At 41.3% G+C, this 1,076,323-nt stretch overlaps 5 protein-coding genes, 10 long non-coding RNA genes, 1 other non-coding gene and 8 pseudogenes across 43 annotated transcripts, besides 46 other annotated features; 12 read left to right on the plus strand and 12 right to left on the minus strand.

The window, feature by feature from the left end:
* The first annotated feature begins 7,728 nt into the window (after positions 1–7,728).
* TTC39C (tetratricopeptide repeat domain 39C) lies at positions 7,729–150,442 on the plus strand. 9 transcript variants are annotated; one of them, XM_047437297.1, is made up of 18 exons: positions 29,596–29,880; positions 30,395–30,596; positions 31,429–31,582; positions 34,702–34,945; positions 37,383–37,689; positions 78,982–79,030; positions 80,854–80,982; positions 83,999–84,113; positions 95,427–95,781; positions 97,755–97,923; positions 129,396–129,489; positions 132,967–133,074; positions 138,676–138,785; positions 140,269–140,392; positions 143,728–143,825; positions 145,155–145,259; positions 146,724–146,762; positions 147,327–150,442. In XM_047437297.1, exons 6-18 carry the CDS (start codon positions 78,998–79,000, stop codon positions 147,414–147,416), a joined length of 1,569 nt encoding a protein of 522 aa, XP_047293253.1. In that variant the 5' UTR covers positions 29,596–29,880; positions 30,395–30,596; positions 31,429–31,582; positions 34,702–34,945; positions 37,383–37,689; positions 78,982–78,997; the 3' UTR covers positions 147,417–150,442. The 9 variants fall into 9 exon arrangements, with proteins under 9 accessions (NP_694943.2, XP_047293253.1, XP_047293254.1 ...); XM_047437298.1 differs by lacking the exon at positions 37,383–37,689; XM_047437296.1 differs by lacking the exons at positions 30,395–30,596; positions 34,702–34,945; positions 37,383–37,689.
* TTC39C-AS1 (TTC39C antisense RNA 1) lies at positions 9,055–30,302 on the minus strand. Its single transcript, NR_110796.1, has 6 exons — positions 30,146–30,302; positions 27,759–27,883; positions 21,209–21,328; positions 16,407–16,501; positions 15,231–15,404; positions 9,055–9,321 (listed from the first exon to the last, which is right to left on the minus strand). It is a non-coding gene; the product is annotated as a TTC39C antisense RNA 1 (long non-coding RNA).
* Positions 9,347–9,406: a silencer, noted in NCBI's record as "silent region_9361". NCBI's record gives its function as "represses an Ori minimal core promoter by ATAC-STARR-seq in GM12878 lymphoblastoid cells {active_cell/tissue: GM12878}" and the evidence as "EXISTENCE:reporter gene assay evidence [ECO:0000049][PMID:35858748]".
* Positions 24,842–24,971: an enhancer, noted in NCBI's record as "active region_13167". NCBI's record gives its function as "activates an Ori minimal core promoter by ATAC-STARR-seq in GM12878 lymphoblastoid cells {active_cell/tissue: GM12878}" and the evidence as "EXISTENCE:reporter gene assay evidence [ECO:0000049][PMID:35858748]".
* Positions 28,833–29,752: a silencer, noted in NCBI's record as "silent region_9362". NCBI's record gives its function as "represses an Ori minimal core promoter by ATAC-STARR-seq in GM12878 lymphoblastoid cells {active_cell/tissue: GM12878}" and the evidence as "EXISTENCE:reporter gene assay evidence [ECO:0000049][PMID:35858748]".
* Positions 29,833–30,012: a silencer, noted in NCBI's record as "silent region_9363". NCBI's record gives its function as "represses an Ori minimal core promoter by ATAC-STARR-seq in GM12878 lymphoblastoid cells {active_cell/tissue: GM12878}" and the evidence as "EXISTENCE:reporter gene assay evidence [ECO:0000049][PMID:35858748]".
* Positions 34,840–34,889: an enhancer, noted in NCBI's record as "active region_13168". NCBI's record gives its function as "activates an Ori minimal core promoter by ATAC-STARR-seq in GM12878 lymphoblastoid cells {active_cell/tissue: GM12878}" and the evidence as "EXISTENCE:reporter gene assay evidence [ECO:0000049][PMID:35858748]".
* Positions 34,910–34,999: an enhancer, noted in NCBI's record as "active region_13169". NCBI's record gives its function as "activates an Ori minimal core promoter by ATAC-STARR-seq in GM12878 lymphoblastoid cells {active_cell/tissue: GM12878}" and the evidence as "EXISTENCE:reporter gene assay evidence [ECO:0000049][PMID:35858748]".
* Positions 48,656–48,705: an enhancer, noted in NCBI's record as "active region_13170". NCBI's record gives its function as "activates an Ori minimal core promoter by ATAC-STARR-seq in GM12878 lymphoblastoid cells {active_cell/tissue: GM12878}" and the evidence as "EXISTENCE:reporter gene assay evidence [ECO:0000049][PMID:35858748]".
* Positions 91,087–91,381: an enhancer, noted in NCBI's record as "tiled region #15364; K562 Activating DNase unmatched - State 8:EnhW". NCBI's record gives its function as "activates a minimal TATA promoter and a strong SV40 promoter by Sharpr-MPRA in K562 cells {active_cell/tissue: K562}" and the evidence as "EXISTENCE:reporter gene assay evidence [ECO:0000049][PMID:27701403]".
* RNU5A-6P (RNA, U5A small nuclear 6, pseudogene) lies at positions 139,012–139,127 on the minus strand (annotated as a pseudogene).
* Positions 153,489–153,548: an enhancer, noted in NCBI's record as "active region_13171". NCBI's record gives its function as "activates an Ori minimal core promoter by ATAC-STARR-seq in GM12878 lymphoblastoid cells {active_cell/tissue: GM12878}" and the evidence as "EXISTENCE:reporter gene assay evidence [ECO:0000049][PMID:35858748]".
* Positions 153,904–176,442, plus strand: CABYR (calcium binding tyrosine phosphorylation regulated). Of its 10 annotated transcripts, none has more exons than NM_012189.4 (6): positions 153,904–153,960; positions 157,933–158,101; positions 158,202–158,255; positions 170,543–171,841; positions 174,314–174,911; positions 176,358–176,442. In NM_012189.4, exons 2-4 carry the CDS (start codon positions 157,957–157,959, stop codon positions 171,823–171,825), a joined length of 1,482 nt encoding a protein of 493 aa, NP_036321.2. In that variant the 5' UTR covers positions 153,904–153,960; positions 157,933–157,956; the 3' UTR covers positions 171,826–171,841; positions 174,314–174,911; positions 176,358–176,442. The 10 variants fall into 10 exon arrangements, with proteins under 10 accessions (NP_036321.2, NP_722453.1, NP_722454.1 ...); NM_153769.3 differs by having other exon boundaries at positions 170,543–170,884; NM_153770.3 differs by having other exon boundaries at positions 170,543–170,884; positions 174,788–174,911.
* On the minus strand, positions 176,887–412,666 carry OSBPL1A (oxysterol binding protein like 1A). Of its 5 annotated transcripts, none has more exons than XM_017025530.2 (28): positions 412,163–412,666; positions 392,255–392,377; positions 383,129–383,214; positions 381,734–381,808; positions 356,389–356,500; positions 349,087–349,172; positions 347,784–347,928; positions 333,590–333,651; positions 333,443–333,487; positions 332,169–332,242; positions 331,991–332,054; positions 329,091–329,189; positions 326,826–326,948; positions 318,479–318,560; positions 295,684–295,790; positions 254,062–254,224; positions 239,884–240,040; positions 210,967–211,042; positions 195,987–196,121; positions 194,580–194,677; positions 192,855–193,037; positions 187,218–187,325; positions 186,251–186,340; positions 185,169–185,295; positions 182,171–182,287; positions 181,421–181,544; positions 179,907–179,997; positions 176,887–178,123 (listed from the first exon to the last, which is right to left on the minus strand). In XM_017025530.2, the coding sequence occupies exons 1-28, from the start codon at positions 412,212–412,214 to the stop codon at positions 178,021–178,023; spliced, it is 2,907 nt and encodes a 968-aa protein (XP_016881019.1). In that variant the 5' UTR covers positions 412,215–412,666; the 3' UTR covers positions 176,887–178,020. The 5 variants fall into 5 exon arrangements, with proteins under 5 accessions (XP_016881019.1, NP_001229437.1, NP_060500.3 ...); NM_080597.4 differs by having other exon boundaries at positions 176,894–178,123; positions 412,497–412,666; NM_001242508.1 differs by lacking the exons at positions 326,826–326,948; positions 329,091–329,189; positions 331,991–332,054; ... (8 more) ...; positions 392,255–392,377; positions 412,163–412,666 and adding an exon at positions 326,296–326,348.
* RNA5SP452 (RNA, 5S ribosomal pseudogene 452) lies at positions 185,347–185,465 on the minus strand (annotated as a pseudogene).
* Positions 204,847–205,141: an enhancer, noted in NCBI's record as "tiled region #1293; K562 Activating non-DNase unmatched - State 22:ReprW". NCBI's record gives its function as "activates a minimal TATA promoter and a strong SV40 promoter by Sharpr-MPRA in K562 cells {active_cell/tissue: K562}" and the evidence as "EXISTENCE:reporter gene assay evidence [ECO:0000049][PMID:27701403]".
* Positions 211,399–211,900: an enhancer, noted in NCBI's record as "H3K27ac hESC enhancer chr18:21776521-21777022 (GRCh37/hg19 assembly coordinates)". NCBI's record gives its function as "activates a minimal SCP1, AML or CMV promoter by ChIP-STARR-seq in naive H9 embryonic stem cells {active_cell/tissue: H9 hESC(naive)}" and the evidence as "EXISTENCE:reporter gene assay evidence [ECO:0000049][PMID:30033119]".
* Positions 211,901–212,400: an enhancer, noted in NCBI's record as "H3K27ac hESC enhancer chr18:21777023-21777522 (GRCh37/hg19 assembly coordinates)". NCBI's record gives its function as "activates a minimal SCP1, AML or CMV promoter by ChIP-STARR-seq in primed H9 embryonic stem cells {active_cell/tissue: H9 hESC(primed)}" and the evidence as "EXISTENCE:reporter gene assay evidence [ECO:0000049][PMID:30033119]".
* Positions 226,016–226,190: a silencer, noted in NCBI's record as "fragment chr18:21791138-21791312 (GRCh37/hg19 assembly coordinates)". NCBI's record gives its function as "represses an EF-1alpha promoter that drives an FKBP-Casp9 reporter gene in an ReSE screen in K562 erythroleukemia cells {active_cell/tissue: K562}" and the evidence as "EXISTENCE:reporter gene assay evidence [ECO:0000049][PMID:32094911]".
* Positions 228,887–229,457: an enhancer, noted in NCBI's record as "OCT4-NANOG hESC enhancer chr18:21794009-21794579 (GRCh37/hg19 assembly coordinates)". NCBI's record gives its function as "activates a minimal SCP1, AML or CMV promoter by ChIP-STARR-seq in primed H9 embryonic stem cells {active_cell/tissue: H9 hESC(primed)}" and the evidence as "EXISTENCE:reporter gene assay evidence [ECO:0000049][PMID:30033119]".
* RNU6-435P (RNA, U6 small nuclear 435, pseudogene) lies at positions 233,142–233,246 on the plus strand (annotated as a pseudogene).
* Positions 248,471–249,080: an enhancer, noted in NCBI's record as "OCT4-NANOG hESC enhancer chr18:21813593-21814202 (GRCh37/hg19 assembly coordinates)". NCBI's record gives its function as "activates a minimal SCP1, AML or CMV promoter by ChIP-STARR-seq in naive H9 embryonic stem cells {active_cell/tissue: H9 hESC(naive)}" and the evidence as "EXISTENCE:reporter gene assay evidence [ECO:0000049][PMID:30033119]".
* Positions 288,981–289,194: a silencer, noted in NCBI's record as "fragment chr18:21854103-21854316 (GRCh37/hg19 assembly coordinates)". NCBI's record gives its function as "represses an EF-1alpha promoter that drives an FKBP-Casp9 reporter gene in an ReSE screen in K562 erythroleukemia cells {active_cell/tissue: K562}" and the evidence as "EXISTENCE:reporter gene assay evidence [ECO:0000049][PMID:32094911]".
* Positions 315,732–315,905: a silencer, noted in NCBI's record as "fragment chr18:21880854-21881027 (GRCh37/hg19 assembly coordinates)". NCBI's record gives its function as "represses an EF-1alpha promoter that drives an FKBP-Casp9 reporter gene in an ReSE screen in K562 erythroleukemia cells {active_cell/tissue: K562}" and the evidence as "EXISTENCE:reporter gene assay evidence [ECO:0000049][PMID:32094911]".
* Positions 330,113–330,313: a silencer, noted in NCBI's record as "peak3073 fragment used in MPRA reporter construct". NCBI's record gives its function as "represses an SCP1 promoter by STARR-seq MPRAs in K562 erythroleukemia cells {active_cell/tissue: K562}" and the evidence as "EXISTENCE:reporter gene assay evidence [ECO:0000049][PMID:32103011]".
* MIR320C2 (microRNA 320c-2) lies at positions 336,517–336,588 on the plus strand. Its single transcript, NR_031724.2, has one exon. It is a non-coding gene; the product is annotated as a microRNA 320c-2 (primary transcript).
* Positions 341,437–374,872, plus strand: LOC124904267 (uncharacterized). The gene is made up of 3 exons (XR_007066312.1): positions 341,437–341,577; positions 350,768–350,952; positions 374,834–374,872. It is a non-coding gene; the product is annotated as an uncharacterized LOC124904267 (long non-coding RNA).
* On the plus strand, positions 374,918–417,557 carry LOC124904268 (uncharacterized). Of its 2 annotated transcripts, XR_007066314.1 has the most exons (3): positions 374,918–374,953; positions 375,691–375,765; positions 415,942–417,557. It is a non-coding gene; the product is annotated as an uncharacterized LOC124904268 (long non-coding RNA). The 2 variants fall into 2 exon arrangements; XR_007066313.1 differs by lacking the exons at positions 374,918–374,953; positions 375,691–375,765 and adding an exon at positions 412,143–414,215.
* Positions 393,487–393,781: a silencer, noted in NCBI's record as "tiled region #8214; K562 Repressive non-DNase unmatched - State 22:ReprW". NCBI's record gives its function as "represses a minimal TATA promoter and a strong SV40 promoter by Sharpr-MPRA in K562 cells {active_cell/tissue: K562}" and the evidence as "EXISTENCE:reporter gene assay evidence [ECO:0000049][PMID:27701403]".
* Positions 398,956–399,456: an enhancer, noted in NCBI's record as "H3K4me1 hESC enhancer chr18:21964078-21964578 (GRCh37/hg19 assembly coordinates)". NCBI's record gives its function as "activates a minimal SCP1, AML or CMV promoter by ChIP-STARR-seq in primed H9 embryonic stem cells {active_cell/tissue: H9 hESC(primed)}" and the evidence as "EXISTENCE:reporter gene assay evidence [ECO:0000049][PMID:30033119]".
* Positions 399,457–399,957: an enhancer, noted in NCBI's record as "H3K4me1 hESC enhancer chr18:21964579-21965079 (GRCh37/hg19 assembly coordinates)". NCBI's record gives its function as "activates a minimal SCP1, AML or CMV promoter by ChIP-STARR-seq in primed H9 embryonic stem cells {active_cell/tissue: H9 hESC(primed)}" and the evidence as "EXISTENCE:reporter gene assay evidence [ECO:0000049][PMID:30033119]".
* Positions 412,600–412,729: a silencer, noted in NCBI's record as "silent region_9364". NCBI's record gives its function as "represses an Ori minimal core promoter by ATAC-STARR-seq in GM12878 lymphoblastoid cells {active_cell/tissue: GM12878}" and the evidence as "EXISTENCE:reporter gene assay evidence [ECO:0000049][PMID:35858748]".
* Positions 440,576–441,490: an enhancer, noted in NCBI's record as "NANOG-H3K27ac-H3K4me1 hESC enhancer chr18:22005698-22006612 (GRCh37/hg19 assembly coordinates)". NCBI's record gives its function as "activates a minimal SCP1, AML or CMV promoter by ChIP-STARR-seq in primed H9 embryonic stem cells {active_cell/tissue: H9 hESC(primed)}" and the evidence as "EXISTENCE:reporter gene assay evidence [ECO:0000049][PMID:30033119]".
* Positions 441,436–441,655: a silencer, noted in NCBI's record as "silent region_9365". NCBI's record gives its function as "represses an Ori minimal core promoter by ATAC-STARR-seq in GM12878 lymphoblastoid cells {active_cell/tissue: GM12878}" and the evidence as "EXISTENCE:reporter gene assay evidence [ECO:0000049][PMID:35858748]".
* Positions 441,436–442,405: a biological region, named in NCBI's record as "NANOG-H3K27ac-H3K4me1 hESC enhancer GRCh37_chr18:22006613-22007527".
* Positions 441,491–442,405: an enhancer, noted in NCBI's record as "NANOG-H3K27ac-H3K4me1 hESC enhancer chr18:22006613-22007527 (GRCh37/hg19 assembly coordinates)". NCBI's record gives its function as "activates a minimal SCP1, AML or CMV promoter by ChIP-STARR-seq in primed H9 embryonic stem cells {active_cell/tissue: H9 hESC(primed)}" and the evidence as "EXISTENCE:reporter gene assay evidence [ECO:0000049][PMID:30033119]".
* On the plus strand, positions 441,512–468,373 carry IMPACT (impact RWD domain protein). The gene is made up of 11 exons (NM_018439.4): positions 441,512–441,634; positions 442,761–442,889; positions 443,711–443,763; positions 445,164–445,226; positions 452,797–452,882; positions 455,338–455,460; positions 457,891–457,994; positions 460,235–460,308; positions 462,935–463,025; positions 464,661–464,795; positions 465,621–468,373. Exons 1-11 carry the CDS (start codon positions 441,599–441,601, stop codon positions 465,687–465,689), a joined length of 963 nt encoding a protein of 320 aa, NP_060909.2. The 5' UTR covers positions 441,512–441,598; the 3' UTR covers positions 465,690–468,373.
* Positions 441,628–441,815: a silencer, noted in NCBI's record as "fragment chr18:22006750-22006937 (GRCh37/hg19 assembly coordinates)". NCBI's record gives its function as "represses an EF-1alpha promoter that drives an FKBP-Casp9 reporter gene in an ReSE screen in both phorbol 12-myristate 13-acetate-treated (for megakaryocytic differentiation) and untreated K562 erythroleukemia cells {active_cell/tissue: K562 | K562(+PMA)}" and the evidence as "EXISTENCE:reporter gene assay evidence [ECO:0000049][PMID:32094911]".
* Positions 441,686–441,775: a silencer, noted in NCBI's record as "silent region_9366". NCBI's record gives its function as "represses an Ori minimal core promoter by ATAC-STARR-seq in GM12878 lymphoblastoid cells {active_cell/tissue: GM12878}" and the evidence as "EXISTENCE:reporter gene assay evidence [ECO:0000049][PMID:35858748]".
* Positions 458,813–459,013: a silencer, noted in NCBI's record as "peak3074 fragment used in MPRA reporter construct". NCBI's record gives its function as "represses an SCP1 promoter by STARR-seq MPRAs in K562 erythroleukemia cells {active_cell/tissue: K562}" and the evidence as "EXISTENCE:reporter gene assay evidence [ECO:0000049][PMID:32103011]".
* Positions 468,374–475,478: 7,105 nt separating the features above from the next.
* On the plus strand, positions 475,479–494,816 carry HRH4 (histamine receptor H4). Of its 3 annotated transcripts, NM_021624.4 has the most exons (3): positions 475,479–475,763; positions 483,630–483,793; positions 491,589–494,803. In NM_021624.4, the coding sequence occupies exons 1-3, from the start codon at positions 475,571–475,573 to the stop codon at positions 492,402–492,404; spliced, it is 1,173 nt and encodes a 390-aa protein (NP_067637.2). In that variant the 5' UTR covers positions 475,479–475,570; the 3' UTR covers positions 492,405–494,803. The 3 variants fall into 3 exon arrangements, with proteins under 3 accessions (NP_067637.2, NP_001137300.1, NP_001153638.1); NM_001143828.2 differs by lacking the exon at positions 483,630–483,793 and having other exon boundaries at positions 491,689–494,816; NM_001160166.2 differs by lacking the exon at positions 483,630–483,793.
* Positions 487,342–487,842: an enhancer, noted in NCBI's record as "H3K27ac hESC enhancer chr18:22052464-22052964 (GRCh37/hg19 assembly coordinates)". NCBI's record gives its function as "activates a minimal SCP1, AML or CMV promoter by ChIP-STARR-seq in naive H9 embryonic stem cells {active_cell/tissue: H9 hESC(naive)}" and the evidence as "EXISTENCE:reporter gene assay evidence [ECO:0000049][PMID:30033119]".
* Positions 506,823–506,882: a silencer, noted in NCBI's record as "silent region_9367". NCBI's record gives its function as "represses an Ori minimal core promoter by ATAC-STARR-seq in GM12878 lymphoblastoid cells {active_cell/tissue: GM12878}" and the evidence as "EXISTENCE:reporter gene assay evidence [ECO:0000049][PMID:35858748]".
* Positions 507,063–507,232: an enhancer, noted in NCBI's record as "active region_13172". NCBI's record gives its function as "activates an Ori minimal core promoter by ATAC-STARR-seq in GM12878 lymphoblastoid cells {active_cell/tissue: GM12878}" and the evidence as "EXISTENCE:reporter gene assay evidence [ECO:0000049][PMID:35858748]".
* On the plus strand, positions 514,953–523,117 carry LOC105372026 (uncharacterized). Of its 3 annotated transcripts, XR_001753371.2 has the most exons (4): positions 514,953–515,466; positions 516,055–516,187; positions 518,950–519,479; positions 520,278–523,117. It is a non-coding gene; the product is annotated as an uncharacterized LOC105372026 (long non-coding RNA). The 3 variants fall into 3 exon arrangements; XR_935292.3 differs by having other exon boundaries at positions 518,950–523,117; XR_935293.3 differs by having other exon boundaries at positions 514,953–515,451; positions 518,950–523,117.
* Positions 521,706–523,614, minus strand: LOC646629 (zinc finger protein 470 pseudogene; annotated as a pseudogene).
* Positions 529,303–529,402: a silencer, noted in NCBI's record as "silent region_9368". NCBI's record gives its function as "represses an Ori minimal core promoter by ATAC-STARR-seq in GM12878 lymphoblastoid cells {active_cell/tissue: GM12878}" and the evidence as "EXISTENCE:reporter gene assay evidence [ECO:0000049][PMID:35858748]".
* On the minus strand, positions 536,916–537,750 carry EIF4A3P1 (eukaryotic translation initiation factor 4A3 pseudogene 1; annotated as a pseudogene).
* On the plus strand, positions 643,024–677,040 carry LINC01915 (long intergenic non-protein coding RNA 1915). The gene is made up of 3 exons (NR_040033.1): positions 643,024–643,105; positions 674,577–674,936; positions 675,162–677,040. It is a non-coding gene; the product is annotated as a long intergenic non-protein coding RNA 1915 (long non-coding RNA).
* Positions 670,864–672,266: an enhancer, noted in NCBI's record as "VISTA enhancer hs1169". NCBI's record gives its function as "enhancer in: midbrain (mesencephalon)[7/8] | forebrain[5/8] | trigeminal V (ganglion, cranial)[4/8]" and the evidence as "EXISTENCE:transgenic organism evidence [ECO:0001131][PMID:17130149]".
* Positions 677,041–683,679: 6,639 nt separating the features above from the next.
* LOC105372027 (uncharacterized) lies at positions 683,680–686,427 on the minus strand. The gene is made up of 5 exons (XR_007066315.1): positions 686,338–686,427; positions 686,079–686,143; positions 685,758–685,892; positions 684,746–684,874; positions 683,680–683,764 (listed from the first exon to the last, which is right to left on the minus strand). It is a non-coding gene; the product is annotated as an uncharacterized LOC105372027 (long non-coding RNA).
* RAC1P1 (Rac family small GTPase 1 pseudogene 1) lies at positions 700,320–701,207 on the minus strand (annotated as a pseudogene).
* PPIAP57 (peptidylprolyl isomerase A pseudogene 57) lies at positions 704,756–705,003 on the minus strand (annotated as a pseudogene).
* On the plus strand, positions 740,623–781,487 carry LOC105372028 (uncharacterized). Its single transcript, NR_134604.1, has 3 exons — positions 740,623–740,846; positions 741,517–741,599; positions 781,323–781,487. It is a non-coding gene; the product is annotated as an uncharacterized LOC105372028 (long non-coding RNA).
* Positions 751,780–751,949: an enhancer, noted in NCBI's record as "experimental_47845 CRE fragment used in MPRA reporter constructs". NCBI's record gives its function as "activates a minimal promoter by MPRAs in K562 erythroleukemia cells, with activity observed for both the introgressed and non-introgressed 18:22316987 variant alleles {active_cell/tissue: K562}" and the evidence as "EXISTENCE:reporter gene assay evidence [ECO:0000049][PMID:34662402]".
* Positions 790,207–790,708: an enhancer, noted in NCBI's record as "NANOG hESC enhancer chr18:22355329-22355830 (GRCh37/hg19 assembly coordinates)". NCBI's record gives its function as "activates a minimal SCP1, AML or CMV promoter by ChIP-STARR-seq in primed H9 embryonic stem cells {active_cell/tissue: H9 hESC(primed)}" and the evidence as "EXISTENCE:reporter gene assay evidence [ECO:0000049][PMID:30033119]".
* Positions 807,978–815,188, plus strand: LOC105372029 (uncharacterized). The gene is made up of 3 exons (XR_935298.2): positions 807,978–808,134; positions 812,501–812,779; positions 814,841–815,188. It is a non-coding gene; the product is annotated as an uncharacterized LOC105372029 (long non-coding RNA).
* Positions 832,087–832,720: an enhancer, noted in NCBI's record as "NANOG-H3K4me1 hESC enhancer chr18:22397209-22397842 (GRCh37/hg19 assembly coordinates)". NCBI's record gives its function as "activates a minimal SCP1, AML or CMV promoter by ChIP-STARR-seq in naive H9 embryonic stem cells {active_cell/tissue: H9 hESC(naive)}" and the evidence as "EXISTENCE:reporter gene assay evidence [ECO:0000049][PMID:30033119]".
* Positions 839,654–839,854: a silencer, noted in NCBI's record as "fragment chr18:22404776-22404976 (GRCh37/hg19 assembly coordinates)". NCBI's record gives its function as "represses an EF-1alpha promoter that drives an FKBP-Casp9 reporter gene in an ReSE screen in phorbol 12-myristate 13-acetate-treated (for megakaryocytic differentiation) K562 erythroleukemia cells {active_cell/tissue: K562(+PMA)}" and the evidence as "EXISTENCE:reporter gene assay evidence [ECO:0000049][PMID:32094911]".
* Positions 877,377–877,878: an enhancer, noted in NCBI's record as "NANOG hESC enhancer chr18:22442499-22443000 (GRCh37/hg19 assembly coordinates)". NCBI's record gives its function as "activates a minimal SCP1, AML or CMV promoter by ChIP-STARR-seq in naive H9 embryonic stem cells {active_cell/tissue: H9 hESC(naive)}" and the evidence as "EXISTENCE:reporter gene assay evidence [ECO:0000049][PMID:30033119]".
* Positions 881,716–881,897: a silencer, noted in NCBI's record as "fragment chr18:22446838-22447019 (GRCh37/hg19 assembly coordinates)". NCBI's record gives its function as "represses an EF-1alpha promoter that drives an FKBP-Casp9 reporter gene in an ReSE screen in HepG2 liver carcinoma cells {active_cell/tissue: HepG2}" and the evidence as "EXISTENCE:reporter gene assay evidence [ECO:0000049][PMID:32094911]".
* Positions 938,742–939,427: an enhancer, noted in NCBI's record as "OCT4-NANOG hESC enhancer chr18:22503864-22504549 (GRCh37/hg19 assembly coordinates)". NCBI's record gives its function as "activates a minimal SCP1, AML or CMV promoter by ChIP-STARR-seq in naive H9 embryonic stem cells {active_cell/tissue: H9 hESC(naive)}" and the evidence as "EXISTENCE:reporter gene assay evidence [ECO:0000049][PMID:30033119]".
* LINC01894 (long intergenic non-protein coding RNA 1894) lies at positions 947,616–1,002,821 on the minus strand. The gene is made up of 2 exons (NR_146903.1): positions 1,002,199–1,002,821; positions 947,616–948,489 (listed from the first exon to the last, which is right to left on the minus strand). It is a non-coding gene; the product is annotated as a long intergenic non-protein coding RNA 1894 (long non-coding RNA).
* Positions 979,186–979,265: a silencer, noted in NCBI's record as "silent region_9369". NCBI's record gives its function as "represses an Ori minimal core promoter by ATAC-STARR-seq in GM12878 lymphoblastoid cells {active_cell/tissue: GM12878}" and the evidence as "EXISTENCE:reporter gene assay evidence [ECO:0000049][PMID:35858748]".
* Positions 993,994–994,551: an enhancer, noted in NCBI's record as "NANOG hESC enhancer chr18:22559116-22559673 (GRCh37/hg19 assembly coordinates)". NCBI's record gives its function as "activates a minimal SCP1, AML or CMV promoter by ChIP-STARR-seq in primed H9 embryonic stem cells {active_cell/tissue: H9 hESC(primed)}" and the evidence as "EXISTENCE:reporter gene assay evidence [ECO:0000049][PMID:30033119]".
* On the minus strand, positions 1,031,275–1,032,045 carry WBP2P1 (WW domain binding protein 2 pseudogene 1; annotated as a pseudogene).
* Positions 1,036,313–1,036,513: a silencer, noted in NCBI's record as "peak3077 fragment used in MPRA reporter construct". NCBI's record gives its function as "represses an SCP1 promoter by STARR-seq MPRAs in K562 erythroleukemia cells {active_cell/tissue: K562}" and the evidence as "EXISTENCE:reporter gene assay evidence [ECO:0000049][PMID:32103011]".
* Positions 1,051,709–1,053,560: an enhancer, noted in NCBI's record as "VISTA enhancer hs1180". NCBI's record gives its function as "enhancer in: midbrain (mesencephalon)[5/6]" and the evidence as "EXISTENCE:transgenic organism evidence [ECO:0001131][PMID:17130149]".
* Positions 1,052,842–1,058,680, minus strand: LOC107985141 (uncharacterized). 2 transcript variants are annotated; one of them, XR_001753376.1, is made up of 3 exons: positions 1,057,283–1,058,680; positions 1,055,606–1,055,957; positions 1,052,842–1,053,439 (listed from the first exon to the last, which is right to left on the minus strand). It is a non-coding gene; the product is annotated as an uncharacterized LOC107985141 (long non-coding RNA). The 2 variants fall into 2 exon arrangements; XR_001753375.1 differs by lacking the exon at positions 1,057,283–1,058,680 and having other exon boundaries at positions 1,055,606–1,056,301.
* Positions 1,062,745–1,063,325: an enhancer, noted in NCBI's record as "OCT4-NANOG hESC enhancer chr18:22627867-22628447 (GRCh37/hg19 assembly coordinates)". NCBI's record gives its function as "activates a minimal SCP1, AML or CMV promoter by ChIP-STARR-seq in naive H9 embryonic stem cells {active_cell/tissue: H9 hESC(naive)}" and the evidence as "EXISTENCE:reporter gene assay evidence [ECO:0000049][PMID:30033119]".

Raw genomic sequence — 1,076,323 nt, forward strand, 5'->3', positions numbered from 1 at the left:
GATTTCAACATAGCAATTTTGGGGACATACAAACATTCAGACATAACATTTGTCTAGTCTCATTGTCTAGTATAGATCTTAATTTTTAATAAGAAAACACACTTAAGGTAAACATTTGGCTTCCCACAACTGAATTACTACTTGAAAATTAATACTAGTTAAGTAACTCACCAAATATACGCAAAAGTATCCTGGAGACAGAGTGATATACAGGTGATTTGTCTTCAGTTGCATATTTTTAAAGCAAATAATGAGTTTTAGATTGATTGTTAAAACTTATTAAAAACAGACTAAAATGTTTACAATAAAACATTTCAAAGTAGATAAGAATATCGAGGCAAAGAAAACATAAAACCTTACCCAAAACAAATTTTCCTCTTCTTGTTTGGATAACTCAAACTAGATGTGGGATCAGGAGATGCCTCAATTAGTTTAAATTTATTCCTATCTGTTGTAACGAAATAAGCAAGGTACGTATGAAGGTTCTATACACACAAACACATGCTGAATTCTGCTTTGTTCTTTGTTTTTCATGCTTTTATTTAGCTTACTCTCTCTGTATATATATAGAGGGAGGGACCTGGTAGGAGGTGATTGGATCACGGGGGCAGTTTCCCCCATGCTGTTCTCGTGATAGCGAGTTCTCATGAGATCTGATGGTTTAAAAGTGGCACTTCCCCCTTCACAGTCTTTCTCTCCTGCCACCATGTGAAGAAAGTACTTACTTATCCTTCCTTTTCTACCATGATTGTAAGTTTTCTGAGGCCTCCTCAGCCACGAAGAACTGTGAGTCAATTAAACCTCTTTCCTTTAATAAATTACCCAGTCTCAAGTAGTTCTTTATAGCAGTGTGAAAATGGACTAATACAGATCCCCCCCACCACAACATTCAGCTGAGTACTCATCAATGTATATATGTGAAGCAACTACCTGAGGCTAGGGAAAAAACTACTCATAATGAGAGGTAACAGTGTCCAGTGTTCAAACAGATCCAATAACAATGTCGGTTTCCACCAGCCAGAAAGCAAGCCCCATGATTCACAGGACATTGGTAGAGTACAAAAGACTTTGGCTGAGGAGTAGGGAAGAATTAGTCCTGGACTGACCAGACCCAGACCCCTGCTCCAGACCCACCTAACAAATTTGAAAAAGTAAGATCTGAAAGAATCGATTTGTTTTCAAGTAACTTCTTTGCATCCCAGAACAAAGCTCAGTAATATTTATAGGAATTCCAAAATATCCAATGCTCAACAAGATAAAATGTACAATGTTTGTGTTATGAACTGAATGTTTGTGTCCCCCTCTAAATTTATGTGTTGAAATTCTAACTCCCAATATGATGATATTTGGAGGTGGGGCCTTTAGGAGAAAATTAGGTCCTAAAAGTGGACCCCTCATGGATGGGATTAGTGCTCTTATAAAAAATAATGTGAGAGCTGGCTTTTTCTCTCTTTGCCATGTGATGTTGGCAATATGCAACCCAGAAGAGGACCCTCACCAGAGCCAACTGTGCTGACATCCTGATTTCAGAATTTCAGTTTCCAGAACTATGAGAAATAAATATTTGTTCACAAGCCACCTAGTTTATGGTAATTTGTTACAGCAGCACAAATTGACTAAGACAGTCTGAAATCTAATAAAAAAATTACTAGGCATGCAAAGAAGCAGAAGAATGTGACTCATAGTAAGAATAAAAATCAATCAGTTGAAACTGACTCACAACTGACATTAAGGTTAGAATTGGCAAACAAGGATATTAAAATAATTATAACTAATAGATACATGAGAGATATAAAAAAAGATTCAAATCAAACTTCTAGAGATGAGGAGTACAATGTGTGAGCTGTAAAGTATGCTTAATGGTATTATTGACAGATTAGACATTGTAGAAGAGATTAGTGACCTTGGAGACATAGACATAGAAGCTGTCCAAAATGAAGCAAAGAGAGAAAGGAAACTGATTTAGTCATGGTTACCCAGACAGAACTGATAGAATACATATATATATAGATACATGAGAAAGGACTGATTATGAGAATTGGCTCACTTGATTGAGGTTGAGAAGTCCCACAACAGCCTGTCTGCAAGCTGGAGAAGCAAGGAAACCATAGTATGACTCAGTCCAAGTCCAAAGGCCTCAGAACCAAGGAGGCTAATGGTGAGAACTCTGAGACTGAGGCTGAAGGCCTGAGAGCCCAGGGGGCTGTCATACAAGTCCTATCGTCCAATAGCCAGAGAATCTAGAGTTATGATGTCCAAAGGCACATCCCCACTCCATAAGAGAGAACAAAAATTCACTCTTACTCCATCCTTTTGTTCAATTCAGGCCCCCAGCTGATTGGATGATGTCCATCCACATTGAAGCTAGATCTTCCCCACTCAGTCCACCAACTCATATGCCAATGTCATCTGGAAACACCCTCTCAAACATTCCTGGGGGAGCCCAATCATTCCAATCAAATGGCAAGCCATCTGGGTTTCCCTTTCAGCAGAAAAGGGATGTGCTCAGTGCCCACTGAAGCACTGAGAATAAACAATGCTTTCCCAGGTACCTAAGTGTCCCTTAATCCAGGCAAGTTGATACCCAAAATCAACCATCACAGAGACTTTTATTTTTTTTTTAATGAACAGAGGATCAGTGATCTGTGGGCCAATTTCACTTGGGCTAATATTTGTGAAACTGGAGTTCCTGAAAAAATAAGATAAGGGTACAAAAATATTTGAAGATGGGAGGCTGAGGCAGGAGAATCGCTTGAACCTGGGAGGCAGAGGTTGTAGTGAGCCGAGATTGTGCCATTGCACTCCAGCCTGGGCGACAGTGTGAGACTCTGTCTTAAAAACAAACAAACAAAATATATATAACTATATATATATATTTGAAGAAATGGCCAGAAAATTTCCAAATTTTATGAAAATTATTAACCCACAAATCCAATTTTGAATTCCAAATACAAGAAATATAAACAAAGCAACATCAAGACACATCATGACTAAATTGCTCAGAAACGGTGATAAAGAGAAAAATCTTAAAAACAACCACATAAAAAAAAAAACCCACACATTAGATACAGAGGAACAAAGATAAGGATGAGAGCAGATTTCTTTTTTTTTGGAAACAATACAAGTAAGGAGACAATGTATCCACATCTCTAAAAGTACTAAAAGATCATTTGATAAGGCAAGCACTACCTTGATACTAAAACCTAACAAAGAAACTACAAGAAAACTACAAGTCAATATTGCTCATAAAGTCAACCTCTCCATTTGCAGACAACATGGTCATGTATGTAGAAAATGTGATGGAATCTATTTTTTAAAAATACTAGTACAAATTATTTTAGCAAGATCATAGGACACAAGATAAATATGCAAAAACCAATTGTATTTCTATATACTAGCAATGAACAACTGGAAAATAACTTTTTTAAAATAATGCTATTTACAATAGTATCAAATATATGAAATAGGGATAAATCTGACAAAAGATGTGAAAGTCTTCTACACTAAAACTATAAAACATTGGCAACAGGAATTAAATTAGACCTAACTAAACAAACAAACAGATATAACATGTTCATGATTCAGAAGAATCGATATTATTAAGATGTTCATTCTTCCCAAATAGACCTATAGAGTCAACCCACTGCCAATCAATATAGCAGAAGGCTTGGTTTTTGTAGAAATTAACAACCTAATTCTAAAATCCAAGGGACTTAGAATAGTGAAAGCAACTTTGAAAACAAAAACAATGACTAGCCTAGGCAACATAGCAAGACCCCATCTCTACAAAAATAAAACATTTAGCCAGGCATAATGGTGTGCACCTGTAGCCCTAGCTACTCAGGAGGCTGAAGTGGGAGGACTGCTTGAGCCAGGGAGTTGGAGGCTGCAGTGAGCTATGATCATGCCACTGCACTCTAGCCTGGGCAAAAGAGCAAGACCATGTCTCTAAAAAAAATAATAAAAGAAAAGAAGAACAAAGTTGGAGGACCAATGCTACCTGATTTCAAGACTTTCTATAAAGCTAAACTAATCAAGATAGGTATTATTGTCATAAAGATAGATGTAGAGCCATGGAACAAAACATCCAGAAATAGACTCACATATAGATGGCAACTGATTTTTTACAAAGTCACAAAGGCAAAGCAGTGGAGAAAGGATAGTCCCTTCAACAAACGGTACTGGAACAATGAGATATTCATATGCCAAAAAAATGGACTTCATGTCTTGTACTATGTTTAAAAATTAACTCAAAATGGGCCATAGGCTTAAATGTAAAACTAAATATTATACAGTTTCTATGAGAAAACATAAGGAAAAAACCTTTGACTTTGGGTTAAACAAAGATCTTATAGACCCAACCCCAAAAGTATAATCCAAAAAAAAAACAAATTGATGAGTTAAACTTCATCAAAATTAAAAACTTCTGCTCTTTCAAAGAATGAAAAGACAGGCACAGTCTGGGAGAAAATCTTTTAAAATCATATATCTAATGATATGATTAATTCAGAATATATAAAGAACTTCCAAAACTATATTATAAGAAAACAACTCAGTAAAAACCTGGGCAAAAGATTTGAACAGACACATCATCAATGAAGACAGACTAACAGTAAATTAAGTGCATGAAAATATGCTTGACATCATTATCCATTAGGGAAATGCAAATTAAATCCACAGTGAGATACCACTACATACCTATTAGAGTGACCAAAAAGAAAAAGATTGACCGTGTCAGTGTAGGTGAGGATGTGGAAGAAATGGAAGTCTCATATACTGCTGCAGGGAATGGAAAATGATACAGACATTTTGGAAGACAATTGACAGAGTCTTTGAAAGTTAAACATACACCTACCATATGATCCAGCCATCCTGCTTCTAGGTGTTTAGCCAAAAGGAAAGGAGCTATATATTCATTCAAACACATGTGGATGAATGCTCATAGCAGCTTTATTTGTAAAAGAAAAACTGAAAGAACCCAAATTTCCATCCACAGATAAGTGAATATACTGTATAGGGTATCTGTATAATGGAGAGTGACTACTCAGCAATGAAAGGAAACGAACTATTAATATACATACACTTCAACTTGGATGAATCTCAACATGATTATTCTGAGTAATAGAAGCAAGATAAAGGACTCAGAGAGTACACACTATAAACTTTCATTTAGATGAAATTCTAGAAAAGTCAAACTAACTTATAATGACAGAAAGCAGATTAGGGATGGGAGGGAGAGATGACAAAGGGGCACCAGGACCCTTTTGGGATGATGAATATGTTCACTATCTTGATTATAGTATTACACACATGTCAAAACTTATCAAATAGAACAGTTTTAGTATGTACCACATGTTGCATGTCGATTATACCTCAATCGAGTTGGGTTCTTTTACAATTTTAAGTTTAAAATTATCTGTGAATAATACTCTTAACCTTTAGCCCTTGGCTTTGGCCAAGATGCCTTCTCATGCATAATTCTTTGCAGAGAAAGCTACATCTCCTTCACTTATGGTGGTGAGCCAAGGGGTAAACAAATGCTTTAATCATTGTGATAGCCATAGTTCTAGCACTTGACTCATAAGAAGTACTTAGTGTGTGTGTAATAATACTTCATGCTTAGAAGTTATATGGGTCTAAAATTCAATAACGAACTATACAAATGTGATTTGTAATAAACTTAAAAGGTGACATCTATGAAGCATTGCACATCACAAGAGCATGTATTTCTTTCAAATACACAGAAGAAAATCGAGGAACAACTGAGCAAGGTCTACCCTGCAAGGGGTCCTGAGGATGGTGATCCAGCCAGTGAGTCAGAATCTGACTTACGCCCAGGAGCCAGCTACCTCAAAGTGCTGAGCACATCAAATTCAAAATGGCTGGTGAAAATGCTTGCCTCTGGTAGAAGAGCTGCAAGTAAATTGGACATCAGAAGGAAAACAATTTAACTCATGCAAACACAACTCAACTAAAAACAGAGATTAAAGAGAGCTGCTGTAACTCACACCAAATATTTAGCAGCTGCAATTTTCATTTTTTACTGCCAAGTTCAATTCACAAAAACAACAACAATATTTATTTAACATCTGTTATGTGGCAACAGTGTGGTAGTCATCTTTAAGGCTGTTAAGCATTTGAATAAATTATAGGAGGCAATGAATCTCCCTTCTAAGAAATCTTTCTCATTTGGATACAGAATGTGTCTATACAAAATGAAATATGCGTAGATCTTCCAAAACAAGATCTTCTTTGTGTAGCTCTTCCAAGACAAGATCTTATCTATGACTTTTTTTATATATTCAAGCTTTCATGGCCATGATACCTTACATAAAAAACTAATTGCAGCACAGTTCACAATAGCTAAGATTTGGAAGCAACCTAAGTGTCCATCAATAGATGACTGGACAAAGAAAATGTGGTACATATATACAATGGAGTACTATTCAGTCATAAGAAAGAATAAGATCCTGTCATTTGCAGCAACATGGATGGAACTGGAGATCATTGTGTTAAGTGAAATGAGCCAGGCACAGAAACACAAACTTCATATGTTCTCACTTATTTGTGGGAGCTAAAAATTAAAATAATTGAACTCATTGAGATAGTAAAAGGATGGTTACCAGAGGCTGGAAAGGGTAGTGGTGGAGTAGGTGGAAATGGGGATGGTTAATCGGTTCAAAAAAATAGGATGAATAAGACTTAGTATTGGCTAGCGCAACAGGGTGACTATAGCAAAAAATAATGTAATTGTACATTTTAAAGTAACTAAAATAATATAAATGGATTGTTTGTAACACAAAGGATAAATGCTTGAGGGGATGGATACCCCATTTACCCTGATGTGATTATTAGGCATTGCATGCCTATATCAAAATATGTCATGTAACCCATAAATATGTATACCTATTATATACCCACGAACATTAAAAATAATTTTTTAAAAAAAATTAATAGGATATTATGTCATTTCCCCCAGGTCTGGCTCAGTAATTCCCCATGAACAATGTAGAGGACGTATTGTCTAGTTAACTTGGTTAAATAAGGACTCAATGAATGGGGAAAAATGTATTTGGAAATTCTTTCCTAAAACTGAAATACCGTGGTCATCCATTCATTAAATAGTCACTGAATTCCTACCATGTCCTGGGAGTGTGCAGTGGTGAACAAGCCAGACATGTGGTCTTTGCTCACATGAAGCCTATGGGGAGACAGGAGATCCAAAAATAAATATACCATTACACGTTGTAATTAATTGAAAATATTTGTGTATACTAGGAGGCAGAGAAAGCCCAGTGTGCTGCCTTACTGTAATTTCCAGTCTCTCCAGAAATAAGAAAGGCACTGCTCCACTGCCTTTTAATTGCAGCTTTTCTATGTTTTTGCATTAGGAGTAATTATGTGCCCTTGACATTTTTGTGCTCAGAGTGCAGCAATCTGCCTAACAAGCATGGCTTGCTTCTCCCTGGACATAACTACTGAGTAATTGGCAGGCAGGCCGGACTGACCTGCGCCACACACAGAGCCAGAGCCCGCTGCCAATGCTTCAGGCCCAAGGGCTGTGCTCCTGGGTGCATAGCACAGAAAAGACTGCCAGGCTGTGTCAATCTTTTTAATCATGCTTACGCATATAGGTTAACCACAGTTATGTAAGCAGGTTCTGAGAAAAGGTGAGAAAGAGAATGGAGAGTTTTGCTACAACAGAGGCAGGATTCTGAATTTATTTCCAGCTGCCCATCTTGTCCCTCCTGGAGACCTAACCCCTCCAGCACCTACACACACAGCCTCTTTAGAAGCAACTATCCTGCCACTGGCTCAGAAAGGCTGAGTCCTAAGAATTCTAAAATCTTGCTCCTAAGAAATCTCAAGCTTCTTTTGTGGTAAGTGGCTTAATGAGACAGGGTAAGTGATAAACAAGAAGAATCATTGTATCATTTTATGTTTTTATCATGTTGTCATTGCACTGGCTAAGTTCATCTTTGATGGTAAAATACTAACGCAAATTGAAGCTGTGATAAAAGGGCTTTCAATATGAAATAGACAAGACATATAATGGAAAGAAATGCTTCCAGAATGGATTTCCATAAAAACGTGGCAAGACTTTCTCAGTGCCATTCTTTAAAATCTCTGCTATTTTTCAACAAATGCCAGATGTTAAAGCATTTGCATAGTATCCCTTGGAGGGTTGGGTGTAAAGACATGCATTAATATCAGGTTAATAGAAAATATCTACAATAACAAAATGTCCACACACAGATGCTCAATAAATGCCATAGCACTTGTTATGACTAATTATTATGAAGTACACGGACCCCTTTTCATATCAAATAATTTACTAGACCCTCACTTATAGATCTTGTACTCCTACTTGGTTGAGAATGTATCAAAATAACTAAAAATGTCACTGTGAATTTCATTAAATCTTGTATAAAGATCGAAATGTAGGCCTCCAGCTGTGAAATTTAGAATCTCATCTTTTACTAGCCTTGACCAGCTGTGAGTGAAATGCCAGATCAAAGTTTATTTTTCATAAATATTTAAGTAATGTCACAATTAGCAATGCTATTCTAGATAATTATTTAATTTCACTACATATTATAAACTGAAAATCTATGAAAAAAATTATATACTAATTTAATTGTCTTGGGAAATATAATAGAAATGGACCATAGTTTGACATTAGATGTTTTGGTATTAGGTTTGTGCAAAAATAATTGCTTTTAATGGCAAAACTGCAATTACTTTTGCACCACCCTAATGGTTCATATGACATCACCAACAATCATCCAGAAAGCTTCATATTAATCTTAAATGAATTGTTGCCATTAACAAAGCTTTCTTCTCTGAGATTCAGCTGGAGAAGTTCATTTTGGAAAACATTTAAAACTGTTATGCACATGAATCTCTGAAAAGATATGAAGCTCTGGCAAAAAAATAAATGAAGGCTAAAAACAGAGGGAAACAATTTCCCAGTGCAAAAGATTTTCTATTATTTTCATTATTATTCCTTAGATGTTTTGGCTGAAGATACAAAAAGAAAAACAAATAGATATGTTTTCCTCAAAAACCATCACTTTATTTTTGTGCCACGGTTTTTGTTTAAAATAAGATGACAGAGAAGAAAATTATAGAGATAAAATCAATTGTAGTAACCAAAAAAAAAAAAAAAAATCAGTTTTAGTAACCAAAGGAAATCAGTCTGTATTTCCAAAACCTTTGTGTGAGAGCCCATCAGTGTGGTTGGCAGATGTTTTACAAACACTTAGGGAATCTGTCATGAACTTTAAAGACCAAGAGAGCTTTTTCTGTTTGCCAGGAAATCTAGGAAAACAAAGGAAAATTAAACCCATTAGCCTAGTTTAACATCATGTGCTTCCCCCACTCGCCCCTCCCCTCATAGCCAGGGCTTACACAAACACACTGAATGGTACTTACGTTCCTTAGGTATTACCAGTTGGCCCCGTTTCAAGGCTTTAAAAAAGCCTCATCACTATGCACCCAACGTTAACACTCAAAGCCCCGCAGGGCTGTATCTTGGACGGCTGTTGCTACTGAGTGTGATTCTCAGCAGATGAAATGCTAGCAGCAGCAGCAGCAGCATCTATGAACTGCCTTATAATAAACTGCAACTTGGCTGCACTTAGTCATCACCAGGGCCACGCGCTGATGCGTGAACTCCACCCTCAGAGACTCTGATTTCATTGGTCTGGGAGTGGCCTGGACATCAGGATCTTTTCCTTTTTTTTAAAAAAAAATAATAATAATTATAATCCACAAGATTTTCCTAATGGTTACATCTCACACCATGAAATTGACTTTGGTAAAATGTGTGTATAGTTCTCTGTCACTTTATCACGTGTGTAGGTTTGTCTAATCAGCATTGCAATTATGATACAGAACTATTCCTTCATCACAAAGATATGCCTTTATGGTATCACTTACCTGCCTTCTCTCTACTATCCCTAACTCCTGACAAACACTAATCCCGATAATTTTGTCATTTCAAGACTGTTAAATAAATGGAATCGGCCAGGCGTGGTAGCTCATGTATGTAATTCTAGCACTTTGGGAGGCCGAGACGGGTGGATCACTTGAGGTCAGGAGTTTGAGACCAGCCTGGCTAGCATGTCGAAACCCCATCTCCACTAAAAATACCCCAAAATTAGCCAGGTGTGGTGGCGCGCGTCTGTAGTCCCAGCTACTCAGGGGGCTGAGGCACGAAAATCACGCGAATCCAGGAGGTGGAGGTTGCAGTGAGCCAAGACTGCACCACTGCACTTCAGCTTGGGCGACAGAGTGAGACTCTGTCTCTAAATGAATAAATAAATGGAATCATACAGTGTGTACCCTTTTGAGATTGGCTTTTTCACTCAGCATAATGCACCTGAGATCCATCTAGGTCGTATGAGTCAATAGTTCATTCCTTTTTATTGCTGGTATAGATGTACTACACCTTGGGGCTATTACAAATAAAGCTGCCATGAACATTTGTATAAAAGTTTTTGTGTGACCTGCCTGGGCAACCATAGCAAAACCCCATCTCTGCCGGAAAAAAAAAAAAGTTAGCCGGGCATGGTGGGATACACCTGTAGTCCCAGCTACTCAGGAGGCTGAGGTGGGAGGATCGCTTGAGCCCAGGAGGTCAAGGCTGCAGTGAGCCACAGTCACACCACTGCACTCAAGTCTGGGTGACAGAGCAAGACTCTGTCTCAAAAATTTATGAAAAGTTTTTGTGTGGGAACATAAGTTTTTATTTCTCTGGCATGAATGCCAGAAGTGCCGTTGTTGGATCGTATGTTAAGTATATGCTTAGTTTTCAAAGAAACTGCCAAACGTTTTTCCAGAGTGGCTGTACCATTTTACATCTCCACCAGCAAGGAGAGATCCAATTTCTCCACATTCTTGCCAACATTTGATATTGTCACTATGTTTTATTTTAGCCATTCTGTAGGTGTGTAGTGGAACTTCATTGGGGTTTAGTTTACATTTCCATCAAAATGAGTGATGTTGAACATCTTTTCATGTGTTTATTTGCCATCTGTATATCCTCTTCAGTAAAATGTCTCTTTATATCTTTTGCCCATTTTCTAATTGGATTTGGGCATGGGCCAGAGAGATGGAAGAGGGGCAGTGCATCGAAAACTTCCCTAAGTGTATCTACTATGCAGCCAAGTTTGGGAAGCACTGCGTCATTATAACTTCTTTATATAGGTACACTCTAAATGTAAGCCATTGCACTTGTGCTAATATTAAAATAAGGTCAGTGTGGGCACTGGCTAATTAAACATGCCTGCAGTCCAAGGGAAAAACACTGGAGATGCTTTCCATGACCTCAGGTTGTTTGCATATACTCATCATAAGGCTGGAGGAATGAGCCCTGCAGGGAATATTTCTGGAAATGTGGCCCAAATATCTTCTGCTTTAAAATCATGGCATGTGTATGTGCATGTGTGCACCTGTGCACATGTGTGAAAAATGGTGATTCCCCAGTCCCAAGCCCCATACCTACTAAATCAGGACTTTTGAGGATGAGGCCTAGAAATCTATATACATAGCCCAGCAGATTTCCACACACTCAAAAATTTGAGACCTATCTTGCTCAAGGAAGACTGGGGACCCAATCTCCACTTCAGGGCATAGGTGGATGCCTTCCTATTAAGAAATCAGTTGGCCGGGCACAGTGGCTCACGCCTGTAATCCCAGCACTTTGGGAGGCCAAGGTGGGTGGATCACAAGGTCAGAAGATCGAAACTATCCTGGCTAACATAGTGAAACCCCGTCTCTACTAAAAATACAAAAAACTAGCTGGATATGGTGGCACACACCTGTAGTCCCAGCTACTTGGGAGGCTGACACAGGAGAATCACTTGAATCCAGGAGGCAGAGGTTACAGTGAGCCGAGATCGCACCACTGCACTCCAGCCTGGATGACAGAGTGAGACTCCATCTCAAAAAGAAAAAAAAGAAATTGGTTTAGGCAGGGCACAGTGGCTCCTATCTGTAATCTCAGTGCTTTGGGAGGTCAAGGCAGGAAGATTGCCTGAGGCCAGGAGTTTGAGACCAGCCCAGGCAACACAGCAAGACCCTGTCTCTAAAAAGAAAAATAAAAAGGCCAGGTGCAGTGGCTCATGCCCGTAATCCCAGCACTTTGGGAGGCCAAGGCAGGTGGGTCACCTGAGGTCAGGAGTTCGAGACCAGCCTGGCCAACATGGCAAAATCCTGTCCCTACTAAAAATACGAAAATTAGCCGGGCGTGGTCGTGGGCGCCTGTAATCCCAGCTACTCAGGAGGCTGAGACAGGGAGAACTGCTTGAAGCCAGGAGGCGGAGATTGCAGTGAGCTGAGATTGCCCAACTGTACTCCAGCCTGGGCAATAGAGCAAGTCTCTGTCTCAAAAAAAAAAAAAAAAAAAAAAAAGAGAAAGAAAGAAAGAAAGAGGGAAGGAGGGAGGGAGGAAAGAAAAGAAAAGAAAGAGAGGGAGGGAGGAAGGAAGGAGAAAGAAAGAAAGAAAGAAAGAAAGAAAGAAAGAAAGAAAGAAAGAAAGAAAGAAAGAAAGAAAGAAAGAAACCAAAACAGGCATAGTGGCATGTGCCTGTAATTTCAGCTACTCAGGAGACTGAGGCAGGAAGATTGCTTGAGCCTAGGAGTTTAAGGTGTATGAGCTGTGATTGCGCCACTGCATTCCCACCTGGGTGACAGAGTGAGACCCCGTCTGAAAAAAGAAAAAAAAAAAAAGAAAAAGAAATTGGTTTAGAGAAGAGTTGCCTTGAGCCAATTTGGGGCATAGAAATGTGTGTTCTACTTCTGAAATGTGAGGAACAGAGAGGGGCAGGATAGTGTGTTTTTGTATACTGCCAAGCTGTTCTTGAGAAGCAATAATTTGTAGTGATCAATAAAGATAACTAACATGTATGAGCACTAATTAGTGCTAGGCTTTCCCCACACACTAGCTCCTCTTGTTCTTATAACAAGTTAGAGGTTATTATATTCTCTACTTTGTAGATGAGGGAGCTGAGGTTCAGAGAGTCCTGGTCATTTGCCCAATATCATAGGACTAGCAGATGTCAGGCTGTTTTTCCTTCTGGAGTCTCCCTTATTGTTGTCCTTAGTTGTCCCAAACTCTGGTTTTTATTATTAAATATTTTTAGAAGACCTACTGGAACCTAATTTTAAACAGAAACTAGGCCAGGTGCAGTGGCTCACGCCTGTAATCACAGTGCTTTCAGAGGCCGAGGCATTTGGATCACTTGAGGCCATCCTGGCCAACATGGTGAGACCCCCATCTCTCTAAAAATATGAAAATTAGCCGAGTGTGATGGTGCACGCCTGTAATCCCAGCTACTTGGGAGGTTGAGATAGGAGAATTGCTTGAACCCAGGAGGTGGAGGTTGCAGTGAGCTGAGATTGCACCACTGCACTCCAGCCCGGGTGACAGAGCAAGACTCTGTCTCAAAAATATATAATAATAATAATACAAATTAGAAAAATTATTTTTTAAAAAGAAACTATAAGAATTTATAAAGGTATTTACACATCCCTGAATAGCCTAACTGATCATCAATTTGTGGGCTGAAATAAATGCTGCACAGAAGTGGTATATCTAATTATTTCTCTGGTGTAGTACTGCAGTCTGAACTGTAAGCATGAAGCTGGTGGAGCTCTCTGGAGCACTCAAGTGGTAAACTACTAAACAGTGGTAAAAATTCCTTTTATCCTGCTGCTCGGGAACCTGTCATTATGGGGAGAGTAAGCCACACCCTTTAAATATACACATGTGGCCCTGGTATCCATTTACACAGCTGCCAGGTGAAAGCCCTTTTGTTTTCCAGCTTCTGTCCTGAATCATCTTGGATGACTGCCTCAGGTCTCTGTGTGGCTCTGACATAATTGATATTTTCGTAACATACCCAGCTTCATTGTTCACAGTTCTGGTCTGTGCCAGTTTATGTGTTTGAGCCTCAGGTAAGTTGAGCGCTGTGGACATATGGGTGTGATGAAATGGTTTCCTCTCTTCCCTTTCCACCTTCGAAACCTAAGCCTTCCTGCAAGGCTCCTAGCCTTCCGGGTTTCCATAGAAATCAGAGCCTGAGGCCAAGTTTAAGGTATAAGGCTCTATCCCAGAGCTGGAAGGGTGAGGGGAAGGGAGTCAATGTGGGGTGATATGAACCAAACTGGCCAGGGTGCCACAGAAACCACACCTGTCACAGCCACGCAGGACTCTCTGGATGGGCCATATGGAGCCACCACACTTCGAAATCGTCACAGGGGAGGAAGAGAGAGGAGCTTATCTCCTGACTCTCTGGTCAAAGCGGGTCCTCTGTGGATTCAACTCTCCCCCATTTTGGGCTATTTACCTTTTAAACAGTGGCAAAGCAGCCATCTTCTAGGTCCCTAGCCAGGGGGCAAGAAGCTTCATCTGAGTCTGCAAGTGCTGGGAACAGCCGGTGCCCTGTGCTAGGGCCCGGGCTGCAAATGCCTACGGCTCCCATAAGGTGGGCATTGTAGCAGCCATGCCTAAGCCCAGCTCTCAGCCCTCACCCTGTGGGGAAGCAGCATCTGCAGATAGTGGCAGAGAGAAGGTGAGACTGGGAAGCTGGAGCTCCCCACTGAGCAAGCAGCCAGGGCCCAGCAGGCAGATGGGGCTGAGCAAATGTGGGGAGGCCCAAAACTTAGGTCCAAGTAGTTCCCTTCCTGATTCTAATGTTGTATCGGAGTATCAGTCAGGGTTCTTACTTGCAAGCCACAAAAACTTACTTTAGCTTCCTTAAACCAAAAAAGAATTTATTGGGTGTACATGGGAGAGCTTTCAGAAACTGAAGAGTGGGCTTATAGTGCAAGCAATGAGAGCTGCCAACTAGGCAGCAGAAACCGGGGCCCAAACACCACTACCATGGGGGCAGGACACTTTCCCTACTACAGCCTAACATCACCACCTCCCAGTGAGACCTCACACCATCAGCATGCCTCCAAAGAGCACAGGGGCTCTGATGTTTGTCAACTGCTCCCCCCAACCCCCAAATTCTTATGTCGAAGTCCTAACCCCTAGCACTTTGGAGTGTGCCCTTATAGGGAGATAGGGTCTTACAGAGGTAATCAAATTAAAACAAGGTCATTAGCATGGGCCCTAATCCAATATAACTGCAGTCCTTATAAGAAGGAGAAATTGGACATAGAGAAATGTATAGAGGGAAGGCAAGGTAAAGAGACATAAAGAGAAGATGGCTACCTACCAGCCAAGGAGAGAGGCCTGGAACAGATCCTTCACTTGCAGCTCTCAGGGAAACCCACCCTGCCCACAGCTTGATTTTGGACTTTAGTCCTCCAGAACTGTGAGAGAATAATTTCTGGTGTTTAAGCCACTCAGTTCACGGTACTTTTTAATAGCAGCCCCAGCAAATACAATCCTGGAAGCCAAGGGGGAAAAGAGAAAGAGAATCCTTACCAATTTGTTGAACTTTTGCAGATTGCTAAGCACTGTGATGCACATTACCTTGCCTGGCAGGGCTGTCTTCACCGCCATGAGACCTGTGCAGTCACACAGTCACACAGCGCTCTGTTCTCAGAAGCACCCAGCACTTGGTTCAATGCCCTGCTGTTGTCATCTTAAAATTCTTCATGATTTTTTAAACCAGGGACCCCACATTTTCATTTTGCACAGGGCCCCCCAAATTGTGTGGGTCCTGTCACCTGGTTATCCCAGTAATCTCGTGAAGTAAACAGAGACTGTCGTTACTTGTGTTTATTAATAACGAAACCAAAGCTGAGAGATGTTAAGCAACTTGATCAAGGTCAACAGACCTCCCCAGAGTTGGATCAGAGATCTGAGATCTCTGATCCAATGGCTTCTGTGTCCACCCAATTTTGAGATTCTGTCATTCTAGAACCTATGTAAAATGTAAGAAAATTTGGAGCTAAACCTTTACACAGCTGCCTTGCCTTCACTCGATTATCCTGTCTGAAGTTTAACACATGAAAGCCAGCTTGGGGTCTTCTGGATAGTCAAGAGGTTCCTCTACCAGCCTCATCTTGGTCACTGGTCTGCTCTAGTCTACTTCTATCTGTGTTCCTGTTAGACTTAATATCTGGAAAAGCAGGGTTCTTACCTGCCCAGGCCCCAGGTCAACCTGGCTTGGGTTCAGATAGAAACTGCTGACCTCAGGTCACTGGATTCATGTCCTAAGCCAAGGTCCGTGAAAAATATTAGGAATTAATCAATTAACCTCTTCCTTGATTCTAGATATTCGCTCTCTCATTTTTCCTGGGATAAACCAACCCTTCTGGTTGGTCTGGTATAAAGTTTCACTGTCTCTCCCATCTCCTTTCTCTCCTCTGTCTTCCCCCTTGAGTCTTTGCTTTACTGATGTTCTTCCATTAGGCCAACTGTCCCTTTCCCTTGACTTTCTTACCTTTTCCCCAGCCACTGTTCCACCGCGGTTTTCTAATAGCCTCTCAGTTCTTCACAGCTCTGCCTCCATCACCACCACATCCTCCCATCGGTGTCCTAAGTAAACATTTCACAAAGTGTTGCTGCATTACTCTTGGGTTCTACTCAACTAGGTCATTTTCCAAGTTCATGAAAATTGGAATAGGTAAGAGGAAGTTTGGGGTTTTAAATTTATTAACCACAGAATGCAACATGGGAGGGTGAGGTGTACGGTAATTCTGTTTTTTTTTTTTTTTTTTTTGAGACGGAGTCTCGCTCTGTGGCCCAGGCGGGAGTGCAGTGGCGCAATCTCGGCTCACTGCAAGCTCCGCCTCCCGGGTTCACGCCATTCTCCTGCCTCAGCCTCCCGAGTAGCTGGGACTACAGGCGCCCGCCACCACGCCCGGCTAATTTTTTTTGTATTTTTAGTAGAGACGGGGGGTAATTCTGTTTTGTCGTTGCTTACTTATCCCCTGAGGCAGACATAAGTTGTTTGCGCACATGTCTTTTTTTGGACAACTTCTCACCCATTGTGTGTGGTCTTGTGGGGCTGTCAGCCTCCTTGGTGCCTTCCCATAGGACCCAGGGTGGCCAATCAGAGTATCCTATCCTCCAGTGATTGGCTCTAGGATTCCCAGGTGACACAAGCAGCACCATCAGAATCATCCTTGCCAATGGGGATCTAGAAAACTGGAGGGAGATGGTCTCTCTTCCTCTACAAATGGGCAAGCATGGAGACCAATGCCAAGAGGAAAGAGCAACTAAAAGAAGTGGGGTGGGATCCAGATTTAAAGACTCTAACTTGATGAGATCTCTAGTGATGGTTACTTGCTCACAGAGTCAATGGAGACCAAATTGACCAGCAGCCATTTAATGTTTTAAGGGCAGGTGGTGTTGGAAAAAACTGAAGTTTGGCAAAGAGGAGTCTTGAATGCCCAGAGTGATCGTGCAAGATGGGAGCTAGTACTGTGCTCAGGATCTTTTCCTTTTTTAATGTGTGGGGATTTCTGTGTTGTTCTAATGCTTGGGGGGTGCTTTTGGCATTGTGAGACAGGAATGCTAGACTCTTGCAATGTGCAGGACAGTTCTACAAAATGAAGAACTTGCTCTCCCTCTGCAGGAGAGAAAAAAACCAAACTGTAGAAAAAAGCAGAATCGTGGTGTCACTGAGTGAACGTATGTATCCAGCCCTGCAGATGCCTGAGATCCACCCTCAGGCTGTACCTTTTCCACTGAAGCCTGTTTGCACTGGGTTTGGTCACTTGCAACAGAAAGAGAACTAACAATTTCACACACAGTGGGACTTACAAGTGCTCTGGTCTTCTGCAATTGCCTTCCATAAGTCTCTAGTCTATACACTCAATTAAAATTCATATTAATTTAAATCCATATTAAATCTTCCATCTGCCCACAAATCTGACCATGTCATTCCCCTGTCCTAAGTTCTCGTTGGCTCCTCTTTGCCTAGAGGCTCCAGGTAAGGCACAGAGAGCCCTTGTGCCTGAGGGCTGACCACCTCTCCTGCCTCGTCTCTGGCCACTTCCTGCCTCACTCTCTATACTCTAGAACAACTGCACTGTTTGAGGATTTCTGCAGTCTCACCTGTCCATGCCATTGCTCCTCTGCCTGGAATCCACTTCCTACCTCTTTTGTCCAGAGTCAGCTCAGTCATCAAACCCCTCACAGGAAGCCTTCCATGAACCCCCAGCTGGACTAATGCCCCTATTCTGTGCTCCCAAAGCACACAGCGTATAACTCTATCTTATGACCATCTTACATTAAAAGATCTGTCAGTGTGTCTGTCTCACCCACTAGACTAGAAGATTCTCAGGTTCAGGGGTTGTATTTTATTCAATTATGTCTTCCACAGCAGCTAGCATACAGTGGCTGGCACATAGTAGGTCCTCAAAAAAGATCCTGTTGAACTGAACTGGTCCTTGTCGTAGGTCAAATATGATGGTGTTTCTGATGAATCATAAGTCATATTGGATGACGTCTGGGATAACCTGCAGTTTACAGAATCTATCATTCTTTGAGTGAACCACTGGTGTGCCTATGACTATTTTTATGGCCCTTGTATGAAAAAAAAAAGCTCTCTAAAGACAAATACTTTTTTAAATGGCTTGAGTTACTTAGTTGAACAGAGGAAAACAAAATGAAAAATGAATGCTTTTCTTTTCTTAAGAGACAAGGTCTCACTCTGTCACCCAGATTGGAGTACAGTGATACAATCATACCTCACTGCAGCCTCAAACTTTTGGGCTTGAGTGATCCTCTTGCCTTAGCTTCCCAAGTAGCTAGAACAACAGGGGCCTACCACCACACCTGGCTAGGCTTTTAAAATTTTTCTAAAGATGAGGATCTCACTATGTTGCCCAGGCTAGTCTCCAACTCCTGGCCTCAAGCAATCCTCCCTGCCTTGGACTCTCGGAGCACTGGGATTACAGGGGTGAGCCACCACACCACACCCAGCATTTTTTATTTACACAAGGCCATTTTAGTTCCCCAAGCAAGCACAGTGCAGAGGCAAACACCACTCCAGAGGCAGAAGTGAGGAACAAGGCTACTAGAGGTGGTTACCTTTCTGGAGCAGTAAGGGAAGTAAGATTGCTCCTGAGCCCAGCCAGCTGTTGTTCTTTGGCCTGGATTTGGGAAGGAAGAAATGAGTCCCTGTGGCATCTAAGCATCCAGTTCCCTATCTGTGGGTATAGACAGCAGCATTCTCATTTTCTCTTTATCATCTCACAGTATATCCTTGTTTTTACTGTTTTTGTCTCAGAGGAGGTGGTAGGGTGAAGAGAGTGAGGAGAAGTGAAAAAATGTGTATTTTTAGCCATGACACAGCCAAATGTTCTGAGTCTTCTTTTATAACCACATTTAAAAATAAATGTCAAGAGTTAGGAATTAAGTGATTTCTTAGTGTCCACATCCTCCTTCCATCCTTAGTGTGGGCGTGTCTCCTTCTGACCTGGTTACCCTTGTGTGGTGTTTCTTTCAACTCCAGATGTATACATTGCTGCTACATGGAATTTTTTAAAGTCATCACATGAAATGCTCTTGTTTTTAAGGTTAAAATATGCACCTTTATTCTGAGTTTAATATAATAATACAACTGTTCCTAGGCAAGGATGTGAGCATGATTTACCATGAAAATCATGCATTCCACTGTGCTTTCACTCATTTTTCGTGCAATATTTCTCAAACATATACTAAGGGTAACAAATCAGGCAATGTACACAAAGATGAATAGCCACACTGCTTTCTGGGAGTTACCATCTGGACAACTCTTTCTCATAAGGGGCTCTGAAATGTGCTGACATTAGACTCACCTGAGGTTATTGCTAAAATGCAGATGCCTGGGCTGCACCCTAATTTTGCTGAATTAGATCATATATGAGATAATGTATTTTCATGCCTTCAAAATGCCTTCTAACTAAGGAATGGTACGACTTTCAGGAAGAACTAATGCCATGAAATTCATAAGCGTGTGTGTGAATGCCCTCAGTCAGGTTTCCAGAAGGTACTAGATTTTAAGTTAACAACTAAGACTGAACCACTGTGGGCAATGAGATCTATGTTTAAACCTCACTGTAACCATTACCTGCTTCATGGCCTTGGGAAAGTTATTAAACTTGTCTTTCTCCTCACATCTTTAAACTTGGGATAAAGCCCACCTTACAGAGTTACTTTGAGAATTAAATGGAACAACATTTGTAAAGTCTTAACCCAGCACCCAGCACGTAGTGATGCTAGCCAGCAGTCATTCTAGATTTTTGGACACTCTTCAAAGATAAGATTTTTTTTCATAATAAAATATTTTTTTTGCCCCAGGTATATAAAAGCACAGGATTCAAGCCATTAACTCCCTTCTCCCACTGCTCTGCACCCTGTGGTTTAAAATGATTAAAATTCTTTTTCAATTAACAGCTTTATTGACATATAATTTATATACACAAAAGTCACCATTTAAAGTATACAATCTGGCCAGGCAAGGAGGCTTATGCCGGTAATCCCAATACTTTGGGAGGCTGAAGTGGGAGCATCTCTTGAGGCCAGGAGTTTAAGACCAGCCTGGGCAACAAAGCGAGACCCTGTCTCTAAAAAAAAAAAAAAATTAAAAATAAAAATTAGCTGCAGTGATGTGTAGCCTGCAGTCAGGAGGCTAAGGTTGGAGGACGGCTTGAATCTAAGAGTTTGAAGCTGCAATAAGCTATGATTGCACCACTGTACTCCAGCATGGCCGACTGAGTGAGACCCTGTCTCAAAAAAAAAAAAACAAAAAACCCAATAACTAAATACAAGTCAGTGGTTTTCAGTGTATTTACAGAGTTATGCAACCAATCACCACTATCTAATTTAGAACATTTTCAAGATTAGTTTTTAGAATGTATGTGTGTGCCTTCCTTAGGGTAAGTGAGCTTATCCTACAGAATATTTTTTTTTTTTTTTGAGACAGGGTCTTGCTCTGTCACCCAGGCTGGAGTACAGTGGCACGATCATGGCTCACTGCAGCCTCAACCTCCTAGGCTCAAGCCATCCTCCCACCTTAGTCTCCCAAGGAGCTGGGACTACAGGTGTATACCATCACGTCCAGCTAATTTTTGTATTTTTTATAGAGTTGGGGTTTTGCTATGTTGCTCAGGCTGGTCTCAAACTCCTGAGCTCAAGTGATCCACCCACCGTGGCCTCCCAAAGTGTAGGCATTAGCCACCATGCTCAGCCCAAATTTTTAAAAACAAATAAACAATATTATACACTGTAGCAGTTATTTTCTCCTTTACATACCTTAGGAGACTACAGATGCTTTCTTTAAGGTATTATTTTCATCTTTCTAATTTACCTCCTGCAATTGTCTTCAAAAATTTGTTCACATCGTTTTAAGTATCTTCGGTTGGGGTAGATCATCTTTTGAAGATGGACGTGAAAGTAATCAAAAACAGTGATTATCTGTCTTCATTGACCAGCAGAGGAATACAAACTGGTTAATGCTATCGGGGCGGGGGCGGGTGGGGGGGAGACGGCGATCAAAAAACCAAGGATTAACTGTAAATTAGTGAGACAGGCGATCTACTGTGGCCCATATCTGAACTCTAAAGGTGTAAAGAATGAACAAATTAATAAAAACATCAGTAATTATCAATGCATAAGATATAAGTTTGTTATAATCATCTAGGGAGATAGTGTTAAATCAGTCCAGGAATAAATGGATTCTGACAAACTTGGCACCAAGGTCTACTATGACACTTACCATATTGTGCTATGAATGTGTATCTGGCTACGTGTCTCATCAGGATGAGCTTCTCTAGGGCAGGGGCCTTGTCATATTTGCCTAAATATTGCCAGCACTTACCCCTGTTGCTGACACAGTCGGAGCACCCAGTGAGTATACTACGAAAAACCAGAGTATCAGGCTCATGAGCTCTAGGCTGTGCATAAAGGAGATACCTGTTATGAATTACTTGCAGATAGAAAACTTTTTCTTCAACAGGTTCCTTAAGTTACTTTAGGGGAATTCCGTGGCACAGAGTTCTGGGTTGAGACACACGGATTGCTAAGTAACCCCAGAGCAAAACATAAGTGACTTACCAACAAGGAATTATTTTATATTAGCAATGCATATGTCCTTGTAAACAAGAGCTGACTGCAAAACATGTTGGACACACAGAACATAGAGGTGCATTTTAAAACTCTTCATACCAAATATTATCTATTTCTTTGTCCAAAATAATACTTAGGGATTATTAAAGCAGAAATAATTCAGGTCCAAATGAAGAACTCTAAAATGTAGATATTTTTACTATCTTTATTTATTTATTTTTGGAGATGGAATCTCACTCTGTTGCCCAGGCTGGAGTGCAGTGGCATGATCTCGGCTCGCTGCAACTTCTGCCTCCTGGGTTCAAGCGATTCTCCTGCCTCAGCCTCCTGATAAACTGGGATTACAGATGGGTGCCACCAGGCCTGGCTAGTTTTTGTATTTTTAGTAGAGACAGGGTTTCACCATGTTTGCCAGGCTGGTCTGGAACTTCTGACCTCAGGTGATCCACCCACCTCGGCCTCCCAAAGTGCTGGGATTACAGGCATGAGCCACCTCACCCAGACTATTTTATATTTTTATACATTCTGAAGAAAATCTGTACTTCTTCCTCATGCTGCATTAACAATAGTGAACATGTATTGTTTATATTCGAAACAGTTTAAATTAATCATCTCTATATGATGCAACTAGTTATTTAATTGCACAGACTTTATTTTAGCTGGGAATTTCAAGATACTGTTGACAAGTAAATATGTGAACAGAAGGACACACTGACTTTAATATCTGAAAATAAATTGTATAGGTTCTAATAATATCTTGGTATTACAGATTAACAAAGCATGTTCACGTGCCCACTATCTCATTTACTTGCCTTGAAGGTACTGATTATCTTCATATTATAAATGGGGAAATTGAGGCTGAAAGAGATGAAGTAAAATTGCCCCAAATCACAAAGTCAGTGCATTGCAGGACCAGAGTCATAACCCACGATTTAGACTCCTGGCCTAATCTCCTTTCCCCTCTGAGTCCAACTCATCCCCTCTGTAGCTCACCCTCACCATTCAACTTACAAACAGGTCATGAACACCTACTGCATGCTCTCGAATGTCCGAGGGAATCTGACTACACTTTAAGATTTGGAAACAAATCCACTCTGAGAAGCAAATGCCAATACTGCTGCTGCTTCCACCCAAAATAGATTCATATACTTTGTTAGATGAACCAAAAGGTATCTCCTTCTTCCTCCTGCAGTCAGGGGAGAAGCCTACTGATTGGAGAGAAGAGCTCGGACATGCCATTTGCCTTCTGTTTATGCAGGAAAAGATTAATACTACCTTAGCATAAGCCCAGGATTTTTAGTAGGAAACAAGGTAAAGTTACGTGAATAGAAGGAAAGTACCTTTCTTGTTTAGATAACAATGGGGAATCCAGATAGAAATTAGTCATAGTGCCACTGTTGGTTGGAGTGTAAATTAGTCCAACCATTGTGGAACGCAGTGTGGCCATTCCTCAAAGAGCTAAAAACAGAATTCCTATTCGACCCAGCATTCCCATTATTGGGTATATAACCAGGGAAATACAAATCGTTCTGTCATAAAGACGCATGTACACATGTCTTCGTAAAGACACATAATTCAACTGCAGCACTATTCACAGTAACAAAGACATGCAATCAAACTAAATGCCCATCAACTGTAGATGACATAAAGAAAATGTGGCACATATATACCGTGGAATACCACACAACCATAAAAAAGAATAAGATCATGTCCTTTGCAGGGACATGGATGGAGCTGGAGGACATCATCCTTAGCAAACTCACACAGGAGCAGAAAACCAAACACCACATGTTCTCACTTATAAGTGAGAGCTAAATGATGAGAACATATGGACACAAAGAGGGGAACCACAGACGCCAGGGTCTGCTTGAGGGTAGAGGCTGGGAAAAAGGAGAGGATCATAAAAAATAACTATTGGTCACTGGGCTTAGAACCTGGGTGATGAAATAATCTGTACAACAAACCCCTGTGACATGAGTTTACCTCTATAACAAACCTGGACATGTACCTCCAAACCTAAAATACCAGTTTAAAAAATTCTAGTGGAAAGATTTTTTTTGCTGTTAAACAATCCAGAGAAAACCCACCAGGGCACTGAATAGAACCTGCTACCATTTAACACTTCCCTTATCCATGGGACTGGAACTCATCTACTTTCCTCTCCAGGGACTCAGTAGACACATGTCTTGAAACCAGAGACGGCCTCTCCCTCTGCAGAACAAGTCAGTAGACAGACAAGAGAAGTAATGGACATTCACCCAAGGCTGCAAAATGTGCAAGTCATGAGGAGGGACCAAAGGAGAGGAAAACTTGATTATCTCTAAGGAAGAGGGAGGGATGGTAGATCCAGGGAACAGGGACTATCAATGAAAAGGAAGGAGATGGGTTAAAGGGAAGGGAGGCATAATGGGGAGAGAGAATGAAACTATCTGAAGACCAACAGAAGACCTGCAGTCACACTCAAAGACACACCCCAGTCAAGGGCTAGTGCAGGAGAGATCACTGCTTAAGCTTCCCAGGGGAGGAAAGCGGTGGAGGAGAGACAATGCCTTCTTCCCCAGTTTTGTCCCTGACTCTCTACAGCAGCAGAACAATGATCTCTAGTAAACACCTGCCTAAACCATTACTGCACTCCAGTGGCTATGTGGTTTATGAAAAGGCAGGTGAGGAGGCGTCCAACCCAAAGGGGGATGGTTTCCTGGCCCATGGTAACTGCTGTGGTTTCCCAGGGCAGCCATGAGTGTCCTCTCAGAGACACACATCCAACTGCAAAAACAGCCAGGTGAACCTCACTGGTCCACAACTATGTTCCCTTCCTTAGAGGCAAGTTAGTGATCCACCTATGAGCAGAAAAGGAAGGAACTTGCTGTATGGTTTGTTAAAAGAAAGACTTTAGATAAATTAACAGAGTTTAATTGAACAAAGAACAATTGGAGAATTGGGCAACTCCACCATCAGAATAGATTCAGAGCAACTGGCGCTGTCATGCGTCAGAGAGGATTTATGGACAGAAGAAAGTAAGTGACATAAAGAAAACAGAAGTGAGATACAGAAACAGTCAGGTTGTTTACAGCTCGGGGTCTGCCTTATTTGGCTACGGTTTGAACAGTTGGCTGCTGTGATTGGCTGAAACTCCGCTACTTGTTACAAGAGTTTGTTACAGTCTGTTTATGCATCCAGTTAGGCTACAGTTCACTATGTACGGAGAAATCTTTAGGCTAAAATACGTAAGAAGGCAGCTTTAGGCTAAACAATTTAATAGGTTTTACATAGCAACCCTTGACCTGATTTGCCTTCTAGTTAAAGGTAGTTAATTAAATCTTACTTCACCTTCAGTAGAAGAGCTGAATGGGTAAAGCTAGCACAACATAAAAATAGTGATATTAATTTCCCTACTCTCCTCCTTCTTAGAATTCCAAACATTTTGGGAACCTGTATTTATTTTGATGGATAATATGGATTTACAAAAAGATGCACAAAGGCATGACTGTTAGCATCACTGAAAAATGTAATACAACCAAAGTACACACAGTAAGGTTTTCTTGTGGTACTTTATTCTTCGAATGCATTTAAAGTATAATTCCAGGCCAGGCATGGGTGGCTCATGCCTGTAATCCCAGCACTCTAAGAGGCCGAGGTGGGCGGATCACCTGAGCTCAGGAGTTTGAGACCAGCTTGGACAACACAGCGAAACCCTATCTCTACAAAACATACGAAAATTAGCTGGGTGTGGTGACATGTGCCTGTAGTTCCAGCTACTCAGGAGGCTGAGGTAGGGGGATCACTTGAGCCTGGGAGGTGAAGGCTGCATTGAGCCATGATCTCGCCCCTGCATTCCAGCCTGGGTAAAGAGTGAGACCCTGTCTCAAGAAAAAAACCGAATGTAATTCCAAAAATTCAAAACATGTTCAGGAAGACAAGGGTAGGGTATGTTTGTTGATTGTCGCTCTCACATCCATTCCCTACCTCTCTTTTCCTAACAGATCTGGGATTTCCCAGCCAGGTAGTTTGGGTGAAATAGGTTCTACCCATCCAGGTCCTGGAGCAGACCCTGACTGGCATAATCCAATTAGCATGATCTGCCCCTCCTACTCACATTAATTGGTGCAAAGATGGGCACCTGACTACAATCTTGCCAATTAAAGCCAGTGAGATTTAATTAGGGGATTTCAGTTAAGCTGTTAGAGAAGCAATGCCTTCCCGCTGGATGTAGCCAGCAAGCATGTAGCTCTGGGAGCTTCCAAAAACCTTTTGGGACCAGGAGAGGCGGCCCTGTCTGAGAATAGAGCCAATAAACACCAAAGTGGCAAAGCTAAGAGGTCAAGAGGAGAAACTGGGTCCTGGTTAGTGTTGAAGCCAGGGATACAGCCTCATTTTGTAAAACTTCTCTACACCAATCAATATGTTTGCTTTGCTGAGCCAGTTTGGGTCAGGTTTTTCTGTCATTTGCAACCACAACACCTTATTTTTTAAAATCTACCTTCTTTTACTGATCATTTGAAATTAAAGTTTCATTTTCACAGTGAAATCAAATGAAGAACCACAAAATACTGGCAACACCCACTGCAGAAAGGAAGTGGGTTATTTCCACCACTCGCTGGCTTTTCTTTTTCTCTTTTTTTCTCCCTTTTTTCCACTCTCTCTGTCTCTCAACTTCCAAAGGAAACACTCGGATAAATCCTATTTGGCTGAAGTCAAGTGCACTGAAGACTGCATTAGTTTTGCAGGAAGGTGCTGAGAATCTCACAGTGTCAAGTATATGGTGTCCTGGAGTGTTAGGAATCTAGATTTTCCTTCCTTTTGTAGGTAATTTGCACCATGACTTCTTAGATATCACTATCTGCCTTTATAACCTGACATTTTTATCGAGTGGAGAAAACACAGCCTTAACTCTCCCTTGCAATGTGAATCCGGGGCAGGTGTCAATGCCAACTACAGCTGCCACAAGTATTACTAGTCCACGTGTTCTCTTCCTTCAGGATTTGGAGGCTCTTTTTGTATCCCTCACCACGGGCAAATATTTTAAAATGTCCCTTCATGATGATGATGCTAATGTAACTGTTTTGGTACCTGGTTAAATCCAATTTTGCACATATCTGGTGTGTATTACATGGTAGAGTTATCCCTCTATCCACGCCACCCCTCCCCTGCCTATTGTGGGGTGCTGGGCGGTTGCAGTGGTCCTTGCCTTAATTGTTCAACAATTAAATTTCCCTGTCTGCACAACGGACTGTGTGAGGTTCTTGAGACAGAACTAGCCCCACAAAGAGTGCTCTGACTTTGCTCACCCCTCCCCACATCCTCAGCTGCAGGGCCTCAAGTATAACTCATAAACATAGTGTCATCAATTCCTTGAAATTCTTGTTTTTTCTTCCCAGTAATAGGGACATACAGGACTGTGCTTGGCTGTCTTTCTCAGTTGGGGGACTGCAGGCTATCTCCTATGTCTGATATTTTGCTCTTGGCTTCTCTCCCTTATTGACTAGACTGCTTCAGGGATCTGGGCAAATGGTTCCACAGATCCAAAGTTCCAGCAGCCTGTAAGTGCATGTTGTCAGGGTGACCTCGGGCAGTGTGTGGCCAGGGGAGCCCTCCATGCCAATGGCCTCATGTGGGCCTCAATGAGCAGTACAGTCCCTAAGACCTGCGTTTGAGGGCCCTGCCCATCAAAACACACACACACACACACACACACACACACACACACGCATAAATTTATTTAAAAACATACAAGCACCTCTGTAACTTGGGATCTGGCATTCAGTGCTGCCTCAGTGGGGTGCATAACCCTCAACATCCATTCTCATGATTGATGCCATGCAGGCTCCAGGGAACGCTTCTTCTCATCTTTAGCTCAGTGCCCTAAAAACAAAAGGTTACAGCCTCTCAGTGCCATGAAGGATGGTGACACTGCTGATGTTTGAGACTAACATTATGTTAAATCCAAGAAAACCTAGATTTTCTTTTAAAGGTCAGCTTGTCAAATCCTTCTTCTCAGACAGCATGAATGCAGTGACTCCTGCATTACAACGTACTGTTTCCCAAGGATGTGAATCGTCCATTTTCTTGCTTCTGTCAGTGTTCCAGTTTGTGGTTCCAGATGTACTCAAGAATTAGCATGGCTTTGCAACAGTTACACATGACACTTAAGGAGTGGCAGTAATTCTTATTACTCTAAAATTTCTATTTATAAAAGTTGAAAATCCTGTATGGATTTAGATATTCTTATAAGGGATGGTACAATTTACAAAATAAGTAAAAGCAACTTACATGACAAAATTATTTTGCATTTTTCTGTAATAACTTATTATATTGGTCCCATGATAATGGATGACATAATGTTTAAAATTCAGGAGTTATTTCTAAACCTGAGGATTGCTTTCATTTAAAAAAAATTCTGTTATAAATGTTTCAGCAAAGTTTCTTCAAGTTGAAATTAATAAACTACACTCTAAAAACGACAGCGACTCAAGGAAGGTTGTCCAATTTGGCATTAGAGCATAATCTTGATTGCAACACTACATTAAGGGATTTTGCTAAATTAGAGAAAAATAAATTTGTGGAAAAAACATAAAGATGATTTATGAATTGCTTGTCTCTAGAATATTAGGCATCCAGATATCACCAGCCCATCATCAGAACAGTGAGACTTCTGTGATAATGGTTAAATTCAGTCACTTTTGATGTTTTGCTGACATTTGGTCATATGAACGCCAAAGCTTTGCAAGAATAATTGGCAGTGTGAGAATAGAACACACTTTGGCAGCTGAATTTATAACTTTTAAATATTTGGGCACATGGCATATAGGCCTCCATTTCTCCTCCTGCCCCACTGCGCAAATGTTGGTGGCGGGCTGGAGTGGGTGGTACCGGGATCCGAGGGGCTCTGCCTTGCAGTCCCGCAGCGCGGGGCTCCGGGGAGCTGCGGGGCAGGTGCCAGAGACCCCGCCCCCGCCGCCCACCTCCTCGGGAATTGGCTGCCCTGGTCCTAGGGGGCGGCCCCAGGGTCGGGATGAAGTCTGGGGTCGCGGGCGCGGGCTGCGTGGGGTTTCAGTTACTCGTGGAGTTTCAGTTACTCGTGGACAAAGCGCCGCGCGCTAGCATAGCGGCCCGGGCGGAGTTCCCCTTCCCTTTCCCTTTCCTTCCACATCCGCACGCTCGTTCTCCCTCCGCGCCTTGCCCTCCTCCCGACTCCTGGGTCCGGCCCCTTCGGGGGAGGGTGGGGCGCTCGGGTCTCCGGGTCTCGCGTGCGTGTGTCCGAGCAGTCCTGGGCGGTGGGCGAAGGCGCGGCTTGGGGACCCGGGAGGGGCCGGGGCGCGGGGGCTGCAGGAAGTGGAGGCGGCCGCCGCTCGGGGACCGGCTTGGCGGGGTGAGAGACACCCGGAAACGGATTCCGCTTCGGGGCCCGCGCGAGTTGGGTGCTTCGGAGGGCGCGAGAGGAGCGGGCGGGTGCTGCTGAGTAATCCCCGCGGCGGCGGCCGGACGCCCACCTCCCACGCCGCGCCGCAGCCGGGCCGCGGCTCCTCCCTCCGCGGTCCTTCCCTCCTCTTCCCTCCCGTCTTCTCCCCTCCCCTCCCCTCCCCTCCCGGCTCCGCTTGGCTCCGGGCAGGTAGAGCCGGGCTCCGGGCGCGCGCGGGGCCGCAGCAGCTGCTCCCGATCTCGCCTCGGCCCAGCGCAGGGCCTCGCACGCCCATGGCCGGCTCGGAGCAGCAGCGGCCGCGGCGGCGGGACGACGGAGACTCGGACGCGGCAGCGGCGGCGGCGGCGCCCCTGCAGGACGCGGAGCTGGCCCTGGCCGGCATCAACATGCTGCTCAACAACGGCTTCAGGGAGTCGGACCAGCTTTTCAAACAATACAGGTGACCCACGCGTCCCCGATTCCCCAACCCTGCAGCGCGCACCTCGTGTCCGGCTCACGCGCCTCGACCTGCGGCCCCCGGGAGCCCCCTCCCCCTCCTGTCGGTCACCGATTCCGGTCCTCAGGTCTCCTCCCTGGCAAGATCAGCCAGAGGGAATGCGCCTCTGCCACATCTCCTCGTCCACCCCCTACCCCCGGCTCCGTTGTCCTTTCCCTCCCGGGACCCGCCGCGCGCCCGCCCCGCGCGCCCGCAGTCCCCCTCTCACTTTCTCCCAGCCTCGCCCTCCCACAGACGTGCCCGGTGCCGGTAGGCTCCTCTCTGCAGGGCAGCTGGCTTTGGGACCGGATGAGATTTGAGGCAGCAGCGAGCCTGGGACCCGGGCTTGTCGTGACTCTGGCTCGCGTGCTGCCCCGGCAGCCTTTGTGACACGGAGCCCTCCGGCTGCCTGCTCCTCGCGCCTCGCATGGCTCTGCAACATTGTGCAATTCCAGACGCTTTTATTGTTTGAAAACAGATACGCACAATTGCTTTGCCGTGCAGGAATTTAAAAATTTCAGCTCAACTCTGCCCACTCATCTCTCTGCCTTGTCTTCTGCAAACTCAGTCCTCAAAATGAGTTCCTGATGTCTTTCAAGCAGGCGTTATTTATTAAGAATTTTTCCAACGTAAATAAAGGAAGGAAGAAAATGGAGGGATTTTTAAAAAGTATGAGAATGGTAGGAAAACACGTGTGTTCAGTTAATTTTTTATTTGTCTTTTAAAAAATAAAGCGAAAGAACTGAAACCTGGTAGTTTTCCTGTGGGAGTGGAAGGAACCTTCATTTCTTTGGGGACCTGGAGTGTTTGTTCTCGGGTTGAGGAAGCAAGTTTGTGATTTGCCGTCTGATTGTTGACGAGCCTTAAGGACGTTGATTAGCAGCTTTCCCCAACACGTTTAAGGACCACATGCTTCACGCTATGGAGACCCTGTAGTTTGGTTGGAATGAGAGGACCAATGTACAACTGTGACCGGGAGACAGAGTCTGTAAGAATGAGAATGCCTAAAGTCTCAGACCTCAGAGAATGGTGGTTTCTACCCAGCAGAGCTTCCACCTTCTTAATGGCGAAGCAAGTATCTCACAACTGTGAACTTTTCACTAAAGCCCTTTTACTTTTAAATCGGTGATTTTTTCCCCCCTTTGGTCTGAAAGTAAAAACAACTTCGCTTTACTTAGAACATTTCATTTTTAAAGCATACAGGTCTGGTTTCAAGATGGAGTTTCATCAAAGGCTGTTGATGGGGGATTTAAAAGGTTTACTTGTCACACAATTTCTCTTTTGTAGTTTTTAAGAAGCCCTCAGGAAAAAAGGTGTGAATATTTCCTGTACCGTGCTATGATTCCTTTTTTAGACTACCAGTTTGTGTCGTATGAGAGAAGGATGGAGATAGTTGTAGAGTCAAATTTACCCTTTTTAGTTGATGATTTAGGTACTTGCATGTTTAAGTACTTCTTGCTTTGAAGTCTCCTGTGATATTTATTTTAATGGTCTTTTTTAACCCTTCTTTAGTAGGCGAAAATACTACCTTTACATTGAAAGCATGAAATTTTTGCACTATCTAAGAAATTTTATGCACTGTTAATAGAAGGCAGTATATGAGTGGTTGGAAAACTCTCTCCCAGCAACAGCAGAGAGATGCCCCTTCAAAGATACTTCTCTGTGGGTGAGTGCGTTGGAGGTGTCCAGGGAATATTTACCTTGTATAGCTAGGTGCTGTCTGCTTGTATTTTGAAATGGGAACTGAAGATAAGGCAGGGAAAACTGTAGTACCTCTTTTCTGCCAAGCACAGTGCTAGACACATTCCCTTATATATTCTCACTATTCTCATGACAACAAAAGAGTGAGGTGTATCTTATCATGACAGTTTTGTAACGAGGGACATGAGACTTAGTTTTTACTGTGGACCAGGACACAAACACTATAGTTCTAAATCAAGGACTCTTTTCATTTTACCATTCTGCTTCCCTCACTAAATTTATGATAATTTGTCATCTGCTCTGAGACCTTATTTTCCAGCAATGTTAAAAAGCCTTTTTTAGAGATGGTGGGAGGGAAAAAGACAGGTAGACAGAGATGGTATCATCCTATCAGCTTTCCTTGGCTCCATCTGATTTGTTTGTGGTGTGGACAATCATTGCGTTCTTCCCCCCTCCCAAAAGGTGCTTCTGATGTATGTTTTGGAAAGCACGGTTGCATACAGGTGTGATCATGGACCAGAGTCCTGCAACCTGGGTTCCAGTCTTTTGCCATTTTGTGGCTGCTGACTTTGGTTTCTCAAAATTTGCTTCCTTATCTATAAAATAGGAGTAACAGTAAGAGTACCCACATTATCGTGTGGTGGTTAGAATGAAAAGAAATAATCCATGGCCCCGACTAAGTGTAAGCACTCAATAAACTCTAGCTAGCTTCTGTACGTGGTGCCTTCCCCGCTAGTATTGTGTTTTCTTCTTGACTGCATAGTTCGAGTACAAGACACAATGTCCTGTGTGCAGGTAGCTTTTCTATTTAAAGTTCATCTTACGTATTACGTATGAAGGATTTAAGACTCTGTTATGCATTGGGAAACTTCCCTTTCTGTTCCAAAGTTAAATGGCCTGCTGAAGGCTCAGCAGTGACTTGATAAATGTTTGAGGAGCACCCCCCTGGCTCATTTTATCTACATAACAGGGATAGGCAAATTACCCTCTCTGTCTCCTTTTTTAATGATTGTTTATCACAGGGGGACACCCTTCCTCTACTAGTAAACCTTCCAGAGTCTTATTGTTACAATTTAACAGTAGAAACGTATTTTGTATCTAGTGTAACAATATTTTTTATTAAAGCAAGAAGGTCATTTTCTCATGCCACCTTACTAGAATGGTGAAAGTTTATCAACAGCTGCCTGATGAGAAATGGTTACTTTGTAGAAACAGATTATCCTGAAGGCCACTCTTGAATTCGTGGCAAGTCTGGATTGTATAATTCAGATATTATGCATATAGGAATTAGAAATATATGCACAGTTAGAAGCCTTCTTTTGGAATATAGGGCAGCTCCCTGGTTGGGATTTGAAACTGTAGCTGCCTTTCTATTGGAAGTATAGTAATAATGTAGCAACAAACTGCCCTTTGGTGGTGCTGAGCCACCATTATGCACTTTGAGGTGTTTTCCCAAAGGTTAGGATAGATTTGTCCTGCTGGAGGGCGCTTCTGCTTTGAACCCAAGTCCATGTGTTTGTAAGTTCGTGATCTTGACCACCTGAAGTCAAGTTCCTGATCTTGGTCTTAGTGCCCAGTGCTCTAGTCTAGCAGCAGTCGCTCCCCCTCCACACACACACACTCATTCCCTTCCTCACTCACTGTTTGCATATGTGACGTGCACTCAGACCTTTAGTTGCTCAGGCACATAAGACAGGCTGTGGGTTAGGTGCCAAAGACATGTGCTAGATATTTCGGTGCTGCAATGTAGGTGTAGGTAAAGCTGATGGTGATAGGGAGGCTGGGAGACATACGCATGGTCCCCTGGAGCCTGTGGAAGAAAAGAGAAGCAGCGTCTAACTCAGCCTGAAGGACAGTTTTGTGGAGGAAATGATGCCTGAGCATTATGATGGGGTAGAAGAGAATCAGTTGAATGAGGAGTTGGGAGGGGCGGGGCAAGGAGAAAAGGAGAATGTGAGAGGTGGTGAGGTTTAAACGGAAACCTAGGAGAGGAAACAGCGGAAAAACCCACGTGGAGACATGAAATGACATTGGGAAAAGAGTGGTCAGAACTGCAGGCTCACAAGTGTTGCTAGGCCGTTGCACTGGATGGCTTGTTCTGCACTTATTTTCTTCCTACCACTGGTCAGTCCATGTTTCCCATGGTCGGTGCTTTCCTCAGGTTTACTTTGCTACTGGGTGTCTCGTCAACTCACTTTTCACCATGACCATTGTCCACAGCGTGGCTGTCACAGCCATAATTCACCGTTGGCTCCTTGGGACTTCAGGATCCTAACGTCACCACCTTTTTTCTCTTTATGGCTTGACATATTACTTTTTAACAGAGGACTGGCAGTAATGAAGCACATGGAGGCCTGAGGAGCGTGAGACGTTTGGAGCTTCTGACCCAAATGAGCTTCGCAGTTCTTATTTCTGCTGCCCTGATGCTGAGCCTCCCTCCTCCCCTCTTGAGGTTACCAGCCCATCTCCCGCTTTAACTCTTGGCATTCTTTTTGATCCTAAGACTTCTGCAGTCTTTACCTCTGCCAGGGCTACTACCAGTTTCTGGCTGTAGATATTTTAAAGAGTCCTACTTACTCATGGTCAACTAAAATAGGAAACATGTATCGTTACTATGAATGTTTATTGGTACATAGTTGCTATGAATTGTGACACTTCCTTTTCCATTTTAAACTATAAAATGGCGAAAATGTATTAAAAAGCAAGAAAAATGTATAGTAAGTAATGTGAGTGTACATCAAAGGAATGTATGGACCCTAAATTGTTTAACACAGTTTTTGGCGCATGTGACAAAGCCATATGAGAAAGCCATAGGATCTGTGGCCTCATTTTGTGAGCATGTTGATTGCAGAGCCAGTGTTACCATACAGATGGTTCCATATAATCCAGGAGTTGGTAAACTATGGCCCGTGGGCCAATTCTAGCCTGACACCAGCTTTTGTAAATAAAGTTTTGAGACACAGCCATGCTCATTTGGTTATGTGTGGTCTGTGGTTGCTTGTGCACTACACCTGCAGAAATGAGTAGTGTCAGAGACCATATGGCATGCAAAGCCTAAAATATCTACTCTCTGGCCTTTTACAGAAAAAGTTTTTTGACTTCTGAGAAAACCTCAGCGCTTCCTGGAGAAACTCAAAGGCGCTTGTAAGAGATGTTGAGTCAGCAGGCCTCTGAGCCTCTTCTCTGCCTAAAACCATGTCAGATTCTTGGGAGGACTGGAAGGACTTGCAGGCTGTCCATGATTTCTAGACAAGTCATCTGCTCACAGACAAGAATGTGTCTCTGCCTTGCTCCTGGAGACGATAGGAGAGTCCACAGATGCAGAGATGTAAGAAAAGGAGAAGAAATGAAAAGCAGAAATGGTTTAAGGGAACTGGCGGGAAAGACAGGAAACTCATCTGTTGACTTTTTCCATCCTCTTCAACTCAGTGGTGTGTTGGAAAAAGGCATCTTTTTTCCCCCAACTATTACACTGTCTGAAAAGGTCCTAATTAAATATTCATTAAAGATTCATTTGGCTTGAGATTCCTTTTAAAATGCCACTGCCTGTAGAATAATAGGAGAGTTTGGAGGAAATTATCAGGAAAAAAATACCTGTGCTATAGTGTAAGTCTCTGTAAGTGTGTACAAGTGTACAAGAAACACTTGTACAAATACACAATGCGAAAGATGTGAGCCTTTAAAAGAATGTGTTCTCTAAGTCACATATGTAGTTATCCCTCAGTATTCATGGGGGATTGGTTCCAGGACCCCCAGCGGATACCAAAATCTGTGGATGCTCAAATCCCTGATAGAAAATGGCGCAGTATTTGCGTATCACCTACACACATCCTCCCATATACCTGAAATCGTCTGGTAACTTATAATACCTAACATCATGTAAGTGCTATGTAGATAGTTGTTATACTGTGTTGGTTAGGGAATAGTGACAAGGGAAAAAGTCTGTATATCTAGTACTAATGCAACCTTTTTTTCCAAGTATGTTTGATCTGCGGCTGGTTGTGGAATTCGCGGATACTGAGGGCTGACTGTATTGTATTAACCGATTGAGTGAGATTACCTTTTTTCCCCTCATTTAGTTGAAAGAAGCTATATTGAGTGAAATAAAGTTTTGATGAGGATTTTTTTTTTAAAGGGAGAGAGAAGTAATATTGAAACATGGAAGCACTTTCTATTCTAGTTACACGAAACCACTTGTAGATCCCCAAACGTGGTATTTCAGGAGCCTAGACCTTTCACGCAGCCTGTTTTAGTTCCTGAAATATCATTTTTGCACCTGGTCTCCTTTCCCAGGGTAATCCTCCTATTTACCCAGCAGCAGCAGTGGGACTGGAAGAGGCTACGAAGGACTCAGGGAGAAGAGAGAGTGTCAAGAAAGTACAGAAAAGTAGATGGCTGTGTGGCAAAGATGAATTGATCTACTTCAAAACTGCCTAGTGCTAGCTCTACCCTGTGAAAGGAGTCAGGTGGGGTAGGGAAGAACTGGTCCCTGTCCTACACAGCACCTCTTTCAGCACGTCCTCTCCTCCCAACACCCTAAATTCGCGAGGCCGCTGCTCATTCTGTAACGTGGGTCCGTTTGGGGGTTGAATAGCCTTTGTGGGCTAACCTGGGGAAAATGCCTTCCAGTTTCTGAACAAGTGACTGCGAATACATGTTTTTATGTAAAATTATTCATGCATTTGCTGTGTAGGAAGAGAAAGTCATGCCTCCTTGAAGTGGATTTGATGATTGAGCTGGGGTTTTGCTTTTTTTCTTTCCTTCTTTTTTTTTTTTTTTTTTTTTTCCGAGACAGAGTCTTGCTCCATTGCCCAGGCTAGAGTGCAATGGCACGATCTTGGCTCACTGCAACCTCCGCCTCCTGGGTTCAAGGGATTCTCCTGCCAAGCTGGGCCTTTTCTTATGTAAAGATGGTTGGTGGTTTGCACCACCCTTTTCCCTAGCTGAGGTTGCTTTCTCCATCTCTTCCTTCTTGCTCAATAATTTCAGAACACAAGAAATATGCCTACATATATCTAAGGTAGTTACCCCTGTCTTACAGGAAAACTCAGTTATTACAGAGAAAGCCCCTAGAGAGTCAGGAAGTTCATCTCTTTAAAAAGTCTGTGTTCACAGAGTTTCTGCCATGAACAGGACAAAGGTGAGAGGCAGGTCTTTCCTTCAAGGAGGCATTACTTCATACCTTTATTCAAATCTACCTCAAACAGAGTCACTTTAACACTTAGTCTTGTCCAAAGCTGTAACATCTGTGAACTCACTGGCTTAGGTGACTTTTTTTTCTTGTGTACGTCAATGTAAACACATAATGATAAATGTAAACACATAATGATTTCAGGTATATGGGAGGATGTGTGTAGGTGATATGCAAATACTGTGCCATTTTCTATCAGGGATTTGAGCATCCACAGAATTTGGTATCCGCCGGGGGTCCTGGAACCAATCCCCCATGGATACTGAGGGATGACTACATATGTGACTTAGAGAACACATTCTTTTAAAGGCTCACATCTTTTGCTTTGTGGGCTGGCATTGAGCCAGCCCACAGCCCCAGCCTTGCCTGAACTTTTCTCCTTGTTTAATTCCCCTGCCAGCTCTGTGAGGAGTGCCTTTATTATCTCCCTTAGACAGAGGGAGGAGGAAGAGCCCTGGGATGTGAAGTGGCCCAACTCGGGTCTCGCAGCAGTAGTGGGGAGTGCTGGGGTTGAAACTGGGCTGCATGGCTCCAGAGTCTGGGTGTGACCATGTGCTATCTACCTCTCTTACAGAACTTCTACAGTAAAAGGATTCACATGTGTCCTGTCAAAGCCATTTTGGGGCAAGTTCCTTCAGTAATATGCAGATTGCACTCTGACACCCAGAAGCTATCCATCAAACCCCCAGAGAGATCTGTCTTCAGGGGAGATGTCACCCCAAGCTTTAGACGCTCTGTGGCTCCCAGTCTTGTGTAGGATAAAGCCCAGCCTCCTGGCCTGGCCTCCGATGTCCTGTGATGTGGCCCTGTCTGCTTCCTGTCCTGCTGCCCTTGTCCCTTCCATGCTAGTTGTGCTGGAATATTTTACGTCATCCAGCCAGGTATATCTTGCTCTTCCAGACACGGCTCAGATTTTTAGCAAAAGGTTGTATGACTCCTCTGCACTCCTGCGGCATCCCATCCTTACCTTTATCCGGCACTTGTGTTGCATCAAAATTGTTTACACATCTGCCTGTCTGCATGAGAGGGCTGAGATGCTAGAGTTGGGTAATACCTGGACATCCTCTCCAGGTGTTCCTGGCCTTCCTGAGGTTGCTGGAGTTATGTGGGGTCCAAGTTGTTAAAGGCATAGCAGCTCCCCTTTATTTGCAGTCAGCAAGTGCAGCCCAGGAGGCGGCTGCCCTGTAGGAGCTCTGAAAGCCTTGTTCCTCATCACTCCCTCCCATTCTGATGGCATGGGTGTGTCTCTTGACCCAATTTGAGGTGCTCCAGACAGGCCCTAATATTGATGTTCTGCTTCTCATAAGCAGTTGCCAGAGCTCCTGCCTGGCCCCGTCGCTGCCTTTGCCTTGGAACGTCCAGGCTGCCCTGTGCTGAGTAAGGGCGATGGGAAGCAAAGCCGCTGCTGAGCCACATGCAGGTCTCAACAGTGCCATCACAAGGAAAGCTGGGCCCTAATGACACTCAGTCTCCTGCTTCCAAAGAGGTCACAGGTGTCAGCTGCACCTGGCCTGGGCATTGTAACTCTGGATGGCTGCTCTGTGAGCTGTTCTCTACTCAGTGTTGTGTGCAGTGACAAGGAGGCCAGCCCAACTGGTGGGACTTGTGCTTCTCCCATCTGATCCCTTGCAGGGCTCTGGGGTACCCCTAGGGGGTGGTGCTATGATAATGCTCTGATGTGATTTGCCTGCCTGGCATGAGAAAGTAGAAATGTAACTGCCAGATTCCAAAAGCCAGATCCTGCATTTCAGGAAGAACTGGTCTCTGGGAGAATCTGGTGGCTAGGAGGGGAAGCTTGCTAGAGCAGTGACTCTCGACTCTGTCACACCAAATGCCCCCTTTTGCTAACAATTCCCCTTTTATGATTGTAATTCCCCTTTTATGATCCTGAAATGAAATTGATAGATGAAATAACCTACTCATGCATACAATGTCTAAAAATCAATAGAATGCCCAAATAAAATTACATATATATATATGCATGTATATATATATATATATATATATATATATACATATATATATATATATATATATATATATATATATATTTTTTTTTTTTTTTGAGACGGAGTCTCACCTTGCCTCCCAGGCTGGAGTGCAATGGCCGATCTTGGCTCACTGCAACCTCCACCTCCCAGGTTCAAGCAATTCTCCTGCCTCAGCCTCCCGAGTAGCTGGGACTACAGGTGTGTACCACCACGCCAGGCTAATTTTTGTACTTTTAGTAGAGACCGGGTTTCGCTATATTGGTCAGGCTGGTCTTGAACGTCTGACCTAATGATCTGCCTGCCTCAGCCTCCCAAAGTGCTGGGATTACAGGCATGAGCCACCGCGCCTGGCCTACATATATTTTTAAAGTGTAAATGCTCAGCACACCTTTATCCGATGATAAAATGAAGTAGTTAGATGATTGCACCCTTGTATAATGAAGAAATTTGGATTTAGGAGAAGGTGAGAAGGCGCTGCAGAGGAGGAGAGAAAAGAGCAGGTATGCTTTAAAATGAAGGAAGTAACAGACTAAATTTACCCGTAAATGTTAAGGGAAGGAGGGAAATAACCCTAACCTGCCAAGGCAAAATACTGGCTGTTGAAGTGGTTTTAATAAGAAGTGTGACATTTTTGCAGTGAACCAGGCCTTCTTTGTCAGGATGGTATTAATTTCCTGTGTTAAGACATAGGATGTGTGCTGACAGAGTGTCTCAGAAAACATATCTCCCATCGTTAAATCCCTCTGCACACCAACAACTTTAGAGACCATTGCCTTTAATAGGTGTCCAGGATTAGACGATGAATTGAAAAAATGTTTATAGGATAGTTGAGTGGCAACCGACTCCTGAGGACAGTTTCAGAGTAAGGTTGAAAAACAAGATTCAAACCCAAAATAAATAGTTGGTTTTTGTTTGTTTTTGTTTGTTTGTTTTGACAGTCTCACTGTATCTCCCAGGCTGGAGTGCAGTGGCATGATCTCAGCTCACTGCAACCTCCAACTCCTGGGTTCAGGCGATTCTCGTGCCTCAGCCTCCTAATTAACTGGGTCTACAGGTGCGTGCCGCCACACCCGGCTAATTTTTGTATTTTTGGTAGAGATGGGGTTCTGCCATGTTAGCTAGGCTGGTCTTGAACTCCTGGCCTCAACTGATCTGACCGTCTCGGCCTCTAAAAGTGCTGGGATTACAGTCATGAGCCACTGCGCCCGGCCTCCAAAATAAAATAATTTTGACATGTCATTTTCATGACAGAAGTTTCAGTATGCTACGTATCCTTAAGAATATTGGGTGGCAGAAATGAAATAAATGTACTAATGAAATGTATCCAGGATTTCATGTATCTTCAATAATTTATTTGGCTTTAAATACATTAAAAGGAGCTTTCAGTATCCCTATTAAATATTGGCAGGTGATATACAAATGCAAACTGGTTTAGCTGCGGTTTGTTGACAACTCAGATGCCACAAGCAGTGTTGCTGTTGGTGACATGGTTTTCCATAATTGTAAACAAATCTTGATAAACTGTGTATTTAAGCAGTGTAAGGAATATTTTGTGTTTCTACATAAATGGAGGTAGATTCTAGAACTAAATAAACAGTTTTTCATCTGTGTGAACTTCCAGAAAATGTTCAAAAGTTTTGCGGGACATGAGACAGTGTGCTGGATGATCTCATACATTGCAGGATGCCTTGGGTCGTTGGTCCCATTCCACTACAGTCATCATGTCACCCCAGAACGGCCCAACAGGTTTGCAAAATGTCTCCATTGAGAGGCGCTGAGCTTGGGGTGGGAGGGTTTAGGACCAGATTTGGTCTCTGTGGCTGAATCCCCTAGCCTGCTTAGAACAGCACAATAGCAGGGTCTTTCTGCAGACAAAGTGGGGCTGTAGGAAGGGAAGAGGCTGCCCAGGCTGGCACAGCTGTGGCTGAAGGAGAGAGGCAGAGAAGGGAGTGTCTCTGTTGCGTTGGTGACGGCAGGCAGCAGGACAGAGGCCAGGTGTAGGGTCCCTTGAGAGGTAAAGAGCCCCTAGTGTTGGGCTCCCTGGGTCCCACTGCCCCTAAACACCAGTCACACACACATTGCTTCTAGAGCCCAAACAGCTCCAGAAAAGTATGGCAGTTCAGGTTTCTCTGTCCCTTGCCATGTGGATGGAGAACTACTGAGGTTCTTCCCTTCTTCATACTCCACGTGGATCTAGCTTAAAGGAACTGTGTCTCTCCAGCCACCAGGTGACTTTATTTTCCTGTCCTGTTCCCACCCAACTCTTCCTAACTTTGAATCTCAAAGTATGAACTGGCCTATATGCTTCCCAGGAAGTGAGCAAGTTTTGTTTTTGTTTTTTGCTAAGTAGGTTGTGCAAGTTAAACGAACAAAAATTTAGTTAAATAGCAAAGGCTAAATCTCCATGAATCAGGGCACAGTTGCCTCAAAGTTCCATGGTCTTTAGAAGCATGGGATGCTTCTAAAATGTGAGGAAATAGGGTCAGATGCTTCATGGTTTTCTGTTGAGCTTGTACTTAGAAGTAATTGGGAAAGGAAAGCCACATAATGTAGTATGTTATAGGGCACCTTGATACACAGATAGGCAGAGCTTTCCCTGGTCTCACCCTCAACCATGACATCAGTTGCATCCCATAATACATGTTAGCTCAGCCTGTTTTACATGCTCAGGTGCACCATAACACTCCTTTTGGGTGGGGCTTTTCCAGGAAGATACGAGTCTGAGCGTGGTGTGCCTCACTCCCAGTGCCTACAGCTGGGTGTTATTTGCTGCTCTTTCCACTTTGGCCTTCTTAGCACACAGATTATTGTCTTTTGTTGCCTCCTTCCATCTGCAGCAGCCATTCTTTGTGTTGTACTTCATTAAGTTATCACTCCGTAAAATAAGCATCAAAGATAAACAGATTTGCAAATATTTATATCATTCTGTCTCTCTTGCAAATGAAACTCTTTGGTACTATTCTAACAGGACAGGACAAAAAGAGGGAAAATGACATTTTGAATCCAAATTCAAGTTGAATTTGCTAAATGACGGAGAAACAATTAAGAAATCGGCTGGGCACAGTGCCTCACACCTGTGATCCTAGCACTTCGGGAGGCCGAGGCAGGTGGGTCACTTGAGGTCAGGAGTTCGAGACCAGCCTGGCCAACATGGTGAAACCCCGTCTCTACTAAAAATACAAAAATTAGCCGAGCGTGGTGGTGGGTGCCTGTAGTCCCAGCTACTCAGGAAGCTGAGGCAGGAGAATCGCTTGAACCCGGGAGGCAGAGCTTGCAGTGACCCGAGATCGCGCCACTGTGCGAGACTCCATCTCAAAAGAAAAAAAAAAAGTAATCGGATTAAACTAAAATTCATGCTGCACAGCCTCTAGGATCGCTTCCAGTAGAATGAGTCACTGGCAAGGCTTTGAGTGCTTCCCCTCTTCCCCAATTTCAAATGGTGAATTGCAAAATCTCAAGTTATGTGTTGGCAACTGATATCTGGAACAAGAAAGAACTTGATATCTTTCTGTCTTGCAAATTATGCTCACCCGCATCTTTATTTAGGCCTAAAATAAAGTAGCATGTTGGAATTCATCAGCTGCACACATCTCTGAGGTGACTTTTTTTTTTTTTTTTTTGAGATAGGGCCTCGCTCTGTCAACCAGGCTGCAGTGCCGTGGCATGATCATAGCTCACTGTAGCCTTGATCTCTTAGGCTCAAACCATCCTCCCGCCTTAGCCTCCTGAGTAGCTGGGATTACGGGCCTGTGCCACCACACCCGGCTAATTTTTTATTTTTTTATTTTTTAGTAGAAATGAGGTCTTGCTGTGTTGGCCAGGCAACTCCTGAGCTCAAGCAGTCCTCCCACCTCAGCCTCCCAAAGTGCTAGGATTACAGGGTGAGCCACTGCACCTGGCCTGATGTGACTCTTGACCTATCCAAGGCTGCATGGGGTGGGCTGCTTTTCCAGGCCTACAGTTGTTGAAGGAATTGGGCTACTGACTTTTTTCCACATTATAGCCAGGTTTGCACAGAAAAGAGTTTTGTTTACATCTGGAATGCCATTTGCTTCAGCTGTCAACCACGTGGATCCCAATCTATTTTTGATTATTTCTGTATTGATGATTGGTGAGACACTCATTACTTTGAGTTATCAAAATTACAAATGGAGCTAGAAATTACTCCTCTTGAAATAGCATAGGGGAAAAAAAAAGGAGGTGGGAAAGGGCCGTGGTATAGGGGAAATGGCTAAACTACTTATAAACTACTTAGAAGTGTAGCCAAAGTGTCAGGACCTGCTGTGGTGGAATCTCAGAGATTCTTGTTCTGGAGAAATTGCCAATGTGAAAATGACAAGGAGAGAATACTTGAGTGTTTTTCTGTAGCCCTTGTGTGACATTTTGGATCTGGGCTGGGCTTATAAGAGAGAGTAGTTGAGGCTAACTTGAAATTGGGATCTTTTCTCCTAATGGAAGAATGTTGATTTGTAAAACAAAACAAAACTTCATCAAAGAGCTATTCTACTAAAGTCTAGAAATTTATACTTAAGGAAGCCTGTGAATAGTATGTAAACCCAAATGAAATTTTCTTGACCTATGCTCTACTAAAAACTGAAGAAAAATGTAGATGCCTTAGTGAAAGATGGACATTTTCTATGACATTCAGAGTTGTTTACTGAGAACTGGTTCACACAAAATGTTATTATGAAGAATGTTTCTAGCTTCCCTTTGAAATGACTTTTAACTGAAAAATAGAGAAGTCTGTAATATTTTTATTTTTATTTGTTTATTATTATTTTTTGAGATGGAGTCTTGCTCTGTCGCCCAGGCTGGAGTGCAGTGGTGTGATCTCGGCTCACTGCAACCTCTGCTTCCCGGGTTCAAGCAATTCTCCTGTTTCAGCCTCCTGAGTAGCTGGGACTACAGGCACATGCCACCACGCCTGGCTAATTTTTGTATTTTTAGTAGAGACGGGGTTTCACCATATTGATCAGGCTAGTCTCGAACTCCTGACCTCAGGTGATCCACCCATCTCAGCCTCCCAAAGTGCTGCGATTACAGGCATGGGCCACCGCGCCCCTACGTAATATTTTTAAATGATTGCCTAAAATTAATTAGTGTTTGAGTTGCTTGTATAAATAGATGTGTGTGGTGTTGTTGTTGTTGTTGTTGTTTTTGTGTGAGACGGAGTCTTGCTCTGTTGCCCAGGCTGGAGTGCAGTGGTGCGATCTCAGCTCAGTGCAACCTCTGCCTCCTGAGTTCAAGCGATTCTCTTGTCTCAGCCTCCTGAGTAGCTGGGATTATAGGCGTGTACCACCACGCGTGGCTAAGTTTTGTATTTTTAGTAAAGACGGGGTTTTTCCGTGTTGGCCAGGTTGGTCTCGAACTCCTGACCTAGGTAATCCACCCACCTTGGCTTCTTAAAGTGCTGGGATTACAGGCGTGAGCCACCAACGTGGCCAGATGTGTGTGTTTAATCCTCAAAGCATTCCTGCAGTTTGTAGATTATGCCACATATAATAGAGGAATCATATTATAACTTAAAGCTCTTTGAGAAAATAATGAAAATATCTTTTAAATTTCAGTAGTTTTGGGGGAACAGGTAGTGTTTGGTTACATGGATAAGTTATTTAGTGGTGATTCCTGAGATTTTGGTGTACCTATCACCCAAGCAGTGTACACTGTACTTAATGTGTGGTCTTTTATCCTTCAGCCTCCCACCCTTCCCCCGCTGAGTCCCCAAAGTCTATTGTCATTGTTATGCCTTTGTGTCCTCATAGCTTAGCTCCCCCACATAAATGAGAACATACGATGTTTGGTTTTCCATTCCTGAGTCACTTCACTTAGAATGATGGTCTCCAGCTTTATCCAGGTTACTGTGAATGTGATTATTTCATTTCTTTTCATGGCTGAGTAGTAGTTCATGGTATATTTATACCACATTTTCTTTATCCATTCATTGATTGATGGAAATTTGGGCTGGTTTCATATTTTTGCAGTTGTGAATTGTGCTGCTATCAACATGCATGTACATGTGTCTTTTTCATATAATGACTTCTTTTCTTTTCCTCAGAGTACCCAGTAGTGAGATTGCTGCATCAAATGGTAGATCTACTTTTAGTTCTTTAAGGAATCGCCGTACTGTTTATAATGAAAATATCTTGATTAATTTTGTTACTTTTTAAGTAGTTCTTGTTGAAGGATGGGTTAGAAAGTCTTTTTAGTTGAGAAATGTGGTTTGGATGTCCTCTTTGTGAATTGCTTATCAGTGCTGTCTCCATGTGCCATTAGCATAGAATAGAGATGAATTGCCTATTTATTTGTATGACGTAAGATAGAGAAGGAACTATTGCTGATGAGTTAGGAAGATATTTGATACACATTAATGATAGATTGAGAAAACCTGTTTAAAAATTGACTAATCTGAAGAATTATTTTCAGAACAGATCAGTAACTCTTAATGACTATTGAGACTTAGCAATAAATGAATATGAATTAAGCAAAACTAGAGAGGAATCTGAATACAGTTAGAAGTAGTACACTCTTGTAATCATACAAGTCTGTTGATCTTTGCTTAAATGCCTGCACAGACAAACAGTGACAGTGAATGGGGGTCAAGTTGGTCATAGGTGCACGCTGTTCGTGTGTCACTGTGTCGTGTGTATTTCATCCTTAATCCTAATTCTCTCAACAGCCCCAAAGATAGGCCTTTTTTTTTTTTTTTTTTTTTGAGATGGAATCTCGCTCTGTCACCAGGCTAAAGTGCAGTGGCATGATCTAGACACACTGCAACCTCCACCTCCCAGGTTCAAGCGATTCTCCAGCCTCACTCAGCCTCCTGAGTAGCTGGGATCATAGGCACCCACCACTACGCCCGGCTAATTTTTTAGCCGAGACAGTTTCGCCATGTTGGCCAGCCTGGTCTCGAACTCCTGACCTCAGGCGATCTGCCTGCCTCGGCCTCCCAAAGTGCTGGGATTACAGGCATGAGCCACTGCACCCGGCTTTTTGTTTTTGTTTTTGAGACAGGGTCTTACTCTGTTGCCCAGGCTGGAGTGCAGTGGCAGTGCGATCTCGGCAACTTGCAGCCTCCAATTCCTGCATTTAAGTGATTCTCATGCCTCAGACTCCTGAGTAGCTGGGACTACAGGCATATGCCACCACAACTGGCTACCTTTTTTACTTTTTTTTTTTTTTAAGTAGAGCTGGGGTTTCGCCATGTTGGCCAGGCTGGTCTCGAACTCCTGACTGCAAGTGATCCGGCTGCCTTGGCCTCCCAAAGTGCTGGGATTACAGGCGTGAGCCACTGCGCCTGTCCTCCGAGGATAAGTCTTTTACCATCACCTTGCACATAGAAAATTAAGGTTTACCAAACCCAAGTGAAAAAGATTGTGAGTGGAAGATATGCTCCCAGTCCTAGAGTGTATGCTGGTTCCTCCAAAAGAACCCTGTTTTTATGCTGAATAGTATTACGTGGACCTAGCAAGATTGCAGGTCAGTTTTCTAGCCCTGATCTTCTTCCGGGGCTCTCAGGCTCAGTGGACTGCACCACTTGAAACCTGGTTGTACACACTAGAAGGCTCTTGGCACCTCTCTCACCTTTATTGTCTGCCAATTTTGCCTCTCAAGTATCTGTTGAATCCATCCACTTCTCTTCATCTTTACTACTGCCGCCTAGTCCAGGCCACCCTCACCTCTCACTTGGACACTTGCACTGGCTCAGCTGGCTGCCTTATATCCTCCCTGCCCTTCCTTTACCTCCACCAGAGTGATCTCTTCAACATTAATGTCTTGATTGCATGCCTCGCCACTAAAATCTCTTTTGCAGCCTCTGTGGTGGGTTCAAAAATGGTCCTCCAAAAGGTATCTACTTCCTAATCTCTAGAATCTCTCAGTGCTACCTTGTAAGGAAAAGAATAAAAGGTGCCTTGCAGATGTGATTAAGTTAAGGATCTTGAGATGGGGGATTATCCCGGATTATCTCGATGGGCCCTAAATGCAATCACATGTATCCTTATAAGAGGAAGGCAGAAAGAGATTTTACACACACGCAGAAGGTGGCGAAATGGAAACATCAAGAGACAAGATTTGAAGACATTGGCCTTGAAGATTAGAGCCACAGCTGCCCTAAGCCCGAATGCAGCCAGTCACCAGAGGATGGAAGAGGCATGGCAGGGACTCACCCCTAGAGCCTCCCCAGGGAGTGTGGCCCTGCCGATACCTCGATTTCAGCCCAGTGACACTGATGTCACACTTCTGGTCTAAAGAACTGTAAGAGAATACATTTCTCTTGTTTTCAGCCACCAGGTTTATGGTAATTTATTACAACAGCCACAGAAAACTAATTCAGCCTCCCATTGCTTTTAGGATTAGGACCAAAATCTGTGGCAGGATTTATCTGGCATAGCTTGGGCCTGCTTGGTTTGCCCCTTGACCGTCACTGCCTTATCTCATTTTTTTCATATGAAGATTGAGTATCCCTTATCCTAAATGCTTGGGACCGGAAATGTGTTGGATTTCAGATTTTTTCAGATTTTGGAATATTTGCTTATACATAATGAGATATTTTAGGAATGGGACCGAAGTCTAAACACAGAATTCATTTATGTTTCATATACATTTTATGCATAGAGCTTGAAGGTAATTTTGTACAATATTTTAAATAATTTTCTGCATGAAACAAAGTTTTGACTGCATTTTGACTGTGAACGTCACATGAGATCAGGTGTAGAATTTTTCACTTGTGGCAGCATGCCAGCCCTCAAAAAGTTTCAGATTTTGGAGCATTTTGGGTTTCAGATTTGTGGGTTAGGCTGCCCAACCTGTATTTTAAAATGATTTTGTTGTATGATTTCTAGGTTGTGGCTGTACAAATCCCAGTTAGCTCATGCTATAAAATAGACTCATATTTCCCCCTTTTATACAGGGGTTTGTAGAAAAACAGAAAAGTAAAATAGCTTTAAATTGGCAATGGCTTTCGTTTTAACCAGCTTTAGAATCCATATTAACCTTCATTGAAAAGATCAATGCTGGCTGGGTGCAGTGGCTCACACTTGTATTCCCAGCACGTTGGAAGGTGAAGTCGAGTGGATCACTTGAGACCAGGAGTTTGAGACCAGCCTGGCCAACATGGCGAGAGCCTGTCTCTGCTAAAAATACAAAAATTCGCTGGGCCTGGTGGCACATGCCTATAATCCCAGCTACTCGAGAGGCTGAGACATGAGAATCACTTGAAACTGGGGGGCGGCGGTTGCAGTGAGCTGAGATCATGCCACTGTACTCTAGCCTGGGCAACAGTGTGAGACTCTGTCTCAATAAATAAATAAATAAAATAAATAACCAGTGCTTTCTCCAATTATGCCATTTGGTAGCCTTGTCTTCCATTGCTGTGTTCTTTCCTTACTCTTTGACTTGTAGTTACCATGATCTTTCAGATTCTTGACTTTGCTTTGCTTCCTCCTGACACAGGGTTTTCATTGCACGTTGAATCTCTCCTCCAAGCTGACTCAATTTCTACTTATCCTTCAACCTCAACTCCACCTTCCCTTCCTGGAGAGGCTTTCTCTGGTCTTCCAGCCTCATTTGTTTGCTATGCATTCTGTAAGAATCCTCTGGGTTCTTACCTTAGTTTGTAATCATGCACAGACAGCCCTGGCCTTACTTGGTTCTAATATGCACAGATTCCAGTTTCCAGAGTTAAGTAACACCAGTTCCCCAATAACACAGTTCAATTTTCAGTTACTACTGTGTATGAGCTTTGAGTAATTGTAGCCACTAGCTTTTCAGGCCACAAATCATTATGTATGTAACATGATCAGTAGCCAATCGTGTGACTTCTTTCAGAGTCTGTCTGTGACTGGTCATTGCACCTCTGTTGTTCAGTTCACAGACAGCAAAGAGTGTCCTTGTGTTGCTTCCTTCATTCCTAGTGATAGACCCACTGACATTTTACTCAAAGGGATAATTGAAAGAGGACTTTGGCCAACAAAGATGAAAGTGCAGCAAAGAAAAAAGTGGTAACACTGGAACTGAAATTGGAATGATATCTAAATGGAAGGAATAGCTGACCTGGAATGTTGACACTGCCCCTATTTGAGGGACTGTGGATGTGCAGCCACAGGCAGTTAGTGAAGGGGAGTTTATTAAACATAAAGGAGGAAGGTTGTAAGAAAAAAGATGCAGATGTCCCAGAGGAGGTGACACTGGCCAAGAAAAACTTCCCATTCAAAGAACTCTTGGAAAGATCTCACAACATCGAAAGCACAAAGGCTACCCTGAAGCTAATCCAAACTTCATAAGGAGTGTCACAGTTCAAAGTACGACAGAGATGCGTACTTTACATCATACATTATCTTACAAGAAGAGGGCACGCCCTGCTCAAAATCCTCTTGATAAGTTTTCTTACAAAAAAGGAAATCCCTTTAATGCTCAATGTTTTAAATAAGAGTTTGTAAAATAAATGTTTTGCTAACTTTTTTATTTCCCTAATGTTTATAAATGGTAGAGTTTTTAAATGCTTTTAAATTATTTTTTCAATTGTGGTAAAATATACATGAGGTAATATTCACCATTTTATTCATTTTTAGATGTACGGTACAGTGGCATTAGTGGCATTAAGTACAGCCATCACCAGCATCCATCTCCAGAACTGTTTTGTCTTTCCAAATGGAAACTTTGTACCCATTAAACAATAATTTCCCATTTCTCCCTAGCCCCAGCAACTGCCCTTCTGCTTTCTGTCTCTATGAGTTTGTTTGTGATAGGTACCTCTTATAAGTGGAATCATACAGTATTTATCTTTTTGTGATTGGCTTATTTCACTTAGCATAATGTTCATGAGGTTCATTTATGTTATAGCATATGTCAGAATTCTGTTTTTAAGGCTAAATAATATTCCATTGTTTGTATATGCCACATTTTGTTTATCCATTCATCCATTAATGGACACTTGGGTTGCTTCCACCTTTTGGCTATTGTGAACAATGCTTCTGTGAACATGGATGTCCAAATATCTGAGCTCCTGCTTTCAGTTTTTTCGGGTATATACCCAGAAGTGGAATTGCTGGATCATATGGTAATTCCAGTTTTAATTTTCTTTATTTCTTTATTTTTTTTTTAAAGAGACAGAATCTGGTCTCTTGCCTAGGCTTACGTACAGTGGTGTGATCAGAGATCAGTGTAACCTTAAACTTGTTGGCTCAAGTGATCCTCCTGCCTCAGCCTCCCAAGTAACTAGGACTACATTCACGTGCCATCAAGTCCAGCTAATTTTAGTTTTTGTAGAGCTGTGGTCTGGCTGTGTTGTCTGGGCTGGCCTCTAACTGCTGGGCTCAAGGGATCCTCCCACCTTGGCCTTCCAAAACACTGCGATTACAAATGTGAGCCACTGTGCCCAGCCCTATTTTTAATTTTTTGAGGAACTACTATACTATTTTCCACAGCGATTTTACCATTTTACATTCCCATCAGTGGTACACAAGGGTTCCAGTTTTTCCACATCCTTGCCAACAGTTTTCTTGATTTGTTCTGGATAATAGCCATCCTAATAGGGTGAGGTGGTATCTGATTTACGTTTCCCCAGTGATTAGTGATATTGAGCATCTGTTCATGCGCTTGTTGGTCATTTGTATATATTCTTTGGAGAAATGTTTATTCAAGTCCTTTGCCCATTTTTTAATTGGGTTGTTTGGTTTTTGTGTTGTTGAGTTTTAAGAGTTCTTTATGTATTCTGGATATTAACTCCTTATCTAACGTATAATTTTCAGACATTTCCCCCCCCATTCCATGGATTGCCTTTTCACTCTGTTGTTAGTGTCCTTTGATGCAGAAAAAATTTTAATTTTGATATAGATCGGTGTATCTGTATTTTCTGTTTTTGTGTGTGCCTTTGGTATCACATCCAAGAAACCATTGCCAAATCCAATGTGATGAAGCTTTTTCTCTGTTTTCTAATAAGAGTTTTATAATTTCAACTCTAATGCTTAGGTCTTTCATCCCTTGTGACTTAATATTTTGTATGGTATAAAGTAAGGGTCAACTTCATTCATTTGAATGTGGATATCCAGTTTTCCCAGCACTGTTTGTTGAAAAGATTGCCCTCCATGCATGAAGGTTTATTTCTAGGCTCTCTATTCTTTTGCATTGGTCTATATGTCAGGGTTTGTGCTGGTACAACACTGTTTTAATACTGTAGCTATGTAGTAAGTTTTGAAATCAGAAAGTGTGAGATCTTCCAATTTGTTCTTTTTCAAGATATTTTGGCTATTTGGGGTCCCTTGAGATTCCATATGAATTTTAACATGGAGTTTTCTATTTCTGCATAGAAGACGTTGGTATTTTGATAGGGATTACACTGAATCTAGAGGTAACTTGAGTAGTATTAGCTAATATTAAGTCTCCTAATCCATGAACATGGAACATCTTTCCATTTATTGATCTCATCTTTAATTTCTTTCAGCACTGCTTTATAGTTTTCAGTGTATAAGTCTTTCACCTCGCTGGTTAAGTTTATTCCTAAGTATTTTATTCTTTTTGGTGCTATTGTAAATGGAACTTTCTTAATGTTTTGAATTATTCATTGTTAGTGTGTAGAAATACAACTGATTTTTATGTGTTGATTTCGTATCTTGCAACTTTGCTGAATTTGTTTCTTTTAACCATTCCTTGTAGAATTTTTAGGGGATATTTTTGTTTCTGTTTTTGTTTTCTTGAGACAGGATCTCACTTTGTTGCCCAGGCTGGAGTGCAGTGGCATGATCACAGTCTACTGCAGTCTTGATCTCCCCAGGCTCAGGTGATTGTCCCACCTCAGCCTCCTGAGTAGCTGGAGCTACAGGTGTGTGCCACTACACCTGGCTAATTTTTGTATATTTTTGTAGAGTTGGGGTCTTGCCATGTTACCCAGGCTGGTTTCAAACTCCTGGGCTCAAGCCATCTGTCCGCCTTGGCCTCCCAAAGTGCTGGGATTACAGACGTGAGCCACCGTGCCTGGCCATTTTTAGGGTTTCTTACATCTAAGATCATGTCATCTGTAAACAGAGATAATTTTATTGTTTTTCTTTCCAATTGGGATGCTTTTTATTTCTTTTCCTTTACTACTTGCTCTGGCTAGGACTTCTAGTGCTATGGTGAATAGCAATGGCAAAAGTGGGCGTTTTTGTCTTTTTCCTGATCTTAGAGGAAAAGCTTTTGGTCTTTTACTATTGAATATGATGTTAGCTGTGGGTTTAATGTTTTGATGAAGTTTTTAAAAAGATCATAGGGCACTTGTGATTGTTCCCATTTATTATTAAGATCAGTTTGTATGGTTTCAGCTTGCATGGTCCTTTTTAGGCTCTTACTGTATTGTGTAAAGTGAGTACTGCCTGTATTCCCTGACATAATATTTCCCCCAGTTGGACTATGCTCCTTGAGATTAAGAATTTTGTCTGTTTTGCTCACTGCTATATCCCTAATGTCTGGCATGTAGTAGGTACTCAGTCAATGATGTATGAATGATTCTTACTTTAAACATGAGTTATTCTGGGTTCCCACCATTTGTGCTATTTATCCCCCATTCTCCAAATGTGTGGATTCCTTGTGATAGGACATTTGTCTGGCGTATTGGAGAGTAGCGTTGCAGAGTCTCAGATAGACCATCTCACCAGGAGGGTTGGGTGAGACTCCAAATTGATATCTCTCACTTATTTTAAGGCTTGCATATATTAGACATTCTGTGTTGCATTAACTGGTTACTACAACACTTTGGTATTATCAATTTAGCATTTAGACATGGAATATGGTTCCTTTGGAAATGCAAAATTCAGTACAAATGGAAGGTAGTAGTAAAGGGTAGTTGGTGGCAGGGTTGCTGTTGTGAACTCGGGTTCTTCAAGGAGATCACAAGGAGACTGTGGCATTTTATGTTGGTGTATGACTGTGAACGGCAGGTACCATGGATCAGGTCAGGAGAAAAGATCTTTTAGCTCTTTTCATTTTTCAGGCGACATGTTTCTTCAGAGACTTCCCTGCAGGTGAGGCCTCAGCCTGGGGTCAGTGGAAATTCAACCCCAAATCAGCACTTGCTATGCTATGCTACGCATCCTTATGCCCTGAGTTGTCAGATGTGTATCTAGTGGCACCATTTACCTCTTATAATTCAAAACCAAATTCTGCAGAGGGTGATGTTTGTTTAAAGTCGAGTCCTCTTTATTTTCATATATAAACTGTACATTAATTAAGTGCCGACTGTGTTTAAATTATCATGGTAGGTCCCGAAAGGAGACAAAGATGAATAAGATCCACTCCCTGCCCTCAAAGAAGTGCCCGTCTGATGAGGACAATCTACACAGCATGTAATTTATTTTTATTTTTATTATTCTTGAGACAGAGTCTCACTCAGTCGCCCAGGCTGGAGTGCAGTGGTGCAATCACAGTTCACTGCAGCCTCGACCTCCCAGGCTCAGGTGATCCTCCTACCTCAGCCTCCCGAGTAGCTGGAACCACAGGCATGCACCACCATGCCCGGCTAATTTTTGTAGTTTTTGTAGAGACGGGGACTCACCACATTGTCCTGGCTAGTCTTGAACTCCTGGGCTCAAGCAATCCGTCCGCCTTGGCCTCCCAAAGTGCTGGGATTACAGGCATGAACCACCATGCCTGGCCCACACAGCATATAATTTAAATGGAATCACATCATGAGAACAGTAATAAAAACAGTCATATTGGTCCACTTAGGCTGCCATAACAAGACACCAAAGGCTGGGTGGCTTAAACAGCAGAAATGTGTTTTCTCACAGTTCTAGAGTCTGGGAGTTTGAGACCAGGGAGCCAGCATGGTTGAGATCTGGTGAGGGCTGTCTCTCTTCCTAGCTTGTGGACAGCTACTTTCTGGCCATGTTCTCACATGGCCTTTTCTCTGAGTGTGAGGGGCACATATGAGAGAGTGAGATGTCTTCCTTCCCCTTCTTATAAAGCCACCAACCCTCCTGGATTAGGACCCCATCCTTATGACCTCATTTAAACTCAGTTACCTCCTAAAAGCCCTGTGTCCAGATATAGTCAAATTAGGGGTTAGGGCTTCAACATAGGACTTTTTGGTGGACGCAGTTCAGACCATAGAAACAGAGATACATAGCACTTACTTGGGACCCCCAGTTTGCCAGGAACTGTGCTGGCATCCTCATTCAGTCCCCCCATGCACCTGTAAGGTGGGTACTGTCATTTCCCCCTACTTTACAGATGATGAAACTGCAACTCGAAATAATTATTTTCCAAGGACACTTCACTTAGCAGAGCCAGGACTTGAAACCAGGGCCATGGGAATTGAGGGAGTGTCAGAGGAGGTGCCTTGAGAATGAGCAGGGAAGTCTCCCAGGGTACTGGGGCAGAGCCAGCATCCTCAGACTAGGCATGTGTTATAGTCAGGGTCAGACTGTTCTGTGGCCGCACAAAGAGAAGTGTATTCAAGGGAATGATGGAAGTGGACACACATGATAGGTGGGTCTGTGTTCTATGTAGAACCATGGATTTTACCCTTTTCCACTTGGGTGGTAAGGAGCCATTGGCAGGTTTTTGTTTTGTCTTGTTTTGTTTGTAGAGACGGAGTCTCAGTGTGTTGCCCACGTTGGTCTCAAACTCCTGGCCTCAAGCGATCCTCTTGCCTCGGCCTCCCAAAGTGCTAGGATTACAGGTGTGAGCTGCCATGCCTGGCACCATTGGTGGTTTTTAAGCAGAGGAGTGACATGGGTTTGTGTTTTAGAAAACTAATTCTGGGGACACTGTACACAGTAAGCCTGGAGGAAAGAAAACAAGTTAGAGAGCGACTGTCATAGCCCACATGGGGTCTGGGGAGAGCAGGGGAAATATGTGTGAAATGTTATAGGAGGTAGATTCAGCAGGACTCCTGTTTGGTTTCAGTTTGATTTTTGGTTGTGGTTGGGAGGAAGGAGGAGGAATTGAGGATGTTCGGGGTCACTAGTTAGATGGTGCGGCCATTCAGAGCAAGAGAGGGAATACAGGAAGAGGAACAAATTTGAAGGATTAAGCAATGTTATAATTTCTTCACCAATTTGTCATCAACTGGGAAATGTTACACCAATTATTTTAACTCTCTTGGGAAAGAAATGTATGTAGTACTGAATATTGAAAAAAGACTTGAAGTAGCTGGAGGAGTAATCGGAGGCCTCTTGATTGGGACCGTGATTGGGACCACTAGTGATGATTTATTATAATTTAAGAAGTCAGTTAAAGCAGGGGATTCTAAAAATGATTAACGTCAAATAAACATTTTATTACTTTTGATGTGGGGCTGAGGCTTTCGCTTTGTGAGTTTGGTGATGGATTTTTAATTTGACTTTCTTGCGTAAGCCGCATCTATAATATATTTCTGTGTCTTTCAGTATTGGGGTCACTGAAGTGGAGTAAGAGGTTAAAATCATTTGTGAAGCAATATTGGGTAAATGCCCCTCAGCTTTACAAGCCTTTTCCACTTATCTCGCTTTCACCTAACCCTAACGTAACTTTTAAAGTCATCTGCCATTTTGGAATCTTTTCAAAGCATTTATTTATTTTTCATACATGTCATGTTTTTCCTCACCCTTATTTCATGTAGTTACATAATAAACAATGAATTATGTAGTTGCCATTTAACAAGGCTATATATATTTATATATAACAATTTTTATATAACAAGGGCAATAGGAATAATCACATTTGGAAATAATCACTAGAGACTCTCGGTAAGCATACAGCTTAACTAGTAAAGAGAAAAGCCCACTAGCTTGAGTATCCAATAGGTGAAGGGCATCTAGCGCGCTCTCTCTCTGACATTAGTTAATCCAGAGATTTAGGTGAGTGAAGATTGGTTAAGTGAGTTTCCACTGTGTGTTACTTTTTGTGTGCATGTGTGTAGATAACACAAGGGCCAGTGTAGACATCAGTGTGAAGTGGTGGTACTGTATTTTTGGGGGGGCTATATTATAAATTACTGATTATTTCTAAAACAGTTACAAAGAGAAAATATAGATTGTAGGAGGGATTATGCAATGATAGTTTAAAATGAAAGTGGCGTTAGTGGAATTTTGCATTAGCTACAGTAGTGAAACGAAGTGGATTGAGTTCAGGGAAAAAAGTAGGGGATCTGAGGGTCTGTTGGATTACTAGAAAGAGATGAATGGAAGTATTTCCTTCTGAAAATCAGATTTACATGTCATTTCATAATTCATGCCTGCATAGACCCCTAATGCCATCAGTTAAAATTATCGTTGCTTCAAAGTGAGCCCACCTACTTTCTGGCCATGCTAAAAGCACAGCTAATGATAGCATCTAAAACAGCTTGCACATACAGTCCATTATAGTAGGAACTCAGTTATTTTCCCTTGATAATTGGCATTGATTCGCTAGCACAGGAAGAGAAAGCTGGAGGCTTTTGAGAACTCTGGGCTCCACCTTGCAGCAAGCTTGTGTCTGATGGAGCTCTAGTGGGTGGGTGGGTAGCAGAGAAAGCACAAGCCAATAGTCCAGCAGCGTGTTAACCGTGTAAGAGAAGGGCCAAGAGTGTCATTTGCCACCTTAAGAGACCAAGCAAATTATAAAATGCAACAAGTTTCCTGGTTCATGGTCTTTCAGGAATATTGGCCTCTGTCATTAGGTTAGGAATAGCTAGTAATCATGAAATATTTTAGGGACCGCTTTCCTCTTATCTGTTGCCCTGATTTGCTTTAGCTATTTTAATAATGGAGAGAAATTGGGCCTCTTAATACTTTTAATAGGTGCATTATGTTATTTTTCTTTTAACAATTTAAAATAGTTTAAATATACAAAAGTGCAGCATATTATAAACAAATATAGATGTCCTTCATACTCAGAATTATGTTTTGAAAAATGTTAACATTTGTAAACATTTGCCATATTCACTTCTGATATCTTTAGAGAAGTAAGACATTACAGATACAGTTAAACTTCCCTTTCAGCCCGGCGTGATTACATTTTTCTCTTTCCCTCTCTATAGGCCACCAGTGTCATCAAGCTGGTATATGTCTTTTCCATCCATATGTTATGCTTTCATTGCATATTTTTAACCGTTAACAACATATAGGTTTCTGTTTTCAAATTAGCATGATAAATATCCTTTGCAGTTTGTATTTTTCACCCGATTTTTAAGTTTTGAAGTCGACCCATGTTGATCTATGTTATAAAACAACTATAATCATTGTAATGTCTAAATCGAGTGTTTTGTTATATAAATATATGATATACTTAGGCATTATGGGTAACCATTTAGGTGGGTTCTATTTTCTTAGGACCTTAACAGTGCTATAGTGTAAGCAGTCCCCAACCTTTTTGGCACCAGGGACTGGTTTCATGGGTGACAGTTTTTCTAAGGGTGTGGGAGATTGCGGGGGATGGTTTTGGGATGAAACTGTTCCACCTCAGATCATCAGGCATTAGATTCTCATAAGAAGTATACACAACCTAGACCCCCCACGTGCACAGTTCACAGTAGGGTTCGCGTTCTTAGGAGAATCTAATACTGCTGCTGATCTGACAGGAGGTGGAGCGCAGGTGGTAATGCTCGCTCGCCTGCTGCTCACCTCCTGCTGTGTGGCCCAGTTCCTAACAGGCCATGGACCCTGCGACCCAGGGGTTGGGAACCCCTGCTTTAGTGAACATCTTTATACACGTTTTTACGCACATGTGCAAAACATTGCTGGGGTGTATGTCTAGTTGTGGAATTGTTTTGTCTAGGGGTCAATGATACTATACGTAGGCAAATCTCTCTCCAAGAGTTTTTACAGGGGCTTATAGTTTTCTGTCCTGTGTATGATATGATACAATTTAAGATGTAAAAAGACTCCAGAAGAAGAAATGAATATACCCTGTATATTTACGCAGTGTAAATAACGGGTGTGCCTAATGACATTTAGGGTCCCGGGGTTTTTTCAATTAGCTAGTCCTTTATTGAGCATTTCCTGTGTACTGAAGCATTGTGGAAGTTTCTGGAGCAATTTGAGAGCAGATACCATGACTCTCATAAAAATGTCTGTGTTCAGTGCCTGCAGAGCAGTACATTTTGGGGATAAAATCAATGAAACTATGTGGGGGAAATAAGATCTGGTCCCTACTCACAAGAAATTTAGAGTCTAGCTAGGATTATATAATATACATATATGAAAGATACACATTAATGAATCAGACTAAGTAGTTGAAAATAATGTAATTCGTAGAAGTAGCTTGAAAATTAAGTTGAAGCAGTATATGTTGAAAGAAGAATGAAATAAAAAAACTACCCAGTGAGCTGGGTGTGGTGGGTATGTGTCTGTAGTCCCAGCTATTTGGGAGGCTGAGGTGGGAGGATTGCTTAAGTTGGAGACTTCAAGGCTGCAGTGAGCCATGATTGTGCCACTGCACTCCAGCCTTGGTGACAGAGCAAGACCCCATCTCTAAAAACAAAAAAGCTAATCAGTGACACCATTCTTTTTTCCCTACCCCTCCTTTCCCCATCTTGGAATTAAACATTGAGAGAATCAAGTTATTAGAGCATTCGGCAACAGAAAAATACAATTAAAGGGATAGGAACAACTCAGGGTTTTCTGGTCATGAACCAGGTTGGAGACACTGAGGCCAGATGCCCCATGGGAGGCAGGGCGCCCTACATGTGTCTTGAAGCCCTTCTCGTCTGCCGCCTGGGCTGTAGTTGCTCAACACGAGGCTGCAAGTGTGTGTTTCCTGCTATCCCACATTCAGAGCTTTCACACATTTCATGAAGCATCTCATATTCAGAGCTCACTGAAGTCTCTTACTGCACCATTAACTATTAAATCCATAAAGTCCCTGAGCAAAGGCACATGGGAAGACGAAGGTTTGCCACCAGGGCAGTTCTTGGGATGGAGAAAATCTCAGGGATATGGTATTAAGCTCATTCACAGCAGGCTCAAGAGTGAACAAGTAGTTTTGCATCTGCAAAGGGTTTCTCTAATTCCTACCAGCTCAAACATTTAGCATTGCACAGGCAGGACAGCATTTTAACTTCTTGCCAAAAGTCTCTTTACTACCGCGGATTGGATTTTTCACCTATGGGAATTAAACTTCTCTTCTATAATGGCAGTTGGCTGAAAGAGCATTTGTGTATGTTTGTGTGTGTGTGTGTGTGTGTGTGTGTGTGTGTGTGTGTTTAATAACCAGTTTTGTTAGAGCCGTAGTGCAAACCCAGGAACATTGGTTTCTTTCTCTGTACACAGCACGGGGGCAGGTTACAGAGAGGACATCATGGAAAAAGTCAGACTCTTTCTAGGATTTGAATCGGGAGTCTGAAGAGGAGAGGGGTGGATGTGCAGAGGCTGCGAGGCAAAGATCAGTGATGTGGGGTGGTTAAGGGCTTGCACATTTGCTGACCTGGACCAGAGAACCTGCTTGGAAGAAGTGAGAAGCCATGCTAGCGAAGGCCAGGAGCTTGCAGGGGCTCAGAGCCTGGCAGTTGCATTAGTTTGCTGTGATGCACAGTGCAAAGAGGTGGCTGGTCAAGGACCAGTGGCATGGTGAAGTGTCTCCAGGGTGCACCGCTTTTGCGGCAGTTTAGTATGGACAGAGTCTGGGCAGGCTCAGTGTAGCAAGCCTGTCATGAGAGGTGAGGACCAAGGTGGAGGTTGGTGTGACAGGAACAAGGAAAGGGAAGAACATAGAGCAGGAACACAGGAGAACAAAGAAAGGTCAGGACCGTCAGCCTCCAAAGGCCACTGAGGAAGAGGGGCCATCCACTGGAATGGAAAACGAAGACGTACCTGTGGGGAAAGGATCTTAAATTCAGTTTAACAGAGCAGGCCTTCAGCAAATACAAGAATTCTTAATTTCAGGTAGGAAGATATTAGCAGTGTCTTCTAATATTTGTTTTCGGAAAGATTTATGTCATTTTAGTTCACACAACTCTGTCTGCCAGCATCATTAACTTACCTAACTTGTTTAGAAACAAAAATGCTAACAGCACCACTGAGACCTTGCTAGTCTAAGTGTGCTTTGGAGACCATTGGCATCAGCACCATTTAGGCACTTGTTAGAATGTAGAGTCTCCGGGCCAGGTGCGGTGGCTCACACCTGTAATCCCAGCACTTTGGGAGGCCAAGGCAGGCAGATCACATGAGGTTGGAAGTTTGAGACCAGCCTGGCCAACATGGCTAAACCCTGTCTCTACTAAAAATACAAAAATTAGCCAGACACGGTGGCACACGCCTGTAGTCTCAGCTATTTGGGAGGCTGAGGCAGGAGAATTACCTGAACCCGGGAGGTGGAGGTAGCAGTGAGTCAAGATCATGCCACTGCACTCCAGCCTGGGTGACAGAGTAAGACTCTGTCTCCAAAAAAAAAAAAAAGCATGTAGCGTGTCCAACCCCAGCCCACCTGAGTGAGAATCTGCATTGTAACAAGGGGGCCAGGGGGGATTTGTGTGCACAGCAAAGTATAAGGCGCTCTGCTTTGACACACTGCCTTCCTATGGCTTAAAAATAAAATTATAACTTAAAATATTATGGCATATTCAGTTTTGTTTTGTGAAAGGCTGTAATAAATACCCAAAATACCATTTTAAAAGTGCTTATATGATTAGTTATAGAATTGATGATTTAGCAAGAAATACATAGTTTTCACTGTCTGTATTTCTACTCTGGAACGTAAACTCCGTGGGAAGGGCCTCATTCCACTGCCTGCAATGGAGTTGGCATACACAGGTGCTCAAAAAATGTTTGTGAAATTTTGTACAAGTAAATAGATGAAATTTAATTATATATTGGTGTTTTAAATTACTTCTTCTGTGTGCACATTTTAAAACTATGCCTTATGTTGATCAAATAAAAACTTTAAATTATAAAGATAAATGCTTATTCATTGATAAAGTAGAAGGAAAGAAAAATACATATATAGAAAAATCACCCTTTACTCCCACTACTTACAGATAACATTTTAGGGTACTTCCTTCTGTGAAAATATATATATATATATATATATATATATATATATATTTTTTTTTTTTTTTTTTTTTTTTTTTTTGAGACGGAGACTTGCTCTGTCACCCAGGCTGGAGTGCGACGGCACAATCTCTGCTCACTGCAAGCTCCGCCTCCTGGGTTCACGCCATTCTCCTGTCTCAGCCTCCCGAGTAGCTGGGACTACAGGCGCCCGCCACCACACCCAGCTAATTTTTTGTATTTTTAGTAGAGATGGGGTTTCACTGTGTTAGCCAGGAAGGTCTTGATCTCCTGACCTCGTGATCCACCTGCCTTGGCCTCCCAAAGTGCTGGGATTACAGGCATGAGCCACCGTGCCCAGCCTGTGAATATTTTTACATAGTTTGTCCTACTACACTTCTTACTTGTATCCTGCCTTTTCCATTTATCATCATGATACAGTAACTAGTTTATTGTATGTGCCGAGCTTCAGACTAGACATTTGGGATACTTTTCTTGTTTACTGATTATATCCACATAAGGCAGTATAATTACATCACATTTTCACATGAGGAAATGCAAGTTGAGAGTTTGTCTATCTTGCTAATAGTCATAGATTTAGTCCAGGATCAACTTGAGATTTTAACTTGGTAGCGTTTTCTAGAGCCTGTGCTTTTTCCAGCACACCAGAGTAAGCATTACCTTAGTTATGACTTTTTGTTACAAAATAATATTTTGCTAGGTGAATATGTTTAATTTGGCTAACAGTCTGTATTCCTCAATATTCTAGTTATTCTTGTTTCTCAATACTGCATATCATACTACTATGAATGTTTTTGCATAGAAATTTTTTCTATATTCTTCTTAGGATAGATTCTTAGAAACATTTTTAAGTCTCTTGAAATGTAGAGAACTTTCCAAAAGATTTGCACCAATTTTCATTCCCACCACTCACTGTAAATATTATATTGTATATTTGAATGCATATAGGCAAAGCAATATGCTTTTTTCATGCTTCCACAGAAAAAATACATTTAAACGTATTTTATTTTTGCTTCAAATAATGACTTTTGTTTCACTTAATTTAATTGACTTTTGTTACTGAAATACTTAACTTTCCCTAAATATCAGCTCTGTAGTACATAGAATGTTAGCATGACATTCATATTCTGCCCTGCTCAGAACTTTAGTACAGTTTGCAGTTTCTTAAGAAGATATACATTTACATTGATATATATTTCTTTTTTTTTCTTTTTTTGAGATGGAGTCTCACTCGGTCACACAGGCTGGAGTGCAGTGGCGCGATCTCCGCTTACTGCAACCTCTGCCTCATGGGGTCAAGCGATTCTCCTGCCTCAGCCTCCCAAGTAGCTGGGATTATAGGTGCCTGCCACCACATCTGGCTAATTTTTGTATTTTTGGTAGAAACGGGTTTCACCATGTTGGCCAGGCTGATCTCGAACTCCTGGCCTCAAGTGATCCACCCGCCTCAGCCTCCCAAGGTGCTGGGATTACAGACATGAGCCACCGTGCATGGCCAACATTGATATATATTTCTTAATATCAGAATTCTTCATAAACTGTGGGGGTTTTATGGTTATACAACCCAGTTATTCAACTTTAATGTGTATTTAATAGCACTTCTTCTCAAAAATCATAAGATGTCATTCTTAGACTATTGTATAGTGTTTCTTTCTTTCCTTTTCTCCCTCCCTTTCTTTTTTCCTCCTTCCTTCCCTTTCTGTCTGCCTTCCTCCCTCCCTTTATTTCTTTTTGGTAGCAGGAAAGCAGATGACATACAGAGAGGAAAACCTATGCTTGTAACAACAGCAAAACCAACCAAACTGACCTTTACTTATATATAGCTTACTTTGATACTTTAATAAAACTTTTGAAGAAGGAAGTATCTCTTACTGCTAATATTTGAAGTCATAACAGATCATTATAAAATATAACAGCTCTGTATTGAAGACAGTTCCGTAGAGGAGATAACAAAAATATATGAACCTGATGTGAGTATTACACATTGTATGCCTGTATCGAAACATTTTGTGTGCCCCATAAATATATACACCTATGTACTCATAAAAATTAAAAATTAAACATTAAAAAAGTATATGAAAGAAGGAACACTGTCTTATTCATTTAGCCATGTTTATTTTATACATGGCATGTTTATTTGTAGTATAGCTTTCTCAAATATAATCACAGTTGCTTTAATATGGCAAAAATGCATTCTGTTATTAAAACAGAGCCTGTTATACGTAGGTTTTATCTATTATATGTATGATTTTTGTGGTCTAATAGTGCCTCTACTAGAATGGAAATTTAAAAATAGCATTTATAGTTTAATAATTTGCGTGAGACTAATAAACCAGCGAATTTGGAAAACGCATACACGTGTGTGCCTTCCAAAATGTGCTATGAAGTTTTGCCATTTTGAAATACTTGATAAACTATAGGACACTAATATATAATTGCATAAGCAGTTAAGGACTCGTGAGAATGAACTGATTTTGTTAAAATTTAAATTTTAAATACCCTATTTCTGACTTCTTTAAATAAATGAGGTGTTTTTATGCCCTGCCTTTTTTTGCATTTATGCAAGGCTGCCCATAGCCTGAAGGCAGGGGCCAGTTATGCCTGTATGAGTAGGAAATTAAAGGCCTTTACTATTCTGATTTGAAATTTTGAAAGAAGGACATGGTAAGTATTTGAGATAAATGTATATTTTTGGTTAAAACATGTAACTTTTTTTTTCCTATCTCTATTCTTCTGAAATAGAATTAGTTTTATATAGCTTTGAGAAAATATTGCTTTCTTTTTGTGCACTCTGCTCCTGTTCATTAAAAAATTATAAGTGCTATATTTACCTTTTAAGGTAACGTTTTCATAGGAAGTAGCAGCGATTGCTGTTTTGAGGTTGTTTTTCTTAAGTGGGCTTTTCAAAGACTAGAAGTTATTTTTAGGCTGAGGTTGGCAATCAGTGTGTAGGTAGAAAAATAGATTTGTTATTTTCCATTGTAGAAATATATTCTTTGAAACACTGTATTTACTTTTTAAATTGGTAAAATTTAACAATACAGTTATGGAATGAATATGTCAATACATGATTATGTGGTTCTTAAGACGCGTTGGCCAACTCAAGAGAAAATTTTATAATTATGATAGGACTCCTAGCTCTTATAAGAAGTGGCCTTTATAATGCCACCTTTAGTACTTTTCAGCATTCTACAGGTGGACAATTCAAGAACTATATTTGTAAAATAATGTTTTAAAGAGAGCCAACGGTAAAGGCAGGAAATCACTCAAAACATTTTGTATGTTCCAGAGACTACTCAAATATTAATCCTGTTTTCAGGAGTAACTTCGTAGGCGTGGAAAAGATTTTTGTTTATTTAGACCAATTCATTATTTATTAACTTCATTCAATAAATAGTTACATTGTACCTACTACATGCCAGGCACTATGTTAGTGAGTTTGTTCACTCAGTCAGCCAGCTCTGTAACATGGAAAGAAATGGGAACAATTTCACCTATCTCATAGCCACCTGAAATAGCTCAGCATAGATAGTTTTCTGTTCATTTGCTTCTCAGGCTGTTCCCTCACTCACTCATTCACTCATTCATTTGCTTATTCATCAAGTACCCATTGAGGGCATTCTGGGTGCTGAACCCTGTGCTGGGTAGGCACTGTGCGGGTGTGAGTTGTGTTCTGAAGGGTGAAGGCTGAGGATCTTGAGAGCCCAGAGGAGGGATCCAGCCCGACCCGAGGGACCAGGAAGAGTGGTCTGGAACCAGCACCCTTTGGACCTAGGCTAGAGGCCGAGCAGGAACCATTGAGGAGAGAGGCAGGAGGTCAGTGGCCCAGGCGGGAACCCTCACACCCAAGCCCCAACATTTTTATTTTGTTTTGGGAAATGTATAGGATTAAAGTAATAACTGGAAAGGAAATAAATGGAAACACGGAATGGAAACATTTCCTATTTTCCCTATTGTTATCTGAAGACAAACTTAATTTTTATGTTGCTACTTTCTCTCTTAAATATCCTCTTACTAAATAGTCTGTCGTATTAATTAGACTGGGTAGTCCTAACTCAAGAAAGCATTTGGCAATTAAAAGATGGAGGACTCAGGGTCTGACCGTTTTCCTTGGCCTTCATTTGGCTTTCTCTCTCTTTTCTCCCCTCCTTCTTCCCAGGCCTGGCTGGCTGGTGCCTGGACACCATTTGGGGCTCTGAGAGGGTTGTGGCTGCCAGCCCCCAGTCGCCAATGCCTGGTCAGGCACTCGTATCCCCTGTCCTGTTCACCATTTCTCCTTTCTCATTGTTCTCATAATTTGTCCTGCTTAAAACTCCTAGGTTCTAAGGGACACCCCTGCATTGCTTGCCTTTCCTTTGCTAGACACCAGAGAGAGGCTAAAAAGTGAAATGTGGCCTGGTGCAGTGGCTCATGCCTGTAATCCCAACACTTTGGGAGGCCAAGGCAGGCAGATCACTTGAGGTCAGGAGTTCAAGGCCAGCTTGGACAACACGACGGAATCCTGTCTCTACTAAAAATACAGAAATTAGCCAGGCATGATGACCCATGCCTGTAGTCCCAACTACTTGGGAGGTAGGAGGATGGCTTGAGCCCGGGAGGTCAAGGCTGCAGTGAGCTGAGATTGTACCACTGTACTCCAGTCTGGGTGACAAAGCAAGACCCTGTCTCAAAAAAAAAAAAAAAAAAAAAAAGTGGGCCAGGCACAGTGGCTCATGCCTGTAATCCCAGCCCTTTGGGAGGCTGAGGAGGGTGGATCACCTGAGGTCAGGAGTTCGAGACCAGCCTGACCTACATAGTGAAATCCTGTCTCTACTGAAAATACACAGTTAGCTGGGTGTGGTGGCGGGTGCCTTGTAATCCCAGCTATTCAGGAGGTTGAGGCAGGAGAATTGCTTGAACCCGGGATGCGAAAGTTGCAGTGAGCTGAGATCATGCCATTGCACTCTAGCCTGGGCAACAAGAGCAAAACTCCATCTCAGGAAAAAAAAAAAAAAATGCAATTCTGTTTTTGTCATCTTGTTGTTGAACTTGTCTGTATTTTAAATTACTTTCATGACTGAGTATATTTTGCCATACTCAGGAGATGCATTCTTCATGTACGTGTGTGCTAGAAACGCATCAGTCAGAGCAATAGTCCGTAGGAAGTAAGGGTCAAGGGCCTGGTTATTATTGTTTTTAGGGTACCTCTTAGAGAGCGGCTCATTAATGATCTACCTGTAGATAATTACTACCTCAGGCTGTAGGAATGGACTGTCCAGCCTCCTGCTTATTCTTCCCTTCCGTGGGGAGGAAACCCAGAGTCGACTGGCCCCAAAAGTCTTCCCATCCCCTGCCTGTTACAGGCTAACAGCTTCACTGATCTTGGTGAATTTCATGGCTTCTCAGCACCAGCCAGCGTATTACGAAGTCTTTTTGCTGATAAGATGCAAGGCCATATCACAAGCAGTTAACAAAAATAAACAGAAACTGCAGTGGCTGTAAATGCAAACATCGCTGTACACACAGGGGCCATGCTGTCTGGGGACAGGTACCCCTCCAGGCCTGAGGTGCCCCTGACCTGCAGGGACATCTGGGGTGAGCTGGTGGTGGCTACAGACTCCCATACTCCCCAAAAGGGTGGGCACATGATAAAAACGAGTCTGAACAGAAGACTGGACCTATTCCAAACATTTGTGAATCAAACACTCATAAACTAAAGGCTGGGGTGGTCAGTGGTTTTAGAGGCATGCCGTCCTTTAGATTAAAAGGTCCCTAAAGGTCATGGTTTGAGTCATGTCTGAAAAGCAAATAAAGTCTTTCCGTGAATTTCCCCACAGCTATCTTCTGGTAAAGGAAATAAGCACGTGTGCTTTTGTTGGTGAAAGCAGTTTTACAGGTTCAGGTGATGAAGGTCTTCTATCTAGTCATTTTTTGACCCTGTGAGGACAGTTCGTCAGATGAAATGGGAAGTATGAATTTTGTAGGACGTGGTTGGTTGGTTCACTAAACAGGCATGTACTGGGGACCTGTTAAACTCCAGATTCTGTCCTAGGTGGTCAGGACAGCAGCATGTAACAGAGATGGGGTCCCCACTCTTGGGGACTTCCATTTATTCAAACAAACAAATAATGACACAAATATCAAATAGTAATAAATGCTCTGCAGAGAATTAAAATATAGAGAGTGATTGGAGACATATTCATGTATCTTTAAAAAGAATACTAGAGAAGAGAAGATCAAAGATGGCAAGTAGCCTTTTTCAGATTTCATCAAATATGGTGTTAGGGGGCCCTCATTTGTCCACAAAAAATATGGTGACAAGGGATGATGACGTGAGTCAGAGTAAACACCATTTACTCACTTTGCGTCACTGTTTATTAGAAGGGCTGTTCGGACTTTCTAGTTGCCAAACTGGACCGTGTATGCTCTCTGAAGAGCGGGCGTATTCTTGGTCATCTTTGTGTCCCCAGCACATAGCACTGGGCCGGCTGTGTACTTGGTGTTCAGCAAACATGTCTTGAATGAGTGAGTGGAACAAAACTAAATTCATTAGAATTTTTCCTAAAGCCCTAAGTATAGAAAAGGTCACTTTTTATTCATTTTAAACTGAGGAATATTATCCAGTCATGACTTAGATGGGTGATTTTAAAATTAAATATCTTGCTTTAAAAAAAAAATTATTGCTTTTTTTAAAGAAAATTTACAGTTTTCTCTTAGATAACTTTGGTGGAGCCAAGGAACAAACTGGAAAACTATAAATTATTTATTAGACGATGATCCCGAATTTTATTGTTTTTGTTTGGTGTGATTTCTTACTCACCCTCCTAGTTATTTGGCTTGGAAGGAGTTGATGTTTTAATCCTTCCAGGAGCAGGCTCAGTGTCAGCTACGTACTATGGGAAAACATTGAGAATTGGAAATTTATCATGGATCCTTAGAAGATGTGGCGCAGTGGAGTGTGCAGGGCATGGAATTGGACCTGGGTGACTGTACCTGTCTCTCAGGCCTGTTGGGAGGAGGAGACCTCATGAATGAGATAGAGCCACTGGGATTACTGTGAAGTGATTTAACTTTTTAGGAGAATCACAGGTAATGAATTTTATTTTATAATCTGATTTGTAGCAGGATTCAAAAAGGGACATTCCACAGATGCTGTCGAATCATATATGAGATCTCTAAGGATGCTATCTGTAATATATAAAGGAAGCATTGAGAGGACTTTTAAAGTAAGATGCTTTCAGAATAAATCAGACATTTTCCTTTGGAAAAATATTCTTAATAACAATATGAATCATGTCAAGAAAAACCCTTCGAATAAACCATTTCCCATTTTATTTTCCTTGGCCACCGTCTGAGGGAATAGGTTGCTTTTCTTAGACCTTTGATGTAGAGTTTCCCATTTATCACTTCCAAGACACCTTTCCCTTTTCTGCATATAGAAGATGCTCTGTTTAATAAACCATTGAATGAATGCCACGTGAACAAGGTGCTGAAGACATCACTGTTCTTCCTTCCTGTCGTAATATGAGTAGAGACAAGTCTTTCTCTTTAGTTGGTGAGTGATATAAAAGCTTTTATGTTCTGTGGCACTGGCTGAACAGATATTCCTTTCTCTGTGATTGCTGCAACATCTTTGAATTAAGGTTGAGGCCTCCAAGTTGCTCCCATAATAGTTTCCCGTGTCTGAATGGTGTTACAAAGTAAGTTCAACAAATTTGGAAAACATAGCTCATTGCAGAAGCAATAAATTAATCTTATCCATTGATTGTTGCCACAGTGTATTCAAGTTAGAGAACTTGAGATATAGAACAGTAAAAATGAGCCGATAGCCCAGGAACCACAAGTACAGACTATGTGGGGGCTACATTCAGACCATCAGGTCTCCTGTGAAATTGGGACATTTCAAGCCTTTATTTAGTGCTGACTTTTACGTGTTCAAAGCACATATTTTTAGTTTTTAAGTCAGCCCTCATCAGATTATCAGACTCCTTATTATAAAACCCTTTTTGATTTTTCTTGGCACAGTGGGGGAGGAGTTAGCTAAGTAGAGAGATTTCACAATTAAAAAGGAAAAAACAACTTTTTAAATAAGAGAATGAGCAAAAGTGGCCTTTTCCTCCCCTTTTTTAAATTTTGAAAGGGATGCATTAAAAATCTTATTTATACTGCTTATATGGATAATATAAAAAGTGATCCTCAAATCACTCGCATTTGTTTTTGGAAAAAAATGCAGAAGACTGTCTTGGGGAGTAACCTCATATAAGTGAGGACTGTTCTCTACTTCTTGTGGGTTCAGTTCACTGCCAGCCTTGTGCTAAGGGTGCTCTGGGTCACAGCTGGGCTCTGAGAGGCCTCAGCTTGCCACTCAGTGAATCACTCATTCCCACATAAGCAGGATTTGGCTGTCTTGTATTGAATCGCCCCATTATTCTGTTTGGTTGGCTGGATGATATATTCCGTTGAGAAAATTGTATCAAAGCCACAACCGAACCACAGGGATGTAGAACAAGTAAATCAACTTAAATGATGCATTTTTCTCTCTAAAAGGAGTGTAAATGTAGGAAGTATCTGTGGTGACAGCTTGAAAACAGAGATGATGATTAGAGCAGTTTCAGTCGTGACTGTTCAACTCCCCCCTGTACACACACTTGGCACTGAAGAAGACCCCCTTGATCTTCTTGCCCTTCACAACAATTTTTTTCATTTTTTGTTGTCTGCATGTGTTGAAAAGTGTAGGCAGAACTTTTGTTTTCACATTAAATTCTATCAAAAAACATTTTTAGGTCATGATGATATTCCATCTGGTTATTTATGAGTCATTTATTCTATTATAGAAAGTTTTTTCAATTAATTTGTTAAATTTGTGGTAAAATATACATAACAAAATGTGTCATCTTATCCATTTTTCAAGTTTACAGTTCAGTCATGTTAAGTACATATGCATTGTTTTGCAGCCAATCTGCAGAACTCTTTTTCATCTTGCAAAACTCCAACTCTGTGTCCATTAAAGAATGGCTCCCCATTCCTTTCCCTACCTCCAACCCCTGACAACCACTGTTGTGCTTTCTGTCTCTATGAATTTGACTATGATAGGTACTTCATAGAAGTGGAATCATACAGTATTAATCTTTTTGTGACTGGCTTGTTTCACTTAGGATTATGTCCACAAGGTTCATCCATTTTGCCACATGTATCAGAATTTTCTTTTTTTTAAGGCTGAATGGTATTCCACTGTATGTATATCACATTTTGTTTATCCATTCATCTGTCTATGGGCACTTGAGTTGCTTCCATCTTTTAGCTGTTGTGAATAATGCTGGTATGAACGTGGGTGTACAGATACCTGTTTGAGTCCCTGCTTTCAATTCTTTTGTGTATATGCCTAGAAGTGGAATTGCTAGATCATATGGTAATTCTATTTTTTCAGAAACTGCCTATAGTTTTCCATAGTGGCTGCACCACCTTATACTCCCACCAACGGTATGCAAAGGTTCCAGTTTCTCCACATCCTTTCTAACACTTATTTTGTTTTATTTTTGATAGTAGCTATCCTAGTGGGTGTGAGGTGGTGTCTCATTGTGGCTTTGATTTGCATTTCCCTAGTGATTAGTGATGTTGAGCTTCTGTTCATGTGCTTATATAGCCATTTGTATATCTTCTTTGGAGAAATGTCTATTCAAGTTCTTTCCCCAGTTTTTAATTAGATTGTTCGTTTTTTGTTGTTGCTGAGTTGTAGGAGCTCTATGTATTCTGGATATTAACCCCTTATCAGATATATGATTTGCAAATATTTTCTCCAGTTCCATAGGTTGGTTGCCTTTTCACTCTGCTGATTATGTTCTGTGAGGCACAGAAGTTTTAAATTTTGATGTAGTTCCATTTATATACTTTCATTACCTGTGCTTTTGGTGTCATATCCAAGAAATTGTTGCTAAATGCACTGTCATAAAGCTTTTTTCCAATGGTCTATTAAAACCCAGTTTTTCTCTGTTCTGGATAATGTTGCAACAAACAGCTTCATGCATGTAGTTTTCTTTTCTTGGCATTGTTTTACTTTTCTTTCGGAAGGAAAGATGAAATACCAAACCAGTTTGTCTCCTTAAAACCCATTTTTGATGATAACAAGCAGAGCAGAGGATATCACTTATCCTTTTGGCAAAAATTGTGTTTCTGAAGGCGAGGTCTGAGGCATTAGAGAAGCATTCAGTGTTGTCCTTTTTGCTAATTGTACACAGTTAACTCCAGTGGCCCCCTGGGTCTGTGATTTTTAAACAGCATGAGTCCCAGAAAAGCAGAGCTTCCATTAAGAGCAGCAGGGGTGAGTACATGCAGTTTTTTCTTCAACCCTCAGATCTCAGGTCTCAGGGCTGCAGTGAAAGATGTGGATGACAGCTGTGGGCTGATTAGATTCAGGTGGCCCCGTGCTTCGTTTATAATCCCCAGGAGTCGAAACCCCCCACACATTTGAAGGGGAGAAAAGTATTTTGGAAAATTCTAGGAACTAAACATTAAATAAGTTTAGAACATTTTCAGAAAAATGAAAGACAAAAAAATTCCAGCTATTCACTACTTTGGGCAGTAAAATTGCATTTAAAGAAACATACTCAGTGAGGGACTGTTTTACAGTAGTGATGCCTGCTTACCTGAGTGAGAAATGTTCCTTTGAGAATCAAATATATACATTCTCTTCCACTGTGTTTCAGGAAATCATCATCAGTCCAATTTTTAATATATTGGAGAGACCTTAAAAAAATTTCCAAGGCAATGTTGGCGAATATCAGAATGAGGATCAGTTGCTTCCTTTCATTCACAACAGGTTTCTACCTGTTGTGACTCATACAGAGAGAAAATTTTAGAGCCGTTTTATTACTGATGGTTCATTTTAAAAAAGCAAATGCAGTGAACATAAGAGGCCCTCTCATGAAAGGATTCCAAAAGACACCTTATCTTTTGTAGAACATATGTATGTTTGTTCTGTAATTTTTTTTTTTAGAGACAGGGTCTCACTATGTTGCCCAGGCTGGTTTGGAACTCCTAGTCTCAAGCAATCCTCCTGCCTCAGCCTCCGGAAGTGCTAGGATTATAGGTGTGAGCCATCATGCCTGGCCTTGTTTTTTAACTTTTTATTTTGGAAAATTTTATACATCTTGAAAAGTACATAGAATCATTTAATGAATTCTGATGTTCTTGTCACTCAGCTTCAATAATTATCAAGTCAGGGCCAGTCTTGCTTTATCTATCTTCTGTTCCCTTTTAATCTCTTTGCCCCAAATTATTTTGAAACAAATCCCAGTCAATGTCTCATTTTATCTGTAATTACTTTCGTACATCCCTCTAAAAAGTAGAAAATCCTTTAAAATATAGCCACAGTACCATTACACACCGAAAAAAAGAATACTAATTTATTAATATAATCAAATAGTCATCAGTGATCATTTATCTGATTGTTTTTCTTTTTAATATTTTTCTCTTTGTCATAAGGAAAAACTTACATACAGTAAAGAACTTTCACAGTGTAAACATCAATGTAACTACTATCCAGGTAAAGTTATCAGGCATTTTCAACACTGCAGTGCCCTCCTTTGGGCTCCTTCTTAAATTGATATTCCCCCAGAGGTAGCCACTGTTCAGACTAGAACATTAGAAGTGAATAGTGGTTTTGGATTTCATATACATGGACTCATCTAGGATATACTCTTTTGTGTCTAGCTTCTTTCACTCAATGTTATTGCTTATGAGATTAATTCATGTTATTGCGTTGAGTGAATATGCTGTAATACTAGATCTGTTCTACCGTGATGGATGCTTGAATTATTTCCACTTTGTGGCTAGTATGAATAACACTGCTATTAACATGGTGTATGTGTCTTTTGGGGGAACATAATCATTCATTTCTGTTGTGAAAATTACTGGTTTACCCAGTAATCCCATGATTGGGTATATACCCTAATGAATATGAATTGTTCTGCCATAAAGGCACATGCATGTGTGTGTTCATTGCAGCACTATTCACAATAGCAAAGACATAGAGTCAACCTAAATATCCATCAGTTGGAGACTGGATAAAGAAAATGTGGTACATATACTGTGGAATACTATGCAGCCATAAAAAAGAATGAGATCATGTCCTTTGCAGGAACATGGATGGGGCTGGAGGCCATTAGTGTAAGCAAACCAATGCAGGAACAGAAAACCAAATACTCCATGTCCTCACTTATAAGTGGGAGCTAAACACTGAGTGCACTTGAACACAAAGAAGGGACCAACAGACAGCAGGGTCTACTTGAGGGTGGAGGGTAGGAAGAGGGTGAGGATCGAAAAACTACCTATTGTGTACTATGCTTATTACCTGGGTGATGAAATCATTTGTACACCAAACATCTGTGACACACAATTTACCTATATAGCAAACCTTTACATGTACCACTGAACCTAAAATTAAAAAAATTAATGACAACTATATGTGCATAAAATTAAACCACTGTTAAATTCATTAGAGGCTGGACGCAATAGCTCACGCCTGTAATCCCAGCATTTTGGGAGGCAGAGGCAGGTGGATCACTTGAAGTCTGGCGTTTGAGACCAGCATGGTCGACATGGTGAAACCCCATCTCTACTAAAAATACAAAAATTAGCCGGGTGTGGTGGCATGAACCTGAGGTGCCAGCTACTTGGGAGGCTGAGACACAAGAATCACTTGAACCCAGGAGGCGGAGGCTGCAGTGAGCCGACCACTGCACTGCAGCCTGGGTGTCAGAGTGAGACTCTGTCTCAAAAAAAAAATCATTAGAATAAATAATAAAATTATCAAGTTCATAATAAAAAAAGTTACTAGAGTAGGCATACGTTTAGATTTAATAGACACTGATAAACGAAGTAGGAGAAAACTAGTTGCTCCACATCTCACTAACGCTTGATATTGTCAGTCCTTCCTGACAACCTGATGAGTATGGTGGTATCTCATTTTGGTTTTAATTTGGATTTCCCTGATAACTAATGATTTTCAGCACTTTTTAATATGTTTACTGACTTTTGGATACCCTCATTTGTGAAGTGCCTATTTAAGATTTTGGCCATCTTTTTAGGAAGTTTTCAGTCTTTTACTGATTCCTGGAAGTTTTTAATGTATCCTGAAGATGAGCTCTTAGTTGGATATGTGTATTGCAAATATCTTCTCCCAGTCTGTGGTTTGCTTTTTCCAATCTCTTATGACTGAAAAGAAATTCTTAATTTTAATTGTCTTGATGTCTGTTCAAGTAAGCATCTAGCTTTGTTGCTGTTCTTCAGATTTGATTTGGCTATTCTAAATTATTTACTTTTCCATATAAATTTGTTTAATTTTTTAAAAAACTTTTAAGTTCAGAGGTACATGTGCAGTTTTGTTACATAGAAAAACTTGTGTCATGGAGATTTGTTGTACAGATTATTTCATCACCCAGGTATTAAGCCTAGTACTAATTTTTTATTTTTTCCAGTCCCCTCCCTCCTCCCACCCTCCATCGTCAAGTAGGCCTCCGTGTCTGTTGTTCCCCTCTATGTGTCCATATGTTCTCAACACTTAGCTCCCACTTATAGGTCAGAACATTCGGTGTTTGGTTTTCTGTTCCTGCATGAGTTTGCTAAGGATAATGGCCTCCAGCTCTATCTGTGTCCTTGCAAAGGACATGATCTTGTTCCTTTTTATGGTTGCATAGTATTCAATGGTATACATATACCACATTTTCTTTATTCAGTCTATCATTGATGGGCATTTCGGTTGATTCCATGTCTTTGCTATTGTGAATAGTGCTGCAGTGAACATACATGTGCATGTGTCTTTAGAACAATTTATAGTTTTTTGGGTATATACCCAGTAACAGGATTCCTGGGTTGAATGGTATATTAGTTTGTTTTCACGCTGCTGATAAAGATATACCTGAGACTGAGACTGGGTAATTTATAAAGGAAAGAGTTTTAATTAACTCATAGTTCCACATGGCTGGGGAGGCCTCACAATCACGGCAGAAGGCAGAGGAGGAGCAAAGTCATGTCCTGCATGGCAGCAGGCAAAGAGAGAATGAGAGCCAGGTGAAAGGGGAAATGCCTTATAAAACAATCAGATCTCATGAGGCTTATTCATTACCATCCCCCCATGATTCAATTATCTCCCACCAGCTCCCTCCCACAACACTTGGGAATTATGGGAGCTACAATTCAAGGTGAGATTTGGGTGGGGACACAGCCAAACCATATCAAATAGTATTTCTGCCTCTAGGTCTTTGAGGAATTGCCACACTGTCTTCCACAATGGTTGAACTAATTCATACTCCCACCAACAGTGTAAGAGTGTTCCTTTTTCTCCACAACCTTGCCAGCATCTGTTGTTTTTTGACTTTTTAATAATAACCATTCTGACTGGTGTGAGACGGTACCTTATTGTGGTTTTGATTTGCGTTTCTGTTTTTTTTTTTTTTTTTTTTTTGAGACGTAGTCTCTCTCTGTCGCCCAGGCTGAAGTGCAGTGGCGCGATCTCGGCTCACTGCAGCTTCTGCCACTCAGGTTCCAGTGATTCTCCTGCCTCAGCCTCCCAGGTAGCTGGGATTATAGGCATGCCCAGCTAATTTTTGTATTTTTAGTAGAGATGGGGTTTCACCATGTTAGCCAGGCTGGTCTCGAACTCCTGACCTCAGGTGATCTGCCCGCCTCAGCCTCCCAAAGTGCTAGGATTACAGGCGTGAGCCACTGCGCCTGGCCGTATTCTTTTAAAGATAAAAAATTCAGTGAGTTTGCTTTTATTCTTCCAGTTTGTATTCTGGACTATAAGATTTAAAAGTTTATTTCATCCTTTTTCCTATGCACAAAGTCCTGGGTCCCAACAAACACTGACATACTTAACTGATTGCTTTCTCACGTACTATGACCCAGCAGCCTTAGCATAACAGTACCCATTTGTCCAATAAGAATATGATTACGAAAATAGTTAAGATTTTTCTTTTGGCCACATTTTGGGGTCAGTTTTTAAGGGTATTTCACAATAGGGATGTACTGTCAGATTACTGTGTTGTAAAGTCTCTTGGACTAGTTCTGCTCTGGTATTATATTACCAACTGGATTTGCTTTTAGGGACATTTAAGTCACTTTCTTTTGACTTTAGGGGTTGCATTATTAACATTTAACTCAGTATTACTGTGAATAATTTTTACATGGTTCCAAAATGAAATCTATAAAACAAGATGTATAAAAGGGAGCTTCATTTCCATCCTTTTTTCTTCTTCCCTATTCCCCTCCCTCACCTTATAGGTATCAATTTTGAAAAAAATGTTATAGATTATCCTACCATTGTTTTTTCAATATCAGCAAATATTTAGTCTTCTTTTTTTTTTTTTAAAAAAATAGGTTTTTCACTATGGTTTATTTCACTCACTCCATTTTTTGTGTATCTTTTGGTAGTTAGAAAGGTTTGTATTTGGGTTCTAATGCTTATACTCAGCCTTCACATAGCATTCCCACTCCCCTCTTGTTTGGTCTTTGTTGGTTCCAAATATGAGGAGTAATTGAAATGAGCTAGGAGCCTCTTCCTCCCCGTCCATAGCACTGGTTTTGAACCAATGACCTTCGTACTCTTTGGGAACATTTCCAGATCTCTGGAATGAATGCATTTTGTGTAGAGACACATGCATGGTCCACAACTGATTAGGATGCAGATGCAGTAAGTTAACTTAGGATCACTTGAAATAAGTAAAAAAAAAAAAAAAAAAAAAAAGCGTGGGCTGGGTGTGGTGGCTCACACCAGTAATCCCAGCACTTTGGGAGGCCAAGGAGGGCAGATCACTTGAGGAAGGAGCTCGAGACCAGCCTGCTCAATATAGTGAAACCCCGTCTGTATTAAAAATACAATTAATTAGCTGGGCATGGTGGTGCCTGCCTGTAATCCCAGCTACTCGGGAGGCTGAGGCAGGAGAATGGCTGGAACCTGGGAGGCGGATGTTGCAGTGAGCCAAGATTGCACAATTGCACTCCAGCCTGGGTGACAGAGTGAGACTCTGTTTAAAAAGAAAACAAACCAAGGACCAAGTGAACCATGTTAGGTCGAGCTCTTCTAACAGCAAGTGATGTGCAGCCTGAGAGGACGATCGCCCGTCCTGCAGTGCATTGTCACGTGCCCGATGCACCCGGGTGCTGTGGGGGATGCAGACAGTTCTTCAAGGAGGGAAAATGGTTTCCTTGCGTTGTTGCTATGGTTTCTTTTCCCCCCTCTTAAATGATAAGATGGTAGGTGAAGTCGAAAGGGCCAGGTTAGGTACCATGAATAATTAATTGCCGCAGCTCTCAGAAACCTAATTTTAGCCAAGAATAAGAAGCAGATGTGGCAACAGTAGGCCCTAGTTTCAGCTTCCTTCATTTTTCAAATGGCAAAGTGGCTAATATTTGAGCAGGGAAAGGGAAAAGGAGGGAAAAGCTGCAGTACTCAGCACTTGATTGAGATGTGTCTGTTCCTGAAAGGCAGAATTCTGTGTCATCCCTTCCTTCACTGACTCGGATTTGTGAAACACCTGCTATGTGTGTAAGGTGGATATGATATATAGTAGGGTAGGGTAGGAGCCCATACTGTTATTCCCATATAGTGCTGTGGAATGAGAAAAACTAATGTGTATTTTGAGGCAGATTGTGGGGATGACAGATGCTACAGGAGTGTGCCGTTTGATCTAGGTTCATGGGTGTGAGCACTGGTTAGGGATTCCTCACAAGGGAATTGACCCCCTCACTTTTTTTCATGTAGGTTTAAGTAACCTATTAAATGGGAAAAGCAGACTATTATTAACTGTAGAATTTAGGTAGGTACTAAGTAGATGAAAAAGAAAATGGCAACAGAAGGTTAATGTAAAATAGAGTCCTGGATCTCACACACACTGTCTTTCTCTGACACACACACAGTGTACCAGGAGAAAAATGAATGTGTGTACCCTTCAATTCAGTAACACTACCTCTAGCATTTTATCCCAAAAATATATTTGGCCTTGCCTGCAAAAACATATGTACAAGATGTCCATTAGGCATATGTGTGTGTATACACACAGAGTCACACACATGTAAGTGTGCACCTTCTCTTTCCCGTAGACCCACACATACTCTCACTTTGCATATATTCTGTATTTATAGTCAGAGATTGAATAAATTGTTTCATCCCTTTTTATAGTGACCATATAGTATTTGCATAATAAAAAATCAGTAAAACGATTTTCATTTAAGAAGGTAATTACAACTAGCTTTTCCTTTTAGTGCAATTTATAGAAATCTGGATTTTGTACTATTTTGGATTTTGAAGCAGAACATTTATATTCTTTTATTCTTTAAATTGGTATTGATTTGGTTTCATTTTTGCCTTACAACAAAATCAGATGATTACAAGGGGGGAATGGCTGACTCTTAGCGAGGCATTCCTAAGGTTCTGGGATTGATGAGTAAGTGTGTGAAGTCTGACTCAGTGAAGAGACCCTTTGATCTACTCTAGAAACTATACTGATTTTCTGTGTTGAACATTTGTAACAAGTTTTGCATTTTAAAAATGATCTAACTGGTAACTGTAGAAGATTATTTTAAAAATGAATAATAACTGTCTTTCTTTGGCCATGTTTTTGTAGTTGTCAGATTGTTTCTACCTTTTTTTTTTTTTTTTGAGACAGAGTCTCACTCTCTCGCCCAGGCTGGAGTGCAGTGGTGTGGTCTTGGCTCAGTGCAACCTCCACCTCTTGGATTCACGCAATTGTCCCTGCCTCAGGCTCCCCAGTAGCTGGGATTACAGACACCCGCCACCACTTGCTGCTAACTTTTGTATTTTTAGTAGAGATGGGGTTTTGTCATGTTGGCTAGGCTGGTCTCCAACTGCTAATCTCAGGTAATCTGCCTGCCTCAGCCTCCCAAAGTGCTGGGATTACAGACGTGAGCCACCGCGCCTGGCCTGTTTCTACTATCTTTATATTTACTGTGTCAACTCTTTAACAGCCACAGTTACAAAGTTTACTAAGGCAGTGTCTGTTATAATTTGACTTTTTGTTTGCCTTGCTTTGAAGAATCAGAGGCAAATTCTATCCTGGCAGATAGAGCCATAAACCACCTTGCCTCTTTAACTTCTTTATTAGGGTAATTTAATCTGCTTGATGACCTTAACTTCTTTTATTCAATTAGAAGGATTATATGGTAATCATGATATGTCAAATGCTTTTAAAATAAAATTTTACAGTGAAAATAATTGTATTTTGTGTGTGTGTGTGTGTTTTTTTAACAGAAATCATAGCCCACTAATGAGTTTTGGAGCCAGCTTTGTCAGTTTTTTGGTAAGTTGATATCTTAAGACCTATTGGCATGAAGGAAACAATTATATAAAGTAATGTCTGTTAGTGGCTACCAGTTGTATAGATACACTATTGTAGAAAGTCTTTTAGAGTTTAAAACTGAAATAAAGTTTTTGCCTATTACCCAATGCCTATGAAATAATCTGCCTTCCCTAATTTTAAAAATAAAATGCTTACATCTTATTTATAGGGTATTATATTTTAACCAAAGTCCTTTTTAGAATAAAAATGTAATGGAAAGACCTTCAATAATTAAAACTGCATTCGAGGTAGAAAAAAAGTCTGGGTTTGGGTAATAAAGGTTTGCTCTGAAATTATTGAGTAAATGTGGACTAGAAGTCAAGTTAAATGAGCAGAGCTAAAATTCGTCAGTTTGTATTACATTTCCAAATATGAGTATTTGGGAATTGAGGAAGTAGGTTGCAGTTAGTTTTAAAGTACATTGGGCAATGTGGAAAATGGGATACTTCGATTTTTCGGAAATAGTAATAACCACACAAATTACTTTCAAACACATAATTTTTTTAAAAGACTATTAATGAATTGTGTAACAGCAAGAAAAAAAAAGACATGATAGGGACTGAAAAAGAGAAAGCATTTAGATCCAAGATTGGGAAAGATGTCAGCAAATGGGCATGCCACAGCCTGGCAGTGCTCAACCACAGGTACCACGCCAGCTTCCAGTGAGAAGTTTTTATTCAAGGTATTTATTTCCTCTTATTGCCAGTTAATGCAACAAAAATGTTAACGGCTATTGTTTGAAAGAATACATTATTCCCAACCCTAAGGAAAATGGTACTGGGTGGCGGTTGTAACATTAGTACCCAAGTGATAACAAGGGCTGCGAATGAGATCTAACCAAAGGGTCTTGGCTGAGTCTGGTGGTGGAGGAGGAGGAGAAGCAAGGCCACAGCAGGGTTGAGATTTCAGCAGCTTGAGAGGAGGGTTGGGAAGAAAAGTGTGGCAGGGAGGCCTGGGCCGAGGTTTGGCTAGAATGGAAAAGTAGGTTAGAGCCATACTGAGGAAGCCTGAAAGGCCAAGATGGAGCTGGTGGAATTTGATAGGAAATGAGGAGTTAGAGACAGTAGGTTCATCAGGTCCTTCCAAGAACCAGGTATCCCGCAGCAAGTCTGTCTCTGCCCCTGTAAGCCCATTCATCTCAGAAACCTCAGTTCTACTGTGTAAAAGTCACAGGTGCTCAGCAGAGATTCAGTAGATTTCCCCTACTTCGTTAAATGTGGCTTGAAAAAGTCCACCAGGATCAGGTGCCTGGAAACAAGCTGTCATGGAATTTTTAAACATAGACAATATAAAATGAATTCCTTATAAGTGAACCTACTGGAATTGCAGTCCCTGGAAAGACTGAAGATTTTCCAGGTGTACCTACAAGCTGTTGTTTCATTAGCATTTCTGTGCAGTAGTTGGTGGAGCCAGGGATCCATATGTGGGTAGAATGAACTTCTGCATCAGACGCCACTGTAAAAACTGAATTGAGCAGACCAGTCAGAAATCATAGAGAATTTTTGTTACTGTGTTTAATAACAGCAACAACAAAATTTGTAGAACAGTAATGGCAAGGACATTTATTACCGTATTTCTTTCATGATGATGTGATAGAGGTATAGTCTTATTTCATGTTGAGATTACAGTTTCTTTGAATGAATAGATTATGCTGTAACATTGTGATTCTTTTGCTTGCAATAAATAATTTAAGTGTTTTTTTAATTTGGAGTTTTCTTGTAATAAGTTGGCTTAAATTTTCAGATACTAATTCATTCATTCATTCATTCTTTCTTTCTTGGAAGAATGCCATGATGACATTTGAGGAAGAAAAAATGCAGTTGGCATGTGATGACTTAAAAACCACAGAAAAACTGTGTGAAAGTGAAGAGGCTGGAGTAATTGAAACAATCAAGAATAAAATTAAGAAGAACGTAAGTATTGCGGCTTTAGGTTGTGGACTGTGTGCCACTTATTTAGAATATCACTTTTGTTCATTTAGAACAAAAGCCATTTGCTTGGTTTTAGTATTTAGAATATGACTGAAAAACCACAATGTTTCTTATGGTTTTTGGTTATATAAAATGTTATCTCTTATAAAAACAGAAGCTGCTTTCAGTCATCCAGAGCCATTCAGTGCATGTCCTTTTGATATCTTAGAATCATCTTCTTCCATAATGGGCCGTGTGGGAAGGGCTGTTTTAATGAGGTTTTCCTATATGTAATTCAAATAGGATACGATGGCAGTTGATGAATAATAGAATTGCATTTTGGTGTAATTCTGGAATTCAGCTGTTTACCTAATTTTCCCCAGGCCTCACCAGCCTTTGGTTATAAATAGTCATAATACCATCAGAATCCAGTTTTCCTGATTTTGCCCTCACCATTTCAGTGCAAAAGTGCTAGGCTATGGAGAGGCACCCTCCTAGCCCTGATGTTACTTGGAGTGCCCAAGGGTCTCACATACGTCACTGACAAATCAGTCTGTTGGATATAGTCATCAGAAGCCACCTGTCTTCTGCTCCTGCATGCCCGTGCCCTGCCTATGAAGCATCACAGGAGAGTGTTTCACCTCTGCTCTTGTTTATGGTGTCCACCATGAGAAAGCCACTGATGGGCCAAGTGTCCCGCCTCCTGATGCTCCAGAGGGCCAGAGTTTTCCTAGCTTCCTCTCTCTCCAGCCTGACACATCCTGCACAGTAGATGTTATTACAAACGAGGAAACAGAAGCATCTTGACATTTTCTCAAGTGAATAGAATAGTGAGTGCTGGGGCTAGATTTGGAACAACAGTGACCACGATGGATTATGCTAAAATCTAGAAAAAAGGGAAACAGATCATTCTGGTGTGTCTGCTGTGTATACTGTTGACATATTGGCAAAAATCCTGTTATTTCTTCTGTCATTGTGATAGCATATGAAAGCTATTTAACTTATTCAAGTTTGTTTTGTACTAAGAATGCAGAATGTTCTATTCTGGAGTGTTCTATTCTTCATTTTAGAAACATTATGATAAAGACCAACGTTTTATAACGTCTAATCAATGACCAAGTGCTGTTGACTCTTTTTCTTAATACCTCTTGAATTCATCAACTACTCTCCATCCTCACTGCCATCTCTGTAGGTCAGACACTATCCCACTTGTCTAAGACACATGGGTATTTCTGCCTCCAGTCTCACGGTTCTTTAATGTAGGGGTCCCCAGCCTCTGGGCCATGGACCCGTACTGGTCTATGGGCTGTTAGGAACCAAGCCACAGGGCAGGAGGTGATCTGCAGGGCAGGTGAGCATTACCACCTGAGCTTCGCCTCCTGTCAGATCAAGAGTGTCATGAGATTGTCATAGGAGCATGAACTGTCTATGCAAGGGATCTAGGGTGCACCCTCCTTATGAGAATCTAACTAACGCCTGATGACGTGAGGTGGAACAGTTTCATCCTGAAACCATTAACCCATCTCCTCCCACCCCCTCAACCCAGTCCATGGAAAAATTGTCTTCCGTGAAGCTGGTCCCTGGTGCCAAAAAGGTTGGAGAATGCTGCTCTAATTCATTGACCATAATATAGTCACTAAAATGCAAATTTGTTGCTTGCTTGGTTTTCGGTGGCCCCTCTCACCAGCCATTGCCATTATAATAAAGTACAGACTTCTTAATGTGGCTGACTTGGCGTTTACGTTTCCTCTGCCTGGAACATTCTCCTCCCTCGTTTCCTGGTTCCTACTCTTCTTTAGTTCTTTCTACGTGTCCTTTTCCTCAAAGACTGTTGCTTGAGGCTCCATGCCCTGTTGAGTGTGTCTCCTACAGCTTCCCATAGTTCCCTGTCCTTACCCTTCAGAGAGCTTTCTACAGTGCATAGTAATATGGTCTATATTTTGTCATTAGAATGAAAGCTTATTTACATGTCTGTCATCAGTATCCAGTACCATGTCTAGCACCTGTGTTAATAATTAAGATTTGTAATGAGTCCTTGCAATTTAAAAAGCATTTTCACATTCAGTATCTCATTAGCCCTCCCAACAATCCTGCACAGTAGATTTTATGACAAACGAGGAAACAGAAGCATCTTGACATTTTCCCAAGTGAATAGAATAGTGAGTGCTGGGGCTAGGTTTGAAACAACAGTGACCACGATGGATTATGCTAAAATCTAGAAAAAAGGGAAACACATCATTCTGGCTTGTCTACTGTGTATACTGTTGACATATTTGCAAAAATTCTATTATTTCATCTGTCATTGTGATAGCATATTAAAGCTATTTAACTTATTTTATTCAAGTTTACTTTGTACTAAGAATGCAGAGTGTTCTATTCTGAAGTGTTCTATTTTTCATTTTAGAAACATTATGATAAAGACCAACATTTTATAAAAAGTGATTTGACTTTTTGCATATTTGTATTTATATGACTTATATTTCAAGTAGTTTGTGATTTATTCAAAGCTAATTTTTAATTCCAGAATATTTTCTCCTTAATGGAAATGTAATCAGTTTCTGATCCTTACATCTCAGTTGCATGCACGAAAAGAATGCCCCTAATGTTATCCTACCTGAAGACAGGTGGCTGCAAAGTTGACTTTTCAGGTTATCTACTTTGAGGAATATATTGTACCTTTAATGATTTTTATTCTGGATAAGAAAGACTTCATATTGTTTGTTTTTAAAAAAGGTGAAACTCCGAGGTTTTTTGTTGCTTTTCGTATTTCCCATGAATTCAGCTTGTATCACTTAGAATATTTTTGTCTTTGAGTTACAGTGCTCAAACAAACAAAACAAAGTCAGACTAATGGGAATTTGGAGCTGCCAGGCTCATAGGATAAATTTGGGCTTGGCTTTGAGTGCCAGGTTTCACAATTCGTATGTGAAATTATCTTGTACAATAACCTGATACTGTTTGGGGGAACTGTCGTTGTTATGTGTGATTTATCAGTGTGGACATTCTTTCTGCCAAACAGGTTGATGTCCGAAAATCCGCCCCCTCTATGGTTGATCGGCTTCAGAGGCAGATAATCATAGCTGACTGCCAGGTTTACCTGGCTGTGCTTTCATTTGTAAAACAAGAATTGTCAGGTATGCTGAAGCATTATTTTTAATGGTTTTCAGTATTCAGTGCACACAATTAGTAATATGCTTTTTTAAGAATGCCTTATATTTCAGTCTTTGAACACATGTGGCACCTCTTTGGGGCATGATACTGATTTATTACTGGGGAAATTGAAACCACAAGTGTTTAATGTGTGTTTAGTGGAGCAGTTTTTGTGCCAGAGTCTGTTTCATCCTCTTGTCTCAAGAGAATTCTGTCATACTGACAGAAATTGCTACTGCCTCTTATATGTATGTAGATGTATAATAGTTTTTCTTTGTGGGAATCAGGTTGTGATAATAACCTTTAAAGTGAAATGTAACTGGCTTAAATTTAAGGTTTTCAGGAAGTTGTTATTAAGGCCTGAGTGGCTTCAATGGTTTCACGTATATTAGGAGATCGTTAAAGATCATTAAAGATTTGCTAATATACTGGAATGACCTGCATTTTAACAAACTTTAGTGAGGGATATAAACTAATTTCTTAATTAGTCTGTCCAAGACAAATGTTTTCTAGGCTTAGCTTTAATTTCTTGAGTGAAATAGACTCAAGTGAGCCTCTAAAACTTGTCCTATGACTGAGTCTAAAATTGACCTAATTCTTTTAATTATGTGGTTATGGGTGTCTCTGATATTGACAGCAGAAACTTCCCATTTTGGTAGATAGAATTTACTTGAAAAAACCGAAAATTCTAAAAGGAAATCAATTAAAATTCACTGTCAGAAAGATATTTTCTCCTAAACCCTAAATGAAGAAGGATAAATTTCTTTTAAATTATAACATACTCTTTTCTTTCTAGCCTATCAGAAGCCGGTTTTTCCCCCTTTTTCTTGTTTCTCTTGCTCTTTCTTTGTCTCTGTCTCGTACGAACGATGCTTGGCTTCTGTTTGGCTGAAGTCAAAAGTGGAATATAACTTCTATTTTGATCTCTGAAATTTGGACTTCTAAGAATTGATCTTTCTTTTAAAATATGTTCTATGATGTACATTCACTGTTTGTTTTGGTTCAATAATTCTTTTTCTCCTTAACCCTCTTCTCAGGACTCTTCTAACAATACCTTACTTATATGGTCAAGAACTCATAGCTCATGTGAATTTTTTATAATGCAGTAATGTCATATCCCGCATTTGGAGCGCACTGCTGACTCAGATATAAAAGAGTACCAGAGCTTATCTGGACCTTGTTGGTCAAGACAAGAGCTCTGTGATTTTGTACTTCCTTTTCCTGACACTCAGGGACTCTCATAAGGAGCTAATTTTAACCATTAAGAAAATATCTGGCCAGGTGCCTTGGCTCACACTTGTAATCCCAGCACATTAGGAGGCTTAAGCAGGCGGATCACTTGAATCAGGAGTTCGAGACCAGCCTGGCCAACATGGTGAAACCCCGTCTCTACTAAAAATACAAAAATTAGCTGGGTGTGGTGGTGGTCGCTGTAATCCCAGCTACTTGGGAGGCTGAGGCAGGAGAATCGCTTGAACATGGGAGGTGGGGGTTGCAGTGAGCTGAGATCACTCCACCGCACTCCAGCCTGGGTGACAGAGTGAGACTTAAAAAGAAAAGAAAAGAAAAGAAAATACCTGTTGAGAGAGGAGGATAAAGCAAATGTAATAAAAGTTAAAGTGTGAGAATATATCAGAACTTTTTTGTTTTTTGTTTTTTGAAATGGAGTCTCGCAGTGTTTCCTTGGTTGGAGTGCAGTGGTGCGATCTTGGTTCACTGCAACCTCTGCCTCCCAGGTTCAAGTGATTCTCCTGCCTCAGCCTCCAGAGTAGCTGGGATTACAGGCGCCCACCACCACGCCCAACTAATTTTTTGTACTTTTAGTAGAGGCGGGGTTTCACTATGTTGGTCGGCCTGGTTTTGAACTCTGACCTTGTGATCTGCCTGCCTCGGCCTCCCAAAGTGCTGGCATTACAGGTGTGAGCTGCCGTGCCCAGCCAGAACTTTCTAAATGAGTACGTCTGTCTTTCGTTTGTTCAATCATTGATCCATTCAACAAATAATTATAGAGCACATGCTGTGTGCTAAGCACTTAGTTAGATAAGCAAACACAGGCCTAGTCCCTGCCCTCGTGAAGCTGAGAATTATCAGATAATAGTATTTATAGTTAAGATTATTCTGATTGTAAAATTACTAAATATTAGTATGGAATATTTTGGAAAGATAGAAAGCAAGTCATCATCTCCAATTTCACCACTTAGAGAAAATCTCTTTTTATTAATGATCTACTTTATATTTCTCTAATTTTTTGCAAAATTGAATCTAAAGTATTTTGTATCTTGTTTTTTCTTTTCAATTATACTTTGGGTATTTTCCCTATGACTTACTTTCAGAACATAATTTTAAATAATAGTGTGTTAGTTTATCATATGGGTATGCCCTAATGTATTTAGTCAATTCCTCATGAACGTTTAGACTGGTGTGCATTTTTGGGGGGTATTAGTGAGATTGAATATGCTTTTGTATTTTATCCATAAACTATATTTCTTTCACAAATTATCTTTACAGCCTTTGCCTATTCTTCTAATAGTTTGATATTATTGTTACTTAATCCTGTTCATCATAGTATTTGACAGCATTCTTGCTTCTTCCTGAAGTCCTATGATTTATTGAATGTGATATTGACATTGAAGTGAAATTCTCATAGGCATGAAAGCCTCAGCTTGTCATAAACTTATGTAGTGGTTATTTGCTTTGTGAATAGCTCAGTATTTGTTTCAAACAAACACAACCAACAATGTGCTCTATTTGCCTTTGAGACACCCAGTGGGTTATTAAGCTACAAATAATTTGTTTACTTCATTGTTGGGATCCATGTTTCTTAGAAAACATTTTACATGGATAATTTTCTTGGGGAAAAAAAAAAAACAAAGCTCCTTGTTGGAGATGTTTGTTATGGGTGGCCCTCCCCACCCTTGGAGCGGGGCAGCACTGAGGGGCCAGGGGCACACACACAGGCCAGAGCTCTGGTAGGGATGAGCCAATGTGAACTTTTTAATGATTCATGCTTTTTTTTTTTTTTTAAAGACAGTTTCTCACTCTGTCATGCAGGCTGGAGTGCAGTGGCACAATCTCGGCTCACAGCACAACCACTGCCTCCCGGGTTCAAGTGATTCTCGTACGTTAGCCTCCCAAGTAGCTAGGATTACAGGTGCATGCCACCACTCCTGGCTAATTTTTGGTATTTTTAGTAGAGACAGGGTTTCACCATGTTGGCCAGGCTGGTCTCGAACTCCTGCCCTTAAGTGATCCATCCGCCTTGGTCTCCCAAAGTGCTGGGATTGCAGGCATGGGCCACCGTGCCCGGTCAATGCTTCTTACTTTTAAAAAAGCTTGTGTTTATCTCATTTAAACTTCCTTATAATGAATTACTCCATCATCTCTTTAATTTCCCATACTACTTTATATCTTTTTAACTCTATTATCCAAGTGTCTTTTATTGCAGCAAGAATATATTACTTTTGTGATAAATTATTTTTAAAACATATTTTATGGCACTTGCCACCTTGTTTGATTATAAATTTCCTTTATTTCCTTTTGGATTTGAAGAGAGGGCCCATGTCTTTCTCACCTTTGTATTCTTGGCAACATATATACTCTAGTTTTCCTCAGATGAGATTGTTTTCCTTACTTGACAGGTGAGACAGTTGCAGTTGAATGATTTATGCAGCTTGTTGGTGATGACAGAACCAGGGCCTGAGCCATGGTTTTCTCATTTTCTAACTGAAATCCTGGTGCTGTCCACGTGCTCCCACCTTAGTTTGGTTACTTGTGCTATCACCTTCCAAGTGGCCCAGAAACCCAGGTTCCTTGGGACCTTCTCCCTCAGGTGCTCCCTGTACCCTGGGGAACTAGCCCTGGGCTAGAATAGTAGCCACACTGCCTCTTGCTTCCCTCTGGGCCACACTCTCCATTGCTGCTAGAGTATCTTTCCAGAACTGCTTAAACCCATGCTTTAAACACTTAGCTGGTGGGCCTCACCTGCAAGGGAAGGTCTGAATTCCTTTTGTGCGGGGCATGTAAGACCCTGCCTCTTTCCCAGCCACCTGCCCTTCCACTACCTCATCTAGCTGAGCTGAGATTCTCACACTCCCTGAATACCCGCTGCTGCCTCGAGCTTTTATTCACCTTGCCCTCTCAGTGTGGAACACCCCTACCCCCTTTATCTTTCTCTTATGCTTAATCAAGTGCAACCCAGGCCTTCCTCCTTTGTACAGCATTCCCTCCTCATATCAATCCTGGTTCTTTTTTTTTTTAAGAGGCAAGGTCTCACTCTGTCATCCAGGCTGGAGATCATAGCTCACTTCAGCCTTGAGGTCCCAGGTTCAAGTGATCCTCTTGCCTCAGCCTCCTGAGTAGCTGGGACTACAGGCATGTACCACCACACCTGGCTAATTTTTTAAAAATTTTTTGTAGAGATAGGGGTCTCACTATGCTGCCCAGGCAGGTCTTGAACTCCTGGGCTCAAGCAATCCTTCCGCCTTGTCCTCCCAAAGTGTGGGGATTACAGGTGTGAGCCACCATGCCCAGCCAATCTGGCCTTTGTTGTGCTATTACTTATACCCTGTACATCACCATTTACTGCAGGTATCACATAGCAATACTCATATTTATTTACATGTCTGCCTAAAGTATTAGGCTACATACCCCTTGAGGGCAGGGACTGTGCAATCTACCTGCTGTTTTACCTCTTCCCCACATATGTTGAGCATTTCCTATGTGCCCACATGCTGTGAGATGATAGGTGCTGGTAGTCTTGAGATGAATGAGATGCACTTCATGCCCTGGGAGAACTCATGGTTTGGCAGTAGGAACAAATAAGTAAGTAAATAAATTCTAATTCAGCAGGATACTTCAGCCATAGACATATAAGTTAGTTATAGAGGTTGAATAGGGAACAAGTGTTTCTGAATCTTTGGGAAGATCAAGGATCCCTTATCCCTGAGGAGGTTTATAAAGCATGAAGGTCCGTTTCCTTCTCTGTGTCCTTAGAACCTGGTAGGACGTTTTTGCCTAGAACATGGTGGGTGGATACTAAAATCCATTCATGCCTAGTGTTCCATTATTGGAACGCTAAGCATGTGGGAGTTATTTATATCCTACGGTTCAAGGTCATTGCCAAGATCTGATTGCAAAAATTCACAAATTTGCAACCTCAGGCATAATTAAAGGGAGGAAATGGAGGAAAGGTAATGCCATTCAGGAAGATATTGGGATTGGAGAAGTGAGCCTATTAGAAGTCTGTTGGTGACACATGAAAAAATGCTCATCATCACCGGCCATCAGAGAAATGCAGATCAAAATCACAATGAGATACCATCTCACATAAGTTAGAATGGTGATCGTTAAAAAGTCAGGAAACAACAGGTGCTGGAGAGGATGTGGAGAAATAGGAACACTTTTACACTGTTGGTGGGACGGTAAACTAGTTCAACCATTGTGGAAGACAGTGTGGCGACTCCTCAGGGATCTAGAACTAGAAATACCATTTGACCTAGCCATCTCATTACTGGGTATATACCCAGAGGATTATAAATCATGCTGCTATAAAGACACATGCACATGTATGTTTATTGCGGCACTATTCACAATAGCAAAGACTTGGAACCAACCCAAATATCCATCAATGATAGACTGGATAAAGAAAATGTGGCACATATACACCATGGAATACTATGCAGCCATAAAAAAGGATGAGTTCATGTCCTTTGTAGGGACATGGATGAAGCTGGAAACCATCATTCTGAGCAAACTATTGTAAGGACAGAAAACTAAACACGCATGTTCTCACTTATAGGTTAGAATTGAACAATGAGAACACTTGGACACAGGGTGGGGAACATCACACACCGGGGCCTGTCGTGGGGTGGGGGGAGTGGGGAGGGTTGGCATTAAGAGAAATACCTAATGTAAATGACAAGTTAATGGGTGCAGCACACCAACATGGCACATGTATACATACGTAACAAACCTGCACATTGTGCACATGTACGCTAGAACTTAAAGTATAATTAAAAAAAAAAAAGTCTGTTGGTGAAGGTTGAAGATAACGAGGCAGTGGGCTGACTGGTGAAAACTAAATCATCTTTTGTCCTTCAAAGTCTTGGGCCAGGAACAGTGGCTCACACCTGTGCACGGTGGCTCCTAGCACTTTGGGAGGCCGAAGTGGGTGGATTGCTTGAGTCTAGGAGTTTGAGACCAGCCTGGGCAACATGGCAAAACCCATCTCTACTAAAAATACAAAAAATCAGCCAGGCTTGGTGGCGTGTGCCTGTAGTCCCAGCTACTCAGGAGGCTGAGGTGGAAGAATCACCTGAGCTTGGGAGGTCGGGGCTGCAGTAAGGTGAGATAGTGCCACTGCACTGCAGCCTGAGCAATCCAAGTGAGACCTTGTCTCAAAAAAAAAAAAAAAAAAACAAAAAAAAAACCTCTATTATTTGAGACACAAGAAAGGCAAGCCTGAATTGCCATGGGTTAACCAGCCTCCTTCCGGGACAGTTGGACAGACAGGCTTTAATAGATGCTTGCACCAGATACAGTCCCCCTGAAAAATTACAAAATTTATCCAAGATCAATTTCATGTAACTTGATATTCCCATTTTGCAAGCAGCTCTTGCCCTTTCCCAGGGAAGACTTCTGTCCCCGTATGGGGCAGGGTTTCCTCTCGCCCCCTCCATCTCTCAGCTAGTTGTTGCCTGGTCCTCATAAGGTGGGACAGATTGTCTGTTGCCCAGGCTGGAGTGCAGTGGCACAATCTTGGGTCACTACAACCTCCACCTCCTGGTTTCATGCTATTCTCCTGCCTCAGCCTCCTGAGTAGCTGGAACTACAGGCACCTGCCACCAAGCCCGGCTAATTTTTTTGTATTTTTTAGTAGAGACAGGGTTTCACCATGTTGGCCAGGCTGGTTTTGAACTCCTGACCTCAAGTGATCTGCCTGCCTCAGCCTCCAAAAGTGCTGGGATTACAGGCATGAGCCACCGCGCCCGGCCTGCTCTGTGGTTTTTCTGCTGTCTCCACCTCCCTCCACAGACACAGCGATAACGACAGCTGAATGATTCATACTTGACCTTTCAGAGCAGCCAGATGAAAGGCTGTGCAGGGTGTATGGCTCTTAAATAGCGTGTTCTCTGCTTGTTGGGAAGACATGCACTCAGCTGCTGTGTCCTCTCATGGAGCTGCTGGAGCGGCCCCTGTAGGAGCCACAGTGCAGAGCGTCCTGTTCTCGGTGCTGCATTCTCCCCCAGCCTCTGCCTCCTCCTGCTTGGCCTGGCTGTGGCTGGAATTTTTGCTTTACAGAGTGTGGGATGGAGAGTAGGGCAAGTCCCGAGAACCTGTTTCAGTGCCAAGTTGGACGCAGAATGTAGTAAAAGCAACATGGCCTCTCTCGACATGAGCATTAAGTTTGTTTTGACATACATCAGTTTATCATCTTTGACTCAGTCAAAAACGTTGGGTTCTGTTTCCTTGGCTCAAATTAAGGACCTTACAGCTTGTTACCATAGACTTTAACATGTGCCTTCAGACATTGGCACCCATCTTAGGCACAAAATTAAAGACGGATTGAATTCATTGTATTCTTATTCTAGAAGAGTGGGGTTTTCACCGTGGAGGTTTCTGTTGTGTTTTATTGATTTAGTTCCACGTACTCAGGATTGGATGGATTCTTAACGTTTGTTTCCAGTTCTACCATCCATTTCTGTAGCTCCTCACCTGAGGTCAGAATTGTTAGCATTCATGTCTATAATCCTGGTCCCTTCGACGTCACGTTGAGAGATGCCGTTTCTCCGGGAGCAGGTGTTCACTCCTCTGTTGGGCTTGCACCCTTTTGTCCCGGTGTGTCCCCTGCTTCACTCTGCCTCCAAGCCGCTCGCCCATCTGCTCCTTCCTACTGGCATTCCTGCTGCTCTCTCCTGGGGTGTTCCCTTTCCCTTAGTGCAAGCTTCACTTCCTTTAATAAAGCTGAGGTAGCCTGGAAAATACAGGATAAAATGGAGTTAAATTTATCCCTCCAAATTTCCAGTTAAGAATGGGTAGGAGTAAAGTGTTCTTCCGAAATCCTGCAGTAACTATTTTGCACTCTCTAATTTATTTATGTGTTTACTACATGGAAAACTATTTAGTGACAGAAAAAGGAGATAAAAAAGAACAATTCACTCATCATCTCAGCGTTGTTTGTTTTCACTCTTTCTGTATGTGACCCAATAGAGCATTTAAATATGTATGTTAAGTTGCATGCTTATTTTTTCCTTTGTTTATTTTCTTTTCTAATTTTATTGTGGGCATTAGGCGGGATTGGACAATGTTTTATAGTTCTTTGGCGTTCCTCAGGTGGCAAGCACAGTGCCAGGCACATAATAGAAACAGTCAATAGCCAATCGATATTTTTAGGGTTTTACAGATTTGTTTAAAATCTGCAGCCAGTGATTATTTGTTTTCAATTAGATTCCAATTGCCTCTGTGCTCTCAAGAATATATATTCTAGTTTCTATTTTTTTCTGCTTTTCTGTTAAACCTTTGGCTTTTTGGATTGTAACTGAGCATCATCTTTCTTGTTTGTGGACATGCTGGATCAATCCAGACACTTAAAAATCCACTTTGTTAGTATAAAAGAAGCTTCAAGGTTTTCTCCAGGCTTTCTTTTCCTACAGTGCTTCCCTTTAGGAGGGGAAAAAGTCATTGAGCCTCTTAAAGGAAGGATCTCTGTCTTATTTCACTTCGATTCACCCAGAACAGTGCTTGAAATGTGGTGTTTGTACAGTAAATATTCTTGTTAAGTAGAACGAATGAAAAGAAATTGTTTCAAATGTATTACTTTTATTATTTTAAAGTTACTAAAAAAACTTTGTAGATTAATTTGTTTTACTTGTTCATTCTACCCTATAGCATTCTTTTTAGTGGAGGTAGACTATAGGACATTAATCACCCAGAAGTTGTAGGATAGTTGTTTTTAAATGTGATCCCCTGGGTGATATGTTCATCATTTGTCAGAAAATTGATGCATTTAAGTAAAATAATAGCTTGATACCATAGATTGGGGGTCCCCAAGACCACCTCCAGGTTTGATGACTTACATTCAAGACTCATCTTACAGTCATATTTTTAGCTATGACTTCTTACAGCTAAATTACGTTGCAGTCTTATTTTTTCATTTGTATTGGTTTTCTTTCCTAATTTTATTGTGGATATTTGGAGGGCTTAGATTATGTTTTGTAGTTCGTTTGTGTTCCTTAGATACAAAGGAAAATCAGCAAAGGGAAAAAGCACATGGGGTGGCGGAGTCCAGGGGAGACCAGGCACAAGCTTCCAAGGCTTTGCTCTGCAGGGAGTCACACAGGATGTGCTAATTTGCTCCAGCAACGAGTTACGACAGCACAAATGAAATGTCACTAACCAGGAAATCTCATTAGAGACTTAATGCCAGAGTTTTTATTGGGGGCCGATCATGTAGGCACATAGACAAATTCCGGACTCCCAGAAGAAAAATCAGTGTTCAATGTACATCATATTATTTGTGCAGACAGTTTAGGTGCACACAGTGAGCCACTCTTATCAGTCCTGGAAATGGTAAGAACTTTCCCAGAATCCAAGCTTCCATTCCAGCCAAGGGCCAACCTTTTTAGCAGTTCTATTGAAGGATAGCAGTCAGGCCTGCTGCATCAACTCTTTTCTACACATCTATTCTTAGATCACTCTCAATTCCGGGATTGGGTTTTTGTAAATCAGATTTTATTTTATTTCATATATTTTCTGAAATTTTAAAAATGCCGTTCTGAAAACCTCTTTTCCTACTGTTCTAAAGGGCCTGGAAGTCTGACAGTTCATGTTGTCCATTTGTACATGAGGGTCAGAGTTGGTATCATATTAATAACATTGCCAAGTGGATAAGCTCTCTTATAGTTATGAGAGAACTTTATTTTACAGAAAATTCCCTACAGAAAATCCTTTCTTCAAAAATGAGATGATGATGCACTCAGATAGTCCTATGTAAGTTGACCTCCCCTAGCCCTTCCTACTCATCTGAAGGTAAAAATATTCCTAGGAGGAGTGGTCAACAGTAGGGTCCTGACAGGGGCCAGTGGTGGAGGGAGGTGGTAAATCCCATGTCTTACCTCTTATACTTCAAGTCGTCTTTGTGGTATGTGTTCCTAAGAGGGCTCTGTTAAGAAAAATTGGCCTAACAGAAAATAGTGGAGGTGGCTTTAAAGATAAGAGATTTGTACCTTCTGCTGTGCTGTAACTTTTTTACTGCTACTTCACTGTGGTTGGGGCAGTGGATAAACCCCAGTTTCATAAACCAAATAAAGCAATTCTGATAAGGTGTGCTTAAGCCACACAGTACTCCTCAGATATACATGAATTGGGAGGTCTTTACATTTTGCATTTAACATGAATGACTTTTTTGATAATAAACTGGCTATTTGTTTACCCAGTAAATATTAGTCTTTTTTGCCTGCTTATTTTATTTTTTTTTGGCAAGACGCAATGCTTGGTGCTTGGGTATACATTTTTTTCTTTCTTTTTTTTTTTTTGAGACAGGATCTCACTCTGTTGCCCAGGCTGGCATGCCGTGGCACAGTTGTGGCTCACTGCAGCCTTGACCTCTCAGGCTCAGGGAATCCTCCCACCTCAGCCTCCCAGGTAGCTGGGACTACAGGTGTGCACTACCACACCTGGCTAAATTTTGTATTTTTTATAGAGATGAGATTTCTCCATGTTGCTCAGCCTGGTCTCAAACTCCTGGACTTAAGTAATCTGCCCACCACGGCCTCCCAAAGTGCTGAGATTACAGGCATGAGCCACCGCACCCAACCTTGGCTAGAAATTTAATGGTCACCTAGACCTAGGCCAAGAACTTGCTTTTGAGGAGGAATGTAACACAGGGTAGACAAATGCAAGGATTATAAAAAAGTTTATCAGGAAAGCAGTATAGTAATTCAGAAATGCAGCGGAGGGTTTCACAGAACTCGTGAAAAGATGTTGGATTCAGGTGATTCATTCATTCATTCGATGTATATTACATACCGTACTCTAGGTACTGCATGAAGGGCTTTATAGAACAATGAGCAGAAACACACATGCTTACCAGTCATCATCCAGTGTAGTGAAGGGAGACTGATGAGAAATAAGACATTTAAGTAAGCACTATAAGAACACTGGGTACAACAATAGATACTAATTTTTATGTTTTTTACATTTTTGGCTTGATTTTCAGGTTACTGTTCAGTATCCTTTACTATAGAAATAGAAAAATTATTTTGAATGTTTTTGAATCTTTTCTCCCCTTCTCTTTTTAGCTTATATCAAAGGTGGGTGGATCCTTAGGAAAGCCTGGAAGATTTACAATAAATGCTATCTGGACATCAATGCCCTTCAGGAGCTGTATCAGAAGAAGCTAACTGAAGAGTCCTTGACTTCTGATGCTGCAAATGATAATCACATTGTGGCTGAAGGGGTGTCTGAGGAGTCTCTGAACAGACTGAAAGGTGCTGTTAGCTTTGGATATGGCCTTTTTCACCTTTGCATATCCATGGTGCCCCCAAACCTGCTCAAAATCATCAACCTGCTGGGTTTTCCTGGAGACCGCCTACAGGGGCTTTCTTCACTGATGTATGCAAGCGAAAGTAAGGACATGAAGGCCCCTTTAGCTACGTGAGTAGCTGTATTGCAATGCTTTGGTAGATAATATAGTGTTGAAAGTAAGTAAACGACAATCAAAGACTTTAAAGGAAACTTCAGGTAAAATGTTTGGTTGGTTGACAGGGTGCTGTGTCTTATGTCTTTCAATGCAACACCAAGGACTGTGTTCTGTGGTCGTGGTGGTGGTTCTAAGCTGACTTTAGTTAGAGAACAAGGCGTTGTTCACTAGTCTCACAAGTCATGTATTTTAAAACCTCAAATGATTTTATAAGCAGTTTTTGTGACTTTGACCACATTCTCTGAGATTCACGATTCTGATTTTTGGACTTAGGAGGTACAAATTTGCTAAGCTTTTTCTGTGTTTCTGAAATTTTTATTCTTATAAAGAATTCTCACATTGGGTAATTTTCCTTGATGATTCAAGGTGGTTTCCTATATGTGACATGGATATTTTGTGCTCTTTCGCTAAACTGAGTCATGTTATGTTCCTTGGTTTAAACTTAAATAATAATTATTTAAGCAGGAGAGCATGAGGAAGCTGATATAACTATCTAGAACAAGAATTCACCAATTTCTACATCAGTTAAAAGTGATGTGTTTTTTGTTTGTTTGTTTTAGTCTGGCAAATATCTACCATTTGTAACTTGAGTAATTTAACACGATTCCGGATATTCTTTGTCTAACATTACAGCACTTGTCAAAATTTTCCCCAAAAATGTTGATATCATAGAGGACCTTACCTCTATTTCTACTTGTATCAGTATTGAGAAATTTGGATGTTAACTCTTAATCAACTGATAGCTATTTAAAATACCATTAATTTTTCATTTAAAAAAATTATGCCTCCCTAAACTCATTGAAGTACACAGTTGTCCTTTATTAATGTGAATTAATAGGTTTGTTAACTTGTGATCATTTGTCTGTTTATATCTTAATATTTTATGCTTATCTCTGATAAAGAAATGAATAGAATTAATAGTGTCATTAGTATGAGCTCCATAAGAGAACCAAATTTATAAGCACACCAGAAGTATGCATTTACATAAAAATATTTGACATGTTGGTTAAACATTTTTGTCTGGCTGTTGTTTTTTTTTTTTTTTTTTTTGAGACAGAGTCTTGCTCTGTAGCCCAGGGTGGAGTGCAGTGGCGCGATCTCGGCTCACTGCAACCTCTGCCTCCCGGGTCCCGGTTCAAGCAATTCTGCCTCAGTCTCCCAAGTAGCTAGGATTACAAATCCCAGTGACTCTGTTTTGTTTACCTAGTTTAACATGGCCATTTTTTTTTTTAAATAATGAGTTTGGAGCAAGGGAGTCTGAAGTAATTTATTTATTTGCTTGTTTTTTAAATTGAACATCTTCAAAGGCCAGAGAAAGAGCCCTTTGTCTTATCCCCTCACTTATTTTAACCCAACTTAGTATAATTTGTGTCTGTGGTTTCCATATTTAAATTTATTCTTTTTTATAAATTTTCTTTTTCCTTTTGACCTATTTATTTGTGCATGATATTTAAACTTAGATTCTAGGTTTATACCCTAAGTTTTGTGAACGCAAGAGAAAACAACATTTTCCTTTTGCCAAAAATAAATAAATAAAGCTTTTATTACAAGGGAACGGTAAACTCATGGTGACTAGTTACCATTTCTAATTGGTGCATTAATGAGTAAAGTGTAGAATTCAGAGATTTATGTCAGCCATCTCTTCAGCGATCCATCTAGAAGGCTCAGAAAAGCTAAATGCTCCTGTTACTTTATTCTCTTCTCCCCTGAGGGAAGGGTGTCTTCTGATTTATATATTGTGCTAAAGTTGCAGTTTTCCAAATATTAACATTAAAATGGGGAAAGTCTCTGATTTTACTTCTTCAGAGACTGCATAGTAAGCTTTTTGGATAGAGTAGTATTGGAAGAACACATACTGGAGTTTTGAAAAATGGAAATGGTGTAAGGAAAGTTAATGTGCTCAATGTTTCTCTCCCTCTTCCTCTAGATTAGCTCTGCTCTGGTATCATACTGTAGTCCGCCCGTTTTTTGCCTTGGATGGCAGTGATAACAAGGCAGGCCTGGATGAAGCTAAGGAAATTCTCCTTAAAAAAGAAGCTGCTTATCCAAATTCTTCCCTCTTTATGTTTTTCAAGGGACGGATACAACGACTAGAGGTACTGTACCTTCCTCATCTTTTTAAAATAAAGCCTCCGATGATCAAATCTCTGATTCTCACTTGAGGACTGGTATTAAAACGAGCCAGAATGTCCCAGGGCCCCGGAGCATTTTGTTCTTTTGCCTTTCCTTGTGTCTTTGCTAGGGAAGACTCTTCCAGGAACCCAGGATGTTAGTCAGTTACCTTCTGTTCGGAAGATGTGGGCGAAGTAGGGGTAAGATTCCTCATTGCTAATGACACAAGATTGGTGCACTTCCAGCCTAAGGCACGTGAGCATTATTTAGTTGCTGAGTTGAAAAATACAAAATACAATTTTTTTCCCTCTCTGAATTACTAATAATCTCTTTCTAAACTTTGATCTTGGCTAACAATTGACTTATACAAAAGTTACTGCCTTAAATATCAGGGCAACATGAGCTTTGAAATACTAGGAGCTTTTATCACATTTTCATGTGCTTAATTTGGCTCAGTACTGCGTTAAGAACTTTATACACGCTTTTCCATTTCATCCTCAGAACAACCCTGTGACATAGGTGTAAAATTGTCATCTGCATGTTATAGAAAAAATAAACAGGGATCTAAGAGGGCTTCAAGCAACTTCCTGTGCTTGCCCAGTGAGTGAGCCTGGGTTGTCTCACTCCAGAACCAGAAATGCGCTGGCCTTTGGAGTCTACTTCTCCTTTGCATATCTTTTTATCTGCTTGTTTGAGGTTATGAGGATTTGTAGAAAAATGAAACTATAAGAAATTAATCATACCTATGAAATAAGATAGCTGTTATAGTAGCTGCTCCATCTACATTGTTACCAAGAGTTATCAGGGAATCAGTTTGAGATTTTAACAACATCTGTCCTCCAGTTAACCAGGCACTCTGAGAAATCAGCCCCCATGAGTCCTTTTGAAGATTTTTGCCTAGAAATGCTTTCATGGGCACAGGAATAATTTGTTTTTTTGGGGGTGGGGATGCAGGCAGTGGAGTGTATATTACTTTCCCAGTCATTTTTCTCCTTCATAAAGTGACTCCTTAAATCTGAAGACCATGCAGAGCAGTTTTCTAAGTGCTTTGTATATGGAAGATGTGTTTTAGAGATTATACTAGCAGTTGAAAATTGAGATATAAGCTGGGCATGGTGGCTCATGCCTGCAGTCCCAGCACTTTGGGAGGCTGAGGCAGGTGTATCACCTGAGGTCAGGAGTTCGAGACCAGCCTGGCCAACATGGTGAAACCCTGTTTCCACGAAAAATACAATAAACTAGCTGGGCATGGTGGTACGTGCCTGTAATCCCAGCTACTTGGGAGGCTGAGACACGAGAATCGCTTGAACCTGGGAGGCAGAGGTTGTAGTGAGCCGAGATTGCGCCACTGCACTCCAGCCTGGGTGACAGAGTGAGACTCCATCTCAAAAATAAATATATAAAATAAAATTGAGATATAGTTCAGAAAGCCCACCAAGATCTGAATTATTTAAACCTGTGTCCAAATTGTTTTTGTTCTCATTATCTTGCAATTGTTTTTCTTTGCATACAGGCTCGTGAGCCCTTGGTTGTGTTTCTCCCTTTTTTCTCTCACTGTTTTTTTTCTTTTCCTTTTTGAGACGGGTCTCACCCTGTTGCCCAGGCTGGCATGCAGTGACACAGTCATAGCTCACTGCAGCCTCAGCCTCAACCTTCCAGGCTCAAGCGATCCTCCGACCTCAGCCTCCAAAGTAGCTGGGACTACTGCTGTGCGACACCATGCCTGGCTAATTTTTGAATTTTTATTTTTAGAGATGGGGTCTCCCTATTTTGGCCAGTCTGGTCTCAAACTCCTGGGCTCAAGAGATCCTCCAGCCTCGGCCTCCCAAAGTGCTGAGATTACAGGTGTGAGCCACTGTGCCTGGCCTCAGGATGAGTGCTTTCTTAGATTTAGATTTCTTCAAGGGCAGATTTAGATTTCTTCAAGTTCTGAGTAGCTTTGAACACGATGCTACAGGGTTTAGTGTTTAACAGAGATTTGCTGGGTTTAGTGTTTAACAGATATTTATTACAAGGGGAAAGTAAATTCATGGTGACAGGTTACTGTTTCTAATTGGTGCATTGACGAATAAAGTGTAGAATTGAGAGATTTACCTCGGTCATCTCTTCAGCGATCCATCTAGAAGCCTAAAGTTTAAAATTGTGTGCAGCAGGGCAGTGAGGCCCCTTAGCTTTGGACATTTGTTAGAATTCTCTCTCTTTATTCTGCTGATGAATGAATGCTCTAAATTGGGTTTTGAAGTTGTTAAACAGAAATGTGAAAATCAGAATTTATATTTTGTTATACTTGCCATTTGAGTAATTTTTCATTTTAAAACAAAATTGCTTAACTTTTGGTTAAGCTAATAAGTTTTTTTCCCAAAAATCTTACTTTGACATGGTTTTAGTTTGTGCCACGACTAATTCCTATAGAGGATTGAGTGAATACTAAACATAAGCAGTCATTCCTTGTTGTCAAGATGGTTCTAGAAATAAGGAAGCCACAGCTTCATCAAAGGATTCCTGTAAATATGGTTTTTGGAGGTACATAGTCCACATTATAGCTCTTAGTAGATATGTAGTCTATTTGGGGGTAGATAATTGTGATCAGAGTGCAGAGGGTAGGTGCTAGAACTCCTTCACAGTTAAGCGGCACTTAACACAGTTAAGTTTTAAGAAAAAACACACAAGATCTGTGACTACGGTTATTTAGTGAGCTGTAGCTTTAGGGCCAGACAAAATATGATGAGTGTTTCTGTTTGGCTCTTCCCAAAGGCCCAGAGGATGAAAAGATTTTAAGGCTAACTTGAAATATGGTTGTTATTATCCCCAAGGTGCCCAGACAGCAGCGTTTCATTGCTCTTCCCAGGTATGTGTAGGACGGTATCAGAAATGACCATGTCATCCTTCATTTGCAGATGAGGAACTCTGCCCAGGGAGGCTGTGATATAGCCCTTGCCAAAGGCTGTTTGTAAGGCCTTGAAGGCCCTGACTCAGTTTATGAAACTTACATGACTCCTTCCAATGAATTTGCTTACAAAGAATTTTTTTTCTTTTCAGTGAACATTTAGGTTAGAAATAGGGCCCCTTGAGCTCTTTTTATCAACACGTACTCACAGAACATGGTCTAGGGGCTTTAATTTAGGGCAGGTGCATTATATGACACCATCTTTGTTTCTTCAGTGACTCAGAATCTGTGAAATTATTTGAACAGCTGCTTTTGTGTAAGCTTGCTAACATGCAGGGTGACTGTCTCAATCTGTGCCCGTCAGTGTTCATTCTTCTGTACTCGTTATTTTCAAATCCTGTTGAGTGCCCACTTTTTCTTTTAGTTTTGTTAACTTTTTACGTACTTTGCCTTTCGTTGTTTGGGACTCTGTAGAGTGAATATAGGAGGATTTCTTCCACAGATCTGCTCCTGTCGTGCCACTTGCATAAACCTCATTGTGGTGACTTGGCTGTTTTCTGTTATGGCCTCAGTTGATGTTGCAGTGAGTGCTACACCATGATGGTGAGGTCCGTTTGCACCCCAGCTGGTGAGCACAGGATCCTCTTTGCCAAACTGCAGAAAGAATTCCCTTGTCTCGCTGCCTCCGCTTCTCCCCACTGCGTGTCTATAGTACTGTGCCTCGAACCTTCTCTGCCCACTTGTGTTGTCCTTACAGCTGATCCTATTTTCCTTGACTCCTCCCATGTGACTTACTACATTGCTGGGGGGAATGAATGTGTGAATACAGTACCTAGCATGTGGCAAACGCTGTCTAAGTAAGGGTGTGATGGTGTTTATTATTCCTACTGAGTGCTTAAGCATGGGAAGTCAGGTATCACATTTTCGTGTTTTGTTTTTTTTTTTCTTTTGGGGAAAAAGAACTTGTTTGGTGTTGAGAGCTGTCAATAAAGCAAGGCCTGTGATTGGCAAAATTGGTTATGGGTGTAGCTATAGGAGATGTATGTACTATACAGCTGTTTACTTATCCCTGAATTTCCACAATGCAAACAATGTTTGGGAGGCTGACCAATGGGTTATATAGGAATCTCAATTTTCAAATGTGAATTGGTAGTTATAATTTTGAATTTCTGTATTTTCCATTAATGTTCACTTAATTTTCATTCAGTTAGACCTATGGTAGTGTTATGTCCATTAAGATACAAGCAATTAATGAGTATTTTTCTTGATTATTTTTACAATATTAGGGACAAGTCTATATTTTCATAAACTGTTTTCAGTTGTCTCTGCTCTTTCTTCTTTAAGCAATACAGATTTACACAACTTTTTTCTCTTTCAGCTTTAACAATCTGCTTTGTATGTGACATGTAAGGATTTGGTTTTCTGTAAATACATACTTTCACACACATACCTTATATGGTGTGACTAGTAATGTAACTAATTTTTAATATTATTTACCTCTAAAAAAGTGTTCAGATATTCAAATAAATGAAAGTCGTTTTCTATAAAGTTAATGAACATATTCTAACAAAGTTCCTATGCAAGCATTTTGAGAACTGTTTTTTTTTTGTTTTTTTTTGAGACAGAGTCTTGCTCTGTCACCCAGGCTGGAGTACAGTGGTGCAATCTTGGCTCACTGCAACCTCCGCCTCCCGGGTTCAAGTGATTCTCCTGTCTCAGCCTCCCGAGTAGCTGGGATTACAGGTGTGCACCACCATGCCTGGCTGATTTTTGTATTATTAGTAGAGATGGGGTTTCACCATGTTGGCTAGGCTGGTCTCAAGCTCCTGACCTTTATTTTGAAACAGTCTCCTGAGCTTGAGCCCATACGTTGTGAATATCCTGCATGCTGACATTTTAAAGCCTTAGGTTTGGTTTTTGGAAATCGAAATCTGGGCCTAGCACAGGACTGGCCCTCAATGTATGTTGGCTGAATGAATAGATGAAGCTACTGGTAGAAAAATCTATTGCTGTATGTCATTTCTTTTTTCAGAAATGATGTTGGTTATCAAGGACTATTTACTTTTCTTGTGGCACCTAAATGTGTTTCTGAAGTCAGTTCCAAAGAAGAAGTTGTAAAAATGTCTTGATAATTGAAATAAGAAGATGATCTCCTAAGAAGGGGACCAAATCAGCTATTTAAATTCCAGTATGCTGGCTAAACAATCAGTTTCATTTCTTGAGAGTCACATTTTTATTTCAAAGATGGGATTATAAAGAACTGAATTAAATTTAATTGAAGTAAAAAAGTAAATACATTAAATGAACTTTATCTGTTATATTTGTATTGGTGTATATTTGTCACATACACATACATGCAAATAGATGTTAACATACACACAGACATAGGTAAAAATCATGTTGGTGTCTTCACCTCATCTGCAGCTCTTGGCTCTGAGTGAGCTCCAGATATATGGGCAGTATCGTCTGTAGGGAGTCAAGAATGGAACAGTTCGGATTGCAGTAAAGGCTAGGGAGTCCTGCAACGTTGAAGTCATCAAGTAGCTATGGTCCTGCCCTTGGAGCCTCATTATATAATCTTTCTCCTATTTGAAGCTGCCTTGTTTGTTTTTTCAGAAGAGACACAGCCCTCTCTGCCCGTCCACCACTCTGTTGTGTCCTCCCCTTCCCTCACTCCGTTCCTGCTGAGAAAGGGACAGTGATAGGATGTGCTTCCCCCAAACCCTCTCAGTGTCTGTGGGGATGGCTTTGATGCTTGACCTTTACGTCGCCATATTCATGTCACCCAGGTTTGCTGGTTCCTTTCAAGAGGGTGGAGGTTCTTCCCCCTCATTTTCAATTCCCTACGAAGCTCTGTGTGAAAGACTTTCTTTACACTTCTATCCCCGGCGTGCCTGTGTTCTGTCTCTGGACCTTACTTCCATCCATGACTTCGGGTGCCATCAACTGTGAGAGGTGCCTTTTAAAAGTGGGCTTTAGTGTTTTCTTTCTGTATGTTTATTAAGATAAAGTTCCAGTTTCCATCAGTGACCCCCAGAATTAGTGGGAGGTCTCTGTGATTCTTCAGCCCATCAGTTCATCATTGTGACAGGGACAGGAGAGCAGACGTTGACCCCTTTGGTGATTTATTTATCAGATAGAAGAAAGAACAGGGAGACCCCGGGGGATCATGGAGAATATGGCCAGTGCAGAAGGGCCTGTGCTGTCCCCCATCTCTAGGGTACGTTGACATTATCAGAGCTGTTTGGTGGCTGTGTTTCTTTGCATCTGTTGAAGGGCAAGCCTGCCTCTTGTATTTGGAACAGCATGCCTTGTCAGCATGATGTAATGTTTTTATTTATAGGATCAGGAAAAAGGCAATGCAGGAAGAGAAATAATTCCCTAAAGTTCTGTTCATTGTAGTCTTCTCTTCCTGCATCCTACGTGGTTCTGTTAATGCTCAGGCACCAAAAAAGGAGGTTTCTGTTTATTTTTAGAACTATACAAAATGAGAGATTGATCTAATTTGGTGTAGAGGATATGAAGGATGTATTTGTATCTCACTTTCCAGTGAGATAAATCCATATTGTGTGGCTTAATGACCGTTTACCGAAATGAGAAGATGTTAGTAACCCCACTACACTTGCTGTCCTTTTAACCCTACCTATCTGTTGGGTTGAAAAGCAAGTAGAAGGTTAATATTGATTTATATCCCTAAGCTTATTATGTGTGCCTAAGAGGATGAGCTTTCCCTTGCCTACATGGTCCTAAGGGTAGGGGGCAAAAGCATAATCTATTGCTAGGTGACCTTTCTAGCAATATTGCTAAAGCGATTCTGCCACTCAGCAGCATTAGTGCTGAATTGCCTGTAAGTAAGTGGGTTGTTGCAGTGTGTCCTTCTGCTTGCTACAGGTGACAAGGAGATCCTCTCATTTCAAAACACATACATAATTATTTTAAGATGTTAAGCAATGTCATAAAAGTAACCTAGTGATAATTACATTCTAAGCTGTTTTACTTAAAATTATTTTGTAATCTTTATACATACGAGACTTTCTGCATTTTGTTTACAAATCTGATGTTTACAAGTATTAACATAATTTTTTAAGTAAATAATTGACATGCAGGCAGACTACTTAGATTTCCCTTGTGTTAATAATCTACTATTTTCCTGTTGTTGGGAAATTGTGGCTGGGATATTTGACTGTTGTTTCCCAATATTTCAATGTGATAGCAAGTACTGCAATAAATATTTCAGTATATATATTTTTAGCTCCTTATTAGATTATAGCTCCAGTGGTAGCATTGCTAAAATCAAGGTCTATAAACAGCTCTGTGTAGCTCTTAAATGATGAGAAATTCTCAAGAAATAGGGGGCCAGAATATAATTATTCATTATTTTATGCATGGTATCTACTCTACCCCATAGTTTTGTTTGCCTATTTTTATTTCCATAATGATACAAATTAAAGCAGTTTAACATTTTTAAAAATACTGCTGAAAAGATATCCATGTTTTGTATCAGAACTCTCAGTATTGTTAAGATGGCAGTACTTTCCTAATTGAGCTACAGATTGAATGCAGTGTCTGTCACAATCACAGCATTTTATTTTTTTTTGCAGAGATTAACAAACTGATCCTAAACTCAAGGGCCCCAAAATAGCCAAAATAATATTGAGAAAGAAGGAAAAAATGGAAAGTGGAAAAAGAAAACTCCACTTCCTACTCTCAAAACTTACTACAAAGTAATCAAGACAGTGTGGTACGAGCATAAGAATAGACATATGGATCAGTGAGAATTGTGAAATAAATCTTACATTTATGATTAATTTACTTTTTTTTTTTTTTTTTTTTTTTTTTGGAGACAGAGTCTTGCTCTGTCACCCAGGCTGGAGTGCAGTGGCATGATCTCAGCTCACTGCAACCTCCACCTCCCAGGTTCAAGCGATTCTCATGCCTCAGCCTACCAAGTAGCTGAGACTACAGGTGTGCGCCACCATGCCTGGCTAATTTTTGTATTTTTAGCGGAGATGGGGTTTCACCACGTTGGCCAGGCTGTTTTCGAACTCCTGACCTCAGGTTCTCTGTCCGCCTCGGCCTCCCGAAGTGCTGGGATTACAGGCGTAAGCCGCCACGCCCGGCCTTATGATCAATTTGCTTTGACATGGACATCAAGACACGTCAGTGGGCAAAGAATAGTCTTTTCAGCCAGGCACAGTAGCTCAATGCCTATAATCCCAGCACTCTGGGAGGCCAGGGCAGGCAGATTGCTTGAGCTCACAAGTTTGAGACCATCATGGGCTGTGTTGAAACCCCATCTCTACAAAAATTAGCCAGGTGTGGTAGTGCACATCTGTAGGCCCAGCTATTCAGGAGGCTGAGGTGGTAGGATGGCTTGAGCCCGGGGGATGGAGGTTGCAGTAATCAGAGATCATGCCACTGCACTCCAGCCTGGGTGACAAAGCCAGACCATGTGCTGGGACAACTGAGTATTCACAGATGCAAAAGAATGAAGTTGGACCCTTATACTATACAAGAAAATTAACTCAAAGCGGATCATAGACCTAAATGTAAGATCTAAAACTGTAGAACCCTTGGGTTAGGCCTTGGTTTCCTAGACATGACACTAAAAGCACAATGACAAAAGAATAAATAAATTGAACTACATCAAAATGAAACATTTGCGCTATAAACAATACAATCAAGAAAGTGAAAAGACAACCCATAGAATGGGAGAAAATATTTGCAAGTTATATATCTGATACGGGACTTGTATTCTGAATATGTAAAGAACTGTTACAACTCAATAATAAAAAGACAAGCCAATTTAAAAATGGACAATGGGGGCAGGCGCGGTGGCTCACGCCTGTAATCCCAGCACTTTGGGAAGCCAAGGCGGACAGATCACGAGGTCAGGAGATCGAGACCATCCTGGCTAACATGATGAAACCCTGTCTCTACTAAAAAAAAATGCAAAAAATTAGCCAGGTGTGGTAGCGGGCGCCTGTAGTCCCAGCTACTCGGGAGGCTGAGGCAGGAGAATGGTGTGAACCTTGAAGGCGGAGCTTGCAGTGAACCAAGATCGCATCACTGCACTCCAGCCTGGGTGACAGAGTGAGACTCAGTCTCAAAAAAAAAAAAAAAAAAAAAAAAAAAAAAAAATAATAATAATAGACAACGGATCTGAAGAAACATTTCTCCAAGGAAGATAGGCAGTATCATAAATCACTAAGGAAACAAATCAAAACCAAGTAAGCTACTGTTTCACACCCACCAAGCTAACTACAGTAGGCAAGACAGCCAATAGCAAGTGTGGGCAGGATGCAGAGTGATTGGAACCCTCATTCATTGCCAGTGAGAATGTGAAATGGTGTGGCTGCTCTGGACCCAGTTCAACAGTTCCTCAAAATGTCAAACTATATGAAACAGCAATTTCACTCCTAGGAATATGCACAAGAGAAATAAAAACACCACTCCATATTATTATCCATAATAGCCAAAAAGTGGCAACAGCTCAGATGTCTATCAACTGATGAATGGATAAACAACATGTGATACATTCATACAATGGAATATTATTCAGCAATAGAAAGGAATGAAGTACAGATACATACTATAGCATGGAGGAACCTTGAAAACATGTTATGTGTAAAAAGTCAGTCACAAAGACCATATACTATATGATTCCATTTATATGACATCTTTAGGACGGGTACATCTACAGAGGCAGAAAATAGATTATTGCTTGCTTCAGTGTGGAGGTAGGTGAGGGAACAGTGTGGAGTGACTGCTAATGGATACATGGTACATAGTTTCTTTGGGGGAATGAAAATATTTCAGGCAGAGCACAATGGCTCACACCTGTAATCTCAGCACTTTGGGAAGCTGAGGTGAGTGGACCAGTTGAGCCCAGAAGTTTGATACAAGCCTGGCAATGTGGCGAAACCCCATTTCTACAAAAAATTAGCTGGGCGCACAGCTGTAGTCCCAGCTCTTTGGAAGGCTGAGGTGGGAGGATCATCTGAGCCCAGGATGTTGAGCCTGTAGTGAGCCGTGAAGGCACGAGACCCTGTTTCAAAAATATGTATATTTTAAACTTAGATTGTAGTAGTAGTTGCATAGCTATAATATTACTCTATGAGTATTCTAAAGACTTATTAAATTGTACACTTTAAGTGGGTGAATTTTGTGATTTTTGAATTTTATCTCAATAAAGATGTTTTATAAAAGTATTGGCCGGGTGCAGTGGCTCACGCCTATAATCCCAGCACTTTGGGAGGCCGAGGCGGGCAGATCACGAGGTCAGGAGATCGAGACCATCCTGGCTAACATGGTGAAACCCCGTCTCTACTACAAATACAAAAAACTAGCTGGGCGTGGTGGCGGGCGCCTGTAGTCCCAGCTACTTGGGAGGCTGAGGCAGGAGAATGGCGTGAACCCAGGAGGCAGAGGTTGCAGTGAGCCTAGATCGTGCCACTGCACTCCAGCCTGGGTGACAGAGTGAGACTCTGTCTCAAAAAAAAAAAAAAAAGTATTGAGAGTGTGCATTTTCTGTATGATTTTATACAATCTCTTTTTCTTCGGATATAAGCTACTGATTAAACCAAGTTTGATGACTTTCAACTAAGATATACAGGCATACATCAGAGACATTGCGGGTTTGGTTCTAGACCACTGCACTAAAGCAAATATCACAATATAGTGAGTCACATGAATTTTTTGGTTTCCCAGTGCATATAAAAGTTAAGTTTACATTGCACTGTAGTCTGTTAAGTGTGCAGTAGCATTATGTCTAAAAATACAATGTGTATACCTTAATTAAAAAACTTTATTGCTAAAACTATCAATCATCTGAGCCTTCAGCAAGTCGTAATCTTTTGGCTGGTGGAGGGTGTTGCCTAGATGTCGATGGCTACTGGCTGATCAGGATGGTGGTTGCTGAAGGTGGGGGTGGCTGTGGCAATTTCTTGAAGTAAGGCAACAGTGAAGTTTACCCCGCCGATTGACTCTTCCTTTCACGAATGATTTCTCTGTAGAATGTGATGCTGTTTGATAGCATTTTACCTACAGTAGGACTTCTTTCAAAATTAAGTCAATTCTCTCAAACCTTACCACTGCCTTATCAACTAAGTCTATGTGTTATTTTAAGTCTTTTGTTGTCATTTCAGCAGGGTTCACAGCATCTTCACCAGGAGATGCCATCTCAAGAAACCATTTTCTTTTCTCACTCATCTTAAGCCCCTCCCATCTCTTCATGTTTTGTCCTGCGATTGCAACAAGTCAGTCCCATCTTCAGGCTCCACTTCTGATTCTAGTTTTCTTGCTATTTCTACCACATTGGCTGTTTCTTCCTCCACTGAAGTCTTGAACCTCTCAAAGACATCTAGGAGGGTTGGAAGTAACTTCTTGCAAACTCCCATTAATGTTATTTTGACCTCCTTCTATGAATCCATGTTCTTAATGGTGTTTACAATGGTAAATCCTTTCCAGAGGGTTTTCAATTTACTTTGCTCAGATCCATCAGAGGAAGCCATGTCTATGGCAGCTATAGCCTTATCAAATGTATTTCTTAAATAATAAGACTTGAAAGTCAAAACTACTCCTTGTTCCATGAGCTGCAGAATGGATGTTGTGTTAACAGACATGAAAACAACATTATATCTCATTGTACATCTCCATCAGAGCTCTTGGGTGGCCACATACATTATCAGTAAGCAGCAATGCTTTGAAAGGAATCTTTTTTATTCTGAGAAGTATGTCCCAACAGTGTGCTTAAAATACTGAGTAAACCATATTATAAACAGATGTGCTGTCATTCAGGCTTTCTTTTTCCATTTATAGAACACAGGAAGAGGAAGAGTAGATATAGCCTAATTCTGAAGGGCCCTATGATTTTCAAAATGTTAAGTGAGCATTGTCTTCAACTTAATGTCACCAGCTGAATTAGCCTCTTAGAAGAGAGTCACCCTATCCTTTGAAGCTTTGAAGCCAAACATGGACTTCTCAAGCTATGAAAATTCTAGATGGCATCTTCTTCCAATAGAAGGCTGCTTTGTCTCCACTGAAAGTCTGTTGTTTAGTATAGCCTCCTTCATCAATGATCTTAGCTAGATCTTCTGGTTTTCTTGCTATGGCTTCTCCATCAGCACTTGCTGCTTCACCTTGCACTTTTCTGTTATGGAGACGGCTTCTTTCCTTAAACCTCATGAACCAACCTCTGCCAACCTTGGGCTTTTCTTCTACAGCTTCCTCACCTCTGTCAGCCTTCAAAGAATTGAAGAGAGTTAGGATCTTGCTCTGGATGAGGCTTTGGTTTAAAGGAATGTTGTGGCTGGTTTGATCTTCTATCCAGACCACTAAAACTTTATTCGTATCAGCAGTAATGCTGATTTGCTTTCTTATCATTCATGTGTTCACTGGAATAGCACTTGTAATTTCTTTCAAGAACTTTTCAGCTGGGCGCAGTGGTTCATGCCTGTAATCCCTGCTCTTTGGGAGGCTGAGGCCAGCAGATCACCTGAGATCAGGAGTTCGAGACCAACCTGGCTAACATGGTGAAACCCCATCTCTACTAAAAATACAAAAATTAGCGGGACATGGTAGCACATACCTGTAATCCCAGCTACTTGGGAGGCTGAGGCAGGAGAATTGATAGAACCTGGGAGGCAGAGGTTGCAGTGAGCCGAGATTGCATCATTGCACTCCAGCCTGGGCGACAAGAGTGAAACTCCGCCTCAAAAAACAAACAAACAAAAAAAAACTTTTCCTTTGCATTCACAGCTTGGCTAACTGGCATAAGGCACCTAACTTCCAGCCTTTCTCAGCTTTCAACATGCCTTCCTCATTAAGCTTAATCATTTTTAGCTTTTGATTTAAAGTGAGAGACTTACAGTTCTTCCTTTCACTTGAACACTCAGAGGCCATTGTAGGGTTATTAATCAACCTCAATTAATGCGTCTTAGGGAATGGGGGGCCCAAGGAGAGGGAGAAAGAAGGGGGAATGGCTGGTTAGTGGAGCAGCCAGATCACACACAACATTTATCAACTAAGTTTGTTGTCTTATGTGGGCATGGTTTGTGGTGCTCCAAAACAATTAAAATAGTAACATCAAAGATCACTGATCATAGATCACCATAACAAATATAGCAGTCATGAAAAATTTGAAGTATTGGGAGAATTACCAAAATGTGACACAGAGACACGAAGTGAGCTCATACTGTTGGAAAAATGATGCCAATGGACTTATTCATGGCAGGGTTGCCACACACCTTCAATTTGTTAAAGAAAAAAAGTGGTATCTGTGAAGTGCAATAAAATGAGGCATGCCTGTATTTCTTATATATTTGTCCAAATTCTAAATGTATAATATAAATATTAGTGAAGTTAATTATATTTTCTGTCTATTACTTTCATTGTGAGAATTAACATTGCCTTTAATCGTAGGAACTTTGAACATTCAGACATATTCACATTGTTGTTATAATGATAGACTCATTTCTCCAGAAATGAAATTTATCTTCCATCCCAAACTAAGATTTATAGACTATTCTGTTTTTAAATTGTAAACGGATGTTTAAAAACTATCTTACTGTATTTTCATGCCTCTTTGCATGTATGAGATGTACATATGGTTTTATTCTGATCCCTTCTGTAAATCAGGGATGTGCGTTTGTTTCGAGGGTATTTTCTCTTCCTGTCATTGAATCAAATTCTTAAAATAGATAAAATCTTTCTTTTTACTTTTTATATTTTATCTGTATACTTTTTAAGTGAATATTATATAGCTTTGATAATTGTGATAAGGGGACTTCAAAAACTTCATTGACAAATGGAATTAAAAGATAAAATTATAAAACATAAACTTTATCAACATAAGCTCTACCAAGTTCCAGACTCTTTTGTAAGCGATGATACCAGCCATTTAGTCCATCCTTAAAGAACTGTGGGTCCTGGGAATTTAACCATGTCAGTGCAGTCTTTTTTACATAATTAACTGAAGAAAAATTGGTGCCCTTTAAAATTAGGAAACAAGAAGTCAAAGGGAGCCAAATCAGGACTGTAAGGTGAATGCCTAATGATTCCCAAGGAAATTCTCACAAAATTGGCCTTTTTCGATGAGAGGAATGGACAGGAGCATTGTCACAGTGGAGGACTCTCTGGTGAAGCTGTCCGGGGTGTTTTGCTGCTAAACCTTTGGCTAACTTTCTTAAAACAATCTCATAAGTAGCAGATGTTATCATTCTTTGTCCCCACGCCCAGAAAATCAACAAGCAAAATGCCTTGAGCATCCCAAAAAAACTGTTGCCATCACCTTTGCTCTTGCTGTCTTTGCTGTGACTAGGCCACTCCCACCTCTTTGTAGCCATTGCTTAGATTGTGCTTTGTCTTCAGGATTGTAGTGGTAAATCCACATTTCATCTCCTATTACAGTTCCTTGAAGAAACACTTCAGGATCTTGATCCCACTTATTTACAATTTCCATTGAAAGCTGTGCCCATGTCTGCAGCTGATCTGGGTGCAGTGGTTTTGGCACCCATCAAGTGAAACTTTGCTCATCTTTTTTGGTCAGAATGGTGTAAGCTGAACCAATTGAGATGTCTATGGTGTTGGCTATTATTTATAGTCCTCTTCAATTAGGGCATGAACAAGATTAATATTTTCTTTGCAAATCTGTGTAGATGGTCTGCCACCATGGGCTTCATCTTCAACATCGTCTTGGCCCTTCGTAAACTTATACATTTGCAAACTGCTGATTTCTTTGGGGAATTATTCCTATAAACTTTTTGTAAAGTGTCAGTGATTTCACCATTCTTTCACCCAAGCTTCACCATAGGTTTTATGTTTGTTCTTGCTTCCATTTAAATGCAGAATTTATGTTGCTCTGATAGGGGCTCTTTTCAAGTTGATGTCTTATGCTTCTTAGTGCCTCAAACTAGATCCTGCTCAGACATGTTATAGCAAGTTAGTATGGGCTTATTTTGGTGTAAAAAAATTTGAAATTCATGCATAGTTTTATTATAATGCACATTTTCTATGACCATTTTGAAGACCCTGCCTATGTCTTAAATAAAACAAGAATATCATGATTGCCTTTTAAATATATATTATATTATTTTTTATCCACTTGTTCTCTCACATATATACATAACTATCAGTTTCTCAGGTTCTCTGTTAATGGGAAATTTAAATTGATACTATGTTTATAATATTTCTTATCAGTCACTGAGGATATGTCTTCATTTAGTCATGTCACCTTTTATTTCTCCCATTTTGACTATAAAATTTTTGCATATGTCTGTCCTGTCGTATATAGCAAGCAGGGGTCCAGATGAGATAAGTACTTTGTGAAAGTGTACATAGTTATTTTAGGATTAAGGAAGACCTAGAATTCAGGCTTTCTTTCTTTCCTTTCTTTTCCTTCCCTCCCTCCCTCCCTCCCTCCCTCCCTCCCTCCTTCCTTCCTTCCTCCTTTCCTTTCTTTCCTTTCTCCTTTCCTTTCCTTTCTTTTCTCCTCTCCCTTCCCTCTCCTCTCCTATCCTCTCCTCTCCCCTCCCCTCCCGTCCCCTCCCCTCCCCTCCCCTCCCCTCTCCTCTCCTCTCCTCTCCCTTTCTTGCTTTCTTTTCCTCTCTCCCTCCCTTTCTTTCTTCTTTTCTCTTCTCTTCTGTTTGTCTCTTTTTCATCTCTTTTTAGATGGAGTCTCGCTCTATCACCCAGGCTGGAGTGCAGTGGTGCGTTCTTGGTTCATTGCAACCTCTGCCTCCCGGTTCAAGCAATTCTCCTGCCTCAGCCTCCTGAGTAGCTGGGAGTACAGGTGCCCAACACCACACCTGGCTAATTTTTGTATTCTTAGTAGAGACGGGGTTTTGCCATGTTGGCCAGGCTGGTATCGAACTCCTGACCTCAAGTGATCCTCCTGCCTTGGCCTCCCAAAGTGCTGGGATTACAGGCATGAGTCACTGCGCCCAGCCCAGGCTTTCTTTTTTTAATCGAGTGTTTTTTCTAGTATATCCCACTGCTTTTATTTGCTAATAAGTTAGAGGAATGTGTGTGTGTGTGTGTGTGTGTGTGTGTGTATATATATATCTATACACGTATATACATATAACATATATACATATATATAACATATATACATATATATATATAAAACGTGTGTGTGTGTGTGTGTGTGTGTGTGTGTATGTGTGTGTCTTAGTTTGGGCTGCTATAAAAGAATACTATAGATTGGGTGACTAAAACAACACACTTTTATTTCTCACAGTTCTGGAGGCATGAGATCCAGGTGCCAGAAGATTGGGTGTCTAGTGAGGACCATGTCCTGGTTCATAGATGATGGCTTCTCACTGTGTCCTCAGATGGTGGAAAGGGGGCTAGAGAGCACTCAGGGGTCTCTTTTATGAGGGCACAAATTGCATTCATGAGGGCTCCACCCTCATGATCTGATTACCTCACAAAACTCCCACCTCCTAATACAGTTCCAGTGAGGGTTAGGATTTCATGTATCAATTTTGTGAGGCAGGAGCATTCCATAACAATGTTATATATAATATATAACTGATATATGTAACTTAGCAATTAATATATATATGTATGTATTTAAATGTGAATATAAATATTTCTGGGACTTGTGTTTACTAGGCTTTAGGAATAGACCTGATTTGTTTTTAATGATTTGGCTAAAAGCGTATCTTTTTTATATGCTTTCTTATATCTCCATATTTTGGAGAAACAGATCACTTAAAGTAATTAAACTGCCATTAAACATTGGAAGGAGTTCTTATGTAACTTACTGCTGTGAAATTCCCTTTTGAAATCAGTTTTTTAATAACTTCCCTTATTTCTTCTGTAATGTTAATATATATTTACTTATATCCATTTTAGTTTTATATTATAGTTTTCCATTTCTAGTTATTACTTTCCAAACATATAACTTAATACTAGTTTCAGATCTGTAAAAATGTGATATTATTTTATTAGACTAATTTGTGTTTTCTTAATTTTATGATTAAGCTTTTGGATTATCATATTGGTTTTGAGAGAGAGAGATTGATTTTTTTAATCAACTCATTTTAAAATTTCCATCGTTTCTAGTTTCCCTTAACTTAGCTTGTTTTACAGTTTTTCTTAATAGTTTATCATAACACATTTGTTGTATTAGAATAGTTGGATATTTGTGTTCTGGGATTAGGGATTTGATCACATTCAGGGTGTTTAGGGAGCCTGAAGGTTTTATTAAATGTTCATTGTGATGTGTCTTAATTATCTGATTATGATTATGATTCATCTTACATCCTTTAATAACCTGTGTGGAAGGCCTACTCTGAGTCTGTGGCCCTTGTCCTCCGCCTGGCAGAAGCTCAGGGTTTAGGGCTCACCCCTGGAGGCCACTGTTGGGATGAATCCTGGCCCCTCCACTCTGGCCGAGTGACCTTGGCCCTTCACCTCTTTAAGCCTTGCTTCCCTCCTCAGTGAGATGGGGATCCCAGTGGTATCTTGGCCCAGTTTAGCTGTTAGGATTCAGTGAGGCAACCCAGGAGGCGTGTGCAGCACAAGGCTTGGAGTGAGTGCCCAGTCGTTGGCTGTAATGACAGTGGCACTGCAGTGTGACTCTTCTTAGGGTTGTGGCCAGAGTGGAGGGCATTTATTGACATAGGGCTTCCGAGCTTCAGTTTTTAGTGTGTGGCATTGTAGAGAGAACATTGGACTAGAAGTCTGTGGATCTGGTTTCTAGCTTTGGCTCTGCCATAAACAGTAAAAATTATTTCCTAATGGTTGCTTTCACGTCAGGCAGTTTGAAAGAGGTGGGAGACCTCAAGCCAGTGGACCTTCTCTGGTGTTCTTTTTATTCACCAGGAATGTTAGAGGGTTGGAATAAGTCAGGGTTTTCTGAAGCACCAGCCCAGTCTCACTGATTTGATGGCCTGTTAGTACATGTCCCATGAAAAGAGGTTCTGTGTTGGGTTAATTGGGATATCCTGGGACTTCTCCCAGGCTTTAGTTTTGCACTGTGATTCTCCAAGGGGAAGATAAGAATATGCAGGTATGCTATGTTTAACCAGCTTATTTGACCAGGAAAATTCCTATTTATACTGTAGCCTGTGAGACTGGAAGCGTTCGGTAGAACATACTTTGGGAAGCAGTAGGCTAGATAATTTGTGAGATCTCTTCCAACTTTCAAATGTTATGATTCTGTGAATATACTAAAAACCACTTAATTTTATACTTGAAAAGGATGAATTTTCTGGTTTGTGAATTAGATCTCAATAAAGCTGGTAATAAAATCTTCAAAACTAACTACCTGGGATTATTTCTGCTTTTTACAACTTGGCTTTAATTTTTCATAAAAAAAAAAAAAAAAAACTGGCTGGGCACTGTGGCTCACGCCTGTAATCCCAGCACTTTGGGAGGCCAAGGCGGGCGTTATCACCAGGTCAAGAGATCGAGACCATCCTGGCCAACACAGGGAAACCCCGTCTCTACTAAAACTCAGAAAGCTGAGGCAGGAGAATCGCTTGAACCCAGGAGGTGGAGGTCGCAGTGAGTCGATATTGTGCCACTGCACTCCAGCCTGGCGACAGAGCGAGACTCCGTCTCAAAAAAAAAAAAAACATCCACATAGCAGCTTGCCCGTTGAACACCTTTTACAGAGAGTGTCATTCAGGTCTAGCAAACATTCAGTGTCACTTTGCTGATTATAACTTTGGTTTGTTTCTCTTATGCCAGTCTTGACACATATTAGGTCTTCTCGGCTTTCTAGGTTTATCTGTTTGTCTTGAAATGCTGTCTTCATTGGAGTTGTATGGCTGTTTGTAGACTAGTGTATTCTGTATTTCTATGATTTTTGTTTTTCTGAGTTAATTCTTTGTGTTATCTTCTTCGCTGTTATTTTTAATTCTTTGATAACATCTTAACATAAGCACATTTCTTTTAAACTTACTGCTGTGTTTCACATACATTTTCCCCATCATTTTAAAAGGCATTTTGGTGTAGTGGAGAGAGCACTAGGCTCATCTCAAAATGGGGTCTTCAACTTACTGGCCCAGCCCAGCTTTCTGAGCCTGTACCCTCATCTGTAAAAAAGAAGGCAGTACCTCCCACTAGGAGAAGACGTCAGCCTTCAGTAATGCAGCCTGGGAAGGGTAAAGCACTAAGCACAGGGTTAGTTTATCAAGTGCTCTTTTCCTATCTAGACAGAATCGTGTCTGAATTGTAAATCCCACTACGAAGCACTTTCCGTCACAAATGTCAGAATCCTGCCATGACTGTTGAGAGACCAAGGAAGTTTTGTAATTGGTGCATTATTCATTTCCTCTACCATTAGTGGTGGATTCAGTTGCATAACTCACTTTTCAAGGTGATTGCTATTCATTCACGTGGAGATGCTGAAAACATAACTACTCTATCCATTATGTGTACATAATCAAGTATTTATTGGCTATGATGTGAAAGGTCTTCTGAGGATGAAACTTCCCTGCCCACAAGAAACATGGAATTCGGTTATGAAGAAAGCAGTGTGCATACACAAAAAAGCAAGAAAAAGAAAGCGCCAAGTGAATGGGTGGTTGCTGTGGGTGGAGACGACTGGAGAGGTGGGGACCGTCTTTAGGATGAGGAGGCTGTGGGGCGGGGAGGTCCACATTGCTGGCTCTGGAGTCAGACTGAGCAGGTTCCCGTTTTGGGCTCCACCTCAAAGGCTATGTGGCCTTCAGTGAGGCCTGGAGATTGTACACCTGGCCCACGAGGAAGGTTTGCCATCTTACCAGGCACAGGGTTAAGAGCACCCCACATGTTGGCCCCTCTGATGATGATGATGAGACCGGGATAAGCTTATTAAAGCAGCTTTGCTTAAACGCTCTTTACCTAGGCCGGTGTGCTGGCTCACGCCTGTACACTCCCACTTTGGGAGGCCAAGGTGGGAGGACTGCTTGAACCCAGGAGTTTGAGACCAGCCTGGACAACATGGCGAAACCCTGTCTCTACAAAAAATACAAAAATTAGCCAGGTGTGGTGTGCACATAGTCCCACCTATTTGGGAGGCTGAGGTGGGAGGATCCCTGGAGCCTAGGAGGCGGAGGTTGCAGTGAGCCGTGATCACGCCACTGCATTCCAACCTGGGCAACAGAGTGAGACCGTGTCTGGAAAAAAAAGAAAAAAGGGCTCTTTATTTAGCCTCTCCTTGCTCCACATCAGAATGTTAATTTCCAACTGCCTCATTCTGTCTAAGTCATATTCATTTGAGAATGTGGCGAAGTACAAAAGTATGTCAAGGTACAGATAAACGTCTTGCATTCCAGAAATATATACTATTTACATTTGCTCAATACCTGAGTATTATTGACTATAATTATCAGTTGGAGATCTGTGTCTTCTAAATAGTCATTCACAGTAGGCACTGGAGGTGGTCTTATGTCAGAAATTTATACAGATCCTGAAAGGACAAATGGAGATGTGCAGAACATCCTTGTGGTTTGAAAATCTGTGTGTAATTCACTAATCTGCAATTGGTCTGCATAGCCAGCAGTAACAAACAGCACACGTGTGGTCTGGTTCTTGGGAACTCACTGAACTCCCCTACCTTGTCTCTTATAGGGCATATATTTCAAGGTCAGCGTCAGCTTTTATCTGCTATATGTATCTCTTTCACATGTGATGTTGTTCACATTGGAGAGTCACTTTCTTATACTATATGGAGTTTTATTAATGAATTAGGAATTTCAGAGGCCACTTCTTTCTGCCCTTCCCACCCACCCCTCCTCCTGCCCCAGTCCCAGCCAACACTGTTTTTCTCCTGGATGGTCACATCATCCTGACTCCCTGCTTTTGCTCTTCTTGCCCTGCAGTCTGCTCTAACATATCTGTCAAAGTAACTTCGTTAGTAAAATTTAGGTTACATTATGTCATGTCTCTGTACAAAACCCATAAATAACTCCTCTTCCCATTCAGTGCGAAATCCCACATTCTCTCTCTGTTTTTTTTTTTTTTGTTTGAGACGGAGTCTTGTTCTGTCACCCAGGCTGGAGTGCAGTGGTGCCATCTCGGCTCATTGCAACCTCCACCTTCTGGGTTCAAGCAATTCTCCTACCTCAACCTCTTGAGTAGCTGGGATTACAGGCACTTGCCACCACGCCCGGCTAATTTTTGTATTTTTAGTAGAGACTGGGTTTCACCATGTTGGCTGGGCTGGTCTTGAGCTCCTGACCTCAAGTGATCCACCCACCTTGGCCTCCCAAAGTGCTGGGTTTATAGGCATGAGCTACCGCACCTAGCCCCAAATCCCAAATTCTTATAATGGTCATCAGGGCTTGCATGAACTGACCTCCTGTTGCCTCTGCAGTCTCCTTGCCCACCAGCTATGGCCATCCCCACTCCACCCCTGCCCCACTGGCCTCCTTCCTTCCTTAAATGCACAGGGCACAGGGCTGCCTCGGGGCCTTTGTGCTTTCTGGGCCCTGCCTAGGACATTTTTACCTTTGATATCTGCTTTCACCAGTTCCTCACTTCCTTGAGTTTGTTCAGAGTCACCTCCCAGGGAGACCACCCACCTCATCCCTGCCCAGAGACTTCTCTCAGGACACTCTACGTGAAGGGGTTTCCTTATTTGTTTATTGTCTGCCCCTCCCCATTAGAATGAGAACTTAAGCTCCACGAGGACAGAGACTTCGTTTGGGCCACTGCTTTATCTCAAATGCCTAGACCAGTGCCCAGCGCTTAGGGAGCAGGGTGTTTGTGTGTGTGTGTGTGTGTGTGTGTGTGTGTGTGACTGTGCATGTGTGTGTGTGTGATGAATGAATACAAAGTACAGTCTCTTGTTCTTTTCCTCTCAGTTGTGCTGTGATGTAGCTCCTGGACTTTTGTCAGAATGGGAGCAGCCATATTTATGGCATGTGGAAACAGTTCCCTAATTATGCAAAATTTATGAATTCCACATCCCCAGTAGTATTAAAAGCTCCATCTCCCCCATCAAGGACTTTCTAAACGTAACTCTAAAACCAAAACATATTAAGAAAAAGATTGATAAAATTGATCAAAAGATTGATAGAATTTACATAAAAATAAACTTCTGTATTGTAAAAATATCATAAGCAAAGTTCAAAAAAAGAAAAAAAAAACCCTGGATGTTAACCTACTAAATGTTAGCATCTTTAGTATAGAAAGAGTTCTTTCAAAATTAGGACATAATGGAAGGATAAATAAATAAAAGCACAGAAAAAGAAAAATGCCAAAACACCTAAGCTGGGAAGTCAGGAAATAAGATATACACATGGCCAATAACATGTGAACCTTGCAAAAATCCAGGAAATGCAAATTAAAACAACATGGAAGAATGATTGGCTAATACTGAAAACATTCAGTGTGAATAAAAGATACAGGGAAATTGACCCTTTACAAACTGTTGGTACATATGGATAGTTGATAAAATCTTTATGGCTGATCATCGGGTATTTATACAAATTACTGTTATAATTTGCCAACCTAAGAGGGAAATAAATGTATTATATAGGCATGCATATATGAAATACATATGTGCACACACACACACATGCCTGCACATACACATACATGCACACACACACTTGCAGGCAGGCACCACACTGGCCCACCTTCGTCACCTGTGAGAACTCCAGTGGTGGCTTCTGAGTGGGGTGTGGGGAGCACTGTGACTTGCCTCACTTGAGTCAGGTGCTCACCCTTGCCCTTACACCAGAGAAAGACACTTCCATGCCACCACATGGGTGATGGTGGACAGAGGTGAATGGATCCCCAAAGAAGGGACACCCCTGACCGTTGGTGTCTTCGTTTCCCACGGCTGCCATAACAAAGTATCACAAACTGGGGACTTAAACAACAAAAATGTATTGTCCCCCAGCTCTGGGCTAGATGTCCAAAATTAGAGTCAGCAGAATTGGTTCCTCTGAGGGCCGTGAGGGAGAGCCTGTTCCATTCCTCTCTCCTGGCTTCTGCGGCTTGCTGGCAAGCTTTGCCATGTCTTGGCCTATGGAAGTGTCACCCCCATCTCTGTCTCCGCCTCCGCATGGTGTTCTCTCTTTGAGCTGGCCTCCGCATCTGCATTCTCCCTCTTTATGAGGGAGTCAGGACCCACCCTACTCCAGTGTGACCTGGTCTAAACCTAGCTCATCACATCTTCAACAACCCTTATTTCCAAATAAGGTCACATTCTGATGTAGGGGTTAGGACTTTAACATGAATTTGGAGGGACACAATTCAATCCATAATGGTTGACATCCAGTGCCAATTAGTGTCTCCCCACAGGCAACTGGGCGTTTCTCTCCCTTTTTATGCAGATGCCATTGGTGCCCTAGCTGCCTCCAAGTGCACCACCTACACGTTCTTCCAGAGGTCTCAGAACAAAGATTCTCACACCAAATTAAAATGGGCTGGAATCACAGAGTTTAGTGAATTGATGTAAATCGCTCAGTGGAAAGAGAAAGAATCAGTTAGCACTCTCAGGGGAGGCTGCAGGCGGGGTGGGTGGGAGGACTGTGCGACCTGGGTGCTGGGGTGTGTGATGTGCAGTGTCCTCCCTTCCTCTGCACATCCCTCTTCCTCACTGACGTGGTTAGGAGGACTGGCGTTGTGTTGGAGAGAGGGGGCCTGCAGGTGGAGGGTATCCTGGGCTGGGGCACATAATTTATCAGAGACCCATGGGGATGAGGGGATGAGTACACCTGGCCATAGTGCAGCAGACTGATGGACAGCCATGGGTTGTTTTGTTTTGTTGTGTTTTGAGACGGAGTCTGGCTCTGTCACCCAGTGCAGTGGCACTATCTTGGCTCACTGCAACCTCCACCTCCTGGGTTCAAGCAAGTCTCCTGCCTCAGCCTCCTAAGAAGCTGTCATTACAGGTGCATGCCACCATGCCTGGCTAATTTTTGTATTTTTAGTAGAGACGGGGTTTCACCATGTTGGCCAGGCTGGTCTCAAACTCCTGACCTCAAGTGATCAGCCTGCCTTGGCGTCCCAAAGTGCTGGGATTACAGGTGTGAGCCACCGTGCCCGACAGGCAGAGGATACCTGGCAATATAGTCTGGGCCAAATCCCCAAAAGAACTCGGCCTTGTTTCCGTTTCTATTCTTTTCGCAACTCTAGACGTGGAATCTTTTGCTGGGTTTTATTGGTGTTTTACTGGGCAGAGGATACCTGGTGCCTGAATGGGTGTCACCAGTGGATGGTCAAATTAAGACCTCATGAATATTAAGTACTCATGTATATTTAGTGTTGTTTGTATGTTTAATCTCATGTCTAGTTAGCTCCCAAATACCTCATGAATATTAGATATCTCTTAGGCCTTTCATCCTTCTCTAACACACACACACACACACACACACGCACGCATGTGCACTCTACTTTCTGAGTGCTGCTTTTATTCTAAATACAGCTCATGAATTTTGCCTATTCTAACTGATATGTTCTGGCTGTGTCCCCACCCAAATTTCCTCTTGAATTTTGGTTCCCATAGTCCCCATGTGTCATGGGAGGGGCCAGGTGGAGATAATTGAATCACGGGGGCAGTTTCCCTCATCCTGTTCTCGTGATAGTGAGTGAGTTCTCACGAGATCTGATGGTTTTATAAGGGGCTTCTCCCCTCCTTTGCTCTGCACTTCTCTTGCCTGCCACCGTGTTAAGATGTTCCTTTGCTCCTCCTTCGCCTTCTGCCATGATTGCAAGGCCTCCCCAGCCATGTGGAACTGTGAGTCCATTAAACTTCTCTTTTTCGATAAATTATCCAGTCTCAGATATTTATTTATAAGCAGTATGAAAATAGACTAATACACTAACAAACTTTTGTTTTTGAGACAGGGTCTCCCTCTGCCACCCAGGCGGGAGTGCAGTGGTACAAAATCACAGCTCATTGCAGCCTCGACCTCCCGGCTCAAGCAATCCTCCCACCACAGCCTCCCAAGTAGGGGGGGGGGTACAGGCATGTGCCACCAAGCCCACCTAATTTTTTGTGTTTTTGTAGAGATGGGGTTTCACCATGTTGCTCAGACTCTAACAGGCTTTTTACTTACTAGTTGCTTAAAACATCTTAAAATAGAATGTGCTTATGTTTTACAAACTGCGAACTTAGTTATCTAACAGATTTGAACATTCTCAAAGGCAAATGCACATCAAAGCTATAGAATTAGGGAACAAGGGACTATTGTGTTCTGTGATTTGTCCCTGCAGCAGTCACCTCTTGTCCGATGTTTAACCCAACAGATTGAAGTGACACCAACATTATTTTCACGCCAGCAGACAGGGCTCTGAACTGAAACCTTTGTGCATGTGAGCTTTTTGTCACTTAATGTTAAATATGATTTGGAGGTGGCACAAAAGGAAACTGCTCACTTGGGAAGCAGAATCTTATGTTACAGATTCGGGGAGGGCTGGAACTTGACATCCCTTTGGCAATATAGTCTGGGCCAAATCCCCAAAAGAACTCGGCCTTGTTTCCATTTCTACTCTTTTCGCAACTCTAGACATGGAAACTTTTGCTGGGTAGCTGAGTTCAGCAAGTCCTCTCAGTTAGGTATTGCTGGTGAGCATTTTTCAATAGAACAATAAGGAATATTAGTAGACCCCAGGCTTCATGTGTTGACTGCGACAATCATTCAGACTTTTTTGTATCTTCATATTTATATGTTGAGATCTTTATATAGGGCTTTAAAAGTACATTAGTATGGAAATATCAAGAATAGCTTGAATTTTTTAATTGTGTGGAAAATGTCACCTGTAGTTAGTTGCTCCATCCCTTTATAGTACATGGTTTATTTCTTTTTGTCCCTTCTCTTGCCACAGAACACGCATGAGTTTGTTTGGATATTAGGCAAGAGTACATTCTTGTGTATTTATGATAGAATCTTAAACAGATCTTAATTATGCCTGTTAGATAAAATCTGGAATTTCTCCTGGTGAGTCTGAAACAATTGGTAGGAAACTTAATTGCCATTTACTGTGAGTATATGTTCAGAATGTTGGAAAACAATATTGTGGATTATTTCCCACCACTATTAACAGGTGACACTTATTTTTAAAGACAAGGTACCTTTCCTAAGAGTATTATACTTAAATGAAATTTATTTCAACATCCCAGCTGGGTGCTGTGGCTCATGCCTGTAATCCCCGTACTTTGGGAGGCCAACACAGGAGGACTGCCTGAGGCCAGGAGTTTGAGAACAGCCTGAGAAACATAGCAAGACTCCCGTCTCTACAAAAAAAAAAAAAAAAAAAAAAGTTAAAAAATTAGCCAGATTGGTGGTGTGCACCTATAGTCCCAACTACTCAGGAGGCTGAGGTGGGAGGATTGCTTGAGCCCAGAAGTTCAAGGCATTCCAGCCTGGGTGACAGAGCAAGACCCTGTTTCAAATAATAATAATAACAATAATTAAACTTAAACATTAAAAAAAAATTCAACATCCCCTGAGAATATAAACAAAGCAAATTATTTCCTAGGTTCAAACTTGTGTTGATTATAAAGTTGGCCTAGAATTGGGTAGTATTGTCTAAAGTCTAATATTCTTTGTTACACTGTGTGGCCATTAAGAAAAAAATTTAAATTATGGCGATTTAAACATTTAATTATTCAGTTGAAACGCATGGCTTTAAAAAGTGAACTAGTTATTTATATAGTTCAGAGCACAGGAAATATGAAAATATTTGCAGCTGGTTCTGCAAGTCTGGCATTATCCTGATAACCAGAGTAAAGCACTAAATGAAAAATGATTGATCATGCATTCCCAATATAGAAATTCTAAATAAGCTGGATGCAGTGGCTCATGTCTGTAATCCCAGCACTTTGGGAGGCTGAGGGAGGCGGATCACTTGAGGTCGGGAGCTCGAGACCAGCCTGGCCAACATGGTGAAACCCTGTCTCTAGTAAAAATCCAAAAAATTAGCAGGGTCTGGTGGTGCACACCTGTAATCCCAGCTAATCGGGAGGCTGAGGCATGAAAATCACTTGAACCCGGGAGGCAGAGATTGCAGTGAGCCGAGCCGAGATCACGCCACTGCACTCAAGCCTGCACAACAGAGTAAGACTCTGTCTCAAAAAAAACCACGAAATTTTAAATAAATATTAGCAAATTAAATCCAACATTATAATTTTAAAATGCTATATTATGACCTAGTAGGACTTATTCCAAAAAGGCAGCCACAGTTCAGCCTCAGGTAATATGTTCCTGTTATTCCCTGCATTAAGGAAATCATTGATAAAACCATACAGTCCTGTCAATGGTATTTAATAAAATGTACTACTCAATCCAGATTAAAAAGAAAACTGTTAGTAAGCTATACATGGGAAGGACATTTCTTATTTAGTAAAAAACGGCATCTACTTGTAGCAAGCCCTGTTTAATGGTGAAACCATATTTAATGGTGGCCTCATTAAAGACAGCAATGCAGTGTGCTGTTATAAGTATTTTAACTGGTGCTCCTAGCCAATTAACAAACAAATTTGTTGTAAAAGAAGAGACAGTACTGTCACTTGCAAATTATTTTAATGCCTCCATGGAAAATCCAAGGAAATTAAATATATATATATGAGAGAGAACTCCTAAGAGGATGATATTGTGACATACACAAAATCAACTTGCCAAAATCCAGAGTTTTCCCACATACCGGCAACACTCACTTAGAGAATAAAATGGAGCAACCTCTTACAGTTGCTAGAAGAACTAAAAAATACCTAGGAATATACCTACAAGAGGGCAGGCTGGAATAACTGGAAAAATATGCTCCATCTTTCATAACAATGCCATGGCTGCCGATTATGCTGGTGTGAATTTGTCAATAAACATGCCCTACTTAATTTGGCAAAGGTTTGCGCTTTGTGTTCTTCATGGCTTTTGCTGGAAGCAGATAAAGCTAGCCAATATTGTTTCTCATTTTACTAGTGAAGAAACTGAGGCTTGGTTTTTGTGACACAGTGTGTCCAGGTATAGTTAATGAGACAAAAGCCTAGATGGCACTAAGTCAGTCCTGGCCTAGTGGCTTTTTTATTTTAATGCCTCCATGGTGGACCAGAGAAAGACTTTTTTTTTTTTTTGAGATGGAGTCTCACTCTGTCACCCAGGCTAGAGTGCAGTGGCACGATCTTGGCTCACTGCAACCTCCACCTCTCGGGTTCAAGTGATTCTCCTGCCTCAGCCTCCTGAGTAGCTGGGACTACAGACATGTGCCACCACGCCCAGCTAATTTTTTGTATTTTTAGTAGAGACGGGGTTTCACCGTGTTAGCCAGGCTGGTGTCGATCTCCTGACCTCATGAGCCACTGCGCCCGGCCTCTGTGAGAGTTTTTATGATGACAAATTAAGATATCCATCATGGGCTGGGCACAGTGGCTCACACCTGTAATCCCAGCACTTTGTGAGGCTGAGGTGGGTGGCTCACGAGGTCAGGAGTTCGAGACCAGCCTGGTCAATATGGTGAAACCTCATCTGTACTAAAAATATAAAAATTAGCCAGGCGCAGTGGCACATGCCTGTAGTCCCAGCTACTTAGGAGGCTGAGGCAGGAGAATCGCTTGAACCCAGGAGGCAGAGGTTGCATTGAGCCAAGATCACGCCACTGACTCCAGCCTGGGTGACAGAGCGAGACTCTGTCTAAAAAAAAAAAAAAAGATCATTTTTTCTTTTAAATTTTTTTGGTGAGACTGGGCATGGTGGCTTATGCTTATAATCCCGGGACTTTGGGAAGCCGAGGTGGAAGGATCACCTGAGCCCAGGAGTTTGGGACCAGCATGGGCAGTGTAGTGAGACCCCTGTCTACAAAATATTAATTAAAAAAAAACTTAGCCAGACACAGCAGTGCATGCCCATAATCCCAGCTACTTAGGAGGTTGAGATGGGAGTATCTCTTGAGCCTGGGAGATTGAGGCAGCAGTGAGCTACGAATGCGCCATTGCACTCCAGCATGGGAGACAGAGCAAGACCCTATCTTTAAAAATATATATATATATATATTTTTTTTGGTGAAAAATATGGGAAAATTTATTTCAACTGTGTTAATGGCTGTTCATCATAATTCCTCACTCAATGATCAGGATAGAACTAGAATGAATTCTGTAGTTCTACTTGCTCTCGGCATAATGCCATTGAGCTCCATAACCTGGTCTCAGTGCTTTCAAGCCCTCTGGAGGCTGTGGGGAGAACCCTTCCTTGCCTCTTCCAGCCTCTGGTGGCTGCTGGCCTTCCTTGACTTGTGGCAGCATCACTCCAGGCTCTGCCTCCATGGTTGACAGTGTCCTCTTCTCTCCTATGTGTGTCACTTTGAAGGATACATGTGATTGTATTTAGGGCCAACCTGGCTAATCCAGGATAATCTGTCTCATCTCAGGATCCTTGACTTAATCACATCTGCATACACACTCCCCGAAGAAAGCACACTTTTTAGAGGCAGTTGGGCAGAATTTTGACTATTAGTCAATTGTTACCTTGTTGACCTTGACCAAGCTCCTTAACTTCTTTGAACTTTACTTTCTTCATCCGCAAATGGAATTAATACATACCTACCTCAGAGAGTTTGAAAGGGTTAAGAGAAATGATTTGATTGAAATACTACCTGGATTTCTTTTTCCTTTCCTTAGATTCAAAGCTTTATTTGGACTCATCTTTTTATCTCCAGAGCCTGTCCCTGGCACATAGCGGTTGCCCAGTAAATGTTTCCTGATTAATTTTCTGTCCTCTGAAGGACAGCGTGCTATTGCACTGTCATGTACCATGGGGGACACGGGGGGGAACAGCTCGGTGGTGATGGCCCATCTAGAAACATTCTGTATGTGAGAACTATGTCATTAATTTAGCAAAGTGAGAGAGATGTTTGCAAAGCTGAACCCCTAATGCTGTGATTTCTGTATAAATATGCTAAATGGAGTGCATATCTGATTCAAGAAAAGAACTGTTGATCCCAAAAGGGAAAAATTAGACATAGGGTGTGACGTGTCTAGATACCTCCACCTGCGCTCATGCACACATTCCTGCGCCATAAAGGATTGATTTTTTTTTTTTAACCTTGGTGTTTTGTGTTTGAGCTGTGTGCTAACAGTCAGTGTCAATGTCTGCCTTCTGAGCTGTGGGCGATTCCCATTGTTGTGAGGTTTCCTCCAACTGGACGTTAAGTTACTGAGAACAGGAATCAGGGATGCGATTGGTGCGTGTCTTCTGTGGCTACCTGGTCAGCATTCATAAACGGTGATAATGGATTGAATGCTGCAGTTTCAACCTTCCTGACAACAGAGGAGAGTGTTACTTTGGGGCATGAACAGTTATTGATCCAGCTGGGCCTTGGTTAATGAGTCATTTGGCTTACAGTGTTCCCGAGTCACAGGCTGTCCTGAAGATCACCTGCTGACTCATTGGTGCCCTTGTTTCCCCGAGGCCTCCTGCAGTGACGTGCTGAGGAGAGGAGCCCAGGTCTGCGGGTGGGGGACCCGTCCTCTGAGAAGCCTGCAGCTTCTCCTCCAGGACCCTTCCAGCCCACCTGGCTGGCTGTGGGGATAATGGGCACTTGGGAGCATTGGAGGGGGAGGAAGCATAGAGAAAGCAGCAGGAGACGCACCTGGAAGCCCAGGGGAGGGAAGTCCACCTCCCTGCAAGTGTAGGGCAGTGAGAGGAGCCCTGGCACCAGCAGAGCAAGAAAGAAATGCATGCACCGTTCAGAATAAGCTGTCAGGTCGTCTGGCTGTTTAAGATTTATTTATTAATGGTATGTGACATTTAGCATTTCTCAATGCCTAAGATTAAACTGATGCTTTGAATCCTGATCATGCTTTTGAGCTGCTCCTCTTGGGTACTTGTGGCATCGTGTTGGCAGACCCTGAGTGACATCTTCAGCGGCGGGAAAACGAAATGTATTTCACTGGGAGTAAGTAGAGCGGACATTTGAGAGTTTGCTGGGTCCCAGACAGTGTTATGTGAATGAAAGTGTTGGAAATGTAATCTGGATCCTCAGGGAATTTCTGAAGTGTCGGGAGAGGAGATTTGATGAGCAGAAGCAATTGGAGAACAGCATTCTAGGGTATAGAAGCAAACTATCAACTGTATGGTGAAGAGCTCACTGAGAACTGGGCTAATGGAGCGGCTTCGTGCATTCACTCAGTAGCGATTGAGAGACTTCTGGGCCAGGGCTGGGCGCACACGGGGATGAAATATGGTCCCTTCCCTTTCCACACCTGTGTGGTAACAAGGGGCTAGATTAGCAAACAATTAAAATCCAACACGTCCTACTGTACAAGTGTGAGAGAACGCTGGAGGAGAAGGCGGCGCGAGCTGAGCCCTTACCACCTGAGTGAAGGAGAAGGTGGGTGTGAGCTGAGCCCTTAACACCTGAGCAAAGGAGAGAACGCTGGAGGAGAAGGCGGCGCGAGCTGAGCCCTTACCACCTGAGCAAGGAGAGGTTCTCTGTGCTTAGGTTAATTTCACAGCTGTTTGGGGGCAAATTGGAGTATTTTCCTAGCAATCTTTAAACCACTGTCTTCTATATTGCTTAACCTGTTTAAAATAACTATGAAGGAAAAAGATGCTTTTGAATTATGATGATTGTAATGTTATCGACAGATCTTAGCTGGTAATTCTGTTTTCCTTTTCTCCTTAGTGTCAAATCAACAGTGCCTTGACATCTTTCCACACTGCTTTGGAACTTGCAGTAGACCAGAGAGAAATTCAACATGTCTGTCTGTATGAAATTGGTAAATATGAAATGTCTGTCCAGCCTCTTGTTAAGAAGTAGTATTAATGCAGTATTTTAGCTTTCATGCCATTCAGTGTGTGTCTACAAAATGCTTGGTGCCTTCTGTAGTAAGAAGGACTTCAGTTATTCCCGTAGCACATGCAATGATACTTCTCTCTGATTCTCATTACGTTTTTATAACATTTTTTCTTTACAGCATTTTGATTTTTTAGGATAATAGGTGATGTTAAATGAATTGATTAAATGACCAGAAATACCTTATTGGACTGCATTAGAATTCAAAGCTCTTTGTTCCTCCTTCCCACTAATGTTTACTTGAGAAGAAAAATAGGAGACAGGAGATAGTTGGACTGAAGTCCCAGTGTTTTTCACCAACTAGCTCTGAGACCTTGGACAAGTTGCCCAAACCTTCCTAGCCACATAGTTGCCATTGGAGTTAAGGTGCCTCCCCTTGTAGCAGCTGTGAGGTTTAGATGACATGACGTGTGAAACCTCATGCAGGGGGCCTGGCACGGAAGGCCCTCCATACATGTTAGCTGCCACCTTCTGCTTCTCCCTTACTGGAGAGACAGTCACCAACAAACCTGGAAGGATTTATCTGCCCGAGATTTTCCCCATTCTCCTCCAGAATTGTTGCTATGGGTCTTTGCTGACTGCACTAAAACTCTGATCCTATTACATTAGTAATTGCAAAATCTTTCTGTGTAACAGTTTCTCCATTGTGCTGGGAAGAGTAAACACAACTTTGAACTTGAAACAAAAAAAAATTTTAAATAAGGGACTCAGACTTTTCAGAGTTTCAGCGTAGCTAATGCTACAAGGTCACACCATGTAGCACATAAAAAGGAATGACAGAGGCAAAGAGAAAGGAGAAATGATGAGATAGTGATGAGACTCCAAAGGGAAATTGAGACTTAAAAAGCTTTCTGCAGAGGGACAGGGAAGTGGAGACAGAATGCTCAGGGAAGCAGTTGACACCTGTCAGTTTGGGGGGTCAGGCCCTGTGCTGCCTGCCACTTGCTTTGCCTGCTGTGGACACAATTGTCTTCCTGAATCCTTTTAAGGAAAACTGAAAACCAAAAGATTGCGAACTGCCCAATAAACAATATTACGTTTTAAATGCCTGTTGTGGTTTAAAAAGAGGAAATGATGTATAATCCAGTGGAAAATGTGTTTTTGTGTCTTCTACACTCTGCTGGAGCTCTGCTTAGTAGCCACAATATAGAATGAAATGTGCTTCAAAGAACTTGAATGAAAAACTCTAGCTTTGGTGGCCTTTTGTTGGTGCATCATTTCAAGTCCTATGACAGGATAGGATGTTAGAGCAGAAGGAAGCTTAGAAATCACCCAACCCAGGCCTTAGGAAGGTTAACTCAGGAGTTGGTAGTAACTCGGGCTTCCGATTCAGGCTCGGAAGCTTGAGTTGGTACTTTTTCCTGAGTTATTCCTGACTTATTCCTGAGTTATTCCTGACTTATTTCTGAGTTATTCCTTATTTATTCCTGAATTATTCCTGACTTATTCCTGAGTCAGTGCTTCCTTCCATCTCTATTTTGTATTTAATTCCAATCTTTCTCCGCTATCTATGCTAGGATAAAAATAATCAGCCCAGGCCGGGCACGGTGGCCCACGCCTGTAATCCTAGTCCTTTGGGAGGCTGAGAGGGGCAGATCGCCTAAAGCCAGGACTTCGAGACCAGCCAGGTCAGCATGGTGAAACCCCGTCTTTACCAAAAATACAAAAATTAGCCAGGCGTGGTAGTGGGCGCCTATAATCTCAGCTACTCAGCAGGCTGAGGCGGGCGGGAGAGTGGCTTGAACTCAGGAGGCAGAGGTTGCAGTGACCTGAGATCCCACCACTGCACTCCAGCCTGGGTGACAGAGTGAGAGTGTGTTTCCAAAAAAAGCCCAAATTTTTACTCTAAACTATGTCAATATCACATCCCATAGAATTTGACAGTGAATTTTCTGAAGTGTATATCTCACACACTCTTCCTCCCACGGTTTAAATGGCAAGTCTCAGTTTACACAATTACTTAGTGATGCACCTGATAACAGAATATTTTTTATGGAGGCAGTATCATGTAAAGGAAAGTGTGTTGGATTTTGATCCACAGTTATTCCTTCTTAGTTGTATGGCTTCAGCAGGTAGCTACCTCTTGATACCTTAGTTTTTTTTTTTTTTTTTTTTTTTTAAGACAGGGTCTCACTGTGTCATCCAGGCTGGAGTGCAGTGGTGCAGTCTCAGCTCACTGCAGCCCAGACCTCCCCGGCTCAGGTGATCCTCCCACCCCAGTCTCCCAAGTAGCTGGAATTACAGGCGTGCACCACCACACCTGGCTAATTTTTTATAGAGATGGGGTTTCACCGTGTTGCCTAAGCTGGTCTGGATCTCTTGGGCTCAAGCGATCCTCCCACCTCAGCCTCCCAGAGTGCTAGGATTACAGGCATAGGATTAGTCCTTGCTAATACAAGGACACTATTAGCCCCCTTTGCAAGGTTGTCATAAGGATTAGAGAGCGTTACATGAAGTGCTTACCACAGCATTGGCACACATTAGAGGCTCAGGTGATGGGGGCTACTGTGATGAAAAGTGGGAATAAAATCCTTTACATTTTAGTTGCTGCAGTTCCTTACTAGAATGCCCATTTAACTGTTTCGATCCAGGAAGGTGGGGTTCTTTCACTACCAGTGTGCTGAGGGAAGGTAGGGAAATGCCTAATTTCTCATTGGCTTGCTGTCTAGATCTTATAAAGTTTTGAGAATGAGTGGGCCAAGCACGGTGGCTCACACCTGTAATCCCAGCACTTTGGGAGGCTGAGGTGGGCAGATCACTTGAGGTCAGGAGTTCAAGACCAGCCTAGCCAACATGGCGAAACCCCATCTCTACTAAAAATACAAAAATCAGCTGGGCATGGTGGTGGGTGCCTGTAATCCCAGCTACTTGGGAGGCTGAGGCGGGAGAATTGCTTGAACCCAGGGAGCAGAGGTTGCAGTGAGCCGAGATCGTGCCATTGCACTCCAACCTGGGTGACAGAGCAAGACTCCTTCTCAAAAAAAAAGAAAAAAAAAAAAAAAGAATGAGTGGTAGTCACTGAGTACATAATCGAGTGGTGTTGCTTCCACTGTTTCTTATTGCACCTGTGTGTACTCTTGGAGAAGTACTGCTGTGCTTGGGTTAGCCTCACGACTGTTAGGACGTAAATTGGAGTGTCTTTCTAGAAATCTTTATGCCATTCTCTTCTGTGCTGTTTTATTGGTTGTCTGACTCAAACCTAAGTGCCTTGTCAAATTCAAACTTTACATTGAAAGTATTTAAGGGAAAAAATAATTTCTTAGGTTTTCAGGTTAAACTTTTTTACGCATTTCATAGAACATGCACAGAGAATGATCGCCATATCAGAGGCTCGTGGCTTAAATATGGGTCATAGAGCTCAGTACTTTAGGGTCATGTGCTAAAAATATTTCTTTCATAGGTTGGTGCAGCATGATAGAGCTCAATTTCAAGGATGCATTTGATTCCTTTGAGAGGCTAAAAAATGAGTCCAGGTGGTCCCAGTGCTATTATGCCTACTTGACTGCAGGTGAGTCGCCCATGGTCCCTCAGTGTGCCTCTCTCTGTCGTGAATTAGCTCGCCTGACGTGGGCAGATGGGAGAATGATGGCAAGAGGAAGCAAAAGTTGTACCCCTCCACAGCCTTCCCCAGCATGTTAATGTTTTGTGCAACCAAGTAAATAGTGCTAGAATACTGTGTTCACTGACCCAGGTGAACACCCAGAAATTCAGTAGTGCCCAGGGTGCCCCTTCACCACACGCTTCCCCTCTGGGCCTGGCTTGGTCCTGTTTTGTGTCTTGGAAATGCATATTATGAGGTCTTCCCCGTTACTGTATATTTTGCCCTAAGTTGCCTCAACCTGTCTCTATCCCTTTACTTAATATGCTATGTTTTTTATTGGGATTCTGAAGAATTTTTAAGAATTGAACAGTCTTTTTTCAGTGTGTTAATTTTTTTTTTTTTTTTGAGTCTGGGTCTTGCTCTTTTTGCCAGGTTGAAGTGCAGTGGCCTGATCACAGCTCACTATAGCCTCAACCTCCCAGGCTCAAGCGATCCTCCTGCCTCAGCCTCCAGAGTAGCTGGGACTACAGGCATGCCCTACCACGCCCAGCCAATTTTTTAAAAAAAATTTGTAGCAACAAGGTCTTGCTATGGTGCCCAGGCTAATCTCTAACTCCTGGCCTCAAGTGATCCTCCTGCCTCAGCCTCCCAAAGCACTGGGATTATAGGCATGAGCCTCAGAGCCTGATCTGTGCTAGTATTTTTGTTTGGTTCGTGCCCTGGTTACAAAGTTGCATAGGTCTGAGTCATCTGCTCCAACCTTGTTTTACCTCATAACTCTATTATATTTACAGTATAATATTTTAGATGCAAGGTATTTACATTGCATATCGTTATTAACACCTGTATTCTGTTTTGAATTAAGTGTTTTTTTGCCCATGTATGAGGAGATAGAGATGTGCTGCCACCTGGTGGCCAAAGTAGTTGTCTGCATCCTTCAATACCTAAAAGGCCACGTGATTCAGAGTTGTAGAGGTGTGGAATTGAAGAAAGCCAAGCGGTTGTACCTTTTCTGCCTCTAAGCAACTTCATGTAAGCCTTTTCTGGTTTGTGTAATGAACTCTCCTCTTGCAGCCACATGAGTGGTTCTTTTACTTAAAATTCAAGACTAATCCAAACATTATTTTCAATACCTTCTTATTCTTAACGTTCAGATTTAATGACCATCTTCCACTTCCATTCTGCCCTCTTAACTGATCTATATAAAATAAGATAGGGTTGATGAACATTGACCAATAAGGATATTCTGGATCTCTTAAATTCCCTATAAAATTGCATCGGTCCATTAGCAAATGGACCCCAAAAGTCAGTGCAAAGCCCTCTTTTGTCCATATTCCGCATTGCAATCCCTGTTGACAGGCGTGTTCTCATGGCTCTGTCCCTGATGTTTGAATAAGCTTATTTTTCATATACTGGATAATATGCTGTGTCTCACACTTAAAGGATTGTTGTATAGAATTTGAAGACATCTCAGATGAAAGTAGCAGCTATTTGTTGAGTGACTCAGTGTGTTTAATACGTTGAAGAGTGGATGAATCCAGATTGAATAGCCCAGAAAAGAGAGGCCTGCACACAACTCCGCAGCCATTAGGTGTAATTGGGCCGCACAGTCGATGGTGGACAGCTATTTATTTTTTCATCTTTGTTGAGTTTCAAATACATAAATGTACAGCGTGGCTGTATAGAGGAACATTAATTCCCCCCCCCCAATATTTGGCAATCCCAGAACCATACCAATCATAGCAGAGGATAAGCATGAAAGATTCTGATCTCTGTTCCTGCATTGGGATTTTGTAGAGAGGATAAGATGTGGGTGAATAGCTCCAGTACAAAGAGTACATGAGGCAAGGCCAAGGCAGGCAGATCACGAGGTCAAGAGATCAAGACCATCCTGGTCAACATGGTGAAACCCCATCTCTACTAAAAATACAAAAATAAGCCAGGCGTGGTGGCGCACACCTGTAGTCCCAGCTGCTTGGGAGGCTGAGGCAGGTGAATCACTTGAACCCAGGAGGCAGAGGTTGCAGTGAGCTGAGATCGCTCCACTGCACTCCAGCCTGGCAACAGAGTGAGACTCTGTCTCAAAAACAAAAGAGTACATGAGGCAGGGAAGGAGCACCGTTACACTGTCCTGCAGGAGCTGCCATTTGGGCTGGCCGTGAGCTAGAGGGCATGGGCATTCAGGGACCCCAAACACTGCCACCAGGGCTTAGCTCCCCAGCATGTTAATGTTTTGTGTGACTATGTCAATAGTTTTGTACTTTTAAAAATTGTGATAAAATATGTAGCATCATTTACCATTTGAACTTTTTTAGGTGTATGTGTCAGTAACTCCAGATAACGCTCAGATTGTTTTGCAAACATCACCAGCATCCATCTCTGGAACTTCTTCATCATCCCAAACTCTACCCATTAAACAGAAACTCCCCATTCACGTTTTCCCCGAGACCCTGGTTACCACGCTTCTACTTCCTGTCTCTATGAATTTAAGTATTCTACCTACCTTGTGTATAAGTGAAATATATTTGTCCTTTTGTGTCTGGCTTATTTCATTTAGCATAATGTCTTCAAGGTTCATCCATGTTGTAACATGTGTCAGGATCTCCTTCCTTTTTTCAGGCTGAATAATATTCCATTGCATGTATATGGCACATTGTTCATCCATTCATTCATTGATGGACATTTCGGTTGTTTCCAATCTTTTTGCTATTGTGTGGAGTGCTTACCTGGAACATTGGTATACAGACATCTGTTCCAGTCCTTGCTTTCAGTACCTTTGGGTAGATACCTAGAAGTAGATTTGCATGATCATATACCTCTACTATTCCTGCAACTTTTCTGTAAGTTTGAAATTATATCAAAATTATAAGTTACCAAAAAATATTAGAATATAACATATGGGATTGTGTATATTTAGTCTTATTGGAAGAGTCAGTCATCCTAAGCTCTGTTTAGGCCTCATATTTTAGGATAAACCAGAGACTCCCATGACTTTAAACATCTGCATCTTTTAAAGCAACTATCTGGCTGGGGGCGGTGGCTCACCCCTGTAATCCCAGTACTTTGGGAGGCCGAGGCGTGTGGATCACCTGAGGTCGGGAGTTCGAGACCAGCCCGACCAACAACCAACATGGAGAAACTCCATCTCTACTAAAAATAAAAAATTAGCTGGGTGTGGTGGTGCATGCCTGTAATCCCAGCTACTCGGGAGACTGAGGCAGAAGAATTGCTTGAACCCAGGAGGCAGAAGTTGCAGTGAGCCAAGATCGCGCCATTGCACTCCGGCCTGGGCAACAAGAGCAAAACTCTGTCAAAAAAAAAAATCTATCTATAATTTTACTGCAAGAGAAATAGGTGGTGTTCGTTCTTCAGGGTCTGAGGTATGGATGTTATAGACCTTTGGGGTGGTTCAGATACCGTTGCTGTTTATGACTGGCTTTAATTATGTGATTGTATAAGAATGTTCTCAATGATCTGAGGAAGACCTCAAGCTAGGGACAGCAGAAATATATTCTTTTTCATTGATTTACTCTGTGACCTTAGGCAATGCTCAGCTTTTCCAGACCTTTGCATCCTCTGATCTAAAAATAATGGGGTTGGTTGCACAATACAGCCACTGAGCTTCATTCTGGTTTGGAAATGTTACAGCTGCAATTGATAAGGTCATTTTGGATTGGTGCACACTCCTCCATCTGGACCAGAGATGCCCCAGTGACTGGGAAAGGAGTTGTCCCTTCCTTTGAATATTCAGCCTCATCACTCTTAATCCCAGTAGGAGGAACCTGCCGTCTTTCCCATTGTCTTTGCATCCTCAGCTCTCTCCGAGCCTCAATTCTTGGACCCTTGGGCTCTGCCGATGGTAGCCTATCCTGGTACGTGCACGCCTGGGATAGGTGACTGCTTGACCATGCCCAAATGCGAGTACGGGACCAACCTACTTTTAGGGGTGCTCAGGTAACGAAGGGGGAACTAGCCAGGCACAGTGGCTCACACCTGTAATCCCAGCACTTTGGGAGGCTGAGGCAGGCATATCACGAGTACAAGAGGCCAATATGGTGAAACCCCATCTCTATTAAAAACACAAAAATTAGCTGGGCATGGTGGCATGTGCCTGTAGTCCCAGCTACTCAGGAGGCTGAGGCAGGAGAATTGCTTGAACCCAGGAGGCGGAGGTTGCAGTGAGCCGAGATCACGCCACTGCACTCCTGCCTGGTGACAGAGCAAGACTCCATCTCAAAAAAAAAAAAAAAAAAAAGAAGAGGGAACTAGCAAGTCAACTTTAGTGCATTCCAACTGGGGAGTGAAAAACCACATGTGATCTAACAAAATTGAATAGAAATGGATTCCGCAGCATCAGAGTTGGGAGGAAAGGATGGAGTTGTGGTAAAGTTTCAAGCAGTAGTGGGGCTGCAGCCAGTGCAAAGTTTGCATAAGGGACAGAGAAGACACAGCAAAGGGAGGATCATTAAATCTTTGGGGCCTGAGGTGAGAAGAAGGTGTGCACATGATCATGATCAAAATCTCACTCATTCCTCAAGACTCCGCTCGACTTCTCCTAGCTCCTTACAGCGTCTGGTCACTCCAGAGAGAAATGATCCCTTCTCTTTCTGAGCCTTCTGAAAACCACTTTGGTTCTCCTACCCTGACTACTCCTATCACTACATACATTGCAGCTTGTGGGACCCTATGTGCGTGTGTGAGCATGTGTGATCTTTTCAATTGTAATTTCAGTTTCTTTAGGATTCAAGCACATGTGTTTCTTCTTCACATTGTTGCTGGTGGCTTATAGGTAGTAGGCAGCCAAGGAACTTGGACAGGACAGATTGATGACTTCCTAGGACAGAGAACTCCTCCTTCTACCACGAAGCTTTCATGATCCTCGGGGCTCTTCATTGTTCTTTCCTGGGTTCCTATTTATTCCACTTTGAGTATGTGAGCCCTAACTAGGTTGTACACTGTGACAGTAGCTAAGGATTTTGTTATGTGAAAAACTGTCTCCCCAACAAGAGGACAAGGACCATGGCTTTCCCCAGGTCCCCCAAAAGCTCTGGGAACACAGGAACCTGGGAAATAGTTGAAGGACTGCAGGACGGTGCAGTCCTTTGTGGAACAGTCTTTTTTTTGTTTGTTTGTTTGTTTGTTTGTTTGTTTGTTTTTCTGAGACAGAGTCTCATTCTGTCGCCCAGGCTGGAGTGCAGTGGTGCGATCTCGGCTCATTGCAACCTCTGCCTCCTAAGTTCAAGCGATTCTCCTGCCTTAGCCTCGCAAGTAGCTGGGATTACAGGCATGTGCCACCACGCCTGGCTTATTTTTGTGTTTTTAGCAGAGATGGGGTTTCGCCATGTTGGCCAGGCTGGTCTCGAATTCCTGACCTCAGGTGATCCACTCGCCTCTGCCTTCCAAAGTGCTGGGATTACTGACATGAACCACCATGTCCAGCCCATTGTGGAATAGTCTTTAAACATATTTGCTCCTGCTTTTTTTTTTTTCAAGTATCATCACTTCAGGTATCCCTTATGGCATTTTCCCTGACTTGTACTTAAGAAATATAATTATGGTTTCTTACAGTTTGTCAGGGAGCCACTGGTGATGTGGATGGGGCACAGATTGTCTTTAAAGAAGTTCAGAAACTCTTCAAAAGGAAAAACAATCAGATTGAACAGTTCTCGGTGAAAAAGGTATGTTGGAGCCTATTGATCTGGTGTATTACTTATGATGGGCATTTGTAACCAACACTGCCTTGGCAAGCTTTAGGAAATTATATTCAAGGCTGCCTATTTACTTGCCACATAAAGTGCAGTTCACCGCCATGCAGAGGATTCTCTCCATGATTGTACATCTGCTCTGAATAGAAGATTCTTGCCTTGCTGCAAATAATGAAAGCAGATTTTTAAAAAATCGATGAGTCCTGCAGATACAGGGCCTCAAAAAATTGGGTTAAGACTCAGAGTGGTTCCCCTTCATGGAAATCTTTAGCAAAAGGTGAAAGATATATATGATCTGAAGGGTAACTGGAGTATAGTTTTTTTTTAAATTTTAATGAATGGAGACTATACGTTCTGCAGAGCTAATGAACACACCTCTAGAGAGAAAGGATCTGTCTAAAGAATTGGGTGGTTTTGGAAGAATACAAATTGGCAGGACCTAGTGAGAAATGCAGGCTGTCTGGGGTTGAGAATAGAGAACACATCACATTTTGATGTAATAAAAAGCAAATGTGTGTGTCACAGTGTCACAGTTGCCAGCAGAAAGGCCCAAGACTGTAGAGACAGTATTCCTATGTATTCTGTACTTCTGTGAATACAATGTTGCCGTATTACCTTGAGTTATGTAGTGTCTTATATCCTGAATTATCAGTTATTTTAGTTTTATATGTTTTTATTGAATGAACATTTAATGAAGCTTTTGAGTATAAATTTGATTATAATGTACAGCAGAGAGCACTGGCACTCAGTAGAAAATTTTAAAATCAAGAGAACTGTGACTAAAAGGCATCTAGTCTTAGTTCCTTAGGTGTGTGTAAGCCCGTTGAATTATTAGCTGTCACCAAGCTTTATAAATTCTGTCACTCTAAATGCATGTAAATCTAGTTTCATCCCCAAGTTTTCAGAATATACACTGCGTCTTTTTTTGTTTTTGTTTTTGAGACGGAGTTTTGCTCTCATTGCTCAGGCTGGAGTGCAATGGCGTAATCTTGGCTCACCGCAACCTCCGCCTCCCAGGTTCAAGCAATTCTTCTGCCTCAGCCTCCCGAGTAGCTGGGATTACAGGCATGTGCCACCATACCCGGCTAATTTTGTATTTTTAGTAGAGACGGGGTTTCTCCATGCTGGTCAGGCTGGTCTCAAACTCCTGACCTCAGGTGATCTGCCTGCCTTGGCCTCCCAAAGTGCTGGGATTACAGGCGTGAGCCACCATGCCTGGCCCCACCCTGCATTTTGATAGTAGGTTCAGTTGAATAATGAATGAAAGGCATAATTTCCAGTCTGTCAAAAATTGAAAGCAACATTTTTTATAGAGAGAAGAATTGTTATTCTTAGCTTTGAAGGAGAGGGTCATTCACATTGATGATGAACTGTGTGCTTTTAAAGTGTCTGAGGTATATTTTTTATTTGAATTTGTTTTTGAAAAATGTAGCCTGTTTATTCTGACTCCTTGCAGGCAGAGCGATTTCGGAAGCAAACCCCAACCAAAGCGCTCTGTGTGTTGGCGTCTATTGAAGTGTTGTACTTGTGGAAAGCTCTTCCAAACTGTTCCTTCCCCAACCTGCAGAGGATGAGTCAAGGTAAAAAATTTAAAAAAACCCAAAACTGTCTACTGGACACACTGGCTTCTTCTGTCAGTGCGGCATTCTTCAGTTTCCCGTTTATTTCATGTTTATCTCATCGGAGTCAGGGAGAGTACACATCTCTCCTTAGATAGAGGGTGTCGTGATGAAGAAAATCCTGTCACTTAGGTGATGGGAGGAGGAGGCAGCACTGCTGTGGACAGATATGCTTGCCTTGAACATGTGCTGCTTTTGTTATAAATGTTATTAATTCTGTAGCTGTGGGAGTTGCTGGAAGCATACATTTTTTCTCCCCGAGAGTACTTTGTTTCATTTAGGTGTGATTCACATAAGTAAAAAGATACTAAAGTGTGGCCTGGTGGGGTGGTTCACCCCTGTAATCCCAGCACTTTGAAAGGCTGAGGCAGGCAGATGGCTTGAGCCAAGAGTTTGAGACCAACCTGGGCAACATGGTGAAACCCTGTCTCTACTAAAAATACAAAAATTATCTGGGCGGGGTGGTGTGCACCTATAGTCCCAGCTACTTGGGAGACTGAGGTGGGAAGATCACTTGAGCCCAGGATATCGAGGCTGCAGTGAGCTTTGATCATGCCCCACCACTACAGTCTAAATGACAAGAGGGAGATCCTGCCTACAAAAGAAAAAGGGGAAAAAAAAAGAAATATGTTCTTCTTCATATATGTGCTGCATTTTCCCAAGAAATTAGTATTGACAGTGTAGACATAATATTCCAGAAATAGTTTATAAGCCACTGTAGAAAATTTTTCAGATTTTTCTCCAGTTACTCTTCTTTTTGACCAAATATAGCATGATCCATTGAGCCACATATTTTTATCATCAGATTTCCTGCAAATCCCTTTTGCCTATTTCTTTAAAAAAAAAAAAAAAAAAAAAAGGCCTTCCTCAAATGTGAAAACAAAACATTGCCAATTGCCAATGTTGCTATTCTGGAGATCAAAGGAACAAAACTCCGTAAGAAGTTTTGTACAGTGGCCCTGTAATTCGAGTAGATGTGTAACCCTCCCAAGGAGGAACTAGCAAGGAAACAGAATATTCTTGGATGTGTTAAATTCTGCTATGTTCTTTTTAATTTTTTTTTTTTTTTTAGTTTTTAGAGACAAGTCTCATTCTGTTGCCCAGGCTGGGTGCACTGATGTGTTCATAACTCACTGCAGCCTCAAACTCCTGGGCTCAAGTGGTCCTTTCACCTCAGTCTCCTGAGTAGCTGGGATTACAGGCGTGTGCTACTGCACCTGGCTACTGTATTTATTTTTAAAGGAGTTGCATAATTCAAAACCCCTCCCTTCCTATTGAAGCAAGCATAGAACATCTATAAATGTCTAACTCAAAGGAACAATGAAGAATATTAAGTATTTTTTAAATACACAAGTACAGGATCACATATTTAGAGATAAAATACAAATGCAAATATAAGGTAGGCAGTAATTAACATTCACAAGAACAATTACCAGTTAAGTGAGATTTGACAAAATATTCTCTGAACCCCTTTCCAGGTATCAAAATGAAAAAACTAACAACAAAGATATGTGCCTGGAAGGGAAGACAGACAGTATCTGAAGTGAGCATGAGATAATTCTCTAATATCTTTGCTAAATTTAACCCAGTTCTCAGGTCTATTAATTAGATTATATCATTCCTCAATGGTAAGCAGTAATGGTACAAACTGATCCAACCACATACAGTACAATGAAGATCTTTGTAGAGAAAGTTATGTTCCAGAAAACAGCAGTAGTGGCAATGTAGATCATAAGCATTTATTAAACTCTGCATCGTGCCCTCCCAGTTTTGTGCATTTAGCTTATCAGAGTCCCCATCCACAGCTCCCTGTACCAGCAGAACTAGTGAGAATCCTATATCCTTGTCTTGTAGTTTCATCCATAACCTTTCCCCACCCACCTGCCCTTCTCCACTGGATTCTTCCTTTGTGTCGTTTTTTGTTGTTGTTTGTGTTTTGTGTTTTTGAGACAGGGTCATGCTCTGTCGCCCAGGCTGGAGTGTAGTGCACAATCATGGCTCACTGCAACCTCTGCCTCCCTGGCTCAAGCGATCCTCCAACCTCAGCCTCCTGAGTAGCTGGGACTACAGGGGGCATGCCACTACACCCAGCTATTAAAAAAAAATTGTAGAGATGGGGTCTTGCCATGTTGCCTAGGTTGGTCTTTAACTCCTGGGCTCAAGTGATCCTCCCGCTTTGGTCTTCCAAAGTGGGGGGATTACCAGCATAAGCCACCATGCCCAGCTACATTGTAAACATGTTTGTTTTCTAGGTGCTGCAGGCAGAGTGATCCTATTAAAACCTAATCATGTTGTGTCACTCTGCTTCCCAGAATCCTCTGTGGTCTCTTATCTCATTCAGAATAAAAGCCCAAGTCCATTCAGCAGCAGGCAGTGCTCCCAGTCTGTAACCCTCGAGGCCATTGTCCCTCCCTGCTCTTCTCCCTTGCTCAGCACGGTCCTCCTCCCTGCTCTCAGACACACCTGGCCCCTGTGCCTTTGCACTTGCTCTTCTCTCTGAGAAGGAATTTTTTGTTTGTTTTGTTGTTGTATTCTAAGCACCTAGAATTGCCTGGCAAATAGTAGGCTCTCAATAAATATTGAATGAATGAATTAGTGTAATGAATGAATGAATGAACAAGTGAGTGAACTGCATTAAGGTTTCCTTAATGTTGCTGCCTTAAAAGTCTCTGAGTTCTTTTTCGTATGAGCGTATTCCTAGCCTGGCTTTCTGGGGCAACTCCTGCTTCTACAAGATCAGCTTCTATTCTTCACATTTACCTCTTCCTCTCACCTTCAAGTTACTTGTTCTGTAACTTCAGTTCTCTCTTTCTATCTATATATAATATTATATAAAATATAAATATGTATATATAAAATAGTAAGATATATATCTTATTGAATCTCAGTATCTTTATTAGTCTTTGGAAATAATGGTGTTACTTCCTTTCTTCCTCATCAGCTCCATCATGTTTCCATTCTGCATCTTTCTCATTTTCTTGGAAAACTCCCGTAACATTCTCTAACCTGTGTGTCCATCCCCCACAGCTTGCTGTTGAAGTGGAAGGGTCAGTTCTGATCCTCTCCCACTGACTAGTACAGTACCTCATACAAACATGGAAAGGTGCCTATGGTATGGCAATTTAATGTGAAGTCATTTTTAACAAATTAACATAACTTCTTTTATTAAGAGCAGTTTTAGGTTCATATCAGGAGGCAGAAACATGAACTGAAACATTTACCTCACTCTTCATGATATTGAAGGAATTAAGTGAATGCATTTGCTTACTGCTCTGTTCACTCCCCTTCTTTTTAAGCTTGCCATGAAGTGGATGACTCATCTGTTGTTGGATTAAAGTATTTGCTTCTTGGTGCCATACACAAATGTCTAGGAAACTCAGAAGATGCTGTTCAGGTAAACTGTTAATGTTGTCAGGGCTAAAGAAAATAAGTCACGAACACCTACGTATATGCTTGTGAATAAGAAAAATGAAAAAGCACTGAACGAAACCGAACCTCCCACTATAAACTTTATCCAATTATTTGATTAATGCCATCTTCTCAGATGCTAGAAGTTGATGATGGTTAATACTAGTTTTTAATTAACTTCATATTCTTAGAATGCTTCTTTATATATGGCCTCCTTTTCTGGCACTAATATTTATCAAGATGACAGCCTCCACTGGAGAGAGGAGGACATGAGGAGGCAGTTTTGAAGGAGCGGAGTGAAGTCTCATTGTTAGACAAGAACAAAAATGATCAGACATGTCAGTGTGCATTCAGTTTTCTCTCTTTATAACTGTGGATTATTGATGCAGCCCTGGGGGTCAAGCGAGAGAGTTGTTTTTTTGTTTGATTGCTTGTTTTGAAGAAGTATATATCAGTGTTACTTTGACTACTCTTTGAAAGAATCAGGGTACAGTGGCCGGGCACGGTGGCTCACACCTGTAATCCCAGCACTTTGGGAGGCCAAGGTGGATGGATCACTTGAGGTCAGGAGTTTGAGACCAGCCGGGCCAACATGGTGGAACCCCGTCTCTACTGAAAATACAAAAATTAGCCAGGTGTGGTGGCATGCACCTGTAATCCCAGCTACTCGGGAGGCTGAGGCACGAGAATTGCTTGAACCCAGGAGGCAGAGGTTGCAGCGAGCTGAGATCATACCACTGTACTCCAGCCTGGGCGACACAGCAAGACTCCATCTCAAAAAAAAAAAAAAAAAAAGAATTAATGTACAGTAATAGGAGACTCTTGGCTTTTAAATCCTAGATGATAATGTCCTTGTAAGTTTAATCTTTCAGTATGGGCTTATGATAGTTATCACAGCCCTAAATAGCTTATTTTAGATCAAATGCTTATGTGCTAGCAAGATACAGTCAAGACGCATGTCGAGATCATAGTTACCTTGTGTGTTTTCTGTTTTAAATATTAAAATGGGATGTTTAGACTCTTAGATGCAGATAAAAGATGTTCTCAGTGATAAAATCAATAGAGGCTAATATGTCCCCTGGAAAAATAGTAGCACAAATTAGGCAGTCCAATATATTCTGAGGAATGCACATCAGGCAGCATGTAAAGGACTTCTAAGATGTAGATAGGAAAGAATGAAGATGAGGAAAGAAGAGAAAATCTGATCTAGAAAACAGAGTATGAGTCCCCCTTCCCGCCCCCTCTTGAAGATTATAATAAGCCTTATGCTAAGTAGGAAAATGAATTCATCCAATAACATTTGCATTCCTTTCAGTACTTCCAGCGAGCTGTTAAAGATGAATTGTGTCGTCAGAATAACTTATATGTTCAGCCGTATGCCTGTTATGAACTTGGCTGTCTTCTATTAGACAAACCAGAGGTAAGATCTTATATATATAATATAATATATATTTTTAATGTTGTTCAACAAAAATGTGGAAGTGGGCAAGCACAAAGCACCCTTCATTTAAAACAAACTGAACACAGTGTTCTTCATTTTGTTTTCCTTGGTTTTACTTAGAATGAATCCAAGAAGTTAGTAATACTACCTTATTATCTTTAAGGAGGTAATTTCTTCCCTAGCATTCAAATTACAGTCATACATCTCTTAATGACATGCTGAGAAATGCGTTGTTAGGCAATTCCTTCCTTGTGCAAACATCATAGAGTACTTACACAGACCTAGGTGGTATCACCTACTACACAACCAGGCTGTATCTATAGCCTATTGCTTCTGTGCTATAATTGTGTACAGCATGTTACTGTATTGAATACTGTAGGCAACCGTAACACAATGGTAAGTATTTGTGTATCTAAATATAGAAAAAGTATAGTAAAAATACAGTTTTTAAAAGTTAAAATATGGCCAGGCTCAGTGGCTCATGCCTGTAATCCCAGCAGTTTGGGAGGCTGAGGTGGGAGTATCACTTGAGCCCAGAAGTTCAAAACCAACCTGGGCAACAAAGTGAAACCTCATCTCTGCAAAAAAAAAAAAAAAAAAAAAAAAAAAAAAAAAAAAATCAAAAAACATAGTCAGGCGTGGCAGCATGTGCCTGTAGTCCCAGTTAACCTGGGGGGCTGAGGTGAGAGGATCTCTGGAGCTTGAGGTTGCAGTGAGCCATGATTGTGCCACTGCACTCCAGCCTGAGCAACAGAGCAAGACCCTGTCTCAAAAAAAAAAAAAAAAAGTTTATAGCTATGTATAACTTACTGATTCAGATAAAACCTTTTGATAATCATTAATTTTAAGGTTGTTTAGTAAGATTTTAACCTAAGATATTATATCTTAGAGGTTGCCTTTTATAGACTATGAAAAATTATTTATCAAGTGATTATATATCAAGTAATGTCCTCATGTAAATGAGTAAACATCTTTATATTAAAAAATATTGGGGCTGGGCGCAGTGGCTCATACCTGTAATCCCAGCACTTTGGGAGGCCAAGGTGGGTGGATCGCTTGAGGTTTGAGACCAACCTGGCCAACAGAGCTAAATCCCGTCTCTACTAAAAATACAAAAATTAGCTGGGCATAGTGGCAGGTGCCTGTAATCCCAGCTACTCAGGAGGCTAAGGCAGGAGAATTGCTTGAACACGGGAGGCAGAGGTTGCAGTGAGCCAAGATCATGCCACTGCACACCACACTCCAGCCTGGACAACAGAGTGAAACTCCATCTCAAAAAAAAAAAAAAAAGAAGAATATTGGAGTCATTATACTTGAATGAACAGTTGACTCATTGCTATGTCTACAGTGAATTGTTTTAATTAACATAGCCTCCTATTATACCATTTTCTGCCTGCGTATATATAAACACAGATTTTATGGGATAATGTGTTTTTCTTATAGACTGTAGGAAGAGGCAGAGCTCTACTTCTTCAAGCAAAGGTAAATATCCTGAATCTACCTTTCTCCAGTGGCCCTTCTTATCCCATACACTGTATACCTGAGTCTGAATTCAAGAAAGTTTGTGCAATGATGTTCTGGTTGGTAATATTTCTGGAAAGGAAAAATGACAACCAATTGAATCAGTGAGCTCTTGAGTTTTAAGGGACATTACAAGATCATAAGGAACTTCGATGAAATTGTTCATCCTGCTTTAGAAACACTCTTAGTCTTTGGGTGGGAAGATAACTTTTGATTTTATAACTATGTCCCTGAATTAAGAATTTCTAATAGCAACTTATATTGAGCACAACATAAGACTACTTTTTCAAGAATAACTCGAGGAAAATTGTCCAAAGAGAACCTTATTGACATTCAGTTGACGTTTTTAAAAATGAATACAAAGTTTGAGGTTTGAGTAATATGAAAATCAAGTGGATGGGAAACCTTTACTGGGAGTGTAGAGATTTTACTTTGGGAAATGCAAAATTGAGTGTGCTTTATACCACAGTACCCTGTGCAAGCTTAGCTAACAGAGTGCATAAATATCTTTCTTTGATCTTACAGGAGGATTTCTCTGGCTACGACTTTGAAAACAGATTGCATGTCCGCATCCATGCTGCTCTGGCCTCTCTGAGGGAATTGGTTCCTCAGTGACAGACCCGGAACACCCGCTCCGTCCCTCCCCACCCAGGGTCCGCACTTTAAAATAAAAGCAGAGGACAAAGCTCTTGTGAAGATGGGCTTTTCTTCTGAAAACCACCTGTGCCAGGGACACATTTTCCCAGTTAAGCTGACATATTAAAGATCTCCTCTTTTAAACATGTAGCTGAAAAGTAATAATGATGTTGAGGAGGATGATGATGGTAATAATAACTAACCACCTGGGGAGAGGGTTAAGTGACCTTGCTCAAACGTTTTAGTTTTGTGATTTATTATTTTTAAAATAAAATCAAACGGAACATCCAACCCAAGATCCTGTAGGAACACCTACCTTAAGCACATATCTGAATGGGTAACATGATGAGGTACCTGTAAAATTATTAACAATATCATGACATAGCATTTATATTTGTGTTTTGAAAAAATAAAAGTGCTTTCTAGTGTTTTACTTTATCCTCAAAATACTCCAGTGAATAACATAGCACAGATATTCTTAACCCCACTTTGCAGACAGTGAAACTCAGGCACAAAAAGGCAAATTGACTTATCCCAATTAATTATTCCTGTTATCAGCAGAGCAATGAATAGAAAGCAGATCTCCTGACCACCAACTGACTTTTATTGTAAAAATAATTCATGTTAATAGGCCAGAATTCCATGTTTTACTTATTAAAAGAACAAAATCTTCAGCTGAAGTTATGTCACCAGAAATAGTCATCTCCAGATTGTCTACAGAATGTTTCAAAGCGATGGACACTCTTTTTCCTTTGAAAGCCAACCAAGTAAGAGCAAATATTAATAGAAGATAATTTTACAACTAAAAGTGTGACTCTTTTGCTAATCTATTAGCCTAGTCTATAGATTAGACAAACAGTATCTACATTTTAGGAGTTTACCTTTCTTTGTGAAAATTGTCAAATTACCAACTTTTGGAAATCTTTTGACACATTACTTGAAAAGGTTATTCGTGAATGAACATAGATTTTGGCCTCAAAATATTTGCTGGTGGAACATTTGCTGGGCTACACAGTGCCAGGATTTAATCATTTTCCCCTTAGCTCAGGTTATTTAGATATTATACAAGGAATTCAAAGTTATTTTTTTATTCTTCATTGCTAATTTTTGTCATTTAATTTACCTCCATGCCCGGTACTGCAAACCTGTGGTTTTGAAGAATCTAAATACCTCAGTCACTTTTAAGAATCTCTGCCATAATTTGGCTCAATGTTTAAGGTTAGATTTTTAAAGAAATTTTTATTGAGCTAAAGGATATCATTTTAGGGTATCGTTTATTTACAAATTCTTTTGGCTGAAACATGATCTCATATTAATATTTTAATATTTCTTTTCAAAATAAAACAGAAAAGCAAGTAGAATGTTGGCAAATTTTATCTGATTTGACCTTGTTTTGAGGGAATAGTCATAATTTCTTTGAAAGAAGTTATTTCTCACTGATTTTGGCTAAACAGTATTCATATTTCTTCATCTCTGTTACTGACCACTTTTCAGTAGACTGTTTCCAAAATGTGTATTCACATTGACTTTCTCCCTGATGTGAATTCCGTGTGGGTTTTAGATAATAGTAAGAGAGAAGAGATTGCTCTCCTATATTCAGTGAATGAGAAGGGAACTTTTTTCTGAAGAGCAAAATTGGTGCCCAAAAATATTGGACATCTGTTTTTTGTTTTTTTTTTTTTTTTTTTTTTTTTTTGAGACGGAGTCTCGCTCTGTCACCCAGGCTGGAGTGCAGTGGCGTGATCTTGGCTCACTGCAACCTCTGCCTCCTGGGTTCACACCATTCTCCTGCCTCAGCCTCCCAAGTAGCTGGGACTACAGGCACCCGCAACCACACCCGGCTAATTTTTTTTGTATTTTTAGTAGAGATGGGGTTTCACCATGTTAGCCAGGATTGTCTCCATCTCCTGACCTCGTGATCCACCCGCCTTGGCCTCCCAAAGAGCTGGGATTACTGGTGTGAGCCACCGTGCCCGGCCTGGACATCTGGTTTTAACTAGATGGAAGGGAAGAACATTATGAATCTTTAAAATACGGCTGTTGCCATTTTTCTCTCTTCTTAACATGCAGCATAGGTGACAAGCTTTTCTGTCATCATCATGGAGCATTCTGAATCATGACATTTTTGTTTGAGAGTTCATTCTTGAATTTTCAGTTCAAAATATTGTTTGAACTATTATTCCACATTCAAAGATTATATAAGGTCCTGTGCTTTTGAATCTTTTTCAAAACATTTATTTCTGCCTGCTTAAAAAAAATACTTTTATTTCCCCACAGAGAGTTCAGGACTTCAGATTAGTTTGTGTTCAGCTCACTTAACTGGATAGACAATTTTGCGTTTTGCAACACCATCCTGTAGGTTTTCTTTACTAGTCAAAGTGTAGGTCTTTTTAAAATTTTTAATCTTTATTTTTATTTTTATTTTGAAACAGAGTCTCACTCTGTTGCCCAGGCTGGAGTGCAGTGGTGTGATCTGTGCTCACTGCAACCTCTGTCACCCGGGTTTAAGCGATTCTTCTGCCTGAGCCTCCCAAGTAGCTGGGATTACAAGTTCCTGCCACCGTGCCTGGCTAATTTTTGCAGTTTTAGTAGAGGCAGGGTTCCACCACCTTGGCCAGGCTGGTCTTGAACTCCTGACCTCATGATCCACCCACCTTGTCCTCTCAAAATGCTTACAGGCATGAACCACTGTGACCGGCCAGGTCTTTTTTTTTTTAAAGAGTCTATCCTAGGCTTGGTACAGATGGCGCCTGTGGTAAATCTGTGTTAACATGGTGGTAGACCATGGAGAATGGGTAGATGGAGCTTCTAGACTCCAAAACAACAAAACCACAGTGTGAGTACACTGTCCCATTAGGTTGACTGAAGTCTGAGTACATTTTCTGGCCTGCGTGCCGTGACTTATCCAACCTGTGAACTGATTGTGATCTGCTTGGTAACTTGGTTTGGTGTAAACTGCTCTTAACCCTTTGCTGATGAAGAAAATAATCATATAAGTGGAACTATTTGCATCTATGTGTGCTTCTTTTTTTATGTTGTCATCACTCATTCCTTCCCCTGTCCTATTTTGGAGGCTCTCAATGGATCTTCTAACTTATAAATGTCAAATATATTTTTGTATTAGATTGTGCCTATGATGAGAGAAATCTTTAATGTATATTTTATGTATGCTGAACACATTTTTATAATTTGACACACTTGGAGGCATGGTCTAGTAATAATAATGTAATATGTACCTTGCTGGTTAATATAACTAAGATTTTGCCTTTATTGGGTTAGGTATCTTTTTTTTATTTTAGCACCTGATAGCTGTCTTCTACTGAGTAAAGAATTATAACTTTTAGATGTCACAGAAAATTAGAGTATTTATTGTCACATATTGTGTAAGTCAATTATTTACTGAATTTGCACTTTTCTGTCTCTGCCAACTAAAGTTAAAGGACAAGTCATATCTGATTTTTAAAATGAGCACATGCACAGGCATGCACACACACACACACACACACGCAGACACACACCTTTGCTGTGTAAACTTTTCCAGTGGATTTCTTCCTTAAGCAAATCATGGTGGCAAGTATTCAAATACGGTTTTCACTATGAAGATACACATTCACAAAATCATGATGTACTGTTTTGGTTTCTGCAGATGGTATATTTTGTAGAAAGAAAATTGTTAAATCGAGATCATCCAAGAAGATACATAGTCGAGGCAGATACTTTAGAAGCTAGAAGAGGAAATGCAGAAAGAGAGAAGGATAAGGGGAGCAAGAGAAAGTTGGTCCATAACAGATAATGCTCCTTTTTCAGTAAAGTATGCAGAAATCACCAAGAGCACAATTTAACTGGCTTTCTTGTGAAAGCTAGCAAGGGGGCTGATCTCTGTCACCTAGTTGACTTGGGTATGAAATAGAAGCAACACACTTGAAACCCAGGTGACCTCTATGTAATGCCTAATTCCTCCTCCCAGAGGCCAGTGGTTGTCAATTTCCGTGTTTTACATAGAGATTCTGGTTTGGTAGGTTCTAGGTAGGGCTTGGGAAGGCATTTTTAACAAGCTCCTGGGATGATTTCTTATGCAGGTGATGTGGATTAGAGAAACATTGCCCTATTCATCTTTTGTTAAGGATTTGGTAAATCTGGGAGAAGAGTCAAACACAAGCAGAATTATATAGAATTATATAGCAAGGATAAGTCATAGAGCATACATCATGGGGCCACTGAGAAAATGCTTCTAACCCACTGGCTTCCTAAAGTAGGAGATTTCTGAGATGAGTTCTAAAGGAGAAGCAGGATGCAGTCAGGTGAAAACACTTGCTGGAGCAGCATCCAAGGCCTTGGACCTAATGAGCAAAAGCACAGAGGTGATAAGCGACATGTGTGTTCAAGACTCTGGAGGGTCAAGTGGGAATCACATGGTGAGACATGAAATACGAGAGGTATGCAGAGGCCACACCCACAACCATGGACTTCCATAGGGTAAGGATTTGGGGTGTGGGAGAGGGGCAGTGGAAGGTACATTTGCGTTTTAAATCATTGGTGACCAAAAAATAACATACTGGTGATTGAAAGGGAGATGAACACAAGCCAAGATTGTGAAACCACATCAAATCATTAAGAGTTCAAGAAATCAAAGCAGCGATGGGCAGTGGTTTGAAAATTCTTGGTTAGATGTTTACATTGTAACAATTTGCATTTCAGAATGACTCAGCCAAACAGTCACTGAAGAAATGGAGAGTAAAATCTTGTTTTTTGAGTTACAGGTATTTCTGCATAATACCTTACACCTAATAGATGTTTGAGATGACCCACCAAGGTTACGTTAAAAAAACCATAAATGTCTCCAATTCCAAAAGACACCATAGATGAGGTACTTAGGATTTTCAGTAGCTCAGTTCATTATGTCTCTGACACCTAAATGTGTTATAAACCAAGCTATCAGAAATCATGACAGCCTCATCTCACTTTTATTTACATTACCAAAGTGGTGCTGGAGGCAAGTGATGAAGGATGAAAAATATCTGCAGACCCACCAACATACTCAGTCTAAAAGCATTTCTCCCTTTTTTTTGTTTTGTTTTGTGAGACGGAGTCTCGCTAATTCTCCCTTTTTAAGTATGTAAACTTCCCGAGAAGAGGGAGCTTTCCTGGCACTCAGTAAAATAATTATTAAGTGGATTAATGAATGGCACCAGATAATGCTGACTGAGGCCTTAACATTGCTTTTATTGCAAAGTGCTCTGGAAGCCCTAATTTTTTCTGAATTAAAAAATAGGGTTTTGTTTTATTTTGGTTTGGTTTTTGTTTTGTTTTGTTTTGTTTTTGGTCAGATATCTGCCCTGGCGATGCTCTTTGGTTTAAAGTAGTTGCTTTTTAAACATTTGAAGATGGATCAAAATTAAGGCTGCTTGTACTCTGATAATCATGATTATGGTGTTATTTAGAGCCCAGCCCAAATACCTGAGCCTAAATGAGTGAAAGAGCAGAGAGTGGGCGTTTTTTTGTTTTTTTTGTTTTGTTTTTTGTTTTTTTGAGACGGAGTCTCGCTCAGTAGCCCAGGCTGGAGTGCAGTGGTGTGATCTGGGCTCACTGCAACCTCCGCCTCCCAGGTTCAAGCAATTCTCTGCCTCAACCTCCAGAGTAGCTGGGATTACAGGCACCCACCACCACGACCGGCTAATATTTTGTATTTTTAGTAGAGACAGGGTTTCACCATCTTGGCCAGGCTGGTCTTGAACTCCTGACCTCGTGATCCACCCGCCTCGGCCTCCGAAAGTGCTGGGATTACAGGCGTGAGCCACCGTGCCCGGCAGAGTGGGCGTTTTTAAATGAAGCAGTATTCCTTTAGTTTGGTAAAATTGAGCTGAAGTTACACACAGTAACACCTTGACTTGTTGCTGACGGTGTGCTTTGTGGGGATAGTTGGTGTCTGATCTCAACTGTGGAGAAACAGGAAGTTTCTGGATTCATGCTGAACTCCCATTCCACAGGCGAGTTTCACAAAAGAAAAAGTGCTCTGTTGCATACAATTATTCACTGTGTGTCTACAACGTGGCAGAAATTATTATTCCTAAAGGTGACCGAAGAGAGCTATAGTTTATGGGGCCAGGAGCAATGTGTGGAATGGCGAGGCAGTGACAAGACAGCACTGCCATAAATCTCTTACTTTCTTTCCAAACGAGCTCTAATTTTAAGCTCAACGACCAAAGACGGAGAGGCAGTCGCTTTGAGCTACTCCTGGCTATTTGTTGGGAAATCACCTAAATCCGTTCAGATTTAGCCAGAAAAGGGGAAATAAGTCTCCCTCGCCGGCCAAATCATGGCCTTTGTCGCTTTCGGCTCCCCATTGGCTGCGGCCGCTGTGGCCCCGCCTCCTTGAGTGGTGCGGAGCTTTGTGATGCGGAGCTTCGTGATGCACGCCCCGATGCCTGCGGGGCTATAAAAACGCTCGCAAGCGCCAAGTCTCCTCAGGAGCCGCCGGCAAGGGGGCAACGAGGAAGCTCTTAAGAGCGCGGCCGGAAAGCAGGTGGGGAGAATCTGGAGAAAAGGCGCACCCTGCGGCCTCGGAGACCATTATGTCTCAGGGAGTCTCTCGCAGTGGGAGAGGTCGTCGGGGCAGGCGGAGGGTCCTCAGAGTCGGGGGTGGGGGGCCTGTGGGGCGGCCCCGGCCCACACCGGGGAGTGCGGCGACCAGACGGCCAGCTGCCGAATCTGAGGCCTCGGTGGGTCCGTCGCCCGCCTCTCTTGGACAAGTCCAGGCGATGTGAGCACGCCCAGCCTCCTACATTTCACTCCCGTCTCTCCCAAACAGACCTAGCGCAAAACGAGCACTGACACAGCGGGGGCCCACATCCCGGAGGTTCTTTAGGGAGAGGTCGGGGAGTGCGGTTACCTATGGCTCCGAAGTCCCCGCTGGCATCCTGAAAGGCATCGTATTTCTCGCTTAAGGCGTTACCCTTGTGGTAGTGGGCGCATGGACGTTTACAGTTGGGCGGGGCAGGATTTAAATTCCGCCAGTGGTGGACCAGTATTGGTGATAGGAGAGATCTGGGAAGAATTATTAAGCTGTCGCTTTTAAATAACCCTAATAGTGTTTGTGACAATTTTACCCGTTGACTTTTCTCAGCTTGCTTAGGACAGTTCTTTGTGGGGAACTGAACTGTAGGACGTTTAGCGTCCCTGGCCCCACACGTTCCCAAAGTCGGGGTGAGAACTAGTGGGACGGGGGATCATGGAGTGCATGGCCGCTGTCCCCACCTTTGGTAGCACCAACTGCTAACTGCCTCCTGAAAGGTTGTTGGCGCCATCATGGTTTCTGGGAGCCACTTTCTTTTTTATTCTTTTTTTTTTTTTTTGAGACGGACTCTAGCTGTGTCACCCAGGCTGGAGTGCAGTGGCGCGATCTCGGCTGTCAGCTCCGCCTCCCGGATTCACGCCATTCTCCTGCCTCAGCCTCCCGAGTAGCTGGGACTACAGGCACCCGCCACCACGCCCGGCTGATTTTTTGTTTTAGTAGAGACGGGGTTTCACCGTGTTAGCCAGGATGGTCTCCATCTCCTGACCTCGCCTCGTGATCCGCCCGACTCGGCCTCCCAAAGTGCTGGGATTACAGGCGTGAGCCACCGCGCCCGGCCTCTGGGAGCCACTTTCAAAACGGTCTATCTACTCACTTTGGGTACTTAAAGAAAATTAGACATATGATATATATGAGTATGTATCAAATATATATATGTATCAAATAGTATGTATGTATCAAACATGTCATGCTGCCTATGCCCCTTAGCATTTAGCATGTGGGACTGCGGAATCCCCACTTCTGATTTTTTAAAAAATTCTTTTTTTGTGAGTACACAGTAGGTGTATATATTTATGGGGCACATGAGATGTTTTGATTCAGACATACAATGTTAATCACATTGGGAATGGGGCATCTATCCCCTCAAACATTTATCCTTTGTGTTACAAACAATCCAGTTATACTCTTTCTGTTATTTTAAAATGTACAATTATTGACTATAGACACCCTGTTGTGCTTTCAAGTAGTAGGTTTTATTCATTTTTTATACCCATTAACCAGCCCCACTTTCCCCCTCCCCCACCCAGGCCCCATTACCTTTCCCAGCTTCTGGTAACCATCCTTCTCTATGTCCGTGGGTTCAATTGTTTCAATTTTTAGCTCTCACAAATAAGAGACCATGCAATGTTTTCCTTTCTGTGCCTCACTTACTTCATTTAACATAATAATCTCCAGTTCCATCCACTTTGTTGCAAATGACAGGATCTCATTCTTTTTTAATGGCTGAATAGTACTCCATTGTATGTATGTACCACATTTTCTTTATCCATTCATCTGTTGATAGACGCTTAGGTTGCTTCCAAATCTTAGCTATTGTCAACAGTGCTGGAACAAACATGGGAGTGCAGATATCTCTTCTGTATACTGATTTCCATTTGGGTATATACCCAGCAGTGGGATTGCTGGATCACTTCTGGTTTTTTAAAGATGGTTTAATTCAGTAAATCTGTTGAATGATATCGTAAAAGGAAGTTTTCATTAAGGGATTCAATTATACTTAATTATATACTGAAAGGATTTGCTTTGGCCAGTACAGATTCATTTTGTCCTGACCTTTGGGAAGATGAGATGTGTTTTTAAGTATTGAACATTTTGCTATGAGATATTCGTTACTTTATAATAGAAGCTGTGCCCTTCTATAATTGTTGTAACTGAACTATGCCACTTAACCCCGTGAAACTCATTATTTACTGTAGGGATGTTGTTGAGGACATGGTTCATTATATCACACTATTTGCTTTATAAGGACTTGGGGGAGAAATTTCTCCTGGGTTTCAGTATCCAGAATAGCTGTGGTTCTCCCATACAACTGATGTGTTTTTCACCTCAAGAAACCTGAATCATTTAACCACCTATCTCCTATTTTGTGATGGCTGCTTGGTAGCTTAGGGGCCGATTTGATGCCCATCTTTATCAAAGTGAAGGAGCTATGGCATGCATTGGAGTGCTAACTTTACCTGTAGCTTCACCTTGTTTTTCCTATCTTAGTTTTCCTAGGGATTTTCTTAAATATTTAATTTTGTTCTTTAGAAGCCTTAGGTGATTTTTTAGGAGTCAGAATACATACACCCTGACACAGTTTCAGGTGGCAGCCTCTGCAACTCTGAGAATTACAGGTTGGTCTGTGCAGTATCTCTGATACCACTTAAAAGGCAGAAAGGCAGAAGGGGAAACATAAGGGAAAATTTGGGAAGAGGGTAAGGGAGATATGAGAAACGAAAGGTACAAATGACAGTGGGTGGTATAATAATACCACAAATAAATTATACTCACACTGATTAATGTTAAAAACAAAGTTATTCCTGCAGGTACAAAGCAGGCTGAAAAAACCCCAAAATTTAAAGCTAAAAAATGCACACTTAAACATGAGCAATGGTCGGGCACGGTGGCTCATGCCTGTAATCCCAACACTTTGGGAGCCTGTGGGTGGATCACAAGGTCAGGAGTTCAAGACCAGCCTGGCCAAGATGGTGAAACCCTGTCTCTACTAAAAATACAAAAATTAGCCGGGCGTGGTGGCCAGTACCTGTAATCCCAGCTACTCGGGAGGCTGAGGCAGAGAATTGCTTGAACCCAGGAAGGGGAGGTTGCAGTTAGCTGAGATCACGCCACTGCACTCCAGCCTGGGTGGCAGAGCGAGACTCCATCTCAAAAAAAAAAGCAGCATGTCTGAGAATATATTTAGAAAAATAAGGAAAAACATTTTCTTATAGAAAAAAACTTATCTTGTAACTGTTTGATGAATATATGTACAGAAGGGCCAGTGCCTGTGTGGTTTGGAAGGACTTGTTTAGAAACAGATACATGAAATGTTAACTGCACAAAATATTCACTGAATTTTACAGAGGCAGGTCTTGTTTTTTGTTCTTTGTTTTTAATGTCCTCAGGGTCTTGGCAGGGCTTTTCCTATGGATTTCTATCATGGTACTAGATTGCTCATCTGCACATAGTAGGCTATTGTTAGTAGGGTTGTGTGTTTTTTTTTTTTAAACTACCATCAAGAATTAGCCCATTTTACTAAAATGAATACCTACATATTAGAACTAAAGCTGATAATTTTAATAGGAGATAGTTTATTCTTGGAAACTATAGTTAACTCATAAGGACTATTTTAGTCACTTTGGGAGGCCGAGGCGGGCAGATCATGAGGTCAGGAGATCGAGACCATCCTGGCTAACACGGTGAAACCCTGGCTCTACTAAAAAATACAAAAAATTAGCGGGGTGTGGTGCCATGTGCCTGTAGTCCCAGCTACTCAGGACGCTGAGGCTGGAGAATCGCTTGAACCTGGGAGGCGGAGGTTGCAGTGAGCTGAGATCACGCCACTGCACTCCAGCCTGGGTGACAGAGTCTCAAAAAAAAAAAAAAAAAAAACCTATTTTAGTAAAACTAATTACTTCTAAGACTTTTTCTTCATTCTAGTTGAGTTACAGACATCCTGCCAAAATGATTTCTTCAAAGCCCAGACTTGTCGTACCCTATGGCCTCAAGACTCTGCTCGAGGGAATTAGCAGAGCTGTTCTCAAAACCAACCCATCAAACATCAACCAGTTTGCAGCAGCTTATTTTCAAGAACTTACTATGTATAGAGGTTTGTTATTCCTTTATATATTTGCTGCTTTGAAAAAGAAAACATTTTAAGTTAGGAATTTCATGTATCTGTATTTGATTTCCTGTATTGATTCCTTCAGGGAATACTACTATGGATATAAAAGATCTGGTTAAACAATTTCATCAGATTAAAGGTAAGTACCACAAGTAGTAATAGTTTTAATAATGATGTTTATTAATTATTGCATCATGACTAGCATATATTCAAACTTAAGAATGGTGCCCACAAATTATTTTATGTTTAATCACATTGTTCCTTTTTAAAATATATATATATATATTTTTAGAGACATGCTCTGTCACCCAGGCTGGAGTGCAGCGGCGCCGTCATAGCTCACTGCAGCCTGGGCTCAAGGGATCCTCCTGTCTTAGCCTCCCAAGTAGCTTGGACTGCAGTTGTAAGTCACCATGTCCAACTAATTTTTTATAAATTTTTGATAGTGATGGGGTCTTGCCTCGTTGCCCAGGCTAGACTTGAACTCCTGGATGCAAGTGATCTTCCTGCCACAGCCTCCCACAGTGTTGGGATTACCGGCATGAGGAGAATTGGATTTCATAGTTATAAAGACTCAAATTATGAGATTACTGAGGAAAGTTGTATAAATACTTTGTTGGAAGGTTTTTTTTTTTTCCTTTGCAATGGAGTCTCACTCTGTTGCCCAGGCTGGAGTGCAGTGGCGTGATCTTGGCTCACTGCAACCTCTGCCTCCCGGGTTCAAACGATTCTCCTGCCTCAGCCTCCCGAGTAGTTGGGACTCCAGGCGCCCACCAGCATGCCTGGCTAACTTTTGTATGTTTAGTAGAGATGGGGTTTTGCCGTCTTGGCTAGGCTGGTCTCGAACTCCTGACCTCAGGTGATCTGCCTGCCTCAACCTCCCAAAGTGCTGGGATTATACCTATGAGCCACTGTGCCCAACTGCTGTGTATGGTTATTAGTGAGTCTTGATATTTTTGGATTATCCCAGTGAGAGTGATGATGAGCAAGGAATCAGGATGGGAAAAGCTCACATGAGCAGAGAGCTATAGTATATACATCCAAGCAGAGAATAAAATAAAAATTGGCCACTAGGCCTTAGATGCTACAGAGTACTAAAAGGAAGGAGATCTGCCAATCCTTGAGTGAGATAAACAGGTAACACTTTCCACAAAATGGAAACATTTTAAGCAATGAATGCAGCGATGTCAGAGACCAACACCTAGAGGGCAGGGCGTGATGGCTCATGCCTGTAATTCCAGCCTTTTGGAGGCTGAGGCGGGAGGAGGATCACTTGAGCCCCGGAGTCCAAGACCAGCCTAGGCAAAATAGTGAGACCCCCATCTCTAAACAAACAAACAAAAGAAAACAAAAACACCCAGAGACCAGTTATGCCTCTACCAGAGGTAATGGAGAGCAGCATAAAAGGACATGTGGATCAGAGACAGAGCTTACCCCAGACTCAGCTTACCCCTCTTTAGAAGGAGGAGAATCTTTAATAAAGGAGCAATAGCCCAAAAGACTCACTAATTAACCAAAAGACTTTTAAACTAGAAGGGACAGATTTTTAAACCAAGATCAAGAACTGCTATTGGGAAACAAGCATTTTAATGCAAGATGAGATCAGTTAGAGAAAGTAATACTTTTCTGGCATATCTAAGTCACAGTGTGTAAATTTTGACCCCTTTACAACAGCATGGCATCCAAAGCTTTCTATGATTTCAGTCTGTCCTACCTTTGTAATCATTGCAATCATCTCATTTCATAGACCTCATGTGCCATATATTTAAGACAATCTGTCATCTCCTGAAATGTGAAATTTCAAATCATTTGATTTGGGCTTATGTTCCTTCTCCCTCCAGGAGTTCCTTTCAACTCCTTTTTCTACCTTTTAAATCCTACATATCCTTGAAGTCCAATCCATAATTTCATTTAACAAATATTTAAATTCCTGACAATTTCCAGATGCTGTGCTAGGTGAAATTCAGCAGAGAGGGAGAGATTTTTCATTTCAGCTATGATAGAGAAGCCAGTATTGGACTTATCCTCCTATCATAAACAGACATAAAAGCTGTATAAATTATATAAAACGAAGTCCAGCACCTAGATTCTTGGGAGAAAGGACTTCTAGAAATTCAGCCCATATTCACAGAGGCTTTCTTCCTGAGGACACTTTCAAATTCTTGTGCAGGGAAATATAGCCCAAGCAGTGAGTGAAATCTAGGGAGAGGTGACAGAGGAGCAGAATTTGAGTCTTCAGTGTGGCTGGGATGTGAGTGACAGTACCAGAAAGGAGGCATTTTCAGAGAAGGACCTCCAAAAGTTTGCACAAAAATTTCCCTTGGGTTTTTGTCCAACTCCTAAGCTCCTCATGTGTGGAGTAAAGCTTGAGGAGGTTTAGCAGAAAAGAGCTATTGGGAGACTGAAAGCTAAGTCGAGAGATCAGAACCGTTTAGTGTTGGGAGAGGCTTTGCAGGTTGGGCCCAGCCAAAAATAAGAGATTTTTGTGAAACCGTGGCAATTCAGTTGAGACCTCAGAAAGGTCATAAACTATGAATAAAGTGTACTTTGAGGTATACGTAGTGCACTATCATACACTAGGAAGAAAGGTCATACACTCTGAATGTGCTAGGAGTAAGAACAAAGCTGAAGTATGCCCACTTCAACAGAATTTAGAATCAAATCTCAAGAGGATCAAATTGATTTGCCATTAGAACAAAATCAGTACCATTTAGAAGAAAATTAACAATCAGAGCCTTTACAACGTGTCATTTACAGTTTCCAGCATACAGTTAAAAACTACTAGACATTCAAAGAAGCAGGAAGAAGTGACTAATAAAGGCTAAAACAACACACTCACTAGAAACAGACCCATAGAATATCCTGATACTGGAATTACTACATGAGGTGGATAGAAAATAACCATGATTGATATTTTGAAAAGATGGAAAATAGATGAAAAGATGCAGAACTTCAACAGAGTTAGAAACTACAAAATAAGAAACATTTATTCCATAACTGCAAACTATAAAATTATATGGCTTTATTAGAAGACAGAATTAGGAAACTAAAAAACGAGCCAACAGACAACAACCAAATTAAGGCAAAGAGAAAAATAGAAAACAATGTAAGAGATGTATATGGAACATTGTCAAAAGGTCTGTGTCCACCTGTAGTCTCAGCTACTCAGGAGGCTGAGGCACGAGAACCGCTTGAACCTGGGAGGCAGAGGTTTCAGTGACCCAAGATTGCACCACTGCACTAAAGCCTAGGTGACAGAGCAAGACTGTCTAAAAAAAAAAAAGGTCTATGTCATTGCAGTCACAGGAAAAGAGTGGAAAAGTAGTAGTATTTGAAATGGCTGAGAATTTTCCCACTCTGAAAGACAAGTTTACAGGTTCAAGAAGTCTAATGAACCCATGGCAGGATAAATACAAAGAAAATGACACACAGGTACATCACAGCTAAACTGCTGAAAAAGACAAAATCTTGAGAGCAGGCGGAGGGGTAAAAGGGCACTTTACTTTTCAGGGGAACAATAATAAGACAAATAGGTGATTTCTTAATAGAAACCATAGAAGCCAAAAGACAATGGAATGACATAAAGTGACCTAGAATGCCAGCCTAGAATTAATATATACCCAGGGAATATATCCTTTAAAAAACGAATGCAAAATAAAGACATTCTCAGGCAGACAAAAACTGAGAAGAATGCATTGCCTACTCTACAAGAAATGCTTTTAAAGAAGTTTATAAGCAGGGGCATGGTGGTTCATGCCTGCAATCCAAGTGCTTTGGGAGGCTGAGGTGGGAGGATCACTTGAGGCCACGAGTTTGAGACCAGCCTCAGCAACACAGTGAGACCTTGTCTCTACAGAACATTTTTTAAAAATTAGCTGGGCATGGTGGCACACACCTGTAGTCGTGGATATTCAGGAGGCTGAAGCTGTGATCACACCACTGCACTTCAGCCTAGGTGACAGTGCAAAACCATGTCTCAAAAAAAAAAAAAAAAAAAAGCCTATAGGCAAGTGAGGAATACAAGGGAACTTCCTAAATCTAGGAATGGGTACACACACAAAAACTTACAGATGATCCAATTGACCCATTGTACCCAATGGTGAATATTGAATGCCTTCCCCTCAAGATTGGGACCAGGACAAAGATCTCCAATGTTACGATTTCTATTTAGCTTTGTACTGTAGGTTCTAATCAGTGCCATAAGGCAAACAAATTTTTTTAAAAAAGGAAAGGCATATTAAGAAATAAAACTATTCACAGATGACATGACTATGATGTAGGAAATCGAAAATAATCCACTTCTTTTTAATCAGCTTTATTCTATAGAGGAGAGGGTATATGGGACACAGCCCAGATGTTTATGGGCAGAAGGTTTAAAAAAGTACAGATACATTATCTAGTAGCTGTAAATCTTAAGATAATGAATTCAACAAGTACCCAGAGAGAAAATGGGTATTATGGATGTCATAGAATAAAAAACAGATATGGTATCTAAAGAGCAGCATTTAACACAATCCCCCTCTGTCATGTTTCTTTACGACTTCTAATTTATGCCTCATATCAGTTAGGAAAGCTTTCAGCTGCAAGTAACAGCAAATCAATTAAGAGTAACTTTAAGAAAACAACATATCTGAAAAGGTGTTCATTCTGCTCCTAATATAATTTAATAATAAGTATCACATATCTAGGCACTCTGCTGTGTCATTCTTAGGATGTTTTACATGTCCCCTCATGCTACTGCTCCAGGTGTTATGCCTGTGTTTACATCAGGAAGGAGGAGAAAGTGGTGGCAGTGGTGACATTTGTTCCTTTGATTAAGAAAGGAACACTTTTGCAAGTTTTCCAGCAGATTTCCGCTTCTGTCCCACAGGCCAAAGGAGGCTGATACAATTTATGGTAAGGGAGATCAGAATTGTCCCATGCATTGCAGGACATCTAGCATCCCTGATCCTGCCTCCTAAAATACTAATGCCTCCCAGGTATTGAAATAAATAAAAATGTCCCCTCTACATCTACGAATACTCTCAGTGGAAGGGGGATACTACTACCCCTTGAGAACCAGTGTGCCATTAGTGGTTTATCACCTGGGGCTGGGTACATTGCTGCCACTAATCTAGCTAAGATTATCTTAGCGAAGAATAAGGGAGGGAATGTCTGCTATTCCACCCACCCTGCTTTAATTCTTTGCCCTTAAGTGAAGTTGGGAGAGATGAGGTTTGGTAAAAATGTGGGGAGGGAGGATGTGTTGGGAGTGATGGTGTGTCTGGAATTGGTGGGTTCTTGGTCTCACTGACTTTAAGAATGAAGCCGCGGACCCTCACGGTGAGTTACAGCTCCTAAGGTGGCACGTCTGGAGTTTGCTCCTTCTGACGTTCGGATGTGTTCGGAGTTTCTTCCTTCTGGTGGGTTCGTGGTCTCGCTGGCTCAGGAGTGAAGCTGCAGACCTTCATGGTGAGTGTTACAGCTCTTAAGGCAGCACGTCTGGAGTTGTTTGTTCCTCCCGGTGGGCTCGTGGTCTTGCTGGCTTCAGGAGTGAAGCTGCAGACCTTCGAGGTGAGTGTTACAGCTCATAAAAGCAGTGTGGACCCAAAGAGTGAGCAGTGGCAAAATTTATTGCAAAGAGGAAAAACAAAGCTTCCACAGTGTGGAAGGGGACTTGAGCGGGTTGCCACTGCTGGCTCGAACAGCCTGCTTTTATTGTCTTATCTGGCCCCACCCACATCCTGCTGATTGGTAGAGCGGAGTAGTCTGTTTTGACAGGGTGCTGATTGGTGCGTTTACAATCCCTGAGCTAGACATAAAGGTTCTCCATGTCCCCACCAGATTAGATAGATACAGAGTGTGGACACAAAGGTTCTCCAAGGCCCCACCAGAGTAGCTAGATACAGAGTGTCGATTGGTGCATTCACAAACCCTGAGCTAGACACAGGGTGCTGATTGGTGCGTTTACAAACCTTGAGCTAGATACAGAGTGCCGATTGGTGTATTTACAATCCCTGAGCTAGACATAAAGGTTCTCTACGGCCCCACCAGAGTATCTAGATACAGAGTGTTGATTGGTGCATTCACAGACCCTGAGCTAGACACAGGGTGCTGATTGGTGTTTACAAACCTTGAGCTAGATAGAGAGTGCCGATTGGTGTACTTACAATCCCTGGGCTAGACATAAAGGTTCTCCACGTCCCCACCAGACTCAGGAGTCCAGCTGGCTTCACCCAGTGGATCCTGCACTGGGGACTGCAGGTGGAGCTGCCTGCCAGTCCTGGTGCCGTGCGCCTGCACTCCTCAGCCCTTGGGTGGTCGATGGGACTGGGTGCTGTGGAGCAGGGGGCGGTGCTCATCGGGGAGGCTCGGGCCGCACAGGAGTCCACGGAGTGGGTGGGAGGCTCAGGCATGGCGGGCTGCAGGTCCCGAGCCCTGCCCCGCAGGAAGGCAGCTAAGGCCCGGCGAGAAATCAAGCACAGCGCCGGTGGGCTGGCACTGCTGGGGGACCCAGTACACCCTATGCAGCCACTGGCCTGGGTGCTAAGCCCCTCATTGCCCGGGGCTGGCAGGGCCGGCCCGCTGCTCGGAATGCGGGGCCCGCCAAGCCCATGCCCACTCGGAACTCCAGCTGGCCCGCAAGCGCGGCGCGCAGCCCCGGTTCCCGCTGGCGCCTCTCCCTCCACACCTGCCTGCAAGCTGAGGGAGCCGGCTCTGGCCTTGGCCAGCCCAGAAAGGGGCTCCCACAGTGCAGCGGTGGGCTGAAGGGCTCAAGTGCCGCCAAAGTGGGAGCCCAGGCAGAGGAGGCGCCAAGAGCGAGCAAGGGCTCTGAGGACTGCAGCACGCTGTCACTTCTCAATGGGGTGAGGGAGACAGAAATAGACCCGGAAGAGAAGAGGGAAGGACAAAGCCAAAGAGATGCCAAACTGCATTTGGTGTTGCTCACTGTGGCCCAGAGAAGTTTGATGGCAGTGCTGGAGAACCAAGAGGAGAAGCAAGGCAAAGGGGCATGGCGTGGGAGAGATTACCTAGGATAGGCTGAATGGCTGTTCTCCCTCAAACTGGCCATGCCCTCTTTTGCTTTCCACCTCCTACAGTCCAAATTACTAGCCACTTTCACACGTTTTCCTTATTTCTAAAGCTTAACCAAAATTACCTAAAAGCCACTGTACCCCATACATATTTCAGTCACTGTGCTGACTACATTGTCATATAATCAATCATCTGCCTGTATCCTTAATCAGAATGAGATCTTTAGGAAGTCTTATTCCTCTTTGATAGATGGTGCAACTAATGTTTGTTGAATGAAGAAAGAATGGATGGAAGGGCAAGGAGGAAGAGGGGAGAAACTAAACCACCTACTTTATAGTCTCTGGTATTCTCATTCCAATCAGTTCAATACAGACTAGTTGGAATCTTTTGTTTTAAATTCTTAAAAGATTACGTACCATACATATTCCTGACTTTAAGCACTCTCTTTGAGCTTCCCACCTCCCACCTCCAGTTTTTTTGTTTTTTTGTTTTTTGTTTTTTTTTTTTTTTGAGACGGAGTCTCACTCTGGCCCCAGGCTGGAGTGCAGTAGTGAGATCTCAGCTCACTGCAAGCTCCGCCTCCCGGGTTCACGCCATTCTCCTGCCTCAGCCTCCCGAATAGCTGGGACTACAGGCGCCCGCCACCACGCCCGGCTAATTTTTTGTATTTTTAGTAGAGACAGGGTTTCACCGTGTTAGCCAGGATGGCCCACCTCCAATTCTTATACAGCCTCTCGTATCTCTTGTTAGGCCCTGCTGCTTATACACTTGTGGTCTTTGATACCTTTCAGATTTCCCATTCCATGCCAGAATATGTCCTTTTCCTTATGCTTCTTGGGCAGTTATGTACTTCAGTACCCTGAATCTCCATGAGTTGTGCCTATTTAAAAAAATACCATATGCTTGGAATTTATCTCTTTATCTTACTGGTTTCATGGAAAATCAGGATTCTGCAATGAATTTTAAAGTTAGCCAATTTGAGTCATTTTATTATACTTAAAAAGGAACTTTTTTACAAGAAGGAATGCCTTTAGTTATGTTCCTAATTCTCAGTGTGTATAGTTTTGTCAGCTTAAGTAGAACCAGATCACCAAAGTCATAGTGGGTTAATCTTCATAAGGTTGAAAGATCAACCTTTAGCAAACCTAGTTTGCAACTTGAAGAAATTCTGTCTTATACAACCGACATAATCTCAAGGTTACAAGTCAGCGACTGTTGTAAGTATTTAAAGCTAACCTTAAAACATTAGAGAAAAGCTTTTTACCCTTCTTAATAAACAGATAATGACATGAACTCAATATAGATTTACATTATATGTGTATAGTAACTAGTAAGTATATATTTGCCAGCATTCTTTCATGTATTCCAAACAAAGCCAAATGGTTGATCTAGTGTTGGCTTTTTTTTTTTTTTTTTTTAAAGACAGAGTCTAGCTTTGTTGCCCAAGCTGGAGTGCAGTGGCACAATCTCAGCTCACTGCAACCTCTACCTCCCGGGCTCAAGCAATTCTCCTGCCTCAGCTTCCTGAGTACCTGGGATTACAGGCATGTGCCACTGTGTCTGGCTTATTTTTGTATTTTTAGTAGAGACAGAATTTCACTATGTTGGCTGGGCTGGTCTCGAACTCCTGGCCTCAAGTGATCTGCCTGCCTCAGCCTCCCAAAGTGCTGGGATTATACGCATGAGCCATCGTGCCTGACCTAGTGTTTGCATTTGCAAAAACACTATAAAAGTTTAAGGCATCTGGTCTCAGTTTTTAATTATGAAAAAGTCCATAAGTATATAACACACACATATAAAGAAAAAACATCCTGTATTTTACCACCCAGTTTAGGAAATAGCCAATTTAATTTTAATCAAAGCTGAATTAAAGATATTTGAGATTTATATTTTTAATTTGATATCACATTTTCAAAACTTTTCTGTATCACTTTTTAAATGGGTACTGATTCACTCCTTCCCCATTTATATGTGATTTAGAGTTTATTCAGTGCTTTCAGATGCATTATTTCACTTAGTGTCCACAGAAACTCCATGAAGTCAGAGTTATAATCCCCATTTTGCAAGTGAGGAGGCCTGAAGCTTGGAACAGTTGACTTGGTCATGCAGCTATTAAATCTCAGAACCAGGACTAGAACCTAGGTTTTCTCATTAACTTTTTTACTATGAGAAAGTTGCAGGGAAGAAAACAATATCATACATTCCCTGGTAAATTGTTAAGGATTCATAATTATAAATGCTTTACCTTTCCAGAATGGTGGTTATAAGGGATGTTTTTGTTTAGCAGGGGACTTCCAGAGACAAAAATATTGAGCTTTTTTAACATTTAAAAAATTAATTACATTTTAATCTTCTAGACGTAATTTCAGGTACCATGAACCTGTGAGGGAGACACTTTTAATTAAAAGAGCAAGTGGTCCTTTCCAGAGTTGCCTAAGTCATACCACAAGCAACCTGTCAGGTCCCGTGCAGGCAGTCTAGGGATTGCAGTAATCCAATCCCTAGATTGGCTGCATTCTTGATAAACGCTCATGGTAAGTAAATCAGTGGTTGGAGAATTTAAGACCTAATGGGGGAAAATAGGGAGGCCTTGAATTGGTGTGGGTATGGGGAGGTCAGTCTGGTTAGGAGTTGGACTTGGGTTTTATTGTTGCTTTCATTACCTTCACTGTACTACAGGCCTCAAAACCTTCTAGAAGGCTGCCAAGACCTTTTGCCTGAGGGTGGGGCTGGGGTGCCAGAGGGTATTTCTCAGCATCTGTGCTTCCCCCTCAGCTTTCAGCCTTCTCTGCCAGCATGCCCCACAAAGGGCATCTCTCTCCAAATTCTTGCCCCCCTCTCCTGGTGGCAGCCTGCTGTCTCTTGTTTCTTAGCCTTGGGCTGGTTAGCAGTACAGGAGGTTCCCTGTTGTTCTGGGCCTGCCTTAGGCCTAGGCTGGACTTGTGCACCTGGGCTTTGGACACGGGGCTTTCTCGGTGTTCCTGCCCTCCGTCATGTGGTAGCCAAACTCTGCCTTCTCTCTGTGGTCAGTCTTGAGCCAGTGTCTCCTGTCTCTGTCTTGATAATAGGAGCGCTCTCTCTGGCCTTCAGCCCTGCCTCCATCTTTCATGTGAGGCACGTGGAAAAGTGTTTGCTAATGAGTGCGAATTCTCCTTGGGTCTGGAGTCCCAGGTAATTCCAGACTGACATCTAGTGCACCTTTGGCCTTTACCAGTACGTTAAGATTATAGCTGGTACATTCTTACCAGCTGGTGTGATGGCAGCCTATTCTTTCTGGGCCCTGCTACAGCTGAGACTGTTCTTATGTCCCTTTTCTCCCTGGAGGGGCTGGTTCCTCTTTTGAAATCAGATTACTTGATTACTTGGTTACCTTTTGACTTCAGCTCTCTGCTGGACTCAAGAAAAGTTATGTTTTTGTGGCTTATCTATCTGGCTTTTTCCTGTTGTTATGATGGAAACAATGTATTTTGTAGCTTTCTATATCCTAAGCATAAGAGTAACTCTCCCAAGGTCAGGCTTAAATAAGATTTTTCGGCTGGGTGCGGTGGCTCAACCCCTGTAATCCCAGCACTTTGGAAGGCCGAGGCAGGTGGATCACAAGATCAGGAGTTCAAGACTAGCTTGGCCAACATGGTGAAACCCTGTCTCTACTAAAAATACAAAAATTAGCCGGGCATGGTGGCAGGTGCCCATAGTCCCAGCTACTCAGGAGGCTGAGGCAGGAGCATTGTTTGAACCCGGGAGGTAGAGGTTGCAGTGAGCCAAGATGGCACCACTGCACTCTAGCCTGGGCAACAGAGCAAGACTCCATCTCAAAAAAAAAAAAAAAAAAAAAAAAAATTTTTCCCCTCCTCAGAACTCCAAGATCTTTATTAGTTCCAATTAGGTATTTGTACTTTTTAACCTATATTTGTCTATCTTATTTCTCCTATTAAATGTAAGCTATATTGAGGTCTCGTCTTAATAGTCTTTCTATCCTCAACAGTGCCTAGACCATTCTTACATGTAGTATGTAGCACAAGCACTCAGTCAGATGTGCTGGTGGATAAAAGGGCTTTCCTAAAAACTGGATGGGAAAGTCCTGAAGAGGTGAATGGTTAGGAAAATGAGGTTATTGTTCTAAGCAGAGGGAGGTAATGATAGATGTGGCTTTCTCTCTTTTTGAATCTTTCTCTGCATGTGAGCATTTGGTATAATGTCCATGTCCCGAATTAGAAATCTTAATTGAATTTATAAAACATCAGCAGCCAATGTCAAAGGAGACACTGCAGGACACTATTTTTCAGAATGCAGCTGAACCTATTGAAAACATGTCTCCAAAGTTTTGACTTGAGCCAAATATATTCTTATGAAGCAAATTCTGCTTTTCTTATAAATTTCATTAGAGAAATGCTTCCCAAAGGAAAATTCTCAGCAAACAGATGTGAAAACTTTTGATGAGTTAATGACTAAGGTAGTTAGGTGTGTGGGTGATGCACATAAAATATTACAGCAGTTTTCCAACTCTAGGATTTTGTATATGTCATCAGCTGTTGTGACCTTCCAACCCATGAGAATTTTCCTCATGCCTGAGGATTCACTTAAGGCTACACTTTCAGATCCAGAGATATCTTTCTTTTCCTCTTGGCTGGGTCAGTCTGACTTTGGCTGCATGATCACACATTATTAGCAGGTGCTACCATTTTTAGGTTAGAATATGTGACTTTCTTAAAGTAAAAAAAATCCTATAGTCCTCTAGCTTATCAATTCATTAAGTTAAACTTTATATACCAATTTTCTTAAATGGAGGAATGCCTTTATTAATATGCAGCATCTATGTCATTACTAAATTACTATACCAACAAAGATGAAATAATTTATTGCCCAAGTTGGTCTCCCCCCCACCCAACCTTTTTCCCCAGTTTTGTGTGGAAGTTTGATCAGGAGCTTTTTCCATGGAGGTTTTCAGCTTCCTTAGTTCTAGGCACAAAGTTATGATCTTTCCCTGATGCTGACCACCTTAGGATGATATCTGATTATTAGTCTTGCTACTGCGCTATTAAGTGTCACTTATTTCTAAGGAAATGAATTGAGGGTCTTGGACAGGATAAGGACAGGAATGTTTTATTACCCACACTACAGATGTTGGAAAACAAAGCTGAAAACTCTTTTAATTTGTGTCTATACTGACATCTGAATGCTTAACCCATTATTGCTTTTTTTTTTGGTGGTGGTGGGTAGAGATGGGGTCTCACTGTTGCCCAGGCTGGTCTTGAACTCCTGGGCTCAAGCGATCCTCCTGCCTCAGCCTTCCAAAGTCCTGGGATTACAGGCATGAGCCACTACATCCCTATTATTGCCTTCTTTAAAAATCTTTTCTTCTCTAAAAATCTTTTTAGATGTTAATTAACCCATCTGGTTGTTGTTTTTCAGTAGAGAAATGGTCAGAAGGAACGACACCACAGAAGAAATTAGAATGTTTAAAAGAACCAGGAAAAACATCTGTAGAATCTAAAGTACCTACCCAGATGGAAAAATCTACAGACACAGACGAGGACAATGTAACCAGAACAGAATATAGTGACAAAACCACCCAGTTTCCATCAGTTTATGCTGTGCCAGGCACTGAGCAAACGGAAGCAGTTGGTGGTCTTTCTTCCAAACCAGCCACCCCTAAGACTACTACCCCACCCTCATCACCACCTCCAACAGCTGTCTCACCAGAGTTTGCCTACGTCCCAGCTGACCCAGCTCAGCTTGCTGCTCAGATGTTAGGTAAAGTTTCATCTATTCATTCTGATCAATCTGATGTGTTAATGGTGGATGTGGCAACCAGTATGCCTGTTGTTATCAAGGAGGTGCCAAGCTCAGAGGCTGCTGAAGATGTCATGGTGGCTGCTCCTCTTGTGTGTTCTGGAAAGGTGCTAGAAGTGCAGGTTGTGAACCAAACATCTGTCCATGTAGATTTGGGTTCTCAACCTAAAGAAAATGAGGCTGAACCATCAACGGCTTCCTCAGTCCCCTTGCAGGATGAACAAGAACCTCCTGCTTATGATCAAGCTCCTGAGGTCACTTTGCAGGCTGATATTGAGGTTATGTCAACTGTTCATATATCATCTGTCTATAACGATGTGCCTGTGACTGAAGGAGTTGTTTATATCGAGCAACTGCCAGAACAAATAGTTATCCCTTTTACTGATCAAGTTGCTTGTCTTAAAGAAAATGAGCAGTCAAAAGAAAATGAGCAGTCACCACGAGTTAGTCCCAAATCTGTAGTAGAAAAGACCACCTCTGGCATGTCTAAAAAATCTGTAGAGTCTGTAAAACTTGCACAGTTGGAGGAGAATGCAAAATATTCCTCAGTATATATGGAGGCAGAAGCAACAGCTCTGCTCTCTGACACATCTTTGAAAGGTCAGCCTGAGGTACCTGCACAACTCCTGGATGCAGAAGGTGCTATCAAAATAGGCTCTGAAAAATCTCTGCACCTTGAAGTGGAGATCACTTCAATAGTCTCTGACAATACTGGGCAGGAGGAGTCTGGGGAAAACTCTGTACCCCAGGAGATGGAAGGCAAACCTGTGCTCTCTGGGGAAGCTGCAGAAGCAGTGCACTCAGGTACATCTGTAAAGTCATCTAGTGGCCCCTTCCCTCCTGCTCCAGAAGGCCTTACTGCACCAGAAATTGAACCAGAAGGGGAATCAACAGCTGAATAAGGTTTGATGAAGCCAGGTAAGAAAATCAGGTATTTCCATTACAAATTGCATTTCAGGTGACATCTGTATTTCAGGTAGCCATCTCTGTCGGCTCCCTGCAGATTGGTCAGTCTTTATTTTCAATAGACTTTTTTTAAATGCCAAAGCCATTTAAAGACTTTGTTGTATTTGAGATTCTACTACTATGAGAGGAGTGATTTTAAAGTGATGTCCCCAAAGCCTGGCCTCAGAGTTTGGTCATCTAGCACTTTTGCGTTATTCTTTTGGACATATTATGTAGTCAACAACAGTATAGCCTGTTGTCAGGTACAAAATATATTCATGTGATCTGAATATGCTGATTGCAAAACTGTAATTAGAGGGTGTTGGTTTGAAATTTTCCTCTTGTGAATCTAAAAATTAAACTACAGCAATGCATTTACATAGGCTATGGCATTTTAAAAAGTGAAAAAATGGTGGTGTGTTTGACTGCTTTCACACTGAGTCAGGAGAGCTCTGTAACCAGGTTTGGGGTGCTGGGCCATGCGTTTGTGTTCTGCCTGGGAGCTTCCTGCAGCTGAAGGAGCAGTTTCATAGCTAGATGGAGAGGGGAAAGGTCAGGGGAGCCGGGAGGTATCAGCAGCAGAAAGGACGGCCCGGCACTTGCGGCACTTGAACAGCAATAGATGCAGTTCACGTAATTGGCTTCCTTTGATCAGCTCCCTCTTCCTGGCAAGTGCCAAAATCAAGCTGCTTTCTTGGCTGTTGAACTATCACCATGTTTTCCTATGACATAGACATGATGTGACCTTCATCTCCATCTAATTATGGCATTTGGTCTGCTCACCTTCCTGCCTTATGGATAATTGCAGGGGCCCTTCTCTTTTTAGGGACAGAAGGGACGTGCATGAGCCAACCCCCCATTCCTTTTGCAAAAACTCTTTCAATCCTGACTCTTAACTGAGCCAGAGTGATTCAAAAAGTGTTAGCAAAGCAGGTGTTTAGAAAAGATCACATTTTGTCTGGCAGTGTGACAGGGATTCTGCACAGCTGGAAAGGCAGAGGGCAGCGCTGGGAGTGGAGCGTGTGGGACTGGCACTATATTTGTGGCTTAAGCAGCATATCCAGACCAAGTCACTGTTTTCAAATGCTTAACTATTTCTAAAGGAAAACAGAGTTGTCCACAACACTAAGAGGATACTAACCACAAATTCAGATTATCAAAACCTCTCTCCCTGTGAGACAGCTGAAGACCTGGCTTGTACATATTTTTCAACAAGCTTAAAAAAAAAGATTACTTGAAAGTATCTGAAGCTGTTGGAAAAATGGCCACTTAATCATGTGCGTAGTATTATTTCTTTTTTTTTTTTTTTGAGACGGAGTTTTGCTCTTGTTGCCCAGGCTGGAGTGCAGTGGCGTGATCTTGGCTCACCACAACCTCCGCCTCCTGGGTTCAAGTGATTCTCCTGCCTCAGCCTTCCGAGTAGCTGGGATTACAGGCATGCGCCACCATGCCCGGCTAATTTTGTATTTTTAGTAGAGATGGAGTTTCTCCATGTTGGTCAGGCTGGTCTCGAACTCCCGACCTCAGGTGATCCACCCTCCTCGGCCTCCCAAAGTGCTGGGATTACAGGCGTGAGCCACTGCGCCCGGCCCGTAGTGTTATTTTCTTTTCAGGGGAAGAAAAAAGGCTGCACCGGGGATAGATGGCCCAGCGTTCAAAAGGTAAACTCGGCACATTTGGGCAAAGTGAAACTCCTCTATTGGGAACCTTTTGTCCGAGGGCCCATCTTCTGGGACTTGGTTCTCCCAAGACAGTACTGTCTTCAAGAGGCAGGTCACACTTGCATTATAGATGGCACTCCTAAACCTCTTTTTCTCAACCCAAAGAATCCCTGTGGGACCAGCCAGCCTTTTACTGCCACCTAGGATCTATGATTTCAAGTCTTGCCTAAAAGGGGTGCTCTCTGGGGTTCTCAATCCTAGATTATGTGACGTTTTATGTGTGGTAACAAATTAATGGGAGATAATGGTGCCTCTGAAGGGCCAGAGAGATTTTGATTATGTGAAGATGACACCTAGTGCTAACTTCTTTAGGAAATAAACACTATGCAGATGCACTAACGCTTCCTTTAATGGCTTAACACACTCTTCAATTGACTTTTGGGTAAAGCTAAAGGTTGTGTTGACCAGTTTCGTCTGCGAGGAGCCTATAGAAGCCACGTCTAAAGTTGAAGTAGCTGGAAACTGCAACTTAGAATAAGATTGCTTCTTCAGCCACAACTGTAGTGTCCCTGCCACTTGCCACCACAACACTGTTCTCCTTTTTCAACTGTAGAGAATCTCTTTCACCTGTCAAACACGATTATGCAGCCCTCTCTATAGCATGCTCTACGGTACATATCACTACAGCTGTTTTATATGTAAAAGAGACTTACAAAGACATTACTATGCATAGTGCCTGATACAGAGACCAAAACTTTAATTCCTGCAAAATTTTTTTTTATAGCAATGGCAACAAGTGAACGAGGACAACCACCACCATGTTCTAACATGTGGACCCTTTATTGTCTAACTGATAAGAATCAACAAGGTCACCCATCACCGCCACCTGCACCTGGGCCTTTTCCCCAAGCAACCCTCTATTTACCTAATCCTAAGGATCCACAGTTTCAGCAGCATCCACCAAAAGTCACTTTTCCAACTTATGTGATGGGCGACACCAAGAAGACCAGTGCCCCACCTTTTATCTTAGTAGGCTCAAATGTTCAGGAAGCACAGGGATGGAAACCTCTTCCTGGACATGCTGTCGTTTCACAGTCAGATGTCTTGAGATATGTTGCAATGCAAGTGCCCATTGCTGTTCCTGCAGATGAGAAATACCAGAAACATACCCTAAGTCCCCAGAATGCTAATCCTCCAAGTGGACAAGATGTCCCCAGGCCAAAAAGCCCTGTTTTCCTTTCTGTTGCTTTCCCAGTAGAAGATGTAGCTAAAAAAAGTTCAGGATCTGGTGACAAATGTGCTCCCTTTGGAAGTTACGGTATTGCTGGGGAGGTAACCGTGACTACTGCTCACAAACGTCGCAAAGCAGAAACTGAAAACTGGTAGGTACACTTTCCTACCATAATATTTAGGCCTTAACACACGCGCGTTTTAAGCATTTTGATTTCTTGACCTGGAGATTTAGATATTTAAAAACAATTTGAGATAATAAGTTGGGGTATACTCTAACTTCCTGGGGTTACTGTCTCCAACTTCCTAAACACCAGTTACTAATAAATGCACAGCAGGTGCACTGTACCACAATGACTCATGCCAAGGATTTGATGCCCGATACATGAAACTAATGAACTCAGTCACCTTTGAATACCTAGTCCATTGTCTAACAAACACAGTGGTAGATGCGAAAAGGGGATGGATTTTTAAAACAGGACAATTTAGTTGGCATGTTTAGGGAGTAGGGAGGAGCTGGGAACAACTGAAGAGCAAGGTAAGAGAGAAAGTCTTGATTATGTAACAGAACACTTAATCCACGTGGTAAGAGGCAGTAGATGGAGAGGTGAGAGGCAGAGTAAAGAGCTAAACAACAGCTGAGATTAACTGTGGATGAGACAGTTTGATCACTCACAAATCATTTTTTAATTTTTCATTCATACTTAATGCCAAACCTTATGCTAGCCCTCCTCCCCTATGTGTGGACAGTAGCGTGAGCAAAAACATGGGACCTACATCTTAGTTGGGGAGACAGACAAAAAAGTGTATTACAACATGTAAAGTATTATGGAGAAAACAGGGTGCTGACACAGGCCTACCTTTAATTGTCACTATTAGGTAGGGTGTTCAGGCTCAGATGTAAACTGACACCTGAGTATGAGAAGAAGCCAGCTTTGCAGGGTGCGCCCAGGCTGTGTCCTAGGGCAGAAAAGAACACGGGGGTTCCAGAGACAGCGAAGTAGGCCACAGTGAGACTGGCTGGGGGGAAATGGGGAGATTATATAAAATGAAGAAAGATTTTGATTGAAAAGTTCAATGGGAAGCCAGCACAAGTGTTTTAAGCAGAAGAATGACTGATTGCTGTTTTTATTAGATCACTCAGGCTGCTATGTGGAAAACAGATTAGCAGTAAGGGGGAGGTCAACAGAGGAAGTAGGGAGATGAGTTGAAAGTACAGAAGTGTTATACACCAATTAGTTACTTAAAATAATTAGTGGGAATTTTAAGTTGAGCATCTGAGAGATCGACAAAAGCTAGATTTCATTCATAAGCAGGCTCAAGGACCAGTTACTATATTTAAGGAAAGACAAAATTATCTTATCTTAGGGCTACATGTACTTCTTCAACCTCTTTATGGACTTCTGGTGGAATTGCCAAAATGGCTGTTTTCAGCATGAAATTGCTGGGATATTTCAGTGCAAAAGCCCATAGGTAACTAGTTAAGCTTAGTAACAGAGCAGGAGGGTAGACCTTGCATTTCTAATCTTCTGCTCATTTCACATGTTCGGTTTCATGTTTAACTTTAAACAATTCAATGTTTGCATTATTCCTAACAGATCCAGAAATGACGCTGTCTGGGTCAACATTTCAGGGAGGAGTCTGCCACCAGTGTAATGTATCAATAAACTTCATGCAAGCATACAATTTTGTATTGCTTTTTTTTGTAATTTAGGAGGACTACAACCAACCAACCAAACACAAAAGGCCTATCAATCATCTATCTTTTCAGACTTATAAAGCAATAGCATTTTCCAACTCCTATGTGTATACTTTTTTAAACTATTCCCACTCTAACAGATCTAGTAACAAATTTTCTAACCAGGTAGTTCCACTTGATTCTGCATTTGAGATTCACACCGAATGAATACGGTAGCACCTCTCTATGCTGTATCTATCTAGCATTCAGTTAATCTCTGGATAGATAAATGCCTACTTACCACTATGCATGCCAGGTAACTGGTTATCATCTCCTTGACCCTGGGAGCTATGGTACCACAAGGACTTCTTTCGTAGGACACGTCTAACAATTTAGGATAGTATTAAGTGGCAACATTAGTATATTTGAAATTTTAAAAGAAACCACACTTTTGGGGAACATTCTAAAGCCTTTATTTAGCATCAGGTAGATTATTTCATTATAACACTTGTTAACTTCAAGACAGCAATTAAAATCACGGACTGGCAGCTACCTAGGCCCCTGGGAGCAGTATCTCAGTCTGGGGTTTGGGTGGATAAATACTATAAGATTTAAGATGAATGTGCCCCAATTAAAGGGGCAAAACTACTGTACAGTAGGTCTCCACACATATTTTAAGTACACAGGTACTTTGCAAACTTGAAATGCACAAGGCCTCCTTTTATATAGTTTGATACTTACATGAGTGCAACTTACTTTCCCTAGTGGCATTTGCCACTGGAAGTGGAAGCATTTAACAAGGTTTGTCATTATGTAATGGTGATTAAAATCTATATTTCTAGGGCATTTTTGTGAATTGCTAGATTTTATACATATTTTCAGTTCAAATGTAAACTTAACCATTTTAATGATACTGACTGCAGAAAACTGTAAAAGTAAATTCAGAGCACTAAGTAAATGAAATACTTTTCCAGTTTAATTCTTTAGAATTTTCAAATCAGAAATATCTATTCTGAATATTCAGGCATTTTTTTTCTTCTTGGAAGATGGAAGGGGTAACATTGGGAGGATTAGTATGAATAAAAGCCATCTTATCAATGAAGTCTTTATAAAATGACATAACCTCTATATCTGAGAATAAACATTGTATAGGAGGAGAGTTCTAAATATGTCAAAGGTTACATCTAAAACATTCAAGCATGACAGCATAAAAATATTCAAAATAACTTGATTTGGGATTACTATATAGTTCCATAAAGCTAAAGTTACATTTAGGTATAAACCTTCAGTAAATATGGCAACAGCAACCATAAAAAGCATATTCCCCAGCAGTGTTCTCTTACCTCTATATAAAATAGTATTCCAAATAAGTACATTTTATAGCAAAATTATGCATTTTTCCTAAGACTTTCATCACCAATATCGCCTTATACCCTGCTTTTGTTGGGTGAAATGCAGTTATCTCATGAGTGTTTTTTCATTTTTTTTTTTAAAAGATAAGTAGAAACCAAGGGAAAAAAATTTAAAAACATAGGTTTAAGACTTATTTGTAGATTAGCCAAACACCCTGACTTGTATGCATTTTAATAAATGTCAGGCAAATTGAAGTAATTTCTGTCCCAGTAGCTGCCAGAGTAAATCCAGTCCTGTGCTCCATTGTAGGGATTAGGACCTTGATGGAACCACCTGTTAAAAGAAAAAGGACAAGACTTACAGGGGAAACTATGGAAAATCACAGGCTGTTTCTTCACTAGTTTGCAGTATTATTCTATTGCAGCAACTCATTCTGTGAGTGAGGGATAGTTCTAAAGAGATGCTGAAGTGATGCTGTATTTCTGCTTAGGTAGGGAACAGGTCTGTGGAATAATATTCCAAAAGGGGTAATGATACCATGCAAAAGGCATATGGATTTCCCACCAGGATCTAGCAAGCTACTTGACAGAAGCAGGGTCTTCTAATAGGTTGGCTCGAAACAATGTATTTGTCTAACGGGTTTACCCTCTAGCCTGGGTCTTATTTTCCACAAGGCATTTTTTTAAGTAGTTGGGAATAAATTAGGATAAGGAAATTAACATTTACAGCATACCCACAGCAGTATGTAAGGCACCTGGTTCAGTGTAAATGCCCTTCAAACTCCTTTTTTTTTTTTTCTTTGAGAAGCAGTTTTGCTCTTGTTGCCCAGGCTGGAGTGCGATGGTGCACTCTCAGCTCACTGCAACCTCTGCCTCCCGGGTGAAAGCGATTCTCCTGCCTCAGCCTCCCGAGTAGCTGGGATTACAGGCATGCACCACCACACCCAGCTAATTTTGTATTTTTAGTAGAGACAGGGTTTCTCCATGTTGGTCAGGCTGGTCTCGAACTCCTGACCTCATGATCTGCCCACCTCGGCCTCCCAAAGTGCTGGGATTACAGGTGTGAGCCACCGCACCTGGCCTCAAACTCTTAAACTTCCATTTTACAGATGAGAAGCTGAATGTCCAAGCAGTTAAATAACTTGCCCAACCTAGTAACTGATGGCAAATTTAGGTTTAAGGTTAAAGACCATGATTTTTCTAATACACCATGCTACACATAATCCAAAAGACATGAATAGACATTTCTGAAGACATACAAATAGGCAACAGGATACGAGAAAATGTTCAACATCACTAATTATGAGGGAAACGTGAATAAAACCCACAAGATTATCGTCTTACACCAGTTAGGATGGCAATTATTAAAAAGAAAAACATGCTGGCAAGGATGCAAAAAAAGCAAGCTCATACACTCGTAGTGAAAATATAAATTAGTACAGCCATTATGGAAAACAGTATGGAGATTTTTGGTTTTTTTTTTTTTTTTTTTTTTTTTTGAGACGGAGTCTCGCTCTGTCGCCCAGGCTGGAGTGCAGTGGCGCAATCTCAGCTCACTGCAAGCTCTGCCTCCCGGGTTCACGCCATTCTCCTGCCTCAGCCTCCTGAATATCTGGGACTACAGGCGCCCGCCACCACGCCCAGCTAATTTTTTGTATTTTTAGTAGAGACGGGGTTTCACCATGTTAGCCAGGATGGTCTGGATCTCCTGACCTCATGATCCGCCCGCCTCGGCCTCCCAAAGTGCTGGGATTACAGACGTGAGCCACTGCACCCCGCCAGAGATTTCTTAAAAAAACTTAACTACCATAGGATCCGGCACTCCCACTACTGGGTATCCAAAGGAAAGGAAGTCAATGTATCAAAGGGATACCTGCATCCCCACGTTTATGACAGCACAATTCACAATAACAAAGATACGGAATCAACCTGTGTCCATCAATGGATGAATGGATAAAAGTCAGTGGAAATAACTTTTTTTCAGGCCTGGGACAACTCGGCAGGGTTTGTGTTAGATAGGCCCTTGCTCTGGGGTCACAGTGTCTGGCATCCCTGCCTCGTCTGCACACAGCAGCCTGCCTGAGGGCTCAGCCACACCCCCTGACTCAGGCACGCACCTCGTCTTCCAGTCCTCTTCTGACTTGGACCTGTTTTTGCGGGCTGCTCTTTGTTTTTCCTCAAGTCGTTTTTTTTCTTCACTAGCTTGATCTAAAATAAGAACATCAACACAAACCATTAACACTCTACACAGAGGATGCCAGGCACAGTATTAAGCACAAGAACTTCACAAAAGAACCATATCTACATGTTATCTCCCTTTTATTAGAACACAAATACCAGAATCAAATATCAAGCAAAAATTTTAACAGATACCTGGGCTAGTAAGAGGCAGAGCTGGTATCACAGACGCAGCATCTCTTTCACAGCCTATGCTCTTAACAACCTGGCCAAGAACAACGTGTTTATTCTTAAGGCCAAAACAACTGTGTTAAAATTCTTCAATGAAAACTTGGGTGCAAAAACTAAATAAATGTGAAATTATTCTGAATTCTTAGGAGACCTCACGGAGCTTCTTCAGATGCCATTCTTAAGGAATTTAAACTGTCTTCCAAAATACTGTTGCTGTGTCTCACTTTTTCTCCACTGTGGCACTATAACATGTTAGATGTGCTGGCTCTATCATAAGAGGCTGCCTAGTGTGGGAGAGGATGATTAGCAGCATCCATGGCCTGCAGACGCCAGCAGTCCCTCCTAAAAAGTGACAACCAAAGTCTTCAGACTTTGCTACATGTCTCCTTGGGGGGAAAAATGCCCCCCTTTTGAGAACCACTGAGTTGGAAGAAATTTAACACTATAAGATAAAAATGGGCTGGGTACAGTGGCTCAGCCTGTAATCCCAGCACTTTGGGAGTCTGAGGTGGGCGGATCACCTGAGGTCAGAAGGTCCAAGACCAACCTGGCCAACAGGGTGAAACCCCATTTCCACGAAAAATACAAAAATTAGCCGGGTGTGGTGGCACGTGCCTGTAGTCCCAGTTACTCAGGAGACTGAGGCACAAGAATAGCTCGAACCCAGGAGGTGGAGGTTGCAGTGAGCCGAGATTGCGCCACTGCACTCCAGCCTGGGAGACAGAGCAAGACTCTGTATAAAAAAAGAAAAAAATGTTGTAATACCCCATTTACCCTGATGTGATTATTACATATTACATGCCTGTATCAAAATATCCCACATACTACATAAGTATATACACCTACTTATACCAACACACAAAAACATGTAAGTTATACTTAACCAAGGGGAGGCCACACTCTCCTCTGAGGCTGACAAGGTGCTATGTAAATTCTGAAGTAGACAGTGACTTTATTAGTCGGAATATGCCTCTGGCCATCTCCAGTATATTAAATTCTCAGGGGAGTATTACCACAATAATATGAGCTAATAAGGTCTGCGCAGATTTCCAAATTTAAAATAAAAGTTACTGAATTTAAATTGAATGTTAACTCAAACTTAATCTCTAAGAGAGACTAAAAACGCTAGTACCCCAATGATGCTAACAATCACCAGGAATAAACAAAGCATCATCCCCCGAGAAATGAGTCTTCACTGGTGGCTTTGGCGGATGCTAGTTACCTATCTCTCCATTTTCCATGGCTCTGATGTCAGGCCGTAACCTGCAGTCTGTCTTGGGAATCACACTCTCCATGTCTTTGTCTACTTCATTCAAAACCATTGCAAAACTAGTAAAATTATACATCTGAAAAGAAGCAAAAGGAAGAAATTAAAATATGCCAAGGCATAATGCAAAATGAAACATCCTGAAAGTAGAAGAGGGTTGACTTGACAATGACCCCCTCCCTTTCATGGTAACAATGGTCAGTCTTTCTCAGATCACACGTATCTAAATGTTTTCACCAAAATCTGCACCATCTGTGGGTATCTCTCAAAAAAATCTCAAAGCAGGCTTTGCAGAATAAATATCCTCTATCATGATCAACTTTAAATAGAACTCTAAGCAAAAATCAACATTCTTTTATCTTCATTAAAATCATTCCTTGCTGGGTCTGGAGGGCTGGTACTGACTAGGCTGCACCAGCTTATATTTAATAAGGACCAGTTTTACCGCTAAGTAGCTACTAAAGAAGCCCCAGTGAAGTCCTAACCCAACACATCCTCCCAGCCAGATGCCAGAGGGATGGACAGCATGATGCACTTACGACGCGCTGAGCTCAGGCAAGAAGGGAGCACCCGGGAGCCAGTGGGGGCTCAGGATGCCAACCTGCCTGTCTCCATGCTGCCTGGGCCGACCCTACACGTGCCAGGAAAGAGCGCCACAATGCTAAACACAGACAGTGAGGCCACAGCCAGCAAGCCCAGTCTCACCTGGGCAGAATTTGGAGGCCGTGGGGCTATTCGCCATAGAAGAACGCTTCCAGGGATAATGAATACACTTTCAGAATCCGGCACTGGCATTTCATCCAACTCCTCAGAGGTGCTCATCTAGAAAAACCAATCAATGAACAAAATTTAAGTAGAAAGTTTTAAGATACAGTCAAGCACCACATAATGACATTTTCAGTCAACAACAGACTGTAAATATGATGGCAGTCCCCTAAGGTTATAGCGGAGCATGTATAGAAATCTGCTATATGGCATTTGATATTGGCACTGTGGATCAAGTAAGGGAAATGACCGATACTCAGTAACGGTGTTAGGACTTTTGGCTTTCCACATGAAAAAAGAGATATACATAAAAATACATACACGATCTTAGTTTGTGTAAGTACACTGTATGAGGTTCGCGCAATGATGAAATCACCTAATGATTTCTTAGAACATATCCCTGTCCTTAGGAAAATACATATACACTTACAAATTGTAAATCATCGTTTATTGCACACCACTAGAATGTAAACTACATGAGGGCAGGGACACTGTGACTTTCTAATTCTTATATCCTTACTTTGAACACAGTGTGGGAAGCCAACGGATACCTGCTGAATGCCCGAGTGGGTGCTAAGAGTCTCACAAGCTTCGTGTGTTGTGCCACTTAGTGTTATCCACATTTAAGTCATTATCATCATCACTCGTTCCTATAGGGTTTTATGTTTTTAAGGCTGTTTCCTTCTTAAAGACAAAATAATTCATTTGAGTATTTATTTTTAATATTTTTGAGATAGGGTCTTGCTCTGTTGCCCAGGCTGAAGTACAGTGGTGCAATCACAGCTCACTGTAACCTCAAACTCCTGGGTTCAAGCAATCCTCCTGCCTCAGCCTCCCAAAGCATCATTTGAGTATCTACTAAGGAACTACTGGAGGCCCAGCAACTGGGGTGCTAGAGAAGCACCATCACTACCTGACTTTCGTGGAGCTCACACACCAGAGAGGAACAATCTGAGAACAACAAAAGGTTACATTCTTGGGGAAGTCAACTAAATGTATCGATGCCACAAAACCAGGAGGGATCCTGAATGCATCTGATGAAAAGAGAATTTTTCATTAGATGAAATACAGGGAGCCAGCATTTCCTCGGGCTCCCCTCTCCGCGGCCCAGCTATGCTAGTGCTGTATGTATGCAGTCTTTATGCAGCAATCCCTCGAGGAGAGGTCACGACCGCTTTTTAGACATATGGAATGAAGGCTTTGGAAGGGTAAGTCATAGTCCCAGCATCACACAGTGAACAAATCTAGAACTACTGGCTGAGACACATTCAGTGAATATACAGTTTACAAAATAGCACAGAGGTGACAACGCTAATGACACAAACTTCCCGCAGCGTCTGTGTTCAGGAACGTCAGAAATCCATGGTAGGCAGATGACAGGAACACAGGAATGAGAGAGACCAGAAAAGCAGTGGATGTGTGAGAATACCTGCTCTCTCCAATGGGAAAAAAAAATACTTTTCACAGACTGACTGGGAATTTAGGGAATATAAGGAATGTTCTCTGGAATTTCAGCAACATTCTCAGCCATCCGCACTCTGTGAAGAGGTTGGAAGGCAAGCATGTTGGGGAGATCGTCTTTGTCAAGGTGCCTCCTATTAGCAGGAGCTGCCGCCAAGGAGTTTGTGCCGGGGGTCCCAGAATCCTGGACATGCCCTTCTCAGCCCCATCAGTTTCCTGCTGGCTGTAGAGCACAGTTGGTGCACAGTTCCCGTGGGCAGGAACATGGGATATAAAGAGGGAAGCAGAACTGTGCACACACAGCTAAAGGGAAACAAAGAAAGAAAGAAACAGTCCCAGCCACAGGAAAGCAGAATGCTCCGGCCGTTTAATAAACCTCTTTTCACTTTGGGAGCAAGGCTAACTCCGTCTACAAAGAAAGTCACTCATAAATACACCTTCTGCTTTTGAGGGATCTTAGGGCTTCCTGAACTTTCACATGCATAAGAAACGCTAAAGAGCCCCAGAGACTGGTCTTCGGTAGGTCTGAGGTGAAGCTGGGCCGCCTGCATTTCTAATGAGCTCGCAGATGATGCTCAAGATGCCAGTCCGAGGAAGTACTTTTGGCAGAAATGACTTTATCAGTCTTTACTATGAGCAGATACTATTCTGAGCCCATTATGTTTGTTAACTCATTTAACAAGTAGGTGCTATTATAGTGCCCGTGTTACAAATGGAGGCAGTGAGGCAGAGAGATGAGAAATCTCGGCTTGTACTGCTCATCACCGGTGGGGCTAAGATTCTAACCCAGAGTTTGTGCTCGGAACCATTGTCTTGGTTACTGGAAAGGAATCCGTCCTCAAATATTTCCTGTCCAAAGAGGTGCAGTCCTCGAGCATTTATGCCAGGAGGGAAGGGGCAGGAGTTTGCTAACCACTGGAGCCTGTTTGGGACCACGCGACAAGAAGCCACGTATGTGCCTCCCCTACTGGGATTTAACTATCCCACAAAGAAGAAAGTTTAGTAAGAGGAAAGCAGCCCAGGGATGACTCCTTTAACTACGACCATCTTAACTTCGGTAATTTCACGATAAGGAACAAGGCAACAAAACTGATGATAAGCATGAAAATGTCAGAGAGACTTTTGGAGGAAATTTTAAATCTTCAACAATTTCAACTTTCAATGCACATAAACAGGAGGAAAAGAAAATGTTTCATTAAGATGAACTCCAACATTCCAAAGCTATGTGAATTAAAGCAAAGCTCCACATATAACTGCTCCACAGTTAAAAAACTGATAGGTGTCCACATCCTATACAAGGCTATGCCGAGTACTTGTTAAAGCAAATGTCTGATCATTAAAAAGAGAAAAGTGACATGCATTAGCAACAAGGAAGAAGAAAGTTAAACTGTGACCCTAGAACAGGCCACCTCCAAAAGGATTAGTACACATTGAAGAATCCAGTTATTCCTTCGATACCACCTTACAGGATGTTCACCTGTTTGCTGTTCTTCTTCTCTTCTGTATTTTTCTTATCATTTTTTTTGTAAGCGTCAAACGTGGCAGGGTCAACACTGTATAAACATTCAGTCCACTTCCCATAGAGGGCACAGAGCTTCTTTTTGCTGTCAAGAAAAACTGATGTTTAGTTAACAAACCAGTGTTTGTTTTTTTAAAGCCGACAGCACCTGGTATTCCCAGGCGGTCTCCCATCCGAGTACTAACCAGGCCTGACCCTGCTTAGCTTCCAAGAGCAGATGAGATCAGGCGTGTTCAGGGTGGCATCGCCATAGACTGTTTTGCTGCAATTGAATATTACTATAAAGGTGTGTACGACTCACAGAGTCTCACTCTGTTACTCAGGCTGGAGTACAGAGGTATAATCATGGCTCACTGTAGCCTCAACCTCCTGGGCTCAAGGGTTCCTCCCACCTCAGCCTCCAGAGTAACTGGGTACACAGGCATGCGCCACTACGCCTGCCTAATTAAAAAGAAGTTTTTTTGTAGAGACAGGATCTCACTATGTTATCCAGGCTGGTCTCGAACTGGCTGCAAGCAATCCTCCCCACTCAGCCTCCCAAAGTGCTGGGAATACAGGCGTGAGCCACTGTGCTCAACCAAATCAGGTTCTTTAATGAAATAAACTTCCTTGTAGAAGAAAGATTCTTCAACTTATTAGAATGCTTGTTTCCTAGGTTATGGCAATTTTTTTTGTTTTTTTTTTTTTAGATGGAGTCTCGCTGTCACCTGGGCTGGAGTGTGGTGGTGCGATCTCGGCTCACTGCAACCTCCGCCTCCCAGGTTCAAGCAATTCTCCTGCCTCAGCCTCCCAATGGCTGGGATTACAGGTGTCCACCACCATGCCTGGCTAATTTTTTTGTATTTTTAGTAGAGATGGGGTTTTACTATGTTGGCCAGGCTGGTCTTGAACCTGACCTCGTGATCTGCCCACCTCAGCCTCCCAAAGTGCTGGGATTATAGGTGTGAGCCACTGTGCCCAGCCGACAATGTATTTTAATACCGACATTTTATCTAGTGAACAAAATCTATACTATTCAACATTTAAAAGAGAAATTTTACCTTTTATCTTGAATGTAGCCTTCAACTTTGTGTAATTCCTTACCAAAAAGGCCACATGGCTTAAAATTCAACACACATTTGTCCCCAGTCCTATAAAGAAAATACTAAGTTCAGATTATCATTTATTAGCAAAGCAGCAGTAGAGAAAAATAACTGTGATCACTTTTCTAGCAGCAGCTACTGTTTATGGATTTTCTCTGTGTGCCAGGCTCCATACTAAAGTGATAATGATTAATCCTCAATTGGTAATCTTCCCACCATAAAGAAAAGGTATGTGAGGGGCAGAAAGAATACATGACTTGCCTAAGGTCACAAAGTAGAATGGGAGCCCAGCTCTTTCTAGTAACTCCTATGCCCTGTCTCCCTGGCCCCCACTAAACAAAGGAAGCAAAATGAGCTGAGATTGGAATTAAGGTTCACAGAAGCTGGGTAAGCTGGGTTCACCCAGTCTTCCTTAATCAGAGACTTTAATGAACCCTCTTTATTAAATAAATGGGCTTCTAGTCATTCAAGAGTTAGTTATATTGCCTGATCCTTTTTTTTTTTTTTTGAGATGGAGTCTTGCTCTGTCATCCAGGCTAAAGTGCAGTGGCGCTATCTCGGCTCACTGCAACCTCCGCCTCCTGGGTTCAAGCAATTCTCCTGCCTCAGCCTCCTGAGTAGCTGGGATTACAGGCACCCGCCACCGTGCCCGGCTAATTTTTGTATTTTTAGTAGAGACGGGGTTTCACCATCTTGGCCAGGCTGGTCTCGAACTCCTGACCTCGTGATCCACCCGCCTCGGCCTCCCAAAGTGCTAGGATTACAGGCGTGAGCCACCGCGCCCAGATATATTGCATGATTCTTAAATTTTCATCAGCCTGTTCTAGAGCTTTTCTTTAAAAACAAACAAAACAAAAAAACTGATGTCCACTAAAACTGCTTGATGAAAACTGAAGGAATGGACGAAGTACCCAAGGTGCCTTACTTGTGGTTTATAATTTCCACATTGCCATACTGTTCGATCCACAGTTTACCCACAATGATATTATGCACACAGCAGGTGGGATTTGTCCATGTATATGCCTCATTGTGTCTAAAAAACAAAACCAAACCCAGAAGCATAAGTGAGAGGTATCACTTTGTTTAAAAAGTACACTTGTTCCAAATGCCATTACTCAGAATAACAAACCAGGCTGCTTGAGATAACTACGTTCTAAGCCTTTAAAAATTCTATTGATGTTAACTCACCATAAAATTGGGATCATTTGCCCATTCTTGTTTCTTAAAAGGGAGTAACAGCTTAAGAAAAAATTCTATACTTCCACCAAACTCCAAATAAACTACGTACATAATCATTTTAAGCATTCAAAAGTGTCATGAAACATTAAAAAAAGCTAAAGTAGAGACACAAAATAAAAAGTCTATTTAGCACTTTCTAGAGAAAGTACCCTCCAGCTCACCAAAGGAAAAAAACTCATCTATGTGAATAAACTCTGATTTTATAATCCTATATATCCAGAGGAATAGAAATCATTCTACCATAAAGATACATGCACGGGAATGTTCACTGCAGCACTGTTCACAACAGCAAAGACATGGAATCAACCTAAATGCCCATCAATGATAGATTGGATAAAGCAAACGTGGCACACATACACCATGGAATACTATGAAGCCATAAAAAAGAACAAGATCATGTCTTTTCTGGGAATATGGAGGAGCTGGAGTCCATTATTCTTAGCAAACTAACGCAGGAACAGAAAACCAAATACCACATGTTCTCATTTATAAGTGGGAGCTGAATGATGTGAACTCATGAACACAAAGAAGGGATGAATAGACACTGGGGCCTACCTCAGGATGGAGGTTTGGAGGAGGGAGAGGATCAGAAAAAATAAGTATTGGGTACTACGCTTAGTACCTGGGTGACGAAACAAACCCGCATGACAACAGTTTACCAACAGAACAAACCTGCACATGTACCCCCAAACCTAAAATAAAAGTTAAAAAAAAAGTTTTATTTTACTTTTTATTTTTTTTGAGACAGAGTCTCGCTGTGTCACCCAGGCTGGAATGCAGTGGCGTGATCTCGGCTCATTGCAACCTTCACCTCCCGGGTTCAAGTGATTCTCGGGCCTCAGCCTCCCGAGGAGCTGGGACTACAGGCACGTGCCACCATGCCCGGCTAATTTTTGTATTTTTAGTAGAGATGGGTTTTTGCCATATTGGCCAGGCTGGTCTCGAACTCCTGACCTCAGGTGATCCACCCGCCTTGGCCTCCCAAAGTGCTGGGATTACAGGCGTGAGCCACCGCTGCACCTTCATATATTTGTCCTTAGATATGTGTCTTTTAATTTACATAAGGTAAAATTCATTTTTGTTGGTACTCAGGTTTATGCTTGCACAGATCTGTGTAACCACCACCAACACAATCAGGATCCTAAACAACTCCTCCACCCACAAACACTTTGTTCATACTTCTCCTGGTAGTCAAACCTTTCTCCACTCCTAATCCCTGGATCTCCAACTCACTCCTTATCCCCAACAACTGATCTGTTCTCCATTGCAATAGTTTTTCCTTTTCCAGACGTCATATAAATGTAGATTACCTTTTGAGATTAGCATCTTCAATTTGTATAATGCACCTGAAATTCATCTGTGTTGTTCTACGTATCAGTCTTTGTGCTGAGTAGGATTCCGCTGTATGGATATGCCACAGTTTGTGTGACCATTCACCCACTGAAGGGCATGTGGGCTGTTTTCAGTTTTTGGTGATGATGAATAATGCTACTGTAAACATTTGTATACAGGTTTTGGGATGAACGTAAGTTTCCATTTCTCTAAGGCAAATACCTAGGTGTGATATTGCTGAGTCATGTGGTAAACATAAGGTTAACTGGATGAGAAACTGCCAAACTGTTCTCCAGGGTGGCTCTACCATTTTACATTCCAACACCAACAATACACAGGTTGAGCATTCCAAATTCAAAACTTGGACATCTGAAATGCTCCAAAGTCTGAAACTTTTTGAGCACTGACATGACACTCAAAGGAAATGGTCACTGGAGTATTTCAGATTTTGGAATTTTGGATTTGAGATGCTAAACCAGTAGGTATATTGCAAATATTACAAAATCTGAAAATATTCAAAATCCAAAACACTTTTGGTATATTTTAAAAAACGGATACTCAACCTGTATGAGATTTCTAGCTCCTCCACATCCTTGTCAGCACTTGGTATTGTCAATGTTTACAATTATTTTGATTTTAGACATTGTAATAGGTATAAATATAAATTGTAATAGGTATAAATAGGATAGCTCATTGTGGTTTTAACTCTGCAGTTCTCTAATAACTGATGCTGTTGAACATCTTTTTAAATTTTTATTTATTTTTTTTTAGAGATGAGGTCTTATTCTACTACCTAGGATGGAGTGCAGTGGTGGATCATAGCTCACTGCAGCCTCGAACTCCTCGGCTCAAGTGACCCTCCTGCCTTAGCTTCCCTAGTAGCTATGACTACAGGCATGTGTCCCCATGCCTGGCTAAATTTATTTTACTTTATTTTTTTAGAGACGGATTTTCACTATGTTGCCTAGGCTGGTCTTGAACTCTTGGCCTCAAGCAATCCTCCTGCCTCAGCCTCCTAAGTAACTGGAATTATAGGTGTGAGCCACTGCAATCAGCTGACTTCATGTGCTTATTTGCCATGTGTATGTATATATATATATATATATATATATATACACATATATATATATATATGAAGTATCTATTCATTTTTTATTGTTCTTTTTTGTTGTTGTTGTTCCAGAGACAGGGTTTCACTCTGTTGCCCAGGCTGGAATACAATGGCGCAATCATGGCTCACTGCAGCCTCGAACTCCTGGGCTTGAGAGATCCTCCCACCTGAGCCTCCCAAGCAACTGGGACTATAGGTGCATGTCACCAAACCTGGCTATTTTTAAAATCTTTTACTAGAGACAAGGATCCCACTATGTTGCCCAGGCTGGTCTCTAACTCCTGGGCTCAAGTGATCCTCCCACTTCAGCCTCCCAAAGTGCTGGGATTACAGGCATGAGTCACTGCGCCTGACCTTATCATTTCTTACTGTTGAGTTTTAAGAATTCTTTATATATTGTGGCTACAAGTCCTTTGTTGGCTATATGATTTGCAAATAATTTTTACTATTCTATAGTTTATCTTTTCATTCTCTGAACAGTATCTTTCGATATAAGGTTTTTAATTTAATAACATCTAATTTATCACTTTTTGTCTTTTATGGGTTATAATTTTGGTATCATATCCATAAGAGTTCTTTGCCTAATCCAAAGTTGTAAGAGTTTCTCCTATGTTTTCTTCCAAAACCCTTAGTTTTACATTTTACGTAAATGATCTATTTTGAGCTGATTTTTGTAAAAGGCGTGAGGTCTAGTTTGAGGTTCATTTTTTAACATATAGATGTCCAACTGTCTCCATAGCACAGATGGTTGTCTGTGGAAAGGACTATTCTTCTTAGCTGTATTGCCTTTGCAGCTTTGTCAAAAATCAACTGACCACATTTCTGCGGGTCAATTTCTGGATTCCCTTCCCCGTCGCATTAATCTATACTTTGTCTATAGTTTGGCCACCACCACACTGTCTTGATTACAACAGCTTTAGCATTAAGCCTTAAAATTGGGTAGTGGGAGTCCATCAATTCTGTTCTTCCTTTTCAAAATTATTTTGGCTGTTCTGTCATTTGCCTTTCCATACAAACTTAGAATTCGTAAGTTAGAATCAACTTCTCTGTATCTATTAAAAATCATCTTGGGATTTTGATTTGGACTGTGCTCATACAGACTGCTTATAGATCAGTGAGGGGTGAACTGACATCTTAACTATAATTGAGGCTTCCAAATATATCGAGACAGTGTGTCTCTGCATTACTGAGGTAATTCTTGATTACTTTCAACAGTATCTTGTAGTTTTCAACATACACATCCTTTACATATTTTGACATTTGCATTCTGCCATTGAGCCTATCCCAGTTATTATATTCTATTACTATATTTTTAGTACTAAAATTTCCAAAAATACTTCTATTTTTTTTTTTTGGCTAAAATGTCTTTTTCTATTTTAGTTTGTTGAGATTTTCCTGTTGCTTGGTATGCTGAATGATTTTGGATTGTATTCTGCACACCTGAATATTGTAAGACTCTGTCCTCTTAACCTCTTCTGGAGAATACTGATAAAAATTTTTTTTAGTAGGCAATTAACAGAGTTTCAGGCCAGAAGTCCTGACTCTCCTCCTGTGAGCTTTCATTCCAGTGTCAGTTTAATTTTCAAAGCCTCTGTAGTGCTGCTCAGATCCACCCCTCAATAGCCATCCAGGGACCTGGCTCTCAGGCCACACAGCATTTCAGATCCTGAGGCCCTTGTGTACCCTTCTGGGTCATTTCAATGCATGTGTGTAGGGATGAGCGTAGGAACTCATAATGCAGCTTCAGGGGACCCCTTTCTTGAGCTCCCTCCTCTTTGTGGTTTCCCCAACACTCTTAGACACCAGGGGGCGCTTTCTCTCCCCTCCGGCTGGCAAGCTGGGGTTTGAGCCTCTCTGCTCTGTCTTGTATCTCCCACAACTAGGTCTTCTTCTGGGGCAAAGGGGTAAAAGAAAAGAAAGAAAAACAAGTAACAGGAATTCTCTCACACTCTTTGAACCCCAGGGGTTCCTTTACTCAGTTTCTCTGGCCAAAGAGAAGGACTCTGAGGTACGTGTGTGATTGCCACAGCCACCATCGCAGCAGGAGTGTAGCTACAGACCCTAGTGCTTGCTTTGGGGCAAGGCTGTGAGACAAAATTAAAACAGGATTTCCCCTATTCTCTACTTCCTGCAAGGGTATCTTTCTAGGTCCTTTAATTAGAAAGAAAGAATTACTCTCAGAACTTTTTCGGTCGGCCTCTAATCCCCAGTTCTGCAATTTGCTGCTCTGATTCTGAGCCAGATTTGGGAGAAATATATAAAACCAGTAAACTCACTGCCATATTGGTGTTCAGGTTTTGATTTCTCTCCCCAGTCTGCCTGCTACTATCTACTTTTCAGAGTCTTTGGGTTGTTGCTTTGTCTTCTGTCCGGGGTATCTAGTTGTAATCAGTGTTAAAGAGATAGGGTATCGTATGCTTATTCTCTCCTAACTGGAATTAATTGTGGATTTAAAGCTAATCTTACAAAAGAAGAGAACTCCCAATTTATCTAACGCCTAACATGTGCCACACAATTGTCATTTCATTATTTCTCAGAGTGAATTCATTTTGAAAGATCTGTAAACAAAACATTGGCACAAGGATATAAAAAAGCATGTTTCATAAGAACTGTCATGAAGCAATTAACTCCATCGATCTTAAAATAGATCCAAACACCAGAGTCAAAAATCAAGTTAAACTATTTACACATACCCAGATTAATTAGCAATGGCTACTGCCATGTTTCTCAAATTCTTTTACATAGACGTAGACAGTTTGCACTGTATGAAAGCTGTTTCTTTTTCTCCAGCTTTTGAACAGTAAGGTCAGCTGAGTGTGCATGTCTACACTTACAGGCAGGTCTACATGAAAAGAGTGTAATGGCTTGATCAGAACTCACTCAAGGAGCTCCAAGGTGATGGTTCCTTTGGGTTCTGCTTCTACACTCTTCCCCCAGAATTTCAGTTTGGGATAGATAGAGCCATGAAAGATGAAGTCATTGTTTAATCCTTCAGCATGAAATGCACTGATTGGTGGGTGATGGCTGACCTGTTCGGAGATGAGTCTAAATCCAAGGTCATCTCTTAAGATTTAAAAAAAAAAAAAAAGAAAAAAAAAAGCAACATTATAATTAACTCTATCATTAAACATGTACATAATTGCCCTTTCAAAGTAAACAATTCTTTTGTTGTTGTTGTTGAGACAAAATCTTGCTCTGTCGCTCAGGCTGGAGCAGTGGCGTGATCTTGGCTCACTGCAACCCCTGCCTCCCAGGTTCAAGCACTTCTCCTCCCTCAGCCTCTCGACTAATTGGGATTACAGGCATGCACCACCACACCTGGCTAATTTTTGTATTTTTAGTAGAGACGGGGGTTTCATCATGTTGGCCAGGTTGGTTTCGAACTCCTGACCTCGTGATCAACCCACCTCAGCCTCCCAAAGTGCTGGGATTACAGGCATGAGCCACCATGCCCGGCCAACAATTCTTTATTCTCATTGCAATGAAACAACTTCATATATGAGAAATTATACAAATGCAACCCAAACCACCAAATCCAATGTTGTAATGCTAGCTACTTGAACAAATTAAAACAAAGAACACCCAGATGAATTTGAATGATTTGCATGAAAAAATATTAGTCATGTAAATTTAAAACACATCATTCCTTTTACATTAGAGAAATCTAGTGTGTCCACTTTCAAACATCTAGGGAATAAATGAGATCAAAACTTGTGCAGAGAAGAGGAGGAACGCATAGAAAAACTAAAGCCAAATAAAGTCCCTTAATCATATATAAACAAGACACAGGCTAGCTCAAGCAAACAGAACTGCACTTACAGATGCAGTCATTGGCTTCATGCAAACAATATATACTTATGCTAATATATTTTATTTATATTTTTTAATAAAGAGATATTTTTATAAGAGGGCCTCACTGTTGCCCAGGCTGGAGCGCAGTGGCTAATGATGGGTGCAAGCCCACCACTGACCAGCACAGGAGTTTTGACCTGCGTCCATTTCTGACCTCCCTCTCCTGGGAGGTCACCATATTCATGCCAAACTTAGTGCAGACACCTGGCCAGCATAGTGCACTACAGCCCAGAGCTCCTGGGCTCAAGAGATCCTGCTGCCTCAGCCTCTCAAGTAGCTGGGACTATAGGCCTGTGCCACCACAACCCAGCTAATAAACTTTAAATGATTATTTTTAGGAGATATACCTGAGGTTAAATGACGAGTTAATGGGTGCAGCACACCAACATGGCACATGTATAGATATGTAACTAACCTGCACATTGTGCACATGTACCCTAAAACTTAAAGTAAAAAAAAAAAACAAAACAAAACTCGATCATGTCTCATGATCTACATAAGGAAAAAAGGAGGGTGATTAATCCCATGTGATCAGGAATACAAAAATCTTTGCAATTATTTCTTATAATGGTACCTTTTATATATGTTTCAGTATTTTTGACAGTCTCTAAAATAATAGCTATCCTAGAAACAAACATCAAAATTGTTAACTTGCTCCAGTCCTATATAATTGTTATTCGTGATGACCAATATGTATGTATTTCTCCTCTTCATCTGCAACGCTGTATAAAGCATGCAAGTGAAAGGCCTCACCGCACTAATTCATAAGTCTCTCCCAGCAGTGGGTTGAAAGGTTTTCCAGTCCGTTCCCACTGAGAAGCAACAGCAGATACAGCAAACGCAGCTACACACTGTGGGACAGAGCATGAGAACAAGTCAAAAATAGCCGAGCTCGCTCCGCATTCTTTTAGGAACTGAAATTTTGCTGAAGACAGTAATTTACAGAATTATTTTGAGGAGTTTCATTACTTTGGAGTTTTAATATGGCTCTAGCAGTGGGACATGGAAACTTGGATATTCAGAATGAAAATTACTTTCAGTTGCTTCCTACAGTGTTATTCCCAACCATGGTTTTCATCACACTCTAACAGTGCTACAAATTCTCTCAAGGACTTTTAAAAAACCCTCAAGTCCAAAGTTACTTTTAATTCATTTAAAAATTTTTAAAAGTATGACACTCCAGGATTGGGGAAAGAGATATAAAACTCCACAACTTAATTGGTGTTAAGTCCACTGAGGTTGGAAAATGCTGACTTATATAGATGAAAGGACAGAAAGACTCAGTTTAGAATGCTATTGCTTTGTTGAAGGAGAACAATGTGTCCACTATACTCTACCTCTAACTAGTCCATCCATGTACAACATATACAATCTTCCATCTAAAACATTAAAAAGTGCAATTCCTTGCCGTCTTTTAACATATAGCAATGTATATATATTTATATACACAAGTAAGCACAAACATATTTTTCTATTTTGTGTGTGTGTGTGTGTGTGTGTATGTGTTAACTTCTTCTTGGAAACACCCCGAGAAAGTCTGAAAGAAGAAAGGTTGAATTCTTCCCCTAACACAACGCTACTTTCTCAACTAAAGATTTAGCAAAAGCCAGCCGGGCACGGTGGCTCATGCCTGTAATCCCAGCACTTTGGGAGGCCCAGGCGGGTGGATCACGAGGTCAGGAGATCGAGACCATCCTGGCTAACACAGGTGAAAACCCGTCTCTACTAAAAAAATACAAAAAATTAGCCAGGCATAGTGGCGGGTGCCTGTAGTCCCAGCTACTTGGGAGGCTGAGGCAGGAGAATGGCGGGAACCTGGGAGGCGGAGCTTGCCGTGAGCCGAGATTGCACCACTGCACTCCAGCCTGGGCGACAGAGCGAGACTCTGTCTCACACACACACAAAAAAGGATTTAGCAAAACCCACTAATATCTAGGTTTGCTTAATGGGCCACCTCCTGCTTCTCCTGCAATACTCATCGGTCTCTGCACAATGGTGTCACCCTAACCAGAGGACAGTCCAGACATGCGGACTGAGCTTTGATAAAATTGCCCAACCTCACATTGAATTTAACACTAATTGTGTGAACGTGTGTGTGTTCGGGGCTGGGTTGGTAGCAAGGTCTCTAAGAGTTAGACCTTTTCCTCCCTTGGCTCATACCTGCATCCTTTCCACAGGATCAGAGAGTGAACTGGCCTTGTGGATGAGGTAAGTATGCTCCATGTATTCAGTTAGGCGCTGTAGGAAGCTCAGAGGCTCATTAAATATAACTGGCATCGTGATCTTGGATAGTTCCTATTTAACCAGAAAATTGAAAGTGTTATGTCCCATATACATAACAAACAAACCTATTGTTATCTTTACATAACATCCTCCTGGAAAGGACAGAACAGAAACTAGCAACCCATGAAATTTCATCAATATTGGTTCAATTTCACAAATTCTTTCCAGAGCACCTAATACCATGGAGTATATCCTTCTAGGCCTTGAAGGAGGAAATACAAAGACTGCCCAAACATTCTCCTTGGCTCCAGGGAGCTCACTACCTGCTGGTGAGCATGAGCAGATGACTCTTCATCAGTCTGCCTTACATCAGAATTAGGAAATGGGAGACAAAGGCAATGGAGACAGAACAAAATTCTTCATAGTGGTGTTAAAATAATTAACTGCAGGGCCATTAATTACTGGAGATGGCTCCAGTGCCTTGAGTTCCTTCATAAGCAAACCGCTGAAACCCTCTCCCCTGTTAACTTAAGCCTCACCAATCAGAAACTGCCAAACTAACCTCTATCTAGGAATGTTACACTTTCCCCAAATGAATGCACTTTCTTTGTCTGGCTCCCTCAAAGAACACCTTATAAAAGTAAAAGCTCCCCTTCCTGCCTTCTCAGTGGAGTGTGCTGCCTTCTCAGTGGAGTGTGGAACAGCTTCAGGTCTGGGGCTGTTCAAGTCATGAATTGCTGTCTGTTCAAATATATGTGTTAAAACTTCAATATGTCTACATTTGTCTTGTAACAACGGGCTAAGGATTAACCACACATACCATTTTTGTGAGTAATTTTCCAAAAGAAATTTCACAGCTTTTGAAATGACAATGAAATGAAATGAAATGATATGACAACACCGAGCTTATCTGAGCACACCAATCTAGTATAAATTATGGTCTAGGGTACTAGCAGGCTACTGCATATTTTACAGAATAGATTTTAAATTCTGTCTGCCAGAATGCCTCCATCACAAGCGACTCTCAAAAATAATTTAACAATTAGGAAGTTTCTGACCTCAACTGCAACTGTTCAATTCTGTTTACCATGTGCCACCAGCAAGCAATATTCTGGTGAGACCTTTACAAAATTCATTAAGTAACACACTTATCTTGGTATTTACCGGAATATTCTGACAATCTTCCCAAACTTCTATCGACCATTCCCTTGGGAATCAGGTCTTTCATGAGGCCTGCTGGCTGGTTGCGTGGGCGGGTGAACAGTCCTGAGGTGCGTAGTCAGGCTGAATGCCACCTGACTTACCTCTGACTTTTCCCCCTAAATATCCATATTCCCACTGAGATTTTCAATTAAAAATAATGCAACCTGCAAAGAACTGAAACTGGAGCGCAATCAAAGAAAATAAGCTCATTCATTACCATAAAATACTGCAGAAAACAGACATGTAACAGCTCAGCCTGATGAAAAGAAATGGTAAATTTACTGCTGCATCACTGGGGAGATGAGGGAAAACAGGAATGTATATAGAGAAATAAAAGGCTCAACTACATACACTCTAAGAGCTCATTAAACCCAGAGATTCACTACTGGGGACAAGTCAGAAAAACTGTGACTGCTAAGGCTTGTCTTAATTGAAGTGTCCCAGGCTCTCTTTCTTCTATTTTTCTTTTTTTTTTTGAGATGGAGTCTCACTCTGTCACCCAGGCTGGAGTACAGTGGCACAATCTTGGCTCACTGTAACCTCTGGCTCCCAGGTTCACGCAATTCTCCTGCCTCAGCCTCCGGAGTAGCTGGGATTACAGATGTGCACCACCAGACCTGGATAATTTTTGTATTTTTTTAGTAGAGACAGGGTTTCACCATGTTGGTCAGGCTGGTCTCGAACTCCTGACCTCAAGGGATCCGATCCTCCCACCTCAGCCTCCCAAAAGGCTGCGATTACAGGTGTGAGCCATGGCACCTGGCCTTCTATTTTTCAATAAAACTATCGTTATTGTTTTTTTCTATTAAAAAAACTAACTGGGAAATACATAACTGTCTTAGTATAAAATATAATAATATTGAAATAAAAACATGAAAATGTCTCTTTACTTCCCTTTCCCACTCCTCTTCCCAGAGACAAAACAACAGCAACACTTTGGGATACATACCTATGTATTTACACACATATGCATACATACTCCTGATTTATATTCACACACAGAGAGATTTTTCTTTTTCTTTTTCTTTTTTTTTTTTTTGAGGCGGAGTTTTGCTCTTGTCGCCCAGGCTGGAGTGCAAAGGCGCGATCTCGGCTCACTGAAACCTCCACTTCCCAGGTTCAAGCGATTCTCATGCCTCAGCCTCCTGAGTAGCTGGAACTACAGGCGTGCAGCACCATGCCTGGCTAATTTTTTTTTTATTTTTAGTAGAGACGGGGTTTCACCATGTTGGCCAGGCTGGTCTTGAACTCCTGACCTCAGGTGATCCACCCGCCTCAGCCTCCCAAAGTGCTGGGATTACAGGCGTGAGCCACCGTGCCCAGCCCAGATTTGTTTGTTTTAATGCATGATGTCAGCTCTGTGTATTGACTCATTACACCTTCACTGTGTTTTGGGGATCTTTTAGCGGGGTGTTATACACATGTAAAGTACATACATCGAGTCTTTCCAGTTCTTTCTAATCACAGGATAGTAGAATGCTAAAGACCACTGAACCAGATTGAGTTCCACTGCTGGGTTCACCTTTACTAGCCGTGTAGCTTTGACCAAGTTAAACCCTGTGCCAGTTCCCTCATCAATAAGTACTAAGTACTAATATAATAGTATCTATCATAAAGCATAATTCTGGGCACATTGGTAATGCTATATGTGTGCTTGTTAAATTTAAAACAAAGTCCATATATGGACATACCATGAACTATTTAATCATATATCTTTAAGAATATAGGCAAATAGGGATTTCAAGTAGATTTCTCTAAAGTGGAGTTTCTGGGTCAAGAGCATGCTCATTTAATTAATTAATTTATTTTTTTAGATACTACCAAGCTGAATGCTTTCCAAAACACCTTAACCAATTTATACTGCCACCAATGCTGCATGACAGTCAACATCTCTGATGCTAAAAGAGGTGTATTATTCCCAATTTGTTCCTTCTGTCATGTTTATGCTTTCATTAAACACGTATTTAACTGAACACCTACTATGTGCCAGGTACTGCAGTAAAAGCCCCATTACAACCACTTAACCTGGAATGCCCTGCTCTCTCTTCCCTTTATTCCTCTATGTCCTACCCAGATTTTAAGGCCCAGTTCAAGTCTTTCCTCCTCAAGTTTTGTAGCACTCACTGATTTCCTACTCTTTCCAACTGCTAGAGTACCAAAATGTACTGCTCACAACCGAGAATTTGATCAGAGATTAGATTCTATTACCTACTGTTATAGTATGGGTGGTAACCAGCTTATCTTGCTACATGTATAGTAATACAATTCCTTGGGAAACGGACACTATCTTATACCCCATCTACATGCCCCCATCACCTCACAGAGAGAGGGGAACACTGCAGGTGTGCCCTGCCCCAGATGCACCCTGCATTCTCACTGCCCCCACCCTGCATTCTCATTGCCCCCACCCTGCATTCTCACTGCCCTGTGAGCTTTCCCTTTTCAGGCATTTGTCACACACTGCACTTCCCGCCTCCTTCAATGGAGAGCTCTTTGAAGACAAAGGTCTTGCTTAATAATGCATGCGGTTAACACAGCTAAATGCTGAGTAAAAAAAATTGGTTACTTTTGGAATATTATTCAGTGCTAAAAAGAAATGAGCTATCAAGTCATGGAAAGACATGGAGGAAACTTAGATGCCTATTACTAAGGGAAAAAAAGTCGATATGATTCCAACTGTATGACATTCTGGATAAGACGAAACTATGGAGACAGTAAAAAGGTCAGTGGTTGCCCAGGGTAAGGGGGAGGAATGAAAAGACAGAGCAAAGGGGATTTTTAAGGCGTGAAAACACTCGGTGTGGTACTACAATGTTGGATACATGTCATTACATGAACACGGAACACCAAGAGTGAGCCCTAGTATAAACTATGAACTTGGGGTGATGATGTATCGCAGGTTCACCAATTCTTTTTTCTTTTTTTTTTTTTTTTTGAGACTGAGTCTCGCCCTGTGGCCCAGGCTGGAGTGCAATGGCGGCTCACTGCAACCTCCGCCTCCTGGGTTCGAGCAATTCTCCTGCCTCAGCCTCCCAAGGAGCTGGGACTACAGGCACGTGCTACCACGCCCAGCTAATTTTTTGTATCTTTAGTAGAGACGAGGTTTCACCACGTTGGCAAGGCTGGTCTTGAACTCCTGACCTCGTGATCCGCCCACCTCGGCCTCCCAAAGTGCTGAGATTACAGGCATGAGCCACTGCACCCATCCAGGTTCACCGATTGTAACAAATGGGCCGCCCTGGTGAGGGATGCTGACAATAGGGAGGCTATGCACGTGTGGGGCCAGGGAGTGTGTGGGAACTCTCTGCACCTTCCTCTCAATTTTGCTGTAAACTGAAAATTACTTTATAAAATAAAAGTCTTTTGAAAAATAAAATTAGGCCAAGCATGGTGGCTCACATGTGTAATCTCACCACTTTGGGGACCAAGGCACGAGGATCACTTGAGCCCAGGAATTCGAGACCCGCCTGGGCAGCAAAGTGAGTATCTCTACAAAAAATTTAGAAAACTAGCTAAGTGTGGGGGCGTGCATCTGTAGTCCCAGCTTCTTGGGAGGCCGAGGCAGAAGGCTTGCTTGAGCTCAGGAGATCAAGGCTATAGTGAATCATGTTCGTGCCACTGCATTCCAGCCTGGGTGACACAGCAAGACCCTGTCTTAAAAAATAAAATAAAATTTTAAGAAAATGAATTTTGATGAATCATACTTTAGGAAAGATCAAATTATCTTTCTAGTCCTGCTACAGAAAATATCATAGTCGCAGTCACATGTGATAAAAGAGAATGTAAAGCCAAAAAAGAGTAGCAAAAAAAGTACAGAAGAATGTTAAGGCAATTAAAGAGTTTGTAATGATTTTGGATGTATATTGTTTGTGGTACTAGACACAAACAATGTTACTGTGGTAATAGTGATATTTACACTTCAAAACTTGTGATGATTTTTCCTCATTCTAAATAAATATTCACCTTAAAATCTGAAAAAAACAGGTTATAAAGCAACATGTTCAAAAATATTCTAATCTTGTTAAATATGTTTTTATAAACATAGAAACAAATGCTAGAAGATAGTAACATCAAAAAGTTAATAGTGGGTATCTCTAGGAGTTGGGGGCATATGGAATCCTAATAACCTTCCATCTGCTTTTCTGTATTTTCCAGATTTCCTAAAATGAACATGTACTGCTCTTCTAATCAAGGGTAAAATGAGATGTTACTTTAAAACCTAAGGTGGCTCAGGCCTGTAATCCCAGCACTTTGGGAAGACAAGGTGGGTGGATCACGAGGTCAGGAGTTCGAGACCAGCCTGGCCAACATGGTGAAACCCTGTCTCTACTAAAAATACAAAAATTAGCTGGGCATGGTGGTGTGTGCTTGTAATCCTAGCTACTCGGGAGGCTGAGGCAGGAGGATTGCTTGAACCTGGGAGGCAGAGGTTGCAGTGAGCCAAGATCACGCCACTGCATTCCAGCCTGGGCGACAGAACAAGACTCTGTCTCAAAAAAAAAAAAAAAAAAAAAAAAAAAAAATTCAGACAGGCAAAAGGAAAGGCCAGGGAAACTAACAGCCTCATACCGCAGCAGCTGGTCCACCTTACAATACACACATTTGCACTGATGCTAGTCATAAAATGGATAAGGAAAAATTGGCGTAGAAGTAATACAATGGAAAAAGAAGAGCAACAAAATACATTCAGATTAGTCCACTCCTAAGTTCCAGAGACAGGAAATTAAAAGAAGAGGTTCCTACTTCTTGGGTAAGGTTGCTACAGATAAATAAATAAGAAAGGGCTCTGAACAGAGAGTAGAATGGTGGTTGCCGGGCTGATGAAGGGGAAGTAGGGAAGTTGGTGTTTCGAGGGGACGGTTTCAGTTTTGCAAGCTGAAGAGAGTTCTGTGGATGGACAGTGGTGATGGTAGCACAGCAGTGCGAGTGTACTGATGCCACTGAACTTTATACTTAAAAATGGTGAAGGTGGTGCCTTTTTTGTTATATATATTTTGCCATAATTGTAAAACCAAGGGGAAAAAAATGAGCTCTGAGATCAAACTTCCTGCATTCAAATCCTAGCTGTACTACCTACTGCTTGCGTGGCAGCCAGCAAGTCCCTAACCTCTCCCCATAGTGGGGACAATTTCATTACATACCTCACCAGGCTTGTAAAGATGAGATGAATTCATTCATATAAAGCACTCAGAATAGTGCCAGGCATCTGTTAAGTGAGCAATAGATGCTAGCTATTATCACTGTTATTAATAATGCAGACAAGATCTCCAAGTCCTCCAAGGTTGCAGGAAAGCAAGTACGACTCAATGGCTGGGATACTTTGCCCTGACCCAGGGGCAGCTGAGCTGCAGAGAAGCTACAGAAGCAGCATGGCATAGGGACCTGGGCTTAAAAGGTGAGGCAGTGAGGGACAGGGTGCTGCCCTTCCTGAAGCCTGGGCCAGGAGGGATCCAAACACCAGGATGGCAGGGGTTCACTGCAGTGGCAACCAGTGACAGCCAGTAGGTGACACAGGCTATGCCATTTCTGGCTCAGCTCCCTTCCTGTTTTCTCCATTTCCCTTTATTGTACACAACAGCAGGGTGGGATTGATCATAAAGAAACTTTAAAAGTTTATTCATTAAAGAAAGGAAGAGCTTTACCTGTAAGTCTGATTTTGAATTTGTTTTTCCTGAAAAACACTCTTAAGGACTATCACATACTCATTGAGGAAGGAATAGATGGACCAGGGATGACATTTTAGTATTTATAAGACAGGAGTTCTTCCCTCAAAGAGATTCTGCTTTGTTTTCTCAGGAATACTGGCCTAGGGATGCAATCTTGCAACTCTAAAGCAATGCTGCGTGCACTGCCATTTCTCCACATCCAGCTCCGTGGGAAAACACAGCACGGCAGGATGGGGCAGGCAGCTGTCCACAGCCACGGGCTCCTCAACACCAGCCACCGGGCTTTCCAGGGGCTTGAAGCCAATGACAAAGAGGGTGGTGTGAACTCTGGAGACCAAGGCACAAAGGATGTGGGTTTATCATCAATTCAATAAGTAGATTTATTTTTTAATCATTTGAAAAGCTGCTAAAATTCTACAAGCCTCTTTTAATAAAATGTTGTAATCTATAATAATTTAAACAGCTTTCCATTTCTTTTAGTAACTCAGAATGAACGCATTCAAGAAAATGGAAAGGCACACGGCTGGGTCAAATAACAGAGAGGGAAGGAGAGGCAGAACCCAGACTGCCATAAAAACAACCTGGACCTTGGAAGAGTGTAACATGCTATTTTAAAATATAGCAACTTACTTGCAATTGTATTGCCTCCATCATCTGTAATTATTTTTAAATAATCTTACAATTATTTCAATTGCTAAAACCTACAGTTCCCTAGAGAGGTAGTGAAAAACTCGCTGACACAAGGTGTATTTTATTTCCTTCCCTCTTAGACCTCTTGAAAATTCACTGATACATCATTTTCACTTCCAATCCAATGAAGTCTGGTGCTGCATTCTCTAGATAATGTATACAACCAATATGTGTGTATATTCCAATAACAAGAAAAACAACAATTCACATTATGAAGACCAAGCTTCAGGAAGAAACACTGCCTAGAAACTTCTATCATTGAGAGCTTCAGGCAGCTGGAAAAGTTAAACATTTATGCCAAGCAATTCCAGCTAATAGCAAAGTTTAAATTTATCCATGCAAATTAATAGCAACCTATGATGAAACTGCAGAAACTCCTAACTGCAACTGCTCATTGGCTGACAAACTGAGAAGAAGGAGAGAAGGCTGTGTTTTCACTTGAGCACTAGAGAAACCTGAGAGCAAGGCCAAGTTTGAGCTCATCTGAAATTGAAAATATTGTATAAATGTAAAGTCAACCACTGTAACAGGGTAGAAGTGCAACTACTTTAGACCTGGGTTATAGAGAGAAAAATTCCCTCAAGTGCTAGGCTAGGTGTGTCTGCTCTGTTGCCCAGACAGCAGCTTGTGGGCAGGGTGCTCCCCCGCGTGTGTGACCTAAGCCCTGGTGGGTCCCCAGGGCTCGCTCCACTGACAGCCGGGGGCTGGCGGCAGTCAGCTGTCCCCTGGACAGAGCCGTGCCTCCTGCAAGATGAAGATGGCACTGGATGTTTCCTCTATGACACCTCTACCTCCCACAGCTACCGATAATGAAAAAATTCATTGTGCTTACATTTGAGGGCATCGCAGGGCCAAATGTCTTTCTTTCCCCATCTCATGCTGCTCAGTTCCCCCCGCTCCACACGATGCCTAGCATCTCATCTATTAGTTTATCACTGCATGAGGTTCTTGCCATCTGAATACCACCGATTACACGCAGATGAGTTACTCTAAGGTGTCCCGGGATAGCTGCCTGCGGCCGCTCTGGATGGGCAGTTTGAAAAAGAGCCTGCTGCCCTCGTGCCTTCTGTCCTCAGTCCTCACAGGCCAGCCATGGGGGACAACAGGGGCCAGAGTGAAAGACACGCAGGCAGAAAGGAAGGCGCCACGGAGTGGGAAAAGGCGGTGTGTTCATCATGTGTTTACTGAACCACAGTGTGGGCACCTCAGTGCAACCAATGAGAAAACGTGGAGAAGAAGGTAAGAAAAGCTCTAAGGAAAATGCTAATGAACATAATGATATTCCTTTCCTATTCTTCCTGCTTAGGAGCTGAAGAGCTTCAGAGCTGAGAGGTGGCGTGAACCCTCCTGCTAGGGGACTTCATAAAGGCTGGACAACACCTACACAGGAATGTGGAGAAACAATGGAAGCATGGGCTGCAAGCTTGCCCTGGATCACTCGGCATTTGTGGCTTTAAGGGAATCTACTTCCACATGCATTTTTTCCTAGAAACTGGCAAGTCTCAGATGGCACCTGCACTGGAGGGACCGTGCTGCTCCTCTTTGCTCATTTCCCCATTCACAGTTGCCCTCTGCTACTGAAAAAAAAAAAAAAAAAAAAAAAAAAAAGTACTTAATCTCCTACCATGCTGAATCTTGGCATAGTATTTATACCTGGAAATGTGAAAACCTCCAGGGCACCAGAGAGGGAAGTTTAGATACAGTACTGTTACCAGCAAAGCCTCTTTTACTCAAGAACCATTAACTTACATTAGGGCTCCTTGACGTCCTGTTTCAGTTAAGAGAAAGACACGACATGAGAAATAGGGTCTTCAAGCCATTTCTCCCCAGGTTGAAACATTCTGATCTTAGACCACTGTAGAGTGTGGGGGTAGAGATACCAAATTTTGTTTAACTATCTTGCTCCTTCTATCCTCTGTCGCTCTAGTTGGTATTTATAACATGCCAGATTTGGCAAAGCTCCAAACCTTATCTAGCTCCGCATCTATCTTAGAGTTGGAATGCAAGAATAGCACTGTTGTCATGGTGGCATATAGGGTATCACATGTTTATCTGATTCCAGAAATAATATCTCATCCCTTCTGACAGTTACTCTGACCCAGTGATATGTCTGGGCATGAGGTCTGGCCCTATGGCTATGTAGCAGACATTCTGTACTGGAATGAATGAGCTAAACCTTCAGTTTGTGGGAAACATCTTAAGATTCATGGTGAGATAAAAGCATTTTATCAAAAACATACTGGCAAAGGTTTACTTCAGTGAAAATTATTCCAATTTTCTCAACCCTTTCTCAGTATTGCAAGGTACAACTGAGTGATAAAAACAGTTCAATGAATTGAGATCGGAGAGCTTGGGAAAAGCTTCTCTGGTGTATTTCCCAGAGGCCAAGAAGCCAATGACTAATGAAAGGTAACAAAACCTTGTGCAAGTTAGAGTTTTTCAAAGTTGTGTTTTTAGTAACACTGAAGGGAGTCCTAATTGAGTTGTTAGCTTATAAATCACACACACAAAAATTCTGTAATATAATCTGACTTTTGGCATCTAGTGGAGAAGGGGGTCAAAGAACTGAATGACATTACTGGACATTTTTTTAAAAACCCAAAAAACTCCTACTCCCATCTGTCTATTAATATGAGCAAAGCTCTCAATCCTGGCATCTATTCAAAAACAAGAACATAACTGTTACTGAAGATCCTGTCTCATTCTAGCAGCAAGTGATATTCATCTCAGATATCTAAAACCAATTGAAAAAAATTTTCACTCATAACATTTTACCTTTGTTAATATTTTCATAAATTTTATAATGTTTACAATTGTAATCAAATACTAACATTTATAACAATGCAAAGAAACCTTTAGTACTAAAGTCTTATAGAATATAGCTTTTTAAATTTTAATTTTTATACATATTTCTGCAGTAATGAAGTATGATGAAGTAATCGATAAAAGACCCTCAGAGATTAAAACAATTGAGTTAACTCGGTAAATGGAGCTAATGGAAGAGAGATGATAGCTGAAGGTATGCACATGGCTTCTGGAACTCAGTTTCACCCCTACAAAAAGGACACGAAGTTAACTGAGTTATCCTATAGGAAGGATAAAATGGAAATACAAATTAAAGGAGACATAGAAGTATAAGCTTTTCAATGACTGAAGAATAGCTTGCTCATGTATTTATTTAACAGAATGACAGTGGCAATCAAAACTCGATGGTATGTGGATTCCACTAGCTACCTTTAAAAGAATGATACAACACTTTTCTTTCACTTTAAGTAGTCGGTATTCCTGATGTACCAGACCTTTGTCACCTCTTGCAATAATCCAGGACTATTCTATTACTCCAAGACATTTGAACACACACAAGGGCAGCACGCACATGGCCTTGAGCTCAAGTACCTCCTCAAATTTTGTGCTGAGGTCCTGGGGCTGGTTGCCTAAGTCACTGAGCATGAACACCAACGACCTAACCTCTGGCTGAGCCCTGCTGAGAAAGCCACTGGAGCAAAGGGATGGAGGAGAAGAGGAGGACGGAAACAGGGTACACACAGGACATGAGGCTTTCGGATTAAAGAGTCCTGTGACAAAGGGGAAACAAGCAGAAAGAAATAAGCAAAGGCTTCAAATGACTAAGCAGTGTCAGGATTAGTTCTCAGGAGCCGGAGATTTGTTTGTTTGGTAAAAGCTTCAACCACAAACAGATTTAGGGTTGAATTCCAGTTAGGTAAAGTATTCATTTCACATTGTATAATCTGACATTTTGATAACATAATCCTGCTCAAAACAGACTGGGAGAAGAAAAGAAGGATGTCATCAGTATTGGAAATCAAAGTGGCTAAATGCTATTTGGAAAAAGGTAAAGTACAACGTGCAGGTGCATGGGAGTGGAGGAGATGGGGCAGAGTGAGCCCGGCTGGGGATGGGGCTGCAGACACGGGGGGCCAAGATGACAAATGCATGGAGAAGAACCTCTTCCTTTCCTTCCTAAGACAGAGTGAGACCTAGACCATATCTGGCAGATAAGAATATGTACTGTGAATTTAGAAAAGCCACATATTTTGAATAATAATAGCATTACACCATAAAATGATATCATCATAGCATACAAATCTGGGGCATTAATTGTTACGGAAAAAATGGGATGAGGACTCTGGTTGAGTGTGGAATTGTGGGGCTGTCACCCGCAGGATGCTTACACCCCGCACTCTGTCCTGGCACGCTCCTCACAACAACAGAGAGCAGGAAGAGCTAAGGCTCAGTATCAAATTTCCTCTTCCACTCTTAGGACTTATTAACAAATTAAGAAGCTGGGTAAATGGAGGTAAGGGAAGAGAGATGATAGCTGAAGGTATACACATGGCTTCTAGAACTCAGTTTCACCCCCACAAAAAGGACACGAAGTGAAGTATTTGGATTAATGTGATAGAATCAGAAACATGCAGGCTGGGCGCGGTGGCTCATGCCTGTAATCCCAGCACTTTTGGAAGCCAGGGTGGGTGGATCAACTGAGGTCATGAGTTCGAGACCAGTCTGGCCAACATGGTGAAACCCCATCTCTGCTAAAAGTACAAAAAATTAGCTGGGCATGGTGGCATGCACCTGTAGTCCCAGCTACTCGGGAGGCTGAGGCAGGAGAATCACTTGAACCCGGGAGGTGGAGACTGCAGTGAGCCGAGACTGCACCACTGCATTCCAGCCTGGGCAACAAAGTGAGACTCCGACTCAAAAAAAAAAAAAAAAAGTGGTAATATTTGTATTTCTCTCTCAAGACTCCTCATTTTTAATCTTTACTGTCGCTTAGTGCTTATACCTTGATTGTGTCTGCTGCCTAAGAGAGAAGGTCCTACAGCAGACAGTGCCCAAAGAACAATATTTCCAAAAGCTAGGTGATCTCCTTTCAATCCACATTAATAAAAATGTTCTTTCAGAACATTTGTCTCCTATGAACCTCAGCAGAAAGAAGTTTCCAAAAACACGACTTCCCCTGAAGCTCTCTCTCTATGCTTTGAATCAGTAAGTTCTAGAGATATGATTCAGAACATTCTATGGAACCCTTTCAACCCAAACAGCTCTATGTTTATTTGTTGTATTTTATTTATGATTCAGCATAAGCATTTACTTGTACAAGAAGTTATGTGCCTAAACATAAAAGTAAAACCGCATTCTAGAGAAACAGAGTATCTTTCAGAACATAGCAGGTGCAATCCAACATAACATCATCTCCTATCTTTTAAAAGAATGGTTAGTCTCGATTTGGACGTAAACTAGACAGATTGCTAGTCACCTTCATGAACAAATTCATAACACCAACACTACAGCTGACACCCAGTGAAACAGGAGAGAGCAGGAGAAAGGAATCAGTCAACAGAAATACAGAAAACTGTATATTCTAAAGTGGCCAAAAAGACTAAACCATATCTGAAATGTTCATACAAACTCCTTTGACCAAATAACCTTACAAAGATACAGTACAAATTCTATAGTAACTCAGAGCAGTGTTTTTCAAATGGTGGGTCTGGTTCATTAACAAGTTGTAAAATAAATGTAACGAGCTGGAATCAATGTTACTTTAATATAATAGAAAATACAATTTGTAGTAATGATGAGCATTCTTTTGTGAAACTGATTTTAATTTTAAGGACATGCATATATACATATTTGCATACTGGATCATAAAGGTAAACATATTTAACTAAGGGTTTGAAAAATACTGACTCTGCAGAATACAAATAAATACTAATTTTTATCTTGAAATTTTCAGTTCCAAAGAGACAAACGTGTGTTACTGTCATCTGTCTATATACATTTGCTTTGTCCTGTTGAATCCTAATAGAATTGAAATAAAATTAGAGCTCAAGTCTCATTCTCAGCTGTGATTAATGATAATATGAACTATTATTTATTGAGCGCAACGTTAAACCAGGAATAGTTCCAGGCATTTTACATAAATTATTTATCGCTCAATACACCTACCTCTAAGGTACAAATTATGATGCTAGTTCTACACTGGATGGAATGCTACTCACGTAGGAACTGCAACTTGCTTGGGGTCTCACAGCCAGGAAGCGGGAGAGCGGGGATTAGATCCCACATTATCAGGCTCCGAAATTTAGATGAATTACTCTCCATGCAGGAGTCAAAAAATATTTGTTTAAAATTAATGTTTATGAAATTTGTTCCTTGGAAATTACATTTAGGAAGTTTCAGATTTCATTATCCACTCAGAGAAGAGAGACATTGGAAAAATGCCAGAGGCCAGGCATGGTGGCTAAGGCCTGTAATCCCAACACTTTGGAAGGCTGAGGTGGGAGGACTGCTTGAGCCCAGGAGTTCGAGACCAGCCTGGGAAACATAGCAACACTCCTTCTCTACTAAAAATACAAAAAAATTAGCCAGGTGTGGCACGACGCGCCTGTGGTCCCAGCTACTCAGGAGGCTGAGGTGGGCGGATAAATTGAGCTGGGGAGGTTGAGGCTACAGTGAGCCATGAGGGCACCACTTCACTCCAGTCTGGGTAATGAGCCCCTGTCTCAAAAAAATGAAAAGAAATGAAATGAAAAAAGAAAGAAAATGAAAAGAAAAATGCCAAAGTGGGTATCTCTGCAGCGGACAGGATTTCAAGCCACAGAATGAAGTGTGCATGAGGTGACTGTACTTCCCAGCACAGGGAAAGTTCTGGAGTGCTCCCAGGGTACACATTCAATTGCAAAATGTTAAAAGGTAATGTCCAGGCAGATTCTTTTGTGCCACATGACTTACATGTTCGGTGGTCCAAGGTCACACTAGGAAGAGTTATGAGAACTTTACCCAGAATCCTAGCCTGACTGACATCAGGGTGGTGGTGTTGACTACTACCTTCAAGGGAATCCAAGGATTTCTATGAAAGGAAATGCTGCCATCTCCCTACCTCCCCCCACATCAGATCCACCTGCACAGATAACTAAGCAGAGACATATTCCAAATATTTAATATACCACACTTACAAATTCCAAATACGAAAACTTGCTCTGTGCACAGAAGTGTAAGTGAAATTCTGTTCTCCACTGTGGGGTTGTCTGTTCTTTCTGAGAGTTTCTAGGTAAGTCTATGGGGCAATATAAATGTGCTGTGTCAACAGAAACACGGCATTTTCAGTTTCTGTTTGTTTTTTTTTTTACATCAAAAATGCACACTAAAGCCATTAGAGCAGCTCAAATTCTTGTCAGAAAAAAGTCACCTACGACTTTTCACAATTTATGATTCTCGTACGTTCCCATAAACGTTGTCGTGCACCACTTTAATGCAAACTTTTAGGTTCCTTTCTAAAGAATATGCGATTAAACATATCTGCTTAATATCATATGACAAAACCATTAATTTACCATTCCAATACATTTTCTGAGGATGCTCCAGATACTGAAGTCATTTCTGGAAAACATAGGAGAAGGCAAACTTGTTCTGAAAAAAGAAAAGAAAAACATAAAGTTCATTCTAATGCCATTGTCAGCAGGAGGGAAGAACTGCTTTCATTCACATGAGAGCTGCAGGCACAGAAAGACCCTTTAAAAATGTGTGTCATCACAGACAGGGCTAAGCAGGGCTAATCTAGGGTTGCACCTGTTCACCTATACCTACTTTGGCCCCTGAAAGATTCTGTAGCAATCAACTGCTCCTCTGTCTTCAGCATTGCTCTGATCTGAACTCAGTCCTCCCAGTCCTTGGGATCCAGCTGTTTGGACCACCTCAGAGATCCACTATGCTTTCACGTTATGGCACATCTGACCCTGTTGTTGGATTTATGGCACACCTACCATGTTCTGATACTTAATACATTATCATTCTCTAGCCGCTAAATGATGTAAACAAAATGCCATCACAAAGCTTAGATACAGGTTTTTAAGAAATGAAATGGAAAATAGAAAACTTTCATAAAAGCCAAAGTATTTTTAAAAAGTAAAAGCCAAAGTAAAAATAAATAAAAAGTAAAAAGTATTTAGGCCCTGTAACATACATCAGTACTTCCCCAAGGAGACTAACACTAACAAAATTTAGCAATTCTGGGTAGACTGGAAAACAAATTAACCTCTACAGAAAGAGCATCTTCGAAGCCTCTGTAGGTGTTCGAAAGTAGCCAAGGGATGACGGCTGCCTGGGGCTGAAGGTCTGTGGCTTGGATAAGCAGCACATCAGAGTCAGGCCTGGTGGGCAGGGAGCCACCCCATTTCCACAGATCAGAATGGCAGCACCATCAGGAATGAGGGGTGGTGCAAGAGGTGCCCAGGCCAACTTTCCAGAACACTATTATGAAAGTTTTCCAGTTGCTGGCCGGGTGTGGTGGTTCACACCTGTAATCCCAGCACATTGGGAGTCCAAGGTGGGCAGATCACTGGAGCTCAGGAGTTTAAGACCAGCCTGGGCAACATAGTGAAACCCATCTCCACTAAAAATACAAAAATCAGCCACGTGTGGTAGTGCACGCCTGTAATCCCAGCTACTCAGGAGGCTGAGACAGGAGAATCACTTGAACACGTGAGGCGGAGGTTGCAGTGAGCCGAGGTCACGCCATTGCACTCCAGCCTGGGCAACAGAGCGAGATTCTGTCTCAAAAACTAAAAAATAATAAAATAATAAAAGGTTTTCCAGTTGCCTTCTGAAATACATCCATGTAGCTAAAATATTAGATATTTTAAAAATTATCTTCTGAAGAACCTCTAAATTAAACTAATTAATTTGGATTATAGAAGTTAATACAATTTACATTTTTAAGTCAATAATCCATGGTGGAATTCTTCTAGTTTCTTTTTCTTTTTTAGGAACACACACTGCTCATTTGGCAGATATGCCATCTAACCAATCTGCTGGATAAGTGGCCACAGATGGTATTTAAATCACATTCCCCACTATCCAAGACTATCAATCTCTGTGACACGAATAATAGATACCAGGAATAAGAATCCCTGCCATTATCTATGCTTTGCATGTATAATATAGTTTTAGAGATGTATGTAAATTAAATTTTCCATCTATTTTGTTCTTTTCTTTTCTTTTTTTTTTTTTTTTTTGAGATGGACTTTCGTTCTTGTTGCCGAGGCTGGAGTGCAGTGGTGTGATCTCAGCTCACTGCAACCCTGCCTCCCGGGTTCAAGCGATTCTCCTGTGTCAGCCTCCCGAGTAGCTGGGATTTCAGGTGCCTGCCACCATGCCCGGCTAATTTTTTGTATTTTTAGTAGAGACGGGGTTTCACCATGTTGGCCAGGTTGGTCTTGAACTCCTGACCTCAGGTGATCTACCTGCCTCGGCCTCCCAAAGTGCTGGGATTACAGGCGTGAGCTACCGCGCCCAGCCAAATTTTCCTTCTACTGTCTTGGAAAAGTCCATCCAAAGTGTAGCATACCTAGAGAGTTATGAGCTTGAAAGAAGCTTGTGAAGAGGGAATGAGGGCTGTCATTCACCCCCAACAAACGCTGACATTAAATGTATAGACCGTGTGCTACCATTCTAACTAAAGGCAAGAATAGCAGAAAGGCAAGAACAACAAATATCTTGGAGGCAGAAGATGAGAGACATTCGAGCTTTGTAATTATCCTCAGTTTAGAAATTGTCAGAGGACTGTCAGCCAAGAGTCCCACCTGGGAATATCCTATACTCATTTTTATGCACAAAACTTTCTGTGATTTTATGAGAATGTAATCATTACTCATTTATAAGGAAGTCAGATTATCTGCAACATTCATTACCTATTCAGAACATAACCAGAAAGCAGAGGGGAAGGGGTTTTGAAAGGTAAACAGCCGTTACAGAGCCCATGTTATTTTCTTCCGTAGGACACGCAGAGCCAAGAGCCTTGCCTCACTGAGACCACACTTTGTGCAATAAACTGATGGGAAGCAGCAAGAGAAACACCGGCCCACGAGACACCCACGCAGCACACAAGCCATGGCTTAGTAAATGACCTCTCAGTTGCTGACCACAGTCTAAGCCCATAGCATGACGAGGCTGCCAAGAAGACAGGTGCAATCTCAGACTGCCACAATGGGGCAGCAGGCAGAGCGTTCCCGAGGGCAACCTGAGCTGGGACTCAGGCTCAGGTGTCACTGTTGTTTTGGTGTTTTTTTTTGTTGTTTTTTTTTTTTGAGAGAGAGTCACACTCTGTTACCCAGGCTGGAGTGCAGTGGTATGATCTCGACTCACTGCAACCTCCACCTCCCGGGTTCAAACGATTCTTCTGCCTCAGCCTCCCGAGTAGCTGGGACTACAGGTACCCGCCACCATGCCTGGCTAATTTTTGTTATCTTTAGTAAAGATAGGGTTTCACCATGTTGGCCAGGCTGGTCTCGAACTCCTTACATGCAGTGATCCACCCACCTCAGCCTCCCACAGTGCTGGTATTACAGGTGTGAGCCACCACACCTGGCCCAGGTGCCACTTTTAAAAGAAATTGGAAGACCGCCACGCAGGAGGACTGATCCGAGGCGAGGCAAAGGTGTCTGGAAAACATCTCTTACAAGCAGTGCTAAGGGACGTGCAAAGCTAGAGAAACAAAAGCTGGGGGTGTGGCGAACAGTGGGCACAAGGGGGGTCTTGGAATATCGGAGAGAGGGCCTGAGATGGCAGGAGTAATAACATCCTTGCCCCCAGCTCCCCCGGCTCCCCCAGCTGCTATGCACTTCAGCCTGCTTCATCTTCCCCCTCCACAGCACTGATTGACGTGACATAAGGTACACTCTCTTGCTGATGTGTTGATGACCTCCTACCCCCAAACAGTATGTAAACTCCATGAGAACTCATATTCTGTCTACTGCTGTGGCCCTGTTGCCTAGGACAATGGCTAGCACCAACTGGGAGTTTAAGTATTTGTGGCAGAAGCTTTGGAATGTATACGACCTATTAGACATTACCTCTTTTGTAAAGAATTTAGTTTATTCTGTGCTACTCAAGAGAGAAGGACTATTACTGCAGGTGAATGCTTATATTAGGGTGGCTAATATAAAGACCTGTGTCACAATGAATTCTAAAAATAGGAGATGAGAGAGGCCTCTTAAGGAAGGGTTTCAGACAGAGGCTGGAGGATTCCACCAGTCAGGGCACAGAAAGGCACCCCAGCTCGACCAAGGATGCTGCTAAACATCATGCCAGGAACAAGACAGGCTCCACAACAAAGAATTACCCACCTACAACGTCAGCAGTGCCAGGGTCAAGAAATCCAGCCAGAGAAATACAATGAGAGCTTCATGTATAATCTCAAATTCTGTAGTAGCCACATTTTAAAAAATCAAAACTAATTTTAGTAATTTATTTTATTTAACCCAGTATATCCAAAATATTAGCATTTCAACATATAAATACATACAAAAAATGATGTTATACTTTTTTCCATATTGTCTTTGAAATCCAGTGTGTATCCTACACTTTTAGAGCATATCTCAATTAAGCTACTAAACAGTTAACATGAAATCTAGTCTTAACAGTCGTTTTTAATGGAAGAACAGTTTCTGCTTCATTTTACAACTGATGTTAATTAAAATTAAGTAAAAAATCAGGCCGGGCGCCATGGCTCACGCCTGTAATCCCAACACTTTGGGAGGCTGAGGCGGGTGGATCACAAGGTCTGGAGTTCGAGACCAGCCTGGCCAAGATGGTGAAACCCTGTCTCTACTAAAAAATACAAAAATTAGCAGGTGCAGTGGTGGGTGCCTGTAATCCCAACTACTTGGGAGGCTGAGGCAGGAGAATCACTTGAACCTGGGAAGCGGAGGTTGCAGTGAGCTGAGATTGCGTCACTGCACTCCAGCCTGGGTGACAGAGTGAGACTCCGTGTCAAAAAAAAAAAAAAAAAAAGTAAAAAAATCAGTTTCTCAGTCGTACTACCCAGATTTCAAGGGCCCAAAAGCCACACGTGGCTAGTGGCAACTGTACTGGACAGAATGGATCTCTGTGATTACTTCTGAAAACAAAAGGGTTGTATTGTTTCAAGAATAGCGTGGGGAACAAAAATTTTATGACTCTAAAGTCAAGAACAGACAAAAAATAGTCCACAGTCTAATCATCAAGAAAATGCTAAATCTTCTGCAGTGTTATTTGAAGAAGCAGAGGGAGTAGAGAAATTTTAAAAAAAAATTAGGTAGGAGATTCAGTTAAAAAAAATAATTTGTGTTGAAAAGGATGTGTTTCCATATTTAAAAATTTCACTCTCTCTGCCAGGAAAAAAAGAAGAGAGAATTCCCGAATGGTGTTGGATGGCAGTGTTACTCCAGGCAGAAATAAGAACAGACGAGAGCAGCAATCAGAATTTTCAGGCTGAAAGCACAGCTCAGTGATTCTCTCTCGGTGGAGTTTATCTGAGGGTCATTATCTTGCATTCTATGCTTCCTTTTTCTCTTCATACAGAGAGAACACACCCTGTACCAGGGACTGGCAGTGATATGTCCTGGTTCTATTTTCAACCATACAGATGACATTACGACTATCTAGACAACAGCACAATAACTGGTTTTTAAATGAAGAGTCTCACAGTGGTTTCATCTATGTGATGCAAACGGCTCCGCCTGCTAGCACACCATTATTTCCCTGCTACACAGCATTGTAGGCAGACCCCAAAGAACCAAATTCATTAAAGAAGTGTTGACTAACAAATGCTGTGCTTGAATCCCCCTTGTTCTGAAAGTTGTGAAGGTCAAGAGATCACGATCTCCAAAATCTTTAAACGTTATTTGGATGGCAGAAATTACCTGTTATTTGGGCCCGGCACAGTGGCTCATGCCTGTAATCCCAGCACTTTGGGAGGCCGAGGCAGACAGATCACTTGAGGTCAGGAGTTTGAGACCAGCCTGGCCAACATGGTGAAACCCCGTCTCTACTAAAAATACAAAAATTAGCTGAGCGTGGTGGCACATGCCTGCAGTCCCAGCTACTCGGGAGGCTGAGGCAGGAGAATCACTTGAACCCAGGAGGCAGAGGTTGCAGTGAGCTGAGGCTGTGCCACTGCACTCCCACCTGGGCAACAGACCAAGAGTCCATTAAAAAAAAAAAAGAAAGAAATTGTATGTTATTTGGAAGCTGAGCCTCACAAATTTACCTAACTGCACAGATCTCCTTTATCTACCCGCTGGACACTGAGCCCACCTCCTGCATCTGCTCTGTGGATTGCTAGGCTAGACACTCAACACTGTTTGCTCATAGAGGCCCTCTGAAAAAAAGAACAAGATGATAACACAAAGGTAGGCAAAATTAAGCTTCATCTGGAATTGGCTGCCAGGCGTTTCATGCTTTCCAGGTTTGCCTCCTGATTTTCATGAGACACACATGAGCTCTTCTGGGTCTTGTGTGTGTGCATGCATATATTTACTGAGACATCCTTATACTTGGCAGGAGGTCGGGGAGGTGTCATCTCTTTCATGGAGGCTATAAAAGAACCGTGGAATGGAAACCAGAGCTACAGTGCAAACTCTTGCTACCACCCAGCTGCGTAACCTGGGGCAAATCTTGCAAGTCGAAGCTACACAGCTGTACAATTCTCCTTCTGCTGGCAGCTAGATCTGCACTAAGGAAAATGCCTAGGACAATTAAGGCTTCTCAGAAATGAAGGTTCAACTTCTTACCTACATGTCAGTTTTTAAGAATTTTTTAAATTGTTATTTTTATAAAGTACAAACATACTAAGATAAAAACACTCATTGTCAGTGGTGACATCATCTGTCCACTAAATTATCTTCTCACTACGTAGGAGCTCTTTGTGTATTACAGATATTTCATTCACCACCTGCATTACAGATAACTTATCCCAAGTCTAACATTGGTCATGTGATTCTGTTTACGGTATGATTTGCTAAACCAAATCTACCTACCTGGGAAGGCTACATATGTTATTATCATAATCTACATGTGAAACATAAACAGCTATCATTCAGTATTTTCCCAATGAACAAAATAAAAACAATTCATTATTAACAGGTATTCCAGAACAAAAGGTAAATTTCTTAATTCACAACATTTGGTATTTTTCCAACGGACAAGAAAAAAGCAATTCATTATTAACAGGTACTCCAGAACAAAAGGTAAATTTCTTAATTCACAACGCTTGGTAATCTTGACCTTAAATTTTTAGGAATTCAAGTTCTATGTCAAAACCAAAACAACACACATAATTAAAACAATCTTCTCGGGCATATGCCAAATGGTAGTAAATACAACTAAATTAGAGGGGGATGGAGTATGTGGTTATTTTTCAAATTAAAAAATAATTACTTTTTTTGGAGACAGAGTTTCGCTCTTTTTGCCCAGGCTGCAATGCAACGGCGCAATCTTGGCTCACTGCAACCTCCACCTCCTGGGTTCAAGCGATTCTCCTGCTTCAGCCATCCGAGTAGCTGGGACTACAGGCATGCGCCACCATGTCTGGCTCATTTTGTATTTTTAGTAGAGATGGGGTTTCACCATGTTAGCCAGGCTGGTCTCGAACTCCTGACCGCAGGTGATCCACCCTCCGTGGCCTCCCAAAGTGCCGGGATTACAGGCATGAGCCACCGTGCTTGGCCAAAATATATTATTATATAACAAAGGAAATGATCTACAGATAAAGGACAAGCTAGACCTCTCCTCCTGCACTCTCCAATACCAACAGTAACAGCACAAGTGCTCCTTTCCACACCCCCTCTTCACACAAACAAGGGTATACAGGTATGTGCATTTTTTAAATTGAAATATTACCCTATAGGTCACATTGCTTTTTCACGAAATATCAAGGACACTCCCCTTCACATCGACAGACACAGGTATATCTTTCTTTGTAATACCTTTAGGCACATGTACACGTATGTAGGTAGCATCTCACACACGCTGGTTTTATTTTTAATGTAGTCTTTCCCCGCTTTGTTCTTTTTGCTTGCCACCCCACTCCTCCATCTCCACCACCACTCTACCACCCTATAATCCATGTTAAGAAGCTGGCATCTATTTTTCTGTGCTTTTCCACATGTTCCCAAAGAGCCACATGTAGAGCATGCATGTGTGCACACACAAAGGGGTGTGCTGCCCTTCATATTCCAAATTAGGGTACTAATTATACACACTTCTCTATGGTCTGCTTGTCAATACTGCACGCAAATTTGTTGATGTCAAATGGTATACTAATTATTTTAAGGAATGTATAATATGCCATAAGAATACTATATCTCAAAATACATTTTGTCATTCTCCATGAAAGGCATTTACCATTTCATTCTTTTGCCAAAAGAAACAATGCAACAAAAATATTTCGATATATGATGTATTCTTATTTAAATCTGATGCCTTCATTTTAATGGGGCAGAGCACCGGGGTTAAAACTGCTGGGTCAAGGAGTATCTCTATTTCACATATCCACAGATGCGGCCAGACTGCTTTTGGAGAAGCTTTTAACAATTTCGTATCTCACCAGCAGTCTATGAGCACTCTCTTCCCACCAGAAAGAGTTGGTGTTAACAGGTGTTCTTGTCCTTTTAGGTTTTGGGTCTGACTGCGGTAATGATGCTACCTTGTTATTTTACTTTGTTTTTCCTTGACTACTAGTGAGTTAGAACATTTTTCATATGCTTAATGACCATCTGAATTCACAGATGGTCAACTGCCTATTTATAACATCTATACCGCTGGATTTTTTTGTTATTTAGTAAGAATTTTTTTTGTATGTGATAGCTATTAATCTTTTGTCACCTAGATTGTACATGGTACCATCTGCAGGTTAACAAAAAACTTTTACAAACAAGTATGTCTCCTTTTTAAAACTAGCTTCTGTGTTTTCTATCTTGGTGAAGGCTTCTCCCACCCTAAAGCTGTTTCTTTTTTTTTTTTTTTAAACATGATGTTCCCATTCTCTAAATGATATATATATATTTCTTCTCTCTCAAGTCCATAACTCTACATAAAGATAGCTAGGTCTCTTTAAGGGGTATGTCCTTGTTTGCTCATCTGGGGCCACTTGAGACTAAGATTCTCGTGCCCTCTATGCCTTTCACAAACAGGGTCTGTGCAGTGGCCCTATTCCCTTTCTCCTAAGACAGAGGAGCTCTCTCTCCAACACTTCTCTTACTCGCAATTCCAGGAATCTTAATAGTCTATATTTTTATTTAGCTTCATTCCAGCTTCTATCTCGGTTCAAAAGACCCTTGATCATTGATTTGTATGTTTCAGGGAAGACAGAAAAAGTTCAGGCGTTTTTAAAAAAGCAACACTTTCACAAATGCTGTGAAATCAAAATATCCCCAGGCTAGCTTTAAAGAGTTCTACTAAGATGAAGTGGATGAATACTAATGGCTAGCATTTAGTGAGAGTTTGCTCCAGTTTAGACTGTGTTAATCACTTAATGTGTATCACCTCATTTAATCCTCAAAGTAATCTTATTAAGCACTGGTATTAAATAACTTGTCCATGGTCATATATTGAATTAGTAGAATGGATTCTTTAACTCCACAGCCGTCACTCCTGGCTTTCAGAACTCTGCCACTTACTGACTGTGTGAACTTGAACATGTAACTAACCTATTCCAAACCTCGGTTTTTCTTAGAAAATGACAATACTAGTGTTTCATATGGCCGTGGTGGAGTTCCCATGAAACAATGCATACAGAGAGTGTTTTTAAAACTTTAGGCCCCATTCATTCTGATCTATAGACTCAATTTAATGGTAATATAACCAGCATTTTAAAAAATGAAATCAAACTCATCTGGCAAGGGTAGGTATTGTTAATGAAAATTCTGTCCCAACAATACACATTCACCCCATATGTGTGCATTATGTGGTCAAATTTAATTTTATTTTAAATATGGAAATTGGTCAGTGATATAAAACATTCAGCCCAGTGCCTGGTAGGTAGAAAACCTTCAACATGAAGTAGAGATTGATATTATTGTTATTATCAATAATTTCAGGGAAAATTTTCATCTTCCTGCCTGAGTTGTTAAAGATTTAAAACTACTATTACTTTTTGGATGAAAAATTTACTAATTACAGTTTCAAAAGATGATCTAAAAATGGTTATTTATTAAACAATTTTCATAACTACATTAAGGTTTTCACAGAGAAAGAGGAATGAAATTGTTTCTATTGCCCTGGAGAAAAGCAGAAAATGAAATGGTTTTCACCACTTGTGCTTCTTTTCCCCTAGGAAGCCTTTTTTATTGTTGTTGTTTTGAGACAGAGTCTCGATCTGTCACCCAGGCTGGAGTGTAGTGGTGTGATCTCGGCTCACTGCAACCTCCGCCTCTGGGGTTCAAGTGATTCTCCTGCCTCAGCCTCCCAAGTAGCTGGGACTACAGGCATGTGCCACCGTGCCCGGCTAATTTTTGTACTTTTAGTAGAGATGGGGTTGCACCATGTTGGCCAGGCTGGTCTCGAACTCCTGACCTCAGATTGTCCTCGCACCTTGGCCTCCCAAAGTGCTGGGATTACAGGTGTGAGCCACCACACCTGGATGGAAGGCTTTATACCTGGATGGTGAATGCCAGCCAATGGCTGTCACCTGGGACCAGATACAGGTACAAATGGAAGAGATTTTTCAAATTAATGAACTATCCCTTCTAAGAGCTTCTGGTTAGGAGGCTGCAGAATGCTAAACAAAGAATCTTTAAGCAGAGACTGTGGTTAAGACATAATGAAGCAACTCAGGAGGGACTCTGACTTGGAAATGTCCCTTTCTTTTCTGCCATTTAATAATTCATTGGTATTCTTTGTTTTAATGTCATATGACCAGAGTGAAAGTGCTGGGACAATTCCGTCCAATTAACATTTTTCATTTAATTAAAATGACGAAAGAACATACTAATAAATCCCAAACAATTTTACTGCGCCTTAAACATTCCATTGACATGATTAGATGGTATTAAAACTCATTCCCATCCAGATCCGAGGGTTACGTCCTCTCCCAATCTATCTCTGGGAGACTTCGAGCATGCTCCTCCATTCAGGCTTCTCTTCTGCACCCAGCCTTGGGGAATGATCTCAAAGTCAGCCACGATGTCAGCAATGGGATTTTGAAAGCAACTCAAAGGTTCTAATTTAGAACAATGAAATTGGCTAGTTCCGTGCTCAGCTTAAATTTCACAATTCTTTATTTTCCCTACCTTCATTCATTCCCTCTGCTGTTTTTTACATATCTGCCACTCAGAGTGTAATCCCCCTCCGCTCTGAGACTCTGAGATTAGAGACTATGTCTTATTCTCCTCTGTGTCCTTCAGGGTACAGAATATTTTGCATATGACAGGTGCTCAAAGTTTTAAAATAAATGATTTTACCTAATGTCTCAAGTTACGATGGAGCCAAAGAAAGAAAAACGGTGAAAAAATGATATGGATAAGTAAGCAATGAGGTATGAAGAACACAACAATCATTTTCCGTCTTGCTCTGTCACCCAGGCTGGAGTGCAGCGGTGCGATCTTGGCTCATGGCAACCTCCGCCTCCCAGGTTCAAGCGATTCTCCTGCCTCAGCCTCCCGAGTAGCTGGGATTACAGGCACCCACCATCATGCCTGGCTAATTTTTGTATTTTTAGTAGAGATGGGGTTTCACCATATTGGCCAGGCTGGTCTCGAACTCCTGACCTCAGGTGATCTGCCTGCCTTGGCCTCCCAAAGTGTTGGGATTACAGGCGTAAGCCACTGCGCTCAGCCTCTTATGTCACTTAAAAGAATATTTTCAAAACCAACTTATTTAACACACATTTTCACTTGCACTTAACAAATAAGTATTTTTTATTAAGTATTATGTAGGAATCATAATTTTAGGTAGCAGAATATTGATCTGTATATTTAGAAAAGTGAGAAACAACTTAATTCTTACCTCTGATTCCAGATTAAAGAATGAACTAAAAATCTAAGAAAACTATTCCACAGAGAAACAGATTTCAACACATCTGTAACTACAACATTGACAATCTGTATGTATACATGTATACTGTTATACGTGTGTTTTGCACTTGTGTGTGTATAACTATTTACAGCTATTAGATACTTATCACCTCTCTTCTCAACTATCAGACTTCTTATCGTTTCCTCCAAATCCTTCCTCTGTCACCCAGGCTGGAATGCAGTGGCACAGTCTTGGCTCACTGCATCCTCTGCCTCCTGGGTTCAAGCGATTCTCATGCCTCAGCCTCCGGAGTAGCTGGCACTACAAGCGTGTGTTACAACACTGGCTACGTTTCGTATTTTTAGCAGAGACAAGGTTTTGCCATGTTACCCAGGCTGGTCTCAAACTCCTGGCCTCAAGCTATCCACTCACCTCAGCCTCCCAAAGTGCTGGGATTACAGGCATGAACCACCGCGCCCTGCCTACAAGTCCCAATTTAAATATAATTTAATGACACAGCTTGTATCTTTAATTTCTATTGCTCTGCTGAAGTTTACTAAACACTCAAAGCAAAATAGTCTTCCAAATTAGGAAGTCATTAGAGCTAAACTATAAAATAAACTTGAATTCACAAAAGTAATTAGATTTTAAAATTATGTTAGAGAGTAAATTACTGTAGTAATTAAAAAGTCTCACTTCATTTTCACAAATGATGCATAATCTTGCTTGAAAAAAATCTTTACATAGTTCATCTGGGATACAGCTCACAAGTCTATTCTTTAAACAATGGTTGAAAACAAATGATGAGCAGAAAAGCCTAGCAATCTCACCACTGGATAAATACATTCTGACTTACAAGTCATTTGAAAAGTACCAAATTCCATTGTTAGAAATTTAACACTCATCTCTCTACTCCTTCTTTGTCCTGGTTGGGGCATAAGGAACCACAGAGAATGCAACACATTCTCTCCATTTGAAAGGCTAAAAGTTCCTACAAACACTGTTACTCACCTACCACCAATTTCTTAAGAACATGTAAAGTTGCTGTGGCAGATTTACTTACTTAATTAAACTCTTATTACCATTAGATTCCAAGCCCTGTTGAACCTGCAGTGAATGGCATAGAACCTGTAATATAGGTACTTAGCACACATTGCTGAGATCAACTTTATGCCAGATGATTTTCTATTAATTAGGGATCTAGAATGAGTAAACTGTCCCGCGCACATTTACAATGAGAAACAATTATTCCATAGTATCAACAACAAAAGGCCATTGTTTACTCTGAGGAATTAAAATGTTGCATCACTGAATTTCTGATGTGCTCTAAATACCTTTCATTCTTCTGTCATTCTCTTCAAAAGACACTGACCAAGTTAACTTCAAGAACACACCACTGGTGATACACCAGAGAGCACCAGGGCAGTGGCTGAAAGTTTGGGGTAGGCAACAATTACTTAGAACCCCCAAGAGAGCACTAACATAATAGAAAAATTACAAAGTGGACTTCATTAAAATTAAAGACTCTGTTCAAACAAAGAAGAAATTAAAGACTTCTGTTCATTATTAAAGAAATGAAAGGGCAAGCTACCAACTAAGAGAAAATACTCATGATACGTGTATTTGATAGAGGATTAGTATCCAGAATACATAAAGAATTACTACAAATCAATAATACAAAGACATACAAACAAATTTAAAATGGGCAAAACTCCCAGACACGTCACAAAAACAATGGCTAAGGAAAACATGCAAAAGCATTCAAAATCAATAAGAAAATATAAATTAAAACCACAGAACAAGGTACCATGTCATACCTACAAAACATCAAATGTTGGTGAGGATGTGGAGCAACTAAAATTCTTACGTATTTCAGACTGCAGTGCAAAATGGTACATATTCAGGAAACAGTACAGTAACATCTTACAAAGCTAAACACACATCTCCCCGATGACCCAAAAGTTCTACTCCTACATAGTGAAGAGAATGAAACATGTCTGCAGAATGGTATCTAGAAGAACATTTATAAAAGCTTTTTTGTTCATAACTCCAAACTGGAAAAAAAACAAATTCCATCAACAGGAGTACAGATAAGCCAAACTGTGGGATATTCAAACTAACAGAGCATTCACCAATAAAAAGGAAAGAGCAACGATATATACAATAGGAATGGAAGTCAAGACACGGTGTTGAGTGACTAACGCCACATTCAAGGAGCACACGCACTGTGATTCATTTATAATGCAGTTCAAGATAAGACTAATCCATAGTGGCAGAAATCAGAGCAGTGGCTGTCTACGGAGAGTGGGGGATCGACTGAAAGGAGTCAGGGAGAACATCCTGGAGTGATGGAAATGTTCCACATCTTGAATGGGATGTTAGTTACATGGGTCCATGCACCTGACAAAACTCACCAAATTTATATGTAAGATCTGTTACTTTCACTATATAAAAATTATACTGCAACCACGAAACAAACAAAAAGAAACTATAATGTAATGTAACTTGTTGCTATAGATTAGCATTTCTCAAACTTTTGGTCTTAAGATCAATTAAACTCTTAAAAATTACTGAAGACCCCAGGGCCAGGTGCAGTGGCTCACGCCTGTAATCCTAGCACTTTGGGAGGCCGAGGCAGGTGGATCATGAGGTCAGGAGTTCAAGACCAGCCTGGCCAACATGTTGAAACCCCGTCTCTACTAAAAATACAAAAATTAGCCAGGCGTGGTGGTGGGGGCCTGTAATCCCAACTACTTGGGAGGCTGAGGCAGGAGAATCACTTGAATCTGGGAGGTGGAGGTTGCCAAAATCGTGAGTAGTGAGCTAAAATTGTGCTACTGCACTCCAGCCTGGGTGATGGAGTGAGACTCCATCTCAAAAACAAAACAAAACAAAAAACAAAAAAAACCCTTATTGAAGACCCCAAAAGAGTTAGTTTTTCTTTCCCTTTCATTTATCTCTCCTTTTCTTTTTCTTTTTTTTTTTTTCTTGAGATAGGGTCTTACTTTGTCATCCAGGCTGGAATACGGTGGCACGATCATGACTCACTTGCAGCCTTGACCTCCCAGGCTCAGGCAATCCTCCTGCTTCAGCCTCCCAAGTAGCTGGGACCACAGGCAAGTGCCACCATACTCACCTATTTTTTCTTTCTTTTTTTAGCAATGGGGTCTCCCTATGTTACCCAGGATGGTCTCAAACTCCTGGACTCAAGTGATCCTCCCACCTTGGCCTCCCAAAGTGCTGAGATTACAGGTGTGAGCCATCGTATCTGGTATAGTTTTCTTTTAATGTGGATTTTATCTATTGCTATTTATCAAATTTTTAAAAAGCTGAAAATAATTTCTTGACTTATTAATTCATTTAATAAAAGTAAAAGTGATATGTTAACCCAAATAACTTTTTTTTTTTGTTTGTTTGTTTTTGAGACGGAGTCTCGCTCTGTCACCCACGCTGGAATGCCACGGCATGATCTTGGCTCCCTGCAACCTCTGCCTCCCGGGTTCAAGTGATTCTCCTGCCTCAGCCTCCCGAATAGTTAGGATTACAGGTGCCCACCACCACGCCCAGCTAATTTTTTGTATTTTTAGTAGAGACAGGGTTTCACCAGGTTGGCCAGGCTGGTCTCGAACTCCTGACCTCAGGCAATCCACCTGCCTCGGCCTCCCAAAGTGCTGGGATTTACGGGCATAAGCCACCGCACCCAGCCCTAAATAACATTTTTATAGAAAAAGACTGTATTTTCCAAAACAAAAACAGTTAGAAGAGTAGCACTGTTTTACATTATTGCAATCTTTTAAATGTCAGGATTAAGAAAGGATAACTGGATTCTCATAACTGTTTATGCATTCAATCTGCGATTTCTTACATCAAGTAGTCTAGAAACTTTATTGTAAACATTTAAGTGAATGATAGGAAAAAGGCACATTTTTAGTAATATAATGAAAACTGTTGTAACTTTTTTGTCCCCTGAAAGGGCCTTGAGGACCCCTACTCCCCACCACAAGAGTCCAAAATCTCTACTTTCTAGAACCACTGGCATAGACAGCAGAAGGACTTTCCTTTTTCCCAGTGCAGATTTAAGAAACTTTGGAACAAGGCAGTTAAAAAAAAAAAAAAATTCGGCCAGGCGCAGTGTCTCATGCCTGTAATCCTAGCACTTCAGGAGGCCGAGGTGGGTAGATCACTTGAGGTCAGGAGTTCGAGGCCAGCCTGGCCAATATGGTGAAACTTTGTCTCTACTAAAATACACAAATTAGCTGGGTGTGGTGGCATGTGCTTGTAATCCCAGCTACTCGGGAGATTGCACCATTGCACTCCAGCCTGGGCAACAGAGCGAAACTCCATCTCAAAAAAAAAAAAATCAATGCATTCAACAAATATTAACTACATTTCAACTACTCTAAGGTTTTGAGGATATTAGGAAGCTGGATAAATAAAATGTCGAGGAATATTTACAATTGAGATAATTCTGTTTCAAAATGTTATTTCATTTCTGGAATCTGCTTCAGAAACTTTTTTTTTTTTTGAGAGATAGTCTCGCTCTCTTGCCAGGCTGGAGTACAGTGGTGTGATCTTGGCTCACTGCAACCTCTGCCTCCCAGGTTCAAGCGATTCCCCTGCCTCAGCCTCCTGAGTAGCTAGGACTAAAGGCGCACACCACCACACCTGGCTAATTTTTTTTTTTTTAATTTTAGTAGAATGTTGGCCAGGATGGTCTCGATCTCCTGACCTCGTGATCCACCCGCCTCAGCCTCCCAAAGAGCTGGGATTACGGGTGTGAGACACCACGCCCGGCCTTCAAAAACTTTAAAACTCTGGCACTTCCACTAAGTGGGCTTAAAAATATTTGAAATAAATAAGATAGTCTGAAACAAATATAACCTTATTTTAATAAGACAGAATTCAAAAATTTCAACCAACATACTCATCTTTAGTAGTTCACCTGACTGCCTAAAAGTTCGATATGATTTTTCATATTCTCTTAACATTTAAATCTGAGAGTAAATACTGGTTTTTAGTCACACAACTCACAGAATCTCACCTTAAGTTGATATAATTTGATTTTATCACAATGAAAATGATGCCCTCAAACAAGGGAAAATGTTTGCCCTCCAAAGGTGATAAGATGTATTCCACGGTCATAAAAATACTATTTTTCTCAGTTGTGTACTATTAATTAAAACTTTAGTTGTAATGTACATGAAGATTCAAGATCTTCAAAGTTATATATGAAATACTTGGCAAGTTTAATATACAGAAATCAACACAAAGTGTCTAAAATTTACCGATACAATTAAATTCCTGAAATTTGCCCATCCCCATTTCAACAGAAGCAGAATTTAGGCTGGTCTTAAAGAAGCCAATCACTTAAAACTCTTCCTGCATGACTGTTATTATAATGTACCCTGTACCTAGTTTCAGGTTCGAATTCAGACAAATACAGTCATCACAAAGTTCTCTCTGTATATCCAGAATGCCATTCTGAAGCCTAGTATAAATGAGCACCATATCTTACAACTTAGTCAGAGACGAGGGTGACTCAACAGCTGGGTATTTAACCTGCTGTTAGACCTCTCCAACTAAAATTAGCGTAGCGTCTTAGAAGCAGGTCAGTACAAGTCTCAGACAAGAGCTCTAAGGCTAGTCATATACCTTTTTTAGTTATGAATCTTTAAAAAAAATCCAATGACTTGGTTTCCTATTTTAAGTTTAATAATTTGATGTGGCCAGGCACAGTGGCTCACGCCTGTAATCCTAGCACTTTGGGAGGCCGAGGCAGGCGGATCACTTGAGCTCAGGAGTTCGAGACCAGCCTGGGCAACATAGTGAAATCCTGTCTCTACTAAAAATATAAAAAATTAGCCAGGTGTGGTGGCGCAGGCCTGTAATCCCAGCAATCCCAGCTACTCAGAAGTTCTACTGCTTGAACCCAGGAGGCAGAGGTTGCAGTGAGCCAAGATTACACCACTGCCCTCCAGGCTGGATGATAGAGTAGGACTGTCTCAAAATGATAATAATAATAATAAAATCTGATGTAATTATCTGATATTACTATTTAATTTTGCTAATATTTCCATAACTTAAAATTATTTTTCATTTTTGATGTTTTAAATTACTTATCTATAGTCTATGATTGCCACTTAACAAATCTGGCTCTACACAATAAAAAGGTTAGGGTGGTCTTGTTTTACAAGAGGTTTTACTTGTTTTGACTTTAATAAGTTAAAATTGTATGTACACAATTTTAAACTGATTTTCACAATGGATTTCTAAAATTTAGAATTTGTTGTCAAGCTTCAAGAACACAGTACATTTTCTTTTTATTTCTCAGTTTATCACCATAACTGGATTAACAGGAATGCTTACAGAATCTTCACATTTGAAAGCAAAAAGGAAATGATGAAAAAATATCTCTGAATCAGGCTTTTAGTTTACTAAGAAGATGTCATTTTAGGCAGCTGGATTCCCTTACTATAGGCCTGCTTCACAGAGTTCAGCACAGTCCTGGGGAAGGAAAGATGAAACAGGAAGGCAGACCTTAACCTAGGGACAAGGTCACTATTCTTTGCTCACCTTTATCTCTAAGAATAACTTAGATTTCATACAACAGGTGCTGGAACAGACGGATGTAAAGTCATTGAAATTAAGTGAAAAGTGAGAGTAGATCACGGTCGTTAGGACCTAAAGGAAACGGTCTGAACAACAGAGAGATTAATGCAATGCATGGTGAATGCTGCACAGATCAGAGCTAACTACCGTCATCCCTAAAGGATTAACTAGGTCTCCTGCAGTGTGGAGCTCTCTAAGGAGCAGAGAGGCTTCAAGGTGGTGAGCACACATCTACTAACATCTCTCCACATTCCAAAAAGGATCCAAAGCTGTCTTATTACTGGTAATTTTGTTGGTTGGGGAGGGGAAAGAAGCCCTTCTTGACTATCATAGAAATCTCTTGGGCTCTCTATCGAGAAAGGTCATGTCTCAGAACTTGAACACCTCCAGTTGGATTAGGAGGCTGATGGTAGCAGTAGGCTGTTTGGTGAGACCTGGAGTTCTCTACTAGAATGTAGGTTTGAACTCTTGATAAAAATTGTTGATCGTTGAATGTAACTCTGGAGCAAGGCTGTTTTTAATAGGCTGTATGTTATCTGGAACACTGCAGACAAGGATTTCTGATCACCAAAACAAGGGTTTGGGGAAAACTGTGCAAAAAATACTTCACAACAAGAGAAGACAAAAAACGAAGCAGAGATGGACTGAATAACAGAAGTGCCCTTCTGCAAATATGACTGTGTTGCTTTTCATGGCTCTGAACTTTCCAGACTAACTTCCCTTCAAACCACACCTACTTTTTCAGAATAAATATAACAATTTGTTTGTGCTTTGCTTTAGCTACTTCCACAGCCTGATTTAACTCTGTTTATAAATGATCTGAGATGCTTTTGATTGCTTACCATCAGAGGGATAGAATTTCTAGGAAGGGAGTTGAGTTTCTGGTTCCTTCCTGCTCTGTGATACATAACACATAATATCTCCAGGGTTCTCTGACACGTATGTTATTTTCCCTTCTGTTTCCTTTTGGATTGCTCTGAGCATAGTAAAATACCTGTCCTGCAAAGGACTGCATCCTTCCCCTTTCCTAAAGCAGGTTTTTTTTCTGCTGAGAAAGATTACACAATGTCCTAAAACACACAATCAGATCTGAAATTTACTATGGTAAAATGGATACTTTATGCTAAATTTCAAATCCTGGCTGAACACTGTGCTGTATCAACATGATACAACAGCAGGTCATAGCCCAGACAATGAGAACATATCACATTTTATGCAATCAATGTGTTTTGAAAAGAGCTGTGTATAAACCAAATTTTTCTGAGGATTCTAAAACACAAGGCAAACCAACCAACCAACCAACCTGTTAAGGATCTATGTGGTTTTTAAAACAATCACTTCCTTAATTTATTTACCTTGCAATTTTTTTATTATTATATATGGTGTTTTCTGAAAAAGGAAAATTCCTCCTAAGCTACCAAGCAAAGCAAATAAGGCCAAAGAACTCCGTGTCCCCTGAGGCGATTTTCTCCTTTAGGCAAAATTTAGATTGGCACAGCTCCAAAGGAAAACAGACACTTCAGTGTATTTGTAGAGACCAAATCCCTTAAGTCACCAGAAGTCAAGATACCCAATCTATGATTTATTAGAAGATGTGGGCAGAAGAAACAGGTTAAGGCAGACCATTAAAAGGCTGTTACTGTGAAAGATATTTCCTAGGCACTCAAAATCTTGTGTTCACGTGTGTTGGGAATGGGAGGGTTGGGGGAAGAGGGTACATCTTTGGATAAATAGATCGAGATGCCAAGCAAGAATATACGTTTTAATAAATATTTAACTGCTTCTTTCTGTTGACATCCTGGGGATTATAAGTGTTTGTAAAGTAAACTTGAAATAGAAATTGGATATTTACCTAAGATATTGAAAAAGTCCAGGGATCAAAAGGAGAAAATAACGAGACCTCTGAATGGGGAAAGTAGTATCAAGGGACCCAGGTACAAATAACAGAGCTTACAGCCTCTCGTCACCTCTTGTTTACATTTGACAATGTAACTTTACAACCAGCTTTGTAGAGACCAGACACGCCTTTGTATTCTCAATAAAATGAAAAACTGGCCAAGCGCAGTGGCTCACACCTGTAATCCCAGCACTTTGGGAGGCCAAGGCGGGTGGATTGCCCGAGCTCAGGAGTTTGAGACCAGCCTGGGCAACACAGTGAAACCCTGTCTGTACTAAAATACAAAAAAATTAGCTGGGCGTGGCAGCGTGTGCCTGCAGTCCCAGCTACCTGGGAGGCTGAGGCAGGAGAATTGCTTGAACCCGGGAGGCAGGGGTTGCAGTGAGCCGAGATAGTGCCACTGCACTCCAGCCTTGGCGACAGAGCGAGACTGTGTCTCCAGAAGAAAAAAGAAAAAGGAAAACCATGTTCATAGATTTTAAATATATGGGCAATTTTTCTTATTTCACATTTACCAATAGAAAACAATGTTATTCTAAGATCAGTACTTTCTTTTCAGCTACCTCTTTCTTAAATTCCAGTTTCAAAGGACAATACAAACTTCCAAAACTCAAACATCTTTTCATATAAATTAAAAAGAAGGACAAAAACAATTTTATTTACCTGTTTTTGTTTAGGGTTCATCGGTTATTTTTTTTTTTAAAGGGGAGGAAAGGTTTCAGCTGTCTCCGAGGAATAAGACTACAAACAACGGTCAATGCAGTAGCAATGAACATCCTTACCACTCAGATTGTTATTTCTAAATATTATTTCCCACTAAAATGAAATATGGCTCCTTAGAGAAATAGCTGACTCTATGTCTGGGGCAGGAAACAAATGATGTAAGCCTGAAACACTTTTTTCTTATCAGAAAGCAAGGCAGCTATCAAAGACAATGGAGTTATTGCCTACAAATATCTATAAAAAAAATTACCAGAGAAACCAATGAGGGTCCTGTCAGAGGGACACAGAAGCTGACCCAGAGGGGCTTACTCTGACCAAAGAGGGGGAAAGATACTGTAATAGATTTAAACAAATCCAACCCATGGGCTCATATATTACCTTTGTAGGATGCTAGGGAACCAATATATAGATCATTTTATAAGGAGGTGTTAGGAAGCTCTTCTTTATTTTTTGAGACAAGTTTTGCTCTTTTTTTTTTTTTTTTTGAGACAGAGTCTTGCTCTGTCACTCAGGCTGGAGTGCAGTGGTGTGATCTCAGCTCATAGCAACCTCCACTTCCCGAGTTTAAGCGATTCTCCTGCCTCAGTCTCCCGTGTAGTTGAGATTACAGGCACCCGCCACCACGCCCAGCTAATTTTTGTATTTTTAGCAGAGACAGAGTTTCACCATGTTGGCCAACTGGTCTTGAACTCCTGGCCTCAAGTGATACACTTGCCTCTGCCTCCCAAAGTGCTGGGATTACAGGTGTGAACCTCTGCACCCTGTCAGAAGCTCTTCTTTATAGATTTTCAGCTAATAAATGTAGAAGGAGTGACAGAATTGAAAGACTACTGTTTTGCAGCACCTAAAGAAATAAAGATGAAGACAATGATCAACCACTAAATCATTAGGTGAAAGACTGTCAGGCAACTTTATCATGGATGTGTCAGATTGTCAATGACTAAACCCAAGAATCAATCTCACCATTACAGAAAGAAGAGAATCAGAGAGCAAATGCTCTCTGATTGATGTCATAGGAAGTACCTATGGTTTGTGTACCTATGAATTTTGTGCTAAAAAACTGAAACATAAATCTGGCCACACCTTTGTAAATAACCATCAGTCCACAGGAAATTCAGGAGTAAAAGAACATGTGGAATGATACCCCAGGAATACAACCAGCAATATCCAGATGGTAGAATACTCTACAGAACAAACGACCAGGTTTCTTGAAAAATAAATGGCAAGAAAAAATGGGGGAGGGAAGAGGAAACCTGGAGTAAAATGACTTAAGAGACATAGAAACCAAAGGCAGTATGTAGAACTTTGGGATCCTATTACTAAATACCATTTTGGATCCAATTACTAAATGACATTTACAAGACAATCAAGAAAATGTGAATACTAACTAAATACTTGATGATAATTAAGAAATTATTATTATACATGATAATAGTACTGTGGTTTAGAAGCAAAAAAGACTCCCACTGTTTTAGAGATACATACTGAGTTATTTAAAAGATGAAATGAGTGCCTGCTTTGGCAACACATATACTAAACATTGAAATGATACGAAGATTAGCATGACCCCTGAACAAGGATGACATGCAAATTCATGAAGTGTCCCATATTTTTTGTAGAAATCAGTTCAAGTAATCTACTGTACAACATGGTTTTTGTTTTGTTTTTTTTGAGATGGAGTCTCGCTCCGTCACCCAGGCTGGAGAGCAGTGGGGTGCTTTCGGCTCACTGCAACCTCTGCCTCCCAGGTTCAAGCGATTCTCCCACCTCAGCCTTCTGAGTAGCTGGGATTACAGGCATGCACTACTGCGCCTGGCTAATTTTTGTATTTTTTGGTAGAGACGGGGGTTTCACTATGTTGGCCAGGCTGGTCTCGAACTCCTGACCTCAGGTGATCCACCCACCTCGGTCTCCCAAAGTGCTGGGATTATAGGCGTGAGCCACTGCGCCTGGCCCAACATGGTGACTATAGTTACTAACAATGTATTATATACTTGAAAATCACTAGAGAGTATAGTTTAAAGTGTTCTCACCATAAAAAATAAGCATGTGAGGTATGCATATATTAGCTCGATTCATCCATTACACAATGTGCGGTATATATATTTCAAAACACCATGTTGTACACTACAAATATACAATTTTTGTTAGTTAAAAAGCTATGTCCCTAAAAAAAATAAAGATAAAATGGTATAGCTTGGATTTGCTTTAAAAATAGGAGGCCGAGCGCAGTGGCTCATGCCTGTAATCCCAGCACTTTGGGAGGTCAAGGTGGGAGGATGTCTTGAGGCTAGGGGTTCAAGACCAGCCTGGGTAACATAGCAAGGCCTCATATCTGGAAAAAAAAAATTAATTAGCTAGGCATGCTAGTGACTCCTGTAGTCACAGCTACTCAAGAGGCTGAGGTGGGAGGATCACCTGAGACCAAGGAGGTTGAGGCTGCAGTAAGCTATAATCACACCACTGCACTCCAGCCTGGGCAATGGGGTGAGACCCTGTCTCACAACAAATAAAAATAAATCAGAACATTGATGTGGTGGTTTATAGATGAAACCAAGTTGGGCACATGGTAAATGTTGAGGGTGAATGATGGGAATCAAGGGTTCATTATATTATTCTACTTGTAGGCATGCTTGAAAATTTCCATAATAAAAAGTTTTAGAAATGGGATTATTCATCTGAAAATATTTTTTATTTCTCTTCGTACATAAGTTTCTTAGCTCTTTGCTATTTGGTTGATTTAAGCATAGCCTTACAGATTATGGCTGCCCTAGAAAACTGCTCTGATTTACCTACAATAATCACTCATCTAGACTAGATGAGAACAAGCGCTTGGAGTCTGGTGAAAGTATGTCTCACCATCATTTGCTTAGAAAATGCTAGAACTGGAAGCAGTTCTAAAGAGTCTCAGCCCGTCTCCAAAAGAGCAACTCCTATCTGCTCTTTAAACTAGGGCAGGATGAGGTCAATGGCCTGAGGAAAGATGCCTCACAGTTTTCCCAGAGTAATTCCTGGCAATAAGCTGGGCAACTCAACTTGGGTTTGTGAAGGTAATTCTCATGAATCTAGACTCAGGCTGCCTTGTTTCTTCTTCCTAGTATACTTGAAGTGACCCCATGGCCTAGCAGCTTGTTAGTCCTGGATGAGGTTTTCAAATTGGAGCCCTATTCGCTGGATAACCACTCTAGTCTCCTCCTGCCAGGCTGGCACTCCCTCTCATTTATTATGTCTCCAAATGCACTTTTGTGGGAGAGATGGATGTCACACGTAATGAGTGGCCTGCTGGCTTTTAGTCCTCTGCTTCAGCTGCTGCCATTCAACTTGCCAATCTGTTCCAGGTGTCCAATCTCCACTGGCCTCTGATGACAGACACCTGCCGTGGCAGGACTGCCAACAGTCCGCCTACACCACAGCACAGTGGTGCCCTCGTCTGACCTACATGCCTTTTAGAATACCAAGCATCTTCTTCCTTTACTATTCCTCTGAAAGCTTCTCATTGCCTGCTCCTTGGTCCCTAGTTCTCTTTTCTCGCTTGGGAGAGTTGAGATAGGCTTGTGTCCAGCTTGTGAAAGAGGTGGGCTTCACAGCAGAGCTGCTTGTGCTTCTAGTGATGCTACTCATTCTTTTTATTGCAACCCTCTACTTTCCAGGACAAGTACTCTAGGCAGGGAGCCGGGAGATAAAAGGAGAGCACAGGCTCCCATTGTCTTGGGGAACCACTGTTCCCTCCAGCCCCCAGCCCTCACCACAAATCTGGCTCATTCTGGGCAGGGCTCTTGCTCTTTTCCTTACTGCTCACTGCTCCTGGGTTCTCTGAAAATCAAAGGTGTAGCTTAAGTGCTCCTGGTCACTACATGATGAGGAATTACCCCAAATATTTCCTGATAGACAGAGTATTTTTCTACCCAGGGCACCAGAGGATCTCTGGGTGGGGTGACTTGCTGCTAACTCTATTCCCTGATCTAATGACGTCTGAGCCCAGATCATCTATCCCGTATCTTTAGGAAGTGAGATTTTGTTTTGTTTTGGTTTTTTTTTTTGAGACAGAGTCTCGCTTTGTCACCCAGGCTGGTGTATAATGCCATGATCTTGGCTCACTGCAACCTCAGCCTCCTAAGCAGCTGGGACTACAGGCGTGTGCCACCACGCTCAGCTAATTTTTGTGTTTGTAGTAGAAACGGGGTTTCGCCACATTGGCCAGGCTGGTCTTGAACTCCTGGCCTCAAGTGATCCACCCGCCTCAGCCTCCCAAAGTACTAGTATTACAAGCATGAGCCACCGTGCCTGGCCTAGGGAATGAGGTTTTAAAACCAAGGTAGTTTTATTCTAGTGATTAAATGTATTCATGTTAAATAATTTTTATTTACCACTAACAACATTTTCTCAATATAATCTTACTTCCTGGAAGGTATTTTCTTAGCTTACGTTTTCAGCCTCTTTGTTTACCTTCAATTCGTGGGTGCATTCCTTGTGTAAATGCTTCATGTGCAGTGACAACTGTTATGTTACACTCCTCTTTCCTGCGGCTAAGAACTAGAATCTAAAGCAATCAGAAGGGTGAATAAACTAAGCAATCACCTGGGGTCCTAATCTACCACTTCAGCAAAATAAACCTCTCAGGTTCTTAGCCACATTTATTACAGAAGGCTTTATTCAAGCTAATCAAGTGCAAGTAATTAGAATCAGACAGAAAAAAAGTCCCTATCATATTTCTGTTATAAAAAATCCTTCCCTATCTTAAACTTGTAAAGATATTGTACATTTTCTTCCAAAGTATTTAAGTTTCGAACTTCCACATTTAAGTGTTTGATTCATCTAGAATTCGTATTTACATTTATGAAAGAGACCCATTTTCTTTTTTTCTTCCATATTAAATGATTATCCAAGCACAATTTACCAAACCATCTATTCTTTCCCTCACTAATCTGCTATGCTAGCTCTATTACATATACCAGGACAATGAATTTTCATTTTCAGTAAGTTTTATCTCTTTCAGAAAGTTTCATTATTACACCCTTTTTTTCCCAAGACTTATTCCTAGGTATGTGACTTTTTTAAAGCTACTGTAAATATCTTCTCCCTCAGTTTTAATTGTAGTTTCTGTCTGTTAATGGTCCACGGAAATTTAATTGGCTGATTTTGTATATGGCAGCCTAGCCAAACTTTCTTACTCTAATAACTTCTACAAGTTTTCTACGGCGACGATGTCATCATATTTTTTATTTCTAAGTTTTATGTGTGTGTGTTTGGGTGTGGCCTCCAAATAATACTGAATAAAAAAGATGACAGCAGGCATCTTATTCCTGATAAGAACTGTTTTAATATGTTATTATCAAGTAGTTTAAGTTTTAACCAGATGAAGTTTTCTTCTATTTGTGATTTGCTAATGTATGTATTGATCATTTTGAATAACTGTTTAATTTTGTTGAAATGTTTAAAATCTATTAGGTTGACCATATGGTTTACTCCTTTAATCTATTCATGTTAATATAATGAATAACATTTACAGAATCATAACATGGATCCAACAGTTTCAGATTCTGACTAATTTGCTTTCTGTTAGTATCATCTACCCTGTATTTGGCGGCAAGGTTGAAGTAAATATCAGTATCTTTACCAAATATAATAAGTTGGGTAATATTGCTAACAAGTTAGAAGATTAGAGCTCAAAATAAACATAATAAATTAGGTCCAAGCTTTGAGAATTGCTCCCACGGAATGTGGCCAAGATGGCAATAAGCTCTGTAAATATAAACCTGACTACACTACGGTGTCCACTAATTTTCCACAAAGCAACTTGATATTTTCTGGAAAAAAAGTACCACAGAAATGAAGGTGGTGAGATTTTAACAGCTTCCACATTAAACTTCTGTTGCACAAATAGTTCCATGGCTAAAAAAGAAATTAAAGGTTGAAAACGCTTGTTCTATTTTACAAGCAAAAGTTAAGCTGGGATTTAATACTTTCTATGTGAACTACAATTTATAATATTCTCTTTTCTCATTTTAAAAAATACACAGTCTCTCTTTAAAAAATAGTTTATAATCCGTATGTTTCCCATGTCTCCCTAAATTTATGTATTTCCCAGGGGGTACTACTGGTGGTATGGGGTGAGGGAGAAATGCAAGGTTCCTATGGGAAAGTTAAATAAATCATAAGTAAATGATTTTTTTTTAATAGTAAGGAAAACAGAAATCTACGACGAGGTCAAATACAATTTTCACATGAATTTTAAAGATAAAACACAAGACTTCAAATAAATTTTTTGGTCACTTCAGGCTGATCCCCCAGGTCATGTAGCAACATATGCCTGTTTTTCTAAAACACAACCCAAACTACTATGAATACAAATTATTCTTGATATCAATATAAAAACTATTATAATCATAGATTATTTATTATGCAATGTAGGGTGCAGGCAAGAGGGATGTGATAGCACTGAATACTCTTGTTTCCTATTCTAAAATTAAACTTTTAAATTATCTGTGGCATATGCTCTATCTATTTGATTAGAGAAGAACTTTATGAAAAAAGGGTTTTAAAAAACTCCTGTGAAAGCTACTTTTTAAAAATAGGAATTACGTATTCCCACATATTACACTGCTGACAATTTCCTAAGTTTTCCTCTTTCACTTTGAACAACTGAAGAACGTCATACTACATTTATAGGTTTAGTAAGTTGCATCTCATTTATCAGTTACACTTTTCTGGTTAGGTCACCTGCTTGCATTTCTTTGTATTCTTCCTTAGTGACCTGTCCTGACTGCATTTGTTTTTGAAAGTTTAATCTCATCTTAACTTTCACATTTGTACCATTCTGGGTTTGACTTTAGAACACAGAATGTATGAATATGGTATAATATAATTCTGTCAAATGCAAAATAACTACTGTCATGATTATAGCACACATACGAAAGAACTACTGAGTCCTGACAAGCAATAAAGAAATCCCCTGTAGCTACAGCAGAGGACAGCATCTAAGCACAATGCTTTTTCTGATATTAATAATACTGAATATCTGCATGCTTCTTTGAACTTTCCAAAGATTTCACCTGTGTTCTCATCAGACTGGCATGGTGTATGTGTTAAATAGTTAAAGACTGTCTTCTCTTTAGAGATTGGTAGGTCTGCCAAGTTTACTGTTAAGTATTTCATGTCTTAAATAGAATTTTGTACTGCACTCCAAAGAAACTGATAGTAACTACAGAGGGAATCGGGAAAGACACTCACTGCTGGACACATAATTTGCAATTATAAGCATGTTTGGAGGACAACCTCTAACCCAACAGAAGAAAACTGTTTTTATCTAGTTGGTTACCTAAAACTCACTAATCTTTTAAAAATAAATACAAACTGAGACATTTTTTGTTAACAAAGGGAAAATACACATAAGCCAGAGAAGTGATGCACACTTTTTTTTTCTAGAACAGTAGTCAAAACCATTGTGGCCAGAATCATAGTACAGAAATGGAATTAGAGTTACACAACCTACAAATATTAAACAAAAAATTATTTTCCAGCAATTACCATTAATAACTCCTTACCCAAAAAGTAATTTTTATAATGACAACAGAATACATCCTTCACTGATCATTTTATAAAATATTTTACTATATGAACACTAGCATGCATATACACCACTGTCTCTCTAAACTTGGGCTGAAATCAGAGAACTGTGGGTATCTATTACGTCTCATTAATTCGGGACAATCTCTAGGACCAAGCCATTAAGGGGATAAAAACATACTAATGTTATTAGACAGTATAAAATGGGTATGTTCAGCAAGTCCTGGGTCTTAATAAAAGTCTTTGTTTAAATTTAACTAAATTGCATCAACAGACTGGCAACATTGCCACTCATTCTTAATAAAACCAACTAGAAGATCAAATGGCCAGAAACTAAAATAGCAATGGAAGGCAGAGTCATAAAAGATGTATGATGAGAAAGGGCACATAGGATCAGTTTTAACAGGTAGTTCTGAATAACCTTTCTAAATCACCAACTAAAGGATTTATGTGCCCCTCTAAGAACATGATTGCTAAGCCCATGTGCTCTGTTCCTACAATTATAGATGATTCTCTTAAATGGACAGAGGAAAAAGTGCTTAAGTTAAATGCTTTCTTTGAGGTGATATAGCAATATAAATCCCCTACACGGGGAAAAATGAAGACAAGACATATATTTCTTTATGAATCCAAATGTACTTTATCGTAAAAACGCAGCAGTGACAACTGTCAGAGGCGATCCTACCTGTGTTTCTTGATGCCATTGGAGAGAGCATCTCCGCCACCACAGTCTTTTTCTTCGGACATTCTGTGTTTTCTACTGCCCAAATGCTCTCCTTCCTCTTCAAAGGAGCGTGCTGTCACTGCTTCCAATCTACTCAGGGACCTTTCGGACTCGGAATCTGTGGCAGAGCAGGTTCATAGTTAATGAATTGAACTTGGGTGTGAGGCTTCCGTAACAATGGATCCCTCCCTTCATGCCTCAGGCTTTGAAACCTAAGCAGCCTACTTTGTCCCTCAACAATCCATCTGTTAACTACCTCCTCAGGGATTTCACAGAACCTGCACCTAATATAAGGCTGAAGTGGATTTATCAAACAGAGGTACACTTACATAAGCTTACAAGTAAACAGATCTCACATAGTAAAAGACATCTCCAAAGATTACTCAGTTCTTTACGAAATCATATTCAGTGGTTGCCCCCAAAATTTCCACCTCTTTCTTCCCTCACAAAGCATCTTAAGTATAACTTCCAAAAAAATTTTAATTTTTAAAACTCATGTATAATGAAAAAGCTGTAGTAGCTAGCTGTCCTTATGAGAAGTTTAAATTACATCCAATACTGTAGACATAAAAGTAAAGTAATTTAAAAATACTTTAAAAAGGTCGGGTCAGTGGCTCACACCTGTAATCCCAGTACTATGGGAGGCTGGGATGGGAGGACTGATTGAGGACAGGAGTTCAAGACCAGCCTGGGCAAGACAGCAAGACCTCATCTCTACAAAAAGTTTCAAAACAAAAAAATAACAGCCAGGTATGGTGGTGTGCACCTGTAGTCCCAGCTACTGGGGAGGCTGAGGCAGGAAGATCACTTGAGGACAGGAGTTGAGAGACTGCAGTGAGCTATGATCACACCACTGCACTCCAGCCTGGGCAGAGTGAGACCCTGTCTCTATACAAAAATAAATAAAATACTTTTAAAAATACTTTTTCCAGGATGATAATATTTAAATTCTCAAGGACAAAAGCCCGAAGCAACCCTATAGTAATTGTCAGGCAGGCATTCTTAGGATGGAAAGGTCACATTTCCAATTGGCTATATATTCAGAGTGGTGCCATCTGCCAGTTTGGGAAGAAGACAACGCATTTTTGTACACGACAGTAGCGTTTTCAGGCATTTCACATTCTTCATCTCTTTTGAGCATCAAAAGGATGCTTTAGTGGAGGTGAGGTAGGACAATGTGGTTATTAACAAGCATGCTAATGGTCTCTCATGGCTTGTGAGTGGGCAAGACAGGATTTGAACCCAGGTTTTCTGACTCCTTGTTTAATGTTTTATGTATTTTGGCTCAAAACAGCAGTCACTCAGTCTCCATCAAACTTTAAATGGTGCCTGAGTTTTTCATTAAAATGGAAATTCACGACGACCTCCAACTTCCCATCTTAAGCAGAGGACAAGCCATTCCCTCATCCTCAGCTCTAAGAAAGGCTCTGATACACATTCCAGCAAACTTCCTATTTCAATAAATTTATCAACAATCTGCTAAATTTGTATTATAGCTAAACTGGTCAGGAAATAACAACGTTTTAGTGCTTTCTTTTTCCACTACTGCATTACATAATTCAGCAAAAATCACAGAACCTTACTGTTACCACATTAGGCTGACTTAGGAGAACGACGGTTGGACCAGCCCAAGTGCAGGTTAGATAATGCACCTTTGGCTCTCAACGCTGGACCCTATAAATGATCTAAGTTACCTGCAGAAAGGCTTTTAATGTTGGGAAAGTTTTGTTTTCTGTAAATATAACTTTAGTAAAATTTCTGAAAATATAGTTTTGTTCTGTCCTATACCTCATAACAAAGAAACAGATTTTTTTTTTTTTTTTTTTTTTGAGATGGAGTCCCACTCTGTCACCCAGGCTGGAGTGCAGTGGTGCAATCTCGGCTCACTGCAACCTCTGCCTCCCAAGTTCAAGCAATTCTCCTGCCTCAACCTCCCGAGTAGCTGGGACTACAGGCATGCGCCACCATGCTCAGCTAATTTTTTGTATTTTTAGTAAAGACGGGGTTTCACCATGTTGGCCAGGCTGGTCTCAGACTCCTAACCTCAGGTGATCTGCCCACCTCAGCCTCCCAAAGTGCTGGGATTACAGGCATGAGCCACTGCGCCTGGCCAGAAACGGACATTTTAATAATACATTTAAAGAGACATTTATTTTTCTTTGTCAATTTTGGCAGAAGGAAACAAACTATCATTGAAAAAAAATTAAAAACAACCTAAATAGTCAATAAGAGGGGGACAGTTGCCTGTCAGATGAAATAAGTTATTAACATTATGTTTACAAGAACAACTTAATGAAATAAAAGATTGTTTTTAACATACATAATGCTAAGACAAAAAAAACCCAGGATAATGCTTTGCAACTCTAAAATACAAGTAAAGAAATAATTTCTCTGCATTGAAGAAAGGCCAGTCTGGTTCAGGTAAACAGATGTCTGAAAACATGGGAGCAATACAATGACAGAAGTTTGTTTAGGGCACGTGTGGAAAGAGATCAGTTAGTTTTCTGGAGTAGGCACAGGGTTGTCAGGAAAGGCTGCAAAGGAGAGATGGCACAACGGCAAATTTTGAAACAGTGGAATTGGTGCTCGGGCGGAGGTGAGAGAGGTGCTCCAGGAGGCGGCAGGAACAAGACCTGCATCAGGGATGATAACAGCCATCTTGGGGTGGGGGTGGTTCCACTCCAACATTTTGAAGTTTGTTTCACTTGAGAAAAAAAATGTAAAAAATCAAAATAATTTCGTCTGTACTGGTATTATTTAAGACACAGTATTAGTTTATGATTTAGAAGTCATGAAAATCATAAAGCAATGAAGCAAAATACCTCAAGCATTTATGCACAGGATTGTGTGTTTGCAATTTAAGAGACATCAATCATAAGGCAGGGACTTACCCACCTAAAAAGAATTTTTTTTAGCAAAAGCAGACATAAACATTAAACACGGAACAGTAAGAGCTTCTATGAAGCAAAGACGGACTTCGCAGAACAAGATTTCAACTCAGTGACTACATAAAGATCTACGACCCACAAACTCATCAGTCACACTGAGAACCCCTGCGTGGGACCACTGCACTGACCCCTAGGGATGCTCCATCAGATGACAGTGCAGACCCTGTCCTCTGTGATTAGCAGCCCGACTCACCCCCTCTGTGCCCCCTCTTTGTCCTTACTCTTCTCCCTGTCTCCCTGTGCCTCCACCTCTTTCTTCCCCCTCCCCTCACCCCCCTCCTTACTCCTCCTCTATACTTTGCTCTCAAACCTCTCGCTATAATATAGTCAGGCTATCCCCACCCTTCCCCTAAAGGGCTCTAAGAAAGGTCGCTAATTACTTCCACATTGCAAAGTACAATGGTCATTTTTCAATTCTTATTTTGACTCATCCACCACATCTGATGCTGCTGAATTCATTCCTCCCTTCCTCATATCTTGCAAGGCCTGTGAAGTGAAGGAAGCATAAGATCTGGTCCCTGCGCATGGCCCAGCAGCGGGGAAGTGTTTTGTGAACAAACGAGTTCAGTAGATTTCTCTAGGTGATCACAGGAGTCTGAATGGGGGCAGCGGGCTACAAAGGAGGCATCAGTCAACTTTACAGAGTGGAGAATGTTGTATCAGGAAAGAACTGTGGCTGATGATTGAGCTGCGTTCGCTGACAAGGAGTAAGAGTGGGGATGAGGACAGTTACAATACAGGAGCTGTCCCAAGCAATAAGAACACCATGGCCAACACAGCGAGGAATGCACTGTGCAGTGAGATGGCAGTGGAAGGCACAGAACGGGCAGACATGAGACTGTGAGTCAGTCTTAAAGCTGACTACATAGGATAAATAAAAAGCAAACACAGGCTGGGCGCGGTGGCTCACACCTGTAATCCCAGCACTTGGGGAGGCTGAGGTGGGTGTATCACTTGAGGTCAGGAGTTCAAGACCAGACTGGCCAACATGATGAAACCCTATCTCTACCAAAAATACAAAAATTAGCCCGGCATAGTGGCACTCCCCTGCAATCCCAGTTACTCGGAAGGCTGAGGCAGGAAGAACTGCTTGAACCCAGGAGGTGGAGGTTGCAGTGAGCTAAGATTGAACCACTGTACTCCAGCCTGGGAGAGACAGCGAGACTCTGTCTCAAAAGAAAAAGGTAGGTAGCGGGAAGAAATATAAAATGAAGCTAGGGATGAGGTAGTCTCCCGATACATGTCATGAGGTTCTGTATACTCACTAGAGAGGAATCATAAACTCTGAGCTTTGTAGTTTCAAAGGCAAAGAAGTAAACATCAATTACATGATTTACAGTGCCTGTGAAATAAAAACTAGTTGCTTAAAAGCCAAAGCTCAGTGATTTCTAGTGCAATGAATAGAGAGATGTGGAATGTATACTGTGTGAAATAGTTTGGGCTTACTCTGTCAGTAACAGAGAACCATTCTTGAGAGATTATACCTTCAAAGCCTTGGTCACACCAATCTATCGCTAGTACAGCATCGTTTCATGTGGAGACTCATGGTTCTATAGATATTTCAGTTTAAACATGTTTAGCTCAATACCAAAGAGGGCATAGCCACTGTGGAGGTTGCTGATGAAAGTCAAAGCCTATCCATAGAAGTTATTTTCAAGTCTCCCTGTAAAACAAATCAGTGCTACATCTTGGTATCTATGAAGTGATAAATCAATCTTTTTTTTTTTTTGGCTTTTTTTTGAGACGAAGCCTCGCTCTGTCACCCAGGCTGGAGTGCAGTGGCACGATCTCGGCTCACTGCAACCTCTGCCTCCCTCACGCAAGTGATTCTTGTGCCCCAGCCTCCCAAGTACCTGGGACTATAAGCGCGCGCCACCATGCCCGGCTAATTTTTGTATTTTTAGTAGTGACAGGTTTCACCATGTTGGCCAGGCTGGTCTTGAACTCCTGGCCTCAGGTGATCCGCCCACCTCGGCCTCCCAAAGTGCTGGGATTACAGGCATGGGCCACCACGCCCCACCAATAATTCAATCATAAAATTCTGGGTTCTTCAATGTTCCCCCACATATAAACATCAAAATGTTAGTGGGTAATATATTAATGCCTTAGTAGAAAGCATGAAGGGAAGAGGTGCATCCTGCCTCCCATGTGCTGGTTGCAGTGCTCTCTTGCAGTAGGGTTAGGCCACGACACTCAGGCTTTCAGGACAAACAAGGAGAGGGAGGAGGGAGGAATGGGGAGTTGGTAGTTAATGGGGATGGAGTTTCAGTTTGGGATGACAAAAAAGTTCTGGAGAGAGATGGTGGTGATGGTTGCATAGGAAAGTAAAGGTTCTTAATCCCACTGCATTGTACACTCAAAAAGGGTCACGTTGGAAAGTTTATGTTATGTATATTTTACAATAAAAACAACAACAAACAAACAAAAACCAGGCAAACACACAAAAACCTGTCCCTAAAAGCCAATGAGCTAGCTATCATGTTGGATGCATGGACTATATTCTGGTCTGGTTAACTCTTACCTCATTGCCAGGAAAACTGGTTGATTTTTCTAGAGCCATATTTTTTTAATGCAGCAGAAGGAAGGTATTTTTACAATATACATAGCTAGACTTCAGACAATGGCAGCCTGTCGTTATTCTTTTTATTTCCCACTCCATTTTCTCCTTAATAAACATATACGTTTCTATAACAGGCAAAACCACTCAAAAATTTTAGGAAACTTCTGACCCCTGAAAAACAGCATAAAAGATTTATGAAATAGCCCTACATTATTTACTGAACTTTTGATGAGCACTTAGGAAAATCTGTGCAGCCCTGAGTAATGACGGGAAATGGAATACTCTTGATAAGCACTTATTTGTGGGTGTGTTTACTCCCATCTAGTTCCAAAAGGATTCAGGTGACTCAGTCGATGATTATATTTTATAGGGAAACCATCAAGCCACGTGCAGTGGTGTGCACCTGTAGTCACAGCTGCTCGGCAGGCTGAGGTGGAGGATCACTTAAGCCCAGGAGTTTGAGACTGGGCAACAGAGCGAGACCCTGTCTCTCAAAAACATTAAGAAGTGTCAGAATAACACCTTGAAAAACATATATTTTACAAGATAAAATGCTCTAGTTTACAGAAGCATTGAAGGTGGACAGAATCTTTACCTGATTAGTTCCTCAATTAAAACAGCAGTATTAATAGAATTAAAATGTAAAATCTCACAAAGTTTGCTTTAATGTTATGGGTCGACAATGGCCCAGATCTTTAAAGTTCTTTTTGTTTGTTTGTTTTGAAACAGACTCTTGCTCTGGCACCCAGTCTGGAGTGCAGTGGCGTGATCTCAGTTCACTGCAACCTCCGCCTCCTGGATTCAAGCAACTCTCCTGCCTCAGCCTCCCTAGTAGCTGGGATTACAGGCGCCCACCACCACGCCCAGCATTTTTGTATTTTAGTAGAGATGGGGTTTCACCATGTTGGCCAGGCTGGTCTTGAACTCCGGACCTCAAGTGATCCACCCACTTTGGCCTCAAAGTGCTAGGATTACAGGTGTAAGCCACTGCACCTGCTTTAAGATCTTTAAAGTTCTGTCCATGTTAGAACTCAGAATTATTTTAAACACATTCAGATTGAACACAGTCTCCTTTCTCATCAAAATAGCATGGAAGCCAATGAATGGCTATTGCCGGCTTATGGTGACTTTAACTTTACTCTAGAATTAAGATCCTGACCGCTATGCTCCTTTTTGTAATTGAGTGAGAGAACTTTCCAAGAGTTGATTTGTTAATTTTTCCTACTATTAAAAGGCTGAAAGAAGAGGCCATAAAGTTCACAATATAAACATGCCAACAATTCTTGTAAGTTATCCTGATAAGCACTTTTTTATCCTGACCTTTGGAAACCAGCCTGAGAACAAATAGTACACAAAGCAGCAAGATGGGGAAGAACTGTGGATAATGTCCAAGTCACCCTTCCTCCTGTTACTGAAGGTAACAGAAAACAGCCAGGAAACGCACACATGCTTAATTTAATACCTTTATTGTTTACGGTTTCCCACGTACCAGGCATGTTCTGAAAATGTCCAAAGCAACCCAAGGTACAGCTTAAAATATCAGTGCCAAATTTTTATTTAGCCTTGAGGTACAACTGCATAAACTCAGAAATAGCACAGTAAATATGAAGAACACAAAGAAAGTAAACACAACCTAACATATTTAAAGTGAATCATAAACTGAAAACCGGGATGAGTCCAGAGGGGGCTGCCAAGAGACTGCTGCAATAATTTACTAAGGAAGTGACAAAAGCTTGAAACAGATTCTTGGCAGCAAGCAACAAGAGTCGGAGACATTCTAGACAGATCCTCTCTGAATGATGTCCAAGGTCAAAATTAGCCAAATGGTAGGGTATTGCTTGTGACAGAGTTTCTTAAAAGTACCGGCTCATCCCCAAGCAACTAAATCTACTACTGTTTTCTACAATTTGTAACATCTGCACATGTAATGGAACATGAGGAGTTATACAAACCGTAGTGTGTGGGCTACTGGAAATCTTACGTGGATCTATTTTGGGCTACCAAATCCAGAGCTTCCCAATTTGTCTTGTTTCTCAACATTATTTTTAGGAAGGTCACATTATGCATTAACTCTACAAAGAAAACAATTCTAGAACTAAAGGCCAGTTGCAGAATAATCCATAGTTAGAAAACAAAGTATTTTCATGTGACTTCGATGTAATAAGTCAACATTTACTAAGTACCTACCACACATCAGGTAAAGTGCAAGTTGCTGAAGCAGTTTGGAAAGATGAATGATATGGCTGGTGCCCTCCAAGTGTTCAAGATTTAAAAGATGTACTCTTACATCTGCTGAGAAATGCTAAAACTGGTTTCAGTTTCATGATATAACTATCTATTGGTTTTGCCCATCTACGCTATCGGATTTTATGCATTATTCATGCACATTTCAACCAAAATAGCATTAAGGGGAACGCTTAGCAAGAAAGCCTTTCTAGAGCAACTGATCTCAACATGTTTCTCAAAAGGAAAATGAACACACAGTAAGAAAAGTAATGCGTTCTGAACCTACAATATTCAAAGAGCAGGAATTTTCCGTGAAACTGCTCTCAGACTAGTTACTAAAGAAAAACCACCATGAAATTAGTTATTTAACCAGTAATAAGTGTTTCAAAAACAACTCCTTAGAAGATTATGAGAGATTCCTAAAGTCATGTACCTTTAGTTTTCTCTCCTTTAACTAATTTTCATCTGCCCCCTCCCTGGTAGCAGTATCCTATCTCCAACTTTACTGTAAACCCCTTGGGAACAAATGTCATTTTCTAATATCAATACTATCTCATCCCTCCTTCCTCCTTTGCTACCCATCCCTACTCTCCCCTGCAGAATCCAAAGTGGTGAATATAGATGCATAAAATCACCATGCATTCCTGATTATCTTAGGCTCATTATTGAATAACAATATATTTTTAGGGAGGACAGAAACATCAATGACATTTCTTCAACAACCTGCATTCGACAAGCATTTAGAGAACTCTGATTCTGTGCTACGTACTTCAGGGATGTAAACAGATATGGTCCCTATTATATTTTTCTTTCTTTCTTTCTCTCTTTCTCTCTCTCTCTCTTTCTTTCTTTCAGACAGAGTCTCGCTCTGTTGCCCAGGATGGAGTGCAATGGCGCGATCTCGGCTCACTGCAACCTCCGCCTCCCAGGTTCAAGCTATTCTCCTGCCTCAGCCTCCCAAGTAGCTGGGATTACAAGCATGTGCCACCATGCCCGGATAAAGTCTTTTGTATTTTTAGTAGAGGCAGGGTTTCACAATGTTGGCCAGGCTGGTCTCAAAACTCCTGGCCTCAAGTGATCCACTCGCCTTGGCCTCCCAAAGTGCTGGAATTACAGGTGTGAGCCTCTGCGGGGTCCTATTATCTTACAAACAAAACACAAGGAGGCTATAAAAGAGATGTAAACTGAAGGAAACACAAAAAAAGAAACTAATTCTGCCCGGAGGAGTCAGGAAAGGCTACCCAGGAGAAGAGGTATTTGAGAGCCTTGGTGGACAAAGTAGCAAAAAGAAAAAACAACACTGATAGGGTAGAAATATATATGAATATATATGAAGAACCACTTTCTTCTTCTATAAAGCATTTCTATAAGCTTATTTGAAGAATACTTTATCCACAGTGGTTTCTCATGATATCTTTTTGTTTCAATGCGCATGAATGTCTAGCCCTTTTCCCAGGAAGTGTTCCCTTACAGCTATATCCGAAATTTCACTTGACATAACCATTTCATTCCTTAAACACACCCACTCCCACACCCACACACGCAATGAGGACAAAATGTGAGGCTTCATTAAATTTATCTCCTTTTAAATAAGTTTACACAATGGAATTTAATCAAATTTGTGGGGAAAAAAATCTGTGTGCTTTATGGAGTTTTATGAAATGTTTCGTCACTGAGCTTACTGGAAAAATAATTTTCTCAAGCGATCCCAGGGGGGACGCCAGGGGGCTGGAAAAATTCCTCTCTTACACTGCTGGCTCTGCACCAAGGCTTGCTTCACCCACCTTATGAGTAGATTTCCATTGATCTTGCTTATCTGAAAAAGCTTAAAGGGATATGATAAAGGGAAACAGGAAACCACATGGACTTTAGATCTAATGAAGTTATCCCTTTATTTTAAAGTAACACGAGTTAACAACTTTTTAAAAGATTAAACATTTAGTGAAAATATTTTTTAAATCTTTTAAGAAGAGTAAGTTGAAAAATCTTTTTTTTTCATACCTTCTCAATATCAGGATAGGCTTGATTTCATCTATCGTCATGATTTAGTTGTTAAAATTAAGCTTCAAATGAAGTGGAGGTTTGTATACTTTTCATTGCTCTTTACTAACTGTGCATCCAACTGCCTGACATCACTACTGCATCTGAGGCCTGGAGGAGGCACTGGTATAGTAAGTGGAGGGAACAAGGGGACAAAGTGAGTGTGAAGAGGCAGTAGGGTCTGGATCATGTCGAGAGCCTTGAAGGTCCGTGAAGGCATCTGAGTTTCATTTTAAGTGCAATGAGAAACCACTGAAAAATTCTAGGTGAGGGAATGCGATGATGTGATTGTCAACAAAGGATCACCATGGATGGTGTGTACGGGATGAACGTCAGCAGGCCAAGGCTGGAAGCACCAAGATCAGTTAAGAGGCTAGAGGAAAGTAGGTGCAGTGCGGGTCACCATAATGAGAGCTAATATCTGCTAGCCCCTTAGTGTGCCTGGCACTGTTTTAAGTACATTACAAATATGTATTAGTTAATTCTTTGCAATGATCCTATGACCCATTTGCAGATGAAGAAATGAGGCAGAGGAAAGTGAAGTAACTTTCCCAAGAGTAGGGGAATGGTAGAGCTTTGACTAAGCAAGAGCCTTCAGCTTGAGTACCTATACTTTTAACTGCTACCCTCCATTAGTAAAACACAGATGAATTCAAGATATGATTTGAAGGCAGAATGGCCAGGCCTCGATTCTATGTCTCATGGAAATGTCACGAATCACTCCTAGTTTCTGGCTTTAGGAGATGAAGAGGTGCCATTTACAAAAATGAGGCCAATTCCAGGAGAAATAGTATCTGGGAGGAAGAGCAAGCATTTGTTTTTTATACATAAAGCTGACAGCTGAATATGTAAGTCTCTAGCAAGAGATCAAGGCTGGAGATATAAATTTGGGGACTGTGGCAGTCAGCACAAGGGCTTCCCCAAGACGTCCATGTCCTTATCTCTGGAACCTGTGAATATGTTACCTTTCATTAATAAAAGGGACTTTGCAGATATGATTAAGTTACGTATATTGAGATGGGGAGATTATACTGGATCATCTGAGTAGGTCCAACGTAATGCCATAGGTCTTTATAAAAGGGAAGGAGCAAGGCCAGAGTCACGGGCAGTCAGAGAGAGACTTCCAGATGGAGGATGGGGCCTTGAGCCAGGGAATGCAGGCAGGTCCCTAGAAGCTAGAAAAGGCAAGGCAACAGTCTCTTCTAGAGCCTTTAGAAGAAACACAGCCCTGTGGACACCTTGATGTTGGAACTTCTGACCACCAACTGTAACAGAATATATTTGCATTGTCTACTAAGCCACTAAGTTTGTGGTGATCTATTGCAGTAGCAATAGCAGACTAATACAGGAATTTCAAGTTAGTATTTAGTTATACAATATTGAAAGTGTAGGTGAAGGAAGCAATAACTAAACAAAAGTCTCCTTGAGAAGTCACAAGGAGACAGGTACCAGAACAAATGAGGAAGAGATGGCCTTAATGAGGGGGGACCATTTGTTCCCTTGTAATAGAGTGAAGGAGGAAATGGGGACAGAGGCTGGTGTGTAGAGACTACAGAGGGAAGATGAAGTCATTCCCATATGATGGCTTTGATGATTTCAATGAATTGGGTGGCTAGGTCAACAGCAAGTCAGCACTTGACAGGGCATCTGACTCTTCATTTTAATGCAGTTTCTACACTGTGCCAAATTATTCCAAGATTTTTAGTAGGAAATAGGAGTAGCCACAGAAGGGCTACTGTGTTCATGCAAGTGTAACAAAACTCAGGTGTGCTATTCAAGGCAAGGAGAATATGCTTGGCACCTGACCCTTGCTCCACTTCCTATAGCCATGGCAGGATGTGCTGATGAGCCTAGGCGTTTGGACTGAGCCTCAGGATCGTTCTCAACACAGCAATCCACAAAGCAGCAGATACGGCAAAACAATCTGAACTGGCACTTGAGATGAAATGTATTTGCCAATCCTGATCTAGGGACTATGGTTCTTTTTCTCTCTTCCTCCCGGAGGAGACGACTATTAAAATATTACTGAGAAACAGAAAGATAGTGGCTGCTAGACGTCTATCAAGAAGAGAAGGATTAAGGAAACTGTGACATAATTATATCATGGACTTTCATGCAACCTTGAAAAAGAGTGGGCTAGAGCTTATAACACTGACAGTAAAGATTTCTAAGACAAGTTGTCAGGAAAAAGCAAGTCCAGGGCAATTACACTGCTCCTTCCATTCATGACTTAAAAAAAAAATCTATATATATACACAAGCACATATATATGTGATGCTCAAAAAAGGTCTGTAAGAGAGTATATCCGGCTGTTAATCAGAACCTCTGAGGAGGAGAAGGAGTGCATGATTAACTGGGATAACAGGTGAAGAGAATTTCACTGGGTTCTCACATACTTTTATATGGAATTATTTAGAACAAACATGGGGTTCTTAAATAAAATTTTTTAAAGGTTTTTTTTTGTTTGAGACAGGGTCTCATTCTGTTGCCCCCAGGCTGGAATGCAATGGCACCATTACAGCTCACTGCAACCTCTACTTCCTGGGCTTAAGCGATCCTCCCACCGCAGCCTTCTGAGCAGCTGGGATTACAGGCATGCACCATCACGCCTGGCTAATTTTTGTATTTTCAGTAGAGACGGGGTTTCACCATGTTGCCCAGGCTGGTCTCGAACTTCTGGGCTCAAGATGTCCTCCTGCCTTGGCCTCCCAAAGTGCTAGGATTACAAGTGCTCAGCCACCATGCCTGGTCATAAAGTTTTATTTTTAAAAAAGAATATATAACATGAGCAACTGAAGTATCTGGGCTCTTTTATATTCCAAGCTCTATGCATTTAGACCTAGCATCCCTCTTGTAATTTTCCTTTTTGGATGCTCCCCATAGAAGAAGCGCCACTGGACCTGGCACAAGGTGGACGTGTAATAAATGTCAGCAGTCACTCATTCTCCCTCCGACCTCCCTCAGACAGGCTAAATACTTCCCTTGCCTTGTCACTCATTCCATCGATCTCAAATCCTACCTTCTCTTCCCAACGTGAGTCACTCTGTTCACAAATCCCTTATTTAATTGACAACCCGTCATCATTATAATCTTCTTTGTCCAATTGTTCCCAAATCTGGCTATGAAAATTACTTCTTCCCTTTCTTTTACTTCTATCAAACCTCTATTAATAATGTTCCTATTTGTCTTAATCAATCAATCACTTCCCCGTCAATCTACATTCTACCAACATCATTTTCCATGTACTGTATTACCATACCATTTTCTTTAACTTCCTTAACCTAATCTTCAGTTCTCATCTCTCCTACCTCTCACCATGCTTCCTCTCTTTCCTGTCCTGTTATGAATTTGATCCTTCACTTCCAATACACCAAGATTTCTTGCATCTGTGATCAAGTGTTGTGAAACTCAGTAACTGTATATGCTCACCTATTATATATGCATTTCATTTTCTCCCATACAACAATTAATTTTTCTCAGTCCCACTGATCTCCAACCACCCCCTTCCATGTTCCTTTCCCTTCTCCCACACACACCTGCCTCAAAAAATTTGAAAGTAAATTCCAAAAAGGTCAAAACTACTTAGCAGTACCTCCTCTCATCCTCCAATCTCCACGTGCATTCCCCATTTTTTTAGCACTGAGTATCACCAGGCACTGTTCTAACCACTATCTAAACAGAGAAACTCATTTAGTCATCACACGACCTATTGAAATGGACACTATAATTATCCCATTTTAAATATGCGGAAACTATGAAGAGAGAGGTCATGGAACACGCCCCAGGTCACACAGCTGGCTAGTGACAGAAGCTCTGGAGTCCATGCTCCTTGCAGAAATGCTATGCCGCCCTTTAGTGTGTGTTTCTGAGGCAAAGTTAAACACCTCCTCTTCTCTGCTCCAGACACATGGTGGTCTCACCTCTACTGTGGCACTTAGCATACTGTGCTATCACCAAGCACTTGCGCTTCGTTACCTGTATTCTTTATATAAAGACCTCTTTGAAGACAGAAACTGTCTGTCTGTCTCTCCTTACAATATGTGCTAATGCCTGGCACTAGGAAATGGTCACCCAGTAAAGGACAAATCAAATGTGGGCAGTTTTAACAGCACTCTAACCTAGCCTAGAATACATCTTCAGTATAGGCAGAGACTGTGATGAATTTCATTCCACACTTTCAGACACCAGCCTTAATAACATGACACACAAAAAATCTGGGGAGCTATACCAATACATCGCTATCTGTTTATTCCAGGAAACTCTAGGTGACCTCTGCTCTAAGGTGGTGGACTCAAGGGGACATTGCTCATTTAGGTGGTGGACTCTAAATCACCAACAATGCAGAGGGAAGGATCCCAGAGTTACCTGACAGCGCATCATAGAACTCGTCCTCGCTAAGGATGCTGGCGGGTGGAGAGCCTTTCACCAGAGACTGCTCTAATTCATGATGTTCAGTGGCCAGCGTCTCCAGTGCTTCTGACAAGATTTTGTTTTTTTCTTGCTCTTGTTCCAATTTAAAATTCCTCACCTAGAAGAAAACAGATATACAGAAAAGACTTCAGAGTGACAGGAGACACAGACGTACTCAGAGGATGTGAAAATTAATTGCTTTTGATCCAGTTCAACTGCAATATCAGAAATGAAAACAGTCGTGTCACATGTGCATGGATGAATGAGCAAAATTATTAAACTAATTTTGTTCTTCCCATGGGGCCTTTTCTGGCAACAGCTTAGCTAATGAAAATAGATTCAGAACTAGCAAATAAATTCAGCTCAAATGATCAGGATCCTGGCATAAGAACATCAGTCAATTCAGAAATCATACAATTCTTTTTAAACATAAAGAATATTTCTCTCTCAACATTAAGTACACAGTTAAAAAAAACAGTTTCAGCAAGTCTTGGAACAAAAATTTTAAAAAAATTCTAAATATTAAAAAGCAAACTACATCAAAGCATAAAATATAATCCCTCAGTTTACTCCCAAAATAGTTGGTAATAGTTGGTATATCAAATGAAGGGAAACAGGTTGCCTGGTAATGACTACAAACATTCTATTTTTCATTTTTCTCTTTTTTTTTTTTTTTTTTGAGATGGAGCCTCATTTTGTCGCCTAAGCTGGAGTGCAGTGGTGCGATCTCGACTCTGAAACCTCCGCCTCTTGGGTTCAAGCTATTCTCATGCCTCTGCCTCCTGAGTAGCTGGGATTACAGTTGTGCACCACCACACCTGGCTAATTTTGGTATTTTTAGTAGAGATGGGGTTTCACCATGTTGGCCAGGCTGGTCTTGAACTCAGCCCCTCAAGTGATCTGCCCGCCTGGGCCTCCCAAAGTGCTGGGATTACAGGCCTGAGCCACCATGCCTGGCCTATTTTTCATTTTCCAATTCCATATTTTGGTTTCAACTCCACATTTTACCTTTAACTTAGTATACTAAAAAAGTCAAAAGATTATCAAAAAGGCAAAGCCTGGTTTGATTTTTTTACTGTTTGAAGTTACAATCTATTCCTCCTGTCTAATGCAGCAGTATCTGAACCTTTTGGTTGACCAAAACCCTCTACAATTCAAGTCACCTAATCCTTATAAAATAGCATGTACTGGATTTGATAGGGACAGTTTTGCCTATTTTCATATCAGTAGTCCGGAAATCACTACTATGCCTTAATCTTGCTGGATTTCTGGAGCCAATGTGCACTATAGACAGACAGGAGGCAGAAAAGCAGGGATCCACTGGTAGGTAGCAGCAGCGTCTTCTCAGAAGTCTCTTGTTCGTTAGTTTCCTCTCCTATAAGAGGTTTCTGCTATCACCTAATAATCTAATCAGAAGTCTTCAACATAGTGGTCTTCAAACTACTTTTTTTTTCTACTTTAGCAGCGGAACCTATTTCTCAACTGTAATCCCAACATATAAAATAGATGTTTTCGAAAGCAGTTGTGCACTGGGTGACACTGAATGAAGCAGAAGCCACACTCCTTTCACTTTCCCTTCCCTCCCAGAGGTCCCCTCTAGGGCCCAAACCCAGGTGGTATCCCAACAGTTTGAAAAACACATGGTAGTGGTACCAAAACAGATACACAGACCAATGGAACACAACAGAGGCCTGAGAAATAACACCACACGTCTACCACCATCTGATCTTTGACAAACCTGACAAAAACAAGCAATGGGGAAAGGATTCCCTATTTAATAAATAGTGTTGGGAAAACTGGCTAGCCATATGCAGAAAACTGAAACTGGACCCCTTCCTTACACCTTATACAAAAATTGACTCAAGATGGATTAAAGACTGAAATGTAAGACCTAAAACCATAAAAACCCTAGAAGAAAACCTAGGCAATACCATTCAGGACATAGGCATGGGCAAGGACTTCATGTCTAAAATACCAAAAGCAATGGCAACAAAAGCCAAAATGGACAAATGGGATCTAATTAAACTAAAGAGCTTCTGCACAGCAAAAGAAACTTACCGTCAGAGTGAAGAGGCAACCTACAGAATGGGAGAAAATTTTTGCAATCTATCCATCTGACAAAGGGCTAATATCCAGAATCTACAATGAACTTAAACAAATTTACAAGAAAAAAACAAACAACCCCATCAAAAACTGGGTGAAGGATATGAAGAGACACTTCTCAAAAGAAGGCGTTTATGCAGCCAACAAACATGAAAAAAAGCTCATCATCACTGGTAATCAGAGAAATGCAAATCAAAACCACAATGAGATACCATCTTACGCCAGTTAGAATGGCGATTATTAAAGAGTCAGAAAACAACAGATGCTAGAGAGGATGTGGAGAAATAGGAACGCTTTTACTCTGTTGGTGGGAGTGTAAACTAGTTCAACCATTGTGGAAGACAGTGTGGCGATTCCTCAAGGATCTAGAACCAGAAATACCATCTGACCCAGCAATCCCATTACTGGGTATATACCCAAAGGAGTATAAATCATTCTCCTATAAAGACACATGCACACATATGTTTATTGCAGCACTATTCACAATAGCAAAGACTTGGAACCAACCCAAATGCCCATCAATGATAGACTGGATTAAGAAAATGTGGCACATATACACCATGGAATACTACACAGCCATAAAAAAGAATGAGTTCATGTCCTTTGCAGGAACATGGATGAAGCTGGAAATCATCATTCTCAGCAAACTAACACAGGAATAGAAAATCAAACACCGAATGTTCTCACTCTTAAGTGGGAGTTGAACAATGAGAACATATGGACACATGGAGGGGAACATCACACACTGGGGCCTGTTGGGGGGTGGGGGGCAAGGAGAGGGAGAGCATTAGGAGAAAATTCCTAACGCAGATGACAGGTTGATGGGTGCAGCAAACCACCATGGCACATGTATACCATGGCACATATATATATATGCAGAACACTGCATGTTCTGCATATATATCCCAGAACTTTAAGTATAATTAAAACAAACAAACAAACAAACAAAAAAGATTCAGTTAGGGGGTTAAAAAAAAAAAAGAAAGAAAGAAAAGAAAAGCACTGGATGGAGTGACATCCAAAACCTCCTCTAGGTCACACTTTCCATCTTGAGGTTTTGGGAACTGTGGCCCCTCTCACAAATCCTGCATTACTCACTGCCAAATCTAACCCTTTTACCTCTTGACACTCCCTCTCCCATGCTCCTCCCCACAGCCCCCAAGGATGAAGGCTCTTCTCTGTTCTGTGGCCCTGAGTTCCTGCCAGCTGCACATCAGGTACAACACTCTAAGGTCTTAGACATAGCTTAAGATACAGTTTTACTGAAATGTTAAGTTTATAGCAGAAACAAGGTTAAACCCAAGTTCCAGTCCTCAGGCACTTTAGTGTTTATCAATACAGCAGGCAGATTATTATTATTACAGCTGTGATAATGAAATAAAAATCGCAATAAATGGTAAGCAATCAAGATCAGAAGAGACATGAAAAATTGAAAAACAAATTACTCATGTAATTACAATTTTTAGAAAATCTGAAAAATACTTGCAAATATTCCTATAATCTAAATTGTATCTCCAGAAGAGGAAATAAGCATACTAAGGCTAGAGTCAACTTAAAAAAATAAATAAAAAGCTGTCCTACTTCCATCAGATGGGTTAAACACTTCATTTCTCTATTATATAAACAAGGACTACATGAGGCGGGCAGATCACTTGACTTCGAGACCAGCCTGGCCAACACAGCGAAACCCCATCTCTACTGAAAATACAAAATAAGCCAGGCGCAGTGGCAGGAGACTGTAATCTCAACTGCAGAAGGCTGAGGCAGAAGAATCGCTTGAACCCTGAGGTGGAGGTTGCAGTGAGCTGAGATCACGCCGTCGCACTCCAGCCTGAGCAACAGGCGAGATTCTGTCTCAAAAACATAAAAAATAAAAAATAAACAAGGACTACAAAATTGAGCAATGTCCAAAATGATCCTTTCTTTGAAAAGATCTCTCAGCACTGTTATATTTGTAGATTCTAAAATCAACACTGCAAGAAAATCCAAATTCTTCACCCCTGCCTACCCCATCTCTTTCCCCTTTTTAGCTTTTCCAATATCAAAATGTAAATTTGCTGTTGACACCATATCTTTAAATATAAGAATTAACTAAAGTATCCTATTTAACGAGTACATACATTTTAATACCTAAATTCATCTAGATTTCAGCAAAGTAGCAAGATAAATGATAGAGGCCCATAAATATCCAGTCCCCTCAAAAAAATCTTATTCAAAATGCAATCTACCCGTTACCCACCTAAAATAAGCACCACTTAGCTGCTACCGCATTCACATCTGTTCTCACTTGTTCTTGAGAGACAGTAAAAGGGGTTGGAAACAGGACAGGAAGAGACTGAGGCTCTAGCCACATTCTATTTCTTACTTTGTTTTCATCTTTCAATTGATCTGAGTGTACTTTTATTAGTTTCAAGCCTAACAGGATTTTCTGCACTGAAGATACCTTCTTATAAAATAGCCACAAAATGGCAATTTCTCCTGTCATGTAAGTGATGTATATGAGAGAGTAACTACACATCACAGAAAATGCACTGGTAATGAGTTTTCTTGATACTTTAGAGAAACATCTGAAAGCATGCTTAAGTGCCATTAGTACTTTTTGGTCAGAAGGATCACTGAAACGATGTAATTCCAGATCCTCTACAGTCTCCACATTTCAGAACACCTAGGGGAAATCCTGCACTAAAAAATTGGTGTAGAACTGCTAAAAAAGATATGCAAAGTGCAACTTCATAAAATATTCACCTTACTTTTGAACTGTTTCCAAATTCTTAGTTGCAAGCTTAGAAACTATGGTGTAACAGAAACAGTGCCTTCTGCGCAATCTCTTAATGTCTTTGTAATTCCAGGCACAAGGCTTCACTTCTATTATGTATCAATATGTGAATATTGATTACTAGATTTTTTAAATTCTCAAACAATAATCATCACCCTAGTTATTACTAAAAGAATAAATAACTTCCTTCACAGAACTAGTGGGTCCCAACAGATATGTTTATAATTATTAGATTATAATTGTATATGTGTTTATACATTAGAACTTTTCTAGAATAAGGCTGAAATTTTACCTTTCAAATTCGCATATGGAATATACACCCTCAGTCCAATGACTTTCCCATGACAAAAATCAACATACATTCAAGTTAACAAAAATGTTGCACTTTTTATTAAGAAAAGCTTAAGGACTGAACCACCATACGCTTAACAGTAAACATACGCATTGATCTGTGTCTGTAGCCCCTTAAAATACAAATGTAAGCCTTTCCAGTAATCTGTCTCCTCAAACCACTTCAATATGGCAGTCTCTCATTTCACTCCCTTTCAGGCCAGAAGGCAAAATCCATAGTGGCTATTTCCAAAGTGAATGGGCGCCAGCAAGAGAATGCAGAGTTTTGAAAACAGTCATGTGCTAGCCAGCTACGACACATTCACCTACGCTCTCATTCTAGAAAGTGCCCCGTTACTTACCTGTGTTTCACAGGGGTTACATAAGGCAGAGTAATTCAATCTGGCAAAGACACAGCACTAAGTGGGGAATAAGTGATTATTATTCACAGAACACTGTGTGCAATCAGCCAGTTATAAGATAGGTACAATTCTGACCTTGATGATCAGTCTTCCAACTGGCCACACTCTGGTCAGTTCAACAGGATAAGCCTTACTCTTTCCTCTTCGCTAGTGCATGGATGGCTACAATTAACAAAATGTATTAGAGACTGAAATATTAGAATTTTTTTTTTTTCTGAGACAAGGTCTCGCTCTGTCAACCACGCTGGAGTGCAGGCTCCATCATGGCTCGCTGCAGCCTCAAACAATCCTCTTGACTCAAGCGATCCTCCTGCCTTGGCCTCCCGAGTAGTTAGAACTAAAGGCATGCACCACCATGCCTAGCTAATTTTTTTTTCGGCAGAGACGGGTCTCCCTACGTTGCCCAGGCTAGACTCAAACTCCTAGCCTCAAGTGATCCTCCTACCTCTGCCTCCCAAAGTGCTGAGACTAGGTGTGAGCCACTGCACCTGGCTGATGCTTATTGCTGTGGCTAGAGGACCAACAATGTTCTCACTTCAAAACTTTTTTCACGGTATGTGCTTTTAGGTGACTCCCTGCTGTTGACACACAGCTGATAAAAAGTATGGGTCTGATGATTACAGCTAGTAAGAGCTCTTCTGCACACAAGTCTGACTATTATATTGTTAAGGTAGAGGAGGATGGAGCTCCCATGTGGATGCAAATGGTCAATGTTACTTCTGAAACCATGGCCAGGCTGAATTACTCTCTCACCTCCAGGGTCCAGGGAAGTGAAGCTTTGACCTCCTGTCTCAGGCAGGATGGACATGTGTCTTCATTATAGTATAGTATACTCTTGCTTTGTTTTATAGATTTACAAAATACCTTTGCTCACATTCAATTTCAGAGTTTTCATTGACTCTCTAATGTCCTCCTTCCATCTCATCTCATCACTGCCTTTTCAAATGCAATTGATTTCCCTATGCTCCTGAAACCTTTTTCAGTCCTTCCTAGCACTAAACAATGACACTCATTTAAGAATAAAAATTTAGGGGCTGGGCACAGTGGCTCACATCTGTAATCCCAGCACTTTGGGAGGTGGAGGCAGGTGGATCACCCGAGGTCAGGAGTTCAAGACCAGCCTGACCAACATGGCAAAACCCCATCTCTACTAAAAATATACAAAAATTAGGCAGGCGTGGTGGCAGGAGCCTGTAATCCCAGCTACTTGGGAGACTGAGGCAGGAGAATTGCTTGAACCTGGGAGGCAGAGGTTGTAGTGAGCCAAGATCACACCACTGCACTCCAGCCTGGGCAACAAGAGCGAAACCCCGTCTTGAAAAATAAATAAATAAATAAATATGTAAGAATAAAGACTAAATTAAGAACTAAGAATAAAGCCACCTAAGGGACCGAGGCAGATTTACCTGATGGGAGGAAACTGAAATGAGTAAGGGATGTGCACAGGGCTTGCAAACCACAGCTGAAACTCTGGTTTTGACTCTGAGTGAAATGGGAAGCCAGTGGAGGAGGGGAAGAAGTAACATTATTTTATTTACTTTTTACTATGATCCCCATGGTTATAATGCTGAAAAGGGGATGGAGGAGCCAAGAGTAGAATAAAAGAAGATCCCAGGTGGGTGCAGTGGCTCATACCTGTAATCCCAGCACTTTAGCAGGCAGAGGTGGGCGGATCACCGGAGGCCAGGAGTTCGAGACCAGTCTGACCAACATGGTGAAACCCCGTCTCTACTAAAAATACAAAAATTAGCCAAGCATGGTGGTACATGCCTGTAATCCCAGCTAGTCGGGAGGCTGAGGCAGGAGAATCACTTGAACCCGGGAGGCGGAGGTTGCAGTGAGCCAAGATGGCACCACTGCACTCCATCCTGGGTAACAGAGTGAGACTCTGTCTCCCAAAAAAAAAAAAAAAAAAAAATCCCTTAAGAAGTACTTCAATAACTAGAACAAGAGATGGGTAAGAGATAGCAAGAGAAATGATGAGAAGTGGTCAGATTCTGGATATATTTTGAAGGCTCAAATGATTTGCTGACAGACTGACTATGTGATATAAGAAAAAAAGGAAATCAAGGACGACTCCATGTTTTGGCTTGGGCAACTACAAGGACTGTGTCTCAAAAATTAAATAAAATTAAGTTTTTAAAATTAAATTTTAAAACTAGAAATAAATAAAATTAAAAGACTAGATAGCAACATTAAGGGAGAAAGTGAGACAGAAATGTGAAGGAAGCCATGGACTGAACCCTAGCAGAAATGCTGAGAAAGAGTCAGCAAAGGAAACAAAAAAGAGAGAGACAGAGAGAGGTAAACCAGTTGTGTGTGGTGTCTTGGAAGCCTCAAAGAGGTATTTCAAGGAGGAAAAAGTGATTAACTGTCAAACACTGATGAGAGATCAACTGCTTCAAGAACTAAGACAAGACCACTGTACTGGCGATGTGAAGGTCAAGAGTGAACTTGACAAGGGCAGCTTCAGTGAAGTGTTGTGAGGATGCTGGAGGCGATGCCCTATGGGTCAAGAGAGATAAGAGAGAGTGAGTACAACCTGTTCTTAAGAAGGTTTTTGTTGGACAAGAGGTGTTTGTTTGTTTGAGACAGGATCTTACTCTGTCACCCAGGCTAGAAGGCAGTGTGATCTCAGCTCACTGCAACCTCTGCCTCCTGGGCTCAAGTGATCCTCCCACCTCAGCCTCCCAAGGAGCTGGGACTACAGGAGCACATCACCATGGCTGGCTAATTTTTTTTGTAATTTTTTTTAATAGGGACAGGGTTTTGCCATGTTGCCCCGGCTGGTCTTGAACTCCCGGGACTCAAACAATCCACCCACCTTGGCCTCCCAAAGTGCTGGGATTACAGGCAGAGCCACATCACGCCTAGCCTACAAGAGGACGCTGGTTACAGAGGTTATTTTAAAAACTAAAAAAAGAATAAAATTCTTTTAAAAAAATAATTTCTGCTCAAAAAAGGAGGAGAAAGGTAGGGCAGTTGCTGGAAGGGGTTGTGGGGTCAATGAAGTTTTCATTATGGAAGACAACCCGGGTTGCTTTTACATGGATAGAAAAGGTTCAACTGAGATGGGATTATGTTTGCAGAAGTGAGAGGGGAGAATTGCTGGAATAATGTTCTTGACTTTGTCAAAAAGGGAGGAGATCTAATCCACTAGTATACAGCTGGCCTTTGCTAAAGGCTCAGACAGTCCATCCTTAGTTGCAGGAGAAATGCAGTGAGTATGGTGCACAGATTCAGATAGATGAGTACGTGTAACCAAGTTTTCTTCTAATTGCTTCTGCTATCTCAGAGCATATAAGGAATACAGAGAATAAGAAACAGACAAAGATGTCCTCAACCTAATTGATTCCAACAGGTGATGAAGTAAGAAGCCTCTAGTCTCTTGACATTATACATAAGTTCATCCTGAGATTAGAAATGAAACGAGTCTCAAGGCCCTACAAAGCCTCATGAGCACTAACTTGATCAGCCCAACACATTTTCCCATTGGTTATAGCTGACTGTGATTGGCCTGTGGCACCACTAAAAATGCCCCTTTCTTACAGGCATTGCCATCTTCTTCAACCTGGTTCAAGCAAAGAAAAGGAAATGCCACTCAGAATGACCTCTGCATATCTCTTCACTCAAGCTCCTCCATGGGAAAGAAGATAAGAACTTGTCTGGTTTTTGACGTACTGACCATGCTAAAAATAGAATGGCCTCAATGAAGCTTGTTCAACATCACTTTCTGCTAACAATCTGTTAGATCGATTACTTCCAAACTGTACCTTCAGACATTTAAATCAGGGTAGAATTTGGAGATAACCCCAAATCTAGGACAGAGCCCCTAAATACTTGGGGGAACAGAAGAAAGACTTGGTAAATAAATAGGGCATTTTATAAGCAAGGTGATAATGATACTTGGAAGAATCAATATAAACCCAGAATATTTGACACTTATTTTTGTCAGAATGATTTAAAAATAACTTCCCATAAAATCAATGGAAGACTAGCACTATACACAAATGACAATTTAACAAATACGTTTTAGTTTTTACATGTCTTTTACAAAGCAGATAAGATGAACGCGTCTTCTGAAACAAAAGTCGTGTTCACTCCCACGGTATGCTACCAATAGTGGATTCAATACACATTTACTCCAATGCTTTGTTAATGGCTCTGGCATTTAAAATAATTTGATGCAAGTCTCACAACAGTTTGCTCTTCAACTGCAAAGTTGAACTACTTAATGCTGGTTATAACTCTCATATGAGGAACTTCCACAGAAATTTAAAATTTCCATTACCATGTACAGTTTACAATCCAGAAGTCGCACTTAGAGGATTATATTCCTAAAAGTACTATGCACGTCCATGTGTCATTTCCAAATTTTTTCAGATTATGGTATAATGTATTTAAAATTTCAAAAGGGTTTTATGTATCATCATGTAAATTAAAAAACAATGTTGGCAGAGCAAGATGGCGGAATAGAAGCTTACATCCTTTGTACCCCTCACAGGAACACCAAATTGTAACAAGTATCTGCACACAGAAAAGCACCATCACAAGAACCAAAAATCAGGTGAGCAATCACAGCACCTGATTTCATATCTCTGAAAAAGGTATTGAGGAGGGTCCAACAGACAGTCTTGAATCACCAACACCAACCCTCCCCTATCCCCTGGCAACAGCTGTACAGCATGGAGAGTATCTGCACTTGCAGAGTACACCAACTGGGGGACATTACATTGAACTCATTGCTCCCCTGTCATAGTGGCGAGCAAAGCCAGGCTGGGCTCACCCAGCACCCACACACACAGGAGCATTTGGACCAGCCCTAGCCAGAGAATCACCCATCTCAGTGGTCAGAACTCGAGTTTGTTGGCAAGCTTCGTCACCCGCGGCCAAAGTCCTCTGGGGGGTCCTAGGTAAATTTGAAAGGTGGTCTAGGACACACGGACTGCAATTCCTAGGCAACTTCTAATGCTGGGCTGGGCTGACAGCCAGAGGACTAGGTGGCACCTGACCTAGGAAGTCACTGGCCAAGGTGGCTAAAGGAGTGATTGCACCATCCCTCCCCCAACCCCAGGCAGCACAGCAGACAGCAATGAAAGTGTCTCTTTCCTTCTGCTTAAGGAGAAGAGGGCGAAGAGTAGAGAGGACTTTGTCATGCATCTAGGATACCAGTTCAGCCAGCCATAGCAAGATAGGATGCTGGGCAGAATTGTGGGGCCCCCATTCCAGGCCTTAGCTCCCAGAAGGCGTTTGTGTGTTTTTGTTTGTTTGTTTGTTTGTTTGTTTGTTTGTTTTTTTTGACATGGAGTCTCACTCCGTCGCCCAGACTGGAGAGCAGTAGTGTGATCTTGGCTCACTGCAACCTCTCTTTCCTGGGTTTGAGCAATTCTCATGCCTTAGCCTCCCGAGTAGCTGGAATTACAGGTGCACGCTACCACGCCCAGCTAGTTTTATAATTTTAGTAGAGACGGGGTTTTGCCATGTTGGCCAGGCTGGTCTCGAACTCCTGACCTCATGTGATCCACCCGCCTCAGCCTCCCAAAGTCCTGGGATTACAGGCGTGAGCCACTGCACCCAGCCTCCTGACGACATTTCTAGACACATCCTGGGCCAGAAGGGAACCTGCTGCCTAGAAGGAAAGGACCCAGTCCTGGCAGCATTTATCACCTGCTAACTGAAGAGCCTTTGGGCCCTGAATAACCAGCAGTGATACCAGGTACTACACTGAGGGCCTTGGGTGAGCCTCAGAGACTTGCTGGCTTCAGGTGACACCCAACACATTACCAGCTGTGGTGGCTATGGTCAAAGACTCCTCTTTGAAAAAAGCAGAGGGAAAGGTAAAGGGACTTTGTCTTGCACCTTAAGTACCAGCTTGGCCACAGTGGGACAGAGCAATAAGCAGGCTCTTAGTGTCATGGAGTCCAGGCCTAGGCTCATGGACAACAATTCTGGACCTGCCCTGGGCCACAGGGGAGCCCACTGCCCTGAAGGGTGAGTCCCAGGCCTAGTAGCATTCACCATAAGCTGATGAAAGAGCCCTTGGGCTTTAAGTGAACATCAGCAGTGGCCTGGCAGAGCTCCCCCATGGGCCAGTGGTAGTGGTGCTCACAGGGAGAGGCTCCTGTGCCTGTGGAAAGGGGAGGGAAGAGCGGGAAGGACTTTATATTGGGGTTTGAGTGTCAGCTTAGCCACAGTAGAATAGGACATCAGGCAAATTTCTAAGGTTTTTGATTCCAATCCCTGACTCCCAGAAAACATCTCTGGACCTATTTGGGGCCTGGGGAAACTTGTCACCCTGAAAGGAAGAACAAAACCTGGCTGGCTTTGCCACCTGGTGACTACGTAGATCCCTGAGGTCTTGAGTGACCATAAGTGGTAGACAGGTAGTGGTTACAGTGGGCCTTAAGACCCATTGTGGTGCTGGCTTCAGGTCTAACCTAGAACAGTCTTAGTGGTGGCCACATGGGTGTTTGCATCACCATACACCCAGTTCCAGGTGGCCGAGCAAAGAGAGAGAGAGACTCTATTTGTTTGGGAGAAAATAAGGAAAAAGAACAAGAGTCTCTGCCTGGTAACCCAGAGAATTCTTCCAGATCTTATCCAAGACCACCAAGGCAGTACCTCTGCAAATATGGAGAAACCACATCATTATTGGGCTTGGGACCCAAGTCTCTTCGAATACCTGGAAAGCCTTCTCAAGAAGGACAGGCACAAACAAGCCTAGACTGTGAAAACTACAATAAATACCTAACTCTTCAATGCCCAGACACCAAAGAACATCGGCAAGCATCAAGGTCATCCAGGAAAACATGACTTCACCAAATGAACTAAATAAGGCAGCAGGGGCCGATCCTGGAGAAAGAGGGACATGTGACATTTCAGAGTGAATTCAAAATAGTCATTTTGAGGAAACTCAAAAAATTCAAAATAACACAGAGAAAGAACTCAGAAGTCTATCAGATAAATTTAACCAAGAGATTGAAATAATTAAAAAGAATCAAGCAGAAATTCTAGAGTTGAAAAATGCAACTCACATACTGAGAAATGCATCAGAATCACTTAACAGCAGAATGGAACAAGTAGAAGAAAGAATTAGTGAGCCTGAAGACAGGCTACTTAAAAATACAGTCAGAGGAGACAAAAAAGAACAAAAAATGATGAAGCATGCCTACAAGATCTAGGAAACAGCCTCAAAAGGGAAAATCTCAGTGTTACTGGCCCTAAAGAGGAGGTAGAGAAAGAGGGGTAGAAAGTTTATGCAAATGGATAATATCAGAGAACTTCCCAAACCTTAAGAAAGAGATCAACATTCAAGTACAAGAAGTTTATAGGACACCAAGCAGATTTAACCCAAAGAAGACGACCTCATGGCATCTAAGAATCAAACTCCCAAAGGTCAAGTATAAAGAAAGAATCCCAAAAGCAGCAAGAGAAAAGAAACAAATAACATTCAGTGGAGCTCCAATACGTCTGGCAGCAGGCTTTTCAGTGGAAATCTTACCAGCCAGAAGAGAGTGGTGTGATATATTTAAAGTGCTGAAGGAAAAAAACTCTTACCCTAGAATAGTATATCTTGCAAAAAATATCCTTCAAACATAAAGGAGAAATAAAGGCCTTCCCAGGAAAAAAAAAAATGCTGAGGGATTTCATCAACACCAGACGTGTCCTACAAGAAATGCTGAGAGGAGGTCTTTAATCTGAAAAAGGACATTAACAAGCAGTACAAAGTCATCTGAAGGTACAAAACTTGCTGGTAATAGTAAGCACACAGAAAAACACGGAATATCAAAACATTATAATTGTGGTGTGTAAACTACACCTAGCTAGAAAGGCTAAATGATGAACTAATCAAAAATAATAACAACAACTTTTCAAGACATAGACAGTATAAGACATAAAAAGGAACAAAAGAAGGTAAAAAGCCGGGAGAATGAAGTAAAGTGTAGAGTTTTGATTAGTTTTCTTTTTGCATGTTTGTTTATGCAATCAGCGTTGTCATCAGTTTAAAATAATGGGTTATAAGACAGTATTTGCAAGCCTCACAGTAGCCTCAAATCGAAAAACATACAATACACAAAAAATAAAAAGCAAGAAATTAAATCATACCACCAGAGAAAAGCAACTTCACTAAAAGGAAGACAGGAAGGAAAGAAGGAAGGAAGAGAAGGCTGCAAAACAATTAGAAAACAAGTAACAAAACGACAGGAGTCCCTACTTATCAATAATAACATTGAATGTAAATGGACTAAACTCTCCAATGAAAAGACATGGCGGGGGGGGGCGCTGAATGGATGAAAAAAACAAGACCCCACAATCTGTTGCCTACAGGAAATGCATTTCACCTACAAAGGTACACATAGAGTGAAAACGAAGGGATAGAAAAAGACATTTCCATGTCCATGGAAACCAAAAAAGAGTAGGAGTAGCTATAATTATATCAGACAAAACAGATTCCAAGACAAACTGTAACAAGAGACAAAGAAGGTCATTATATAATGATAAAGAAGTAAATCCAGCAGCAGGATATAATAATTGTGTAACCGCCCAATGGGCTCACCTTGCCTGCTGCCTAGACAGAACCGATTTATCAAAACAGGGGAACTGCAATGGAGAAGGAATAATTCACACAGAGCTGGCTGTGTGGGAGACCAGAGTTTTATTATTACTCAAATCAGTCTCTCTAGCATTTGCAGATCAGAGATTTTAAGGATAATTTGGCTGGTAAGGACTTGGGAAGTGGGGAGTGCTGACTGGTCAGGTTGAAGATGGAATCATAGTGGGTTCAAGTGAGGTTTTCTTGCTGTCTTTTCCTGGGTGGGATGGCAGAACTGGTTGAGCCAGATTACTGGTCTCCTTGGTGTCAGCTGATCCATCCAACATAGGGTCTACAAAATATCTCAAGCACTGACCTTAGGTTTTACAATGCTGATGTTATCCCCAGGAGGAATTTAGGGAGGTTCAGACTCTTGGAGCCAGAGGCTGCATGACCCCTAAACTGTAATTTCTAATCTTGTAGCTAATTTGTTAGTCTTGCAAGGGCAGACTGGTCCCAAGGCAAAAAGGGGGTCTTTTTGGGAAAAGGCTTTGTCAGTTTTGTTTCAGAATCAAGCCATGAGCTGAATTCCTTCCCAAAGTTAGTCTGACCTATGCCCAGGAATGAATAAGCACAGCTTAAATGTTAGAAGCAAGATGGAGTTGGTTAGGTCTTATTTTACTGTCATAATTTCCTCAGTTATAATTTTGCAAAGGCAGTTTCTATTGTAAATATATATGCACCAAATGCTGGAGCACCAGATATATAAAGCAAATATTATTAGAGCTAAAGATAGAGCTAGACCTCAATATAATAATTGCCGGAGGTCACAACACCCCATTTTCAGCATTGGACAGATCCCCCAGACAGAAAATCAACAAAGAAACATCAGACTTAATCTGCACTATAGAACAAACAGACCTAATAGATATTTACCAAACATTTCATCCAATGGCTACAGAATACACATTCTTTTCCTCAGTACATGTATCATTCTCAAAGATAGACCATATGTTAGGCCACAAAACAAGTCTTAAAGCATACAGAAAAAGAGAATAATATCAAGTATCTTCTGATCACAATGGAATAAAACTAGAAATCAATGACGCGAGGAATTTTGGAAACTATACAAACAAACAATATGCTCCTGAATGACCAGTGGGTCAATGAGGAAATTAAGAAATTGAAAAATTTCTTGAAACAAATGATAAGAGAAACACAACACACCAAAACCTATGAGATACAGCGAAAGCAGTACTAAGAGAGAAATTTACAGCTCTAAGTGCCTACATCAAAAAAAAAGGAAAACTTCAAACAAATAACCTAATGATTCACCTTAAAGAACTAGAAAAGCAAGAGCAAAACAAATCAGTTGAAGAAATAATAAATCAGTAGAATAAATCAACAGAAGAAATAATAAAGATCAGAGCAGAAATAAATGAAACTGAAGTGAGGAAAATAGAAAGATCAATGAAACAAAAAGATGGTTTTTTGAAAAGATAAACAAAATTGACAAACCTTTAGCCAGACTAACAAAGAAAAAACGGGGGAAAACCTAAATAAATAAAATCAGGGATGAAAATGGAAACATTACAACAGATACCACAGAAATCCAAAGGATCATTAGTGGCTACTATGAGAAACTATGTGGCAATAAATTGGAAAATCTAGAGGAAATGGATAAATTCTTAAGACACATAAACCTACACCAAGATTGAACCATGAAGAAACTGAAAACCTGAATAGATCAATAACAAGTATCTAGATAAAAGCCATAACAAAAAGTCTCCCAGTAAAGAAAAGCCTGGGACCTGAAGGCTTCACTGCTGAATTCTACCAAACATTTAAAGGAGAACTAATATCAATCGTACTCAAACTATTCTACAAAATAGAGAAGGGAATACTTCCAAACTTATTGCATTACAGCCGTGAAAGGAAAATAAATCTTGGGGCCCCCAAATTACTAAACTAAGGGGAAAAGTCAAGCTGGGAACTGCTTAGGGCCAGCCTGCCTCCCACTCTATTCAAAGTGTCCCCTCTCCTCACTAAGATAAATGCATAATTGATTGTCTCCTTTGGAGAGGCTAATCACAAACTCAAAAGAATGAAACCATTTGTCTCTTATCTACCTATGACCTGGAAGCCTCTTCCCTCCTTCCAGTCTTCCCACCTTTCCAGACCGAACCAATGTTCATCTTACATATGTTGATTGATGTCTCAAGTCTCCCTAAAATGTATAAAACCAAACTGTGCTCTGACCACCTTCAGACACATGTTGTCAGAACTTCCTGAGGCACATCCTCAAATTTGTCAAAATAAACTTTCTAATTTTTTTTTTTTTTTTTTGAGATGGAGTCTCGCTCTCTCGCCCAGGCTGGAGTGCAGTGGTGCGCTCTCTGCTCACTGCAGCTTCTGCCTCCCAAGTAGTTGGGAGTGATTCCCCAACTCCCCAAGTAGTTGGGTTCAAGTGATTCTCCTGCCTCAGCCCCCCAAGTAGTTGGGATTACAGGCGTGCGCCACCACACCTGGCTGATTTTTGTATTTTTAGTAGAGACGGGGTTTTGCCATGTTGGCCAGGCTGGTCTCGAACTCCTAGCCTCAAGTGACCCGCCCGCCTCAGCCTCCCAAAGTGCTGAGATTACAGGCGTGAGCTACCATGCCTGGTAAAACTTTCTAAATTAACTGAGACCTGTCTCAGATTTTTGAATCCACATGTTGATATCAAAACCAAAGACACATCACAAAAAGAAAACTACAGGCCAATATTCATTCTCTGATGAATACTGATGCATAAATCCTTGACAAAATACTAGCAAACTGAATTCAACAATATGTTAAAAAGATCATTCATCATAAACAAGTGGGATTTATCCCAGGGATGGTACAACATATGCAAATCAACCAGTGTCATACATCATATCAACAGAGCTGATGAAAAAAACCATATGACCATTTCAACTGATGCTGAAAATGTATTTGATAAAATTCAACATCCCTTTATGACAAAAACCCTCAAAAAACTGGTATAAAAGGAACACACCTCAACATAATAAAAGCCATGAAAGACCCACAGCTAGTATCATACTAAATGAGGAAAAACTGAAAGACTTTCCTTTAAGATATGGAACACAACAAACGTTCACTTTCACCACTATTATACAACATGGTACTGTTAGTCCTAGCTAGAGCAATCAGACAATAGAAAGAAATAAAGGTATCCAAATTGGAAAGGAAGAAGTCAAATTATCCTTGTTTGCAGATGATATGAACTTTTGTTTGGAAAAACCTAGAGACTACACCAAAAAACTATTAGAGCTGATAAATTCAGTAAAGTTGCAGGATACAAGATCAACATACAAAAATCAGTAGCATTTCTACATGCCAAAAGTGAATATCTGAAAAAGAAACTTAAAAAGTAATCCCATTTACAATAGCCACACATAAAATTAAATACCTAGGAATTAAGTTAACCAAAGAAGTGAAAGATCTCTATGGTGAAAACTATAAAACGCTGATGAAAGAACTGAAGAGGATGCAAAAAAAAAAAAAAAAAAAAAAAAAAAGGAAAGATATTCCATGTTCATGGACTGGGAAAATGAGTACTGTTAAAATGTCCATACTATTCAAAGCAATCAACAGATTCAATGCTATCCCTATCAAAATGCCAGTGACAATCTTCACAGAAATAGAAAAAAACAATTTTAGAATTTATGTGGAACCACAGGGGACCCAAAATAGCCAAAAGTATCCTGAGCAAAAAGAACTAAACTGGAGGAATCATATTACCTGACTTCAAATTACAGTACAGAGCTACAGTAACCAAAACAGCATGGTACTGGCATAAAAACAGACACATAGACCAATGGAACGGAATACAGAACCCAGAAACACATCCTCACACTCACAGTGAACTAATTTTCAGTAAAGGTACCAAGAACATATATTGGAGAAAAGACAGTCTCTTCAATAAGTTGTACTGGAAAAACTGGATATCCATATGCAAAAGAAAGAAACTAGACCCCTATCTCTTGCCATATACAAAAATCAAATCAAGATGGATTAAGGACTTAAATCTAAGACCTCAGACTATGAAACTACTACAAGGAAACACTAGGGAAACTCTCCAGGACATTGGTCTGGGCAAATATTTCTTAGTAATACCCCACAAGCACAGACAACCAAAGAAAAAATGGACAAATGGAAACACATCAAGTTAAAAAGCTTCTGCACAGCAAAGGATACAATCAACAAAATGAAGAGACAACCCACAAAATTATAAAAAATATTTGCAAACTACCCATCTGACAAGGGATGAATATACAGAATATATAAGGAGCTCAAACAACTCCACAGGAAAAAAATCCAATAATGCTATTAAAACATGAGTCAAAGATTTGAACAGATATTTCTCAAAAGACATACAAATGGAAAACAGGCATATGAAAAGGCGCTCAACATCACTGATTAGAGAAATGCAAATCAAACTACGATGAGGTATCATCTCATCCCAGTTAAAATGGCTTATCTCCAAAAGACAGGCAGTAACAAATGCTGGCAAGGATGTGGAGAAAGGGGAACACTGTTGGTGAGAATGTAAATTAGTGCAACCACTATGAAGAACAGTTTGGAGGTTTCTCAAAAAACTAAACATAAAGCTACCCCATACGACCCAGCAATCCCACTGCTAGGTATATTCCCAAAAAAAGGAAAAGCAGTATACGGAAGAGATATCTGCACTCCCATGTTTGCTGTGGCACTGTTCACAATAGCCAAGATTTGGAAGCAACCTACGTGTCCATCAACAGATGGATAAAGAAAATGTGGTACTTAACACACAATGGAATACCATTCAGCCATAAAAAAAAGAACAAGATCCTATCATTTGCAACAACATGGATGGAACTGGATGTTGTCATTATGTTAAATGAAATAAGCCAGGCACAGAAAGACAAACATTGCATGTTCTCACTTATTTGTGGGAATTACAAATCAAAACAATTGAACACATGGAGATAGAGAGGAGAAGGCTAGTTACCAGAGGTTGAGAAGGGTAGTGGGGCAGGGTTGGGGGAATGTGGAGATGGTTAATGGATGCAAAATAAAAAAATAGAAAGAATGAATAATACCTGATATTTGATAGCATAACAGGGTGACTATAGTCAAAATAATTTAATTGCACACTTTATAATTGGATTGTTTATAGCACAAAGGATAAATGCTTGAGGGAATGGCTATCCCATTTTCCATGTGATTATTACGCATTGTATGCCTGCATCAAAATATCTCATGTATCCCTTATATCTATGTGCTCACAAAAATTAAAAATTAAAAAACAGAATGCTAAATTGCCTCATAGTGGTAGATATTAAATATATTGCCAATATATTTTAATGTAATATAATAAATCTGTGTAAGCTATATAAAAATAGTAAAATTCTAAATCAACCTACTTGCTGAAATTCTGTAATTTTTTAAAGTCTATTTTTAAAATTACATCTTTTTTTTTTTTTTTTTTTTTTTTTTAAATTGAGACGGAGTCTCGCTCTGTCGCCAGGCTGGAGTGCAGTGGCAGGATCTCGGCTCACTGTAAGCTCCACTTTCCGGGTTCACGCCATTCTCCTGCCTTGGCCTCCCGAGTAGTGGGACTACGCCCAGCTAATTTTTTTATTTTTAGTAGAGACGGGGTTTCACCATGGTCTCGATCTCCTGACCTCGTGATCCGCCTGCCTCGGCGTCCCAAAGTGCTGGGATTATAGGCGAGAGCCACCACGCCTGGCCTAAAATTACATCTTTTTAACTCCGTATTAAATATTTGTGCACAACTGTATCCTAGTACCTGGAATGGTCCCTGGAACGTGCTCTACTTAATCAGGATTTCCAAGAATGAACAAGGCCTATGACAGAGACTGCTAATTTCTCCCAATAGCTATTTCTCCCCTTTGTCATTAGTAAGCCCCAAGTTTTACCTTTTGCCCTCCAGCTAACAGACCATACTTCTCCATCTCTCTGTCAGCTATAGACAAATGACTAAGTTCTGGCCAAGAAGAATGGAAATATTGTGCAAAGGATAGTAGAACTAATTAAAGGGAAGGGTATACCCCTTTTTCTGCCCCTTCCTCCTTCCAGCTGACGAAAATTTGACAGTAGGAACAGCCCCTAACACCTGAAACTGCCATACAGGCCCAGACTGCCCGCCTCTCATTTTCTTTACAGTGAAAGAAATATAAATCTCTAATTTAAGCTAATGTTATTGGGTTTGGGGTTTTTTGCTTGTTAGATGGTAATACACTGATACATGTAACGTTTTTATAAAGCACCACAGGCTATTCTGATATGGCTTTTGGATAAAAAGTAATTTAGAGAAATTTCAGTTTAGTTAAAAAAAAATACACCGAAAGTACAAACAACAAAAATTTAAAACTTTGATGCATAAAGGAACACTATCAACAAAGTAAAAAGACAACCCAGGAAATGGAAGGAAGTATTTGCAAATCATATATCTAACAAGGGTCTAGTATCTACAATATATACACAATCATGTACAGAACTCTACGCTCAGCAATAAGATGACAAACAATCCAATTAAAAAATGGGCAAAGGACTCAGACATTTCTCCAAAAAAGACAGCCAGTAAGCACATGAAAAGATGAGTTCAACAGGTGAATGCAAATCATAAACACAATGAGATACCACTTCACACCTACTAGAATGGCTATAATTTTTTTTAAAAAAAAGAAAATAAGTGTTCAGAAGAATGTGGGGAAAGTGGAACTTTGCATATTGCTGATGGGAATGTAAAACGTCAGCCACTGCGGAAAACAGTATGGTGGTTCTTTAAAATGTTAAACATAGAAACACCATCTAACCCAGGAATCCTACTTTTAGGTATATACCCAAAAGAATTGAATACAAATGCTCAAATACTTGCAAAAACATTCACAGCATTACTATTTGCAACAGCCAAAAGGTAGAAACAGCCCAAATGCCCATAAATGGATATACAGATACAATGTGATATATACATACCATACTTCTTAGCCATCAAAGGCAAAGTGCTTATACATGCTACAATGCGCATGAACCTCAAAAACATTAGGCTAAGGGAGAAAGCCAGACACAGAAGCTCACATATTGTATAATTCCATTTACACGAAATGTTCAAGACAGGCAAATCCATAGAGAAGAAGCAGATTCGTGGTTTTCAGGGACTGGGGATGGGGTACCAGAGAGACAGGGAGTATTTAATGGGTACAGGGTTCCTTGTGGAATGATGAAAATGTTTTGGAATAAGACAGAGGTGATAACTGCACACTGTGAATGTATTAATGCCACTGAATTGTATGCTCAAAAGAGTGAATTTTATGTTATGTGAATTCTATCCCATTTTTCCCCAAAGTTTAAAAGAACTCAAAAAAAAAAAAAAAAGACAAACATGCATTTATCATATGACCTATGACCTGGCCATTCTACTAGATATTTCCATAAGAAAAATAAAAGCTTATGTCCACATAAATACTTGTATATACAAATATTCATAGCTTTATTTATAATATCCCCAAACTGGAAACAACCTAAATATCCATCAACATGTGAATGGATAAACTGTGGTACAGCCACAAAATGGAATATCATTTAGCAATAAAAAGGAGTTAACTATTGATACATTCAGCGACATGGATGAACCTCAAAATAACTATGCTGAGTTAAAGAAGCCAGAACCCGCCCCCAAAAGTGCATACGATATGATTCCATTACTATAAAATTTTAGAAAATTCCTGCCAATGTCTAGTGATAAAAAGCTGATCAATACTTGCCTGTGGATGGGGGTGGAAGAAAGAATAAGGGATATTACAAAGAGGCAGTAAGGAACTTTTGGAAGGAATAGAAGTATTCCTTATCTTGATTGTTGTGGTGACAGTTTCACTAGTGCAAGCACATGTCAAAACTCATTCAATAACAGTTTAAATACGTGGAGTTTATTGTACATCAATTATACGTCAATAAAGCTATAAAAATGATAGCATTTAGCAATAGGAAGGGCATAGTAAAAAAACCACTCATATATTGACAATGGAAGTTAAAACAATAATACATTTCATATGCAGCCTTAAAAACATTTTTGGGCTGGACATGATGGCTCACACCCGTAATCCCAGCACTCTGGGAGGCTGAGACGGGCAGATTACTTGAGCCCAGGGGTTTGAGACCAGCTTGGGCAACAGGGCAAAACCCCATCTCTATAAAAAATACAAAAATGAGCCGGGTGTGGTGGTGCATGCCTGTGGTCCCAGCTATGAGGAAGGCTAACTTGGGACGATCATCTGACCCAGGGAAGTTAAGGCTGCAGTGAGCTGAGACCTCTGCAGTGAGCCAAGATCATGCCACTGCACTCCAGCCTGGGCGACAGAGCAAGACTTTGTCTCAAAAAATAAAAAATTTTTTCAAAGAATAGGTGTTTTTCAAAGAAAAATACTCACTCTGATATTACTGAAAATGATGTAAGATATTAAACAGCAAGATGCATTGTATTTGTGTTTGCACACTCATGTGTATAAGCTAAGACACACCAAAATCCTGCTGGTGGTTGCTGGGACCTGGTTTTCATATTCTTCTCTATAAGCTCTAAAATAGCTTTCTGTATACTCCTGTATATCTTCCATATATATCTCATAATTCTATAATTAGCGAAATATTTTAAAATACGCCTACTTAGGAACTGATAATTGCATCATCAAATTTTGCATCAGATTGGCAATGCATCAGATGCAAAACAATGTTTGCAAGGTCCTCTTAAATACTGCAGAACATATGACTTTCTCAGATGTCTGGTATGGGAGCCCAATCTGAGAATTTAAGCACACTCCTGTCTCATCATGGTTGCAAAGCTTCGACCTAAAAATAGCTTGCTCTTACATAATCACTAGCCACAGATTTGTATATTTTACATATCCTCAAAATAAATAGTTTTTTTTTTTGAGATACGCCACCAGAGGTAAATAATCATTTTTAAAAGTAGGGAAGTTTAATCATAATCTAAACAAATCTTGTTTTCAGAAGTTATTCAGGGGCTCTGCAATTGATAGTTTTGCTGATGAAAATAACTAGAAACAGTTATATGTAACAGAAGTAACACCATAGCAATGAATTGTTTAAATAAACTTTATTTGAATCATATACAATACCTTTATGTTAAGTGTATGATTCAGTAAGCTTTTACAAATATATACGCCGCCATGTAACTAGCACCACCATCAAGATACAGGACATTTCCATTACCTCTCTCCCCCAAGTTCTCATGTGCCCCTTTCACGGTCACTCTCCCCCATGTGCCCCTTTCACGGTCACTGTCCCCCTTCTCTCCACCCCCTACCCAGGCAACCACTGCTCTGACTTCAATAACCATGGTTTAGGTTTGTCTGTTTTTGAACTTAAAATAAATGGAATCATGCAGGGTGTGTACTCTTTTGTATCTAGCTTTTTTTACTAGTATAATGTTCTTTAGATTCATCCATGTTTTTGCAACTATACGCAGTTCTTTCCTTTTTACAAAGGACTATTCCACTGTACATTTATTCCATGATTTCCAGCTCCGCTTTTTACATGCCTTCAGCTCTGTCTCTGAAAATAGCTTTCTGTATATGGTAAACATTGTTAGGCCCAGAAGGACAATCACTTTGCTTTTTTAGAATTTTGATATTTTATTCTGTTTTGACAAGTGTTTTCACAGTTCTCAAACTGAGGTAAAAAATTTAAATGTGCTGGAATCACAACTTAGGAGGTTATATGTCTATCTGAAGAAAACACTGCAAATATGTTAAAGCAGTGCTTCCCAAGTTTTGTCAGTATGTATATTTACTTTACACCAGGTGCTGTGCTAAGTACGTGCTGTACTAGCTCATATGATCCTCCCCACCCACAATCTTGTGAGGTTTGCCACTGAACAACACACTTAAAAATGGTTACGATGGTAAATCATATGTATATTTTACCAAAAACAAAAAACAATAAAACTTTTTCCTCCAAATATTGGACTAAAATATATAGTTAGGATGACTCATATTAACACACCAACAAAACCCCAAAACACTGCGATTGCAATATTTGCCATGTATTTTTACTTGGGTCCTTGACATTACCTATAACAAAGTCACTATCAAAATGTATATATTCTTGACACAAAACCATAGCATAAGGTAAAAATATATTCCCAACACTTCATTTTTTTGAAACGGAGTTGCACTCTGTCACCCAGGCTGGAGTGCAGTGGCGCGATCTCGGCTCACTGCAACCTCCACCTCCCGGGTTCAAGTGATTCTCCTGCCTCAGCCTCCCGAGTAGCTGGGATTACAGGCATGCGTCACTGCACCTGGCTAATTTTTTTGTATTTTTAGTAGCAAAAAATTTCACCATGTTGGCCAGGCTGGTCTCGAACTCCTGACCTCAAGCTATCCGCCCACCTCTGCCTCCCAAAGTGCTGGGATTACAGGTGTGAGCCACTACGTTCAGCCTATTCCTAACATTTTAACAACTATTTACTTAATACTACTTGCAGAAAAAAATCCCAAAATGTAGTCAGCATATGTGAATGCACCCTGGGGAACAACCATATTCAATTAATTCACAAGAGAATGTTGGAATCTAGTGATTGCCAAACTGTAAGACTATGAAATTACAATACAGTTCCCAATAGGGATTGACGCAGGACCTACCAGTGATGAAGCCTACACAGAAACTGTGGATGAACCACAAACCAGGCTTTGAATTCTCTTAAGGCCAAAACAGAAAGAGAAATACAATCAATTGTGCCCTTTTAATTGTCCACCAGGAAAAAAAAAACACCAACTGTTCCTTGGAGAAAAGAAACTCCCTCTTTGCCCTTAGCTCTAATTTCTCATCCAGGATTATATAAAGGGGAGTAAGAGTATTAGAGGGCAAAATAATCATGTTGTTAAGGCCAATATTTTTTGAAATGCCCTTCAACAAAAATTAAGGGTGTAACGCCAACTTATAATTCAGTGAGGGCCATTTTTCTGAAAAATCAAGAAAACATAGTCCAGGCTATAGCATTCTGACAGGCCAGTTTAACATTAAGATAAGGAATCTTAGGAAATAGACTACTTCTATATTTTCCCAAAATGCGACTTCTACCAAGCCAAATCTTCACAAAAAGATGGACAGCAATTTCCTGTTGAGAACCTGGAACACAGGTATTCTGTGCAAAATCAGAAGATATTTCAATACCCTTGGCCATCTGCTTATCTTATTTCTAAATGTGGCATCCTTTGGTCAAATTGAGAAAGTAGCTTATATAGATGGCCACATCCGCTTGGGCTGTCTAAAGACTTTTCCTAAGTCTAGGCGTGTATGATATAGTTGGGCTGTTCTTTGGCATTAAATTTGGAGGCAGTTATCCTGGATTTAGTTCTAAGTTTTGCCCGCTCCTAGCGGCATATGCTTGGGCAAGTAAATGACACTCTCCTCCTGGCCCTAGCATCCTCTGTAAAATAAAGAATAGATCACTTTCAAACTTTTCTATGGAGGTACCGCAGTGGATGAATGGGTGCTTTTACTTTCATCGGTCTTATATACTGGCATCCACATCCTGCCTCCACTGCCAATAAAACCTCTGAAGACCATCAGACCAGATGTTCTACAATCTAATACCGATTCTGAGACTTTGGGATTTTAAACAACTAGTCCTTAACACAAATACCACAAATAAATAAAATATTCAAAATTAAATAAGTTCTAACACAAGTAAGAAATTTTGGCCAGGCACAGTGGCTCACACCTGTAATCCCAGCACTTTGGGAGGCCGAGGTGGGTGGATCACCTGAGGTCAGGAGTTCGTCACCAGCCTGGCCAAGATGGTGAAATCCCATCTCTACTAAAAATATAAAAATTAACCAGCCATGGTGGCATGCGCCTGTAGTCCCAGCTACTTGGGATGCTGAGACAGGAGAATTGCTTGAACCTGGGAGGCAGCGGTTTCAGTGAGCAGAGATCACGTTACTGCACTCCAGCCTGGGCGACAGAGTGATACTCCATCTTGGAAAAAGAAAAAGAAAAAGAAAAAGAAATTTACTAAGAATTATGCTCACAAATCATTTCTAATCCAGCTGTTCAGAACCCAGAAAAACAACAACAAAAATCTCCCTCACAGAAACATTATTATAAGTGAGGGCTGATTTCTCAAGTAAACTCAAAAAGGCCCAGTGTCCTGAATGTAGCAAATAATTAGGCAAAAGAACAGCTGACGTCACCAGAGCATAGCATGTAGCATGTTGTCACCGGAGCATAGCATCTCCCCTGCCACTGTGTGTAACAGTGTGTCCATGTCTGCAGCCTGGGTGGGTATGAGCTCCCCTCTCCCAGGGGAAAGACATCTCCCCTGCATCTCTCTTGACCACTGAGCACAACCACTGTGCTTCTTGTTATTCCCATCACCACCTACTGCTTCCCATCGGGGTTTCTCTCCTCCAACACACCATGCCACAAACCAGTTTTGCTCCCTTTCTCTCCCTGAGTTGTGCACAAGTTCCTTTTAAGATATTTTCGTGAGAATAAAACATGGAAACTGACAGGTTTCTCCTTATTGCATCTGAATGTCACAGCCACCTGTGATGTAGAAAGAAAGGGTCTGCGTTAACGACTCCGTGTTAGACAAAAGAACGTGAGCCTTGGAGTAAGTTGCCCAGAGTCAAAGAGCAAGAAAAGGGTCCCTGTTACTGAAACCCATGCCTGGGGACCCTACATAATAGCAGGTTTGAGTTCTATCATTTATGCCTTCCTCCCTGGCTTTCCCCACGCTCTCCCTGGCTCTGTCTTCAGCTGGTCTGCATAAAGAATAACACAGATCATGAGGTAAACAATGGTGAGCCTTTGAGCATCTAAAGAAAACCAGACACAGGTTATCCTGGCTTGTTCCTCTTTGGTGTTGGGGCCAAGGTTCTGAGAAGAAGGAAAGGGGGAGATGAATATGTTGAGCAGATGGAAAAATCCTCAAAGTGTAGGAGAGAGAAAACAAGGGAGAAAGAAAAAAGGTGGAAAAGGCAACAAGGGGATGAGGGTCATTCTTCTACCACTCAAGAATAGAAAAGAAAGTATGAAGGAAAAAGAGGAAGAAGGTGAGCAGTAGGTGAGCAAAAGAAACAGAAATGCCAAGCAGTGGAAACAGGACGAGGTGGCTCACAGAAAAAACTTGGAAGTCATCCAAACCTTCTGTACCTTTTAGGCTTTTTAAATGTTAGGGGGATAGTACCTAGACTCCATTCATAAGCAGTCTTCAGGCTGGAAAGATGGAGTCTACAAAAATACATTATTAGAGTCTAAAAAATAAACCAACGGCTAAAGCTAACAGTGATACATTCACGAAATTACAAAAAATGCTAGAACTACGAAATATACAACTAGAAATCCAGAAAGGAAAAACTTTGAATTATCCAGGTTCAAAAGACAGAGGATAATAAATGTTCTAAAGAAAAAAATAAAACTCAAAAAACTGATACAGATAATTGTAAAATTTAATTTTAAAAAAGATGCAATAGATAAGAAACTAAAGACCGTTCTTTGAAAAGTAATCAAAAAAAGCTTTAATGAGACTTATAGGGAGGGACTGAGATTCATTTGAAAAGAAATTTATTTGGAGATATCCAAGTCAGTATTAGAAAAAAGAAAATGGAAAAAGTTTAGGAAAGATATATAATTACAGATCCAACCTAAGTTAAAAAAAAAAAAGAAAGAAAATTATGAATACCTTTATAATACATTTCAAAACTTAAAAGAATTCCTAAAAATATATAACTTGTCAAAACTGACCCAAAAAGAAATAGAAAACTAAAATAATCCTAGAAACATTAAATATATGTAGTTACTAGTTAAAAAAAAAACTTTACAAAGATAAGGTGGTTTTATAAGAAAGTTCTAAATTTTCAAGGAACAGACCATTTCAATTTTATACAAAACAGCAAAGGAGGGAATACTCCTAAACTCACTTTATGAGGTCAGTATAACCTTGATATTAAACCCTGATGAGGACAGAACAAAAAAAGAAAATTACAAGTCAATCTTACTTATAAACATACATACTAAAATAGATACTAAAATCCAAAGGAAACCAAATTGAGAACAATGTTAAAGATAATACATCATAACCAAATTAGGTTTATTCCAAGTACACAAAGATGGCTGGCTTGGCACTGGAAACAGTCCAAATATATCATTTACCAGCTTAGCAGATTTAAAAAAACCATACAACCCTTTTAATAGACACCAAAGAACATCTGATAAAACTCAACACCCTTTAATGATAAAAAAAATTTTCAACAATATATGAAAGGAAACTCTTTAAATCTGGTAAATGGTATTTGTTAAATACCATTCTTAACAGTGAATCATTAGAAGTTAGAGGTATGCCTTTTTTTTTTTTTTTAAATCAGGGATGAACATGAATCCTACCATCTCAGCTTCTATGCAACATTGTCCTGAAGGCCCTAGCCAGTAAATGAAGAATTACAAAAAGAAATGAAATGTGTAAGAATTGAAAAAAAGGAATAAAATTACAATCATCCACAGATTATGAATGTCTACAAAGTCTATCTTCATCATTTGTTTCCTCACCTCCCTCACACTCACTCCTTTGCATGCTGCAATCTGGCTTCCTCTTATGTCAAGCTTCCTTTTTTTGTTGTTTATTTTTTATTTTTGAGACAGGGTCTCACTCTGTCACCCAGGTTGGAATGCAGTGGTGCAGTCTCGGCTCACTGCAACCTCCCCTTCCCAGGCCCAAGTGATCCTCCTACCTCAGCCTCCCAAGTAGCTGGGACCACAGGTGCACACCACCACACCCAGCTAATTTTTTATATTTTTTTTGGGAGAGACAGGGTTTCACTATGCTGCTGAGGCTGGTCTCAAATTCCTGAGCTCAGGGGATCCACCTGCTTCAGCCTCCCAAAATGCTGCGATTACAGGTGTGAGCCACTGCACCTGGCCCTATATGAAGCTTCTAAAACTTCCAAAATCAAAGATTTCAATGACCAACCACCATGGCACACATATACCTATATAACAAATCTGCATGTTCTGCACATGTACCCCATTTTTTTTTGTTTTTGTTTTTTAGAAAAAATAAAGGAAAAAAAAGATTCCAATGACCACCTGGCTACCAAATACAATGGACATGCTTCAGTTCTTACCTGTCCTCTGGGCAGCTTGTCTCCCTTGATCTCCCCTGTTCTAGAGTTCCTCCTGCCTCTCTGGTCGCCTTTTCTCAGTCATCTCCACTGGCTCCCTTTCTTTCACTTGTCTTTTAAGCATCAGTATTCAATCTTTTGATTTCAAACTTGTTCAAGCGTCTTCTCCTAGGTAACATTATTCGTTCCTTTGACCTCAATTACCATGTTGACGTAGGTGACTCCCAATGCTAATGATTCTCAAATTTTTATCAGACACCTAAGGACAATCTTACTTGAACATAATAGCATGTCCAAAAGGCAACTCATCTTTCCACATTCCCTCAATTCCCTACCTTAATCACCTCTATACAGTGTGACTTGTGCCATAAAACTGGGTGTCACCTATGGCTCCACCTTCATTCCCCACATTCCCTGGAGTACCAGCTCCTATTCATGCCGTTTGTTTCTGAAGCATCTCTGCTCTGCATCCCCCTTTCCTTCTCCACAGTCACTAACTTGGTTCAGTCCCTGATTATCTCTCTTGAGTTCCTGCACCTGGTCGTCCTGTTTGCAGGCCTGTGCTCCTCTCTAATCCTTCTCATAAGGAGCAAATCTCATTAAATCTGATTAAAATCTTTCAGTGACTCTAACTGCCCAAGATAAGTTTCGAACTCTATAAGCATACTTTACAAAGTCCTTCAAAAGGACCCCGCTTCTATCTTTTAGACTGGACTTTCTCTTTATTCTTTCCCTTCCATTCCGGTCTTAACGATTTGCTAAAATTTACCCTCTTCTGTTGCTTCTGGGTATGTTGCACCTTCTGTAAGAATTTATTTAGTCACCTGACGCCGGTATAAGTCAGATGACTACATAGATTTTAGTCATCTAATTTTATGAAGACAGACTGGTCTAGCAGTTTCTTATAAGGTAAACAATCTATAAATATTTATCAAATGACTCAAAAAAAAGTCACAGAAAGTAACAGACATCAAATCCTCAATGGACCATTATAAAAATGTATAGGGGTTACACCCTTAAGACTCTGAAGTTAAAATGAAAGGAAAATTATGTCTGCCTATATAACTCATGCAAAATTAATCAGAGTACAAGCCAGGCACTGCATTCTATATTGGGAATATGGTACGGAATAAGACAAACACAGTCACATGCAGATTATAGTCTTGGTACCATCGTGAGATACAAAAACTTATCAGGATAGATCTTGAGTCACATCAAGCATGACAAGCCTAACACACACACACACACACACACACACACACACACCATGCTAATTAAAACCTTATGTATTTTGTTCAAAAATTCCCCAAAAGTTATCACAATGAAATCCAGCTTCAGTTTACATAAACTTCATTCTATTTATAACTTATGTCTTAGCTGCTTCCAAAATTAATTTGTAGCTATATCTCTGGACTATATATAAAATAAACTGAAAATTTTAGGAATATATGTTGAATAATGTGGACTGAATAACAATTCTAAATTTCTATTTTTAGAGGAATTAAAATATTTCTTATAATTCTCAGAAAGCTGATAAACAGTCATATATTTGAATGCCAGAAGTAGTAAGTTTAGCCAACCTTTTTATAAAGAATGTAAATGATAAATGTCAAAAATTGTACATGGAGCTTAGATTATGATGTTGCATAATTATTTTCTCAGTTATGCACAATATTTAAACATGCTCAAACTATTTATAAACCACCCTGAGTATCAGTAAGACCTTTGCTTTAATATGGAAAACCTAACAGGCTCTTTTACTTCCCCCCCATTATGCAGGGCTCACAACTGGGGGCAAAGAAATTATACGGGTCACTTTCACTGTCAATACAATCTCCTAAATTTAACCTTTAAAGGGTTTTTAAAGAGGGGAGACTAGAGTCCAGCAACTATATTCAGGCTGATACAAGTTCCTTTAAAACTCCAGTCTGGCAAAAGTAGCACTGGGACAGAGGCTGAAATAGCTCCCTGGTAGTTATGCTCAGATTAAATATCCACTAAACAGAAATTGAGTTACCTTGCCAAAGACATCAGCTTAGGGACTAAAAAATTTGATTTGGAGAGGAGATTAACTTCGGTGTGTCCTCAAAATGGAAAGCAAGTTTGTATTTAGACACCCCCCACCCCACCCCGTTTTCCTGCCTACACACTATTCCACCAACACACATTTCAAGCATTTTTCTCTCTCGAAAAAGATTCCTGCTAAGCAATGCCTTAATTCAGTCTTTGAACCTAATTAAAATTAAGAAACTTTTAATAGCCTTAATAACTCAGAAAAGCTGTACTAAGCTCTTCTCTGGCATCTTCCTCTCCTTACCACCCTCTCTCCAAACCCAGAAAAATCCAGCACAACAGAAAGCACAAAACAACTAGCCACATGCTCTGAATGCTAGGAAACGTGATTCCCCGCTGGTTTAGGCTACAAAGAAAGCCTGTGAGTAATCAAAAATCCTTAATCAAAACATTAAAGTTAAAAGCCACCTCCCCATTCCCCAACACAAATAGAATTTCCCTTTCTCTCCTTAATCCGCTCATGCACTTCTCGTATTCTTGGAATTTCAGCGGCCTCTGAAGAGCGGATGGTAAGTTCATCTCAATGTCAGCCGGAGCACAGCCATGCGAAAAATCACTAACTTGGAAGGTTATTTAGGACAATAATGTCTTTCACTGTCTTACTCCTCCCACTCCAGCCCTTCTTGACCTAATACCAATATTCAACTGAGAAACACATCAGTCCACGGGCTTTTTCCCCAGGGGCTCTTCCTGCAGGAACCCCACGGCAGGGAGACCCGCACTGGGAAGAGAGCAGGGTCTCCCGGCTGGTGCGCCCCTCCCCACGCGCCCGCGGCTGCACCCCACTCTGCACACACACGTCCAACTATTCTTGGATCTACTCACATCCCTGGATCAAGTCTGGCCGCCCTCCCCGCTCCGTCCCCCGGCGTCCTCCGTGGCCCCAGGCTGCCCCGCAAAGCCACCGAGCTGCAAATACACCCACCTACCTGGGCCAGATCCGAGGACCCCGGCTGGCGCGCTCCACCCTGCGCTCCTCGCAAGCTCCAGCGCGAATGCGCTCGGCCTGCTCCTCCTCCTCCCCTCCAGTCGAGCCGAGGCGAGCCGATCCGGGAGGCGCGACCCAGGGCGGCCCGCAAGGTCTCCCTAAGTCACCTTTGCGCAGCCTGCCCCTGGCTCCGGCCGGGCAGCAGCGCCAGCCTTCCCCAGCGAGGTCGGGCAGAGGCGTTGCCCGCCAGCGGCCCAGGACTCCCGCGCCGCGCCCGCCCGGGCCGCAGAGGTCTGCGCTGCCCCTCCGCCGCCGCTGGCTCGGCCGCAGACCCGCCCTCCGGGGCTCGCGGGGAGAGCGCGGGCGGGCGGCGGCAAGGCCTGCGGCGGGCGGCTCCCTGCGCGCGGCGGGCAGCGTCCGGGCCGCTCCTCCCCTTCCCCAGCGCCGCTGGCGGGCGGAGGCGCAGGTAGGGACCGCCGGGGAAGCCTGCACGGCCCTCCGAGGAGAGGTCGGGGACTGCTCCTTGGGCTCTACGTGAGTGCCGCGCCGAGGCGCCTGCGAGGTCCTAGAGCTGCTGTGCGCTCGGCCCTCTCCTGGAGACACCGGCCCTGGCAACTTTTTTTTTTTCTTTTTTCTTTTTTTTTTTTTTTAACCAACCCGCCCCTTGGGAAACTCTGGAAAGCAAAGGAATCTTCTCTCCAGTCCTGCCTGTCACTTACTCCGGCTCACGCTGAAGCGTTCGCGTTTACGGTTCCAAAACCAAGACTGAAAGGCAGTCTTCACATATTTATTGTTTATACCCTAGTTGGGACACTGAGCAACAAGGAAAACAACGGTATTAATCCTACTACCGTGAAACCTACTTAGGTAAAATTATTCCAGCCAGGCTTGAAGGGCAAAGGTTCAGAGGACAGGAAAACCCACCACCCAAATACCACACTTAAGTGGGATGTTCAGGTTAATGAAATTTATGGTTAACTGTAACACTCTGATGGAGGGAAAGAAATCTTTTTGTTTCAACATGTTTCAAACCTTTCACCTTACTAAAGTGTTTAACTCTGTCCTCATACTTTAGTGAGTTCAGAGTAAAAATGAACAAAATTAAATATTTCTTTCACAAGATCCTAGGTACTTTAAGTCCCATTGAAGTTGGTGGTAGCTGTAATTGCACTACAGACCTAGAATGTGTTAAAGACCATTCCAGGCCATGCTGGGAAAATTGGGAATGAATGTCAGTGAGGTTTCATGGCATCTTTGTTTTCATTGTTATTTTATTGTATTAATTAATTAATTTATTTATTTGGAGACAGAGTCTTGCTCTGTCGCCCAGGCTGGAGTGTAGTGGCACAATCTCAGCTCACTGCAACCTCCACCTCCTGGGTTCAAGTGATTCTCGTGCCCCAGCTTCCTGAGTAGCTGGGATTACAGGCCTGCACCACCAAACCCAGCTAATTTTTTGTATTTTTAGTAGAGACGGGGGTTTTGCTATGTTGGTCATGCTGGTCTCCAACTCCTGGCATCAAGTGATCCACCTGCCCTGGCCTCCCAAAGTGCTGGGATTACAGGCGTGAGCCACCACGCCCAGCCTCATGGCATCTTTGAAAAGTCAGTTCATTTCTTTTACTTTTTTCACTCAGAATAATAACTGTTACTGTACTTGGAAAAATCATGTATGGAAAGAGGAGTCCCTGCTACAGAATCTCTCCCTAGGCCCTGAAAATTAGAGAATGAATTCAGTTTATAAAAGTAGTGCTAGGTAGCAAAACAATGAACAACAAATTACCTTCTTGTTTTAAAAGGCAATCTACATGGCTCCTAAATGTGCCAGGTACTGTACTGAAGCACCTCACATAAAATAGCACATATATGCGCTCAATTTCAGATGTGGAAACAGAATTCCTAAACATATATTCATTTGTTCAAGGTCGAGGTAGCAGAGTTTAGATCCAGATTGGTCTGATCCCAAAGCCTGAATTTTTTCCTTTGTACATTCATTATTCATTCATTCAAATATTTATTCACCATCTACCACATGCCAAGTACCATGCTACAAAAATAACTAAGATACAGTTGCTTCCTTAGGAAGCTCCAGTTTGTGAATATATAATGATACAATATGATAAATGCTATGACAGCCAGGAACTCATGGAGCAGCAGGGACACCTCACCTAGTTTTGAAGGGTGGAGCCTGTATGAGGAAATGGTTACAGTCATCCAACAGAGCAGCCTTGAGAATTTATCTCACAGAACAGCAATGGGGAACTGTATGCTGGAGTCAGGGAAGACAGAATAAAGGGAGATAGGCAACCAAGATATTAAAAAACCAAATTGAACCGGGCACGGTGGCTCACACCTATAATCCCAGCACATTGAGAGGCCGAGGCAGGCAGATCACTTGAGGTCAGGAGTTCTAGACCAGCCTGGCCAACATGGTAAAACCCCGTTTCTACTAAAAATACAAAAATTAGCAGGGTATGGTGGTGTGTGCCTGTAATCCCAGCTACTCAGGAGGCTGAGGCAGGAGAATTGCTGGAACCCAGGAGGCAGAGGTTGCAGTGAGCCAAGACTGTGTCGCTGTACTCTAGCCTGGGCAACAGAGCGAGACTCCTTCACAAAAAAAAAAAAAAAAAAATTGACGGGACTTGATTAAAGATAGGGAGGAAGAAGGAGGATGAACCAAAGCCAGTTCCCATGATCCTGGCCTGAATTACTGAATGGGTGGCAAGTCTATGAGTTGAATGGATAACTCAGTTTGAGACACGTTGGTTTTGAAATGCTTCTGATATAAGCATATGTAAATGTTCAAAAGGCAGCTGGATATATTAGATCAGAACTCAGGAGAAGTCTGAGGTGGAGACATCTGAGTCCTCAGGGAATTCTAGTTAAAAGAATGGGTGACATCATCCAGGGAGAATATGAGGAGTGAGAAGGTCACTCGCAGAAACCTAGGTAATACTAATATTTAATACATAGGCAGATGAAAAAATGCTTTAGAAGGTGGCTGAGGCCAGGCGTGGTGGCTGAAGCCTGTAATCACAGCACTCTGGGAGGCCAAGGCGAGTGTATCACTTCAGTTCAGAAGTTTGAGACCAGCCTGGTTAACACAGTGAAACCCCATCTCTACTAAAATACAAAAAAATTAGCTGGGTGTGGTGGCGTGCACTTGTAATCCCAGCTACTCAGGAGGGTGAGGCAGGAGAATCGCTTGAACCCGGGAGGCTGAGGTTGCAGTGAGCCAAGATGGCACCACTGCACTCCAGCCTGGGCAACAGAGTAAGACTCCATCTCAAAATTAAAAAAAAAAAAGAAGGTGACTGAGGGGGAGCTGCTACAAAGGAAGGAGAAGCCAAAAGAGGCGGCACTGTGGAAGCCACAGCGCAATTCCAAAAAACAGGAAGTAGTCACATGCCAGGCCCTTCAGAGGACAAGCAAGACAATTTTTAAATGTCCTTTGATTTAGCAATAAGGAAATACTGGCAAGAACAGTTTCGGTGGACTTGCTGAAAATTAAGAAGTAGAAACAGAAAGTATCACATTTTCAAAAATGGAATTGGAAAAGGATGCAGGGAGATAGACAAAAGCTATAAATAAGGGGGTAGAGAATTCCAAAGACAGGAGCTATTTTTTGAAGCAAGGTCCCCAGAGAAGCAGAATGGAAGGAGACAGATGCCTCCAGCAAAAGGCTAGAGGAAAGTATAAGAGCAGATGCAGATAAAAACTGGAGTGAAGAGTGGTAGGGAGTGGAGCCATATACAGTGACTACCTCATGTTTAACAAAGGAATTCTGCTCAGAGTGGAAGGAGATCTGAGGGGACTACAGAGACAGAAGGCCAGAGACGGGTGCAGGCCCAAAAGAGCTGTGAAGAACATTAGGGAACAAAAGATATCAGGGTCACAAAATGACTACAGGACTGCCCGACAGCAAAGGAAATGAAATGAATGGAAGAGATCATGACTTTGTAGAGCTGTAAGTCCACATGAACACATGATCTCTCTTCAAAGATACCAGTGTCCAGTCCAAAGAAGCAGTACAGAATTCCAACCCTTCAGACGGTTCCAATGTAGGGTCTGAATCTTTCCATTATACCACAAAATTAGTCCCACTCTCTTTTTTTTTTTTTTTCTTGAGACGGAGTCTCACTCCGTTGCTCAGGCTGGAGGGCAAGGGTGCAATCTCGCTTACTGCAATCTCTGCCTCCTGGGTTCAAGCGATTCTCCTGCCTCAGCCTCCCGAGTAGCTGGGATTACAAGTGCCTGCCACCACGCCTGGCTAATTTTTTGTATTTTTAGTAGAGACGAGGTTTCACCATGTTGGACAGATTGGTCTCAAACTCCTAACCTCAGGTGATCCACCACCTCAGCCTCCCAAAGTGCTGGGATTACAGGCATGAGCCACCGTGCCTGTATGACATTCCAGTCATACAGTTGGGTCACAGCTTTTCAGCAGTCAGGAGATTTAACATGAAATATGTATAAAACACTTGATAAGTGAGCTTCTACTGACTTTAAATGGGCAGTTCTTACCTTGGAAAAATTGGTATGACTAACATCAAGGAAGCTCGATAGTACACAAAATGAGGAGGGCATCCTCTGGCAAGGAAAACTACAGAAACAAATATAATTCCAGAAACCAGTTTCTGGCATTTTGAATGGAACTCTCAGACCAGGCTAAGAAAAGACCCAGCACTCACATTCTGTTATACTGTTTCCAAGAAAACTACCCTAAAAACAGCATCTAGGTTTTTCTTCAGTAGATCAACCACCAACTTTACAAAGTATTTTATATATTGCCATTTTCTCAACAGCATAAGCAGTTTTTTTGTTTGTTTTTTGTTTTTTTGAGACAGAGCTCTTGTTTCCCAAGCTGGAGTGCCAATGGCCTGATCTCGGCTCACTGCAACCTCCGCCTCCTGGGTTCAATGGATTATCCTGCCTCACTCAGCCTCTCGAGTAGCTGGGATTACAGGCATGTGCCACCACACCTGGCTAATTTTTTGTATTTTTAGTAGAAATGGGGTTTCACCATGTTAGCCAGGCTGGTCTCGAACTCCTGACCTCAGGTGATCCACCCCCCACCCACCCTCAGCCTCCCAAAGTGCTGGGATTACAGGCATGAGCCATAGGCCATAGCAGTTTTATTTACAAATAAAATCTTCCTACAATAATGCCTCATTTATTTATAGCTCCTATGAAAACCTCGATTATGTAGATCATATCAGTACATCCTCAAATAAGCAAAAAACACCCACATACCACAGAAATAGAAGGCATGAAAGCCTGCACACACTGTAAACCCCCAAGATTCTCATAGAGAGCCAGTTTACTCTGACTGGACATAATTTTATGGAGTTTGGTTATCTAGTTTTCTTTTTAATAAACAGGAGATTAGAAAGAGTAAATCAGAGGCATCAGTATTCCACTGCTAGAGGCAGGTACACAGTTAATTTGAAAAATCAAGAGAGGTAATTTTTAAAAACCTATAAAGAGCAAACAAGAGTCCAGAAAGCATTGGCAGGACCAGGCCATTTGGTAGAAAAACACAGACTCACATAAACATTATCCCCTGAGGGCATCTCTGTATTAAGGCACAGAATAATTATTGACATACAAAAGGCCAATCTTGAGACACCTAGAAAACATAAAATTATGGTCTGACAAGGGCTTGTAAAAAAAAAAGAAAAGAAATAAACATAAAATTAAGTTTTAAAGTTTTAGGTTAAGAAGTAAATGTGGAACATTTAGAATAACTGCCATCAAAAAAGACTAGAATAAAAACAGCGTTGCTGCTGTGGGGGCTGGGGTCACTTACATCTACTGGATCCCTGTTTCGTGCCAGTCCCTACAGAGGTGTTTTACCAATATGATCGCATTTACTCTTTAAAACAATCCCTTTTGGGTGGTCACCATTTTAAATAGGAGATTGTATTTTAAAACTGAGTCAAAGAGAGCAAATAGCAGAGCTAGGAATTAGAGCCAGGTCTGTAGGTCTTCAAAGCTTTATGCCTGCTCTTTTAATAAAATTTCCAGATAATAGACATGTAATTTATAATGCCAGATAAAAAAGGTATTACAGCACATAATTACACCACTCTGACCTCGATTACGCTGTTAAATTCCTATGTTGTAATCCTTATGCATTTGAAAGACTAACTTTAGAAATGCCACTTACCTTTCAAATATTTTGCAGTGCCTTCTCACTGTTTATCTTATTGTTGAGAAGGAAATCTATGGATTCTAAGTGTTTCATGGAGTTGATAATTTCATATAATTACTCAGAAGATACCTTCAATACATTCCAAAAGTTTGAAACATTAAATGCTAGTTACTAAACAGAATACTGTGTTCCACGCAGTATGCTAACATACTCTATATATGTAACATTCATCTACATATAGTTGATGCCCACACCCAACTCTGAGGTGTTTATTTTCATTTTACAGAAACTTGTCCCACAGTTGGAGAAAAGTTAGAGAAAGACTGAGATTAAAAACGGGTCCACCAGACTTTCAGACCAGTGCTTCTAAAAGCTTGCTATATGGTTTCCCTTATTCAAAAGATGAAGACAACAAGGTTCAGAGAAGTGAAGTAGCCTTGTCATTTAAACAACAAGAATGGAAACACAACACGATCATTCCAATGATAGTGGTCAAATAAAAGTTCTTTAGACAATGCTACTTCCTCCCAAAACAAAATAAATCCACTGTTACACACATAAAAGCTCCAAGATACTATCAGAAAAGAGAGGCTACAAATGTTAATTAGTTAAGATCTTACAATAACTGTTAACTTTTATTCAGGGCTTACTATGTGTCTGGTACTATGCTAAGTATTTTGCTTACATTATCTTATTTAATCCTCATGATAAATTTAAGAGGCTAAAAGAGGTCAATTAGCCTAAACTTTAGGCTAACACTCTTGCACATCTAAATAACCTAAAGAATTAGGTTATTTTTTAAGCAGATAGTTTAAAAATTAGAATAGGTTGATTGCTTCAGAAATTAAACATGAACCAACATAACACGTTACTTCCAATCTAATGTTCAGCCTTAAAACCATATATCTCTGGAACAAGAAAGCTATCGATACATCCATCAGGTACCACATAAGAGACATGAGTGAAATGCGGTTTTACAAGGTACTAAATATTTCATGAATCCTATGACATCATATTTTATTAATTTCAAAGATATTCTGAATGCAATCATCCTGTTCAGATTTATTTAGAACACTAAATCATCTGTTATTTAAATAAACTTACACATGAAATTTGCAAACCACCAAAAATAGAAGTGCTGAGGAGGGATATTTTCAAACAGTATTAAAAAATCAACCATTTGAAATGTTTAATGAACAATTATGTTTTCCTGTGATAGTTAATATAATTCTATTAAAAGACTTTTGGTAAGTTTGTTTTAAATGATTTTTATTTCCATATTTGTCTTATTCTCCAAATAAATTAATATGTAGAATTGGTGCTACATATAGCAAACACAGCATTTAAAAATGTGTATATGCTCGCCATGGAGGCTCGTGCCTGTAATCCCAGCACTTTGGGAGGCCGAGTCGGGCAGATGGCTTGCATCTAGGAGTTCAGGACCAACCTGGGCAACATACAAAGGCCCATTTCTTTAAAAAAAAAAAAAAAAAAAAAATCAAAAATTAGCTGGGCATCATGGTGCATGCCAGTAGTCCCAGCTACTTGTGAGGCTGAGGTGGGAGGATCACTTGAGCCCAGGAGGCTGAGGCTGCAGTGAGCCATGACTGCGCTACTGTACTCCAGCCTGGGCAACAGAGTGAGACCCTGTCTCAAAAAAAAAATTGTATATGAATTCATAAGGATCCCTTTCTAGTCATGAGAAAATAAATTGTTAGATTTTTACGTATTAGAGGAAAATATATAAAAGCAATTTCATCTATCTTCTTTTACCAAAACCTAATCTCTAACCAAAAGGTACAAGTAAACTAAAACAAGAATAAGAAATTTGGTATCTTAATCTAAAATATTGAAGATTAGACATATATATATAAATTAACAAAATGGAAAAGAAAGCCTAGTGACCTTGACTTACATTGAAATCATAAAAATTAGGGGAAAAACAGCAAAACAAGAAAAATCCTAATTCTGGCAACCAAAACACATCTTTGTAACTTTTCAATCCTTTGAAAATGAATCACTGATAGCTCAGCATACCACTCTTACTCATATTTGGTTTGCTTTTCTTTTCTTTTCTTTTTTGGAAACAGGGTCTCGCTCTGTCACTCAGGCTGGAGTACAGTAGTGCAATCTTGGCTCACTGCAGCCTCTGCCTCCCGGGTTCAAGTGATTCTCTGGCTGATTTTTTTTTGAGACAGAGTCTACTCCATCACCCAGGCTGGAGTGCAGTGGTGCAATATCGGCTTACTGCAACCTCTGCCTCCCAGGCTCAAGTGATTCTCTTGCCTCAGCCTCCCAAGTAGCTGGATTGCAGGTGTGCGCCACCACGCCTGGCTAATTTTTGTATTTTTAGTAGAGATGGGGTTTCATCATGTTGGCCAGACTGGTCTCGAACTCCTGACCTCAAGTGATTGCCCACCTTAGCCTCCCAAAGCGCTGGGATTATAGGCGTGAGCCACCACGCCTGGCCTAATTTTTGTATTTTTTGGTAGAGACGGGGTTTCAGCATGTTGGACAGGCTGGTTTCGAACTCCTGACTTCAGGTGATCTGCCCGCCTCAGCCTCCCAAAATGCTGGAATTACAGGCATGATCCACCATGCTCAGCCCTTACTCATATTTAGAAAAGCAAATGGCAAACTGTTGAAGGGTAAGAGAGTGAGGGGAAAGAACACAAAAAATATTTAATCCATTGGGCTTAGTTTACATAGATAAGTATGATAGTACTCTATTTTCTAAATAAAAGTATTTTTAATGTAAAGACCTTCTGTTTCTAGAATATTTTCACATCTCTCTTATTGAAGTGTCATAACAATCCTGAGTAGATCAATTTTAAGTATACTTATTAAATATGGCTACATCAACAAATTCAAAAGATATGAACACAAGTTATTTCATCCTGCTTAATCAATAATAAATAAGTTCTAAATTTTTGTGACAAATGAAGCTTTCCTTTGTTAATACTAATTTTTTCCTACCTTTGAACAATTTGAAAGCAATGACTTCATGGACAACCACGCATGCAACATCCAAACAATTATTTTACAAATTCAATTCTGAACTACCTACCCCTTCTTGTTTGGTGAAGAGATTAAGGCAATCAGTCAAAGCTACACAAGTTTCTCTAGAAGCTTCTGAGACAACTTCAACTTTCTGAAGAAATGATGGAAGCATTTCTATAAAGAAAAAAATAAATACAGTGAGTCGGATTTTAAGGAATCTTAAGGTAAACTAAGACCACAAAAATACTCTCATATCTATTAACCTCATCTTTCCATCTAGCTATCTTAAGCAAAACATATCATGTTTCTTTTCTTTTTTTTTGTTTTCTTGAGACGGAGTCTGCTCTGTTGCCTAGGCTGGAGTGCAGTGGTGCAATCTTGGCTCACTGCAACCTCTGCTTCCCAGATTCAAGCAATTCTTCTGCCTCAGCCTCCCAAGTAGCTGGGACTACAGGCGCACACCACCACGCCCAGCTAATTTTTGTATTTTTAGTAGAGACGGGGATTCACCATATTGGCCAGGCTGGCCTCAAACTCCTGACCTCATGATCTGCCCACCTTGGCCTCCCAAAGTGCTGGGATTACAGGCGTGAGTCACCGCGCCCGGCTTTTTTTTTTTATTTTTTATTTTGAGACACAGTCTCACTCTGTGGCCCAGGCTGGAGTGCAGTGGAGTAATCTCGGCTTATTGTAACCTTCACCTCCCGGGTTCAAGAGATTTTCCTGCCTCAGCCTCCCGAGTAGATGGGACTACAGGCACACGCTATCATGCCTGGCTAATTTTTTTTGTATTTTCAGTAGAGATGGGGTTTCACAACGTTGGCCAGGCTGGTCTCAAACTCCTGACCTCAGGTGATCCGCCCACCTCGGCCTTGCAAAGTGCTGGGATTACAGGCGTGAGCCACTGCACCCAGCCTCATGTTTCTTGGGCATCATTATTTAAGCACACGCTTTATTTAGGGCACATAAATTGGTACAGAAAAAGAAAGAATGGAGCCTTCTCCTAGAAAGGTCTATACCCTACAACAGGAGTCCCCAGACCCGGGCTGCAGACTGGTACTGGTCTGTGGTCCTGTTAGGAACCTGGCCACACAGCAAGAGGTGAGTGGAGGGTGAGTGAGCATTACCACCTGAGCTCTGCCTTGTGTCAGATCAGTGGCAGCATTAGATTCTCACGAGAGCACGAACCCTATTGCGAACTGTGTATATGAGGGATTTAGGTTGCGGGCTCCTTATGAGAATCTAATGCCTGATGATCTGAGGTAGAACAGTTTGAGCCTGAAACCATCTCCCCACCCCCCACTCCCAACCCTACCCCCGAGTCCATGGAAAAACTGTCTTCCACAAAACCAGTCCCTGGTGCCAAAAAAGTTGGGGAGCACTGCCCTACAAGAATCACCAAGACAAAAAAAAAAGTTTACAGGAATTAAACAACAGGGTAATGTTTAAGAAAAACAGCTGACAAGAAGGACTGATAGCACTCCTTATAAAACATTAAAATTTCCTTTGTAGATAAGTAATTTTATTCAAAAGCAAGTAATAAAAAAAATTATTCTGTAGTTATCATGGTGGCTAACATATCTGAAAACAGCATTAACTCTACTTCCTATTTGGACCACTGTTTGGCATAAGTAGGTCTTTTCACTCTCAAAAATGTGTTCCTATGAAGGTCCAGTACCATTGAGTATATGTTTAAGTTGGCAATAAAGAAATGGTAGTATCAGTATCTGCCCTGGTCCTCTAAAGAAAATCTTAACCCATTTACTCATTAAAAATAAAAAACAAAAACAAAAACAAAATATTGACAAGAGGAAGGTGCAAAGTGCATATATATCACTTAAAAACAAGTAAAATATTATGTCCAGATTAATGCAAAAGAAATGCACTTAGTTGAAATGGTTTCTGATATTTTGTTAATTAGACGTTAAGATCCTTTAAATCTGTCCCTTCCATCAAATAAAAATCTTAACATTTAAGAAGTCTTTTCATCAAAAAATAACTAAAAGGTCGGGACAGAACAAGATTTGTTAAAAGACACAAGATTACAGCTAGGGCGAGGCATGGTGGCTTATGTGTGTAATCCTCGCACTTTGAGAGGCCAAGGTAAAAGGATCACTTGAGGCCAGGAGTTCAAGACCAGCCTGAGCAAAAAAGCAAGACTTCATCTCTACAAAAAATTTAAAAATTAGCTGGGCATGGTGGTGTGCACCTGTAGTCTCAGCTACTTGGGAGGCTGAGGCAGGAGGACTGCTTGAGCCCAGGAGTTCAAGTTTTCTATACTACTGTTCAAGACCAGTATGGCCAACATGGTGAAACCCCATCTCTACTAAAAATACAAAAATTAGCTGGGCATGGTGGCTGGCGCCTGTAATCCCAGCTACTCGGGAGACTGAGGCAGGAGAATCACTTCAACCTGGGACGTGGAGGTTGCAGTAAGCGGAGATGGCACCACAGCACTCCAGCCTGGGAGACAGAGCAAGACTCCATCTCAAAAAAAAAAAAAAAAAATATATATATATATATATATATGTATATATATACACACACACACAGACACACACACACACACATATGGATATGAAGGCCAAATTATATTTTACCACAGTTTACATCTTACAAAATACATCTTACAGAATAGTTTTCTCTTGTTAGCTTCTTTAATAAAGCCCAACTAATTGAAAACTACCATATTCTAAAACAAATTTGACTTTACAGACTTTATTTTTCATTTTGAACCTCTGATACACATTGTGAAGATTTATTCTCTACTTAGTTGCTAAATAGCAAAAGAGACTACCATATGCTAGGTGCCATATGACTTAAATAGTGCCTGAACAGATGTCTCAACACGAACTGTGGACCGAGGACTGAGGAGATGTACCAGGAGAAACAGACACAGCCTATCCCTTCCATAAATTTTCTGAGTAATCTAGTAATTTTCCACTTTCAGGGCATAAATGGCAGGAAGATAGAAGCATAACCATTCATAGATATAGTTCTTTTATTAATACCATCATAAGCTTAATCATCCTGTTTTTGTCTGTTTTAGATATTTCATAAACTTTAGATACTTGTTACCATGAAGCAACATTAATGGTCCAAATACATGCTTAGGAATACTTACAAGTGTTTGAAAATACTGGTTCTGCAAGGTTTCAAAAAATATTCCAAATATATATATATGTGTGTGTATATATATATATAAAGAAGTTTTCATAAGAATCCACCATTGAGAGAGCGTCGAATTCTTTTGTCCAAAAGAGTCAAATGTTACTTCATTTCTTTGACAAGCTAATGTTAAAACAAGATTTTTGAAATGAACTTCCACAGCGGAACAGTTTAAGAATTGCCGAACCTTGCCGTATGCCACACTGCAGTGTAGCACATCAGGGTCCATTCAACTCACACTGGCATGCTTCTTATAGAATTATGTTTACATAATGTTACATAAAAAAAAAATTAAAATTGCTAAGCTTCTAGAAAAGTGACCAACTGGGAATCACTGCAAATACGTTTTAGCTGGTTAATATTTAGAGACTAAACTGTCATGAATAAACGCAAAAAGGCCAGTATGTTGCCTTATTTGGCCTGCTGTAAGAATCTGATGCTGTTGATTTTCAGGAAAAAAGTTATTTTTCGTACTAAAAACGTTTTTAAAGTCATGAAAGCTGTGAGAAGATCATATTGGAAAAGCTTAACTTTAGAGACATAAAAAGCTCACAATCTGTCATTTTTCATGATTACGCTGAACAATTTTTAATTGGGTAAGTTTTTAAAATAGTGGGAAAACACTTGTTTCTTTATGTGAACAAATTAATCCCTTGTACAGACAACCTCCACTGTTATCCTAGTGTAAAAAAAAAAAAGTCCACATTTCCTTAGCCTAACATTTAAGATGCTCAATAAACTAAATTTGTTTCAGCCAGATTGTTCTCCTGGAAATGTTTGTTTACCTAAAAACAGTCTTCAAAATATTGGTGAATATTGGATGTTGAATGCTGAATATTGACATGTTACTTGAATATTGGAAACAATAATTATCCATATTCAGAAGTTTCCCTACTTGACAAAAAAAACTATTTTCTTTCAAGGCCTAGTTCAAATGCCATCCTCCCCCAGGAAGCCTTCCTTAAATATCACTGTGGAGAATGGGTGCAGTGGCTCATGCCTGTAATGCCAACACTTTGGGAGGCCAAGGCAGGAGGATCACTTGAGTTCAAGGTTGCAATGAGCTATGACCACACCACTGCACTTCAGCCTGTGCGACAGAGAAAGACCCTGTCTCTAAAAACAACAACGACGACAAAATATCACCATGGGACATGACAGCAGCTGCTCCTGGACTCCAACAGCGGCCACACCCACTTGTTATAGGGGCATGAGGCATTGAATGTATGTTGTCTCTCTGTGACCCTCTGTAAACTCTAAACCTCCTTACCCCCATCCAAACACCAAGCTTTGCCAAAATAAAACCTCTCAAATATTTATTAAATGAATAAGGAAACTAATAAAATATCTTATTCCACATCTTGCTACCATAATTCTTTTAATATAAAATATAATCTGAATCCAAATGGCTTCACTTATTATATTTTACCTTAAAAGAATTATGGTCCTTTAGTTTAAAAATGTGAAATGAAAACTTTTTCATTTATATTACTATAGGTTGGTTGATTAGGGCAGATTGAGAAATAAGTAATTTTTAACTACATTTTGTTTTTTACTTGTGGCACAAGAAAATATATTTTGCCTGTTTTTCAACATTTAACTGAAATATTTCCATCATTTGGGACAAGTATTTAAAAGAAAAAAACTGGATGAAGGCATTTTATTTCCCCATCCTTACCCTTCTGGTAATGGTGCTACCTTGAATATGTATGTGGCTTTTTTTAATAATTAAACACAAACAGGAGAGAGACTAAATAGTCCAAAAACTACAAAATCTAGTGACAAAGCTAAAGATCAGAGAAAATACAGAAAATAACAAAATGGGATGATTTATCTTTTGTGGTGTAAAAAAATGCAATACATAATGACTATATACATGAAAGACCTGATCTAACCTAAATGATTGAAGTCCATTTTAAAATGGACTTTCAAGGCTGGGCGCGGTGGTTGATACCTGTAATCCCAGCACTTTGGGAGGCCGAGGCGTGCAGATCACCTGAGGTCAGGAATTCGAGACCAGCCTGGCTAACATGGTGAAACCCCATCTCCACTACAAATACAAAAATTAGCCGGCCATCATGGCGTGTGCCTGTAATCCCAGCTACCCAGGAGGCTGAGGCAAGAGAATCACTTGAACCCAGGAGGCAGAGGCTGCAGTGAGCCAAGATCGCGCCACTGCACTCCAGCCTGGGTGACAGAGCAAGACTCTGTCTCAAAAAATAAATAAACAAAATGGACTTTCATATCAGATTGGAATTATATAAATGCTTCAATGAAAATCAGTACTCTCTTTTCAAAACAGGGAAAAAATGTTTGCACATAAAAATCAACTAACCTTCTAAAAACTACTCCATAAAACTATAACTTGAAAAATATCAAAAGAGGTCATGCTGAAAGACATAAAAATAGAAATCTATTTTTTGTTCAAATTAAAATGACTACCTTGAATACAATCATCCACTGAAGAAGTACCTCTGACCATTTAATCTATATATCTACATCTATATAATTTATATTCATTGCACTGGAGGATATAAAATATATAGCTCAAAGTGGCATGTATTAAATGAATAATAAAAAGATAATATCAGGGATGTTGTGAGACATAACTAGCAAGTTGTGCATACTTTTAAAAAATATTAAAATTTCAGAGAAGAGCATTGTCATTATGGACTAGAATAATCCATAGTTTGATGAAAAGATGTTGCACTTGAGTTGGATCTTAAAGAACAAGGAACATTTTTGTATTGCTAAATATAAACCCAATAAGCACTTCTAAAATAGAGTGCCAAATATACTAGTCCTGAGGGAAGATAGTTTCAGAATTATGATCAATGAGAACTCTAGCAAGGTGAGAGGTTTTCATCTGCCAGTTATGGAGTGGCAGCCACGTGGCAGGCACCAGCTAAGTGCTGGAGAAAAAGGGGTAAGTTGGACAGACAGTCTTTGTTTTTACAGAGCTTGCTGTCTAGCAAGGAAAATGGAAAATAAAACAATTACTATTGAAAGAATAATACTGATCAAAGGGAGACTTTAGAAGAGTAAGAGGAGAAGGATATTATTATTTGGAAAAAATAAAATGAATTACATTTAAAAATTTAGAAAAGAGTACAAGTCACAAAGACCTGGAGTCAAACAAAACAGGAGAGAAGCCAGCAGAACTACAGAATGTGTTTTGTACTCTCTTGCAAAAGAGAATGAAGTGAGGCAATAAGGAAGTTAATTTTAATCAAACTGAGGAAATCTTCATCAAAGGGTATAACTGGGTTTGCATCACTTCTGATTGAATTGTCCAATGGGTTCCCCACCTTATGGTAAGTCCTTATGAGAAAAACGGAGTCAATGAAGTAAATGGTAACTAGGGTTGAGCCACATATGATCTAGAAAGGGCCACCTATGGCCAAGGTCAAGAGAGGAGTCTTGGAAAGGTCTGTGCCACAAAGAATAAGGTGCAGAACTGGATGACATAAGAGAGTTTATCCATTCTGAGTGCTTGAGAGAGCTTCAGGGTATGATGCTTGCCTGTCTTCTAGACTTTGGCAGAAGTAGGCCAGGCATGGTGGCTCACACCTGCAATCCCAGCACTTTGGGAGGCCAAGGCAGGCAGATCACCTGAGATCAGGAGTTCCAGACCAACCTGGCCAACATGGTGAAACCCTGTCTCTACTAAAAATACAAAAATTAGCTGGGCGAGGTGGTACTTGCCTGTAATCCCAGCTACCCGGGAGGCTGAGGCAGGAGAATCGCTTGAACCAGGAGGCAGAGGTTGTAGTGAGCCGAGATCGTGCCACTGCACTCCAGCCTGGGCAACAGAGAGAGACTCTGTCTCAAAAATAAAATAAAATAAAATAAAATAAAATAAAATAAAATAAAATAGACTTTGGCAGAAGTAAAAGTGAGCAATAAATCACGTAGTCTCATAGCCACACTGTCTCACCTATTGGATTCTTCAACCTTGCTGCCTGAAAGAAAGCTTGGACCAAAGACAGAAGCTCACTCTCCAGTGCCCTGTACGACAGGCCTGAATAGGGGCAACTGTTGTGGCCTGTACCTTTGCTTGCTCTTTCTGTCCCTTCTAACACCTGAGGAGGCTGGGCCTGCCCAGAGAGAGAAATGGAAACAGGAAGCATTACATTAAAGAGTGGCTAGTGCTATGGTAGACAAAGTGCAGGGTGATCTGAAAACACATAAGAACATAGTCTTAGAGAAGTCAAGGAGGAGTTTCTGGAAACTACATGTAAAAGATGAGAAAAAGCGATTTCATACCTTGGAAACAACATACGCTAAGACCCAAATGCATGAGAAAAGGTCACTGTTGCTGCACAGAGTGTAGAAGGAAGGAAGGAATAGTTAAGAGAGGAAGCAGCTGAAGTGAGTAGACACACAGGTCATAAAGTCAGTCAACTTAGAGTTTAGATTATACCCTAAGGCACTGAATGCTTCTGTTAAGGCTGTGACCATTCCAATTGGTGTTTCAGAAGCATCTAACTATTCTGTGGAATATTCCATGGAGGTAAATGAAGGAATATAAGAGTGGAGGCAGGACTGGGTGCAGTGGCTCACGCCTGTAATCCCAGCACTTTGGGAGGCCAAGGCAGGCAGATCACCTGAGGTCAGAAGTTCGAGACTAGCCTGGCCAACATGGTGAAACCCTGTCTCTACTAAAAATACAAAAATTAGCTGGGCATGGTGGCACACGCCTGTAATCCCAGCTACTTGGGAAGCTGGGGCAGGAGAATCACTTAAACCTGGAAGGCGGAGGTTGCAGTGAGCCGAGATCGGCCATTGCACTCCAGCCTGGGTGACAGAGCAAGACTGTCTCAAAAAAAAAAAAAAAAATTGTGGAGGCAGTGTGTCCAGCCAAGAAGTTGTGGTAATCAATGGGAAAGATGGCTATGGCCTATTTTAGCATAATGGTAGGGGGACATAGGAAGAGAAACAAAGTAAAGTGATATTAAGAGACAGGACTATCTATAGCCTGAACACACCCAATCTCAGCTAATCTCGGAAGCTAAGCAGAGTCAAGCCTGGTTAGTACTTGAATGGGAGAACTGATCAACAAAATATATTTGGAGAAAGAGGAAGAACAATGACTCCAAAGTTTGGTCTTGGGAAATTGAGTGAATTGATGATGTATTTTTAGGGATGAAGAACAGAAAGAATGAGGACAAGAAAAGAGAAGGAAAAGAACAACAGCAAAAAAGGGGGATTTCTTTTTTGTGGAAAGGAAACTCCTGCTCTACATCAATCCCCCTCTACCCTTGAACTTCTGAGTAGAAGACAATGAAGATTTAAACACTATCTTAACTACAACAGCCAAGCTAATGTAATTGTCCTCAACAAATTCTACCTTACATTGTAGATCTGGTTATAAATCTGAAAAACTTCTCCTGTTCCTCCTATTCCTAGATCAAATGTTCAGGGGTCAACACTGAATTTTTGATATTCATTCCAGACTGTTTATTGTTTTTTCCTGTTTTTTTTTTTTTTTTTTTTTGAGATGGAGTTGGGCTCTGTCACCCAGGCTGCAATGCAATGGCATGATCTTGGCTCACTGTAACCCCCACCTCCCGGGTTCAAGCAATTCTCCTGCCTCAGGATCGAGTAGCTGGGATTACAGGCACACGCCACAACATTCGGCTAATTTTTGTATTTTTTAGTAGAGACAGGGTTTCGCCATGTTGGGCAGGCTGGTCTCGAACTCCTGACCTCAGGTGATCTGCCGCCTCAGCCTCCCAAAGTGCTCGGATTACAGGCATGAGCCACCATGCCAGCCTGTTTATTGGTTAAGAACACACCCTGGAGCCAGGCTGCCCAGGGCCAAATGCTAACTCTGGTTTTTACAAGCTCTGTGACCTTAAGTAAGTTATATAGGCTCCCTGTGCCTCAGTCAACTTACCTGTAAAATGGAAAGAATAGTTGTATATACTGCATAGGGCTGTTACCAGGCACAAATAAGTTAATATAGATGCTCCGCAACTTACAGTATGGTTATATCCCAATAAACCCATCATAAACTGAAAATGTCACTTTCACACTATTGTAAAGTTGAAAAATCATAAGTTGAACCATTGTAAGTTAGGGACTATCTATACGTCAAATACACAGGACAATGTACAAAAAAAGGCTATATGTGTTTGCTTTATACTAGATAATATAAATTGTAGAGTATTGACATGTTTTATATTAGAAAGAGCATGGGACACTGGTGGTACCTAGCAGACTAGGCTGATGGGACCATCTCTCCAATCACAATCCATAAAGACACCGAATAAAACAGTAAAATAATGTAGTGCAGAGTTTGAAAGAATAAAATCCCAGATATGCTAGAAAGAAAGAAACAAACAAAAGGCAAGGCTGATGCAACAGGCCTAACCAGTGATGCCTGGTAGGAAGGTCAAGGATAGAGGTGGGTGTCAGACAGAACATACATCCAGAAGATTAACAGATGAGCCTGGCCAGGCATAGTGGCTCACGCCTGTAATCCCAGCACTTTGGGAGGCTGAGGCAGGTGGATTGCCTGAGCTCAGGAGTTCAAAACCAGCCTGGGCGACACGATAAAACCCTGTCTTTACTAAAAATACAAAAGTATTACCCAGACGTGGCAGTGTGTGCTTGTAGTCCCAGCTAATTGGGAGGCTGAGACAGGAGAATCGCTTGAACCCGGCAGGCGGAGGTTGCAGTGAGCTGAGATGGTGCCACTGCACTCCAGCCTGGGCAACAGAGCGAGGCTCTGTCTCCAAAAAATAAATAAATAATAAATAAATAAAACAAAACACAACAACAACAACAAAATAGATGAGGCTTTACAGCTACATGAATGGAGGTATGTGGCTTTGGCCTCCCAAATCAAGTGGGTAAGGTCTAGTAAAGGGGCAGACCCCTAGTGACAGTGGGAGTAGAAAACTGCCCTTGTGCTCAGGGATGCAGGGAAGAAGGACACTTTCTTGCCTAAGCTCTGGGTGGGAAACCTGAGAAACTGAAGCCCCTAGCTTGTAGCATGCCTAGATATGAAATCCAAATTTAAAACTAGTAGCCCAGAAGCAGAGAAACCTTTACAGCCTCAACAGCGACACACACAAAACTACTCTATATGGACACCTCCAAACCCAAGAAGCAGGAAAAACAAAAACAAAATAAAACACAACAAACAAAAAAACCCACAAGCTCTACTGAAGATGAGCTGTCCATAAAGTTACAATCCATTGTGATGGACATTCAGCAGAAGAAACAAAAGACTTAGCTGTGCAACAACTTGAGGTATAAAAACATTCTGAAAAAAATGCTTTAAATTCATATGTCTGAAGTTATTAGAGATAAAATTAGAAATGCATGTAATATAAAAGAACATGTCACTATGGGGAAAAATAACAAATTTTTAAAACCACCAACTAAAATTTCTAGAATTATAAAATACAGTCACTAAGATTAGAAAGTAGAAAGTCAAAAGATTAAGCAGAAAAACTGACTAAATTGAGAAAGAAACTAAAGCTAGAAAATAGAACTAAGAAAAGTACTCAGAATGCAACAGAAAGAAATGGAATAAGAAATGAGGTAGGAGGATAGAACGAGAAGGCTCAACATATGTCTATTAAGAGTTCTGGCAGGAGAGAATATAAAGAATGATGAAGTAAAATTGGAAGAGATAATAGCTAAGAACTTTTCTAACTTAAAGAAAGATAATAAATGAGTCCTTGAATTAAAGAACAGAGTTTCAAGCAAGCTATAGAACAACAAAATCCAAACCCAGAGACAGAATAAAACTGCAGAATACCAAAAACAAAGTGAAAAATCTTTGCAGTAACAAAAGGGGACTTGGGGGACAGGGAAAAAAAAAAACGAGAGATTGCCTGTAATTCCAGCACTTTGGGAGACTGAGGCAGGTGGATCACCTGAGGTCAGGAGTTCGAGACCAGCCTGGCCAATGTGGTGAAACCCTGTCTCTACTAAAAAATAAAAAATTAAAATAAATTAAAATAAAATTTAAAAAATTAGCCAGGCATGGTGGCAGGTGCACCTGTAATCCCAGCTACTCAGGAGGCTGAGGCAGGAGAATCACTTGAACCTGGGAGGCAGAGGTTGCAGTGAGCCAAGATTGCGCCACTGTACTCCAGCCTGAGCAACAGCAAAACTCTGTCTCAAAAAGAAAAAAGAAAATATCAGAAGTCAGAATAAATTGCAATTGCATCTTCAAAATGCTAGTGGAAGATAACTATAACCCAGTGAGGGTGAAATAAAGATTTAGATAAGGTAGAAATTCTTCTACTCACAGACCCCCAATGAAAGAATTACTCAAAGATTTGCCTCAGAAAATAAAACAGAATTCAGGGGAGAGGAGTAGGATATAAAAATCAGTGGCATTAACTGTGGAAACCCTCTTGGCAAAAGAATGCAAAATATGCCACAGTTCTGATGGTTTCTTCCCTATTTCATGTCTCTAAAAGGTCTCTTTGACTTGTACACTCGTTAAATTTACTAACTTGACAGAAATTTATTGTTTCTCCCTGAGTTTGAGAGATATAAGGTATAAATTTAAGCTAGATAAGTAGGTCATTCATTTCACTCACTCATTCATCACACACAGAGAGAAAGAGAGACGGCGAGAGAGAGGAGAGAGAGACCCCCATCACATGCCAAGTTCTGTTGAGGTACCAAAGATAATCGGCAAACAGGTAAAAATCCCTGCCCTGAAGTTTATACCACGGTGGGAAAGGCAGACAATCAACTACACACACTCATAGGAAGTCTGATAAGTAACAAAAGAGAAACTGCAGTAAGGTAGAGGGGTAACAAGTGCTGAGGGGAGGTGAACTTCACAGAGGATGAGGTACCAGCTAAGGGTCTCAGCAGGGAAGAGCTGGCCTGCTCAAAGGTAACTGAGGTCTGGGCACAGTGGCTCACGCCTGTAATCCCAGCACTTTGGGAGGCTGAAGTGGGTGGATCACTTGAGGTCAGGAGTTCAAGGCCAGCCTGCCCAAAAGGGAGAAACTCCGTCTCTACTAAAAATATAAAAATTAGCCGGGTGTGGTGGCTCGCGCCTGTGGTCCCAGCTACTCAGGAGGCTGAGGCAGGAGTATCGCTTGAACCTGGGGGCGGAGGTTGCAGTGAGCCAAGATCGCACCACTGCCTCTAGCCCAGGCGACAGAGAGGGACTCCCGTCTCAAAAAAAAAAAAAAAAAAAAAAAAGAAAAGAAAAGAAAAAATTAAAACGTTAACTGAGAAGAATTTGAAAAAGAGATTGCTCACAAAGGTGAGGAGGGTTGAAGTAACAGAGACTGGCGTGCGGGACACAGTTACCATCCTGGCACAGAGGGGGAAAGGGGAGAGGACAGTATTGCTAAGCCCAGCAAGAGCTGGAGTCTAGATCAGGCCAGTGGCCAGGCAGAGGAACCCGGCAGCACTGCGGAACCACAGTCCGGCTGGAGAGAATGAAGGTAAAGCCCTGAAACGACTTCCTCTCCCGTCCCTCCGCAGGTCTCCCGACAGAGCCTCCCATTTGCTGAATCCAATCACAAGTCCGAGGGCCAAGAAGCCCCAGGGCTGAGGCTGCAGTACACAAAGCAGGGCAGAGCAGACGAGGAGGAGCAAACCAGCGCAGGAGGCCAGGAAAATCCTCTGTGTGCAGGCACCTTTTGAAGAAAGACCTAGGGAAGGAAGGGAGTGACTACGCCACTCAGGAGAAAAGCCTTCCAGAAGAGGGAACAGCACACGAAAGGCCACTGGCAGGCGTAGGCCAGGCCAATGAGGCTGGAGAGGAGCCAGAAAGGGAACTGGGAGGTGGGGGGCTGAGGGGTGGAAGGGGCTGGAAGGCTCTGCAGGTCATTAGAATGACTCTGTCTCTCACTCCAAGTGAGAAGATCTGGAAGCCACTGGATGTTTCCAGCAAAGGACCTCAATCCACTGACATTTTGGGAGGATTTGGGGCAGAAGCTGTAGGGGGAAGGGTGAAATCTGGGGACAGCAAGTAGGTTTTCAGATGTCCACGTGGGAGGCAATGGTGGCTTGGACCAGGTGGCAACAGAGAAAGTGGTAAGTTTGTTTACTCAAAGCCCAGATTTTGAGGAAACAGTTTTAAGTAGGCTAAATAGAAGTGCTTTTCCTCTCAGATTTTTTTTTTCAGTTTTATTTTCTTGAGTTCGACTATTTTGCTTTTATATTTCAATAGTTTTGGGGGAATAGGTGGTGTTTGGTTACATGCATAAGTTCCTTAGTGAAGAAGTCTAAGATTTTAGTGCACCCATCACCTGAGCAGTGTACACTACATCCAATATGTGGTTGTTTTTTTTTTTGGTGGTGGTGTTGTTATTGAGATGGAGTCTTGCTCTGTTGCCCAGGCTGGAGTGCAGTGGCGCGATCTCGGCTCACTGCAACCTCCTCCTCCTGGGTTCAAGCGATTCTTCTGTCTCAGCCTCCTGAGTAGCGGGGATTACAGGTACCCGCCACCAGGCCCAGCTAATTTTTGTATTTTTTTAGTAGAGACGAGGTTTCACCATGTTGGCCAGGCTGGTCTCGAACTCCTGACCTCAGGTGATCCGCCCGACTCAGCCTCCCAAAGTGCTGGGATTACAGGCGTGAGCCACTGTGCCCGGTCCAATATGTAGATTTTAATTTCTCCCCCAGACTCTTTCCTTCCCAGTCCATAAAGACCATATCACTCTAAGTCTCTGCATCCTCAAAGCTTAGCTCCCACTTATAAATGAGAACAAATGGTTTTTGGTTTTTCCATTCCTGAGTTTCTAAGTATTCCATTCACTTAGAATAATGGCCTCCAGCTCCATCCAAGTTGCTGCAGAAGACATTATTTCATTCCTTTTTGTGGCTGAGTAGTATTCCATGTTGTATAAATACCACGTTATTTATCCATTCATTGGTTGATGGGCACTTAGGTTGGTCCCACATCTTTTGCAATTGTGAATTGTGCTGCTGTGAACATGGATGTGCATGTGTCTTTTTCATATAATGACTTCTTTTCCTTTGGGTAGATACCAGTAGTGGGACTGTTGGATCAAATAGTAGATCTACTTTTAGTTCTTTAGGGAATCTCCATACTGTTCTCCATAGAGGTTGTACTAATTTACATTCCCACCAGCAGTGTGAAAGTGTTCCCTTTTCACCACATCCACACCAACATCTATTGTTTTCTGACTTTTTCATTATGGCCATTCTTGTAGGAGTAAGATGGTATCTCCTTGTGGTTTGGATTTCCATTTCCATGATGATTAGTGCTGTTGAGCATTTTTTTATATGTTTGTTGGTCAACTGTATATCTTCTTTTGAGAAACATCTATTCATGTCTTTTGCCCACTTTTTGATGGGATTATTTGTATTTTTCTTGCTGATTTGTTTGAGTGCCTTGCAGATTTCAGATACTAGTCCTTTGTTGGATGCATAGTTTGCATATTTTCTCCCATTCTCTGGTTGTCTATTTATTCTGCTGATTATTTCTTTTTCTGTGCAGAAGCTTTTTAGTTTAATTAGGTTCCATTTATTTATTTTTGTTGTACTTGCTGTTGGGGTCTTAGTCATGAATTTTTGCCTAGGCCAATGTCCAGAAGAGTTTTTCCAATATTATCTTCTAGAATTGTTAGGCTTTCTGGTCTTAGAATTAAGTCTTTGATCCATCTTGAGTTGATTTTTATATAAGGCAGAGATGGGGATCCAGTTTCATTCTTATACATGTGGCTTGCCAATTATCCCAGCACATAGACTGGGGAAAGGATAGCCTATTTTGGGGAAAAGCTATATAAACTGAATAGGCTGTCCTTTCCCCAATTTATGTTTTTTTCAAATATATAAATTGAATAGGCCGTCCTTTCCCCAATTTATGTTTTTGTATGCTTTGTCAAAGATCAGTTGGCTGTATAATATTTGGTTTTATTTCTGGGTTCTCTATTCTGTTTCACTGGTCTAAGAGCCTTTTTTTTTTTCTCCATAACAGTAACCATGATGTTTTTGGTAACTAGAGCTCTGCAGTATAATTTAAAGTCCAATAATGTGATACCTCCAGATTTGTTCTTTTTTCTTAGTATTACTTTGGCTATTCAGGTTCTTATGGGATTCCATATGAGTTTTAAGATTTTTTTTCTAGTTCTGTGAAAAATTGTGATGGTATTTTGATGGGAATTGCATTGCATCTGTAAATTGCTTTGGGCAGTATGGTCATTTTCACAATATTGATTCTTCCCATCCATGAGCATGAGATATGTTTCCATTTATTTGTGTCATCTATGATTTCTTTCAGCAGTGTTTTGTAGTTTTCCTTGTAGAGAGCTTTCACCTCCTTGGCTAAGCACATTCCTACATATTTTATTTTTTTGCAACTGTTGTAAAAGGGATTGACTTCTTGATTTGATTCTCAGCTTGGTCGCTGTTGCTGTACAGCTGTGCTACTGATTTGTATACATTGATTTTGTAACCTGAGACTTTATTGAATTTGTTTATGAGATCTAGGAGTCTTTTGGATGAGTCTTTAGGATTTTCTAGGTGCGTGATCATATCACTGGCAAACAACACTAGTTTGACTTCCTCTTTTCCACATAGATGCCCTTTATTTCTTTCTCTTAACTGACTGCTCTGGCTAGGACTTCCAGTACTACGTTGAATAGGAAGTGGTAAAAGTGGGCATCCTTTTCTTATTTCAGTTCTTAGAGGGAATGCTTTCAATTTTTCCCTATTCAGTATGATGTTGGCTATGGGTTTGTCATATATGGCTTTTATTATTTTGAGGTAAGTCCCTTCTATGCCTAGTTTATTAAGAGTTTTTAACATAAAGGGATGCTGGATTTTATCAAATGCTTTTTCTGCATCTACTGAGATGATCACATGGTTTTTACTTTTAATTGTTTGTGATATATCATATTTATTGACTTGCATATATTAAAGCATCCCTGCATCCCTGGAACAAAACCCACCTGATCATGGTGTATTATCTTTCTGATATGCTGTTGGATTCAATTAGCTAGTATTTTTTTGAGGATTTTTGCACCTATGTTCATCAGGGATATTGGTCTGTAGTTTTCCTTGTTCGTTGTGTCCTTCTCTGGTTTTGGTATTAGGGTGATACTGGCTTCATAAAATGATTTAGGGAGGATTCCTTCTTTCTCTTTCTTTTGGAATAGTTTCAGTAGGATTGTTACCAATTCTTTGAATTCCAGTAGAATTCAGCTGTGAATACATCTGGTCATGGGCTTTTTTTGTTGGCAATTTTTAAATTACTGATTCAATCTAACTGCTTATTACTGGTCTGCTCAGGGTTTCTGTTTTTTCCTGGCTTAATCTGGGAGGATTGTGTTTCCAAGAATTTATCTATTTCCTCTTAATTTTTTAGTTTGTGCATGTAAAGGTTTTCATAATAGTTTCAAATGATCTTTTGTATTTCTATGGTTTTGGTTGTAATGTCTCCTGTTTAATTTCGAATTAAGCTTATTTGGATCTTCTCTCATCTTTTCTTCAGTAATCTCACTAATGGTCTATCAATTTTGTTTATGTTTTCAAAGAACCAGTTTTTTGTTTCATTTATCTTTTGTATTTTTTGTGACACTAGCTTGTCAATTTGTGCTCTTTCCGACTTTTTAATGCAGGCATTAAACGCTACGAACTTTCCTCTTAGCACTGCTTTTGCTCTATCCCAGAGGTTTTGATAACTTGTGTCACTACTATCATTCATTTCAAAGAAGTTTTTAATTTCCATCTTGATTTGTTAACTCAAAAATCATTCATAAACATATTATTTAATTTCCATGTAATTGTATAGTTCTGAGCATTCCTTTTGGAGTTGATTTCTAGTTTTATTCCCCTGTGGTCTGAGAAGATATTTGATATTACTTCAATTTTCTTAAATTTATTGAGACTTATTTTACAGCCTATCATGTGTTCTATCTTGGAGAAGTTCCACGTGCTAATGAGAAGAATGTATATTCTGCAGTTGTTGGGTAGAGTTGTCAGAGATGTGTGAACCAGAGCAACTCCATCTTAAACAGGAGCTGGGTAAAATGAGGCTGAAACCTACTGGGCTGCATTCCCAGATGGTTAAGGCATTCTAAATCACAGGATAAGATAGGAGGTCAGCACAAAATACAGGTCATAAAGACCTTGCTGATAAAACAGGTTGCAGTAAAGGAGCCGGCCAAAACCCACCAAAACCAAACTGGTGACTAGAGTGACCTCTGGTCATCCTCACTGCTACACTCCCAACAGTGCCATGACAGTTTACACATATCATGGCAACATTAGGAAGTTACCCTATATGGTCTAAAAAGGGGAGGCATGAATAATCCACCCCTTGTTTAGCATATCATGAAGAAATAACCATAAAAATGGGCAACCAGCAGCCCTCAGGGCTGCTCTGTCTATGGAGTAGCTGTTCTTTTATTCCTTTACTTTCTTAATAAACTTGTTTTCATTTTGCACTGTGGACTTGCCCTGAGTTCTTTCTTGCTCTGTCACCCAGGCTGGAGTGCAGTGGTGCGATCTTGGCTCACTGCAACCTCTACCCCCCGGGTTCAAGCGATTCTCCTGCCTCAGCCCCCCAGTAGCTGGGACTATAGGCGTGTGCCACCACGCCCGGCTAATTTTTTGTCTTTTTAGTAGAGACGGGGTTTCACCGTGTTAGCCAGGATGGTCTCGATCTCCGGACCTCGTGTTCCACCCACCTCGGCCTCCCAAAGTGCTGGGATTACAGGCATGAGCCACCGCGCCTGGCCGCCCTGAAATCTTTCTTGCATGAGATCCAAGAACCCTCTCTTAGGGTCTGGATTGGGACCCCTTTCCTGTAACAGAATGTTCTTTAAATATCTGTTCAGTCCATTGTTCCACAGTGTAGTTTAAGGCCATTGTTTCTTTGTTGACTTTCTGTCTTGATCTGCCTAGTGCTGTCAGTGGAGGAATACTGAAGTTCGCACTATTACCATGTTGCTGTCTATCTCATTTCTTAGGTCTAGTAGTAATTGTTTTATAAATCTGGGAGCTCCAGTGTTAGGTGGATGTAAAGTTTAGGATTGTAATATCTTCTTCTTGGATTGATCCTTTTACCATTATGTAATGACCTTTTTTATCTTTTTTAAACTGTTATTGCTTTAAAGTCTGTCTGATGTAAAAATAGCTACTCCTGCCTGCTTTTGGCTTTCATTTGCATGGAATATCTTTTTCCACCCCTTTACCTTGAGTTTATATGAATCCTTATGTGTTAGGCAAGTCTCTTGAAGACAGAAGACATTTGGTTTGTGATTTTTTTATCTGTTGGCTGCCATTTTGTATCTTTTAAGTAGAGCACTTAGGACATTTATGTTCAATGTTAATATTGAGATGTGAGGTACTGTTGTATTCATCATGTTAGTCGATACCTAGATACTTTGTTTTTTTTCATTGTGTTATTGTTTTATAGGCCCTGTGAGTTTTATGCTTCCAACCAGTTCTATTTTGGTACATATTGAGCTTTTGTTTCACAATTTAGAACTCCTTTTGGCATTTCTTGTAGTGCTGGTTTGGTAGTAGCAAATTCACGTAGAGTTTATTTGTCTGAAAATGACTTCATTTCTCCTTCATTTATCAAACTTAGTTTTTCTGGATACAAAAAAAAAGTTTTCTGGATACAAAAAAAAGTTTGACTGACAGTTATTCTGTCTAAGGAGGTTAAAGACAGGACCCCAATCCCTTCCAGCTTATAAGGTTTCTGCTAAGAAGTCTACTGTTAATCATCAGGCTATCTAAAGTCAACATGAAGGAAAGAATTCTAAGAGCTGTCAGACAAGAGCATCAGGTAACTTATAAAGGATTTTTTATTTTAGATAAGTGAAGTCCTTCTAATTTATTTAACCAAGTATTCACTATACACATTTAGTAACATGCAATATAGTATATGTATTAAAAGTTGGCATGTAAAATAACATATCTTTTTCGGCAATTTAACTATATGTATCAACAGTCTCAAAAATATTCATACATTTTCACCCACTAATCCCATCCTAAGAATCCTGAGTTACTGTGATCAAATATAAATGCACAATATATTTATACTAGACAAAAATTGGATACACAATGGTACATTTAAGGATGTATGGAAGAATGGATTGATAACATGGCCTTCAGGAAGTCTTCCAAAAGTTTCATTACTTTAGGTGATTTTGTTTTTGCAACCAGGCTTTTGATAAAGATAAAATAGTAAAAATTTCAATACTACATTCTTGAACCTTGAATTATGTGTTCTCAACACTATATACAGAAACTCTGATATTCATTCAGACAAAAATTAGGTTTAAGGTCCACTCAAGAAAATAAAAGGTATATTTCAATAGACAGCATTTCCGATCAAAGACACAACGTTTGGTCAAGGGTGTTTCTAGGAGTCATGGGAGAGAATAACTGAAAATAACGCTGGGAAATTAGGCTGTGGCCAGACTATGAAAATCTTTAAATGCCCAGATAAGTCTGCATTTTATTCTCTAGTTGCAAGGATTTATAAAAGATTTTCAATGTAAAAAATTATGATCCAAAAAGTACCTTTACAAAAAATTAATCTGGCAGCAATAATGCAGTACTTTACAGAATCTGAGTTAGAAGAGTTCCTTAAAGGCTTCTGATTCAACTACCCTCAAGGATGGAATGCAGGGAGAGTCCCAGGAGACAGGGACTAAAGGGCAGGCTGCTGCAGTGATCTGGATTTGAGGGGATATAGAACTCAACAAGTATGGCAGAAATTGGAATAAGAAGGAAGTGATCTGGGTCTTAAAGTTAATGCAATTTTGTACTAAAATGTAAGTCAACTAACAATTACAACTATAAGCTCTGGATTCTGTCTACAAACATTTTTGTTTTTTATCTTAAGTCACTGGCAGACTATGTAAGAAGTCTGGAGCAGAATACCTATCTATCAGTCTGTCTCTCTCTCTCTCTCTCAATACAGGGTCTGGCTCTGCCACCCAGGCTGCAGTGCAATCACATGACCTTGACTCACTGCAACCTCTGCCTCATGGGCTCAAGCCATCCTACCACGTCAGCCTCTCACCTCAGCCTCACCCTCCCGGGACTATAGGTGTGTACCACCACGCCTGGCTAATATCAGTTTTCTTTAATAAAGCACATGGCAGGTAAAAGACTATCCTGTACAAACCCTTGACAGTAAGGGCAGGCTCAATTACATTCAACTCTCCAATTCCATTCATCAAATCATCTTAACCCTATTATTACTTATGTAAAATGCAGTTTATCTGTACTGATTTTTCAGAAAATGTCCATAATTATCTCTTTTGTAGTATCAATATTACGCATATCTCTAAACAATGTTGATTTCTTCTCAGTTTCTCCAAGTTGGATTAATTATCTGCTCAATCATTGCTAATACAGATATACATACCATCATTACGAATGACATGTCATACAGGCAATCTGAAACAAGAGATTTGACTCAAGATTCTTTTTAAAACTTAATTTGGTTGTAATTCTGATATAATTTATCGATGTGGTCCAGGTTAAATGAATTAATCTTCATATTTCGTATCACTGGACTTTTTCTACATCTTTTAAATGTGCTTTTCTACATCTTTAAAATGTTTCTACATCTTTTAAATCTCCCTACTTTTTGGTAGTTCTTGACGTGTTTTAAAAGCTCAATGACAGTCATAGTTGCATAACTCTGTGAATAGAGTAAAACCACTGAATTGTACACTTCACATGTGTGAATTTTGTTATGTGAATTATACCAAATATGACACCGTTATTATCTTAAAGTCTATTGAGAATGAACAGTGCTAAGTAATATAATACTCCAGCCTGCAACTAATAATCAAAATAACCTAACCACTGCCCTTCCCAAGGCTATAACTGCTGATAAAAATATATGTTTGTTCAACTGAAGTAAAGAGATGCCATAGGTACACTTGGACAGATACAGAATACTTATGGTCCATTTACTCTAATATTAACATTTCCTCACATTCTCTGGAAATATAGAAACTGAATCTTGGAGTTGACTAAAGGAAACTAACATGTGATTAAAATAGTTAATCATGGCCGGGCGTGGTGGCTCACGCCTGTAATCCCAGCACTTTGAGAGGCCAACGCGGGTGGATCACAAGGTCAGGAGATCGAGAGCATCCTGGCTAACACGGTGAAACCCCGTCTCTACTAAAAATAAAAATAAAAAAATTAGCCGGGCATGGTAGCGGGCACTTGTAGTCCCCAGCTACTCTGGAGGCTGAGGCAGGAGAATGGCATGAACACGGGAGGCGGAGCTTGCAGTGAGCCAAGATCGCGCCACTGCACTCCAGCCTGGGAGGCAGAACAAGACTCCATCTCAAGAAAAAAAAAAAAAAAAAGTTAATCATAAACTCACAAATAACTACATCATTTATACTTTGGTGAAGTCATTTATATATGCATCATGGCTAAAGTCTAAGCATCTGTTAAGAGTTTAAGAAACATAATTTTTTAATTTACACAGGAATAGGCACCTTTTTCTCAATACTTAAGTTTGATTTGTAGGCTATTTATTTTTCTTTTTTTTGAGACAGAGTCTCCCTCTGTTGCCCAGGCTGGAGTGCAGTGGCGCGATCTTGGGTCACTGCAATATCCGCCTTCCGGGTTCAAGCAACTCTCCTGCCTCAGCCTCTTGAGTAGATGGTTACAGGCACGTGCCACCACGCCCAGCTAATTTTTGTATCTTTAGTAGAAACGGGGTTTCACCATGTTGACCGTGCTGGTCTTGAACTCCTGACCTCAGGTGATCCACCGCCTCGGCCTCCCAAAGTGCCAGGATTACAGGTGTGAGCCACAGCGCCCAGCCTTGTAGGCTATTTATAGTCAACTCTTGAGAACTCATAATAGAGAATGAAGACATAAAAAGTTATTACTGAAAGGAAGATTAATAATTAGCTAGACAAGATCATATATACATTTATAGAAGCATAAAAGGCCAAGGCCTAAAACAACCAACTTCTTTATTTTATGGATGAGGGCACTGAAGCTCGCAAGAGTTAAAAGTGTTGTTCGAAGTAACAGCCGGTAAGTGGAAGAGTAAGGATTCAAGCCTAAGACATTCTTTGTGTGTGTGTGTGTGTGGGTGTGTCTGTGTGTGTGAGAGAGAGACAGAGTCTTGCTCTGTCGCCCAGGCTAGGGTGCACCGGCATATTCTCAGCTCACTGCAACCTCTGTCTCCTAGGTTCAAGCGATTCTCCTGCCTCAGCCTCCCGAGTAGCTGGGATTACAAGCACGTGCCACCACACCCGGCTGATTTTTGTACTTTTAGTAGAGACAGGGTTTCACCATGTTGGCAAGGCCAGTCTCGAACTCCTGACCTCAAGTGATCCACATGCCTTGGCCTCACAAAGTACTGGGATTACAGGCATGAGCCACTGCGCCAGGCCTCAAGCTTTAGACATTCTGACTCCAAAACCCAAGTCTTCTGGGATTCATAAGCAGAATTCTCATTCCGCAGCCAAAATTAATTTACAGGCCAAAAACATTAACTTTAAACTTATCTTTCTTTTTTTAAAAGGATAAAAACATTATTAATCTCTAAAGCAAGCATCCTCTGTGAGTAGAAACTTTAAATTGCCCTTTTAAAGTTTCAAAATAGTTTTATCAAATATAACTCTTAATTCAAAACCAAAAACTGTTTAAAAATGAAGTCAAACAAAACTACAACAGGTCAGTATCTATGTGTTAAAGAGTGATTGTAGGGATAGTGCTTGTCTTTTTACCTTTAGCCATGTCACACTCCTTAATCATTTTGAGAAAGTTGGAAATTTCCCTATCTAGTCGCTGTTGGCATGACTGTGCTTTCTGCAAAAAAAGAAAAGACAAAATTAAAACAAAGTAATAAAAGATTTTACATTACTTATGCTTTAGTGTTTCTATCAAAACTTTCAGTACATAGATTGATATACCATAACAGAGACATATGCCTTAAAGAAAAGAAAAAGGTGAGAGAAAATTTCCTTGTAAACTGAATATAACATTTAATCAAGTGTAAAGTAAAAATAAATATTTTAAAGGTTTAAATACATTCAACATCTGTTGTGTAGATACCATACAATTGCATCCATTACTATTACTATCTCATTATGCCATGTGTATCTGAGGAATTATAATTCTCTGATTTATTAGCACTTTTAGTAGGCCTCATGAAATTCATCAAGAAATTATAAAATGCATTCCTTAAAAATATATTTTAAAAACTGTTTTGTTCAGAAAAAAAAATCCAGATGGTCCTAACATTTGGAAACCACAAGCTGATTCTCGTTCAGCAATCTAAGTGCATACAGCCCCCACATCATCAAACCAAAAAGGACATTTTCTTAGTGTGTCAAAGCTTCTGAAAATAAGGTAAAGTCAATTATAGAAAGCATTCTTCCTTGTAATTTGAAAGTTCTACATTTTTAGATCCCTAAAGGCAAAAAAACATAAATATAGAATTTCTTGATGAAAGTTACATCCCATCTTAGTGCAGATTTAGAAATCCAAAATGAAAGATCAGTCAAATCCATTTATTACATTAAAAATGTCATTTTGAAGGCAGTTTTATATATCATTTCCCTTTAAAGAGGTGGGAAGAATAAGCAAGAAAATTATTATTGTAAATTTGCTTGGTTATCAAAATAGAAAATATTTATTCTGAGAATCTTGACCTTATAAACAATCGAATCACATTCTTTTAGGTAGAGTAATATATTTAGCCTTATGAAACTTCCCTACTTTGTACTCCTAATCTCAGCTAGCCCATCACAAAACATTTTGCACCCCCAAAATCAAACTTACTATAGATCAGTATGTCAAGGTGGCATAGGTAAATACTCTTTTCTCCTATTTCACCTTATAAATTTTTTAGTGCTTACAAAGTTCAACTCAACCACAGTAGAATTATTCATGTTATCACATTAGTGACAGGCAATATTCTCTTCAAAATTTGTATTACTCTCCTTTGTTTTGAGGGCTCTAACAACACCTACGTACCATTCACTTGGTGGAGAGCAGGGGGAGAATACCTACACTATGCAATTTAAAACACCATATATGCCTGATAATTTTTCCAGACACAGCCTGTGAATACAGGTTGAGGGGCAGGGAAAAAGTTTATCTAGAGGCACCAAAACATGCACTGCAACCAAATGCATCACTCATGATGAATAGAAAATCATCATTCTTGCTCTATACATATTTAATACTCTGCTTATGTGCAAGTCAATGATACTGTTTTATCCTTCCTATGATGAAAGTAAGCTAGAGGCATAAAAGTAAGCAATGGCTTCAATTGCAGACTATGAATCTGTAATAAACAGGATAGTTTTCCTAAGTTATAATTAAAGGCAGGAAACACCTTCTATAGCATCATCTTCAAATACATGAATCACATTTATCTTCCCTTGAATCATATTTCCATCTAACAGTTATTAATAAGTTTCCTTGATCGACGATTTACTTGTTTTAAAGGGTACATAACAGGTCAGCTGGAGAAGATCCAATCTACACATACTGTTTTAAGTTGTGTACAAAGTATGTCTTCTGTTCTAAACAACTTAGTGCTTTTTAACTGATACTAAAAGATACTAAAAAGAAGAGGTTATTAATATAATAAAACATAATATGGTCTCCCATTTGCTTAGTCGCTACTAGTTATATTTTGAAAAACTAAAAATCAATTTATGAAAGTTAATTCTTATTAATATTTTGCAGAGTCCAACATGGTTTCTCATTTTTGACTTCTATGCCATTGATATTATGTCAGGAACTGATATGATTTGGCTGTGTCCTCACCCAAATCTCACCTTGAATTATAGCTCCAATAATCCCCATGTTTTGTGGGAGGAACCCGGTGGGAGGTAATTGAATCATGGGGGTGGGCTTTTCCTGTGCTGTTCTCATGATAGTGAACAAGCCGCATAGGATCTGATGGTTTTATAAAGGGGAGTTCCCCTGCAAAAGCTCTCTTGCCTGCTGCCATGTAAGACATGCCTTTGCTCCTCCTTCACCTTCCACCAAGATTGTGAGGCCTCTCCAGCCATGTGGAACTGTGAATCAATTAAACCTCTTTCCTTTATAAATTACCCAGTCTGGGGTATGTCTTTATTAGCAGCATGAGAACGAACTAATACAGGGACTCTTTTTAAGTTTTAATTTCTATTTATTTATTCTACATAAATGGAATCTCACTATGAGCAATGTTATAATACCTAAAGTTTAACAGTATTTTAACTTTGCCCAAGTTATCTGGACAAAGCACACAAGAACAAGGATTAAACCCATTGATACAGGGGCCTAGAGGATCAGAAGTTACCCCAGGTGAGCAGCTGAGCCACATTTACAACACAGGTCTCCTGCTTAGAAACCAAAATTTTAGCTGTTGGTTTTGTATGAGTTAAGCTGATGTTAAATTACCTTATGATCCCTAACCTACAGGGCAGCTCGAAAATGCATATCAAGGGGGTGAATAGCTAGAGAGGAATGCATAGGCTAGTAGAGAAGTAATTAATTCCAGGCTATTTGCTGCAGAAAATCCACATTTGGTTAATTAAGCACAGAAGCAGATTGCCACCTACTCAGCAATAAAAATGAATAAACTACTAATACACACAACATTACGGTGAAAAAAGACACCTAAGAGCACATACTGTATGATTCCATTTACATGAAATTCTACAACAGGAAAACTGATCATGCTTATAATGACATTGTCATTATATCAGTGTCATTAGGTCAGTGGTTGCCAGAGATGGAAGTGGAGGGTATTATCTGGGAAGAGCAGCAAGGGAACAACATTTTGACATAATAAAAATGTTCTCTATCTTGATAGGAGTGGTGGTTACACAGACAATACACATTTGTCAGAATACATCAAATTGAAGACATAAAGTGAATTCCTTTTTTCTGCAAACATTATATTTCAATATTAATTCAAACTTTAAAAATAATAGATTGTCAAACTCTGATCACTTTCTTCTTTGCAGAAAATGGCCGCTATTACAAGCAGTGGTGCCGTAGCACTTATCTCTAAGTCTTCCTAACTCCAGCCAAATCCACTTCAAAGATAGCCCCATACTCTGGCCAGGCTCGGTGGCTCATGCATGTAATCCCAGCACTTTGGGAGGCTGAGGCAAAAGAATCATTTGAGCCCAGCATTTCGAGACCTTCCTTGCAACATAATGAGACCTAATCTCTACAAAAAAAAAAAAACAAAAACAAAAACAAAACAATGAAAAAATTACCCAGGCTTGGTGGCACATGCCTATAGTCTCAGCTACTTAAGAAGCTGAGGCAGGAGGATCACTTGACCCCAGGTGGTCAATGCTGCAGTGAGCTGTGATCACACCACTGCACTCCAGCCTGGATGACAAAGTGAGACCCTGTCTCAAAAAGAAAAAAATAATAACCCATACTCCATCTTTCCTAAGTCAACCCAAAAGCACATTTATTCTTTCTGACATCTGGCGATTATTATGCCCCTGCTTTGTAACTTTCTTAGGGTTTCACTTTGCAATATGTATTTACATAAAGTAAAAATAAAAAACAAAAGGATATAGAGAGAAAAGTAATTCTCCTTCACACACTTGACAATCTTATTTTGCAGCTTTCTCAGCTGCAGAGCAACAAGTGCTAATTTCTCATCTTTCCTGAATGATCTAAGTCTACACAAATATATATGTGTACATCCCTGTTTTTTTTCCTCCCAAGTAGTATCATATTTGGTACATCATTTTATGCCTTGTCCTTTTCACTTAACTGTATATCTTAAATATATCAGCATATATACATCTGCCTCATTCTTGCATGGATGTACCAATCTTTATTAGCTCCACGTGGATGTACATGCAACTTTCTGCACATTTATTTTAGTTGGGAATCAGTTATTCTTTTTTTGTTGTTGTTTTTGAGAGAGGCTGGCTCTATCACCCTATTGCCCAGGCTGGAGTGCAGTGGTGCGATCTCAGCTCACTGCAGCCTCCGCCTCGCAGGTTCAAGTGATTCTCGTGCCTCAGGCTCCTGTGTAGTTGGGATTACAGACGTGCACCACCATGCCTTTCTAATTTTTGTATTTTTGAGGCAGGATTTCACCATGTTGGCTAGGCTTGTCTCGAACTCCTGGCCTCATGTGATCTGCCCGCCTCGGGAATCATTTATTCTTAAATCAGAAAAGCTTTATCTTATTTTCTCATTCCATTAAACTCGAGCATCATCTGCTCATTACTTTTTTTTTTTTTTTTGAGACAGGGTCTCACTCTGTCGCCCAGGCTGGAGTGCAGTGGCGTGATCTTGGCTCACTGCAACCTCCACCTCCTGGGCTCAGGTGATCCTCCCACCTCAGCCTCCTAAGTAGCTGGGACTACAGATATGGGCCACCACGTCCAGCTAATTTTTGTATTTTTAGTAGAGACAGGGTTTTGCCATGTTGCCCAGACTGGAGTGCAGTGGTGTGACCACAGCTTGCTGCAGCCTCAGCCTCAAAATTAAAAAAAAAAAAAAAATTTGTTTTTAAGATGGGGATTCGCCATGTTGCCCAGGATAGTCTGGAACTCCTGGGCTCAAGCAATCCACCCACCTCAGCCTCCCAAAGTACTGGGATTACAGGCGTGAGACACCATGCCTGGCCTGCTCATCACTTCTTGTAACACAAAAACAGTTCAGATCCTACAGAATCAAGACATCTTCAACAAATAAAACCCCCACTTTGCTAGTACCACCCAGAGCCTCTAAGAGCCTATCCCAGCACTGTCCAATAGAACTTTCTATGATGCTGGAAATATTCTATATCTTCGCTGTCCGTTGTGGTAGCCACATGTGGCTACTGAGCACTTGAAATGTGGCTAATATGTAGTTAAATATAGTTAAAATGAACAACTGAATTTTTTTTTTTGAGTCGTCTCACTCTTTCGCCCAGACTGGAGTGCAGTGGCACAATCTCACCTCACTGCAACCTGTGCGCCCCGCCCCGCTGGGTTCAAGCAATTCTCTTGCCTCAGCCTCCAGAGTAGCTGGGACTACAGGCGCCCGCCACCATGCCTGGCTAATTTTTGTATTTTTAGCAGAGACCAAGTTTCACCATGTTGGCCAGGCTGTTCTCAAACTCCTGACCTCAAGTGATCCACCCACCTCAGCCTCCCAAAGTGCTGGGATTACAGGCGTAAGCCACCGTGCCCAGCTGAATAACTGAATTTTTAGATTTTAATTAATTTAAATGTAAATAGCCACATGTGTAAATAGCCACAGGAAAGCTAATAGCTATCATATTGGACAGCGCAGTTCTATACCAATACCATGCTTGATTAATTTCTAATTTTTATTTCTGAAATATTTTCAAGTTGCTATTACAGCAACAACCATGAGGTCAATAATTAATTCTAGGACTTGTTTTATAGAATTATATTGTATAAGACAATGTTTACCAAAAAATGTTTATACTGAAAAACTAACTCACTCTCTCTCTCTCTTTCCTTCTAAGAGACAGGGACTCACTATATTGCCCAGGCTGAACTCAAACCCTTGGGCACAAGTGATCCTTCCACCTCAGCCTTTCCCTCATTTCTTATAGGTCTGTGTACTAATCCAAAAGCATGTTAAGGAAATAAAATCAGTTTTGTTGTTAATTCAGATGATTTTAGAGTATATCAGTCCTAGAATGACTAATTCCCCTTAGAATGTCTATAGGTATCAAGAATAGACCTTTCCATAAATTGGCCCCTGAATTTCACTGGAACTTAAAAACTCAAGAATGAAGGGCATCCTGGAGCCAGTCTACTGACAAGCTATGATTCAACACACTTCAAAGCTCATTTTGGATTTTACCTATTTTGAACCAGTCTCCAGATGTTGAGACAGAATCAAGATTCACAGCATTGGCCAGGCATGGTGGCTCATGCCTGTAATCCGAGCACTTTGGGAGGCGGAAGCGGGAGGATCACTTGAGGTCAGGAGCTTGAGACCAGCCTGGCCTACATGGTGAAACCCCGTCTCTACTAAAATTACAAAAATTAGCTGGGCATGGTGTTGTGTGCCTGTAATCCCAGCTACTCAGGAGGCTGAGGCGAGAAGATCGCTTGAACCCGGGAGGCGGAAGTTGCAGGGAGCCATGATCGCATCACTGCACTCCAGCCCGTGCAACAGAGCAAGACTCTGTCTCAAAAAAAAAAAAAAGAAAAAAAAAAAAAAGATTTACAGAATTAGCATTCAAACTCTGTTGGAGAGGAACATGCAAAACGTAAAAGTGCTTAACACTATAGTGCTAAAACTCTCATTAACTCTAGGTGCAATAAAATCTAAAAGGCAAAAGCTTCATGGTTTTAAAGTTAACATGTGAACAAAACATTAAGGAATAAACTGAAAGATATAGTCGAGGTTGATGACCTGAAAATTTGAAAATTATGCTAAAGAAGAAATCTTGCCGGGATGTTGTGGCTCACGTCTGTAATCCCAGCACTTTGCGGGGACGAGGCGGGTGGATCACAAGGTCAGGAGATCAAGATCATCCTGGCTAACACGGTGAAACCCTGTCTCTACTAAAAATACAAAAAAAAAAAAAAAAAAAATTAGCCAGGTGCGGTGGCAGGCGCCTGTAGTCCCAGCTACTCGGCAGGCTGAGGCAGGGGAATGGCGTGAACCCTGGAGGTGGAACTTGCAGTGAGCCGAGATCGCGCCACTGAACTCCAGCCTGGGCGACAGAGCAAGACTCCGTCTCAAAAAAAAAAAAAAAAGAAAAGAAAAAAAAAAAGAAGAAATATTTTTAATGGTATGTAAGTTAGTATGCTTTTATTTTACCTGTAACTTCCATTTAAAAACTTTTAAAATTATCATAATCCTAGGAAAGATATTAGTATGCTTTGTCAATCCTTCCAGGTTTTATCATTTACCTCTTATTGACGATAGGTAAATAGGGAAGGATTTCTTTTCAATTAGGGAATACCAACTGAAAGTTAAAATATTTAGCATCGTTTTATTTTTTTACTTGTTTAATGTAATTTTGGCCATATGTATTTAAATCTTCCATATTTTCCCAGTTTTAATGTTACTTAAATGCTGTAGTAGATGTTACCTTTGCAAAGTTCACTGATCTGAAAATTTTGTTTATGGTTCTCACATACACATTAGGCTTTAAACCAGAGGTAGTATGGTAAAGGAGTTGTCATCAATTCTGGGGAATGTCTTCAACAAACATGGGAGAGTTCAAATTCTTTAATGTTCCATCATAAATTAAGATTAGGGATTGAAAGAGTCAAAATACCTTTTATATTTTAATGTAAAGGTCCCTAAGTTGATAAAACTCCATAGGTATTGGGGAATTTAACTTCATTAAAGTTGAACTAGAAACATTCAAATCTTGCCGCCAACTCATTTAATTTATAAAGACAAAAATTAAATTTAGTAGGCAAATTCATATATCCTGACGTAATTATTCAGACTGAAACTCATCATCATTCCATAGTTCTAATTCTTCCGAACTCAATTCCCATTCTTTTAGACACAAGATGGAAATAAAAGGTACAGCCAGAAAATTGATGACCCCTCAAAACACCTATTTCATTTCAATTACCTATGCTGATATTCCTCTAGGGATAAGGCACTGGTGTCACTTCAGAAGACTTCTCCATTCATTAATGATGCTTTACCTTATCTCTTAGCAACCAAGCTACAGATTACAAGTGGTTTTAAAGGAAACCTACCAACCAGGAAAGGTATCACTATGGTTGCATTATTTAAACTCTGAAATGTGCAGTGAAGTCATAAAGGGCATCAAGTCAAGCTATGCATGCTCCCCATCCTCGCAGCAACTTTCAAACAAAATGACGGTCTGTTAACAGCAACGTAAAAAGTTTCAGCTAAAAAAGTACAGTGCCTTTAAGGCACATGTCCATCTCATCAGAGCATATCTACAAATGCATTTGATAGTATTACCATGAGAGACATAAGCTACCAACACAATGCAACTCAGTGAAGAACAGTACTATTTCTATTGTTGTCAGAAATCATAATTTCAAAACCTTACATCTTAAAGAAAAAAGTTCTTGATTAAACCTCATGACATAGATAGCTATAAAGGTCAGGTTACATTTTCCTATTTACCTCTAATGATTTCTTCAGGTCTGCAGCAGAAACCGTATCTTCCTCCTCCTCATCAGTCAGCTGGTCCTGGGAACAGTAGTGAGTGCTGTAAGCAGAATGTTCTTCTATTGCTTCCAGCCAGTCCTGAAATCATGCAAGAATTTAAATGAGAGTGAAAAGCATTTTTATTCCAAAGAGATAATATTACAATGATCTGATAAGCATAAAATTTACCTAGTGAAATAAATATTATGGCCTCAAAAGGGAAAGCAAAGCAACCAGTAATGAAACAGCAATGTGGGTCTCTTGTCCATGATATGTCTGGATAAAAGCTTTTCCTAGTACTTTAAAAAATATCATCTATAAGTTTACATATTCATGAATGTTAATATTCAAACACATTACAGAAATTAAATAATGGGAGAAAACTTTGTCACTTAAAATTATAGGTTCTCGTTTTCAATATTGAGAACCTGTAATTTTATAACCTAACAGAATAAGTTACTATATAGTAATGGATCCAGACACACAATTTTACTAACTTACACTCAAATTAGAAGCACAAGAAACTAAGGTCATATTAAAACAGCCAATACTTGCCCTGATGCATTAACTTTTACTATATTTTTTAAATAACAGTGATTTCACAAAAAGAATGTTTGGCCTAAAAATACCCTATCTTACTTTTTCCTCATTTTCTTACACTATACTCAGGGTCAAATCTTACCATTTTATGAAATGTTGGGAGAGTCATGAGTTAGATTGTTTAGGGTTCTTTGCATGGCCAAAGTTTACCACTTTGGAAAATAGATTATTTTAACCTCTTACATAGTTTACCAAAAAATCAAGATATGTCTATGAACACTGCTTTGATTTAAAAGAATAAGAATAGGCCTGCCGCGGTGGCTCATGCCTGTAATCCCAGCACTCTGGGAGGGCAAGGTGGGCGGATCATGTTCGAGACCAGCCTGGCCAACATGGTGAAACCCCATCTCTACTAAAAATACAAAAATTAGCCAGGCATGGTGGTACATGCCTGTAATCCCAGCTACTCGGGAGGCTGAGGCAGGAGAATTGCTTGAACCAGAAAGGCAGAGGTTGCAGTGAGCCAAGATCACACCAGTGCACTCCAGCTTGGGTGACAGAGCAAGGGAGGCTCTATCTCTAAATAAATAAATAAATAAAAGAAAAAGAAAAGGGCCGGGCGCGGTGGCTCATGCCTGTAATCCCAACACTTTGGGAGGCTGAGGTGGGCGGATCACAAGGTCAGGATTTCGAGACCAGCCTGACGAACGTGGTGAAACCCTGTCTCTACTAAAAACACAAAAATTAGCCAGGCATGGTGGCATGCACCTGTAATCCCAGCTACTCAGGAGGTGGAGGCAGGAGAATCACTTGACCCAGGGAGGCAGAGGTTGCAATGAGCCTAGATCCCACCACTGCACTCAAGCCTGGGCGGAAAAAAAAAAAAAAAGAATAGGGATAGTCCATTAAGTGACTGCACCATAAGTATTGGTCAAGTAAATCCCAATTTTCTAGCTTGCTGCTGTTGTTTAATTTATCACTAGGAAGGCTGAGTCTCCATTGTAATGAGTGTCAGAACGCCTGGCTTGTAGTCCAGGTTCTGTCACTCACAAGCTGCCTGGCCTTGGGAAATCACTTCAATCTTACAATCTTTAGTTTCCTCACCTATAAGTTAAGGCGTAGACCTGTCATTTACATTAAAAGGATGCCCCTTACATTCAGAGAATTAAAATTGAAAAACAAATTATGAACAGAAAATACCTGCAGGTACATGTTGATAAAGAACTAATTCATGTACCAAATTTTAAAGGCTTCATTTAAAAAGTACAATCAGGCCAGGCACAGTGGCTCATGCCTGTAATCCCAGCACTTTGGGAGGCCAAGGCGGGCAGATCGCCTGAGCTCAGGAGTTTGAGACTACCCTGGGCAATGTGGTGAAACCTTGTCTCTGCTAAAATACAAAAAAAAATTAGCCAGGCGTATTGGCACGTGCCTGTAGTCCCAGCTACTCAGGAGGCCGAGGCATGAGAATCGCCTGAGCCTGGGAGGCAGAGGTTGCAGTGAGCTGAGATCGCGCCACTGCACTCCAGCTTGGGCTACAGAGTGAGACTCTGTCTCAAAAACATAAATAAATAAAAATTTAAAAAAATTAAAAGTACAATCAACAAGATGTTGGATGTTACCACTGAACCTATGTTATATTCTCCGTGTCTTTAAATGTTCTGTAAGTTTTAGGAAAGATACATGAATCCATAAGATTACCTCTCTTGACTGCTGAAGGCTATTCTTAGGAACCCGGAAGCCATGAATGGTGTCATCAAAGCATTTAATAAAGAAGAGGCAGCTATCAGTGGATTTTACCTTGGATATAAAGAAGTCAGTAAGACAACATTCATTCACATAAAAGAGGACCCTAAAATTATCTATACATAAAATTTAAAGTAGTGACATGACTTAACGATACCCAGTTGAACACTTAAGTATTGACAGATAAAAATTGGAAAAAAATAGATTACAGTGGGAGTATCAAATGCACTGTAGAACTATGTTGAGTCTGGCTCTCAACTTCTTAGTTACTCAACATAAATACTATGGTTCATCAGGTTTGTCGTTTTATTTTTATCTTTTCTTAAGTATAACTTAACATGCACTTGGGTTATAAAATCGTTTAGCTACCACAGTTCCCATTTTTTATTCATACCCGTCGCCTTACCTTTTTGTTTGAGCTGAGTATAAAATAATCAGCAGTAGATAATGTTGATAAAGAAGGAGAAAAGGGAAAGAGAGTAAGACGGATCAGAAATAATTATGGGTTTTAAAATAAAAATTTGGCATGAAAAGGATTTTAAGCCATTTATGCCAGAGGTTGCAAAATGTTTTGTGAAAAATCAGACCTTGGCGATGACCTTGAGCAGTAGGATATAAATAACTCCCACAAGCTTAGCGTTCCAATAATGGAACACCAGGCATAAATGGGTTAAGAATGGGAAAAGGTAGATTTCTTCAAGACCCTATCAGAGGCCCCCCACCTGTTGCAGAAAACAACTATAAAACCCGGATACGAAAGAAAAGGCAACCACATGGAGGAACCTGGACCTGAACAAAAGCTGACAGACTCCGATGGGAGTCACGCTCTCTGGAGGAAAGGGGCCAAGGAGCTGTGGAAGTAAGTTCCCATGCCTAAGGTTTTGCACCTGGGACTAAGCACAGTCCACATGGTGACAGGACAGCAGCAAGGGCACATGTGGCAACTCCTGTCTTTGGACATTAATAAAGCAAACCTGGGAACCCATAAGCACCAAGGAGAACAGGGGAATCCCCCAAGGGAAAGAGACAGAGAGATGGTCCCCAGATTCTGTCTGCTACTCACATCTCTGACTCATGAGCCACACACACATAGAAGCAGCTCATATAAACACAACCTATCTGAACTGAGTCCAGAGCCACTGCCCAAGACACATAGCTCATAATCCAAACCGAACCAAGAAAAGGACTTGCTGCAATGGACAACACTTAACAGAGAAAAACAACAGAATCCAAAATCTCCAGAACTCAACATTCATAATATTAATAATATTATGATTATTATATATTATAATCATATTAATATTATTATATATTATAATCATAATATAATTAATTATATATATTATATAGTAAAATATAAAATTATAATATAATATATAATATATAATAAAGTATATTATATACTATATAATAAAATATATAATATATGTAATATATTATATAATAAAATATATAATATAATATATAGTATATATTATATAATAAAAAATATAATATAATATATAGTATATATTATATAATAAAATATATAATATATAGTATATATTATATAATAAAATATATAATATATAGTATATATTATATAATAAAATATATTAAAGATATTATATATTATATAATATTATAATTATATAATAATAATATTAATAATATTAAGAGTACCATCCAAAATTACCTGACATACGGGCTGGGTGCGGTGTCTCATGCCTATAATCCCAGCACTTTGGTAGGCCAAGGCAGGAGGATTGCTTGAGGTCAGGAGTTCGAGACCAGCCTAACCAACATGGCAAAACCCCGTCTTTACCAAAAAACACAAAAATTAGCCGGGCATGGCAGTGTTCACCTATAATCCCAGCTACTCAGGAGGCTGAGGCAGAGAACTGCTTGAACCTGGGAGGTGGAGGTTGCAGTAAGCTGAGATCGTGCCACTGCCCTCCAGCCTGGGAGACAGAGCGAGATTCCATCTCAAAAAAACAGAAACAAGAACAAAACAAAACCAAACCCACAATTACCTGACATATGAAGAAGCATGAAAGTAGAACACATTCACAAAAGAAAAATCCAATTAAAAGGCAAAAATTGCCAGAATGGGTAATAGGAACTAAAACATACGCTATCTCCAAGAGACAGAAAATAAATATAAAGATACATATAGGCTAAAAGCAAATGGATAGGAAAAAGACACCATGCGAACAGTAAACATAAGAAGGCCAAAGTGGTTATGTTCATATCAGACAAAATAAATTTTAAAACAAAATGTATTACAAGAGATAAAGAGGGCCACAAAACAATAAAAGGATCAATTAATCAAGAAGACAACAATCATAAGTATGTTATCAATAACAGAGAAGGAAATGCAACATTCCACAAGCACAGTAGGACACTTTCACATTCCTCTTTCAGCAACTGATACAACCACTAGCCAAAACCAAGACACAAAAGATCTGAATGCTATCAACCACCATGACTGAATTAATATTGATAGGTCCCTACAACCAACAACAATAGCAAAACAACCAACAATAATAGCAAAATACACATTCTTTTCAATTGCATGTACTAGGATATTTCATCATCAAATAAGCCTGGGTAAATTTGACAAATATTTTTGGACAATCCATCTCTCATTCCATAATAATACATGGAGATAAATAAAAGTTAACTATATTTTAAAATTTTGTTCAAAATGGAGATGCCACGACTTTACTTGTTATCAAATTAAAATATATACAAGTGTTTTCTACAGCATTCCACAGAACCCCAAGATTTTACAAGGCTGTATAAATGATTTGGGTCAATCACTTGAAGAACTGATTTCACAGTTAGAGGAGCAAATGATCCATGTTTCATCCTACCGTGCATACTGCTTGAGTCAGGTGTTTGCATCCCTGGCGATAAATATTATGAACTGCATCAGGCCTTCAAAATAAAAATGAAATTATCAAGACAAAAGGAAAAGAGACAAGTGAAAAAAATTCGTATTTCAAAATTTATACAGTGAAATTTGATAAGTGTAAAGATCATAATACTTACTGTTTCCTATACCATGAAAGGACTCCATGCTCTAACACTACCCAGAATAATCTCCAGCCAAAAAATCTTGAACTCTAAGGGAAAAATAACAAAGATTTCCCAAGCTGACACATCTAGATTCAAATGCTTGACTGATAAAAAGTAATTAAGTGAGGACAGTCATATTTGAGTCTTTAGACAGTAGCACTGAACAGTAAAAAAAAATGATCAAACATGAACTTAGGTACTAAGTGCAGTAATGAAAACATACCACTACAGGGTGACAGGAACAGCAGAAATGCCATACTGATAAGATCAATGATGATTACAGTTTATGGTTCTGACAAAACTGTTCAGGGATTATTTACAGAAAATATACCAGTTGTGGGCTTCAAAGACAATTTCCTCAAAGTCATGAATGAATGTCTAAAAAAGAAAATTATCCTAAATTTATCTTATACAATATAAGCATACAGATACATAAATAGATTAAGGGATTGCTTGCAAATGCAAAAGAAATTATGTGCTCTTCAAGGTTAATTCTAGAAAACAGGATTCTCCAAAATGTAGAAACTGTTAGGACTGGAAAAATTTTATATATGTACCATGTGATAATTCAAATATTAATTTTCTTCTAAGTCTTCCATGGTTTGATGTTCATAACAAAAATAATACTGTAATTCTTTGATCTAGTAAGAAAAAAATGTATTTTCCCCCCACTCCTTTTCATAAAAACTTAGTCACCTAAAAGTGACTCATCAACACCAAAAAAACACCTAAAAGGGACCATCAACACACAGAAAAGTAATGGCTACAACCAGTGGAAGCCTCTTGAAATCCAGTAGTATAAAAGTGGCTTGCCAGTCACGGTGGCTCACACCTGTAATCCCAGCATTCTGGGAGGCCAAGGCGGGTGGATCACGAGGTCAGGAGTTCAAGACCAGCCTGGCCAAGGTGTTGAACCCTCGTCTCTACTAAAAACACAAAAATTAGCCAGGCACGGTGGCGGGCGCCTATAATCCCAGCTACTTGGAAGACTGAGGCAGGAGAACCACTTGAACCCAGGTAGTGGAGGTTGCAGTGAGTATACCACTGCACTCTAGCCTGGGTGACAGAGCAAGACTCTGTCTCAATAACTAAAAATAAAAAAAAAAATCAGTGGTTTACATTATACGATCCAAGAGCGATTAAATCACATATACTTCAGAAATGATTTTTTAAAAGTTTTAAACAGAAATAGAGCACCTGAGAATTATTCTTTACAGTTATATAATTAAAAAACCACCTCAACTTACCTTCCAGAGAGGGCCCTCATATCGTTTCAATGCTTTGTAGATGACCTGTCAAAAACATGTTTTCATGAAAAATGCATCTACATATTTCAAACATTCAAAAATTTTTTTCTAAAAATTATTAGATAAATTTAATTCATTACTCTGTACCTTATTACCAACAAGAATGTGTTTCATTTCAGCACCCTGGGCAAGGTCAAGAGGTTTCTGATCTGTGCAAAATACAAAGAAAAAAAGCCATCAACAGCTTAAATGTACTATGACAATCAATGCTGTAACTGCAGCATCTAATAGTCCTTCATTTTTCTATTGCCTATATCTTTTTCTTTCCCCAGAAAATTACCTACCAGAGAGAGGTTGCCATCTCAATTATTTATGGCCTCCCTTTTGGTCGCTAACTATTAAGCCAGCAAATCAGATTAACTTCACAACAAATTATCATGAACTCATAAATTTGTGGCTTAAACAATACAAATTTATTATCTTACAGTTTCAGAGATCAGAAGTCTGAAATCAATTTCACTGGGCTGAAATCAACATGTGGACAGAGCTGCATTCCTTCTGGAGGCTCTAAGGGAGACATTTCCTTGCCTTTTCCACTTCTAGCGGCCAACTACCTGACTTGACATGGGGTCTCTTCCTCCATCTCCAAAGCACATCATTCCAACCTCTGCTTCCAGCATTCTGTTCTCTCTCTCTCTATAGCCCTCCCTCCTATCAGGAGCCTTGTAACTACATAGATCTACCTGGATAATTCAGGATTTCCCCTCATCTCAAGATACCTAACTAATCACAAATTTGGGGTCCACTCTTTAGCCGACCACAGCCACGCTTCAGCCGTCTCGCTGCATAATGGGTAGCAGAGATGGCTCACAAGCTGAGGGTGTGATGGTCCACAATTTAGGACAAAAGAAAAAGGTGACAATGGAGAATAAAGCCGGCAAGCTATCAATGTTAATTTTTCCAACCTTACACATGCACATTCCATGTTTTGCCCAACAACAACAAAAATGGAGTTTGTCTTATCAAAGTTATTTATAGAGTTCTGAAGTGAGCAGGACATTAAATGAAGGACAAAAGGTAAAAAAACAAACAAACAAAAACCCACAAATAAATCAAACCATCTCCTAGCCTCAAATAGCTTATTATTAGAGAAATGAAAGCTACCTATGAAAATTAGAACAGTCCTTTCAAAACAACATATCAATGAGAACTCTGGAACTGTTTATGCAGGAAGGTGATATATTCTATCAGATAACCTTTTAGGCCAGGCGCAGTGGCTCACAACTATAATCCCAGTACTCTGGGAGGCTAAGGCGGAAGGATGGCTTGAGGCCAGAAGCTTAAGACTCGCCGGGGTAATACAGTGAGACCTTATCTCTACAAAAAAAAAAAAAAAAAATTTAATTAGCCAGGCACGGTGGCATGTGCCTACAGTCCCAGCTACCACTGCACTCCAGACTGGGTGACAGAGTGAGACTCTGTCTCTAAAAACAAAAAGGGGGGCTGGGGGTGGTTTAAAATAATAATATTTTTATAAATACCAAACATCTGGTATGTGTTGGCAATTTTTTTGTATGATATCCCCTAATGAGGGTCTGTTATGTACCGATTACTATTTTAGGCACTGAGGATTCAGCAGTGAACATAACAGAAAAAATACTGGGGGGATGGGAAAGCATAGAAGGTGGGAAAGACAGATGATAAATTAATTCTTAAAGATACAGCAGACAATGAACCACGGTACGCCCAGACTTTTTAAATAAATGATTTGACAGAGTAACTGGGATACCACTTTAGATTGGAGGATGAGGGGTTGATCAGGGAAGGCCTCTTTGAGGAAGGGATGTCTAGGTTGAAAAGAAGGATCCAGCCTTGTGAAAATACAGGGAAGGACATTCTAGCAGAGGAACAGCTGATGCAAAGGCTCTGAGGTAGGAACAATTCAGCAGGCAAGAGATAAAGTCAGAGAGGCACGCAGAGGCCACATCACACAAGGGGTTTGTAGGCCAGACTTTTGTAAGCCAGCATAAGGAGTTTGAGTTTTATTCTAAATAGGATGAAAAGCCACTGAAGGGTTTTAAGTAAGAGTAACATGATCTGACTCATGTTTAAAACTCTGTCAAAGTGTTAAAAAATTATAATATAGGCCGGGTGCAGTGACGCATGCCTGTAATCCCAGCACTTTGGGAGGCCGAGGTGGGCAGATCACCTTAGGTCAGGAGTTCGAGACCAGCCTGGCCAACATGGTGAAACCCCCATCTCTACTAAAAATACAAAAATTAGCTGGGTGTGGTGGCAGGCACCTGTAATCCCAGCTACTCTGGAGACTGAGGCAGGAGAATCACTTGAACCTGAGAGGCGGAGTTGCAGTGAGCTGAGATCGCGCCATTGCACTCCAGCCTGGGGAACAAGAGCAAGACTTCGTCTCAAAAAAAAAAAAAAAAAGAAAAGAAAAGAATAATAATAATAACTGGGAAAACACAAACTTTGGCAGTTCCATGATTTTGATAAATTACTAGAATATTATTAATAGGATAATGCTATTGTGCTTATGTTTTTTAATAGCCCCATTGAGATACAAATTAACATACAATTTACTCACTTAAACTGCACAAATTCAATGGTTTTTATAGGTGCACAGAGTTGTGCAACTATCACATGCTTGTGGTTTTTGTTAAAGGGTGTCCTTATTTTTTACTAATATACTGGACTACAGATGTTCCCCAACTTACAACAGTTCAACTTAATGGTTTTTCAACTATCACAGCTCACCACAGCCTCGACCTCTTGGGCTCAAGTGATCCTCTCACCTCAGCCTCCCTGGTAGCTGGAACTGCAGTCATGTGTCATCACACCTGGCTAATTTTTGTATTTTTTTGTAGGAATGGGGTTTCACCAGGTTAGTCTCAAATTCCTAGGCTCAAGCGATCTGCCAGCCTCAGCATCCCAGAGTGCTGGGATTACAGGTGTGAGCTACTGTACCTGGCCTTAAGTGTATTTTCAATTTACAATGGTTCTATGAGGACGTGGCCCCACAGTAAGTTGAGGAGCACTGGGTATGTATGAATAAAATGGCATGACAGGCCTTCTCTTTCCAGTTCTTCCCAGAATTGGGAAAAGCTGGGTTGAGAGGGTAAGAAAAGAAAAACAAATAAATTTTTTAAAAAGAAAAAGAGATGGCATGATATCTGGAATTGTTTCACAAGAATTCAGGGAGTAGGAAGAGATACAGAGTGGCCATTATTGCTAAGTTCTGGAGGAGGGTGATGGGTACATCAATTAATTATGCTATTTGATTTCTGAAGCTTTGATAATTTCCATGATTTTTTTTAAAAAGGTCACTCTGGCTGTTGTGTGCAATATGGCTTGTAAACGTGGGCAAAAGAAATGCAGGGAGGCTAATTACAAAGAGATGGCAATAGTGCAGGTAAAGGATACTGGTGGTTTGGACTAGAAAGTCAGTAGTAAAATGGAGATCATTTTTAACATAGAGAGAAATATGTGACTTTTTTTTTTTTTTTTTTTTTGAGACAGAGTTTCCCTCTGTTGCCCAGGCTGGAGTGCAGTGGCACCATCTCAGCTCACTGCAAGCTCTGCCTCCCGGGTTCATGCTATTCTCCTGCCTCAGCCTCCTGAGTAGCTGGGACTACAGGCGCCCACCATCACGCCCGGCTAATTTTTTGTATTTGTTTTTTTTTTTTTAGTAGAGATGGGGTTTCACTGTGTTAGCCAGGATGGTCTCGATCTCCTGACCTCGTGATCTGCCCGCCTGGGCCTCCCAAAGTGTTGGGATTACAGGTGTGAGCCACCGTGCCCGGCCTTGTATGTGGCTTTAAGATTTATTTTGGAGGAAGATTTATAGAGCTGCTGATGGGGAACCTGGGGCTGGTGATACATTACTTCTTTAGTGGGGAAAAAACTTTTTAAAACATTAACCAAAAAATTAATACTCAGTTTAGTTTTTCTGCCTAGCACATAGGAAAATGCCTTATAGAGGTCTGCCAATTCTGTGTTATTTTCATTCTACCTACAGGGCACTTTGGAGAAATTATTTCTTTAGGCAGAGAGAAAGACAACACTATGATTTCTTTCATAGAATTCTGCCCTAATACCAAAAATAAATTCTGAACTCCTGCCAACTAGATGAAATTCCAGAAGAGAGACCTCATTTCTGGATTTGATGTCTAAAATGCCTGGCACACAGTAAGAATTCAATAAAATGCTTTTGAACTAAATGAAATAGCCTCCTAGATGGAATCTAGATGGGTTCCACCACCAGTTAAAAAATACACTATCTCTCTTACCAACCACAACAAAATAAAGTGAAAAACAGGAATGATGTAATATTTAAAAGTTTGCATGACACAGATTTGTCCCTTAATGGGAAAATTTAATAAAGATGCCAATTCTCCTTAAATTAATTTACATAGAATGTAATTTCAATTAAATCCCAATGAAGAGCCTCAGAAAATTATTTTAAATGCCTTCTGGAAGAATAAACAGATAAGGATGTCAAAGAAAATCCTTAAAAATGGTAAGGGGAAATCTCACATATTAAAACATTATAACCATTAAAAGTGCAATACTATCTTAAAAACTTTTTTTTAATGCGATACTGTCGAAAGAAGAGACAGATGAGTGAATAAAAAACAATAAAAAATACAAAAAGAGACTGGGCACCATGGCTCATGCCTGTAATCCCAGCACTTTGGGAGGCTGAGGTGGGTGGATCGCTTGATGCCAGCAGTTCGAGACCAGCCCAGCCAACATGATGAAATCCCATTTCTACTAAAAATACAAAAATTAGCAGAGACGGGGTTTCACCATCTTGGCCAGGCTGGTCTTGAACTCCTGACCTCGTGATCCACCCACCTCAGCCTCCCAAAGTGCTGGGAATACAGGCGTGAGCCACCACACCCAGCCAGGGTGAGGCTTTTTCTTTTTTTTTTTTTTTTTTTTTTATTATACTCTAAGTTTTAGGGTACATGTGCACATTGTGCAGGTTAGTTACATATGTATACATGTGCCATGCTGGTGCGCTGCACCCACTAATGTGTCATCTAGCATTAGGTATATCTCCCAATGCTATCCCTCCCCCCTCCCCCGACCCCACCACAGTCCCCAGAGTGTGATATTCCCCTTCCTGTGTCCATGTGATCTCATTGTTCAATTCCCACCTATGAGTGAGAATATGCGGTGTTTGGTTTTTTGTTCTTGCGATAGTTTACTGAGAATGATGGTTTCCAATTTCATCCATGTCCCTACAAAGGATATGAACTCATCATTTTTTATGGCTGCATAGTATTCCATGGTGTATATGTGCCACATTTTCTTAATCCAGTCTATCATTGTTGGGCATTTGGGTTGGTTCCAAGTCTTTGCTATTGTGAATAGTGCCGCAATAAACATACGTGTGCATGTGTCTTTATAGCAGCATGATTTATACTCATTTGGGTAAAAAAAAAAAAAAAAATTAGCCAGGAGTGGTGGTGAGCACTTGTAATCCCAGCTACTCAGGAGGCTGAGGCAGAGAACTGCTTGAACCCGGGAGGCGGAGGTTGCAGTGAGCTGAGATCACGCCATTGCACTCCAGCCTGGGTGACAGAGTGAGACTCCGTCTCAAAAAAAAAAAAGCTTCACCCTGCCTTTTGAATCCCAGAGAACCTGTTCTGGGCCAACAATGCACCACCAGGCTTTCCCAAGTGCACCAAACATAGTTTTGAATAGTTTTCCTTGGGCAAAGCTCCTCTTTCCTTTTGAACTTCAGCCAGAGGGCCCTCACAGGCAGAAGACTAAATTTCAGATGCTTCTGTCTTGCCCTCTCCCTCCCTCTCAATAAATTTTCTGAAAAAGTTAAAAAAAAAAAAAAAAAAAAAAAAAAAATTATATCAAATAGATAAACTACATGCATACACATAAAACAATTCCCTCACCCATAGATAACTCACGTGTATACATTGGTGCGTATTTCCAGACTCCCAATAAAAACATGAATATGAATATAAAAAAAAAAAAAAAAAAAAAAAAAAAAAAATTAGCCAGGTGCGGTGGCGCATGCCTGTAGTCCCAGCTACTCAGGAGGCTGAGGTGGGAGCATTGCTTGAATCTTAGAGGTAGAGGTTGCAGTGAGCCGAGATCACACCACTGCACTCCATCCTGGGCGACAGAGCGAGACTCTGTCTATTAAAAAAAAAAAAAAAAAAGAGGCCAGGTGCAGTGGCTCATGCCTGTTATCCCAGCACTTTCAGAGGCCGAGGCAGGCAGATCAAGAGATCAAGAGATCGAGACCATCCTGGCCAACATGGTGAAACCCTGTCTCTACTAAAAATACAAAAATTAGCTGGGCATGGTAGCGCGCACCTGTAATCCCAGCCACGCGGGAGGCTGAGGCAGGAGAATCGCTTGAAGCCAGGAGGTGGACGTTGCAATGAGCCGAGATTGCGCCACTGCACTCCAGCCTGGGTGACAGAGCGAGACTCAGTATCGAAACAAAAAAAAGAAAGAAAGAAAGAAAAGGAATTCTTAGAATGTATAAGAAAGGCATGACAAAATAATGGAAAAGGAAAGATTACTTGATAAAGGGTATAAACGTAAGGGATGGACAAGTTGAGACTCCCACATCCTAACACACACTCTCACATTCACTTTGCTGCTCAAAGCCCTCCAACCACACTCACATACCACCAAGCTCCTGCTCACAGCCAACCAGGCCCTGCAGGCCTGGGCCTCTGGCAGCTCTGATGCTATCCACTCTTCTCCAGCTCGCCCTGCTCTGGGCACACTGGCAGTTTTCCTTTTCCTCAATGTGCCACGTGTTCTTCTACTCCAGAGCTTTTACACTGGCTTTCCATTTTCCTTGAATGCTCTTCTGCCAGACTTCCTCAGGGTTCACTCCTGTACTCAACTCAGCTGTTTGCTCAAAGTTGCTTAGAGAGCCCTTCCTTTGCATCCCTTCTAAGATACCCCCCATCCTACCATCACTCTCTAGTCCCTTCATCCTATTTTATTTTCCTGCACCTCATGGCCTGACAGCACATATGCATTTATTTGTTGTCTACCTCCTCCCACCAGAATATGAGCTCAAGAGCACGGGGACTGTTGGGCTGTGTTCACTGCTGGGCCTCCAGCACCTAGGACGGTTCTTGGCACACAGTGGAGGCGCAGCATTGCTGAATGAATGAATGTGATTAAACTGGGAGGAAACAAAATTAAACATTTATCAAATCTCTACCTAAGCTAAGAAGTCTTAGAAGAAATCAAAGAGATGGATTAACCAATTTGATTAAAAATTTTAAATATCCTTGCTTTTATTTTTTAATTTTAATTTTATTTTTTTTCAGACATGGAGTCTTGCTGTGTTGCCCAGCCTACAAACTCCTGGGCTCAAGCAATCCTCCTGCATTGGCCTCCCAAAGTGCTAGGATTACAGGCGTGAGCCACCATAGCTAGCCCCTTATTTTTTAGAAAAGAAAAAAAGAAAAAAAGACTAGGACATTTTCACTCTAGAAAAAAAAACATACAGAATTGTTCTTATCACTAGACTTTTGAGTGAAAAAATTATGTTATATCCACATGAAGTACTTTCCATAAGGTGAGCCATGATGACTGTGCTTCTGGGGACAATGTGGAAAAGCTGTTGATGCTTCATAAAAGTGGAATTTTATCAGGCCAACTCTATTTACAACCTGTCAACTAAAATGAAGAGACACTTTCTGAGGTGTCTGCCAGTCCTCATCCATTCACCCCTCTCTGTCCCTATCCACATTGCCAGGAGGAGGCCTTGGCAGTCACCTCTGTACCATATGTCCTGCCCCTAAAGTCCCAAGTGACCACACTAGGCACAGACGCCTGACACAAGCAGGTACTAACACATTATCTCCCACTGAAATGTAACATTGAGGTTGAGAGATTGTGGTCTCCTGAGTGGAGTCACGGGGCAGCCATCTTCCATTATGTATCCTGGAAAACAAAACAGCTGGTCTGCTAGAAGACATGATCAGACCACGCAGTGAGAGACAGACACACAAGGCAGCCATCTGGGTTCCTAACAGTTCTCTGGTTCCCAGTTCCATCCCATCTGATGCCTAATGCCATTTCCCACTTTGGAATATCATGAGATGACTGTGTATTCGTCTGTGAGTAATGTATAACTTTTCTTTTGCTTATATTCTTGAGGTAGTATCATTACTTAAAACTTTTTAAAAAATATATGTTACTATGAAACATTAACAACTAAAACTAAAACATTAACAACTAAAAACTAAATCTTTGGACGTTTGGGTTAGAGGTGATTATATACTTTTCTAGTGCTTTTGTTTTCCTCATTGCAACTATAACAAGCATTAGTTCTACAATTTTTAAAAAATGTTCTAAAATAGGCCTGAAAATAGATTAGAAGGATGCCAAAGTAACTGTGGCTATGCTTGGGTAATTTGCGGGTTTTTTCTTTTTTCCTATTTTTGAAGAATTTCTATAATGTAAATGTTGCTCTTATGGTTTTTTTCTTTTTTCTTTTTTTTTTTTTTGAAACGGAGTCTTGCTCTGTCACCCATGCTGTAGTTCAGTGGCCCAATCTTGGCTCACTTCAACCTCTACCTCCCAGGTTCAAGCGATTCTCCTGCCACAGCCTCCTAAGTAACTGGGATTACAGGCGTGCTCCACCATGCCCGGCTAATTTTGTATTTTTAGTAAAGACAAGGTTTTACCATGTTGGCCTTGAACTCCTGACCTCAAGTGATCCACCCGCCATGGCCTGCCAAAGTGCTGGGATTACAGGAGTGAGCCACCGCACCCAGCCTTTGATTGATTGATTGATTTTTTACTTTTTAAGATGGCGTCTCATTCTGTCACCCAGGCTGGAGTGCAGTAGCATGATCTCAGCTCACTGCAACCTCCGTCTCCTGGGTTCAAGTGATTCTCCTGCCTCAGCCTCCCAAGTAGCTGGAAGTACAGGCACCTGCCACCACACCCGGCTAATTTTTATATTTTAGTAGAGACAGGATTTCATCATGTTGGTCAGGCTGGTCTCAAACACCTGACCTCAAATTATCCGCCTGCCTCAGCCTCCCAAAGTACTGGGATTACAGGCTTGAGCCACCACTCCTGGCCTGATTTTTTTAAATTATTCTCTTTCAGAAGATGCCATTCTGACTTTTGTCAAAAACAAATTAATAGCTTTAACAGGAATGTTCAACTTTGGTTACTAGTATAAACTATAGAGTAAATATATATTTGAATACCAATAGTAACTTTTCAATATTTACAAGGGAAGTTTTTTTTTTTCCATTTAGACTGGTATTTGTATGGAACTATATTAATTCTTATTTCATTTGGACACTTCTGAATCTACATTTTTGAAGGAAAAATCATTATAAAATACCACACAGAAAAACTGCTCAAGTCTTTGGCAAACTGGTAAAGACACTAGAAATCACACTTTTTTTTTTTTTTTTTTTTTTTGAGATGGAGTCTCACTCTGTCACCCAGGCTGGAGTGTAGTGGCGCAATCTTGGCTCACTGCAACCTTCACCTCCTGGCTTCAAGCAGTTCTTCTGCCTCAGCCTCCCAAGTAGCTGGGACTACCAGGTACGTGCCACCACGCCCGGCTAATTTTTTGTATTTTTTTTTTTTTTTTTTTTTTTTTTTTTAGTAGAGACAGGGTTTGTTAGCCAGGATGGTCTCAATCTCCTGACCTCATGATCCGCCCGCCTCAGCCTCCCAAAGTGCTGGGATTACAGGTGTGAGTCACTGCACCTGGCCAAAATCTCACTTTGACATCAATATTTGCTTTTGTAACTCTTAGTTTATCCTTTTCCATTGACTGTCTTCACACCTCTGTCGAAAATTAAATCACCATACTTACATGGGTTGATTTCTGAATTCTCTCCTCCTCCATGAACCTGTATCTGTCTTAGGGACACAGGGAAAGGCTCTCTGGGGAAGCAGAGTTTGAGCTAGCTCTTAAAGCAAGACTAGGGTTTACCAGACGGACAAGAAAGACAAGAGCACTTCTGGCAGAGAGAATAGTATGTGCAAGGTGAGGACAACACAGTGAACCAGAGAGCCTCCAGGACAGTTCATTATGTGTAGAGCTGCACTGTCCAATATGGTGGACAGTAATCACATACGGCTACACAGTGCTTCAAATGTGGCTAGTCCATACTGAGATGTGCTGTAAGTGCAGAAATACACACCAGATTTCAAAGACTTAGTATCAAAAAAGGAATGTAAGATCTCACTGATAATTACTGTTTACCGATTATATGTTGAAATGGCATTTTGGATATATTACTTTAAATAAAACACATAATTGCAATTGATTTCACCTCTTTTTTCACTTTTAACATGGCTACTAGAAATTTAAAATTACATATGTGACTCCCATCATATTTCTATTAGACAGTGAGAGTCTAGAGCATAACAGCCAGTCAAGCAGGGGATCTCTAACCAATTTTCTTTCTCCTTTCTACTCCTATTGATGTCAATAAAGCTCAGGTCCTAGCCAGACATAGTGGCATGCATCTGTGGTCCCAGCTACGTAGGAGGCTGAGGCAAAAGGGTCACTTGAGCTCAGAGTTTGAGGCTGCAGTGAGCAAAGATCACACCACTGCACTCCAGCCTGAGCAAAAGGGTGAGACCCCATCTCTAAGGAGAAAATTTTTAAAAGACATTAGGTGCAGTGGCTCCCACCTGTAATCCTAGCACTTTGGGAGGCTGAGGCGGGCGGGTCACCTGAGGTCAGGAATTTGAGACCAGCCTGGCCAACATGGCAAAACCCCATCTCTACTAAAAATACAAAAATTAGCCAGGTGTGGTGGCGCATGCCTGTAATCCCAGATTCTCAGGAGGCTGAGGCAGGAGAATCGCTTGAACCCAGGAGGCAGAGGTTGCAGTGAGTCGAGATCGCGCCACTGCACTCCAACCTGGGTGACAGAGTGAAACTCTGTCAAAAAAAAAAAAAAAAAGAACAGTATGATCTGCTAGCCTTATGTAATACAAATCAAGTCACTGAGTTGTCCATGGATATAACATACCAGTTAATTTTAATTACATATAAAATATATATTAACTGAATATATAAAATTAAACATAGGTACACTGGCCTGCCTTGCAATGAAGGCTAATGATTTATGACTGTAGCATATAGTTAATATTCACCTTTGCTTCCACAAATATCTTTGTATAAAAAAAGTCTCTAAACTTCAAAACTCAAATTCACCAAGGAAAGCATCTTCTAAATCTTACTATGGTAAGCTCATTTTTTAGACCGTTATTCTACATAAGGCACTTGATTTGACAGCTCCTATAATAACATTATAAATTTTAAATTGAATGTATTTTTTTATCTTAAACTGTTGTGATGGCAAAACTATTTTCCTCAAAGCTGATTGGTTATGTGGATCCACGACGGTACTTAAATGTAACCTGGCTATGCCAAGCTTAAGGCACCTTTTTATCCTGAGGCTTTTTGGTACTGAATATGATATCTGCTTGAAGAATTTTTGTTTTATTATTAAGAAATAAATGTGTCTTGCTCCTTGAAAATAAAAAGTTCAGGTCCTAATCACCTCTCACCCAAGACCATTTCAATGGCCCTGCTGTACAAGTGTAAATTTTGGGATGACCTCCGACTGCTCCCCTGGATGTGCCCTTGGATGCAGCAAACTGGGGATTTCACCTATACCTGACTTGGATTTTTCACCTTAACCTTTTCTGATAATCTTCCCTCTGCTCAGAATACCCTTTCCCAAACTCCTGCTTATCAAAATCTTACTAGATTATAATGGTATTGTTATTAACTACCATTATTATCAAGACAAAAAGGCTCAAGATAAAAAGACAATAATGGTAATGAAGGTACAAAGTAAAGTATTTAGAGATAAAACTTTTTTTTTTTTTTTTGAGACAGAGTTTCACTCTTGTTGCCCAGGCTGGAGTGCAGTGGCACAATCTCGGCTCACTGCAACCTCTGCCTCCCAGGTTCAAGCGATTCTCCTGCCTCAGCCTCCTGAGTAGCTGGGGCTACAGGCACGTGCCACCACTTGAACTCCTGACCTCAGGTGATCCACCCGCCTCGGCCTCCCAAAGTGCTGGGATTACAGGCGTGAGCCACAGTGCCCAGCCCCTAGAAATGAAAACATTTTTTAAATCCTAGTAGGGCTTCAGGATCTGTATCAAGTACCTATTCCTTTATGAAACTATTTCTTTTTTTTTGAGACAGAGTCTCACTCTGTTGCCAGGCTGGAGTGCAATGGCATGATCTCGCCTCACTGCAACCTCCACCTCCTGGGTTCAAGCAATTCTCCTGCTTCAGCCTCCCGAGTAGCTGGGACTACAGGTGCACGCCACCATGCCTGGCTAATTTTTGTATTTTTAGTAGAGATGGGGTTTCACCATGTTGACCAGGATGGTCTCAATCTCTTGACCTTGTGATCTACCAGCCTCGGCCTCTCAAAGTGCTGGGATTACAGGCTTGAGCCACCGGCCTGGCCTGTGAAACTATTTCTAATGACTCCAAACCTTCAACAAACATGCAGCCCTTCCCAGGTGTTATGTGCTATGCATTACTCTAGGTGCTGGGTGAACCAGACAATGAAGTATGAGGCCTGCCCTTAGGAGTTCAGTCACATGGGAGATAGCATCATAAGCCAACAAATACCATGGGGTGTGATTTAGGCTCTGATGGAGGTGAACGCAGGGTCCTGTGGGACCCCTGATGAGGCCTAACCCAGGCTGGTAGCAGGCAGCAGGAAGCATCCTAAAAAGTGATGTGAAAAGGCCCTGATGGCATGTTCCTCTTTTTTTTTTTTTTTTTGAGACAGAGTCTCGCTCTGTCGCCCAGGCTGGAGTGCAGTGGCGCGATCTCGGCTCACTGCAAGCTCCGCCTCCCGGGTTCACGCCATTCTCCTGCCTCAGCCTCCCGAGTAGCTGGGACTACAGGCGCCCGCCACCACGCCCGGCTAATTTTTTGTATTTTTAGTAGAGACGGGGTTTCACCGTGTTAGCCAGGATGGTCTCGATCTCCTGACCTCGTGATCCGCCCGCCTCGGCCTCCCAAAGTGCTGGGATTACAGGCATGAGCCACCGCGCCCGGCGGCATGTTCCTCTTTTAAATACCCAAGACACCTTTTATAGCTTCTTTTCTGGCTTCTGATTCTGTCTTTCAAATTGTCACACATGTACAGTCAATCCTCATTATATACGTATTCCATATTTGCATATCTGGCTATTGCTAAAATTCACTTGTAATCCCAAGGTCAATATTCATTGTAGTTTCTCAGTCATTCACAAACATGCCCAGAGTGGTGAAAAATGTGGGTTGCCCAGTGCTCATTTTCCAGCTGAGGTAGAAGAAGGTGATGCCTGGCCTTCTTGTTTCATTCTAGAAGCTCTCCTACTATAAACAAATGTCCTCGTCATGGTCTATTTAGGGTCACACTTTCCACCTTTTGTATTTTTTGTTGGTGACTTTGCTGTTTAAAATGGCCCCAAGCGGCCAGGCATGGTGGCTTACATCTGTAATCCCAGCACTTTGGGAGGCTGAGGTGGGCAGATCATTTGAGGTCAGGAGTTCGAGACCAGCCTGGCCAACATGGTGAAACCCCATCTCTACTAAAAATACAAAAAAATCAGCCAGGCATGGTACACTACAGGTGCATGCCTGCAGTTCCAGCTACTTGGGAGGCTGAGGCAGAAGAATCACTTGAACCCAGGAGGAGGAGGCTGCAGTGAGCTGAGATGGCACCACTGCACTCCAGACTGGGCAACAGAGAGAGACTCTGTCTCAAAAAAAAAAAAAAAAAAAAAAAAAAAAAAGGCCCCTAGCATTGTGCTGAAGTGCTGTCTAATGTACCTCAGTGGAAAAGGCTGTGATATGCCTTATGAAGAAAACTTTACTCAAGAGTGAGCTATGATGCTGTTGGCTATGAGTTCAATGTGAATGAGTCAACAATATGTATTAAATAGAAACAGCAAAAAAAAAAAAAAAAGGTTTCATAATGATCAATTCATGAAAATGTTGTGACCCAAGGCTTGCAGGAACCTAATCCTGTATTTTCCCCTAGGAACAATAGTTCAGTGTTCCCTAATTCAGTGCTGGTGGCAACTTTATAGAATACAGCTACTGCAAATAACAAGAATCAACTGTACTTATCTTTTCCTTGAGGGTAGGATCTACCTTTGTCATCATTTTTTCTTTTGTGTGAATGCCTTGGCTCCAAAATTAAATAGAAACCATACAGTTTAACAAAGGCTGGATACTGAAACAAAACAATTTTATATGGCATTGACTTCATTTTATAATTTCAAAATGGCCAACGATGGTTTTCACCAATATGCTTACCATTTTTGTTCTTCAGATTAGGGTCTGCTCCACTTCTTAGAAGCTTTAAGGCACATTGTTTATGGGCCCGGTAAGCTGCACAATGCAAGGGTGTATTTCCTAACTGATCCGAACAGTTAACATCAGGAGGATTGGGCCTGTTGAGCTAACAATTAAAAAAATGCAATGCAGAATTATATATCAAAGATAGACTTTCCTCTCATAATTCACAGGAGGGTGTATCAGCAGAGCCCGAAGAATAGCCAAGCTCCTTGGCATCCAGGCTGTTAGTGGTTTCTTGCTCACTAAACCAGCCAACCCTGCCACACCCATGCTTATTCTCAGATGCCCTGAGATAGATCTCAGGCCTGTGTCCGGGTCTCACACTCCTCTGACAAGAGACACTCTGCACTGTGCCAGCACCATCTCACACACCTCAGACACTAAGATTTCACAATGATTTACATGCCCCTACCAGGCTTGCAATTCATACTTGTGACAGCAGAATTACAAATCAGTCTGCCAGTCCTTCAGAAGAGTTAAAACCATAAATGTTAAATGTGTAAATGTCAAGGTTCTACTGAATTTGTTGTTCCCAACTTATTGCTTTAGAAGCTTCTTTATATAGCCTCCATTTCACAAAATTTAAAAACTGCTTTAGGTGCTATACTTAGAAACCAAAGAGGCCCTTTCAAATGAGCTGAAATAACTTTAAAGCAAATGGCAGTGCTTCAGTCATGAATTCAGAACAAATTTAGAGTTTCATGTTTAATGAGACTGTGCAGGAATGGAAGCTGGAAAGTAGGTCTTCTAAGGTGGCGGGGAACAGGCAAACCTTTCAGTCTAATGTGGTATAAGTATTCCAAAATACTGTCCCTTCTTTGCATAGTACCTTCCAGAAGTGTAGCATTCCTCCCAGAAACTACTGCTGATCAAAACTAGAAAAACTTATTCCTTTATAGGGTCCTATTTATTATGTTTCAATTGGCTTAATCACAAAATATATGTAATATATATATAAGTTGTCCTTACATTAACTATTTACCATGAAAAATCAGATTCTTATCCATCAGGTTTTCAGGGGGATTAGGGTGGGTGTAAATCAGAAATTCAGAAAAATATCACCATTTAAAATGTGTCCTGCTTAAACTATCACCATGCTGAGTGTTTTTAGATATTAAGAACTTTGGTTCTACTATTATGATCTCTGGAGTTCTTGGTTCCACAATTCAACTAAATTATTTACTTAACATTAAGTAAAAATTTTCCTGAAGTGTAAAGAAAGACTGCTTTTTGTCTTTTGGGGGTTTTTTGTTTGTTTTACCAGAGCTGTGAGTTCTGTTGTTTTGCCTTCTCTTGCTGCTGCTAAAAGTAATTCTTCAAGCTTTCTTTGTTGAGTCCTTTCTACAGCTGCAAAAGAAAAGTACTTATTATCCACTGCTAGTCAGGATCCAATTACAAATTCATTATAAAGAATAAAGTGATCATGATGAGAAAAACCAAAATGTTTTGGATTGTAATTCAAATGCAGTTAAAATTTATTGTTATTACCTTACAATTCAGATTACAGAATTCTATTTATTTCAGGTTTGGATGAATTTGGGTTTTCAATTCAGAAGTCTTTAAGTATTTTACTCACTAACAATAACCATCAAAACTAATTATGGATTACTTTTATGTACCGAAACACTATTACATATTTGCCTTGGAAAGGTAGGTAAGTGGGGTTCATACCTTCTAGAACCTTAGAATGTGAAAAATAACAAGAAATAGCACTGATAGAAAGATGTACATGTCGTATAAATATATGCAGACATACCAATTTATTTATAAATTGCCACATAAAAATATAAAATTTATGTATGTATGTATATATGTTGAGAAAGTCATCTGTCCATAACTTTAGCCAGGATGACCTGAAAAACCTTTTATAATTCCTCCTTTGCAGCCTCTGCACAGGACATTGTAGATGTATATTTAGTGGGATCACCAAGCCTGTCATCCTCTCGCCCAGGCTGGAGTGCAGTGGCACAGTCATAGCTCATTGCAGCTTCAAACTCCTGGGCTCACACAATTCTCCTGCCTCAGCCTCCCAAGTAGCTGGGACCACAGGTGTGCACCACCACACCTGGTGAATATTTTTATTTTTTGTAGAGATGGGGGTCTTACTGTGTTGCCCAGGCTGGTCTCAAACTCCTGGCCTGAAGCAGTCTTCCTGCATCGACTTTTCAAAGCACTGAGATTATAGGCATGAGCCACCTTGCCTATTTTTATATCTTTAAAAATACTTTGGCACTTACTACATGCCAAGTGCTATTCAAAGCTCCTTAAAAATACTAACTCATTAAATCCTCATTAACTACTCTGAGGTAGGTGTTGTTATTATATTGATTTTTACAGACAAAGGAACTGAGGCACCAAGAGGTTATGGAATTTAACCAAGGTCACACAATCAGAGTGGAGGAGCTGGGATTTGAACTCAAGCAGGCTAGTTCCAGAGTCCATGCTCTTATCACTACGCTTCCTCTGAAGTCATACTTACAGGAAAAGAGCAACTGGCAATCCGATTTGTGTGAGAGAATGGAATATGTCGGTAAGATCTAATTTCTGCTAGATCTGAATTCTATTTTGGTTTATAGAAAGGAAGCAATTTCAGAGAACGACTTGGTGATCCCACTAAATATACGTCTACAATGTCCTGTGCAGAGGCTGCAAAGGAGGAACTATGAAAGGTTTTTCAGGTCATCCTGACTAAAGTCAAGTCATGGACAGAGAAGCAGGTTGGGGAGCCAGGTGACTGGGGAAACAGATGAACATTTGTTAACAGTAATCACTATGTGCTAAATGCTGTTTAAGACTCTACACGTACCATTGCATTTAAACTACAGGGAACACATGTATTGAATCCAGCAACTGCTGAAATTAGTTTACCTTTGTCTTAAGAAATGACTAACATTGCTATATACCATCATCTTCTTTTCCCACATTTTTATTTCCACACCCAGACTCTACCTCAGAAGACAGCCAAGACTCTCTGTAGACTGTCCATGGCTTCTGCTGCTGGGATGCACTACCTTCAATCTTTCCTCCCACTGGTTCTATGGCTGCTGAACTAGGAACTCTTTGAGAACAGTGACATCTCCTATACCTCTCGTACATACCTCCACCACTGCATGTATCACCCTGACCTGTAAGTTATCCCCTCTGTCATTCTTGAAGTCAGGTACTTGTTCTTATCTGTCTGTGTAACCAAAGCATTTATGACAGCATCTGGCACGATGCATAGTTGGTCAATAAATACGTGTTGAATATTCAAATAATGCTTAATGTTTGTCCCAGGTTTTAGGGAAGGAAAAGAAAAGATACCCTATTGTTTCTTTCTAGGTTGTCTAGGCTCATAAATGAAGGAAAAGGGTCAGGAATATGGAGTTGAAAATACTATATATGTTCTTAGATTATGTTCCTGTCCTGTATTCTTTCAGGACACTGAAATAAAACTGCTGATTACATCAATGAAAACAAATATTCTAGTCTGGGTGGTCAGGCTTCTAGAATGCTCGCAATGTTGATATGGATGCTGTTTACAGAGATGTGTTCTACAGAAATCGTTCTAAAGGAGCTATACATTCATGATGTGAACTTTTCTGCATATACTTTATATCTCAATAAATATTCCTAAAGCAAATGCTACAAATCCAAAAAATATTTGTCCTATAAGATTTAAATTTAGTATCACTCTAAACTGTCTTTCTTTTCCATCAGAATCAAGTTAGTGAGGATCTTAGAGGTCACAAAGTCTACCTCTGTCCTGACTGATGCTTACATACATGCAGAGAATAGGCTGAATAGTAGTACACTTGAAATGCAGGAGAGCACCTGGAAAATATATTTCATTCATGATAGCAAAACATTACTTTGCAACCACTAGAGTAATCAATGATTAGGGCAAATATTATCCATGAATGCTAAAACCACTGAGTAGAAGTTTAGTGGTAAATGGGGTATTTACTTTGTCTCAGTTTTTCTCCCTGCAGGTCATTTATTAATTACAAAGGGAAAAGATGCCTTTACAGTGGACCACAAAGTGATCAGAGTTAACATCACCAATAATGAAACAAAGTGACATTATGTGCCTCCTAATAGGATGCACTGGCATGGGATAGAAACTCACCTACATAATGCTTCTGACAGAAATACATATCCTGAATCTAATCACAAGAGAAAAACCAAAATCAAGGGCCATTCTACAAATAATTCCATAACCGCTTTCCTCTTCAAAAAGGTCAATATCGGCCAGGTGGCAAGGCTCACGCCTGTTAACCCCAATACTCTAGGAGGCCAAATTAAGAGAATCACTTGAGGCCAGGAGCTCCAGACCAGCCTGGGCAATATATTGAGGCCTTTTCTCTATCAAAATAAAATAAAATAAAGTAATACATAATATAAACATAACATTAACATAACATAACATAACATAACATAACATAACATAACATAACATAAAGCCAGGCATGGTGGTGCATGCCTATAGTCCTAACTACTTGGGAGGCTGAGGCAGAAGAGTCGCTTGAGCCCATGAATGCAAGGCTTCAGTGAGCTATGATCACACCACTGCACTCCAGCCTGGGTGACAGAGTGAAACTCTGTCTCAAAAAAAAAAAAAAAAAAGTCAGTATCAAGAACAGGGCTGAGGAATTGTTTCAGATAAAAGGAGATGAAAGGGATGATGTCACAATTAAATGCAATGTGGGATTCTGGATTAGATCCTAGAATCTAATCCAGGATGGGAGGGGAAAATGCTACAAAGGTCATTATTTGGACAACTGGCTAAATCTGAATATAAAAATATATATTATATAATATTATGTTAATGTTAATTTTCCTGAAATCGAGCACTATATTTTGATTATGTAAGAAAATAATCCTTGTTCTTAAGAGATACTGAAGTACTTAGGGGTGAAGTATCACTATGTTTGCAAATTACTCTCAAATAGTTCAACAAAAAAATTAAAAGTAAATAAATAACATAAAATATGTAACAGTCTCAACCAGATATGGCAAAATGTTAATAATTGGTGAATTTGAGTGAAGGACATACAAATGTTTACTGCAGTATTCTTGAAACTTTCCCATAGATTAGAAATTTTTCTTTTTCTTTCTTTTTTTTTTTTTGAGACAGAGTCTCACTGTTGGCCAGGCGGGAGTGCAGTGGCGCAATCTCGGCTCACTGCAACCTCTGCCTCTCGGGTTCAAGTGATTCTCCTGCCTCAGCTTCCTCAGTAGCTGGGACTACAAGCACTTGCCACCATGCCTGGCTAATTTTTTTTTTTTTTGTATTTTTAGTAAAGACGGGGTTTCACCGTGTTAGCCAGGATGGTCTCGATCTCCTGACCTCATGATCCACCTACCTTGGCCTCCCAAAGTGCTGGGATTACAGGCATGAGCCACCGTGCCCGGCCGAAATTTTTCAAAATAAAAAGACAAGATGTAGAAGAAGGCTGCGTTAGTAATAGTGCCTAACAATAGTCTATCCTTTGCTGAATACCTCCCATCATGTATCTTTCAAGGCAATCCAAGTCATTATTTCTATATATCGGACCCAAAGATAAACTCCCTGCTACTCCATCAACTAGGCAATCAAACAGCCCTGGTTTGGCCACAAGTAAGATCATCCCTTCTCCCAAGTAACAGCTCTCAGGTACTTGAGTATAATTTCATTGTGCCTGCCTATGTCTCTCTTTCTAGGGTAAAACATTTCTTGTCTCTCCATGCATTATCCTATGACATGGTTTCTTTTCTGTTTGTTTTTTTGAGACGGAGTCTCACTCTGTCACCCAGGCTGGACCACACTGGCACAATCTCGGCTCACTGCAACCTCCACCTCCTGGGTTCAAGCAATTCTCCTGGCTCACCCTCCTGAGTAGCTGGGACTACAACTGCCTGCCACCGTGCCCAGCTAATTTTTGTATTTTTAGTAGAGACGGGGTTTCACCATCTTGGCCAGGGTGGTCTTGAACTTGTGACCTCGTGATCCACCCGCCTCAGCTTCCCAAAGTGCTGGGATTACAGGTGTGAGCCACTGCACCTGGCCCTCCCAGGCTAGAGTGCAGTGGTGCAATCAGCTCACTGCAACTTCCGCCTCCCGGGTTCAAGTGATTCTTCTGCCTCAGCCTCCCGAGTTGCTGGGATTACAGGTGTCCACTACTACGCCCAGCTAATTTTTGTATTTTTAGTAGAGATGGGGTTTCACCATGTTGGGCAGGCTGGTCTCAAACTTCTGACCTCAAGTGATCTGCCCACCTCAGCCTCCCAAAGTGCTGGGATTACAGGCATGAGCCACTGCGCCCAGCCCCTATGACATGGTTTCTGATCTATTTATGGTCTTATGGTCTACTTATAGTGGGTTACTCAAGGTACTTCCAGTAATTTGCCAATGATCCATTTAACACTCTATCCACAAATGTTATTATATGTGGGTAAGGTGCTCTCATTAGAGCAGAATCACTCAATTCAGTCTCTACTTCTGTTTCCCAAGCTAAGACCACATCAGCTGACAAATCATATTACCTGTAAAGTCAACTAAGCCCTTTTTCTTGTGCAGTTTGAGTTTGGAAATGTCTTAGAGCATGTCTTTACAATTGCCCTTATTAAATGTCAACTTGTCAGACTAACCTAACATTCCAGTCTGTCAGGAAAACCTCAGTTCTGGGTTCTCTTCTTGTTATAATTAAAATGACAGGACATAATTAAAGACAGTACCTCATCCTCCCTATTCAGTCACAAATTATTAAAGGGCAGGAACCACAGCTAATATGTTCTCCACGTTACTAAATTCATATAACACAGTGTCTGATAGAAGATGTTATGTGTTAATTTGCTTGTTCATTGATAAGCAGAGGGTTCATTTTGAGTGCAGAAACAAGACACTGACCTTAAGAAGTCTGACAAGTAGACTTTGTGTTGTTTTTTAAACTATAGAATGAGTGAGAAGATTTTAGCTCTCAAGACTAATCGGGGTAATAAACAGCAGGATCTTGGTTTTTACATAAATAAAAATATTGAAAATTTAAATTAAGAAATCAACATCCTTTAAGTACAAAATTATATTGCCTTTCTCTGAATTCCAAAGGAAAGAAAGGCTATGTGTGAAATTGCAACTCTAATTCAGTACCTTTACTCATTAAGTAGAAAATTAAAGATCTTCTCTTCTCAACATTAGAAATACTACTAAAAAATAATTATAGGAAAGCCCTGGCCATTCAAAGAAAGATCCTATTGTATGAGGGTGCCCAAATGCAAGCATCAAAATGGTTTTTGTTTTAAATTGCTTTAGAGAAAGTCCTGAGTTATTGTAGACTCATGTTTTCTTAAATGCAAATTAGTCTTTGACATTCATAACAATGAAGCTCAACCATCAAGAAATTACTGCTGCCTGGTATATTGCAATGAAGTCCTCAAGAAAACTGAGAATACCAGGCACAGTGGCTCACACCTGTAATCCTAGTACTTTTGGGAGGCCGAGATGGGAGGATCGCTTGAGACCAGGAGTTCAAGACCAGCCTGGGCAACATAGTGAGACCTCATCTCAATAAATAAATAGCGAGCCAGGCACGGTGGCTCAGGACTATAATCCCAGCACTTTGGGAGGCCAAGGTGGGAAGATCACCTGAGGTCAGGAGTTCAAGACTAGCCTGACCAACATGCTGAAACCCCGTCTCTACTAAAAATACAAAAAGTTAGCCGGGTGTGATGGTACATGCCTGTAATCCCAGTTACTTGGGAGGCTGAGGCAGGAGAATCGCTTGAACCCAAGAGGCGGAGGTTGTAGTGAGCCAAGATCATGCCACTGCACTCCAGCCTGGGCAAAAAGAAAACTGAGGCAGCCAGAGCCAACATCAAGTGACTCCCAAAAGCAACACCTCTTACAGGTTGCACTGCCACCTCTTACTGTCCTGCACTTCTGTATCCCTTCATTGTCATGTTTCATCAGTCTATTAGCCACATTCCCTCATGTCTCTAATTTTCTACTTTGAATTTTGTTGAGTATTTGAAAAACAGATATTTTTTCTGAGGCCCAAAATACAAACTTTTCGGCTGGGGGGTCTCACTCTGTTGCCTGGACCAAAGTACAGTAGCTCAATCAGGGTTCATTGCAGCCTCAAACTCCTAGGCTCAAACAATCCTCCTCCCTCCGCCTCCCAAGTAGCTGAGACTACAGGTGCACACCATCATATCCACTTAATTTTTAATTTTTTTAAAATTTTTTGTAGAGACAGGGGTTTCGCCATGTTGCCCAGACTAGTCTAGAACTCCTAACCTCAAGTGATCCTCTTGCCTCAGCCTCCTAAAATGCTAGGGTTACAGGCGTGAGCCACCGCACCCAGCCTGAAAAACAGATTTTTAAAACTTGCCATAATTTTGTACAAATTAAGAGTTTAAAAGCTTTAAGTGAAGAAACTATCATATAGATAATTGTGTGTTTAATCAATGACTCCAAGATGACATTATCATTAGAGCATCAGCTGGTTATCCTCTGTTTTGTCCTCTTTCTCAGAAGCCATTTTTAGTCAGAACCTTGGTTATAATGAAAGTAAATGCTGTTTATGTTCACATCCATGATATTTACCTTCAAGCATGCTTCTGATTTCTTCAGCATGAGTAACTTCTTTTGCTGTCTGTCCACTCCCATTAACAATAGTAGTATCAGCATTATATTCTAAGAGAAGCATTACCAACTCCTAAAAATCAGAGAATTTATTTTTAACTATTAAGCTAAGATTTTATTGCATTACCACCCTTTTCCAAATTACTAACTACTACAGAGTCTCCACAATAGAAAAAAGCACCAGGTGAGAATGTATCACGTTATGTCTATAATAAATGAGTGATTCAACTAATTGTGATAATACTTGACAACTGCCTAAACAATTGCCAATCCACAATTGATACATAGCCAACTTCTATAATTGATTTTTATGTAAACTATCTGGCTGTTTTGCCAAAATAATTCATGTGGTCAAATTAAATGTATTAGTAAACAAAGCCAATATTCAAATTAGAGAAGGAAGTACATTCACTGAAGATCATTCCTCTAAGGCCTGTTGAGAAATATAATTTCTGCCCAACAGACCAAGATTTTTAAAAATTAATCTTGATATTTAAACAAAATAAAGCATTATTTTCTAAAGTGATATACCATTATTGACTGATGGGATACACCATTATTGAAGGAATGGTTTATAATGAAGCATTATCATTAAGCATTAGATAAGCACGACAGTCTCCTGGAGTCAATATTCAACAATAGATAATATATTACATATTTTTATTTACTCTAAGTGGCTAGCTGCTCTTATGGAAATTTCAAATGATAATGTACATACGTCCAGTATCACTGGGCCAGTTATACAACTTAACAAGACAGCAGAAATGGAGGAACAGAATTTCTGATATTGCGGACAGTATTAGAAATTTGATGTTTGATTATCTTATGATACACAACACCTAGGGAGGGGATGATGGCAATGCTTGCTCTTCAGTCTTGCACTAAGGGAGGCTGAAAAACTGTGCTGTTCTAACTTCTAGACTGACAGTGCCTGTAAAATATGAAGTGATATCCTGTGTTGCTACACGTTATGCTGTCCTAGGAATTTCATCTTTCCTTTGGGCCATGACGTCCATTTCCTACATTCTTTTAGAATGTTTTCATAGCAAAAAATGCTTAAATAAAATCTAAAAAACATAAACAGGCAAAAAATACATATACTTATTACCCTCATCATTTTATGACCACTATAAACATTTTGGCATATTTCTTACTAATCAATTTCCCTAGGCAAAATTTGAGTTTTCGTAACATGATTTTACTTACATGCCACAATTGTTTTATAGCTACATTTCCCAGTACAGTACATGGTGTTTACACATTTTTCATATTTGAGTATTATTATATAAAATGTACTACCACATTAAAAAAACAGGAAAATGGTTTTTTAAAATATCCTAATATTTTAATAAAGTGAATTCTTATAAAATATCTTAACATTTTCTATCATCTTAAAGGTAACATTTTGGGGCTCATGTTTTCATGCTTTACCTAAATAGTTCATATTAATTAAAGAAAGTAGAGTAACCCACAGAATGAGAAAAAAAAATTTACAAATACAAGTCTCTTGACTTGTATCCAGAATATATAAAGAACATTTACACCTCAATAATAAAAAGACAACCCAATTAAAAATGGGCAAAGACAACAATGAACAATCCAAAAAGGGAAACCAAGAAAAACAATTCTATTTATAGTAGCATCAAAAAGAATAAAATGCTTAGGAATAAACTTAACCATGAAGACAAAAGGCTTATACACAAAAGACTCAGCACAAAACACTGCTGAAAGAAATGTAAAATGACATAAATAAATGGGAAAACATCCAGCGATCATGGATGGAAAGACTTAATATTGTTAAGAGGAGAATACTACCCAAAGCTATCTACAGATTCAATGCAATCCCTATCAAATACTAACGACATTTTTACAGAAACAGAAAATCCCATCCTAAAATTCACATGGAATTTCAAGGGACCCCAAAAAGCCAAAATAATATTTAAAAGAAGAACAAAGTTAAAGATACATCTTGACTTCAAAACTAACTACAGAGTTACCATAATCAAAACAATGTGGTACTGGCATAAAGATAGACACACAGACCAACAGAACAGAATAGAGAGCCCAGAAATAAACTCTCGGATATATGGTCAAATGATTTTTGACATAAGTGCCAAGACAGTTCAATGCAGAAAAGACAGTCTTTTCAAAAAATGGTATGGGGAAAACTGAATAACCACATGCAGGAGAATGAAGTTAAACACATACCTTACACCATACACAAAAACTAACTCGATATAGGTCAAACATGTCAAAACTAAAACTATTAAAATTATTAGAAGAAAAAATACCAAGAAAGCTTCACAAGGCCTGAGTTAACAATGATTTCTTGGATATGACACCAAAAGCACAGGCAAAAAATGAAAAACTTCATCAAACTTTAACTTTTGTACATCAAAGGGCCCTATCAAGAGAGAAAAAGGAAACCCAGAGAACAGGAAAAAATACTTGCAAATCATGTATCTAACAAGGGATTTATATACAGAATATGCAAAGAATGTCTAAAACTCAAAAACAAAACAAATAACCAGATTAAAAAATGGGCAAATAATTTGAATAGACATTTCTCCAAAGAAGATGTACAAATGGTCAATAAGCCCACGAAGGTAATCCCAGCACTTTGGGAGGCTGAGGCAGACGGATCACTTGAGGCCAGGGGTTTGAGACCAGCCTGGCCAACCTGGTGAAACCTGGTCCCTACCAAAAATACAAAAATTAGCCGGGCATGGTGGCATATGCCGGTAGTCCCAGCAGCTACTCAGGAGACTGAGGCACAAGAATTGCTTGAACCCGGGAGGCAGAGGTTGCAGTGAGTGGAGATCATGCCACTGCACTCCAGTCTGGGCAACAGAGCAAGATTCTGTCTCAAAAAATAAAATAAAATAAAATAAGAAGTCTAGGTTAAACACGATGGGTATGTTCTCCAGTGGAGATAGCAGAAAGGAGGATTTGCAGTGAAAACTATTCAAAGACCAACTCAAATATTGTGTAGGGAGCAGGTGCTGGAGGAAGATGAGGCCCATTTTAGGTGCGTGAAGTTTCAGATGCCCAAGGGGCAGCTAGGGACGCCCAGCATGCAGCAGAGCAGAGGACCTGGATGCCTAGAGCTGAGCAACAGGTGAAAGTGCCGACGTCCAGTGAATCCCAGGAGGAGAAAATAAGGCCATAGAGTAGATTGGTTTGTTGAGGGGGAAAGTTTCAAAAGAAAAGAGAATGTGGGGGATTTTTTGTTTTTGTTTTCTTGGGGGGAGACGGTCTAGCTCTGTCAGCCAGGCTAGAATGCAGTGGCACTACCTCGGCTCACTGCAGCCTTGACCTCCTGGGCTCAAGTGATCCTCCCACCTCAGCCTCCCAAGTAGCTGGGACTACAGGCATGTGCCACCATGTCTGGCTAATTTTTACATTTTTTTGTAGAGACAGGGTTTTGCCATATTGCCCAGGCTGGTGGTCTCGAATCCCTGAGCTCAAGTAATCTGCCCACCTCAGCCTCCCGAAGTGCTGGGACTACAGGCATGAGCCACTGCACCCAGCTGAGAAGAATGTTTAAAAAAAAATAAAAAAATCAAAAGAACATCTATAATGAAGGGTAAGGGGGAAAAAAGGCAACAATCATAAAAGCAGCCAGAGAAATAAACTGTAGCATGCCTCCTCCCAGAGAAGTAGTCAGCCTCGTTAAAGTGTAGCTATGGAAAAATAAGAAAACAGAAACTCTTAAAGTATATAAACCACTGCCGACCTTTGGAAAAAAATTAAGTTAACTGGGAGAGCCAGACTCAGACTAGAAAGGGTCAAAATAATCAGGTGTTAAGGAAGTTGAAAGGCCAGGCACTGTGGCTCACGCCTGTAATCCCAGCACTTTGAGAGGCCGAGGTGGGCGGATCACTTGAGATCAGGAGTTCAAGACCAGCCTGGCCAACATGGCGAAACCCGTCTCTATTAAAAATAAAAAAATTAGCCAGGCGTAGTGGCGCACACCTGTAGTCCCAGCTATTTGGGAGGCTGAGGCAGAAGAATTGCTTGAGCCCAGGAGGCGGAGGTTGCAATGAGCTGAGATTGTCCTGTTGCTCTCCAGCCTGGGCAACAAAGCGAGACTCCATCTCAAAAAAAAAAAGTAGTTGATAAAGGAGATGTAGATATATTTTAATTTTTTTTAAATCCAAGCATCCTCCTCAGAGAAGCCTTCCTCACTCACTGTCTAAAGTAGCATTATCCACTCCCAAACTCTCATCCCCTTACCTTACTAATTTTCATAGCACTTCTAAATGCCTGTATTGTTTGCTCCTCTTTTATGAAAAAAGGTATTTGGTCTCTTGTTCATTGCTATACTCCCTGCCCCTAGAGCAATGCTATTTGTTTTTGAATACTTTTTCCTGAATAAAGATGTTTTACTGAAAATATTCCTGGCTAAGACAGCACTTTGGCCAATTTGACAACTAACTACTAAAAAGTCAGAGGAGTAAAGTATTCACTTTGAGCATGATACTTTTATTTTTTAATGGCTGCACAGAGTATGTTTGGACCAGCAGCACACGGGTGAGGGCAAAGAACAAAGTTAACACAGCCGTGAATCACGCTCCCAAATCGCCCCAGCTCCACTTTCCGCTCAGCAGTCAGTCATTCCCTTATTGAGCCATTATATTGCTGTCACCATCACACAAGTCATCTCAGATGAAATGCTTAGAGAAAAATCCTCATGCCCAGATTATTTTTTTTAAATAACAGCTTTATTGAGGTGTAATTCACATACCATAAACTTCACCCTGCTAAAAGTGCACAATTCTGTGGCTTTGAGTATATTCATAGAGTTGTACATCATCACTATCTAATTTCAGAACATTTCATCACTACAAAAAGAAACCCCATATCTGTTAACAATCACTGCCTATTTCCCCTCCTCATAATCCCCTAGTAACCACTAATCTACTTTCAGTCTCTATGGATTTGCCTACTCTGGACATTTCTATAAATAAATCAAACAATATGTGGCTTTTTGTGTCTGGCTTCTTTCAGTTAGCATGTTCTCAAGGTTCATTTATGTTTTGGTGTGTATCAGTACTTCATTCTCTTGATTTCTGAATAATACTCCATTGCATGACTATACCACATGTTTATCTATTAAATAACTAATGAATATTCGAGTCATTTCTACTTTTTATTTTTATTTATTTTAGGTAGAGACAGGGTTTCACTCTGTTGCCCAGGCTGGAGTGTAGTGGCATGATCATAGTCACTGCAGCCTCAAGCTCCTGGCTCAAGAGATCTTCCAACCTCAGCCTCCCAAAGTGCTGGGACTACTACAGGCACATGCCACTGTGCCTAGCTATTTTTTTTTTTTTTCATTTTTTGTAGAGACAGGGTCTTGCTATGTTTCCCAGGCTGACCTTGGACTCCTGGCCTCAAGCAATCCTCCCGCCTTGGCCTCCCAAAGTGTTGAGATTACAGATGTGAGCCACCAAACTCAGTCTCTCCTTTTTAACTGTTAGGAATTATGCTGCTATGAATGTTCCCGTATTGATTTTGAAAGATATACTTTTTCTATAAAAGTATCTACTTTCAACAGAAATACCACATGAAAAGTTTTACTTCTTGTAAAGTAATTTTATTTTTTGAGACATGAGTCTTGTTCCGTCACCCAGGCTGGAGTGCTGTGGTGAGATCTTGGCTCACTGCAACCTCTGCTTCCCAGCTTCAAGCGATTCTCCTGCCTCAGCCTTCTACCTTCCGAGTAGCTGGGATTACAGGCGCCCGCCACCACGCCCAGTTAATTTTTGTACTTTTAGTAGAGATGGGGGTTTCACCATGTTGGCCAGGCTGGTCTTGAACTCTTGACCTCAGGCGATCCGCCCGTCTTGGCCTCTCAAAGTGCTGGAACTACAGGCGTAAGCCACAGCGCCCGGCCGTAAAGCAATTTCTTAATGCAGGCTTCAGGTTTCAAGATTAGAAAGGAGAAATAATTTCTAAAAATTATGCTTATTGGGCTGGGCACAGTGGCTCTCACCTGTAATCCCAGCACTTTGGGAGGCCGAGGCAGGCAGATCATGAGGTCAGGAGTTCGAGACCAGTCTGGCCAATATAGTGAAACCCCGTCTCTACTAAAAATACAAAAATTAGCCGGGCATGGTAGTGCATGGCTGTAATCCCAACTACTCGGGAGGGTGAGGCAGGAGAATCACTTGAACTCGGGTGGTGGAGGCTGCAGTGAGCCGAGATCATGCCACTGCACTCCATCCTGGCCAACAGAGCGACACTCCATCTGAAAAAAAAAAAAAAAAAAAAAAGAATTATGCTTATTGAACTCCTAGAGACTACAAAGAGAGGTTCAAAAAAATGGTTTAAATAATGAGTCGTACAACTCGTATTAATACAACTCCAAGGAAATAAGAGAACACCTTTTTGGGGTTTAATCATGTTGATATACTGTTATAGAGAGGGCAGGATAATATATTAAAACATTTAAAAACTCAGCTACCAAAAGATGGTTACCTGAAAGGGTAAGTTTGAATCCAATGCCCATATGTGTGGAAATACAACTCCCTAGACTTTGGCAAATAAAGAAAGTATCCCCTAAAACCCAAATTTTTATTGAAAAATATCAACAATAAATGTATATCCACTTAAAAGATAATATATTAGTTCTTTCCTGAGAAAAATCAAAGATATACCAAATTTAAGGCCAGATTAAAGACTTAAACAATTATTTCCAAGTAAATATAATAATACTCAATATTTAATTAACATTTACTTGTATCAGACACTGTTCTAAAGTTTTACTTTTATTAAACTCATTTTAATCTTCACAAAAATCATACGAGGAAGGTATTATTATTATTACACCTCTTTTTAAAGATATGGAACCTGAGGCACAGAGGTTAATATGTTTTATACAATACATAAAAACACCTTCAGGCCAGGCATGGTGGCTCACGCCTATAATCCCGGCACTTTGGGAGGCTGAGGTAGGTGGATCACTTGAGGTCAGGAGTTTGAGATCTGCCTGGCCAACATGGTGAAACCCCATCTCTACTAAAAATATAAAAAGTTAGCTGGGCATGGTGATGCGCACCTATAATCCCAGCTACTTGGGAAGCTGAGGCAGGAGAATCGCTTGAACCTGGGAGGTAGAGGTTGCAGTGAGCCAAGATCGCACAACTGCACTCCAGCCTGGGCAACAGACTGAGACTGTCTCAAAAAAGAAAAAAAAGAAAAAAGCCTTCAAAAAGGTAAAAGATACACCACAGTCTACTATACAAACTGAACAAAGTTCACCCCACAATGAAGCCCAACAGTAAGTTTCACTCATGGTCAGGTGCGGTGGCTCACTCCTGTAATGTCAGCATTTTGGGAGATCCAGGTCTGGGATCACTTGAGCCGAGGAGTTCGAGACCAACCTAGGCAACGTGTCAAAACCCTTTCTCTACAACAAATTTAAAAATCAGCCAGGCATGGTGATGCACACCTGTAGTCCTGGCTATTTGGGGGGCTGAGCTGGGAGGTTCACTTGAGCCCAGGAGGTCGAGGCTGCAATTAGCTGTAATCACACTACTGCCATCCAGCCTGGGAGACAGAGTAAGACCCTGTCTCAAAGAAAAAAAAAAGTCTTACTCATGCTCTCATAACTTCTATAGGCTTTGAAAAGTGTCAATATTAAATATGAATCAATAGCCAATTACAACCTGAGATCTGACATATGACTAGCACAAAGGAGAAAGATCTAGACAGACAAGAAAAAAAAAGTTTGAAAGACATGAAAATGTGGAAGAAAACCTTTAAAAGAACTATAATATCCTCAGAGAAGTGAGAAATTTCTTCATTAACCAAGATTGGATGCTATTAAAAAATGAACATCCGGTCAAAAAGTTAAAATTCTTAACCATTAAAAATAACAGCAGAAATAAAATATGCAATAGAAAGACTAGAAGACGGACTTGAAGACATCTCCCTGGTTAGGTTTTGTTACATGGCACAGTCAACCTTAAGAAAAATATCCCAGGCAGACACGACCTATTGAAGTGAGCCCTCAAAAGGGGCTAGCCTCTTCCTGGCAAAGAAGATGAGAAGTGTGAGTAAGTCCAGATATGGCTGTGTGGCCATGATTTGAGGGTGGCCTGTAAGAGCTGAGAGTGATCCCTTGCAAAAGAAAAAAGAAAAAAAAAAAAACAACAACAGTGAACTCTGCCAACAACCTGCGTGTACTTGCAAAAAGCCCCCAACCACAGATGAGAACACAGTTCAGCTGACACCTTAATTTCAGTCTTCACGGTCCCTGAGCAGAGAATTCAGCTAGGCTGTGTGCTTGGAATTCTGACCTTCAGAATTGTGAAATAATAAATGGGTGTTGATTTAAGCCTCTAAATTTATGGTAATTTGTTATGCAGCAATAGAAACCTAATTCGCAGGTTTAAAAGTCTAAAGGTAAACAGTAAAATTCTAGGACACCAAGGGTGAAGGGAAGATCCCATCTGACCCCGAACATTTTTTAGCTCGGCATATGGCCACCAAGAATAAAGACTACATTTCCTCGCTCCCCTTTAGCTAGTGTGGCCCCTTTAGCTAGTGTGGCCATGAATATTCGAGTCAATGGGATTAAGCAGAAGTCTCATATAACAGCCTCTGGGAATCTTCTAGAAGGGGCAGTCTGTATATATTCTTTGTCCCTTTTTTGCTTCCCCTAGCCTGCTTCCTGGGATTGGGATGCTCCCAATTGGGATGATATGGTCAAAGCCACACATTGTAGAACATTAAGACAGAAGAAATCTGAGTATTTGAGTATTTGCCACCTGCCCAAGACCACTTATCTAGACTTTTAGGTTACAGAGAAATAAACTAACTTTTTTTGTAAGTCACTGTATTAGGTTATCTGTCATTCTTTTTTTAGGGGTGGGGGTAGGTAGAGATAGGGTCTCACTATATTGCCCAGGCTGGCCTCAAACTCCTGGCCTAAAGTGGTCCTCCCTCCTTAGCCTCCCAAAGCACTGCTATTACAGACATGAGCCACTGAGCCCAGCCTGTCATTCTAATTTTAATTTATATACTTCCAGTGATTAAATAATAATCAGGTCACACACACAGGAACAGGAATAAGAATAGCACTAGACTTCTCAACAACAACACTAAAAGCTAGAAAACGGTGACACAATACCTCCAAAATTCTGAGAGAAAGTGATTTCCAACCTAGAAATCTATACATAGCCAAACTATCACTCAAATACAAAGGTAAGAGGTATTTCCAGACATAAGAATTCTCAAAAAAAATATTTCCCATGCAACCTTTCTCAAGAAGCTCCTGAAGGCTGTGCGCCACCAAATGACAGACAAATCAAGATGGAGGAAGACATGGGGCCCAGGAAACAGGAAATCCAATATCAGAAAGTGGTGAAGAGAATTCCCAGAATGACTAAGACATAAGCTCCAGAATGACCACCATGTGTACAGCTCTGGAGGCCAACTAGTCTAGGCAGAGCAAGAAGACATAAAAAATCAGGCTGGGCACGGTGGCTCACACTTGTAATCCCAGCACTTTGGGAGGCAAAAGTGGGCAGATCATTTAAGGTCAGGAGTTCGAGACCAGCCTGGCCAACATGGTAAAACCCTGTCTCTACTAAAAAATAGAAAAATGAGCTGGGTGTGGTGACACACACCTGTAATCCCAGCTACACAGGAGGCTGAGGCAGGAGAATCCTTTGAACCCGGGAGGCAAAGGTTGCAGTGAGCTGAGATCGTGCCACTGCATTCCAGCCTGGACAACAGAGAAGACTCTGTCTCAAAAAAAAAAAAAAAAAAAAAAGACATAAAAAAATCAGGAGAGCTGCTCCCAGAAGGGATAATTACATGACATATATGATCATAGTAAAAGACAGTAAAAAGACCTTTGGAGCTCTTACAAAGACTTTAAAATTACGTGATGAGAAAAAGAACTAAACTAAGAAACCCCATGCAATTGTTTTTTGTTTGTTTGTTTGTTTGTTTGTTTTGAGATAGAGTTTCGCTCTTGTCACCTAGGCTGGAGTGCAATGGCACAATCTTGGCTCGCTGCAACCTCCGCCTCTCAGGTTCAAGTGATACTCCTGCCCCAGCCTCCTGAGTAGCGGGGATTATAGGTGTGTGCCACCATGCGCAGATAATTTTTGTATTTTTAGTAGAGATGGGGTTTCACCATGTCGGCCAGGCTGGTCTGGAACTCCTGACCTCAGGTGATCTGCCCATCTCAGCCTCACAAATGGCTGGGATTATAGGCGTGAGCCACTGTGCCCAGCCTGCAATTGTTAACTCCAGAAAAAATAAGGCGTTATACCAAAACAAACAAACATAGGCCCCTAAGTGGCTCAAGCTAGCACAGTCAGAATAACATAAACTCAATATTTATTTAACCAAAATCTAGTCATAGGCTAAGAGAATGAAAAAGGTGAAGTAGCTTTGGCAAGGATTAAGAATGGGAGAAACAGGCTGGCACGGTGGCTCACACCTGTAATCCTAGCACTTTGGGAGGCTCAGGCAGGGATCACTTGAGCCCAGGAGTTCAAGACCAGCCTGGGAAACATGGCAAAACCTCGTCTCTACAAAAAGCATATAAATTAGGTGGGCATGGTGGCATGAGCCTGTAGTCCTAGCTGTGAGGCTGAGGTCAGAGGATCGCTTGAGCCCGGGAGATTGAGGCTCCAGGGAACAGTGATTGTGCCACCGCACTCCAGCCTGGGTGACAGAGTGAGACCCTGTCTCAAAAACAAACAAACAAAAAGAATGGGAGAGACAAAGAGCAGAAAAAATTGCTTATCTTCCAGAGATAAGCCAACAGAAAATCTAAAATTAGAAAAATAAAACAACAATGAAAGAGGATACAAACAAATGGAAGAACATTTCATGCTCATGGGTAGGAAGAATCAACATTATGAAAATGGTCATACTGCCCAAGGTAATTTATAGATTCAATGCCATCCCCATCAAGCTACCAATGCCTTTCTTCACAGAACTGGAAAAAACTACTTTAAAGTTCATATGGAACGAAAAAAGAGCCTGCATTGCCAAGTCAATCCTAAGCCAAAAGAACAAAGCTGGAGGCATCAGGCTACCTGACTTCAAACTATACTACAAGGCTACAGTAACCAAAACAGCATGGTACTGGTACCAAAACAGAGATATAGACCAATGGAACAGAACAGAGTCCTCAGAAATAATGCTGCATATCTACAACTATCTGATCTTTGACAAACCTGACAAAAACAAGAAATGGGGAAAGGATTCCCTATTTAATAAATGGTGCTGGGAAAACTGGCTAGCCATATGTAGAAAGCTGAAACTGGATCCCTTCCTTACACCTTATACAAAAATTAATTCAAGATGGATTAAAGACTTACATGTTAAACCTAAAACCATAAAAACCCTAGTAAGAAAACCTAGGCAATACCATTCAGGACATAGGCATGGGCAAGGACTTCATGTCTAAAACACCAAAAGCAATGGCAACAAAAGCCAAAATTGACAAATGGGATCTAATTAAACTAAAGAGCTTCTGCACAGCAAAAAAAACTACCATCAGAGTGAACAGGCAACCTACAAAATGGGAGAAGATTTTTGCAACCTATTCGTCTGTCAAAGGGCTAATATCCAGAATCTACAATGAACTCAAACAAATTTACAAGAAAAAAACAAACAACCCCATCAAAAAGTGGGCGAAGGAGATGAACAGACACTTCTAAAAAGAAGACATTTACGCAGCCAAAAAACACATGAAAAAATGCTCATCATCACTGGCCATCAAAGAAATGCAAATCAAAACCACAATGAGATACCATCTCACACCACTTAGAATGGCGATCATTAAAAAGTCAGGAAACAACAGGTGCTGGAGAGGATGTGGAGAAATAGGAACACTTTTACACTGTTGGTGGGACTGTAAACTAGTTCAACCATTGTGGAAATCAGTGTGGCGATTCCTCAGGGATCTAGAACTAGAAATACCATTTGACCCAGCCATCCCATTACTGGGTATATACCCAAAGGATTATAAATCATGCTGCTATAAAGACACATGCACATGTATGTTTATTGCAGCACTATTCACAATAGCAAAGACTTGGAACCAACCCAAATGTCCAACAATGATAGACTGGATTAAGAAAATGTGGCACATATACACCATGGAATACTATGCAGCCATAAAAAATGATGAGTTCATGTCCTTCGTAGGGACATGGATGAAGCTGGAAACCATCATACTCAGCAAACTATCGCAAGGACGAGAAACCAAACACCGCATGTTCTCACTCACAGGTGGGAATTGAACAATGAGAACACATGGACACAGGAAGGGGAACATCACACACTGGGGCCTGTTGTGGGGTGGGGGGAGGGGGAGGGATAGCATTAGGAGATATACCTAATGCTAAATGACCAGTTAATGGGTGCAGCACACCAACATGGCACATGTATACATATGTAACAAACCTGCATGTTGTGCACATGTACCCTAAAACTTAAAGTATAATAATAATAAAATTTAAAAAAAGAAAAACAACAATTAGTGACAACTATGTTATCTATAAACAGGAGGTTAAAAAAAAAACTCAAGTTAAAACTAACAGTATTAAAAGTAGGTACTTCTGGAAGTGGTAAAGAACCACCTCAAGGTCTCCTTCCCCTTAAGCAAGGACACAGAACTAGGATGGAGGCTAGACCCAGATAACAGAGAACCCCCAGCTCACATCCTCTACTCCTACCCCAAGACTAGCAACTACTGAGAACAGGCAACAGCAGTCTCTTAGCGGACAGAAGCCAACGTGTGGAGAGAACCCGCTGAGGCACACAAGGCAGGCCTAAGGTTGAGGGTGAAGCAGGAACACGGGGGAACACCTTCCAGTGAATCAGCCTGTGCCCTCTGCAGAGGTAACACCGAATTTGGAAACTGAAGGAAGGTGAAGCCTGAGGTGCACTGGAAGTAACCATAGCAACAGCTAATCATAGCAACAGAGATAAATGATGCCTTCAATGGGCTCATCAGTAGATATCAGAGTACCACTGAGGAACGTTCAGTAAACTTGAAGACAGGTCAGCAGAAATCAGCCAAACTCTAAGAGAAAAAGGAAAGAAAAAAGAAGAAACAGAACTGAGCACCCAATAGCTGTATAATGACATCAGTGTAGTACAAGGCAGTAGTTTCTCAATATAGCAAAAAAAAAAAAAAAAAAAAAAAAAGAAAGAAAGAAAAAGATGATGAAAGTAGTATCTGCTACCATTTGTCCATCTAACTTTGCCCTTCAGAATGCTGAGTTCTATTAACCGTTTCCTTAACTCTGCAGGTCAGCCCTCCCACTGTTCCCTGCTGAACCTGCCACTCATTACCATAACTGTGCCCCCCTGGCTCCTGATGGTTAAGTGCTGCCTCTCCTGGCTTCTACTGCCTTGGGGTCCAATCACTTTCCCCACACCACCCCTTGCTGTCAGTGAACTCAGGTCCACAGTGGCATTCTCACAGCAGCCCCAGACCCTGAAGGGGAATTGCCAGGGAGCTTCTCCGTGAGGCTGTTGCCTTTCTCACCAGCAATTTCTTCTGCTTTGGTAAATGATAGGACCTCTAAGCCCTTCCATGGCATTTAATTACCTGATATGTTTTCTGGACTTCATACTACAGCCAATCTAGCATGCCCACTTATTAAGGCTCACGCCTGTAACCCCAGCACTTTGGGAGGCCGAGGCAGGAGGATCATGAGGTCAGGAGTTCTAGACCACCGTGACCAACATGGTGAAACCCCGTCTCTACTAAAAATACAAAAAATAGCTGGGCATGGTGGCAGGCACCTGTAATCCCAGCTACTTGGGAGGGTGAGGCAGGAGATCATTTGAACCCGGGAGGCGGAGGTTGCAGTGAGCTGAGATTGCACCATTGCACTCCAGCGCGGGCAACAGGTCGAGACTCCATCTCAAAACAAAAAACAAAAAACAGCAACAACAAAAAACCTGTCTTTCATGGCACTTCTGGCCTCTTGACATCTCTTAATGGGGACCATTTCTTTTTCCCTGATCCTAGGACCCATCCAAGTACAACTCAATCTGCACCATCAAAAGATATCAACAGTGAAAGGTAAGAGGCAGAAGAGAGTCACCCCATTAAAAGTCATGATACCGGCTGAGCGCAGTGGCTCACGCTTGTAAACCCAGCACTTTGGAAGGCCAAGGCAGGCAGATCACCTGAGGTCAGGAGTTCAAGACCAGCCTGGCCAACATGGTGAAACCCTGACTCTACTAAAAATACAAATCTTAGCCAGGCATGGTGGCATGCGCCTGTAATCCCAGCTACTCAAGAGACTGAGGCAGGAGAATTGCTTGAACGCGGGACACAGAGGTTGCAGTGAGCTGAGATCATGCCACTGCACTCCAGTTAGGGCAACAGAGCTAGACTCTTGTCTCAAAAAAAAAAAAAAAGAAAAGAAAAAAAAAGAAAAGAAAAATTAGCCAGGCATGGTGGCACACACCTGTAATCCCAGCTACTTGGGAGGCTGAGCCAGGAGAATTCCTTGAACCTGGGAGGCAGAGGTTGCAGTGAGCTGAGATCGCGCCACTGCATTCCAGCCTAGGCAACAGGGCAAGACTCCATCTCAAAAGAAAAAAAAAAAAGTTATGATACCTTGTCCAGTTTCTGGACCTGAGTCAACTTTGGACATAGAACTATTTACTGAAGGAGAGGCCAGATCCTCCAGGGAAAGATTCTGCAACACCAAAGCAAACATGAACTGTCGTGAATTCCCCCGACCATTCCCAAAGGGACCAATGATCATTTACTCAAGAAACTATACAGTGGAGAAAGCGGATCACCAAGACATCTCACAAGCTGTTAGATCTAAGGTCCAAACTGGCACTGACACCAAGAGATCCAAAATGTCATGAGGCCCCTGTGTTAGAAAGGGGGCATGCATGGGAGTGAGATGATAAATGGCGCCCTGGCTGAGGTCTGGCTCACGGTGCGGGTGCTGGTTGGGTCCAGAAATACACCTAGTGGTCATTCTCCTAGTCCCTGAATATGAAATTGGAATAGACACACTTAGTTGTTGGTACAACCCTCACATTGCCATCTTGGTCTATTGTATAGGAGCCAAATGGAAGTGGCTACTCACCCCCAGCCATGGCCAAGACATATCAAAACCAATATCCCATATGGGAAGGGATGGCAGAAATCAGTGCCACCCTTAAAAACCTAAGAGAATGCAGGGGCCATGGTCCCTATCATATTTCCATTGAATTCACTCATCTGCCACTATAAAACCCAGATGGAATGTGGAGGATGACACTGAACTTCCAGAAACTCAACCAAATAGTGACCCCAATTATAGCCACTCTGCCACCTCAGGTACATGGTAAGCAGCAACCGATAGGGCAAATGTACCTTTTCTATCCCTATTAGGAAAAAAAATCAAAGACAGTTTGGATTCACATGGACAAGAGTATACATGTACAGCTTCCGCCTCATGCCATCTGGGAATCTGGCAGCAAATCACACTGGTCCACTTTATCAATAACATTGTCAATCAAGAAAAATGATGAGACAAGTCTCAATCATTTTAGATTTATTTGCCAAAGTTAAGGACACGCACCCAGGAGACAGACATCTTTCTCTGAAGATGATTTTTGAGGGCTTCAAATTTAAAGGGGAAAGGGCAGGATATTGAGAAGTACACAATTTTCAGGTAAGGGGGTGGGTGGGAAAAGATAGTCATGCCTTTGTCTGGCTCCATGAATCTGCATGTTTTTACATAAGATGACATAAACGGGGCAGAAGAAAAACGTAGGGAATCTGCATTCTACATAACACAGACAAAATGGGGCAGGGGAACAATTAGATATGCATTTGCGTGTGGTGGGCCTGGGTGACTGCACCTGTAAAGATAAGCTATCACTTTGCATTGCTCACTAGGAATTTCCTTGTGAGCAAAATATGGGGGAGGCATGTAGCTTTTCCTCTTGTAGCCACCTTATTTAGGAACCAAAAGGGGGAGGCAGGTTTGCATGACCCAGTTCTCAGCTTGATTTTTCCCTTTGGCAAAATGAGTTTGGGGTCCCAAAATTTAATTTCCTTTCATAACATCATGCTAACAGAACCAGGAGAAGAGGCTTCTTCTCCACGAGGCTAGGATGTTCAAAGCCTTGGTAAGACATATCTGATCCAGTGGGTGGGAGGTAAAACTTAGGAAGAATTCAGGAGCTTTTCCATGTCAGTAAATTTTTAGAAGTTCACTGGTCTGGGCAATGACAAGACACTTCCTCAGAAGAATAAATTACTGCATCTTGCACTTCCCATAACAGAAGGGAGCACAGTGCCTGGTTGGCTTCAACAGGTTTTGGGGCAGCTTATTCCACACCTAAAGATAATGCTCTGATTCGTATGCTAGAAGGCACCAAAGGCTGCCTGAACATTGGGGTCCTTGCATCCAAGGACCAGCAGGCAAGAATAGTCACCATCTTAGCAGAAGTAATTGAACTTGATCAGCAGAAAAAAGTAGGGCTGTACACATTGGGGATGTACGTGGAAGAACAGGTTTAGCATACGATGAGAAACTCAGGTGTGTCCTGGTATTCTCTTGTCCAATTTTTATGGTAAATGGACAAGGGCAGCAACTCCAGCCTAAGAAGGGCATGGTATCCAGGGGCTCAGACCTCCAGGGATGAGGGTTTCCAGAGTATCCACGTATCCATGACTGACTGTCCCAGTGTATAAAGGCCTGGCTGCTCATCCCCAACAGGGACAACTTTGAAGCATCATCTCCTCTGCAAAGCTTCGCACACAGCAGAAAGGCTGAGGCATCGCTTGAGCCGGCAGCACTACTTGACTTGTCCACTCCTGTCCACTTCTTCCCCACCCTCGTGCACAGGTGTGATGCCACGAGCACTCCATAAACCTGCTGCCCACTCATCTCCATCTCAGCTTCCCTGAGAACAGATCTAGAACAAATTATATGTATATATTTCAAGGCAGTCATTCTCCATCAAATGAAACGATACGTGTCAAGTTGTCTGGGCATCGCCTGAAACACAGTAGGCCTTCAATACATAAACATGAGAAATGGTCTCCTAGGAAATCCTAAAGCCCAGGATTATACATATATTCTGTATGTTAGGTGAGATAGAGAGAATTTCTGAGACACAGAACATAGGAAGCATTTATTGTATTTGTTTATTTACTATTTTAGAGACAGGGTCTTGCTCTGTCATCCAAGCTGGAGTGCGGTGGTGCCATCATAGCTCACTCACTGTAGCCTCAAACTCCTGGGGCTCAAGCGATCCTCCTGCCTCAGCCACCAGAGTAGCTGGGACTACAAGCACATGCCATACATCCAGCTTTGAGTTTTTTAGAGATGGGGTCTTGGCTGGGCACGGTGGCTCATGCCTATAACCCCAGCACTTTGGGAGGCTAAGGCAGGCAGATCACTTGAGCCCAGGAGTTTCAGACCAGCCTGGGCAACATGGCAAAACCCTGTCCCTACAAAAAATACAGAAAATTAGCCAGGTACAGTGGCACATGCCTGTGGTCCTAATTCCTGGGGAGGCTAGGGTGGGAGGATCACTTGAGCTCTGGATGTGGAGGTTGCAGTGAGCTGAGATTGCACCACTGTACTCCAGCCTTGGCGACAGAGCGAGACCCTGTCTATAGAGAAAGAGACAGAGACAGAGAGAGAAAGAGAGAGATATGGTGGGGGGCGGGAAGAGGGGGTCTTGTTATGTTGCCCAGGTTGGCCTCTAACTCCTGACTTCAAGCGATCCTCCTGCCTTCGCCTCCTGTGTAGCTGGGATTATAGGTGTGAGCCACTACACCCGGCTCTGGAAGCATGTGTTTTACAAGCATTCTCAGCTGGGCGTGGTGGCTCATGCCTGTGATCCGAGAACTTTGGGAGGCTGGGGTAGGAAGACCGCTTAAGGTTCAAGACCAGCCTGGGCAACACGGTGAAACCCTGTCTCTACAAAAGATTTTTAAAAATTAGCCAGGTACAGTGGCGCACGCGTATAGTTCTAGGTGGAAGGATCTGTTGTGCCCAGACGTTCAAGGCTGCAGTGAGCTATGAGGGCCCCACTGCACTCCAGCATGGGTGAAAGAGTGAGATCCTGTATCTAAATAAATAAATAAAAATTAAAAAAAAATAAAAGTATTCTCAATTCTGCTAAAAGGTCAGTGCAACAATCCAAATATTCATTATACATACCATATTCCTATTTTAAATTGATTATAAAAGGCATAAAAACTTTATAACTGCATCTGAAAGTAAAGTAAGGAACAAATACTAAACACAGTATTTTAAAATTCTGGTATTCTGATTTTTACCAAAGAACACTAGGGGGCACTAATGTACCAAGAAAAGCCCAAAGGTGCCTCAAGAGCTGGGGAACTGCATGATTTTTTTGTTTGTTCTGTTTTTGTTTGAGACAGAGTTTCGCTGTGGTCACCCAGGCTGGAGTGCGATGGCGCGATCTCGGCTCACTGCAACCTCCGCCTCCCAGGTTCAAGTGATTCTCCTGCCTCAGCCTCCTGAAGTAGCTGGGATTACAGGTACCCGACACCAGGCCCAGCTAATTTTTTTGTATTTTTAGTAGAGACAGGGTTTCACCATGTTGGCCAGGCTGGTCTTGAAGTCCTGACCTCAGGTGATCCACCCGCCTTGGCCTCCCATAGTGCTGGGATTACAGGCATGAGCCACCGTGCCAAGCTGGGGAGCTGCATTTTTTAAATATTCCAGAGGATAAGAGTTTAAAGTGCTTTATAATAAGCCAAATCCCTTTTCAACTCAACATTCTACTTACTGAATCACAGGATCATAAGATATTTTAAAATTATCTTCATGGTAAATGATCACATAGGAATGAGATAACTTGATTCTTTTCATGAGAATTAGAAACCAAACTCTTTGCACAATTCAGTCATGCTTAGATATTGAGCACATACATTTTTTAATTTTAATGTTTCCTACATAACACAATCATGTAACTTCAGCTAAATGTTATTTTCTAAGACAACAGATAACAAAATACAGCAGATCTTCAAACAACACCATTTCATTCAACATCATTTCATTGCAATGTTCACAAGAAAAAAAAATCGATTCTTGGAGGGGGCCAATGTCTGTTGGAGTTCACATGTCCTTGTGTCTGCGTGGGTATCTCAGGTACTCTGTTTTCTTCTCACCTCCTAAAGATGTGCATAGCAAGTGAACAGGCATGTCTGAACTGTCCCAGTGTGAGTGTGGGTGTGTATGTGAGTGGCCCTGTGACAAGATGCATCCTCTCCAGGCCTGGATCCCCCTGTGCTCCCTGAGCTGCCGGGATAGGTTCCAGCCACCCTCACACCTGAACTGGAATAAATGGGTAAATAATTATCTTGTTTTTACTAATGTTTCTAAATGTATGAATAGCTCACATTTATTTCAATGTTTAATATCAGAAGTGTTTGCTCTTCATTTAGAAGTGTGGTAATTTTCTTTTCTTTTTTGGCACAGAGTCTCACTCAGCTGCCCAGGCTGGAGTGTGGTGGCACAACTGCGGCTCACTGCAGCCTCAACTTCCTGGGCTCAAGTGATCCTCCCATTTCAGCCTCCCGAGTAGCTGGGACTACAGATGCATGCTACCACATCTGGCTAATTTTTGATTTTGTAGAAGTGAGGTCTCCCTATGTTGCCCAAGCTGGTCTTGAACTCCTGGGCTCAAGCAGTCCACCTGCCTCAGCGCCCCAAAGTGCTGGCATTACAGACATGTGCCACTATGCCTGGCAGTGATGTTTTTTTGTGACTATAATTATTCTGTAGGAACTTAACTCTTGTTTATATGCATTGGCCTATGGTGAAGTTGGTTTCCTTATACATCGTTTATCCAAAAGTTAGTTTCCAAAAATCTATCATTGACATTAAGTGAGGACTTACTGTATATATGCTGATGCTCATGTCAAACTAAGGCTCAATTTAGCATGGTCTCACGTTCAAAGTTCAAGAAAATAGCAGAAATGGCCAAATATGTAAAGAGCTGAACATAGATAAATGAACTTATTTGATCTAGGTGATTACAGAGATGGGAGGTAAAACTTACCTTGTGCTCATGGGGACACAAAAAACAAGACATGATAATTCCTTGCTAGCAAGATTAATGCAACTTAGTAGCAGAGTTAAGACACAGACTACAGACTGGGTGCAGTGGCTCCCTCCTATAACCCCAGCACTTTGGGATTGAGAGCACTTGAGGTCAGGAGTTTGAGACCAGCCTGGCCAACCAACATGGTGAAACCCTGTCTCTACTAAAAATACACACTATGGTGGCACATGCCTGTAATTCCAGCTACTCAGGAGGCTGAGGCAGGAGAATCACTTGAACCCGAGAGGCGGAGATTGCAGTGAAGTGAGATCGTGCCACTGCACTCCAGCCTGGGTGACAATGGGAGACTCCATCTCAAAAAAAAAAAAAAAAAAAAAAAGACATAGACAAAAATAACACTAATACAAGGTAGAAGACGAATGAAAGTGCTGTACTGTGCCCAGGAATCCTGGAAGAGTATAGTTTCCTTCCAGCTGCAAGATGTTAGGAAAGAATTTATGGATATTACATTTGAGTAGCACTTTGAATGGGTAGATCTGGGCCATGTAGAAATAGATGACAATAGAATTTTCTTAGGTATATAGAAAAGAATGAGCAAGACCATAAAAAAAAACAGCAAGTAGTTCACGTAGTCAGGCAAATCGAGCCATCTGCAGCTCATATTTGAAACCCCACAAAGTCAAGCATAGAAATTAACCACAACCTTTATTGTTTATTATAAAAGGTTCTTTTTTCTCAGCTTGAGTTAAGACTCCATATCTGGTTCACAAGTATCAATTTATGAACAAATAGACAAGAGTGGTATAAAATGTACTAATTCAAACATGCTTAGCACATACAGAATTGACTCATGGTAACGTATTAAAAGTTAGTTAAATCTAGTCATTAGAATAATGAAAAGTGTGAAACAATATAATAATAAATTTGTTCTTTAACTCATGATAAATTCACATAAAGCTTCCAATCACGTGCTTACGAAATAACCTTTAGGTATCATGTTGGACTATGGTCAACAACTAGAATATACAAGAAATACACTCTATGTCATAGTTAATTTTGCATATCATTTAAATAATCAAAAAAACATTAATATGGGGTAAAGCAACTTTTAGCTATGAAAGGATAAGACAACTGTTATCCTGAAAAAATGAGCATAAAGCTGGACAAAATTGTCAAAACTAACCATTTTGTGGTGCTGGATATCCATTAAAGAAACAAACTGAGAGGCAGTTACTCCAGAGGAATGGCAGGAACTTGGAGGAAGAACACTGGGAGTCTTTAGCTTTCTAGCCACAGGCTATTAGTCCTCCCCACCTCCCCAAACAAGTCTGACCAGGGCAGGCCTGGCAGTGAAACCCAGCAGTTTTGCTGCCAGAGGGAAATGACTTGATTTAAAACAAAAGGCAAAAACCCAGTAAAAGTAGCAAATACAGCAGAAAACAAATGAGAACACCTACATGCTTGCTAGCATGAGGCTGCTTTTTCTATTAGAGTGTCTAGCTTTCTACCGCTGCTATAACAAATGACCACAAACTCGGTGGCTTAAAACAACAGAAAGAAATGTGTTACCTCACAGTTCTGTATTTGAGAAGTCCAGAATAGGTCTTGTTGGGAAAAATCAAGGTGTTGCAAGGGCTCTAGGGGAGAATTCATTTCCTTGCTTTTCCCGTTGCTAGAGACTGTCCACCTTCCTTGGCTCACAGCCCCCTTTCCTGCAGTTTCTAAGGCAGAAACACCGTATCTCTCTGACGAATCTCTCATAAGCACATTTCCCTCTTATTACACTTCTTTCTTTTTCTTTTTTTCCTTTTTTTTTTTTTTTTTGAGATAGAATCTCGCTGTGTTGTCCAGGCTGGAATACAGTGGCACAATCTTGGCTCACTGCAACCTCTGCCTGCTGGGTTCAAGTGATTCTCCTGCCTCAGCCTCCCGAGTAGCTGGGATTACAGGAGTATGCCACCACATCCAGCTATTTCTTTTCTTTTCCCTTCCTTCCTTCCTTTCTATCTTTCTTTCTTTCTTATAGGGTCTCCCTGTGTCACCCAGGCTAGAGTGCAGTGGTGAAATCATGGCTCACTTCAGCCTCGACCTCCCCGGCTCAAGTGATCCTCCAACCTCAGCCTCCCGAGCAGTTGGGACTACAGATGCACACCACCACACCAGGCAATTTTTTTTTTTTAGAGATGGGATTCTCCCTATGTTGCCCAGGCTGGTCTCAAACTCCCGTGCTCAAGTGATCCTTCCACCTTGGCCTCCCAAAGTGCTGAGATTACAGGCGTGAGCCACTGTGTCCAGCCTCTCTTACACTTCTAAGGACACCTGTGATTACAATGGGCCCACCGAGATAATCCAAAATAATTTTCCTACCTTAAGGTTAGCTGATGAGCAATCTCAACTCCATCTGCAACTTTAACTTCCCCTTGCTGTGTAATCTAACATATTTACAAGTTTTGGGGGATTAGGATGTGGATGTCTTTGGAGGGCCATGATTCTGCCTACCACACAGGCAAATGGCAAAACAGCCTAAAACTTAATGAGACAACCCTGAAAACAAAAGAACTGGAGTAGGAGTAGGTGAGCTTCCCAGGTACCCCAGGCTGCTGGGAAACTCCACACATTTGCAGGAGAAAGGAGAGGGGGCCTTGCAAAAGTCAGAGCAGAGGAAGAAGCGAGAAATGCCTGGACTCTGAAAGCACTCTCCAGCCTACACATAGATCCAGGGCAGAGCACAGAAGCCTAAGGGGATTGAGTAATGGAGCCCACTGCTGCTCAAATACAGGCTCACCACTAGGCTACACAGATGCAGGCATGAATCCTAAAATACTATGCTGAAAGCCAGGCACAGTTGTGCATGCCTACAGTCCCAGCTACTCAAGAGGCTGAGGTAGGAAGATCACTTGAGCTCAGGAGTTCAAGTCCAGCCTAGGCAATATAGTGAGACTTGTCTCTAAAACAAACAAACAATTTTTTTTTAATTTTTTTTTTTTAACTCAGCAGATATATTAGCTGGCCAGACTCAGTCCAGATTCCACAGATTAAAGCCAGGCTGGTTAATACATTTAAGAAAAGGACTGCAAGATCTCTATGTTGAAAACTTCAGGCCAGGAATGGTGGCTCATGCCTGTAATCCCGACACTCTGAGAGACCGAGGTGGGTGGCCTAGGAGTTGGAGACCAGCCTGGGCAACATGGAGAAACCCCGTCTCTACTAAAAATACAAGAAATTAGCCAGGTATGGTGGCACACACCTGTAGTTCCAGCTTCTCAGGAGGCTGAGAGGGGAAGATCACCTGAGCCTGGGAGGCGGAGGCTGCAGTGAGCTGAGACTGTGCCACTGCCCTGCAGCCTGGGTGAAAGAGCGAGACCCTGTCTCAAAAAACAACAACAAAAAAAAAAAAAAAAAAAAAAATCCAGAAACATTTAAATTATGGTCAACTGATTTCCAGCAAAGGTATCTAGGCAATACAATGCAAAAAGATAGTCTTTTCAATAAAACTTGAACAGATAACAAAAGATGGTGTATCCATACAGTGGAATATTCAGCCATAAAAAAGACCAAACTACTGATACATGCTACAGCATGGATGAACCTCAACGACATTATGCTAAATTAAAGAAGCCAGACACAAAAGTTTGTATGATACTGTTTACAAGAAATGTTTAGGCCGAGTGCGGTGGCTCACGCTTGTAATCCTAGCATTTTGGGAGGCTGAGGTGGGTGGATCCTCTAAGGTCAGGAGTTCGAGACCAGCCTGGCCAACATGGTGAAACCCCATCTCTACTAAAAATCCAAAATTATCTGGGCATGGTGGCGGGTGCCTGTAATCCCAGCTACTTGGGAGGCTAAGGCAGGAGAATTGCTTGAACCCGGGAGACAGAAGTTGCAGTGAATCAATATCACACCACTGCACTCCAACCTGGGCGACAGAGCAAGACTCGGTCTCAAAAAAAAAAAAAAAGTTTAGGAAAGGCAAATATCTAATATCTAGAGAAAGGAAACAATTCAGTGGTACCCTGGGGCATGGGAAAGGGGAAGGGGATGAATATAAACAGGCATGAGGAAACTTCTGGGGTGACAGAAATGTTCTAAAACTGGATTTTGGTGATGTTGCACAATTTTGTAAATGTATAAAAATCACTAAAATGCACACTTACAATATGTGATCAAATTATGCTTTTCCTCTGCTCTCCTACTACAGCAAGTAACACTAAAGACTTCTGTGACCAAATATGGGTGGGGGCAGTTCTCCCCACCACCAAGCAAGCAATTAGTTCTGCAGCAAATACCAGCTATGTGTCCTTCAATTCAATTCCAACACTATCTACCCAGAGATAGCATTAATCCCACAGGTGAGGGCTCAGTCCCAGCACTTCTCCCCACCCCTCAGACACCAGCTGCAGGTCCAGACCTCCAGAGCTTCTGACTGATGGTCTTTAAATTAGGGTTCCCATGACTCCCTGTTTGGGTTCCATTAATTTGCTAGAGCAGCCCACAAAACTCAGGAAAACATGTTTACTGCTTTATTACAAAGGATACAGATGAAGAGATACATAGGGCAAGGCATGGAGGAAGGGCACAGAGCACCCATGCCCTCCCTGGGTGTGATCATTCAAGAACCTCCACGTGTTCAGCTACCCAGGAGCTCCTAGAACCCTGTCCTTTCAGGTTTTTATGGAGGTTCCATTAAATAGGCATGATTGATGAAACCACTGGCCATTAGCGAGCCATTTCCCCTTCAGCCCCTCTACCCTCCCTGGAGGTTGCAAAGTTCGGCTGAAAGTCCCAACCCCCTAGTCCTGCCTTGGTCTTTCTGGTGACCAGCCCCCATCCTGAAGCCACCTAGGGGTTGCCAGCCATCTTTTTGTACATCTTTAGTGTACAAGGTCAAAGACCAAATATATATTTCACAATATCACAGGTGAAGTTTATGCAATGTAAGTTATACCTCAATGAAGCTATTTTTTTTTTAAAAAAAAGAATAATCAGGAGTTCCCCATTGCTGGAGTACACAAGCAGAAACGGAATGATCTCCTCACAGGGATGCTACAGAGTGGGGGTCTCCATGACCTTAGTACTGGACCTCACTGTCAGACTCAAAGATCCTGTGGCCTTTTGACCCAAAGTGCTGGTGTATACATTTTTTTGTGTGGCTTTCTTCGGTTGCTGGTCAGATGGTTATAACAGAGAAAACAATGGTAACTACTCCTCCAAATACCTCACTTACAAACATTGAACATAGAATGATTTTCACCTTTCGTCCTGTAAAGGCAGCTCGATGAAGCGGCGTGTCTCCCATGTCATTCAACACATTCACTTCTGCACCAGCCTAGTAAACATGACCACTTTAAATACCAAGAAATATACAATGGTGAAAATCATTCCTTCAAAATATATTAAGGCCTTAAAAAATTAAAATTGTTAATATTGTTTAGGTGTCAGTACTAACAATAAATTAAATTTAAAGTAACAATAAAAAGCCAGCACGGTGGTTTGAGCCCATAGTCCCAGCTACTTGGGAGGCTGAGGCAGGAGAATCATCTGAGCCCAGGAGTTCAAGGCCAGTCTGGCACTATAGCGAGACTCCATCTTATATATATATATATATATGTACACATATAGTAGTGTATATATGGTAGGTTTTCTGAAAGGTAAAAATCTACCTGATAGGTAGAAAAATAAAAAGTAAAAAGGTACTTTTCACTAAAAATCTATACACCTTGGCCAGGCGCAGTGGCTCACACCTGTAATCCTAGCACTTTGGGAGGCTGACGTGGGCGGATTGCTTGTGCTCAGGAGTTTGAGACCAGCCTGGGCAACATGGTGAAAGTCCGTCTCTACAAAAAATAGAAAAACATTAGCCAGGTGTGGAGGCACGTGCCTATAGCTCCAGTATTTGGGGGACTGAGGCAGGAGGATCACTTGAACCTGGGAGGTCAAGGCTGCAGTGAGCCGAGATTACGCCACTGCACTCCAGCCTGGGTGACAAAGTGAGGCCTTGTCTTGATTAAAAAAAAAAAAAAAAAAATCCATACACCTTCACTCTACTTTAGAAGCAGTCATATTGAAAAAAGGAGAATGATCTCTGAATGAAATACCACATTTCCTCCTTTATCAATTTAATAAGTTTTGAGGAAAAAAGATGCCATTATTTAAATGTACAGATGAATTGTAAGATGCAAGCAAATTTCAGAACTATCAGAATGTGAGAAGTTATTCATCATAGAATTAAGAAATATGAGCTCTCAATTCTCTTTAAATACAGTGCTAAGAGATTGTGACATTGTTTTTTCTTTTTAATTTTTATTTGTGTATTGACATTATTTTTTAATTATTTAGGGTGTGCTTTGGTTATTTTTTCAACTGTCACACTCAGAACTGAAAATAAAATCTTCATTAATATGCCTACTTTTATTATTTTTAAAAGCTAGTAATAAAAAAATCTAATGATTAAACATACAATTTTAATTAATCAGGCTAACCTAATTCATGTATTTATTTAATAAAGAACAATTAAGTGTCTTGAATGATGAACTATTGCTTTAAATAAGTCATTATGGCTCAGGTGGCTTTTCTAAGACTTTCATCTTAAAATTTCCATAACAATAATATTTACTGTAGTCATTAAAAATTAAAGTCATAAATAGACCTTCAACAGATCCTGGACCACTTGTCTGTGTCCAAAATAGCATGCCAGATGTAGAGGTGTCCAGCCCAAGTTAGACTTACTTCTTCCTAAAAATGGAAAAATATAAGGTATTTTTAGGTCATATTTAGGTAATTTTACAACGAAATTAACTTCTCCATAACAAGCTACCTCAATAATCTCCTTTGCAATGCATTGCTGATAAGTGAGAGGCAAGATATGTGACCAAGAAGTGTAATGGGTGTAAAGGACGAGAACTCACAAGGTGCAGATCTGGTGCCACCTTCTGACTCGATGTCTTCACCTCTAAAGGGATAGAGGGAGACAGGACGGGGGTTACATTCGAGCTAGATGATCTCTAGCAGCTTCTTGACTCTAGGGCTCCGAGTCTTTAATCATCTTGCCATCATCAGGTCAAGAGGGGTTTTATTGACATAGTTCACGACAAGCAACTCTCTTTGAAAACCTGTATCAGGAGGGTATGGAGGAGCTGAAGGCAGCTCACAGCAACTCTCTGTACACCTGTACCACATCAAGAGTCAGTAAAGGATAGTTCCTGCAGCACCTGTGATGTGGTTTGGATTTGTCCCCACCCATATCTCATGTTGAATTGGAGCAGGGGCCTGGTGGGAGGTGATTGGATCATAGGGGCGGATTTCCCTCTTGCTATTCTCGTGACAGTGAGTGAGTTCTCAGGAACTCTCTGAAAGTGTGTGGTTGTTTCCTGAGGCCTCCCTGTCAAGCTTCCTGGTAAGCCTGAGTAACTGTGAGTCAATTAAGTCTCTTTTCTTCATAAATTACTCAGTCTCAGGTAGTTCTTTATAGCAGTGTGAAAATGGACTAATACGATTTGGAAAGCTGTGAACTCTACAGATAGTGCCTGAAAGTGGAGTCTTTGACTTCAGATAAAGTCTCAGTTAATGAGGATATTGGGTTGCCAAGGTGAAAGAGAGGACCGAAGTTAAAGACAATGAAGTGTCAGATCTTAGGAGTAGAGCTGAGGAAAGACATAAACAACTGAGTGTTGCAAAAACTAAAATCACAGATTCAATTTAGCAAAAAAGATATTCAGAGCACTATTTAGAGCTGAGGAAGCCCAAAAGCTTCCCAAAATTCCCAATCAGACTGTAGCAAATACAGCCCTATCAAATCCCAAAGTCACCTGCCTTGATGGGGCTGTTACAGCCCAAGAACATGTTATTCCAGGGGCCACTGCAGGGAAAGAGCGATGGTTTCACAGCTACTGTAGATAGCAGTACCTCACTTACATGATACACTGCCCTCAGCTCCTGGATTCCAGGATCTGAACCCACAGAAACCTCAGCCAACAACCTCAGCACACCCACAACAGGCCTCTAACAACCCTCCAAGGGACTGCAGCTGCCAGCAGTGTCCCTGGGATTGTTTGCCATTTACCCAAACTCCTACATCTGTTTCCTCTCAAGTGTGTGTCCTGTGGAACCCCTAATTACACAGTCAATAAATCCCAGAGCCTCAGTCTCTTTCACTGAACCTATCTTTTGCTTTCTGTTCTTAGTGAAACCTAGCTCATCCTGATAAGGATCTCCCCCTTATTCTTCAGGTGGGGTCCCCCATCCCCCCTGTCCCTCACTGAACAGAAGTCGTGTGAACCTCCACATCAAAACTCCCACTGCTGGCCGAGCATGGTGGCTCATGCCTGTAATGCCAGCATTTTAGGAGGCCAAGGATGGCGGACTGCTTGAGCCCAGGAGTTCAAGACCAGACTGGGCAACATAGAGAAACCCCATCTCTACAGAGAATTAAAAAATTAGCCAGGCCTGGTGGTGCACACCTGCAGTCTCAGCTACTCCAGAGGCTAAGGCGGAGGATCACCAGAGCCCAAGAGGTCAAGGCTTCAATGATCTGTGACTGCACCGCTGCATTCCAGCCTGGACAACAAAGCGAGACACTGTCTCAAAACAACAACAAAAAACCCACTACTGCCTTTAGTTGATGACTTCTCCACTCACATCACAGCTCCTCCTTTGAGGCTTCTGTCATTAAGCCAAAGCTCTTGTGCATGCCTTCTCTGCTGCCATCTGCCAGCCTCCCAGTGGCCTGCCCCTCACCAAATAACTTTGGGCAGCATATTCTTTCACCCCGTTGCAAATCCTGCCACCATCCTCAGGGGGTCAACTGCCTATTCAGCACCCTGGTCTCTCACTTTCTCAGCTTCCCTCATTTCTCACAAACTGTGCCTCTGTTTAAGGTCAGGGACCCACTGCCAGAGCCACAGCCTGGGCGCCATCATCACCCCTGGACTCAGAACACAGAAAGCCACTTTCCCAAGCACTCCCAACTTCCCAGCCTGTCCACACAGCTATCCCCCAGACTTTCTTTTCAACTTATCCAGCCCCCAGCTCTAATCATTTTCTTTTTTCAAGAAAGGGTATCCCTCTATCACCCAGGCTATAGTGCAGTGGCACAATCACATCTCACTGCAGCCTTTACCTCCTGGGCTCAAGCAACTCTCCCACCTCAGCCTCCCGAGTAGCCGGGACCACAGGCATGCGCCACCACACCTGGCTAATATTTGGATTCTTTTGTAGGGATGGGGTTTTGCCATGTTGCCCAGGCTGGTCTCAAACTCCTGAGCTCAAGTGATCCTCTAACCTCAGCCTCCCAAAGTGGTGGGATTACAGGGGTGAGCCACTGCACCAGGCCTAATGACTTTCATGTATATGTAAATACCCTCCATCTTCACTTCCTTCAATAAATTCAGTGTCTATTCTTTAATCCCTCACTTCAACGTTTATCATATCCTGAAAATTCTGGCTTCACTATAATATCTGTCACAGCAGCCTAAAAAACCTCCAAAGCCTGAGAAGTACAACGAGCCCAGTTTCTCCATAACCACACCCAGGTCGCTAACCAACGGTGAAGAAAAACAACAGAGCCCTGTGGATTTACACACCATAAACTCAGGATCTCACACTAGCTGAAGGCACTTCTATAAGGCCCTGTCCAAGCATCTCTCATATATTCCAACAAAAAGTAATTCAGTCCTTCACTAGTCTCCTCAAGCCTTTTACCGAGACAACTCTACCTTAGCAAATGACATATTCAGCTTCACAGAGAAAACAGCTTTCATAGAATTCCCTGGGCTTCCAGCACCAAATCAACCATCCCACCTATATCTACAGGCACTCTGCTAAACTTTCCTCCCGAGGTCTAAGACTAACCGTTCTCTCTGGATCCTGGAGCCCATCCCTTCCTGCTTCTCAGGCCCTCCTTTTTTGCCTGTCTTCAACCTCTCCCCCTTTAGTTGCTGATGGGAAGGAGTAAGAACTCTGGTGTCTCCCATCTAAAGAGGAAACATAAATGAAACCCTCCCTACTCTGTGCTCCCTGGCAGCTACTGCACCCCTCACCCTCCCCATTCTACTCTTCACTGGCTCTTTCTACCTAACATTCCTTCCTGTCAACCCCCACCCATTGCAGATGAGGCTCATCTCCCACCAGGTCATGAACACTATCTTCAATTTTTATCAAGAAATGCTGTCACTGGGTCCCAGGGGCAGGTTTCTGCCATCACTGCATCACAGGACAGCATGGCCACATTCTTCCCTAGCTGCCACAGCCCTGTACCCTGTGGGTCCTCTCATTTCTCTGGCACTACTTTTCCATATCCTTTGGAAAATTTATTTTCCCCGACTATTCCATTACTGGTAACTTCAAAAATGGTACTTCAGCCGGGCATGGTGGCTCACACCTGTAATCCCAGCACTTTGGGAGGCCAAGGCGGATAGACTGATTGAGGTCAGGAGTTCAAGATGAGCCTGGGCAAGTAGTGAAACCCTATTTCTACAAAAAATACAAAAATCAGCCAGGCGTGGTGGCGCACACCTGTAATCCCAGCTACTCCAGAGGCTGAGGTGGGAGGATCACTTGAGCCTGGGAGTTCAAGGCTGCAGTAAGCCATGATCACACCACTGCACTACAGCCGGAGTGACAGAGCAAGACGCTGTCGCAAAAAAAAAAAAAAGAAAGAAAAAGAAAAAAAGAGGTATTTCATGGCCCTCTTCCACTGCTTCCATTGTTTCTGTGCTGTTGACTTCAAAATCCATATTTCCATCTCCAAAGTGTCCACTAGACATCTCCATTGGGCTGGGCAAGGGTTCCTCAATGCTCAGAAAGCACAAAGCTGAACTCACCTGTCGTCCTCCGTACACACACTCGCAGGAACCACCAGGCCCCTCCCACATGTGTATTCACAATGGGTGGCCCCTCATTCCCCTCCTCACTCAACAGCAGCAGCACCTTCCTGCTTTCTCCTTTTCACCCCACACTCAATTAGCTCGACTGACTCCAACTCCTAAATATTCATTACATCTAGTTTTCTCCATTGCCACTGCGTCTGCCCCCATCCAAACCACACTGTCTCCTCTCACTTCCTCTGACAGCTTGTGACCTGGTGTCCTCACATCTAGTATTTCCAAATAGGATTCTGGATCAAGAAATCAAAATTTCCAAGATCCAGTCAGGCACTGCAGCTCACACCTGTAATCCCAGCACCTTGGGAGGCCAAAGTGGGCAGATCACTTGAGGTCAGGAGTTGGAGACCAGCCTGGCCAACATGGTGAAACCCTGTCTCTACTAAAAATACAAAAATTAGCCTGGTGTGATGGTGGGCGCCTGTAGTCCCAGCTACTTGGGAGGCTGAGGCACAAGAATCGCTTGAACCCAAGAGGAGGTGGAGGTTGCAGTGAGCCAAGATTGCACCCTGCACTCCAGCCTGGGCAACAGAGCAAGACTATGTCTCAAAAAAAGAAAAAAATTTCCAAGATCCTACATTTACTCTTAAAATACTTCAAACAGTATTTTAAGTTTAACTACTTATAGGTATCTTTAACTACTTATCTAAAAGGATGTGTTCAATGAATAAGAAATGTCAAGCTTTGGAGTATTTACAAAGAACAGTACACTATACATAATATTAAAACACTAAAATACCAGCAGGTATTACTGGGGAATATTCGAATAACTTCACATTTGGACCTCCTAGTAAAGTGACAGCACTACACAGAATTGTGTGTTGAGACTGCCAATATAAGTACTTAGGTTGCTTCCAAAATTTATTATTTCTTGGAACATCACTCATAGAATTTACAAAAAGTATGTTATGCATATACGTATTAATATTTATTTTATTTGCAAGAATGACTCACACAAGCAAGACAGGACCATGAACACATACTTGTAACACAACACCAGCTACAAGCAAAACTAATTCTATCCTCCTCTCCCAGACCCTAAAAACACTAACCTTCACTTTCCACTCACATCAGCCCTTCTTTCCCTCACTTTCAACTTGACATCAGTGAATTCCTTCCAAACAGTAACATCTCTATGTTGACTGTTAACCTTTAATTCTTGCAGGAGAATTATAGTAATTTATACCATTTTCCCAATTTGTCATTATTTGGAAAAACAGGAAAGAAAGGAAAGAAAACCAAGAAATGCCGGGAAGGAACCCCCCACATGGAAACACTATTCACGCCTGGTCTTGCCCACCCCTCCCCACTCCCTTAAGAACTGCATATCATCTGACTATGTCACCTTCTGCATCAACCCTTCAAACTGCCCTTAAGATAAAGTCTGACTGACAGGTATAATGAGGTGAAAATTGAAAAAAATATTAACATATTTCTCAGCTTTACATTTCCAAGTAGATGACTTTCTCCTAATTAGCCTGAGGCAAACATGGGTGGAGGTGGGAAGGGGAGACAGAAAAGGGTCACTGAGGATGATCAAATGTTTTGGCATTCAAAATAGAATCCTGAGGTAAAGATAAAGAGCCAGTCTTTGCTGAAGAATGGGGGGAAATTTTATACATTTTTTTATTTTTTAAATATTTTTTCCTCAGATCATTCTCCATAACAAAGATATTTTAAAATTCCTTTTACCACCTCAGTTTCTAGACAACCCAGATCCTCAGATCACAGTTTCTTCCCTATTGCAAAGATGCTATTTCTTCCCCACTGAGGGTGAGGTCATGAGGTTTGCTGCCCTGGTACAGGAGGAGGAAGTAGCAAAAAGAATAAAATATCCACCTGAAGCCAGCCCTTTCTGGGACTGAGGAACTGTGGAAGAAAAAAAGACAAAAGCTGAGACACGTGGCTCTGGATCTTAAACTCGGAAAGTGGGATACATTGAGGAGACATAGAGAACAGGCAAGCTGCTTCCGGGATGCAGGAAAAGACCCCCCCTAGATCGCCCATCTTAGCACTCCCCTGCCAGATGCCACATCAAAGCAGACTCAGTAAGGTGTCCTGAGGGAAGGCTGCATTTTGGCTAACCAGAGCTGCTCTAGGTTCCCCCATGTCATTGGCTCCCACATGCCACTCTCCCAAGAAGGGAACAGGAGTGTGTCTGCATTGAACCAGCAAGCCTAGGCCAGGTGCCAGATGAAGATGTGACAGAGGGTAACACAAGCCAACATGAGAGTCTCCTGATACAGCCAAGGAGCCTTACCTATGCCACACGACACACTGAGAGACCTGAGTTTGACTTTCTACCTGAGTTTCACGTCAGCTTCCAATGCTTAAGGAGCACCAGGAAGACAAGGGTGGCTGAGGACCCAAAGCCAAGTCATAGATTCGAGGAAAACCTGCCTCTCCACCACACGAACACACAGCAAGTCTCACCTCTACACTCAAACACCAAGCTAGAGGAAACACAGGGGAAGGGAGATCAAGACTTTATCAAAAAGGCTACTAAAAAAAGTATGGCTAGATGCAATGGATCACACCTGTAATCCCAACACTTTGGGAGGCTGAGATGAGAGGATCGCTTGAGACCAGGAGTTCAAGACCAGCCTGGGGAACACAGCAAGATCCCGTTTCTACAAGAAATACAAAAATTAGCCAGGCGTGGTGGCATGTGCTTGTAGTCCCAACTACTCTGGAGGCTGAGGTGGGACAAAGGCTTGAGCCCAGAAGTCTGAGGCTGCCATGAACTGTGAGCATGCCACTGCACTCCAGCCTGGGCAACAGAACAAAACCCTGTCTCAAAAAAAAAAAAAAAAAAAAAAAAAAAAGACAGAAGTACCCAAAGACTAACGTTTACTCTCCCCATACCTCCCAGAACATGAAGAGGTTTATTACAATACCAGAGCCATTTTGAGAACACGTTTTATTTCTCTGCACATTTGATGCAAGGTTGTGATGTATTGGCCACTTTGCTACACATGGCATATTATGACTTGGCTGCTATGTTGTTTCTTCTTCCTTGAACCATTTTTTCTTCTCTATCGTCACCTGGTTAACTCCTACTCTTTCACATTTCATCTTAGAATCGTCTCCTCCAAGAAGCAAATCCTTCAAGTTCCAGTTTCACACCTCTCCCATGACACCTGCACTTCCAGATCCTGGTACCTATTTTGTAATGCAGACTAGTCTGATCTGTTAATCTACTAGACTAAGCTCAATAAGGGCAGGGATCCCATGTGTCTCTTCATCATTATCTCCAAGACACACAGTAAACACTCAGACCTGCTGGGTCAACTGCAATGTCTTCAAGAAGAAAAAAAAATTATCATAGTGTATCTGGAATTGGTGGGTTCTTGGTCTCACTGACTTCAAGAATGAAGCCGCGGACCCTCGCGGTGAGTGTTACAGCTCTTAAGGCGGCGCGTCTGGAGTTGTTTGTTCCTCCCGGTGGGCTCGTGGTCTCCCTGGCTTCAGGAGTGAAGCTGCAGACCTTCGCAGTGAGTGTTACAGCTCATAAAAGCAGTGTGGACCCAAAGAGTGAGCAGTAGCAAGATTTATTGCGAAGAGCAAAAGAACAAAGCTTCCACAGTGTGGAAGGGGACTCCAGCGAGTTGCCACTGCTGGCTCCGGCAGCCTGCTGTTATTCTCTTGTCTGGCCCCACCCACATCCTGCTGACTGGTAGAGCCGAGTGGTCTGTTTTGACAGGGTGCTGATTGGTACCTTTACAATCCCTGAGTTAGACACAAAGGTTCTCCACATCCTCACCAGGTTAGCTAGATACAGAGTGTGGACACAAAGGTTCTCCAAGGCCCCACCAGAGTAGCTAGATACAGAGTATTGATTGGTGCATTCACAAACCCTGAACTAGACGCAGGGTGCTGATTGGTGTGTTTATAAACCTTGAGCTAGATACAGAGTGCCGATTGGTGTATTTACAATCCCTGGGCTAGACATAAAGGTTCTCCACCTCCCCACCAGACTCAGGAGCCCAGCTGGCTTCACCCAGTGGATCCCGCACTGGGGCTGCAGGTGGAGCTGCCTGCCAGTCCTGCACCATGCGCCCGCACTCCTCAGCCCTTGGGTGGTGGATGGGACTGGGCGCTGTGGAGCAGGGGGCAGTGCTCATCGAGGAGGCTTGGGCCGCACAGGAGCCCATGGAGGGGGTGGGAGGCTGAAGCATGGCCGACTGCAGGTCCTGAGCCCTGCCCCGCAGGAAGGCAGCTAAGGCCCGGTGAGAGATCCAGCGCAGCGCCGGTGGGCTGGCACTGCTGGGGGACCCAGTACACCCTCCGCAGCCGCTGGCCCGGGTGCTAAGCTCCTCATTGCCAGGGGCCGACAGGGCCGGCCGGCTGCTCCCAGTGCGGGGCCCACCAAGCCCACGCCCACGCCCACACGGAACTCCAGCCGGCCCGCAAACGCCGCGCGCAGCCCTGGTTCCCGCTAGCGCCTCTCCTTCCACACCTCCCTGCAAGCCGAGGGAGCCGGCTCCAGCCTTGGCCAGCACAGAAAGGGGCTCCCACAGTGCAGCGATGGGCTGAAGGGCTCCTCAAGTGCCGCCAAAGTGGGAGCCCAGGCAGAGGAGGCCCGAAAGCGAGCGAGGTCTGTGAGGACTGCCAGCACGCTGTCACCTCTCAATAGGATGTATCCTGTGGGCTAGAGCCACCCTTGTGGCTTGTAATATTTGGGATCCATAACAATTTTAAGAATTTAAAATTCTTATGTCACTTTCTCTGACTCAGAGGGGGCTAGGAGAGACATTTCCTCCAATCTGTGGGGTTCTTCCTAGCATGAGAGATAGAGATTAATTACATGATAGATAAGAAAGGTTAGCATTAAATAAATGCTAAGAGTAGTGCAGACTCATAAGAGAAAGCTACAAAATCCATTCAAAGTTTACCTTTGCAATTAATGTCAGCAATCACTTCATTCCTCGCCATGGTCTCTAATAGTTGTCTTACTTCTTCAGCATTGCCATTTCTGGCGTGATGGAGAAGCTGTTGCTCCGCTTCTGTGTTCATTTCTAAATTAAGAAAATAATAACATTGCTATTATTTAAGAACATAATTAGCTTTTAGATATCACCTGCTAATACAGAAAGGGGAAAGAATCCTCATTTTGCAGCTGATAAGACAGACACAACAACTGAATAAATCCGTTGCAGGGTGAGAACTTGAGCCTGAGACCCCTTGCCCTTCCTATTATTATTGAAGCAGTACAGGAGACACTTGGGCAAGTCTCTTAACTTCTTAAGGCCTTAGTTTCCTCATCTGCAGAATACAACCAACCGCATAAGCTGTTTGTTGTAAGATTATGTATGTGAAAGCATTCTGTCAAATACATAGTATTATGCAAATAGTTATTACATTAAAAATTAGACATAAAAGGAAAAAACAAAATTAGAGATAAAGTCAAAGTATGACTTTATTTCCTATATGACCATTCATATAGGAATAGTGTAAGACTAACATGTAAACTAACACATTCAAAACTGTGCAAAGAATCATTCTGAATAGAAACTCATTATAGATAAATGCCCTGAAGTGGCTATATGTAAACAAATTTATTTTTTCTGTCACATTTTCTTATCAAGCCCCAAACCAAATATAGAAAATTACAACCAAATTTCAAGCATTTATGTCAAAATGAGCAAATATTACAAATAGCAATTCCCAGAAGTATGTCATTCTTACTAATAATCAAATAAATAAAAATCATTCAAACACAAGTGATATTTTTCATGCCCATTGAATTAGCAAAAATAAAAAAAGACAAGAAACAATGCTGGCATGGGCAGGAAATAGCACTCCTGTAGACTGCTAAAATGAATATAAATGCATACAACCTTTCATACATTACAGGTGGAGATCAGCAATTTGGCAATATCAAATAAACTTCAAAATTCATATATACCATTTACTTTGTCTAGGCAACTCTATTTCTAGAAATCTATCCTGCAAAAACATTTACACAAGATTTTTATTTCAATGTTTATTTTTCCCCTCACTTTTGCTGTCATCTTATACAAGATTATTTTGAAACCATGCTTATAAAGATTACATTATTTGTAATAGTGGAAAAGTTAGAAACCACTCCATGTCATCAACAGGGGACTGGTTAAATACATCTTCCAGTGAGGCTAAAAGAGATGGGCTGTATAGGCTGGTGACTGGATGGGTTTTGAAGGCATGGTTTCAAAACAGAGCAGAGCAAACAGCTTGTCTCCAGCCCTCTTGCCCTAATCGGCATTTCTTATGCAGGCAAGCCAGGCTTTACCCTCTATGAGACTTAGCTGGTTATATTCCCTAAAGTACAAGAGAGACACCAGGAGGTCCCAGCAAGTGGTCAAGCCAGGCAAACCTTACAATGAAGTTAGCAGTCAACAGGGCCCACCCACTCTCTCAGTTTTCAATCAACTTTCTAGCTCCCCACTCTTAAACATGAAAGACAAAGACCAAAACCAAACAGGGAAGAAAAGCAACCTAGAGAAAACAAGGTATCAAAGAAAATGTTAAAAAATAATAACTAATATCCTTAGATAATAAATGACATTCTGTCCTGTAACAAAAACAAGATGCTATTAAAAAAAAATAAAGCTTGAGAAAAAGAACTTTGGAAATAAAAATAGCAAAAATTAAAACTTCAATAAAAGAGTTGGAAAATAAGTTGAGAATATCTCCTAGAAAATAAAATGTTAAGAAAATGGGAGATAAAAGATGAATGTTGGCCAGGCACAGTGGCTCATGCCTGTAATTCCAGCACTTTGAGAGGCCGAGGCGGGTGGACCACTTGAGCCCAGGAGTTCAAGACCAGCCTGGACAACATGGTGAAACCCCAACTCTACTAAAAACACAAAAATTAGTTGGGTCTGCTGGTGCACACCTGTAACCCCATCTACTCAGGAGGCTGAGGCAGGAGAATCACTTGAACCTGGGAGGTGGAGGTTGCAGTAAGCTGAGATCATGCCACTGCACTCCAGCCTGGGTGACAGAGTGAGACTTGGTCTCAAAAAAAAAAAAAAGAATGTTAAGAGAATTGGTCCAGGAGGTCAAACATTGAAACGAAGTTCTAAAAAAAGAAAACAGAGAGACAGAGAAAATAAAGAATTTATTTGGCAGGCCGAGGTGGTAGGATCACTTGAGGCCAGGAGTTTGAGACCAGCCTAATACGGTGAAACCTCATCTCTACTAAAAATAAAAAAAAAAAATTTAGCCAGGTGTGGTAGGGGAGGCCTGTAGTCCCAGCTATATCGGGAGGCTGAGGCAGGAGAATCGCTTGAACCTGGGAGGCAGAGGTTGCAGTGAGCTGAGATCACGCCACTGCACTCCAGCCTGGGAAACAGAGCAAGACACCGTCTTAAAAAAAAGAATTTAAGGAAGTCTTACAGCATTGAAAGGCCTAATGAGAGCCCAACAATTCTGGAAGATTTCTGATCTACAGACAAAATAGAACCTATGAAAGCACATCATCATGAAATTTTAGAACTTTGGTAACAAAAGATATCAGGTAATAAACAAAAGAGCAGGAATCAGAATGATTTTGACTTCTCTATCACAACATAAGCATCCAAAAGACAACAAAGCAATACCTAAAAGTTCTGGAGGAAAATTATTTCCAATCCCCAATTCTATAACCAGCCAATCAAAAGTAGGAGTAGAATAAGGACATTTTAAAATATACCAGTATGTAAATTTATTTCCCATGCAACACTTCTCAGGAAGCCACCAGGGGTGTAGCTCACCAAAATTAAAAAACCAAGGAAGAGGAAGACATTAGCAAAGACATTAGAAACAGAAAACTAGCAAAGGAATCCCCAGAGTGAGGGGAAACCCCTGATATCTAGCTGTGGGCCTGGCCTAGCTCTTATCCATATTTGGTTTATCTGGCCCACACGCTAAGGATGTTTTGCTGCATGTCCAGCTGAGGGTCCTAATTCCACCCCTCAGAAGTGTTCTCCTTTCACCCACACCTCAGAAATACCTGTGAGCTCAGAGGCAGAAAGTGAAGAGCAGCCTAATCCCCCAACAAATTCCTGGATCCAGGATCCCACATCTGGTCCCTTCTATAGCCCTACCAAGCCACCAGCCTGGCTAAGGCCTGTTTCCAGTGCTCGCACAAGGCCTCGCTCAGTAGCTTCCCTTTGAAAGAGCTCTTACAGGCTGGGAGCGGTGGCTCACGCCTGTAATCCCAACACTTTGGGAGACTGAGGCGGGTCTATCACCTGAGGTCAGGAGTTCGAGACCAGTCTGATCAACATGGTGAAACCCCGTCTCTACTAAATGCAAAAAAATTAGCCAGGCATGGTGGCACATGCCTGTAATCCCAGCTACTTGGGAGGCCAAGGCAGGAGAATCACTTGAACCCAGGAGGCGGAGGTTGCAGTGAGCTGAGATTGTGCCACTTCACTCCAGCCCGGGCAATAAGAGCAAAATTCCATCTCAAAAAAAAAAAAAAAAGAAAAGAAAAAAGAAAAAGTAAAAAGCTCTTATAAACTCTGCAGGAAGCCAAACCCAGGCTCAGGCTGTTTAAAGAAAAAATTATTCAGTGATACTCGTTAAAGCATGAAAGGAAAGACTTTATTCAGGACCCCCGTGGTAGTTACAAGGACCACTGCAAGAGAGTCCTGCAGTGGGGAAGAGAGCTTGAGCTCAACTCTGAATACAGCAAGGACAAGTGGGATTATAGCCAAGGAGTAGGGTCAGGGTCAGTGGGTGGAAAAGTACTCAGAGGAAACATCAGGGGCAAAGGGGATTCTGGGTAAACCAAACTAACAGGGTTGTTGCTGAAGACAGGCCAGGGTGGTCAGACACCACCTGGGGGATGGTGGAAGATGAGGAACCTGATCAGATATCAAGGGTGGAGGGTTCTTGCTAAAACCGGATTTTACAAGGAAGTGCACAGATGGACCTAACAGAAGGTTCAGAAGTCTGATTAAAGTTTGGCCAAGTAAAGAATCTCTGTCATGACTCAGAATCTTATTTTCAGAGTAAATTTCTGGGGGAACTTCATCTAACAGTGATTGTAATGCCCTTTCTTCAGTTTGCTAATCAGCTTTTATATTAATCCCCTCTGCATTCATTCACCTGTTAAAATATCTAATATTTTTAAAATGTTAGCAATATTTATATTCATTGTAGCATTATTTATAAAGAAAAAAAATCAGGACCAGGCACAGTTGCTCACTCTTGTAATCCCAGCACTTTGGGAGGCCGAGGAGGGCAGATCACTTGAGGTCAGGAGTTCGAGCCCAGCCTGGCCAACATGGCAAAAAAACTCCATCTCTACTAAAAATACAAAAATTAGGCAGGCGTGGTGGTGGGCGCCTGTAAAACCAGCTACTCAGGAGGCTGAGGCAGGAGAATCGCTTGAACCCGGGAGGCAGAGGTTGCAGTGAGTAGAGATCACACCACTGCACTCCAGACTGGGCAACAGAGGGAGACTCCACCTCAAAAAAAGAAAGAAAGAAAGAACAAAAAATTAAAGATCCGTCAATAAAGGTTCATTCACCTAATACTATGAAACCATTAAAAATATTACAGAAGACCCAGCCTGGCAACATGGTGAGACCCTATATCTATAAAAATACAAAAAATCAGCTAGGCATGAGGCTGGGCGCAGTGGCTCATGCCTGTAATCCCAGCACTTTGGGAGGCCAAGGCAAGTGGATCACGAGGTCAGGAGTTCGAGACCATCCTGGCCAACATGGTGAAAACGTCTCTACTAAAAAAAAAAAAAAAAAAAAAATTTAGCCAGGCGTGGTGGCAGGCGCCTGTAGTCCCAGCTACTCAGGAGTCTGAGGCAGGAGAAGGGCGTGAACCCAGGAGGCAGAGCTTGCAGTGAGCTGAGATTGTGCCACCGCACTCTAGCCTGGGCAACAGAGTGAGACTCCGTCTCAAAAAAAAAAAAAAAAAAAAATTTGCTGGGCATAGTGGTGTGAGCCTGTAGTCCCAGCCATTGGAGAGGCTGAGGTAGGAGGATCACTTAAGCCCAGGAGGTCGAGGCTGCAGTTAGCCAAGATCATGCCACTGCACTCCAGCCTGTGTAACAGAGACTCCGTCTCAAAAAAATTTTTTTTAATAAAAATATATTATAGAAGAAGCTGGGGGCAACGGCTCAGCACTTTGGGAGGCCGAGGTGGGTGGATCTCCAGTCCAGGAGATCAAGACCAGCCTGGGCAACATGGTAAAACCCCATCTCTACAAAAATACAAAAATTAAGCCAGGCATGGTGGTGCGCGCCTGTAGTCTCCGCTACCTGAGAGGCTGAGGTGGAAGGATCACCTGAGCTCAGGAAGTTGAGACTGCAGTGAGCTGAGATCACGCCACTGCACTTTAGCCTGGGTGAGAGTGAGACCCTGTTTCAAAAAAAATAGTAAATGAAAGAAAAAGAAAAAAATGTTTAAATAATTTATAAAACTATGAAATTGCAATATATTGTTAGGACAGATGGTACTTATATAGATTAAGCTCTATATATATTTGCTAAATATCGGCAGAGAAACAGAGGGAAAAGATATCAGGATGTCAACAGTGGTTACTCCTGTGGTGAAATTATGAATGGTTTTAAATGTCTTCTTTGGTTATTTGTATTTTCCAAATTTCCTACACTATAAAGGCATTTTATAACTGGAAAATGTTAAGTTATTAAAGATAAAAACAAAAAAGCTTCATGTCTAATTAATAAGGCATTTATCACAGGGGATTTTTAAATATATTTTCAATCATGTACATTAAACAAGGAGTGATGGTCTAGACTTGCTGGCATATTACACAAAAGGTTTAATATTCTTTTCATGCCTTTAAAGAATGAATCAAAAAATGTTTGAAGTATCTTCAAAACATACAAGAAGTTTTTTATAACATTTTCCTTGGATTCTTACTATATTGGGCTTACAGAAAAAAAGATTAAAAAAATTCTCAAGTTCTGTACAATAAATATGAAAAGGATAAAAATAAATCTATTGGGCCGGGTGCCTTGGCTCACGCCTGTAATCCCAGCACTTTGGGAGGTCAACACAGGCGGATCACAAGGTCAAAAGATCAACTTGATCCTGCCCAACATGGTGAAACTCCATCTCTACTAAAAATACAAAAATGAGCTGGACATGGTGACTCACCTGTAGTCCCAGCTACTCGGGAGGCTGAGGCAAGAGAATTGCTTGAACCTAGGAGGCGGAGGTTGCAATGAGCTGAGATCGTGCCACTGCACTCCAGCCTGGTGACAGGGCAAGACTCCGTCTCAAAAAATGAATAAATAAAGAAATCTATTATCTACTTAAACAGTCCATTATAATATATAAACCATAATAGTTACTCATAAATGCTGGGATTGAAACTAAAATTGACTCAACAAATGTTTCTTGAGTATCTACTGATAATAGGGGCTGTTATAGGCACTGGAGGTACCATGATGGATAAGATGGTCCCTGCCCTCCAGAACAGGGCAAACATGCAAACGACAACCACAACAACATGTGTCAAGTACAGCAATGTACACAGAACAGTGGCTGCACAGAGGAGAAGGGGAGTGGCTAGCTCTCTGCCAACATTAGTGATTAGATACAGAGAAAGAAAAATGTAAACTGGTACTTGAATAAGAAGTTCACCAAGATCACAGGGGTGAACAAAATTCCTTGGACACCAGATACATAACAGGGAGATTAACCAATATATGGGATAGAAAATAAACAACATGAGTGAAGATGTGACTCTATTTGGTTGTGGTGAATTTGAGATTCCTGTGGGAAACAGAGATGAAGATGTTCAATAAGAAACTAGCAGACTGGGCGTGGTATCTCACACCTGTAATCCCGGCACTTTGGGAGGCCAAGGTGGGCAGATCAGTTGAGGTCAGGAGTTGGAGGCCAGCCTGGCCAACATGGGGAAACCCTGTCTCTACTAAAAATACAAAAATTAGCCACGGGTGGTGGCACATGCCTGTAGTCCCAGCGACTTGGGAGGCTGAGGCACAAGAATCACTTGAACCCGGGAGGTTACAGTGAGCTGAGATCATGCCACAGCACTCCAGCCTGGGTGACAGAGCGAGATCCTGTCTCAGAAACAAACAAACAAAAGGGCCGGGGGCGGGTGGCTCATGCCTGTCATCCCAGCACTTTGCGAGGCCAAGATGGGCGGATCACCTGAGGTCAGGAGTTCCGGACCAGCGTGGCCAACATGGTGAAACCCCGTCTCTACTAAAAATACAAAAATTAGCCAAGCGTGGTGGTGGGCCCCTGTAATCCCAGCTACTTGAGAGGCTGAGGCAGGAGAATCGCTTGAACCTGGGAGGCAGGCAGAGGTTGCAGTGAGCCGAGAACGCGCCATTGCACCCCAGCCTCGGCGACAAGAGTGAAACTGTCTCGGAAAAAAAAAAAAGAAAAAAGAAAGAAAAAGAAAGTAGTTAATCAATAACAGTTTAAGTACAAGAAAGCAGTTATAGGTTAGAATTTTTTTTTTTTTTTGAGATGGAGTCTTGCTCTGTTGGCCAGGCTGGAGTGCAGTGGCACAATCTCGACTCACTGCAAGCTCCGCCTCCCGGGTTCACGCCATTCTCCTGCCTCAGCCTCCCAAGTAGCTGGGACTACAGGCGCCCGCCACCACACCCGGCTAATTTTTTGTATTTTTAGTAGAGACAGGGTTTCACTGTGTTAGCCAGGATGGTCTCTATCTCCTGACCTCATGATCCGCCCGCCCCGGCCTCCCAAAGTGCTGGGATTACAGGCATGAGCCACCGCACCCGGCCTGTAGGTTAGAATTTAAATACCAGCTACATAGGGGGCTGAGGCAGGAAGACTGCCTGAGCCCAGGAGTTCGAGGCTGCTGTGAGCTATAATTGCACCACTATATTCCAACCTGGGTAACAGAAGGAGATCCTGTCTCTAAAAATAAATAAATAATAAAATAATTTAAATAGTGGGAGTTATCATCATATAAGTGGTCATTAAAATCAATGGAATAAATGAGAACCCTCAATGGGAGAAAAGCAACATTTATTTAAGGCAAAGGAGGCCAGGGAAGAGGAGCTGGCAAAAAACGACCAAGAGTGGAGAGGGGACACAGAAGAGGGTGGCAGCAGCTGAAACCAAGGGAGGAATGTGTTTCAGGGAATGGGATGGGTACGAAAGAAAGGGCAAGAAAGACAAGGCCTGAAAACACCAGCTGCTTTGGCAAATAGAAGAAGGCCACTGACGAGCTCCAAGAGTATCTCCAGTGGAATTCAGACAGGCAAAAACATAGGTTTTGGTAAACAGAGGAGTGAATGGGGGATAAAAAGGAGACTGCACCAGACTCCTTTAAAGCAACTTCCTTCTGAAGAGAAAGTAACAGCTTCACTTTTAGGATATTAGACACCTGGGCATGTTTAAAGATTGTAAGGCAAGAGCCAGGAAGAGAGGCAAACCTTGGTGCTGAGGAGCTGAGGAAGAAGAGAAGCCCAAGAGAAGGATGGCCCTGAAGCCCAAGAAAGCACTGCACCAAGGCTGGCGGGCAGGAAAGACGGCAAGGATCATGATGAGGATGGTTAAGGGGCAGGGAGCCAGGGGGAGAGCTCCTATCTGATGACTGCCAATTTCCAGAATAAGAAAAGGGACAGATTTGTAGGTGCCTGAGGAGGAGAGAGGACTCTTCCTATAAGACAGGATGGTAGGAGAGAAAAAAAATGGGTCACGGGGTCAATACAGTCATAGAGATTGTTTTATTGTTTTTAAGAAAGAGAAAGGAACAGAGCCAGTTAAATTTCACCAAGAAAAGGAAAAATCAACAACTCACGTTGCCTTGTGCCTAAAGCCCACAGATATCAGTTTTAAGACAGGCATTTGACTAAATCATATTCTTAAAGCAATTTGGACATTCTCTCACGTTCAAAGCAATTAATACTACATATTCCAAGCAATCTGACACTACATGTTCAAAGCAATTGACATTACATGCATCAGAACTAGTTTAGTTGTGCAGCCCAACCACACTCTAAAGATTTTCTGACTATGAAACTTTAGACTTAACCAAACAAGCAATACCTAGAGGATAAATTCCAAAATGCTAACAAGCATTTTCACTGCTTTTCCCTTATAATCTTTTATAACTTTAGAAAGGAATGGCAGGGGTGGGGAGGAGACTGGCACCTTCTCTTACCTCCTCTTGGAAATGAGTTAATAAAAATGAAGTACAGGCCGGGCATGGTGGCTCATGTTTGTAATCCCAGCACTTTGGGAGGCCAAGCCAGGTGGATCGCTTGAGCCCAGGAGTTTGAGACCAGCCTGGGCAACCTATCAAGACCCCATCTTTACAAAAATACAAAAATTAGCTGGGCGTGGTGGCATGCGCCTGTAGTCAGTTACTCAGGAAGCCGAGGTGGAAAGATTGCTTAAGCCAGGGAGGTCAAAGCTACAGTGAGCCATGATTACACCATTGCACTCCGGCCTGTGTGACAGAGTGAGACCCTATGTCAAAAACATATATATACTTTTTTGAAATATATTTATTTCAAATAGATATCTATTTGAAATATATTTGAAAAATATATATTTTTGAAATATATATATTTCTGAAATATGTATTTTTGAAATACATATATAGATATTTCCTGCACTGCTGGAGTGCAGTGGCACAATCAGCTCACTGCAGCCTTGACCTCCCAGGCTCAGGTGATCCTCTCAACTCAGTCTCCCGAGTAGCTGAGACTACAGGTGCACACACCACCATGCCCAGCTAATTTTTGTATTTTTTTGTAGAGGCAGGGTTTCCCCATGTTGCCCATGCTGGTCTTGAATCCTGGGCTCAAGCGATCCACCTGCCTTGGTCTCCCAAAGTGCTAGGATTACAGGCATGAGCCACCATGCCCAGCCCAAAAATATTTTTTTATAGCAAAATACTTTCCCGGTGGCTCTAACACCCAGGCACAATAGCACAACTCCAGAAATATCTGTAATTTAAAAATTGAGAAAACCTCCTAAAAATGACAGCAATACTAATTAGATCATTATAATAAAATGATCTTTATATTCCTTTCAGCTACACTACAAAGAAAGAAACTACTAATAAAATGTTTCAAACCAAGGAATAAAGCCATTCATCACAATTTTTTTTAAAGAGATGGGGACTCGCTTTGTTGCCCTGGCTGATCTCAAACTCCTGGGCTTAAGTGATTCTCTATCTTGGCCTCTCAAAGCACTGGGATTACAGGCATGCGCCACTGCACCCAGCCCACAATTTCTTTTCTCATCTAAGAACCATCCACTAAATGTGGACTGAAAGTCCACTGCTGTCTATGTAGACTTGAATATCTAGAATGCCCATGAGTATCTGAAACCTTAACCCTTAGGTGAACATTCAGGTAGTTATCCCACCATCAGGTGTCCAACATGACAGCCACCAGAAGCTGCAGTTTCCCTGTTGCCACCAGGCCTGCATCGCCTTCCCTAATTCTAATACCACACAAGGGGATGAATCGATAGCCAATGACTTGAAGGCTTACCACATTCTAGGCATTGTTCTAAACTCCGATGCCACTAATGAATAAAACCAGGCCTTACACTAGGAGAACTTTTAAATGTTATAAGGAAGACAAGTGTACAAATAAACTACTATCCACATTTCTGGAGAGTGGTCTGACTTGCTCTCTCCATCTCCAATATCACCTAGAGCTCCTTGATAAGTCCTCATGGCAACCTGCCACAATACATGAGTCTACGGGTATCAGTGTGGTCATTTATTTTGCTGTCCCTAGACTGTAAACTCGATGAGAACAAGTGCCTCGTGTCTATTCTGTTCCCCTATTATATCCCTAGCAAGGTGCCTAGAACACAGTAGGCAACCAAATATTAGTTAACCGGATGGATGGATGGGCGGATGGATGAGGACTTAGTCCTTTGAAAACAAAGTAATCCAGTCTCCCTGTAGGGAGGTCTACAGGCAATGCCTTACAAAAGGTACATCTAGTGACATAAAATTAACAGTTTTTTTTTTCTAATAAGCCATGGGAAACACATTTTTAAAAATTTGTACTGCCAGACCCAGTGGCTCACACCTGTCTGTAATCCCAGCATTTTGGGAGGCCAAGGCGGGCGGATCACCTGAGGTCAGGAGTTCGAGAGCAGCTTGGACAACATGGCGAAACTCCGTCTCTACTAAAAGTACAAAAATTAGCCAGGCGTGGTGATGGGCACCTGTAATCCCAGCTACTCAGGAAGCTGAAGCAGGAGAATCGCTTGAACCCAGGAGGTGGAGGCTGCAGTGAGCCAAGATCGCGCCACTGCACTTCAGTCTGGGCGACAAGAGTGAGACTCTGTCTCAAAAAAAAAAAAAAAAAAAAACCAAAAATAACAAAAAAGGGAGAAATTGTTTAAAACACCCCCCCACAGATTGAGGTTGATAACTACTTTCTTAATTTGATGCATCTTTAATTCGTAAACTATTTAATTTCCATTAATTTCTGACTAAAAGGTACATTTAGAAGAAACTTCAAGATTGATTTTTTAAGGAATCATCTAAATTCATATGTTGAACAGATTTTTTAAAAACATTCTTCCAAATCATGAGAGCTTATTCCAGAAAAGCGCTTTGTCTCTGATGTTTAAGCCAAAAGAAGAAGATAAGCATTCCCAAATGCAGCTGGTCACAATGGATTGCAGCCATTTCTATCAGCGCACATGGTATTTTTCAAGACCACTTTTCAGCTGCTCTTCTCACATTCACGCAATTCCAAGCTCTGTTTTTAGATTAATGAGATTTTCATGGCCATGAGAATGTTTTCCAGGAAATAATTAGATGGAAAACATTTTGAGCTTCAAAAATCAGGAGATAAGAGACCATTTTTGCCTTATGTTTTCTCTCCTCCAAGGTCCACTAGGGAAAGTTAGACTTCTAATTTTTAAATTCTTTTGAGGAAAGAAAATTTATATTTTGTTGCCTTATAAATATCATAAAATTACTTAAACTGGTGACCATACTTGATAGTCTATGCCACTGAATCCCCACTTAATATAGTAGATAAGTTCTATGGCCCCAACAGTTCTGAAATATTGACAAAGATTTTAAAACTTAACAACTCCAAGGGCGATGACTTGTTAAATTTGGTTGGAGTCTATTATTTTATCATTTGAACTGCTTGCTACTTTTCTTTAAAATTCCAGCTTAATATATACAGAATTGGCCAGGTGCGGTGGCTCACGCCTGTACTCCCAACATTTTGGGAGGCCAGGGAGGGCAGATCACTTGAGGCCAGAAGTTTGAGACCACCCTGGCCAACATAGCGAAACCCCATCTTTACTAAAAAATACAAAACTTAGCCAGGTATGGTGGTGCATGCCTGTAATCCCAGCTACTGGGGAGGCTGAGGTACAAGAATCACTTGAACCCAGGAGGCAGAGTTGGCAGTGACCCGAGATCGCACCACTGCAGTCCAGCCTGGGTGACAGAGTGAGACTCTGTCTCAAAAAAATAAAATAAAATAAAATAAAATCTATAGAACCAAGATAAAAATTCCTACAGAAATCAAAGATAATAAAATTCAACAATAAGAGCCAATTCACCTGAGTGCCAGAAACTGAAAATATTTAACAATGTGCCCTTTTCAGGAATAGAGTTCTTAAAGGTATTAGAAAAGTTAAAATCTCAGACATCCAGGCTCAATTCACCTAGTCATACATATAACAACATGCAACTGTAAATCTTAAAACATCAGAGAAGTATGGGGGTTCCTCAAAAAAATTAAACACATAATTACCTATGATCCAGCAATTCTACTTCTGGGTATATACCCAAAAGAACTAAAAGCAAGGAATCAAACAGATATTTGTATTCCCATGTTCATAGGAGAAGTAACCTAAACGTCCATTGACAGATGAATGGAAAAACAAAACGTGACATATACAAGGGAATATAATTTAGCCTTTAAAAGGAAGGATGGGCGTGGTGGCTCATGCCTATAATCCCAAGACTTTGGGAGGCCAAGGCAGGCGATCACTTGAGGTCAGGAATTCGAGACCAGCCTGGCCAACAGACCACGGAAACCCCACCTCTATTAAAAATACAAAAATTAGCTGGGCATGGTGGCACATGCCTGTAATTCCAGCTACTGGGGAGGCTGAGGCAGGAGAATCACTTCAACCTGGGAGGCAGAGGTTGCAGTGAGCCAAGATCGTGCTACTCTACTTCAGCCTGGGCAACAGAGTGCGACTCCGTCTCAAAAAAAAAAAAAAAAAAAAAAAAAAAAGTCATTAAATTAAAAAAAATTGAAATCCCAAATATTGTGTTTCTCATTTTCCATGCTCTTGCTCTCCAAATTTCAGCAGATTCAGGTAACTTTTTGGCCAGGTGCAGTGGCTCACGGCTGTAATCGCGGCACTTTGGGAAGTTGAGGTGGGCGGATCACCTAAGGTCAGGAGCTCGAGACCAGCCTGGCCAACATGGTGAAACCCCGTCTCTACTAAAAACACAAAAATTAGCCTGGTGTGGCGGTGCGTGCCTGTAGTCCCAGCTACTGGGGAGACTGAAGCACAAGAATGGCTTGAGCCCGGGAGGCAGGGGTTGCAGTGAGCCGAGATCCCACCACTTTGCACTACAGCCTGGGCGACAAAGCAAGACTCTGTCTCAATCGATTGAGGAAGGAAATTCTGACACATGCTAGAACATGGACGAACCTGGAATACATCATGCTAAGTGAAATAAATCACTCACAAAAGGACAAATATGGTATGATTCCACTTAGATGAGACAGCTAAAATAGTCAAAGTCATACAGACAAAACATAGAATGGTGGTTGCCGGTGGCTCGGAGAAGGGAGGAAGAAATAGGGAGTAATGTTTAACAGGAACAGAGTTTCAGTTTGGGATGGAGGAAAAGGTCATGGGGATGGACAGTGGTGATAGCTGTACTACAATGTGAATGTATGCAATGCCACTGAATAATACACTTAACAATGGCTAAAACAGGCCAGGTGTGATGGCTCATGCCTGTAATCCCCACTGCTTTGGGAGGCTGAGGCAGGAGGATAGCCTGAGACCAGGAGTTTAAGACCAGTCTGGGCAACACAGCAAGACCCCAGTCTCTACAAAAAAAAAAAAAAAATTAATTACCAAATGTCATGGTGCGCACCTATAGATCCAGCTACTTGGGAGGCTGAAGCAGGAGGACTACTTGAGCCCGGGAGTTCAAGGCTGCAGTGAGCTAAGACCATGCCACTGCACTCCAGCTCTGGGCCACAGAATGAAACTCTTTTTTAAAAAACAAACAAACAAACGACAACAACAAAAAAACCTAAAAGGGCAAATTTGATGTTATGTACATTTTATCACACACAAAAAATCAGGAAGCATCTAAAATACGACTGGCACAATTGCCAAATGGCATTTGTACTTTTTCTTTTTTTTTGAGACAGGGTCTGTCACTAAGGCTGGAGTGCAGTGGCACAATCTCAGCTCACTGCAACCTTCACCTCCTGGGCTCAAGTGATCCTCCCACCTCAGCCTCCCAAGTAGCTGGGACTACAGGCACACGCCACCATGCCCAGCTAATTTTCGTATTTTTTGTAGAGTCAGGGTTTCATCGTGTTGCCCAGGCTGGTCTCAAACTCCTAGGTTCAAGCGATCTGTCCACCTCAGCCTCCCAAAGTGCTGGGATTACAGGCGTGAGCCACTGCATCCAGCCAGCATTTGTACTCTTTTTATTTTTGAGATGGAGTTTCACTTGTTTCCCATGCTGGAGTGCAATGGCGCCATCTCGGTTCACCGCAACCTCCGCCTCCCGGGTTCAAGTGATTCTCCTGCCTCAGCCTCCCGAGTAGCAGGGATTACAAGCATGTGCCACCATGCCTGGCTATTTTATATTTTTAGTAGAGATGGGGTTTCTCCATGTTGGTCAGGCTGGTCTCAAACTCCTGACTTCAGGTGATCTGCCCACCTCGGCCTCCCATAGTGCTGAGATTACAGGCGTGAGCCACCACACCCGGCCCTATACTCTAATAAAGACAAAGGGAGACTATTCAAAAATTATTAAAAATATATGTTGCGATTAGTTTTTAAATTCTCAGATACTGATTTTATGAATGTTACATTAATATTTAAAATACATTGTATGCTAGAAATTTGAATGAGAAAAATTAAATGTCTATGAACAAACACATCCTATAAACTAAATCTTAAAAACATAAAAACCAGTACCGTGCTTAGCCCTGCGCTCCAAAGTAGTTAGCTGCTTTTTTGAAACAGGGTCTCAGTCAATTGCCCAGGATGGAGTGCAGTGGCACAATCGTGGCTCACTGCAGCCTCAAACTCCTGGACTCAAGCAATCCTCCCATCTTGGCCTCCTGAGTAGCTGGGACCACAGGTGCACGCCACCATACCCAGCTAATTTTTGTATCTTTTATAGAGATGTGGTCTGGCTACATTGCCCAGGCTGGTCTCGAACTCCTGGCCTTAAGGAATTATCCTGCCTTGCCTTCCAACGTGCTGGAATTACAGGCATGAGCCACCTCGCCCAGCCTGTAGTTAGCTGCTTAATGGTGTGTTTTCTCCTGACGTTATATTCTTTTAATACCAGCAAGGTATTAAAGATTAAAGTAACTACATAAAAACATGGCAATGGCAAAAAAAAAATACTTATTTGCTCTAACTATGATTAGTTGCTAGCAATCAGTAATTTCTCTGATGCAATCATATACCTACATGTATGTACATGTGTATACATTATGCACACATGTGCATAGATACACATATTATGTATACAGAAAACTGACATTTGTGATGACATAAACAAATGCATTTTTTGCTTGTTTTAGAAACTGAACATTGGTAAACGAATTCATTAATCTAACACTCTGATTCTAGAGCTGAAGCAACTGAAAAGCCCAAAGGCAAAGTTACTTGCCAAGTATTAACAGTAGAGTCACAGCCAGAATGTAGAAGGGGTGAAATAATGCAACGTATTTTATTTTTATTTATTTATTTTTATTTTTATTTTTTTTGAGACGGAGTCTCGCTCTGTCGCCTAGGCTGGAGTGCAGTGGCACGATCTCCGCTCACTGCAAGCTCCTCTTCCCGGGTTCACACCATTCTCCTGCCTCAGCCTCCCAAGTAGCTGGGACTACAGCTGCCCGCCACCACGCCTGGCTAATTTTTTGTAGTTTTTAGTAGAGCCGGGGTTTCACTGTGTTAGCCAGGATGGTCTCCATCTCCTGACCTCGTGATCCGCCCATCTCGGCCTCCCAAAGTGCTGGGATTACAGGTGTGAGCCACTGCACCTGGCATTGCTATGTATTTTATAAAATTCAATTCAGCTGCAAAAGTTAAATGCCATTGATTCTCATTAGTGTTCCTGTGTAAGCACTGAGGAATTTGAATCTGAATTATGTTTTGAGTGCCTCATTTTAAAAAGCTTTATTTATTAACTGAAAAGAATACCTAAAACATGGCAATTTAAGGAAAACAGGAGCAAATTATAAAGCCTATTTTGGGAAGCACTAACCTGTATCGTTTTAAGTTATAAGACAAAATTTTAATCACTTAATTTTTAATTCAGTGAAACTTTTTCTCTAACTTCCTCAATAAGTTTTTGTGCCCTAATAAAAAGCATTCATCTCCCACAGGAGAAATGATGGAGAATTGGCCACAATTATGTGTCATCTAATGGTTTATAAAGCATTGAAATCATAAAATGTTTATACCAAATTATTATTTACTTTATATTTGATAAATTTACATTACCTTCTCTTATTCATATCCATTCCATACCCACACCAACTTGGATACCATACGGACATAATAAAAAACCAACCATATCACCAGGTATTTATCTTACCCATATTCGGTTGGAAATTTTAATGTTTCTTAAAATTAGTAAAAATTAAATAAGCTTCATAGCTTTGCTTAATGAAGTTGTTTAAAATAACTTTGGTGCTATAATTTTAGCTGCTTTAACAATTAAGCACTAATTCCTAGATGCACCCCTGATTTGAACTTCAATTTGACAGATTCTGAAAACTATTTACTACTGTTTCAAAACAGAGCAGGTATGAAGAGCAGAGAACCCTACAAATTTAACAAATCAAGTTTAGTAATAAAAATCCTAGCAAGGAGGCTGATTGTTACCTTTTAATGACAAAATTCCCTAAATTTTAGAAAAATGCATTAAAATTTTCCCATTTCAATTATTTCACATTTGAAAATTATCTTTCAAACTCAATTAAACTCATGTATAATAATACTGACCATTTATGCATCACAGAAATACCTCTTTAAAGAAAAACTTTAAACACAAAGTAAAAACATGTGGTTACTTTCCATTGTCACATGATACGAAATTGTACAGTTAAAGACTGCTTTCACTATACAGTAATTTCCTACTTGCAGGCTGATAAATAAAAGTAAAGTGAGCGACCTAGTTTATCTTCCTAGTAATAGCATTAAAACTATTTCTTATACTAGCCCACCTCACACAGCCCCCTTAATACTGACAGTACCAACACAGAATTAGTGGCAGAGGCCACGTGAGGAAAAACATTTCTAGAGACCAAGAACATCACATAAGATACTTATATGACACCACAATCATAAATATACATACACTATACAGATTACCTGACAGTGTCTTTTCTTAAACTTCATGAATTGTTAGTATAAGCTGGTGACTGCAGTGCTAAAACCTGTCCTCTTTCTAGGAAATTCAGAGAACTTGCTAGGTCATCAAAAAAGCTCTGATTGCCAAAGTTCAGACTCAGCTTGGAAGAACTGACAAGGTTCTGAAGGATATCAAGTTTCTCACACGCACTTGATATCATATTCTCTCTTCTCCACTAAGTTATTCATTTGGCTGATTTCTACTTTCTGCCTACTACTTTTCTCAATGAAAACATATGATGTATAAAAGCTCAGCTTCCAGTAATGTCAAGAGGTAAGAAACTGACACAGTTCCACTTAAAAATATTATGATCAGATATACAGATGTATCTCTGAGTAAAATAAAGCCACAAGGAGAAAATTTGTAATGTATTAATATTTAACCGGCATTGTGCCATGTTATTACTCAAAAAAGACTGGCTGTATTCTTCAACCTAATTGTCGGTTCTAAAACAGTATCATTTCCCCTTGTTTTGAGGAAATGATGGGGAGAATTTTTTTTTTTCTTTTTTTTGTGAGACGGAGTTTCGCTCTTGTCGCCCAGGCTGCAGTGCAACAGCACGATCTCCATTCACTTACCATCTCCGCCTCCTGGGTTCAAGGGATTCTCCAGCCTCAGCCTCCCAAGTGGCTGGAATTACAGGCGCCCACTACCACGCCCGGCTAATTTTTGTATTTTTAGTAGAGACAGGGTTTCATCATTTTGGCCAGGCTGCTCTCGAACTCCTGACCTCAAGTGATCCGCCCGCCTCGGCCTCCCAAAGTGCTGGGATTACAGGCGTGAGCCATGGCACCCGGCCAGGAATACTTTTATAGAAATAATATCTGTGGCTCACACCTGTAAATCCCAGCACTTTGGGAGGCCGAGGCAGGCGGATCATAAGGTCAGGAGTTCGAGACCAGCCTGAACAACATGGTGAAACCTCGTCTCTACTAAAAATACAAAAATTAGCCGGGCATGGTGGCATGTGCTTGTAATCCCAGCTACTTGGGAGGCTGAGACCGGAGAATTGCTTCAACCCGGGAGGCAGAGGTTGCAGTGAGCCTGAGATCGCGCCACTGCACTCCAGCCTAGGCAACAGAGCGAGACTCTGTCTCAATTTAAAAAAAAAAAAAAAGAGACAGAGAAATCATACCTGACTGCTCTGAATCAAAGTCGGCTACAATAATACATGCAAAAATGAGCAGCCTCCAGAGAGAAGAATTAGCCACCCACCATAAGTTTCTGCTGATTCACAACGAGATATTTAGCAAGTATCATTTTCATAAACAACCTTCACAAAATACTAAGATAACAAATGTTTCAGATTAATCTACTCAAACTTTGGCAGTTAACTCCTATTTTGACTATCCGTTGCTCAATGCTGGAGAAGAGTTACACTGCCTGGGAGAAATGAAAAAGAATAGTTAAATTTTAAGAAAGGAATGTTACTGACAGTTTTCTCCTCTTTTCCCCCTATAAACTGTAGACAAAGCCCACCTAGTGGTTTAGAATTAGGGAATTAAAAGGTGGATTTTGTTACTATGCTGTAATTAAGAAATCTTCACAATTCCAGCTTGGGGTGGGGAGGGAGGGGGGTGGTTCAGAATTTATACCTATCAAACTGCTGCAAAAAATTCATTGTATCGGGGTTAGACTGCAAATACTTCTACCCCTCAAAACGAATCTGCAAATTATTTCCCAGATGCTGAGTAAAGAGGTGAGGAGGTTCCAAACTCCAAATCCAGAATGCACCTATTACAGGGCAAAGACTGAAGTTTTCAGGGAAAACACATCACCGATTTTAAAGCTGATTTAATTATATTATTAACTATTCACAGACACCTAATAGCCACATTTGCAACATTCAAGCAACCTTATTTAAGCTAAGAATATCACACTGCCCACAGTTCCATTTCACAATACCGTCTGCCTAAAAACGACAACTTGAACTGAAAACTAATACTAAATCAGAATAACCCTTTTCAATGCCTCCTGCCAATCATTAGGGCAGCGGGATAAGTGAATTGTTAAAGTCTATTGTGCAGCTGCGCTCTCATTCAGTTTCAGAATCTCCCTTGGATATTCGTTCATGCTTGTAGAACCGACCACGCGGTACATTGGGAAACGGTCACATGAACAATGCGTGACTTCCATTGTGCATCAATCCTCCTCTTGTTAGGAGGAAATTAAAAAGTCACATGGACACACGAAAGTACCGAGAAGGCACGCAGCTGAAGATCTGGTAGGGGATGCATGCGGCACCAGCATGGTCGTGGCACCCGAGTGGGAAGTGCAACAAACGCCAACATCTTGTTACTTTTAACGCCTAACTTCCTGCAGCGCTGGAGCAGCCAGCGGCCGCCGGGAAGCCGAGCTCGGCTGCAGCCCTGCGTCGCCGCGCCACGACCCGACCATCCTCTGAGACGCCCGGGACGGGAGCGCCCACCCCCAACCAGGCGCGGACAGACCTCCCGAGCGCAGCCCGGCGGGAACCCGTCAGCGCGGGAACCGGCCTCGAACTCCAGGCGTGGACAGCCGCGAGAAACTGACCTACGCGGTCACCCGGGCTCCCAGAGCTCCCGAGGCGGTGGCCACGACCCCAGGCTTCCCGTCCGCCCGCCCCACGTCGAGGAAGTGGTCGTCACCAACTCTGGCTGGCACTCCCCGAGGACGCTCGAGCCCGCGTAACGTCTGTCTCCGGGACCCGGCGCCGGGACCACGGCGGAGCGCGAGGTGGCGCCGCCCCTCCCCGCAGCCCGCCCCTGGAACGCGCATCCTCCTGGCGAGCTGGCATCCCTCCCGACACGTGACCGCAGCGGGGACACGCCCGTTCCCCGCCCACTCCCCGCCCCTGCCTGGCCTGCCCACGCCCCCGGCCCGCTCCTGTCCCGCCTGGGCCACCGGCGCTGGTTCCAGGTTTTGCCAGCTACTAGGGACGCGTAAAGCCTTCGCGCTCCTCCCACCACACCCCGAGGGAAGAAGTGGCAGGCCTTACCCGGAGACTACAAGGAACCGCCCGTGTGAGCCAGTGGAAGACTCGCGTCCCCAGGCAAAATATAAGTCCTGGGTTAATAGTCTGAAGTCTGTCATTAAGCAATAGGTTATCCAGCTGCCCAGATTTTTTTCTTTTTTGCTTTGGCTGCAACTCGACCCGTGGGAACTTAATTGGCAATGTAAATTAGACAATTTACAAAAAAACACCTCCTTTTACTTTCACCTGTGAAAGGAAGCGCTTAAAATGCCATACAGGTGTAACCATTATAGAATAGATATGCGTGAGACAAGGATTTACAAAATTTCCTCACCTCCTCTCCTCCAGATTCCATGCACAAGGCGTCTAGCTAGAGGAGTTAGCAAATAGTCTATAACGTGAAGGTTCAAACTCTAGTATAATTCCACCGTTTTTGTTTTTTTCTTTTTTTGAGGCAAGGTCTCACTCTGTCTCCCAAGCTGGAGTGTAGTGGCGCGATCTCGGCTCACTGCAGCATCGTCTTCTGGGTTCAAGCGATCCTCCGGCCTCAGCTGGACTACAGGCGGGTAATCAAGGGACTGGGACTACAGGCGCGCCCTGCCGCGCCCGGACAAGTTTTGTATTTTTAGTAGAGACAGACTCTCCCTATGTTGCCCAGGCTGGTCTCCAACTCCTGGGCCTCCCAAAGTGTTGGGATTACAGGCGTGAGTCACCCCTGCAGGCCACAGCTTTGCTTTTTAAAAGCATTTCTGCATAACTAAAAAGACAGGAAATTACGAGCATACGAAAACTGATTTCTGCTTTCCTGAATTTTCTAAATGTATTTAATGAACATGTTCTTTTGCAATGAAAAAGTAATAAATAGGTATCATTTTTAAAAGGACTGTAGTTTTTCCATCAAGTCTAGAAGCATGTATTGAGAACCTATAATAGGCCCTTTTGGTCATTGTGATATGTGTGAAACAGCATATGGCAGATCTTTTGAAATGATGTTTTTGGATACCACAAGCAATCCTGCTGGTGTATCTCAGGCTGGCATCATCTTTTATTAACAAAGCAGGCACTTTACTAGCACAATACTTCAACTGCAAAATGTGTGGTAACTAAAGCAGCTGTATTTGTCTGGAAAAGAAGAAACCTCAGGGCTTACTATCTAAGGATATTGAACCATCTTTTTTTTTTTTTTTGAGATGGAGTTTTACTCTTGTGCAGTGGTGCAATCTCAGCTCACTGCAACCTCTGCCTCCGAGGTTCAAGCGATTCTCCTGCCTCAGCCTCCTAAGTAGCTGGGACTATAGGTGCGTGCCACCATACCCGGCTAACTTTTGTATTTTTAGTAGAGATAGGGTTTCACTATGTTTGTCAGTCTGATCTCAAACTCCTGATCTCAGGTGATCCACCCACTTCAGCCTCCCAAGGTGCTGGGATTATAGGTGTGAGCCACCACACCCAGCCTTGAACCATCTTCATAGCCAAAATAAAACTACCGAAATAATGACAATAATAATTGGCTACTGAAATAATTTTCCATGATTCCATGAAAGCCTTCATTCTCTCTGTGATGATTTAATTACCTAAATTCACAACTTGCACTTTGCAACTCCCTTCTACAGTTTGCAAATGAAAAACAGATTGCAGTCAATAGGAGGATGAAGTAGTAATCACTACAGTTATCAATAAGAGAAGTTCCAATCTTGATAGCATTACTATTTATACTGTATCTTTAAAGGACTTTATTTGGTATTTCCATAAAATATGCAGAAAAGATATCTCATGGGCATTTATATTATTGACGGCTAGTACAGGTAAAATCACCATGATGGCATAACAGAATTCATTATTCTAGAACACTGTGTCTAATGGAACTTTCTGCGATGATAGAAATGTTCTATAATTCTACCTTGTCCAGTACAGTAGCCACTAGCCACATGTGGCTATTGAGTACTTGAAATGTGGCCAGTGTGACTGACGGTTTCAAGTTTTATTTAATTTAAATAGCCACATGTGGATAGCAGTTACCATATTGGGCAGTGCAGTTCTAGAATAACAAAACTATCACTAGATTGTCCCCGTCATATCATACTCTATTTTAAGAAACATTTGGCAGAAGTAGAACCTCTGGAACTAGTTAATAAATATTTTCCTTCATATTCCTTTCTGAGCTTTAGGCAGATAGATATTTTAACTTTGCAGATGCGGCATATTAAAGTAACTAGTAATATAATCCCTACATATATAAGTAGGAATTGCAATGGAAGCTCTGACTGGTTGTGAAATGGATTTGGGAGTATCTAACCCCTGGCCCTGCCATTCCCGGGCCTGCCTGACCCACATTGAAAAGTGAACCGGGTAACTTAAGACTGGGATGGGCTTCATCAGAATTGTTCATTGCCTGGTTCAGACTGGATTCACCTTGGACTCTTTTGTTTCAGGAAACTTAGGAGCCCAAATCTCTCTACTGTCATCCCCCTCCCCGCATTCCAATGACCTCCTTCAGAATGTGATCCTCTTTAGATTGTAGTACCTAATGTCTGGTCCTTGCAGTTTTGTCTCAAGCCTGAGACATCCCAGAATGCACTTAGTGCATTGCATGTTTTAAAAACACTCCCCTGGTGCCAGTGTGACTTTGAAGTGGTGCAGGAACACGCTAAAGGCTTAAGTCTCATTAAAAGGAGGATTTTATGGACTGAGACTTTGGGGAGGGCTTTGGGTAATTACTGCCTGGAATACTGAAAAGTAGGTCAGATGTCATCAGGCGAATGCAGATAAACCATTGAGTTGAGGGAAATGAATCATTCCCTTATACCTACATATGAAAGACTTTGTAGTTACTATTAACTCCAGACCATCAAAGCTATGAGGTCATTGGGAGTTTTTCTCTCTTAAAAGTGGTCTAAATTTGTTATTTGTCATTTGTGCCATTTCACTCAGTTTATTTAATAACAGGAATGAATTGGTATAGTTTCAGATATTAAATTCTTTTGGTCTAGACTTAATTTTGTACCCATCTCTCTTTTCCTGCAGGTATGACACACAGATGTCTAAGCAACTGCCTTCCAGCAGTGATTGATTTTGCTGGTTCCCCACACAAAAAGTTTGGAAGAGACCCTTATGTCTTCTGTAGAGTTTCTTGGTTGTAAGCAGCAAGCACTGGTGCTGGCTAACTTAAGCAAATAAAGAATATATCACTCAGACATCAAAGAAACAGCTGGAAATCTGGCTTGGCAAAGGCCGGATTAGGGCACTCCTGGGGATGTGGGTAGTAGGAATAGTCTATAGTTTTTCCTCAGTGCCAACACTGGGAAAGAATATGTTCCAATTATTTTCATTTTCCTATCCTTTTGTCTTTCTTCAGAAGAAGCAAAGTTGAGAGATAGTCTTTCATAGCTTTTCCCATAAGGTATGTTCTCCTTGGGCAACATTTTCAACTCAACCTTTAGCCCTTAGCTTGCTTTTTCTTTTTTTTTTTCTTTATTTTTTTTATTTTTGAGACGAGGGTCTTGCTCTGTCACCCAGGCTAGAGTACAGTGGCATGATCATGGCTCACTGCAGCCTCAACCTCTCAGGCTCAAGCAGTTCTCCCACCTCAGCCTCCCAAGTAGCTGGGACTACTGGCGCGAGCCACCATGCCCAGCTAACTTTTGTTTATTTTTTATAGAGACAGGGTCACACTATGTTGCCCAGGGTGGTCTCAAACTCTGGTTTGAGCAATCTGCCCACCTTGGCCTCCCAAAGTGCTGGGATTACAGGCATGAACCACCTCACCTGGCCTTTCTTTATTCATCATGAATATACCCTGCTTAGCCTGGTCAACATGGAGAAACTCTGTCTCTACAAAACAAAAATTAGCCAGGCATGGTGGTGTGGCCTGTAGTCCCAGCTACTGAGGAGGCTGAGGTGGGAGGATCACTTGAACCTGGCAGGTGGAGGCTGCAGTGAACTGAGATCACATCACTGCACTTCAGCCTGGGAGACAGAGACCCTGCCTCAAAAAACAAACAAACAAACAAACAAAAAAGAATATATTCCGCTTTTCTATCCCTAATTGTCTGCTCAAGCAGTGTGCCTGACAGTCACATGACCCCTTCTAGGAAGCCTTGGAAAGTCTGCCCTGCCTATTGCCCCTTTTTGAGGACTTCATTATGCAACCTACAATTCTTGGCTCAGCTGAAGGAGCAAGAGCAGGGCCTCCTAAATGGCACCTTTCTATTAGGCTTACCAAAGGCCTGGTATATGTGCTTTGCCCAACAGGAAATCTCTATACTGAGTAGCATTGAACCATCTAGATTTCTCTCTTGGGTAGGTTTAACCGTGACGCATGCAAAGGACAGTCCTTAGTCAAGGTAGATGCAGAAAGGCTCACAGAGGGAAGTGAGAGCAGAGAGTAAGCAGAAGCCATGGGACAGCCTAAAGGAGAATACAGAAAAGATGACCAGGAGCGGCAGAAGCAAGAGCAGAGAGAGAATGATTGAGACCCCAGAGTGCGGAAACACTAGGGTAGGGAGCAAAGGATGGCGCCCCCTGCTGAGAGGTCCAGAATGGTGGGCTGCAGTTAAATCTTCAACAACCTTCTGCAGCAGCGTGATGTCTCTGCTTTTATGTCTCTGTATTGTTGCAATAAATTCTTACTCTTTATCTGATGTAACCTGAGTGTTTTTCTATTCCTTGAGCCCAGAAAGAGCCTAATACACCATTACTACCCCCTTTCCTGTTCTCATCTCTCCCATTTTAATCTGTAACCAACAACCTTGTGGATACCTCCTTTCCTTTCAACAGCCATCTCTTCAGGGTCTCATGTTGTTCTTCGCTCTTCTGACTCTTCTGAAATACATCTCTTTTCCAGATACCTACTAACCACCGCTATCTATATCTCAGTCACCTGTCAGCACCTAATACAGGTCAAAGGCCCCATTCTCAATGAGTTACAATAGAAGGTGATTTTACTTTATTCACTGAAGTCACAAAGATCAAGGGTGGGAACTTCATGGGCCGGCAGTCTCTGGGCCTAAATTGGAAGTATGAACCAAATCACTGACTCCTGGTGTTAGATTTGTTAGAGTCCTCAGAAATAATCTAGTTCAACCTCAAGCCTAAAGCCAGACTGTCCTCAATCACATTAGGAAGAAGTTTTCCCACCCCTGTCTGTGGCTGGGAACTTTCCAGACAGGCAGGTCACTACTTCACAGTGCAGCCCAACCATTTGTTTTCCAACATTAAGAATGCGGGGCCAGGCATGGTGGCTCACGCCTATAATTCCAGCACTTTGCGAGGTCCAGGCGGGCAGATCGTTTGAGCCCAGGAGCTCAAGACAAGCCTGGGCAACATGACAAAACCTTGTCTCTACCAAAAAAAAAAAAAAAAAAAAAAAAAAGGCTGGGCATGGTGGCACACACCTGTAGTCTGAGACTGAGACCGGAGGATCACCGGAGCCCAGAAGGTCGAGGCTGCAGTGAGCCATGATCGTGCCACTGCACTCCAGCACTGGCAACAGAGTTAGAGGCTGTCTCAAAAAAAACAAAAATGTTTGAAGACAACAGTCATGAGCTACCTTGATATTTCTTTTCCAGGCTTACATTCCCCCATGTCTCAACCCATCTTCATGCTCCAACTAGTCATGGTAGTCTAACACAGTTAGACTAACACAGAATTAAACAAATCACAACTTTTTCTGTGAAGCCAAAGAGGGTAGGAAAGTCTTATCTTAGTAAGTCCTATTATAATATCAATTTTTCTAAACCTATGGCCTTTTTTCCATACATGTCATCTCTGACCTCTCCACTGCTGTCTGGTGGTAGCTAATTTTTCTCACTTAATAGAGACCAGGGGGAAGGAGGTGGTGGAGTTAGATTGGAGAAAGAAAGCAGGGAGTGCAGCAAAGAAGTTATACATTTATATACAAATTCCTGGCCTCATGAAGTTTATAATCTAATTTGGTAGGCAAAGTATACAATTAAAACTCATAAAAAAGACAAGCCATAACAGCCAAAAATGGTAAGTAAAATAAATTCTAAAGGATTTAGGAGGACTAGAATAGAGAAGACATTTAGAAGTCATGGTATTGGCCGAGTGCGGTGGCTCACGCCTGTAATCCCAGCACTTCGGGAGGCCGAGGTGGGCGGATCATGAGGTCAGGAGATCGAGACCATCCTGGCTAACATGGCAAAACCCCATCTCTACTAAAAATACAAAAAAAAAATTAGCCAGGCATGGTGGCAGGCGCCTGTGGTCCCAGGTACTAGGGAGGCTGAGGCAGGAGAATGGGGTGAACTCTGGAGGCGGAGCTTGCAGTGAGCAGAGATCACGCCACTGCACTCCAGCCTGGGTGACAGAGTGAGATTCCGTCTCAAAAAAAAAAAAAAAAAAGAAAAGAAGTCATGGTATTTACACTTAGCCTCAGCTTTGTATAGGAAACACCAGGAAACGGGAAATGAGTACCCTCAACATAGCACATTTGAGAGAAGCAGCAAGAAACAAAATATGAGAATATACTTTGAACAAGAGCTCAGGGCTATTTTAGTAACAGATTTTTGAATCGTCCACAAATATCCATGATGTTGTATAGCATTACCAATGGAAAGAAGATTGAGATAATGACATGTAAAGACTTAATAGACAGCCTTGGCAACATGGAAAAACCCCCATCTCTACTAAAAATACAAATCTGAAGTGGGAGGATCACCTGAGCCTGGGGAGGACAAGGCTGTAGTGGGCTGTGATTGCGCCACTGCACTCCAGCCTGAGCAGCAGAGTGAGACCTCATCTTAAAAAAAAAAAAAAAAAAAGACTTACCAGAACAGAGAGTTTGTTTTCATCATTGATTAATTCATTTATTCATAAGTCAGTAAATATATACATATTAACTTAGTAAATGAGATGATTTTGTGAGTGGATATACGTGCCAGACACTGTTTTAGGCTTGGTGAGAGATAAAAGATAAATCCAATAACAGTCCTTCTCTTCAAGGACTTAATCTAGAAATACAGATAAGATGAAATAAGACTTGTAAATCAGCAGGTATATGAAGAAATTAAAAAATAATAATAACCATGAGAAAAGTACAGATAAAGGAGAAATAAGAGGAAGAAAGTTTTTTGGCTTTGTCTGTTTTCAGTAGGGGATGATCAGTGAATGCTTTACAGAAAAGGTGAGTTTTAAAGTTGCAATGGTTTGAATGTGTCCCCAAAAAGTTCATGTATTAAAAACCTAATTGCCACTGTAACAGTATTAAGAGGTGGGACCTTTAAGAGGTGATTAGGTCATGATAGCTCCACCCTCATGAATGGATTAATGCTGTTATTTGGGAAGTGAGTTAGTTATCATCGGGGTGGGTTCCTGATAAAAGGATCAAGTTCAGCCTCCAATCCTGCTCTATCTCATGCTTGCACCTCCTCTCCACATGGTGCCCTTCCACCATTGGACGACACAGCCCTAATCAGATGCAGTGCTATGCTCTTAGACTTCCCAGCCTCCAGAACTGAGAGGCAAATACATTTCTATTCTATATGTTACCCGGTCTGTGATATTCTGTGATAGAAGCAGAAAACAGACTAAGACAAAAGTTAAATGCTTAAGATGGATAGGATTTCAACATATGGAAATGATTAGAGAACATGTTATGCAAATGAAATAGTATAAGCAAAACTGACCAAGGTAGAGGACTGTGGACACAAAAGGTAGAGGAGGACCTTGCACACAATAGACCACAATGCAAATGCATGAAACAAAACACTGACTGGATTCTCAGGAAGGCCCAACAATCTTCTATCCTTTGTCCTTCCCTAGTCAGTCCTGAGCCAAAGCTAGAGGGACAGGTAGTTGAAGGAGCCTTTGAGATACCCAAGTGTGGATGACAGATGGGAGTTCAGATGTAAATTCTGGACTAGATATATAAATTTGTGATCGTCTGTGTGGAGGTGACATGGCTTCATGTCACCTCCACACAGACGATCACAAATTTATATCCAGCAGAAGATGGTTTAGGGAGAAAGGGGAATCAAGTGAGGAGAAAAGGAGTTAGAGCTGTGCTTTATTTCCTGCCCTTCAGGTAACTTTCTTCACTCTCCTCAAATCCCTTTCCCATAGCTCCCTTCCACAGTCTCAACAGGTGACTTCACCTCTTACTTTACCAAGAAAACAAAAGCCATTAGATGAAGGCCCTCCAAACTTCTTACCACCAAACCAACAAATCTTTCAGCACCTATATAATTTCTTCTTTTCCCTTTTCTGTTAAAATGGAAGAGGGATCCATCCTAAGATTGGAGCTTCCACAGATGTTCATATAATTCCTCCCTTTGCCTCTTCAGCAACCTCATTCCATCAACTCGCTCTCTCCTAGATCTTCAAGTGCTCTCAAAATGTACCTGCTACATAAATGTTCTCTAATGTCTGCCATCTTTAAAAACCCTCCTGCCAGATGGCACCATTTTTTTCATTCCTCCTTCAGAGTTAACTACTTGAAAGAGTAGTCTACACTGGCACTCTCTATTTCCTCTCCACTCTCATTTCTGGTCCCACAACTCCATTGAAACTGTCCTTGCTGCCAGGCGCAGTGGCTCATGCCTATAATCCCAACAGTTTGGGAGGCCAAGGCAGAAGGATCACTGGAGCCCAGGGAGTTCAAGACCAGCCTGGGCAACATAGTAAGAGCTCATCTCTACATAAAAATAAACAAAAATTAGCTGAGCATGGTGGCACACACCTGTAATCCCAGCTATTCAGAAAGTTGAGATGGGAGGATCATTTTAGCCCAGGTGGTGCAGTGAGCCATGATCATGCCACTGCATTCCAGCCTGGGTGATAGAGTGAGACCCTGTCCCTCCCTCCTTCAGAGAATGCTCTTCTGTTAGTTTTCCTGAGCTCCCAGTTCTTGGCTCTTCTCTTAACTGTTGAATGTTCTGCCTGAAACTCTACTTCCCCTGGTACTCTTCTTAGGAGAGCACATATGCTTCCATGGCTACAATAACTTTCTATACACTCCTGTCTCCCAAGTCTCTAACTCAGGTCCCAATGTCACTTCCGAGCCTCTGACTCACACATCAATTAATGAAACTCAACCAAAAGTTCAATTTCTCCTCTTCCTCCCAACCTCTTGCTTTCCTTTTTATATTCTTTTTCTTGGAGGTAAGCACTCTCTTTCTCTATCCTCCCCATCCTGGCTTTCTCCCTGCCTCCACAACCCCAATCTATTCTTTACTTTGTAGCCAGATGACATTTCCAAAATTTAAATCTGATCTATTAATTCCCTTGCTGAAAATTCACTCTTTTTTTTTTTTTTTTTTTTTTTTTTGTAGAGACAGTGTCTTGCTATGTTGCCCAGGCTGGAGTGCAGTGGCTATTCACACATGCGATCATGGTGCGCACTACAGCCTCTAACTCCTTGGCTCACGGGATCCTCCAGCCTTAGCCTCCTAGTAACTGGGACCACAGGAGCACCACCAGTCCACTCCCAGCTTCAGCTCTACATCTTTTGGGACGTAGTCTAAACCCCTTAGCGTCATAAAGCCATGCGTATGTCCAGACTCATCTCTCATCACTATCACCATGGTATTTCACACTGTGGCAATTATGAACAACTTTCAGTTCCCAGTATTGATGCAGTATTTGATGCTTAGAGCCTTTGCCCATGTTGTTCTTTGGTGCTCTGAATGCTTTCCCAGTTTCTTCGTCTTCCTGATATTTATGCTTCATGCAGTCTGAGCTTAAAAACCACTTCTCCCCAGGTGCAGTGGCTCACGCCTGTAATCCCAGCACTTTGGGAGGCCAAGGCAGGCAGATCATGAGGTCAGGAGTTCAAGACCAGCCTGGCCAACATGGTGAAACCCCGTCTCTACTAAAACACAAAAATTAGCTGGGCGTGGTGGTGCATGCCTGTAATCCCAGCTACTGGGGAGGCTGAGGCAGGAGAATGGCTTGAACCCAGGAGGCAGAGGTTGCAGTGAGCCAGTTGTGCCACCGCACTCCAGCCTGGGTGACACAGCAAGACTCCATCTAAAAAAAAAAAAAAAAAAAAAATCACTTCTCTCCGAAGGCCTTCCTGACTCCATATGGCTGGGTTAGGGGCCCTTCCTATAGGCTATCCTATTACTTTGTACTTACTCCTATGATCATCACACGGTCTGCAAATGACTCTTGATTTAACTATATCTTTCATCTTTAATCTAGAAGTAGATTGGCCTTTTAGCAGAAATGCCTTGCTTACCAGTTTATCCCTTTTATCTAACATAGTGCATGGCACATATTCAGAAATCAATAAATGGTTGTTGAATGAATGAAATGAACTGGGGCTTTATGTCTAAGATGTTTTATGTCTAAGATGTTTTATAAGAAGGCAGTACAGGGAAGTGGAATGTACACAAAATTAAGAATCAGAAAGTTGGTTCAAATCCCAGTTCTCTGTGTCTTAACTAGCTATAAGACCACAATGTATTTACCTTCTCTGGATGGAGGGCCCACAAAGTGCTAGGCACTGTACTGCATGCTGGGGATACAAGGATGAAGACTTAGTAACTGGCATTAAGGAAGCTGAGTTTAAAAAGATATATATAGAAATAGGTGAGAGGTGGGAGGACAGAACATCCCACATATTGGGAGTGACATGCTAGAAGGACTGTAGCAGGCAAGCAATCACATCCCTCATTATCAGGAGCGAAGTAGTTCAGTGAGTTAGAACCTAAGGTACTGGAGACAGCTGGGGTGAGGAGATGAGACTGGAGAGAGAAGCAGGAGCCATATCTCGAAGGGCCCTATACTGTGTCATAAAGTTTGAGATTCATTCTCAGGGCCTTGGAGTTAAAACCCCAAACAGTTTCAAGCAGGAGAGTCACAGTACTGGATTTCCATCATAGAGATAAAGATGGTGGCGATGTGGAGAATGGGTTCTAAGATGGTAAAGTTGGAAGCAAGAATACCAGCAAGGATGCTGTTGCAGGGGGCTCAGTCAATAGGTAGCAGTGGCTTGAATTTCTGCAGGAACTATGGGGATGGTGCAAAGTATTAGTAGGCAGATTCAGGACAGAAGGAACTTAGTCCTTAGCCGATAGGACAGAAGGAACTTGGTGATGGTTGAATGAGAGGGATGAGGGACAAGGAAGATAAAGGATGGCTGCCATGTGTCTGGTCCAGGCAACTGGCATGTAGAGGAGCCATTTCCTGAGGTTGGGAATGCAGACGAAGAGGCTTTTGAACAGTGGATGCTTTAATGAGAGAGCTCTGTTAGCTGAAGGCAGGATAGGTAGAAGGGAAAAGTCTGGAGTCAGGACAAGGAGCTAAGATGTCCCTGCAGTAGTATAGGGATGAGGTGATATGGCCTGAACTAAGGTGAGCAACTGGAATAGAAAGAAGTGAAGGGTCTTAGAAATTAAAATAAAATCCTGAGCCCTCCTAGTGACTGAATGAACTCCCTCTTGACCAAGGAGACTCTAGAAAAAAACCAAAAAAACTGAATTCCTGGCCATGATGGGAAGAGAGGTGAGACATGCCTCATTATACCACATGCCTTTTGGAGTTTAGGCACAATGACCAGCATTAATGTTAAAATAGAGATAATAAGACTGACAAGGTCAGGCACAGTGGCTCCCGCCTATAATCCCAGCACTTTAGGAGGCTGAGGCAGGCGGATCCCTTGAGCTCAGGAGTTTGAGACCAGCCTGGGCAACATGACAAAACCCTGTCTCTATAAAAAATACAAAAAAAATTAGCTGGACATGGCGGTGCACACCTATAGTCCCAACTACATGGGAAGCTGAGGCTGGAGGGACACCTGAGCCCAGGAGGTCGAGGCTGCAGTGAACCATGATCATGCCACTACACTCCAGCCTGGGTGATAGAGACCCTGTCAAAAAAAAAAAAACAAAACAAACAAAAAAAAAACCACACACACACACAACAAAACGGGCTCTTCGTGGCAATAAGATACCAAATTATGAATAAGACCTAAGGCGGGTTAAGTCACACCTGCAAACAATCATTCCTTTCTGCTGATTTCAAGTTTTAGACAGAGCCTTACTCCTTTAACCAATTGCAAATAAAGAACCTCTGAATCCACATGTAACCTGAAAGCTCCCGATTCAAGATATCCCTCCCACCTTTTTGGGCTGAACCAATGGATACCTTCCATGTACTACTGATTTATGTCTTTGCCTATCACTCCTGCCGCCCTAAAATGTATAAAACCAAGCTGTAATCTGACTGCCTTGAGACTACTTACTCAAGGCTTCTTGGGTTTGCATTTTCCCTGGTCATGGTGACTTACACTGCCTCAGAACAAACCTATTTAAAATATTTCATGGAGTTTGGTTTCTCCATTAGTAAGCTAATGTGACTGATGAGGGGAAGTAACAATAGACAGGGCTTGGCAGTTACAATGGAGAGTCCTGAAGAATATATTGAATAGCCAGATTAGGGGGCTATCCAAAAGTCTTTGAAAGCCAAGCAGAGGAACTGAGACTTGATTCAGTGGGGGAGAAATATTATAATATTCCTGGACAAAGAATGTTTAAGGAACATTAGTCTAACAACAGTGTACAAGGGATCAACCAGAGAAAAGAAAGGATAATGGAGGCAGAGAGACAATATGGTTATCATTTGAATAGAACACCCTGAGAATGCAGACTCTACCAATGAAGAACATAAGGTACTTGTGACTTAGTCAATGTGGGGTATAAAGGAGAGGATGCAACTGACGTATCACCACAGCACATAACACATTCTCAGGAATTATTTGTTTATATGTTTAACTCTGACAGGCTATGGGCTTCTTTTTTTTTTTTTTTTTTTTTGAGATGGAGCCTCGCTGTGTTGCCCAGGCTGGAATGCAGTGGCGTGATCTCGGCTCACTGCAAGCTCTGCCTCCAGGGTTCACGCCATTCTCCTGCCTCAGGCTCCAGAGTAGCTGGGACCACAGGCGCCCACCACCACGCCTGGCTAATTTTTTGTATTTTTAGTAGAGACGGGGTTTCACTGTGTTAGCCAGGATGGTCTCCATCTCCTGACCTCGTGATCTGCCTGCCTCGGCCTCCCAAAGTGCTGGGATTACAGGCGTGAGCCACCGTGCCCACCGGCTATGGGCTTCTTAAAGTCAGAAACTATGTCTTCTTTATTTTTATATCTTCAATATATAGCCAAATTATGGCATAGATCAAGTCTTGATAAATATTCTTGAATAACCAACCTAATGAATACATAAGTTGGATAGGCAGAGTATACATGAAAGCAAGATAGTTTGGGGAAGGTCTTTTTTGTTTTTGTTTTTTTTTTTTTTAATTTAGAGTTTGGCCGGGTGTGGTGGCTCACACTTGTAACCCAGCACTTTGGGAAGCTGAGGCAAGCAGATCACTTGAGGTCAGCAGTTTGAGACCAGCCTGGCCAACATGGTAAAAACCCTGTCTCTACTGAAAATACAAAAATTAGCTGGGTGTGGTGGTGCATGCCTGTAAAGCCAGTTACTTGGGAGGCTGAGGCACAAGAATCACTGGAGCCCAGGAGGCAGAGGTTGTAGTGAGCTGCGATCACTTCATTGCACTTCAGCCTGGGCAACAGAGTGAGACTCCATCTCAAAAAAAAAAAATTAGAGACTGGGTCTCTGTTGCCCAGGCTGGAGTGCAGTGATGTGATCATGGCTTACTGCATCCCAAACTCCTGGGCTCAAGCAATCCTCCCACCTCAGCCTCCCAAGTAGCTGGGACTGCAGGCAGTTGCCACTACCCCTGGCTAATATTTATTTATTTATTTATTTTTTGTAGAGGTAGAGTCTACATTGCCCAGGCTGGTCTCGCACTCCTGGACTCACACAATCCTCCCACCTCAGCCTCCCAAAGTTCTGGGATTACATGCATGAGCCACCACTCCCCACCTAAGAATGTTTTGAATTTGGCTTTGAAGTGTTCTTTCTTTAAAAAAAATTTGTTTCACACCGCTGGACTAGGATGAAATGGCTGTGAAATGTTGAGTTTAAGATGTGACATCTAAGATACCCACTTGTAAATGTCTTATAGATACAGAAAGAGTAGTGCTCAGAAGTCCAGAAGAGAGAAGAAATCTGGAGAGAGGCACAGTAGGGAGACATCAGTGTTAATCACGTCTCTCACTGCACCCCCATCTGACATTTGAAACAAACAAGCTGAAACCTCGGTGGCTTCATAACATAATGCAATGCAGTCAAGGATAGAGGTTCCACTCCAGGTTTCTTCCATTGTGAGCACCACCACTGTCAATAGGTGAATCACAGAATTCCTGCAGAAGGGGAGAGAGAGCCTGCAGGTCTGCACTGGAGGTTTTATGGATGGACCTAGAAGTGGTTTGTTTCAATTTTTTTTTTCTTTTTTAGACAGAATCTTACTCTGTCACCTAGGCTGGAGTACAGTGGTGCTATCTCAGCTCACTGCAACCTCCGCCTCCCAGGTTGAAGCAATTCTTCTGGCTCGGCCTCCTGAGTAGCTGGGATCACAGGCATGTGTCACCACACCCAGCTAATTTTTGTATTTTCAATAGAGACAGGGTTTCACCATGTTGGCCAGGCTGGTCTTGAACTCCTTACCTCAAGTGATCTGCCCACCTCAGCCTCCCAAAGTGCTGGGATTACAGGCGTGAGCCAACGCGCCCAGCCGGTTTGTATCACTTCTACTCATCTGATATGGTTTCACTTTTTGTCCCCACCCAAATCTTATCTTGAATTGTAGCTCTCATAATTCCCACACGTTGTGGGAGGGACCAAGTGGGAGATAACTGACTCATGGGGGTGGTTTCCCCCATACTGTTCTCGTGGTAGTGAATAAGTCTCACAAGATCTGATGGTTTTGTGAAGGATTTCCCTTTTCACTTGGCTCTCCTTCTTTCTTTTTTACTGCCATCATGTAAGAGGTAACTTTCACCTTCTGCCATAATTGTGAGGCCTTCCCAGCCACACGGAACTGTGAATCCATTAAACCTCTTTTTCTTTATAAATTACCCAGTATTGGGTATGTCTTTATCAGCAGCGTGAAAACGAACTAATCCACCATCTGTTTGTGTTCTCTCAATGCCTTCAAACTCGAGCTTGACTGTTGACTGAACAATTAAGGAGAAACATTTGCCTCCCAATCCATTCCATGCCCTTCTCTATTCTGCTCTCTGTCCTGAAAGGCTGGTCTCTAGGGATCAACCATCAGAGCTTCCTTGCTCTCTGGCTTCCAATTTGGGTTCAGAGGATGAGAGGTAGCAGCAGGAGAGTAGAAACTGGAAAAGAGGAAAGGAAAGGTCTCTATCACTTCCTTGCCCATCCCTACCCTCCACTGACACTTTGTGGAGAATTCCGGCACCGCAGTTGCATTTTCCTGCAGCCACAGCTTCTCTTGGGCAGTTCCTGTTCTATGGCTCCAGTTCTTGCTGGCCTCCAATAATACTATTCTCAATCCTGGGGTCCTAATGGCTTCCTGCAGTTAAGAGTCTCTGGCTGTTTCTCTAATCTCTTGTGTGGTCCCTTAGTATTGCTCATTCTTCTGTAAATCATCCCTTCCTTAATCTGTCTTCAGTTGAATCCTTTGAGTATGCCATTTGTTTTCTGTTGAAACCCTAACAGATACATTATTTACTAGCTCATACTAATTCCATTTCAATTACCAATGCACTATTTTTGTGGGTGATTTAATTTGTTCCATCAAAAGGGGCACAAGTGACCACTGTAGTCAAAATTACATTTTAGTACCACATACTGAAATTTTAAGTCCATATTGCATATTCTGTACCAAGAGAGATCCTTTCTTTTCATTAGCTTGACTACAGAAATGGTTATTCATAACTCTAGTGTTCATCTATAGCTATAGTAACGCCATAAAGTGACTTGAACCACCCTATTCTATCATTTTTTTTCTATTCCTGTTGGAGACCATTTCTACTTATGCATCCAAGGATACAACATCAGGCCAGGTGCCATGGCTCACACCTGTAATCCCAACACTTTGGGAGGCCAAGGTGGGTGTATTTTGTATTTTTAGTAGAGATGGGGTTTCGTCGTGTTGGGCAGACCAGCCTGGCCAACACGGCGGAACCCCATCTCTACTAAAAATACAAAAATTAGCCAGGCATGACGGTGCATGTCTGCAATCCCAGCTACTGAGGAAGCTGAGGCATGAGAATTGCTTGAACCTGGGAGGCAGAGGTTGCAGTGAGCTGAGATCCAGCCACTGCATTCCAGCCTGGGCGATAGACTGAGACTCCCTCTCAAAAAAAAAAAAAAAAAAAAAGGAAGAAAGAAAGAAAAAGAAAAAAAGAGAAATAAATGGTAGGTAGCTGTAAAACAGCAGTACAGGTAGTAGGAAGGAAAGATAGTGCATATGTTAATAAGAGGTTGAGATTTCTTGATACTGTACAAAGGGCATGACTGATCAAGCTATACCACGGTGGCAAGGGTGAACTTTAGATAACCAAGAGAGGTCACAGGAGATGAGAAAACAGAAAAATTGGTTTACCATATACATTTAGAAAAGCAGATAAGAAATCTGGAGTTTTGTTCCCACCACACAGCAGTTGCTGAGTTTGCAGTTGGGAGCTGCTGAATAAGAACTGTGTCTTACTAATGTTCTTATCTCCAGCATCATTATGAAACTTCCACATATCAAGCAGCAAAAAATAATGACTAAGTTAAATAGTGAAACTTCATACTGTTTTCTGTGTGAAATATTGTAGAGTTGCTGGGCTCAGTGGCTCAGGCCTGAAATCCCAGCACTTTGGGGGGCCGAGGGGGGCATATCACCTGAGGTCAGGAGTTCGAGACTAGCCTGGGCAACATAGTGAAACCCTGTCTCTGCTAAAAATATGAAAATTAGCTGGGTGTGGTGGCAGGCACCTGTAATCCCAGCTATTTGGGAGGCTGAGACAGGAGAATCACTTGAACCCAGGAGGTGGAGGTTGCAGTGAGCTGAGACCATGCAACTGCACTCCAGCCTGGGCAACAAATGCAAAACTCCATCTCAAAAAAATATATACTGTAGAGATGTTTTACTGTAAAATGTTTATTAATTGTACAGCTCTGTAAATTCTATGATAAAAATATAATATATAATAGCGATATATTATAAAATGACATAATATAGTATTTACTGAATGCTTACTATACGCCAGGCAATATACTAAAGCCTTTACATAAGTTATATCATTTGATTTTCACACTAATCCTATAAAACAGATATTATTATTTTCATACTTACAGGGAGAGAAGGAAACTGAGGCATGGAGCTGTTAAGTCACACAGCTAGTCATTGGCAAAATCAGCATTTATACCTAAGCATCCTGGCTCTGGAGTGTTTCCAAAGAACATAAGTACACTGTATACCCATAGCAGCTTAAACGTATACCACATCAACCTCGCAAGAGGATGCTCAACAGTGTTTGGCTAAGGCCAATGATTTTGAATCTCTTCAGCAACCATTAGTCAGGATAATTCAGTGTGCCATTCAGTGTCGAAAATAAGTCCTACTGAAAAAAGCCTAGTTATGCATTTTCCTTTACACTTGCTTAGCCTTCTTGTAAGTGAATCACATAGTGCATTGTACACAGCACAAAACAAGCACTCAATAAGTATTCAGTGAATTTAACCAAACTAGTAACTTTTCAGTAGCTTTGTAAGAAAAAGTACCAGGAGTCATGAAAAACAAGCAAGCAAACAGTGATAGTAAAAGACATAGTAAATATCAACATAAATCATCATTACCTCCTGGATACAAATTTTTGCTAGCTTTGGGATAATGGTTCAAATAATATTTTCAAGAATATTGTTTAAAATGGTCACTGATAGTCTTTGAGTGCAGTAGAAAGCTCATTTACCCGGAGTTCTTTCCTTGAAAGCCTTAGATTGGTCTTCAGACAAACCAAAGTATTTTCTTTTTTTTTTTTTCTTTTTTTCTAGTCCTTGACTCAGGAAAACCACAGTATTTTAAAGAAAGGAAAAGCGCCATATTCACTTTTTTCATGTACAGGAAAACCTTGGTCTGAAAATTAAAAATGAAAGCTCTAAGAAGACACTTTATGATGGCCATTGTATGAAGGTGATTGAAAGGCTATTTTTTTCATGTTCTATTTTCTCAAGGTAATCATAGTCCAAACTGGCAAGGACTAGAATACCTCCTGTACCTAACTGGACAGAGTAAATTAGATTTTAACATTTCACAATCTCAAAGACTCTTTAATTAGAATTCAAAAAGCCATTTGTTCCAGAGTTGGAGTTTCCTACCCGCCCAGATCAGTTGTCCTATCCCAGGGTGACATAGCAACCCTAGAGATGATCTGAATTGGCCTAACCACCTTGTGTGTGCTTTGTCACTTCCTTACATCCCTTCAGCATGTGAAGACTCTCTCTTCCACCTCCAGATGAGCTGTTTCCCCAACCATCTAAGTTTGGCATCCATTTAACTAATATTTATTGAGTATCTACCATACATCGGGGCTGCTTCTGGTGTCGGGGACACAGCCGTGAATAAGACAGACAACACCTATGCCCACATAGAGCTTACATGCAGTTGAGGAAGACAAACTACACACACACTAAAGATACGTAACTTGGGGCCAGGCATGGTGGCTCACACCTGCAATCCCAGCACTTTGGGAGGCCAGTGGAGCTTGAATCCAGGAGTTGGAGACAAGCCTAGGCAACATAAAGAGACCCCGTCTTTATGTTTAAAAAAACAAAATTAAAGAAAGAAAGATACATATCTTGGATAATTATTGAATATTGATTCACCCTGTGAAAAAATTCCACAAGATAGATGGCCCTCAGGTATCTCACTATTCACCTGGGCCCATTCTGTCAACCCTATTTCAAGTACAACAATTTAAAGAAGGAAAAGAGTTTTCAAATAAATGTAAAATCCAAATGAATCATGAAGTTTTATTTCTGTCATTTGTAAAGAATAAACTTATTTCAAATTTTTTTTTAAAATAAATAATTCCACAGGATAATGGTTTAGAGCAGCAGTTCCCAACCTTTTTGGCACCAGGGACCAGTTTTGTGGAAGACAATTTTTCTCAGACTTGGGGGATGGGGGGATGGTTTCGAGATGATTCAAGCACATTACATTTATTGTGCACTTCACTTCTATTATTATATTGTAATGGATAATAAAATAATTCTACGACTCACCATAATGTAGAATCAGTGGGAGCCCTGAGCTTGTTTTCCTGCAACTAGATGGCCCCATAGGGTTGGGGGCAAGTGATGGGAGACAGTGACAGATCATCAGGTGTTAGAATCTCATAAGGAGCGTGTAACCTAGGTCCCTCGCGTGCGCAGTTCACAATTGGGTTTGCGCTCCTATGAGAATCTAATGCCGCTGCTGATCTGACAGCAGGCAGAGCTCAGGCAGTAATGCCAGCAATGAAGAGCAGCTGTAAATACAGATGAAGCTTCGCTCCAGTGTCGCCGCCCTCTGCTCACCTCCTGCTGAGTGGTGTGGTTTCTAACAGACCCCTGGTCCGGGAGTTGGGAACCCCTGGTTTACAGTGGGAAAGAAAAAAATCACCTGTTAGTTGGAAGCTGGCCTGGCACACACAGCTAGATCACAGCATTCTCCCATCAAACATCAACAGTTTCATGGCACAACAACATCAGATAAGCTCACTCTGTGGTCGTGATGAAGCAAAACAGACAAAACAAAAAAGACCACTCTGTAATCGTGTCTGAGCAGGGACAAAACAAGGACACTGCAAATCACTAAAATGACCAAACAGCCATTTCTCCCAGCTGAGTGAGGGCTACCTCTTTGCCAATAGCAGCTTTAGTCCCACTCCATTCCTCCTGCCTCCCAGACAAGAGTCATTAAGATACCCAATCATTGAATTACCCTCCTTTCCTAACAGCCCTCAATCCAGAATAAACCCCCTTCCTTGAATACAAGCCCAAACTCTCTAACAAGTCCCTTGAAAGACTTTTTTTTTTTTTTTTTTTTTTGGGACGGAGTCTCGCTGTGTCGCCCAGGCTGGAGTGTAGTGGCTCACTGCAACCTCCGCCTCCCAGGTTCAAGCAATTCTTTGCCTCAGCCACCCGAGTAGGTGGGATTACAGGTGCCTGGCACCATGTCTGGCTAATTTTTGTATTTTTAGTAGAGACGGGGTTTCACCATCTTGGCCAGGCTGGTCTTGAAATCCTGACCTCATGATCCACCCATCTTGCCCTCCCAAAGTGCTAATACTACAGGCGTGAGCCACCGCCTCTTGTAAGAGTTTCTTACCAAGATATCCCAAGATTTGCCAAGGTGTGTGGTCTCACTTGCTGCCACAAGCACCGATAAGCCCAACTTTGTTGGATTATAGTGTATATCTGGTGGTCTTTGATTAGGAGGCATTGTTGGGGCTCAGAAACTGATACCCCAAAATATGGTACTTTGGCGTGCTAGCCTAAAGAAGCAGTCTCAAGCTCTCTCTGACCACCCACCCAACCCTGCCTCCTGTCTCTATGAAGCTGTTCACTTTGAAGTTCTCTAATTTGACTAAAATCTGGATCTGCCAAAGAAGAAAACCTCTGGACCCTTCCCTGAGTTTTCATTAATTTAATTCATATAACAGGAAGAAAGACTGCAGTCTGTCAGTGCACCAGGACAGGTTTTTGTTGTTGTTGTTGTTGTTTTTATGAGATGGAGTCTTGCTCTGTTGCCCAGGGTAAAGTGCAGTGGTATGATCTTGGCTCACTGCAACCTCCGCCTCCTGGGTTCAAGTGATTCTCCTGCCTCAGCCTCCCAAGTAGCTGGGATTACAGGCGCGTGCCACCATGCCTGGCGAATTTTTGTATTTTTAGTAGAAACGGGGTTTCGCCACGTTGGCCAGGCTGATCTCGAACTCTTGACTTCATGATCTGCCCACCTCACCCAAAGTGCTGGGATTACAGACCTGGGCCACCACGCCCACCCAGCCACCTGGACAGATTTTTGTCATAAACTGTTGTTTGCTCTGCAGGCCCAACAGATTGTGTCCCAAGCCATTTTATGTTCTCCAACTCCTTTCATTTCTCCCTAAAAATCATTTACTAGCCTTCAAATTGCCACATTTCCCCATCTCCCCATCCTCTACGTAGAAAGGTTTATAAACCTCTGTCTCCATTTGGTGACTATTCTCATGTGATTCTCCTGCTATGCATGTCCAGAAAGGTTTTTTAATGCCTTTGCTCCTATTCAACTGCCTTGTGCCAGTTGATTTTTCAGCAAACTTTCAGAGGGTGAAGGGGTAGCTTTCCCTTTGCTCTGACAGCATCAACAAGGGGGAGAGGGGAAGAAGCCTTTAGTTAGGGTGACCAGGAAAATCTTTGATAAGGAGGTAACATTGTGTTAAAAAGTGAAAGGTAAAGAGATGGCCATTTGGGTTGGGTGCAGTGGCGCACATCTGTAATCCTAGCACTTTGGGAGGCCAAGATGGGTGGATCACTTGAGGCCGGGAGTTTGAGACCAGCCTGGCCAACATGGTGAAACCCTGTCTCCACTAAAAATACAAAAATTAGCCAGGTGTGATGACACATGCCTGTAGTCCCAGCTACTTGGGAGGCTGAGGCAGGGGAATCTTTTGAACCTGGGAAGCAGAGGTTGAAGTGAGCCGAGATTGTGCCACTGTACTCCAGCCTGGGCAACAGAGTCAGACTGTCCAAAAAAACAATAAAATAAAATAAAGGCCGGGAGCAGTGGCTTACACTTGCAATCCTAGGACTTTGGGAGGCCGAGGCGGGCGGATCACCTGAGATCAGGAGTTTGAGACCAGCCTGGCTATCACGGTGAAACACTATCTCTATTAAACATACAAAAATTAGCCAGGCGTGGTGGTGAGCACCTGTAATCCCAGCTACTTGAGAGGCTGAGGCCCAAGAATCACTTGAGCTCAGGAGGCAGAGGTTGCAGTGAGCCAAGATCAGGTCACTGCACTCCAGCCTGTGTGAGAGTGAGACTGACACACACACACACAAACACACACACACGACGGCCATTTGAAGATTTAAGGGAAGAACATTCCACTCAGAGGCAAAAGGGAAAAGCAAATAACTTGTATTTCTTAACCAACAATTTTGACTTCACACACATCTCCTCTGAATATTGATTTTGAGGTTATGGGGAAGCTAATCATACGGCCATTTTCTACTTTTAGTCAAAAAAGCTTCTGGAGGGAAAAAATTTGAGATGTCACGTAAAGAGGTAAGGAAGTCAAGTGTGGCAGTTAAGGGTGCATGGTGCTGAGGAAGGCTTATCTCTGGCTTTACCCACTCCCACTCCCACCCAAGAACCTGTTCTCCGTTGGCTATAACCCAATCCTTGCTAAAGTTTCAATGAATAATTAACAAAAGAACTTGTAACTATCCCTTCTAGAAGTTTATTCATTAAGAAGATGCTTCTTGAAAATGAAAAAATAAAAAGATCAGATTTAATTCTTTTTTTGAGACAGAGTCTCACTCTGTTGCCCAGGCTGGAGTACAATGGAGCAATCTTGGCTCACTGCAACCTCCTCCTCCTGGGCTCAATTGATCCTTCCGCCTCAGCCCCCCAAGTAGCTGGGACTAGAGGCATGAGCCACCACGCCCAGCTAATTTTTGTGTTTTTTGTAGAGATGAAGTTTCACCATGTTGCCCAGGCTGGTCTCAAACTCCTGAGCTCAAGTGATCCACCTGCATTGGCCTCCCAAAGTGCTAGGATTACAGGCGGATGAATTACTGTGGAACACTTGTTTGAACATGCTGTTACTGGGGAAACAAACCTGCCGTAGCGGTCAATGAAGTACTTGCAAAACTGCTTGGGGGATAGGAGTACCTGTTTCTGAAAAGGGGGTGCTGACTGGAGGTGGTGTAACAGGGTCCCTACCACACAGCACAGTTCCTCTCTAGGTGAACTCTAACATAACACCTGAGATGCCACTCTTCCATTCCCTTCAAATCTCCTGAAGTCAGGAAATGCCTCTGGCTCCATTATTTTATTTATTTATTTATTTGAGACAGAGTCTCGCTCTGTCACCCAGACAGGAGTGCAGTGGTGGGATCTCAGCTCACTGCAACCTCCGCCTCCCGGATTCTCCTGCCTCAGCCTCCAGAGTATTTGGGATTACAGACACACGCCACCATGCCTGGCTAATTTTTGTATTTTTAGTAGAGATGGGGTTTCACCATGTTGGCCAGGCTGGTCTTGAACTCCCGACCTCAAGTGATCCGCCCGCCTCGGCCTCCCAAAGTGCTGGGATTACAGGCATGAGCCACCATGCCAGGCCAGGCTCTATTATTTTTTTCTAACTATGTTTATACAATTATCAGCTAATCTTCCCAGGATACAGTGTTACTTATGGTGAAATTATAATATTAAAGGATTTTCTCTCTCCCCTAATTGCTTGCTTGACATTGACTCTGTTTCCTTGATTACTTCTTTGACAAGAACTTCTCCATAAAACTTATAGTTTAATATCCAGTATTTTAATCTTCAGCCATAGTGGGTCAAATTATTGAGTAAGCAAATGAACAGCACAAAGAGAAGGAAGAGCCTCAGCATTCATTGTCCTTGTAGTCAGCTATATTTTGGCTTTCATTGTCTGGGAGCTAAGGTAAACACACAGAGAACAGGAGGGAAAAGATCATTGTGTACTAAGATGGTTTGTGTTTTGTTTCTAAAATATTTTGAGGACATATTTCCCTAAGAAAAATATTTCAGAACCAGATAATATTGTAAGTTAATATTGTTAAAAGATAAACACATTAAAATTGTCACGAGTTTGAGAATGAAGCTATTCATGAATCACGCAGCACCAGAGCTCAAACAGTTCAACACTCCACTAAATTGGTGGGAGGGAGAAATTTTTCTAAGGTGTTTGCAGAAGCAAGATAAAGAAAATATTTGATGGCTTAAACTAGAAAGTCCCTAGTTAGATGTCACTTAGTGGTTTCTGATTGGTTAAGCTTAAGTTTACACTGAGTTCTATTTCTGTTTGCTTACTCAGAAACACAAGGCAATGGAACTGTCTTAGCCTCATGGCCTCCCAATTAATTATTTTAACAAAACCATATGGACAGAATTTGCCTGTGTTACAGTGTATCCTAGAGCAGTTTGTTCTAGTCTTCTTGGAGAGGAAGATACCAAAATGAAGTTAAATATGCAAGAAATGTGTTAGGGGAAATGCCTGTAGAAAATTGGGAAGGAACTTGAAGAGGCTCAGAGAACCATCACACCGATACTAATCTGATCCTGAGTGAATGTTGAGAAACAAGTAGAGGAAAGGGCCTTCGCTGTGGCTCACGCCTGTAATCCCAGTACTTTGGGAGGCTGAGGCAGGAGGATCGCTTGAGCCCAGGAGTTTGAGACCAGCCTGGGCAACATAGTGAGACCTCCACTCTAAAACAAATCAAAAAATTAGCCTGGTGTGGTAGCGTGTGCCTGTAGTCCCAGCTACTTGGGGGTGCTGAGGTGGGAGAATTAATTAAGCCCTGGAAATTGAGGCCACAGCGAGCTATGATTCCCACCACTGCACTCCAGCCCAGGCGACAGAGATCCTGTCTCTAAGAAATAAAAAATAAAAAGAAGAAGAAGTAGAGGAAGGTTGTGCGGCAGTTTTTCTAAGGAAAGTTCAGCAAGGCGTGGAGCCCAAGCACCCCATCAGAGGAGTCCTGTCTCCCAAAAGTAGGCCCACCTGAGTAACTGCCATACTCTTGCCTGAGAGCTGCCCATGAAGAACGTGGTTTCAGTGCAAGCATAGTAATAGATATCTGAGCCCAGTAGCTGGAGCCCTCAGTCAATTACTCTTCCTGCTGTCTAAGATCGAAGAGCTGCTTTTACTCAGTCATCACACAAGATTCTCGAAATTTAATGTGCACACAAATCACCTGGGAATCTCATTAAAATGCAGATTCAGTAGGTCTGAGGTGGGGCCTAAGTTTCCGTACTTCTAACAAACCCTCAGATAATATGCTGTTGGTCCACAGACCTCACTTTAAGTAGCAAGGGCCTAGAGAATATTTGAAAGCGTCTTATTCAGGCCATCTAAACAGGTTATTGAGAACTCTTCACAGGTTTAATGCCTCACCCCTGATGTGCCAGGCAATTCTGTTGAAAACAGATATATACAATTCTAGGTTAGATTTTTGCCATTCAAATAACTCATTCTTCCTTGTGTAAAATCACAGCTGTCAAGCCCTTCTTGTCATACTACTTGTACAATCCCTTCATGATTATCTCTGTATCACCTGCATATGTGCATTCATTTTTGGTGCCAAGAGAGGGCTTTGACCTTCTATGATGTCAATCATATCCTCTTCCCCCTCCAACTATTTGGTATGGACGGTTTGTTTCCTAATCTTAAGCAAAACATTTCAAGCCCTTCCTAACAATATTGGTCTCCAAAATCCACCCTACACAGAAAGTTTGGTGCAGCCAGTTATCATAAATTTATCTTCTAGGTGTGAGTTCTCAGGGATTTGGGGATGTGCATCTCCTCCCAATTGCCTGAAGATTTGTGCAGTTATCATCCTGACCGTGTAGCCGTCCGTCTATCATAAAAAAGACCTGTGCCCTTCCTTCACTTTAGTTACTGACCCCTTTACATATCTTGGCTCAATTCCCTACATTGTGTCTACTGCATAAAACAGCAGTTTCATACTTTCCAGAAGCCATGGATTTCTTTCTTCAAAGAATGCTTAAGTAGATTAAGCTGGAATGGCTGAAACAATGAGAGACGAAATTAGAGAGATGACCAGGAACACATCTTGAGAGTTAAGGTGTTTAAGTGTTACCATGAAAGCAAGGGGGAGCAACCAAAGGATTTCAAGGGAGGAGACATGATCAGACTTACACAGTTCGATTACTTTGGCAGAGGTGAGAGAGGAGGATAACTTGAAGAAGGTCCAGATGCAATCAGAAAGACTAGGAAGGAGCATATGAGGAATACAAGGGATATCAAGGAATCAGAGTCGTCAGAACTTGCTGCCTGAGTATGGAGGCAAGGAATGAAGAGTATAGTATAGCATGTCTTCCAATTTTCAATCTTGGACAATTATGGATGCAAGGGTCCGAGGGTTGCCAATTATTGAACTGGGAAATATAGAAAAAGGAGTAAGTTTAGGAAAAAGTGATTGAGTTCAGTTGTGAACATACTGAGTTTAAGGGGGACAGCCAGTAACCATTTGAGTACATGGATATGTACATCACCGAAATCTGTCTTAAAGACCTCCTCTTGGATCCAGGGCTGTTTTTATTTGCAGAGTATTCTCGGTCTCTGCTTAGGCAACTGCTCAAGGTTTACACCAAGTAGTCTTTTCAACTGAATTGTCTATACCATCTTGCATTTTTCCAACATGTTCTTCAAAATGTAGGTTGCCTGCTACACTTGTTACTTTAAATTACTTCTCTCTTTCTCTTTTCAAAGGTCTCCTTGCATGTCCAAGTTTGGGGCCTTATTCAGGGTTCTCTGTATTGGCTACATGCTAATGCAGGCCAGAGAAACGGGGAGGGTTTTTTTCTGTTCCCTTTGGCAGAAAGAGCCATTTCCATTTAGAATTTGAGCTCAAAAGAAGACTTAAAATGTAGCTTTGAGGAAATAGGAATTAATAGAAAATCATGGGTGTAATCTGTAGAAGATGGCCTGGGTTGCTATGATATGTGGTAAGAATAGAGGTACTATGTGTAACTAATTGAATATATTGTGCTTTGTTTAGAAGGTTAAGTTTTAACATGGCGTTTTTCAAACTTGGGTTTTAAAGTTTTAGTGGGGCTGCTGGGAGGGAGGGAGTACTGCTAAGTACTTGGGACTTCTGTCCTATTTCCACTTCAGCCAGAACAATCAGTCCTATTTTCATTTCAGCCAGAACAAATTTGTTTTACATAAGCTTTCATTGAAGAAAAGGTTCCATGGCCTTTTAAAAAAGTGTGAAAACCATTATGTTTGCATAGAAGCTGCAGAAATATGAAAAGGTCAGTGAAGAAAGAGTTCAGGGATGGGTGTGGTGGCTCACACCTGTAAACCTAGTGCTTTGGGAGATTGAGGAGGGTGGATCATTTGAGGCTAGGAGTTTGGGACCAGTCTGGGCAACATAGTGAGACCCCCATCTCTACAAAATATAAAAAATAAATAGCTGGGTGTGGTGGCACATGCCTATAGTCCTAGCTACTAGGGGAGCTGAGGCAGGAAGATTGCTTGAGCCCAGGAGGTTATAGTGACTTATGCTGATGAACCAAATATATGACAGTGGTCTCATAAGACCACTTGCATGTCCAATACCATATCTGTAATATGGTATTTGTACTACCATACATTATGGTATTTGTACTACCATATTTGTACTGTACCTTTTCTTTGTTTAGATACACAAATGCCATGTGTTACAACTGCCTATTAGGTACAGTAACATGCTGTACAGGTTTGTAGCTTAGGAGTAACAGGCGATACATAGCCCAGATAAGTAGTAGGCTATAACATCCAAGTTTGTGTAAGTGTATTATTCTATGAAGTTCGCACTATCACGATGAAATTAAGGGTAAATTTCTCAGAATTTATCCAATCTTTAAGAGATTCATTACTGTACTTCTGGTTCAGGTTTACTTTTGTTCCCTTCACATCTTAGCCCCTTAAAGGCTATGTATGACATATGATTTTGCATCTCCAGTGTTTAGCACAGTAAGAGCCTAAAAAATGTCTGTTGAACTAGTAAATCCACAAGGTTTATACTCAAAGTAATGTAAGTGGAATTCTCTACAGGTGTTGAACTCCTAACTCTTGAGAAGAGTTTTATTTTTCTCTACAATGATTTATCTTAAGACAACGGTTTTAAAGAGGGGCAGAAAAATACCCATGATTAAGGGAGAAAGATGTAATATTTTGAGTTTTTGTATATTATGTGTGACGAAAAGTGAAGCAAGCAAGGATGCCTTGCAATCAAGAGATGTCTTGACTGAGGCGTCTCGAATAAGGTGGTTGATATAATTCATAACCAATGTATTAGAATGTCATTGAACTTGTGGGCGAGGGAGTAATGACAAACTGATTCATTTTTTTGGGAAAATGAATCAATGCTCCTTATGTTGACTGGCATAACTAGTGACTGGCACAAAAGTTGCCCCCAAAATATTCGAGACTAAAGAAAACGATCGCAATACAACAGTGAATGGGAGAATAAGGTTCCCCCTCACGCTTTCAAAATTACCGCCTGCCTTCTCTGTTCTCCAGTTTTGGTAAATCAAACCTATCTTTGCCAAAATCCGACAAAACTTAAAACATGTTAAAAACAGACAAACAAACACACAAAAACTCTCCCTAGGAATGTAAAGACGAGTCTGGGACTGTGGACTGAGGTTTGAGTCCCTTCCCGGGACGCGGTGGTAAATGACTCCCTAAAGTCTCCTGGCCATTCCGATGGCGCCAAGGCCGCAATGGGCAAGCAAAAGCCCCCCGCCCCGGCGCATTCCTAGGAGACAGAGCCGTGAGGGCCTCTGGCTGCAACTCGCGAGGGTCGGCTTTCCCTGGGTCTCCGCCCTACGGGAGACAGTGAAGGCGGGAGCAAGGCCCCAACCGAGAACCCCACCCCAAACCCGGGGGCCAGGAGCCCTTTACACCCTTCGGCCCGCCACCCGGAAGCAGATGCCGGCGGCGCGGCGTGGCAGGGTTGTGGTTCCGGGTCGGGCCGCGCCGCAGCCAGCTCTCGGCTCGCAGCCGCAGCGCCCCGCCCCCGCGCTCCGGACCTGGCAGGCGGCGGCTGCAGGGCAGGTCCAGGGGCCACATGGCTGAGGGGGACGCAGGGAGCGACCAGAGGCAGGTGAGGCCCCGGCGGGGTGCTGTCTCTCCAGGCTCGGCTCCGGCTCGCCTCGCCATGCCAGTCCTCCTCAGCCGAGGGGCCCTCCGCCTGGGGCCGCCCCGGGTTCCGCCAGCACTGGCCACGCCATTTGCTCCACCGCGTTCCATTTTCCCGGCGCTTCCCGTCGGCCGAGCGCTCTTAGGCCGGCGGCTCCTCGGCGGCCGCGGTCTCGGCCTGTCTCGGACGGTGTCCTCGTCAACCATTAACACGCGACTAAGCAGCTCTGGGCCGAAGGCAAAAACCGGGGTTTCGATCCCCACCCTGCCGCCGCCGAGTCATCTTGGACAAATCACTTAAGAATTCGGGTTTCCCCCTTTGCAAAATGGCAATAGCCCAGACCCTGCAGGTCCCGAGAGCCCACCGAATCTCACTCCTTCTGGTCCTTGGCATCGAGCTTTCCCTGTGCCTTGTTCACGTGGGCGATCATAAGTCTTTTCCTACAGGGCTGTGAGTACAAAATGAAATGCTACGAAGTCGAATGGATACTTTGCTTCCCATCTTTTCCCTTTAGGTCCTCCAGTTATTTTTCTTTTTTAACCCCAAGCCCAAAGAATAATTTATGAAACGTTTTAAGGGTTTGATTACCAAGCAACCACCCACCCATCTAGTCCTTGTGTACCCCCTCCCCACCTCCCCCCAACACAAAATTTAATACGAAGGAACCAGTGAGACACCCAGCAGGAGTACACAGATAATGTGGGGCAGAGCTATTGGGGGTGGGAGTCAGGGGTGGAGATTACCTGTTAAAAAAGAGAAGGTGGAACAGAGAAGATAGGTTTATCTTTTCACGTGTGAATGGTCACTACAAAGTATGGGAGTGCATATATATTATATTTTGACTCAATAGTGGCCAAAAGCACAGTAATGCAGTAGCAAGGCTGGCTCCAGTCATTGCAGTAGCGCCTAGCAACCACCCAGAGAGCAGAACATGGTGACCTGCTCTTAAGAAACTCTTGGCCTGGTGAGGCTCATCTAGGAATTTTTGATCTACTCTGGTAATGTTGAATTTGAATACCTTATAAAGTAGTAAGAATAGGATTTTAAGATGTGTACATTTGTTGACTTTTAAAAAATCAATTTCTTTCAGAATGAGGAAATTGAAGCAATGGCAGCCATTTATGGCGAGGAGTGGTGTGTCATTGATGACTGTGCCAAAATATTTTGTATTAGAATTAGCGACGATATAGATGACCCCAAATGGACACTTTGCTTGCAGGTACTTTTTCCCCCTTCCTTGCAGCCATCTTTCAGTTACAGTATGAACTATATTGTTGACTTCTGTATTCTAATGATTGTGTTGTTTTCTAAATTATCTTTGTTCTTGGCTTTTCTCAATGATTAAACACATGGGCAGTTACATCTCAGATCACTTTCAAATCATACATTAATTGATAGTTCCAGTCTTTCTAATCCAATGCTTTTAATCATTTAAAAGTGTTAATGTACCCTTGAGAGACTGTAGTTTTGCTTCCCTTCATTATTCTCTTCATCTGGTAGGAGAGGGTCCAAACCTGGAAAGATGGCTAACATTTAAAAGGAAAGAGAGGTTAGTAATGTAGATGACTCGTAGAGGAGACAGTCATTTCTTTATTAATTGAGAATCAATGATCAATGATCAGTTGTAGTTAGGATAAAATAAATGAAAAGGTCAGCTATGGCTTTTCTTAGTGCTTAATCTTTGATGACTGCTTGTATGTACTTTCAACATAAAGGATGCAAAACAGTTTTTGCCAGTGTTTGTTTTTATAATACTGATTTGAAAAGAAGTATGTATGGTTCTCTATTATATGTTAGCTATTTCATATAGTTAATGGTGTTTCCTAGGATTTTTGTAGTATTTCTTCTGAAAAGTACCCAGAAAATATTATAATGCCACTTCATCCACTTGGGGTCAGGGTATAATGTCCATATTTCAGTTTTCCTTTTCCTTTCATCTCTGTCCTCCTTGCCTTTTTTGTCCAGTTGCTAGCTTTATAAATATGGTTACTTTTGAACCTTGATGAAGTGTAAACAGATGTTTTTGAACCTGCATTGTAGGTGATGCTGCCGAATGAATACCCAGGTACAGCTCCACCTATCTACCAGTTGAAGTAAGCTGTATTTCTACGTTTATATTGCTATAAAAAGATTCTATTCTGAAAGATGTTTATACTGTACTTTGCGTTTACATAAAATACCTTTCTTATTAACATGTATATAGAAATTAAAAATACCTTTTGGGTTTGGTATAGAGCATTTAAATAAAAATTAAATTCTATAAAACAATAAAATATGCCACTTAGTATAAAAGAGAATCACAAGGTTCGTAGAGGTGAAGTAGGTACAGAATTGTCTTTAGAGATGAGGAAGGAAACCTTCCTCTTTAGCCTAGTAATCTAGCAACCTTGGCCCTTAGAGTTACTCCTAACCTAGATCTCCTGACCTAGCCACAGTTCCTTGATGTACCTGTAAGACTGCCTGCCTTCCAGGAGTTACTTATGATGCTTCTGGTGTTTCTCCCTGCCCCTTTCCCCGTTGATGTTGACGAACCATCTTCTTAGCAGCCCGAGCTTAATCTTTATGAGCCATGACCTGTTGATGCAAGTGATATTTCATCTACCTTGGCCCCATCACCTAGTAATATGTATAAACCCTTGGGAACAGAATTGCATAAAAATCTCAGTTACTAGGCCGGTCTGATTGTAGACCAGTGATTGGTTTATAACCAGTAATTGATCACAACTGGTTAGATTTCTTTGTTTCTTCTTCACTCCCACTGCTTCACTTAATTAGCCTTAAAAAACAAACAAACTCAATTACTAGAATTTGTACCTATTAGTTTTTTTTGTGCACATATTTTAAAACCATGGCATTAATGCTTACTGTTAATAATGGTTCTGTAAATTTTTATTTTTATTTATTGCAAATGATAGATATAGAATTCTTATAAACATAAATGTCCTTTTAAGAAATTTTTTTTTTTTTTTGAGACAGAGTCCTGCTCTGTCTCCTAGGCTGGAGTGCAGTGGCGTGCTTGACTAACTGCAAGCTCCGCCTCCCGGGTTCACACCATTTTCCTGCCTCAGCCTCCCAAATAGCTGGGACTACAGGTGCCCGCCACCACACCCAGCTAATTTTTTGTATTTTTAGTAGAGACGGGGTTTCGCCATGTTAGCCAGGATGGTCTTGATCTCCTGACCTCGTGATCTGCCCGCCTCGGCCTCCCAAAGTGCTGGGATTACAGGCATGAGCCACCACGCCTGGCCAATTTTTAAACCATTAAAACAGGGTAATTTTGGTGTGGGTTTTGTTTTTGTCATGGTTTCTTGGGAAGGCTGAATGAATTAATGCTAATGAAAGCATTTTGCAACTATATAGATTTATACAAATATAAGACCATTTATGAAAATAATTTTTTAAAGCCAAAAAAATTTATTTGTGATGTAATCTGTAATTTGAGGTATAAACATAATCCTTGAATAATCTTCTTAATTGTTTTATTTAATCTTAGTGCTCCTTGGCTTAAAGGGCAAGAACGTGCGGATTTATCAAATAGCCTTGAGGAAATATATATGTAAGTGACAGGCGATTTTTTAAAATAATTCTGTTAGTGATTGTATTGTGGGCTTTTGTTGAACCTGTGAACCCTTTGTTAGAACCTCTCTAAACTTTTTAAAGCTACTTCTGCTTTAACAAAAAGGACTCACTTGAAGAGACCTCGAAAGGTTAGTTATATAATTTTATATATACATTTGATAGCTTCTACTTAGATACAAAAATACAGTAATATTTAGAGCTAACAACTGTAAAAAACACTTAGGCATAGGCTTGTAATCCCAGCTATTCAGGAGGTTGAGATGGGAGGATTGCTTGAACCCAGGAGTTTGAGACTAGCCTGGGAAATACAGTGAGACCCCCATCTCAATCTCAATAAATTAAAAAAAAGTTATTTGCTAAAAGGATCTTAATGAAAAAAACAAAAACACTTAGCCAACTTGTCAAAGTAAATTCAGAGATACTGCTCTTGATTTGGTATTTTCATAGGCTATGTAGAATGAAATTGATTACAGAATCCTAAGCATAATTATTTCTTAAATGTCTATGTACTTTGAATGGTAATTTCCCTTGTATTAGGCCATAAGACTCAGAATCTATTGATGGGCTATATTCTTCATTCATTCCTTCATTCAATAAATATTACATGGCAGGCACTGTACTAGATCCTGGGTGCAGGTATGGCTAGCATGAACAGAAGTGCCCTTTTTCATGGCAGTTAGAATTTATGGTGTGGCAGAGATATTACTTATAATATTGTAAAAATGAATATAACAATAGCTGTGGTAAGTTCTATGAAAGGAAGATATGCAAAACTAATTGAGTTTGAAACAAGACCTGACATAGTCTCGGAGGTGAGGGATGGCTTGTTTGACTTAAAAGTGGAGTTAATTAGGGGATGATAATTCCAGTGAGAGGCCACAGCACAGGGCTTGGTGTTGGGGAGCTTGGCACATTACAGGAAACAGTAATGGTGATATGCAGTGGTAAGAGACAGGATGAGATGGAGGGAATATGGTAGGAAAAGGACCTGGAGAGGTAGACAAGACAGATCCTGCAGAGTTTTGTAGGTTATGTTGAAGATTCTGTCTTTATACTAAGAATAGCTGGAAGCAGAGAAGGGTTTTAAGTAGTAGGGTGCCATGATAAGATTTTCTTTTTTTTGAGACAGGTTCTTGCTCTCTTGCCCAGGCTGGAGTGCAGTGGCACAGTAGTGACTCACTGCAGTCTTGACATCCCAGGCTCAAGTAATTTCTCCCACCTCAGTCTCCCGGGTAGCTGGGACTATAGATACGTGCCACCGTGCCCAGCTAATTTTAATTTTTTTAATTAAAATTTTTTTTAAAATTTTTTTGAGATGGAAGCTCACTCTGTTGCCCAGGCTGGAGTGCAGTGGCATGATCTTGGCTCACTGCAACCCCTGCCCCTCAGGTTCAAGCAGTTCTCCAGCCTCAGCCTCCTGAGTAGATGGGACTACAGGCGCCCGCCACCACGCACAGCCAATGTTTGTATTTTTAGTAGAGGCGGAGTTTCACCATGTTGGCCAGGCTGGTCTCGAACTCCTGACCTTAAATGATCCACCCACCTTGGCCTCCCAAAGTGCTGGGATTACAGGTGTGAGCTACCATGCTCTGCCTTCAGCTAATTTTTTTAAAAATTATTTTTTTGTACTGATGGAGCCTTGGTTTGTTGTCCAGGCTGGTCTCAAACTCCTGGCCTCAAGCAGTTCTCCTGCCTTGGCCTCCCAAGGTGCAGAGATACAGGTTTAAGCCACTGTGCCTGGCCATGATAATATTTTCATTTAAAAAAGATCATTCTATTTTCTGTTTGAAGTAGTGTTTGGAAGGTAGCAAGAGTAGATGTGGGACATCAGTTAGGGGGCTAATGCAGTTGTCTAGAGAGGAAATATCTATGATTTAGATTAATTTTAATGAAATAATTTAGTAAAACAAATAATGTTCTGGAATATCAGTTTTACTGTAATCCAGGATCTAGTAAGGACTGTATTATATGTTCTAGGTGGCCACTCCATTTGGTACAGTGACAGTCCCTCTTTGTGTCCCTGGGATCCAGGCCAGGTTTCTTTTCCTCCCAAAATACTTAATTAGAAAATGGTGAGTTGTTGTGGAATCCATTCTGCTTATTCCTGCCTAGAGCAAGTATGGTCTTCCTTGGGTCCCCATTTAGTGATTCCGTCATCCTTGGCGGAAGTATAAGTATTTCATTAATTAAATGTTTTCTGATATCTCTCCCTAACATTACTGGCCACTCCAACTTTTGTGCCCCCAACAAACTTCTTTCTATAATCCTCTCATATTTGCCAATTTATCTGCCCCCCCGATCCCCCAGTAGAATAAGATCAGTATACTGTGGATTTGTTCACCATTAACACCAGAATTGTTCATCTAGTGGCCATTTTTCAGCTCTTACCTAACTTTTGGTGGTATTGACCACTTCCTCCTCCTTGAAAATCTTTCCACACTGCTTCCATCATGTTAATCACATTCATCAGTTAGCGTTTTTTCTTACCCATGTACAATGTCATACACTTAGAAGTGGCTCTTCACCTGCCTATCCCCTATCCCAAAAGTCCTCCTTTTACTAAAAGATACCTTCCCACAGGACGCAACTTTCCTTTTCTCTTTAACTAGTTCACTTGAGCTATTTGAAACTTACGAAGTGTCAGAGATTACAATATAGTTTGTTCTAATGGTGGAATATGGGGTCTTGTTTATTTAATGCGCTCGAATAACCTTGGTCCAGTGGTATTATTTTCACACATGTAGTCTAAATAGAAATACACATCTTACTTTTAAAACTTTTTTTTTTTTTTTTTTTTTTTTTTGAGACGGAGTCTCGCTCTGTCGCCCAGGCCGGACTGCGGACTGCAGTGGCGCAATCTCGGCTCACTGCAAGCTCTGCCTCCCGGGTTCACGCCATTCTCCTGCCTCAGCCTCCCGAGTAGCTGGGACTACAGGCGCCCGCCACCGCGCCCGGCTAATTTTTTGTATTTTTAGTAGAGACGGGGTTTCACCTTGTTAGCCAGGATGGTCTCGATCTCCTGACCTCATGATCCACCCGCCTCGGCCTCCCAAAGTGCTGGGATTACAGGCGTGAGCCACCGCGCCCGGCCAACTTTTTTTTTTTTTAAATAGGACTTCACTGTGTTGCCCAAGCTGGCCTTGAACTCCTGTGCTCAAGCCTCAAGTGATCCTCCTGCCTCTCAGCCTCCTGAGTAGCTGGGACTACAGGCACATACACCACACCTGGCTTTATTTTTAAAACTTTTGTGTGACAGCATTTTTTTTTTTTTTTTTTTTTCTGAGACCGAGTCTTGCTCTGTTGCCCAGGCTGGAGTGCAGTGGTGCAATTTCAGCTCACTGCAACCTCCGCCTCCCAGGTTCAAGCAATTCTTGTACCTCAGCCTCCTGAGTAGCTGGGATTACAGGTGTGCACCACTACGCCTGGCTAATTTTTGTATTTTTAGTAGAGACGGGGTTTCAGCATTTTGGCCAGGCTGGTCTTGAACTTCTGACCTCAAGTGATCCGCCTGCCTCGGCCTCCCAAAGTGCTGGGATTACAGGCGTGAGCCACCACGCCTGGCCTTTTGTGACAACTTTTAATCATATTTTCCATATAATTCCAGCAGAGGGCAGCAAGGGGGAAATACAGGTTTTTAAAAATTAAACATGGGCCAGGTGTGGTAGCTTTTGTCTGTAATCCCAGCATTTTGGGAAGCCTATGTGGGAGGATTGCTTGAAGCTAGAAGTTTGAGACCAGCCTGGGCAACATAGTGAGACCTTCCCCATCTCTATAGAAATTAAAAACATAAAAATTAACTGGGTGTGATGGGGCGTGCCTGTAATCCCAGCTACTTGGAAGACTGAGGTGGAAGGATCACTGGAGTCCAGGAGGTCGAGGTTCAGTCACTTCACTCCAGTCTGGGTGATAGAGTGAGACTCTGTCTCAAAAATAAATATATAAAAAGTAAGCCTGTGAAGAAGGGAAGGGGCTCTTTAGAAGAGCAGTCAGTAACTCAGGAGGGATATAGTGGAGGCCTTTATTAAGGCAAAAAGAATATGAATGGAGAAGAAGGTCAGTTAAAGAAATACTTAAAAATATATTGGCCAGGCGCAGTGGCTCATGCCTGTAATCCCAGCACTTTGGGAGGCTGAGGCAGGCGGATCACCTGAGGTCAGGAGTTCGAAACCAGCCTGACCAATATGGAGAAACCCCATCTCTACAAAATTAGCTGAATGTGGTGGTGCATACCTGTAATCCCAGCTACTTGGGAGGCTGAGGCAGGAGAATCGCCTGAACCCGGGAGGCAGAGGTTGCGGTGAGCTGAGATCGTGCCATTGCACTCCAGCCTGGGCAACAAGAGCAAAACTCTGTCTCAAAAAAAAAAAAAATATATATATATATATATATGTGTGTGTGTGTGTATATATATGTGTATTATATAAGTGTATATATATGTGTGTATATATATGTGTATATATATGTGTATATATATGTGTATATATATGTGTATATATATGTGTGTGTATATATATATATAAAAGCTAGGATTTGGTGATTAATTAGATGTATATTTAGTTGTTGTACCTACTTTTTTTTTTTTCTGAGGTGGGGTCTATCTCTGTTACCCAGGCTGGAGTGCAGTGGCATGATCATGGTTCACTGTAGCCTTGACCTCCTGGGCCCAAGTGATCCTCCCACCTTAGCCTCCTGAGTATCTGGGTTTATAGGTGTGCCACCACTGGCTAATTTTTGTATTTTTTTGTAAAGAAGGGGTCTTGCTACGTTGCCCAGACTTGTCTGAAATTCCTGGCCTCAAGTGATCTATCTGTCTCTGCATATCAAAATGTTGAAATTACAGGCATATGCTACTGTGCCCAGTCCTTAATTTTTATTTAAATATTTTGCATGTGAATATTTTGAATAAATGAAAATAACTTTTGATAAAACAAAAAGTAAATACACTTAAAATACTTAGAATATGATACTGTTTAAGAGAAAATGAAAAGGATTACAAGTTTTTTATAGTATTTGACTTTGTGATGCTCTATTATAGCAATATTTAATTTAGAAATCTGAGAAAATAATTTTTGAAATTTTCTACATCTCTTCACATTTCGATGTATCATGGCATGTTAGGTTTTAATGTTGGTGAGTGAGGCTTCTTGAATCAAAAATTACACTGGATAAAGTCAAACAGACAAGGAAGACTGTATTCAAGGCCGCTGCAATAGGGGAAGGAGGCCAGAACTAAGTGTGAACTCAACTCCTCTGAAACAAAAGGCAGAAGGGTTTTTAAGGGCCAGGATGAGCTAGTGGAAAAATACTGAAAGATATTATGTGGGGCAGTTAATCGGGTGTGTTGGGCATATTGAGTTATTGTTGAGTTTGCAAATATTTCTCTTTGTGAGTAGGCCATCTGTGTTTACTAATAGGTACCCGTTGAAGTTAGCCTCCTATTCTCCCACAGAGACTGGAAGATAAGGGCAGTGTCTTCTTTGATGCTGTGTTTCAAAGGGATGGTTTCCAGGTCCTTGAGAAAGACATTTCCTGGGTTGTAAAACCAATTAAAGTTTTCTGTAAAAAGATTTACATATATCTCAAAGAGATGGAGAAGGAATTTACAATGACAAGTTTTCTGAAGAAAATGCTCTAAGAAAAGGGAGGTAAGGGCCTAGAGTCAGGAATGGGCCCATATAAAGTTTAGTCGAGCTGAGGTTAAGGCTGTTTCAGTCAGGCTTTTGGAGTCAGTTTTTTAAATAGTGTCATCTCTTTGTGTCTGTTTTCTCATCTGTAAAAAGGGGATAATATTGTAAGCATTAAACTAGCAGCTATCATTTTTTTGTTCTTTAAAAATTTTATTTTTTTATTTTTTTGAGATGAAGTCTTGCTGTGTCGCCCAGGCTGGAGTGCAGTGGTGCAATCATAGCTCACTTCAGCCTCCAAACTTCCAGGTTCAAGTGATCCTCCCACCTCAGCCTCCTAAGTAGCTGAGATTACAGGCACACACCACTGTGCCTGGCTAAGTTTTTTAATTTCTTACAGAAACGGAGTCTCGCTTTGTTGCTCAGGCTGGTCTCAAACTCTTGGTTTTAAGCTATCCTCCTACGGTGCTGAGATTACAGGTGTGAGCTGCCACATCTGGCCTGTTTTTTTTTGTTTTGTTTTTGTTTTTGTTTTGAGAAGGGGTCTTTTTCTGTTGCCCAGGCTGGAGTGCAGTGGCACGATCTCCACTCACTGCAACCTCCACCTCCCAGGTTCAAGCAATCCTCCCACCTCAGCTTCCTGAGTAGCTGGTATTACAGGCACGCACCACCACATCTGGCTAATTTTTGTATTTTTTTTGTAGAGATGGGGTTTTGCCAAGTTGCCCAGGCTGGTCTCGAACTCTTGAGCTCAAGTGATCTGCCCACCCCGGCCCACCAAAGTGTTTTGATTACACCACGCCCGGCTCTGGGATGTTCTTATTTCAAAAATCTTCTCATCCAGCTTATAATATTGAAAATTAGGTGACAGAAACTCAGATCAAGTGATTAGTTTAACTTCACACAGCTTAGTGCATTTTAGTGAATAGCTTTACTGTTATATCAACCAATACAAGTATTTAGTTTTAGTACTAGGAATTGTGGGTGTGATGGGGAGGATTTGAGGGTATAGAATTATTTAAAAACAATGTTGTTTTCTTCTGTCTCTTGTTTCGAAAGTTTTGGTGGGTGCTGATGAGTAGTGATAAAGAGAGATAATGGTTTCAAGGGAAACTTTTAGAGGAAGGAGGTGAGGTGTTGCTATATAGTAGTGTGGTGATATCTTTAAACACATACCATACTTACTACAATTAGTGTCTTTTTCTAAAGAGCAGACACTTGGGCCTTTATTTTATTGCTGCTACCATCATTTAACATAACTATGGACATGACTTTAAAACCTGTGACACATTCTTTTTCTCAGTGATCCTTTGAGATGGATTTAGTTACCTGAGGCAACCAAACATCATTTGGAACCAAAATGAATCAATTTAGGCAATAGAATGTTTTGTCAGAAACAAGATATGAATATAAAATTGTTGAATTGTCTTTTAGGTCTTGTAAATTGACTCCCTGAAGGAGTTTCCCATATGCTTTACATTCTTTCTTGTTGAGATAAGTATACTAAATGATAAGTGTACCAAATAAGGGGTTTGAAATTCTTAAAAAACTTTAAAAAAGCAAGCAGTGATCAGACATCGATACTGAAAGATTGTATCCACTTACAGAAACTAAGTCACATTTATATTTCTTTAATCCATCTAGTTTGGAAATGTTTATTCCCCTCTTTGGTTACAGCTCTTCTGCTTATTTTAAAGTAAGCCATGTTAATTTTGGAGTCAACTGGAATTTTTAACGTTGCTATAACCTGTATTAACTACTCAGACACAAATGTTGATAAACCCCAGGTTTTTATAAATTATTTTAAAAAAGAAATGGTTAGATTGTTTATAATGTCTTGGATTGCAAATGTCTGTATCTTCTTGAATTTGAGAAGATGATTTTTGAAATAACAATTTTTTTTTTCCCCTGAATTTTGTTTAGTCAGAATATCGGTGAAAGTATTCTTTACCTGTGGGTGGAGAAAATAAGAGATGTTCTTATACAAAAATCTCAGATGACAGAACCAGGTAGGATTGAAAAATACTATCAATACTCTTTTAACTTATAATAACTACATTTTTATGTAGATACTCTAGTTGAAATTTAATGTGAAAATCTGTATTCTGGTTTATGGTTTGTATATTATAAAATACAAGTTTCTCTGAAAAGTTTAATTGCTCATGTAATTATAGTTATTTATTTCTATAAGGTTTAGCCTCTTTGATTTTGTATTACAGTATTCCTCCTCATCTGAGATTTGGCTTTCCATGGTTTCAGTTACCTGTGGTCACCTGTTGTCTGAAAATATTAAATGGAAATTTCCAGAAATAATTCATAAGTTTTAAATTGTGTGCCATTCTGAAAATGTTATGAAACCTTGGGCTGTCCCATTCTGTCTAGGGTCTTGTCTAGGATTCTACATTGCTTTCCATTGTTGTTTCTCTTTACTCTCCTTTAGTCTGTAAACAGTTGTTCAGTGTTTCCTTGACTTATAACCTTGACACTTATGAAGACTACTGATAGTTATTTTGTAGAATGCCCCTCAATTTGGGTTTGTCCATTGTTTTCTCATGATTGGAGTGAGATTAGTAGCTGGGAGTGGTGGTGTACTCCCAGCTACTTTTAAAATTTTTTCTACAGACGAGGTCTCCCTATGTTGCCCAGGCTGATCTCAAACTCCTAAGCTCAAGTGATCCTCCTGCCTTGATCTCCCAAAGTGCTTGGATTACAGGTGTGAGTCACTGTGCCTATTGTATCATATGCCTTATTATTGGTGATATTTACCTTGATGTCTCGGTTACGGTGGTGTTCGCCAAATGTCTCCACTGTAAATGCTGTAGTCAGGGTTCTCCAGAGAAACAGAACCAATTGAATATATGTGTGTATATACATGTGTGTATGTACCCACACACAAAGAGAGAGAAATATATTTTAAGAAATTGGCTTATACAGTTGTGGAAGGTGGCAAGTCCAAAATTTGCAGGATAGGCTGGCAGGCTGGGGACCCAGGGAAGAATGAATGTTGCGGTTTGAAAACAAAGATGGTCTGCTGGAAAAATGTCCTCTTCTGGGGAGGTCAGTCTTTTAATGTTAAGGCCATCAGCTGATTGGATGAGGCCCATATGGAAGACAGTCTGCTTTACTCAAATTCAACTGACTTAATTGTTAATCTCATCCAAAAAATACCTTCAGAGAAAAATCTAAAATAGTGTTTAACCAAATATATGGGTATTGAGGCTGGGCACAGTGGCTTGCACCTATAATCCCAGCACTTTGGGAGGCCGAGGTGGGTGGATCACCTAAGGTCAGGAGTTCAGGACCAGCCTGGCCAACATGGTGAAACCCCGTCTCTACTAAAAATACAAGAATTACCCAGCACGTTGGGAGGCCGAGGCGGGCGGATCACGAGGTCAGGAGATCGAAACCATTCTGGCTAACACGATGAAACCCCGTCTGTACTAAAAATACAAAAAATTAGCCGGGCGCGGTGGCGGGTGCCTGTAGTCCCAGCTACTCGGGAGGCTGAGGCAGGAGAATGGCGTGAACCCGGGAGGCGGAGCCTGCAGTGAGCCGAGATCGCGCCACTGCACTCCAGCCTGGGCGACAGAGCGAGACTCCGGCTCAAAAAAAAAAAAAAAAAAAAAAAGAATTAGCCAGGCGTGGTGGTACGCACCTGTAATTGCAGCTACTTGGGAGGCTGAGGCAGGAGAATCACTTGAACCTGGGAGGCGGAGGTTGCAGCGAGCTGAGATGGTGCCACTGCACTCCAGCTTGGGTGACGGAATGAGACTCTGTGTCAAACAAAAGTAAACAAATATATGGGTACTGTGGCCTAGACAAGTTGACATGTAAGATTAACCATTGCAGTCACTGTCTTTCTCTTTGTAGCTTGAGGGAGATACTTTGAAGCTATGCTAATATCCTGTTTCTCCTTAAACTTTCTGCCACTAATTTTAGTATCTATCCATGGAACTTGTCAACAATATTTATTACTGTGGTGTTTGCCTGATGATGATTTTCTATTTTCTTCATTCCTTCCTCATTTAGTAATTGGAATTCTATTATGAGGAAGGGATGTCTCTTCCCATTTATGTATTTATTTATCTGTTTATTATTTATATCAGTATGGACTCATGTATATTATTTCAGTCCATGGGTTAAAATGCCATCCTATCATATTTTTTTGTTGCTCAAATTGTTCTAGCTTTGACCTTTAAGAGCCCCTTCAGGTTAACTCCTGTGTTCTTTTTATAAGCCCCATCTCTTTTTGAGCATTTCCCAGTTTGTGGATCCACATGAGGTTCCAGGTTCATCTTGTAGTTTCCTTGCTCCAACTCAGGAATCAACCAGTTCTCCTACGGGCTGAGTGCTGGTTCCTTTCGTTGAAGAGTGGTATTTAGAACCCAAGACCCAGTGATTTTTTTTTAAAAAGCATCGTTTCTTACCTGCGTCATAAAGTAATTGTGTCTCATATTCACATAGGCCCAGATGTAAAGAAGAAAACTGAAGAGGAAGATGTTGAATGTGAAGATGATCTCATTTTAGCATGTCAGCCGGAAAGTTCGCTTAAAGCATTGGATTTTGATATCAGTGAAACTCGGACAGGTATAATGTTACTAACTAATTTCTTTTGAGGAGAGTGGGTTGGTAGTATTATGTATTGTTCTTTGAGATGATAGAGAAATTTACTAATTTTCTCCAGTTTTAGGAAGGAGTTATTAATTTGCAGATAAGATTAATTTTTTCCTGCCTGTTGGCAATTTTGGTGTTTGCCAAGTCTTATCAGAATGGCAAGGAAAAAATGGAAATTTACTCTTTTCCCCCTACTTTCTAGAGTTTTGATTTAGTGATGGAAGAAATTGAAACTAAGAAAGGCTATTAACGTTTTTAGTTAACATCATGTTTTTATATTTCTGTATTGAAATCCTTAGCTGTTTCCTGATGTTTCAGGATTAAATTTTAGTCTGTGCTCACAAATACAAATATATTAACTGAAAGTGCAGCCCTGGAAATTAAAGCTAGTAAAATGCCTTTAAGAGGTTTTTTTTGAGAGACAAGGTCTCGCTGTGTTGCCCAAGTTGACCTTGAACTCCTGGGCTCAAGTGATCCTTCTACCTCAGCCTCCGAGTAGCTGGGACTACAAGCATGCACCATTGTGCCCAGCTTGAGTTCAGTTTTTGTTTGTTTGTTTGTTTTTTTGAGATAGAGTCTTGCTCTGTTGCCCGGGCTGGAGTGCAGTGGCACGATCTCAGTTCAATGCAACCTTGCCTCCCAAGTTCAGTGATTCTCCTGCCTCAGCCTCCTACGTATCTGGGATTACTGGCACATGCCACCATGCCTGTCTAATTTTTGTATTTTTAGTAGAGATTGGGTTTCGCCATGTTGGCCAGGCTGACCTCAAATGACCTACCCACCTCATCCTCCCAGAGTGCTGGGATTATTATAGGCGTGAGCCACCACGCCCGGCCTAGTTTTCGTTTAAACAAATTTGTTTCGTAATCGAGTAGTATTCAACATAAAAATAGGTTGCTGTGATATTATGTTTCATTTTAATATTTTAAAATTTTGAATGTTATTGTTAGTTTCCCTAAGCCTCTTAGGAAAACATGGTAGACCAGGGGGAATATTCATTCTGTTTGAAGGTGAGGGGTTTCCTGTGTCATTACACAGTAGCTTTTAAAAGGTGCTCTGAGTTTTAAGGCTTTTGAATGGTGTCCAGGACTAGTAGAAGGGAACAAAGAGGAAATGAAAGAGTGGGGAGCATCCAGGGCTCTCATTTATGCTCTAGCCTAAGTAGCTCCCATTTTAATCATTTATTTGTGTGTGGATTTGACATATGATATCTTTTGAAAACAGGATCTACCATGAAAAGAAAAAGGATAAAAATCATACTCATAAATAAATACTATCAATTGGTCAGTAGTTCATATTGACCCTAATACTGTATTTGACTTATTACTATGTTAGTACAGCAGTCAAAATCAATTCAGGAAAAGAACAGTATCAGAGGGAAGGTGTAAAACATCTTACATAAACCTACTTTCTTGTCTTGAATAACTTTTCATCCTAAGTGAGGCAGGTAGTAGTAGCCAGGACGATTAAGTCTCTCAACAGAATTGAGGGTTAATTAGTGATTCTTTTTTTTTTTTTTTTTTTTGGAGATGGAGTCTTGCTCTGTTGCCCAGGCTGGAGTTCAATGGCACAAACTCGGCTCACTGCAACCTCCGCCTCCCAGGTTCAAGCAATTTTCCTGCCTCAGCCTCCCGAGTAGCTGGAATTACAGGCACACGCCACCATGCCCAGCTAATTTTTGTATTTTAGTAGAGACGGGGGTTTCACCATGTTGGCCAGGCTGGTCTCAAACTCCTGAACTCAGGTGATCCACTCCCTCGGCCTCCCAAAGGGTTGGGATTGCAGGCGTGAGCCACCACGCCCAGCCATGATCCTTAAACTTGTTTTAAGAGGTATAATAACTGGAAATCATGATGCTCTTTAAGGAATACCAATTGGATGTATTATTGATGTATTTAATTCCATCATATGAAGTAGAAACAGTTTCATTAGCAGAAGGCATTATATTATAGCTACACAATATAAAGAATATAAATTCATAGTTTTCCCAACTCAGAGGTCTAACAACAGTGAAACTGATAAATAAATTTTATATTAGCAGCTATAAATCTTTGGTTTCAGGACTCCTTTACACTCTTAAAAATTATATATTAGATATTGTACCAACTTACACTACTGACTGCAGCAGTTCAAGATTAGTCCCAACCCACTGCTTCCCCTGGGTAACCTTGGCAGGTGGAAATCATTTATAAATCAAGTATTTTAATCTTATGTACAATATAGTTAGAAACTTTTTACTTAAAATTATAATTTAAATTTAATTTTGGTAGATAGCGATTAATGGTTATTTTAGTTGATTTGCCATGTAATTTACATTTCTTTCCCAGCTGCCCCCCCATTTCATTTTTTTCAGTATTTGAATGTAAGGCTTTTTAAAAAATAAAGTTTCTTTTACATTTCTAGAAGTAGAAGTAGAAGAATTACCTCCGATTGATCATGGCATTCCTATTACAGACCGAAGAAGTACTTTTCAGGCACACTTGGCTCCAGTGGTTTGTCCCAAACAGGTAAAGTTCCTTTGTCTAGCTCACTTTGATGATTACTAAAATAATTCAGGTAAATGATTTTGCAATAATCCCCTTGTTTTTACTTTTATGTTTTATTTTCATATAAGATAAAAATTATTTGTTCATTTTTCTACTCCCAAATTACTGTGAATCACGGAAGATTTGTTTTGTTTCTGTTTGTCTCTGCTTTCTTTCTTTTTTTTTGTGATGGTGTCTCACCATGTTGCCCAGGCTGGTCTCAATCTGGACTCAATCAGCCCTCCTGCCTCCAGCCCTCCCAATCCAAGGTATTGGGATTACAGGCATAAGCCACCTAGCCAGGCCTGTCACTGCTTTCAAAATTGTATCTAAACTCTGATTAGGGGTTAACCCTCTAATGAATCTTTAAATAAGAAATACCCATTGTGTTATTAGAGAAAATTATGATGCTTAATACCTTGTCAAAAAGAATTATTTGTCCTGTCGAATGGGAGTTCTGTGAAACTAAGTCCATTCCTCTGTTATTATTCAACAAAGGGGACAGTGGACAGACTGGCTAAACCAAGTCCTCCCTACCTGACTTACTTTCCTTTGTGCTTCTTGATCTTAGGTGACCATATTTCCACCCAGGGATATAAATGGGAGAGGTTTCAGCCATAAACTATTCCTAGGTCTTTGCCTTTCTCATTCTCCTTTCAGCAGAATCCTTTTCTTCTTCCTTGCTTCTATAATGTAGCTCAGCTTACATTATTGATGTACGAGGCAATTTCAATACTACCTGTAAAGTTACATTTTTAAAAATGTCTCATTTACTGCAGGTTTTAGGCATGAGTCTCTTCCTTTGGTCTTTGCAGCTACCCTACTCTTGAAGCTCTTTAAAGCCCTGGGCTTCAGGGATACAGCTCTTTGTACCAGGCTGTTTCACTCTCTGAAAGAGGAAGTTCTTTTCTGCGTTGACTTGTGGTCAAGATCATAACTTTTGGTGCAGACTTCTGGTCTTTTCTCTCAGGAATCCTATTTTGTCCCTGGCCCTTAGTCACATCTTCTTCCCAGGGTCCTCCTGAGACATTCTAATTCTGAATCTGTTTATTCTGGATCCTCTTTCTGTTTCTGATCACAGTCACTTAGATTTATAGCATTATAATTTGTGAGAGCTGAAACAAGTTTTAGAGGTCATTGTCTATTTTATTGATCAGAATTTGAGAACCTGAAAGATTATAAAATGATAAACAGAAGATTGCACAATTTGTGATCCAAATTGGTGTCCCCAACTCTAGCTCAGTCTTCCCTGCCACCAATATTTCTTCCATACTTCTTGCCATTACAACATCCCTGAAAAATCTGACCATGTGTCATTCTGTTCTCTCTCTTATCCACCTTCACACATGTAATCTTTGCTGATTTCCAATGTCTACAAGGGAAGATCTAAACTTATTACACAGATCCTTTGTAATATGGCCCTAGCTTATCATTCATGACACATCTTCTGTCATCTCATTCATACTCTAAGTTAAGCTGTGTAAAGCTTCCTGAACTTTTCTCTTTTTTGTTCCCACTAAGGTTGCCAGATAAAATACAGAATACCTAGTTAAATTTGAATTTCAGGTAAACATTATTGCATGGGATGTACTTATAGTAGAAAAATTACTTGTCGTTTATCTGAAATTCAAATTTAACTGGATGTCCTGTACTTTTATTTGCTAAATTTGGTCACCCAGTCCCTGTATTTTGCATATAGCCCTATTCTCTGTGTGGAATGTCTTCTTCCTGCCCCATCTTTCCTTTTGATGCAGGAGAACTGCCACTTATAAGACCTGGCTCATGTGACCTCCTCTATGAACCTTACTTGACTCCCAGAGAAAGATGTGGTTTTATAACATTTGGAACATACCACTATTGTACACCTGCTACATTGGATGTATACATTTGGTAAATTTCAGAGCTAGTTTTTAGAAGTTTTATATGATACATTTAAAATTCCCTACATGGGGAACAAACTTTCCCTTTGACATAGTAGTACCGAAATATTTGTTGATAATTAGTGCTCAAAAATACCAGGTCTGTCATTTTTATACCAATTATGAGTACCAGTCTCTGCCCCTAAAATGAGAAGGAAACTTTGGAAATGACTTTTTCAGAGTATAGTAGACTCTTTAAGTGACTATTTATTTTAATACAGCATGCTTCAAGGTATTTTTCTAGCATTTATTTACAGAGCAAATATAAAAAGCATACTTATTTATATTATTGCTGTTTTTAAGGTGAAAATGGTTCTTTCCAAATTGTATGAGAATAAGAAAATAGCTAGTGCCACCCACAACATCTATGCCTACAGGTGAGTAATCATCACAAGCTTTAGTATACTCAGTTTGTTAAAAATAGAGGGAAATGATGCATGATTTTAGAAAATAATAACTATTGTGTATTTTTTCCATTGTAATAGTAATAGACATGGAATATTTGGAAACTGCAGAAAAGATAAAAAAGAATTGAAGGGAAAAATCTGGCATTTTCTGCCATCAAATGTAACTGACAATATTTTGTTTTTTGTTTCATTTTTTTCTCTGCAAAGTTTAATTTTTCCCAATGCTTTATTTACCCTTGTATCCTGTTTTTTTCTTAATTAAACAAAAGCACTTTTTCATATTGTTATAACTGCTTGATAAATACTGTTTAATGGCTGTAAAATATTTGAGATGCCATACTACAATTAACCATTTCCTTTTAGTTTTTCATGTTTTTCACCATTATAAAGAGTGGTCCAGGGAACATCTTTGTATACTTTTTAGGTTATTTCCTCAGGATAGGTTCTGGTTGCTTGAGATTCTTTTTTGAAATGAAATGGGAATATAATAAAAGGAAGAAAGAATTCTTAGAAGTAGAATTATCAAAAAGTGTGAACAATTTTGAAACTCTTGATATATAGCCAAATTTCTTGCAAAGGTTTTGTTTTATTTTGGTTTGGTTTTTGAGACAGGGTCTCAAAAACCCTGTTGCCCAGGCTGGAGTACAGGGGCGTGATCTTGGCCCAAGCAATCCTCCCACCTCAGCCTCCCACGTTAACTGGGACTGTAGGTGCGAGCCACCATGCCCGGCATAATTTTTGTATTTTTTTGTAGTGACAGGGTTCTGCCATGTTGCCCAGGCTGGCCTCAAACTCCTGAGTTCAAGTGATCTGCCAACCTTGGCCTCCCAAAGTGTTAGGATTTACAGGTGTGAGCCCAAATGTTTTTAAAACCAATTTATGCTCCTGTAAGCAGTGAATTAAGAGTATTTCTTTTACTACATGAGTTTCAGTTTTGAGAATTCAGGTTTTTATATGCATCTTTGCTGATTTGTAAGTGAAGAGATGAAGGGCATTTGAAAAAATACGCAAATTTGTAAGACTTTAAAAGTACATAGTTTAGGCCTAAAATAAATCAGAACACAGGGACTTGGTGTAAATTTAAAATGTGATTGAGACTATTTGTAGAATCTAGGCTATCTGAAACTGAAACTCAAAAATTCATCATTTTGAGTAGGTGAGTTCTTAATATTACTAATTTCACATCTCTTTAAGTGCCAAAACTTACAAACAATTATTTGTTATGTAATTCCCCTCTTAATAGAGTATCACTGGATAGAATTTTAATGTTTTCTTAAGCAGTTATGGCCTTCAATAGGAAAATGAGGAATTAGACTACTCTCAGTCATTAAAATGGGCTGTAAAAATTGTAATGTTCATTTATTCTACATGTTTTTTGAGTGCCTACTCTGTGCCAAAACTTTATGTAAATTAACTCTTATTAGTTAGCAATTCTAGCACTGTAAAAAGGTTAGCTTTTTCAAGATCCCATAGTTAAGTGATGGAGCTGAATTTGATAATCCAATTTCATTTGTTTTCTTTATTTCACTCCTCTATGGCTGTGGCTACAGCTTCAACAATCTTGTATCTAAGCTATGTAAAAAAAGAAAAAAGTACTCATAGTATTTTAACTTTAATGTTCATAGTAGATGGTCAGTAAATATTTATTGAGTGGATGGATGGATGAAGGGAAGGAAGGATGAGTGAATGAATGAATGTGACTGCTGTAAGGTAACATAACTGACTTAGGTGTGTAGATGAGCTTTTATAGCTTTTAGTATTTACATTAAAAGTTTACAGCTTTTTATGGCCAGAGCTGGGAGGATGTCTTTACTACATTTACCCAGTTCCACATGATACCATTGGTAGGGCCCTAAGAAATCCACCAGATGGCATACTGTAACTGACACTATTTTTTTTTTCTCTCTCTAGCACTTATTTGCCAAGCTTATTTTACTGTATTGTAGGCCTACATTATTATTTCAGATATAGCTTTCTAGTTTAAATGGATAAAAATACCACGATTTGTCTCTAATATTAGTAACCATCCAGAGGAAAATTTAAATCTTTACATTCTTAGAAGAAAATAGAGAAATGCTTGATGGCTGGAATAAGATGAGAGGAAAGTATAAAATATTACCTTATGTTGGTTTTGTTGCCTTCATCTTTTTTTTATATGCTTTTTGTTTCACTACATCTTAAGGCTCTTTGAAGACAGATGCATGCCACTTACTTCCTTTATAATATGTCTTAGTACCTGTTGCTTTTATACAGTATATTCTCAATAAATGTTTTTCAATGATTGCTCTTGTTACTTCAAGGTTAAATGAAGTAAGGGGAATGTCACATGGATAAATTCACCTTCCCATAATAGCAACATTTCTGATATAAAGGAGATGCCTTTGATTCCTAGCTTTCCCAAGTATATAAAAAGGCAAACATACTGGATAGTAAACCGTCAGTGAAAATATATCTAATATAATACATATTTCAGGAAGGATTTAAAAAAATGAATATGCTGATTTTGGAAGTAATCAAAATGATCACAAATGTTGAGGAATAAGTTTTATTATAATATTTTAGTTTCAAAGTGTAATACTCTTACATGTATTTGCAGAATATATTGTGAGGATAAACAGACCTTCTTACAGGATTGTGAGGATGATGGGGAAACAGCAGCTGGTGGGCGTCTTCTTCATCTCATGGAGGTAGGTGTAAGTTAAACTATCAATCCTGTTCTGTACAAGCCATAAAATTTCTCAACAAAACAGAGCTCCATTTAGTAATAGCTAAGTCAGTTGAACTATGTAACATAAGATATATTTGATTTAATTAGTAGTTGATGTTAAAATATTGATTGAATGAAAATTTTAACCAGTGGATGTGGGACAGAAAGCAAATAATTAATAAGAAGTGCTATGCTTTCAAGACATAGACAATAGAAGATTGTCTTCAACTTTGGGAAAACACTTTGTTTTTTTGACAATTTCCTTCTCTTTATTTTTTCTATTCTTTCTTTATGGAACTCCGGTTAGTTGGATATTGGAACTTCTGGATAGATCCAGAATTTTTTTTTTTTAAATTGAGTTGTCCATCTCATTGTCTTTATATTCTGAGACATTTTCTTGACTGTTGTCCAAAATTTCTGTTGAATTTGAAATTTTGTTTAGCAGCCATATATTTAATTTTTAAGAGTTCTTTCTTGTTTTCTGTTTTTCCTTTTTAAGAATATCCTGTTCTGTTTTATGGCTCCAATATCTTCTAAAATTTCTCTGATTATATTAATTAGAGTTTCTTTTTTAAGATGTTCTCACCCCTAAAAAAATTTTTCCTGGTCCATTTTTGTTTGTTTATCTTGTCCTTTCTCTTTCATGCTGCTGGATTTTCTTCATCTGTCTGGTGATCATTTATTGTTCATTAATTTTAGGATTGGATTATTTTTTTCCTAAGGTAGTTACCTGGTTTTTTCTGCTCTTGTATGTGAAGGTTTATTTTCTAACAAGGCCTTTCCCTTGAATAGTAACTGTGTTTGTGGGTCAGGCCTGTAAACTGGTGGGCTTCACATTAAGGGCAGCATTTGACAAATGTCAAACTGATGAAGACGGCCAGGTATGGTGGCTCACACCTGTAACCCTAGCACTTTGGGAAGCTGAGGCGGGGAGATCACTTGAGCCCAGGAGTTCGAAACCAGCCTGGGCAACATGGTGAAACCCTGTCTCTACTAAAAAAACACAAAAATTAGCTGGGCATGGTGGTGCATGCACCTGTAGGTCCCAGCTACTTGGGAGGCTGGGGTGGGAGGATCACTTGAGCCCAGGAGGCAGAGGTTGCAGTGAGCCAAGATTGTGCCACTGCACTGTAGCCTGGGTGACAGAGTGAGACTGATCTAGATCTCAACTGATGAAACCTTACTAATAGCACCAGGGATATTGATGCCTCGTGCAGCCCCTGTAGCTTTGTTCAGAAGCAGGGTTTTTTTTGTTGTTATTTGGCCTAGTGGTAAAATGCTGCCTAAACTTAGCTGTTCTGGTTGAAGTCACCAGGTGCTAGAATCCTACTTGCATGGTCTCCCCTTCACTCTGTCCAGTTGCCCCAAATCTGGGAGTTTGAGGACATTGTGAAACACAGTGATGGTTTTCCAGATTCCCTTCTGTTCTTCCATTTCACTCCCTGAATTGTTAGTAATCTCACTCAGTGCCTACTCACTCATATGGCTCTACCATTAAAGTCACTGGGAAATTTTATGTGCAATTTTATACATGGGTTATTTCATTCTCCTTTTTTAAAACTCATATTTATACATGTCTGTCTATGTATCTAATTATGCTTCCAAAAAATAACAGATTTTGAATGTGAAGAATGTCATGGTGGTAGTATCACGCTGGTATGGAGGGATTCTGCTAGGACCAGATCGCTTTAAACATATCAACAACTGTGCCAGAAACATACTAGTGGAAAAGAACTACACAAATTCACCTGTAAGTGGCTCTTCGTACTACATCTAGAGAATTTCTCATCACTGCCTGGGAATTTTTTAAAAAGACAGAAAATTAAGAATGAATCAGAATGTGAGTGGTGAATTGGTAAAACCTTTGGACTCAGAACCTGGAGACCTAGACTCTAAACAGTGTGTCTGGCCAGTCACGTGACTTTGGACCGATCACTTAATCCCTTCGCACCTTGATTTCATAGGACAGACCACTTCATCCCTTCGCACCTTGATTTCATAGGTTCATAGAATTTTATAATTAGAAAAACCTTTTAAGACCAACTAGGTTCCATCCCTAAAATTGAGCCCCAGAGTGGTTGTAGCTGATATCACATCAGACTAGATGTTCTTTAAACATCTAGAAAATTCTGAAATTCTCTGTTAGTGTCAAAACATCTCCCCCTTCACTGGCATACCTTTAGATGCTTTCTTCCTTTATACTTTGAGTTTATTTTGTTTTATATTTTAGGTATGTTCATATCTGCCTTATTTAAATTTTACTGCCTTGGGAAAGTGGGGCAATAGATGAAATAATTTTGAAATTATTCAAACATAAATCCACTAGATAAATAAGGTTTCCTTGATTATTCTTGATTGTTTAAAAAATATTAGCCTATAAGTGAAAGTACCCTTTAAAACACAGAAATGACACATATAAAAGTGATTATACCCTCACTGTAACATATATACATACATACATATATGTATGAATATATGTGGAATATATATGTGTAAATATATTCTAAGTGATTAGATTGAAGATTTCATCTTTATGTAAATGGAGAGATGCTGCACTGATTTGTGTCTTTTTCAGGAGGAGTCATCTAAGGCTTTGGGAAAGAACAAAAAAGTAAGAAAAGACAAGAAGAGGAATGAACATTAATACCTGAAACTATAGGAAAGGTTAATTTGCCTATAATTATATATACATTCCATAGTCATCAAGGAATATATTGTGCAGAGAGAGTATCCTTGACTGCTTAAGTCAGCCAGTTCAGCATGGATACCAACATTAGCTTTTCTTCTTGGTTATATCATCTGCCAAAAATAGAGAACTTATGATCTATTCATGTGTGTTTCAGGCTTATTTGGGAGAACTAATTTGAACTTAATCACCACTTCATCTAATTTTAGCAAGGTAACAGTTGCCCAGGGCAGTACCTGAATTAACTGTCCATTTCAGTACATGTCAAGTGCCTTTGTTAGGTGGAGAAGAAATGTCTCTAGAGGAATATAAATACCTGATTTCTTGTCATCGAGATTCTTGTACTGTTAAATGAATATTGCCTTTTACTGCTCTTTATGGCTTATTGGAATAGGAGCTCATTTAAGATTGATCTTGGAGAGTTTCTTCTTGTGATTTTAGTTCATAAGTATGTCACCTTTCATTTTATAGTGTTCATCATTGAGTAATGGATTAAGTGAAAATCCAGGAGTATCCATCTGCAGTTATGTGCTGAGGTGATAATTCATCCAACATATTTGTTAGCATAAATATTATGCTTCAGTTTCTGTTGCAAATTGGTGATTGTGAAATTACAGAAAGTGATTTTCTAGTCTGCTTTTTTTGTTTAATTCTTGTAATGTAAGCAATAAATATGGAGTGTCAGTAGTCTCCTTCCACCCCAGAAATGTGTTGGTGTAACATTCTCGTTTCTTTTAACAACCTGGAAGTACCTTTCTTGTGATCTTCACTGAGGAATTAGAACTATGATAGAAGTTAGGCTGTGGCAAATGGGACATTCGTAGAGTGGGATAGAGGTGGCAGAATGAACCTGGTGTAGGGCAGGAGTATGTTGTGTAGTTACATCAATTTGATGCATGCTTTCCATCTGCACTCCAGACGGCTTTCTCAGTTCCAAGATTTTGCAGAGAGAAGGAGCAAACCTTTTCATTGGAAAAACAGAAACAACCCTCCCCCCCATTTTTTCCCCTCTATTCATCAAACCTTTATGTATCTTTCATCTTCCAGTTACCTCTAGGCATTTAGATAGTGAAATTTACCTTTGAGATATAACAATAAGTGATTAACTGTTCACTTTCAGATGTAATGGCAAACAATTGTTAAAAGTTATTAACTGATCACAGATTTGCCTGGACTTCCCTTCCCAGGGAGGGAACAGAAGTTAGGAGGCAACTTTGGGATGGTGCTAGAGCATGGAAAGCACAGAGAATTGGACAAACAGGTCTTTTTCTCTTTTCTCTGATGTTTTACCTTTAAAAGATCCAACATCCTTACCGTTGGTATTTTTAGTAAGGTTATAGTAAATAGCTTTACACCAGGATGGATTCTGAAATATAAATTCTAAATTATATTTGTTATAACTATATTTTATGTTGTATGTTATCAGGAGCCATCAGAGAATGACCTTTTTGTGTTTGGAACACTTGGTTCCATGAAAAGTATGCTTTGTGTTTTAACTGTTAAAATAATTTAAAAATTAATTATTTTACATAATTAAAGAAGTTAAAAACTATTAACATTAAATAATTTCACAATTTCAACATGTCAAACCTATGAAGGGAGATAGGAAACAATGAGAAACTTACTTTTGCTCCTTTATACAGAATTATTAACTATATTTTACTAACTAAAAAACTCTAGTATTCTTTACCTAAAGTCAATTGGCTGGTAAGAGGGAGAGATGCAAAATTCTCCAGCTCTGAACTTGGAGCTACTTCACACTCTACTCTTAATGGAAACTTGAACTAATGATAGATAGTATTTTTTTCCTCTATTTAAAATTTTTGTCTTGATTAGGAGATTTTTCAGTTCTCCATATAATAATTTTCTACAATCAGATCTATGCTGTGGCATATTTTGCTTTATTTAAAAATTTTTTTTTAGAGATGAGTTCTTGCTCTGTCACCTAGGCTGGAGTGCAGTGGCATGATCATGGCTCACTGCAGCCTTGACCTTCCAGCCTGCCAAGTAGCTGGGATTACAGACAGGCATGTGCTATTACACCTGGCTAATTTTTAAAGTTTTTTTTGTAAAGATAGGGTCTTTCTATGTTGCCCAGGCTCGTCTTGAGCTCCTGGCCTCAATCGATCTTCCTGCCAAGGTTTTGGAATTACAGGTGTGAGCCACCATGCCTGGCCTGCTTTGACATATTTTATAGTGTGTTAATTACAAATAGTCTTCATATGCCAGAATATAAGAGCAAGTGTTATCTACTTTTTAGATGGGAATTGCAGAAGCTGCATCAAAAGTATGCTTTGAGGTATATATAGTGAAACAGAGCCTTTCTGAAGAGAATTATATCAAACTAATTACAACCAAGAAATAATAGTATGAAGCGGATGCTGTTTGGAGGACAGGAAAATTTATCGGGAAAATTACATAATCCCTCTGATTCCACTATCCAGAGATAGCCATTATTATTAATATTTGGTATGTACATCCTTATATTATTTTTTTCTTATGCATGATTTTGTATATATGGTTATTTTTCTTTCCATAAAAATGGTATTAAACTGTATATACTGTTTTGTAGCCTACATATTTCATATAGAAGTATATTGTTAACATTTTCCATGTCAATAAATATTCTTCTATGGCTTAAATGTCTTATGACTGCATTGTATTCTGTCTTCTCAGTATTATACTAACTAGTCCTCCACTTATTTCCAATTTTTAAGTTTTTTTCAACTTTTCACTGTTATAAACAACTGTGAAAACCTACATCATTTGCAGATTTTTGTATGTATCTTTGATTATTTCTTTAGGAAAAGCTCCTAGATATCGAATTTCTTGGTCAAGGTTTGTACATTCTAATAGCTTTTGATTAGTTGAGTCAGATTGTCATCCAGGAAAGTGTTATCAGTGATTGCTCCATTAATATTGTGTTGGAATATTTAATACCAGCCAAAGATGGGAAAAAATAGGCAGTTTGCTTGATAACTCCCAAGATCCTTTTTAAAAAAGTAAACTTTTTGGCCAGGCACAGTGTCTCACGTCTGTAATCCCAGCATTTTGGGTGGCTGAGGCAGGCGGATCACTTGAGGTCAGGAGGTTGAGACCAGCCTGACCAACATGGTCAAACCTGTCTCTACTAAAAATACAAAAAAAATTAGCTGGGTGTGGTGGCGGGCACCTGTAATCCCAGCTACTCAGGGGGGCTGAGGCAGGAATATCACTTGAACCCGGGAGGCAGAGATTGCAGTGAGCCCACATCGTGCCTTTGCACTCCAGCCTGGCGACAAGAGTGAAACTCCATCTCAAAAAAAAAAAAAACAACCTTCTTGCCTTGAAATAATTGTAGCCTCACAAGAAGTTACAAAAATAGTAGGTCCTGTGTACCCATCACTGAGCCTCCACTGACAGTAGTATAACTATAGTAAAATTGCAAAACCAGGAAATAGTTTGATTACGATTCTTTTATCAGATAAATGATTTCCAAATATTTTCTCCCAGTCTGTGGCTTGTCTTTTCATTCTCTTAGCAGTGTATTTTGCAGAGTAAAGTTGTTAATTTTGATGAGATCTAATTATCTTTTTTTTTCCTCTTTTTTGGATCATTCTTTTTGATGCAACATCTAAGGACTTTGCCTAACCCCAGGTCTAGATTTTCTTCTGTTTTTAAAGTTACATCATTTTGTGTTTTTCTTGTAGATCTATTTTCCATTTTTAGTTTTTACATAAGGTGTGAGATTAAAGTCAAAGTTTTTTTTGTTTTGTTTTTTGCTTATGGATGTCCAGTTATGGAAGTGACTAGTTTTTGTAAATTGAACTTTTTTTTTTGAGACAGGGTCTTGCTCTGTTGCCCAGGCTGGAGTGCAGTGGCCTGATCATGGCTCACTGCAGTCTTGACTTCCCTGGCTCAAGCGATCCTCCCACCTCAACATCCCGAGTAGCTGAGACTACAGGTGCATGCTACCACACCAGGCTAATTTTTATATGTTTTGTAGGGATGGGGTTTCACCATGTTGCCCAGGCTGGTCTCTGTCTCCTGAGCTCAAATGATCTTGGCTCACTGCAACCTCCACCTCCTGGCTTCAAGTGATTCTCATGTCTCAGCCACATGAGTAGTTGAGACTACAGGCACGTGCCACCAGGCCTGGCTAATTTTTGTATTTTTGGTAGAGATTGGCTTTCACTATGTTGGCCAGGCTGGCCTTGAACCCCTGACCTAAAGTGATCCACCCTCCTCGGCCTCCCAAAGTGCTGGGATTACAGGCGAGAGCCACTGTGCCTGGCCTCTAAATGGACTTTGATTTGGGTATACCATAATGCTTCCCATACCCATCCACATAGAATTCCTGATTTTTCATTCTCAGTACTTGAGCCTGCAAATTAGATTTCATCATTTTCCTTTCTCAGTGATCCAAGTATCTCAATTGTTCCTCCATCTCTTTATGGCTTTCCATCCCCAATAACAGGAACAAGAGCTATTTTTGTACATAATGTTTTGACAGATGGGACATGCTGAAGATGAACGTCTTCCATCATATCCCAGTACCTTCTTTAAACTTTCATTATCACAATCAATGGTTACACAATGTTCATTTAGACTAATGGTAATCAGTGTTTTCCAGATTCAACTGGATATGTATTCCGTAGTTTGCTTCCCAATTCAGGTTTTCAACCATAGCTCTATCCTATGAAATGGAAACCAAAGGACATAGTCATATCTGTATTGTTCCAGATAGTTGTAGTCAGAGTTGCTATCTGCTCATCCATTTTGAGGATGAAGACCACTCTCAGAAGTGTATGTTTCATTCATTGAGTTGGCTTCTGTACTGCTTACTTCTTGATTCTTCAGAAAGAGGTTTTGGAAAACTGAATCCTTTACTGCAAGGGGCACTGAGTGAAAGTTAAAAGAGAATATTATTCTTTTGCTCTGAGATTCTCTCAAGGCACCAAAATTATATTAGATTTTCCCTTTTGTAACTACCCTTCCCTCAGCAACAATTTCACCTTTCTTCCTTTTATCATTAATTTAAATCCAAACCTTTCCCTCTAAAGTAGGTCCCACTGGTTGTCACTGGACTAGCCCATATTTTTGGTAGCAAGATGAGATATTCCAGGGTTTCCCTTTGGGGTCATTCCCAATAATAGGGGATCACACTGGATAAATATGAAGAAAGGGTACTATCCTTCCATGAAGCAACAAAACATTTGCATAGTCAGCCCCAGCTTGGCAAAGTGCAGGGAACAGATAATCCATACCATCAATCTCTTTGGAATTTTTGCATTTAGGTTCAAATTAATATATATATTACCTTGTTTTGGAATATTATATGATTTTGGGATTCTTTTTTTTTTTTTGAGATGGAGTCTCACTCTGTCACTCAGGCTGGAGTGCAGTAGTGTGATCTCAGCTTACTGCAACCTCCGCCTCCCGGGTTCAAACGATTCTCCTGCCTCAGCCTCCCAAGTAGCTGGGATTACAGGTGCATGTCACCACGCCTGGCTAATTTTGTATTTTTAGTAGAGACAGGGTTTCACCGTGTTAGCCAGGATGGTCTCAATCTCCTGACCTTGCAATCTGCCTGCCTTGGCCTCACAAAGTACTGGGATTACAGGCGTGAGCCACCATGCCCGACGTGGATTTTGGGATTCTTAATGGTAGCCCTGGTTGCAAGGATTACTAGATGCATTATTGAAAAGAAAAATAGAGGTGAAGTAGGGAAGATTGTATGCAAATACTTGTTTCGTTCTTTATCTCTTTCTCCCTAATTCCACCAACAGATATAATCATTTACCTAATGGAATTTCACTTTTAGTTCCCCTTACCTACAGTTGCAAAACACAAAGCTGCAGGCTTGTAGACTAGTCATTTGATTCTTTGTTACGCCCACCTTCTTAAACAGGTACTTTAGTTATTCATTTCAATTTCCTTTTAACCCACGACTTTGAAAGTGATAAATATAAGTCCATTGAATACAATGTTATTTTGCATGTCATTGCCTATGTGAGCAGTAAACTGAGTGCCATCAGTTGACTTTACTACGATCTAACTAATCTTCAGTTTAGATCAGTTAAAAAGGTAGAAATTGGCTGGACATGGTGGCTCACACCTGTAATTCCAGCACAACACTTTGGGAGGCTGAGGTGGGCAGATCAATTGAGGCCAGGAGTTTGAGACCAGCCTGGCCAACATGGTGAAACCCTGTCTCTACCAAAAAATACAAAAATTAGCCAGGCGTGGTGACACACACTTGTAATCCCAGCTACTCAGGAGGCTGAGGCAGGAGAATTGCTTGAACCTGGGAGGCAGAGGTTGCAGTGAGCCGAGATTGTGCCACTGCACCTCAGCCTGGGTGACAGAACAAGACTGTGTCTCAAAAACAAACAAACAAAAAAGGTAGAAGTCTTCCAAAATTCTATGTTTCTCTGAAGTCTGACGTAGGGGAATGGGATGGGTTGGGAGAATCTCAGTTTGCCCCTTGCTTCCTCAGAGTCTTTCTCCTGTGGGAAACTGCATCTTTTTGGCAGTGAATTTTAAACTGAAAAAGATGTAGGTTCTGAACTCAGGTATTTGCCTTTAAAAAAATCTGGTTCTGGTCTTGCTTTTGAAGTGGATATCTAATGAATACATATTAGTTGGAATTATACAGTAAAGGAGTTTCTGGCTCAGGTTATGATTGGCACATGAGAAATAATAGTTTTTTTCCCCCCAGTGAAATTATTAAGAAAGGGAAAATGTAATTAATATGGTTTGGCTATGTCCCCACCCAAATCTCATCTTGAATTGTAGTCCTCATGTGTCGAGGGAGGGAAGTAATTGGATGATGGGGGCAGTTCCCCCATGCTGTGTGCTCACATGCTCTCTCTTGCCTGCTGCCGTGTAAGACATGCCTGCTTCCCCTTCCACCATGACTGTGTTTTCCTGAGGCCTCCCCTGCCATGTGAAACTGGGAGTCAATTAAACCTCTTTTCTTTATAAATTATCCAGTCTTAGGTATGTCTTTATAGCTGTGTGAAAATGGACTAATACAACAATTAATTGCTTTTTATCTTCATTTTAATAAATTTATAAGCAAATGGCATTAATAAATTATGATAGAGCAGAATGCAAAGATTTTTAAATAATTTAATCAACCAAATGTGGATCACATAGAATGAATATATATGAAGAAGTATTTTATATAATTTTTGAATGTACAATTGCATTTATAAAATAAAAATATGCAAAATCAACTTATGTTTTTAAATGTCCAGATAATGCTTACCCATGAGGGCTGAGTAACTGGAAAAGGGTGTGGGTGGTGGTTACATGGTTATGTTCAGCTTGTAAAAATTAATCAATTATCAATTTGTGACTTATACATATACTTAAACAAAAAAGTAACAAAAACAAAATGAAACAAAGTGCAGTCTCTGCCCTTTAGCAACTTATGTTCTATTAGGAGGGCCAGCAAGAAAATCTCCATTTCTGTTACTCTTCCTTTCTTTGTGTAGAGTCATTTTTGCATTTGGCATCATTTTCCTTCTGCTTGAAGAACTTCCTTTACCATTTCTTGTAGAGCAAGTTTGCTGGTGGTGAATTATTTCAGCTCTCATATATCTAAAAACCCTTTATTTTGTCTTTGTTTATGAAACTTTCTTTTTTTTTACTAAATATAGAATTCTAGGTTGAGTTTTTTTTCCTTTCAACATTTGAGAGATATTGCAGCCACTGTTTTTCTGCTTCTGTTGCTTCTGATGAGAAACATGCTGACACTCATACCTTTCTTATTTTGTATGTTATGTGTCCCCCCTCAACCCCTGCTGTTCTTAAGCTTTTCTTTTTCACACTGGTTTTGAGCAATTTTATTTGATATACCTTGTGTAGTTTTCTTTGTTTCTTGTGTTTGGGGTTCATTGAGCTTCTTGGTTTATATTTCTCATCACATTTTGAAACGTTTTAACCATTGATTCTTCAAATTTTTTTCTGTCCTTTCCTTTCTCCTTTCCTCCTGGGACTCCTATTAGACATATATTAAGTCACTTGAAGTTGTCTTCTACCTTAGTGATACACTGTTAATTAAAAAAAATCTCTTTTATCTCTGTGTTTCATTGTAGGTGGATTATATCATTACATGTTTAAGTTCACTAATCTTATCTTCTGCAATCTCTGCCATTAATCCTTTCCAATGTATGTTTAGTCCAGACCTTCTAGTTTTTATTTCTAGATGTTTGATTAAAAAATCTTCTATATCTTTACATATCTTTTTGAAAATATGGAATACAGCTATATTCCATTTTCGTTTTTCCATATTCCATCTGACTATTTTAATGTTCTTGTCTGTTAATTCTAATATCTGTGTGATTTCTGAGTTGACTTCAATTGATTGATGTTTTTCCCCTTATTATAGATCACATTTGCCTGCTTCTTGGCATGTCAGATAATTTTTAATTGGATTTAAGACATTGTAGTTTTACATTGTTGGGTACTGGATATTTTTATGTTATATAAATATTCTTGAGCTGTGTTCAGGGTTGCAATTAAGCTGCTTGGAAACAGTTTGATCCTTTCAGGTTTTGCTTTTAAGATTTGCTAGGAAGAACCCAAGAAATATTTAGTATAGGGCTAATTATTCCTGACTACTGAGGCAAGACCCTTCTGAATGTACTGCCCAACGTCCCATGAATTAGGAACTTTTTCCATTTGGCTAATGGGAGCAGGCACTATAACCAGCCCTCTGTGAGCATTGGGTACTATTGCCTCTAATATTTTCGAGTGGTTCTTTTTCTTGCCTAAAAACAGTTCCTCCACAAGTGCTAATCAGTACTCTGGTGAATACTTGAAGGGGGTCCTCTGCAGATCTCTGGAGTTCTGCTCAGTGTGGCTCTGCAGTTCAGAATCCTCTCTGGTACTCCTGTACTCTCAACTCCATTTCCTCATCCCAGGGAGTCTCCTGGGCTCTGCCTGGATTTCCCCTCTCTGCCCATGCCCTGGGAACTCTCAAGATAGTAAGGTGGGGCAACTGCAGACCTCATCCGTTCTCTCAGGGATCACCGTCCTTCCTTGTTAATGACAAGTGCCTTGAAAACCATTGTCTAGTTTTTTGGCTGTTTCAGATGGGATTGTGAAATTCAGCCCCTGTTACTCCATCATGGCCAGATGAGAATATTGAACTGAATCTACACGAGTTTTAAAAATGGCCTGGTGTGGTGGCTCATGCCTATAATCCCAGCATTTTGGGAGGCCGAGGTGGGTGGATCACTTTAGGTCATGAGCTCAAGACCAACCTGGTCAACATGGTGAAACCCCATCTCTACAAGAAATAACAAAAATTAGCTGGGCATGGTGATGAGTGCCTGGAATCCCAGCTACTTGGAAGGCTGAGGCAGGAGAATCGCCTGAACCTGGGAGACAGAGGTTGCAATGAGCCGAGCTCACATCAGTGGCCTCCAGCCTGGGCAACAGAGTAAGACTCCATCTCCAAACAACAACAACAACAACAACAACAACAACAACAACAACAACAATGAACCTTGTGTGAGCCCAATTTATTTCCTGTATAATGATTATATTTTATAGATATTACATGATTTTATTCTAATAATGGAGATGGATGCATCACAGTAAAATGTTTAAGGTAAAACATTTCACTGTTTTTTGGAAATACTTTCTCAGTGTCAGTTAAAGGGAAACTGTTACCACAAGCTTACTTTATCAAGAATCAGGAAGTACTATGAGATCAGCATTAGATTAAAACAGTGTTGTTTTGAGTGGAAGACTACACATTTTAGGTATGTGATTAGAAAACATACTTGTCAGAATTGTCTGGCTGGATTAATTTGCTAATTTGACCTTCTTCATCATTTGATGTGATGCCAGATACTAATAGCACAATCAATTTATCACTAAGCACTCGTGTTACTTTAGCATTTTTTATGTCCTTAGTAGCTTTTGCTATAATGCTAGGAAATGCTTTGGTCATTTTAGCTTTTGTGGTGGACAAAAACCTTAGACATCGAAGTAGTTATTTTTTTCTTAACTTGGCCATCTCTGACTTCTTTGTGGGTAAGTTATATGTCTTTATTTAAGACAGTCTTTTCCGATTTTAATTTATTTCTAAATCCTTAAAATAAGCTTTTGTTATTTCAGGGGACTGTATACAACTGGGGAAAAATAAACACAAAAAGTTTAAGTATTAAATTTTGGAGGGGGCTATATGGCACTGTAAGGGAATGTTATACATATGTAAATCAGTGTGGTAGGGGAATTTTCAGCTGAAAACAGTTTATTTTCTTTTTATAGAATAAAGATAAGTCCAGTATAGCTCCAAAATTTTAATGTAAGAGTTACTTGTTTCTGGTGCTATTTTCCTCATATGTTTAGGCTTATAAGTATTCCTCTTTAAGTAAATATGGTTTTGTTGGTATCACAATGTTGGAGTAATAAGAAATTATGTATATGCTAGTAACCAGTGCAATCAGAAAATAGCGTATTCAGATCAATTAAATAATATGATTAATAGTATTAATTTAATGATATGGCATAGAATTTTGTAAAATATACCCAACTGTAAACTGCCTTGCATATAATATGATATCATAGCATTATATCATCGTTAAGAGACCATAGAAATCAAACCAACTTTCTCTGAAAACACGCACTTTATAATTTTTCACTGCCTGATGCTTCTTATTTTTAAACAATGCTTATCATAATAAGTAGATGTACAGAAATGTCAGCTGATGATACTATTTTACAGGAGTTTCTAGTATAATTTAATCTGGCATATTCAGATTATTTTTGTCTATAACTACATAAAGCTTACATTTATGTTAAAGTGAAATAAACACACAAAATACTTAGTTCATTCCCTGGAATACAGTTGTTACTCAACAAATGTTAGTTCTCTTTTTTTTTTTTTTTTAATTTCTCTGCAGATATGGGTCAACCCCAATCTAGGTCACAAATGTTAGTATAGTATCTAGCCTGTATAATACTGCTAGGTATGCAAGCACTATTAGGTAATCAAGGGATCTATAGAAGATTAGGTTAGTCTCTTCCAGTAAGTTTTTGATGTAGAAGAGTGGACAAGAGATGTTCAGAAATGACTATAGCAGTATAGAGTAACACGAGACCCCACGAAGACCTAAGAAGTGCTATGGTCACTTGGAGGAGGGATAAAGCACGTTTAGTTAGCGAATAGAGGCATTTAACATGAACTTTGAAAGATGGATAGAATTTCCATAGTCAGAGATAGGGCGAAGGATTCTTTGCTCCAAGAATGAGCAAAGGCATGCTGGTAGAAAATCATTGTGCTTATCTTCCTAAGGGTGAGTGAGCTTGGAGCTGGCTGGTGTGCAGATAGGTGCAGGGGAGCCGTAGAGATGAAGATGAAATCTATAAAGTGAGGGCCTTTAAATACCAGCGTGAGTGTGGAGTGGAATTTATTCAGCAGGCCTTGTGGAGATTTAAAGATTTTAAAACAGGAGAGTGGTTGAACAGATCAAAGCTTTACTTTAGAGACATCGGAAGAGCCGTAGGAAATGGGGAAACTGGAGTGTGGGGCGGCATGCTTTCAGAGATGATCCTGCAGCAATCTAGGCAGAAATCATGCAGTTAGGACCTGAGCTAGGATGATTGGAAAGGAAGGCCAACAGGCAGAGCAGCTAAGGGTGTGGTTGGGCGGGAAAAGAGAAAGCTGAGTTAAAGATTGGGCTTCTGAGACTAAGAACGGTACGGTGCTCTTCAAAGAAACAGGAAGTATTTGGGCAGGACAGCTCTGGTTCTGATGTTGCACTGAAAGTTCTGGAGAAAAATTCTAGTTGGGGAGATTGATTTAGGAGTCATGGCATAGAAATGACACATAAAGGCAGCTAACCCATAAAGAAGTATTGAAAAAATGCACTGTCTCCACATTTGTTTCCTCAATTCTGTCCCTTCAGGTAACCAACATTTGCTGCTTGATGTAGATCCTTCCACATCATTCTCTGTGCTCCCATAAACATGTACAAATACACGAGTTTATTTATGTGAACATAGAGAAAGTTCCACTATAAATATATGTATCCTTTGCTTCTTCCTTCTTCACAGGATCTTGTGACTTTTAGATGACAGTCATCACTTAAAATAGATGATGTGCTTTTACTAACCCAAAGGGAGTGAGGCCCTGACTGCCCCAGTTTTAGGGTGGGAAGGGTGAGACAGCTGAGAGAGCCTGGGGCCTGAAGCTTTTGAATCAAGATGGTTCTAGGTAAAAATGTCTCCATGTCTGGCCCAAGACCAGCATCATGGCAGTCCCACCCTCAAGGGCTTGAGCTTGTCTTTGGAAAATGGCCCTGCAGATGTAGTTATTCAGCAGTCCTGGTGATCTCCTCCATCAGCAGGTGGGTGAAGATATAATTCTGATAATTTCTTTTGCTCCTGATTAAAGGAGTTGGGTGCAGGTCAGAGTCTCCTTTCATCTGCCTGCCAGCCTCATCCCTCACATCTCCCCTGCCTCCTGCCAGCTTCATCCAGAGGTCTGCATATTTAATGCAGGGCTCACCATGACACAGTCCCTGGGAGCTTTTTGTAACAGGATTCAAGTTTTCTGGCAGTGCTGTTCTTTCTCCTTTGCCATGCTGGGAAATGAACCTTTTGTCTCAGCCTGGAAGAAGGCGTGGACGTGGTGAGCATGCAGGGCAGAACTCGTGAGAGGTTTTCTGCAGCTGTTAGCCATTGATTCTTAACATTTGGGGTCATGAGATCCAGAGCTCCAGAGCCATGTGACCATGGCAGGGCAGATTAGACCCTCACATGTGCTTGGAACTGTGGCTTTGCTGGCTGAATGCCCTCTTCCCCCCAGGTTTCAGAACTGGCCCTCTGCGGAGAATCTAAATTTGTGGCACCCAAGTTGCTAATTTCTCAGGCTGAATTTACTGTTGAGAGCAAAGATTTATTGAGGAAAAATTCTAGTACTAGCTATACCGGACGTTATATAAATACACCTCATCTGTATACTATTTTGGGAAACATACTATCTATATCTACATCAATATCAATAAAAGTGTTACCATGTAACCAGTGTTTCCATTTGTGGGTACTTTCTTCTCATCCCCATGTTGTGTTGGCGTTTGTGGCCTACATGACCATGTGACAGATGGCTGGACAGGATCTTCAGGGGATAAAGGTGGTTGCTGCTATCAGAGCCTGAACCAAGTGTTCAGGATGGCAGAATTTATCTTGATACCTGTATGCCTGAGTTCAAGACTCTTTTCTGGCCTTCTGTATTTATCTGCTCAGGCTGCCATAACAAAATACCCTAGACTGGGTGGCTTAAACAACTGACATTTATTTTCTCACAGTTCTGGAGCTGGGGACATCCCAGATCAAGATTCTGGCCAATATTGGTTCCTGATGAGGGCTGTCTTTCTGGCTTGCAGACGGCTGCCGTCTACCTGCGTCCTCAAGAGGCCTTTCTCTGAGTGCGCACAGAGAGAGAGAGTGAGCTCTCTGTTGTCTCCTCTTATAAGCACACTATTGGATCAGGGCCCCACTCTTATGAACTGTTTTACTCTTAATTTTGTCCTTGAAGGTCTTAGTTCCAAATATAGCCACATGGGGGGTTAGAGCTCCAACATGTGAATTTGGGGAGGGCACATACACATTCAGGCCATAACACCCTCTGTGCACTCACCATCATCCACACATTCCTCTGGCGGCCCAAAGGATTTACTTGGGGATTTTAGCTCCTGCCATCTTTTGATTGCCATTTTCTCATGGAAGATATAGCTTCTTAGCTGGCTTAGAAAGAAGGGACGATGCCAGATGGGTGGCAATTTTAAAGCAAACTGGGCTTCTCCATCCTCATCTATTTGTTCATCCAACAATTATTTCTTTTGAAGGAGGCACTTTCTGAGGTGCTGGGGATAGAGCAGTAAAAATACACGTGAAAATCCCTGCCCTCATGATGCTTCTGTTTCTACTGGGAGCAGGGGCATGGAGACAGAAAATAAACAAGAAAAATAACTAAGACAAATTTTATAGTATTTTAGAGGGTGATAATTGCTACTGAAAAAAATGCAGAGAGGAGGGAAAGGGAGTGTGCTGGGAGTGGGGCTGCAATTTTAAACCTTGGAGCTAGAATTTACTGAGAAAGACACATTTGAAGCCTGGGCGTGGTGGCTCACATCTGTAATCCCAGCACTTTGAGAGGCCAAGGTGGGTGGATCACTTGAGGCCAGGAGTTCGAGACCAGCCTGGCCAATATGGTGAAATTCCAATCTCTACTAAAAATACAAAAATTAGCCGGGCGTGGTGGCGTGTGCCTGTAATCCCAGTTACTCAAGAGGCTGAGGCAGGAGAATCACCTGAACCCAGGAGGTGGAGGTTGCAGTGAGTCGAGATCATGCTACTGCACTCCGACTTGGGTGACAGAGCCAGACTGCGTCAAAAAACAAACAAACAAAACAAAAAGGAAAGACATTTGAGCAAACAGAAGGCGCCCTTGGGGGAAGAGCATTTCACGCCAAGGAACAGCAGGTGCGCAGGATCTGAGGCAGAAGGGTGGGTGGTGCATTGGAGGCCAGAACGGCTGGGATGGAGTGATTGAGGGGTGAGAAGTAGGAGTGGGACTGCGGAGGTGGGGGCATATAGCTTGTTTTCTTTTACTTTTGTCTTAATCTTTTCAAGAAACTGGCTCTTAGTTTTACTTATCAGCTCCATTTGACCCAAAAACACAATTCCAGAATCGAAGGTGTAGAAACACTTCAGAGTAGGTATATTAGAGAAATAGTTCAGATTCCGTTTTTTTGCAACTCGTTCGGAACGAGCCACAGACATCTCTGTTGCTCAACAAGACAGAGGAACTGAGCATGACACAAGTACGGAAGCATTACCTAGAATTCAGGGTGACAGCACAGTGGGGGTTATGAAAACCAAAGGAATATCCTAGAGCCTGTCTTCAGCTAACCACTGTTTCCAGCAGCTCCTAGGCTTTTGAACACACCTTTCCTCTTTTGCATAAATCAGAAAGCGTGTGACAAAGAGCATTTACCTCCCACCCCCTGCCCTGAACCTCTCAGTCAGTGGTGTCTAGAATGCATTACTAGTATCTCTCTTCTTTCTCATTCTGTGAAAGAAATGAGTTCCAGTGTTGAAAATACTCATGTTGGGAACATTGGAAGCCACAACCGTGGGCTGAAATATAATAAATGTCTGTTTTGGGATACTTTGATTTACCTCAAGTGGACCTGGTGACCTATATTATTTTATATATATATATTTATTTATTTTTGAGGCAGGGTCTCACTCTGTTGCCCAGGCTGGAGTGCAGTGGCGTGATCATGGCTCACTCCAGCCTTGACCTCCCTGGCTCAAATGATCCTCCTGCCTCAACCTCCTGGTTAGCTGGAACTACAGGCTTGTGCCACCATGTCCAGCTAATTTTTGTATTTTTTTTTTTTTTTTGTAGAAATAGGGTTTTGCCATGTTGCCCAGGCTGGTCTCCAACTCCTGAGCTCAAGTGAGCTACCTGCCTCAGCCTCCCAAGGTGCTGGAATTACAGGCATGAGCCACCACTCTCAGCCAGTGACCTATTTTATACCATAGACATACACACACATACTCTGGAGATGAAAGGCACCCTAAGGAAGTTTACTTATCATTAAAAATATAATTGAAACATGAAACAAACAGGTTATTTAAACTACATATAAGAACTGACCACGCAACTCTTCATCTCTGTGGTGTCTTGTACCTAGGGACAGAATACTAGGGTTTAGCACTACCTTCCACTGGTTCTGAAACCATGCCATTATAGCCTCATGTGGTCTTGTTTTGGAGAATGCAGGCTTTCCTTCTTCCTTTCCTTTTCCTTTAACTTTACTATTCTTAATAATAGACTAATTTGGTTCTCATGAAAAAATGGGAATTCCTGGAAGTACCTGATACATTTGAAGTAACTCAACAAAGTAAGATTTCATCTCAGCTTCCACTTAATAGATCATATTCTTAGCAACTAATCACACCTGTCTGAAATGCCAATGCAATTACAAACCCCTAAAAGCTAAAGGAAAAGGAACCTCGTTTCGTCACTTTTCAGTTAAGCAGTTTCTATGCTGGGCTGAATCACTGTGGTAGAGCTTATCTATTTGTTCATGCAGTGAAGAGTTGCAGGTAAAGTCAGAGGTTCTGAAATCACAATCCCTGGTTTCAGATGCAATCTTCTCCACTTGCTAGTTGAGTGGACCTTGGTCTAATTATCTCTTTTCTGAGCTTTAGGTTCTTTAACTGTTAACTCAGCATGGTCCCTTCCTCACAAAGTTTCTATGAAGATGAAATGAGGTGACATTTGCAATGCACACAGCACAGGGTCTGCCATATGGTAATTGTATAAGACATATTAGCTGTTACTAATTTAAGTGAAATGTACAAGTCATTGGCCAACTCTAGAGGTTGTAGGAAATACAAAGATTGATTTGCGATATGACCCTAATCCTCAGGAGAGACAGACTAAAAAGATGACTATGATATAAAAGTAGAATGTAATTAATGCATGAGAGAGGGAAAGATGAGCAAAGAACCAGGAAAGTGCAGAGGACAGAGGGGTCACTTCCACTGAGGAAGCTCCAAGAAAGAGGGCATGGAGGAGGTCACTTTTTGGCCTCAGTGAAAAATGAGAAAGAAGTGAATGGACTTTTTATTTATTTTTTATTTTCATTTTTTTGAGACAGAGTTTTGCTCTGTCACCCAGGATGGAGTGCAGTGGCCCCATCTCAGTTCACTGCAACCTCCATCTCCCGGGTTCAAGCGGTTCTCTTGCCTCAGCCTCCTGAATAACTGGGATTACAGGCGTGCACCACCATGCCCAGCTAATTTTTGTATTTTTAGTAGAGATGAGGTTTCACCATGTTGGGCAGGCTGGTCTTGAACTCCTGACCTCAGTTGATCCACCTGCCTCGGCCTCCCAGAGGGCTGGGATTACAGGTGTGGGCCACCGTGCCCGGCCTGAATTGACTTTTTAGTAGAAGACAGGTGGACATTTTGGGAAGAAAGAATGATGTTGGCAGAGAAAAAAGAGATGTGAAAATGTGCCATGTGTTTGGGGGAAGGGTGGTCCATCCTGTTGGGGTTAGAGCATGAAAAAAGTAAAGATGATTTATGCTGCCTGTGGCTAGAAATACAAGACCTGTACTTAATTTGGAAAGTAGAAAGGAGCCATTGAAAGTACAGTCGCCCCTTGGTGTCTGTGGGGGGTTTGTTCCAGGAATCCCCTTAGATAGCAGAATCCAAGAAAGCTGAAGTCCCTGATATAAAATGCTGTAGTATTTCCATATAACCTATGTACATCCTCCCATATACTTTATTATTTATTATTATTTTTAATAATAAAGATGGGGTTTCACCATGTTGCCCAGGCTAGTTACGAACTCCTGTCCTGAAGTGATCCACCCACCTTGGTCTCTCAAAGTGCTGGGATTACAGGCGTGAGTTACCACGCCCGGCCCCTCCCGTATACTTTAAATCATCAGTAGATTATGTATAATACCAAAGACAATGTGAGTGCTATGTAAATAGTTGTTATACTGTAGTGTTTAGAGAATAATGACCAGAAGTCATTACCATTAGTCAAAGTCTATACATGTCCAGTACAGATGCAGTTTTTTTCCAAATATTTTCTATCTGTGGTTGGTTGAATCCACAGATGTAGAATTCATGGATAAAGAGGGCCCACTGTGCAATGTTCATGACCCCTCTTCTAAAAATGGCGTTTAAGGAGTGTGTAGAAAATCAGTCCTGAGCTGCTTGATGAAATACCGTGAATTTCTAAATTAGAGACAAATCATTTGTAGTGAATTCAGATAGGTCATTGTGTTGTGTAGCCATTAAAACATGCACATTTGTGTTCATTGATGTGCGCTATGTTTTTACACTTATGTTTTCCCTGTGCAGGTGTGATCTCCATTCCTTTGTACATCCCTCACACGCTGTTCGAATGGGATTTTGGAAAGGAAATCTGTGTATTTTGGCTCACTACTGACTATCTGTTATGTACAGCATCTGTATATAACATTGTCCTCATCAGCTATGATCGATACCTGTCAGTCTCAAATGCTGTAAGTCGAAACATTAATTTATCCCCCTTAGAAGATTATGTAAATGTATATGATGGGTCCTCAAGCAAAAATTCTTTTAAGCCTAATTGTTAATTTAATCGACAGGCCTTAGAGGAACCCTATCCTTTTGTTGTCTGGCATAAAGTTCTTGCTGGTTGTTAGTTTGTGTGACTTGGATAATTCACTCACCTATGCACCATTGAAATGGGAAGGAATCAAAGAAAACCCAAGGCAAGTTGTCCCAACTGGTATACTAAGTCTATAGTAGATTGGATAGACATGACATTCATGACAGGTTTATGGGTTCTACTCCACAGACATATGGAGTATATGACCTGAATATATTCCTCGGAATGGAACTTGGAGGGCAGTAGAAAGAATCCCATACTTTGAAATGTGATGAGAAAATCAATTCTGAATGGCCAAACGAAAAGACAGTATATAGGGAAGCTACAGTTTACACAGTGGGACCAGCCAGAAAGATCAAGTCCTCATGCCCTTTTAGAACCTGGGCCAAGAAAGGTGGAACTTACTCAAGATTTGGAATAGCCTCATCTACGAGTTAGTGGAAATTTTTAAGTCAGCTAAATTTCTCAGCAATGGATCAAAAGAGAAAATAAAGTTGAAATAAGGACAAGGGGGCCATAGAAATGTGGGGCAGTGATCTGAAACCTTTGAGGCCTAGATAGGAAACTTCCTTCACTCCCCTCTCAGGGACCCAACTCTTTGGGGGACTACTGTGTGACAGGCATTTTGCTAAGTGCTGGGATACAGAAGTGAATATGCAGAGTCTCCATTTCATTTTTCTTTCCAACTTTTGTTTTGGCCTCAGGGGGTATGTGTGCAGGTTTTTTTACATGAGTAAGCTGCGTGTCGCGGGGGTTTTGGCGTAGGGATTATTTTGTCACCCGGGGAATGAGCACAGTATCTGATCGGTAGTTTTTTGATCCTCTCCCTCCTCCCACCCACCACCCTCAGGTAGGCCCCGGTATCTATTGTTTCTTTTTTTGTGTGAGTCTGTATTTTTGACGAGCATAGTCATCTACGTGGAGGCAGATCCAGGAACAAATCGGTTCAGTACAATGGACTAAGTGCTGTCCTGGGGTGTTGAGAGGACAGTGACAGATCTAGCCTGGGACGATTGTGCAGCTGGAGGTTGACAGGATTGGAAGGTGTATTAGATCAGGCATAGATAAACTGCTGTGACAAAGAGTCTCCAAAATGTGGAGGCTTAAGCAAGATAAATGTTTATTTTTCTCTTACATAACAGTCCATGAAAGAGTGGATTCTCTGCTCCAGGAACTCACCCAGGAACCCTGCTGGCAGGGTGGCTCTGCACCCTTTGGGGCAGGGACTGGCAAACTTTCATTATCAAGAGCCAGATAGCAAATAATTTGGCTTTGTAGAACCTACTGTTTCTGTTGCAACTGCTCAAATGTGCCATCGTAGCCCCCAAACAGCCATAGATGATATATACAAAAGTGTACTTGGCTCTGTTCCAATAAAACTTTATTTGCCCAAACAGGTGGTGGGCCACATTTGTTTCTCTATTTTTTTTTTTTTTTTTTTGGAGACAGGGTCTCACTGTGTCACCCAGGCTGGAGTGCAATGCCATGATCTTGGCTCACTGCAACCTCTGCCTCCCAGGTTCAAGTGATCCTCCTGCCTCAGCCTCCCGAGTAGCTGGGATTACAGGCGCATGCCACCATGCCTGGCTAATTTTTGTATTTTTAGTAGAGATGGGCTTTCACCGTGTTGGCCAGGCTGGTTTTGTACTCCTGATCTCATGTGATCCACCTGCCTCTGCCTCCCAAAGTGCTGGGATTACAGGCATGAGCCACTGCGCCTAGCCCATATTTGTTTCACGGACAGTAGTTTTCTGGCCTCTGCTTTAGTCCATTCTCCTCCTCTGCATGGCCAAAGTCAGGTTGTTGTCATACTAGATTCTAGGAAAGGGAAGAAGTCCAGAGCAAGGGATTTTTTTTTTTTAACCAAGTAGTGCAGAATCACACAGTCATTTCCGCTTACATTTTATTGGTGAAACTTAGTCACATGGTCCCATCTCGCCACAAAGGAAGCTGGGAAACTCTAGTCGAGCCACCACATAGTCAGGAAGGAGGTGAGAATGGATGTGGGAGGACAGCCAGCTATGTCTCCTCCTTAACATCGCATACTTCATTGGCGCCAGGGACCACTGCAGTTTGTATTGTATGCGGAGAGTGCAGATCAGCTTGGATTAACAATTCAAATGCCTATAGTCTCATATTTTTCAAACTGCTGGCCTTGACCCATTATTGATTTATGAAATCAATTTAGTGGGTTGTGACCTTTTTTTTTCATTAAAAAAATATGGAATGAAACAGAATAGAACAGCTGAGCATGTTGGCTCACGCTTGTAATCCCAGCACTTTGGGAGGCCAAGGCAGGTGGATCTCTTGAGGTCAGGAGTTGGAGACCAGCCTGGCCAATATGGTGAAACCCCGCCTCTACTAAAAATACAAAAAAATTAGCCAGGCATGGTGGCGCTTGCCTGTAATCCCAGCTACTTGGGAGGCTGAGGAAGGAGAATTGCTTGAACCCGGGAGGCGGAGGTTGCAGTGAGCTGAGATTGCACCATTGTACTCCAGCCTGGGTGTCGCAGCAAGACTCCATCTCAAAAAAAAAAAAAAAAAAAAAAAAAAAGAAATGTAATAGAACAAAATAAAAAATTAGAAACCTTCAGATTATCTTGTACATAATAAAAGTAAATACTGATTTATGAATACTTCCATCTGTGTGCTTGGTTGTGATATACAATATAATTTTACTTTAGATCACAGTCAAGTGTTTGAAAAATAATGCTCTAATTCAGAATCTTTCCCATTTGTACTTTCAAAATTTCCTTTCTTTCTGGGTTAACATTTCTTTTTAATCTCCACTGGATGTTCCTAGGGCTTCCTTCTCTAGATGTCCCAGCTTTTGAATTTACTCTCAGGTTTGTGGGCAGAAAAGGGACAGCTTACCCAGTTGGGAAAAGTGCTTAGAGGTTACAGAGAGATGAGGGATGATGCCCAGGGGAATGTAGACTTTCTTTTTGTTTTTTTGCTTTTTTTGTTTTTATTTTTATTTCTTTGAGACAGAGTCTGGCTCTGTCGCCCAGGCTGGACTGCAGTGACATGATCTCGGCTCACTGCAAACTCCCCCTCCCGGGTTCAAGCCATTCTTGTGCCTCAGCCTCCTGAGTAGCTGGGATTACAGGCGCGTGCCAGCGCGCTTGGCCAATTTTTGTATTTTTAGTAGAGATGGGGTTTTGCCATGTTAGCCAGGGTGATTTTGAACTCCTGACCTCAAGTGATCCGCCCCCCTCAGCCTCCCAAAGTGCTAAGATTACAGGCATGAATCACCATGCCCGGCCTGTTTTTTGTTTTTAAATCCTGGTCTTGCCTCGAGTAATTCCCCTGGAAATTCAGGCTGTAAACTTGGTGAGGGATGGGTTGGCTAGATCCTGGGTCCCCAGTGCACAGCACAGAGTAAAATATATAGGGTTCCACAAATGAATGTATGGATGCTGGCAGGGGTGCTCAGGCAGACCTTGTATCTCTGCTGGTGAATAGTTCAAATGCAGCCGTGTGAAAACAGAAGGAAGCCTTCAAAGACACTGGGATCCCATAGGAAGTAGCAGTGGGGAAGCTGAACTCTTACGGTAGCTGAAAGTACAGGAGACAGTGTGATAGGGGAAAGGGATGGGTGGCCTGGGAAATGGAAATCTGACAATAATTTGGAAAAGAAAAGCCCAGTGCAGGTGGAGCACATGATTACAGTCCTCAGAGAGGTTTTCTGGAGGTGCAGATTCCATGTGGCTGAAGTCAGAGTTGGGTGGGGAAGGAGAACAGCAGGGCTTCATGGTAGCTGGAGGGAATGGGAATTAAAATGTACAAAAAGGGTTTGGCGCGGTGGCTCATGCCTGTAATCCCAGGGCTTTGGAAGGCCGAGGCTGGCAGATCACTTGAGGTTAGGAGTTCGAGACCAGCCTGGCCAACATGGCAAAACACAGTCTCTACTAAAAATACAAAAATCAGCCAGGCTTGGTGGCGGGCGCCTGTAATCCCAGCTACTCGGGAGACTGAGGCAGGAGAATCACTTGAACCCAGGAGGCGGAGGCTGCAGTGAGCCAAGATCGCACCACTGCACTCCAGCCTGGGCGACAGAGCAAGACTCTGTCTCAAAAAAAAAAGTACAAAAAAGTATACAGAATTAAGATAGTAAAAGAAGGGTATTTCTTTACCTGCAGATGAAGAAAGAAACTTGACAGTAAAATCAAGACCACAGGAAATCTCATGGCTGGGAGGACACGCTGGGGCATTGTGTTTGTTTGCTGGAGCTACCAAAACAAGACCACAAACTGGGTTGCTGAAAACAACAGGAATTTATTCTGTCACTGTTCTGGAGACTAGACATTTGAAATCAAGGTGCTGACAGGGCCATCCTTTCTCAGAAGGCTCCAGGACACCTTGTTCTGTGCCTGTCTTTTAGCTGCTGGTGTTGCCAGCAACCCCTGGCATTCCTTGGCTTGTAGATGCGTCCCTCCAGTCTTTACATCTGTTGTAACGTGGTGTTGTCTCCCTGGGTCTGTGTCTGTGTCTCTGTTTTCTCTTCTTATGAGAACATATTGGATAGGGTGACCCCTAATTCAGTATGACCTCATCTTAACTGGATTACATCTGCAAACACCATATTTCCAAATAAGGTCACATTCACAGGTACTGAGGGGTTTAGGACTTCACCATACTTTTTGGGGGACATAATTTAACCCACAACAGGCACTTAGAATGGTCCTGAAATCCATCTCATTATGAACACCAACAAGTTCTAGTAGGCCGCTCGGCCTCACCAAAAAAACCTGATTGACAGAAGGTGTGGATATTTTATTGGGGCGGGAAAAAAGTAGGGTAAGAGACAGTGTCCTGAATAATGGGCATATTCTGTAGTGGGCAAGAGCTAGGCCGCTGCGGGATTTCAGGGACACCACTCCACGCAGCCTGGTTCCGATTCAAGCAATGCTTGAGCTGTCTATCTTTCAAATATGCTCCCCGGAGATGCACAGATCAGCATCCTCTTCACAGCTCCTTGGCTGTCCATTATCTCAACTGACCTTATGCATAACGGAAGAGAGATCACTTTCCAACATATTGTGTTATATCATTACCAAGGCTGAGCAGAGCAATTAAAAAACTAAATGCAGCTTTAGCACCATCTGGGTATTGTTACCATCTTCATAATCATTAGATTTAGTGCAAGAGATGTATTAATTAGTGGCACAGGAAGCAGAAGGCAAAAAAAAAAGTGTATCGCATGTGAGAGCTCATGGTCAGCACCATATGCATTTTAGCTTAGCCTCAAAAAGACCAGCAATTTGAGAGAGAAAAAAAAAACAACCAAGTGCACCTCCCTACAGTTAAAAAGAAAACTTAGTGTTTTTATTTTTAAATTATTAACTAGCTTTCTTTTACCTCCAGCCAATAGAGGTCTTCTCAGCCTGTAGGATCCATCAAAGAAAGAGTGCTGGGCAATGCTGCACCCCTTTAAACCATGAGAAACCATTGCAGAACGAGACTTAAAATCTCACAGAACAAATATGACACAAGAAATAGAAAAAAGGAAGCATGTACCAATTTCATGGGTAGATCCATTTTTTTTTGCCTGTGAGAGAGGAAATTAAAGAAACATGGAACATGAGAGCTGAAAGGAACCTTGGAACCTTACTGATTTTTTTTTTTTTGAGAGTCTCACTCTGTCACCAGGCTGGAGTGCAGTGGCTCCATCTCGGTTCACTGAAACCTCTGCCTCCCTGGTTTAAGTGATTGTTGTGCCTCAGCCTCCCGAGAGCTGGGACTACAGGTGCGAGCCACCATGCCAGGCTAATTTTTGTATTTTTGGTGGAGATGGGGTTTCACCATGTTGGCCAGGCTGGTCTCGATCTCCTGGCCTTGTGATCTGCCTGCCTCGGCCTCCCAAAGTGCTGGGATTACAGGTGTGAGCCACCGTGCTGGGCCAAAACCTTACTGATTTAAATGAGGTTCAGAGAGTTTGTCTGTTTCAGGTCACCTTAAAGAGTTCCTTATACCTCATAGAGTGATTGGTCTTAGGGGTCTTTAGATTTAGAAGACATTATTAAAGATTTCAGGATTGACATAAGGATTGTGGGTCCTGTGATGGGAGGGCAGTCCTCACTCATAGAATCTCATTTTCCTTTATAGAAGCCTGTCCTTGTGACCAAGGGGAGTTAGAATATTCTTCATCCTTAAAAAAGATGGTGGCACTAGCCACAGTCATATCTCTCAAAGTGGCTGGTTGTCACAGCTTTGACATTGTATTTGTCAGGTGGAAACACTTGCATCAAGAAGTAACGTGGGTGGGCTGGGTGGGCTCAAGTTTGTAATCACAGCATTTTGAGAGGCTAAGACAGGAGGATTACTTGAATCTAGGAGTTCGAGACCAGCATGGACAACATAGTGAGGCATTATCTCTACAAATAACAAAAAAATTTAGCTGGGTGTGGTGGTGTACATCTGTGGTCCTAGCCACTTGGGAGGCTGAAGCAGGAGGATCACTTGAGCCTAGGCAGTCAAGGCTGCAGTGAGCTGTGATTGTGCCACTGCACTGCAGCCCTGGGCAACAGAACGAGACCCTGTCACAAACAAACAAATGAACAAACAAACAAACACCAAGAAGTGACTTGGTAATGCTTAATAGCAATGTAGTATTTATCTGCAGCAGGTTTAAAAATCCTTTTTGGGCCAGGTGCGGTAGCTCACATGTGTAATCCAAGCACTCTGGGAGGCTGAGGTGGGCAGATCACCTGAGGTCAGGAGTTTGAGACCAGCCTGGTCAACATGGTGAAACCCCATCTCTACTAAAAATACAAAAATTAGCCAGGTGTGGTGGTGGGTATCTGTAATCCCAGCTATTCAAAAGGCTGAGGCAGGAGAATTGCTTGAACGTGGGAAGCGGTGGTTGCAGTGAGCCGAGATTGCGCCATTGCACTCCAGCCTGGGTGACAAGCGTGAAACTGTCTCAAACAAATAAAATAAAATAAAAACTAAAAAAAAAGTCTTTTTGTCTGTGGTTAATCTTCTTGGGAGTGATGAGAGTCTTTCTGTTTTTGATTCCACCTTGAAGTCTCAGCAAAAACCACAGAGTAGATTCTTTCTGTATATTGGAATCAGATAAGGCAATGGCTTTCAAACTCTTTTGACTGTGACCACAGTGAGAAATGGATTTGGTGCTGTGATTCAGAGAAGCTGCATTTCTCTTTATTTATATATATGTATCTCTATTCCCAAAGACATATTGCTTTATTTGATGAAACATCATTAAAGAACACCTACCCTCACTATATGTGATGCATTCTGACATCAACTATTCTATTTCATTAAAAAGATCTGGTCATGCTCAGCCTGAAGATTGAGCAATACTGTGGTAAGGTGCGTCCAACTTCAGTTGTTTGACATTCAGATTAGTGTCAATTAGGAAAAACTGCTTTCTTATTTTACATACTGGCCTTGACATTTTCTATAGTATTCAGGGATTTAACCTTGAAGGTAACAGTCTTCTCCCCTGAAAACCATTAAGAAAGTCTGCCTCTTGGTCCAGGCTTCACTGAAGTCAAACCCTCTGTCCTGGTCCACATCGTGATACCCAGGTTAGTTAATGTCTCCATCCTTTGCACATCCCTGAAATTTCTAAGGATCTATGAGATACTTTATGCATTCAACATACACATTCATTATATTGAAAATAATTTGGTTTCTTCTAGGTGTCTTATAGAACTCAACATACTGGGGTCTTGAAGATTGTTACTCTGATGGTGGCCGTTTGGGTGCTGGCCTTCTTAGTGAATGGGCCAATGATTCTAGTTTCAGAGTCTTGGAAGGATGAAGGTAGTGAATGTGAACCTGGATTTTTTTCGGAATGGTACATCCTTGCCATCACATCATTCTTGGAATTCGTGATCCCAGTCATCTTAGTCGCTTATTTCAACATGAATATTTATTGGAGCCTGTGGAAGCGTGATCATCTCAGTAGGTGCCAAAGCCATCCTGGACTGACTGCTGTCTCTTCCAACATCTGTGGACACTCATTCAGAGGTAGACTATCTTCAAGGAGATCTCTTTCTGCATCGACAGAAGTTCCTGCATCCTTTCATTCAGAGAGACAGAGGAGAAAGAGTAGTCTCATGTTTTCCTCAAGAACCAAGATGAATAGCAATACAATTGCTTCCAAAATGGGTTCCTTCTCCCAATCAGATTCTGTAGCTCTTCACCAAAGGGAACATGTTGAACTGCTTAGAGCCAGGAGATTAGCCAAGTCACTGGCCATTCTCTTAGGGGTTTTTGCTGTTTGCTGGGCTCCATATTCTCTGTTCACAATTGTCCTTTCATTTTATTCCTCAGCAACAGGTCCTAAATCAGTTTGGTATAGAATTGCATTTTGGCTTCAGTGGTTCAATTCCTTTGTCAATCCTCTTTTGTATCCATTGTGTCACAAGCGCTTTCAAAAGGCTTTCTTGAAAATATTTTGTATAAAAAAGCAACCTCTACCATCACAACACAGTCGGTCAGTATCTTCTTAAAGACAATTTTCTCACCTCTGTAAATTTTAGTCTCAATCTCACCTAAATGAATCAGGTCTGCCCTTTATCTTGCCCTTTTCATTCTACCAACAGATCTGCACTTTGAAGTCAATGGTAAATTACTCCAGTGAATAATAGCAGTATAATATGACTTGATAATATTTTTGTAAACTTGTAGTCATAATAGTACTATATTCTTCTTAGTCCTCACCTCTTCCTTGTCTTTTAGATCTTAATTTCATGCTGATTACAAAAATCCAGTTTTGTTTTCTTTCTATGTTCCATGCATAATACAGTCTTAAGTGAATTTCTCTTTTTTAATTTTATCGTAATAGAAACTTATCCAGTTTGAAAATCATTCCCTAAAGCATGCAATAGGAAAAAGAACCTCCTGGCTGGGACTGCCCAACTCTGTTCTGATCAGTGGGTGGGTGAGGTAGGGTTTGAGTTGGCAAGAGCAGGGAACGGGCATGTGCCCAGGTGAGCTCCTGTGTGTGTCCAGATTTTATATTCCTAATCCCAGTAAGGAAGAAAGCGTAGTGTGGGAGAGGAGAGAGCTGATGACTGCAGTTCTCAAAGGTCCTCAGTGAAGTTATTTTGGAGGCCCTGGTGGTCACAGGATCAGAAGGCAAGGGATAGGCAGTGGTCACCAATGGTTGAAAGTATGGCTTGTCCCATTTCTTCCTGTTCTCTTTTTCTAGCTTCCACATCAGCTTCCTTTTTTGAGAACATATAGAAGAAGAAGGCTAAGAGATGGTGAAGAGACTGCATGATTAAACTAGATAGACCTGGTATACAGTCACTGAACTAGTAGATGTCAATAATTATTATTTTTAAAAATTTTTATTTGTTGGCCGGGCATGGTGGCTCACGCCTGAAATCCCAGCACTTTGGGAGGCCAAGGTGGGCGGATCATGAGGTCAGGAGATCGAGACCATCCTGGCCAACATGGTGAAACCCCATCTGTACTAAAATACAAACAAGTAGCTGGTTGTGGCGCCGCATGCCTGTAGTCCCAGCTACTCGGGAGGCTGAGGCAGGGGAATTGCTTGAACCCGGGAGGCGGAGTTTGCCAGCCTGGCAACAGAACAAGACTCTGTCTAAAAAGAAAAAAAAATTTTTTTGTTTAAGACAGCATCTTGCTCTGTCTCCCAGGCTGGAGCGTAGTAATGCAATCATAGCTCACTGCAGCCTGGAACTCCTTGGCTCAAGCAATCCTGCTGCCTTGGCCTCCCAAGTATGTAGGACTACAGGTACTCGCCACCACACCTGGATAATTAAAAAATTATTTCTGTAGAGATGAAGTCTCACTGTGTTGCCCAGCCTGGGTGTCAATAATTATTTTTTAAAAAAAATTTTTAAAAAGGTTTTTTGAGACAGATTCTTGCTCTGTCACCCAGGCTGGAGTGCAGTAGCATGATCAGGGATCACTGCAACCTCTGCCTCCTGGGTTCAAGCGATTCTTGTGCCTAAGCCACCTGAGCAGCTGGGATTACAGGTGCATGCCACCATGCCTGGCTAATTTTGGTATTTTTAGTAGAGATGAGGTTTTGCCATTTTGGTCAGGCTGGAATTTTTTTTTTTTTAATTTTGATAAGACAGGGTATTGCCGTGTTGGCCAGACTGGTCTCAAACTCCTGGGCTGAAACAATCCTCCCGCCTTGGCCTCCCAAAGTGCTGGGATTATAGGCACAAGACACCACAATAATTATTGCCTGTATGTCAATTATTATTTTAAAATATTGTTGTATTTACTTAATGTCTTTAATGCATTTGCCCAATATTTTACATTGTACTGCTCAGAGGTATTCCTTTATTATGTGGTTAGCATAGGTTATACTTTGCTGACGATTCACATTTTATTAGTTTGGTTATGTTTTGTCCTTTTAAAACATTTTCTTTTGAGATGGGGGTCTTGCTCTGTTGCCCACGCAGGAGTGCAGTGGCATGCTCTCAGCTCACTGCAGCCCTGACTGCCTAGGCTCCAGCAATCTTCTTACGTCAGCCTCCAGAGTAGCTGGGACCGCAGGCACTTGCCACCACGCCCCACTAAAAATTTTTTAAATTGTTGCCTTTCTTGAAGTGTTCTCTGCCTGTCTTTGTCACAAAATTTCATTTTTCTCATAGTTAATTTCATCTCTCCGGTAAGATTTTATTGGTGTTTCTTTTATAACTTTGCAGTTCTTACACCGTTTGGTGATTTTCATGTTTCTTAGAAACTTTAAACCTTTAACTTCAAACATTAAAATACAAGTCTTTTAAGTACATGAGTGCTTAGAAATGTACATAATGTTTATATACACTTATGCCTTACATTAAAGTCCAATATGAGAAATACATGTTTAACATTCAATAATAATTTTAAAAATTTGAGAAATAAACTCTCATAAATGCACACATTTTTATAAACTTGCTACTTGTCTGCTGTTGATTTTAACATTTATATAAATTACTAGTTGTGGATTTCATGTGATCACTGGGGGCTTGAACATTCATGGAATGGAGTGGTCCTATGAAATCTTTTCCCAGTTGAACCTCAGGGGGTGCATGCCCAAGTATTCACATGTATTTTCTAAAGTATATATATATATAAAATATATATTGTATTTCATTCAATCTAAGATGCTGTCAAGATAAGACATATTGTTATTTTGTTTACTATATTAGTCTGTTTTCATGCTGCTGATAAAGACATACTCAAGACTGGGAAGAAAAAGAGGTTTAATGGACTTACAGTTCCACATGGGTGGGGAGGCCTCACAATCATGGTGGAAGGCAAGGAGGAGAAAGTCACTTCTTACATGGATGGTGGCAGGCAAGGAGAGAGAGCTTGTGCAGGGAAACTCCCATTTTTAAAACGATCAGATCTTGTGAGACTCATTCACTATCACCAGAACAGCACAGAAAAGACCCACTGCCATAATCCAATCACCTCCCACCAGGTTCCTCCCACAACACATGGGAATTGTGGGAGTTACAATTCAAGGTGAGATTTGGGTGGGGACACAGCCAAACCATATCATTTACCATTATGAAAGAGAAAATGCTGCAAATTGTCTGATACAATACTTTAAAAAATCACATTGACAATAAGCTTCATTCTGATTTTAGAGTTGAGATGTGGACAATATGTGTCTTAGAAGTGATGAAGTATGATGTTTGTGTGATAAGTGAACTGAACGAGGCTAATTCTCTGTGAAACGAGAGTTTGAAAAATAAATCCTATGATGGTACATGCATATATTTATTAAACAAGTGTTTATTGAAGGTCTATCATGTATTGGCTACTTATTGTAAAGATACCCGTGAACCGTGCCAATAAGGTTTAGATTCTGCAGGAACAGGAATTTTCCTTTGGGCTTCTCTTAGTACACCACCAGGCACTCCACAGATGCTCAGTAGATGCTTACTGAAAAGGCATACTTGAGGCATTTTCATTCAAACAGAAGGTGAATCCTAGCTTTAAAATTCAAGTATTTAATATTTGCACTAGAGGAACTTTAGAATATTTTTTCCATTATAATAAAAGTAATGTGTATTTATTGTAAGAAGAAAAGACAATACTAAAACAATTCATATATACAAAGAGTAGCCATAATTATTAGTTTGGTGAATGTATTAGTCTGTTCTAGCATTGCTATAAGGAACTACCTGAGACTGGGTAATTTATAAAGAAAAGAGGTTTAATTGACTCACAGGTCAGCAGGCTGTACAGGAAGCATGCCTGGGAGGCCTCAGGAAGCTTACAATCATGGCAGAAGGTGGAGACAAACCAGGCATGTCTTACGTGGCCAGAGCAGGAGGAAGAGAGAGAAGGGGAAGCTGCTACACACTTTTAAACAACCAGGTCTGTTGAGAACTCACTATCATGATACCAGCAAGGGGGAATCTGCCCCCATCATCCAATCACCACCAGGCCTCTCCTCCAACATGGGGGATTACAATTTGATATAAGATTTGGGCGGGGACACAAATCCAAACCATATCAGTGTAGATGTTTCTAAAGAAAAAAATATATAATGTAATCTCATTTTTTGGAAACACATATTTGCATATATAAATTTCTAAAGATATCTTCAGGCAAATGCTTTCATAAAATGAAGCCTTCTGTTCTAGAATGAGTAATTACTGCTCTCTCCCCCAAACATGGCAGGCTTATAAAATCTGATTTTTAAATATTTATTTGCTCATCTTAAATCCAGACCCAAATCCACTGGCATAATTGGCAGAACATTCCTAAGAATATTGGCTTCTAAGTATTGTCTTCAGTTGGTGTGTATAGAAATGGACCCCTGAAGAGTGAAGAAGGGCTTTGGGATATAAATGCTGATTAGGAATGACACTGTAGGTCAAATGGTTTTTTTTGTTTGTTTTTTTGTTTTTGAGATGGAGTCTTGCTCTGTTTCCCAGGATGGAGTGCAACAGCGTGATCCTGGCTCACTGCAAACTCTGCCTCCCAGGTTCAAGCGATTCTCCTGCCTCAGCCTGCCGAGTAGCTGGGATTACAGGTGCCCACCACCACGCCCAGCTAATTTTTGTATTTTTGGTAGAGATGGGGTTTTGCCATGTTGGTCAGGCTGATCTTGAACTTCTGACCTCAGGTGATCTGCCAGCCTCGGCCTCCCAAAGTGGTGGGATTATAGGCGTGAGCCACCGAGCCCAGCTGGTTAAGTGTTTTTATGGGTCATGAAGCTTTCGTCATAAGTAGCTGAAGTATCCTAATAGCAATTTTTTTTTTTTGAGATGGAGTCTCACTCTGTTGCCTAGGTTGGAGTGCAGTGGTGCAATCTAGGCTCACTGCAGCCTCTGCCTCCTGGGTTCAAGTGATTCTCTTGCCTCAGCCTCCTGAGTAGCTGGGTAGCTGGGATTATAGGTGCCTGCCAACAAGCCCCAGCTAATTTTTGTATTTTAGTAGAGACAGGGTTTCACCATGTTGGCCAGGCTGGTCTTGAACTCCTGACCTCAGGTGATCTGCCCACCTCGGCCTCCCAAAGTGCTGGGATTACAAGCATGAGCCACCACATCCGGCCCTAATTGGGATTTTACAGAACTATTTTTGTGGCTTTTCAGTAACAATTTTCCTGTAGTAAAGATCTTGGTATTTGAAGAAACCTTTTTTCACATTATGATTTCAGAAAAAGAATTTCTAGAATACAAAGAAAATTTTTATTCTAATAATTGCTATCAGTCAAAGTTGAATGAAGAAAAGAGAAACCATGTTAATTATTTCAAGCAGAAGAAATTTAATGCGGGGAATTGGTTAACCCAGAGATTAATACTTTGAGAAAAGAGCTAACATCTTAGGTATTGAGAGAATATAAGGGGAGAAGTGATGTTATCAAAATCTAGGATCTTGGAGAAGTATCTGGAGGACTGATGCTTGGATTTCTGATTGATTTGTGATGCTTTGTGGTTAGGGCTTGGGCATCCCAAGGGATGGGGCCAGCTGGTGCTCAGACTGCCACATGGGGTTGAGGGACAGCCGTGGCGGCTGCAGCTGGTCCCTCGGATGGGGTACATTGAAGTAGGAGGCTTGTTGTGCACTGCTGCTGGAGAGATGTCAACTCACGCTAGAAGTGCTAAGTGAGTTTCTTCTCAGTACCTCCCATCTTCCTATTTCTTGCCCGTGTTTTCCATTGGTGGAAGCTAACTGAGAACCAGTTGATGAGAGAGTCTGAGAAGTAGGTGTGACTCCTAGCTCCAGCCTTATGGTGTGGTATCTGAAAAGGTGGGCTTGAAGCTTATAGACAACAGAGAAATAACTGGCAAATGCATCGTGTGTTTAAGCATAATAATGTAGAACTTTGGCCTTTAGGGATTCACACCTACAGTTTCAACTGTACCATAAGCAGCCTACCACTCCATTACATATTGTAATTTGTAGTTTTCTTTTTCTTTTCTTTTCTTTTTTTTTGAGACAGAGTTTCACTCTGTCGCCCAGGCTGGAGTGCAGTGGCACAATCTCAGCTCACTGTAGCCTCTGCCTCTCGGGTTCAAACCATTCTCCTGCCTCACCCTCCCAAGTAGCTAGGGCTACAGGTGTGAGCCACCATGCCCAGGTAATTTTTGTATTTTTAGTAGAGATGGGGTTTCCCTATGTTGGCCAGTCTGGTCTTGAACTCCTGGCCTCAAGCGATCCACCTGCCTCAGCCTCCCATAGTGCTGGGATTACAGGTGTGAGCCACTGCCCCCAGCTAGTAATTTGTATTTTTCTTAAGGCACAAATTCAAATCATGTTCCATTAGGTGGGTATGCTGAGTGACTTGGCTGCGAAACCTAGCACCCTTGTGCCAGTGAAGTTTTCTCTGTTCCTGTTAGCAATGCTTACGAAGTGTCTAACATTTTTTTGTGTTGTTGATGGAGGTGAGGGAGGAATGAGGAACTCCAAGAAGGTGTGGAGCAGTGGCTCAGCTCTGAATTCGGTGAGTTCGCTCTACATTTCATAACAGAGGTTCCAAGAGTTCATGGATGCATCTGGTCAATACGATGAGTTGAATTTGTTGTCATGAATTATAAATGGGAAAATTTCTCCTTAAAATTGGGATTTTAGCTTTTTTTTTTCTTTTTTTGCCTGAAAAAAATTGAAAGATTCAGTGATATTGGGCCCACATTCTCTCAAGAAAACAATTTGCTGAATCCGGTAGTGGACAGAGACACCCGTCAGCCCCCAGGGTTCCACTTTCCTCATTTAGGCCTTTTCATGTGCCGGTTTCTCCCTTTTGACATCCAGATTGCAACCCCTACTCTACAAGTAAAAAGAAAGTGATTCATGAAATTATTTTAGTGAGTACCCCGGAAAGTACAAACATTGCCTTTTCTGTTGGAAATTTTATGTTCTCGGGGGTTCATCAATTAGGATTCTCTTGGATACAAATGATAGAAACACAATTTGAACCACCTGGGCAAAAGTGAGCTAATTGGCTTTTACAACCAAAGTACATAAAGACAGTGGTGGGAGCTGACCCCAGGGAAGGCCAAAGCCAGAGATTCCAACAACTTCATTTTCTCAGACTGCCTTCTGCACAGGGCTGGAACGATGGATGCCTGTGTTCCTCTTAATCGGATAGAAAAAGGGTCTCTCCTAGTAACACTGAGAAAAAAATGCTGGAAAAAATCAATAGAGTGCCCAGCTGGTATCTTGTGCATGTCACTGAACCAGTCTCTAGAGGGGAGGGTGGATGCCAGGACTGCCCACCTATGTCAGTTCCTCTTCCTGGCAGGGAAGTAGGATCTGCTCTTTTCAAACCAGGTGAGCAGAAGAGGGAGGAACAATTTCCTCAAATGAAGGGGTGTACGGTTACCAGAAGAAGAAGGTAGACAGTCTGGGCAATATAGCAGAACCCCATCTCTGCAAACAAATTAGCTGGGCCTGGTGGTGTGTGCCTGTGATCCCAGCTACTCGGGAGGCTGAGATGAGAGGACTGCTTGAGCCTGGGAGGTCTTAGGCTGCAGTGAGCCATGATTGCACCAGTGCACTCCAGCCTGTGTGACAGAGTGAGAAAGAAAAAACAAAAGAGGAGGTAGAGATAATAAATGTCTACTCTGAGGGTTATTCAAAAATTGGAGCTGTCGTGAAGATCTGATTGTCTTCCTTGTACACATTGTGCAGACCTTCCACAATGTGCAGACCTTCCACAGCCTTTGCACTATGACTGTATCCCCACCCTTTGCATTCTGACTTCGTAGCTTCTTCCATCAAGAGTGACTTGCTTTGGCCAACAGACTGCTGTCAACAGGCAGTGAAAATGACACCTTGCCAGTTCCAAGCCTAGCCTCAAGAAGCCTGTGCCCATCTGTTCTATCTCTTGGCAGTTTTCCCAGCTGCCAGGTGAACATGTCCCAGGCTAGACTCCTGGAGGATGAGAGACCACGTGGAGCAGAATCAAGGTGTCTTAGGTGAGGCCATCTAAGACCAGCCAGCCTCACTCAGGCTAACTCAGCAGCTGATTGAAGATGCGTGGGCAATCCCAGGCAAAATGAGATCAGCTGAAGGAAGCCTAGCATGGCCTAGACAAGAAGAATCACCCAGCTGACCCAGAGACTCCTGAGCAATGATAAGACTACATTCTGGGAGTGTTTGCTATTCAGCAATAGCTAACTGACATGTCAAGCAGTTACCCTGGTGTGTATTAAACAGCCTCCGAAAGTTGAGTAGAAAAGAGAAGCAGATATTTACATTGCTTATTCTTGTGTGATAGCTAAGACAGAAGCTACTGAACATTATCATGCAAGAGAACCAACTTTTTTTTAAGGTCATGACTATTTCTCAATATTCATTGAGAAATGATTTAGTGGTAAAGATAATTGATTTTGAAATATCGTAAACTACACAACATAACAATAGTAGGATAGAGGCACCCAAGAGAGTAAAATTGTACTGTGAGAATGGAAGAGGAAGGGCATCGCAGGGAAAAACAGGCTGTTCTTAGCTATGAGCATCTTTCCCTGAATTACCTCATTCAGTCTCTTCAAGTTTCCACCTTGAGTCATATACTGCAACCTAAGGACTGCTTATGCACTTTGTATTAAATAGTGCCTTTTTAAAAAATGCATTTCTCCTTGCTTATGTTCATAGTCATTTCTTCACATGCTTCTACTTCTGTGAGGGAATAAAAGAAGAAAGGGGACCTTAAAGAGAACCAGCCCATTTGGTTAAAGATTAGTAGCTCTTGTGAAAGGATTAGTAGAAGGAGTCGGCTTTATCTCTTATTTCAAATTTCCAAACCGCCTGTTCTCTGCTCTCTTACTAAATTTCACAGTTGATCATAAAAGAAAACAACCTGCAAAATAAGTTTAGGGTAACTGTGAACATTTTTCTGATATTCACCCTTACTGAAACTTTCCAATAGGCAAGATAAAGATGTAAAAAAAAAAGATATGCTTTTTCCTCCATAGGAAGACACTTACCAGTTTCTTCTTAGATAACTGGAAACAAATGTTTTTAAAATTATTACTCTGTCTTTCCTGTTTCCTTGCCTCCAATGTAGGCCATCTGGGTCATGGCCCAGTTAGATGGGTGGTTGCAGGTTCTACGTTTCCTGGCCTCTCATTTCTGGAATCAAGTTGGTGTGAGTACAATTCTTATTTTGTATTTTTTTTCCATTTAGCGTCACATGGATGATCTGAAGTTCTGAAGGCCATATTCTTCTAGCCCATTCTCGAGACTGAGGAAAATCCCTGATGCTTTGAGACGATAGCCCCTAGCCAGGTTCATAGCATGGAGTGGTTACTAGGGGACGGGGTAGGCAGAGCCCTTGCCTTCAAGGAGTTAGAGATCGCCTGGCACGGAGTCAACAGGAACGTGAGCATGAATGTGCGCCGCAGTGAAGTGACATAGCTTGATTAATTGCTTCTTTTATAGTACTATTTGTAGGGACGCAAGAGAGGGCAGTGCTGTACAGCTGCCCCACTGCAGAGCAGCCCTGCTTGGCCCTGTATCTTTTCAGGCAACCCAGTCCTTCCACAGCAAGGCTGTGTAGCTGATGTCTTGGACATTGTATAGACAAGGCTTTGACTGGAGAAGGCTGAAATAGGATTTGCATGGATAATGGTAATGCAGAAATTTAGGTACGGTACTTACTCCACCAGCACAGGGATGAATGGCCTCATTCCTTAGAAACAAATGGATGAAGAGAGTAGTTGACTTGCCTCCGGCAGCACAATCAGCAGGTGCTGAAGCCAGAACTTGAATTCAGGGATCTGAAACTTGAGTCCAGGTGCTGAAGCTTCATCCCACACTGTCTCTCGACTCTCAGGGGGCTCTGTTCACACCATTCTCACATAGGGAAGTTAATAAGACAGAGCATGTAGAAAGAGGTGACTGGTAAGTGGACCAAACAAAAAACTGAATCAAATCAAATCAAAACAAAACAAATCGCCTGGGCGTGGTGGCTCACGCCTGTAATCCCAGCACTTTGGGAGGCCAAGGTGGGTGGATCACTTGAGGTCATGAGTTGGAGACCAGCCTGGGCAACATGGTGAACAAAAATTAGCCGTGCGTGGTGGTGAGCACCTGTAGTCCCAGCTACTCAGGAGGCTGAAGTGGGAGGATCATTTGAGCCTAGGAGGTCGAGGCTGCAGTGAGCTGAGATCACCCCACTGCACTCCCGCCTGCACCACAGAGAGAGATTCTGTCTCAAAAAAGAAAAAACAACAAACAAACAAACAAACAAACAAACCCCAAACAAACAGGACCAAAACTAAAAAGCAAATCTAAATCAACAAAATCCCGAAGTTAGGTCTTTCCCCCATCCATGTCAGCAGTCTCTGTGTTGTCCACCAGATGTCAGTAGCTCCACATAGTTTTTCTCTGTTCTGGTTCTGTCTGTGCAGCTACTGAGTACACGGGTAGGGTTGTTTTGTGTTACAATGTAAAGCAGTCTGATCACAGCACCCCACTCACTTCTCAATATTTTGTATTAAATTAAACTCAGAAAATCAGTTAAGGCTACATAAACGCCCTAAAAAATGATAAAACAATGACTTCTCCTTCTCCCCTGCTAGAAGGTAAGGCTGCCCCAGGTGCTCACATGAGGGCATACGTGCACACACACGCACTTCGCTGCATCCACCCCCACACCTGCCCTCTCCACGCGTGACACACTTCTGTTCATCCACACAGACACAGGCCCACACCAACCCACACATATCCACCCCCAATATCCACTCCACACACCACACAACCCACCCCATCCACCTCCTATCCACATTACACACACACACACACACACACACACACACACCTCGCTGCCCTGTGACATTACAAACCAGAATCACTTCTTCAAGAATCCCTTAAAATCCCCTGAGACTATAAGGTAAGTAGAAAAGTTTTTTCTGTATCTATGTCATTAGTGTCATTCCTGAATCTTTCCTAACAATATTAAAAACTACCGGCTTTTTTTTTTTTTTTTTGATGAAGTCTTGCTCTGTCACCTAGGCTAGAGTGCAGTGGCATGATCTTGGCTCACTGCAACCTCCACCTCCCAGGTTCAAGCGATTCTCCTGCCTCAACTTCCTGAGTAGCTGGGATTACAGCCCGCCACCATGCTCGGCTAATTTTTGTATTTTTGGTAGAGATGGGGTTTCACCATATTGGCCAGGCTGGTCTCGAACTCCTGACCTCAGGCGATCCACCCCACCTTGGCCTCCCAAAGTGCTGGGATTACAGACATGAGCCACTGTGCCCCAACTAAAAGCTTTTGGCTTTTTAAAAATAGCCACACTCCAGGACCTCCACAACTTTAAAAAAATCTTACTTCCTCAAAATCCACTGAAAAAAGGTACTTCTTATCTTACCCATTCACAAACCTATGTCCATCTTTCCTAAACAATTCTTCTGTTGGCATTTCTCTTATATCTACTCTTACATCCCCAGTTCCCAGTGAGCTCTCAAAGTAGCTGTCTATTTCTTAGTAAAAACCACATGTTAAGTATCCAGTAAATTCAAGATCTCTAACTTCAAATATCTCCCCAGAAGCAGAATTTTCAACTTCTATTCTTTTTTTCCTTTACGAAAGCACCATCTACTGGCTATAGTTGGTATTGTAGCTCAGTTCCAGTTAATGCCCAACCCCAAAAGAAGCAACAGAGCTTCTTTTGTAATTAAATGATCAGGGTATAAACAGTGATACGATTTTTATTACAAAAATAGTTTCTAATTTCATATTACACCATTTTCCATGAATCTAATTCACATTTTATTTATTTATTTATTTTGAGACAGGGCCTCGCTCTGTTGCCCAGGCTGGAATGCAGTGGCACAATCTCAGCTCATTGTAGCCTCCACCTCCCGTGCTCAAGTGATTCTCCCATCTCAGCCCCCCGAGCAACTGAAGCTACAGGCATGTACCACCACGCCTGACTAATTTGTGTGTATGTGTGTGTGTGTGTGTGTGTGTGTTTTGTAGAGACGGGGCTTCACCATGTTGCCCAGTCTGGTCTCCAACTCCTGAGCTCAAGTGATCCGCCCACCTTGGCCTCCCAAAGCGTTGGGATTACAGGCATGAGCCACTGCGCCCGGCCTCTCATTACACATTTTAAGTCGTTATCTTTAGCCATGGGGTGACTTCCTTCTTGGTCACTGAGGCAGCATGTGCATGTTGGGGTGACGTTTACTGTTTCTATAAGTTGTACCAAAACATCTACTTAACCTTTTACATTTGTGCCATTCCTTCACATAAAGACATATGGTACCCCTTCCCCATCAAATCTTTATCTTACCCCACATATTTTATATTATTTAAATTGGGTCATCTGTTACACTCAAATTTTTGCTTTTATGAAACTCTGTCTTTGATAATATAATAGATGCTAATGGGGGAAATAATGTATGTTTTGGTGAAAATTGTTCTAAGGTCAAATTTTCAGGATTGATCTATTTCATGATGTAGGCATTATTTATAATTCACAAAATAAGCCTATTTCTCTTTTTTTAGACAGACTCTCACTCTGTCACCCAGGCTGGAGTGCAGTGGTTCGACCTTGGCTCAATGCAACCTCCACCTCCCAGGTTCAAGTGATTCTCCTGCCTCCGCCTCCTGAGTAGCTGGGATTACAGGCACGTGCCACCACGCCCAGCTAATTTTTGTATTTTTAGTAAAGACAGGGTTTCACCATGTTGGCCAGGCTGGTCTCGAATTCCTGACCTCAGGTGATCCACCCACAGTGGCCTCCCAAAGTGCTGGGATTACCGGCGTGAGCCACCATGCCCAGCTTGGCTTTTTAGATTTATTAAAAATTGCAACTGACTAGGGACAGTCCCAGATAGTGTTAATAGAGTTAATACGTTCATTCCATCTCTATCAATATGTGTTTTGTATACTAAAATCTTATGAGATTTTGTTCTGTAACTTGGGAAAGAGAAAGAAAAATATTTTGGAGAAGAAAATCGGGGAATAAAAGTGGGGAAAAAGGAGCTGGGAAGAAAGAGGAAGAAAAAGAAAGCAGTGTATAATGTAATTATCTTCCTGGCTTATATTTGAACTCCTCTGGATAGAGGAATGATGACCAGAAGTTATGAATTATTTTATAAACACAAAAGTTGATAAAACCTTTCAAAAGACACTTTGTGATTCTCTTGGCATAACAGAGCTGCCTTAGTGACCAGATGTCACAATGTGATACAGAGCCAGAGAGGAAGTCATTTTTGTCCATGATGCAAGGAACCCAGCATTTTGACAACCCAGATGGAATGTGGAGCTCCCATGGAAGAAACGTGTCATCTGGAGGCCTGCATAACCACTGCATTCTCCAGATGGGCACTGGAAGCGCTGAGGCTTCCCACCCAGAAGGTCCACGTGGTGGACAAGGGCAAGTGACAACCAGAGCCACGACTCAAAAGAGGGTGGCTGCTTCAGGCTGATTTCCTTTGACAGACTGGTTTATGGACGTGTGCAAGGGCCTCTCTTTGGGAACTGTCAGAAATGACAGGAGAGATACAAGAAGGTCAACGTCTGGAAATCCGACAAAATGGGCTTAATTCATTGTAATTTTGTTTGCTTTTAAAAAATTAAATCTCTGTCTATATGTGTATATATACATATTTTAAATACATATATATTTAAATACATATATCTGTATTTTAAATACATATATCTGTATTTTAAATACATGTATATTTAAATACATATATCTGTATTTTAAATACATGTATATTTAAAATACATATATCTGTATTTTAAATACATGTATATTTAAATACATATATCTGTATTTTAAATACATGTATATTTAAGTACATATATGTTTTTATATATACGTATATTAAAATACATATATGTATTTATATACATATAAAAACATATATGTATTTATATATACGTATATTAAATTACATATATGTATTTATATATACATATATTAATACATATATGTATTTATATATACATATATTAATACATATATGTATTTTATATATACATATATTTATTTATTTAAATACATATATGTATTTTATATATACATATATGTATTTTATATATACATATATGTATTTATTTAAATACATATATTTACATACATTTATGTATTTTAAATACCTCATTAGGTATTTAAAATGCATACAAATATAAAATAAATATAGGTATTTGAAATATATATAAAAATATAAAAAACATATAGGTATCTTAAATACCTAATGAGGTCTGGGATATCTGGGCAATGTCTATTAGCTTAACTAACAGCGTCAGTGATAACCCTTATTACCCATGGTAAGAAGCAAGCGGGTATAACATGGATAATTAGTACGTCCAGAGGAAATGGAGAGGGCATAGAACCCACTCGAGCTTCTATATTCCAATTACTTCCGGGATTGCGTGGATAAATAACATGGCTGTAAACAGGGGAGAGGGGATGAGAATAGTTTAAAACCCATGCATGTAGCTTGACTGATTGGTTCTAGAAGTTACCAGGGCATTGATCAGGGTTAGCGGGGCGCTTGGCTGATTCCTTCTGCAAAGCACATGCTAGTTTTCACACTTGCATGTGAAACGTCTAAAGCCATATCAGAACTGAGACAGGAAATGAAAGGTGATAAAACCACAGCCCCCCACTCCAGCTCCGCTCTGCACAGCTGCTCTGCTTCTTCACACAGGCCGACTTCAATGGAAGCTCGATGCATGCAGAACTGCCCAGGGACCTGGCCTCTTCACCTCATCACATTTTGAGGTGGGCAACACCAGCTTTTGAATCAGGAAGCAATTTGAAAATCAGTCATGTTTGGATCCCTCAGGCCTGGTTTCATCTGATTAATAAGCTCTGCTTTCAAAGCTCCCCCTGGACAGTCTCCCTCCCCAAACCCACTCTCCAAGTGTCTGCAAGCCGACTCCTCGGCTCCCTTTTGAGCAGGTCCAGCAATAGGAATCGGGCAGCCTTACCCAGAAGGACTAGCCCAGCATCGGCTGACCTTGCCAGGAGGAATTTCTCTCTCCAGCTTGAATTTCCTTCCTGCCTAACTTTAGGCCTTTACTGGGGACCACGCTCCCCTTTGACCACCCGGAATAAATCTCCCCTGCATCCCTGACAGCTGCTGATTTGGCTTCTTTCTTATTTTTTTTTTTAATTGAAAGTAAACCTTCAAAGTGGCCCAGCCACCTGAGAAGCTCGGCTGAGCGTGGCAGCTGGGCAGTGAACCTGAAACAGCGGCGCGGCGTTTCACCGGGTCCCCTCCCGCTCAGGGCAGAAATCATGGGGTTTTGTGGGCTGCCAGGGCCGCTTAGCTTTCAATTTAGCTTTTGCATTAGAAAAAGGGAATATGGACATGGGTCAAATGATTGTGGAGTGATTTTGAAAGTAGCTGTGTAACAGGCGAGAGATGGGGGCAGGGGGAGGTTTGATTTGCAGGCAGAATGCAAGTTTATTTATAAGAGAAATCTAGGGGTGTCTTTGTGCTTTCCTGTTAGACTCTTGGAAGCACTTTGAAGAAGGAAATAAAATTTAAAAAACATATTCAAATTTAACAATCAGTCTTGAACACCGGGAAGCGACAATGTACAGGATGGCACAGAGAGGGTCAAGATTGCTAGAATTTTCTTTTAGGGTCTTCTCCTTGTTACCTTGTTATTTTAAGCTGGTCACTTCAACTCTCTATATCTTCCCCCAAACACATTTTATTTTTGTTTTGGAAAGTTTTAAATATTCAGAAAAGTTGAAAAAATAATATAACAAGTTCATATCCACCACCTAGATTCAACAATGGTTAACATTTTTTTCCATATTTGTTTTGTTGTTTTGTTTTTATCTTTATGTGTACACACACACAGACCCCCCCCCCCCGCCCACACACAGACACATTTGCTGAAACATTAGAAAGTAAGTTACAGGCAGCATGACAATTTATCCCTAATTAAATACCCGAGCATGCATTTCCTAATACTAACATTCTCCTAAATAACCCCAATACAATGATCACACCTAAGATAATGAAAAAGAATTCCCTAATAACATCTAATATCCAGGCCATATTAAAACTTCTCCAAGTGATTCAAAACTGTCTCTGATAAGTGTTTTTTGTTTTGAACCAGGAGCCAATCAAGTTTCACCCGTTACATTTGGTTGTTGTCTTTTTAATCTCTTGCTCTCTCATCTCTCATTGAGGCAGAACCTACATACAAGTGTATAACCTTAAACCTGTACCTTGATCAATTTTTACATACTTATGTAAAAATTGTGACCCCTATATGACCACCAACCAGGTTGATATATGGAATATTTTTATTGCCCCTGAAGGTTGCCCCAAGCTGTTTCTCTGTCAATATGACCTCTTCCCCATCCCCTAGAAGGGGCAAGGGTATGAAACAACTGAACCTCCCAGATCCTTTGGCTGAAAGTGCAAATTGGTTGAACCACTTAGGAAAATTGTTGGCAGTATTTAAAACCCTTCAATAGATACTGATTCTATGAACCAGTAATTCGTCTCCTAAGTCTACACCACAGAGTTGCATATGCCATCAAAGACCCGTGCAAGAATGCTTACAACAGCTTTATTCACAATGTCCCCAAGTTGGAAATGTCACAGATATCCATCAACAATAAAATAGATAACTGAATTGTGGCATATGTATATACAAAGAAATGCTACACAGTAACAAAAGGAAAGAGATACTGCATCTTGCAATAGCATAGATGAATCTCAGACATGTTGAGTGAAAGAAGCTTGATACAAGAGCACAGGCTGTATGAATCCTTGTAGATGAAAGCCAAAAAGAGGCATAAACTATCATCGACTGTGACTGAAGTCTTTAGAGTCCTTTAATTAATAATCATCATGTTTTTTTTTCTCCCCCACGATATTTTCTCTTTGGAGAAAGTAGATGAGTTGTTTTGTAGAATATGTTACATTCTGGATTTGTCTGATTATTTTCTCATTGAACTTGACCCTTCACAACTGGGGACCCATGAGAGAATTGAGGTGTGTTGTCCTAAGGCACTCATTTTAGGTCGTGAATTAACTTCTATCCCATGCAACTAGAATAGTAGTAGTTATGTTCCATTCTTAGGAGAACTGACAATCATCACTCAACTCATATTCTGTGGATCCATGGTTCAGTTGAGGAACTAGCTGAGAAAGGCTTACTGAAAGATATTAAGGCTCAATTAGAGTCAAGTCATTTTGGGCAAGATTATTTTACAGTTGGTACCATTTACTTCCTACTGTATCATGCTGGGAGGCATTTAACATCAGGTTGTTACACCATTAGTGATGTGGTTGTGAGTTTGATTGTTTGGTTAAGGTGGTGACCACCTCAACCGCTTCATTGTAAAGAATGTTCTCCTTGGTCTCCATGGTTTAACAACCTTATTTGTCAACATGCAGTACTCATAGGCCAGTATCTCCCACTTGATGGAATGGTTTATTCTCAGCAAATTTAGCTACGAGGTAAAATTCTTCAAAGAAAATTGTTATTTCACCTACAAGAGCTTCACTCTAAAGTAGGAGCTTCATACCATAAACACACAACTGTAATAACACATTTGTAATCTTTAAGATTTTTAGATAACATCAAATGAATTCACTTCTTACTTGAGATAATCTGATAAACATCATTCATGACATTAAAACTGATCTAGGACATATGATTTTGCATTTATATACATTTGGTGGTGGTAAGTATTATGATAAAAATAGTGTTTAAATCATTGGCAGAAACTAAATTAAGGATTTCATGAATATACGTAGATCTTGGAGCTGGAAGAGATGTGTTTCAAAGCATTCTACAGTAGAAAAAATAACTCTTAAGAACTCACTCTTGTACTCTAACTTAAAGGAGGGAAAGTGGTTTAAGCATGATTATCAACAGATTTCATGCGAAGAAAATCATTTAAAGTGACTTAGATGGACTTTAGTGCATAATAATCACACCAATCCAGAAATTTCATGAAGAAAACGAAGGGTCACATCTCTGAGCAATCATAGCCAACCTATTCCAAGTCTTGACATCCTTGAGGCAGATTAAAGATGGACACAAATTGGTTGACAATCTTTCTTTCAAGAGATTGGGTCCATGTCTCCTTTCCCGGGAGATTGGTAGGCCCTGTAGCTGCTTTGACCGAGAGCATACAGTGCAGGTGAAGATGTGCACATTCCTGCACCCAAGTCTTCAAAGACTGGGAGCTACCTCTTACTATCTTTGGAAACACCCACTTCTGGAACCTAGCCATTGTGCTGCAGAAAGCCCCAGCAGTCCTGGGGAGGGGCCCATGTGGAGAAGAACTCAGACCCCTAACTCACATCTCTGATTCGGATCCCAGCTGATAGCTGGCACCAACTTGGCAGCCATGTGAGGGAACCATTCTTGAAAGTGGATCCTCTAGTCCTCGTTGGGCCACCTCAAATGATGCTTCATGGAGCAGAGGTGGCCATCTCTGCCAAGCCCTGAACATAATTGCAGATTGTGGAGTAAAATAAATAAGTATTCTTTTTTTTTTTTTTTTTTGAGACTGGGTCTTACTCTGTTGCCCAGGCTGTAGTGCAGTAGCATGATCTCAGCTCACTGCAACCTCCACTTTCCAGGCTCAAGTGATTCTTGTACTCAGCCTCCCAGGTAGCTGGAATTATAGGCATGCACCACCATGGCTGGCTAATTTTGGTATTTTTAGTAGAGATGGGGTCTCACCATGTTGGCCAGGCTGGTCTTGAACTCCTGATCTAAAGTGATCTGCCTGTCTTGGCCTCCCAAAGTGCTGGGATTACAGGTGTGAGCCATCACACCCGGCCGAAATGAGTATTATACTCAAGCTGCTGGGTCTTGGAGTCATTTCTTAGGTACCAAAGTTAATGCAACAATCCTTATTTGTTATATGGTGATAAACCTACTTGTCTTGTATACACAGAGAGGGTAAAATACAATAGTGTATATAAAAGTGGTTTTCAAACTATAAAGCAATTCTATGCCAATGTAAGGTGTAAGTATCTGCAAAAACCAACAGAATAGGAGGATTCTGTAAATATTACTGATCTGAAGTTGGCATATTGCTCTAATTTCTGTGGATCCCACCTCCTGAAGTTGGAAACAGTACCAGTTCCTTTTTTTTCCCTGTAGTTAAAATATGCATAGCAAAATTTACCATCTTAGTCATTTTAAAGGGTACAATTCAGCGGCATTCAGTACATTCACACTTTTGTGCAACCATCACCACCATCTACCTCCAGCCATCCAGTTCCTTTTCATAACAGGAAATACATCTCCATAACAAGTATGATTTTCCATTCTAAACTTGAAGTGAAGCTAAATCATCTCAGCATCATGCATGAGAGTGATAATTTAAAGAGTGAGACCATGTGCGCTAAAGACAGGTTTTCTGAGAGACTCTAAGGAATGGCAGCCCACTGTCTGCAATCGAGTCTGAGAACGCTCTTCTCCTTCTCAGAGCTGGTCCCATTCCCTGAGAGCTTCAATTACTCATGTCAGCATGGGGATGGGGGAATATTTAGAGAGCAATGAGCACTTATTAAAAAGGGCCAAGAGAGCAAGTTTTCAAAGCTAGAACACTCCAGCAAAACCATTTCATATGTAAGCAGGCCCTCTGGAGTTAGCACACATATCCGCACCTGGACCCCACCTGGACATAATTAGTTTCCCTGAGCTCAGAGCAGAGCAAACACTGAAGAAAATGATGTCAAAAAATGGAGCAATCTGTCATGATCTGTGCTGCACAATTAAAGCAGTGTGCATTCTTTAAGAATTATGTAACACAGATGACACAGTATTTAGATAGCCAGAACTGGAAAACCATCTGGTTATGTTCTGCTTTACAACAATGATGTCTGTTTCTTGAATTGTGCTGTATGCCTTGGGATGGGTATCACAGAAAGAAAAGATGAAATGCTCTTGGTTGATATGTAGGAAGATCTTTTATCTACTTGAAAATGAACACATTCTATGGTCAAAGCTTTTAAAGTCCAAAAAAGCAGAATCCTCAGTTCTTAAGAATCAAAATGTAAAGCAGCCAAGGACTGAATAGACTCACAAGTCACAGCTGCACAGTGGTTAGTGTGCCATGAAACAAATGGGAAATGTATTCTGCAGACAAATGTGAGCCATTCTTGTCTCTCTCCTCCTGGGCCCTAAATCCCTGGGCTAGCACCCCATCTCCTCTGTGGTGTGTTCATCTTATCAGACTCTACACCATTGTCCTCTTGCTATGAGCACACAGGTTGAAATTAGCTCAGTGTTCCCCTCACTAGATGATTTTAATATTGAGTTAGTGCTTATTGACCAAAAATGGAGTGCCTAGAAATCCTAGTTTCTTGGGGTCACGCAGCAATCACTAGAAATAATTTATGAACGAATCCAGAAAGATCGGTTCATGAGGCTGGGTGCGGTGGCTCATGTCTGTAATCTCAGCATTTTGAAAGGCCGAGGCAGGTGGATCACCTGATGTTGGGAGTTCAAGACCAGCCTGGCCAACATGGTGAAACCCCGTCTCTACTAAAAATATAGAAATTAGCCAGGTGTGGTGGTGGGTGCCTGTAATCCCAGCTACCTAGGAGGCTGAGGCAGGAGAATCGCTTGAACCTGGGAGGTGGACGTTGCAGTGAGCTGAGATAGCGCCACTGCACTCCAGCCTGGGCAACAGAGTGAGACTCTGTCTCAAATAAACAAACAAAACAAAACAAAAAAAAGGAAAGATAGGTTCACAGTCAACAGTAAAGGTAGACTGATGATTAAAGTTCACTAAGGTGAGGCAGAGGGAATGGGGGTGTGAGGTTGAGCTGCATTCATTGTGAAGCTCTCCTTCCCTTCCAGGGAGGGCACCTCATGCCCAGCTCCACCACAGCACTGTTAACTGCCTGCCCCTGGGGACTGTGTTCCTGAGGGCTCAGGTTCAGTTTCTGGGAGCAATGAATGGAACTGTTACTTCCCAGCCTCCAGCTAAGTGCTTCCACAGTCCTTATTCACAACTGCGGGAGAGAACTTTACCTCCAGTTCAGAGATAGCGGGATAAGTCAAAGAGAGAACACAAAGTTGATACAAGGCCAAATGATGGGACAGGACTTTAGGTGCTGGGACTTCCTGAGGGTGCTCTCCCTGGGAATCCCCCAGCAGTGAGGGCACCCAGAGAGGGACGGGAAGGAGCTGAGCAAGTGAGGTCTCAGGTGGAGTCTGCCTTGGCCTGCCGAGGGTGGAGGGCTGCGGAGAGGGTCTCTGGAACCCAAATTGGACTGAAAAATTGTGCAACTTGGGCAAAGGAGTCAGGCTTTTGTGCCCCAGAATTAGCCATTATCAAAAGGGGATGGGGCACTCCCAGGGAGACACGTCACCTCCCAGGCTCATAGGTCAAGAAGCCATGAGTTAGAGAAGACCGCAGGTAAGAGCCCTCGCCAAGGGGCTCTGGGTGGGACATCGATCGAGTCCACCAAGGCCTTGCTGCCAGGGAGTGGGGACACCTGATGTGAGCCCAGATGAGCTGATGTCACTATGCCTTCCCTGACCCTCCGCCCTCCCCAAGTCTCATTGTCCTGCTGTCTTCACCAATCCTGCCTCTCCCTGCCCGTGTCCCAGTAACTGACCCATCAATCCACGTTTGCACAACAACTTAGTGGGGAGACAAATAAATCTGTGCTAAATAAAGGGGCAAATTTTGTGGGAATTTAGGAGAAAGAGAAATTACTTCTAACTAGGAGTTGGGGGTGTGTGGGTCAGAAATCAGGGATGGCCTCACAGAAGAGTTGCTTTTGAAAGTTGAGCAGGTGAGGAATGGGCAAAAGAGAATTTCAGGCTGGGAAAAGGCACATGGGCAGGAGACAGGGTGGCATATTTGGGAAACGATGAATAAACCTTGAGGCTTAGTTTCAGATATTTGGAAGTACCCCCTGGGAGATGGGCCTGCAGACATTGCCTGGGTCAGATCATGGAAACTTTCATCGTATTAAGGGATTAAAAGGTCATTCTTTTTTTTTTTTTTTTTTTTTTTTTTGAGACAGAGTCTTGCTCTGTCGACCAGGTTGGAGTACAGTGGTACGATCTTGACTCGCTGCAAGCTCCACCTCTCAGGGTTCAAGCGATTCTCCTGCCTCAACCTTCTGAGTAGCTGGGATTACAGGTGCCCGCCACCATGCCTGGCTAATTTTTGTATTTTCAGTGGACATGGGGTTTCACCATGTTGGCCAGGCTGGTCTCGAACTCCTGACCTCAGGTAATCTGCCTGCTTCGGCCTCTCAAAGTGCTGGGATTACAGATGTGAGCCTCCTCACCAGGCCTAAAAGGTCATTCTTTTAAAAAATATAATTTTATTCTTAAGCTTTTCTGTATTTTCAAATTCTCTGCAAGTTGAAAAAAAGAGAAATGTACATTTACATTATAACTGGGTGAAGGTAGATGGTTGACTCTCATAGGTGTTGGTGCAGAACGGTTAAGAAGGCTCCTTCTGTACCAGAAGTGAGGCCCAAGTAGGAGCTTATTCTGAGTCAGTGGAAATCGTGCAGACCTTCCAGAAGGGAATGATGTAATTGGAAAGCATTTTTGGATACTGCACGGCAGTCGTTTGAAGAAAAAACTGGAGAGATGGGGGATGGAAGCCTGGGAGTCACATTTTTTCAAGCAAGACATCACAGAGGGTGAGGCCCAGTGACAGAGATGACAGATATTCAAAGATGGAATGAAAGAGGTTTGGTGACTGGATATAAGCAACGAAACAGGAAGAATTGAATTTGGGTCTGATATTTCCTGGATGCAAGATCAGGAGGATGTTGGCACCATGGCTTAGTGGGGAAACTGGGGACCGATTCTGGAGGTATACCAGCATGGTGAGTTTGGTTTTAGATGGGTTGTGTTTGACATAGGGCTAGCAATTCTAAGTGAAGATGTCTAAAGAAAGATAGAAGTGACTCAGCTCTGAAGTTCTGAAATGATCAGCCATCAGCGTGGCATGAGGAAGACCTAGGAACAGACAGACTGGGGAGAAGACACAGAGCCAAGCAGGACCTGGCCTGCAGCCCAAACCCTGTGGAATCCCTACATTCAAGGACCAGGTTGAAGTGAAGCCATTGACAGGAACTGAGATGCAGTAGTGTTCTGGAAGTCAAGTGAGGAGGAGGATTGAAGAAGAGGTTGGTCAAAATTCTGTAAGTGAAGTATGGAGTGTGACTAGTATTGCCAGGTAAATTATAGAAAGCCCAGTTCAATTTTAATTTCAGATAAACGATGAAATTTTTTTTAGTGTAAGTGGCATGCAATATTTGGGACATGCTTATGTTGAGGATACCCTAATATTGCATGGGACATACTTATGAATAAAATATTGACAAACAAAATAAAATAATGAATAAAAATTATTTATCTTAAAGTCAAATTTAACTGGGCATCCTGCATTTTTGTTTGTTGAATCTGACAATCCTAACTATGACTCAAATTTAAGGATGTCATTAGTGAACTCGGTAGAGTGTTCCAATGAGCTCGGTTCTCCTGGCCCCCTTTGTACTTATGAGCAAGATGACAGGAGCCTTACAACAGGGGCCTGACTCGATTACTAGTCAACTCCGAGTGCTGTTGCCAGTATGCCTGTCTACATTTCTTTCTCTATTTTGTTGCGTCTTTGCCCCCAATGCCATCATAGCCATTCTGAGTTCATGGCTTCGTTGGTCTTCCTTCTTGGTTTCTAGACCTCATTCAGCCCTGCACAGTCCTCTTTTGTTCCATGTTCCCTGTTCCAGGGGGGTTGCCCAGTGGAAACACCAGACTGCAAAGCTTTGAGAAGTCTGTATGAGATGAACAACTGGAAAAGGTTCTTCGTGAAGAATTTGTGTGGTGAAGAGCTGGAATAGCGGCTTGAGGGAGAGAAGCCAGGTGAGAAAACTCAGGATGTTTGTGTCTTTGGAGGGAAGAGATAAAGGAGAAAGGATGACGAAGCTGGTGGGGGCCTAGCACCTGAGAAGGGTGGAGGCCATGAGGAGAAATGAGTTTTGAAGGAGAGGGGATACCTCTTCCAGACAGCAGGAGAGGAAGCAGGGAGAGCAGGAAGATAAAGATACATTTTGATGGGGAAGAGATAGGTTTTTTTTTTTTGAGACAGAGTCTTTCTCTGTTACCCAGGCTGGAGTGCAGTGACTTGATCTCGGCTCACTGCAAACTCTGCCTCCCAGGTTCAAGCGATTCTCCTGCCTCAGCCTCCCGAGTAGCTGGGATTACAGGCACCCACCACCACGCCTGACTAATTTTGTATTTTTAGTAGAGACAGGGTTTCACCATGTTGGCCAGTCTGGTCTCGAACTCCTGACCCCAAGAGATCCGCCCTCCTCGGCCTTCAAAGTGCTGGGATTACAGGCCTGAGCCACTGTGCTCAACCGGGAAGAGAAAGATTTGAGGAGCCCAAGTGAATTGCTTTTCTCAGTGAAGAGGAAATCAACATTATTGGCTGTGATATTGGGTTGGTGTGGGGTTGGGAGTTTGAAAAAGTGCACGTATTTTTGATTCTTACTAGCTCCATTTCGGAGGTTGAATGTTTCCCCCTGATGTTTGTCTTCAACTTTGGGAAACTTCCTTACACATATAAAATGTATTAACCGTTAGGTATTCATACTTTATTGCCACCTGTGGGTGACTCCCCAGTGCACTTGATGTTGTCCCTTGACAGGAACCAATGAGCATATTTGCAAGTGGGAAGGATCTGTGTGACATTAGGGTCCCCAGTGTCCTCTCTGAACATTTCAGGGCATAATATGAGACCACTGAAAAATATCTGTTATTAAAGCAGACCTAGATTAAGTTCCTTGAAATGTGGTGGTGTCAGCTTATTTTCAAATCCAAAACGGGGCCAGGCGCAGTGGCTCATGCCTGTAATCCCAGCACTTTGGGAGGCCGAGGTGGGCAGATCACCTGAGCTCAGGAGTTTGAGAACAGCCTGGCCAACATGGTAAAATCCCGTATCTACAAAAAAATTCAAAAATTAGCTGGGCGAATTGGCTCATGTCTGAAGTCCCAGCTACTCGGGGGGCTGAGGTGGGAGGATCACTTGAGCTGGAGGAGGTTGTAGTGACACCAACATCGCACCACTGCACTCCAGCCTTTTCTTTTTTTTTTTAAAGGTTAAAATATAAGATTTTATGTTATATATATTTTACTACAATTTTTAAAAATACTGTAATATACCGAACCCATTGAACTGTACACTTTAAATGGGGGAATTGCATGGTTTGTGAATTATATCTCAATAAAGTTGTTGCTCATACCTTAGGGACACTTTTCCTTAACTCTGTATGCAGGCCACAGGCACCATGAAAAACCAGTTCAACTGGAAAAATAATCAAGTGTGAATGATTGGGGGAGGGAGGTAAATACAGCTGAAGAGATTCAGACAATTAACTCGGAACCTCAACATGCTTAAGAGGCTGAAGGCCATGAGCTATGGCAGAGGGAGACTGCATAGTTCAGAATTGCATGAGCCCAGGAGCTGTGCACAGGGTTATTGTACTGGAAGGCTATTTATGCTAGCCTAAAGCTCTTCAGAGACAAGTCACCATGTGTAGCAAATTAAATAGGTTTTGATTTGAGGCTAAGGATGGCCACATTTTGGGTATCAACCTGACCTTTTGCTGGCCTGGAAAACAGCAATATGAATCTGAGTTGAATCAGATGGGTCATTCCATCCTGCTCCTCTGAGTGAGGGTGTGTTTGGAACGGTGGGTGATTGATTTTTTTGAAATGTGCATTTGGAGTTCCAGGAGTGGCCATCCAGAGTGCCCACAATGTCACTGGACGAGACAAAACCATTCATCCATTCAGCAGCCGCACAAAGCAGCCTACACCAAGAAAACAACAATACATCCCCCAAACAGATCCAACAGCTGCTCATCAATCTGGTGCAAGCTGCAGGTTGCCTGACTAAATTACTGTCGAATAGGCAGACGAGCACAATTTGTCAGTCAGCATTGAGTTTAAATGAGCAGAGATGCACATAAAGCCAGCAATGCAATTGTAATTAAGAATTATAGGCATCAAGTTTCAACGAGTGCTTTCTTAAGGTAGCAGTGACCCATCTGTAAGGAGCATATGAGAAATCCAGAGCAGAATTAATCTCAGGGAATGGTCTACCCTCTACATTTTAAGCAATTCTTCATGTATGAAAGCGATGTGTAAATGATGGAGAATCTATGAGAGCTCAGGCTCTAGTTTTCCTATTTGCTTAAGAAAAAATTTATGCAGCCGGGCATGGTGGTTCACACCTGTAATCCCAGCACTTTGGGAGGCCAAGGCAGGCAGACCACTTGAGGTTAGGGGTTCGAGACCAGCCTGGCCAACATGGGGAAATCCTGTCTCTACTAAAATACAAAAATTAGCTGGGCGTGGTGGTGCGTGCCTGTAGTCTCAGCTACTCGAGAGGCTAAGGTGGGAGGATCGCTTGAACCCAGGAGGCGGAGGCTGCAATAAGCTGAGATTGCTCCACTGCACTCCAGCCTGGGTGACAGAGTGAGACTCTGTCTCAAAAAAAATTATATCAGGCATATTAAAGAGTGAATAATAATAACAATAATAATAATAAAGTGAAGTGATGCTTCTGAACGCACCACCCAGATTAAGAAAAATAACATGTTGATTTTTTTTTTTTTTAGATGGAGTCTCACTCTGTCGCCCAGGCTGGAGTACAGTGGTGTGATCCGGGCTGACTGCAAGCTCTGCCTCCCGAGTTCACACCATTCTCCTGCCTCAGTCTCCCGAATAGCTGGGACTACAGGCTCCCACCACCACACCCGGCTAATTTTTTGTACGTTTTTTTTTTTTTAGTAGAGACAGAGTTTCACCGTGTTAGCCAGGATGGTCTTGATCTCCTGACATTGTGATCCACCCGCCTTGGTCTCACAAAGTGCTGGGATTACAGGCGTGAGCCACCGCACCTGGCCATGTTGATTTGTTTTAATGGTAGTTGCAATACTTGTGAGAGTGACATCCACCTGGATGCTGACTTGAATGGAATTTCATAACTGTTGGGTACTGACCATGAGTTGGTGTGGGGACATACAAAGTTGAACAAGACATAGGCTTGCCTCATAGTGTCTACAGCCTGGAAGAGGGAAGAAAGTGACAACACAAATAGTTCTGCATCTTATGAATTCATGGGAAGAGGAGAGGTGTCATAAGACAGGTATGCAGTGCTGCAGAGGTTTGGAGAGGTTGGATCAGGTTGGGGTGTGGAGGGCGGGGAGGGAAGGAGTTCAGAGAACCTTTCCTGAAGAAGGTAGCATCTGAGCGGACATCAAAGGTGAGCAGAAGCTGCGTAAGCTGAGAGAGGGTGGAAAAGAGGGCGTTTCCAGTGGAGGGACTTAGCACAAGCAAAGACAACAAACCCTTGGGCCTGTAAAGGAAACAATAAATTAATTTGTCTAGAATGTGACAGTAGTGGAATATGAGATTCAACGACTGTCCTAGCTCTTTTTGAAAATTTTGCTTTCTACATAGTTACTTAATAGCTCCAATCTGGAAACAACCCAAATGTTCATTAACAGAAGACTGGATAAACAAATTGTGGCATATCCAGACAATAGAATGCTACTGAACAATTAACAAAACTGTAGACACAACATCAACAAACCTAAAAATAATTATGTGTCATGAATGAAACCAGAAAAAAGAATAAATACTTCATGATCTCATTTATAAGAAAATTCTAGATAAGGCACAAACTAAGCTACAGTTAATATGTAGTTTCCAGGGGATTCGTTATCAGTAGTGCAGAGAGAAGAGGATTATAACAGACATGAGGTAATGTGTTGGGTGATAGATATGTTCATTATCATAGCTATAGAGATGGTTTGAAATATATGTACATGAAAAATGTATCAAACTGTATACTTGCAACATGAGTTTTATTGCATGTCAATTATACTGCAATAAGGCGTTTAAAAAAGGGTTCTACATAAAAATACAAATCCACTTATTTTAGAAAACCAGAAGTTTTGGCAACCGTATGCTGATTCTGCCATCTCCAGCCTGATTCCTTGGGAGAGGTTAACCTTCCACAGTGGTGGCAAAAGTCAGCAGGCAATGAAGGCTATTTCCACCTGAGTCACCAGAAAGAATGGCTAGGTCATAAGCCACATGGCTGGACTCTATCTACCTCCCTGTAATCTCCACTCTTTCACCTGTGCCAGCAATGGTTTAGAGATGAACAGACCATAAAGACTATGGAAATCCAATAATCTTTAATGCATTTGCTCTGTCAGTGACATTTGCCATAGGAGAGAGAGAGATTTGGAATTTATAATTTGTACACCCTGATTCTGCACAGCCTTAGTCTCTGACAATGTGTGAATGCATATTTGGAAGGGACACATTCTCCCAGTTTACTGCAATATCCTCGCTCCCTATTAATTACACCCAGTGATTAAGCCCACAATGCCTTTTAAATTTTCCCAGCAAGCCTTGTACAACAATCCAAATCAGGCCAAAAGTAGGAGGAGAGCTATTTTCTTCCTGCCTGCTTTCCCTCTGAGCATACAAATTTGGAGGCCCCATAACAACTGCTCCCCTCTTCATGCTGGCAGAGCCTAATTATTTCTCAACTTATCCCTAAACAAAGAATAGATCACCAAAATACTTCAGATGAAACGTAGAGCAGACAGGTCCTGGGCTGGGAATCCAGGAGACTGATGCAACAAATGCAACAAAGAGCATTAAGAGACTAGCAATGTCCATGAAGAAGGGAACCTAATAAGTAAGCTGCCACAGCTCAAGTCCTCCTGGCCAAAGCCAGGTCATGTCCCTCTATAACCAGCCAGTGAGAAGGGAATGAGGTCCCTAAACGGGTTCGGGGGATTCATGATTCTCTCTGGGGACTGGAGAGAGAGCCTGGAGGTCTCACTTTCTTGAGCACATCGGGGTGACTGATGGACCCTGCCGGGTGGTCAAGGTGAGATGGCTTCTGGCACAGGTATTGGATGTGACATAATCCTTGCGAAGGGCCTAGACAGTTAAGGAAGTGCACCCTACCTCCTGAAAGCTCCCTCCATACCTGGCACTAAAAGGTATTATCACCAGTTCAGATATTTTGATATATATGGTTCGCTTCTGTCTGATGACTCCCTGCAAAAAGGCTACCCTCCAAGCTACCCTCTAGGGTGAGTCATTAGACAGAACAAGGATATAACACATCCCCTGCTCTCCTAAGGAAATTCTCTCAGTGTGAATTTTCTTGTGCTGAATGAACAAAGATTTTTTTTTGTTTGTTTGTTTTTTTTGGTTTGTTTTTAGACAGTCTCAGTCTGTCACCCAGGCTGGAGTGCAGTGGCACGATCTTGGCTTACTGCAACCTCTGCCTCTGGGGTTCAAGTGATTCTTGTGCCTCAGCCTCCCGAGTAGCTGGGATTACAGGCACCTGCCACCACGCCCAGCTAATTTTTTTTTTTTTGTATTTTTTGTAGAGATGGGGTTTTGCCATGTTGGTCAGGCTGGTCTTGAACCCCTGACCTCAAGTGATCCTCCCGCCTTGGCCTCCCAGAGTGCTGGGATTACAGACATGAGCCACTGCGCCTGGCCTCAATGAGTAAATGTTTTGCTAAAAAATTTCCCACACTGCCTCAGCATAAAGCCTTACTTCAGTGTCAACTTTTGGTGCTGAACAAGGCACTCCTTGGCTGAAACCTTCCCACATTCTATGCATTCATAAGGCTTTTGCAGGGTGAACTTTCTGGTGCTGAGCAAGGTTAGAGGGACAGCCAAAGGCTCTCTCACATTGTCCCCACTCATAAAACCTTTCTGTGTTGTGAACTTTCTGGTGCCCTGCAAGGTGGACATTTCTGCTGTAGGATTTCCCACACCTGCTGTACACATAAGGGCTTGCTCCAGAGTGAAGTCTCTGGTGGTGAACAAGGCTGGAGCTCTGGCTAAAGGATTTCCCACATTCTTTGCACTCATAAGGACTTTCTCCAATATGGGTTCTTTGATGTTGACCAAGTCCATATTTGGAGCTCAAAGATTTCTTACGCAATGTAAATTAGTATAACCACTATGGAGAACAGTTTGGAGGTTCCTCAAAAAACTAAAAATAGAGCTACCATATGACCCATCAATCTGACTTCTAGTTATATACCCCAAAGAAAAGAAATCAGTACATTGAAGAGATATCTGCCCTCCCATCTTTGTTGCAGCACTATTCACAATAGCCAAGATTTGGAAGTAACCCAAATGTCCATCAACAGACAAATGGATAAAGAAAATGTGGTGCATATACACAATGGAGTAGTATTCAGCCATAAAAAAGAATGAGATCTTGTCATCTGCAACAACATGGATGGAACTGGAGGTCCTTAAGGTTAAGCAAAATAATCCAGGCACAGAAAGAAAACATTGCATGTTCTCATCTATTTGTGAGAACTAAAAATTAAAACAATTGAACTCATGGAGATAGAGAGTAGAAGGATGGTTACCAGAGGCTGGGAAGGGTAGTGAGGGCGAGTGAGGGGGAAGTGGGGTGTTTAATGTGTCCAAAAAATGGTCAGAAACAATGAATAAAGTCTAATATATGACAGCAAAAGAGTGTGACTATAGTCAATAATAATCGAATGGTACATTTAAAAATAACTAAAAGTGTATATTTGGATTGTTTGTAACATAAAGGATAAATGCTTGAGGTGATGGATACCCCATTTACCCTGATGTGATTGTTACACATTGTATGCCTGTATCAAAGTATCCATATACCCCATGAATAAATGTATATACCTACTATGCACCTACAAAAATTAAAATAATAAAAAAAAGGATTCCCCATATTTGCTACACTCATATGGCTTTTCTCCAGTGTGAACTTTTGTGTTGAACAAAGTAAGCGTTTCTGCTGTAGGTCTTCCTACACTGGCTGCGCTCAAGGCCCTTCTCCCATGTGAGCTTACTTGTGCTGAATGAGATTGGAACTTCTTGTGCAGGTTTTCTCACATTCAGTGCACACATAAGGCTTTTCTCCAGTGTGAATTATCTGGTGCTGGCCAGGAGTGTCTTTAGGACTGAATGCTTCTCCATAGTCAATGCATTTGAAATGTCCTTGTTGAGTATGAAACATGTCCCCATACATGGCACTCCTGCATGGCTTCTCATTGTGAATTGCTTGGTGCTGGAAGAGGCCAGAGCTGACCAGGTAGCCTTTTCCAACCTTGCTGCATGGAAATGGCATCTCTTGAGTGTGAACTCTGTGGCTCTTCAACAAGATGGCCCTGCCCTTGTTTTTTTCAGAAAGGTCTCTCTCCACTGTGCCCCTTCTGGGGCTGATGAAGATTTGCACTGAAATTAAAGCTTCTCCCTCATGGTCCACACATGTACAGTTTCTGTGTAGGGTGTGTTCCACGGTGCTCAGCTGGCTGTAGCATGTCTTTTGGGACCCAGCCACCCACATCACAATGGAGGGCCTTCTGAGTGGAAGCACCTGCCTTGGGAGACCTGACCCGACTTGCTTAGAAGTTACCTCCTCAACCTCTATTCCATGCCCACACTCCTCTGCAAATGGTTTTAGCTAGTCCTTGGATGTTGGTGACATTAGGTGTCTCCAGTCTCAGGAAAAACAAACTGCAACAGAGGCACTGGTGTCAGGGATGTTTAAGGGTATGTATACCTCACATAACACATTAAATGCAGGCCAACAGTGAAGAGTAATGCCCAGATGGGGTCGTGCCTGTACCGTCAGGCACCCAGGACTCCTGGACCTGCTCCACTTAGGCAACTCCGTGGGATCTGAAAGATGCAAGTCTTCGGGGGGAAAGACAGTGCTGGAGAATAGCCATCCCCTGCCCAGGGCAGCCCTGCAAGGCCACAATTACAAAGTTCTCGTGCATCACATGGCAGTGCAGGAGTCTCTGAGCCTCATCAAGGAGTCTCCACTCCTCCTCCTCCTTCACCCCCACAATCTGTTCTCCACTCTGAATTCTGGGAGGTTCTGTTATGTTAATAAATGAGTTAGATCACTTCCCTCATCTTTGGATTTGGGGCTTCCCAAATCCAAAGCCCCACAACTCAGAATAGAGGCCCAAATGCTCACCCTGCAGTTCCGGCCTGAGTCCTGCCTCACTACACTCCTGTTCCACAAGACAGAAAGGAGATTGTAGTCTAGGAACACTTCCAACTGTTTCACCCCCAAGCATTTGCAGACACTGGTTCCTGCTCCAGGGACAACCTTTGACCCCATGGTGCTCTGGTTGCCAGAAATATGAACTGAGCACAATAAGCCTTAGACTGGGAGGTCACTCTCTATATTAGTTTGTTCTCACACTGCTAATAAAGACATACCTGAGACTGGATAATTTATAAAGGAAAGAAGTTTAATTGACTCACAGTTCAGCATGGCTGGGGAGGCCTCAGGAAACTTACAATCATGGTGGAAGGGGAAGCAAGCATGTCCTTCTTTACACGGTGGCAGGAAGGAGAAGAATGACTGCCCAGCAAAGGTGGAAGCCCCTTATAAAACTGTCAAATCTCATGAGAACTAACTCACTATAACGAGAACAGGATGGGGGGAACCACCCCCATAATGCAATTATCTCCACCTGGTCCCACTCATGACATGTGGGATTATGGGAACTACAATTCAAGATGAGATTTGGGTGGGGACACAGCCAAGCCATATCACTCTCCCTTATATAGGGATGGAGAGATCATGTGGCTGGGGTTCTGGGTGGATGTGGGTCTGGGGCACAATCCACTCACTTGTGAGTCCATCTGCAATGCCACCAGTTGGACTCTATGAAATGAGTGGGACTCAGAGGTGAAAACAGGGTGGATCCCTCGGGCTCATTCCACTGATTACTCCCACCCTTCCTGGGCAAGTGACCTCCACTGAGTGTTGTTCCCTGAGCCTCTGTCCTCCCTGTGTAAAATGAACAAAAGGATTAGGGATCCTGTTTCTGGATACCATGGAAACAGAGGTTGTGTGCAGAGGCCCTGGGAGGCATGGGCCTGGCTGGGATCATGGCTCCTACTAAGGCACAGAGAGGGTCCTGCTCTCTTCCTGATTCTACTGAGCTCATTTTATGTATTTGTGTATTTATTTTTATTTTTTTGAGACAGAGGTCTCATCCAGGCTGGAGCGCAGTGGCATGATCATGGCTCACTGCAGCCTCGACCTTCCAGGCTCAAGCTACCCTCCTGCCTCAGCCTCCCAAGTAGCTGGGACAAAAAGCATGCATGACACCTGGCAAATTTTTAAAAAAAATTTTTTGTAGAGATGGGCGGGGGGTGGGGGGCAGTCTTAGTTGCTCCCTCATTTCTACAAAGAATAAAAAAATTAGCCACACGTGGTCTCAGCCTATGTTGCTCAGACTGGTCTTGAACTCCTGAGCTCAAGCAATCCTCCCACCTCAGCCTCCCAAAGTGCTGGGATAACAGGCATGAGCCACTGGGCCTGGCCCTGAGCTCACTTCTTTTAAGATTCTCACTTCACTGGAAAACATTCCATCCACAAAGGGCTAACTTTCCTTATTACCTAAAGACTCAGGTCGAACACACCCAGACTCAATCCTATATAGGAGGGTGTGAGAGGAGAAAATGGTTGGTTTTGGCCATTCATTATCCATTCTGTCTTCTGAACAGTACCCCACATTTATTTGGGCAAATACCTCTTCGCCAATATGAGCCTATGCAATATGCTAAGGGGTTGGCTCCAGTTTTATCTTCTAGTCATAGTTGATTGGTTCATTTAAAGCCAAGTGATCTGATTAGGCCCCATGAGAGCAAGATCCAGGGCTTTGGAGACTGTTAAGGAAGCTGAACAACCCCAGCTGGTTATAAAGCTGAGGGAAGGTAAAGGCTAGAGCTACTGCAGCCACCTTGTGATCATGGGAAGACCCTGGCTCAGAATGAAGTCAACACATTGAGGTGCGGGTCAAAAGTCAAAGTATTTAATAAGGATATGCCACAGGCACTAATCAGTCAGAGTGTACACAAGCTGGTATGCTGTCCTGGGACTCTGCCTGTAGGAACTCATAGCTTTTGAAAAAAAAAGTTTTATTCATGATGTATTATCTCAAATAAAAATACTATCATGTAATGATATACCTATAATTTTTATTTGTACATAACCTTGCCATATTGCTCCTAAAATATTTACAATAATTTCTTAATATTATCTAAAACTAAGATTATCTTCAGTTTTCCCCATTTGTTTCAAAAAATTTTAAAAAAATAGTTTGTTTGCTTGAATCAAGATTTAAACAAAGTTACGGTATTTTATTGCTAATAAAAAGGACTCCTTATTCTGGAAACTGTTAGAAACAACAGTTTCTAACATGCATGAAGTTATGGGTTCAAATCTTTGCTCCTCCATTAGCTGTGCTCTCAGATAATCCACCTAACCTTTTAACTTGCCTCAGTAATACCTAACTCAGAAAGTTGTTGGGAAGATTTTGTGAAATGGTGTATGCATAGAACAAAATCATCAGTCTGTGTGAGTAAATAAGGTTACTTTGCTTGGTGGTTAATTTTTCTGTAAACTTGACTGGGCCATGGGATGTCCAGATATTTGGACAGACACTATTCTGGGTGTTTTTTTTTTTTTTTTTGACAGAGTCTTGCTCTGTTGCCCAGGTTGGAGTGCAGTGGTGCGATCTCAGCTCATTGCAACCTCTGCCTCCCAGGTTCAAGCAATTCTCATGCCTCAGCCTCCCAAGTAGCTGGGATTATAGGCATGTATCACGACACCCGGCTAATTTTTGTATTTTTGGTAGAGACAGGGTTTCACCACGTTGGCCAGGCTGGTCTCAAACTCCCAGCCTTATGTGATCTGTCCACCTTGGCCTCCCAAAGTGCTAGGCTTGCAGGCATTAGCCACCATACCCAGCCCTGGATACTTTTTTTTTTTTTTTTTTTTTTTTTAGATAGAATCTTACTCAGTCTCCCAGGCTGGAGTGCAGTGGCACAATCTTGGCTCACTGCAACCTCCGCCTCCCAGGTTCAAGTGATTCTCCTTCCTTAGCCTCCCAAGTAGCTGGGATTACAGGTGTGCACCACCATGCCCAGCTAATTTTTTGTATTTTTAGTAGACACGGGGTTTTGCCATGTTGGCCAGATTGGTCTCAAACTCCTGACCTTAGGTGATCTGCCCACCTCGACCTCTCAAAGTGCTGGGATTACAGGCGTGAGCCACCATGCCTGGCCTAGGTACGTGTATGAGGGCGTTTTGGATGAGATTAACATTTAAGTCAGACTAAGTAAAGCAATTTATGCTTCCTGATGTGGGTGGGCCTCATCTAATCAGTAAAAGGCCTGAATAGACCAAAAAGCTGATCCTTTCCCAAGAAAGAGAGGACTCTCCCTGCCTGATGGCCTTTGAACTGGAAATCAGCTTTTTCCTGCTTTAAGACATGAACTGAAACATTGACTCTTCCTAGGTCTTAAGTGCACCAGCCTTTGGACCAGAACTACATCATCGGCTCTCCTGGTTCTCTAACTTGCCTACTCACCCTGAAGATCATGGGACCTGCTAGTCCCCACAGTTGGGCGAGCCAATTCCTTGTAATAAATCTCTTTATTGGAGATGTATATATATATGTGTGTGTGTGTGTGTGTGTGTGTGTGTGTGTTAGATTTCTCTGGGGAACCCCTCAGACTTTGTAATAAATGCCCACATTTCTTTGGCCAGTTGTCCCCATCTGTCTAATTCTAGGACATCAGTCCTCCACACTTTCCTTAGTCTTCCACCATTATTTATGAGCTTCCTAAGGGAGTTATCTCACACATGTGCTTGTGAAGTCTTCTCTAAGCCCTCCACTCATTGCTGACTGCTTTCTGGCAAATTAAGACCTGACTCTAGGTGTTCCTGCTTTATTCCTGCTACCCAGAAGTCACAAAATCCCTATTCCTGAAGACTTACCATTTACCTCTTGTATTTCACAAAGTCACTCAAGAAAACAGCACTTTTCATTTCTTTCTACAGTGTTGGGCTCGAACCTGGTCTTATAGGCTAGGCTCAACGCTGAGCCTCTATGTCCATGTTCATTTTGCATTCTCTTCATCTCTGCTTTCCTGAAGGCTCCATTCCTCCAGACAAAAAGATCCTTGGGCCTGCTTGGTGGGCTGCCAGACCCTTAATTCCCATTTCAGTTCAATTGTGACCCTGACTCAAATCCCTTACATAGTTGGAACTCAATGTATACATTAGTTCTCTTTCCCTTAGGTTTAGAAGTGAGGTGAATTGCAACCGTAGAAGAGGCAGTATCAAGACAAGAATATAGCCATTCCTGCTCCTCTTAGGAGTATGTTCAAGAACTAGATCTGGTTATCCAGCCCAAGGAATATTTTATTTTCTGAATGTTCTGAGCATATTTTTGGATAGAATCCTCTAACTCTATGAATGTGATGTAACTGTTTTATGCCATTCTATTTCCAAAGTGAATCGTTAGTGATATTTAAAATATAAAGGTAGGCTTGACCATAGGAAAATGTTTTTGTAGGTAAAAAGTGGTCAAATCTTGTCAATCTCATGTGGCTCAATCTAACACAGAATCATTTGTAAGTGGGCTATTTAATTCTGTCATTTCTATGAAGAAAATGAACTGGGTGGATTGGAAGCCAAATTTGTATCTAGATGCTAATTTAGGCCCTTGAGTCTTCCCTTCCCCTACTCCATAGCTCCCCCCACTTCCCATTTTCCTCATGCCATAATGCTGCTTTCTGAAAACCATACACAGTCATCTAATCTAAGCTCGCTCTACCCACAGGGGTCTGAGTTCTCACAACCCACTTCACCTCTCCTTAATAGGTCAACCTTGGTCTTGGGAGGATAGTGATCTGATTGGCTCTTCTGGCTTTCTTGCACTGAGGATGTGAATGACTGATAGCTTTGTTTAATGTTTAGTGGTATTATTAGTGTTATTCACAAATAATTTGATTCTCCTCTTCTCCTAGACATATGGTTGGTCATTTCTCTGTTTTTTTATTTTTATTTTTTGCTTTCCTTTTGAAGCTAGATGTAGTCATGTGCCTTGCTTTAGTCAATGAAATGCGACTGGAAATGACACATACCACTCCTGGGGGTAAGCTTTAAGTGTGCAATTTGTAATACTTCCTTTCACCACTAGGGGTTGTTGTGAAAGTGCATGCTAAAATGATGCCTCTGTGGGCCTGGATTACTGAGTGACTAATCTGAGCAGAATCCCATGCCAACTCATCATTCCCGTCTCAGCCAATGAGGCTCAATAGATGGGAGGGGATAGTCTAATCCACACAGGGATTCAGAAACCCAAGATCCTTCTACTGAGTGATTTCCTTAGGGCAGAGTTTGGGAAACTACAGCTCATGGGCCAAATCTAGCCTGTTTTATTGGAACACAGCCACACTCATTCATTTACATATTACCAAGGGCTGCTTTCCTGCTCCAGCAGCACAGTTGAGCCGTCATAATGGAGATGGTATAGCTCCCAAAGCCTAAAATATTTACCATCCAGCCCTTTATAGAAAATGTTTGCTGGATTTTGCCCTAGGGCCTTGGAGTTTCCCCCTGGGTACTCTGAATCCAGCTGGCAGGTGAAGGAAGAGAGAGAGAACAAGGAGGTTTGCATGAAAGGTTTTGGAGCCCAGTCCTGAAAGTGGCATTTGACAAAGACACTCTCCTTTGACCCAAACTTGAATCAGTCTCCTCTGAGTCCTCTGCTCGACTAGGCGCAACCTCGGGCTTCCCTCTCTGTCCTTGTGGAATCTAGTTTAAACAAGAATCCTGCCAAGTCAGCTTAACGAAAGTCCCCCACCCTTGGTATCTGACCACCCTCAATATCTTATCATCCTGGCCTGCCTTCAGCAAGAATTCTGTTGAGTTGCTCTAACAAGAATTTTCCTTACCTCTGATGTTTTCTCTTAGTAACTTTGCATTCTGCTGGCTCCCATCCTGCTCCTTGGCTGTAAATTCCCACTTGCCCATCCTGTATTCAGAGTGGAGCCCAATCTCTCTCTCCCACTGCAATGGTCTCTACACCTATCTTGATGGTTCCCACCTTGAATAGAGTCTTCCTTACCATCTTGATCAAGTATCATGATTAATTTTTTTCTTTAACAAGTATATCACTTTGATCCATGTTCCAGTGGCCAGAACTCAGTCACCAGCCACATGTCTTGGCAAGGGAGGCTGAGATATATAGTCTAGCTGTGTATCTAGGAGGAAAAGGCAGAAGGTTTGGTGAACAATCACTGCCACATCTGCCTACGTGTGTGCTTCAGCAGAAGTGTTCCTTCCAGTCAACCCTGGTTGGGGCAATAACTGTTGAAAATTAGGAACATTTCCTCTGCTGTCCCTCTAAGCTCCCTTGCTCTGATCAACTGTGGTTCTTCAATGCTCTGCTCACACAGTGATTATCCACACACATCAGTCTGCAGGGAGTAGTAGCGTTGGGTAGGGTCTAGCTGAATCACAGACTTCACTCTGTTCTGGGGCATGCACCATTGTTAGAGCAAGTTCTGCATCAGAGTGCAAGAAATTCTGGCCTGGAACTGGCAATGTTTTGATCTCATACTCGGAATGCAGAACATAATGGTATCAATCTCTGAAAATCAAATGAAATCTTGTGGGAGTAGGATAGGCACAATGAATAAAATTATATAAAACAATTTCATACTTGACATTTACTGAGAGAGGCTTAATTTTTCCTACATATTTTAGTCTGTTCAGCTGGTATTATTTAGTCATATCTCTTTCCCCATTTGGTTCACAACTTATCTTTTGGGAGCCCAGAATTAAACTGTAAAAATGTATATATGCTAGACACTGTTTTATGTTCCATCAATGGAGAAGTCATCAAAATCTCTAACAGAATAAGATTCAGCCTATTACAGGGGTGATTTAGCTGAAATAAAATGTAATGCTTAACTCGGAGAAGCTGGAAAAAAATGAGATTTAGGAATATGGAATTGAATAATCAGTTGGTGAAATGACAGTGGTTTCTTTGTCAATCTCCCAGTTGAGAGAATATTAGGACATCAAGATTATGAAAGACCAGACCCAAATAAGGATACACGATGGCTCAGCAGGACAAGACTGGCTTCTGATTCCAACGACAACAGATAGTTCCCTAACACTGACAGAATTGAAGAAAGAAATCCAGTGTCCTGTGTCAATTCCTTTGGTTGGACAATCATATGTTATGGTGGGGAAATAATTCATGTACACCAAATTAAAAAAAAACAAAAACAAACCTTAAAGAACGTGGCAGTTTTCTGACAAAGACCACTGTGACTAAACATTTACTCAGATATTTCATAAGATGCGGGGAAGTTCATGCACAAATACATGGATGAGAATCCTATGAGAGACAATGTTTGGGGAGGGAAGCTTAAAAAGGAAAGTCCGTAGAGTGAATGGGAAAAGCAAAGGTGAGAGTAATAGGTTCCTAGTGCTTCTATAACAAAGTAGCACAAATGGAGTGGCTTAAAACTACAGAAGTTTATTATATTGCAGTTCCAGAGGATAGAGGCCTGAAATGATGATGTCAGCATGGCTGTGTTCTCTCTAGATGATCTAGGGGAGGAGACCATAGGTGGTTGCTGGCAATCCTTGGCATTTTTTGCTTGCAGACACGTCACTCCAATCTCTCAGCTGTCACATGGTCCTCTGTGTGTGTGTGTGTGTGTGTGTGTGTGTGTGTGTGTGCGCGCGCGCGCTTGCGCGCACATGCATCTATTCTCTTCTTAGAAGGACCCTGGTCATCTTCGATTAGGGTTCATCCAAATCCAGTATGATTACATCCACAAAAACTCTATTTCCGGATAGGGTCACATACACAGGTACTGGAGATTAGGGACTCAACATATCTTTTTGGAGGACACAGTTCAACCTGCAACAGTCAGTCTCTGAAGTCTTCTATGATGGTGTCGTGAGGTTGGCAGAACAGCCCTCAGGGAGGGAGGAGCTGCCCAGCACCACTATACAACATGCAAAACAAGGGCAAAGATGGATTGTCAGTAGAAATGATAATGGCAATAACAATGAACTTATCAAATACTTAGGATGTGCCAGTTTTTCTAAGAACTTTATAAGTGCTATCTTACTTAATTCTCAGGCTGATCCTATGATGCAGGTACTTTAGCCCAATTTTACAGATAAGGAAGTTGATTGAGGTGATGCAGGATTTTTCTCGACCCCTTCTCGGGACTCAAGGCAGGACTGCCCCCTCTATTTGGCCCCACTGCGCTCAACTCTGTGGGAGGGAGCATGTGAACAAGCAACTGCGGGATCCAGCCAGCCACCCCAGGGGCCAACACAGGAACAAGCTCCATGCAGGGCCTGCAGCCAGACCAGGAATGTCGCCTGGAGGGCAATGCGGCAGCACCCAGGTGAGGGTGCCTGTGACCCCAAAGCCCCACAGTGGATGTTAAAGTGCTCCTTTAGTTCCGCTGTCCATGGACAGTGGTTTGTTAGCAGCTCGGTTGGCCCCTTGCCTCCTCATGTGGGGCTGCTGCCCTCCCCACCACAAGCACAAAGGTGTGACAACTTTTCTGATTACCTGCACTGGGTGGGTCTCGAGCTCTTGTCCAGTGTCCATGAAGAATGGGGTCACATGGAAGGTTGAAGGGTGGTGAAAGTGGAGAATTTTATTGAGTGATGAAAATGGTTCTCAGTGGAGAGGGGAGCTGGAGAGGGAACAGAAAGGGCAGGTCATTTTCCCCAAAGTCAGGTCGTCTCTCCTTTACCAACTGAGTCTGGGATCTTTATAGGTACAGGATGGGGAGTGCCTGCTGATGGTTTCTGAGGACGCAGAAAAGGTTAAAGTGAAAACGCCACTCAAAGCTGGGCACAACGATGTAGAAAACCAATTAGGAAAGGGTAGTATATGTAAAACAGGTGAAGGGTGGGGACCAATCAGAGGAAAGCGTGCCAAACAGGAGGACAAGTTCTCAATCCAGTCTGAGAATTTAACCTGTAGCTTGGCCTTCAGGCTTTAAACTGTCTTCGTCTTCAGCTTGGAGGTGGGGTTTCACTGGGACCCAATGCCTGGGCGTTTGGCTGCCTCCTGTCGCTATCAGAGGCATAGAGAGCCAAAGGTGGAATTGAGAAAAATTGAGAAAGATCTCAGGTGAATTGAGAAAGATCTCAGGTGAAGCCTGAGCAGATTCAGCTGCTCGCCTAGAGCAGCTTGGGATACTAGGAAAGCTGCCTTGACGGAAGCTTTCCTCCCTTTTGAAATCACCTACATACTTGTGCTTCAGGTGTGGGGATGGGCTGCTGCTGTTCCACGCTGCCATCGCCACCGGGACCCAACATCTCTTCCTGAAGTCCGTGATGCAGGATTTTCACTCCACCGCTTGCGAACAGCCCCACACCCAGCGCCCTCCCGCACACACCGTCTTGGGGCCTCCTCCAGCGCAGTGCACTCCTGCTGCCACGGTACGTCCTGCCGGGGAGAATTACAAACTTCTCCAAGAGGCTTCTATTCTTTCTCCACCTTCTTTAAGGGAAGGGGTAAGGAGTGAGCACTCACTTTAGTGTTTAAGGCCCTAAATGACCAGTTGTTTCCCAAAATACTCTTTAATTGAGAAGAAGGAAGAGAGCCTCAAGGTGAAAGTGTATTTCCATTGGAAGGGTTTTAATTTTCATCTCTCCTGAGGTGCCTGGGAAGCAAAGAGGATCACAGTTTTCCATGCAGAAGCCAAGGACAAGGAAACTAGCTTTTTGCTTTACTGTGTGTGTGTGTGCGTGTGCACGCATACGGGGCTGGGAAGAGGGAGGGAGCATTCAGTCAATCTCATTTGTCTTTGATGTCACATGACCCCCTGGCCCCCTCCACCCCCCGGTTTGTTTTTCTTTAATCTTTTAATTTTGACTTGCAGAAAAGTGGTAACAATAGTAGAAGAAATTCCCATGTACTTTTAAATGTAGATTTATCAATTATTTGTATTTTTTCCTATTTGCTTTATATCGTTCCTGCTCTCTCTGTCACTCTCTGTATGAAAACACCATGTCCCTTTACCCCAGAATACTTGAGATGGACATTGGCTTACTTAGGAATGAAACAATGATCAAAGTGAGGAAATTGAACATTGATACAATATTATTGTCTAATCCACTATTCGTATTCAAATTTCATCCATTGTTCCAGTCAGTAAGGTATCTCAAAATTATAGCTATTTTTTTTCTTGGTCTAAGACCTAATGCAGCATCAAACGTTGCATATAATTGTTGTGTTTCTTAGGTTGCCTTTAATCAGGAAAAATTCCCTATCCTTTCTTCGTCTTCCTTTGCCTTGACATTTTTGAAGGTGACAGGCCAGTTAGTTCGTAGAATGTTCTTCAGTATGGTTTTGTCTGATTATATCCAGGTTATACATTTTTGGCAGAAGTACCAGAGAAGTAATATGCTTCTCTACGCATCATATCAGGCTGTCTTATTTCAAATAATGAGTCCGATAATTTGGTAGATGATGTCTCATTAGTAGTGATGACTTTGATAACTTGGGTAAGGTTTTCCCACTCTAAACCTATTTTTTTTCCCTTTACATATATTATAAATTGTTAGTTTTTCTTTATAGGGTTGGGGTCTTGCTTGCTGTCTTGCCCAGGCTGGAGTGCAGTGGCCTGATTGTAACTCACTGCAGCCTTGAGCTTCTGAACTCAAGTGATCCTCCCACCTCAGCCTCCCAAGTAGCTGGAATTACAGGTGTGAGCCACAGCACCCGACTCTTCCCTTTATAATTAATTAGACACTTGTTGGTAGATATTTTGAGACCTTATAAATGTGCTATTTTTCTTCAAACTATGACCACTATTTTTTTGCATCATTGATGCTTTTATAACTCCATCATTCCTTCCGTATTTATTAGTTGGCCTTCTACTATTTAAAAGAAGAGCCTTTTCTCTCTCATCAGTATGACATTTTTAGAGTTTTATTTTATTTAAAGGGTTTTCATCCATTATTATCATTATTTATTTTGATGCTCAAATTGTCCCAGATTTGGCCAGGGCGAGTCCCTTCAAGTTTGTCTCTGTGTTCTTTTGACATGTCCTCATTATTGAGCACCTCCTTACTTTCTGGCACAAGAAAATATTCCAGGCCCATCTTTTACTTTCTCTGACTGAGTCCGGGAATCAGATTTTCTTCAAGGAGCCCTAGTTCCTTGTAGTGGAGAATGCTGTTCAGAATCAAGATCTGGGCTCCAATCTTGTGTCTGAGTTTAGCCATGAAATCAGTCTACTTCTGGTCAACGTGAATGTTTGAATTCTTTCTCTTCTTAAAGGAGTCCAACCATTGTCCTGCCCTTTCAGGAGTTACGCATAAATCTTCTGGAGGCCTGTTGGTCATGGGGTTTCTCTGACCTTCCGCTGCCGCCAATTCATTCCCTCTTCTCTAGGAAAGACAGCCTTCCTGGGGCATCAGCACAAAGTCTGTAAAGTCCCCAAGGCTTCCTGCTGGTGTGGGCTTCAAAGGCTTGAAGGATATCCCAGTGGCAGAGTAAAGGAGGAATTAATGCAAACAAAACCTCAAGCCATATGACAGAATCTCAAACTGTTGGGCAAAAATGGATGCAGAGAAGCTGCTAGAGAAGGTGTTATTAGGAGAGTTTCTCTCCCTGTTTTGAAGTCACAGTCTTGAATTGAAAAGCAAATTCTCTTGTGCAAAATACCTAATATTTCTTAAGGATTGACTATGTCCCAGACTGTGAGCTGTGCATGTGACACAAAGGATCTCATTTAATCCATGCAATGACATTCCACAGAGGATCTCCTGCATCCCCAGGGAGGCCCAGAGAAACGAAGTTGAAAATGATGGAATTGGGATATGTATCCCAGTAGACTGACTCCTGAAACTGTTATACTGCTGGACTCGCAGTCCCACGCAGAGGGCATGATGAGGAAAAGGTGGGCACCAATCTTTCCAGCACTGAGAGGGAGATGAAATGAAATCACTTCTGGTAGGATCCTATTAGAAGACAGAAAACCATTGTGTGTGCAATGTATCATGAAGCCCTAGAAAGAGGTTTCTCTGAGTCAGTCATTAGTAAATAAGGGATCCAGGGTTTGTGAGCAAGAGCATCCAGATTTTAATTGTTATTAACCATTTTTGATACTATAGTAAAAATACATCCCCATCTTGGGAAAATTGAAAACTATGAAAAAGTACAGAGGAAAAGAGATGTTCTGTAATCCCACTGCACTGAGATAATTATTAACATTTTAACATGCTTCCTGTGTGTATTTCTGTGTAGTTGAGATCATAGCATATAAGATTATCTGCGTTGATTTTTTTCACTAAATTTTATCACATAACCACATCCCCAGGTTGTTAAAAGCTGTTCATAAACATAGTTTTTAATAGCTGCATAGTATTTCATTTCACGCATGTAATATTATTTTATTCCTTTAATATTGGGTATTTATGTTGTTGCTACTTCCTCATTATTAAAACAAAACAAAAAGAACTAAAAACTATTGTGGTGAATGTATATGTACTTTCTGTATTTTGGTTTATTTTCTTAAAATTGAGTCTTAGAAATAATCTTCCTGCATTGAAGTATGGATATTCTATTTTTGTTATTTAAAAATAATTTAATAATTTGAATAATTCTAATTACTATTATTTTTATGGGAAAAGTTTTAAATGTTTAGTGAGAAAGACTTGGAGCAATGCATTAATTACATATGGATAAGAAGACATGGCAGGATCTCCAGAGCTTTTCCTGGGGTGTATGGTGGGGAGCTATGTAAAGATAGTCCACATAAACCCCACTAAATAGAAGCTGCTCCTAAATATTTCCAAACAGGAGCCCAAAATAGATGAACAGTCTCCAACTCATCTTTAGAGTAGTGGAACTGCTTCTTCAGATCAGATCAGTGATGTTCATAGACATTGCTTCTGTCTGAGTGGAATAGTACTGTTCAATGTCTCTCAGGATGCAGATGTTGGTCATTCTTTACAAAGTTAATGGCCACAGCCTTCCAGCCATATCGACCTGATCTCCAAATTCTGTGTGAGTACAATTCTGTTTTTTGGGCAGGTCATAGTTAATGATGACGGACACCTGAGGGACATCTGACCTCCCGGCCCAGACATCTGTGGAAATGAGCCCTGTGCTGGTGCCGGATGGGAACTCCTTACTGACGGACTGTGGCCCTTTCTGAGGTGTGTCTCTGTGCATCGAGGACACGGTGAGAGCAGCATCTCTCATTTTCTCCATCAGCCAGTCAACTTTCCTTTTGGTGTTACAGAAGATGACCACCTGAATAACAGTTAGCATTTCGTAGAGATCACATGGGATGTCGAATTTCCACTCTTCTCTTTCCACTGCCACAAAAGGCTGTTTGATGCCTTCCAGAGTCAATTCACCAAGATGTGGATTGGGTCCATCATGTACTTGTTGGTCATCTCTAGGATTTCGCGAGGCAGTGTAACACTGATGAGAACTACTTGTGTGACTGGAGGCAAGTACCTGAACATGTCGCAAATCTGATCTTTGAAAATTAAGTTTACTTGTTTATTATAAAGGATATTGCAAAGGATACAGATGAAGAGATGTGTAGGGCAAGGTAGTGGGGAAGGCGCTGGGAGCTTCCAAGCCCTCCTGAGTGGACCACTCTCCAGGAACCTCCATGTGTTAAGCTATCAGGAAGCTCCCTAATTATTTTCAATAAGTAATACAAACATGTATAAAACACAAATTCAAAAGATACATAAGGTTATACAGTGAAACCAAGTCTTCCCACTCTACCTTCCAGCCACCAAGAGTCCAGCTTCAGTTTCTTGCTTTTCCTTTCAGAGAAATCCTTTGCATTATGAGCACATGCATCTGGCAGATCATTCTGTGTCACAGCGTAAAGACATGCTTTATTATTTATTATTTTTATGTCACCCAGGCTGGATGGAGTGCAGTAACTATTCAAAGACGTGATCATAGCACACTACAGTCCCCAACTCCTGGGTGCAAGTGATGCTCCTGACTCAGCCTCCTGAGTAGCTGGGACTAGCATTTTTCTTTTTAATGGCTGTGTACTGTTTGAGTGTACATCTCCTGCGGATGGAGACTTAGTTGTTCCTAATTTTTTCCTGCAATAAACAATGCTGTACTGAATCATGCTACGTGAATCTCACTTCCACAGGATAAGATCTTAGGAGTGGAATTGATGAGTTAAAAGATACAAACATCTAACATTTTGATATATATTACAAAATTTATCTCCATAGAGATTATATCAGTTTATATTTCTATTAGTGATATGAGAAGAGAGAGCCTGTTTTCTTATACTCCCATCTACAAAGTCTATTATCAAATGTATTGAAGTTTGCCAGTTTAGAAGGTTGAAGTGTTATTTCATTATAATTTTGATTTCTTTTATTTTGAGTGAAGTCGAGCATTTTTTTGGAAGTCACTAATTATTTCCTTTCCTGAGCAGGCTGTCTTCTTTTGGGCTGTTTGTTTTTTTCCTTATTAATTTGTAGGACATTCTTTACACAGTGAGGAAATTTTAGCTCTTTGGTTGTGATATCATCTGCAAGTGTGTGTTTTTTGGCCTAGATTATCTTTTCAATTGTTTATGTTATTTGTTTGTTTATTTGTGTGTTTTTGCCATTCAGAAATATTTTATATGTATGGTTCCAGCTTTCAAAATTTTTATTTTCAGGGTTCTGAGTTTTGTCACATACATAGATTGTCTTTTCCCACTTGGAGAGTTTAAATATATTTTTCCATTTTCCCTTGGTATTTTTATGGGTTTATATTTTACACTTAGATTTTTGCTCAATCTAAAATTTGTTTTTGTGTAAAGCGTGAGATAGGGATACAACTGATTATTTTTTCACATAGCTAACCTGTACTATTTATTGTATAAACTACCTTTCCCCTGTTATTTTAAAATGCCAGCATTAACGTATGTTAAATTAGGCCTGGCCCGGTGGCTCACGCCTGTAGTCCCAGCACTTTGGGAGGCTGAGGCAGGCGGATCACTCGAGGTCAGGAGTTTGAGACCAGCCTGGCCAACACGGTGAAACCCCGTCTCTACTAAAAATATAAAAATTAGCCAGGTGTGGTGGCACATTCCTGTAATTGCAGCTACTTGAAAGGCTGAGGCACGAGAATCGCTTGAACCTGGGAGGCAGAGGTTACAATGAGCTGAGACTGTGCCGCTGCACTCTAGCCTGGACGACAGTGAAACTCCGTCTTAAAAAACAAAACAAAAACAAAAACCCATATATTAAATTTATATTATGTATTTGGGTCTATTTATCAATTTTTCTGTTATGTTCTACTGGTATTTTTTTCATGAATGGTGGTGTACTTTAAAAATTATTCTAGCTTTATAATATATGTCAACACCCAGCATTGCTCTTTTTCATTATTACTCTTTTTCTTGCTTTTCATTTCAGATAAATTCTTTACATTTTTCTGAACAGTCTTGACCACTTTTTTTTTTCCCCATAGGAACATTAGAATGGCTTTGCCTATGTTTTTTTCTTAATTATATGTGTTTTCACTAGAGATTTTTTTTTCTTTTTCTTTTTTTTTTTCTTTTGAGACAGTCTCATTCTGTCGCCCAGGCTGGAGTGCAGTGGTGCCATCTTGGCTCATTGCAACCTCCACCTCCCAGGTTCAAGCAATTCTCCTGCCTCAGCCTCCTGGGTAGCTGGGATTACAGGGGCATGCCACCACACCTGGCTAGTTTTTTTGGTATTTTTAGTAGAGATGGGGTTTCACCATATTGGCCAGGCTGGTTTCCAACTCCTGACCTCAAGTGCTTCGCCTGCCTCAGCCTCACAAAGTGCTGGGATTACAGGTGTGAGCCACCATGCTCAGCTCACTAGAGTTGTGTTGAATTCTCTGATTAATTTGGGGAGAGATGACATCTTTATAATTTGATTTTCCTTGTTTCAGAGAATGGTTGTCTTTCCATTTATTTACTGTCTATTTGCCCCTTAGAAGCATTTAAAATTTTACTTCGTGTAGATTTTTCATACTTTTGGCTAAGTTCATTCCTAGATATATTATCCCCGCCCCCCACTTTTTTTTTTTTTTGCTATTTCAAATCAAGTCTTTTTCTTCCATTTTACAATATAATCAGTAGTTGCCTGAACAGTAAATATATGATGGCTATTAATTTTATGTAACAATTTTGTTTCTGGTCACACTTATGCTTGTTCTTAGTTTTAGTAATAGCTTTGTGTTATTAAAACAGTTGACTTGGATTTTCTTGAGAGAGTATTAAATTATTTTAAATGATGCTAGTTTTACCTCTTTTCTTTCTCTCTCTCTTTCTTTTTTTTTTTTTTTTTGAGACAGGGTCTCATTGTGTCACCCAGGCTGGAGTGCAGTGGCATGATCTCTGCTCACTGCAGCCTCTGCCTCCCAGGCTCAAGTGTTCCTCCCACCTCAGCCTCTTGAGTAGCTGGAACTACAGGGGCACACCACCTTGCCCGGCTAATTTTTTCATATTTTTTATAGAGATGGGGTTTTGCCATGTTGCCCACGGTGGTCTCCAACTCCTGAGCTCAAGCAATCCGCCCAACTTGGCCTCCCAAAGTGCTGAGATTACAGGTGTGAGCCACCGTGCCCAGCCTCTTTTCTTGTTTTTATGCCTCATTTCTTTTTCTTGTTTTGTTATATTGGCTAATATCCCCATTATAATGTTATATAGTAGTTGATAAAATGGGCATCTTTGTTTTGTTTCTCATTTTTTTGAGACTATGTATAATTTTTTCTCAGTAAGCATGATGGGAGATTGAAATAGATGTATTTTATCATGCTAAGGAAGTTTACCCATCTTTTCCTATTTTGTTAAGACAAAAAAATTAAAAGTAGATATTGAAATTTAAAAAAAAAAGAAATTTTCAAATGCTTTTTTTTTTTTTTTTTTTGAGATGAAGTCTCACTCTGTCGCCCAGGCCACAGTATAGTGGCGTGATGTTGGCTCACTGCAACCTCCGCCTCCTGGGTTCAAGTGATTCTCCTGCCTCAACCACCCGAGTAGCTGGGATTACAGGTGCACACCACTATGCCCAGCTAATTTTTTGTATTTTTAGTAGAGACGGGGTTTCAACATGTTGGCCAGGCTGGTCTTGAACTCCTGACCTCATGATCCGCCCACCTTGGCCTCCCAAAGTGCTATGATTACAGGAGTGAGCCACCACACCCGGCCTGAAATGCCTTTTCAACATTTATGGAGACAGTTGTATGGATTTTCGCTCTTGATCCATTAATATCAATGGGTTTCTTAGTATTTTTGGAATAATCCCAATGGTATGGGTATTTCAAAGACTTTGATCCTTATTGCTACTGCTGCGTAGTATAGAAAGATTGTACTTGTTTGCTGCCCCATCATAGTTGTATCAGAACACCTAGCAAATGTAGCATGGGGAAGGCAATCAGTGCTCTCCTGCAGTAAAAAGTTATTATTAAAGAGATGAGGAAGATAAAAAATTTAAAAAAAGAAATAAAAAAACCAGAAAGGGATGAGAAGTGGGCAGATCTTCAATCTTAGTCCATTTCTGTGGGAAAACCATCTGGGTAAAAGCACCTTGCATCTTTGCAGGATTCAGTTATAGCAACAGGAAGGTACAAAACCCACGCACATGGAACCACTGTGCCTTCTAGCTTATGAAACACTCTTTCTGGGTACCTGTGGGAAGAATCAGGTATGTTATTCAGGAATGCTGAGAAGCAAAATTCAACTAACATGGACACAAAAAGAAATGAATTGGCTCATGTAATTGGAAATCTAAGAGGGTGGATCTGACTTTGGGTAGAGCAGAATCTATGAGTTCAAACACTATGATCAAGACTGTTCTTTATTTTTTGGCTCTTGGCTACCTTTGTTAACTTCATGCTTAGAAAGCCATTCTTCACATCCAGGCAAAACGGCCACCAGCTGTGCCAGACTTAGGCTTACCTCATTCTTCATTCTTCTTGAACTAAGAAGAGACCTTACATCTTTTCCCTCCTACTATCAAAATAATTTTTTTTTTCTTTTGAGACAGAGTAGAGCCAGGCTGGTCTCAAACTCCTGAGCTCAAGCGATCTGCCTGCCTCGGCCTCTCAAAGTGCTGGGATTACAGGCATGAGCCACTGCACCTGGCCTAAAATAATTCTTAAAAAAAAAAACCTATGGCTTTGCTATGCCACAGGTCCACCTGCTTTTCAATTGCTTTGCTCAGGAAATGGAGACATCCTGATTTTGATTTTTCTGCCTGGGTCATGTGTTTGCCTCTGCAGTGAGAAAGCAAAGTAGACAACAAGCAGTGGATGAGGTGATAGAACCAGGAAATTCAAGGAGCTTCCTGGCGTTAGATCAAATCTTCACCATGGGTCTTGATAGAAGTAAATATTTCCTCTATAAATTATGCAAAGAAACACCATGATACTTTTTTTTTTTTTTTTTTTTTTTGAGACAGAGTCTCACTCTGTCACCCAGGCTGGAGTGCAGTGTCGAGATCTCAGCTCACTGCAACATTTGCCTCCTGGGTTCAAGCAATTCTCCTGCCTCAGCCTCCCAAGTAAGTGGGATTACAGGCACACCCCAACATGCCTGGCTAATTTTTGTATTTTCAGTAGAGACCAGCTTTTGCCATGTTGGCCAGACTGGTCTTGAACTCCTGACCTCAAGTGATCTGCTCACCTCGGCCTCCCAAAGTGCTGGAACTACAGGCGTGAGCCACTGCACCCAGCCAACACTATGATACTTTGAATTTAGCTGAACGGGCTCTAAAATTTAGATATTCTTATCTTTTCTCAGCCAAATCATGGGAGGTGAGCATATTGCCTATATAGACTCTATTGAATATTATTTGAAAGCCCATTAAATTAAATAAACAAACCCTTGGCAACATGGGATTGCCGTGAATTTGACTTTTATCTTAATGTGTCAGGAAATAGTTGATGATATTTCCTCAACAATGACAAAGAAAATAAATTGAAATTAATTCTTTTTAGTTGATTAACTTCATGGCAATATACATATACTTCAGAGGTTCAAGATTTAGGGAAAATAAGCATCCGGTGAAGAAGAAATTGAAGAGAAAGACTTGGAAGAGGAGAACTCACAAATACAAGTGAGAGATGTTTTGACAGTAATGGGATATCAAGAACTGAATTGGCCCTGAAACTGTGTTCATTAAGTGTTGTGTGTTTCTTTGAGGTTTATTAAGACCCTGGAGAGGAAACGAACACATTTCAACACAGAGAAATAAAAATGCTCATTTAGGACTATAACATGTCTCCCCTGAGTTTTTTTAAATGTTATTTTTGACACACTTTTTTGGCATTTTGACACGCCGTTGTTACAGATCCAGTCACAGCACAGTACTTCCATTAGACAAAAACAACAGCATTTTTATTTCTCTAAGTGAAAAAGAGTTTGAAGTGAGATTTGAACTGACTTTCAAGAACTCTTCAGTGCAGTGAAAGAGTTGAGAAGATAAGACTGAGACGATGTTTGTGTGAAGAGAGGCAGGTAGGTCCCTAGCTCCTTCTCTAGGAACCCAGTCACTGTCAGCTGAGTTACTGTGCGGGACAAAATCCCAATAGCAGCACAGCCTTGACCTTGTTCTCAGGCGCTTTGGAAAGAAAACCTCACACAGGTACTGTACATGCGCCGGGAGCTGGAGGGAGTTTGGCTTTTTGCCAGGCAAGAAACTCTGTAGCATCTCAAGGTTGTTGTCCAGACAACTGTAATCCAAAGTCTCTGGTAACAGCCAGGAATAGGGGCGTCAGCCTGTAGTCCCAGCTACTCAGGAGGCTGAGGCGGGAGGATTGATTGAGCCCAGGAAGTTGAGGCTGCCGTGAGTTGTGATTGTGGCACTATGCTCCAGCCTGGGTAACAGAGCAAAACCCTGTCAAAAACAAACAACAAACAAACCAAACAAACAAACATTCCCTGATAAGACTTAGGACAGATCTTGAGGAAATTTGGAAAGCAGAGAAGCCATTTCTTCAGTGTTTCAGGGATATCTAATCTTTGAAGCCAACTCTCACCCTGCTCCTTAATTTCTTCTCTTCTTTTCTTTCTCCTTTCCCTTTAATTTCTGCTCACCTGTAGGTAAAATAGAGTATGAGACACTGAAAGTTACTAAGAGATCCGTAGTACGTGTCAGTCCTGGTGAGGAATCACTGAGGCCCTTGAGCCCACTTCTACCTCTCACACAGTTACACCTGGAAAATGTCCTTGACTTTCTTGAGCCTCAATTTCCCAATTTATAAAATGGGGATAAAGATATCTACCTGGTGGGGTTATTGTGAGGCTTTCTGCACCTGAAACAATGTTTAGCATGAAGTAGTTGTTCAACTGATGTTAGTTCCTCCTTTCTTTTTCCCTTATTTAGGAGAAATGAGACATAAGCATATGAAAAAGTAATTAGCCTTCAAAGAATATTTGCATATACAACAATTTTTGATCTAGATCCTGTTTACCAAAGCAAACTGTGGCTTTGGAAGATTAAATGAATGATTTTCTATAGTGACACATACCCCAGTCTACTCACTAGTGGTAGAGCAAGTAATCCTTTAGAAATATATGTAAGCAGGCTGGGCATGGTGGCTCATGCCTGTTATCCCAGCACTTTGGGAGGCTGAGGCAGGTGGATCACTTGAGGCCAGAAGTTGGAGACCAGCCTGGCCAACATGGTGAAACCCCGTCTCTACTAAAAATACAAAAAAAAAATTAGCCGGGACTGGTGGCAGGTGCCTGTAATCCCAGCTACTTGGGAGGCTGAGGCATGAGAATCTCTTGAACCTGGGAGGCAGAGGTTGCAGTGAGCCAAGATTGCACCATTGCACTCCAGCCTGGGCGACAAGAGTGAAACTCCATCTCAAAAAAAAAAAAAAAAAAAAAAAAAAGAAATGTATGTATGCTGGCTAAAGAAAAAAAATACACGTAAAAATAAATAGATGGGATTAAATAAACAAGAATTGACTAAAATAGGGGTCTCCTGCAGTCAGACGATCTGGGCTCAAATCCTGGCTTGGCTTCACACTCTTGGGTGAGCTGTTTAATCTTCTGAGCCTCATTCTTCTCATCTGTGAATGGGGATGACCATGGGGGCTGATAAGAGGAGGATTAACTGGAGCAATGACTATAAGCCAAGTAGACAGGATCTGGCATGGCACGGACACTTAGTGTTAGCTGTTATTAACAATACAGAATGTAATTATCAGTCAAGTTGGCTGTTTGCATGTTTGTAAGGGAACAAGGATAAGGCAAAAGATCCTAACACAATTCAGGGTATTTTTCCACACAAGTCCTGACTGTTCCAGAAGGTGTTAGGGCATTTGGGAGATTGCTGTTCGGAAGGGATTTAACCAATGGCTGACATCCCTGCTTCCTCCCCCAACTTCACCCCCACGCTGTAGATCAGTGCCAGCTCTGTGCATGAAGCATTAGTCATACTGTCTTTTTACACAGCAGTTAACCTTACTTGTCACTGCTTCCGGTGGGAGATCAAGAGCATTGAAATTACGGAGGTGGCACCATAAATCATGGTCACTTCTTGACATGGCCAGACAAAGCAGCTGGAAAGAGCCTTGCTGCAATGTCAGTTCAAAGTTGAAATGTAAAGTTTTAACATATGAATTTTCTCTCTCTTTTTATTGTCATCCTGATTTTTCCTTGTTCCCTCATGACTCAAAGGAGCGCACGGGAGATTGAACTGGCAGCTTGGTGGGTTAATCATCATGCATGGTTTTTCTTTCTTTCTTTTTTTCTGCCCTCCAAGTGGGAACATGGTGATTTAAGAATGAAATAATTGAGCAAATCTAACTTGGTATAGTGAAAGAGCTGTTTTCACCTGCGAAATCTCAAGTTTCAGCATCTAATTTTAAACACAAAAACTCTTAGAAGGTAAGCTCCATGAAGGATGTATCCAAGGCCTTGCACCCTGCCTAGGACATGCAGACACTTATCAGATATTTGTGAAATTCATGGATGACAGCTCTGGCTTTCTGTCTTTCTCATTGCTTTAGTTTCTCCTATTCTTTTACCAAGACTTCCTCACCTGAACCCTCAAGTGCCCCCCAGATATCAATTAGTGAAACACCTCTGGAAGAGTTGTTAATATGGTTTGGCTCTGTGTCCCCACCCAAATCTCATCTTGAATTGTAATTCCCACGTGTCAAGGTAGGGACCTGTAATACCTACATGTCTAGGGAGGCAGGTAATTGGATCATGGCATCGGTTTCCCCCATGCTGTTCTCGTAATAGTGAGTGGGTTCTCAAGAGATCTGATAGTTTTATAAGTGTTTGGAAGTTCGTCCTTTGCACTTCTCTCTCCTACTGCCTTGTGAAGAAGATGCCTGCTTCCCCTTCCGCCATGATTGTTAAGTTTTCTGAGGGTTCCCCAGCCATGCAAAACTGTAAGTCAATTAAACTTCTTTCCTTCATAAGCTACCCAGTCTCAGAAAAGTTCTTTACATCAGTGTGAAAATGGACTAATGTAGTTGACTTTCTGGATTCAGTTCTTTTCAGTTCAGCTGCCATGACCTAGGACCTTAACTATAAACTTGTCCTTTCTGAGGGCTTAGGATCCTGACCTGTCTCTATTTAGTATCCTGTTTTCTTGTTTCCTCATGTTAGGCAATTGGATTTTATGAAAGCTATACATCTCTTCCCAGATTAATGCACATCCAGATGAGGTGCATATAGCTTGGTCCATGATTTTTTTGGAACTTTTGGGGACACACTCATGAATCCAAGTCAAAGACCATGCCTTTTGTAATTGCTTGTTTAATTATCCGTAGCTGCCACCAAGCTCTCCTCTCCTTGAGGGCGGGGAATAGGTTTTCCTCAACTTCTATCCATTTCTCAACCCACTACAATTAGGTTGTCATCTCAAAACTACCCTTCAGAAGTGGGTAGAAGTGCTCTCCAGGCCGCCAACTGCCCGAGCCATTCCCAATTCCTGTAGTTGGTCATTATTACTCACTCTTTTCTTCTCTCCTTTTCTTGGCTCTCACGACACCATTCTGCCTTTATTCTGCTAGCTCTTGGATGCTTTCTTCTTCGTTTCTTCCCTGGCTTCTCTTTGTCTTCTCTACCCCTGAATGCTCATCTTCCTAAGGGCTCTAGTCCCACTCCCCCTTTCCTCACATTCTACATCCCCTTTCTGAGGAAGTGCATCTCAGTTCTTGGTTTCCATCACTATGTGTCCGCTGCCAATAACCAGGGCATATCCCAGCCCAGACCTCACTCCTGAACACCCCCTCATCCCTCTACAGTCACTTGTGGGATGGCTCCACTGGCTTGTCTTTAGGACCTTATGTTCAACATGTCCATTGGGAGAGAACACATCTTCTTCACTCCTGATGTTTTCTTCTATGGGAAGTCATGTGCATTAGTACAACACTTTCAGCCTCTTTGTATTCCCTCTCCACTTTGGAGAGGAGAAAACTCCCTGATTGGCGAGCTGCTCTTGGAGAGAATGTGGTCTTGGTTCCTCTTGAACTTCAGGAGGCTTAGTGGGAAAGTCCTTGCACTACCATGGGAGGTAAAGGGCACCCAGTCCTCCCAGGGTGGGGAGGACAAGCAGCAGTCTAATTCGGGGCTCAACCTGAGCGAATCCACTGGCCTGCAGGTATACACTGTGTTCTATAATATCAATCTTATTTTAAATAATGGGGATGTTTTAATTTCCTATTTGCTTTACTGTTTTATTTTTTTAGTGGTTCAGAAGTCAGGGCTTAGAAAAAGCACATTACTTGGCTGGGGTTGGGGTGGGAGTAGGGGTGGAGAGGACTTTCAAGTGCTCGTATTACCCTAAACTGAACTAATTATGTTCTTGTGCTTTTTCTCTGGAATCTGCCTCTTTTCTGGTTCCTCTTATTTTTCTCAATGCCAGACCTCTTTTTTCTTCCAGTGATCCTTCTAGAACTTAGCTACCTGCCAGAAAATTTTTCTGAAAATGTCCTTAATTTGTGTTAATGGAAAAACAGGGAGATTTCACTCCCCATTCTGTCTCAGGAATACAAAAGGTCACACAGGCTCTGTTTAATGCTTATGGAGGGAAGAAAAGAAAGACTTCTCGGTCATTGCTGTCACCTGGAATTAACTGAGCAAAATTTCTCTAGCTACGATGAAGCAGTCCAAAAGAAGTAGAAAATAGAGATCCTGCTCTCATGAAGTTTATCATTTAAGGAGGAGGACTGTGTCAACAAGAGATACCTAAGATCACAAATAATGCTAAAATACTGAGATACACAGGAGAGCTATGATAACAATTTCAAATTAAATGAGAGGCCGGGCTCGGTGACTCATGTCTGTAATCCCAGCACTTTGGGAGGCTGAGGCAGCTGGATCACCTGAGCTCAGGAGTTCGAGACCATCCTGGCCTACATGATGAAACCCTATCTCTGCTAAAAATACAAAAATTAGCCTGGCATGGTGGCAGGTGCCTGTAGTCCTGGCTACTAGGGAGGCTGAGGCAGGAGAATCACTTGAACCTGGGAGACGGAGGTTGCAGTGAGCCGAGATTGTGCCACTGCACTCCAGCCTGGGTGACAGAGCAAGACTTCATCTCAAAAAAAAAAAAAAAAAAAAAAAAAAGAGTGCTGAAGTGATTGGATGGGGTTGGCTCCTAGTACGTAGAACTACAGTTATTATCATTTATGGAAAAGATTAGTGTATTGTTGGAATAGGTCAAGAGACCTGACTCACTTTTGCCTTTTACATTCAAATAAATTGTTTTGTACTCCAAGACCTTTTAATTTAAACTCTGTCCTGCTTCTGTGCAGTTTTAGATGCCCTGGTTGGCTTATTGTATAAATATGGGCTTAGTTTCTATTTTGTTTTATTCTTTCCTAAACTTTATATACATCCTGACATAACTCTTGCAGGTGTAAATTCATTCTGTAAGCAACAAGAAATATCACATTCTATGTTTTCTTTAAACTAATGTAAATCTGTTGCAGAGCCCCTATCCACCGGGCTGTCTAGAAATTCAATATTGGCCATTGCTGAGGCTGCCTGTGGGATCCTACCCCTGAATAGTGCAAAGGATTTGGGCATTAGAGCCTGAGCATCAGGGATGACCATCTGGTCATTGGCCACCAGCCTATTCCTGTGACCACAGAAATTCTTAGTGTCCCCGCCTTCAGATCGGGAGGCTCTGCTACTTGTGTGCCATGTCTTTGGGCCCAGGAATCCCGAAGGAGGCCGAGGCATCATTGTACTTAGGTCTGTCCTCTCTAGGTGTCTCCCAGAGCAACACCTTCAAGGTCTTATCACCTCCCTGGGTACTCCCTGAAACGGGTGTGGATGCGAGCTTCCCACAGGACTTATATGCCTCTCTTCATTCTCCAAAATATGTTTCTCTGTGTTATGGGCTGAACTTTGGGCTCCTCCAAATTCGTATGTTGAAGTGCTACAGCACCTTAGAATGTGACTGTTTTTGCAGATAGGGCCTTTAAAGAGGTAATTAAGTAAACATGAGGTCATCCATGTGGGCCGTAATCCAATAAGCTTGGTGTCTTTGTAAGAAGGGGAGATTAGAACACAGGGAGAGACACCAGACAGATGCAGCCCAGAGAGATGAGCATGTAACACACAGCAAGAATGCAGCCACCAGGCAAGCCAAGGAGAGAGCCTTCAGAAGAAACCAACCCTGCCGACACCTTGACCTCAGACTTCCAGCCTCTAAAACGGTGAGAAAATAAATCTCTGTTGTTTAAGCTGCCCAGTCTGTGGCCTTAGTTATAGCAGTCCTAGAAAATTGATATACTCTGTATCTTAAAACAAAACAACGCAGGCTTTTACAAAAAAATTGGCTCCAAGTAGACTCTAAGTAGCTTATATTTTCTCAAATTTCTGTGGCAAGAACAGTAAGGACCTTGCTATTTGGAGGGGGATGGTGCAGCGGAGGACGAGAGGAATATTCCTTGAGAACCCAGGCAAATTGGTATCTCAGTAAATTGTCCTTCCATGGGCTGGTTTCTGTTTGCCCACTGCTCCTGCCTGGTTTTCTTCTTGTGACAGAACAGATCTCCTTGCCTTATCGACCTAGTACCTACTTATCTACCTCCACCCCATCCTCTTGAAGCACTTATTTGCCTGGTGCAAAATTCCAGATATGTAACTCTCCTTTAACTGATTCATATTGGCGGGATTAGAAGATTTGAGGGCAATGACACACTAGAGCCAAAAAGGACTTCTGACCACACTTGTGTCCCAGGAGGTGAGGGGGGTTTTAAAGGATTTGTCCTGAACATGATTTGTCAAAGATTGTTTTATAGAAACATCCTCAATATTTATTGAGGCTCTGGCCGATCTGTGACCCAAGTGAGTCAATTGATTGTTGAGCCCAGTTTCCACATTCATATTAAAAGTCATTTGATTGTTGAGCCCAGTTTCCACATTCATATTAAAAGTCAATTGGAAAAGACAGGATTTCCAAGCAGTTTATAACCTGCTTTATTTCCCTTCCTTTCTACCACCCCGTGATTTTGGTAACTTTATTACTCTGATTGGAAAAAATTGTTGTCTAATGATATTAAAATGTGCAGCTACTGATAAACTGTGACCAGTTCTTGGCTTTTTGCAAGAGCTGGGAATATCAGGTGTCATTAAATATTTTATCTCCCTTCCTTCATGCTATGACTTTAATACTGTGTTCAAAGATCATTACTCAGTAATGCTGGCAAGGCTCCCCTCCTTTGAAGACATTCTTTACAAGAGCATGTAATATTCATTATTACTCTCAGTTGCCTGCTTTTTTCCATGATATGTCCTCTCCCCCCCAAAAAAGGTTTCACTGAGGGTGAATTATTCTAGGTAGGACTTAAGCACTATAGGAAGCTACGAGTAAAACAATCTAGAGTTTGCACAATTTTCCATGAACATTGGCAGGGTGTATTTTAGAGCAAAATGTGTTTTTATGGCACTGCAGGTCCTGATTCATGTGAAGTCTTCTTCAATCTGGGGGCTGGTGCTCCAAGGTTATACACAACTTTCAAAGAGTGGGTTTTTAGGGCGGCTAGACCTTTATCTATACGATGGGAGAGTTAGCAAGCATGCTACAGAAAGGGGACCAAAAAGCATGTAATAAAACTGTAAGACACAAGGAGTAAGAAGGAAAAACGTTTGCAGCTCTATGAGTCACTGGATGGTGTCTCCAAGTTTTCCTCCCTAGTGATTATTTTTAACAATGAGAACCATCCATGTCTTACTTGAGAGGGCTTAGGCGTTCCCTTGATAAAGGTTAGGAAGATGAAAAAAATGAATTCAGATGCTGTTGAGGTCCCTCCTTAGGAGGCACCACCAGAGAGATTACTCTCAGGTCTTGACATCCAACCAGGCTGCTCTTGAACAGTTTACTTTCAGTCTCACAACGGATGGTCTTTCTGTCATCTCTTTGGCCATTAGGCAGCTTAAATGAACTCTCCAGGGTCACTTCTTGTACCTGGACAGGGCCCCATGTTATGTTTGTCTGCATTCTGATCTTACCTCTGGTTTTTACTAACTTTCTATTCTCATTTGTCTTTGCCCTGATTCCTTCAACTATTTTATTCTTTTGTGATGTATATACTTTTGTAAGTTGGCTGAAATCCTTTGTGGATTGAGGTGAGGGTAAATATAGGCAAAGGAGGAAAATGAATTATGGAGTTTCCATTGCACCTGACACTTCTGTGTAATAGGATATTGGGAGATTAGGCACGATGAGGGATGTCTCTTTCCAAAGTATTTTGTGTTTTGTTCTTATAGGCACTTGTAGGTATTTTTGGACCTTAAAATTGGAACACATGTTCTTAGATAGGGTCTACCATAATAGCAACAGGATAGAATATTTGGAACAGTTCTGCTAAATAGAGGATGAATAATCTATTCATTATTATGAATAGATTAAATAATACATAAAGAGCAAAGGAGAATTCAGGGAAGTAAGAGAAACAATATACATTTCTACAATTTAAAAGGGTTTAAGTTTTATTTTACAAGCTGCAGATAAAGTAATTATAAAATTCATAACACTAAATTGCTACCCATATATTTTTTTAACCAAGGCTGAAACATGTCTTTTGGATTGGAGGAATTTATTTATTTTAAAAAAACGATCATAGTTTGTCCGGGTGAGGTGGCTCATGCCTGTAATCCCAGCACTTTGGGAGGCTGAAGCAGGCGGATCACCTGAGGTCAGGAGTTCAAGACCAGCCTGGCCAACATGATGAAACTCCGTCTCTACTAAAAATACAAAAATTAGCTGGATGTGTTGGCACCCGGCTATAGTCCCAGCTACTTGGGAGGCTGAGGTAAGAGAATTACTTGAACCTGGAAGGTGGAGGTTGCAGTGAGCCAAGATCACACCATTGCACTCCAGCCTGGGAGACAGAGCAAGACTCCATCTCAAAACAAACAAACAAACAAAACCAAAAAACCCCAAAACAATAATTTACTACTTTTCCACGTGAATAGATAGTACATTTTGAGATGTATTCTGTATCTATTCCTCAAACTATCAGGTCTGAAATCTGAAATCCTTTATGATCGTGCTTGTTCTCCTTTCAAGAACAAATTGAGGCAGGATAAATGCAACACCCCTGGATGCGATCAGTTGGATTTAACTCATGCCAGGACAGAGAGGCTGGTTTTGGCTTGCTGTTGGCAACTGGGCATTTCAGCTCTAATTTTGATTTTCATGAAGCACAAGTTATTTTTCTCTTGGTTTTTGTTTTTTGACACAGAGTAGAGGTAAAGGAGTGCTTTTCACCACCTTCCCATGCACACAGGAGACTCAGCGTGGTTCGATCTGCATTCCAGTGCACTGTCTCAGCCTTCTCCTGAGGGTTCTGGAGTTAATGAACTAAGTCAAAATCTCTGAGCAAAATGATTTCTGTCTCTGGAGGTAGAGGATGCCATGTGGGATGCTGCCCAGATATGAAACAATGATCCTGTGTCCCAACAGCAGAAAGGTTTGCTCAGGCTCTGAGTGAGAGCCGGTGTGAAAACCTTAATGCTAAAATGTAAAAGGCTTTGCGTGCACTCTGTTGAAATGCAGCTCTCCATCCTAAGTAACATTTTAGGCAGCATATTGGCAATACAAAACATTTGAATAAAATCACTGATGGTATTAGTCACCATCCACCCCTTTCCCTGAGTCTTTAGGGATGTGCGTGCATGAAGTGCAAGCAAAATAACCTTAATCTAATCACCTCTGGAGATTGAGAGGCGTGTGCTCATATAAATGTCAAGTTGGGACATAATTTAGCTGATCTCTGGGGTTTATCACTATTGCCAGACTTCCTCTTTATTTGATCTGGTGAAGCAAATTAAATGTGTCTCTTTAGTTCTAAACCAGGTAAGGAAAGGAGACTAGAATTTGTGAATTTCTTATTTGGATACAATAATCATGCAGCCAGTCCTGATTTATGGAGGCAGCAAGGTCCACTGTGTGTGTGTGGGAGCCGCAGAAAGGAACCAAGGGCCAATTATCTTGGCCTACCTGTTATCTACTAGTTGGAGATTATCTCCTTGACAACACTACTAGATGTACTAAAGGCTGTGGAGCAGAGGTTAATTGCAAAACAAAAATAAAGCTGTACTTAAATATTAGAGGAGAAAATTCTCTTTGTGTACACCTGGCCCTGGTCATTATTCTCAGCCCTGTGAGAGCCAAACCTCCAGGTAGTGCATTTGAGATGCTTAGATAAGGAGAGCTCATCCAGAAACACCCTGACCTCTGGTAAAGACAATAGCTTTTTGCCACAATTTAGGAATATCAGGGCTCGATCTTGATAGAATAGTGTAGGCATCATTTTTAGCTGGGGTGATTTTCCTCCCAGAGGACATTTGGCAATGTCTGCAGATATTTTTGGTTGTCACGTTGGGGGGATGGTATCTAGTGAGTAGAGACCAGGGATGTTGCTGAAAACCCTGCAACACACAGGACAATTGCCCCACAACAAAGATTTACTTAGCCTAATAGATCAATAGTGCAAAGGCTGAGAAACTTAGGTCTGGTGGAACATTTATATATATATATATTAAACATACAGCATTTACTGAACTAAATGGATAAAAAAGAGATCTGTCTCATTTTTCTAAACAAATGCAAGTTATATGATAACTGGGTTATTAACATTCTACATGCACCTCAGAGACAAATGGTCAGCTGTGCAGTCTTTTCACTAGATCACTAAACAGCAAAGCAAAAACGTTATCCTAAAATTGCAGAACATACATATCCTTCTAATGGCATGGAAGAAATAAAAAAAAGCATACAGAGGTCCTTTTCACAATATGAAATAGACATATCCAAAATTTCAGTTTGCAGCACTCTTAATCCTATGCCCCCTAAACTACATTTTAGGTATAGTTACAAATATCTGTTCCAATCATGTCAATATTCATAAGAACATATTTCAACTTCCTCTATATGTAGACCCAGAAGGGAACATTTTTAGTGTGATGCGATATTGCATAAAGCAGTTGATGCCTTGGAAGTGGATCACTCCGTAAAGTAGTGCTGTAAATATTTTTATTCAGTACACCAAGTTTCAGTTGACAGGTCCCTACACTCCTTTGCCTCTGCTGAGGCATGCACATTTCTTCTACAGCCCCTGCCTCTGTAGCAACTGCTTGCTGCATAAACAATCTCTATGTAGCACGGCAAAGACTTAAAATAACCACCAACGCCTTCTAGTCATACAGAAACGAGTCCCCTTCATATGTAACCAACTTGTATAACTGACTTCCAAAATAGAATAGCTGTTTTGTTTTTCATTTATTTTGATCCTGCATTTTGGTTTCAAGAGGAGTTATTTCTATTTAGCAATGACTGCTCTGTGGTATAAACTAGATATGAATGTATGTGACTGTTGACTTTATTCTTTGATCAGTGTTGACACTTTTTAGCTATTTATTTTTTGATCCTAGCACTTGCTAGCTTATTTTAGTTTTAAAGGCTAAGCTCGTGTGAAGTCAGCCTGGGACCAGTGTTGCTTGGCATCTTATGTGGAGAACAGCTTAACTGCATTTGCCCTTATCCTAGTGATGTGCAATAGAGCTCCCATTCCCATGAGACTTGGGGCCAATTAAGCAACTCAAACAGGGAGGCAGCATAGCATGGTGATTAGATGTACTGCTTTTAGAATTGTGGCTCCAACACATGGTTAATTGTGTGGATATTGAGCAAGTTACTTAGTCTATCTGAGCCTGAGTCTCTTCATAATAGAATGAGAGATCATAATACTGCTTGGGTGGTCATGGGGATTAGTAAGGGCTCAATAAATGGTAGCTTTAAGACAATGAGAGATGCTATGTCATTCATTGGGGACCTCTCTTCCTCCACCTTCCTTCCTTACCTTGATGAGAAATCTTGGTCAGGAGTGAGAGCTGGGTTCCAAGTCTTTCATAGCCTGGTCATCCCTTCCCTATATCCATTGAGGAAGTGGTCAACTTAGTCTTGTTCCACTAATCTGTGTGATCTGCAAATTCTCGTGTCTGCTTTTTGCCAAAAGGCAGAAATCACAGGCCCTTCTTGCTACCAAAGTGCTGGTATTTCTTCACACCTCAGTTACCCCAGGACCTGAATGCTCTCTTGGTGAGCTTAAATCATCACTTTCTTCTGCCGGCCTTTTGGGCTCCAAGGTTTCACCTCTGCTTACTCTGCTCACACCAGGGCCGTCCCAGGGCCTGGTCATCGTTCTCGTCATGGTCACGTGGTAGGCCTTGTTTCTGGCATTATCAAGAATCTGGTGACCTTCAAAGATCTGCCTGACACCGGATTCTCTCTTGCATTTCACTCTGCACTTCGAAGGCCAGTTCTCTATCCAATCCTTCATTATTTTGTCGGTAAATGGCATGGGTTGGCCCACATTTGGATGTGATTGATAATTGGAAGCAGCTTCTGTTGTTTTCCCCTCTTTTTTCTTTTTAGAGACAGGGTTTCAGTCAAGCGATCCTCCTGCCTCAGCCTCCCAAGTAGCTGGTATGTGCTGCTGTGTGTACACAGGTGTCTGCCACTGTGTCTGGCTAATTTTTAAAAATTTTTCATAGTGACAGGGTCTCACTATGTTGCCCAGGCTGGTCTTGAACTGCTGGGCTCAACTCCTGGGTTCTTCTGCCTTGGTCTCACAAAACTCTGGGATTACAAGCATGAGCCATGGTGTCCAGCAAAGAAAGCTGCTTCTCTAGTAGAGAGCTTTGGCTACCATATTACCTATGCTGTTCTGTTGGGCCTCAGCCTCTTTCTCCTTGGTGATTGGAAAGATAGTGTGTGTCCTATTTCCTTCAAAACAAGAAGACATAGCCCTGTGTGACAGAAGTTTATCAGATTGTGAGTTTTTTGGATAGGAACAATGTTTTCTTCATTGTTTTATACTCACAACCAATCACATAGAAGATGTGAAATAGATGTTTGCTAAATGAATGATGATATCTGGGAAATGTAGATGAATGAGTCCCTTATCTTATTTTTTACTTGTTTGGGATGCTGAGTGTTCTTTGCTGGAGGTATGGGGTAGATAGGGTGTGTGAGGGAATGGCAGGAGAGAAGTATATTGTGGTCAGAGCACTATGGCCTGTGCCATATAAGGCAAATAGAATCTATATGACATAAAAGGGAAGTAGAATCTATGTGACAATGAGAAACCAAGGCAGAGGTTTTAGATGCAAAAAGATATCGTATGTCTAATTATTTTAAAAGTTGTCTTGAAATCCTCAAAAAAACCTCAGAGAAAATTCATTTTAGTGGACCTTCATTCAAATCAGTTATATTCTGTATAGTGCATTTTATGTGTTATATAAGGAACGAAATGAAATCAAGTAACAGGGTGTGGCTGTCATCTATAACTAAGCATGCAGATGGCCCCTTTCTTTTGTCTCAGATTATACGTTTCTCTTTTCTCTGATACTTGGGCTTTTGGACCTTGAAAGGAATTACTTGTGAGAACTGAGGACCCACTTGGTTCAAGGATGCTGAGCTTGGGAAGTTGTGGGGATTATGTAACACATCAGAGGGCAAATGGCACTTTGCTAATAGGAGACCCCGTAGGGCAGGAAGATTGTATTGTACTCCTAATCAATCATTTCAGCAATTCTCGACTCTTACAAATCTTTATTCTGATCTAGACTGCAGCCCATCTGCACAGAAGATGCAGTAAAACCATTAAATAAATTCACACTCACACTCTTTCATTTATTATTGGCTGTAACATTGACATTACCATATTTCATGTAGGGAGAAAAGTATAATAATTATACTAACTATTTATATACATGTGCTCTTTCAAGAATTAACAATTTTCTGGTAATGGCCAAGAATTATCTTCTTAATACAAATGCGTTTCTGTTGTTATAAGACTTTCTGCTCTTTCATATAATTATAGCTTTAAGAAGAAATTGACTTGGATTTCTCTGTGTTTTTGTATAATTGGAATTCAGAAATATGCTTTTGCCAAGAATATCATGTTTTATTGCATTTTTTTGCAAGGTTATAGGATGATGAATTGGAAATGATCATTTTGTCCATTTTTTACATTTTATGTAAAAATGCCATTTGATGTGGTTTAAAGAGTCTTTTAACCTTTTTTTCCCTCCAAGGTGGATCTAGAGGACAGTGGTATAAGATTATTTAGACAATACCTTTAAGTATTTTGCTTTGTTTGCTAGCACTGTGTCAATATAATCAACATATTTAGTAGCAAGAGACTCTAAACAATAAAAATATCTTTCTAGGTAACTGACCCCTAAAATGATATTAAAGAAAATATATTGAATACTATTTAATATCATTTTAGGGGTCAGTTATGAATATTTTATTTAAAATGAGATAAACGATCTAAGTTACAGCTTATGCAAAACCATCTAGAGCATTGGGCAAAAGACCGTTTAGATCAGCCTCTGATAAGTCTGGCTGTTGAACCATGAGCTTAGGGACTGTCGCTTGTCACAAGCTCCTGTTCCATTCTCCCAGGCCACTGCTTAGTGGGTCAGCTACAAACACCACAGACTCAGTTGGCAAATTAGATAACTCAACATGTAGATTTTCAGTGTACAAACTACACAGAGATGGGATTTATACCAATTTAGCTCCTAACACTGCTTAACCCACACAGTTACCTTGTGCTGTTCCAGCCTATTTTATTCTGAGACATTTAGATCATTCAGAAACTATCCTTCTTTCTGATCTCCAGATGTGACCTCAAGGTGCAACCTCCAGATCCAAACTAGGCTGGACAGACCCACCAAATCCTTAACTGGCAGATCCTTTGGGGTATAATGCCTAGGAAATCCTCAATTCATTCATTCATTCATTCATTCATTCATTCATTCATTCATTCATTCATTCAAAGAGTCAAAAATATCCGAGCCCTTGCTATGTGCTGACATTGTGCTAAGTGCCAGGGGAGAAAAAGCAAATAAGCCCAGGGCCTTACCCTAATACAGTTCTCTGTCTGAGAGCCTTCAGCTGGGCTCATTCTTTCAGCTTTCTGTTCTTTGTTCCTGGTTTGACTTATGGAACACCGTCTCTCTCATTTTCCCGCTGTACACATTTATGGCCATCCTCACACACTGTGCTTCCCGTGGCAACTCATTGCTGACTCCAATTTGGCAGGTAGTTTATTGCCTGCTCCATTTTATAGATGAGGCAGTAGAGAGCTCTTTTTTCTATGCTTGAGCGAAGACTGTCTGCAGACATGAATGCTACAAGCTGAGAGGCAGAGGCCAGTGTTATCCTGAATTTGAAGACACAACATTCAGGCTTTTCTTGATGTTCAGAGGAACCCAAAACTGAGTTGTTCAAAAAATATTTTTTCTGGTATAATTATTTCTAGGTTGGGGGAAAAAAAAAAAAAATCACAAACCTCATCCAGGTGTAACTTAATTGACCACTGGATGTCACCATTGCTCCATATAAGTACTGTGGACGGCTGCTGGACGCTAGAATTTGGGAGCATTTGAAGGTCTGTCTCTGCATTTTTAGCACTCTTGCTTTGTCCAATTTGCATTATAGTCACCCCAGAGCTTCTGCAAAACAAGATGGGATTATAAATAAGCAACTCAACAAAGAAATAAAATTCATCTTACCAAGGAGTAACCATGGTTAATGATCTGATTTAGGTGACAAAGGGATGCTTGGGCACTTGCAAATCATCCTCAGCAAACCTGAGTGAAAGCCATCATTTTTCCTTTGTCTGGAAGTCTAGATTGTCAAGAGTCTGCGTCACACAAAGACTCAGCACAGTACTCACGGAACTGAAGAGTCACACTTTAGAGGTCACCTCTTCCAACATTCTGCCCAATGCCGGAAGCCCCTTAATCCCTGTCCCCATAGGACCCAGATGAATGGCTGCCTGCTTCTAAGCATCCCTGGAGAGCAAGCTCACAGATTCACCAAGCAGCACGTTCTGCCCCAGGAGTGCTGGAATAGAGCTGGACAGGATAGGGAGGTCTCTCTTCAACTCACACGTTTGCTGTTCCTTCATGGCTGCTGTGTGATGTTATATACTCATTAATAGAGGATGTTGTGGGAGTTTGGAGGAAGGGGCTTGGCCCAGCCCAGAGGGCATGAGAAGGAGCAGCCTTGGAAGGTTCAGTTCCTAGAGCAGTCTAAATGGGGCCTCAGGGGAGACCCTGGGCCTTTTGGCCTCCCCTAGATTATATAATGGAATGGTTGCTTACTCTGGCTGGATACAGACCCTGTGCTTTTCATGTAGATGCTCCTGGTAAGCATAGAAGGAACTCATGGAATTCAGCAGCGGTGAAATTTAATTAATATGGTTGTCTCCCCCAGGGCTGTGGATAAGGTGGATATCTCATAATAGAATCTTGGTTTTGTACTGGAGTCTGGTCTATAACTACAGGACCACTGCTATAGAAAGATGGCTTTTTTTTTTTTGGTGGAGTCTCCCTCTGTCATCCAGGCTGAACTGCAGTGGCGCGATCTTGGCTCACTGCAACCTCCGCCTCCCAGGTTCAAGTGATTTTTCTGCCTCAGCCTGCGGAGTATCTGGGACTACAGGTGCCTGCCACCGCACTGGCTAATTTTTGTATTTTTAGTAGAGATGGGGTTTCACCATATTGGCCAGGCTGGTCTCGAACTCCTGACCTCAGGTGATCCGCCCACCTCGGCCTCCCAAAGTGCTGGGACTACAGGTTTGAGCCATGGAGCCCAGTCGATAAATGGCATTTTAAAGCCAGAGGAAAGCATGACCCGTTCTGCTGTCATGCCCACTTCCATTCTTTTAGTGCAGACTGGGGCGGGAATATGTCTCCTTCTCTCCTCATTCCCTCACTTGGAAACCCAAGCAAGAGAGCTCAGAGCCCCATCTGGAGTCAGGAAAGATGGAAGAGGTGAAGAACTCCCTGAATTTTTATAAGGCTCCAAGGCCCTCGGAGACAAGATGCTTTTTATCCATTACTAATGGGCACTTGGCTTTTTCTTTGGCTCATTTCTGGTTCAGAATTTTAGTGAAATGACAAAGATCAGATGTTAGCTCTGGAATCCAACAGATGTAGACTTAATTCTTGGCTGGGCCTTCTTCTAGCTGTGTGACTCCAGGCAAATCACTTAGCTTCCTTAAACTTCAGTTTTTCCTTTTGCAGATTGAAGACAATGCTGATCATACTATCAACCATGAAGGACTGTGCTGAGGATTGAATGAGAATACATTCAGGCCACGGAACACAGTGTGTATATATTACACATGCTCCAAAAAGGCTAGCTGCTACTATGAAGTTGGATAAATTGACTCAGGAAAGGGCAGAATGAACTTGATATTGTGACTGTACATTTCAGAGAGGCCCCAAAGAGCAAATATTCAGATCACAGCATTCACTCCCGGAATAAGCATATTCGAAAACCCTTTCTTTGTCAAGCACGATACGTGGAGGGAGACTCATTCTGTTTCAGAAAGCTGAGAGTTAAGTGGCCAAGATAACCCCAAAAGACAATCCTAATAGATGTGGTGGACACAACAGCAGAAATATGGCCACAGGTGTCACATTTCCAGGTATAGCTACTAAATTTCCATGGACACAAATGTAGTGTAAAGACACATCTAATTAATTTTTTAAAATTTGCTGGATTCTGTTATTGCAAAACCCGGGAATTTGGACTATGGTATAGTGGTGGTTGCGTAAACATGGCGTCATACTTAGTTTCTTGAGCCGTTGCCAGATGTGCAGCTATTATGTAACAACACCCCTGAAAGGTGCTTTGAACAAATGGAACTTTCATGTTCCTTAACCATATAAATGTCTATGTTCAGAGCAATACAATGAAGATTGCCAGAAAGACAATTGCCCCAAGCACATTCATATTTCCAGCTGACTATACTTTTTCCATCTGAATGTACTTCCTGTTGTTCTTGTGGGGCTTTTATATAAATCACTTCAATTTTAAACCAGTTTAAACTTTATGTGAGTATATACTGTGTAGATTAAAAAAATAAGCAGAATCAACTTTCTTTTACTCAACTAATGATTGTAGTGGTGCTATTTAGATTGCATACTACCAACATTGTCCCTCAGGCTAAATCTTCCTTGACAAATGTTGGATGTTGAGCTATCACTTTTATCTACCCCATCTAAAATGATAGTTGCAGCCAAGATTTCAGAATTTATTTACCAGCAGCAAATTTTTACAACTATTCATTTAACCAGCATTATTGAGTACCTACAATGTACACAGCGTATCAGACATGAAATCACAAATGGAATTCCTCTTTTCACTTAGCAAAGGTCAACGTCATATTGTTTCAGCCAACCTGTTTGCTTACCGCAATGTAGAATACCATCTGCACAGAGACAAAGGCCTTCAGTGCAGGTTCCTTAGAAGAACAACTGTGGAAACATGTAAGTTTTACAACAAAAAGCCATTGAAATGATCCATGCTCTAAAGATATGCACCAGAAGGATCTCACCAAAAAATAATAACGAGAAAAATATTTTGAGCTCCCAACAAGTATATAGTGAAGAAGGAATACTTTCTTGCTGGGCACAGTCCACAGGACTTGTTGAGGAGGATGGATTTTATTTTGTGAAAGGCCCTTTTATGGGCATGGAGACATGTCTGATACACAAAGCTGAATTGAAGTGAAGTGGCTAGAGAGGGAGCTGAATTTCTCTGCATGACAAAGAGATTGAGAAAGGTGGCGTTTCCAAAATCGATCTGGGATGGAGGAAGTATAAGGGGGACAATTGGGACGTGGGAGAGAGGAGAGAAAACGAGGAGATAGAGGAGAGGTTTATAACACCGTGTCTTGAGGGGACAAGGGAAATTCCCAGTGGGGGCAGGTCAAAGACTTATGAGAATAAGGAAGTCTACAGGTATAAAGACCCCTTCATTGAGCTCTCCACATGAATACCAGTTCCTTATATATATAGGTGGAGTTTTGAAGAAATGAAGGTACACTGTCCCCACCAGAAGAGTGTTACAATACAAGCAGGGTGGCCTAAGCAAGACCTGGGGAGAACCATGAGCCGTTCTCCATCAGGAGAAGCTCTTGCTGAACTATATGCAGAAAACCCTCCTTGCCCCAGGTTTATCAATTTCACTGAACACTTGAGGTCAGCTTTGTACCTCCTCAATCCATAAAACGTAGGTTTGAATCACTTTAACCTAGAGGTTAAGGGAAAGATGAACTCACCCAGCTAATATTTGGAGGACACAAAAAATGACAAAGGTACTTGTATTACAAAAGGTTCTCCAGAGAAATACAACTCAATAGGATGTGTGTGTGTGTGTGTGTGTGTGTGTGTGTTTGTGTTTGTATTCTATTGGGTTCTATTTCTCTATGATATATATATCATATGTGATATAGATATAGAACTCTATATTCTATTGGGTTCTATTTCTCTATGATATATGATATATATGATATATATATCATAGAGAAATAGAACCCAATAGAATATATATAGAGTATATATATAGCCTATATATGTATATATTACATATAATGTGTATATAGATATACATTATATATCCTATATGTGTGTATGTGTATATATATATCCATCCTATATGTGCTTGTATATATATGTGTGTGTATATATATAAAAAAATATATAATATATATAAAAATATATATATATAATATATATATAAAGAAATTTACTTTAAGGAATTGGGTTATTTGGTTATGAAGGTTGAGAAGACCCAAGATTTGCAATCAGCAAGCTGGAGACCCAGGAGAACTGATGGTGTCAGTTTCAGAGTCCCAGTCTGAAGTCAGGAGCAGACCAATATCTCAGCCCAAAGGCAGTCAGGCAGAGACAGTGAGTTCTCTTACTCCATCTTTTTGTTCTATTCAGGCCTCAGTGGATTGAACGAGGCCCACTATATTGGAGAAGGACATCTGCTTTGCTTGGCCAACTGATTCAAATGTTAATCTCATCCAGAGACACCGCCACAGACACACCCAGAATAATGTTTGACCAAATGACTGGTCACCCCGTGGCCCCATTACTGCACCCCTCCATGGTGGCTTGCCTATTTAGATGCAGAGTGAGTTATAGCCACCACTTACTACAATAGCGTAGAGAAATCACATGTTGGTGCAGAAATTGACCAATAAAACACTTCTGCTTGCTAAATATCAATGCCTGTGGCTTTACTTCTATGGAAGCTTGGCAAAATGAAAGTCATTAAGTAAAAATTCATAAAATGGGAGAGAATTACTTTCATGTGAAATGATCTATTGTAAAATATTTCTTCAAAATTTTCTTTATTATGAATCTTATACAACCATAACTTAAAAATATTTAAATAATTACACAATATTTTATTTTTAATTTTAATTTTTTTTTTGAGACAGAGTCTTGCTCTATTACTGAAGCTGCAATGCAGTGGTGTGATCTCGGCTGACTGCAACCTCTGCCTCCTGGGTTCAAGTGATTCTCATGCCTCAGCCTCTTGGGTAGCTGGGATTACAGGTGTGCGCAACCACACCTGGCTAATTATTTTAGTAGAGATGGGGCTTCACCATGCTGGCCAGGCTGGTCTCGAACTTCTGAACTCGAGTGATCTGCCCGCCTCAGCCTCCCAAAGTGTTGGGATTACAGGTATAAACCACCACTCCCAGCTAAGTAATTACACAATATTTTTAAAAAGTTTCATTAAACTCTCATCTATAAAGTATCTCATCGAGGGATGTATTTATGTCAAGGTTAAAGGTGTGAAATGAAGCAAGGCATTATTACTTAAAAAAAAAAAAAAAAACCAAAGCACCTGACCTGATATTCTACAAGTATTAGCAAAGACCCCACACTGGGAATTTCAAGATTCATTTTTGAATAAATAGAGAATTTAAAATAGAAAAAAAAAATCACCTCAATAGTGGTTATAATATCTAATAAGCAAGTTGTTTGTTTGTTTTGAGACAGAGTCTTGCCCTGTCACCCAGGCTGGAGTGCAATGGTGTGATCTCAGCTCAGTGCAACCTCTGTCTTCCAGGGTCAAGTGATTCTCATGCCTCGGCCTCCTGAGTAGCTGGGACTACAAGTGCACACCACCACGCCTGTCTAATTTTTATATTGTTAGGGGAGGCGGGGTTTTGCCATGTTGGCCAGGCTGGTATCAAACTCCTGACCTCAAGTGATCCATCCGCCTGCCTTGGCCTCCCAAAGTTCTGGGATTACAGGCATGAGGCACAGCTCCTGGCACCTAATAAGCAAGTTGTTTAGGTTCTTCTGTTTTATATGAATGAAGGTGCACATGATTAAAAGAGTCTTGAAAAAAAAGCTAAAATGTCCGAGTAATGTACTTGAAGAAGTAGTATGTCTATATTTGCTAAGATTTCGATGCTTGTCACCTCCAAACCTCTTGCTGAAATCTGATCCCCAATGTGGCAATATTGGGAGGTGTTTGGTTCATGAGGCAGAGCCCTTATGAATGGATTAATGGCTTCCCTTGTGGGTTCTTGCTCTATTAGCTCTGGGAGTGCTGGTTGTTAAAAAGAGCCCAGCACCACCACCCAGCATTTTTCTCTCTTGCCATGTGATCTCTTGGCACATACCTGCTCCCCATCTCTTTCCCACCATGAGTTGAAGCAGCCTGAGGCCCTCACCAGATGCAGCTGCCTAATCTTGAACTTTCCAGCCTGCAGAATTGTAAGCCATATAAACCTCTTTATAAACGACCCAGTTTCAGGTATTCTGTTATAGCAACACGAAATAGACTAAGACAACACAACTGTTGTTATTTTGTAAGAAGGGAAATGTTTTTTAGTTGGACTTATAACACATAGACACACGTACACTTGCACCTTGAAACATCTGAGATGGCTACTTTTCAAAAGCACATATTCATATTTTCCTATCACCTGTGATGACAAATTGCTCTTCTGGAAATAGGTGGCCTGTGTAGTTCACTATGGTGGACAGTGGGTGGTGGACCAGGGGGCAGATTCAGAATGTTATCTCCCAACGTTTTCCCTTTGAGGGTTACAACTATTCAATCAACTTGTAAAGGCCCCAAAACTTCTGAAGCAGGTGTTTTGGACTCACTTTCTTTTGGGAAAAAAGTGGCAGAGGAAAATAATGAGAGAGTTTGAGAAGTTACACAAGGGCAGAGTAGGCGGAATTTTTGCTCAGTTGTTTCTGGTTTCTTTTTTTCTTTTAAAAAATTCCTGTTAAAATGAATGTCACAATAGTTATTTTTGTATTCTGTTTAAACATTATTTTATTCTGTATTCACATTTAATGCAGAGAAGCATTTCAGCAGATCCTGAAAATCTCTTTAAAACTTGACTTCCATTGTTTGAATAACAGCTTGAGAATGCAGACACACCAGTAATTTGGACATAATCCTGTGTATTTGTCAAAATGTTCTTTGAAAAATTACACACATAAACAGAACATTCTAAGTAGAACTGTCACTTTAACAACATTTTCCATGACTCTTGTCAATTTACTATACTAAATGTTTTCTGATACATTATTTACTGTGGTAAGTTTGAATGTATGGCGTTTGTCCCTCTAGATAGAAGTGCCTCCTAAAGCAGGTAGAGAACAAGTTCATGAAAGAGGAATCATCATGGTCATTACCAAATACAATTGTTTATGCATTAAGATGTAAAGCATGAGATGTAAACCAGATACATATCTATTTATCAGATATGTAAATCTTTATACTTATATATAACATGTATGATCAACTATATAAATATTACATAATATGTATAATATATATGATTAATATGCATGGCTGATAAATACACAATGAATATGCATGACTAATATGAATATTATGTGCACATAAATCTGAGAACATCCAATAAGATGTGTGTGTGTATGCACACATGCACACATACAGGGGCTGACATCTCCTTTGGAAACGAATAGGGGATCCATTATTTATCCTGTGACTTGATGTAAGGAAAATTGACCCCAAGTAAAATCCTGAGCAGTAGAGCATGGTTCTGCCCCTCCTCCTCTCCCATTTCTGAATCCTTTGTCCCATTTCCGTGCTCCAGATGCACCAGGTGCTCAGGTCTTCCAGGCCATTGCTATTCAGAAAAGGAAGGATCTAATGCGGGGAAATTTTAACTTCATGTACCCAAACTGCAACATACATGGAAGAGACCAGAGTGGCTTTCTATGCCACTTCTAGGCCTGGCCTTTACTCCACCCCCAGACCCCCATTCTCCTTCTGCTGGCTCACTGCCTAAGAGTGGGGTGACCTTGAAAGTGTTAAAGCTGGCAGAGTCATAGATGGGAAAGAGCTGGAGTTTCTGAATTACCACTTAGTGGAGAGCCACCAGCTGAGCAGAAGCACTCATTTTGGACTTTACATGAGTGAGAAATAAACTTCCATCCTATTTGAGCCACTGTACAATTTGGGTGGGTTTCTTACAGCAACTAAAGTTACCCTGAGTGGTATAGGGTTCATAGCTTTCCTTAGATAACCAAAAAAGTTCATAACTATAGAAAGTTAGGAACCCTGGAATCATATTCTAGAAGCATAGACATTGTCAAATGTTACTGCTGGAAGCATTCTTCAGATTTTTTGGCTACAGTCCATGGCATGCCAGTTTTGATGGGCGAGGCGATGAGGGTGCAGTAGGAAGGGGAGGAGGGACATGTGTGGTGGGTGATAGGGCAGAGTCCACTCTAGGAGATCCTTCCAGTCCGCTCTCACCTAAAGCCCCGATCCTGATGAAGACATTTGGATCTGGCCCAAGCACCTCATATTGTACTGAAGCACAGGGTGGTGATGGGTTTTTTTGCCTCTTGGTCTCAGGCAATTGGCATCCCTGGTGCATTAATTCAAGCTGTAGTGCTAGTGACTTACATGTCATTCCTCCTGGAAGATTTTTTGTTTTAAAGGAGACCTTAGAAAAGAAATTTCTTAACTCAAAATTCTGTTTTAAGCAATATGTCTTTTCTGTGGTGGTGTTTCAGGTGTTTTGGAACCTGGATGCAGAAGAGTTTTTAAAGAGATTACGGGAAGGCTGGGTGCAGTGGCTCTCACCTGTAATTCCCAGAACTTTGGGAGGCCAAGGTGGGCAGATTACTTCTTGAGCCCATTCGAGACCAGCCTGGGGAACATGACAAAACTCTGACTCTGCAAAAAATGCCCAAACTAGCTGGGTGTGGTGGCACATGCCTGTAGTCCCAGCTACTTGGAAGGCTGAGGTGGGAGGATCACTTGAGCCTGGAAGGTTGAGGCTGCAGTAAACTGTAATTTTGCCACAGTGCTCCAGCCTAGGTGACTGAGCAAGATCCTGTCTCAAACAACAACAAGAAAACAAAGCAAATTTAAAAAAAAAAAAAGAGAGAGAGATTTCAGAGAAACTCCCTGTAATCACAATATTAGTTAGCTGCCTATTCTACCTTTGTGTAAAGCCATTAATGAAAATGAAAATTCACATAGCGGAGAAGAAGTGAATACTCCATGTATCTTTACACAAATAGAGATGGTCTGATATATTGGGGCTATTGTATTGGAACAAAAGGGCCAAATAGCTTTGAGAATAAGATAAGAGATTTGTAAATATGCCCAAGCAGGCTTTGAGGGGCCCTCAATAGGGGATCAGATTATTTTTCACCAGCTAAGAATAAAGTGATCTTGGCTATAATATTTTTAGGCCAAAATGTTAATTAGCCATACAATTAGTTCACATTTTCTTTGGAGGATTTAATAACCAGTTGTGCAACTGAATCTCTAGAAAATTGCATTAGCAGAATGTTTTCATATTCTGCTATAAATTAAACAGTACAGAGGGGCACCTTTATTTTCTTTCATTTCCTTCTTAAACACAGACATTGGTAGATGTTAGGATTTATGTGACTTATTACCTCATTTCCTGCCTAGTCCTTTCCTGCCAGTTTCCTTGTTCAGTTTTCATAACCTTTTTTTGATGCCTGGGAGCCACTGGATATGTTCAGGCTGCTTTTACCTCCAGATTTGAGACGGTACCTAGACTACAATTGTTTCAGGTGTTGCTCTGATTAACACCTTCCTCACAGGGCATTTAATCCTGAAAAAGCTGTGGCGATTTGGAAGATCAGGGTCCTGATGTTAACTAGCCATAGGAGAGACAGAAACGATGTTCCCAGGCGGCATTATCTCTAGAAGGTACCAAAGCTGCAAGAAATAAACATGTAAATTCAGTCATAGGGGTTCAATGAGTTAATGAAGGGTTAAATGGGCAAAGATTTAAACAGAGGGTATTGTCTCAGAAAAGAGCAGCACCATTTTTCAGGTTGGTAATTGAGGAGTTAAGCTTTTAGGAGCTCAAAGAACAACAGCTAAAAACACTGAGAGCCCCACCGGCAGTTCTGACCTTTATCTCCAGGGTCCAACTCCAGACAAGGGTCTTAATTAGCTGCAGAAAAATCTAGAGCTTTGGCAACAAACCAGCAGACATTAAAAAAACAAAACAACCAGTAAATAAAAGATCCTTTTTTTTTTTTTTTGGTCACGAAACTTAAATAGGAGCAAAATTTATGTGACCTTTTGGTGTTCCAGTTTCCCAGTTTCTCAGTGTTTTTCTTTTCACATTTCCATTTCACCTAATTTCTTTGCTTACATTTTCCCCCAAACTGAGTTTTTTTTGATCTCCCTATACCATCTTACACTTGATTTTTTTTCCCCCATGACCTTCATCTTATTCTCTTTTGTTTTTCTTATGTGTTTACATCGCTCAGATCCTTTAGATGCATTTTGGGGCATTTTCTATATATTATTTATAAAATGAATGCAGGCCTATTCTATAAACAATTTCAAACAATGCAAAATGCATAAAGTTGTAAGGGGCCTCTCCTGCATCTAGATTTTGTCTATGCATTTTACATATATCTATGTGTTTGTGAATCTAGTAATATATATACACACTTAAGAATTTTTATACAAAGTCTTTTAACCTCTCTTTCATATTTTCCTTCTTGTTGACTCTGTCTGCTGCATTCTTGGTAATTTATTCATCTTGCTTTTCTAATTTCCATATTTTCTCTTCAGCTGTTTTTAAGCTGCACTTTTACCTATCTGCTGATTTTTTTTTTCAATTCCAATTCTACCTTTTGGAAACTCTACCTAGATCTTATAGAAATCTTTTGGTAATCTTTGATAATATCTTAATCATCATAATTTTGAAAACATTAAAAATGTTCATTAAACACATACAACACCTTTAATTTCTAGTCACCGTCTTACTATTCCAATATCTGCAGGTTTGTGGGCCTGATTCTATGGTTGCTATTTCTGCTAGCTCTCACTGGTGGTAGCTTGTTTTCTTGTGTGTCTAGTGATTATGAACTCATGTTCCTTGCAATTTAATTGTTCTTTGAGGTCCAAACTGTGTTTTTCCAGAGTCGATTTGTGAGTTCACCAACTAAGATTCTTCGAAGTAAATTTGTAATTGGAATTTTTTGGGTCCCAGCAGTAATGAATTGCAGCTCCAAATATGCATGCAAATTGGCTTATGGTTAGAAATTATTGGGGTGAGAATTTTCTTTTTCGTGCTCTAACCAGACACAAGGGTGAGATATGCAAGTATTCCCACCAGCCACCTCTCAGAAACCTTTTTAAAAAATACACCCATCGTGACCTACATGGTGAAACCCTGTCTTTACTAAAAATACAAAAACTTGCCAGGTGTGGTGACATGCGCTTGCAATCCCAGCTACCCAGGAGGCTGAGGCAGGAGAATCACTTGAACCCGGGAGGCCGAGGTTGCAGTGAGCCGAGATCGCACCACTGCACTCCAGCCTGAGTGACAAGAGTGAAACTCATTCTCAAAACAAACAAACAAACCCCCCAAAAATACACCCATCAAGGGTACCACTTTTTCAGAGTCTTGACTTTATGATATGACCTCTGTCTTGTCGGACCCCAGGTATTATTTCCTTTCTCACCACCTGTGAGTGGATAACCTCCCCAAGATTTAAATATCTGGGAACTGACATGTACCCACTAGGCAAACAGTGGTCTCAAGTTTGGTTATCTCTTTGGATTTGGGATTTCCTATCATATATGGCTTTAAGAATTTCCCCTTCTTTCTCTCCAGCTTAGCCATACATTTAAAAGATGCTTTTTATTACAGCAAAATTTAAAACTTTTGTGCACCAAATGACACCATCAGCAGAATGAAAAGGCAATTCATGGAACGGGAGAAAATATGTGTAAATCATATGTCTGAAAAGTGATTAATATTCAGAATATATAAAGAATTCATAGAATTCAAGAACAACAAAACCCCAATATCACTCAAAAATGGACAAAGGACTTGAATAAATATTTCTCCAAAGAAGATATATAAATGGCCAATAAGCATATGAAAAGATACCCAACATCAATAATCATTAGGAAATGCAAATCAAAACCTTTGTGAGATACCACTTCATACCCATTAAGATGGCTAATAAAAAAAACTCCCAAAAAATCACAAGTGTTGGTGAGGGTGTGGAGAAATTAGAAACCAGTGTTGGCTAGAATGTAAAATGATGCAGCTGCCATGGGAAATCTAATGGTGGTTCCTCAAAAAACAAGAAATTGCCATATGATCCAGCAATTCTGCTTCTGGTTATATAACCAAGATAATTGAAAGCAAGGACTCCAGCAGCTATTGGTACACCTGTGTTCATAGCAGCCTTGTTCACAACAGCCAAAAGGTGGAAGCAACCCAGGTGTCCATCAACAGATGAATGGATAAGTAAAATGAGGTCTATATTTACACAGTGAAATATTATTTGGCTTTGAGAAAGCAGAAAATTCTGATGGATGCTACAACATGGATGAGCCTTGAAAACACTACACTAAGTGACATAAACCAGTCACAAAAGGACAAATATGATTTGATTCTACATATGTGAGGTACCTAGAGTAATCAAATTCATAGAGATGGAAAGTAAAGTGGTGGTTGCCAGGGAAGGAGGAGATAAAGTATTGGGAGTTATTGTTTAATGCGCACAGAGTTTCAATCTTGGACGATGAAAAAAGTTCTGGAGATAGACGGCGGCAATGGTTGCACAACAATGTAAACACACTTAATGTCACTGAACGGTACGTGAAAATAGTTAAAACGGTAAATTTTATTTTACATGTATAAAAGAAAATCAGTGTTTTTGTTTGTTTGTTTGTTTCTTTCTTTCTTTGTTTTTTTGAGACAGAGTCTTGCTCTGTCGCCCAGGCTGGAGAGCAGTGGCACAATCTTGGCTCACTACAACCTCTGCCTCCCGGGTTCAAGCGATTCTCATCCCTCAGCCTCCTGAGTAGCTGAGACTACAGGAGCATGCCACCATGTCCAGCTAATTTTTGTATTTTTTGGTGGAGATGGGGTTTCACTGTGTTGGTCAGGCTGGTCTCAAACTCCTTGCCTCAAGTGATCCACCTGCCTTGGCCTTTCAAAGTGCTGGGATTACAGGCATGAGCCACCGTGCCTGGCCTCACTTTTCAGTATTCTGTTCTGAGACATCTAGGATTCCACAATGCTGGGATTAGAAATCCCCAGGGGACTGATTTTTCCTTCACATCATGACGTCTACTGGGCAGTGAACTTTAGCTACATATGAATACCCAGCCAGATTCCAAGATTGTGGAAACCAAGATGGCAGCCTAGGAATTCAATGTCCTGCATCACTGATCAGCCCGTGTTGTTCCTTTTCTTCAGTGACTATCCTAAATTAGTAATGTATTTTACTTTGCATTATTTATAGGTTCCATTATGATCTTTGATAGTAACAACAATCCAATTCTTCTTTGAGGAACAGATCCACATTTCATGTCAGAAGAGCATGGATAAACTTGTGTGTCAGAATAATTTGACTTGAAATCTTATCACTGTGTGTGTGTGTGTGTGTGTGTGTGTGTGTGTGTGTGTATGGATGGGTGCTTTATTTGTTCATTCAGTCATTGGTTTGTTCCACAAATATTTACTGTTATGTATTAGACATTGTCTAGGCATTGGGGACACAGGGGTGAATAAGACAAATTTTCTTATTTGCAATCAGCAAATAAACATCAGCAAATAAACAAGGTAGTATCAGGTAATAAGTCTGCAAAGAATACAAAACAGGATAATGAGACAGAGTGTGATGTGAGAAGGGGCTGTGTTGGCTAGGAGGTGCTCGGGAAAGGAGTCCCTGGGGATGATATTGAAACAGGGGCGTTCCCTGATCCCCCTCGCAGGACATACGACAGGGGTGTGACTTGCCTATTTGGCTGCTGCTGCTCAAAACCCCATAGAGGAGGGGAGCGTGCAGACAGACAGGTGAAGGAGCTCAAGTAGGTGTGTGTTACAGTGTGAGCTTTTAGCTTTGCTGTGCGTGGATGTCTTGAGGGCTAACCAGCTTAATGGACCCTCTGCCTTTCTGCAAGGGTAGAGGGCCAGTATGCCAGCTTTCTGTATTCCAAGCTCTTGTCCAGCATCCTGGAAAAATCGGGTCACACACAAACTTGAAGGATGAATGCAGGAGTTTTATTGAGTGGTGTGGGTGGTTCTCATCAGGATGGATAGGGACCGGAAGTTGGGAATGGAGTGGGTAGATAATATTCCCCTGGTGCCTGGCCATCCAGCTGCCGAACTCCTCTCCAGCTGCCCCCAGCCGAATTTCTCTGGGTGTTCAGACGTTCCTCCTCCTCTCTCTTTCTCTGCCACATCGCTCAGCCGTCCGTCTGCTTGTCTCCTCATCTCCTTGCCTGCTGGTCTGCTCTGGAGCCTGGGGTTCAGGATTTATATGGGCACAGGATAGGGGGCATGGCATGCCAAAAGGCAACTTCTTGGGAGTGAAGACAGGAATGCCTGTTCTCATTTAGGGCCGTGGGTATCCAGGCTTGAGGGTGGGGCCTTTGCCTGGGAATGACCCTCTTCTACCCAGTAGTTCCCTGTCTCCTGGCTGTATCAATGTTTAGGTTGAGAGCTGACATTGATGACAAGGAAACTGCAAATATCTGGGGAAAGAGCTTTTCACAAAATGGGGAATATCAAGGGCCGTGAATCCATCTGAGTTAGAATTAATTATCTAAATCCTATCAGAGATAACAAAAATCCAAGCAGGTAAGGACTAGATTGGTGAATATTACCCTTACAGTATGTGACTTCTTAAAAAATGTATTTCTGAAACGAAAATAGCCAGACATTCATTTAAATCAGTAGCAACTACCTTTCAACACTGAAATTAGGCAACATCTCTGCCCCTCCCACCCCCCCCACCATTTCATCATTGGGAGAATATTGTTTTCACAACTTGCTCTATTATGCATATATTTAATAGGTAAACTATGAGGGTGATAACAGTTTTGCTTAGGACTTCATAGTAATGACTAAGAAAAACAACAACATAGCTTTGTGTGTGGATGATACAGCATTATAGCCTCTTCGCATAATTCAGGCTTTTTGAATTGTTGAAGGGCTTGAACGTCCCAGTTTGGGTATATCCATCAAATTTTCCATTGAGTTGCAAAGTGTCACCTCTTTGTATGCTTTATAGACAAAAGTCACAGGTATAATCATACAGATAGCGTATAGAAGTGTCAATCAACTTGCCAGTTCAGCTTTTCTTTCATTGGGGAACAATAATAAACCTCGAATATGTTTGCAGTTTGGATTTCTGATTTATATACCGCCCAATAGTGCCCCATTTAATCTGTTCACCTGTGGTTGCTTTGTTCTGAATTTCATGGCTCTGTTGTTTTAAACCCTCTTTTGCATACATTTTCAGAGAGAGGCTGATGATTGCAAACCGTTGGTTTTTGGGAAATTGGAATGCTGCCACTGTCTGAATTGCCTGAATAAAGAAAAGTAGGTCCTGTAATTATTTTATTTTCTCCCCAGCATGTGATTTGTGATTGATGACACATGCATAGGGGGCTTTTGCCATTAGGCTGGCTGATCCCTCTACTATGACATTAATGTCACTGTCACTGTGCTCGAAGCTATAGTTTGTTAGGCAACTCTGGCATGGGGAAATGAGCATGGACTTTTTAATGTGTTTGAAATAGCTACATGCTGACAGATGTTCCCACGTGCTTGCTGATGTCATGACTGGGGCTCCTAGAAATCCCGGGAAATTAAAAGAAAGAAGAAAATGTTAGTTGAGGCTCCAGAAGGAGAAATGATAGAGGCATACAATAGAAAATTTTGCAAAAAAGAAAATCCACGAATCTCTACAAATTTCCTTCAGGTCTAACTCCTGCCCCTCCCACCCTGCCCACCTCATAGAGAAGCATTCAAGACACAAACTATTTAAATCTGAAGAAATACAGTATTAAGAGAGCAATCCTTCCATGGTGCTCATTTGAAAAGCAAAACAAACAAACATACACAAAACCCAAAGTAAATTAAGGTCTTTTCCTTTTTTTTTTCATTAAAAAATGCATATCACAGTGTTTACTTGGTAGACCAATTATTCTAAAAACCAGGTTTCAAGGAAAAAGTCACTTTCTGGCAGAGGCCTTACATGACAAGTTCCGTTCCGCAGTGGATTAAAATGGTTGTGAAGAGATGCTAACATAACTTCAACTACGGCAGTGTGAACACACCACTGTAATAATTCATTTAGAATGATGGCACCTGAGACCTAATTTAAAAGTCCTAGATGAATACTAGTCTCACATTCAACCCTGAGGGCTGCGGCAAACATACGTAAGAAAGTCTAAGAACCATAGTGAGTCTAATTGAATTGGACTTAAACGGACCATTGAGATGGCCTCACTGAGCTCAGGGGAATTCACGTTGTCTATACTGTATCAGAATCACAGCTTGAACTGAATAACTGGTTACATTCAATCATGTTACAGTAACTCATGCCTGAGGTAAAGGGGAAACCTTTTGCTATCAGCAAGACTGGATGGAAAACAATTTCAAATCACTTTAAACCCAGTTGGCAACTACTTTGCCAATTATGGAATCCAGTGGGAAAGGTGTGTTCGAGGGCTCAGGACTAAATGATTTATGTCAGGCATCTGGGCCTCCCGAGGAATGCGGGAGAGTGTGCGGAGGAGGGGCGTGTGGCTAATTATTTCTCCTAAGAATACTTTAGTGAGGTAATTTGTGCCTGCAGATGAGTCACACTGCAGGCTGGATGAAAGGCAAGGTAAGCACAGACATTCCTAAGATCCCATTTAGAGATGGATAAAGAGGGAGCCTAAAGATTCAAATACACTTTCTCATCTCTTCGCTCTGAAACATTTGGAGATAAAAAACGGAAAGAGCAAACTTAGTTCTCGGCTCTAACAGGCAAGTTGCGATCAAAGTCTGTAATTTGTACTGCAGGTATTGCATTGGCTGCCTTCTAACACAGACTTACTGGCACAGGTGACATGCTATAATGCATCAGATGGATGAGCGTGAATCTGGGGTCCTTTATAGTGACCCTGAGAAATGCCTTTTTTTTGGTCCTAATTTATTTTAGATGACTGTGGCTGCAGAGATAAGAATTTCTATCCTACTCAATGCCTTCTAAAGAAGGATGTCACCATTCTCTGGGATTCATGTATGAAGGTCTCCAGCTGAGAGATGATCCTGAAACTTATCCCAAGAGTAATGAGTTCTCCTACCCCACCTCAAACAAATAAAAAGGATCATAGAATTCCACTATAGAAACTGACAGTAGAGGCGGATAGGTTTCTTGAGTAGTCTTTTCAGATCCTTTCATTACTGAACACATTTTAAAGGTATTTTGAGTAATCTGGAGAAGATTATGAGTGCTGTAATGATATTAAATCCAGCACCGGGGGGTCTATTTGAAACCTCACGTGAGTGTGTCTGTACAAAGCTGGCACTCTTGCTTTCTCGTCTTTCCTCTCTTCCAGCAGCTGCCTGCCATCATTACAGCTAATAGAGTGGGTTAAACTTTTGGGCTAGCTAGCGGCTCTGAGTATCTCTCTAATGGTTTCCATTGTGTGCATCCCTGGAAAACACTTCTGACCAATGAACCCCTAACTGCAAATGACACAGGCAAGCTTCATTGAAAATGACACCACTGGAGGGAACCCTGCGCTCATTTGGGATGCTTCCTCACTGGGGAAAGAAGGCCATTTCAGCAGTTGCACCAAAGGGATGTTGTCATGTGGCATTTACTTTTCTAAGGCACAGAACAAAGCAGTGGGGGTAGTTTGCGCTCCTACATGCTAACTATATGTTTAGCTGTGCGATGCCAAAATAAGAATCCCCGCATGTCCAGAGGGGAGAGAGAAATTGCAGTCTTCCCAGTTCATCCTCATACAGAATGGGGAGTGTGGACGTCAGACAATCTAAACTAAATCAGGATCCATGTCTGGAATCAGTCTTGTTTAAATGCAGAGCTTGTGACAAATGGGAGTTAAGTACTACCAGAAAGGGAGTGTGGCCCGGGAGGGTCTAAGACTGGTCATTGAGAGTGCTGCATTCGAATTCTTGGTTGCAACCAAATGTGTTGCTTTGGGTGAGTTTCTTCACTTTCTGAGTTTCTTTCAGTTTCCTCTGTAACATGAGGTAGGTAGACCAGATGGTTTAATCCAATCCAACAATTGTTCATTGAGTGCTTGGTTTGTGTCAAGATTTGTGCTAGGCAATGGGGAGAGACTATGGGAATGAAACATGTACCGCTGGCGTCCTTTTGGATTTTAAAGTTTAACAAGTAAGACTAATATTAAAAGATGATTTTAAAATGATACATTTTAGCAAGTGGGAAGCATACAGTGCTATGGAATGAAGTGACAAAGTCTGAGCAGTCAGAGAGGGCTTCTTGAGGAAAGTTGTTCAGGTGGAGCCTGAAGGATAAGGAGGTTTGGGTTGAGCACGAAGGCTAAGGAGGAGCCAGCCGGAAAAACATGGGAGTGGGATGAGGTAGACGAGCATTTCAGATGAACTAAGCATTTGTGAAGGCTCTGCACAAGAAAGAGGTCGGGACTGGATCGCAGAACATAAAAGGAAGAGTGAAAACGTGGGTCAGGAGGAGGGTTGCACACAATGTAGTAAGCACGCATTTTGTCCTTGTACTGAGGGCAGTGGAAACCACTGAAGCAAATTCCACTGCAGAGTGGGGGTGAGGAGGCAGATATCTGAGGTTCCTTCCAGACCCAGCATTTTGGGGCTTTCCACATGGTTGTTTTGACCTCTCTAAGACCCACTAGAGGGATTTAATACTCAGGTACAGTCCAGAGAAGAGGACACAAGGCAGTGACCCCAGAAACTCACCTCCAATCTACAGCTGGTTGAAGCCTGGCATATAAAGGTGGATTTGCCCATGCAGGTTGGATTTGGTGCCTTTGGCCTCAGCCTCGAAAGATTAGGTCAGTCTTGCCCAGACTCTGGGTCCATGCTCTTTAGTTCTCTGTTAGACTCACCAGGGGCTTGTCAAAGAAATGAGAGGCTATGTTACATATCCAAGTCTCCTTGCCAAGGGAGAAAATGGGAAATGGAGCCCCTCAGAACTTCGGCCTCTTCTTGATCACCTCTCTTAGGGCAAGACTTTCTTTCTTTTTCTTTTTTTTTTCTTTTTGAGATGGAGTCTGTCTCTGTCACCCAGGCTGGAGTGCAGTGGCACTATCTCAGCTCACTGCAACCTCCGCCTCCCGGGTTCAAGCAATTCTCCTGCCTCAGCCTTCCAAGTAGCTGGGATTACAGGTGCCTGCCACCACGTCCAGCTAATACTTTTGTATTTTTAGTACACATGGGGTTTCACCATGTTGACCAGGCTGGTTTCAAACTCCTGACCTCAAGTGATCTGCCCATCTCTGCCTCCCAAAGTGCTGGGATTATAGGCATGACCCACCGCGCCTCTGCCAAGACTTTCTTTTTTAAATATATTTTTATTTCAATAGTTTTTGGGGTATAAGTGTTTTTTGGCTACATGGATGAATTGTAGAGTGGTGAAATCTGAGATTTTAGTGTACCCATCATCTGAGTAGTATGCATTGTACCCAATGTGTAGTTGTTTTAATCCCTCACCCTAACCCCACCGTCCCCCTTCTGAGTCTCCATAGTCCATTATACCAGTCTATATGCCTTTGTGTACCCATAGCTTAGCTCCCGTTTATCAGTTAGAACATATGGTATTTGGGATTCCATTCCTGAGTTACTTCACTTAGAATAATGACCTCTAGTTCTATGCAAGTTGCTGCAAAAGACATTATTTCATTCTTTTTTTATGGCTGAGTAGTATTCCATGGTGTATGTATATCACATTTTCTTTATCCACTCATTGGTTGATGGGTGCTTAGGTTGGTCCCTTATCTTTGCAATCGCAAATTGTAGGGCAGCACTTTCTGAGACTTCCATTTGCTATTACTCTATCCATCCCTGGGGGTGCAAAGATATTTGGCAGCAGCTGGAACTCATTCACAGGGAGTCCTCACAGCACCTAACATTAGGTGGCACTTAATAGTGATGATAATCACTTATGGAGTCTACTAAGATGTTTTGAATCCCTTCTCCCATTCAAAAATCTTGACAACCCTGTGAGACAGATATGCTCACCTTACTGATGAGTACGGGGGCTTGGCAAAGTAGGTATGTTGTTCATATTACACAGCTAGTAAGTGGAAGAGTCAATATCATATACTCCCAGATTCAGAACTTTAAATAACCCCATGCTACCTTCTAGGGAAAGCTTCTGCTATGTGTTTGGAGGGTTAGGTGAGAGAAAGGTGAATTTTAATCTCCCAACATGCTCACTCCTTTTTCCTGCTTTGTGGGGGATGTAAGTGAATAACCCCAGTGCTGTGGTGCACTCGTTAATCTTGTAGCAAGACAGGTGGAATGTGGGTCTGCAGGTGGCCTTGGTATGGTGGGGATAACTATGTGCCTTCACCTGTCCCTACACAGGTCATACCTACCAGCTTGCGTTTGCTTCCGACATGTCTGGGCAGTGTGAATTGTCCTCTGCTCCTCTGGAGAGATGGGCCCTGTGGCTGCTTTGGGAAGAACATCAGTTTTGTGTTCATTTAGATATGGCATTCTGTGTATTTGGAATCTATGCATTTTTTGTTCCCTGGTCTCCAAAGTTAGTAGCAGAGGTGGTAAGAGCAAAAACCCATACTTGTGTAGGAAGGAAGGTGCATAGGGAAGAATGGCTTTAGCAAGAGTCAGACAAGGGTTCCATTTTCCAGTTTTTGTGTGTATTCTCCTTTGGAAGGTACAGGCCCTGCTTAACTGTTCTAGAAATAAAACAAAAATGGCGGAAAAACTTCTCAATATTCCCTGTTTCACAAAGAATTATTGTTGCCATTTTCCTTTCAAGCAAATATATGAAAGTGAGTTGAAAGGAAATATCATCCAAAGTATTAAAGCTTCTTTCAAGTTTTCAGTTCTTTGTGGGTTTTGTGCTAATGTTTTTCTGATAGAATAGAGCCCAAGAATGAAATATAGAAGAGGAGCTGTCCATTCAGACACAAAAGTGATCAATTCTTGTGACATAGTAAGAGATTTAGATTTTTAAAAATCTGTCCAACAGGCCGGGTGCAGTGACTCACGCCTGTAATCCCAGCACTTTGGGAGGCTGAGGTGGATGGATCACCTGAGGTCAGGAGTTCAAGACCGCCTGGCCAACATGGTGAAACCCTGTTTCTACTAAAAATACAAAAATTAGCTGAGCCTGGTGGCACGTGTCTGTAGTCCCACGGGAGGATGAGGGAGGAGAATTGCTTGAACCCGGGAGGTGGAGGTTGCAGTGAGCCAAGATCACACCATTGCTCTTCAGCCTGGGCAACAAGAGCAAAACTCTGTCTCGAAAAAAAAAAAATCTGTCTAACAAAGATTAAATGTTTAATTTTTTGATAGAATTAGTAGGATAACCATTTTTAGTGATAAATTATTTTAAAACTAGAAAAATTAATTTAGAAAAAAAAAGACATCCAGAGAATAATACAGGGTTCGAGCAGCAATTTTGTGATAGGCCAATGTTGGATCAACAGTCAAATCTGATAGTGCGTTCCCCTGAATGTTTTAACCAGAATGACATTACTTGGAGGAATTAGTATTTTGAGTTATGTAAAAGAAAGCCCAGCCTATTCTGAGATATGATAAGAGGCTCAGTTCTGTAAAACCAGAGAAGCATGGGACACGTTTCTGCTTTGGATTGTACATGTAATTATTTTCTTTGGATTAATGAATGGGACTGCCTGTATTCCTAGTGAGAAAATGCCAATTTCAGAGACATTCAAAGTCTGCCAGTTTCTCTCACAGAACTTTGCAACAGGGATGATTTTGTTTAGGAATATATATATTCCTCTCTGAGATGTCCATTTGCTTTTACTAGCAAAGATTAAATGTTTAATCTTTAATGTTTAATATATATATGGATTTTTATTTAGATATATATGGCCTATATATATTTCTGTTTAAAGTTTGCTGAGAGGTTAATTTGCCATTCTAATTCACTATTCCTTAGTAAAAATTGGTTTGTCAGATAATTTGAATGGCACATCATAAAGCAGAGAGAGGGGACTTGAGGGAGTGGGAAAGTGAGTTTGGGTGGGGGAAGATGGCAGGCAAGATGCCTGGGACAGAGCTTCCTTCCGTCCCTCCGTCCCTCCTCCTCACTCCTTTCTTCCTCTCTGTCTCCTTCCCCTGCTGTCATGCATTCATCCAGTATTTGTGAAATAAGTACCAGATATGATATTGGGCACTGAGAATACAAAGATAACTAAGTGAAAATCTGGGCTCTCCGTGCAGCTGCAGCCAGCCACTGTAGACGAGGAGAGAGAAAGGCCATGTCACCAGTTGAGTGCTATGGTAGCCAGCAGAATCAGCCACCTCACCTGGACTTCCTGGGAGAGGGCTGCCTGTTCACATCATGAAGGTCAAATGCAAAGAGCCTGGCATGCTTGCGCTGTCTCCTGGGAATGGCAGCCCAATAAGTGGGGTGAGTAGCGGAAGGAACTCCAAGGTTACATGTGCCCCCACTCAAAAATGCCCACTGACCTGGAAACAGGCCACCCTACAAGTGTCCGGCGTGACTCTGCCTCTCCCCACCTGTGTGGCCTCAACCACATCTCATTACCTCTTGGGCCTCATTGCACCCATCTGTGCCTTGCAGGCCTTGGCTCAGATGCCCTGTCCTGGCATTTCCCATTTCCGCCTCAACTCTTTAGAGTGGACACAGTGGAGTGTGCGCGTCTCCATACTCACACTGCCTCAGAATCTAGGGTTCCGATAACTTTGCTGGGAGGAGTTTGAAAACCTTGCTTGTTGAAACCCAGTTTCACAATTTCCTTGCTTCACTTTGCAAAGAGCCAGGGCATTTTATTTGCTACCCACTGCTTAATCGTGATAACTCACAGCACAGTAAAGGTCTTATTGAGGAAGAAAAGGCTTTGATCACCTTTAACAACACTTGGAAATCACTCTAAGTGCCTCTGCTAATTCTTACCTCTTTTAATAGTGTTGATATGTTCAGTCACCTCTGTCCCACCCACTTACACACCCTGCCTAGGGTTCCTCAGGCACAGATGTTCACTGACTTAATTGTCTTAGAAGCTATTGTTAAAATAATGTCTGTGATATCAATAGTGTTGCGTGTCTGAGTGCAGCTTGTAGGGAAGGAACAGTGCTGTAAGCCCATGACTCAGGCCCTCATTCTGGGCCTGGAGCTTCCTTTCCCATCCCCTGCAGTGGAGACAGTGGAGTGAGAACCCAGCTCTGTTTCTTGGCCTAAGGGTATCAGTGAGTCGACCTGGCTGGGGGCTGGGTTGGGGAAGAGAGGGGCCATGACTCATGCACTCTTGTGCTTCTTTCAGGAGTATAAGAGAGACTTTCCCACTTGATCTCAAGCCAGAGGAGATCCTTGTTAGGCCACAACATGGCCTCCGTTCTCGTGTACAGCCCCACTCTGCCCACTCTGGGTCTGCTTTACATAGTGTCTCCTTTTTCTGTCTCCCAAGGAGTGAGATTCTGCCAGACTGGGGTGTTTTAAAATAGAGTGCCTTAGGCCAGGCATGGTGGCTCATGCCTGCAAACCCAGCACTTTTGGAGGCCACAGCAGGAGGATCATATGAAGCCAGGGGTTCAAGACCAGTCTGGGCAATATAATGGGACCCTGTTTCTATAAAAAGTAAAAAAGAAAAAAAAAATTAGCCAGGTGTGGTGGTGTGTGCCTGTAGTCCCAGCCACTTGGGAAGCTGAGTGAGGAGCATTGCTTGGGCCTAAGACTTTGAGGTTACAGTGAGCTATGATCACGCCACCACACTTCTGCCTGGGTGACAGATCATGTCTAAATATATACATATTTACTACCAGTTCCTAAGAAGAGGGGGCACACCATGCTGGTGGGAAGTGGGGTCGGAGGTGGGGGCACATGGGGAAGGACCAGGGTGTGTCAGGAGATAGATGGAGAGGGAGGAGCTGTTCACAGAGCCCTTATTGTGGTTTCTGTGGAAGGAATGGGCAAGAGAGGTTAAGCAGATTTTGGATAATTTTAGGGTAGCTTGAAGAATTTCAATGGGCTCTGGGTCATAGGTACTGTCCCTAGTTGTCTGGTACCTGGCTGTGGGGTGATTAAGGCAGGGGGTAGTGGCCCAGAGTGTGAGAGCTGGTAGAAGAGGTGGTGGGGGCTTTGGCTCTGGATTGGTTTGTATTTGAAAAGCAGCTCTCAGGAGGGTTGTTTACTCTCTCTAGGAACTGGCTAATCCTGGGAGAGGCAGTCTCTCCAAAGTCAGCAAGACCCCAGATGTCAAGTCATCCGAATACAGAAAATATGTGGTTAATATATGGGGACATTATCACCTAAGACCAGACCAGGGTCCTCGAGGCCACCTATCTTTGTTTCTTTCTTTCTTTCTTTTTTGAGACAGAGTCTCTCTCTGTCGCCTAGGCTGGAGTGCAATGGTGTGATCTCGGCTCACTGCAACCTCTGCCTCCAGGTTTCAAGCGATTCTCCTGCCTCAGCCTCCTGAGTAGCTAGGATTACAGGCATGCACCACCATGCCTGGCTAATTTTGTATTTTTAGTAGAGATGGGATTTTGCCATGTTGGCCAGGCTGGTCTTGAACTCCTGACCTCAGATGATCCGCCTGCCTCAGCCTCCCAAAGTGCTGGGATTACAGGCATGAGCCACCGCATCCGGCCGTATCTTCCCTTTCCTTCCCCCTCCATGCACTATCCATCGTCAGGGAGCATTGACCCTACTTCAAATACACATACTGAATCTGTCCCCTTCCCTCCAACTCCCCTGCTCCCACCTGGTCCAAGTCACTAGCATCTCTCATTGGGGTTACAGCAATATCTCCCAGCTGGTCTCTCTGCTGCTACTCTCAGCCTTTCTTGTCAACCTTTACTCAGCAGCCAGAAGGATTTTATAAATCAGATCTTACCACTCTGTACACCATCTTGCTTAAAAGCATCCAGTGGCTTCCCACTGCATTTAGAATGGACGAACAGGCTCGGCTTGCTCTGCCTACTGGCTTCTGCCTCTTCTGACCCCGCTGTGCCCCACAGCCTGCAGCACATCAGGCACCCCACCTTCTGTTCTTGCTGCCATGGCTGGATCCTCATGCTTCAGGTCTCAGCCTAAATGGCCATCCTCATATAGACCAATCACTTCATCTAAATGCTATCAAAACACCCCTTCCAACATTTTTCAGTCACCTGTTCATCACTAATTGTTCTAATTAATCGACTGGTTTTGTCCCTGTTTACAGTCTGCATAGTTTAATTGACCAGTATAGGGGTTAAAAGCATAGTTCCAGGGTCAGAGCGTCATGACTGAAGTCTGACTGTATTGTTTATTAACTCTGTGACTTTGGGTAGCTACTTATCCTCCTTGAGCTTCAGTGTTTCCATCAGTAAAATGGGCATAATAAGAGTACCACCCCCCATAGGACTGCTGTGAGAATAACATGAGATGATCCATGCAAAGTGCATAACACATGATGTGTTACAAAGATGAGCTGTTATCATCATTGAGACGCAACCTCAACAAAGAAAGAGAATGTTTTGTCTTGTTCACTGTTGCCTCCCCAACCCTTCAGACTGCCTGGCACATGGAGCTGCCCAACAAATACCTGTTGAATGAAAGAATGGCCCTCTTTGGCAGTGTCTGGCTCGGGTACAACACTGCTGCATTATCCCTGTAGGATAAACTTCCCCTCTGAGTGAGAGAGCCCAGAAAGGGCTGTATCATCAGCAGGCATGTAGAGGCTACATTTCCTGTCTGGGACAAGCCCCCATTCCAGCACGCAGGAGGCTTGGCCTCCAATTTTTGATCTGCCCCTGTGCATCTGTGTTCTCGTAGGAAGGTCACTTGACACCCTCTCTGGGTGGCAGCTTTCAGAAGAGCAGAGGAGGGACTGGAGCAGATAACCTCTAAGAACCCTTCCAGCATGACATGTCTTTTTCCCTTTTTTTTTTGGAAAAAGAGTTTTATTGAGATATAGTTCACATACTATAAAATTCACTCATTTAAAGTGTACAGTTCACTGTTTTTACCATATTCACAGTGTATGTAATGAGCAGCATAACGTTAGAATATTTTCAACACCCTAAAAAGGAACCTCATGCTCATTAGCAGTGACACCCCATTCCCTCCCCACAGTACCCTTTCTCCAGCCCCAGGCAACCATGAGTCTACCTTTTGTCTCTATCGATTTGCCTATGTGAGACATTTTATACAAATGGGGTCATACTATACGTGGACTTTTGTGACTGGCTTCTTTCACTTAGCATAATGTGTTCAGGATTCAGCCACGTTGTAGCATATATCAGTAATTTATTCCTTTTCACATATCAGTAATTCATTCCTTTTTATTGTGGAATAGTACTCTATTGTATTGTACAATAATTTATTCACCTATCCACTAGTTGATGGGTATTTGGGTTGTTTTCTCTTATAGGTTGTTATCAATAATGTTGCTAGGAATATAATTCATGTGTTTTTGTGTGGATGTGTATTTCCATTTCTCATGGAAATGAACCTAAGGATGGAATTGTTGCATCCTATTGTAACTCTATGCTTAACATTCTGAGAAATTGCCAAGTTGTTTTCGACATGGTAGCACTGTTTCACATTCTCACCAGCAATTTATGAGGGTTTCAATTTTTCTACATCCTCACTGTTATGGTTTGAATATTTGTGTTTCCTCCAAAATTCATGTCGAAACTTAATTCCCAATGCGACAATATTAGAAGGTGGGGACCTCTGGAGGTGATGAGGTCATGGGGGCTCCACCCTCATAAATTGGATTAGTGCCTTATAAAAAAGGCGTTCACTCCTTTTGCCCTTCTGCTTTTGGCCATGCTGTGGGGAGAAGATGCACTGATGGCTCTCACCAGGCACCAAATCTAGTGGTGTCTTGATCTTGGACTCCAGAACTGTGAGAAATAAATTTCTGTTCTTTACATATGATACCTAGTCTTGGGTATTTTATTATAGCAGCATACATGGAATAAGACACTCACCAACATTTCTTACTGTCTTTTTAATCATAGCCTTCCTAGTGAGTGTGAAGTTGTGCCTCACATTGTGGTTTTGATTTGCCTTTCTCTGATGGCTAATGATGTTGAGAATCTTTCTGTATACTTATTGGTCAGTTGTTTAACTTCTTTGGAGAAATGTCTATTTTAAAATTTTTGCCCATCATTTTAATTGGGTTATTTATCTTATTGGGTTGTAAGAATTCTTTGTATATTCTGGATGTAAGTCCCTTATCAGATATGTATTATAATCTGCAAAATTTTTCTCCCATTCTGTGGGTTGTCTTTTTACTTTTGATGGTATTATTTGAAGCACACATATTTTTATTTTTGATAAAGTCTGACTTACCTGTTTTTTCTTTTATTGCTTTTGCTATAAAATGTTTTTAAAGATCTCAGTATTTTAGTTTGTTTTAGAAAAAAATGAATATGTGTGCAAAATAAAAGAAATAACAAATAACAGAACAGGAAGAAAAGAGCCTCTTTTGGCTGGACACAGTGGCTCATACCTGTAATCCTAGCACTTTGGGAGGCCAAGGCAGGCAGATCACTTGAGGTCAGGAGTTTGAGACCAGTCTGGCCAACATCGTGAAACCTCGTCTCTACCAAAAATACAAAAATTAGTGGGGCGTGGTGGCAGGCGCCTGTGATCTTAGCTACTTGGGAGGCTGAGGGAGGAGAATTGCTTGAACCCAGGAAGGGGAGGTTGTAGTGAGCTGAGATGGTGCCACTGCACTCCAGCCTGGGTTATAGAACAAGACTCCTTCTCAAAAAAAAAAAAGAGCCTCTTTCCAACCCCTGACTTCTAGTCCCTCAGTCTTCTCCCAACACACATTTGTATCTAATTCTTAAACACACACATGCGCACACACAGATAGAAGCATCATAGGTATATGGCTCAAACTGTTCTTTCTCTTGTTTTTTTTTTACATAACAATGTATCTTTGAGGTATTTAGCTCTATATTCATACATTAACACTTACTGTTCTAGAAAATGGTGGTATTGTGTTCAGTTGGATGTGGGTAACAACATTGATTTAACCAATCCATTATGATGGACATTTTGGTTGTTTTATCTTTTGCTACTGATAATAATGCTGCACTGAATAGACTTTTAGATTAGTTTTCACACTAACGTACCAAGAGTGTCTCAGGGTGAATTTCTATAGCTGAATTTGTGGAGTCAAGGAGAGAGAGAGTACTCATGTAGACTCTACATGCATCAATAGTTTATTATTGATCTTTTTTTTGATCTTTGCTAGGATGAAAGGCTAAAAACATGTATTTTATTATAGTTTTATTTATTTACTTTATTATGAGTTCAGTATCTTTTCATATTTCTTCTGTGAATATTCTTTGCATGTTCTTCCCCCTTTCTCTTTTTCTATAGAATTTTTGCTTTTCTTATTAATTTATTCATTATGTATGAAGATTACATATTAAAGACATTAGAGATTAGTCCTTCATCTTGCAACTATTTTTTCATTTTCTTTTTAATAACCATATTAATTATAGATGTGCACAGGATTTTATCATTTTTTCTCTACTAAATTTTATTTTTTATGTAATCAAATTTTCATTTCTTTCTTTAATGAGCCTAGGCTTTGTGTCTTACTTAGAAAGGCCTACCTACTCTAAGTTGCTACAAAAGTCCACATGATTTTCTAGTATTCTTTAATTTAATTTAATTGTAGACATCAACATTCTTCACATCTCTGGGATATATTTTACACATATACTGAGGCACTACATTCCACAATCCACTCCCCATCAAATAGTTATTGCAATGAGATGTTCCAACATTATTTAAAAAAATACTCTTATTATACCTTATATTTCCTCTTATCCATTTTGGTCCATTTCTGGATACTCTCTTTTTTTACATTGCCCTTTCTCTCTCTCCTTAGAGAAAGCAGCAATTTATTTTAATCATTATAGCTTTATAATAGATTTTAATCTCTGATGCAGCCAGTTCCCTTAAATATTCTTCTTTTTTAGAATTGGCATGATCATTCTTACAGGTTTATTTATCTACCTGAGAGCAAAATTTGTATATGTTGCAAATTTTAAATTACCTTTATGTGTATATATTTTTGTTCCAATTACAAATAGATTTTTTCTCATACTTTATTTGTTAATTGGCTGAAGCTATTGATTTATGTATATTAATTTTGTTATGTGAATTTACTTTAAAAATGATTTCTAATGTTTTTAAATTTCTTTTTTGGATATTCTAATCAGACAATCATATCATCTACCAGTAATGGTTACTTACTTCTTCTTTATCAATTGTTTATGTATGTAAGTTCTTACTCCTATCTAACTGTTTTGGCTAATGTCAAGAGCAATGTTAATTAATAGTAGTTATAGGCCATGTGCAGTGGCTTACACCTGTAATCCCAGGACTTTGGGAGACTGAGCTGGGAGAGCTTGAGGTCAGGAGATCCAGACCAGCTTGGGCAATGTAGTGACACTGTCTCTACAAAAAAAATAAGAAAATTAGCTGGGCATGGTGGCATGTGCCTGTGGTGTCACCTACTTGGGAGACTGAAGCAGGAGGATCACTGGAGCCCAGAAGTTCAAGGCTGCAGTGAGCCACTGCAATCTGGCCTGGTCAACAGAGTGAGATACTATCTCTAAAAAAAATAGTAGTGATAATTTTCATTTGCTCCTCCTTTACAAGGATTGTTTTTTGTTTTTCCCTATTATGTGTGATATTGATTTCTGGCTCAAGATAAAACTATTCTCTATTATACTAGACTACATTATGCTATACTGGGCTGTCCCTGACATTTATGGGAGCTGGGACAGGAGTCCAAATGGAGGCCAGCAAAAGAAATTTGTAAATATTTTGAAGTTGTTAATCAAGCTAAAAGTGTTAAGTGACAATTGTTTATCATGAAAAATATTCTTCATCAAGCTCTGAAGCCCAGATTCAAGTGTAGACGTCAGCACTTTTTAGGTCCTGTGCTGGAATGTAGCAGCGTGAAGAATTCAGGGCATTTTAGCCTGCTTTCTTTCTCATATCATACCTAGCTCTGACCCAAATTCTGGGACCTAATGCTCAGCTCATGTGCTAAGATTCCACAGCCAAACTTCTAAGCTCTGTTTTCACTCACTTGTAAACAGCCACTCTTTGGTCATTGCCAGCACCTAGGGTTTGTACATTTTGGGAGTGTATTGTCTTCCCACTGGAATATGAACCCAGGAAAGAGGATGTGCTGCCCCAGAATCTGGCTTTAGAGACACTTGTGCAGGGAATTCTGTTGTCCTGGGTAACCTGAGGGTTGTCCAGCAGTGGGGGTAGGCTCTAAAGCATGGGGCTTAGAGCCCAGGATATGAACATACAGCAGATATTAATCACTTTAAGGAAGTGATCTAACCATCCTATTCTTATTAGGAAACTTCATCAGTAATGATTGTGAATGTTTTCAAATGTGTCCTCAAATTGATATGATTGTATAAATTTTTCTTTTGTTCCATTAAAATGATTTATTATATTAATAGATTTCCTAACATTGAACCATCCTTGCATTACTGTCATAAATCTCATTTGGCTATTTAGACTTTCTAAAGCCATGTTTCAAAGGAATTTAATTGAAATATAACAAAGCTACATCAAAGTATAAAACAACAAAGGTATAACATATGTGAGAAGATTATTTCAGTCAATTAAGAAGAAATATGCCATGGAGAATCTTGTTATATTTGCAGTGAGAGAGGCAGCAAGCATTAGGAGATGAAGCCATTACAGGTTTTCATCTCTTGCTTACAAGGGCTCTGGGAACAAGCACCTCCTTGTAAAAAGCCACTTGTGAAAATTAAGTAAGTAATTACTTTTGGATGAAGGGGATATACATTACTTGCTAATGAAACATCTACTTGGTCACAGTTACATTTTGAACAAGAGAACAAACTGGCTCCAATCTTACCCTATACTATATTCTCAGTCTTAACTAGGAACCCACAAAAAATTCTAAAAGTCAGCTCTGGCCTAGTAACTTGTGACTTGCCATAGAGTCTTGGTAGTTCCATTTATTGTACAAGAAAAATATAATCAGCCTCAAGTCAGTGTAAAAGTTTAATCACCACTTCATTTAACCTTTTCATTTACATGGTTGTTGCTGTTCTTGTCTTCAGTGATGTTCCAAACTATTAGTTTATTCAACATCTTCTTATCTATGTTTCCCCTATTGTTTTGGGAAGAATTAGGTTTCTGAGGATGATGAAAAGTTAGGATGAAGCTGTTTGCTGATTTGTCTGGGAACACACTGTCTGGCATTTAGCTGATACCTAATAAATACTCATTGAACAGAAACATTTAAAAAATATTTTTCCTGTAAATATTTACTACATTTTTCCTACTTTAAACACAATGCCCCATAGCAAATGAAAATTCTGTAAACTTTATCTTTCTCAAGTTAATTAAAGAAAGGTTTGCCTCTCCCCTGGAGTGAGGAGAGGGTGTAAGCATGATTTTCTGGTGCCTGGTTCAGAATTACCTGGGTAGCTTTAAACACTTGGATTCCTAAGCCATACCCTAAGTGTACTACTACATAAGATCTCTGGGGGTGGCACAGGGGACAACTGTATTTTAGAGAGTTTCCTCAGGTAAGTCTTTCTGCACATCCAAGTTTTTGGCTGGGGGGTCCCAGATTTAACCTTCAGGCTTAGGGCACATACCAGTTACAAACTGGCTGTGGCAGCTCCATGGCTCTAGAAGAAAACACCAGCCTAGCTTTCCAGCACTTCTTTTGTCTGTTTTCTTTAAGCAGTGAGGCACTGGTGAAGGAAACACAAAATCTTATATAGACACTAATGAACTTCCTTCTATTTTATAACAAATAATCATGACATAGTAAATAAATTGTTTACAATCAGTAGTTGTGTCTTAGTGTCTAGCTGAGTATAGGTTCTGCAGGTGATAGCTGAATAGGATCCGGCTCTTTGCCTAAATTCATCCTCCTATGTTAACGTAGTAAACACACAGGGAATGGTGCCAGGGAAGGTCAGGTACTGTTTGTTCCCTGGCAGCAACGTTCTACTGACATCCTACTTTCATGCTTGGAGCTTAGTTTATATGTATCAAGGTTGTTGGATTTCCAGGAAAGAATGAATCTGAAGCCATGTGTAATTTATAAATACTAGAATATTAAAAGATCATTCTAAGATGGTAAAATGTTTAAATACTGTAACATATGTAGACATAATTGAGTAATCAAAATTTTCGATGTACTTGCTTCATTCTACATGCAAAACCATCATTTCATCCTGTAATGAGAGAAATATTGCATTTATACTTCTCAGTTGTAACAGCTGAGCTGTTGCTTATGTTTATTTTCTAATGGGATGATGTTTAAAAGGCAAACAGAGGAGCTTGCTTTAATTGTTACAATAAATTTATCTTTACTATCAATTGAAAAATAATTTACTCTAAATGATATGATTTCTTAACATTAGTTATTGGAAGGAAGAAATAAACAGGAAGTAAATGAAATTAAGCTGTGGAGACAAGTAGGTTTCTGTGCAGAGATGATGCTATTTTTGTAAATAACTTTTCTTTTTCAAGAAATTAATACATACTACTGAAGAATTTTTGGAAAATATAGAAAAATATAGAAACATATGAAGCATAAAATGAAAATTGTTCTATTTCAGTTGTCTAACATACTAACTTGTTTTCGAGGGAAAGGAGAAAGTGGGAAAAAGATAGCTTGCATTTTTAGGGTACCTGCTGGGCATTATGTTATTCAGATTTATATATGTCATCTCATTTAGTTCACCCAACAACCTTATGTGATAGGAGTTATCATCTCCATTTTCTTTCTTTCTTTTTTTTTTTTTTGAGACGGAGTCTCACTCTGTCGCCCAGGCTGGAGTGCAGTGGCACAATCTTGGCTCACTGCAATCTCTGTCTCCTGGGTTCAAGCGATCCTCCTGCCTCAGCCCCCCTAGTGGCTGGGACTACAGGCACGTGCCACCATGCCGGGCTAATTTCTGTATTTTTAGTAGAGACGGGGTTTTGTCATGTTGGCCAGGCTGGTTTCGAACCTCTGAGCTCAGGTGATCCACCCGCCTTGGCCTCCCAAAGTGCTGGGATTACAGGTGTGAGCCACCATGCCCAGCCATATCATCTCCGTTTTCTAGACTGTGAAATTTGAAGCTCTGAGACATGAATTAACTCGCTTGGGTTGAACCAGCTACTTGTTGCCGAGCTGGTTTGTCTCCCTTTAATGTCTATGCTCTTTTTGCTAATCAGAGTGATTTGTTTTCATGTCAATTCTGCTTAGCTTTGGCACTAAAATAGATTTTCCTTTTCATACATATGAAAGTAGTTACTCAAAAATTGCACTTTTGTGTGTTAACTCTGATGGGTGAGTATGGTCCGGACAGGAGAATCCAGGATTTTTCACTGACAGTGACTTGAAAGATACTTCAACGTAGGACTCCTTAGTGGGAAGAGAAAGGCTTGCACCAACCACTTTCTAAGGAAAAGGATGTAGAGTTATCTGACTTGACTCTGTTCTGTGCAGAATAGAATCAGTGCAGGGGTCAAATGCAGAGTTAGAGATGCAGGCAAAACCTGCCATTGTGTATGTGTGTTTTAAAAATAATTCCAGATGGGAAGCTAAAACGATAAATATTGTTTTCTGAAAATTAGTTTAAAAACCCATTTTCTTCTGCCCCCAAGCTGGTCCCAGGCAAAACTGCAGTTGTACATTTCCAGAGACATGCTGAAGTTAGGACCAAGGCCATGTGGTGTAGTGGGGGTGGGAAGTGTAGGTCAGGGTGGGAGGCGGGTTCCTGGCACAGGTGTTTCCAATCTGTATCCTCTCATGCACATCACCTGTGGGAGAGGAGCTATGCGGGAAAGCCCAACATGAGAATGCACAAAAGAATTGCCTGGCTTGGCCAATACAGACAACATTGCCTCTTACTAAGCTCCTTGAATGCCTTGCCTCTTTCTCCTTGGTTTGCACAGGAAGGCGGGCTCCGGGCAGGATGAATAGCTGAGGCAGGCCAGACTCTTGTGCAACTACTGCCTCCTAAAATGGCGCCCACCAGCTGTGAAGCCCCATCAACCTTGAACATTTGGTGGGAGGTGATGGTGAGAGATGTCTGCCTCCCTGCCAATGCCAGGATCCTTCTTATAGATGGAGATGAAGCTGGGGTACCCCTGGAATTCCTTGGCCTCTTTCCTGGACTATGTGGCACCATGTAGGCTCACAAGGCCAGATGGCAAAGAGGGTGAAAGTTACTTTCAGGCACCCAGCCTTTATTTTTCTTGTATTTCTTTCTCTTTTCTCAATGCCTGAATGCCCTTACCACTTATTCTGATCAAAGCTTGTTTCTACTTCCCTTATATCAATCTTTCCCCAAGATGGGTATTCATGCTTCTGTGGGAAAGGAATTATTTGTAGCTGGTATTTGAACAAATATTGTTTATTTGAATAGTTATATAGAATTTAAGGTATTTACCAAATAGAAAAGATTAAATACATTCCAGATTTTTAATAGATATTATTGCGTGAGTTGTTGTTTTAGGTACAATAAACAATAAGCTGCTATAACAAAGAGGTCCCCAAGATACAGCATCTTAAATAAGAGTTCGTTTGTCTCTAATGTAGTTGCTGGAGCTTGGGTCCCTGAACTTGTTTAGGAACCTGTATTCTTTCCGTTATGTCATTTCATTTAATTCTATGGCATTGTCATGAAGCTACCACATGACCTTACTATTTCTAACTTGTTAGAAGGGAGACAGAGAAGAATTTCATGTTAAGGGATTTCTTTTAAATAAGTAGAGGTTTCATATATTGCTTCTGTTGACATTCTGTTCTCACCTGGCTGTACCCTGCTGCAAGGATTACTGGGTGGCCGTGTCCACAGCTAGAACTCAGTGGTGTGGGGGTGCTCTCTTGCCCCTAAGAGGGGAAGAATGAAAACTAGGGGTCAGATGGCAATCTGTGCCACAGATTAAACATGAATTTTGAGAAAACTAATAGATAACAAATAGTACAAATTGTACACAGATGGTGTAGAGCAAAATTGCAAAGGAGGTAAGGAAATGACTGAGGCTCAGGAAATACTGCACATGAATGATGGATAAAGTTTAAAATCTTCCCTTGGTTAACAAAACAGAAGACTAAGTGAAGTGCAGTGGAAAGCAGGTTGGGCTTGGATCAAGCGATGTAAGTTCTAGCTTTCCGAACTTCCCTGGGCTGTCTGTTATGGGTCTGCCACTAACCTAATTTTAAATTAGGGTTAGTCATAATTTATTCTTGTGTCATAATCTGCAAGAAAAGGTATTGGATGAATGCTGAGGCTCCTTTCTTACTTAAAGTTCTTGTGAATTTCTCATTGTAGAGCTTCATCTTCAACAACTTATAAGACAGGACATTTTTGGATGGATTAGATGCGTAGGCATCCCTGAACCCCAGAAATCTCTAATCTAGGTGGATAGTTTCTCTCTCTCTTTCTCTCTCTCTCTCACACACACACACATGCACACATGCACGTGCACACACAGTGGTGAAGTGGGCTTAGCACTTGTGAATTGATGCCCACAAAACCGCATACTCAGCCCACTCTTCTCTGCCCAATTCCCAGTTCCAATGTGATACCAAAGGGGTGGCCCCCCTGGGACAGTTACTGTAATTGCTGACAACATATGATCTATAATCTTCTCCTAGGCTTGGTTACAGAGGAATTCTGGGCTCTGTTTTTATTCTCCTCTTGGGAGGTGTGTGACAATTTTCCTTTTGCTGGTCAGCAATTAGAGGCTCCTGACAATGTGGTCGGCCAAAACACGCTCCCCAGAGGGAAGGAGAATCCCCTATATTTGGCAGTAAAGTTTCTCTTGATCTAGGCTTCCAGTGGCTTCTGATTCTCCTTTCTTTCCTGTTTTTGGGGATTTTTTTTTTTTTCAAATAGAGATTGAATAGTGAAATGCTGGGATTTTTGTAAAACCTTGAAAGCAATACACAGGAAACAAGTTGTTAAATTCAAGAAACATGTGATAAACTCATACTATGCTGGGCACTATTCTAGGTATAGGAAGATAAGGAGAAAAGACATCGTCGCTACCCTAAGTTGCTCATGAATCTTTCCATGGTAGTTTAGGGGTAACCTGTCTTGAGACAGCAAAATTGACCAGTGACATTTTTCAAAGTGTTTTATGGCACTCTTGACTTCCAGAGAAACTTGACAAGGATCTGGGGCTACTCTACAAGTGAAATTAAAACTTTAAATATCCTTATGAACTTGTGAATGTTTTTCTAAATTATAAGGATGACAAAGAAAGAATTTCCTAACCTAATTCCTTTCCACTCTTCTTGCTTATGAAACTTCAATCAACAATGAGTGAGGATCACATAGGAAATTGAGTATAAATGTTGCTATTCATAGTGATACATTTTTCATTCAACTTTCTTTATCATTCGGAGGAAAAAAAGGAAAGAAGAATGTCCATGACATTCACAGTTTTATCCTCAAGCTTTTTTTTAACCATAGTTTTATTTTATTATTTTTCTGATAATTACAATAACAATAACAATAATAAATGTAAATGAGGTAGCTTTTTTCATTGGTTATGAGTGTGGACTCTGCAGCCAGATTATCTGGGTTTGAATCCTAACCTTGTGATTTACTAGTCATGTGGCCTGGGGGAAGTTGCATAAAGTCTCTGTGCCTCAGTTTTTCCATCTGTAAAATTGGGTCAATCATTATACCTACCTCCTTGCATTATTGTGAGGAAAATAAGTCTATATTTTTAAAGTAAAAGTATTTAGAACAATGCCTGGCATGTATTAAATAATTAGAAATGTTTACTAAACAAATAAATGAATATAAAATTCAAATCCCCTTAACACAAATTATTGACTGTAAGCTGGTATTCATTTCTTACTATGTGTTATGTGTGTATATCCGTTTATACTTAACTTTTTATCTCTTGATCAAGTTAGTGCAATTTAATTGTTTTAATATATAAATGTGACTAAAAGTTTTGCAAAACCCCTGGACTAGGTGCTTTCTAAAAATATATTTCAGGTCAATAATTTAATCATTCTCTGAATGTAGTAAAATTCCATGGGATCTTTGTGTGTGTGTGTGTGTGTGTGTGTGGTTTTAAGGCACGGAGAGTTTAATAGGTTAGAAGGGAGAAGACAGTAGGAAGAAGCTCCCCCATACAGAGACAGAGGGCGGGGGGCTGCAAAGCTGAAAGAGGAGGTCCCCTGATGGGATCTTTTAAAAATAGGTCAGAGGCATTCTGTTTATAAATCTTACTCATGATTGTGAAGCAGGCTGTTTTCCTTGTCCACTATTTCTCTCTCTCTCTCTGACTGATGGAATGCAGCTAGCATTTCCATATGGAAATGCTGCATAAATTTTGTTGGAGAATTCATGAATGCCTAAAAGATTTTACGTTCCAAAAGGGGAGGAAAAAAACTCTATCACTATAGTACATGGTAGAGAGTGACAAGCCAGCCTGGCCAACATGGTGAAACCCCGTCTCTACTAAAAAAAAAAAAAAATACAAAAACAATTAGCCAGGCATGGTGGCACGTGCCTGTAATCCCAGCTACTTGGGAGGCAGAGGCAGGAGAATTGCTTGAACCCAGGCGGTGGAGGCTGCAGTGAGCCGAGCTCACGCCACCACACTCCAGCCTGGGCGACAGAGTGACACTGTCTCAAAAAAAAAAAGAAAAAGAAAAAGAGAGTGACAAGGACTACAGAGACACCAGTGAAAAAGGCTGTAGTATTTGAAAAGAGAGAGAAATTATTTCCAAACGAAGAGCTTCATTGAAAGGCGGTATTTAGGGTAGGGTTTTAGTGGAGAATGTATGTATGTGGATATGGCAGGAAGGAACATGGTGAAACCAATTCTGGATTCACCGAGTTGGGGATGCCTGTAGGATGTTCAAGTGGAGGGGCCATGAGGGGCCTGAGAGAAGTTAGGGCAGGCAAAAGCTGTCGGCGTCTTCTGCCTAGAGGTAGCAGGTGAGGCCTGAGAGTGGAGGAGAATAGATTGGAGGCTGTTTAAGTTTTCTCTCCAGCTTGTAGTATCCTCCCCTCCCTTCTTCTCCGTCTCAATCCTGGCATCCATCTTCTCTCACTATTCTCAGATTCTTCCAGTGCAGATGTCATAGATTTCTTAACTTATTTTCATGAAGGTGTCAATGATGCGATGCTTTATCTTTGCGTGTTGAAAAAGAATGCTAGCAGAGGGCAGTGCTTAACTCAAAGTTTAGCAAACACAACTTAATGCTAGAATTTTAGACCACGTAGTATTTTGTTCAGGGGAGAGTTTTGGGGTACAGGGTGGAGTACATGCCTTCCTGTTGTAGTTCAGAATACACCTAGTAAAGAACCAATACAGTCGTCCCTCGTTATCCGTTGGATTGGTTCCAAGAAGCCTGCAGATAGATGCCAGAATTCATGGATGCTCAAGCCCCAGTATAAAATGGTGTCATATTTGCATATCACCTACACACATCCTCCCATATACTTTAAGTCATCTTTAGATTACTTATAATACCTAATACAACATAAACACTATGTAAATAGTTGTTACACTGTATTGTTTGGGGAATAATGACAAGAAAAAAGTCTGTACATGTCCAGACAGCTGCAGCCATCCATTTTGTTTTGAATATTTTCCATCCACGGTTGGTTGAGTCCATGGATGCACACTGTATCCGTGGAGGCTGGCTGTATCTTGTTTCTGTGAATGATGTGCTGGTTGGGAATGTTAATTCCATCCACAGTAGAGAAGACAAAATTCCCCTCTGTCTTGCTATCTGGCTTCCACCCAGAAGCACTTTTCTGCTGTTTTCGGAGTCACCTTTCCCCCACTGTGAAGCTCCATGACCAGGTCTTTATGAAAACTGTAGCTACACAGCGCTGCCCTGCTTTCTGAGTCCAACAGGAAAACTCTGCTGACGAACATGCCTACAGAAGTAGAATTTTGGACCCCAAATCACAAAGTTCCCCCTATTTTGCTTTTATCCCTTTTCTCATGCTGCTTTTGCTTCTCTTTTTAAATTTACTTTAAAAAAAAATAACTTTTTTTTTTTTTTTTTTTTAAGACTGAGTCTCTGTTGCCCAGGCTGGAGTGCAGTGGCACGATATCAGCTCACTGCAACCTCCGCTTCCCAGGTTCAAGTGAGTCTCCTGCCTCAGCTTCCTGAATAGCTGGTATAATTTTTGTATTTTTAGTAGAGACAATGTCTCACCATGTTGACCAGGCTGGTCTCAAACTCCCGACCTCAGGTGATCTGCCCGCCTTGGCCTCCCAAAGTGCTGGGATTAGAGGTGTGAGCCACAGTGTCTGGCCAACTTTTTAATTTTTAATTTTTATGGATACATAGTAGATGTATATATTTATGGGGTATATGGGATATTTTGACACAGGCATTCAGTGTATAATAATCATATCAGAGTAAATGGAGTATCTATCACCTCAAACATTTATTCTTTGCATTACAAACAATCCAATTATACTCTTTTAGTTATTTTTAGATATACAATTAAATTATTTTTGACTATAGTCACCCTGTTATGCTATCAAATACTAGATCTTACTCATTCCTTCTAACTATCTTTTTTGTACCCATTAACTATTCTGCCTCACCGCCCCACTACCCTTCCCAGCCTCTGGTAACCATCCTTCTACTCTGTCTGCATGAGTTCAACAGTTTTAATTTTTAGCTCCCACAAATAATTGAGAACATGTGAAGTCTGTCTTTCTGTGCCTGGCTTATTTCACTTAACATAATGAGCCCCAGTTCCATCCAAGTTGTTGCCTTTCTCTTCCTTTTTCTCCGGCATTCACTTATTCATTCCCTGTCTGTCTGTGACTATAGCATACAAAGAACTGATGGATATTTAAGACAGGGTTTCTGCTTAAGGAGTTTATCATGTATCAGATACGGTGGGCATTAATGTTTTACCAAAGAGTTCTGGTTCTTTCCTTTTCTACATACATGATAGGATTATTTAGTATCCAGGTTGTCCTCATTTTACTATCGAGGAAATAATGTTCAGAACATGTAAGTAACTTGTCTGGTGTCACACTGCTCAGGTTCATCTGATGCTACAATCTGCTATTTCTATTGCGCCGTACTGTGTTTAGAGCGGATGGGTATGTGGACAGGTCATGTTTTGGGAATGGGCATTCCAGGTTGAGAGGTGGGACAGGAAAAGTGCCAGATATGTTTTCGAATCTGTTAGGCAGTTCAACTCATCAAATAGCAGAAAAGACTGTGTGCCAGGAGGCGGCAGGGGGTGACGCTGAGGTGTAGGCAGCCTCAAATGCCAGGATGAGGAATTTGGAATTGCTTCCATTTCTACCGATATGTTTTCACAAATAGGTCATATCTCATTCCTATTTGTATTTTTGACTTTCTGAAGAATTTTTCCTCTCTGTTAAAGATGAGCAAGATAAAATGGTCTAAAGTGGCAGAGTGAGGGGTTTAGGTGAGATAGTCACTCACCTGCTAAGGACTATGCGTGATTCTAGGTGCTGGGGGCACCACATTAGACAACATAATACCTGTCCTCTTAGAGTGGGGAGTCCAGAGGTACCAGGAAAATGGTGATTAATCCTGGAATAGCTCATGGGAGAGAATTTAGCGTGCCTCTCTCTGGAGGACAGACGCTCATATATCTTGAGGAGTTTAATAATGAGGTTGTCTTACTGTAAAAAACAGAGAAGGAGATGGGATTGAGAAGGCAATTTTTATAAGTGGAAGGTTGGAAGAAAAGGCTTTACAATTCCAAGAATGTAATGAATGCATATTCTATTGTCATTAAGGAGGGAGACTAAACCGGCGGGGGATTTTTTTTTTCTTTAAAGCTTCTTCGGGAAGAAACAGTGTGGAGTAACTGAAAATCATGCAATTAGATGAAGCAGGAGTTTTGGCATCTTGCTTGAAGCCTGCTGAGCTGGAAGGCCTGTGACTGAAGGTCAAGGAGAGTGTGCAAGCAGATATGGATTAATAAACACACTGGAGTGTCTTACTGAGATAGTAATATTTGGATTATAAAACACTTTTAAAAACTATTTGAGCCCATGATTAATTGAGGCTCACAAATTTCAAGCAGTGAAATGTGTTTTACTGCAATTGCTATTAAGAACTCCTATCAGCTATCCGATTCCTTGATTTCCCTAGTGAATTTTATAATCTAAATTAAACAGAGAATGGTATAAATTTTCCCTTTTTTTGGGTAGCTGATTAAAACCAATATCATCTCAATTTACTGTTACATAGTAGTTATATCTGACTCTATGGAACAATTTATGTATCTGATTACTTCCAATATTTTTATGAATTGATCATAAGCCAATTTGAAAACTTACTGATCTAAAATAAGTTCGGTAATAACAAAACATACTGCTTGAAAGAATTATTAATAAAATAAATCAGGATGCATAGAAATTGGCATCTCTCCCTGTATAAATTATATTGTCATGAGACTGTGAATCATTTCTTATGACATATTTCTAACTCCACGTTCTGTGGTAGTGGCTTCATCACCAATTCGTAAGTATACCAGAATAAGGGAAACTATTTTCTCAACGGATTTTTTTCTTAAACCATTTTCAAAAGAAACAGAACAGAAACAAGAGAACGAAGAAATTCATATTTTATACAATTGGCAGAACTGCCTAAAAATGCTACTGTAGTTTGATGACAATAGCTTTAGTTTCTGAATAAGCATACATGCTATTTCAGGTGTAATAGAAGTTTGCGAATGGAGATTTTCTCATGTTTTTCAAAAGAAGAATGCTTGCACACAAATAACACAGGCAACTCATCATGAAAGACTTGAGATGGAGAAAAAAATGACAAAGAATATTTTCATTCCCTATAAGCACAGCTGTCTACTCGCATTACAGAACAGAAACTGAATGGAGGAGGGAAAAGCAAAGAGTGCTTTGGGATGTTCATGCAGTCACAATCCCGGGAATAAAGTGAAACTTTCTCAGGAGAAGCAGGGCTGTTTGTTCTGACCTCCTCTCCTCCCTCTCACAAGAACCGCTGGGCTTTTCTCAACAGGGCTGGGAAGTGTGCTTTCCTTGGGGTGCAGGAGAGAGTGACATCTGCTTCTCCTACATGTCCCAGGAATTTGCTGAAGGTCCAGGAAAGAATTTTTATTCTGTATGTGAGTCAGTTGGATTAACGTTATGGAGTGTCTGTGACAAACCACAGATAGTGGGAGAGGTGATGGGTTTGTCAGGGATGTGTTGCTGAATTCTCCTTCTGTCCCTTAGTCTCACCCTCCAGAAAGTCCAGGATCCTTGTTCTGTTGCTGGTACCCAGAAAGGCTGCTGCTTCCCATCTCCCACCCGCTGTGTAAACATACTACGGAACAATGGACTTTCCTGACCTTCACTGTGCTTTACTGGTTCTACTCAGTTTCTCCCTGGGAGTTGGGTTATAACCCTGAAGACCACATGGCACTTGAGCAGTCCAGATTCTGTTGTTTGACAGTGATCTGTCCGGATGGCAGCTATCCCTCCCCACTAGTTCTTGAAGATTTCTCCTTTTCTAGCATGATCCGTGTGTTGTGTGACAATTACCACCTCTCTCTGTGCACATCTGTCTCCTTCACCTTCTTACGATGTCCATACATTGCTGTGTTTACTTGATCAAGGGATCTGAATTCATGGTGGCGAGTGGCACCAGACAGTGCATCTAAATAATGCAATGTTACCCAGCACTGGAAGGAGGCTGGGGTCAGCCAGAAGAACACTGAAAATAGGAAGAAGCTTAGGAGGCCAAGGAATGTGTTCCTAGGTGGGCAGGAGGACAGCAAAGTTCCTGGTAATGGCATAGAAACCAGGAACCTGTCTTTAAGAGGATAGGAAGTCTGTTGGGTTTGGAAGGCTGGCCAAGGAGGAGCAATCTCTACCCAGAACATGTAAAGACAGTACACAACTGGACACAGGTCAACAGATGGCTTTGATATTTAGAGAACAGATGTTTAAAAGAGTCATGCAAGGAATGTTCACAGAAGAAAGCAGGTATTGTTATGGAAGCTGAGGGGGTAGGACATTTGCGTAAGGCAGAGGACTGGAAGTGGGTTTTCTGTGGTGTGGAAATGACTTCTTTATACCCACATATGAGCCCCCAAATAAGAAGAGATCCCTCCATCAAAAAACTGACTTCTTACTCATCTTTCATATTACAGGGTACTCTTGATTACTTTTTAAAATTCAATTTTTTTCTAAAAAAGTATGAATTAGAGAACATGTAGCCTTAAGATGAGTAAAAATGTGTAAAACTCTTAATAGAATTTTACATGCTTGCAGATATTATTTAATGGAATTTTATGTACATACATAATTTAATATATTTTATATTTATTTATATGATTTAATATATAACATATAATTTTATATATGAATAACAAAATTTAAGATATATTGATTTAACATAATTTAGTGATCATTCCTAGAAGTATTCATTTATTTTAAAATAAGTATCAGCCCATCTATGTACCAGACACTGTTCTAAGAAGGAGATAGAATTATAAAAAAGGAGACAAGATTTCTGTCCCTGCAGGGAAGAGAAGGTCTCTGAAGATGAGCTCTATGGAGAAAAATAAAGCAGGTAAAGGGAGTAGTTTTAGATACAAGCTTTGGATGATGTTGTAAAAGTCTTTAAAACACCACTTTAAAAGCCATGCAGTCAAAGGTTATGTTGTGGAGTTCACAAATATACGCCCACAATATGAATGAGACATTATACCAAATGTTATGCCTATTTTTATGTCAAGGGACAATTGTGACTTATATTAACATTTCCTAAGATCACATGAAATGTGGACTAAAAAATGCTCAGCCAGGTTAGATGACTCAGGAGGGTATTATGGTGAGAACATCAACATAGAAGATATACATAAAGAGCTCAGATAGAATTGTTTGATGGTATGTGAATGGAAATGAGTCATGTTCCCACCAGTGTATTTTATATATTGTGGTCTTCAAGTTTGTCTGTGACCATAAATCAATAAATTAAACAGTATATTTTATATATCGTGATCTTCAAGTTTTCCTGTGAACATAAATTAATAAATTGAACATTGATATAGAAGTGTACATTTTCTATATCAATTACATCCCTAAAATTTTGTACATTGAAGTTGGTCCCAAACCTTTTCTTTTGGATCTTTTCACTGGGAAACCAGGCAGTCACCTTACTTCGGGGGTTGTATTTGGACATGGTAAATAGCCTGGCCTGTGGCTGGGTGATGGATGTCAAGTGTGCCTCTCAAACCTGCTGCACAGAATTTAGCAAGAAGCAGGTGCTTGAGAGCTGTTTGTTGAATGCTGGCTGAAGCTTCTGTCCCTGAGAACATATTCCTAAGGCTGAATTGCCCATTACATCACCTGCTAGTAGGCACTGATATGGTTTAGATCTGTGTCCCCGGGCAAATCTGATGATCAATTGTAATCCCCAATGTTGGAGGTGGCGCCTGGTGGGAGGTGATTGGATCATGGGAGTGGTCTGGTGGGAGGTGATTGGATCATGGGAGTGGTCTGGCGGGAGGTGATTGGGTCGTGGGGATGTTTTCTCATGGTTTAACCCCATCCCCCTTGGTGCTGTCATCACGATAGTGAGTGAGTGAGTTCTCCTCAGATCTGGTTGTTCAAAAGTGTGTAGCGCTCCCTTCTCTTGCTCTTGCTTCTACTCTGGCCACGTGAGGTGTGTGCTATCATGATTGTAAGTTTCCTGAGGCCTCCCCAGAAGGAGAAGCTGCTATGCCTCTTGTACAGCCTGGAGAACTGTGAGCCAATTAAACCTCTGTTCTTTATAAATTACTCAGTCTCAGGTATTTCTTTATAACAATGTGAAAACAGACTCATACAAACACCTATGCTGGTTTCTGAGCAGTCAAACTGCCAGCCTGAGGAGTGGACAGAACATTCTCTGCTTTGTGTGGATTTGAACCTGTGAAGCAGAGAGTAGAACGGTATTACCTAAAGGAAGCCTTTGGCCTATTGCTCAGGCTGGGTAGATGATGTAAATGAGACTTGAGTCTTTATATACTTTACTTCCTGATAATACTTTCCTATAGGCAGGAAGTGCGTCACCCAAAATTAGGGTGGAGAGGCCCTGTAATGTGATTGAGGGATGTCAAAATGCCTCTCAGAGTTCATATGTCTTCCTAGCCAGCTTGCCAAAGTGCCAACGATTTCCACCAATAGGTGTCTTAGAGCCAAGCTGGGGCCCACCCCTCTCCTGCCCTTCAGGCTTTGAATTCCATTGTGGCAGAGCTCTTATTAAAAAGGCAGACATGATGGTCAAAGGGGAGGCACATGAACCCAGTAACACTTAGATGTTAGTTATTTTACCAGGTTAGCTGATGGTAACCTAGGGAAGGCCTACTGCAGTGGGGCAATGAGTGAGTTAAATTTGAGTGGACCTGAATGGGGCCATCTCTGGAGAGCTCTAGGAAGCTAAGGGCAGATGGAGGACCCCAGAATGTTAGGAGGAAGCAGTGGGAAGCAGAATTTTAAGATGACTTCCAAGGACTTTCCTTTGGGTCATCGCCTCCTGATGAGTGTGGGTGGAACCTGTGAATGAGATGAGATTCATTCCTGTCTATGTTCTGTTATATGGTAGAAGGAAGGTTGCAAATGTAATGAAGCTTCGGAAATCAGTTGACCTTAAGAGGGAGATTATCTAGGTGGGCCTGACCTAATCACATGAGCCCTTTACATCTGGGTCTAGAGGTCAGAGATGAGGGAGGTTGGAGATTCAGAGCATGAGCAGATCCTGCGTGCCATAGCTGGCTTGATAGGTGGGAGTGGACACAGGGGAAGGGGTACGGACTGGCATTAAAGAGCTGAGGGCTGACACTCTGCTGATAGTCAGCAAGGAAACAGGGACCTCAGTCCTTCAATCACAAGGAACTGAATTCTGCCAACAAGGGGAAAGAGTTTGAATGTAAATTTTCCCGCAGAGCTTCCAGCCAAGGACCTAGCCAGTGGGACACCTTGATTGCAGACTTGTGAGACTTTGAGCTGAGAACCTAGTGAGCTCAGGGTCTCACAAGGCTGCAATCAAGGTGTCCCGCTGGCTAGGTCCTTGGCTGGACGTCTGACCCGTGGAACTTCGGGTCAATAAATGGGTGTTGCATGTGAGGAGTCGGGGAGTGCATCAGGAAGAATAGCTAATGGATGCTGTGCTTAAAACTGGGGTGCCGGGATGATCTGTGCAGTAAACCACCATGGCACACATTTACCTATGTAACAAATCTGCACATCTTGCACATGTACCCCTGAACTTGAAATAAAAATTGAAGAAGAAAGAAAAATAAATAAATAAATAAACGGATGTTGTTTCAAGCCACTAAAACTGTGGTCATTTTTTATGCAGCAACAGAAAATGAATACGTTCTGCGAAAGTCACAGTTTTTCTGGATGTGCGTATTGCTGTTGAATTACTTTCCTCCTTATGAGACAGGTCGGTGGATGGGTAACTTTTAGAGAAGCTCCTTATATGTTATGACTGGGGAACCTGAGAACTGTGGGGTGCCCTTTCCCCTTTCACCTCTCTTCACAACAGCTGTATACCAGCTATAATGTTGTAAAATAGGCGTGAGGTTTTTTTTTTCTCCGTGTGGTTTTGCATGCTGTAGGGATTCCAGCACTCCTGCTTCTTACAGCAAGTCAAAATATAGACACTAAATAGCATGTTTTGAAGCACCTCATATTGCCCTTTTGTCAATGTCTTGCCCTGTTTGCAGAGATCACACTCTTCCTCATCCCAGCTCTCTCGCCCTGGGTTTGGATCTGGGGCTTTCCATTCTCACCCTAAGAAAGCACCCCCTCATAAAGATGACATCACCACTGTGTCAGAGCACTGTCCCTTGCCACACAGGTGCGAGCTGTGGTTTATCTCTCATTATGGCCCCCATGTGACTCCTGCATGTTCCCGGGCCAATCTCTCCCCTGGGGGTCTTGCACCAGACAGTCTCTTGAACCTGCACATTCTCCAACAGCAGTAGTAGAGTGGCAGTGGTCCGATAGTCTTTCCAGGCATGAGTGAGTGGGAGACACCCATAGGCCTGGCAGCACATTTGTTATCAAATCAATGCAGGCTCAGGTTGGGGGCACAGAGGTTAGGTGACCACCCAAGGTGATCCTAGGGACTCAGCCCCTGAATTCTATGGAAGCCCTGGTGGACATTCAATCCATGTTATTGATGATAGTGACAGATCTGGGATTTAACTCCCCCAAAATGTGGATCCCAGTGTGGGTGAAACACAAAAACCATAAAACCATGTATTGAGATTGATGCTCAAGTGATTCAATCAATGAGGCCATTGAGGTCACTAAAAAATGGAGTTTTAGAAATCAGTTGACTCAAGGGCTATTTCAGATCATGGCTCAGTCTTGGGCTTTCACAGCCACATCTTCCTCTTTGAGGAGAGAAATACGAATAAGCCTGATTATCTGTTCTACGTATTGTTGAGCACTGCGATGGTTAATACTGAATGTCAACTTGATTGGATTGAAGGATGCAAAAGTATTGATCCTGGGTGTGTCTGTAAGAGTGTTGTCAAAGAAGATTAACATTTGAGTCAGTGAGCTGGGAAAGGCAGAATCACCCTTAATCTTGGTGGGCAGCATCTAATCAGGTCAGCCAGGCTAGAATATAAAGCAGGCAGAAAAACGTGAAAAGACTAGACTAGCTTAGCCTCCCAGCCTACATCTTTCTCCTGTGCTGGATGTTTCCTGCCCTCAGACATTGGACTCCAAATTTTTCAGTTTTGAGACTTGGCCTGGCTCTCCTTGCTCCTCAGCTTGGGACCTTGTGATCGTGTGAGTTAATACTTAATTCACCCCCCCCCCCCACTTTATATATCTATCTATCCTATTAGTTCTGTCCCTCTAGAGAACCATGACTAATAAAAGCACCATTGTCCACAACTCAGGAAGCTGGTTCTTTTCTGAGGCTCTCATTCTAGGCCATTGTCCTTTATGTGATGGTTTTGTCATTATATTTACAAACACACACACCCACATGTGCACACACACACACACACACACATATGATTACACCGGTTGGGAGTAATGACATCCATAAACTGTCCACTTTATTTTTTAGTTAAATCTACATCACACAGTACAAGCAATAATTAAAAGGACACAAGATTTACTTAGGCAGGGAAGAGGCATCTTTGTTTTTGCTTGTGTGTCTACAGGTTGGTCTGTTGAGGTTGTGCTCTGTTGGTGGTTCCACTTCCATGGCCAAGCTGAGCTTGGCTCTTGGCTGCAAGTTGGGCTGAGGTTTGCTTTGCTTCACGGGTCTTCATTCTGAGGCCTTGGCAGAAGAGGCAGCCGTGAGCTGATGGGCAATACTCTCCTCAGGGCAATGCCAGAGAGGCAAGAGCACACACGGAGCCATGCTGCCTCTAAGGCCAGGCTTGGAACTGGTGCCGTCGTCGTGTCTGCCTACATTTCATTAGATAAAGCAAGTTAGGGGCCTGCACTCCACGTGGAGGTGTGGGGAAGTATAATTCCACCTTGGAAGAGGAAGGCAGGGAGTAATTATTTTTGATCATCAACCTACTTTACCTCAGGGGGTCAGCTGAGTGTATGTGTATGTAATATATTGTCTTTTTAAACACAGAGGCACCCACCCACGTAGTGAGATCTCTGAAGTGCTAAGGACTTCAATGCTTGGACTTTTAACATATATGGACCATGTTCAACTGTTTTAGCACAACAGCTTTCCCTGTATTAATTTTTTCTGGTCTTTCTTCTGGCCTCTCCACATTAATTCAGGTCACTTGCTGTTAAAAAACGAAACAAGATAGTGTTTCAAAGAAAAATGTTCTGTATGAAATATTTAAACCTGGTTAAAACTACCAGCAAGATGGAGTTGAATGTTTTATGTGATAACTGGTGCTCAAATCTTGGTTCCCTTCAGGGAGGAAGGGAAGAGCAGGGGTGGCAAACCCAGGCCTGGTGCTTACGATTCAGTTGCCCAGAGGAATTTTCCACCCAAAGCCAAACACCCATGCTGAGATGTTGGGTTCTCTTGGTTTATTCAACAAGAGGAATGGAAGTTAGTTTCTAATACCCATCACTCTGAAAAAAGAATCAAGAGAAGAGGGGTGCAGACAGGGATGTGTTACTGTTTTTTTTAGGATCTTCCCTGTACTAGAGACTGTGGCTGCTGTTTTATATGTGAGGGTAACTATGGCTCTGAGGGGTTAAGTAACTTATCTAAGTTCTCATGGTAGAAAGAAGCGAGCCAGGCAGGATTCAGCTTCCAAAAGCCTATCCTCTTGGCATGACACTATATTGGATGGAATGGCATTTCCTTCCATACGTCAGTGATGGGAAGCTCATTTCTTATAGGGCAGGTTACAGAGAGAGCTCAAGATTGTAGCAGTGACCTAATACTGACCTTTGGGCTCTTTACAGCTTCTGCTGGTACTGAATAGCAATCTCTTGTCTCTGGCAGTTCTTTAAACTTTCCTCCTTAGTCTTCTCCAGGTGTGTTCCTTCAGGTCCTTTTCACATGACACAGTGTTCAGTTTTAATCACCCTTGGTTATCCTTTTTCAGATGAGCTCCAGCTTCTCGTAAGTGGCAAGGAATGAAAGAAAAAGCCAGAAGAATTCTCAAAAAGACAGGCAAGCCCACCTGCTTTATCTTGGTGTGACAAGGGCAGGTGACTTTCTGGTTTGGGTTCTGGCCTGGAAGTATAGGCAGCCCCTTGTCCATTACACTGCATGGAAATTCACCCTCGGGCAGGGGTTGTGTTGTGTCCAGGGGGTATTGGGCTTCAGCCCTGGTTTTGGGTGCGCAATAGAGTTGAAACCATAGAGTCAGCTATCACCTGCTTCTCTACGGTTATTTATTAGCCAGGTATTTATTACACCACTTAAAGAAGAGGCAGGAAGGGGAGGATAAGCTGAGAGAGGACCCAAAGTGCTCAAATTCCCCATATCTCATTCCCTCCCTCTCTGATGGTAGATGACAGGAGGTCATCACCAGTTCACCCTTGAACATCCCAAGGTTATAGAATAAGCTGTCTGCACTACTAACGAATCATGGTGTGGATTAAATAAACAGGTGTGGATAGCTGTGGATTTATGAATACACCTTGATAGGTGTGGATTTATGAATAAATATGAAGAATATGAAATACAAAAATAACTGAAAGGAAGATAAATAGTGTGCTTCAAGGAAATGCACTAAGGAAATGGACTTGAACATGCAAAAATCTCTGTGACTTGATTCTCAGTATAAAGCAATTCATATCTTGTTTGGGGAAGAACTTTTCCCATTCTTTTGGTGTTTTAACCAAATCCACATCTTTCCCTGGTGCTTTGTGGAGCAGATCTACTTAAGCAAGTAACTGCTTTGAGTGCAGACCTCTCTGTATTTACTACAGTGTCCAGGCTGGAAGAAGTTGAATTCTAAATGCACTGTCACCACCTGAAAAAGGGATTTTGGCAAAGCCCCATGTTATAGATTGAATTGTATACCTCCCCAACTTCAAATGTCCTTATCCCCAGTACCTCAGAATGTGACCATTCGGAGATAAGTTCTTCATAGAGGTGTGAAGTTAAAATGAGGCCATTAGACTGGGCCTGCATCCAATATGACTTGTGTTCCTATAAGAAGAGGGAATTTGGCCACAGACACGCATAGAGGGACGATGATGTGAAGAGACACAGGGAGAGGATGGCCAATGACAAGCCAGGGAGAGAGACCTGGAACAGATTGTGCCTTCACTGCCCTCAGAAGAAACCAACCCTTCTTGACACATTGATTTCAAACTTCTAGCTTCCAGACCTGGGAGATAATACATTTCTTTTGTTTAAGCCACCCAGTTGATGATGTTACGGTAGCCCTAGCAAACAAACATCGCCCATTCAGAAAGACATATTGTATGCCGGATAAGAGGGGGAAGATGAAGAAAGGAAGAAAATAATGAGTTGGGGAGAGCTTGATGATCTCAAGGTATGTGTGGGTAGTGGCTAAGTTTGGGAGGGGAGGAGGAATCATTGTTGGCAGGTCCCACATGAGGTCGTTGCAGTGAGTGTTTATTGCAAATATATTAAAAATCAATTATCAGCCCAAAGTTAATTCTAAAATTGAGGTCATTTTCATTCTTTTTTAAAAAAAAATTCAGTGGGAATGTTGCAGTCCACAAAGCGTGGGTATGCCAACGGGGAAGAAAGGTATCTTCTTGGTGGGAATTTGCATTTATTTCGTCCTCTCTCCCCACCAGCAGATACCCCCAACCCTGCATTCTTTCACAGGGATGTCTGGCCGAAGGGAGCCCTGGGCCCTCTGAAAGCAGCCACTGTGAATTCCTTTAGGTAGGGATTTGATCGGGCTGTTTTCATTCTGCTTTCTATTAACATGAACTGCCAGTGTGTGTTATGTCCAGACAACCACCTTGTGGAAACCCAGAGAAAGCTGCAAAATAGAAACGAGGTAATCTCCTTGAAGTGGCTTGTCAGGGCCTTCTCAGGTCAGCGGGGAGGAGCCGAGCGCCACAGCGTCCTTGAGATCTGAGTGGGGTTGCGAGAGTGCCCGGTGCCTGCCTCCTTACACCCTTGGAAATCACAAAGAGCCTTTATGTCCACTGCAGCCTGTGAATCGGCTTTCATCATTGGCACCAAAGTCCCGCCACTCTCGGGTAATAAAGGACACGAAGATCAATCCTGAGGGAGAAGACTCCAGTTCCAGAATGTCCCTTTGTCCAGAAACAGCTGTGTGGAATTCAAGACTATCCAAGGATGGAAAGATCACAGGATCTCTTTCTTTCATTGTCTACTTGTTCGTCTGGGCACCACACTGTGCTTCTGCCATCTACGGAGCTGCCCACCACCGTGAAGGCGTGAGGCCTTAGGTTAAAGATTTATTCTTTTCTGCAGAGGCTCAAGGTGGCTGTTAACTCTCTCCTTGCCTTTCTTTCATTAAAAAGATTTATATTAATACCATTTGGAAATCTACAGACATAAGAGTATATAAATCACGTACGGACAATTTAAAGAGCAATAAAGCAAATGACACCTGTGTACCCATCTCTAACTTTAAGAAATAAATTCTACTTCTTCTTTCAGGGGCATTGTAGTAATACCAGTGGAACCTTATTTCTCTTTGGGATACTATCTTTTGACATGGCTATGTTATCCTGTCAGGCTAGGAGACTCAGAGCATATTAGGGTATAAGAATAATTAACTTGAGTGTTGGCCTCTGTCCTTTTACCGGTGTACCAAATATTAGCAAACAAAGGCATAGCACTGCAACAAATCACTTTGCTCATGAATGTAGCTCAATTAAAAAATAACCTGTTTCAAAGTTGGTAGACAGTAACCATGTAGATAAACCTCTATCCATCCATCTGCTCATCAATTCATCTGTCTGTCCATCTACCCAATAGTTGATTTATTTGTAACCCATTATTTCATCAATCAAATATTTATTGTGTGCCTACTGTGTACTAAACACTCAACAGACCCAAAAGGAGTGGGAAGAGAATGGGGAAAAGGGTCAGGAGCAGAGCTGTCTTCTAGCCTGTTTTCCTTCTCCCAATTCAAGCATCCTTGACCCTTTCCTCACTGATGTGGGAAATAAAATGATGCCTTTGTCCCAGGTGTCAATATTACAAGGACATTCTACTACTTCTTGGCTCTAATCAATTAGGGACGGTTTGCCTTCTAGATTCTCAGCTCTTCAACTTTCCCCTGAACCCTACTCTCAATCTAGTATGAGTTCAAAAGGACCATAGAACCTTAACCCACCTTGTGCCAGGATGTACTCTGGTGTTCTCTGGGGGTGGCATGAATGCCATATTTGAGAAGGAGCCCCACTTTCAGCTGGGCCTGGTTGGGGAATTGTATAAACAAGTGTCGATCTACAGAGTGACAGCTCTGGGAAATGAGACATTCAGCATATCTTCTGCCACTGTGGAACTTCGGGGTGGGAGCAGGTACATCTCATGGGACAAGGAGAGTGGGTTGGGTATAATAAACTCAGGTTTCCTTAATTTACTTGTTCTTCTCTAGGAAAAAAGGATGGGATCACATGTATTGATACATGTGTTATGTGCCTGGCACTGAGCTAGGTTTGATAGAATTTTGTCTTCATAAAACCCTCCTAGGGAGGTGTTCTTATCCCCATTTTACAGAGGAAGAAACTGAGGCCTTGAGAGAGTAAATGGCTTGCCCAAGACTTCACAGTCCGGAAGAGATGAGGCTGATAGTTGAAGATGTCCTTTGTTTACAACACTGTTCAGCCTCTTCTGTTCAACAGGAGTCAACTGCTAAAGGGCCAACAGCACTGCATCAGAATGTGCTGCAAGTCATCCCAGTCAACGCAACCCATGCCTGCCACAGAGGCACCTGCTGCCCCCGGTACCTGAAACTCTCTACTGCTCCAGGAGGGAACAGGGCTGATTCAGGACACAATGGCAAATTGATCATTTTTCATTTTCTTATAGCCCCCATCACTGCCCTCCTCTTCCTTTTCAATATTTCCACTTCTTTGGCGTTGGGGTATCCAATGCCCCTAGTGCAGAGAAGCAGCCTGACACAATGGGGTGTCTGTGGGTTTGGGATGGAACCCTGGCTCTGCAACCAACTGGGAGACCTCAGGTAAGCTTCAGTTGCCTCATCTGTAAAAACGGCAGCAATGGGGTCTACGTCACATTGGTAGTCTAGTCATAGAAACTGGCATACGCAGCAGAAACTCATCAAATGGGACTCACTTTTTCTTAGCTTGATCTGCCTACAGCATTGCTTCATGACCTTGACCTCTCGTCCTGTGTTCATAGCTGTGTCCAAGGCTTGTTCATCATACCTCTCCCCAATCTTGATTAGTTTTCCTAAGGCATTTGTGACAATTAAAAGTGGAATGGGGCTGGGTGCAATGGCTCAACCTGTAATCCCAGCACTTTGGGAGGCTGAGGCAGGTGGATCAATTGAGGTCAGGAGTTTGAGACCAGCCTGGCCAACACAGTGAAACCCCATCTCTACTAAAAATACAAAAATTAACCGGGTATGGTGGTATACACCGGTAGTGCCACCTCCTTGGGAGGCTGAGGCAGGAGAATCACTTGAACTTGGGAAGTGGAGGTTGCAGTGAGCCGAGATCAGCCCACTGCACTCCAGCCTGGGCAACAGAGTGAGACTCCATCTTAAAAAAAAAAAAAAAAAAAAGAATAGGTAGCTCTTTCTGGACATATCTTTGTATCTTTGCATTTGTTTTTCTAGAAATAGTAACTTAGCCCAAAGAACGAATCTCTGCTGGTGATATTTAAAGCAAAATGATGGTCCACTGAAGAAGATATTTCTGAGCAGATATTTACTGATTCCTAAAATCTTGATGATGAACTCCTTGATGCTCTTCAATATAATCCATTCTGTCTTCTGTAGCTGGCTCTACATGTGAGAATGTTGATGGAAGCTGGAGAAACATATTACCAAACACATTACCATCTTAAACCTAGAACTCATTTAGTTTCTAAACTCTCTCTGTGATTGTATTGTTTGCATCTGTCATTGTAATACCAGTAATCCTTAGACCTAAGCCTCACTAATACAATTAAAACTAGGGAATTATCAGACTGGGAGCTCATTTCATGGTGAAATGTCATGTACTTAACAGTTGCTGATATCTTGTAGCTAACTTTTCACCTCACCTCCACCTGAATGATTTTTATAACCAAACTGCAGTGCATGACCAAATTAGCGATTACTGTGTTTGGGCAAATATGACACATCTCATTTAATGTATATCTTAGTGTGAGACCAACCAACCTCTAAACACACAGAATCTAGATCAATTTCTTTTAAATGAGCACATAGTAATTTTTGTCTAATCACTCTGGAAGAAATAGAAATGTCTGCAATTGCTTTGGAAATTAACCCCACACATGTGCCTGTCCACACACATACATACACACCAAGTGCCATCAAAGGTTACAACTTCTGAATTTTCATGATAATCTTAAAATTGGCTAGGACTTTAGCAATTATTTAATCTGAAGCGTGAAGAAAATGAGGTTTGGGAAAGGGAAGGAAAGCCTGAGTTTGCACTGCTAGTTAGTGATACTCTTTGTCTAGTTTTCCCCCGTGTCCAGTGACACCTATGTTCTTCCTCCTTTCCCCTCTTCCCTTGAGTTCCATGCCCTTTTCTAGACATCTTCTACTAACTACACAACTGGCTCCCCCACTTTCTTTAGGTCTCTGCTCTCCCTTTGCACCCAACATAAAGTGGTGTCCTAACCCTCAGGACTCCTTAGTCTCCATAGCATTTACTCCCAGCTTCCAGCTTGGGGGTTTACTACCTAATGGCTCCAACTAGAATGTAAGCCTCATGAAAGAAAGGACTTTGTTTTGTTCACTGAAAAGTCTGCACCACTGACAACCATGCAGGGTGCACAATAGGTGCTCAATAAATATCTGTTGAATGAATAGACGGGCATCAACTAGTGAGAGGCAGAGACTGCAGAAATGAAGGTGAGCAAAAGTCTTCTGCTATCATGGAGCATTTAGCCTAGTGAAGGAGTCTTGCATTGGCAATCAGGTGGGTGTGATACATTCTATGAGAGGAATTACAAGAGGTCACAGAAGTGTACAACAAGGGGTTTTGACTTGGTCCTGGGGTGCTTATGGACAATAGTGGGAAAAGCCCATGCATACACTGTGTATGTGTTGTGATTACTGAACCAGACTTATAGAACACATTCATCCCTAGTATATTTGAAGATGTTTTGTCAAATGACAAGTTGATTAGGCTTCTGTGTGACTACCTTAGTCTCCAAATAGGCTATGTTTGGTGATTTAAGAGCTTAGCGGAGACACGATTATCCTTTAGATAAGATTGTGTAGGGATACATATTCTAAGCATGGAATCCACCATTGATCCACTGGATTTTTTTTGAATGAATTTATTCCAATGGGAAGGTGGCACTCAAGTTTTCAGTATCTCCCTGGGGAATTCATCTGGGCGAGCAGACTACTAAATGAATGACTACCAAATGAGTTTTGTCTACCAAGGGTCTACCAGAGAGACCACATGATGTCGCTGTTGCTTAAATATATACGAAAACTCTTTTGTGAGGATTAGTTTATAAAGGAAGTTTCAGGAAGATGGAAAAATGTTATTCCAATAAGAGAAACACTTTTATACACATAAAAGGCATTTTTAAACGTAAAAACAGCTGACTTATATACCAAAGCCTCCTTTTAAATTTTTATTTATTATTGTTTTTCCTTTACTCAGCAATATCAAAACGGTCTTGATGTTACCTGATAATTTCTTCTGAAGAATTTAGAGTGCCATTATGTCTAAATATCTTATATATTTAAAACTTGAGGAGTTTTAAAATATAAATGTTTCATTGAAACATTATAAAATTCAGAAGAATACAAATGACACGTGTTGTGAACAGAGGGTTAGAATTACTTCATTTTCTGCACCTGAGACCCTCTCAAAAAATGATCACCAATATGCATAGATTACATCCACCTACATTCCTCAAATCAACATGATTTACTTAATGTTAGTCTATCGCCTGCTTTTAAAAACTTTTTCTCTCCTTTTGCTTTTCTTTCTCTCTTACTTACTTTTTATTTCTCAGAGAATTTTTGTTTCTTTTATCATTTCATGGATTTATTTTGTTAGTTTTAGTTCATTCATTTCTCAAACATTTACTGCATACCTGTTATGTGTAAGATCATATTCTAGGTATTGTAAAAGACAGAAAGTAGGTGAACATATCATTTCCATATACAAGACTCTTACAGTCTTGTAAGATTGAAGACAAATTCACAAAAATAACAGAATGAATCTTTATTGCATGTCAGACCCTCTACCAAGTTTTTAACATGTTATCTCACTTAAACCTCATGATATCTCTTGTTAACTTCATTTTACAGGTGGGAAGACTGAGATTTAGGAAGGATCAATAATTTGTCTAAGGTTAAACAGCTTGTGTATGCGGGGGCTGAGAATCCAATCTCAGTACATTTGGCCACAGAGCCTGAGATATGCTTTTTTAGACTTGCAGTAATATTAGGCAAAATAAGGCAAGTGTTAAATATAGAGGTTCAAAGTGCAATGGAAATTCATATCTGGGGAGGTTTTATGGAGGAAGTGGCATTTGAGTTTGGCTTTGAAGGATGAATAGTATTTCACCTGGTAGAGATGAGAAGGGGGTCTCTACCAAACAAAGGTTTAGTTCTGGCTCATGGTATATTTACAAGCTAAACCAACAAGGGTCTTGGTTCCACACATTGACTCAGGGACCCAAGCTGAAGGGCTACTGTCTTATAGTTGCACACTATGGAACATAAGCAGAAGAGAAAATGATGCGTGAAAGTTGTATTGCCTTTGCCCAAAATTGACTCATGTCACTCTGCTCACATTTCACTGGCTAAAACCAGTCATATGGTCCTGGTTAACTGCAAGAGGGCTGGGAAATGTAGGGAACAGATGGAATATTAATGAACATGCTGTCTCTTCCCTATTATTGTGCTGCCTCCCTGGAAATGTGGAAAATATGCATTATTATCCAGATTTAATCAGTGGATAGACTTGGGTACAGAAAGATTAAGTGACTCACTCAGGATCACGTGGTCACCTTGGTCATAGCTACCAAGAGCAGGTAGCATAGGCAGCTACTGACATAGCATTATTCCAGGAGCCTTCCTACCATCCCCCACTCCCAGGTCTTATTTCCTCCAATGATTGGTTGGAAAAGATGGAATTTCTACAATTTCAAATGATTTTCTTTGGCTTAAGTCCTCAGTACCTTGCAGATCAAAACAGCCTTTGGAGAAATGCCATACTGAGCCTGACCTGTTCAAGCCCCTTTTGGAATGATGGGATGTGGGTGGTGTTTTCTAGCACAAATAAATAAATAAAATAAGCCAGCAAATATAATTTAAAAATGACAGTCATTCTCATTTTAAGCCTGGTGGTTCCCAACCTCTTCCAGTGGAAGATCAACTTACAGGAGGGCATATTTCTCTCATTCACTGGGTATAACTCTGTGACTAGCCTATCGGCAGTACCTGGAAGACCATTTAAAGAATGAGACCATTGTTGTCTGTGGTGAAAGGAGAATTTGCCTGTTGCAAGTGACATACCATGCAACTCTCTTCCAAACAGCAAGGTGCTTACCCATGTGGAAAAAAAAAAAAATGAAAGGAACAGCCAGATTTGGTTACTGTCGGAGCCACATGATTCAGAGATATCCTTGTTAATGACAGTTGCACAGCTGGATAATTAATCAAAGAATGAAGAGAATATAGCGCAGCCTAATGCACACAGCTCCATCCAGTCTCTGCGGGATCAGGCCATCATCTGTTTATTCTCCTTTGGAATGGCTTGAGAATATTCAATTATTCAATAGCTCCCCTCCTTGCTGTGATGGGATGTATGGTTTTTAATTGGCACCAGGGCCTTTCTGCTCCTATGAACTTTGCTAGTCACTCTTGTGATTCTAGTCCCTGGAAGCATGAATGTTTATCTTTATCTAGAGCTGGGTTCAAACAATGCATCTTGAAGTACTGATCAGCTTTTAAAAAGCAGTTCTGCCAAGTGATTGGTGGCAAAATCATGACAAAATCTGCATTTCAATTTTGTCCTTTTTCTTCCTACCTATGTTGTACTTGCCGTAGAACACTGGATAAAAAGTCTATCTGTACCATGAACTTTCTCTGCCATTATAGTTAATTTTGTAAATGTTGTCTTTTCCTTAGGAGAGATTTTGGGTTTTAATATTAGGCTGGTGCATAAATATTTGCCCATTATGGTGTGTTTCTTTGAAGTGCTTTCTGGAGTAGCAATTTAATATTTCTGATATATAAATACAATGTTTTTTCAAACTTAAGACAGAGATTATTATAATTGTACAGAGACATTTATTAAGACATAGATTACCACCTATTTTAGGGCCTTCAAACATAAAGTTACAATGAAATCTCATTAAGTGGGCTGCTTCTACTGCTTTTACCTCTCTAAATATTTGCCCTCTGTAGTGGAATTTTTCTCCTTCAGACGCAAATTTTTCCAACCTTCTGTGTTAATTAACTCAAAATGTTCTTTCCCCGGCTTGGTCCCTGCATGGCTCTGCTAGTCAAGATTCCTAACACTTGCCTGCCAACACTTAGTGTTGCTTCACTGCCTGATCATTTCAAGAGTAATAACTTATCACAAGTCCAACTCCTCAGTCGGTTTTCCAAGCCCTATTTAACCTGACCTTCACAAAGGACCCTGCCTTTTATCTTGCCACCTCCCTACAGACATCTTTTCAGTTGATCTCCTTCTAGGTGCTTTGTAATCAAAGTGAGGTTTTCAGACAGCAGCATCAGTCCTACCTAGGGGCTTACTAACATGCAGAAACTCAGGAGTCATCCAGCTGTGGGGGGAAGGAGAATCTGCATTTCCCAGGTCATTCCTGCACACATCAGTTTGAGAAGCCCTGCCCAAGACATAGAAGCTGCAATCTTGCTTCTATGTCTTTGCTTATACTGTTCCCTCCTGAATGCTGTCTCTTCTTCCATCCACTTCGGTAAGTTATTTTATTTTATTTTATTTTATTTTTTTGAGATGGAGTCTCACTCTGTCACCCAGGCTAGAGTGCAGTGGCGTGAGCTCAGCTCACTGCAACCTCCGCCTACTAGGTTCAAGAGATTCTCCTGCCTCAGCCTCCCGAGTAGCTGGGATTAAAGGCACCCACCACCACACCCGGCTAATTTTTGTATTTTCAGTAGAAACAGGGTTTCACTATGTTGGCCAGGATGGGCTTGAACTCCAGACCTCAAGTGATCCGCCTGGCTTGGCCTCCCAAAGTGCTGGGATTATAGGCATGAGCCACTGTGCCCAGCCCACTTACATAAATTTCATTCATCTTTTTGGGGCCAGCCAGTTGTTCTCTCACTTTCTTCCCTAAACTTTGTCATGATACATTTTAAATTGAGTCTTAGTTTGAAGGTAGTTTTTAAAGACAGATCATTAGACAAAAAACTACAGAGTCAAAAATACCCTTTCTTGGAGATTAAAGTTGTCTGTCAAATAAAGCACAGATGAATTAGTGTATCTCATGCTGCCTGTGGGTAAGTTCATCCGTGGTCAAATTTTCCTCCCCTATCAGAACATTTTGCCATTTCTTTGGTTGAATACCAGATTCGCTGAATGGCTTGTGTTTAGGAACTATATGGTCTAGAGAAGTATGACTCCCCCACTTCCAAGTTGATATAGCTGAATTTTTGTTAATTTACATAAGAAGTAACTCTCCTGAAATCAGGCCTGATGTGTTCCCACTTGTGTATTTTTTTGTTGTTGTTGTTCTTTTTTTGAGATGGAGTTTCGCTCTTGCTACCCAGGCTGGAGTGCAATGTCGCAATCTCGGCTCACTGCAACCTCTGCCTCCCGGGTTCAAGTGATTCTCCTGCCTCAGCCTCCCGAGGAGCTGGGATTACAGGCATGTGCCACCAGGCCCGGCTAATTTTGTATTTTTAGTAGAGACAGGGTTTCTCCATGTTGGTCAGGCTGGTCTTGAACTTCTGACCTCAGGTGATCCACCCGCCTGGGCCTCCCAAAGTGCTGGGGTTACAGGTGTGAGCCACTGCGCCTGGCCTCCCACTTGTGTTTTTATTGCCATGTCGAGTTGGATCTGGTCAGAGCAAATGAATTATTGGGACTATTTCAAAAATATGTTTTGGATTCTTTTGAATTAATTATGAATCATTCCCTTTTCATTAAAGAAAGAATCTCAAACATGTAATACATTTTTTTAAAGTAGAAAAAAAAGAAAAACATTTTCTAACTCCTTACAAGGCTTATTTAGAATGGCAAAGAACAGGGAAACAAAACAAGAAGAATGAAAATGAAAAGGAGGAGAAGAGGAAGGAAGAGAAAGTACCCCCATACAAAGTTTAAATAGTAGAAAGATACATTTTAAGTAGGTTAATATTGCCTGTTATGGACCGAATTGTGTCCCTCAATTTATATGATGAAGCCCTAACCCCCAATGTGATTACAATTGGAGATAGGGCCTTTAAGGAGGTAATTAGGTTAAATCAGGTTATAAGGGTGGGGCACTAATTCGATAGGACTGGTGTCCTGATAGAAGAAGAGGAAGAAACCATGGAGCTCTCTCCCTCTTTCTCTCTCCACAAGTGCACAGAGGACAAGACCATGTGAACACACAGTAAGAAGGCAGCTATCTGCAAAGAAAAGAGGCTGCACCAGAAACCAGCTTTGCCGGCACCTTGATCTTGGACTTCTAGCCTCCAGAATGTGAAAAAATAAATGTTTGAGCTTCCTAGTCTATGGTTTTTGTCATGGCAGTCTAAAATGACTAATATATTGCCTATTCAAGATCATTGTCCTAAGGACAGGATAGATTGATGTTTTATAGCCTGAGGTCTCATTATTTTGGCTGTTACAAAGCTAGAACTAAAGTAATATGATTCCTTGTGTAGCTATTGGTCAGTCCATTTCAGCAATTGCTTCTACTTGATGATGTCTGTGAGATGAACAGAGTAAAATTGCTTGTTTATTCTTATAACTATTTAGATTCTAACCAAAAGCTGCAACCTCCAAATATTTCCCAATGCATTTAGGATTTTCAAATGGATTACCTAAATTGTGAAAAAAGGTGAAACTGAAACTCAAGTTAGTTTTCTATGGTAATGATGTTACTGCAGAAATCTGGTGGGAATTTTAAATAGTTGTAGTGTTACCTCTTTAGCTAAGAAAACATTCTTCCAGTAGATCAGAGCAGTAAAGGTGGGAATGTCTTTTTCTCTAATATAGGCTTCTCAGTGAGGTGTTAAGTGCAAAGCTTACATTCTCTCTTTTTCCTTTAATGGAGAAAAAAAGACTGTAGGAGGTAGAATTCAAAGTGCTAAAATTGAGGCATGAGAGAAGTGGAAGATGTAGACATTACAGTGCTTCTTCTCTAATGAGGAATCACATCCAACATTCAGGATTCATGAAGAGAACTAGCTGAGGAACTTGACACGAGCTTATGTTTGGTGCATGTGCCTCTTAATGTTTCGTATTTCATAATATTCTGCATCTAATATCCATGGCTGTCAAATGGCTTGACAAATATTTCATTAATGTTATTTTATGGTAGGATTGGGATGCTTGGGGGTTACATAGAACTTGGGGTCTTGAATTTGGTCTCTCTAAATTATGTTATTTTTCTTCATTGGTTTGAAGTGTGTCTATGTAGACATATTGCTGGGGAAAATAACTTAAAGCATATAAATACATTTGTTAAGTATAACATTTCACTCCCCCATGCTTCTTCCTTGAAAACTTTAAGACTCCAGCATTTATTGTTTCAATGGCATGAGTCTTACTGGGATCACATGACCAAGTGGACAGATTTTTGTGAAAGTCAGGAAGTTTGGGTTTCAATTCCATTTCCACTTCAAATCTTATGTGTCCCCTTGGCTGGGCCATAGTGCCCAGATGTGTGGTCAAACATTATTCGGGATATTTGTGTGAGGGTGTTTTGGGATGAGATTAACATTAAGATTGGTAGACTTTGAGTAAAGAAGGCTGGCCTTCCTAACGGGGTTGACCTCATGCTACGAGTTGAAGGCTTGAATAGAACAGAAGACTGACCCTCCTCCCAGTAAGAAGGAATTCTGCCAGTAGACAGCGTTCGGGCTTGAGCTATAGCATTGGCTTTTTTCTGGGTCTTCAGCCTGATGTCCTTCGAGCTTGAACTACAGCATCAACTCTTCCCTGGGTCTCCAGCCTGCCAGCCCACCCTGAAGATTTTGGACTTGCCAGCCTTCATAATCACATGAGCCAATTCCTTAAAATGAATCTCTTTATATGTAAATAGAGAGAGAAAGAGAGAGAGAGGTGTATATATATACATGCACATTGTCTTGGTGCTGCTTCTCTGCAGAACCTGACTCTATGGAATCCTGGCTCTGGCCCTTCTCCTCTCTGAGGCCCATGTTTGCCATCTGTAAAGGGAGGAAGTAGAACTGTATAGCTTCTAAGGCCCCTTAGAAATTAAAAATTGCAGGATGCAAACACCTGCTAGTTTTGACATGTACGATTTTTACAAAGAGTAATAAAAGCAAATTCCGGAGAAGTACTAGATAAAAATGTGGAAACACTCCTCATTCCCTGACTTTTGCTTAACATTTAGAGCAGTTTGGTCAGTCTCTGCTATGGTAAAATACACATGTCTCGGCATTGTCCCCAAACACAAAATGTGGCTGGGTTCTGCTGCCAAGTCTTTCCTCCTCTGTCATAGTCCTCTCCTCCTTCCCAAACACCACCATCCTGCCGGCATTATCATCCCTGTTATGGGCACCGGCATCTTTCAGGTGAGTCTTGGACCTCCTAATTCCTGTGCCAGGCACCAAGACAAGTGGAATGTCAGCTGACTCAGACCCCAGCTGTCATCCAGAGATGAGAGGCTGGGCACCAGCTATGCCATAACTACTGCTGTTTGCCTAGGGTGTGATAATTTCTTTGACTCTTAATCGTTCTTCCTGACATCAAAACTAACACAGATGAGTGCATAATAGCACTAAAAAGAAAATAAAATTCACCTATTATAGCACCTACAGATAATTACTATTCACATTTTATTGCATAATATTCCTTTTGAATCCAGGTAATAATACAATTTAGTCTTCCCTGTCCTCCCTCTTGAGGGTCATCTTGTGCTAACGTACTTTGAGGAAGGAAGGTTTCTTCATTTCTAGTCCAGTTAGGGTCACCAAGTATGAGTGTGCAAGTTGTGCACTGCACAATCTGGAAGGCAATTCATGCTTTCACTGTTGAGCCGTAAGGTCTGTAGTGACTCTGCCACAAGCTTTAATGTTCAGTGGATTTCCCTGAGGGCTTGCAGATAATGGAGGAGGCCTTAGATAATAGCCCTGCCCAGAACAGAGAACAAGTTACAATGGAAGATAAGACATGCCCAATCTTAAATATTCCCAGGCCATGTTGAACAAGGGAATATTCAAAGGCTGCTTCTTCCTTTGGCCTAAAGTTCTCATCATATTCCTGAAACTTGCTCCTATCCACGATCACTCCTCCTCAGCCAGAACTCTCAAATCTCTCCTGGGGAGGAAGTTCTGAAATCCTGGTTACTTTGTTGTACAGAAAATTTAAATTCTTCTCTTAATCCTATCTTTTCAGACCATGCGCAGGGTGCCTTTCTTTCCATATCCGAAGGAAGTCTCAGAAACGTGTTATCTTAAAAGATCAGTTCTGTCCCTAGGAAGACTTCCCTACCAACTGACAGATGTGTAGATGGATGCTTAGATGAAGAGATGGTGATGCTCTTCATTTTCTTTATTGGTTTTTGCGTGTCTCTGGTGTTTGCATTTTCACTGATGGCAGAAAGATAACAAACTTGGCCTGAAACACTGTTTGGGGGCTATGTTATGCCAAATGTCAGGTTCCAGCCCAAGCTGAGGACTAAGGAGAGTGGATGGATGAATGGCAGGTAGCTGGAAAAAACCTCGAGGAATCGTAGTTTCCACATGGCTTTTACTATCTCTTTGGGTACGAGCAAGCCTGGGACTGAGTGGTGGGCACAAGCAAGCCATGGGTGCCAAGTCTAGGTGTGAGCTGTATGTACAGCATCAGCAAGGTAATTATACCTTTTACAGACAATAGTGGCTCCAACCCAAGCACGAGCTCATGCGGGTGATCACCTAATGAGCCTCATGTGGCATGCTTACATAACATGTGGAGTTGTGTGCCCGTGCTCCAAACCTGCTGAGTCAAGCTGTGCCAAAAGGCCACCTTGGCCTATTCCTGATTACAGGGCAGGAATATGTACCTTGCAGGGTACATAAATATTGAAGTTTAAAGTTCTTACCGCGACTTCCTCTCTTCTCAAAGATTTGCCCCTCTTCTCCACAATATGGCATCTAAATCTTCCTAGCGATTGGAGAAGATCCACGGACTCTGTTCAAAGATGCTTGTTGTCTTTCCTGGCTTGCTGCTGGGGTTAGCTCTGGGGTCCAAGCTGGCATCACGCAGGGCTACTTCTCTGGGCTTGATCAGGTGGTCCATCTCCTGTGTCAAGGGGTCCATCTCCTGCAGGCTCTGCCCCACGACAGATCCTCCGAGTCCTGGCTATGGGTTGCCCAGAAGCTGGCCTGGGCTTCCCACTCCTCAGCCTCCACTCTGGGGACACCTTTCAGCCACCGTCTGCCTCCTCTGCTGGAAGCACGCAGGAACAGCTGGAACATTCCTTCCACGTCAGCCTGAAGCCAGAGCAACCCAAGGTCCTGTCTTCTGCTCTCACTCTGTGTGTCACACTGCTACTTCAGCACGCTGGCACTCCCTGGGTGGGCCCCAGGGAGACTAGGGCTGCCAGAGTTAGCAAAAACAAACACGGGATTCCCAGCTAAATTAGAATTTCAGAGAAACAATAAATACAATTTTAGTATTATTTAGTAAGTAATATTTGGGACATACTTACACTAAAAAAGTATTTGTTGTTTATCTGAAAATAAAAATTAACTATGAATCCTGCATTTTATTTGACAACCCTACATGGGGCACGGGCACAACCTCTCTTTATTTTATTTTATTTTTTTGCTTTCCTTCCTCGTTACCTTTGGATGGAATGAGGGTCTGCAGTAGCCCTATAGTCTGATGAGTTCCTGTGGATTTTACCCCCAATTTGAGATATTGCATTTTAAAGCTAAGCTTATTTATAAATTAGGATTACATTAGGAATAGAGATTTTTTTTTATCTACTTCTTTCTCCTTTATCATAGCCATTTTTTTCAAGAACATGATTTTTAGTGGCTAATGGACACATACGGCTTGATTTTGACTGGATTTCTGATATGTTGAGTTAGAAGTATTTCTTGAGTAGCTCTTAAGTACCAAAGTATTGTTTTTTTTCTTGTCTTTTTTTTTCTTTTTCTCTTTTTCTTTTGAGACAGGTTCTCCTTCTGTCACCCAGCCTGGAGTAGTGCAGCGGTGTAATCACGGCTCACTGCAGTTTTTAATCTCCCAGGCTCAAGAGATCCTCCTCCCTCAGCCTCCCAAGCAGCTGGGACTATGGGCACATGCTACCATGTCCAGCTAATTTTTTTTTAAATTTCTTTTGTAGAGATGGGGGTCTCACTATTTTGACCAGGCTGGTTTTGAACTCCTTTGCCTCAAGCAATCCTCCTAGCTTGGCCTCCCAAAGTGTTGGGATCACAGGCGTGAGCCACCATGTCCAGGCAAAGCATTGTTTTGGTGCTGGAGATATAGTGGTGAACAAGTCAGAAATGTGTCTACTTTCATAAATTTACATGTCAGTCAGGAAGACATACACTAGACAATACTAAGTTTTAAGTGTTCTCACCACAAAAAAGTATGAAGGTAATACATATGTGAATTCACTTGATTTAGCCATTCCACAATGTATACATATATCAAAGCATCATGTTGCACACCATAAATATAAACAATTTTTTTGTCAGTTAATAAGACAAAATAGACATACTAAGTCAATAAAATTAACTCAACTCATGATGCCTGCTATGGGGATCATGAAAAAGTGAGTGACTGTATGGGGTGGAGTGATCCTGACTGGGCCAATAAGAATCCTTCCCTGGGCTAAGAAAAAGACCCCAGCGGTCTCTTGGACAGCAGTTCTTGTAAGATGTAAAATTTAAGACCTGACAGTGACCATGCTCACTGCTGCATGACGAAGACACCAGTGGTGAGAGAGAGAGAATTATCATGCAGGTAGAAGTGGTAACGAGAGACAGGAGCCTTGGAGGCATTCGAGTCCTTGGGTTCAGATGCTCCTGATTTCTACCTTCATCCTTGCCTTTCCGGTTTGTTTGTTAGGCACTTCCTGGAATCCTATGAGCCAATAAATTATATTTTTGCTTTAAGCTAGTATGGTTTGAGTTCCATCATGAGCAGCCTAGACTTCTAATACTAAAAGGGAGCTCACTAGAGATAATAATTTACAACAGATAGCCACACACAGGCCCACCGTTGGTTTCTCTGCTACAGGGGTCTCCAACCCCTGAGCTGCGGATGCTATCAGTCTGCAGCCTGTTAAGAACCAGGTCGCACAGCAGGAGGTGAGCAGCAGGCGAGTGAGCATGACCGCCTGAGCTCCGCCTCCTGTCAGATCAGTGGCCACATTAGATTCTCATAGGAGCACAAACCCTATTGTGAACTGCACATGTGAGGGACTAGGTTGTGCGTTCCTTATGAGAATCTAATGCTTGACGATCTGAGGTGGAACAGTTTCATCCTGAAACCATACCCCACCCCATCCATGGAAAAATTGTCTTCCACGAAACTGGTGTCAAAAAGATTGGGGATCACTGCTCTACTAGATCAGCTCTCTGCCTATCTCCTACTTGGCTAAAGACAGCTTGTCTTCATCTCCCTGAATGTTTCTACCTCTCTACACATCATTCTTAATCCAAAGGGATTCCCAGATTCAGAGAAATGAGTGTTTCCTTCCCTCCTGTATAAGGTTTACCTCCCTGGTTTCTCTATATTTTGGGCCTCAGACTGACCTCTTCCTAAAGTGCCTGCCCCCATGAATGTTCATTCCATTCAGAGAGGGTCACATGCCCAACCACAGGGATATCCTCTTGTCCCATGGCATTAACAGAACAAGCGCGCAACAATCTGACATCACTTTCCCCAAAGTTGGATTTTTCAGTGCAAAATGATGCCATATGGGAGATATTCATGTCAAGCCAACCCAGGCTCAATATCATTTCAGTTTTCTCCTCCTCATGAGTTAAAAAACCATGGTGTGCACAGCAATGTGTGCATGGGAGAGAGGGACAGTTGCATTTGGAGGCACAGTTTTCCCATAGAAATATCTTTCCAAATGATGTTTAGGAGCTCAGGCTGGGCACAGAAGCCTATATAGCTACAAACACACCCTGCATAGTGCTAATTGCTCTAAGCTCATAAAGCTGCTGAACACCATCAAGCTCCTCAGAAGCCTGAGGCCACTGAGCTTTGAACCTGAGTCCAGAACCCCAAACTGAAGTCATTGAGCTCTTGTGAATCCTGAGTCTTAGAGCCTTTCTGAGCACCAGGGGTTTTCTCAGTTCTGAAAACACCTGAGACTGGTGGTAGGGGGTGGAAGGATCCATTATAAGCCCCAACAACTGGGCCTCTGCAGCCCTGGATGGATTCTTTTCTTTCTGCTCTTCCACCTCCTAGGAGTTGAATCCATCGTTCCTCCACCTGTAGGTTGAGAACCACTCCAGTTTCTGAGGCATTCTCAACTAAGACGATACATAGGGCAATAACCATTATGACCTATCTCCACTCTTGTCCAGTATGGTTTGAATGAAGGTCACCTTCTTGGTACCTGGTAGCTCAGACAGAACTACTGGGTCCCTTGTGTAAATTACCACCAGCCTCTCCTTCCCCGTTACTCCTGCTGCAATCGAACAACATGATCATGTCAAGAAAAAGGGTTTATGTTGAGCCTGCGAATTTGGAAAGCTGATGACTGTATTTCATGGAGTCTACTATTGCTTATGTGAGTGGTTTTTGATTTGGTGGGAAGACAGAAAGAGGCAGAGCCCACATCTGAAGTTAATGCATTGTGAAAGGGAGGGACATGGGCAGTGGTTACAGGTGGTGTGTTGATCCATAACCTGAAACGAAATTGAAGGAAATTCAGTTTATTAATATGTAATAAAGGTATTATTGGGATTTCCATACTTCTTAAGATCTAGATGCTATGGCCTCAACTCTCATTTCACACTTGTAAAAAGTCTAATGTCTACCTGAGATTCCTGTGGCTTCCTAATCACCTTTGTCTTCAAGCTCCTACTGCCCAAGTCTCTTTGCTGCCAACTAGACTCAGGATTTGGGCTTTAGCAGCAAGCCTGGGACACCCAGTTGCACTAATCTCTGCTGCCCACCCCAGCCCTAGGCCTCAGCTTCCATCCAGTGTCCCGTTCTGTGTCTACTGGATCTTCCTAGGATTTAGGCCCCATCCTGGACCTCTTTCCCTTGACACAGACCTTCATTTTCTATCTAAGCCTGTCCTGGTTTCCTCTTTGAGCTTGGCCCCTGTACTTTGTAATCGCTGGCTGAGAATCTGTAGAATACAGAGAACGTGCCACAAAGAATAGCATCAGCTTTCCAAATTCCCAGGCTCAGCATAAACCAACTTTCTTGACATAATCATGTTGTTGGATCAATTTTCAAAAATACAGTTAAAATAAAGAATCAAAAAATTTAAAACAAAAAGTAAACCCACATGCTTTTGATGTAGGGCTAAGACCTCTTCTTCATGGTTTTGCTCTTTGGAGTTTTTCCACAGTTTTCTATGAATAAATCACACCTATGGTGCAGTGTGTGTCCATTCTAGCTATTTTAGCCTTTTTCTTTTTCTTTCCTTCTTTTGTTAGTGGAAAGATAATTTAAGACTTTCAAAGAAGTTTGGGTTCAGAATGTTTTTGATTTTTATTATTTTTTCATCTTTTACAAGCATGTAAGACTTATTCGACACCAAGTTTTTGGTTATTTGTATTAACACGCCTTTCCATAGAGTTCAATCTAGTCTTTACAGAAACACTAGCGCTACTTATTTTCCCACTTGTAAGTCATGTGCTATACATGTACATGATATAAACACACTGACTCTTGCTAGGTGTTTAGCTACTACAGTGTAGCCTCTTGGCCTTTGGGCTTCAGTATGCCATGGGCATTGTATAGAATGCTTTACAGAGAACAGTCAGCCAGGAGGGGGATGGTTTAAAGAGTTTTGGCTAGGTCTAACCCTAGCCTGGGTTTCCTGTTGCTGTGTTGCTCTCCTGATTTCCAGATGTCTGATGTCAATAACCCTGGAGGCCCCTCCATCTGATTTCCTCCCTTCTTGGCTTCTGCTGAATGGCATCCACAGACCTGGCCTTCACTTCTCCATTTCCAGCTTCCCCTTCTCTGAAGGCTGCTGCTAAACTCAAGGCAGAGCCCTGTCTCTCTGGGCTGAGCACCTGCAGGGCCAGCTGTAGGAGGGTGCTGGTTTGGGGGTGCGACCCTCTTTCTCTTCATCGTAGTCTACTATTGCTTAAACAAGTTGTTTCTGATTTGGTGGAAGGACAGAAAGAAGCAGAGTCAACATCTGAATTGAATGCAGTGTGAAAGGAAGGGATATGGGCAGCAGATACAGACAGTGCATTGATCCATAACCTACACTAATCAGTGAAAGCAGAAGCCTGGAGACAAAGGTGGTTAAGAACCCACAGGAATCCTGGGTAGACTTTGGACTTTTTACAAGTGTGTAATGGGAGTGAGGCCATGGCGTTTAGATCTTAAGAAGTATGGAAATCCTAACATCTGTATTACATATATGATAAACTGAATTGCTTTTCAAAACATACTCTTTTTCCTGGTATTATCACTTTAACTCAGGCCTGGAGACTTTAATCAAAAAATAATGTGAATTATGTTCTATCTCCTCATTTACCCTAAATTGTTATATCTTTTCTTCCCGGTTAACTAAGAATAACAACCCATCCAGAATTAAACTGCAATCAGTGACAAAGCCGTTAGAATCAAATTGTGTTAATGGGTTTCTTTTTCTTTATTAGTTCTTTAGCTTCCACAAAACTGCCCCCATAAGAAAAGCATTCATGTTTGAAGAAGGAACATGAAGTAGGCAAGCTTGCAGTTTGTGACCAGCCTGTGCTCCTGTCTTTGGAAGTGCCCCACAGTCCTGGCTTGAAGAGGGGGCTTCCTGACTTGTGTCTGCCAGATGGCCCAGCTTCTCTAATCTGATTGGACAGAAGGTAGACCCCTGACTCATGCTGAGCCAATCAGATTCTTTTTCTCAAAATACTGAACTGTGAAACTCAAAAGCCTCTCAGTAGTGATGATCCCTAGGATGGAAGGTCTTGGAAGTCCAGGAACCTGGACAGCTGTGATACTTCCCTCATGAGAACGAGAGAGATTATCGGCCTAGAGAGAAAGACAATCATGAAGACAGGCAGTAGAGATCAAGGAATAGCACTAGCAATAAAACAGAGGAGAATCTGTATAGTGGAGAGGGGAGCAGTGTGGAATTTTACAGAAAAGAATATTTTCTTGTCAAAATGAGGGAGGCAATAAAACAAGAGTCAACTAGGTGAGCAATTAGGGTACAAACTAAAAATGTGTCTTTCTTACGAGGCAAGCATGTGGATAAGGGCAGCATTATTACAAAATATTTAATAATACAAGGTAAAAATGTCCTTTGATTATTTTTGAAATTGGATACCACATTAAAAAACATAACAAAACAAACTTTAAACAAAGCCTTGCATGCAAACTATAGAGTCACTCAGTGAATTCTAGAAAGGAGTATCTAGCACAGAGACCCTCCAGTGCTGCAGAGACCAGATCTCACTCGTGCCTATGACCTGTGACCTATAAACTCCTTAGCATGGCTTCATGAACTCCACCACTTGGACCAAACGTTCCCTTCCAGCCTCACTACCTACTCGCGCTTTCTGGGCACTATGCACTCAGCTCATCCTGGCATACTTGCCTTTTTTTTTTTTCTTTAAAAAGACTGAGTCTTACTCTGTTGCTCAGGTTGGAGTGCAGTGGCACGGTCATAGCTCGCTGCATCCTTGAACTCCTGGTCTTAAGAGATTCTCTCACCTCTCACCTGCGTCAAACAATGAGACTACATGGACACAGGGAGGGAAACATCACACACCAGGGCCTGTTGAGGGGTTGGGGGTAAGGGAAGGGAAAGCATTAGGACAAATACCTAGTGCATGTGGGGCTTAAAACCTAGATGAAGGGTTGATAGGTACAGCAAATCACCATGGCACATGTATACCTACATAACAAACCTGCACATTCTGCAAATGTATCCTGAAACTTAAAGCCAAAAAAAAAAAAAAGAGAGAGAGATTCTCCCACTTAGCCTCCTGAGTTGCTGGGACTACAGGTGCACACCACCATGCCTGGCTACTTTTTAAGTTTTTTTCTAGAGAAGGGGTTTCACTGTGTTGTCCAGGCTGGTCTTGAACTCCTGGGTTCAGGTGATCCTCCCATCTCAACCTCCCAAAGTGTTGGGAGCTACCAGGCCCAGTCATTGCCATTACTTGAATATGCCATGCATTTTGTCCTAGAAGATGGTCTTGACATAGATGAAGTTCAAGGCTGTAGTTAAGTGGTAACAGAAAAATACATTCTGAATTGGCCTGAGCCAAAGGCTAAAGGCTGGCTTCTAGGGTGGGCTCGATTGGGAGACAGAAGTGATTAACTGAACAAGGAGATCCAAGTCTCAAGAATGACACCAGGCTAAAAGCACAAGTGTGCCCCATCGAACCTTAAGGTACTTTACTTTAGATAACAGCACATACATTTCTTTGCTTCATTTTTCTGTGTATAATCTGCATAATACTTGGGTGATATGTTTTAAGAAATACAGAAGAATAGTTAATTTCTGGCTGCTGGCCTAATATTTGCTTTGAGCCAAGACCAGAATATCTATGGTCCTCCTGTCTGTTAGTTTTCCTGGGTCATTTTTGTCGCTGTCTGATCCTTTCCACCAGCTTGGCCTTTGCTTCTACCTAGGATGCTGGTGTTAATTACCTTTTCCCCACATCTGTTTACTCACTCTGAGTTCCTAGATGGTTCTAAATAGCTTCTCTTTCAAAGAGCTCCTCCCACACCTGACCTGCTGTGAGATGGACAAGCTGGGCAGCTCCTGTCTTTCTTCTTTTATTCGAGAAGGTCTCAACAGCCATTTAAAAGGGAAGCTGCATATCCAATTTCTAATGTGCTCCGTAAGAGGTATCCTCTCTGGGTGAATGTAACAACCTGAGTTCTCAGCCTTTCAACAAATCAAATGAGAATCTTAAACAGATCTCCCTGCAATGAAGCACTGCTTCCCATTTCTAAGTAACCAGTTATTTGTCAAACACTAACATTTGCAATATTTTGTCCACCAAAAGGAATTTTCTTCCAGAAACATATTTTAAAAATCTACAGATTGTAAGACTGAGACTGATTTGAAAGTGAACACATATTTTCAAAGCGAGACGAGGCTGAAAGAAAATGATTTACCCCAGAATCCATTGAATCCACAGTGAATCATGTAGTACCTTGTGTCAGTTTTCCCATTGTTCTTCCTTTGTTTGTTCAGTACCTACCAAGTGCCTTCTGGGCATTAGGGATTCCTTTTGAAACTACTGGTGTAAAAATAATAATAGCAATATAAAAAGCTAATATTTGTTGGGTTCTTATTATGTGCTAGGCACTGAACTAATCATTTGGGATGCATGATAGCAATTTATCCTCACAACTGTATATTACAGATGAGAAAGCCCCATTACCTGCACAGAAGTTATGTAATGTGATTCCGGGTCACACAGTAAAGACATGGAGGAGCTGGTGTCTGACTCCAGAACTCTTATATTCCGCTAGTGTACACACATGGATAGGACCAATTTAATGCCTGAAACAGGCCCCAAACCCTTCAACACTGAGCCTGGCCCACCTGGCTGGGTCTCAGCCACAGCCTCAGCAGCATGTCACTTCCTCCAGCACCTGTGAAGTACTTAGGGAAGGGTGTATCTCCAGAACAACTCTCCTGCTTGTTCTGAGTTAGAGAGGTCATTAAACTCTGGGTCCTAACCATGATTATGTAGTTAAAAATATATGTTGATGTCTTAGCCAATTTGGATAACTATCACAGAATACCACAGGCATGGTGGCTTACAAGCAACAGAAAAGTATTTCTCACAGTTCTGGAGGCTGGGAAGTCCAAGATCAAGGCACCAGCAGACTTGGTGTATAGTGAGGGATGTTTCCTGGCTCATATATGGCTCATGTCTCATTGTGTCTTCATGTGGTAGCAGGGTGAGGGAGCTCTTTGGGGTTTCTTTTATAAGGGCACTAATCCCATGCATGAAGATTCCACCCTCATGACCTAATCACTTCTCAAAGGCCTCACCTCCAAATACTTTTGCCTTGGGGATTAAGGTTCAACATATGAATTTGATGGGGGGAGGAGGCACAAATGTTCAGTCTCTTGTAGTTGAATTAACTGAAAAGTAGCAGTGACTTTATCCATGTAAAAATTTCCAGGTGAATTTCTTTTTCTGTCAGAGTCTTGCTCTGTGGCCCAGGCTGGAGTACAGTGGCGCAATCTCAACTCACTGCAACCTCCACCTCCCGGGTTCAAGTGATTCCTCTGCCTCAGCCTCCTGAGTAGCTGGCATTACAGGTATGTGCCACCATGCCCAGCTAATTTTTGTATTTTTAGTAGAGATGGGGTTTTGCCATTTTGGCCAGGCTGGTCTTGAACTCCTCAAGTGACCTTAAGTGATCCACTCACTTTGGCCTCCCAAAGTGCCGGGATTACAGGTGTGAGCCACTGCACCCAGCCAAATTCCATTTATTTTCTAAGCCACCTCCCCTTATTCTTATCCTGTGAAATAATACCAGCTCTTATATACTTAGCATCTGAAGACAGAGATTATTAGTACCCTTAAAAAGCAGAAGGCTGCTAGCCATGGAGATGATTTTTTGTTTCTATTAAAATTCTCTCTTTACTCAGTTCATTGAATCTGGAGACAAAGATGAAGTCAGCCTATCAAGGTGATGGGTTGTCATCAAATACTGAAACCATGGTTGATTTTCCATATATTGAGCCAGATTTAGACATTCTTGTGTCTCCTCCTTGAAGTTAATAAGGCATCTCCACCTATTCATTTCTTCCTTAAAAAGCTTTCACACTTAGAAAAAAAGTTAATGAGTCATGAGCAGAGTGCTCATCCCCAAAGAGCGCTTGAGGACTTTGTCTTTTTTTTTTTTTTTTTTTTTTCTGGCCCCAGGTTTTCTTTTCTTTTTCTTTTTTTTTTTTTTTTATTATACTTTAAGTTTTAGGGTACATGTGCACATTGTGCAGGTTAGTTACATATGTATACATGTGCCATGCTGGTGTGCTGCACCCACTAACTCGTCATCTAGCATTAGGTATATCTCCCAATGCTATCCCTCCCCCCTCCCCCCACCCCACCACAGTCCCCAGAGTGTGATATTCCCCTTCCTGTGTCCATGTGATCTCATTGTTCAATTCCCACCTATGAGTGAGAATATGCGGTGTTTGGGTTTTTGTTCTTGCGATAGTTTACTGAGAATGATGGTTTCCAGTTTCATCCATGTCCCTACAAAGGACATGAACTCATCATTTTTTATGGCTGCATAGTATTCCATGGTGTATATGTGCCACATTTTCTTAATCCAGTCTATCATTGTTGGACATTTGGGTTGGTTCCAAGTCTTTGCTATTGTGAATAATGCCGCAATAAACATACGTGTGCATGTGTCTTTATAGCAGCATGATTTATAGTCATTTGGGTATATACCCAGTAATGGGATGGCTGGGTCAAATGGTATTTCTAGTTCTAGATCCCTGAGGAATCGCCACACTGACTTCCACAATGGTTGAACTAGTTTACAGTCCCACCAACAGTGTAAAAGTGTTCCTGTTTCTCCACATCCTCTCCAGCACCTGTTGTTTCCTGACTTTTTAATGATTGCCATTCTAACTGGTGTGAGATGATATCTCATAGTGGTTTTGATTTGCATTTTTCTGATGGCCAGTGATGATGAGCATTTTTTCATGTGTTTTTTGGCTGCATAAATGTCTTCTTTTGAGAAGTGTCTGTTCATGTCCTTTGCCCACTTTTTGATGGGGTTGTTTGTTTTTTTCTTGTAAATTTGTTTGAGTTCATTGTAGATTCTGGATATTAGCCCTTTGTCAGATGAGTAGGTTGCGAAAATTTTCTCCCATGTTGTAGGTTGCCTGTTCACTCTGATGGTAGTTTCTTTTGCTGTGCAGAAGCTCTTTAGTTTAATTAGATCCCATTTGTCAATTTTGTCTTTTGTTGCCATTGCTTTTGGTGTTTTGGACATGAAGTCCTTGCCCACGCCTATGTCCTGAATGGTAATGCCTAGGTTTTCTTCTAGGGTTTTTATGGTTTTAGGTCTAACATTTAAATCTTTAATCCATCTTGAATTGATTTTTGTATAAGGTGTAAGGAAGGGATCCAGTTTCAGCTTTCTACATATGGCTAGCCAGTTTTCCCAGCACCATTTATTAAATAGGGAATCCTTTCCCCATTGCTTGTTTTTCTCAGGTTTGTCAAAGATCAGATAGTTGTAGGTATGCGGCGTTATTTCTGAGGGCTCTGTTCTGTTCCAATGATCTATATCTCTGTTTTGGTACCAGTACCATGCTGTTTTGGTTGCTGTAGCCTTGTAGTATAGTTTGAAGTCAGGTAGTGTGATGCCTCCAGCTTTGTTCTTTTGGCTTAGGATTGACTTGGCGATGCGGGCTCTTTTTTGGTTCCATATGAACTTTAAAGTAGTTTTTTCCAATTCTGTGAAGAAAGTCATTGGTAGCTTGATGGGGATGGCATTGAATCTGTAAATTACCTTGGGCAGTATGGCCATTTTCACGATATTGATTCTTCCTACCCATGAGCATGGAATGTTCTTCCATTTGTTTGTATCCTCTTTTATTTCATTGAGCAGTGGTTTGTAGTTCTCCTTGAAGAGGTCCTTCACATCCCTTGTAAGTTGGATTCCTAGGTATTTTATTCTCTTTGAAGCAATTGTGAATGGGAGTTCACTCATGATTTGGCTCTCTGTTTGTCTGTTGTTGGTGTATAAGAATGCTTGTGATTTTTGTACATTGATTTTGTATCCTGAGACTTTGCTGGAGTTGCTTATCAGCTTAAGGAGATTTTGGGCTGAGACGATGGGGTTTTCTAGATAAACAATCATGTCATCTGCAAACAGGGACAATTTGACTTCCTCTTTTCCTAATTGAATACCTTTTATTTCCTTCTCCTGCCTGATTGCCCTGGCCAGAACTTCCAACACTATGTTGAATAGGAGCGGTGAGAGAGGGCATCCCTGTCTTGTGCCAGTTTTCAAAGGGAATGCTTCCAGTTTTTGCCCAGTCAGTATGATATTGGCTGTGGGTTTGTCATAGATAGCTCTTATTATTTTGAAATACGTCCCATCAATACCTAATTTTTTGGGAGTTTTTAGCATGAAGGGTTGTTGAATTTTGTCAAAGGCTTTTTCTGCATCTATTGAGATAATCATGTGGTTTTTGTCTTTGGCTCTGTTTATATGCTGGATTACATTTATTGATTTGCGTATATTGAACCAGACTTGCATCCCAGGGATGAAGCCCATTTGATCATGGTGGATAAGCTTTTTGATGTGCTGCTGGATTCGGTTTGCCAGTATTTTATTGAGGATTTTTGCATCAATGTTCATCAAGGATATTGGTCTAAAATTCTCTTTTTTGGTTGTGTCTCTGCCCGGCTTTGGTATCAGAATGATGCTGGCCTCATAAAATGAGTTAGGGAGGATTCCTTCTTTTTCTATTGATTGGAATAGTTTCAGAAGGAATGGTACCAGTTCCTCCTTGTACCTCTGGTAGAATTCGGCTGTGAATCCATCTGGTCCTGGACTCTTTTTGGTTGGTAAACTATTGATTATTGCTACAATTTCAGCTCCTGTTATTGGTCTATTCAGAGATTCAACTTCTTCCTGGTTTAGTCTTGGGAGAGTGTATGTGTCGAGGAATGTATCCATTTCTTCTAGATTTTCTAGTTTATTTGCGTAGAGGTGTTTGTAGTATTCTCTGATGGTAGTTTGTATTTCTGTGGGATCGGTGGTGATATCCCCTTTATCATTTTTTATTGTGTCTATTTGATTCTTCTCTCTTTTTTTCTTTATTAGTCTTGCTAGTGGTCTATCAATTTTGTTGATCCTTTCAGAAAACCAGCTCCTAGATTCATTGATTTTTTGAAGGGTTTTTTGTGTCTCTATTTCCTTCAGTTCTGCTCTGATTTTAGTTATTTCTTGCCTTCTGCTAGCTTTTGAATGTGTTTGCTCTTGCTTTTCTAGTTCTTGTAATTGTGATGTTAGGGTGTCAATTTTGGATCTTTCCTGCTTTCTCTTGTGGGCATTTAGTGCTATAAATTTCCCTCTACACACTGCTTTGAATGCGTCCCAGAGATTCTGGTATGTTGTGTCTTTGTTCTCGTTGGTTTCAAAGAACATCTTTATTTCTGCCTTCATTTCGTTATGTACCCAGTAGTCATTCAGGAGCAGGTTGTTCAGTTTCCATGTAGTTGAGCAGCTTTGAGTGAGATTATTAATCCTGAGTTTTAGTTTGATTGCACTGTGGTCTGAGAGATAGTTTGTTCTAATTTCTGTTCTTTTACATTTGCTGAGGAGAGTTTTACTTCCAAGTATGTGGTCAATTTTGGAATAGGTGTGGTGTGGTGCTGAAAAAAATGTATATTCTGTTGATTTGGGGTGGAGAGTTCTGTAGATGTCTATTAGGTCCGCTTGGTGCAGAGCTGAGTTCAATTCCTGGGTATCCTTGTTGACTTTCTGTCTCATTGATCTGTCTAATGTTGACAGTGGGGTGTTAAAGTCTCCCATTATTAATGTGTGGGAGTCTAAGTCTCTTTGTAGGTCACTCAGGACTTGCTTTATGAATCTGGGTGCTCCTGTATTGGGTGCATATATATTTAGGATAGTTAGCTCCTCTTGTTGAATTGATCCCTTTACCATTATGTAATGGCCTTCTTTGTGTCTTTTGATCTTTGTTGGTTTAAAGTCTGTTTTATCAGAGGCTAGGATTGCAACCCCTGCCTTTTTTTGTTTTCCATTTGCTTGGTAGATCTTCCTCCATCCTTTTATTTTGAGCCTATGTGTGTCTCTGCACGTGAGATGGGTTTCCTGAATACAGCACACTGATGGGTCTTGACTCTTTATCCAACTTGCCAGTCTGTGTCTTTTAATTGGAGAATTTAGTCCATTTACATTTAAAGTTAATATTGTTATGTGTGACTTTGATCCTGTCATTATGATGTTAGCTGGTTATTTTGCTCGTTAGTTGATGCAGTTTCTTCCTAGTCTCGATGGTCTTTACATTTTGGCATGATTTTGCAGCGGCTGGTACCGGTTGTTCCTTTCCATGTTTAGCGCTTCCTTCAGGAGCTCTTTTAGGGCAGGCCTGGTGGTGACAAAATCTCTCAGCATTTGCTTGTCTGTAAAGTATTTTATTTCTCCTTCACTTATGAAGTTTAGTTTGGCTGGATATGAAATTCTGGGTTGAAAATTCTTTTCTTTAAGAATGTTGAATATTGGCCCCCACTCTCTTCTGGCTTGTAGGGTTTCTGCCGAGAGATCTGCTGTTAGTCTGATGGGCTTCCCTTTGGGGGTAACCCGACCTTTCTCTCTGGCTGCCCTTAACATTTTTTCTTTCATTTCAACTTTGGTGAATCTGACAATTATGTGTCTTGGAGTTGCTCTTCTCGAGGAGTATCTTTGTGGCGTTCTCTGTATTTCCTGAATCTGAACGTTGGCCTGCCTTGCTAGATTGGGGAAGTTCTCCTGGATAATATCCTGCAGAGTGTTTTCCAACTTGGTTCCATTCTCCCCATCACTTTCAGGTACACCAATCAGACGTAGATTTGGTCTTTTCACATAGTCCCATATTTCTTGGAGGCTTTGCTCATTTCTTTTTATTCTTTTTTCTCTAAACTTCCCTTCTCGCTTCATTTCATTCATTTCATCTTCCATCGCTGATACCCTTTCTTCCAGTTGATCGCATCGGCTCCTGAGGCTTCTGCATTCTTCACGTAGTTCTCGAGCCTTGGTTTTCAGCTCCATCAGCTCCTTTAAGCACTTCTCTGTATTGGTTATTCTAGTTATACATTCTTCTAAATTTTTTTCAAAGTTTTCAACTTCTTTGCCTTTGGTTTGAATGTCCTCCCGTAGCTCAGAGTAATTTGATCGTCTGAAGCCTTCTTCTCTCAGCTTGTCAAAGTCATTCTCCATCCAGCTTTGTTCCGTTGCTGGTGAGGAACTGTGTTCCTTTGGAGGAGGAGAGGCGCTCTGCTTTTTAGAGTTTCCAGTTTTTCTGTTCTGTTTTTTCCCCATCTTTGTGGTTTTATCTACTTTTGGTCTTTGATGATGGTGATGTACAGATGGGTTTTTGGTGTGGATGTCCTTTCTGTATGTTAGTTTTCCTTCTAACAGACAGGACCCTCAGCTGCAGGTCTGTTGGAATACCCTGCCGTATGAGGTGTCAGTGTGCCCCTGCTGGGGGGTGCCTCCCAGTTAGGCTGCTCAGGGGTCAGGGGTCAGAGACCCACTTGAGGAGGCAGTCTGCCCGTTCTCAGATCTCCAGCTGTGTGCTGGGAGAACCACTGCTCTCTTCAAAGCTGTCAGACAGGGACATTTAAGTCTGCAGAGGTTACTGCTATCTTTTTGTTTGTCTGTGCCCTGTCCTCAGAGGTGGAGCCTACAGAGGCAGGCAGGCCTCCTTGAGCTGTGGTGGGCTCCACCCAGTTCGAGCTTCCCGCTGCTTTGTTTACCTAAGCAAGCCTGGGCAATGGCGGGCGCCCCTCCCGCAGCCTGGCTGCTGCCTTGCAGTTTGATCTCAGACTGCTGTGCTAGCAATCAGCGAGACTCCGTGGGCGTAGGACCCTCCGAGCCAGGTGTGGGATATAGTCTCGTGGTGCGCCGTTTTTTAAGCCGGTCTGAAAAGCGCAATATTCGGGTGGGAGTGACCCGATTTTCCAGGTGCGTCCGTCACCCCTTTCTTTGACTCGGAAAGGGAACTCCCTGACCCCTTGCGCTTCCCAGGTGAGGCAATGCCTCGCCCTGCTTCGGCTCGCGCACGGTGCGCGCACCCACTGGCCTGCGCCCACTGTCTGGCACTCCCTAGTGAGATGAACCCGGTACCTCAGATGGAAATGCAGAAATCACCGGTCTTCTGCGTCGCTCAGGCTGGGAGCTGTAGACCGGAGCTGTTCCTATTCGGCCATCTTGGCTCCTCCCCTCCGAGGACTATGTCTTGATAGAGAACGTGCATTGACTTGGCGAGGGAGATACTTTGAGAGGACTGAATCTATTTCCAGTAAATCATAAATGAAATACCAGGTGACAGTTTGAGGATCATATTAATTTATTTAGAAAAGCAAAGCAAATTCTGGATCTAAATTTGGAAATGAAGCAATTAAACATATAGGATCATAAGGAAAAATTCTGACGAATTATCCAAAGAAAGCTGTAAAGGCTGGTAGGGAGGTTTCCTCAACTTTCTGTGCCTGGGATTGTTTAAGGGAGCTCACTTTTCTCATACAAAGACTCTCACTGTGGCAAGAACATTACTGCAGTCTTAGGCATCACATTCTTGTTCAGGTCAGAAGCAAGCGCTCCAGTGATGCCTGTCTCTTTATTAGGACAGCAAAATCCACATTGCCTTCCAGTTATGTCTTATTGATCAGAAATCCCATGTCCCCCTGAGCTCCAAGGGATGCTTGGAAATGAGCGTGTAGCTTTTCAGTCACTCTAATGGAGTTAGGGAGAAGAGGGTTGGGAATGGAGTTTCTGTATGCCATGAAGAGTGCCTGCCACATTTTCTTCCTTCATTCACTCTGCCTACTCATGCTAATCTCAATGCTCAGCACAAGTCTCACCTCTTCCAGGAAGCCAAGCTCTACTTTTGCTCCAGCCTGACGAGTTTTCTTCAAACCCTGAACTCAGCTCTTGTTTTCCTGTGTCTAGGTCTTCTCTCCTCAACCAACAAAAGTATCCTGAAAGCAGAATCTGCTTATATGTCTTTGCATATCTTGCAGTGTTCACTACAGAGCTTTGCACATAGTATTAATAGGTATTCAGCAAAAATTGTATTAGAATGATAGAGTGTGTCTTTTCTCACTGTAAAATATGAAGCAAAATTTAAAAAGCATTAAAAATGTAAACCAATTCCCCATCAAACCCTCACCCATACTCTAAAACCCACCTGAAATACCACTTAGTCCATGAAGCCATCTTTAATCCCCTTGACAGTCCTGAATTGTCTCTCCTTTGAATTTTTATGCTATGTAAACAAAAGATGGTCTAATGCTCTACTTATTTCCTTTCCCTTCTTGAAGAATTTACTCTAGAGTGGGCAGTTATATGTAACTTTGCCTCCTTGACCCCTGCTGAGTTGACTACAATGGACACTGGACCCATATTAGAGCCAATCATATAGTTTTTCCTGGGATATGTAATTGAAAACAGAGACCGGGTCATTAAGATGGTGCTGGGTTACTGGTACTAATAAGACCATGTACAGTTGCATTCAGAGTGGGTGCCATGACAACCCATACTTCTCACAAATATTGATTGACTGAAGGCCTAATAAGTGCCCATCATTGTATGGGGCAATAGGGGAAAAAATCAGCTCAAACACCTGCTCTCATGGATCCTCTATTCTAGTTGCAGGGCTTCATTTTAGCTATAGTCAGGCAAAATTACAGAAGAGCAGAAACTAGGAAGCTAAGAGCAAGACAATCTGCAGCAAAGAGAATTGAGCGGGTTGACAAGAGACTCTGCAGCCTCTGAAAGACAGACTTGGAGATTTGGAGATTTGAGCTCACATAGTTCCCATGGGGCCCAACTATGCTTCTACCACTACCTCTATTGCTATTGTTGCTGCTATTACTGGCTAACATCTATTAAGTACTTACTATGTTCCAAGCACTAGGCAAATTTCTTGATGTGCATCTAATAGTTTCAATACCCTTATGATCCAGACACTTTTGTTATTTCCATTTTATAAGCGAAGGCTCTGAGATGGTAGTGAGTTACTTGAGAATGCCAGCCAGTAAATGACGTAACAGGAACTTGAATTACAGGCCATACTGTTTGCAAATTGGTCTCATCTTATTACTCTGTATTCCTAAAATACCCTTGTAATAAACTAGCTTTACTGGGTGTCTGCCCCTTCCAATCAACAGGTACCTTAGATAGCTTGCTATGTTTAGCTTAGACTGCAGGCAGGTAGACAGAGTAGTTCTCTATTTTTCTATCATTCTACAAATAGAATTGTAGCAAAAATAAACCCCATTTTGAAAATGTTCAAAGTTAGACATTTGTATCAGTGTTTTGGTTTGAATATTCATTTCTTCAGTTGTATGACTAAAATTAGTGGTTTCGTCCTTTGTGGGCACCTGAGCCCTGGCCAGAGGGGTAGGGTTGGGAGGGGGCTGGCAAGAGAGTTTAGACAAGGAGGGTGTAAATACATAGGCATATCAATAAATGTTTGTAAACCAAGTAAATAATATATCTTGCACACATGTGAACCATGTGTTCTAAATGGAGAAGTAGTTAATATCTATAAAACAAGGATTCCTGTAAAATAATTACTGAACCCATACTAGCTTTTTGTCAGATATTTTCTATATCAACAGACACTATAATTGAGGGATATATGAGTCTGCCCTTTTTCTAAAATTAAGAGTAAATCCTCATAATTAGAAGTTGAGAATCACTATAGTAAATTCTATTAAAAGGATATCAAGCCTTTATAATGTGAAAGGCAGATATGCTGCTGTCATTCACAAATCCCATCTAAATAGCAGGCAGCTCTCACTGATAAGGACACGCTTTCTGACAGGTTCCAATACAACCTCACACTCTCATTATGATGCTCAAGCAGCCTCTACCAATGGATTGGAGTTAGCCTGTGAGATGCTGCCTTTCTTGTTTAGAAAATGAAGAACTCATGTTGTTCAATGACCATCCCGTGATTTTTCCTAGGGTCCAGATAGAGCATTGAGAATCAGCCAGTTAGTTTTACCAGACACGTCTTGCTTATTTGGCTTTGTGTCAGTGTTCTTGAGTCACCAAATCTGGTGCCTTTCTCATTTCAGTTTGTCAACTGGGTAAAACAAAACTTACCTCTGTATATGGTATTAATAAACAAATGTTGTTGAGCTTCTGTAGAGAGCAGTAGTTGTGGAGTAAATGTTATGGCATAATTGAAATTATGTCTTTTAACTCCCTAAGCAACAGACCTCCCTCCCCACCTGCTTAAAAGTTGGAGTTATTATTCACATCCTGTTTAAAAATAGCACAAAATCTGCAGCAGGATGGGCGTGGAAGTTGTCTGTAGCTTTAATCACTAATGACCTCATCTTCAAATGGTCAGTGATAATAAACAAGAAGGAGGGATTTCCAAGGGAGCAGAGCATTAATAAGGTAAGATTTTAAAATTAATTTTTCAAGTTAATTAAAATGTCCAAAAGCACAATAAAACTACAGAAAATCTGGCAAGGGAATGGCAGCAGGACTGATTAATGCAAGTCAATTGTCTTCTGAGGGTAATAGTAATAATGATGAGATTATGGATATGGAAGAACCTGCTAAAAAGAAATGTGATGCATGTGGAATACAAACTGCGTCCCAGTTACTATTTTATGGTGCACAATGGATCTTATTAAGGAGGAATAGCAGCAAGAATTACCACTGAATTGCTCAATAAAAGTATTGTGTAATTAACAGTGTTGGAGCAGCAGCTGGAGTGATGCCTCCCATTGATGTTCCATATTCTCCATTTACAGTTTGCTAAGGGGTGTAGGTTCTAACTAAGACTGTTTGTTTATTTGACCATGAAACAGTAAACATTTGTCAAGCAGGGCACTAAGCTAAGAGACATGAGCCTGTAAGGATGAGTAAGGCACTGCTTTGGCCCTCAGGGGGCTTATGTTCAAATAGGGGAGATGAGATAGGAATGTAATTAACTCTAATACAATGCAGATTGTGTTGAAACCTTCCATAGAGGTCAAAAGAGAGAGAAATTACTTTTAACAAAAGGGATTTAGCAGAAGCACCTGGGAATCTATGGCATTTGAGAAGGGCTCTGGCTTTGATGTTGGCAAGATTTTTGACAGGTAGAGATAATAATAATTCTCTACTTGTGAGTTCTTCAATTTTTGAAAAAGCCATATGGTATACAAATAATGTCATCAAGCCAAATAGGAAACGATAGAAGTATATTTGTGGTGAAGGGGAGGTCAAAGGGGAGATACGTCTTTCAACAATATGTTGAGAGCACTATGTTGGCACATGAAATGGTAATATTTAATACCATGCAAATATATGTTGCACAAAGGGGACTTTGAACATTTTCGAATCAAGCAATTATGGTTGAGCCAGACATGCTTGGCCTTACCCTTGCTTTAGGTAGCTACTCTGATTGCATAGTGGACTTGGGGGACAAGAAGCAGGTCATACAAACAATTTTGGGATGCCGCAGCAATAGAACATGATGCAAATGATGGGAGCCTAAATTTACAAGATGTGCTCTGTGAAAACAGAAAGGAGAAAACACTTGTCAGTAACATTGTGGATACAGAACTAACAAAACTTGAATGAAGAAGAGGGAGAGGTCAAAGATGACCACCAGCTTTTGAGTCTGGGCCACCAGAAGGATGGCCGGGTGAATGCCAACAATTTGGTGGATGAAAGGGCTTTGGGCTAATAATGAAGATGCGTTGGTACAATAATGACTGATGCACCAGGACAGGTACTTCTCCTGCCTCATCCAGCTGAGGTCAGCCTCCATCTTTTCAGTATGAAGCTGAACTTGAGATAATGCTTCTTAGATTCTATGGTGATATTGAGTTTAGGCGCCATCAGAATGTGCTTGTGAGATGCTGGCATGGAAAGAGATGTTCTTCGAGCATGGTCAGAGGATTATTTAAACATCATCCACTTATGCACTGATGTATTTCAGGGTCATTTAGAATGACAGCTGAGCTTTTCAGTCTCCAAAGTGGAGACAGGGTTGCTGTGAAGCTCAGTTCTGAGGTCCTGGAAGGAGTCTGGACCCCAGATCATGGGATACAACTGACTTTTAGTTTGGTTTTTATAAGGTTATCTTTAGGCCTCCTTTTGATTTTCTTTTAGCTCCAAAGAATTCATTCCACACTTCCTTTCTCGTTGGGTTTCTATTATTTCTGGCTATATTTTCTTTACCCAGCTGCCTTTGTTTCTGGCATTGGCGCTGATGAGCACAGAAGGTGTTGAAGCATAGAAGCCAGCTGACCCAGAGTATAATGAAGCACTAAGATGGAGTGGAAGAATTGCCAAGAAATTCAAGCTGGGGTAGGTTATAGTCTAAAGGCTCATTCTATACCAGGCTCATAAATCTAGTTCATTTTCAACTCCCTTGTTTCCTTAGTCCCTTGTAACAATTTACCAGTAGGACATAAAGTTTCTAGCTTTGTTACGTCTCAGATCCATCCCTACCTCTCTAGCTCCAAGGTCACAGTCATAGTTTTGCTGTCAGTCTTCTTTCATGAGGGCTAGTATAATCTCACTGGTGCTCTGAACTCTATCTGGTCGTCTTCCAGCTATTCTGTGCACTGCAGTGCACAATATCTTCATTTTCAGGATTCTCCAAAGCCTCTATGGCTCTCCGTTGTTCCTGAAATCAGATTTAAAACCCTGATCCTGGACGTTCAGTCTCTCCCTTGGTCATGGCCCTCCTGAGACGTCCTTGCCACCTGCTGCCACCTACCCGTGTTTTGCTCCTGTCGGTAAACAGCCTTGCTGTACACCACACACCATTTTATGGCAGCCACTTCGGAAAAGCTGTCGGCACCACGGCCTCCTAAAGTGCCATTTTTCTCTGCTTCCCCCACATCTGTCTCAAATTTCCTTTAGAGGTCTTTCTTTTTAGGATCAGGCAAGCTACTTCTTGGCATGAGTCGGTGTGTCTCTGTCACCCTAAATGCAGGTGGACAGAATGCAGGTTACCAAACCCTTTCTTTTTTTAGCAGGCTGTGAGGCCAATCTTATCCTTTCTGGTAAGTCTGCCGGTTGATAACTTTTCCTTTCTGCATTGAGCATCATCTTATTAGCTCTATTCTTCAGTTGTCTGAAAAAATTACTGCACTGTTAAGTCTCCTGCTAAACATAGACTGTAGAAATATGGCTTACAGAAGATCACAGTACTTTCCAAAGTGTACTTGGATTAAAAAAAATGGGTTCTAGTTTCACGCAAGTATGAGAAATCCTGGATTAAGCAGAGCTAAACAGGTTTCTTTCTGGGGGACTACTTAGAGATTTTAATGATGTATATTTTAGATCTCCAAGAAGGGGTATTTCATGATCCATCAAAATTAGGGGTAACTCTCCTCTCTGGGGGCAGGCTCTCTTTTGATTTCTTTTTTCTTATTGCAATGAAATGTAAATTTCAAGACATCCAGAGATATAAACGAACTGAAAGAGACTGGATTTTTTTGTTTCCAACATGATGCAGCGCTAAATACCACCAGGGTATTATTGCCTCTGGCTGAAGGTGAATAAAGCCTTTGGCTCTCAGAAGTGTTCAGGGCCCAGAACTGGCACAGTTCACTGTCTTTAGGGAAGAATGACAGAGAGATGCCTTCTGCCTGCAGCCACGTCCCTGCCAGCACAAAAGGGCAACCGTTCTAAAAAGGGAAACGTGGTCTCAATGCTTCTCACTGCTTTCCTGAGGAAAGAAATTGCAGACCACAAGGGTGACAGCAAAACTCAACATTCTTACCTCATTTAGGACGCTTAGGAGTAGGTCCCCTCTCCCTTTATTCTTAAGGCATTCAAAAGAAAACCTTACTTTTAAACGTCTCACGGGGAAACGGCACACTTTTCATGCTTTGCTTCTTTGTTGCTAATGCATAAGCTCTGCTCTGGTTAGTCCATGCTGGCTACATCCCAGCTCCTGCACGTCCCACGCCCACGTCTTCCCTCCCAGCTCTGTACCCAGTAGGTTCGCTGCTGTAGAGGGCGCCATGTGCACCGTGCACCCTTTTCTTCAATACCCACCTCCCTCCCTCTTTGGTCCTGCTCCGGAGCCCGGTCCTGCTCCGAAGCCCGGTCCTGCTCCGACCCCACCTCCCATGGGCAGCCCCTACCCATGGCTCCAGACCTCAGTGTCCTGCAACGGGGAGGGGGAGGGGGAAGCTCTCTCCTCCCCCTGCCCTTGACCTGGGGTGGCCAAGGCTTCCCACGGCTGCTAATTTCCAGGTGCCTCAACCTCTCTTTGGGCGTTCCCTTCACTCTGCCTACAGCTCTGCAAATAGTCCCGTCAGTGGCTAAAGCCTCTGGAACCTTCCGAGTTGGGTCCTCTTTCTTGCTGGACCCTGAGTGAGACAGTATATTTTCAGGAAACGTACGCAGGTCCCTCACATGAAAATACCGGAGAGCCGTCACAGTGTGTCATTGCCACCTCCTTCCCCTGACAGACAAGGAGCGCAGCTGGGCCGCAGGTGGGGAGTCTCCCTTGGGATCAGAGCAGGGGGCCCAGCAGGCCGTTTGCCCAGCCTCATGTAGCCAAGAAGCCCTTTTTGGTGGAGGGAATCTCAGGGGATTAGTATTACAAAGGACCCATTTTGAAAAGCCCTAGAGCAGAGTATAGCTCAGGAGGGATGGAGCACATTTAGTGGTTTGCTGATAGCAGGTATTTAGGAGGCTGATCTGGGCCATGCTGGAACCACCTGGCCTGGCAGATGGCTGCAGTATATTTTAGAGAAGTCCCTAAGTGTGCCTCAGTACACACTGCTCTTCACCTCTGTTCTCTTCAACAATGCGTAAGCAAATCTTGGCTTGATTTGGCTGGGTGGGGGGCGGGATGCTATTGTAGCTTTTGAAATATATCCCAGGGGATCCTTTTCCTATGCTAGGAACTCTGACCTGTTGCTTTCTGATATTCCCAGGGAATTGCACTGTCCACTCAGAAGTGAGGGGACGTCATTGTCCTCTCTGATCACAGGAAGTGAGGGGACGTCATTGTCCTCTCTGATCACAGGAAGATGAGTCTCAGAGGTAGGCATAGAAATGCCAGAGCTCTCTTTCGAGAAATAGCGAACTTACCGTAATTTTGGTGTTAGTATGGTAGGCATGCTGGGATGAGAAGGGACTTGGCAAAAAGGCTTGAACATTACTGAATTTGTTTGTCCTTTAGAAACAGAAAAGATAGGAGCGCACTTTACTCTTTCAGTAACCCTGTGGTCAGAGTGCAATGGTCAGAGGCCGAGTGGCCTCTTCAAGATGTCCGGGATGCAAGTCCCTGTCCGTATCATGCATCAGTAGCAGCCCTGGGTGAATACGGTGTCATGGAGCCCTGGGAACGCAGCAGGAGCCCTCATACCTTGTGGCCAGCTGTCTCTCTCTCCCTGCTTTCTGTAGAGCTGGCTACTTTGTAACTCTCCTGGAGTCCCCCATGAGGCCCCTGTCCTGTGACTCACTGTCCACTCAGACTCTGCTCAGATCACCTACTGAACTGGTCACCACCAGCTGGTGCTTAATTGCCTCCCTGGCTTTTACTTGGCCTTGAATCACTCCTGGTGCTTACATCAATCTGTTGTCTTCTCCAGAGGCACAGAGTGGAGGAACTTGCTTTGTCTTTATTTCTCTGCAAATAGAGGACCCCTCCATGGGCAAGGATGAATGGGTTACTCAGAGTTGGATTGTAGTGTCTTGTGGGGCTTTTCCAGGAAACTCCCCCAGATTGCAGGAAAGAGGGCCTCAATATCCTGCAGGACCTGAAGGGCATCCTACCTAACTCATAACAGGGACAGCTGCCGTCCATGCAGTTGTGCAGCATGGGGGCCTTACACCCGATATTCTCCAAGAGGACCAGCAGGCCCATCCATCACAGACAATGCCTGGCTCAGCATTTTTTTTTTTTTTTTTTTGAGACGGAATCTTGCTCTGTCGCCAGGCTGGAGTGCGGTGGCATGATCTTGGCTCACTGCAACCTCCGCCTCCTGGGTTCAAGTGATGCTCCTGCCTCAGCTTCCTGAGTAGCTAGGACTACAGGCACGTGCCACCATGCCCAGCTAATTTTTGTATTTTTAGTAGAGACAGGGTTTCTCCATGTTGGCCAGGATGGTCTCGATCTCTTGACCTCATGATCCGCCTGCCTTGGCCTCCCAAAGTGTTGGGATTATAGGCGTGAGCCACCGCGCCCGGCCCAGCTTCTTTATAGGAAGCAGGATTGGAGGCCTCTATCAAGGATAAAATCCATTTTCATCCCATTTCCGAAAGGGCTTTGGTAACCCCAAAAGCGGAAAATGACCTGCTGTAAACCCGATTCTGTTCTCCAACACAATCCTTTGCCCTCCCAACAAAGACCTGGGCAAGGATGAAACCATGGGGCAGGACTTCTGTCTCCTACAAATATGCCCAGTTATCTTTGAGAACCCCACTTACGATGAACCTGAGCTTGGAAGCTGTCCCAGTCCTCACTCTGGGGTGATCATTTTGTCCTGGTTTGGGCAGGACTTCCTGGTTTTAGCACTGAAAGTAAGTCCCATGTCCCTTCAGTCTCAGGTAAAATGAGATAGCTGGTCACTCTCCCTCACACCCTCTTCCCTTCTGGGCCTGTCATTGCACACTTCACATTGTGTATTCACTGCACCTTTCTGTGAGGCTGTGGGCTCCATGAAGAGAGGGGCCCTATCTTGTTCCTCTTCATCTCGCCTCATACCTAGTATTAGAAAGTGCCCCATGACAATTTGTTGAGCAGGAATTGCTACTCAAGGCTTAGATGCTGCATAAACAGCTCTACTCTGATTTTAAAATTTATTTTTTAAATGTTTACTTTATTTGACAAATAGTTATTGTGTATATTTACAAGGTTCAATGTGATGTTTTGATAGATGTATACACTGTGGAATGATTATATCAAGCTAATTAACATATCCATCACTTCACATACTTATTTTGTTTGTAGTGAGAACATTTGAAATCTACTCTTTGAGAGACTTTGAAATAAGCAGTACATTATTATTAACTATGGTCACTATGCTATGCAGTAGGTCACTAAAACTTAGTCTTCCCATCTAACTAAAACTTTCTACCTTTTGATCCATATCTCTCCATTCCCCATCCCGCCAACCCTCATTCTACTCTCTGCTTCAATGAGTTCAGTATTTTCAGATTCAACATATAAATTAGATCATGCAGTATTTTTCTTTCTGTCCCTGGTTTATAGAATATGTGGAGAGGATCGCTCAGGGCTCTGTATTTATTATGGGGCCCCTGCTTTATACCTGAAAAATAAAACTGGGATCCCTAAACTTTGCAACGATTATGGGGGCCTCATTATCTGGGACTATTACCTGTAGCAGCTATAACATTCATTATTTAAAAACTTTTGAGTTTTTAAAAAACCATTTATTGTAGATAACTGGAAAACACAAAAGAACATATAATGATGCACAATTTTATTGCTAAAGAAAAATCACTGTCATTTACTATATCCCCTTTATAAAATACAAATTAAATAATCATTTTGTAGTCTGTTTTTTCCATCCTCTAATATAAAGTGAGTATTTCCCCTTGTCAGTAGCATTTTTCTACAACGTAACTAAAAATGGATGTTAAGAATCTTTGTAAAAACCAAAAGGGGATTCATCAGTTTTTATTTGTATATTTTAAGTATGCTGAGTAATCTAGTCATAAAAATGAATGTATGCTAATTAAAAAAAGGCCATTTCAAAAAGGAGAGAAGAAAAGTCACCCTAAAATCTCACCCCACCTCAGAGATAATCTTTTGATAATCTTGTTAACATTTTAGTGTCTATCTTTCCAGACATTTTCCTGTGGATCGATAAACATGGCCATGTAGACTTAAACACATATTACTACCCAGGCCAAACATCTCTTTATATACTTACTGCACATTTTAATTTTTTTCACTTCTAAAGTGTTTATGTAATTTACATTTTTTTCTGGTTGGGTTTCAATATTTTCATATAGACTTATATGATCATTTTAGCATATTAGGGCTATTAAACATTTTGTTTTAAAATTTTAGCAGTATCTCCCTCAGAATTTAATTTCTTTTAGCCATTTTGTTTCCTCTTCAGAACTTTAAATTTCAATGGTGTGTAATATGCCAATGTTATCTATTTAGTTTCTGCCTTTGGTTCAACATAATACAAGGTCTTGACCACCCCTAAAATATATAAAGAAAAAAATCTATGGCTAAGTATGAATTCCCTTCTTTATATTTTAATTTTTAATCCATCTGGAATTCATCTAGCTTAAAGAATTATGCAGTAAAGGAAACAAATTTACTTATTTTCTCCCAGAAGGCCAGCTAATTGTTCCAACATCTTTTCCTCTTTAATTAGAAATGCCAGCTTTAGCATACATATGTAATGTTCCCATTATTGTTATTCTCTTAAATATTCTACAAGTGTAGTTTTGCTTTTTTCCCTTTACCAGTGAAATTTGGATGGCTTAATCTCTCAGGAGTGGGTCTCATTCCTCGTTTCTTTCTATAACATTAATCTATTTGTATCTTTTTTTTTTCTGTTGTGGTCAGTGAATATGGTCTGAATAACACTTATTGGTTGGAATTTATTGAGGTTTTCTCTGTAGTATAATATGGTTCAATTTTTGTAAACGTCACAAGAAGATATTAATACAATGTCTATATAGTATATACCTCTGTCTTCTCTCTCTCATCTGTAATTTCTATTACTGCTAAGTGTGGGTTGGAACCTTTTTAAAAGAGGGATTTGAAGTTTGGAACTTGGTTTGTTGGGGAGGAGACCCCTTTGACTTTTAGATTAAGTAATTGCTTGATTAACTGCACGGGGATATGGGGTCAAATTTTCAGAAAATAATCACAGCGTCTTTGCTCTTTTTATAATTATTCTTTCCCTTTCAAGCATCCTGAGTCATTTTATTTTAGGTGTTTTTCTTTTATACAGAATTCAGTTGAGTTTCAGTTTTTGATTCAGTATGAGGGGTTTTGTTTTGTTTTTGCAATGATGCTTTATTCTTTATGTATGATTGTTATGTTGGTTATGTTTGTTTTTATTTAATTTGCAATGGTGATAGATTGCATTATTGTTCTCAATTATTTATCCACTTCCCCACTTAGCTGTATTTTATAGGAGGCAGAGTGTACTTTCCTTTCCTGCCCTATTGACTTTGGGCTTTGCCATGGGGTTGTTTTGACCAATGCAGTGTAGATGGAAGGAACAGTGGCCAGTTTTGATCAGAGGTTTAAGAAACACCATGAGTTTGTCTTGTCCCTGGAGCTTCTGTCCCCTGGCACAAGAACCCCCTCACGGTGGCTGCCCCTTCAGCTTGGGACATGGAATGAGAAGACACAAGGAGCCCATCAGAGCTCAGCTGAGCCCAGCAGAAGTACAGCTCACCTGGAGACCTGCAAGCAAGAGTAAATATTTGTTGGGGGAAGTTGTTGAGATTTGGGGTTGCTTGCTGCTGCAGTTACCATGTTTCCCTTGCTTTACCCTACTCATTCTTTAAAACTACTTTCTTTCTTCCTTCTCCTCATCCATGCATCATTGAAAACCATTAGCAGGCCAGAATGAAGTAGGCAAGCCAAGCAGGGATCAAGGCCTGTGGACAAGGAGGGGATGGGGCTGTGCTAAGCGATTTGCTATGTCCTGGAGGACTGAGAAATGCATTGAGGATAATGGGAGTCAGGTCTCTTACTGTTGGGAATATGGAAATGGAGACAGCTAGAATCGGGTTGCCAAATTTAGCAAATAAAAATACAGGACACTACTTGGGACAGATTTATACTTTTAGTTATCTGAAATTCTAATTTAACTGGGCATCCTGTATTTTATCTGGTAATCTTGGATAAAATAAACCATGTAGTGTTGGATTGAAATTGGAGGTACCAGCATGAATTTACAGATTTACACACACACACACACACACACACACAAACACACACACAGACACACACACGTAAATAAAGACATGTGACGTATACATATGTAGGGGCCAAGAAACTTTCTCCTTGGCCCTCTGAAGTTTTGCTGAAAAATCAACTTGCACAAGGTAGACTAATTGGAGAAAAGGCATACAAATCTATTTAACATGTATACATGGGAGCCTCCACAATGAAAACCGCTAGATACAGGGGAAATTTTCCATTTTTATGCTTAGGTGAAAGTATGGACAGCTTTGTGGAAATATAATTGGAAAAAAAAGAGTATGATCTAATGCTAATGGACTGAGTGGGGGAACCCAGCAAGATCTATCTGTCTAGATTATTCCTGGCCTTTCTGAGCTGCTTTTTTTTTTTTTTTTTTTATGGGTATGGGGCAGGGCCCTCTGAAATGGAAGTATTGTGACCTACAGTCAAACAAGGTAGGTCAGTTAATTTTTTATGGTCAGTTTTTATACAGAAAGGCAAAGGGAAAGTTAGATTAATATTTTTAGGTTTTATGGTTGGTTTTTGGGAAGGGGTTCTGGTTTCTGTGACCTGCCTTGGAGAAGAGGGATTCTAGTTTCTATGGATAGCCTTGTGGGAGAATGGTTCTGAGAGACAGGAAGGTAGGAGGTCAGTAAAAAGCTTTTGCTTCTGAGGCTGCTTCTGAGGCCTTCGTTTCAGGATATTGTTTTCTGAGCCCCTACATTCCCCAGTCTGAAACTTCCCCAGGAAGTTTCACAGTCCAGATATCGGGTTGGTGGATTGTTTTATAATCCATTGAACAAGGTTCTCAGTCCTGAGGATAAGGTAGTCCAATTACACAGTTGATAGTTGTGTCTCACTGCAGGCAGCAGTGGTGCAGGTGGGCTTCCACCACCGTCAGGCCTCTCTATGATTTGAGCAGTCAGTTATTTAATAAGAAGCATTCCTATGAGAACAAAAGAAAAACAAAGGCTAATGGTTAGAACAAACTATAAACTTAGTTTCTGAGTCCAGAGGGAAGCCATTTGAGAAGATTTTTAGATATTGGGCTTGAAGCATCTTCTGATGAAGTGAGAGCAGACAGTGGCAATCTGACAGATTTTTTTTCGGTTTGCAGTTTGCATCAGGTGTTCCAGTGAACTTTCTGAGTAGTCTGTACACCAGCAGGCACAAAGGCTATTCATACATGAAGTTGCTGTAATGATTTTTCAAAGCTTTTTTTTTTTTTTATCAAGTTGTCTAGTTTTAGCTTATAAGGCTTTAGGAAAAAGCAGTTTTAGTTTTAGTGATTTTAAGTAAAAAAATTGTAAACATTAGTTTGGAGCCAGTAAAAAGTTCAGTATTTGGTCCAAATTGTATGCAAATAATAAAAACTCAAAAACAATGGACAAGGCTAGAATCTAGAATCTAATAACAGACCTAATAACAGATATATTAAAGTTTTCTTCTGAAACATAATTTTCCTCCAGTCCTCTGTTTCTACCAATGACAAATCTTAGTATAATTTATTTGAAAAGTAAGTCCTAGTCTTATTTTACTTGGCCTGATTGTTTGCATAAAGTGTGGCAAAAATAGTGATTGGCCACATACGGTCTTTTTAAATTGGGTTTTCTGGAACTTTTTATAAGGAATTTCAGATAAGACTTTCGAAAGCCTTCTGAGGCTAACAAAGCCAAAGATTTGTCTTTAAACTGTTCCTGTAATACTTGTATGAATTGGGTGAATTCCTCTTTGAGGTCCCAGAATTACTTGAGGTTTCTGATCCTATCATTCTTTACTTACCGCAGGCCAGAAACCTTGTAAAGAAACCATGTAGACAGGTTCCAGCCCATTTTTTCCAAGGGGTTTTTTATCAGTTCTATAAAGTCAACTTCAATTTATTTTTTAAAATTTTCTTGTTTTAAATTTTACTCTAAGGTCTGAGATACATATGCAGAACATGCAGGTTTGTTACATAGCTATATGTGTGCCATGGTGGTTTGCTACACCTATCAACCCATCATCTAGGTTTTAAGCCCAACATGCATTAGCTATTTGTCTTGATGCTCTCCCTTCCCTTGACCCTCACCCCCTGACAGGCCCCAGTGTGTGTTGTTCTACTCCCTGTGTCCATGTGTTCTCATTGTTCAGCTCTCACTTATGAGTGAGAACATGTGGTGTTTGATTTTCTGTTCCTGTGTTAGTTTGCTGAGGATGGCTTCCAGCTTCATCCATGTTCCTGCAAAGGATATGTTCTCATTCCTTTTTATGGCTGCATAGTATTCCATGGTGTATATATACCACATTTTCTTTATCCAGTCTATCATTGATGGAAATTTGGGTTGAATCCATGTCTTTGCTGTTGTAAATAGTGCTGCAATAAACATATGTGTGCATGTGTCTTTGTAGTAGAATGATTTATATTCCTTTGGGTATATACCCAGTAATGAGGTTGTTGGTGAGGCTATGGAGAAATAGGAATGATTTTACATTGTTGGTGGGAATGTAAATTAGTTCAACCATTGTGGAAGACAGTGTGGTGATTCCTCAAGGACCAATTTCTTAAAGCAGTCTGTTTACATCTGAAAATATGCCATTCCAGTCAAAACCCTGGTAAAATAATCAGTGTCTTTAATTGTGTCCTGTTACAAAAGAAAAGAGGTTCTTACTGAACTTATGCAAATAACTATATTGTCATAAATTAAGAATACTCACAAATTGTTTCTAAATTCTGGAGAAATCAGGTGGAGAGAAAGGCAATTGTTTAAATTTTATTCACAAAAGTATACTTTACTCAACTTGTTGTAAGCTATAAATAGCTCAAAGAAGAAGAAAAACATTTTCTTGATTCTAGAAAACAAAGCCTAAGAAGAATCAGCAATGTTTCAAACAAAAAGTCATGAAAAATTATGTTAGTCTTCTATCAGTTAGTCCTATGTAATTAACTTTTTTTTTTTTTTTTTTTTTGCTTAATGTTGGGTGAGCAATTCCCATAAATGTATCAGTTTTTTCATTAGAGTTCTGAAAGTTTTTTTTTTGTCCAATGGTACAATCTCCAAAGTTATCAGAAACCAGAAACCTGTATTCAGGAGTATTTGTAAGAGTTTTTGTATGAATTTATTTAAAGAAGAAGCAAATTTTGGACTGCTGCTGATTATAAACCACTTTCTGAGAATAATCAAGGTAAAACAATAATTGTCTGTGGATGACAAAAGTGTTTGAATAGCCATGGCTAAAGACACAATTAACAAGGAAATTTGGTTATTTTGTGGCATAAAACAATTTAACATAATAATCATAATTATTACTGATAACATGTAATAAGACATATTAGAATTTTAGGAATCACATACAAATTTGGAAGATATGTTAATATCACCTTTATACAAATATAACCTAAAGTAAATTAAACTCCATTTTATATTTGACAGTGTTTTCCGTATGACTTCAACATACCAAATAAACCTAATATGTCTCTCTTGAACTTCCATGGGCCCTAATATCCAAAAACTTAGTTTGAGGTTCAAGAGACTGAATTTAGAATTTGAAATTTTGATTTTGGAAAGTTTGTCAAATATCAAAGGTTTAAAACACTTGCTCGGAATAGAATCACATGTCACTGTAAAATGGTAGTTGTTCATTTAGTTAAAGTAATAATTTCAAGATTTCAAAAACCAAAAACCTTTACTTTTTGATAAAGGAAGAGTCTCCTAAACAATCATAAGACCTGAGAAAGACATCATGAAGCAAACTGTATCTGTCTCTCCCTCTCTCCCCACTTTTTTTGTTTGCAGTTTACTTAAAAGGTAAACAAAAATCTTTTACTACCTCGTTAATATTACACAAACATCTTGTTTAAAAGGGAAAACCAAATATTACCTTTGCATTAGTGTATTATTAATGCTAAAGCTAATTATAACAAGACCTTATAAACAAATCCAGTCAATCTTATTCTGTTTTAACATACAAAATAAGATTTCCATAAACCTTTTATAACCTCTTACAGTTTTTTTTAATTCTTTTTCTTTTTCTTCTTTTTTTTTTTTTGAGACAGAGCCTCACTGTCACCCAGGCTGGAGTGCAGTGGCGTGATCTCATCTCACTGCAACCTCAGCCTCCCAGGCTCAAGTGATTCTCCTGCCTCAGCCTCCCAAGTAGCCGGGACTACACGTGTGTGCCACCACTCCTGACTAATTTTGTATTTTTGATAGAGACGGGGTTTCACCATGTTGGCCAGGCTGGTCTCAGACTCCTGACCTCAGGTGATCTGTCCACCTTGGCCTCCCTAAGTATGGGATTACAGGTGTGAGCCACTGTGCCTGGCCTCATTCTTTTTCTTAACTTTTTGTATAACTTTAGTTTTATTTGTCATTTTTCCCTTCAATTTACAACTTATAAAATCCTCTAAATTAGACAAAATTACTTTCTTTTTAACAAAAAATCACATTTATTGGGGGAAACTGCCCCCAATATTTCAATGTAGGTTCTTTCTATTTTCCATAAGTGTTGGCTGGCTGAGAAATAAAGAGAAAGAGTACAAAGAGAGAAATTTTACAGCTGGGCTGCCAGGGGTGACATCACATATCAGTAGGACCATGATGCCCACCTGAGCCTCAAATCAGCAAGTTTTTTATTAAGGGTTTCAAAAGGGGAGGGGGTGTAAGAACAGGGAGTAGATCACATGCTTCAAAGGGCAAAAAGGAGAACTACTGATAAGGGTCCAACAAAGATCACAAGGCAAAGGGCAAAAGCAGAACTACTGATAAGGGTCTATGTTCAGCGGTGCATGTATTGTCTTGATAAACATCTTAAACAACAGAAAACAGGGTTCAAGAGCAGAGAACCAGTTTGACCACAAATTTACCAGGGCGGGGTTTTTCCCATCCTAATAAGCCTGAGGGTACTGCAGGAGACCAGGGCATATCTCAGTCCTAATCTCAACTGCATAAGACAGACGTTCCCAGAGCAGCCGTTTATAGATCTCCCCCCAGGAATGCATTCCTTTCCCAGGGTATTAATATTAATATTCCTTGCTAGGAAAAGAATTTAGTGGTATCTTCCCTACTTGCATGTCCGTTTATAGGCTGTCTGCAAGAAGAAAAATATGGCTCTTTTTGCCTGACCCTGCAGGCAGTCAGACCTTATGGTTGTCTTCCCTTGTTCCCTAAAAATCGCAGTTGTTCTGTTCTTTTTCAAGGTGCACTGATTTCATATTGTTCAAACCACATGTTTTACAATCAATTTGTACAGTCAACACAATTATCCCAGTGGTCCTGAGGTGATGTACATCCTCAGCTTATGAAGATAACAGGATTAAGAGATTAAAGTAAGACAGGCATAAGAAATTATAAAAGTATTATTTGGGGACTGATAAATGTCCATGAAATCTTCACAATTTATGTTGCTCTGCTGCGGCTCCAGCCGGTCCCTTGGTTTGGGGTCCCTGACTTCCCGCGACACACATTTTTTATGCCTTCTTGTAACTTTTTAAAAACCAAAAACATATTCTACTTTTTCTATACACTTTGTATACAGAATTATTTCTCCTGTATCCAGTAGTTTTAATTATATACAATGTTTGTATATAATTTTTTAATGTTTACTCTTGGTAACCCTTATTTTCAGTAAAAATAAAGGAGGTAGGCAATTTTAATTATGTGTCAGATGCAGAGCTCAGGACAATTCCTGGAGGATCTAATATCTTCCAGTATGGACAAAAGGCACAGCCAGTCCAAGGAGGATGAGGCCCAGGTGTTGTTCTCAGGCCCCACCATGGTCACTTGTCTAGACCCCAGAATTAGATGCTTCACGATAAAGACAAGCTCATAGTAATATATGTGTAGGGGTTTGGAGGAGACCAGTAGTCAGCTGTTACAGCTTTAACTCACAAAGTAAGCAAGTATCAAAGGTACTACAGGAACAACAGTTTTTTGACCTTAAAACATCTAGCAGAAACAGCCTAACCCTGTCTAACAAGTAGACTCATGCAGAATGTCTAAGAGTTGTAACAGTCTCATTTGCTGTGAGATGATGATAATGATGGTGGTGATAATTTTTGCCAATGTAGAGTGAGCCCTCTAAGGTCTAGGTAGAAACCTTCCTTCTGTCAACCTAAAGAAATAAACAGGCAAAATTAACATAGAGAGTTTATTTGGGCCAAGGTTAAGGACTACAGCCTGGGACATACCTCCAAGTTGCCTTGGAGAATGCTCCTTTCAGCTTTTGTTATAAGCAAGTTTTTTTTGAGACAAGGTCTTGCTCTGTTGCCCAGGCTGGAGTGCAGAGGGATATCAGTTCACTGGAACCTCTGCCTTCCAGGTTTAAGTGATCCTCCTGCCTTAGCCTCCTGAGTAGCTGGGATTACAGGCATGTGCCACCATGCGGGGCTAATTTTTGTATTTTAGTAGAGACAGGGTTTCACCATGTTGGCCAGGTTGGTCTCAAATTCCTGACCTCAGTGATCCACCCACCTTGGCCTCCCAAAGTGCTGGGATTACAGGCATGAGGCACCCAGCCAGTTATAAGCAAGTTTTTAAAGGCAAAAGAGAACAAGGAGTGGGCTGATGCAGTTTTTTGACAGAAATTCTCACTGGTTTTCAGAAATAACAATGGTTAGTGCTAAATTATAGCATAGAATTTAAGGCAGTCTTAGAAGCAGAATTAAATCTATAGAATTATGATAATGGCGTAGAGCATAGTTTTGCAGAAATCACCCAGAACAGTTAGGAAAAGTTTGAGGCTGCAGTGGGCTATGATCGTGCTACTGCACTCCAGCCTGTATGACAGAATGAGACCCCATCTCCCCAACCCCCCTCAAAAAAAGGAATGGAAAATAGTAATTAATTAAGAACTGTTTAGATACCCGGAGTGTACAAATGAAGGGAGGGTGGTATGAGAAGCTGCAGCAGGAAACTGGTCTTTTCAATAACTAAATCTTTTTTTTTGCTCAGCAGTAATGTTTTTGTTTTTTTTTAATAGTGTCTAAGCAAGAAAGAAAAACAATTTGAGTATTTATTTTTAACTTATACATTGTTTAACTATAGGATATGAGTTACGGTGCCCAGTTTATGGCATTTTATGGCTACCTGGTGTCAGTTAGTCCAGAGCCCACATAGCAAGAGGCTTCAAGAGGTACTTATTTATTTCAAGAGGTAATTAATTACTTTAATTCTTTTCCTCATTGTTCTGGGTGATTTCTGCAAACCTATGCTCTATGCCATCATCATAATTCTATGGATTTAATTCTGCTTCTAAGACTGCCTTAAATTCTATGCTATAATTTCTGTCAAATATTTTTCACTTAACTCTTCTAATTCCCTTTTCATCCCAGTATATTTAATTCTACCATCTTTCATTTTATTTCTTTGATTACCTTTGGAATGCAAAGTAGCTGTCAACTAAAAGCTTCTTTGGTTTTCTAGACTTAAGAATTATCTAAACAGTTCTTAATTCATTACCATTTTCCATTCCTTTTTTTGGGGGGATGGGGGAGATGGGGTCTCATTCTGTCATGCAGCCTGGAGTGCAGTAGCATGATCATAGCCCACTGCAGCCTCAAACTTCTTGGCTCAAGTGATCCTCCTGTCTCAGCCTCCCGAGTAGCTGGGACTAAAGGCATGTGTTACCATGCCCAGCTAAACATTCCTTCTTTTTTTTTTTTTTTTTTTTTTACAGAATTATTGTTTAGGTATCATGTTGTTCATCTTTGAGTAGGGACATTTCTGTCCTGGATGGCTATTTGTTCTGAATACTAGTTTCTGTAGCATTTTGCTCTACTCTTTATCATTTTAGCAATTGTTTGGATCCTCCATGTCCATCTTGATCTGAAGGCCTGGATGATCAGTGTTAATGTTCTGGCTTAGCTGCTGGGATCCCTGAGGAGGGTACAAATGAAGGGAGGGTGGTATGAGAAGCTGCAGCAGGAAACTAGTCTTTTCAATAACTAAATGTTTTTATTCCTCAGCAGTAAATTTTTTGTTTTTTGTAGTAGTGTCTAAGCAAGAAAGAAAAACAATTTGAGTATTTCTTTTTAACTTTCATTTTAAGTTCAGGGATCTATATATAGGTTTGTTATATAGGTAAACTTGTGTCATGGGGATTTGTTGTACAGATTATTTCAGCAGCCAGGTATTAAGCTTGGTATTCATTAGTTATTTTTCCTGATCCTCTCCCTCCTCCCATCCTCCACCCTCTGATAAGCCCCAGTGTGTGTTGTTCCCCTCTATGTGTCCATATGTTCTCATCATTTAGCTCCTACTTATAAGTGAGAACATATGGTATTTGGTTTTCTGTTCCCATGTTAGTTTGCTAAGGATAATGGCCTCCAGCCCCATCCATGTTGCTGCAAAGGACATGACCTTGTTATTTTTATGGCTGCATAGTATTCTATGGTGTATATGTACCACATTTTCTTTGTGATTTTTTAGGTTGATTCTATGTCTTTGCTATTGTGAATAGTGCTGCAATGAACACATGTGTGCCTGTGTCTTTATGATAGAACTATTTATATTCTTTTTGGTATATGGATCAAATGATAGTTCTGTTTTTAGGTTTTTGAGGAATCACCACACTGTTTTCCACAATGGTTGAACAAACTTACACTCCCACCAACAGTGTAAGTGTTCCTTTTTCTCCGCAACCTTACCAGCATCTGTTGTTTCTTGACTTTTTAATAATCACTATTCTGACTGGCATGAGATGGTATCTCATTGTGGTTTTGACTTGCATTTCTCTAATGATCAGAGATGCTGAGCTTTTTCTCATATGCATATTGGATGCATGTTTGTGATCTTTTGAGAAGTGTCTGTTCATGTCCTTTGCCCACATTTTAATGGCATTATTATTATTATTATTTATCAATTTGAGTATGTTCAACAGAGAGAATTTAATGCTATTAATTGGTTATATGAGTGGGAAATGAGCTGAGAAGGCCAACAGGGGACAGTGTGGAAACCCGGAGAGGAGCAGCAATGGGAAATCCCCACACCTTAGGCTGGAGGGGCAGGGAGGAGACAGTGTTATTGGTGCCAGTGGCTGGCATCAGCTGGATGCTTGAAGCACTTTTTATGTGGCAGCTGGAGCCATGGAGAAAATAGTCTCTATTGAGATGCTACCTGAGGCACAGAAGAGGGGGCAAAATACGTGAATTTCTTCCTTCTCCTAGAAGAAATCCTGGGTTTCTTCCTAGAAGGAAGAAATCTCCCAGAAGTACCTCCCATTGACCAAATCCTGACAGATACAGGGGCTGGAAAAATGTAGCCTGGAGTTGTCAGCCCTTTATATTAAGACCAGACCAGAGGAAGAGTGAGGAATGAATCTGAGGTCAAGACTGGCAAAGGTTTTTCCTCCCATAGAGATTCTGCAGGTATGTAGAGTCTTTTGCAAGGTTATTTCCCAAACCATATTACCCACCCTGCCCCTCCCCCAACATGCACATACACACTCATTTAGTGTAAGATCTACTTTTTTATATTCCATCTTAAATGCTATGAACTTTTATCCATTTATTTTGTAATAGTCATCTTTTTGGATTTTCAGAGTCCCAAGCGCTTTCAGTATTTTAGTTGATTCCTTTTGATCACAAGTAGGACTGATTTTCCTTTCTTTGTGATTTCTATAGCCAGTCCTGTGAGCCTTCCTGCTCCTGGGAACTCTTTAAGTGACCACAGTCTCAGAATAATTCTATGTTTGGTGTCCCAGCTGTCTCTGAATTCTAGAACAACCTGTTCACTGCCCTTGGGGTCAAGGTGGCATGTGCCCACCAATCTAATAGTCATTTGGGTTAAATACTTGCAGTGTCATCTCTTTTATGGGGATAACTCTTTTGCCTTGCTTCTAACCCAGAAGTTCTGCTCCCAGTAAGACAGCCTATTCTTCTCCTCAGAATACTCAATTCTGTAGCAGTTATGTGGTTTACACCAGTAATCTCCTCTGCTCATACCCATTCCTAGTACTTCATCTTATATAATTTCTACAATGGTTCTGCAAATATATGTCACATAGGCAACCAGTATTTCTTACATCCTACTCAGGGCTGACATCATTAATTGATTAGGTTGATTTATTTAGTTCATTATTTAATTAATTGATTGATTTAGTTGATTAAATAATTATGATTAATTGATTATGCTCATTTTCTGATGAAAAAGACCTTAGAACACTTTTTAAAATTATGCTGGAAGTCACTCCCAGTAGCATGTGAAAAGAACATGTATTTGACATACTGGACTTGGTAGAAAGGCCTAAACTTCAGTTCAAGTTTTTAGCAGACAATGGTTTGTTACGAGGCAATGAAAATGAGGAGTCCCTTCAAGTTCACTAAGACATTGACTGATTTTGCTTTGCAATTTTTTCCCTTCAGAAGAAATCTTACCAGGTAATGGTGATGCTGATAACAAGAAACAAAGAGAAAGAAACAAATAAAGAGAGAGTGAGATTGAGTTCCATTGTATGCTGTTTTAGGTTGGGTTCCTTGGAAACAGACTCTGGGATGGAGAGTTGCATGCAGATTGTTTACTGGGGGATACTCCGGAGAGGCATCTATACAGAAGTGAGGAAGACAGCATTGGGTAGAGGGGGAGGCTGATCTGCGAAGCATTTCCAACTGAGGGCCGAGCTGATTATCCACAGATCTCTGCAGGGGAATTTCTGGGGTGGGGATGGAGGGTCTTGAGAACTGTCCCAAATTGAAGCAAAGGTTAAGCCTTTATGCCCATACATCAGCAACATTGGTTTGGGGTGTCCTCTTGTCGAGGGGAGAGCAGCCTTGGACAAGGCAGTGCCAGTTTCCAGTGGGATATTGTGTCACCAACTTTGCAGGGTGTTCTTTTTTTTTTTTTTTTTTTTTTTTCCTGTCACAGATGCTGTGATGGATCTTTGGTCCATGTCGCAGTGCTGGGGTTGTACCTGCATAATGCTACTTTTTAAATCTAATGATTTGTCTTTGTTTTGGAAGGGATGATCTAACATGCTCTAGTCAGCTTGGTCCCTACAAACTCTTCATTAATATAAGGGATTCCTAAATCTTCATAGGGCTTTTCTTCTTTGGAGCTCATATCTCTTACCGAGATACTACAAAGCACTTGTCATTTTTTACAAATCAAGTCCAATTAGCATAATGTCATTGATATTGTGGACCAATATGGTGTTTAGTGAAATGTCCAAGTCCCTTTGGACCATCTTATGACAGCGGCTGTGAGGGCAGTTAACAGAGAGTTAACTCCGTTAATGAAGCCCTGTGGGAAGACCATAATAGTGTATTGTTAACCATCCCATATGAATGTGAACTGCTTTCTGATTCTTCTTTCAGATGGAAAAGGAAACAAAAAGTTAGCCAACTACATAGTTATGGCTATGATGATGAAACTTGTCTTAGTCTGTTTTGTGCTAGACAAAATACCATAGATTAGGTAATTTATAAAGAATACAAATTTATTTTCTTACAGTACTGGAGGCTCAGAAGTCCAAAGTCAAGGTGCTGTCAGGTTCAGTTGTCTGATAAAGGCGGTTCTCTACTTCCAAGGTGGTGCCTTATTGCTGCATCCTCTGGAGGGAGGAATGCTGTGTCCTCACAATGCAGACAGGCAAACTGGCCAAACACTGTGCCTCTTTTATTAGTGCCCTGATCCTATTCATGAAGGAGGAGCCCTCATGGCCTAATTACCACTTAAAGTCTCCACCTCTTAATATAATATCTGAATTTTGGAGGAGACACATTCAAACCATTTGTTCTAGTAAAGATACCACATTGGCATAGCAGCTGCCATTGAGACTTCTCTTTGGTTAAGGCTGTGACAGTTTTGGTGCTAAAGCAGGCCCACACTAACCTGTAAGAGCCAAGTGTTCAATTTTTAGGAGCCTTGTGAGCTGGTTGTTAAACCTATAGTGGGAACATTATACTCTGGAAATTGGCAAATGCTATATAGCGATCGTCCCTTGACCCCTGGAGAGGCCGTTGTGAAATGTTTACCAGCACGTCATTGGTGGTAGTCTACTGTCATTTATCATGTATCATGATTCTGCTCCATGTGCTTTTCCCTTTGCTGATTTTGCTTTGTTTTGCTGCAATAAATCACAGCTGTGAGTGTGACTGTATTCTGAGTCTTGTGAGTCCTCCTAGTGAATAATCAATAGAGTTTTTTTTAGGGGCTAGAGTGGTGAATAAAATGAGGCTATCATGGCCATCACCAGTTTTGCATTCTTCAAAATTTTGAAGATGGCACTAAATTTTCCCATTTCCCCTGGGATATGATGTTGTCTTTATTTATTGCCTTGGATAGGGGACAGTGGGGACATTTCAGTGGCTTTGTTTGGCTTTCCACACTTCAATAGCTTTTGCACCACAGATCAAGAATTTGATGTAAGAGTTCTGTCATTTATCATGTATATCCATTTCAATTACACATTTGGGTACAGGGAAATGATCACTGGATGGATCCAGGAACCCACTGGACCCATCGGGAGGTTGGAGCTGGGTCATCGTTAGCCTTCACCTCACCCTATTATGATGGGAAGCACAATGGAGCTTTGTGTCCCTGGATATCACAGTCAATTCAGACCCTGGGTCCAATAATTCTTGTAAGTTTTGAGCACAGTACAGGGAAATGATCACTGGCTGGATTCATGGACCCAGTGTGGCCTTAGTGAACTGGACGTGGGTCATGACTGGTCCCCATATTTCTCTATTCAAATGGAGGGGTGTAATGGTGCTTTGGGTCCCTGGAAATCTAAGTCAACTTACACTTAGATCCTTGTAAGTTTTGGGTGTTCCCATTTTTCCGCTGGACAGTTATCTAAGGAAATGGCTGTTGATCTCTTTGGGAAAGAACTTGGAGAATTACTACTAAATACACTTCTGTGGTATTGCACGTTTTTTTTGTCATGGGGACCTGGCTTCTTCTTCAGCCATTCCTGAACTGAGAACTGGCTCAAGTTCAGAAGCTTGTTAAACAATCATGACTTCTTATTCAGGCAGATGTTTGCAGGCTCTTGATCATCTGTTCTAGATTTCTTTTAGTTGGATAATTCCTGCAACACCTTTGATTGTCATGAATGTATTTCTTACTCCTTTTGTAAAAGATTGTCCTTGGGGCGCTCCTCTGGCACATTTCTGGCTGGTTGGGGGCTCTCTAGACTTACCTGGTATATCCTCTTTAGCATACCCACTTCTCTGAGCTTTAAATGCCCCTTTCAGACCATTTGTCATGTGAGTTTTGGTATTTTTAATTCATTGGGCCAAACAGATGGATGGGCCATGATATTTTTCAAGCTTTTGAGAGCCATCCTTGCAGCGTATTAGTACTCTCTCTGGAGTATTTGCCCAGACTTGAGTATCATGGGAGAATGTTCCCACGCTGATTAATGCTCCTTTGTCTAACTTTGTGTCCTACAGCCCCACATGTCAGCATCTATTCTCACGCACACTTTCCCAACTTCTGCTGGCACATATTAGCCAGAGTTTACAGCTTCTTTGGTATATAGTCCCTGGCCTCTTAGCAAGCCCAGTACATCTCTGGTTAGGGTGTGCTGAAACTTAACCTTGCTATTTTTCTGTTGCTTAAGAGGAGCTGCAGGAGTAGGGGGAGGCAAACATTATTTTTTAAGGCATGGCATCAATCAGGGTCCAATCAGGAGACAGAAATCACACCAGTAATTTGAACAGAGAAAATTTAACCTAAGAAGTATTAAGTAGTAAAATATATTTAACTACAAAAAGGCATAAAAGAGGGGTCTAAGGAAGATAAAAATAGCACACGTGGAAAGCAGCTACCACTGCCAGAGCTGAGGGAGAGACCAGGAACTTAGAAAAGATATCTTCTCCATCTTCCTCCATTGAGGCTGAGGTCCAAACTCCCTTGGAGAGGGTGTGGTTGCCATGGGAACACACAGTGTGTTGGTGAAGAAGAAACTTCGTAGAAGGCACAGATGGAGCTGGTCTGCAGGAAACAGCCCACTGGGTGGTGGAGAAAATTGCTGGAGGGTGCAGGGAGGCTGGAATTGGTCCACAAGAGCTGGTAAGGTGAGCATTACCAGGCCTCCTGCATGCTGATCTGCTGGCAGCCAGGACAAAGAAAAATGGCTCTATGGAACCAGTAAGAGAATCTCCTTCCTCTGGCTGTGACCTTGCAGTGTCACCCCAGTGCCCTTTGTTGATAAAGATATTATACCATGGGAAAAGAAAGGAATGATTACAAGCTCTAGCTCTAGGATCACAAAGCAGAGCAAAGGAGGCTGGATTGGAACTGAGAGGCAATAAATTGATGACTGGCACAAGCACTGTGATAATTTGGAAAATGCGGCACCAAAGTCCACTTGTACCTCTTTGCCACGTCCCCATCAAGAGGTAGTCTATCTCTCTGCCTTGTTGAACCTGGGCTGATCATGTAACTTGCTTTGACTGACAGAGGAGACTGGGAAGTGATATTGTGATACTTACAAACTGATGCCTCAAAAAGCCATGCAACTTTTATTGTCTTCTTCATGGAGCCCAGTGGCCATGCTGTGAACTTTGCCATGTAGAGGGGCCACATGTAGGAAAACTTAGTGGTCCTGCATTACAGCCCACCAACCCACTGCCAGATGCGTGAGGAGATTTGTGGGGACAGTTCAATCCTAGTCAGATGACTGACTGACTGCAAGCTCAGGAGAGAATCCCACAACAGCACACAAGGCACAGACAAACCATTTCAGTTCATCCCAGCCACAAAGGCTAACCCACAGAACTGGGAGCAAATAGATGTTTGTTGTTTCAAGCCACTAAGTCCTGGGGGTGACTTGTTACATAAAATTTATAAGGCCGAGTAGGGTGGCTCATGCTTGTAATCCCAGCTCTTTGGGAGGCCAAGGTGAGAGGATCACTTGAAGGTAGGAGTTTGAGACCAACCTGGGTAATATAGATCCCATCTCAACAACAACAAAAAAACAAATAAAAATAAAAATTAGCCAGGTGTGGTGGCAAACACCTCCCACAGTTACTCAGGAGGCTGAGGTGGGAGGACACCTCGAGCCCAGGAGTTTGGGTTACAGTAAGCTATGACTGCGCCACTGCATTCCAGCCTGGTCAACAGAGCAAGATCCTGTCTCCAAAAAAAATAATAAAATAAAATAAAATAAAATTTAAAAATTATAACTGATAATGTAGAAAAGAGTTAACATAGCAGGTCTGGCTGTTATTCTTTGAAAGGCCTGCTGATAAGGTTAGCCTTTGACTAGTATTTGTAACTTGGGTTTTGGGAGGGTTCCTACCATTCCTGGAATGAGTAAGAGTGGCTCTCTGTGCCTAAATTGTCTGTGCAAACAACATGGTTTATACTAAAACAATGTGGTTTATCTCTGGGAGTCTGGAATATTGGTACTTGCCAGGTAGAGACTGCCTACATGATCAGCCCCCAGTTAAAACTTTGGGTGCTGAGTCTCTAGTGAGCTTCTCTGATTGGCAACATTTTCCACGTGTTGTCACAACTCATTGCTGAGAGAATTTGGTGCGTCCTGTGTGACTCCTCTGGGAGAGAGCTCTTGGAAGCTTATGCCTGGTTTCCCTGGGATTTCACTCCATGTGCCTTTTCCCTTTGCTGATTTTGCTTTGTATCTTTTGCTGCAATAAATCACAGCTGTGAGTATGACTGTATTCTGAGACTTGTGAGTCCTTCTAGCGAATAATCAAACTTGGAGTGGTCTTGGAGACTCTACACGCTAATATAGACACTTGCTTCAAAGCAAATTGCAGGGCACTATTTCTACCAAAGTGGGGTGGGCCTCTTCTGCAGACCCAGAGGCCTCAGGAGAATCTGGGAGCTGAAATTCTCAATGGCGTTACTCAGATATCCCCATTCCAAGTCTCAGGGTCCTGTGGTTTCCCTATTAGAGCTTGATCTCAGCATAGGAAACCTTCTAGGATGAGAATTCAGCTTTCTCTGAAGCTGTGCTACCTGTGAGCCTGATCATTCTCTCTGTACATCCACTGGCTACCTGAGATCAGCATTTCCTTAAATGTTGGCCAGAAGGCCCTCTGGCTTTCATAAGTTTGCTTGAATTGTTGAATGACTGTCCTGATTATAATCTCTCTTCAATCAATCAATTGTCTGGAGGAATTCCTTTTATTTTACATATCCCACATTCTTCTCAAGGGCCAGAGATATCTCACCAGTGGTTGCATCCACTTCCACCAGGGAAAATGTGAACAGTGGCAGCACTGCAGCATGCCAGGGCCTACCTCTTCTCTACCTTCCACCAGGGTGGGTCTCCATTCTCATGCAATCGGTGAGTGATCCAGCTCCAAGACCCTTATCACTTACTCCTATTACTACTACAACTTAATTGTACATGTGTAACACATTAGAGCTTAGTATATGATTCCACATAAAGGAACTCCTTTATTTCTGGAATTGCCTTGAAGGGAGGCATCGGAGTTGCTGTTCTCTCTGTTGTCAAGTGAGGGAATTAAGCCTCAGTGGAATGATAGCCCAAAGTCAGGATTCTACTAAGTTGCAGAGTCAAAGTCAACCTAGATTTTTGACTCCATCATTCTTTCCTACCACATCGGGCTGCTTCTCCAAAGAACTGGTGAGGAAATTTCTCGATCTGCATTTGCTTATTCAAATTCTTATGATCACCTTAGTATTGATGTGGGTGGTAGCAATCTACACCAGATATATTTGACCTAAAAGAATCAAGGGCACAGAAGAGGGTAAGAAGCTTGTCAACCTTTAATGTGCAAACAAGTCACCTGGGGATCGGAAATGTTAAAATGTAGATTCTGATTCTGGGAGTCTGTATTTCTGACAAGTCCCTCAGTCGATGCTGATGCTACTGCTCCTCAGCCTCACAGAAGAGCTGGGTTCTTAATAGCAAGGTTCTTGAAGAATCAAAGTAAGAAAAATTTAGGAATATTGATTTTTTATTTTCCAACTTTTCAATGTGTTAAAACGCAAAACATTTTTCTGCATTAATTCAATCCATAAACACTCCTTAAAAACACACTAAAAAAGGGGGCAAAAATGAAGCTGCAGGATTTTTCAGATTTTAACCAGCCATAAGATAAAAATAGCAATTTCTAAGAGCTTCATTCAGGCATTTGATTGACGAAGCTCATAAACAGTGAGTCAGTTAGGTACCCATCCTATGCCAGAATTCCCTTCCAGTTTTATAAGGACAAGGTAAAAAGACACAGCCAAATTTTGATCAATTCGTGGAGACCACACTAAATCATTCTGGGGATGACAAAGATTCTCTTGTGGACTAAACTCTAATCAACTAGGCCCTGAATCCAACTAGGCCCTGACCTTTGGACTTTCGTATTCACTGAATTCCATGCATTGTCCAGTTTTAGCAGGAACCCTGTTAAGTCAGTTTAGACAGACTGTCCTACCTATGATATCTGATCACCCTTGATATCTGATGGGGTTCTTCATCCTCCACCCACCAGCTCCTCAGGTGATGTCTGGCCACCCTGGCCTGCTGTCAGCAAGAATCCTATTAGGTCAGTTTAGGCAGAATCCCCCTTACCCCTGAGGTTTCCCCCTTTTATTATTTTTTTTTTTGAGACAGGGTCTCACTCTGTTGCCCCAGCTGGAGTGCAGTGGCGATGTGACCTCTGCCACTGCAACCTCCACCTCCCGGGTTTAAGCAATTGTCCTGCCTCAGCCTCCTGACTCCTCTTTGGAGGTCTGGAGGCACGTGCTTGTAGTGGCACTGCCATGTAGCCATGCCTGGCTAATTTTTGTATTTTTAGTAGAGACGAGGTTTTGCCATGCTGGCCAGGCTTGTCTCGAACTCCTGACCTCAAGTGATCCGCCTGCCCTGGCCTCCCAAAGTGCTGGGATTACAAGTGTGAGCCACCACATCCAACCCTGAGGTTTCCTCTTAGTAATTTCCCATGGACTGCTCCCCAGCCTGCCCCTTGACCTCCTTGCCTGTAAATTCCCACTTTTCCTTGTATTCTGAGTTGAGCCCAATTTCTCTTCCCTACTAAAAAAACCCACTGGAGTAGCCCCTTTGAATAGAGTTTGCCTTGCCATTCTTTAACAAGTATCATGAATAACTTTTTCCTTCACGGGGATCGTAGTTGTGTTGGGTTATCCAGGATCCAGCTTCAAATTATAAGAATTTTCTCAGTAGACCTCAGAGAAGTTTCTGGCTGTCTGTGATAAACTTTGGAAACCTCTCAAAATGACACCCATTCCCAGACCTTCACCTGGTTTTTGGTTTCTGTATTGTCAAGGTCAGCCACATTGTGGCTGACCTGCAACGTGTCTCCTCTCTAAACTTGTCCTTCCTTCTTGCCAGTGCCCAGCTTTTGGCTCCTGCTCCCACCATCTCTAGCTTTTCTTCAGGGACTGGAGTAGGGCATGGCCACATAGAGGGTCATTTCAGGGTTAAAAATTGAGGCAAACGTTACAAAAAATTAAAGTGGTGACGACCTTGGAAACTGGGATTGGCTTCTTAATCCTGGGACATCTGGTGGCCTTAGCTCAAGCTCCACAAAGCCTCCCTGTGGCTTTTCCTGGAAAAAAAGAAAAAAAAATCCAGCAGGCAATTAAATTCAATCCCCCACCCCTTCTCGTGTTCCGTACCAAACCACATTGCCAGCCTGTCATAGAGTTCTTTTCTTGACTGCCTTGTGACTCAAATGACAAAATATTTCCACTCAAAGTTTTGGGAGCTTCACCTCCCTCCTATTTTTTTTTCCTATAAATGGAACCCCAAAAGTTTGGGCTAGATATATTTTTTTCCCTTTTTTAAAATGGACTTTTTCCTTCCAGAAGCAATGATTCAGGGCAGACAATTCAACTTATTTGTCTACCCATCCATCCCTTTATTTATTTATTTGTTGTATAAGGTAATAGCTTATGGTACTTACCCAGAGCCAGCTGTTTGCAGGATGCCGAGAGCAGGTGGTCTTGGAGGCCTCTGATGAATTGCAAAAGACACTCACCAGCTGCCGACACTGTGTGTAATGAGCAAACCTGCAAAAATCTTTATTTTCAATTGGATTGTACCTTTAAGTAAGCAAGGGAGACAGCCAGTATAACTACAGACCATGACCAACAACCCACATAAACAGTGTGCAAACACAAGTGATTAATGTACCACTATTTCAAAACATCTAAAGCTAATGAGTCAGATTTACTAGGGTGCACAAGAGAGGGGGAGAGGGATGTGGAGGAGGAGAGAACAACTTAATGGGCCTTAATAGCCTTTAGTTGAAGCCTAAGAATTCTCCTGCCTGTGGTCCACAGTGCCATCTGAGCTGGTAAACAAACACCCTGCTGGCCCACAAAGGCCATTTTCTTTCTGGCCATTCAGGGAGAGGGGTGTTCCAGTTTCAGGAATAGAATTAGGGGAGCAAGCTGGTGTTCACCGCACCCTCCAGTGATCTCTGATGATATGCGGGGATAATGGGTTACAAAGACAGACATTAATAAGGTAAGATAAGAGGGGGGAGGTTTATTAATTTTTCAAGTAAGTTAGGATGCCCCAGGGCATGGTAAAAGTGTAAAGAATCTGGTGAGCGATGAGGGGCTCGCCTGATTAATGCAAGTCAGCTGTCCTCTGAGGGCCATAGCAATAATGATGAGATTATGGAAGAACCTACTGAAGACAAATGAGATGCATGTGGAATAAAAACGAAGTGTCCTAGTTACTCTTTTGGAGTGCATGGTGGATTTTTATTAAGGAAGAACAGAGGTACAAATGACAGCCTGAGGAAGTGGGACTCTGCTTGTTCTGCTCAAGTGCTTTCTGCCTGGGCCTTCCAGGAATTCTGGGCCTGCCCTGGAGAAGTGCTGAAAAGGCAGTGCATCCAGCAACAAACACCTTCCACGTAGGCAGATCGGACGGAGAAGGGCTTGGTGCCTCCACCAGGCCCCCATGGCCTGTGGCTTTGCCTCCAAGCACTGCCGTGCACGGCCCTCCCCTTCCTGCTGTTGTTTCCTCCAGGATGTGCTGGGAGCTGGGCTGCCTTGTGGTTCAGACGTCCTCCATCTGTTTCTGTTCTGCCACTGCTGACCAATTAATTTGGAGCTGGAGACAAGGGAGCTTGCATTCTTTTTCTTTTCCTTCTCAGGATGCTCACTAGGTATTATGTCCTGTCTCCGTGTGGTCCTCATCTTGCTTGTGTACTTCTCTTCCCTGGCTTGCCATTCAGTCTGTATCTTCCCATGGAGGCAGAGGCAGCGTCCCCACTCAGCCCCTGCCTTTGACGTCCACGTGCAGACGGTGGCAGCAGGGACCCTTGAACTTCAACATGCAGAGTTATTTGAGGAGCTGGCTAAAAAGGCAGCTTTAGGTCTTAGCCTCCAAAGAGTTCAGCCTAGATACCAGGAATCTGCCTTTTTAGTAAGCACTTCACAGGTGGTTCTGATACTAGTGTGCTCAGTTGACAGTTTGGGAAACACTTTGAAAGAGTATGAGATGGACCATGGGTTGCCTCTGATAGATTATTCTGAATGTCAAAGTGCCTAAAATTTCACTGTGGGTGATTCGCCTTTTTACATCAACTCACAAGACTTAAGGAGTTCAGAGTAAGATGTCAGTCTGCCACCCCCACCTCCCACCATGCAGTGGTAACCCCTCAAATCATTTTTAGAAACGACTCCCTTAGTGTGAGTCTGTTTATCACACTAGAGCAGACAGCTTAGAGCATGATGGCCAGACTTCTATGGAAAGATTCATGGGTCAAGTTGGAAAGGAGGAGGCAAGGGAGCAGAGGACAGCCTGGAAGAGCAAGGACAGTTGGTGGGGAGGCAGGATATAGGCAATGGGTCCCCTGGGGCCAAAAGCAGAAGTGGGGGAGATGGAGAGGAGGAGGGGGCTGGGGGACAGTGGTGAAGCCAGCAGTTCTCAACTTTTTTTTTTTTTTTTTTGGTGGCAAAGCATTTCTTTTCAAATGAAATCTAAGTGGAAATACCAGTTGATAAAGCCAATTAAATAATGTATTAATATACATTTTATTTCAAATGTATAACAATTATCTTTATAATGATAAATTATATAGATGAAGCTGTTGGAATGAACACAAAAATTAGAAATTGGTGGCTACAGATAACAGTTCAGCCTTAGATCATCTGGAATCAGCAAATTTGCTCAGATAAATGCTGTAAATGACAAGTTTGTTGGCAGCTGGCTTTGCAATTTTAGGAGATTCCCTTAGACAAAGTGAACTGGACTCTTGGATGAGGAGTAACAGGAACTTTATATTTTAAGGTTGGATCACTCACGATATTTAGTAAATGTTCAAATTCCTCTCATTGAAAGGTCACTGCAGAAAGCAACCAGGACATTGAAACAGGAGTTTAAATAGTCTCTGACATGGTACAACCTAGCTTACTATTACACGAATGCAATTACCCTACAGGAAAAGAAAGCCCCAAGGAGAGGCAGGAACCCTTGCTGGCATTGGATCAAGCCCTTCACTCATGTGCTGTAAGATGTGCTTTTAGGCAATTTTACTTGAACCGCCAGGCACAGGCCAGAATTTATGCAAATATCAGTGCAGCCCTACCACATTCCTAGTCAAGGAGACAGTTCTTGGACACTATAAGAACCTTTATTCCCAGATATGTACAAAATGATTTACTTGATAGGCACAAGTTCACAATGTGCTAAAGGTTGTAAGTTTTAAAAAGATACAATTTATATTGAATTTATATTAAAAACAGAATGCACTTCCACATGTGTTAAATTTATGTACGTATGCAGTTCATGCGTTGACATTTAAATATAATGTACATTTAATTTACCTAAAAATGTGTAATTTTCTTTTCAGGTGGGGGGTTAGAGAATAGGAGATAGGTGTCATACTTTTGAAATACATATTTAAATAATGAAATTAAAACAAAATATGTATAGAGCCCTTAGATGCTTTCTGAGGAATGCAGGATTTGGAAAATCAGAGGCTTGGGCCAAGACTGCGCCTAAGACAGACCCCATCACTAAGGATAAGGTGGGCAGCAGGGACTGGACATTAAGGAATGTCTCAGAGCATCTTTGGTAACACTAGATTTTTCTTTCATCCAGCTACTTGTGCAAGAAGCTACAATGAGAAAAAAAATAGCAAGAAATAGATGAGGGAAGGAGGTTCTGTAGAGGGAAAAACAAAGAGAGAAAAGGAGAATGAATTGTGCTGAGAAAGAGATGCCTGGATGAAGAAGCTGGCCCTAGCACCCATAAAGCTGGAAAGAAAGTGGGGCCTTGGAAACTTCTGGAAGGATGCGAGGAAAGAAAAATGCAAGGAAATGAGATGGAGAGGAGAAAGAGAAACCAGGAAGCACTTCGGAAGCATGTAAATTACAAGGAAATGAGGAACAGCCTTTATTGAAACAGTCTGTGAAGTCTGTGCTAGCGCTGAGAGCTTCATTTTACTGTCCTGGCAAGGAGGTAGGTGCTCAAAGAACTTTGTCTTGGAAGCCCACTGTGGCTCCCCCGGGCCTGGCACTTTAAGCCCCGTACTTTTGCTCTCACTGTTCCTCTCTGCCTGCTCCCTGTGGTCTCTTCTCGGCTGTCTCCCACTTAGCCCACCTTGGCCTGGCCATCCGAGTAGAATAGACTTTCATTTTCCTTAGGTGTGCGCCGCGCATACCGACTAACCCACTTCCTGCACAGGTGTGGCCCCTCTCCAGTGCCCAGCACCTCATCGCTGTGGTAACAGAAGACACGCTTATCTTCCGGATTTTGCCTCAGAGACTTGGGCTGTACAAGCTGCTTTCCTGGGGTGGCTTGTCCTTTTGCAGTTAACCGAGATGCCTGGGGAGAAGAGCTTCCCCCAACAGGATGGCAGGCGATGCTTCCAGATGCGGTCACTTGGCACGTCTGAGCCGAATGTCTCCATAAAAATATGATGTAATTAACAGAGCCGCAGCAGCTGGAACAATTCAGCACCTCACATTGATTTTCCATGTCTCCTATTTACTTTCAGTTTTTAAACTGTCTGCAGTGACAGGAAATCAAAGAATTATAATGGTGTGTGTGAGGGCCCAATGCTGGGTCGGCATTTCCTTGTGAAATCCTGAGATTAATCAGTTTCCTATCACTCAATCATCCCTTTTCACTTCTAAAGGAAAACTGTCCTCCCAAATGCTACGAAATAGCAGTCTATTTTTGGATATTAAAAAAATCAATTGTATTATTTTAAAATTTGAGAGGAGTGTTTTTAAAAAAAGTCAGCCCGAAGCAATATTCACTTATCTGTTTTCCCATTCAAGTTTAATAGGAGTTGGCAAAGGCATTTGGGTGCAGTGAGACACAAGTACTATATTCACCCTTCCCAAGTTTTGAGAGCTTGGAAAAGTTACTTGGTGGAACCAAAGAGAGGAACTGCATTCCAAGTTTTTTTGATCACTGAAATGAAGGAAAATAAGTTTCCCCATATGTGGTTATTCATGAGCCTTCATCTGAAGCTGGTGGTTTTCTCATAGTTGGTCACTGTATTTCCAGCTCTGTCAGGTGAAAGTCAGAATCTTGGGTTAATTTCACTTTGGGTTCCTTAAAATGCTGGAGAAAATAGGCAGCTGCGGTTGTAGTGGGGAAACAGGCCTCTGTCTGAAGTCAGCTTGCTCTAGATTGTGTTTGAAAACATGCCTCAGATTTAAGTGGTCTTGCTTTTTTTCCAGACTCCCTTGCCTTGGCAGATTCTGTGTCTTGGCCATACTGTAAGAACTCACTTTTCTTTGTCTTTTTATTGATTCAAGCAATATAACCATTTCATAAATAATTAGGAAAATAAAGAAGAAAATTTCTCATAATTCTACTGCTCAAACGCAATAGCTATGATTGCTTTGGAGCAATTGCTTTGGGTCATTTTCAAATGCTGAGTTTTGGTATGATTCTAAGCATAATGTACAAACAACTTTACATGTTGCTTTTTCACTTAATCTATGTCAGAAGCATCTCCCCAAGTTATGATTAGCTTCAGTAATTATCTTTTTAATTGCTGCCCAAACAGCTGGAACAATTCAGTCCCTCTTATTGACTTTCCATGTGTCCTATGGAAGTAGAGACAGTCTATTAACTATTTCTGTATTTTGGGACAATAGATCAAATTCATTTTTCACTGTAATTAATCCCATGATAAGTATCTTTATAAATAAGCCTTTTCTATATATAAGATAATTTCTTTAGGATAAATTCCTAGAAATTACAGGGTCAAAGTGGATACATATTTTATGACTCTTGATATTTCTTATTGACCTTTAAAGCTATTATGTGACTTTATATTATCACCTAAAATGTTTGAGGAATTCATGCTTTACGAGCGTATTTTATTGACTAAATATGCAGTACTGAGAGAGCTTTATGTGTGCAGTTTGATGATGCTGACAGATATCCCGGAGATAAACATTTTTTAATTTAAAGATGTTCTGTTTATGTTTAACATACAGAAGTTAATGTTAAACATGATGCCTATTTTGTTTAACATACAGAAGTGACTGTATTAAAGCCATTTCTTCTAAATGTGCAATAAACTATGAATTCTTTGCCTGGTTCTAATGTTCTGTCTCATCAAACCTCATAAAACTAATTAGCATCATAACCCCTTAGTTTGCCTGTGAATTTTGAAGATGATATGAATTTCTCTTCCATGTGAAATAGAATTTGGTGGGTATCCCTTTGCTGGGAATAACTCCTTTGAAAAATAGAAAAAATACTGAGCAGAAAGAAAGTACATTTTCTGGGAAAAGAATAAGAACCCGGAGAGATGGAGTGAGAATTGTACCACAGAGTCCCAGCAGCAGATGTTTTGGGTGTTGAAACTCCCACCAGAACAGCTGCAGAAATGTAGAATCACATCTGGGTGTGTGACGCGGCTGCATTATTACCTACAGACAGCAAAACAGCCAGATGCTTCCAATTCATTTTGAGGACCAGGCTTCAGGTCTGAACCTGTGAATGTCTCCACTTCCCGACCAACAACTTATCAATTGCCGAGACAGCTCATGAAAACTTCGCCTCGCGGGCACTTTAAGGACAAATCTCGGTTGCAGCAGGTAGAGGCAGAGTGCAGCTGCTGCACACCCGGCCCTGCAGCTCTAGCTCTGCTCTCGGGCTGGAGGATAAAGCCATCAAAGCCCTTCCACACGACGGTTCCTGCATGGCTTGTCACCGGTGCGTGAGGCTTCTGAGGGCGAATTCTGTTTAATCTCCACTCTAGTTCTTCAAATTCTCATCTCTCTCTCCCTTTTTTTCTCTTTCCTCTTTCACTGTCTCCTCTCTCACTCTGCGCATGTGTGTGAGAGAGTATCTCTCCCTCTCTCCCTCTTTCCTTCTCCCCATTCTCCCAAATATAAGCTTCTCCCTAGGACAGTGGAACAAATAACTGGGTGATCATTATAGTAGCAAATGGTTCTTAAGACTCGGACAAACACTGTGATTTTTGAGTGCACAGCTATTCTGTCATTCCTCTTGCCTTACATGGATATTGAAGTCAGTAAAAGTGGCCCCTGGTGACAGGGCTCCAGCCAGCAGACAGGCTGATCACAGACTTCAGCAGCCTCTTGTCTCTCTGACCAAGTACCAAGAGTGCAGCGCAGCTCACAGGCCCTGGGGGAAGGTCATTCAGTATATAACTCTCAGGCCCGGAAGAAAAGAGTTGTTCAGCCTGACTGACATGGAGAAACCCCATCTCAACTAGAAATACAAAATTAGCTGGGTGTGGTGGCGCGTTCCTGTAATCCCAGCTATTGGGAGACTGAGGCAGGAGAATCACTTGAAACTAGGAGGCAGAGGTTGCAGTGAGCCGAGATTGCAACATTGCACTCCAGCCTGGGCAACAAGAGCGAAACTGCATCTCAAAAAAAAAAAAAAAAAAAAAAAAGGAGTTGTTCAATGTGAAAGCCTCAAGAGAAAAACGATACTCAAATGTGTAAATCTCAACCCCTACGGATGGTCAAGAGATAGGTTTCTCTCAGGAGTAGCCTGTGTACACCTCTCCCTCCCCACAGAGTGAGCAGAAGCTGACCAGAAACATTTGGTGAAAGAAAAGCTATCTTCAATCATCACACTCTTAATTTCCTGCAGGAACTTCATGTTTGTTATTAGAAGTATTTTTATTATGCTAAACAACCAAAACCATTCATACAGAGCTTGCAAATAGGGAGGCCAAGGAAGTTCTCTCATCAGCCCAACTGAGGCTTGGATCCATCTCTTCAATTGTTACTCAGAGTCTTGTGCAGAGCTCTCTCTTGAAGGAAGAATTGTAAAATGTAACAGAATCATAAAAGAGGTTAAGATTCACCAAACAGTTATTTTTGGGGAGAGAGGATAATTTTACAGAGGAAGGAATAAAAGCCGAAAGAGGTGAAATAACTTGCCCAAAGTTTCAAAGTGGAGTCTGGCCCCAGATCCCAGGTTGTTGAGCCCCAAGCTCCATTGTGTGTTCTTTGTCCTGCTGCCTCTTTGTTGGCCAATACCACACCAGGGTCAAGTAGGATGCAGTTAACTCTAGAACTCTGGGCTTCTGGTAGTGAAGGTCATTAAACTTGAGTGACAAGTTGTGTTGAGTAAAAATGATCCTAGAGTTGAAGAAATGGACATGTTATTCATGTCCATTGTGACCTGTGAGAGGTGTCTGCTGTTGAAACGCTTTTTATTCAGTAATAATATTAAAGGAGTATTATTGAGGTATGGACCAATTGCTGTGGTAGGGACTGTGAAGTACAAGTTGTATATCCTGCCTTTAAGGCACTTATAATCTGGTGAGATTAGCAGAGATAGAGGAATCATTAAGTAATATTCAAGATGGTGGAAGCAGGGCTGTGAAGGTTTGTCTATGCTGTGGAGTCCTAAAGGGGATGAATGTCTCGAAGCTTGGTGGGCGAGGAAACTTCAGCCAGTGAGGTTTGGGGAAAGTGTGCTAGGGTGGGGGTCAGGGTCTGAATCTGGAAAGGTGCAAAGGACTCCTAATATAGAGTAAACGAGAAACAGTCCAGAGGTTTGGAATTTGAGAAAAAGGGTGAAAATGAGAAATGATAAAGTATGCTCAGGGAGTGGCCTTTTTGTGTAGTGTGTGAAGCAGAAAAGGCTGAAAAGAAGACTCAGAATTAGATTGCAGTAATCTTGATGACCCTAGTCCAAGAAAGTGGAAATGACAACACTGCTTGTCAGCTGGGGCACTGCTTTGATAATAAGTGGGCTTCCATAAACTCAGTGGGTGGTGTGTGGACCAAAAGGACTATGGCTTGAGTTTAAGGCCAACTTACAAATCCTGTGTGTTTTATGTTTTCACCACCTAGCACTTCTTTTGGCAACTATATAGAAGATTGTCTTATATCCTGACTTTGTCTTCTGCTAAGTCTCTGTAGCCACCTTCCAACTCAAATGGAACAACCAGAAGGGACACGCCAAAGGATGCCACATGGCAACCTCTGCCACTAAACACCTGTTCCAGAAGGAGCTAGTAGAGGATTATGACTAGTTCTTCACCATGAATTCATTAAAATCAGAAGAAAATACACACCAAAGGAAATCTGATTAGACCTGACTCGAGGTACAGGTTGAACATTCAGTAGAGTGGCTTTTGTGGCACAAAGAGGAAGAAGCCCTTTGGGCAGAACCTGAAGTGTTGTGAAATGGTACCCAACCCTGTGGGGAACCTGATGGAGTGGCAGTGGCTGAGGACTTCTGTCCATGAGGCAGCTGCTGCTCCTCCAGCAGTGTGATTTAGACATAGCTAAGTGTTCAGAGCTGGAATGGGCCCTACTCCATATTTAGTGCAACTCCTCATCTCAGTAAATGTCTTGACACTTAGGTAAGGTTAGGGAAGTGATCTGCCTGAGATCTCTCACTTTTGTTAGGGAATGGCTGTGAGACCCCATTCCAAGCCCAGCTGTCTGCTTTGCTATCACTTCTACCACTTGAGGACTTAAGAACTTCCTCTTACTGAGCCAAGAGGCTCATGCCTGTAATCCCAACACTTTGGGAGGCAGAGTGGGAGGATCCCTTGAAGCCAGGAGTTCAAGACCAGCCTGGGCAACTAAGAGAGACCCTGTCTCTACAAAACAACAACAACAGCAACAGAAAAAACCAAAATATTATCTGGGCACGGTGGTGCATACCTGTAGTCCTAGCTACTCGGGAGGCTGAGACAGGAGTATCACTTGAGCCTAGGAGTTCAGGAGTTCAGGAGTTCAAGGCTGTGGTGAGCTGTGATCATGCCACTGCACTCCAGCCTGGGCAACAGAGTGAGAGCCTGTCTCTTAAAAAAAAAAAACTTCACTTGGGGGCCTGTCATTTTATTATCTCTCCTAGAACATATTTTCTTAAGACTAAGGCAGTAATGTCTTTCTTATGGGCAACGTATCTTCATTGCTGAAGGTCTTAAGAATTTAGGTCCTGGATCCCTATGTCTACCCACAGGGCTGGTGCATCCACCTGCATAACTCCAGGGAGCATGGGTCACGTGGAGTTTGATGGGGATAGTGTCCCCTGCAGTTGGGCAATGCAAGGCTGGCTCATGACCATTGCAGGTTCATTTCTGCTAGACTCTCCTAGGAGTCAGTACATTTTCCTTAGTTCCAATGTTATTTTTCTCTCAGTCCAAGCCAGAATCTTTCCTACATAATCTAAAAAGCAATTTCTTTCTGCCTGATTCCCCATTGCTCGTCTTGCATTTCTGGCAAAACAGCACCTGTGCCTGGCTCAGCCTGGGTTTCCCTTCATGGTTTCTGGTGTTGATGGCAGGCTTCCTGCTTATTCCTTCAAACCTTACCTCCTGTCCATTCTTCTGTCTGCCTCATTCTCTCTCTCTTACCTATTTCTTTATATTCATTTATTTAGTATTATTTGTATAGTTATTAAAGTCATCTATGTGGACATAATTTTAGCAATTTGGCCAGGTATGGTGGCTCATGCTTTTAATTCCAGTGATTTGGGAGGCCAAGGCAGGAGATTGCTTGGGCCCAGGAGTTTGAGACTGAAGTGAGCTAGGATGATGCCGCTGCACTCAAGCCTGGGTGGCAGAGCAAGATCCTGTCTCTAAAACAAACAAATGAACAATCTCCTCCAACACAAATTCATGATTCAATTTATCAGTTAAAGGTTTAAAATCAAACCTAGCAGCACCCTTGTTCCACTTTTCTCCTCCCCATTTTCTCTCCATTCATTGCCTGCTACTTCTAGCTTTCTTAGTTTTTTTCTTATGTACCTGCACATTCATAAATAATTTGCTAATGTTACTAATGCTTGATTTATCTCTTTTAGATATTACCTATTTACTCTGTATTATGCTTGTGAAACTTTTCTCTAATCATTCCCTTCCCCTTTCTCTTTCCTCTCAACATATTTGTAGCACATTTTCATATTTATAGCCCATATTCAGGGTTTACATTATTGTGGCTATGTAAATATTATTTACTACTGAGGCAAACAAGTACTATATTTACATCTAGTCTATTATACAATGTTTTTCCCAGAAGTTAATAACTGTCTTTTTTTTCCATTTGCTTAGTGTTCTGTGAATCTATCACTAATTTTCCTTGCATCTTCTGACAGCTGTGTAAATGCTTCTCAAACAGTTTTCCCCAAGTTCGAGATATTAAATAATCTAGAATTCTCCCACCTGGCCCTTACTCCCAGGTTGGAGGCTTTCCTCCTAGAGTTCTCCAAACTCCCAGAGTCTGCATTGGTTGCTCTTCAGGCTCATTGAACAGTTGTTTTGGGATTCCTCTCCTATGTTATTCTGGGGTTTGTTTTCCACTCTCTCCTTTCCTGGATTCCAATTTTGTTTTATTTGTGTTTGTCCATTTGTATTGCTATACAGGAATACCTGAGGCTGGGTAATTTATAAAGAAAAGAGGTTTATTTGGTTAACAGTTCTGCAGGCTGTACAAGAAGCATGGTGCCAGCATCTGCTTCTGGTGGGGACCTCAGGAAGCTTCCAGTCATGGTGGAAGATGAAGGGCAGCAGGCATCACATGGCGAAGGGAAGAAAGAGCAATGGGGAGTAGGTGCCAGGTTCTTTTCAACAACGAATTTTCATGAGAACTAAGAGTGAGAACTCACTCATTCCTGCGAGAATGGCACCAAGCCATTCATGAGGGATCCACCTCCACAACCCATACCTCCCACCAGGCCCTACCTCTACCAATGGGGATCAATTTTCAACATGATATTTGGAGGGTCAAATATCCACATCATAGCACCTTGTTAGCTGATTAAACATTTTAGGGAAACACTGACTCCAGTTAGTCTTGAGAAAGGGTGCATAAGAGGCATATTACCTTAGTCTGTGTTTATCTGAAAGTTCATTGTTTTACCCTCATACTTGATTAAGAGTGTGTCTTGGTATAGATGTAGACTGAACATGCTTTTTTTCTCAGAATATCAATTGTTATGTTGTTGTCTGGCCTCAGTGTTGCTAGTAAGAGGCATGATGCCATTTTTATTCCTTATCCTTTGTGACAGGTTTTCTTCTCTGTCAACTTACAATCTGTCCTATTTCTGATATTCTGAAATTTCATAATATTTGCTTAGGTAGTTTTTTTGGTTGTTGTTTTAAATACATGATGCTGGGCCTTCTCTGGAAACTCATGTCTTTCAGTTCTGGGAAATTAAACCACTTATTAGATTATTTCCACCCCATAATTCTCTCCACTTTCCCTTCTTGGAATTTCAGATGTTGGATACATTGGCTTGGTCCCCTAATTTTCTTTCTCTTCATTCTCATCTTTTTCTTTGGCTTTTCAAGGAGAGTTACTCAACCTTATCTTCCAAGTGTTCTATTGAATATTTTTTATCTTGGCTAATTCATTTTTTCACTCCGATTATACTTTTTAATTGCATCTTATTCTTGTTTCATGAATGCAATACTTTCTCAAAACTTTCAGATGACAATAATATCTATAGGGTTGTTTGTTTTTGTTATTTATTTTTCTGCTCCCTCTATTGTCTCTATGTCTTCTCAGCCTTCCAAAAAAAGTTTATTTGTTAAGTTCTCTTTTTTCATAGTTGAGGTCTTCTACAAATGTCTGGTGATCCTTAAATGTTTATTTATGATTAAGAAGTGGTACACTAAAAAGCTAAGAGGAGACTTTATGTGCATGGGGTGGCTTGCCCCTCAGTAAGCATTATCAATAGATGAGTGGGCTTACTTGATTGATGAAGAACGTTTCAGATGAAGTCTCTGTGGATCTTGTCCCAAGGGCCAGTCAGTCTTTTTGGAGAATTATCCTTCATTTTCATGCCTGGAATGTATACATCTGGGCACTCGTGTTCTGGAAGCAGAGACAGAAAGGGCACTTGGAAGACAGACTTCCACCTAGTGCCTTGTTTTCAGCCTCACACCCTGTTGTTACCAGAACATGAAGATTCTCTGGTTGAAGTTCTCTAAAGAAGACATGTTTACCTGCCTGGAAAGGATGGAGCAGGGAATGGGTTGGGAGAGGCCAGAGGGAAAGAGCTAGTGTTTGGTGAGCTGGGGTGGAGTGAGGGAAGAAGCAGATACATACTGTGTACAAATACAGACTTTTAGTCAGTATCTCTGCTCCAAGCCCAGGCCTCCTGCCAGCTTCCACGGAAGCTATGGTGTGCAGATGTCCAGTCTGTCAAGGGTTCTGTGGGTGAACTTGTGTGTTCTTCCATTATAGCCTCTTCTCCTCTGCTGAGGTAATTACCATTTCCCCATCCCTTCCCCGCTCCACAAATCTGACTTCTTACCTACAGCTGTTACCTCTCCTGTTCTTGCTGACTTGTGGGTTTACATCTTTTTAATTCTTTTATTGTCATTTCAATCAGGATTTAGGCGGGAGAAGGATAAACATGTATACTCTATTTACCATATCTGACCTAAGGTCTCTTGTTTTTTTTTACATGGCTTTCTGAAATCACACACAGAGGCCCAGGCATAGAAAACATCAAGGGCTGTAGTTCATAGCCAGTTTGTAGTAAACAAGAATTCCTTTAAGTCTTGGAGGCTGCCTCAAAGGGAGAAGCCTTACCCAGCTGTGGGGTCTCCTGGCCTCCCCTGCACTGGCTCGACAGCACCAGGGCCAGAGGCACCTCAGGGAATTGTCTCTCCTTGAGCAGCTGCTGAAGCATCAGGCACAGGGGAGCGGGAGACAGACCTCTGGGATAGCTTTTGTGCAATGTAATTGAGGTCCGAAGCAGCATTTTTTCCTATTTAACCACAATGCTCAGACTCACTCCAAACTACCCCATCACATTTATTAAAGGGAAAAATAAGTGAAGAAACAAACCTGGGGTTATGTTTCATGGAAAGCTTGTCAAAGAAGAAAGGCTTTTCCTCCTTATCTGCCTGTTCAACTTGCAAGCGGACTGTTAAGCAATTAATATTTTCCAAGTTTTCACAAGTGTCCTGTAGAGAACTGGGACAGGAGCGATGCTTATTAAAAGAATGTGATAAATATAAACAATAGCAAAAGGCTTTGCAGTCAAGAAAGTGCCAAGCAGAAAATATTGTAAGACCAAAACAATCATGATAACCCCCTCCTCCAAACAAACAAAATAAAAGACATCACAGGCAAAATTCCTTCTCTCTCTCCCTCTTTTTAACTAGGGAAGGAAATCTTGCTTGTGAGCAGCTGAATTTTGAAAATCCTTAAGAGATTTATTAGAAATTGATTTGTAACTGCAAATTATTTTTTTCTTTTATCACTGCAATGTTCATTAAATGTCATTGTTATACAGTGCATCAACGGTGCATTAGAAACAGGCCTTCCATTTCTTTTTAGGCTGAGCTTGGCAAAAATTTAGATGATATCTGAAATATGAAAGTTTCTGTTGTAGCTGAATTGTGTCCTATACCTTCACCCCAACCCAATCTGACCAGTGTCCTTATAAGAAGAGGAAACTTGGAGATGGAGACACCAGGACATGCATATATAGAAGAAAGTCCCTGTAGGGATACAGCAAGAAAGCAGAGATCTGAAAACCAAGGAGAGAGGCCTCAGGAGAAACCAATTTGCCTACACCTTGATCTTGAAATTCTAGCCCCCACAACTGTGAGAAAATAAATTTCTGTTGTTTAAGTGCCACGCAGTTGGTGATATTTTGTTGTGGCAGCCCTAGCAAATTAATATAGTTCATTTTCCACCATATTTGATTGAAATTTGGATATAACAAAGAAGATCATAAAAATAGTAAGAATAAGATGCTTCTAAAAGCCAACTTTTGCTAACAGTTGAAAAATCAGGTATTAGATCATGGTTAAGAAACATGACACATATGGAATCACATTGGCCCCATCACCTGTGAGCTGAAGGTCTAAGGTGTTGAGTTGAGCTGAGGTGGGGCTTGCAGAGTTGGAACATGGAGCCTTAGACTCTCTGTCCCCTTAGGGCTTGTCCTCAGTCTGTCATCTTTCAATCTGGCAGGGGGAGGACCCTGAAATAGAAGGTCTTAAAGGGCAAGGGAAGAGTAGATTGAGGGGGTTTCCTGGTGGCAAGTGTTCCTGATGGGAAGTGAATCAGGGGTCCATTCTGCCCTCTCAAACACCAATCAGCATGGACAGCAGCAGTCTGGGTTGTGGAATGCTGCAATGGACAGCTGGAGAAATGGCCTCTCACTCACAAAAAGATGCTTAGTGGGCAGAGTGCCCTGGAGTCTCCTGGGCCATCTTATTTCTCTCTTTCAGGCTGAGGAAGAAAGGAAAAAGTATGGCATTCATTTAACTAGATACTCAAAGTGCTTCTATCTGGGCTAGTAACTCAGCTGAGGAAACAGCTGAGCACTAGCCTGTTTGTAGCCCCATGCCTGGAGGTTGCAGGTTGTCACAATTTTCCAGAAGCCAGCGAGAAAAGCCAGGGCATCATGTTTAGCTTGTACTCACCATCAGGAAACGTGTCACCCTCTCTGTGAGTGCAATGCTCATGCTGACCAAGGTCCTAGATCCAAAGAGTGAACCACTAAAATGAGTAAAATTGAGGGAGAGTTACAAAGACAGAGAGGAAAGGAGGGAGGGGGAGAGGGACAGAGAGGGAAAGATGGAGATTTAGAGAGAAACAACGAGAGACACAAGGAAAGCAGGCAGAGAATAAACAGAGAGAACCAGATAGCCTGGAGAAAAGCAAGTCCCCGTGCCAGGGCTGAGAGGCTGGGAGATCCTCACCCACCCACTTCGGATCTGCACTCATCCCCACCTCTTAGCCTGTATAACCCGTTGGAGCATCAAGGCTTAAGGAAGTCCGTGGAGCCTTGTAAATGTGATATGGTTTCTAATGGATACCCTGTGAATTCCCTGATGTGGAACAAAAAGGTTGTGGGACCAAAGTTAATATTTTTAGGTTTTATTTAAATAGGGGGTTATGCCAGGGATTCAGTCATGTGAGCTGGACATCTCATCCAGGTGGGAGAGTCAAATCAAGAACTGAATCCTGGGGGCGGCCAGCAGGACTGGGGGCAAGGCATGTTCATTCTTCCTAAATGAGTCTTTATTGCAAGAGTGCTGCTTTCTCTCTGGTGCTTGTTAAATACTGTATTTATGCTGTGTATTTGTATACAGTGGGATTAAGGGACCAAACTGAATTACTGATGATGGTTGCTTGAAGGGGTGTTTGACTAGGAGATTTACACAGCGTTCTTAATAATCTTTTTTATTTATTTATGGAATGTTATCATTCCAAACGTACAGTTCTGCCATCCCTTGGGAAAGATGCTTTCTGTTTGAGGGCCACCAGCTCTGCATGTTGATTTGAAAAGAGATAAAAGAGCATCTGGCCACCACAGCACAGGCTGCACTTCCCTCCCTCTTCATTATGCAGAGAGCTGATGCAATTTTTGCTTCTTTCCTATTTATACAAATAAAGACCACAATTTGGGAAATATGTCATGCTGGCATTAAACACCACCAATCTTGCTGGGTTGAAATGTACACGTTCCATTAACAACAATTATATTGTATAATTAAGGTTTTGGTCCCCAAAGTCTGACGTGGAAGCTTCCTCAAATACCGATGGGTTTATTGAAGATGTTAAAATAAATATACCCCTCCCGTTGCCCTCCTCCACTTCCCCATTCCTCGCCCCCCTTCCAAAAGCACCACCAATACCTGAGTCAATGACTTGGTCTGCAGTAAAAGTGGGGTTCAAGTGCCCTCTAGTGTAGCTGTGACTGTGTGGATATGAAAATAGAAAAGCTTTGAAAAGGCAGACAAATGCCTGCAAGCAGAATCATCGAACATTCCTGTACATTTGATGGGGCTCCTGTGTACGAGTTCCACATGATCAACACTGGGTGCAGGCAGGTGATTTGGACCCCTCAGGATGATGCTGTCCATACAATCTTGCTATAATGGTACTCTCCATCATTCTTTTGTGGGCCTCTCAGTTCAAGTTTATGTGGAAATTTCCCAAGGTGTATGCAATCTTGGCACACTCATGTGTAAACAGTTACAGGGAAAGGGCTAATGAGGTTCAAGCCCTTGCACCTGGGAGTGTCTCTTGACCTCCCCTCCCCCACCGCCCTTGCTCCCCCCCACTGCCAACCCCCACCACAGTCTTGGCACATTTTACTCTTCTGGCAGCTGGAGAGAGCTCTGACCTGTGTCTCATCAGTGAATGCTGGTTGTGACAATAATGAATTTCTAATGGCAATTAACACAGTGACAGGGTTTATAAATTATAGATTATGACAACACTCCCTGCGATCTGGTTTTTTCCTTTGAAGACCACCTGGCTACCAATAACGGTCTCACCAGCCAAATCCTGTATTTGTGGGCCAAGACAGAAGAAGAACAACAATGAAAAAAAGCTGGAAATCTTAGAGCAGACTCACATCTTAACTAGGAGAATACGTGCTGGCCCAAGTGCCCCAGGACTGAAGCAAATCAGACATAGGGGAGGAGGGAGAATGTTAGAATGAGGCACACCTGATTCAGCCGCTAAATAGTCTGGTTGGCTAAGAATCACAATCGAGGCATTTTGCCTTTCTAGTTTTCTTTGGTGAAGATCTGTGAGCATCCAAATGATATGAAGAGCAATATGGCTAATCTGCACTACTTCGTGAGTACATATATTCTGAAGAAAGTTGTAGTTGGGAAAGGTGAGGATGGGTCACTGCTCCATCCTCAGACAGGACTGTAGTGTGTGGGTGTGTCGATGTGTTTCCTTGCTGAAAGTGAAAATTGGGTAGATTTTCTTCCAGAATTGAATGATGGTGGAGGCATGATTCCTGGGTAGGCCTACACATATAGCACATGATTCTGTATTTAGTTACTCTTTAAATCCCTAGGAGAAAATTGGCTCAGGATAGAAAAGGGAAATATGTTGAAAATTTTGGTAGACTTCCTGGAAATGTGGAAGCATGCGCAATTTGTGGAGGTGATAATGTTAAGGGGATTGAACAGATAATAAACTCATACTAATACTAAGGTGAATAGGCAAGACGGATTATTTTGGGAGACTCCTGTGGCAGAAACTATTGACTACTTATCCCAAATCAACCAGTTCCTTCTTCCTTCTTAGTAGAGTACTGAATTTGTTTAGAAACTGGGTCTGTAGGAGCTTCAGAGACCCCTCCCTAGCCCTAGAGGCAAATATTGATTACAGTAAGACAATTGTGGGATGTGTACGGGAAGCCTCTAGGAAATGTTTCTCTTGAAATCCATAAAGGGAAGCCTGGGAGGAATACTTCCTCTTTGCTGGATGTGGCGTCTGCGTGTACCATCTGGAATTGCTGTAGCCAACTTACAAATACAGACGAAAGCTTTATCAACCTGCTGAGCACAGCAGAATGGAAAGATGCAAAGCACCCTGCTCTTGGGAACTGGCCACCTTCAGACTTCTTGCTACATCAGGTAACACAGTTCTCTCATTGTTTAAGCCACTTTCAGTTGGGGTTTCTGTTACTTGGAACTGAAAGCATCTTAACTGATACAACCACTATTTGAAACAGTGCATAACAAGAATGTTGTCTTTGAAAAATCAACACCATCAGAAGACAGGTGCTGATAAAGCAATTACCTACAATGAGAAGATCTTTAAGATCCCAGTTAGTTCTGACATATCATGCTCTAATCCGTGGATCTTTGTCATGGAAGAAAACAGAACAAGAAAAAAGTTCATGGAAACTTTTGGGCTAAACTATTGAACCCACCTTGGGTAGTGTGAGTAAAATGTTCTATATGTGTGATTCACACACTTGTGAAATTTAGACTTGCATTTCTTACTTTCCAAAGCAGAGAGTGAAACAGATCGATATCTCTGCTTAAGCAAACCAGTAATTATAATCGACAAGAAGAACTGTAAATTGTTTTCAATTGATGACTGAGTAATCACATGATATTTAAGAATTTTCACCCAAATGTCATCTTGAGCCAAGGTATGAGAATATGCCATGTGCCATAAGGATAGAGTTGATAATGTGTTTTTTGACTAATAATCATACATAAGTAGGTATTTTTTCTGAAAGACTTAGGCTATGCTTTGTAAGAGTGTACTTTATATTTATTAGGCAATGCATGTCATTAATTGATATAATGTTTACAAGTAAACCCTCTTTAATATACTTCAACATTGACAGCCTTGGTAAGGAAGAACAAATAACGTAGTCTGTGTATGTATACAAATAGGGTTTACTTTTTTAATAAAATAAAATTTAGGGAAGACTAATTAGATACATATTTATTTATAGGTGTATTGGTTGCAAGTAACAAGCAGTTCACAGAAAGCAACAATAATTGTAGGGAGACCTTATTCTCAGATTTTCCAAGTCTATTTCAATTTCAAATATTATTTACTATGGTGAGAACAATGCGTATTGATTTTTTGGTTTAGAAAATATGATCTGTCAGAGGACACATTTTGCATTAACTCTACCCTGCAGCAAGCCCTCACACTGTGTGTGGAGGGGAGGAAGGGAGCAAAAGGTAGATGTAGGGGAAACTTCCTGGAGACCCTGGCTCCATAACCCAGAGGGAGCTGCCCCCCTGGGCTTTTCCAGCACCCAGCAGGGGCTACCTGCTCCCTGGGGGCACTGGCAATGAATGCTCTTCTCCTGTTTCTCCTCTGCAACACTATGCTTCACCTTCTACTTCTGGGAAAAGGTTGCAAGTAAGCTTGTCTTCCTCACTGATTACTGCCCACCTGAAACTTGGGCTCCACCAGTCATATATTGTTCTGTGAGTGTGATCAGTGCACAGGAGGAAATGAGTTTGCAGGGAGCTCTTGAAGCAGATAACTTGAAATATAGCCCAAAGAATTGTGTTGGAATAGGTCCTCACTTCCATCTTGACTAGAAGTTTGGGGAGAAGGGGAGACATTTCACATTGAGAAGATGACATTTAACTTTAGGGAGGAATATCCAGAGAAGGAATGATTTTACAGGCAGACAGAGGTAGGTTTGAATACAGGTCTGATACTTGTTGTGTGACCTTGAACTTGAGCACTGTTGAAATCTCATGATGCCTATGCAGGGTTGTGGTCATCAGGATTGGCAAGATAGCATATGAGGAACTCAGCAAAGCAGCTGGTTCACTGTCAATATCCAGTAACTCCTGGAAAAGAAATCAAGGCAATGAGTTAAATAACATGCTCTATAAGTGACATCTAAAAGTGACATGAAAGTACGCCTTAAAAAAGTCATCAGTATAAGGAAAAGCTGTGTTCTGACAAAACGTAACCGGAAACCTATTGGATAATAGAATGAATTAAAGGAGCTCAGCAAATCCAGGGATCTAATTGTCATACTAAGAGATTAAGCTTTTACTTCTGTGACATGCTCTGAATTAGGAAGTTTCATTGATTACCTTCTTAAGAAGATAGCTTTCTGAAGGCCCATTTAAGATTTAGTAGCAACATTATTGAAGAGTTAGTGTCCTGTTCCCTTTTGGTGTTTTGGGGTGAACTACAAATCTTACATTGGGAGTCTTTCAAATAAAAAGTATTTTTAGGTGTTAATTTGGAGGCCTTTCCAGGCAAGGATGCCAACTTTCTTACAGCAACAATGCAGAAACCAGGCCAGTCCTCTACCCTTCCTGCAATTTTCTATTTGGTCTAAGGTAGCTCTGTGGAATTATGTTTTTCTGTATGATTATTTCCATGGCACTGATGAAGTTACATTTTTTTAAGTTGTTTTTGTTTTTTTTCTGTGAGATTGAGTCACTTCAGGAAAACAGGGTGCTTTAAATGAATAATTAAAGTTGTCTTTGTTGATTCTTAAGGAAGCCTCAAGAATGGAGAGTTGAATGGTAGGGTTAGCACTGAAATAGAATAGCTGAAGCAGAGATGACAAACATCGTGTGCTGATAGCTTACCAGATCAGTGATGGAAGTGTAGAGCATATCTCTGCACTGAAGGCTGAAATCACCTCTGAGACACCAGCAAGACCCAGCATGGAGCCAAAGGAGGACTGATGGAGAGTGGCCCCACCATTGTGAATGCTGGCATTGGAGCCCATCACAACCTATATCAAAATGGGTGGGCTGAAATGTGAACTTTCTAGTACTCCAGCTGTTCCTGAGATTCCTAGAACAGGGACACTTCCTAGTTAGCCATCTGGAGGCATATCTTGGGTCTAACTTATGAGCAAGTGATTAAAAAAAAAAGTGAGGAGCATCAGAATTTGGCCACTAACCCGGACTAATGACTCACAGGGTTGGCTATTTGAAAGTCATGCCTGCTACTCCCTGATCTTATTCATTTCTTAAGTGACATTGATTTTTGAATTTGGGCCACTTATTTTCAAATTTCTGAGGGTGGTAGATAGTATTGGGGGAAAAATACCTCAAATGTATTTTTAAATATAGATGAGCAGTGAGTATAAGGTGGAAGAAATCAATCGGCACAATTATATTTTGCAACAATTATAACAAGTCCCTACAGATAATAACCACAGTGAAATGATGAATACTGCTTGTCCTCCTGTGACCTTCAGCAACACCTCCAGCAGCTCAGTGGTCAGTCGTAGGCTGCAGCTGCGCCAGATTAAAAATGCACCATCCTGAGGGGCCAGAGTCACCTCTACAGTAGTCACCCTGTTCTTGAGGTTCTTAGCATATTTTATCTGGGGTTAAGAACCAACTAGTATCTTTTACTTGATAGTAAGGTGAGGTGGGGTTGACACATACAGGTGAGCTCAGGGACAACCAGCAAAATAGAGAGACATAAGGGCAAAAAGCTTTTCTAGACTGGAGCTTCACCTGCTGCCCAAGCTGTTACCATTTTCTGTTGTGCATGGAGGCAACTGTTCCTCTGGTGAGAAATGCTTGAAACCACATCATTCTAATGCCACCCTTTAAGAGTTTTGAACCCATTCAAATGATTGCAAATACTTGAAATTTTCATCTCTATGTATGTTCCTAATTATCTATTCCAAATAACATGTCAAATATTTCTTGGTATTGCTTACTATGACTGAAGAAAATATTAATGTTAAGGACTTAGAGCAACTGTAATCTCACTTTGTTTTCTTATAATGGGGATAAGGTTAAATGACAGTCCGAGGTTACAATTAATTTACTCTTTCAGTGAATACATATGAAGCCCCTTTTGTGTTCCAAGCATTGTTCTGGGGGCTACAGATAAAAATAGAAGAGCAATAGATAGGGCATTGTCTGCCTTTAAGGAGCTCACAGTTTGGAAGGGAAGTGGACCTAGCATCAAATAGTAACAATCAATTGTGGCATGTGGACAAAGGAGAAAGGCACATGGTGGTGACAAAGGGCTGAGTGGATGGAGGACTCTGAATCCCAGCTCAGTACTGTTGCTGCTGGAAAGGGACTTATGAGTTCCCAGAATAAAGAACACTTTGTTGTTGTTCAGTCTTCATGGTTTAAAGAGCTTCATCAATGCAGAGTTATTTATGTTATTCTCATATACTGTTAGTTTCAAGCATTTACGAACAATCATTAATCTGCCTACCAAAGTTAAAAAATAACTTTATATCCATACATGCTTTTTAGTTCCCAATGGACTGGCTTTCACATGCATTTTCTCATCAAAATCCAAAATCCTATGAAGCTGAAGGAAGGGGCTTAATGAACATTATCCCCATTTTTCAGATGAGAAAGCTGAGGTGAAGAAAAGTGAAGGGACTAGCTCTAAGTCATAAAGCTAATTAATTGGCAGATTGAGCCATGTGAATTGAGGTCTTTCTAACTGCTTGGAACATGAGTGCTTGTGTATATTCCAATGCTGAGAAGACTCATTCCTCGAATGAGTGTCATTCAATGTAGGTTTCACATGTGGGTTTAATAGGAATACTGGGTTAGTCATTCCCTCCTTTTAGAGACTCTCGTTCTTTGAATCCTGCACTATGTCACTCTGCACGTTTCTTGTATACTTTTGATTATTCTTTCTCTGTCTCCTCTACCTGCCAGGTGAGTGTTGGTGCCCCATGGGGCTGACCCTGCTATGTGTCTTTCTCTCTCACACTCTGGACAATCACATACATTTTCAGGGCATCAGTACCATGTCTCAAATCGGATTTTCTAACTCTGACCTCTCCCCAGGCATCAGAAAAATATACCAGCTGCCTGCAGGACATCTCCCGTGGATCCCCAGAAGTCCTCTACATTCCTGCTGAGTGATCCTTCCCACCACTCAACACTGGAACCCTCACTATTATTCTTAATTCACTTGATGTCAGCATCATCTGCCCAGACACCCAGACTCAAAAGCCACGTGTTTCTTCTCCCTCACATGTCACATCTAACTGAATCATCACGTCTTCATTTGGTCCTCCAAATACATTTTTTGAAATCTGTTTCCTCTTTCTCATTCTTGTTGCCACTGTCCTGTATATTTTAATGGGTCCTCCAGTATGTCTGTGGGCTTCTTGAGAGCATATTGAGGAAAAGGGCAAGCGATATATTCATTCAAGCATTCATTCACTAATTAACTTCACAAAAAATTGAGACATATGTCGCAGCTACTGAGAAACACTGGGTTGAATCTTTTGAGAAAATTGAACTTGACCTGGAAACCTTATAGTTTTTTCTCATCCTGTCTAGGTTAATTAACCCTGTATTACATAGCTCTCAGGCCTTAACAATTTCACGCTGGATATCTAGCTGTTGTCTAGCCAGAGAGCAAAGATTAAATGACAGTTCTTATCAATCATTCCCAAAGTACCTCTCTCAAAACCATAAGATTCTGCCAAGTAAATGCTTGAGGCTTTGATTAAAAGGATGTTTTGGCCACAAGTCACATCTCTGATTTTATCAGAATTTTTCAAAAGTAACTATAAAAATTCCAAACTCTGGGAGGGTCTCAGCAAAAATATTAGTATATCTGTGGTAATTCTGGCAGAATTTTTTTTTACTTCTTTGTGAACTTATGTGAAATGCTTACAATTTATAAAATTACATCTTATTTAATGAAGTATTTAGGAATATATTCAGTATCACATTTATTGAATAGTCTTTAGTGAAATAAATAGAGATAAGCCGAATTAGAACCAGTTTGGAAACAAGCAAAGAAATTCCTGCAGAAGAATAGATTTCCTTTAGCCAACTCCTTTGATGCATTTAAAATGTGATTCATTTCTCAAAATGCTGAAGTATAGACATGTTTCAGGAACATACACTAAGTGCCAAGTTAAGTATACCTATTATGTATTATAGTGATGAGTAATTTATTTATGCTAAAGAATGGTCTGATTGTGAAGATTTATACTCTCATCTTGGTAGGCTTAGACCTTTGATATTTGGTTTATCCAAAGTTTATCAGGTCCCAGGAAAAATGAGTGTGGTGGATTAAAAATGACTACAAATTTCTTAACCTTCATCCCATTGAAAGATGAAGGCTAATTCTCTTCCTCTTGAGTCCAGAATGGCTCTGGCACCTGTTTTGACCTGTAGAATGTGGTAGAAGTCTCTGCCAGTCTTCTGAGGCTGGGGCCTCAAGAGAGCTGCAGCTTCCATTTTTACTGCTTGGGACATGCCCTCTTGGAAGCCAGCATCCATGCAAGATGTGTGATTAGCCTGAGATTAGTATGCTGTGAGGAAGCCCAAGCTAGCTGTGTGGAGAGAGTGAGAGAGAAACTGGCCACCAGGGAACACTGAGGTGTCAGGCAGGTACATGAAGCCTTGTTGGAACTTCTAGCCCAGTTGGGCCACCAGCCAATGCTGCAGGGAGCAGGACTATTCAGCCTATCCTTGTCTGAATTTCTGTCCCACAGAATTGTGGGCAAGTAAAATAGTTATTTTCTAAGCTTCTGTGTTTTGGGGTAGTTTGTTACACAGCACTAGGTAATCAAAAGAATTGGCTCGTACCACCCACCATTTCCCCTGAAGGAAAGTTTACTTTGGAAACCAAATCGACTAATGAATCAGAGAATCAGGGCAGAAAGAAATGTTCTCAACGAGATCCAGGACTACATTTCTCAGGCTTCGCACTTGATCTGGGAATCGTCTCTTCTTGCCGGTCTCAGAAGGCATTGCCCTCAATTTTTCTCCTCATGAGTGCCATTTTCCCATTGTTATAAGGTGGTCTTGTTAGTTCTTCTGATTACTCTAAGTTTTACATCAGATTACAACCGTTTTGTGTCAGGCAACTAGTAGGCACTCAACAAGGTCATTTGACGAAAATATAAGGAACTCCTGCATTGCCGTGCTAGGCACTGTGGATGCAAGAACAAATATGTCATGGTCCCTGCCCTCAAAAAGCTTATAATTTATTACGCGGAGAAAAGTCGTGTTCAGGTAATTATAATTCAACCCTATGCCATGATGGTTTCCTGAGACACATGAGTGATTATTTCCGGCTTGGTAGAAGATTTCCTAGTGAGAATGATATCAGGCCTTGGCCTGGGAGGGTGAGTAGGAGCTCGGCAGGAAGGGAAGTTTTTCAGAGTCATCCTACTAGAGGGAGTACTGAGAATGAAAGTCCCTGAGCTTGGGAAACTACAAGGTATGAGGCCGGGGCATAGCGAGAATGAGGGAAGATGGGATTGGAAAGGTAGCCTGTGGTCTGATTATGCCAGTTTTTTTGGATACTCACTCCTTAGCCAATGAGTTAGAAGTTTGTCTTGTTGAAATTGGTGAGCTTTGGAAGGTTGAGGTGAGAGGAGATCACATCTGTGTTCCTATGTCATGGGTTGTGGACCGTCTTTCCCGTCTTATCACATGTACTGGGACTCTTTGTTAATATAAAGTTGATATTGTAGGAAAGGCACAAATGGATGAGTAACTCAAAGCATGACCCTAGAGGAAGGTGGCTTGATGACCCAAGGAGTAGCTTATCACTTTACCAGTTAAGAATAGAGAGAATTAAGATCTAGTGTTAAATAGGTCAGTAGGGTGGCCATAGTTTGCAATACTCCATTGTATATTTTAAAATAGATAGAAGAGAATAATTCAAATGTTTCTAGCATAAAGAAAAGACAAATATTTAAGGTGGTAGATATATCAATTACACTGATTTTATCTTAACAAATTGTATGAATGTATTAAGTTATCACATGTACCCCCAAAATGTATGCATCTATCATGTACCAATAAAAAAAATAGGGGAAATATATTTAGATCCTTTTGTTTGACTGTCCAACTCTTAGGAAGTGTAACATCTGCAGGGTGCAAGGAAATGTGACTTTGGAGAGATGTTTTTTCCTGGCCTCAGAGAACACAGTAGGGTCAGTTCCCAGAGCACTCAGAAAGGTTTTTGTGGTGAGGGAAAACTGCAGTTTCTCTCAACCTGTGTTGTGTGCCAGAGATGATTACATATCCTCTCAATAACACAGTAAGCATTGCTTCTTACCAAATGTCCCCTGTAGCCTGAGTTTATCTCAAAAGAATTCTCTGAGATCTTAGTAAGCCGCATTTATGAAAAACTTTGCAGAATGAATATTGTCAAGCAGGCTGCTGTCTTTGGCTGTTTTGTTGTGAAAGGTGCTGAGGACTAGAAAATGAGGTTATCAATCTGGGCTCAGCCACTGACCTGCTGAACTCTTAACCCCAGGAGTAAACCACTCATTCACATGGTTACAGAGTTTGATAGGTCTGTAGAGGGCCTACTATGTGTCAAGCACCGTGCAAACAATGAGTGGTGCTCACCTTGCTAGTGTGGAGTGAGCAGTGCAGTGAGGGACAAAGGCAGGGAGCACCAAGGGAAGGTTCTAGATGGTTGCTTATTGAACAGGTACGGCTGTAATGTTCCCTTTTGTGATTTTGTTGAGGTGGAGTCTTGCTTTGTCACCCAGGCTGGAGTGCAGTGGTGCAGTCTCAGCTCACTGCAACCTCCGTCTCCCGGGTTCAAGTGATTCTCCTGCCTCCCTTTTGTGATATTTATCTTGAGTTTCCATATAAGGATTATGCTGGCTTTGTAAAATGATTTGTGAAGTTTTCTTGTTTTTATGCCATGGGATATTTTTATTTATTTATATTGATATATATTAGATGTACATATTTTCTGTACCTTTGATTATTTGATACATTCATTTAATCAGATCAGGGTAATTGGGATAGCCATCACCTTAAATAGTGACATTTTCTTTGTTAGGAACATTCAAATTATCCTTTTCTGGCTATTTTGAGATGTACAATTGATGAATGTTAATTACAGTCACTCTATTGATCTATTGAACACCAGGTCTTATTTCTTCCATGTCACTAATCAACCTCTCTTCATTCCTCTTTTTCCTTAACCTTCCTGGCCTCTAGTAACTACCAATCTATTCTTTATCTCATGATCCACCTTTTTAGCTCCCTACATATGAGTGAGAACATTTGCTATTTATCCTTCTGTGCTTGGCTTGTACACTTAACATAGTGACCTCCAGTTCATGGAATATTTTGTGTAAACAGGGGAATGATCTATTTCTTGACTTTATGTGTGTAGCTGGTGGAAACACTTTATGAGTCTGATCTCCTTCTTGGAGATAATTTGTTGATGGCCCTTTTTTCCCCTCTTGTTTCTTTCATGGTTATTTGTCTATTTAGGGTTTCTGTTTCTTCCCAAGGGAATTTTGACAATTTGTATTTCTTGAAAATAAGTCATTTCAAGACTTCATAGTATTCTGTTGTAATTGATTTCTTCTGTATTTGCCACATCCTGTCTCACTCTTGACTTCATCTAAGATCTTCTGTTTAATTAATTCATTGCAAGATTTTCAATTTTATGTATTTTGGCATCCCTTAACTTTTGGAATTTCTTCTTCAATTGTGTTTTTTCCCCTGTTTTTCTAATACATACATTTCCATTTTTTTCTTAATTATTAATTCCTTTGATGTTCTTTCCTTGTTAGAATTTTCTGGTCTCTTGACTTGAATTCTTTGTAAACTCTTGCTTTTGTTCTTGTTTATGAAGGGACACATTTTAGTGGCTTTACACAATACTTCTTGCTCATCTTAAGGCCCAATGTGGGTGTTTCTTGATCAGTGACTCTCCACCAGGCTTCAGGGACCCAGTCTCCTCCATCTGTTACTTCTGTCATTCTCTAGGGCCTTAGTTGCATTTGCATCCCATGATGGATTGGAGGTTGAGAGTGCTCAGGCTCATTGGCCTCCTAAAATCCTGGGCCTAGAAGTGGCTCAGTCACTTCTGCTCTCATTCCATTGGCTGGAACTCAGTCACATCGCCACACCTCACTGCAAGGGAAGCTGGGAAATGTAGTTTAATAATGTACCCAGGAAGAAGTAGAAATGAATTTTGGTGGACACCCATTTCTTCCACATTTTTGAATAATGCTTCTTATCTTGCAGTCTATGTCTTTCTGATATTAATATTGCTATATAAACTTTCTTGTGAGGTTTGTCTGTCATATGGTTTTCTATCCTTCTATTGTAACTTTTGTTGTTTCCTTCTGTTTTATGTGTTTTTTCTAAAAAGTGTATGTTTAGATTAAACTTTTACAAACTGGTAACATCAGTTTTTTGTTTGTTTTTTGAGACAGAGTCTCACTCTGTCACCCAGGCTGGAGTGCAGTGGTGCAATCTTGGCTCACTGCAACCTCCACCTCCCGGGTTCAAGCAATTCTCCTCCCTCAGCCTCCCAAGTAGCTGGGATTGCAGGCACCCACCACCACACCTGGCTAATTTTTTTTTTTTTTTTAGACAAGTTTCCCTATGTTGGCCAGGCTGGTCTTGAACTCCTGGGCTCAAGTGATCCACCTGTCCCAGCCTCCCAAAGTGCTGGGATTACAGGTGTGAGCCACCACACCTACCCAGTAACACTAGTTTTAACTGCAAGTTTTGCTTATATAAATTTATATATCATTTAAATACTTAGACTTTTTCCTAGCATCTTTATGCTTTCTACGTTTTCTTGGATTTTTCATGCTTTTTCTACTTTTCTTAACTTTAATAATTGAGTTAAAAAACTTACTAGTTTTAACTGCAAGTTTTGCTTATATAAATTTATATATCATTTAAATACTTAGACTTTTTCCTAGCATCTTTATGCTTTCTATGTTTTCTTGGATTTTTCATGCTTTTTCTACTTTTCTTAACTTTAATAATTGACTTAAAAAACTATCCCTCCCAATGATTTGTATATACTCTTGTCATAACTCTTGACATTTAATTGTGCCTACATAGCTTGACAAGTCTAAATGTATTAAATATTTTAAAACTTCCCCTCATGAAAACGTAAGGACCTTAGACTACTTTCTTTCCAATTATCCTTCCTTCTGAATACTGTTGATCAAACATTTGTAAAAATTAGTTTATTTGTTTTTGCCAAGATTTTAAACAGAAATCATATTCACATTTTGCTCCAGGGAACTATTCTGCTCTTTATCATGGTATACTGGGCTGGATGGAGTGTGTGAAACAGACCCAATCTCTTCCCTAATAAAGCCTCCATGTTAGTATAATAATCAAAAGGACACGAAGATAAGGAAAATCCTGCAGCAGAGTTCGTAGCACACTGATGCAACTTAGTTCAGAGTGTATTTTGGCAACTCTTCAGCTGAGAAAGAATAGCGGATTTGGGAAAACAAGGCCTTAAGACTTGTCATTTTAAGGCTAAGTTTTAAGAGTGTTAAAATTTAAAATCTTAAACTTTAGAGAAACGGAATCTTGAAATTACTGATTAGTTCACAATGGCAATAATTATGGAGAAATTAGTCTGTAATAAAACTTGGCATTGAGTGCAAAGACTACCATTTTTGAGCAAAGCATAGAAAGGTTCCAAGTGGGGCAGGGCAAGGAGTGGGGGGCGTGGACATTCCCAACAGCAGGCACTGCTGCTGCTGTTTCTTCCTGACAGTCAGTGGCAGAGAACTGTTTCAATAACTCCTCCAAACACTGTCTGAGACCTCACTTTGTGAGAGCTGAGTATTCCAGGTATGCTATTTTAGGGCACTGATCTCTTTAGCTGTAGCTCAACCCTGTGGATAGGTGATGGGAGTCAGCTGCTTCTCCTTCAGTTTCCTAATCATGGCTTTATCATCCCTAAGATCACGCTTAGTTCCCACTAGGATGATGGGCATGTTGGAACATGGTGGTGAATATCAGGATACCACTTTGCACAGGTATTTTCAAATGATGCAGGACTCACAAAGGAAAAGCAAATAAAGAATTCATCTGTTTGCAGATAGGACAGGAAGTGTAATCCATCATATTCTGTCATCCAGTTGTATCCCTTGAGCCCAAATTCACTGGTTTTTCCATCCACTGTAACACTGGCAGAATAGTTGTCAAAGACAATGGGGATCTCTTCTCCAAGAAGTGCACTGGTGTGTAACTGAACAGTAGGTAAGTTTTATCTACAAATCTGTCTTCTGCCACTGAACACATGACAGCTTGCATCTAGGCCACTAGCTGTGTATCCCTGGCTGGGCACAGATGCAAGAAGCAGCAGGTGCAGGGTTCAGGTTCAGCAGGTTTGGAATTTGAGGGTATTGGAAATAGTGGAATATTATATGGTCTACTGTGATTTATCCAGTGTAATGTAAATTACTGTAGTAAGACTTGCATCTAAAGTAGTTTTCATGAAATGGGCTGTGGGTGGGTGTGCTCCCAGTGATAAATAGCAATTGAGTATAAGACCCAAGGTCTTTCTACCACCTTCAGCACAAGGTATTAGAAGGATCTAGAATGATAGTCATAGGCCAAGATTTAAATTTCACTTCCCTCATGAATAAATCTGTGACTCTGGGCAGGTGTTTGTTAATCTTTCTGAGACTTAGCTTGAACATTTCTAAAATGGAGATAATAACACCAACCTACAAGGATTGTTGCAAAAATATAAATCAATGTGATTAAATGAAGAAAAGAAGGTAAAATGTATTGCAAACTGTAAAGTAACTTGAAAATGAAAGTAATTCATGTAACAAGCATTTTGAGGAATTATCGTGCACATAAATTGTATGAAGAATGTTAAAAGACAAAATTAAAACTAATTAAAATATCTTAATTGGCTTTTATTCATGACTTTAGAATCAGGCAGCCCTCCGAACCAGAACAGGTTCAAATCACTCCAGTCTGTCATGAGTTTGGATAGCATTTATGGACAGAAAATGGAAATGAGGTATAGGAAATGGAAATGAGGTACAGAAAATGAAAGTGTGGGAAAGAGACAGCTTGATTGGCTACAGCTCAGCATTTGCCTTATTCGAACATAGTTTGAACAGTTGGCTGCCCGCAATTGACTGAAGTTTGGCCACTGTGATTGGGGGAGACTCAGCTATTTGTTGCAAAAGTATACCCTTAAGCTAGGCTTCCAGTAAACTTATGTCCGAGTCAGGTTGCAATCTTCATGAGGACTCGTGTACAGAGGCATCTTCAGGTCAAATTTAGTTTAATTTAACAAAGGTGACAGCAATTTACCAGTATATCTTTAAGTGTTTCCTGTCGTTTTAGTCTACCAGTTGAGAAGTTTCCGTGGAAAAGCTTTTCTCTGAAATCCATTCTACATAGTAATATTTCCTTAACCCATTGGCTGGATTTTATTTTATTTTATTTTTCTTTTAACTTTTATTTTAGGTTGAGGGGTACATATGTAGGTTTGTTACACAGGCAAACTTGTGTCATGGGGGTTTGTTGTACAGATTATTTTGTCACCCAGGTACTATGTTTAGTACCTGGGTGACAAATATAGTACCCTTTCCCTCTTCCCACCCTCTCCCTCAAGTAGATATTTTTTCTCACCCTCTCCCTCTTCCCACCCTCCATCCTCAAGTAGGCCTCAGTGTCTGCTGTTCCCCTCTATGTGTCCATGTGTTCTCATCATTTAGCTCCCACTTATAAGTGAGAACATGCAGTATTTGGTTTTCTGTTCCTGTGTTAGTTTGCTAAGGTCTCCAGCTCCATACATGTTGCAGCAAAAAACATGATCTCATTCTTTTTCATGGCTGCATAGAATTCCATGGTATATATGTACCATATTTTCTTTATCCAGTCTATTGCTGATGGGCATTTAGGTTGATTCCATGTCTTTGTTATTGCGAATAGTGCTGTAGTGAACATACGCATGCATGTGTCTTTATGGTAGAACAATTTATATTCCTTTGGATACATCCCCAATAATGGGATTGCTGGGTCTAATGGCAATTCTGTTTTTAGTTCTTTGAGAAATGGCCACATTGCTTACCATGATGGCTGAACTAATTTACACTCCCACCAGCAGTGTATAAGCATTCCCCTTTCTCTGGATTTTAGAAATAGGTAAGGATTTTAAAGTATCAAAGAGCATAAGGATTTTTCAACACTTGCTCCTTGATTTTATTGATAAAGAGAGAACTGTGCCAAGAGTGCATGCTTCAGTGAGAAATAATGAGGGAAAATTGTTCAGAGGGCTTACTTGGTTAAGTGCAATTAAGCTAGCCTGTAATTTTTGTATTAAACTGCTGGTAGTTGGGAACCAGTATTTGGAGCTACTCATTAAATAAATTACCTAGATTAAGGAGTTTTCCATGATTATAAACACAGGGAAGGACAAATGTCTTTAAAACCTATAGTCTTTTAAAATAAAGACTAACACGAGGTTGCTGAACAAGTAGCTCTAGACCCTGGCCACAAGGCCCACAGAGACTGTTGATCAGGGCCCTCCCATCGCAGGAGAGAACTGGAATGGAGCTGCTGGGAGTCAGGATAGAACTGCTGCTTCTGTCTCTCTGGGTGTGTGCAACCTTTGATTGGCACGTAAACTCCCCGAATCTGTTTCTGTATCTCTAAAGAGGAGTCTGAACACTGATCTGGACAGGAGTATCGGAGGCTTCTGACTCAGGGTGCAGTTACAAACAAAGCTGATTCAACGAGGCATGGTGAGTTCTTCTCAAATGTCCATGTGCGCAGATCACCTGGAGATTTCGTTAAGCTGCAGATTCTGGCTCAGAAGCATCCAGAGTATGATCTCATGTGTGCATTTCTGATGATGCTGGCCTACAAATCACACTTTCAGTGGTGAGGGCTTTAAAAATAAAGAAAATGTTAGATCATTTAATTTAAAGACTCAGGAAAATATTGACTTCAAATAAGGCTTGTAACAGTTGTTCAATAATGTCATGGAAGTGCTGGTTTCTTTTCACTTTTTCCTGTGTTCTGTAAAGTTGGCTTCACGTTTGGGCTGGCTTTCCTCATGGGACCAAGATGGCTGCCTGCAGTCCCTGAGGCTTTGGTTCATACTTGCTTGGGTGTGACCAGCAGAAAATTTGTCTCCAGTATTACCAACAAAATTGCCTAGATTCATTTTGATTGTACAGATGAAATAAATTGATTTCTTTAACTACAAGTGGAGCGAAGGTGGAGTGAAATTTCTAGAGCCTATAGAAATCAGGGCTATGAGAAGGGGAGGGATGCTGGGGAGGAAACCAAGAAATATCCTCTGTAGAGTCAAATAAGATAAAAGTTTTGATCAAAATTAACAAATGTAACACACAAACAAACAGAGAGAGAGAGAGAGAACGGGAGAGAGAGAAAACATATAGTTTGCATACTTCTCCATCTGATTTGGGAAACTTCTGAGTCAGGAAATGTTAGTTTTTGTTTGTATCAAATATGTTTTGGAAATCATGACACCCTTTTAGGGATCCCTTTGACATATTTTATTTATTAGTTTAGATAAGAATGTGGCTTTGTGTCAACAAGATTCACTAACAAGGGTTGGATTGAATAATACCTCTATAAAAAGATCAGAAAATGCAGAGCATGAGGAAACTTTTAAAGTTTTTGTACTTTGTTTTTACCTTATAATTACAAATTTAACTTTGTTGTCCAGATAGAATTGGAGGGGAATAAAGGAAGTGTAGAATTCAAATAGTTGTAGCAAATGAGAATATAAAGAGAGTATGTGGTCAAACTGGGTGTGAGGCTGCTCTTCCCAGTATGGAAGCAAAGTTTTGTTGACTAGGATAAACACAAATCAAAGTTAGGAGAGTTACTGCAGCTAGCAGTGGTGAACTTCTTGCTAATCTTGCTATTCCTATGCACAAAACTTTGGCAATATTTGTGTTGCCATTCACTCTGATGAAAGGTGTATGCTTACCACCCAACCAGCCAGTCTTAGCAGCACAAATGAAAAACTGGGAGCTGTTTATGTTGGGTCCACCATTTGCTGTAGAAATGTGCCAGGGCTGAAATGAAGTCTTCATCAGGAAATTTCCATCCATGCATGAACTTATCCTAGTTCCATGCTGACAGGGATGACATCACTATCCTGCTTCTCAAGAATAATTCTGAGAAGGCAAGAATCCTAACCATATTCTTTCTGTGCACATGATGGTGTTGGCCTTGGCTGGTATAGATGTGGCATAAACTGGGTAAGGCCCATGAAAAGCCTAAGAAACCTTTTAGTATTATGTTGTTAATAAGTTGAACTTACCGAAAGAATAAAGAGTTTTTTAAATTGAAATTGAGCATAGTCTTGGAGACTACCTGAACTTGTAGTTGATGTCACAAATGAGGGTGGTCTTGGAGACCATACCCCCTTCACAGTTGGTGTCAAGGGTGGGATTCTCTAGCGTGACCCTGACTCACCGAAACATGATTTGAGAAGAAGAATGAGAGGGCTGAGGCTGAAGAACCTTTGACTCCTGAATGACTACCTGGTCACCTATGGTATGGAACTACAGGTGTGTGGCAATCAGTTATTAGAGGCAAAAGTTACCAGTGGAATTTAGAGATAGCTCCAGCTTCCAAGGAGTTAGCTCACTGGATACTCAAGAAAATGTAAAATAATAAGAAATACGCTAAATATACAATCCATTGGCTTTGTTATCTATAATTGCTAAACTGAAAGTAAAATAGTACTGGGGCAGATCCTGACTTTATACCAAGCTCAGGTCTTGTCAGTCTGAGATATGGCCACATTGTCTCAGGGCTGCTACCAAAGGGAAAAGTTATGCTGGGACAATAATAGGTAGCACCTCTATGACCTCCAGTCATTAAGGACGTGGCCAGTTTGGGGAAAGGCAAAACCAAGGAACTGGTGAAACCAAGGCGTACAATGTAAAAGTTATTTCATTTTGTGCATTGGTATCATCAAATTCCTGAGGAACCTTTACAAAAAGGGATTGTGAGTGAGTAACTTAGGGGATGTATCTTTGGTTTTGATTGCTGCAGAATGAAAGAGCATGTTTGGGTTGATATAAGACCTAGCTCACTATTGAACAATCATGGATGGCTATATGTGATCTAGACACACAGAAGGTTGTTCCTGAGAGGACAGCTAGCCTTGTGGACTGAATAAAAGTCACTATAAAGTTAGTTTACCCTGAGAATGGGGGTCTGTCCAACTCCCCCTATACTTGCCAAATGGAAGACTCCAGATGAAGTAGCTAGTATGCCTTGTATGCAAGCCATGTTGGATTGACTTTATGATAATCTGGATATTCATCTACAGAATATGCCCCTTACCCAAGACATGGTAAATGCTGTGATTAAGGTAGCTACCTTTGCATCAGTACCCCATATAACATTATAGCTGCAATATGAAGAATAGTTTGCGAAGCTTCATCACATTTATTGTCTTAGTTTCCTTATGGGTTTTACAGATGCCAAAAAAATTAGAGTTAGTCAGAAGAAAATGGGGAAAGACAAAAAGGAGAGTCAGGAGAGTCAACCTTGCAGGTTGGTAATCTTTAGATGGTTGTTAAGAAATGGGATGAATAAAGCAGATAGTAATGGGTTGAAACAGAGGTCTTAATGTAGCACTACTGGAGGTTGGCTGGACCAATGGGCCCCCCTGCTGGTCCCCCAACATTAAAAGACCCCAAACAAATCTGCTCTTTTTACTCCATTTTGGAGGTATTTGAAAAGCTGGAAGGGAAAGATGACAATGAGAAACTTGATTTCGAATCACCTGGAGAGATGGTCTGCCACATTAATAAAGATGAAAATTGACAGAGGGGCCAGGATCCTCTGGCTCAATCCCCATCTGAGAACCCAAGGGCAAATGTACATGTATGGGTAAAATGACCTGTGGGGTCAAGGGAGAAAAGAATTTTCTAGGGCTTCTTGACATGGGATCCCAATGCTCTAGGATTCCAAAACCTGTTGGTGAAGTCGTAATGGAATCTACAGTCAAATGAGAGGATATGGGGATGCAGTGTTTGATGGGATTAAGGTGAAGATTGGATTAAAATGGAAATGTTTGAATGGATATTATGTAAAGTGGTTACATTTCTTGTCCCCGGACATCCCTTCCAGAGGAGGAAAGTTTGAGTAAGAATAAACCACAAATGGAGAGAACAAGAACTAGCAGTTGGGGATAAAGGAATGAATAAATGGGTTATTGCAACGAGGAAAATCCAATTTTACATTGGTGCCTTAAGAGAGGCTCAGAGGAAGAGAATAATATTATCTCTTAGCACAATTATACTAGATACCCACACGGGTGAAGTTATGTATTTGTCACATTCATCTTGCTTCTGGAACCTGACAAGATGGAATAGAAGCCGGCAAACCTGAGTAGCGCTGCCCTGGGAGACATGCTGGTCATACAATATGATGAACTGGAGGAATGGTTAATGAGTGAGTAGAGCTCTAGTAATAAGTCAATACCTCTGACCCTTATTTTTCAGGTTTTATCTACTACAAAGGATATCACTTGGGAAGGAATTTCTTGAAACTGCTCCCAAGAGAGCCATTGGACCATGTGGTAAACAACTCCTAGCTGATGGATTATTGGGTAAAGATAAACCTGGATGATCCCATGCTCAGAAAGTTTCCTGATTATAATGAATAAGATGTAGCAGTGGCATGCCCAATATTCCATAGTATGCTATGCACAAATATACATCACCTTTGTTTTTGTGGATGGCAAGCTATTAAACAGAATAGGAAAGACCAGTGGGTTCCTGATGGGATTAGAGCAGTAGGTACCACGTAGTGATTCTGACTTCCTCTGGGAATAGCCCCACCCTGAGTTGAAGAAGGCTATAGCAGGCCTGGTATACAGAAACTAAATTATGTCTACCTGTATCTTGTATGGTGGACTCAGCATTTTGGGTACAAAATGTGTATTTTAGTTGCACTCAGGCTGTTAGTACCCAATGGCAACAACATGAATGGTAGAACACAGCACTGGCCTGTGAGACAGAAACATGCTTTAGGGGAGACATCTTCTAGTTGAGGCTTCATTGGATGAGCTGAATTTGCTTTTAGTGAGGAGTGGCATTTGGAGAAAAAGACTTATTAACTAGAATGAGCAGATTAAAGGGAATTCCATTCCAGGAGGAATGCAAGAAATGACAGTCAGCCTGGACAGGTGATGAGGCTTTAGTGAAGTAGGACAGGCCAACTCACAAATAATGCTGGATAATGCTAGGACCCAGTGTTGGGAAAGCCTTGTACTCAGGCACAACAGGGTCTCTTCATTATTTTAATACTGACAGGGACTGAAGTAGCCATGGAACAATAGCCCTCCATTCTAGCTGTTGAGGCCCGCGAGGCACACGTATGGGAATCTTATGGCTCTTCACCTATGGGAGTCCTCTAGGAACACTTGCAATTTACACTGAAGCAATGTGACTGCCCTTGCTCTAGGATAGATCAAAACAAGACATATCGTAAAGTACAGTTATCAGAGGGAGGAACTGTTCTGAATATTACCATGTCCTCCCTGTAGCAGGGAGGTGAGCCCTGCTATGTGACAGCACAGAATAAAAACTGGTCTTAGTACAAGCCTGTGAACTGAGACAGGGTGAATGGTTTTGTCTGTAACTGACTTGGACCATAGAATAACCAATCATGACTAATTGTCATGGTGCCTATTCATAGTAATATATGGTATATGGGCAAGGTTGATTATCTCGTGAAGGGATAGCAAATATGTCTGTAATTCTTAGTGATTTGTTCTGTAATAAAGCTGAACTGTACCATGGTCATACTGTGATATGGTATAACATTGGCACTGCTGGTAAGACTCAATTACCTTATGTAAATAGGTCTTATGATAACACTGATATTGATGATCAACTGTATTGGGAGATTTAGTTAGAATTTATGACAGGAGGCATTGGACCACAACAGACAGTCTAACAGTGTAATTTATGATGGGGACTTTGGCTCACATGGTATCTGCTCTACCACAGGAAAGCCTCCAGAAGGGCTGGAGACTAAAGGTATCATCTCGACCTCTGGAGAGGCTGGAAACTAAAGGTCAGCTATGTGTGCAGTTAGCCATGTCTGCAATAAAAACTCTGGACACCAGAGCTCAGGGTAGCTTCCCTGGCTGGTGGTATTCCATGCACAATGTCATATGTTATTTTCAGGAATATTAACATCATCCAGAATGCTATGGGGAGAAGACAACTGGAAGCTCCGTGTGGACAAACCTCCTGGACTCTGCCCCACATATCTCTTCCCTTGGCTGATTTGAATTTGTATCCTTTCACTGTGATAAACCACAACCAGATTATTACAGCTGTCAGCAAGTTCTTCTATTGAATTGTTGAAACTGAGGGTGGTCTTGGGAACCCCTGAACTCTACTGTTGGTGTCAGGAGTGAGGGAAGTCTTGTGGACTGTACTCCCTGACCTCACAGGTGCATTTTCCAACTTTATTTGGACATTCCCCAACAACATCATCCCCTTCTTCAAATATGTTTCTGCTACAAACATTGTCCTTTAGATGGTTCCTTTGCTGCCATTATGACTATGGCGTAATCTGTAGTAAAGCACCATTAAGATGTTAATACAGATGTATGTGTGAATTAAAAAGTGATGCTAAATGCATAGTAACCAATTTACTTCGCATTAATAATTTAGCTATTTTTATTTGTTTCTAAACAAAAAGCAAAGAGGATCCAGTCCAGAGAGCAGTTGCAACAGTGTGCACAATTTTTATTAAACCGAAATAAAAGTTCTTGGGCTATGGAAGTCACCTAAATTCACTTCTCTTTTCCTATGAACTTTCACTTTTTTTCCTTCCAACTCTAGTTAGAAGCTGACAGCTGACACGCCCTTCCTTTGTGCATTTTATCCTGGGACAAAATGAGAAGACATCCTTCAGTTCCCGTAAGTACTATTCTTTTAGTAGGAAATCAAACACACCCCCTAACTGGAGTACTATTTATTCTATTCCATCTGTTTCACATAAGAGCAGTAAAGTGATTGGAGGTGAAATGAAAAGAAAGAAAATGGCAAGACATGGTGCACAAATAACTTTCAAAGACTCATAAATTGCACATCTTGAAGATCTTTATGCTTGAGAATACTGGGCATCTATGATTCACAAAACACTTTACAAACTAATATTCTTGGCCCCCATTTTGTAACTGGCAAAAAAAGGAGGTAGGCAATAATAAGAACATTATTCAGAGTCATGGAGGAAGTCACGAAGAGCGCCAGATACAGAGCCAGTTACCCTGGCAACATTCTTCTGTTTTTCCATTCCTGCATGCCTTGGTATTGGGTTTCAGTTGTGGTTCTTTAACTTATAGGCTGATCGTATATTCAGCTTTCACAATATGTCATGGGCATTTTCCTCTGGATTTGGCTGTCTCTCTCCTGATTCTCCTTTCACTAATTTCACTGTGTCAGATGTACCACTTCAGGAAAATATGGTTATATGACAATCTAAACATAGAAAGTAGACAAGACCACCTGGTGATGGTTCAAGTGCAAAAAGATTACTCACTTAAAAAAGAATTCACAAAATTCTTTTAATCATCTCTTCTAGGTCACCACAAGAGATTTAATTTAAAAAATTTACAAACAAGTTTGAGAAACATTTCTATTTCAAAAAGCAATGTCTTCAAACTTGCTGATACCCATTTCTTACTCAATTTTTATGTGAGATTACAAGAAAATAACTTAAAATATAAAATGATTATACAATAAATATAAGTATATAATAAAGTAATTTTAAATATACAAAGTCAAAATTGGTATACATTTTTATGCTTATAATCCTTGCAGAAGCTTAGAACAAATAGAAAATTTCAAACTATATACTCCCAAAAAAATCTTTCCAAAAATGAAATTCAAAATACAATCTTTACCTTGATGTAGTGGATAATTTTTTTTTAAGTGGAAGGAAGTACTCTTTGTAAAAATAACTATGGTGCTGATGGCCATAGCATAGGTATCTGTATCTGGCAAGTATTTACCAGTGAGTGCTATGTGATGGCTCAGTTTCATTATCATTTTCTCTAGTGGCACTCCTGAACAAACTTCCTTTGCATGTCTGTTGGTCTTTGAGTGGCATGAACACATCATATGCTGTTATGGTTTGGCTGTGTCCCTACCCAAATCTTATCTTGAATTCCCACGTGTTGTAGGAGGGACCTGGTGGGAGGTAACTGAATCATGGGGGCAGGTCTTTCCCATGTTGTTCTTGTGATAGTGAATAAGCCTCATGAGATCTGATGGTTTTAAAAAGAGGAGTTCCCCTGCATAAACTCTCTCTGTTTGCCTGTTGCCATCCATGTAAGATGTGACTTGCTCCTCCTTGCCTTCCACCATGATTGTGAGGCCTCCCAAGCCATGTGGAATGTTAAGTCCATTAAACCTCTTTTTCTTCCCAGTCTCAGGTATGTCTTTATCAGCAGCATGAAAACAGACATATGCTTACCAAGGACATCTCAATTTTTTTCTCTTTAGCTCATCAACAAGAATTTACCAAGAAGAATTCTCCAATGCCAGTGAGATTCTGAAATCTCATAGTTGTACTCAATTATAAATTACTTATTCACATGATCCAGGTTTTACATGGGTTAATTTTTTTAGATAATCATCAGAATGAAAACATGACATTTAAAAAAGCACAAATAAGACTACAAAGATTGTTACATGTTCTCAGGATCCCTGAGTCCAGGTTGAGAAATGCTCTTTTAAAGACGCCCAGGCACATGCATTTTGGTTTAACAATACTTGATCTACTAATAGTTCTCATCATGCAGTAATTTAAGTATTTGGTTGTATTTTTGTAAGAATTAATAAAATGTTATATGTGAAAATATTTTGCAAGTTATAAAGCATTGCAAATGTATGTAGTTAATTTTTTCTACCTCTTTCATTTCTTCCTCGAAGACTGTGTAAGACATACCAGTCTTTTGATATATTTCCCTTTTAAAATTTTGTCACCTTGGTCTTTTTCATTAGAGTATTGATCAGCTGTCATCTAGTACTTCAGAGGCAAACTTCATCTGACTATTTACCACACTGACAGATACTGATAAACCCTTCGTGATTTCCTGGCTATTTGGCAAAGTGTTTGAAATAATGATTCAAAAGGGGGCTTCTTGAAAACCTCCTTTTGGAGTCTTAGAGGTTTAACTGATTCCACTGAATCTGATAATTGTGCTGTCTGCAAAGAAATACATGGGAGCAGTACATGGAGCTCAGGTTGTATGTATTGGGAACAGAAACACTTCAATCCTGCTAATTGTATTTAAAGCAGATGGGGAAAGGGAGCCAAACATCAGAGTTTGTTTTGCTGCAGACACTTAATACACACTGTCCGGATTGCTGGCTTTAGTTTCCCATTGTGTAGGGGGGAAACTGATGTTCAGAAAACTTCAATAATTTGACTAAAATCACAGAAGGAGATGGAGCAAGATTTGATCCCTGGTCCTGATTTCCAAGTGAATATCATTTCCCATATGTCTGGCTATGGAAGAGGGAATGAGAATGTAGGAAATGGCAAACCAGGGTCTTGGGCTGAGAAAATGGAGCTTCCCAGGCTGGCATTTACCAAATCATGTGTGGCCTCAAATCCAGTTCTCCAAGACAATTTCCTGCTCCCTACACCCCTACCTCCCTTAGTTACATCCACGTTCCTCCATCATTGGCACCATCGTTCAGTGTCAGCTTCTTCCTGGAAAACTAGTTTGCCTTAAAAACTTGCTCAAAGACTGTTTTTCCCTCTCTCTCTCTCTTTCTAGGACTGACCTCTCTAACTCAGTAGTTAGACTCTTGAGTCCTTGAAATTGAGCACAGGTATGGGCTACCACAGGAACACCAATACAAATGCTAACATTTCCTGAGTGACTACAGTGGGCCGAGTACTGCATTAACTGCTTTATACGTATTATTTCATTTAATCCTCACCACAACCCTCTGTCGTTCCTACTATTATTGCCATTTTATAGATAAGAAAACGGAGGCACAGAAAGACCCAGCCATTTGTCCACGGTTACACAGCTGAAATAAGGCCATAGTAGACTAAAACCCATTGTCATTCCATCCCCAGGGCTTTGTGTTGTCTTTCTGAGCAAACTTGGGTGAATTGTGACTATGGGTTCCTCGGCATGTGCTGCATTCTTCTGATCTCCTGTCTCTGGTTGCAAAGTTCTGGTCCAGGAATCAAGTGTTCAACTTTCCATGCAGCTCCCATAGTACAGAACAGTTCTGAGCAAACAGCGAGTGTTTAGTGAACAGGGTTGACTTTTACTACATGAAACACTAATGTTCAGTTATGTACTTGTGAAGGCAGAGGGAAGTAGCATATTCCAAGTGTCGTGTTGATCCTCAGAGTATATTAAAAGGGAAACCAGACTTTGTCTCAGAGAAACTAAACTAATATTAAATAATGTTATGGGCTACATTGTGATTTCCCCCTCCCTCATATAGATATGTTGAAATTCTAGCCCCCTGCCCCCATACCTCAGAATGTGACTGTATTTGGAGATAGGGTCTTTAAAGAGGCAACTAAGGTAAGAGAAGTTCGTTAGGCTGTGCCCTAATCCAATATGGTGATGTCCTTATAAGAAGAGATTAAGACACAGACACCCACAGAGGGAAGACCATGTAAAGACACGGAGAAGGTGGCCATCTGCAAGCCAAGGAGGAGAGAGGCCTCACGAGAAATCCACCTTGCCAACACCATGGGGAATAAATTTCTGTTGTTTAAGCTACTTGGTCTGTGGTATTTTGTGATGGCAGCCCTGAAAAACTGGTATAGACACCATTTGGGCAAAAAGATAAGAGCCTGCCTCTTTTTCTTGTGGTAAAGGGAGTTGGTGGGCATAGGGCTGCTGTTTGGGGCATACACACCATGACTCTGCAGGTACTCTTTCTGCTGGGAACCAGCCAGAGAGGAGGATATGAATTGGGATTGGGATCAGTAGAGGATGGAGTTTCTGTGACAGTCTCACACCAATTTGTTAGAGCACACTTACTTGTTCACCCAATAAATACTTACTACCCACCTATTATGTGTCCACCACAGTACTGGACCCTGATGATAAATTGTCCAAAATAAAATTTCCAAATGTTCTTCTCCCCACAGTCTCTGTGGATTTCTTCCTGGCCGGGGCACATTGAGTCTCCTTGTTCACTTTCTCTGGATGAAGCAGTTGTTATCAATCAGCATATTACAGCTTTCCATTCTTTTCCTTTATCTTCTTTTTGTTCTTGGTCTTAAGAATGGATAGCAGTCTAAAGTGCTGAGATATTATTTATGCCTTTGCCTTCAGCCCTAGAAGGAGCTTGATGGAATTATCAGTGTTTCTCCTGTTTTCCTCCTAAGAAGGAAGCCAATTTTTATTCTGCGTTTTGAGCCACTAGCCTTAGGGATTTGCTAAGGGCTTTTTGTGCCAGAACCAAAAGGAGAAGTTGTATATGAAAGTGGTGTGACTTGGAGAGTGAGTTTATCTCTCTGAGCCTCAAATGTTCCCATCTGGAAAATAGGAATAATTATGATGCTATCTCATAGGTTTGTTAGGAGGGAAAAAAAAGGTAATGCTTGGGAAGTTCTACATATATGTGCATATATATGTAATAACCATTCCTCGGGTGTTGCTTTTGGGGTCCATACTGACCATAACTTGTTTGGAAGACCAGGCCAATGACAAGGAAGAAATTGCAGGAAGCATTTAGGTGGATGAAGGAGTGTTTATTAGAGTGGGCAGATTTCTGGAGATTAAGAGACATTTTTTGGGGTGGGAATGGGGATGGGGATGGGGGTAGGGTAAGGGAGGGAGTTCCACAAGTTGTAGAGAACTGTGCTCTGCTCAAAGCCATGTCCTTGCTTGGGGCAGGAGGACTACAGCCACCAAGTGATGATGGAGTCTTGAGTGGAGTCACAGGATTTGTGTGGTCCATTCTGCGGTCATAGAGGGGATCACAGGAGGACAGCCTTGCGGCTTTAGTACCAGAGCACAGCACCTCTGCATAAGCATGTCTGGGTACTAAAAGGATGATGGGAAAGATGGGAAACTATGCACTGAAGGTCTGGGTCCTTCCCAGATTTTCTATATCCATTTTCAATTCCTGACTCCATTGAAGTACAAGAAAGCCCCAGTAATGACCATTGCGGGGGAACTTGCCTGTTCTGAGACACTGGGCTGCAGAGATTTCATTTGATTTAGAGAAATAAAAACATGGTACTTTTTGTACCTAAGCATTGCACCCCAAGTTTATATTGATTGCAAGTATTTATTGGTTTTCGTTGTTGTTTATAAAAAATCTCAAAAAATTCAGTATGTAAAATTTGGAAAGTAGGGAAAAACAAAAAAAAAATAAAAATAAAAATTGCCTGTAAACTCACCACTTGGAAATAACAACTCTCGCTGAATATTTTTTGGGGTTTTACTATGTGTATATGCTACATATATCGTTACATCAGTGAGATTATACTGTGCACAGTCTATCCTATTTTCATTTAACAGTGTTATGAAGACTTTCTCATGCAGTATAATACAGTTCTTCATGAAGAACACTTAAATGCTGAATGCTATTCAATTTTAAGGGACAAAATAGATGATTAATCCTTAGATCATTTAACTAAGTAGATTAATCCTTAGATAATTTAATCCTTTATTATTAGAAAGTTGGGTTTCCAGTTTTTTGCTCTGTTAAATAATATTGTTATGATTATCCTCATATAAATTTATGTTCCAGTCTTGTTTTCTGAGAAAGTTTACCTAAAAGTTGTTATCTCTCTTATTTATTGTGTGATATTTTATTAGATTTTATTTTTGAGACAGAGTCTCACTCTGTCACCCAGGCTGGATTGCAGTGGTGCAATCTTGGCTCATTGCAAAACTCAGCCTCCTGGGCTCAAGTGATCCTCCCAGCTCAGCCTCCCTAGTAGCAGTGACTACAGGTGCATGCCACCATGCCTGGGTAATTTTTGTATTTTTTGTAGAGACAGGGTTTTACCATGTTATCCAGGCTCGTCTTGAACTCCTGAGCTCAAGCAATCTACCCACAGCCTCCCAAAGTGCTGGGATTACATATGTGAGACACCACTCCTGACCTCATTTTATTTTTAAAAACCTCTTCCTGTGTTTTCTTAAACCCACACTAAACCCAAAACAATTTCTTCAAATAGCCTTTAGTTCTTCATTACATTTTCTCTCCACCAATTATCCCCAAAGACTCTCATTCTGAGATTGTTGAGAATCGTTTGTACCATTGGCAAGAGTAGGACAACTTACATGCAGTCATTTAAATTAAAGAGTTTCCTTAGCTGCAGCCAAACTGACACTCAAAATTCATCCAAAATCACAGTTATGTTGATTATTTGGTTCTGATATTGCTTTCGTATCTCGCCATTCCCTACTTTTGTTGCTATCAGTGGGTCTACTGTTTTGCTCAGAATTGTCTTCAACAATGTTATAAAGGGCGCTGGTAGAGTAGCAAGATGAGCCTTCACCATCTCTTAGTTGGTTGTTGCTTTTCACTTTTTCCTGGAGGGGCAACATGTGTGTACATACGTGTGTCCACAGGTAGTGTGTTGTATATATGTGTTTGTGGGCACTGCTAGAAAGGAGATTCCTGTAGTTGTTTTAGTTATGCAGACGCCCAAAATATCTGAAGCAGCACCAGACAATATCTCAAAGCATAATGGATACTCACAACGTAACTAGCATATGTGTATGTTCCATCTCAAAATTCTATCCTTGTCTGCCATTTTCTTCTAAGTGTTAAATTTACGATTCTCCTGAGAGCCGCAAATTCAATTAACAATAAGATAGAAAATACAACTCAATGGCATTATGGCCATAACAAAGCGAAGTCTACCTTCGCTGGTTTGTGGTAGAAATGTTGGCTTGTCCAGGACAATCTTTCATAGAAGATGGATTTATCCATCCCTGACAGGTTCAGACCACTTCAGACCAAGCCTTGTTTTCCACAGTCAGAGTCAAAAGTGCATTTTCCTCGCTTCTGATGAAAAGTAACAAAGACTTTTGGTTTTAGGGACCAGAATGAGAGTGATTCTCTTTGAAGCTTTCACAAAGCCGAAAAGAATTTCACACCATTTTGAGTGCTGCAGGTGAAGAATTTAACAGCTGGTGGGAGTGCAAATTAGAGCCAATTATAATTTGATTGACCTGCCTTGACAGTAAACCTGTCTTCTCTAATTTAAAATGCCTAGCAGGATCCTCTCTGCCCTGGTAAGGTGGTGATTTCAAAGGAAGAGCAGCTCAAACTAGGAAATCCTTTAACAATGCTATGACAGTAATAAAGATTTATTTATATAGTGCTTTTTTTCTCTTGGACTAAAATTACTACATTCAAACCAAGGAATAGCATGGTGAGTACAGGAATGAAAAAGGACTGGGCTGGGTAGAAATGAGTCGTGGGGATGGTGGCCACAGAAGTAGAAAATGCATGAAAATTTAGGAAAGTTGTGGAGAAAGGGGAAAGTGTTTCAGTTCCCAAATGTAATGCCAGTTGTCATAATATTTGTAAAGAAACCAAATGTAGAATTAAAAAGTGTATTCTCCAAAATTGTTTTAAAATGGCATAAGAAAGCACATTTTATTCCTGTGTTTGATTTTAGAAGCTAATTTATCCTGTCGCCTTATTTAACTAGGTCAAAGGAGGCATAGAACTCTAGTTCAAACTCAACCTACTCATTCCCTACTTATTGACAATAGCTAGGGTTTAATTAACTATTTATACTTTATGAGGAAAAAAGTTGGTGGATCTGCATTTCCTGCTTTGCCTTGAGTGAAATCTCCAAGTCTTTTCTATTGACCTCTAATTCTGATGCAGGTGATCTGCACACCCCATGCTCCAGGCTCTTGGAAGGTAGTGCTCCTGAAACCGTCCCCAAGAAAATTTTATAAAATAGATTAAGGGAAAAAATAAAATTCAGCTAGGCTTGCAGCTCAATCAGAGGTAATTATTAAGCCAGCTTGCCCTTTGTCTCACTTCCTTGTAGCTGGTTACTACTTACTACTCCAGGAAGACCTCCAGGATAATGTAGCCCTTGTCACAATATTCTTTGTTCTATAGATAAAATCTAAGACATTGTGAGATGATAAGCTTTCTGTTTGAGTTTCTCCTTTAGTTCTGTATTCCAACAAAACTACCCATGCCAGCTGGTCTGAAGAGCCCAGTAGGAAGCTGACCCATGGAAGAATGCAGTTTCCACATCCTGTTGACTTCATCCCCTTACCATGACCAAACAATGACCCCAATTTTCTAGCTCCTTGCCCTCCATGATCTCCTTAGAGACCCTTGCCCAGAACCCTTTGATGAAATGGATTTGAGGCTTGAGAATCGCTCCTGTTACCTCCTTTGGCAGACTTGCAATGATTAAACTCTTTCTCTGCTGCAAACCCTGCTGTCTCAGTGTATTAGTCTGTTGCTGCACAGCAGATATAACAACCTGGCAGTCCTGTAATACTCCCAGGAGCCAACTGTGTCACCATCAAACAGAGATTCAACAGATCTTCTCTCCAGTCCCACTCCTACAATTTAGGACTTACTTGATCTTGGGCATGTTGTCCTCTTTGAGTCTCAGTTCTTATCATTTGAAAAATGGAAATAATAAAATCTGCTTCATGGGGTATGGTGGTGATAGGTGAGATGCCATATGCAAAATGACTCGGCACAATGTCTGGCCCAGAGTAGCTCCCAGGAAACGGTGAGATTCTGTTTCTTCCTCTGACAGGACTCCTTCACCTTCACTCCATCGCTAAGGTTGCCTGGCCTTCTTTCTTCTCTCTTCTTTCTCTCAGTGAACCTTCTGCAATGACCTGAGGGGAGACTGAGGGAGGGAAGATGGGGAGAAGAAGTGCAGGTCTTGCCTCCTTGGTATGGTACTTAGAATGAATTTCACTAATTTCACTAAGTAACAATGTTCTTCCTGCTGATGAGATTTTATAATTCTAATATTTGGGTACACTGTATACGAAACATACTTTTGCAGTTGGCTTAAAAATCTTATCTTTTTATCATATGATTTATATAAAATGAAGTGAGGAAAGAAAGGAAAATGGCTGGCAGGGCATGGTGGTTCATGCCTGGAATCCCAGCACTTTGGGAGGCCGAGGTGGGCAGATCATGAAGTCGGGAGTTTGAGACCAGCCTGGGAATATGGTGAAACTCCATCTCTACTAAAAATACAAAAATTAGCTGGGCGTGGTGGTACACAACTGTAGTCCCAGCTACTTGGGAGGCTGAGGCAGAAGAATCGCCGGAACCCAGGAGATGGAGGTTGCAGTGAGCCGAGATCACACCACTGCATTCCAGCCTGGGCAACAGAGCGAGACTGTCTTAAAAAAAAAAAAAAAAAAAAAAAAGCGAAAATGGGTGTAACAAAGGCCATGAACTTTACTTCATAGGAAAGGAGATGGACACTTTCATTTTTTGGATACACTATATACAGCCAGAGTTTTACTGCCTTAAATTTTATGACAAGTAAAGTTATCAATAGAAACAGAAGCCTGAATTCCAAACAAAATCAATTTAATGTACAAACTTCTGGATTTTAGCATGTAACTGTGTGTAACTGCATTCATGTCAATGGCTACAAATCACTGGGAAGCTTCTACATAAGGAGGCAGAATAAAGTGATGGGCTTTGTGACAGCGCAACCTCTTTCCTTTTCACATTAATTCTGAATGAGGGTTAGGGTTTCTGGAAGTCTATTCTTTGTATAATGAGAGCTTTCCTCTATTACTATAAATGTGGCTCCTAGGGTCTCTTTCTACTAAAAAAATTACTACTAATAAAGATATATGTAGTGATGATTGTATGCATCCTTGTTCACATCTGTGAAACTGAAGTTTCTTGTGGGTAACACATCTGGCTTTAAAAAAATTACCTATAGGAAGATTAAATGGTAAGCAAGGATCTCAGTAACCAGATTCTGGAGTGCAGCCAACCCCCAAGCAATGAAATGATGATTTCTGCAACCAGGCTTGACTGGGCTGGACCTGGGCAGATGATGGAGGGGAGCAGGAGGTGCAGGCAGCTGCTGTCTGGTGAACCGAAACGGGGCATTCACAAGGTGGGCAGACAGATGCCATAATGACCCACTAAAGAATACCCACATGCAGTACAACATAGCTGTGAAACGTGGAGAAACAATGGCAGCAGATGGACAAAAACCTGGCATGCAGCAGGCAGGGAGAAGCAGCTCATTTATAGCAAAAAGTCCTGGGTGGCTCAGGGAGGGACAAAAATCCAGACCCATACCAAGCCTGTAAATAGCAACAGGCCCTGTAAGCGGCCTTCATCCTTTTCAAATATTTATTGACTGCTTGCTATGGGTCACATACTTGGCTATGGGTCACATACTTGGCGAGGTGCTGCACGAATGCAGGGATGAAGACAGGCTTATTGAGTTCAAGGAGTTTAGAATCCAATGGACACGCAGCAGGTTTCTGTTTATATGAGACCATTTGGGAATTATGTTGTGGTTCCTGGCATTCCAGGCATTTAACATTCTTCACAATTTGGTTCTTCTTTTTCTAGATCTTGGATGGCATAACTTCAAAACCAAGGGAGATGGAGGAGTTTTAGAGGAGTAGAAGGCTGCAAGCAAGAACTGATGCATTACATCTCCAGTCACCTCACTCTAAGATTGTCCTGTAGCTAAGACTGTTGAATGAGACTGTTGTTCTTCAGTTTGCAGCCACAAAGCACGGAGGCATCTCCCCAAGAATCCACTGCAGGGAGGATGAACAGCCCTTACCTGGATTTTTGCTTTATCTAAAAATATATTTGTAGAAGAAGGAGCATTCTAGTTTCCAAATACAAAGGGCAATCTCCTTCTCTGTGTGTGCACGTGCAAACAAACACACTTCTACAAGTAAGCATTCTTCTTTATTATCATAGTCATCATCATCACTGGGTTGGCAACTAAAAACAAAACTACAAAACTCTCATGTTAGCAGTTGAGTAACTTTTAATAACCAGATACAAACCATTCTTCATTGTTTACAAGGGGCATTAAAAAGAAAAGGAGGTTGAACTGCAATGTGAAGTGTAGTTAAATATGTAGACATCTTGGATTCTAGAAGAGTTTGTAATGGATTAAAGGGTTAAGCTATGAAATTGTTGCCCTCTGTGATTTTTCCACACTAGAACAGACTGACATGGTTTGAAGCAGTTGGGCTTTAACCTATAGATAGGAGGACAGAGATGATTGCCTATGAAGCAATTATTAAATAGCTGCATTTTGGCATGTTCTAGTTGAAAAGATTTAGTTTTACCTATATCACCTCATCATCACTAATTTAATCATCCTCAGAAAATGCAAAAATAATGATGTACATTTGACAAGTCTTATACAAAATTATGTTTCATAGCTTTGTGGTCAGAATTAAGCCATGTTCTAAAATACAAATGAATAGTTTACAGCCCACTAATTCCTAACTGTAAGTGTTAAGTCTATATAAAAATAAGAGACAAGCTTGTGATCAGGAATAGCTTCCAATTATGAAAAATTTAAATAAAAATAATAGAATGTGCTTAATTTATTTATCATATACAAAGTAGACATATGTGACCAAAATGATTCATTATTTTTACGATTTTCATGGGAATAAGTTTGACAATATTAAGTGCTGGAGATAGAATATCAGGTAATCTTAAATACTGTTCATAGGAATGTACAACCATTTTGGAGAACAGTTGGAATTATCCAAAGAAAGCTGAAGATTTTCCTAACTTATAATTTTAAAAATTGGCACATGCCCTCAAGTAACAGTTGCATACCTAAGGAGACATGTGTAAGTATTTTTACAGCAGCATTATTTATAATAGCCCAAATTGGAAATAACCTAAAATCATATGTTCTTACAAAGGAGTACTACACAACAGTGAAAGCAAATAAACTATAGCTAAATGTTATCTATCTTGAAGGCATTTATAAGAATAATGATGCTTTCACAAAGTAAATTGCAGGATGTTATATACAATGTGATACAATTCATGTAAGTTACCAAACATGCAACACAATACATAACATTGTCCAAGGATAAGTATAAATGCAGTAAAGGTATAAATAAATGTAGGATTATGATGCTTGCTTGAATATTCTGTATACTCTTTTGCATATCTTTAATATTATTTAATAAATGAATAGACAAATCAGTAATACTAAAACCAAAGTCCAAGGGTGCCAGATTCAATTCAAGAGGTAGAATAAAACTGCTGGAGGAGAGGTGGAGATTGCAAGACATAAATGGGTTTAGAATTTTTTCCCTGTATTTTCCTCTGTGACAGTAGATATTAAGTTGCTATTTTCTTTAGAAAATAAGTTCAAAGAGGGAGACGATCCCCATTCCATATTTTTTTTTTCCCCAGACGGAGTCTTGTTCTGTTGCCCAGGCTGGAGTGCAGTGGCATGATCTTGGCTCACTGCAACCTCTGCTTCCTGAGTTGAAGCAATTCTCCTGTCTCAGCCTCATGAGTAGCTGGGATTACAGGTGCCTGCCACCATGCTCGACTAATTTTTCTATTTTTAGTAGAGAAGGGGGTTTCACCATGTTGGCCAGGCTGGTCTTGAACTCCTGACCTCGTGATCCACCCAAAGTGCTGGGATTACAGGCATGAGTCACCGAGCCTGGCCCTATTCCATTTTTTATCTATCACATTTTTTTTTTTTATTCTGAGAGGGCATAAAGATATGGGGTTATGGAAGCAAGTCTTTCAGAAGGCCCTCCTCTTTGAGGGACATGATTAGTTCAGTATGTCTTAAGCAGATAATTTCTGAGTCAGTGTTATATTAGATTGGAACCAGATATTGATCAAACTGTGGCAGTGCTTAAATGTAAGCGTGAAGAGGTGAGACTGTGTCATAGACATTAGAGTGCTACTAATATATGTATGCATGTAGGGAAACAAGATAAGGATACATAAATTAATAGAGATAGGTACATACTTTTATATACAGCTATACGTAAATACATAAGCATATATATCTTACACCTGTAAGTATGTGTCTATTATCTATCTATAATTATTTATGTCTATAATTATCACTACAATTATATATCCTCATTAGAATACTCTGACTTATCCAGGATTGGGATGGGGGTGGGGGGCAGAGTGTTGAAGAAAAGTTATAAAAATATTAGCTGGTGGGCCAGGCACGGTGGCTCACTCCTGTAATCTCAGTACTTTGGGAGGCTGAGGCGGGCAGATCACGAGGTCAGGAGATCGAGACCATCCTGGCTAACACAGTGAAATCCCGCCTCTACTAAAAATACAAAAACAAAATTAGCCGGGCGTGGTGGCAGGGGCCTGTAGTCGCAGCTACCGGGGAGGCTGAGGCAAGAGAATGGCGTGAACCCGGGAGGCGGAGGTTGCAGTGAGCCGAGATCGCGCCACTGCACTCCACCCTGGGTGACAGAGTGAGACTCCGTCTCAAAAAAAAAAAAAAAAAAAAAAAAATAGCCAGTTTCATTTCTTTTATTATAATATGAGAATGGAAAGTGTCACTTTAAAATGAAATGCCTATATTTAAATGGCATAGCGTTAATAATTAATGGTAACTAATAGATTCTGCAAAGACCTTTAAAGATGAGAATGCCATATACTGGGTAATGAGAATGACTATTATTGATAAAAACAGTATTAACTTGTGAACACACAATTGGGAAGGGAGATATACAAAATCAGTTTTTCCTATGTAAAAACAGAGATTGATATTTCTAGCTGTGGAAGGTAAACTCAGAAATTAGCTCAGTATTTCATAATTCTTTTAGAGATGTGACATATACTTCTTAAAATATTTTGTCATTTTTTCCATCTTAAAAAAAGGTGTAGAATAACATATTTATTTGAGGAATTATTTTTGTTTTAATATCATAACATAAAGCCATAACAGGTGTTCAACAAATAATGATTGAAATAGCACATCTCTTCTAAAAATAGCGTCCTTATATTTGATCACACTTTTTAAAAATTCTTTTACTTATTTTTTCATTAATCACTTATAGAGCACCTATTACGTTTTGGGCATCATGCCAAACACCCCAAAGAAAACACACACAGGTAAAGTCCTTGGAGAGTCACAATCTGCGGGAGACAACAGAATGTAAACAGCTGAAATGTGATATGTAGATTAAGGAGCAAGCTCTGAAAGGGCCAGTAGATCAGTCTAGAGCAGAGTTTCTCAACCTTCACACTATTGACATTTTGGGCCAGGTAATTCTTTAGTGAGTGGCTGTCCTGTACATTGTGGGTTTAGTGAAAGTTCTGGCCCCTACCCACTAGCTGCCAGCAGCACTCTCCCGTATCAAAATGTCTCCACCGAAAATGTCTCCAGGTATTGCTGAGTATTTGGAGTGCTGGGGGTCAAAATGGCCTGTAGTTGAAAACGACTTCTCTAGAGAATCTACTTATATTTCAGAAATGAGAAAGATTTCTGTAGATTTATTTTAAAATTATCACTATTATTTTAGCCATTTTTTTCATTCAGCCAAAATGCATGTTTTTTCTTTCTTTCTTTTTTTCTTTTTTTTTTTGAGACAGAGTCTCACTCTGTTGCCCAGGCTGGAGTATAGTGGTGCAATCTGGGCTCACTGCAACCTCTGCCTCCCGGGTTCAAGTGATTCTTCTGCCTCAGCCTCCCAAGTAGCTAGGACTACAGGCATGTGTCACCACGCCGGCTAATTTTTGTATTTTTAGTAGAGATGGGGTTTCACCATACTGGCCAGGCTGGTCTCGAACTCCTGACCTCAAGTGACCCGCCCGCCTGGGCCTCCCAAAGTGCTTAGCCAACATACATGTATTGAGGAAGTATGGAAACTAGCATGGTTGGAGAAGATAGAGTGAAAACTTTCTCCTTTTATGGGACATTAAGGATATCAGAGATTCTGTGTGAAACTTGGCTACCTGGATAGTTTCAATATTGTTATGATTAAGAAGTGGGATGATCTAGAAAGAACGTGGCATGGATTACAAATTCCAAGAGGCAGGGATCAAATCTGTTTTTAAGAACTTTTATTGAGGAATGATTTAAATACCATGAAATGCACTCACTGTAAGTGGATAGAAGTTATACAAATGTAGGTAAATTCACACAGTTATGCAGTCATTACCATGATCCAGTTTTAAAACATTTTCATCATCCTGAAAGTTCCTGTGTGGATTTTTGCAGTCTACCCAGTTTCATGCATCCATCAATCTTTTTTTCTGTTATGTAGTTTCCCTTTTCTAGACATTTTATATAAATGAAATTATATAATACATAGCCATTACTCTCTGGCTTCTTTCAAGTAGCACAGGTGTTTTGAGGTCTAGCCATGTTGTTGAATGTTACCAGTATTTTGTTCCTTTTTATTTATTCCATTGTATGAATACCAGATTTGGTTAATCCTTTCACTAATTGATAGCAGTTTGGATGGTTTTCAGTGTCTAGCTATTATGAATAATGCTAGTATGAACAATCTTCTTGTGGACATATTTTCATTTCTCTTTAGTAGATAACTCAATGAAATTGCTCAAGGTGAAATTGCTGAGTCATATGGAAACACCTTGCTAAACTGCTGAACTGTTTTCTAAACAGACCATTACATTTCATTCTCACCAACAATGTGTGCAGTTTCCAGTTTCTCTACTTCCTTGTCAACACTTGGTAGTGTCAGTCTGTTTGATTTTAGCCATTTCAATAATTTCATAGTGGTGTCTTTCTTTTTTTTTTTTTTAATTATACTTTAAGTTTTAGGGTACATGTGCACATTGTGCAGGTTAGTTACATATGTATATATGTGCCATGCTGGTGCACTGCACCCACTAACTCGTCATCTAGCATTAGGTATATCTCCCAATGCTATCCCTCCCCCCTCCCCCCACCCCACCACAGTCCCCAGAGTGTGATATTCCCCTTCCTGTGTCCATGTGATCTCATTGTTCAATTCCCACCTATGAGTGAGAATATGCAGTGTTTGGTTTTTTGTTCTTGCGATAGTTTACTGAGAATGATGTTTTCCAATTTCATCCATGTCCCTACAAAGGACATGAACTCATCATTTTTTATGGCTGCATAGTACTCCATGGTGTATATGTGCCACATTTTCTTAATCCAGTCTATCATTGTTGGACATTTGGGTTGGTTCCAAGTCTTTGCTATTGTGAATAATGCCGCAATAAACATACGTGTGCATGTGTCTTTATAGCAGCATGATTTATAGTCCTTTGGGTATATACCCATTAATGGGATGGCTGGGTCAAATGGTATTTCCAGTTCTAGATCCCTGAGGAATTGCCACACTGACTTCCACAATGGTTGAACTAGTTTACAGTCCCACCAACAGTGTAAAAGTGTTCCTATTTCTCCACATCCTCTCCAGCACCTGTTGTTTCCTGACTTTTTAATGATTGCCATTCTAACTGGTGTGAGATGGTATCTCATTGTGGTTTTGATTTGCATTTCTCTGATGGTCAGTGATGATGAGCATTTTTTCATGTGTTTTTTGGCTGCATAAATGTCTTCTTTTGAGAAGTGTCTGTTCATGTCCTTTGCCCACTTTTTGATGGGGTTGTTTGTTTTTTTCTTGTAAATTTGTTTGAGGTCATTGTAGATTCTGGATATTAGCCCTTTGTCAGATGAGTAGGTTGCGAAAATTTTCTCCCATGTTGTAGGTTGCCTGTTCACTCTGATGGTAGTTTCTTTTGCTGTGCAGAAGCTCTTTAGTTTAATTAGATCCCATTTGTCAATTTTGGCTTTTGTTGCCATTGCTTTTGGTGTTTTAGACATGAAGTCCTTGCCCATGCCTATGTCCTGAATGGTAATGCCTAGGTTTTCTTCTAGGGTTTTTATGGTTTTAGGTCTAACGTTTAAATCTTTAATCCATCTTGAATTGATTTTTGTATAAAGTGTAAGGAAGGGATCCAGTTTCAGCTTTCTACATATGGCTAGCCAGTTTTCCCAGCACCATTTATTAAATAGGGAATCCTTTCCCCATTGCTTGTTTTTCTCAGGTTTGTCAAAGATCAGATAGTTGTAGATATGCGGCGTTATTTCTGAGGGCTCTGTTCTGTTCCATTGATCTATATCTCTGTTTTGGTACCAGTACCATGCTGTTTTGGTTACTGTAGTCTTGTAGTATAGTTTGAAGTCAGGTAGTGTGATGCCTCCAGCTTTGTTCTTTTGGCTTAGGATTGACTTGGCAATGCGGGCTCTTTTTTGGTTCCATATGAACTTTAAAGTAGTTTTTTCCAGTTCTGTGAAGAAAGGCATTGGTAGCTTGATGGGGATGGCATTGAATCTGTAAATTACCTTGGGCAGTATGGCCATTTTCACGATATTGATTCTTCCTACCCATGAGCATGGAATGTTCTTCCATTTGTTTGTATCCTCTTTTATTTCCTTGAGCAGTGGTTTGTAGTTCTCCTTGAAGAGGTCCTTCACATCCCTTGTAAGTTGGATTCCTAGGTATTTTATTCTCTTTGAAGCAATTGTGAATGGGAGTTCACTCATGATTTGGCTCTCTGTTTGTCTGTTGTTGGTGTATAAGAATGCTTGTGATTTTTTACATTGATTTTGTATCCTGAGACTTTGCTGGAGTTGCTTATCAGCTTAAGGAGATTTTGGGCTGAGACAATGGGGTTTTCTAGATATACAATCATGTCATCTGCAAATAGGGACAATTTGACTTCCTCTTTTCCTAATTGAATACCCTTTATTTCCTTCTCCTGCCTAATTGTCCTGGCCAGAACTTCCAACACTATGTTGAATAGGAGAGGTGAGAGAGGGCATCCCTGTCTTGTGCCAGTTTTCAAAGGGAATGCTTCCAGTTTTTGCCCATTCAGTATGATATTGGCTGTGGGTTTGTCATAGATAGCTCTTATTATTTTGAAATACATCCCATCAATACCTAATTTATTGAGAGTTTTTAGCATGAAGGGTTGTTGAATTTTGTCAAAGGCTTTTTCTGCATCTATTGAGATAATCATGTGGTTTTTGTCTTTGGCTCTGTTTATATGCTGGATTACATTTATTGATTTGCGTATATTGAACCAGCCTTGCATCCCAGGGATGAAGCCCACTTGATCATGGTGGATAAGCTTTTTGATGTGCTGCTGGATTCGGTTTGCCAGTATTTTATTGAGGATTTTTGCATCAATGTTCATCAAGGATATTGGTCTAAAATTCTCTTTTTTTGTTGTGTCTCTGCCCGGCTTTGGTATCAGAATGATGCTGGCCTCATAAAATGAGTTAGGGAGGATTCCCTCTTTTTCTATTGATTGGAATAGTTTCAGAAGGAATGGTACCAGTTCCTCCTTGTACCTCTGGTAGAATTCAGCTGTGAATCCATCTGGTCCTGGACTCTTTTTGGTTGGTAAGCTATTGATTATTGCCACAATTTCAGATCCTGTTATTGGTCTATTCAGAGATTCAACTTCTTCCTGGTTTAGTCTTGGGAGAGTGTATGTGTCGAGGAATTTATCCATTTCTTCCAGATTTTTTAGTTTATTTGCGTAGAGGTGTTTGTAGTATTATCTGATGGTAGTTTGTATTTCTGTGGGATCGGTGGTAATATCCCCTTTATCATTTTTTTATTGTGTCTATTAGATTCTTCTCTCTTTTTTTCTTTATTAGTCTTGCTAGCGGTCTATCAATTTTGTTGATCCTTTCAAAAACCCAGCTCCTGGATTCATTAATTCTTTGAAGGGTTTTTTGTGTCTCTATTTCCTTCAGTTCTGCTCTGATCTTAGTTATTTCTTGCCTTCTGCTAGCTTTTGAATGTGTTTGCTCTTGCTTTTCTAGTTCTTTTAATTGTGATGTTAGGGTGTCAATTTTGGATCTTTCCTGCTTTCTCTTGTGGGCATTTAGTGCTATAAATTTCCCTCTATACACTGTTTTGAATGCGTCCCAGAGATTCTGGTATGTTGTGTCTTTGTTCTCATTGGTTTCAAAGAACATCTTTATTTCTGCCTTCATTTCGTTATGCACCCAGTAGTCATTCAGGAGCAGGTTGTTCAGTTTCCATGTAGTTGAGCGGTTTTGAGTGAGATTCTTAATCCTGAGTTCTAGTTTGATTGCACTGTGGTCTGAGAGATAGTTTGTTCTAATTTCTGTTCTTTTACATTTGCTGAGGAGAGCTTTACTTCCAAGTATGTGGTCAATTTTGGAATAGGTGTGGTGTGGTGCTGAAAAAAATGTATATTCTGTTGATTTGGGGTGGAGAGTTCTGTAGATGTCTATTAGGTCTGCTTGGTGCAGAGCTGAGTTCAATTCCTGGGTATCCTTGTTGACTTTCTGTCTCGTTGATCTGTCTAATGTTGACAGTGGGGTGTTAAAGTCTCCCATTATTAATGTGTGGGAGTCTAAGTATCTTTGTAGATCACTCAGGACTTGCTTTATGAATCTTGGTGCTCCTGTATTGGGTGCATATATATTTAGGGTAGTTAGCTCTTCTTGTTGAATTGATCCCTTTACCATTATGTAATGGCCTTCTTTGTCTCTTTTGATCTTTGTTGGTTTAAAGTCTGTTTTATCAGAGGCTAGGATTGCAACCCCTGCCTTTTTTTGTTTTCCATTTGCTTGGTAGATCTTCCTCCATCCTTTTATTTTGAGCCTATGTGTGTCTCTGCACGTGAGATGGGTTTACTGAATACAGCATACTGATGGGTCTTGACTCTTTATCCAATTTGCCAGTCTGTGTCTTTTAATTGGAACATTTAGTCCATTTACATTTAAAGTTAATATTGTTATGTGTGAATTTGATCCTGTCATTATGATGTTAGCTGGTTATTTTGCTCGTTAGTTGATGCAGTTTCTTCCTAGTCTCGATGGTCTTTACATTTTGGCATGATTTTGCAGTGGCTGGTACCGGTTGTTCCTTTCCATGTTTAGCGCTTCCTTCAGGAGCTCTTTTAGGGCAGGCCTGGTGGTGACAAAATCTCTCAGCATTTGCTTGTCTGTAAAGTATTTTATTTCTCCTTCGCTTATGACGCTTAGTTTGGCTGGATATGAAATTCTGGGTTGAAAATTCTTTTCCTTAAGAATGTTGAATATTGGCCCCCACTCTCTTCTGGCTTGTAGGGTTTCTGCTGAGAGATCTGCTGTTAGTCTGATGGGCTTCCCTTTGAGGGTAACCCGACCTTTCTCTCTGGCTGCCCTTAACATTTTTTCCTTCATTTCAACTTTGGTGAATCTGACAATTATGTGTCTTGGAGTTGCTCTTCTCGAGGAGTATCTTTGTGGCGTTCTCTGTATTTCCTGAATCTGAACGTTGGCCTGCCTTGCTAGATTGGGGAAGTTCTCCTGGATAATATCCTGCAGAGTGTTTTCCAACTTGGTTCCATTCTCCCCATCACTTTCAGGTACACCAATCGGACGTAGATTTGGTCTTTTCACATAGTCCCATATTTCTTGGAGGCTTTGCTCATTTCTTTTTATTCTTTTTTCTCTAAACTTCCCTTCTCGCTTCATTTCATTCATTTCATCTTCCATTGCTGATACCCTTTCTTCCAGTTGATCGCATCGGCTCCTGAGGCTTCTGCATTCTTCACGTAGTTCTCGAGCCTTGGTTTTCAGCTCCATCAGCTCCTTTAAGCACTTCTCTGTATTGGTTATTCTAGTTATACATTCTTCTAAATTTTTTTCAAAGTTTTCAACTTCTTTGCCTTTGGTTTGAATGTCCTCCCATAGCTCAGAGTAATTTGATCGTCTGAAGCCTTCTTCTCTCAGCTCGTCAAAGTCATTCTCCATCCAGCTTTGTTCCGTTGCTGGTGAGGAACTGTGTTCCTTTGGAGGAGGAGAGGCGCTCTGCTTTTTAGAGTTTCCAGTTTTTCTGTTCTGTTTTTTCCCCATCTTTGTGGTTTTATCTACTTTTGGTCTTTGATGATGGTGATGTACAGATGGGTTTTTGGTGTGGATGTCCTTTCTGTATGTTAGTTTTCCTTCTAACAGACAGGACCCTCAGCTGCAGGTCTGTTGGAATACCCTGCCATGTGAGGTGTCAGTGTGCCCCTGCTGGGGGGTGCCTCCCAGTTAGGCTGCTCAGGGGTCAGGGGTCAGGGACCCACTTGAGGAGGCAGTCTGCCCGTTCTCAGATCTCCAGCTGTGTGCTGGGAGAACCACTGCTCTCTTCAAAGCTGTCAGACAGGGACATTTAAGTCTGCAGAGGTTACTGCTATCTTTTTGTTTGTCTGTGCCCTGTCCTCAGAGGTGGAGCCTACAGAGGCAGGCAGGCCTCCTTGAGCTGTGGTGGGCTCCACCCAGTTTGAGCTTCCCGCTGCTTTGTTTACCTAAGCAAGCCTGGGCAATGGCGGGCGCCCCTCCCCCAGCCTGGCTGCTGCCTTGCAGTTTGATCTCAGACTGCTGTGCTAGCAGTCAGCGAGACTCCGTGGGCGTAGGACCCTCCGAGCCAGGTGCGGGATATAATCTCGTGGTGCGCCGTTTTTTAAGCCCGTCGGAAAAGCGCAGTATTCAGGTGAGAGTGACCCGATTTTCCAGGTGCCGTCCGTCACCCCTTTCTTTGACTTGGAAAGGGAACTCCTTGACCCCTTGTGCTTCCCAAGCGAGGCAATGCCTCGCCCTTCTTCGGCTCGCGCACGGTGCGCGCACCCACTGACCTGCGCCCACTGTCTGGCACTCCCTAGAGAAATGAACCCGGTACCTCAGATGGAAATGCAGAAATCACTGTCTTCTGCGTCGCTCACGCTGGGAGCTGTCGACCGGAGCTGTTCCTATTCGGCCATCCTGGCTCCCCATCAGTGGTGTCTTTCATTGTAAGTTTGCATTTCCCTCATGACTAATGATTTTGAGCATTTTAAAATGTGCTTTTCTGCCATGTGTATGCCATCTTTGGGGAAGTATCCATTTAAATCTTTTGTGATTTTAAAATGTTGTCTTATTATTGAGTTGTAAGAGTGCTTTATATATTCTGAATAGAAGTCTTTTATGAAATGTATGTTTTGCAAATCTTCTTTCCCAGTCTGTGGCCTCTATTAATTTTCTAATGATGTCTTTTGAAAAGCAAAATTTTTATATTTGATAGAGTATAATTTATCAATTTTTTTCTTTTCTAATGATGCTTTTGATTTCATTTCTTAAAAAAAATTGCCTAACCTAAGTGACAAAAAGTTTCTCCTAGGAGTTTTATAGTTTAGCTCACTCTTATAGTTAGTTCAGGCATCCATTTGCATTAATTTTTTTCTATGATGAGAGTTAAGGATCAAGCTTCTTAGTTTACTTTGTATATGAATGTCCAATTGTTCTAGCATACTTTCCAGAAAAGCCTATTCTTTCTCTGTTGAATTGCCTTGGCACTATGTTGAAATCAGTTGACCATATATGTTTTGGTTTATTTCTGAACTCTCTGTTCCATTTTTTATCTATATGACTATTCTTACAACCAGTACCGCATTGTCTTGCTTACTGTATAGCTTTATAGTAGGTTTTGAAATCAGTGAGTACAAATCCTAAGAATTTTTTATTCGTTTTCAAAATTGTTTCAGCTATTTAAGATCCTTTGTATCTCCATATTAATTTTATATCAACTTGTCATCAATTTCTAAAAAAAAAAAAAATGCTTCTTTTGAAGCAGGGTCTCTCTCTGTCACCCAGGCAGGAGTGCAGTGGCACAATCACGGCTCATTGCAGCCTCGGTCTCCCGGGCTCAAACTATCCCCCTGCCTCCTTTTTTAATTTTTTGTAGAGACAAGGTCTCACTATGTTGCCCAGGTTCAAATCCTGGGCTCAAGTGATCCTCCCACATGGACCTCCCAAAGTGCTGAGATTGCAAGCGTGAGCCACTGTGCTCACACTTCCTGGGATTTTAATAAGAATTGTCTTGAATGGGAAGATCTATTTGGAGAGAATTCCCATCTTAATAATATTGAATCTTTCAACACACGAATGTGGTTTATCTTTCCACTCTTTTAGGTCTCCTTTAAGTTTTGCCATTCCTTCAGTAAATTTATTTCTAGGTATTTTATTATTGTTGATGCTTTGTGGATGATTTCTTGAGTTTTTGAATTGATTGGTGCTAATATATAAAAATGCCACTCATTGAATTTTGTATATTGGCCTTGTAACAGTGACATTACTAAATTTGTTTACTTACTCTAGTAGATTTTTTGGTAGATTCCTTAAGCTTTTCTATATCAAAGATTATGTCTGTGTATAAAGATAGTTTTACATCTTCCTTTACAACATGCATGCCTTTTATTTATTTGTTTTGTTTTGTCCCACAGTGTTAAATAGAAATGGTGAGAGCATGCATTTCTCCCTTGTTCCTGATCTTAGGAGGATAACTTTCAGCCTTTAACCATGAAGGATGATGTTAGTTGCCAAAGTTTTCTGTAGATGTCCTTTATCCAGCTGAGGAAGTTCCCTTCATTCCTAATTTTATGAGAATTTATATAATGAATCACATCATCAAATAATTGTTTTCTATATCTATTAAGATGATTAATTTTTTTCTTTATTCTATTACTATGGTATTTTATGTTAATTGATTTTAAGATGTTAAAACAACTTTGCAGTTCTGGGATACACTTCATTTGACCATTGAGTATAATCTTTTTCATATGCTTTTAGATTTTATTTGTTAATATTTCTCAAGGATTTAAAAATCTGTGTCCATGAAGGATATTGGGCTATAGCTTTCTTTTATTCTAATTCCTTTGTCTAGCATTAGTATCCAGCTAATAGTGGTTTCATAGAATACAATGGAAAGTATTCTCTCCTTTTCTATTTTCTGAAACAGGCTTCGTAGAATTAGTATTATATCTTTCTTAGATGTTTGAAAGAATTCATCAATGATGCCATCTGTGTGTGAACTTTGTGGAGAGAATTTAAATTACTAATTCAGTTTCTTTACTTGGCATAAGTATATTCAAAATATCTATTTACTCTTGAGTCAATTTTGATAATTTGTGTCTTTCTAGGAATTTGTCTATTTCATCTAAGTTAACAAATTCGTTGGCATAAAGTTGTTCATGATATTCTTTTATAAGCCTGTTAATTTCTGTAGTGTCTGTAGTCACATTCCCTCTTTTGTTCCCAAATTTGGAAAAATTTTTATCTCTCTTTGTTTCTTGACTGATGTCTAGCTAGCCTACTGTTTCAATTTTGTTGATCATATCAAAGAACCAACTTTTGATTTCATTGATTTTCTTCTATTGCTTTTTTCTATTTTCTAGTTCATGGCATTCTGCTCTGATTTTTATTATTTCCTTCCTAGTATTTTGTGCTTAATTTGCTTTCTTTTTCTAACTTCTCAAGATGAAGACTTGCATTATTGATGTAAGGTATTTCCCCCTTTCTAATAGAAGTATATAAAGCTCAAATTTCTCTCTAAGCAACATTTTAGCTGTGACACATAGATTTTGATATATTGGTTCTCATTTACATTCAGTTTATGATATTTTTGAATTTCCCTTATGATTTGTTATGTGAATCATGAGATATTGAGAAGTATGTTGTTTCATTTTGAAATATTTGGGGATTTCTAAGATTTCTGTCTGCTATTGAGAAGAATGTATATTCTGTTTTTGGGTTGAGGGGGTCTGTATTTGTCAGTTTGATCAAGTTGTTCAAGACTTGTGTATCCTTACAGATTTTCTGTTATGATCTTTCAGTTACTGAGATAGGAGTATTAAAGTCTCTCTATATAATTATTAAATAGTCCATTTCTCCTTTCAATCTGTTTTATGTAATTTTTTGGCCCTGGTGATAAGGTATATGCATATTTATGATTATTATATCTTCTGGTCATGTCAATACTTTTATCATTATGAAATGTCCCTCTTTGTCTCTAGCAATAGGTCTTTTCTTAAAGTCTGATTTGTCTGATATTAGCATAGCCACTGTAATTCTCCTACAGTTACTCTATTCATGGAGTATAGTGAATATGTAAATTTAACATGTGAATATGTGAATTTATCATGTGTGAATTTAAGGTGTTTCTCTTGTAGACTGCATATAAATTGAATCTTGTTTGTTATTGTCTGATAATTTCTGCTTTTTGATTGGAGCATTGAGTTGATTAATATTTAATGTAATTATTGACATCATTGAATTATGCCTCCCATTTTGCTATTTTTTCCCTATAAGGTCCATGTCCTTTTTCTTGTTTCTCTATTCCTCTTTGGCTGACTATTTTGTGTTAAATAAATATTTTTTAGTGTGCCATTTTAAATCCTGTGTTTATTTTGTAGTCATAGCTTTTGAAAACTTAAAAATGTGGTTGCTTTAGAGATTACAATATTCAATTTTAATTTATGACAATCTCAGATTAATACTGGTTTAATTTGAGAAGAGTATAGTAACTAATATAACTCAATTTTCTTGTTCCTTCTAGTGTTATTATTATATATGTTATATCAATGTCAGGTATAAACCAAAAATATGGTGTTGTAATTAATGCCCTAAACAACGTTATGTCTATAAAAAATTATAGTATAAGAAAAGAAAAAAACATATGATCTTCAATCTTTAATATTTACCAATTTACTTGCCATTTCACATTCTCTTTATTTCTTTCTGGAGATTTCAGTTACTCTATTTCCTTTCATCTTGAAGAACTTAAATTTTAGTATGTATTGTAGCAAAGTTCTGCTGTAAAGGAATTTTCTCATTTTGTCTACCTGGAAGTTTCTTTAATTTCTTTTTGAACAATGATTTTACTGAATGTAGAATTTCAGGTTGACTTTTTTTTCTTTCAGTGCTTTGAATATGGTATTCCACTGCCCACTGGGTTACATTGTTTCAGATGAAAATCAGTTGCTTATTCTGTTATTCTTTTGTCCAGGATTAGTCATTTTCTTTTGCTGCTTTAGAAATCTTCTCTTTGTTTTTATCTTCTGGTAGTTTGACAATGATGTATCTCTATGTGGTTCTCTTTGTGCTTATTTTATCTGATGCTTGTTGAGCTTCTTGGATCTGTAAGTTAATGATTTTCAAGTTTTCAAGTTTTGGGAGATTTCAGCCATTATTTCTTCAGTGAATTGTCTTCTGCTGGAACTCCCATCACACATATGTTGAAATGCTTGATGTTATCTGGCAAGCCTTTGAGGATCTGTTTATTTTTCTCCCTTTATTTCTCTCTGTTCTTCAGATTTAACAGTTTCCATTTATCCATCTTCAAGTTTCCTCTTCTTTCTTTTGCCATTTCAAGTTTGCAGTTGTTCCTAGCTGGTGATTTTTTTTTCTTTCAGTTATACTCTTAAACTCTAGAATTTCCATTTGGTTCTTTCACATAGTTTCTATTTCTCTGTGTGGACTTCTTACTTCTTGACCAGTTGTTAGCATATTTTTCTTTTATCCTTTGAGCATCATTTTCTCTAACTCTTTTTTGTTTATTGTTTTAGTTTAATTATTTGAACATATCTATAACAGCTGTGTAAAGTCTTGCCTGCTAAGCCTAACATCTAGGATCACTCAGAGTCAGTTTCTAAAAATTGTTTCCTCCCAAATCCTCCAAGTACAGGTCATACTTTCCTGTTTTTTACATGTCTAGAAATTTACATTGTGGAAAACCTCTCCCACACAATATGCAACTGCTGATGCCTTGGCCCATCTGTTTTTTCTATTTCTATTTTTTAACCTGGCTCTCTAGAGGTCACTCCTCTGTCTGTATAGTTTAATGGTCAACTAATGACGGCTCAAGCTTCGTTCAAACACCTTGAACCTATTAGACTTCCATCCTGTGCCAATTGAGTTATGTGAGGAACATATTCAAAGTTGCAGCCAGTTCTCACGTCTCCCTTGGTTTATCACATTTCCTAAGGGACCTCTGGATCTCTCCTACACACGGGTAGTTTAGCCATCAGCCAGGGATGTGTGGAGAGCTTATCTCAGCCCTTTCATGATGTTCTAAATTCCAAGATTGCCTTATTAAATTTCTGGCTGGTCAGTCACTCACCTTAAACTGAGAAACACAACCTAAGTCTAGAAAAGCTGCAGGTTTTTACAGTCTATTCCAAACCAAAGCTGCCATATTTAGCTGTGAATGTAATAGAAGTTTGTTCCTTCCCCTATACCCCAAGGCAAGCCTGCCTTCTTTGGCAGCAAAATCCCTTTCTAATTACAGCCCGCCTAGGTTGGTATGGCCATATTCTTGCCAATTGAACTGAGGAAGGGGAGCATAGGAACAGCCCAGGCAAGAGGCCACAGACTTCCATCATTCTTGCCCAAAAACTCAATCAGTTTTTGTGTATTAGAATAAATTCTGCTTAATTTATTTTTTGGCTTTGGTAGGTTTCTGCATGCCAAAACAAATTTTTTAAAAGACAATTTTGTCCATTTTATGCTTGTTTTCTCTAAAGGAGGATACCTGACCTCTTCATTATTTCTATTTTCGAGGCAAGGTCTTGCTCTGTCACCTGGGCTGGAATGCAGCAGCATGATCATAGTTCACTACAAACTCAAACTCCTGGGCTCAAGTGATCCCCCACTTCAGCCTCTTGAGTAGCTGAGACTACAGCACACCCACACCTGGCTATTTTTTTGTTATATTTTGTAGAGACAGGGTCTCGCTATGCTGCCCAGACTTGTCTTCAACTCCTGGCTTCAAGTGATTCTCACTCTTTGACCTCCCAAAATACAGGGATTACAGGCATGAGCCACCATGCCTGGCCATTATTTTTATCTTTAAATTTTATAGGTACATAGTAAGTGTATATATTTATGTGGTACTTGAGATATCTTATGTTGCCAATACCAGAAGGTAAAATCTGCTTCTATAATAAATTTGCTAGAAAGTAGTATTTAATAAATATGTGTTGAGCATGATTTGTTGAAAGGCAGACTCTGTGCTGAAAAGCCTTCAGAGCATAATAAACTAAGTATCTCAAGATGCCAGGTTATTCTAGGAACAAAAATAAATGTTTGTCAAGTGAATACATGATCTAAAGCATCAGCCAACTTTTTCTTTGCTTTTATGAGAAATTGAGGAATAATAACCTAGAAACTCTTTTGAAGCTTTTTTTTTTTTTTTTTTTTTTTGATGGAGTCTCGCTCTGTCACCCAGGCTGCAGTGCAGTGGCATGATCTCGGCTCACTGCAACCTCCGCCTCCTGGATTCAAGCAATTCTCCTGCCTCAGCCTCCCCAGTAGCTGGGACTACAGGCACCTGCCACCACGCCCAGCTAATTTTTTGTATTTTTAGTAGAGATGGGGTTTCACTGTGTTTCAATCTCCTGGCCTTGTGATCTGCCTGCCTTGGCCTCCCAAAGTGCTGGGATTACAGGCGTGAGCCACCACGCCTGGCCTGAAGCTTTGTTTTGATAATAAATGTATTGATTTATTTGAGCTATTATATTAGATTCTGCTAAGATAATAAAAATTCCGTACTCTTCTACATCTTAAGAAGCCTTTTGCAGAGGTTCAATATCACTTACTTTTCGTTTACATAAAGAAAGGCAGAGCAATTACAATATAGGTAACCTTTCCCTGTAAAGGTTCTTACCCTCTTCTAGTTCAAATTCTGCATGAGCTTGTTGGAAGTTTTGGTGATATTCACCAAATGTGTCAATAGGATGGTGCTGTGTTTAATTAATAAATGTTTCCATTTAGGGATTAAACAAATTCTAGCTGTGAAGGAAGCCATCTTCATAAAGCCAGGTATTTCTGAATTAGGTTGGTGGATTGGGTTTATTATCTCGCTAAAAGCTTCATTTAATCTGAAACTATACATCAGAGGTCTCAGATTGACAGCCTGGATCCAGCCCACAAACATGTTTTATTTGGCCTGCACAGTGTTCTAACAAACTCTCTTGTTATCATTTAAAAATCAGAGATCTTGTGCAGCAATATAGATTTTCTAATTTGAAGATCTCACAACACAGCTTTGCTTCCCTGAGGCAACAGTTGGCCATCAGCCCTTTAGAAGGTCCTGGAGCTCTGCTCTCCAGCTCACCTCAGTCCTTGCCTAGCCCCACCTGATTCGCTTTTTAATGACCACCTGGCCCTGTAGACATTTGATTTCAAGATTTTTTGGGACTGTGAATTTCTCTAAGGCCAGGTGGCTACCAGGGGGATAAATTGGTCATCAGTGGAGGATTAAGCTGCATGTATTTATCATAAAAGAACTTGGATCAAATAAGAAGTATTTGAGCCAGGTTAGAGAATAATATTCTGCATCCAGAGTATATATCAGTGAAATCATTTAAAACTGAATTTGGAGAGATTTGGATAAAAAGTGTTTGAGCCAGGTTAGGGAATAATTTTTTTCATCCACAGTATATATCAGTGAAATCATTTAAAACTGAATTTGGATAGATAGGAGGAATAAGTTCTAGTGTTCTATGCCAGTGTAGGATGACTATAGTTAACACTAATACATTAAATAGTTTCCAATAGCTAGAAGAAGGATATTGAATGTTCCCAGCACAAAGAAATGATAAATGTTTGAGATAATGGATATGTTAATTACCCTGATCTGATCAATATACATTATATGTATCAAAACACCACTATGTACTCCATAAATATGTACAATCATTATGTCAATTAAAACAATTTAAAAAATTTTTTTAAAAATCTAAAAAGCCAAAATGGGGGTAGATGAAGAATAGCATTGCTGTATCTAAAATAATTAAATTGAAATAATATAACTGCAATGTATTTATTCATTTATTGTTCATTGATTCACAAAATATTTACAGATCGAGTGTTTCTGGTTCACCATCATCTCTCTCTAGGACCTGAAGTTCCTCATATATAATAACCATAATATAATAAGTATTCTATACCTAATAAACTCTCCCATATACATTCTGTGGATAAATAAATGAATGAATTGCATCCATATTATTTCATTGCTCTAGAAAATGAGATAACTTGCTGGGCAAGGTGGCTCACGTCTGTAATCCCAGCACTTTGGGAGGCCGAGGCGGGCGGATCACGAGGTCAGGAGATCGAGACCATCCTGGCTAACATGGTGAAACCCCGTCTCTACTAAAAATACAAAAAAAAAAAAAAAAAAAATTAGCCGGGCGTGGTGGCAGGCGCCTGTAGTCCCAGCTACTAGGGAGGCAGAGGCAGGAGAATGGCGTGAACCTGGGAGGTGGAGCTTGCGGTGAGCCAAGATCGTGCCACTGCACTCCAGCCTGGGCGACAGAGTGAGACTCTGTCTCAAAAAAAAAAAAAAAAAAAGAAAGAAAAAGAAAATGAGATAACTTACTTCCTCAATTTTCCCCCTCCCAGCAACCCTCAAATTTCTATTTTAATTGATTTAAAATTACTATCTAGTGTATTAGTAAATTTTTTCACACTTCGTTAGTGAAAAAAAAAAGAATTTTAAAAAACCAACCTGAAATATTAGACTTTTTACCTGTAACTGGGTCTGAACAATCTAGTTCTCATAAAGCAGAAAAAACCGAAACTTGTGGAAGCAAGCAGCTTATTATCATGAAGAAGACTTCAGCCTTCCAGTTTCTGGATGAAACTAGGGGCAGTAATATTAGAAACCCGAGTGGACCCTTTGCCTGAGAAACATGTTCATCTCTTAGTAATTTGGACTAGAGAGCATGCAAAATATGCATCAATATAAAATCAACTAACACAGATTCCAGGGTCACAAGCCCAAATAACAGTAAGATCTGTAAATATCAAGGAAAACGTAGATTTAAAATTTCAGATCAGATTCATTCCTCCACTCACAGCTTATACATATTGTGGTCAGAAGCTGGAAGTAAGCCTATGCTCTAATTAACTCTGCTCTGGGAGGCGAGGCTCTCACGAGAGAGAGGAGAGAGATGGGGGTGGGGGGTGGAGAGGATTGGGAGCACTTCAGAGAAAAGATCTGAGAGAAAAGCCTGGGACTCTGCCACCCAGCTCCCTGGCCCCTGGGAGAAGCCATGGCAGATATTTGGGATGAGGCAGCATGCTGGTCCCTCAGCAGCATCCTTATCACGTCAGCTGTGGTAAGTGATATTCTTGATACTTGCTGTTTTGCCAGAAGTTAGAATATCGCTTTTCTCTTGAATTGATACATGCTGCTTAGAAGCCACTGGGTTTCTTGGCATGTCTATTTAGAATTACAGATAACCCAGTAAAAATTTTCAAACATCATGTAACATGTATTATCAATCCAGGCACGTGTAGATATTTGGACTCACGGAGACAGAGGAGTGTCATGGAAAAAGCATTGCATCAGGAATCAGGAGGCCTGGGGCCTAATTGAATCTTTGACTCTAATGTGATTTTAGCAAGGGGGCTTAACTGCACGGAGGCACTGTCTTCTCTTCATGGGAGACCATCCCCGATCATTGCTGCTATCTCCATAAATCCCAAAGGGAAATGATACTCAGTCTATTCCAGAGCTGCAAGACTTACAATCTCCCGGTCAGGATTTTTAGGCTCTAATCCATGTAAGAGATCCTGGTCTTTTAGCAGAAATAGAAATGTTCTCAAGTAGGGCACGCTGTTAGAGAATTTTTAAAAATAAATTGGGAAGTCATTGGTAATTTGTAGTAAGAAGAAAGACTTGTTTTATAAATCAAAATGCCAGAGTCTAAAACGAGCAAGAATTCCAATTGCTGACTATGAATATCTGAATACAGCACTACTTTCTAATTGCTTCACTTGCTACAGAGAGAAATAAAACTGTGAGACTGTGAAGTGTATAAAGGATTCTACCGCTCTCCCGGGGCTTGGAGACCCACAGATTGGAGAAAGTAAGTGAGTGTCTTTCTGACCATTGAATCCCTCACTCTCACTGCGAGTTAGAAAGCTCTAAGGACTTTAATGAAACCAGTCTGCACGTCCTAAAAAGTACTGAAACAGCTGGAGAGACAGCGCCACCTCGTGTCCACCTAAAAAAACTCCCTGGCAATCATCTTTGCGGAAATTGGCCCCAGTAACTTCCATGAAATAGGGCAAAGAAAATAAATCCATCAAAGCTGACTGGATAACAGAGAGAAATGCCAGCTGAAAGCATTTTTGACTGTTGATGACTTCAAAAGCCAGGAAACTTAATCCTAGCCTTATGTTTCTTTCTCCGTGCCCAAAAGGCAGCCGAGCTCGTCACTAAACCAGCGGAGGTGAAACAGGTCACTAAGTTTATAATGTAGTTGGTTACTGGCTTTCATTTTTTCTCTGCATCCTGGCAGCAGGATACAGGCAGCTTGTTATAACTTAGAGGGGGCTCCTGGAAAGCCTGCTTGCTGGGTGTATTTCTGTAGGCGTGGGCTCACTGGGAATATTATTACCTCATGGAGTCACGAGTTTAATAGCATTTCTTCCACTTCATTCAGCACAGCACCAAGTTACAGTGACTCTGGCTGCAGCACATTGCAGACACACATTGTTCCCTGCAGCATCACGTCTTCACGGTCCCATGTGGGTCCCAACCGCGCTGCCTGCTCTTGCACACATGCGCCATTCTCACACCTGCAGGCTCTCTGGCGGGGTCTTCTCCACCTCCTACATCCCTAGCTGGTTTGCACCTCTCTCTACCCCTTTTCTCTCCCTTATTCTCCTACCTCCCTCTTCCCGCCGCCTTTCCTTCTACTCTGTCATAATGACTATCATTTGCGGCACCTGCCATCGCTTTGCACATCATTTGCCACTTGAGATATTTCTGCGTCTGTCTCGCAGCTTAGGAGACTGTGGCTCCTGGAGTTGAACACAATCAGGGGAGAGGAGTGCTCTGCTCTCCTCATGCCGCTTGCAGTCTCCTGAAGTCCTTGCCACCGAGGGAGCTTCACTAGCAATTACACTCCTGACCACCCGATGCCCCTCTGGCTCCTCTTAGAAGAGGAGAGGAGTGATTTCATCACCTGGTGAGTTCCTAAGGAGAACAGGGTTTGTGCAGCGCAGTCCCCAATGCCCTGCCCCCTACAGGAGTGAGGCCACCTGCAGACAGCCTGCATCTGGTGCACCTGTTCCTTCTCCCCATCTGTACATTTCACGGGGCCACTCCGTCCCTGTGCTGCAGAGGAATGGGTGGGGGAGGCTGTCCAATCTGGAGGCTCAGGGGTGGAGAAGCCCACCCCACAGATAGAAACCATGACCTCCACCATCAACCCTGTCAGTAATGAAGGTATTTTCATTTCCCACCTCTCTTGCTGCAGACCTTTCATGTGTTCTTCACTGGGACACCTTGAACTCTTAACACTTAGGAAAACATTTTTTTTCTAATCCAGAGCAGAAAGTTTGGAAGTTTAAATTCTAGCTTCACATGATTCAACCCCAAATGAGGTTTTTTTTTTTTTCTTTTTTAATTCGAACCAATTTGCTGCGATGTAGAGAATGTTCTGGATTGGCGATCAGAAGGTACGGGCTCTACACAGGGCTTGGAGCTTTCCAGCTTTGCAGCTTTGAGTGAGAACCTGCTCTAGGCTTCGGTTTCCCCATCATGGCTTCTGTGATTCCAGGATCAAGAGTTGGCCATTTAGAGGTACCAAGAAGAGGTGATGCTCACTTTTTAAGTCCTTCATCTACTTGAAATGAGCTACTGCTTGTTTAACTTTTCTCTTTTTGGAAAAGTTAATGCTTTTTCCAGAGACAGCAAATTCATGGAGCATTTGTCTAGGACTCCCCCCCAATCCCTTCCCCTTCCCCCAGCCTCTATCACAGTTAAGAACAAGCCTCAGGCCTTCTTTATTTGTTGTTATTCACCCCGAGCATGGAGCTGCCAGGATGTTAGATTTTTTTTTTTTGAGCCCAAAATTGGGACACTTGGATTAACAAATTATTTTTTATTTGACTTGTAAATTTGTCCCAAAGTTACCCGCTTTGAATCACATCGAGGTATGCATTTACTACTTTGGCTTTATTGAGAAGAATGACATAATGTGAATTGTGGAGAAACTGTAGAGCTTAAAGTCACCTATAGGAAAGTAGAAGAGGCAGCAGTTCCATGGCCTCTGTTTTGCAAAGACAGGCAAGAATAGGAGGTGAGAAAGGGATGCAGTTTGTCCCCTCCCAACTGCAGCCTCACTCTTCACCTCAACCTCACTCTAGTTTTAAGATATTTTAGTACCATTTTGAGTTATCATTTCCCTTGAAATAATTACTTGCTTCCTAAGACCTTGATACACTGAACACTACCCATACCAGATACAATCTACATTCTGAGTGGCCAACACCATATTTTCATCCCAAGTTCAAGTCCACCTCTCTTGCCACAGAAAAGAATGGGCTCTGTCCTGGACTTACAGGCAAGGGAAGAATTGGAGTGGAATGTGATTCATGGGATGCATGTTGGTTTTGATGCCATTCTAGAAAATTGACAGATATTGGCTCCTTTGTTCCTCCTTTTTTCTTTGGTGAATTCATTTCTCCTCTCTGGTTAATGCCATCTATATGCTGTTAATTCCAAAACTGGTATCTCCATCCTGGACATGTCCTCCAAGTTGCAGATACGTGCGCACACACACACACACACACACACACACACACACTATATATATATATATATATATATATATATTTATAAATATATATGCATATAATTATTGCCTCCTCATCAGGAGGAGGAAACATTTGGATGCCTGACAGGAATCGCAAAGTTAGTAATCCCCAAACTAAGCTCCAGATATTTTCCTCCCATGTCTGCTCTTTCCTAGCCTTCTTCATCTTTCATCTCAAAAAGTGGCTTCTTTCTGGCAGCTTGGGCCAAACCTTGGAGCCGTCTTTGACTGCTCTCTCTCACATCCCGTATCTGATCTGTCACCAAATCTGGTCATCTCCACCTTCCAATTATACCCAGGTTTTGATCATTTTCTTTACTTTCCCTGCTGCTACCTTGGTCTCAGCTGTCCACATCTGTTGCTTGGACATCTACAGTAGCCCCTAGCCAGTCTCCCTTGCTGCCTCCGATCCCTCTCAGCCCAGCAGCTTACATGATCCTGTTAAAACACATCAGATCATAGCACTCTGCTGAAAACCCTTCTGATGGCTGTCTATGTCATTCAGAGTAAAATCTGCTACATTGTACTCTTAGCTGCCTCTGTTTCCTCTCTGCTCTCATCTCCTCATTCTGTTTCTGCTGCATTGATCTCTCTGCTTTTCTTTATGCTAGGCATGCTCTCGCCCCGCATCTGTGCACTGACTGGGTCCTCTGCATGGATGCTCTTTCCTTGGAGTCCATGTCGCTCACGCCCCACCTCCTGCAGCTCTTTGCTCCAATGCGTGGCCCTCCTCTGGCTATTCTAAAATTGCACCCCTCACCACCAATTGTGTCCTTGCCACTATCTCTGCTTTATGCCCTTTGCATTTATTATTGTTTAATATACTCCGTATGCTACTTATTTATACTGTTTTCTCCGGAAGAAGGCAAGCTCTGTTAGGATGGGGTTATTCCCAGCTATGTTCCCAGCAAGTAGATCCAGGTGCTCAGTGAATATTTGTTGAATAATTGAATGAAGATGAGGGACAAATTGCAGATGAGGAGGAGAAAAGGGATGATGTAAGTGTTTCCCCTCATGTGGGCATCTGGAGATTGAGCAGGCAGTCACTCATTTCAGCAACGGCAGGTGGGCTTGTGATGGGGTTGGGGAGGAGGAAGGAGACTCACTGGAGTGTCCTGCTCCAATGGGAGTTAACTCAAAACAGGACCATGTTCAGAAATCAGAAACGATATTACTAGAGGTTTATTTTCTGCTTAGAGTTATTATTTAACTTCATTTGATTGAACAGACATTTACTGAGTAACTGCCTTGCCAGAGTGCTGGAGGCTGAGGGTACAATGGTCTCTGCTCTCATGTAGAGTAAGACTGAGGTGATAAATTCACACATAAATAGATCCTTCAGTATGGAGCAGTGCATGCAGTGCCGAAGCACTCCATCCAGGGTCTACACTTCCTCCTAGTCTCTTCAGTCACTTTCTCCTTTGAATGTTTACCAGCTTGTGGAGGAGAGTATATCTGGACTGGCAGTGGGGGAAGGGAGAAACTGTGCATTTACTCAAGAAGCACCTCATGGATGAGAGCCCTCAGGAAAGGTAATCGAGGACAATCATTGCCATATAGTACTTTGATGGCCTGACCCCCTGTATTAAGAACTTACTGTTTACTTTGAATACATTTTAGAAATTTTCAGTGCCTAGTAACTTCTCTCTGCAAAGGGAAATTAATAAACCCTTCCTTCCACGAGAGGAGTAGTTTAGGGTGTGACTGGGTGAGCCTGTCTTCACCTTGATTCCTGTGCGTAACCTGCAGCTCACCCCTGCTCTGTCACAGCGTCATTTTGGGGTGTGGTTAGTTGTTTGTCTATTCTGTCCTCTCTGGGAGACTGAACTCCTTCTTTAGCGGTTGGCTGGGCACACTGTGGACAGGGAAACTTCCTGAGCAAAACCAGAAGTATTTCTATGACTTGGTGTTTGAAACAAAGACAGCGCTTTGTTGAGAATGAAACATCCTCTTTGGGATTGAGTCTGCTTTTCTCAAGGGTTACTTTGAGCTCAAATGCTTAATCATCCTTCCTCCAGGTGCCAGAGATAATTTTTCCAGAAAGACTTTCCAGGCGTTTCTTCCCCACCACCCACAGTCTGGATCAAATGCCTCCTTCATGTGCCTCAAGCACCCCAAATTTCCTTTGTTCCAGCCCATCCAGAGTCAGACCAAACTTTTAGATGGAGCACAGTCCTCAGTACAGATAGAAGTCTGCCCAAGGCTTCTGACATCAGCCATAAGTTTGGGGGTCTTTGGGGGTACCCTCACTTTAGACCAGCTGGCTACAAATTTAGGGGTCTCCACCCCTCAAGGCCCCCCCAGTCTTGATGATTCATTAGAGAGACTCACAGAAATCCCTGAAAACGCCGTATTTAACCAGGAAGAAGTCTGGGAGGTTTCCAAACTTGAAGCTTCCAGTGTCCTCAGGGATGTGTTACCTTCCCAGCAATGAGTAACAATGCACAGAGAGTATTGCCGAGCAGGGAAGATCTCCCAAGCTCAGCTTCCAGAGTGTTAACTGAGGCTTCATTACATACACTGATTGATTCGCTCATTGGCAGGCAGCTGAACTCAGTCTCCAGGCCTCATCCTTTCCCTGAAGGTCAGGCTGATATCTTAAGACTCATGCACCAACCTTCTAATCATACCGTTGGTCTTTTTGGCGTGGCCAGCCCCAGTCCTGAGTCATCTTGTTAGTGTCAGCTGCAGGTGTGGTCTGAGGGGTGCATCATGAATAACAAACATTCCAATCACTCAGAATCCCAAGGGTTTAGAGGTTAGCTCCCAGGATCTGGGGACACAGGCCAGCCAGACTCTATTACACACAGTCCCTCCTACACTGTATTAGTGCATTTTTGTCTGTCTCTCTAATTAACCTCTTGAGGGCAGGGAATATGCTACCTTGTTCATCATTGTCTTTGTATTTAATGCAATGTAGATACAAAAAAATTGCCATATGAATGTGAAATAAAAGCAATTATTGGACAGATTTTATTCTGGCATTTATTTCAAACCATTACCATTAGGGAATTGCTCAAATCCTAAGGCAAGTATAGTTAAGGCAATTGTCCTGGTCTGGATTTTCTTTGTGTTTTATTTGGTTCCCTTTAGCCTACCGAGTTTCTCCTAGATCTCGAGGTGGTCAACTCCTCACACTGATCCAAGCCACTTCCAGTCAAAATAACTAACTGTTTTCCTATACTGATATCAATATGCAGAGAGACAGTGTGGAGATTAACAAAGCTTCCATCAACTGTATTTACGTAGCTCAAGTTCTTAGCTACTGCACAGATCCTTGCAAATGCTGGAACAATCAGTTTCCTTTCTTAAATGCTCATTCTGCAAGAAACTATCTGCTTTATTTGTTTTAATTCTTTTTGCTGCTATGGTGTAGCTAAAGTAATGCTGACATGTGGCAGGGAGGTTTCAACTGCTGTAACTTCCATTGAAATGAAAGCTACTTCCAGGCTTTATTATAGTCACTTTTTTAAGGCAAAAGGTTTTCCCCATCTTTATGAGTCAAAGTACCTTTGTTCTGTGATTACCTTTTATGCTGCATTGTTAAATGTCTCCCTGGCTACCCAAAACACCCCTTCTCACTGGCTGTGGTAATCTATGATTCTAGCTTTAACCATTTTGTGCCAATGACTTTGTAGAGTATACACTGAGGATAATGGTAGAAAATGGGGGCAAAGGGGAATTAGACTATGGAGGAGCCATGGAAAGAAAACCATCCCTCTGGCCAGGCGTAGTGGCTGACGCCTGTAATCCTAGCACTTTGGGAGGCCGAGGCAGGTGGATCACAAGGTCAGGAGATTGAGACCATCCTGGCTAACACGGTGAAACCCCATCTCTACTAAAAATACAAAAAGTTAGCTGGGCGTGGTGGCATGCGCCTGTAGTCCCAGCTACTCCGGAGGCTGAGGCAGGAGAATCGCTTGAACCCAGGAGGTGGAGGTTGCAGTGAGCCGAGATCACGCCACTGCACTCCAGCCTGGGTGACATGGCGAGACTCTGTCTCAAAAATAAAATAAAATAAATAGAAAACCATCCCTCTGAGGGGCTCTAGCAGGGAAGGAAGAATAGCTGCCAGCCATGAATACGAGGTGACTCTCCTGCTCCAGCAGGGGCTACTGGCATGTTCCCTGATAAGAGTTCCATGATGCCAACTCTGAAGTGGCATTTGCTTGCCAGCTGCAGAGCATGCATTCTTCCTGGACTTTGGCTTGCCCCTGAGTCTAGGAGACATTTGAGGAATGGGTGGTGGGAAGAGGCAGGTGCTTTGTTGGGATAAAAGGAAAGCATTTAACCATTGTTGGCCTCATCTCAGGCTCCAATGAAAAGCAGCATCCGCATGAAGAGTTAAGACAGCTTAAGAACAGCTTAAGTATTCCATATTCTTTCCAGAAATTTTAGAAAATAAAGATAAGCAAAAGATGTTCTTATCCTTATATAACACTATAAAATATATGAAAAGGACCTGGGCTCTATCCAAGGTCATCAAATGTTCAAAGTCCAACTCTTGGAGAACCCGTGATGTGAGGGACCACGCTGATCCTTTTCTTCTTTTCGCTTCTCTTTCTCTTCCTGTCCCCTTTGATACAGAACAATGCGAATATTGAGACAATGGGTCAGGCTACATGGCTTTTACAGGGCACGCGCTGCTGGCTTGTGGTGTGCCACCTGAAGGGATGACAATTCTGTGACAGGCAGGGCTGAGGGGAGCCCAGGTCCCGGGCCAGATCCAACCCCTGGTGGAAACGCGCACTTGCTATTGTGTGTGTGTGTGGAGTAACAGTGACATCCTGTGGCCAGTCTGGTTGATCTAAGTGGCTCCTTTATAGATAAAGAAGACCGTTTTGTCTGCACTGAAAGGTGTGCATGCACTTTAGACAATGCACAAAAGAAAGAGGCAGTGCAGAATCGCCACCGCGAGCCTTCCAGCAGCTCATTTTCAGCGGCTGTCTCTGACTTAGGTGGGGGAGATTCTTGGGACTGAGATGATGTCTGTTTCTATGCTTGATCAATTTAAATGTTACCATTTGAGTGTGGGGTGAGCCATAATAGTAACTGGGAGAACAGTGTGAGAAAATAGTGATAGGGAAGAGAAGAGCTTCTCTTTGTAAGACAGCCCTGTGGATTAATGCAGAATATAATCTGTTACTTTAAAATGCCTAAGTTGCTTGACATTTAGTATTTTATTTTTACAGTTTTTGGATGAAATAACTTCATTTTGACCTTATTTAAAGCAGAGGAGGGAGGGGTTGGAGAAGAAAACAACTCTGGTCTGAAGTTGTTCTACATGCTTACATAACCTGCAAACTATGTGCTTGGCTGGGCTTATCAGGGGCTGGGGAGTTTTGTGATTCCAAATCTCTAATGTGTAACCTCCCATAGTGTTAAATGGAGGTGAGGTGGAACCCCACTGTCACCTGGCTTGGCCATGATGAATGAGCCCTGTCAGGCCCGTTGTCCGTGGGAACGTCCAGCACCGCACCCTCAATCTTCTTGTTTCTATCAAAAAGATGCCATTGCCCCCAAACATGCCTCAACCTGGCTCTTTCCTGGGTGTTCCCAGGGCTGCTGCTTACGGAATAAAGGCAAAGGCAGCTTGGAAGTAAAGAATTCATGCTAGGGAGTTACACAGACCTGGGTTCTAATTCCACCTCACCACTTGCTAGCTCCGAGACCTTGGGCAAATGCATTAACTGCCTGGAGTTCCACATTCATCAACTGCAGGACGGGGTCCATAATAAGTGCTTTTTTTCTTGGGATGTTGTAATGCATTTTAAATATATGCAACAATGCAGGGTCACCAGTGCACCTTGCCTGGGGCCCAGTTGGAACTCACACAGGTGAGCTTCTGCTACTGCTACTCTTGTAGACAGGCTGGTGTCCAGGGCTGAAGGCTAGTTGGGAGGAAGGCTCTCTGTCCCCTCTTCACTGAGAATCAGCAATAAGATCTCTGTAGTTGTCTGTTGAAGCAGGTTTGGGTTGAGGGCATAAAAGGCAGAAGTACATGCGTGTTGTGTTGTGTGTGTGTTTTGTGTGTGAGCTGTGCGTGTGTTGTATGTGTTTTTGTGTGTTGTATATGTGTAGTATGTGTGTGTTTTGTGTGTTATGTGTTTTTTTGTGTTGTATGTATTTTTTTGTGTGTGTATGTGTGTTTTTGTGCGTTGTGTGTGTTGTGTGTGTGTTTGTGTGTCATTTGTGTGTTTGTGTGCATTTTGTGTGCTGTGTGTATTGTGTTTTTTGTGTGTTTGTTGTGTGTGTTTTGTGTGTTTGTGTGTTTTTGTGTTGTGGGTATGTGTGTGTTGTATGTGTGTTGTGTGTGTTGTATGTGTGTGTTTGTGTTTTTTGTGTTGTGGGTATGTGTGTGTTTTTTTGTGTTGTATGTTTTTTGTATGTTTGGGCTATGTGGGTGTTGCATGTGTGTTTTTTGTGTGTTGTGCGTGTTGTATGTATGTTCGTGTGTGTTGTATGTGCTTGTGTGTGTTGTATGTGTGTTTGCGTGTATTGTGTGTGTTTGTATGTGTTGTATGTGTTTGTGTGTGTTGTATGCGTTTGTGTGTTGTATGTGTGTTGTATATGTGTTTTTGTGTGTGTTGAGTGTGTTGTGTGTGTGTGTTGTGTGTGTTGTATGTGTTTTTTGTGTTGTGTGTGTTGTGTGTGTTGTGTGTGTGTGTTGTATGTGTGCTTGTGTGTGTGTTGTATGTGTGTTTGTGTGTGTGTGTTGTGTGTGTGCTGTGTGTGTTTATTGGCCCATTCTTGCTGAAGCTCAGCATGAGCATGTTGCCATAGAAGGGTCAGATGTAAGGGCTGCCCAGAGGTGATCTATAACACTTCCGATAGGAAAAGAAGAAATAAAACAGGGAAGGAATAGGAGTGAGGTAGCCAGGAAAATGCCAATAAAAGAAGGAAATGTAGGGGATTAGTGGAAATGAGGCTTTCAGCATTGAGAATTCTCCCAGGCCATTTTAAAGTTCTCCAAAATCATGATAACTTAATTCCTGTGTCAATAAGGGTTTCACACACTTTTTGTCTAATGGCAGAAGAAAGGACAAGGCGAAAGATTCCTTCCACAGGGCACAAATTGTGCGTTTTGAGTTCTTGAGTGACTTAAGTGAGAGTATTAAAGGGATGGCTTGTGGCTGACCTACTCTCCTTCTAGTTGATCAGCCAACTGTGTGGAAGAAATTGATGATTTCTCAGTCCCCCTTAAGAGCACACGGCCTGATTCCTAAGCTTCTCCCCCGCTCTTGTCCTCGTCTCCCTCTGTCTTTCTTAGCGGCTCCCAAATTTTGGAATGACTCTTGGCCTACACAGATGGCGTTTACTGACTTTGTCTCAAAACCTTTCTTGCCTTCCAATTCTGTCATAAGTTTCTTTATGCCTTATGGCAACCGCCCTGTTTTACAAGTTTCTACTTGTGCTTGTGGCAGATGGATTTCCCACACCCTGGCTGGAAAAGACAATGAATGTGTTTGAGGATAGGTTCTTTTAGGTGTCAATAATAATAACGGGAAAATGTCACAGTACCTATTGGAGACAGACTATGAAATTACTATACTTGGGATCCCCAGGGAAAAGAAAAAAGAAGAGTTAAAATCCTCAGAAGGTATTTGAGAGGCATCTTGGCTTGAAAACTTGACTGCTGTGACTTGGGAAAGCAGAGAAATAAAGCAAACCAAGTTTTTTACTTGCTTGGCTAGAGGTTTGTTTATCCTGATCATGTGAAGCCTGAGCCAGCAATTCCAATGATTTTAACTGCCCCTCGATGCTTCTCTGCATTTGGGCAGGGGAACTATTAGAATGGGCCAGTTAGCTCCTACTATGATGGGTGCAGGACACAGATTTCTCTTGGGAAACCAAAGCTTGAGGTTCCTGATAATATGAATAACAAAGCTAATTACACTTCAAATTATGTTTGAAAACACATTAAACTCAGTTTTATATACTAATATTTACACCTTTAAGTATTCGGCCCAGAAGAGTAGAGCAGTTCCAGGAAGGGCTTTGTGTAATCAGTTAATGCTCATATAGAAAGCTCCAGGGCAGCCCAGGGATGATGCGGGCATGTTCCAGTTGGTGCCTTTCCTCTGTATCCTGCCTCTCGCTCTCTTCTTTCCCTGCTTATTCCCACACTACTACTTCCCAGTTTAATAAAATGAGAGGAGGCTGAAGAGGAGCTGATGGGCAGGTGGCTCTTATGACGTTCCATCCCCTCCTTCTTGTGTCTTTGTCTCTGCAAAGATGTAGCCGACATTAAAGGGGATCAAGAGAGGGATCCCCTCTCCTGCTGGGCCCAAGTGAGTTGTGTTCTGACTTGTCTTCTGAGTGTCAGCCAGGATGCTTTTGGTTCTAAGGGACAGAAACCCCCATTCCCACTGGGTTAAACAATAAAACACAATTTTTGGCTCCCGTATTTGCATAGTCTGTAAGTAGGGTATCTTCAGGGTGTCTTCAATGGTCCAAAAGCATAAACCAGGACCCAGTCTCTTTCCTTCTCTCTGTTCCACCTTTTACATTATCAGCTTCATATTAGGACTGGATCCCTTCATAGTCACAGAATAGGTGCCAATGCCATTGGTGTGGCAATGTAACTCATTATCCATGAAGAGACAGAGAGAGAGAGAAAACACAAGTGAGCTTTTTTGTGTGTGTGTGGGGGTGGGGGCTGGGGGGTGGGAAGAGATGTCTCAAAACCATGAAAATAAACCCCAGGCATTTCTTTGTTGAATTAATTTAAGTTCTATATCTCAACTAATTGCTAAATTGGATGTCTAGGGAGTGTTGGGTGCTAATTGGCTTATGCCAACAAGACCTAGCCCTGGAGCTGGAGGAGAAAGCAGGTGGGTAGAGAAGGAGAGGTGGCTCAAATAACATGCTGCTACTCAACGTGGAAGAGATGCCCATTACCTGTTCTTATTCCTTCTAAATAAACTCTACTTCATCTTCATGATCCAGTGTGATAACCCATTGATCTGTCATGTACGTAATACTAGGATTGGCAGGTATTGGCTTTATGAAATCAGTAACCTGTATTGTTGGTTATTTGTATTGTATCCACAGAGGCTCCACAACTGTCTCCATTCAGGGCGGTTGTGTGCCTGGTCATCTTTGGTACTGTCTATGCGTCGGGTCTCAGTAACTTAGCAAAGGATCAAAGATAGTGCTTTTCTTCTTCACCTAACTGTGGTAACATTTTCCTGGAACAGAACTGACATCCTAAGAGTGAAGCTTATTGGAATCTGGTAGGATGATAAAGGTATATATGCCACATGTTGGAAGTTTGAGTTAGAGAAATTTATTCTGTTCTGGAGTATCTGCTTGAGATATGGGCCATTGGCAGAACAAAGCTGCCTCTTTAGACAGTGTGCTTCTCTGGGTTGAATTGGATATTTTATCAGTTCCTTTCTCTCCTTCCCCTTCTGTTACTTTATTTTGTACCAGAAAAGAGAAGGAAATCAATCCACTAGCACATCTGTGTTTAAATAGGTTTGGTTGTGAAACTTACAAGTGTACCAGGGACTGCATCTACTTCCTGCTGGAAAGCACAGAGGATGAGAAGAATTCTAGGACCAAGGCAAAAATAAAATACAGATTATCATTATTAAGTGCTTACATGGTTTACTAATGAAGCAAGTGAGAAGTGTCAGTTTAAATTTCCACTATCACGTGGCAGTGGTGGTAATGGTTCGTCAAATGATAATGATGTTAACTGCTTGGTTTTCTGATGGAGAGGTGAAAGCCAGCTCTTACCTCCTGCTTTAAGATATTCTAGCATTCTCTAGCAGTGAAAGAGTTTGAAATGGCTATCACTGAATTATGATCATCATTTAAAATTTTCTCCACTAATGAAAATTGAGATGAGAAGCAAGACCTGAGCATGCGCTTTTCCACCTGGAGAGCAAGAAGAGACCTTGGGGAGAGTAGCGGTCACCACAACTGTAGGTTCAAGTCCTCTTCATGGCAACTTGTAGGAGCTCCAGGCTTGTGATCTAGTGCAGAGCAGGTAATTGGGATTCCTGGAGGCCTGAGGGATGCCAGACTTGCTCACATCTTACAAGTGAAGAATAATTCATTCGCTCCTTCTCCTTAAAGGAGCAGGTTAACTTGGGTCTGGGTCTCTTAGTTCTTGATGTACTGATTTGTTCTTCAAATGCTTGCATTCCTCGCTCAAGCAACTTAACACTTACAAAATTTCTCTTGCCAAACAACCTCTCTTTGTTTTACACACGATTTCTGTAGCTATATTAATATATTGACTCACTTGTGCTAACCTGATGCAAGTCTGTTTCCTTAAGGTGAGTTTGCCTATCTCTGCTCTTATATGTGCCCAGTCGTTTTTACAGTCGAAATATCAGAAGGCAGTTTTCTAAGATCTTTTTAGGGTGCACCTTATTTTTGACTTTCCTATCTGTCCTTGACCACTGCGCTTTTCCTTTCTGGTTTCCATTGTATCACTTCTTCTTGGCTCCCCTTGAACTCTTCTCGATCAGCTTCACCTCCACAACTCAGTTATTGAGTCAATCAACTGAATGCCTCTCCTTCAGGTGTCTGCTCCAAGCCTTCTCTGTGTCAGATAGGGCTGATGTCATTTGGGAAATTCCTCCTGTAACAAGCTGTCCCTGGAGAACCCTGGCAGATTAGGGAGAAGCCAAAGCCGCCAGTCTCCTGCAGGTATTTCCCACTTTTTCCTGCATGGCTTGGCATTATTTTCCCCTGTACTCTCACCCCGTACAGTAGTCTCCTTCCCCGACCCTGGTCATCCTCCATGTTTACCTCTGTTTTGCAGGTTTGCTTTTCAAGGGCCAGCATTATGTGTGCCTTTGAGAAAACCACAAAACTTTCCCCTCAGAAGGTTCTCTCTGGGCACCAGCCTGACCATGCTGGTGGTTTTAGGGATGAACGGTACCAGAATATGCCATCTTGAAATGTGCCACTTTGGTATAAGGATTATTTTGAGTTAAAGACAATTGGGAACCTGCAGACCCAGGAAAAGTTCTTTGCCTCCTCCTGTCTAAAAATAAAGATTTCCCCCCACCCCTTTTTTAAAGGAAATTTATATTTATAAAGAAAATTTCCATGAGTAACATTGTCTCTCTATGGGGAAGAGTGCTACTCCCAAGACCTCTCTCATCACCAGGGAGATTCTTATCTGCAAGACAAGATGACCCTTACTTACCATTCGTTTCCTCCTCTGCCCTTCCCAAAACTTGTTTCCCTGCCCAGAAGCCCCAAATCCCTTTTCTTTGTTCAGCTTATGATGGTATGCCAGCTTCAAACATCTATAAGCTTCAATCAACTGGCCATCTCCTCGAGTCTTATTTCTTTGTGAAATTCCCACGCTTACTTGCTCATGTACATAATTAAACTGTTTTTCCTTTTGTTAATGTCTTTTATCAGTTTGATTCTTGGAGCCAAGCCATTGAAACTAGGAGACTGGAAGGAAAAAGATTTTTCCTCCCCTACAGTGGCCATGGCAATTCATTCTGAGCTGGCATCCTTGAAAATGTCAATCTTATATGTATATTATAAATATTTTGTCTCTAGCTGTCTTTCAAAAACTTTATTTCATGTGTATGTGACTGGGACTCCCGTCCTTCAAACTAACCTAGGTTTGCATTAAGACGTCAAGTGTTACTGTCATCTCAAGCCTCCTTCCATGTTATCTCTACCTCAAAAGGGGGTCATATTGGACATCCCATTGCAGGAGCTCAAGCTTCCATAAAGATTCCATCCTAGATACCACAGTCCTTAAAGGCCAGTAGCTCCCTCTCAGCCTATCAGCCACTTTCTTCTCCATTGTCAAAAAGGTAGTAGCAAGACTAATTGCATTTTCCAGGCTTTTCTTTTCTATTTAAGTTGGTGTGTGTCTTTATTCCTGCTTGGTAAAAGGAGTGTTGGGAATGTATTAGGAGGAGATGTGAAATGTAATTCTGCTAAGGCTAGAGAAATCCTGACTGAGTTGTAGCAAGAAAACAGCTTGTTAAACACCAGCTGAGGCAGAAGGTTTCGTCTCATTGGAACTCTACTTATTCAATGCTTGAACAGCTCTTAGAACAGCAGGAACCTGGGAGTGTCTCTGTATACAAAAGGCAAGCATGGTAGATGCTAAACTGGCATTCATTTATTGGAATCCATTTTGGGTACTTTTCCTATTTCTCTCCTGGGAAGACATTGTTGGTGGCATCTTTGAGTTAGATACAGTCATATTGCAGACACTTACATCTCTTGCTTGGAAGAAAGATAGGCCGGATTTGAAAATAAAGTTGATATTCCTGTCATAGCACTAACAAAAGATATTCTCACCAAAAAAGGAGTTTTTTTTTTGTTTTTTTTGTTTTTTGGTTTTTTAGACTGAGAAAAATGTCACATGTATTTGATCTGCATTTCAAAAGGTGGAATGCAACCACAGGTTGCGTATATCAGTCATTGGAAGACTATCGTAGTCAACAAATTAATACAGACCATGTCTCCCTCCTCTACATTTTGTTCTTCTTGTGCACGCTATTGATTGATATACCTCAGGGAGAAGATTCTTCTGACTCAGACACTGAGCAAGTACCTAAAGAAAATATCAGCTTTAACAGGGACTCAAGGAAATAGCAGCAGCAGCGAAAAATCGCTAATCTTTCATTTATAAGACCTACTGAACATCTGGAAAGCATGCGGCTTCTTTAACCCCCGGAGTGCAGGAACAAATGAGCACCAAAGGGCAGCCCATGCTAATGTGGTGACATTAATTTGAATACAATGGAGGGCCCTATAACAAACATCTTCAGAGCCATCTGGGTATTCCTTTACACCTTGCACCACTCCTTGGGGGCACTGGAGGTACAGCTTAATGGGAGAAGAAAATCTTTGGAAGTTGAAGAACAGGAAAGACATTCTTTCAAGAGCAGTAGTGAGTTAAAAAAATATAGTAATCAGAATGAAAAAAATCAAGCAATTCATAGGAAAAATAGTTTTTAAATGATTCATGGGGGTGTTGACTGAAATTAATATTTATGTCTCTCCCTCACCCAGCATTGATAGCATTTTTAGCCAAATGTCAGTGTGTTTGTGAAAGAGTAGGAGAAACAACATGCATCAGGAATGACTAATGTGAAGTTCATACTGAGGGGAGAATATAGGCCTGACATTTAGTTGAAATGGTGCAACTTTTTCTATCACCTTTCCATGGGGCACACCATCTGAAGAGTGTTTAACTCCATTTAAAATATATAAGCATGGAGATTATAATATTTATTGTCTTTTGCTCCTCTCCATGGTCTCATGGGATAATGTAAACATGCTGTGGAGTTGCTTTGTATAGAAGCCTCAGACAAACAACCAATGCAAGAATTAATGCTGTCATGCAGCAGTTGTAGCAGCCACTCCAAGTTTAGAAATAGGGAAATATTTCTAAACATGTCCTTTCCTACCATCCAAAAAGATTTCCCACTACCTCCTTAAAGCAGAGAGTGCACCCTGGCAGCCAGGGCCCAGATCTAGCTCACAGACTAGAATTGTTGGCTCACACAAGGTTTTAAACATTTTTTGCAGTAGTTGCCAACATGGACAAAAATATCCAGACTTTTGATTCCTTTTAAAAACTGGAAAAATATGGCAATGGTGGTACCCACAATTTGACACAGCAAAAGACAATTGGAGTGGAGATTGGCTGGGACCTGAGGACACGGCATACCCTCTCTTGCTGTGACATTCATTTACATTTGTTTGTAGGCATTTGAGTTTATAGGAAGCCACTGAAGATGTTTCTCAAAAACTTTGAGCAGCACACTGTATTAGGGTCCTCCAGGGAAACAGAACAAATATATATATATATATATATATATATATATACACACACACACATATATGCGTGTATATATTATATATATGCATATATGTGTATATATTATATATATGCATGTATATGTGTATATATAATATATATATAATATATACACATAAAATACATGCATATGTATATATTATATGTTATATATATAGGTTCTGTTTAATGTTTTATATATATGCATATATATGTATATGTATATATGTATATGTATATATGTATATATGTGTATATGTGTATATATGTATATATGTGTATATGTGTATATATGTATATATGTATATATATAAAACATTAAACAGAACCTATATATATAACATATATACATATGCATGTATTTTATATGTGTATATATAATAAATCCTTATATATAAAAATAAATATGTATTATGAGGAATTAGCTCATGCAATTATGGAAGCTGAGAAATCTAGATCTGGAAGAGCCCATGGTATAGTTCCAACCCAAGTCTGAAGGCCTGATAGTCACAAGAGCCAATGGTCTAAATTCTGTCCAATCTGAAGGCAGAAGATTGATCTCCTAGCTCAATGACAGTTACTTAGAGAAAAAGAATTCTTTTTTTTTTGACAGAGTCTTGCTCTGTTGCAAGGCTGGAGTGTAGTGGTATGATCTCCGCTCACTGCAGGCTCCACCTCCTGGGTTCAAGCAATTCTCCTGCCTCAGCCTCCCAAGTAGCTGGGACTACAGGCGTGCACCACCATGCCCAGCTAATTTTTGTATTTTTAGTAGAAACGGGGTTTCACCATGTTGGCCAGGATGGTCTCAGTCTCTTGACCTCGTGATCTGTCTGCCTTGGCCTCCCAAAGTGCTGGGATTACAGGCATGAGTCACCGCACCCAGCCAAGGAATTATTTCTTAGCCTTTTATTCTACTCAAGTCTTGAATGGATTTGATGAACCCACCACATTAGGGAGGACAGTCCATTTTACTCAGTCCACTAACTCAAACATTAATCTCATCCAGACACTCTCACAGACACACCCCCATTTAGTCAAATGTCTGGGTATCCCATGACCCAGTCTAGTTGACATAAAATTTAACCATCACATTCACCTAATAACTGCTTAGCTTAAATGAGTGCAGGGCAGGCCTCCTACATGTCTTTTATCTAAAACCCTGACAAGACCACTTGGTTAGGAATGCCTCTCAAGTCACAGGCATCTGGTATGAAGTAAGAGAGCTGGAGAAAAAGTTTCAAACAATAAGGTGGATCCCAGAAAAAGAAAACAACTATTAATTTCTCTGATGGTTTGAATATGTCCCCCAAAGTTCCTGTGTTTGAAATGTAATCCTTATTGCAACAGTGTTGGGAAATGGCACCTTTAAGAGGTGATTAGGTCATGAGGGTTCTACCCTCACAAATGGATTGATGTAATTTTTGTGGGAGTGGGTCCATTATCTCAAGAGTGGGTTTGTTATAAAAGTGAGTTGGCCCTCTCGCTCTTTCTCTCTCAAGCCCTCTTGCCATGTGCTACCTTTTGCCATGTTATGAAGGGGCAAGAAGGCCCTAACCAGATGCAGCCCCTCGAACTGGGACTTCCCAGGCTCTAGAACTGTGAGTCAAATAAACTTCTACTGTTTTTATATTACCCAGTCTGTAGCATTCTATTATAGCAGCACAAAACAGACTAAAACAATTTATTTCTCAAAGTTCTCTGTGTACCTTCACTTTTGATATCATAAATAGCTATGAAATAGGTGTGAAAATCTACCTATAACTGTGAAATTCAGATGTCCACACAGTGAGAATGGTTATTTCAGAAGCTTGTAATTCCATACTCAGTGGGATCCTGGGTAATTAATTAACTGGATGTGGGAGGCTTGCCCAGGATCTGGGTGCAGATTCTGAAAGTAGCACCACCCAGAAACTTCCCATGCAAACCCTGGTGAAAGTGCAAGGCTGCCCTTTTGGGACATGTCATTATCCATACTGGCTGATGCCCCTTGGGTGTTGGTGGTTAAGAAGGAGCAAAGCATAGCAGCTGGTACTTAAAGACAGTGAAAATCACAGTCAGAACGTTGTTCCAACATCTTAAAGATGGTGAAAACAATTTTAACTCAAAGGCAAATTTAAGGTCACAGGTAGCAGCCCCAGTCTCCACTCACTGTGAATGAGTTGGGAGCAGATGCATCAGTTAAAGTAATTACTTTTCATGAAAAGCTTTAAAAAGAGGTAGCCACATACAACATGCTGTCTACCTCATGAGACATCAGAATGATAATACATTTTAGTTTAGTTCTTTTTGTGGACTATTGTTTAAATATAACCATTGACAGTTTCTTTTTCTTCCTTTTGTAAGAAATATTTAAAATGAATGACCACTTGGTGGCTGATTTCCGTCAGTATTATTCTGTCATTTGACACATATCTTAAATCTCTGCCCCACTGGCTTTTGCTCAGTGTTCCTGCCTGCTCAGCCCCCACCTGGGCTGTGGGCGTGCCTAGCAGGGCTGAGACAGAACCAGAACAGCTTTTCCACTGTCTCTCAATAAGAACTCTCTCTCTAGGGCCCTTGCCTACCCCCTGCCCTTCAAAAGGGAAAGCGAACCTGTCCAGTGGGCATGAGTGGTCATGAATTAAGCGGTGCCAAGTGCTCAGCTCTCCACCGGGAGCAAAGTTCTCTGCCTCGTAGCATTCCTGGCCATCTGGGCTGGGAGATGGAGACCACTGTGGCACCAGAATAACCTTGGCCACTTCTTTTGCAACTTCTGCTTCAGGAATTGCCATGCCCAATGGTGTGGCATGTGACACAGGGGGCATGGATGCCATGTGACCTGGAGGGGCACTGTCCTATTCTCTCACCTCTAATGCCCCTCTTTCTCACATACTCACTTAACATTCTCTCTCATAAGCTGAGGGAAGGAGTTCTTTCTTACCAGGATGCGAGCTGGGCTGAGCATGTATGTGCACACACAGACACACACACACATACATACACTGAAAATGCTTACCATCCTCACAGGAGCAAAAGGGCTCCCCGCAATGGCAAGGTCAGGCTCCAACTTGCTGTGACCTGTGGGGAGCAAGGGGCCGTCAGGCTGGGGAGACAGTTTGATGAAGTCTGGAAGAGGAAAGGCTCTGGGGTTTATTCTGCTGAGCCTGGAGGTTTTACTGCATGTGTCTTCAGTTACCAATTTTTGCTTTGTCTTCATAAGCAAATTTCCTCTTTCACTGTCTTTGCTGGCACCAGTAGCCACACATAACTAGTGGTTACTCCCAAAGACTCCAAGCATCATGTAACATACTATCTTTATTAGTTACATTGTATTTGATGATCTTTCATGATTTTCCAAGTTGACTAGATCCTTAAGGATTAATGAAACCAAAACGGTGTGTGTAAGGGAATACATGCTTCATCTCTCCTGCTGCCCCCGAGTCCAAGCTACTTAATTTATCACTAGTATGTGCAATAGTCTCCTAACTTGTCTTCCTGCTCTGATTTCATCTCCTTCAATCCATTCTCACATAGCAGCCAAAGTGATCTTTCAAAAATGCAAGTGGTATCTTTTCTTTCAAGTAATTGAACACATATTTATTGAGCACCTACTATGTGCCAGGCACGGTTCCAGGTGCTAGGAACATTGTGGTGAATGACAGAGATGAAGATTTACTCTGTCTGCTTATGAGACGGACACTTTAATGGCCCCCACAGGTCATAGGATAAAGCTACAAGCCTTAAAATGATTGAATACAAGACTATGCCTGATCTGACCTCTGCCTTACTCCCCAGCTTCATTTGGAACCTCTATCCCCAGCTTTTTTGCTTCCACCACAGTGGGGTATGCCAAGATCCTCTCCCTCAGAACCTCTGCACAGGCTGTTGGCTCTTCCCTACCCTGTCACCTACTTCACTGCCACATGCCTTTCGTATCTCAGTTCACTGCCCCTTCCTCCGTGATGTCTTGTCTGGTCAGTCCACCCCCCTACCCTTGACTAGATGAGGGTCCCTTCTGATATTCTTTCTCTTAGCTCCCTGCCCTTTTATTTCATGACACTTATCATAGGATATGCTCCGCGATCCCTATACTATATGATGACCGGTATCTCTGCTTTCACCACCAGATCGTATGCTCTGGCAGGTAAGAATCTGCTGTGTTTTTTATTTTGTTATATCACTTCTTAAGTAGTGTTTGGTAAAAATTGAAGAATGAATTAATGAAGGAATTTCAAAAAGTGAAAAGGACAAATGAACTAAAAATAGCTTTGTACATATAGCTTAGAAATATTTAGATTTTTACAGAATTCTTTAATTTTTAATGTTTTTTATTTTTGAGAGAATGGCTTATCCAAAATCACACTCCATGACTGTTAGGAATTTAAAAACGTCTGAGATTTTATCTATTTGCAAGCTACAAGTTAGCCTGTCACAGTTTCATGGATGCTGACAGAAGATAGGAGATTCCTGGGTCAGAGAAAATGGATTCTCATTACTCACAGAACAGCAAGCAGCATGAGCATCAGTGTGTTTGCATAAGTTTCCCTTCCTCTCAAGTCCCATAGAAATGATGGGGATTGCCCCAGATGGATATGCTACAGGAAAGCATTCCAGAGTTTAGGGAACCCAAATCTTTTACAATGGACAATAAGCATGCCTGCCCTTTGCTCCAGGAAAATATAAGCAAATTATCTTTTTTTTTTCTGAAGGAAAACGCTGTCTCTATCTGTTTGCTTTATAAATGTCCTTGCTTTATAGATAGTCCTGGAGAAAGACAATTACTGCATTATTCACGGGATGTGCAGAAGCATTAGCGATATGTCAAGAATTTTCCCCCAACAATATTCACCCCTGATTTTTACACCATCTTGGATTCTGGTGATTTTTCCATGAGTATGCCAAATCTCTGGCCACTCTAATTAATCTGATTGACAGAGACCAGGGCCAAATCTAATCAACCGATTTCATGTAATGTTTAATTATGCCCACTATCAACAGGACAACTCCAAGCAGCAGGATGAGGGCAGCTTGTGGTATTGACCTCTACCATGGCCCCCGTGTCTTGGATCCAGCCAGCTGGGCAAATTCCGTAAACCTAAAGGACTTAACTTTAAAAGTCAGGTGACTTTCTCCTTTGGTTTCCGTATTGACCTTTTCACTTGGCTGAGGAATTCATTCAGGTACAGCAGGATGTTTTAGTGATTGCTTAGACTTTGCTTTGACAAGAGAGGAGGAAGTCTAGGCCTGTTCTCTCATCATTAACAGCCCTGGCCAGTGAACTGAGGCTGATTTCAGTGCCTTCAAGACCCAAAGTCGTGTCATTAATCTCTTCAGCTAAGATAAATTTCGTACCACCATTTCTTTCCTTCCTTCCTTCCTTCCTTCCTTCCTTCCTTCCTTCCTCCTTCCCTCCTCCCTCCCTTCCTCCTTCCCTCCTCCCTCCCTTCCTCCTTCCCTCCTCCCTCCCTTCCTCCCTCCCTTTCTTTTTTCTTTTCTTTCTTTTCTTCCTTCCTTTCTCCCTTCCCTTCCCTTCCTTTTCCTTCCTTCCTTCGTTACTTTCTTTTCTTTTTTTATTCTCATTCTGTTTTGAGACAGAGTCGATTCTGTTGCCCAGGCTGGAGTGCAGTGGCATGATCATGGCTCACTGCATGCTCCAGTGATCCTCCCACCTCAGTATCCCAGGTAGCTGAGACTACAGGCATGCCCCATCATGCCTGGCTAATTTTTTTTTTTTTGGTAGAGACAGAATTTTACCATGTTGCCCAGGCTGGTCTTGAACTCCTGGGCTCAAGTGATCTGCCCACCTCAGCCTCCCAAAGGGCTGGGGTTATGGGTGTGAGCCACCACACCTTGCCACTGTACTATTTCTGGTTGGATGACTCCTATAGTAGAAAAAGCTGGCCTCAGTGTGGGCACAAATAACATACCCACCATCTCTCTGGGAATCTCTCCCAAATACCCAAGGGTAGCCTCATTTTGGAGAGCTCTCCACAGTCATATGAGAGCTATGTAATTTACTGGTGATATTTGCTTTAACAGCTGACTTGAAGTTTCTTATGGCCACCCCTGAGGTACCAGATTCCACACAATTTGTCTGAAATTTAACGGACTTCTGTGTCTGTCATTCTCCACCAGATAGCTCTAACAAGTCCAGCAAAACAGCAGGCGGTGGGGCCCAGTTCGTGTACCTTCCCTGCAAAACACCCTCACACCTCAGGATGTTTTTCTCACCACTATTTCCATAGCTGTCACTATTTCCATACCCGGCTTCTATACAACAAGTGTAGTTGCAGGAGTGTTCATGGTTCCCCTAAGAAGGAATCATTGTTTACAATAGATGCCCCTCTGCCTCCTCCTTCAGGTTGGACCTATGGGAGTTGGAGGGCCCCAGCTGTCCGTGCTGTCAGCTTGGGATCCCATTTGGCTGGTGGACCTTAAGACTCCCAGTTCAGTTCCCATGTCCTTGTTTTTGGCCTGAGGACAGTCAGTCCAACCTGTCCTGTTGGTCCATGTTGCCAGACTGGAGGCGTTCATCTGCTGCATGGGATGACTGAGTGACAGCTGGGAAAAGAGTGATGAGGAAAACATCCAGAGGTGTTGAAAGGGTGTTTTGCAGGGGAGGTGCAGGAACTGGGGCTCTTCTCTGCTGTTTTGTTAGAACCTTCTGGTGGAGAATGACAGGCACGGAAGTCAGTTAAATTTAAGGTGCTTGCTTCAGGTTGAGAGAGTGACACCAGGGCATTTTCCTTCGGGATCAAGGGTCCAGGGAAGTTTCCGAAAGACAAGTAGTATTAATCTCCCTCACTGCTCCATCCCTTCTGGATTCTGAGGTGTTCTCTTCTCTAGTGCCAAGGTCGTTATTCTTCTTCCATGGCCTCAAAACTAGTGTGTCCCATTCCAGGAGCTATAATATCACCTTAGAAACATCATCCGATATTCACACCCATGCCTTTCATTCAGAGAGGTCAAACGTGAGAAGGACAAGGGAATTTTTATGAAACTGGCAGAGACCCACCATATCCCCTACTTTGGCACATGTGGGCCACTGTAGGGGACTCGGTGAGTAGTGTACTCAACCAGGCAGTCATCATCCTTATGCCCTCTTACCATGTCAGTCCAACAAGAGCCCCCAGATGGCCAAACTAAAATCAAATTTAAGTCCTTCAGGCCCCCTTCTGCCTGTGCAGAAGATCATCCAGAGGGTGATCCAACCAGGCTTACCTAGAGTTGTTTTGGGGGGACTGCAAAAAGCATCATGCCCAGGAATGGTCAGGAAAGATCCAGAATTTTCAAAAGAGACTTATGTAAACCCTCATCCCTTACATCCTAATTATTACCCAGGAGGTGAAAGAGAACATAATCCCTTTCTGGGAACAGCCACATTCAATAGCCAAATTGTCTTAGGAAGGTATATATACTAGAAGAAGGTGATTGAGGTAAAGTCAAAAATATGAAAAAGCCTTTCCCAACTCAAAATAATACCATATACCTGTGGATGGCAGGGAGTGTAGACTGCCTATTCAATACCTTGACCACTAGCCTATAATCGGGTAGCTTTGTGATAAAAAAGTTTACCATTATCAGACTACAAATGGTCCAGAAAGCCAAAAACATGATGCATCAACTTCAAGGGTTATGTGTAGCCTTCCTCACTGGGAGATAAAAGGATCAAGGCAGGAGTCACAAATTCTTTTGGCAGAAGTCACAAATCTGGCATGCAGTGGGACCTTCTGCACCAGAAACATAAAGTCCTTTGCTTTGTCCACAGTCCATGATGGTGGCCATGTTGCTGTGTCTGGGAAGATGAGAGATCATGGTGGCAATGGCAGCAATCTGGACATTGTAGACCCCATCAAAAGCTTGATTGCAGCCCGTCTCATCAGAGCACAGACCCTTACTGTGGGCACCTATAGGAGCGACCCAGATGGTTTGATTAGCAGCCATGATATGTTTCCACATTTCATGACCCCAAAGCAGGTTGTCTTCAATCTGCCAGTCTGTAGTTGTGTAAATGGCAGACTGAATAGCTAAGCCATTGGCCACAGTCCAAGAGTTAGGAAAAATATACTATGGTTCATCAAAGGGAGTATTGGCTGGAGCTATGAGGATGGGTTTGAGTTCTGCCCACCGAGCAGAGCAACCACATCCTGGTTCTGCGTAGCTGGCAGGGAGTTGAACAGCTGTTGGACACCATCAGGTTTTAGCTTAGCTGAACCATCAGTGAACCAGGCCCAGGCACTTAGGGGAAACTCTGTGAACCAAGGGCCTCACTGAACCAGTGGCTTTACTTCAGGTGGCAGAATGGGGAATAAAATTTTTCTCAAGGGACAGCTACCACTTTTTTGTATAAAGCCAAGATGCTTCTGGAGCCAGGCTCGCTTCATACGTTTTTGACAAGAGGGGCTTGTTGGGCTCTTCTTACCTTGTTAGTCATTGAGTTCTAGTTCACTCATGCCAAACAAAGAACTATCAGAGAGTTACGAGGCCTCCTTGCATCAGGTGTTCAGTTTGGATGACAGCCATACAGCAATCTCATAGCTTCTTTCCAAAATGCTTGTACCTGTTAATCATGTCAGGGAGGTAACAGGTCAAAAACCCCAAGGGGCATCTCTGAGTAGAATATGCCTCCCTTTGCCAGAGACTCCAATAGGCAAGTTCATCAGTCACAGGGACTCGTGGCTCAAAGTGGCCTCATTAGGGTTGAGGGCTCCCCAAAAATACAACCAATTCTTTACATGTGGCTCTTTCTGACTGGGAGAATCCCCTTTGGAGCTTATGGGATGGGGAAGTACAAATATTTAATGTATGTATTGGTATTAGACATTCAGAGGTAGAAGCAACTACAGCTCCTGGTCAAAGACCCCACTCTCAATGTCACCTTAGCTTCTCCCATCTACTGTGAACCTCACTCCAATCCCATTGACTGAATTTGAGTGCTCCCTTCTCCTGTGGGACCATGTGTAATCGTGACCTGGGCAGCTGTACTTAACAGCGTCATAACAGTTTTATTCCTTCTCCTCACCAAAGTTCCCCTGCACACTCATATGCGTGCATATGGTCTTTGATCTTGCTTGGGGACAGAGAGACTGCAGCCTCACCCCTAATCATCTTTTTCCTTAAAGAAACTGAGGTCAGAACAGCGAGAGAGGGAGGGATCAGGGCGTGTAGGGAGAGAGTGGCTCTGAGTTAATAAGTAAGGCTTTGCATTTATTTTCATCTGAGAGTGGCCATTTGCTCTGAGCTCAACCAAACAAATTTGTAATGTCTTCAATCCACCTAAAATTCTATGTCCTCATTGATGGCACCTTACGTTTCAGCTTTAGGGACTCCTGGGCTCAGCAGGGACAGCCATATTGCCTTTTGTCTGGGGCCATGGGCTTGCTGCCCCATGATAACATTTCTTATAAAATTTATGTATTTATTTATATATTTATATATATAAATTTCAATAGCTTTTGGGATATAAGTGATTTTTTAGTTATGTGGATGAATTATGTGATGGTGAAGTCTGAGATTTTGGTGCATTCACCACCCAAGTAGTGTGTGTTGTACCCAATATGTAGTTTTTTTTTTTATCCCCCACTCCTTTCCTACCCTGCCCTGCTTCTGTGTCATCAGTATCCATTATACTACCCCCATGCCTTTGCATAACCATACCTTAGCTCCCAGTTATAAGTGAGAACATGTAGAACATATTTGGTTTTTCATTCCTGAGTCCCATGGTAACATTTCTTCCTCCTCTTTCCTGAGGGAGAGTGAGCAACAACAAATGCACCATTTGGGTGCTTGGTCAACCCTACCTATTTCTGCTCATCTTCTAAACGTTCATCAACATTCATTACTCTCCACTTGCTTACCACTTTAGTGAGTGCATTCTATCAGATCTCAGGGGGTCTTCACATACTCCCAAACATGCCCGGCAGGGTCCTTTTTCCTCTCATCCCCAATACTGTCAAGAGCTGAGGCGAGGTCTGAGATTTTTGCTATATTTCTCCATTTCACAAGTGAGGGACCAGAAAATAGGGCAGGCATGGATATGTTAAGTTGCTTGTCGATGTCACACAGTAATTAAGCTCTGAAGCCAGAATTTGAATCCATGCAGTTGCAAGCTGACATGGCAGCCTATCAGTTTCAAGGATGCTGGCAGAAGACTCACAGTCCTGGATCTCACAGCATGGCAAGAAGCAAGAGCATCAGCACATTTGTGTCAGTTCCCTTTGCCCCCAAGTCTCCCAGAGATGATAGGGATGGCCCCAGATGGATGCCTATACATACAGTGGTTTGTATTACAGGAGAAGACTCTGGGATTAAGAAGCCCAAATCTGTCATAATGAACAGTAAAAGCAGGCCTACAGTTTACTCCAGAGGGAGTCCCTATCTTTTTTCTTCCAAGGCTCTTTGCTTTATAAATGCCCTTCAACAAATAATTCTGAACAAAGGACAGTCAGTGCCCCATTTGCAAGATGTGCAGCAATGCAAGATACCCAGGGTGAATTATATCCCAATAACAACTAATAATGGGTAATGGAAAGAGCTTGTTGAATTAATGAATGACTGAACAATCCAGACCTGGGTTCCAATCTCAACTCTACTGTTAACATCTTTGTAATCTTGGGAATGACTGAATTTTAGTTTCTTTATATATAAAATGATATATTAATAATAAGCTCTTCTGAGAGCTTACTATATGCCAAACACTGATCTAAGTACTTTTCACCTAGAATATTATCTTATTTCTGATAACTCAGGAAATAGAAACAAGGATTTTTTCCATTTTATAAATGAGGCACTAGAAAATGGGGCAGACATGGATATGTTAAGTTGCTTGTCCATGTCACTCAGCTAGTAAGTCCTGAAGCCAGGGTTTGAATCCATGTAGTTCACTCCAGTTTCAATGGTTTTACGCACTACCCTCTGCTCCCTACATGAGTCCTAATAACAGTATCTGCCTCTTTGGGTGTTGTATGAGGATTGAAAGAATTGTTATGTGCTTAATAAAGGATGGTATTCTTTCTTTCTCTTTCTTCCTATGGCTGCTTATTAAAACAAACAACCCCTCACTCAATATCTTAGAATCTTCTTTTTTAGAAATGGTGATTATTACTTTACCAAGTAAAAGTGGAAAAATATGTCTCCCCAACAAAAGGGAGAAAGGCTGAACAGTGAGTACAGTGTGGTGATGGGGGGTTAGCATGAAGGAATTAAACCCAGCCCTTTCCAGGTTGAGGAAGAAGAGCCACCCACAATGGTGCCTGGACCCCCAGGTGTCTGTGAAAAGGCTACAGAACTGCAGATGCTGGCTCTGAAATACTTCTTCCTTCATCAACTCCAGATGAACTAACCCACAGAGAGAGCAGCCTGAAAGACTGTCTGAGAAATATTCAGAGAACTAACCATGAGGCCTCTAATTCATAGCAGCCTAGAACAAGCGGCATCTCTCTGTGCTCTTGTCTGGGTGTTGTTCTTGGGGTAATCTGAGCTGCCTGCTATCATCACCATATATAACAGTCCTGGCCTGGGGCTCCACTACAGCTCCAGAAAAGAAAAAAAAAAAGTCTTGTGGTTTCAAAGGCAACTTGGCCTAAAATGTAACTGTTAAAAGCCTATACATTTAGTGAATGTATAACAACTAAATTTGAAACATATTTAATGGAGATATATTTATGTGCCATTAATTCTCCGGGAGGGTAATTTATGCATCCCTGTGTAACGTTGGCATTCAATAGATATTGACGTCACACTGCTTAGAATCATTTCAAACAGACACTTGGGCAAAATGAGTAAAATGACATTTGATGGATTTTATGATTCAATTATTCATTCCCAAGGTATGTATTTTCTTTATAATTACATGCTTTTTAGATAAATATGAAAGATTTTTGGTGTGGATTCAGAAATCTTAAAACTCTCATTGCATTTACTTGGCAATGGCCCCTGCTGGGACAAAGGCACTTTATTATAGATAAGTACTGTTAGCTGGGCTGGAATGAAAACTAGAGAAGAAGAGGCAAGGCATGAGCTTCCCATAGCACTTTCAATTTGCAGGTCCTGAGAAATCCTAAACCCCAACTAGAGAGAATGAATAGAAAACTCTGTTGTACTTGCTACTACTTAAGAGAGGTAGAATTGTCCAAGCCAGAGGAATTATGTTGAGATTGTGCTCAGAATAGTACTTTGTACCTACCACTGTTACAGCACCTCTTTATGTCTTGTTTCTTTACCGGCGTAAAACCCCTTCCAGTCAGTGGGCTCCTCGAGGGCCATGACCAGATCTAAGTCATCTTTGCATTCTGGCAACTGGAACAGAAGAGGCTCACAACGCATGCTTCTTCTTTTAGTTTTGGCCACCTTCTTGCTTTTGCCATTCACATTGCTTTTGCAAAAGGTCTGCACAGCTACTTACCTTGTTTTATGCCCCTGGTTCTTTACTTACGTTCTTCTGTCTACCCGCAGTGCCGCATTCCCCATAGGTAGCTCTGTAACTTTTCTACTTGTCTTTAAGAACTCAGCTCAAAAAAAATTGTAGAGGCAGTGACCTGACACAGATGAGAGGGACTGTTGGTGAGGCAGTCTCAAAAATATGGGTTTTTTGGTCGGGTGCAGTCTCACGCCTGTAATCCCAGCACGTTTGGAGGCCGAGGTGGACAGATCAGTTGAGGTTAGGAGTTCAAGTCCAGCCTGGCCAACATAGTGAAACCCCGTCTCTACTAAAAATACAAAAATTAGCTGGGCGTGGTGGCGTGTGCCTGTAATCCCAGCTACTCTGGAGGCTAAGGCAGGAGAATTGCCTGAACTCGGGAGGCGGAGGCTGCAGTGAGCTGAGATCATGCCACTGCACTCCAGCCTGGGCAACAGAAGGAGACCCTGTCTCAAAAAAAAAAAAATAAATAAATAAATAAAAAATAAATAAAAAAGGGGGATGTGGGGTGGGGGGCTGTTTTCATGTTTTCTTGTCCAGGGTGTACCTATTTGAGAGGATGGTGCTGCAAGCCACCTAGTCTAAGAGAAACTTTTTAGGTCCCTTCAATTCGTTTCCTTGTCTTCATTTGCATCCATTTGCATTTGGATGACTTAGTTTCCCATCTATTTTGGTTACAAGTAGGGAAGGTAGTGGGAAGCTTACAATAAACATCAGGCTCATAAGTTGATAGCATGCTATGTATATAAATCTTTCTTTGAAATTGGCTAATGTGCTTTTATACTATATATGAATGTCTTATCTGATCTACTTATCTATCTGTCTATCTCAGGCTCTGCAAGCTTGATTAATGTGAGTGTGCCCCTGAGCCATCCATTTGTTCTCTAGGTATTAACAATGTTTCTGACAATAAAATCCTGGGCCCTGGTGAATTCTTCTGCTCTGTGGTGAATTGTCTGGGTGACCAGCTTGCTGTCTCTATGTGCCAGCCCTTTACATTGCAGTGTGGTATGCATTTTTCCTAATGGATCTACAACAGTTATCTAATCTAATGAACAGAAAGAAACAGGTTTAACAAAATACATAAAATAGAATAATAGAAAATAAATCAACAAAGAAGGTGCCCGTCTGTTTTCTTTTCTTTTTTTGTGAGTACTTAAAAAATTGAATTGCTAAATGATTGCTATGTGTCACAGGTTGTTAACATGCGTTCACAGATAATTACTAAACCAGCAATCCATTGATAGTGCAAATCTCAAATCAGAATGCCAAGTCCTTTTTTCCAGACTCTTGGAACTCTCACCTGGAATCTCTGAGCAAGTCTGAAATAGGAAAAGAATTAGGACAGTGAAAAGGGAGGGGATTTTGCGAGGCAGTTTTACATGGAGCTGCTGGTGTGCTGTGCATCTTATGACCTCCCTCAAAAGGGTGGGTGGGTGCATCTGCCTCCTGACCCTGAGAAAAATGAGGAGACATTGCTGAGACCTAGAGACATGGAACTTGTTTCCTGAAGTTGGCTAACCTAAAGGATGGAGTGCTGGGTAGCAGGAGAGATGGCTGCACCTGGGAGGTCCCAGCATACAGCATTATCTTCCTGACAGCAAGTGCAAAGAGCAGGTGGTACATTGGGGTTGGCCACAGCACTTCCCCAATTTGCTGGGCAAAGTTCCTATGTTTTCCATTAGCCTGATGTTTGTACATTTCCCAAAGCCATTGCAGAGATAACCTATCTGGGGCTGCTTTTGTTGTTGTCTGTTTGCTTTGTTTTTTTTCTTTGTAAACTTTTAATTGAGGACAAATATGCATATAAATTCATATATATTCATGTGTATTAGTCTTAGTGAATTAAATTCATATATATGTAAATATGAATTTCATGTTCATATATATGAATTCAATTAGATTCATATACATATAAATATATATACACCTCTACAATGAAGCACATAGGAATTTTAAATTATTAAATATTTAACATCTACTACATATCCACAAGAATTAAAAATTAAAGCAAAAATAAAAAAAACCAACAAAGTGGTGTAAGTAAGGAAAGAAAAATTGAGAAAAATATTTTAATGGTCTCAAAATCTGTGAATCATTAGAATGCTAGAGGAAGTTCCCAAAATAATTCTCTGAATGAAATATTTTAAAGTGTCACCAAGAGTCTTAATCCTAAGAACTTTGGAGAGACTCTGTCTCTTTAGTTTTCTTTAATATATGGCCTTGAAAGAAATATGCCAGTGCAATAAATGTTGACTAGAACAGGTGGGCTTTGCAATTATGGTTTGCTATAGAATTAAAGGTAAATTCTAATGAACTGTGCAGAAGTATGAGCTCATAACTAGGTAGGTAATGATATGGTCAATGCCAAAACACAGTTCTCAGAGAGAGCTGAAGCTTAAAGTTTGACATTTTATTTCTTTGTTCCATGGGTTTATTTTTTGAATTTCTTAATGACTATGAGAGGAAGTAAATTAGTATCCTTAAATATCCATTGGCTAAAATCAATAGCCATTGAAGCTCCACTAATGTGTTCAGTTCGCTTTGAACAATGCAAATAAAAAGCAGAATGTTCTACCCTAAAAAATTATTAACCATTTAAAAATTTAGCATATATAAAATTAACTTTTTAAAAATGTACAGCTGTATGCATGGATATGTACATATTAATGTAGCCACCACTATAATCAGGACACAGAGCAGTTCCACCACCCAAAAAAATTTCCCTCCTGCCACTCAAAATCCTCCTCGACTCCTGACCCCTGGCAACCACTGGTCTTTTCTGCAGCCCTGTAGTTTTGTCTTTTCCAGAATGTCATATAAATGGAATCACACAGCATGCAATCTTTTATGTTTTGCTTCTTTCTCTTAGCATAATGCTTTTGAGATTTATCCATGTTGTGTACATCAAGAATTCATTCCTTTTTATTGCTAGGTAGTGTTCCATTGTGTAGATGTACACAGTTCATTCAGCCACCTGTTGAAGGACATTCGGATTGTTTCTAGTTTTTGACAATTATTAATAGACTGTACGAGTTTTTGTGTGAACATAAGTTTTCATTTCTCTAGGGTAAATACCTAGGTATGGGATTGCTGGGTTATATGGTAAGTGTATTTTAACTTTATAAGAAACTGACAAATAGTTTTCCAGAGTGGCTGTATTATTTTGCATTCCCACCAGCAATGTATGAGACTCCTGGTTTCTCTATATCCTTACCAGCACTTGGTCCTATCTTTTTGTTTGTTTGTTTTTTATTCTAGTCATTTTAGTAGGTGTGTAACGGTGTCCTGGTGTGGTTTTACTTTGCATTTCTCTATTAACTAATTATGTTGAACAGCATGTCTTTATTTGTCATCAATATATCTTCTCTAGTGAAATGCCTATTTAAATATTTTGCCCATTTGTGTATGTGTAAGTGGTGTTGTTTCTTTTGTGGAGTTTTGAGAGTTCTTTGTATATTCTGAATACAAGTCCTTTGTAAGGTACATGACTTGTAAATATTATCTGTAGCTTGCCTTTTCATTGTCTTAACAATGTTTTTTACAGAGCAAGCATTTTTGTATTTGATAAAGCCATGTTTGTCTCTTTTTAAAAATAGGTTGTGCTTTTGGTGTCTTATTTAATAAGTTTGCATAGCCCAAGGGTTACTAGGATTTTCTTTTGGAAGTTCTATAGTTTTATATTTTATATTTAGATCTATGATCTAAATTTTTGTTTAAATCGTGAGGTACAGGTCAAGGTTCATTTTCTAACATGTGGATTCCAACTGTTTCAGCATCATTTGATGAAAGCTACTATGCTTTCTTTAATGAATTGTCTTTGCACCTTTGTCTAAAGTCAATCGGCCATATTTGTGTGGATCTATTTCTAGGCTTTCTATTGTTGCCCATTGATTTATGTGTCTAGCTCTTCACCAATACAACACTGTCTTGATGATTGTCACTTTAGAGTAAGTCTTAAAATAGGTTAGTGTGAGTACTCCAACTTTGATCTTCTTTTTCAAAATTATTTTAGCTATTCTAGTCACTTTGCTTTTTTATATAAGTACACGGATCATAGGTGTACAGTTTGCTTAACTTTTGGAAAAGTGAAAATCTCATGTAGTTACATCCAGATCAACACTGTATATTATCAGCATCCCAAAAGTCTATTTCATACCCTTGGTAAGTTATTACCTCTCCACTGCCCACTACCCACCTTTGCCCATAGAAAACATTAATTCTGACTTCTACACCAAAGATTATATTTGTCTATTTTTGAAATTTATACAAATGGAATCATGCAATATATTCTCTTGGATGTCTGTGAGATAAGACATCTCTGAAATTCATCCTAATTATTACACGTGGCATAGTTTGTTTTTTGCATTGCTGACAATAGTATTAATTTTTAATAATACACCCTAATTCATGTATATATTCTGTTTTAATAAGAAATTTGGGTATTTTTAAGGCTATTAGAAATATTGCTGCTAAATCAAACCACAATGAGATACCATCTCATACCAGTCATAAAGGCTATTATTAAAAAGTAAAAAAATAACAGATGCTGGTAAGGTTGTAGAGAAAAGGGAATGCTTGTACACTATTGGCAGAAGTGTAAATTAGTTCAACCATTGTGGAAAGCAGTGTGGCGATTCCTCAAACAGCTACAAACAGAACTACCATTCAACCCAGCAATCCCCTTACTGGGTATGTAACCAAAGGAACATAAATCGTTCTACCGTAAAGACACATGCACGCATATGTTCATTGCAGCGCTATTCACAATAGCAAAGGCAAGGAATCAACCTAAATGGCCATCAATGGCAGATTGGATAAAGAAAATGTGGTATATATGCACCATGGAATACTATGCAACCATAAAAAAGAATAAGATCGTGTCCTTTGCAGGAACATGGATGGAGATGGAGGCCATTATCCTTAGCAAACTAACACAGGAACAGAAAACCAATACTGCATCTTCTCACTTATAAATGATGAGAACACAAAGAGGGGAACAGCACACACTGGGGCCTGCTTGAGGGTGGAGGGTGGAAGGAGGGAGGGATCAGAAGACATAACTATTCAGTACTAAGCTTAGCACCTGGGTGATGAAATAATCTGTACAACAAATGCCTGTGACACAAGTTTACCTATATAACAAACCTGCACATGTACCCTTGAACCTAAAATGAAAGTTAAAAAAAGAAATATTGATGCTAGAACGTATTTTTACATATCTTAGTGAATATATGCATACATTTCCGTTGAGTTGCCTAGAAAAGAAATTGCTGGGTTATGGAATCGCTTATGTTTAGCCTTAGTCTATATTGTCCAACAGTTCTGCAAAGTGACAGTCATAAATGTAGCCAGTAAATTTAGTCAAGTTTAGGATCATAAGTTTGTTTGTATTAACTTCTTTTTAAATATTTCCAGAATCTGTAGTGATAGCCTCTTTCTTGTTTTTAGTATTAGTCATATGTGTCTCATTCTCTTTTTTCTTGATTAGTCCTTGCTAAATATTTATTAATTTTAATAGTATTTTCAAAGATTTGTTGCCTTTTTTTCTATTAGATGATTCCTTTCTATTTCAATAATTTTTGTTTTTATTTCTATTTTTCTCCTACCTACCTCCTTCTTTCTCTTGGGTTAATTTGCAGTTTTGCTAACTTGATGTGAATACCTGTGTTAGAGATGGTAAGTTTTTTTTTTTCATTTCTAGTTTATGCGTTTAAGACTACAAAATTCCCTCTAGCCTGTCTTTACTTGCAATAACATGTTTTCATCTAGGGTCATTTTCCTTGTGCCATTGTTGTTGTTGTCCCTGCTTGTTAAGTGCTCATTTGAAACTGTCTGCTTAGCCTTTATTTTTGAAAGCTATTTTCCTTGTGTACACAATTCTAGGTTGGCAACAATTTTCTTTTAGCTCTTTAAAGACATTTTTGTTCACTGTTTCTATTGAAAACTCAGCCATAGATATTGTATCTCTCTGAACATCATGTGTCTGTTTTCTGTCTCTTTATAAGATACTCTTTTTAGTGTTTGTGGGTTAGCTTTATCTGTATTTATTTTGCTCAGAATTTGTAGAATTTCAGTTTACTAATATCTTTTGCTTGTTTTGGAAAATTCTCACAATGTCTCTTCTGTTCAATTATCTCTCTCCTTTATAGACTACAACTACACTTATGAAAGTTATTTTCATCATGTTTCATATGCCTCTTAAGCTCTTTTTCTGTGTTGTTTATTCTTTCCATTTCTCTGAAAAGTATCAACCTGAATATTTTCTACTGATATACATTCCAGATCACTAATTTTTTCTTCTGCTATATCTAATGTGCTTTTAAATCCAACTGAATTGCCATCCAAGTGAATTTTTAATTTCAGTGTTGTATTATTAAACTCTGCATTTTCTGATGATGTTAATGGATTTCAGTAGTTTGATGAAATTTTCCATCTTTTTGTCTATTTTGATTATGTTATTTATAGTTATTTGAAATTTTATGTCCAATAATTTGAACTTAAATATTTGCTTTTGAGCCTGTTTCTAAAGTCTGTTTTTTTAAACTGTTGTTTTTGGTAATTTGATCTTGTATTCTGGCATGCTTGGCAAATGTGACCAAATGGCAGACATTATAATGCCTGCCAAAAAATTGTAGATGCTATGGATGACGTCTGCCTGTAGAGAGGATTTAATTTTCTTCTGACAGGCATATAGACCACAGGAAGATTATCTTGATCTATTGGATTTGGATTTCAGATTCAATATGAGGGTTTGTGAGAACTGGTCTTTTTTAGGTTCATCTTTATTCCTAGAGCCTATCCCTTCAAGGAGCTCAAGTGTGAGCCTGGTATGTTTATTAGAGATTCTCTTTCTTGGCAGGCTATGAACTTCAATTTTTTTCCAGCACCATGAGACTACTGAACTGTCTGCTTAGATTTTTAGCTTCTTAGCAGCTGCTTTTTACTTGTTTTCTTGGCAACTTGCCTCACACATGTGCAGCTAGAAGTTGGAAAATACCTCAAGGAAAAATTGCACATATAATACCCACTTTCCATCTCTGCAGTTAGCTTTTCTTTCAGATCATGAGTCCTCAAGTTGTAGCGTCCTTGGTAGCCCTATCCACCAATTTTCAACTCCCCTGCCAATGAGACTGTTAGAAACTCTTGGCTGCTGATCTTTGTTCAGCATCTATGTTCCACAAAGCAAATTGGCAAATGCCCTGAGGGTGGCAAGTAGAAACTAGTGTAGTGTTCACTTCTGTCTGTTTTTCTTCTTTCCAGCATTTTGGTCTTTCAAGATCGAGGGACATTTGGAAGATATAATGGAACTCCCACAGGAAAGAGTTTATGTAGAGTAGATTGCAAGAAAACTCAGGGATGATGGTGAGGATTGAGTGGCAAATAGAGGAAACATTTCTAAAATTACAGAAGTTTCAGCTAGATGAAGCCTGGGAAGGGAGCCTCAGGTAAATTCACAAAAATGCCCATGAGAAAGAAAGAATCAGTTTTGAACATCTGCTTGGCCCAAAGAGTAAAAAACCATCTTAGGGCAGTCCTAATTTACATAAGGGAAGAGTTTTCTTATTCCTTTTTTTCCTCCCCTTTTCCCACACTCCAACCTATACTGAATTAGTAACAACAAATAGATAATGTGAACGAGAGTCAGGGAAAAAAAGAAAAGAAGTATCCAATCCTCCCTTCCCACTAAGATGCCAGCCTGCATTGTGTTTGTGTCAAAAGTAAACACAATATCATGGAATTGCCTATATTCTAAAATAATTCACTAGGTTTTGCCAACCCTGCTTCCAGTGGGTAAACAATTGTATCACTGAAGCTCAGGTTCCAGTTGGCTGTCCGTGGTGGCTGTATGGGGGCTCTTGGAATGCAGTTTGAAAGACAGAATGGTTCTTAAGTCTTAAAGCCCCATCCTGCCTGCAGAGGAACCTTGAAGAACAGAATTGAGCCCAATATGCTGATACATTCTTTTCTGAATTCTAAACTTTTTCCATTCTTGCCTTTTTAATTCTATCTCATTTCTAAGCATAAAATAAATATAGCACTGAAAAAGGTGTTTGTGTCCCAGTGACAAATATAATCCATGTAATTGTTAAACGGGAAATTCCAGAATCCCCCTGTGGCCTTGCCTTCTATTAGGCAGGAAGAAGCATTCCCCCAAAGACAGACTTGACTAGAGCCTCGTGTCCCCAGAGGGCCTCACTGGAAGTTAGTCTTTGGAAGTTCTAGCATAAACATACTCCCACCCACCTGGCTCATGTACAGGCCATGAACAACTTGGCTTTTCTTCCCAGCAGAGCAATTTCTGTATGAGTCACTTGTCTCCTTATTTGGGACTTTCTGCCTCAAGGGACCTTGAAGATCCATCCAATACTGTACAGAGAATGCACTCAGCAAACAATGAACAATAGAAAACCTACGAAAAAGAAAGTCCCCTCCTCCATGTGGGCCTGGTACTTAGTTCAATGGAAACCAATAACCTAGGCCAAAGTAACACACAGATGCAAACACACAAGGGAATATGTTAGAAGATGAAAGTTTGTCTTTCTGAACAAAGAGACTCATCAATTCGGATCTAGAAAACACAGCGTCCCAATGCTGGGAAGTCTTGGGCATTCTTCCATAGGAGCAGTCATAGTCCCTAGACCCAACCTTCGCTGGAGCTGCTGTTGGAGAGCTGCCTGTTATGTACAGAATGGACACACTGCATAGAGCCAACACTTGAGAAGAGAAGGCTAAGCAAAAAGACACAAGAGGGCTCATGGTGGTAGACTGGAGCATACAGGCAGTGGCCTTGCCTATAAGCATCCTTGGCTTGGTCCCAATGTCCTTAGTGAAGGTTTCAAAGTTTTGTCCTGATGCATTGGCATATCACAAATTATTTGGCTCTCTGCCTATTTTCAGATCACCATCATGGAGGAACTTCACTGAACAAGAAATATATCCCTTCACAAGCCAAGTACAGTAAATGAGTTTTTATGCTTGTGGAGTATTTTTAATATTGTGGGATAAGAAGGGCCTTTCCTTTTCTATCTTAATTTTCTGACTATGCAAACCATTATTAGTATCTTGGGGCCCCTGGAAATAGCTAAGGTCCCTATTGGTGCTTCCTTGACCATGGACTCACTAACATTTATCTGTCTAAAGTGAAAGGTATCTTTAATGATCCCAGCTGACATTTATTCAGTGCTTCTCACTCAGCTATCCCAAAGAGCTCTACAAGCTGATTTACGGGCTGTCCGTGGAGTAGAAGTGAATGGTAATGACCACAGTGATGATGATGGTGATGGATCACCCAGGCTCTGGTATTTAATATGTCATGTTGTTTCTGGGGCGTTTCCAATTTCCTGAACTTCCCAGTGATTAGAAGCGTAAGAGAGTGCTCCATCCATTTCATCTTGCATTTCTCAGTGGAGATAACTCTGATTGGAGCCTTGGGAGGCCTTAATTCTCGGTCCCCCTTATACAAATTTTAGTAATGAGCAGAGGGCAGACATTTTGAAATGCTACAAAGTTTGTCTGCATCTCTCCTCTTACAGAACATGGAGATGTGCACTCACCTCCTCTTTTGGAATGCCCTCAGCCACCTGAAATTCTCTGGGGCTTTTCTGCTCCATGGGGAAAAGGGAGGAGGCAGAAGCCAGGATAAACTGTCAGTTTAGAAGGTTTATGGTGACAGAATCAGGCACAGTGCTTTCTAATTTTTTTTTAAGCCATAGGAAGCCCTGCTCCCTTTTCAAACAAAATCCTTTAGTTCATCAACATGTGAAGCAGATAAAACTGAGCTGTTCCACCCCAATCCTTCACCCTCACCCCACATCATGGTGGCCCCTGGGACCTGGATGGAAAACCTCTGGCTTCCTGGGGTTCTGGGCTGTGATCTGTACATAGGAGACCTGAATTTCTTTCTAGGGCTCCTCACAGACTTTTGAGTAAATTATTGAATATCTATGTGTTCTCTTTGTTCCATCTCTAAAATAGAGACTAAACAGTCTTCATTGAATATTACCATTGAGGCTTTTAAAGGTACGGTGTAAATATGCCTGAACTGTAGTAATAATAGGGACAATATGATTTCAGGCATAGTTCTGAATGCTGTCCTTTATAACCTAATTTAATTCCTATAACCTCTCTATGGGGCAAGTACTATTAAATATTATTATCTCCATTTTAAATGGTGGAAACTGAGGCACAGAGAGGTTATACAAATTTCCCAAGGTCACTCATCTTGTAAGTGTTGTAGGCATGATTCAATACCAGGCAGCCTGATGCCAAAACCCCTTGATATGAACCCCTGACACTTGGTTTTAAAACTTGTTAGCATATTAGAATTGCTTAAAGAATTTAAAAAATTTCAGAAGACCAAGATGTACCCCAGGCCAATTAAATTACAGTCTCTGTGTATGGAATATTAGTGACAGCATTTTTAAAAACTTCATTTATGGGTTGAGTTCAGTCCCCCCAAAAAGATATGTTGACACCCTCAACCTTGATACTTAAGAATGTGACCTTATTCCTAAATAGGTCATTGCAAGATGTAACTGCTAAAGTTAAATGAAGTCATATTGGAGTAGAGTGTGCCCTTAATCAATATGACTGGTGTCCTTATAAGCAGATGGCCGTGTGAAGTTGGGGCCTGATGAGTTGTGATTGGCCTCTGATTAGAGCACAGCATAGCCGAAGAAGAGAGTGTACACAAAAGAAAAGAAGTCCAGAATGGTAGGTGAAGGCAATTTTCTTTGGCTTCCAACTTCCCATCTTCTCCTGCTTTCCCCTATTTTTCTAGTCTCCATCTCAATCTTCTTTGCCACGTCATGCATGCCCTTGAAGCATTAGAATTCCTTAAAGCTTCATGGGAGAATGCCATGGGATGATGAAGACAGAGATTGGAGTCATGCATCTGCAAGCCAAGAAATGTACAAGATTGCTGGCAAACCACCAGAAGCTAGGAGCAGACAAGGAAGGATCCTCCCCTAAAGGTTTCAGAGGGAGCCATGGCCTTGCTGACATCTTGATTTCAGACTTCTATCCTCCAGAATGGTGAGACACTGAATTTCTGTTGTTTTAAGCCATCCAGTTAATAGTATGTTGTTATGGAAGCCTGGGAAACTAATACAGCTTCCTGAGTGATTTCAATGTGCAGACAGGTTTGAGAACAACTGCTATATTTCAATTTCATTTCTTAAGAACCTACGGTGTGGATGGGGAAAATCCCCTGTTGGATAATTTAGTCTTGATTAGGGCTGGTGCAAGTCATTTGTCATCCTATGCTAGTACTGGCTGTACCACCTTCTAAGGCATGGGCAGTGTTGACCAGGTGTATTTGAGAAGGAAGATAGTTGGCATTAGGGGAGAGTTAGAGAATCACTCCCAATGCTGCTGTTCACAGGGAAAAGTGTAGTGGTGGGAGTGACTATGGGTACAGAGTAAGAGGTGCCTGGCACAGGAGAGTTGAGGATGGACAGGTGCAGAATGAAGGTTTCCTTTACAGCCAGCACAGTATAATACTGCAAAAAAATGGTCATGGGAGATAGAGCACATTCAATAAGGCTACCTGCAATCTAGTGATGCAGGCACAGGTAAAATAGAGCCCTATGAGAGACCATTAAAGTGTTTGGAAGAAGGGATATTCAAATGCCTCACAGAGAAGGTGATGTTTAGGCCCCAGGGTCAGATTTGATCGCTGATATGGGTGAAGGCTGTTCCAGGCACAAGGAACACCTTGAGCAAAGGTGTGGAAGGAGAACGGGCAGAGTTAGGAGGCTGTTGAGTTGTGACTGGTCTCTGGTTAGAGCATAGCATAGCTGGGGAAGAGAGCTTGGATACAAGAGAAGAAATCTAGAAAGGTAGATTAAGGCAATTTTCTTTTGGGATTTGAATATCATGATGAACGTTTCTTTCAACTTCACTTTGTAAGCAGAATGGAGTCAACAGAGGCTTTTGATCAGGGAAGAAACCCCACCATTGACTTCAACGATCTTGATGACATTTCACAGGGGCCTTCTCCTGTGTCTGAGGCGGAAGTGTCTCATTTAATTTTTCCAATGACTTTATGAGATAGGTACTATCATTATCCCAATTTAATGTGTTTAGGAACTGAAACTAAGGAAATTTCAGTTACTGCTGAAGTCACATCGTTGGTAAATATGGAAACCTGGATTTGAACCCTGGTTATCTGATTCCAGAGTCTGCAGGCTTAACTGACTTATCACTGAGGGTCTCCTTCATTGGTGTCAAAGAAAAATAGCCACACTGGCAGTGTGAGGCAGGTGGGTAGTGGATTGCAGGAGGAGAGGACAGGGATAGGCCAGCTATAATAGAAAGTGACTTTAGAATCATGTGAAATATCTCAAAAGAAGGCCAGACAAGATTTAGCAACTGCCTGTATATTGAGAAATCCCCTGATTAAAGATAGTTTACTGGGAGAAAGATGATACCTTTATTGAACTAGAGAATGCAGGAAGAGGTGTGCATTGGGTGGTAGAAGATAAAGGGATGTTTTTGGACATTTTCAAAAACAAGTACTTACAGAATATCCATGTAGATGTTTGGGAAGTACACGGAAATGTAATTTAGACATAGCTATGCTGCAAGAGATGGATCACTGGACCTGATTCTGAGACTTTACGATTAGGATTGTGGAGACAGTGTAAGTGTGGTGCTTAAATCCATAAGCTCTGGAGCTCAACAGTTGGGTGGAATCTGTAACCAACTGTTTATTAGCTGTGTGTCCTTAGACAAGCCTCAGTTTCTTCGTCTGCAGAATGGGGATGCTAACTCAGATTCATATTTCATAGTACTGTGCAGAGGATGAAATGAGAGGAGCCAAGTGGAGCACTTGGCACAAGACAAATGCTTAAGAAATAGGCATTGCATTTGTTTTTGCTTCTTGTAACCCAGAAAGATGCCCCTTGGCGATGCTCCTCACTCTTCATCTCTTCCCTGCCAAGACCTTTCTGTGTCCACGTTAGAACTTAGTTTTCCTTGTTTAATCTTTCAACGTAGCAGCTTCCTTTTTCTTAAAGCTCAGTTTCTCTACTAACCCAGGATAATTTTTTTTTTTTTTTTTTTTTTTTTTTTTTTTTTTTACAGAGTCTTGCTCTGTCATGCAGGCTGGAGTGTAGTGGCGCCATCTCGGCTCACTGCAAGCTCCGCCTCTGGGGTTCATGCCATTCTGCCTCAGCCTCCTGAGTAGCTGGGACTACAGGTGCCCGCCACCACACCCAGCTAAATTTTTATATTTTTAGTAGAGATGGGGTTTCACCGTGTTAGCCAGGTTGGTCTTGATCTCCTGACCTCGTGATCCGCCCGCCTTGGCCTCCCAAAATGTTGGGATTACAGGTGTGAGCCACCGTGCCCTGCCAACCCAGGATAATCTTTTAGTGTTTCCTTTTTTCCTTTTTCTAGACTCAGTGTGGATGTGATTTTCTCCAGTGTAGCCATCTTATTTCATGGAGTTATGTGCCTTAGACTGAGGAGGGGACCAGGCAGCCCACGTTGCTCCGTTCCTCCTGTTACCTTTAATGGTACAGCTTATTTGTTTATTTCGCAAGTTACCTCTGAGCATTCTTCAGCAGCAATTCAGGAATTTTCTTTGTATGCCTCACAAGCAGTGTCTGGTATATAACATAGACATATGTAGAACAGATATGAATAATAGTTGCTCTTCTTAGGCAGGATCTAGTGGAATCAGATAACAATAAGAAAAGCCTAAGATTGGTTTCCTACTCTTTTAGTACTAGAAGTGTCTATAACAAAGGAGAGAAGTGTGGAGGAAATGAGTTACTATCATCATTTCAATTATGATGCTAAGAGAAAGAAAAAGAAAGTTTTCACCCTGGAGAAAATAATGGACATGTTGTGTGGGTAGGGTCATCTGTCCCTGATGGTTTGGGGGCTGTCATTAGAAACCAGTTTGAAAGAATGATTGTGTGGGTCCCTACAATAGCCTCATAACTGAGGTCCTTTCCAGGGTTGCTCCTTCTTTCAGTCCATGCCAACCCCAAGCATTGCCTCAATTTTGGCCAGGTGCAATGGCTCATGCCTGTAATCCCAGCACTTTGGGAGGCCGAGGCGAGTGGATCACCTGAGGTCAGGACCAGCCTGGCCAACGTGCTGAAACTTCGCCTCTACTGAAAATACAAAAATTAGCTGGGCATGGTGGTGTGCACCTGTAATCCCAGCTACTCGGGAGGCTGAGGCAGGAGAATTGGTTGAACCCGGGAGGCAGAGGTTGCAGTGAGCCAAGATTGCACCATTGCACTCCAGCCTGGGCAACAAGAGCGAAAAGAAACTCCGTCTCAAAAAACAAACAAACAAAAAAAAAACAAAAAAAGCCAAAAAAAAAAAAAAAACCCAACAACAAAAACAAAAACTCAACACTTTATCAAGTTACCCTCCAGCTAAAAATAGTTGTATGACTTCCCTGTGCCTAAAGAAGTGAGTACCAGAGTTTTTTGGTAGTCATCAAAGTGCTCTGCCCTCAGCTCCATCTCATCTCTCCACCCTTCTCTTTCTCACACCCCTTCCATCCAGTGCATCAGAGCTTCTTGCTACTCCTCATTCCCACCTCTATGTGTGGCCTTTATCTTTGTGCTATACACAAATATCCTCCGGAGTCAGCATCCATTTGCTGAGTGATCAGCAGTCCTAATAATTCTCTCATGCACTTTGCCTCCTAGATCAGCCCTACCCACCTGCCCTCCTGGCCCCCTTACTTTCCACAGACCCACAGCTTGCCTGCCTCCTACCCTACCCACATACTCAAGTTAAAACTTGGATTATTTGCAAAAGATCAATAAGCAAACTAATGAAATACACGTAATTGAAAATAGAGTGTGGTCTGCAATGTTAAACAGTGGATTGAGGGTGAAGGCTGTGGCCTTTGAGCTTTAGCTTTTCATAGCGTCTGGCTCAAGGTGGAATAGACTTTGTGAGAGCTACAATCTTCTAGGGGCCAAGCCTACATGTCTGATAATGTAAAGGGCTTTAGAGAGGAGGTGTTAAGAATATCCTCATGATCTGAGAAAGTAGGACTCCTTAAACATTTAATGTAGTAACAGGAAGGAGCTTGAGAGAATCTTGTTCAGTAATTATTTGTGATCCTTCTGACTGCCTATCTGAGTCATTCTATCCACCAGTCAACTGGAATTTACCAGATTTCTCTGATCCTGATTGTGTTGATTTATATAAACTATAGTGAGTTTCTTTTTGGACACAATGCTCCATGGAATTAATCAAACTTTGGGTTTGTCTACCATAATCAGTTCGATAGTTGCTTTCTGCCCAAGGATGACTCCTTGCCTTCATTAAATCTGAAGGTTTCAGCTTTTGTTAGCACACACCATCTCAATCAATACAGGCAAGTGCAGCTGTCTCCTAAATGAGGATGTTAAGCCAAGGCCCCAATAACCACTGGTTACTAAATGTTTAATGATCTGCTTTGTGTGTCACAGCACCCTCATCACATTCAGTCTAGGGCCTTGAACCTACGTTAAAAAAATACTCTTTTCTAAAATTTACCCTGTTACTTACCATTTTTATTTTCCTTATTTAAGATTTTGTTATAATGCATCAGCACACCGCACTAGGAAACACAAAGTGGGACCCAAAAGTTGGCAGAGCTGAGAACCATCAGCTCCACAGCACCTTCTGCCTTCAAGAGGGTAGCATTTCCTTAATATGGTGCCTATTAGTGCTGTTTACCAAATGTTCTCATCTCTCCTCATTCCAAGTATATACATGATATGAGTGTATTTCCTGACTCCCTTTTTGATGGTATCATGTGACTAGGTTTGGCCAATGAGCTGAAAAGATAAGCAACATGTGTCACTTCTTTGCTGGAGCATTAAGGTCAACATGAGACTCTTCCAGGTTCAATTTTCCCTTTGCTATTGTATCAGCCTGGGTTTTTCAGAGAAACATATATATTGTAAGGAATTGGTTCACACAGTTATAGAGGCTGAGAAGTCCCAAGATCTCTGGTTGGCAAGCTGGAGACCCAGGAGAGATGATGATGTATATTCCAGCCTGAGTCTGAAAGCCTGAGGATGAGGAAAGCCAATGGCATAAGTTGGAGTCTAAGTTGGAGTCTAAGTTGTAGTTTAAGGCCAAGGACAGAAGACTAATGTCCCAGGTTAAAGACAATGAGGGACCAGGCGCAGTGGCTCACACCTGTAATCTCAGCCCTTTGGGAGGCTGAGGTGGGTGGATCACTTAAGATCAGGAGTTTGAGACCAGCCTGGCCAACATACTGAAACCCCATCTCTACTAATAATACAAAAAAAAAAAAAAAAATTAGCTGGGCATGATGGCGGGCGCCTGTAATCCCAGCTACTCAGGAGGCTGAGGCAGGAGAATTGCTTGAACCCAGGAGGCAGAGGTTGCAGTGAGCTAAGATTGTGCCATTGTGCTCCAGCCTGGGCAACAAGAGCAAAACTCTGTCTCAAAAAAAAAAAAAAAAAAAAGGACAATCAGGCAGAGAGAGGGCAAAGGCTCCCTTACTCAGACTTTTGCTCTTATCTAGGGCTATCTATCTATCTAGGACTCAGATTAGATGAGGCACACTCACACTGGGGAGGACAGTCTGCTTTACCCAGTCTACTAGCTCAAACATTAATCTCACTTAGAAACATTCTCACAGATACACCCTGAATAATGTTTGACAACATATCTGGGCATCCAGGCCCAGTCAAGTCGACACATACAATCCATCCCTTGTCAACTTGGCACCCACATGAATCTTCTTAAACCATACTTAATTTCCAAATAAAGACAATAACAAGGCTATAATTCCACCCAACATGATACAACCATCCTGCATACAACTGAAAACACAGTAACCTCTTCCCCAGAAAAAGACGTAAAATCCTTGAGAGATGTTTACCCTTCTCCTTGATATCCCATTCATGAAATAGTATTACATATAATTAACAATACTTAAATGTTATGATATAAAATCAGTACAGCTTATGCTACACGATAAGGGAATAAGAGAGGAAAGAAAAAGATTTTTACTCAGTACACATACACACACACACACATATATATATATTTATATATATTCACAACAAAATAAAAAGAAATACTCATGAAAATTACAGTCCTCATTTCTGCAACTGGTTATGTGGTCGTAGCTGCTGCTTGTAACTATCTTCTTCCACTACCCATTCTGTATTCCTTTGCCCTCTGCAAATGCCTCGGTTAGTCATGGTGTTTCATCTGATGGAGCTACCCAAACCTTTATTCCTGAAGGATCTGGGTTGTTGTGTATTCTATTGACCTTAATCCCAGGGCATGGTGATACTAAGAGATGCCTTCAGGGATCTCCTATATTCCAGACATACTCTTATTTACCTCCATTATATAGTAGCTGCCCAACTAACCCATGTTAGTCAGGATCAATCACACCAGCCACCACAGTCACTTTCTTCTTCGCTTATTGATTCAAAGGCATGCAGAGTTCCAAGTGGCCAGTGGCAGTGTGAATTTTCAGTTCAATGGAGTCAGTGTTTTGTCTCCTTTTAGAAGTGTTCCTTCCTTTGGAACTAAGACACCTAGGCTAGCAGAGCATTTTACTACTGGGTCACTAAGGTTAATAGTGAGTGGTGCCACTCCCATTTCTGCCCCTTCATTCCTGAACCTGTGAATCCTGGCTTTGGGAGAAACAGCACCATATATTAGATGCTGATTCAGAGCATGCAGCCTTCAGGAGAATCTTTCCCCAACCCTGCATGGTATTGCCACCTAGCTGGTATAACTGAATCTTCGAAAGGCTATTTTACCATTCTATTAAACCAGCTGCTTCAGGATGGTAGAGAATAAGGTAAGGCCATGAATTCCATGACCGTGGGCCCTGGGCCCATCACTGCACATTAGTTGCTGTGAAGTGAGTTCTTCAACCAGAAGCTATGATGTATGGAATACAATGATGATAGATAAGGCACTCCATAAGCCTTTTTGGTGGAAGCATTGTGTGCAGGGAAGGAAAACCCATATCCAGAGTCAGTGTCTATTCCAATAAGAACACATGTAAGCTCTTCCATGGTGGAAGTGATGCAGTGATATCAACTGGCCTCCAGGTAGCTGTCTGACCACACCAGGGAACGGTGCTTATATTGTGGACTCAGTATTGGTCTCTGCTGTTGGCAGATTGGACACTCAGCAGTAGCTGTAGCTTGATTGGCCTTAGTGAAAGTCATGTTTGCTGACCCCAGGGATAACCTACATCCCTGCCACCATGGCCACTTTGTTCATGCCTTATTGGGTCATGAATAGGATGGCTGGGAAAATAGACTGACTAGTATCCACAAAATGGGTCATCCTATCCACTTGACTATTAAAATCCTCCTCTGCTGAGGTCACTTTCTGATGAGCATTCACATGAGATACAAATATATTTACATTTTTTGTGCATTCAGAGAGGTCTATCTACATACCTCTTTCCCAGATGCCATTGTCACCAACTTGCAAATCATGTTCCTTTTAAGTCCCTGACCATCCGGTAAAATCATTGGCTATAGCCCATGAATAAGTATATAATTACATGTCTTGCGATTTCTCCTTCCAAGCAAAATATGCAGCCAGGTACATTGCTTAAAGTTCTGCCCACCAGGAGGATTTCTCTTCACCACTGTCCTTCAGGGATATCTTAGGAAGGGGCTATAGTGGTGGAACTGTCCACTTCCAGGTGGGACCTGCATATCATGCAGAGCCATCTGTAAACCAGGCCTAAGCCAAGTCTTCTCTTTCTCCATCAACTGATTCTAGGGAACTCCCCATGAGGGTGTATGTGCAGGCTGGGAGAGAGAAGGCAATGTAGCAGGAGTGGGCACCATGGGCATTTGGACCACATCTTCATGTCACTGACTTGTGCCTTCAGGGCCTGTTCAGGCCTGATTATGTATATACCACTTCTGTTTGATGGTGGAGTTCTGCTGTGTATGTCCAACTTTATGACTTGGTGGGTTAGATGAAATTCAGTTCGTGATGGGTAGCTCAGGTTGCCTAGTAACCTGGTGGCCCATGTTTAAGCATTTAGTTTCTACTAAGGGCCAGTAGTAGATCAAGAACCGTTTCTCAAAAGGAGAGTAGTTATCCACAGAGGATGGCAGTGTTTTGTTCCAAAATCCTGAGGGCCTGAACTACAGTTCACCTATAGGGGCCTGTCTAATGCTCCAAACAGCATCTCCATTTACCACTGGCACCTCAAACACCATTGGATCTGCTGGATCATATGGCTCAAGTGTCTGAGCAGCTTGCACAGCAGCCTGGACCTTTTGCTGAGCCTTCTCTTATTCTTAGCCTCATTCAAAATTGGTAGGTTTTGGGTCATTCAATGAATGGGGTGGAGTAAGATACTCAAAGGAGGAATGTGTTGTCTCAAAACGTCCAAAGAGGCCCACTTGGCATTTTGACTTTTTTTTTTTTTTTTTTTGGTTGTAGGGGAGGTCAACTGCAACAACTTATCCTTCACTTTAGAAGGGATGTCTTGACATACTGCACACCATTGAACTCATACGAATTGCACTGAGGTGGAAGTCCCCTGAATTTTTGTCATATTTTTTCCCACCATCTGAACATGCAAATGTCTTACCAATAAGTCTAGAGTAGTTGCTACTTTTTGTTCACTAGGTCCAATCAGCATATTGTCATCAATGTAATAGACTGGTGTGACATCTTGTGGAAAGTAAAGGCAATCATGATCCTTGTGAGCTAAATTATGACATAGGGTAGAGTGTTGATATACTCCTGAGATAGGACAAGGTATATTGCTGGCCTTGTCAGCTGAAAGCAAACTGCTACTGGTGGGCCTTATAAACAGGTATGGAGATGAAGGCATTTGCCATATCAATGGCTGCATACCAAGTACCAGGGGATGTGTTAATTTGCTCAAGCAATGACACCACATCTGGTGCAGCAGCTGCACTTGAAGTTAACACCTGGTTAAGCTTGCAGTAATCCACTGTCATTCTCCAAGACACATCTGTCTTCAGCATAGGCCAGATAGGTGAGTTGAATGGGGATGTGGTGGGAATCACTACCTGTCTGGGCTCTCCAGAGAAACAGAGCCAATATGATGTCTCTATCTATATATCTACATCTACATCTGTATATCTATATACATGTTTATTACAAGGTATCGGCTCATACAATTACGAGGGCCGATAAATCCCATAATCTGCCATCTGCACACAGGGGACCCAGAAAAGCTGATGGTGTAGTTCCTGTCAGAGTCCAAATGCCTGAAAACCAGAGAGCCAATGGTTTATATTCCAGTTCAAGTCTAAAGGCCTGAGAACTGGGAGTGTCAATGGTGAAGTCCTAGTCCAAAGGCAAGAGAATATCCAGGTCTCTGCTCAATCAGTCATGCAGAATGAATTCTCCATTCCTCTGCCTTTTGGTCTACACAGGACCCCAGTGTATTGGCTCCTGCCCACCCACATTGGGAAGGGCAATCAACTTTATTCAGTCTACCAACTCAAATGCTAATCTCTTCTGGAAATGCTCTCACAGACACACCCAGAATAATGTTTAATGAAATATCTGGACACCTCATGTCTCACTCAAGTTGACACATAAAATTAATGATCACATCACCTCTGATCTTTCAAGCCCTTGATGGTGCACTAATCTCTGTAATTCTTCCAGGAATGCAGTGCAGGTTGAGTATCTCAAATCCAAAATCCAAAATGCTCCAAAATCTAAACTTTAAACTGACTTGATGCTCCAAGGAAATGCTCATTGGAGCATTTTAAATTTTAGATTTTCAAATTTGGGATGCTGAACCAGTATGTATAATGCAAATATTCCAAAATTAAAAACAAATCCCAAGTAAAAAACTCTTCTGGTCCCAAGCATTTTGCATAAGGGATACTGCATTTGAATTGCATTTGGTTTACTATTTTTCTATGTAGAGGTAGTTCCAGTGGCTTCCACTTGGCATTTCCCATCACAACAGCCCCCACTTTACAAGTCATGTAGTCAGTGTGGGGATTTTGCCACCTGCTGAGTAGATCTGCTCCAATTATGCATTCTGAAACTGAGGAAAGGCCACAGGATAGGTTTAGGGACTCACTGGATCCACTGTGGGATGGATCTGAGCTAAAACTCCATTTATCACCTGACCTCCATAAGCTCCTGTTCTACCTAGAGAGCCACAGTGACATTTTGAATTTTCTGGAATCAGTATCAGTTCAGAAACAGTGTTCAGTAGTCCCTGAAAGGCCTGATTATTTCTTTTATTTTCCCAATGTACAGTTACCCTAGTAAAAGGCAATAGGAATGTCCCCATTCCTACTTACAGAATCCTGCTGGGAGAAAGATTAACAGTACACATTTTTGGTAGTGTACTTGGGTCCTTCCTTGAGGGGACTCAACCTTCCATTTAGTCAAAGGGTTCTGGGTCTATAAACTGGCTCAAGTCTGGTAGTTGATTGGGGGGCTATGACTCTCTTTTTACTGTGATTTGAGTTAGACGTTTGTTCACTTGATCTAGAACTTTTCTGCTTATACAGATCAAGTAAGAATTTAGTGGGCATCTATCTATTTCACATTTAGGAACGCTGTCATTAATTAGCTAACACCATAGATCTGAGTAAGTCAGACTATTCTGATTGCTGCTTTGACTCTACTATTACAGTTACCACACCTGCTTTGCCTCTGGCAATTGAGTGCTGCCACTTGGCCTTTGCCACCCCATCCCATTGCATTTAGATTTCCCAACTCTGTCTGCAGTCCATATTATCAGTTTTGACCTACAGAGAAGTGATTGCAGAACTCAACAAGGATGCTATGTTTCCTGTCACAAATTTACTTCTCACAATAGTGGTGAAAGATGTCTTATTGGAGGCCCATCTAACTCCCTGAGCTGCAACATTAAATGCAGAATCTCTGCTTGGTGGACTCTTGTCAATAAATTCAGACTGATCTAATTTAACGTTCCTTCCACCATTATCCCACACCTTTAATATCCATTTCCACATATTAACCCAGATTTCTGGTTGTATAAATTAGAAAACTCAAGTAGTTCTGGAGTATAGCACATCTCCTCATGGGTCACAATTTTTACCTCACCTGCAGGGGCCTTTTGTGACTTGAGTCTATTTATAGGTCAAGAATCAAGGACAGGTAGTAGAGGTGGGTCCTGAGGAGAATCAATATTGTCTTCCATGACAACTGCCTCAGAGGAGGCCATTATAGTTTCCTTGGGCAATGAGGGGTTACTCCCCTCAGATGAGATTGGAGAAGCCACTATCCCTCTACCAGTGAGGGTGCTTCTACTGGGGATGAGGAGGTCACTTCCACTGGTGGTGGGAAAGCCTCTTTCACTGGCAAAAAAGACTCATCACAATTTAAGGGCTCAATATCCCCACCTTCATCAGGGTCTTCTCATATGTCCCCATTCCTACTTACAGAACCTCATTCTTTCCTTATCAGTGGTCTTACTCTAACAATAGATACCCTGTTAAGATGTGAGTTACATTTGTATTGTGATTCAGCCAGCCACAGGATGAAATTCTGCATTTGATTTTCAGCAATCTGAGCCCTGTGGCTACAGGAGATAAGGGTCTCCTTCAGAGCACACATAGATCTCTTCAGATTATTTACGCTTGAGCTGGAAATTCAAGTCCCTGAACTCATCTTTGTCTTTCACTACTTTGTTCAGCAATATTAGGAGCAATCAGCCAATTTAATAATAATATTAATTAGTTTTCCAAAAATGTTCAAAAGTATCATATACACAGTCACCCAACTCCTTATTCTTATAAATGGTTAATTAGGAGTATCCAATGATGATATTTTGTGTCCCTATTACCTGATCACTCTATGGCCTATCATTGCACTCTTTGCTACTTGAAATAGAGTTACTGGTATCTTTAGATCTAATTGAATTAGAGAGCCAATTCCAGAAACTCTATAACAAATTTAGAAAACTCATCCTTAAAACTCTGTTCCTCTAGAATCATTCTTGGTACCTAAATTTGTATTAGTCTGCATTCTCCAGGGAAACAGAAGCATCTTTCTGTCTCTCTCCCTAGCCCTCCCCCCCACACATATAGTGTTTTGTATATAAAATACACATATAACATAAAGTGGTTTATTATAAGGAATTGGCTCATGCAGCTAAAGAGGCTGACAAGTCCCAAGATCTGCTGCTGGCAAGTTGGAGGCCCAGAAAAGCTGATGGTTTAGTTCTGATCTGAGTCTGAAGGCCTGAGAATCAGGAGAGCTGACAGTGTAAATTCCAGTCTGAGCCAGAGGCCAAAGGTGGCAGAAGACTGATGTTCCAACTCAAAAATAATGAGCCAGCAAGCGCGCAAATGTTCCTTTACTCGGACTTTGTTCTATTCGGGTCTTCAATGGATTTCATGAAGCCCACCCACATTGTGGAGGGCAATCGGCTTTATTCAGTCTACAGATTCAAATGCTAATCTCTTCAGGAAATGCCCTCACAGACACACCCAGAATAATGTTTAACCAGATATCTGGGCACCCTGTGTCCCACTAAGTTACATCACAGGTACTATGGCTGACAATTCTCTAAACTTGGCAGCTCTGTCAGCCTTGGACATAGTGATGATAGCAGAGATTTAGAGCAGAGCCCTAGGCAGGCAGGTAGCATGAACAAGAAATCAACCTCTATTGTTTCCAGCTACTGGGGTTTTCCGGTTTTTGTTACTGTAGCATAACTTAACTTCTCTCAGTGAGATGGGCAGCTTGCAAGATTAAAAAAAACAAAACAAAACAAAACAAAAACTCTTGAAAGGTGTGTAAGGAGCACATTACTAATATATTCTTGCTAATCTGACAACTCCCAAATTTACATTCCTAACTCATACTTCTTATCTGGGCTCACACTTACCTGTCTAACTGCCCTCCTTGACACATCTACTTGGATGTCTCAAAAGATGCTTCAAAATCAGGCCTGGGGTGAACTTGTGAATATTTCCTAAACCTGGATTTTTTCCAGTCTTGTGTCACCTGTAGCACCAGCCTGGTCTCTGTTACTTCAGTCACTGTCATCATAAACTTCTCTCTTATTTCATGGGAAATCTAATGAGACATAATCTTTTCATCACAAAGCCTTGATGATTCTACCTCCAGAACATAGCTTGTCTCTCTCCGCCCGTCTCCATCTTCATTGTCAACATTCTAGTCAACGCCACCACTACCCATCGTTTAGATTACTGCAGTGGCCCCCAGTGTTCTCTCCATCTCTCTTGTGTCTTTTCAACTGACTCTGCATAATAACCAGAAAGATCTTCAAAAAATATGAATAAGATCTTGTTTATACCCTTAATGGCTCCACATTGAAACTTAGAATAAATTTCTTACTGTGGCCTACAAGGTCCTGTGTGATCTGGATTCTCCTATCTCTCCAGCTTCATCTCTTACCTGTCTGGCCCTGACAACACTAACCATCTCTCAGTTGCTAGAACAAATCAAGTCTTTCAGGCATGAGGGGCTTTGCTGTTGCTGTTCCCTGTGGAATTCCCTTCTGTTGGCCTACAAATTGCTTATTCCTTTCTATCTCTTAGTCTCAGCTAAGCAAGATGAATAAGCTCTAGAGATCTGCTGTACAACACTGTACCTATGGTCAGTGACACTGTACTGTACGCTTAAAATTTGTTAAGAGGGTAGATCTCATGTCAGTGTGTTTATTACAATAAAAAGGGTAGGTCTCACTGTTATTTTCCAATTGTTCCTATTCATTTCTTTGAGAGTACTTACCACAACGTGCAAATTCATTTAATTCACTTAATTCCTTTTTTATGTGTGCATTGTTATTTTCACTAGAATGAAATCTTCAAGGGGACAAGAGTCTCGTCAATCTTGTCATCATGACAATCCTGGTATCCTGTGAAATGAAAATATGTAGAATGTTTTCACAATATGTTTGAATGAATGGATGAATGAATGAATGAATGAATGAATGAATCCTTATTTCACAAATGAAGATAAGACTTAGGAGGCACATGACTTGCCCAAAATACACACTGAGTGGCAAGCCTGGGTCTCCAATCACATTTTCAAACCCTGCAGTCTGTGCTTTGATTCCACATAACATAGACTTTCATGTTGCCACCTGAAAAGCAGAAAAAGGTAATGTTCTTGAAATCCATTTTTTTACCAGAATCCTATGTACGCTTCCCTTTTCCCTCACCACTAAAACGGGTGGCTTTGCAACACCAGCAGCCTGGCTAGTTTATTCATTTTTCATATTATAAAATGTTATTAAACTGCACCACACAGATAAGTACTAGAAAAATTGCCAGGTTATTTTCCTAACATAAAATTAGCCAATTTGCCTGTGTATGGGATTGGAAGGGATGCAAAGCATCCCATTCAAGTGATTAACCTCTTAGTTAATAAAAGCAACAATTTCATGTGTATAAATAATATAATAAAAGAACATTCATATCAAAGTTATGTAGCCCTCCCCTTCCTGTGTTCATCTCCTTAATTGGTAAATAATTCATCACACTCTGAAATGAATTGTGTTCCCACCCACATTTCTTCATCCAATTATCATGAAATAGGAAAGCAGGCTCTTTCTCCCTTTGGAAGGCATGAGATAATAAAATTGTTCAGGGCTTTCCTGAGCCTGTGCTAGGATAGACATAGAACCCAGCCGGCATGGGCCTTGTCAGGTAACTGAGCAGTGCTTCTTGAGGCTCAGAAGAACTGAGCTTGTCCTTTCAGTTTGACCTCCTGCACCCAAAGTTCATGTATTTGTCTTTCCACTAGAGTGCCCATAAATATTACCTGTTGTGAGTGTGACTTTCAATAGAAGAAAGAGGCTGTGTGAAAGAAGCCAGTTGGCTGAAAATTTTAATATGACTTTTGCATCAAATGAGTTGCACAGATCCATTTTTACAATGCTGATGAGCCACAATTCCTGGACACGGAAATGTCCTTTTATGTTGTAAATTATGTAAGATTATTGCTGAAAGTTTCTTGTGGGAGCTATAATTTTTTCCCCTTTGGACTTCTTCATGTGTGGAAAAAACCCTACATTAGATATAAATTAATATACTCTTGGGCTGATGACCTTTGGTTTTTTGCCTTTTACCTTTAAATTAAGGTAGAATAATGCCCAACATAGTGCAATTTGCCTTTGCAAAACTCTTATATGTATGTCACTATAATTCCCAAGGATGGTCTTGCTAATAAATCCCATTAAAAAATCCCTTTTTTGAATCGTTTTCGTTCCTCTCATGAGTTCTGTTTAGAATTTTATCACTATCATATGCAACAGCTTTAACTTTGTCGTAGATAGATCACAGAGGTTGTGTACTGAACTTACAATAGCAGTGTTTATACCTGGGGTTTCTTTATTTTCCCTCCAATGCATTAGAGTTTTATGGAAAAAGATAAAACAGTTACTGCCTCCTTTACCACAGCTTTTTGAATAGCCTCTTCAGCTTGAAGTTTATGGATGACGAAAAATCATCTTAATTTGCAGATGGTGGAAGCACTGTTTTCTGGGCCTTAGTCTATAGCCAAGCAAAGGGGGAAATGGAAATGTCAGCAGCAGCATTTATGATGGACTCGGTGGGGAAACTTTTCCTTTTGAGTCAAGATGGCGCGAATTACCCAAGTGGGCTGGTGAAATGTTGTGAATGAGATTCAGCCATGAGCTTTCATTCTTCTTCATTGTCAGTTGCTCAATTACAATATTCAGCTTTACCTTTTGTACAATTTGAAGTTGTAGCCTATATTTTTGCTTAAAAATGATAGCTTGAAGACAAGACATTTTAATTCCTCTCTAAAAATGTCCCCTTCTCTTTTCAAATAAATAAGCTATTCTTCACTCTTGCTTGAGAAACGGTATTGTGAAATTCTGGTTATTTCTGCTACTTACGGCTGCTCTACAGAGACAAAGACATTTCTGTAGAAATGAACAATGGGAAAAGAACTATACCGGAATTAGATTGACTGGACTTGCTCAAGCAACTATGTCTTAATCTTAATTAACCAGCTTTTGACATCTGGATGCGGGAATTGCCGGCTCTGTCACATGAGGACTTTATAATCAGTGTCCTAGGGGTGGCTATCCTGAGAATTTTTCTCTGTAGAGTAAATTCTTTCTATCAGACACTGTACACAATATCCCAATCCACAGCAGTGAAACTTTGATCAAGGTCAGGACAAATGGACTTGGAAGAATTTCTAGTTGAGAAGGGCAGCTATTTTTTTCTGTGACTGGCAGGAGAGCAGCTTTTCTTTAATTGGGAAGGGCATACTCTAAGAGCAAGGTGCAGATTTGGGGGTGGTCTTCCCATGGCATGCTGAGCACGAAGGCCTGCCTGTCTAGCCAGACTGATCAGCAGAAACAGCTTTCTTCTCCTCAGATCCATCTCCAATCTGATGATTAGCAGTGCTCAGCTAAGGATTAGAGAAGAGACAGTCTGCTGCCAACAAGCCCTTTTTCTAAGCAAGATCGTGAAACACACAACACTTGTAACATTGATTTTGGTGGCCCTCTCCCAGACCCCCCAGTCTCCCTCCTCCTGCCAGATCTCCACCTCTCTTGGTTGCTTTTTCTCCTTTTGCCTCATCTTCAAAATCTAGCTAGCCATTGTCCTGGTCCTTTAAAAGTCCTGATCTCACCACCTTGATAGTAGAAAGGGACCAGGGAACTAACATGTACCAACCTTCTATGGTAACCAGCCCTTGTTTAAGAAGATACAGCTGTGCTTGCATTTGAGCCGCAGTTACACATATAAGCCATCTCTATTTTACGGATGAGAATACCGCGTTTCCCAGTTGCCTAACAGCACACAGCAAGTAGAGTCAGAATTGGAATAAAGTGTCTCTGACTTCAAGGACTATGCTCACCTTACCCTTTCTACTTCATCCCTGCAAGGTTACATAATTTCTTAAACCCAGTTAAAATTCACTTATTCACATATAACATTTTATAGGATGAAGTTTTCAGTCTGAGACAGGTTGACAGGGGAGAGCTTTCTGATCAGACTAACTTCAGACCCAGAAGGCAGGGAGTCCCTCAAATCCTTCCACATGGCAGGCTGCCTCCTCTGTCTTTACTCATAGGTCCAGTTTTGACAGGGACCAGGTCATGACCCAAAAAAATGTGGCTGATTTTGTATAATTTCTGTTTCATTAGGTGACATTTTGCCCTGCTTTCTGTGACTCTGATATTTCATGTAGATTTACACATTTGCCTTCCTAACTCAGGCCCTATTCATCCACTCCAGAAATTACCTGGACTGCCGTGTTCTGACATAGCCTGGTTCTCCACCAGTGGTCTCACCTAGTGCCCTTTGGCTCTGTTGTAAGTATGTGGTTCATTTGCAATCATGTTTCCATTGTCTCACTGTTGTAATGTTCTAAAACTCTGCCCAGTCTTTTTTCACAGTTCCTTATTCCTTTTTCTGCCCATTACATTTGTGCTATTGGCTCCATCTTCCTTCTCGCATTCTCCAGTATTGACATATACTTTTATTTTTTTATACCTGATGGATGCAACAGGGTGTTAAGTGGGATTTTTCTTGTGGTCTGAGAGCTAGAACCCAAACCCGAGAACAGGTATGCATTAATTGTCTTCATCTTCTAAAGGAATCTGTATTAGTCTGCCCCAGCTCCTTAACAAAGTACCACAGACTGGGTGGCTTATACAACAGACATTTATTTCCTCTCAGTTATGGAGGCTAGAAGTTCAAGATCAAGATGCCAGCAGGGTTAGTTTCTTGTGTGGCCAATGTCCTTGGCTTGCAAACAGGCACATTCTCACTGTCTTTACGTGGTCTTCCCTCTCTGTGTGTCTGTCCTTATCACCTCTTCTTATAAGGGCACCAGTCATATAGAATTAGGGCCCACTCAGTGGCCTCATTTAACCTTAATTACCTCTGTAAAGGCCCAAATCTCCAAATACAGTTACATTCTGAGGTACTGGGGGTTAGGACTTCAACATGTGAATTTTGAGGAGACACCATTCAGTTCATAACAGGATCCAATGGTAAATGTGTCTGGATAGCTCCTTGGGGCTTCTTAAAAGGTAACCATGCTGATGGGGCATGGTGGCTCATGCCTGTAATCCCAGCACTTTGGGAGGCCGAGGCAGGTGGATCACCTGAGGTCAGGAGTTCAAGACCAGCCTGGGCAGCATGGTGAAACCCTGTCACTGCTAAAAATACAAAAATTGGCTGGATGCAGTGGCACATGCCTGTAATCCCAGCTACTCAGGAGGCTGAGGGAGGAGAATCACTTGAGCCTTGGAGGCGGAGGTTGCAGTGAGTCGAGATTGCGCCATTGCACTCCAGCCTGGGTGACAGAATGAGACTCCATCTCAAAAAAAAGAAAGGGACCATGCCTTTTTGTGCTACCTTCACAATCATTCCACCCCACATATATGTAGGAGAAAATCACTGGGTGGGTAAGTGAAGCGGGGACAGGGAGTTGGTCAGCTGGAATGCAGTATTTGTAGTAAAGAGATTTCCTCTTCCTTTCCTGTGGGGGTGCTGACCTCCTTTGCCTACAAGCCGCATGAGGGAAATACCAAGAGTATTACTGGTAAGGATTGGATGTGCCTATAAGGAGTGGTGACTGTCATCCCAGCCCTGGCTCGGTGCTTGCAGAGTCTGCTCTAGTGCTTTCTGGTGGAGAGGAGTAGGTATGAGGAGAAAGCTCTTGAGAAGGTCAGCTACTGTCTTTGAAGTTTGGAGGTCCCCATGACCTAGTGACCATTGCCCATTTTGGTTTCCCTTTAATCTTCAAAGGCACAAAGCTTGCTGGGATAAATAGCATAAAGAGACTGGAAGAAGATGGGGATACCTTTCAAATGCCAATTCCCTGAATCCCTTGGAGGGCACAGAGAATCTGCATTGGTCTCAAGAACTCAAAAGAAGAACCATGGGGATTAAAAAGGAGGCACGAATCATAAAACATTCAGGTGATTAACAAGAGTTAGCTCTGCCTCCTTCCAGAGAGAAGGTTTGGGGGCACTGAAGAGTGGCAGGGACCAAAGAAAGGTGTGACTGTCCACCCTCTCTGAAGGGGTCCTTCTCAGTATTGGGAACTGTCCCAAGAAAACCATGGACACTATTTGCACATGGGGGAGCACTGCACAGAAGATAACCCCAAACCAAGCCAGAGGAAGACCACTCCCAGAAGTCAGCCAATTATATGAGATAATATCTGCTATCTCTTCCATCCTTCTTCCTGACTTCAGCACATGGGATGGGCTAGAGATCTAGATGGAAGAGGAATGTGAGGTGTCCCCAGAACAGACTAGATCCTCCACTCCAACCCTAAGGTTGGGGAGGAAGAGAATTGAGAAGACGATGTAACTGTCCTCTTGAGCTGATGCCTTGCTACCTCTTAGTAAGTGGAAAAATTAAATATCAATTTGGAGAAGAGATCACAATGTTGGACTATACTGGGATGAATATTTAATAGCTGAAAATGCCTGGAAAGCTGTGAGTTTTGCTGGGATATTTGAGGTTGGAAATGGAGATTTGACATCAAGGTGAAGGCAGCAATTTGAGAACAATAAAACCATTGTATCTAAATGCAGTTCAGACCATTCAGTCATAAATTGTATTTGATTGCTGTTGAAAAGCCACAATGAATGTTATTGTTTGGCAAGAATAATTCCGTCGGTCATTCCAAGTCACTGGTTAGATTTTAAGGTACAATTGGATTAAAATAGATAATTAGGAAGCACATTTCTCATTATTCAGGATGGATTTAGCTGATTCACAACTTCAGTTGCAAGAGATTAGACTGCAAAATTAGAGATTAGATTGAAATATATTAGACTGAAAATTTCATTTTTTATTTTAGTTTGCCTTCTCCCAGACAGTGTGTTGACGTGGAAGCTGTCAGGGCTCAGAAGATCTGGGGTCTAATGGCTCCATCCATAACCACCTATATCAAAGCAGTCACATCTTAGGAACTTATGGTATCTTGATTTCTTTCCATTGTTACCCTAATTCAGTAAGCATTCGCAAAGTATCTTATGAGGATAGCGGCTTTAGAATTAGACCATGTAGGTTAGAATCCAGGGGCTATAATTTACTGGCTGTGTGATCTTGGTCAAGCTACTTATCCTTTCTGAGGCACTGTTTTCTCATCTTTAAATGTGGATGTGGCAATTGAACTGGGCCACAAAGAATCAGTAGAATCTCCTCTGTAAATTGGAGTATTTGAACTATGTGATGTTTAAAACCTCTTCAATTCTAAAAGCCTATTCTATATAACCCCACAGGGAAGAGAATGGATTTCAACAGAATCGTGTGGCTTCAGATGATAAAGAAGTAAGAATTTCCAGGTTAGATATCAGATATAATACTTACAGAGGTTCTGGATTTGTCCTCCTAATTAAAAAAATAAACTAGTGACTTGTCTGATTGTATAATTTTGCTATCATTCTGCTGAAAGTTAGAGATGAAGTGAATCAGTAGTTTTCAAACATGAGTCCAAGAATGGGCAGCATTTGATTCACCTGAGGAGGTTTTTATAGTATTATCAAAATCTCTGTATTTGTTGATTTCTTATCTACTTTTTTGGGGTCAATTACTGAGTGTTAAAATCTCCAACTCTAACTGTGGATTTGTCTCATTGTTTTTTACTTCTGACAGTTTTTGCTTCAAGTATTTTGGAACTTTATTATTAGGTGTATACACATTTAGGATTTTTTTCTTGAATTGAACCCTTTTATCATTATGAAATGTCCCTATTTATCTCTGTCTTGTCTTGAAGTATGCTTTGTCTGATACCTATATAGCCACTCCAGCTTCCTCCTGATTAGTGTTTGCATAATACATCCTTTCTATCCTCTTACTTTTAACCAATATGTATCTTTCTGTTTAAAACTTCATCTCTTTTAAACAGTATGCATTTGGGTCTTTTCATCTAGTCTAATAATCTCTGCCTTTTAATTACAGTGATTAATCCATTTAGATATAATGCAATTATTAATGTAATTAGATTTAAGTTTATCATCTTGCTATTTGTTTTCTATTTGTTCCATCTATTGTTTGCCCCTTTTTTTCCTCTCCTTTTCTGCCTGCTTTTGGATTATTTTCAATATTGCATTTTATCTCTACTATTGGTTTATAAGCTATAGATATTTGATTTATTTTTAAAATTGTTGTTCTGGATTACAACGTGCATCCCTAATTTATCAGAATCTACCTTGAATTCCCATTATGCCACTTCCAATATACAGAATTAAAAAATGTATACTTCAATCATACGTTCTGTTATGTATGTTATTGATCTAGTTTGAATTTGTGTCCCCACCCAAATCTCATGTCAAATTGGAGGAGGGGCCTGGTGGGAGGTGGTTGGATCATGGCGGAAGATTTCCCCCTGGCTGTTCTCGTGAGAGTGAGTGAGTTCTCATGAGATCTGATGGTTTAAAAGTGTGTGGCCCTTCCCCCCTTCCTCTTTCTCTCCTGCTACCATGTGAAGAAAGTCTTTGGTTTCCCTTCACCTTCTGCCATGACTGTAAGTTTCCTGAGGCCTCCCAGACATGCTTCCTGTTAAGCCTGTGGAAATGAGTCAATTAAACCTCTTTTCTTCATAAATTACCCAGTCTCAGGTAGTTCTTTATAGCAGTGTGAAAATGGACTAATACAGTTATAAATTATAAAATACATTGTTAATATTTTTACCTTAAACATCAACTATCTAAATAAGGAAATTTTAAAAACAGGCAAAAATATTTTTGTTGGCTCACATATTTATTATTTTTAGGACTTTTCACTTTTTTACATAGAATTGAGTTCTGATATCATTTCACTTCAGCCTGAAGAAATTCCTTTAATAACTTTTGTAGAGCAAGTCTGTTGTTGATAAATTCTCCCAGCTAATGTTTATCTAAAACTATCTTTTTCTGTCACTTTTGAAAGGTAATTTTAGCTGGATATAGAATTCTAGGTTGATACCTATTTCTCTTTTGGCAGTTAAAAGATGCTATCTCATTGTCTTTTGCCTTGCACTATTTCTGAAGAGAAATCACCTTCCATTCTTATCATTGTTGTCCTGACTGTAATATGTCTTTTGTATCTGGATATTTTTAAGATTTTCTCATTATATTTAATGTTCAGTAATATCACTATAATATGCTTAGGGTTTCCTTTTTACCTACTCTTCTTGGGGTCTTTTGAAGCTTCTTGTATCTGTGGGTTGATATCAAATTTGAAATATATTTGGTCATTATTTCTTGTAATACATTTTTTTTCTGCCCCAGTGTCTTTCTAATCTGCCAGAATCTCTCTCTCTCCTTTTATTCTGGTACTCCAATTACACACATGTTAGCCCATTTGATATTATTTACTAGGTCACTGAGGCCCTGTTCATTTTCCCTCCAGTATTTTTCTTTTAGTGTTTAAGTTTGGAGAGTTTCTAATCACCTAAGTGTGCTTATCATCTCTTCTGCAGTCTCCAATGTGTTGTCAAGCTTATCCATTGAAATTTTATTTTCGGATATTATACTAATTCTAAAATTTCCATTTGGTTCTTTATAAACAGTTTCTGTTCCTTTCCATAGAGTCCTTATCTGATTACTCATATATCCACCTTTTCCATTAAATTACTGAATATATTTATAATAGCTGTTTTAAAATAATTTTCTGCTAATTCCAGTAATTAACTGTGTTACCTCTGGGTCTATTTATATTGCTGGGATTTCTCTTAGTTATGAATCACACTTTCTTGCTTTTATGCATGTCTAATAATTTTTATTATGTGTTAGACACTGTGGATATTACATCATTGAAAATATGCCCCCCCCCCATTTCTATAAAGAAAGTTGCATTTTGTACTGTTGGAAAGCTCTTAGTGGTAAAACAGCTTGACCTGTTGAGGCTTGGCTTCAGGCTCTGTTAGAGAGGTCTAGAGTAATCCTACAACTAAGGTCTGGTCTTTTTTGGGTCTTAACAGACCCAAACAGAGTTTTTAGAGCATTCTTTACACTCTGGCTGGTCAGAACTTCAGCATCTCCCAGTCCTGTGCACCTTCAAAATGTCCATTCTGTTCCCAATGCTTTGGTAGCTGTTGTCTGCTAGCTCTCACAGAGTCTAACTTTGTAATTGTACAAATTAATATTTGATCAATAATTTAAGGAAACCCTTATGCAGATTTCTGAGGGTCCATCTATTTGCAGTTATCTGCTCTCTGGTGTTCACACCACACATTCTAATTGTCTCTGCAAATTTAAATTCTATTTGAACTTAGGAATAAAAGGTACCTTAAATAAAAGGCAACATTGTAATTTAAAGATGAATTATATCTCTATAGTTAGAAAAATTTAGCTGTTATTTCTTTCTCCTTAATAATAATTTTCCTGAAATCTGCAAGTTGGCAATATCTTTCCTAGGAATATCATTATTTTGCAGATGATTTCTAATAATAACTACAATTAAAATCTTAGTATAAGTTAGTCACTGTGTTGACTGCTTTCTGTAGGTTATCTCACTTAATTGATACTCCCCTTGATAAGACCTGTGACTGGCTCAATTTTCCTGTACTAATTTATAAGTGTCCCCAGACAGAAAGCCAAGGTGAACGTGGAACTCGGTTTTTTTGTTTTTCTCATTCTCTGTATGTTGTAAAATACATGAAAACATTTACTTCATATATTTTTGTCCAGTTTTATAGTTGACTATAGTGGGTAGGTGTGATACTTCTTACTTTGTTACTGCTGTAATCCTGAGGAACTTTTTGAATACGTAGATTTTAACATTCTGCCAAAACTTACTGATTCAGAATCTCCAAAGTGATCCTAGAAAGTGGCTTCTGTGGTTGGGATGTTGGTCTCCTCCAAACCTCATGTTGAAATTTGATCCCCCATGTTGGAGGTGGGGCCTAGTGGGAGGTGTTTGGGTCATGGGGGCAGATCTCTCATGAATAGATTAATGCTCTCCATGTGGGGTAAGTGAGTTTTCACTCTATTCGGTGCCCTCAAGAGCTAGTTGTTAAAAAAAGCCTGGCATCTCCTCCCTCTCTCTCTTGCTTCCTCTCTTGCCATGTGATCTCAGTACACACCAGCTCCCGTTCCCCTTCTACTGTGGGCGGAAGTAGCCTAAACATCACATGCACATGCCCAATCTTGAACTCTCCAGCCATCAGAATCATGAGCCAAATAAATCTTTTTTCTTTATAAATTACCCAGCCTCAGGTTTTTCTTTATAGCAACACAAAATGCACCAAGACAAGTATTCATCTTTCTTCTGATATGCAGTCAGGATTTGGACTCACTAATGCATCTGACCTTTCCAGGTAACATCAGGCCCTGATTGCTCTGGCCTTAGAGCATCTTGAAGAGCTTCATTTAAGAATTTCTACTGATATATCTTTTACCATATCCCACTGGGAGATCAATTATGCATTAGCTGGGCTTCTCCATCACAAAGAATTCCTCAATTTCCAGACTATTTTCAATCTTTAGAGTTCTTTATTTCTAATAATCTTCCTAAATTAGAATAAACAATTCCTTATATTCTTAGTGTTTACACCTTCAAAGTTTAGTAGACATTTATTTTGTCCCCTGTCAGTCATCATTTAAGTAGATTATACACATTTAATTATTTTAATGTACCCTCATAAATCAACCCTTAAACTCCCCAATCATTCTGGTTGCAAGAGCTTATCCTTTCTCTGGATGAGGAAGGCCAGAACAGGACATCTTTCTTCTGCCCTGTTTTCCTGAGGAATAGGACTGATATCCCATCTTCCTCAGTCATAGCCTCTGATCTGGAATATTCATTCTATGTATTTGCAGACTTTTCATTACTATCGGTTCTATTTTAATTATATTGTAGATAATTTTCAAGTTCTTAATCTTCCTTCTTTCACTGAATAATAGTATTTAAGGTTTTATTCTTAGTTTAAAAATTTAAAATACTTTCACATTCCTCAAGTGGAATGAATCCATTAAAAATCCTGTGTGTGTAATTAAACAATCTTAGTGTCCCTAGATTTCTCTGTCATTTCTGGCACCTGGCATTCCTTCCTTGGAGGTTTTCAATTGTGGACTGTAATACTTCCAGAATAATGAGAATTTCGATTCCACAAATCACCCAAAGCCAAACATCAGTTTCTTTGGCCAGTAAAGCATGCCCGGTTCGCTGATGGCTTTCAGAGGGGCTGACAAAAAGCCTTAGATAATGCACTGAGTATGGTACTGTTTAAGGCCATCGCAGTGTGCTGTAATTATTGTGGCAGGCTCCTTCCTGTCTAGAATAACTCCCCGAACAGTCGGTAGTGTGTCTTGGGGTTGACAGGTGGCTAGATTCCCCTCTGTGTTAGTGACTATGTTAGATGTTGCCAGGAGAATTTAAAGCAACATACACAGCATCTTAGCACTTGAATTGTTCTGATTTTCCCCTCAGCTCTGTGCAATATGCATTTCTTAGACACATGCAAGAGAAAAGCCTCCTTTCCCCTTTTTTTCCTGAGAGCCCTCCTCACCAAGGCACATCCTCCAATTTGCTGGCTGCCCCCAGGAGCCATCCTCACTGTGTCCCCCGACATTCCTGTGCCCATGTTTTATGCAAAGATGTGAGCAGCTGGCCACCAAACCCCTGAGAGTCTGGGTCTTTTGTGTTCCAAAGCCTCTTCTCTGCCTTCTTTTCCCTCCCCTCCTGGCTTCCAGGCCATGTGATCTTTCCCTCACCACTCCCCTGTGTCAGTATTCACTGGATATAGTCTGTGTGCTTTACATGCCAGGCAGCAGTGCTGAGGAATGCTGAACTTTCCTAAAACGTGGTTGATAAACACAGGGAGTGGTGTCACAGAATGTCTCATACTTAATAGGTCCTCTTGGCTGAGGCTTTGTTAAAACCTTCTGAAGAAGTGCCATATTACCAGGCAGAAATCTAAAGAGCCACTCCAGCATAGTGGACGGAATACAGGGGTTGAAAGACAGTGCCTGTCATGAGGCTTAATTCAAATACTGTATATAAAATTCTAAAATTTGACTGCTTAGGTTTTAATCCCAGTTCTGTCACTTACTATCTTGTGACCTTGGTCAAGGTCACTTGTCCTCAGATGTTTCATCAGCAAGTAGAACTACTCTGTAATAATAGTTCCCACACCAGGCTTGTGATAAAGATTTAGTGAATTTATATATATATAAATATATGGTGAATTTATATATATATATGTGTGTGTGTGTGTGTATATATATATATATATATATATATACACACACACACACATTTAAAAAATGTCTAGCATGTCATAGGTGCATAATAAATGCTCAAGAAAAGGTAGTTAAAATAGTAGTAATAATATAATTATTTTTATCGTTAGGCACCTCAACAATTTACCAGCTCCTATATATAACTTAATGACTTTAGTGGTCTAGGATAGCTCATAAATTTGTAGACATAGAGAACAAATTAAAGTTCCAGTCCATGTTCTAGGTCTCATTGTGACACAGTTCCTGGTGGGAGGGACCCTTGTGTTGACTGGTCATGCCATTTGACCAAGATGCTGTATTATCTCACTCCCTGAAAACAAAGGCATAGAATTCAAGATTCAGAGTGTGGCTAATATGAAGCATGGAGGTCTTCCTTCTGCCCTGATCATAGGGAAATTAAAGCAGGAAGATAGACTTGCTGGTAAGTTTAAATAATCCTGAGGCACAGAGGAAAACATAGCCTCTATATCTGTGCCTAAAGTCATCCAATACCTTCCTGTTTTGAGCAAATTCAGGAAAAATAAAAGGGCCACTCTGAAAGCCAGAAATACAGTCTTTTAAAAAAACAAAAGCGGGCCCAGATGTGTGTGTTGCCTCATACCTATAATCTCAGCACTTTGTGGGGGTCGAGGTGGGAGGATCGCCTGAGGCCCGGAGTTCAAGACCAGCCTGGGCAACATAACAAGACCCCATCTCCACAATAAATTTTAAAAAATTAGCCAGGTGTGATGGCATGCACCTATTGTCCCAGCCATTCAGGAGGCTGAGGTGGGGGGATCTTCTGAGCCCAGGAGTTCAAGGATGTAGTGAGCTATGATTGTGCCACTGCACTCCAGCCTGGGTGACAGAGCAAGACTCCATCTCAATTAAAAATAATCTTAATTTTTTTAACTTAAATTTAAAAAAACAAAGTAGGGGTTAATTTACTGCTCATTCAGTAGGAAGTCAGCCTTCTAGAGGTGTTGGACAATGGTAGGAAAGCCTCCAAAATTGAAAGAGGCAGTTGGAAGGGGTTAGGCATGGAGAAACATTTCTAGAAGCCTGTCTTCCCATACCTTGGACAGCGAAGCCGACTTGTTGTCCAAGCCCTCTTTGCCTTGTGCCCATTTAGGGAACTGTACTCTTTACTGCCATTGGCGCTCATTGCAACAACTGCTCTCATGAACGAAGAGGCAGGACTGGCTTTGTGCAGGACTCAGGCCTCCAGAGTGGGGCATAGTCAAAGTTAGTGTTCCTCTTTGGAAAGAGGGGTGATGTTCATCAGAATGGAATCTGCCTCAAAGAGAAGTTCGTGTGGCTCAGTTCAAGGGCTGGCTGAGAATCGAGCTGCCTCTGATTTCATCTGACCCTGAGAGAGAAGATAGAGATGCACTCCTGTCTCCTATTTATCATTCTCAATGGGAACTGTGTGGGCAGCTTCCATTACGCCAGGCCAAATTTAGACGAATGAAAAGGTCGACTAAGTAATTATTGATTTTATATGTGTGCATAAATTAGAGCATGGAGTCCTTTAGTCACTGCTAAAAATAAGCCTTCTATGGATTGGGTTTGGGAGACAGAGGGCCGATGTAACAAGGATAAAGCAATAGCTCTGGTGGTAAATCTGTACGTTAGATAACTATTTCCTTATGGTTGTCGTGATAGTTCAGGATGTAAAAAACATCAGCCAGTGGAGCATGTTGGATATCGGTGAGAGGATTGGACGAGGCAAACCAGAACCGTTCTTTCTCTTTAATCATAAAAATGATATTGGCCATAATCCTTTTAGCAACACGCTTCTCTCAAGCAGCAGAGACTTATGAATGCTATTCTGAGGAGAACTAGTCAATATATTAGTTTTCTTTTAATTATGCAGCTGCAGCAGCAAGTTGTGCATGAGTTTTATGGAGCTTTGCAAATTTGCCATCGGTTCTGGGAAGTAGAGAATTTATTTGTATACTGTGGAGCAATTTGCTCTGGTTAGAGGAGAGAAACCATACCCTTCCATCTTAAAAATGAAGAGCTGGTATTTGAGTGGGAAATTCCAAGAATCTAATAATCAAATCAGCCAAGGCTGTTAATTAAAACTGATGAGTATTTAGCATTTATGTAACACTCTAGAATCTTGTACTGCTGGAAAATTACCAATTGCCTGAAGTTTGCAACTGTTAACATGCTTATAAGGGGAGAACATTCTGGTGATAAAAGAAGAAAGTATTTTGTTATCAAACATGGTACACTTGTGTGAATATGGCTTTACAAGTTTTAGAGATAAGTCTAGCTAAATTTTACAAGTATCTGAACTCTGTTTGGATTTCAGTGGTTCAAAGTCAATTTAGGCATTATATGTGCATCTTAAATTCTAGGTTACAGTAATTCTCTCTTCTTCTTGGTTAGTAGTTCCTGTGATACAGAGAAGCAAAAATTGTCTTGTTCAAGCTCAACTTGTTATTCCTTAGAAGTAGCCTCAAGGGGGAGTAGATTGCTACACTCTGCTGATCTAATGGGCCACAGTAGCTCCCAAATTGAAGAAATGAGGATTGGCATGTCAAGGAAGAGGGGTAGCTGAAAGACGGCGGTGGCCTGTGAATGGAAATTATAACCTCCAGACCCACATGACCCTCAAAAGTAGGTCAGCTCTGCTGTAGGCTCCAGTCCCCATCCTGATCAGCACTAAGTCAGTCTTGCTACTCATCCAGGTGTGACCTTGACCTTGCACTCCAGTTTTCATAAAGGGGCTTGTCCCTTGAGCAGAATATCTGGTCTCTACTTTGTATCCTCATCCTGGTATCTGTGTCCTTGTCCTGCCCCTTGTGGGTAATCTATCTAATGCCCTAGTCCGTTTAGAATTGTCTTCATTGCCAGTTCTTTACCCAAAATCTAAAGGTCTACAGCCTTCCCTGTCTCTTAACTCCTGCTGGACTAGATATTACTGGCTTCTAGAATCTTCAGGTTATCCTTTGAATGGATTGGGATACCCTCTGCTCCCTGGGGTTGGCCATCTCTTCCCTCCCCCTACTTCATGCCAACTAGCAGCCTGGACAGATGTTTATTATCATACACTTTCCAAAGTGCATGTCCAATGTCCAGCAGAATGCCTAGTTCATACTAGGCATTCAACAAATTAGTGAATTCATTCAAATAAATAAATTTATTCTCCCTGCTGGCCAGGCCTTCCTTCCAGTATTTTCTGGCAAGGTCCATCATCTCAGAGGTTTCTAGATCTCAGCTCACTCCAGTTTGCCCAGGTTGTCTTGCCCTACCATGAGCTGGGACACAGCACCAAGATATCACACATCTTAGGTAAATTGGTGTCATTGGCAAGATGTGTCCTCAGTTCCTCGTTTTTCTCTCCAGGCTCTTTTTTTTTTTTTTTTTTTTTTTTGGCTTTCTCTAGTTACATCTTCTCCATTTCCTCCTAGTTCTCCCTCAGAAACTCCAGGATAAATTTTATTTGATGAAATCAATTCATACCAAAGTGCTGATAACTAACAATTTTGGGCAGTTAAGCCAGTAAACTTCAAGGTATAGCCCTGGGTGGTAGTTAGTGAGCCAAGAGGAAGCTCAACCTTGGAATTATAGGAATGATTTTAGAAACGGGATATTTAGCCTAGAGAAGAAGCATTGTAGGAAGGTCACAGCAGCTATTTTCAAATATATATATCTTTCCAATGTGTGAAAGGCAGAATACATCTATATTGTGCAAACAAGAATGGATGATGATCTGTCCTGAGGGTAGTGAGTGCACTGTTCCTGGAAGTTGAGCCTAGTGCTCCTTCAGACCCAGCCGAGAAAGCCTGGTCCTGGGTGACAGTGTGGGATAGCGACGTGGTGGATTCCTCGTTCTTGATCCTTCTCACCTCATGTAGGAGTATAAACCCAGGCTGAATGGCACCAAAAGCATTTTCCCAGCTGGGTCTTATCCTCACAATTCTGCAGCTAGTTCCCATTTCTCCTGTCCAAATGGTGTTCCTACATGCTTGCTTCTATGACAGATGGAATGTCGTGAACATTGTGGTTGCCTCTCTTGTCCAGTTATAATAATCCCGTTCTCCTGGTCAAAAATTGGTTTAAAAAATTATGTGGCGCAATCCTGGCCAATGCATTTGAGAGAAGTCTTTTAGGTTAGGGATAGTGGTCCTGGGAAGGGTTTCCTTTCTTCCAAGAAAGGAAGACAGGGTCTACCTCATTCCCCCTAGAAGTGGTTGTGTCAGTTTGTAATGCCTGAACTTCAGCAACAATCTTTCCCTGGCCTGATGTAGAAGCCAGAGCCATGGATTCTTCACGATGAGATTCAGGAAGCTTCTTTAACTCCTTTGAAAATCATGAAAGATTTTCAAAGAATCTTTGTGAGAAGAATCAAGTACAACTTCTAATTAGATTGGTTCAAACCATACTGTGTCTGGTCTTGTGTTTTCTAGAAAGATGGTATCATTTTCTTTGTTCTTCCCCGTGGGGGAAACCAGGAAAATATTATAATTTTCATGTTGAAGTTAGTGTACCATAGTTGTAATATGTATCTTCAGTAGCTTTCTTTTAATCAGTACTTAGATTAAAACAAAACTGAGTCTAGTTAATCACCGAATGTAAAGCAGCCCATCATGAAGACATGGCCACACAGAGTGTGCCACACACAGTGGCCATGGCCAGCTGATTTTTCTATGTGACAGAGATGGAGCTTAAGATAGTTATCCTTTGAATGGATCGGTATACTCTGTGTTTCCTGGGTTGGCCATCTCTTCTCCCAACCCCCACTTTCATGCCAACTAGTCACCTGGACAGACATTTACTATCATGCATTTTCCAAGGTGCATATCCAACATTCTCTTCACTCCCAAATCCTGGGGACAGGAAGAAACTGTTGAACATTTTGAATCACCGAATCAAATGTGACAAAATCTCTGCTAAGGTTTGGCTAAGAATGTAGAATGTGAATTAGAAGATGGATTTGAAAGTACCTTGCAAATTACAATGTGCTGGACACACAGAAGGCATCATTGTTGGGAGTGTTGCTTCCTGGAATAGTAAAAGCAGCCCCGATTTAAGGAAGGCATCTAGAATCATCTGTTTTCTAGCTGACTACTCAGGTAAGTACTTACGGGGCTTCCTCTTTGACAAGAAAATCAGATGGTTTATCTGAATTAGTAAAGGGCTACCGGGAAGGTAGGTGGCTCGGCTCTCACATCAGGAGTGGGTTGAAGTTATTGGCTGCTGCTACATCTTTATACACAGCTCACAATCCCATTGCAGCATGTCACATCTGATATGGGATAATGCAATGTGACTAATGTAATCAGATGTGAAGTGCACTACAGCAACATGTCAAGTTGGAAAATTTGAAAAGAGAAATAGGCTTCTCTCTAAATCATGGTTGGGTTCTTTTTCTCAGCTGGAGGGCTCTGTTTTCAGACAGGAGAGTTTTCTGTGGTGACCTTCTGGCCAAGGGCACATGTCAGGAGGGCCAGCCTTTCCCGAAGGTGGTGACCCTGGGCACATGAACTGGAGCATCATGGATTGACCCCCACCTGCCTTTCAAACCAACATACGTCACCTCTTTCCACAACAAGGCATTCACTCCAGAGGTGTATGCTGCAAAGCTCTGATTGCTCAGAAAATGAAAGGTAGTCTATCAATTTCACAAAGATTTAGGAATTGTATGCCTGGAAACTAATCAGGTTTCAAAGGAGGAATTTTAAGGACCTGAAACGGTTGAGTAAAGGCAATGTCATTCAAGTATGTGTACAGTTTTCCAAAATAATAAGTAATATGGATACATAATTTTTGGTATATTTGTAAAATGATCTGTCAACTTTCTTTATAAGCTTCCTGTACATAGTGGGGTGGGTGATCTTTATGACCCTGTCTCATTGACAAGTATGAGTTACGGGAAAGGACTCTGTGGCTTGGTTTAGTGGAGACATCCAGTCTCTTCTTCCCCAGATGAGGCATAGTGCTTGTGCTCTCTCTCTCTCTCTCTCTCTCCTCATTCCCACCCCTCTCCCTCTTTGAAGCCACATTTACATTTCTAAGATGTATATAAGGGTTAAGGAGCAAAGAGAAGCTCAGAGACAATGGCTCAGTCAATTCTAACAAATACAATGTCTTCATCAGTGGTGTAAAATGGAACTCCTCTGTGTGAGGCAGGTGCAGGGAGGGTGCCAGGCCCCACCTACCACCCTACCAATCCCAGCTTGCAAACCACTGCCCTAGGGCATAGGATCAGAGACTGCAGAAGTTTCATGGTGAAAGTTCATTTCACTCTCTCATGGCACAGTTGGGAAATGAGCCCAGAGAAGGCTGAAAGTGTCCTAAGATCACCAGGCTTTGCTGGGAATAGAACTTGGCCATCCCATCCTCCCAGACCAGCACTGTTTTCACTGTGCTGTGGATACTTAAGCTCTCTCTCACCATCCCTTTTTGTGCAGATCTGCTTTTATAGTGGGCCCAGGAGGCAGCAGGACAAAGCCACTTCCTTCCATGGACTCATCCCTCTCTCCACTCCCTCCCTTATATTTGCATCCTGTCCATCAGAGGGCACAGTTGCCCTGATGAAGGCACAATCAAGATGGGAAACAAGAATTTTGTCAGCCACTTCCATGGACCCCCTATTTTGCTGCACAGTTCCTCTTTCATGCCTCTTACCCTGCTGTGCTCTCTCTGTCCGTCAGACTCTGCCTGCCTTCCCCAAGTCCTTTCCTCCATAGAGCTGTACCCTACTCCCACTGCAGTCCTTCCATATCTTAGCCCCTGCCTGCCTTTACCTTGGCCTCCCCTACCCCTCCATTAAATCCTACCTCTCCCGTGTACCATTTTATTGGAGCCTGCCCTTTGCTCAGTGATAGCTGGCTAATATGAGAAACTAATCTGTTTTAATGTTTTAATGTGTTACCACTCGCTAGCCTCTGCTAGCAACTTAATGAGATTTTGAGTTTTGCTTGTCTCATCACAGGTCCTCTATTCAATTATAAACTCGGTGAGGGGGAAGTGCCATTTGCTATTTCTTCCTTAACTCCCATAGCAGCCACAGAGTGCTGGACTCGGAGTACTCTACATTGACGTTGTTGAATGAATTAAAGGAAGGGGGAAGTAGGTGGCTAGACCTGAGTGGAGAGAAGGTAAACAAATACTATGACACAGTTGTTTTTCAGGTAATGCCAGTAAAATAGATTGGCAAGAGAAACTGGCAAGTCCTTCCTAAAAAGAAGTTTCAAAATAACCAGAGAGCATGCATGAACTCAACTCAATCTTCAATAAAGTTTGCTTTAACTAAACAGCAGCAACAAAACCAATAATACTATACATTAATTATTTGGCTAAAAACCGGTCCTGAGATCAAAGGTTTCTGGTGTGTGTTCCATCTTTAAGAGTCCAAAGCAAAAATGCAGACAAAATGTATGTGTCATTAACCCCCATGGGTACTGCAGAAATGCATTACCTGCAGGTTTGGTGAATGTAGTTTCTTGCAAGTTGAAATACAGGGAATGAAGAATCCAGCATGGCACTGCCCAGTAGAACTCTCTGTGCTGGAAATGTTTCTGTCCCTGCCCTGTTCAAGACAGTAGCCACAGGGCACTTGAAATGTAGCTAGCAGGACTGAAAATTTAAATTTTTTCACTTTCATTTAATTTTACTTTACAAAGTTAAAAAACAACTTCATATTTAAATAGCCTTACATCATTTAAATAACCTTCTTACTTGAAGTGTTCTCCAAAGATTGGGAATTCTGGGATAATAATAATTATGTGATTTTTAGACAATAATAATTATATTATTTTGAATAATTTTTTTATTACATGACAGAATAATATCTACTATTAAAGATGCGGAATCTCAAGATCCATCCATGAGCTACTGAATCTTCAGTTTAATAATGTTCCAGGTGATTCCTAAACACCTTAAAGTTTGAGATGTCCTTCTCCAGATCAATGGATCTCATCCCCATTCGAATCACCTGGAGAACTAGAATCACCTGGATGGTTTTAAAACAGTTCTGATGCCTGGTCTCCACCATGGGCCAACTGAATCAGAAATCAGCTTGGCCACCCACTAGTCTGAGGAAGGAATTCTCCTTAGAATTTGTTTAAGAAACTTAAAAAGGTTGGAGTATATATGCAATAAGGAAATGAAAAGGATTGAATGACACTTAAAAATGTAGACAATTTTACATCAAAGAGCCACAAGTATGCATGTTAGTCTCAAATAGTGTACTCAGAAAAGAGGAACACAGCTGTCATATTGAAAATATTCTCTTTACCCATCAAAATCAGAAACACTCTTAAGGCATGATAAGTGGTTAGTTTCTCTTAGCCTAGGAGGCCTGGTCTTGGTTTGGGGAGCATTGGGTTGGAGCTTATGTGATGTTAGTGCCCAGGCAGCCAAGGAATGTTACTAGTTTTAAGAGTCCAGGACTGTTCAGTCAGGGTGAAGTTGAGCACATTGAGCCCAGTAAAAAAGGAAAGGGGGGGTTGAGAAGATGACAGATGACTCCAGGGCGCTTGAAGAAATTCATGTGACTCCAGGAGACATGAATTTCCATGGGAACCATGTGCTAGGATATGTGACCCAAAGTGAAGGATCAATTTTTCAGACACCAAAGACACACACAAACAAGTCCTAGCTTCAGGCAGAGAGGAGCAGGAGAGTCCTCATTCGTGTTGGTCAGAAGATTTCAGTGGGAAAGGCTGTCTGCAGGCTGTACCTTTTTACTGAGAGGACTTAGATTTGGGAACATCCTCACTGCTTTCCATCCACCATCCAAGCTCAGTGAGCCTAGAACACCATTCAAGGAATGTTCTGGGCCCTTCTCTTGGGCTGTATTTGGGAAGGTAGGAAGTTACTATGGTGATTGAAAACAATCCTCTTTCTGATCTCTTCCTTTTCTGATAAGGAACACGTTTCATTATGATTTGTGCTGTAAAATAATTACCTTTTTGTGCTGAAGTCAAAATTTTCAAAACAGTATTGTATAAATGAGGATTGAAAAGGTAAGTTTCATAATGGACCAGGAATAGGCCTGCAGACCATGGGAAGGGGTTGAATATGCCATGCTGGAAGGGTACCATGGAATAAACCACCTACTTAGATAAGGAAGGTCAAAAGGGGCATTCATCCTGATTGCAACTAAATTCAACAATAAGTTTTTATTAAATAGTTGCAGAGTGCACACACTGTTCAGGTACTGGAGATACAGTGGTGAACAAAACAGAAAGTCTTATGACCTCTCGTTACTTACCGACTAGTCAGTGGCCCCAGATGTAAAACATGCAGATAAATAAATATATATTATAATGAACACCTACAAATTGAGATAAGGCCTCTAAAAGAGAATTACAAAAAAGAGAACACAGGAGGCTGGTAATTTAAATTTTGGCAGAAAGGATTAGAAAATAAGATGGTGGGTTTCACTTAACAGTCAGAAAGCCTCATACAGATTTGGACCCATCAGAAATAATGACAAACCTAACTATGAATGGTCAATTAAAGATGAGGATTAAAAATACATTTATGCACTAGTTAAGGAAGGGTTGAGAATAAATGCAGTGTCAAACTGAGGGGCCTAACCCACTATGAGCAGAATTAAGTGCTCTTGGTCAAAGATGACAGAGAAGGTTGAAGCTGAGAAAACTCTTCTAAGGTGGGGAGTGAAAGGATTTGTTGGTCAACAGTGAAGCTCAAGTGCAAGCAAAAGCCACAGGAGCAGATGCAAACACAATGCACCATTGAGGCAAAGCTATCTCTTACATTCTTCCTGCTATGGCTTGGCCAGTCAGCAGCTGGGAGGCTCAAAGTCTACTGGACAACACCCTTTCCCAAGACCTGGAGGATTCTGCCAGAGAATACAACCCTAGAGTCATAAAAGTTTGGTGACACAGGGACTACAGTGTGCATCTATTCCAACACCCCATCTGATTTCACCATGGACCTCAGGATTTCTTTCTTGGTCACCAGATAAACCCACACTGACTGACTGGGCTCTGATTGGAGGTCTCAATTGCTCTGATCCTTAAAATTCCAGCCCTTAGACTTGACCCACTTATCTCTGACTTATTCTGTTAACTTGAAGCTTACTCGCTGGTATGTGTGAAGGCTGGGTCCAGCCACAGGTTTTAGGATAGTGCCAGGGCCTACCCTTATAGTGACCACATGCCCTCTACATCCCTCCCAAGGCTTATTTCTGTTACAAAATCCTCTGTTTTGGGCAAACAAACCTATTCATAGCTCAGCGGGTACCTCGTGAACATCCTTGGCTCTTCACTTTTGTAACAGGGCCATGGCATCTCTACATTCTTTCAATCGTTTAAGACCCAGCTTAAATTCCAGCTCCTATAAGTATTCCTGACCACCTCCATTTTCTATATGTTCATGAGTAATACAGTATATCATTGTAAGCACTGTTGGGTATCAGAAACTAGTGTAATTGGCACATTGAATAAGGAAGGCTCATGGAGTATAATAAAAAAGTCATTTACTTTTGCCTCTCACAGACCATGCCAGTTTGTTCATTCCTCTACCCATTTATTTATTTATTAATTCATTCACTAAATAGAAGTTTGTTGAATGTTTACAATGTCCAGGCATTATTCGAAAATCTGGGGTACAGTACTAAACAAAATACAAATGCTTGCACTTGGGGAGCTTATAATCCCGTGGAGAAAAAGAAAAACAAAACAAGATATAAAAGTACAACACTGGCCAGGTGCAGTGGCTCATGCCTATAATCCAGGCACTTTGGAAGGCCGAGGAGGGTGGATCACCTGAGGTCAGGAGTTCAAGACCAGCCTGGCCAACATGGTGAAACCCTGTCTCTACAAAAACTACAATAATTAGCTGGGCGTGGTGGCACATGCCTGTAATCCCAGCTACTCTGGAGACTGAGGCAGGAGACACTTGAACCCAGGAGGCAGAGGATGCAGTGAACCAAGATTGTGCCACTGCATTCCAGCCTGGGCAACAGAGTGAGACTCTGCCTCAAAAAAAAAAAAAAAGTACAACACTTCGTATGTTAGATAAACATGCTAAGGGTATAAATAATACAGGACAAGGAGACATACAATGTCAGCATTTTTAGGACAAAAAAGCCTCCTCTCCCTGAGAGACTGTCTTTTGATTAGAGACCTGAAAACAATGAGCATGGTAGCTAACAGACGCCTGGTGGAGAGGCACCCAGGCAGAAGGGACTGCAGGTGAAGAGGCTTTGAGGTGGGACTTCTGCTACTCCAAGGTGACATAAGCAATCCTCAGGCTTGGTAGTATTTCAAGCTGGCCTTTGTCTTACAGGGCATTTTTTTGAGTGCTTTTAAGAGTTTCCCCTAGTTCTCTTGATATGGAGAACAAATCTCTTCTAGGTTGCTTATGGCTCTTTCCTTAAGCCCCAGGAATCCCACATCTCACTCTCTCACAGGTGTCACTGCCACCTTCCCGGCAGCCCTCTTGGGCAGTTTCTAATGATCTCATGCTGACAGCATGCTAGCCTGCCAGTCTCTGGCCTTAGATTTTCCAGCCAGCAGTTAGATATCATCCCAATGGATCCCCCCGCTCTTTGGATGGACATATTAAGTTTCTGCAGGGATGCTGGGATCCTATTAAACAGCAGGAAGAAAAAGTAAAAAGAAGGAAGCACATCTTCCTTTTGGTGAGAAGGCAAAACATTCAACATTCTTTTAATCATCAAAGTTTTTTTTTCAGTCTCTTCAACTTGTTTTTCTCAGCTGAAGTGGGCAATCATCAAAGAGTCACAAAATGGTTTTAAGCTTTCTTTTACAAGTCTTGCTTGGTGATTTCAAACCTCATTTTGTCATGGCATATACATTTGATGGGGAAGATAGCTAGCTAGTGTTATAGTACTTCAGGCTCACTGATCACATCCTTTGTGAATACCCAATACTTCTAGCACACAGTAGGTTCTTGGTAACTACTTAATGAGGAAGATGATGTGCTTTCTGGGTATATATTTGGTGGAGAAGCTCAGCTAAAAATCATGCCATTTAATATTTTAGGACTATGTTTGAAAGTCTGCAAATGGGAGGTGCTGATGAGTACCCAGCTGACTGCTATACAAAGCTTCTCTGATCTGCGGCAGTTACTGTCTCCACCACTCATTTGGTACTTAACACGTACTGCTCTGAGTTGTTATTTTAATTAATATCTAATTATAAAGCAACACATGAATAGACTATCCATATAAGTATTTAAAATATTACATTTTTGGGACTCAGAAAACAGTGCCCCAAAATGGAAACCTGAGAAACAACCTCAGAAGCAAAAGTGTCTCTGCGACCCTCTCCTGCCCTCCTGACTCTCAGTCCCATTCTCCCCCAAGGCTAGCCGTAGAAACCCCAAGGTGGGTCATGGAAACCAGATCGTCTTTTTCCCAAAGCCGGCCATAAAACCTAAAAATATTACGCTAACTTTCCCTCCACCTGTCTGTGTAAAAACTGGCCATAAAGAAATGATCTGGCCTACCTTGTTTGATTGTAGGTCATAAAACCCCCATTCCAGAGGGAGTCTTGCCCAACACCCAGAAGGAAGGAACACTTGTTCAGAGAGGCGAAGGAGAATCCAGACACACAGGCCTTGCTGGGTCTCCCCACTCAGTCTATTAATTTAGATCATATCCTTTTTGTTCAATCATATTTCTATATGGCTGTCCATACTTTGTTGAACCCAAGCATAAAAATGGACAATTTCCCCCATATCTTTGGGTCTTCATTTTGAAGGCTTCCATGTACACATTAAATAAATTTATATGCCTTTTCTCCAATTAATCTGTCTTTTGTGAGTTTATTTTTCAACAAATCTTCAGAGGGTTAAGGGAATGCTTTCCACAGGCTCCAACAAACATAGAGTTGAATCCCTTTCCACCACCCTTTAGCAATATATGAAAATTCATTATTTTTATGTACATTTTGTTATTTAATCTTTTAATTCATCTCTAGCTAGTATTCCAGTCCCTCAGGCTCACCAATCACATCCTTTATGAATACCCAATAATTCTAATACATAGTAGGTGCTTGATAACTGCTTGATGAGGAGGGTGATGTGCTTTCTGGGTATGAAATCTTATGACTAAGTAGATTTAGAGTTGAAATCATACCTTAACACAATCATATTCTCCTATATGTGAAGATATAATTTTATACAAAAAGTATAAAACATTTATTATTACTCTATGTCATGTTGACCCTGTTGACTTGCTTCTTAGATAGTTTTCTGCAATTAATTGGCATTGAGACTTCCGTCCCGGTCTGTAGCCTTCAAAGAAAAGTTCAACTTTGAGACTGATTCGAGGGGACATTTTTCTATTTTTGTTTATCTGCTCACATATCTATTCATTACAACATTTTGTTATTTAAACAAATCAATACAAATTTATTTAATGTGTACATGGAATGAGGACCCAAATATATAGGGCAAATTGTCCTTTCTTATGCTTACGTTCAACAAAGTATGAACAGGACAGCTGTGTAGAAACATGATTGAACAAAAGGTATGATCTAACATTATTCGACTGAGTGGGGAGACCCAGAAAGACCTGTCTGTCTTAAGTTCTGATGTGTAAAGAACTTGGATATTATCACTTCCATCCTTACAACAAGAAAACACTGTACAAATGGAAAACCAATAACATTTCTTGTACTCATCAAAGAACTGAATGTGCAGGGTATACCTCAACCCTGAAACCTGGAGAGACAGGCATATCCAGAGAGGCACATCTGAGATCTGTGTACCTGGAGTAAAGCTGCTGGAGCTGTAAGCTGTCAGAACACTCAAATGCTCATTCTGGTGAATTCCTAGAGGCTGAGTGTGGACTAGCTAGAGAGGGAGAAGCTCCTGGGGATTGCAGTCTTGAGGGAAGCTCTCACTTTCATGGGCTTTATCTCCAGGGACCCTACCAGGTTCTCACAGCTAAGATCTGGGAAAGATTCCCTCAGGGTTCTGGACAAAATACGAGAAGAAAAATTATTATGAAATACACAAAGAGGCAATATAGGGAGATACCATCTCTACAAAAAAAAATAAAAAAATTAGCCAGGCATGATGGTGTGTACCTGTGGTTCCAGCTACTTAGGAGGCTGAGGTAGGAGGATCACTCGGGCCTGGGAGATCGAGGCTATAGTGAGCTGTGATCATACCACTGTCTTCCAGTCTGGGTGACAGAGTGAGACTCTGTCTCAAAGGAAGAGAGGGAGAGAGACAAAGAGAGAGAGAAGAGAAGAAAAGGAAGGAAGGAAGGAAGACACAAAGAGACTTCTCTATAACAAAGGCCTACTCCTTAGGAAAAAAGACTTTACTAGATAGAGCCTTATCCCAGTTGAGGAGGGGCATTCATCCCATTCTAGCACCCTCTAGCCTTCCTGTCTCACCTGAGGAGATGTGGGGGCGACAAAGAACAGTCAACAGAGGTCATGTTTTCAAGGAAATAGACTGTGAACACTGCATCCAGAGAAAGGAATACAGATCAGATGAGAAAAAAGCGATACCGTGGGAGAAACACTTATGAAGGTCACAGCCCCCAAATACAAACCCACTAAAAGATTGAGATTTAATTGGGAGATTATTAAACACTTCCTTTTGGACACTTTACCACCGTATCAGCAGGGCTCCAGCATAGTAACAGTGGATGACAGCTGAAAGAGCTGCAGGACACAGGCTCTCTCTGAGGAAGAGTACTTAGGGAAGCCCAAGGTCAAGAGGAAAGACAAAAATGACACTACAGGAATTTGAATCTCTGGAGCTAACGGCTACTGAGAACATTAAACATAGCCCAACTCCCAGACAGATTAACACAAATCCTCAAGGCTAAAGGCCTATTTATCTGGGTTCATTTTACCCAATATAACATGTCCTGCTTTTAACAAAAACCTACAAAGCATGCCAAAACGCAAATGAAAACACAGTTTGAAAAAACAAAGTAATCATCAGAACTAGATTCAGATATGACACAGATGTTAGAATTATCAGGCAGGGAATCTAAATAACTGTGTTAGGGGTTTTAATGGAAAAAGTAAACAATATGTAAGAAAAGATGGGTAATATAAGAAAAGAGATAGAAAGTCTTAGAAAAAATCAAAAGGACGTTTTTGAAATAAAAAAACCATAAGAAAATTAAATGCCTTCAATGAGATCACCAGTAGACTCAGCACAGAGTTGATAGAGAATCAGTGGGCTTGAAGATAATGAAATACAACAGAAAAGGGAATTAAAAACAACAAAAAAAAATGACCATCCAAGAACTGTGGGACAAGTTTAGAAGGTGTAACACACCAAGGGGAAGAAGGAGAGAACAGAGTAGAAAAAATCCTTGAAGTAATAATGGCTGATAACTTTCCAAAGTTATGATAGACATCAAATCATGGATCCAGGAAGCTCAGAGAACACTATCCAGGATTTAAAAAAAAATTCCACACCAAGACCTATCATAATCAAACTGCAGAAAACCAAAGACAAAGAGAAAATCTTGAAAGAAGTAAGAAGTGGGAAAAACACTTTATCTATAGAAGAAGAAAGATAAGAAATACAATAAGCTTCTCATTAGAAACCATGAATGCAAGAAGAGTGAGGAATGGAACATTTAATGTGTTGAATGAAACAGACCACCAACCTAGAATTCTATATCCAGCAAATTATCCTTCAAAAGTCAAGGAGAACTAAAGACCTCAAACAAAAACTGAGAGAATTTATCACCAACAGACCTGCCCCGCAGGAAGTGGTAAAAAAAAAAAGTTCTTCAGCAGACAGAAAATAATATAGGTCAGAAGCGGAGTGCTAGAGAAGGAATAAATAAACCACCTGTCCCCAAGTGAATAGAATCACATCTGTCTCAGCATAAGCGCATGTCTGATCTGTGAATGATGACTGTGTTTTAAGGAAAGAGTGTATACTCTTGCACTCTTGCAGTATGGTTTAAAAATGTTATACAATAGTTTTGATTTTTTTTTCCAATTCTTGCCAGCAGGAAGTCAAGTTTTGGTTTCTTATAGGCTTGTAAATAGTGAATAGAAAGTTTAGAACTGATACAAAAATATTGAATTTGCAATTTATAAAAGCTATGAATCTTACCTACATCTGCATATGCACATTGTACCTGTAAATGTATTCTAGTGACAAGATGTGGGATAAGCAAAGGGTTTACATAGTGGAAGGTACAATTTAGAAAAGAAAATGCTTTAGTAAATTCCTCAATTAAAAAAAAGCTTTGTTAAACCATATTGCCAAATATTATAGTTAAGGACTTTACATAGGAAGTGTTTAAAGAAAATAAAATCTCAGCTAAACATTGGTACATTTTTAACACACAGTTTTTGAGATCCTTCTATGTGTTAGCTGACAGAGATACCAATATGATTAAGCCCTGATGAAGATGAGAAGCTAATTGTATGGAGGTGCCATTTGGTATCTTACACGATAACTGTTAGTATTTCAGTTACAGCTTAATATGCTCCCTGTTGAATTGCAAAAGCATATTAAATTAGAGGCGGCTTGATGACAGGGACAGACCATGTGTCTAGATAGCTCCACTCTTGGCACAGTGCCTAACACGTAATAGGTGCACAACAAATGTTTGTTAAATGGAAGTTTACAGGGTTGGCAGATTACCACCTGCAGGACAAATCTAGCCTTTGGGATAAATCCGACCTGTGTTCTGTTTTCGTAAGGCTCTCAGGCTGAGAATGTTTTATGCATTTTTAAGGCACTGTATACACACATACACACACACACAAGATTAATGTGACAGACCTTATGTGGCTACAAACCCTAAAGTATTTATTTCGTCCTTTACAGAAAACATTTGCTGACCTCTGCTTGATTGAGGTATTCCTTTTAACTCTTCCTGAACTTTGTCTTGGAGTAAGGTTTCTCCTTGTGTAATTATATGACCCCTTGGCACAGGCTTGCCAAAGTGATCTTCCTCAGCTGCCAGTTACATCCCAGGAATAAATGGTTGGCACACCCAACTTGGGCTGTAGTCCGCTTCACATGACACTCTGAACTTGCCTCCTTAATCAGCAAACAGGTTGTGCCATTCTCTTTGGTTTCCTGGTAACCCTTTACTACACAATCAAAGGAGAAAAGACCACTTGTGACATCAATGTCCCACATGAGGATTCTGCCCATTTAGAAGAGTTCCCAGATTGCTTTTTCATCTTATCAGTTTTTATCTTTTGTTGTTTCCTTCTTAACAGTGCACATGCCTATTCCCTCCCATCAACTGTTGAATCTTTAGCAACATTTATGGCTCCCTGACCATGGATACAAACTATTTCAACTAGACACTCACCAACTTGTCAGAAAAAGCCTGTAGTTCCTACAATACAGTAGAATTAAAATTTGTTTAAAAGAGTTTTATGAAAAGTAAACAAAAACTAAACCAACACATAAGATTATAGTAAATAATTTGATATGTATGTGTTTTAACTAAACTATATGACCTTCCAGGGCAGAGATTTTTTTTTCTCTGTTCCCCATTGCTAATTTCAACACATGCTCAATAAAGACTGATTAAATGAGGTGTGTCTCAGGCTCTGTGAGGGCAACCTATTTGTCAATCCAAAACACAAACCAATTAATAAAGATATGCGGTCATTTTGCATCCTCAAACCAGAATTCTGGAACAAAGCTCCTGAATATACAAGTGATGAATATTTAGACTTGAACTTTTCACTGTAGCCAATGGAGGGAAAATCCTTTGCACAGTGGGGTGTAATACTGAATTTTTATGGGTCTCCAGAGCATTGCCGATTCAGGGGATATGCAAGTAACCTCTAACTCTTTTCAGAACTTGCCATTTAGTTCACTTTTATTATTTGTTTTTCTGGGAACCAAAGGTCAAACTTGTTATATTTGCACCGTACCACCTATATGGGAATGACTGAGATCAACAGAGCCCTGGATCGTCATCTTTCCGGCACTTCGCCAAAGCAGCGGGGATGCCAGACCTTCCCTTCCTCGTGGGGACTTTGGAACTTTTGTTGGGTCTCTGTGAGCCTGAGTACACCACTAGCTCTGTTTTTCACTCAGAGTTCTTATTTTTAAGGCCATCTATTAATTTTTGCTCAGACTCTCCCCAAATGCTCTCTTGCTCCACTGCACAAGGTCTTACCGAAGATAAAAGACATAGATGTGTGAAAAAAGGAGGGATCTTGTTTTTCCCCCCGTCTCTCAAGGCCTTATTTATGGGTTTCAGTTGGTGGCAGGGATGTTTATATGAACCTTACCCAAACTGCCTGAACCTCCTGGGCCTGCAAATATCAGGCTGCAAATTTCATGAGAGTAGAACTTTTTTCCAGGATGGGGGAGGGGTGGCTAAGATTTCCTGTACTTCCTGTTTTAGAGCTGCTGGAATTGAGACAAAAACTGTATTTCAGGATTTCAGTACCTGGCCCCAGCTGGAATCTGGACATACAGATGTGCACAAAGAAGAAACACATGTGCACACACATTCACACCCACACAAATACCTAGAAAGGGTCATGGTATGTGTAGGTACTCACAAAAATTTACTTAAAACACACAGATGGTACTTTCCATTTTGAGTAAAATGGATTCAAATTCCAAAACATTTTCATAAAGGTTTTTCAAAGTTTCAAAACCAAACCAAACAACAATCCGATTTGGGGGAAACGGGTGAGTTCATTACAATTTTATCCAGATTCTCATGAATGTACTAGAGAAAAAAGATGGAGAGAAACAAACAAAGAAACCCAAATCCAACAACTTGTAAATGTAATGTATGAAAGCCAGGAGCACGATGGCCTGGTACTGCCAACAATTGTGGGGCTTTGTCCACCTAAATGGTTCTTAAATGAATGAATTTGGGGCGTCCTTTCTGCGATGTGGCAGATACTTCTCACCTGGGCTGAGATGAATCCAGGCAGCAGGATTCTCCTCAGAGGACATGGACACTGCTCTGCTAAATTCCATATACATGTATATGGGGCGAAGGAGAAGGTTAAAAAAGAGTCAGGGTGGAGGCAGATGCAAAACCACAAATTAGGTGATGCGTTGGATTAGCCTTTGAGTCCCTGCCTGGCTGTCAAAGGCTGACTGTAAAGATGTGATGTTGATACCAAGCAGGTTATTGCTTGCACAGCAGCACCCCCAAACATATGCATCCTCGAAAGGACTGGCCTTTGTGCAGATGTTGAGCCAGCAGGTTATTAACGTGCAGTGCAAACAGGACCGGTCCGTGGAACACAGGGAAGGCGTGCCTGAAAGGGAGAGTCAAAGTTTCCAGTAACCACTTTCAGTTGGCAGAACTCTGATTGGAACCATGTGACAATTTTAGGCGATGTACCATAGGCAGCCAATTTATTACATATGGCAGTATGATTAATGGTATCAAATACCTTTTTTTGGTAACATCCAAGAACACTCCGCCAGCCAACTGCTTGGAGTCCAAGGCAGGGAAAATCTGTTCCATGAATTTAAAGTCAGGCAGATGAGGTTAAATGAGAGAGGGCCAGAAGCCAAGGCAATGATTACAAAGTAAGTTGTTCAAAAAAGAGCAGAATGTTTTAAATCTGGTCTTGAACAAATCCCATGCAGTCCCCACCTACCCGACCTATTTTTCTCTTTGCCTTTCTCCCCTTGCTTCTTGATGTGAACCCTCATAGCTACATTCTTGAGGACATTTCTAAAACCAGGCTGTCTTCCACTTGCCCAGAGACTTTTCCAGGCCCAGGCAAATCTGCACGTGACCACTGTCTGGATCTTTCTTTGGAATCCTATGTCGGGGGTAGCAGCAGAGACCTACAGATGGGGTGGGGCACTTGCTGTGCTGGGTGTCCTAGGGGAGGGCCTCCCAGCTGCATCACACTCTCGTTGATGGTTAGGAGGCCCTTCTGCCCTCTTCTCTCTGTGAGTTGGGTTTCCTTGAACTTCCAACATCATCACAAATGACTAGGAAGAAACTGTGGCACCCATGGGGAGACGTGCAGAGGCAGGGACCTGTGAGGAAGGTTGCTTACCATTTGGGAATTGAAGAATGAGCATACAGAGGAGGGAAGAAGCAGAGAGAGTCTCAGGATGTGACTTGGTCTCCAAAGTGAGCCCACACAACATGCAATAGGTGCTTACTATGTATTTGTTAAATAAATGTGTACTATCACCACATTCTTTGGTGTTTTCTGGTGGACATCTGCCTGTTTTGTCAAAGTTGTGAGTCGTTGCCTTCTGAAAATAATTTTATAAAAAGACAAACACATTTTGACTGAGGGCCCACCAGGCACTAGTAGGTGGGATAATTTATGTATTTGTTAATTTTATTTCAGACTGTTTTTATTTATTTACTAGATAATGTATAATTGATACAATTTATTTTTATTCTTATGGGCTACAGATTGGTAGTGTGTGGTTGTATCTAACAGGGCAAACTGATCACTTACCCTGTGTTTCATGGATTAATTTTTTTCCTTTTTTGTAAAAACTGAATCTGGTCTATTGTTTGGGGGTTCATTCTATTACTTGGGGCTCAGTTTTCAAGCCGTCAATTTGGTATGCTCTTTAGACCTTGCCTAAAAGTCCTAGATTACATCTTTGGCAAAGCTTTTTTTCCCTATAAAAAGAGAATTTAATATGAAAATCATGAGTAGTCATGAAATGTATGGAAGTCAGGTGACTCCGATTCAGGCAGGAGAGTAAAGATGTGTTCACAGTGAAACAAAAGGGTCTTGAAAGTGAGATTGAGCCATAACATGGGGCAACTGGGCAATTGCACCATGACTGCCACCCCTAGGGACGGAGGCGTAGCCTTAAATCAAGATGATGTTCCTTAGCTTGCTCTGTTGGAGGTTTTCAACCCATTCTGACCTACTGTGTATGCAAAGGCTCCGTGACAGATAGGGGTTGACTGTATTCTGGTAACTCCCTCTTTTGAACATCACTGTTCATTCATTGAAAATGATATAAAAAACAAGATTTAATACTGGCCCTCCTCCAACTCCCTTCCTCCACCATCTTTAAAATGAAACCCAGACACTTCCTTCCTCCGAAACATAATTATTTCTGCTGAGTGAATCACACTCACTTTTAAATAAAAATTCACCTTTGCTACGTATTCTTTGAAGGTCAAAATGGAGCAGTCTACAGAACTGCTAGAATAAACAAATCAGCCTGTTGGTTATAATGGGCCAAGAGTCGATTTTCTTTTTAGTTCTCTCCTGGAGTGTAGCAACACAACATTGTCCCCTTGGATTAGTTTCCCATTGCTGCTATAACAAATTGCCCCAAACTTGGCTCCAAACAACACAAATTTGTTATCTTCCAGTTCTGAAGGTCAAAGGTCTGCAATAGGTTTCACTGGGCTAAGACTATATGTTGGTAGGGCTGTGCTCCCTTCTGGAGGTTCTAATGGGGAATCTATTTCCTTCTTCCTTTTAAAAACTCTTTCCCCCTTGTTTAAAAGCCCTTTGCAGCTTCTAGAGGTTGCCACATACTTTGGTTCATGGCCCCGTCCTCCACCTTCAAAGCCAGCAGCATAGCATCTTCAAATCCCTAACTCTGCCTCTGTTGCCACGTCTCTTCTGACTCCCATCCTCATGTTTCTCTATTATAAGGACCTTGTTATCTCATCGGTATGCTCTGATAATCCAGGATAATCTCCTGTCTCAAAATTGGTAATTTAATCCCATCTTCAAAGTCCTTTCTGCTGCATCAGGTAACATATTGACAGGTTCTGGGTATTAGGATAGAGCCACTTTTAGAGGGCCATTATTCTCCCTACCATTATGATGCAGGAAAGAAGAGGAAAAACCCTCAGAAAATCATATGACAAGGTTGTGATGAAAAACAAAGAGGCAGCCAGCAAATCTCTGCTTAGCACTTCTACCAGGAAGCTCTCTCAACCCCCTTGCTTTGTTGCTTTCCTGGCTCACTCTGTGTACTTCATTCATAACTTAACTGAAAGCAGGACTTCGTGGAAATAGAATAATAGTGCTAATTGAGTGCTTATTCTGCACCAAGCCGTTACTTAGTTCATTCTCACAAGGGGTAGGTGCTATTATTCTCTTAGCTTTACTGATGACAAAATGGAAGCGTAGAGGAGTTAAGTAACTTGCCCAATAAAGCACAATTGGCAAATAACAGAATAAAGCAAGATTTGGATCTGTGTCTGTAGGATTCCACAACCCCCATACTTGACCGCTGCATTTTTCTGCCTTAAGTTTAACAAAGGAAAGGAAAGTAAATGGGGGAGGTTGTCACGGAATTTGCATTTTTTTTCCTTCTTCATCTTAAGTCAGCCCTTTACAAGTACATAATCTACAGCCCTACCTCATATTCTTGTGTTTGTTGTTAACCACTCACTGCCTGTTACACTATGTCTTTGATTCCCAGTACTATTCGCTAACTGGGTCCCTAGTCTAGGCCTAAATGGGTCACAGGGATCTATTCTATGTGTCTTCTTGAGCCTAATTCTTATCCACCAGGGTCTTAGAAACTGGAGAGAATCTAGCTGTTCAGTGGCTAATAACTGTATACCACCACTGCCTAATTTTCTTTCTTTTTTGAGAAAAATATTGAACTCTGAACATCAACAGGATTTCCAGGATTGCCAAATTAATAAAAGCCTAGTCGTATATGAATTTATATTGTCAGGATGTTGTCTTTGGACCCTAATTATGCTAATGCAGTTGTAATACTAAATTTGAAATCAAAAGAAATTCTAAAATATAAAAGGGAAGCTAAGCTAAAACAGTCCTGCAACAGACTACAATCACCGGTAAAAAACAGTTTTCGGCTAACATCGAGATAGAGAGAATGACTTTTACACACGTTGTTCTGCAATCCAGAGAAATTCTAATCTTTAAAGGATTTTAAATCCAAGAGATATAACTAGGCAGTCATGGGACCCATTCCACTAGCCAAAATTCACCTCTCTAAAGCAGTCACAGCTTATACAGTGTAATAGAATTGACAGATGTCAGACCCTGGTGAGGGAATATAATCATTGCCAAACCTTCCTGAAAGGAACTTTTGCTGCAAGTGTTGGGGACAAGTAATTCAAGATGTAAAATCTGCAGATAGCCCCAAAGTGTCATTGTCTGCCTCAGGCTCCACAGCACTTTCTGGGAATTAAAAAAAAAAAAAAAAAAAAGAAAGCATTACTTTTGACTAATTATTAAGATAAATATTCATTTATTTCATTAAGAATAATAATAATGCCACCTCTGAAACAAAAGTATCTTACAATCAGAAAACATTGCAAACAAAATCATGGCCTAGAGCAAATTTCTGGTTCTTTAGGTTGCAAATCTTTTTCGGTAGAACCTACAAATTTTCCAGGAACATATATGAAAAATAAAATTTTACATTTGAGGTCCTGATTGGCAAAGTTGATCCATTTATAAAACCCATCTTTTGTGCAGATAAACCCCACAAAAGGATTATAACCTTAGAATGTACTTTTATAAAAATTGCAATTTCCCCCATGTTTATCATTGCTATTGGCTGGAACATTTGGGATAAAAAGATTTGCATTTTCCCCAGGTTTTTTGCTTTTATCTTTCCACAATTCCAACAGAGTCATGGTGAGGTAGCTTCCTGTCTTTCTGATTTATCCAAAGATGCCCCTCTTCTATTAGAGCTGTGATTCATTGATTCTTTTCTCTGGGACTGAGGGGGCCAAAGTGAAGTTTTAACGTTCTCTGAAACTTGCTTTTGAATAAGCTCAGAGGAAGAGAAGCAGACTGTGGCTCATTTCATTTTCATGCTTGTATCATTTTGACTATACATCAAATAGGTGTTGAAGCCACTTTTGTAAACGTCAACCCAATGAATATAAATATAAATAAATCTATGTAAATATAGATATATATAAATATAGATATTTAATATAAATAAATAATAGGTATATAGATAAATATAGATATAGATATAAAATCGCCAATATTTTGGTTTTTTTAAGAGATAAGGTCTCACTTTCTCATCTGGGCTGGAGTGCAGTCATAGCTCACTGTAGCCTCAACCTCCCGGGCTCAAGTGATCCTCCTGCTTCTGCCTCCCAAAGTGCTGAGATGACAGATACATGAGTCACCGTATCTGGCATCCAACAATTTTAAAAGCAGGGATTTGAGCAGGTGAAATTTATAGGCAACATTCGCCTCCCGTATTTTCCTTGTACCAGTGGTTCTCAAACTTGAGCATACCTCAGAACGACCTGACAGGCTTTTAAAAATGCAGGTGGCCAAGCCCCACCCTCTGATTCAGGGGGTCTGGGGTGGGACTGGAGAATTTGCTCTTCCAAGTTTCTCCAGGAGGGTGCTGATGCTGCTAGTCTGAAGACCTCGCTTGAGAACCACAGCTCCACACCATCAACGAGAATGGAGAGGCTTATTTTAAGAATATTTACTTAGAGATTTTATTATGGGGAGAAAAACATGTGCAGTAAAGAAATTTTCTAGTACATATTATGGGTTAGGAACTGTTTTGTGCACTTTATATACATTACCTCATTCAATTGTCAGTGACCCTTGGGAGTAGGTATTTTTATTACCTCCATTGTACAGATGGAGAAAGTGAGGCTGAGCAGGTTAAAGGACTTGCCTGAGGTGACCCAGCTGGAGGCGGGTGGGGATGCAGAGCCTGTTTCTCAGACTCCCAGCTTGTATCCTTAACCTCCTCCCAATATTGCCGCCCAGGTGCTTGTTTAAAAATCTGATGATGTGTTTCTGTAGAAATATAACTCTCATCCCAAATCAGACTCCTCGCTAAAGTCGCATGGTCTAGAAGACTTGCAAACCCAGGGGCAGAAAGGGTGTTTGTGGCTGGTGCATGGTTTCCCAGAGTGGGCTCACCATGGAGAAATATTTCCATAACAAAGGCAAGTTGTCCTCCCCGAGAAGAGCGGGCAGGGAGTTGCAAGTGTCTGCCTATGATGTGATCCACATTTAATGCTTATCTGGGTGAGAGGGAATTTGATTAGAGCAAATACAAAGCCCAATTCAGAGAACAAAACCACTAATTCAAAGGTGGTTTTCCTATGGATGTAAAATGCTTCAAGCCTGTTAAAAGGACTGAAGAGAATTCCACCGAGGAGTGCCTTATATTGTGTCTGATTTCTCAGATCCAAGCACCACCAGGCTGTGTGGGTGTCTGCGGGGCATGGGGAGCTGGCATGGCTGGGCCACTAACAGCACTGGCAGGCACTGTCTAGCCTGAAGGGGACACAGTTTCAGGCATGGGGACGAGGGAGGCCGTTTGTCCTACAGACCCCTTTTCCACCCCTGACCCACCCCCTCTGATGAAGCCTCTGTTTGCATCTGGTGGCTTCTCAGCCTAGAAGCGTTCCAGCACTGCAGTGCCCTGATATGTTTGTTTTCCTTTCGGCTAATTTTATCAAGGTCTGGGGTCATTATTAGCCAGATCACAAAAGTAAGAGCTCATTAATATGTATCAGCGCCAAACCCTATGATTTCATCTGTTAATTTGATCTTGTTTTTCCTTGTTTATGGCAATTAAATCAGACCTTGATAAATCTGAAAATGAAAAAAAGAAGCCACCAGCAAGCACAGCTATTATGATCACTCATTAGAAAGCCAAGCAGACTCTCTGATAAATCGTGCCAGGGTTTTTAAGGACTAGATGATTACCTGCTTAAACAGCATGGAAGCTACCAGTAAAATGTAGCAAAATGATTAAAGAAAAAAAAGAACACCCCCATTACATCCAAGTGTAACAGATGGACAGTTGTACTTTGGGGAATGTTCCCGGACCATGTCTCCTCCCCTTCAAGCTAGGGAGGGCAGAAGCCACGGGCCCTCCTGGGCACAGAGGAGAGACAGCTTCCCTTCCTCGCTCCCTCCCTGGCCCTCCCCCATATCCTCCTGGCGACTGAGGGAGAATTGCTCAGCTGCCACTAAGGCCTCACTCCAAACTGTGTGATGGTTAAGAAAAGCGCTAAGTACTGGGGAGGTGAATAGGTGGGAGGAGGTGGGCAGAGCTGGGATATGTCGGTAAATGACAAGATGGATGTGACCTTTCCTGTCACAAATGAGGCCGGGTGTCACTATGGAGGAACGCTTGTCATTCTTTTTGGCCCCTCTGTGTCTGAAAGCCTGTCCTCTGTTCGGGGAGCCACCACTGTATAGATTCTCATGGGATGCGGAACTGCCTTCTACAATTGAAGTTGAAAATGCCAACAGCTTGCCTTCCCAGTTTCCCTGCTAGGACATGGACACTGTCCTTTCCAGCATCAGGGTCCTTGAAGAACCCCTTATTCTGCTTGCAGGACATTAGGATTCCTGGAGCCACTGTGGCTAGCAGCTTTAGGGTCTTGGTGGTAGATTTCCTCTCTGCAAGAGTTCAGTGTTGGGATTTGGGACATAATCCCCCACATGTGGTTCTCCAGGCATCCTAGTGTGCCTGTGAACTAATCAATATTTTAAGAACCAAACTTTGTGCTTAACTTGATCAGCGTTGGTTTCTGTTGCTTACAGTTAAGAGCCCTGACATTCAGAAAGGAAGTGAGAGCAGCTTGTGCCCAAGGGGTGAGCTGGTACTTGTGCCAGTGCAAACAGCCCGTGCAGGGGCCAGCTCCTCATCTCCAGAGCGGCACATCCTACCCTATTTCCAAGGGGCAGGGGCAGGTGGGAATGGGTCTCAGACCCCCTTCTCATATGGCCTCAGGCTCAGTCACATTTGAAAGGGGCTCAGCTGAGTGTTTCCAGGGAAAGGTTTTATTTCTAGGAAAGTTTTCTTTTAAATCAGTCTCCTTGTCCCTATATAATCACGCTATTTCTTTAAGCTCCTCCGTAGCAATCTGGCCCTATTTGTCTCTGAGGTCTCTGCAGGGATCTGTGTGCAGCCAACTTGGCATCTTGCTGTCTTCTGGTCCCTTCACACCTTGGTATGGCTTGTCCCAGTGCCTGCAGGTCTGTTTGCTTGAAGAGCATCCAGCTCCTCCGATCCCTTTGTCTTTCAGCCTTTCTTCCCATTTTTGGTCCTCCTGCTAGGCCCACGAGCATGTTAAAAATGGATCTCCTAAAGATCATTGTCTGTATTTGCTGACTTCTCTCCTTTCCTTCAATTCAGGGGTCTGACCTTTCTTATGTTTGCTTCTGCAGTCTCTCTCTCTCTCTCTCTTTCTCTCCCTCCCTCCCTCCCTCCCTCCCTCCCTGTCTTTCTCTCCCTCGATTTTTAGATTCTTGTCTGGTTTCTGGTCATTTGGCTTTTTCTGACTTCCACGGTAGAAAATTTACGGATACCCTCCAAACCCTGATTTGAGAATTTTGGCCTGCTGATTCGTCTTTTCAGTAGGGTATCTAGATAGCCAAAATCCCATCACTGCACAATTCTGACCCAAAGGAGCTTTGTGAGGTTATCAGCGAACTTATCATCCACAATCTTAATTTCCAATTACCTGCGTTTTTCAGACATTTTCCTTACTTACTATTGAAGGTTACTCAATACTTCACAAAATCCCCTCAGATTATTTTTGGGGGGCCCTGAGGAGGTTTCACCCCACATGAACAGTGCCTGTCTACCAGGCGGGCTCCATCAGTTATTTTTCTTATCTACTCTGGCTCCCTTCACTGATATCTGCTGCCAGGACTTCTGCTTCCTATGAAGGAGCACGGACCTGCCTTGTCGATGACTTCAGTAGCACAGTGGCCCCAACAGGGCCCTGTGGTCGTGGGGCTGTGCTGTGGCTGTCAGGCACTGCCCCACAGGCCCTCTCCATGCCATAGCGTACTGTGGCCTCTCCTACTTTGGAAGGTGGGACACCTCTTTCCCTTTTTGTACAGTGCTTTGCCAGGGTCTTGATGGAGAGGTGTTTTGGTAAAAATACAAATCAACATTTTAGTTTTTGTTTACATTTCTTTCTTTCCTCTAAGTTCTCACCTTTCTCTTCCAATGCTGGAAGATTTACTATCAGAAAGAAAAAAAAATATCTGTCTGACTCTGTCTTCCATGAAGAAGTCTTTGCAGAAGGCTAGTGGCCTTGTTTCTCAGGCAAGTAAATTTCTGGAGAACTGCCTTGCCAGCCAATCCAACATGACTGGTCCTGACCAAGTAGAGATGGACAGAGCTCAGTTCAAACAAAAGAGTTTCCCACATTTGTTAGGAGGTCTAGATTTTGGCCATGATACTACTAAAATTCTTTTTTTGGATTTGGGAAACTCTAGTAACTAACCGATAGGGCTAAGGCTTTGGACTATGTAGGTGCATGCTTTTCAACATGTAAATATCCTGGAGCACTAAGACTACCTCAAGCCTTAGTCCCTCCTGCCTCTTCCTAGCCTCTCTGAAAATCTATGGTCATTTCAGGATAGAAGTCAACCAAGTATTCCATTCTGCCACCTCCCTGACTTCTGTGTCTTGGGACTACCCTCCTACTTTTCATATCTCATTCTGCATTTCTTCTTGTCGCTTTTGTCATACTTGTAACCTAAAAAGGTGACTGTGTGATTCATTATTTAATGCCCATCTTCCTTGGGAGGGCAAGGAGGGGAGGGCTGTGCCTGCTCATTTACTGCTGTATTTTCAGTGTGTAAAGCTTTGCCTGGCATTTGACACTCAATAGGAGCTCAATAAATATTTGCTGAATAATTGCATGAATATCGACAATTCTGTAATTATAATTGTTATGCTGAACTAAAAACTCTTGTTTTGGGGAAAACAGAGTGAACTTGATTCTTTTCCTTTCAGTTGTTCCTTGGGGGTGGAGAGAAGAGATGAGTCTATGGGGATAGTTTCTCTACTACATAAAGTCATCTCAGGCCTACTGTACCTGTCTCTACCCAGGATTATCACCCCCTAAAGAGTTGTAGCGGTTGGTGAGAATAATAACTATAAGGCTATAATCAGGGCTATTCCCAGACAAAATTATGAAGTTAGAGATGTTTATTTTTGAGATGTAAAGCCTCCCAGCAATATTAAACAAGCTCTTAGTATTATCTTCAAAAATTCAGAATCCACAGCAGCCATAGCTCTGGAAAATGGTTTTGTAAAAGCCACCATTACCAGCTACTGGCACATCACAACCAGAGTTATATATTATATGAACATATGGAAGTATGCTCATGAACATGTTTACAAGTAGCAAGGATTTCTCAACCATATTTCTCCAAATCCTTGAAGACTTACTTTCCACTGCAACTGTGTCCTTTCCAGAGTGGAATTGGCCACATCCCTTTTTAGACCATGGTGGGTGGAGGAGAGAGGCATTTATTGCTCACCAGATACTCTTCTGCTCTTCTACATTTCCCAGCCCCCTACAATCAAGTGTGTCTGGAAACATGACTTTCAGAGGCCAGTGGACTGTGCAAAGAAATGATATGCATCGCTTCCTGGCCGAAGCACTGAGGGCCCTCCAGTTCTCTCTCCTGCTGTGACAGCTGAGGAAGCCTTGTGCTAAGATATTGGGGCGTCCATCAGCCTTAGACCCTGAGCAGAGCTGCCTGCTAACCCATGATGGACATACAGCACAGATGAGAAATCAATGTTTGTTTCAATGCGTGTCCACTGGATTTCTATTCAGATGGTTCAACTGAAGAGACGTTAGTGTAGGCTTTACTGACAGGTGCGAGCAGGTTGAGAAACTCAACAAGAGGTTTTAAGACACCCAGAGATGAGAAATGGAGAAGGCCTGACCACCTCTAGGTCTGAAGGAACAAGGAGGAGATAACTGTGTGATTGGAGCCCCAGGGGCAGCTTGAGCCATGGAGGTAAAACCTGGAGAAGAAACACTCATTCTGCTGGAATCGCGGTGTCGAAGGAAGGAGGCAACAGGGAAGAAACACGCAGAGGTGCTTAGCGGTGTGCCTCCTTTAGGAGCCCAACCAGTAGCCATGGGGCACATGGGCCTGGGTGATAGAGTCCATAAGTCTCCGTCTCAAGGGCCACAGTAAAGGGCGGAGAATGGAGCAGGGCAGATGAGGCCAATGGAGGGTGTCTGACACAAAGAGGATAAGGCAGCCCAGCCTGACTCAGACCTGTCCCTCTCACTATGTCTTTGGGCTCGTGGGGCTTCTACTGTCTGCATCACCCCCTTGAGCTGTACATTGCCTCCCACTATGGATTGTCAGCTGCTTGAAAGCCAACATGGTGCTGCATTCTTTTCATATCCCTAGTATCCTGCCCTGCACCTGCAATATCATCTTGTTACATATCAACTTAGAAATATGCCAGATATCAATGTTGAAGTGCATGGCTAACTTCCTTCTATGAGATGCCATATATATATATATTTTTTTTTTTGAGACAGGGTCTTGCTCTTTTGCCCAGGCTGGAGTGCAGTGGTGCAATCACAGCTCACTATAACCTTGACCTCCTAGGCTCAAGGGACTCCCACCTATGCCTCCCAAGTAGCTGGGACTACAGGTGCACACCACCATCACTGGCTTATTTTTTGATTTTTTGTAGAGATGGAGTCTTAATATGTTGCCTAGGCTGGTCTCAAACTCCTGAGCTCAAGTGAGCCACCCACCTCAGTCTCCCAAAGTGCTGGGATTACAGGCGTGAGTCACAGTGTCTGGCCCTCAAGATGCTATATTAACACCAGGCTGTTGTTTTCATGTGCAAAGTGTAAAGACCCAAATTTGGCGAATTAACAGAATCACTTTGAGATTTGTGCCTTAAGTGATTCTGTTGATTCGCCAAGTATTTTAGTTATACAGGCAGCAGAGAATAAAAGCTATTAATTAGGGCATACATTTGTACTTCCTGATTATGGGTTGATACCGGGGAACAATAGGAAGGTAGAGCCCCAGGACTTGGAAATAAGATTGCCCTCTGAGAATTAAAGCAAAACTTTAATGTATAACAGATTAAAGAAGAAATGGACAACATTATCTGAAAGAAACAGTGTCTCCCAGGCCAAGGTGGAACAGGGCCTGTTGAAATTCTGTGTAACTATTTGTGACTCCAATATTAGCTGGGGCCATGTGGGTTTTTGAGATTTAGCTAAAATTGCCTCAAATGCCCTTTCCCAATTCTTTGGGGATTGCAATGCTTTCTCCAAGATTTCTGTGAATTCCCAGGAGCTTGAATTCTCGTGTCACTCTGCCTCCGAGTTCCTGCCCTTCTGGAGTTCTTGATTCTACTTGTGTCTCCAGACTGGGGCTTCTCTCTTCCCCCCTGCTTCCCAGGATTCTAAGAACAACTACACAGGGCCTTTGTGAGTGGCAGACTTTACCCATTTTGAGGTGAAGGAGAAAGTTTTATATCATAGACTTAGAAACATTTAAAGTTGGATTTTATATATTCACTTTCTCAAAGAGACCATAGCTACTCTGTGACTGGCGATTCCTCCCCGACTCACATTCTTCCAAAGACTCCATCCTTCACTGGCCCCTACTTCCTGTTCTTCTTGAACTCTTCCTCCATTTTATCTTTGCTCTCCTCTGTGCTTCGTTTTTGTTTTGTTCTATTTATTTTTTAAAATTAACTTTTCCAAATGACACACTGCATGAATACAACTCATTTAAAAATACAGAGGTACGTAGATATAAAATACCACTCTTTCCAGCATTAGCTATTGCTCATATTTTTAAATTTTGCCAATCTTATTAGTAGAACATGATATCACCTTGTTGCTTTAATTTGCATTTTCCAGATTACTAGTGAGAGTAATTTTTCCTATATTCTTTATTGGCCCTTTGAGTTCCTTCTGTGAATCATGACTTTATATTCTTTGCCTTCGAAGCTAATCACTTCTGTCTCCACCAGCAAATCCCTTGAGGTGATCACATCAAATTACTGTCGCCGTTTGGGACCTGCCTGGTGACTCACTAGACTTCTCTAAGAGACATTCTCGCCATCTCCTGTCTACCACCTTCAATAACAATCACATCCTTCTGTTAAGGGTCCTTAATTTTGATTGTTGCAAAATAGAATGAATTTTTTAAACCTATCAGTCTTGGGGAGCAGTGTGGCCAATGTAAACCTCGTCAATATGGAGGCAGTTACCTGAAGCTCCAGAACTGACTCAAATTTTGGGTAGAATTAGTGTTCAGTTGGTTCACAATAGTACCTGGTTGTTGTATAGGAAGACCATACAATTGGGGTTGCCTAGATAGTGCTGGTTTAAGCATGCTCCCCTGGGGTCCCATCCAGATGGGACCCACTTTCACTCTCTTTTGCAAGTGAAAAGTTCACCTTATCCTTTGTATGGCCTTCAGCAAGTTACTTGGTTTAGGATCCTGTTATCACACAAATGATTAATAGACACACATATGCTGTGGCACTATTTTAAAAATGACTAGTCCATGAGTTTTATAAAAGTTGACAATATGGCAGTCTGTAACTAAGGGTTTATGTTAAACACAGACTTACGGAACTAGAGAATTTTTGAGCTGACATGAAACATAACTTAATTCAGTGTTTTACTGAGGTCTCTGAGTCTTTGAAAAGCTCATGGAAATTGTGGACCTTCTTGCAGGAAGATGCACACTCATACCCACACTAAGGTTTCATACATTTCAGGGTGTCCACAAAGGCTCTGAAACTCAGGGGACCCAGATTAATAACTACTCAAATTTGTCATGTAAATGAATACATTGAGATTCAGAGAGGCTAAATGATATGTCAAAAGAAGAAAGGATTAGAAGGAGAAATAGGCATAGGGTCCCATGGTTTCTATTTTGGGCTTCTTTTTCCTGGTCTCCCTCCTATTGTGGGAGTGTCAGTGAGAAGTTAAAGCTATAGACGAGCTTTCTGCATGGGATGTTATGAAGAATCTGAAATATTCTTTTTGAAAGCAAAGCATGAGTTGACTCTGTTCTCAGTGACTACTTCTCAGATCACTTATGGAGTTCTCATGAACATTTATGATGCAATACCTACTGGTTAGCAGGTTTTGCTGAATGGATGCTTCAAAAACTCAGGTCCCAACTTGCTTGCTGCCCCAGTCTCACATCTATTGCCCCAGTCACCAGAAATGAGAGAAACAAGAAGCCCCTCTAAGAGGGTGTGGGTCCCCAAGCATGGGAAGAAAGGAAAATCTTGAGTTCCTTCAGGGGAAATTCCAGGCACCTAGCTAGCCCTGAGAAGTAAATAAGCAACTTGATAAGCAAGAAGGTAATAGTAGCCTACAACAGTAGCCGAGGAAGTTAGAGTCAGGAGATGTTTGGCTCCCCTACAGAAACTGAAGAGAACATCTTCACATATGTCCCTGAGTTGTCTCTCGGAAACCCACACCCCCACCAAATGGATCTGTAGACTTCAGATAAGGGGAAACTGAGGCCTGAACTCTAACCGCCATTCTTTGTTCTAAATTTCTTCCTGAAGATTCTGGAGGGAGTCACAGCCACGAGCCAGAGCTAACATTCTTTCCTAACGACTCCAAATTTTTATCTTTTTATTTTTATTTTTGAGACGGAGTCTCACTCTTTCACCCAGGCTGGAGTGCAGTGACACAATCTCGGCTCACTGCAACCTCCACCTTCTGGATTCAAGCAATTCTCCTGCCTCAGCCTCCGGAGTAGCTGGGATTATAGGCGCGCACCACCAAACCTGGCTAATTTTTGTATTTTTAGTAGAGACGGGGTTTTGCCATGTTGGCCAGGCCAGTCTCAAACTCCTCACCTCATGTGATCCACCCACCTTGGCCTCCCAAAGTGCTGGGATTACAGGTGTGAGCCACTGTGCCCTGCCCCAAAATTTTAAACAAAGCTTCTCTTCCTTAACCAATGGCAAATCAGAAAGTCTTTGAATCTACCTATGACTTGTAAGCTCCACTTCAAGATAGCCCACCCTTGTAACCTCCGTGTATTGATTTATGACTTTGCCCCTAATGTCTGCTTTCCTGAAATTTCCCCCTGCCTTTAAAAACCCTTACTTGCAAGTGATCAGAGAGGTCGGGACTTAAGCATTAGCTGCCCAATCTTCTTGCTTGGTGCCTGCAAATAAATGTCTTTCTTTCTCTCACTGCAAACCTTGGTGTGGATGTTTTGGCTTTACTCTGCCAGGACAGCCAACCTGAGTTTGGTTGATAATGGAAACACTTGCTGTTCCTTTCAACGGTGTGTCCTTTCACTCTTGATTTTGCTCACTTTCATTTCCTTTGCCTAACAATCCCTACTCATTCATGAAGATGTTCTTAATGGTAAATGCACTTTCTCTTGAGAGTCTTCCTAACATTCCTAGCAGGGGTGGTAGCTTTTTCCAGAACAATGTCTAATTTAGGTTTGCCTCCCAGCAACTAGGCCAGTGCTTAGCATATAGAATATCCACCAAATATTTGTCAAATAATATAAATGAATAAATCCTTATAGGGTTTTTTTTTAATCTCAATGTATCAGACAAAATCTAAGTCAGGAGTTGGTATGCTTCTCTTGCTTTTGTAGAGCTTACTTCTTATTGCTTGAGCTTTCTTCATTTTATAGGTCAGTGTAGCATTTTACAGATCCAACAGTCCTTTTTCTTTTTTTTTAGGATTAACTCAGAAAAACTTCACTCATTTGCTTGACCTGCAGTGCCTACAGTCACAATTTTGGAGTGAGTTAAAAAATATTGGTGGGTAAATTGCTGTGCTTCCCGGAGGGGAGGGGAAGCATATGAACTCCTTGCCAGGCTTCTATGGCCTGGGGCACCACAAAAGACCTTTTCTTTTTTTCTTTTCCCAGGTATCTATGTCAAAAATAATTTGCCAAGGAGCCAAAATCTTCATCTGTTTATGGCTTCACAGCCGATGAAAAATGCAGGATCATTAGAAGCTAATTACTGGTTTCATGGCAATATTTATCACAAAAGCTAATTTGATCTTCCAGAACCCACTTTGGGGGCTAGCAGAGCCCATTACTAAGAAGTATTATAAAGTTTTTTTTTTTTTTTTAGTTATGCAACAACTTCACTAACAAACCCAAACCAAGTGGGGGAGACAACAGACTGGCGTGGCCTGACATCTCAATGGTTTCCATCTGGCCCAAGTAATTTCTAAAATAGTTTGTTTCAAAAGCATTCCTTTCCACTTAGAGGAAGATGTTTCAAAGATTCATATATGGAAAATTCAATTGAGTATGCCTTTTTGTGTATCCTGAAGAATTGATTATTTTTAAATGCAGTCAAATAGCTTACATAAAAGACATAAAGATACATTGAAAGAGGATCCTGAGTCCTAAATTTCCAGCTCTCCGAACTATTTGCTGATCTCTATGTTTTCCTGCTATTGCTTTTGCCTTCTTTGCATATATTGTTGCCTTCTGAATGTGAAGCTATTTGGATTTGTATTTCATTCACTTGTTCATTCAACGAATAGATGCTGGGGAGACAAAGGAATGTATTTCATGGTTTATACTTTAGTTTTGGAGATATGAGGCATGAGAAAAATGATAAATTAAAATGCAGAAGATATCACGGGACTAGCATATAAGTTCAGAGAGGGAGAGATCAGTGTTGTATAAGGAAAAAAGCATGGGATTTGAAGGCAGAAAGCCTGGGTTTGAGGTTTGACTCCACCTTTACCCTGAACCTCAATGTCTTCATCTGTAAAATGGGATAATAAAATCTACTCTAATGATCTCAGGCTATTCACTCTCATGAATTCTCAGGCTGTGAGGATTCTAAGGGATCTGAGAGAAATTTGTGAAGCAGAAAACTTGCTTCATTATCATAATCTTCTCCTCATCTTCTTATCACCTCTTAAACTCACTGGTTTGATCTAGAAGAAGTCAGGGAAGGCTTCTTGAAGGAGATGAAAGTGATTGAGTGAAAGGTGGCAAACTAAAGGCCATACAGCGTTAGGACCTTACAGATGTTATCAGGAAAAAGTGCATTATAGCATTTCATGTTTTTCTGGAAGAAAAATCTGTGGCTATTAGTTGTAATTATTCACCTTGTCGTTGGTTTTGGCAATAATTCAACTTTACAGGATCTCATACTTCCTATCTTTGCAGGAAGATTTCCTTTTTTACATATCTGTGAGTGCAATTGATGAAATTGGCAAAGAGAGGTCCTTGGTGAGACTGCTGCAAATCTACTTTCCTAAAGAAAGGCCCAGCTGGGCATGCCTAGATTTTTCTTATATAATCCCTTATGATGCTCCTGGGTCTCTGTCTGTCTTTCAACTTTGCTTTTGTTTTGCTGCATCTGCTGATACCAGAGATGGGCTACATAGAACAAGCACTAGATAAGAAAGGAGGATGAACCTAGGTCCTGGTTCTGGATCAGCCACTAACCGCCTGTGTGTCCTTGGGCAGATCATCTAAACTCTCTGAGTCTGCTCTTAATAAATGGGCGTGAGATTATCAAATTTCTAAGCTCCCTTCTAGGTCCAAACTCTATGAGTTTTTGTTAAGAATCATTATTTGGGTTAAAAGACATCCTAGGAGAGTTTATTTTAACAAAAATATTGAGGTTGCTATACCTTTCCTCAGACATTAAGGGGCTTTGGATGTTCACAGGTAAAACCTTAGAGGTCAGGATCTGTGTCTTACTATCTTAAACCTCCCATCGTGCCCAGCAAGGTGCCCTGCACTTAGCAAACATTATGTCTATTGATGGCTGGATGAAAGAACAACTTTCCCTCCAAAAGGAGGTACCTTTTCTACAAAGAGAAACGTTTATATCTCACTTTGGAGAGGCTGGTCATTGTGGCCAGCTCTTATATTAGAGAGCAGCTTTAAATACAATGTGTAGTGACTGTAACCCAGCCTGGGACATTAAATTCCTTGACAGCAGGGACCACACTTTATTCATTTTGACATACCCCACAGTGCCTAGCATGGGGCTTTGTAAATGGTAGGTTCTCAATTAATCTCTATTCAATTGACTTCAGTCGACTCTCTAAAAGCCATTTGTTTTCATCCAATCACTCTCTCCATTTATTCAGTCAGTCTTGAAAATGTGGAAAAAACAAAAAAAGTTCTCCATTTCTGTTTCCCTTGTCAAAGTACATTGGTAGCATTTAGGTTTCCAATAATAGTTAATCTTGTACAGACACTCTGTCCTTTTTAAAACCATTTCTCTTTCTATACTCCCCTGATCACAGGGGAAAAGAGGGGCAAAGAAAATCCTCCTTCTAAACCATCCCCTGAGAGCCACTGCAAGTTCAGATTGTCATGAAAATGAGCGAGAATGGAACACAGAGGAGGAGGGAGGGGATTTCTATTCCATTTGTTCTCTTATTCCTGTTGTAACTGTAGGGACCAAACCATCTACACTGATTAGTTTTAGGATCTAAGTCCCCACACTGCCTGATGAGGGTGGTCCTCTTGATGAAATCCAAAGAGGCCTCCCATGAAATGTGCAATTCTCACAGTGCCTTAAAGACTGTGTTTTGAGTGTTTGCTTCAAAACACAGTGGCATGCCAAAGATGGATAGAATGCAATAGACAGAGATGAACAAAAATTCAATATCTTTCCCCTCAAAAAATCACATACTAATGTCCCTCCTCCTCCACCCCAACCTGGTTCCTTCCTGTAAACTTCATATTGGTGAAGTGCCACACCATTTGCCACGTCGTCAATGCCAGAAGGCTAGAAGTTACCCCCAACTCCTCGCTGTCAAACCCCATATGCAATCAGTTGTTGACTACAGGAGACTCCATCTCAGAAATACTGCTCAAAACTCTTCCTGCTTTCCCAAGGCTTTTGCAATCTAGCTCCAGCCTACCTTTCCCTTGGGAAAAGTAGCCTTCCTTCCGAACACCTGGTTCTTGAGCTGTGGGTTTGCAGCCATGTCTTTTCATGACTTTTGCCTTTGTGCACATTCTCTTTCTGCAAGGCGTTCTTGCCTTGAGAAGCTCATCCTATTGTTTTCTCAAGACTCACTTCTAGTGTGAAGTTCTTCCAGCCTATCTCATCCTTCAGCCTCTCACAGCCTCCAAGCCCCCTTCACACCCCCAATGCATCATCATTCTGTCACAGTGCTCATCACGTTGCAATACAATTATTTGTGAATGGCTCTCTGTTTCCTACATCAATGGAAGCTCCTAGATACAGAGTCTATGGCTCCACATCTCTATCCTCAAGGACTCAGCAGGGGTCTGGTACATAGAAGATAATCAATAAATCAATCAATGCTTGGTAAGTAAATGATTTGGGGATAGGTGAGAGTGGGGGATAGGAATGAACAGAAATTAAAGTAGAGAAACTACGGCTGGAGCAGAGAAGGTGTTGTTTCCTCTTCAACAAACTGTATATAATTTTTTAAAGTAAGAAAAAAAAGGTAATGTTTGCCTAGGATTAGCATAGAAAATGAAAAGGGAGTTAGAAGTGCAATATTTTTTGGAGAAGGCATACGCTCCAGACCTGCTAACAGAGCACCTAATGCTGGGAAAGAACACAGAGGCAAAACTTATTTCTTATTTCCCTTGCAAATGCTTGTTTTTCTTTCTTTTTCCATAATCCTTTACCATTTGGAGGACACTCGTTAATCTGCAAAGCAAGCCCCCTTTCCAGGCCATTAGTGCCAGGACGATGTGAAATAGAAGCCAGCCTGGGCCATTAGTGCCATGGTCATTTAAAACACCAACCCGTTCAGGTTATTAGCGAGCCAGGGCAATTTGAGTGAACAACCTGTCCAGGCAATTAATGCCAAGGTAATTTAAAGTGCCACACCATTCACAGTCCTGTCAATTAGCAAGGAGTCTTCCATTTTACAAATGGAGCTTACGGCTCCTTGGGCACATCCGGGGGCTTTCTCAGGGGCAGGGAAAAACCTGACCACTGAACAGCTCTCACATACTGTCCTTGTGGTTGGTCCTCTTGCCTTCAGACAGGCAAGAACTTTCTGGACCTCAGACCTATGGGTGGATGTTAAACCACAAATCTTGGAGGCTGGCTTCTGTGCCCAGTGGCATCCTGTACAAAGTGTTGGGCCACCGTGAGTTCCTTCCCCACAGCATCGGAGCACATATTGTAATGCAGATTGTACGCCCCCTCGAGAGTCGGAGCACTATTCACCAGCTTCTGCAGTGACCCCAGAGAGTGCCAGTGTGTGCCAGCTGCCTGGGTATCACATAGACCAGCCACACTCTTGGCACGCAGGAGGGGGTTGGGTGCCATCTCCCATTTTCTGCAAAATCCAGCCTAGAAGCACAGATGAGCTCTGTGTTCCAGGGTGTTCCTGAAGAGATTAGTGTTGTTGTCTGTCACACACATCATGATTGAATCTGGGGAAGTTTGAGGAAGGCGCAGGGGAGGGCCAGCTGGCTCAAGTGGACCCCTTCTGCCTGTCTGCCTGCCTGCCTCTGAGGGAGATTTTCAGGTGGCTTATCAGAGCTGGCTCACAGAAACACGGCCCTTCCAGGTCGGCTGCGGAATGTGGGGTCAGGAACCATAAACTGCAGTGTGAGATGAGGGCTGTCAGCTTAGCGGAAGGCAGAAAGCATCAATCATTTTTATGAGGTGCTTTGACCTTGCAGGATAGCCAAAACAACTTCGCAGACCCTAAAACATTCTTAAGTTACTTACGATTATTCTAATAATTATTCAGTCTGTACGAAGCTCTTTTGCTGAAATTCGTCCTGTATTGTCTCTTATTAGTTACTGTGATTAATCATTCCCATTCAGCAGTAGAGTTTAATCCATTCATTTAAAAACCTTTGTTAAACACATGTTCAGGCAACGCACTAGGAACTCTGCAATGGAGTTAAATAGGAAAGGCCTCTGCCTCCAGGAGTTTACAATCTTATTAGATTTCTCTATCAAATCCTTTGTGGCACTAGTCATAAGTACAGATAAATTCCACAGATTTCAGAAGAAAGGTGTCCAAAAAAAGACATCAGAATTCAGGGAAAGAATGACAATAATTTAAGTCAGGGGATTAAAATAGAGAAGGGCTACAAAACAATTCTGTGATGGCTTGAAATATGATCTAAAGCAAATTGAATTTTTTCAGGATCTATTGAACACCCAGATCCTGGAGTCTGATCCGTGGCTGCAGCTACTCCAGGGTGTTTCGTGGCAGGGAGGAGGCAAGCTGATTTCCCAGACACAGAGAACTTTCAATGGGGAAACTGAAAAATACCAGCAATAAGTTTGGTTTTAACTGATGTTTTCTATCTATTAGAGAGAGGCTTACTAAGTGTTCACATGTAGATAAATCCTTCGGACTATTTGCTCATAAACAATAAGGATTTTGTTCAACCAGTTCGTTATGAAGACAAATGAGGCCATGAAAACTTTGTTTTCTCAATGTCCTTCCTACCTACTCTTTTCTATTTGCTAAAATCCTTCAAGGTCAAGATCAAATGCTGTCCCCTCCTTGAAAGTTTCTTAAATCTTCTTCTAGGAACCCACATTACTTTGTAATTTTATTGTGGCAGAGATTTTTTTTCATTTTTGTTTTTTGAGATGGAGTTTTGCTCTTGTTGTCCAGGCTGGAGTGCAATGGAGTGATCTCGGCTCACTGCAACCTCCACCTCCTGTGTTCAAGCAATTCTCCTGCCTCAGCCTCCGGAGTAGCTGGGATTACAGGTGCCTGCCAGCATGCATGGCTAATTTTTTGTATATTTAGTAGAGATGGGGTTTCACCATGTTGGCCAGGCTGGTGTCAAACTCCTGATCTCAGGTGATCCACCCATATGGCAGTGATTTCTTTTTGACTGGTGGAAACCAAACAGATTAAAGTGTTTCTTACTGTTTTATCCAAAAATTCCAACATTTTCAAGCATCCACATTTCCAGACTGCCTCTTTCAGCCAGAAATATAACAAAACTTTATCAAAATATGTCTTGATTTTTTATTTAGAGTCTGTGATCTATGATTGTAGTTATTTACAAATAAGTTTCCACTTTTAATAATAACTTTCATATGGGCCATGATAGGTATTTCTCATCTTTTATTATCTGAAAGTATGCCTAGCACTGTGCTTCACACATACCAGTTATTAAGAAAGGTTCTGTAATATTGAATTGAATCTGCTTTCTATAACTTGTATATTAAACGCATGAGATTCAATAGGATACAAACAGGAAATGGCTTTATTTTTCCTCAACTATCACTTCCATCTTTGGGCAAATATCCTTTCTCTGCACCTGTGTAATGTCTTCAAAGTCACTTTCACTTATACAAAAACTCCCATTTTGATAGTTAAGATTCACATTCAGTTATTAAAAAGTCCAGTATAGTCATATTTAAAATTTCCATCTCACATCCAATTAAAAATTTCTCCCTTCTCCTTTGCTCAAGCCTAATGCATGGTTGGGGGACCTGCAATGGGTCTTTGGGATTTCAGCCTAAGTTCTGTGAAAATCCATAATCCAAATGGAGAGAAAAGAGATACCTTGGGCACATAAGGTAATGTGCTTGGGTCTACTTGCTTTATGTGAACAAAAACCAAGATTAAGGTCTAGTTTAAACTACCTTTAACTGTTGAATTTTTCATGGGTTTATAATGTGCTGATGACTACAGCAACTTTTACAACTTTAACCACCCAGGCACCAAATCCAAATATTATTGCAGCACGGAGTAGAAGTATCCTTTGCAGGGAAGAGGCTAACAAAACTTTTGCTTTGCATTCTGAATATAGAATTAGCATCTGACAATCCCCTTGGAATTATAACTCTTGCATTGTTACACGCTAAATAGCTACACTTGTCTTGTTAATAAAATCATAGTAATTGAGTAGCATTTTCATTAAGACAGGAGTGTGGTTCATTTTGAAGATAGATGAAAAAACAACCTGGAGATTCCATCGAAACTGCTGCTTCATTCAGATTGCACAGAACTCATATTAATGGGAAATTGTTCTGAACAAACATACCAGAAAGTCATCTGCCATTGCCCCCTCTGGGGTCAGCACTGTATGAATCCCTGTCTTGGGTGGTTATCAGGTGTTCTTCAGTTTCTGGGCTGCCTCATTAGCTGGCAAAGTAGCTGCACATATGTATTTTAGAGACCCACTTAGCATCCCTTGAGTACATAGAACTGCCCCAGATCTGACAGTATCCTAGAGCAGAAGTAGACACAGACAGGGCTTCACTGAAGATGTTCCCCCAGCCACACTTAATTTATTCATTTAAGAAACTCCACACATGCACACTGAGCAAATCACAGTTAATAACAGATCCCCCGTGATCTCATAGAGCCTGATGTAGAATCCAGAGTCAAGGTTTGGTATGGATTCTTCCCCTCCAAGGATGAGCAGGATGAGCTAACTTTTTAGATACAGCCATAGATAGGTGTCTCCGAGGACCCCCTCACAGATTGCTTGACCTCTGTGTGCATTCTCGGCACACCTGCACCTAGTAACAAGATCAGTCTTGTTACTAGTTTATGGGGTTGTGTGGCAGGCTTTGGATGGAGATGATGGAGCATCTTGGCAAGTTTTACACATCTGAACAACAGGTGCTCCCTGACCGTGAAGTGTGGAGAAGGCTGAGGGATAAGTAGCATCTTAAAGTCTAAGTAATAGCCTTTATATGTATTTGCACAGCCCCTCACCTTCAAATAAAACTAGGCAAATATAAAAGGAAATTAGGTTGCTAGCCAGTTTATATCTCAATGAAGACTAACATACCATTCCAGGACTCTAAGACTATGCTTCCTTGAGCCATAGATATCATCAGGGTATTTGGCAGCATCGTTGGGGCTAGATACCCAGCCCAACACAAAGCTACAGCGGAAATTTCACACAGATGCAAGTTATAGTTCCTATTCCCTAGAACCTCAAAATGTGTCCATTCTTTTGCTATTTCCTTGGCAAATATTTGTTTACTATCAAACTAGGTGCTGAAGAGACGAAGAAAGATTAATTGACTAATGTTGTTTTCATAGTGTGATGGAAAGAGCTTTGGAGTCAGTCAGCCATGCATTTTAATTGTGATGCTGCACTCACTATCTCTGTGGTCTTTGGTAAGTTAGTCACCCTCTCCGAGTGTCAGCAGCCTCAGCTATATTAAAGGGGTGAGGTTCACCTTTTGAATTTGGCGAGGGTTAGATGAGCCCCTGCCTATGAAATACCTAGCTTGGTGCCTGGCACATAGTAGGTGTGTTGTAGGTCCTATTCCCCAGGAAACAGACTCTCAGATTCTGAGACTGGTATGCAGATGAGTGCTGGGGAGTGCTTTCAGAAGGAGTCCTTGGAGGGAGGCAGGACTGGGCTGAAGGAGGAGCTGACTAGGAACAGAGAGCTGAGCCTTTTCCTTGGGAGCTGCAGAGCTCAGCAACTGGCCCATTAGAGATATCCTGAGGCAAGGGGACCTTTGTCCTTTGTCCCCTTGCACTGGCTTCCTGCCTTCAGGGAGGAAGCATAACCTTGCGTGAGGCAGCTTCTGTCAATGGAAGGCAATCCCTGGTGTAGGCAGACAATATCCCCTGTCTGCCCAAAGGCAGAGCACCACAGATCCTGGCAGAGCACCACAGTACTCAAAGTACTCAAAGTACTCAATGACCATGAGCTCTCTTCTGCAAAATTCTAGATGGCTAGAGCTCAGTGGAGCAGATGAGGCATGAGCAGGAACACTGCTGAATATCAAGTGTGTGTGTCTTAGAGGAAGCACAGACACAATGTTACGAAGTTCAGAGAGGGCTTTTAGCTGGGGTCACTCAGAGAAGGCTTGAGAGATATGCCCTTGAATCAGTGTAAGAAAAACAGTGTAAGAAAAGTATTTCGTTCTTGCGATAGTTTACTGAGAATGATGATTTCCAATTTCATCCATGTCCCTACAAAGGACATGAACTCATCATTTTTTATGGCTGCATAGTATTCCACGGTGTATATGTGCCACATTTTCTTAATCCAGTCTATCATTGTTGGACATTTGGGTTGGTTCCAAGTCTTTGCTATTGTGAATAGTGCCGCAATAAACATACGTGTGCATGGAAATCATCATTCTCAGTAAACTATCGCAAGAACAAAAAACCAAACACTGCATATTCTCACTCATAGGTGGGAATTGAACAATGAGAACACATGGACACAGGAAGGGGAACATCACACTCTGGGGACTGTTGTGGGGTGGGGGGAGGGGGGGAGGGATAGCACTGGGAGATATACCTAATGCTAGATGATGAGCTAGTGGGTGCAGCACACCCGCATGTCACATGTATACATATGTAACTAACCTGCACATTGTGCACATGTACCCTAAAACTTAAAGTATAATAATAATTATAATAATAAAAAGAAAGCATTCATTGTGTGGGACATAGACAAGAGTGCTGAGCAATGTCAGGGGAAAGGGAGCCTAGGAAGGGCTGGAGAAGTTGGGGAAAGTTTTGTGGCGGAGTGTCTCTGTGTTGGCTCATCAGTATCCTTCCCTGTGCTTATTAACAACTAAGGTCTTGGGATCCACTAGGACCTGGGTCTGAATTGGGAATATGCATTTTATAACCCACCTGGTCAATTCTGATGCATGCTGAAAGTTTGGAAACCCTGATTAGCAGCTTTAACTCATCTTAGTCTTACTCATTCTTTAGAACTCAGGCCAAGTGCTGTCTCATTAACTTGCTGAGCACTTGTGACAGTCAAGCTGCTGTACTCAGCCATAGCGAAATACCAGATTCTCTGTCATCAGGGGCTCACGATCTAATGAGAGGGCAGGAATGTAAACAAATCATATGGGATAAAGATGGGCAAGTACTATTCTGTGGGAGGATGACTTTGGAGCTATGTAGATCTGAGTAGTAATTCACGAGTTTCCTAGCTCTGTGGTTTGGATAAAATCCAGAACAAAAGTGGGGGATTAACTTTGGATAATAGAAGAAACTCCAATTCCTCTTGGATGGAGTGAAAGAAATATTTCTAAATCCTCTTAGCCTCATCTTTAAGTACTAAAACATAAAGACATGCAAACTTGGTTTTTTTGTTTGTTTGTTTGTTTGTTTGTTTTGAGATGGAGTCTTGCTGTGTCACCCAGGCCAGAGTGCAGTGGCACAATCTTGGCTCACTGCAACCTCCGCCTCCCAGGTTCAAGCTATTCTCCTGCCTCAGCCTCCCGAGTAGCTGGGATTACAGGCACCTGCCACTGCACCCGGCTAATTTTTTTCTGTTTTTAGTAGAGACAGGGTTTCACCATGTTGGCTGGACTGGTCTCGAACTCCTGACCTCGTGATCCACCCGCCTCCGCCTCCCAAAGTGCTGGGATTACAGGCGTGAGCCACCACACCCGGCCAAGGCATGCAAACTTTTTAGGGTTAAAATGCATTCCCAAGAGCCCCTTCCTTTTACCCAAGAAGGCACTTAGTCCCCAATTATTCTTCCAATTATTCTGTAGTACCGACAGTCTATGTGGTGCTCATCATGTTCTTCCTGTTCTGCTCCCCTTGAGGAGGTCCAGGGCTTGTGAGACCACTCAAGGAAGGCTCACCACTACCACTGTGGTCATCCCAGGTGCTTCTAGAGCTGCAGACCTCAGCTTGCCAGAGAGAAGCCAGGCAGGTCCATGGAGAGGAAGAGAGAAGGTGGCCAGCTCCTGTTCTTAGGTCACACTCTGTCCCATAGGCCCAAGTCAATTCTCATGTCCAGAGTCTTAGAGTCTCCTGTGGACAGTTTCTGGTATTTAGTTTATGCCTCAAATCCGAAAGACTCTCAAGATCATCAAGATCTGTCAGTTTCCAGCTCTCATATATCTAAAGCATGGGGGCATAAACTCAGTCCAAAAGTCAGGAAGGGAATAGAGACTGGATAATTCCTCATTGTCCTCTCCTCCCCTCAGCTGAAATGCATTTCCAGAAGCAACAGTCCACCTTGATATCACGATTTTCCTGGTTCCCCTGCTTCTTGCAGCAACAGTGTCTTGGGACATCTCGTTCTTTTAGCAGAATCTCTTTGCCTTACTTTTTCACTGCTAAAATGTCCATCAAAGCACTTGTCCATAAACCATATGGATGGTCTGCAGAATGACAGAATCAGGGGCCACTGATTCCAACTTGGGGCAATCAAGGAGGCTTCAGGGAGGCAGTGCCCTCGATCTGGGAATAGCAGGCCAGGCAGTGAGGAGGTGGAGAGGCAGCTCAGGATAGGCTCTGGAGTCTGAGAGCCCTGAGTTCAAATCCTGTGCTGCCTCTTTTTTCAGCCAAATGAGCTTGGGCCAGTTTCATGGTCATCTCTTTCCAGTTGGAGTCCATGGCCCCCCCACTCCAGTGAACCAGAAAGCTACTCAAACTTTAAAAAATGCTCTGGTTATTATTTATAGTATTCTAGGGCCAATTTTGATCTCAAGGTTCCTGTCCTTCCCCTCCCTCTAGCTGTCAAGAGAGAAACACCTCCTTATGGTCTAGCAAGTTGGAGTGAAGTGCCAAGATCATGGCCATAGGAGAAGGTGTAGTCTCACCTACCATGGGTAGCTTTGAGGATTACAACTTTTTAATTTGTTACAGAAGTAAAAGTAGGGGCAGATGAAGAAAAGTTTGTAAGGTTATAGGGAAATTTATACCCCTTCCCTATAATATAATCATCATAAAAGCTAATATTTACTGAGTACTTATTATGAGAAAGGTATAGTATTAAGTGTGGATTAAATGAAATAATGAATTACCTTACTAACCCTATATCAATATTAAGAGATCTGTATTATCGGCCAGGCGTGGTGGTTCACACCTGTAATCCCAGCACTTTGGGAGGCCAAGTCGGGCAGATCACGAGGTCAGGAGATCGAGACCATCCTGGTTAACACGGTGAAACCTCGTCTCTACTAAAAATACAAAAAATTAGCAGGGTGCAGTGGCGGGCGCCTGTAGTCCCAGCTACTCGGGAGGCTGAGGCGGGAGAATGGTGTGAACCCAGGAGGCAGAGCTTGCAGTGAGCTGAGATCGCGCCACTGCACTCCAGCCTGGGAGCCAGAGAGAGACTCCATCTCAAAAAAAAAAAAAGATATGTATTATCCTATTAATTTCCCCCAGTGAAATGTAAATTCCATGAATGCAGGGACCTTGTTTAGCTTGTCTCCCGTTATATTCCTAGGACTAAGATGAGTACTTGGCACATAAATACCTACTATGGTCTAAATGTTTGTGTCTCCCCAAATTCACATGGTGAACTTCTATGAGTACAAAAATATGGTTAGAATGAATAAGATCTAGTATTTGGTAGCACAACAGGATGACTACAGTCAACAATAATTTATTGTACATTTACAAATAACTAAATGAATATAATTGGAATGTTCATAACACAAAGAAATGATAAATGAGTGAGGTGATGGATACACCATTTATTTTGATGTGGTAAAAATCTCATTTACCCCATAAATATATGCACCTACTATGTACCTACAAAAATGAAAAATTAAAAAAAAGAAAGAAATCCTAACCTCCAAGGTGGTAGTATTAGGAGGTGGGGCCTTGAGTAGTGATTAGGTCAGGAAGGTGGAGCCCTCATTAATGAAATTAATGTACTTATAAAATAGGTCCAAGGGAGCTCATTTGCTCCTCCTACCGTGTGAGGACACAGCAAGTAGGTGCCATCTGTGAACCAGAAAGCAAGCCCTCACCAGACGCCAACTTTGCTAGCATCTTGATCTTGGATTTCCTAACCTCTAGAGCTGTGGGAAATACATTTCAGTTGTTTGCAAGCCACTCAGTCTATGGTATTTTGTTATAGCAACCCAAATAGACTATGACAATACCCAAATGGTATTTGCTAACTGGATAAATCATCACCTTTTTCTTATAGATGAGGACCCTAATGTTAGAGAACTTAGGTGACTTGACCCTAAGCAGCCTGACTCAGCGTCTGCTGCTCTGAGCCACTCACTAGACCACTCCACATGTTGGTGAGCTTCAAGGGGGAGTAGAAGTCTGGAAAATCTGTGGTAAAGTTTCAGAATGGCTGGTACAAAGAGTACAAGAAGAGGGTGGCCTGAGAGAGACAAAAAGATCGCCTCGCATTTGAAAGCCCTCCAGACATCGACATCTCTGTCAATTCGCAGTTGTGAGACAGGAGTTTATTCATAATTCTGCTGGTTAACCCTTAGAAGAGGAAGCCATGTGTATGTGTGTGTGTGTGTGTGTGTGTGTGTGCGCCTATGTGTGTATGTATGTAGGTGTATGTGTGTATGTGTATATCTGTGTCTGTGTGTATTTGCGTGTGTATGCATGTACGTATGTGTATGTGTCTATGTGTGTATGTGTGTTTATGGGTATGCATGTCTGTATGTGTATATGTGTCTGTGTATGTCTATGTGTACATGCGTGTTTGTATGTGTGTGTGTGTATATGTGCATACGCGTGTGTGTGTGTGTCTTTGTGTATGTGGCTGTGTGTGTGTGTGTGTGTGTGTGTGTGTTTGGGATGAGGTGGGGGGAGGTGAAGGGAAAGCAGTGGACAAAGGCATTGCATTGATTGTTAGGTTAACAAAGCACCAGGCAACAAGCTTCCTAACAGAGCACTCTGTAAACAAAAAATATAAAGTTAGTTATGTGCAGTCTAAGCTCACACAGCTAATCAATGGAAGAGCCAGGATTAAATATGCATCCAAAGACCCCCAGCCAGGGAGGAGATAGCTTTCTTCTTATCATTTACTTAAGCAGACATTCCATTACCCAGTCAGACTTGACAACATATTGCTTTTTACAGGGAGTACCTCATAGGACCAGTGTTCCAAATGGTAAAATACACCCAGTGAATGGAGAGGTGTGTAGCAAGGATACCCTCTCCCTTCACAGGCAGATAGCTTTGTATCTACACTTAGCATCAGCAGGCTTCTCTCCACCCTGCCAAGCTTGCTGAGGACAGGGATGGGTTTTATTGCTCTTCGTTCTCCCTCCACACCAGAATAATTCCTGGTGTTCTATAGGTGCTCAGGAAAACACACATTTCATTAACCTGAATTAGTCCCTGAAGCCAGCTGTGCAGAATCCATATCTGTGGGAGCCCTGTGGCTGAGCACCCCATCTCTTCGCTCCCCTTCTCCCTGTGCATGGGCCTGGGTAAGAACCACAGCATTTCAGAGACATGAGGCATGGCCCTGTCTGAGAACTCCTACACTGCCCAGCACAATCCGTAGTAAAACACTGACCTGCAGAATAACTTTCCACTTCCTGCGTATCCCATCTTGAGACATTCCTTCCGAAGCTTTAGCTGAAGATTTCGTAACCGCCCTCCAGAGCAGTGGTTCTTTATTCTTTCGTCTCTCTCACACCCCCACCTTCTTTCTTGACTTTGATCTTCTCCTCGCTCACCTTATATTCCTTTATGCATCTATCTCTGGCCTTCTTCCTCATTTCCCTGAGGCAGTTGTAGTAAAGTGACATGAGTGCTCTACTCGGGGTCAGGAGGCTTCGGCTTTGCTCTGCCTCTTTCTTGTGCCTGCACCAGGAAGTTGTTCAGCTTCTTGAAGCCTTATTTTCTTCTCCCACTAAATGAGATGATCCATGTAGGTATTCAATGATACTTTCATTAGCTGTGGAGTTGTTGGGAGATTAAATAGGACAGTATTTGTGAAGCCTTGCAGATACAAAGCTCAAAGTACACATTAGGCATTATTATGACTTTCTATCTTTATTTTTTCTTCCGTGTTGTTTTCTCAAAGATCATTCTTAAGGATACTGGAAAGATATACAAAGAAAGGACAGGACAGAAATTAGAATGTTCACCAGGGGAAATGCTTAGATTCTTAGCGACAAACTCAGCTCATTGGAGGGCTGAGCCTGAGTGAGGCTCCTTCAGAAACTGGATGAAGCGATGCACATCTATTTATGCAGCATTTCTTTATACATTTATGAGCTTCCGAGTATAAATGTATATGTATTATGAACTTGATTCACATATTAAACTATTTAATATGAGAATATTTAATAATCTTGTGAGATGAGGAAGAGATATGAGAAAGGGAGGGAAAAGAGAGAAAGAAAGTGAGTCAGGAGAAATGAAAGAGGGTCATGGATGGTTGGTGCCCAAGCAAAAGAGGGAAAGGGAGAGAGAAAAGAGATGGGAGGGAGAGCCCCGGGCTCGGGGAGCAGCAGTGGCAGGATTGTCAGCCAGCTACTGAGAGAGAAGATCCTGGAGCTGGTAAGAAGCTGACTGAATATGTGTTGGACATGGCATGTGGCCTTTTATGAAACAGGTTGGATATTTAGAAAGTGAAGCTTTCAAAGTCTGTCTTTCTGGCCTTTGAGGTTCCTTTAGTTTCTGTCATTAAGGAGTCTCCTCTTGAGACGTGGCATACATATTTTTCCCCAACAAGGCCCTGGTTGAAGTGAAAGTAGATTGCCTTGAGGGGAAAGCACACTAGTTCAGTTCTTGCACTGCTATAAAGAAATACCCAAGACTGGGTAATTTATAAAGAACAGAGGTTTAATTGGCTCACAGTTCTGCAGATTGTACAGGAGGCATAGTGGCTTCTGCTGCTGGGGAGGCCTCAGGAAACTTACAACCATGGCGAAAGGCCAAGCAGAAGCAGGCACGTTTTACGTGGTTGGAGCAGGAGAAAGCAGGGAAGGTGCTGCCACACACTTTTAAACAACCAGGTCTCACAAGAACTCACTATCACAACAGCACCAAGAGGGATGGTGTTAAACCATGAAGAACCACCCCCATGATCCAATCACTTCCCATCAGGCCCCACCTCCAACAGTGGGGATTATAATTAGACATGAGGTTTGGTGGGGACACAGATCCAAACCACATCATCCATGATTACTTATTACTGTTATTTTAGGATAGCTCCCTTTCAAACAGGGGAGCAACACAGCTGGTGTTTAGGAGCTCAGACCCTGGAGCGTAGACTTCCTGTGAGTTCAAGGCCAGGCTCCATCATCACAAGTTGCCAGACTTGGGTGATTTACTCCACTTCTCAGGGTCTCATTTCCACCATATGTAAAGTCTCAAGTTTATGCCTCTCTGGTTTCACTTTTTTTTTTTTTTTTTTTTTGAGACAAAGTCTCACTCTGTCACCCAGGCTGGAGTGCAGTGGCACAATCTTGGCTCACTATAACCTCCGCCTCCCAGGTTCAAGTGATTCTCCTGCCTCAGCCTCCCAGCTGGGACTACAGGCACGCGCCACCATGCCTGGCTAATTTTTGTATTTTTTTTAGTAGAGATGGGGTTTCACCATATTGCCCAGGCTGGTCTCGAACTCCTGACCTTGTGATCTGCCCACTTCGGCCTCCCAAAGTGCTCAGATTACAGGCGTGAGCCACCACACCCAGCCTCATTTTTTTTTTTTTTTTTGAGACAGAGTCTCACTCTATCTCCCAGGCTGGAATGCAGTGGTATGAGCTCGACTCACTGCAAACTCTGCCTCTGGGATTCAAGTGATTCTTCTGCCTCAGCCTCCTGAGTAGCTGGGATTACAGAGGCAGACGACCATGCCCAGCTAATTTTTGTATTTTTAGTAGAGACAGGGTTTCACCATGTTGGCCAGGCTGGTCTTGAACTCCTGTCCTCAAGTGATCCACACCCCTCGGCTTCCCAAAGTGCTGGGATTACAGGCATGAGCCACCCTGCCCGGCCCTCTCTGGTTTCATTTTCGTAGTTGCCTGCCTCATTCTGCCAGTGCTTACAGGGCAGGAGATGACCATCCATTCTGGCTTCCCCATCAATGGTAAGAATGATGGCTTCAATGCTGTCTCATTTACCACTGTTGAAACCTCAAGGAGAAACACTTTTGACTTAAGGATTGAGAAAACCCAAAATGTCTTTAGCTATTAGGATGTTATTGATGACTCATTTGTAATATCTCTGGAGTCTGATTGAAAAGGATTTATTAAGCTATGTTGCATAATATAGTAGGATTCTACATTTAATAAGTATGTGCTCTCTGTGTGTGTGTGTATATATATATATATATACATATATATATATATTTCTATCTATTCACCTATCATCAATCTATTCATCCATCTCTTGTAATCTATTGTAATCTCATACTTATTTGTACGTTGTTGAATTAATGTCTATTTCACTTACCAGATGGGATACTTCAAGACTACAGGAGCCACATCTGTTTCATTCACTCTAAGTCAGCTCTGTTTGCAACAAGGCCAGGTGTAGTAGGTGCTCATAACACTGTGCTGAATGAATGAGTGATCCATGTAACCCTCTTACCCAGTCCCAGTCATTCTTCATTCCTTCATTCCTTGCTTACTCTTTCTTGTACTGCAATGGCTTTTTAATTTTTGATTTTTTAATTGAGATATGATTCACATACCATAAAATCCACTCATTTAAAGTGCACAATTCCGTGGCTTTTAGTATATGCACCCAGTGGTACAACCATCACCACTACCTATTTCCAGAACGTTACCATCTCCCCAGAAGAAACCTCATACCCATTAGCAGTCATTCACCATTTTCCCTTCTCCCCTGCCCATCACAGTCAGCAATCTACTTTCTGTCTCTATGGATTTTCCTATTTTGGGCATTTCAAACAAATTGAATCATTCAATTTGTGGTATTTTGTGCCTGGACCTTTTACATAGCATAATGTTTTCAAAGTTTATTCATGTTGTAGTAAGTATCAGTACTTCATTCCCTTTTATGGCCAGATATGTTCCGTTTTATGGATATACCACATTTTGTTTATCCATTCATCAGTGGATGGACATTTGGGTAGCTTCCCCTCTTAGGCTATTATGTATAATGCTTCTATGAACATCCCTCTACAGGTTTTTGGGTGGACATGTTTTCAATTTTCTTGGGTATATCTCTAAGACTGCAATTGCTAGCTCATTGTTTTATTTAATTTTTGTAGGTGTCTCCCTAGATCTTACTTTTGGTTCACTATTTCCCCTTTTTGTTGTCCTTTGGTTAGAACAGAAGAGGCAGGAATCTCAGCCATCAGCTGATTGCACCTTGCCGTGTATGTGGGCTAGCTGACTGTAGTGGGAACATGGACTCACTGAATTATGGGAGTTCCCTGCAGTAGGCAGCCCTCCATTGCAACCAGAGCTATACCTGAGTATTGGGAACCACACAGACAGGGCTAGTCATTTTATTCCCTACCACTTAACTGTTACCTCATTTATTCCCAGCAAGTCCCTAATGAACAGTCTTAAAGATGGTTTATCACGCCATGGCTCCTTAATGGCACATCTTAGTCACAACCCCATGGACCAGCCTGACTCCACAGGACAGGGATGAAGAAGTTCCCTTTTGCATTGCAAAGGAGTGATCTGGAATCTTGAAACTTCTTTCTCATCAGAGCAATAGTGGAGGAAATCAGCGGCTGGTTTAACTGGGTGTGCTGACCATCAGAATACTTCTTGGCTGTCAGCAAGTCCAAAGTTGTGCTGGGGAATGATAATGTCTGATGCCCAGATAAAAGGTTCCAATCAATGAGAGGAAACTTGTCTATGCAATGGAGAACCTTTCACTGTGTCTGACAGAAGCAGGAGTGCAAAGTCATAAAAAAAAAAGAACAAAAATTTGCTTGCCAATTCCCTGAAAGGCCCCTTTTAAGTATCAAGATTCCTAGAGCTGGGAGGGTGGAGATCTCAGATGTCATCCAATAGGTTATTAATGTTTCAAGGATTGCAGAATCATAAAAGTTAAATATGGAGAGTAGCTATTAAGCCTTCTAATCTCTCCACTGCCAATACCCACCTTTTCCTCCTTCCTCTCCAGGTAGGCTGTCAGATCTGGTTTAAAACAATGCCCATGACAGGGCTTCCTCTTTTGCTGCAGTTGTCTCTGGTGAGATTTGACAGGAAGTTGGCCAGAATGATTTCCTACATCAAGGACATGAGAGGCAGAAGTGAGAGGCAGAAGTGAGAGGCTTTCTTGTGTGAAGCTCTGTAGCAAGGCAGCGCCTCCTGGGGAAGGAGAAGCTGGAATCCATAGCCTCAAAGACATTAGAGGCAGGCAGTTAAGTGAAGTGTCTGAGTGTGGAGTTGGTCCTACCCTTGCTTGGTCATACGGGGTAGGTGCCTACCTTCATGGTTTGATTTGAGATATGCCTAGGGGCTCTCTTCCTCCTCTCAGCTTGTGCATGACTATCAAAACCCACCAGTAGCAATTCTTTCCTTTGGGTTAAGACATGATTTCTTATTAAACTGAAAATACTCCTGGGAAAAAGAATACGTTAAATCCGATAATCACTCACCTCAAGATATATTTAAGCATCAGATCCTTTTCAAACAGCAGTTTCTGAAGACAAATTTTGATGAGACTGGGGTGGGAGCAGGGTGGAAATGTGGAGAGGAAAATTGACGTTACAGTAGAAGCACATTCTCTGGCAAGCTTGCGTCTCCGGGCGGCAGAAGGTACTTGTTGGAAAGGAAGCTCAAACCACATAAAGGGCAAGTCCACACTCACCTTTGGCATCATATTGACTCTAACCAGTTCCTTGGTCAGTTATCCATCCCCACACATCATGCCCACTACTGCCAGCTAGTCCAGCATGCACCCTGAGGTGAATGAGCACTAAGGCTGCCTCTCTATGCATCCTTCTTTCCTAACCCAGCTGCCCTCTGCCTGGCCAGAACAGTGCACAGACATCAAAACAACTCTGCACCTCCATTTCACTTGGAGGTCTGAGTGAATTTCCAACCTGCTTCATGCCGCTGATAGTATAGCAGGAATCTGGGTCTGCAGACAGAAGTTGCAGCTAACCTCTTTATCCAAATATGTGGCAGGCAGAATAATTATCTCCCCCACTCCCAAGACATTCTGGTTCTCATCCCCAAAACTGGGGAGTAGTTACTTTACATGGCAAAAGGGACTTTGCAGATGTCATTAAGTTAAGGACTTTGAGATGGGGAAAGTGACCTAGATTTTTTAGGTGGACCCAATGTAATCACAAGGATTCTTAAAGACAGAAAAATTGGCCCAGCTGTGGCCAGAAAGAGACATGGATGGAGGCTGTGGTAGGAGGAATGCTTGAGCCCAGGAGTTCGAGTCTAGCCTGGGCAAGATAGTGAGACCCTGTCTCTACAACAAACAAACAAACCAACAGTTCAAATAAATAAGTACATTTAATTAAATAAAAAAGAAAGAGACATGATGATGGAAAAAGGATCAGGGGAAATCAATGCTGCTGGCTTTGGAGTTGGAAGAAGGGGACCATAAGCTGGGGAATGCAGAAAAAAGAAGGAGAAGGATTCTCCCCAAAGCTTCCAGAATCACAGCCCTGCTGACACCTGGATTTTAGGCCAATAAGACCTGTATTGGATTTCTGACCTACAGAACTGCAAGATAATAAATCTGTGTTGTTTTAAGCCACTAAGTTTGTGGTAGTTTGTTCCAGCAGCAAAAGAAAACAAAATGCCATTAGGAAGATTGAGATGAGTTCATCCCTCTGTCTCCCTCATCCCCATCCACCTGGGTCAGTTCCAAAATAAAGGCTGCCCTGCCATGTCCCCTCCTATACATTCATGCCCATTTAGCTTTCCTCTTCTCACCCAACTTATCCACCAAAACTTTCTGCTCTGCCCTTTGAGACCCCCTTCAATGGTGATAGATACTGAGTACTGAGCATTTATTTTTATATACTATCTTATGTACTCTTCATGCATTATAAAACACTTCAGTTCGACGTGTATGGAAACGAAGGCTTAGAAAGGCAAAGAACCTTGCCCAAGGCCACTCAGCAGGGAGTGCCAGAGGTGAGGTTCAAATCCAGATCCGCCTCTGTGTTCTTGGCCTCTATTCCAATGCTTCCCATGGGCCATGCCATGGGTTAATAGCTCCATGGGGTACGGATGTGCGTTAGGAGGAAAAAGGACTCTGTGGCCTGGGGTCCAGGCCTAACTTTCTATTTTCTCATTGCTGCTGCTGAGAACACTGCTTACAAGGAGCCTGGACCTTTGGGGGATCCCCTCAGTCTCTCTAGCCCTGTCTTCTACTGCTCCCTTGCTCTCTTATCCTGGCATGGCTGTACCTGCAAATGCTTCACATCTGGGTAAATCCAACAATCTGCCTTTGCCATTGTTTTAGAAATTTTTGGGTTGGAGGTAACAGAAACCTCCTTCAGGCAACCTAAGAGAATTTTAGAAAAAAAATCTCAGGCTCCTATTTGTGGTCTCTTCTCCACTCGGCCACCTGCCATCCTCTTGGGGCTTTTGAGTTTGTGCCGTGGATCCATCTGGGCTTCTAGCTTCATAATTCTCTCCATTGGCACCTTTGTTATCCACCCACATGGAGAACAATTCACCTAAGACAGATCCGTTCTGAAACATCAAGCTCCAGCATCCAGCCCTCTTCCCAGCTTCCTTTCTCCTTCCAGCTTCCTCCTTCCTGTATTCCCTCAACATCTGTTCTTCCCTAAAACCTTCAAGCCCTTGGTCCTCCCTTCCTCTCATGTCTATTAGGCCCATCTTGGCTTTTCTAGATGCACATTAGAATCATCTCTCTCACCCCAAACTGCTAAACACAGATGTTCGGAGGCTGGGGAGCAGGCAGCAGTATTGAAACCTCCCCAGTGATCTTGATGCACAGTCACGATTGAGAACACTGCTTACAAGGAGCCTGGACCTTTGGGGGATCCCCTCAGTCTCTCTAGCCCTCTCTTCTACTTCTCCCTTGCTCTCTTCTCCTGGCATGGCTGTACCTGCAAATGCTTCACATCTGGGTAAATCCAACAATCTGCCTTTGCCATTGTTTTAATTAGAAATTTTTGGGTTGTAAGTAACAGAAACCTCCTTCAGTCAACCTAAGAGAATTTTAGAAAAAAAAATCATAAGAAAGCTGCAGGGATGCAGCTAGGGTTCTGAGTGGCCTAGAAATAGGGGCTGGAGTACTACAGGAAGTCTAGGAAATTATCTGTATCATCATTTCCATTTCTCTTTGTGCTTCTGCCCCTGTCTCTTTTCTTGCTGCATTCTTTTTTCTTTTTATCCTCGTGGTAAGAATGGCTTCCACCAGTAATTTCTGAATTTACAGTTTCAGAGAAGGTAGACTGAGATGGAAGCTTTTAGATCCAGTTTTAAATTCCTGAGGGAAGGGTTCTGATATACCAAGATGGGATCAGTTTCATGCTGCAGGATCAGTCAATTGTGGCACAGTCATGGCTGCTATACCTACATGAACAGAAGGGATAGTGATCACTGCAATACTTGGAAAATTGGAGGATGGGAGGGAGAACTGTACAGCCAAAACAATAGCAGGGGTACTGAATATCATAGAGGAAATTCACCCAAATACAAGGGGTGGTGCCATTGCAAAGTTTCTTTTACAGTGTCATCTGGGTCCTTGACAGACTTCAACAATCCTTTCATTCATTTATAGTCAGTAATTTCTCAGTCACCTAAGCTGATTCCAAACCTTCCCCAAATCTTCCCACTACCTTCTACTTTATAGAAAACTTGGAAACCACAGGGCACAAAGTCCAACTCTCAGTTACTTCTCTCTGAGAAACCAATCTATGCTCACACCTCCGGTCTCATAGCCTTTCTCCTGTGCCTTCCTGTTCTATCACTCTGTCCCTCTATGATATGTCTTCACCTGCTTTTCCTACAGGTTCTTGCCCCTTCACCGGTAACTACAACCATGGTGCACCCTCTCCCACATATCTCCCTATGGCCCTAACTCGCTCTTCCTCCCTTCACAGGCTGACTTCTGCCTTCAGATGTGAATTTCCTAATTAATCCTTAGTACACTCCTTGTGGCTTCTGCCTGTTCTGCCCCTCCTAGCACAAATGACCTCCTAATTGCACAACACAATGGGTTATTTTCAGACTTTGTCTTAATGTGCGCTCTGCTGCATTTGGCATGATCTTCTAAACATGTCTCAAATACTTTCTTTTCTTTCTGTCCCTGTGGCCATGTCAGGCCCTCTTCAAATCTCCCCTGAACTGCTGCAACAGTATTCTTCATGACTTCCTACTTTAGTCTTACCCATCTCTAGTGGCCTTTAGTGGCCTTTCCACCTTTAGTCTTAGTCACTTATTGCTATTAAAGTTATTTTTCTTAAAAAAAGAAAGTCTGATCACACCACTTTCCCACTTTCAATACTCTTATCATTCTCTGTAGCCCACCAGATGGGTTCAAAATCCTTAACGTGGAATACAAACCATTTATGACCTGAACCCCTCCTACCTGTCCAGTCTCATCTCCCCCCTCCCTTCTGTCTCCTGTGCCTACTCGAACTTAGCTGCTTGTAGCGCCCTCCACATGCCACACTCCTGCACGTCCTATTCCTCCCACCACTCTGCCCTGCCGTTTTCCTATGTCTTTCCTTCTCAGCTGAACGCCCTGCCTTGTTGAAGCCTTTCCTGACTGCTCCAGGCAGAGTTCCTTGTTCTCCTGTTTTTGATCCCTATGCCCCTGTATGTTTCTCAATTGTAGGGCTTCTCACGCTGCATATTTATGATTTCTTTACACGTCAGCTTTTCCCACAAGATCATAGGCTCCTCTAGGGCAAAGAAGGGGGTTTAGCCACTCTTAGGCAATAAATATGTAATAAACAAACGAATAAATGGGGAAGGGGTATCCATGGAGACTGGGTTGGAAAGTGAGGCAACACTCATTGACATAGGAGACTGAGCCAAAAACACGTGGACAGTCTCTACCTTCTGGATTCTATCCCCTGATTGACATTTAGCCTGTTTGCTTGCTTTTGTCGCATATACCTGAATACCTGATTCAGGTAAACAGCATGTCCTTCTATTCACATCTGCTTCCTTTGATAGCTTCTATCAAGGTATCGCTCAGCTTCTTCTGACTTCTACCTCTTTACTTTTCTCCTTAAAATCCAATTTTGAAAAGCAAGTTGAGGAGTTCAGCCACTGAAAGATCTTCATTGATTTATTTTTCCCTTCCTTATTTATTAATGGGACCACTTTCTCCTTGATATTTCTTTTTTCTCTCTGATGTATTTGTAAAAGCTCTGCTCCCGCCTCTTAACCTGATGCATTAGATTAGCCCAGCCTTTGGGTTTCCTTCTCTCATCTTTTCCTTTCCATCCATTCTGACTCTAGTTGAGACACTTTTATGTCTTCTTCCCTAAATCCCTATGTCCAGAAAAATTTTCAGCTCATCTGTAACTGTCATGTGGATCCTGGAAGTAATCAAACTGCTGACTTCCTCATCCCTGCATTTTGCTCTTTCAAAAATGACCTCGAGTCTTGATTAGCATGTGGTTAAGAGTACAGTCTTGGAGCCTGTCTGCTGGGGTTCAGATCTCACTTCTACCACTTACTGACTGTGTGGCCTTGCTGAAATTACTGAAGCTCAAATTGCTTGTGCCTTAGTTTCCTCTTCTGCAAAAATGGGCTTAATAATATCTACCTCCTGAGGTTGTGTTGAGGATTAAGTTTTTTGAAAGCTATAACATATTGAGAAGAGTGCCTGGCCCAGAGTAGCCCTCCGTGGGTATTAATTCTTTCTACTGTTTCACCTTCACCTCCTCCCTCACCTTCCTTCTACTGTATAGAGTGTGCTCTCTGGTTGGTTGGCATGAAGCATTCAGGAATTGACTCCTTTGGTTAGAACACATGTTTCTTGATACTATCTGTATGTAATGACCAGAGGATGAACACAGACACAAACAAAAGCCAGGCCCTGTTTACAAACCCTGGGGATTATAACAAAAGCAAAATGAAAATGACCTTTTATCAAGTGCTTACAGGGTTAGGCACTATGATAAGTGACTTACATAGTTTATTTTATATCATTTCTTTCTTACAGCAACGCTTTAAGGTAGAAATCATATCTTCATATTTTATAGAGGTGGGAGTTGAACTGTTGTAAGGTTAAAGTTCTTGTCCGACGTCACACAGTAGGAAGTAGCAAAACTGGAATTGGAAGCCAGGTTGGCCTGGCTGTAAAGACCCCACCCTTCATCACATGGCTAGACTCTGTCCCAAATAAGAGTGTTGTGATTGTTATTCCATGATCTGGTATAAAGTAATTTCAAGAAGGAACTAGAGGCTGGGCGTGGTGGCTCATGCCTGTAATCCCAGCACTTTGGGAGGCTGAGTGGGCAGATCATGAGGTCAGAAGATGGAGATCATCCTGGCTAACGTGGTGAAACCCCGTCTCTACTAAAAATACAAAAAATTAGCCGGGCATGGTGGTGCGCGCCTGTAGTCCCAGCTACTCGGGAGGCTGAGGCAGGAGAATGGCGTGAACCTGGGAGGCGGAGCTTGCAGTGAGCTGAGATCGTGCCACTGCACTCCAGCCTGGGTGACAGAGTGAGACTCTGTCTCAAAAACACAAACAAACAAACAAACAAACAAAAACAAAACAAAGAAGGAACTAGAGCCAGCATACCATTGTTGTATTGTAAGTGAGAGGTGAGGTGGGCTTGGATGAATGGGTGGCGGTAGAATGGAGGTAAACCAGTGAATCTGGGAGTAAGTACTTCGTCTTCCACTGCCCCCGGGTTGGGGGAGGGATTGGGATGCAGCAGAAACCACCCAGCACAGGGCCCTGACATTTTACAGTTGCTCAGGGAATGTCAGTGGGGTGAACACAGGAATGCACTAAAAGTAGCTGGGGTGGGGCATTGGCAGCTCTTGGGGCTGGGCTCACCTTGGGAGGGGGGCGGGGTACTGTGGGTGCAGGAGGCCCCAGAGGGAGTCAGCGCTGTGCTTCAGGGCATGTGCAGGACACCACAGTGGTGGGGCTCATCAGGAGCAGAAGTGCTGGGTAAAGGAGAGAAGGTCCAGGGACCTGCAGAGGCCACCTGCTGTCGCCAGCTGCTTGGGGAGGGTTGGGTTTATGAGGAGGAGTCAAGCGAGGCCACACCCTCCACTTCCATCATTGGTGACAGTGATGGCAGGTGGGGGAGGGGCAGCTTTATGATTCTCACATTGGCTCCAGAAGCTTTGGGTGAATGCTGAGGGGCAGGTGGCTAACCTGGGCCAAACTACCTGCAAAAGCATGTCTGATTCTGCCTAGAATTTAGAATGACTAATTTGAGATGGCCAGGTCACCCAGTGGAGCCTTGTTGTTAAGAGGGTGACTCTGGGAGCTCTTCCCAAATCCAAATGCCTTGTGGTGACCACCGACACTGTGGGGCTCTGACCTCTACCCCACGCCTCTCCTGGCTGCACCTCCCTGAGGGCCTTTTTTCCGTCCCTCAGATGAGTCTGTGCCCTTGCTATTCCATCTGCCTACAACTGTCATCTCTGCCTTCAGGACGGACAGACTCCTTTGTCTAATTCTAATCTCAACTCCAATATCGCCTCCCAGGTTGGCTTTTCTCAGCACCTCATTAACACAGAGCCCTACCCCCATCAGTCTTTCTCACACCAGCCTGTTTTATTTTATTTCTAGCATTTGTTGTCATCTCGGAGTATTTGGTTTGTTTGTTTACTTGCTTAATCTGCCTTCTCCATGAGTTTAAGCTCTATGGGAGCAGAAGCTTTGTCTGATTTGTTCATTGTTCCTACATTAAGTTGTTAGAGAAGCACCCAGCCCATAGTAGGTGCTCAATAATTATCTTTGCAACAAATGAACGAATGAATCTGAGCATCACCCCTAATGCACCAAACTCAGTTTAATGTGAACAAACTCAGTCTCTGTTGTGTTAAGGGATTTACCTGGATTCTGGTTCAGAATTCTAGAAGGCAGTTTTATAAATATAAAACAATAGAATTTAGTTGAACGTGATGTCAGGAAGAGAGGTGAATTTTCATGAGATCACAGAAGGGAGAGAATAACCCACATGATTATAAAAGACTGCAAAATAATTTGGTGTAATTGAAAAAGGCATGCTACTGAGCAGAATTTTAATAAATATTATGTCTGCTTATTTCTCTACTTAACAAAGAGAAAAGCCACCTTGATGCTTGTTTGGTGTTCAGCACTTAAAAAGTTCAACACTGAAAATCAGCGAGAGAAATGTATTCCTGCCTATTCATTTGGAAATGCTCCTGTGGAGAATTTCCTGTTCATGGTTTTACTGCTTAGAACACATTTTAGTTCTTTCCTGAAGCAGCTTTACTTTCTCTTTTCTTATTTTAAGGAAACATAATCAACTGTGCTGCTTCTCAAATGCCTCAATTGAGTAGCCATGACCAGAAAGACCCATTCATCCTTACAGTTTCAGCTTTGCCCTGCTTCAGAGCAAGTTCCTTACTTATTTCTGTTACTTGGACTCCTGGTCTTTTGGGGGGTTCCATTTATTCTCTTGCTTCCAGGATATCTAAGTCCTGTCTACCCTTGAAATTGAACGCACCCAAATAGCTCGTTGTCTAACAGTCAGAATCAACACCCCTTCTCAAATTCCCAAATTAACTTCAGAAATTCCCCTTCTCACTTAGTCTCTGGGAAGTATGATCTGGGGTCCCTTCTCACTCCTTTTCCCTCAGGAGCGTGTTATGAACAGTGTCGAAGGCCTCCTGCTTTTTGTGGGGCTGGAAGGCTCCTAAGGCCCTCCTAATTTTCCTTGGGCCTATTGCTATTCCTTTTATGTCACTCCATGCCCGCTAGCATCTGCCCTTCTCATTCACAGCCTGGGCCTGAGCCTCTGCACTTGGGCTGGTCGATGAGAATTATTGTTGTGCCTAAGCTGTTCTGTTTCTGTACCACTCTCCTTAGCCTGTCCACTCAAAGGAGCAGATCTACCATTAATGGGGATGCTGGCCCTAAGATTTCTTGGCAGGATCTGCCCTGCCTTGCATGCATGTGTCTGTGATACCTCGACCTGTGGTTTCAACCTCCCCAGTCCCTCATTTATGCAGGAACAGTCAAAGCCAGGTATACACTTCATGCTTATAACTTCTGAAATGCTTTACTTTTAAAACTATTAATACTTAAGAACAACAAGACTTGCAAAAATTCCTTTAAAATAGGCTACTTCTTGGCCGGGCACGGTGGCTCACACCTGTAATCCCAGAAGTTTGGGAGGCTGAGGCGGGTGGATCACGAGGTCAGGAGTTCAAGACCAGTCTGGCCAAGATGGTGAAACCCCGTCTCTACTAAAAATGCAAAAATTAGCTGGGCACGGTGGCAGGCACCTGTAATCCCAGCTACTCGGGAGGCTGAGGCAGGAGAATCGCTTGAACCTGGGGGGCAGAAGTTGCAGTAAGCCAAGATCGTGCCACTGCACTCCAGCCTGGGTGACAGAGTGAGACTCTGTTTAAAAAAAAAAAAAAGGCTACTTCTCATTCTCAATATCTAGGACAGGTTTAGATAGTTTATTTCATTTAAAAAATATGTATTGAAAATCTAGTGCATCCAGGCACCGAGCTAGATGCTGAGGAGTGAGAATAAATGGGAAACCTACAGTTCTTTAAAGCTGAAACTTGAACATTGAGTAGGGGCTAGGGAAGCAAAAGGAGTGGAGGTATGGGGATAGTGCACCAGGTAGAGAAAACAGCATGGAAAAGATTGGAAGAGAGCCGGGTGTGGTGGCTCATGCCTGTAATCCCAGCACTTTGGGAGACCAAGGCAGGTGGATCACCTTGGTCTCAGAAGTTCGAGACCAGCCTGGCCAACATGGTGAAACCCTGTCTCTACTAAAAATACAAAAAATTAGCCAGGCATGGTGGTGGGCAGCTGTAATCCCAGCTACTCAGGAGACTGGGGCAGGAGAATTGCTTGAATCCAGGAGGCAGAGGTTGTAGTGAGCTGAGATCGTGCCACTGCCCTCCAGCCTGGGCAACAAGAGTGAAACTCAATCTCAAAATAAAATAAAATACAAGATTTGAAGAGGAGCAAGATTATCTTAATGGTGAAACTTAATGAGGGCCAGGGCTCTTGAGCAAAATGAATCAGTGAGTGAGAATGGTAGAGATGATGTGAGGTTGAAGAGATGGTCAAGACAACTTTGTAGAGCATGTTTGAAATTTGTAACAGGCAAAGTTATTGATGCTACTTAAGCAGGGAGTGATGTGATTGTACTTGCAATTTTAAAAAGACCTTTCTGGAGAATGGGTTAGAAAGAGTAGAGTGTGGAATCAGTAACAGCAGTTAGAAAGCAATCAAAGGTGTTTTAGGGTGCAGGAGAGGTAGAAAAGATGAGGAGAAGTGGATCCATTTAAGAGATAGTTTGGAGATAACCAGAAGTAACCATGAAGCTTCAGCGTTGCATAAGATGGGTGGAGGGAGAGATAGTGGTGTCAGAATAAGCCTTAGATTTCTTCCTTGAGTGCTTGCTGTAGAGAGAGGTCTTTTTTTTATATTGGTTAAGATTTAGGGAGGAACAGATTTGGAAGCTGGAGAGCAAATGCTAAATTTGAGACAGGTTGAGTTTAAGATGTCTTAAATACAAAGGGAAAATGTCATGTTAATGGTTTGCTATTTAGATCTGGGGAGGAAATAAAAATCTGGGGACATTGGCATAATGATGGCATTTAAAAATCATGAGAGTTGGTGAGATTGTTTACAAGGAGAGAGAAAAAGGCTCCCAGTATCTAGTTTGTCTTGATCTACACGATGTTAAATAACTGGTCAATTTTATCAGTAAATAAACAATTTCATTTTGGCTTGAATTATCTGTTTAACTAAATTGACCTGTTCATCTGGTAACACTAGGAACTTCTGATATAGACATGGCAGCATAAATTAACATTTCCCCATTCCTTTTTTGGAACTGGTCTCCTATAACAATACAGAGAAAGAAAATTAGTTTAACTGTCTCTTTTTTATGTTGTTATTGTTGTTGTTGTAAAACTAGAAGACAGAGGCAGTATTTGGACTCCAAAATACATAAAAGAGCTGCCGAAAGTGACTCAGATATAGCAGAAGCCAAGTGGAAGAAAGAGAAGAGAAACACGGAGAATACAGAGAAGGTCTCGAGATATCAGGTCTCAGAAAGTACCAGAAAGAAAACACTTCTTGATACCAAGGGGCTCCTTCTCAGTAGTATACATTTACATGTTTTCACTTGGGATCTTATTTGGTCCAGAAAAGCAGAGGAGGTGGGACCCTAGAAAGAATGACACAGACGTGTCATACCGGCAGGAAGCCGCCATATCTATGGCAGTCGAGAAGAAAGGCCTTTGGGTTCTAAAACCTGCCAACTGGAGGATGGCCCTGACTTCTCTCTCACCTACAGGAAACTCCTGGATAGAGTTGGTCCAGGAAATCTAACTCATTCAATAATGAGCAATCAAAATACATTAGAACAACATTGATATAGAGACTATTAAAGATACAGGAGAAACAAGTAGCAGTAGAAAAAAAGATCCATCTAAAACCTGTTCCTATAGAATTCATAAAAATTTTGAGTAAACATTTTGCTCTGAATTAAAAAAAAGAGAAATAATTGCCTTTATGAATAAAAACCCCAAAGGAAGCATGTGAGAAATCAGAGAAGCTAGGGTAACACAACAGAAGGAGACGATGTGTGAGCTGGCAGGAAAGAAATAGAGAAACACCCTCGAAACTGTCACGGAAAAAAAGGGCAAAATTGTAAAGAGCATAAAGAATTGACAGCACTGAAAATATAGTAAAGAACATAGAACATAGAAGGGAGGAACACTAACAAAATAAATGCAAACAAAATGAGAGTCTAAAAGGAGTAAAGAGAAAAAAAAAAGATAGCGGTGGAAGACAGAAGGGGGCAATCCAAAATTCACAGGGGCAGAGTCTCCAAAGACAAAAACCCAAACAATGAAACTTTGAAAATGAAAAACATACTTAAAATGGCAGAACCAAGATTGCTATATTAATCAATATAAATGAGCTTAACTCTCCTACTTAAAAAAAAATCCAGCTTAATTTCAAAAGGAACACCTGATTGTGGACAAGAGATAATCCTGAAACAAAGTGACTGAAAAAAGGTTGGAAATAGACAAATAGGCACAAATACACCAGCAAATGACAGCAATAAGAAAGCAGAGGTTGAGATCTTAATATCAGCCTAGGCAGAATGCAGGGGAAAAAGCATTAATGGAATCAAAAAAGGAATTTGAAGATACTAATGTGTGCAGTAATGTGTAATGAAGATACCACACTGATGAAATCTGCACACTGACTAGCGTAGTCTCAGTATTCATCAAGCAGAAATAACAGAAAATAAAGGAGAAAAGATGGAAACACATTAAAAATAGGAGACTTTAAAATTTTTTAATTGGACAAATTAAGAAGAACAGCCAACTAAAGTTAGCACTGAAACTTAAAAAACAAAAATCTTCCATTAGAAATTTAAAAATTTGCTCCTTAACAATTCTTGAGTCAACAAGGAAATGAAAACCCAAGTTAGAAAACAGTGATAATTAAGGAATTACCTATCAGCATCTAAGGGACACAGCAAAGCAGTGTTCAGAAAAAGACATAAATACGTTAATCAATCAAAAAGAAAGAGTGAACATAAATGAATTCAGGAGTGGTATCTGTAAGCTCCATCAACACGTACTCTCAGCCTCCTGTCCAGGTAGAATGATGTCAAATTCAGCCTAAGTATTTAAGTGAAAGCCAATTTTACTCTCCCACAGACACTAAGTACATAGGTACATGTTTCTCATTTTGAAATATCGGATAGCCTCTCTTTTGCCACTTTTTGGAGAAATGGGCTTATCAGGCTTGCAGAAAGAATTCACTAAACAGTTCTCTCCTCCTCTCTCCCCCAGATGAACATGAAATGAAGAGGTAAAGGGATGTATGGGTACGAAAAATGATGGTATACTCAAAACAGGACAATTGTGGAAGGAGTATTTCTGTTCACACAGGTGTGGGTGAGGGCAGTGATTGTCAACCTTGGCTGACTTTAGAATTATCTAGAGAGCTTTTAGAAACTATCAATGACCCCAGTCTTTCCTTTTGTAGCATTTTATAGCAATTTGTGATTATTTGATCAATGTCTGTTTTTCTGAAGACTGTATGTTTTGTGGGAACAAGAACCGCATCCATTTGGACCAACCCTTCCTGCCCTACCCTGGGTCTAGTTCAGTGCCTGCTCAGTCACTTGGGAATTTTTAATTGCATTGGTCTTAGGCAAAGGCCTGTAATTGGGATTTTAAAGAACTCCCCTGCGGTTCTACTAAGCAGTAGGGTTGGGACTACTGGTGTCAGGGATCCTATAGTAACGTGGAGATGAGTACAGTCACCTGGGGCGAGGAGTAGCCTGGCCGTGACTACTCCCCCAAAGGGATCAGCAGAGGGAATGGTTATGGGAACCTGAAGTATAGACCAGGCCACCTTGAGGGGAGCAGTAACATTTGATCAAGGAACCAAACCAAGAAACAGACGTACAGGGAGAGAGCCCAACCTCGTTCTCCTCTCTCCTAGGATTCTGTTCCTCATTAGCTGAAGCCAGCTGGAAGCCTGAGGGGACAGAAGCATCAATGCTGTTGGCACCATCAGTTTTGGTGGAGTTACATGTGGCATTCACTTCACATTGGCCAAGTAGCAAATCCTGGCTCTACCGTTTACTGGCCATGTAACCTTAGACAAATCATTTGGACAATTTCCTCATCTGCAAAATGGGGGTAATAATTCCTTCAGAGGGTTGCTGTGAGGCTATGATGAGATAAGATATGCAGGAGGAAAGATGTCTGGTTTAAGATCTTAGCTAAAAATGAATCACCCTGTATTTTGGCAAAAAAAAAAAAAAAGGGTAACTTTCAGGGTGAATGTTACCTGAATAAATTCTCCTTTCCCTCACTAGAATTAATTCACTTTTGGGCAATGGTTCTCAGACTGTTTGGAAAGGCAGCAGGCTTAGCAGTTAAGGGCTCCAGGCCCAAAGTCGGAGTTAGAATTTGAGCTCCGCCACTGACTAGCGATGTAACCTTGGGGATTTAACTTAACCTCAGTCTCAGCATCTGTAAAATGGGGATGGAAATAGAATCTTCCTCATAAGGGATTTGAGGATTAATTAACATCATGCATGTACAGGGCTTACCATACTACCCGGCATTTCATAAGCACACAATAAATTTTAACTACTCTTATTAAGTTTTGGAGAACAACGGAGCCTGATGAGCTACATTTTGTGCTTCAAAATTAATAAATACAGTCAGATTCATAAATAGAACATTCTCAATTTTGTTTTTCCCTTCAGTATATTTAAAATCTTTAGTGATAACTAGTTTGTTGTCAAATGTGTGGGGAAAGAGAGGATGCTGCTTATTCCAGTGGTTTTAGCTTCCCACAGACTGAACTTGAAGAGTATTTTCTGGGTGAGCCATATGGAGAGTTTTAACTTTATTGAGAGAGTCATAGTGCCGAGAATTTCCTGAGTGCTTCTTGTGTGTATCTCACAACTACCCTATGAGGCTGAGGTTCCAAATCCATATTTAAAATCTCTAAGGTTGTCCATATATTATCCATCTTTTAATAAATTATTCAAAATAAATAAGTAATAAGTTAATATGATAGAATAAAATCTCAGTATTTTGTTGTGTTCTATAATCTCCCCCATCTTTCATTTGGTCACTTGAATGAACACACTGAGAGTTATTATTTGATTATTTCCCATGCCGTACTGTTAAATCGCCCATTATGGCAATAGGGCCTGGAGTTTTGCTATTATATATTTTTACTTAGCAAAGGGCTACACACACACACACACACACGTACGCATGCACACAGGCATGCACAGGTATACACTTCCTAAAGTTAATATTAAATGACCGGAAAGTTTTCAGAGTACATGAATAAGTGTACTGTTCTTCCTACCAGTCCTATCTTGCTTCTAGCACAGTGAAATTTGGCCTGCTATCTGCTTAGCACAAGGCTCAGCAAATCCTTGTTGAACAAAAGGAAATTATGTTGAATTCTCCAACATCCTTGCAATTGCCCAACAGTTAAATCTATCCCGGTTTCTCTTCTTTCTTTCTTTCTTTAGGGATCTCCTAACCAGTTTAGCATTGCTGACCTATGTTTCCCTGTTCTGACCACTTCCTCTCTCAGCTCATTGATAAAGATTTTTCCATAGGAGGCCAACCCGGGTATGCCTAACTATTATGACCGAGGAAAGGGTCTAGTCTCCTTTGTTTATCTGCTGTCTGAGCCTACCAGGGAGGTCATGACTTTAAAAATATTTTCCCTACTCTGAATGGTGGGTGGAATCAATCTAGGCTTTTGGCACAGAGGCCTAGAGGAGTCTTTGAAGCCGACTTTGCCTGCGGTAAGGAAGCCTGTCTCTTGCTTTCCTATTCCCAGTCTGTTGAGCGTCTTCTGATGGGGCCACTGTTGTGTGGGGAGGGGAAGAAGCCTCCCTGATTCGAGGAGAAACTGGAGTGTTCGCACCACCCTGATGAGGGATACAAATATATTTGCCCCTGGTGAGCTGTTTGTAATTAATGCGTGCTTTGTGGTTTTAATCTTTCTTTAATCTGTAAAGCTATAAAAATTTACAGCTCAATTTTAGAATCAAGAAAAAAGCTAAATTGCACAGCTCAGTCCTTAAAGTTAACCATTTCACAAGATCACAATTGCAAGGAGAGTGTCCGCAGAGGCTCTTCCTGTGCTGTTCCATTATCTTTTCTCAGTGGTCTTGTTTTGTCCCTTATCCAGAAGTCACTGGAAACAGGAGAACCATCTCTCTACCTGTTTCTGTCTCACAAACACACACAGTGCCCCAAAGAAAATAAACAATACAGTACATGGTCTATAAAGCAAAGGGAAGAAAAGAACATCTTAGGTAAATACCAGACTACTTATTTTATGATTTTTAAATGTCATTTTTGCTCCAATATTGACTTTTTTTACGGAGGATGAATTATAGATCCTGCAGCACTGGGAGAGACCAGGGTTTCCTTTCTTAGACACAGCTGGTCAAGTTAAGAATTGAAGTCGTGGTAATTAGTTACGAGTTTCTTAGTATGGAAGTCCAGACTGCTGAGAGAACCCTGCGAGGTGACCCCTCCGGGGAAGACAATACACCCGGGAAAGGACCGGAATGGGCAACGAAGAAGCACAAAACAACATCCCAATCTTGTTGCTACAAACAGATGTTGCCGCGGGCGCTCGCTTGCAAGAACGAAATACAATACAATCCCTCATTTGTCTGACCAGGTTTCTCTCTCCAAGAATTGGTTTCGAGGCAAATTATTTCAGGGTTGCACAGGCTGGTAAAAGGCAGTGGAATTGGAAGCTATCGTCCTTGGCGACCTCAAGTCTCAGAAATGATGCTGTGAAAGTGAAAGGGGTTGATCAGGGGTCAGGGGGAGACTTGGAGCCAGAAACCAGGTCACAAGGAAGGAGGGGGCGGCCAGACTTCCAAGAAGAGGTTTTGAGAAACTAGCTAGAGGGAGCGGGTGTGAATTAAGATTCCTGGAAGGAGGTCATGGGAGGCTAAGGGGGAAAGAAAGAGAAAACTAAGTTAGTATCAACCCTGCCCTTCCCGAGATTTTGATTGTTCTCTCAGTGCCTATACAGACAGAGAAATGCAGGCTTAAAGAAATGGAGATTGCATTAGGGAAATTCAATTTGCCAAGACAAAAAGAAGTTCATTCAGATGAAAAGGGGTTAGGATTTGGTGAGGGGAAAGCCCTTTTGTTTTGTTTAGAAGAGTTTGTTTTTTTGTTTTTGTTTTTGTTTTTTAATAAAGTGTATATTAACTTGCCCTATTTTCCAACTTGCTTGTGAAGCCAAGTGAGTCAACTGTATTCTTATATGTTTTGCCAAAAAACATTATTATTCTATTAGAAGTTAAAGGCAAACACTACTACAAACCTGTAATTACTTAAATCTTGAATTTATTGCTCTCCATCTATTTTCCTTAATCTAACTGCTTCTATAACAATAAGCCATTATTGTTGTTGTTGTTGTTTTAGAGATAGTGTCTCGCTCTGTCACCCAGGCTGGAGTGCAGTGGCACTAACATACCTCACTGTAACCTTGAACTCTGGGGCTCAAGGGATCCTCTGGCCTCAGCCTCCCACGTAGCTGGGACTACAGGCATGTGCCACCACACCTGGAGAAAAGTTTTTAATTTTTTTAAATTAATTTTTTAGCTTTTTGTAGGAAGGAGGTCTTGCTATGTTGCCCAGGCTGGTCTTGAATTACTGGCCTCAAGCGATCCTCCCACCTCGACCTCCCAGAACACTGGGATTAAAAGCATGAGCATAAGAAGCCATTTTGAGGGCAAGCAATACTACTGAGAATAGATATTTGTTGAAAACCAGTTGTATGCCTAGCACTGCATTTGTAACAATAATACTAACCAGTGCCTATATAGCACATCTATCTATCTATCTATCTATCTATCTATCTATCTATCTATCCATCTATCTACCTATCATCATATATCTATGCTAGGTGCCAGGCTTATTTTATGAGGTCTACATGTAATATTAACCCCATGACAACCCTATAATATAGGTACTATTTTTACCTGCTCTTTACAGATGAGAAAACCATGGCTCAGTGAAGTTAATGACTTGCCCCAAAATTATGTAGCTAGCGAGTGACAGAACCAGTGTTTCGGTCAGACTGCTGGGTTTCAGAGTCTGGGCTGCCAACCATGACACTCATTTCTTTTCATGGTAATTTCATGCCTTTCAAAGTAGGTAGTGTTATCATCATTCCCAGATAAAGAGATTGAGATTCAGAGATTAAATAATTTAACCAAGATTGCCTAGTAAGTGGGAAAGCCAGAATTCAAATCCAAGCCTATTGGAATCCCATCTTGGAGGGAGAGCAGTAGCTGAAATGCTTTAGACCTGTGCGTTTTAAACTTTAACGTACACACAGATTGCCTGGGGATCTTGTTAAATGCAGGTTATGATTCCATAGGTCTAGAGTGGGGCCTAATATTCTGCATTTCCAACAAGCTACCAGTTGATATTGATGTTGCTGTACCATAGGACAACACTTTGCAAAGTAAGGCTTTAAGAGCTAGGAGCCATAAAACAGAAGGTGTTTCTAAGCTGTTCCCCCATCCTTGCTCTGGTGAACATGGAGGTGGCAAATTTAGCTTGGGATTCTGCAGTTTAAAATAAACTCACTATTTTCTTTCCTTAATCATCATATACTGCCATTGAGATTCAGGGAGTTTCTTTCATAAGTGTAACCACTTATACTCTTTTTGATTTAAAAAAAAACCATGTCATTATTAGATTCATCCTAAATGTCACCACTTTCTTCATAAAATATCTCTTTAAATTTCTTTTACATACATGCATTCCCCTTCGATTTGCACTTATGTCCTTTTGTTCTGATCTACCTAATAAACTCAAACTGATCATCAACCAAAAATTTATGACATGTTGAATTTAATACTTCATTCAGATTGTTTCCTAATCACCTACTTTTAGAACTAAATCTGGAATCCAATTTTGTCCATTTCTCTTCAATCAGAAGATCCTTCATTTGGTTAGTTATCTTGAATTTCCTGTGGAATTTGTACCCTCCAACTTATGTCTGTCTTTCTTTTCTCTATAAACACCATAACTAGATTCTGAACCTCAAATCTATATGTCAACTGTGGCCTACCCAACCCCCTAGAAGGCAATAGAACAATATCTTGGAATTTATGATTTATGCCAAGCCCCCTTGTCAGCCTCACTTCTACTGCCAACTGAGCTGAAAATTGAAATTCTGGTTCAGTCTGTAGAGTCAGACTCTGTTCTTCTGTTGTGTTAACTAATTCATTGCTAACCTTAGCTGCAGTGTTGTGCTTACTCAAGAGCATCTCATACTAAAGACTTTAAATGTCATTTACAATCTCTTTATTCCTTTCCCTCATTGATCAAACTTATCCAGAGCAACAATTATTTCCTTCTGGGTGCTAATTTTTTCCTCCATTTCATGGCACTTTCAAACAAAGCTTGCAGGCACACTGCAATCCTTCATTAACTGAAAACATGCAAAGTGCACAAGCCCTTCCAATGGAAAGTGCAATGCAAAAGCCAAATGAGGTAAATTGCATTACTTGACCGGCCCTGGGACAGTTTAAAGAGTGTTACATATTAATACGCTGCCAAGTCTCAAGATGATGGGAAGATTCTCATCAGAACCCAAGGCAGTTATTGAAGAGGAGACCACCCCTGCTGCACACAAATGCAGTCTTGCTGATAATCACTGATGGACTTATGATGAAAAATAATAAAAAATATTGTTCAATGGGGGAAAAATGATAGAAGAGGTCAACCAGGGTCACCATGGCTAGGCATCCCCTCAACTAATTTCTAATTAATACATTCATGATCTTTGTTTATAGCCACTCATTTCATTTTATCATCATGCCTAGTATATGTGTAACTGTTTGTATTTGAAATTATTACCCTTGCTATATTGTGTACCTTACTATATTCTGTCACCTAGAAATTCTGTCTCACCATAATTTATTTCTCTGGCCGTAATATGTTTGAATTACAGTTATCCTAGGGAGTTTCTTTTGGTTATGCCTACAGAGGTGGAGCAGCAGTACGGGAAGACAATTGCAGACAAAAGTCACAGCTTTTAAAAATCCATCCACGGTATTAAGAAAGGAGTTCCTGGCCAGGCGCTGTGGCTCACGCCTGTAATCCCAGCACTTTGGGAGGCCGAGGCGGGCAGATCACGAGGTCAGGAGATGGAGACCATCTTGGCTAACACGGTGAAACCCCGTCTCTACTAAAAATACAAACAATTAGCCGGGCGTGGTGGCAGGCGCCTGTAGTCTCAGCTATTCGGGAGGCTGAGGCAGGAGAATGGCATGAACCCGGGAGACGAAGCTTGCAGTGAGCCGAGATTGCACCACTGCACTCCAGCCTGGGTGACAAAGGGAGACCCTGTCTCAAAAAAAAAAAAAAAAATGTTCCTGGAATAATTTTGAGTCACTCTGTGCCTCGTTCCTGACTCCTGCCTTCCATAGCTGTAATGTCTTCAGTTCCTGACTCAGCTTTTCCCTGGACTTTGGAATTCTGATTGCCCTTGGAACAGTTTTTTTTTTTTTTTTTTTTTTTTTTTTTTGAGATGGAGTCTCACTCTGTCGCCAGGCTGGAGTGCAGTGGCGCGATCTCAGCTCACTGCAACCTCCGCCTCCTGGGTCCAAGTGATTCTCCTGCCTCAGTCTTCCAAGTAGCTGGGACTACAGGCATGTGCCACCACACCCGGCTAATTTTTGTATTTTTAGTACAGATGAGGTTTCACCGTGTTGGCCAGAATGGTCTCAATCTCATGACCTCGTGATCCGCCTGCCTCGATCTCCGAAAGTGCTGGGATTGCAGGCCTAAGCCACAGCGCCTGGCCATCCTTGGAACAGTTTTGCCCCTTATTGGGAACTCCCAAAACTAATTGCTCAGCTCACTGCCCAAGGGGCTGACTTTTCTGGATTGCAGAGCACACATGATCGTGTAGCCCTCACAATTGAATGTTCATGTCCCTGGACTTTGGCTCTGTCCAGGCTCCGTGATCACACTGGGTGCAACAATTTGGTTATTTTAAAAATGGAAAGTACCCCCAAAACTTTAAGGTTAGGTTGACTTCTACAATATCAATTCATCTTCATTTAGGAAATGTCTGCTAAGTTGTCTTACCATGTTAAGACTAATCTTGAACCAGACGTGGGGGCTCACGCCTTAATCCCAGCACTTTGGGAGGCAGAGGCGGGCAGATGTCTTGAGCTCAGGAGTTTGAGACCATCCTGGCCATCACGGTGAAATTCCGTCACTACAAAAATACAAAAATTAGCCGAGTGTGGTGGAACGTCCCTGGAGTCCCAGCTACTCTGGAGGCTGAGGTGGGAGGATCGCTTGAACTAGGGAGGCAGAGGTTGCAGTGAGCCAAAATTGCACCACTGCACTCCAGCCTGGGTGACAGAGTGAGACCCTATTCCCCCAACCAAAAAAAGACTAATCTTGTTTGGGTGCATCTTGCCTGCTGGAGTTGTCTGAGTGACCACCAGCATTGCCCTCAGCCCTCTGAATGACTGATTCACATCACCGTTCTGCTCTTCTGCATATGCAAACCTCAGGAAGGAGTCCCAACGTGGGGAACTAAAGACGCATTAAATGCCTTCATGGGGTCAGGGAAGAGTGGCCAACGTTAATGTGCTCAGGTCCCTGCTCTTTTTTCACGCCTCTTCTCTATTGTGCTGCAAGCATCATGTCTGCAGGAATGTGTTGTGACCAGAATACACAATACAGATCCCACAGCATGTGACTGACAGCGTTATTTAGTCAGTGGTCCAAAAAGAACCCTAGCCAACATCTCTAGAGCCCAGGAAAGCCATGAGATCCTGGAGGCAATTATTACAATCAGTGTGTTCCTCCCTCCTGTAGATGACAGTAAAAATGGTATTTAGAAAACACCTTGGCTGTTGCTTCTGAATTGAGAAAGCCCCTCTACAGATATCTCAAAGGGGCTGTGAACTCTGCCCCAAATATCCCTCTGCCCCTCTCACCAGAACCTGTTAAGTTCTCCATGTCTCCAAGTTCAGCAGTGACAGGAGAGTGGTGCATCCCTATTGTCACCTTTTGACTGATTCTTTTGTCTACAGAAGGCCTTCTATGAACTGGGATAGTTTGCAAGATGCTGTTTTCTTCACCAAGATGGGTGATGATGGTTAAACTCACAGATGGACATCCAGGCAATGTTCCTCACTGGGGAGACATATAGGCAAACACATTAATGTATATATTTAATTGGGTTATAATCTATTGACCATAGATACTAAGGCACTGAGCAAGCAATTAACAAAACAACTTTGACTAAATATAGTTAGCACTAAATATAGTTGGTTAATTGGTATTTAATATGCTTATTAAATGTCAATTAAGTATCTTTAGCAATGAATTGGTACCTAATTAACTTACTATAGCTATCCTGTTACTTGACATTTGAACAGCTAAATATTCTTTACAAGTTTAATGTTTTAATAAGAAACAAATTATCTATGTATTGCTCATGAATTTTTCAGTTAGTTTAATGGGATTTAAATATATCTCCCAACTTGGATTCATGCTTTTCTTATAATCAACGTATAGTTTACATTTCAGATTTCTTTTAAACTTGGAGGGCTGATTATGTGAGAGAAAAAAGCTATAGAAGTAGCTTATAAGAAGTGTTCTAATGTTGTTTCTACCGGACAATCTGTGTTTATCTTAGACATATTATTTCACCGCATCAGAGGCTCAATTTCCTCATCTGCTATGTGGCATTAAGAATAAATGTTGGAATTGTTGAAAACCCAAATTCTATAAAACACATGCAAGCACTTAAATAAGCAAGATATTTTCTTAAAAATAATGATGAAAAATTCTTAGGAAGCTTTAGTGTGTAATCATTATAATAACTAAATCTTCATGTACAAAACCTTAAGATAATTTATTATTGGAATAGAAATCCAATGGCCTCATTTTCTGAGTTGTCCCGAAATAATATAAACTTGCTTTTATTAAATCCCCGGTTGGGAGGGGCATCTGAGCTGTGAGGTGCCTGGGTTGCTCTTCCAAACACACATGCCTTTCTCTTTATCTCATCATCTCTTTATTGGCTCTTACTCACGATCCCGTTTACTTTATTAGTTTGAGAGTGTAGCAAACTGTTGGTCTTTTAGCCAGAAATTGTTGGCCTGTGACTATGGCTCTATCATCTCAGATATGTTATATTTAAAATTTTTTATTTACTTAGTTTATGGTCTTAACTGACCTCTGTGTTAATTCCTCTATTTACTTGTACTCAATGGCTTCTTGATGATTCATCATCTTAGCAGCTTTTCTCAGGGCTGTTGGTAGCATGCAGCAATGAAAGCATTTTGTCTGCATTTACGTTCACTTGTTTACATCTTCTTCACTACATAAACAAGGGCTCTTTTATTAAACCCTTGCAATAATTTTAGTGCCAATTATCCTATCTTGGCTCACTACACCAGTCTTCACACTCATCAAACATTTGCTTTACTTAAGCTATAACTATGATAAATTAAAAAAAAGAAGTACTTGGTGTCTCTCCCTCAGCCTTTGTTGTTGGGTCTTTCCTAAATGATTTCATGGCTTGTACTTATTCTATTTTTCAAAGTCTTTATGGTTTCAAACTATGGCCATTATTACTGACTAATTTATAGAGGTTGCAGTCAGCCTTGTCCTAGCGGCTTAACCCAGTTTTGTTTCCAGGGGCAATATACATTGTTGAAGTTAATTGTTCCCTAACCACTTTTTCCATATGGCAGAGTGAGTCTCTCTGTAATAGCTTTGGAATGATTTATCCAACGTGTGTCATTATACCTTGGATATTGCTTGGGAAGTCTCTTGAATCTTTGTTGGGCCATAACGTATTTCCAAGTAGATATGTTGAAACTGCTACCTTAAACCCACCAATTGCCTTAATTTTGTTGCCTGCATTAAGATCAGTTTGTAATATTTTCTCCACAAGTGAATTAAATGTTATTATCCTTATTATCATTATTGATGCTATCATTGTACAGGTGCAAAAATATTTCTATTTCCACTGTTTCTGAATCTTCCTCTATGGATCTACGGTTAGTGATTAGTACTATATTAATCATTCATTAACATATTTGGAGTTCCCTATTCATGCTGGAAACTAGTACAGGCTTTCAGTAAAGTTAGAAGCGACAGAGGATTGTGTGCTACCTCAATAGGCTTAGACAGTGTAGTACAGTGTTTAAAACCAGGCTCAAAAGAGAGAGATACAGTCTCTCACCTCCACTCCACTAGTGGTGGGAACCTGGAAAGGTGTCTCCTAGCTGTGATTTCTGCCTCTACATAGGAGAGAAAAAAATAGTACTTACTATATAGGGCTGGTAAGGATTATAGGGGGTGGTGTGCTTAAGGTATCAAGTATGACACCTTGCAAATGACAAGCTCTCAATAAAAGGTCAACTATTATTGACCAACATTAAACAATATTAAGTGTGATTTAAGCAGATAGAAGAACAAGAAGACACTTTAAAAAAATATCTATGGCTTTATTAACATCCAAGGAAAAAGATAATAAATGACAGTGAGGCCAGATGCTGGGTGCATAGATCATGAAAACATTAGCCACCAAAGCACCTGACTGCTTTACTGACACTTCCTTAGTCAACTGCAGAAGAGCAAAAAGAAAAAAAATAATTTATTTCCCTATCTCTGTATAATGAACTCTCTTGGCTGCATTGTTTGAAACAGTGAAGAAGTTTTGGTATTTGCAGCATACTTCATGGTTTGAAAATGTTGATATATATGTATTCTAACTTGATTATGTCAGGCCAGTAGAACAAAGACATTCCAATTTCCATGTCAAGGTGATAACTGGATTATTTAGGTGTCAAAAGTACAAAATGTGTATTAAACCTCTCTCTGCCTTGGTGTAATGATATTCTGTATGGGAGACGTATACACAATAGTCCTGTACAAGTCAAACAAATAAGCGTGATCTGCACCAGGGCAATGGAGTGGGACAAGCGCTTATGAATCAGACACTTAACATTCAAAGAGAGACGGGCTCACTAAAGCTGACTGCTAAGATGGAGTCTTTAAAATGTGCTTAACTGCATGTGTCAGTTCATTCACGAAGGTTTTTACATTAAAAAAGAGAGCTACTTTATGAAACCAGCTATCAAGTAGAATCTACACCACTTCATCACGTTTCACTCTGAGTTTATAGCAGAAAAACACACACACACATAGAGACACACACACACATGCATGCACACACAATCCATCCTGGGAGTAACATTAAAGCAATTCAGTCACTGAGTGTTGAGCATCTGTTGTGGCCAGGCAGGCACTGTGCTAGGCTCTGGGGAGCCACGGATGAAGAAGACAAGGAGCTTGTGATCTAACAATGGAAACAGAGGCTTATGTTTATTTCTTCCCACAGTGATCCATGCAATACCAAACAAGGGGCTTTGGGAACACAGAGGACGTAGTAAGAAATTCTGCTATGTGGTGGGTGAGGGATACAAAGAGAGAGGGGAACATATTGGTAAAGAATGTATACAATTCTGTCTTTTAAAACTTAATGCTATTTATATTTCTAAATATATGAAATTTCAAAACCAATACCTGTGGAATTGAAACCTTCAGTATAGTCTGCCACATGTGCCAGCATATCTGTCATAATGCCACCAAAAGTGATTATAGGTTACAGTGAAGATTAAAATAAGATAGAACCGCATTGAAAAGTCATTTTGACAAAACTCTACTTCTCTCTTCATATTGGTTGGTTGTTCAATCAAAATGAGCAGTTATTTTGGTGTTAAATGAAGAAAGATATTTGCAACTGAGAAAATTACCTGGTATCACATGCTTGTTATAATATTAACTAACTTCTCACCACCTCTCAGAAAATTTAATTAGCATTGACATGAATTGACAAGCTCTCGCCCTAAATCTGCTTCCATTAAAAAATAATTACATTTATTAGTGTTATTGAACACATAGTTTATCCAATACAATCCTTCTGACTTCCTGAAGCTTGTCGGGTACCTGAGCTACTGCAATGGCATGCCTACTCAGCTATCCGTTTCCAAATGTTTCCCATTGTAACCATTCACTACACTGCCTTTGGGGTATGCTTTCCTTCCAAAAGACGGATCCATTCATATCACCTCCTTGCTTCAGAACCTTCTGTGATTCCTGATGTCTAATAGAATAAAGCCTAGATGTGTTATCCTGGCATTCAAGACAATTCATGTTTTGATATCAACCTAACTTTCCTGTCTCAAGTTCTGCCAATCTCAGTGATGCACTCCTGTCACCACTAACTACTTACTGTCCTTTGAGCCCTTTACTGTTCTTGCCCCTCTAGCCACCCATGCTTGTTGACTTGCTTCTTTATGGGAAAGCCCTCTTGTCTCATTTTCTGCTGCTATGTGACCTTACACTTTAAGACCCAGCTAAATTGTTACATTTGGGACATTTTTTCTGACCCTCCCTCTCAAAAGTTAATTGGATATGACCTTAACATGGTGCACATATTTCTGTAGAAGCTCATGTACATATCTCTCTCGAAGCAGGTATTCCTTCTTTGTGTTGCAGTTATGCATTTGTGGACATCTCTCTCTCTCCTTAATTAGAATCACCTTATACATCTCAAGAATAGGGACAATGTTATTCATTTTTATATACTCAGAGCCTATCAGGTTCCTCAGGTTTTCTTCTATAAATAAACATTATATAGTCCAGCATCATTATCCTTACGTCACAAAAGAGGGATCCATGCTCAGAGAGGTTAGCGAACTTGGCTGAGGTCATACAAGTCCTGAACCCTTGGCCACACTTCACAGTGTCAACTGTTCACCATCATGTCTACAGATTTAAGGTTTTCTAGGAGTGCTCCTTTATCATCTGATTGACTTTTTTTCACATAGTACACAATTGTAGGCATTCTGTTAGTTTGTTAGGGCCACCATAACAAAGCACCATAGACAGGATGACTTAATTAAAAGGTATTTATTTCCTCACAGTTCTGGAGGCTGGAAGTCCAAGATCAAAGTGTCCGAAGGTTATTTTTTTTTTCTGAGGCCTCTCTCCTTGGCTTATAGATGTAGATGGTCATTTTCTCCCTGTTTCCCCACATGGTCTTCCTCTTGTGTGTGTCTATGTCCTAATCTCTTCTTTTTATAAGGACACCAGTCACACTGTATTTAGGTCCACCTTAACAACCTCATTTTAACTTAATTATCTCCTTAAAGACTCTGTCTCCAAATACAGTCACATTCTGAGGTACTGGAGATTCAAACTTCAACAGATAAATTTTGGGGGCACGCAATTCAGCCCATAACAGATACCTCATTTATGCCAGGCATCACGGTAAATGCTAAACTGAGCAATCTTTGAGGCTGACCCTACCGATGTTCATAAAGTTGGTAACAAATCACGTACTATCATTTTCATTGACCCTTAAGTATTTATGGTAGGGGAGGGGGCACAATAGAAACTGCAGATACAGTTTTCTTGGAAATTAATTAACTGGAAAAATGATTTTTTCATCTCATTTTCCCTTTGGCACTGTCAGAATCTCCAACCACCCTGGAGTCCTTTGCTCCAGAGAGAGGTCAGAGAAGGTGCCCTGTTCTAATTGTCAGAAACCCCATATTAGAATGTCTTGACTGACAACGCCACAAGTATGCTTACCACCTCAGTATTTATGATTTTCCTTGTAATTCTTGCTCTGACTGCAAATGGTTAATATTGTAAAATCACCAAAGTAAGGGAAACTGCTAAAATTTACAGAGCAAATTAGGAGTGCAGCATGAATTGGAAATCTCTTTCCCTAAGTGCCTGAGTTCTTTCCTTAATGCTGTGAATCATGGAATAAAGGACTTTAGGTAAAAGGCTGGAAAGTTTTCTCTTCCTATAGTCAAAGGGGCCAAGATTTCTCATGCCTTCTGAAGGCAACATATCCTGTAAATGATGACAATACTGGTCACAGCCTTAATGCCCACATAAAAGAGCAATTGTGAGAGAGTCACCTTCCTCCAGTCGTCTCTTTAAGTCCCTTGCGTGTCTCGATCACTTTTAAATCACCACACTCTTTCTTCTCTGCGGCAACGGTGAACCCAGAAGGCCCAAACATCTAAAACATCTTCTCCCCAGGGCTTCTTCTAACTCAATAAGAAAGTTTAAAACTCCTGACAAAGTCTCCTGTCTTTTTCTCCCTTCATGTTCCCTCCAGCGTCTTCCGTTTCTATTTCCCTCTGTGATGTGAAGTATTACAGATTCAGAAATACAATGTTTTGTGAATACTGGAGAACTCAAAGACCAAAGAGGCAATGAGCAAACACACAACACACTATCTGAGACAATAAAGCACTAGACAAGGTTTAGAGGTGTGACCTTGCACAGCTGGGCTCAGGGTGCAAAAATCAGGCATAGGAAAGTTTTACCAGGGGGATCCAGGCATAAATAAGTGTCTTAGTCTATTTTGTGCTGATATTACAGAATACCTGAGAGTGGGTAATGTATAATGAACAGAAATTTATTTCGCTCATGGTTCTGGTGGCTGGAAAGTCCTAGATTGAGGGATTGCATCTGGTGGGGGCCTTCTTGATGCATCATAACATGGTGGAAAGCATCACATGGGCAAGAGAGAGGGGTCCAAACTTGCTTTTATAACACACCTACTCTTACAATAAGGAAGGCAGAGCCCTCAAGACCAAATTCCGTTTTAAAGGTTTTACCTTGCAACATTGTTGCATTGAGGATTAAGTTTCCAGCACAGAACTTTGAGGAGTACATACAAACCATAGCAATAAGTAAGACCTATAGTGTTTTAGAAATGTCCAGCCAATACCTGCATGCTTTACGACTGTCTCCATAGCTTTATTTTCCTTGGACTTTTTCATATACTTACAACTTATATGGAAACCTTCCGTTGCTTAATAAATGTCTCTACTTTATAAAACACTGTATTTCTGAGCCAGCTTTGTCATTTTTAGTTGTTTCGAGAAGTCCTTGACTATCCTTTCCTTTATTCTGCTTTCTCTATTAGTGGGACTACATTTCTTCCCTTCTTGTGGGAATGTCATAATTAGTTACTGGGCCTTCTAGTATCAGGTTAAGAGAAGATAGGGGGAGGGGATAACAATAGAGTTGGTAAACCCAGTGAGGGCTACTGGCAGGAGACTAACCTTCACAGAGTGAGATATATGTGTTTGCTTGTGGATTTTACTATTGAGTTGGTGCAAAAGTAATCAATGGTTTTTGCCATTGAAAGTAATGGCAGAAACCACAATTTTTTTGCACCAACCTAATATTTTGAAAAGTAATCTGGGACTACCAATATGAAACAAGTTTTGTATGAAGGAAACCACAACCCAGTGTTCAGAATCCTCCTAATTTCTTTATCTCCCTTCTTTTCCTGCGTACGAAGCTTTCCACCTCCCTCCACTCAGCTTGAGAAATGTCTGAAGTGGGAATAACTGGAAAGGACCACCTGTGGGAATTTAAAGGATCCAAGAGAAGGCTTAAGCCTTGTCTACTGCCATGTAGGTCAGAGGCAGGAGCAGCTTCAGGAAAGGGCATGGGGATAAGGGGGCAACAGGAGAAACAAAGGGACTGTCTTTGTTGTGCTTTCCTGCCTGGAACGTGTCCACATAGGAATTTCCAGAGAGTCTGGGCCCAGGGCTCCTGCCTGGTACAAAGCGATAGGCTGGCTTGACCAGAGGGAGAACCGCCCACATTTTTACATTTCCTTCCCTGCTCTTCCTCTCCTATCTGGTATGGTATAAATGGAAATCTTGAGTCATAAACTTCTTGTGTCTTCTCTGTAGTTCTGATCCCAGCTGGCTGCAAACCAGATGTTTGATCTTAAATAGGTAGTTTTTACCTCTCAGGGCTCCAGTTTCCTCATTTGTGAAATTGAGCTAACAATACTTACTTTGCAGGTTTGTCGTGAGGATTAAATTGAAAAGCCACAGGAAAGAACCTAAAAGCTTGTCTGGTATGCAGTAGGCACTCACTGTGTGTCTATTGTTGAGGGCAGAGATGGTTTTCCTCTCAATCCCTCCAGGCCACAGCATGTCAGACAGTTCCCTGTACAAAGCAGGTGCTGGACAAATGTTAAATAAAGTAGGTCATAAAGCTGTGCCTTTGAGGAACCATGGAGCTCCACATGTGGGTTTCTCTGTTCCCTGATGCTCTCTCTGCCCGACCCCACACACACCCTTCCCTCAGGCCACTGGGGAACAACAACTTTGAACTTAGCTGTGGTTTCATTACTCTATGCTTCTTCTATGAAGCTATGCTGAAATGCACATCTCCTTCTTTACTCAGTTCCACACACACCCTTTTAAATTCAGCTTGAATGTCCCTTCTTCTGGGAAGCTTTCCCTGACTCCTGCCACCCATTCAGGGTGTCCCTTTTCTGTGCTGCCACAGCACAAATGACACTTCACTGTCCTGGTCAAGGGAATTGTCTTTTTGCCCCATCGGCCCAAGGGCACTCCTTGTGCTCTGCTGAATGAACATCCCCAGGGCTAGAGCCAGGGCCGAAAACAGAGAGAGAACCTTAAAAAGGACCTTTCGTGACCAAATGCAGGGCCAAACGAATGAACGTGACAATGTGGCTCTTTAATAGTGATGGAGTTTGAGTCATAAGCTGAATCACATTTCAGCAGATTGGGCCATCAACACAGCCCAGTGGCCCTGGAGGACAAGAAGTCTGTGGCCACAGGAAGGTGGAGAAGTTTCTGAAAATGCATTCCTCCTCTCCTCACAAACACACACTATGCCAGAGTTATGCAGAAAAAGGAAATGTTCAACATGTTGCAAATGGAAGAAACTAGAGGAAACGATGTTCTCCATTCCACCCAATACTACCTCCCTTAGTACTATTTGTGGGAATAATGGATGTGGCACTGTCAGAGCCAGATGGATGCGTCCCTAAAGGACGTGCAAGCTTGGCTGTGGGTCCGCAAATCCCTCACTGTTGAGAACTACCCAGGGCATACGTTGCTTTGAGGAATCACTGCAAATGGAATGTTATGGACTATTACGATAATCAATTAATAATCAATTAGTTTAGTAATCTTCTCTTGTAGAAAACCTGCTTAAACAATGATGAATCATGCAAACTCACTCAGGGCTGAAAGATGATAGAGTGGAGGAAAAAGTAGCTTTGCGGTTTACACACACACACACACACACACACACACACACACACACACAAAGAAAGAAAGAAAGAAGGAAAGAAAAAAAAAACTTAGAAAACAAATCCCCAAGCTTGACTGTCTCTGGAAAATGAATTCCACAGGCACTGACTCCAAGATGTTTTATCGAATGTGCTTTAGACTTGTAGGTGATGCATTGTCCCTCAGAGTCATTAAAAGAAACCCAGATAGCTGTAACGCAGCTTAGCTTCCAAGAAGTGCAGACTGTCCACACTTGTACTTCCGCACAATATATGGTTATTGTTAGATGTGAACATCCCCACATGCTGCCTGGATGGGGGTCTCTTTGTCTTTTATTCAGATGTGGGATAAGGATGCTTTCAGCACAGCAAGATGACAGCCATGCCTCCCCACTCAGAGCAGCCTCACAGTCCAAGCACAAGACAGAAACGAAAAGTTCCTTTGTTTGTAAGGCAATGCCCATCTTTTGTCATTCAGGCCCCCAAAGCTAAGGTATGTGCGGATCATTTTAGAATAATTTCAGTACTTTCTAAAAGACACAATCTCTACTAATTTTTTGGTCAGGAATGATGTTAGGAAAGCTTTATAATCTATTGTTGTGGGCAGTATACACTGAAGGCATTTAGGGCTGTGCTAAGAAAAAAAAACGTGGGTTTGTATTTCACTGGAAACAGAATGGTCATTATCCAGAATCCAGATGACGGCTCCCTTTGTGACACTGCTTTGGGTGGGGGGCGGGGGTGGGGGGTCCAACAAAAACCCTGCCCTTTCTACAAAAGACACTGGCCGAGAAATCCTCAAGGGAATGCTACACTGACTTCTCAGACTTTGGGGAGGCAGCCTCAGGCATTTTGTGTTCAGGATGCTGAACCTCAGAGCAGGATCTCACTTCATTTTTTTGGCAGAGAGGGCAGGGAATGTTGATGACTGAAGATTTGCCCGAACGGAAGCCAACAGGGTGGCAAAGTTTATTGATCCCACTGCAACCCTGGCCCCCAGGGAGTGCCTGATTACATCTTAATGTTTTTCTAATGTATCTCAGCATCACAGCAGTAGACATTTCTTTGCAGAGAAACCGTGCAAGACGTTGTACATCCTGGGCGGGGAGGGTAATTCCTGTCCCCTGGAACCTCAGCTTCTTCTAGAGCATCTAAAGAGGAAGCCAATATTTTAAGACTCAGAGATACTTTTGAGTAGAACATTTTTATTTTCCATGCTTCCCTTTTCTCCTAACTGACCTGTCTATCCTCTGTGGTGTGTGGGCGTGGGTGATTGTGTACTAAAATGATGATGTGAGTGGTCTTTTCCATTCCTGTTATGAACAATTGTGGAGTAAATAATTTTCACCTCCTGCTCCCAAGAATTGTGTTTTCTCATTTGCAACATACTGATTAAAATGGTTGAACTGAATACATTTTTATATAAATGCACATTTTAAGGATTTATTTTAAGCCTGAGATTATCATTATTTTCTTTCATCACTCATTTCTGGTGACACTTAAACCAACAACTCTATGGAAGGGACCAGCAGATGTCACTGTAGTTCTGTTCATTCATCTCTTCTCTTGACGGGATTCAAGTTCTATCCTTTTGGGCACAGCCGATCACATTTCTTATTTAATCAAAGCATAATGCATCATAACATTTGTAATTTTGTGTTGTTATTGTTCGTTCATTGTGTGTGGAATCGGATACATATCTTTGCAAACAGAGATACAAACTATAAAGTAGCCCAGATACCCCCAGTGAGGTGTAGAAATCAAAGGCCCTGCTGGGGAGCCATGATAAGGCGTAGGGACAAAAGAGCAGTGAGGGGCATGTGCACAGTGACCCCCATTCCGATGGACAGCCTCAGGACTGAAGAAGGACACATTCTGTCCATTCTTATGAAGGGCTTTCAGGGAGAGGCAGCTGGGTGCCAATGCTGGGTACAAGGGAAGATCTCATGTCCAGGGATGGCGGAGACCTGCTCATTAGCAGGGAGGAGAACAAGAATTGGAAACCTGGTGATTCTTAAGGGATGAAGTTTCTGGGGTCCAGTGTTCTCTTCTCTGAATTTAAAAAATCACTGCAGAGTCGTGTGTAAAGAAAGATTCATGTGTTAATTTCGAGTCTTGGTTCAGTGGAAGGTACGGTATAGTGTCTGGGAAAGTCAGTGTTTGAGGAAGAGAGGCTGAGCACAAAATGAAGAAAGCAAGACTATCTGCTTGACTTTGCCTTCCACATAACAGAAAGAAAGTCAATGTTGAGTTAAAAAATCAGAAAGGGCTTTGTTTGGAAAGTAATCACATCTCTTCTGCTAAAGAGAAAACTCTTTTTTTTGGCCCTTACTTTTAGTAACTTTATGTATAACAGGTGAAGAACATGGATGAACCATGATATGTTACTTATTCACAGAGGCTGGCCTTATGCCAAGATCACTTAGGAATAAGTCAATGGAATCCTAGAGCCTGTGACAGGAGCTGTGCTAATGGGATGAGCCCTCTTAACAGAAGTCATCATACCCCCCTATTGCCAAATCATTCAGCTCCCCCATTAGCAAAAGCTGGGCTTTTATGAACTGATGTCCTTTCTAGATGGACACATTTGATGGAAGGTGTGTGTCTTGGATGAGGTCTTCCTGCTCACCCCATCAATCAGCATCTCCCACACATATATGCAGCTGCTGAGGAAGGGGTTGGATTATCCAATAATATAGCCAGTCCTAGTTCTACCTTACATGTTGCTATTTTGATTTAATTTTTCCAAGAAGTTTGAGCCAAAGTCATCTTTTGAAAACCAGATTCTCTGCTAGGCATTTTTCTTTCCCTTCCTCTCCTCCTCCTCCATCTTTGTAGTACTAGCCTGCAAAATGACTTCCAATGAATGATTTCTCATGCCTTTGTGTCATCTCCTTCTACACTGCATCAGGCTTGGTCTGTATTACCAGTGAAATATGGTGGAAACAATGGTGTAAATTTCTAAAGCTAGATCATAAAGGACATCATAGCTTCCACTTTTCTTCCTCTCGGTTCACTCATTCTGCGGGAAGTCAGCTGCCATGACATAAAGACACCCCAGCAGCATATGGAGAGGTCCATGTGAGAGGAACTGATGCCTCCTGCCAACAGCTATCACCGACTTTTCAGCCATGTGAATGAGCCATCTTGAAAGTGGTCCTTCAGCCCCAGTCAAGCCTTCAGATGACCATAGTTCCATCTGACATCTTGACTGCAACTTCATGAGAGACTCTGAGCTAAAACCATCCAGTTGAGCTGTTCCCAAGTCCCTGACCCCCTGAAACTGTGAGAGATTATAAAGATGTTTTTCTTGTTTTAGAGATCCAGGACTAGGGTGAAGTAAGCCAGGTACCTAGGGTACAAATTTAAGGAATCAATCATTCTCAAGGTGATGGACATGCAGGGTCACTAGCCTCACCTGTGTTTTAAGTCATTAAGTAATTTGTACTAAGCTATAGATAAGTGATACAGTCGGTCTTCTTCTCCTCTTCCTCCTCCTTCTTCTTCTTTCTTTGCCCCTTTGTTGTATTGCATTCATCTAGGCTCATTCTGACCTCCTAGAGTTTTGTCAATTATTTCTCTTCAGGCTTCCTGCTACCAGAAGCTGTGCTGTAACTAACCTCCTAGAGATACCTCATTTGATTTAGGGTCCAATAGTGTAGTCTTTTATGTTAACCAATTAATTTAGAAAACAAAAGAGCCACAACCATCATGCAGTCTCTACGTTTCTAGTATTGATACATACTAATGGCATCTTTATCAGGTGTTATCATATCAAGAAGATATTAATGCCTCTCTCCTACCACAAGTCGTGATAGTAGAGAACATTTTTCATGATGTGAAACAATGGGTTTGTGGTTTAGAACACAGCCTGGAGTCACTGGGGGGATGAAGTAATAGCTAAAGTTAATGTAGGTCAATAAGAACCAGAGGCTTTTCAGTAAAGACAGGGTGGCCAAAGACAAAGACTTTCATGAGAGGATCAAGGACAAACATCTAATTCAAAACCATAGAGCAGCTAATGTCAAATGCTTGCTCAAACTTTAGTTGAGCAGAGATTGATAGATGCTACTGCAAGACTAACATTTTCTGATCACTTCCAGAATGTGTCTACATACTCAACGATAATAAAATACACATTTTCAGCCCACTTTTTTTTTTCTGATTCCAAAAGATTCATGTGACTATAGAGCTGTAAATGAAAGCGGGCCATTTATTTTATTCTTTTGCCTTTTGGCAAGTTTGAAGTTCTTTCTACGCTTTTGTTAAAGATCATACTTCCAGCAAATCCAATGCAGTTCGGGAGCCCTTCTAGGTTCACCTACTCTACCAAGGTGGTAAGGAATCATCAACATCTTATTCAGTTGAATGATTACTCACACAATGTACCCTGGAAAAGTGTTTTTAACAAAGATATGCTCAGATGTGCTGAGAGTTGATGAAAATAAAATGAAGGGGACCAGCGTGCTCTTATTCCGCTTGAAAGATTTAGTACCACTGGTGTATTATTAAATCTGAAGACAAAGCAAACTCCTAGCAAACACTGAAAGGAACCAGTATTTAAGTATAATAATAAGTAATAATAATAGTAACAAGAAGAAGGAGAACAAGGTGAGTAAAGAACAATAGCACCAGCCACATCTATTGAGCATCAACCATCCAGGCACTGTCTTGTGTGCTTTGTATGGCTTTACCTATATAATGGTCACAACAACCCAGTGAAAGACCCCACTGCTACGTACCCTGAGAGAGGACACTGAGACACACACAGAAATAAGGTAATCAGAGATCAGACCTGCCAATAAGAGGTAGATTCAGGAAGGACTGTGATGTTTGAGGCTACCAATGAGACAGTTATTTTCTTTAGATGTTTTGTTATTTTCTCTTGATTCTATTGTTGAAGTTCTTGAATATAATCCCTTCTAAAGTGATGCCTTACTCAGCACTACTCAATGGCTGGCAGCAGCCATAACCATAAAGGCCAGAGTTGGGGAATTACAGAAGAACCCTTGATCAGGATGGGCAGAAGAAAGACAGCCCACCACAGAGATTCATTGGCAATAGCCTCAAGCAACATGCAACAGATAGCTTAGAGAACTTGATAATTAGCAGCGACAAAAAGATTGATTTGTCATCAGAGACTGATTTGTGAGGAAAGGACACAGTCAATGTTCTTTTTGACACCCATAGCTAAAGCCACCAGTCAAAGAGAGTCTTTGCATATGACAAAGAACATGGGGAAAAGGTCATCCTTTTAGTTTCTTCATGTATTTTAATAACAAATTCAGCATCAGCACCCCCACCACTAGAGTGTAAGCTCTTTGAAAGGCTGAACCATTTGATCTTCAGCACCAAACATAATATCTAGCACCCAATAGCCATTTAAATATATTGGCTTGATATTTGAGTGGGAAAAATAATAATATACTCACAGCCAATGAACCACAACTAACCCAAGATGGCCTATGGCCTCTAGGCTTTGGCACCAGAAAGGCCTCGGTTGAAATCTAGACTCTGCCACTTCCTGGATGTGCAACTGGAGAAATGACTGAACCATTCTAGACCTCAATTTTCTTACTTATTAAAAAAGGGGGTAATTGCAGTATATATTTCATGGACATATTTTGAAGGTGCAATTATGAAGAAATGATTGAGAACATGGACTTTGGAACAGACTGCATGGAATTGAATTCTTGCTCTGTCTCTTAATCAGACATATATAGGCCCAGGCAAATTATTTAACATTGCCATGGCTCAGTTTCCTTCTCTGTAAAACAGTGAAAATTATAATACCTACCTCATGGTTGTTGTGTTTGTTTTGGAGAAGCAATACCTCATGGGGTTTACGAGGAGTAAGCTAATGAATACAAAATGCATAGAAATATGTCTGGCACATAGTAAGTTCTATGTAAGTGTTCACTATGATAGTTAAGTCACAGGATGCTTTTAAAGCTCATGGCACAGTGCCCTGCACGCTGTAAATGCTCAATAAATTGTTGTAACTGCATATTTTACTCATAATAATTAACATTAGCTGAAAGGAGGGGGTTGTCTAATGTGAAACGAGAATGAATTGCAAATTGCTATACTGTTGCAACTTTAATAAAACTATTATCTATTTCCTGGGAGTGACACTGTAAATTAAACTATTCGCTCATCAAGTGGCTGTTTCCTGGGATTTTTCAAGTTTCTTTTAACATCCACCATTTCTTCTGGCTAATGTCACATGTTGACTTGTTAGAGATGATCATTTTAGTGATGATCAGTGTTGAACCTTAGACGCAGCACAAATACCCTCTATATTTTATGGGTCATATCTCTGAGACTTTAGCAATACTTATCTGGGGGACTCTTCCTTAAAGGCATACATTCTTATTTTATTGTGCCCATTTTTCTCAAAAGCAATTTTAGACTGCAAAGCCAATGCATGCAGAGGTATTGCAGAATTAGAGTGGTATGGCACATTTGGACCCTGCAGAGAAGCCTGTAGGACCAGAACTTTGTCTCTTCTTTTATAGGAAGAAGCAGTTTACCAGGTTCTTATTCTTATTCTCAATGGACCAGCTGGGCCAGGGCCGGTTTTCAATGCAGACTCTCTCTTTTGCTCTTGCTGTGTATCGGAAGGATTCCCCCCTGGTTGCTTGTCAGGTGCAGGCTCTTGGCAACCTGGAGCCAAGCTCAGTGGAAGCGCATGTTTCCAGCCACGGCATCGCCATTGACAGGAAGGGCTGGCATGTATCACTTTTCAGCATCCAACCAGGTGATTGCTTCCCCAAAGGTGGGAACAGGTGCTTCTCCAATCTCTCAACTGTGCCTCGTTTCCTCCAGTCAGGCTGTTTGGTGGGCTGCCCTTTAGTAAAATCCACTTAGATGGCACCTGGCCGGCATTTTATTTCACCTATGTGAGCTGGTCTTTGCATTGTAGAATATGTCACCAATCACGCCACTTTCTTGGAATAAACAAACAAACGTTTCACTTAAACTAGCCCATGTTATAGAAAGTCCATCATCATTAGAGGATTTTTTGTAAAAAAAAAAAAAAAAAAAAAGAATCGTGCTCAAAAATGCAATTTCTTTGGGGAGGGGAAGTATTTTAAAAGTCATTGCCAGCCATGGAGAACTTAATGTGAATTAACTATCAGGGTTAAGAGTGTGGGCTCTGGAGCCAGACCATCAAGATGTGGCCCTTCCTACCTATGTATTTGTTGAAGAAATGCCCAAGGGGACACCTGCTTCAGGAAGAACAGTGGGCTCTTGTTCAGCTTCCATTATTCTGCAGATACTCAGAAGCCAAATTTCCCCAGGATCATAAAACAGCACTGCCTTCATCCTGACTGCAGTCTGTACTGGCTTCTTGAATGAGGGGTCATCGAACAAGAGGGACGCACATGGGCCTTGCTCAAGGGGTAGTCAGAAGGGTTTACTTGATAAGCTCACCCTCTAGAAATCCAAACAGGGAGAGGCTAAGATCCTTAGCCTATAAGAGTTTTAGGAGAGAGAATGTGAGCGTTAACATTCTCTCCTTAAACAGGAGACTTTTATAATGGCCCCACAGGGTGACTGTTTGATTTGCCTGTTTGTTTCTGCTGGGTGGTTTGGAGAAGAGCTTTTCAAATGTAGGGGCCTTGTGCTGGTTTTTAGGGTTTGTAAGGCAGAGGGCTCCTGGGAAGACTGTGTTCCACTCTGCCATCCAGCTCTCGTGGAGGATAGCCCCAGGGACAGAGCACGGAGGCAACAGTCAAGCAAAGAGGAAGGTTGGTGTAGAGACAGGAGAAGGCTTAAGTTCCACAGCAAGAAAGGTGAGTTCAAGCTGGACCCCATAGCATAGGTTGGCACCCTGATTGTCACTTGCTTCTTCCTTTAGCTCCATGTTAGCGTTCAATTTGCCTAAGGATCAATCATTCTTAGCTGCCCAAGAGAGGAACTCATTGTTTCTTCAAGGAAATTCAGTAGACATAAAGAATATATATCTCTATGCACATACACATATGCACACATATATACACACATACATATATATATATATGAATACACATATTTATTTATAAAAAATACGTGTCATTGACAGAAGCCCTTTTATTTCCCAGGAAAATTGTATTTTAAAAGATTATTAGGTAATAAGAAGCCAGACTCATGGGTCTGGCTCTAGCTTGAGACATTTCAGGCATTAAAGCCTTAAGGAGGAACTATTTTATTTGCAGAGAAATTGCAAAAGAAGAGGGAAAAATATGAGTCTGTTTGGATGAATCCATTCTCTAGGAAGATAAAACGCAGACCAATACAAAGCTGTTGTGTTGAGCTGATCCCCTCTGCCAATTGATGTACATTGTTGTGGCCTTCCTAAGACCCTTCAAACAGCACCACAGAGGCTGCTGTCTCTTTTATCTGAAAGGCCAGCCTTGTGTGCAGCCGGCTGACCATGAAAAACTAAACATCCTTGACAGACAGTAAATTCCATTAAGGCAGGAACTATACCCATCCTTGAGCATAAATTCCAAATGTTTAGTTCAGAGCTCTGTGCCTCATGGTCACTTAATAAATATTTGCTGAGTTGTTGACATACTACTAGGAAGAGATGTGTCCATGAAAATAAGCATGCACAGCATTTATCTATGTAACCTTGGGCCCATTCATGAGCTTTTTGGATTACTGTTTCCTCATCTGTAAATAATATGGTGCTTAACATTTATTAGGTTCCAAACCTGTGCGAGGCATTGAGCTAAGCATTTTATAGTCATGATCTCATTGAATCCTTAAAACATACCTATAGAGTATAAACTATTATTATTTTACAGATGAGAAGACTCCAGCATAAAGAAACTCCAGGTCATTGAGTGGGTAATTAGTAGAGTGATGAGATGAAGGCAGGAGTCTGGCTCATGAGTTCATGATTTACCTGATACACTGCAACAGGGATAGCAAGGCCTCCTGTAACTAATTTTTTTATGTACCCAGTCAACATATTTCTGGGAAGTGCCTTCTTGGCTCCAGGGTTCCCCAGAGGCGTGAGGTGAATTCAGCAAGAGAAGGAGGGCAAAGGTTCTTGGGTTAGGAATGCTCTTGGCTGCAAGTAACAGAACATCTAACTGACTATGCCTAGCGGGCAGTAGGCTTTCCAGAAATGGTGGTCCTGCTGCTGCATCTTTGGGCATTAACCACCCTGAGAATCTTTGGCTGTCTGAACTGCACTTTCTTAGGCCTTTTCAGGGGCGGCAGCAATAGTGGTGAAAAGCAAGAAGTATGAGTCTCCTAGCTTTGGCGTGTGCTTTGAATCCTTGCTGAATCCACCAAGGCTGACCAGGTAAAGTCTTTTCTTCCCTCCCACCCTCATGAGAAATGCCTCCCTGTGGGTGGAAAACACAGACATCCTCTGAATGGTGAAGTCAGAGGAGCCCTGGCTCTTCTAATAATAACTTTTCATTTCCTGAAATGCCTGCAGCCCATTTCTGTGAAACCAGGCCAGGAGTAACTAACTAGAAGAGCAATGATTTGAGATTTTTTAAATTACTATTGGTGAAACCTCCTGATGGTTCCCTTCATTATTTAAAATTAATTTTTTTCAGGTTACCATGCAAAATAGGGACTGTGGTGATTGAATATTTGGCTGCTTGTAAGGACCTATGTTTTTCACTATTGCCTCTATTGTGTTCTATTGGGCTATATTCTGAAAGGAGGTTAAAATATCTCTGCTAGCCACCCCTTATACCCCATTTTTATGGCCAGTGATAATGTTCTCATTGAAGCCTCCATCACCCCATGGGCATCACAATAGCCTCCCACCTTATCTCTCCCCCTTTAATCTATTCTGCTCCCTACCACCGAATTAGTCTTTCTAAAATGCTGCTTTCCTTATGTCATTGCTTTGCTTATAAAACTTTGTGGCTCCTCTCTTCTTGATGAATAAACCCTAGACTGTTCAGCCAGGCATTCTGATCCTCCACTCTCAGTCCCTTCTTTCCCCCTCATTCCCCAGTGAGAGCTCATTCCTCCCACTAAGCAGATCCTCTGCCCTGAATACACCGTGCGTAGTTCTATTTTTGCTCCTCTGCACATCTCTTCACTTGGAGTTCTTTTCCCTTCCTCTCCCGCTCTCCTATTCAACCTATGGTTGAAAACTCTCTTCAACAGTGTAGAACTGTAGACTACTCTGGCCAGTCTTGATCTTCTTCAGCAATCTCTCTTTCTTACTCACAGATATTCTATAGTCCTTCTTGTCCTGGGACATTTTCATGGCCAGTGATGATTTAACATATGCTGAATGAACTTATTACTTGTATCTCCTGGACTACACTATATAATTTTCCCTGTTTCTTGGCCCCAGATTAATTGATGATGCTTGTCATAGTATTGTGAGTAACTACAGAGATAGTTTTTGAGTTAGACACACGATGGCAGACATTATTAATTGCCTATTCAGTCCCCTTCCTTACTGATGGAGTCTGACTTTATTCAGTGTAGCAGCATGCCCCACCTGGGTGGTTTAATCTCAAGCAAAAGCTAATTGCAATACTCATAAGTATTTCCTAGCTTCTTTTGCAGCTAGGAGTGGCCACACAACGTTGTAATGGTAAGTATGCTAAAGGTCTCTGGGAAGGGCTTTGTTTCCTGATAAAGGGCACAGTGTTTGAGGAGAATGTTATTGATGCTGAATATTTCACTCTACCTGCTTTGGTTGTGATTTGGATGTTTGGGGCCTATGCTAATCATTTTGCAACTATGAGGCAATGAGGCTGAGAATGAAAATTCAACACACTGCTCATGGTAAACAGAGAAACAGGAAAAACCTAGGTGCTCAGAGTCTTTGTTGAACCACTATGTCAACATGCAACCACCTCTCAATTTCCTGCATGTGAGATAATTAAGTGTCTTTAATACTTAAGCCATTGTTAGATAGATATTCTATTACTTGCAGCTGAAAGCATTCCTAACTTGTACTACCAACTTAATATTTCTAGAGCCTTGAAGAATGCATGAACATTATAAATCTAATCAAATGCTTTGAACCCACACAGGAGAAGATACTGTGATATTTTATAAAAAGTAATCTTCAAGAAATTAACATCATATGCATATACATCTAGGTATACTCTATTGGCAATGTAAATAAGCCTTTTCAATGACAATCTTAAAAATATTAAATCATAACCATAAGAATCTATTAGGTAATAGGTTAGCTGAGCAAGGGGAAACAAACAGTGTAGTAGAATGAATGCATTTAAAAAAAATTTTGAACTCACTTTTTTAAACACCAAATTCTTAGCTCTAAAAAAACTCACTAATACTTACACATTAATTTATTTTACTATTTGTTAGGGAAACCAGCATTCCCTTGGTCTCATGTTTTTTCAGAGGGCTTCTGCCAAAATAACACTTCTGGCCTTTCTTTATGCCCTTAATCATTTACTTTCATGGAAAGAGTGAGTTACCTGATAGATATGTTTGGAAAAAAAATTCTGGGCATACTCCATCCACCATATCTCTTGGCCTCTCTGTTTCTGGTGGGGCAATTTGATGACTGGATATGAACATCTCTGCCAATCCACACAGTAAAAAGTTTCATGAGTCTTGATCTGCTTCTCCATAGGTGAGGCCAGCAGTTTGAATGGACAAGTTCAAATCCAAGGGGATGTATTAGGAAACCCAGTTGTGGCCATTAGTCAAGCATTACTCGCTGATTTAGCTTTATTAGTAATTAAGTTGATATTTTGATCTCCATCAATTTCTATCCTGTGTCGACTTTGCAACTGTTTCCAAACATAGGAAGGGAAAAGAAATTTATTATTAATTGGTGACCTGGAATGCCAACCTAGAGCCACAAGTGTTGTATTCTTCTAGGATGTTTCTTACTTATCAGAGAAGTCTATCTTCTCATTTTGGAATAATAATATTACTTTATCTGATTAGTCATTTGTGTATTCATTTATTCAATGATTATTTATTGAGTATTTATATACTACAAACATGCTGAATATATAGTGGTCAGCACAAACAGACAAGTATAAGAATACTACTATACTATTATATATATACTACTATATATACATACACACGTATACACATATGTACTTATATACATACGTATATACATATATATACACAATTAGACTGTACTGAGTGCCACTAAAGAGTGACACAGAGGACACATTTCATGAAAACAGATAATAAAGAGATTTTATTTAATTAGGAAAATCAACAAAGGCTTCTCTGAGGAAGTAATAATCAATTAAGCAGGGATCTGAGGAATGACTTGCTATTAACTAGTTGAAGGGGGCAGGAAATACTATTCTAGCCCCATGTAAAAGCCCTGTGATGGAAAGGAGTATGGCAAGAACAATGGAATTAAAGGAGTCCACAGTGGATTGAGAAGGAGATAAAGCGATACTGGAGATGAGGTTGGAGAGATAGGTAGGGGTCAAATCGTGCAGAACCGTGAAGGCCACATTAAGTAAGAAGTTTGGATTTTTCTTAAGAGCAAGGTGAAAGCTGTCAGCTTGGCAGGAGGTCAGGCAGATGAGGTGGTTTGGACTAGGGTGGTAGTGATAAAGTCAGAGAAGGAGCCACCTTGGATAAATATTTAGAAGATAAATTTCTTCTCAATATTTAGAACAACTCAGTCATAGGCAGGATGGGATGCACAGGAAGTTTCAAGGGTGACATCTAGGTTTCTAGCTTGTACGTCTAGATAGATGGGGGCCGTTTACTGAGAGAAGAAATCTTTGGAGAATACCGTATTTGGGAGGAAAGATGATGAGTTTGGTTTTGGACCTGTTGAGTCTGATATCAGGCTTTTTAGACACAGAAGAAAAGATCCAGTAGGTAGTTCAATTTATGGGTCTTGAGAGGAAAAAGGTGATCTGGGCTGGATAAGTTATGTATACACGGTCAGTGAATAAGTTACGTATACATGGCGATTAAAACAGTACGTTTGGATGAGCTTATCTGGAAAAGTTTACATAAACTAGAGTCAAAGACCAAGACCTACAAAATTCCAACATTTAATGATGAGACAGTGAAGAATCTGCCTGAAAAGGAGAATAACAACTAGAAATGACAGAGATAAGAAGAAAATCAGGAGAATACCACATAAACCAGGGGGGAATGCTTAAGGAAGGGTGATGTGCTTAACTGTGGAACATCGCCAAGACAGGGAAGAAGTGAGCTGAAAAATGTTCATGGAATTCAGTCACTGAGACCTTAACAAGAGCCATTTTCCTAAAGACGTGGGACAGACCTCTGGCTGGAGACAGCTGGGTACTGAGTGGTACTCGAAGGACACAGTAAGCATAAGAAAATTCTTCTAGAAAGTTTTCTGTGAAGGGAAGGAAGACAGAGGCAGGGCTGAAGTTGGCAAGTATTTTTAAATGTGACTTAAGATGATTTAACAAGTTCAATGGGAAAGGTTTGCTTGAGAAAGAGAGTCTGCATATATGAAAGTAAAAGAATCATTGATAGTGTAAGGTTTCTATGAAGATGTGAGGGAATGAAGGGTAAAGTGCAGGACAAAGAATTGACTTTAGGTAAGAGGATGAACAGCTCCTCTATCATAAAAAGAGAGAAGCAAAGCTTACTTGTAGATTTGTAGATCAGAAGCCAGTGCATTCTTATTGGACGGCCTCTGCTCTCTGTGAAGTGGGTGAGGTCATATGCCGAAAGTGAAGGGTGAGCAGGGAGTGGGGATGAGAGAGCATAGAGATGACTTGTACAGCCATAGAAAGTAAGAGATTGAGTTGACCAAATCATGTGTATGGATTGTTGGACAGGACTGATGGCCCATTTGAGTTGGGTGATCTTGAACTTAGGGTGAAATAGTAATAATTCCTCGAACAATTAAGCATAGCTTTTTTTGTTTGTTTTGTTTTGTTTGAGACGGAGTCTCATTCTGTCGCCAGGCTGGAGTGCAGTGGTGTGATCTGGGCTCACGCACACTGTAACCTCCACCTCCCGGGTTCAAGTGATTCTCCAGCCTCAGTCTCCCAAATAGCTGGGACTGCAGGCATGCGCCACCACACCCGGCTAATTTTTGTATTTTTTGTAGACACATGATTTCACCATTTTGGCCAGGCTAGTCTCAAACTCCTGACCTCAAGTGATCCTCCCGCCTCAGCCTCCCAAAATGCTGGGATTACAGGCATGAGTCACTGCTCCCAGACAAGCATAGCTACTTTTTAAATGTATGTCTAAAAACTCTATTGCCTACAGGTTTGTTTATATTGCCTTTAAGATAAAATCTTGGTTGTTGGTCAAGTCTTGTCTCCTCATATGCCTAGTATTTTTGGTTGTGTGTCCAGTTGTTTTTTATTTTAACAATGAACATTTATTATCTCACAGTTTCTGTTAGGAGCAGAGTTGAAGTGCAGTTTAGCTGGATGGTTCTTGTTAGGCTCTCCCTTGGGCTTGGACTCCGGTATCAGCCCGAATTTCACCACCTGAAGGCTTGACTGAAGCTGCAGGAGTTAGTTCACTCCTCTGGCCATTGGTAGAAGGCCAAGGCCTCAGTTTCTCCGTACATGGATTCTCCATAGGGCTTGCAATTTCTCTGACATGCAGCTGACTTCCCCAGTATGCGTGATGTAACAGAGCAAGAGAGAAGTGAGCGCTCAGTTACTTTTGATTAAATGTTTGCCATTGCTACTGGCAGGTGCTGGGTTGAGGGGCTAGCAAGTCCCAGGAATTGAGAGATAAGAAACTTTGGTCCCTGTGAGGGCTCCTATATTTCCAGTTCACTTTTCCTTCTTTGGTGTGGTCTTGGGGTCCCAACTAATATCCTGGGGTGTTTTCCAGGACACCTCCTTCTCGACAGAGCTTGAACCCCTATTTCAGACTCCCCAGAGCCTCAAGACTATCAAAATCCCTGCCCAGCTTCTCAGGGTCTCAGCTGTGCCTTCAGAATTTCAGGTGCCTGTAGCTTGCTGATCTCAAACCTTAGGGTCATCACAATCCACTCAAGGGTTTGTTAAAGCATAGCTTGCTGGGTCTCGCCCAGAGGTTCTGATTCAGTAGATCTGGGGTGGAACCTGAGGCTCTGCATTTCTAACAAGTTCCCAGGTGCTGCTGCCTGCTTTGTGTCCACTTTCTGAGAACTACTGTCCCGGGGAAAAAGCAGTCTTAAGTGGGCTTCCCTCTTCTCTGGGATCTTGGCAGTGTGATTTCTCACTGCCTTGGTGACTTTCTAATGTCCTCAACCCAGTGTTTCTTTTCATATATTATCGTGTGGTCAGAGAGAGTTGATTTGAACCACCTACTTTGCTGTTGCCAGAAGAAAAACTTCCAAACTAATAATGATAGCTAATACTTAGTGAGAAGGTATTCCATGTCAGACTGTGGCTGGTGTGGCTGGCATGGCTGTTGAGTTGCATAACTCCAGGGGGCATTATTCAGACTGTGTTCATTTATTTATTTTTGAGACGGGGTCTCACTCCAACACCCAGGCTGGAGCACAGTGGTGTGATCATGGCTCACTGCAGCCTCAATCTCTTGGCCTCAAGCGATCCTCTTACCTCTAGCCTCCTGAGTAGCTGGTACTACAGGCACAGGCCACCACACTGGCTAATTTATTTATTTATTTATTTTTTTTTTTGTAGAGATGGGGTTTCATAATGTTGCTCAAACTCCTGGGCTCAATTGATCCACCTGCTTTAGCCTCCCAAAGTACTGGGATTACAGGCGTGAGCCACCCTGCCCAGTCAACTTTGTGTGTGGTATGAATGTGCAGCTGCCTGGAGTTGTGTGGAGCAGTAGCCCTGTGGAGCTGGGCACTGTGTAGTGATCTTTATATGTGTTGTCTCATTCACTCTTACAAAATTCCTATTGATATGATTGTCCTTATTTATAGATGAGGAAATAGAAACAACGCATAACTTTCCTAAGGTGACAGGGTTTGTACATGACAGCACTTAGAGGTAAACCAGGTTTGTCTCATTACTAGGACTCTCTTGATTTGTGGAAACAAAGTTTGCATTAAGCCTTTGACCTTCCCAGATTCCCTATCTGTAAAATGGGCACAATAGTATTTATTCTCAACCTCATAGTCTGGGTAGAATGACTTAACAAAGCAGTGGACTTAAACTCTTGAGAGTTTTTTGGGATAAGATAATTAGCTTGCATTATCACAGTTCTGTTCAGGAAAGTGGTTTTCTTACGAAGGTATAAACACCCCCAGTTGTTAAGCAAGCAAATGAAGACAATCAATGGAGCAGAGCTAAGGCCAAGGCAGGTGTTTCAAATAGCACTGCAGAGTGACAGTAAGTGGCATCCACCTTTCCAATGGTACCATGCTTTAAAAAGCAACAGCTTTAAAAAGTAACAGCTTCATCTATTGAGTCGTGTAAGACCAAGTTTCTCCTCTACTAGTTTTTCTCTTTCCCTTAAGGAAATCAGGTATTCATGTCTTCTTTCATTTACTCTCTTCCCTCAGTGACTAACTACAAAAGTGTTAATTTAAAAAGTTAGGATTTTGAGGGCTTCTAGACCCTTTAGGCATTAATATTGCAACCTAAAACTGTTTACCTAGAGGTCACAGGTTCAAGTCCAGGCTGGGTCAGTAGTGACCGAAAGTCTAATGACTGGTCATCTGTTGGCTATTTTATGGTTTATGTGAAATGAAGCGATGGTCTCAGCTCACTGGCCAGTCCACATCAGAACAGGCATTGCCAGACATTGGTTGGCATTTTCAGCACAGAGGCCAAGAATTCAACTGGAAGCTTTATCCCTGAGGTTGCCTTCTGTAGAACATAGGCATGGGGCAAGGGAGGAAGGTCACAGTCAATTGGGAAAGAAGAGAGCCATTGTCTTATCTTTCTACCTTCTTGACAAAAAGAAGATACCTCTTTTCAGACCCATGAAAGAAGTTGACTTCCTGATTTGTCATTCACTTTTGCAATTTCACTCAGCAGAAGAGAAAAGACGATTTCCAGCAGTAAACGATGCAGGCAGTGTCATGCAGAGGAAACCACTGTTGTTTTCTGGGCTAAAGAGAGCCAGACCGGAGAACAGACAGGAAGGGGAGCAGGACAGAGGAGAATGGGCATGATTATATGTAAAGGTAGAGGCCTCTGTTTCTTCTTCGTACACATAAGCAATCATGTGAGCCTGGAAGACCCAGAGAAGCAAGTGGTAGAATGGCCTGTGCTTTCTCTTTTGCCTATTTCCCTCCCAGCTTGTTCCATGCTCCCTGCAGAAAGGCAGGATCTCAGACCCACTTCTCTTGTTATCTCTCATGGGGTCAGTGTCAAGGACAGACGTGAACACTGTCAATGCCCCAACTACTACCCACCACTGAGGTGTGTCTAGGCATCTCTGGATCTAGGCATTTCCCGACTTGTTTTGACTCAGGAAACAGACAAAATCATTTTATTTTTTCCCTAAAAGGGGGAAGTTGAATTTTAAGAATTTTTTTTTCAGTTGCTCCCATTGTCCTTATTACTAAAGTCCTTGCCTGAATCCAAGGGCCTTCCCTGACTTTTGTCTGAGGCTTGAATCTTTATGACACTGTCAATAGAATGGAATATGGTGAGATGCAAATTGCAGTGGATCAAGATGTGAATGAAGTTGAGAAGGTTGAAGCAAAGAGTATGGACTCTTCTTTCCTGAAATCTGGTGGTGGTGAAAGAGACAGATAGAGCCTGGGCAGGGAGTTTGCAGGGAACTTTGTTAGAATGAAGAAGGAATTTTGCATGCATCTGTAGTCTGAGAAGATGAAGATCTTCTCAGATGAAGCAGGTGAAGAGAGGGAGAAGGAAAATGCACAGGGAGAAAGGGGGCAATAATTTCTAGACAAATGCCAGAGAAGGAACAAAAGGAAAGGAGGAACTGTGTAGAAGAAGGAGATGGTCCTGAAGAAGAGACGATGAGGAGGGAAGAAAGGGTTCTGTTATGGATGCATTTCAGGCATGGAGTGGCAAGTCACTGGGCTCTTCATCAATAATGAGCTCTATTTTGTTTGTGAGGTGGAAGGCAAGGCTCTTCATTGAGAGGTGGCTGGGAGCCTGAGGAATGTGCTAAAGATTTGTGGGAAAAGGGAAAGGAAGCCACGAGGGAACAGAAGTGAAGGGCTGCTGGCAGGGCTGGGCTCAGATGGATTTACATCCTCTATCTGTATATTAGTGTTATCTTTAAAAGTCGTCTGCCATATCCTGGCTTTCAGTCATGCAGAGGATCACTGCTTTATATTACACAAGGAGGCTTGGCATGAGGAGAAAAAACAGACTGCAAAATGTCACCCAATCTAAACATGGAATGGGGAGAAAACCACAACAAATGGGGCTGTCAAAAAAGTTTTCAAAGAACTTTACAAAAAAAAACCTTTTCTTTTATTTAAGTCAAAACAGCAAGGAAAATAATATTCTGGTGTTCAAGCTCTATTCTCTCTGTTGGGGGTGACGCTTGAAGAAAAAGAAAAGTGTATTCTGCGGTTAGTGATATTTTAATTGGTCACAATATGAAGTAAAAGTTCAAAACTAAATACTAGAAATATGTCCCCTCTGGAACATTCAATTAAAATCTGTGGGGGGAAAAAGCCTCAAAATGACAGCCAGAGAATAACAACAATAACAAAAGTTATTGTAAACCAAGACTTCAAGCAGCCAGATGACACTGAGTTGAGTCAAGTATGTGTGTGTGTGTGTTTGGAGGTTTATCTCGGCCACTCCTAGGTGAAGGTTCAGCCCCAGACTCAGCTTACCCCCCTTGCAAGGGTGTTTTGCTCTGAGCAATATTGTGATATGGGCAGGATTCACCTGAGGCCTCTGCAGTCCCACCTTTCCACACTGCAGTTCTTGCTTCCAATCCTTGTGAATAGCCAGTGTCCTGAGGACCTGACTCATAAAGGGTTTGAAATGCCTCCACACTGAGGCGAAAATAACTGAGGATAGAAAAGACCTCGGAGTATTAACGTTTTAATAGGGCAGGTCTTAGGCAAAATAAATGTTACTGACCTCTGCAATTGCATCACATGGATAGGAGCCTACTCTTCTTATTCACAAAAGCCATCTTGAGACTATCCCATGTTCCTGCCGGCAAGAAGCCTAAGTGAGATAGCTCATGAAATTATCTGGGTCCTGGAAGGAGACTTAGAAATTTTAACTCGTGTGGTGGTGTGCGCCGGTAATCCCAGGTCCTAGGGAGGCCGAGGCAGGAGAATCGCTTGAACCTGGGAGGCAGAGGCTGCTCTGAGGCGAGATCATGACACTGCACTCCAGCCTGGGCAACAGAGAGAGACTGTCTCAAAAGAAAAAAAAAAAAAAAAGAAAGAAAGCGAAGAAAAAGAAATTTTAATTTACTGTATTGATTAAGATAATGTCAAAATCATCATAACAAAAACTAAGGGTTACTATAGACAAAATGTTCTTTGAGCTCTTTAGCATTCCATTTGGAAATTTAACATGTCATTTGACAACTTTATTTTTTGTGGGGTTCTTTTTACCTCAAAGGAGAAAATTCATGTCTTACAGGCAGGGCACACATGTGTGTACATGCATGCACATCTGTGCCTATAGGTTTGGCAAAATCTTTCTGTAGCAAACATACCACAAGAAGTCCCTGTGCAGAGTCAGTCACTGTCACTTATTAGCCCTCCCAGCCACCCAGGGAAGTAGACATTATTATCCCACATTACAGAAAAGGGAGCCAAGGCATAGAATGCTGAGTGATGGCCATGCTCACACAGTACGCAGGTGGCGATGCTGGGATTTGAACCTATGAGTGTAACATGGGTACAGTGTCTGGGCTCCCACCACTCTGCAAACTGGCTTTGAGAACTTGAGATGAGTTCTCAAACTTGGACTTGAACATAGACTTCACAGAGACAGTCATTTTTCTTTTTAACTAGGCGTTGAGGGATGAGTTTTTAAATTTGGGATGGGGTGGGTGGGGTTTGGTTCGTTTTCCACATGCATAAACAGGCATGGTAGGTTTGGGGAAATGCAGTAACTTGCAGGGTGGGTGGTTTAGGATGGACCTGGGGGTGGTGTAAGCATACAGCCGGTTAGCCCATGACAATCAGGTTTTCATTGGTAGGTCTAGCATAATAATGGCATCCACTTTTTCTCTTTGAAGAGCCTGGGTCTGGCTGGTGTTACACGGTCCCTTCAACTACGGAGGCCTGCTCATGCGGGGCCCTGAATGACATGCTACGGAGTCTGGATTTGATTCTCTGGGTGGGGAGGTGAAACATGTTTGATGACTCAAATTGCTTGGAAAAAGAAAGGAGTGCAGGAAGGAGACCTGTCCTTATAGGAACAAAGGACTTACTTTGTAGGATTGCTATGAAAATGAAATGAAATGAAATGGGTTTAGAACATGTAGTAAAATGCTCAAGAACTATTAGGTCCTCCTCTCTTTCCTTTTTTTTTCTCCTTATTCCTTTTTCTCCTTGGGCTCTTCCTTCCCCCCTTCTCCTCCTCCTCTTTTTTTTTTTTGAACCATAACCACTCTCTCTGCAGCTCTTATTCCCTGATGTCTCTGTCTGTGTAAGCAAAACCTGGGGAGCTTGCAGGGGGGCAAGCACAAGGGAGGGATAGTAGATTTGCCCTCAGAAACAGAATTCATGGAGCACCCAAGGTAGCCTGGAGGTGGGGAGGCAGCCCATGTCCCTAAACCCTGTTTCTAGCATTTTTGAAGCTCAGCAGACCCAGCTGAAGGCTGTTACATTGTATGATTACTCAACCTCAACCTGGCAGTAGGAAGGGAAAAATGCCCAACAACTGAAAGTCCACATTTTAATTCTTCCAGCTGGGATTCTGGTTAGGGTCATGTTACCAATATAAACAGCACAAAGCCTGGAGTGTAATATTAATATCTGATAGACTGAGCATCACACATCAGCATCACATATCAAACACAGTGTGTTTTTGAAGCCGATATCAAATAATGTTTCTCCTCTTCATTATGTTCCCTTTGTTCTAGGGCAGTAGAAAAGAAACGAGTGAAGCGTCCCTGGTCACATTACTTTGGGAGTTGGTAACAGCAGGCCAAACAGTGAGCCAGAGAAGGGCTGGGGAAATTATCATTCATAAAGCACCGTCGGTGTAGCAAGGATATGGTACACACTAAGTTCATCCTTCCAACAATCTTATGGGTAGGGATTATTATGCCCATTTTACGGATGAGGAAACTGTGCCAAGAGATTAAATAGTTAATGGCTGTACCAAGAGTGAGTGCTGGAGCTGGGATTTAACCACAAATGCTTCATAAGAACAGCCGTATTTTTGCAAGTACCAACACCCAAATGTCACACAAAGAACATCCATAGGTAATTTCATAGTGATGGATGAGCCTGATGTTGGAACTGTTTATGGCTTATTGTAAGTGAGTAGGAGGGACATAGTCACCATGGACTCAAAATGCAGAGAGAGGAGTAGTGAAACCTAAAATGAGTGGCAAGGGTTGAAAACCTGGAGGGAGTAAGATACTAAGTAAAATACATAGGCAAACAATGTAGTATGATAGCCACTGGTAAGTGCTACCGTCAGAGGCATTGGAACCAGAGCAACTCCATCTTGAATAGGGGCTGTGTAAAATGAGGCTGAGACCCACTGGTCTGCATTCCCAGGAGGTTAGCATTGTTAGTCACAAGATGTTTACAGTCAAGGGAACAAGTTAATAATGTTTACTGAACAGATCCAGGACATAACAGACCCAGGAAATGTCCGGATGCTTGAATATCTAAAGAACAAAAGAGTTCTTAGTTTAAGTTTCACTTTAAAGATAATAATATAGATTATTGCAGAAGACAGTAGTTACACAAATCTTAACAATCCTTTATCACGAGCCCTTGTAGTAAAGCACATCTTCCCCATGATTATTTTTGCCTTGCCAGCTTATGTATAAACAGGCATTGCACCTAAGGTGGGCATGCTTCTCCTCTTGCTTTTGGGAATGCCTTGCTGTGCCTATGGAGTAGCCATTCTTTTGGTTCTTTACTTCTCTAATAAACTTGCTTTTACTTTACTCTGTGGCCTCACCCTGAATTTCTTGTGTGAGATCTAAGAACCTTCTTTTGGGGTCTGGATCAGGACCCCTTTCTGGTAACACTATGGAAAAAAAAAAGAGGAAAAAAGATGGAGAGTTTTGGAGAAAACTTGGTTTTATTTGAAATTAATTAATTGTGTCAATATTAAGTGAATTTCTCTGTTCTTCCAAACTGTAAGCTCCATGAGGCCGTGGTTGTGTTTATTTTGTTCACCAGCTACTTTCAGTGTCTCTAGCAGGGTTTGGCATGTAGTAGGTTTTCACTTCGTATTTATTAAATGAACAAATGAATGTGCACAGGAATTCTGGTGTATAGATGACTTCAGAAGTGGATGCCCCTCCTCTCGTCATTCCGCCATGTTTGGAACTCAGCCTCCCTTTGAATTTGGCTCAGCTTCTCCTCTTCCCACTTGTTTAGTTCTCTAGTCAGTTTACTCCCCCACTCTGTGCCATGATTGTTTTAATCCTTCTCTGCAAGCCATTCTTCCCCTCACTCTCCTCTTAGCAAACACACACACCCTACTCACACCAAATAAATACAATTGTCCTTTCACTTCTCAGAGAAAACACATGGAATTGGAAAAGAATTCCTCCAGGTTTCTGACAGTACATCTACAAAACTACATACTCCATTGCCATCTCAACTCCTTGCCTCCTGCTATGTCAAAAGAGTCCTTTCTTGAGTCCATGTCCTTTTCAGGGACATGGATGAAGCTGGAAACCATCATTCTCGGCAAAATAACATAGAAAAGAAAACCAAACACCGCATGTTCTCACTCATAAGTGGGAGTTGAACAATGAGAACACATGGACACAGGGAGGGGAACATCACACACTGAGGCCTGTCAGAGGGTGGGGGGCTAGGGGAGGGATAACATTAGGAGAAATACCTAATGTAGATGACAGTTGATGGGTGCAGCAAACCACCATGGCACGTGTATACCTATGTAACAAACCTGCACATTCTGCAAATGTATCCCAGAACTTAAAGTATAATAAATTTAAAAAAAAGATACATGAGAAAAAAAAGAATCCTTTCTGTCTGGATCAGTTCCCCACTGTGCTATGTATTAGTCCATTTGCATTGCTATAAAGAAACACCCCAGACTGGGTAATTTATAAAGAAAAGAAGTTAAATTGGCTCACAGTTCTGCAGGGTATACAGGAAGTGTGATGCTTCTGGTGAGGGCCTCAGGAAGCTTACAATCATGGCTGAAGTCAAACGGGGATCAGGCATCACATGGCAAGAGCTGGAGCAAGAGAGCAAGGGGGAGAGATTCCAAACTTTTTTTTTTTTTTTTTTTTTTGAGACAGAGTCTCACTCTATCACCCAGGCTGGAGTGCAGTGGCGTGATCTTGGCTCACTGCAACCTCCACTTCCTGGGTTCAAGTGATTCTCCTGCCTCAGCCTCCTGAGTAGCTGGGACTACAGGCACACACCACCACGCCCGGCCAATTTTTTGTATTTTTAGTAGAGATGGGGTTTCACCATGTTAGCCAGGATGGTCTCTATCTCCTGACCTTGTGATCCACCCACTTCAGCCTCCCAAAGTGCTAGGATTAGAGGTGTGAGCCACCGCACCCGGCCCAGACTTTTAAACAACCAGATCTCACATGAACCAGCTGAGCAAGAACTCACTTATCACCAAAGGGATGGAGCTAAACCATTTGTGAGGGATCTTCCCCCATGATCCAACCACCTTCTACCAGGCCCCACCCCCAATATTGGAAATCACATTTCAACATGAGCTTTGGCAGAGAAAAACATCCAAACCACATCATTCATCTCCTCTTACCTCTGAGAAACCTTAGATTAGCACTTCTTATGTTTTTCAACCTCCTTTCTTTCCAGGACTTTTCCTAAACACAAGTTCAGACTTCTCTCATCTTTAAAAATCTCCCCCTTTCATCTCTCTCTCTCCTTCTTTCCCAGAAGACATCTATATGTGTAAACTGTCTCCATTCCTTCTCCCGCTTCTCCCAGTCAATATTTGAACACCCAACCCAGTCTGACTTTGCAAAGTCAAAGTCACCAGTCACTCGGATTCTACTAAATCCAATGGGTGCCACTGGGCAGCATCCAATGTTTTTGACCATTCCTTCCTTCTGGAAAAACATTCTTTCCTTAAGGTTGGTCTCCTGACCCTTCCAACTTCTCTGGTTACTTCTCAGTCTCTTTGGCTAGTTCTTCCTTCCCTTTGGGAATTTTAAAAATTCTTCAGTCTTCTCGACCCAGTTCCAAGATGACCGAATGGGAACAGCTCCAGTCTACAGCTCCCAGCGTGAGCGACGCAGAAGACGGGTGATTTCTGCATGTCCAACTGAGGTACCAGGTTCATCTCACTGGAGCTTGTTGGACAGTGGGTGCAGCCCACGGAGTGTGAGCTAAAGTAGGGGAGGGCATCACCTCACCCGGGAAGGCCAAGGGGTCAGGGAATTCCCTTTCCTAGAAAAAGGAAGCCATGACAGACAGTACCTGGAAAATCAGGACACTCCCACCCTAATACTGCACTTTTCCAACGGTCTTAGCAAATGGCATACCAGGAGATTATATCCCACGCCTGGCTCAGAGGGTCCCACGCCCATGAAGCCTTGCTCACTGTTAGCACAGCAATCTGAGATCAAACTGCAAAGCAGCAGCAAGGCTGGGGGCGGGGCGTCCACCATTGCTGAGGCTTGAGTAGGTAAACAAAGTGGCGGGAAGCTTAAACTGGGTGGAGCCCACTGCAGCTCAAGGAGGCCTGCCTGCCTCTGTAGACTCCACCTCCGGGGGCAGGGCATAGCGGAACAAAAGGCAGCAGAAACTTCTGCAGACTTAAACGTCCCTGTCTGACAGCTTTGAAGAGAGTAGTGGTTCTCCCAGCATGGAGTTTGAGATCTGAGAATGGACAGACTGCCTCCTCAAGTGGGTCCCTGACCGCCAGGTAGCCTAACTGGGAGACACCTCCCAATAGGGGCTGACTGACACCTCATACAGCCAGATGCCCCTCTGAGACGAAGCTTCCAGAGGAAGGATCAGGAAGCAACATTTGATGTTCTGCAATATTTGTTGTTCTGCAGCCTCCACTGGTGACACCCAGGCAAACAGGGTCTGGAGTGGACCTCCAGCAAACTCCAACAGACCTGCAGTTGAGGGTCCTGACTATTAGAAGGAAAACTAACAAACAGAAAGGACATCCACCAAAACCCCATCTGTATGTCACCATCATCAAAGACCAAAGGTAGATAAAACCACAAAGATGGGGAGAAACCAGAGCAGAAAAGCTGAAAATTCTAAAAAACAGAGTCCCTTTTCTCCTCCAAAGGAATGCAGCTCCTCGCCAGCAACAGAACAAAGCTAGATGGAGAATGACTTTGACCAGTTGACAGAAGTAGGCTTCAGATGATTGGTAATAACAAACTTCTCTGAGCTAAAGAAGGATGTTCAAACCCATCGCAAAGAAGCTAAAAACCTTGAAAAAAGATTAAATGAATGGCTAACTAGAATAAACAGCGTAGAGAAGACCTGATGGAGGTGAAAACCGTGGTGCGAGAACTACGTGACGCAGGCACAAGCTTCAATAGCTGATTTGATCAAGTGGAAGAAAGGGTATCAGTGACTGAAGATCAAATGAATGAAATGAAATGAGAAGTTTAGAGAAAAAAGAGTAAAAAGAAATGAACAAAGCCTCCAAGAAATATGGGGCTATGTGAAAAGACCAAATCTACGTCTGATTGGTGTACCTGAAAATGACGAGGAGAATGGAACCAAGTTGGAAAACACTCTTCAGAATATTATTCAGGAGAACTTCCCCTAGCTAGCAAGGGAGGCCAACATTCAAATTCAGGAAATACAGAGAATGCCACAAAGATACTCCTTGAGAAGAGCAACTCCAAGACACATAATTATCAGATTCACCAAAGTTGAAATGAAGGAAAAAATATTAAGGGCAGACAGAGAGAAAGGTTGGGTTACCCACAAAGGGAAGCCCATCAGACTAACAGCAGATCTCTTGGCAGAAACTCTACAAGCCAGAAGAGAGTGGGGGCCAATATTCAACATTCTTAAAGAAAAGAATTTTCAACCCAGAATTTCATATCCAGCCAAACCAAGCTTCATAAGTGAAGGAGAAATAAAATCATTTACAGACAAGCAAATGCTGAGAGATTTTGTCACCACCAGGCCTGCCTTACAAGAGCTCCTGAAGGAAGCACTAAACATGGAAAGGAACAACCAGTACCAGCCACTGCAAAAACATGCCAAATTGTAAAGACCATCAATGCTAGGAAGAAACTGCATCAACTAACAAGCAAAATAACCAGCTAACATCATAATGACAGGATCAAATTCACACATAACAATATTAACCTTAAATGTAAATGGGCTAAATGCTCCAATTAAAAGACACAGACTGGCAAATTGCATAAAGAGTCAAGACCCATCAGTGTGCTGTATTTAGGAGACCCATCTCACATGCAGAGACACACATAGGCTCAAAATAAAGGGATGGAGGAAGATCTACCAAGCAAATGGAAAACAACAAAAAAGCAGGGGTTGCAATGCTAGTCTCTGATAAAACAGACTTTAAACCAACAAAGATCAAAAGAGACAAAGAAGGCCATTACATAATGGTAAAAGGATCAATTCCACAAGAAGAGCTAACTGTCCTAAATATATACGCACCCAATACAGGAGCACCCAGATTCATAAAGCAAGTTCTACAAAGAGACTTAGACTCCTACACAATAACAATGGGAGACTTTAACACCCCACTGTCAACATTAGACAAATAAATGAGACAGAAAGTTAACAAGGATATCCAGGAATTTAACTCAGCTCTGCACCAAGCAGACCTAATAGACATCTACAGAACTCTCCACCCCAAATCAACAGAATATACATTCTTCTCAGCACCACATCCCACTTATTCTAAAATTGACCACATAGTTGGAAGTAAAGCACTCCTCAGCAAATGTAAAAGAACAGAAATTATAACAAACTGTCTCTCAGACCATAGTGCAATCAAATTAGAACTCAGGATTAAGAAACTCACTCAAAACCGCTCAACTACATGGAAACTTAACAATCTGCTCCTGAATGACTACTGGGTATATAAAGAAATGAAGGCAGAAATAAAGATGTTCTTTGAAACCAATGAGAACAAAGACACAACATACCAGAATCTCTGGGACACATTTAAAGCAATGTATAGTGGGAAATTTATGGCACTAAATGCCCACAAGAGAAAGCAGCAAAGATCTAAAATTGACACCCTAATATCACAATTAACAGAACTAGAGAAGCAAGAGCAAACACATTCAAAAGCTAGCAGAAGGCAAGAAACAACTAAGATCAGAGCAGAACTGAAGGAGATAGAGACACAAAAAACCCTTCAAAAAATCAATGAATCCAGGAGCTGGTTTTTTGAAAAGATCAACAAAATTGATAGAACACTAGCAAGACTAATAAAGAAGAAAAGAGAGAAGAATCAAATAGACACAATAAAAAATGATAAAGGTGATATCACCACCGATCCCACAGAAATACAAACTACTGTTTATATTATTTGGTACTGGTACGCAAATAAACTAGAAAATCTAGAAGAAATGGATAAATTCCTGGACACATATACCCTCCCAATACTAAACCAGGAAGAAGTTGAATCCCTGAATAGACCAATAACAGGCTCTGAATTTGAGGCAATAATTAATAGCCTACCAACCAAAAAAAGTCCAGGACCAGATGGATTCACAGCTGAATTCTACCAGAGGTACAAGGAGGAGCTGTTACCATTCCTTCTGAAACTATTCCAATCAACAGAAAAAGAGGGTATCCTTCCTGACTCATTTCATGAGGCCAGCATCATCTTGATACCAAAGCCTGGCAGAGATAAAACAAAAAAAGAGAATTTTAGACCAATATCCCTGATGAACATTGGTGCAAAAATTCTCAATAAAATACTGGCAAACTGAATCCAGCAGCACATCAAAAAGCTTATCCACCACGGTCAAGTTGGCTTCATCCCTGGGATGCAAGGCTGGTTCAACATACACAAATCAATAAATGTAATCCATTATATAAACAGAACCAAAGACAAAAACCACATGATTATCTCAATAGATGCAGAAAAGGCCTTCAACAAAATTCAACAGCCCTTCATGCTAAAAACTCTCAATAAACTAGGTATTGATGGGACATATCTCACCCACAGCCAATATCATACTGACTGGGCAAAAACTGGAAGCATTCCCTTTGAAAATTGGCACAAGACAGGTATGCCCTCTCTCACCACTCCTATTCAACATAGTGTTGGAAGTTCTGGCCAGGGCAATCAGGCAGGAGAAAGAAATAAAGGGTATTCCATTAGGAAAAGAGGAAGTCAAATTGTCCCTGTTTGCAGATGACATGATTGTATATTTAGAAACCCCCATCATCTCAGCCCAAAATCTCCTTAAGTTGATAAGCAACTTCAGCAAAGTCTCAGGATACAAAGTCAGTGTGCAAAAATCACAAGCATTCCTATACACCAATAACAGACAAACAGAGAGCCAAATCATGAGTGAACTCCCATTCACAATTGCTTCAAAGAGAATAAAATACCTAGGAATCCAACTTACAAGGGATGTGAAGGACCTCTTCAAGGAGAACTACAAACCACTGATCAATGAAATAAAAGAGGACACAAACAAATGGAAGAACATTCCATGCTCATGGGTAGGAAGAATCAATGTTGTGAAAATGGCCATATTGCCCAAGGTAATTTATAGATTCAATGCCATCCCCATCAAGCTACCAATGACTTTCTTCACAGAATTGGAAAAAACTACTTTAAAGTTCATATGGAACCAAAAAAGAGCCAGCATTGCCAAGACAATCCTAAGCCAAAAGAACAAAGCTGGAGGCATCACGCTACCTGACTTCAAACTATACTACAAGGCTACAGTAACCAAAACAGCATGGTACTGGTACTAAAACAGAGATATAGACCAATGGAACAGAATAGAACCCTCGGAAATAATACCACACATCTACAACCATCTGATCTTGGACAAACCTGACAAAAACAAGAAATGGGGAAAGGATTCCCTATTTAACAAATGGTGCTGAGAAAGCTGGCTAGCCATATGTAGAAAGCTGAAACTGGATCCCTTCCTTACACCTTATACAAAACTTAATTCAAGATGGATTAGAGACTTAAATGTTAGACCTAAAACCATAAAAACCCTAGAAGAAAACCTAGGCAATACCATTCAGGACATAGGCGTGGGCAAGGACTTCATGACTAAAACACCAAAAACAATGGCAAGAAAAGCTGAAATTGACAAATGGGATCTAATTAAACTAAAGAGCTTCTGCACAGCGAAAGAAACTACCATCAGAGTGAACAGGCAGCCTACAGAATGGGAGAAAATTTTTGCAATCTACCCATCTGACAAAGGGCTAATATCCAGAATCTACAAAGAACTTAAACAAATTTACGAGAAAAAAATCAAACAACCCCATCAAAAAGTGAGCAAAGGATATGAACAGACACTTCACAAAAGAAGACATTTAACCAGCCAACAGACACATGAAAAAATGCTCATCATCGCTGGCCATCAGAGAAATGTAAATCAAAACCACAATGAGATACCATCTCATACCAGTTGAAACGGTGATCATTAAAAAGTCAGGAAACAACAGGTGCTGGAGAGGATGTGGAGAAATAGGAGTGCTTTTACACTGTTGGTGGGACTGTAAACTAGTTCAACCATTGTGGAAGACAGTGTGGCGATTCCTCAAGGATCTAGAACTAGAAATACCATTTGACCCAGCCATCCCATTACTGGGCATATGCCAAAGGATTATAAATCATGCTGCTATAAAGACACATGCACATGTATGTTTATTGTGGCACTATTCACAATAGCAAAGACTTTGAACCAACCCAAATATCCATCAATGATAGACTGGATTAAGAAAATGTGGCACATATACACCATGTAGCCATAAAAAAGGATGAGTTCATGTCCTTTGTAGGGACATAGATGAAGCTGGAAACCATCATTCTGAGCAAACTGTTGCAAGGACAGAACACCAAACACCGCATGTTCTCACTCATAGGTGGGAATTGAACAATAAGAACACATGGACACAGGGTGGGGAACATCACACACTGGGGCCTGTCGTGGGGTAGGGGGAGGAGGGAGGGATAGCATTAGGAGACATACCTAATGTAAATGACGAGTTAATGGGTGCAGCACACCAACATGGCACATGTACACATATGTAACAAACCTGCACATTGTGCACATGTACCCTAGAACTTAAAGTATAATAAAAAATATCCTTCAATCTACCTACTTCTCTCCACCTGTACTGCCGCAATTTCAATCCAAAGCATCAACTTCTTCCATCTTGACTAGTTCAATATGCTTCTGAACATCCTAGGCAAGACCACTCTTCAGAGGCATGCTACACACTGCCAGGATTATTTCTCTATGTGAACTCCTTTAATGAGTTGCCAGTATGCTTAGATTAAAAATGAATAGCAGCAATGGTCCTAGTCATGACCTGGCAGGCTCTGCATGTTCTCTATGGCTTCCCTCTTCAGTTTCATCTCAGACGTCTCTATCAGCTACTTTCTGCTGTGGACTATACTGGCTTTCTCTTAGTCCCTCAAATAATCACATTTCTTTCAGCATCAAGGCCTTTGCGTAAACTTGTCTCTTTGAATGTTCCTGCCTCCTCTCTTGCTAAACTCCTGTTTATCCTTCAGGAACAAACATCCTTGAGAAGTTCCCCAGAACCTCTCAGGACTGTATTGAGTCTTTCTGTTCCAGGCTCCCATGGTACCTGGTCATAATAGTTATTACAGTGGTCTATTTGTGTAGTGTTGGTTTAATCTCTCTTCTGCTAGTTTGTAAGTCCACAAGGACTATTTTAAGTCTCATTCTTTCACCTCTATGCTCCCAGCATCAAGAACAGTGCCTAGGCCAAGTAGAAACAATGAATGAGAGAATAAACTAACTTCAATTTTCAAAACCATTATCTCCAAGGTAAGTCTGTAAGACTGTTGTACATGATATTAGTATACTTCTGAGGTTTAAACCCAGGCCCTTACCTTATCTAATTCCTTCTTCATCTCAGCTCCCCTTCCCAACTGAGTTTGGGACTGTTTATGCAGATATCCACTGTCACCACCCACCTCTACAAGTTCTGTTTTGAGTATGTTTCCCTCCCAAATACTCTCTAGTTCTCATCTTCTCCATTTCAGCTATTGGTGTCACTGTTTTCTTTACCTCTTTAATGCTAAAGCCAAAGAAACCTTAAAAATAGCTTTCAGAGTTCTCTCTTGATTACAAAAATGATATATGTTCATTGTAGAAATTAAAAAATATATTTTTTAAAACCAAGAAAATAAAAACGACTTACTTTCTAAGGAGAAATAATCATCATAAATATTTTGGTATATACAATTTCCAACTTTGTCTATGCATACATCCACATTATTTTGAAAATGTGGTAGAGTTTTGCTTTCCTTTTTTTAGTCAACATTTCTGTTACAGGAATTTTTAAAATAGAGAACTGTATAATGAATAATTATCAACATTTTGTCATTCTTGTTTTACATGATTCCTTTACTTTTGAGCATTGTAAAGCAAATCCCAAAGTTCATATAATTTTATCCTTTAAGATCAATTCAGTATATATCTCCAACACAGAAAACTTTTAAAAATTATAACTAAAATGTCATTACTATTCCTAACAAAAGTGACATTAAATCCTCACTTTCATCTAGTACTGAGTCCATATTTTGTTTTTCTGATCATGTCAATAGAGTCTTTTTTCAGTTAATTTTTTTGAATTAGAATCTAAAGTCATCTACATATTGCATTATATATATGCAGATTTTTAGAAAATTAGGAAGATATTGTGCAAAATGTTTATAATCTCTTTTTACTTAAAAACATATTATGCACATGTTCCCACATGTTAAATATTTTTCTTCAGTGATTCTAATTTCCATACAGTAGTCTCTACTTTTTACATCCAACATCTTATTATTGAGCATTTAGCTTATTTTCAATTATATCTCCCATGAGTAAGGCTTTGATGTGCACACTTAGACATGAGACCTGGGCCCAGGGTGAATAAATATATTGGTTAGTTTTTGATACTGCTAAATTGCTGTCCAGAAGGGTTACATTAATAACCTTCCCATGAGCAGTGTATTAGTTGTAAACACTCATTATCATTGAAGAATCATTATTATTTTTACCCAAATCAACAAGCAAAAACAGCTTGTTATTGTTTTTATTTACATTCCTTAGTGTGGTGAAACATGACTTCATATATTTAACAGCCATTCAGATTTCCTTGAAAAATTGCATGTTCATATCCTTCGTCGTGTTTTTAATTTGTTTTTCATTTTATTATTGATTTGTATGGGCTTTGTACTTTACTGAGGCTGTTATAAATGTTGCAAATATTGTATTTCTGGAGTTTCTTGTCAGCCCTTTCTAGAATTATGTTTCTTCCTCCCTCTCATATCTTTAATCTACCCTAATTTTTAATCACTTGTTCTTTCACAAATTCTTCAATATGTCAACTTCTTTCTGATATCACAATGCTGTGACTCTAACTGAACTTCTTGATGGCTCTTCCTTCTGATTGATTTGTGTGTTTTTTTAACTCCATTCTCTTTCCTAGTCCATTGTGAAGGCTGCTGCCTAATGAATATTTCTCTGATCACTTTCCTCATACTGCTCCTCTATTCACAACTGGACAATGGCCTTTTATTGTACATCAGATGAAATCTAAACCCCTCAGCTCAGCATTTAATAACATCTACAGTTTGACTTAAACTCTCCTTTCTAAACTTATTTCTCATTCTTTTCCACAGGGGCCATCCATGGAGGGCTGGATGGTGTCCTCACTCTCCCATCACACAGCTCTTCTGATGATGTTTTTGCTTGTCTTTCTGGAAGTTCGCTCTGATCCAAAATTACATCTGCAAGGGGCAGCTGAAGTCCATCAGTTCTGTGAAGTCTTCTGGGAGTTGCCTCAGCCTAGAGATCTCTTCCTCCATTTCTCCAAATATTTCAGTTAGCTCTAAATGAACAATTAGCATCTCCTAATTGTGCAACTATTTAATTTTGGTTTCCTCAACCAAGGAGTTAATCCCTTTCTGAGGGCAGGTACTGTCAACTTCTTTTGATTTTTCTACACTGCATGTGGCCATCCCAGATAACTCACTAACAATAAATTCTTGATGACATGACTCTACATGGTAAGACGGCACTACTCACTTGCCAAGAGCCAAACAGATATTTTGGAATCATTTCCCAGATAGTGATAAAAAATGGGCACAGACCATTTGTAATCTTTCATCCCATCTTCCTTTTGACTAGTGTCATCCCTGTAAACCATGAGTGATCAGGATTACATCTCTACATTCAGCAGGAGTAGAATAGAATTTCCATTTGCACACAAAACTGACTCACTGAGAGCAATTTAGTGATCTCAGTAGATGGGCCTGCTGCATGGAAAGGCAGCCAACAGATGGGGAGTGTCCCTATCTTAGCCAGAGGAGGGGAAAGTATGGGATTCAATCTGTTTCTTTAAAAGCTGAAGGATAAACTGAAGATGATGTTCATAAAAACTGTATTTCCATTGTTAAGGAGAAAAATAGATAGGTAAGCTCAGCCCTCTTTTGATAAAAGTTGAACAGAGAGGTGAAAAAGGGAATCCATTTGTTTATGCACTTATCCTAAAGAGAACATTGAAAGTCAAGGGGGTATGTCCAGTGGTTTGCAAAGTGGTGTCTCCAGGGGACATTTACAGTCAATGTCATCTACAGAAAGTTGCTGTCTTTGCTATAGTGAAGGGCAAATCATCTCCCAATTGCGCTGCTTTTCAAGATTCCATGAGGAGCTCTACTCTTGAAAATTTCTGAATCAAAATAGAATCTTAAGGAGTCTAATTCTAAATACAAACTTCATGTGTAAGATTCTCGCCATGGCTGTATGGCAGGTTTTTAAAGAAAGTATGAGAATGGTGTATTTTATCCAAGTGCTTGTTGCTGTTTTGCTCACTGGTGTCCTAAGCACCTAGAAAAGTCCTTGGCAGTTTTTAGGTGCACAATAAGTATTTAATTTTATTATTCCTAAATTATTGGTTCGATGATTGGGTGTATACAAGTGCATATGTGGATATGTGCATTTGAATGGAGAGAAAGAAAAAGTACATGCTTACTCTCTGTGCTATAATGTCTCAAATATTAAATCATGACATATGATAATAATGGTCATTTTTAAGTTACAAAGTTCTTTCACCATTCATTCATTCAGTTGTTATTTATTGGGTGCCAAATTATGTACCAGGCAGTGTGGTGGGATACCAGGGATACAGACATGCGCCTGCCTGTATATGTTTACAAATCTAGGTGGAAAAAATAGGTAAATAAATAGACTGCTACAGTGCGTTGTGAAATACAATGGTAATTAAAGGGGGCGTAGGGCATCAGGGATGGCTTCCCCAAGGAAGTGCTGCTCAAACTGAGATTGAAGGTGGAAAGCCCTACCTAAGGGTCTGGCCCAGATGGAAAAAAGACAGAGGTATGTCTGCTCTCCTGTGCAAGGAGGGTCCCTTTCCTGTTCTTTCTTCAAGAATCTGCTGCCCCTACTCCCCACTCTCAACTGGTAAATTCTGCCAATGCCCTTGCTAGTTTGGCACTCCCAGTTCTGGGCAGAGGAGGGTACTGACTGAGGGTGGCTTGGTATATCTGTAGTCTGCCGCTATCTCTCCATCCAGCGCCCAAGACCAGTGGCCATGGCCTGCAGGACTCCTCTACATGCTGGTGGGCAGTGCCACTGTTCCTGCCTAAGTGCTGTCCCTGGGCTCTTGGAGCACCCTGGTGCCATCGTTTTTTAGAATAGTTTGCTTTCTGCTTTAGCCTCCTGAGTAGATGCAGGCAGGACAGTGTCACTAGTGAGATCCTCATCCTTTTCTCTACTTCAGGAAGAACGGGGAGACTAATGTATTGTGCTGAGCTCATTTGTTTGAATTTGAGGGGCCTAGAGTTCTTTCCTGGTCTTCCTTCCCCTCAGGGGTCAATTGAAGCTCTCATATGGCCTCTCTTCTCAGCTGCTATGTGGAGGAACAATTAAGCAGAATGTGGTCCCTGACTTACCATCTGTCGAGTGAAGGAAATATAATAATAAGGACCGTGATTTAGTGAGCACCTACTATGTGCCAAAAACTTTGCAATCATGAGCTCTAATGATATCAACAACCTAGCAAAGTAACTGTGGGTATTAGGTGAGACTCAAAGAAGTGTAATCATGTGTCCAGGGCGATACTGGGGATTCAAATTCTTCTGCATCTTGCTCTAAGGCTATGGTCTTCGTAGAATGTCATGAGACTACTCACACACCTCATCATACTCCTAATACCTCTTTGCAATGTAGTATAGAAAATGCAACAATAGAATTATGTGTTAGGGACAGTGATAAAAAAGATGCAAGACTAATTATGCCTAGGGACAGTGGAGAATTCACTAAGAAGATGATGCTTGAGTCAGACCATGAAGTATGAGTAAGAGTTTGAGGAGCAAATAAAGGAGAGACAGAACATTGGAGACAGAGTTAGAGTAGAACTCAGGGTCCAGTCCTGGCTCGGCCAACATGGTTTGTATATACAAGAATAAGATACTTGGCTGTTTTGGGTCTCCATCTCCTCTTCACAGACAAAATGTTACAATAGCTACCTACAGATCTTCACTAAGGTCCCTTCTGGTTTGGAACATACGATGCTACATCAGAAAACCCTAGGCCGGTTTTCTTGTTTCCACAGATAAGCATCAAACTCCTTGGCCCTACTCTTCTCTGCAGTGGGAAGGGCATTTACCCTTTCAAACTTCCAGAAGCCCATTTAGTAAATTAATGCTGGAGCTACTGTGGGATTGAATCACAGCTTGCTGTTGTCATCAGCTTAGCACTCCTAGAGACAGGCTCACACCCAGGCTATCCGGCAGCCAGCTCAGGCGAGAGGGGCTAATTGTCTTTCCCATTTCCTCCTCTGATTATAGGGATCCTCTTAATGATGAAGGTGGGAAATGCAGCCATTCAAAAGGAAGGAGCATTTAATGTTGTAAAGTAACATTTCTACATCTAATGGCAAAAGCTAAAGATTTTCACTGTAGAAATGGATGAAAAGTAACAGCGAAGAAAAGATCACTTGTCACTTCTTTACTATGAGATGATCATGTCAATATCCTATTTTTCAGGCATGTATTTTAGAAAAACATACAGAGAACAATAGTGTGTGATACAAGCTGTTTGTAACCTCTCTTTTTTCACTTGAGAGTATGATGAAAAAATCCCATCATTAGTGCTCCTCTGAGGCAGTATTTGGAATGCCTTCATAACGTTCTATACCTTATATGGTTTGCTCATGATTTGTTTAACCAGTCTTCTATCACTGGGCACGAAGATTGGTTTTGAACTTTTCACAGTCATAAACAACACTGTGATGAACATCTTGCAGCTAAATCTTTGGGTCCATAAATGATTACCCCTAAGCCTAGGAAGGGTGTTAGGCAGGAAGGCTGGATTTAGAAAAAGCCTTGTGTGAGGCTGCAGGAACAGCAGCTTGGTTTAGAAAGCATTGTTTTTCTGGTTGCATGTGCTTAGGATGATTGGCCAACCCAAGACCCATGGCACACCCCACTGAGCTGCGTCAGTCCTGCCACCTGGCACCTCCCATGAGCTCTGAAACCCTGCCAGGGGGCTGGTGCCTCCCAGTTGAGAGTGCAGCCTCGCAGGGTGGGAAGGCACCATGGGGAAAAGCAGGAGAGGGCCCTCAGCAATTTTTTATGACACCAGGCTTCTGTTCAGTGCTTTGGATAATTAAAAACAGACCCCCACCCAGGCCACATCTTTAGTCTAAAACGTACTGCGTGTGGATTTTGGAATTGGCTCCTGAGGGACAGGGCGGAAGCACATTCCTCCGGGACATCTAAACCAGGCTGGAAAGAGTGCTCCTAGAGTATTGTGTGGAGATGAATCCTCCTCAGGCAGTGCTGGGAGAGATGACCTCATAGGTCCTTCCCATCTGTAATTCCTGTGATGATCCGAACAGATTTTACAGTGTGACCAGATTCAGAACACAGGCATTTAAAAAACAAACCAGCCCCTGTGGAGTTACAGACAGATCTTCCTTCTCTATATTTTCAGCCCGAAAATCACCTCTGCTCTCCCTGATATCTGGGGCTGGCAGCATTCCTTCCTTGGCTTTGTTGGTGGGAGAAGCACTGTCTTCCTGCAGAGATGGCAAAAACACTTTCTAGAGTCCACCCTCCCCGGGCCATGGGGTTTACAATCACTTCCTACTGTAGTCCTTCCTGAACAAGGGAGGAGGAAATGAATCCACAGCCCACCATGGCCACCATTGATAAACTGGCCCCTGATATAACTAGGGCAGTCAGGGTGGGGCTGCAGACTTCCTGCTTCTCCCTCTTGGAGGCTTGATAACATGTCCTTGGCTTTTTTTTTTTTCTCTTGGAGTGAAAACCACAGCAGGGACACACATGTGGTTGTGAGATGGTAGTGATGATGCTGCAATAATAATATTGGTATAGGCCTGGGCTGCGTTTGTCCAAACTTCATTCATTTGACAAATATTTCTCACTAGAATAGTATCAATTCATCTATGTATCACTAAAGTCTTCGAAGGTAAGAATCTTTAATTTGCTTACTGCTGTATCCCCAGGCTTGTAATTTGCTCTCAGTAAATATTTGTTGAATGGATGAGTGAGTGAATGAGTGAACCATGTCCTATGGCACACTGTTTTGGGTTTCACTCTAGGTTCTGAGCCTTCATTTCCTCTTCTGAGAAATGGGAATAACAATGCCACCTCCTCGGGAGGTGGTGGTGATGAAATCCCTTGGTCACGTGCCTAGCACAGCACCAGGACTCAGGAGGCCTTGACTGAGTCCTTATCGTCCTTCTCCTGATGCGCATTCTGGACTGTGCAGCTCCCGGAGGGTTGAGCCAGGCTGGGAAGACACAAGAAGGGACGGCTGGCTGTTGATGTGTTCCGCCGTCCCTCCCTTGTACCTGGTGGAGGAAGCTGGCTGTGCCTATACTAAGTCATCAATCTTTTTTCAGGCCACACACCTGGAACTGTGTGCACTGAGAGGCATCCGCTCCAGCAGCAGCTGGTTCATCTTATAGCTACAGCCCAGACACACAGAGAATTTAGAAACAGGAGGAGGAGGAGGAGGAGGTTTTTCTTCCTCTCCACAAAGTCTGAAGCCCCCACTTTTATTATGTGCACTAGCATATTGGCTTGGCAACTGATGTGTTTCTTTTATAGCATTGCTCTGCATAAAACTGCATGATTCCAACTTATGGTACACCAGAGTTTGATTATATTTAAAAGTCAAACATGCAAGATGTCCATTGTCCACATCAGGGAGGAAGGATAAGCAGCACCATGAATCACTATTCTTTGTACACTTTTATTCCCCAAACTAATTGCTCATTTGCTTAAATAAGAGGCTCCACTATGAGTGTCTGTCATTAGCAAATGAAAGCTGATTATATTTCATAAGAACGTCGGAACTTCTTAAACCTTATATTTCATACCAGAAACCTAAGCTGAAATATTTCCATGTAGTGACACTTCTGATGGAGGAAAAATAATTTAAACAAATAATTAGTCTTGAGAATAAAAGTGTACACAAAAGTACAATTAATGAATTCACTAATTGTTCTTCCCTGCTGTGGACATAGCTCAAAGTTGAATTTTAAGCTCTTGCATAAATATAAACTACTGTACAAGCCACAAAACGGGATGACTCACCATCAGTCATTAATGTTGCCTTAAAGACAAACTCGAGCTCTCGGAGAAAATGCATTCACCTAGGCAGACATAATTTTGAAAATAAAGCAAGTTTTAGATGATAAACTGGTCTTTGAGTCTTTGGGAAAAAAACACACACACGAGAGATTTGCAAGTTTTAATGCCCTATGTAAATATCAGACAGGCAACATTTACCTTACTCAAAATTCCCCATTAGCTGAATAGGAATGAATTTGGTCTGTCCTGACCATGTAGTCAAATGTGTCTACCCTTCCTCTCTATCCCACCCTTTGCTGAAATGGAAGTAAAATGTGAATTGCAGTGCCTTTTGTCTGTGATATTCTCTATATGTGATGAAGGCAGCTTCTTCCTTTTCCTCCCTATCCTCCTTTTCTTCATCTTCATCTTTTCTTCCTGCTTTAATTCCCACATAAGTAGTGTTTTGTGGATTTGCCTAGAAGGCTACAATGTATGGATTGTAAAATAGAAATGGTTCTCATTTTCCCAGCCTGGGAACAAAAGTAGGAGAAGGCAATAGAGAGATATTCCAGTTAAATTCCTAGCAGAACTGTTGTATATTTTCTTAGAACAACAGCAAAAACTTGTATGATGGTTATTTTTTAAATATGGCTCCGAAAGATTCTTATTTCTAATTGTTATATTTTATGTTAAGAAACACCGGAGCAATCATCTATAAGCAATGCACTTCAAGGCAAACCTACTTATATATAGAATTGCTCACTTATATCTATGACTTTGACATCTTAAAGGACTCCATGTTGACATCAACCCATAAAATGGAACATCCAGACACCCATCACATTGTAGATTTTTCTTTCCTCTCATCTAAACTTTATAATGTAATGAACTGATCTATAATATTATAGTCTGATCTTTGTTTTTTTTTGTTTGTTTGTTTTTGAGACACAGTCTTGCTCTGTCGCCCAGGCTGGAGTGCAGTGGCGCGATCTCAGCTCACTGCAACCTCCAACTCTCGGGTTCAAGTGATTCTCATGCCTCTGCCTCCAGAGTAGCTGGGACTACAGGCGTTTGCCACCACACCTGGATAATTTTTGTATTTTTAGTAGAGACAGAGTTTTGCCATGTTGGGCAAGCTGGTCTCAAACTCCTGGCCTCCAGTGATCCACTGGCTTTGGCCTCCCAAAGTGCTGGAATTACAGGTGGGAGCCACCGAGCCCGGCCTTATGGTCGGATCTTAATGGGGAAAGTTGCAAATAAGAAGAGGCCCTGGGATTCTAGAAGTGGTTTAGGAAGTGTAGGGATGGCATATTCTGAGGGGAAAAACAGGAAATGAATGGTCTAAAAAGGAGTTCAACTACTAAATATTATTTGAAAACACTGCTTTGTGAGATTTCGTGGGGTGGGAGGGTGAAGGCTGTAGAGTAGCAGGGAATGAGAGGAGGGCACAGGGTGGTGGGCAGGAAGTGCCTCTTCTCTCTCCAGCCAGAGCAAATCTCCATGTTGTCTTAGACTACCGTGGTCTGGTTCCATGAGGCTGGGGCAGGGAAGTACAATGTAGTAATGCAATTTGCGGGGCTTCATGAAGGGCCCTCTCTCCCCACCAGCATGAGGTTTAGATTAAAAAGTTTGTTCACCTCTCCCGCTTCTCCCATTGGCTCAGAGCAAAGAAGGGAGGCAGGGAGGGAAAGGGGAGGGAACCGAGGAGAAGGAGGTGCTCTTGCCTAGGTCTTTACCAGTGACAATGTCAATGAGGTCAGGATCTCTTCAATTTTGTTTGTCCAGACAGTACAGTTCTGGTGATTTTGGTAATTTCAGCAGAAAAGAGGGCCTGCATGATGTGCACGGGAGGAGGCAGGGCAGGGGAGGAAGAGGAGGGCCTGCATGATGTGCATGGGAGGAGGCAGGGCAGGGGAGGAAGAGGGCGGGGGGATGGGATCTGGCTTTGAGTGGACAAAGGACACAGAAAGGAGACGGGAGAGACAGGGAAGCCAGGGTATTTTTCAATCTTTACATTTTGCTCAGGGCCATCCAAGTCCACCAGTGCAAGTCCCGGTTCCCCTGAGATCTGCTGGAGAGCAAATTTCTACAGGCAGAAAATCTAAGCAGAGAGGGCTCCTCTCAGCTGCGCGCAGCTGGGAGCGCTCCTGCCGCAGAGGTGCCCTGTGGGAGGAAGATGTCCTGGGGGCTCTGACCATTCTGCCTCAAAGCCGGTGTGGGGGCTGCGTTTGCTGCTCTCTGATGGTTCCCATACTCAGGATCCCAGAGCAATGGCTGGGTGCCCAGGCTTCCTGCCTCTTGCCTCCCTTCGGATCCTGGCTCCGGTCATCTTTCACCTGTGTGACCTTGGAACACAGTTATTTGACCTCTCTGCATCTCAATTTCCTTCTCTGTAAAGTGGGGGTAACCATAGGACCTGCCCTATAGACCTGCTATGAAGATTAAATGAAGTAATCCATAGAAAGCTCTAGTAGATTGTCAGGTACCACGTAACTATCATAAATGTTAGCTAAAATCCCAATTGCTTTCTCCTCCAAAGAGCACAAAATTCGCCCTTGTATCCAAGTGAAGAACGAATCAGAACTGCTTTGATTTTTTTTGTTTCCTGGAATGGTTTCCAGAATGATTTGGCTTCTGGAGAGGGAATTACAAGGCAGCTGAACTTCTCTGGTTCTGTCTTCGACTCATTATCGTGCAGGAGTAACACAGGTTAATCGCATAGCTAATTAAGAGATAACATTAATGGAATCTGAGTTGGTGCCCTGATAAAGCCGAGCCCTGGCAGATAAATGCTGAGGTGCAGCCAAGCCATTTATTTGAGGAGCAGCAGGGCTCCTATCAGGGCACCAACTCTGCTTCCATTAAAGTTATTGATATTACACCCCAATCTACAACTGTAAGAAAATTCAATGTGTCTTTTTTTCTGTTTCTGTTTTCAGAGGCAGCTCAGCATTTGCCATGCTGGCTGAACAAATGCAGCAGAAGCTAGGTGATATAGCCTCTTTTATTGAACAACACACTTAATAATGAATTAACAAATAAATGAATGAATGAACATTAAAGAACTTCATTCACAGCAAACACCACTGCAATTAATATGCTGCCATTCGCAGGGGGCTGTTGACAGGGCATCTAGCAGAGCACAGTCCTCTCTGGATTGATCAGCTATTTTTTTTTTTCAGGGCTCTGCCTTAGAGCAAATCAATGAAGAACCTAAAGTACCACTTCTATATTTCTCTCTGTCTCCTTCCAGTTAACTTGATGAAAGGGTTTTGGAGATTTCCTCCCCTCCTTGCTTTAATAAATTCTCTCATGGCTTTTTTAATTGTTGCTTTTTTTACCTTTCTGGGGGAATAATGATCAATTATTGCATTCAGCTAGCTGATGGCTGACAAATTCTATTTGACATAATGCAGCCATGATTTAAAGGAAGAGTCATGGTGCTAACTACGCGGCTGCTTCCTGAGGAACAATGGGGATTGGACTGTACCCTCTGTGATGGTGGGGGCTTTAGTATCCTGCAATTAGGCAAGTGCATTTCACCGAAAGCCAAAGATAGTCTCAAAGAGAACTGGACTCTATCATCTCTGGCCATGGATCTGGGGACATCTTCACCGTCTACATCCTCACAGAGTCCTGCACACAAGCTGCTGGTGCCCCTTGTCTCTACTCCCTGAAAGCCCCCACACAGGCAAATTCCCTTCAGAGTCAATAAGCTTCAACAAAGGCCTTCACCAGGCTGAGGGGCGTCAGCCACTGAAGAAATGAGACTTCACTTGGCATTCCTGTGCTAAGAATGTTAAATACCAATTCCATAATGAGAAGTAAACACTGGGGCTGTCTGAGAATCACAAATCAGTACCACACAGGCTCATCCACGGTACAGGCATAACTGTGAGTTGGTCAGAACTGCGTCCGGAGAGCCACTCTGCCACTTTTATAAACCTTGAACTCTCAGAGGCTTGGGAGAATGTGTGCCTAAAACACGGTGCCTGGAATGGGTAAATGCTGAACACAGTGTAGCTCCTGTTATTATTGCCGTGGTTGTTGTGATGGTCATATGCACTTGTTTTATAGCCCAGGCTTCAGTGAAAGCAAAGCCGAATTCCCAAAGAGTGTCAATTAGGAGGAGAGAAGGAGCTATCCCGTCCCAACTATTAACTCAGATAACAAAAATTCACAGCCAGGGGTGGTGGCTCATGCCTGCAATTCCAGTACTTTGGGAGGCCAAGGCGGGAGGATCACTTGAGCCCAGGAATTCAGGACCAGCCTGGGCAACATAGTGAGACCCTGTCTCTACAAAAAAAAAAAAAAAAAACGAGCAAACAAACAAAAAAAACCCCACAAAATTAGCTGGGTGTGGCGGCTCCTGCCTTTTGTCTCAACTACTGAGGAGGCTGAGGCAGGAGGATTGCTTGAGTCCCGGAGGTCAAGGCTGCAGTGAGCCACGATAGCACTACTAAACTTCAGCCTGGGTGACAGAGAAAGATCTTGTCTCAAATAAATAAATAAATAACAAAAATTCACTCTAGACAATATGAGCTTGATATTTTGTATTATGATGTCAAGTAGGAGTGAATTTCAATTTAAAGAAAGTTCTGTCATATTTTTAGCTATATAAATTAAAAATAAGTTGAAAATCGAACATTCACACACTGTGTTCTTCAAAATTCTCATTTGCTGAGCCTCAAAAGCAGATATACTCATTTTAGCAATTTGCCAAGTAAATCTGAAAACACCTGAGACATTGAAACTCAAGGGGAAAATTCTTTTTCTCTTGAAATTTTAAGCAGCAATTTTATAATAAGGTTATATGTCATAATTGTGTCTGTATATATGAAGGTCTGTCATTAAGCCTTATAAACACGATTACATGATTTATTTTCATTGCCTCATTAAACTAGTAAATCCTAAGTACATAAATATGTGATAAAATAGTCTATGAAAACTACATGCAAAAGGCCCTCACGTTAGGAAAAGGAACTTGCAAAATAAAGAAACTCACAATTAAGAATTAAATCTCTAAAGTCTACACACAAAGCAAACCAGAGTTTTATGGAGATGATGACCTACCGTGCCTATGTACTAAAAAGTAAATTCTATTCTGTTCAGCCCTTGATAAATACACACAATTTCCATGTCAAGCTAACTCTAATTACGGACAAAGTCAATATGAGGTGCGTGCCCAAGAGCACAGAATAGCTAGTGGACATGAGGATTTTCTTGATTTTTTTTTTCCAGGGGACAAAACTTGAGTTTTTTTTGTTTTTTTTTTTTTTTTTTTTTTGAGACCCAGTCTCACTCTGTCGCCCAGACTGGAGTACAGTGGCGCGATCTCGGCTTACTGCAACCTCCCCCTCCCAGGTTCTAGTGATTCTCCTGCCTCAGCCTCCCGAGTAGCTGGGATTACAAGCACCCACCACCACACCCGGCTGATTTTTGTGTTTTTAGTAGAGATGAGGTTTCACCATGTTGGCCAGGCTAGTCTCAAACTCCTGACCTCAGGTGATCCACCCGCCTTGGCCTCCCAAAGTGCTGGGATTACAGGAGTGAGCCACCGTGCCAGGCCAAATCTTGAATTTGTGAGCCCCAAACAGGCCACTGCTTTGTGTGTATGTTTCTCCACATCTCTTTCCATTTAAAGTTATAGCAAGATGCTCTAAAAGAGTGGCTACATTGGCAAAAAGAAGCATCTGACTTCCTAAAAATGTGCAAAACATGTCAAAGTTAGAAACTTGCTACCTGACCTAGTCCGTCTCGCTGCGAGGAATCAAAGCTTCTATTTTCTGTGGTTCTCAAAAGCCTTTATCATATCCATATTTGCCTTAGTTTTCTGCCTTAGTTCATCTCTCTTTTTCACACCTTGACTTCTACAATATGTTATGCACCATCTGTATTCTTTCACCTAATTCTTTGTGATTCCTTTCAACTCAGTTTTTATTTACTTCGTGAGGGCAGAAACAGTTACATTTATTTCTCCCTATTCCCTGAACCAGATGCACAGTCTCTAGCATAGGGAAGGTGTTTCTGAAAGTGTTTATTGAATTGAATTGCTGAATGTGGCCCTCTAATCATCACTTCTCATTTCGTGTGTGTGTGTGTGTGTCCTCTGGGATTCCTTAATAAAATGGGTCTTAAAAATTACCCTTTCCTAACTCACTGCGAACTCCGACATGCCTTTCTTGCAAGTGGTCAACTTCTTCAGCTCTGCTGGGGCCTCAAAATGTCCTCAGTTCCTGTGTGTGGGTCTCTTGTACTTTTCTTTCCGCCATAATTTTTCACTGAGAAATTGCCTCTTGTCTTTGCTCACAAGTGACCTGAGTGGCTTCTGGGCCAACCTTGTTTTCTCCTGTGCCTACCATGAGTATGAACTGTTGAGAGACTAAAATCCCAATCTGCTATGGCCACGGAGGGTTTTAACAGTGATTCACAGGAAATGCCATGGACTCTAAGCTTCTGCTCAATGAGGGATGCATCTTGAGCCTTGGTCCTTGCTAGAAGTTATTCTTCCCACAGAAGGAGCAATGGAGACCCATCTTCTCTACAGCATAGGCGGGCTACCAGACCATCCACAAAGTAGAGGGAAACGACTCTTTACTAATAATTAACTGGCTGCAGATATTTTAAAGTGAGAAGGACAAATGCTCTTTAGCAATAAATTAGCATAGTCCCTGTTCTTTTTTTAAATAAAAAAATCACATATACTCTCTAATTATTTTCTCCAAATAATAAGTGCCTTAATCAGCTGGAATCCAGCCAGAGAAACAGAGCTCATATCAGCTCGATGGGGGGAATTTTATATGGGGTACTGGTTATAAAGGTGTTGGAACAGTTAACAAAAACAAAAACAAACAAACACATAAAAAATGGCAGGAAGGCAAATCAGAGATTTACAACAACAGGAAACCTCTAGGACTCGAAGGTCTGAGTTGAGGCCGTGGTGTTTTCAGAACCCAGATGCTGTCTGATGGCAAGTGAGGTCACAGAGGGCAGGCCTGCACCAAGGATCTGGGACTGCAAGGGAGATAGAAATGCCACCTGAAGCAGAAAGAGAGGGAAGAAATACCTTGGATTTTCTTCCTCCCTCTCTAAATTACCAGGCTCAGAACCCAGAGCTTTGCAATGATTGCAATACAAACTTCCGTGGGCTAAAAACCACATGAAATGCATTTCAAGATGCTTAGAAGCACCTGGACAATTTGAGAAGAAAATAAATCCCAACCAAATCAGAACAAACCCTCTAGTATTATCCACAACCATCCATGAGGGTTTTTTTGTTTTGTTTCAATTTGTTTTTTAACCACTCTTTTAATGAGGAATAAATAGAACTTGATAACAGAACCCCAGTATAGATTCATGTATGATTTCTTGCAATAATTCTATTTCATGATTTGCCCCATATAGTTCTCATTTCATAAGCACAGTCATTTCAGTTAATTTTTTTATTGTCTTCATAAAGTCCAACATCCACAGATTCTTCCAGGTATTGTCACAGATAGATATTTGAGTACAAGGTTGTTCCTTGTTGACCAGTACAGAAATAATATTGGTGCCCAACTTAGGCAAATAGGTTGTGACCTTTCTGGCATTTATTTTTGACTAGAAAAGCCACACGTTACACAGCCATGAGCACATTTCTCAGTTCCTCTTATCTTTTAGTGCAGGTCACCTGTCTGACATTTCATTCCATTAAACAAAACAAATGGAGATTTTTTTTTTAATCTCTTGAAAAATCTTATCCAAACCTTCATCAAACTATGAGACATTAGAAAGTTCTTATTCTCCTAGAGAGTACCTTAGGTCTTCCTCCAGTTCCCCTTTCCTTCTCTTACTCTTTTCTCCTTTTCCTTGAACATACTTCTCTCTTCATAACCAAGTTCCTATCTCGGGCTCCAATTATCTTCTATATCTTGACTCTTACTGTTTTCCCTCCAGAAACTTCCTTTTCTTTTCACTAATTAATTAGAAGGGAGTGTCCCCCCTTATCACCCATACCAATCCTACTGATCAGGAATCCTCCCTCTTCCCATCCCTGGGATCTCTACCCTACAAAGTTCTTGAAACTTACTCTTTTTACAGCACAGAGGGAAAAATATCTTGTCATTTGCACTGTCAGAGAAAAAGCTCTTTTTAAGTTTTTTGAGAAATATTGACAAATCAACTTGTTCATCATGTTCAATATTTGGAATAAGCAACCTCCATGGCTTTGTTTCAATCCTCATTTCATTTCATGAAATGGAACCTGTTCTCTTTGCAGACTCCCATAGTAAGTATCTTCCCCAAAGTACAAATCACAACAGCAAATCCAGGTTAAAGCAAGCTCTGTGGCAATGTGGAGCCTCAGACCAGACCCCAGACTCCTCCAAACCCCAAAACTGGTAGCCAAGGAAGAGGAATGCCCATGATTTCAGGGGCAGGGACCCTCTGCGGAGATTTCTCAGTCTCCTGTCTTAATGAGTTTAACTCCAGAGATGGGCAGCTCCAGGCTCCCCGCTGAGCGTAATTACCGTGATGGGGCACCTGGGGAGAGATTGTCACAAAGATAACTGGGTCTCAGGCTATTTAGCGCTTTACAGATGAGAGTAAGGTGGTGACTTGGAAAAATGGGGTCTGGTTCGGATAGGAAGACTGCTATGGTTCATTTTCCTCCCTCCTGTGGAAGCATACACTGTTGTGTTTTTAATTGATGTACGTGAGCCCAGGGCACAAAATGGACTCACGTGAGAAATCACAGGATACCAAGACTGGATGGGACTGGAGGGGTCATCTCGTCTACCCTCAGCCTCAAGGCAGGACTGCTTACAAGCTATCTTGGAAGGAGGGCCGACTGCCCTTTTCATCACTCCCTCCGGAGGACTGAACACAGCAGATAACCAAGGGCTACCTGGGCACCAGTGCACACTGCAAAGGACTATTTGTCTGGGTTTATTCTGGCTCTCCTTGCTTAAAAGCCATAGTCAGGGTCAGGATCAGGTCCCCAACACGGGCAGCTTAGAGCAGCACACCGAAATGTCAAAAATTCACCGGACAGCATGAATATACTGAAGAATACACAAAGAAAATATATTGAATCATCTTGTGCAAATTCACACCTCACCGAGGTGCTGAATGAGGAGAATGATCTCTTAACCACTGTCAAACTCTTCCTGTGAGTGCAGCAGGATGGGATAGGATTTCTGCTTTCCCCTAAGAAAAAGTTCATGGAGGACCTAAAACAGGGATTGGTGGAAGGGGGATTGGACAGCTGGTCCTGAGGCATCTAGATGCTGACATCCAGGCTCCTGCAGAAAGGCAGCACCTAACCATGCAGGTCAGGAGGAGGTAGGGGGTTTGGGAACTGCAGTCCCATTCTGGTTTTAGGAACTCCCTTGCCTGTATTAATGTAATAACATGGAGAGAGGTTGTGTTTAGGGCCCGATGTAGGCGAGCCACAGGGTGCGGGCTCCAGGAACTGGCAGAGAGAACTGTCCTATGGTGCTGGCCAGACTAGAGGACATCCGCCAAGAAGCCTGGGCACATTCCTATAATGCCAGGGCACAAGGGAAAGTTGTAGGGCAAATGGGCCCTGCTCCCTGCAAAGAACCGAAGTGGAGATTTCTCTCTAGACTGTCCACACCTGAAGCCACTGGATTTCACATGTCTCTGAAGCCTCTAGAGGAGATGAGGAACCCCTCATCTTGGCCAGAGGTTCACAAACTATGGCTCATGGGCCAAATCTAGCCTGTGGCCTGCTTTTGTACAGCCCAAAACGAAGAATGCTTTTATATTTTTAAAGAATTGAAAAGAAGAAGGATATGCACTACAGACCATATCTGGCCCACAAAGCCTACGTTATTTACTCTCTGGCCCTTTACAGAAAGAGTTTACCAACCCCCATCTAGGTCACTGATTCTCAAATTTCCATGTTCATAAAAACCACTTAGGGCACTTATTAAATCTGCAGATCACCCCGCCCGATATCTGAGTTAGTAGATCTTGGACTGGGCCTCCCATATCTGCATTCTAAGAACTACAGAAGCTAATTCTAATGTAGGTGAGCCTAAGATAACCTTAGCAACATTCCCTTTCGACTAATCACTAAGTCTGTATTTTATAATTTCTATGTGGCCTGCACTCTACTGAGTGTGGTGGGAGACACAATTTGTGGATGATAACTCCACTCCACTCCATCACACAATGCACGATCTTAGGTGGGGAGAGGAAAGTCCTTATATGAGTGATTACTCAGGGCCAAATGGCTTGGGGCCAATTCCACATCAACTGAGAGTTTGGGTGCAGGGCCACTGAAGCTGCCCTGAAGGCAACTGGTGCAGAACGGGGTGTTTGAGAAAGAGTAGGCAAGTTTGGGATATGCAGAAGGTTTCACAGACGTTTGCAAAGGCACAGAGCAGGAAGGGGCTTTGGGGACGATAGCTATGGAGGTACAGCCAGAGAGCAGAATGGCCTGACTGTGGAGCACTGTCTGGAGGGCAGCACTGCTGGGCTTCCTCTTCACAGCAAGAAATACTCAGAAAAGCAGCTTTTCTTCCTTATCTCCTGCTGAAGCCTCGTTAGATCCTAAGCCATGGCAATCATGATTCTGTATCTATCTTTCTACCTAAACTGCTTTTGCCACTTTTCACTCTTCCCCTCCTTGCATCCACATATCCTCTCTAAATTCTTAACCTCATTGAGAATTTTTTCATCACGCACTACGAAGTTATGCCTTTATTTCTTTGCAAATGTTATTCTTGTAGACTAGATTGTTCTTTCTATATCGCCTTCTTATTTATAGAGAAGATTCTGTCTCATATCACAATACTCAATTTAAGCATCATATTCTCCACGAAGCAAAATTTTTCCTAACCTTATTCCTTCTACACAGAGTTCAGTTATTTTTTATTTTGCACCACCCTGGTATCTTGAGCAAGGCAAAAGATAGGGCTTATATGTATTAGAGCTGTTTGTCTCCATTTCTATCTTCTGAATGAGACTATGACCTCTTTGATATCAAAGACCATGTTTATCTGCCTTCATTTCCTTGGTGCCTACAACAGTGCACACAGCAGTGATCAGTAAACATTTCCTCAGTGAATGATTGAATGATTTATGAGCAGGGCATTTTCAGCTTGGGAAAGCCCCTAAACATCAAAGGAGTGTGGCCTTGCTGATGCTATCAGTTCTTAAATAGGGGATGATTCTGTTTTAGGTTACTTATAAAGAAAATAATATGCATGGGAAGTGGGAGTCTAAAGATGATTCGTTGAATAGGTAAGAAGGCTGGAGCTTCTCCCTAGAGGAATACAACCTCATACTTCTATAATAACCCCTTGGCATCCCAGCATCTTTAAATTCAATAAATATATCTGTAGAGGAAGGTCACAGGTGAGATCTGAGCTAGACACTGTCCCATGTATATTGTGCCTTGGCTGGGCCGTGTGCTATTTGATAACCTGAGATTTCAGATGGAATAATATGGGAAGAGCTGCTGGTGCCCTGGAAGTTCTAGAAGACCAGAATAAATTTAAAAATAATAATCATTTTAATATCACCTATACCTCTAATCTCCCAAGTCTATTTAAATTAGACCTTAAATCTGCCCACAATAGGATGTGGTCCAGTAACAACTTATTTACCTTAAGGACAAGAACCAACACTACATGCAGAGAAACTGGAGAAGTTCTAGAAAACAACCAGAAAGTACAAAGACAAAGGAAAACAGGTCTATGGAAGTTCTGTAGAAGATGCTAAGAGGGAAGAAATGGTCTAACAGGCTACATGGAAAATGTCAATGGGCAAATGTCAGTGACGGTTGGGTTTCTAAGCCGTAAAGAGGAGATTCAAAGTAGGTGGGAATGTAGCAATTTTTTTCCACTTGGTGGTTTTAGGATTCTGAGTGTTGTTTGTCAGGGGATGTGAGTATTATTTAGGGGAATATGGTAGAGCCAACTATGTGGAGTCCAAGGATATCCAGCCAGGGTTTTTATTTTCCTGACTCCTCACATCTTCGTGGGACCAACTGGCGAATGCAGGCCAATGGAATGTGAACAGAAGTGGCAGGTGTCACTTTCAGGCAAGATGGTTAACTACCTAATGTGCCTTCCCCATACTCTCTTCTGCTTCTACAGCCACCGGAGAGGCCCTCGATTAAAGTTGGAGACATCTCAAGATGGGAGAAGCCTAGATCCCCATGTCACGGCTTGAAGGAGAGCCACCAGGAAAGCTGCCAGAAGAGAAATATCTTTATTGGTCTCAGCATGCAGGAGAAATTAACTTTTATTGGATTAATCCTTCGAGATTTGAGGTTGTTCCTTACAACTTATTAATTCAGGGTAGGAGGCTAGATTTCCAGGAAATTTTCAAGGGCCTATCAAGTCACAGCCTAAATTAGCATTTTAGGCAGGGCACGAGCAGGATAGGAAAGTCTTGGGTGGTCTTGGGGCAAATAAAAATGTAGGAGAGATCTTGGCCAGCAGTCCTTTTCCCCCATTGATTTTTGCTGGGGGCAGCAGCCTTCGACTCATTGATTTTAGCTGCTGATTAAGTCATGCTCTCCAGCCTGTCAGCAGTCACTTCATTTCCTTTCATCTTATGTTTTCACCTGCTTGAAGCTCCACAACAATCAGGATGTTGATTTCACAACTGAACATTCAGGAGGGCTTTAAAAATGGCTCCCATCCCTGCATGGCAGTTTTCAGCCCAGACTCTCCCTCTCTCCTCCAAGACAATTGTTCTCCGGGCTGATGCCTGTTAGCTGCAGGAAAATGCTAAAGCCAGAGGCAGCTGGTCTTCACAGAGGCTACAGCAGGGCAGAGTTCCATCTGGAGGAAGCTGGAGACCGACTGGGAGTTACCTCAAGACCAAAATGCTCCTTTCTCTTCTGCAGAACTAGCTGTGAAGATACCCAAGACCCAAAGCGAGATTTACAGCAAACAGGAACTAAAGAGCAGACGGCAGGTGGTAGCTCAGATGCCAAAGCAAGCCTCATTGCAGTTGAAGAGGGGCACAAAAATAGAATCGAATGTGGCCCAGAGTGCTTAGAGTGGGAAAGAAGATTCGAAGCCTCGGGACAGATCTGTAGGGGAGAGGGGGGGTGGAAATATTCTCCTCACTCACTTGCTCTCTCTCTCTCTCTGTCTCTTTCTCTCTCGCATCTGTGGTTGCTTAAACAAATAAACAAAACAAGATGGCTGTTGATGGACGGCTGTCCCCTGCACACCGACAGAAACATCTTCGTGCTAGGTTTGCCCAGCTGAACACATGCCACAGCTGATCCGTCTGTTGAGCAGGCCGCACACCACTGCTGATCAATCTTCACATGCCAATTATGTGATGTGGAGTGGGCTGGGAGGAGCATGCACAGGTGAGGGGGGCTTGGTGGAGGGAGAAAATCACTCTTGGGATTCTGCTCTGTGCCCCTGCTCTCGCCTTTGTCCCTGCTAGGAGACAGTGAGGGGACAGTGAGGGGTCCTCTCCTCCCAGCACCACACCATCTTATACGTAGTGCCCCACTAGACGATGTTTGGTGCCGCCTCCATCCACCTCTGAGGAGGGCCAATAGAATCCAAACATGAGAGCTTAGGATAGACAGGAGATTGGTTCCTGTTTGTGGCAGATGCAAATTCTGTCACCAGGCTGGAGAAAAGCCAGCCACTGTGCAGTCTTTTTGGGATTTGTTTGTTTGTTTGTTTGTTTGTTTTTTGCTCTTTTTTTTTAGATGGAGTTTTGCTCTTGTCGCCCAGGCTGAAGTGCAATGGCGTGGTCTTGGCTACTGCAACCTCCACCTCCCAGATTCAAGTGATTCTCCTGCCTCAGCCTCCCAAGTAGCTGGTATTACAGGCTCCCACCACCACCCCCGGCTAATTTTCTATTTTTAGTAGAGACGGGGTTTCACCATGTTGGCCAGGCTGGTCTTTAACTCCTGACCTCAGGTGATCTGCCTGCCTCAGCTTCCCAAAGTGCTGGGATTACAGGCACAAGCCACCGTGCCCGGCCTTTGTTAGGATTTCGACAGGGATAGAGATTCGTTTTGTGCCCTCTCTTTTCTTCTTCCCTACGAAAATAGGCACACCAGAAGCTTAACTCCCTGCACAGAGGGCTGGACTCTGCTGTCCTCAAGGAGGTCAACTCCCTTGGCAGCCGAGCCCCAGACATACTGATGGTGGTGTCAGTAGGGGAGTGGCCAGTTTAGCACGTGTGTGTGTGTGTGTGTGTGTGTTTGTGGTGTGTAGTCAACACATCTTCTCAATTTTTCGTTACCAGTTCAAGTAGCGGTCTGAGGGGCTCCCAGGGAAAGCTGGCAGGACCTAGCACATGAGAAGCCCCAGTGTCTAGATGGCAGTGTATGGAATGAAGAGCTCGTGGAAAGCCTGGGTTATGCTCCTGAGCCCACAGAGCAGCACACTCAATGCATTTCTAAGATTCTTGTCTTCTCCTCTCTAAACCAAAGCCTGCATAGCAACGGCAGAGGTCCTCTTGTCCTTCCTAAACTCAACTCTTCTTTCCTCTCCGTAAGCATTGGTTCATGCATCTTACTTACCTGCAGGCCAGAGTCTAGCCTGCTCTCCCTTCATAATCTCTTCCATCGCCTTAGCCAGAGGGACCTCTTCCTTCTCTCTATGCACTTTATTGTCTGAATATCTCATAGAATTCTGCTGCACACGATGTGGTTTGTGAATGCCACTAGATCATTACTCCAGTGAGTTCAAGTCCCTGTCTTGCACATTTTGGTGTTCCTGCACAGTGCCAATAATAGTGCTATTCAACTACTGGGCTTGAAATATATATTCACTAAAATGAGGGAGTTCTCAGGAAGTGGCAACTTGAAGATTTGCCCCTGCAAAGTATATGCCTCAAAAAAAAATATTAGCAACAAAGACCCTTACATGTATGCCACACTCCCTGCCTTCAAAGCTTCCTCAAGAACCAGGAAGTCCCGTTGACTGATCTGTTTCACAGTGGTTCCCTGGCCATTGCCCTCCTGCTGTGAAGCCACTGGAAACTTCCCTCATTTGCTATTATTTGTTACAGGCCCCAAAGTCAGAATCACTCATTGCTAAGTGTTGGTTTTCAGGCTCATGCAGAAGCATTTTCATTTGTGTCCTTTTTCATCTGACTCTTTAAACTAATCCTTCTTGACTTCAGATCTTTGCACAAACCTCCCGTGTCATCATCGGGGAGCTCTGGGCCCAGAGCAAAGGTAGGAGGCAAAAAGCCCCAAATCTGCACGTTTTATTTCATTGGTACATGTATTTAATCCATCTGCAAACTATTCATTGGATAGCATTGTAGGCTTCCCTCTCTGGGAACACTAAGGTATGTGTATTCAACAGTGGAAAATAAACATAAGATTTTATTACAAAGTGCCACTGCCGCTCCTGGCATGAGTAATTTGTGCACCTGCATTTTTAAAATGTTTCAAAGTTTTTCCCCTTGGTGGATTCCGTGGTAACACACATTAGCTTCCCGGCTGTCACAGCCTGGTTCTTGTAGGCCCCTGTGACTTCTGCCCATGCGATCCAGACGTCATTGTTTTCAGAGTAGATAGCAAACAAACGTGATGACTGCCCCTGTAAGCCTTTGAGAGTGCAGGTTCCTCTTTTGTCCTGATAAATGCCTTCCTCCCAAGAATTAGCAAAGCTATGGAGTGGCTTAATGCCAAATCCCAAGAGGTAAAGGACAGATTATCAAGGGAGGAATAAAAGTCAGGCTTTATCCCCAAAAGACATGGGGATGGTTTTAGAGACAAAAGCTGAGTTGATCCCTTCTGCCATGCTCTTTGCCTTGTAGTCTGCTGTTTCTTAAGCACAGAAACCAAGTCACTTGCAGCTCCTCACTGAGGTTCTCCAGCAAATCAGGCAACCCAGTATGATCTAGTCGGAACTGAGATGCCCCATTAGTGATGGAACCTGGCTCCAGGGAGCTTCAGGTTTGGAGAATGGTATGGAAGCATTGGAAGGGGAGAGCAGTATTACTTGGAATGGGACACAGCATCTTGGCTTTCTTTTATCTTTTCCTTTCTCTCTCTCTCTTTTTTTTCAATGATTCTGATTTTTGCAGGTGTCTAAAGTCAGCTTTGTGTACACAGTTCTAACTAAACAATTTCCCCTGTGATCTCTGTAATCTCCTGGAAATGTTCATTGATTCCTTCCAATGTCCCCCACAACAGCCCAGAAGACTGGCAATTTCAAGTCATCTTAGGCATGTTAATACTTTCTTAAAGTCATATTGCAGCATACTGCACACTTCTCCCTCAAACAGTGGGTCTCAGAGGAAGATGATAATGACCCACTGCTACATCAACTTGATCATTAGAGTTTCTGTCTCTCTAAGAAACATCAGGCAGTTAACTTGATCTAAAGAATATTTATTTATCTGTCCAATGCTGCAAATGGAGACAGAGAGAGCTCCACTGATGATAGAATCGCTGGGTGTGAAATCTTCATTGTTCAGTGTGATCGAGAGCAATGGAATGCTTGTTTCATTTAAATAATACCAAGTTTTCCAACACTACACACCATCTGCCTTGGGAGCTGCCTGGCCCAGGCACAGAATTTAATGTGTGTGGCATTTTTAATGGTTTAAATGCAAGTTTGTTCTGGTTTTAGTCCAAAGGGTGGTAGTGAAGTAGTAGGCAGTGTTTTCACTGCTGAGGCTCAGATTCTTCATTCTTGCTGTAGATGAGGCCTTCATTGGCCAACTGTCCATCTCTGAGCTTGACAGTCTAGGAAAATAATTTTCCAAGAATATATTTTTTTTTCTGGGAGAACAGGAAGAATCTTGCTTTGATATCCTCTGTGATTTTGTACACTAATACTTATAGTCAAGTCCCAAGTTTAAATTCTGGGAAACATTTCTCAAAGAATCCCCTAAAACTTTTGAACCAGGTTCTCTGATTAGTTCTGCCTTCCATGAATGTATGGACCATTGTCTAAAAGGAAAGACTCCTTGAATTGTAACTAAAACCAAATATAAAATGGACATGCACACACACACACACACACACACACACACACACGAGTTTATCTGGAGAGAAATCAAAGACTTATTTTGACAGAGACCTCTTGTGCCCAGGTTGCTCATGAATGTTATTTTGTGTAAAGAATACTAGAAGCAGGCTGGGTAACAACACGGGAAGTAAGTGCCACATTCATCTGTATTGTATAGTGAGTAGCATTTGATGATAAATATACCTTGTCTTGGATTCAATATTGCTTAGGCTCTGTCCACAGTTTTAGGCAAAGAAACTATTTGGACTAATTATTTCAACAATCCAGGGTAAGGATACTGTATCAGTATAAGAAACTCTAACTGTTCAAATTAACAGCTCTACAATTTCAGCACCTTAACAGAATAATGGTCTATTGTTCCTCCCACCCCTGTTTTAGTATGAGTTGGGGGTAGTGTAAGGCTCTGCACCATGAAGTCATTCAGGGATCCAGGCTCCTTCCATCTTTTGTCACCTCCATCTTTACCATGCAGTCACCAAGATAACCACAGAAAACTAAGAGAGAAATAGAATGTGGAACCTGTACCCTCACTCCTACTGTCTTGGTCCCAAAGCCCCTCCTCAGTACAAAAGGACTGGAAATGTAATCTGGGGCCAGTCTTTGCCACACCACATGCCATTGCCTTCATTACTAGATAGTTCATGTGAAAATATCCAGCTGCAATCATAGGGAATTGTTCCAGTTCTCTCCATCTCATTGTGTCTTGGAGCTGGTGGAAGGAACACTTACAGAGACACCTTCCTGAGGTACTACTTCATGAGTCCTAAGCCAGTGTCCTCCACAGGAGCAATGGCCTCATGGTGAGTGGTTGTGAACGGAGCTGATGACGTCACCATGGCACTCATGCCTGAGATGTTCTTCCATCAGTTTCAGTGACTCCAGTCTGGTTTAGTTATTCTTTAGAGTAGCAGGACTTCTTTCATTTGCAACTTGAAAAAAAATGCATATCAAAATTAGGCCATAAATATTACTTAATTATATTGAAATAATAAATACGTTAGTAAATCCTAGTTTATAATTTTATAATAAATTAGTAAATTACTATTTTCTAATTTATTTGTTATAAATTAGTAATATTTATAATAAACTTACAATAAATTGTTTATAATAATTTATAATAAATTCTCAATTATCAATTTCTTATACAAATTTGTTATACAATAGTATACATTTGTTATATAATATTCTTTATTTATATTACTTATACTAATTTATTATTTATTATTTACCATAATTTATGATACAGTATTTGTAAATCTTATTTATACTAGCATAAAATATTTTATTCTAGTGTTAAAGGTGCTGTGTTCTGAATTTATAGCCACATGCAGTACCAAATTCTTTCTCATTGCTCATCGTGTAAGCATTTGAACTTGCCTCTGACCTATCTGCTCCTAACACAATACTTCTGACCTACTGGGCCTACATTGTCAAAACTGTTAATAAATTTTTTCAGTCACTCTAAAATATTTCTTATATTTGTGACTTGTCCTATTTTTAAAATTGTAATAGAAAACAATAGAACAATGGGATTACTTCAAAAATTTTGCTAAAGGGTATTTGAACCACTTGGAGTAGAATCTACCTCGCTGCATTTATATGAATCCACTCCCTTGTGCCAGAGATAAATTTGTTGTAGTCTTTGTCTCTATTCTAAGTGTGCTATACAAACAGGGGCCTACTCCTCAGGAGAATAACCAAGCCAAGGATGTCATGTTCCATCTTTGTGATGAAATGCAGATTGGTCGTTAAAAGGCAAAGTCTTCATTTCCAAAAGCTGAATTTAAATGACGCTTTAAAAGATTTTAGCTAATGAAATTTAGTCCTCTCTCCTTCAAAAAAGAGGAATTTAAGAAAATGCTCTGGAACTTAGCCAGAGTATTTAATTTGGTTTCAAAATGCATACATTTTCTTTTACTTCATGATCTCGCCTTATAGTATTTTGTTATCTAGAGGCTTGCAGACAAATGTCAATAGCCTTGTTGAGTTCAGCATTACTGCCTGCTTGGTTTGTCTGATTTATTTCTGTGCCTCGTGGTTAGTTAAGCATAACCTGTGTGGTTTCTGGCTGTTCCAATAGCGAAAGGCTGTATGCACCAGGAATGGTGCTGCCACTCGGCACACTGTGGGTGAACCCATCATCACTCTGGCCAGGTTCCTCCTCTACTTTGCAGCCCTTTTCTTCATCTTCCTTGAACTAATTTGTTCAAGAAGGGATGACAGAGATGCCCTCTTCCTCTCCAGTATTTCTATCAGTTGAGGCTGATTTTTCAGTCTGGACTCTGCTTAGGAGGTTTTAGGTTTTGAGGGGGTTTAAAGATTCTTCCAGGACTCACCAACTAGTCCTGAAAGACTTCAGTTTTGGGAAGCCTTTTCCATCAGTTCCTCACAAATGTCCAAGCACGAAAAATCTCACTTGACTCCCTTATTTCTGTTCCCCTGGCTCGGATGAGTCACTATGGAGTTGGGTTGCTGCTGTGGGCTGGCCAAGGAGAATTGGATGAATGAACCCCTGTAACGCCATTCGATATAGCTGCTCTCAAATAACCAAAAGCTCTTATTGGAGTGGTAGCCATGTGCAAAGGCAGATCCTGCTTCCTGAAGCTGCCAGACCTTCAGGAAGATGCAATAAATGCAGTGACCTAGGAGAGACAGTCACTTTCTTTCCTATGGGATGCTGGAGAGGCAGGCATCACATCTAACACCTTCCAAGTTGTTTTGCTATGAACTCCAGCGTGGCTTTGGAAAATTCAATTTCAACCTGTCCCACACATTCCTCACCCTCAAGACTATGAGTGGAGAAATTGAACCCATGGATTCATGGTGATGATATGGTTGAGGTAGAACAGGTTGACAAAGGTGGTTTCTGCATGTCCAGGTCTCCTCAATGCCAAGGAATGCAGATGAAACATTTGTTAAACTAATCTGGTGGCCTCCAGTGCACCCACCAGCCCATGCCATGGTTCTGCATAAATGCCCATGGGGAGACAGGCAGCAGTAATCCAGACATTGGAGGATGGCACTCTCTTAAAGTGAGATTATGTAGCTCACCCTGGATGTGAACTTAGATGAGGAAAAAAACTGAATGACATTCGCAACCCGAAGTGATTCCACTTCATCATTTTGTACACATACATTCATGATGTGTTATATGTTATATATAATTTACTAAAGCATGCTTTTAAAAATAGATTTGAGGAGCATGGAGACCCCAGAAGTGTATGTTATTGTACTGGGCTTGAGTTTCTCTTTCCCTCCCACAGGGGACCTCTGAGGGTCTATTTGAGGGCATGAATATGGAAAATTCAGCTCCAGCTCCTCCACCCCACTCCCTGAACAGCACTGCAGAACTGTGCTAAGCTCCTGTGGCTTGGAAAGAACAGATGCAAGAGACATAGTAAGTATAAAAGGAATTTGGGGAATGGGTCCTAAGAATCACCACGTTTCCTATCACTCTCAGAAAATGCATCTATTTTCAGGGGGTACTGTACATCTGTGTGGCTCCAAACCACCAATTATTTTTCCAAGCAACATAATAACAGCTTTCTTCTGAAAATGTCAAACACTCAAATGAAATACAGCTTCAGAAATTTTCACTTAAGTTGATTTGTTCCAATTACTCAGACCTGCCTTGCACCCCTGCCCCCCAGCACATAAAAGGCAAGTTCTGTTTTTATCATCCTGTTCACTTTTTCCAGATAAATAAAGAGACAGGAAACAAGAAGGCAGGAAGGAAGGATTGCAGGAAGGAAGGACGGAAGGGAGCGAAGGAGGGAGGTAGAGAGAGAAAGAAACCACCTGAATTCTACAAATCCTATTAGAATACAACCACCCAGGACAGGAAATATCATTGAAGAAGGCAAAGAGAATACTGTCCCAGTGTATATCTGCACCCCTTTGTCTGGGCACTGAAAGGTCACAGATACCACTGGCCTTCCTGTTGAGCCACTCTGAATTTAATCTGTTGGGTTTGATTTGCTGAATGTATATGCACGTCAAAGATTGTGAGCATGGATTATTTATAAGATGTTCACTTCCAATTAGTGTGGCTTAAAACGTGAGCTTCAACTTGGCACGCAGGAGCTGCAGCAGCCTGTTCTGAGAAGGTTGGGCAGGTCTGGGGGTAAGCAAGCCTCTTGCTGAGCAATGGTGTGAGCCAGTGGCTAAGGTAACATTTGGGAGCAGCCCTGTTTTGAAACAGGTTCTTATTTCAGATAAACAGTCCTGCAAGTGACATGATAAAATACATATAAGGGTACATTTTCCAAGGGCTGCCCAGAAAGCAATGCATATAGGCCCAGAGACTGTTAGGTCATTTTGACCCATTACTCCTCAAGTACCCACTTGGCAAATTGATGGAGTCACATTTAGGACCCATGTCCGCTTTGGTGGAAACCCCATTTTGTACCTTGATGGAGGCTCACAGATAGTGGCTTCTAAATTCCAAGATCTGGTATGAAGGAACAGCTTCTGGGAAAATCAGTTTAATTTACCCATTTTTTAAACCAAATCTAATTAACCAAATTTAATTAACCCATTTGCTGAGGTTAATGAAACCCTTGTTAACCTGACTCAGAAGGAGGCTGGAAAGGAGAACTTTTAAGCTAAGATTCCTAATAGGCTCCATGCCTCAGGGAGCCACGAACCCGTCAGAGAGAGGGCACCAGGTGCATGCTCTGAGGCTGCTGACTCTGTCCTGGAAGCCCGCAAGGGGCTGATTTGAACAGAGACCAGGATCAGAAGTGTGACCAGCACGCTAGACTCTCCTGAAGTTATTCAAAACCCGACTTTGTTATTTAGTCTAAAACAGAGTGGACCTCCAGAATCCTGACATGTTCCACTGAAATTGTGGCCGGGCACTCCAACACTGAACGGAAATGATTTGGGGATGATGTACACCATCGATTAGCCGACCTGCTGCTCCATGTTATGGGGGCCTCCTTCTCCATCAACGGTATTGGCGAGGCAGCCATAAAGACCCAAAGCTATGATTCTCTTGCCTGAAGTTTAGTGTCAGTGCAGTGAACTGACAAGCTCAGCCTGTTTTGTAGTTGCCAGGAGTCACTGTTATAAAACTCCCCTTCATCTGGCATTGGCCAAAAGCCCTGTCAGCTGACTCAGCCAAGAAGGTTTGCACATCGTGAAAGCGGGTGCCCTTTCCTCCCTTGCAATGGTGTTTCCTTAGCAGTTCTTTACCCTGGCTGTGTTTTCTGACCCTTCGGGGACAGTTATCATGCTAAGCCTGTCCTTGTCTGGAGAGTGGTTCATTTCTTTCCTGAATGCAAAGCTTGTGCTCAGGAGGTAAAGAATGGGCCAAACCTCTGCAGACATACAGAGAGAAGAGGCTAAATAGGCACTTTCTGCAGTCAGAGAACATTCTGTCAGGACACAGAGGAGCTTGAGAGTTCCAGAGGGCACAGTATCAGGAAACCATGGAGGTCTTTTCTTCTCAACTCAAAAGATGGTGAGATCAGTTCAGGACTGGCCTGGCCAAGTGAAAAGATTTGGAGACATCACACATTGCTGCATGCAATGAGCTCAAAATCTAAGGTTGAGAGAGGAGGGGTTCACAGCGGCATGAGATGCACTTCCTCCCACACTGAAAGCTGCTGCTTCCAATTGGACCCTCCGTGCCAGTGGCCTTGAGGTAAAAGAGCAGAAATACAAAGTGAAGCATTTCTACTGCTTGAAAGGAATACATTTAGCATGCCCCTTCCTCCTTCGATCTTTCGTAGGAAGACTGTGCCAAATGCCAGATGAACAATTTTATTCCTGATCCACCAAAAAGGGAAGGAAAAAAAAGCAACTGAGGCTTATAGGAAGGATCTCTGCAGAACAACGTCAGTGGGAAAACATTATAACAAGACTTGGATCAGATTTACAACAGGAGCAGAGCTTTTTCTTTATTGATTATTTTAAGTTTTTTTCAAAGAATTTTCCTGGGACTTTAGAAAAATTCAATGGAAGACATTACTTATTTGCTTATGGGTGGAGATGGCACTTTTTCTAAGAAATATATGTATACATATATTTCTAAGTAATATATATATACACATATATTTCTAAGTAATATATATATACATATATTTCTAAGTAATATATATACATATATTTCTAAGTAATATATATTTCTCTATATAAATTTATATTAGAAATTTATATATATAATTTTAATAATGTGGGTGGAGATGGCACTTTCTTTTTCTAAGAAGTATATATATTTCTAAGTACTATATAGGTGTGTCTATGTATATATATACCTATATAGTACTATATATGTGTCTATATATACCTATATAGTACTATATATACTTCTAATATATAGGTATATAGTATATACATTATAATATATAGTATATACATTATAATATATAGCATATACATTATAATATATAGGTGTACAGCATATACATTATAATATATAGGTGTACAGCATATACATTATAATATATAGGTGTACAGCATATACATTATAATATATAGTATAGAGTATATACATTATAATATATAGGTATAGAGTATATACAATATATTAGAAATTTATATACATATAAATTTATATACATGTAAATTTATATACATATAAATTTATATACATGTAAATTTATATACATGTAAATTTATATACATGTAAATTTATATACATGTAAATTTATATACATATAAATTTATATACATGTAAATTTATATACATATAAATTTATATACATGTAAATTTATATACATATAAATTTATATACATGTAAATTTATATACATATAAATTTATATACATGTAAATTTATATACATATAAATTTATATACATGTAAATTTATATACATATAAATTTATATACATGTAAATTTATATACATATAAATTTATATACATGTAAATTTATATACATGTAAATTTATGTGCATGTAAATTTATATACATGTAAATTTATACACATATAAATTTCTAAGTAATATATATTACTTAGAAATATATAATTATATATAATATATAACACCAAACAGAATATATAATATAATATATAATAAATTTAATATATAAAATTACATATGTTTATATGTAGTGTGTGTGTGTACATATATATATATATATATATATATGTACACACACACACAAAAGCACAGAATTTGGCATTACTTAGCATGGAAAATATAATATTTTGGGGGTGTTTTCCTAAAAATGGCCTAGCCTTTCAAATATAAAGCATCCTTTTCTTAAAATGTCTTAAGTTTTAGCCATCTCCCTCATTCTTTTCCAGATAAATGCCTCCAAATAACTTAGTCCTCAACCTGAAGCCAAAGTGATTTCGGTGTACCAGGATTGAAATACTTCTGTATTCACAACTGAATGGATAAACGGGCACTCCTTGTGGCTCCTCATTGTATGTCCCCTAGAGGGTCAGCAAGGCCAAGAATTGGTTTGTGGAACAAATATCCATTACTCCAATCGGGGATGAAAAAGAGTACACGCCATGGATTTTGCTCTCGGGAGTGATTGATTCAGCGAGTGAAATAAGACCAACATGCATGGAAGGGTTGATGATGCTAGAATCTCCCACACTTTGCCAGCCACAGGGAAGTCAAATCAGTATTGACTTTGTTATTCAAATCAGCACCAGACCGGTCACTTTTAGAAGTGATACCATGGGAGGCAATTAAACCCAGGAAAATGCTGAGCACTAGAGTGACCATGCAAGAAGGGGCCTTAGAGATAGATCCTGTACGTCTTCACCTGTTGGTGCCAGGGCCAGAACAGAGGCCTGCAAGGGTAAGAGCAAGCTCAGCACCACAGAACTTGTAGGTAACAGAGCCGGGCTCAAGTGCACGCTTCCTGACTGCAATTTCAACACTCCCATTCAAGGTGAGAGTGAAAAATATTTTCCCCTAGGCTTTCCCCAGTGATATTCCCCTATGCACCAGCAGAGCATGAGGGTATGAGACGAAGATGCACATCCTAGCCCTAGCTTTGCTACTGACTAGCCACGTGTGTTTGAGCAACTCACAAAACTTCTCCAGATTTCAGACTCCTCATTTGTAAAATAAAGTCATTTGATTTGTCCATTGCTCTCCATAGTTCACCAAAGTGCCCCTCGTAGGAGAGTGGAATGGATGATGTTTAGAGTAGAAGCTTGGAGATGTGGCAATAAGTGACCTTGTGCAAGTGAGAAATGCACTCAATATATTGGAATTTGTCTGTCTTAATAATTTGTGTGGCTTCTACATTTTACTTAGTAATATATCTGTGTTTGCTTTCGGGTGAAAATACTGTTTGAAATGTCTTACTATCCATGAAACTTGGTTTACCAAAGAGGGCCTGTTTTCCCTGAGGTACAAGGACTAGAAGGTTTTCTGAGGCCACCCCCAGCCCCCATTCATTGATTTCGTGTCTTAAGTTGTTTGTGTTTTTTATTTTATCACACCCTCCTATTTCTGGTTCCCAGAATGTAAGTAGTTCTCCCTCCACAATGTTCAACAGTCCTCAATAATGCCCGGCTATGTGAAGATGGAAAGATGAGGGAAAATTAGCACCATAAGCAGAGTCTGGAAAGGTACACAGACATTTAACAGATGGAAACAGGAGGGCTGCCATTCTAGAAAGATATGAGGACTGCTCATCAGCCTGGCTTCCGCTAGAGGAGATCTACTTTGGTGTCTAGCCAAATTTTGATCCTTTGCCTTAAATCTTTTCTGGAAAGAGATGGGCTATGAATAAATATTTGGATTTAGGAGGAATTAGTTTAGTTTAAACATCTCTGAAAAATACCACATTATCTCTTCTTCAGATGCAAATCTTTTGAGTACCTAAGAGTGGATTTTCCTCTCTCTGGAGTCAACCCCAAAACCAAGCCTAACTTTGCCTTGGTTCTCTGATTGTGGCTCCCATCACCTCTGGAAATGTGGGGTGACTGGGAATGGAAAGCGTAAAGCCGGGGGATGCAAAGAAAGATGGTTCTCACCCAGTCTCTGGGCATTTATCAGTAGAGAGGGAGGTCAGCCAAGTTCCTCATCTGCTACAGCAGCAAAGGCGATCTCCCCAGTGACTTTTCCAGATGGAAAAGTGCTCTGAGCTTCTGACCATCTCCCAGAGGATAAAGGGAATTTGATGAGGAGAGACTTTTGCTCTTCGAGGCAATTGTGCCTGCATGCATCAAGCTGTTGGCTGGCATCTCCAAGCACCTTGCACATAGTAGGCACATGATAGTGATTTGTCAGATGCACAAATCAATACCATTCTTCCACCAAAAAAGAAAAGATGGCAAGTGGTTTATGAAAAAGAACATTCCATTACAACAGAGCATCTCGGCCCAGGTTTAGTGTTCAAGCCTATGTACAGAATAACAGACTAACCTAGAAGAGGATGGAACTATTGTGTAACCAAATGATTTCCACTCTGGCTGCATGTTAGAATCACCTGGTACGCTTCTGAAAAATGCTGATGCCCCACTTGAGAGTAATTGAATCAGAAACTCTGGGGAGAAGCCCAGGCATTGGTATTTATTTGTAATTTCCCAGGTGATTCTGGTGCACAATGAGACTGTGAATGACTCATCTCTCCAGGCAGGTGGAATGATTTACCCAGGATCCCACCAGGCTGGGGCGGGGCCGGGGAAGAGAATCCAGGTCTCCCCATCCAACCCTGTGTTCTTTCCCACACACCACATCAACTCTCCTTTGGCCCTGTGGCCTGTGGGATAACTTGCACTTTTCCACTGGGAATAGGGAGCCGCAGTTGACCCACTAACCCCCTGGAAACAAGTGCCTCGGCACCATGGGAATTTTCCTGGTCCTATTTGTGGAAATGCTCCAACCTTGGATGTTTTTCCAGTAAAGGATATTATGAGCAGGGTCCCTTTGGTAACTATCTATAAGCATTATTTGTGAGGCATGGGAAGATTCTGGCCCCAAAATATCCTCTTTGCCTTCAGTTACTTATGCTACAAGGCATGTTATAAGAATATTTTAGGGGGTTAAGAGATATTAGTTATTAGAATATAAATAAAGCTGTGAGTAGCCCCTTCTCTCTTGCTAGTCTAAATGAAGTGTTGAAGGTTTAAGTACCTAGCACAGTGCTTAGCTTTAAGTTTCACAGTACTTAATGGCAACTACCTCTTATCCTATTCTTGTTATGTTTGAATAAACCATGCAGGGTCTTATGTACATTCTCTAATTTAATTATCACTCAAAACTTAGGAGGCAGTTTATATCCTTGTACTAAAATGAAGACACTGAGGCTCACATTTAATTATGATGCCTATAGGTTTGAATGAAACTGGAAGTTCCTATTAGCTTGAACTAACCCCTTCTGCTTTACCTACGAGGAAAATGAGGCCTAGAAAGGTGCTGTGATTTTCTCTGGGAATATGTATCATGTTCAATTGTTTATCAGTGATTCATGTCATAATTAATGTATCAGTTCCTTTCAAAATTAGAAAAGGAAAGGCCTTTGAGTCTCTCTGTTTGGTGTTCAAATCCTGGTCTGACCATTTTCTGGCTGTGAAAAAACTTACTTAACTTGAAAGAACCCCACCTTTGGAAGGAAAGGAGGAAGGCAAGGGAAGAAAAAGCAGAGAAAGGGAGGAAAAGAAAGAGGAAGGAAAAATGCAGAGAAGGAGAAGAAAAAGAAAAAAAGAAAAGAGAAGAGGCAAGGAAGGGAGGGAGAGGACCATTCTCTACACAAGGCAGAGACAGAAGATACATGATGAGGAAGTGGTTGGTGGTGCCAAGCCACTGAAGGTCAAAGGGCGCTTGGTGTTGCCTTCTAAAGGATATTTTCTTGAATCCAAGATTCCAATCAGAAGTCCAGAACCTGCTGCAAGAAGGAGGAGAAGGCTTGAAACTGGGATAAACAGAAGGAGGAAAAGTGTAAGTGAGAGTTTCTACAGAAACAGGGCAGGGGAAGAGCTGAATTTGTTCCAGAGAAATTCAGGGACAAGAAAGATGTGAAAAGAAAACGCCAATGTTGGGTTCATGAAGGCTCTGAATGGCTTCCCTATAGGACTGAAGCAAAGGGCGTCGTAGGAGTCTGAGGCATGAAACAGTATATTCCACCAGAAGAATGTATGTCTTTGAAGTACCCTGCCCCACCCCCCCCGAAAAAGGTCCATCGCAGACTATAGCTTTTGAAGAAAAAAGAAGGAAAAACTGGTGAAAGTGAATCAAAGGAAGTGATAAATCTGTCAGTGACCCTCTCCTGAAACAAAGCACATGATGCTTAATTAATGCATTTAGCTGCCTGACCAGAGGAGCCTGGTAGTCAGGCCCACCTCCAGAGCCTCACCTAGTTCTGGAGCTCTTTGAAGATGAAAAGCACTTTTAAGTGTGGACTCGGACGATGACCACGAATGCTGTTAACTCCATGGGGAAAGAAATAAAAACACATATTAAATGTGTTATAATACTTACGAGCACCCTTTGAAGGCAGTGTCCTCTAAACATAGGAAGGCATACATAAGGAAGTAGAGAAAAATGAGAAGGGGGTTGAGGGAGGTGGAGAGGCCAGGGCAGGCCTGGTAGGGGTGCTCTCTAATGCCACACACTGGACAGGGTGACAAAGAAGGCTTTAGGCAGAAGGAGGAGGGAACGGTGGGAGAGAGGACACTACCAATATGAAATGTCAAGTGCCAGGAACTGAGAAGAGAAAACTAAGGCCACTCTGAGACTGGGCCATGTGAGAAGAAAAGAACTGTGTCATGGTGAGGTAGAAGTCATTAAATGTCTAGAGAAGGTTCATTACCCACATTTAAAGGCATCAAGCACCAAGACTTTACTACTAGCCTGGGAAAACAGTGAAAGGGGACGTGAACAAGAAATTCTCAAAAAGCAGAACAGCGCTCCTGGATGAGAAACTCTGTAGAAGCTGAAAGCTGCTCCTCAATGGCCTTTCTCTCCCTGTCTTTCTCTCTCCTGCCTCTGTGTGTCTCTGCTATCTATCCAACACTCATCAAAGTTAGCTGAAATGACAATAGGCAATACTCAAAAATGAGGAAAAGCAAAAAGTGGCATCCAGAACAAAGGTAGGGACCTGTTTACATGAACCATGTGTATTAGTGTATTTCTTTTTCTTTTTTTTCCCCCACTTAGGGAGATTTCTAAGGTAGCAGATGGACCATTCAAAGACTTAGAAAACGAGGCCAAAGAGATGAATAAATGGTGAGAGTAATGAGTCTTGCTTTTAAATGGAATTCGTAATTTCTTTCTTTTTTTTTTAAATTAAATTTAATTTTTTTTTTGAGACAGGGTCTCACTCTGTTGCCCCAGCTGGAGTGCAGCAATGCAATCACGGCTCACTGCAGCCTCAACCTCCCAGGGGCAAGCATTCCTCCTGCCTCAGCCTCCTAAGTAGCTGGGACTACAGACACATGCCACCATGCCCAGCTTTTATTTTCTTGTAGAGACAGGGTCTCGCTATGTTGCCCAGGCTAATTTATTTCTTTTAATTATTTGATTCAAGAACATAAGAGCATATCTGAAGTTTACTCATAAATTTGGGGAGACTTTCATGCCATCGGACTAACCCCGCAGAGGAGAGCAAGAAGAGGCCAAGTGGTATGGCAGAAAGAACATGCAAGTGGCGGCCCCAAGCTCCAACTGCTTTTATTTGCTCCTCTGGGGACATTCAGCCTTGGCCTGTTACCAGATTCTGAGGTTCAGTTTTCCCATTTGTGTCAGAACTATGGTATCTCAAAGACTGGACTCAAGAAATCTCTTTTTCTGTATTGACATATCACCAATACTTTGTGAATAAAATTTTGGAGCTTTGCCATTTTCATTACCTCCTGATACCTGTTTCAAAAAAGTACTGCTTTCCAGGTATCAGCTTATGAATCTGGGAGAAATCGCATCAGCTGTACTTAAGCCTTCCTTCTGCTAACTTCCTGGTCAAGACATTGTTGAGTTTGACGCTTCTTTCTAGGCAGCCCCAGTACAGTTTCTTGGGATGAAGTATGTTCAAGGCACCTTTCCTATTCTACCCTAATAAAGTAAGTGGATAGGACCATCTCTCAAGTGTTCCTGGGCCACCTCTTCTTGTGTACCTTGGACACATCCATTGGGAAGGCCTCAGAGCATGGTGAGGCTAAGACCTGGGTGTAGACTAGGCCCTCTCATGCATCAGCCGTGCGGCTGGAGCAGATGTTACTCTTCTTGTGCCTCAGTTTTCTCATCTATGAAACAATCATAGTAAGTGTGCTTCAGAGAGTTGTGAGTGTTAGATAAAATAGTACATAAAAAACACTTAGCACTATGTCTGTTTTAGAGTGAAATCAATAAACGTAAACTATTATCATAATGTCATTGTCATTAATACAATTACCAGGAGCTTATTACATAATGAGTAGCCACAAATTAAATTCTGCTCACTGCTCTCGTTGTTCATGACTCAGATGTTTTTTACATCCCCTTTCTGATTCTTATTGCTGGGTAGTTTTTTTTTTAATTAAAATATAACAAGCCAGATATTGTTTAACGATAACAGTTAATTCAGAAGAATTATTTTTTCTCTTTTTTAAACACTTTAATTCATTCCACCTACCTTTATATTGGGGTCCTCAGGGTTAATTAGGAGCAACTTTGTACTTGGATAGTTGGTTAATCACCAAGAAGAATGCTGGAAGAAAGCTACTCATATGCTTTTCATCTCAGCATCCAATTCCCAGGAAACCTGGAAAAAACCATTTTACTTGTCTAAGGCCACCTACAGTATTAGGTAATTATTAAAGCTGATTGCATATCAGAGCCTAAATACAGTGCTGCAGAACCGTGCTCCCCTCATGCTCCCCTCACGGCAAATGAATCAGAGACGCTGCCATGTATTTTTGAAGAGTAAATCTTTGTGCTAATTAATTATATTAATATCAACATGTTGATATTGATATAATTAGCACAGTGGATGACACTGATATAATTAGCACAAATATTTACTCTTCAAAAATAAGTGGCAGTGCATATGCATATAATAACGTTAATAATAATACTGAGCTGTTATAGCATCACTTTCTCTGAGGAGTTTACAAAATACATAAATAGTAAATAATTAAAACTCAAACTCCGTTGAGAGCTTTGATAGCATCATTGAGCAAAGTTGAAGGGGTTTATGCAGTCAGAGTAACCTCATAAATACATTCTGACAGGGGCATTTTTTGCCCGAACAGAAGTGACTCTCTAAGCAGCTATCAGTAGGCCTAAAACTAAGAGATATACCAAATTCTGTAACTGAATTGAAACTGAATAGGGCCCTGTCTCTTTCTTTACTCTGATTCATGTTCAACTAATCTAAAACCACAATTATTTTATTCTAACATGAAACAGAATTGGGTAAAAGCAAGGATGTTGGGATACAAGACAGAAAATATATTCAGGTGTCCTTGTCCGCAGCGTCTTTTACGTAGAAAGACCATGGTCTTGCTAAATCTATCCAGAGGCCATCTCTCTTTTGTTTGAAAATGTAGACTCCACACCTCATCACATAATTATATGTGGTACCATGAGAAGAGAGGTGGCATGGTGCCTAATGGTTCCATTGGCACTCTGCTGTCAGGAGCGATGAGAACCAACTTTCCCACTGTGTTTGTGATGGGAGATATTAATCTCAACCAATTTCTTATTTCTTTATTTCTGAGAACAGGCTAATTGAGTTTCACATTCTCTTACCATTACAAGTATATTTACTGCCACCAGCACAGCATATATGCACAGAAACACACACATACATATCTGCACATGCAAACAGATAAACATCACACACAAAACAAAACATAACTGTGAGTTCCAATGAACCCATTGATAAGCATGAAAGATACAGGCCAGGAGACTTTTAAAATATGTCGCATTTACAGAACATTGTGCTTACTGGCAAACATCGGAAAAGTAAAATTGGCTTCATGGACTGACAGAAAGAGACATTAGTTATTTTAACCCTCTTTTCCTCTAAGCACTAACTTCTATAATAGAGCATCCCAGATGTTTTGCTTCTTAGTGCCTCTTTGGATGTGAAGATTGCACAGCAGGAGGCAACATCTGGGGGAGAAAGGAGAGATTGTGTAAGAGACTTAGGATATTGGTGCGCACCCGGTTGTGATTCTTGGATATGTTTCAGAGAATTTTTTAAAAAGGCAGCCTCCATTGTAATTATCATTTATAATTAATTTCTGGGTGCAATAGCAGAAGAGTATTTCAATATTCCAGTTTTCTAGAGAAAAAGGATTTTTCTTGCATTTATGCAGATTTAGAATTTCAGCTGCAAATTGACCTCCTTACCACAAACCATATTGTTTTGCAACCTCTTAATACATAAAACTGTTTTGGTCCTTCAGTGAAAGATGTCATTTTTACCATAATGAGAAAAACTGGAAAGTCTCAGCATCTCATGAACGTCATTGCTCAGACAGTGCTTGGTTCAGGGAGGGTTTGAGGTTCAATCCTGATGCTTATGATTGTCTCATTTCACTCTGACATCATAATTGAGACTAATCTCCACTGATTTTTTTCCCTTACGTTCGTTCTTGCTTTCAAGTTTAATCATCCACTACAATTCGGACATAACAGCAGTGGAATGGGTGTTTTCTGAAAAACACACATTGGAATCATTTTGCATTGTAGCTTCAGTTCATGATGTTTTGCTAAGCAGGTATCCAAAGGCACACACTGAAATCATTTTGCCAGCATACTCTTGCCTTTTAATAGCTTCCTAACAGGGTATCTGAAGAAACACTCTTGAAACATTTTGCCCTCCTAATTTTATGTTGTAATGACATCAAAATGTCATAAAGCAATTACCGTCCCAAGCACAATGATCTTTAGAAGTTACTTTCTCTATAGGCTCATTAACTCCTTTCTAGCTTTAATATCTTGATTGTTTAAAAAAATGTTTAATACTAATTGAGAGGCTTCATTTAGAACTGAATACCATTTATTTAGCACCATCTCTCTCTTTCTCTCTCTGTCTGTCTGTCTCTCTCTCTCTCCCCTCTCTCAACCAAATTGGACTAAGCTGACAGAACCCTATATTTATAGATACACACACACCTTCTGACTGCTCCAGTTAAGATTCAAAGTGGAACTGATCTGGTACAAAGCAAAAATCAGCCTAGTGGATTGCTTTGGAGTCAAAGGAAACAGTAGATAGTGGCTGTGTCCTTGGCAGTGAGCACATCCCAAAGTTTCTGCACTGCCTGAAAAACGTGAGGCTGGGTACTCATTATGGGGTCTGGAAGAAATGTGAGATGCTTAACTGGAGAAGTTCTACGTGGCAACACGACCATCTGATTCCAACCACACTTAGTTCTAATGACTGAGATCCACCAGGTATATTTCTCCAAATAAAAATGCTAAATCAAGGGAACAAACAATGATGCACTGGATTCAGTTATTCTGTGATGTAGGCTGTGATTTGCAGCTATACCCTCCTGAAACATCTGTAGGAAGAGTTAAAGCTTAAGTTTTCCTCTGGGCCATTTGAAATAAGTAAAGAATAGCCACCAACCTCTATCACCTTTTCTAATATAAACATTAAAACAAATGTGCTTGTCTCACATGTGCCAGATAATATTCATAACTTAACCTTTAACTGTCTGAGCACATTCTTATCTGGATAATGGAAGGGTTGGAAATGAGCTCAACAAATTTGCACAACACAATGCCAAGGATGTAATGGCCTCTCTACTCCAATCAAGAGATAAGATGGTCTCTGACTTTTTCTATAGACTCTCTGTCCATGACTAAACAACATAGCTCTGTTCTTGCCAAATATTTTTTTTTCTGTTTTAAGCATCCTCAAAGGTGACCCATAGAGTTCTAGCAACCAGTTTGATCATAGAAAAGAGGCAGAATGATTGGTTCAGATGTCTGAAAGTAAAGCTAAAACTGGGAGGAGCTACTTGGTTAATAATAAATAACAAGAAAGATAGATGAATAAAAATAAACATCTTAATGATTTACCATTGCTATGAAACCAATAGGCTGGTAATCCAATCCGATATCTGCAAATTTGTATAATCCTCAGGGCAAAACAATTTAATGGGCTGTCTCTTTTATAGTTACAAAAGGCCTTTCATGTGATCAATTATACATAAGAGTACAATAAATGTAACTTTCTTCATACTAATCACATCTAACTTAAATTCTCTTGTTGGTCTTTGGAGTGTATGTGGCGTTCCCAATAAAGTTTTTAGTTCTGACTCTTACCAAAAGTTAATCTGCCCAGAACTTCCAAATAAATCCTCAGTATGAGAGCCTTTTTTTTCACACTAAATAAAACTGTTCAAACAATACGGTTTGTTAGAAAACTGCCACCTCCTCCTGTTCTGGCCCCTTCCTCGACACAACAATCCTGCTGCCTCTGTAAGCCAGTGGGCAGTGGGGGGTTGGTTTGATTGTTTTTCTTCTGTTTGGTTTTGTTTGTATTTTGTTGAAAAGGCAGCCTAACACTGTGTTAACACCGTCACCTGAGGCTAACAAAACTTGGCTAAGAGATGGAGATTTCCAGTCCTCACTCCAGTGACAGGTCCCAGAAGGCCCTCAGACCCTCCCAGATTCGTATAAAGTCTAAATTCCCATCTGTTTTATTATACGTTTAATTGGTTTGCTCCTCTATGGAACAGGAAAGTAAAATGAAACCCCTCATCATGTGCCACTTAAGTTAGGGGTAAAGGTCACGCTGACTCTCAAAGAAGTGTAAAAAATAAGAAATGACTAAATTCCTCCCAGTTGCCTAAGTCAATCAGTTGATGCCTGACTCTGAGTTGGTTGATTCAATAAATTGGTTTTTTAGCTACTATTAAGTACCAGAAACTATTCTAGATGCTGTAGATATGGTTATAAGTAAGAATTAACTCTGTATTTGCTTCCAAGAGTAGAATGGACTTTAAGACCTCCCCTGTTCCTAGACACACGATATACAATTCATTTCACAATGGGAAGCATCTCAGGACATAAAGTATAGGACTGAGGAAAAGAATAGAGAACATCAGTGGGTTATTTTCTTCAAGCATCCAAGAAGAAAAGGAAAGGTTTCTCAGAAAGGAGATTTCTTAAGGTCCTAGTTGGGGGATTACTTAATCCCTAGAGGACCCATTTTGGAGTTACACATCCTGAGAAAGTTGCATGTATGTGAATGTTTAGGAAAATCCAGGCCTAACTACTAAAATAAAAGGTGAGAGAGTTTGTGTGTTTGTGTGTGTGTATTGTTTGCCCAAGAGTACCTAAGAAAACATATTCTGAAGGCTCACTTGCTGCCTGCTCCATGATTGTGGCCTTTCAAGTGTGGTTTGCTAAAGAAATCAGGCACAGTACAGCAAATTGGAAAAATGAACTGGAACATCATAATCTACCTCAGCTAGAGCAAAGAAAAAGGCATCTGGTAGACCACTTGGAAGCCAGCCAATGACGAAGACTTCAATTAAAATAAAGAACGTGTCCTCAGGAGAGCATCTCCGAGCTCAAGAAGTTATAAGTCCAGTGAGCTACTTGAAAGCCAACTACTAGAAAAAGCCATTTTCAAATAAAACAACCAAAGTGAGCAGGCTTTGAATTCTTCCAAGAAACCTCTTTCTGCATGTCTGTCCTAACTAATGATTTAATAGGAGTTAGACAGGCCACTACTCAATGCTGGAAACAGGCTGTTATACAAGAAGAGAAGCTATAGGTCTGCCTGTAATGTTTCTGGGGAAATTCAAATATTAGCATCAAGTTACAGGGGGTGCTATGGTGTGGCAGAGGGTGAGCTGGACTAGGAATTAGCAGACCTGGGTTCCAGTTCCAGCTTTGCCACTTTTTACTTGTGAGCCTTAGGCAGGAGACTTCATCCTTGTGGGTCTCAGTTTCCTCAGCTGAAAATGAGGTTACTAAAACCTGCATCATAGAAATAAAGGGAGAAGTACATGAAATATTCCATGGAGAGATGCTTAACACTAGTGCCTGGCATATAAAATGCTTACAACATGTTAGTTAAGGAGTATAAACCTGATAAAAGATAAAAATCATCTTTGCTAAAAATCAGCTATTGATGTTCATATTAGAGTAATGGAATCTGATATAAAGAGCATATATGAAATAAATACTCTAACCCTTAAGATAATGTTGTGTTTTCCTGAAGAAGAATCATGTGACTATGGAAGGGACAAAAATAATTTTGTAGAGTCCCAGCAACAGAAACAACTGGACACCAAGGCATCGAATCTCCACTCAATAAAAGAAATAAAGGGTCGGTGGTTGCAAATGTAATGAGGGTTCTGTAGAATGAAGTTGCACAGAAATTTTCAATAGACATGCAGTCTACTTACTTCTTGGTATATCAATAACAGAGTTTTTTGTTAATATTCTTGATATAAAATTTTTAACAAGACCATTTCTCTATTATAATTATTCCCAGAAATGCCAGTAACCATGAAGTTAAACATCTGAATGAATTCAAGAGAATTAGCATAGATTATGACCCTAACTCTTTTAAAAAATTTATTTTAATTGACATAAAAACTGTTTATCATGTATAACATGTTATTCTAAAACATAGTTAATTATTGTATATGGTATGAGATGAGGGTCTAACTTTATTCCTTTGCATGTAAATATCCAGTTGCCCAAACACCATTTCCACATTGTTTAATGGTTAAGTCTACCTAATTAATGTGTGCATTACTGCGCATACTTATTTTTTTGTGATGAGAACACTTAAAATCTACTTTCCTAGCAATTTTCAAGAATATAATACATTGTTATTAACTATAGTCACCATGTTGTATGATAGATCTCTTAAGTTTATTCTTCTTATCTAACTTTATTCTTTTGCATGTAGATATCCAGTTGCCTAAACATGATTTAGACACTGTAAAACGTATATTTTGGATATTAACCCCTTAATATCCAAATGTGTAAGGGGTTTTTGGATGTAAACCCTTAATATCCAAATCTCCAGAGGTATGGTTTGCAAATATTTTCTCCCATCCTGTAGATTGTCTTTTCACTCTGTTGATTGTTTCCTTGGCTGTGCAGAAGTTTTTTAGTGTGATATAATCCATTTGTCTTTTGCTTTTATTTTGGGGTTCATATTTTAAAAAATCATTACTCAGACCAGTGATATGGAAATTTTCCCCTATGCTTTCTTCTAGAAGTTTTATAGTTTCAGGTCTTACATTTTGTCTTTAATCCATTTTGAATTAATTTTTATATCTGGTGTGAGATGAGAGTCTAACTTTATTCTTCTGCATTTGGATATCCAGTTGTCTAAACACTATTTATTGAAGAAACTCTCCTTTCCCTATTGTGTTTTCTGGCATCTTTGTCAAAAATCAATTCGCTATAAAGGCATGGGTTTATTTCTGGGCTCTTTATTCCATTCCATTGGTCTACTTGTCTCTTTTTATGCCAATACCATGCTGTTTATGCTGTTTGGATTATTAAAGCTTTGTAGTATATTTTGGAGTCAGGTTATGTGATACCTCTAGCTTTGTTTTTTGGGGTTTTTGTTTTGTTTTGTTTTGTTTTGCTCAAGATTACTTTGGCTATTCAGGGTCTTTTGTAGTTCCACATAAATTTTAGGATTTTTTCTATTTCTGTGAAAAATGTCATTGGGATTTTGATAGGGATGGTTTTGAGTTTTTAGATCACTTTGGGTAATATAGACATGTTAACAATATTAATTCTTCCAATTCATGAACATGGTATGTCTTTCCACTTATTTGTTCCTTCATTTATTTTTATCAATATTTTATGGTTTTCAGTCTTTCTTTCACATCCTTGGTTAAATTTATTCCTTTTCTTTTTTTTCTTTTTTTCCTTAGATGGAGTCTCGCTCTGTCACCAGGCTGGAGTACAGTGGCGTGATTTTGCTCACTTCAACCTCCGCCTCCCGGGTTCAAGCAATTCTCCTGCCTCAGCTTCCTGAGTAGCTGAGTAGGTGGGCATGCGCCACCCTGCCCAGCTAATTTTTGTATTTTTAGTACAGACAGGGTTTCACCGTGTTGGCCAGATAGTCTCAATCTCTTGACCTCGTGATCCACCCACCTCAGCCTCCCAAAGTGCTGGGATTACAGGCATGAGCCACCATGCCCGGCCGGTTAAATTTATTCCTAAGTGTTATGCCTGTAACTCTTGAAAAAGTAATTCTTAAATAAACATCAATTAATATTCTAGAGATAATTTGTTCATTGAGACTTTTTTATTCACTAAGCACAAACAAAACCCATCTCTGCCAGGCCTTCTGTATTATTATAACATTTAAATTGATCTGTGTTTGTGTATCTTTCTCTTCAGCCAGTCAGGAGTGTCTTGTAAGTAGAGGATGACTGTTACTCCTCTTTAAATCTTCAGCTACTATCAGAAAGACTGGCATATAGTATATACAAAAAAAAAAAAAATGTTCAATGAATGAATGAAAGAATTCACCAGGAGCAATGCCTTGGAGCGGGATATATAAGTTTTGTAGCTTGTATATCTAGATAAGGGCTGGGGAAGGGGAGGAAAGGGGCATTAACAGAAGGTAAATGATAGAAATAGACTCACCTTATACTTCAGAGTTTAGCTTGGAGGAGATGGTCCTTACATTCCCAAATCCAAACAATTGCTTTATTGGGCTGCTGACCCCAGGAAAGATAAAGTTCATTAGTAAACACTGTCTTCCTATTTGAAAACTGATGGATAAAGTCTGAAATAAAGGTAGGCCAACTATGACTCCCAAAACTAATGACTGCTGATTACAATAGAAGAAATCCCCCATCCCCTGCTACAGAGACAGCCTGCCCTCCAGCAGATGTGGAGGAATAATGCCTTTGCTCTCTTGGGAGATTCAGAGGGATCTGAAAACTGTCAGGCCTTGAGAAGTGGGAGTAGGTTTTTTGTGAAGCCAAGGATATGTGGATTCCAGGAGTCTGTGCCAGAGAACCAGGGCCTGACAAAGAAAATCCCCTTAAAAGTGGTAAGAGAAAAGAAACCAAAACCAAAACATGAATAAAAAGCACAGAAAAAAAATGGAAGAAGCTAGTTTTTTCGCCAGCTTTGCAACTGTACTGAATAAATTTGTGAATAATAAGAAGAGGAGGAAGTCTAGGATCCTGATTTGATAAGGCCTTGTAAACATGTCTCTCATTGTTACCTTTCTCTTCTGACTTTTAATGGAGAGAAGCACATATAATAAATGAGTCTGCATCATCAGATGGAGTATTAGCATTTGGGCTGATTTCTTCCTAATGCTTTAACACACAACTTCAGTTCAAAGAAGCCACATGTGCAGATGCCTTTTCCACAAGAAAGAAAATTGAGAGAGAATAGAGGCATTGTCCATCCCACTGCCATAACCTTTCACAGCCAGAGATCATAAAAGCCCTTACTGTTGGCCAAATGCTGGTCCCTTCATCTGGGAGTGGGCAGCACTTTGAGGAGGAAGGGAAGATGAAGGTTTCTCTAGGGTATCTCATTATCACACCAATTGGAAGGCCACCCTGAAAGTGAGACTCTACAGTGCCCAATACACACACATGGAATTCACTAATGAACTTGTCTTTTCTATGAAAGTCCCCTTCACTCTGTTTTGTCTTAAAACCACACTACCTGCAGCACTGGAGAACAGAAAGGAGCCACACAGTTCTGGGGTCTGACCCTGGCTTTGCCCTTCACTGGCTGCCCCAACTTAGACAAGTTCATTACCTTCTCTAAGGTTGTTCAATCTTTCTAAAGAATACAGAGTGTGTTACCTCTCTTAAGGGTCACCTAGAGGATTGAATGAGCGAGCCTGTGTGAAAGTGCCTGGCAGGTGGTGAAAACTTAATTAATATGAGTTTCCTTGATGCTCTTATTCCAGAGCAGAACTACTCACCAAGGGGACCTGTCAGGCTTAGCCTCTTTATTCCACATTTCTCCCCACTCACCACAGTAGCTTGGCCAATATTATGGGACAGAAGTTACCTAGTCCATGATGCCAAATCTCATGTCATTTTCTAGAATGTCTATTATGAAGTTTGTGAGGCCAGGCACAGTGGCTCATACCTGTAATCCCAGCATTTTGGGAGGCCAAGGCAAGAGGATTGCATGAGCCCAGGACTTCAAGACTGGCCTGAGCAACAGAGGGAGACCTTGTCTCTCCAAAAATTTTTTTTAAAATTAGCTGGGCATGGTGACACGTGTGCATGGTGGCAGGTGCCTGTGGTCCCAGCTACTTGGGAGGCAGGAGGGAGGATCCCTTAGGCCCAGGAGTTTGAGGTTGCAGGGAGCTATGATCACATCACTGCATCCAGCCTGGGCAACAAAGTGAGACCCCGTCTCTTAAAAAAAGTTTGCTCAGCCCAGTTACTCAGGAGGCTGAGGCAGGAGAATCGCTTGGACCCAGGAGGTGGAGGTTGCAGTGAGCCAAGATCGTGCCACTGCACTCCAGCCTGGACAACAGAGCGAGACTCTGTCTCAAAAAAAAAAAAAAAGTTTGCTCAGGAGACTGACGCAGGAGAATCGCTTGAACCCGAGAGGTGGAGATTGCAGTGAACCAAGATCGTGCCACTGCACTCCAGCCTGGGTGACAAGAGTGAAACTCCATCTCAAAAAAAAAAAATTGTGAGCCCCCAAATTGTCAGCTTCAGGTAAGTATGGCAGAGCTACAAAACCCAACACCATCCATGATTTTGGAATTCTCTTGGCTCTTGAAAATAACATGAATAGTAATAGCAACAATAATGAAATTCTGCTACTTTTAGTAGCTTATAAGTAAGTTAAATAGTTTGCTAGGAATCTTATGTAATAATTATAACTTAAAGGAGTTATTATTTTTGAGCAGTTATGTGCCATTGTAATGTGTATTATCTAAGAACAAGCATATAAATAATAATAGCTAATATTCACTTAAGCTCTTAAAATCTGCCTGGCACTCCCTCCCCCCTTGTATAGGAAGTTAGGCTCCAAGAAGGAAGCGACTTGCTTAAGGCTACGCAGCTCATAACTGGCAAAGCTGGGATATCAATTTAGGACTAATTCCAAAGGGTGTGCTTTTAGTCACTATACCTTGCTCCTTTTGTGAGAAATCAGTTTCAGGTGAGATAACCTCAGAGCATGGAATGTTCCCAGAGCCATAGAATGACCCTGGAGATAAAGGGCTGCCTTAAATCAGATAGTATCTACTTTGGCCCACTCTAAATTTAGGGCCTCTGAACGCCCCTGCTCTTCAATCTGCACCCTCAAAAACATGCCCCTTAAGGGAGTGGCTACAATCTGAGAGTGTTGTGTCCCTTGATCCAGCCCAGGATTAGACATCATAGATTTGTTTTGGGTGAATACCCTTTCTTATTTCCCAGCCACAACCAACCAACCTACTGTGGGACCTGGGACTGCATCCTGGGAGGACTGTTTTAAGGAGTAACTTTTGGGCTGGGTGTGGTGGCTCACGCCTGTAATCCCAGCACTTTGGGAGGCCGAGGCGGGCATATCACAAGGTCAGGAGATCGAGACCATCCTGGATAATGCAGTGAAACCCCATCTCTACTAAAAATACAAAAAATTAGCAGGGTGTGGTGGCAGGTACCTGTTGTCCCAGCTACTCGGGAGGCTGAGGAAGGAGAATGGCATGAACCTGGAAGGCGGAGCTTGCAGTGAGCCAAGATTGTGCCACTGCACTCCAGCCTGGGCGACAGAGCGAGACTCCATCAAAAACAAAAAACAAAAACAAAAAAACAAAAAACAAAAAACAAAAAAAAAAAAAAAAAAAAAGGATTAACTTTAGCAATGGCAGAGGTGCAGTCACTTATAATTGTAAATTCCAGGACCTGGAGTAGGTGCAGTCACTTATAATTGTAACTTCCAGGATCTTGATAGTAGCATTCTCATGCTGCTATAGAGAACTGCCTGATACTGGGTAGTTTATAAAGGAAAGAGAATTAATTGACTCACAGTTCCTCATTGCTGGGCAGGCCTCAGGAAACCTACAATCATGGCAGAAGGCACCTCTTCACAGGGTGGCAGGACGGAGTGAGAATGAGTGCCAGCAGGGGGAATGCCAGATGCTTATAAAACCACCAGATCTCATGAGAACTCATTCACTATCAGGAGAACAGCGTGGGGAAACCACCCCCATGATTCAATTACCTCCCATTGGATCCCTCCCACAACATGTGGGGATTATTACAATTCAAGGTGAGACTTGGGTGGCGGGGACACAGAGCCAGAGCATATCAGTTTCTTTTTTCTGAAATGCCTCATCCACCTTCTTACTGTGGTCTGGTGCTTCCCTAACAAGTGAAAAGTCTTCACTGTGGGAGGTGATTGGTCCTGGAAAAGAGAACTTAAATGCAAACCAAGGTGGAAATACCCAGTGTGTTTCTATATTGGAGATTTCTATATTGGGAAGGAGAGGGAACTTGGATGCCTAGAAATGGAAAAGAGAAAAGGATGTACTTAGAAAAGGCCAGAGACACCCCCAAACAATACACCTCTTATAGTCGAGCCAAGAACAGAGCCCACCCTGAATTAGTGTGACAGCCTGCAACAAATGGCTGGGAGCCACTGGATTATAGGAACGTGGCTGAGGTATGGGAGGTGTGAAAAGGAAACCAGAAAAGTTAAGAGCCCTGGCTCTGGAATCAGATGGGATTTCAAATCTCACTTTTGCTACTTGACAGCTGTGCATGACCATTGGGAAAGTGTTTTATAGTCATTGAGCCTGTCTGTCTCCTCCCTCACAAAATGGAGATGGTACTAATACCTCTCACTCTCTTTGCCAATGAAACAAAAAAATACACATAAAGCATTTCTAACAATGATTGACAAACAGTTGGTGTCTGATAAATGTTATTGACAATGATACTGTTAGTTAATGCCATTAACTTTCACCAGCCTCCCAACTCTCCCTCATTCAGAGGGAATGATTAGGGAAGTTCATCTTCATGGGTTTGGAGCGCTGACAAATGTCCTGTGGAAAAAGACCATGGAGGAGCAAGGGATCAGGAGAGGAAGGCAGGAGTGTGGATTCCATTAGCATTGGGGTCTGATGACCATGGGGCTTCAGAAGCACTTCTGAGAGCAGCTAAGACTCCAGATGCTTCATTTTTTACAAAGTTGCTTAATGCAGAGCACAAATACTTTATTATTTCCACTGAAAACTCCAAACTTTCTGCTCCTACCTGGTAGGTAAATATTCTCTTCCCCATTTGCAGGGTGGTAAAAACAAGGCCTGACAGACCCTTGCCAGGGCCTGAGTGTGCACAGCGGGCCCTGAGGCTGCTTTGTCCAGGGGCAGCCCCACATCTGCTGGCTCAAGCAAGTCGATTGGCTGTCGGAGTAGCTCGTCTTTGCCTCGTTCCTGAGTCCTGAGAAAATGATCAGCCGCCCGAGAGGATGTGTTACAACTCAGTGCTTTTTAAGCTCCCCCAACACTGTTTCTGCAAAAGTTGCTCAATTTCAAAATGATCTTTTTACCAAAGCTTGATTTCTACAGGTTGAAGCCTTCCTGTGACACATGGCAAGCAGGCTGGAAGTCAAGTGGTGTTTCCCTTACAAATTACCCAGAATGCTAAGAATGATATATAATCTGTGCCTGAGCCCTCGAGCTGTCTCAGACATGGTGATGGAAACCAGGTAGCTGTCTGCTCGCAGGCAGTCACACATGGCTCTGGGTGGAGCCTAGAATCACAGGGAGATTTCTCGTAAAACCGAGAAATACGGCACTGTCCTCCAGAGAGGAAGAGCATGTGACCTGCTTTATTGCTGTGCCTTTGAGCCCATGAGTCGCCGATGAACTTCAGTGGCTCTTCCTGGCTGACCTGTTGCATGTGGTGTTCATCTCCAAACAGCTTCATAGTTAACACAGGAAATTCATGGTGTTGATCTGTTTGAGAAGCAATTTAAGGCTTAAGGTGCCTGTGCTTTCTTCTTCCCATCATCATTTCTTCTGTGGCTAATATACTATCTGCATACTCCCTTTCCTCATGGCACCTGCTGCTTTAGCCAACATTAATTCCTATAAATTACTAGAAAAGAGAAGCCTTCCGAGACAGAACCACTTAGGTCCAACCTAATGCTCCAAGAGGGCAGGGTTTTAGTCTAACTTGGTCACCACTGTCTCTTCAGTGCCTAGCATAGCACCTAAATCAGAGTAAGTGCTGAAAGCAAATTTATAATAAACTAGGGACTCTTGGGACTCACTTTCTGAAGGTAGAAGCTACCAAAAATTACCAGGACCAAATTATTGCCTTTTATAAACCAATGCCAGATCTACAGTTTTAGTAGTTAGGCTTCACTTTAGTTAACTACTAGATTTAAAATCGCAGCAAAATGATAGGTAATATTTTACTGCATGAATACTGTGCTATCTCTTAAAGGTTTGTCATTAGGACCTCTTAAACACTCTTGGAAGGGAGCTACTTTAGAACTAGTAGGTCTCTCCTGTCTTCTTCTGATTATTACAGAAAAACTCTTCTCTCTGTATCACGAGTCCCCACACCACCCCCCCCACCCCCCCGCCCCATTGCTTCACTTGACAACCAGAGAACTCTCCATTCCTGCTAACCAGAAGGCAATTCTTGAAAGGCGCCTTGGGTTATACTCATGTATAAAGAAAGTCTGAAATTAGGAAGTAAAAGAACATGTTAAGGTTGCCCAGTGTCAGGTTGGGTTCCTCCAAAACAGACCCTGAGATGAAGATATGTATAAAATGAATGTATAAGATGCTCCCGGGGATTCTGGTAAGAAAATGAGGGAAACAGAGTAGGGAAAGGGAGGAAAGCAAGCAAGCAAGCATGTGGCTCAGCCAAAGCCCCACAGAGGATCTCACCCTGATCTCTAAGGAAGTTCTGGAGCCTGAGTTACACCTCAGCATTGTCTGCTCTAAGGGACTTCCATCTCCATCTGTCATTGGTTAAAAGATGCATCAGGGAGAATAGGAATCTCCAGGTGTTTCAATTTCTCATGAATGTGGGCAAAGCAGGCTCTGGTAGCCTAAGTGTGGACCCCCAGAGGACAAGGACAGGTGTGCTGTGTGAGTGGGGAGGGTGGGTGTGATATCCATAGAAGGGGACCCCAGGGGACCTGTGTGGCGCAACTACACCCACTGCCTGGGCTTCTGGCTGGTGAGCACGACTCTCCTATCATCATGCAATGCAGCTCCCAATCAGTAACCAAGTCTTTTCCGGAAAGTCTGACGCTATGGTCTCATTTTCCAAAGGCTGAGCTATCAAAATGCTTTCAGGAGCCGACCAGGAGTCATGGAAGTGGAATATTTTGAGGGGCCCCTGCTAATTCCTAATTCCTTGCCTGAAACTCCACTGTTAGATATTTCTTTGGCCTAGGGTAACCTGTGTCAAAATATGTTGTCTGGAAGGGGCATTCCACTAATGCAATCACAGCCATGACTCCTTTCATGAGGTTCATTGTTCCAATTCTCCAGTCAGCTCCCCCTAAGGAGAATAAGCCTTGATGTGGTCAGGTGTGATGAAGTGAAAGCGTAATGGGAGAAGTGAGGGTGGGGAAGGTCCCCAGGGTTGAGGTGCTGTCTGGAAGGGAGCCACAGAAGAAGGAGCAAGACACAGGCACCTAATGGGGCAGGGGCAGTGAATGTGAAAGGAAAGGATTTGGGGCAGGAGTGAGTGGAGCACAAAATGATAGGGTGCCAGAGAGGGACAGCACTGTCACAAGAGCAGCTTATCCCACATTTCTGTTGGGGGACAATCTGTTGGGGTAAAGCTTATCTCACATTTCTGACTTCCCATCCATTGGAAGAAATGTACAGTCCTTAAACAGAAATCTGGCAAAATAGGTTCTGCCTTCCAGGGATTCTCCCTAAGGCATCCAGATGCAGTTACATTCTCCTTTTGTATAATATGTGTTCTCCTCTTCCTCCTTAGTAGGAGAGCCCTGATTCTGTTGAGTGTGCCAATGTTACCAAAAAAGTATTTTCTCCTCCCTAGGCTTCCTTGTAGCCAGGGGTAGATTTGCTTTGGTTCTGGCTATTGAGATGTAAATGGTCATCCAGATAGGGCTTGGGGTAAAGCTTGCTAAAGGAGGACAACTCAACTGACAAGTCCCTTTTCAGCTTTTGCCTTTGGTTCTTCCCCTTTTTCCTGCCTAGGACTAGATGTGATGACTGGAGGGGGAGCAGCCATCTTGTGTCCATGAAGACAGGAACACAGATTAAGGAGGATGGAGCAGAAAGGCGAAGGGAACTAGGACCCCTTATGGTCTGATGGCACTGCAGTGCTAACTCTGGACTGTCTACATCTGGAACATGTGTCAGTGAGAACAATACTACATTTTGGTTAGACTATTTTTCCTGAGTTCCTGTTACATATGTAATCTGTCTACCAAAGGCTAAAGATGGAAGAAGGGGCTAGGTATTCACGTTTCAGTTCTTTTTGGCTCTCCTCTTTTTTTCAAAGTGGCCTGTCCTCAGGATATAGAGATTCTTTGTTTCTCCTTGCACCATGCTCACTATGTGGGTTCTACCCGTTGGTGGTGACAGGGAATAGTCTGCAGCTAGGTGGGTAAGCTCAGTTCAGAGAGGAAACTGTGAGGAAGCCCAATTGTGGCCACACATCTAAGCACTCTGTAATCTTTAAAATCTCCTTATCAGAGACAAAGCTCATATGTGGCCCTCCATCTGCCTAATTTCTGGTCCATCCCTTTTTTTTTTTTTTTTTTTGAGACAAGATCTCACTCTGTCAACCAGGCTCAAGTGCAGTGGCACGATCTTGGCTCACTGCAGCCTCGACCTCCCAGGCTCAAGCGATTCTCCCACCTCAACCTCCCAGGTAAATGGGACTACATGTGTGTGACTCCACACTCGGCTAATTTTTTTGTAGAGATGAGATTTCGCCATGTTGCAGGCTGGTCTCGAATGCCTGAGCTCAATCAGTCTGCCTGCCTTGGCCTCCCAAAGTGCTGGGGTTACAGGCATAAGCCACCAGACCCAGCTGTGTCCATCTCTTAATAGGTCTAGAATTTGGAGAAGAATCTTATGCGAAGGTGCTTTGGGCCCCTCACACTCCAGAACCGTTTTGCCAACCGACAAAGCTGCCTTAATGGCTTTACAAACCCATTTCTTAGTAGTCTATAGGTTGGTGCAAAAGTAATGGTGGTTTCTGCCATTACTTTTGCACCAACCTAATAGATCCCATGTATGCCACTGAGAGAGAAGTAGAGACTGAATATGATCTTTCTTATTGCTGTATGCACACCACTGCCACCCACACAAATGCTCAGAGCACATGCAATGCTCTTACACAAATATTCTCTCCTACAACAGCTTGAGAGGTGAGAGGCTGTCTCCTGAGAGATGTATGCTTTACAAGCCTGCATGTGGAATCCAGTCCATTTACTAATAGGTACCCACTGAGCATTTCCTTATTAAGTAAGTTCCTCTACTAGATATAAGCTCCATGAGGGCAAACTTGGTCTAGCTGTTTACCATTGTGTGCCCAGAGCCTGGAAGGGAGGCTAAATAAGAAGTGCTCAATAGATAATATATATATAATTTTACATATATAATATATAATCTATGTAATATATATTTATATATATGATTATATATAATTACATATAATTAGTTTTACAAAGGCAGTTTAGTTTTGGGACTATATATTATATATGTAATATAATATAGATAATAGATAATTATATATGTAATATAATATAATATAGATATACACTTATGTGTATATATAATATATATAATATAAATATATATAATATAGATAATATACACTTACGTATATATTTCTTAAATGAATGAACAAATTAATGAAGTCATCTCCAAGTAAGCTAAATTATTTAGTTAGTTTCCATCTATCTAAGTGAAAACTGATTTTGGATGATTTCCTCTACTTTTTAGTCAACTCAGCACTGTTCTTTAATGATTCAATCTCTTGAAAGTACCTTCTAATGGGCTTGGTTATTTTATTTATTCTGTTTTGCTCAATCGCAGATAAATTTGCATTCGATTGGTCCTAAATGGTTGGCAAAGACCGATCCTTGGCTAAGACTCATCTAACCATAACAAGACAAGCTGCATTTGGGCACTTTTCCACAGAAGCAAAAAAATATTTCCCACAAATATTCAATTCTTCATTTATGGGTGAACTGTTCTGCATGAATATTATCTATATGTTTTGAATTCCTTCTTCTTCCAGCTTTCCAGCATTTGCGATTTTCTTCTAATAAATGATTGGAAGGGTACACGAAAGGAGGTGCATCTCAAACCAGTTTATGTTGCCAAGTAAAAGTAGTTCAGTTACCTGCAACTCCTGCATATTGAACTCTGAATTCTGCTTTCTCCTTCTTGCATGCATGCCCATGAGGTTCTCTCTGAAATCCAGTCCTCTCACTCATTTTTATATGCAAACTCTGTCTTTCAGGGCCCAGTCCATGGGGTGTTTTCTTCATGAAAACTCTCTGTAGACGGACTTAAATGCTTTCACCTCTCTGCACCCAAAAGCACCAGATTTGAAGGTTTCTTAGAATGGATTCTTCCTGCCTTTTGCACAGACAAAATCAATTCCCTGAGACCACAGTATTGCAGTAAGGAAAGAGTTTAATTAACACAAGGCTGGCCACACAGAAGATGGAGTTATTACTCAAATCGTCTCCCGGAAGGCTCAGAGGTTAGGGTTTTTCAAGGATAGTTTGGTAGGCAGAGGTTTAGGAAATGGGTGCTGCTGCTTGGTTGGGGATGAAATCACAGGGGTGTGGCCTATGATTTCACGGTCCTCGGGCACTGTGTCTGCCTCTGGGTGGGGCCAAAGGACCAGTTGAGTGACAAGTCACAGGTCTGGGTGGAGTCAGCTTGTGGTTAGCAATGCAGAAGTCTGAAAAGACATCTTTAAAGGCCAATCTTAGGTTCCACAATAGTAATGATAACATCACTACAGGAGTAACTGGGGAAGTCACAAATCTTGTGACCTCCAAAACAATGGCTGGTTATCATTTAACTATGCCTACATTTTAGCAGAATTTGGGCCCCTCTCACAATCCTAACTTTGTGGCCTTTTGTTAGTTTTACAAATGCAGTTTAGTTTTGGGACTATAAACTAAATTCCTCTCAAAGTTCACTTGGCCTACACCCAGGAATTACCAAAGACAGCTGGGAGGCTAGAAGCAAGATGGAGTCAACAGTGTCAGGTTCCTCTTACCATCATAATTTTGCAATGGAGGTTTCATTAGCACTTATCATATTTTGATGGAAATTCATCAGAGCGATTAAGCACATAGGCTTTGATCCAGACTCACTGAGTTCAAATCCTGGCTCTATGCCTTACTGGCTGTGTGATCTGGGGCAAATGACTTTATCTCTCTCTGCTTCAGTTTCTCATCTTTTACAAAAGAAAGGATAATGGTAGCATTGGGCCCAGCATGGTGGCTCAGGCCTGTAATCCCAGCACTTTGGGAGGCCAAGGTGAGAGGACTGCTTGAAGCCAGGAGTTCAAGACCATCCTGGACAAAATAGTGAGGCTTCATCTCTACAAAAATTAAAATAATTATCTGGGCATGGTAATGTGTGTCTGTGGTCCCTATTCAAGAGGCTGAGGTAGGAAAAGCACTTGAGCCCACGATGTCGAGGCTGCAGTGAGCCATGATTGGGCCATTGCACTCTGGCCTGGGTTGCAGGGTGAGACCCTGTCTCAAAAAAAAAAAAAAAAAAAAAAAAAAAAAAAGGTAGTACCACCTACCCCATACTTTGTTCTGATGATTCAATGAGTTAAAACGTTTTTTAAAAAATCAAAACCAAACCACTTAGAAGAATGTCCAGCAGGTAACCAGTGATCAATAAATGTTAGCTTTTAAAAACATTATTATTGCTCTTTTACATGTTTGCCTCTTCAACTAGATGGTGATCTCCCAACAGGCCTTGATCTGTGAATTTGTCATCTTTCTACTTCTAAGTCCTAGAGCAGTACCTGGATCACAATTGAAGATCTATAAATGCCAAAGCAATGAATAAAAGCTAGCCATTGTATATGGAGATATAAGTAAGGTTTGGACATTGTCTGCAAGTGAGTTGCATATCTTAGAAAACTCTTGTAAGGGGCTGTATTTCATGTAACTGCATTTATGGCCATGGTAAAATGGCCAGCTCCAGGTCAGTTTTTCTGGGAAAGGCCCTAAGTTCTGAAGCTGGACTAGTGTCTCATCCAAGGAACATGCTCATTGGTAGGTGCTGAACCTCAAAGCCACTCCAAGATAACAAGGACAATTTTGGCAGGTGGTCCACTGGGGTCGATCAGGTGCTCATTGTATTTACCAAGGCATTTATTATGTGCACATAATTTAGGCTGGTGTTCAGAGGGGTTGGGATGGAGACTTGCCTCTGGTTGCTAGTAAACTATATTTTATAGGTTATTCCCAGCATTCCTGTGGCAGAGCTCCATTCTCCCCTTCTTCATTGCCCATAGAACTGTAATTTTCCTTCTTAGGTCAGTGATATGTTTGGCCCAAGACATTGGATCATGTTTGGCTTAGGCCAAACATGGAAATTGATTTTTCCCTTGTGATATAATCACTTTTCCAGATTCCCCTGTGACTAATGGCCTTATGATACTTTTTAATGAAGTTTAAGAGAAAGTCTCCTGGGGGAGACTTCTAGAAAAACTTTTGCTTTCTTGTTAAAAGGATAGGCACAAGAGAAGAATTATCTGGCACCACCTCTTTCTCTTTCTTAAACACAAAATGTGATCTCTGGAGCTATGGCATCCATATTGCAACCATGAGGCTACAAGCATGAGGATGAAAAACGAACACAAAAAGGATGAGTAAGTGCAGTGATAGAAAGAGCCTGGATCCTTGATGGCATTGTGGAGTTGCAAAACCAAGAGGCAGGACTGAGAGTGCTTGCCTTTGGACTTCTTGTTATAGTTTAAGCTATGGGTTAGTAAGCATTTTCTTAATAGGCCAGATAGTAAATATCTTAGGTCTTTTCACCACAGGGTCCTCATAGTCATTGCTCAAGTCTGCCATTTTATGCAAACTCAACCATAGACAGTATATAAATATATGGGTGTGGCTCTTTCTATTTCAATAAATCTTAGTTTACAAAAACAGGTATTGGCCATGGACCTTAGTTTTCCAATCCCTGGCTCAAGCCAGATTTGGAAGGGTATTCTTTTATTTGCAGTTCAATGAATTCTAATCATATATTCCTTCTCCCTAAATTCTACTCACTAGCTTCATTAACATCTAAAATTACGCAGTTAGCACCCTACTTCTTGTTTAAGTGAAAGCTCACTGCCCCTGTTGTGGTATAAATGGTACTAAAGGGAATGAAACACCAATCTTTATCAGTTATTTATACCTTAGTATAAATTATTTTAATAAGCCCTTTGTTAAGCAAAGAATGTTGTAGGCTAGATCAGTTTTAAGAAGTATTTACTCCCGCTTCTCACCTCCATAGAAGATGGGCTTGGCCATGTGACTTGATTTGGCCACAGATATGGGTAGAGGGGATAGTGCATCTGTTCTGACCCTTAAGAGCACTGCCTCCTTTTTCTCATCTGTCTTGTGACTTAGTGCCTCTCTATTAGTATAAATACCCCATTGGCCCCAGAATAGGGCAGACCTGAAACCTACCCAAGACAAGCTGAGATTAGCAAAATCTAGTCAATCTGCTGATCCACAGCAGGGCCTACAGCTCAGTGAGCTCGGTGAGCTTAGGTGCTCACTTCAGTAGCGCCTAAAACCTACACCCTCTGCCTAGAGTGGAGCAATCCAAGATAGCTGTAGATAAGTGAATAAGAAATAAATGCTTACCATTGCTGCCACTAAGATTTTGTGGTGTTTTTCATGTAGCATTGTTGGATATGGGTAATTAAGGGAGAGTAGGAGACGCTGAAACGTAGGCTAACTCTACCTCCTTTATATTTTTGTGAGTGTTGCCCCAAGCTAAGCTTAGAAGGCTCTATGTCTCATGGCCTATAGGAAAAAGTTGCAGCCTGCCTCTATTTGCAATTGTAACACATAGAAAGAGAAATCTTGCAGAATTCCTCATGCATATTTCCCACAGGGGGAAGGAGGAAATTTGGGAGAATCCCTTCTCAATAATAACCAAGTACTTAAGAGACGACTTAACCAAGTACTACCTATGTAAGTTGGAAATGAAACCTTTTGGTTGGACTCAGGAAGGGAAATAGATTGCTTCAAGCATTGTGAGTAAAGCCCCAGTTCTCCAAAGGCAACGTGGTGGAGTAGAAGGTGTAAATCGGAAGGACTGGAGTCAATATGATTTGGTTGGAAACCTGCTTCCATCAGGGAAAATTATGTAACTTTATTGAAACAATTTCCGCATAAGCAAATTCAGGGTAGCAGTATCAATCTTGCACAGTTATTTAGAAGAGTAAATGAGATGATCATGTAGATTCTATGGTTCATGGTAGATGGTCAATAATAAAAAAACAGTGATTTGTGGTATTTTTCACCAAATTTCTCATTTTCCCTTTTTACATGAAAAGATACTATAATTGATCTAATGACATAGAAACATGTACATATCATAATTTAATTATTTATATTTAAAATCGAATGGTAATCATAGCAGGAGGTATCTGGTTTTCCCAGCAGTGAATAACACTGCTCCAGTCCAGACGAGTTTAACTGGAAGGTGGAGATGCTGTTCCTCCCTTTCTCACTTTGATTGTTACGGAGGAGAGGGAAGGCAGGGAGGCTAAGTTAGAGTATGGAGCAAGTCCTAGGCTTCCCAAGCATATGGAGACTTCTGCCAAGACAAGGCACAGTATTATTAAGATTAACGGTTTTCAGATGGAGTCAGGCTTTTCCACTGACTCAAGTCAGAATGACTGGTAATGATGTTCATAAGATGCCATTTCCTGCCAAACAGTAAGATGTGGAATTTGTTAAATTAAGCCATGTGATGGGTCAGAAATGTATTAACTTAATCCATAATGAATGTCACTCCATTCCTTTTAACATACTTCCCCAATTAAGCTATGTAGGCCTCAGATATCTAAAGAAATTGAGCTGTCCTGCTTGTTGCCAATTGGTTAATTCCTTGATGATGGATAAAAGCTACCAGCAGCTTTTGTTTTTAATTCATGTTTTTCTTCAGTAATAGCAATCTTTTAATCAGCTGCTACAAAAAAATCCTTAATATTCCATAAATAAATGCTCAAGAAAGTCAAACAATTAGTAAGATTAATGTAAAGAGGCTGCCTGAGCACCTCTGATGGGCCCCAATAATGGGCTGCCATTACAGTCAACGGGCCACATGAAGGACCTGGTGGCCATTTTTATTTTATTAGCCCCATGCTGGACACACAGTAGATGTTCAGTGTTTATCAGGCTGAAGTGAACTAAACCCTGGAGGACTCTTAAGGTTTCTGACAAGGGTCTTTCCATAAGACAAGCATTTCTGGATTTCTGGCACTCCTTCCCATTCCCATGGGAAATGTGCTAGAAATTCTTAATAAGAGCAATATGCCTCTGCTGCACCCATAGGAGTTGGGGGTGATTTGGTTTGGCTGTGTCCCTACCCAAATCTCATCTTGAACTGTAGCTCCCATAATCCCCATGTGTTGTGGGAGGGACCCCATGGGAGGTAATTGAACCATGGGGGCGGGTTTTTCCCACGCTGTTCTCATGATAGTGAATAAGTCTCACAAGATGTGATGGTTTTATAAAGCACAGTTCTTCTGCACATGCTGTCTTGCCTGCTGCCATGTAAGACATGCCCTTGCTCCTCCTTCACCTTCTGACACAATTGTGAGGCCTCCCCAGCCACATGGAACTGTGAGTCCATTAAACCTATTTTTCTTTAAAAATTACCCAGTCTTGGGCATTTCTTCATAGCAGTAAGAAAATGGACTAATATAGCGGGCAGTCTTTACATAGGGAGGCCACTGCTTCATGTCCACAAGGGACTTAGGCAGCTTAGGCTATACCTGCTTCAGCCACCAAGGCAGGCATGAAGCACAACAGACATCCAGAGACTTTACCTCCTTTATATTTTTGTGAGTGTTGCCCCAAGCTAAGCTTAGAAAGCTCTATGTCTCATGGCCTATAGGAAAAAGTTGCAGCCTCCCTCTATTTGCAATTGTAACACATAGAAAGAGAAATCTTGCAGAATTCCTCATGCATATTTCCCACAGAGGGAAGGAGGAAATTTGTGGCTTATTTTGTGGGCAGTGTGTTATTTGCCCACAAAAGCATGGTGCAATCTTGCACTGTGTGACCTATCAACAGATAATAAGGTGAAATATTTCAGCTTATGAACCTCACCTTCAATGGTGGAACATACCAATTTGAAGGAAACTTTTAGATAAATAGTTGTCAATGGTAAAATTACTAAAGAATCTAATATTTCTGTTGTTTTGTTATCTTTGGGGCTCACCTGATATTAGAAGACACAACCTTCTAATGCCAAAGCCTCTTCTATATGTGAAGAAGCCAGATGGGGAACTGGGGCAGTTTAGATCAGAGTCAGTATACTACAGCCTGTGGGCAAATAAAGTGTCATTGCAATATAACACAGCCATGCCCATTCATTTGTGTATGGTCTATGGCTGCTTTTGAGTTATAATGGCAGCGTTAAATAGTTGGGACAGCAGTCATATATTTCACAAGGCCTAAAATATTTACTATCTGGCCATTTACAGAAAAAGTGTGCCAATCCTTGGTTTTGATTTTTCAAATATATTCACTCTCTTTCTCCCTTGTCTCTAATAAGATTATGCTTCTCTCACCCGCATTGATGTTGGCTTGCCATGTGACATGCTTTAGCCTCATGGTGGACTAGAGGGCATGTCTGCACCCCTTGACTTAGGGTCTGCAGTGGACCAAACTCAATGTTTCTGTCCACTGGCTATTCAATTAACAAGAATATATGCGGCCTGAGAGAGACTTTGCAAATGAAATTAAAGCTGCAGATCTTAAATCAAGAAAAGTAGCCCAGATTGTCCAGGTAGGCCAAATTAATCACAAGAGCCCTTAAAAATGGGGAAATATCTCTGGCTGGAGTCAGTCAGAGAAATGTGGCAGAAAAGGAAGGTGGAAGAGACTCAGTACAAGGGAAGTCAGAGATATTTGAAGCACAAGAAGGACTTGATGTGTCCTTGCTGGTTTTGTAGATGGGGAGGAAGGCATGGGAAGGAATGTTGGAAGGCACTAGAAGCAAAGATGAGCCCTTGCTGGAATGTCAGCCAGAAAACAGGGACTTCAGTTCTGCAAACCAAAGGAACTGAATTTGGCCAACAATCTGAATGAAATTAGAAGCGGATACATTTCCAGATCCTCCAGTAAGAAGCACAGCCCTGCTAACCCCTTGAGCTAAGCCCATGAGACCCATGGTGGACTTCTCATTTGCAGAACTGTGTGAGATAATAAATTTGTGTTTTAAGTCACTGAGTTTGTGGTCATTTGTTACGACAGCCATAAAAAGCTAATCCTAGGTCTACCTTGCTTTTACCAATAGGATGTAAAGAAACAGGATGCATGAGAGACACCAAATGTGCCTAGGTTTCTACCATTGCCATAAGAAGTACATGATGCAGCAAACCTACTAGTCTAAAGAGATACACAGACCAAATCTGGACCCAAACTGCAGCCTGGAATGGAGCCCAACTTAGCCGAGCCTGGATCAGCCAGCCCCTAGGCAACCCACAGATGCATAAGCAACATGACTGTTTTTAAAAGCCACTGGATTTTGAGATGGTTTCTTATGGAACATTATGGTAGATAAATGATGAATACAGGAATGCATAATAGATTACTTCCATAACGAAAACCTAAAATATGTGGGAGCCGGATAGTAACTGGTGTAAAAGCTACCATAGGGAGCTAGAAAAAAAAAATGGCCAAAAACAAACCAAAACAGAAACAGCCATGCAAACACATGTTGCAGGAGACTGAAAAACTGAGAGCGTATGGTATGACATGAGCATGCACATGTTAACACCATGGCAAACACTGGTAAGCTATTGCCGGCAATAATCTGGAAGGTTGAATGTGTACTTAATGAATTTGTAGATTTGAGGGAGGAGATAGGAAGCAGAACGTTGAAAGCTTGAGCTGTTTTGCCTAGCTGCATTTGACAAACTCTGAGAAGGAGAAGAACTCAGAAAATAGCTGACTATTTTTGCAAGCAAAATTTTGAGGAAATATAGAAAATCCAGAAATCTCAATGTAGAAAATAAAACTGACTTTTTACTTAACCAAGGGTGTGGTCATGATGATAGAGACTATGAAAAAATCAAATCCAACTGCCAAAAAGATATATTCTCAACATAAAAACCAAATCAGAGGGATGGCTGTTCCACACTTTGTCTGAGCTACAAAAGAAATAAGATGGTGTCTAACATGCTTTCTCAGCGAAGCAAAAAGGCTTGTAGGAAGATTAGGCATAGTTCTACAGACATCTAATGAGGCCAAAATACTCCTAGTTGATTCTAGAGAGAGAGGCCTGTCTTGGAAATAACTAAGAGTGAGTTTTGGGCACATGGAATTGACTGGAATCAAATATACAGAAAACCCACACAACTTTTGAGAAACGTACACAGTGGTTTCCTCTTATCTGCAGAGGTTATGTTCCAAGGCCCTCAGTGGATGTCCTAAGCCATGGATAGAACCCAACTATATGTATTCTATGTTGTTTGTTTGTGACGGAGTTTCACTCTTGTTGCCCAGGCTGGAGCGCAATGGTGCGATCTCGGCTCACTGCAACCTCCGCCTCCCGGGTTCAAGCGATTCTCTCATGTCAGCCTCTTGAGTAGCTGGGATTACAGGTGTGCACCACCAAGCCCAGCTAATTTTTATTTTTAGTAGAGACAGGGTTTCACCACATTGGCCAGACTGGTCATGAACTCCTGACCTGAGGTGATCCACCCGCCTTGGCCTCCCGAAGTGCTGGGATTACAGGCATGAGCCACCGCACCTGGCCTCTATGTTTTTTTATACATATATACCTACAATAAAATCTATAAATTAGGCACAGAAGGAGATTAACAATAATAAAATTAAACAATTATAATAATAAGCTATAATAAAAGTTGTGTGCGTATGGTCCCTCTCTCTTAAAATATCTAATTGGATGTAATATTTTTGGGCCATGGTTGACCGTGGGTAACTGAAATCGTGGAAAGTGAAACTGGGTAAGAGAGAACTGCTGTATTGGCAAAAGCACTGCTGGACATAGAAAAGGACTGAAATTGTTTGAGCTATAAACATCCCTTCTCTGAAGAAGCTACTCAGCCTTTAAAAAGAGTTTCTTTTCTTGTCTTCATCAGAAGTAGCCAAAGAAGATGTTGAGAAAAAAAAGAAAAAAGACCTTCCAGAAGGTGGAGCCAAGAGTGGTGGAGAACAGCGGACACAAGGTCTACCCCTAAGGAGCAGAACTGGGGCCTGGAGGAGAAACATTACTAATCCCAGGGAAGGGCTTGGACACTTTTGCCCAGCAGACTTTTCGTCTTGCTGTGAATGAGAGCAGCAATAGGCCACTTATCCTTTCCTTTTCAAAGAGGAGAGGGCCTGTCCCTGTTCTACCATGTGTGTTAGGCAAGGAGGGAGCACATATCTTGCCTTTTCAGTTCTTTGGTCTTTAAATCAACCCAAACTTGATGTGGTTTAAGAAATCATGGGCTTTGAGCCCGATGCCGTGATTAGATGAGGCTTTTGAGGATCCTGAGATGGGGTTTCTCCTACTAATGGCACCTTTGAGTTTGGATTTGACCTTGCAATTTGCTTTGGTCATGTGGGAGACCAGAATATGCCATCCCCAAATATGAAGGATGGTTGGACTGAAGATGATTAGTAAGAAGCAGATACAGGAATGCTGTCTGCCATCCCTCTATTTGCCTTTACTTGTCTAAAAGCAAGACTTAGATTTACCAAGACATGAGGATATCCTGCCCCTCCACCCTTCCCTTCTACCAAAGAGAGGAAAGATAAACCACTGAAGACAACCTGAGATCCTTATTGGCTTTGACACAGTACTAGAGAAATTCACATTTGCTAACTTTGCTAACTAGCCTTTATCTGCCATTTACTTGCCTTCCTCCCAGTTACTTATCCTAGAGTCTCAAAGTCTTTTTATGTCTTGTCATTTCTCTAAAAATTTAACTTTCTTTGTTGAAGATGCTATATAAGCAGAAATTCAAAGCCACTACTTTGAGAACTACTCATTCCCTGGGTGTCTTCCATGTATATATGAAATATACATGTTAATAAACTTGTTTGTTTTTCTCTTGGTAATCACTTTTGTTACAGGGGTCTGTTCCCAACAAAGAACCCATGGGGGTTATTCTTCCTCTAGAGTTAATAGAATGCCATCAGAAGTGACACAAACAAGAGATGTGAAATGTCCTTAGGTGGTTAATCTTATTCTCCTGTGCTTCTTCCATTACCATGATAAGAGAATGCTCTCACTGGTCCACTGGTCCAAGGAAGATGAGAGACATATAGACCAAGCCTGGTCCCAAACTGAAGTTTGAAGCTAAGCCCAGCTGAGCCCAGCTTGAATCAGCCAACTTCCAGCTGATCCTCAGATACTTGATGGTTGTTTTAATCCACTGAGTTTTGGGTATTTGTTACAGCATTACTGTAGCAAAAGCTAATGATACCAGGATTTCTCTTTTCTTCTTTCTCCCAAGAATTTCATTATGAACACCAGTGGTAAGTCCTGTGTTTCCTGCTCTTTTTAATATGCTTCCCAATTAGTCTTGTAACGGACAGACCTCTACTTTGGGAACCAGAATACTTAAATACCAGCTCTGCTGTGTACTGGTTGTATGATCTTGAGCCCATAAATTAATACTCTGTTGGACTCAGTTACCATATCTATGAAACAATGATAATCACCCTAACTTCATACGGTTTTGTAAGAATTAAATGAAACAGCAGATTTCACAAAACAGTGTATTGCCTGACATAAAGCAGGGCCTCAATATGAATTGAGCCTAAATCATTGGAATGAGCTACTGGATGCTTTCCAAGTTTTCTTTCAGCTCAACAATACCATGATGTTAAGAGATTTTTGGTTTTCATCACAATACTTGCTCACTGATGCTTTTTTAATGATGACAAACATTTTGATTTCACTCTTTGAGATCATCCTGACACTGGTAAGATGCCTGGAAGGGTCAACGCATTGACTTAAATTTATACTCTATTGTGAAAGGCTAACACCAGGGCACATTTTAATATCCATGAGAAAGACACAAAATATTTGGGTTTACAAATGAGTTCCTAGCACATATTAGGTCAATGTGTGGAAATGAAAGAGAACATGTTCAGTTAGTTTACAAGCCGGGTAACATCTCTATAGTGGCCATAGATATAGATATCCTAGAGAGAGATATCTAACAGCATGTGTATATTTCAGAAAAGACTCTATAACCACTTCAACAAAACACTGAAGTCTAAAGCACCTATCCAAATAAACTAACAAAAATTATCCCAACAACTCATTTAAATCTTTTTAGAAATGCATTATGTGTTACTAAGTATGGTAAAAATCCTTATATACTAAAATGGAGCTTGAGATTTCTAATTTAAAATCTTTAATTTTTGCATCTTTTTATTCGGTCTTTACTATTGACAAATGTGTGTCATACATAAATTTGCTTCATTTTAGGAAATGGAAATTCATAAGCTTATTTTTATTTTTATTTGTGAATTCTGGGTGCTGCTTGGCCTCTGGGTCATCATTATAAATGGGAAATCTCATAGGTAAGGACTGAGGACATAGAAGGTACCAGAGCTGGGAATAAATCTCTAATTACATTAAATGTCCTGAAAATGAATTTTTTGATTAAGCCCCAGACAACACTACTATTTTCCCCCAAAGATGAATATAAATAGAAACAAACAATAGCAAATAAACAAACATATAATTCAGCTTCTTTAGAGATTCTGTTTAACTGGATTTCAGTTAATTTCAGTTTTGCTGTATTTCCTCACAAAGCCATTTTCCTTACCATAACTCTGTAGATTACCAGAGTGGACTATTTCATGCACAATTTATTGCAGAGACAGGCAGTATTTATCAGTTCCTTCATGGCAAAGAAGAATCATCTGCTTGAAGGCCATCACTCACACTGCTGTCAGCAGAGTGGCAAAGAGCTGAATAATAAAAGAAAAGATCCCCACAAATACTGGATCTGTGATAACTCCATTAATTTGAGAATAAGAGGACTTTTAAAAATGGGGAGAAAATATCCAACCTTTTAGCAGAACATCCTAGATAAGATAGAGCCCAAGCCTTGGCTCATCCATCATTGTTTAGAATTAGCTTTCATGCACTTGACCTTAACCATCACTCTTTTTGTCAAGCCTGGGTGTCAACACAAAAGAAATTGGTTCATGGATGAAAGTACTGAATGAGCATCTGATCACACTTCTTTCAGGCGCTTACCTTCTCACAGTAAGGGATCAATTAAAACCAAATGGAGCAGATTTCTCTGGATATCTGGGTCGTCAATGTGGAATGCTATGGTTTGGGTAAAGAAGCATTTAACTGAGAAGAGAGAGGCTCCTGGCCCGAGCACAAGCAGGCCAGGCATGTATGTCATAAGCTGCGGGATGTAAACACACTCAGCACTGGACACGAAAGGACAAGGACACAAGAGACCGTCTGTCATGTCATTACCTGAATATCTAGCTGTATTATTTATAAACCAACTTGCAGCAGATGTTGTCTTTTTTAACACAAATTCTCCTTCCAGGGCATTATGCATGAGGCCTAATTGTAAATGCCTATATTGTTTCTTTCCCCTACTGATTTATTGTTCTATAGACATCTACATGGGAACGCAGTGTGGAACTGCACTGTTTTCTCTATTAATTATTTTCACTCTTTGATTACTAATTTCAGAAGACAAACTTTTCACTGTTGACCTCCTCAGGAGTGGATTGTTTTACAACGAGACTGTATTAGGGAAATGAGTCCCCAGTGAAAGCAGAAGGGCATGAAAACCTTGTGTCTTATTTACATTAATCCAAACACAAGTTTCTCAGTCATTTCCCTCTTAAATCTTTATCTACTCGTGAAATAAAAGTCACAGACCAGGAACAATGCTTCCACTGGAGTGACGGCAGTTATTGCACAATACTGGAGCTGTTATAATAGAATCAAAGTCTGCAAAAAAAATTACTACTGTTAGACAATAAGACATGTATGCCTATCTCTGTGCCAAAGATGTAAAACCGCCAAGCACTACCCTGGGCACCCAGTAGGTAGGTGCTCAGATATTAGAAGTGTTCTTCAAATTTAGAATCTGACATGATTTCCAAAGTAAGTGTTCGTGATACAATGAGTTACAATTTGGGAGAGCCTGGAATTCTTTCCCAGAGAAGATTTTGAAGGCTTTTGTTAAGCCATGGGATTTTGTTGGTTCTTTTGACCAGACACCCCTCTGTATGTGTAATTGCCCATCCTCCTGCCTACTGGGAGAGAATTGCAGTCCCTGGGAGCATGCAGGGAGCCTGGCCCTTTCCATCCCTTCCCTCTCACCTCCTCTCAGAAAGAGGGCGCACTCCGTACAAGCCAGGACTAAAATGGAACATCCAGTGGCTCCTGGGGGCCATTGTCCTGAGCTCTGGTGGGGAGACAGAGATAGAGATGACAAGGTGAGCATCTGTTGCCTGTTTCACAGGCTGCCCATCTCTGCCTGGGTCTCACACCTTTCTCAGGAGTCCATTTTGTCCTTGGATGAAGTGTGTGCATTGAGAATCTAGAAGGTTGGGACAGACCATCTATTGAACTCAAGTCTCTAACCTGAGCATCAATCCCTTCCATCCTACGTCATTTAAATGACCACCCAGCTTCTGTAGGGATGCCTCTAGGGATGGAGACACACTCCTCCTCAGGCAACAGCTCATTCTCTTTGGTGAGAGCTCTAACAGAAAGTCTTTCATTGCACTAAGGCTTTGCCTAGAGAAGACCGTAGTTTCCACCATTCTGTTCTATCAGCTTTCTGGATCCACAGAGTCCTTAACTGTTCTTCCCTGTAACAGATATTGAATGATTTAATGAGATTGTGCAGGGCTATCAGCCATATTTAATTTCTGTGCACAGGGGAGATTGTTACTTTCTGCCCACTGTGCCTAGTTCCTCTCAACTTTGTCAAAAATGAGCAGAGGTTTTTCCAGCCTGGGGCAGATTGAGTAGCTAAGCCTGGCTAGGGCAGGCAAGGCTGTCCACCATCTGGAGGGAGGATGAGGGCATAGGTAGTATAGAACTAATATTCCAGAAAGAGTTCACATGGATGGTTCATCTTGAAACTTGATTGTTCCCAGGCTGATGTTTCTTATTCTACTCCAGTGGAATTACTTCATTTCAGGTATTAAATATCTGGCCTTGGAGGTCTGCTTCAGTTCTGAAGGACACCCACATGCTCAAAAAGGCTCAAAGAGGCTTTGTACATAGAAGATCTGGTGGCTCCCCTCTTTTCATTGTGAAAGTAGTCACCTGCTCTTTAGAGTAGGGATATAGAGATAAACCATACTGACTCTCAGGGTCCCCAACACTGAAAGACACGGTCACTATTATTATAATCATGGTTGGTTTATTGCTCCAAGCCCTGTTTTTATAGTCAAATGTAGCAACCACACTATATATTCAGGTTCTACCTTCTGTTGCAAACCACTAAGCCATTTTGCTGCAAAAAGGACAACTCTGACTCCCCTGCCATCCAGATGTTGTGAAAGGTATTTCATTTATTTTTAAATTCATCCAATCATTCATCCAATGTCCACTCTCAGCAACATGTGTGAAAACCATGCTAAATATACATCCTCAGTGCCTGCCACCTTAGTGGGTCTGCAGTAAGTTGTCTATTGAGAAAAGCTTGGGTGCTGTAGTCTTATCGTCATTAAAAAGTGGGCAGGATCTATAAATAGCACCCAAATTTTAAACTACTTTTCTGGAGCAAAATGTTTGCTTAGTCTCGCCATGCAATATTTAAAACTATTTATTTTGAAGTAATTATAGATTGGCAGGAAATGGCAATGATAATATAGAACGGTCCTATAGACCGTTCACCCAGGTTCCCCTAATGGTAACATCTTGTGTAACTATAGTAGGACCAGGACATTGTCCCAATGTCAATTGCAGGTCTCACCAGCTTTACACATACTCATTTGTGTCATCACACATTTGCTGATTGTCTGGCATCTTTGAAGAGCTTACTTAGAACTTTTAGAGGCACAACTTTCTCCTAAGAGTCCATTTATGGTAGCTTCTAATTGGGCTAGTTTCTCAAGATCTCAGAGTCAGTATACTCTCTCTCTCTCGCTTTCTCTCTCTCTCTTTCTCGCTTTCTCTGTCTTTCTCAAGAACACAAGCAAATAGGGTTCTGATATGTAGTAGTAATGAAGAGATAAGAAAGTCTGGTACTTGTGGCTATTGATTAAAATCTGTGATTGGACCCAGCATAAAGCCAGGAGAGGGTAGAATTATACTAAGCAAATAGGCTTTATTCCAGAGGCTGAGGAGAACCTCCATCCCTAAACAGTGTGGCAAAAAAAGGAGCATGAGGAAGAGAAGAACTAATCTGTAACAGGCACATGCTGAATATTTCCCAGCAAGGTTCCATGTGCTGGGTGAGGAGGCTGGGAGCCCAGACAAACCCTGCACCGTGGTTCCAGCACTTTTGAGTTTGAGCTCCCTGCTTGCCAAGCTCCTGGTGATCCAGAGGACCTCAGGAAGATCCAGACAGTGGGGAGGGGCGGGGAGAAGAGGTGAGGGGGACTTTTCCCAGCCAAAACCTACTTCAATGGATCAGCCAGCCTCTGAATAGCAGCTTTTGACATCTCAGTGGGTTGTGAGGGAGGTGTGGTCATCACAAATGAAACAGACCACAGGGGGTGCAGGAGACCTCTGCAGGGCCCCTAATCAATTACTAAAAACATGGAGAGGGTCCTTGGAAAATGAGTGAAGGAGACAGACGCATGCTGACACTCAGTGGTATCGCTGGGCACCAAAGGAGAAACTGGGGGATTTTCAGCTTCACAGAGGATGGGGTGATTGTTTCCTTTCATCAGCCGTTGCCCTCAGAAAACAAAACAAAAACCAGAAGAGAAACATTGCCTATGGAAAAAAAATACATATAGAGGCTGAAAAGGAGGAAATAAAAGGAATGAAATTTGCTTTTACGAAATAATTTAAATAGTCTTGAATGCCCAGAGGGCCCAGGCACTATATTATGTGTTACAGAGAGGTTGCTATCTCCCAAAGGGGATATGAAATGGGAGATGAATATTATTAATCATCCCTATTTGCTATATGTTAGGAAACTGAGAAAAAGTGAAAATGAGTGATTTTCCTTCAGATTCACATGCTGTGGCAGCCACAGGGCTGGGATTGACAGACAAAAGCATGACGCCCTGCAAAGCAGAAGAGACACCAGCAGGCTGTGGGGGCTCATGCAGTTGAATGCAATGATGCCCAGGATCCCCATAAGCCACCTAGCAGCGGGGTCGTCTGCTGCCTGAAGTACCCTGTAGGAGTGGCTGGGGACTCCTTTGCTGGGTCATGTCCACCAGCAGTTCACCTGCTTGGCTTGGGCTGGCTCGAGTTCACTTAAAGGGACTTTAAGGGATTGGGTTGATGTTGAACCTCATTGATCAAACTGAGATTACAGGGAACAGACTAGAACATCAGATTCACTAGACAGGAACTATCTATTTAGTTTACTTCTATATCCCCAGGACCTGGAACATTGCCTGGGGCCCAATCCGTATGTGTGGGATAAAGGAACAGATCATATTGCCACTTTCTCGGTGCTGGTCATGGTGACAGGCACTAGAAACAGAGAGATGAATAAGTCAGCCCTTCCTGAAGAATTCTGTGAGCACCTAAGAGGTGTTATGAAGGGGTAGGGAGGAGGAAGTTCTTTGACCAAATAAACATAAGAAGTTTGGTTTTATTTCAGAAGGATTTCTCATAGACTTCAATAAGTGAATATGGCTTGTGAATTCCCAAGAGGGGCATATATTTGCATCCTTTCTGAAGTATAATTGATGTTAAAAACCCACTCCCTGTTCTGCACACACCTTTACAGTGTATACTGGGACTGGTGTTTGTTCCTTGGGGAAAGCATGGCACCTGCCCTTGAGTAGCTCCTGATCTCTTGGTAGCCACTTCCATCCAAGGTCTGCCAAGCAATAACTCGGTCTTCCATGCTCACTGGTCTGAGAGATGACTGGATCACTGTAAGACCACGACTGCCAACTACTTTACCCCAGACATTTTTGCCTACTGTGGTCCCTAGATAGTCGTTACCTGGATTCCCAACCCCAGGCCCTGGAACATATGGGTAGAAGTCCTAATCTCCTAAAAACAGTCAGTTCTAAATCTATGCATGTGCTCATGATCTGATATTTAAAGCTGAGATAGACTCAGAAACCTTGAAGACAGTTCTGCTCTCAGTAATTCTGACCTGGTAACACAAAGTCTAAATCCTGCCACCATGCCCATCATCGACACAGGGATGAATAACAAAAGAAAACCGCTCTTTCAACCCCACAGCCAGAACATGCCTTCATAAGACAGAGCCCAGAGTTTGCAACGTGTGGCGTTCAAAGTCCCCACATTTCAGCCTCGATCTCCCATGTGGAGGGCCGTGCATTCTCTCGGGCAGTGGACTCTACCCTTGCTGTAGTCCGAATAAATCACCAGTGCCCTGGTACTGAAGGGAGTTAATTGCGTTTGGAAATACTCCAGGTACTGAGGTTGGTTTGGTCAAAGACGTGGGCAAGGGTAGGGTAACATATGCATCCACTTTCATGAAATACACGTTAAGAATAGTGGGCTCTGTGTTGCCTAATTTATAATGGATCCCACACACACTCCTCCCTGCCTTCTTTTCCTGGCGAAGAATGTGAGGAACCATGGCAGTATTTTTCTTTTAGGTATAACAGTCTGTCAGTATCAAATTCTCTCAGTCAGTGGGGAGCATATAGTGTTGATTTACTGAAAATCTGGGATTATGTCTGCTCTGTGGTGAGTAGATTTAAGAGAGGAGAGGTAAGGGTCTCGGAAAGGTGAGGAAAAACACAAATGAAAGCTAGCAGGGAAAAAATAGCTTGACAGTTAAGATACAGTGCAGCCACCATCAAAATCTTCTAGAAAGAGAAGCCCAGGAAGGAACACACTCACATACACATGAACACCCATGTACATCCGTTTCAAGTCCCATGTACTGGAAGGTTTGCAACCTTTTCAATTAACCCCTTTCTCTTTGGGGCACTCCGGATGTGTCAATGAAGGCTTAAATACTGTCATGTTTCACGCTGGAGAGAAATTGTGACAACAGACACAAAGTTTTGTTTCAGTTTTTAAGAACTGGCTTAAAAAAAAAAGATTTGTGGCGAGTAAAGGGAATTCTTTTCTTCAAGGGCCCTTTGACACTTGACTACATTCCTGGACCTTTTTGTCACCAACATTTCATTATCCTGATCATATCCCTAGCCTCCTGCTCTTTCTCTCCTTTGCCTCAAAATAGCTGTCACCCTGTGTTACTTTACCCCAAGACTATTCCCTAGGAGCACCTCAACCTTCCCTTTCTTCTTTTACTCTTCCTCCTCTTTGTCCTGTTTTGAAGTGGAATACAGTAACTAAATAGAATTAAAATGTGGGGAAAATAACACAAACCCTGTGGCAGTATCTGGGTGCTTTTGAGAAGAGATTTTGGTACCTTTCTCTTTTCTGGGGCAAGGCTCCCGGCAAGTGCTGGGAAGGATAGAGTCGTGGAAGTGGTGGCAAGTGGGTGACGGGAGTTCTGGGGTTGATTTCACCCCCTTCCTGCTCCCTGACCCTCACTATCTTCAAGAAAATTTCCTCCGAGGCTTCAGGGTGGTTGGCAGGGGTGCAGTGACTTTTGTCATCAAGCATCCCAGCACTGATGCTGTGACTCAGTAGCTCTAGAAGAATCAGATGAGAAAGGCAAGCGCTGAGGCTCCCATCCGATAGCTACAAGGGATTCAATGTGTCTTTCTGAAGGCCACTGGCAGCTGCAGAAGTGAAGGATGTTGGGGATGGGGAAGGACCACACTTGTAAACCCCGATTGCTGTGGCCACCAAGAGACACAGGCACTGCTGAGTGTCTCAGAGCTTGAAAAGAGAGATGAGGAAAAAGAAAAAGAGGAAAGAGGGGATAAATAATAGTAAAGAAGATGCCACTAGCATTCTGTAACTCTAGAAAAGAATACAGAGATATCCAGTTGTGAATGAAGCAACATTTTGTCTCTTTATTTTATTTAAATTATATATTCTTCATCTGCATACTTGGGGTTCCTGTGATTTTGCTAAGTGGACTGTCTTAGCCTGTGACTCTCCAAGACCTGCCTCCGAGTTTAGGGCAGGGGTCCTCTGTGAGGAAGCCTGGGTTCTGCTGTTAGAAGCTGTAAAGCCAGCCTGCCTGTTGAGTCACCATGTGCCTGGAATAACCCTGGTTTATGCCTGTTGTCTCTGAGTGATTATGACTAATACCCCCTTTCACTAAAGTGTCCTGATTTTAATGAGAAATTACATAGTCAGTCTACATATAGACAAATTAAAGACTTCTTTTAATAGGACTATCAACCACACCTCCCACGTTCATTGAGACTAAAAACTGCCTGAAAAGAGTTACTGCAAAATGAAATTCCAGGGCAAAGAATAACTCCTTCAAGATCATTTCTCCTCCTCAGAGACAAGTGCAATTAGACCTCAGAAGAGGCTCCCGTTCACACATACTTGGGCCCTATTTGGATGGTATTTCTCTCTCCCTCTCTCCCTCATTTTTTTTTTTTTTTTTTTTTTTGCACATGGATCCAGCTATTCAAAATGGCACAAGAACCTGGTTGTGACCAATGTCATTCACAAAGCAGCATGACAATGACAAGTGTAATAGCGAAATCCTACATAATAGTGGACCAGCAATGGGGCCCACAGGGCTGGCCAGCTTGGGGTTCATAGAGGGCCCTTTAAAAATTTAGCCTTAGGGGTGCCTTTCACTTTATTATCGAGACCCAGAAAGAATGCTAGGGCCTATGAAAGAAACAACTGCAACTCCTCTCAGATTCTCTTCATACTGCATGCTGCAACAAAGCCTGCCTTTTTTACATTTCAAAAGAGGCTGCTTTCTCTTTAAAAAGTAGGAGCTACTTGGTCTGATGCGGCTGCCTTTATCAACCATGAAGTTCCCAGCAAGGTGCTGTTAGTGCCTGATTAAACCTCATACCAACCCATGTCCCCCATGGTAACCCAGAAGACATCCGCTGAGACCCGGAGCACTGATTCAGTTTAATTGCCCAGGCTCTCTGTGATGACCGGATTTCTTGTCTCTCAAGGCCTGGAATAGAAATCCATGTGATCAGATGAACTATCCGGGTGTCTTGACAGATCTGAAATATGAATATGGATATGGTGTTGTGCTCCGCAGTGACTTATGAAACCCCAACGGTAAAATATGATCTGCCATTGAAACAATTTCAGCAGTGTGTGCATGATTCACATAAAACTCATTTTCTAGTGGAACACTAATTATTAATAAATCAGACCAAAAATGGAAAAACAATGTGTGTATACATACACATGTAAGATGTACACATATGTATAAAATATACATAAGTATATATTTATACACATATATTTCTTTACCTGTATATAAAAATATATAGGGCCCCATTTAGACTGTATCGGTCTTTGTATTCTTGCTTTTCTTGGACTAATAAGATCATAACAACTTGTATTTACAAAGTATCCTACTCCAAGGAATTTGAACATTGATAATATCTGGTTTATTCACCCTCTTCTGCAGGGAATGAAGAAATAGATGGTGTCACCTCCTTTAATTTCCTAGAAAGAGAAAACAAGGCACTGATGCAGCCCGCGATGAGCAGGAATGGGAACCTGCAATCTCCTGGAATCTGCAACACATTGCTGCTCTATCAGAAGAAGAAATGCAAGGAAGAAGTCAGATAAGATGCTCTAACAATCCTTGGGTCACTGGATTCCTCCTAGAACCTCCCTTCCTTCTGGAAAGCCATCAAAAGTAAAGGCACTGGCCCTATAGGACCACAGGGTCACTTAAGGAACATTACAGAGCAATGATTCTTGACCTTCTCAGCTTCAAACTCCCTTCTAGAAATTGCACCCCCTTCCCCACCTCACACTATTTGTTCCAAAGGCTTTTATCTACCAAAGTTGATGGGGGGGCTCTAAGAACAGCTTGAGATTTACTGGTCATACCCCAGAGTCCCTGTGCTGACATCGACATCTTTCCCATCCACACAAATTATCCGTCGTTAACACATGGACGTGCTATATTTCTAACCAAATCAAAGAACTTGTACCGATCTTTTCTGCAGCCTTATTCTGAGTAAATATGTGATTTCCATTAGGCTTTTTGAAATATGTAAAATATATAGACTCCCATTACCACCTTCAGGACCTCTAGGTGTTTGGGGACCTTTACTAGGAATTCACTCCTATGCCCAAAATGAGTTTGAAGATGAAAATTATAGCTAGGCGGGGAAAGAACTGTTGGTGTAACAAGATATTTAAAAGCAAAAATTTTTCCCCACCTGGGTAGGTCAGGGCCTAGCATTGGAGAAAGGGATGTTTTCAAAATGAGAGTAACTGCTAAAGCAAAATGTGTAAAACTGAGACATTGGGCAAAGAAGGGAAAAGAAGGGAAGGGTGTTGGCTTATAAGAGAAGACAATTCTGCTGTGTTAAACTGTTTCCCCTGAAACAACATTTCCACTCAGCTGGGAAATTTTCTGGGCTCCTGAAACTTCATTAGGTTTCTGGCAATTACCCCAAGGAGACCCCCTAAAAGGTAGGCAATAGTTACACAACTGACATGCATTGTGTGACAGAAATAAAGGAAGCTGCACATGCTTTTATTCATTAACGTATTTTTTCCACAGTGCCATAAGGAAGGAAATTGTAAATTTGTAATCAGGCAGATCTCTAAGTTTTCCAAGAATGGCTGTTCTCTTCCCAACTAGGGTTAAAAGACAATTTGTTGCACTCTGGGCAAATCCCGACTTGGTTCCTGTCTTACTTAAGGTTTCAGAAATAGTCATAAATCTTTTAAAATATTTATTATTAATTCATTTTGGGGCAGCTTTTATGATTCTAAAACTTCAGGATCTGTTTGAATGTTTCCTGAGTCTCAAGTTTCATGGAGAAAGGCTGACAGGGAACCAAATTCCACCAGTGGTTTGGTGGTGTGTGAGCAGGCCATCAGCCAGAACATTCTAACATGTCTACAAAGGGCGTGATTTGGGGTCGTCTCTGCCGAGAAATTCTATGGACTAGGGGGAAACACTTTCTTCTTTCCCCCAGTACTATTTGGACTAGTTTCTAAAAATGGACAGAAACACCCTGTCAGCCTTGTGAGAAATCCAATCATCTTGTTAATAAACAGAAAAGGGTACTATCAACATGACTTATTTTCCACTAACTAGTTAATGCAAGTAAGACAAGCTAATAGGCAAAATTCAGATTTCATTTCATCTATTGCTTCACCCCACACCAAATGTAAATGTAAAAGTCTCCTGAATTGGGTGTGTTATAATCTCGGTCCACTGACAGATTATCTAGAAGCAGACTCACATTTCCCCCAAAAAAGAACCCTGTAAAAATAGCCATTGCTCTGTGTAGATATCAAATCTGTGCCTCCTGCAGGGAGTGCAGTGGATGCAGAAACCCAAATCCACCTTCAGGAGAGGCAGCCTGGAGGAGTAGCATGAAGCAAGGAAAGAAGAGTTGGTGGATGGGTTCTCAAAAAATCTTCCTTACAGCCAAGTCTGTGAGGTCAGGGGATAGTCTCCCAAGGGAAGTGGTGGGAGCCCCACAGTTAGAGGCATTTAGAAGGGGCCTTGATGGAAAAATGGAAATGTAACCCTAGGTTAAAAACTGTGCCCTGAAAAGGGATAAGGGAGACAAGCTTAAAGAGATTCTTTCAGCTCTAATTTCTAAGAATCCCATTAGACTACAGAGAAAAAAAATAAAAGAAAAAATGAAACAGGAAAAAAAGGAAACAAAAGCCAGAAGAGAAAATAATGTTAAGGCACACTGTTAAGAAACACACCGGAAGACCCTCATGATCTCCCAGCTACTGTTCCATCTGAATGCTGTGTAAGGGTTTGCAAGCTGAAAATCAAGTGAGCAGAGGGGAGATCCCTCTCAACTGACTGTGAACAAACCCTGCGAACTCCAGAGCCATTTGTCTAAACCAAGTGCTGAAAGAAAGGAAGCCCGAGATGGGGTAGCCACGAAGATTCATTTCCTTGTGGAGTTTGGCTATTCCTCCTCACTTTTAATCAATGCAATCCTGTCTAAATAGCCTACTTTCCTTAGCAAAGAAGTCTGGATTTAAGCTCTGAGCTTGCTTTTTTTTATTAAAGGCGTGTTGGCAATATCATGGTACATGACTTCCCTGATTTCTAGCAAACAGAGTCATAGATAACCTGAATACCAGAGTGCTAGCTGCTTCACCCCAGTTGAAATCAGCCTAGAATAAACATGTAAGTCATATAGTATTCCAGTATGAATAAACACGATCTGTGTATTTATAACTGTGTGTGTGTGTGTGTGTGTGCATCTGTGAGTGTGAGTATGGTGAACAGCAGACATTTCCATGCTTAGGATTTTTTCTTTTAACTGGTGAAAATAACTGTGACCTGAATTGAGAATGAACCAGGCTCCAAAAAGGCAGTTTTCCTGAACATGTACAGACAAAGGAAATAGTTTCCTTACCAGAAAGGAGTCACTTGAAAGCTTTTAGGCCAGACCGTGCTCGGGCTCAGATTTCTTTTCTTTCAGCCCTTTGATGAACAACTCATATGGAGATTCAAGCGTCTTGTGCCTGGTTTGAATTTAAGCTGTTGCTGACTTTAGTGGAAAACTTTCATAAACTCAACTCAGGCTTTCTTCCTTTCCCCACGACTGCTGACCAGGTTTTGATATATCTTTGGATATTCATCTTGAGTCATTCATTCTCAGTGTGATCATTATTATCAACTTGACGGAAAACAATTTTTCTGCAAGAGAGACTGAATTCAGTCTTCTTTCTCTTGCAGCTCTGAGTTCTGTCATTCTTCTGGAGCAGTGGGAGGGTGAGGCGGGGCTGGGAGACTACTGGATGCAGGAAGGAGGATGGAATGGGAGTGAAGCCTGCCGACAGCTGCTGGAGATCGCATATCTCTGTGGCAGAGTTATTGCTGGGACAATACCACATGGATCCCTTCCAGTACCCTAGCAAGAGGGCATAATCTCCACATGCCAAAGCCCTTCTTCAGGAATGAGCTGCATAGAGAGTGTAGTTTTCAAGAAAAGCCTTGCCCTCAAAACAGGACTCTTCCTGTGGCTCACTTGAGAATAGTTCCCTGAAGGATTTCCCCCCATTTTTGCTGGGCTTTTTGGTGACAGTTGAAAGTTTGGAATGCCCAGAACACTTTGTTCAGGAACCTGTGCTGCCTTCAGAATTGCGCAGTGAAAAACAAGAGCCTTGGAATCAACCCAGCCTGGATTTGGAGCCCAGCTTTGCCACTTACATGGGTAACTTTAATAACAAGTCTTCCTGGTCCTCAGTGTATATGTGAATTTAAGAAATCCTCAATTTCTGGATATTGGAAAGATTAAATGAGATTATGCTTCTAAAGTTCACTGTCTCTGCTTCACTCTTCCTCTCTGACCCTATGCTCTTGTTGATAACTTTGCAAATTCTCCTGGTCCTACGTAACTAAAACAATTGTGTCCCGTCCAAGCATAGAGGATCCAAGAATGATCCCTAGGGTGTGTGGGGCCCGAGGCGAATCACATGGTGTGTCTTCACTCCCTACATGTTTACAAAGACACAATCAGATTTAAGCGATTTTGAGGGCAGGTTTGAGTTGAAAATGAAAAATATCACAAAAAAGGAGAAGTCTAAGGAATATGTGTGGAAGCAGGAAAAGGGGGCATCCTGTTTGGCCTCAGGGTGGCTGTGTGGGGCACTGTAAGTTGCTCCACGCCCAGCAGCACTGATCTCCAGAGGCCCCTGAATTCAGCTCAGCACTTGCTCACTGCTGAAGCCATCCTGATTGGCCAAGACCTCTGGGAGTGGCTCTCACAGGAACCCTTCTCTCTTGCAGTTCCTGAACTTCAGGAGGCTCACTTGCCACAGTTCTTGCACAAACTTTGTTGCAAATGAGCCAAGTAGTTTGTATTTGTTTTTATAATGGTGCAAATCCGACAGGTAACTACCCACACAACCACTTCATTTAAAAATATATAAGACCAAGCCAGGCACAGTGGCTCATGCCTGTAATCCTAGCACTTTGGGAGGCCAAGGCGGGTGGATCATTTGTGGTCAGGAGTTCAAGAACAGCCTGGCCAACATGGCAAAACCTGGTCTCTACTAAAAATACAAAAATTAGCCAGGCGTGGTGGTATATGTCTGTAATCCCAGCTACTTGGGAGGCTGAGGCCCGAGAATCACTTGAACCCAGGAGAACCCAGGAGACAGAGATTGCAGTGAGCCAAAAATGCACCACTGCACTTCAGCCTGGTTGACAGAGCAAGACTCCGTATTAAATACATACATATATATCCATTTTTATATATATATACACACATATATATATCCATTTTTATATATATCCCATTTTAAAAACCACGCTGTGTGTGGTGGCACATGCCTGTGATCCCAGCACTTTGGGAGGTCGAGGCAGGAATATCGTTTGAGACCAGGAGTTCAAGACCAGCCTGGACAACATAGTGAGACTGCACCTCTATCAGAAAAATTAGCTGGGTGTGGTGGCATGCAACTGTGGTCCCAGCTGCCTGGGAGGCTGAGGCAGGAGGATCATTTGATCCCCAGATGTTGAGGCTATAGTGAGCCATGATTATGCCACTGTACTCCAGCCTAGGCAACAGAGTGATACCCTGTCTCAAAAAAATAAAGAAAAAAGAAGAGAAGAGAAAGAAGAGAAGAAGAGAAGAGAAAAGAGAGAAAGAGATGAAAGAAATAAAATGAAAGAAAGAGAGAAAGAAAGAACAAATGAACAAAAGAAAGAAAGAAAAGAAAAAGAAAGAAAGAAAGAAAGAAAGGAAGAAAGAGAAAGAAAGAAAGGAAGGAAGAAAGAAAGAAAGAGCTATAGAATGTAACCACATAGCTGAGGCTTCCCTTTGAACGTAACCCACTGGTGTACTCATTTCCTAAGGCTTCTCCTACAACTTACCATGACCTAAGTGGCTTAAAACAACACAAATGTGTTCTCTTGCAGTTCTGGAGGCCAGATAGAGGAACTCAGTCTTACCAGGTTCAAGTCAAGGTGTCAGCAGGATTGGTTCTTTCCAGAGCCCCTAGGGGGAGAACACGTTCCTTGCCTCTTCCAGCTTCTTGGCTTGTGGCTACATCTACTCCAGGCTTTGTCTCTGGGGTCACATTGCCTTCTCTTCTTCCGGAATCAAATCTCCCTCTGCTCTCTCTTATAAGGACACTTGCAATGGCATTAGGGCCCATTCCGATAATGAGGATAATCTTTCCATCTTGAACTCCTTGATTTAATCACATCTGCCAAGTCCCTCCTGCCATATGAGGTGACATTCATAGGCTTCAGGCATAAAGATGTGAACATCTTTGGGGACCTTTATTTAGCCTACCACAGACGGAAATCCCCCTTCATTAACAACAGCCAGCAGTTGCCTTGTTACGAAGTGTTTCTTGCCCAATAGAATAGAAAAACAATAACTCTTTGGCATTCTATTTTTTTTCCATTCTAAATCTATAATACAGACCAGTATATTACATGGGCGCATCATTTCCTGCTACTGCCATTGTCTCTGCCATCTCAGGAAAGGAGCTGAGAAGTGGATTCTAAAGATAGTGACAGTTCCAAGACCTCATTCTCCTTTATGCAGAATGACTGAACACAAACATCCCAGTCCTTTTCCATCATGTTAAAATTGATGATGTGCTCCAAGTCTGGCCAGAAAGCATGTGCTTTTCCAGACACACAAAAAACTAAATTTATACCGCCTTAAGGGACAAAGAGTGGCATTAACGCCGGGAATGGTTGCCCAGTTGAAAAACAGGAGGTTGTAAGGGAACAGTTATTTAAAAGTCACTCTGATATGACCTGTTCCCCAAACAATTCATTGCTGGGTCACAGTCATTGTTGCTAGGTTGCATAACATTTATTACTATGGTGTCCTGGGCCCCCTGGATTGGTAACAGACACATCTATTCCTCAGAGGATGAGCAAAGGTTGATAATGTCCTCTTACCCTAGGCGAGCTGAACTTCAACCGCCAAGATACTGGTTGGACATTAAGACTTTGCAACACCTATCATTGTCTGTCACCTCCCGAGATAAACTCTCTCGTGACTGGTTTCTCCCGTCACCAGCCACTGATATTTTATTATATCTCTTTTGTAGACTGGCTCTTGGGTCCCTGACACTGTCTGGCTAGATTTGGTCATATGCTCAAAGCTAAATTCACAGACCTCCAGACCTCACAGTGTGATGGGATAGGAAATAATCAGAGAGGCCTGGACGGAGTTAGACTGTCAGAGAAACTGCAAATCAGCAAAAGAATGAAAGCCCCTTGACCCTGAGCACATCTGCCACGTATTTAATTCTATGTTCTTGCCAAGCCCTGAAAACCCTGGCTGGGGAGACTTGGGAGCGAATGGGGTTATGAAGTCTAGGAGAACGTAGAGGTGAGAAGGCTGGCAGGTTGCCGGCTGCTGCGCTCCCCTCCTGGGTCAGGGACCGGGAGTGAGATCGGTGGTGGTGAAGTAGACACTGTGAGCCATGAAGATAGTCAGGGACACAAATGTAACCAGCTACGTGCGGGTGTCTGGATGACCCGCCACAAGATGTACTGCATCGATTTTATTTGCTCGCTTCTTTGCCAGCTGGCTCCAGAGCAGAGGAAGCAAATGAGCTTTTCCCTGTTCCTTGGGGTTTCTGATCTCAGGGCTACGTTAAGGAGATCCCAACATTTGGGAGGAAGTGAGCCCATGAGTTCCTGAATTCCTGAGTGGCTTCTCATTTCCACATCTTACGGTCAAATTAGAAATGGGTGCAGAAAAGTTTTGTTTGGGAAATGGCAGAGGGACCTTCCTGTTAGGGCTGCACCTACTTCTCCAGCCTCCTTCTCACCTCCTGCAACCTCCTGCATTTTAGTTCTGGGAAGACTGAGGATCTGCTATTGGTTTCTTTTCACTGCTCTTCACATTCCCCAGCTTTCTCATCTGGTTCAAATGTCACTGTCTCTTGGAAGCTTTCCTGGATTTCCTAAGCAGACTTAGATTACCCTTCCCAGCTGTCTTTTAGCATACCTCATATTCTTCACTATGTGAGGAGCTAGAATAATTCATTGATCTATGTTTCCTACTAACCAAAAAGTGTTTGAAGATAGAAATCCCATTATATTCCCAGTCTGGCACATGACAATGATTCAATAATTGTTTGGTGAGGAGAGGACATTCCTACATTAGACACTAGTTTTCGATATAGACCTGGGCTGTGGACCTTTGGTCATGGTAACAGACTGTGTGTGATGGATACACCACAGGGGAAAATCTATGAAGCCTCAGGGATTTTTAAAAAAGAAAAATGGCCCCAATTGATTTTTTTTATGTTAGTTGCTTGGGTACATTGTTTTGGGGAGGCAAAGCTAGAGATGCTGGATGAGCACAAAGCAATCGTATATGTACCCAGCACAGGAAACTTGGCCACCTTGGAGATGCCAAGAGGAATCCTGCCCAATTCAGGTGCTCCACACTGAATGCACCTATGCAAACTCAATTAAATCTCTCCTTCAGAAAAATAAAGAAAAGGCAAATAAAGATCAGAGATAATAAAGTTCCAAAATACTTTGTGGGCATACCTACTTTTCTTATACTCTCATTAGACTGAGGCATATGATGTTTTCTGGCCAATGGACTGCAACTGGAACATGCAACACTTCTGGGCCAAAGCACATAAAAGTAGGCAGAATTCTCCAAGCACTTGCTTCCCTGCTGTGGTGATCATGGAGGACTCATGTTGAGATGGCGGAGCAAGAGGATCAAAGCAGCCTGGATCACTGAGTCACCGCATGGAGAGTAGCAGTGTCTTGGAGAGTTGCCCAAACCCACAGCAGAGTTTGAGTGAAAAATAAATGTTTACTGTTATGAGCCACTGAGTTTTGGGGTGGGAGATAGCCTATCCTGACTAGAGCAGGCAAGTTGTTCTAAAACACTTTCTTGCATGCTTATGAAATAGACCACTACTCAGTGTCAGAAGGATTCAGCTGATTGTTTCTTCAACTTCACGGTGAGTAATTAGCACTCATCTTTACTTGAGAGCCCAAGGAACCTGGAAGGCTGATAGGCTCAGGGTGAATTCAGTGAGCGTGTTGTGGAAAATTCAGAGGAGAAGCACTGACATATGGGGCTATAAACATCTGTGCACCTTCCTTACACAAATTCTTGAATTATAGTCTCACAAATCAGTCATCAGATGACAGGGACAGAGATGATGGAGGATAGCAGTGGGCTCATATATTTAATGCTTTGGGATACCTTGCCATAGGCCTTCAAAAGCCCCCACCCCTTACACCATTATTTGACCTCTTTCGTGTGTTTATTACTTAATACTTATTAAATGCTTAATAACCACATATTCTTATTTGGTTCAGGGATGTTTTCTTGGCCAGGCTTCTGAATGCATTCATCCCATATGGATATTGCTTAGCCTCCATGACCCACTATTTATTAATGTAAATATCAGACCTCTGAATAGAGCATGTATTCAATACATATCCTTTGAATGAACAAATCTATTGCACTCTTATCTTACCCCACCTTAGAGCTTGCAAACACAGGATTCACTCAACTGAGCTAAAGCAAGTAATTACCTTTTAAGTAAACAACTACCTGATTGTCTATTTCAAACTCCCTGAGAAATATTCTAGAATTTCTTTTCCTCAAAAATATGTAATTATTACGTAGAATTAGAAGGGAAATTGCTTGATTTGCAAACAACCTTAAAATACACAATCTTCTCTCTCTCTTTTCCTCTGTAGGCTCCATGAGGTATTTCCTATTAAAAATTTCAGCTCTGCTTCTTATCACCTTTGCCCTCTTCTCCGCTCTGACTTTAAATTCAGGAGACGGTTTCCCTGGGGAATACAGATCCTAGTGCCATGTGATCTGGCCTAAAGGGTAGTGTGACAGAGCGAAACAAAAGAGGATGCTAACCTTGCCTTTCTCCCATTCACGTGTGCACTTCCCCACTGAATGCCAGAGACCGGAAGCGAGTAATGCTCCACCATCTCAGTAAAACCTATTAGTTTATGTGATTCAATCATTGGCAAGACTGACTCTGCAACAGAAGGGTGACAAGGAGTTAGCAAAATTTCTGGTGTTTGAAACAGACTAGTAAGAAATGTAGTGTTTTAATGGCAATTACTGCTTTCATCTTTTCTTACTACAGAATTATTGCTCATCGTGGAAAAAGCAAAAAACATACAGTAAATCAAAAAGACAGAAAAATCATTTTCAATCTAATCCTACAGATACTGCTATTAACATGTTGGTTTGAAACATTCTCTGTCTCTCTTTCTCCCTCGCTCTCTCTCCCCTTTCTTTCTCTCTTCGAATGCCTGTGTACTCAAGTGTAACTATTTATCTATAATTTAATATTATCTCAATAATGTTAATTACCTTAAGAAATCAGAATTTCTCTGAATACAATAAATACAATAACATTAGGAAACTGTCTTAATATACTGCTCAAAGTTAGATAGTATGACACTAAAATCACGATTCACAAGAGACAACTAGGCCAAAGAGATGGTTAAACTGCTGATACTCAGAGGTGGAGTTGTAAAAATGGAAGAGGGACATTTGGAGCCACTTTAGGGATATCTAACATTCATTTGGACTTTTCTTCTATGTGCAGCTGAAATGTAATTCTTCTCACTATTTTTTCAAATCTCCAATGCCTTCAGTGATCTTTCTGGAAGACATCAAGGAAAGATGCTTTGTCTCACTCCACACTTCTGGGGTGATGTCCTGTGATGTCAACCCAGGATGGCAAAAAGGACAAGATTATCTACTCCCTGACCTACTTCAGCGACTGCATAAGCTTAGGGTCAGAAGCACTGAAGAAAGCAGTAAGTGGCCACCCCTCCATCCTGAGGCCTGGACCTCAGGAAGAGAGTCCCTGGAGAGAACTGGAGAGAGAGGGAGAATGTGAAATGGGGTTGGAGTGAATTTAATTTGAATTTCAAAGGGTAAGGTCCTTTGAGTTTCATCTATGTTGCACGTACATAGTTTTAAAAAGTGGTATCATGCTGTTTCTGTTATTTCACACTCTATGGATTTTCACGTAACAAATATTTGAAGGCCATTCATGACAAATATATATATATCTCCATAAACATCATGATGTTGGGGGTGGCTGTGACAGAGACTGACCACTCGGCACAAGTAACAGATGCTGCTTCTGGGCGGAAGGAGTGAAAAGACCAGGCATATTTCTCCAGTTTCCTCCTCCCTGTTATAGCAATCATGGAAGAGGCTTTGTATTGAGATGATGGTGCCAAAAGATGCCAGTGGTCTGTGCTGCTGAGTCATCATGTGGACACCTGCCTGTAGTGCCATACAGACTTGTGTGGGAAAGAAATACATGTTGTTGGTTAAGCCTCTGAGATGTTGGAGTTGTTACTGCAGCATTAGTAAGCCTACTCTGACTAACATATTGGTCACCAAACCCGTTTTCTCCTTTTCCTGGTTACTTAGCTAGATGACATTCCCAATTCCTTATAAAAAACTAGATCAGACTTGGTGACCGAATTTTAGCCAATGAATTGTGAGCAAAAGCTAACCATGTTACTTTGGGGTTGAGATGAGTAAGAAGTATGTGTACCTTCTCTTCCTCTTTTTCTCCTGATGATGATGAAGCCTAGGAGATGAAGGAGCCACAAGCTAAAAAAAATTGTGGATCCTTGAAATACTGCTTATAAGAGAGCTGCCCACCATTTGGGAACACTTGTGTTGGACGTTATGTGAGTGACAGTAAATTTCTATGGTTTTTGAGCCATTACACATTTTTTGTTTTGTTTACAACAGCAGACCACATTAACTTTTAAAGAAATTTGTATTGTGAAGTAGAGTGCTTCCATAAGCAAAACCTGAAATCAATGTCATTTGGCCTAGTGATGGAATGGCAGGAAGTAAAGAAACAAGCGGTATCCTTTCTTTGAAATGAAGGCTGAGTGCCTCATTATATGTTGGCAAAACATTTAGCAAAGTTGTTGCCTGCAATAACTTGGAAGGCTGACCATATACATACCAAGACTGTTAACTCAAGAAAACTGTTGGCAAGAGTCCGTATAAGTATGTGATGGCTACTACTATCTGGTTTTAGCAAGGCTTTATAAGAAAAAGTGATGCTGAGGCCAGAACTGGCTAGTTTTCAAGTACAGATGAAAGACACTGGAGATAATTCAGTTCTGGACTTAATGAAATAATAAAACTTTTATCATGTGGACATTTTTGGTTTTGTGTTTTTTATAAAATCTATCACTTTAATTAATATTGCTGCAGAGTATTTTATTGTACGACTATCTCAAATTTGTTTAAACAAATCTCTACTGATGACCATTTGGGATGTTTCCAATTGTTTTGCCATTGCTAAAAGCTCTACTTTGGATATCTTGATACTACAGTTTGTCCACTTTTCCAATTATTTTCTTACAATTAATTATTGTAATTGGAGGTGCAGGGTTAAAGAATATGGACATTTTAAATTTAATGCATTCTGCCCAGTATCCCTGAAGAAAATTTACATCATTTTGAAATCCCACCAACATATCCTCAACATCAGAGGCATTATCACTATATGTATCTTTAAAATAGATGAGCAAAAAACATGATGTTCCATTGTTGTTTTGTTTTCCTTTTGTAATTAGTGAGGTCTAACATAACTTCATATGTTCATAGCCATTGCATTTGGTCATTTGTGAACTGCATGCACTTCTCTCTTGAGATATCTGTCTTACTTATTTAGAAGGACTCAGTTTAGTTTATCTGGGGAAGTCCTACATTACACCTGGTCTCCTGGCATAAGTACAAGTAGTACCTCCTTTCACTCTCCAAAGTACTTTGGTCTGAAAAATAAATTATATGGGTACCCTGGATATAACCCCTTATTTTGCCAATCTGTTGCTGTTTTTACCCAGCTTGTCATTCATCTTTAAGTTTGATTAAATGTTTATGTTGTAAATTTTGTCCAGTTTTTCTTTATGATTTCCAGCTTCAGTATCAGACTTTGAAAAAAATCCTCATTTCAAGATTTCAGAAATAGGCACCTAGCTTTTCCTGTATTCATTTTATGCTTTTGTTATTGACATGGGAGCACAACGATGCTCTCTCACACTCTTGAGGTCTTCACTCAAATGTCACCTTTCCAGTTAAATTGCATCCCACACCTACCTACTGGGGAAACACTAACTCTATTCATGGCTTTATTTTCCTTCATAGTGTTTGTCACCATTCAACCTACTATATATTTTGCTTATTTATTTCACTGTTTCTCTACTACCACTGAAAGGTAAGCTCCTTGAGGGTAGGAATTTTCGAGGTTGTTTTTGGTTGTTGTTGTTAATTATTGTATCTCTAGGAGCTGGAACATGGCATATAGTAAGTGTTCAACAAAACACATGTTTAATAACTGAAATTAAAGCTTCAACCCACCTGACGCTTATTTTGTTGTAAGTTATAAAGTAAGTACTCAGTTTACTTTAGTCCTTTCCCTTATTGAATTAAAATCTCCTTTAGCCTATACTCCCTTTATCTTCTGGTACTACACATTTTCTTACATTAGTCAGTTTCTCTATTATATACCATTAACCTATTTCACAGTGTATTGCAAGAAAAATTATTCAATAATCTACTTTTAGTTTTTTATATCTCTGTCTTCAAATATTTACTAAAAGATAAAACTTACAGACACCTGTCATGTTTCCATTGATACACTATTGGGGATGATTGGGATCATATTTAAATTATATATTGATTTAAAGAAAATTTACATTTCTATGTTTAGCTCTCTTGCCCAGAACAAAGTACAAAGATCCATTTTCAAGGTCTGTGTGTGTGTGTGAGTGTATGTGTGTGTGTGTGTGTGTGTGTGTGTTTTAGTTATGGTAACACTAATTGCCAAAACAGGTAACTTCTAAAAATGTAGTGGCTTAACACGAAAAGTCCAAGTGAATATTCACAAGGCTGCATGCTAGTCAATGATGCAAGGATCAAAGGTTCTTTCATGTTGTCATCCTGTCCCTCCTCTCCCTTGCTTCAGCATCCTCTGCCAGGAGATGGAGAAAAAACAGCAAAGAGGATATACCTGTTTCTTAACCACTTTGGTCCAGAATAGGCATATATTATTCCTACTTTAGATCCTACCCAATGTTTTAAATAAATTAAAGAAAAAATCGTAGGAGTAAGAACTGGAAAGGAAAAGATAGGCAGTTATCATTTGTAAGTCACAGGACCCTTACATAGAAAAAGAAGAATCCATGGACTTTACATCTAATGGGTTGCCTGATCTGAGATCAATTTAAAAGAATCAGTAGCATTTTTCTACATCAGTAATACCCAAATACAAAATATAACAAAAAGTTATTTTTCTTAATAGCAAACCAAACAAAGATAAACCCCCACAAAATGATAATGAATACACAAATTGCAGCAAATACCTAAGTCCTCTACAGAGAAAAATTCAAAATTCATAGAAGAACATAATTTTAAAGACCTGAATAAACAGTCATTACATGCTCTTGGATGGAATGACTTAACAGTAGAAAAGTGTCAATTCTTTCCCAAATTTTATATGTATATAAATTTTATGTAGCTATTATATAAATTCAATGCAATCTGAAATAAATTCCAGCTACATTTGTTTAGGAACCTGATAAGAGTATTCTAAAAAGCATATAGAGGCCAGGCATGGTGTAATGTGAGCACTTTGGGAGGCTGAGGTGGGCAGATCACCTGAGGTCAGGAGTTCGAGACCAGCCTGGCCAACATGGCAAAACCTTGTCTCTACTAAAAATACAAAAATTAGCTGGGTGTGGTGGTGCACACCTGTAGTCCCAGCTACTCAGGAGGCTGAGGCATGAGAATCGCTTGAACCTGGGAGGTTGCAGTGAGCTGAGATCATGCCACTGCAATCCAGCCTGGGCAACAAAGTGAGACTGTCTCAAAAAAAAAAAAAGAAAGAAAGAAAAGAAAAAAACACACACCATACAGAGTAATAAAGTTAAACAAATTTGAAAAAGAACAGAAAAGCAAAGATAAATTGCTTCATTCTCTATAGTAATAGAGTCAATAGAACACAATGAAGAGCTCAGAGACAGACACACAATTTAATGTCTTATAATGGTGTCATCACAAAGATATAGGGAAAATATAGACAATTAGTAGATGCCATTCAGAAAAATGGATGACTATATGAAAAAACTAAAAGTTAACATCTACCTAACACCATAAACAAATATACAGAGGATTAATAACCTAAGTATAAACAAAACACTGAAAAAAAAAGAAACCAGAAGAACATGTAGGGCAATACCTTTGTAACCTAGGAGTGAGGAAGAATTTCTTAAACAAAATCCTGAAAGTACTAACAACAAAGTGAAAAGTGACATAACTTGACACCAGTGAAATGAAGGCTATTGCTCAACAAAGAAAACTATGGATAAAACTGACAGATACATGAGACATTTGCAATTTCAAAAACAACCAAGGGCCTTGAATCAAGAAAAGAGATCTTGAAAAACCAACAGGAAAAAGACAGGAACACAATAGAGAAAGGGTTAGATTGACTAAGAAATTTCTAGAAAATGAACCTTAAAAGGCGACTAGTAAATGAAGATATGCTCAAATGTAGTATATTTTGATAACTGCAAATTTAAATGGCAGTGATAGACGTTACACACTCACATTGGGACAAATTGGAAGACTGGACAATGCCAGGTGCTGGCAGGTGTATGGTGATAGGGCAAGCTTCCACCACAATAGGGGGTAGTAGAGACTAATGCAGACATTTTGGAGAACATTCTGTTAACATTTGGTCAAAATATGTGTATGTAAACCCCATGAACCAGCAATCTCACTGCTGGGATACATCTCAAAGAACTTCACACAGTTCTACTTTTCTTTTTCTTGCCTTATTGCTCTGGCTAGGATCTCAGTACAATGTAAAATAGATGGGGTAAGAACAGATTTTTTGCTGTGTTCTTAACATTAGGAGGAAAATATTTGATCTTCTCCATTAAATATATTATCTGTAGTTGTTCACTGATGCTCTTGATTAGCCATCATTTTTTCAAATATATTTTCTGTCCTTTTCTCATTTCTTTTCTTCTGGGATCCCAATTACATGTATGTTATGCTACTTGATACTGTCCTACAGGTCACGGAGTCTTTATTCAAGTTTTTCAGTCTTTTCGTCTCTACATTTCATTTTGCATAATTTCCATTGCTGTGTTTTCAAATCCGTTGATATGTTATTATGTAGCATATAATTTGAGGTAAGTTTCATTCCAGTAACACTTTCTTTTCATATGTTGTATTTCTTAATTTCTAGAATTTTTATTTTGTTTTTTCCATATGTTCTATTTATTTCTTCATGTTTTCCTTTAAATCCTTGAACATATTTACACTTGTGGTTTTAAACATCATTTTCTGATAATTTCACCAGCTCTGTTATTTCTATACCCGTTTCTATGATTGAATTTTTTCTCTTCATTATGGGTCACAGTTTCCTGCTTCATCTCTATCTTATAATTTTTGATTAGATGATTAGATGCCACACCTTATGAGTATTATGTTTCTGAGTAATTTGGACTTACTGGTTTTATTTTAAGGAGTATTTGAATTGTGAGAGGGAAACAGCTACATTACTCAGCTTACTCCGTTTGAGATTTGTTTTTAAATTTTATTAGAGCAATTCTAGAATAGCTTTTATGATTTTTCTTCTTTAGCCTTTACTGCATAGTTTGCTTCTTTTTCTCATCACACATGGTTTTATTGTGAAAAAAATTTAATATATAGAAAAGTTGACAGAATGATATGCAACGAACAGCCATATACTCACTGCCTAGATACACTGATTATTAAAATGTTACCGTGTTTAATTAATCTATCTGTAATATTCTGTATTTATTTTTTCTCACCATTAGAATGTATTCTTTTTCTCCAATTTTTCTAAATGTTACTTTTATATCTTTATATACTTGCTTAAACCTACCAAACATTGCCATATCTTTTAATCTATTCCCTGAACAAATGAGAAAAAATATGCATTTTTTTCCTGCCACTCACCCCCTTGCTTCCTGGTATGTGTGTGCACGTGTGTATTTAGGTGTATTGCTTTCCTTGAAGGTTTTGTCCATATCTATTGTATTTAAAATATTATTTTTATTATATATGTATTCCATCAAAAATTTAAGATTTAATTTTTGTTTTATAATCACAATGAACATAGTTATTTAAACTTAGATTTGTGTTTAAAATGGGATTTGTGATCTATGGATTCCAAAGTAGGCCATGGATTGATTTCCATAGATTTCTGAATAACACCAAGTAGAATGTACATTTTCAGGTATCTGGAGTGCACTTTCTTCTGAGAAGGTCCATGTCTTCCTCAGAATCTCCTAGGGGTTAAGAACAAATTAATTAAGTAATCCACATGCACAGTCCTTTTATACCATAACTTCCTATTCTTTTTTATTCATCTTTCTCATTGCTAGAAAACTTGTGCAAATGACCTTTTCCAGGAATTGTTCATTGGTAATATACTTCCCAAATTCTTGCTTTTGTGAGTATGCCTTTCTTTTGCCTTTACAAGAATAACAACCTGACGGTTTATGGGATATTTGGCCACAGCTTTCCTTTTAAAATTCTCCTATACTGCTAATGTGAATCCTGGACTAGCCTGATGATTCCCATTGTTGGTTACATATTTTCTCTGGCTGGATGTTTGTGACAATAGATGGCATTTACCAAGTACTTATTATGTGCCAAATAACAGGCTAAGTACGTTTGCAAACATTTTTGTATTTCATCTTCATTATAATCTTGTAAGTTACATACTACCTGCTTAATATCACAGCAATGCAGCTTGTACCCAGGTAATCTGACTGTAGTCTTAAGCAGTGCTATTCTGACTTAAAGGATTATTTTTCTTTTCGTCCTTAAAGTTCTGTACATTTGCTCAGAGACACTTTGGGTTTGACAAATTCTTTCCATTTGGCTACAGTGAGCCTTCGCCACCTGTATATTCCTCTTTTTGTGTTTGTTTATCATTTCTAACTTCTGTAGGCACACAAACTATGTGCTGAATCTTCATTGTTTGATTTCCATAGCTATTATCTTCACACTGATCTTTTTGTTTCCTTTGTCTCTCTTTCTTCATTCTGACTGATTATTTTCCCAGGATAGTTCTCTATGGATTCTAGTTTTTAATGTCAGTTCTGGCTTTGATTCTTCTACTGTAGTTTTAAGTTCCATAATAACATTATTTTTCTCCTTTGCTTTTTTTTTTTTAACTCACCTTAGTAGTTTCCTTTTCATTTTGTTATCTTCTCCCGTTTTTTATTTAATAAGTCCATTTATCCTTTCCTCTTCATAGGAGTGTGATAAAGTTATATATATTTTCATTATGTCTTTTTGTATAAAATTTATGTCAAATTATGCCTTTTGTTTCTTACCTTTCTCTTATATGTTGAGGTCACTTCCTCCCTTTTCATTGTGTAATTTTTCTAGGTCTCAAGCTTCTGTTTTTATTTGCATTTTCACCTTTGAAAGAGGAACTTGTAGCTCTGAATTTGCCATCAATATAGAGAGAACCAAATCTTCTAAACCCTCATTCCATAGGATTTAATATGGACAGCTAGATGTTGTAGATTAAAATATCACTTTATTCATTCATTTTCCCAAGGAAGTTAGAGAAGGAGCTATGATCACACACAGCTTGGTCCACTGAATTTGATAGACATAAATAGAAACTCTTTTATTGAGGGTCAGTTCTTGGAGGAAGGAGTAAGAAAGAGGGGCTTTGGGTTTTGCTTGTTTTCCTAATACAGTTATTTTTCCCTCCAGCTTTACTGTGGTATAATTTGTTTACAAAAAAACTGTACATGATTATTGTATATAATTTGGTGAATTTGGACATAGGTGTATACAATCATGTTACTATTACCACAATCCAGGTAATAAACATATCCATCACCTATAAAAGTTTCTTTGTGTCCCTCTGTTGTTATTGTTTTGTTTTGTTTTAATGATAAGGATGCTTAACATGAGCTCTATCCTCTTAACAAATTTTTAAGTGCATAATACTTTCTTGCTAACTACAGGTACTGTGTTGCACAGTAAATCTCTAGAATTTAGGCAACATCTATAACTTTTCCTCCATGGAGCTACAACTTACGATATCTTCCTTCCCCCATTCTCTGATAACCACCATTCTATTGCCTACTTCTATATACATTTGATTATTTTGGATGCCTCTTATAAGAGGAATCATGCAGTATTGGTCCTTCTGTGACTGTCTTATTTCACTGAGCCTAATGTCCCCCAGGTCCATCCATGTTGTTGCAAATGGTAAGATTTCCTTTCTAAGTCTGAATAATATTCTGTTATGTGTATCGACTACATTTTATTTATCCATTCACCTTTTATTGGACATTTGGGTTGTTTCCATATCTTGGCTATTGTGAATAATGCTGCAGTGAACACAGGAATGCAGATATCTTTCGAGATCCTGATTTCAAATCTTTTGGATATGTACCCAGAAGTAGGATTGCTGGGAACTTTGGCTATTCTGATACCCAAGAGCACTTAGGCATTGCATTTGGTCAGTTAGATATTTTCTCAACACAATCATTATTGTCTGATGCTGCCAATCCAGGGTTGAATGTTGTTTTCTAGGAGATTGCCTCGCACTTTTCATCCTTGTTAACCTTGTCTCCAGACCATGCTCTCAAGCTTGAGGAATACAACAAGGAGCCTGAGAACTCCAAGGAATTCCACCAGCTCGCTGCCCACTGTTGAGCCAGAGGGAGGGAATGAGCTTCTGGGAATGTGGTTCCATTTCTTCAGAGGCCCACTCCAATCCCCATTTCCATCTCCCCAAATTGGAAAACGTTATCAGGAATTGACAGAATTGTCTCTGCTCACTTCCCTTAATTCTCCACCATTCTCACAAGTATAGAAATTGTACATTCGCTCCTGGAATCTTCTTTTAATTTGATATAGAATCTTCTTTTAAATTGTAGTATATCTGGTGGGTGTCCCTCAAATCTTAGCAAATATTTATTTTCTAGAGGTAAATGGGTATGATTGATAGGTATTAGTCAGAAAGACTGGAAATGAATTACAACAGTGTGATAAGAGAAGATAGGTAAAACAAGTATTTTAAGACAGAGAGTATACTTATTAAATAATGCAGAGACAACAGGTAGAATAGGAACTGAGAGGAGTCCATAAAATTTATACAACAGAGAGGCCACTGATGAAGCTTGGATGGAGAAGTTTTCTGTGGAATGTCCACAGTAGTGAAGAAACTGCAGAATGTTATTAAATACATTTTAAAACACTGTGAAATAGATGTGAAGAGTATATGGCAAGGGAAATGGCCAATGATCTCTCTGGTCCCCAGTTCCCTTCCCCATAAAATATGAAGCTGGACTTGATAATCTCCAAGGTGCCTTTTGCAATAGGAGCTGCTGAGTGGAAGTAAGGCTCATTCTCCTTGATGCAAATTACCCAGGAACTTCCCCATCAAATCTGGAGAAAGAAGACCACCTCTGAAGCTTTTGCTGAAACAGACTGAAACTGACTCTAATAGAGCCTTTAGTCTGATTTCCAGTGTGCAGGAAATATAGGGGAGGGAGGAACAAGTTTAGGGTACCAACAAGGACTAATATCACGTGGGTCTCTCTGCTCCTCTGTCTGGGGCGTTTTTGTGGAACCAAGTGAGCTCACTCAGCCCATGAGCAAGGCAGCCCAGAAGTGAAGAGTGAGGGGTGAGAGTCTGTAGACAGAGATTTTGCATTCCCCAGCTTTGGTGGGACAGCTCTGAGGTGCATGGTATCCAGGTCCTCAGAGCATCACCAGCAGAATTAAGCCCCAGTTGCCTACAGTGATACACTGCTCATTAATGCATCTTTTCTTGGTCTTTCACCCTCTCCTGCCTCACTTTTCCTACTACCGCATTTTTTTCTTCCTAGCACTACTGTACAAATAAAATGCCTGCCCTCAAGTCCTTATCATAGGGTCTGCTTTGGGGGAACCCCAAATAAAGACAAGGGGACTATTAGAAAATTAAAAATATGTAGGAGACAAAACACTCAAAAACATCATGTGGACATTGATTAGATCTGGGCTTGAACAAACCAACTGTAAAATAATGTATTTGAGATAATCCAGGAAATTTGAATATAGACTTAGCATTAGATGATATTAAGAAACTACTGCTAATTTGGTTAGTTGTGATAATTATATGATGTTTGTAAGATAAGGTCTTTATCTGGAGATGCATAAGGGTAAAATCATAGATCAGTGGAATTTTTCAGTACTTAAAGAAAGAAAGAAAAGGAAAGGAAAAATAGAATAAATATAACAAGTGTGGCAAAATGTTAACTGTTGAATCTGGGTGATAAGTATTTGGGAGTTCATTATACTATAATATTATACTTCTTATGTTGTGTATTTTCAAAATCTTTCATAATAAAAAGTTTTCTTCTTTTGAAGAGAAAAATTCAAATTCCAAGAAAATACTAACTTTGACAGTAGACTAAATTCCTCAAGAGCATTTACTTTCAGGGACTTAAGTACAGAAAAGACTTTCTACACCACTTTCAGATAAGACAAAAAAAAATACCCTCCTACTTGCTGCAAAATGACATCCACTGATTACTCCTCTTCTGTATTCCCTGCTTGCAGCCTTGCCACATGCCACATTTCTCTCTCTGAAGTATCAAAAAGCAAACAAACTCTCCTGAAATCAGCATATTCCATTGCAAGAGGCCAGCCACTAAGCCGTCACATGAGTAGCACTCTGAGTACCAGAATGGGTTTTGAAATATTCTGGCCAAGAATAGTTCCAAGGGCAGAGCCCAGACACGCCATGCAGCTCATGTAAAAAAAAAAAAAAAATTCCATACATTTTCCATGCACTGATTCAAGATACCCATAGAAATAGACCAAGGCATTGCTTAATCAATTCTCAAGACAGGAAGGAACCTCCTAAAAAAAAAATAGCTCTTGGTCTCCTGCAAGGTAAAATGTGTGCCTCAGATCTGCAAATGAAAGAGTATCACAAACATATGGTTAATGACTCATCCCAAATGGAAAAACAGAGTTTGTTATATTTTATGGAGATTTTACATGTTGAAGGTACATCTGTTGCTATTTATGCTGACATGTATGTAGAGATTGGCAAAGCAAGTTCTCTGTAGGGATGAGCGAAATCCAAACCAAACCACAGAACTTTCTAACTTTGAGGCTGGCTCCTGGGATGGAAAACGGCTTCCTGATCCCTTGAAACACTGCCCAGTTGAGCAGGGTGACTTCGAGAGGCCCACATCACAGGACTGCACAGTTGGATAAAGCAACAAAAAGTCCTGCTTTGCACAGGGCCTCTAGAGAGAACAGAACAAAGACAGGAAGCCAGAGAGGTGTTGGAGAGCTCGGGGAACAGTGTTCTGATTACTGAACACCTTCTTTGGGTGACTGTTCCAGGAAAAATAGACCACATCTATTCTGACATAAACATGCCACCCAGAATCAGACAAAAGCCCACTCCCTTTAGCTCTGTTAATAACACTCTCTAAGAAAGTGTTCATCTGCCCTGGCCAACTTTTTTTTTTTTTTTCCAGTTGGATAGCGCTGATAAGTTTGAAGACTTTTCCTTGGTTATGTACATTTCCATATCTCCCATTTTATAGTTCATTGGTCTTTATTTTTGTTCAGTTGCATGATTGTTTAACCTGTGAATCATGTGTTTTACTGATGTGGTCTAGCCTCTGCCTTCCTTCTCTTCCTTCCCTTCATTGCTTGCCATCTAATAGAGGAGAAACAACAGGCAAATAAACAACTATACAATAAAGTTGAAGGAGAGAAGAAGTGCCAAAGAAGAAGCAGAGAAGATAAGAACATAAATTGTGTCCCCCACAAAATTAGTAAGTTGAAATCCTAACCCCTCGTACCTCAAAATGTGGCTATATTTGGAGACAGGGCCTTTAAAGGGATAATTAAGTCCAAATGGGGTTATTAGGGTGGGCCCTAATCCTACAGGACTGGTGTCCTTATAATCAAAAGAATTTGGAAACAGGCACAGAGAGAAGACCCTAGGAAGACACAGGGAGAAGGCAGCCATCTATAAGCCAAGGAGAGAGGCCTCAGAAGAAACCAACCCTATCAAAAACTTATCTCAGACTTCCAGCCTCCAGAACTGTGAGAAAATTAATTTCTGTTATTTAAGCCACTCAGTGTATGGTACTTTGTTATGGCAGCCCAGCCAGAGGACTTCGGACAGCCACCAGATAGAGTGCTATGAGAATCCAGAAGTGGAAGAGAAGACTAGTTTTCTAGGATCAAAAACCATCATCTGGAAGAGGTAGAATATGAATGATGGCTTCAGAGACAGGTAGAATTTGCTCATGCAGTAACCTCAAGGCTGAAAAACTGCAGCCTCGACCTTCCAGGCTCTAGTGATTTTCCCACCTCAGACTTCCAAGTAGCCGGGACCACAGGTGCACACCACCACCCCAGCTAACTATTTGTGTATTTCTTGTAGAGACAGGGTCACTCTATGTTGCCCAGGCTGGTCTCGAACTCCTGGGATCAAGCAATCCTCTGCCTTGGCCTCCCAAAGTGCTGGGATTCTAAGTGTGAGCCACTGAGCTCAACCCAGAAACTCAGTTTCTTATGTGGACCTTCCCAAGGTTGCATACCCAGGCCCAGTGAGTTCTCCATCATCCATGGAGACATTTTGTACACTCTTGTGGCCAGGGTGCCTCCACGGTGGTACTCACTGTGCTCGCTTGTCTGATCCTTTAAATAGTCAACTCTACTTTTGGTTCAGATGAACCTACTCAGAAATTAGAGAGCTTGTTAACCCTCTGTTCACCTGAATATTACCACCATTTAACATTGGCCAAGGACCAACTGCAGGCCAAGCACAAACACTCACCTACCTCATTTTAGGCATCTCAAAAGAAACTAAGTATGAAAAGCAGAAACTTAATAGACTATAATATAGTATATGTGAGACCACTTCAGTTAACACACACACTATATTTAATCATCCTTGGTACCATGGCTGCTGTTGAGTGTTACATTACCCATGTACTAAATTAAACTCAAGTTACTTTTAATGTTGTCTAAAGTATTCTCATCTAAATCCACTCGTTCAAGGCCTGCATTATGAGACTCCAAGAATGTATTACTGACACTCATGGAAAATGTATTTAACATTCTTATAAATATTATAACTCTTTTTTTTTTGGCAGAGGGCAAAATTGTTCCTTTTGCCTTTATTCAAGTGAGATTTGGCTTCTCAGCGAATCTCTGTTCTCAGCGAACTGAGAAGGTTCGACAGTGTCAGAAGGTAGGTTTTTTGTCTCCAGCCTCTCCTCCCCTCAACTTCAGAAAAATTACAGATGTTATTCAGTCAAGATCCTATAAAAATAACCCAGGTGTGGCAGATGCTGTTTCTGAACTTACAGGAGATACAAGAAGAGACTCTCTGGGGTATTAATGAAAAGATTGGGTCCAAGCGGCACCAGATAAGAAGCAATAGGAATGTACATGTTTTTACTATAATGATTACCAAGGGGTAAGCCATCCCCTTTTAAGGCCCTCAAAGCTGTTTTAGATTTTGATAGAGTCCACCCAGATAATTTAAAATAATCTCCTATTCCAATGTTCTTTGCTTAATCATATCTGCAAAGTTCATTTTGCCATGGAGGGTAACATAGTCCCAGGTTCTAGAGTTTAGGATGTATTCATGTTTGTGTGTGGGCTGATTATGTGTTAGGTCCAGCTCCTTCTCAAGAACGTTCAGTTTTCAGAACTCCTATGTGCCCAGGTTGTTGATGAAGAGGGGCATAGGACAATTATTCCAACAACTCAGACAATAACATTTTTGTCTGAAAGAATCTAATAGTAGAAAGAGGAAAGATTCCATTTTGCAGAAGTCAAAAGATTTTATTTCTAAATGTGTGTATGTGTGTGTGTGTGTGCACGCACGTGCGTGTGTGTGTGTGTGTGTGTGTTAGAAAAAGGGTCAAGGAGTATCATCCAGGAATAAAAAGATTTAGAGTCAGACCTGCATTTGTTTGGGTTTGTCCCTGTATAGTAGGCAGAATAATCCCCCCCCGCCTCCACTGCCAAACACATGCATACACACGTACACACACACAGGAGCACATCCTAATTTCTAGAGCCTGCAAATATGCTAACCTAAATAGCAAAAGGAACTTTGCAGAAGTGATTAGGTTAAGAATACTGAGCAAGGACATGAATAGACAATTCTCACAAGAAGATATACAAATGGCCAACATATGAATAAATGCTCAGCATCAGTAACGATCAGGGAAATGCAGATCAAAACCACAATGCACTACCACCTTACTCCTGCAGGAATGGCCATAGTCAAAAAATTAAAAAATAATAGATGTTAGTGTGGATGCAGTGAAAAGGGAACACTTTTACACGGCTGGTGGGAATGCAAACTAGTACAACCACTATGGAAAACAGTGTGGAGATTCCTTAAAGCACTAAAAGTACGACTACCATTTGATCCAGCAGTCCCACTACTGGGTATCTATCCAGAGGAAAAGAAGTTATTATACAACAAAGATACTTGCACACACATGTTTATAGCAACACAATTTGCAATTGCAAAAATATGGAAATGGCCCCAAAAACCATCAATCAATGAGTGGATAAAGAAATTGTTGCCTGGGCATGGTGGCTCACACCTGTAATCCTAGCACTTTGGGAGGCCAAGGCGTGTGGATGACTTAAGGTCAGGAGTTCAAAATCAGCCTGGCCAACATGGTGAAACACTGTCTCTACTAAAAATACAAAAAAAATTAGCCAGGCATGGTGGCAGGCACCTGTAATCCCAACTACTCGGGAGGCTGAGGCAGGATAATTGCTTGAACCTGGGAGGTGGAGTTTGCAGTGAGCTGAGATCACACCACTGTACTCCAGCCTGGGTGACAAGAGGGAAATGCCATCTCAAAAAAAAAATTGTGATAGATAGATAGATAGATAGATAGACAGATAGATATGATGGAATACTACTCAGCCATAAAAAAGAATGAAATAATGGCATTTGCAGCAACCTGGATGGAGTTGGAGACTATTATTCTAAGTGAAGTAACTCAGGAATGGAAAACCAAACATCATATGTTCTCACTCATAAGTGGGAGCTAAGCTACAAGGAAGCAAAGGCATAAGAATGACACAATAGACTTTGGGGACTCAGAGGGAAAGGGTGGGAGGGAGGTGAGGGATAAAAGACTACAAATTGGGTTCAGTGAATACTGCTCGGGTGATGGGTGCACCAAAATCTCACAAATCAACACTAATGAACTTACTCTTGTAACCAAACACCACCTGTTCCCAAAAAAACTATGGAAATAAGAAAAAAAATTAAAAATTGTAATAAGAAAAAAAGAATACTGAGCTAGGAGATTGTCTTGAATTATTTGGGTGTGTCCTGTCAAATCACCTGGGTCCTTATGAGGGAAAGAGGAGGTGCAGGAGAGTCAGAGTAAAAGATGGAGATGGAGCAACGGAAGCAGAGGTCGGAGAGAGATGAGAGAGCTGAAGATGCTATGCTGCCAGCTTTGAAGATAGAGGAAGGGGCCATGAGCCAAGGAATGCAGGCAGCCTCTAAAAGCTGGAAGAGGAAAGGGAATAAATTCTCCCCTAGAGCCTTCAGAAGGAATCAGCCCTGCCAACCCATTTTAGACTTCTGACCTTCCTGGACTTTGAGAAAATGCATTTGTGCTATTTTTAAACCACAAGGTTTATAGTGCTCTGTTACAGTGCCAATACGAAATGAATATACCCTACTTTAGCACTTAGGAAGTGCTAGCTTACTCTTGAGCAAGTTGCTTAACCAGGTTGAGCCTCACTTTGTGCATCTATAAAGGGAAGTAGCAGTCACACTTATTTTACAGGGCTGTCCTGTAAGGACTGGGTGAGGCCATGCCTGTTAGGATTAATTGCCATCTTGGCCTCCACTGCTGTGACTATAGGTCACATCCTTAACATCTCTGTATCTCCTCTTCCTCCTCTATGGAATGTGACTAAACCACCTCCCCAGGATGGTTGTGAGGATCAGATGAAGGAATAATGTAAATCGAGTATTTAAGGTGTGATTCGGTTAAGTAAGAGTAATTCTTTCAGCTTTTGCTTGGCTAATGCCCAGGGAGGCTTCACTTCCCTCTGGTTTGCAAGACAAGCCTTGTGCCTCTTCCCATCCCCACTAGGCCAGCATTTACCACCCTCTACTGCAGGGCTGAGTTTAGGTCTTCCTCTCTCACTGTCCATGAGTCCCTGGAGCATAGCCCTGTCTGATTCATGTTTGCATCTCCAGATCCTTGCTGTGGGTATTTGCTAGAGTTACAGAAGCCATGCAAACCTTCTCTTTCTTTGCCACACTCAATCCCCGGCCCCCTTTTTTGCTACTGCTCTATGACTGAAACTATTTTGCTGTAAACCAGTAGTTTTCAACCCTGGTACACATTAAGATCACCTGGGGAGCTTTTAAAAAAATTACTGGTGTCCAAGCTCCACCCTGGACCAATTAAATGAGCTCTCTAGGGGTGGGGCCTGGACATCAGTAATTTTTTAAAAGCTCCCCAGGCGATTTCAATGTACCGGCAGGGCTGAGAAGCAATTCGACGCTCAGCCAGTCACATCTGAACTGCTAATTCTGAACTCAGAGTTCAAATCGGAAGGGAGAGGTCATTTATCTATTCTTCTCACCAAGTCTCAAACTGTCCTCGTTCTTAAAGACACAGATTCCAACTCTCTTTGAGACAGAATGTCAGAAAGGTGAATGTCAGAAACTATACAAACGATACAAGTGAATGCTCTGCAATCAGGCCAAAGGAAGAATGGCACTTGTTTTTTCTAGTTGCTTAAAATGGTGGTCTACAACCGTTAAGTCCAGTTTGCAGACCAGAGAACTAGAAGCATACACTTGAGGAAATGATTCCAGACAGAGGGGAGAATGCTACTAAATCTATACTTTTGTCTTATCTAAAGAAATATTTCTGCTTCAGCATATGAAAACGGGGAATTGTGCTGGCCACCATGTAAGTAAATTGACAGTCTTCTGTGAGCCAACCCTAACTGCAGTGCCACTGCAAGTCCCAGGACTACATTGTGGGGCACTGAGAAGTCCCAGAAGCCTCCCTGGACATTAGCCAAGCAAATTAACACAGAGCAGGTTGACACAGAGCATTCAGGAGGTGTCCTGGGCCTAGCACAAGGTTCTCCCTTTCCACTCCCAGGCTGAACTGAAACACATCAAATCACCCCAGGCTTTTCTTTTTAATATACAATTTCATTTCAAAGCCCCTTTTGATAGTGCTGGTGACTGTGACACATTGACACAACTATCAGAATGAAAGGTGGTTGACAATATCAGGAATGAAACTCTTCTATCCCTTCCAAGAAATGTGTGCACAACTACATTTATAGAAAAAAAAAAAGTTGCTACATGGGAGCTGAATGGGCCAATAACAATTTCCACTTTTATTTCCAGGTCTACTAAAATTGGACTAGTGTTCTAGGACAGAGTATATGACTTAAAGCTCAAAAGCTAACTATGGCTTATGAAATAAACTTCATTTCATAGATCAGCATTCACTACATTTAAAGTGGACTTTTTTGGTGGGAGTTTTAAAAATCCATTAAAGCAATGTGTTTTATATGCCACTGTACATTACTATAAAAGAAGTTTAAAATCCAACTCTAATAACCTCAAGAAAATGCTCAGCCTTTACTACCAAGTCATTGAGTAATAGCCCCAAGATTGTCATCTCTCCTGATAGATGGCTCTTCTCTAGCTGGCAGAGGAATATTTATGATCCCCATTAAATATATATGAGTAAATGATACAATGGCTTGAATGGCAATTAATACACATGAAAATAACCAATAATAAATATTCTTTTTATAAATGATTATAATTTGACAGTACTGAAATAATTTCATCCAGTTCTTCAAATTATGCTAATACTGCTTCCCCTCTTTCCTTCTTTTATTTCTCCACGTTGCTTGGTACACAGCACACACACTCACAAACTCACACACAATGGCAATTACTATCATCTAAAATTATATGCAGTCAGCTATAAATATACATATGTAAAAAAAAGACTTACATGTGTTCTCTCTAATTATGACAGTCCCTAGTTTTCTTTATGTATTAAGTTAAATATTTAAGAAGCAGCTTATTTTTCCTATTGTATTCCATTTCTGTAATAAAACTTTTTCCCTAAAGGTACAAAGTTTAGGAAGAAAAACATTCTGTGCTTGGAGATTATAAATCACGACCTATTTAAGTGTAGTTCAAATGCCAAGAAACATTTGAAATGTTTTTGATAGGTTTCATTTTTTAAAAATATGCTTGAGCTTTTATTCTCTGATCAATCTGTACCTTTGTACCTTTCTCTTTACATTTTAAGGTATACTTTATACATAAAATGCATGTACAGTGTGTCATTTGGTGAGTTTTGATGAATGTACACAGCTGCGTAACAAACACCCCCATTAAAATACAAAACATTCCCATCATCTTACTAAGCTTCTTCATATCCCTTTGTAGTCTGTCTCCCCACTACTTACTTCCAGATGTGACCCCTATTATGATTTCCTTCACTATAACTTATTCTCGCCTATTCTACAACTTCACACAGTGGAATCAGATAGTACCTGCTCTTTTAAGCTGGCTTCTTCTGCTGTATGTATTACTGCTGTATGTGTTACTATGTTGTAATGGCTTGAGATTCATCTATGTTGTATGTAATTAGTAGTTCCTTTTTATTGCTGAGTGTTAGCATCCCATTAATCTGTTAATGAACATTTGGGTTGTTTCAGTTTGGGGTCATTTTAAATAAAGCTGCTATGAAAATTCTTGTACAAATCTCTCAGACACATGTAAATATCTAAGTTACATATCTAATGTTACACACTTTATATGGAGAAATCAAGTAAAGATGTTTATGTCTCTTTTCTGCAACCCCCAGTGCATATCAGGATCTAAAGGGTCTAAAGCAGATAAACACATAGGTATGTGGTGGGGTGCTGGCCAATACAGTGTCCTAGCTCTTTTAGGACTATGTGAGCCCCTTATTTAGCACCTTTTATATACACAGAATTGGTTTTGTTTTCCTCCTGCCTAGTATAGCATCTGGCACATAGGTGAAAAACAACTCATGAATTCTTACTGAATTTTAAAATACATGCATAATTGACTGAATAGGTAGATATAAGAATGAATAAGTGAATGCTTTTTGAAGTTACATATAAGTGAGTACAACTTTGAAGAGGATCGTGGCTATCATGATAAAATCTAGAATGAAGCTTTTTTTTCTGTCACCCAGGTGTGGTCCTACTTTCTAAAATTCAGAAAAGAATAAATAGCTTTGAACATATCAAAGCAATATAAATCCAAGAATTATACTGGGGTGAGTTGGTTAAATGTCTTCTCCTGATGCTGTTTTAAAATACAAAAACTGACTTAGCAAAATCCCTGGGTACCAAGTTTCTTGGCCTAACTCCTAAGGGTGGTAGATGACTAGACAACATTACCTTCTCTAAGGGTGGTATAAAAAATAAGAAGTCTTCTTGAAAATACTCACTTACCTTCTAGGAACACACCATGTTAGGAGGGAATGCTTCTTTCCCATTCCAGAGGTTTCCTTCCATTTGGAGAGAACACAACACTCCTGGCCTCGTTCCATATTGTCCTTCACTCTTCCCCTGGGAGGAGGAGGAATCAGTTATCCGGGAATGAGCTGGAGAGAAGAAACTGAGCATATTTCCCAGCCGTTTTCTCTCTTCCTGCTCTTGAGAATTAACAGTCCATAGGAAGCAAACATTTTGCCCTGCTTCTCCACACCCCAAGTTCTCTGGGGCAGGCTCCCCTGGGTGGGGGCCGGTGGTGATCCAGCTAATGTGACCCACCCATAAAGTCTGTCTCATTCTGAGGCTCTATATTATGAAACCGACTTGCCTGCAGATATAAGCCACATTCTCCAGTATCAGGATAAGAAGGTGATACTGTGGTCTCTTGTCTGTCATATTTTTTATTTTATTTCTCGCACTGTTTAGTAACTCCAGCGGGGAAGAAAGTGTTATTTGTTTGCCTCTTCATATTCCCTTGAATCTTGAACTCATGGCTTGCCTCCATCCCTAAATGGCCTCAAAAAGCTATCTGATACATTTTCTTGCTCTTGAAAGAGTCATATTGAATTACTTCAAAAGTATCAAGTAGCCTAAATATATAAAGTGGTAGTTGCATTACATGGCAGAAGAGCTGAAAATTAAATGATTTTGAAGATTTATGGTCCAGATTAAATATTGCCCCTATTGTCATCCCACATATGGAACAGAGGACCTGAGTATAATCTCTTTTACAGATAAAAAGTCAAAGACACGGAGAAGATCATCCAATGATTCTCAGGCAGAGAGGAGTTGGACCATCCTACTTTTTTTTCCCTGTTACTTCATCTTTACTATTTCACATTTTCGGCCAACAAATCAAGGTACAAACAGAATTTATTTCACATTAATATATTAACTGGATTTTTTGTCAAATAAATAGGGAATTCTCTTTAAATAACCATCTCCTTACTTCATGGCCAGTGCAGGAATGAACTAGAGCAAATGTCAGTGTGTCCGGGGGCATGAGGCTTATAGGAAAGAGGCAGGCTGAGGGGCTCCAGCCAGCATGCAGGGTCAGGGGCCCTCATTCCTGGCCCACCCAGGTGGCACAAAGGCACAGATATGCATTCTCTAGTTCCAGTAGAGAAGCCCCTTCTAGAGGGAAGAGAGAGGAGACGGAAAGCAAATTCCAGAAACACTAGCAGAAAGCAGGGAGGCTTCCTCCCCAGCCTCAGTGGGCTTGTCCTGATGCCACTCAAGTCCTAGAAGCTCATTTTACAGCCTCAAAAGTCACATGGAGTTGGCAACACCATGACCCAGGACAGGGAAGGGGAGGGTGACAGTGGCTGGGGCCAGAACCTGGCTGAGTGGAATCTGGGCTGACCGTCCGCACATGGTGGCCTTTCCAGGCCAGGCACAGACCAGAGGAGGGAATGTGAACCAGGCCTGGCGGGGGTCTCTGGGAAGACACCTGGCTGGTCTGAGGCGGCTCATGAGGCTGAGTGTAGAGTGGCTGCCAGACCAAGAGAGCTGGACTGCAGTGGATGAGGTGGCCAGAGTCCCTGTGTAGGGAGAAGCTACGAGAGTGAAATGGGACCGGGAGGGTGGGGGGCGGGGGTAACGCCCTGTGCTCCCGAGAGCCCCGAGATGTGAGGGAAGCATGCGGCTGGGAAGCGGAGCAGGGCCTCTCCCGAGGCCAGGGACCCAACTGTCCCCCAGCGCTCGTTCCTGGTAACTGTTTATGATCAGACCTAGAGGAAGAACGAGGCCCTTTCTCACCTCCCCCAGCCCCAGCCGCAGCCCTGAGGGAAGGGGTAGGAAACAAGGACTGGGAGGTAGGCAGGAGGCTGGAGGTAGGAGGCGTCTACTGGGTCTTCTTATCTTCCCTCGGGTAAGATGGCGGAGGCTGCTTCGTGGGCATGGAGACGTGGTGTGGTTTGCCTGGGTTATAATAGGTGCTGGCAGCTGCTTTTGTGGCCCTGGCTTCGGCTGCAGGAGTGCAGGGAACATCTGGGCTGACCGGAGGTTCCATGGGCCCAGGACAGGGCAGTGGCGGGGGTTGCACATACCCCATGGCCCTGTCCATCTTGGGAGGTCCTGGATAGAACTCAGGGGAAGGTGGTGGAGAAGGGCAGCCAGGAGGGCAGGGATACATTCCACTAGTGACTGGCGGGGGAAAGACACATGTCCTGCCAGGCACGTGAGAGTGGCCGTAGGCTCCACTGAGGGCTTCACCCCTGGACGCTTGAGATGTCACCTGGAGCACCTGCTGTCCAGATTCAGTGGCGCCCCCTGCCGTGAAGGCGGACTTGCCGGAAGCAGAGCCTTCCCAGCCACCGCCTGCTTCGGTGTTCACTGTTCCCTTGATGCAGTTTGTGTCAAACACAGGCTGCTTGATCTCATAGGCCTTCAAGAGATAAAATGACATTACGAAGGACTGCGTGGCATCCTTCGCCCTGGACAGAAAGATGAAAGGGGTAAGGTAGATGGTGCCTTTCTTGGTCCCTTTGGAGGCCTCTGGCACATTATTCATGTCACTGAACGTAAGTTTCACATGATCGTAGGGCATTGGGATGCTCTCAGTGTTGTTGGCGATCACTCTGCTGCCCTCTGAGTGACTCTCGTTGAGCACCATATCTTTCCGAAAGCAGCCCCGAGATGCCCCATCCTGCAGTTGACCAGCCCACGGTGGTAGCTACATCTTCACAAATGTGACTTTTAGGTAGAGAAGCAACTCAGGGGAATCCACACCCTCCCAAAGAAATCTTGAAGTTAGCCTAGGTCTTCCATATTTAGAAGGTCAGTGGAGGCAGGCCAAGGACTAAGCTTACAAACAAATTTTTGTGTTCCTTTAATGGGCCAGTGAAATGGCTCAGTCATTTAGGTGACCCTCATAGAGAGATTTCAGCTAGTAATTATGTTGCTTAAGGGAGGGGGTGGGGAGGACTGTTCTCCTCTCTTTCCACGCGGTCATTTGCACGTGGAAGTTTCTGCTTTTCATATCTGTGGCAGTGCCACGTGCAGCGCTCTCCTCGGAGTGTCAGCTCTGGAAAGATGCTATTGCTCCGAGGACTGGTCTTTGAATTTCTGAGGGTGAAGGATTGGCTTTGGTCAGCAGTCATCTTCTTGTCACAGTTGGGCACATCCTCAGGCTATAAAATCTCTCTAATGCTAGGTCCCCACTAGTCTCTTTAATGAGATCCTGGACAGACCTGTAGAGAGGCCCCACGATCCTTCTCCAGAGACCAAGGGGAGCTTGGAGGAGAGGGACAGTCCCAAATGCTGCCACCCTACCATTTCTGGTCTCAGTCTTTTTATACCAAATCTCTTATACTGCCAGTACTCTTAATTGTCTTTGCCAGAAGGAGGACACAGTGGCTCATGCCTGTACTCACAACAATTTGGGAGGCTAAGGCAGGAGGATCACTTAAGCCCAGGAGTTTGACACCAGCCTAGACAAAATAGTGAGACCCTATGTCTACATTTTTGTAATTAGCCAAATGTGGTGGTACACATGTGTGGTCTCAGCTATTCAGAAGGCTGAGGTGGGAGGATCACTTGAGCCTGGGAGGTAGAGGCTGCAGTAAGCTATAATTATGCCACTGCAGTGCAGCATGAGTGACACGGTGAAACTCTGTATCCCAAAAAAGAAGAGACAATTTTTAAAATATTCTTTTAGAGATGGGGGTCTGTGTTGCCAAGGCTGGTCTTGAACTCCTGGCTTCAAGCAATCCTCTCGTCTCAGCCTCTCTAGTAGCTAGGATTACAGACAGGCACCACTGCACCCAGTTTATGAGGAAATTTAAAAATTCCTTTTTTAAAAATGAACTTGATCTCAATATTCCCAGCCAAACATTCCCATCATTTTCTTGGATAGTCTAAATCAGTGGTTCCCCAGTCTTTTTGGCAGAAGGAACTGGTTTTGTGGAAGACAGTTTTTCCACAGACCAAGGTTGAGGGTGGTGTCAGGATGAAACTGTTCAACTTCAGATGATCAGGCAGTACATTCTCATGAGGAGCGGGCAACCTGGATCCCTTGTATGTGCAGTTCACAACAGGGTTCGTGCTCCTGTGATTATCTAATGCTGCTGCCGATCTGACAGGAGGCGGAGCTCAGGCAATAATGCCCGCTTGCCCACTGCTCTCCTCATGCTGTGCAGCCCGGTTCCTAATAGGCCATGGACTGGTACTGGTCCATGGCCCGGGGTTTGGGGACCACTGCTCTACATAATGCAAATTTCAAGCAGAGAGTGAAAAAAAAAAAAAAAACTTTAACATCAAAAACTTGATAACAACTAGCCATGTTGTGTTTGAGCTGTGACTGAGGTAAAGCAGTGATTTTTTTTTAACCTCCCTCTTTTTCCTTCATACTCCATCACAGAGCTCCTGGCCCAGCTCAGACTAACATACTTGGCCATCTCTGATCCTTTCTCGTTTCCAACTAACAAGCTCTGCTGTGTGACTGCAATTCTCTGCCTGTGCATGAATGTATGCCTTTGGATTCGCTCTGGAAGAGTAACCCTTGTGGGTTACGACCACAAAAAGGAACGCATAATGATTGTGCTGCTGTCTTCTCCATACCTCTAGCTGCAGGCTAGGCATCGAAAACCAATGAAATCAGGCAGCTCTCCTCAGCCCAGAAATTAAGATGTCGGAATGTTAACAGAGACCCACAGACGGAACAACAACAACACTTGTTCATTGTTGGAAAGAGAACACTGCCTTTATGCTCCTTGGATAAACAAACACTGTGCGTCTGTCAGGTGGTGGTGGCCTGGATGTTGTAAGTACACAATCAAGCATCATCTACCAGCAAATTCTTTAACTCAGGGCTTGCAAGGAAATTTCCAGAGTTCCTTCCCCTGTATACATGTTACCAGACTCTTCAGCAGCATCTGCCCTTTTGCCTTTCTGGTACCGTTTACAAGCTGAAAACACTTCTAGAAGCCAAACCCCCAACTTTCAAGGAAGGTGAGAAATGCTGTTTCTTGCTTGAGGCTCTCTTTCAACTGCCTTTCTCTTCAAGGAATAATAATGACTCCCTTCAAGAAGGCTCTGGCAGGAAGGGTGATGAAGAGAGGTAGATCCTTCTCCCTCACAGAGGAAGTTGAAATTAGCCTAATTAGATTTTCAGAGCACTTAGATACCACAGTGATAGACGCCATCTAAATACATAGACAGATAGGAAGAGAGCACAGATGTTGTGTGAGACCAGTGATTTAGTTCCAAGTCAATACTCTTAATTAACTGCAAACTGTTTAAATATATAACATTCCCAACATGCAGCCAGTAACACCTATATAGTACTCTTCATCTGTGTAGCTCAAAGTAGAAAGCAAAATAACCCCCATATCCAAAAGTGTAAACTGGTAATAATAATTACTTATATTTAATGCTGATACACTGCCTCTAATTCCAGGCCCCCTGATGATATTACACACTTTGTAGATAATTGTCTCTTGTCCAAAACAGGAATGCAGCCATCAGTGAGAAGCAAAAACAGCTGCAATCTAAAAGATACCAACTCTTCTGTATAGAGGGAAGTGTTTTGTTCTGCTTTAATAGCAACTGGCCTAAGAAAAATGCATCTGCTTCCTACACTGGTTGGTGCCTGGTTGTTGTTAATAGTTGTAGGCTAAGCCCCTTGTCCAAAGTGAAGGTTGGGAGGAGGCTCACTTCTCACTTGGGGAAGTCATAGTCTGTGACCTTCAGAATGAAATAAGCCTTAAGACACAAGCAAAATGCCTTGTGGTCATCAAGCCACATCCACTCATATTTGGGAACCCCTTGCCTGTGGAATCTCCAAGACCATTGACAGTACTCACAGATGACATTCTTTTTTTCTAGAAGTTGAAGAAAGACACATAATTGGCTTGTAGTATATTCTCTTATTGGTCATACAAGAAACTCCACTGAGTAAATATGGTCCCCTCGCTTGTTGTTTCAGAAGGTGACCAAAAAGCCTGTAAAAAAAAAATGAGGACTAGCTCCTCAAGGGACAGACCTTGTGATTGAGACTATGAGAATCTTTCTTTTTTAAAGCAATAAATATTTGTGAATGTACACTGAGGAATCAATTGTGTAATTGCAGTAGCAGTCAGAATTTTTATTTAATCATACAACAAATATTTATGAAGCATTTATTTTGTGTGAAATCGTGGATGTACAGTAATAAAGTATGTACCTACCCTCGTGCTCATGTGCTGTACATAAAGAAGACAAAGACTAAAGACATAACCATAAACACATCTAGTAATGGTGTTGGAGTCGCTATATAAACCCTCCTACAGATGACGATTATAAAATCTGTAAAACAAAAAAAAAAAAGAACAACTATTTATAGGAATAAGAACACATCCAAAAGTGGAAGACAGAAGGCAGATTACTTTTAAACACCTCGAAGGGGGAAGAATTGGGAGTTTGCAGTTATCCTGCCTGAAGATGTTCCCCAATACCCCTGGCCAGGGCAAAGAAAAATATCAGTCACATTCCAGGCTCAAGGTAACAGAGAACAGAGGACAGGAGAAATTTTGGGGGAAAATCTATAAGATAATGGGAAAAGGATTGAAACCCCCAAATCTTGAGTAAAAATTTTTGCCCACATCATTGGTTGGCTAGTAAAGTATGCATATGTGGGGCAGAATCTGACAAAGGCATTAGAAAAGCAGGCAAAGGCCAGACAGGATTTTAGTCTGTAAAGATAGAACTGCACCAGATGAGTTCTCTGAATTTACCAAGAGGATATTTAGCAGCTGGAAGTCATAAAAACTGAGACAAGATCAACGGCTACACACCACAGAGGAGACTAAGTTTTCTGTTTAAGTTCAAGCAAATTAATTGCTTAATGAAACAATAACACGAGTATTTAAGAACATAACTGATTGTAGTCACATTGTATTTTCTACAATGTCCACTTTTCAAACAAAAATTACTAAACATGCAAAGATACAGAAACATGTGACCCATACTCAAGAAAAACAAAAAACGTCAATAGAAACTGACTTTAATGGAGCCCAGATGTTGGATTTAGCAGGAAAGAAACTTCAAATCAGGTATTCTAATACTTTCAAAGTATTCAAGGAAAATGGTCTTAATGAAAGAGCTGTTAGAAAATCTCAACAGAGGAATGACACTATAAGAAAGGGAAACTCTAGAGCTAAGAAGCACCATCACTTAAGTGAAGAATTTACTCATTTCAGTTAAATAAAAAATTAACTAAAATTTAGTTTTAAAGACAGATTGAAGTATCAGAAGAAAGAGTTAATAAACTTTAAATGAGATTAACCGAAATTACTCAATCTGAATAACACAAAGAAAAAAACTTGAAGAAAAATAAACAGAGCATCAGAGACCTATTTATATCAAGAGATAAAAAGTGGTGTAATTGGAATGGTAGGCGGAGAGAATAGGAGAGAAGAGAAAGGGGCAGGAAAGTGTTAAAAGAAAGAATGGCCTATAACTTCAAAAATTTTATGGAAAAAACTTTAAATTACAAATCTAGGAAACTCAGCAAACCCTAGCCAGAATAAACCTTCATAGTGAAAATGCTGAAAGTCAAAGATAATGAGAAAATCTTTAAAGCAGCCAGAGAAAGATGGCATGTTACATACAGGAGAACAATGATATGATCAATGGTGACTTTACATCAAAGTAATGAAAGTCATATGAAATTAGAATGGCATATTTCAACTGTTGGAGAGAGAAAAAAACTGGCAACCAAGAATTTTGTATCCAAAGAATTTATCCTTCATATATGAAAGAGAAATTAAGGCATTGCCAGATAAACAAAACTAAGATAATTAATTGCTAGCAGAACTGTGCTACTACAAAAGCTAAAGTAGGTTTCAAATTTAATTTTTTTTATTTTCACTTCTCTCAGCTCATACCTATAAAGTTAGTTTTTGAGGCTGAAAGGAAATGACACCAGCAAATGTGTCATAAGCAAAATTTGTAAAACTGTATTATTGAGTTGATAACATATTGATTTCATATTCAAATGACAACAATAACACTAAAATAGGAAGACAGGGAAATTAAAATATACTGTTGCAAGGTTACTATATTTTATCTGAAATTATTCAGTATGAACTCTAAGTAGATTGGGACAAGTGAAAGATGAAAGATATATGTTGTTACCTCTAGAACAATGCTATTAAAATTTAATAATTAGCTCGATATAGCTAGAAAGCCAGTAAAGAAATTAAACAAAATACTAAAAAATGTTTGATTAACACAAAAGAAGGTAGTAAAGGAGGAACAAACAAGCATCAAGAGAGATAAGACAAGACAAACAAAATAAACAGCAAAATGGTGACCTAAAATCATCTATTTCAACAACTGCACCAAATTTAAATTAGTCAGATATCCAATCAAAAGACATGATTGTCAGACTGAATAAGAAATGAAGAATTAATTATATGCTGTCTACAGGAGGTGCCCTTGAAATATATAGAAACAAATAGGTTAAGAGTAAAAAGATTGAAAAAGTCATGTCATGCTAATAGTAGGCACAAGAAAATAAGATTGGCTATATTAATAGCAGAAAAAATAGACTTCAACATGAGATGTATTGTTAGAGACAAAGAGGGAAACTTTATAATGGCAAATGGGTAAATATTAGCTTGGTGTAAAAGTAATTGTGTTTTTTGCCAAAACCGCAATTACTTTTGCACCAACCTAATATATCAGAAAAACATAATAATTATATATATTTATGTATCTAATAAGACAGCTTCAATATAACCAAGGAAAAATTGACAGAGAAATAGACAAATCCACAATCACAGTTACAGACTTTCACAAATGTCTCAGTAATTGATATGCTAGCTAGACCAAAAAAAAAGTCATTGAGGATCTAGAAGAATTAAGTGACCCTATCAACCACTTTTACCTAATTGTGATTTATAGCAGACTATATCCAACAAATGCAGAATATATATTCTTTTAAATTCATATGGTAGATCCACAAAAGTAGAGCATATGCTGACTAAAACAAGTCTCAATATATTTCAAAAGATTACCATATTACAGAGTGCTTTTTCTGACTACAATGAAATTTAATTGAAACTCAACAACAATAAAATTTTAAGAAAACCTCAAATATTTAGAAATCAAACAACTCACTTTTAATAATCCATGACACAATGTAGAAATTATGAAGAAAATTTTAACATATTTTAAACTAAATAGTAATGAAACACAACATATCAAAGTTTGCAGAAGGCAGCAAATGTCCTACTTAGAGGGAAGTTTATGGCTTTAAATGCTGATAGTAGAAAAAAATAGTATAAAATCAATAATTGAACTATCCATTTTAGGAAGCTAGAAAAGGAAGACCAAACTATATGCAAAGTAAGTAGAAGAAAGAAGTAGTAAAGAGTAAAAAGAAAAAAATCAGAGAAATAGAAATAAACAACAAAAAATATTAACAAAGCCAAAAAAGTTTAGCTTGAAAGAATCAGTAAAATTAATAGTGTTCTAGAAAGATCAAAAAGAATGAGAGAAGGCACAAGTTACCAATATGAGCAGAACTTCACTACAGGTCCAACAAACATTAAAATGAGAATATAGAAATATCATGAACAATTTTACACCAGGAGTTTCAACACCGTAAATGAAATTGAAAAATTTCTTGAAAGGCACAAATTTTCAGAATGGAGACAAGAAAAAATAGAAAATTGAATAGCCTTGTCTTAAAAGAAATTGGATTAATAAAAACTTTTCCAGAAGGAAAGTGGTGAGTTCTATCAAACATTTGAGGAAGAAAAAATACAAATTTCACATAACGTCTTTTGGGAGTTACTTTCCCACTTTGGGAGGCCGAGGCAGGTGGATCATGAGGTCAGGAAATCGAGATGATCCTGGCTAACACGGTGAAACCCCATCTCTACTAAAAATACAAAAAAATAGCCGGGTGTGGTGGCCGGCGCCTGTGGTCCCAGCTACTCGGGAGGCTGAGGCAGGAGAATGGCATAAACCTGGGAGGCGGAGCTTGCAGTGAGCCGAGATCGTGCCACTGCACTCCAGCCTGGGTGACAGAGCAAGACTCTGTCTCAAAAAAAAAAAAAAAAAAAAAAAAAAGAGTTACTTTCCAACTCTGTCTCTGTTTTGTTTTTTTAGCCAGCATTAGTTTGGTATAAAACCAGGCTGAAAACCTTGTTTCAAAAAAGAAACTACAAATCAATATCCCTCAAGAATACAGACACAAAAAATTCTTAGCCAAATGTACCAAGTCAAATACAGCAAAATGTAAAAGGAGGACTACATCTTGAACAAATGAGATGTAAAGCCTGATTTAACATTCAATAATAAATCAATGTAATTTGTGTATTTTTAATAAGGCAAAAAAATTATTTCGCTAGATGCTCAGAAAACCTTTAACAAATTTCAACACCTATTCATAATGAGAGCTAGTAAACTAGTAATAGGAGATAACGTCTTCCCATTGATATGGAAAATCTATGTTCTTTTGTTGTCGTTTTTTTGAGGCAGAGTCTTGCTCTGTCACCCAGGCTAGAGTGCAGTGGCCCAACGTCGGCTCACTGCAACCTCCGCCTCCCAGGTTCAAGCAATTCTCGTGCCTCAGCCTCCTGAGTAGTGGGGATTACAGGTGTGAGCCACCATGCCCGGCTAATTTTTGTATTTTTAGTAGAGACAGTGTTTTCCCATGTTGGCCAGGCTGATCTCAAACTCCTGGCCTCAAGCGATGTTGCCGCTTCAGCCTCCCAAAGTGCTGGGATTACAGGCATGAGCCACTGCACCCAGCCAGGAAAATCTATGTTTAAAAAGCCTATACACGAGGTACAGTGGCTTATGCCTGTAATCCCAATGACTCTGGAGGCTGAGGTGGTGGGATCACTTGAGGCCAGGAGTTCAAGACCAGCCTGAGCAACAAAATGAGACCCTGTCTCTACAAATAGTAACAATAATGATAAACTAGCCAGGCACGGTGGTGCACTCCTGTAGTCCCAGCTATTTAGGAGGATTGCTTGAGCCCAGAAATTCAAGGTTGCAGTGAGCTATGATGGCACCACTGCACTCTAGCCTGAGCAACAGAGTGAGATCCTGTCTCAAAAACAAACAAACAAACCCAAAAAGCAAAACTTCTACAATAACATACTAAATGATAAAAAATGGAATGCCTTCCACTGAGATCAGGAACAAGCAGGGATATTCACTTTCACCACTTCAATTTAGCATTGTACTTCAGCTCCTAGACATTGTAATAAAGAATGAAAAGATGTAAATAAAAGTGATTGTAACATTTCCTTTCCCCACCAACAGCATGTGAGAATTTCAGTTGTTCCACATCCTCACCAAAACTATTTTCCGTCTTTTTTACATTAGCTATTCTGAAGGTTGTGAAGTGGTATCTCACTGTGATGACTAGTAATTTTGAACATTTTTTAATGTGCTTATAGCCATTCATATGTACATTGGAAAGAAAGAAACAAAAGCCTATATTTGATAATTCTATGATCATGCACTTACAAAATCTTAAGGACTTTACAAAAAAGAAAGGCAGTAGGTCTAATAAATGAATTTAGCAAGATCAAAGGATTTGAGGTCAATATACAAACCAATTGCATCCTATATGCTAGCTATGAGTAACTGAAAATTGAAAGAAAGGCTGGACACTGTGGCTTACGTCTGTAATCCCAGCACTTTCAGAGGCCAAGGTGGGTGGATCACTTGAGCCCAGGAGTTCAAGACCAGCATGGGCAATGTGGTAAAATCCCATCTCTACAAAAAATACAAAATATTAGCTGGTGTGGTGCCTGTAGTCCCAGCAACTCGGGAGGCTGAGGCAGGAGGATCACTTGAGCCCAGAGATCAAGGCTGCAGTGAGCTATGATCATGCCACTATATTCCAGCCTAGGCAACAGAGCGATAGATACCCTGTCTCAAAAATAAAGTGAAAAACATTACCATTACATTTTACTATAGCATCTGAAACATGAAATACTTAGGGATAAACTTAAGATATATGCAGAGCTTTCCTATTTTTTTATTTCTTGAGCTCCCAGGAGCACTTTTCACATATTAATTGTAGTAGCTCTTATGGTGAATTGATTATTTGTAGTAATTCTTGGGCAAAGGCTATGTCCTGCTCATTGCCTTATCACCAGTGCCTAGCATAGAGCCCAGCAACATAAATTAATAAATCTCTCTGTATGTTTATCCTAAAAACACAACATGTGTACATGAAAGGAAGTTTTGAAAATGGAAAAATGTGGAGGATATATTCTCCATAGTCCCTTCTCTGTCAATGTTTTGGATTATTTCCTTCCAGCCTTTATTTTTCCCTATAGGTAGAGTTTTGGAATTTTTCTTAACATAGTATTCATACAGTAGCATGTTTGTATAATAATGGTTGAACTTCTATCTTATTCATTTTGAAATTTCCTTTAGTTACAATTGGTTATTTTGATTTACTGGAACACAATAAAATATAATTGGCTGCCAGAAAGAGGCTGTCCTCATAAAAAAACAGTGAGTCGGTGTCTTCATGCAATCACTGGTGTGGTTCTCCTACCTCAACCCCGTCCTCACACTCACCTGTGTTGTGTTAACTCTGAGGGGATTTCTCCCAGGTGTTCTTTTGTAAAACTCTTGCATAACTGCTTTTTAGGCTTCCTCATCCAAGGGCACATTAAAAACAGAAAGCCGGAGATGAAGTGTGTGCCCCTTATAGACAAATTGGGGTCATGATCTGAAGATGTCTAATATACTGGATCGAAACTACCCTAAAAAACAATGCTGGCCAAAAAAAGTACCTAAATGCTAAGTAAAATGAGTTCCTGCCCCAATTCCTCGTGCATCAAGGAACAACTTAGGTCACAGTCGAAACTCAGAGTTCAAAAACAATGAACTCCATACACAGAGAAAAATAAGATTCAAACAGGGAAGGACTTTTCCAGATAGACCAATACAAGTGTTTGTCAGCCATGATAAAAATGCTCAGATCACAGTATCAAGCATCCAAGAAATGTCCAACAGCAGTAACAACAGAAATAAAACTCTGGTCATTAGATACAACAGACCAATGGGATCGTTGTCTTGGAGCTAAAGACAGAACAAAACCTAGATTGATTGAAATTTGCTATATCAACTCAGAGATACATGGACTTTCTGAAGTAGTACTGCAGACAGATACTTATTAGCCACTGTAAGAAGCAATTCTCCATGAGCTCTTTCCTTGAAAATTAGATACTGTAGTTCCAAACTGTGTGTGTTCACTTCTAACAGAGTAGAGATATGCCTAGGGAAAACAAAAGGAAGAAGGGAAAGAGATAATCACACAATTGCCTAACAACCCTTTGCAAAACCCACTCTTCCAGACACCTGGGAGAAGTGGGCTGGCTAGACAGAAATAACCTCTAGGTGACACTTTATATGCCTTCACTGGATGCCAAAAGAAATCAGACAGGAAAGGTAAGGAAAAACTAATTTGATGAAAAAGACCAGCTGAAATGAGAGAGGAGTGACTCTTCTGGTAACCAAGGTATCTGGCCAGCCATGCACCAGAGTTCTTCCTCAACACAATTCTCCTAAGAGCTACCATTTTCAAGACCCTGCAGAGCTCAGCACCTCAGGGCAGCCTGCTCTGGTTGCCTGGAATGTGCTCCTTCATGCACTTCATCACATTGTACTGGAATTGAAGTTGTTATTCTTTTTCTCCCCACCAGGTCAGTATAGTTTGTTGCAGTGAAGTGTTTATCTGTAATGATTCTAGGGTAAACACTATGTCACAGTCATTGCCTTCTGCCAATGCCTAGTATAGAGCCCCGCTAAATGAATTAACGAATACTTACGGTAGTCCCACCTTATCTGTGGTTTCATTTTCTGCAGTTTCAGTTACCTGCGATCAACTGCGGTCCAGAATATTAAATGGAAAATTTCAAAAATAAACAATTCATAGGTTTTAAACTGTACGTCATTTCTGAGTAGTATGATAAAATCTCTCACTATACTGCTGCATCCTACCTGGCACCTGAATCATCCCTTTGTCCAGCATATCCATGTTTGGAACATATCCCCCTTGGATAAGGGGGCAATGCTGCACATGTATACTAATTTTAAAGCCAATATATGTGCATAAAAGGGGCCAGGCGTGGTGCCTCACACCTGTAATCCCAGCACTTTGGGAGGCAGAGGTGAGTGGATCACCTGAGGTCAGCAGTTCGAGACCAGCCTGGCTAACATGGTGAAACCCCATCTCTACTAAAAATACAAAAATTAGCCAGGCGTGGTGGTGGGCACCTGTAATCCCAGCTACTCAAGAGGCTGAGGCAGGACAATCGCTTGAACCCAGGAGGCGGAGTTTGCAGTGAGCCGAAATCGCACCACTGCACTCCAGCCTGGGGGACAGGGCGAGACTCTGTCTCAAAACAAACAAACAAAACTAAACAAACAAAAAAACCCCATACAATATATGTGCATAAAAGGAAATGTTTACACTCCCTGAAAACTGTGTCTTATTTCTTGTTCCCCAGAGCTTAGTAAGATGCCTGACACATTGTAATCACTTCATACCTTCTAAATGAATTCAAACTTTGAATCAAGTTCAGGCTCTGACTTTAAACTCAGCAAATGACCCTACCTTCAGTTTATAAAACTGGCCAATAACTGAAACTAAAAATCAGATTGCACATTGTTCTTTGAGCAAAGCCATCTGTCAGGATTTTTAAAAATTAGAATATCTCAGAATGACCGCAACTGGACTCAATTTGGGTGGTGTACCCCTGACCCAATCTCCCCATTATCTTTCAGCAAATTCCAAAGAGCCTGCTTGTGCCCCAATGCCCAGCTGCTGGGTAAAAATAATGATGTTGAATCAATCTGGAAGCAGCCACCAATATGAGTAGACTTCAAGAAAGAAGCTCTTCTTGATGTTGTGTTTTCTCCAACCGCAAATGGAGTAGTTTTTCACTATAGCCACTCCAAAGAAAAAAGAAGGACCTGTTAGAAGAACAGGAAAGAAAAGCTAGTGATATACTTTCAGAACAAGAACAGAAAGTAGGTGATTCACATTATTTAAACCTTTAAAAAAGAAAAGTACCCCAGTCAGAATAGCCATTCTTAAAAAGTCAGAAAACAACAGATGTTGGCAAGGTTGCAGAGAAAAGGGAACACATATACACTGTTGGTGGGAATGTAAATTAGTACAACCTCTATGGACAATAGTATGGAGATTTCTCACAGAACTAGAAAGAGAATGACCATTTGATCCAGCAATTTCACTACTGGGTATCTACCTGCAAGAAAAGAAATCATCATATCAAAAGACACCTCCATTCGTATGTTTATTGCAGCACTATTCACAATAGCAAAGTCATGGAATCAACCTGTGTCCATCAGTGAAGGACTGGATAAAGGAAATGTGGTAAATATATGCCATGGAATACTACTCAGCCATGAAAAAGAAAGAACTCATGTCTTCTGCAGCAACATGGATGGAGCTTGAGGCCATTATCCTAAGTAAAATGAGCCAAAAACAGAAGGTCAAAACCCATGTTCTCACCTGTAAGTGAGAGCTAAACAATGAATACACATGGACATACAGAGTGGACTAATAGACACTGGAGACTAAAGAAAGGGGGAGGGTAGAGGGGTGAAATGCTACCAGTCAGGTACAGGGTACACTATTCAGATGACGGTTACACTAAAAGCCCAGACTTTACCACTACACAATATATCCATGTGTATTAGTCAGGGCTCTCTAGAGGGACAGAACTAATAGGAGACATCTACCTATCTATCTATCTATCTATCTATATGGGAATTTACTAAGTATTAACTTACATGATCACAAATTCCCACAATAGGTTGTCTGCAAGCTTGAGGAGCAAGGAGAGCCAGTCTGCTTCCCAGACCTTCATCCTCTGTCATTAGTATCATACATGTCCTTTGATTTCCCTCTTCTTCAGGAAAGCACTTGAGGATGCTTCTTTCCAGAGCACCTCTTTTCCCTGCACATTGCTCCTCCTTTCTTAGTCTGAAGGAACTGAAACTGACATTTAGTCTGACCTAAATTTGTCTCCATTATTTGTCCAAAGGTAAGAACGGCATATAGCTGGCACGTGCACTACCACAGCCTCTGCCTCGAGTGGCCATGGCAGACACTGCCATTCAATCCTGGTCTGAACACAACCCCCTTCCCAACACAGCTGTCTACATCCTACCCGTCAGAGCAGGCACACCATGTGAAACTTCTCTGCCATTCCTTGCCTAGTGGCTCTGTACACAGTGTTCCTAAGGTAGGTTTGCAGCTTTGGTTCCAACTCTCAAGCAAAAAGAAGCTTTATCTCCTTGGTTATTTGCAAGGGAGATTCGAAGAGAATCTGGGGAATAATAGTGTTAGCTTTATTAATAGCTGATGAGCCTATAGGTCTGAGATGCTTACACATGGGCCTCTTCGGGAAGAGGGAAGACTACATTATTACTAAAGTCCCTTCCTTAGGAAGACACATTGCAAAGAAAGCCAGAAACTCAAGAAGTTTGTTCACATTAGTTCTGCCTTGTTCTTTTATCATTACCCAGCTGAAATGTCTCAGGCAGTCATATTAGGGTAATGATAAGATTGGCTTTATACATCATGGAAGTGCATGCAAAACTATGGGATTTAGAGAATTGTAAAGCTAGAAAGAGCCTTAGAGGTTCTTGAATCCAACCTTCTTAGAAGAAACTGAAACCCAGATAAGTGAAGTGACCTGTCGTAGGTTCCTAAACCCAATAGCAGCCGAGCAAGGCCTTAGATGAGACCACAGGATCTTGTAGTCAGGTGTATCCTGCTGGGCTCAGTTTCTTCCTCCATGGACTCATGGAGGATCCCCATGTTACATCCTTATTCTGCTTTGTGGTGTGAGACATTCTTCAGTGGGGGGCGCATTTGTATGAAAGAGGGTTTGCAATGACAATAATAACTACCTACACATTTTTGTTGATGAATGGTTCTGGATATGAGTAATTGAAATACAAGGTGACATTGAGTTTGTTATTCTTGGATGGAAAAGGGATAAAACTCTAGATGGCAGCCTTTTCAGATAAAATATATGAAACAAGGGAAAGGTATGATACACGAAGATAAGAAACTAGAATGATTAAATCCATGAAGACACCTATTAGTACCATTTCTTCTAAGTCAGGAAGTGAGATGAAAGGCCTGGGCTCTTCTCCCAACATTCTGTGCCCTTGGGAAAAGAGTGGGCACCCTACGTGGCAATGTGCAGGCAGAGGACAATAAATTCATCCCAAACCAACCCTAGTTCACTTTTTTCATCGGCTTGAAAGGAGCTTTCTATTTGATTGCTTTGGGGAGATAATTAAAGTGGGACACGTGGCTATATGTAACCAAAATTTGTCAACATTGGTTATATTTAAATAAGACTTTCAACAGTGGTCTCACTTCTTGGTTGAAATCACACACAAAACACAGACATTTCATGGTTTCTTGCAAGCTCTTCCCTTCTCAGGGTGGAAGGGAAGTCTGAAAGAAAACATTTGCATAGATTCAGGCCAAAAGTAGCCTATCTTTGACTTTGTATGAGGGATTAGTGGCGAAGTGTTTATTTTGTTCCTTTTGAAATAGCTAGACAATGTACTGACTTTTCTACTGAAGATTTTAAGCCCAAAAAGCCCATCTAACAATCCCTCCCCTGGACCACTACGTTTTTCCTAAATGCCCAGAGCAGAGCATTTCAAGAGGTAGGGATGCTGTTAGTCCATTTGTATCTTCCTCTCCACAATTCTGACCTCATGCTCTGTACCATTTAGTCTTAGGAACTCACATATATGCACACACACACATACACACACACGTATGCATGTACACAGACATATGCGCACACGCAGGTATGCATGTGTACACACACGTACACACACACTCCTGCACCTGCCACAAGCTGCAAGGTTGTCCAGTGTCTCCATCAGATGATCCCCAAGTCCCTCACAGGCTTTCAAACTCTGGCAAGCCACTTTTCACCACAAATTCCAGTTTCTCAGGGCTTTCAGACACCCTGTAGATGTAATGATACACTCTCGGTTACTGCAATAATAATAATAATTTATACGCACGGTAGCCTTTCATCCATGAATGTTTTAACAATGACAAGTGCTACAGGAGCCCAGAGCAAAGCCTCTGGCCTCTCCCTGCAGCACCCAGCCCTCGCATGGGAGACATCATAGATCTCTCATTCTTCATGCCAACACCTCATAACCATTTCAGGCAGGAAGTAAGGAAATCTGTCCAGTCAAAACTGCAGAAAGGAGTTAGGTAATATAACACCTTTTATTTCTCTTCCCCAGAAACTCTGAGAAATGCACCAATTTGCAGAATAAACTACCCCCAGACAGTCCCCTTGAATTGTTGGTTTTGCCTGGGGATTACATATTTCCTGCGGTAGATTTTCTTCTTTCTTTGTCTTATTTCCACCCAGTACCAAATTTATTTAAAGAATAAGATAAAAATATCTATATGGCTAGGCTATCAGCCCCTCACATGAAGAGTGTGACTGTTCTATATTTACCTATCATTTAAAGATATCCCTATGAGACATATACTCTTTTCATAAAAGGCAGTATGTCCAATAGACCAAAAATTAAAATGAAGAAGGAGGCAGAAGAGGAGACTGATAAGAAGAGGAGAAGGGAGGGGAAGCAGCAGGTACATTCTCAAGAAAACAGCATCGGCCAGGCACGGTGGCTCATGCCTGTAATCCCAGCACTTTGGGCAGGAGTTCAAGAGCAGCCCAGCCAACATGAAGAAATTCTGTCTCTACTAAAAATACAAAAATTAGCTGTGGCGGCACACACCTGTAATCTGAGCTCCTCGGGGGACTGAGGCATGAGAATTGCTTGAACCCGGGAGGCAGAGGTTGCAGTGAGCTGAGATGGCGCCACTGCACTCCAGCCTGGGTAACAGAGCAAAGAGAGACAGGGAGAGAGAGAGAGGGAGAGAGGGAGAGAGAGAGAGGGAGAGAGAGAGAGAGGGAGAGAGGGAGAGAGAGAGAGAGAGAGGGAGAGAGAGAGAGAGAGAGGGAGAGAGAGAGAGAGGGAGAGAGAGAGAGGGAGAGAGAGAGAGGGAGAGAGAGAGAGAGGGAGAGAGAGAGAGAGAGGGAGAGGGAGAGAGAGAGAGGGGGGAGAGAGAGAGAGAGGGAGAGGGAGAGAGAGAGAGGGAGAGAGAGAGAGGGAGAGAGAGAGAGGGAGAGAGAGAGGGGGGGAGAGGGAGAGAGGGGGGGGAGAGAGAGAGAGAGAGAGAGAGAGAGGGAGAGGGAGAGAGAGAGAGAGGGAGAGAGGGGGGGGGGGGAGAGAGAGAGAACCACAACATGGAGGGGAGAAACACAGCCTGGAGACAGCTGGTTTTAAATCTTACCTCTGTAAACATTGATGAGGCCACGCTGACCATCAGTCTCCTTGTTGGTAAATGGAGATTAGAATCCATCCTTCTACAGTTGTTGTGAGGATTAAATAATAATTGGGACGTTTCTGGCACAGAGTAGGTACTCTTATTCCTGTGAATTCTGAAAACTGAGATGATTTGTGCTCATGGATAAGCTACCAGATGGTATCACTTTGCACTTACTGTTTCTTTTAGATGCTTTCAACCTGCTATTAAACCTGTGCTGTTGCATCAAATTATCCATTCACTGGCTTCAGGATAGTGAAGAGTTGGGCAAATAGGCTTCTGAGTTACCAGGAATGAAGCACAGGGCACCACGGGCAAGCCTGGACAGGATCCCTAACCCAGTCCTGGACGTTAGAGACAAAGTGAGGTCTAACAATTCCTTGACTCCCTTTCTATACCCTTAAAGATGTACCCAAGGTAATTTCTTTACATTCCATAGTGATTGTTGGTTTTTCTTTTTTTAGTGATTTAAAAAAGGCAGAGGGTCTAAAAGAGCACAGCAGTGGTTCAGATTTTAGCTCAGAAATTGCTTGAGAAGATAACCAATTGACCAATCCCTGTAACCAATCTATCTTCCTACAATAAATGGATCTTGATGAACCTTCCAAGAAGCCCTAAAAATGCCTGAGTCCTAATGAAACCTAACCATTATTCACCTGTGAGAGTCATTCACTTAGGGTAGGCCAGCTGGGAGCTATTTATCATTTAAGACAAGGAGAAACACCTGTGTCATCGGTGTGCCCATGAGGCACCAAAGGTAATTAGGATGGCAGCTGCCCTTCCTGACCAGATGCAGCTCCTTTTATCCTTTCTTTTCTTGATCTCCTTATTCCTTATTTCTCTTCCTAGTTACGTGTCCTGTCTTTTTCTCTCCTTCCAGTCATCTGTGCCTAGAACCTGCAAACCATACCAAGAAGCATGAACCATGCTGTTAAATAGCTTTGACTTCTGTCTTGCAATATCATCACAGCCTTCCTCAATAAATACACAAGGAAAGCATTGGTGGGATGCCAAATAATAGAACAACAAGCACAGTGCAAACCTGGGAGTGTCCCTCTAGTGAGAGAAAATGCAGATGGCCTGAGATTTGGTCCTACTGACCTGAAGAGCAAGCACACTAACATTCAACATTCACTCAACAAGCATTTCATTAAGCATTCGTGCATCAAGTCTTTTCCATCAGACATGGATAATCATAGCCCACAATCTACTGGGGAGACATATAAAAAATAAGTCGTTAAAATGCAGTGTATTGATAACTGTCTAGTCTAACTAAATCCCTGCAGGGAAAAGGGGAGTGGATAGAGAGATAACCTGAAGCCTCTTCTTCAAAGTCACTCCCACTGATTTATTCTGTGGCCTTGGATAAGTCACTTAAAACTGTGCTCCTATAAAATGTGATCAATGACAACTAATTATAGCTGGGTTATGGGAATGACCATGATAATCAACATGAAAATAATTTGAAGTATTTAGGAGGAAAGTGCTATATAAAAACAAGGTATTTTTTGCTGCTGTGTGGTCAATTTTCAAAGACTAACTTCTCCATAAAATATGGGTGTATTCTTTATCTCTTGTTAGCAGATAGGTTCTCTCCCTCTTTTGCATGCTTACCTGCATCCGCTGCCCTTCACGTTGGCTGAGTTTTCCCGTCAGCACATAAGTGAGGGCCTCTTGTGGGCCCCACACTGGGAAGGCCCTGATAATAGGGCAGTGAGTGAAATACATGCAGTTTTAATCAAAGAAATGTCTCTTTCCAGCTATAAACAGAATGTCCTATTTCTGTATGTTGTGTTTTCTTTAGGGTTTTGTGATTTTCTTTGAAAATGTATGTTTGGGCCATAGTGCTGAAGAGCCCAGAGTGTGAAGGCCAGGCAGGCCTGGGATTCACTTTCCTCTGGGTAAGAAACTGAAGGCAAATTGAGCTGAGCTGAGGGCTCGGGAACTGCACACATGGCTGCGGGTTGTGTTTTTGGGGAAGGGGTGCAGGCACAGCACAAATCACACCCCTGCAGGTGGGGCTAGAATTTCCCCTGAAAGAAATGGATGTTCCACTGGGAATCTTTCTGGGGAAAGCTGTGTCTTAGGACTGGAAATGGAGACTCAGGAGGTGGGGCTCGGAGTGGGATAAGGAGAAAAACATCCTCCTTGTTCTGCAGCTTGAGGGGCATGGGAGCGAGAGGCCGGAGAAGCAAGGCACACTCCTGGTGGGGCATAGGCCTGCGGGTGCAACCAGGGACAGCTGTTGATGGACCCGGGGCATGGGCCACGGCCAGCCTGTATAGGTCATTATATGTGATTCACTCGTTCAGCTGCCCCCAAATCCACAAATCTTATTACTTGTTGAGAGCCCATGGGAAATGAAGGGAAATGGTGTGTCCACCATTGGAGATAGATGAGCCAAGGGGAGGGCAGTGGTCTCCTGTAGAGGATGATTGTGCCCTGCTGAGTGGCAATTCCTTGAGGCCTCTTGGTAACAGGCCCAAGGGGAGGAGGTCATGGATGCAGAAAGACATGCAGAACCCATTCCACGCATGCCTGAGCCGGACCCAGAAAGCGATGGGGCGCTTTAATACAGGGCAAGCTAGCAACAGTTCATGCCATTGTAACTGAAATTGTACAGATAATAAGATATGTCCAACAGGTTATGGTAAAAATTACCAGCAAGCCAATCTAATGTATCAAAAAATAAAAATTCGATGGTGTCTTTTTGTGCCCCAACAAAAGAGGTTTCTAGGAGGAACTGGACCTAATGATAAGATTTGAGAGGAGGAACGCCATGGACAGGTGTGAAGGGTTTCCAGAGAGGAAAGCAGGTGAGGCAGGGGCCCACCTGGAGCTTTCCATGGGCTGTGGTGTGGGGAGGTGGCAGGAGACCCAGGCGGCCCCAGCTGAGGAGAGATGGGGTTGAATATGCGACTCGGCACTAGCTTTTTAAAATAAAGTGACTGATTTCCCTGCACTCGCTTCCTTGGGCTGTCTACCTGGGGATGGTGCAGTCCAAGTGGCTCAGTGTCTGGGGAATTTGATCTAAACAGAAAGCCCATCAGGAAAATTCGGCCTCTGCAGATAGTCCACTTATTTCTCATTAACAGGGGTTTGGGTTTGAATTATGTTGATAATTGCCTCAACTCTCCACTTCATTTTGCCTGTAGACACTTACCCTCAGAGGGGTATTTTGAGGATAAATGAGATACAGGCAAAGTGCTTTGAACTCCTGAGATGAAAGGTAGCATATCAATACAGGCCTTCTATTATTAAGATGCTTCAAATTGCCAATACGTGTATATTTATAATACCCATTACAATCATGGGATATCTTTTCTCTCCTTTTTTATTTTTTATAAGAAGAAGGCAGGAAAATCTAATTTTTTTAACCACACTGCTTTTGTGCACTTAACATTAACCTTTCCTTCCAAATGTCATTAGCTGCTAATTAAGATGTTGATTTGCAGATTGTATATCTTGCAATAGAAGTGATTTGTGAACGCTTACTAGGTGTTTATCAACCTACACCACTCATATTGGTTTAGCAAGAGCCTGGTGCATTTTAATTTACTGAGCAGTTTCCCAATTCTCCACTTACTTCTCCATGTGCATAATGAGAAAAAAAAATGATAAGAGAGGAAAAATGGGAAATACTATAAATAGTTGCTAAAGAAAAATACCATAGGAAAGAGTTATGGCTCTAAGTAGGTACTAAAAGACTGAACAGATTGAATTTATTTTCTCTCTTTAATGGGATACTTTAAGGCATAAAATGTGCATGTCGGTTATGTGAGCAGGTGTGTACCTGTATGGATGTGTGCACGTACAAACTGATTATAGTCAGCAAAAGGAAAATGATGGACAGACTTTCTGAATTTTCTGCAATGCACATGCTTTTGTTTTCCAGGGTTGGCCTGTGCCTTTGCCATGCACCTATCTGTAAGATTTCACAAAGAACCTTCTTGCTTCTCAAATCACCCTTAAATCAAAGAAATACAAGAATCATTTAGTTCCTGCAAAGGATTCTGCAACATGGGGACATTTCCACAGGACTTTTTAATATAATTTATGAATATTTGCTAGCAACATAATTGTCTTTTCTGCTGACATTTTCAAAGCAACACTGTGATTTGTTGGGTCTCTGGAGAGTCCAACTACAAAACTGATAATTATATTAAATATACATAGACAATAAAGAGTGTGTTTACATAACTATGCCCATAAATATCTGATTGAACAGTCATTGTTCTCAAACCCCTTTTAAGCAGCTCTCTAAGGATTCCAGTTCTAATGACATGATGGTTTAAAAGATGTTGCTCAGTCTTGTTCCATATTTAATTAACTTTCCTTTTTTAAACTTGTGATGGCAGAGACAATAACAAATAGCTCTGAAAAGAGAAAGCGCTTTGAAACATGAGTGAGGCCTTGTCAGGCTTTGTGCGGCACAGACAGGAGGAGATGGGCGTGTGAGCATCGCTGGCCTGGGACCTCCGGCCCTCCCCTGGGATTCTATTATGAGGCCATTCAGAGCTCTCTAATCCCGTACACCTTCTCTCGCACACATGCATCTGTGTATCCAGGCTTCGTGCACATGCTCTTGCATGTAAGCAGCTGCATCTCTAATGATTTCTTCCTCTGGAAACAAAAAGATGAAAGCAAATTGGAAAACCAGCAAGATCTGAGAAGCAGGAGGCAGAGGCAGGGTAGTGTAGTGGAAAGAACAGGGGGCTGGCCCTTGGCTCTAACCACTGCATTTTAATCTTGGATAAGTGTATTCATTTCTTACTGCTGCCATAACAAATTACAAACTTGGTGGCATAGAACAACACTAAAGTATTACCTTATACTTCTGGCGGTCAGAAGTCAGAAGTGAGCTTCATAGAGCTAAAATCAAGGTGTCAGCTGGGCTGCTTCCTTCTGGAGGCCCTAGTGAAGAATCTGTTTTCTAGAGGTTTCCATATTTCTTGGCTCACAAGGTGTTTCCACCTTCAAAGCCTTCAGTGGCTGGTTAAGTCTTTCCTATATCACATCTCTCTTACCCTGACTTTCCTGCGCCTGTTTTCCTTTTTTGTTTTCTTTTTTCTTTCTTTTTTTTTTTTTTTTTTTTTTTGAGACAGAGTCTCACTCTGTCACCTAGGCTGGAGTGCAGTGGTGCGATCTTGGCTCACTGCAACCTCTGCCTCCCGGGTTCAGGTGATTCTCCGGCCTCAGCCTCCCAAGTAGCTAGGACTACAGGCATGTGCCACCATGCCCAGCTAAGTTGTTTTTTTTTTTTTTTTTTTTTTTTTTTTAGGCTTTTTAGTAGAGACAGGGTTTCACCATGCTACCTGGATGGTCTCGATCTCCTGACCTCGTGATCTGCCCGCCTCGGCCTCCCAAAGTGCTGGGATTACAGGTGTGAGCCACCACGCCTGGCCTGTCTTCCATTTTTAAGTACCCCTGTTACTACACTGGATCCATTCAGCTAATCTACAACGATCCCCTTATCTCAAGATCCTTAATCACATCTGCGAAGTCCTTCTGCCTTTAAGTTAACATATTCACAGGTTCCAGGGATTAGGACGTGGACACCTTTGGGGGCCATTATTCTGCCTACCACAGTAAGTCAACTAATATTATCTGTTAATGAGGGAGGCAGTATGAAGTAGATTTGTTCATCCAACAAATTAAGGTCTGGATGACACAATAGTAAATAAGATAAACTCAATCCCTGTCCTCAACAGAGCTTTCAGTATTAAGGGAGAGATAAGCATTATCCAGAAAAAGTAAACACGGCTAATTTCCGCTGTGTGAAAGGCTACAGAAAGAAGTGTAAGCATGAGGAGAGTGTTTTACAAAGCAATCTGGCCTACCTGTAGGTGAAAGGGGCAGGAGCAGTCAAGGAAGGCTTCCCTGAGGAGGTGACATTAAAACAGAGACGTAAGAAATGACTTGGAGTTATTCAGGTCAAGTATGTGCAGAGGGTGGGCCTGGTGGAGGAGCTGATGAGGAACTTCCAGTAAGAGGGCATAGCCAATGCCCGCATTTAGGCTCGGAGTGTGGAGTGGAGGAACTGAGAAGTGCCTGGGGCTAGCATGTAGAGACAAGAAGAAGAAAGCTTTGCTATCTCATCTATTGAGCTAAGGGAGGCAGTGGGAAGTTAATGCTTACAGGCATTAGCCAAAGGTCAGGCACTGCTCCATGAGGTTTATATGGAGCTGATTCCTGTAAGATAGATACTATCACAATCTTCATTTGTAGATCATAAAACTGAAAGTCAGAGAAGCTACATGACCTCCCCAAGGTAACCCATCTGGCAGAACCAGGACTCACACTAGAGTGTGCCCTCAATCACCGTGCAATCACTGTCCTGCTTCTCAGGCAGGATTGCGGGACCTGGACATTTAACCATTATTCTAAGGGCAATTGGGAGCCATAGAGGAATTTCAAACACTTTAGATGGAGTACTCTGGGTAATTGATTGGAGACATCAGACCAGGGAGGAAGCAGTAACTCTCAGGTGAAACAATATCGGCCCAGTCTGCATGGCAACAGTATGGATGGGGAGAAATGGAGAGATTCAGTAAATATTGAGAGTCAAATCGACAAGTCTTGCTTATTGATGTGGGGTGAAGGACAGAAGGAGGTGTTAAAGATGATGCCCTTGCTTCCAGCCAGATCGTAATAGAAGGAGCCGTCAGTTTTATCCTTCTCAAGCAAAGGGCTCATGTGAAGCTGCGGACGACAAATGTAAACATATGCTAAAACCCTAAAACCAAGGAGGAGCTTCTTACATGAATAAGAAAATAAGCTAGGACTTACAGGTGTGAGTGGATTTCAACTTCTCAATGAAAATTCAGCAGAATTGCTCTGTGGCAGTCCTTCTGCAAGAGGCGAATCCTGCTCACCATCACTGCTATGATTCTGTGTTTGTGCTGAGCTCTTTCTAATTATCATCAATTATGATTCATTTACTTTTAGGTGTCTTGCTTGTCATAATATTATCATTTGTAAGTCTTTCCCTTTGCAGGCTGTGAGAATCTGTTGTGACATCTCAATAAAGCAGTATTCAATCAAGGTGTGAATGAATTGTTAATCTTGTTATAAATAGAAGGTACCATATGTCAGGATGCAAGGGATGTCTCCTTCTTTGTTGCAAACAATGTTCCTGAAACTAAACAAAAGAAGTTTCGGAAATAGCTGGTTCAGCTCACCAAGCTTCCAATTATATAATGGCCGACAAGTCTCCGAAGTGGATTCAGATTTCTGGTAGTCGTCTCCCCACTTATTTAGAATCATCATTTGAAAGAAAAAATTAGTGTCAGGTTTGGGTATCGGAACCCCAGGGATCTCCATTCCTCCTGATTTTGACTGTGGAGTTAGCCTTACAATTCTCTGTGTCTTCTAGAGGCACATCCGACGAGCCATTTGATCAAAATATCTTTTTCCTTCTTTACCTTTTCCCCATGGTGTGCGGATTTAGAAAAATAAGGCTAAACTGACTGAGCTCCAGCCCAAACCAGTTCATGAAAAATATACCGTGAATCTTTTTTTACACGTGCACTCTCAGCGGTGAGGGCTCTGGCCCGCTCTGTCCCTGATAACACATCCTAAATGTGCTCCTCAGCACCTGCAGCAGTGTGTTTTCTGAGGAAAGCCTGCGTGTGCTCAGAGGTCCAGCAAACGCCAGAACCAATAAAGCTTAAATTAGCATCCCATAATCTAGAGCTATTTCCCCGCTGCTCTTCCAGAGCCCTCCCCAACGCCTCCTCCTCCCCCAACTCCTAACCCAATCAAAATGTGTTTGTACCTTGTTCCATTTCTTCAGGGCCTCTCTAAGTGACTAGCTTGTTAGTTCAAGATAAAGTTAATGGCTAATAATATTTCTCCCCCAGTGCCCAGTGGCATTTCCACTGAGGATCAATGCAGAATGGTGGAAAGAGCTTGGATTTTGGCATCAGCCTTGTTTGGGTCCAAGTGCTGGCTTTTCTATTCACTAGCTGAGTGTTCTGGCTGTATTTTTGGGTATTTGTTTGTTTTGAGACAGTTTCTCTCTGTTACCCGGGCTGGAGAGCAATGGCACAATCTCGGCTCACTGCAACCTCTATCTCCTGGGCTCAAGTGATTCTCCTGCCTCAGCTTCCCCAATAGATGGGATTATAGATGCCCGCCACCATGCCTGGATAATTTTTGTGTTTTTAGTAGAGATGAGGTTTCACCATGTTGGCCAGGATGGTCTCGAACTCCTGACCTCAGATGATCTACCTGCCTTGGTCTCCCAAAGTGCTGGGATTGGAGGCGTGAGCCACCATGCCCAGCCTGGCTGTTTTTTCTAAAAAGTTTTTAGAGATTATAGCCCCACCTGTAAAATCGTGATTCATACATCTTGGAGTTGCTATGAGGATAAAAGAAAATAATGTGTGTTAAGCAGCTAGTACAGAAACTGGCCTATTTATTGACAATTGGGCAGAGGCCAGATGCAGCCCCCTGGATACCCACCTCAGCCATCAGTCACACTGACCATCTGGAGACTGGGATTGTCATTCCCTTCTTCTCTCCAGCATTTTCTCCTTCCCCTCTTTTATTCCTGCCTTCCTTCCTTTTATTTTTCCTTTCTTCTTTCTTTTCCGGTGGTTCATTGAGCTCCTGCTGGCTTCAGAAGATGCTGTCTCCTTATTTTTCACTGTTACTAATACAGGGTGCAAAGTGCATCATGGCACAAAATATGAGAAGGTGCAAAGTGCCGTGCCTGGTAAAGAGCCATTTAGAACAATAGCCCTTCTGCCCTATCTCTCCAACATTCACTGTCAACTTGTTTCACAATAGTCATTAAAGACACGAAGGAAGTGTTGATAAGCTCCGTGATTCATTCAAGGGCCAAGGTTAATTTTTATTTATTCCCAGGTCATCACAAACAGAGGCAGATGGTGGTGGCATTTCCTTCTTGCTGGGAGCTCAGATACTATCTGGACAGATTTCAGCAGGCTTTGTATCTGCTACCTCTCAGCGCCACAGTTTTCCTGGATAAAGCCCCAGCCACCCAAACTGCAGACTGATTTTATTTAACCAAGATGACTTGCAGTAAGTAATTGAGGTCACTTGGACCTTGCTGGAGGAAAGCCAGCATTGCCAAGGAGAATGGCTGACATCGTTTATCCTTCAGTGGCTCTTCCTTTAGAGGATTTATTTTTGGTGACCCATTTGGGAGGTAGCTTACTAAGCTGTGACTATCAGTTTATTGAAAAGTGACTTTCTTGGAATTTTACTAGTATCAGGTGACTTTGGGATGGTTTGAAACAACTGGCTGTGGAATCTACTTATGTAGCGCTATAGAAACGATCATAAAGTCATATCCAGAGTTAATTGGTTTCCTGCTACACACGTGTAAGTAGACTATGTGGCTCCTACTTTCAGAGCTTACATTCCAGGTGAAGACAGCAGTCATAGCATATTCACAAATAAAGCCTGAGACTGTAATGTAGTATATGGTTGGTGCATTTGTGGGCAGCGTACAAATGCCAGTCAAGTGCCCATCCTGCTCCTTCAGGCTCACAGAAAACTGAGAACAGCACAGGGAGATAGATGAAGAGCAAAGAGTATCAGCTTTACTCCTGGCTGGATGGAACCCAGTAACTCCTCAAAGCAGAGCTTCCAGTTGGTCTGGAACCAAAGAACAGCTTCCATGTGGCTTCCCCCAAGTAGACTTGGAGGTCTCTCCGGGGAGTTGGGTCTTCACATCAGACTGACCAGCACACTGCAGGGATCATGAGGCCAACTTGGGCCGAGCAACAGACAGATCAGAAAGCACCAAAGTGAGACCAAATTGAGGCCCCAGAATTGGCTCTTGCCTCTGTTAATGTGGCCCAGTGGTTGCCAGCTTCTCCCGATCTTACCAAAAATGTCACTTCTTTTCTGCAGAGAGGAATAAGTAAGAAGGTGAAGGGAAAGGTCAACTGTTCCCGTGCGACTATTACTCCCTCCTGTGAGTGGGGCTGAGTTTTTTTTGTTATGGAAATGAGAGGACCAGAATGAGTATTTGTCTCCAAGTTGTAATTTAAGAACACAAAGCTGGAGATCAGAAGGCATCAAGAATGACGAGACTTAGAAGGATTAAGACTAGGAAGCTGGACATATTCCCCCGGTGGGGCATGCTCTGGCTCTTCTGAATTAAATGTGGTGCTGGCTAGGGGAGGATTGTGGGGTGCCTGGAGCATTCGGTGGCAGTTCACACAACCAGACAGCCTCAGAACCATTCAGGCAGCTGGGACAATCAAAGGGACGAACTATTGGCAAGCAGGAAATAATCAGAGAACCAGGTCAATCAGGAGGCAGGCAAAATAGCACTGAGGAGGTCTGACATCAAGTAACAGGATGGAGCTTAGGTCAGGCTGGGCAGGAGACAGGCAGAAACACAATTGTGGAGAAACTGAAACCCTGTAAGGATACTCAAAGTGAAGCTCAGGAAGAACAGGGCAAGAGAAGGCTCTCTACAGCCTGCGCAACATAGTGAGACCTCATCTCTACAACAAATACAAAAATTGGCCAGGCGTGGTGGTGTACATCTGTGGTCCCAGCTACGCGGGAGGCTCAGGTGGGAGGATCGCTTGAGCCTGGGAGGTTGAGGCTGCAGTGAGCTACAGTTGTGCCACAGCACTCCAGCCTGGGCAACACAGCATGACCTTGTCTAAAAAAAAAAAAAGAGAGCGTGAAGGTGCTCTAAAAAAAACCTAGAGCATCAGTCAGAAAACAAGCCAGAAGACAGTTTTTAGCCCTGAGGCACCAGGTTTGAGGGTATTGCAACGGGACTGATCTGATACTATTAATAACTACAAGCACTAAGGAATTAAAGCTCTAAAATGTCTTAACACAGTTCCTGTAACCCTTGAAGGATTTAATAAACATTATTATTTTATTTTTTGATTTGATTACAATTTTGTTATTTGATTAAAAATAAATTTTATTATTATATTTATTATTTGATTAAAAAGCTGAAATTAGCTTGAGTACTAATTTTATTATTTGATTCTATTGATTTTATTTTTTCTTTGATTAAAAAGGTGAAATTAGCTTGAGTACTAAGTGACGGTTTTCTATTCAAAACCTATTTTGAATGGTGGACTCTTCACCCTTGACACCAAAGGGGTGATCAAATCTGGGTGAACCCAGATAACTTTTGGGCGCTGCTACATTCTGTATCCTTGTGAAATCTACCAAGAAATCTTTTTCTAGCTCTTACTGGCATTTGTTTGGCCATCCTCTCCATGCTCAGGAACCAAATCTTGCCGAAATTTATCTTAAATAGAGGTACCTTAAAGGCAGAAAATAAATAATCCTGAATTTTCATGCCCTGAAGCTGGATATGAGGAAGAGGCAAACCTTAATAAAATGTTTCCAGGGAGGATGGTGATAGTTCCTATCAGGTAAGCATCACCAATATTAATATCCCGTCTCACTGGGTTGTTTTAGAAATCAAACGTGATCATGTGTGTAAAATGCCTAGTGCAATGCTGGCACCCAGCGTGTGTTTATAAATGATTGATGACCTTTCATTTGTTTTAAACCTAAAATTTCTAGGACATACCCTATCACCTCCCTATCTCATTATTGCTACCACACACACACACAAAATATGCTCTGCCACCAGCACATTTAATGATTAGCTGATGTTACAAAGAATAAAAACTGGAATCTACATGATAGAATTGTTACGAAGATGAAATGATTTGTATATGTAAAGGGCTTAGAAGAAAGGACGGCTGACAAGCGGTAAGTGCTCTATGTAAGCGTTAGGTGCTGCTAGTAATAGTAGTAATAGTAGCATCAAACTTCCTCGTTTCTGTGGCTTTAGATCCTACCATACATGATTAAATCAAATCCCAGGTACATTCTGAACACGGTGAAAATTTAGGTTTAAATTTTAAACCTAAAATAGACTTACTACTACTAACTACAACGAAGTAGTAAGTTTATTTTAGGTTTAAAATTTAAATCTAAATTTTCCAGTGATGAATACTACTAATACAAGTCGTAGCAGTCATTGTCATAGTATTTTCTATCAGATGCCCTCTCTATTGCTCATTGCCCTGCGGAGCAGAAGGGTAGATTTCAGAGACGATTCAGGAAGTGAGAAGTTCACTCGTATTGGCAGGAATGGATCCTGCTATGCTCAATGCAGGAACCCACCCCTACATCACCCTCATGTAGTCTAAGACATCTCTCTGGCAACATATCTCATGCATAGTCCACTGCATTTGAACCATGTTCACAGCCATTCCTTTTCCTACATCTATGTACCATTTCAGACTTTAGATGTCATCTTTATGAGAAGTCAGGAGATGAAGAAGGAATCTGGGAGAATTGTATTTCGAGATATTAATTAAAGTGATTCTGGCTGGGCGCGGTGGCTCACGCCTGTAATCCCAGCACTTTGGGAGGCCGAGGCGGGTGGATCACAAGGTCAAGAGATCGAGACCAGCCTGGCCAACAAGGTGAAACCCCGTCTCTACTAAAAATACAAAAATTAGCCGGGCATGGTGTCAGGCACCTGTAGTCCCAGGTACTCGGGAGGCTGAGACAGGAGAATTGCTTGAACCCAGGAGGCAGAGGTTGCAGTGAGCCGAGATTGCGCCACTGCACTCCAGCCTGGCAACAGAGCGAGACTCCATCTAAAAAAAAAAAAAAAAAAAAAAAGGGATTCAGTGATTCTTTAGATGATTGCATGGGACGAGCTTTGCTAGACTGGTGTAAATCTAATTGTTATTTTTCCCCTCTACCTGGCAGATGGTTGCTCGTGAAAGTGATCAAGTCAATTAATAGGAAAATGACAAAGCTATCAGTTCCCTGCACCCTTTGATGTATGATGCTGAGACACCATGGATATGAATGTCTAGGCTTTCACCATTTAACCTTATTCGTGTAGAAGAATCTTGGCTCATGGCCCCAGAGTGGTGACATTTTACTAGCTCCATTAATTAGCATCATAGTTTGGTAATGGTTTAGGGTTCCCAGGGATGAAGCATGTACACAAAAGAACAAAGAAATTTAAATTAAGATCTGGAGATTCTTGTGGTTAACGTGCAGCTGTATGTTCCAATATCAATCGATGAAAACATTGTCAGATATTGTCATACTTTTGGAGCTAATGAGTCCTGGCTTTTTTTCCTTGCCTCTACTCTCAGTACCATCCCCAGAGGCAGGTTCCAGATGTGTCATCGTTGTAGGCAGGTCAGTCTGAGCTCGGGTAAAGATCAGTATTTAATTCCTTTTCCTATTTTTTGTTGACCTGGGATGACAAAAAATGAATGGGTTCATTTTTTGACTCACTGAACCCATCAGTCTCCCTTGCTGTAATCTGACTGATTCCTTCCTTCTCCCAGAATCCAGTCCCCTGTGTCCCATCATGTCCCCATTCTGATACTCCTATGGTCTTTGATCCCCAGGAGTTTGGTTGAGAAGTTCTCAAAGCTGCTGGCCTGTTGGTCTACCTGTCTGCATTGGCTGTGGCCAGTGTGTGGGCTCCTGTGGGGAACCCCTGTGTCCTCCTCAAGGACCAAAGTGTGCTCTTGGGCTGCACTTTGAAATTCAGGAATTTCCAGGTCCCTGGACATGATATCCAGGCAGACCAAACTTTGTCAGCAGGATCCACGCTGCCCAGAGTGTGGGTTGCATATTCGTTCATTAACAACACTTGTCCAGCACCCAGCGTGTACTAGCACTATGTGGGGTGCTAGCAATACAGCAGTGACAAGACAGCCACAGTCTCTTTCCTCTGTAGGGCTTTTGGTCCAGCTTGAAGATTAGGAGCCAGGTTCTGAACCCCCACCTACTCCTTATCCACACACCCTGTTCAGAATGTACCTGGGATTTGATTTAATCATGTACGGTACGACCCAAGGACACAGAAATGAAGAAGTTTCTACTCACAGATCCTGAGAAACAGGAGACAAGGTGCACCACACAGGCCACATGGGGAAGCACCAGGGTTGGTCAGGAGCAGATGGAGCGAGGAGAAAACATGGACAATAATTTATTATGTTTTTTCGGGGAGAATAGGTGAGGCCAAGTAAGCAGGTTAAGCAGGTTTAGCACTGGCTAGTTTGAATAATTGTAGTGGGTTCAGGGGTGCTGGGGCTGTTCCTAGTTGCCGGGTACTAGGCCCCGGGGTGATTAGGGCAGGTGGAATGTGGTCTCGAATATAGAGTCCCGTGGGAGCCCAATAGAGGAGCTGGAGGAGGATGGGCTCCAATCGGTTGGTTTGCATATGAAAGGCGCGCTCCAGGTGAGTCATTTACTATCTCCAGGAATTTTAGCTAGCTCCGGGAGAGGCAGGCTCTCCAGGGTCAGCAAGGCCCCGGATGTCAAAGCATCAGAATTAAAAGACAAGCTTAATACACACTGCTTTGATGACTCTGAAAATGTGACATGAACTGTGTCCTCTGAACCAAAAGACTTATTCTGATAATTTCAAAAAAAATGACAGAAATTCATCTTTATTAGCACACAGGCTGTTTCTTCTGTTTGGGCTTGACAACCTAAAAAACTCCTACTGATTGTTCCTCTGCTAGCTCCTCTGTGAAGCCCTGGCTGAAGTCATGTGTACAGGTGAACACCTGGCTCCTGGACTCCCACAGCACCTTTTAAATACTCTGAAGAAGGGGCTGGATGCAGTGGCTCTTGTCTGTAATCCCAGTATTTTGGGAGGCTGAGGTGGGAGGATTGCTTGAGCCCAGCATTTCAAGACCAGCCTGGGCAACATAGAGAGACCCCATCTCTACTAAAAAAATACAAAAAATTACCCCAGCATGGCAGTGCATGCCTGTAATATCAGCTAATCAGGAGGCTGAGATAGGAGGATTGCTTGAGCCTGGGAGGCTGAGGCTGCAGTGAGCCATGATTGTGTCACTGTACTCCAGCCTGGGTGACAGAGTGAGAACCTGTCTGAAAAAACAAACAATAAACCAAAAATAGTCCCAAGAAGCGTTTCTCATGTGGGTTATTGCTACGTGTTGGTTTCTCTATCTCCTGATTATTTGTTGAACTCATTGGATGAAAAGATGGTATCTTGATTCAATTCTGTGACACTAGTGGCATGCATGACACCTGATAGAAACATTGATGGTAAATAAAATTAACAATTGTTCTTTAAACTCTTTATTGCTCCTAGGCTGCAAGAGCTTTCAGGAACATTCTGCTAATGAATAGGAACTAAAATTTATTGAGCGTGGATGGTGCAGCAGACATTGTGCTGAATGATTCACATCCATGTGCAACTTGGCCTTCACAGCAGCCTTATGTGATGGAGGCCTTTCCCCAATGTTAGAGATTAAGAAATTAAAGTCCAGGGAGTTTGTTCCACGATTAAAGTCACACAGTGCTGAAGAACCCAGGACCCCACCCCATTGCCTCCCAGTCACCACTACCTCTTGAGCCAACCCCAACTCAGCCCCCCTCAGAGCACACATGGCCCTGAACCTCCTTTCTCTGTGAAAAAAGTCCCCCAAAGACTTTGTACATTGGCTCTGCCCACAGGGGAACATCCACTTAGGTGCACTTAGGGAAAAAGCCACCAAGTGAATTATGCAGTGGGGACCATTACCTCTATACTCCCACTGATAACTAAAGCATATGGTTGCTTAAACCGAGGTATTCCCTTTGGCTTATTACATTCATTACTTCCTGTCAGTTAGAGTTCACCTGCTTCAATTTTACTAGAATGTGTGAATTGCATATTTCATACATTACTTAGCAGGAACCCACCCCAAGTCAATTTTTTGCACAGAATGACAGTTATAGGGAAGTTCAGAGATCTTATTTGGTCTTAGAAACGATTATCTTTCTCAATGAAATGCCGAATAAGGTGCTAATTAATAAATGTTTAACGTTATTCTGTATGTAGAGACATAATTCTACATCAGTCTTTGATACATAAATATGTATCACACAGATATACATATTCTCATCCTTTTTCTCATATAATCTCTGATTTTGAATCATGCCCACACTCAGCCTTGAGACCCTGGGCAAATACCTTTCTGAACCCCACTTTCCTCATTTGTAAAACGCAGATGTCAAGTGTTCCGAGGTTGTTGTGTGGATTTAGGGAGACACCTATGTAGTTCAGGTTCGAAATTTATTATTTTAACAACTAGCCCCAGAACTTCTCATTTGAAATTCAGGGAGAGAACTTTGTACAAAAGTATGTTGTTAAGCCTCTTAGGGTGGCGACTCCGAGGGTAAACATGTCTGCAAAAGCCAAAGCAACGAAAGGAAGCCTTGAAAATACTGTCCACGAGCAAAGTGGAAGGACTCACTTTTGCTCAAATGTGGGAAGAGGAGGGTGGTTGGGAAGGGTGCGGGAGAGAGGCCATGGGGATGGTGTGAGGTCGGGCACCCAGTGGGGAGCAGCTGTGACCTCCCCAGCCACTGACTGAGGGACTCATTAGGCGCTAGTGCTAAACATTGCACTAACTAAACGTTGTTCTGTCTCCCAGCTCACACGCTCCATGCATCTATTCTTCTCAGGAACGCTTCTGCAGGGGTGCCGTTTGCTGTGGGTAATCCAGATGCCAGCCGTTCCCTTATTCTGTGGCTCCTGCTTATGTGACTATGTTTTCACTGAGTGTCAGGCCAGTCAGGCCAGAGACAGGACTCGTCCCCTGTTTTACGCTCCCCATAAAGAGTGAGCTCACTCAGAAGCATTAGCAAGCACTGCGTCTTGACTGAAGATTTTGTGGAGAAGATAGCAGAAGAGGTTTAACGTGGCCCAATCCTCAACAATAACCAAATCAAACCAAACCAAAGCAACAACAACAACACAAACTTAGGAATATGCTCTAGACCCGTCTCATCTCCAATGTCCCAACTTAGCAGCTACACCACCTGTCGCCTACTGTGGTCCTTTCTCCTCCAGAGCTCAGGGTTGCTGGCTTCTTCTCCGGAAAAATGCAAACTCCTTTCCTTAGTTTATGTTCAGCAATTTAGGCAGCATCTTTTGTTATAGGAGCAGACCCTTGGACCCTCACTCTCCAACCCAAGCAATTTATCAGAATATTTCTTGCTCTATGGCTCATGTCTGTAATCCCAGCACTTTGGGAGGCCAAGACATGGGGGGATCACTTGAGTTCAGGAGTTCGAGACCAGCCTGGCCAACATGGAGAAACCTCGCCTCTACTAAAAATACAAAAACTAGTTGGATGTGGTGGCGCATGCCTGTAATCCCAGCTACTTGGGAGGCTGAGGCAGGAGAATTGCTTGAACCTGGGAGGTGGAGGTTGCAGTGAGCCGAGATCGCGTCACTGCACTCCAGCCTTGGCGACAGAGTGAGACTATCTATCTATCTATCTATCTATCCATCTATCTATCTATCTCTGTATATATAAATATTAATAGATATAGATATATAGATATTTCTTGCTCCAAAATGCATCATTCTCTGGTACATTGATGTTTTCCCCAACAGATTCTCTATGGAAATTTAAAAATGGAGCTGATGTTTGTGTCTTTGGTACTGTGCAGAGCAGAGGCAGCCTGTGTTGGAGTGCGATGCAGGTGTCAGGCGGGGCCATGCTGGAGTGAGAATGGAAGACCCACCTTCTTCCCACCCTAGATTCCCTGACCATGGGAGCAGGGAAGAGGGTCAGATTTGAACTTCCATTGAGCATGGAGTAGTAAAAGTGATCTTCTTACCATCTCAAGAGCTGAGAATCTAATTTGGTATGACAGCAGTACACAACACCTGGACCACAGTAAGTGCTCAATAAAAGTTAGTGGATCACGAGGTCAGCAGTTCAAGATCAGCCTGATCAACATGGTGAAACCTCATCTCTACTAAAAAGACAAAAGAAAAAAAAATCAGGCAGGCGAGGTGGCGTGCGCCTGTAATCTCAGCTACTCAGGAGGCTGAGGCAGGAGAATCACTTGAACCCAGGAGGCAGAGGTTGCAGTGAGCCAAGATCACGCCATTGCACTCTAACCTGGGTGACAGAGCGAGACTCTGTCTCAAAAAAAAAAAAAAAAAAAAAAAAGAAAAACACCTCCTCTTCCACCTGCCCCAACCATGATTAACATTGCCTTTGCTCCCCACAACCCTGACCAAAATTAGCCAAGACACTAAGAAACCAGGACTGTGATCAAAGAAACTTCCTTGGGCTGCGATTGACATATACAGAAAGCCTTGGGTACATTTTGGGTACTTGGGTACTCACCCTCTTGTTTCCTTGAGCTAAATGGCATGATGATTCTCAACAGAACCCTCACAATTCTCTCTGGGAAGTTCGAATGTCTCCTGTAATTTAGCTAAACAGCTTCTAGGTATCACAGAGAAATTCGTTGCTCATGAAAGGAAAATGGATCCCCACGCTTTGTTCTGGAGACATTTTAATATCCATCTGGGTCTCCTTGGGGCCACGTGGCTCGTTCTGTTCCCCAAACTGCAGTGAAGGGACAGTCAACACGTGAGTTCTCATGCCATGCTGCTCCTCTGTTTACTGCTCCTTTATTTACATAAGTAGAAATTCAACATCCTAACATGTTTTGCAAGCTGTCATGACATGAGAAGTTAGTAATCTGCTATATTTTGCTTGCTAACATATTTTTGACATATTTTAGCTTTTGATTATAAGATTGCGTCTTTGCCTGCTACCATCTGTCTCGATTCAATGGAACTCTGGCATTTACGAAAACAGTAGGGTGTAGTATTTCTTATAGACTTGAACTCTACCAGAAACATGCTATTTCCAGTCTTAACCAATATGTCCTGCTTTCACACGCAAAGTCTGAAATGTTTGATATCTTGCAAGATCTGCCAGGAATAAGGAACATATCTTCACATCCAATTTGGCTGGGATGAGAAATACATTAATAAGGGGAAGGGAGCAGTCTCCAGCTTCTAAACAGAGGTGGCCTTTGATGTGGTTTATATCCTCTTGACTATGCTTATCCTTTTATCAGCATGATTAAGATCTTCCATGGAAATACATCTTCTTTTAGACTTTTAATCTCCCAGCAGCCAACATTCTTGAGACGTATTTTCCAGTGTGAAATGGTTATCTGCCAACATTTGACAATCAGGCATTTTCCTCCATGATGTCCTTTTTTTGTTCCTATCTTTACTCATTAGGGCAAATTACCTCTGGTTTGGCCCAAAGATTAGCTTGGTCCCTGTCTCTGCTGACAGCAGCAGAAGGACTGTGCAACACGGAGAAATGTGACATTGTATTAAAACAATGTGTTGGGGGAAAGCCCCCCAAAAATGCACAGGCCTAACATGCATTTATTCAACACCAAGCTTAAATGAGTTTATTATGCTCCTGGATTACACCCCATAGGCCAAGAAGCTGTCAACTATTGACATTTTCTTTTCTCTCCGTGTTCTGTGTTGAGTGTAAATATATTTGTCATGGGAATATATCGTATGTTTGGTTCAGTATATGCTCATTTCATCAGAAGGAAAGCTCTTATTATCTGTAATCACAGTCAACATCTTTGTTGCTTTAAGGAAAGAATGGGCTACAGCTTGAATTTACATATAGATCTGGTACCTTTCCAGATGCAGTTTTGCACGCTGTTTTAACCTGCATTTTGAATATGTGTAGCGTGATCTGTTTCTAGTGCAAAACTTCGTTCGTGGTAGAGAAATACTTTTAGTCAGTTGGGTGTGGACCACATCTAGTTGATTTTCTGCCTTGCAGCATGCTGCTGACTGTTCAGGAGCAGCCTGGTGCTAAATACATCAACTGAAATCACCATCAATGAAGAGGCCAAAGAGGAAGGCATTATGACTTCCAATTTCAACATCTTATGGCTACAAATCAAGTCCAAGCTGACTCGGCTCCCACATGCTCTTCCTTATCTGGTTTATGAGGATGGTGGCAACTGTTGAACAAGGAGAAAAGACTGAGTCTCTGGATAATTGTAATTGCGAATTTCTGAAGAGCAGGGATCTTGTCATACCTCTTTATCCTTTGTACCTGGCTCAGGGTAGGCAAATAACCCATGTGTGTTGAACTAAGATAAACTGAGGACCATATTTAAGCTAGTAGTTGAACAATGTGTGCTTTATTGAACTTCTATTAGGTGAAATCACCAAGGATAGTTTAAAAAATAAAACCAAATAGCAGATTCCTCATCCTTGAAAAAGTTGTAATCCAGTTTGAGGATAAATTAGTTTTGTTTCATTGAAGACAAACTAGTTTTGAAGGAAATCGTGAATTGTTAAGCTAGGTTGTAAGTGCAACAGGCATTCAGAGAAAGGAGATAATGTGGCAAATCAGATTTTATGAAGGAAGAGGGGCTTTTTGTGGGACCAGAAGACTGAGCAGGACTGGGTAACTGGAGAGGAGGAAGGAAACGTTTTGCACAGAGTGGGAATTGATAGAAGTGAACAATAAAAAAAGGAATGAATTAGATGTGCAAGGGAGGATGATGGAGCATGATGATGGGGCTTGATTGGCTTAAATAGGCTGAAGCAGGATAAGGTATAAGAATGGTGTACAGAGTTGGACAAAGTTAAGACACTCTGGAAAGTCAAAGGAATATTCAACTTTTGGTGGAAGATGAAGACCATTATTCCAGGCTCTCATAGGTAGGAGACATGATAAAAAGTGTAGTTTTTAGAAAGATTACAAGGGAGTGGTACAGAGGAATCAGAGGGGTAAGAGGTTACAACAGAGAAAAGGCAGTGATTCTAAAATGGACAGAAAAAGAGCTTGGATTAAATAAAGACAATAATAGTTAAAAACTTTTCTATATAGGTCATCTAATATGTTTCCGGTATTTCTAGCCACTGATGATAATATCAGCAAAATCCTACCATAATTTATAAGTATACTTATCCTTAAATTAAAGAAGGGAAAAGGGGCCTTAGAAAAAGCAAAGTAAGTTGGTCTAGGCTACATAGTTAGTAAGTGGCAGGAAAAGATCCAAACTTCATTTAAACTGCATCCTTTTTCACTACATTACTCTGGGAGTCATAGGTATTTATTAAATGAGTAAATGATGTGAAATAAGTGTTTTATAAAGATACATGGTGGCCATACACAAGGGGGATAAGGGGAGAAAGACCAGAAGCAGGTAAATGATAAGGGTGCCCCTAAGGTCCTATCACTGGAAATGGAAAGGAAAGAATAAACATAGAAATATTGCCGAATAAGAACATGGGAGTTGGTGTCTGATGGACTAAATGATTGAAAAAGGAGAAGAAGAACTGGGAAAGGAAAAAAACAAAACCAAACAAAACAAAACAAAAAAAAAAACAAAGACTGGGTGGCTACTGGTGACCTTGGCCAATTCATTTTCAGGAAGAGGATATTGCTGATTGATGGAAGCCAGCCTGCAGGTGAGTCAGAAGCGAGTCAGTGGTCAGGAAATGGAGGATGTGGGGAAGACCACAAATTTGAGAAATTTGGAAGAAAATGAAGGAAATAAATAAAACAGTCCTGTAAAGATGCTTCACGGTTAAGCAAAAATATTTTTTTTTTAAAGAAGTGAAGAAACCTGTGCGCATTTGAAGACAGAAGGAAAGTATGCAGAGGGAAGGAATATATTGAAGGAACTAGAGAAAGAGGGACCTCTGTACATTGAGGGGGTGAAAGCAGCAGGGAGGGGACAGGTTAGAATGGTAGGACTGCCAACAGAACTCTGCACGATGAGGAGAATGTTCTGTATCTGTGCCATTCCATATGGAAGCCATAAACCTCATGTGGCAACCAAAGACATGAAATGTTCCTAGTGAGACTGAGGAACTCGATTTTTTATTTTGCTTAATTTAAATTAATTTAAATAGCCACATTTTTAAATAGCCAGTGGCTACCATACTGGATGATGTAAGAGCCTCAGGGAACCAAAGGCTTTGGGACTAGACTCTTCCACTGACTCAGAAAAAGAAAGCAGAGAAGGAGAGAAGCCAGTGCTGTTCATACTCGGGAGAGGAAAAATGTGTTTGCCCCTCCCAGGTGACCTTGACTTTTTGGTTATACCTTGGTGATAGCCACATTATTAGATCATTAGATGAGGAGAGATCTTTGAAAATTCACATCCCCATGTGGACGTTGTGGTCTGAATCGTACTGTCTGAACCAACCATATGAGTTGAAGAATGGCCAAGTCTCACATGTCACAGCGCATCACCCTCAGTCTGTCTGCAGCCCTTGAGCAAGAGCCCCTTGTTCATGGAACAGAGATGGACAGGACTCTGGTAGGTTCCTTGGGATGAAGGTCATTTTGGAATGGGGCTTTCCAGTTTCTGAGAAGATATTGCTCACAATAAAGCCATCCTCTGATTTTCTATCCTGCATTCTGCTCCCACATCTCACCGTTACTTTGGATCTAGGCATTTTAAAGCCAAAAAGAGGTGATTCCCCTCAGAGGGATTTTTCTTAGACTTAGTTGACGTTTTCTTGAAGAATTTCCCACACTGAGAAATGAGTGTATGTTCTTCTCCGTATTCTGCAGGTACACAAAGAGAGAGCCCGAAATCAACATCCGCGGTTGCCCTGAGATAGCATCACCCATCGTTCCGCCGGTGCGCCCTCCCTGAGATGGTGGCGTGTGTTGTTTGGGCTGTTTTTCATAGCCGCCGCAGCTGGGAATTCAAGATGCTATACTTAGGCAGAAGTCCATGAAGGAATTAATTGATATGAGCCAGAAGTTGATTGCCATTTAAGTACTCAGCCTCCACCATTGCCAAGTTTCCCTCTTTGCAGAAAGAACTGAGCTTGCCTGCAAACTGGCTCATTCAGGATGTGAGCACAAGATGGAATTCAACCTTTAATATGCTGCAACACCTGCTTGGAAATAAAGGGGCTCTGTGCTTTTCCCCCCAAGGAGTTGACAGCTGACTTCATTACAGAGGAATCTGGCAGAGATGGTTGAGGCTACTCCGCAGTCTCAGGGGGCACTCACCCAGGAATGCAGTGCCAACCAGACCTGAGCTTTGGGACTCTGCCAGGAACCCATGCTGGCCTATTTTAGCCTAAATCATCCCTCTTTCTTGAACTCCAGTTTTCAGTGTCTTTGGTAGGCGCTTCCTCCACACAAGGGAGATGGTAAGTGTCTCTGGCCTGCTGAAGTTAAATGGAGAAGCATTTGCAGGTGCTCTATAATGGGATCTGGATTTCCAGGCTTCCTTTCTCAAGAGTTCTGCAGTGTTGCACCCCAACAGGCACAAACAGACACAAAGTCAGGCTGCCATGCTCTATAGAGCAGAACTTGAGGGTTCACTGGAGTCCTTGTCCATGTTCTGGAACTGACCCAGAGCTGCTCTGGGAAGCCTAGCCCAGCCTGTGGGGGTCCCTAGAGGGTCTCTGGCGCTGTGACCTTCCATTGTGGCTGGAACACTGGTTATGCTTGTCAGTTTTCCAAGTAGAATGTCAACCTTGTCACCCATTTACATGATTTCTAAATCGTATTAATCTGGCCCCCATTCACAACACAGAATTTAGCATTATCTGACTTGCATCAGAGAATATTAACTTTCTATCATTTATTATCCTTTATCACTCCCCAAAATCTGTCTGAAATCTAAAGATCCAGAAATAGGGGCAGCCTCATATAGAACACATCCATTCACTGGATTACTCAGTTCAGCATTAAGCAATGTGAATATGAAGGTCACAGAGCAGCTTCAAAACTGCACATAATGCTAATTGAAAACAAAGCATGATTTGAACTTTTATATACAAAAGTCATATCGTGCTTTCAAAACAAACATTTAAAATGGGCTGGAATGAGAATCAGAAAAACAAAACAAAACAAAACAAAACAGTTGATGCCAGAGGTCAAAACTGGCAATCCAAGATTCAAGCCTGGCCTGAAAGTGTGTCTCATATGGCCGACACAGTGGGGGCCAGCAGAGTTCGAATTAAAAAAAAATGGAATAGGTTGCCAACATTTGGAAATTGGAACATAGCATGTAGCCACCCGGATTGCTGGCTCCTCGGAAGGCACGGGGCAATCTGGCACTGGGAGTCTGTTTCCCTGCAGGCAACAGTGGGGCAGAGGAGGGGGCATTTGCTCTCCAGTTTGCTAGAGGCCCCTGCGCCAGTTTTCTCACTTGCTGAGTCTATAATCCCTGGACCAGGTGTAAGGGTGATGGGATTCTGGGTCATTTCTTCCTTTCTCCCTCTTCACAGACTTGCTATTGGTTATTATGTTACTTCAGGGTTAAAATAATCATGAAATGCCCCGTTGCAAAAATCAATGTTGAGGGAAGAGACTAAGGCCCACACCACTTCTCTACTCCTTGAACGTTCTTGTCTAATTTCTAGTCTTGAGTCAGGTACACTCACCTGAGAATGTCAGCTACAGAACCCAGTGGTTCTCAAACTTGGCCCCCTTAGAATCAGCTGAGGAGTTTCTGATGTCGAAGTTGTGCTCTAGACCAGTGGTCTTCAACTTTTTGGCACAAGGGACTGGTTTCGTGGAAGACAATTTTTCCATGGACCAGGGTCACCGGTGGATGGTTTTGGGATGATTCAAGTGCTTTACATTTATTGTGTACTTTATTATTATTACATTGTAATATATAATGAAATAATTATACAACTCACCATAATAAAAAAATCAGTAGGAGGCCTGAGCTTGTTTTCCTGAAACTAGATGGTCCCATCTGGGGGTGATGGGAGACAATGGCAAATCATCAGGCATTTGATTCTTATAAGGAGCCCTCAACCTAGATCCCTTGCATGCACAGTATAGGGTTTGTGCTCCTATGAGAATCTAAGGCTGCCACTGATCTGACAGGAGGCGGAGCTCAGGCGGTCATGTGAGTGACGGGGAGTGGCTGTAAATACAGATGAAGCTTGGCTCTGCTCCCTTGCCTGCCACTCACTTCCTGCTGTGTAGCCTGGTTCCTAACAGGCCACACAGACCCATAATGGTCTGTGGTCCTGGGATTGGCGACCCCTGCTTGGGACCAATTAAGTCAGGATCTCTGGGGTGGGACTCAGGCAATGGATGTTTTTAAAGTTCCCCAGGTCGTTCCAATGTAAAGAAGTTTGGGCCATTGCAAATCATGTACAACTTTGCATTACAGCAATTTCTCAACCTCTGTACTATTGACATTTCGGGCCAGATAATTCATTGTTGTGCGGACCTGTCCTGTGTACTGAGTTTGGCAGCATATTTGGTTGTACCCATAGATGCAGTAGCATTTCTCCAGATAAGAAAACACTGTATTAAGTAATAAAATTATGGTCAGGAATAGTGGCTATTATATTGGTCCCCTACCCATCTAGAAGGCCTTGGAGAAATTTCTTTTGGGATTAAGTGCTAGGGAAGCATTTTCTCTCTCGAGGAACTGATATATTCCTTCCTTTCTGGATGTTTTCCCCCCCTCTACTACCAGGAAGCTCCAAGTCAATGCTAAAACGCACTCAAAATCGAAACTGAAGCATAAAACAAGGCAACTACTGTAGTGTATTTTCTCCCCTCTGACTTCACATGATGCTGATTTTCCTATTAATGTTTTGTTCATCTTTAAGTTGCTTTTTTATATCCTTAGGGAAGGAGTTAGGATGTAAATATCAACAAGGTAACAAGCCAATGAGGGGAATGACTGCTCCAAGCACTGTTCAGCATTTATGACCCAAAGAACGGTTGGTTTTAAGGAGGAAGTACCTGCTAAGTAGGAACTACCTCCTAATTACTGGAGGATCAACCAGTTTTATGGAGCAAATAATGGTCAACTCCTGCAGCCTCTTGGCTTTGTATGGAAAGAGGCTGAACTGTGTCTGTGCTGAAGGAGCCCGATGCCCAGTCGTGTGGAGGCTTCTAGGGAGAATGGCGAACACAGCCTCTGATGCGTCCTAAGAATTCCAACTCCTGGTGTTTATACTAGAGTCTGGGAAGTCTCTGAGAGGCAATGTTGTTAAAGGCATCTTGGGATACATCCCTGGGTTGACACATTACCTGCTTTCTGTAAATACAGAGCAGCTTACCTTTAGTAAAATATAACTCACTCATTAATAATCAGACATTTTAAAGCTTTTAAAAAAATCATTACTAAGCATGACTATTTCATTCTAAATGCAAAATCCTGAATGGACCAGAGATCTTAATTTTTAAAAAATATAGCTGAGTATTTTAATTATAGATGTACTTGCATATTCTCAGCATACTTCATTATTTATGTAGCTGGTGAAAAAGCTTTTTAATTAAATAGCGTGCTGGCAATCCATTGTGAAATGTATAGATGCAGGTTTTCCTAGCATTATGAAGCTGAATACAGATGTTTGCCAACTTACGATGGATTTAGCCGGATGTAACCCCATTGTAACTTGAGGAGCTACTGAATGTGTATTACTTTTGCACCGTGATAAAGTAAGCTGGGCCAGGCGCAGTGGCTCACGCCTGTAATCCCAGCACTTTGGGAGGCTGAGGCGGGTGGATCACGTGGTCACGAGTTTGAAACCAGCTTCGCCAACATAGTGAAACCCCGTCTCTACTAAAAATACAAAAAATTAGCTGGGCATGGTGGGCGCCTGTAATCCCAGCTACTTGGGAGGCTGAGGCAGGAGAATCGCTTGAAGCCGGGAGGCGGTGGTTGCAGTGAGCTGAGATCGTGCCACTGCACTCCAACCTGGGTGACAATGCGAGACTCCATCTCAAAAAAAAAAAAAAAACCAAAACAAAACTGTAAGCTGAACCATTGTAAGTTGGGAACCATCTGCACACACGCACACACACACACACAACATTCTGGTGAGCACACATACTTTAATCACTATAAAATACTTGTTTCTGAATGATCTTAAAATTTGACCAAACTGTTTTTATATTGCTAACATAATAGGGTAATTTGCCACCACTCCACTTGATTGCTTATGTTTAATGTATTCAACTAATTTGGAAACATGGTAGGGTAGTGGTTCTCAACGTGTGGTCCCCATACCAGCAATACCAGCATCACCTGGGAACTCCTTAGGCAGTTTTGAGCCCCACCCCAGGCCGACTGAATCAGCAGCTCTGGGAGTTGGGCCCAGCACCCCAGGATGTACCAAGCTCTCTAGGTGATCCTGGAACAGGTTAAGGCTCGAGAGCCATGGGATGGGGATTAACTGTGGTGCTGGTAATCTTGGTTTCATCAATGGTTCTCCTGGTGACACGTGGTCACAACAAAGGCAACTGGTCCCTGCTTTTAGTTCCCCACCAAAAAAGTGCTGTGAGGATTCTTGTTTGTTTAAGGTTCAAAGATCTCAGAGCTTAGAAGAGGTCAAAAGACTCACAGTGGCTTAAATATTTTCAGCATAGTTTGCATGAAGGTTGCCCATGAATACCAGGTCTTTACTTACCAATTTTGACTAAACGTGAATATCAGGGTTCACGTTACACATAGCAATTCTTTTCTTCTTTCAAAAAACAAAAAGAAGCTCTGAAATTAGAGCTCTTACTTATTGACCGTTGGATGGCAGGCTGTAGTGGAGGCAACCTTCCAGAGATGCCCCATGCCTGGGTGAAGGCTGATGACCAGGTTCTGTTACCTTCCCGGGCTGGAGGAACCAAGGCTGGGAGGTAAAGGAACTCCCATCGGGAGGCAGTGCCAGAA

This window comes from Homo sapiens, chromosome 18 (assembly GCF_000001405.40).
Source record: "Homo sapiens chromosome 18, GRCh38.p14 Primary Assembly".
Classification (NCBI taxonomy): Eukaryota; Metazoa; Chordata; class Mammalia; order Primates; family Hominidae; genus Homo; species Homo sapiens.

Excerpts from the sequence above, each read along its gene's own strand:
- TTC39C (NM_001135993.2), top strand. The coding sequence starts at position 29,714 with ATGGCCGGCTCGGAGCAGCAGCGGCCGCGGCGGCGGGACGACGGAGAC. Across the intron at positions 97,924-129,395 it reads GACGGATACAACGACTAGAG|TGTCAAATCAACAGTGCCTT; the intron begins GTACTGTACCTT and ends TTTTCTCCTTAG. Across the intron at positions 145,260-146,723 it reads TTCTATTAGACAAACCAGAG|ACTGTAGGAAGAGGCAGAGC; the intron begins GTAAGATCTTAT and ends TTTTTCTTATAG.
- CABYR (NM_012189.4), top strand. The coding sequence starts at position 157,957 with ATGATTTCTTCAAAGCCCAGACTTGTCGTACCCTATGGCCTCAAGACT. Across the intron at positions 158,102-158,201 it reads AGAACTTACTATGTATAGAG|GGAATACTACTATGGATATA; the intron begins GTTTGTTATTCC and ends TGATTCCTTCAG. Across the intron at positions 158,256-170,542 it reads ACAATTTCATCAGATTAAAG|TAGAGAAATGGTCAGAAGGA; the intron begins GTAAGTACCACA and ends GTTGTTTTTCAG.
- OSBPL1A (XM_017025530.2), bottom strand. The coding sequence starts at position 412,214 with ATGCTGGTGCCGCATGCATCCCCTACCAGATCTTCAGCTGCGTGCCTT. Across the intron at positions 326,949-329,090 it reads GCCTTCAGCAGTCAAGAGAG|GACTGGCTGGAAGCAATAGA; the intron begins GTAATCTTATGG and ends GCATGATTTCAG. Across the intron at positions 179,998-181,420 it reads CATGGAAAATGGAGAGATAG|ATCAAGCTAGTGAAGAAAAA; the intron begins GTAACTAGCATC and ends TTCTTATTTTAG.
- IMPACT (NM_018439.4), top strand. The coding sequence starts at position 441,599 with ATGGCTGAGGGGGACGCAGGGAGCGACCAGAGGCAG. Across the intron at positions 442,890-443,710 it reads AATGGACACTTTGCTTGCAG|GTGATGCTGCCGAATGAATA; the intron begins GTACTTTTTCCC and ends CCTGCATTGTAG. Across the intron at positions 445,227-452,796 it reads AGCCTTGAGGAAATATATAT|TCAGAATATCGGTGAAAGTA; the intron begins GTAAGTGACAGG and ends AATTTTGTTTAG.
- HRH4 (NM_021624.4), top strand. The coding sequence starts at position 475,571 with ATGCCAGATACTAATAGCACAATCAATTTATCACTAAGCACTCGTGTT. Across the intron at positions 475,764-483,629 it reads CATCTCTGACTTCTTTGTGG|GTGTGATCTCCATTCCTTTG; the intron begins GTAAGTTATATG and ends TTCCCTGTGCAG. Across the intron at positions 483,794-491,588 it reads ACCTGTCAGTCTCAAATGCT|GTGTCTTATAGAACTCAACA; the intron begins GTAAGTCGAAAC and ends GGTTTCTTCTAG.